The sequence below is a fragment of the Lemur catta genome, chromosome 1 (assembly GCF_020740605.2).
Source record: "Lemur catta isolate mLemCat1 chromosome 1, mLemCat1.pri, whole genome shotgun sequence".
NCBI classification, from domain to species: Eukaryota; Metazoa; Chordata; class Mammalia; order Primates; family Lemuridae; genus Lemur; species Lemur catta.
The window spans coordinates 215473970-216598793 of NC_059128.1; the positions used below are offsets into that span (position 1 = coordinate 215473970).

Below are 1124824 nucleotides of genomic sequence, written 5' to 3' on the forward strand. Positions count from 1 at the left end.
CATTTTGTGCAAAGAGGTAAGAATTTGGCGTATTAATTAATTTATCTTCTTTAAATCCAGTAGTTATCACTATTCTAAATTTCTTTTCACTTCAACATTCAGATACCATTCCTAAACTCTAATTTTTTTTGTTTCATAACTCATAAATTCCCCATTTGTCTCCTCACCCGTAGGTTACTAAATGGCTGGCCATTTGGCAAGAAACCCCAGTTGCACTTTCCATTGTCTGCCTCTTACACATTGACTTTCGAATTTTTAGAGTGACTAATATTTACATTTTATTTTTGAAGCTATAGCTCTCTTCCATTATTTGACTATAGAGTTATTTAAAAATTTGACAACCATATCACATCATTTATATTTTATGGTAATGTAAAGTGTTCTTCACTGAAAAGTCAAGATGTATGCTAAAATTATCTTTATTCTCTTTGTATCCAAAAAATCACAATTCCCATGCTTCTCAGTAGGGAATGTTCTTGTCACCAAATTTCCTAGGATTCTTCTGACTTGCACTGCCCCAGTTGCCTTGAACTCATCCCCAAGTTTCCCCAAGCTAGCTGTAGGGAGTTCAAAGTGAGTATGAGGAAGAGAGAAGGAAAATAACTTACTGTTTAAGACTTTCTATTAAACATCAGATTTTATTACCACATCTTACTACTGTAGCCTTTTCAGATTAGTTCCTTTCACTTAGTAATATGCACTTAAGTTTCCTCCATGTCCTTTCATTGCTTGGTAGCTCATTTCTTTTTGGCACCATATAATAACTCCATTGTCTGGATGTACTTCAGTTTATTTATCCATTCACCTACTGAAAAGCATGGTGATTGCTTCTAAGTTTGGCAATTATGAATAAAGCTGCTATAAATGTCCACATAAAGGCTTGTAATTTTTGTAACTTTTTTTGACATAAGTCAGTCAATATGTGAACATTTATTTATGATGGAAAATGCATCCAGACTCTGAAAATACAAACCAATAATGCTGAGATATATCTGCATAAAAAGTCTTCATAAGCAAATCTAGATATTTAAACTTCTAGATATTCTCTTGTCCTCCTTCAGTCATGGAGTGAAGTCTTAATAATTCTCTCAAGGAATATATGGCAAGAGAATTCAAAGTACAAACCACATCAGCACCGCTGGAATACATTCGAAGTAGTCGTATTCTTATGAAAAAGAAAAAACTTATTTCAACTGGATAATAAGCTTAAATTTTTAATTTATAAATTAGAATAATTGAATGGAAAAACTCAAGGCTAAGTCCTCTCTCTTTCAAGGTCTCCATAACTGTACTGTTACCTACTCAGCCATTTGATCAATGCTTCAGGTACAGGCTGACAATTCCATGTCGCACTTTCATCCATCATCCTTGGTACATTTCCTCTGGGTTTTGAGACCCTCATATAAAATCACTTAAACAAGTGGGGCATTACCATCCCTCAGTTGTGTGTCTGAACAAGTGATTTGCTCCTATTATGCTGCCAAAACTGCATGTGTATAATTTGTATAACTTCATATTTGCTCCTATAGAATAGGCTTAAAAATAATTAAGTCTAAAATCTAGCATCTAACTCTTATGCTTAACTTTTTCAAAATAGTGGCATAATATTCCCTCTTTGTCCTATGGGAATGTTTGCAACTCTCATTGGTTATATCAGTCCACCTCATTCCTTGTAGGTCTTCCAGTATATTTTGTTCTTAAAAACACTTGTAGGCTCCATATATCTTTCAAACGTGGAAGACCTAAATCTATAATCTAGTTCTTTGTTAAGTAACATTACCAAATGTTACTTAAAGCTCTATCTATAAAATCTAGCTTCTTTGCATGATTTTAAGGTAAAAGAGCTGTTTTGATATTTTGAAAGGAAAAGATAAAGGCAACCTTTGTCCTCAGTTTCTTTTGATCACATTTAGCCTCTGTCAAAATGTTATTGATTCAGGTTTGAAAACGTTGTGATCACGAAGGCTCTTTTCCACTCAAGAGCAAACTCTTTTAAGTTCTAATTGAGACAATGGATTTCTTCTGGACCAAGTCAAACCAAGCTTCACTGAGTGGAATTCTACTCCTCAGTGGTACTTTTGAGAAAGTCTTCTAAATCTCTTACAGATGCATACAATTCTGTACCACCAATAGATTGAGGAGGTAATATCTGCTCAAGCAAAGAAATATGAAAAATCCTTGAAACAGGATACTTCTATCAGGAGCAATGGAGGACCTAAACTTGTTTAAAAGACTAAATAACACCCTTTTTATAAGCATAAACAGGATTTTTAAGGATATGGGTTTTGGATATCTTTTTGCTTCAGTCTTAACATCTTCCTATTCTACAATGAAAGTTATTCTTCCATCAAGACCATTGTTGTAAAAGACGCTTGTGTATGGAAGTGACCGTCATCTAAAGAAGTGATTTTTACCTCTTTATGTTTTGATATCATTCTTGCCTTCATTGGTTTTGAAGTGAATTGGAAGTGATCTGTTACTAATGATAAAATACACATTTAAAAAATAATTTTTAAAAGATTCAAATTATCCCTATAGTAATTTTACTTTACTTTCATTTCAGTCTCCTTTACTTGAGGGAGGGACAAAAGGATGAAGTTACCAACAACTTCATCCAATCCATGAAATTGATACTGAGCACATCATACAAACTATGCAGTAGCCAGTACTGAGTGACTGCAGTCCACATATTTCATTTGTGCTTTATTTTCCTTCATAACTATATTCATTTGTTTCATCAAGCTTTGTGTATCCCAATGAGAACATGCTTCCCATGTGTGTACCATCTGTCCTATTTCCTCTTTGTTTTCCTTTGATTCAAAATATCACTTCCTTGTGCATAATGAGGAACCTCATTCTATTACCATTTTACACTCTCAATTGGATTCTTCTCACAGATATTGAAACATGGCAAAATCTCTCCTATTAAGAGAAAAAATAATGTCTCAGCAATAACAACAAAAGTATCATCCCTCAAATCCATATTTATGAATACTTCTCTCCTTCCTCTTCCTTCTTTTCCTCCTTAAAGACATTTTGAAAGACGTTGATTTGTACTTGTTATTTCTTTACCTCCTATTTACTTCTCAAAACATTCTAGCCTGGCTTTCATTACTATCTTGAAATGGCTCTCCTTGGGGTCACCAAGGACCACCATGTCACTGAACAAAATAGACATTGTTGAGTTCATGAGTAATGTAATTCTTGGCAGTACTTGGTGTGACCATGCCTTTATTGTAGAATTCTTTTTTCCCTAGGTTTCCATGACACAGAATACTCCTGAGTTAGCCCCTGATTTTTTTGTCATACTTTTTCTGTCTCATGCCCAACTTGGCCATTAAATATTTAGAGTTTTTCAAAACTTATTTATAAATTTTTTCTTCTCATACTAAGAATTTTCCCTAGGAAATTTTATTTGGCTACTACATACGTGCAGATGACTTTCAAATTGATGTCTTCATCCTAGACCTCCTCATAAACTTGTCATCTCCACTTGGATATCTCCACAACAAAAATTATAATCTTATCCCCACTCTACCACTTACCTGGTCATATCCTATTCTCTTCTACCTCAGTGGAAGGCCCCACCATGTATCCTGTCATGCAAGCTGGAAATCTTGACATCTCCTTTTCCTCAACCATCACATCACACTTCCAGTTCATCATCAAACCCTGTCTATTTTACCTTATAAATATTTCTTAAATCCATCCTCTATTCTGTATTTCCAAGGATACCATTTTAACCTAAGCCACACAAATCTCTTCAGAGAAACAAAACCTCTGACTTACTTCTCTGCCATCCACTGTGATATTCACCTAATGAGTTATCCTCACTGTAGGCAAGTTTAACTTTACATCACAAATCTTATCTTCCTACCCATATTCTTAAAAGAATTCAATGTCTTTCTATTGCATTCAGTATAAAAGACAAACCTTAATGTGGTCTGCAGAGTGCTGCATGATCTGGCCCCTACCTACCTTTTTAGCTTCGACCTATATGGTTTTGCCAGGCACACTGCACACAGCACACATAATACATTTATCTTTGAGGGGAATACTAATTTATAGAATCTTCTTCATTTTCCCATGTATATGATGCAATTATTCCATATTTTATTGTAATAATCAACACTGTGTTATATACCAATGTCAAAACTACCTTTGTCTTTACCTGTTAAGATTGATAACCTGGTAATTTAACTACTTATTTTAGATCTCTATATAGTGTTTATGTAGACAGTTGAGCTTTTGGAATCATTCATTCATCTTTTAAACCCACTTATTTAACAGGTATTTACTAAGCACTAATCAGTCAAAAGGTTTTTGGTGATCTGATATAAGGGGAAGAAAGTTAGGGGATTGCACCAGGCTGGGACTCTGATTTTGTTAATGGGTTGGAGATGGAAATGGCCTATAATATAGCAGCACCCATGATTACATATTCTGTACATTCTGAACATTTCATGACCCAACCATTCATGTTGTAATAACATACTAAGCAGAAAGACTTGCACTTTCACTTTGCTTCCTCTATTACGTTTCCATCTGAACTTACTATTGTAAATCAATATAATATCTTTAAAATGTTTGAAAAGTGTCACTTTTGGAGAATGTGATTGAGAGGAGCATTTGCTTCTTCCATACTATTTCCACTGCCAATATTAGAGCTAGCTTAATGTATAAAGAAAATAGACTCTCGGCCTTAAAGTTCTCACATGCTATGCCAAAATCACCTTTTAAAAATCATTATAAAGTATTGTCAATTATACTTGAGAAATATTTTTTACAACTTTCTGTTCTTATTAATTTAGTGACACTATCCTATTCCAATTTCATATTTTATTGCACTTGCATTTTTCTCTAATCATTCTTTTGGCCTATAGTCTCTCTATTCTTCAATATATTCTACACACTGAGGTTGTCAGCATTATCTCATTCTTTTCCTAATAAAAAAAAAATCACACTCTCTTTTGCTGTTCTCTCAATGTACATGTTTTCTCAAAAACCTATGAAACATGATGTTCCTTCTGCCTAGATATGTTCCTTCTTTCTTCTTTGCTTTTCAAATTCCTACCCACTCTCCTAGAGTGAGCTCAAATGTCACCACCTGTATGATGTCTTCCCTATATCTCTCAGGCAAAGTTAGTCATTCCTTTATGACTTTCCCCATTATTTTTTGTGCTTAGCATTGCCATTTAGCTTTTGGTGCTTTTTCACTAACATAAACTCTTTAAAGACAAGAACTGTGTCTTATTTATCTTCACACAGAAAGCAAACTGTCTTGCACATAGTAGTTACCCTATATATATGAGTTGACTTAATGCAAGATGGGATATAAAAAATGATTTAAAATTTTATCCAAGTCTCCCAGAAGAGAAAGAATTCTTTCCAAAGCAGAAAATTAAGTAACAACAAAAACCTCAGATAAAAATTGCAAAATATCCATCTAGTAAAGCTGGTATCAGTGTTTATTATCGGGAAACTGCCTAAAGAGGAAAGAACACGCATAGATACTTCTTATGGAAATGTGACTGGTTAGAGAGACACCTGCCAAAATGCCTCGGCCAGTTTTCCATTTTGGGAAAATGAACAGTAAACTTTATCTGTCTTTTTTCCAGATACTCATATGAGCCTTGATTAACACAGCTAATCAGTACCCCAATTTGTCTACCTATTTTCAACTAGCAAATTCAGGTTTTCCATTTCAAAGATGAACAATCAATTTACCAGGTAGTGTTAGATCTTTTCAACTAAGGAAGAACATATTTGCAGCATCAAATATGATATAGTTCTCAGTGAATGGAACTACATGCACACTGAAATAAATACACTTTATAAAAGGTTAATATGAATGTATAAAATGCTATATCATTATATACACTGATTTCATATTGAAAGAGTCTCCTTAATGGAGAGAAAAATAGCTTAAAATTAGTTCGTTGAAAGTCTCCTTTCTATGACAGGACTAATACTTCATTTTCTTAATTCTAAGCCCCAGGGCCTCTCCTGTAGATGTTTGTATTAATAATGATTCCCTAAAACATGGAACACTGATATTGCAATGACTAGAGTTAAAATATCATTTCTAACTAATGATTTTTTAAAAATATAGAAACACAGACAATATATAAATAACATATTTCTTATAAACTATTTAAGAGTTTTAATTTTTCATAAACTAATAGTTTTAATTTTGGGCTATGATTTACAACTATATAAAATCCTTTCAAAAAGCAAAATATATAATTTAATTTAATAAGAATATTATAAAGAGAACTTTCCACCAAACTCATTTGCCCAATAAAGTATATAGCTTTTTTTTAAAGCATTATTCATTCTATTCACTATATTTCCAGTGATCATTTTTTGAGACAAATGTGTAGTTTTAATTAACCCCTTGATTGAGAAGTACTTGTTTGAAGCAGTATATAGGCTTTGGTTCCAACACAAACATTAGTACTATTCAAGGGAAAAAAATAAAATAACAATTCTAAGCTGAAAAAACACAAAGGAAGCACAGATAGAAGCTGCTAGTTCTTCAACAGCTCCGCCTCCATTTGATGTGTGTACCTGGAAAGCTAGATCCCATCTCTTTTATCCTTCGTGCCCCTGTTGTGTGAAATCATTGGTCCAATAACATTCCTTGCCCCCCAAATCACCTTGAGGGCACAATTTTTATGTTTTTTAGTTTTTACTTACTAAAAGTAGTGCTGTATGAACAAATATGAGTGTAAATTAGTTAATTATATAAATTTATCTGGAGTCCAGAGGCACATATTTGGAGCTACACATATTTGAAGTGTTCTAAAAAGTTAGGCCTTCTTTTGAATCTGTTTTCTGTTTAGGATAAAGTGGACTGGTTCACTGGGAAGATGTGCTGTCTGTCCTCTATTCAAATCGAACCCACTCTTTCTCAGCTGACTGATCTTATTTTGATGGTTTGCATTTCCTTCTAAACTAAATGCATCTCTTTACTGCCAATAACTGAGTTTTCTCTACAATATGATAGTAACATTAAAATTTTTTCTCAAGGGTACATGAAGATAATTTTTGTTCATTTAAGCCAGAATACATCTTACTTGGAAAGCACAAAGTAACTACCCACACACAGGTATTGTAAAGGCATCTTTACTGATTTGCTTTGGTTCTTGTTTCTTGTCTAGATAATCAATCATAGATGTCCTAAAATATTAGTTTTTACATGTTAACACCCTGCCATGAAAACTTGATGTGATGCTCAGTATATATAAAATCAAGCCCAAACTTCAAAGTATGACTTTCCAGATTCTGCATTGCTCATGGTCTCTTGTATATTGCCCCATTCTTATATAAATTCCTCAAGATAGAAAATGGAAAACTTAAAATCTCATCAGCATTATTCATGCACATATATTTATATTAAGAATGTGGACTACAGATGATAGCAATGCTCTTCATTTACCATTTGCATATAAACAAAATCAATATCCTACCTCAAGCAATGATAATGCCTTATGGATTAGACATGATGGTCATTCTGAAGTAACCTAAGACAGCAGTCCTCTAGCCTAGCAGCTTAGACTTAACTGTTCTTTGGAATCAATTGGGCAGCAAAGAAATGGTCAAGGATACAATCTAGTATAATTTTTTAGTTTGTGCTTTAAAAGCACAGTACTACCGTGTAATGTCACATTTTTTGTTTATTGTACAATGACAAAGAGCATCTTTCTCATATCAGGAATGTGGGTTCCTCTGGAGAAGTGTGATTAATTATCTGCTCACTTGTTCCTAGTAGTGCCTATATTCTGAAGTTGTTGTGTGCAGTGTATAATATATGTTCATTGAGTACATTCTGTGGATCACACTGTTAACGACTTCAGTATCCTCGTGAAATTTTTGTTTGCTTATTTTATTAATTACTGAGAAAGTTGTGTCAAAACTTTCCCCCATGATTAGTCTATTTCCTCCTGTAATTTTGTAAATTTGGGCTTATTTATTTTGAAGCTATGTTATTAAGAACTTATAAATTTAAATTCAGCTCTGGTAAAAAAGAGTCTTTATCATTATAAAGTGATTCTCTTTATATTTAAATAAATATTTTTTTTTCCTTAAAGTCTGTTTCATTCAAAATTAACATAGTCTATCAGCTTTTCCTTAGTTATTATTTCCAAGGTAAGATTTTCCCTATGATTTACTTTCAGTCCTTCAGTGATCTTATATTATACATCATATTCTTATAAACTGCATTTAGAGTTTGAATTTGTTTTCAGTCCAATATAGAAATTCTTTAATATTAAATTAAATAGTTTTTACTTCCATTTAATGTAATGACTAATATATTTGGGTTTATATCTGTATAATATTCTGTCTTTCTGTTGTATCCTGCTTTTCATATTATTTCATGCTTTTTGTTTTTTTTAGGTTTTCTAGATGGATTATTTTATCATTGTTCTGTTTTTCCCTATACTTTTTTCTAATATATGTACTTACTAATCATTTTGTGGTACTTTAGAAATTATAACATATATAATTAATGTATCCATGTATGAAATTCATTTCCCCCCATAATATGAGGACTTAGGGCAATTTCATTCCATTTACCCTTACTCTTGACCTAATATTGTGAATTTTCATTCTGCAATATTTTTCCTTTATACTTTTCTGTAATTTTTTTCTTAAACTACGTGAATGGTTATTCTGCAATTTTTAACATCCAAAAACAGCACTGTTTTATATAGTCAATGCGCATTTAGTTTTGTCCACATAGATTGTGTTTAAATTTCCTTTTTCTTACCTTTCACATCTGTTTTATTAAACTACTTTCTTTATGCATAAAGTAGACCTTTTAAGTTTTTATAATTTTTATTTCAAAAAATTAGAGGGTATAGATGTTCTTGTTACATGGGTGAATTGTGTAATGCTGAAGTCAGGGCTTTTTGTGTGCCTGTCACCAGAATAGTGTACAATGTACCCAATAGGAGAGTTTTTATCCCTCACCCCCTCCTCCACTTTCTTAGTTTCCAGCATCATTTATACCACTCTATGACCATGTATACTCATCATTTAGCTCCCACTATTTAATGAGAACATGTGGTGCTTGTTTTTCCATGCCTGAGACACTTTACTTAGGATAATTCTCCAGTTCCATCCAAGTTGCTACAAATGACATTATTTCATTCCTTTTTATGGCTGAGTAGTACTCCATGGTGTGTGTGTGTGTGTGTGCGTGTGTGTGTGTGTGTGTGTGTGTGTTTACACCACATTTTCTTTATCTATCATCAACTGAGGGGTGCTTAGGTTGATTCCGCATCTTTGCAATTGTGAATTGTAATGTGATAAACATTCGGGCATAGGTGTCTTTTTGATATAATGACGTCTTTTCCTTTAGGTAGATACCCAGTAGTGGGAATGCTGGATCAAATGATAGGTCTACATTTAAGTCTTTGTGGAATCTCCATACTGTTTTTCATAGAGGTTATACTAATTTACAGTCCCACCAACAGTGTGTAAGAACTATTTTTTCACCACATCCACACCAACATTCATTGTTTTTGTATTTTCAATATTGGCCATTCTGATAGGGGTAAGGTAGTATCTTATTTGTAGTTTTAATTCTTATTTGCCTAACGATTAGTGATGTTAAGCATTTTTTTATATGTCCATTGGCCATTTTTATATCTTCTTTTGAAAAAACAGTGTTCATGTCTTTTGCCAGATTTTTTAATGGGGTTATTTGTTTTTGTTGTTGATGATTTGAGTTCTTTGTAGATTCTGGATATTAACCCTTAGTCAGATGTATAGTATGTGAATATTTTCTCCCATTCTGTAGGTTTTCTATTTACCCTATTGGTTGTTTCCTTTGCTATGCAGAAAGTTTTTAATTGAATTACATCCCATTTATTTATTTTTGTTGTTGCCATATTTGCCTTTGTGATCGTAGTCATAAATCTTTGCCAAGGCTAATGTCTAGAAGAGTTTTTCCTATGATTTCTTCTAGAATTTTTGTGGCTTCAGGTCTTACATTTTAGTATTTAATCCAGCTTGCATAAATATTTGTAAGTGGTGAGAGATAGACATCCTGTTTCATTCTCCTGCATGTGGCTAACCAATTTTCCCAGCATCATTTATTGAATATGATGTCTTTTCCCCAAGGTATGTTTTCAATCTTCTTTGCCAAAATCAGTTGATCATAGCTATATGGTTTTATTTCTGAGTTCTCTATTCTGTTCCACTGGTATCTGTATCAACCTTTGTAGGAGTATCATGGCAGTTTGGTTACTATAGCCTGGTGGTATAATTTGAAGGCAGATAATATGATGCCTCCAGATTTGTTCTTTTTGCTTAAGATTGCTTTGGTTATCTGGGCTCTTTTTTAGCCATTATCTCTTGACTCTGTTCCAATCTCTTCTTTCTTCTGAAACTCCAATGAGAATGTTTTAGAGCTCTCAGTCTTAACCTCTCACTTCTTTCTTTTTATTGCTGTCTATGCTACCTCAATTCTCTAACACCTTCTTTAGTTGTGTCTAATCACACCTTACAGTGAGTTTTTATTTGGGATTCTTGAAGTTTTTATTTTCGGAAATTCTAGAATTTCACTGATTTTTAAATAATTTTCTATAAATTTATCATTGCTTCTATAATTTTAAGCTTAGTAAACACAGTTATATCATCATCTGTGCATAACTATGTGAAGCATTTTGGGGGTCTGTTTCTCCTTGTTTTACTTATGGTGTATGTTTTCCCTATGTCTTTATATTGAACTTATTATTTTATACTTGAATATATTTATAGAATTATCTGTAGACCTAGAAAGTTTCAGAAATGATTAAGGTTTACTTTTTCAAGTGGCCTAGAGCTTCTAGTAGTTCCTCCATCAACGTAAACAGATTTTTTTTGGACCATTCAGGTAATATAAATTTGAGTTGCAATTCAGTTTGATGGCTGACTTGTATGTGCAACATCCTGGAAATAAATATGTTAGTTTTATTTTTTTTTTACCTTGCTCTATTGAGTACCAAGGCAATTTTCCTTACATTCTCTTATGACTTTGCAGGGAGAAGTTGATAGTTGACTGCCATGTTACCCTTTGGAATTCCAGCTTTATATAACAAATATACTTAAGCGCTCTCCATCTTGGGCTAACCACCCAAAGAAAGGATTAAGCATATACTTTTCAGTAAAAGTCCTAAATTCAAAGTATATTTTGTACTCTGTCTACCTCTAGCTTTATATCTTCACTTACATTTGTCCCTAATAATTCTTATACTAACTTAGGGCACAGACTTGAAAAGTCTGTAATTCCATAATTAACTATGAACTATACTGTAAACCTCTACTTTTACAAGGTGTGAAAACTTGGGCAGTAAGAGTTGAAGGAGACTTTACAGTACTTTTAGTGGAATGACCATTTTATATTTTTCCATTTTTGATGTTTCATGTATGCATTTCTTAATTCTCCAAATAGGTCATAAAGTAACTCAAAGGTAGAAAGGTTTTCTCTTACATCTCTGTTCTCATCTGTAGATTGCCTGATGCCTAGCATTTACATATTTTGATTTATTGAAATTTGGCAGTCTTATTTTTCTAAAGATATATTTCCATCCCTTGAGAAGGTGAAAACATCAGAATAAATTTCAAAAGCCCTGAATGTGTCACAGTTAGCTTTCAGGAAGTTTGCTTTAATTAGCAAAAATGCAAAGGTAACTTGACATTTATTTTAATCAGAGAAAATGGTACTCTTTTAAAGTTGGTTGTAAATTTTCCTCTAACACTTAGAAAGGACTCATTTGAATATTTCGTGACTTCCACTTTTGGGTGAAGCCTATGTTTATATTTATGTGTCTCTCCTCTAAGCAACCCACTACAACCCTGCACTATAACCGAAAACACACTCACACATAGACATACACACACACAAGAAAACACACAAAACCAGACATTTTCTACTTAAAAGCAAGAAAAGAATCCTATCTGGGTCAAATTTGTTATTTCAAGAAAATGAGAATTTCCATAATGTGAAAATGTAAATGAAAGACAGCATAGGTTTGTGTCCCCTAAGATAAATGGCTATTTTGCCCCTATTAGCAGGGAATTGTAATACCATGTGGTGTTTTAGTAATAATGAATAAAAATTGGAAAGTAATTTATATTTGCTAGTATTATATAAATACTGAAATATATAGATCATCTGAAGAGAATATTTAGTACACATTTAATGATATACCCTAAATTTTTCTTCTCAATTTATGAATTTTGTCTCCCAGCCAAATAAAATATTATAAAAATTTCTGCTGGATAAATGGTCCACTTCAGAAGAGTCTTGTGGTAGAGAATATTTTTGGAAATTTCCAGTTTGAATTGTATTGACTTTCAAAAGTTGGGAGAAAAATCTGACTTTTGAAGAACTAGAACTTATTCTAGTAGAATATTTAGAGAGATGCTCCATGGAGTTCAGTAAAAATCAATACCAAACTCCACTGCAGTTCCTTTTTTCCCCAGTGGCAACTTATTTCTAAATGTGAGAGAAAGATACAATAATCCAGTTACCCAATTATTACACTATTGAATTATCAAGAAACACTTCAAATCTTCTTCTTCTTCTTCTTCTTTTTAACCTTGCTTTAGAGCTTTTTAATACACTAATAGTACTAGTGATCCATAATGCTTTATGACAGAATCAGAGAATGAATCATCTTGGCTTCTTGGCAAGGAAAGTTGCTGGTAAATTTAGTCTCTAAAAGAAGATTGTCCGCATTTTGTGAGAAGTAAAAGATGTCAGTTAACCCTATTTAAAATAAATTTGATTAGATTTAAATTATGTGCTCTCATTGTCACGTTTTAGTTAAATGTTTTATTTTGTGTGCAATATAAAGTAATAATAATAAAACATGTCCTGAAATCCTGTAGCCACAATAACCATCTGATCCACAGATAATGAATTAATCATGAGAATAATGCATGAAGTACTATTCTAAATGAAAATGTAGAAGTTGTATGTGTATTAGTATTTCCTTTCTTTCATTCCCTTTTTTACATTTTTCATCCACATTAGTCCAATAATCCCAAGATCCTGGGTCAGTGAAAGTCTGTCTTCATTTCCCACTTGGATTCAATAAATTGAATGTGAGTGGCCTTGTACAAATCACTGGGAGGGACCCCTAGGCAAATACTGTCCTTGAGGCACTCCAAGTCTAGTAGAGAGAGAGGGCATATGTACAATGACTATCACATAAATCAAAAACTCATAATGACTATAAAAAAGGTTCTGTAAACATTCTGAGAGTTTAGAGATAATGGCTTGCTTCTAGTGTTGCCATAAAGGTGGTTTTAAACATTTAAAAAAAGAAAGATGTAGAATAAAGAACATGAAAAATTCACAGAACTGGACAAATGCAGTTTGTAAAGGCCACACCTGTCCTCTGGTTTGGGGTGAAGAATGGTGCCTAGTGAAAAATGGTGGAATATTAGGCCAAAAAGGGAAATTTCTCTATGTTACTCTGAAAAGTGGATGAATGTTATTTCTCTTCTGTACTGCAAACTCCAGTTCTTATTTGTTTTAAGAAATAAAGCCTGTGGACTCTAACTCATTAGATGGCAATCATACTAGGTTTGCCCTTTTTATTAAAGGGTAGCTTCAACAGAAAATATAACTCATTATTTCTTATATCTCAGTTTTCAAGACTTCACGCAGCAAAAGTAGGGAAGAGCTTATTTCAGTATCAATCAAAATATTAAATAAAAACGGTCAGTATTGGAGAGCTCAGGAATTATCCACGAGAAGACCATTGGGAAGTGAAAAACTCATGAATATCTTCTGTAAAACTCAGGTTAGACATGGCCTCAAAGAGAGGAAGATTTGTAATTAGCTTTCTCAGAGCAGATTATTCCGGAAAATCCTGTACTTGGGATATGATAATGTCAAAACTGGGCTGCTTTTAGTTTTCATCAACTTGAAACAGCTAGAGGAATCAGTGTCTATTATTTCCTCCATGTGAAAGTGTAATATTATATGGGGTAAGTCTGCATTGCAAAGCACGAGGAGACAGTGCGAAGCTTACCAGCAGGTAATTGTCAAAAACTAACTTCACACTGCTATTGTGGGTAGAATGGAAAAAAGGATGGACTTGGAGTGAAGAAAAAAATAGATGTAAATGACAACCTAAGTTTAAGCTTGGATGGCAGGTCTATCGCTAGATACGTGACTGTGAGCAACCTGTGAATCTCCTGGGCTTCAATTTCCTCATCTTTCAAATAGGGATAATAATTTCTGCCGTATCTATTTCAATATCATGAAGGTCAAAAAAGATAATGGGGATAGAATGGTTTGAAAATTGCTAGAATGAATAATTATGTTGCAGTTATTTCAAAGATGTATGTGAATTTGAAGGCCTCTAAAAATTACCTTACTTGTATGATTGTGATGTGGGCAACTTTTTTAAATTATCATGCTTTAGTTTCCTCATATGTAAAATTAGAATAATAATGTTATCTACCTCTAGTATTGTTATGAGAATTATATTAATCATCCAGTGGTTATATAGAAATTATACAGTGTTTAGAGCAGTACTAGGCATACAATAAACTCCATTTAAGTATCTGTTATACTAATTAATTAATTATCAGTCTAGGTATGTTTAGAACAGGGAAATGTTGAGAGGAACTAATAAACTAGAAAAATAATTTTCAAAATACAGGTTAGGCTACTTGGATGAAACACCTGGGATATTTTTCTCAAATGCAGATTTCCAGGAATGACCCAAGACCAACTGAATCAAGATTCCCAGAAGCTGGGACCTTAGGAATTTTTATTTTATTCCCCAGTTGGTTCTTATTCCCAGCAAAGTTCTAAAACAATTGAGCTAGAATTTATTTTGAACTTTCATCCATTCACAATATACATTTATTTTCCTGCTGAAATACATTATGATTGTCAATTGATCAACTTGACAAATACTTAAAATGTGCAGATTATATGCCAAGCACTATTCTAAACCCTTTAGGTATTTTGATTTATCCTTCCATTTGTTCAACCATTCAGTTATAGTTTCATGCACTAAGTATAACAATGAAGCTATATGAGAAAGGTATAGCATCTGTACAGGACCAAGAGTAGATGTATTAGGGACAGAAAAAAATATAGGAGGCAAATTTGAGTGAAAGAATAAAGATGATATAAAGAGGAATGATGCAATAGTGTCCAGGTAAACAGGCTCTTCAAAAATCTAAAGTCCTGATTTTCAGTGTTTTCCAATTTCTTTCAATTTCCATGACATAAATATCCCCAGCAAGGCCTGTTTCTACTATCAAACTTTGCCAACTCACCGGTGAAAGTCCTGAATATTTGACAATTGTCTCTCACTACTTGGTCTCTGGTTTCATGGAATGTTCCTTCATGAACAAATATGTTCCATTGTATACATTAAGAGCAGGAATAACTATTGCAAGAGACATTACAATAAAATGCTAGGAGAGTGTAGAAGAGAGAGCCTTTAGTTACAGTAATAATTGAGCTGTTCACATGATAAGACAGATGGGAAGCCCAGGATTGGCCTCTTTGCCTCTTCCTCAGCTTAATTTTCCTTCTTTATCTTTTAGAACTCTCATTCCTTTTTTTATTTATTAATTTTCTAGCTTTCTGATTTTGTTTTCTGTTTGTTTGTTTCCATCTCACAGAGGTGACCCCCTTGAGATCAATGACTACAAGAGCATGTTAAGGCAAGGTGGAAGCGTATCCAACAGGTCTTAATAACCAAAGCAATTTAATTAATTTTTCATGTGACAAGGTTCACTGTAAATTTCTTCCAAATACACCAACCAGTATTCGCTGAAGCAAAATTTCCCTGAAATCAAGCATTTCTGGGCTGTTATATGATACTGTGCTCTTCCATGCTAAAATGCAAGAAAAGAGCCACTATTCTGGCCAGTTCATACAAAATAGTTCATACAAAGGTTTCACTAAATTCCCATCCATCAAAACTAAATACTGAGTATAGGACACTGTTCTCAGAACTACTCAAATCTCTTAGTAAGAGTTCAAAACATATTATTCTTTGTTTCCTATGTTTGAATGCCTTGTCAATATATACCTGTTATAATGTATTCAATACTCATAAATAAAGTAAATACATATGTCATTGATCTTTTAGCACTGAAAATATTGTCTCCTTTGCTCCTCTTTTACCTTACCGTGTTCTGAATAACGAAAGTGTGTGTGCTAAAATCAATACTTTTAGTACTGAAGACTGATCCCAGTTAGAATGCTTTTCATTTAAAACCTGGCAAATAAATAGAAAGGAGGAGAAAATACAAAGAAATTTTAATTCTAAAATCTGCCATTTTAAAGCATCAACAATGCAGTAAATTTTAAATAAGTGTTCTGGGCAAATTCTCTTCACATTTTCATAACAAATATTTTGTGTAAGGCCTTTGGAAAACTTCCAGCCCATCTGTTTCTACTCAGTTGTTATCACCCATGATTTCCTATAAAATTTATTACAAGCTTGACTGTCTATCTGAAAGGAGCACATTTGATGTAAATACCACATAATATAGAAGTTAATGATTTCAATTGTCTTTATAGTTAATTAAAAATGATTTAATGTCTCATTGAAACAAGCAACATCTTGATTTGTTTGTCTTTTTTTTTAGGATTTTTTGTTAGGTATTAGAAACCTGGACTCTTGAAACTTACAATATTTCAGAAAATAACCTCATATTTTGGTATGACTAGATGAGCAATATCGACCCTGTTAGCCTGATACCTGGATTCTTATATTCTTGGTCAGAAACCATAGTTTACATAACTAGTACTGAACACCACTCAAGATTCAATAAAATAGTTGAAATGCAGCTAGTAAAGTAAAAATTTTCATAATCTCTCTCTAATTAATCTGGGTCTCTCTCCATTTTTCCTACCCGTTCTGTGGTTTAAACTTCAATTGCTTCTCATGACAGTGATTGAGATTACCTCCTAAGTAGAATGATTCTCTGTCTCCATATTCTCTCTCTTTCAGCCCACACAACATCCTCCTGCTAGGATAATCATCCTAAAACACAGCCTTTGGCAATGTTTTTCCAGGTAGGAATGGCTTTAAACTCTTCCATTTGCCAATATAACAAGGTTTCATCTCTCTGACCTGATTTTAACATTACTGCTTTATTGCAAACAGACTGGACCATTTACAATTTTGTAAACATCTTCTTTACTTAAGTGTTTGTATGCTTTCCCTTAAGTAGAAATGCTCACAAATGTTTCCCTTATCTCCTCAATCCCTCCATTTTTATACAGTGAAACCCTACCTAATTATCAAGTGATTATTCAAGTACTACTTCTAGGAGACCCTTCCTCCTGTCCCAACCCAAGGGAGACTTCAGTGCATTTCTTTCTTTATTCTTTTTTTTTTTTTGAGACAGAGTCTCACTCTGTTGCCCAGGCTAGCGTGAGTGCGGTGGCATCAGCCTACCTCACAGCAACCTCAAACTCCTGGGCTCAAGCAATCCTCCTGCCTCAGCCTCCTGAGTAGCTGGGACTACAGGCATGCACCACCATGCCTGGCTAATTTTTCTATATATATTTTAGTTGTCCATATAATTTCTTTCTATTTTTAGTAGAGGTGGGGTCTTGATCTTGCTCAGGCTGGTCTCAAACTCCTGAGCTCAAACAATCCGCCCAGCTCGGCCTCCCAAGTGCTAGGATTACAGGCGTGGCCACCGCGCCCGGCCCCACAGTGCATTTCAACAGAGGATCCCCTCACCACCCTCATCAGGGCTTGTACTTCTGCTCATCAGTGGGGTGTAGGAGGGTAAGCTTAGCAGTGCCACTCCACCCAGTTGTGTCTCGGCTCCAGGGCTAAGCAGGAAACACAGGTATCAGGTACTCCACAGACCACCCACCACCTGAGCAAAGGGACCAAGCACACACCCATTGGCTTCTGCTGCAGCTGCCTCTTACACGTAAGCGCCACCTACTGGCCGGATGGTCGAACTGCAGCCCAATACCCGACCACCACAATCAGCATCTGAGAAAGCCTCCGTACAAAAGCTGTCTATAGATTAGTCACTATAGATTAGTTTACACTTTTTAGAATTTCATATAAATAGAATCACACAATATATGCTTAGTGACAGAAAGCAGATCAGTAGTTGCCTGTGGATCTTGGCAGAGGAAGGGATAGATTTACAAAGGAGCTGGAGGAAAATTTGTGGAGAGAGAAAAAATTGCTAACTTGATTATGGCGATGGTTTCATGGGTGTATACATTTGCTAAAACTGATAAAATTGTGTACTCTTAAAATGTTCCATTCCCTGTACTTCAATTATATCTCAATAAAGTTGTAAAATAAATTTAAAAAAAAAAAGCTGTCTATAACCAAGAAACACATATAGAGCCTTTGCCCCAGGAAAATACCAAAATTCAAAGCTAAAAGAACAACACAACAAGCATTATAGGCACACCCTTAAGGGGGTGGGGGGGAATAAATAAATAAATAATTCCCATCCAAATGTAAGTAAATTCAGAAATAAGCAGTGACAGCTTCTCCAGATGAAAACTCTGGCAGTATAAAAAAAACATACTGTTTTGACACCCTCAGACGATCACACTAGCTCTCTAGCAATGAATCACAAGCAAAAGGAAAATTCTGAAATGACAGATAAAGAATACAAAATATGTACTGTAAGAAAGCTCAATGAGCTCAATACTAAGTTGAAAACCAACAGAAAGAAACAAAAAATTTAATGGGACATGAATGAAACATTTACTAAATAGGTAGATATTTTGTTAAATAACTGAACTTCTGGAAATGAAAAACTCATTGATAGAATTACAAAGAGCAGTTGAAAGCTCAAACAATAGAATAAACCAAGCCAAAGAAAGAAGTTTAGAGTTTGAATATATCTTTTAAATTAAGCCAGTCAGGCAAAAATAAAGAAAAAAGAATTGTTAAAAAAAGAACAAAGTTTTCAAGAAATATGGGATTGTGTAAAACATCCAAACCTATGAGTAATCGGTATCCTTGAGGAAGAAGAAAATTTAAAACTTATTTCAGTGAATAATTGAGGAAAACTTCCCTAGTCTTTAAAGAGGCTTAGACATCCAGATATAAGAGGCTCACAGCAAACATGAGGCAGATACACTGCAAGAAGGCCTATAACAAAGCATATAGTTGTTAGACTACGTAAAATCAATGTGAATTTAAAAAAATTAAAAACATCAAGATAAAAACATCTAATTATCTATAAAGGAAAGCCCATCAGACTAACAGCAGACCACTCAGCAGAGTCATACAAACCAAGAGAGATTAGGTTGCTGTTCTATTGTCAATATTCTCAAAGGAAAGAACTTTCAGCCACAAATTTTGTATCCTGATAAACTAAGCTTCATAAGTGTAGGATTAATAATGTCTTTCACAGGCATACAGATGCTAAGAGTATTCGTCACCACTAAACCAGCCGTACAAGAAATGCTCAAGAGAGTTCTAAGGATGTAAAGAAAGGTAGGTACTTGCCTTCATAAAAGCACATGAAACCATAAAACTCACAAGTCCTATAAAAATTTCTGAATTGATAATACAAAGGGATTATATATATATTAATCCTATGGAATACTAGTCAGACATAAAATAGAATGAATTAATGTCTTTTGTAGAAATTTGGGTGGAAGTGGAGGCCATTATCCTAAGTGAAGTAACTTAGGAACAGCAAATCAAATACTTCATGTTTTCATTTATAAGTGAAGTTAAGCTATGGGTACACATAGTCATACAGAGTGGAATAATAGATATTGAAGATACCAAAAGTGGGAGGGTAAGGGGAGGTAAGCGATAAAATATTATCTATTAGGTACAATGTACACTATTCAGGTGAAGGGTACACTAAAAGCCCAGACCTCACTGCTGTACAATATATCCATGTAACAAAACTGCACTTGTATCCCTTAAATATATTAAATTTTTTTAAAAAGGAGGATCTGTGAACTTAAAGGTAAACGAAATTGAAATTATCTTCTCTGAGGAGAAAAAAGAATGAAGGAAAGTGAACAGACCATAAGAAACCTGTGAAACATCATCATGCATATTATAACATATGCATAATGGAAGTTTCAGAAGAAAAGGGATAGAAAATGGCCAAAAAAATATTTGAAAGAATAATGGCTGAAAACTCCCCAAATTTGATGAAAGACATGAATCTGCACATCTAAGAAGCTCAACAAACTTCAAATATGATAGACTCAAAGATGCCCACACCAAGACACATATTCTAATTAAACTGTCAAAAGACAAATACAAAGATTCTTAAAAGCATCAAGAGAGAAGACATACATTACATACACTAAGATTCAATAATATTAACAGCATATTTTTCATCAGAAACCATGGCGTCCAGAAGATATATTAACAATGTTGATTCCTCCATGTCATAAACATGGTATAGATCTCCAATTATTTAGCTCATTTCTTTCAGAAATATGTTATATTTTAAATGAATAGATATTTCATATCTGATGTCAGATTCAGTTTTGCCTAAGTATTTCATATTCTTATACTATTGTATATAACATTTTTAAATTGAATTCAAATTAAATAATAAAATTTATAATTCAATATTATTTAATAATAAGATTTAAATAGTAAAAATATCCTTATATTTACTCATGTGGTTATAATCCAGTGTTTTTCATTCTATTGTATAGCTCTAGGCTTTCATCTGATATCATTTTCCTATTGCCTGACTTTCTTTAACCTTTCTTATAGTGTGACTCTACTAATTGTAAATTCACTTAACTTCTGTATGTCTGAAATTGTTTTACTCCTCATTTTTTTTTTCTGAAAAATATTTTCATCTGGTAAAAATTTTAGATTAACAGCTTTTTTCTTTCAGTACTTAGAAGGTAATTGCTTCATTATCTTCTAGCTTTCATTGTTTCTGATAATAAATATACTGTCTTCTTTATCTTTGTTCCTATGTACCAGGTGTCAACAAATATATTCTATGGTTTTATAAATAAACTTTTATTGGCACACAGTCACACCCATTCATTTACATACTGTCTATGCTTACTCCTGTGCTACAGTGGCGGTTGAATACTTTTGACAGAGACTATTTGGCCTGCAAGGCCTAGACTATTTATCACCTGGTTTTTAACAGGAAAAAAAAAATGTTGACTTCTCTGTATGCAATGTGCTTTTCTCTCTTGCTGCTTTGATGTTTATTCTTTAACACTTGTTTTAAGCAATATTATTTCACAAACCTTGGTGTAGTTTTCTTCATGTTTATTAAGAAGCTTAGGATTATTAAACTTCCTCAATCTATGGTTTTATAGGTTTTAATATATTTGAAATATTTTCAGCCATTACTTCTTTAAATATTTTTGTTCTTTAAATATTTTCCACCCCACCTTCCTGTGAGGACTTAAATTACATGTATACTTGACCTCTTGAAGTTTTCCCACTGTTCACTAATAATCTGTTCAATTGTTAAGTTATTTTGCTTTCTGTGTTTCATTTTGAATTGATGTCTTCAAATTCTCTGATCCTTTGTTTCTGCAATGGCTCTTTCCATGGTATCAGGCAGTTTCCTTACATACATGGACTGAAAACTATTCTGCTGAGTCCTCCAGGACAGCGATCTCCAACCTTTTTGGCACCAGGGTTCAATTCATGGAAGACAATTTTTTCACAGAGAGGGTGAGGGGTGGGGGGAGGTGGAGCTCAGGTGGTGATGGCAGCAATGGGGAGTGGCTGTACGTACAGATGAAGCTTTGCTTGCTTACACCCCCCGTTCCTAAATTTCATGGAAGACAATTTTTCCGTGGGGGGTGCGGGGGGTGTGGGCAGGGGAGCTCTGCAGCCTGGTCCCTAACAGGCCGTGGGCTGGTACTGGTCCCGCTGACCAGGGGTTGGCGACTGCAACTCTAGAAGGATCCTCTGCAGATCTCCAGAGTCTTCCTCTGTGCATTATCCTCCTTTCATTATTTTGCCTTGTAAATTCTAGCTGTCCTGGCTTCACTGAGCTCTGAGTTCCATTCCCTCAACTCAGGGGACCACTGGGCTCTGAGTTCTTCCTTACTTTGCCGTGGAATGGAAATGTAAGTTGAGGCATTAGAGCTCTCATTTCTTTCCTGTCTCTCAGGGATCACTGTTTTCATTGTCTGATGTCTAATGTCTTAAGAGACATTGTTTTGTGTATTTTGCTTCATTTCTTAGTGTGTTTAATGAGAGAAAGTAGTTCCAATTCCTGCTATTTGTTTTGGTCAGAAGGAAAATTTGAGTGTTACTATCATCCTTTCATTTAATTTTTATCATATTATATCATTGATGCATGTAAACATTCTTATAAATGTCCATTTGTTATTCCTTTCTGTTTTTTTATCCTTTTTTAAATTTTCATTTCCATAGATGTTTGTCTATTTTGTGGCCTTCTCAAAGAACAACTTTTGGCTTTTTGATTCTAATTGTTTTTTCTGTTTACTTTGTCATTTGTTTTTTACCTTTTTTCTTTACCATCTTTCTTTTTTGTGATGATTTTATCTATTATTCATTTGTACCTCCTAATATATAAGTAGTTTTCAGCTTACTTCTTTTATATGCACATTGACATTTATAAATTTCCTTCAAAGCATCATTTTCTCTGCAGTCTATAAGACTTAATATGGAGTAGTTTCATTACCATTCAGTTTTAAGTAATTTAAGTTTTCATTATATTGTTTAACCAATGAATTATTTTAGCAGTTTTTATAAATTTATAAATATATGGTAATTTTAATATTTTTTTGTTTATTTTTTTTAACTTGATTATGTTGTGTTTGGAGAGAGTATGTTTTATCAAAGGTCAGCAAATTGTGGGTTCTAAGACAAATTCAGTCTCCCAAACATTTTTCTAATAAACTTTTATAGGAACACACCCAAACTCATTCATGTAAATACTTTCTATTGGTGATTTTCTTTTATAATAGCAAAATTATATTTAGGCCTTTTACATTAAAGAAACTTGCTAACAGCCATCCTACATAAAATCTGTTCTTAAGAAATTTGTTGACATATATATAGCTTAATAAAGGATAGATTTTTATAAGTGTTCTGCATGAGCTTGAGAATACTTTGTTGCCTAAACTTCATGTATAACATTTTAAATATGCCCATGGTATTAACATGCCTCAATTTGTTTATCCATTGACTCATTGACAAAACAAGGTCCCTAGTAAGTCATATTAGTCAACCAATATTTGAACTCCTACTATGGCCAAAAACAGTGGTAGGCATGAAGTTGGGGTAGTGGACAACACAGACAAGCTCCCTACCCTTTTGAAGTTTTAAGTTTTACCTGAGAGAAATAAGGCGTAAGTCCATATGAAGAAGACTTATGTGCAAGTGCTTACAGCAGCCTTAATAGTACAAAGCTGTAATCAACATTGTTGTTTACCAATAAAAAATGTAATTGCTGAATCACATAGTAGGTTTATATTTAAATTCTTAAGAAACTGCCAAACTGTTTTTGAAAATAATTGTATTATTTAACATGTACTATTTTACATGCCTACCAGCAGTGTATGAGAATATCAATTATAACACATCTTCACTAACATTTGGCATAGCCGGTTATTTAAATTTTAGCCATTCTAATAGGGATACAGTGATTATGGTTTTAATTTACATTTCCCTAATGACAATTGATCTTGAGTATCATTTCATGTGATTATTTGCCATCTAGATATACCCTTTGGTTAAAAAAAAATCTGTTAATTTTCTTTGCTACTAATTGTAATATCTGTGTGAGGTCTTATCAGTTTTTATTGATTGATTTTTTTTTCCTCATTCCGGGCTACGTTTTCCTGCTTTTTCTATTCTGATAATTTTTAATGGATGTGGGACTGTGAATTTTACACAATCTTTTAGGTGTTAGGTGTTTTTGTGTTCTCACTCTTGAGCTTTGCTCTTAAGTGCTGTTAAGATGCTTAGGATCTTGCTTTTGTGATTTGTTAGTTGGATCTTGAGAAATAGTTGAAGGCTCATTTTTATCCAAGATCCCCTCAATGCTGAATTTTACCAGTCTGACTTGTGAAAATAGACACTAGCTCTGATGCTTTCAAGTCAGTTCTTTCCCCAGTCTTAGGTAGTTTTCTCACCCACAAGCAGACATCATTACTGAATTACCAAAGGGAACCCCCCCTTCAGATCTCAGTGCACTGTCTCTAAACAGATGGCTCCCACCTGCTACTCCACCCTCCACTCTAATGCCCCATTGTTCTCCACAGACCTGTCTCCTGAACTCTGCAGCTCTGCCTTGGTTCCCTCTTCCTGTTCTGCAGCCTGGAAATTTTCTCAGTGAAGTAAACCAAGGGAAATCATAGCCAACATGGGAATTATGATCCTTTATCACCTTAAGTCCAGTGTTTTAAAAATAGTTGTTTTATATATTTGTCTGTTCTTTAGATTGTTTTGGGTGGGAAAGTCAGTCAGCTTCCTGTTACTCCATCTGACAATGCCTTGACTCAGGTTTTTTGTTTTCTTTTTTTTGAGACAGAGTCTCACTCTGTTGCCCCAGCTAGAGTGCCATGGCGTTAGCCTAGCTCACAACAGCCTCAAAGTCCTGGGTTCAAGCAATCCTTCTGCCTCAGCCTCCTGAGTAGCTGGGACTACAGGCATGTGCCACCATGCCCAGCTAATTTTTTTCTATATATATTTTTTTAGCTGTCCAGATCATTTCTTTCTATTTTTAGTAGAGACAGGGGTCTCGCCCTTGCTCAGTCTGGTCTCGAACTCCTGACCTCGAGTGATCCTCCCACCTCGGCCTCCCAGAGTGGTAGGATTACAGGCATGAGCCACCGCGTCTGGCCTTGACTCAGTTTTTAAATTGCTGCTGTTCTTCTGCATTAAAAAAATCTGACATTAGTTTATATCTCTTTTGTCATATCTGCAAATATTTCAACTGAGTGCTATGTTCAGGTGATTAAGATCAATCATTTGAGATACGTTAACATTTTCATGGCCAAAAATCAATTAGTTAACTTCTTATTTCTATTTGCAAGTAAAAATTATAATCGTATTGAGGTGTCTTATAGACTCACCTAATACCAGCAGCACTAAAATTATTCCAGAGGGAAAAAAGTTAATCTTCAATTATCCCTTATTTTGGGACATTGTACTATTTGCTTTAACTGATTTTTAATACATTCACAAATGATCATATCTGTCGAAATAATCGTAGATATAAGGCAGAATAAATCCACTAGTACTTTATAGTTAAATATTAAACTAGATTTATAGAGCTTTCTAGGTTATGTGACCAGAGATTTTGGTAGATTTCTGCCTTCCATCCTATTAAAATGCGTATCACAGAAACAAAAGCAAGAAAATAGCAACAGGACTAAAAACTAAATATGGAAGAAAACATATGCCAAAATCCAGAGGGACTTTACCCTAATTACATCAATTATGAGGAAAAGTTTAGAAACACTGTCATAAACTAGTAACCATATGCTTCATCATCTGATAGAAAATAGTATGAACAGCATCAAAGAAGTTAGAAAAAGATTCATTAAACTCCATTGTTCTTAGAATTCTGGGATGGAGAGACTTCACTAGCTTAAGAAATAAACCGCAATTCTCTATTTGCACAGGAACTTGCTAACAAGTTAATAATAACTAGGGCATTTCATTTTCCCATCTATGCCCCCTTATATCCCATTATGCTTTCCTTTCAAAATCCCAATTTTGATTTCAACTCATCAAACAACACTAAACATAGAGGTACATGACAGGTGCTACATTGGTTTTGGGACAAGAAAATCAGGAAAAAACAAACCATTGTAAACTAGATAATTGACAGAAAGATTATACAGAAGCAAGTCGAGGGGCTTGAATTCACATTCCAGATGTCTGCTCCTATTTCTCATCTCCATTTAGATACTTCATGTTTATCACATTTCTTAACCTTTCTGTGTCATTGTTTTTTCATTTAATAATAAGATTAAATAAAATTAAACATATGAAGTTTAGCACATGAAGTTGCACATAGTAAACATTCAGTAAGTGTTAATTATAGTTATTGCCATTGTCTTCATCATATAATTATTACAACATATTATTATAATTTATGTATATTGTTGTATAGAAAAAATTAATAGCAAGAATTTAGCTTAGTACGAGAATGAACATATTGCAAGCCTAACATCCAAGATACTAGGTTCAAAGTTATAGATAACAATGCAGAACGTGCATCAACAGGAAAATTATAGTTAACAACAATGTATTGTATATTTCAAAATAGCTAGAAGAATTGTAATGTTCCTAACACAGAGAAAGATAAATGTTTGAGATGATGGATATCCCAATTACCCTGATTTGATCATTATACAATGTATACACATATCAAAATATCATATGTCCCCCCAAACATGTACAACTTTATGTATCAATTTTAAAAATATAGAATGTGCAATTATCTTGACTATTTGTTTTACATATTTTCCTCAGAAACTGGTCATAATTGTTCATAATCCCAGGGATCTTCTCCAAAATGATAACACCTAAAATATCATAAAGAATTTACTAAAATTTAATAATTATTCCTCATTAAAATGCTGAAAAATTGAAAATAGAAGGTTATTTTCTTCATATGATAAATAATGTGTGTCATTCTGAAATCCAGTAGCAAATATTACACATATTTGTTATTAACGAGAAACACTGGTGGCTCACCCCTTAAGTCTGGAACAAACAGCAATAAGACAGATAAATAAGAACTACTGGAAAGAGAGACACTATCATCATTTTCCAATAATATTTTTTTTTCTACAAAGCCATAGAATTTCTACTGAGAAGCTCTTGAAATTAATGAGGAACATAAATAATGTGGTAACTTAGACTAAAATAAATCTGTGGTATATTTAATTTTGAAAGTAAAACTGCTTAACTGAAAGAAAATTTAGACTAATTTTTCCTGAGATGAGGAAACACATTCTAAACATAACATCAATGGTAGAAGTCACCAAGGGTAGGATTCAAATATTGTATTGCATACAAATTTTACATTTTATGTTTTTCTTTTTAATTATCATGGATACCTAATAGTTGTATATGTTTATACATATGTGATGTTTTGATACAGACATGCAATGTGAATTTATCAAATCAGGGTAATTGGGGTACTATATTATAATATAAAAAACAAAATGGCAAATAATAAAATGGGAGAAATAATTGCAAAACATATTTCATAAAAAGAATTAAATTCCTTGGTAATTAGAGAGTTCATACAAATTCATAGGAATATAAATATCCCTTTATGTCAATGAGACAGTCATGGCTTACTGATTTATAAAGAAAAAATATCTCATTAGTACCTATAGAAACATAAGAAATAATCAAAGTAAGGAAACTTGAAATGAGAATATAATTCTTGGCCGGGTGCAGTGGCTCACGCCTATAATCCCAGCACTCTGGGAGGCCGAGGTGGGTGGATCACTCAAGGTCAGGAGTTCGAGGCCAGCCTGAGCAAGAGCCAGACCCCGTCTCTACTAAAAATATAGAAAGAAATAATCTGGACAACTAAAAATATATAGAAAAAATTAGCTGGGCATGGTGGCACATGCCTGTAGTCCCAGCTACTTGGGAGGCTGAGGCAGGAGGATTGCTTGGGCCCAGGAGTTTGAGGTTGCTGTAAGCTAGGCTGATGCCACGGCACTCTAGCCCGGGCAACAGAGTGAGACTCTGTCTCAAAAAAAAAAAAAAAAAGAATATAATTCTTACTTGGAATATTAGCAAACATTACATAAAATATACAAATTAATATTCTCAAGAGTATGTTGTTAGTATAGCACACTCATATGTTGTTACTGATATTTCTCAAGCAGTTATATTAAGGATTTTGTAAACAGCATATTTACATAAACTATTATTACTCCATTAAATATTCACAACATCAGTATGTAGTAGGTATTTATGTGTATCATTGTCCAAAAAAAAAAAAAAAGCAGAAAGAGGCACAAAGCAATTAAAAACTTGCCCAAGCACACAGTTAGCTAAAGTTAAGTTGAGGCTTTAACTCATGTGGTCTGATTAAAAATCCTACCTACTTAATCACTACTCTGAAAATTAATACCAAGTTTTCTGAAAAATGACTTAAGCACAAAATCAAATATTTTTAAAAATACATGTTTTTAACTCCTTAATTTAATTTCTTTGAATACCTTCCCAAGTATTCAAAAATATGAACAAAGTCTTATGCATAAAGATGAATAACAGCATTATTCATTTTAAAAATGAAAACAAGCTAAATGTATATTAGAATAGTTTAATAAGTTATATATAATTCATGAAATATTATTCAATCATCAGTGTGTATTTATAGAAATTTTCAGTATTATAAAAAATGTTTGTGATAAATATGTGACAAAATGACAAATAAAAATGATGCAAGAAAGCAAGGAATTAATGATCACAAGGTTCAGAATAATTGTTATCTCTTGGCATTAAAGAAGAAATTTACAATATTCTATTTAAGTTAAACATCGGGTACACATTCTTCATCTCACTATTATTATTTATACCTTTCACTTATGTTAAAAATATTCATTTGTATTTATTAAATGTTTTATAAAACAGTGTAAAGACAAGAATGTAATATGAAGTGAAATATTCAATAAGAAAAAAATGCAAATGTCCTTGTAAAAACAGAAACAAACAACCCAAAATTTTCGGGGACTCATTCTTGGTAGTTACATTATAGTGCTTTTTAATTGTTCTATGACAGTTTACTTTCCCAATCATTTACATTGAATGCTTCAGATTTCCAGTTTCTGATAATGGCAATTCATCTGTAAAACAACAAAAAGTTACAAAAAAGCCCCAAAGAGCTGAAAATACAAGAAAAAATTTACAAGGCTAGAGCCTAAAAAAGGGAGAAACTAGAGCAGTAGTTTGAGGCTAGAAGCTGCTTTTGCGCTGTGGACACTGACTTAAGGAGACAGGAAATTGACTTTGACAAGGAAAAACACAGGGCAAAGCTCAAGGTCTACCCGGTGGGGAGACTCCCTAAGGGACAAAGAAAGAGTTATGCCTTCAGGACAACTATGGATCAGGAAAAAAAAATGCAATCTATCTAACCACCTACGAAGCACTGTGCAGGGTGGCTTTGGCTCCTACGCATCTCCTTAGTCTTAGAAAGGTGAAATGACCTTTGCAAGGTAAAGCATCCAGTCAGAAGCAAAACTGATCCTTGAATGTAAAGTTTTGTTATTAAAACTCAAACTGTGTATACTAACCAAAATTGTGGAAAATTGTAGAGTATTTATGGCTTTTTATTATTTTTTATGTCAAATCTCCTACAGTGGCATTCCTCCGCATTCCAGATGGATAAAAGTATAGCCCAATGCTGAAATAGTATATTCATAGAACACATAATTAAATGCCTGAAAAAGCAATAATGACAATGAAAAAGCAATAATTATAGTGGTACCAGGATACTTTTTTCCTACCTATTTCCTTGTATAATAAGTAGTATAGTCTTCTATCCCTGACAAAGAGAGGTGTTTTTTTTTTATTTTTTTTTTAGTTCAGGATATTATGAGGATACAAACATTTTAATTACATGTAATGCGTTTGCCTCACCCAAGTCAGGGCTACAAGGATGTCCTTCCCGCATACAATGTACTCCGCTTCCATTAGTTGTGGGTTTACCCCCCACCCCCCCAACCTCCCCACCTGACCAGCACCCAATGGGTATTACTACCATGTGAACACCTTAGTGTTGATCCGTTAGCACAAATTTGATGGTGAGTACAAAAGAGGGTTTTAAAAATATTTTACAAAACAAAGAATATCCTTTCAATCTGGATATTAATGTCATCTTCCAAATTTCAGATTCAATGAAAAGTATATTTCCCCCATAATGACAGACATAAGCTTTTGAACCTTAAAAAAAAAAAAAAGGTTAAGATAATATACTTGTAGAGACTCATGCACAATTTTAGGAAGATTGAAACTGAGACCCCTAAGGGCAGAAAAGGGATGGTCAAGGTGGTGCAGGAATGCTTAGCTGATGAAAAAGCCATGGATCATAGTCTTCTTCATTTAGGCCAACGATTCTCAATTGGGGGATGAGGGCAAGTTTGCTCCTCAGAGGAAACTTGGCAATGTATGGAGACATTTGGGGTTGTAAGACCTGGGATGTGATATTGGCATCTAGAGAGAAGAGGCCAAGCATGCAGCTTAACATCCTACAATGCACAAGAGAGCTCCCTATAACAAAAAATTATCTGGCCAAATATTTCATTAGTGCTGAAGTTGAGAAACTCTGCTTTGGGCTGTTTATTACTAATTATTCCCTATAGACTTAAGTTAACCATAAGTCATTCACGGATGATTTTGTTATGATCTTTCGGTTATTTCCAAGTCTTCGTGTTTTCCTGTGGAGAAACTTCCCTAGAAAAATCTTTTGGTCAGACTTTTGTCTCTCTCCCTACCACTGTTGTCTATTCCTCACAAGAGAAGAGGTGACCTTCTGATTAGTAAATTTGGAAGGAGGAACTGAATGAACATGCCTAATTTAGCTCCACCTTCCTACCTTTTCCAGAAGCATGTTGTCCACAAAAGCATACATTCCAGGTTTGCCCAGCTTCTCCGTGGCTGGTTACCAACACAGCCCATACCGAGGAGGCCTACAGTTATCTGGTCACCCACTGAGTGATCCAGGGTGTAAGACTGTTTAATTATAGTGCAGCAAGCCAAATGCTGTAGTTTGGCTAAATCACAAACCTCATCCATTAAGCAGACTTATTTACCTATTAATATATCTTTTGGATCCCTGTGTGCTATTGAACAATTAGTTCAGAACTCAGGTTTAATCATTGTATCCTCATTAATCTCTACACTCCTTAATTTCCCAAGTCATTTAACACGTAGCCTTCTCCATAATCAGACTGCTTCCTGAATGGTTTTGTTCATCATTGCCTTATTATTTGAACTATTCCAATTACTTAGTTAATCCCTGCCTCTATTTCTGTTGATCCTCATGCTGTCACCATATTAATCTTCTCATACCACGGTTCTGATTAGTAGAGTCTTTTTTAATAAGCTTCAATTTTTTCTCCATTTCTACTCATAAAAAATACTTGATTTCAAGTACCCTCTCAACTTTTTTCAACCTACACCTCAATTCTACACTCTAATCCAATTGGAACAATCCTGATACCCCTTACATGCTCTGTAGATGTCCATCACTAGAGTGAAAATAATGTGAACCTAGATTCTTTATTCCAGTTATAGGCAAGTGACTTAAACTCTTTGTGCCTCTATTGTCTCATTTATAAGAAAGGATTAATTATCTCTGATTTTTCTTCTTAAGGGATAATTAAAATGACATTAAAATATATAAATTTACTGTGTCAAGTTATATGCAAATGTAAGATGCTAATATAAGGAAATGTACGTAGCTCAAATGCATATAGACAGGATTCGGACTGTAATTGTCAATGATTGGCAAAATCCCTAATTATTATAACTTCTTAACAGTTAATTTTTAGGAAGTTGATACTAAATTAAATATTTAAATTCTAGCATTTTATAATCATGTCATAAATTTTGTGTTATACTTTTTGTCTTTGCTTTTGCTTTTAACTGAAAAGTGAAAAATTATAAATTTTCAGTGTTTATTAAGTGCACATTTATAGGATTCATGGAGATTTTGAAGTTAGTACTTTCTTTAAGATGAATGTGTCTGGATCCTTGGACATTCACATATCAATGCAGTAAATAATGTTTTCTAGTTGCATAATGCTTTTTCTCAGAGAGCTCAAAGCACTTTACATATTATAAAACCATACAAATTAATACCTAACTCAGAAACTAAATACAATAAGCAAAAATATGAACTTAAGAAAGTGCATCTGACAAAAATATTATAAATTTTTCAATGATAATAATAGCAAACAATTATAAAATCACTACCATAAGCCAAGAATTGCATTGTTTGGTGGGGGGCAATCTCAAATCTTCCCAATACTAATGGAAGTTAGTTATTATTTTCCCCATTATCTCCATTCAATGATGAATGGACTAAGAATCTGAGAGGTTATATAATATATTCAAAGCCTTCTAGCTACTATTTAGTAACTCTAAAATTCATATCCATAGCTTATTGCATAGCACTCACGCATATCCATAGTCCTACTAAATCTCTAAGATTGTATTAATACATGCAAGTCTCCAAGCTATCCCTAGAATGTACCCAACATGTCATCCAGCATTGTAACTTCGATAATCAAAGTTTCAACAGCATTTCAGCAAATGTCTCCATAGGCCAGAGGAGAGCTGAAAGGCAAAAAAGTGAAGTGACTGGTCAGTGTCAAATACGAAGTTTGCAGCATGGCAATAATAGAACCAAAGTATTCCAAGTCCCAGGCCAGAGGTTTTGTTTGTTTGCTTGTTTTTTGCATCCTGATGGAAAAAAAAATTATTTTTTACCCAGGTACTAATGTAACTTGAAATAGTAAGCAAAAAACAACGAAAACTGAAACCTCGTTGAGGCTGCAGGGTGTAAAGTGGAATGAAGCATTTTCTGTTTTCTAAATGTGAGCAACTGGGGAAGAGTGGGACACTCAGGTAAGGCAGGGCTCTGTAGTTGATGCAGGAGAGAAAGAAAGAAGGAGAAAAGGCAGGAAGGCAGGGAGGAAGGAAGAGATGGAGGGAGTAAGGGATATCATAGATGAAAAGGATTTTACTTCAAGGGAGACAATCTTTCTGGTAACACTCAACTCAAAACATACTGTTTCTTGCCTCAAGCTTGGGAAAAAATTTTTCACTTTCTTGGAAGACTCTGGCAGCCCTTTGTAAAGCACTCATAAGAAGAGTGTTGCTGGCTGAAGTTTCCTGGCTTGATAAGCATGTTTGTATTTGAAAGGAAAATATCTCCTTTATCTGCAACATCTGGACAAATCTGTGCCATAGTCACTAAGAAGAAGAAACAATTGAATTAATAGAAATGCAGTAAATTGAGTCTTATATTTGAGGCAGAAAGACATTTTTATTAAAGAATTTTGAGTAAAGCCAAGCCTTGGGAACTCTACATATAACTACCACATCATATAATGATGTAACAAGTTTGATATGGGATTTTGTGATAAATAGAGGGAGGAAAAAGGAAATATAAACAAAAAGAAGACCATAAACCATAACCATGGGAAATCAGTACTCTAACAGATTTAAGTGTGGGGCTTTAACTATACTCTGAGGCTGGACTGATTGTCAATAGTGAAACCACACTGTAGTTATGATTGGATATTATTTAAAATTTGGTCCATTATGACTGCATATGCGTGCAGTTAATTGCTTAAAAATTGTCGACAGTTCATTCCTGTTCTCCTGAACAGCTTTACGTACAACCTCTTTAAATTTTTAAAAAAGAAAGCAGAACGTGCAAACTGACATTTTTAGTTTAAACCATGGTACCTAGATAAAGCAGGCTTTAGCAGCTGCAGCACAATCACAGGTTGGGTTCTCTGGAAGCAGGTGCTAAGTCAGAGTTTGGGGTAAAAGCTGTTTTAAAGATCAACACCTGTGAAGGAAGGTGGGTGAAGAAAAATCGGTCAGGGGAAGAAGTTAAACTGAGATGCACGTGAGATAAAGCCTGGCCAATCTGGCAGGGAGTTCTGAAGAGAGTAATGCCTTAGAATTTTCTCTGATCAGAACAAAATAGTTGGGCCTTTCTACCCCACCCTTGCTCAGTTATGAACGTGGGCAGCGTGGGGAGGGTGGGACTCAGCGAAGGCAGGGATCTGCAGTTAAGGTAGACAGGAATTGACAGCTGACCCTCTACAGCCAGGCAGCAACTCCTTGCAGAGCTCTCTTTGCAGTGCCATGCAGAGCCATGTTAGAGCCTGAGGCAGAAGGCAAACTTCATAATATTTATTCTGTTTTTATTTTAATGCTGATATTTGCTACATAATGCTTTTTTACATAAATTTTTATTTTTATAAATATTGCATTCAAATGTTTAGCTTGGTTAATGAGTTTTTCCACAGCTCCTTATATTTTGCAACCCTGTTCCCAGCACTATCTCTTTATCTATCACATTTTTGGAGAAAGGAATGAAAAAGACCTATGTATCATTCCATGTGCTCACACTTCCAGGAAGCACATTGTCTTCCAAAAGTTTTCAACCTGGTAGGCCATATTCTGCTGTAAGAGAAAACAATGTTGAACAGAAAAACCAACTTTATGCCACACTTCTACACGCTATGTAGAATAAATCATTGCACATCTTGTGTAGATTTCCTGTGATGCCTATACCCCAGGAGTCATAGGACTTGAGGTAATTTATAAGAGGTGGATGCCACATGGCTTGAAAAATATTAGAGAATTTCATTGGCCACATGGTATCTATCATATAAATGGGTATCAGGCAAAGTGCTGACTGAGCCTGGCTGAGAAATAAAAATATTCACAAAGATTTTAGCAGTACCGATATTAGAATACTCTCCAGATGCTTTCAAATCCCATTCAATCCATCATCAAGTCAACTCATATAATGAAAGTAGCAAGCACAGAATTTTCTAGTGTGCCATTTTTTTCAGAAGCCTTTTCTTGTTTAATATAACATGATTTTTAAAGCTCCAATAAATCTAACATTATATTCTAAGGAGTATGTCAAGTATTATTTCCTGTGAGGATAAATACATATTTGAGATCAAATAATTTTGAAATACTTTCCAAAGAGCTTCCCTTATAAAGAAGCCTGTCTTTTTCTCTTGTACCCTGGTCTCTACTATGGCTTAGCTTAAGGCTCGAGTCAGAAAGAACGTGACCTGGAAGAGGCAAACACCTAGTCTGTCTCTCCAAAGGGCAGGAAAAACTTTGAGTGTACAAAAAAAGAAAAGAAAAACATAAACAATTGTACCTTCCACCTAAGGAACTGTGAAAAAATAAAGCATTCTGCTAAGCCAGCAAAGCAGAGGGTGAGGCAGTTCTGCACATCGTGCATTTCTAGGCCACAGTGACAGATGGGATAGAGATACTGAGAGGGACACTGAAGGCAGAGGGGACTCTAAAACACCACTGCATGTGTCAGCTCTAGGCCAACCTGGAACAGCCCCAGCCAAGTGTACCTTGCATCGTGGTATTGTTAGGCAGAGGGAGGGTTTCTTTTTGGCCTTTCCAAAAGAGTAAGCGACTGTCCTGGTTTTCACAGAACTATTCCAGTTTTAGCACTGAAATTCTCACTTCCTGGGAAACCCTTCAGGCTTAGGCACACCACAGCAGTTGTTCATCTTATTTTCCAAGCCACTCTCACTTTATGTACAAAGGACTCAAGAATCTGTGATCCCACGGGGGGCCTGATGTATGTATTTTAGCTAGTGTAATAGCATTTGTCCTTCCATGGAGTAGACCCTGATGGTGCAGAATGAGGAAGCCTCATGGCAACATTTTGTCATGGACAGCTTAGGCCAGGGACAAGATGGGGCATGTGGGAGATGACAAGCAGAAGTTACACAGCACCAAAAAGAGCCCAGATGAGACAAAGTCAGACACATAGCAGCACCAGGCCCTAAGACAAAAGGGAATAGATGAGAAGTTGAAGAGTACCCATAACTAAGAGAATCCAACAGATCCCATGTGGATTTGAAGGCCTCTATTTTTTTTTCTTCAAGGGCACGGTAAGCCCCTCATGTACCTAAATATCACTTTGGGGGAAAAGTACTTGTATGCATATGTGAGGGAAGAAATGTTTGAAAGACTGAATATTTATTCAAAAGAGATTAAGTTCTTTGCAACCCTGATAAGATAATTTCTTCAGGCAAAGATCATCAATGGACATTGAAACCATTCAGTGAAATGTTGACAGAGAACTAGACATTTGTATGGATACAATCCATAAAATATCTGATTGCCAGGGGAAAGTGTAACTACGAACTTTTTAACATAGTAATAAATCTTAGCTTCACTAACAGTGGGAAAACCAGAAGTCAGGTACCTTCTAAGATAATGCAATATGAAACACATGGCATCATCTACAATGTATTCTCACTAAAAGAGTTTAACCTAAATGTCAGGTCTTTCCAAAGGATAATTCACCTGGTGTCTTTAGCAAGTTAACAGTATACAAACAAAAGGTAGGAGGTTTCTAGATTTAAAAAGACCTCAGAGGCTTAACAAAACTCAACTGATGGTCTCTGATTAGATGCTGTGTTGAACAAATTGATATAAACATACATGGGGGACAATTAGAGAATAAAAAAATAGAATGAATATTAGATGGTATTAAAATGCTGTTAATTTCTAAGGTAAAATAGTTATAGAAAAGACATAGGAAACATCCTGATTTTTAGAGAAACATATAAAATATTTAGAGCTGAAATTTAATGATGTTCATAATTAAGTTATAAAAACTATGGTAAGAGGGAAGGAAAGCCAACTTGGCAAAATGCTAATGATTATTAGATGTATGTGATTGGTAAATGGGGTTTATACTGTTTTTCTGCTTTTTTCTTAATCTTGAAAATGTGTATAACAAGTTAAAAAATACACATAGACTATTCAGTTCATAGGAGTTGTTTAAAATTAGTTTGCCTGTTTGTGTATTTTCTTTGTTACCACCTAGTAAGTGAAAGTTCATGATAAAAAAAAGAGATTCATTATTAGAAAAAAAGAGAGGTGACTTCTTTTGGGTGTAGAGTGAGTTCTGCAACTAACAGAATTAATGCTTATAAAAATGAAGACACCCACATACACACACACACACACACACACACACACACAAGATGATGTAGATACCATTTTAGCCCTATGTTTTCTGAGACTCCTGCATCTCTTGAGGAGAAAGAACCTCCTCCTAGCATCTTCTCTGATCATTCTGCATCATTCACTCTCATCTGCATTCCCTACAAATATGTCAACATTTAGTATGTTCTTTGGACACTTCAAACCCTACGAGTTTAAAATTAAATCCAACTTAATTATTTCTACTGTTAATGTGTGTATTAAATGACTAGCACACCACTGAAAAATAGTAGGTTCTTAATAGGTAGTTATTATAATTATTGTATTAATATCATTATTAATTAACCCCTTTATTTTATTTCTCTCAATATTCAATTCATTGATTCTCCACAATGCTTGTCACACATATCCCAGGCTATTTTTCCTGTTTCATTTCTATTACCATCATATCTGCATCAGTACTCAACTATTTTTTATGAATTAATCCAAGTATATTTTGCCTTGGATTCACACTATTCATGTCATGGTAGAATGGAGCTTAGTACAGTGCTTAAGAGCTTTGGCTGTGAAGTTAAATTGTCTCAGTGCAAATCCTTACCCGATTATTTTTTAGTCAGGCATTAAACTAGTCATTTAACTACAGCCTCATCGGCAGCGTGGTTGTAGTACAGTAATAGTGCCTACATCATATACTTTTGGTAAGAATTAAATTAGGTTATACATATACCTATCTTACAGCTAAGTCCACCACATTGTTGGGGCCTTAAACAGCTTCCAAAAGGAGAACTAAAGGTTAGAATGGACCATGAGATACTAATCTACTCTCCTAATTTTGGATAGTTATGCAGTTAGCTATGTTTAAAATCTTGCTGTAATGAAAATCCTTGTAAATTAGAATTAGATGCTCAACTCACATTTTATTTGCTATAAATAGATTATATAAATTTATATATCTGCTAGCAGTTTATAAGAATGTCCATTTCAAAAGAAATTTGCCAACGGAGAATTATTTATTTAATATTTGTCCAATTGATAGGCAAACATTTCATGGCTTCAATTTTCATTTCCTAAATTTACACAGATTTGTATACATTGAAAAGCTAATTTTGTGTTCTATAATTCAAATCCATGATTACAGATAAGAAACCAAAGCTGAGAAAGGTGAATTTACTTGCCAAATGTGACACAGTCATTTAATGTTTAGTCTAGGCAGGAAGACTCAGGTCTTCTTCTTCCATTCTCATCTGGGTTCTTGACAGTTCCTGCTGCTATTGTCAATTATATTTTGTGTTTATTAATTTTATATCCCCTACTATATGCTGAGCATTTTCAGAGAAGAATCTACATTTTCTGCCAGTGTCTCCCAGAGTGCTTTGCACAGAATACATTTCAAGTAAATATCTATCAAATTATTAAATATGGATCACATGCCAAATAAATAGTAACAAAAGAAATGACTGAGAAGTATTAAACAATTTTTTTAACATTTGTATGATATGTTTGCCACTGTGAAGTCACAAAATTAATTTACGGGTACAGAGGACAGTTTGCTACAGAAAAGCAAAACTGTCAGGAGTTATGGCTCATGCCTGTAATTCCAGCACTTTGGGATGTCAAGGTGAGAAGATTATTTGAGGCCAGGGGTTCAACACCAGCCTTCAAAACATAGCAAGACCCTGTCTCTACAAAAAAAACTATAAACTTGGGTATGGTGGCACACGCCTTGTAGTCCTAGCTACTAGAGAGCCTAAGGCAAGAGGATTGTTCAGGCCCAGGAGTTCGAGGTTATAGTGAGCTGTGATCATGCCACTGCACTCTAGCTTGGGTGACAGAGAGAGGCTCTGCCTCTAAAAAAAAATTAAAAAAAGAAGAACAAAACAGGAAGAGGCAGCAATGGAATTTTAAAGATTAACCTGGGGGGAATGGGGAATCAATAAATTAAGAGCCTTACTCTAGGAAACAGCAAGTGTGTCTGTGTGTGTGTGTGTATATGTGTGTGTGTGCGTGTGCGTGTGTGTGTGTGTGTGTGTGTGTGTGTGTGTGTGTGTGTGTAGGTCAAACGTCATAAAATCAGGAAGTGTATTTGGGGATTTAGGGAGATTTCTTATTCCAATTTAAATTATCTTTATATCCTGCTAGGGCATAATTGGCTTTCTAGAAAACTGGATTTAGGATTAAGGTCAAATGCCCCAATTTTTTCTCTCCCCAGTGCAGATGAATCATGCAGAAGCAGAGTTAGCCCTTGCATATATTTGGTGTATGGGTTAGCTTACTTAATTCATTTAACCCATATTTATAGAACTGCCATTATGTAACAGAAACTGCACTAAACTCCAGGGATAAAATGGTGACCAAGACAGATAATTTCCTTGCCTTAAGGAGCAATATTCTAATGGGAATGTCTGACATTACACAAGGAAACAAACAAGAAGGCAGTGATATGACACAGGGGCACAAAGGCATAAGTGGATTAATTCAGGGCTACTTTAGGTAGTCAAGAAAGCCTTTCTGAAGCAGTGATAGATATTTAAGCTAAAATCATGTGAAACAAGGTGTTACCGTGTAGAAGGAAATAGCATAAATGAAAGCCCAAGTGAGGGAAACAGTCTGCCAGTTTTTAAAAACATCAGCTAATTCAATAAAGCTGGAGCTAAGCAAGTTTCCAGAAGAGTGAGACTAGTGAGCTAGACAAAGGGTAGCTCACGAAGGAGTAGGCTAAGCTAAGGAGCTTGGAATTTATCTGCTGACATTGGGAAGCTATCAAAAAATCTGTAGGCAAGACAATAAAAGTTCAGAGCTGTATTTCACTACAATCACCCATCAGTCAAGTAAAGGATATATTAGAGGTGAGACGCACTAGAACCTGAGAGAGAAGGATGCTAATTCACTCTCACGCTAGAACCTGAGAACTTTGCTGAGTCACTTAAGAAGTGGTTCAAAAAAGAAAAGAAGAAGCCATAAAAATAAGACCTGAGATATTGACAAGGGATTTGGAAAAGTTAAGGGAAGAGATTAGGAGATACCTAGAAACAACTTGTTCATGTCTCTTTTATAGCAATTATTAAATTGTTCTGGGGTCATTCATATTCTTGTCTGTCTTCCCCATCAGAACAATAGTTCTTTGAGGGTGCTGAACTGATCTTATGGCATGTATATTTGTGATGTTTTGCCACATAGTAACTACTTTTTATATTTTTTGGATAAATGGATTCATGCATGAAATAATTTCACATGGAAACGTATTTTTTGCTATACACCGTTATACTCAGTGCCTCATGTGATATGTAAAACTCTATAGGAGATAATCTTCTTACTTTGTCTTCATGTTTCATTTTTCTTTCCATAACCAAAATAATTTGCAAGAAAAACAACATTCAAACAGTGATGTATAGTCACAATTCACAGCAACTCCCCATTCCTCCCTCTCTCATTAAGATAACTTTAGGATTATCATGCATGTTTGACTTTTCAAAGTATGAGTTTTTGTAATTGTCACAGAATTTTAAAAGTAAAACAGAATGTTAGTAGATTCAATCCTCCATTTCAGTTTATTTTAGGATCAAATAGACTCAAGATACTTCAACAAGTTTAGTTTCTTTGGAACTAAAGACCACATTCGACTGAAGGCTTTCTTAAGTTATTCAGTGACATGATCGCTGGTATTGCAAAATTAGCATTTTGCACATCAACTGTTAAAAGTGCAAAGTCTGGGGAATATGTAAAATGGAAATAGGACATATATGTATTGAGATTTTGTTTTGTGCCAGGGTTTTTCACAAAGAACCATTATTTAATTCAAAAAGAGATGACAGCACATGGGAGGCAGAAATGTGTGACACTGTAGAACCTAAGGAAAGGGAGAATTTTGAGAAGAGTTGAGCAACAATGGCAAATACACCAACAAGTCAAGTCAACCATAACTGAAAATAGCTACTGGGTAGAGAAACATAGAAATCTCTCCTAATGACTTTTTTGTTGTGTTGGTGAGACAAATCAAGTTAGAATTGTTTGCTGAGAGAAGGAAGGAGGCAGCTAGAGGGAGTAAGGGAGAAGGGGAGAGAGAGAAAGAAAAAGGGGGAGAGAGAGGGAAAGCAAGTGAAGCTAGAATGCTTGTATTTTATTTTTATTTTATTGAAAAGACAAAAAACTTTGACAGGAGATATATAGATAGATAGATAGATAGATAGATAGATAGATAGATAGATAGATAGATATCTCCTGTCAAAGCTTATATATATAAATATATATATATGGGTCCATATATTTGTTGATGTTTTTAAAAATAAAATTCTATGAGCAAGGCTTTATTTAATAACCTAAGGAATATTCTTATATCCTTTTAAGTTCAATTTTCTCATTCATGAAATTTGGTTAGTATATGATTACTCATAGTACTGTTGTGTGTATTAAATTTAACAATCCAAATAAAATACAAAGCACATAGCTTGAGGCATAATAGGCACTTAATAAATATTAGCTGTAATTATTTTGTATTATTGTTATGTCATTATTATTTGATAGCATTCTTCTTTTCTTGTTTCTATCTCTCCCTCAGGAATATCAATTATCTGTAGATTGTTGGCTTATTCCCTGGACATATCAATCTCATCTTTCATCTTATAAAGAAATATGCCTTTTTTTCCATTCATCCTGAAGGCATTCCAAGTTTATGAGATACATCATTGATTTGATAGTTTTGATGAAGACTCATATTCTGCTATTTAGTTTTTGGTTTCCTATCTTTGCTTATCTCTTCCCTTCTCCATTTTCATCAAAGTCTAATTTCCCCTTATGACTTTCAGATCCATTTTCATAGAAGCAGTGTCTTCTTTAATTTTAATGAAGATCTTAAAATAGATTTCTGTAGTTTTCTTTTGGATCCTGCAGTAGCACATTTTCTGGAGTTATGCAATTCCTTTGAGTCTCCTCAATGCTGTGTTTACTCTCTTACTCTGTAGAATTTTGTCTTAAAAGTATGTTTTGATTTTTTCTTACATTAAAAAAAGTTAATTAAATTTAACTGAGTTTATTTTTTCCTTGATCATCTACAAAAAAAAGACCAGGCCTTTGTCACTGGGCAACCCTTGGAATTTCTCCAAGTCTACTTAGGAGGTGGCATAGCATTCCTCAGATCTTTAGTTCAGGAGGAGGTTGATGTGCTCAGTTCTGCATCTAATGCTGGATTGGCTTTTACCCCAGGTACTACTGCAGGTAACATCTTCCTCTGCCTCTTTCTGGCTCTTTCTTCATTAATGTAAATCGATGTAATACATTAAAAGCTCAATTGCTAACAAGCATGGTTACTTGCGGCCGGCCCATTTCTGTTGACCATAGGAGGTACTTTTCTTGTGAGGATTATCCTTCCTAATTACCACATGCCACTGTCAGATCCAATACTTATGAGAGACTAAATATACAAATCAACATATCCAGTCCATATATAAAAATTAAGTTCTAACACAACCTACAGCCACCAGCCCAAGAGGCCAACCTACTATATATAGTAAATCAAGGAAGTCAGTAACTAGTCCAGAAAGCCAAACAACAATACTTGTAGCAATTGGCCCCAAACAGCTACAACTTGATTAATAACTAACAGCTTTCTAAATGTTGCTCCTTCTTCCAACTTAGGGTCAACCAGAGAAAGCCAAATAGGTACCCCAAACCAATCACACAGGATGCTCTGCTTCTAGTCTGCCTGCCTTCACATTCCCATGTCAACAGCCTGCAATCTGGGCATACATGTAACCTTCCCTCCTTTCCTGTATAAAGCTTTTCTATGCCTCTCTCTGCCTTTGAGTCTCTTTCGAACACAAATGGTGGTGGCTAGCTTCCTTGCTATAGCAAGCTCAGAATAGACTTTGCTTGTTCTCATTTGAGTAATCTTTATTTATTTCCATATTAACTGCCACATTGACTTCTGGGCTATGAGTCCTCTGCCTATATAAATAAAGATGAATCAACTTGTATTTGGGAAACATTCTATTTTAAGAAGAAATGCTAGGCAGGGGCCAAGATGGCAGCCTAGAAGCAGCCTGCACTGCCCACTCTCAAGGAGAAGATCAAAGGTTGTGGGTAGAGGTTCACCTGTAGATGTACCATCTCAGAGAGAGCATTATGAATCATCAGAGAAGTGACCAGAAACACCAAAGCAGGGGAGGGAGAAGTGGAGTGATCTGCTCAGCAAGATTGGAAGTTACCTGGGAAAAGTGTCCACACATGGGGAAGGGTTAAGGATAGATTGCTGGGGCTCAGCACTCCCCATGAGACACTGAAATCCAAGCTCTCCACAATACTAGGCCTCCAAACTGATCAGGGAGCTGCTTGGAGACTGTGCAGCAGCATTGCAATGGAGAGCAGGCACCAGTGGGGTCCCACCAAATTCCAGTCCAAGTCACTATAAAAAATGCCAATCTGTGCTCTCAGCCCCAGAATACCCAGTCTGAACTGGTGTCAGCTTCACTGCAACCACCTCCACATTACCCCTGCCAGGTCAGGGAGGAAGAGGGTAAGGCCACGCACTCCAATACACATTGTGACCAGGTGCCGTGCACCACCCCCCAAGCCCCTCACTGGCTGCCTCTGAGGTATCTGAGCAGAGCAGGCACCCATTGGCCCTCAGCATATGCTGCTGCCATCTTGCCATCTCAATAGCACTACTGCTGCCACCTGAATAGCACTGTGGCAGCTGCCACAGTCAGACCTGGACAGAGGGAGAGCTCCAGCCACTATGACTCCCCAGCAGAGTACTGCGTGTCACCCTGGCCCTACCAGCCACTGCAACCAGAGGAACCACCCTGCAGCCAGCTGTGGTCCTGCAATCTGTTCAGGCACAGGCCAAGACTCCTGTTCTGTCTAGACTCCTGCCAAGTTCTCACACCCTGCACAGGTGCCCACCAAGTTTGCAGCCAGCACTGCCACTGGCTGCAGTCCTGTGATGCACCCAGGCACCTGTGAAGGTCCACCAACTCAACCGGCCACTGGCTATGGTCACACGACCCACACAGGTGCCTACCAACATCCTACACCCTGCCCTGCCATTGACTGTGGTCCCAGGACACACCCAGGCACTTGTCAAGGTCCCACACCCCCACCTCCCACCCAGGTACCTGCCAAGGTACTGCAACCCAAGCAAGTGACCACCAAAGTCCTATGACATACCCAGGCACTGGCCAAGATCCCATGACACACCCAGGCATGTGCCAAGTTCCAACAACCCACCCCACCACTGGCTATAGTCCTGTGGCACACCTAGGCATCTGCCAAGGTCATGCAACACACTGCACCACTGGCTGCTGTCCTGTGATGCATCCAGGTGCCCACCAGGTCCCACAGCCTACCCAGACACCAGGCAAAATCACACCGCCTGCCTCCATAAAGAGGGACTTGCCCAGCCCATACGCCCAAGGTTTCAACAGTGGCCTGGGAACCAAAGCACCAATGAAAATGAATATCCCCCAGCACCAGCTAGGATTGTGACAACCACAGGGGAATAGGATGACACAGGAGAACAGCTGCATTATAGGCTTTCAGTGCATCCATCCCCTCCTGCCAATCAATCTTCCAGAAGAGGACACAAAAACACTATCCATGGATTTTTTCCTCCTTCTCACTAAGTAGAATTGTCCACAAAGAAAAATAGGTGCAACACAAACCTATCAACTGTGAGCTGAGAGAAGAGGTTTCAGATGAGAAGAAACCAAGAAAAGAATTCTGGCAACATGAAAAAACAAGCCATTTTGACACCACCAAAGGGTCACAAGAGATCCACAGCAATGGAACCCATCCAAAAGGAAATTGCTGAAATGTCAGAAGTGGAATTTAGAGTACAGATGGCAAGTAAGATGAATTGAAGAGAAAGTTGAAAATCAAAACAAACAAATCAAAAAAGTATTTAAGGACAATAATGAAAACTATGAGAAATTCACTAAAGATATAGACAACATAAGAAAGGATATAACATAACTTAAAGAAATGAAAGAGTCATTTAGGGAATTACAAAATACAGCAGAAAGTTTCAATAATAGACCAGACCAAGCAGAAGAAAGAATCTCAGTGCTTGAAGCCAAGGCTTTTGAAATAATCCAGCCAGTCAAAGATGCAGGAAAAAGAATGAAGAACAATGAATAATAACTCAGAGATATTTGGGACTATGTGAAATGAGCCAATATAAGAATTACAGGTATCCCAAAGAAGAATACAAAGCCAAATGCATGGAAAAATCTATTCAAGGAAATTATTGAGAAGAACTTCCTTGATATCACCAGAGATTCAGATATCCAGATACAAGATGGTCATCCAAAACTAAGAAGACTCATAGCAAATAGGACATCCAAGACACATAATCATCAACCAGGCCAAAGTCAAAATGAAGGAGAAAATTCTGCAGGCTGCAAGAGGAACGCAACAACTAACCTACAAAGCAAAACCCATCAGGCTAACATCAGATTTCTCAGGGGAGACCTTATAAGCCAGAAGGGATTGGGGCCCCATTTTTAGTCTTCTTAAACAGAACAACTTCCAGCCAAGAATTTTGTATCCTGCAGGACTAATTTTCATAAATTATGAAGAAATAAAACTTCTCCAGACAAGTGATCATTAAGGTAATTTCTAACTACTAGACCTGCCCTACAGAAAATCCCAAAAGTGCATTATACATGGAACAGCACAATAGAAACCAACCAGTCTAAACATCCAAAAGTTAAAACTCTTATAAAACAATAGTATGAGAGGGAAAACAAAACAATCAGGTGTCATCCAACATGATGAACAGAACATCATCCCACATATCAATACTAACACTCAATGTGAATAGTCTTAATTCTCCCATTAAAAGACATAGATTGGCTGAATGGATGAAAAAAAAAAAACACAATCTAACTATCTTCTATCTCCAGAAAATACATCTAACCCACAAGGACACATGCAGACTCAAGGAAAGGGATGGGAAGGAATATTCTATGCAAATGGAAACCAAAAGCAAGCGTCGCCATTCTCCTATCAGTTAAATAGACTTTATATTAACAATGGCAAAAAAAACCCCAAAAGACAAAGAAGGTCGTTATCTATAGGTAAAGGGAGCAATTCACCAGGAAGACATAGCAATTATACTAAAAGTGTATAGTAGCCAATACAGCATGGTACTGGTACAAAAGTAGAGACATATACCAATGGAACACAATAGAGAATCCAGAAATACAACCATATATCCATGGCCAACTGATCATTGACAAAGCAGACAACAACTGGGTAAAGGAAACCCTATTCAATAAATGGTGCTAGGAAAATTGGATATCCAAATGCAGAAGAACCAAACGGTATCCCTATTTCTCACCATATGCAAAAATTAATTCAAAATGGATAAATGACTTAAATGTAAGGCATGAACCATAAAAATTATGGAAGAAAACATAGGAAAAACTGCTCTAGACATTGGCCTAGGCAAAATATTAATGACTTAGACCCCAAAGGCAAATACAGCAACAACAAAAATAAATAAATGGGACTTAATTAAATTAAAAATCCACACAGCAAAGCAAATAATCAACAGAATGAACAGATAACCTACAGAATGGGAGAAAATATTCACAAACTATACATCTGACAAAGGACTAATATGCAGATTCTACAAAGAACTCAAGTAAATCAGCAAGAAAAAAGCAAAGAAAATCCATCAAAAATTGGGAAAAAGACATAAACAGAAGTTTTTCAAAATAAAATAGAGAAAAGGCCTACAAACATATGAAAAAATGCTCAACATCACTAATAATCAGGGAAATGCAAATTAAAACTGTAATGAGATACTGTCTTACCCCTATCAGAATAGTCGTTATTAAAAAGTCAAAAAGTAATAGATGCTGGCATGAATGCAGAGAGATGGGAACACTTATACATTGTTGGTGGGACTGCAAATTAGTACAGCCTCTATAAACAACTATGAAGATTACTAAGAGAAATAAATGTAGATCTACCATTAGATCCAGCAATCCCACTTTTGGTTATTTACAGAGGAAAAGAAGTCATTTTATCAAAATGATACCTGTACTCATATGTTTATCACAGCACAATTCACAATTGCAAATATGTGGAACCAGTCTAAGTGCCCATCCATTCACGTGTGTATAAAGAAAATGTGGGGTGTGTTTGTTTATATATCCCATGAAATACTACTCAGCGTAAAAAGTAATGAATAATGTTTTCAGCAACTTGGTTGGAACTGGAGACCATTATCCTAAGTGAAGTATCTCAGGAATGGAAAACCAAATACCCTATATTCTCACTATTAATAATAAGTGGGAGTTAAATTATGGGTACACACAGGTACAGAGAGATATAAATAACATTTGAAACCAAGAAGAGGATAGGGTGGGAGGGGAGGTGTGCAATATAAACTTAACCTGTGGGTACAATGAGCACTATTCTAGTGATGGACACACCAAAATCTCTGACTTAAGCATTATATTAATACAAGGTACCCATGTAACAAAAACATGTATACCTCTTAATATTTAGAAATAAAAAAGAACAGCAAGATAGACCATAAGCTAAAATTTAGATAGTTTTTAAAATTCACTTACATCTGTCTCATAGTATTAGTTCTTCGTCATTTGTAGTTTTCACTTTGGTTTGATTTTTGTCTTCATGCATATTTTAGCAAGACTTTGTTAGTGGGTGCTTGGTGTTGACTTCTTATACCAGGAGTGTCCATACTGCTCTTTACAAGTATATTTTATTATGACACAAGTTTTGATGCACTAAAGGTTAATAATATGTTTCTAGGTCTGGCAACTTTGACGCGATCTCCTCACTCATTTATAAGCATGCACGCACACACGTACACATGCAATTCCAGTGATTAATGAATCCTGTTACCCATATTATTTTAAATTGGAGCAGAATACAACTTGGTGATTTGAGGCAGTAAGCATAATGAAGAGGATATTAATACTATTAAAGTTTTAAAAGGAGTATCCTGCAAAGTACTGTGTTTTTAAAAAATTTTCCCTTAAAGGTATCCGTATTTCAGATGACTATGCTATTTTCCCTGAATTAACCATAAACTAATTCACTGAACCACCTCTCTAATAAATCTTCTAATTAATGGGATGCTTCTAATTGAAAAAAAAGTTTATTTCTCTCATTATGTGGCTAATAGCTTTGTGGTTTTTATAAATAAATGAGGTCCTAGCACTCACACATATGCCTAAAAGAAGAAAGAAATTAGGCTATATTACAGGCAATGAAGCAATATTCTTTTTGGCTCTTTCTATCAACTAAGAAAAGTTAAACTTCACAACTTGGGGTTGCTGTGTGAATAGTTGGTTTTTTCTTTTATCTGCTTTTCACCTCTACACACAGACTTGTGTCCTTGAGACACATAGTAATTTAGAGTGTCTCTTTGCCATTCCTGGTAATTCAGACTTGTTTTTCTATTGCACACTCCAAAGCTCAGTGTGAAACATTTATCCTACTTAATCATGACAATGTAGGTGCCAGAAGAAATTGAGTAAAACAGCAGTGCAGCAAGGATCCTGCCCTTCCGGAGGGGAAATCCTGGCTCCTTGTTTTCCCTTGTAACTTTCATTGCAGTGTACTCCTTTCAATATTTTTTTAAATAATATTTTCTTCACATATGCTTACTGCCTCAAATTACCAATTTGCATTCTGCTCCAATCTAAAATTATTTTTCTTTTTATCCACATCTCACAAATTTATTACATATGCTGGTGAAGTTTACAGGATAATGTCTACATTTCCCATATTTATAGATGAATTCAGTGTCATTCATTTAAGTCAATTTGATGATTTTAATATGTCTCATAAAGCATTTGACTTGAAGAATTCCACTGAGATGTACCTTTTTATTTGAATTGACATTCACACTGATACAGAGAATTGTCTTTTTTAAAATAATAGCTAGCTTGGACTCAGCTAGTTTAGCATCATGCTAAGTCCTCTATTGTTTGATTCCATCTTCAATATTCTTTCATCTATTAAACAAGAGTACAAAACAGAAGTACGTATTTTACGCAGCAGTAACTGTTGAATCACTTCAATGATATTAATCAATAATTAATAACAATGCAAGCTCTAATAGTAATTATTGTCAAGTGCTTACTATTTGTCTGGCACTGGGCAAAGTAGTTATGTCTCACAGCAAACTCATGAAGCAAGTATCATTATTGTCTCCGTCTAACAGAAGAAAATGCTGACTCCTCCAATGGATAAAGAATTTGCTCAAGGCCACACAGTACTCAGTCCAAGTTCTTATTTTGAATGGGATGTTATTTCTCTGATAATTCTTGTTAGAAATTTCCGTAATGGATATAGCAAAAATCTTGTTCAAATTATATTGTTTAAATTTAGTATTAAAAAATAAAGGGAAAAAGGATATGGGAGGAAGAGATGACATTGCATTCACATACTAGCTCCTTTTAAAAAAATCTTTTTTAATAATTAGATGAAGCCAGCTGAGGAACCAAGGTGGACAGCCTCCAGAATATGTTTCCTTAATATTTTATATTATGTCCCCAACATGCTAGCTCTGTGACTTTTCATCTTGGTTTCCTTAAACAAATTACTTAGATTCCATGAGCCTCAGTTTCTTCATCTGTTAGATGGAGAAATTTCAGGGATTGCTGTGAAGATTAAATTAGATCGTGGCTTTAAAGTGCTTAGAAAATTGCCTGGCACCTACTAAGTCTTCCGTAACTAGTAGCTAGCAGCAGTGAGATTTTGCTCAGGTTGTCAGCCCATTCTTTTGCTTTCTTTGATTTTTTTCTCTATTGCCATTTTATTGTGGGGACAAAGATGAGAATATTTAGCATGTGTCAATATTTAGCATGGTATCAGGTAAAGAACACTGAGATGAGGGAGAGGAGACCTCATCTTCATCCCAGGCTTCCCATTGATATAACATGACACCTGAGAACATCAATGAGCTTCCCCTGAGCTCAAATTCACCCATATGAAAAAATAAGGTAGGTACAATGAGTTCTGATAACAAATACTAAGTGTTAAGCCAAACTTCACAGGTTAAGGGCCCAGTCCACCATAGCATGGCCTCATTTCAGACACCAGGCACAAGTTTGGGGGTCCTCAGGCTACCCTCACTTCTGACCAGCTGGCTACAATTTCAAGGGTTTCTGCTACCCTCTAGGTATGATAATATGCTAGAAAGACTCACAGAACTCAAGAAAGCACTATTTTTATGATTACAGTTTTATTCTATCAAGAAGGATATAAATCAGAATAAGCCAAACAGAAAGATGGAAGTCTAGGAAGATCTCGATTCCAAAGCTTTCATTGTCCCCAGGGATGCATTACCATCCCAGCACTTCGATGTGTGACAACATGCAAAGTATTGCCAACTAGGGACTCCCACCTGAGCTTTGGTGTCCAGAGTTTATATTTGGGCTTTGTTACATAAGTATGATTGATTCAATCATAGGCCACACAGTTGAAGCCAGTCTCCACAGAGGTCAGACTGATAGCACATGGCTCAAAGCCCCAACCCTCTAATCACCTGGTTGGTTTTTCTGTTGTAACCAACACTTCATCCTGAGTTGTTTCCTTACCATAAGGTTTCTAGAGGCCCACTGTGAGTCACCTCATTAGCATAAACTATCAGATGTGGTCCCACCATGAATCACAAAGATACTCAGAAAATTTCCAAGGATTTAAAGTTTAACTCCTAGGAAATAGGAACAAAGGCTGGCTAAATTCCTTATTACATAATAGATGATATAAAATATGCTCTCTAGGAGCACTCTGATTCTATTTCCTAACTCACATACATCATTCAGGAATTTTTTTTTTTTTTTTGAGACAGGGTCTTGCTCTATTGCCCAGGCTGGAATGCAGTGACACTGTCATAGCTCACTGCAGCCTCGAACTCCTGGCTTCAAGTAATCCTCCCATGTTGGCTTCCCAAAGTGCTGGGATTACACACATGAGCCACCGTGCCAAACTAGAAATATTTTTTTAATGAAATAATCAGAAACAGGAAAAGCAAAAAATGTATGTATGAAGGGAAAGTTCTCTCTTTCATGATTATCTTCCACAAAGTAGGCACAGAGGAAAGAAGTGACTCTGGCATCAGAAACATACTTTGGCTAGAAAAAAAAAGTAGCTGGAAAAGTTGGCAGTGAATAAATGTGTCCTATAGCTTATTCATTTATTATTTAAAGCTTCAACTACATTCCATTATTAACTCCTGAATTGGTTATATTCATAGTCCTATATCCTGGGGTCTTTTTAATTGTATACCAACAGCCTTAGAATTTATAATAGATTGTGAGAGGTGGTTCTTCACATCTTTCATTCCTAAACCTTGTAATCTGATCCCTTTCCCATACTGATTATTGGTCAGCAAAAGAATTTCCACATATCAGACCAAAAAAAAGTGCCAACACAAGACATAAAACTTAAGCATATTGCTGTATTTGTGAGCCATTTCTGAAAAATATAAGCAACCTGTTTCAGGAAAGTAAATATTTTAAGCATATCATAGTAACTTACTTCTTGCCCCATACAGTCATATATTAAATTATCACAGCCTTTCTATTCTTTACTATCAAAAGGTATTTTCTTTTTTGTTTTTCTTTCTAAGCTGGTAGGTAGAATATTACCCTGCTTGAAGTGTGTGCGTGTGTGTGGTGGCGGGGTGGGTTCATTCTTTGTGATGAGAAGTGATTAATACTGCAATGGAAGTGGACAACATCCTTCATTAAGATCATTAATTAAAATGTAATGATTTCACATGTGTACTATTGTATGTAATTGCTTCTATAAAAGTATAAGAGATTAAAGAAACATTCTCTGCACTATATTATATAATCAGAAGCTTTTAAAATACAAGTTAGCAGTTTAATGGACTAATTAGTGAGAGAGGAACTAATTGTGAGGAGAAAATATTTCTAAGATATAATATGGAACCAAATAAGAATAAATCCTCAGATTCCTTTTTACAATCATTTTTTAAGCTAATTTGTAGCCAGGCTAGACTAGGCCAAGTCCTAGCAACAGAGAGACATGGAATGACTTGTTTTCCTGGGACTCATCATGTGTTGAAGAGGTCGATAAGTTCCATGATTTATTTAACTCAATGTAATGGTGCTAACATGTTCTATGAGGCATTTGATTTTAAGGATCACACTCAGCTATATCTTCTTAGTGAATATCTTATGAAATTGGCACAAGTACATGTATTATAGAGGTATGTGGTGTAGAATATTCTAAGAGTTTGGGTGAACTAAGAGATTTATTCTGCCTATGTGCTGTCAGAAAATCCTTCACAAAAGAGTGTTATTGGAGATGAGTCTTGAAGGCCGAGCAAAGGATGAAGGAAATATTTCTGGGAGAGGTAACTTGTGAGCATTATGAATATAAGATATCAAAGAATGAACTACCAGGTAATATAGGAAGTGAAGGTATAGCTGACATAACCAGAAACTAGGATAGATTGAGTTAAGACAAATGCTGCCCAAGAGACATAGAGGAGTACAAGGGGGGAAACCAGTGACAGGGAGAAGTCTCTGCTACTGAGTAGCTGCAAGACTAAAGAGCAGGGTTGCTCACTGCTTCCTTCACTCATCTGAAGGTTAGCGACCCTCCCATGTGCTGTTTCTGGAGCCTTCATGTGTGCAACCTCCTACAGCAGCCATGCAATTATTCATGGACAGGAAATGATAGGGACAGGAAATGAAGCACCAACAGAAGCCCCGTTTCATTCTGTATGTCTCCATTTCTCCCTTCTGCAGCCTCAGCCAATTACTTTCTCTGTCCCCAAGCTCACTTTGAATTTTCCCATTTCTGGACGCAATTTCTCCCTGGAATACTCTGGTCACCTCCTGCCTCAGAGTCAACTTTCTCAACACTGTCTATCTTGAAAGCCTTTCCAAAACACAAAAACTGATTAATCTTTCTTTGTCCTTTGACATTTGTCAAAATAGATGTCCATTCGTGCAACTATTTCGACAGATCATTGTCAGTCTTATGTCCAGTTAGTATGTGTTTTCCTCATAGGTAACAAACCCTTGAAGAGTGGTCACCATATTTGTATTCCCAATGGTCCCTACAATCATTTATGGTATATAATGCATGCAAAATATACATTTGGTCAATAAAATTTAAACTATAGAATATTTTTAATAAAATTATCAAAGCAGAAAGCAGTCCTCTGTAATAATTTGATTTTTTGGACATGTAAGAAAGCATTTTATATATCAAGCTTTATTCTAGACTTTTACAAAAATAGAAACCTGCTATCAGTTAATTGGGCACAAAATATTCAGGTACAAGCTTATCTTTCTTGACACTTCAAACTATAAATTCATTTTCCATTTTCAAAGCTATAAACTATGTTCTTTGATAGCTAGTCCAACCAGAAGGTTTTACTACATAATTTTATACTCCCTTTGTTGATGTACCCAGATAAGTTATTGCTTTATGAGCTATAGCCTATTAACAGGCATTCGATTGAGCAACTTCTTTTGAATAAAACATTCCTGGAGAAATACAGATACTGCAATGTTATTATTAAAGCACCAAGGAAATATATCACTTTTTGAGAAAAAGAAAATCTACACTAACCACATCCTCTTTGCTTCTAGTATCAACTGCATTTTAACTAGTTAATATCTGCTCTCTAGTACTCTGCTTTCCCCCTCTGTTTTGCCCCTTTACAAGATTTAACTTTAAAAACGTCTGTAATGCTAGTATGCTATTTATTATTTTGCATTATAAAGTTCAAAAATCAACCTGATTTTTCTGTCTCCAATCCTTTTATTTAATGTGATGATGACTTATCCTTACTATTTGGTTCAGTGATTCATAAATGTTTGCTGTTTGGGTCCAAATTAGAGCCTCAATGAGATGAGAATCTACCAAATTAAATTATCTTCATAATAATGAGTTGCCCCACTCTAGCATAAATATGACTAGCTTTGGTTTTAGGAGTTAGTGTATTTTGCCTTAGAACATGAATGTGACAAAGAGAAGAAAATAATATTGTGCAAAAAGTCAAAATAGCTTGATACTTCTGTTTCGGACTTACTTGTGCCAAATTAATTTTGCTCCCTTTGGTTTAGTTTTCCTATTTCTAAAATGAGGTCAGACCTGATATTTAGGGCTATTTTTTGCTTGAATATTTTATGATTTCTAGCAGACAGCTCTTCTTTAGTGTGTTTAACACTAAACCACTCTAGATAGAACTGGTTTGCAGACATCCACCTGATTCTCTAGGAGATCCCCTGACATATTATTCAATAATTTTCTACAACCGGGAACCTAAATTCATTAAAATAGCTAGCTATTATTATCTTACATATGGCAGACAAAATTTATCTTTCAGATGATCTTCTCTATTTGGTCTAGCCTAAAGATTAATCTTCTAGCAGAGAAAAAATATATAGGTATTTAGCAATTGAGTAGTATGGTCTCCTCATATTTTCTGGAATCTTCCTGAAACAGGGAATCTAAGAAACTTTGTTCATTGCTTTAATCCCTTAGAAGTTTCAAAAACTACATTTTAATATAGTAGAAAAATTCCACAACATCTAGCTGACCTATCTGTGCTCGCATTTATCTGTCTGTATTTGCACTGCTAAACATACTGCCAGGATCCTCCAGCCTATGGATATTAATGAAGTCCCATATTCACCAATAAACCAAAATTCCAGTTCTTTTTGCCTATACATCCCTTCCTTCTTGTCCTGACTTCTTCTTTCTCCACTTTTCACACATAGTGTTTTCATGTATGATCTTCATTCCCTTAAATAAATCTCATTTCTTTGCTTCACAAAAGAAAGTCAGCTATAAACATCATGACATAGTGGTGCTTTAAAATTCTCTTTCCATTAGTCTGTCTTCTTTTGAAAAGTTTCTGTTCATGCCCTTTGCTCACTTTTTAATGGGATTGTTTGATATTTTCTTGCTGATTTTCCTGAGTTCTATAGAGATTCTAGTTATCAGCCCTTTATCAGATGTGTAGCATGCAAATATTTTCTCCCATTCTGTAGGTTGTTTGTTTGCTCTCATGATAGTTTCCTTAGCTGTGCAGAAGCTTTTTAATTAGATCAGGGCCCATTTATTTATTTTTGTTGTTGCTGTGATTGTCTCTGGGGTCTTCCTGGTAAATTCTTTCCCTAGGCCTATGTCTAGAAGACTTTTTTCAACATTTTCTTCTAGAATTCTTATAGTTTCATGCCATAGGTTTAAGTCTGTTATCCACTGTGCATTGATTTTTGTGAGAGGTGAGAAGTGCAGGTCCTGTTTCAGTCTTCTACAGGTGGCTATCCAGCTTTCTCAGCACCATTTATTGAATAAGGATACTTTTTTCCCAGTGTATGTTTTTGTCTGCTTTTTGAAAGATTAGATGGCCATATGAGGATAGTTTTATATCTGGGTTCTCAGTTATGTTCCATTGGTCTATGTCTCTGTTCTTGTGCCAGTACCATGCTGTTTTAGTTACTATATCCTTGTAGTATAGCTTGATGTCTGGTAAGTTGATGCTTCCAAATTTGTTCTTTTTGATTAAGATTGCTTTTGCTATACAGGATCTTTTCTGGTTCCATACGAAGTGCAGAATTATTTTTTTCTAGATCTGTAAAAAATGATGTTGGTATTTTAATAGGGATTGCATTAAATCTGTAGATCACTTTGGGTAGTATAGACATTTTAACAATGTTGATTCTGCCGACAAATGAGCACGGTATGGTTTTCCACCTCTTTATGTCCTCTGCTATTTCCTTCCTCAAAGTTACTTAGTTTTCCCTGTAGAGGTCTTTTACCTCCTTAGTTAAATATATTCATAGGTATTTTATTTTCTTTGTTGCTAATGTGCAGGTATTGAGTCTTTGATTTGGTTCTCAGTTTGACTGTTGTTGATGTATAAAAATGCTACTGATTTCTGTGCATTGATTTTGTAACCTGAGACTTTACTGAATTTGTTTATCAATTCCAGTAGTCTCATGGCAGAATTGTTGGGGTTTTCTAGAAATAAAATCATATTGTCAGCAAAGAGTGATAGTTTGATCTCTTCTGCCCCCATTTGGATGCCCTTGAATTTCTTCTCTTGTCTAATTGCCATGCCTAGAACTTCCAACACTATGTTGAATAGATGTGCTGACAGAGGGCAACCTTGCCTGGTTCCAGTTCTAAGCAGGAACGCTATCAACTTTTCCCCATCCCGTATGAAGTTGGATGTAGGTTTGTCATATATGGCTTTTATCACTTTTAGGTAAGTTCTATCTATGCCTATTTTCTTAAGCATTCTTATCATAAAAGGGTGGTGAATTTTGGTTTCTGCACAGCCAAGGAAATTATCATGAGAGTAAACAGACAACCTACAGAGTGGAAGAAAATATTTGTATGCTACACATCCAATAAAGGGCTGATAAATAGAATCTATATAGAGTTCAGGAAAATCAGCAAGAACAAATCAAACAGCCCTATCAAAAAGTGGGCAAAGGCATGAACAGGAACTTTTCAAAAGAAGACAGACTAATGGCCAGCAAACATATGGAACAATATTCAACATCTTTAATCATCAGGGAAATGCAAATCAAAACCATAATGAGATATCACTTAGCTCCAGTGAGAATGGCCTTTATCAAAAAGTCCCAAAACAATAAATGTTGGCATGGATGTGGAGAGATACGAATACTCATACACTGCTGGTGGGACTGCAAACTAGTACAATCTCTGCGGAAAATAATATGGAGACACCTCAAAGAACTCAAAGCAGAACTACCATTTGATCCAGCAATTCCACTGCTGGGCATCTACCCAAAGAAAAAAAGACATTCTATAAAAAAGACATCTTCACTCAAATGTTTATAGCAGCACAATTCACAATAGTAAAGATGTGGAAACAACCCAAGTGCCCATCAATACATGAATGGATTAATAAAATGTGGTATATGTATACCATGGAGTTCTACTCAGCTACAAAAAATAATTGTGATCTAGCACCTCTGGTATTATCCTGGACAGAGTGAGAGCCCATTCAACTAAGTGAAGTATCACAAGAATGGAAAACAAGCACCACATGTACTCGCCATCAAATTGGTATTAACTGATCAACACTTAACGTGCACATATAGTAGTAACATTCATCAGATGTAGGACAGATGGGACAGGGAAGGAGGAGATGGATATGTTCACACCTAAAGGGTGCAGTGCACACCATTTGGGGTATGGGCACACTTGAAGGTCTGACTCACATAAGGCAAAGACAACATATGTAACCTAAACATTTGTACCCCCGTAATATGCTGAAATAAATAAATAAATAATTCTCTTTCTATATTTATACTTTTGTTTTATTTAACCCATTTTTATATTGTTACCCAAAACCCAGCACTTGTGTCCGAGGCGGCTTCAGAAAAATAAAGACAAGTGGGTCGAGGAGAAGAAGGAAAGAGAGATTTATTAATTTGCCAGCAAATGAAGAAAATGGCAGACTCCTGTCTTAGCATACCAATTTTCCTAAGCAGAAATACAGAGTTTTTACTTATTTCTTTCTTAATAGACTTTATTTTGTAGAGTGGTTTTAGGTTCATAGCAAAATTGATCAGTAAGTACAGACAGTGCCCATATAAACCCTGCCCCCACACATGCCCAACCTCATCCACTGTCAATTTCCCAAATCACAGTGGTACCTATATTAAAATGTTGTTATCATCCAGAGTCCGTAGTTTGCATTAGGGCTCACTCTTGGTGTTGTACATTCTATGGGTTTGAACAAATTTGTATAATGACATGTATCTACCATTATAGTATCACACATAGTAGCTTCACTGCCCTAAAAATGCTCTCTGCTCTGCCTATTTATCCCTCCCTCCCCTTGTCCCTGGAAATCACTGATATTCTCATTTTCTCCATAGTTTGCCTTTTCCAGATGTCATACAGTTGGGATCATACAGCATATAGTAGCCTTTTCAGATTGGCTTCTAACACTTGGTAGTATGCATTTAAAGTTCTTCCATGTGTTTTCATGGCTTCATAGCTCTTCGTTTTAGTGCTGAAAAATAACAGCCCTAAGTAATCAGCATGTTTCAATGCTAGTACAATGAAATAAAAAGATTTACCTAGGCTTCCTCTGCATTTATAAAGTTAGTGGAATAGAGAAATAGGTTATTACCAGTTTACTATACAGCCAACTAAATATGTTGTGTGGATCTTCATTAAGCTTATTACTATTATTACTTAATAATAATCTAATATATCAAGGATCTCAAGAGAATTGGAAATAAAGGATGGAATACACCAACCTAGAAAATTTTCACAAATAAAATTAAATAGTAAAAAAATGTTCAAAATAAGTGGTTACACAAACATATGAAATAAGGTTCAAAGTTATTTTAAAAGAAATAAAAATTTAAAAGTTGTCAAAATTATCTATAAAATTAGCAGTTTTATTAAAAGTATATTATATGTTGCTGGTAATGGTATAGAAAAGTTAGCACACATTTATGCATTGTGGGTGAAAGTATTCATTTATATAATCTTTTTGAAACGTAATTTGTCAGTATAGTCAAGAAATTTAAATATATTCTTATCTTTTGGCCCAGAAATTACCATGTGGGAAATTGGGTTAAATAGAATAATTCTAAATATAGAAAATTAATATAAAGGTATATAAATTTCTTTAATATTTATGATAACAAATGATATCAATGAACAATAGGGATATGATTAAATAACTTAATTATTAGAATACAAATAATTCATTAAAATTATTAGGAAAGCCTAAGTATATCAAACTTTAGTAAGTCCAAAATTGAATTTCTGATCTTCCCCCTAAAACCTGTTTCTCCTAAAGTTGATCTTAATTTAACTAATGAAGATGATTTCAGACCTATAATCTCTTTGGATCAGAAACTTCATCCTCATCTTTGGTTCCTTCCAAATTCCACATCCACTTCACTACCAACTCCTCCTAAATACACATTTAAAAATAATAAGAGTCCTCACTGCTTCCACTGTGGACCAAGATATATCACCTCTTGCCTTGATTATTAAAATTGTCTCTTAAGTAGTCACTTTGCCCTTCATCCCTCTATAGTCTATTCTCAGTACAGCAGCCAAAGTGATCCTATTAAAAGATAAGTTAAATCACACTACTCCTTACCAAATAAGGCTCTGGGGTTCCATTGGTTCCTAATGCCCTATGAGTAAAATGTAAAATTTTTACAATTGTCTACAATAATACTCTTCCATAGAAATATAAAGTTAGACACAATTTTTCTAATGATCACATTAAAAATATAAAAGGAAGCAGTTCAATTAATTTTAGGTGTAGTCTATTTAACCCAATATATCTAATATATTAATATAATCATGTCAACATTTTATCATTATAAAAAGTATTAATGAGATAATTAGCATTTTTTATACTAAGCCTTCAAAATCCAGTGTGTATTTTATACTACTGACACACCTTAATTCAGACAAACACTGAAAGCCTCAAGAGCCACATGTGGCTAGTGGCTACTACATTGAATGCATAGGACTCTAAAGTCCTATTTAACCTACTACCTGCCCTTAATTCTGTGATTTTATATCAGAATAATCGTCCCCTCACTCATTGTACTGAACTACCTGGTGTTGCAGGCACAAACCAGCCTTTATACTCACTGTTATTTCTGCCCGACTACCCACATGACTCCTTTCTTTACCTCTTAAAGATCTTTGCTTAAATGACACTTTCTCCGTGAGCATTCTCTGACTAACCTCTTAAAAACTGAACCCAAGTCTCCAGCACTCTCCATTTTACTTGTTTTGTTTTTTATATAGCATTTATTGCCATCTATTACATTATGTACTTTACATTTTCTATATTCTACCACTAGAATTTAAGCCCCATTAGGGTGATATATATCACCTGTTTTTTTTTTTTGTTTTTTTTTTTGAGACCGAGTCTCACTCTGTTGCCCAGGCTAGAGTGCTGTGGCGTCTGCCTAGCTCACAGCAACCTCAAACTCCTGAGCTCAAGCGATCCTCCTGCCTCAGCCTCCGGAGTAGCTGGGACTACAGGCATGATCACTGTTTGGGTGAACAGGATAGTAGACAGCTTGGAACACAGGCAAGGATGTCGATTGGATGAGGATTTGCATGCATGTCATAGTTTATTGCCTAGATCAGTAGTGGTTTTCAAGTTGGAAGGCCACATTAATTTAGCTGTAGTCAAATAAGACCACATTCAAGAAACTTCAATTAGATATACTTAAAAATGTACATTATTTTGTAAAAATCTAACTACTATATACTTAAAAGTTCCAAAAAATGAAAACTATTTGTTAATTTTAAAGTTACCTAACCTTTAATGACTTTGTCGTGTCTGCCTTTTGTTGGAAAGCATTTGAATATTTGATTGTAGCATGGGAGTCCGCAGTTTTAGCTGATCCTCTAGATGGGTATCAGTCATTTGTGACCTTAAGGGAGTCTTGATTTGGGTTAAGTAGGATAATGCAGATTCACAGCAATAAATGGTTGAAAAGCAAGAAAGCATTTTGGGGCATGTTGCTGAAGGCATTGGTATTCTATCGTATTTTCCATATTTCAATTGGATCTTTCTTAGCATCAAACAATGACTTTAAAAATGTCATGTACTGAGAGCTCAATCAATTCCATTTGTAGTTCCCTAGGTGCCTTGGTGATACCAACTAGGTGAGGCCAAAATGCTAATTTGAGTGTGAGGTCATGATTCTCAAAGTCAGTGAACCTTTCATTATATTCTTCAGTTAATAGACCTATAAAAGCTGCCTATCCTTCAAATGGTTTGCATATATCATCCTGCTCATCATGGACCTTTGCTAATTGGGCAAGATGTTCATCCAAATTTCCTTTTGAAGAGGAAGTATTTTGAAAACAGATAGTTTTTTTCTGAAGTGCTTGGATTTTTTGCTACATATATATAGACTTAGTTTTACCTTACAAAGAAATATTCAAGTCATTGTGATTTGACATGATGTCACACAGAAATGCATTCCTATAGAAATCTTCTTCAATAATTCACATTGCTGATTCTGTTCTTCATAAAATTTAACTATCTGTTCTCACAGAGATAAAATTTTGGTTAACACCTGTCCCTGTGATAAGCCAAGACACTTTAGAATGATATTGTAAATCCACACTGAATACTTCATCCTTCAACTTTACCATGTTATGAAATTGATGATGTCATGTTTCATTTGCATGAATATAGTTAGCAATGCTTATAATCTGTTGCAAAGTGTCACTTAAAAAAATAAAAAAAAAATAGTAGCTTTAGCACAGAGATTTTGCTGATGCAAAATACAATGAAAAGAAATGAGAGCATCTGGATCTGTTAATACTTTTTTATCTGTGCAATAAACCCTTCATATTTTCCTATCATGGAAGGTACACCATCTGTACATACACTCACTAAATTTCCCAAATTCAGTCCAACTTCACAAAATTTATCTTCAAAGTTGTTGAAGATACCTATTCCCCATGTTCTGTTCACAAGAGTGCCCAACGTGAGTAACTCTTCGTAGCAAAGAAAATCTTCTATATGACCTCGATGAAGTATAAAAACTGTGCTGAATCAGTAGTATCATGTGATTCATTCAAAGCACATGAATTAAAATATTTTCCTTTTGAAGTATTGCATGAAGTTGTTCTGTTAAGTTGAAGGCTAACTCATGCTGCCGATCAGTTATGGTTCCCCTTGAAAGAGGCAGCTGTTGTACTTTGAAATGTTATCAGAGTCTAAGTATCCTACAGCTTCGACAATGCATTCTTTCCCAATTTCCATATCACTGAATGGCTTCCCTTTTTTCCCAAGTATGTAAGCTACTTTATGAGTTGCTTCAGTGGCATTATTTCCAGGTCTTACTGCTACTTGAAAAAACCGTCCTTTCTTTTGCTTTTCATCTTTTAATTTCTGCAATACAACCTTGTACACCTCTCCCTCTAATTTAAAATGTTTGTGGTCCTTATGAGTGTTATAATGCTGATAAAAATTGAATTTCCTTAATGTTGATATTGCACTATCACAAAGCAAGCAAATCATCTTATCTTTAGCAGAAACAAGATAATATTGCAACTCCCAATCCTTATTAAAAAATCTATTTTCTTCCTTCAGCATTCCCTTGGTCTTCTAAGCAGCCAGAATTTAAAAATACTGACAACCTGTGCAACTACTCACAAATTCCACTTCAAACAGAAACACCATGCACTGTTGTGAAAAACTGGTAACAGACTGGAATACTCGACCCTGTAAACTCTCACCAACCAGTCTCCTGCGGTAGTGGTGCCAGTCAGGTGAGAGAAGTTCAAATTAAATCATGAATGTAACAGCCATCAATTTAGCCCTGTGGGTTACTAATGTTCTAATTGTGCTGGTCAATCTGGAAGGATTATTTCATTGAAACTTATTTTATTCTTTGGGGTTTTAAATACATTCATTTAAAAATAAAATAAACATATAAAAGATGAACAAAACTTGATTAATAAAAATAAAAGGATTTGTTCTGGAAAATTTGGATTCAATCAAAAGGCCACACTTAAGGACCTAGAAGGTCACATGTGGCCTTAAAGCCGTGGTTTCCCCACCCCTGGCCTAGCTGCCAAGCCATTGGATAAAATTACCTTCCCTCCGGACACTGTGGGCTGTATTTATTTCATTTGGGTTTGGCCAATGTTAAAGCAAGAGGTCTTGAATCTGTCATTTAAGCTTCAGAATTGCTTTGCTCCTAACTATAGTCATTAAAGTAAGATTAACATACATGATTTCAGAGTCAGATCTCTGCTATATTAAGACTAGCAACATGCCACCACGTGCCTTTTTTCCCCTCCATTTTTACATGCTTCTCAAAAAAATACAACATTTGATCTGGTGCTCTGGAAGTGAAGGGACATGTATTTCTCATGATAATAATTTCAAGTTTTCTTTTTTTTTTTTACTAAATTAATAGTTTCTTCAACATTGGAATGTTGTCCCTTAGAATAAACCCTAGCCATTTATTCATTTTTCAATCCAATTTTATCTGATTATTTCTTCAAATTTTAACAAGCAATTGAGGAGTAGTGAAATTTGTTATCAGCTGGTTTTCACACAGTGAAGATTGGCTGTTGCCATTTGCAACACTGATTGGCTCGTAAGTGTGCATAACAATGAAGAAGTTGAGTTTACCAAGAAATATATGATTTGTTGAGGAAAAAATAAGACATGAGTTATTTCCATAGTATCTTTTTAGTCTAAGAGAATCCAAGTTTTGTCCCTGATTAGTAAGGCAGGGTAAAAGTCCCATCGTAAGCATGTCCAATGGCAGATGCTAAGCTTTTGTTTGCATATATGTGCATGCATGCACTTAGCATATAAAATAAGCATTAAAGACCATTTCCCACTTCTTTTTCAATTTCTTGGATTTAATTTTCGTTTTGCCTAAATATACCCTTATATTAGTTTTATATATAAACTTTTTGAGTGCTTCCTTGAATGTCTGAAGAAATATTTATTTGTCAAGTACACTTGAATGGTAATTTATGTAGAGTCCTCCGTAGGTACAGGGGATCAGTTCCAGGACCCCCATGGATACCAAAATCCCTGGATGCTTAAGTCCCTTATATAAAAATGACATAGTATTTACATATAACCTATACATATCCTTCTGTTTACCTTAAATCATCTCTAGATTACTTATAGTACCTAATACTATATAAATGCCATGCAAATAGTTGTTATAATATATTGTTTATTTGTATTATTTTTTTATCATTGCATTGTTATTTTTTTCAAATACTTTTAATCCTCAGTTGGTTGAATCTGCAGATGAAGAATCTGGGGATAATGATGGCTGACTGTATAGAGATTTCTAGGTTTGCAGTATTTTTTTTCTCAGAACATTTAAGGCCACTGTCCTCTAACAGCTCATTTGCTGATGAGAAGTCTGATATCATCTGGTGTTTGCTAATTTGTAGGTGCCCAACTTGAGTATTGTTTCTTTGTTTTACTCTATGGAAATCTGTACACCTTTTTTTTAATTATGGTTATAAAATTTTACTACAGTCTGCCTTTTTTTAATATCCTGCTCAGCACTGCATATGTTTCTTCTGTGGTGTCTTCAAAATTTCTTCCCCTTTATTTTCATTTAGATGGATGTTGTCTTTCTGCGTCTCTCATCTTTTCTGTCAAACTTTTCATATTCGTTTGAATAATATTCTGTGAGATTTATTTGAACTTTCCTTCAGTTCTGTTTTTTTTTAATTTGGCCAATATTTTAAATTTAAATGAATTCTTTTGGGAAGGCTTTATCCTTTCATAAAACAAACCATGAAGAATGGTTTGTTTTATGAAAAAAATCTTGAATTGCTCTAAGAATTTTGACAAAATGGATTTATATTTTCTTCCATGAATTGCATTGATTCCTCCAGAGCCAGTTGTTCTTTTTTTTTCTCTCTCTCCTCATTTTTAGGCATCTTTTATTTGTGCTGTTGGATTTGATTAAATACCTTCCCAATGACTCATGTTTATTCATTCATATATTTTTAAGTAAAAGATTGGATTAAACTATTTGATAGGTGGTATGAGTTTTCTCTTCTTTTTTTATTATCTACCCTGAGTGAGAATCTTGACTATAAGAACAGATGGTATTAGTGGGACAAATAGAATGACATGCTTCACTTTATAGAATTGTGATGTGCACAAATATACCCTTATTCCACCCACCTCATTGCCAAAATAAAAGGACTTTCCATTCCATAAATCCTATTCCATCCTGAGCAGATTTTTTCATCTTTTTACAGATTATTTCTCTTGCTTCAGGAAGGAAACAAATGACAAAAGAAAAATCAGTGCACCTAAATCTTATTCCTATTTCAGTATTGTTTCTACTGAAATATATTGTCTTTCCTTCAATGAATGGGTAAATTGAAAACTAAATGGATATCAGATATTCCATTTTTAAAGACTTAAAAGAATCTCATGATAAAATTCTGACTTCTGTAAACAAATTTGAGCACTAGAATAAACATTTCTTTTATTCATATAGATATATTATAAACACACACCTGTTTGTGGCAGGAATGAAGTAAAGAAGGAAGAAGTAAATAGTACTACATGAATCCAGTGCATTACTAGTCTATATTTGGCTTCTGAGGGAGGGCCTTCCTGAAAATAGTAGGAGTCGGTTAGGGTACCGCAATTTCCTTTGGCACACAGTACCCAATCCAAAATATGAACAAGATAGAATACCTGAAATGTGAACACTCTCTTGGTAAAATCTCATGCCATCAGGGATAATCTCAGACCAGGCTACTCTCCTAGTCCCAGATTCTCAGTGTTGTGAGTGTGCCTATTAGAAGCTGAAACCTTATTAAGCAAAGACATGGTGAGATGAGGTGTTTATATAAATACTGGAAAAAGTACCAAAGATTCATTGGACCCACCTTCTATGAAGCAATTCTAATAGTTTCTTACATTTATTTAGCGCTTTGTGGGTTACTAAGGCCTTCATCATCCATTATCTTATTTGAGCCTCACAATAGTCCTGTGAGATATAAAATGAGATATAAAATATTGAGATTGTCAAATCTGTCCTATCGAACAGGAAAAGTGATAACTAGAGGAGCTAAGTAATTTGGCCAAAGTTACAGAGCTAGGAAGTGTTGAAGCCACAGTTCAAACCCAGCTCTATGGATTTCTGGTTCAACATTCTTCTCCCAACAACACAGAGAAGGATAGTTCAACAAGCCCCCAAATATATACAGCAGGAAGAACAGAGATGATCCTAAAAAGTCTTAAGACTTTTTATTGTCCTGTCAAATCTCTCTGTAGCCACAATAAACCTAAAGCCATTTTTATCTTTTTCTCTTGTCCAAATCACATGCCCTAAAAACGCACACCCACATTTTTCTCTGCTAGCAGAGAACTAAGACAATCCCAAGATTTAGCCCTGATGTGTGCAGCCTGGGGCTTGTAACTGACCACCAGGATCCACAGCTCTTTCAGCAAGACAGCAGGTGACATCTTTCATCTCACTCTACTTGTCCAAAAGTCTAGGAACTAGAGCTAAAGAATAAAAGGACCAATGAGATGTAATCTTTTCTCTTATTTTACCTCACCCCTTGATACAGTTTTATGATTCATTTTCCTCTCTTTGAGGTACATAAAGGAAACTTCAACAAGACACACAATAGTAGTAGTAGAATAGCAGGCACTTTTAAACTTTGGGATTTGTGCTGGCTTGGCATTTTTAAAAGGCATTCCTCTGGGGATCAAAATACCTACCATAAAGCCTGTATGCTCCGTAGGGAAACCCGATGAGCAAAGCAAAGTTATTTCAAAGGCTCATAGTATCACTTTGGGAAAATCAAAGTTTTTCGTGAAACTCTAAATCTGGAGCTTAGCACTTTTGACAAGTCATTCAAACCTTACATTATAAGTGTAGGTCCCTCTGGAATTGCAGCTGGTCTTAACATTTCTGGGTAAACAAAATATTGTTCTATAACATGGAGGCAAAAAATTGCCACTTTAAAAACCAGGCTTTGGCAATCAAGCTGAAGCTCCACGAAGATTATTTCCTCTCTGCATGTTCACTGTGTGACAAACCCAATCACAAAACCACAGTTCCCAGTGGCAGAAAATTCAGACCTGGTATATATTCAACCATTAATACCCTCATGAACTCTGATTCACAGACTACAGCCCTGGGCTATTTCATCTCTCAACACATGTAATGGGTGCAGTGCACACCGTCTGGGGGATGGACACACTTGAAGCTCTGACTCGGGTGGGGCAAAGGCAATATATGTAACCTAAACATTTGTACCCCCGTAATACGCTGAATTAAAAAAATATTTTTAAAAAAGCCAATCAGAAAAAAAGGGTAATATTAATAAATGAAAGCAAGAGAGTGGTAATACCTGAATCACTCTTCAATATTATAAAATGTCATATCAATATATGGAATACCTACTACTAATTTAAGGCTGAAGGCCATGAAGAATTAGGACTTAAACATCTAGAAAGGAAAGAGGGAGGCGTAATGGAGCTTCAGGCTGGTATAAGCCAGGGTGCCTGAAGTTAATAAAAGTACAATTTTTTTGTTTTTAAAAATGGGGTATAGTCCCAGTATGAATGGAATGATAAGTATGATGAAGTCACAAACAAACTATTAAGTTAGTGTCAGATCACAGAGGGCCTCAGATGTTGTGGTCCTCTCAACCAACTCCGAACTTTTATATTGTTAAGCCCCAGGCTCACCTTCCAGGGCATGAGGTGCTTGCAACAGACTCAGGGAATCAGATTGCTCTAGGATAGCTGTTAACATTCAGCTCATTCTAGGCCATTCTAGGCTGACTGTGTTTGGATTCTGTACTTTTTCTGATAACAAAGAGAAGCCTATAGGTAAGAGTCCTAATAAAATCTCAAGCACTCACAAAAATTATGCTTTTTTTCTTTTTAAATAAAGACAGTTACAAAACCATGACCTATTATACTAAAATCTATATTTCACCACACTAGAAATATTACCTATAAATAATGAACACTATTAAAACTTACCTGTTAAATAATTCTGCTAAATTATGAAAAAGTAAACACTCACTTTTGTACACCAAACTAGGATACCTCTCCAGGAGGGTACAATGTTATATCTAGAAATTAAACCAATGTTAATATTTAGGAACTATTAGTATATTTGAAAAAGAAGTAGAAAATATCTTTTGCAAGATTGAAATGTGTTATTCAAAATTGGTATATTTGGCAAGTGCTTATAATTTACATGGCAGGGTTAATACAGGTAAGGAAAAGCCTTTGGAAACATTTTATATTTTAAAGCTAAACTACTGGCTTTTTAGATAAAAATCAATTATTTTGTAGATAGGGTAATAGAAAGCACTTAATGTATTTCTTTATATTAAAGTATAGTACCAAAATGGTTTCCCTTTTATTATATAGAAATTGATAGCATCATAAGAGAAAATATTGCCTGTTTCTTGGATATAGAAAAATAAAATTGAAGAAATGATTTCTTCAATTAAGAGGACAGATTTTGATTTTTATATTATAGGGGGAAAAATATGATATGTTTCTGTACTCATTGCTCTTCAAACTATACATCTCATTGTTAGCTCTAGATTATTATCAAGAAGAAAATTCTGTAAATTATTTACAAAGTGAAATATATGTTGTAGGTTTCAATAGGATATCTTTGAAATTAGAATTTTCAATTCCTACTAACACCAAGTGCATAAAAAGATAAAGACTTCATGAATATTAAATAAAATTTAAAAACATCAGCAGGAAGCATCACATTAAAAGGAAAACTAATTTTTAACTATTATTTGTAACATTTTATTCATAATCTGCATAAAAATAATTTAGCCCATATATTGTGATATATATTATAGTTAATATATAATACTATTTCAATTTGCTCTAAATTACTGTTTTTAACCCACATTTAAACTCTTCAAGTACACTACCAAAAAGTCTGTATTTGAATGTAAAAATGTTGAGAGGCATCCTGCTAGACAGCTGTAAGTAAGAGGTACTGCCAGAGTGAGCTGTGACCATTATTGGAAGATATTCAATATCAGTAAGAATTGGCTAGTCCAAGCTGTGGTGATAAGCAAACTGAAACTCCACTGACTTAACACAGCAAAGTTTATTTCTACTCATTCAAAGTTCTCTGAAGTTGCTCCCAAAGGCAGCTCCCTTCCGTTTGTGACTGCACTGGGAATCCAGCCTCTTTCTGTCTTGCAGCTCCAACATGCCACATAGTTTCTAGAATGTCACAGTAGGGCAAAGAGAGCTGGAGGATTGTGTAGGATGGTCCACTCCTTCATTTCAGAAGTGATAACATTTCTCATCACTGCTCATTAGCCAGTATAGTCACATGACTCCCCAAAACAAGGGGGCTGGGAAGTATAGCCTTCTGTTTGGCCAAAACAGAGAAGAAAACAAGATATTAAGGAGTACTGGCTGTATTGAACACAGCTCCTACCATACACTTCCCCCTTCTTATGTCTTCTTTGATGTTTTCTGTTCCCTACTGCTACCCCAAGCAATGCTCTCTTACTACAAGATAATGTCCCAAGTTTTACCTTCTTCATTGCCCTGAATAGCAATATAAGAATAGATGATCTCATAACTAAATCCCCCTACACCAATATACCAATAAATTCTGACACATGCTTAGATGTATGATAAATAATATTAACACCAACAGCTTGTTTTTTTGTAATTAGTGAGTACATACAAAATACCAAATGCTCTATTAAGGACTGTTCTTTAATCTATATTCCAAACTTGTGACACAGGTATTTTGGTACCTATTTTGATAATCAAAAATTGATACAGAGAGAAGTAAAGCAACCAATGCCACATAACCAATATGTTGCCAAACTATGATTGACTCACTCCTGGGTCTATCTGACACCAAAGACTGTTCTTTCTACTATAATACATGAATACACTCCTCATGCTTTTCCACTTCTCTCATGCTCTTCCTCCCCCTATTACATGAATATTAAGTGTAAATTTTTCTCAAAATTTGACCAAAAATTTAATTCAGAAAATTCACCAAAAATTAAGGAATAAGTTTCAGGATGTTTCAGGATGTAGGGTTTTAAAAAATGGTTCTTAAGCTTGACACCAAAAGTATGATCCACAAAAGGAAAAATTGATAAATTAGACCTTATTAAAATGTTAAAAAAAACTATTGCTCTGTGAAAGACCATGTGAGGAAGATAAAAAGACAATCTATGGACTAGAAAAAAATATTTGCAAACCACATATCTAGTAAAAGACTATTATTCAGAACATATAAAACATTCTTATAACTTAACATCTTATAATAATAATAAACTCTATTAAAAACTGGACAAGATGTGGACAGATATTTCATCAAAGAGTATAAATAGGTGTCCAATAAGCATTTGCAAATATGTTCAACATCATTAGTCATTAGGGAAATGCAAAAAAACTACATTGAGATGTCATTACATATATGTCAGAATGGCTAAAATAAAAAAATAGCGATAACACCAAATGCTGATGATGGTGTGGAAAAATTGGATTACTTATACATTGCTGGTGAGGATACAAAATAGTACAGCTATTTCAGAAAGCAGTTTGGTAGTTTCTCAAAAAAACAAAACAAAACAAAAATAAAACAAAAAATAAACACACTGCTATCCCATTTTGGAGCATTTATCAGAGAAATAAAAACATGGGTTCAGGCCAGAAGCCGTGGCTCACGCCTGCAATCCTAGCACTCTGGGAGGCCGAGGCGGGAGGATCGCTCAACGTCAGGAGTTTGAGACCAGCCTGAGCAAGAGTGAGACCCTGTCTCTACTAAAAATATAAAGAAATTAGCCAAACAACTAAAAATAGAAAAAATTAGCCAGGCATGGTGGCGCATGCCTGTGGTCCCAGCTACTTGGGAGGCTGAGGCAGGAGGATTGCTTAAGCCCAGGAGTTTGAGGTTGCTGTGAGCTAGGTTCATGCCACGGCACTCATGCTAGCCCAGGCAACAGAGCAAGACTCTCTCTCAAGAAAAGGAAAGGAAAGGAAAGGAAAGGAAAGGAAAGGAAAGGAAAGGAAAGGAAAGGAAAGGAAAGGAAAGAAAAGGAAAGGAAAGGAAGTAAAAAAATAAAAAAAGTTTAAAATGTGGGTTTGTACAAAAATCTACACACAAAGTTTCATAGAAGTTTTATTTGAACTAGCTAAAGAATGAAAATAAAACAGATATTCTTCAATGGATTAATGTTTAAAAAAAACTATGGTACATCCAATGACATGATCAGAGATATAGACCTACTAACTTATTCGCCATGGCTAAAGGTTTGACCCAATGGCCAGTCATATGGAAGGAATAAAATTGGATAATTATTGACAAAAATGAATGAGAAAAAGATGTGATCCAAAGGTGAGAATATTTATGTCTCGTGAATACTCACTAAAAAGGACTCCTCTGTAGCAGAATTACACATATGTGAAAATCATATTGTAGTCTTAGTTAGTTCCTTTCTCCATGCACTCTATTGTTTGCTCAAGGGCTCATCAACAAAGTGGCTATGGAATCAGGGAGATAAATTATATACAAGCTCAACAACATGGACTTCACCTCACAATAGTAAGGACAATACTGACTATGTCTTATCTGACAGAATCAAAGAAAAATATTGAACCCGCAATGGAGAACAAGAGCTGAGCATGGAATTCTGAGCATAATCAGCTGTAAACATCAGTAATAAAAATGATGTTTTGCTATAGCATTCCCTTGGTATTCCCCCTGATATGTGCTTCCTGCATATGCTGTTCCTAGATATTTAACATTAAACTTGGTCCTTGGTTAATATAGGTTTCCTTGTGCTACCTAGTGGAATGAATTCTGTTGTCTGCAACTAAGAATTCTCAATTACATATGTCTCAAATGTTGAACTATTATACATAGTGACAATTTGGGGAAGGAAGTTTTTTGGAATAATGGAATTTTCTATAATTTTTTAAATCAAATTCAAACTCAGTGGAACTTTAAGTGATTAAAGTCAATAAAAAGAGAGGTGAAAGACAAATGACCACTTTCTTCTCAAGAAAAATCATTTGAGAGAGGAGGTGTCCACTTTCCTCATGAATATCAAATGTGTTCTTTTCAGAGTTTTATTAATAACCTCTGACAATCACTCCTATTTATTTTCTAGCTTCAAATTATTTTTTTCCTACACACAGGCTGCTGTAAAATCAATTTTTTTTTCATCTCAGCTAAATCTTGTCAGAAATTAATTCATTGGAGTACCACTGTGCTGTAAATCCAAGTTTTTTTTTTTATTTTGTTTTTATTCATATGATGCTATAGCTGGGAAGAATTTTCCCAACTTCTTCAAATTACAAAAACACTGAAACCTAGAAGGAGAATGTGAATTGTCTATGGTCAGTAATGTGTGGTAAATCTTAGCTCAAAACCCCAGTCCCTTGGCTTCTAACGCAATGATTTTTCAATATTCCTCTTAAGTCAGAGGTCCCTGTCATGACAGTCATTGATTTATAATTACCCAAATACACATCTCATATTATTATTAATATTTCTTCAAAGGTACAGAACTTAAGATTAATAATGATGCCAAGTTAAACTCTGTATTTAAAAGGTATTACATCAAATAATTACTCAAATATAACTTCCTCAAAAGATTTACCTTATTTGGGCTCAGGTTGTGATTATTCTGGATTCTGAATGTCTCTCACACTGTTAACTCCCCTTTTCAAATGCCATTTTCCTTGCATTCTTATTGTCATAATTAAATGTATTATGTTAGTATGAAAAAGCAGGCTTCCCTACTAAATTAGTCTCTATAATATGTTTTTTAAACATATTTAATTTATTCCTGGGAGTGACTTTGGTTAGACTTTGCTAACAGACATCAAGGTCTACCAGGCATAGCTAATTCCAGACATATATTAATTATATCACTTAAGTAGCATGCCCAGATACATCAAAACTGCTTTTCTTAGAATAGTGCTACTTTCATAGAGGCTATTTTTTAACCTGCTTTTCTCAGAGCATGAATTCCTGCCCTGGTCTAATGCATTGGTAATTGAGTGATACAACAAACTATATTCAAATATAAATCAAGTGATAGAGGTAATAGATCTAACCGCATTTAAATCACCTTTGGAATAACAAAAATCAAGATAAAAAGTAGGTCTATAATTAACAGAAACTGGTTTTTTGCTAGAGATTCATGGCCCTGTACCCACTTCTATTGTATCCCCTTTGTCCACAAAATGCTTTGCCTTTATACACAAAACACTGTCTTCAAATGAAAATGTATTACAAACCACAGTATGTAAAAGAGATAAAAGTAGAGTTTCTCTGACTGAAGTGCATGAAAACCCAGTGTTCTTTGTTTCTTCATTGTTCAACATGCCATTCCCCTCATGTGGAGCCACTTCACCCTTGACTTAGGATTAGTGCCATCCAGACTTTGTTAACAATCCAGTCCTATTTTAAAGTAATATAAAAAAATCTATGGATTAGTATTAAAAAAGACTCACAACCAAGCCATCTCAACTGTGGTTTATATGCCCCAATTGTAGTAAAAGATCCTCCTTCGTGTTTCAAAAACACCAACTCAGGTAACTGGACTCTTAATTTGTTTCCCTGTGTGTGAGCCCCTGTGATAAACTATTTCCCCAAGACCACTTTAAGTGTTTGGATCCCATGTCCGGCTGTAAAGGCATGCCAAGTACTGGGGCTGTTCCCCATACGAAAGGGCTAGATAATTCTGTGAAAAGAAATCCTCAGCATCAAATTCTTACAAAGAAACAATGGAAATAATGCTCTGGCAGAGAACTACGACAAAAGTCCAGTCTTCCATTCAATTTAGTAATTCAACATGTATTTATTGAACACCTATTATATGTCAGGCATTGTTCTAGGCATTGGAAACACAGTAGTAACAAAACAGATTAAGTCTCTATCCTCACAAAACTTACATTCAAATGGGATAGATAAAAAATAAATCAATATAAAATAGATATAAAGAATAATGTCAGGTACTAATATGAATGATAAAGGAAAATAATGCAGGGTAAAGGGATAGGAAATGATAGGGGCTCTTTTGAGAGAAAAATATTTCTGAGGAAATTATATTTGAACAGATTTTTTTTTTTTTGTTGTTAGACAGAGTCTCACTCTGTTGCCCGGGCTAGAGTGCCGTGGCGTCTGCCTAGCTCACAGCAACCTCAAACTCCTGGGCTCAAGCAATCTGTCTGTCTCAGTCTCCCAAGTAGCTGGGACTACAGGCATGTGCCACTATGCCCGGCTAATTTTTTCTATATATTTTTAGTTGTTCAGCTAATTTCTTTTGGTTTTTTTAGTAGAGATGGGGTCTCACTCTTGCTCAGGCTGCTTTCCAACTCCTGAGCTAAAATCCCCCCACCTCAGCCTCTCAGAGTGCTAGGATTACAGGCATGAGCTACCACACCCAGCCTGAACAGAAATTTGATTTATCCAAACTTGTCTCTCCCTTTTTTACTAAGATTTAGAAACATAGGGCTTAATAACAGAGACAGACATAGCCAAATCATGCCCCCTAGAAATGCTCAAAATGGGTCGGGCCAGTGGAGCAAAAATGCTCCCCTGAGGTGTGGAAAGTGTCTACTAAGAATAGAATTTGAGAGCCTTTGGCTTCATCAAGATAGGAATTCCCTTTATCAAGGACATCCTCCTTGTTAAGCCAGCAATTCCCTTCTGGATCATTTCTATACCTTTTACCCAGAGTTGAGAGTTTGGGCAGATATATCTGAGGCTAGGGAACCTGGTTTATTGCCCATAAGAGGACAAAGACAAATAAAATGAACCTCTTAGGCTCAGACACAATTAAAGGAGACCTCCACCTTCAATAGCCTCTATCACCAGGAGCCTCAAACCCTTACCGCTGGTTCCCCAAGACTTTAGATCCCAAACGCAGTGTCTCTGAGGCTTTTAATGAATCCAGAGTCAGGCTACTCTCTGTGTCTTTCAGGGGGAACTTCAGCTCAATGCCTAATATTGTTAAGATAATTAGTCTTTTAAATGTGGGAGAAAACGAGATTGTCAAAGAGTACAAACTTTCAGTTATAAAGATGACTAGATTCTAGAGACCTAACGTACAGCATAGTGACTGTAGTTAATGTGATAATGCATTCTATATTTGAAATTTGCTAAGAGAGTAGATCTCAAGTACTCTTTCCATACATACACACCCAAAAGATAACTAGGTGAATTAATGGATATGTTAGCTTGATTGTGGTAGTCATTTCACAATGTATACATTTATCAAAAGCATCACATTGTACACCTAAAATATACACAATTTGTATTTGTCAGTCACACCTCAATGAAGCTAAGGGAAAATGTAAATAAACAAATAAATAAACAAATATAAACAAATAAATACATGCCTTACTTGTCCTGCCTGTCTTCTATTTTCCACACTGCAGCCATATTGTTTAATTAATCCTACCCTTCCTCAAGGGAAAAGTAAGGGAGAGGGATCATCAACCTTCTTTTTGAGCCAAATGAGAGAGGTGCAAAGGAGAATAAAATACCTGGGAGATTGAGTTGCCAGCAAAAATAAGGAACCGCCATTTTGGGAGAGCTTGAGGTATGTCCCCTTAGGGACCGAAGCTAGGTGTACATTATTTAGAAACCACAACCTGCACTTCAGTGGGAGAATTCTGGAGGGTAGAGGCCAGCAGGAGCAGTACAGGAGACCAGGGCAAGGAAAGAGGAAATGTCATGGCATGCTTGCCTCCTGCCACTTGGTGTGGTAGGAATGATAAGTTTTCTATGAGCCAAATGGATGCCATGGAAAGTAGCTCTTTTGAAGGGAACCCACCTCAGTGGGGAGGTTGGTAAGCTAAAGGGACCTCAGGGTGTGAATGTGGTTAAACATTCACACAGCAGCTGGAAGAGGCAGCATTTGAAAAAGTCCTATCAGAGGGTGCATTTCCTAGATGAGTGGAAACTGTTATTTGAAGATTTCTATGGGGCTTCAAAGAACCCAAAAATTCAACCCATGAGGGAATCTCTGCAAATATCAAGGGCATGAAACCTAAGAGTACAAATCAAATAGTACAAATCATGTAAGATTTTACCTGCTTTCCTTTACCTCCCATTCTCCTGCCCCAGCCTCAGAAAAGTCAATAGCTTGAGGGATAAGGTGAATTGAAAGAGCCAAAGAAAGAGTGAAAGACCAGACTATCGCTTCTTTCCCACTGCTGGTCCCCGACCCATGAGCTAGGCCTCAGCTAGGAAGAGGAGAAAGGCATAGAAATGGACAGCAGATTGACATTTTGTTGTTGGACTGGACTATGTTTTTAATATCTTAAAAGAAGTTTTAATTCTAAAAACAATATTTTTATAATTGAATGCTACTGAGAGTAAAATTTCACTTTCAGGCAAGACGGAGAAACAGGTACTGGATTTATATTTCCAGCTGAAACTATGAACAAAACCAGATAAAATATATGAAACAACAGCTTTCAGACATTGGACTTGAAGGCAGCAAAGGACAATGATTCCTGATCAAGGAGAGAACAAATGGGGTGAGCTGTACCATTGCCCCCAGTTTACTGTCTAGCAAGAGTACTTAGGTCACTGAGGAGGGAGGGGAACCTTATAAAGCTCAGTGATCCCCCTAAATTAAGATAGAGCAGAAGGTCTAGCTTTCTCCAGAAAGAGTATTGCAGAAGAAAGAGCTTAGCCAAGAGGAATTTCTAGATATCTGTGGCAAGGTCCCTCAAGTCTTCAGCTAAGTACTGATTAACACAAATGTGTGAGGAAAAGCAAATCTTCATAAGCAGGTACTCCTAGATAATGAAATACTGCTCAGCTATAAAAAGGAATAAACAAACTGCTGATACATGCTACAGCATGGATGAAACTCAAAATAGTTATAGTGAGCAAAAGAAATGAGGTAGAAAGAACATGTCTGTATTATTTCATTTATATGCAATTCTGGAATATGAAAACTAACTGATAATGACACAGAGCAGATCAGTGGTGGGTGAGATTGGGGGAAGGGCAGGGAGGATAACAAAGAGGATGAGGAAACTTTGAGGAATGTTGGATGGCTATGTTCATTTCCTTGATTGTGACGATGGTTTCACAGGTGTGTAAATATGTCGAAATGAATTGAATTGCACATTTTAGATGCGTATATAGTTTTAAATTGAATTACCGCTCAATACAGGCGTTTAAACAATCAGAGGGAGGAGGGGAGACTGAAAAGCTGTGAGATCTGCCTAGAATATCATTAAAGAAGCAAGAAAGGAAATTAGACATTGTTCAATTAATGGTAGTCACAGGAGAAAATAGACACCTCCTTTGAGTTCAATTTATTCCCTAAATTAGTTATAGATACAAGTGGCTTAACAGCATGCTTAGGATAAGATTCTAACTTCATAACATAATTTACAGCAGCGGTCCTCACCTTTTTGGCACCGGGGACTGGTTTGGTTTCATGGAAGACTATTTTTCCACAGATGGTGGGAGGGTGTGGTGAAGCTCTGCAACTCGGTCCCTAACAGGCTGTGGACTAGTACCAGTCTGCAGCCAGGGGTTGGGGACCACAGATTTACAGAGTTCCCCGTTTCCTGAGCACATCTATATCTGTAGCCTTTCTCCTTCCATACACACACACTGCATTACTACTGTGTTTCCATACTAAGCTTTTTAAACTCCTGAACTTGGTATACTATTTCTCATCTTTGGTCCTTCAATCATGAATGTACCCTTTGCTGAAATACTCTTCTCTCACCAGATGCATCACTACTCCTTATTCTCCCAGGAGGTCTTTCCTAACAGCCCACTCTAGGTTGAGTACACATGACAAGTGTTCCCAAAGCACACTACTCCATTGCTCTCTCACAGCACTCATCAAATTTATTTGAATTACTTGTTTTATAATGTTTTTTTTTTAAATTTTAAGCTCTCTGATTTGTTTGTTGATATATCCTTAAGAATATAGCCCCAAAACTAGTTTATGAATGGCACACAACAAATATTTGTTAAATGAATGAATGTGAAGGGACACAAACTTATGGGGTTTATTTCTTTTAACCATTTGACCTTTCCTCTTCTATATTTTGCCTCTACCCATATACAGCAGTAAATTTTCAAGCTTCACAACAGTTGAGGAACTTGTCTATTGTATTCAGCAATGTATCACTGTACCTAATAGGTGCTTAATAAATTTTATTAGGTGAAAGACACTCTCCTGGTCCTTTATATTTCCTTCAAGAAGTACACTCATTTATTTGTTTTAAATTTCAACCTCTAAGGTATAAATCGATAATCATAGCATTGCTTATTCTCCTTTTGCTGAATCTCTCCAGTTTCATAATTGAATAAAACTCTTAAATTAAATATTCTCCTAACAACTAAATCTGAGCATGTTTACAAATGGAGTTCATTTCTTCCTCTAATCCATCATCTATTCCAAAGTTCTATATTACATAAAGTCCCCATAACTCTTAGGCTCATGGCCATGAGTCATCTTTGGTTTCTCTGTCTCTTTCACCCCTTGTACCAAATCAAACATAAAGTTCTGCCAAATATTCTTCAAATATAATATGCAACAAGTCTTTATTCTGTGCTTATGACCTACAAGGTACTGTGAGAGGCACTAATAAAAAATGACCTCTAATCTCAAAAGGCTTATAATGTTATAAGCAGAATGTAATAAACAGGCAAATGACTTAATATGCTCTAAAATAGGTTTCCATACAAATATACATGCACAGTGTGCTCACAAAAATAAACTCTTCTGTTTTAGAAGCTCAAAGGAGAGTATTCCTATTTTCAATTATACAAAAATATGTTGAAAAACTTTAGGAGGTGAAGATGTATTAAGATGTTGTAAAACAATTGTTGTGAGATATATGTTGTGAAATAGTATGTGACCACAACATGGGCAATGGAGAGTGAAGTTACTGAACAATAAATACGGAGCTAAGAGAGGGACACATTTCAAGCAATACTACATAAGATCAATTTAGAAAATCCATCAATGTTTACAATACATATTGGAAAGAAAAAACATTAAGTCAGGGATTAAAGTTCACTCAAAAAGGTTTATCTAATATATAAATTAACTAAAGTGGTTATGATCAGAATAAACAGAAAATAAATTTCAGAGATACTGCAGTTTACTCTTTCATACTTAGAAACTATCTGGATTTGAAAAGAAAATCAATGATTTGGTGGCAAACAAAGCATTTCTGGTTCTCACAAAAACTTTACAAAGTATAAAGGACATAGGTTCATTTTATTAGAGAGTAAATTTAGCCTAAGAAAGAAAATAATTTACTTAGGGTCCTAACAGATAATCTAGTGGCAGATTAGGAACTCTGACCCATGCATTCTTGTGTTTGCTGTAGTTCCCTTTTTTTAAAAGCATAGGAAGATGATACTTGGGATTTTTCAGTATTGAGCTTTTCCATATCCACAGTCCAAGAAGAAAGGAAGGAGTTTTCGCGCCGAGTGGCTCGTCCTAAATAAATGTATTGCCTGCAACTGCCCATCTATTCAATCCATGTCAGAACATATGAGCTGTACCGGTTATTAATATATCTCTAAGCTTCAAATCCTACTCTGCTATACTTTGTTTTGTTTTTTTGTTTGTTTGTTTGTTTTTTATTTCAGCTTATTATGGAGGTATGGAAGTTCAGGTTATGTATATTGCCCATGCCCCCCCATCCCCCCGAGTCAGAGTTACCTACATAACGAGTGCCATTCGCACTGGGGGAATGGACACGCTTGAAGCTCTGCTATACTTTGGAATGCTGGGGCTGGACTGCAAACTTCTGCTTTGGCAGCATTTCCTTTAGACACGGTCAATAGAGGGCGCTAGAGGGAGGCTGCATGGTTGAAAGAAGAGCGGACGTGGTTTTTTGTTTTCCTGAGGATTTCTGTGAGGTGAGTAGCGCCTCAGCAAAGCCTTGTCCTCATGATGGCAGCTGTTGTTACTGTAGCAGCAGCATCCCCTCCAGAGGTCTGAGTCCCAGAATCATGAGGTCCCTCCTTTAAGCTCAGAGACACCAACAGTGAAGTGGAGCTCGGTCCTCAGCAGTCTGAATTCCAGATCTACAGACCCCTCCTCCCGTTTTCCCTTTGTTCCCTCAGCTGTGGGGATGGCAACAGCTTGCTGCAGTTTCCACCTCTCTTATCCCTTAGAGCTCCTCTTAAGTAATTGACAAATTTATACCTAATTAAAATTTTTTAAATTAAATTTCCTGTCAAATTACTGTTGTGGTTTCTGTTTCCTGTCTGGACCCTGACTAATACATCAACCTTCCTAAGACTCCCCTACTAATCAAACTTCTGAAGAGGATTTCAATTGCCTCTTGCTAACATCTCTAAATATTACCTATGTGCTAATAAAATTTAACCTATTCCTAACAATGTACTCTTGCTTTCCATAAAATACTTCTCAGCCCCTAAGAAAAATATTCCCTCTGGTTTCTATATAGTTTGTCTTAGAATTTTTCATTATACCTTCTTTCTTAAATTATCTTTATTTCATTCTTCCATTCTTGCATTCTCTCATTCTTTCTTCCTACCTCAAGATCTCTCTATTTATCTATCTATCTATTAATATATTTTACCACTTAATCAGAGCATTCCCAGACTAGCTCCACAATTTCTATTCATGATAATCATTTCTATTTATATAAATGGTATATAGATATAAATGTATAAATGATATATGAATTTTAATCATTTATACAACATAACAATACTATGTAAGTAATAGTATTCTACTTTCAAAACAAGATCAACAATTTTATCATGTCACAAATTGAAAACAACCTAAATGTCTAACATTTGAAAAGTGTTGAAGTGACATTGTATTTATCCATTAAGTGGAATATTATATGTGTAGCAAAAATGTTACTTACAAAAAATCCTAGAGACATTAAAAATTGATTATCACATGTGAAAAATAAAGATGTAATATGTAACTATGATATGATCTCAATTATGTAAAAATGCATGAAGTAAAAACTACCCAGAAAAGGAAAAATGTGTTAAATAAAAAAGGAAATTCAGTATTAGCGAAATTGTTTCCCTTATAATTTTCCCCATAGGCCCTTATAATTTTTTCACTTTTTCCCATTAGCTTGCATAGCCCTCAGAGAAGGAAATTTTTGTCTATAGTACACAAGATACATTCAAAGTATTTCATGTAGTGCTCTGGTTGCTGCAATGGTGGCAAAAAAAATGTCATCTAGAGTCATTTCTCTAACCATAATTTGCCTACCTTACATATAATTTTCAAGGTGAACTTCTCATCTATATACAGTAATAAAGAACAAACAATTTGGAACCAGCAGATCTAGGTTGTATTTCTGGGTCTAACACTTTCTAACAAGATACCTTTAGACAAATGATTTCACTTCTCTGATCCATTTTTCAAGACTGCAAAGAATTTTTATGAGGATTAATGAGAGAGATTCCCTTTGTTGATAAAATACTATATAAATTGGAAAAATCATATACAATGTTTTCTCGTCAAATTGTTTTACTTCTAGGACTACTTTGCTCAAAACTCATGAAACTTTATCACTCCTCAAACCTCTAAATTTTGATCAAATATTCCCTTTTTGTAAACATCCATCATAATACTACATTTTGAGTACAAATACATAGAATTTTCCTTCAAGGAGCACTTGCAATTTCAGAATATTCACTCTCTCTCTGCTGAAGAATTTGAGTGCATCACCTAAACCTACCAGTTGACATCCGTAAACACAGACAAAGCATTTATTTAATATTAAGAGCTGTGTCCTACAAGTATACTTCCCAATGAAGCACGTTCCGGGAAGGTTTATGTTGCTGTAATATATCTTAATTGATCATTGTCAGCATAAGTCATTTTAATGGACTCATTATTCTAACCTTCCCCTATTTGGGGTTCTGAATTTTAAGAAGAACATATTTCACAAAGTGGCTTTCACAAACATAGTCAATATTAGGTGAATGCTTAGCTTCTTTTGTTGTCAATCCTTATTTTTATACAAGCATTACATTATTTGGAAAAAATGTTGTCAATGTTAATAATAAGACATGATAATTGCACATTACCAATATTCAATTATTTTATAATGCCTACTTGACATTTAAATTATTACCATAATTTTAATACTATGAAAATCTCTTAAGAATAGATTATCACCCGAGCTCCCCATAGATAACTATATTTATTAAGGCTTGGATGGTAAAAATGTCAAGAATGAATTTCCATTTGCCTATTTTAGCCATGGACCCACAAAAACCGAAAGCCATGAAAGTTCTTAGTTGTTATTCATTTATTCCAAAATTCTTTACACTATTGAAATGCCTTCAAGTGTATGTCAGCCTGGGCCATGTCTTTCTTCTTGAATACTCCCTGAGATGGAGTGTACATGTACATCAAAGTAGTTTATTCCTTGATGGATGGATCTAATTCCTTCATTCAAATACTAAGCATTCTCTATTACAAATTTGGGAATGTGGACAGATTATAAGAGTCAAAGTTTATGACATCAAAGTGTCAAAGAGTCATTTGATACTCATTTCTATTACAGCCCTAACCACACTGTACTAAAGAGGTGATACTGTGTCTTTCCTCTGGATGGAGTATAAATTTCATGAGAGTAGGTCCATGTTTTATTAATTTTCATACCTAGCAGTAAATAAAAGTTAATGAATGAATAATAAATGGATGTAGGGCATAAAAAATACAATTTATTTAAATACCTCCTTTATATTGAACTGAAAGAAGTTATCCTATAACTTGCACATACCTAGAATAGTTTTTATCTTCTAATACTAACCAACATAAGCATTCTCCATCTTTACAAGGCCAGCCTAGTGTTCACAGATAGATAGCTTATAATACACTCCCTTCTTTAATCATTCTCTGTCCCTTTATCTGTTCTCTATACCTGAAAATTGGCTAATCACTCACCATGCTACCATACAGGTTATCCTTTTCTACACATACTTTTGTTTATCAACATCCTGAATTATCAAATAATAAAATAGAAATGTGTAAGGGTATTAAAATATTTCTCTCTACACAGAAAGAATTCTTAATTGTCATATACGTTTTTAGCTGGGAAAGTAGCCTGAAAATGGAAAAGAAAAAGAAATCTCAATTGCAGAAAAAAAATATGAGTTGGAGGATCTAGGTCTTTTTCCTGACCTTGACATAGATTATTTATCTTCCACACTTTTGACTTACTGGCTTACAGAGTCTACATCCTGTAGTTTCATGCATATCCCTTTATTTAAGCAAGAGCAGTGTACTTAAAATGATTGAGTTTCTATCAATGCAGTGATTTAAGATTCTTGGCCTTAGACTTCATTAATTTACAAAAATATGTTTCATTCTCACTAATATTTGGTTTCTAGAGGTCAGAAGAGTCTGGTGGTATCTAAGTCCATTTTCTGTTGCTATTACAGAATACCTGAGACTATAATTTTTGAAGAAAAGATTTATTTGGCTCAAAGTTCTGAAGACCGGGAAGTCCAAGGACATGGCAGCTGTTTCTGGCAAGGACTTTTGTTGTGCATAATAACGCCATGAAGGGCATCACATAGTGAGAGGGCAAGAGCATGTCAGCTCAGGTCTCTCTCTCCCTTCTTATAAAGCCACTAGTTTCATCATGGGGTCCGCACCTTGATGACCTTATCTAATCCTAATTACCTCTCAAAGGCCTCCCCTCCAATCAACATATGAATTAAGGAATTAAGTTTCCAACACATAAAATTTGGGAAACACATTCAAACCATAGCATGCAGGATTTCAATGTGAGACTTTAATGAAACTATGGTATCATTGTTTACAATACATTCCAAGCTAACTCTGGTAGAACCATAAATGTGCAGCCATTTAATCTAATACCATAAATCAAATAAGCAACAGATAAGGTCATTGTGTCCTTTTATCCCATAGCTTTTCTCTACAGAGCCATCCTATCAATCTATTATATACCTCCTTTTCCATAAAGTCTCTTCTCAAAGATAATGTTTTTCCATTTGCATATGCCTCTCCACAAGATAAATTATCAAAATTAGTGATTGATAAGTACTACAAAAGAAAAGCTCACAATTATTGAAGGTTTTTTTCTTGTACTTTGCAATGGAATAGGAAAAAATTAATTGATTATCTTTATTATATCTTGGTAGAGAAAAAGATTATGCAAGTAGCCAATCAGTATTTACATTTTGGGGAAACACTGATGAGATCAATCAAGGTTGTGAAATTATTGTTATTATTGATCTTGGTCTTTTTTGATAAATCTTACTATGAAATCCATAATTTCTTACTTTGTCACTATTCTTGAGGGGAAGCTGGGAGGACAGGATGACTGAAATATTTCCTTTATATTCTAGCATTATGAGCTGATAAATAATTATATTTATAATATCATGAATGTATAAAAATACTGTTTTATAGATATGTTGTATTCACTAATTCTATTTTTCTTCCCTGGATGCCACACAAGGCAATCAATTTCAAAATAGATCAACTTTATTCAGTTAACCACAAGTTTTTGATTTTTACAAAGGCGGAAATGTAGCTTCATAGATCCTTACCTGCCATGTTAAAAAAATGAGTGTGACTTCCAGGGAAATGCAAAATATAAATAAAAATTTAATAAATAAACTTTGCAATAAGCTGCCAAATAAGGAAAATAGATAAATCAAGGTTTTTCAAATGAGGCATTTTAAATGCAACAAAAACCAGTACAGAGAATACTATCCTGTGTATGTAAAAATATGTTAAGAAAGAAAATTTAAATGTCACAGGCACACTTTTCTCCTGAGAATTCATCAGTAGATGTAGCAGAAGTTCTGAGATGTTTTATCTGATTCTCCAACATAGATGATTTTTGATCACTGTTAAAAATTGAGTTAAACATTTTATAAATTTATTTTAAAAGTTGATTGATAATATGTATGTTAATAGTTGTTTGTATTGCAAAGATTTCAAGAAATAGTTATTCTCTGTTGATATCCAGCTTTAATTGAGATAGGAACATCTGACTATCATCTCCTATAGCTAGTCCTAGCCAAAATATAAAATTTGTTACTGGCTCTTACCATCTTCTGCATAATGTATTCTTTTAATCCTCACCACCTACCAATAAATAGTTAAAAAATGTTAAATAATCAACATTTGGTAGGTTAGCCTATGTTGCTCTTACTTCTTTCACTCACTAAATGAGAAATTTAAGGCAAATCTCTGTCTCAGTTACCTGTCCATACCCCACCTTGTACAGTAGAATAAATATGAGAAATATAAATTAATATGGGAAAGAGTAAATTTTTGCATATAAATCACTTAAGCTCTCAATAAGTATTAATGTTATATATTTTATACTTTTTCTAGATTCTATCAGAATGAAAGCAGTCGATAAGTCCTTGGCAATTAATTCATCTCCGAGCCTCCTCTCTGCCACTCTCTATCCTTAAGTCAAGTTTATTCTTCAGATTAATATTCCCTCAAGACAGTTTTATTTATATTATTAACTTTTGTGGTTACCCACTATCAGTTAAAATTAACTGACAATAAAGATGATATCTGAAATATGTTAGGTCATTCCACCTAATAAACTGTCATTTAATAAGTATCAGTGACAGTATCTGGCAAAGAGAGACTTTATCATGCCATGTGGATAATTAATTTCTCCAGTGCTATTTATTGAAGAAACTATCCTTTATCCATTCTGTGTTCTTGGAAACTTTGTGCAAGATGAGTTGGCCATAGATGTGTGGATTTATTTCTCATCTCTCTATTATGTTCTATTGGTCTATTAATATATGTCTGTCTTTTTTTTAATGTCAGCACCATACTGTTTTGATTACTATAGTTTTGTAATATATTTTAAAATCAGTAAATGTGATTCCTCTAGCTTTAGTCTTCCTGCTCAAGATTGCTTTGACTATTTGGAGTCTTCTGAGGTTCCATAAGAATTTTGGGATTTTTTCCTATGTCTATAAAGAATGCCATTGGGATTTTGGTAGATATTGTACTGAATCTATAGATGAGTTAGAATAGTATGGATATTTTGACAATATTAATTATTCCAGTCCAGGAACTGAGAATGTCCCTCCATTTATCTCAGTCTTCCATTATAGAAGACACAATCAATGTTTCACCATTTTCAACATGCAAGTTTATTCTCTTTAAGTTTATTCATAAGTATTTGATTCATTTTGTTATTATTGTTAGTATGATTATTATCTTAATTTCCTTTCCAGATAGTTTGTTGTCTATAGAAACATGACTCATGTTTGTATTTTTTTTTTCGTAACCTGCAACTTTAGTGAATTCAATTATTAGTTTTAAGCAGGGTATTTTTTTTTGAGTCTATAAGGTTTTCTACCTTTATGATCATGTCATCTTCAAACAGAGATAATTTTACTTCTTCCTTACTTCCTTTCATTTTTCTTTACTTGGATGCCTTTTATTTATTTCCCTTGTCTACTTTCTTTGGCTAGTACTTCCAGTACTATATTGAATAGAAGTTGCAAGAAGTGAGCTTGCATCCTTATCTTCTACTTGATCTTAAAGAAAAGTTTTCAGTTTTCTCCTAATGAAAATGATGTTAGGTATGGGCTTCTATTTATAGATGGCCTTTACTATGTTTAGGTAAGTTCTTTCTATATCTATTTTGTTAAGTTTTATCATGAATGGTTGTTTGAATTTTGACAAATGCTTTTTATGCATCTATTGAGATAATCACGTGGGTTTTTTCTTTCATTCTGTTAATGTGGCATATCACATTGGCTTAATTTGCATATGTTGTAGTATCCTTGCATACCAGGGAGAAATCCCACTTGATCATGGTGTATAATCCTCTTAATGTGCTGTTGAATTTGGTTTGTTAGTATCTTATAAATTAGGCCCACATCTCACATCTTATACAAAAATCAACCTAAAATAGGCTAACGACTTAAACATAAGGCCCGAAATCACAAAACTACTAGAGGAAAACATTGGGGGAAAGTTTCTTTTTTTTTTTTTTTTTGAGACAGAGTCTCGCTGTGTTGCCCGGGCTAGAGTGAGTGCTGTGGCGTCAGCCTAGCTCATAGCAACCTCAAACTCCTGGGCTTAAGCGATCCAACTGCCTCAGCCTCCCGAGTAGCTGGGACTACAGGTATGTAACACCATGCCCGGCTAATTTTTTCTATATATATTTTTAGTTGGCCAGATAATTCTTTCTATTTTTAGTAGAGACGGGGTCTCGCTCTTGCTCAGGCTGGTCTCGAACTCCTGATCTCGAGCGATCCGCCGCCTCGGCCTCCTAGAATGCTAGGATTACAGGTGTGAGCCACCACGCCCGGCCTTGGGGGAAAGTTTCTTGACATTGGTTTGAGCAATGATTTTTTTGGACATGACACCAAAAGCACAGGCAACAAAAGCAAAAGTAGACCAATGGATTGCATCAAACCAAAAAAGAAAAGGATACAGTCAACACAGGGAAAAAGCAACCTACAGAATGGAAAGAAATATTTGCAACCCTAGATAAGGGGTTAATATCTAAGATATACAAGGAATTTGTATAACTCAGTAGCAAAATAAATAAATAAATAAATAACCTGACTTAAAAAGGGACAAAGGATCTGATAGACATTGCTTAAAATAAGACACCAGTGGATGTATGAAAAGGTGTTCAACATCACTAATCATCAGGGAAATGCAAATTGAAACCATAATGAGACATCACCTCACATCTGTTAGAATAGCTATTATCAAAAAGACAAAGGATATCAAGTGTTGGTGAAGATGCGGAGAAAAGGGAACCCTGTATGCTGTTGGTAGGAATGTAAATTGGTACAGCTATTATGAAAAACAGTATGGAGGTTTCTTAAACTATTAAAAATTTTAATAATCATTTCAGCATTATTCATAATATCCAATATATGGAAACAACCTAAATGTCTATTGATGGATGAATGGATAAAGGAAATGTGATTATACACACATATGCACAGACACACACACAATGGAATATTATTCAACCTTAAAACTGTAGGAAATCCTGCCATTTGTGACAACATGCATGAACCTGGAAGACAGTATGCTAACTGAAATAAGCCAGGCACAGAAAGACAAAGACTACATAATCTCACTTATATGTAGAATCTTTTAAAATAGTCAGACTAATAGATGCAGAGACTGGAATGGTGGTTGCCAGGGAATGTAGGAAGTGGCAAGTGGGGAGATATTGGTCAAAGGGTACAAAGTTTTAGTTATGCAGGATGAATAAATTCCAGAGAGCCAAGGAAAAGTAATGTGACCACAGTTAACAATACTGGGGTCACAATATATTGTATACTTGAAATTTTGTAAAATATTTGGCCTTAATTTAAGTGTTTCCACCACAGAAAAAAAGAGAATGAAAATGGTAACTATGTGAGTTTACGGGAATCTCAATCAGCTTGATTTTGGCGATTATTTCAGAACATATGTATATCTCAAAATATCAAGTTGTACACTTTAAATATGCACAATCTTTATTTGTCAATTATACCTCAGTAAATTCAAAGAAAAAAGAAAGGGACTATATCTCTATAAGAGATACATGGATTCTGTCAGAATAGGGACTGTGTATATCTTTTTCATAATTCAAAGCCTAGGACAAGACCTGGTAAAAATAACCATTCGCATACTTCTTGAACGGATGAATGAATGAATATTTAACTAATGAGATTAATGCCAAACCCTCCTCAGAGAAGCTAATTGATAATTGGAGTTACAGGTTTAGGTAGTGGGCATCTGCTGTTTTTCACTGTGAGCATCTGTCCCTCTTTCTTTTAATAAAAGCACTTCAATTTTTATTTAGAAAGCTATCTGTATCACATTGCATGTGATCATGATAGCAACATGGACAAACGTGCCCCCTCCGGTCTGGGGAAAGGGTCATCTGACAAAGCTGGATCAATCAGCTATTCTAAAGAACTACTCTCTCTTTTTCTTTTTGAGTATTAGTTGTTCAATTTTTTTCTGTGATTTTTTAAAAGCTGCCTATCATATTAACAATACATTATTTTTTTTTGTTTCAGCATATTATGGAGGAACAAATATTTAGGTTACATATATTACCTTGTTTTGCTCGAGTCAGAGCTTCAAGCGTGTCCATGCCCCAGTGTTGGGCAGGTGGGAGGGGGAAGAAAGGATGGGTATGTTTTTTAGTCTAGATTAGCTACAGTATAGGTTTCCATTTTTAACAATCAAACAGTCCAGCTGTTATAGCTATTAATTACAACTAACATACAACTGATTTAATTAGGAAAGTACACATAGGTACAACATAAATTAACTGTTAGAAAATCAGTACCACTATAATGAGATGACACTGTTTATATCAGTAATATTGATAGGAAATGACAAGGTCACAATTATTGTTAAAAATTCTTCTAGCTCAGCCCAATTTAAATAACATCTGCATTCAACTCAAGAACTCTGAGAAGGATCAAATCATTGAAGACTGAATCCCGCTGCTCCTTGGCAGACACAGCAGATGCCTGTCACTGAACCTTTTGCAATATCTCCTATTCCTAGCCAAGAGGTCCTGATTTCTCGGCTGTTGATTCACAAACCATGAATCTGCCTGGAAATGAATGAATCAGCTTCTGGAAATAGAGCTTCCTCACTTTGCAGTTACCTTGACAAATCCTTCTGTATAGTTACCCCAAACTCAATTGTGCAAGCTGAAGTGTGTTCTTTGGAGGTCAAAATAATTCATATCCAAAGATTGTCATAGAAAAGGTTATTTAGGGGAAAAATAACCTTATCAGACAAATTATGCCATAAAACTGTCTATTGGTGCAAATTTTTCACTTCAAAGGTAATGGGGAATTGTTTGATAAAAAATTCATAAGTATCTCAAAAGATATTCAAAGTTAAGTTTCACAGTTCGTTAATTCTCATTTTTTCTGTTTTTTTTTTTTTTTTCAGAATTCCTTGAATTCAAGTTCTACAGATATAAGACACAGTAATTTTCTAGTGTTCACAGACTTTCCAAGATGAAGCAGCAAGGAGGAAAACAAACAATCTAGGGACTCCCCTGAATTCCATTCCCAAATCTGATCTCTCTCTCTAAGGATCAATGCCCTTTTTATCAGGTTAGCCCATGTTTGTTCTTTTTGCTTTGGTTGGCATTTATTAATTATAGACAGTAGAGGATGACTTTACAACTTCCCTTATTATCAGTGCTAGAAGAATCCTTTGTATACTACAGGAAGGCTCATGGATACTACTATTTTGCCACCGAATTTTGTTCTGCAACTGCTTCACTGCTTAAATTTTTCTTTTCTGTGATAATTCACCTAATAATATTCTGGTCATTTTGTGGCAGAATATAGGACAAGACATGCATTTCAACCATCCGACATAAGAAAAAACAAAGTGGAAGTATAATAGTTGAAAATTATCCTAATCTTGAAAATAGAAAAGAAAAATAAACTAGATAGATATTTTAAAACATGGATTTCTGCAACTATGAAAAAATATTGCATTTATATTATCAACTATTCACTCAAATCAAAAAGAAAATGAAGATATTTTAAAAGTCAAAAATATGAAATCTCTGCAGATATATTTTTATAAATGGGCCAAATACGAGATCCAGTCTGGATGATAAAGGCTGGAAGATACAGGGTGTTTTAAGTCTTCAAGAATCTTTACAATGTATTTAAAGTTTAGTATTATATAAACCTAGAAGTATGATTTGCACCCATTTATAAGTGGGAAATAAAAGTAAATATCATAATATCATCCTATTAGAATCCATACAACTTTCATTTGTCTCGTCTCAAAGGAACTACAAATGATATTAATACTTTGGCCTTACGCCCCAACAGCTTCTTCAGATTGAAGAAGAAAATGAACAAGGGAAGAGCTGAAGCAATAGGGTATCACTATTAACAAGTTACATGTATCATTACAGATTCTTTTGGGAAGTTCATGAAGCATTTTTCACAAGGATGGAGAGAGACTGCTACCACCAGAAACATGTCTATTATGGCTAATTACAGAGCAGTGCTTCCCTAGGAATGAAAAGCCTTTTACACTGTAGCCTCCCAGGAATGGGGTGCTTTTCTGACTCATCCGACACTTGCAATTTCATGTACATGAAAATGGATACATGTTAGCAATAAGATGTGAAGGAGGAGTTTGGAGCAACATAATATGTGTGGAATCAAACTTTTGCCTTACAGACATACTAATCCCTTAAACGTGTGAGTAGCAGGGCTCCTTTCCCTCTCCCTGAGGTCTTTGAAAATGGCGAAATACCTAAACTAAGGATCAATGCTCTCCCTATATTGAATCTTCACAAGGACAAATTTGAGCAATTCTGGAATCAATTTTAATTCTTTGGATAACTGTAGCTCTGCTAGACACAGGAAACTCTTTCATATTAGTGCCCTTTAGAGTTAGTACTTGAACATATATTTTTTTCTTCATAGCTAGCTTTCTCCTTTTCAAATTTATTCCCTTTTTTCATTTTGTGGAAGCATGTAAATTGTTAGTTCCAAACAGTGACCTCAAATAACACTGCTATATATTTGAGCAAGCACAAAGATTATCTTAAGGAATTTCGCATGAGTAATCTCCATGTTCTCTCATCTTCCTAAAGGTATGATCACATGAGACCCCAAGTGGATTTCTGAATCCAACTTGAGATTTAATTAAGTAACCTTAAGACAATTTGCCATTCAGAGATTCCATGTCTTTATGAACTTCCTCCTAATCATCTCTTAAAGAGTTAATTAACTTCACCTTTTTCTACATTTTCCAGGGAGCAACAATGTGTATGACCTTGGCTACAATAGGTCTAGCTGAGGAGTATAAAGAGTTCAGTATTGCCAGAACTAGAAAAATAATTGACAGTGCATAACCTATTGAAGATCAAGGAGCAGTGTCATTTCTGTCTGTGAGAGCAGGCACATTAAAACATAAAGGCTAATCCGTGGGCTCACGGAGCCCCACTAATCCTTGCAAACCATAAGCTGCTTTGCAAATTTTATCATGAACTTGCAAAGCTTGTTTGCAACTCTCTAAAAATCAGAGAATCACTGAAATGCTTGGTTGGAGGACCCAGTAAGGTCATTCACCAGCAGCATTCATTAACCTGTCTCTACTCAGCTTCCCTTAAAGCTTTTCTGACAGAGAAGATTCTCTTAGTCTCAAATACCTCAAGGGAAAGACAATCCATTACCTCTTTTGTAGTTTCTTCCTGTTCTAAAACACCTCGAAGTATAGAAATGTTTTTCTTATTGTTAAGTTATACCTCTGTTTATAAAATGAACTTCTTAAAAATAAAATAAGGTAATAGCCCATTGTGGCTAAAAGGAAAAATAAATCCCACAAAGAAAAGTAATCCAAAAAAATATATTGAACCATATCCACCACTTTTTCCCTAAACTCCTGTTGTAAACATTTGATGATGCATTGATGTGATAGAATTTTCTCCACATAGCATATAAAGCTCCTTATTATTTGTTCTCTGCCTGTCTTTCCAGCCTTACCTACCATTGCCCTACTTTTTTCAATTACTAAGTTTCAAATCAGCTAATAAAAGATGAATCGAGGGGGCCTGAAGTTACCGTCTTTATTTCTTCAATCTGTAAAACTAACATTGTTCTTTAAGACACATTTTCTCCCTTGTGAGGCTTCCCTGACCTCATTTCAATCTCCTTTATCTAAGTCATCTCCAAATACTGTCCTTTTGTATACATCTGAATAAAACATATCACAATATGTAATTAGTTCATACATATTTCCACCATATTAGGTCTACTCTCCTTCAAATTGGGGATCAGGTCTTATTTTCTTTTATATCATTAGTGAATGGAAAAATATTTGGCCTAAATAACATTGGCTACATTGCATATGAATTGTGTACCTTTCAGTTAGGAAGATTAAAAAGTCATTTTTAGTTTGATGTGTCGTAAACATTATTCCAAGAATTTTCAATATTATCTAAGTTTCCTTAATGCATTTAGTACTGATGCCATGATAAGAAACATTTAAAAATGAGAGAACAGAACACCAGTAAAGAAATTTTGGGTTCTTTCTGAAAGACAGAAAAACAAACAGTAGATAGGCAAGAGCAATTAACATTAAGTGATTAAAAGTATTTTATACTTAAAATTATAATAATTAACTGTGACATGACATGTAATACTTAGAACTTTCTTACTATACACATTGTATTAATGATAAAAGTTAAAAGTTACACAAGGAGAAATTAATTACCTTTATAAAACATCCTGAGTAATATTTTATTGTGTTCAGGATAAAAATACTCTAGATATATTTTATCCTATATATATTTATCCTGAATATATTAAATTTTACATATATTTTATCCTATCTTCAAAATGTCTAAGAATTGGAAGATGTTCAGAGGAATGTCTCTTGTAAGGATCAATTTTAAAATGTCATTCATATCATAATCTTTTTATTTGATGTCTAGCACTGCAAAGCCCAGTGTTCTTATATATATAAATTACTAGGAATGACTTCTTTAAATTTCTAGAAGTTAAAATTAACACAGAATTTCAACTTCAATATTGAATAAATAAATACTTGATAATATTATTTTATAGTTTTCTAGGTTTTTTTTTAACCCAAGTGAGTCAGATTCTGCTTAGATTTATCTAAGGCAACAACCAATCTAGGCAAAGTAGAGTAGATTTATAGAAAAGAAAACTAAAGCTCAGAGAGAGGTTTAGTAACTTATTCACGGATCACATTGATAGCGCATAATACTGTACTTTGGCGTTAGGTCTCCTAACTCAGTGTCTCATGCACAAAAGGCCATATATCATAGCTACAGTTAGGGTGAGAGGTTAGGGCTTGATCTCAACAAAAAAGGAAGAAGTCTGGACTTCCAGTTTCAGCTCTGACATGTAAAGAGTTTAGAAGTTGTTTCTCCCACCCTTACAACAAAAAATAGCTACACAAACCAAAAATCAATTACTTTTCTTGGACATACCAGAAAATTGAGGTCACAAAATCTGAAGACACAGGCACATTCAGAGAGACACAGCCAAGATTTGTTTTCCTGGAGCAAAAGCCACTGGAGCCTAAACTGGTAGGAACATTTAAGTGGTAATTTTTATGAATTTCTGGAGGCTGAATGTGGGCTAATGTGAGAGTGAAAAACTTCTGGGGGCCACAATGTTAGTGGAGCCCTCATACTTTCATGGATTTTACCTCTGGGAACCCCATTCTCAAAATGAGCCAATAAACATCCTCTGTCAGATCTGGTAGGGGAAAAGAGAAAGTATTCATTTTCAAGTATATTTCCTAGCAAAGACCTACTCCCCAATGGAAAAAACTTTACCAGAGCCCTATCTGACTTAACATAGGGAAATTATCCACTTGCAACCCACTTTGTCTTCCTGTCTCATCTAAAGGGGAAAAAAAATAGCCAAGAAAAACTTGTGAAGATCACAGCTCAGAGACATAGACCCACTAAAATACTGAGATTAAATCAAAAGATGATAGAATGTTTCTGCTCTCCTACGCTTTAACACCACATCAACAAGGCTCCAATATAATAGCTGTGGATTACAATGGAAAGTGCTTCAAAATACAAACTCTATTTAGGAGAGAGATTTTAAAGAAACCCAAAGATAAGGAGAGACAAAAACAAGGGCAATGAAGAAAATGGAAACTTCTGGCACCTACTACTACAGCACATATTAGACATAGCCCATCTTCTAATCAGATAAACATGAAATTTCACAGTAAAGGACTATTTACCACAGCTCCTATTACCTAATACATCATGCCCAACTTTCAGCAAAAAAAGAGCAAGGCACACTAAAATGAAAGAAATATGCTGTCTGAAGGGATAAACCAAGCATCAGAACCATCTTCAAATATAACACAGATGTGGGAATCATCAGATAGGTAATTTAAAATAACTATAATGATTAATAATATGTTAAAGGCTCTAATAGAAAAAGTACACAACATACAAGAACAAATGGCTAATGTAAATAAAGATACAGAAATGCCCAAGAAAAAAAATAAAATAAATGATATAAATTAAAAAATACATTAACATAAGTGAAGAAAGCTTTTGATGGGCTTACCAGTAGACTGGACACAATCAATGAAAGAACTAGTGAAACTGAAAAGATATGTCAATAGAAACTTCCCTAACTAAAATGAAAAGAGAAAAATAGCTAGAAACCAGAACAGAATATTCAAGAATTGTGGGACAATTTCAAAAGATGTAACACAGGCATAATTGGAATACCAGAAAGGGAAGAGAGAGAGGGAGAATGGAGCCGAAGAAATATTTGAAATAAAAATGACTGAGAATTTTCTAAAATTAGTGACAGAAGCTATACCATAGATCCAGGAAGCTCAAAGAGCAACAAACAGAATAAATACCAAAAAATGTACACTTAGGCATATCATATTCAAACTTCAGAATACCAAAAATAAAGATTAAAATTTTAAAAGAAGCCAGAGGGAAAAAATCTTACTTATAGAGGAAAAAGATAAGAATTATAGTGCAATTGTTGGAAGGCATGCAGACAAAAAGAGATTGGAATAAATTATTGAAAATGTTGAAAGAAAAAACCTACAAATCTAAAATTCTGTGTGTGATGAAACTATCCTTTAAATGTGAAGGAGACAAAGACTTTCTCAGACAAACAAAAATTGAAGAAATTTGTTGCCAATAGACTTTCCCTTCAAGGAATGTTAAAAAAAATTCTTCACAGAGAAGGAAAATTACATAGGTCAGAAAGTTGGATTTTCACAAAGAAAGGAAAAGCTTCATAAAAGGAATAAATGAAGGCAAAATCAAAAGCCCCCAATACTGACACAACACTTAAACTTAACAATTTTTTCCAAAGAGAAAATTCTGTAGATGTAACTTTTAAATTTAATTATAGGCCGGGCGCCGGTGGCTCACACCTGTAATCCTAGCCCTCTGGGAGGCCGAGGCAGGTGGATAGCTCGAGGTCAGGAGTTCGAGACCAGCCTGAGCGAGACCCCGTCTCTACTAAAAATAGAAAGAAATTATCTGACCAACTAAAAATATATATAGAAAAAATTAGCTGGGCATGGTGGCGCATGCCTGTAGTCCCAGCTACTCGGGAGGCTGAGGCAGTAGGATTGCCTAAGCCCAGGAGTTTGAGGTTGCTGTGAGCTAGACTGACACCACGGCACTCACTCTAGCCTGGACAACAAAGTGAGACTCTGTCTCAAAAAAAAAAAATTTAATTATAAATAGACTTAATTTAGAGTTTATTCTTCTGATTTTTAATTGATCTAATAAGAAAGTGTTTAAAATAATAACAATCACAATAGATTGTGTGTTTATAACATTTTGGATAAGTGAAAAAAATAGCAGCCATTTTATAATATAAGGTATGGAAGGGAAGAATTGGGATTATTTTGTTATAATGTCCCTGTGATACCAATGAAGGAATGTAGGTTTATTTGAAAGTGAACTTAGATTAATTGCAAATGTATATTGCAAACTTAATGGTAACCACCAAATGCATTTTTAAAGCCTTATAATTGACATGCTGAAAGAGGAGAGAAAATGGAAAATGCTCAATTAAAGCCAAAGCAGGCCAAAGAGGTAAAAATAAAAAAAGTCACAAAGAGCAAATGTAAGAAATAGGAAACAGTTATAAACATGGTTAATATTAATCTAACTATATCAAGAATGTGTTTAAATGTAAATGGTCTAAATATACCAGTTTAAAGATAGAGATGGTCAGAGTGGATAAAAATAGGCCCAACTGAATTTAATTTAATTTAATTTGCATTCTGTTGATGGATATGGGCTAAATTTTTATATACATAAATTTATCTTATCATTAAAATGAAACTAGACCTAAAAAAAAAAAAAAGAAAGGCCCAACTATGTGTTGCCTAGAAGAAACCCACATTAACTATAAAAACACAGATAGGTAAAAAGTAAAGAAATAAAAAAGGTATATTATGCTAACACTAATCAAAAGAAAGATGGAATAGCTATATTTATTTCACACAAAACTGACTTCAGAGGAAGAAAAATTATTAGGGATCAATTGGGGCATTGCATAAAGATAAAGGTGTCAATTTTCCAAGGAGACATAACAACCCTTCATATATATGTATCTAAAAACGGGGCATCAAAATGTGTGAGACAAAAACTAATAGAACTGTAAGGAGAAATATACAAGTACACTATTATAGTTGGAGACTTCAATACTCCTCTATCAGTAATTGATAGACACATCATCAGGCCTATCTGTAAGGATATATTTCAACTGAAGAGCACTATTAACAACTTGATCTAATTGAAATTTATAGAGAAAGAAACCTCAGCAATCCCAATGAAGGTATGAGGTTGGATCACCTCCTATCGGTCTCATCTTGCTGATATAAGGACATATTGAGATGAGAGAGAGAGAGAGAGAGAGAATCTATTACTATATCTAGCAAAATACTGAAACAAAGTATGACTTGAATGAATATTTATTTAATCTGAATCTTTAAAATATTCTGATGCCTCATCTATACTAATTGTTGAAAAGGTACTCTTTCTACTCTACATACCACTGAAGAAGTGATACTGAGCCTTCACCTAATTTCTGGTATCATGCTACCCTACTGTTACCAAGATCTGTTGCATAGGAAATGCACACTGAAGTACCTGCCCAGCAGCTCCCTGGTTTTAGATTGGCCTCTCCATTTGCTTCACCAGGGTCTTCACCATGGCCACTAGATGTATTGAGTTCCAAATCATCTCCTGCCCTTGTTAATTAAATTCATGCTTTCCAAATGTCACTGTTTCATTTAAAATACTTACTATTTTAGCAAAATTAAATTTTTTTAATTAAAAAATATATAAAAACTTACTGAGTTATGCTTTGCACAGAAACTGTGTGGCCCAGTGACTAGTGACCACGTTGGGCCACATTGGAATTGCAACTATGCAGACTACTGGAAATGAGGACTAATCAGACACTCTTGTAAACTTTTCAGTATCTTCATAGAATTCATTCATTCTGAAAGTACATGAGCAAGTTTCTCAGTTCTTTGCCATTTCCAACAGAAAGAGAAAATCCAGGCAGTGAAATTTTTAGTCCAAATATCAAATATTCAGGACATTATCAAATTTTACTAGAAAACAGCAGATAAAATCTGATCTATTAAGGGAATTCTGGAATATATTGTCATATACTTATGATCCATAACTGACCTCTTGTTAGTAATGAAGAGATGAGTTGCATAAACTGAACCCGCTAACTGGCCTTAAATGGCAAAAACTATAGCCTTTATTTTTTATTTTTTTAACCAGAAAATAAAGCATGATGATTATGTATATGGGCTCAGTGCCTGGCACATAATAAGCTCTCAACAGATATTAACTGTCTCATCATTTTCCACTTAGGAACCCAAAGCCAAAGGTTAGAGTTCATGTGTTAGATAAACTCTGGGTATAAATCAGACTCTCATCTACTGCCTACTGGCATAGCTGGCTTAGCATGAGATATTCATGTTGTTATATTTGCATTGTCTGTATATATCTTTCCGTTCTTCAGTTTCACTCAGCAGGCCCTGTGACTTCTCTGTGACACAAATTCCACCCTGAGGAAAGCTAAGGCACTCCTGCTATTCCAGCAGGAATAGGAACAGCAATTTGCACCACTGCTGGATCTGTGTCTCTCCAGATTCCAGACCTAAGATCAGGAGAGAGAACTTGATAAGTCACTTGGCTGCCCAGCCTTGCTTCCCGTTAGGGAGTATTTAACACTCTCTAAATAGGAATAAGGATTTCCTCACAAATTTGAACTTACTTGATATCAAAGCCTTATGGCTTTCTTTCTGCAAACCAGACTAACAACATGGCATAATCCTGCTGATGATCAGGAAGGAGAAAAACAATCAGTTCTTCCCTTGTGGGGACTCTGGAAAAAGGGAACTTTTGCTAATAATTGTCAAAGCTAAAGTTAACTGTTACTTCTGATGAAGCTTCTTCCCATAAACTGGAATCCGTTTAAATCTTAAGCTGTGTATTACAAAACTGAGTGTACAAAATATCACCTGGTTTTTTAAATGTATTCAACAATTGTATTCAACAATTCCTTATTGCCAGTGCGGCACAGAGCAGGTCCAATTCTTAAAAAATACTTCCTAATTGATTGAACCATATAACTACTGGCACCCTTGAATATGTATTTATTTGATTCTTATGCTGTGCAAGACTATTTTAGTTGTTGTAAGGAATATAAAATAGTTGAAATGTCTTTTCTTACAACCCAGGCAAATGTAGATACAAACTTCAGATCTACCATTAACTACCTGTGTTAGTTTTGATTTTCTTACTAGGGCAGGCTCTAAAGGTCATTGGACATCTTTTTCTCCATAGATATTTCTTGCACTACTGGAGGAGCTTACAATGGAGCCTGGATTTCTTACAGAGCCTTTTCCTGCTCTGAACCTCACTCAAAACTGATAGCTTTCCATTTCACCAAGTAAATAGACCAGAACGGTATTGCCAAGCATGGAATATGCTATCTCCAGAACCCAAAGAGACCCATCAAAGACTGTGCTTTCTTCTCAGTGGTGGAAGTCGCAAGATATATTAATTTGTCCTTTACTTTGGGAAGGAGAAGATGTCCCATAAGGCCATCAATACCAGGAGTTCACAAACTATGGGTCACAGGCCAAATACAGACTGCTACCTGGTGTGTGTGTGTGTGTGTGTGTGTGTGTGTATGTGTGTGTGCATGCGCGTGCATATAAAGTTTTATTTTCAAACAGTCATGCCCATTCATTTATAGATTGCTTGTGGCTATTATTTGTGCTACAGTGACAAAGTTGAATAGTTGTAACAGAACTGTCTTGCCTGTAAAGCCTGAAATCTTTACTATTGGACCCTTTGCAGAAACAGTATGCCAACTGCTGCCCTAAACCTCTGAACACTTAATAACTTCTCTCATGTGGCAGAAATCTGAATATAGGCTTTATGTCTTACCATCTCTAGTCCATGTATTTTTCCAGATCTCAAACATATTTGTCAAATCATGCTCTTCTGTTCTGATTAAATAAGTTTTTCAGCTGGCAAGCACACATGCTAATTTTCAACTTCACATGAAATTAATGATTAATCACATTTAACCTTCCATTACCTTTCTCCAATGCCTGAATAGCACCCAGCAATGACCATCAAATTCCATCATCCTTTAATTGTCTACTTCTCCTGTATCTCTCAATCACCTTATATATTGTACCATGAGAGCATTCTCATCCACTGGTAGACCTTCCCAGTTCTTCAACAATAAAAGTTTGGACAACTGTACTACTGTAGCTTGGCAAGGCTATCAGTCCTCCACCTACCAACTGGTAATTGATGCAACCACCAAAGTCTACTTTAATGTCTGTCTCCCTGTACTAACCGTGGTACCCTGGTACCAACTACCTTGAGTTAGGTTCCTTAGAAGAGGAGATACTCTTACATGTAGGAGATCTTTCAGGGGTATGCACTAAAGATCAGCTCCCAAAAGTGAGGGAAGCAGGTTTGGGCAAAGACAGTTGAATTGTGATACAGATGTAACAGAGGCCTCAACTGATCCTACAAAGAGCTGAGCAGGATGAGCCCTTCAGAGAGGTCCCAGACTGAGTCTAGAGGACTAAGTCTTGGTACTCCTATATCAACCAGTTTTGAACATAGGTTGCCTCAAGGGGTGGCATATAATCTTGCAGGAGGCAGCTTTCTTCAGCTGAGAGTAAATCCTGGAAAGGGTTACACTCATAAGCTATTAGCAGGCTATAGTTTTGAGTAGCTGGCAGGATGAAAGCCTTGGTCCTGAAGGGGATCTAGGCATCATGACACACTATCTGCTGCAAAAAGTTAATGAGTGAAAAATCCTAGAAGTGTAGTGTAATTCCACTTGTTACATAGTTGCCATATCATGCCAATAATAAGAAAAGCTAATAGTTAAATGCTCTCGATTGAGTTCCTTGGAAATAGAGACAGCTTTGCATGTAGTATCACATATGTATTGCTGATGGGAATGTAAAACAGTATGGTCACTCTGGAGAAGAGTTTAGCAGTCTGTTAAAAAACTAAACTTTCACTTATCACATGACCCAGCAATTCTACTCTTGATCATTTATCCCAAAGAAGTGAAAATTTATGTTCACACAAAAACCTATACAAAAAAGTACATAACACCAGATTTTATACATTGTATGCTTACATTAAAATAGCGCATGTGCTCCATAAATATGTACAAATATCATTTTTATATATCCATAAAAATTAAAAATAAAAACAATAAAAAGCCACAAAAGTATATAACAGCTAAAACTAAACAACCCAGATGTCCTTTAATGGATGAATGGTTAAGCGAACTGTGGTACATCCATCCTACAAAATATTGCTCAAAAATAATAAAAGAACTATTAATGCACATAACCTAGATGGACGGTTATGCTGAAATAAAAAAAATATTCAAAAGTTTACATGCTGCATGGTTCCATTCACATAGCACTCTTGAAATGACAAAATTATAGAAATGGAAAACAGATTAGTAGTTTCCAGGGGTTAGGGGTAGAAGGAGAAAGGATTTGGCTGTAGCATGAGGGATCCTTATGATGGAACTGCTCTGGGTTTTGATGGTGGCAATACACAAAAAATACACAGATGAGTGCATGTAAAACTGGTGATATCTGAATAAGGTGAATGCATTGTGTAGAGGTCAAACAGAGAAACATGGGGCAGGAGGATTAGTCTTATATTCTGTGTTGAGTTATTTATTTACCTTTTTATTGTTTACCTCAAAGTAATATAAAGCTTTCTTAAAATTCATATGTCTGCGCGTAAATTTAACTCTCAAGTTATTAATATAAATGTCATTTTAGAAACAGATACTATAGCATCTTCAAGAGAAGAACAGATGATTTCACCCAAAATTTAATTGAATCAAAATATCAGACAGAGCTAATAATATTTTGTTTATCCTGCAAAACGAAAGTTTTCGTGGGAAGATTAGTGTTTTGTTATATTCTCATTGTTCAGACTTACAACTCCAGGAGCAGATTACAAAAGGAGCATTTCAGCTCAATATAAGGAAGAACATTTTAAGTTATTACTGTCCCCAAATAGAATGAACTGCCTCAGAACATAGTAGGTTTTCTCATCCCCAGATAGATTCAAGCAGGAAATGGATGGGTATGAGAGAATAGAATGAGGGTTATATTTAATAGCATTCTAAATTTCTTTTAAAACTTGAGAGTCTACAAATAGACATTTTTTACATGATTTATAAGGTATTCAAGATAATTGAAGGAATCATTTTCAAGGAAAAGGCTTTACTTAAAATTCTTACAATAGTCAGAAAATAATTTCAACACAAATTTCAATTCGTAGCATTACACCTGATGCCCAAGAAGATAAATAACCTTCTTTTCTGTGATGCATTTTTTTCCCTCAAATAAAGTACAATAATCAGTTGTAATTTATTTCGCAAATTTTTTGTATTGGATGAAATTTTGTCTTTAAAAAAAGAATGGAAAGAATAGTTTGTATTTTATCATCTCTTGGATTTAGAATAATAACTATAATCTTTTCTTATTTTATACTCTTTTTCTTAACAATTTAATAGCAACACCTTCATTTAATACATTGGTATATAATCTCACCACTGTGATTTAAATTGTCATTTTTTTCCAGCTATCATTTCCTTAGGAAGAAAGAATGTTTACCCTTTAGTATTTTAGGGTAAGTGACTCTGTTTTTAAAGGCATAGTAAATTTATATTTGGTTGATGAAAATAGTATTTCCAATAACTATAAATTCCCAATGGAAATGGGACAGAGAAAAAAAATGGTACAGGAAAATGTTAGTGTGTGTGTGTGTTTATAATTGGAGAAACATGACATCTTTCTCATACAATTGCCTTGTCTTTGTGATACATATAAATGCATATTGAGGAAGGAAGGAGGGCAGCTATGTCTAAGAACAATCAGAGTAAGTCTTGTCCTGTGAACTGCACAGATCAAAATCCACACTAATTTTAGATTCATAGAACAGGATTTCTTTCAAAAAACTATTTAGAAATTATTAATAGTAATTTTTTAAATGTCCATAGGAACCCCTGTGAACTAACTACCCAGATTGAGAAATAATATATTCCTAAAATAGTTGAAGGCCACCCACAACCTTGTCATTTCATATCCCTATGTCACTCTTCCCAATCAGAAGAATCATTATCATAAATTTGGTGTTTACGATACCCATACATTTTATACCACTTCTGTCCAAGCACTTTCAGGAACATTTAAAAATTTTTAGGTACATTTAAAAAATGAACATTAAAGCAAATATAGTTGCATGATACATTTACTATTTAACAGCCAGAGATGCCAATTGTACTCTGCAGTAGAAAACCTCTGGGCTAGAATTCAGGAGACTTAATTCTGGTTCTGGCTCTGCCATCAACTAGCAAGTCACTTATGAATAGACTTAATTTTCCTAATGTCTAAAATGAAGAGGTTAAACTAGATTCCAAGCTTTTCACCAAAACAAAATGCTTTTTTTTTTTTGGTTTGGTTTTCAAATTTGAGTTCTGTGATTTGTGACACTAGTAAAAGTACCTGGTCTACCTTTTGAGCCCATAAATTCTCATAAAGTCATCAACAAATTTTCTCATCTGTGTAATGTACTCAGTGTTGTCCCACTGAGGAACTTTAATTCTAATCTAGATGAAAAAAATATGTCATTTTCATTTACCTGTGCATTCCTATTCTGAGTACATATTCTGTGTGTGTGTGTGTGTGTGTGTGTGTGTGTAGGCAATATCTGGAGCATTGCTCTTTAAGTATTTAGAATAAACTGAGTCAGAAATCTGTTTTTGATTCACATGATAGCTTTGATTTAAAAAAAAGTTATTTACAGGTATTTGTCTCCTTTGCCATCAATAAGTCACTTCATTATACAAGGCAGGCTTCATTCTGAACTTTGGCAAGAATGAAAAGTATGTGTCCAACTACAAGCTAAACACAGACTTGTATTAAATGTAGTTACTTTTGAAGTATGACTGTAAACAGCATTAGTCTACACAACTAAGAGTCTCTGCTAGTCTGATCCACTAACAGATTTTTATTTTTGCATTAAATGGCTTAAGATCAAAGATAGTTTAGACTACTGAAACGATTATGAAGGTGTGGTCCATGTACATCTGCATTAGAATCACATAAGATGCTTGTTAAATTTTGAGTTTTGGAGAACTTACTCAGGCCTAATGGATCAGGATGCCAGGGACCAGGGCCTTGACAACAAAAATGTCAACTTAGAATTGCATTTTAGAGAAGTTCCCTAGGTAATTCTTTCACTTCACAATCCCCATCTAGTACAAGAGCCCAGTTATTTTCTCTGGCTCCATCAGAGCTCCTGGGATTTATTCCACCGTCATAATAATAAAAATAATAACAATAACAATAATAATAATACAGCAATTCTAGAGTCTGAATTGGCATAAGACCTCAGTTCTTCTTTAGAAAGAGAATTTAATTTGTGAACTAAATGACACTTAGCTTTTGTAGGGACCCAGATCCCTGCTGACAAGATTCTGAGTCTAGGAAGTACTTAGTGTAGTTGGAATCACTGGAGTAATTACAAGAAAGATTCCGTAATGTTGGTTGTTAGTGTGCAGAAAAGATTTTATCTTGAAGAATAGAGCATAATTACCAAATTGAAAACGTAAAAACTCCTCCCAGAAGCAATATGTTAATTAACTCACTTAGCAACATGTTGCCTTTGCATTTTGACTTTGATTATTTCTGAACAAAGTTGGTGTGTGGGTCAGGGACAGGGGGTGGGAGAATAAAATACCTTTCAATTCTTTGGCTTTGAGGCAGAGGCCAGCTGTCAAAATTAATATGAGATTCATAGGTTCAGGACCTGACATAAATTAGACTGAGAGGAAGGAGAAATGTTAATGGAAATTGAAAATACATCCCATAGCACCTGTTCTGGGCTTTTTTAACACAGCAGCTATTCCCAGCTGCGTCGTTATGACGACTTTCTGAAGAGTGAACTTGGCATCTTGAGGTCCTTTTGTGGGAAGAGGCAAGTTGAGACAAAACATCATATTTTTACTCTATTGACAGGAAACCGAAACCATGAGTTTTTAAAAATCACTAAATTATAAAAAAAGCTATAAATTAAATCTTTTTAATGCTCAGTGCAAATAAAATATTCAGAAGGCTACCTAACATTATTCTAAATGCTTAGTTTTATTTGATGCTAGCTGGGAAGAAAACATTTAAACTTAATCTTCAAAATAAAACATTGATTGGGTCACCATAATTGTGTCTGTATGTTTGAGAGACTACCTGTGTGGCTGTCACTGCTAGGTAGAATACCGACAGTTATTTAGGTCCTTGCAAATCACAATGTCCTGCTTGGACTTGCAGCATCAGCATCTCTTGGGAACTTGTAAAAATGTAGAACCTCAGGCCCCACCCCAGACTTGCTGAATCAGAATCTATATTTTAATAAAATTTCAGATGATTCAAATGGACATTAATGTTTTAAAAGCACTTGTTTAGGCCATTAAATAAACTGCCTCTTTTAAATTGGCTTAAAAATACTTTAAAATTAAGACTTTATTTTGCCAGCGCCCTAGGCAAATGAACTACTTATCCCACAACATGAAATGATTTTTAGACCTGGAGGGAACTTTGAAATCATTGTATCAAATCTTTCTTTTTATAGATTAGGAACCCAAGAGCTCAAAAGATGGAATGACAAGCCCAAGGTCACTCAGTTATTTAATTGTTGAGGTGAAATGCAAGCTCAGATGTCTTGGTTTCTAATTCAAACGTGGAAAGAACGCAAGATTCATCTGAAAATAATAAGTGACATTTCAATCATATTTATGGATATTTCATACCCAAAATAAATAAATACAATTTTCCGTCACTTTTGCCTCAGAAAAATATATACAATTACTTATTTTCTCAGTTTATACAATAATTGGGTCAAGTTGTCATCTATATCTGGATGGACTTTAAAATTAAATTCCTCTTTACCCTAGACCCTCCCTTCTGCTAGTTCTGCTCATCGGGACTATTCATCTTCTCCCCTCCCAGTCATTTTAATGGCAGTTTGTCCATCTCCAGTGACAGACGAGCTCACTAAAATACTGTGAAAACAATAGGTTACCAGCAATAAAGCGGGGAAGGCCCTCTTCAAGGTAGGAAAGGCACTGAGATTGTAAACTTAGATTTTCTTTTGTAATGGTGGGTAACTGGTCCTTGAATATTGCTGAGTCAGAGGCAAACCACCAAGCCCAGAACCCTCACTCCAGGGAAAGCCTCGCCCTGTTAGGAGAGAGTGACTTCCCCAACACTAAGGAGTCCCAGCGCTAGTGTGCTGCTGAGGCAGTTCAGGTCATGTCACACTTGTGTTTTAAACGCTAATCTTTACAAAATGTTGACCAAGCAATACAAGGAGTAGAAATTTCAAAATGAAGAAAGAGTTATAAAGGAGTAGAGATTGATGAACTTTAGAAAATATTTTTTAAAAACATTTATTTAATTTGATTTGCATTTCCCTGATGATTAGAGATGTTGAGCATTTTTTCATATGTTTGTTGGCCATTAGTATATCTTCTATTGAAAAGTTTCTGTTCATGTTCTTTGCCCACTTTTTGATAGGGTTCGTTGATTTTTTTCTTGCTGATTTTCCTGAGTTCTATGTAGATTCTAGTTATCAGCCCTTTATTGGATGTGTAGTATGTGAATATTTTCTCCCATTTTGTAGGTTGTCTGCTCTCATGACAGTTTCCACAATGAGATATCATTTAAGTCCAGTGGAAATGGCCTTTATCAAAAAGTCCCAAAACAATAAATGTTGGCATGGATGTGGAGAGATAAGAGCACTCATACACTGCTGGTGGGACTGCAAACTAGTACAACATCTGTGGAAAGTAATATGGAGATACCTCAAAGAACTCAAAGTAGAATTACCATTTGATCCAGCAATCCCATTATTGGGCATCTACCCAAAGGAACAAAGGACAATCTATAGAAAAAACATCTGCACTAGAATGTTTATAGCAGCACAATTCACAATAGCAAAGATGTGGAAACAACCCAAATGTCCATCAATACATGAGTGGATTAATAAAATGTGGTATATGTATACCATGGAGTACTACTCAGCCACAAAAAAACCATGGTGATCTAGCACCTCTTGTATTATCCTGGATAGAGCTGGAGCCCATTCTACTACATGAAGTATCACAAGAATGGAAAAACAAGCACCACATGTACTCACCACCAAATTGGTATTAACTGATCAACACTCAAGTGCATATATAGTAATAACATTCATCGGGTGTCATGCAGGTGGGAGGGTGGAGCAGAGGATGGGTTTATTCACACCTAATGGGTGCGGTGTGCACCATCTGGGGGATGGACATGCTTGAAGCTCTGACTCAGATAGTGCAAAGGCAATATATGTAACCTAAACATTTGTGCTCCCATAATATGCTAAAATAAAAAAATTAAAAAAAATTACCAAAATAAAAAATAGATAAAATTATTACATATGTTATACTAGAATTCTAAATTCTCTTTAGCACCTAAATCACCAGTTAAGAGTAAGTTAAGTAGTAATGAAGATAATTAAGTAGCACATTGATATCTAAATGAGTCACACCTCACTTTCCCTGGTTTTTTACCACTGGTCAACTTGACCACCTTCCTTCCTGTGATTTTGGTATTTGGGGACATAGAATTGACAGACAGAGAGAGAGAAAGAGAGAGAAAAGGCGGGGTGCAGGGGTGGGGGAGAGGAATGAGAATGAAAGCCAGAATATGTAAACTGATTTTAAAATGTAAATAAGTATCCAAATAGGCAATTAAATTATATATTTTCTTTTCTGATGTCCTTCTGAAATTGAATTTTTTAACTGATGTGTCATACCCTGTGTATTTTAAAAATCATTTCTGAGTATTATATTCCTCTTTCTGAGCAGTCCAGTAAATACCCAAAATAAAAGATATCTACAATTGCTACAAAATATGTCTGGGGCTCAGTACTATATAACATATTTGTTAGTAAATGCATCTATGGCAAATAAATACTGAAAATTCCTAGGCAACCTCAGTGTGCAACATGCATACAACACACTGCAAACTGTTTTTTAGATAGAGATACAGGTGTTCCAAGCATGCCAGTCTACTGTCTGTCCCTGGGTTCCTCTGTATGCACTAAATCTTAGAAACTGGCATGAATTCCCTTTCCACCCTACCTCAGTTAAAATAGTATGTCTTTTCTCCTCCTCATTTTCTATCCCTGAGAGGCTACCAGCCTGACAGTGCAGCTTCTCATTGAATGACTCTACAGCTGCAACACGAAATGTGTAGTAATGGCAGTCCCATAGCATCTCTCTCAAACATACCTAGAAGGAGGAAATATAAAACCTTCCCATGGAAATTATTTTATGTTACTCTTCTTTTGTTGTTATTGTTTGTCCATAGACTCATTTTTTTCTTCCAGAATATAGATGACTCTTTTTTTTTTCTCTATGATATAGATGACAATGTGGTTTTCAGAATTAAGCCTCAGAACATAAATGAAAATAAATGAGGACAGAGGACTTCTGGTTCTAGGAATGTGGAAGAAAAAACAGGAATGCTATGCAAACAATCTAGATATGTGCTATAAAATATAGCAAACATCCTTTTACATGTACAGCTGAGTTTGCAAGAAGAAAGAAATCCCAAATGAAAGGAAATCCAGGGACAACTAAATGCCAAAGCAATGTAAACCGAAGCTGACCTTTCCAAAGGAGGTTATGAGTTTTATAGCTCTCGGTTTTCTGTTGTGACGTCCATGCGTGGAGAGCAGAGGATGCTCAAAATAAAAGATTGGTATTGAGAACTCTATATGATGTCTGAACCCCTGCCCCCATTTTGTACAATAGTAATCTAGGAAAAGCTGTCTGTCTCTGCCTGGGTTTGGAGTCTTAAAATTTTGTAACCAGATGCTTGTGTCTCATGGTTCCTTCACACACACATGTACACACAGACACACACATGCACACACAGGAATGATACATTCAGTCTAATGCTTACTTCAACAACAGAAAGAGAAGGCAACAAGGTGAGAAATTTAGTTGGTTCTGTACCTTTAAAATTTTTCTTAAAACCAGTGGTAGTTAAAGAGGGAGATCAAAGGGGAAAAAAAAGAATATGCAAAGGTCCTATGGTAGGAGGAAGCAGGGCACATTTGAGAAATCAAATGATGTGCCCTGGAGAGGAATGTGGGAAAGCAAGAGAGAGACTACAACTGAAGTAGCTGGAGGTACACAAAGTATGCAAACAGGAGTACAGAAGGCTAAAAATAAGCAGAATTACACAAAATGAACAAAATTTGGGAACCAATATGTTTGCCCATGGCTAATTACTAACACCTTTTTGATGAGTTACTGCATTTCACGAAGTGAAAGATCATCTTATTATTACTTTAGGCATGTCTATGACAAAGGACTACATTCATACTATTGTCATTATTTGAGCTCAAACACTATATCCTTGAGCACAGTTCCTGGGCCATTTTCAAGCCTTACCCTTGCCTTGAACAAGTTGAGTACTGTGGTAGATAGGCTATCTTCCCTAAATATGTCCATTTCTTAATCACCAAAACCTACAAATAAATTTCCTTACACAGCAAAAGGGATTTTGCAGATGTGAATAAATTAAGGATCTTGAGATGGGGAGGTCATCTTTGATTATCCAGTTGGGTCCAAGGTAATCACAGAGGTCTTTATAAGAGGGAGGCATGAGGGCCACAGTCTGAGAAGGAAACATGACAATGGAAGCAATAGTTAGAGTAAGGCTGCCACAAACCAAAAAGTGCTGACAGCCTCTAGCAGCTGAAAAAGGCAAAGAACTGATTCTCCCCTGGAGCTTTCAGGAGGAATACAGCCCTGATGACCCATGATAGACTTCTGACCTCCAGACCTATAAGAAAATAACTGTGCATTGCTTTAAGCTACTAAATTTGTGATAATTTGTTACAACAGCCATTATAAACTGATACAGGTACCTATCATAAGCTGAATAGAGGGATAAGGGTAAGATAATTGCAAAGGTTTTTTTAAATGGATAACATTGATAAAGACATGCAAGTCCACAGCTTATATAATTCAACAATAAGGAACTGAGCTGTGCTGCCCAATACACTAGTCACTAGCGACGTGGCTATTGAGCACTTGAAATGTGACTAGTTTTAATGAGATGGACTAAAAATGCAAAATACATTGTGGATTTAGAAAACTTGGTATGAAAAAACAATGTAAAATATCTCACTGAATTTATAGCAGTTATATGTTGAAATGGTTATATTTTTGATAGATAGTTAAAATATACTACTTAAATAGGTTTCACCAATTTTTTATTTTTTAATGTGGCTACAAGAATATATATAATTACATATGTGACTAAGTGTTAGTTTTCTATTGTACAGTACTGATGTAGACATTTCCCCAATAGTTCCATAATGTAGACATCTCCACACATTTAGAAATTCTATAAACTCAGAGTCAACCTCACAATGTGATAATGTAGATTAATTAATGAATACTGTTAAACCAATAAGCTTGTGTATAATATATAAATATGTGTTATCCCAGGGTGTACATATGAGTTTTTTTACAAATATTAAAATCACCAAAATAACTTTTCTGTGATAATCCTATCAGTGACAATTTTGAAGCCAAATGTTCTTTGAAATTTTGTATAAAATATGGCTTTCCAACCTCATACTTTATTTTGCTTATCTGGATATGGAATTATTTTTCCCTTTCCCAGGCTAAACAAACTTCCATTGGATTAGAATAATGTGTCTGAGAGAATAAAGAATGGTTTGGTTCATCTTGACAAATACTTTGCATTGATTTAATAATGCTCTCTGTCATCTATGTGGCAAGAGAATAAATTGGATACAAATGCAGATCAATGAAATAAATCTGTTAACTGAATACTAGAAATATTAATAGATACAGATTTCAGCAAGTCCCTTAAAATTCCAAGCTTTTAAAGTTCAAACAATTGGAATATTTCTAAGTTTGTATTTCATAATTACCTAAAGCTTATTAGCCTAAGTTATTCTTGCTGCTTAATTAGGTAAAATACAAATGCCCTACCCCCAAAAAATCCACCATACTTTAGCAATAATTTTGTATAACTGTGTCATTTTTAGTGTGAATAATAAAGAAGAAATGAAATGCTATTAGAGGAGAAATAATAAATTACAGTTGAAATCAAATCATAGTTTTAACCTTGAATAAATGACAGGTGGGTTTGAAAGTCATTTCCATGGCAGCCCATTTGTCGATTAAATTCATCTCATCATGAAAATATGGAACCACAATTATCATTATTCATGTAATGTATGGGAATTCATTCCAAGTGCCACGTCTGTCTTCTCTCTGCATTTATTCCAAATGCATTTAAAGGGCAATGGTTCTTAAAGGATAACTTAGAAATCAGCTTTCAAGTTCTAATTTCATTTGGAAAATCAGATAAAAATCCAGATATCTTTTGTACTCAAAATAATTCCAGCAAAGATGATTGCACCACATTTAAAGTCTTTAAGTCTTAACTGAGATTATTGTAATATTTTGTCCTGTTGAAGTGAAAAAAAGAACTTCCATTTGTATTTTTTATTAAAAGGTCTCAAGTATTTTGCCTTGCTGCTGTCATAACCACCAGTAATCCACTACAGAGCAAACTTGGTCCACGAACCAAAAGAAGATTTTTAAAATGCCAGAGAATTTTGCTTCTGTTTGTTTATTTGCTTTCACTGGGTAGGCAAGCAACGAATTTTAACAAAGGCTAAAGGATGAATTTGGGAGCATCATGGTTTTAAAGGGATGGTAGGAAAAGAGGGGTGCATAAAGTTAAGAACAAAAGCATCCAAAAAATAGAAAGCCCAGAGAAAGAGAGTTGTGTCACAAAAGCCAAAGAAGCATCATCACAGCATAACAATGTCACAAATCCATCAAGTAAGATAAACATTAAAAAGAGTCTGTTAGTACTAAAATTTGAAGGTCTCTAGTGACCTCACTGAGAGAAATTTTGTTGGAAGTCGGACTGTGATTAATAAATATAGCATCTTGAAAACTTTCAGAAGAATTTTTATTTATATACCATGTATATATATATAAAGTTTATTGTTAATTTCCAAAATTACAATAGCCACAAAAATAATTATTGTTCCTATTTTACTCTTTGCTTCTATTTTCCTTGCAGAAACTCATTCTGAAAAAAATGCCATTGAGCTTGCAACACCTCAATATATAACAATCTATTTTAGACTCCCCTGCTTCCTCTTTCTTCCATCTACCTCCCTCAAAATAAGAAAGTAATGGCAAATTTGGCACAGAAAAGTCAAGATAGCTCTATAGTGGGATATGTGTCACTTGGTGGAAGGCTCTATAATGTTTCTGAGAATGACGTAGGTTTTAAACTACTTAATGAAAACTCAATAACAGGCTTCTATCAGTTAAGAAAAGTTCTGTAATATTAAATTGAAATTGGAAATATCAATTTGGAACTCATTATGTTCTAAAATATATGTATTTTTTATCCACTGAAAGACTCTAGAAACAAATACATCAGTAGCAATAATCTTACCTAGAGACATATCTTGATTTCTAAAAACCTTTCTCCATGTAAAGGAACCAAGAATTCTTGAAAAAACTGTGTCTGGTTAGGCAACATTCAGTTGATGCTGGGACATGTCATTTTACCAGAAAGAAAAACTAATTAGGGTGTATCAAGGGGATGCAGAAGCCAACTTGAAAGGGCTTCTTTTATGCAAATTTTGAAAAAGACAAATATCAAAAAATTACTGACTCTCATTGCTTATAAAATATTGACTAAATAAAAATCTAAGAATAAATAGAAATACTTAAAAAGTAAGGAGAAAAAGGAACTAATTTTCCATAATTGGAGCACAGTATTTCACCAAGACTTTACTCTGAAAAGTTTATAGTTAAAGTAAAATTATTTATCTTGTTTTTAAATGAAGAAATGAGTTCCTTGTTGTCTGATGAAGAGAAGCTCTTTATAGAAGAATGCTAACAAATATATATTATATATAATGTCACAATTTTAAAAAATCACAATTTTGCAATTCACAGCAAAGTAATTGATTCTAGTAAGGATCATCAGTTGCTACAACCATTAGTAAAAAGTATTTTTGGAGAAAGAATGCAAAATGCACAAAGCAAAGAATCATCTCTCTTCTACACACACATATTTTTTAAAGCCGGAGGGTGGGGTGGGGGGCTGGTGTATCATTACAATGGAAATACTTTTTTGTCACCCACTCTGAGGTGTGACCAAATTTAACACCACTAGTAGTCTTGCCAAGTATATTTAACCCAAACAGAATTAAGATACTAGACCTAACTTTATTTACTAAAAATAAAGAGTATATAAAAACATAATGACATAGTGAAAAAACAATTAGACAAATATAAAATGTGAAATACTCAACAAAAAAAACTGGTTTGATCTTTTAGAATAGTCAATTTCATGGCAAAAACAAGAAGAAATTCTTTCTGATTAAAAGATAAATAATTACCAAATGCAGTGTTTAAACCTTGACACATTCTGATTTGGAGAAATAAAAGGTAATAAAATATATTTCATTATTTTATTATAATATTTTTGGGATAACAGAAAATCTAAAGATGGTCTTGATAATAAATAATACTGAGAAAACATTATTTTTCTTAGGACTGACACTGACAGTGTGAATTTTATGGTAGAATGTCCTATATGAAGTACTTAGGGATAGTTGTCGCAATGTCTATAACAACTTTTTTGTATATTAGAAATGTTTTCTGTTTATTGAAAAAAATTATAACAAAGTTGAAAATTTATAATAAAATTAGAAAAATTATTTTGAAATAACTGCTGACAATTTCTAAATGTATATGCCCAGTCCAAATTACTGTCTGAATTCCACATGCATATTGTCAATTTCCTTTTTAAAATCTCAATTTAGATACCAAATAGGCATTTTCAAATTTCCATAGCCAAACATGAATTTCTGATCTTTCCTTTAAAAACAGGGTCTTTCCTCTTTGCTGATGATTCATCTTTTATCTAGAAAACCCTAAAGACTCTACCAAAAGATTTCTATAATTGATAAATAAATTCAATAAAGTCTTAGGTTACAACATTGGTGTACACAAACCAGTAGCATTTCTATGTACTAGTAACAGTCAAGCTGAGAGTCAAATCAAGAACTCAGTACCATTTACAATAGCTACAAAGAAAATAAAATGCCTAGGAATATACTTACCCAAGGAGGTGAAAGATCTCTACAAGGAGAACTACAAAACACTGATGAAAGAAATTATATATGACACAAATGGACAAATGTCCCATACTCATGGATTGGAACAATCAACGTCATTAAAATGTCCACACTGCCCAAAGTGATTTACAGATTCAACACAATTCCTACCCAAATGCCAACATGATTTTTCACATATCTAAAAAAATAATCCTAAACTTCAAACAGAACCAAAAAGAGCCCAAATAGCCAAAGGAACAAATTTGGAGGCATTGCATTAACTGACTTCAAATTATACTACAAGGCTGAAGTTACCAAAACATCATGGTACTGGTATAAAAGTAGACACATAGACCAATGGAACAGATTAGACAACCGAGAAATAAAGCCATATAGCTACAACCAATTGATTTACAACAAAGCAAACAAAAACATACACTGGGGAAAAGATACCCTATTCAAAAAATGATGCTGGGAAAACTGGAAAGCCACATGCAAAAGAATGAAACTGGATGCCTATCTCTCACCATATACAAAAATTAACTCAAGATGGATTAAAGAGTCAAATGTAAGACCTGAAACCATCAAAATGCTAGAAGAAAACAGGAAAAACTCTTCTAGACATTGGCCTGGGCAAAGAATGTATGATTAAAACCCCAAGAGTAAATAAAGCAACAACAAAAATAAATACATGGGACTTAAGTAAACTAAAAAGTTTCTGTAGAGCAAAGGCAAAACCAACAAAGTTAACAGACAACCTACAGAATGGGAGGAAATATTCCCAAATTATATATCTGACAAAGGACCAACATCCAGACTCTACAAACAAACAAATCAGCAAGAAAAAAACAATCCCATCAAAAAGTGGGTGAAAGACATGAACAGATTTTTTTTTCAAAAGGAGATAGACAAATGGCCAAAAAGAAAATGTTCAGCATCACTAATCATCAGGGAAATGTAAATTAAAACCACAGTGAGATACCACCTTACCCCCGTCAGAATGACCATTAATAAAAAGTCAAAAAACAATAGATGTCGGCAAGGATGCAGTAAAAAGGGAATACTTACTTACACACTGTTGGTGGGAATGTAAACTAGCACACCGTCTATGGAAAATGGTATGGAGATTCCTCAAAGAACTAAAAGCAGACCTACAATTCGATCCTGCTACTGGATATCTACCCAAAGAAAAAGAAATCATTTTATTAAAAAAGACATCTTCACCCAAATATTTATCACAGCACAATTCACAATTGCAAAGATATGGAATCAACTAAGTGCCCATCAACTCTGAGTGGATAAAGAAAATACAGTATGTGAATACACACACACACACACACACACACACACACACACACACGCACACAATGGAGTATCACTCAGCCATGAAAAGGAATGAAATAATGTCTTTTGCAACAACTTGGATGGAACTGGAGACTGTAATATTATCGTAAGTGAAGTAGTTCAGGAATGGATAAAAAAATGCCACATGTTCTCACTTATAAGTGGAAGCTAAACAAGGTATATATATTGTGATAAAGTGGTATAATGGACATTCAAAATTAAGAAGAGGGGAGTTTGGGAGAGAGGCAAGGGATAAAAATCTACTTATGGAGTATAATGTACATTATCCTAATGATAGGTACACTAAAAGCCCTGGCTTCAGCTTTACACAATTCATCGATGAAAGAACAAACACTTGTACCCCTAAATATATTGAAATTTTAAAAAACCAAGCAATCTATTAAATGACAAGATTTTTTCCCTCTCTCCTAATATGTACTGACAGACTAGAAAAAGTATAATCATAATAAAATAAATATTTTCAAAAAGGAAAGAATAAGAGTAGTCAGTGTTTCACAGCAGTTATAAAAGCCTGATGGGCAGAAATCACAATGTCTCCCTCTCTTGGCTGTGAGGTAGATTCCTTGGTTCACCTATGTAGCTCCCCCTGGTTTCTGCTTTCTGGGCACAACTCCTTTATCCATTGTTCACCATGACCTTTGCTCTGTCCTCTGGGACATGCTTGCCCTTTATCTTGTGTGACCAAATCTTAAGTAAGATGAGTTGAAGAGTGTTTCCTCTTTGGGGACTGGGCAGCTTTCAACAGCCTACTCTTTGCCAGTGAAGGTTTGAAGGCTCAAGGGTCACTCAGGGAACAAACAGAAGCTCTGTTATAGGAGAAGATTGTGGTTTTGTTAGGTAGACAGCAAGGAACCTCTAGCCCTTCTGAGGACAAAGGCAGGCACCCGGAGTAATTGTCACACCTCGGGGAGGAAGGAATGCCTTATCAATCTGCCAATCAGAACTTAGTGTGCCAACTGCAAAAGAATGCAGAGGATTCCCTAGCCCAGGCCAAGCAGCACAGGTACAATAGGGTCTGGGAGATGACCTAGAACAACCTAAGGCTAATTTTATCATGTCATTAGCTTAAATCTACATTGTGATTCAACTCCCAAAATGGGCTTTCAGAGAGGCTCATGGGAGATCTACATGCACAGTAAGAGTCAGGTTATATAACTCCTAACTGTCCATCAAAGTGGTTCCATGGTGATGTCTGAACCATGAGGAGGGCCCAGCCTAGGCAATATGAAACAGGACTCCAGACCATAATGCTGACCCTCCTGTTACAACATGGGTTCTGTTTATCACCTGTGGCAAAGATATCTTGCTTTTGCTCCGTAAACCTGTATCCTGCTCTTGCTCTGTAAACCTATCTTGTCCTACCTCAATAAACTTTGTCTCATGCTTGCCTTGCTTTTGGTGTGTCTGGTCATTCTTCAGTCAAGAGCACATCAAGAACCAAGAACAGACAACTACAACCTGACAGTTTCATTTGCAATACAATTCCCACAGAGACTTAGAAGATTTCTAGTCTCTTTGTTTCCAATCAGTACACTTAAAAGGTAATACACTCAAACATGTCAACAGCTCATAACTGTTAAAACTGCAACATTTCTCCTTTATTTACTGGCTTTTGTGCTTTTTTAACCCCAAAATTAAAAATTACCCCCATGAAGGCAACAGAGATAACAGAAAGATGATGGATGTCCTTGACCTGATCTTTACATCTGGATAATTTCTAGCATTCTTCATCTTATTTTGCTGTTTGAGACCCAGATATACTTGGATATTTTTTAATCCAAGGTCCCAAATTGATCCTCCTTTAGTAGAGCTCTTCTGACATCTATATCAAACCTTGCCAATTCTTATCTGTGTTGATTTCCTTTTTGTAGTCACTTGCTAAAGGGGTAAGGAGCAGCTAATGCACAGAATCATTCTGAATTTCATCAACTAATTACCTCAGAGCTACAATCGCAGGAGTACATGATCTGCCTTCTAAGCTATAGCAACAACAGTTTTACCAAACATTTTGCCACAGCATAACAACATTCTCTAGTTTCCCAAACTCATAATATGTGTGAATTTTCCATCTATGACTTTGTGACTTTTTCATCTGTGACTTTGTCCATGTTATATATTCTATAATCATTGTTTTCATATAGCATCCCACTTCCAGGTACCATTTTTTCCAGGAAATGGTTAACAATTTGAGATCTGAAGAAAGATATCCTAAAATATAGTGTTTTTATATAAGAAAAACATTTTTGTCTCTAATATAATGATTTAGAAAAGAGCAATCCAAGACCAGTGGGAGGTTTCTAATTATGCTCTAAGTCATTACCAGTACCCAGCTGGCAAAGAGGAGAAAATAGGGTGTACGGCATACCCAAGGAGTTGTACACACCACTTGCACTCACCTAATACTGATACAAGTATAGTCACATGGGCACACTTAAGAGCAACAATAACAGCAAAAAATAAAAATAAAAAATCAGTACCGAGGTGTTCACATACTCACCTAAAACTAAATTTGCATTATCAAAAAGGAAAACAGTTAATTGATCCAGTTATTCTACTGGACAATAGAGATAAAATAGATTAGACAATAGAGATATAATTATAATAGATATAATTTAGCAAGACATGCTCCCTAGTATTATGGAGTCACTGAACTCCACCAATCTGCTGTCACATCCTCTCCTGCACCTGTACTGGAATCACGGAAACAACCTTCATCCCAAATGCACCTTGCCTACTGCGGTATTGTTCCCTTTGCTTGGAATCTCTCTCCTTTCATTTTTCACTGGCTTAATTCCTGCTCATCCTTAAACTAAATTATCACATAATTTAAAAAACATTTTTCTGATTTTTTTTCCTTTTGTTATACAGAGTTTTAAAATGTCTTCCATAGTACTCTAGCTTCTGGAAAGATTAAAGTGGCTCATAGTTCAATACGGAGCAATACTCTCAAATTTGGAGAATAGAAAAATAAAGTTAAGAGCAAACCTTCCAGTTTCAGGTAAAGGCACTTTCCTTTGTTGGAGGCTAGGGAGGAAGATGGGTAGTGGTCTGAGTGTTGACTTAAGCCATAGAGGGAACTCAGGAATTTTAGAACAAAATATAAACACATACACTACAGGACAAATGTGGTTGGTGTAGTACAGGTATTATGGACTTCAAATTAGTTTACTGACCTCCGTCTATTCGTCTGTATATAGTCATTACTCATTATTTACTGCAATTCTATGAAGTTGCAGTGAACACTGCATTCACAAATACTGAAACATTGCTCCTAGGGGAAATACAGAGTTAGGTTTTTTCAAGTTTCTGGTCACAGAATTTTTGTCAACCAATAGATACATAATACTGTTTAATATCTGTTTATGCTTAAAGACATCTTATTTAATGTGTATTGTTGATTCAGTAATGTTGAATTCATGGTCAACAGCACCATAACTCATGCTTGGGTAAAGCTTATCTTTTTAGGGCACATCACAGACTTCTTGGGCTTAGGAACACTACAAAGTACTTCAGCATTACACTTGTGAGCTATCTTAAATAATGAAATCACTAACAAAAAGGAGAAAAATGAGAAAGATGTGGCACTGAATAGACCACAGAAAGGACACTCATCAACAGCATGAGAGCTGGAATAAGACGGTAGGACATCGCCTTGTTCAGCCTCGCTAGGCACATGTACCTTGTGTGGCTCAAGTTTCATACTACTCTGCACATGTCCACAAACAATGGGAAAAATGGCACAAGTACTGATTTGGGGTTTAAATTACAAATAGCAAGTAGCCAATCAGCAAATATGGAACCCAGTATTAAATGAGAATCGATTGTATTCAGCTCTAGTTTTGGAATATCCAGGAAAGAAATGGAGAATTTCTCTGTCTTCCTTCTCTTAGCTAGCAACATTTTTCCAAACTGTAAGAGGCATCATTTCATCTATTTGTTTGTTTCTGGAAAAGCTAGGTGTTTTATGTGAATATTACCCAAATAAGGGCAGGGAGAATCAAGAGAGAAATAAAAATTAGTTAAGATGAGCCAGGAGATTAGTATCCCGCTAATCTACTGGTCTCATTTTCCTACCACATAGGGAATTTTGAATCACTTGCTGCACTGATATTTGTACTTAAATGGTGGCTGCTGCTGCTTGAATTTTGTCATATAAAAAGCCTTACCCTTTGATTCCCTAGTTTTTTTTTTAATTACAGTGAATGTGAAAGAAATACACTTTATTTCCTCTATAAAAAGGTAACATGAAGTTTAAAAAAATCATACCAGGATTTTTATTTGCAAAAAGATCATTTTCTTTCTGTTTATGAGTTTCACAGTGACAATAGCTAGTGGTTATTCACTCGGTGGCTTTTTGTCCCTCAGTTAAGCATTCGTTATGAAAACAGAATGCCAGAACCCCCATCAGACTGAGCGCTTATCTCCAATGTGTTGGAAAAGGACCTTTCCCCATGTCCTCACTGGATTTCCCATTCAGTGTTTAGCCTAGCAGAACCAAAGCCCACATGCTATCAACCAGATGCTCTGCAGAGAATTAGAAACCCTGCAATAATGGGCAGCCAGGCCCCCTTAGAAGGAAGCAATGACATAGGCTGATTTTCTGTCTGTTTTAAACCCAGTAGTATGAGGTAATTTGCAACCTATCATTTCCTCACTGAGTGGAAGGACTTATACACATGTTATCAATGAAGACACAATGTAATTTAAAATGTTATGCTTTCCAGCCTTTTCGTTTCAGTTTCCTGAATCCTCTGAAGGGGAAAGGATAGTGTCTAACTAAAAATTTGGCATCCGATGGATACTTTGGAAGTGTTAGTGATAGCAAAGACCATAGAGAAGGAGGGAAGGAAAGAAGGAAGGAAAGGAGCGGGGAGGAGAGAAAATACAGGAACAGGAGGGTCAGTAGTGTCAAGTATTCCTGAAAAAAAAAGGGCACAAGAAATAGAAAAAGTGGACTTTTGATTTGACAGCTAGGTTATTCATAAGGAAGGAGCAGTACTAAGGTTAGGAGCCAGTAGGCAGACTATAAAGTTTAAAAAATTAATGGGGTGATTCAGTGAATATGGTGGATTAAATAAGTATCTGATTTTCATCTGTACTGAAATCCCACTAAAACTGAATCCTACTGAAATACGGAGGAATTTGAAAGGCATAAATCTACAAATATGGGAGAACAGGAGCAGGGAAATTAATAGGGAGATAACTACCATAGCAGCACTGAGAAAGCCACACCCTGACTGCCGTGGGAAGGGCCAGGAACTGGCTTGAGGAGCTGACAGCACCAGGTACCTCTGCGAGTGGAGGTGTAATGTGTGTGCGCATGTGCATGTGTGTCTAGGAGGGCAATCCTGTCTCTAGGCACGTGAGTTCCATCTAGGAATCCAGCTGTTTCTAAAACATTTTATCATACCTCTGAGCAGAGGAAGGCAGGTTTATCCTCTGAAGAGGTTAAATCCGAAAATCTATCAGGCGAGGCTCAGACAGGGGAGCAGGGTGCATAACTATGAGCGTTATGTGATTAGGTGTGTATCATAGGAATTAGACTTTACACAGCTGTGAAAGTGACTGGAGAATCAGAGAAATCACCACCTCATCAATGCAAGGGGTCAAGCATGTCCAACAGTATATTGGGACTGCAAAGAGGAAGCTTATGGAAAGGTCTATAGGAAGCTATAGCTTCTAGACAGCTACAACCCTTGCAGATCTTCAGCAAAGCCTCTGGCTTTGGGCCTGGAGCCCCTGTGCTCAGCATGACAAACACTTAGCAAGGAACACTGGATGTGGAGCTCAAGAGAGTGATGACGAGCTGGAACCTGACCATCCCTTAATGCGTGTCTGACCTATTTGACCATGAAAAGAGCTTTAGTGTGTACTGAGTGATGCTTCACTTCTTCCTTCTAACTCTTATTAAAGTTTCTTTTTTGGCCAAGTCTAACCTGAAACAATACAGGGAAAGAGAATGTGGTAAATGTATTTCCCAGCTTAACAAAGTTGACTTTCAAGAGTCTCTGGACTGAGGCACTGCAAGGACAGTTGAGGGCTAGCGTAGCTTATGCAAACAGAGGGTCAAATGAATTGATGCATATCAAACGCTGATCTCTCAGCCTTCTTCTCCTAGTCACAAAATACCAGCAGCTAGGCCTTTACTCTCTAGACTAAAGATCAGTATGGTCCTCTCATGGAGTCTGACTCCCAAGGAAAAAAAAGCCTAAGTATTTGGACTTTGAGTGTTCCCTAACAAATGACTTAGCCCAATCATTTTACAGTGAAACTACCAGTAAATAAGACTTATCTACATACTCAGGTTGGCAGTTAGCCTTCTAGCCCACAAATATGAAGAGACAGCCAGGATCACTAGATAACTATGGCAAGCGTCTAACACAGCAGAGGGAGTATGAAACAATAGACAGAACAAAACAACTTGGAGAAAGTTGAAACTATTTGGAGGAAAAAAAGAACTTACGTATCACTGGTATTTTCAAAGAAATAAGACATTATATTACATTCATCAAACACCAAGTTGAAGACATTTTTTAAAATGTAATCAAAAAATGAAGACGGTAGAGTAAAAAAACAGTGGAATCATTCAAGAAAAATTTCTGAGACTGAATATTGATCTAACCAAAATTATAATAAATCTCTTCATGGAGAACAATGAGATGGAAGTTTGCACTCAGCTTTGGAGATGTGGAGTGAGAAGAAAGCTAAATTCTTATCTTTCATAGTGGGAAGTCAGTAGCACTCCAATCTGAAACAGCTATGTATCAAGAAACAGTGATACAACCATGTTATGTAAAGATATTAAGATATTTAGAGATATTACAGCACATACCAAAAGAGTTCACCAAAAGTGGTTGCCTCTGGAAAAAAAGAAATGAGGAAGAAGAGTATGGGGATCGTTACTTGTTTTAGCAAGTCTGGTAGAAGACTGACTCTTTGGACTAACTAAATACTTAGAAATATTAAGCTTGAAAAAAGCGGATCGGTAGTGAGGAAGTAAATGCAGTCAGTTAGACTGACTTGGATATAAAAAGGAAAAATACCCAAAAGACAAAATATTGACGGAGGGAAGTATGGCCAGGCTGTGTAGGGTACCGTGGGAGCAACAGGGAAGATGTGTTAATGCTGGTCGGCTGTGGAACAGCAACCGACACAAGAGAGGGATTATACAGGAGGGATAGGTGAGGGATTGATGTGCTTAAGAATTTAGAGGAAAATTAAAGCACTGAGAAAAGCTTATCTCTGTGAAATATGAGAAACACAATCTCCTGAGAACAAAGTTAAAGAGGAGCAGAGAAGTTAAATAATAATGTAATAACATAGAGAAGTGGGTCTTGCTCTGGAAAGACCTTGAAGGAGCCACACAGAAAGGTGAAGGAGCGTGTTCTTGGTGATGGGGGCACAGACGCCGTCTGATTACTCTGATCGCGAGGCTTCTACGGCTGCACATTGTGCCTCAATATTTTGAAGTAGACATAAATTTTCACAAAAACAATTTCTCAGACAATGTATGCTTAAAAATTAATGTAAGAATGGGTATGATTCATCTTCCTTCCATCTGTCTAATTTTTTTTCATGCCCTTCAACTCTAAGTCTAGGTCTCAATTTAAAGTTTCCACTGTTCAATATAATAACTGGAATAAAATTATTCTGAAAAAGTCAAATGAGAATTAACCATCTACATGGGACACCTTTGTTTTCTAATTAGGTAATTACACTGGTTTCTACTAATCTTCAGTGTAAATTAGACTGTGGGAAACAACCTGATCAATAAGCACACAGCGGGGAGGAAAATATTCAAATATGTGCATCACTAAAATACTTTTACAAATGTTCTATACTTTAACAGAATTTTATAGACTATAAAAAATGGACATTAAAGATGTCATTATTTGAAATGTTGTCTTTTAAATATACTTTGTTAAAAATCTGTTTCACTATTTTAAAAAAGCCATTTATTCAGAAAAGTAACCTTGTCTCACTCTTTGAAGCAAATATTTATAGACTATGCATGTGAATTATGCTAGCTATGTATTTATTTGCACCAGAATACAAAGGGAACATGAATAATCTTACAAACATGGCAGTATTCCCACAAACCTTAGTAACCGCATTAGCCAAGCAACTAGAGCACAGTAGGATTTCTAACACAGCAGTTTGTCTCAAGGAAGGTCAGAGTGACCTTGTCCGTTGCTGAGTCTGTAAATAAGTAATTACTGGATTCACAAACCAAAGGGACTCCACAGTCTGCCTTGGTTCAAAATAATAATAGCACAAAAGAAAATCTGTTCCCTGCCCACATAACCATTTTCTTCTGACAACACTCCCTAAGCTACCAACATTTTAAGTGGAGGCAAGAAGAAAAGCATCATCATTTGTTGAACACCTACTATGTGCCTGGCATTTTACAGATATAATTGTAGCGCCCATGTCTCATCAATGCTAAATAGAATGGGGATTTCTGCCAAGAAGAAATTACTCACAAGCATTATAATTAACATGTGTGTCTGTACTGAGGATTAAATGCATGCTGGGCACACAACTATGCAGGGAGAGGGGCAGGAACAGAGATCACACATCCAAGTCCCAGGGACAGAGTGCCTGCCTAAGAAGGAGGTGTACTCATGACAGAGAACAGCCCCTCCACCCCTCTGAGATAGCATAGGAGGTGGACTTTGGCTACCTGGCTGAGCTTGAGCCAAAGCTTAAGTCTTCTTACTATACTGAACAAAAGCACTGAAAATGATTAACACTCAGCTTCAACAGAACACAGTTCTTTCGTTAATAGAACATGGCAACTATTGGAGCAGAAGTCCACCAGCCCCATTCAAGGCCAGAACAAACTGCTCAACTATATGCTCAACTAACCCAAAAGAAGATGTAGAAACAGAAAAAATAAATAAAGAACATTTTAGTCTTTGGCGTTTAAACTATACATGCATGTTGATAAGTGTGTATATGTGGGTTACTATACATTCACTTATTTTCTAGCTCTATGATAACACCTAGCACACATATCTTGTTTTTTCTAATATCATTTGTGAATAAAAGAAACAGAGCTTCTTGGAGAAGTGCTTGATACCAGGCCTATAGCAGTGGAAATACAAGATAAGCTTGGAGCATATTGTGGTGCCAGAAAAAAATAAATAAACAAAATAAGTAAATAAAGGACTGAGGCATATATAAAGCATGCAACCTGGAAGAGCTCACAAAGGTCAGCTCTATAACAATTTGACCATCACAATAAATAACTATTGTATTGGATTATAACCCAAGAGTAAAATATACACCCATGTTTCCATACTGATATAAACAAATGATTAAGTAAAATAAATACGAGAGAGAGAAGATCATTACATCTCTTCATTATGTAATAATTCCCATTAATAAATATAGAATGAAAGAGGGAAACTAAAAAATTATCATTAAAACATCACCATTAAAAGTAAATTATAATTACTCCAGGCAAGATCCTTGGAACAGTAAAATGAATTGGTAGGGTAAAGTTTAAAGAAAAACAAGGTATTTTTATAGTCTCAATAAATATTTATTATTTATAAAGTGAAGAAATAGCAATTTACAGTACAGAAATCTGGCAGACACCACCTTAACTGAGTTTTCAGTGTTAATATAACCAGTAATAAAATGTATCAGGAAGAACACACTAACCCTGTGGTATTTTTCCCCACTCAATCTAATCTTGAGAAAACATCAGATAATCCTAAACTGAGGGACATTCTCCAAGATAGGGTTAAGGTCATGAAAGACGAGGAAAGACTGAGCAAGTATCACAGATTGGAGACTAACGTAAGACATGACTGCTAAATGTGATACAGAATCCTGGATTAGATTTTAGAACAGAAAAAGACACAGGGGAAAAACTAGTGAAGTTCAAATCGAGTCTGTACTTTAATGAATAGAAATGAACCAAAGTTAGTTTCTTAGTTGTGATCATTGTACTATAATTATATAAGATGCCAATATTAGAGGAAACTGGGTGAAGAAGAATTGCCTGTGCTATTTTTGTGACTTTTCTATGTCTAAAATTATTTTGAAATAAAAATGACTTTTCAAGTGCCCATTCTTTCCCCAGATTCTGTTGCAATGGTGTTAGACATTAGGCCTGTACATCGATATTTTTCTAAAACTCCCCAGTCAGGGTTAAGGATGTTGCTCTAAAGCAGTAAGAATGTTGCTCTAAAGCAGTAAGAATCAATAAAATGTGGGAATGATAATAAAAAGAGTCAAAATGAATTAACAGAATAAATAGTAATTTACTTATATTTACCAGAAATGTCATAAATACAAGATATATGCTTATATGCACCCAAAATATTAATACTTGCTAATATGTTTATTTAATCAGTCAATGAAATAGTCAATGAAAAAAAAAGTCAAAAGAGAATGTGACAAAATAATTGCTATGCGTAAGTACCGTATTGTTAGTTCTGGAGCCAAGAGGGGGACACATGAAGCCTCATGTGTAGCAAAATGCTGTTTATTTGAGCATCTGGGTGTAGGTGGATGGAGGCCTAAAAGAGGGTTCATCACAAGGGAGGGGAAAGCCTTGGGTTTTATAGAGGGTTTTTCCAGGGGGAGTGAGAAACTGGGCCAGAACAGCCACTAAAATAAAGTTTTCTTTTTTTTAAAAAACAACCAATTTCTGGGACCCATGCATCTGTCGGTCTCATCCAGCAGAGATAGGGGAGTGGGTAGCTTCGTCCTTATCAGGGGGGATAGGAATGTCAGTGTTGCCTCAGCTGTCTGTGGTCAAAGTTAGATTTACAATCTCTGGACTCTCCAGACTCCTGCAGCTATTGTTTTACAGGGGTTATGGTCACTATCTAAGTTTTCCATTAACCACATTTTGTTCTATACATACTTTTTCGGTTCCCACCCTAAGCAAACTTAAAACATTTAGGTAAAGTAGTTCTCTGTTCCTTTATATTTTTTACGTATTTCTAAAATAGATTTATAACCTATAATTTTATAATCAGAACAAATAAATTTAAAGGCCTCAAGGAAAAAAAAAATGCCTTCTAAGTGATTTGAAGACCTCTGCCCTGGAGCAATTTCTTCACAGGTCATCTAGCTGGCTGGGGTATATCATTGCACAGCACATGGGGACAGGGATTAAAGAATTTAAATGACCCTAACTTCTGTTTCAGTTTTGGACTACCTAGACCTCAAATTTAAAAATACACAACTAGCAATACCTTTAACCCTCCCTGGAAGTAGACATTTTTGGACAATTCACTTCACTTTTGGACTGCATAAGTTATTGAAAACTGCCCAAAGTCCGTACTGTGTTGCCTTTTCTATTTCTGTCTACTTGACTCTTGAACCCAGGACTTGAAACATCTCCATTTAAATTAACTGTCACTGGAGAATGGAGGCCAAGAGTGGATACGAAGAAAAGTTCAGGGTCAGTCCTTGGCTCTTTTATTGATTCAATCACCCAAGGACTTCAAGTATAATTGTATAGAAATGTGAATTAGAAACTTTTGTAAAATAAATCCACAGTCTTCCCATGTATCTCCCCACATTTCAAATTAGCACAAAAATACTTCTTAGGCTTGCCAAGGCCACCCCATAAAGGTGCTTTTGGTTTAAAGAAAATGAGCCAACATTTTAAAATGGGTGATTTCTGATGAGAATGCAGATATCCAGCCTCTCTGAACCCACTGGACCCAATGGCAAAACCCAGCCCAATAAAGCAAGTAGTTAGCCACAATCTATACCACTCCCTGTTACCTTGCGTTATAGGGACATTTTATCAATTTACATTTGCCTGGTCTCTATAACTAAATGAGTTTGTAACAGCAGATTACATCTTGCTGATAAATGGTTTATTATCTCAAAAAGAAGAAAAAGAAAAAAAAAGATAGCATAATTAACATGCTGGTAAAGAACTTAGGATGGTTTAAGTCAGAGGAATGAATGAGGATAGAGCTAACAATCTTTGAGCACCAAGATGCACTGAGGGATTGTGTTAAGACAATAAATATTTCATTCCATTTACTACTTGAAATGATATTACACGTAAATATTATTAACCCATTTTAGAAATGAGAAAATAAGTCTTAGAGGGGAGAGAGTGCAGGCCCACTGCAGCAGATGTGGAGATGGAAACTCCTCATTCTCTGCTTCATCAGCCACAGGCTTGGCCAATGGGAGAAAAACAGGGACTCAGATCAAATACCCTTCAGCTGCCACGTGCTGAGACATCTCCCTGTTATAAGAGTTAGAATGTTTTGATCTCAGATTTATTGCCTTTTACCAGAGTACCCAGCAAGACCCTTGTATTTTGAAGGAGTGAGCACACTCCAACCTAAACCTAAAGTGTTAATAGGGGACTCGTAGCATGTTATCAAAGCTAGGAGGAATTTGGAAATTACCTGGTTAGTTGTTTTCTAAACCTTTTATGTTGGGAAGGAGAGGGCCGTTTCTTTAAACTAAATTTTACTCAGAAGATCTTTATTTAAATAGAGTAAAAAACAGGGCTGCACTAGCTGCAGTAAGGTGGGGTCTAAAACCACTATTGCCCATGTTCCTTCTGCAGCCTCTTTTCCCATCAGTGAGGCCACTAACGAGCCTCTGCAGAACCTAGAGCATCAGGACTGTGGGGGAGGGGGAAGACAGACATGGAAAAGAAAAATGTCCTAAATCTTTCATTTTCTGGAGAGGAAATCGAAAGTCCAACATCATACAGAAATTCAGTGATTACACTGGAAAATGAAAGGACTCAAGCTAAACTGACATGTTACATCAGCATAAAAGACAAGAAAGATAGCGACCTCTTCCCCATCAAAACTTCAAGTAACTTCAGCCCAGGTCTGGCTTATAGTCCTTTAGAAAAGCCTACAGCTTAAAAATGATTCTTCCCTCCTATATCTAATTTTATTTAGAATATGAACCACAGGACTGGGTGGCAAGGCAGAAAGAGCAATGAATGAATTGGTGGTCAGAGAAAAATTGCCATTTTACAATCTCTCTTGATCCTAGGTGTTTTATCTGCATAAAAGGCTTAATTATCTTTGCTCTGCCAGCCTCACAGAGCTGTGGTGAGACATAAGACAATGTTTTTAATCTTTTAAGCTTAAGAAAAGGAAGATTCACCTTGCTATTTTTAATGGCAAAATTGTGCAGTGTTTGCTTCACTTTGCAGTGTGCTGAGCATGATTAACAAATATTATTTCATCATCTTTGGCTATTATTTTAATTTTCAACTAACACGCTCGGTGGCTTGTTTTTCAAAAGCCAATAATAAAATTAAGTAATCAGAATGCTTGGCATGCCATGCAATTCTTTCAGAGGCCCACAGTTTGTGCCACCTTGAAAATTGTGTTTAGGTTTCCGAAAACCTTGTCTGGCCAACCCTTCCCCTCCTCTTCTTATTTCACTGTGGACACTCCCTGGAGCTGTTTGATGGACCCAGGTGCAGCCTGGCTCTTTGCAGCAGAGGTATCTGTCAGCCTCTCCCTCCCCTTGGCTCTGCTCCAGCCAGCCAACCCTCTCCACCACTTTCTCCACTTTCTGGCAGCTAGAAGAAGAGGCTGGAAGTCAGTGGCAAACCGTGCCACCTGGCTGTTTGGTCTGTCACTAATGACAGCCCCTGCTGAATCATGACTCAATAGTTGTACCTTTCCTTCAAAAGGGTCCAAGTGAGTGAAAAGGCCGTTCTGACCTCTGGCCTAAGTTCCTCTGGTACAGAATGCTCCTCTTGACTCTTTTACTACTGTGGGGGTGAACCTTCTCATTGCCCCAGAATGTTCACTGAAAGATTAACTCACAATTAAGGTTGATTAATAAGAAAAAGAGGTTTATTTACCCTGTGCATGGAGAGAATCACAGAGTGATTACCCAATATCCCAATAGGGTCCAGAAATTTACGTACGTTCCTTTTAGAGGGAAGGGGAAGAACAGGAGTATAGGCAATTCTGTTTAGGGGGAATAAATGGTTGCTAAGGAGGATGAATAGATACCTGGGAGAAGGAATGGATGAGGGGGAAACGGATTAAATTGTAAATTAACTTGAGAGACAGGTATTATATTTAAAATGATTTGGGCCAGGTCTGGTTCCATTCTTGATCTTCTTTCCTAGAATATACTGAGACAACTGGGAGGGGAAGGAAGTCAATTTTTCTTTTTGATGGGTTTGTATGGTTTATACAGATAGAGGGAAAGCCACTTCCAAAGTCTATTGACCTCTAAGGGCCTTTAATCCAAAATACTCTTTATACCAAGGAGTCATATTTTGGGGTGAAATTTCCTGAGCTCCTTCACTATGTTTAGTAGGTGGAAGCAGACTGAAAATGTAGAAGGAAGTTAGCGAATTTCTTCAGGCCCCTTAATCTAACCTTTGAATTTAGAAAAGAACTGTGCTACTCTGGGGAAGGTAAGAAGCAGCAACAGAAAAAGATTGGTTTGGTTGCTGCTAAATGACAGTAATAATAAAAACAATATGCATACCATCTGAACTTCTTAAGGACAAAAAAAGAAGGGGATGCTAGGATCGTGGCTAACATTATCCTGCTCCAATCTGTACCTTTGTTTGGAGACTGCTCAGTGGTGACTTGAGTTATTTCTCCCTCCTCCCTCCTCCGATTCCCCCACCACCACCACCCCAGCAACTACTTGAAAACCACTTATACCAACACACTGGCTTGCAGGGATGTAGAGGCAAGTGTGCAGAGCAACTGGCTATACTCAGACAGCCTGGTTCAACTCATCGTGGACTCTCCCAGCTAGGAACATGTGGCAGTTGCGGCAGCAGAAAAGCTTCCAGGGCTAAATGCTGGAAGCTGAGAGCAAGTAAAGGGAAGCATGGCCAGATTTCCCTGTTCAGGCTCTGGGGGTCACGGCCTCTTGAGAGAGTCAGCAGCTGTAGTGTTACCAAAAACTCAGCACTTGTCCTTGAGGCCACATCAGAAGAATGAGAACAAATGGTTTAAGGAGGAAGAAAGAGAAGTTTTATTACTTTGCCAGCAAAGGAGGAAAAATGGTACACCTTCTTGTCTCGAAATCCAAATTTCCTGAACATAAGCAGAAATACATAGCTTTTAAAGGGGTGGCCCCTCAATTGTCCCATCTCTGCGGCAGACAAAGCCTGTGACCTCCACCAGCCACCCACCTGGGGAGGGGGGGGTGGCACTGCCTGCGTTGGCCAAGTTATCTCTTTTAACAAAGGACTTAACCTGCCTCAGGGATGCAGGCCACGCTGCAGTTCCCAACAAGAGGGGGAGAAGTTTTAAAGAGACAAAATATATGTTTTTTTTTTCTTCAGGCCCTTCTCTTTGTTACAGAAGAAAGCTGGTCCTTTCCTTTTTACCTTTCACTGCCACCCGTATATTTTTTTCTCTCTTTTTTTTCACCCCCTCACTATTGGTTCTCTACATATTCTTTAAATTTACCGCTAATCTTCCCTTTGCACTTATTTTCATTCCTCATTTTTCCTTTTTGTTTGTCAAAATCATTTATTCCCTCTTCTTAGGTACACCTTCCTTTATGCCAGCCTTCCCTTTTCATTCTCATATTTATGGATAAAATAGAGATCTTATCTTAGTTTTTCATTTATTTAAAACAAATTTTTCCTTAAGCTTATGTTTGCTTTTTATCTTTGTATTGCTTATGTTTTGCAGTTTTCACCTTTGTCTCCAAAGTGAATGCTCACAAATGCCAGGTAGATTGAGAAATACAAAGCACATTTTCAATTGTTTCAGAACAGTGAAGGAATACATTGTCTTGGATGGTTAATGAAAGCTTCAAGGGTGGCAGTCCTACCAGTAGCATTAACTCTGCACTCCTAATCTTTTCTGATGAGCATGCCTTCCAGGAAGATAAGAGAAATCAAAGGCTGCTTTTTCAACCTTGTAGTTTTGAAGTCAGCTAGTGAAGTTCCTGAGAGATGCCATTTTTACTCCCTTCCAGATGAAAAAGCCTGAACCTCAAAATCAAACATTTTCTCACTATTCTCTCAGGCTCCCTTGTCAGATCCTCTAAAACACCAAGCTTCACATCCTAAAACAAAATCTTTTAAACATAGAAGGATCAATGAACATATTACCTGGAGAACAGGTGTGGCTTTGTGAATTTCAGCAACTATCATAGCTAGTACAGCTTGGCTTCATTTTATGCATTGTGTGCTCCCCAAAATATTAATGAACATAAATGTTTATGGGGTTAATCATTTTGTTATAAGAATGCACTGTAAATATGAAAGCCTAATACAAAAGTGAAAGAAGATTACAGGCCAAATTTAAGTGCCATTCACATTATATGCAATTCAAAAAGGCTAACTTTGTTAATTTATAATCCACGTATATTTATTTCTCTCATGTGGCATCCCACAAAAAGCAATTATAGACAATCAATATTATCTTTGGGCATTCAAAAGATCAAGATTGAAATAAATCATTCTGTTACTTGATAACTCATTAAGCACTCATTCTAACTCTAGGGAGCATGACAACTTAAATAACTTACATAATTATTTCTGGAAGTTAATAGACTATAAAATATATAATATGAATATTCTACATTACTTACTTGTCAGAAAATAGAACACTAAGGTCATAAATAGCTAAAGTCAATCACCTAAATGCCTTAACTTCAAAGCAAGTTCTCTTGAGACATTGTAAGACAGCCACGTAAATTATATCTTGTCAGAAAACTTGGGAAAATAGTATTTCTAAGAAAACATGAAAGAGATAAGCCGCTTAGAGGTAACAACAGAATCAAAGCAGGAAACAAACAGCTTAATTAATCTTTTCTTCTTAATCATCACAGCTTTTTTTAAAATGGCCTAAGGACCATCAAACCTATTATAATCAATAGCCTTCATTTTTTACAAAAAGCTTTCAATGTCTTTTACATTCTATTCTTTTCTTCCATTAAGTCATTAATTCATACATTTAGTAATGTAAGGTAAGAATGGAGCTAGTTAGGAGACTTTTTACATAGTCCAGGAGGACATGTTAAGATGATGAGAGTTGGAGCAAACATGATAGATGGAGAAAAATAAATTGGAAAGAAACTGAAGTAGAATTAGAACCTGATGATACATGTGTCATTGAGGAATATGGAAAAGAGGAGAATGATTCCTCAATTCTAAATTAGATTCTTGGATGAATGACTTTTTCCAAGAGTTAATAAGCTTATTTTTTATAAACTTTTTGTTTTAGAACAGTTTTAGACTTACAGAGAAATTCCAAAGATAGTACAGAGTTCCCATATACCCACACCCAGTTTCCCCTATTATTAACAACTTACCTTAGTGTGGCATATTGACTAGCATTATTGAACCAATATTGATACATTATTATTAATACTAAAATCCATACTTTCCTCAGATTTCCCTAGTTTTTACTGTGTGGTCCCTTTTTTGTCGCACGATCCCATCTGGGATACAGCATTATAATTAATTGTCAATTCTCCTCAGGCTCCTCTTGGCTGTGGCAGTTTCTCAGACTTTCCTTGTTTTTGATTACCTTGACAGTTTTGAGTTGTACTATTATCAGGAGTTTTGTAGAATATCGCTCAATTAGGATGTTTTCTCATGATTAGACTTAGGTTTTGAGCTTCTGACTGGATGACCAAAAGGTAAAGCACCATTTGTATCATATCACATCAAGGGTACATCCTATGCACATGATTTATCACTGTTGATGTTAAACTTGATTATCTGAATGGGGTAGCCTTTGTCAGATTTCTCCATTCCAGTGTTGCTCTTACATCCCCTTTCCATACTACACTCCTTAGAAGGAAGTCACCATGTGCAGGCTACACTTGAGGTATGGAGAGTGTAGGGGTGAGGGGGAAATTTCCCCTTTCCCCTGAAAGTTCACTGAAATATCAACTCACAATTAAAGCAGATTAATAAGAGGAAGAGGTTTATTTATCGTGCACATGGGGAGAATCACAGAGTGATCACCTAATATCCCAATGAGATCCAGATATTTTTATATCTGCCTTTTAGAGGGGAGAGGGAAATGAAGATTATAGGCCATTCTGTTTAGGGACAATAAATGGCTGCTAGGGAAGATGAATGGATACTTGGCAGAATGAGTGGATGGGGGGAAACATTAACTTGTAAATTAATCTGAAAGACAGATATTATGTTTAAAAATGATTTGGGCTAGGTCTGGTTGCATTCTTGATCAGCTTTCCTGCAATATATTGCCATATCAGGGAGAGGAAGGGAAGTGAATTGTTCTTTTGTTGGGTCGGACTTGTTATGCAGGTAGAGGGAAAGCCCCTTCCAAGCTGATCTCTAAGGGCCTCTAATTCAAAATAATATTTATACCAAGGAGTCATATTTTGGTGTAAAATTTCCTGAGTTTCTTCAGGAGTTAGGCTCTAGTTCTTTAAGGGTGGAGTTTCTACATAAATTATTTGGAGTTCTGCATGGAAAATTTGTCTATTTTCCTTCATTTATTTATTTTTATTCAACCATTTATTTATATCAGTATGGAACCATTGTTATTAATTTTATATGTTAGGTTATAAACTCTTTTATTTTATTGCACAAATTGTTACAGCTTTGACTGTTGGAAGTGGTTTCAGTTAGTTCCTGTGTCCTTTTGCATATCACTATCATTGTTTTGTTTTGTTCATGAGAACTATCTTAATTTCCAGCACTGCAAGATGTTCCACGTCCATCTTGTGTATTTCCTGCTCAATCTTAGAACCAATCAGATGGACTAATCACATCGACCTACCTCCCCGCAATATACTCCAGTACTTTTCCATTAGCTCACCCAGCACTTAAAACCTCCCACCTTTTGTTTCAGCAGAGTTGAATTCAATCTCTCCCCCACTGCAGTAATCTTTACCCTTGTTGCAATCGACTTGAATAGTCTTCCTTGCCATCCATTTTAACAGGTATCCAGTGCAATTTTTTTTAGCAACATACACACACAAACTATTTATGAGCTACAATAATGCACAAGCATGCAATGCATTTCAGATTTGCAAAGTGATTTTGATCTAGTGTATTATAGTAGCATTGTAAGAAAGAAATAATACCATTATGTCCAGGAAAATGAGACTAATAATCAGAGAAATTAATGCATTTCTAAAGTTGCAGTAAGAGATTAAGAGATCTAAAAGTCGAACCCAAGGCATTTATTTATGTCCACGTCTAGGGCTCTTCCAGCTGTATCTCACTGACAGCTTGGTTCTAAGAAACATCTCAACAAAGCTATGTTCTGAAAAAATATCCAGATATTTAACAACATTCATTGAGTTATCAAGACTTCCTGAGGGAAAACAAAATTAACTTTGAAATCCCTGAAAGCAAACTCATTTGGTGGTCTAATATCACGGCTAAATAGAAAGTAGATGACATTGTGTTCTTACCATAACAATGGTAAAGCCGAGTTTAACATTCATGATTATTACTGTGATCATATTTGTTTTGTTATATTAATATTAGTAAATATGTTCTGTTGTATTACGTTATACATGTGTTTTTGTAACCTTATGGAGACTGTAGGCAGAAAAAGTCGTATTGCCTTATATTTGACCATAAGTAGAGCTAAGACTTAATAGATGTATGTTTTCAGTAAACAGTGTATTCTTTCCTTATGCAGTCTCTTCCTCACTGCTGCTTGAATAATGAAAAACACAGAGTTTAAAAAGTGTGATTTGCCTTGTCCAAATCATCCTTTCCTTCCTTCCTACTGAATCCTCAAAGTAGAATTAATTAAAACACGATTTTCTTGGGAATCTCTAATCTTGATAATAAATGACTGTGGAACAGCTGAAACATGATGTGTTAGTTTTTATCATGCTCTATGTGCAGCACCAGAACTGTTTGAATAATTATGAGATTATCTGCCAGGTTGAGAAAAGGACTAGGAGATAAACACAGAAAAAAAGTAGGCTATATGATCAGTATCTGTAACTAAGTAAAGTGACTATCGCATCTCTTCTTTCTGGCTTAAATACTGAATTTTAGACACTGGAATAATGGAAATAATATGAAAATTAATTTTGTTAATTTGAGCAGAAATCATGGTGAGAAAATTACCAACATTGGACTTTTTAGGAAAAAGTGCAAACACACACACATCATTAGGAACATACAAACACTAAGCTGCCTTCAGGCATATTATAAGAATTGACTATTCAGTCTAATAAAGTATTCTTATTACTTGAGAGTAACGTCATATTCCAGATCTAGGTAGCCCATTTTTTAAATCAAAATACATTTTCTTGTGATTTTTCAATTCATTTTGTATAGTCTTTGTTCATTGGAAATTTCTGTAAGATTTCTCAATGCCACAGGGTCAATATCCAAAGCATTGGGCATTGTCCTGTAAATGTGCAAAATTAGTTTCAAGAAATATAAGCATAAAAGACTGTTTATAGCATATTTAAGTCTCGCTTTATGGTATCCAGTTTATAACTACTCGTAATTTCGATTATTTCAAAGATCATTGTGAAAGTCTAAAAAAAAATCAAGACAAATTACATTTAATTTACTTTAATGTTACCTGAGAAGTCACAGCATGGAGTCTTTTCAGAAGTTCTGGGGAGGCAGGGTGCTTCAGCAGAGAAGCTGACAATTCAAACAGACAATAGCTTCTTGAGAGCATGACTCTTGTCTTATTTATCTTTTTATTTCCCCAAATTGCTTAGCATGGAGCCTCACACAAAGTAAATGGGCAATAAGTGTTAAGTTGACAGTGTTAGACTTTTAAAGACCTATAAGTTTTTCATCTAAATGAGTTGAAGTGTTGAGTAAGTCTTGTATTGGCAGGCATTCTGTTATTAAAGAATAAAAGCTTATTTAGACTTTATACAAAAATTACTGCCCATTATTGAATTCCAGTAGTTTCCTTTCTGTATACCGAAATCATTACAGCAGCAAGGCTTCCATGATATGTCAAAACTTTAGTAGATTTAGAACTTCGTCAATGGCAATTACACGAAGTATTTAGTGCTCTGCTTCAATCCCTCAAATGGCAAGAGGAAAGCTGAACTTATGAGTGTCAATACCAAGATACACAGAGGAAGCATATTGTAAAATCTGCTATCCCCTAAATAACTTCCTGACCAAAACAGGTGCCTCTGCTGTTCACCCATAGAAATAACTCCTTATTGCTCGATTTTAAAGTCTTCAGAGGCATAGAAAGGATCTTTAGGTACCTTTCTATTAATAATATGGGGATTTCCCCAAGCTAAAGAGGACAGAAACTCCACAATATATTCCTGAGGAATAGGGAACGTGATTTAATTTCTCCAGAGTAATACAATATATACACAGAGTTCAGTGACAGAAAGTCTGAACATTAGAACGTTGCCTAAGAACTGTAGGCAATTCTCATTTTTTCAGACACCTCTCATAAAAGTGCCAAATGTCCCTCAAGTCAGTGATTCCATAGGAATTATCACTGGTGGACCTCTCAGCATTTTTTTCCCTCCTTGGATTTTAAGAGTACAAAAGCTTTTGGAAAGGAATGGATAGAAATCAACTTCCAGGCTGTTAGGAGAATTAAAAAAATGTGATTGCTTCATTTTTACTTATAAATTTCTTTCCTTCATGATCATGATATTACACATTTTGGAAAAAACATATTTTTTAAATCAGGTAGAGATACACTTACTTTAATTAGTAAATGAACTGACAGATGTTGATCTTCTCTGTCCTTACCTTAAAGGTTCTATTTTGAAGATCAGTAGGAGAAGCCTTAGCTTAATGATGTCCTAGATGATGACTAACATTCAGGATTACCAGCTGTGCTAAACGACCTTTCATTTTTTTGGAACAATTTATTCCCCTCATGCTACTATCTCCTGCAGAGATATATGTTTTATTTCAAAGGATGAAAAAGAAGAAAATGATATTAATATATGTAAATATACACACACATACACATTTTGAAATGATCACTTCTTTAAGGCAATAAAAAATATATATATTACCTGGAAAATGTCAAGTTTATTAAGATATTCACAATTGAATCTAATAGGAAAGTAAATAAAGTAGGGAGAAATGTTACCATGTGAAACTGTTTTGGCTTAAAAGACAGAATGAAGTTGGAAAATACAATAAAATATGAACAAGCACTAAGTAAACAGCAAAAGATAGTAGCAACACATTGGTAATACCACCTTATATTTATTTATATGTCAGTTTAGAGTTTGATCTGCATGACATTGTCAGGACAGAAAATATAAAGTCTTTCTTACCTATGATGGTATTCATAAGGCATAAAGATTAGAGAGAGAGATGCTTTTCCAATCAGAAATATTCTATATAAGCTAATCTGACTAACACTTCATTAATGATTAATCCTTTTTTTCTTTCCTTTAGCTTACAAAACATGATTTAAGAGAATATACACTAAGAAAAGAAAGCACCCTACCTAGCACTCTACCTGGCACTCTGGGAGCACTGACAGTGAACCTGACATGATCCTGCCAGATATCGAAGAGTTTACATTGCAATAAAGAATGATGTCATGCCAAGATGGTAAGAGCTCCACCCATGTGGATTTTATGAATCAAGTATGGAGGTCACTTGCAGAGCAGACAGGTAGATGTGACTTGCAATTTATGGTGAGAAAGAATGGCAGGGGAGAGGAAATGGATCAGAAATGGTCTCGTTTACCCCCTGCTTCTCAGAAATGACATTGTATATTTGTGAAGATTGGTATTTAGCTTGAAAAAATGGATGTCAGGGAAAATAACTACTACATGAGATTTTGGCATTTATCATATACAACATCTAGCTCTGAGAGTCAAAAGAGAATTGTGGTTCAGTACATAAGCTACAGAGCAAGATTACTAAGGAAACTTGGTTCAGCCACTTCTAAGGTGGGTGATCCTGGGAAAGTTACTTTACTATCCTAAATTTGCTTCAATATCTGTGAAAGCCTCAGAGGATGTTTCTGTTAAATTTAATTCATATAAAGCATTTAATTCCTGGCAGATAGAAAACACACAATAAGCATGAGTTTCCCAGAAAACATGTGTGAAAGTGGGACCTTATAAAAAATGTGGTAATACATAAACCTCTAGATTTGTCATGACTCTTGATAGATTTTCTCCTTGATAAGCTCAATGTTTAATCTTCAATTAACTTCAATTGATTTACTAAGGAGAAAAAGGAGGTATGCTTAGGTACAGAGAGCTTTATGACTTGCCTTTGCTGTTGTCAGAAGTTTCCCACAGTCCTTTATAAATCGAAAGATTCATGTGATATTATGACTGTAGAATTGTGTATCTACCATATAATTATTGATTTTCTCTCCCTGTTTCTCTCACCTACTCCCCAACATTCTTAAGATATAATGAGATGGGAACAATAAGATTTTTATTGCTGTAAGTGATCCAATTTGTATAATTTTTATCTTCCTCCTTAGAAATAGTGGTAATAAAACATAGGCACAGGCACACATCCTATCTCTCTTCCGAGGGCTATGGAGATGAATGAAATAATTTGTAGAAAGTACCAATTTGTTTTCAGCTTTAGTGTTTGTTTTTCGAGAGCTCTGTCCTTATCTTTGCAGGGCCTCTGCTCCCTTTCTAGGATTCCCACCAGGAACAGTGCCCAATCCTACCAGACTCCAAGCTACCTCCGTGTATGCCTTTTATCTCTGTTTGTGAAATCTTCTCTGTTATAATTTTTGGATATCTAAACTCAAATTAGAGCAGGACTTGAGTGATTTAAAGTTTCATAATTATGAATAAGAGTATCTTAGTTTCCTAGTGCTGCCATAACAAAGTACCACAACTGAGTAGCTTAAAACAACAAGAATTTATTCTCTCACAGTTTTGGGAGCTAGAAGCCGGAGGGCTAGTGTCAGCAGGCCCATGCTCCCTCTGAGATTCTGGATAAAAATCCTTCCTTGCTTCTGTGGGTGCCCATAGACCCTCGGCATTCCTTGGCTTGCAGCAGCATCATCCTAATTTCTGTCAGTCATCACATGGTGTTATCCCTGTGTCCGTGTCATCATCACATGGCATTTTCCTCTTCTTATAAGGACACCAGTCAGATTGTATTAGGGCCCATCATAATGATCTCATCTTAACTTGATCGTCTGAGCAAAGACCTTACTTCCACGTAAGGCCACATTCATAGGTGCTAGAGATTAGGACTTAAACATATCTTTTGGAGGACAGAATTTAACTCATTACAAGAAATTTTATAAAGTATAATATTAGCACAAATATTATATAACATTTTTAATATCTATATCTCCTAAACTGATCAAAATAATGCTTTAAACATAGGATATTATAATGCATATTTATCTGAATTTAATTGCCTTTTATCTCCATGGAGATATAAGCTACATTATAGTGCCTTGATAACTGTAGAAAGAAGCTCTAAGTTAAAAAGATATGTGTACTTAGTGATGACTATAAATATTTAGTTGGATGAAAAAGATTTTTCTGGAAATCATGGTTAATTTCCTGTTAAATTGTGTGTATATTTGGAGTCAGGAAGTTTTAGACTGCGTTTCTCTGCATTTGTCTTTAGTTTCCCCTTTTTCACCTTTCGAGACTCTATTGATTTTCTTCACCAGGTTTCTTTGGAAATAAAAATTTTCTGGTTACTTGTTATAGTTATCTAAGTAGCCAACTGGGAAGCCTATTCCATGGGTTTTGATCTCAAATTGGCCAACTATCTAGATGTCTGATTTGGGGGAATTGTTTTTGTGGAAGATTGTCTTGCTCTTTCTAACCCTCTCTTTTTTCATTTGTTAAATTAGAAATTTAGAAATAGATGATAGAAAAATTTCTTTCCAACTCAAAATGATTTTTGTTTTTTATGATGCATCTATGCCATCTCATAGCATTAGATATGTGATTTTAACAAACTTTAAGAACATATATTTTACCAATAACTTCAGATAATTTTAAATCTTATACAAATACAGGTATAATTATGTAAAAAGTAAATTCTGGATCTTATTTTGTGTGTCTCCCAATTTATGCAAATATAGAGGATTATTTTTCAGGACTATGTAATGATAACAATATTTATGACTATGGCATTGCTGAATAACTAGAAAAATTTAATTATATTTTATAATTTGGATATTCAGGCCTAGAATCTTGGAATTCTGATTCTCAGGCCAGGATTTCTTGATAAGTTACCACACTGAGTCTTAATTTTTAGCATTAGTTCTAGGTGCATATTCCCTGTGTCTCAATTATCTTAAAAATATATGTGTTTAAAAATGCTACTTCTCTGTCAGCTAGAGTAGTCATCTAATATGCACAATCACCAATTTTTCTACAATGACAAGAGTTTATCATATTTATTACAAGCAAAATCCATACCTCATTGATCCTTAAAAGTTTTTCAAACTAAGGCTCCTGGCTTTTGTAAATTTTACTTAATAAACCAATTAAGCTGTATTCATTATAATCCCTGGAGGGTTATCCACCAAGACAATGCTCTTGTAACTAAATTGTCTAATTGAAATATGTGCAATCTGTCTAAAATTGCCAATGAAGCATTTTACTGTTGCGGACCAGAAAAATTTGGATGGGATTTGGATTCATTTAGCAATTTGGGAGACAGATGGTGTTAAAAAGATACAGATGTAGCAGCTTCCATTGATTCTTAATATACCCCTTTTTTGTTGCGTTAAGCATTTTCATCAGTAAATGAAACACTTGTTTTGTTAGTCAATGATTTGCATATCAAGTTGAGAGAAAAAAACATAAGGCAATAACCAAAAACTTGAGCTATTCGTGCTGTTGGGAGGCAATTATCCCCCACCCCTGAATCCTTAATTTTAGGAAGACGTGAATCTACCATTACTCATTTAATTCATTCACACATTTCTTTATCTAATAAATAATTTTGAGCACCAATCATGGTAGCCATCATAATAAACATTTGGGAATGTATATAAATATAATTAAACTATGATTCCTGCTCTTAAAGAACCTTTCAAGTAGAAAATGAACAATGAATACAAAAACACCGAACAGGTTTATAGGTGGGAAATGCCATAAAAGATAAAGTACTGTTAAAATTCAGATATGGAAGAAACGATTTATGGACAAATTTATGGGTAAAATAACATTTAAGATAGAACTTCTGGCTGAGTTCAATACGGAGATGAAAAGGTAAGCAGGCATATGTGGCAGCACTTGAAAACCTAGGAAGACCAGAGATAACTCAAAGCAAATGGTAAGAAAAGCAACTACCTAGAGCAGTCAGAGACGCAATTGAAAAGACTGATAGTTTTGAGCAACAATTAAAAGTTTGCACTTTAGTAAGCAATAAAAAGCAATTAAATTTTTTTTAGTAGAGGCAGGTTATGTTTAATGAGGTTTATTTAGTAAAGGTGTATAGGATAGTTTGGAGGAGCAAGGAGTCTAAGGCTGAGAAATTCAGTTACTGAAATTGTTTAGGACCAAACAGTGACAACAGACACCAAAATAAAAGTGGAGTCAAAATAAGTTTAAAGGACAAAGTATAAGGCTTAACAGTTGATTAAATAAATGGGCACAGAAATGGAATGAGAGTATATGGTGGAGAAGGGCTGTGAAACAGAAATGTCAAAGAAGATCCAGGACTAAAGCAAGGGGGGCAGGAAAAGAGCTGCTGCCCTCACCTAAAATAAAAATAAAAAATCAGGTGGAGCCAATAGTTTAATAGAGCATGTGAAAAATATTTTTGGTTATTTCAAACAATACCATCCCATCAAAATATAATGTGAATCCATCTTAATTTCAAACTTTCTGGCAACCACCTAGAAATTTTAAATTAAAATTAAATTTTTAAAATTTTCATAAAATTAAAAATGTAAAATTTATATTGTCAAATGTAAAAAGAAGCAGCTAAAACTATCACATGTACTCACCAGAAAACTGGTTTCCCTGATCATCACCTAAATGTACATCAGGGAAGGATACCAATTGGATATCAGACTGGGATGGGGGGGTGGGGGGAGGGGATGGGTGTATGCCTACATGACGAGTGCATTGCGCACCCTCTGGGGAATGGTCATGCCTGAGGGTGCAGACCCGGGGAGGTGGGGGGGGGAGGGGATCGAGGTATGAATACATGGCGAGTGCCAGGCGCACTGTCTGGAGAGTGGGAGCGGACGCGCTTGGGACTCTGACTCGGGGGGATGGGCGGGACAGGGACAATGTATATGATCTGAACTTATGTACCCCCATGATGAGCTGAAATAAAAAAAAATATATTAAAAAAAAAAAAATAAAAAAAACAAAACCCAAAAAAAAAAAAAATAAAAAATAAAACTAATTTTAAGAACATATCTTATAAAAGCCAATGTATACAAATATTGTTTTTCCACATGTAATTAATATAAAAATTATTAGATATTTTACATTAGGTTTTGAACTATGTCTTTAAAACTAATGTGTATTTTACAACTATAACAAATCTCAATTCAGATTTGGTACATTTCAAATGGTTAGGAGCCACATATGGCCAGTGGCTACCATTTTGGACAGGGAAACTTCAGAAATATCATGTGAAAATATCCAAGAATTTGAGTGGAGCAATTCATGTGTATGGTGTGGTTCAGATGCAGTAATTGATGTGTATGGTGGTGATTGGTAAGATAGAAGCAGATAAGTCATTAAGAGTATGAAGAGAAATATAAGGAGATCAAAGCCATAGTCCTGGTAAATATCCATGTTTGCATAGTAGGAGGAGTTGGGGAAGAAACAACACAAGGAGGGGTCATGGAAGCCAAAGGGAACAGGGCATTTAAGAACTGGAAAGTGCAGAACAATCAACTAACAAACATTACAAGGAATAAAGAATGAAGATAAAAAAAAAAACCAACCTTGATTAACTTAACTGTATATTAATGTACTTGGCAAGAGCAAGTTTAGCAGTAATCTCCAATCACCTGACATGAGTGACATATTATATTATCTGACTTTCAAAATCCATTTTAGTAATCTACAGTAACAAATACAGAAAGCAGGATCCAAAAGAAGTCCTGAGTGTGAGCTGAGGTCTTAGAGATAGGAAGTCTTCAACATCCTTCCAAGTTGTTTCGTAGTGAAAATAAAGAGATGCTCTAATACCGTGAGTATCTACAAAGGATGAGGGTTTGCTGTGCATTTATTTGTTTAAGATTGTCAGAGACCTGAGCATGTCAATAGGCCAAGGGATCAGGAGAGAATACAGATATAAGGAAAATAAAAACAAAATAATTGAAGGAGAAAAAAAAATCCTAAAGTATGGGTATGTTTCTTTTCTCATGATAGAAAAACAAAAGCTTGGTCGATGTAAAAATATGAGGTAAATATAATGAAAAGAAGTAATTAGAATAAGCTCTATTTGCTTTGAGCTTTCCCTAATATAGGAGAGACAATCATCTGTACAAAAATGTAGGAGTAGCAGGAAGGCTCTCAAAAGTGGGGAAAAACCTTCTCCATAGAATAGAGAGTCAATTGGAAAAAAAAAAAATTGAAAAGTAGCTGTAATATAGTAGCATGAGTTTACAGTGAACCCAACTAGAAATTTTGTGAATTTCTTCATTTGCTCTCAATTATGGATTGGGACATAGCCAAGTTTGAGAATTGGCATGGTAGAAATTCATGGGAACAAATCATTGATTCATTTATTCAATATGACATTTATTTTTATTTTTAAAAAATTAACACCAATATTCTGGGTACCTGCTATGTTCAAGGCATGATGCTGGAATGTATTTACGATACAGCAGTAAAGAAAATACAGTTCCTGCCCTCATGGATCTTACAGTCAGATCAGGCAGAATATAAATTAGTGGGCAAATACAATATATTGTGGTAAATGTTATAAAAGAGCACATGCACAGGGTTGTTGTACCACATAGGAGAGTCCTCTATTGCAGACATGAAAGATTTCCTAGGAACAACTAAACTGTGATGAACAAAGACTGGAGATGCATGAGGAAATAGCTCAAAATATATGTCTGTGTGGAGATATATATGTGTATATATAGTACATAAATGTGAATCCAGAGCATTAGATGTATATCAATATGTGAGTGGGGCTATGATATTGTACAATATAAATTTGGCCCCAGTCTCCTTTTCCTGACACACAACCTCTAAAACTCTTGGAATCTCCAGAGTGATGAGTATCTTTTGTATATTAATAAGATGACTTGGGGCTGGGGACCCCTCGATAGCTTCAAGATGGGTACTGGTCACCTGAAAGATCAAGGCATGATTACAGGTTTAGAACTTTCAGCCCTACCCTCCAACCTCTAGGGAGGGGAGAGGAGCTGAAGATTGAGTGGATCGCCAATGGTGAAGTATGTAATCAATCATGCATATGTAATAAAGCCTCCATAAAAAACCAAAAGGACTAGGTTCTAAAGCTTTTGGATTGCTGAATATGTGGAGGTTCCCAAAGGGTAGCATGCCCAGAAAGGAAATGGAAGCTAAGCACCCCTTCTCTCATACCTCACCCTGTGCATCTCTTCCATCTGGCTGTTCATCTGTATCCTTTGCAATATACTTTTTAATAAATAAGTCAATCTAAAGAAGGGGTTTCTTTAAGTTCTATGAGCTGCTCTAGCAAATTAAAGGGACCCAAGGAGGGGACCATGGCCATCTTTGATTTATAGCCAGTTGGTCAGAAGTCTAGGTCAAATTTATACTTACAACTAGTGTAGGGGGGCAGTCTTGTGGGACTGAGCCTTCAACCTGTGAAATCTGACACTATCTCCAGGTAGTTAGTGTCAGAATTAGATCGAATTAGAAGAAACCCAACTGGTATCCACTTGAGAATTTCTTGGTGTGTAGAAGAAACACCTCGACATCTGGTGTCAGAACTAATGTGCTGAATGACTGTTAGAGTATATTCCAAATCTCTTTCAGAAAGGCACAGGTATAAGCACATCTCAAAGATACTGTGGGTTCTGTTCCAGATAAATGAAATAAAGCAAATATCACAAAAAAGTGATTCACACAATTTTTTGGTTTCCCAGTGCATATAAAAGTTATGTTTAACTATACTATAGTCTATTAAGTGTGCGTTAGCCATATGTCTAAAAAAATGCACATACCTTAATTTAAAAATACTTGATTATAAAGAATGCTAACAATCATCCAAGCCTTCAATGAGACCTAATCCTTTTGCTAGTGGAGAGTCTTGCCTCCAGTGTTGATGGCTGCTGACTGATTAGGGTGGTGGTTGCAAAGATTTGGGTGGCTGTAGCAATTTCTTAAAATGAGATACCAGTGAAATTTGCTACATTAATTGATTCTTCCTTTCATGAAAGATTTCTCTGTAGTATCCAATGCTGTTTGACAGCATTTAACCCACAGTAGAACTTCTTTGAAAATAGGAGTCAGTCTTCTCAAACCCTGCTATTGCTTTATCAACTAAGTTTGTGGAATATTCTAAATCCTTTGTTGTCATTTCAACAATGTTCACAGCATCTTCACTAGTAGATTCCACCTCAGGAAACCACTTGCTTAGCAATAGGAAGCAACTCCTCATCTGTTCAAGTTTGATCCTGAGAGTGTAGCAATTCAGTCACATCTTCAGGCTTTACTTCTAATTCTAGTTCTCTAGCAATCCATCACATTTGCAGTGACTTCCTTCCCTGGAGTCTTAAACCCCTCAAAGTCATCTATGATGGTTGGAATCAACTTCTTCCAAACTCCTACAAATGTTGATAATTTGACCTCCTCTTATGAGTCGCCAATGTTCTTAATGGCATCTAGAATGATGAATTTTTTCCATAAGGTTTTCAATTACTTTGCAGATCTATAAGAGGAATTACTATCAATGGCAGTGATAGCCTTATAAAATCTATTTCTTAAGTAATAAGACTTGAAATTCAAAGTTACTTCTTGATAGATGGGCTACAGAAGGCATATTGTGATAGCAGGCATGAATACAACAGTCATCTTCTTGTACATCTTCATTGGAGCTCTCGGTCACCAGGAGCATTGGCAATAAACAGTAATATTTTGAAAAAAATCTTTCTGAGCAGTAGATCTCAACAGTAGGCTTTAAATATTCAGTAAATCCTGCTGTAAACAGATGTGCTGTCACCTAGAGTTTGTTGTTGTTTAATTTTTTCACTTTGCTTTTTTATGTCATGGGGATAACTTATTTTCTTAACACTCATGAACCAACCTCTGCTAGCTTCCAACTTTTCTTCTGTACTGTGAGATAATTGGAGGTCCTGGCCCCAATCCCATTCAAAGAGGCTGACAGAGTTAAAACAAAGAAAGCCACAGGGGACTAGCCACCCCCTCACAGAACGCAACTGAGAACATGCCAATCTTTACAGAAGACTGCCCTACCATACCTGGTAAGGTACACCATATTCCCAAATTAATATTTTTTTGTTTGTGCCTGCCTATTTAATCACTTGCTTTTTCGGGGAGTGGAGCAGAGAATTACCTGTCCTGCCGCCACTGGTGCCTCTCATGTAAGTCCCCCGAATAAACTCATGTCTCTTTTTCTCTGGTCTTCCAGTGTCATTCTTTGGTATGGGCTCACATTATGCAGAGGCTTTAAAGGCCCTTAATCCACATAACATGCACCTCTCTCACCTTTCTCAGCCATTATTGGTTGTGTCTGATTTGATCTTCTATCCAGACCACTCAAACTTTCTCCATATTGGCAATAAGATTGTTTTGCTATCTTATCATTTGTGTGTTCACTGGAGTAGTGCTGATTTGTTTTTTTTGGTTTTTTTTGTTTAGTTTTTTTGTTTTTTGAGACAGAGTCTCTGTTGCCCGGGCTGGAATGCTGTGGTGTCAGCCTAGCTCACAGCAACCTCAGACTCCTGCCTCAGTCTCACAAGTAGCTGGGACTACAGGCATACGCCACCACAGCAGGCTAATTTCTATTTTTAGTAGAGATGGGGTCTTGCTATTGCAGAGGCTGGTCTCGAACTCCTGACCTCAAGCGATCCTCCTGCCTCAGCCTCCCAGAATGCTAGGATTACTGGCATGAGCAACCACACCCAGCCTGGAGTAGCACTTTTAATGTCTTTCAAAAATTTTTCCTTTGCATTCATAACAGCTAACTGTTTGGCACAAGAGGCCTACCTTTCAGCCTATTTCAGCTTTCAACATGCCTTCCTCACTAAGCTTATTATTTCTAACTTTTGATTTAAAGTGAGAGATATGTGACTCTTCCTTTCACTTGAACACTTAAAGGCCGTGTAGGGTTACTAATTGGCCTAATAATGGTATAGGGAGGCTTGAGGAGAGGAAGAGAGAGATAGGGAATGGCTGATTGGTGGAGCAGTCAAAACACCCACAACATTTATCAATTAAGTCTGCTATCTTATATGGTGTGATTTCTGGAACCCCAAAACAATTACAATAGTAACATCAAAGATCATTGATCACATTGATCACACATCATAATAAGAGATATAATAATAACAATAAATTTTGAAATATTGTTAGCATTATCAAAATGTAACACAGAGACCCAAAGTGAGCACACAGTTATGGAAAAATGGTGCCAAAAGACTTGCTTAAAGCAGAGTTGCCACAAACCTTCAATTTATAAAAAACAATATCTGTGAAGCACAATGAAGTTAAGTGCAATAAAATGAGGTATGCCAGTATTTATTAAGGTTTTACTTTTGGTACAACTCTTTACCCCGTATTATGGCTGATAAAGTCTGTTGCTCTTGAGTTTAGAATATCAGCATCTGTGCTTTTCAAAATAAGAAACACATCAAATAACAAAGTTATATATAACATATGATTCAAGCTATATTTTATCAAATCCTGCTATAACCCACAGACAATGTTTAATAATTTTCAGGCAGAAAATATTTCTCTCTGTCTCTTATACACCTACTTCCAATACGTCAGCAAATTCTGTAGGATCCACCTTCAAAATGTGTCCACAATCTATCCACTTTTCATCTCCATTGCTGCCACACTGACTCATTGCACCATCCTTTCTCACCTCAGTATGCAACAGATTTCGGCGGGTGTCCATGTTCCTAGTCCTTCTCTCTCCTTAACATACCAACCAAAGTGAGCCTTTGAAACTGTCAGGTTTGTCACTTCTCTGTTTAAATCCTCTAGTGGTGACTCACTTTACTTATAATAAAACTAAACTTTTACAAATTTCTTCAATACACAATGGATCCTGCGCTTACTGATCTGATATCTTTTAATAACATTCTTCCCTTCCCCTTTGACTCTTCTTCAGCCATAATTATCTTCTTGCAGTTCTGTAGTTTTTCCAGCCATACTGTCTGTTCTCTTTGCGTGGAAGACTCTTTCTCCAGATATCCTCTTGGCTAGCCTCTGCTTCTCCTTGAAGTCTTCACTAATATATCATCCTCTCAATGATGCCAACACTAATGACCCTTATGTAAAATCACAGACTGCCTACAAAATCTTCCTCTACTCACATACCGGATCCTACTCTCACAGCTCTTTTGCCCACTTAGCACCTTCTAGCATACTTTACAATTGACCTATTTGTTATTTTTACTATTTGTTGTCTGTCTCTTCTCCCTAGAAGATAAACTTCATAAAGACAGTTCTGTATCCCACATGCCTAGAAAAATAGTAAGTGTTCCATAAATATTTATCAAATGAATACTTATTCTAAGTTTAATGCAAATCTCTTTTCCATTAATGTGAACACAATTCCAAGTTTGTGATGATGCCCTGTTGGTACAGAATTATGTACTACCCTATCCCTGAATACACCAATGATTTTAAATACTCTTAGTAACATTCAGTAGAGTTTTAAAGTATTATGTTGAGAGTATAGGAAGAAGATTATGATCTTATTTTAATGATCAGCTAACCCTGTCTGTATACAAACTACCACAATAAACTATGTTGTGAACAAAATTTAGGTTTGTTCCTCATTAGGGATAGGAATTTTATCATAATTTGCATATTGTGCCTCTTTCAGCAAACTCACTAAGCACCCCTTGAATACCAGGAGCCAGGTTTGGAAATAAGAGGATGAAATGAACAAAAATGGCCTCTAACATTAAGGAAACTTATGTTCCAAAGGTAAGAAAGGAGTTTTCTGAGGAGAAGATCCAGTGGAAGCAGCAATAGAAAGCAATTAGGCTAAAAAGAGAAAAATCCTTTAAAATAGCATATTTGAAAATTAATGTTGAGGCTAAGCATCTTAGAAAACTCCCCTACTCATTGGAAGTATATTTAGTTTTATTATCCATAGCAGGAAGAAAAGTGGTAGACAAGGAAAGGTCAATCGTCCTGTAAATTAGATTTTTGGGTTGAGTACAACTTTGAAGCCTAGAATGAGTACATTATTAATACTTTGGCAATTAAAAGGCATTGCCGTAGTGGGGACAGCCTTTTATTTTCTTCCTGGGCACCATCATCTTATCCACACTGCAGCGGTTCTCTGTTCATCCCTACCCCTACTACCTAAGTGGTAATTAGAATTATAATAATTAATAATATGTCAAAAATAATAGTAACAGCAATAATAATAATGTGATTTACAAACATCTGTGAGTTCTTTTATCTAGAAAGGAAGTAAGTTATATTATTAGTGCCTAATCTTGCTATCTTTATAATATTCTCTGTGGTCATTTTTTGTGACCGTCTCTATTATCCTCACTGTGACTTTATTCAGAGTTTTACTTTCTGACTGTTTAAGTACATATGCATTTTTTTCACCACCTTGGATATCCATTTTATTATCTATTAATTTTCACATAAATCTACTATTACATACAGTGTTTCTAAATTTGCCTACTATTTTATCTGTTTAAATCTATTTATGTATGTCTACCTAGATAATACAAGCCAAACCATTGTGCAAATATGTAATTTATCTCTATTTTAGCTGCTTATATATAAAATCTCAAAGTTTAAAGGTCAACTAATTCTTTCAGTTTATAAATGAGGAAATAAATATATAGAATGTTAAATAATTTATTTAAAATCATTTACCTATTTCTTAAAACACCAGGTTTAGAAAACCATAAAATATAATAGCTATTTTTGGTGTACCACTGATCTTTGTATAACAGAACTCACCTTGAATAGAGCATAGAAAATTGGCTATAAATTTAACAGCATGGGAAATATTTCATTTAAAGAATCTAAACTACTTAGGATTTAGGGGCTTATATATTTATTTATTTTTGCCAGAATTTCATTCCCTTTTCAAGAATTCTTTTTTTTCTGCATATTGCAAGCTAACACAAAGCTATGCTACAATTTTGCAAGAATACCTGATTGTAAAGATACCCATTATTCCTATGGTAAAAACAGTACATTTCAAAACAACTTAATATGCAAAAATCATCTGTTTACCCCTTCTTTATCCCTCTCTTTACCCTTGAATGCATTTCAAGGGGTCCTTGAAAAGTGTTTTCCTCAATGACAAGAATTCTTCAAACACATCTTAAAAGAGCAATCGATATTCATTGCTCAAAATCAGAATTATTTAACCTTTACATGATGAATCCAATCCTCCTTCAACTCTGCTCTTTTTTATTTATAAAATGTTGGAATAGTATCACACTTTGTCAAAATAAATTTGAAATAGAGATATCTTGCAAAATGTATGGGTAAGCAGCAGATAAATGCACATTGTCCTATTATCAAATGAAAATACATATGTAAACAGTCTCTGTGTATTACATGGATCAGTTGGTAAACATAGAAGACCAAAAAGCTGTGATTGCCAGATCAAGTGCATGGCAAATTCTTTGTTACTTGATTCATAGCCAGAGACCACACATTTAACTTTACACAAATACGTGCCCTGCCCAAATTAGCACCTAGATCCCATTGAGGTTAAAGAAGAGAATTTGATGAATTAGAACAATTTTAGGACAATGGAAATAAAGAATCTTGAGATCAGAAAACCCATCTTCCAGCTATGACTGTGCCAACTAATTAGCCAGGAGGTCACAGTCAACTCAGTCATTTACTTATATCATGCATTCATATGTTTATTAAATACTTATTAGCATGTACTATGTGCCAGGTGTTACACTAGTGCTGGCAATACGGTAGTAAACAAATAAGGGCACATTATATGCAAGGGCTCTGCCTATAGTTCTAGTAAGCTGTTCAGATTTTAAACTAAGTAAAATAGAAAATTATTAACACTGTTCAGATAAAGAGGAACATAATTTTGATTATGTTTCCTAAAGATCAGGCTTTCTTCTGTACACAATGGATTATTGTGGATAGAGGAGTGGAAACAATTCTAAAACCACTTTCACAACTATTACTTCATTGCAACATGTGAAAAAGGCAGGGTAGTGATTATCACACCTCTTGGCTTTTGAAGGAACTGAAATTTGTTGAGATAGAATGCTCAATTTCTGACACATACTGACAAATGACAGAGCCAAAATTTGGAAACAGTGCATTCCTCTTCCACCGCAACACAGCTGCATTTCAGCAGGGAACCATGCAGACATTTAATCAGCCACCTTTTGGATTAAGCCTTGTGTATAATTGCCCTCATAAATGTATAAAAATGTTTTACAGTTTTATCTTGGAAGAGTATATCGACACAGTATTATTGGCTCAGAGACCACCATTTCCCAGTGGATAGATTTAAACTTGAAATATTATTCCTTCTGTTATGTTCTTCAACCATAAAGAAATATCAGAACTGTCTTTAGTCTTTCATATCTCTATTCACCTAGTCATTGTGACTCATGAATCCCTGGAATTCATCCCTTCCCATTTTAGACTCTAATTAGTTAATTTTTGGATTATTAAACAGTTTTTATCTAGTGTCCCTATTGTCCTATTTCTATCACTTACAGAATTCTATCCCTTTGTAGCTTTCATATATTCTGGAGCTCTGGGAATTTAGTTATGAAGAAGATAAATATTCAAGACATTCACAGTGGACCAGGATATAGGTGCAAAGAACTAGATTCAATGCACTATAAATAAATATACTTAAAATGCAGGATAATGAAATATCACTTAAATTTTACTAAGCTCCCAACCAAGTTAGGTAAAGTTTCATAGAAAGGTAACATTTGAATTGGCTTTTAAAAAACGAAGCTGGAATGTATTCAGTCTTTGTCTTGTCTAATTTTCTGTTTCTACCTCTTAACACCAGTGCTACTAAAATTAAATCCCCAAAGCACGGTTCTGATCACTGCAAAAATGTTTACCCTTTCATTCCTAAGCATACAGTCCAGTTAGTACTATAGAATTCAAAGTCCTTGATGTGATTCTGTCCTCTTGTTCCAGACACAGCTTCTACCATAGTGTTGCTCAATGTGCAGTAACATATCACTGCTTAGATGGGTATTCTTCTTAATATTAATAGTTTAGGTATATTTAATGTTCATTAAGAAAACAGTGTCACTAGTAGATCAAGCCTGATTGCTTAGAACAATTTTAACTGAAAAATAAAATTCAATATAAAATTCATTAAATAAAAATTAAACAGTGGTATGTTTAGTATATTTTTAAAAATTTGGTGGTAGGGAAAAATATGAATGTCATTATTAAATCACTGAAGTTTGGCAAACACCATTATAATAGATGACCTTGGGATATTCACCATTCAGCAACACCTGATAACACTTCAAGTGACCTTGAATGTATCTTGCATTTTCATAATTTTGTGTCTCTACTTAGGCCATTTCTTCTGATTAAAATGCTGGATTCTTCTACTCAGTTATCACCTCCTCTTCTAACATTTAGTTTTTATCTTTATTGTAGCACTTAGTACAAATTCTATCATGTATTAAAATAATTTTTGGTATTGTCATCCCTGCAGTGCTGGGAATGACAGGAAAGTAGGGCTTGTAACCTCCAATTTTTTGCTCCAAGCAAAGGGCCTGGTTTATGTTTCCCAATGAGTGAATGAACCTGAAAGTACAATGTAGGTATTTAGGTACTGTTTGCTGAATTGAATTGATTAGGCCACTGCAAGATCCAACTTCCTTAAGGTCTTCATTGTTAAATGTCACTTGAGACTTAGACAGCAATGATGAATCATAGCTTCTGCAAGACCATAGTTAAAATAAGCATCTGTTGCTTGGGAACAGAGCAAGTCCCACTGGCAGAGTTCTATGGATTATTTTATCAAATTAGCTCCTATCAGCAAGAAACCCCTATGAATATGGGATAAGAAAAGAGAGGAAAACGAAAGGGAGATCATCATAACTATGATGGTCCTTTGCACAGAATTTTACGATTTCCATACATCTCTTCACCTCAGGCTCATTTTATCCATGTGATAGATGTTGCTGTTGTCCCTATTCCCATATCCGATTGAGATTACAGAAACGGGAGTGCAGGATTCAGTAACAACTGCCTTCTTGCCCTTTTCCTTCTTTTTTAGTGGATTTTTGCTTTTTAACCTATTCTCTTAACTCACAAATCATCGCCCTGTTTTAGGTCAAATTTTACATCAAGATGAAGGCCAGTCTTATATATGGGTGAGATGCTCTCTATTCATAAAAAACCTTCTCCCATCAGCTCTTCCCTTTGGCTAAATATTCACACAACTAACTATAAAAATAGCTTTTAAAGTTAGTTTTAAGTTTATTCTCTTTAGATATGTATTTCAGTTACATATACACAAATACATGTACACAATATACACAATACACAATATACACAATATATGTACACAAATCTCCTTTAATAAACAGATTTGGATATGAACTGGAAAATTGTTTTAATGACTAAAAAACTAATTCTAAGCACTTGATATATGTGCATCTACTTTTGTTTTTAAATTTCAATGCTAGTTAATAAAGAAAATCTCCAGAACATTTCATATGGCAATGTGTAATATTTTTTTCCTACTCTGCTTCTCAGAGAAGAACATAGATAAAGTGAGTTTTCAAGTTTCTATTAAAGCCAAAACCATAAAAGGGATCACAAGTCAAAGGGAGATTCCATTAGCTATAAGGAAAGTGCTCAGAAGAAAAATTATTGCCTTTTTTTGTACTAAAAGCTAAAATTAAATTACCTGTAAGTACTGTATCAGTCAAAGTTCTATCAAGAAAGTAGGACCATTAGTAGAATAGTAGTACGGAATGAGGGCTTTACTATAGGCGTTGGCTGTTACACATCTGTGAAAGGAACTGAATATTAAGGTTTAGAATGGAGGAGAGGGAGGATCAGAGTAAGCTTGCTGGCAATAATGAACAAGTTGAGACTTGCATAGGAATCTGGGAAGCCAGGCATGTTCATCTGTTGGTGTGGGGCCACAATGGGGAGATGATAGGAAGGTCTATAGAAGCCTGTACCCTCTGCATTTTGTGATAAGCCATGGTTGATTAGCAGTGCCAGCAGTCAGTGGTAAGGAAGGACATGCTGAAACCCACCAGCACCTCTAGGTCTATCTCTCAATGCTTTAACCACTTCAGAAAGGAGTGATTCTTGCCTTATGTCTTACTTCCGCCTTTCGTGCAAATTTTTATTTTGATCAACTCTGAGTTACTCAGAAAAATAGTCTTAGAAAAAAGTTCCCACTTAGCCAAGTTGACTCAGAAAAAAAATCACAAAGACTGAGCTCAAGTTTCTTTGAAGCATCAGTGTATCAAAGTCCTGAAATGCATAGAATGTATGTTCTAGAGAGATTGATTCTAAAATATTTTTAATGGAATGTAATTTCTAAGGCCAGGAGAAATTTTAAGTAAACATTCCTTATAATTCACAATATCTAGTAAGCAGAGAAAGAATAATATCAACATATCACATTTATATCAATATAACTAAAATCAATAGTAAGTGAGACATTGTGGCTATAGAAAAAGTATTGTTTGAATCATATATGCTTTCTCAGTTGCATTGGGCTAAGCTTTTCTGATCTTTCAATTTAGCCATGACCAAGGACCAAACTTCTCCAGGGAGCAGATTTTTTAATTTTCACCATGGAAACTAGAAACAAATGGTCCTTAAAATAACCAGAATTGCAAGATGAAACATCCCAAAGCAGTAAGTGACAACGTCAATTCATCTGAATTAATGCCAAATACTGAGCCATTTTTATTTTCTAATATCTTAACTTAGATAAATTAAAATGCTCTTTAAACCTATCATCAGGGCACTAAATATAAAAACATAAAATGAACAGTTTGAACCAAGAAAATGAACAAGAACTCTCCCAAGAATAGTAAATATAAATGGGCTTCTACAAAAGGGGAGCTTCAGACAGCTGGGCTGATGTTAAGGAAGGGCACCCATCATTCCTTCTTCCCATAAAAAGGGAAAGAGCATGGCAATAAACCTTAGCTACATAAATACTATCTAGAGGAGGCATTGGTCAAGATCAAACTGCAATAGAATACAATAATTAAAAGTGGACTGGGCGCAGGGGCTCAAGCCTGAAATCCCGGCTCATTGTGAGGCTGAGGTGGGAGGATCACTTGAGCCTAGGGGTTCGAGACCAGCCTGGGCAACATAGGGAGACACTGTCTCTACAAATTTTTAAAAAAATAAAAAATTAGCTGGACATAGTGGCATGCACCTGCAGTCCTAGCTGCTCGGGGGGCTGAGACAGGAGGACTGCTTAAGCCTAGGAGTTCGAGGTTGCGGTGAGCTATGACTGGGCCACTGCACTTGAGCCTCTACTAAATAATTTTCTTAATAGTTGTGGGGTAGTGTCTTAATTATCTCCCCTACATCTTGAGAACATGGTATTAGGTCATTAAATATGAAATGTCTGATTTCGAATTAAAAGCGTAGTTTATTATATCTCAAACAAGAAGCAGTACAGTTAATCAAAATAATGTGCCTAAACTATAGACACAGTTTTGCCATCTTAACGGTAGCTTGTTTATGCCAGCAGCAAAGAAGTCTGGAGAACAAGTGGCGATGAAATTGCAAAGGCATTTTTCCACAGTTTGTTGAGAATTGAATATTTTTCCTTACGAGAAGTGGTCTAAAGCCTGGGAGAAGTGGTAGTCAGTTGGTTCAAGGTCTGGTGACTACAATGGATGACAGTTTCCAAGTCCAGCCTCTATAGTTTGAGCAATGTTGTGCGATATGTGGTTGAGCATTGTCTTGCAAGAGGATTGGCCTGTCTCTATTGACCAATCTCACCAGCTTAATCACAAACATCCTCATCATTTCATCCAATTGGTTGCAGTAGACATCTGCTGCAATAGATTGACCAGGTTTATGAAGCTGTAGTGGATAATACCAGCTCTAGACAGACACCATCAGCTTTTTTTGATGAATATTTGACCTTGGACTGTGTTTTGGCACTTCATCTTCATCCAACTGTTGTGCCAAACTGAGTGGTTGTGATTATCAGAAAGAATCTATTTTTATCACATGTAATGATATGGTGTAGAAATGTTTTGCCTTTATGTTGTGAAGCAAGGAAAGGCAAGCTTCTCTTCCGACACTCTTTTAATTCATGCAGAACCCATCTATCCACCTTCTTTACATTGCCGATTTATTTCAAATGGTCCAACATTGTTGGAATAGTAACGTCAAACCTTGTTGCTAATTCACATATAGGTTGAAATGGATTCGCTTCCATTACAGCTTTCAGTTCATCATTATCCACCTTAGTCTTAGGTTGCCCACATGGCTCATTGTCAAGATTAAAATCACTGGAAAGGAACTGCTCAAACCATCAACATACTGTGCATTTGTTAGCCACATCCTTCCCAAACACTGCATTGGTATTTTGAGCTGTCTGCGCAGCAGCATTGGTTCTATGACAGAATTCATATTCCAAAATAACATGAAGTTTTGACTTACCCATGGTTTCACAAAAATTGCCCTAAAAATTTTTTTGAAAGATAATCACAAGCCAAAATATGCATTTGAAAGACTCATGATGTACCTTCACAATAAAAATAAAACAAGAAATGTCAAAGTGAAATATGAGAGATATCAACTGTCAAACTTAGTACTTAATGAAATCAAACACTTCATATTTAATAACCTAATTTATAAATGGCACTCTTATAAAGAATCTAATTGGTATTAGTGATATGTTCTTAGCTCCTTGTTATTTGATCCCTGGCTGTGAACTGGGCTTAGTGTATGAAAAAAATAAATTCATGGTCAAAAAGGCTAACATCAAAATAACTGTATCAGAATATTAAGTAATCAAGCCTATACATCTTTCTCTATGCCCTGCCATTAAAATGGGATCTTCCAGAATTTGAGAACTATATTATATTAATCTTTATGTCTCCATCACCTAGCGTGATGACTATTTAAGTTTATTTAATGAATGATTTTGCTCAGAGCATTTAGCAAAGTAGGATTAAGTAAATACTTATACAAGATACACTGATATTGTGGCACTAGGAGTTGAGTTAAGAATGAGGAATTGCTAGAGGAGTCATAGGCACTGTTTTTGTAAGGAGATAATTTGGTCAAGTTATTTTTGTAGGTAATATGATTACTGTGTCCACTTAATAAGCTGTTTTATAAACTAGATGATTAGCAAGATAATATAGAGCCCTCCTGAACATCTCAAACATCTCTAAAATGATCCCTGTAAATTACCTAAAGTGAGAAGAGAAAGGAAAGAGAGACAGAGTGTTGGGGGAGGACAGAAGAGGGGATGGAAAGAAGAGGCTAGAGAAAGGAGGGAAGAGAAGAGAAAAAAGGGAAGGGGGAAGAGGGAGGAGAGAGAAAGCGAAGAATGCAAGGACACAGAGAGAAATATCTTTTAAAAAATACAACTAAAAAAGAATATGAGTCAGTTAGACAAGGTAAATTTTTAAAACATATATATAATATTTTAATTTTTTCTTTTAAATTTTGCTTCTAATTTTTGGATCTCAATTTCTCAGGTTAATTATAGTTCCTAATTCATGACACATTATTAATGACCTATGATGACATCTAAAATTTTTTTTCTGTTGTTCCTTTTATTCCCACTACCATTATACACTTCTTCTATATATAATCATTTTGACATTTTGATATGTTTAATGGGTATTCTTATATTTTAAAATGTGTTTGTTTTCATATGTATGCATATTATTAGATTATATGAATGGTATCTATCAGAAATGTCTCATTCTGTTCCTTGCTTTTTCATTCGTGCTACATTTTTGAGATCTACCACTGTTGGTGTGTGTACGTCGTCTATTGTTTCTAACTGCTATGTAGTACTCACTTGTGTGTTTCTACCATATTTTACCCATTAATCTATTAATACCATTCCCCCTACAGTGAAGGACACCCACACTACCTACAATTCTTGGCCAAAATAAACAACACTGCAAGAAACATCCTCAAAATTTTATCCTTATGAATCTGTATTAGAATTAGAGATATATATCAAAACGTGGCTTGACTGGATCATAAGTATGGTCTAGGAAGGGACTGACACTTTGCTTTCCAAAATAGCTACAACAGCTAACACACTCATCAGCAGTGCATATCTCATGCTGTCTTTAGAAAGGGGAAACTTACCATGACAAAAAATTTCTGAATGCCTGGTTATTTGTAACTCTGCTCTTCCCATTGTAATGATGTGTCTCTTTTTAACTGTAATCTCTTTAAATGCTTGAATTGTGTGAGCTCAATTGTACTATTGTTCAGGACCTACCCCTTATTGACTGTGAGACTTTTAACACCCTCACTGTCTCTGTCTGATATTTCTATTCTTTCATTCATTTACTCAGTCATATGGTCATTCAAGAATAATTGAGTACCTACCATGTACTTAGTTTAGACTGTATCACCTGATGTATCTGTTTTTTTACCAGAAGGAGGACCTTCATAGCAAGTGCTATGAAGACAGCAGTTAATATTTCACACAGTCCCTGCTCTCAGAAAACTCTTGTAGATTCAGGTAAGTGTTCTTTGAGAAAGATAAATTTGAGGCCTCAAAGGAATTGGTTGGTCAGAAAAGCAGGGAGGTGAGATAATTTTTGAGTTGAGGATGGCAAAACTGAAGTGTATTCTGTGTAGAGGAAAACAATGAGTGCAACAGACCTGAGGAGGAATATGTCCCAAGTCAGGATCCAGTGACAGAAAGAGGTGCCTTAAGGCTAGAATGAAGAGACAGTGACATTAGCGGGAGGCTCAGTGAAGCAGGGAGGTGGTGCCAAACAATATAGGGCACTGTGTGACCTGGAGAGTGTTTCGGATTACAGAAGAATCTCTGTGGATAGTAAGGGAAAATCGAAATATTATATAAGCAGCACATATATATCCTGAAGTGAGTACTTCAATAATCTCTTTCAATCTTTTTATTCTGTGTATTTTCTAAATCTATGCTTATAATAGGGTAGTTACTAGCTACATGTGGCTACTGAGCTCTCATAATCTGGCAAGTCTGAATAGAGGTGTGCTATAAAAAAAAAGATTATGTAAAATATCTTCTTAATAATTTTATATTGAATATATGTTGAAATTATAATATTTTGGATACATTGGGTTACATATGTGTTGTATTAAAAAATTAATTTCATCTGTTTCTTTCTACCTTTTTAATGTAGCTACTAGAAAATTTAAAATTACCTTTTTGTGGCTCCCAATATTTATTTGATGCACAATACTGTTCTGTATCATTTGCTTCCTGGGCAACCATAGAATACTGAAGATTCATCTGGTGTGAAGATTTTGACGACTGAAATGGGAAATTTTCTTCCTATTAAATCTGAACCAGAAGAGGACATTTAGCCCTGAGTCAATTTCAACCAGAATCCCAGGCAGAACGCCATCTAACTTGATTATGAGCTGTATAGACTTCAGGAGAGCAGTTTAGAAGATTATGTGGGAGTTAAAATATATGCACATATTCCATTATATATTAACAAGATACGTGCTCAGAGAAGACTCCCACACACCACTCAGAATACTGGCTTAAATTTTTCTACCAGTAAAGTAACTTTGAATAAAGGAAGAAAAAAATCAGCAATAGTACAGTGAATGCCACATACTGTAGTTAAATGGCAAGGATTGTTTTGCAGAAAATGAATTTTTCATGAGTGCTCTTTAGAACATGTCTTGCCAGGATTTTTTTCTTTGATATGGCCAGCTGAAGAAACCCATTACTTCTTATTGAATTTTTATGATTGACCTTTTTCATATTTGAGACAATCTGATGAACATTTATTAAATTTGTTTTGTGCCAACCTAGCTAAACAGACTTCATTTCTGGCCTTCAAGTCCTCATAGTCTAATAGAAGAGACTGGTGCACAAAGAAATAAAATAGTGTGAAATTTAAAGAATCAAATTACATCTAAGGTACAGATGTAACATGATTCTTTCTGAGAGGAACCACACCAGTTTTATTACCTATATTATCTATAGTTATTCTTAAAAAACAGATGACTACATATAGTCCAGAAAACCTTTAGCTACATTTAAAAACTGTCTCTCATGACTTTAATATGGAAACTGATCCTTAATTTGAATAAAATATTTTCTTTGGGGGATCTATCAAAATGAGACAGTACAAATATGTTCTTTTTGACATTTTATATTTCATAATTATTATGTAGGTATCAGAAAAGTAATTTTATTCCAATATCTTTGACTCTTCTGTTAATGGATTTTTCAGACTTCCTAGTCAGTATAGCTCTGACATGATCATGTAAACAGTGCATTTATTTACAGAGGAAATGTACCATGAATAGCAGTCACTGTGGACCTTCCTCTCAGTGCCCCATTTACTCTAAGATATGCGCTAGTATTTGCTGGGGAAAAAGAGTGTCAGGTATTTTGTCTCTAGGCATTGGCTACAGGTGGCCAGCTTTTACGTTTCTCTCGAAGCACTAAGCTATAACTAAAGCTTGTAGATGGTCCTGGAGCAATCTTTAAAATTGTTCAATTAAGGGCCCTTTTTTTTTGTACCAAATTTCTAAACCTGAATTAGTGTAGTAAAAAGAAAGGCTAAATTATCTATTTACATCTTCTATCCCTTTAAAAATAAAATATTATTTCAAAAATTATATTTTGAATGTCATACAATATCACATTTTATCTTCAGGTGGCAAGTGGTTTGGGAACATTTTACTTTTCTCCAAATTGCACAGGATTGGTAGAGTATTGGAATATTTATTTTTCCTGGGTTTTATATTTTTGGTAAATGGACTTCGAGAGAAAACAGGGGAGACTTTCACTCAGAAAACTGAATAGGTAGGATAATTAAGATATAAATAAACATCATTGAATTTTTGGAGTTTTAAGGAGCATCAAGAGTCTGGTCTGGGTAAGACAGAGTAAATTCCAGTCACTGTGCCTTCTTCGCTGAATAAAACCTGGACGGTGTGAAACAGAGCAACTCTTTGAGGACTCTGAAAAGTAGCAGGCAAATGAGGGAGGAAGTCCAGAATTCAAATACCAACGAATCAGCGGTGACTTTACTGTTATTTTCTTCTAAAATCCCCAACAAACACATCAGTGGGCACAAAGGAGTTGACAGAGAGAACTCAGGAGGAGTCCCCTAATCCTGGCTTAAGGAGCAAGAAAAGAAACTCAAAATATTTAGAGACTGTAGAAATCTAATTTTTAAAAAATTGATAGATAATATTTTACATATTTATTGAGTACCTGTGAGTATTTATTACATGCATAGAATATGTAATGATCAAGTTGGGATATCTGGGGTATCCATCACCTTCAGTAGTGATCATTTCTGTGTTTTGGGAACATTTCAAGTCCTCTTCTAGCTATTTTGACATATACAATACATTGTTGCTGACTGTAGTGACCCTACTCTGTTATTGAACATTAGAACTTACATCTTCTATATAATTGTATTTTTGTACCCATTCACCAACTTCTCTTCATTCCCCTCCTACCCTTTCCAGTCTCTAGTATCTATCATTCTATTCTCTATCTCCATGAAATCAACATTTTTAGCTTCCACATATAAGTGAGAACATGTGATATTTGTCTTTTTATGCCTACCTTATTTCACTTAACATAATGACCTCTGGTTCCATCCATGTTGCTACAAATGACATGATTTCATTCGTATGGCCAAATAGTATTCTAGTGTGTGTATGTGTGTGTGTGTGTGTGTCTGAGTGTGTACAAATATATATATTTTTGACATTTTCTTTATCCATTCATCTGTTGAGTTGGTATCTTGGCTATTGTGAACAATCCTGCAATAAACATGTGAGTGCAAGTAGCCCTTGGAAATCTCCTGTTTTATTCCTCTTTGTTTTTTCCATTCTCCCATAGCCCAATTCCTAAGCAATTCTGTGGAGCCAAAATTCTGAGCAGAGGGACTTTCTACCACAGTAGTCCCTCCTCATCTGTGGGGGATACATTCCAAACCCCCCCCTACGGTTAGTACTAAACTCTATATATGCTATGTTTTTTCTATACATACCTATGATAAGGTTGAATTTATAAATTAGCCACAGTAAGAGATTAACAGTAACTAATAATAAAATAAAACAATTATAACAATATATTGTAATAAAAGTTATGTGAATGTGGTCTCTTCCTCTCTCTCTCTTTCTCTCTCAAAATACTTATCATGCTATACTCATTTGTTTTCCAGGTAAGTGACCTGCTGAGAGCAAAGCCCCAGATAAAGGGGACGACTGTATCTGCAGCAGAGGAGTTGCAGTTCCAAGAGAGTGGAGCTGACCACTATTGTTATTCATCTTGATTGTCCTTCCACTGTTTAGTCCACTATCCATTTTAGGATGGATAAGGAATATCAGACAATCAAATTAATCCCTGTACTGCAAATTATATCTGTTTTACAATGAGGAAACAGCGATTTAGAGGGGAATTAACTTGCTCAAGATCCTACAGCAACCAGATTTAAATAAGAGTTTTTCTATTAATAACTTCTTAGGTATTGTCTCCTACTACTTTACCAGATACTCTGTTCCAGCCCTCGAGAGCATTGCTGAGATAAGGAATGAGAGAGTAGAAACAGCTAGACCACATCCTGCCAGGACTGAATTCAGAGTTCAATGGCATGGAAGACCTGAGCCTGTGCCAAAGGAGTATGTTACTAGGAAATCCATTGGAAAAACCCATAAGCATATAAGGAAGTAGTCAAAGATGGCCAAAGTGACATCAAAACCTATAGTAATCATACTGTATGGTTTAGTCTGCACTGAATAAAACCTGAGCAGAGTGAAATAGAGCAGTTCTTTGAGGACTCTGAAAAGTAGCAGACAAACCAGGGAAGAAACCCAGGTGTCAGATACTTATGAGTCAGTGGTGATTTTACTATTTTTTTCTTCTAATACACCTAACTGACACAGCAGTGGGCACAAAGGAGTTGACAGCTCAGGAGAAGCTCTCTAGTTAGGCTCAGGGTTCTCCAAAGAACCAATAGTATATATGTATGTGCACACACGCATGTATATACACACACACACATACACGTTTGTGTGTGTGTATATAACATATATATGAGAGAGAGAGAGAGATTTATTATGAGGAATTGGTTCACACAATTGTGGAGGCTGAGAAATCCCATGATCTTCCATCTGCAAGCTGGAGACCCAGGAAAGCAGGTGATGTAATTCCAAGCCAAGTCCAAATGCCTGAGAACCAGGAGAGCCTATGGTGTTAATACCAGTCAGGGGAGAAGACCAGTGTCCCAGCTCAAAGAGCCAAGCAGGAAGCAAAAAGAGGCAAATTTGTCCTTCCTTCACCTTATTTTTCTATTGAGACCCCAGTGAATTGTATCATGGCCACCTGCATTAGGGAAGGCAATCTACTGAGTCCACTGGTTCAAATGCTAGTATCATCTGGAAACACCCTCAGACATACCCAGAAAGAATGTTTAATATGAGTACCCTGTGGGAAAGTCAAGTTGGCACATAAAATTTGCCATCACACTAGGTATGACCCAATTTCTAGTTTGCTTCTTTGGGGAAGAAAGGGCCAAGTTTCCAGAGGCTTTCCCTGAGAAGTGTTGTTTGCATTCTGACAAAGGCTAAGTGAGCCAGTTCCCAGGTATATTCTTTTGGTGTACACTGCTCACTCCTTGCATTCAGCAGTTTCTAAACACTGAAACTCAGAGCAACCTGCACTAAATTTCTAACTTTTCCTCTCTGACTGTTGGGGCAAGTCAAGGGATTTTATGAGACAAGCCACATTTCAGCTGGAAAAAATAAGCCAAGGGCTGGAGAAATATAGGGTTTATGGGCTTAAATGGTAAAAACAGAAACACACACTACTTAATTTCTTAGTTTTCTAGAGCAGACACAGATTTCTCTTTTCTTGCTTGTGATAGGGTCAGTCAGTGTACATATAACAGAGGAAGAGTTATATGTTGCCTCCTGGATTCTAGAGTGTATTGCTGGGCAGGGAAGAAAATATCAGGCATGACAATTTTGATTGTAGGGAACAATGTGCTCTGAGTAAAAGTGTGGAGAAAGATATTGTAACTTAATTCTGTCCTAAGAATTGGTGGTCTCATACAAGAGAATAAATCAGACCAGCTATGGGCTAAGAGACATCTCATAGCCAGGCTGCACTGTCAGAAGAAGGTGAACTCATTTCCAAGTAACAGAAGTTGGTTTTAACATGGTCACCCTAAACAAAGTGGCACTGTGTACCAGGACAGAAGAAGCAAGAAATAAAGCTATTTTTTTATAAAGGTCTAGATTCTTCATGAATGCTCTTAATGATTTGAGGGGCTCCTATTTCAAGACAGCAGCTACACTTATTAACATAATTTGAATCCAAATATTTTCTGCACAATGTAAGCACTCACATAATGGGGGTGCTTAAACAAATATCTCTCTCAACCCAGACAGAAGAAATTGTTCTTGAATCAACTCTGAATATTCAGGCAACAGCTTAATGTAAGGCCAAGTTTCATATCAAGAAATCTTTAAATATACCATTATACCACCTCTAGGAGATTAGGCATGATGCCAGAATACAGCAGGGACATTGCAAAGGCTCAGCACTTAAAATCACCTGGTATTCAAATTGTCCAAGCCTTGTCAGAAACAGGCTTCTACTGATAACTCTCATGGACATTTACAACTTAAGCAGTTTCTCTGGGAAGTCAGCTTTATCCTGCCTTGAATAGGCCTTAATAAATATTAGCTATGGTTTCTTGGGAGTTCGTTTAGTAGAGTGATTGTCAATCCCTGAAGATTAGAATAACCTGCCTTTACTCCAAACCAATTACATTAGGATTTCTAGGGGTGGGGCTTGAGTCTCAGTATATTTTTTAGAGGTTCTTAGGTGATTCTAGTATGTAGTCAAGGTTAAGAGTCACTGAATATGTCCTAAGTCAAACAGTAATTAAATCTACATAGTAACTATATGTCATAACAATACTAAAGCTGAAATATTCAATTACTTTTTGTTTCTGTAAAGAAATGAAATCATCTCATGAAAATGAAATATTCTTATGCATTACAATTGATGATATGCTTCCCGAAATCCTCCACCTGGAAGAGGGATACCTACACTGGAGCAGAGCTAGGCCCCAATTCTAAAGGCAATGATGTGGTGATGGTTCCGAATGGGAGACACAGTGAGAAAGTGGGGGGAGCTAGCTCCTACAAAGCCCACTTTTAGAACCAAGTTCCAGATAACTACATACTCTGCGTCAAAGGAATGGATAGCCACCTGCAAGTCCACAGCCAATTATGTTAGCTGTATTCTGACAGCTCACAGTCATTTGTTTTGAGCCAGGTCAGACAGCTCTCACATTTAAGATGGAGAGTGAGTTAATCAAGCAGGTCCAGGTGACCCTTGTCCATAATTCCATGATTAGTTCACATGTGAGCTGAGATGTGTCAGTATAGGCTATCTGCTAATATTGCAGCAAGGATATCCACTATTAGGGGTTATATGGTGGCTATTCTCCTCATTACCTAGATATATTGAGCCAACAGAATCTATACTAGATCAGTATAGGGTGATCTGGCCATGATTTGTTGGTATATGATTTAGAAAATGTTGGCATTCTCGTCCATAATTTTGAAAGCAAAAAATCCATCTCCTCATACTCCAGTGTGCGCCTCATTGTTTTCCTACAGGGACACCCAGACAGCATATACTTTATAAACAGCTTGCTTTCCTCATCATACAGGAGATCAGACTGTCAGAGAAAAAGTATCCCAGAGAGAGATAAAATTATTAAGCTGTACCTTATTCCCCGGTGGTGTTATTGTCAGTGAAGTCAGCACCTTTAGCAGCAGGATGTACTCAATAGAAGACACTATGCTTATGCCCAATATAAAGCTAAAGGGCAGTTTATATTTGTGGTAGGAGTTTCTAATTCCTTACACAATATCATTAATTCTTTCTTCCTCACAAATGAAACCCCACTTCTGGCCAATGATATGTCTCATTTCCCAGAAACTCAGGGTTTCCAGGAAAGACGCTTCCTTGGTATAGGTACCACATCTTTCTATATCCCTGTGTGTCTTTTCCTGTGTCCTAAATGTGGACATGATATCTAGAATTGGAGCCACCATTTTGGAACTGTGAATTAAAGGTATTTTGAAGGAAAGTACTTAGGATTGCAGAGGCTTTGGTCTTAATGTCTTTGAATGATCCAAATAACATCTGCAACATCTGTATTCAGGTTTGTCATTGCATTAAAAATGGGTAGGCTGATGTATGATTCCTTTATGAAAGATCTCGTCTTACTATGTTCTCCTTGTGTATGTCTGCGTATGCCTCTCTGGGCCAAGGACATATTTTTAAAAACAGCAAATTGCAATGGGTTAGGTAGGGCTAATATAGGAGTATAGCACAGTACTTAAGATATGTTGTCTTGGCTGGGTGTGGTGGCTCACGCCTGTAATCCTAGCACTCTGGGAGGCCGAGGCAGGTGGATCATTTGAGCTCAGGCGTTCAAGACCAGCCTGAGCAAGAGCGAGACTCCATCTCTACTAAAAATAGAAAGAAATTAGCTGGACAACTAAAAATATATAGAAAAAATTACCCGGGCATGGTGGCGCATGCCTGTAATCCCAGCTACTCGGGAAGCTGAGGCAGGAGGATTGCTTGAGCCCAGGAGTTTGAGGTTGCTGTGAGCTGGGCTGACGCCACGGCACTCTAGCCCGGGCAACAAAGTGAGACTCTGTCTCAAAAAAAAAAAAAAAAAAAAAAAAAGATATGTTGTCTTTTAGATAAGCTTGTCAAAAAGGGTTAGAGGCCAGGCGGTGGCTCATGCCTGTAATTGTAGCACTCTGGGAGGCTGAGGCGAGAGGATTTATGAGGTCGGGAGTTTGAGACCAGCTTGAGCAAGAGTGAGACCCTATCTCTAATAAAAATAGAAAAATTAGCCAGGTGTCGTGGTGTGTTTGTAGTACCAGCTACTCGGAAGGCTGAGGCAGGAAGATCACTTAAGCTCAGAAGTTTGAGGTTGCTGTGAGCTAGGCTGATGCCATGGCACTCTAGCCCAGGTGACAGAGCGAGACTCTGTCTCAAAAAAAAAAAAAAAAAAAAAAAAAAAGGTTAGAAAAATATGAGCATACAATATTTTAAACTCCTAAGAAAAATAATTGTGAAATCTTGTGCTCAGAAGATGCATATTACTTTCAAATAAAGCATATTAGCTGCTCTGTAAAAAACAAAGCTGAAATCAGTGGAAAATTGGAGAAATTTTTGGAAGAAGGTAACCCAAAGATTTGAAGCCAATGTAAGTATTAAACCAATATTGTTCACAAATGGAACAGGCTACATTGGATTGATATGTTTACTATCAACCAACGTGTTCAAAATAGATGCTATAATCTGTAGAGGAAATTCAGGAGAGGTATGTGTAGGACCTAGAATGACTGCTTGGAGTGACATTTTGAGAAGCATTTTGTAATGGCCAAATCCCAGTAGTGCTTTGTGGGTACTAAAAAAATAGATATGGTATGAACCTCTGATCTAGAGTAGCCTAGCTTCATTTTCTAGCCTCCTCTGTAATGGTCATCTATAAGCACTGGACATATCAGATATATTGAGTTCTTGTCAAATGCACCACTTTTCTTTAAAATTGAAACTGTTTATCTCTTCCTCAGTGACCTGCACAGTGCCTTCTGTATAGCAGGCACTTAATAATACTTGGGGAATTGAATTTTCAATGCCTTCGTTTGCTCCCGTGGTTTATGGAAGTAGCTTTAATTCATCAATACAGTTCTCTGCTGGATTTTAGAATATCCAATGAGCTATGATCAGAAATACACTTATTAACAAGTAATGGACATTTGCTACTTTTTGCTATTCATTTCCATTTCCTCGTGATAAAAGGACTCTGTGTTTCGTTTAAGTAGTCACCCCTCACTCACACAGACCTGTATCTTTGGGGAAATGCATACAATCTCTAGGTCTTGAAAAAGGCCCTGGTTGACTCAAACTAGTCAACACATACTCAAATTTATGGCTACACTGTTCATTAAACTATGGAAACATGACCCAAATTAGGCCAATGAAATGTGAGGAGATATTTTCTGGGGGATTATGAGAAAATAGATGATATAAATATGCAAGTTCTGCAACTTCTAAAGGAATTCCTAACTCCAAGAGGGAAGCTATTATGCATGGAGATGGGCAGAGCTGAGAGAACTGCAGACTAATTAAGCCTCAATGGTGATGCTGTGAACATGATCCAGGGGTGGAGAACCTGCAGTACTGGGGCCACATGTGGCCCTCCAATGCCCAAGTGAGGCCCCTCAAGGGCTGCACTCAAGAATCCAGAAGGCCACATGTGGCCCCAAGTGCCAGGTTGGTTTGGGATTCTATGTGAGCAACCAGAAACATCCTAGCAGATACAGAGGCTCAAACAAATTCAAAGAACGCATTGAAAAAACTTCGAATGACTTTTCATTTTATTAATCTCAACTCCATTTTATCTTACCTTCTTTTCTGAACATAGTTTACTTGTTACATTCATAAGTATTTCCCAAGTAAGTTGTGTTTTGCGAGTACTCATATCTTTTATTCAAGTAATTTCCTCTGATTGAGGGGCCCTTTGCCATCTCTCTTTTGTTACTCATCAAATACCTATTCTTTTTTTGTTTTTTCAATCTCTGTCTTACCTCTAAGCTTCATTGTGCCATTTAAAATCTTAGCAAGGCACATATCATGGCACACACATACTTTTGAGTATTACATAATTTATTTATGTCTGCCTTCCCTGGATTTTTTCTAGACTGTAATTTTGTTTATGATCCCTAAACTCAATTGAGTCTCTAGTTGGTAAATTATGAATAAAAGAATAAATGAATGTGCTCTAATTCTTTTTTTATGTGCTCTAATTCTTAATTATTGAAAAGTAAAATGTCAGGTTACTACAAGTAGCTTTGTAATTAGAAAGTAACATTTACTTTTGACTTCAATAAAATTTGACTTGGTTTCCTATCCATAAATCTTGTATCTTTTTTTTTTTTTTTTTACAAGACACAGTACTTTTTCAGCAACACATTATAGGCTAAACACATTTTTAAAAGGGTACACTTCTCAAAGAAATTTAATGTTTAAAAAAAAAGTGCCAGTATTTTGTCTAAATCTGTGAGCATCTCAAGATTTTAATTACTTTTTTCTTTAGGTAGGTTGAGATGTATAAACATTTTACAAATCAGATCTCAAAAAAACAAAGATTTGAATAATCTGTGCTTTAATGCAAAAATGAAAACAATAATTTGTTTAGTTTCTCATACAACATGTTTATTAAACATTTCGGTGTCAGTAATTTCTTGATTGTAACATTTAACCTTGTAATAGAGCTAATACAAATTCTATTCATGGGACTATATTTTGGGGTTTTTGAACAACCTTGAGTAAAATGAATGTCACTGCCTTTAAATTGTGCTTGGAGCAAAGACAAAAGAAACATTAGCTCATTCTTTCCAACTATAAAACATTTAATGATGCAATTTTTATTATGACATTTTAATGCTATTATGTTAAATATTCATATTTTTGCTTCTGTTTGTTACTAAAGCTCAATATATCATCTCTGAACATTACCAATTTTCACTTAATTTAGATTTAAATATTGAGTTTTTAATTTGGGCTCCAGGAAAAATTCTGAAAAATAAAGATCAGTGTGTAACATCCTTTTCCTGCCACTCAACCATACATTTTCAATCTGATATGACTTATCATGAAATCTATATTTGGAAGTATAGATTTTTAAGGTAACTTTTTATAAATAAAAAATAATTTTTCTGCATCAAAGCGGGGATTAAAAATCACTGAACTTCTGAAGGAGCATGTGCTTTGATTATTGTTCCCATTTGTTTTTTTATTATAAAGTGGCAATTTGTACTATCATTAGAAATATACATTTATATATAAAGTTTTGCATTCAGTCTCTTTATTTTTGATTACCTATGACTAAAGACCACAAATCAAATAAAAACTCTATATAATATATCCTTATTTCAGAAGCATATGTATATGTACACATATATATTTGTAGAACAATCCACTGTTTTAAATGTAATTCTGACTTAAAAAATGTTATTTACAATTTCATGACAGAGAAATAACCTCAGCCTTTTATGGTATTAAAATGAGCAGGGAGTTTTTGTGTTTGATTGTGTCTCACCTTGTGCAGATGAAATTAAGCATCATGGAAAACCTTCTTAAGAGCAAGGCCTTGTAGACTAAGCCATGAGAGTGAAATAGATTTGCTATTTCTGGGTCTATGTTTAAAAAATTACTGTTGATGTAGTCATGCTTCTTCACCAAGGTATCAGTGGTCTCAAACTAGGACTTTCAAACTTCAATACACAACAATTAAGTATTTCTTCATCCTTTACTCTTAATACTTTCATTTCTGCTGGTGGTACCACAGGACCGCCAATCCAGATAGCAGCACTTTATCTACAGTGCTGTCATTTTCTTAAACAGAAGAGTTTTTTAAACAAGCTTTCTGACCTAGAATGAGGCCCACAAAGCATCGCACTGCATTACACTGATGTCTACGTATTGTGCCAATCCATAGTGGCTAATGTGCTATGGAATTCATATGTAAAATTCAAAGTCAAAGCCCTTATTGTGATTAAGAACAGGATGGCTTGCTGTCTTCCAGTTTCCTGAAGCACAGAAGTCTCTGAATTAGCAAACGGAACTTCAGCACCACTTGTTTCTGTACTTCAAACTTCTAGCTTAGAAATCAAGTAAGGTATATTGAGCATAAAGCTATTTTGTGAGATTCACAAAAGTTTTGTTTTCATCATTAAGCTCATGGATTTTGAAATATTAAAATAAGAACTTTTAGAATAGACAAGTCTTAAAATTTATATCTGTATAGCCAATTATAGAGCTTTATTAAAGCCACATTTTTCCAGGGAAAATCTCAATGAACTTTTTAAAAAGCATATTTCACTACAATGAGAATAAGGGAAGGATGAGTTGAAGACCCAGAAATTAGAATGATGAAAATCAAAGTAAAGAATTATTATACTAGAAGTAAAACTGAAAAATAAAATATTTAAACTGGCTTATATTTTAGAAGGAAATTGGATAATTTTGTTTCTATTTGTTAATTTTTTTTTTAAAACCTAGAGAGTGAATACTGACTTTTCTTAGGAAAGGTTTTATGTACTTTAAAAGCAAGCAAGAGTTAAGCAAACATTCACCCTGTGCTCTAAACCACAATCAGGTTTATGTGTAAAAGAAATGAGGTTTCTAATTCATTCTCTGAAATAAATTGGAAATAATTCAAAGCTAATTTCCAAAACATTTTACTGCAGTGAACATTTGTTTAACATGATATGAAGAAAAACAATACACAAATTGGGTGGTTAGAATTCTGCCTCTTCCCTGCTATCAGGAAGGAGACAAATGTGAGTCTAGATGATAAATGATGAACAGCCACTGAAAACAGAGGGAGAAGTTTTGTTAAAGATCCATATCCCTATCATATTTTTTTCATAATTTACTGGATTAAATATATTTTGTCATGAAATTACCACTATAATTGATGATTGTGAATTCCATCATGTTAGTTATGAAACCATCAATTGTGTTACTGATGACTGTGTGTGTTGTATATCACCATAAAAGCTCAAGTCATTTCATGCTAAAAGAGCCTATGACCCATTATGTAGAAGTTTCTTTTTTATTTTTTCAAAGAAAATAAGGCTTTGTGCTTGGGATTTTTTTGGTCCTAGAAGTGACAGGTGTATTTATAATCAAGTTGAATCAAGAGTGACACAAGGAGAAATACAGTGAGATTTCTACTTTTTTTTTTTTTAACAAGGGTATTCTTTTCCTAGAAGAATAACATTCCTTTTTTAAAAAATGTAAATGTCTTTATTTGTTACTTTCCAAATATTTTGATTAAACAAATATCTCTTGCAAATGTCTGTTCAAAATCCTTGCCCAGATGTGCAATGTTTATTCTTCCCAACTGCTTAGGCAAATTCCTCCATTTCATTTTCTGCCAACCTCCTGATAACAGAAATAGGATACTTGGTGAAGGACACGAACCACTATTGAGGAGCAATGATTGTGTAGAGTGAGGGAAGCTACGTTGACCTTGAAATACAGCCACCAATGGCAAGGTTTGAGGTGAAGACCTAGAGCTTCTGCAAAGTGTATATATTTTAGGGAGTCATATTTGGAACAATACATGCTGGAGAGTAGAGATATAGGAGAAGTTACATGCTAAGTCTTCTCATTGATAATATCCATAAATCTGCATACATTTTTTAACATTCTGTTTTGTTTTGTTTTAATTTGGATGCCTCTACACCATTCCTGATTTGTAGGACTAACTAGATCTATTTATTCCAATGCGATTGTATAACATTTATTTCTTCCCTAATATTTTTTCTAATACTGTAGTATTCCTAACTATGCATTTGCCTGCTCTTACACTGAGTTCTTTTTCACTACTTTAAACTGCTTACACAATGCTGTCTGTTGAAGCCATAGCTGTTAATTCCATATTGATTCTTTATGTCCCTGGAAAACTTAATGTATTACTAGTACCCCTCTGTGTTCTACAAAAACACTTATTGTCAACTGGACTTATAAATGACGATATATACAGCAACAAACAAACCACTGGCTTCATAAGACAATAAGTTAGGAATTTCACAGCCATGCCTTCCAATTTCTTGGCAGAGTTTGAAAAACGCTATATACATAAAACTCAGGTAAGGTACAAAGGCAAATACCATTTGCTTTGATCAATTTCCTAGGACTTATTTCCTTATGTAAAACTGATCTTCTTTCTTTCCTGCTGCAAGATATGGTACAAAACTTTCTAAGACATGCATCTATACCCTCACAGGTGTCCAGAGAGTAAAAATTCAAACTAAAGGTAAGAGCAATTAACTTATACCTCACTGCCTGGACATGACAATGGCAAAGAATTTCCAAAAGTCACTTCAGCATTAGAACAAAAACTTTTTTTCTAAATGACTAAAAATACTAATTCCTGGAATAATAACTTCGATAAAAAGACAATATTCTCCTAGGAGAATTTAAAACTCTTTTTATGAAGGGATTAAATCAGCTGATGCTATTTGATTCAGTATGGCTTTCCTTTTGCATAAAACAATCCTAATAACAGTGTCAAAAATAATTTTTAAAATTTTCTTGATGTTAAATGGTTGCTGGCTACATACTTTATAGGCATTAAAAGAGTCTATAATTCATATATGTTCAATTTCATGGTAAAAAAAAATCCTGGAAACAAAATGTAATTGTGTGTCAATTCCAGAGGCCCAAAGAAAATACAAAAGCAAACACACACAAAAATACAAAAATATATAAAAAAAAAAATACAAAACCACACATCACACCATTAAACCAGAGTTAATGCTATTTAGGGTATAACATCAACTTGTAAGTTCAATTCTCCAAAACCTTTTCCTTCAAGGTAATAACTTTATTTCATCTCTATCAATGTCTTCATTACAGTTAGCCCTCTATTAATAACAACACAGTTTAATTTAATGTTTGTGGAGTCCTGATTTATTACTTCCTTTGCTTTTATGCGTGCAAATCCTTGTGCATGTGAATTTTCTACCACATTGCAACAGGCAAGCTTTGGTTCAATTTTCTTGTCCTACACAAAGGAAGATTTTGAGTGCAGAATCTTAGCCCCTAGGTCCTGCGTTGCCATTTTATTTTCCTCTCCTTGGGTGGATTTTTTGGAAGGAAATAGGGAAAGGGGAGGGAAGAGAAAAGGAAGGGATGAGAGAGGGAAGAAGGGGAAGAGTTCTCAGCTATGTTGAATCTTGATTCACCACTTTGCCTCCGTTCATGGTTGGTGTTCCAGAACTTTTCCTCGAACGCCCTTGTTTTTCTCCAATTTCATGTAGTGATGGTTCTCTGTACATACACACTAGAAAGCAAAATCACAACAATTACTTAAGATAGTGGACATCAATTTGGCTTCGGTAAATGTTTCAAATTTTATTTTACAATATACTTCACTCTCATTACTAGTTTTTCTCCCCATTGCACAAGAGTTTTAACTTGATAATACATTCAGAGGATATAATGGTTCTCTTCCTGTTCTACCAGTCAGTCTTTTAAGCCTTCTTGAACTGTAGACATGAGAGTTGTTTCTGTTCTCTTATAGATAAGGCTTGAATCTTTATAATTTCCTAACCTACATAACAGGATTTTCATCCAGAGTTACAGGAGACATTTGAGGTATAGAATTTAAGGTGGAAGTAGCTATTTTGTTTTTTGGCCCTTAATCTACAATCTAGTTTGGGTAGGGAAAAATATTTATTTACATGTTCTTAATCTTTACCCCCTTGCAAGAAATATGATACTGTTGTTACCCCATTGCAAGAAATATGATACTGTTGTGTCAAACTGAAATATTTATTGCCAATTTTCAGGGTGTCCTATGTAAGAAATGAGAGAGGAAAGAGAAATGATAAAAAAGGTAAAGCAATTTTCCCTATTACCCCAGATTTCCTTCACCTAAAATAAAGACCCAATCCATGACATTAGTTAGTCATTAATAGGGAATGTGATTATGCAACCCTAATGTTTAGTTTACATCTATATAAACATTTCCTTTTCTCCTCTATTGTTTTGTCTGGCTCCACATTTCAGTCATCTGTGAACAACCATGGCGGCTAGATTATTGCTTAGAAAGAACAATGTTTTTCAATTCATAGTAACTTTCAGAAGATTCGATCTATCAGCACATTGACTACACTAATTCAGCTTCATTATACAAATGTGACTGCACAAGAGCATATAATATATTTTACTTAAATACCAGGAGTGACCTTTATCCTTGATTTAGGAACAAACAGTTAAATATACGTACCTATTGAATCATCACTACAATGGTTTATAATTTGAATGTTATTTCCAACATCAAACAGCTTCCTCCCATGAGCTTTGAGTGGCTAAAAGTACCAACCTGGGATCCATAGTGCCTAGGTCCACATCCTGGCTCACCCACTTACCAGCTTTGTCAATTTAGACTGAAAAATGGCATGTTTATGAGGATTAAATGCCTTGCATATAGCAAGCACCCATAAATGTTTAAGAAAATTAAGGAGCTGATCTCTTTGTGAGAATTTTAGATAATAGATTTCAGAGAATATAGTGATATTGTTTTGGCTGAAGGTATTCTAAATCCAAAACTAGATTGAGAGAGAGTTAAGAATACAAGTAACATTCTTTTGAGACTAGTTCAGTAATAAGGAGATGGGTTTCTTCCCACATACTCAGTCATAGAACTTCTTAAAGGTTAACGTGCATTTGAATCACCTAGGAATACCATTAAAGTGCAGATCATGATTCAGAAGGTCTGTAGTGGGCTTGGGATTCTGCATTTTTAGTAAGCTCTTAGGTGATGTTGATCCTGGTGGAACCCAGACCACACTTTGAGTAGTATAAAATATATGTACAAAATGTCTGTTGAGTGCCTTATGCAAAATTGTTACCGACACATATTTTGATAAGATTTTAAAATATTTCAGTCACTACATTGAATGGCTTTTCCAACACCCTCAATGGACTACATGCCTTTGGCTGAAGTAGCACAGTATACAGAGGAAACCAGCTCAGAGAGCTGATTCTGTAATTTTCAAATGGCACAAATAGGCAATTCAAGTTTCTTTCTTTTTTCCCTTTCTTTCTTTCTCCTTTCTTTTTTTTTTTTTTTAACAAAAAATAGAAGATCTTTATGGACGATCCTGTTGGAATGTTGAACTTCCTCAAGTCCAGTGACTGGTAACTCTATTTCTATTATAAACAAAGTATCAAAACCTCCAAAATTAAAGCATACTTTTACTGTTGCAATATATTGCCATTTACCATTTACATATAACTGCTTAACGCACAGGAGAACTCAAGAAGTAACGAAGTGATTCAGTTTGAAATCTAATCACACAATGTCATAAAGCAGCTTTTCCCAACTCTGTCACCTAATCAGCTATGAAAACCCATACATTTTCCCAGGCCTCACCAGGGATTGTTAAATCAGAATCTCATTGATGGAAAAAAAATCTATTTTTAAAAATAAAGAATAGATTTTGACCTGCAAATTTCTTAAACTTCATCTTAGAGGGAATTGAAGAATGCAGCTTTCTAATTTTCATTAAAGAATATATTTTTCTAATTTTTGTTGTTGAGTGTCTTAGAGTTGCAATTTCTTTTTTAGTTTTTTTATGCCATAGATTCTACCCAATACATTCATTTGCACCTTTATTTTTTTTGTTGTTGTTATTTTTATTTGCACATAAATGTTGTGACAACACACAATATTACTGTTATAATTACTGCTGCAGATAACTTTGCCAATAACTTAACCTTGTTGCCAGCTATTTATAAAGCAGTCAGTTTTAGCTGAAATTCCCAAGATTTTACTTGTTTTAAACTTTTAAGAAAGTCATAATTTTACTTTAAATTTTTCAGGAGAAATTTAGGATAACTAAATTAAAAGTGATTGTTGGATGTTAAAAGTTGTAAACAAGGAATGTGAGCTATTATAATGGCAAAGAAAGCCTGCATATTCTGATACTGCATTTGCAACACAAGCACCAGTGAAAAAAATATAATAGAAAATATTAAATGGAAAGTTTGCCCTGGAAAAACCCATACCTAATCCTACAAAGAGAAGATGGATTTTTTTTACAATACGTCAAAGCCCAGTGATATATATTTAGTATTTAATCTTTTAAAGAGAATAATCTTTCACTTAAAACAAAAAATAAATACATAGAGCAGATACCATATACTATTGTCACAAAGTTCGGAGCTTATGGTCTTGTTATGACCAAGTGTAGCATTTTGTTTGTATTATCAGAACTGCAGGGCCTTCTACAGATACATGATCAGTCCATGCTCAAACAGCTGTGAAAATGACAGTCTTTACTATGCCAAGTCATAGTATCTAGTGTCCGCCATACAAGTGTGTTCTGCTCACATTAAAGGGTTAAACTGGGGATTTCTAGCAAATGTGCTTTAAATTAGTACATGATATCGGTTGTGTGATTAGAAACTTGTGCTTGTCCTTGTGTCTAACAATGGGGGGGATACTCTCTCATCAAATCTCTCTACCTCATTTTTACTCAGAAAGCTGGGCTGAATCCTTCTGCTTCAATCTATTATAGATCTAGACAAGTCAAAGGCATGAATAGAAGAAATATTGAAGAAGGAGACAGAGAAGGAAAAATTGAAATATAAATCAGAATAGAGGAAAAATAACAAGAAAACTGAGATAAGAGCATGCTTTGATTTGAAGAAAGGGTACTAAAGAATCAAAAAGAAATGCTTTCTCTTTCAAAATATTATGTTCTTTTACCATTTGTCAAAAACTGTTACAATGACACATGTTAGAGGAACACTGATATTTTTTCTCAGAAAAATCCTATGAGGTCGGGGTGCGGAACGGCAACTATTTTTTCTCCTACTTTATGTACCTAACAAATGAACAGAAAGAAGGCAAACAACTTGATCAAGGACAACCCAGTTGGTCATGCCCAACACCTAAAAATCATCACTGATTTCTCTCTTTTTTCCATGAACCTACATCCAATCCATTAGCGTGCTGCGTCAGGTCTAACTTCAAAATAAATCCAAAGTCATTCTCTCCACCTCCAGTTATAAAACACTACAGTTCAAGCGACTACCATCTTGCCTAAGATCCTGGCTGATTTCCCTGCAATCCTAGAGGGACAAACCTAAAATGACTCCCCATTGCATTAGCCGCAAAATCCAAAGTCATGAAGGTGGCTACAAGGTCTCAATCTATATGGTCCTTGCCTACTCCTCTAACTTCGTCTCCTACCATTTTTCCTTTTAATCAATCCGTTCCAGTCACACTGGCTTCCATGCTCATAATTACAAATGCTTGGATTCTATCAGTGACTTTAGAATCTTTTAATTTTGACTATAAAAACTTTCTCCCACATCTTTACATGGTTTACTACTAAATTTCATTCAGACTCCTATTCAAAAATGTCATCTATGCCATCTTCTCTAAGAGATTTACCTTGTTCGCCCTGTTTAAAATAGTCCCATTTTCTTCTTAGAACTAATTTCTGGTGATATTTTTAAAATGCTTATTTTCTTAATTGTTTATTTATTTATCTATCCATTTCTATACATAAATGCCATAAAGTCAATTTTTTTTCAGGAGTACCACTGCATTCCCATTACTTAGAACAGTAAAGGATGCTTAGTAGGTGTTTCATAATTATTTCCCAAATGAATATTCCTTCCTACTATGCTATATTGCTTAACTGCAGAAGTCTGTGACTGGAGTAAAACTGAACTTTCCTTCATCTTTAAAGTCAGTGAAGCTTTACTTTCTCTAAAGGCCTAAACTTGTGCTGAGTACCCTAAAATATACCAGTATACAGTTAGAATGGATGACTGAAAGAATGGAGCAATGCATCCTATGGGATGGGCTCTTCTGGTTTAACAATATTTGGATAATCAAATTATATGCATCATCTTCACAGAAATAAGAATAATCAAAGGAAAAGAAAATAAACCTAGGAAGTTAACCAGGATTCTTTTCTTTCCCTGGATACACATATAGTAAATTATAGGCTAGAAAAGGAAAGAGATTCTAAGAATTATTGCATCCAATGATTCCTTAACGTTGTGCTTCTTAAAGTATGAACTCCTAACCATCACCATTTTTTAAAGTCCTAGATCTTTAAGAAATGCAAATTCTTGGTCAGGTGCAGTGTGGCTCATGCCTGTAATCCTATCACTTTGCGAGGCTGAGGTGGGAGTGCTTGAGCCATCCTGAGCTGGTTCAAGACCAGCTTGAGCAACATAGCAAGACCCCGTTACTACAAAAAAATAGAAAAATTAGTCTGGCATAGTTTTGCACGCTTATAGTCCTAGCTACTTGAGAAGCTGAGGAAGGAGGGAGGATTGCTTGAGCCTAGGAATTTGAGGTTACAGTGACGTATGGTGCCATTGCCAAAACTGTACTCCAGCCTGGGCAACAGAGAGAGACCCTGTCTCAAAAAATTAAAAAAGAAAGAAAAGAAAGAAATAAAGAAAAGAAAAGAAAGAGAGAAAGAAAGGAAAAGAAAGAAAGAAAGAAAGAAAGAAAAAAAGAGAGACAAGGAAGGAACAAAGAAAGGAAGGAAAGAGAGAGAGAGAAAGAAAGAAAAAGAAAGAAAAGAAATAAATGCAAATTCTTGAACTGACCCAGACCTACAGAATTAGAAACTCAGGGGATGGGGCCCAGCAATCTCTGCCTTAGTAGGCCCTCCAGGTGATTCTGATGCACACTCTCAACTTGTAGAGCTGCTGTCCTTAATTCTTCCATGAGAATCACCTGGGTAGCTTTCCAAACAATATATACTTGTGTCTTGCCCTGCAGATCCTAAGTCATAAGAAAAAATGCACACAAACACACAACTGATGAAATATCTAAACCAAACAGCTTTAAGGAATGGCAAAGCCCATTTACACACACACACACACACACACACACACACACACACACACACACACACACATTTCTATTATAGTAGGAAAAGCATGAGGTCTGACGTTAAAAGATACTTAACCTCTCTTAAAGACAGTTTTCTTGTGTTTAAAATAGGGATAATCAGAATAATAGCAAGGTTTTAGTGACTACCAAATGATACTTTGGTTAGAAAAGTATGTTGAAAATAACAATGTATAAAGTAGTACAGCTGCTACTAATTATTATTTTTATGCTGCTGCCAGATTCTTGGCAGATCATTTGAAAATTGTGAGTCCAGGTAGTAATGAGGAGAATTAGGTGTAAATCTTTGACTGCCAATATTGCTGTGTAGTGGCGAGCTGGACAACCTGCATGGAGGGCCATTGTAGTCAGGGCTGACAAATTGTTTTCCAAATGAAGACAATATAACTTCTGTTTTAAATGAAACTCATAAATTACACTCTATAAAGAACCCCCATTCTCTATCAGTTTCCATCAAAGAAGAATAAAATATGATTAATTTTCTATTACTACCAATTTAATTGAATTTTCCTGGACCTCTGTAATTTTCAAGAAGTGGAAAGGTTAGATTGCTCTGTTTGTTAACGTACCATTAAAGATATTTAATTGTCTTAACAGCAGATTATAGAAGGGTGTGGGCAATTAACATGAAGCAATTTCACACTTTAATTAATGTCACATGGAATTCCTTTAAAGCTGTAGGAGAATTTTAAGTGCTGATTTGGAAGCAATGCGTTGCCATAGGAAAGCATCTAGCATTCTGCAAACATTTATTATAAAGAGTTAAGAGATATTGTGAACAAAAAGGTCTATATCTTCTAGAAAGAGACTAGAAGCAGTACTTGTTTGTAAGAGAGAAAGACAGAAATGGATGAAGAATGTGTAGGGAAGAGGTAGGAGGGTTTTATTGGAGACTATATTCAGAAACCAGCAAATAGTTGCTTAGAATGAGTTAGGATGGTTTGCAGGAGGAAGGTGTCACAGGCTAGCAGAGATCCAAAACTCCAAAGGAGAGAGACAGAGTAGCGGCTGTTATCTTTTCTGTATTTAAAATAATCCGGGGCATTAGGGGTAATTTTTACTCCATTTTTCTGTTTTTGTCTTCTAATATGGTTGGGTCCAAAAGAGGATTTTGAAGATTAAGCCATTTGTTTTTCTTTCCAATTTATTGAAATAAAAATATCAAAATACATTTGCCATTATTGTCCTCCCAGTTGGAGTTTTACAACATCAGGACTCCTGATTTGTTTCATTCTTTGGTGTCTTATTATGCAATTGTTGAAGGGATTATTATTTTCCTTCCAAAATCAAATTTCATTGCCTCTAATTTCTCATGCAATGCCACATCTCACAGCATTCCTTCAATATATAATATAGTAAGACAATGTCCATTTTCCCAGGGAAAATGAAAAAAGGCACTTTACATTTGATCTGACAGAATTCTCTTGAGAAATCCAACTTTCTTACAATGTCTAATCTTCATCTTATTCTTATGAAACAGATGGAATTTATAATTGACTTCATCTTCAGATGACTGAGGTTGAAGAGAGAAATTATTTTTCTCAAAGTTACTTAGAAAATCATTGCCAAAACTTTGATCAAAAGAATGAAACATTTCTGTATTCTTGGTTACTCGATTTCAGAGATAAATGTGCTAAAGTAATTGGTATTACCTCTGCTAACTCCATATAGTAATTTCACCCTGCACTAAAACACACATATCTTAATAGTAGTAAGAAAAATAAAAATGTAACATGTTTCATGTATTTAATTACATGACATTAGACAATTTATATTATATTAGGTTTAGTCTAATACATTGATTGCAATAATTTGAATGTTTTAAATTATCTATGGCCAGATTTAACAAAAATGAATGCAGAAACAACAAATTCAGCCCATAACACTGAGTTTCAAACTTGGTTGCCATAAGAATCACTCAGATAATTTTTTAAACCTGTAGATTCCTAGGCCATACCTGGATTTAATAAATCAGATCACTTTGGAGGTATGTTCTGAGAATTTGTAGCTTTTAAGAACATTCCAGATGGTTCTAATATCAATGTTTGGGAAACTGTGATCTACATTATTCTTCTGGGACTTAAATCAAGTTCTATTAGCTTAAAGCAATAGTTCTCACAAGGAAAATAGATAACATGTAACTGTCCTGTGTGTGTGTGTGTGTGTGTGTGTGTGTGTGTCTGTGTCCTGTCTCCCTACTAAAAAATAAACTGGTGGAAATGGATCAATATTTCTGTAGTCCAAGGTTTAATACTGCTATAGGGATGGATGGCTCTCAGTTGATACTTACTGATCTTTGCAAATATCTTCTTTTCTCCAGGACTCAGCTCTTGAAGCTTAAATCTTTGCAAAAGGCGCACCAGATTCTAAATACTCAACCACCTGCAGGAGCTGAGTAATGAGCTTCTTAAAGGAGGGAGGAGAAAAGGAGGAGATTGTATTTTGTTCTTTGTCAAATGGTTTTTGGCTGCTGTATCTGATGGTAAAGGGGAAGTCACCACCAAGACAATTTAAATCTGGGGGAGTTACTTATCTATGGTGTGAACAATGCTCTGAAAGGGCAGAATTGGGAATCATGAAGCCTGTGCTGTTGTCTTAAATTCCAGGGGAGGGGATTCATGTAAGAAGAGGTTGACGTGAAATGTACATGGTAATGGACTTAAATATCAAGTCCATCAGTCTCTCTGAATAGATGCCCCTGCAACCCCTCATTAACACCCCCTGTGTTCCAAACACAGGTGGAGGGGTGAAAGAGTGAAGGGAAAAGGGCTGGCGGATAGCTATTATCATGTTATCAGTGTAGGATTTAATGATCCTCAAACTGGCAGAGCTTAATTTTGGGAATCCTGACATTCAAAATGAAATCACTAGCAGGACTGGGATAAAGACAGAGATATTTGAAAAACAAATAAATAAAAACAACAACAACAAAACAAAAACAAAAAAAAACCCTACTTTGGCTTTTCCTCTCTAAGAGGCCAAGTCTCACAAAGGAGGGGCTTGTTCACTGTGCAGTACTGGACTGTGTTGGGGGTTAACAGTCTTAGCAGTGGGCTTAATGGTTTACAAAAATTTCTTTAAAAGTTACAACATAAGATAATTGACAATTTTTTCATTAAACAGAAAATATGACCAATCTCTTATGGAGCTCTCACTTTCTATTGATTTTCTAAATATGTCTTCCAGTTATATGCTTTACACTTGGCCTATAGAAAAAATATCAAAAACTTTCTTTAAAAATGACACTTATAGAATGCCTTTCATCCTAGTCCCTCATCCAAAAAAAGAAAATCACCCATAATGGAAATAGTTCATAAAATGGTACCTTATTCATTCATAATTCAATAAAGGAAAATGTTTTGACTATTTTTGTATGCAAATCCCATGCTAGGTTCCATGAAGGAACATGGTTTTACACTAAAGTTCTTATAAAGACTGCCACACAATGTCATTGCCAACGAACTTTAAGAATCATCTGATCCAGGCCGGGCGCGGTGGCTCACGCCTGTAATCCTAGCTCTGGGAGGCCGAGGCGGGTGGATCGCTCGAGGTCAGGAGTTCGAGACCAGCCTGAGCAAGAGTGAGACCCCGTCTCTACTAAAAAAAATAGAAAGAAATTATCTAGCCAACTAAAAAATATATATACAAAAAAATTAGCCGGGCATGGTGGCTCATGCCTGTAGTCCCAGCTACTGGGGAGGCTGAGGCAGTAGGATCGCTTAAGCCCAGGAGTTTGAGGTTGCTGTGAGCTAGGCTGATGCCACGGCACTCACTCTAGCCCGGGCAACAAAGTGACACTCTGTCTCAAAAAAAAAAAAAAAAAAAAAAAAAAAAGAATCATCTGATCCAAATTCTTTTACAGAGTATGAAATTAAACCTGTTAGAATTCATCAGAAAAGTGATGTATTCTTAATTCTTTCTTTCCTAGTTTGAACATGGCATCCCACTAACTTTTATCTGATCATCTACCAATATGTATTTTCCTTATCATATTATGTATACCTATCTCAATTTTGCATAGTTTAAAACTAGCTTACTATTCAAGTTGTATCACGGTATAACATTTCTGCTTTGCTATCACTGAATTTTGTAAGTATTTGCATATTCACAGACGTACCCGAGACTGAAGAGCAATATCGTGTAGGAATAATGTAGGGCTGCGGTCCCCCCTGCCCCGCCCCAAGGACCAGTAGTGGTCCTTGCACTGTTAGGAACCAAGCCGCACAGCAGGAAGTGAGCAGCGGCGCTAGGGAACGAAGCTTCCTCTGTATTTACAGCTGCTCCCCATTGCTTGCATCACAGAATAAGCTCCACCTCTTGTCAGATAAGTGGAGGCATTAGGTTCTCATAGGAGCATTAATCCTACTGTAAATGCACATGCCAAAATCCAATGCCTGATGATTTGAGGTGGAGCTGAGGCTGTGATGCTAGCACTGGGGAGCAGCTGCAAATACAGATTATCATTAACAGAGAGGTTTGACTGCACAATAAATGTAATATGCTGGAATCATCCCAAAACCATTCCCCACTCCACCCCATCTGTGGAAAAATTGTCTTCCATGAAACCCATCCCTGGTGCCAAAAAGGAGGGGTTAGGTGCATAGGCACTGACATTACGCTTACCAGATTGCAATCCCAGTTCTATATTTATCTAGTTCTGTGATCTTGGACTGGTTATTTAATTACTTTAATTAGTCTCCTCATCTATTAATATAAAATGAGGATAATAACATAAGGCTGTTGCGATATTTAACAGAGATAAATATGCAACCTGCCTAGCAAATGGTAAATTGATAAACTGTATATAGCAGTAGCAAGACTAATAATAGTAGTAATAACAGTGGTAGCAAAAATACTTTGAGGATTGTAGCAGGGAGGAAGAAGGTCTCACTGCACAGTAGAATAATGCCTAACATAACCTCAAGTGTACGCATATTTAATAATAATGGCAACCTCTAAAAACCATTTAATGATATAAAATATAATTGCATGGAAACTCATTGGGTAATTGTTCACATTTTTTGTATTATAATGACATCAAAGTACATAAGAGGCAGAGAACCAACCAAATTCACGTGTATCAGGTGAGTTATAAGAGCATAAAAGTCTCTACTAATCTGCAATAACTTTTATTTCTAGGGAGCAGTTATATTCCAGATTAAAAAAGAAGAGAAGCAATTAGGAGACATTTATTCAAAACCATTTATTAGGGTCCTACTGCACTACACTGAGGTTACAACCATAACCTTTCTCAGACCTCAGACTGTAGCCTATTTCACCAGTCTGCTTGGAGTTTAAGTGCTTGATTGTTCAAATCACAACGCCTTGGTTTGTGTTCTGCTCGGTCGCTTATAAGCCGTATGATTTGAGACAAATTATTTAATGTCTCTGTGCTTCATTTTCCATATTTTTAAATGGGGATAATACTAGAAACTACTTTGTAGAAATGGAATGAAAAATATTCATAAGAGACAATAATTGAGGTGTGCTTAAAACAGTACCTGTACAGAATATGCCTTTATAAAACTGTTAGCTAACATTGTTCAAAAAGGTAAACCTTAAAGGCATTTATAGGGAATTAAAAGATCTTTGGTCTAAAACCAGTTGAGTTCTTGCTTTCATCTTTGGAAGTGATTCTCATCATATTCTATATACATTACAGCTAAGTTTTCATTCTCACAAACTAAAGAGACAAAGAACCTTGGACGTAATTTCAAGTATTAGTTAATCTGATATAGAATGGACTTTATTTTTTTCTCAGATACTTTATTCTAAAGTATCAGTAAACAGTATAAAGTAAAAACAAAACAATCTACCAAAAAATGTCAATAAGAAAATCAGAGATATTCTAAAGAGGACGGAGGGCTAAAGCAGAGGTGTTAGTGTCCCAATACCTGTTCCACCATTCTCCCAGAATAACAGAACATTTATTTGGTACGTAGCCATCTATAAAAAGGACATTATTCTTAGCTTCCCTGCACTTAAGTGTGACAAGCTGGCTGGGATGTGGCCAGTGGGATGTAAGTATCCTATGGCAGCTACTAGGGACCATCTTGAAGAGAAACCTGGCCCAGGCTCTTGTTTCCATCTTCTTCATAGCTCCTCTGCCCTCTGACTGGAATAGGACGCTTGTTGGATCAAGGGGAGAAGGGCACATCAAGGGCCAGTGTGTGTCTCTGTGCTGATGGTGCAGTGCACAGTTGTACATGGATCACAGCAACGCACCAGAGAGAGAAGCACTAGAAGCTGGGTGCAGCCAAGGTCCCTACCAATTGGGATGCCACAGCACCAGCCCTGGACAGCTGGTCTCTAGATTTGGTTTATGAGAGAATAAAACTTTGCATGATTAAGCTGCTGTTAGCATGGGTTTATTGTTGTTTGAAGCCAAATCTAATTCTAACTTACACAGATAGGAAATGTCTAGTTGTCTGTTTTCACATTTGTACTGAAATGTAGCAATAAATGTAGGATTAAGGCAGCTCTGTAACTTGGAAAATAGCCATTGTATACATTTCTTTTGGAAAGGTGTACATAGTCATTCAGACCCAAGTGGAAACTTGACTAACCAAAGTGCAGATAGCAGCTCTACTTAGGAGGGTAGGTTATAGGTGTTTCTTTCTTTTTAACAATATGAAATGTATTACACATAAAAGAAATAAATAAAACACGTTTGTTTTTTCCCTTTTCTTTATACTTTCCTTAATTTTCTAAAAATTATTAATGAACTTGTACTACACTTTTATAACAACAAAAAATCAACTTACTGTGCAAATAAAAATGATGCAATAGTTTAAAGCATAATCTGTCAAAAACATCATTCTTGAGAATTAATATATTTTCTCATAAAAATATCACCTACTTCTTAAGTACTCTCTGCTTAACCCCATAAAGCAACTTTCCTACCTTTATTCACACTGCACCTGGACTGTTTTTGTCTGCCTAATCCTTACCTATCATTTCAAATTGTATGAGCCTGGCCTAGCCCTGAAGGTACATTTAAAGACTGGCTTCTTAATGATACCTTCCTTTTTGTGGAAGTGATAGCTCTTTCTCTAAATATCAATATCAATTCCTGCAGCATGTAATGCATCACTTTTTATATTATACTATTCCAATTAGCAAACATATTTCATATCTTTAAGAATATTATAAAGTTCTCTAGAGTGCATAATTCTTTGTCTTCATACTTATTCAATCATTTGCTAATTCACATGTTCACTAATTTAATTGACAACTTATTATCAAATATCTCTCTATGATATGCCAGATATTGTACAAAACAGGGAGATATGAGAAAAATTAAAGCATGTTCTGTTCATTCAAAGAGTGAGCTAACCATGAATAAGAGGGGACAGGGTGGCAAATTTAAGACAATGTGATAATTTCTATGGGAGATAAAAGTATACAATGACAAGGTGATAGGATGTGTAATTCTATTTGAAGATTGTCACAGAAGTGTTAACTCTTGGTTTAATTCTTTACAAGGACTAATAGGCATTTTTTAGGCAGATGAGATGAGTGGATGGAAATTGGGGTGAGGGGATGAGCAACATGAGGCCTATATAGTGAAAAGATATTGCAGGAAAGGAAAGTTTTGTGTGGCTAAAGGCACAGGGTGTGAGGAGATGCCTGAGGGAGAGTAGGAGCTTTGAAAATCATATTGCATCCAGCGCTTTGAGCATAGTATTGATTTAAATGATTGCTGACTGTTGCAGTCATAGTACCGTGTACTATGCAGCAGGCATTGTGTTCATTGGTTGACTGGCCACAACTCTAAGGGACAGTAAGCCTGTCTAGGTCAGAGTTGCAATGCACTGCCTCGATTTTGCCATTTCCTTGGACAAGCAGGCTGAGCCAATGTTTTAAGTGATTATAATGTGACTTTCAGAGGAGAAAAATGTTATGTTGGTAAATACCCAGACCACTACTGCTTATCTAGCTTGTACTAGAAAGCTTGACTGAATTCAGTAAATGCGGTCACCCAAATGATATATTATCATCCTAGTGAAGGAACTTCTGAGGGAACACAATCCAGTTGCCAAAAAATGGGTTTCCTCAGCTAAAAAATTACTTATTCTACTGCTCAATTTGAAATGAGTGAACTCTATATTAAATGATTAAGGGAGGGGAGGTTATAGGCTCAAAGGAGAAAGATACAATTTAATACTGTAAATATAAAAGTATCATTGGCTTTCAAGGCTGTATCCTGAGAAATTAAATTATTAGATTCAACAAAAAAGGAAATTACAATACCAGATGATAACTATCACTATTTTTTACTTCCAGGAACTTTCTTCTATCTTCTATATTCAGGCATATTTTTTTTCTATGTGCCAAGTATTTGTAGTAGAATTTTCTTTCTTTCTTTACTTTTTTGATAGGAAGAGGTACTATTGTATTTTCTGAATCTTTGTTCTCATTTGTTACATTCCAGGCAAACCCTCCAGAAAAAAGAGACGAGGGAAAGATTGGTGTCAACACACAGATAAGAGTCCAATAAAGAAAACAAGGTGGCTTCATACCTTCAATAGGTTTTGGTACAAAATGTGATGAGGGCTTGGTTTTCTTCACTCTGTTTCCCTTCATAATTTGACCTTCTTTATTGAGTCCCAGAAACCATGCTCGGCCTGATTCTTGCTGGCGGTACAGTGTGGAAGAATAGATCACATAGTAGTTTTCAAACACAGATTCCTTAAACTTGCATTCTGGAGTGAAGACATCCTGGAAAAAAAAAAGCATATACAAAAAAGATAAAGGACTTAAAAATGAATCAGCAAATGCTTAAACCTAATGAGGTTGAAATACATGTCCTCTTGAGAACAAATGAGAGGCAACTGTACATAATTTCTATCAGCAGTTTATAAAGATTCATCATACAAAATCTGGAGACACGATTTCCTGTCTAGCCAACCTTTACTCCACAGAACACAACTGCTCAAGCTTGAGCACTTAGGAGAGGCTAAAATCTTTCCAGACTGTGGCCAAACCGGAACTCTGATCCTAGCATAATATTCTGCAAATTGAAGTGATGGACATTTCTCAGTTTAGTCCTCTTTAGCATGTAAAGAAGGTGCTAGAATTCATCCCTGGGAATCAAAATCAAATACAACCACAGTAAACATGGGCTCACAAGATGTTTTTGAAGGACTATCCTATATGTACAAAAATATATTATGCAGCCACAGCTTGTTCAGTCAAATCACCACTTTGCCTGATGTCAGTAACTTCCCTTTTAATTTCCCTAGAACCTTTTTTATTTTTTAACTTAGTAATCAAAATCTTAGGTTTAAAAAACCCAGGAAGAAATAGTACAAAAAATATTACTATTACATTTAAGAATCCTCAATGAAACACAGAATAAAAGTTTTAGTACCATTAGAAATCATAAGATTCTCTACTTTAACCCCCGAATTTTATAAGTGAGAAAAACAAAAGGTTATATGATTAATTCAAAGATACATAAAAAATTATTGACTCAGTGCCAGAACTCACATTTATTGCTTTACAACCACTGCCTCTCTAGTTCACCTTTTCTGCCTGAGTCTTGTTTAGTGACTTGCAGTGAAATTTTTAAATCAATACAATAAAATCATATCCTAACATGTCAAGTGAACAAAATATATTTTGTGGAAAGAAGAATTTTTCCCCTTCTGAGATAAGCAAAAGAAAAACAAATGTGGCAGCATCCTCTTCAGCTACTCATAAATAAAAATTCTTCCTACACATCAAACAAATTCTCAGCAGTCACAGTCTTCTTCACTATGTACTGGAAGAATTTCAATATGAGGCCCCATGACTTAAAGCCAGTAAGTTATTGATGAATATAGGGATACAGTTGGTTGAAACCATGGCCTTGTAGGTGATACTCCCAGGCTAACCTCTTGGCTTCATTTGTAGAGAGCAAAGTGATGTATAGATGGGGGATTGGTGAGGGCCTTCACAGTTAAAGACTCCTTGGACTTTATTCTCTCTCTATTTTTTTTTTAAGAGACAAGGTCTTACTGTGTTGCCCAGACTGGCCTCAAACTCCTGGGTTCAAACAATCCTCCCACCTCTGCCTCCCAAGTAGCTGGGACTACAGGTACGCACCATCATGCTCAGCCTGATTTTAAATGGTTCTAACATTACAGACCAAAACCTGAGACTAAGAAAACGGAACTGGAAAGGTGATTGTAGACATTAAAATAATAATAATAGTAATAATAAATTAATATTATTTTTATATTAACACTGAAAAATGATTTCTCAGAGTACTCTCAGCTTTAAGTTAAACTAACTGGCTTAAGAATCAGAGAAACAAATGACCGTTACAGGCTTCACACCCACTATGATGGCTATAATGAAAAAATGGATAATCAAAAGTATTGGTGAGTCAGTTAACCTCTATGAACCCTCAATGTCCTCCACTGTAAAATGAGGATACGTTTACTACAGACTTGCGAGATTGTAAAGATCAAATTACATAATACATGTGAAAGCTCTCTGATAACTACAAAGGCCCTTACAATTATTCCAGTTTATTTAATTTACACAGAAAACCTTGACATTGTAACTTTAAAGATTTCTACACTTTAGTATGACATCTGCTCAGAATAAAGTTTTTGAAAGGTAAGGAATGTTACATGATTCACTCACAACTACTTTTACCCCCCTGAGTTTTACTTTCAAACTGAACGCTTTCCAACTCAAGCAGGAATGCATGAATTGTATAGCCCTGCACAGTTAATGCAGTTAAATGATATAACCACAATTTATCTTCATTTTGCTCTTTCTTTGCAGATCTCCATTTCGTCTATACTGCTCTGGCTGTGAAAATCCAGGGGATGAATGTGCAGTGAATGAATGAACCCTCATTACACTCAGACACTGGTCTCCTTGCTGTTGCTCAAACACAGCAAGCACTTTCCATTTCAAATCCTTCACAATCGATATTCCTTATTCTTGAAAACCTCTTCAATAACATAGTAACACGGTTTGATCTCTTATTTTATTCATGTCACTGCATAAATGTAACTACCTCAGAGTGATCTCCTTTGACTGCCTTACATAATTTAGCACCTTTTCCAGTCACTTTCTAACCCTTTACCTTGCTTTTTTTAATTCTTTGCAACTTGACACTTCCTGACATTATACTACATATGAATTTGTTTAAGCTCCGTGAAGGTAGGCACCATGATGGTTACAGTCCCCTGGTATTCACAACAGTTCTTAGAGTTAAAAATCTACTCCAACAAAATAATTTGGTGAAAAGATATCCTAAGACCCAGATTTTATTCCAATGTATCTCTAAGTTGTGTTCAATTTGGGAAGGTATTCTTAAGCTCTCAGTTTCTCTAAATGTAATAGAGAAGTGTTTGCTGAATTAAGCAATCTCAAACATCCCTTTTGTCTTAAACATTCTATAGCTTTATTATTAATGTTAAATAGTTAAATAATTTATTGCAATTAAGGAGTCTTCATAAAATATTGTTATTTCAAAAACAGTGCTTACCTATCAAAGAAATGGTGGTAATATATTATTATTTATAAAGCAAATAAAGAAAAATGTAATCAGAGAAAATACACTTTGCTGTTATATTAGTGGCTATGACTAATGATTCTCCCTATGGCATGTAAAAAATATTGATTTTCAAACATGTGCCAGATACAAAGGGCCCTCTGGTTTTTTATTTTTTCCTTTCCAATTAAAACCTCCAATTTTTAATGGACAAAACCATCTTCCCTGTTTGCTGTGCATCTTTGTTTACTAGGTTGTATTTAAAAGAAAGAAAAGAATAAAAAACCATTGATGATTTTTCCAACACAATTTAAATCCAACAACTCCAGAGACAAAGTTCCTTTGGTCATAATCGTTGAATATAGATTCAAGCTGTGAAGCTTCTGGTTTGCTAACTTCATTAATGACCTTTAGACACAAGGAACTTGAAAATCTTTGGTATATTAGCAGCTGTTCTGTTAACTGTGTCATCAGACATAATAATATTAAATCTAGCAAGAGAACTATTGTTTTCCATCCTGACAAGATGCAAAGAAAACTGCCAAATTACATTATCTCAAATGAATTTTTTTAAAAACTAGAATTGCTTTGACTAGAACAAGTCTAATTTTGTAACTTTAAAAAAAACCTTTGCTGATATGGAAACCTTTGTCTATCTACTTTTGAGATATTTTTTACTGGAAAACTACTGAGCTAATTTCTCTAAAAAAAGAGCTTCTTTGTTAACACATTCTTTGCAATATCTGACAAGGCAACAAGGTAAATTTATACCATCATAAAATAACACAACCTGTGACATATTAGAAATGTAATATTGGAGGTAGATAGACACAAATATTCAAATCCCTGCTTTTTGGCCTTGGACAAGTTACTTAATTTCTCTGAAACTCAGTTTTACCATCTGTAAGCTAAGGTTAATTACACCTTCATTGCAAGGTTGTGATTATTAAACAAGACAATGAAGGTATATCAGGCATATAGTACCTGGCATATTACTCACTTTCCTTACTTCTGGTTACAATTTCCAGGTAACAATTGATATCACAAATGGGAATGTGTTAGCTTGAGCAGTAGACTGAGGAAAGTCATTTTACTTGTGGAATCCAAATGTCTTGGGTATCTTCTACCTATGACAGGCTAACCAAGACTACATTACTTAAGGCTTAATTTCGCCACCTACAGGCAAAAAACACAAAGAAATCATCAATGGGAAGATAAGTAATGTGATGATTTTCAGGTTCTAATGCGGCACTGCACCACGTGCTATTTGTCTTAACCTCTAGCCAGAAGAATGCAAGTATAGAAGTGAGGTGGGAGTGGGAAGAAGGAGAAGGCCAGTTGGCGAGGGGATGTATCATATTACAATTCAGTGTTACCATCAAACTTATTCTCAGCAGTCTCAATGTTCTATAGACAATGTATCTTGAGCAGATAATGGGGGAGCAGTACAATTCTCCACTGAAGATGGTATTGGTTCTCATGAAGTAAGCATTGCACAGTAGGTAACCAAGTGTCCAACTATGATTGAGTTTGAAAATCAAGGCAAGATATGTGCCTCTGGTGCCCCAGCCTTTGTTTTTCTTTCCTTGGATAAGGATAAAAAAGGGGATATTGTCAAATTTCCATATTTCAATTTAAAAGTTGTTCTACTTTTTGGGACTCACTATTTATACTCTAAAGAACCCCAGAAATTGTCAGCTAAAGCTGAAAAAATGTTTTTTTAACATGAAATTCCCCATTTTTTAAAACTCCATGTATCAACTTTCATAAAGCCAAAATAACTGATAACAAACTAACTTCCTGATATAAATGATTATAAAACTGGACAAAACATATGAGGCAACAGTTGCCAGGAACTTGTCAACTGGAGTTCTAGGTGTTTGATCTTTGAGATAAGGAGGTAAGCACCATATTAACCCTGGCTTTATGCAAGGGGCACTTTCCAACTCTGAAATGGAAAGGTGAAGCTGAAGGATAGCCACTGTGGTTTAGTGAAGTTGAGGAGGCAAAACTTGGAGTCTGGGACTACTAGAGTGACTTGAATTTTGAAGCATGGTGCCAAAGAAAAGGAACTGGGTGGAATGAGGGCAGGACACTGCATGGAAACTTCCTGAGGCTCCTAGGCTTATGGATAGACTGCACATGCTCAGGGTAAGACTCTTCAAGGCCTACCATAGAACAGTGGCTTCAGGATTGTGAGCTGCATGGAAGTGCCTGAGGGTGTGCAGGGCTGCAGATATACTAAACTTCCAGGCAAACCAGAAAAGAGAGTACTCAATAAGTACATTGGAGATCTCAGGCCACAGTTTAAAATTAATGACCACACCCTAAGTAAGCCTGCACTCACCCCCAGACTAAAGACAGAATCCAAATAATCTAGCCCTAAGCACACACCCACACATACAACATAAATACAATGTGACAATATCAAGAAGATCTATTAGTTATTAATCTCAATGCCAGAACAAAACACACACCTCTATTAGCAGGTAAAGTAATAAACTCCACAACGTATCATACAAATGTTTAACACATAATAAAAAAGTCATGAAACATAGATGTAATTAGGACAATGTAACCCATAATCAATGAATTCAGCAGATAATAGAAAAGACCACAAGATGGCCCAGGTGTTAGAATTAACAGACATGAACTTTAAACAACTGCTATAAATATGTTCTAGGACATTAAAAAAGGATATAATGAATAAAGAAGAAATATCAGCAGAAAAGATGGAAATGACTTTTAAAAACCCAATAAAAATTCTAGAAGTGAGAAAAAAAAACAATATTTGAGAAAAAGAATTACTATATATATTTAAAAGAAAGACTGGATGCTGGCAAATGAAAGCATTAATAAACAAAACCAATTAATTGAAATTATCAAGGCTGAAGTATACAGACTACTAACCTGTTGATAATATCAATTGCCTATGTGAAAGACAAAAAAAGGGAATAAAGCAGAAAAAAAAGAATAAATAACGCTTAAAATCTATCAATACGGTGGAAATTAAAATTCCTACAAATACATATCAAAGAAATTCAGCAAACACCAAGCAGGACAAATACCCCAAAATTGCACTCAGACACATTAACCAAAATTCTATAAAACAAAGAAAAAAATTTTAAGTGAAGTGAAGAGGGAAAAAAAAAATCACATAAAACACAGGTAAACAATGGAGGCTAGAAGGCAATGGAATAAGCTATTATAATGAAAAAGAAAAAGTAAATTAAATCCATAATTCTATATCCAGTGAATATATCCTTCAAAACTGGTAAAGTATTTTCTTCTTCTCTCTCATATTGTCATTTAATCTTTGACAAAGCAGACAAAAATATACATTGGAGAAAACAATCTCTATTCAATAAATGGTGCTGGGAAAACTGGATAACCACATGCAGAAGATTAAAACTGGATTCCCACCTCTCACCTCTCATAAAAATCAACCCACGATGGATAACAGACTTAAACCTAAGGCGTGAAACATTAAGAATTCTAGAAGAAAATGTTGGGAAAACTCTTATAGACATTGGCCTCGGCAAAGAATTTATGAAGATGACCCCAAAAGCAATCACAGCAGCAACAAAAATAAATTAATGGGACCTGATCAAATTAAAAAGCTTCTGCATGGCCAAGGAAACTATCATTAGAGTGAATAGACAACCTATAGAATAGGAGAAAATATTCGCATGCTACACATCTGATAAAGGTCTGATAACAAGAATCTATATAAAATTTAAGAAAATTAACAAGAAAAAAAATCAAACAACCCCATCAAAAAGTGGGCAAAGGACATGAATAGAAACTTTTCAAAAGAAGACAGAATAGAATAATGGCCACCAAACATCAAAAAGTGCTCAACATCTCTTAATCATTAGGGAAATCCAGATCAAAACCACCATGAGATATGACCTAACTTCAATGAGAATAGCCTTTATCAAAAAGTCCCAAAACAATAAATGTTGGCATGGATGTGGAGACATAGGAACATTCATATACTGCTGTGGGACTGCAAAATAGTACAACCTCTATGGAAAGTAATTTGGAGATATCTCAAAGCACTAAAAATAGAAATACCATTTGATCTAGCTATGCCACTACTAGGCATCTACCCAAAGGAAAAAAAGACATTCTATAACAAAGACATCTGCACTCAAATGTTTATGGAAGCACAATTCACAATCGCAAAGATGTGGAAACAACCCAAGTGCCCATCAACACGAGTGGATTAATAAAATGTGGTACATGTATACTATGGAATACTACTCAACTACAAAAAACAATGGTGAACTAGTACCTCTTATATTATCCTGGATAAAGCTTGAGCCCATCCTTTGAAGTGAAGTATCACAAGAATGGAAAAACATGCATCACATGTACTAGCCATCAAATTGGTACTAACTGATCAACACTGAGGTGCTCACATGGAAGTAATATTCACTGGGTGCCGGTCAGGTGGGAAGAGGGTGGTGGGGGTGGGAAAACTCACAACTAATGGATGCAGAGCACACTGTATGGGGAAGTGCGTGCTTGTAGCCTGTTCTGCAAAAAAAATCTAGAAAGGTAAAGTAAAAATATTTTCAGATAAACAAAATGAATAAATTCATTTCTAGCAGTGTTGCTCTATAAGGAATTCTGAAGGATGCTATTCAGGCTGAAGAGAAATTATACAAGATTAAAACTAGGTTACATAAGAAGAGATGAACATCATTGAAAATCATAAATATGTTGATAAATATAACAGTATATGCTTTTCTCTTTTAAATTTTAAAGCAAAAATAATATTGCACTGAGAAATTTATAATATAAAGACATAAAATACATATGACATTGCAGAAAGGACAGCGGATTAATTGAAGTACACTGTCTAAGGTTCTTACATTTCATGTGAAGTGTTTTAATATTAATTCTAAGGAGACCATCATAAAGTAATGTTTTATTCTCTCAAGAAAAAACTATAAGGCCGGGTGCGGTGGCTCACGCCTGTAATCCTAGCACTCTGGGAGGCCGAGGCAGGTGGATCGCTCGAGGTCAGGAGTTCAAGACCAGCCTGAGCGAGACCCTGTCTCCACTAAAAATAGAAATAAAAATTATCTGGACAACTAAAAATATATATAGAAAAAAAAAATTAGCCGGGCATGGTGGTGTATGCCTGTAGTCCCAGCTACTCGGGAGGCTGAGGCAGTAGGATCGCTTAAGCCCAGGAGTTTGAGGTTGCCGTGAGCTAGGCTGACGCCATGGCAGTCACTCTAGCCCGGGCAACAAAGTGAGACTCTGTCTCAAAAAAAAAAAGAAAAAACTATAAATATAATACAAAGAGATAGAACTAAGACCTCCGCATAGGAATTAAAATGAAACATTAAAAAATGTTAATCATACAAAAGGAAATGAGAAGAGAAATGGAAGAATAAAGATCAAATGAGATAAATAGAAAACAAATAGCAAGATGGTAGACTCAAATCCAACTACCTCAAGCATCACAATTAAAGTAAATGAACACTCCAATTAAAAGGCAGAGCCTGTCAGACTAAATAAAAATGCAAGACTCAATGATATTCTGTCTCTAAGTGGTACCCTTAAATCTCACATAGGTTGAAAGTAAAAGTATGGAAAAGATAGACTCATACAGACAGTAAACTTAAGAAAGTAGATTTGGCTATATTAATATCAGATAAGGAATACTTGAACAGAAGCAGCACAACTAGAAGTAAAAAGGAACATTTCATAATGGTTGAGGGTTAACACATCAGGACTTAGATGTAATCCTTACACATATATGTGCTGAATAATAGTACTTCTAAGCACATGAAGGAAAAAGTGACAGAACTAAAAGGAGAAAATAAATAAATCCATAATCATAATCAGAATTTCTTTAAAAAAAAGAGTCAAAATTAAAAAAATTAATTAGAGATTTTAATATTCCTCTCTCAGCAATTGATAGAACACATAGCAGAAATCAGTAAGGATATGGAAAATCTGAACATCATCAAACAACTTGACCTAATTAATATTGTAGGACACCATAACAAACAACAGCAGAATGAACATTCTTTTTGAGTACCTATGAAACATTCACTGAGATATATACTGGCCCATATAAAAAGCCAAAAGATTGCAATCTTATAGAGCATGTTCTCTGACAACAATAAAAATCCTTGAATATTTGAAAATCAAACAACGAGCTTAGATAGAACCCATGAGTCAAGGAAGAAATTACAGGGATATTAAAAATAGCACTAAGAAATACGTGTGCATTTATTGCAGCACTATTCACAACAGCAAAAATGTTATAACCCTAAGCACCCATTAGTGGATGAATGGATAAAGAAAATGTGGTGTATACACACAATGGAACACTATTCATCTATAAAAAAAGAAGTCATTGTGTCATTTGAAGCAACATGGATGGAACTAGAGGTCATTATCTTGAGTGAAATAAGCCAGGCACAGAAATACAAATATTGCATATTCTCACTTATATGTGGGAGCTAAAAAAATCTGGTCATGTGGAGGTAGAAAGTGGAAAGACAGAGAACAGAGACTGGGATGGGTGAGTGGGGGCAGGGAGGATGAGAAGTGGGCTAAAGGGGACAAACATACAGTTAGATACAAGGAACAAATTCAACGTTTGGTAGCAGAGTATGGTGACCATAGTTAAACAAAAAGGTACTGCATGTGGGAGACGGACACCCTAAATGCCCTGATTGATCACTACACATTACACACATGTAACAACATTTCACATGTAACCCATACATCTGTACAAATAAAAAATTAAAAGTAAAAAATTAAAATAGCTCTAACTAAATATAAAATGTGAAATATCAAAATTTGAGGGATGTAGCTAAAGGAATATTACTAGAAAATGGGAGAAAATTCACATACTACAATGCATATATTTACCATTTGACTCACTTCTAGGAATCTGACCTTCAGATATAGTAGCACATGTGCAAAATGAAGTGTGTTCCAGATTATATTCATGGTAAAGACATATGCAACATCAAAGCACTGAAAACAATCTAAATGTCCTTCAACAGGGGATTGGTTAAATAAATTCCAGCATGTCCACACATGAGAGCTGCTAAGAAAATAAAGTCAGCTCATTATGCATTTCTATAGAATGAACTTTAAAACATATTGTAGAAAGATCTCCAAGACATAAAAAGCAATCTGTAAGCCTGTGCATATTTGTACATACCATCCTTTGTATTAAATACACACGCATATATAATATAAGCACATATGTATTTGCACAAGCTACCATTCCTGTTAAATACACACATATATGCACATACACACAAATAGGTGTATATTATCTATATTTGGAAAACATCTTGAAGGATACACAAGAAGCTCGTAATAATGTTTGCTTCCTAGGAAGGGATTTGGGTAGCTGGAGAACAAAGATATAAGAAATAGACTTATTTTTTTTATGTATGTATTACCACTTCAAACAGTGAATTAAGGGGAAAAAAACTCTAAGTCAAGTACAATTAATGTACTAGCTAAATGTCACCCTTGGACTTCTAATACAGAGTATGATTACTAAAACAATTTTATTTTAAATCTTATGAAACAGATTCTGAAGTGTAAATTTACTTATCCAGGCTTACACAACAAGCAAAAACCTCATGACTACAAAAATATACTATAAGTTCACCTGACTCCACATAATGGCACTTTGCTGTGAAAAATTACTGAAGAAAGATCAATGAAGAGTCCATTAAATAAGCAATGCCCAAAATGGACTTGTTGAGTCAAAGAAAGAATGAAAATAAACTTGTTTACTTATCCCATCTTCTATGTCCTGGTGATTAGACCACCAAGATAACTTTGGACCTCAGTACAGGGAATAAATATTCAAACTCTTATCTTTATTTGAACTCTATTTGCTTCATTTTTTAGCCTTTCCATGATTTGGATCAATCTCAACATCCAGGAGGCCCCCAAATGTCTCTTCCTGCATTACCTAAATTTCTAATCAAAGCTGGTGTGAACAATGTGGGTTTTCCAGAAGACGATGACATTTTACCTGTGAATATACAGCAAAGGGCTTTTATTGGGAAGCAATATGTCACTGTAGGCATGACATAACTATGCCCACTGTCATGGAGGAGAAACAACTCCAGAATTTGCTTGTGTTACTTGCTTTCTCGTTGGGTTTAAATTACATTTTAATTTAAACATAGTCTTCCTGGTAGTGATCACACCACTCAGCGACTGAACCATTTCTCAGTGAGGAGTGACTATAATGGTCAACGAATGAGAAATGTGGGCTGGAATGCACTATGCCTACAGAGCACCTGTGAGGCAGGGCTGCTGAGATGTTGATGTGAGGTACAGCAGACAAACCAAATCTTTTTTATTCATCCAAAGAGAATGTAAGATTTTTTAAAAAGCAAAGCAAAGGAACCCCAATGACATACAGGTACCCAGTGGTGAGTAGACTGAGACCTGACATTATATCCCTAGTAGTGCTATAAATGCACACCTCACAGGTGAGTTCTGCTCAGGCTCAATCAAGCCTGCCTGTACTGTCACACCAGTCACTTTCATTTCAACACCCTACAGAGTAATCTGCTAGACAAACAGTTCTGATGGAACTGCAAAGCTAGAGCTGTGTTTTTTTAAAAACATCTTTGCCGCAATGTTTCTTGCTGTGATGATGAGTCCTCAAAACAGGAATTCAAAGTAAACACCTTCACCATTAAAGACGAATGAAGAGAGAGAGGCCTGCTTCACTTGATGCTTTTCTCTAAAATCCTGGATTATGGAATATCATTTACCTCTATCATGTTTTGGATATAGTATCACTTGGACAAAGAAGAGATCAGAAATGTATTGATTGCATAAAAGTTACTAAAAACGAAGGAAGTTCATAAGTTCTGTCCTTATGATGAGCATAGAATCCCTGAAATCTAGAATTACAAATACACAGTCTGACTCTCCATTTTACAGATGAAGAAAGGCCGCTCAGGGGGAGGAAACAACCCAGTAAAGATAATGACAGAGTCAGGATTAGAATCCAGTTTCCAGTCCAGGGATCTGCCCTCACTGTCACAGTGGGTGCTTTGGTTATGATTTATGCCCTTTAATAGATTAATAATGACCAGTTAGACTAGGCTTTTACTTTTAATTCTGCATATTTTCCATTAATCAAATGACTTTGACCTTTATGTGCTAGTTAATATAACAGTTGTTGTCACTTTGCTTACATATTATAGGGAAACTTTGTTTATAGCCAGTTTGATTGTAGGTAGGTAGTACTTTGCTCTTAAGATACCATACATATAGCAGGCATTGGTAATATAAGGGGAGGCAAAAGCCCTTTTTTATATGAACAGGGTAAAAACAGAGTAAGTTTTATTGATGGACTGATGGTCTTAAAGAGGGATGATGAATGGAGAAAAGATTGTATGTTTTAAAGTGGAATTGGCATTCGTGGGCAAAAGGAACACTGGGAAAATGGGTTATGGGGCCCATCCAACTCTGCAGCTTAACAACCATTCTATTAACTAATGGTCCTATTTATGCACATTTTGAGTTTCATTCATTTGTGATTCAAAATTTGTGATTTGATCATACAGTAATTTTCTCAAGCAACCTAAAAGTTGGCAAGTCTCTTTGCAGACCCTAGAAAGTTGGTAAATGAAATGGTTCTTTAAACATGCACATTTCATCTACCCATGTCCCTGTTCATAGAGTATTTAATTACAAACCCATAAAAAGAAAGATTCAAACATGTGTGAATAATTCACATCCTCTATCTTTACTATCAGATTGTTATTAATTGCTATAAATCATCTCCTATATATGCATCTATCTTAGTAGTTTATTTGATATATATCTTTTCACTTCTCATAGATTTCATTACAACTTACATATTTATTTCACTTGTTACTGCAGCTGTGCTTTTACCTGTAGCAAGTCCCCCTCCTGTCTCTGCAAATCCAAATCTCACCTATTCTTAAGGATCTATTTCACATTCAATTCCCTTCACCAAATCTCTGATCCTGACATCTGAAAATCATCTCTTTTTCTTCTGAGCCCCACCACAGCCATTTATCTGTGGCTGCTTTAACATAATGATCACTTTGCATTATATTAATATATATATTTGCAATTACGACCTCACTAAGTACAACTTAGTTGAGATTGGGACCTCTGTTTTCTTTCTCTTTGAATCTTTAATAGTATCTGGCATCTGGAACCTAGTAGTTCCTCCGTAACTGTTTTGTGAATGAGTGAATGAGTAAAGGAATCTAGCCTGCTCCAAATGTCCGGAATAGTTTGATGAAATAGCTTTTGTAATCTCTCGTCAAGTTTATTACAGATAGCTTCCAGAGCTAAATTTCCTCTGAACTGACATAGCAAACAAAATTCAGAACTTAGCCCGACTATTTTCTTTTTTCTGTCTTGACATATTTTTAAAGTCAAACTTAAAAGTTACAGCTAACAATCAATGGATCAATAGTCTAAAAGGAAATAACCACTTAATCTTTTAGAAAACATTTACTCATTCGTGAAAGAGAAAGAAACATTTAAAAAATACAAACAGAATTTTACATTCTCAAAGAGCCTACAATATGACAAAATAAACACAGGGATGAATCAACATTCTTTCACATTCTATGTTAGCTTACAAAGGATAAAGGTTTCATTTTGGGTGTCTGTAAGAGAAACTATTTTTTATTGAATTGAGAACCAATTAGGTAGAATTTCAAATATATTTTAACTGGATAAAAGCCATTAAGATGTATTAACCAAAGCAAACAAATGGTATTCTGGGCCTTGAAGAAGGAAAGCACTAATGCAAATACTTTCTGATGTGAATACTTTGAGAATAATGTGAATCATTGAACAATAAACCCATTGTTTTGATATACTGAAATGTCAGGGTTCCTGTTCAGTTCACGTCCACATAACCCTACCACCTTATATAAAGTCTTACACAAAATGCTGTTTGATAAATACTTAGTGAAAGGTACATGACTTATTCATATATATGGCTGTGTACATACTAAGTTGACTAGTAAGAAGGCTATCCACTTCCTTTTTTATAACTTCATTCTTTCAAAGCTATTTTTGGGAAATAGAAAATGAATAAAAAATTTCTTCTTCAGATCACCGACTACAATAACCATCGATTCAATTTCTCTTGAATTTTATTTGGTAGAATGTTACTCTATTTGAAAAGGAAATAATTTAGATTCATTTCCTGTTTTGATTTCCATGCTCTCTGTAAAAAATTAAATAGAGAATTGAGTTGGCAGCTTCAGGAACAATTACAAAGCTATTGTTTAATATGAGTCATTTCTCCTCTTCTGTTAACCTTAAATACTTTTACCTGCCTACAACTTCAGTTTTGAAGTTTGGGGTTCAATTGCTGATAAGCAGTTAGTATTTGACTTTGGTTCCCCCTGAAATGTGCCAACACAATCAAATATAGTCTTTGCTCCTTTCAGATATTTTGCAGCTTGGCATTCTAAATTTCTTTTCTCCTTGGTAGAAAACTGGACCAGTAGAGATGGTGCTGAAAGAAAGCCTGGAATTTTTCTAAACCAAACCCCATCATTTTATAAAAGGGAAAGACCCAGCACTGGAAGCCAACCTCAATACTGATTCTGTTCTCTTAACTTGAAGCCAAGCAGTGAAGTGTCATAGCATCTCATCAATTTAGCTTGTATTCAGTATGAATAGAATCTGACCATTTTCTCTAATAGAATCAGCATGCAAATTTCTAGCATTCAATTTTGAAAAGCTGTATTTAAAACTACTGTGTGGGAGAGCAGAACAATATGTGAAAAGGAGGTATTATGCTAGAGTAGACAAGTTTTAGTTTCTGACACATATAGTCTCTTTTTTTTGAGCAAAGGCAAAAATTTATATAGTATATCTTTAAATTTTCCATAAACAGGTCAATAAAACTGTATGCATATTTTTTCCTGTACTATCAATTTCCATATGTAGTTTATATGTAAATCAGCTATAGAAGGCCAATCAAGGTAGGAAGAAAAACAGAAGGTTAATGTGAAGTTGACAAAATAGCATATTTGGTATTTAATTCCTGGGTAGACACCAAAATGATTATGTAATTTGTGTAGTCTTTCAGCTAACATTTAAAGTCTATCCATTTTCCAACTGGTTAATGATAGAGAGATGAATAAACACCTCTTGCAGTCAGAGAGTTTACAATATTGTGAGATGTAAGAATGAGTGATAATGTTTCCTTCTTGACTAAGGATCAGGATCAAGGGGAGCTTCCTGGAAGAGGCTGCACTTGACCCTTGAAGAATGCACAGGAACTTGGTTGGTAGGGAATGAGGAGAGGACAGAGAAGGGAAGGGGAGGGAGGAGAAAAGATAGAAGAGGAAATAAATGAAGGGAAGAGAAGGGAAGAAAAGGGGAAGAATAGAAAGGGAAGAAAAGAAAGGGAAGGGGGAAAAGGAGTGGAAAAGAAAGAGAAGGAAGAATAGCAAGTTTTCATCAGCATCGAGGAGTCAGCTGTGGTTATGATGTCAAGTAATAAAGAGAAGCACAGCCACGTACTAGGAAATGAGAATGAGAAGGCACATGGGGCTTAGAAAGTGGAGACATTCTTATTCTAGTCCCCAGAGTTCTGGAGACCTTCCTGTGAAACATAGAGCCAGAAAGGTTTCCTGAGGAGGGTGGTGGTCTCATCAATTTATTCATCTAATGTACTATTTTATGAATCCAATGCTCAATTTATAATATTCTAATTACTTAATAATCATGTGATTCCATGAATGAAATCTAGTGACCAAAGAGGCATTAGTGAGGTAGCCTGACCCAAAAGATGGTCCCATGGCAAGAACTGTAAGCATAGGAATTCCACGCTCTGTGCTCCGTACAATGCAGCAGTGCAAGACACTTCAGAGAACATTATTCCGACCTTTCCAAAGGTTAGTGTGGGGCTACAGACTGAAACTATGCACATGTTTTTGTCTTTTAAGTTGTTTTCTTGAGGTGGTACTTAACCTCCAATTAGAGAATATTGTCACTAGGTGGCGCCGTGGTGACTTGATTACAATAGGTTACAATTGGTGTGACTAAGAAAGGGAGGGTTGGTTACTTACGGGTCTCGGAATCCTATTTCTATTTGTTTTCATTTTTCTTCAAAAACTGTAGTGGACAGTTAAGAAACAAGCTTCAAGAATAAGCTTTTAGAAATAATTGTGTTATGTGATAACACATTACCTCTCAGAAAATGATAAAATACATGGATAAAATAAAACAAAGGAAAACTCAGGGCTTTGATATCAGACAGTAGGTTTTAATTCTGCTCTACCATTTATTAGTTGGATGAAAATCAGCAAGTTTCTTCATTTCTATGAGCCTTGGTTTTCTCATATTTAAAACGTGAATCATCATACTTATCTTTACAAGTTTGTTTGAAGATCAATAAAGCCATGTGGCGCAATATACTTTGGAAAGAACACAGGCAGGCACACAGATATGACCCATAAATATGCTTGATTTAACTTTTTCAAGTTCATAGAATTTCAAGTAGAAAAATTATTTCTAACTTTTTATGAAAAGTCTTAAGTTCATGCAACACTGGATCTTCATTCCCCCATCTAAGAATTAGCTAGAGTTGTATTACTTAGGTTCTCCCCTCCTTGCACTTGAGTTTGCTAACACAGACTTAGGGGAGACTTGTCTGGGACGCTGGTGCATTAATGTTGCAAAAAACCACGTGAGCATTTTCACATGAGCCAACAGCTTGTAGGCTTTCTGAGCCTCAGTTTCATAAAATCTCCTGCCCTGGTAGAGCTATCTAAAAGGGGCTCTTTGATTTCCCTTGGTTTTTCTATTCTTCTTTCTTACTTCTCACACTTGGAGGAATCCAATACAGAAAGACAACATCAATTGGATAATCTGTAAAGCAGTAATATTTTCTTCTGTGACACAGATGTACTTTTTCAGTTTCAAAATGAGACAGAAACTTGACCTGTCCAAACAGGAAGTTGCTGCCCATTAAATTCATTCATTATCTGTGAGTTGGATTTAAAAGTGTCAATTTGACCAGCGCTCCCTTCTCTCTTTGCCTTCTATTATGGCTAAATTGTGTCACTCTGCCCCCAAATTCATATGTTGAAGCCCTAGCCCCCACTATCTCAGAATGTAGCCATATTTGGAAACAGGACCTTTAAGTAGGCAATTAAGTTAAAGTGAGGCTGTTAGGGTGGGCCCTGAACCAACCCGACTAGTGTCCTTATAAGAAGAGGAAATTTGGACACACACAGAGACTTCAGGGATGCATGTGCACAGAAAAACAACCATGTGAAGTGGCAGCAAGAGGGTGACTATCTGCAAGCCATGGAGAGAGGTGTTAGAAGAAACGAACCCTGCTGGCACCTTGGTCTTCAAGTGCCAAGATCTCCGAATTTGTGAGAAATTACATTTCAGTTGTTTAGACCACTTTGTGGTATTTTGTTATGGAAGCCCTAGCAAGTTAACATGCCCTCCAAAGAAGATTCTGGCTAGGCTATCCAGTCTCTCCCACTGTTCTTTCCTTTGAGCAGGGTGTGTTGAGGCCCTCTGTGTTTGAATGCCAGGAGCCAGGAGGCAGGGGAGAGGAAGACTATGTGAAATGTGGAAGGTAAGGAGGAGTTTTCCCCTTTTGTGTGAATGAGGGCAGGTTGTAAAAAGCATGAGAACACTTGGGGTATGGTACATAATTTATGAGAGCTAAAGAAAGGAGTTTTCTTTTTTTTTTTTAAAGAAGTCTTGAAAAATATAGAGAACTTAAGTTATTTTGACATTATATCGCATAGACTTTGCATTTTCATCCATATCACTTCCCCAGGATCAAACACAGTGGTCAAAGCTTTATTGTTATTATACAAATTATTCATCTTTTAGTAACAAGCAAACAGAAACACCTTTTACAAGTTGCAAATGGTATGAAGTTTTATGTTTCAAAAAGTCTATATGTATCAAAACTAAAAAGGGCAAGTGATAAATTCATTGAAAACATCTTTAACCACTTTTTAGAAGAAAATTTAGCTAATTCTTTGAAAGAGCTATAATGATCTTTTTGCATAAACTAACTTTATACTGATGATTAGAATCAGACAAACTCTAATCTTGGCACTCTTTTTGAAATATTCTTCATAAATCTCAGTGGTCAAATCTCCCCATGAAAAGGATCAGGGTACAAATATGGTAATATTAGTAAAAAGGTCTTTTAAATTATAAAGTACCATACATGTGTAAAGGACTATAATTTATGCCTCTTATTCTGAAAAATGATGACCTCTTCAAAATAACATTCATTATTTCATCCATCTCTTTAGGCTATCACAAGAGTAAGCCTGAGAGAAAGCAATAATAGATCTTGTGTAACTAGACAAGATTGCTGTAATGATATCCCAGTCATTTTTGTCCTGAAGGTACTTCTTTTCCATCAGTACTTTTAGTATCAGTGACTACACTGACATAAAATGGAGAAGTAAAATAATGAAGTTCTACAAGACTTTTAAGACAGTAGAAAAGTTTACTGACTGGGCTTGGTGGCTCACGTCTGTAATCCCAGTGTTTTGGGAGGCCTAGAGAAGAGGATTGCTTGAGGCCAGGAGTTTAAGACCAGCCTGTGCAACATAGTGAGACTCTGTCTCTACAAAACAAGAAAAATTAGCTGAGAGTGGTGATGCACACCTGCTACTTGGGAGTCCCAGCTACTGGGGGAGTCCCAGCTACTTGGGAGGCTGAAGCAGGAGGATCGCTGGAGCCCAGGAGTTGGAGGCCGAAGTGAGCTATGATGGTGCCACTGCACTCCAGCTGGGTAACAGAGTGAGACCTTGTCTCAACAACAGAAAAAAAAAGACAGTAGAAAGATCAGTGGAGGCCAGGGGTTGGGGGTGGGGGCAGGATGAATAGAGGAAGAGTGGAGGATTTTTTAGGTTAGTGAAAGTACTATGTATGATACTATAATAGAGGATACATGTCATTACATATTTGCCCAAACCCATAGAAGGTACAACACCAAAGTGAACCCTAATGTAAACCACGGACTTTGGGTGATAATGATGTGTCATTGTAGGGCCATCAGTCGTACCTAATGTACGGCTCAGGTGGAAGATGTTGATAACGGAGGAGACCATCCGTATGTCTTGGCAAGGAACATGTGGATATCTGTGTACCTTCCTCTCAATTTTCTGTGAACTGAAAACTGCTCTAAAAAAAGTCTTTTAAAAAATAATAACCATGTCTTAAACAAATAGCAGGGATAAAAGGGGTACAAGGGGCACACAAACAGGGTGGGGGAAAGAGTTCCCAGAAAGTAAGACAATTATATTAAATAACTTTGTAGGTTCATTTTTATGTGTTTGTCACATAGGCATGGAAGAACATTTTGTGCCTTTAAGCACACTGACTCTACACTAGTGGTAACTTGTTCTCTGGCATAAATTTTCAGGACAAACTCTGGAGGAATCATGCTTCAGGCTTATTTGATATAAACACCTCTTACTTGCTAAATGAGGATCTGTCATGGTTGGAGCTGGAGGTCTTGGTCTCTAACCTTTCACTTAGTGGAGAAAGAATCAGAAAATTACTGGTTTCATGATTTTCTTATAAGCTGACCAAAATGGAACTACTGAATTATTGACTGTGGGCTTTCGGTAGGAATGGAAATTCTCTTCCTCTCATTGTTTCTTACACTTAGACACACACACACACACACACACACACACACAGACACAAACACATTTTTTCCAGAACGAAATGAATACAAATACATATATATTTTTTAAAGGTAGGTGACAAGACATCTTCTCCTTTAAAAGAGTTTTGAAATATAACTGATATGAATTTTTCCCTCTCCACTCTTGTGTTATGCTTTTTTTTCAATGGAATCATTGAATCACAGTATTTTCAAACTTAAAGAGGATAGCATTTGATTTTTACAAAGATTTAGGCCCTGAGTGGGGAAACTATTTCCTCAAGGTTGACTTTCAAAATAAAAGAAGTATCTTTAATTTTATATTGCTGTCTTAGGTACAGATTCAATAGGCATTTATGAATCCCTTCAGTTATTTTTTATTCACATAACACATCAGTGTATTCATAGTATATCATTGTGTAAATACAGCATTGAAGTGTTCGTCATTTTAAACAGGAAGCATTTTGTACCATGGAACTGCCAATAAAAATAATAACAATATAGTAATGATTTAAATAGCAATGTCAAGAATACTTTTAGCACATATACTGAGTGGAATTATATTAGATTTTGCTGTTGTAATTGTCCTTTGGGGAGGTAAGGGAGATCAGAGAGCAGGAAAGGATTTGATTCAGGTAGACCAGAAATTGGATCTTGATGTTTCGGTTCCCAAGGCCCACATTTTTCAGAGAACACAAAAGGTTTCATAAGTGCCATGTGTATTCTTAAATATTCTAAATATTTCAAACATTACCCATGATGTGGTTTGACTTACCTCATGGTCTTGCTTGCCTTGCACTAAATGTGTTCTAGATTATGAATGTCCCTGTTAAAATACGACTCCAAGAAATGAATGTCTATTTTAGCTATAATCTGATCTGAGCTGACAACAACTTCAACTCTTATGCCTTGGATGTGATATGCCACTATTACTCCATCGCTGAGTGTACTCTGATGCTGGACTGCATGGCATACTTAGTAAGGTGCTCATTTTCTTCTAAAGGTAATAAAACATCTACTCCCCAGCAATGATTCAAGTGTCTTTACCTTTTACATGGGTTCCCATAATCAGCTTTATTTACCAGTAGTCTCCGCATTACATTAATTCTTTTGTCTGACACTCTCTTGCCAAACACACCTATTCTCTTGAAGATTGATGAAAAGAATTACCTTGGTTAAAATCGAGTAACATTGCAAGAATATACCTCATAGCTTTGCCCTGTGTCATCCTCCATTTCAACACAACTGGGTCAATATCATGCATCCACTTATCTTGGGATGATTCCCCAATCCATGCTGAAACACTTTTAAATACTGGGAAATAGCCATTGTGCTCCTACCTTTTTAAAGACATTTTTATTCCAAATACATTGTAACTCATACATGTACCATCAGTGCAACTCCTGGGAGTACTACTGGCCTGTCATACAAAGTAATTGCTGTTGGTTCAACTGAGTTTGACTGTGAGTAAATGACATTGGTCTTTCTCAAGTCCTCGTTCTACCAAATGGTACACACTGGGCTAGCAGGTGTGGGTAGCACATGGAAAAAATAAAAACAGCATCTTTCCAGCTAGAACAGCATCCCCACTCCTCTCAACTCATACAGCACTGTATTTGTAATTCTGACATAACTGTCAAAAATAAATTTGAGCATGTTTAAATGTAGGCACACTTTTTATAATGTACGTAGCTTTCTATTACTTCAAGAAGCTGATTTGTATGAAGCAAAAATCCATTCAAATAGGTTGGAAATTTGCAAAATGCACGACTAGAGATTTAGCTCATTATGCTTATTTTGTGGTCTGCCCACACTGCCAAAGCTCATGCTTCAGAGGGTGCTGAGCCTTTCCAGCACACTGGCTCCGAGATTGGTATGTTCTCGTCTAGTGTAAGGATAGTACATGCCTATCGGGACCAGGTGGTTACCTAAATCAGTGAACCAGGCTGAGTGGGAGCTATGAAACTCTAGACATAATCATTACTCCACTTATATAACGAAAGCATGGTCTAGAGTCTAGTTGATACTGATAATACCATAGACTATACATTTATATTACTCTGGATAAAATTTTTCTTCACAGCTCGACACATTAAGATATTCCCATATGGGTTTATTTTCATATATTTAGATGTTTGACACCCTAAAAATAAAATACTGGATACGTGGTAAAACTTCTCTCTTCCTATCCATATATATAATATTGATGTATTCAAAGGATGTCAATTTTTTCCTGAGTGGATAATCATAGAAATGCAAGTTTATTAACAGTTTAAAAATCAATACTATCCTTGAAACCTCACAGAGTCTCTGTTCACTTTATGTTAAAGTATAATGTGAGATATGTTAAAAAAAACAATATGTATGTTTCTTAGTAAGAAACTTGATCATTTTTATTAACATATATTTTTCAGATTTCCTGCCAATAAGAAATTAAAATATTCATGGTGCAAACAATATTAGTTTTTAAGGTTATTTAATTAATTCATATAGCAAGGATTTCTGGGCTACCTGCTTTGGGTCAGACATTATGCCAAGGGTTGGGGTAAAAAGTGATGCTGACTGAATCTGTCCCCATGTGGCTCACCATTTAATGGAGAGAAGCATCCCTACCAGGTGTTCTGTCTTCCATTGTGGTTGTCTTGGAGCCAGAGCTAGCATGGATGTTGGTCATCCCACACACAGCCAGCAGGGCCCACCAACTGCATATCTGTTTCAACAAAATCATCCTGAACCCTCATTCTGAAGCAGGGACCAAACAAATTATTTTCTTACATTTAATTGATTAATGGCTTTATGTGTAAGTTTTCATAAAGGCTTTATTTCCACTGAAGTATTAATAGTTATCATTTAAATGATCAAAGAGAAAAGTTAGTATCCATTTTTTTTTAAATTTTTAACTGCATATACAACAGTCAGCATATATGACAGTGGTCCCATAAGATAATAGTCACTGGAGACTCTGAATGGGAGCCATTGAGGGATGAAAAATTACTTAATGGGTACAATGGACACTATTCATATGATGGTTATACTAAAAGCCCAGAATTCGCCACTATGCAATATATCCATGTAACAAAACTCCACTTGTATCCCCTACATATATAAAATAAAAAAGACAATATTGGACTTTTACTGTATCTTTTCTATGTTTAGGTATGTTTAATATGTTTACACATACAAATACCTACCATTGTGTTACAACTGCCTATAGTATTAAGTACAATAACATGCTATACAGATTTGTAGCCTAGGAGCTTTAGGCTATACCATATAGCCTAGGTATGTAGCAGGCTATACCATCTAGGCTTGTGTAAGTACACTCTGTGTGTCCACACAATGATGAAATCACCGAATGATGGATTTCCCAGAATGTATCGCCATCTTTAAGCAATGCATGACTGTATACATGCATTGTAGAATTGTGAAATCTAGCTAATTAACAAATGCATTACCTCACAGTTACAATTTCTGTGGTGACAACATTTAACATCCACTCTTTGCATTTTTCAAGAGTAAAAATATATCTTCATTAACTATAGTCACCATGTTATGTACAATAGATCTTTTGAACTGATTCTTCCTAGCTGTAATTATTAATATATATCCTTTGACCAACATCTCCCCATTCCCCACAACCCTCTATCCACTCCAGCTCTGGTAACTACCATTCTATTCTCTACTTCTATAAGATAAACTTTTTTAGATTCCACATAAGTGAGATACTACATTATTTGTCTTTCTGTGCCTGCCTTATTTCACTTAGCACAATGTCCTCCAGGTTGATCCATGATGTCAAAGAGATACCTGCACTGCCATGTTTATTGTAGCATTGTTCACAATAACCAAAATCAATCTAAGTGTCCTTCAATGGAAGAATATATATAAAGAGTAAATTAATTTGAAAAGAAAGAAAAGATTATTTCAAAGATTGCATTTAAAAAAATACTGACTTTTAAAAATGGCCTGAGTGAATACCACATTTTATAATGCCTTGGGCACAGTTTCTACATGAAGATGTTAGAACACAACTAAATGTAAAACATTGAATGTAAGAGATTATTGTAAACAATAGAGAGATGAAATGCCACCTTTCCTTTTTAGCCAATATTTGGTGCTTATTGGTAAAAATATTGGATGATGGAGTAGAGTTTTTTAATTGGTCAGTAGATAAAAGAATCTCATCCATACATAAAGGTGATTAGCTACACATGTTTGGCTGCTAAGAATGTCAAATGTAGATGGACTTAATAACTAAAATATTCTAGGCTGCACATCACTTACTTTCTTCAAGAATAACACTCTAAATATGAACCAACAAGGTAGACCTGACAGCATTTTATAGCATTTCCTCCCCTTTGAATCTATTTAGCTTTTGGTGACAGTCTGGCAATCCTGAGTACACATCCTAGGATACAGAGTAAAATTATAGATTCATTCTTCAGAGGGCACATTTGCAAAGATAAGTATGTTTTTGCAAGAAATCAACTAATCACTAGTTATAGAAAAAAATTTAATATGACAGTGGGCTCAGCCTTAGAAAGAAAATCAGTACCTATTTTAATGGACTCTGCCTTAACAAAAGAGATTAGATATGAGATCACTGAGTTTCTGTTTTTGTTAGATAAGATGCACATTCCAAAAATAATTTCTAGGACTAATTATCTGAAAATAATAATGAATTACTGTTTCTATTTTTTGCTTTGATTTGGCCAAGTAGTCTCTATTTTGAAAGTACATGTGCAATTCTCTGTAAGTCCTTCTGAAATATCCAAGCACAAAGAAAAATGTATTTTTAGCAATTTTTGTTTTTAATTCTGTATTCTTCTCAGTGCCCACATAAAACACTGTAGACAGTTACTGTTAACCTCAGGATCAGGCAATAACTTTTAAATATTTATTATGTGTCTCCCTTTATTAATCTTTAAGGATGTTTAATATTCAGTTTGAGATTTTTATATTGGGGATGAAACTAAATCTGAATTATATGAAATTTAATTTTTAATGAAACAACATTTGAACTGCAGTGTTTCATTGTTATGTTTCCTTTCTTGTCTAGCTTTCATAAAATACTCTGGGGTAAGCACTATGGGGATCATAAGGAATTTAGTCCCTGCGTTTGAAAGCGTGGAAGGAGAGCTACACCTTTCTCTCCTGTCCATAGGAGGCCACAGAACTTAGACTCACCAGTGGGCAATGCAGTGAAGATGTTTAGGGAAGGAAGGGAGGTTATGACCTTCACAAAGTTCTCTGCCAACCTACAAAGCTGCTTTTTTAATTTTAGCTCTCATAATATCAACATATTTGTTATCAACAGATTTCTTAATTTTGTAGTTTGGTACAAACTGTGTAAAAGCAAGAACTCAGAGACAATCTTCTAGAACAATGTGTCTATTACAAAGACAGAGAGCAGAGCATTTTGCATTATGATAAAAAGATGCTAAGCAAATTAATCACATAAATAAAATTATGAAAGGATGTTCAACTTTTTTAAGACCAAACTGTTTTCAAGTACCTAAATAGAAGTGAAATGTTCACTGCTGGTTATTAGGGAATTAATGGCCTTTAAAACTGACAATATTTTTTCATTACTTTATTTGATTAATATTTATTCTATACATTTTAACCTGAATTTGCATATTAGTGTGAGGATGAAAGCCACTGAACAGATGGAAGAAAGAAACTAATGATACTTACTAAATTTGTAAATGTTGGAATGTTACTTGTCATAACCTCCCTTACATCATCTGTAAAAGTGGGTGAGAGAAGGGAGGGGACAAGATCACTTCTAATACCTGTTCCAGGTAGAAGAGCCTATGAGTCTAAGACCAAGAGCTGAGAATATAGGAAAAGAGAATTGAGTAAAAATTGAGATTTGGGGTATATAACAGGAGTTCAAAAAGATCAGCTCTTTAAGTCCAATGCTCCCCAAATTCCTGAACCTTATACTCACCAATATCATCACTCAACTGGTTAGATATACACAAGCAATGAAGGAATGGTTTTCGGAAATCCAAATTATTATAATGAATAGATGAGTATTATCAGCAAGCTAGTGTCCACCATCAAAGAATTTCATGTTGTTATCTTCAGCCCCTCTTTGGTCTCTTCCAGAGACATAACTCTTACTGCCTTTTAAGGTAGATCTTCATTACTGGGCAATAGTTAATTAATAAACTGTCTCCAACGTAACTTTTTCATTCTGGAAATTTTACACATTTGCTTTTTAAATAAATTAGAATCACCTTGAGTAGTAAGCTAATTTAGCTTTTCTCAGTACAGTTTCAAGAAAAATAAGTGCAAGATATGTGAACAGGAAAGAGCTGAAGTCAGTAACAATGCTAACTAAAATTGCAAATGTTGATATGTTACTTCACCTCTTTTGGTTTCATGCACTTTATCTATAAAATGGGTCAAGATAAGAAAAGGAACAAGATAATCTCTGATATCTGTTCTAGGTATAAGAGCCTAAATTGGAATGCTACCAAAGTTTGAAAGGAAAGGTGAATAGTAACTGTACTCAACTGTGCTCCTGCTCAATCTGATTCTATTTAACCACCTTAACATTTCATTCAAGGACAACATTTCATATATGACATATATCATAACAGATCAGATCATATGTCCTCCATATTTGAGATTTCTTACTTTCTTGAGAGAGAAGGGTGTGATTAGGAGGAAGAAATAGCATTGTCTACAAGTACCAAGTAACTTAATGAAGCCAGAAGACAAAGGGACATCTATGTATATGTCACCTTTCTTGAGAAGCTTGTCAATAAATGTAGAAAGCCCACCTAACCAGACCTAAACAATGACTGCTCTGAGAGCCAATGCATGAAGTTTAGGAAAAAACTGAGAAAAGCTAAATCTTGTTAACTGGCTATTAAAAGATGTCATAAACAATATTCCTTGCCAATCTGAAAAGGCAAAGAAAAAAAGATAGTCTAGTTGTTTATGAGATCTAACTGCTCCTTTTTCCTCCCTCTTAGAAATCAGTGAAGACTGAAGTAATTTTATCATATAGTACTCTTATGTCAGAAAAGCTCAAAAATAAAACCATCACAATCCAGATGGAATAAGAGTATTTTCTAGGTTGATGACCAGAATGATTCATATGTCAAAGGCTAATCATATATATGTACTGACTGAGGGATTATCAAGTCAGTTTCTTAGAGATTCAAGTTTTGTTCTCTGACCTTAGGAAACAGAGCAGTGCTGAGGAGATCAATCGGGAAGGCAAGGGAAATTACTCGTGTTTGAGAACACAAAGATATAAAAGTCATAATGAAAATGACCGTGCCAATCAATGAGGAATGAAAACACTTGCTATGTACTATTTTTCATTCTCTAGTTTAATGCAGAAAAACACCAGATCCAAGAGACAATATGTAAGACATTAATGATTGAAGAAACTGACATAGGAAGCCAAATATATCCCCACGTTATTTTCCATTTATCTGTACACTAATTGCTGGAGTATCATTCACATGTGAGCAATTATCAAAGCTTCACAAATATTGACTACAGTGTCAATGAATGCTTGGTGAGGTAGACCTAACTCTATCCGGAGCATGCCATATGATCCTGAAAAACACACATTCACCCCCTCTCATGGCCATGTAGAGGAAATGGGGGCAATAAGAGTGTATCTAGAATCTTTATAGCACCATAACTTTAGTTATTGATAGTAAGGCCTGCACTCCTTAAGTTTCTTGGTGGCAAACAGTGGCTCTGTATTTTATATTATTGATCAGAAGATCAGTAATAGGATCTTACTAGAACCAGGAGAACCAAGCTTTTATGTAGGTAAAATGAGTGGGTAGGCTACCTCAGTACTTTAAGGGATGGTGACAATATCTCATTTTTGACAGCCAGGTGAGAAAGCTAACAAAAACACACAAAGTCTCCATAACAAGGGCTACAGCCCAGATGGCCACAGATAATCCATCTGTTATTTGTGAAGGTCACCTAAAGAAGGCCATAGGTATATTTTTGTTTACCAGGTTAGCTAGTTAACATTTGGATCCCTAGGGAACAAAATGATTCAAGGTGTTAAGCTCTACTTTGTGTTCTAAACATGAGTAATTTCCATTGCTTTCTTGATTGATCCCATCAGCATTGCCCTGTTTTCTAGAGTTATGTTTTGACACATGGTAGACGGCCAATAAATTTCGTCATATGAATGTGTGAATGGAAATGAAAACCACAGCTGAAATGGAGATGTGCTGAAGGGAGACAGGAACAAAACTTTATTAAAGAAGATGTGAGTAGATAATCTACTCTATAGATTTTTTTAAATTTATTTTTATGCATTTAATTATCACTTGCCTTTTTAAAAAATACAATGTCAGTGTCTGTTATTTCACTTGATCCTCACCATGTCTCCTTGAGATCTGCACAGAGACTCAGGAGTAGAGAGCAGATATAGCTCAACTCAGGCCACACATCTAGTAAACTGCAGAGTAGGACTGGGGACCTAATCTTTATTCACCCCTCTATGCAGACCACCAACGTCAGCCCATAAATAGGGAAATTCTCTTAACACAGGAACTCATTAACATCATGTTTACACTTTTATTAACTTAAAATCATATTTATTTAATTAGATGTCTCATTAGTTTATTGGAGTCATTACTGCCTGTCAGTCAGAGAGAGAAAATGAATGAATACTCTTCACAACAGAAGAACAAGCAGGACTGTAATTAATGACTTTGCTAATAACAGCCTTGTGTTTGTGCACACTGATTTTCAGATACGGAATACACACTTAGAACCTCTGGGGCACAAGGTTCTTCTCTTTCATTTACCAAGAACAAATTTACTAATAGTTATTAACAATACAGTCTTTAAAAGGTTTTATTTCTAATAATCTCTTACATGTGGATGGATGTTCCTGCAATGTTAATTACCTAATTGACTTTGAATCATTTATACTGCCAAAGTTTTGCATTTACCTCATTCAGATGATAAAAGCAGATACACCAAAGTACTTTCTAGACATAAATGCCTCAAGTGGAGGTAGCATTTGCACTGGCCTCTTGAAAGAAAAGTAAGATATCAACAGGAAGTTCCAATGTAGAAGGGATGGAACATGAAGGAAACAGCAAGAGAAGACAGTAGGAGAAGGTGGCATACTTCTGAAAGCATTAGAGAAAAGACCTAAATAGAGTTTTCTCATTTTTTTTTTTTTACTCTTCTTTTAATTATACTGTTCAAAAAGGACCCAGAGCAAGACTAAATAGAGTTTTGATGTCAGGCTTTGGAAGGCTGTAGGTGCTTTGTCATCATAGCAAATATCCAAATATTTAAAGCCATATATAATTGCCCAAGAATTTTGTCTCCATTTGTGTTTAGTCATAGACACAGATTTACTACTATGCGCTGTTCTAATTAATGTGCTCAAAGACACTCACTGTTTTTATTGAAATGGACATTTTCTGTTGTCATACAACCCTGAGGAGAATGTTAATTTAGGAGGTTTTATTTTTGTTGTTGACATCAGTTTCTTCAATTGAAAGGAAAAAATAAAAAATATATATTTAATTTTTTCTCATATCTGGATAGCAGCAGAAAGGCCATATTGCTGGAATGTCGTGATGGGAGCTATATCATTTGCCTATGCGAGTTTGGGGCATTAGGCTTTCTGAGCCACAAGTCCTATTGCCAGTAAGCTGGGGATACTGGTAACTATCAACTCTCCTACTTAGAGGAATACAGGTGATAATGTGTATGACAAGGCTTTGGAAGCTAAAAAGTGCTATGACATGGTGAGCAGTTTTCTATGTGAAGCTTATAAACAAAGACTGAAAACCAATAAGGTTAAGAACTTATGATTATTTTGTCTTTACTTTCCATATTTCTAGTGCTGCCTCCATCAATGAAGGAAAGTGGGAATGACTGCCTGCTAAATGCTGTTTGATGGTGAAAATACAATCTTAAAACATTTCATTGGTCATTGGTTCATCTATTTTTATTTTTTATTTTTTAAAATATCAGTCCATGCATTGGGGTAAAAAAGACTAGTCAAGACAGTTGTTTGGATCTTTTATAAAACCAATGTCTTTAAAAATATTACATATTTAGGGGTGTGTGTACTTGTGTACTATGTAAAACTAATGCTTTGTTCTAGCCTAGAAGACTGATAGAACTAACTGGGGGTTTTCTTTCCTAATAAGTTGCAACTTTTATATGCATTTGTCCTATAACCTGTCTGTCACCTTGACCTAGCTTAATTATTTTTCTAAACAAGACAGCCTCTAGTTAAAAGTAATTAGAATTACGTGAAATTGACTAAGGAGGTATAACTTTATTTTCATTTGTTTACACACAGCTTTATTGAGAAGTGTCAAAAAATTAAGATTTTGAAGACCATGTTAAACTCTTCAGTAAATATCACATGTCTATATGTCTAAGGATTTGGATACATGTTGCATTTGGAATAGCTTAAACATTTCTAATAAACGAGTCAGCTTACATTCTTAACTATGATTTTGATTTTAGGAGTTTCTGGGCCTCCTGGAAGAACTGCCCTTCTAAGAAATAAAGGCCAGGGTTTCATGTGGCTAAAAGAATTAGTCATGTTAGTTAACTGGTTTGAACAATTCATCAAATGCTAAAGAAACCAAATCTACCAAATTTATTATTTATGATTATTTGATCCAAATTATCAACCAATGATAGAAGGAAATTTTCACTTTTCAAATTTTTTGAAAAGTGAAAAATTTTTTGAGGTATCCGACAAAGGTCATCCAAAAACTGAGTTTGAAAAAAGCTTGAAAGATATCCTTCTAGTCCCTTGCTCATCTCTTAGCACCACATAAGGTAGATTTGAGGGCACAGAAGGAAGAAAGTTCCATTCTTCTCATCGCAGAGCAAGTAAGAGCGTCAACTTGCAAAGCTGCCCAATGGAACTTTCTGTAATGAGGGAAATGGTCAATTTCTGCACTGTCTAATACAGTAGCCACAAACCACATGACTACTGAGCACTTAAAGTGTGGTTATTATCACAAAGGAACCAAATTTTTAATTTTAAGTAGCCACATGTGTTTAGTATCCACTGTATTGGGCAGTGCAGCTATACATTTGAGTCACACTTTCCTGGAGCAAGAATCAGGAAGTGCCATGCCCCAATCAGACAAATATACTCCTTTTAATAACTTGTGGAGTCAGGCTGTTGCCTTTTACCCAGTTCTCATGATATCAGAGGTTCACCTTTCTTCATATTTGCACTGGTACTGCCCATCACTCCTGGGAAGATGTGTATACAACTTTGCCTCATTACCCACTGCATTTCTCTTGATTAAAGTTGGTTACTACAGGCTTTCTATTCTCCTAAGACTGCTCTTTCCTCCTAATATAAATGCAGCCTAAGAGTAGGTAGTAGCAAGAGTATCCTATATTATCTTTTGGGAGGAATAATTATGATAGTCATGAGGAAAAAAATGATTAATTTAATCTAACTTGGAAAATCTCTAAATGTACTACATCTTTAAGCAGATTTTTTGTGTGGTCCCAGAATTGTAGCTAAATTCAGGATTAAAATATTCAACATGAAACATCCTACATTCTAAATAAGCTTACTAGAATTAGAGCCACATGCCCTTTATCTGAGATGGAAGAATTACTAAGAGGTGGCAGAATTACCACCAACTACCATTCCACATCTTATTCCAAGTTAATATAAGAAAAGGACTAGAGATGAGAGAGAGAGTTTTCTTGGACTGAGATCTTTTGAGGAACATGTTCAAGAAGACAATCAATTCCCTTTCCTCCCTGTAGGTTAGAGGAAGGAAGAATATTTTCCCTTCCTGAAGCCAAATGAGGGAGGCTCCAAGAGTATCATTCATAAAACTTGGGCTCCTGCCAAGGAGAGACTAGCATCTTATTCTTTGACTGGATGCTTGCTAAATTGAGCACATCAGTGATCCTGTCCTGATAGTGTAGCTAGAGTAGGAAGTGATTAAGGAGCTCTTGCAAGAATTTGACTTTTGCCATCTCAAGTATTGGGCATATAAGAACATAAAAAATGGTGCCCACTTCTGATAAAGAGACTTAGAAATCGGACTGCCTGCCAGAATCAATCATGGAGGTGGCTTTGCAGTGGTGTGGTGTGCATGCAAGAACATGAGGGTGACACCCACTCCATTGTCTACATCCCTAAAAGGATGCAGAAAAGGACCTCTGGATTCCTCATGACACTATGCATGTTGAAAGTCCAGCTGGCTGTCAGCAAAGAATGGGCTGCTCTACCCAGAGGAGGCGTTACTATTGTGTATCACTGATGGGGTAACTGGAGACACAGCTACCTCTCTGAGAGGGTCCTTGCCAATGGAGTGTGTCAGGAAGTTGAACACTAAGAAAACCATGCATGTTGGCTTATAAGGAGATCATTACATCACCTGAAGCTCTAGCAGCAAACAGAACCAGGCTAATCCAGAGCAATGCCAAGGACACCATTATCTTCATGTGTCTAGACGGAGATCTCTGCCATCTCTATTCTTTTCTCTTTCCCTGAAAAACTGAAGGCTCTAGGCCCAGAAGTGCAAAAAGAAGAAAGAACCTTATAGAATCCTCTTCTCTTCCACTCCTCAAAGCTAAGGATTGTAGATCTAGTCTCCAAAAGGGAAGAGGAATAGTTTGAAATCAAATGTAAGATTAAAATTTTATGCTAAAGTGGACCAAGTGGTTGGATAAAAAATAGAATCCACCCAGTATATCATTAAGCAGGAAAGCTTTTAACAAAGTATAGCCAAAAGTAGTGAAAGGAAGAAAAAAACAAAACATAATATGTTTCATGTTTATACTCTCAAGTTGAGACTACTCAATTATATAAGAAATATGGATGCACCTCTTTGTTTATGTCTTTTAGTCCACTATTAACAGCGTTCAGTCTGGATCTACCTTAGTAAGTTTCCAAACCAGATCACAAATTTTGAAACAGAACCCTCTAATCTTTTTGTGAACTTTTCTAAAAAAGTTTTTCAATAAGGCAAGGAGGCAGGGTGGATGATGGAGACCCCTTAGATAAATTTTATTTCTTCATTTGTTAAAACTTGCCTCACTGCTGCTGAAACAGTTGATGGGGAAAACAAAGTAACAGTTTCAAGTTTTATTGAAAGGGTAGCTGCATCTAACCCTTTAAAAGCAGCAGTCCCCAGTCTTTTTGGCACCAGGAGCTGGTTTCATGGAAGACAATTTTTCCATGGACCGGGGGCGGGGAGGATAGTTTCAGGATGATGAAAGCACATTACATTTATTGTGCAGTCAAACCTCTCTGCTAGTGATAATCTACATTTGCAGCCACTCTCCAGTGCTAGCATCACCACCTCAGCTCCACCTCAGATCACCAGGGATTAGATTATCGTAAGGAGCATGCAATCTAGATCGCTCGCATGCAGTTTACAGTAGGGTTTGTGCTCCTATGAGAATCTAATGCTGCTACTGATCTGACAGGAGGCAGAGCTCAGGAGGTGATGCAAGCGATGGGGAGCAGCTGTAAACACAGATGAAGCTTTCCTCCCTGGCCTGCTGCTCACCTCCTGCTGTGTAGCCTGGTTCCTAACAGGCTATGGACTGGTACTCGCCCATGGCCCGGGAGTTGGGGACTGTAGCTTTAAAGCACTGGCCTGGCTCTAAATATTCCTGGAAGGCCCCTCTATAAACTACATCTAGTACTTCCTTTACACTAACCTCAATGGTGTTAGATCTTATCTTCTAAGGGTAATTATGATTTTTAGAGTTAGCTTAAACTCAATCTCATACATTTTTTCATGTGTTAGATATCAATCATGGTGTTAAATCCTGAAGAGAGAACATGTTATACTAGGAAAAAAATATCTCGGCTTTGGCATCAAACATGGATTCGAATCCAGGCTGTAGGCTTTATTGGCATTGTAGTCTTGAGAAAGTTCCTTAGCATCTTTGAGCATCCATTCATTCCTTAAGTGGAAATAATATTTCATAATTTATTGAGAGAATTTAATGATATATGATTTGTAAAGCATATAATATCTGGGGTTTAGGAAACATCCAAATGTTACTCATCGTTAACATAAAAAGATTATTATGACATGGCTCCTAAACTTAAAGGCTAGTTGTGGACACATATAAAGATAATTACAATAAAATGTAATGAGTAATCTCAGATCTGAGCAGATTGCTATGGCAATAAAGAGGTGGATGACTGACTTTACTTGGGAAGCTGTAGCAGTGATATTTGAGCTGAAGCTTGCAGGAGGAATTCTTCAGGTATAAAAGGTGTTGGACACAGAGCAATCCAAGCATAGTCTAAGGCAAATGCAGAGAAGTATGAAATGTTCTGTGTATTTGGAGGGTGGAGAGAGGTGAAGTGTGACTGGAGCATATGGTATGTAGGGGGGAATTCCAGGAAATGTTGCTGGAAAAGCAGTTGGGGCCAAAATGTGACGGGCCATCAATACTTTGCTAAAGGGCTTGGCATTTATCCAGCAGAGGACAAGGATCTGCAATGGGGATCCAGCAGAGGTTTTTAGCTGGGCAGTGAAATGAGTGGATTTGTTTTTCAGGAAATATTTCCCTGGCATCAGAGGGCTGATGAATTAGAGTCCAGAGAAACGAGCGTCAAGACTTACAGCAACAGCCTTCTAACTGGGCTCCCTGCCACCATTTTAGACACGCTGAACTTGAGGTGCCTGCAGGACATCTAGTGCAAACCACACTCACAAAGCTCACCAGAGGAAAGTCCCACTCACGGCCAGATAAATTACAGGGTAATTATTTTCACTGCAGAAACACTCTTTGCTTTACAAAAGGATTCATTTTAGGATCCCAGGATTCCTTTAAATAGCAAGTTTCTTAGTGCATTTAGGCATCCCTTTACAGCTCATTAGCTATTTGATAGAAGTGGAGGAAGTCAAGAAAATCTGAAAGATATACTTTCAAGAGTTCTTATTGAAAATCCTCATGGAATGAACATAAATTATGTTTGAAATTACTGTTTATCAGTGGGAAAAGAAATTTGATTTATAAAAGTGTTTAGATGTAATTTTTAGAAACTAAAATAAGGAGAACATGCGTTATGATATTCTACAGAGTACATTCCACAAATTGCAACCAAAATAGCTCAAAACACTGTTGGGAATAAGTATGACAATATGAATAATCAGGTTAATAGAGATAGCTAGAAATATAGCTGTTAAGTCTCTGAACAAGAAAGAACCTTTATTATCTTTAAGTCTGATTGTCATGCATGGTTTTATGTTAACTGCTTTTCGCTGTCCACAATTTGCCATCAGATGGATTCTGTCCTTTGCTACATAAATAAAAGAAAAAGTTTGAATTTGGATGTTATATATACCAAATTATGAAAGAAAAACTATTTCAATATAATGAAATTTAACCAATATGAATCTTCTAGTGAATAGATTTTTTCCTAAAGATTTATTATTTATATCAACAGGATCATTTCTAGAATACAAGTAAATGTTGAAGAATCTCAATTTTAAAACAAAACAAACAAAAGCACTGTTGGGAACATTCTTTGAGGAATTCCTTCAGAGCATTTTTTGAACTAATCCTTACTGGAAATAAATCCTTTATAGTGAATTTACTTTTTCACAATAGACAAATTTCATTTTGAGCGAAATGCTTTATCAGTTGTCATGTGGCAGTTATCTAACTTAGCTAGTGTCTATGAGTGTCTCACTGTGCACACAGAAAGTGTAAGTGTACAGTGTGCCTTATAAAGTGACTTACATTGAACTAATTCAAAGAATTCCCTACTGATAAAGAAAAGATACGTGGCATAAATTGAAAGTTGCCCTTCAGCATTAATTCTTATTTTCTTGTGTATCTGATAACAAAACATATTTTTCTACAGATACAATACTGAAAAAAATAAGATAACATTTACTGGCCTTCCTTGTAGCTATATGTGGTCATCTGACTAAATTAGGGCTAATATGATATAAACAGAAGTATATTATTGGACTTTCAAAAAAGCTGATTTAAATAAGCTGATTTGACTCAAAAGAAAACATTTTGTTCTTCCCTGTTTCTTCCAGCTGTTGTCATCATTATCACCATCATGATCATCACGGAATATGAATGTAATGGCTAGAATCCCAGCAGCCATCTTGAATTAAGAGGCAATAAAAATGATCACTGAGGATGCAAAAGTGGAAAATCAGACACCTGGGTCTCCAGTGTCCTCTGGAAATTTTATGATATTTATGGACTATAGATATTAGTCCTCTTTTGTGTAACAGAAATAAGTTTCTATACTATTTAAACTGCTAGTATTATGAATTTTTGCTGTTATATTAAAGTGAAAATTAATCTTCATTGACAAAGGTTCTATCAAAAGAGAATGTATTCTTGCCTACATAAATTACCAGGATAACAATGCATAAGACAAGTTAAGCAAAAATGTTTTGTTCTGAATTTTCTATCTTGACAGATAATGATTATGTGAATAAGAATATCCTCTCATGTGAGTACAAGATTTTAGAGATAGGAATTTTGATATTCATGACCACATTTAATCCTTGATGGAACTTTGTGATAAAGCAGCAAGACTTCCATTTCCCATATAAACACATAATGAAATTAAGGCTCAGAGTGAGCTGCCCAAGGTCGAAAAATGCAATTGATGGAGCCAGATATCAAATGTTTTGACTTAAAATGTATGACTTTCCTCTTGATAACCTTCAGGTTACATGTGTGAAAATTAGTCACATTGTTGTATGCCATTTATTACCTGACTCACTTATATGCTTATATGCTCCTTTGTTTAAAAAGAAGAAAAAGAAAAGGATAGGGCTTCAGTATTTTTCCACTGGGCTTTTGTTTTTGCCATGTTGGAGTAACAGTGACTAGATTTATCTTCCCAACTTAAAGAACCAAAAATCATACTATATACATGAAATAATAATTTGCAGACATTGGAAAACATGCAGTGAACAACTGTGATCCTTGAGAGAAGGGAAAAAACATGGTGAGCACTTCCCCAGAAGGAAATTTCTAGGAAGCATAGAAGGAAAGAACCCAAACAGCCCAGGAGACTCTCTGCATTGAGGAAACAGAAATTGGAGCTCAGAAAGCCAAAGTGGCTAGAATTTGGGGGACAGAGTATTGGAGAAAAAGAAGAAAACTCTAAATTTCTGCAGAGACTCCTAAGTATTTGGATGAATGCTGACCTGCATTATGTGTTAGAAGAAACTACCCAAGGCTGTGGAAAAACCCACTAAAAAACAGAAAAATCCAAATAATTCTTGGAGCTCACACAAAGCTGGGAGTTGTTCATGTCCCCATAAGAGTAGAAAAACCTGGTAATAATTGGGGGTTTAAGTAGAGCTCTAAGAAGGGTATTTCCATGTATACCTTTCTGTTAATAAAATTCTGGAAAAGTCAGCATAGAGTGGATAGAAAACAGGTTTTAGAGTAGACAGTTGCACAATCACCTAGGATTTTTTGAAGTTGAACATCAATGACAATTGCATTACTGCTTGACCTCAGTATCTATCATAGAGTTAAATGAATTACATTTCTACATATTGGGGTATAGCAAGGAAGAGAGATAAAATCTCTATCTTCATGGAGTTTATATTGTAACAGAGAGTAGAAGGGAGACAATAAATGTAATATATATTATACTGGAAAAAATAAATGCTATTAAAAATATGAATGGAGTAAGGTATTATGTGCGTGAGAGGGATATAGAAATTTTATTTATTTATTTATTTTGTTTTTTGTTTTTTATGGATCTTTGAAAATTTTATTTTTAACCTTGTATGATGGGTTTATAAAACCTATACAATTTAAACATTTTTGATTGAGACTTTTTTTTTCAGCTTATTATGGGGGTACAAAAGTTCAGGTTATATATATTGCCCATGCCCCCCCATTCCCCCAAGTCTGAGCTTCAAGCGTGTCTGGGATATGGAAATTATAATAGGTTCATACATTCATCAAAGTAGATGAGACCAAAGACCAGTGGTGAGGCCAGGATGGCTGGAGAGAAATAAGGAAAGAGGACAGATGAGGTCAAAAATGTAGTAATGGATTAGATTTTGTAAAGCCATTGGAAAGATTTTGCTCTTAGTGAAAAGAGGAGTGATTGCAGGGTTTAAAGCAGAGGTACAACATAATGTCTCATACATTTTGAAAGGATATTCTGGCTGCTGTTTGGATTATGCCCCAAGGGAGCAATGGTAGAAGCCAAAGACCAGTTAGGAGGCTACTGTATTACTCCACGGGAGAAATGCTGATGGCTTAGATTGGAGTGAAAACTGTGGACAAGGTGAGAGAAGTAGTCAGATTATACATATATTTGAAAGATTACAACCACAAAAATTTCCTAACAGATTATATGTGGGATATGAAAGAAGAGAGGAGTCAGGATGATTTTGAGACTTTTGTTGTGGTTCATTTGTTTGTTTTAAGCACCTGGAAGGGTAGAATTGCCATTAACTACTCAGTAGAACACATTGGATTCAGTGCATTTGAGGTAAAAGATCAGTTGTGGACATGCAAAATCAATGACAGTTTAGTGTGTGATACCACAGCATCTATTTTAAAACTAAATTTTAAAGAAAGTATAAGATCTGCTGCATGGTATTTTCCAAATGCTTTAAAAAAGTCACAACACAAAATCTTTTTTTCCTTCCAAAGAACATAATAAACCCTACAAAACTGTGTATTTTAGAAGAAATAGGAAAACACAAAAGTTTAGACTCTTGCTACAAAGTGAAGTCTCTCCCACATTAAATACCAGAACATTAAACTGCCTACAGTATTCCCCCAAATAGCCCATCCAGCAACTCCAGCAACGTGCATTTGCAATTTAACTTCAGTTTTGCCCAACTTATTTGCAAATGCATGCTCTCTGTGTTGCACTACTGTCATTTACATAGACTTGCACAGCAGAGTTCACCTTTAAATACTGAGATCTCTGAGAAGTTAATGATCTTTGCATCACTTACGTGGCTACAAACTGCAGAATTGTTGTCATGATTAACAGTTATTCTTTTATAAATAATAAAAACAGGAAGGTGATATAGTCAAGATTTTTAGAGCAAGAAACAAATACATTGATCGCATACACTGACACTGTCATTTTGCAGATGTGAAAACTAAGGACTGGAGCAGGGAAAGGATTTGCCATAAAATGTCAAGGTCTGATTTAGTTCAGTTGAAAAAAACAACTTGTATTTAAATGTGCTATGTAAAAATGATGTGGGGAGAAGAATGATTATGTTCAAATAACTTGTTATTTTGAAACGGCAGGTGACAAGAAATAGTTTTTGCAGCTGTCTGCCTGCCCCCTTGACCCTGCTGCTTGAAAATGCAATAAAATGGGCCAGTAATGTACAGTACAATATTTGCATAGCCAAATTGAAGGTTTTTGCTCCTGACTATTAAACTCAAAGGTCACATTTAATATCAACCTTTTATCCTGCCTGGATTCACAGCAGTTTCAGGATTTGTCACTTAAAAGTCAAAAATAATGGGCTTCCTTTTGTGGCATCCTGGAGACTGATAATCTTTCCTTTCATATTTTTTTCTCAACATTAAAATTCATAAAAATGTGGAGTTTTTTAAAAAGAAGCAAAAAGATAGCATTGTAATTTCTGTTAATGATTTCAAAAGCTAGTATTTGAGCTTTGGTGGGGATAAGACGGTTAGCATCAGTGATGTGTCATATAAAGAGAAATACACACAAAAACAAATGCCCCGTCTGCAGTGGCAACTGCTCTTGTCAGAGCTATCTGTCCCGTGCCAGTCCCAGAAGCACAATGGTACCAACAGTTTTTGTCCCATGTTCTTCCTCCAGCATAACTTGTCAGGATATGATGCGCCAATTTTTAATCAATGTCGAAAGTTCTGCATGAGAGTGTTCCACATAAGGTAAGAATGTGCTTACCCTCCCAGGCAAGGAAATGCTGCACGCTGTCACTCTCCCTTCTTCCTCCTAAACACAAGTGTCCCAGTCAGCCAGAGTCAGAGGAGCTGAAGGCAAGGGACAACATCAGCCAATTTTTAAGTCCTGGTTATCTGGAAGTGTGTCTCCTACTCTTTCGGAAGCTGCATTTGTAGTCACTGGGAACTCTGAATAAAGAAGTATAGGAATCACCCTTTTAAGAGGGAACATCTACAGGTTTGAAACTCCACATCCAATAAGAATATCTCCAGACACGAATTAAACTTACAGTTTACCAATGTTCATCTCCTTTTGTTTTCTCATTTATAACGATGCATTGCAATTCATTTGTACAGCCATTTTCAGGGTAACTGTTATGATGCCACTTTAGCAATGAGACAGTTTTCAGTAAGTCAAGTGATTGCCCAGCTTGGAAGGGAGAGGACCAGGCCATAGGTCCAATCTAACTCTCTTTTTTACCATATTTTAACTGCCTGATCTAAGGAAGTTACAGGATCTGTTAGTACAAGACTTTATGTTACAAAGAGTTGATTTATCAAATATGGCAAGAGTAAGAACTGCATCTCTATGTGGCTCAACAGATAGAACACAGCACACACTACAAAGAAGCCTTGTGATACAGCTAAACTGTCCCTTATGTAATATGACTGTGGTGCCTCTCAGTAGATTGGATCTTCATGGCCGGTTTATTATAATGAAGCTTCAAGTTTCGCTGATTGTTGTGGAAGCTGTGGCCATGTGACTGTGAGTGAGCTCAGCCCAGTCTGCAGGAACTGAGCCCAAAGTTGGGGGATTCCCTGCAGTGCCAGGGCAGACAAACCCAAGTCAAGGAAAGGGAGTGGTATGGTTCCTTTAACAATCACTTTTCTCCCTGCATGTCAGTGTAATTTACAAATATTATGATGCATGTTACTAGAGTGTCAAACTCTTCGTTAGGCCACTGCTCAATCCACAGGATGCCTTTTCGTCAGGAGACAGGCTTGCTAACATTTACCAAGCACGCAGAATTGTGCATCATGCTTCACAAACATTTCCTAATTCACATGTTCATTCTTCACAATAACCATGTGAGACTAATGTTCCAGTTTACTGGCAAGGAAATTAAGGGTCAGGAAAGGCAAGACATTTTCTCAAGATTTCTTATTTTATAAGTGAGAGAACCAGAATCAAATCTAGAAATGATAATTAAAAATAATAGTGAATCTTTGAGTAAACACAATAACTTTTCTTCCACAAATCTTGGTGTGTTTTACTTCTCTTACTAACAAATGCTCTCTTGGGGAGAGGTAGTGGTGATGTCAAATATTTTTGCTAAATGAAGATCTGGAATGAGGGGGAGTGACACACAGGGTAACACCGTCAGACACTCCACATATGTCTATGATAATAGCAGAAACAGGAGTTTCCAAGTCAGTCATATTTTCCTGGGTTCCACATGTAGTTGTTATGATTAAGCAACTTACACAAGAGTGAAAGCCAACATAGAGAAAAAGAGTTGGTAACTGATTCGTTAAAATTTGTAAAAAAAAAAAAAAAAATCAAATCATAAGCATTATTAGATTATCCAGCTTGCTGCAGGTCAATGGCCAACAGTTGTCAACATTAGGACGAAGCTAAATAGCATGGACATCTATGATCACATACGAACATCTGCAAAAGATTGATTTTAGGATCTTTCATTCTGTAAAGAATAATATTTACCAACTTGAATTTAGTTACAATTGTTTTGAACAGTCTCACAGGTACCTCAGATCCCTCCTCAGGAATGTAGAACTTACTCCTCAGCTGCTCAGAGCAGTGCTGGCAGAAATGCCTCATGCTTTCAGCTCCCCAAAGGTCGCTTAAGACAGCTGCCTTACCTAGGGTCACAGCACCTTCAGTGAACAATGACTGATCAGCCTGGAGGTATAGAGGCTCCTCTTGCTCACCCTAACGCAGAAGGACTCTTAAATTTTCATTGCATCTTCAGGACTCTCTGTGGAATTAAACGGCTGAATCCTCCCATCAAAACTTCATCTGAACAGCTCCCTCTGCTCAACCCTGCTTTCTTGGCTTCCCTTTCTTGGTCTTCCATTGAGGGTGCTGTCAGCCTTACAGGTGCTGACACAACTTTCATTCTCTAATAACCCCCACACCCCATCCCTATGCACTAATCTCCATCTCAGAATCTGTTTTTCAGAACCAATGATGCAGGGAGAGGAGAGGAATACTTGGTACTCATCCTCTAGCAATTTAAAGAAGACCTTCTCGCCCTCCCTCCACTACTGCAAGTTGTTATCATAATTCATGGGTCTCACACAACAATAGTTCATTGCATGCTTTCTGCATTAAGATTTTACTCATTCCTCGTTACCCATAGCATTGGGCCCAAACCTAAGTGCCTAGCTCATAGTTATATGGGTCTTAAAGGCCAAAAAACTGTAAATTCAACACTATTTAATGCTGATATCCCCTCCCCAATGCTCTTGTTGACTTGGTATCTATTCAATCTTAGCAGGTCTACTGTTATGAAGTCCTCACTCCCTCCCAGGCAACCCACAGCCATCTTTGTACAGATCAGATTGCTCTCCTTTATTTCCTCCAAAATCTTTTTCCCCTACTGAAGGAATTCTGCCAATCTTTTCTTGGGGTAGTCATAGAAAACAAAGCCATTTCTTTGATATATTTTCATTTTTTGACTACACAAAATTGGCTTTCCAGTTTCCCTGAAAACCTCATCTAACCTCCAGACTTTTTTCAGCCTTTCCTCACAGCACTTAATTTTAAGGCTCCTTCTTCCCAACTTTGCTGCCCTTCTCTGTATGCAACCCACTTTCTTATCTGCATTTAAATGTTGAATGCAGTCATGATTAATTCATTGTAAAAGCATTTGAGTTTCTCTTATGTACAAGGCACCTTGCTAGACCCTAGAAATAGAGCTTACAAGGAGTCACAGTAAATTTAGGAAAATTTACTTTCCTCTCTGAAACTGATTTCCAGACAATTGTTACAAAGACAGTGTAGTGTATTGTTATATTCTGTGAAAGAATAACCCTAATTTTTTTCCCTACATAAAATCTGTAATTTATCTCCTCCCACTTAAATTCCTCCAAGGAATTATTTCTTTTTTTCCAGGCACAAAGAACGATTCCCAAACTACTGTTAATGTGAATCTTATACATTGGACAGTGTCACATCTAGCCATTTGATATCTATCCATCAAAGTAATAGAGGTGGTTCCTTGCCAACCCCTGATTCTCCCTCTTTTGCATCCATGGTTTTTAACAATAAGATGGAAATTGTTTGCCTAGCTCTTAGTCCGAAATCAAAACAGTCCTCTTGCATGAAAAGGAAATGAATTTACACATCGTTCTATCAAATGCAACATGTATTGTATAATTTACATATATTTTTCAAACCATGTTGTCCCTTTAAATTAAAAATGTCTTTATACTGTATAGTAAGCAAGACCTCTAAAATACCAGATAATCAGAAACTTCTTCTATATAAAATTTGACATAATGAAAGTTATCAAAAACTTTTTCTAGACAATAGCAGTCATGGTAGAAAATAATCTCCAGATAGTTCTCTTGTCCCTTTTTCATTTTATCTTAGAAATCAAGTTCATATAATTTGGGTTTAGAGTTTAAAAGAATCTTCAATTTTGAGGTGAGAAAACTGAGGCCCAGAGAAATACAGTATTTGTTTATTCTACTACAGAGGTTGTGGAGCAGATATGGATTTAAACTCTCTTTTCCAACCCGATCACTTCATTTCACAATAATTTTTCTTTGATTGCACTGGGTGATAAATATCTTAATAATTGAATATTCAGGGTGTGAGAAGATGAATTCGTTGAAGCAGATAATTTGATGTTTCTGTTGTGTTTGTTTTATTTTATAATCTGCATGGCAAGTAAAGCATGTTTACTGAGTGGTACTTGCTATACATTGAGTATACAGGAAGACAATGGTTAAGACATTTGCTTTGAATCAAATAAAACTGGCTTCAAATCTCTGCCACTCAAGAGCTTCCTGACTCTGGCAAGTCGCTTGACCACTGTAGACCTTACTTTCCTTATCCCTAAAAAAGGGATATTAAAAGCACCTGCCTCACAGGCTTGTTTTGAGAATAAAATGAGTTAGTATGTGCAGTGCACATAAAACTGACTTACACCTGAAGTAATACGTAAATGTCTGCTGCTGTTTTTGTTGTTACTATTTCTAAACTCAAGAATTACGTTTTCCATGCTTTTCTCAAGTTCAGTTTTAATTATCACTTTTTTCACTTGTTACCAGTCAGTTATCAACATCAAGCCACAGAAAGAAATGGAGCCTAATCCAGGGAAAGAAGCAGGCACAGGAGTTTGACTCTATTACTGTGGGTAAATGCTCTCTATTAGTGAAAAAAACAAACATAGAAATCAAACAAAACACATGGAGCTGTAAAAACATCTGTGAGCATGTCTTAATGACTACCCAATCTCTTTGCTATCATTTTAAAAATGGTTTTATAAATAACCTATAATTAAGCCTCAGCATTTTATTAAGAAAAAGATGTAAAGTCAAATTTGAGGATGCTTTCCTAAATTGCTATGCTTTAAAGAGTTTTGTAACTGTATGTAATGCATCTAGTTCTTTTAAAATCCTATTTTAGAAGGATCAGGGGCTAATTACTTCTACCAGTAATCCATGACTTGTAATATACTAATGAGTTCTCGTCAATATTCTATGTCAGGAAATTAAATTGTATTAATGGATCTAAAAAGTAAAATTTATATATAAATGCAAAACACTAAATTTGAGCTAATCTTGTGAGAGTATATTTGTGGCACATGGGAAATAAATGATAAGGAGACACCGGTATCTTTTGGTCCAGTGAATCTGGCTGATATAATTCATGGATGCATATACAACAAGGCAGTTTGACTAAAAATGGGTAAAGGTAGAATAGATGAAGAGCTTTTTAAAATAACCACTTGATTTGGACAACATCAAACTTTGTGGTTTTCATTTGATTGCTGTACCTGTTCCATATTTATAAAGTTACAGATATATATCTAGATATATGGCCACAATTCAAATGTATCTTCCAGGACCGGGCCCTACATTTCAGCTGCCTTTTGCGACCCTTAGCTAGATGTCATCCTAGTCAGGTAGCTGGGCTGGCAAACTTGGGAGTCCACGTATTTGTTTATTTGCACAATGCAATGTTATAAAAAATAGAAAGCTTATATAAAAATCTAAATTTTTAATGTCTTAAAAATCAGAAGACCCAACTCATGGTTTTCAGTCTGGCTGTCCAGTGAAATCATCTAAGGAACTTAAAAAAAAAAAAAAAAACAAAAACTCTCCCAGAAATGTTTTGATAGTCTGTACTGAAATGCTTTTAAGGCTCCTCATGTACTTCCTGCTACAATTACTCAGGGCACAGTAGTAGAGGTTCTTCAAATTGTTCACTAGCAACAGCAACATCACCTTGGAATATGTTAGAAATGCAAATGATCAGGCCACATCAAGACCTACACAATCAGAAACCCTGGGGGTGAGGTTGGGGAATCTGTGTTTAACAAGGCTTACCGTTGATTCTGATTCACACTTAAGTTGAGAACCATTGTACTACAAAATAGACCCCACGTGTCTCTATTAGTCATTGTACCCTATTTTCACTCAATTAAGCAACCTACCTGTTAATAGTAGCTTAGTTTGTATTTGAAGACCTCCTAAAGGAGCTCATTCTCATTTTCCCCCACACCTAATCTCTTTCCTGAATTTCCTCTTTTTAATTATGACAAATGGACAGCAACCAAGCTTCAGGCATTGTTTTCCTTTCTGGTGCTGATTCTACCCTCTTCCATACTATAATCATTTTTTTCCTTACAGTCCTACTGCCATTGTCTCAGTTCAGGCTTTCATTACTTCTTATCTTGATTATTAAAACTGTTTTCTAACTAGCATCCCTGCCTCTAGTATCTACTCACTCCAATTCGTCATATATACTGCTGACAGTTTAGTCTTCCTAAATGCAAGCCAGGTCATGAACAACTCCCTCAGCTCAGAATTCTTCAGTGACTCACCATTCTTCAGTCTACTCCACTCCTAGCATCAAAGTCCCTCCAGGACCCGGTTCCCACCTATCATTCTACACTTCTCCCTCAGAGTTCTACTTCTTTTCCATCCTTAAACTCTAAATGATTCACTATCTCCCAATCTTTCCTACTCCATATTTACTTTTAACTTTATGTTCTACCTTATGCTTTCATTCCACTTGGATTGACCAAATTTTGTCTTCTTTACCATCTACTCCAAATTCTCCCTACTCTATAACTCTCTTGAACACCCTTTCCTCCTACAGCCTTCCTTGATCATCAAGTATAAAGTAGTTTTTAGCTACTCTATACTGTCTTAGGTTTTTATTCTCCTCTCAAATATTACTTGACATACTGAGATACACACACACACACACACATACACACAACATATTAATTTTTGGTTGGGAACTACCATTCATCTAGTCAGTTAATAGAAAATTAACAACTGACTTCTATGAGAGAAAAATTATGCTAAGCTCTAGATGACTGGTAAATATAGATTCACTGAAAAGTAATGTCTTAAAAATTTATGGATAGAAAAATATTCTCAAAAAGTTCCTTTAAAGGATTAAAAAACAATTGAAAACATGATGTTCAATGTTCTAATGGTTTACTAAAGGTGGTAATTTGTGAATCCAGTCCTTTCCAACTTCAAGGTGGTTCCTCTATTATCATTCCTTTATCAGGCAAAACGAGACATAAAGAAGTCCTCTGAACATGCATTAGACTTGTATCTTAGAAGTATCTTGCACCAAACATGTGAAAGACAAAGAAGCAAATTAATGCATTTGTGTGCCTCTATGAGAAGTTGGTTTAAAGGGAAGAGTACTAGTAATGAGATAAGACTGGGTCTCAGCGAAACATGGCAGTTTGTATAACTTTGGTGCTATTTGGATTCTGTCCAGAACACACAATTATCCAATTCCCTCCTTGTTTGAGTAGGGTGACTTTTTTCCTTTGATAAAGCCTCACAAGGCTAAACTCCTCCCACCCCCCATTCATACATGAGTGGTATTTCTTTTTCTTCTAAACTTTCTCCATGTTCCAGAACCATCCCACCTTAAGCCCCCAAATTCTTCACATGCCTTTAGCCTCTTTATATGCACGCCATTAATCTGACATATTAGCCAATGGAAAAATGGTAAATAGGTTAAAATGCTATGCCTACATGGTACTAATTTAATAAGGCCTTACTCAGATGAGAGTGTCTATGGGCATGATGATAGCACAAGGAGGCTTTTAGTATCTTTATACAAAGGCACATCCATAAACACCAGTGGTGTTATAGGGAGCAAGAGATACCAACAGCACGGAAACAAATTTAAAGGCCAATTGTCTGGGCCTTTAAAATATCATAAATAGTCCTTTACATTTTGGATGAAGTGACTCACAAAGATTTAAAGGTGGAGCAAATCGAGGGAACTATGTGCATGGATAATATAAAGAAAGAAATATGGTCCAGGTCTTAGACATCTAAAAATAAAATGCAATCCACGTCAACAAACATTTACTCATCCATAAAATATGGATGAAAAATATTACAAAGATATTTAAGACACCATCCTTGTCTCCAGGGACTGGCAGCAAAAAGGTAGAATATAACAAGTATAAAAATGACAACTGTAATTTAAAAATCAACAAGGCTAAATGGTGTGAGGATTTGAAGACACAAAATAAAAACAAAAACAAACAGAAAAAAACCTTTTAGCAAAAGAGATAGGAAGCACTCGAAAGGAATTTGCCTTATAATTCAAATTCAATTTTGACCAGGTAAGATGTAGTAAGAAGAGGAAACTGGAGGAGCAAAGAGAGAGAACATGATAGTGTGATGCGTATTCAGACACTAGCCATAAATCTAGACAGAACATAAGTAAATGGAGAAAGAAAGTGGGAGATGAGCCTGGAAAACTTGGTGGGGCCCTACCGATAAGGACACGAATGTGGGGATGAGAACTTAGTTCTAACTGGGTAGGTGAAGAAAAACCAATGAAAGCCAGGTTTTTTGTTCTCTTGTGCTCAACAAAGAGCCCTGCAATACAACATTCCTAAGAGTTGTGGACTCCACTGGAGAGACTCAGATAAGGTTCTTTGTCTAAGAACACCTCATTAGAATGTTCAGAGGAGAATCAGTTTCCATTTCGGACGCCTTTGCATCTATTCTGAAGAATATTGTAAACTCCTTGGGTATAATTATTGGCTTCCAGATTTACTTTTTCAGCATGAAAATATTAGAATCCAGAAACTCAAAGAGGAAAAAAATAATATTAGTATTTGTTCTTGCACATCAGATTTACCTTGCTCTGCTATGGTGTTCCTTGGGAGATTACACTGGAAGATACCAACTGAATTATAAAAATACTTCTTTCCTCTACACTGAGAGATAAGAACAGTGTCTTGGAAAGAGGTTTTATCAATACATGATATGTTTACTGAGTATGAAACAGGGAAACACTCCAATGTAATCCTATGAATACATTTGCTGATATCAAGTCACCCCGATACAACAGGCTGGGAAATGGAAAATCTATTCAGTCAACCAATCTGGCCATTATTTTCACCAAAGTGAGTGCTCATCCTGGCTCTTTGCAAACATAGGCTGAAACACAACACATTTTTATTATATTTTCTGAAAAAAGAACCAGTCATTAGAATTCAGTAGAGTGAACGCTGAATTAAAACTCAATATCTTCACTATGATGTAGTTGAGAATCTCTCCCACATTTCCTTTTCTTCCTCTTTGGTTGAATAGACTGTCTTTACCGCCTCTCTATACATTCTGCACTGCACCTCTCCTCATACTTTACCTAGTCTAGATATAGTTTAGTAGAGTGAATTTGAGATCATTAATAGTTTCAGATCAAATGAAATCACATTAAAGGCATCTTGGAATTGTCTAGGATAAAATGAGTTTCTTTTAGCCAAGCACCTTCAACACATTTTACTTACCAAAGGCACCTGGACCCTGAATATTACCAGTTACCTAGGAAACTTTATAATGACTGCATTTAAAAACAACACAAAGCCCTCCAACTGAAGCAGAATGCCATTAAAAAAATCTATTTTGGGAATGGTAAAAGAAATGGTTAAAAAGTAAATATCAGCACAGAGCTCCTGTTTTATTTGGGTTTTTCTCCTCACATTATTCTTCAGTCTCTTTCTATGTCTGCTATTGAGTTGCTCTTAAAAGAAAAAAAAAACCTAAAGAATATAATAAAAGATTAAGAACAATGATTGCTATTATCAGCTATGATCCAGTTCACACTGTGGCTCCTCAGATGATAAGAGAATTAATTTTTTTGCCTCTTTTAGCATTCATTGATGTAGCATGACCATATATCCAGTTTGCATGGGATAATCCCAGTTTATGCCTATAGTCCTGGAAAATTATAAATGTTGCCCCATATCACTTGAAAATTATCCAGGTTGGGATGATAAATTATTAATATATGGTTGTCTTAATTGTCTATTACAGGTATATGCAAAATGTATTGAGGAATATATAATTGCACTAGGGTGATCAGTGCCCTTGAGGAGCTAAAAGTGTATAACCTAATTTTAAAAATATAAATGTTAACATACAATATTAATTGCTTAATATTTACTACTAAAATAATATAATTATGTTATTACATCATTCACTATTACCAAAGTGACAAAAAACTTTTTTCCACACCCTCCCGTCTAATGTAAGGCACTTCTCCATCACTCACAAAACGAAGAAAGATAAAATGTATACAGAGTTATAATTCTGCAAGCCTTCAGCAGCTTGGTTAGCAACAAAATCAAGGTCACCTTGGCTATCGCCCAAACCTAATACTATCACTGAAAGACTGCCTCAGGGTAGGGATTTTGTAAGATACCCAGAGAGTTGTTGCAGTGTTTTCTGAAATCCAATTACCAAGTCCATTATTACTACTAGGCAAACTGATATAACTTTCTATATTTGCAAGGTGCAGTGCACTCATAGCTCAGCAAAAAGGAGCTTGAGAACTGCTTGTGGATGATGATAATGGTGATGCTGGTGATAATGACATAGAATTTCATTTCTTTTAAATCTAGATTTCTACTGTAGTCAGTTAAAAACAAATGTGAAAGATTCCCTACCCACAATTGCAAGAAGATAATAATTTTTATTTCCTTTTCTCACCAATCCTTATTTTCCACCATTATATAAATAAACATTGTTATCAATGTGGCTTGGTAAAATGGAAGGACTTCCGGGGTTCAAATTTCAATTCTTCCATCTATTAGTTCTGTGTGCTTAACCCCCCAATCGTTCAGTTTTCTGTAATTTCATTCACTTAGATCCATAAAATTTTTTGTGCATCAGCCATGTGCCAAATGCTAGACTACTTTATGCTTGGGTGTCCTTACTCTCCAAGGGCTTACAGTTTGGGAGGGTGGGATCTCACAATATAATAATCTCTACATAGCCAGAAATTACTTGATCAACTATAAAATAAAGATTATGCTACCTGTTTAACTCACAAAATTATTGTGAGGATTGAATAGGTTAATTTAAAAACAAAAAAGGGTTCTGTGACTTATATTTATAGGCTCTTATAATGCCTAGTTTCCCTCGTTTTTTTTCCTTTCAGACACAACATTAGAGAGTTATATGAAATAATCTGTTAAATCCTGTAACCAAAGCTAGAACGTAAATCAGTGGAACATGTGATATTCTTTTATGTTCATCTTGATGGTTATAGTGCCCTAAGCAAACATGGATTCCTTTAGAATATGACAATCAATCCTTAACATAGTTTCTTTCCTGAAATAATAATGATAATTCTGTTTTTATCTTTAATACTACAAAAATGTATCATTTCTTATTCTGAGGGAAAAAATACCCAAGGCCATGGTGATTGTGAGAAAGTTCCCATTATTTTTAAGTATCTTGTCTGTGTATGCTGTGCAAAGGTGATGAGCCTTGACAGGTTGGTTGACTTGGAAGATTTGCTGAATAAATGGAATAGAGTTGCGGTGAGAGCAGAGTTAGTTACATTTAGCCTATTTCAATTTTTATGCATTGCTAACATCTGTAACACAGTTGGCATGACTAAGTGCTTGCTTAATAGAATAAGATGTCAGGACTCAGAGATAGGGGATTTTTACCATGGTGGTGGGTGATGCATGCTTGATGTTATTTCTAATCGCTTATTTTTTTAATGCTATTTTTAATTGACAAATAATAATTGTAGGTATTTATGGGCTATAATGTGATGCTTTGATATATGTATACATTGTGGAATCATTAAGTTAGCTAATTAACATATTCATTATCTCACATGCTTATTTTCTGTAATGAGAACATTTAAAATCTAATCTTGCAGCAATTTTTAATTATAAAACACATTATTAACTATAGTCACCATGGCATGCAATAGCTCACTAAAACTCATTCCTCCTCTCTAACAGAAACGTTGTACCCTTTGACCAGCATCTCCATTTTCCCCATCCTCTTCCTCATTTATTTTTACTTCTTATTAAAAAAAAAAAAAAACATTTTAAAGGAATAGGTTCCCTTGTAGAAAATAGAAAAGTAGACAGAGGAAACCAAACATTTGCTTGTTTTGAAAAAATTTCCCCTTGCTTCAGCTATTTACAATTCTCTTCCAATGCTTCTCAATTCTGCTTTTTGGTAAAGTTGCATCCATTTTGAGCACAAATTGAAAATAATGACTATGTATCATGGACTTCAATAAGAAGTAATTAACCTGTATTTGTCAATGTTGATACGTTAGGAATGAGTCTCCATTTAAAATTTAAAATTAAAATTGTCTATTAAAAGTAATTTGGCATGGAATATAAACTAACTGAAGTATACTATTCTCATACAACTTTGGAACATTATATAAAAGAAAGAGATCTACTTATGGAATCTGAAGAACAAAGCTCTTACACTGTGTTTACTAATTCCAAGTTTATACACCTGAAAAGCTTGAAAAAATCACATTCATATCAGCTTCTCACCTGTGAAATAAGTAAGTCTTCCTCTGCATGCTTTACATAATTGTAAAAGTTAGATGACACATTATCTGAGAAAGAATGTTGTGAACTTTAAAGTGCTGTGCACATGGCAGACTTTATTATCTAATCCCTTGCTATATAAACTGTGGTCGTGGTGCAATGGCATCAACACCTCTAGGAACTGAACTGAACTAAAGAATCCCAGACCCCATTCCAGACCTACTCAATCAGGATATGTATTTTATCAATATTGCCAAGTAGTCTTACTCACATTTAAGTTGGAAAGCAGTAATCTAACATAAGATCCAATCTTATTGTTCACTTTTAGGAATACGTCCACATTCCAATTATGTGATGTGAAACCTCAGCAAATCCACAGCCACTTATTTACCCTATTACAGTCTGAGTTTTGCGCCGAAAGATCATTAATCTGCCATTCTGCTTCTGTAAACCTGCTTGCTCCTGCTTGCTACCCCCAACACAGAAATTCCTAAGTGACTACAACACCCATGTTCTGCGTAAAATGGTGACAGCCCCCACGTTTTGCGTAAAGCTATTATGACACTCATGTTTTACGTGAACAAGATATGGCCCAGAGCCCAAACTGCCCAGATCCTGTTACACCAAAGATAAGAAAATGATATCATGCTTACTCAAGGTTTTTTGTACACGTGCTTGCTCTGTCTTAGTAATTGTCCACCCACAAACTTACACTATAAAAACTTTCTGTTTCAAAGGCTCACTGCTGCTCTCTGTGCCGCCTTTGGGCGGTGCAGAGGGCAGTCGCTGGCCAGCTAATAAAGACTCCTGATTTGGCTCAATTCGGTCTTCAGGTGGTCATTTCTCGCATCTCAGACCATAACATTTGGAGGTTCCACCGAGATCCTGCCCTAAGATAGGGCAAGTGGCGACCACCGGTGCCTGGAGACCAGGTGCAGAGTCAAGTGTCTTGCCCAGGGGAAGGCCTCTGAGAGACATTCCTCAGCCCCAGGCAGAGGCTTGACAATGCACCGCCCCGGCACCTTCAAAACTGCAAATTCTTCTGGATGAGTCTTGTGATTCTGTTCCTGGGGCAGATGGGAACTGGCTCTAACAACCCAGAAACATATTTAGTGTTACTGTTTCATACTCTCATTAAGCATTCCTCTATATGACTATTTTGTCATATGCATAGTCTTGATTTATGTTTTATTACATCACTGTGGCATGTTTTAGACTGCATATGCCTTCAAATACTTAGTTCAGTGCCCAATAAATATGTAAAACTTGCCTTGAGAAACGGTGATGATAATATTATAATCTGGCAAGAATTAGAGAAAAAATATTTTAATGCAGAGCTAAGAATAAGAAACTTTCAGTATTTGAACTCAGCTGAAAATAAAGACTCTCAGAATAGGAAAAACAAAAGGCTGTTATTTAATATTCTTGAGCACCCGCAGTCAATTTTGATAAGATCTTATGTCAGACTGACCTGGAATTTCAGGGGAAAAAAATCCTTCTTCCTTTCTATCTTTTATTTTTTACTGTCATAGGGTAAAAGCCAAAATGTATAATTTTAATAGGATAGGAGGAAGCCTTGAAATGCAAGCGATGACAAATCAAATTAATTCAGTATATCTCAGTGAGTGATGACCTCTCAGGTTGTGGAAATAGAGTTAAAAATACAGATAGTAGATATAGGCTCAGAATTTTTAAAATGACAAATGAAAGCTTTAATAAAACTAAACACTTGAAGCAAAGGATGACCTACTTGAGAAAATCATTTACCTTTCTAATCTGTAAGCACCAGAATTAGTTTAGATTTATAGTCTCTAGACATTCCTAAATTTGATTAAATGTGAAAAACCAAAAGTTCACCTGTAATAATATCCTTGATTAATTTTATCTTTGAAGGGAGAACCTATACCATTCTCCCTGGCCTTGGCAATTATCTCTGACAGAATTCTGGATTCTCTCTATTTTAAATGCTGTTGATATATTATTGATGCAGCTTTCAGCCATGCTGAACAAACCTTAAAATGCACGCAAAATCTGAAAATAGCTGTTTGGACAGGTGACAGGCCCCTTTTTTACTAAGCTAGTATTTTGAAATCAAGAATCACAGAGCATTGATAACAACGAGAAAAGATAAAAGCTCAAGTTACGAGGTGCTCTGTGGAACACCAAACACACATTTTAGATTTGTATTTCATGTATTTAAATCATGGCTGTTATAATGATAGGAGGTAGATATAAAACTAGAAAACAATCATACAGCAAGATTCCATTAATCAGTTCCTACAATATGAATTACTGACCAGTAGGAAGCAGAGACCAAACTCAGTATTGTCTACTACTGATGAGATACAGTGCTAATTCCCTGACGGACCTCTAGATTCATTTCAGTGCTCAATGCCTCAGACATAATTAATTCTCAACAAATACTCATTTGAAATAAATTCTGACAAGTGCTCTATAATCTTTCCCAAATCCAGTAGTAATGCAAATATATCTTTTTTTTTCTTGTAACTTCCCATTGACAAGGTCGTATCTTTGAAATTCAGACTTTCCCATGTGTGATTGTTTTTCCCTATTACAATGAAAGGCAATGGATCCGGAATGAGTTTATCTGCTAATCTGTTATCCCTAGTTTTTTCTCTAACAATCCACATCTCCAGGTCTTTTTCTCATGCCAAGCTTCAGTTTTGTTACCTGTACAATAAGATGACTGTACTGGGGAAAAATGTTTTATTAAACAGAAAGACTTCAATTATCTCATTTGATGTGCGAGAAACAACCCTGTCACTGGACAGACCTGTAAATGGAGGCTCAAGGAATGAAGTGAGTTATCTTTAGAAAAGAGCAGAGCTGGGAATGGATCTCAGGTTTTGTGTTACAAATATATTTCTCTTTCAATCATTCTACTGCCTTGTCAAAGAGGTCCAAAGCTTACTCTAACTCAGTGAATTCCTTTGATCATTCCACAGCCAATCCTCCTGGAAAACATTATCAATGGCGATCTTTGGACAGCTTTAGGCCTATCAATGGTGAATCCGGGACAGCTGGGGCTAATGCTGAGTCAAACCTTTGGTAATCTAATTTTCCAAATCTGATTAGAAGTAAATTTCCTACAAACAGTACTCATCAGGGAAGGTAGCCCAGTATCCTGAGAAAAACAGAGGTTTTAGAGTCATATAGATCAACATTCCAATCCCCCAGAATAAGCTTGCTTAGTGCACAACTTTTCCTAGTCTTTTTAAAAATTATTTTAGTTAAATTTATTTATTTATTTTTATTTCAAAGTATTACGGGGGTACAAATATTTTTGGTCACATGGATCACTTTTATAATGCTTGAGTTATGGCTACAAGTGTGCCTATCACCCAGATAGCGTTCATTGTACCCATTAGGTAGGTTTTCGCCCATCTTTTCCTCCCCATGCCCGCTTGATTTCTGCTGAGTTTTACTTCCCTCTGTGCACGTGTATGCTCACTAATCTTTATATTTATGAAAACACAATGTCTGTGTATAGCATCTAGAAGTGTACATGACCCAGAATATCAATTGACCCCAATAAATGTCTGTGGGATGAATAAAATGCTGGCTCCTTTCTATTCTGTATTTGGTTTTCATATAGATTATAACACTCATGCATTATAACACTATTCAAGATTAATGATAAGAAAAAAACCCCATGTAAATGGGTCCATTTGTTTGCATTGGCTAACTACTGACTTCAACAGATTTGTTTTTTCTATCTAAAGAAGTAAATCTCTTACACTGAATTTTAGTGAAGAGAATGGCAATGAGAAAATTGCTCTTTTAATGCCAATCTGGGACAAAATCATTAGTTATGTGAAGCTTATTCTAGCAACACCTCTCAAAGAGTGTGACAGACTATTAATCCTGCTGACAATGTAACTCAAGTCACAAGTAAGTGTAAGGTTGAAAGGCCCCAGTGAATATGTGAGTGCTTAGTGGAAGTGGATAAAATGAAAGGTGAAAACGTTGTATTAGAAAGGGTGGAGGGGTGGAGATTTTAGAAATAATAGTCTTTTAATGGAAGTTCAAGATCTGGCTGTCTTGGTAAAGCAACACTCAACAAGGAAACTGGTCTTATAAATTTTTCACAGATCTTGTACAAGTTAAATCCCTACCCTTATGGAAATCCATTAGTGTGCTGAAGGCTCAGCAGAAATAGGGAAAAACAGGTGCATTCATGCTTGATTTTCCCATATGTTTGTTATTCAACAGAAATACAATGAGTGATGAATTGTATATCTAATTACCATATACTGGAGAGCTCTTTGGAGTTTTCTACCCTAGCAGTGAAAATAACCGCTATTCAAAATAGATAAGAGAAATCAATGTTAGATAAAGCTAAGATGACTTATCTGATTTCCCCTGTTATCCTATATCTTTTTGGGAATACCAACTTGCATTGAATTTAAGATGGCTTTCTGATGATAAAATCATTTTTTACTCAGTAAACCAATGTAAATATGTTTATCTGCTGCAATAAGGATGATAATATGCAACAATATATTAATTTAGCTCTTATTATATATAAAAGATTGTGCTGGGATTTGCAAGGGATAAAAAGACACATCAGAAGTTGTTGTTGACTTCATCCTTCTCAAAGTCTGGTAAAACAGATGACCTAGTGCACAGTGATTATATCATACAGTTTCCCACTCCACCCATCTGAATCCTGTTCCCTCCCAGTCTTCCGTGTCCTAATTCTTTAAGGTTCAGCTTAAATCCTATGAAAAACTTAGTCTGATATTTTCTCAGAAAACAAATTCTCCCTCTAATTTCTCAGAGCTCTTTATCTCTACTTTTTATATTATATATTTGTAACTTATTTTATGATATCATCATTATGTTCTTGGTCACAAAAAGGATGTATCTTTCATTTTTTAAGATATATCCTTTCAAAGCAACTAACCTAAATGATAAAGAAAGAATCTTTTGGAGCTGTCAGGAAATAAGAACAAGTCAATTATAAGGAGGGAAAAAATAAACCTGACCTTAGCTATCTACACAGCAACATCCAATTCTAGAAGGCAGTGAAGCAATGCCCACAAAGTCTTCACAGAAAGAAAAGAATAACCCAAGTCTTTAAAATCCAGTCACAATGTTCAAGCACAAATATAAACAAAAATCAATCTTTAATATGTAAGAATTCAGGGAATATTGGTCCCATAAGTACTTCCTGAGGAAGAATTTCACCCAAGAGAGATAGTTTTGGAAAGACTATATAAAAAGATTAGTACTGAAATTTGAATGTATATATTGTTTGAACAATGATTTAAACATATGCAAGGCTTAAAGTGAAGAAGAGAATGTAAATGTTACATGCCTGGATGGGAGAGTGAATATGTATGGTAATTTTCTCACTTCTAATACCAGAAGTTAAAGGATATTTTTAATACTTCAAAATAAGTAGTAAGGAAATAAGTATATTTAATACTTCAAAGTAAAACACTAAGAAAGATTATGTAATTAATAAAACTCAGGTGGATAAGAGGAAGAGGAGGTATAAAGAAATATACTGATTCCATCATTGGTTACAGTGGAGAATCAAATACTGTTTCAAGAAAGAGGATTGAGAGTATTTAGGCTATAGGAGTTAGACTACATCAAGAATATCAACTTTCTAATGATCTGAAGCAACACACACACACACAGACACACACACTCCAAAGTAAGCAAAACCAGAATACAAAAAGCTTTAAAGACGGAAAACTATAACATAAAATAATATGACAGAATTAAAATTAAATGTATCTGCCCTATTGATAATTCCATGAGGAAAAGGATGTCTTGTTTTGTTCACTGCTGTGTCCCTACCACCTGGAATAGCTCCTGGCTCATAATTTGCATGCACAAATTTGTTTAAGGAATGAAATATACATGTACTAAATTCACATTAAAGAAAAAAGGCTTTCCAGTTGCATAAATAACAAAGCCAACTTTATGATTAAGTATATCTTCAATCAAAAAAAAAGATCAATATCAAAATTCCAAGATATCTAGACATAAATAGTAATACACCATATCAGAACCTATGGGATACAGCTGAGGCAGTGTTGAAAGAAATAAATCATTGCATTAAATACTTACATAAGGAAATAAATAAGAAAGAAGATAAACAAATTAAGCATTCATCCTCAGAAATTACTTAAAAGACCATGAAACCTAAGGGAAGCAGAAGGAAGAATATTGGGATGATCAAAACAAATTAACGAATTAGAAACAAAATGGCAGGATTAGTAAATAAATACAAAAGCAGGTTATTTGAAAAATAAAATAATATAAGTAAGTTTTTGGCTGCCAGGATGCCCCAACCTTGGCACTCAGGGATGATAATTTTTTGCTGTGGGTGCTAATTTGTGCCTTATAGGGTGTTAGCAGCCTCCCTGGCCTCTACCTACTACATGCCAGTAGCTCCCCACTTCTTAGCTGCAACAACCAAAATTTTTTATGGACATTGCCAATTATCCCCTTGGAGGGGATCAAAATTGCCACAAGTAAGAACCATGAACTAACCCAATCAAAAATGAAGGGAAGAAGCACAAACACCATTATAAGAAATAATAAGGAAGTAATGAGCAGTCAGGGAAAATTAAAAGATTCAAACTCTGCAAATTAGTATGAAACCTGGATAAAATTGAGATATTATAGTAAAATACAATTAACAAACATAGAAAATCTAACACATGAATTATTAAAGAAACAGAGAAAGTTGTCAAAATCCAATAATCTCAAAAAAAAAAAAACATTAAAATCAACCACTACTATTTAAACACCATTCCACTCTGTTTCACTCTTGTAGAAATACTTGGCCATAATTTAATAAGAGAAAAAATATTATAAAAAGATTAAGGAGATAAAATTAACATTATTAGTGCTGTTATTTACAGATGCAGTTTAATTCTGCTGATATTAAAAAGAAGTAAAGTTTACCAAGTAATTATTGAAAATAAAGAGAAAATTTAGTATGTTGGCTTATTATAAAATTAAGATACAGAACTCATTGTCCGTTTTATGGTTTCATATGTTTTTTGTAATTTTTTTAATTACAGGGGTACAGGTGTTTTTGTTACATGGACATTATCCTTTATGAGTACAAATCACCTCCATTATGAAAGATCATGGGGAAAAGACACAAAATATTGAGGAATAGTACTGATCGCAAATTTTCAAGATCTATATTAAGAAAATATCAAAACACTTCTGAAGGAATCAAAAGAATATCATATGCTTAAATAGGCAGATTCAACTTCATAAAGATATTAAACCATAGGTCAATCTAAAAATCAAATACCAAAAAAAAAAAATCTGAGAGAATTAAAAAACTTGATGCTAAAATTCATATAGAAAACAAAACCAGAAAGAATAGCAAGGAAAAGCATGAAAAAGAAGAGTAATTTGGGGTGAGGTATGGGGGTTAAAGGGAGACTTATTGATAATAAAAAATAATGTAAACCTACGATGATTAAATCTGTGTGGTGCTGAGACTTGAATAGAGAATCCCCATGTTGGGACCGCCTAGAAGTACAAAAGTCCATGTAAGTAAAAAATATATGTATATTTAACGTAGCATTTAACATTAATGGGGAAAAATCACTTTATTTAAAAAATTGTGTTGAAATATTTGGGCAGCTCTATAGAAAAAAAAGCTCAGGATAAATTCTAAATACTGTATGTAAGACTTAAGTATAAAATTTAAAACCATAAATTTACTTTAGGCATGTGTAATAAATTTAAATGACATTGGAATAGAGAGGCAATTCTCAGTAGGATTTTTTAAAATGTCAGAAGCTATGTAAGAAATAATTAATAAAATGTTAACATCTTTATGTTGTTGTGTCTGACAAATACACATATTCATAAAAATTCAAACTGTGTTACTGAAAGTACCATGCATTTAATCAAAAGTTGAAAGGTGGGAAACATTTAGGGCTAATTTTGCTAACATATAAAGAGTTCCTTCAAATCAATAAGTAAAAGTCCAAGATCCAATCAAAAACAAGGGCAAAGACAGGTGACAAAAAACAGAACAAATATTAAAATAAAAGCAACTCTCAGCTATTCTGTTACAATATGCTAAAAACCATATATCATAAATGAAGTAAAAATTAAAACTACAATGAATAACATTTTTTATCCATCAAATTTTAAAACTTACATCGCTCAATGTGCTAGTGAAGGTGTGGAAAAACTGGCACTGTCATATAATGGTTTAATGAATATAAATATCTACTATGTCTAGAGAGGTCAATTTGGCGGTATCTAGCAAACCTACAAATATTCTGTTTTCTGGTCTACATTTCAGAATTTCCTATACAGATATATTTTTAAATGTGCACAAATACTTATGTGTAATGATGTTGTTATTTATAATAGCAAACAATTGAGACAGACTTTCAGCAATAAGGGACTGATAAAATCATGTATGGCATAGTCTGTGATGTAATACCACGTGGCTTAAAAATACAGAGACTCCCTGTGTACTGACAGGGAGGAAGCACCAAGAAACATTAAGTGGAAAGAGCAAAAGTGAAGTGATAGTGCGAACAGTAGCTACGTTTTCTAACAAAGTGATGTAAAGAGATATATCTGTTTATACCAGTTATCAACAAAAAATAATAATAATAACTCCAGGCAACACATAAGAAAATTATAACATTGGTAGCCCGTAGGAAAAAATGACTAGAGACAGTCAGAATGGAGATTTTTTGGCGAATATTGTCTTTTATCTTACGGTTTTGAGTTAAGTGAATGTATTACCTGTTCTTAAGGAAATAAATTGTTTACAAATAGTTGACAAAAGTTTAATATGATAGACATGAAAGAAGAAATGCACAATAAGATCATATGAAGACAACACAAATGCAATTTTGAAATCCAGAATAGAAGCCGACATGACTCAGTTTTTTAATTTAAAAATCATATTGACAGATAAATTCAACAGATAAAACTATCAGTATAGCTGTACCCTACTGATCCAGAGCTCTCCAAGTCTGAGCTTCCCCTGGACCAAATGGTTATTTTCTCCCTATATACTGAGGACTCTATCTCTCAAACAAACCAATATTTTCCCCTCTTGAACACTCTAATTCCAAGACCCATTGTAATTGTGATACTCCTTTCTCCTAATTGTGAGCCTCAGAAATATTTAAGCAGGCCGTAATTATGCATTTGCCTAAGCACAATGTACCATTTACTCAGCAAATATTTATTGGGCAACAATACATGCCAGGTAGCATGTACTAGAAACAGAAAGATGCAACAACAGGGTTCCTGCCCTTAAGGAATATGCATTCTAGGGAGATAAGAATATGGTAGAATTTAATGTAATTTGGTATATGTTAGAATAATAGTCATAAACAACAAGTCTAGTGAGAGGCCAGGAGAGGGAGGCAGTAACAATGCCTTGACAGTCAGAGAGTGCTCCCCAAACCAGAGGACGTTCTACCTCTACCACATCTCCTAGAGTTATGAGTGACACCAGAGTCCTTGCTTCATGGTACTCTAATACTAAAAGGCTGAGTAAGTGTAATATTTTTAAAAATTGTGATTAGTGGGGTGAATAAGTTTTAACTTCATAGTTGGAGATTTCCATTTCATATCCACTTTGCTCATGGATTTCCAATTATTTTGCTTGAGAAAGCGTTCTGACTGTTAATAGCTATCAACTCAAAGCATTAGGTATTTGGGGAGAATTCCTATCCAAGTGTCTGGAATTCCTAGTTCCTTGAAATCTCATTATAAAACTCAATGTTATTTAATAACTTCAGAATATAAACATAGTTTCAAGACATCTGCCAGTAATAACAACTTTGATTTTAAAATGGTTCCTCAAAAAGCATGCTTCAATCCAAGACAAATGATCACAAAACACAAATGTGAATTTCAAAAGTTATCTTGTTAGAATAGTAATTAAATACTTACTAGTATGAGTTTATAAAAATACTAAAAGGAAAGCAAAAGAATCACTGTGATAATAGGTGACATCAATAATCACTTGAAACAGTAAAGGGAAAACAATTAATTTTTAACATAAATGGAGTAAATATATCAGTAACTATAAATGGGGCAAACATATAATTGAAACAACCCTCCTTGTATGGTGGCTCTTCAGGTACTCACCACTAAGCAGAATTATTGTAACTACAAATTATACTGAATTCTATAGTGCTGCCCATGGAGTTTTGAAAGCCCTAATGTTTTATGAATGGATGCATACTCTCCTTGACTGACTTGTTTTTCAGATAGCATGCAGGCTTTTCAAAGTAGGGCCTGGTCTAACAGACATAAATGTTAAAGTGATAAGACAAAGCAACTCTCAGAAAACAAGAGAGAATGTTGAGGATAGGAGACTGGTGATGTGAGAGGGTGCTGAGATTTGCTGACAGGAGATGCTTGCCTAGCACAAACCCAACCCTGTAGGCATGATTCCAGCCTAATCCCAAATACTCAACAAGCAGATTTACTAATTTGGCATCCCCAAAGAGACTTCATCACTGCAGAGTTGTTTCTTCATTGTAACATATTAAATTGGTAAGTAATTTTGTTTTTCCACCTGCTATAAAAACATTCATTCAGAGTCTATTAGCTTAAAGGTCATTGTATTTTGCATTTACCCATGCATGCAATCAGCTATGGCTCAGTGGACTCTGCTCACCTCACAAGCATGAATACAATACTATTTAAAGGTCAGCCAACTTTCACTCTGTCAAACAGCATAAGGAGAGCATTTCAGCGATGTGGGTCTGCATGATGGCACATATTTTGCTGACAGCTTTCTGCATCCACTCGTAGAGATCATAGGCAGGAGCATGACAGTTCAAGATCAAGAATTCAACTAATTATTTCATTATATAGTTACTGATTCTACTGTATTTAATAATGAATGTGTGAAAAACTAGAGACATTAAATCTGGAAAGGATTTAATGAAAACACAGTCAACAACTTCTGTGTGGTTGAAAGGAGAGATTAAGGTCAAAAGAGTAAGGTAGATTTTTGCTCTAAATAAGACCTTACCAATAATGAGGGATATTGAAAATGAAAACTGTTTAGCGTCTGAAAGTACTGTCCCTGACATATGGCTAAACCAGATGGTGGATTAACACTTTTTTTAATGTCCAAAAAATTAGGACATTTTTTAGTAGGACCCATATATTGCATAATAAATTGAACTATCTGACCCTTTAAGACTCTTTCTCATTTCATCTTCTATGATCAGTCATGAGAGCTCTCAATAGAGCATAAATGCTTCAGCAATATATATTTTTTCCTGTTCCATGCTACTATCTGGTATCAATGGAGCCAATCTACCAACATCTACATCCTCAAGGGTAAATTTCATCCATTAGGTAATGATATACCTGTTCAAAGGGGTTGAGGGAAAAATCATACATGGGAAATTAGTAAAACTGCCAATAAAGCATCTGGACATGTTTAAAGTATACATTGAACTTAAAACATTACCATGGACGACAACCTTGGCGATATGTTCTTTAAAGCTATTTTCAGATGTATAGATGTGGCCCAATATGGTATTTTTCATGTTCTCCATGCAACTGCTTTCACCTATCCTGACATCTTCAAGTTATTTCAATATAGGAAGTATCACTATTCATGTTGCACAGTACTAACACTGAATACACTTATCACATTCTCTGGAATGTGGCTTTAAGCTACCTTGTGTATTTCAGACAGTTAAGATTCTTGGATGATCCCAAAGTTTCCTTTTAATTATTTTTAGCAGTATTCTGTATTAATAATAATTGTAAAACCTTAAGAAATAATTGCTTAAAGAGCATTGTGTTTTTGCTTAACACAATTAATTTGGTCTGTCTCCAAATTCTACCCCCTTGATGAGCCATATTTACTAATACCACCTTTTTATTTTTTTCTGTCTGGAAAAAATTTGTTTAATTAACGGTCTTAGCACAACTGATAATCCATGTGGAAATGGATCTTCATTTTATGGTATATCCCAAAATAAATTCCAATTTATTAAATGTTTACATATGTAATAAATTAATAAAACCCTCCAAGAAAATAAAACATCAAATGTGTAATTTAGGATGCACAGAAACTTCTTAACCAAGACCAGAAATCCAAAGGCTATAAAACAAAAGATAAACATGTTTGATTGTAAAAATAAACATTTTCATTTAAAAACAGTAAAAAAATCCATAGACAAAGGAAAAAATGGAAACAAATATTTGTAACTGTAGAATATACAAAGAAATCTTACAAATTGATATGTATTAATAAAAGATAAACAATCCAAAATGAGAATGGGGAAAAATTATAAATAGACAATTCACAAAAGTACAAATCCAAATGACCAACAGATATATGAAGAAATGATCCAATTTTACTTGTAATAAGGACATCTAAGTTAAAGTACAATTAGATACCATTTTATACCTATTATATATTTTTTTTAATTTCAGCTTATTATGGGGGTACAAAAGCTCAGGTTATATATATTGTCCATGTCCCGCCCATCCCCCTGAGTCAGAGTTTCAAGCGTGTCCATTCCCTAGACAGTACGCCTGGCACTCACCATGTAGTCATACCTCCATCCCCTCCCCCCACACCCGACCTCCCCCGAGTCAGCACCTTCAAACATGGCCATTCCCCAGATGGTGCGCAACGCACTCATCATGTAGGCATACACCCATCCCCGACCCCCCCCCCACCCGGCCCCGCCCGCCTCAGTCTGATATCCAGTTGGTATCATTCCCCAATGTGCATTTAGGTGATGATCAGGGAAACCAATTTTCTGGTGAGTACATGTGATGCTTGTTTTTCCATTCTTGGGATACTTCACTTAATATAATGGGTTCCAACCACCTTTTATCTACCATTACAATCAGCAATTGTTCATTGGTTAGCCAAGAGTTTTGAATAGTTTTAAAAGCAGCTGTTTTTGTACTAAGTATAAGACTTGGTTATCAAATGCAAAAGAGTCAGGATAAATCAGTCAAGCATGACTAAAATGGAACTGTTGCAATGATTAAATAATGAATATGGTGGCACTTTTTTATTGTAAGGGCTACATAAATGCAGTACGCTGTACAATTGTCATAATAATCATAAGCTCTTTGGGGAAAGGTATGTGAATATAACCCCCATGGCCCTTATCAGAGTGTCTTTCACAATGCAGATGTTCACTAAATGCCAATTGAATTAATAAAAAACTATTATAAAAAAAACAGGTGTGAATCTAGTATTTTGTTTTTGAAAACTTGGCTGTAACTTGTACTTATAAACAACACTGTATGCAGCAGCTGTTCAATAAACCTATTGTGTAAAATATTAAGTTTGGTCAAACTGAGTCAAATCTGTGGTACAATTTCCTGACTCAGACCTCCTTGAATATTTAAAAAATAATAATACACTCAAAGGATTTCTCTATCACCTCATGAACAGTGAGTAGGGTCTGAGTACTATCTTTAGTTATGCAATACTGAGCCCTTAGGAACAGAGGAGTTTCTTTTTTCAACATACAGAATCTGGGTCTATGAACCACTTTTTGAAAATTCCAGCTTTTGTTGCTAGGGAACATAGATTGTTTTCTGCGGTGTTTGAAAAGACATTATTTGCTCTGATTCTTTTGATGAGTTGAGACTGTTCACACAGTATCTTCAGAATGAAAAGAACAAACCTCTCTTCTTCTGGTGGCACTTTGCCTACTGTCAGACTACAAGAAAGGGAAAACCATGTGAAGTGACCTTCATAATGCTGTCCAAACAATGAGGCAATCATTATAGCTCACATTCTATCCATTTTTATAGGACATTGACCAAAGGCAATTTGGGGCTCCTTTCATGCAGTTTGCATCAAAAGACATTGAATGGCATTGTCACCAGTGCTATACTACAAAAAAGATCTAACTATAAGAGAGGCTGGAGTCTAACTAGAATATGAGATGTTTTAGACGTGAATGCCATTGCTCTGGTATTTTAAAATACATCTTAAAAACATTATTATCAATTCATATATGCAGTCAACTTTCCATTCTTCTTAGTACTCTAAGTGTGCATTCATGCAGATAATGTAAAACACTGAGAGTTCAAATAACATTTATATAAAATCCAGGCTTATATTAAATCTCACACTTTTTAGAATATGTCAAAATTTGTCTTTCTGTTTCTGTTTATTCTGACAACTTTTAAATTTGGTTCTCTGGCCCTGGACATGTCACACTTTGCCAAAGACAAACAGTCCAAGAAACACGCTTTTCATTGTGGGATGTATTCTAGCATTAAACATTAGCCAGTTAACTGGACAGTTAGGAGAAGTAAGAGTCATTTTGATGGCTTTGATATAAGTTACAGTCAGGAAAAGAAAACAGGAAATCTGTTCATTCTTGGTCACCAGAGAATATTTTATGTTTTATAAACTGCTTAATATTATACACCTTGAGAAAAAAATTATGCTACAATTACCAGCATAAGTGATTTTTGATAAATAATATTAAAGTATTATTAAAATTAAAATTAAATATTTCAAGTCTATTTCAGCCTTAAAATTCTGATCATTCCCTCCCTATATACCTAATTCCTTCTAACAGTAATTCAAATGATAATTATAATATATTTAGAACATTTATTTAAATAATTTATCAAACCAAAATAGAGGATAATAACTACAGCCTTCTTTTTCTGGTGAATCTAAACACAATATGAAATAGAAGCTTCTTTGTCTAGAAAAAACTCAGTAAATTATGAGGCAAATAAGTCTGTTTTGAAGGCTTCTTATTTATGGTGGACTACAAAGGAAGGATCCAAGTTGGATGCCTGTTTATTTAAAATCAAACATACAAGGTTAAATCTATACAAACCAAAGAACACTGGCCCTTCCAGAGAGAGAGTAGAGTTCTCCTAAATGCTGAAATCAGGTGGACCATATTTAATTATTGAGGTCTAGATATTGGTATCCAGAAAATGCATAAGTAGGACATGCTATTTCCTTGGGACAAAATATGTCACTGCCTATGATAGTGGGCTTTAGATAAAGGAAATGAAAAGTCTTAAACTGATTACTGGAGCTACTGGGACACAAATTTACATATTTTACCCATATAGAGCACACTCAGGAAACTATTTTGTCTCACCACAATTCACTTTTTGCTGCTGATCAAATTATTTCAGGTGTTTCCAACCCATATACCTTACCATAAGACTCTCCTAAAATGAGCTACTGACCTTTTTTCTTTGTCTTTCTTGGAGCAGCGAGTGCTCCATGAAAATGTTGTCATTGATGAGAACCCACCTTGATTCTGTTAGAAAGTAAAGTTGTGCTCTTTTGCCTTAGTCATGCTGTGTACTGACTATAAATCTATTGTACTATTACATTCCTAAATTTGACTGTGACCTAGGAGTAGCATCAACTGATTCAACAACTTTGGAAATACATCTGACACTATCTACTAAAGCTAAACTTATATGTGGCCTATGACCTAGCAATTCTATTTTTATGCAAAGTCCCGAGACAAATAACTATACCTTTCCACCAAAAGAAAATGACTAGAATATGTTTTCCAACTTTATGCATAATGACCCCACATGGAAAACAATCGAAATGTCTATCATCAGAATGGATAAATAAATTGTGGTGTATCCATGCAAAGCAATAATACGTAGCAAAAAAAATGTATGAACTAAATGTACATAAAACAGGATGATAAAAATCAGAAATACCGAGTTGAATTAACAAAGCCATATACAAATGAGCCCATACAGTATGACCCAATTTATATGAAGTTCAAGAAGAGAAAACAAATAACTTTTGTGTAAAAATAAGAATGGTAGTTAATTCTTGGTGGGGGTGATTTTGTCTGTGAAGGGTCATTAGGAAAACTTCTAGGGGTGGTAGAAGTGTTCCATATATCTGCAGGGTGGTTACACAGGAGGAGTTTTAGACCTAAGATTCAAGCGCTTTGGCTGTAAATCATACCTCAAAGAAAAAGCATATATAATTATTTAGGACTTAGTCTATGCTAGATATTTATATAAGAATGTCTTAGACTAACCTCTCCTTGGTAAGTTTTCTTATTTACAATTACCTAGTTTTGGTCACCACGACAAATGACAACCTCTCACTTTATATTGTCTTCTAAGTGGAAAAAGAGTTTAACAAACAAAAACACATTATCCCCTTTTATGCTTAAAAGAAATAAAGATGAAGAAGCAACAGATAAAAAGATAAGTCTACATTCCAAATCATGAAATTGTTTTATAACAGGAATACTGACCAGATATTAGCCATGTCAGAAAATAAGCAAACTAAAATATTTTAAATAGAGCCAAGGAAGAAATTCTTCATTGACAGGAGGATAAAACATTCAGAAAGGATATGGCATCTTTAACCCTATAGTGACAGAGGAAATAAAATGTATATACCTGGGTTGGTTACTTCTAACTGGAACCAACAGCTTTGTCAAGGTGCTTTCTACTGCCAACTATTTCATAAATAATTACTTGTCTTCAAGTTAATATCTTTATTTTGATCAAGCATCAGCCATAGTAAAGAAACTGACAGGATAGTCAGGAAAAATATTCTGAAAAATATAATTTAATTCACATGAGATGTATATCTTAATAAATACAGAAAAAAAGTCCATCAAAGATTAATGATAATAAAAAGCATTATACCCAGTGTGATTTCCACATTATTGCCATTCCAATACTGGTCTTATTATACCCTGGGGAAACAGACTTGGTCTTAATACCAAGAAGAGCAACAAAAAGAAACTAAATCAATAGAGTTGTGTAGTAAACATTTTAGTGGTATGAAATGCATTCCCCTGAAAATTTATTTATGAATTGATCAATAAATTCAGAGATTATTTCTGACTAATGGCACATAATACATACCCCAAATCATCTCATCTCCTTACGTTTGCACTGAAGGAGAAATATATTCTGACTCTAGATGAAGAGATATAGTCTGATTTCCACAGCTCCTGGGATCTGAAGTCTCCCTCTCAATTGCACACTTTATAAAAGTGCTTAGTCACTTTCTTTCAATCTTATAAGATAATATTTCTGAGAGTAGAGAGACCATTTTATTGATCTTGGACTTTTGCTCCTAGACATGGGACTAATCCTATTAAAGAAGAGGGAAAAGGAAGGAGGAAATAAGATATTGAGAAATCATGACTCCTGGCAAGAGTGTGGTATATTACATAAGTACTTAATAAAAATGTGGCAACAGGGAGGAAGGAAAAAGGGAGAAATAAAAGTTAGAGGAAGAATGAAAAAATGGAAGGAGAAAAGAAATTAGTTAATTTAGTTTCAGTTAATGGTAAAAAATCAAGACTTTGAAGAAATTAGAATGTCCCCTTGATTTTTCTGTAAAATATGTCCAGAAATACAAATTAAACTCAATACAGAAATCATTTATAAGAATTAAAAAAAAGATTGGGTGTGGCAAAAGGGTTTTGGTTTGGAAGGGAAAATGATGCTATTTAAATTATGTTTCCAGTCTTGCCCTCTCATGTTAATCCAGAAAAAGTTTGACATTTTCCTTAGAATCTCTCCATAAAATAATGGAGGAAATTTTTCCCAAAGAATGACTTAGGCAATGAAAATTATTCCCTTTAGAAAGGAAATGAACCATGTATTTGTGTTAACATTTGTTATTCATTTTTAACTGGTTTAAAATAGCTGTTTGTAATACCACCTTAGTATTTTTGAAACTAATTATTTTTTAATTGACAAAAATTGTATACATTTACCATATACAACACGATGTTTTGAAATATGTATACTTTATTGAATGGCCAAATGGAGCTAATTAACATATGTGTTATCTCACATACTTACCATTTTTTTGTGGTGAGAGCACTCAAAATCTACTATCTTAGCAATTTTCAAGAATACTTTGTTATTAATTGTAGTCACCAGGTTGTACAGCAGATCTGTTGAACCTACTTCTATCAAACTGAAATCTCCCCAACCCTCCCACCCCTCCCTCAACCCTTCCACCCCTCCCTCAACCCTTAGTAACCTCCATTCTATTCTCTGCTTCTATGAGTTCAACTTTTTTAGATCCCACATATAAGTGAGATCAGGTAGTACTTGTCTTTCTGTGCCTGGCTTATTTCATTGAACACAACATCCTCCAGGTTCATCTATGTAGATGAAAATAACAGGATTTCCTTCTTTCTCAAGGCTGAATGGTATTCCATTGTGTATATACCCTAGCTCTTCTTTATTCATCTGTTAATGGCCACCTTCATATTATGATACATTTTTATAAATCTAATAATATGTATTCAATTTCATATGTGTGTTACAGCTATTTTCAGCATAGTGACAGACAGTATAGGATATTTGATAAATTTATCACTGAAGATAATCAAAAAGGCTATTGAGGAGACATATGCAGAGGAGAAGTGCATTGAATCTGATACTGGACTAACAATAATCTATAATTTACCTTTAAACTCAAATATCTGATTCTATGAATAGGAAAAAGCCAAGATTCTCAAGCTAATATGTAAACATAAAAAGATCAAATTGGAAGATATTGTTTACATTAAAATAATGAGTTAAACTTCTCTGCCAGTTTGCACTATAAAAAGTTTAACAATTCAGTCAAAAGAAGTAATAACAAGTTAAAAATGTGTTTACATAAAATTTAAATGCTTTCTTATGATATGGTGTTTAATGAACACATATAAAAACCCCACCAAATTATTTGAAATACTAGGTAGCATTGAACAATTTTTGCTAAGTTTCAACATGTGAATTCATTCTGCTGAATACATATCATGCCATGAGCTAAGAGACAAGAGGCATTGATGTGAAGTGGTAAGAAGAGCTTGAAATCAGTAGGCACACTGATCAGGATATGAACTGTGATTCTACCATGTACCATCTGGAAGATCTTAAGAAAAATATTTGATCTGCTGATGCCTCAGTTTCCTTATCTGTAAAATGGAAGATAATAACACATCCCTCTCATAAAAGGCTATGGGAAGGATTAATAAAAATATTGCAGGAAGAGCATTTATCAAACTGCTGGGCACATTATAAGGTCTCAGTAAAGGGTAACTTACTATTAAAGTAAGAAAAAAGTTTAAATTATTAATATCATAAACATTGTGAACTTTTCCCATTATAATCTTTCTAGAAAAGGCCAATAAATAAATCTAGGGGTGAGGTATACATATTAAAATTAGGATCCATCTAAAGAGAAAACATTTCAGAGTTTCACTGTACTATATTAGGTGCATTCTGAGTAGGCTGATTTATAGTGGAAAAAAGTGTTATGGTACCTAGGAAAGTATGAATTATCAATGTATATAATACAATAGGCATCATGTTGATAAGCATATTATAACATAAAGTTTTACAATGAATATCAACTCGCATTTAGTGCGATAAAAGATTTAGATTTAAGTTAGATTCTGTTTTACATGTCAAACATAAGCACAACTTGATCATCTGTTATTATTTCTATTGTTTTTTTTTACTTGCAACCTCCAATGAGTCACCAAGGAAAACCGAACTTCATTGTTTAAAACCAATCTTTAAAACTTTTACTTGCCAAAGATTAAACATATATTTCTCATGTCTGACTTCCAGACAGTTTTTATTTTGAAAGAAAGAAATCTGTTACATTTACTATAAACATAGCCATACATATACATTTTCCTAGAGATGTGTGTATTAAGTCTACAGAATATCTTCAGTGGCCATTAATGTCCTTCCTGGGGTTCTAAGGCAAGTAATGAGTGTACCCACTTGGCAGGACTCCGGTTGGTATTCCACAACAAGGAGGTAAAACAGCCCATTAAATAAAATTTATAGAACTTTGTGACAATGTTTCTGGTAGGGAGAGAAATTGCAAGTCACTTCTGTTATGGCTTATCTTGTGTTATTCCAGATGATGAATTCATTGTCACAAATATTCAGGTTCATTTTGGAGAATAGTGAACCCAGCTAGCTGGCCATCGCCCTTTCCTCATCTTCTGTAGTAATTGGGACAACTAGCAACAATGACGCAGAGTCTTATTTCCCATAAAACTGAGTCATTTGTTTTGATTTCAAGCTTGTGATTTCTAAATTTGCATAATTTTATAATAATTAAGTAAGTGAAACTTTCAATAATCTGACCAAATATACATAGTTCTTTTTCCCTTTAAAGAAAGACTGTAACGAGGAGAAATCTTTTGATATTTTTGCAATAATTTATCCTCTCATTGATTTATACCCTCTATTCAAATCTACTGCTGCATTACTCATATGCACACATACACATTTAACTGATACACTTGTTGATATATAGATATATATATTTTATATTTACTTATAGTTTTATTCATAAATATTTTGTACATCTATATATTTTAAAGTAAGTAGAACATACATATAAATTCCATGTTTTTTTATTTTAAAAATAATATACTGTACACTAATTTGTATGTCATCTGGTATGATATACACCATGCATTTAATGCATTTAACATGAAAAAATTATAACTTCTTAAATGTATTTTTCTGCCTTAGAAATGCTCTATCTCTGAACTGTTTTAACTAGACCAGAATGAAATAGATTCTTTGTGTAACAGCATAAAAATAGTAAAATGGACTCTAAAAATCTTATTGGAGAATAATGTCATTTATGGTTTTATTTGATATAATTATTTATGGATAGATACAGATAGAGGGCAGAATATATGAATAAAGAGTATTTCTGAACTCAGGCAATTTGAACCAAGATACCTTGAGCTTTTAGACTTTCATTTAATTAGCTTGAATCTGGTTAGTGACTACATGGAAGTTAATCCAGTTTTCATCAACTTTAATTTCCAAGTCTGAATTTCAAGCATTATGCCTCTCCGAAAATCTCACACTTCAGTAGCTGTTTTCCATAAGCTCATAAACTGTAAATATGCTCTGATAGATTAAAATATAAGATCCTACTGTTGCTTGGTTCTTGTTAAAATATAAGGCACTATGCAAAAGTAATATAATGTAACTCGTCTATTCTTTAAAATCTTAAATCAGTATCATATTGCTACATCTTTTCTAATTTTCCCAGATTTTATTGGATTAACTAAGTACCTTCCCATATCCTTTTAGGGTCATCTTCTTGGTATTAACAGCCCTGTCAGAGTCTAAGCATTAGCATTTGGCTAAAGAACCAGGATTTTCCATTTATACCACAGTTTTGCAACTTTGTTATTTAGACCCAACTTCCTATTCAACTGCAATCAAAATATATCCTGTCCATCACCTAAATGATCTCTATATCAACATCAGAGAGAGACAGATAATGCCCTAATCCCTATATCAGCTGCACACATATTTCTCCTCATCATGTTCATCCCTGACTTTTGAGTAATTTCTCTGAAATCCTTATCCATGCTTACCTGGGAGTTTTGACTTTTAAAGTTCTGTTTCTCAAAAAATAGCCTTCTCTGTATCCTCTGTATCAGAGCCATTTTGACTTGCACTTTTAGTGCAATGATGACTAAGTGTAGTTCATCAATACCATGAAGAAATTTTTGGTGCTGATTTTGCTGATTAACTGGGTTAACCAAATTTTCTAGTTATTTGATTAGGGAGTTTTTTCACTCTTGATGCATGAAAATACTACCTTGCCAGCAATCTTGCTTAAAACAGTGCTTCAGTGGTCACAGTAAACACTGGCTTTCTCCACATTTCATAACACGAATTACAAATTTACACTTTATAAAAGATTAGGGTGAGCTAATTCTAAGCAATATTAAATATTCTACTTTAAAACTTGGGCTTGACTTCTGAGAAGACTTGACACTGTAGCAAATGTTTAAGAATCAAACTCCTACATTCCAATTTGTGCCATATCCTGTATGATTTAGGATCACTGAAAATTCCATACTGGTAATACAGTGGTAAAACAACAGCAAAATGGACAGAAACATCACAAATTAACTGTGTATAAAGGTTTTTTTTGAACCAAGAAAATTTTGAGGAAAAATATAAAATATAATCACAAATATAAGGAAAAAAAGGCAATTAAGCATTACTGATTTAATCAATACAGTTTATAATAAAAGTGTATTTAAACCATAAGCAATATGGAGTTAATTCATATTTTAAAAAAGTCTGGAGAACATAAATATTGGCTACCTTAACCTTTTTTGCTCTGTTGTAATCCATTTAAAAAGATTCAAATATTTTTGAAGTATTTTAGTTTTATACCATTAAAGAAAGTATAAAAATGTTTGTGTGACTCAAAAGCAGATTAGTACAAATTGGCAGATTGATGGCTGGGGGTTCCTCTAGCAATGATATATGAAAGAAATTCTGATTCCACATAAAGAGAAAGAAACCAGTGAATAAGAAAACTTTTAAAAAAATTTCTGTCTTCAAATTCCTTGAATATTATATGCTGTCATGTATCATTGTTGGATCAGATTTTATCACGTGTATGTGATGTCTGTGTGTTTGCATTTTACATGTGTATTTATCCCCCTCATCTACACTGCCGACATTATATATGTAACTGCAGTTATTCAGCTGAATACATACTTACAAAGAATATAAAATCATTCTTTCAAGAATCTAAGAACATTACTTGGTTGCAATTAAGATCCAACCAGAGTAGCTTTTCTTGTGTCAATTCGTTATACTCAAGGGCAGTTCCTCTATTTAGTCCCTTTTTCAAGGTCATGGAATTGAGCTTGATTAATATGGGTGCAAAACAGAAACACAAATTCAGAAGTGGAAAATATTGGTCTAGTGTCAGAGAAGGTTTTGCTAAGAATTTGAATAAGGGGAATCTTTATAACGAAACTATTGCATAATAAGCTAACAGTCATATTGTAATTTTTATTATTTTGGGGTGATGAATAAGAACCATACCAAATAGATTTTGAGGCTAAAGTTGAATGGTTGTAAAGCAACTTTTTATATGTAAAATGCAGTCACCAATATATCCATAAAATAGAGGGAAAAAAGAATTGAGTGAACTGAACACAATTACATTACATAAAAACTCTAAAAGTGTTAGATTGGGATAAGGGAATTCTAAGTGTATGGGTGAAATGCAAAAAAGTCACTGACATGCCATATATGTATAAGCATGGGAATAATTTTCTCGTGAAAGAAAAATACAGATTTCAGGAAATGTTTGTAAGTGGAGACGGGGATTGCTTTATACTTTCTTCTCTAAAGAAATCTGTAGATTGAGGGGAGTTTAAAAATATTTCCTCAAAGGAAAACCAATAAAATATTCCTTCTTTTAATATATGATATAAGAATAAGATCAATATTTTCCTGCCACAAAATAGTGGAAATGGTTTAACTTTAGGTAATGGTTAAAGGATAAGTTTGCTGAAGCATGTGCTATTAGCAAGGTAAACAAACCAAATGTTGGGTTTCATAATCAAGGATTCAAACCTAGGACTTTGAGTCTAATGCCAGAATTCTTAATCAGTAACCCATCTTGTAGAAAAAACTGTATGTGATACTCATATATGTCTCTAAAGCTTGACTGCCTTCATTGTGAGTACATTTTTGCAGACTGAAATTACTGAGTAAAATATGTAGATATAGCCTAAGTTTATAACGCAACCAGTAACCTATTCCAGGTTAATTTTCTGTCAGACTTTTTCTTTCCCAACCCCAATCTTCCATGACTTGAAGCATCTCTACAATAATGATCAATAACTTCACCAATCTTCAAACTAAAATTGTCATGTCAAAATATTCTCAGGCCTAGCAAACTAGCCTTTCCCTTTATCAAGTACCAAACTATCTGGATTGCCAAAGTACAAGATACCATATCAGTGTAGTTCGTTCAATTATTAAATATATCACATATATATTTGAGCATATTCATATTATATTGAGCATATTCATCTATACTGAGCTATTTACAGCATAACTGGCTTTCCCAATCAGGTTGTGTGCCAATGAAGACAAATGCTATATTTTATAAATACTTGCTCTCCCACAAAATTTTTATCGTGCCTAATTAATAGTGCTTATTTAGTGGTTAAGAAATCATACTAAATTGAATTCTTTTCATCCTCAATTTATTCAGATATGTTACAGATCCTCAGACTGGGATCCTTCCTGCTGCAGATTTGATTGCAGAACCAACACAGAGACTACCAGAATGCAACTTGTGTAATACACAAATCTTCATATGCAGAATTTACATGTGATGGAAGAGAACATATTCCATTAATCTTGGACCTCTCAGCTAGCATAAAGTATAAACAGAGGTCAAAGGGTCACTAAAGAATTTTAGACAAAACTGGTTATCAGCTTTCCCCAGAGAGAACTGTTGTTGTGCTGTAAGTCCCCCTTCCCCTGCTTCCATGGAGGAAGGCTTAGGGGTGTTACCTCTCTGCAGTAGAAAGACACAGAGGACAGGGGCCTGACTCACATCTAAGAATGGTAAATGTTACTATGAGATAAACTGTGCTGGAGAAATGAGAGAGAGAGAGAGAGAGAGAGAGAGAGAGAGAGAGAGAGAGAGAGAGAAGCCTGACTACCTGCTTTGATAACGGATAGGAGAGTGCCATTGTACTGAGACAGAATACAACCCCCAGAAGTTGCTAGAGCAAGGATATATAGGGTTTTATATGGATCAGATGTAGGCCAAGACAGAAGTGGGGGAGAGTCACTATGGATAGGGTAAACTGGGATATAGGGATAAAGGCACCTCACCACAAAGAAATTGGCCAAGCACCACAGGGTATGCAAGGGCTGAGAAAGGAACCACAAAGGAACTACCTGCAACAGAAATGCCAGTTAAGGGAACTGCAGGTGAAAGAATCCAGTAAGAAATCTTTAAAGATTCCATGAAAACATTCATGAAAGAAAACGACAGCTTTTATATTGACCTGGTCTACCGCAAAACCTCAACTTCAAACATCTACCAAGGCCCAGGGTTTATGAAGCCACCTAGACAAACAAGAACTATACTATTTTTACACTTCACCTCCCTCCACACAACACTCCGCCCTGGTGGAGCTGAAACAGCAGCTGGATAGTATGAGACTCTAAGAGAAAGGAGCCAACTCTGTGCTTCTATTTCTAACTGCAGACTTCCACACTAAAGCAAAACTCATCTGGGGAAGGACTTGATGTTGATAACTCAAGTTCCTGAAGTTTGGATTAATGCCTTGGATTCAATTCTAATCACTGAATTGGCACTGTGTTTCTGATTTAAAGTGTCCATAGGGTTATGGAAATGTCATGGACCTGCCAGAGGTTATATGTAAAAATAGATAAAAAGTTATGCCCCACTGGATAAAGTGTAAGGAGGGAAGTGGGAGGAAAAAAATCCTTTTTGTTTATAGCATAAGCATGTTTTTAACACACTGGCTACCAATAGATTTGGTTTTCAGTTAGTGAACTGAATTCTTCATGCCTAAAGTAATTTTATATACAGGGTCACACTATAACAAATTCAGTAAGTCATTACTCCAGCAGCCTGTGGGACAATCTCAACTGTTCGTCCTTTACAGGGAAAGAAACATGTGAAGAAAAAAGTAGTAGTAGTGGCTGGTGAAAATTCTATCTTATGATCTGTTTTCCTGAGGTCTCTAGTTGATTTTATTAGGGAGGGAGGAGTTGGCTGCCAAAGACAACAGAGGCTACAAGTTTCATACTTAAAGAATTATAACATGTGTTAAGAAAATGTCTTGAAACCTAAGGCATGCCAAGAGGAAGGAAGAGAGTAGGCTCCCAAACAGGCTCTTAAACAGTGGTGCTAAAATTCACACTCATTTGCTTAACATTAAAACCCCCACGATTAGCTAACAAACCTTGGTGACAGACTGCTATTAATTTTGTGCTGACTCCATACATGTAAATTAAGCCATTACAAGTTTCCCCCATGCTACTTCTGACATTTGTTTTGAACAAGTAAGCTGGCAGTGGGGAGGCATAAACTTTGCTCTTAATTCCTTTGGCAACTGAGCTGCTGATCATTTTGTTAAATTTCCTGAAAGAGCTCCAGAATCTCTTTGTTGAAGACAAAAGAGTGATTAATACAATGCCTTCAACTGCATTTGTTAAGCACTAAAATTTATGCCGATATACGAGTTTTCGAAACAATTTTAGATCTGACTGGAGACAGTTAAATAGCTAATATTTTGTGATAACAGTATATATAGTTATGTGCTACATACAATGTTTTGGCCAACAACAGACTGCATCTGCATACAGAATAGTGGTCCCATAAGATTAAATAACATATTTTTATTATATATTTTCTATGTTTAGATACACAAATACCACTGTGTTACAATTGCCTACAGAAGTCAGTACAGTAACATGCTATATAGTTTGTAGACTAAAAGCAATAGGCTATACCATATAGCCTAGGTGTGTAGTACACTATACCATGTAGATTTGAATAAATATACTCTATAATGTTCCCATAATGATGAAATTGCCTAAGAACACATTTCTCAGAATGTAGCCCCATCATTAAGTGATTCATGAATGTAATTATATAACGACATAAATATAAAATAAATTATATTTATTTTTCACATGAAGTAATCAAAATCTTGTATATTACAATTTATTGTGCTTACTAAATCCTAAAAGTACATTAGGGAGTATTACTATTTGATCATTTAAAAAACTGAAACAGAAACAGTTCACTTATTTAAAAAATAAGGTAGCAAATTGGAAGGAAAGATCTGATATTTAGACAACTTTCTTATTAATGACCAAGTAAAAATTTATAAATTTTTCACAAGAATCCCATGATCCTCTATTCACCTGCAGATTGAAAGTTCCCAGTAAAAAGAATAAGAGTTCCAGTCACACAGCCAGAAATGCTTAGACAAATTATCCCTTAAACATAGTTTCCAGTGAATTTAGGAGACTTGGTTGCCTGATGCATAAAATGGACAGAGTGATATCTGCTCCTCTGTGGAGTGTTGAAAGGCCTCATCTATAGTTGGTGCTCTGCAAATATCCCTCCCCTTCCATTCCTTCTCTGCTTTTCCCATAATAAAATGCCCTGGTTGTAACATGACTGTTAGGCTTCTTTACCTTTACTATTGATTTCCTGTCACATTGCCCATTTCAAAAGTAACTTTCCCCAAGCACTAGGTGGCAAATATCTGCTACCAATCATTTATTTCACACTTTTCATGTTTTCTTTTTCTGAGTCAAGCATTGTTTTAGGTACTTTGGTTATACACACCAACAAAATAATAGCCGAAAATCCCTAAGAACCCCTCTCCCATACACACATACATTCTTCAGAGAAAAGAAAAAGAGAAAACTTTAAACTTCAAAAATTTCCAAAACCTAACAAGCGTCTCTCACAAAAAGACATAACACCTCAAAATTAAGTGTAAAATTAAAAAAAATTACTTTCCTTATGAGCTTTTCACTTTGAATTATAGTCATTATTATAAACCCTCTACTTCTCTTCTAGCTACTTAAGCACAGGGTTTGTATTTTTCTACTCTGTACATTCCCTGCAAGCCTAGCAAAATAGTGAGCATATGATAGGTGCTCAGCAAATGTAGGATTGAATTAAGCAATGTGATAGTAAAAAGGATCTATTTTTAAAGGCTGAGTATGGACCATTTTCAGTAATTAATTAAGCAAATGTTAATTACTTCATAATTCAACATGGCATTCATAGATAAAAAGTTTTCTAACTAAATTGGACTTTAATTTAGAACTTTCTTACTGCAAATGTGGCCCTTGGATGAGAGGCACTGTCCCATCAGTGTCCCACCCCAGACCTACAGAAGAATCAGAATCTACATTTTAACAAAATCCCCAGGTAGCTTATATGTGCATTAAAATTTGAGAAGTGCTAATTTATACCACTAGTTTTTAACCAAACTATATGTTAAAATCATCTGGTGCTCTTTTAAAACATAAGAAAAAGAGGGAAGAAAAGAGGAAAAAAAACCTATGCCTGGGCCACACTCCAAACCAATTAAACATGCATATGAGTCCAGGGATGGGTTTTTTTTTTTTAATGCTCCAAGTAGTTCTCAGGTGCAGCCAAATTGAGAAGCACTGATTTAAACAAAAGAAGATATAATTCTGGGTATGCTGGAATTTTCTGAATTGAAATAAAAAAAATTGAGTTTTGGAATTTAAATCAGAGGAAATACTTCCAATACTGTATATAAAAACTCCAGTAAGATCTTACTTAATAGCTTACTGATTTTAGAATCAAATGAAGAAATATGTTAGCCTAAAAGTGCCCTCAAATGCTCATTTAATGCACCCCAACAAAGCATTCTATTCCTATTCTTCTTTGATGTGAAATCATCTTAAATAGTTATCATCAGTATGCACAGTGGAAATGAGCTTTATAGCAAACTCCTGCAGAATTAAAGCAGACTTTTCTTCCTGAGCCTGAAGAGGAGCTAATATTGTGTCATATTTCATCTTTAAAGCCTGAAACACTGTTTTCCTTTGGGGAAAATCAAATGAATCAATCCTCCCATCACATAAACTCATATCTGATTATGAGTTAGATTCTTGCTAAGAATTTGGTGTAGGTTATTCAGATTTGTTTTCATAAATCACCATAATTATATACTATAGCATGTCCAGAGATCTCCAGAGTGAATAAATGTTCTCCTAGCACACAATAACTAAATTGATCTAATATTTTGTGTTAATTCACCCCGGCAATGAAATGACTTTCAAGAAGAAAGCCTTTTCCTACAAGCTAAAGAATAGTATTGCCTGGATACCTCATACTTTTTCAACAGGTGTTGGTAGAACAAAGATAGGAGATGATTTGTTCACATTTGATGTGGAATCCAAAAGGGTCTAGGAAAAACAACTTGGGTTCATTACAGACGTATCAGCGAAGTAGAAAACTTGAACTCTATTTTTAATTCTGTCATGGAGAAAAAGGAAAACAAATATTCAGAAGGAGAGTAATTAAAATAACTAAAAAGATTAATTTTCTCATTTAATCCTTGCATCAAACCAAGGAAGCAGCTATTATTACCTCACTTTTTGGAAGAGAAAATTGGTGCACAGAGAGGCTAAATTGCCAAGATCACACTTTACAATTTATTGAGTAGAATCTTTATGACAATTAGACTCTTAGCATCTTTGAAGTAAGGCAGACCACCACGAAAATTTCTAATATACTATTGGTTTTTGAGGCTCTACTTTTGGACCAACAAGGGCTGAACTCCGAAAGTCTAGCCCTAGGAACTTGCAACAAAATGTCTAGTGAACCATAAAATGTCCCTGGGATCCACCATCCGATGCCAACTGCTTTGTCTCTGTCTCTATAAATTGTACCATTCTACATCAGGATATTCAGGCATATTATAATAGAGCTCACTAGGTATATTCAAGTATATTGAATATCATCAGTGCTTTCTAAGGATATAATCAAAATTGCATCATATTCACTTTATAAATAAGTCAACCTTTGGGGCTTTTTTCCTTTTTTAAAAAATCAAAAAGGAGACCACTGAAGATAAAGGAGAAAACACAAAAAGCTTTTGTTCTTCAAGATTATCAAATAAGGTAACTTAAGTAGGACATATCCTTGCTCATTTTATGAGTAGGCCTGGAAACATTTTTTTGTTCAATAACAGAGTCAAATCTTACCTCAACTGACCTTTTTAATCTATTATTTTTCAGCAGGTACATCTGTATAAAATGTAGTAGTAGCCAATATTTCATTCCTCAGTGTTGGAGTACAAGGTTACTGGCTGCTCAAAGTGCATAGTCCACAATGACAAACAAACAGTGCTATTCATATAGACTGGGAATTGAATGGAGGACCCAGGAGTTGTGTGATGATGTAATGGCCTTGGGCAAAAGACGTAGTTTGCAAACTACGTCTCACAGGACAAATCCAGGCATCATCTAATTCTGTAGAGCCATGAGCAAACAATGGTTTTTAACATTTTTAATTGTTAAAAAAACTCAAAAGAAGAATATTTCTTGAAACATGAAAATTATATAAAATTCAGTTTTCAATATCCATAAATAAAGGTTTATTGGAACACAGCCATGGACATTCATTTACTTATTGTCTATGGCTGCTTTTAAGCTACAGCGGCAGAGGTGAGTAATTGTGACAGAGATTGTGTAGTGTAAAAAGCTTAAAATATTTCCTATCTGGCCCTTTAAGAAAAGTTTTGCCAACCTCTATGCTAGATACAATGGTGAGAAAAAACACATGTCTTTGCCTAGCAAAGACAGCAGTGCCTCTGCTACTTGCTCTTCCTCTTGGCCTGAAAACAAGCTTCCATCTCTTTCTCTGTATTGTGGGGATAAAGAATTTGGAGCATAGGAAAGATTCATTTAGCACAGTGTTTTGCACATAAAAAGCATTTAATAAATTAATGTTTTCCTCAAGTTGGAAGTCCTAACACCCTTTCCCCTTTTCTACCTGTTAGGTCTGATGGAGGGTAATCAGGTGGCAAGGAGGTGGCTAACGGAGGAGAGCGGGAACTGAATTATAGCTAGGAACCAAACTGCGGCTAGGAACTGTTCCCTGGTGGGAACATACATAGTAAAAAGTTTCTAGTGACCTTTAACTCACTTATAGCTCATCACCATCTAATTAGCATAACATGGGTGGAGCTTCTTGGAGAATTCCAAAAAAGACACATATGCAGAAAGGGAAACTGTTATATGACCTGCTCTGTTATGTAACCAGCCATGTGATCTGTTATATAACCATAACCTGTCCATCACCCCAAAGGTGGGAAATGGTAACCAACCCTGCCAGGGGAAAGGCGGGACAAACTAGTGGGCTTATAAAAGGCGACATGTGCTCAGCCTTCCGCGTCTTTCTCCACTCCTGGAGACTGACCTGTTCCACTCTCTCTGGAACGTATTTCCCTTTGTGTAGCTTCTGTACTTTCATTCTTTCTTTTATGTGATAAACTGTGTTAAGTTGCTCTGTGTTTGTGATCATTCTGTCATCAGCTGGACTCGGTACCGTACTCATTCTTGACACTGGGAACCTGGGGACCAGAGAACATCCACACAAAGGAACCTAACATACCTACCAAAATCCTACCTGTCCTTCAAAGCTATGATAAAATGCTACATTTCCATGCAACCTTCTATGGCCTCTCAATTTAAATTAATTGCATCCTCTGTGTTTCCATAGCATTCTGTTTACCAGTCTGTTATGTTATGATCCTTAATCTGCCTTGTACTTGGGTTATACATAAATCCCTGCTTAAAAGAAATCACTTCTTATAAATTTTGTAACTTGCACAATATTAAGCATACAGAGGGCATTATACATAGGAGACAGTGAATATACGCCGAACAAATGAAAAGCTGAATGAATGCATAATTATCAATCAAGGGGGTATTTAAATAGGTTTACTGTTCTCCCAAATAATAGGCAACATAAAAACTACAAGTCTCAGTCAAAGGAACATCAGAGAAAAGCTGTCTCCAACGAATAATCAATACCAGACTCTGTCTAATGTATAATCTTGCGATACTTTACCTACAAAGACATATATTCCACTCTAGACTTTATTTCTAAATTAAAATATGTCAGGGCAACAGCAATTTTCAGAGTTAGTGGAGGCATTTAGTGAGAAAAAGGTAGCCAATAAAATGAATATGTTAATTAAAACTTTTAAATACATTCCATTATTTTTGCTACATATAATTAATCTTACTCCATCCTGTATTACTAACCAAAATGGTTCTATTAACCATGTTCTTCTCAAAAGTCAATTTTCTCTGTTTAAACACCCCCCCACACACACACAAATAGCACACATCATGCGCACACACAAATACACTTTTTAAAAGCTAATATAAGGAAAAAGAAACTCAGGAAACAAGAAATGAATGTATATTATATCTCAATAAAGCTCTTACTAAAGTAAAAAAGCAATAAAACCTGAATCATAAAAGAGAAATAAATCTTGAGGAATCAGAAGATGTTTCATGCTTATTTAAATTTTTGGTACCTGTAGATTTAGAGTACATGAAACCTAAAGGATTGCTTTCTAAACAATGACAACAGATTTCCCAACAATGCAAAGAATAGATGTCACAAAGGTAAACAATGGAGGTTTAATTGAGTCTTAGTCCTTGGAGAGTGATTTCATCTGAGAGAGAATCACATGTTACACTGTTGATTGATGCACCTCAGATAACTATGCTCGACGGCCGGCTGGCAGCATGGCATTTAAAGGAAGAACCCAGGTGTATCATTCCAAAGCCCCGATCCATCGTTATGCCAAACCACAATGTGCACAGTAGAGCTGTTGCCCCAATCTACAATTCCTATGCATTAAAATCTTCAATGGCCATAGATTAAAAGTACTTAAATACATGTGCCTATTTTCATTTCTAATGAGAGTTTCCAGCAATGTCTTTAGAAGATTAACAACATTGGAAGGAGCCAACAAGATACTCCAAGTCTATCTGTCTCTATACCTATCTACCTATCATCTATCTGTCTGTCTATCAAAATTACCATCCTGTCTTCTCTGTTCCTGTAACTTATCAGTGGAGATGTTACAGTAGTAAATTGAGCATTGTGGATATTTATAAACATTTGATAAAAACCATGGATGTTCACTCCTGAAAATGTTCATATGCACATATGTAAATTTGCTGTATAATTTACCTAAACCTATTCATGGACTCTCAACAATTTAAAAAAACTTACAGGACAATTTTTAATTATAAAATATAATTCCTATACTATTCAAATGCATACAAACTCATTATAGATAATTTTGCACTAATAATCACACATTTCTCACAATGCCTCTTATTGAGTTTAACATAAATCAACATGTTTCTCCTTCCGAATCATATATTCTATATTCTGTAAGGTTTTTTGCTTCCCACTTAATTTGCAAATATTCTTTCTATCTCTATGTGAGTATTTATGTTCTCCCAAGGGATAGATACCGCTATGTTTCACACATAAAGCTTTTATTTTAAAACATAAATACACAACACAATACTACTAAATTACAGAGGTTCTTCCTAATGTTTCACTTAAATTTTTCCTACTCCCACTATACCTACTATCCTAGTCACCTTTGCATCACAGGTTAGAAGATTATAAACAGATTACCTGCACTTCTCTGACCTACATACAGGCAAATTCTGCTGCTTCTAATTTTCCACAAAGGGCTCATTCTTCAGGCATCTCCTATTCCAACATCTGTGGCTCTCTGGTGGCCTTTATGTGACACTAGACTTAACACCAGACCTCTAGGAGTGGGGTTTTCAAATGGAATAAGAGGCTACAGGGGATGAAGAACTCCTCTCTTTCATAATGTGTGAATGGCCTACTTGAATAAACCTTGAACTTTGTATGCAAATGTTAATTACTAAGTATTATTTAAAAATAGTAAAAATTATATGTTAGAACACTAAAGAGAAATTCAAAAAAGGTGTTTCTTCCAAATTTCAACAGTCTTAACTGTTTTTATTTCTGTATATTCTCTTTTTGCTTTTTACATGCACTCACAGTGTTACCAGGTATAATCAATGTAAATGCAACCATTTGCTTGTTGGTTATATATACAGTAATGATTAAGTGTAAACTCAGGAGACAGACTCTTTCAGATTGAATCACAAACTCAGGAGTTACTAGTCAGCAACCCTGCTCAGTTCCTTCATGTGTAAATTGGGGATAATAATAGTACCTACCTCACAGAATTATTGTCAGGCTGAATAAATGTAAAGTGCTTAAGACGTGGCTGAAACCTTAAAAAGGGCCTAATAAATGCTAGCTATACTTATTATGACTAGTTATTACTTTCTTCTATATAATACTAAAGTAGGCAATTTTCTATAGTTGCAGAGTGTACCCAATAACTTTCAATGGTTACTGGAAATTTCTTCACCTATGTGTATATAAATTTATTTGATAATTTCTATACCATTGGGTATTTAAATTGTTTCCATCTTTTACTATGATAGCTAATACTACAAAGAATATCTTCAGGCATATAGCTTTTTTTCCTCATTTGAAATGAATTTATTAAGGTAAATTTCTATAAGTTGAACAAATGGGTAAAAGAGTTTGAATATTGTTACTGAAGTCTATGATATAAAGAGAAATGCCATCCATTCAGGTTAGTGGCTAGGTGTCTCATTTATGAACTTGGAATATTTGTAATACTGCAGTATTACTGAAAAAGATAACTTTTATGGGGTTACAATCTCAATTCTGTGCTCCAGCTCCTCCTATTGTTTCTCAAGGTCAATGGAGTCAAGACCTAGTGGTTTGTTCAGTAGAACAATGTATAAAATTCACAATGTATAGAATTTTACAGTGTATAAAATTCAAGGCTTTTTGCTCTGATGACCACAGAGCTCTTCTTCTTCAACGAAATAAAGCTTTTCCTGATAGTCTTGGAATAATTTCCCACAACTCAATGAAAAGTGAAAGCATTTTTCTTTCCTCTAAGGAACCTGAGGCTATGTGTAATGTGGCACTTAATTTCCTGCAACTTAGTTGGCAAGTGTTAAATCAATTCATGAAAAAAGGACTCAGCTTTCTTGAAATTCTCCCACTCATGCTATCTACATATATCAACATTTCATAAAATTTCCCCTTCCTTCCCTTCTTTCATTTGGCAAAGTGAACTAAAAAAAAAAAAAAAAAAAAAAGAAAAGAAAAGAAAAGAAAAGAAAAAAGAAAAAGAAAAAAAAAATAACTCAATCTAAGTTACTATGAACCATAGAAGAACTTGTAAAGGGCACCAAGAGAGAAATAAAGAAATGAGTGCATTGCAGAGCTGACAAAATAATTCTGGATGAGCCAAGCCAAAAAAACTTATGAGAATTAATATATCTTACACTTTATATACCTTTCACAATTTCAGCACAGATAACCTAAAATGACAAATATGTTTCCATACTTACATAACCTTTATATTCCTCCAGATTATAAAAAAGGACAATACTAGGCTGAAATTTAAAAAAAAAAGAAAAAAACAAAGATGGAAGGAAGGAAGGAGAAAGAAGAAAGAAAGAGAGAGAAAGAAAGGAAAGGAAGGAAGGAAGGAAGGAAGGAAGGAAGGAAGGAAGGAAGGAAGGAAGGAAGGAAGGAAGGAAGGAAGGAAGGGAAAAGAAAAGAAAAGAAAAGAAAAGAAAGAAAAGAAAAGAAAAGAAAAGAGAGAAGAGAAAAGAAAAGAAAAGAGAAGAGAAAAGAAAAGAAAAGAAAAAATACCCATTAATTCAATAGTAAGAATAAGAGAGAGATACAATTGGTGTCGATGGGATGTTAGAATTCCACTAAAAACATCCCAAATTCAATTGAAATTGAGTTGATGAATAGGCTTTTCTTGCCACTCTAAGTTTCTCAAATGGTATATTGGAAGGCTACCTCAACGTATGCCGTAGAGATGGTTCTTCAGAAAACTGCACCATGGTCCATCAGTTAGACATTGCCACACATCTCTATCCCAGTGTCACCTAAAAGCCATTAACTTTGGGCACAAAACATGATAGACATTTTATAAGTAAGAGATCCATGCAGACATTTTATAAGTAAGAGATCCATGTATCATTTTAGATTACTAAGGAAGAATGAAGCTCATGCTAGAAACTGAAGGGCCTTCTTCGTGTCAATGCATTTGCTAACATCTAATAGATGTGCTGGCTTTGTTATGAATTCAGAGGTTCAAACTCTCTTCACATTTTTATTTCCCCTGTATTCTGTATCACTCATTCATTACACTTTCCTGAGTCTACATTAATATCTACATTGTTGAATGCTATAATCATTTTATGAACCAGAACTATCGTGACTGATTCTCAGTGCATTTGCTGGAAGTTATAATAGCAAGCCTGAAAAGTTACAATGACAAGGCAAAGTCTTATTTGATCCCGAGGTCCTGAATGAAACTTCCATCAAGGTATCCCACCCATACTTGAAATTCAACATACAAAGCATAACTTAAACATTTCCTACCTATCTCCCTGTCCCTAGCTTTCCCTATCAGTCACCTTCTGCCTTCCCTCTCTCTGCTAACGGTACCTTCCTACCTTTACTTAGCTTACTCCTAACTTTTTCTTTAGATATCAACTCAAATATTGCTATTTAAGGGAAAGTCTTTTCCAACTTGCATGCCCCAAATTAGATCAGTCCATTCTCACATATCAAATGTGAATGTTTTATAAACAAGCATGAAGGCAACTTAATGCAGGAGTCTGAAAGACTTTCAGTATATTCCAAGAAGAGCTATAGATGCTGGGGACATTAGTTTTATGGGAAGAAGTACCCTAAGGAATCAGAATTTTCCAGGCTATAAACTGACTACTTGGTTTATTCAGACCCCTCATGAGGCTTTTTAAAAAGTCCTTATTAGAGTCATTCTGGCCAGGAATCTGACCTGGTCCTTCTAATTTCTCTTCTCCAGGTCTAGGTTTTTCTGTGAGGACAAGAGAGGGAAGGATACTGACTTTCCTCCAAGTGATGTTAGGAATGACTAACAAAAATTGTGGTGAGTCCTGGAAAATTCAGGAAGCTACATAAAAATACTAACAGCCCAAGTTCCTTGGAGCCATCTGAAAATGAAATAATCACTCAGAGACAAACCCAAAATGAAAAAACAGTTCATACAAACACAATTTATTCCAGGAATTTTCAATAACTGTTATTACTTTTTTATGGAAGCTACGCTTCACAGAGGACTTATTTCATTTCAAGTCTACCTTTAGTCCTTTGCAGACAATAAAAGGGGAGGGGGAAGGTTATGTGTATACATCATCTGATTCGGTGAAATAGGCTATGTGTACACATTGTCTGATTCTGTGAAATTGCTGTGTTAAAATGTAATCCACAGATATGGCTGCATGATTACAGAGCATAGAAACTTCAACCTAATTACCAGAAAGTTACAAACCACTCCACTAAATGGATATAAATCCTCAACAATGGCAAAGGGAGCCGCATGTGTATGATATGCTAGGTACTCTTTTAAATGATCTTTCCCTATTTGAGTAAAAAAAGGGAGACATTACATAGAGATGAGACAAGATATTTATGGCTCATTTGCCACAAAGCTCCAAGTTGCTTGATCTTTCCCTGTGTCAGAGAATACGCATGCTGAAAGAGAGGAGCTCTCCATCACTGGGAGAGCCCAAGAATAGTCCAACTGATCACAGCCATTGTAAACACATTTGTGGGTGAGAATGGAATACCCTTTTCCAGTCTGATGTCCCTTGACATATGATTTCCTAAACTTGGAGAGCCATTACTTACATACCCTGTTTTATAGACAAATTCCTGTCCAGTTTCAGAAGAAAAATATCATCTATCTCAATCACCATCTATTTTTCAGAACCCTCATAGATGAGGAGAAAACAGTGACCAAATTTTAAGAGCCAGTTTTATGCAAGATTGTATTCAGGGCAGGAAGTGAGTAAATGAAGTATATAGGGCCATACTTCCCTACAGATTTTCGTTTTTATCACTTTTGGGCAAAGTATTTTAATCAAAGAGTTCTCTTTGAAGAGATTTACTCCTTTTATAAAAAAAAAAAATCAATCCCCTCTTCCAACAAAGGCAAATGAACCACTCATGCTGTTACAAAATGTGTTAATGGGGAAATCCATTCAAACATTTGCACTAGACCTTCTGAATTTACAACCATAAGCCAGGTTGAGAGACACTGCCATTCCTGCTGTTAAAGACCTTCCATTCTAGTGGAAAAGTGTAAATATGTACAGCATACTGACACAAGGAAAAAGAAGAAAAATCCAAAAAATTCCAACTGGTTAAAAAAAGAGAAAAGGACCAGGCTTCTCTGGGGCTGAAGGTGGGTTCCCAGTACAGACAAAGGTGGACTCTCTACTAGAGTCCCGCATGCTGGGCAATATTTAGAGTTACACCTCACTAACAGCTCCTGTTACATTCAGATTTAAGCTCCAGGAGTCAAGCGGCATCTCCTGGCATTACTGGTTGTTTGCATATCCATGTCTGTGGCTGGACTGCAAACCATTCTCAAGGTGGTGAATATTCTTTCCCAGGGCTTTGCACATGGTACACCCTCAGTAAATGTTAAATGAATGAATGTATTTCTGATACTGAGAGTGTCAAAGCTTTAGAGCATTTACTTTCACTCCTATAAAACTTTTTCTTTAAAAAATGCTGGCAAAAATAATAAATGGAGGGATTCAATCTCTGAGTGCAACCTTGAGACAGCAAGCTGGGAGATTGGTTTGTCTGCTGGTTGCCGGTGTCCTTCCTGCTCACTGGATTGATTCAAGGATTTGAGTCTTCAGGATGTCAAGTAAGTGATTAAAAAAAGCAGCACTGAAAACAATGAAAAATGCCATCATCAGCATCATAATGATTGATCACCATCAGCTAGATAATTATACAGGCTGAAGAAGATTGTTACTAACATAAAATAGATGCCTCAAGGTTAACACATCCTAATTACCTTTTGTGACATCCTATAAACATGTCTAAACTCTATTTTTAAAGGAAGAATAAAAAGAAATGGATTTAATAAAGATTATTTTCTATATCCAGAGAGGTACTGAAATTATAGGATAAATCTTCCTATTAAATTCTTACCTAGCAAGGTAGAGCAGAATAAAAATTCCCTCAATACAACTTCTATAAAATAACATTTATTTAGTGTATACACTTACCAAACTATTAATGTGAGAAATTCAATGACAAGTATATATGAACATAAAATGTGTACAGTAAGCTAGACCAAAAAGAAGTAACAGAGCAAAACACTTAATTTAAAAATTTCACGCTTGCCAGCTGTTTATATATACCTCATGATCCTATACCTATTAACTCACTTAGGAGAAGCTATTTAGTAATAAAAATAGGAAAGTGGCCACATTAGTAGCTAACCATAAAAACCATTTGGTGTTAGATAAGATAGTCAGTGTTTAAGAACCTGGCGAGAGAGAGAGAGAGAGAGAGAGAGAGAGAGAGAGAGACACGGAAACAGAGAGTGAGAATAAGGATGAAATAGTTTCCAATTAAAGCTCCTGTCTAATTGTATGGCTTTTCTGACATCAAAGGCAATAATATGTGAATAATTTAAGGATATATAAACATTTGCTCAAATTAGCATGATTGATGTCCACTTGGGGATATAGTGGGGACATAGTGTGACCCTAAAGAGATAAGGTTGCTTAAAACATAGACGTTTTCAAATACACTTTATTCCCTTCATATTAGTTACCATGGAAGTCTTCACATTCTTTTTGCCCACTGATGCCATCAGTACTAAGTCCCTGCCGATGTTTCTTTAAAATATGTGTAAGGTAGGTTGCTTTGATTGTTCTTAATGGGAAAATACATTCTTAAAAAGTGAAAACAGATCTGCTGAGCAATATAGATAATGAAGCTGAGTATAGATATATTACAAAAATTTATAGGAGGCGATTGGTTTCAACTGAGCTCCTGCACTATGTCCAACAGACCAAACCAAAATGGAGTTACTCATGTTCAAGTTCCACACCACCAATCCAAAACTGAGTTGTTTATCTGACCTTCCAAGAAATCAAGAAAAAGAGATAATAGTCATATTCCCAAACAGGCTGGTTTTAGCTGGCATGATAAGGAAGCCCCCTCTCCTTTAACCTTTACAAAGAAAGTAACTTTGAAATGACCAATCTGCTTTTCGTTCTGTTTGTGTTCCTCAGCCCTTTAAAACCAACCTCCCTCTTCTGTTCAGCTCATTAGAGATTTTGCCCTATTCTAGCATTGCAGATAAAGCTAATTACAATCTTCAAATTAAATTTGTTGTGATTTTGTCTTTTGACAGCTATATAGATAGACAAAAATGCATAGATATATATGAGAAAGTTTAGCTTGCAAATGTGATGTTTTCTGAGTGGGATCTTTGAAGACTGGTAGAAACAATACAGGGAAATATAATAGAAAAAGAATGGAGAGAGTTTGCTCAAGGAATGGTAAGATATCCTTTTTAGTTGAGTAAAGTTTAAGTAAAGCTCAGGGTGAGAAAAACAAGTAGAAATATATTTGGAGGACAAAACATGGAGAGAGGTCAGGGGTGGTGGCTCACACCTGCAATCCTAGCACTTTGGGAGGCTAAGGCAGGAGGATTGCTTGAGGTCAGAAGTTCGAGACCAGCTTGAGCAACACAGTGAGACACTATCTCTACAAAAATAAAAAAATTAACCAGAGGTGGTGGCACACACCTGTAGTCCCAACTACTCTGGAGGCTGAGGCAGGAGGATCGCTTGAGCCAGGAATTTGAGATTCCAGTGAGCTGTGATGACATCACTGCACTCTAGCCTAGGCAACAGAGACCCTGTCTCAAACAAAACAAAACAAAACAAAACAATACAAAACAAAACATAGAGAGATATGAATGTCAAGCCAAGGAATCTGGACTTTATTCTTGCTCTCCAGTAAATCACTAAAATATAGATCATGATGCTGGCTTGATCATGTTCCATAGATAATTCCAGACTTCAACCTCCTAGCTAAGGATGTCTCCTTATCGTCACCCCACTGTGCTGGAATGGAATTCCTTTTTCCCTAGAATCTGAAACTAACAGAAATTATATTACCAAGAGCATCTTGTACACAACACACCACTCTTCATAAACCCAGCACTTACAAGAGATATAACAACAGTTACTTACTTTTCTAGATTATCGATGTTAAAAGTCAGCAGTTCAATAAGAATCATTAAACCTTGGAGTTAAAGAGACTCATATATGCAGTGTTTAAAAAGCAAAAATGCTGGGCGCAGTGGCTCACGCATATAATCCTAGCATTTTGGAAGGCTCAGGCAAGAGGATTGCTTGAGGCCAAAAGTTCCAGACTAGCCTGAGCAAGAGCAAGACCTTGTTTCTACAAAAATATAGAAAAGTTAGCCGGGTGTGGTGGCATGCCTGTAGTCTCAGCTACTTGGGAAGCTGAGGCAGGAGGATTGCTTGAGCCCAGGAGTTTGAGGTTACAGTAAGCTATGATGAGTCCATTGCAGTCCAACCTGGGTGACAGCAAGACCCTGTCTCAGGAAAACAAAAACAAACAGACAAAAAGCAAAAACCTAGAAACAACTCAAACTACTGACTGACAAGAAAGCTGATTCACCAGTTGTGTTGTGTTACATTTACTCTAGGGCACTTTCATTCCAGTCCATATGTAAACACTGAGGTTTCCTTCCTCTTTCAAGAGCACATTTTTCAAAGGAAATGTATGGGAAAAATGAGTGGACCCCAGGCCTACACGACAACCTAGAGAAATTCTAGAAATCTAGTGCCAAGTATAATGAACAAGCATATTTAAACTGTCATCCAGAGCAAATCACAATATGCTGAATGTGGTCTGACAAGGCTTTAGGATGTGAATTCAGTAATTTTTTGCTATAGTTTATTTTTAAATTTGTTTCATGACCTCACAGAAAACCAATGTGACATATGGGAAAGTGATTCTTATTTTAACACTCTCCATTCATTGATAAAACGGTTCACTGCTGTTCCTGTTACAGAATAGATTGTTTCTGAGTGAAATTGTTGCCTTAAGTTTATTCTGACAATACAGATAAGCCAACTCCAGAAAGAAGCCAGAAGCTGGTAGGGAGAGACAAATTTGAGCGGTGGTTACAAACCATCTATTACTTTTCTTTGGCTCAGTGAGAAAGCATTTTGTAAACATCTCCATCCATATGCATGCATGTGATTGCAAAACCAAGAGAAGATAAAGGTTTCCAAGAGTAAACAAAGAATTATGCTTGGCCTGCAGTGGGGGCAGCAATTTGGCCAATGCCCTTTAGGGTTTTCACTTGAAGCTTTTGGTCCAAAAGAGGCATGTCTCTTCCTGATTCTAATTAGGTAACTATGAGTGTCACTTGCAGAAGCTACAACTGTGTTGCAGTGCTCACTACTGTTTACATGGGCTTGAGTTTTCACATCTATTAAAGTAGGGGAATGAACTGGAGAATCTCCAGGGTCTCTTCCAGATTTGGATTTGATTTCCAGCCTTGAAAGAATTATGTGTGTGGTGGGCAGGTAATGCATATTAAATTATGCAAATAATTTAGCTTTAGCATTTGACTGTATGGCTGATGAAACACTTTTAAAATTTACATTTACATAAGAGATACTCTTTTGAAAAATGCTATCTTAACATAACATATAATCAAAAAATATTTTTTATAACATGTCAACTGGATGAAAATATAAGATAATTTCAAAGTTCTAAAGGCTAAATGTAAATTTTTAAGAGAGTGTGATGGGGTTATAGTTAGATTCATTATTATTATTTTTAGAACTGCACAGCTGTTTTGGCAGCTTGTTTTGTGAATCCTACTTTGCAAATGTAATAAGACTTTTTTTTCAAACAAATTTTAGTTAATGGAGCAGATAACACATTTATTTCCTTGTCACAGCTTAGCATTAGATAAGAAATGTAAGAAGAATTCAGAGCTTAAAATTTGAAACGTAGTATTTGCTAGTTATAAGATTAGAAAATAACTCAATATTTTAGTCTTTCTCCATATATATTAATGATATAATCTGTGATTAGAAAATATTGTTCAGAATTTTATTCCCTGCCATGTAAGTCTTTCACTATTTTAAAATTAATAATTGGGATACTATTGCCTCTCCAAAACAAATCTCAAGTAGCTGAGCAGAAATTTTTATAATAGCTGACATAATTTAGGCACTTCCTATGAGTCAAATACTGCTCTCAATGCTTTACATTTATTGATTTATTTAATCCTCACAACAAACCTGTAATTAGGAACTATTATTATCCCCATCTGACAAATGAAGAAACTAAGGCAGAAAGAGTAACTTGCCGAAATTAATCAGTTAGTTGGAGAGCTAGGATCTGACCTGACTGTTGATAGCTATAGAATAAAACCAATAACAAAAGGATAAAAAATTAATAATATATGCTGAAATATCCGAATTTTTATGCTTTGACATGATACCTCAGATGAATTTCACTCAAAGCCTATCTTAAGAGTCTAAAATTTAGGCCTTTGTAAAGTTTTATTTATTTGCTTTTTGGATTCGGTTTCATTACAAAAAGGATTTGGGAAGATCCCGTCTGTAAGAGAAGTGCTGTTTTTGACTTTATTTACCACACTGAATGATGAGGACTCCGAGATTGGTTGGTGTGTTTTCCTCATATTTTTCTACAGTTTCTCACATTCAGCGTGTGGAGGTGTATTCGTTTCCTAGGGCTGCCATAACAAATTACCACAAACTGGGTGGCTTAAATAACAAGTTTATTCTCTTCCAGTTCTGGAGGTTAGAATTCCAAAATCAAAATGTTAACAGGGCCATCTGAATTCTCCAGGGAAGAATCCTCTCTTGCCTTTTCCTAGCTTTTGGGGGGAGTTCCTGACAATCCTTGGTGTTCTTTGACATGTAGCTGCATCACTCTGATCTTTGTCTCTGTCTTCACATGGCCTTCTTTTCTGTGTGTCTCTGCATCTTTCCTTTCCTTGCAAGGACACTAGTCATTGGATTTAGGGCTCATTCTAAATCAAGTAAGAAATCATCTCAAGATTCTTAACTAATTATATCTGCAGAGACCCTATTTCCAAATAAGGTCTCGTTTTGAGGTTCCAAGTGGACATGAATTTTGGGGAGCACTAATCAACCCACTACAGGAGGTGTGGAGATATTGTGGCTTGACTGTAAGTTGACACTAAGCAACACCTGGGAGAGCCCCTGTATCAAACACATTTTCTGGGTAATGACTTCACAGACATTCCCACGCTGCTGAAGGTAGCACTGTGACCGCGGATCGGACACTTGGCAACACACGGGCCAACAGTTTTCAGAGTTCCCACAGGACTAGGGTAAAGGGATTAGGGGTAGTCCTCTGGGTGAAATATACCCAGGGCTTACCTAAAACAACAAATACGCATCTTTAGCCCTTCCAAATCTATTCCTATCTATAGTTCTCATGTAATCCTGGGATGGAAAGGCTTCAACGTTTCAAGTCCTCATCCTTTCTGTAATAGCTTCCTGATTTCACTGCAGATGCTGGTATGAGAATGACTGTCTACTTGGAGATTTCGTGCAGAGAATTTCCACAAATCCGCAATAATGCCATAAATTAGAAGCAAGAACTAACCTAAACTCATCTGAATGACATCACAGAGCAAACTACAATGTATTCATTTGCTATAAGTATCCTCTTCATTTGTTTTAAGAACATTAATAAGTGACACATGGTGCTTTTAATACAGGATAAATAAGTTTTTAAATTATTGCGGAGGTTATATTTTCAACACTTATTCTTGAATCTATGACTGCTAAATATTCTAAACAATTATCTGATGAATTCCTTAGTGTGTAAGCCCCATTTGTTCTCAGATTTATCCCCGATATCTAGATAAATGTTTCGTACATAGTAGGTAGTCAACATATATTTTTTGAATAGATGAATGAATGGATGAATGAATTGAATCTAGATGAAAAAGAAGAAAGTAGAGAAGTATTAGATTCTTAAATATACAACATGCTCCCATCATTATGATAAAAGAGTCAAAAATAATTTATACTAGAAGAGTTAGTTCGTTGTAAGTTCTTTTCTATTGTGTGCCATACTTCAATACTCTCACAATGAGATGCTATTTGAAAATTTTCTTTAAAAAGTAGCTAAGTTTTCTATGCCTCAAAATTAAACAATAACTATGTCAATGGCTGTGTATCTGTTTTTACTATGGTTTCTGAGAAGTTCTGGGTCAATTCATTGGTTCTAATATAGAAGCTCCATAAGCCTTTATGCCAACAGGCTCTACATATCTGATTGGTTTATATACATATGCACTGGCCTGTTATTAATATTTTGAGTTTCGATGGTTTGATTTTTTTCACTTATGATTAATATGTTACATTTGTATTGTTGATTTCCATGAGACATCTCAAACCTATTGTGGACCAAGACAAAGCATTTTAAGAAGAACCAAATTCTCACATCATTCTTCACAACATGACCTCAAATTAATTTTTCACTCTTATCTCTCACACTAAGTAATTCACTCTTTAGAACAATATTAGGTTCATAGAAAAATTGCACAGAAAGTACAAATAGTTCCCAAATACCTGCATCCACACTGTTTCACCTATTATTATCTTGCATAAATGTGGTACATTTGTTATAACTGATGAACCAAGATTGGCATATTATTATTCAATAGAGTTCATAGTTTATATCAGGGTTCATACTTTGTGTCATACAGTTCTACAGGTTTAGCAAAATGTATAAGGTCATGTATCCACCATTACAGTCTCATACATAATACTTTCATTGCCCTAAAAATCTTCTGTGCACACACTTTTAATCCCTTTCTTCTTCACTCCACCTGAGTCCTTAGAAAATGCTTATCTTTTCACTATTTTTAAGTTTCCCTTTTCTAGAATATCATATGGTTGGAATCATACAGTACAGAGTCTTTTCAGACTGGTTTCTTTCACTCAGCAATATGTATTTAAGGTTCTTCTGTGTTGCTTTGTAGCTCATTTCTTCCTATTGCTGAATAATATTCCATTGTATGGATGTACCACATTTGTTTATCCATTCATCAATGACAGAACATCTTTATTCCTTTCAAGTTTTGGAAGGTATGAATAAAACATTCACTTGCAGATTTTTTTGTGGATGTAAGTTTTCAGCTCATTTGGGTAAATACCTATGTGCATGATTGCTGGATCATATGTTAAGACTATGGCCTTATAATAAACTGCCAAACTGTCTTGTAAAACAGCTGTACCCTTTGGCATTCCTACCGGCAATGAATCAGAGTTTCTGTTGCTCCATATCCTTGTAAACATTTGGTGTTGTCAAGTTTTGGATTTTAGCCATTCTAATAGGTGTGTATCTAATGTTTTAATTTGCAATTCCCTAAGGTCCTATGATGTTGAGCATCTTTACCTAATCTTATTTGCCATCAAAATATCCCTTGGTGAGGTATGTGTCCAAATATGTTCCCACTTTTTAATTTGATTTTTGTTTTCTTACTGTTGATTTTTAAGAGTTCTGTATTATTTTGGATACAGATCCTTTACCTTATATGACTTGCAAATATTTTCTCTAAGTCTGTGGTGTCTTTTCATTCTCTTAACAGTTGCTTTCACAGAGCATAAGTTTTAATTTTAATAATGTTTAATTTATCAGTTTTCTCTTTCATAGATCTAGTTTTTGATGTTTTATCTAAAAAACATCATTGCCAAACCCAAGGTCGTTTAGATTTTCTCCTGTTATCTCCTAGGATTTTTATAGTTTAATGTTTTACATCAGGTCCACTAAGTCCATTAGGGGTTGTTATGATCCACTTTGAGTTCATTTTTGTAAAAGGTGTAAAGTCTGTGTCTGAATTCATTTTTTTTCCTTTTTGCATGTAAATGTTTAGACATTCAAGTTATCATTTTTTGAAGAAACTGCCTTTGCCCCGTTGAATTGCTTTTCTAAGCCGTCTACATATAGGACAAGAAACCACAAGTCAGTTAGTTCATATTTCACTAGTCATACCACATACTTTTGCATTTTTCTCATTTGTATGTGCTGTAACTTCTGTATGGAATGCCTTCCTCCTTTTCACAGAACAATAAACAGCCTCAACAACCCTCATTACCCAGTCCACATGTTCTCTCTATCTGAAGTCTTTGCTAAGGAGATTTATTTCTTAATTATGTATTTCATACCACTGGGTACATAGGATGATTAATAACACATATTACACTATGTTATAATTATCTATATTACATACATTATGGGTGCATAGTGTGGGTAGTGACTACAAGCTATGGTATACTTAGACTTTAACATTTTAAAATAATTTATTTGTTTACGGATATCAGGTTTGTTCTCTGAGGTCTGCCTATGATTCACCTGACACTTTTTTTCAGCATGAGCTACGTCAGTCTCTGAGATGCACCCTGTGGTGCCTGTCTTATTCCTATGTGAAGGTCACTGTAGGTTAGTAAGATGGGTCCAGTGAATAATGCAAATTAGTATCATATACTCATGATATTCTGAGGATTGATTATTCCTGCCCAGTGTTCATTAAATTGCCTGATAAGGTTAAAAAGGGTTTGCAGATGATCCCAAACCACATTAATGTAGGTTAACATCACTCATTTCACCATTTTTCGTGGTTCCTTCCTTAAAAGATTGAAATCATTTTCTATTTTAGCAAATCAATAAAAACCAGATTGAGAGCTCTTTACCAAAGCTTGCTTCACACGGATATGAAATAGAAGTCCCTCATCTCAGAACCGTTCCCTTGATAATGATAGGAAGACACTTGCTCCTGTAGAGACCAGGATATACATGTAACTAAACTGTTAATGTCCTGGAAAAGCACAATGTTTCCCATTTGGCAATCATGACATTCAGTCCTATAATATTCAATATTCTCATTTTATCAAATGTAGAGTTCCTTATTTGTAGGAAAATAGTCTCAAAAAGAGAACCTAGAGGTTATTCCCCATAAATGCAGAAACATTTATATATTTTGCTCACTACAATATCTCCAGAGTTTAGAACAGTGACTGATATACAATGAGAGCTCCATAAATATTAGTTGAACAAAAATGACAGGGCTTCCCAAAGTTCCATTATGATTGTGAAGCTTAAGTGGAAAAAGAGTGATTCCAGATTCCTGAACAAGTGTCTTTTCAACCACACGATGCTTCATCCCAGCAAATTCTCTCTCTTTATGATGATTATACATGTCTTGTAAAATGGAGATACTAAAAAACAAAACTGCTGAAGAGATGAATGTTTCTCAGCTTAGGATTAAGCCATGTAGAAAAATTTCTTTATCATGATTTGTACAATATTCAGTATGGAATATCTGAAATGTTAAACTATTGTCAGAAATAAGTCATTTTGCTGTACATGAGAATAAATCTGTATCTTTTCTATAATTAGGTTAGCTGTATGAATTAATGGCATATTTAAGCAAATAAAAATTCAAATTATAAAAACCAAGTTCTCTTAATTTCTAACTTCTCACTTACCGACAGTATAATGTAAAAGTTAATGGTTATTGAGAACTTGATGAGCATAAGGCACTGGGTGAAATGGGATTGTTGAGGGAGAGTGAAGAGATATATAGAGCTTGATCTTTGCACATGAGGTAAGTGAAACATAAGACATACACACATAAACAGATAAAATGAATGATTTTACCATTAAAGAAGTATTGACCATGTTTTACAGGAGAACTATGGGATTTCCTAGAATTAAAAAATAATGTAGGTGAGGGAAAACTGTGGAAGACTTCCCAGAAGAGATGATTCTTGGACTGGCCCTTGAAAAATAATTTAAAGGTACAACAGAGGTATGAGAAAATTTTTCATAACAGGAATAGCATAAAACATACTTTTGAACGTTACCTAAAGAATTTGGATAAATGTAATCCCCATGAAACACTTAGTGTAGGGCCTACACATATGGGAACTCAGTACCTAACAATTATTATTATTTATATTATTTGTAATGTTAATAAAATATGGAAAATTCTTTTTCAGTGATTCTCTCTGAGTACAACATTATGATTAACTTTGTTTTCTTTACAAACAAAAAATTACTATGTTTTGTAAATTTTTGACATCAGAGAAGAAACTAAACTATTCATTAAAGGATGAGTACAAGTATTTATTTAATTATTTACATCCAGCTTCACTCACAAAAAACATTTAAGATAATTTCCACACAGACATATAATCAAATAGCTATAGGGTTTATAGTGTTAGGGAATTTGAGTTATAGCATTTATTTGTGTATACATAGGGACATATTATCACTCCTGCTTAAAAGAGAATCTCATTTTCTCTTAGAAGAGTACATTTTCACTCTCTCCTTTAACACAAAAGAGAAACAGTTTTCAGTTGCTGTACCCACCTCTTTCTTCCATATGAGAAACAGGTAATCTTACTGGTTAAAAATTGATGTTCATTGGGCCATGTAGAAAATGAATAGGGCTATTTAGGTTTAAAGGTGGAGGTAGTGCTGTTTCATCTATTTCACTGTCTGCATGTAGACTAAGGCTTTTTCCCCTCCTACCCTCATGTGATCAGCACTTCTTCGGAAACAGAGCTCAGGTTCTCTCATCCAAGTACACACGTAGAAGCCTGACATCCCCTCCTTCTTTTTTGCTCTGCCAGAGAAGTCCCACGGGGCTGAATGTGCAAGAGTACTTGGGACCATTTACAGGCACAGCTTTCTAATTCAGAGACTTAGAAGTACCCTAGAAGTTTTGTCTTAGGTCCACAGTGAGTTCTGCATTGCAGCTTTTCCAACTACTAGATACTTAGCGCTAATAACAAAACTGATACTCCGATTCCCATTTGCTCTTTTGTTCCTATTTTCTACTGGTTAGAACCTGAAAAAGAGGAGTCTGGAATCAATATTCCAAACTTCAACATCCTTTCTAAACTGGAAAGTCCTTGATGACGAGGAGGATGGAGTACTTGCATTTTTCCCTCGGTGACACACTGATGATCACAGGGCAGCCCATCATGGATGTTCAGTGAATAGTCTTAAATGGAAATCTGGCTAATCAAAATGCTAAAATATGCCCCCATTACTGTCATTCTCTACTCTGCCCTTTAAGTGATCATTATCAGAAGTTTCCAAATTGCTAAAAACATAGTATTAGCTTTGCAATTTGGCTTCCCAATGATATTAAACTCTATCTAGCTTCAGGGGACAGGAACAGAAGGGGGAAGCAGGTAACAAGTAAAAGAACGAAATACATTAATCTATTTGATTTCTGAAAAGCAGGTCACACTGTGGAACTGTCTTTTATCTACCATTCTACAGGGAGAGAGTAATGTCTGTTCTGACTTTCAACGTAAATCAATACAGTTAGGGAGTATAAAGAACAAAACTCCCAAACTCAAGTTCCCAATAACTCAGAAAACAATGAACTCTAGACAGACACTACTGTAATTTACTGGCTTTCATAGAGTCATAGAATCATCAGGCTGGAAGCGTTAAAATGAGTTCCTGAAGCCATTCAGAAAACTCCTGGGGAAGCTGGACCTTTAACTCATTGGCCCTGGTGTTATGCAGTGAACACTGGGCTCGTATCACATTGTCGATGACACTGAAGTTGTGTACATTCAGCAAGCTGAATGGACTGCCTGGGCGCTACCCCAGTGAGGTTTCACCAAAGTGCAAGTGGAGAAAATAGCTTTTATTCAAAGTTGCATTTCGGAGATGTATTAATATAACAAGATGTTGTAGTATGCTATTTACTATTAATATTTGAGATTTAATATGATCTAACAAATAAAGATATTCAAGCCTTGAATTATACCCTGGTGCCCCATAACACAAAGTAGAATATATATCATCCCTATTTCATCCTCACAGCCGTTAGTGGTTGACGAGCAATTAATTCCTGTGATATTGGAATTATTATGTCCATTGTACAAATGAAGTATCTGAGCCTCAAAGAAATAGAGGGATTCGGCCATAACCACACAATTCATAATGGGCTAAGCTAGGACTAAAATTCAATCCTCACTCAAAATCTCATGTTCTTTTCTCTACAATCTCAAACAAATATCCTTAGGTCAAGGACTTATTTTATAGATCAAGGAGTTATGAAGAATATGAATTTATTATAGATAATAAGCAAAATAAGTAAATGAAATATTTTATGCAATTTGCTCCCTTTTTAAAATGACTTACGTAAATAAATATTTTTTCTAAGAATCTACAATGTGAGTATAGTTTTTTTACTGTCATTTTCTCATTATAACCTGACATTCTTTTAAATTCTGAAGCTCTTGCTTCATTTCCTATCCTCCTCTAATAAAGCTAAAATATAACCTAATTATACTTTCACTTTTGGTGTTCATGCTGTGGAACTACCTTTTAGGTCAAACTAACTTATAATTATTTCCATGAATTCCCTTAGTAATTAAAATTTCTTGTATGAAGTAAATGAAATACTACCTTTTTGCAAATACATCCTGTTGTGAAAGTATTTAAGTAAGATTCTAGACTATTTCAAGGCTTTTGGTGAAAATAACCAGAAATAATTGAGCCAACTAATAGTGTACTCATTGACTATGACAGCAAATGTTCGAGTATTTACAACGTGTGGGAGATACAAAACCAAGTAGAACCTGGTGCCTGTCCCTGAGAAGATCACAGTTTAGGAGAGATGGATATATATTCAATAAAACAAAAGTGTACCCTACTTAGTCATATAAGCAAAGAATGGCAGGCTTACAGAGGCAGCCATTAATTCCTCTAAAGCAACTGAAGATTTCAAACAGGAGATGACAAGTGAACTGAATCTTGAAGTAACAGACGCTTTTGCTACAATAGGAATTTAAAGAAGCTAAGGAGAAAAAGGATTAATCCCAGTGCTCTGGATGGTATGTTATCAGATGTCTGGCTGCTTTTCTGTCACATATGTGCTGGCACCCATCAGAGAGAGGTGAATTTTCTGACAGAGTTATGAAGCCTCCCTAAGGTTCTTGCCAAATCATCAAACCCTCCATGCATCAATAGTAGACTCTGGCTGGAAGAGTTGCCATTGTTACTAATACTGAGCACTGTGGTATTAGAATTATAAAGAATTTAAAGCACCCAGAAATATTTTCTCTCTTTTTCAGTTACTTCGAGCGATCTGCAGTCTGATTGAATGGATTGATTTCTTTTTTTTTAATTTTGTATTTCAGCATATTACGGGGGTACAAATGTTTAGGTTACACATATTGTCTTTGCCCCGCCTGAGTCAGAGCTTCAAGCATGTCCATCCCCCAGATGGTGTGCACCGCATCCATTAGGCGTGAATATACCCCTTCCCCCCTCCCACCTGCCTGACACCCGAAGAATGTTACTACTATATGTGCACATAAGTCTTGATCAATTAATACCAATTTGATGCTGAGTACATGTGAAGCTTGTTTTTCCATTCTTGTGATGCTTCGCTTAGTAGAATGGGCTCCAGCTCTATCCAGGGTAACACAAGAGGTGCTAGATCGCCATTGTTTTTTTGTGATTTCTGAGATCAAGACCTGAGTTTTTGTTGTTTAAGGTGTGCATACCAATGGCAGATACAGACATTTTCAACAAGGAATTTTTGGTCTCCAGAAAAGGCACATAGGAGACAATGGAATGAACTCATAAAGCTGAATGAAGAAAAAACTCCTTTCATTAATTGTGCTAATTAATATTTACAAAGCATATAGGATGATGTTTTATCATTCTTTTGAGTATGCTCTTTACATATTTTTTGTCAAATTACCTTTATTTTATAAACAAGTGATCAAATAATACAAGTGTTACATGATAGCAGAGGAGGGTTTTGACCTCTCATAGGGAACTTTAGGACATTCTATATCTGCTGCTGAGCCATGGCATAAACAGTTGTAATGTACAGAAGTGACAGTGTAAACTACATCATCCTTTCCAAATGTTTGAGTTAGAATTTATATTCTATCCAATTCTAAGATGATGAAGCAATCTACAAACCAAAAAAAAAATGCTGAAATAGAAAATTAATAATCAAGAGTAAATGAAATTCCCTAAATGATCCAGAATAAAAAACTATTGGGCCTAAAACAAGGAAAATCTAATATTTGATTATATTAGATTTTTTTCCTCCAAATAACTTAAATTCTGTCAATCACCCAATCTGTTTCTTTTTGCTTAACTCCCAAGGTTAGATCTAATCATATAGTTTGCCATGATAATTTAGGCCTTCCTTGATTTCCTAATTCCCTTAGCCATACTTCCTTTACCTTCATCTGTATTTCAAAATTCACTAATATATGATCTTGGGTTACATAGAAAAAACTAGCCAAAGGAGTAAAGCCACTAGCCCCAAAAATGACTGGAGTCATTCAGTGAAGGAGAAAATAATTGAAAACCCTTAAATGTCTCTGAGAAGGTAACTAAAAAGAGCAAAATATCCATCTAGATTTCCAGTTCAGCAATTACTTATTTAATACATATCATGTGCCAATAACTATGCCAGAATCTGAGTTTATAAGACTGACAAGGCATCTGGATCATATGCTTTTGAGAAACTCATTATCTATTAGTGGAAAAGGACGCATTATCTTCTTTTTTAAAAAAATGGTAAATGCTATGATAAATATAAACACATTATAGAAGCATAGATAAAAGTCTTTAACCCAGACTAAGCCAAAAAGGGTTTCCTGGTGTAGTAACTTTCCTTGATTACTTCAGTCATCAAGAAAATGTAGTTACTGTCAGTCATTGTTTAATAAGGCATTATCATCCCTAGAAATAAGTTAAAGAAAGGATTTTAGAATAAAAACATTTCTAATACTGATTTAGGATTTGGGTTGTTTGTTATAGGCATAACTTTGGGTAGAAGTGACAAGTTTTTGAACACAATGTGGACACTGAAAAGTAAGTTTTTAAATTGCAATACTACTATGTGTGCCAAAAATCCATCATTCACAAAATGCAAACAATCACCAAACAGAAAAAAAATTACAGCACAGAATCAGAGCAATTTATAAAAATTAATGCAAATTATACCTAGTTATCAAGAAATATTACCAAAGCTGAATTGCAATTATATAAACTATCTAGCTATTGTTTAAGAAAAACACAAAACAGAGAATCTATCCTTCCAAGGGATTCATGAATCTTTCTTCAAGAATTATATTTATGCCTGTGATTAAATTTGAAAAAAAACTTCTTCACTAAATTATAGTATGATCTTCTCATATAGCTGATATTCAGATTAAATTTATGTTTAAAATCCAAATGATACTGTTACCTTAATTGATGATTCCACATTTTCAACTAAAAGCCTGACAGTTCACCCATGGCCATCTTATTTCTTGAATCATCAACTGTAAAGTGTTCATAATTAGGATTCTTGCTATGATAAATGCACTCAAGTACAGCTCAAATCAATTCTTTTCTTAATGAGTTTTCAATAACAAAGTAGACCGAATTTCAGTTAGCCTACCTCAAAACTAGCTTGTACTAGTTGCCAAGGCATGTGGGCCATTTTTATAAGGGATGAAATAGGGATGATATATATTCAGTTTCCTATCTGTAATTACACTTTAAAGATTGGCTGCAAACCATGTCCTCAAGATATAAACATTATATTTGCATTTTAAAAGTCTTTAAAACTTCCTAAGTTTTCATGTGTACCACGTCTTGTGTGCTTAACTTTTTATCATGGCTAAGCACTACGCCAGAAGAGACTCCGTGTCAGACTGCCACTGCTGTCCCAGCACAGATCCACACCACTCACTGATACTCAAGCTTATTCGCACCAAGACATCTTTGCAGGAAATTAGGTGACATTCAGGGAAAACACTGATATTCACTCAGGAAACTGAGGGTTACATTTAAAATGTTTTGATCTGCCTCAGATGGAAGACAATAGATTTTGAGAGACAGTTGAACATCATTCATTCATTCATTCAGCAGTTCCTGATTGTATATCTACTGTGCCAGGCTTCACTTTAAGTGCTGGGATGAAGGACCAAACAAGACACACAAGCCCCCTGGTCTCAGGGAACTTACATTCTATTGGAGGAGTCAGTCAATACCTAGATTACCTAGATTACCTAGGAATTACTGTCAGTAATTCCTGACAGTGACAAGTGCTATAAAGAAAATAAAATCAATAATGTGACTGGTGATTAGGAGCAGTAGGATGGCATCTCTCAGATTTTGTGCCAAAAGTATGAAGAATAACAAGAACGAGCACCCACTGGAAGATATGGAAAACAAAAACAAGTAGAGGATTCAAACAGGCAAATGCAATGACCATTCCAAGTTGACATGGGTGAGGAGCAGATTGGAATCTTGCTGGGTACTGCAGAGACCTGGTTCCAGCATACAAAAGAGAAAAGCAAAGAATCAAATGGGATTATTGACTTCCTCCCTTATTATTTGCAGTATGTGGGAGAAATAGCCACTTTAAAACATTTGTTTACTCACTACAAAACTGGGGTAATAATATCTAATTTCTAAGTTTGTGGTTAATATTAAGTAATGTAAATAAAGCACTTGGTACATGTTAGATGTTCAATAAATATCAGTTCCCTCCTCACCAGGGGAATAAGTCAAATTTACCTAATATGGATTAGAAAGAGATATCAGGTCCAATTATAACAATTTATCTTTTAACACAGCTGAGAGTGCCTCATTCAACCTTCCAGTAATTCCTCAAAAAAGGTTTTATCATCTTTTCTTTATGGATGAGAAAACTGAAGCTCAAAAAGATCAAGTGACATTTGCAAGATGACTCTGCTTTGTGTGGAAGCTTAGACTTGGAGCCAGGTCTTCTAGTATCTCGTTCCAAGACCTTTGGCTGCACTACATTGCCTATGAATCACATCTCTGTGTTAAATTAACAAATCAACCATGACTTTAGACAAAGTGGTAAGAGCTTTTCATGAAGTAGTGAAGAAAGGGGAAGTTGTAGGAGTTACATGGGTCTATAGAGCACAATTCCTAGGTGCAATGCGTAAGAGGAAACCTTTTGAAGCTAGACAAGCCCAGCACTGTGGTATGCCATTTATTAGCCATGCAACCCTGAACAAATTTCTTTCAGAAATTCAGCTTCTAATCTGTTAATACTCATCTGTAGTAAATGAAAGTATTCACCGCATCAAGATGGGCTAATTAAATAAGAAAAAGCGTGTAAAACACCTAGCACACTACTTGACATATATTCAGTGCCCAATAATTGGTAGCTATGATTATTAGAATGCTATTTCTCATTTTCTAAAAGATTTCATGTATTTATAACTGTCAATTTTTTTAAAAAAATGTCTTTTCTGAATATCACCAAATCATAATTTATCATTTTTCACAGAAATACTATCTTCATGAAGGAGGTATACATATCCAAGCTAAATAATGAGCTCTGATGCATTTTTTAAAAGTCTGAATTATGATTTACTAGTCCACATGACATATATAGGAGCAAAGGCCATGTAAGTTCGTAGACGACGGCTTGCACGCAGGAGAGAAACTCATGGCTTACTTACTATGCAGGTGACTGACAGTGTATAACTCACCGTGGCATCTGCTGGGTGATGCCTGCCATGTAGCATCACAAGGTTAATGTAATATAGGCAGTTCCACACTATATTAATCACGGGGTCCTTTGCAATAGTTACAAATCTTATAACAGATTATTTTGTGATTATATGCAAGACTTTTTGGCAGAATAGGCATTTGTGGCTGAGGGGTCTAACCTCAATTCTGAGTAGCCTGCAAAAATTACAAGAATCCTTTATCTTTAAACAGACTCTATAACTTGTTGAGCACTTGACTAATAACCGTATCACCACTTACCTACAGATAGCATTTTAGGGCTTCCAGAGTCCTTTCATAGTCATAAATTAGATCATTATTATCCTCAGAACAACCCAGTGAAGTGGCACGAGGATGAGAATCCTGCTTGATAGACTAGGAAGCAGTGACCCACAGAGACATCTGCCTACGTTGCAATGCTAGTAAGCAGCAGGGCCAGGACTTCATCTCTTGGGTCTCCACCACATGATAATACTTACTTCCATGTGACAAGGTGGAAAATTCCACTTGCTATACAGAAAAGACAGGTTCTTACACTATATTGCATTAAAGTCACTCTTCATTAAAAAATAAAAATACCCCACCTAGTTATGTACAGGTTGTGACCTTGTTAATTTGAGAGCCTTAGAATCAGTTCTAGTCTGGTGAGCTATAAAGTTATGTACTTTGAAAAAAGTACATATATACAGAAAATACATGTATATAATACACATGCATATTTATATACACACACACATCTATGCATGTCTAAATGTGCATGTGTGTGTACATGTGTGTATCTATCTATCTACATTTATACTGTCATTAGCCCTTGGTGGTTAAATGACATTAAATTGTCATGCCCCCAGTCCATGGACTGCACATTATTTGTACATGAATAAATGGCTTTTTTCATGGCCATCTGGTGATTTAATATCACTCATTAGGAAACTTCTTGATTATTAAAAATATCTGATATACATACATATATATATAAATATATATGGAATATTTTAATTTATTAATTATTCTATAAACATGAGTTTAGGAATCTTGTGAGTGTTATTCTTTAAAAAAATTATCACTATAGCCAGAGGAGCATTCCACAATATTACTCCACAAAACTGACTTTTTTCTGAAATAAATACCCTGGGAAGTATTGGCTTACTAATATAGAGCAAAGCATATATATTAATAAGAATAAATGTGAGAAACCTATGGAAATCAGTAGGGGAAATAAATATATGGAAATAAATTAGCCACAGAAATACATTCTTTCTGTTTTAAGACAAATACTAAAATTATGTAACCATTGACAATAAATTCCTGGAGCAACAGATTGTGAATCTTAATTAAAAGGAAAAAAGAAAGTATTTTCCCAAAGTCCTCATAAAAGCAGTGTGTTATAGTTGACAATATTTGTATCAAATTAGCATCGGGGCCATGTGTCTAACTCAACATGCCATTTAAGTGGAAAAAGGAATGCAATGGATAATGATTTCATAGTCAAAGCTCAAAATATGTGCATTGACATCCAACCAAAATACAAAAATGGCTAAAATCCACACCAAATTTTGGTTATAGCATAGCAAGTTTAAAACCACTCACTATTATTGCTCATAATCAGAAGTTTGTTCGGCATGATGTAAGTGGCTTCCTAAGAGCTTATTTTGTTCACATATTGATCCAACTAGCTATTGCCAAATCATGTGGCTTCTTTTCAAATGCTTTGTGTTTGCAGTCCTAGTGTCAAGAATACTAACCAATTTTTTTAGTGTTCACAGTGTTATACAGTTACAGACATACAGTAATATGTTCCATTGAGTTGGTATCCTTCCTTTCCAATTTTTGTAAAGAGAATAGTGATGATTTACTTTAGGACAGTGGGGCTATACATAAGCGACCTTGGTTGCTTTAAAATTCTTTCAATCAGTGCTAATATCTTGTCTTAGTAAATGAAAATGGAAACATCTAGGTCTTTCCTCTTTCTACATTGTTTCACTCATAAAACCAATAAAATAACAGGAGGACATCAAAGGAAAAAATCATTTATTCAAATATGCATAAAATTGCTTTAATGTTTAAGGTACTGAAATAAATATGGGGAAAAATATTTTAAAGGTCTATACAATTTTGTGGTTTCTAAAGTCAGTCTCTTTCTCTTTCCCATTCTCTTTCTCTCTCTGACTGGCTCACTAGCTATCTAAAAGATACTTATATACATATGTGTGTGCATACACACATACACACACTCATATATACCAGCACACATATATACACCAGTTGAACAACTGACTTCTTGAGAGGTAGTTTTAATCAAGTGTTCTATCAGAATTTCATTTAAATTTCTTTCATAGACAGATGAAAAGGAGAGATGAAAGTGGGGGAGAGAGAATTCATTTAAGTCAATCAGAATTTTCTCTGTTTAATTCTGAGCCCTTGTGATGTTTTCTAAAGAAAAAAAGTCAGGGTGTGGAGGAGGAAAAACACTTTCTCCTGGGAAGTAAAAGAAAATTATATGAAAAATTACTTGTTATAATTTTTGAACAGAAGAGAAATGAAGTTTAAGTGTCTGGGGATTTCCAATCCTCTTTGTACTGCTAAATTCAAACCTAATTTTTAAAAGGGTTTTTCTAAAATAAAATCTGACATATCTTTCCATCCTCACATCCTCAAGGCCAATTTGATTTAGGGATTATTCTAGTGTTTTAATTTACTACCTATTTGAGACCCTCTGTATCAAAAAGTAGGACCAAATTTTGCGAGATTTTTGAAGAGAACAGTTCAGGCAAATAAAAACTTCAGTAAACTGGACTTTTCAGGACTATAATATACTGACTGATTGCTGTTTATAACTAAGGATTTGGAGATCTTGTACCTTTCAAACTTTCCTTATTTTTTGTGTGAAACTTTTTCTAATATCTGTTTAACATTTTCCTGCCTTTTCTTTTGATTCAAGGTTGTTTCTCCTAGTTCTCACTTATCTTCATCTGTCTGGGCTGCTATAACAAAATACACTAAACTGGGTGGCTTATAAACAACAAAATGTATTTTTTACACTTCTAGATGCTGAGAAGTCCAATATCAAGGTGATGGCAGATTTGATGTGTGGGAATGGCTTGCTCTTATGGTTGATAGATGGGGTTTTCTCACTAAGCTGTCACTTGGAGGAGGAGGAAGGGACTTGGTAACTTCCCACAGTCTCTTTTATAAGGGAACTAAGGCCAATCATGAGAGCCCTCACAACTTAATCATCTCCCAAAGACCCCATTTCCTAATGCCATTACCTTAGGGGCTAGGATTTCGATATATGCATGGGGAGGGCACAAATATTTCAATCATTTTCTTTTCCCTTTTTATTTGTAGCTTATTGTCTCCCTAGGCAAAGAAACAAAACAGCCAAGGTTGGTAGAACTGCAGGTATCAGATCATATAAATGCAGAATAATTTCTTCACTTACAAGTAAAGTACAAGAGATTACATACAAAGACATTATAATTTATCTTTTGAATGTTTAAAACACATTTTTGCTTTCTTCCTGATCTTCCAACCTATTTTAGTTTGGAGGAAAGACTACCTGGATAGGGAAGTTTTGCAATTATTAAATAAAAATATAAGCAACACTAATCTTCTAAATGAATAAGGGCAAAGAAACTTCAATGAGATTGAGTAACTATTGCTAGATTAAATATAATATTTAATAATAAAAGACATTGTTTACCCCTAAGAGTGATACCTTGGGCACATAAAATAAGGAATTCATCAAGACATTTGGTTTCTTGGGGCACAGACCTTCAAAATGTTGGCCATAAGACCCTGTCTTCAAATTAATACCAATAGACTCTATCAGATCCAATAATTTACAAAGTTAAGAGGGGGACCTATGCTGATGTAAGCATATTTCTTCTAGTGTCACAAAATAATGAGGCTTTAAGTAAGGCTCAGAGTGGTGGAGAATAAACACAGCATGAACCCTGCCTTGGTCCCTTGCTAGTGCTCACTCATCCCCACCCCACTCTGGCCTACAAAGGCAGACCTATATCCAAGAGAACCACCTGGAGCCTTCTGGCAATGCACTGTACTCTTTGGCTTGGATCAGTGGCAGGGCTGGAACTAGAAATTGGATTTTCTCACTCCCAGTTCACTTACCTATCTACTATAAAACAACATGGTAATTTTGGAAACATTTACACTACTGGGCTATCATGATCTTTGAATAATCACTGGCACCAATTATATGCCAGGTATCTCCTTAGGCCTCACCTAACTATAATCACTGCCCTGTGGCAGTATGGACTTTAGATGCCATCACTCCTGGATAATTGTTCAACAGATATAAGACCTAAAAAAAATGTGTTAAATGTAAGATGAATTATTCAAAGACAAAATACATAAGTTAGATGGATCACATCAGGAGATCTATATTTCTCTCCTAATTTTCTGTCCAATGAAGAAGAGTTGAATATAATCACAGAAGGGTCGGTCACTACTGATTAAACACTATTGAAATGTTTCAACAGGAAACTACAGCAAAATATGCCAACCTAGCATGGTTGTTTTGATGGGCTATCTTTAAACGTAAATCTAGATTTTTTTTAAGAGATAGTCAATCTTATATAAAATCAAACAATTTTTTCCCTGAAATTATTTGGCAAAATCAAGTTGGTACAGACTATTTTTATCACAAATACTTCCATATTTGACAGCTATTCCAATATAATTCTGATTTTAAAATACTGCAATACAGATATTTCATTTTATTTTTAAACCAAATCTTCAAAAACTGTCATGATTTAATAAGGAAACATGACATATCAAACCACGAGATTAATATTTATCTTCTTTAGTTTCATAGATAATTTAGCTTTGTAAAGAACATCATTATGCCTTCATAACAAATGAAATAAATGCTCTTTACAAATTTGGTGCACACAAGTTATCTATAATTTTGTATGAAACTTATCATCCCTTAAGAAATGTCATGCAAATTTCATACTGTCAAATTTGAAAACAAAAGATCTTTAAAGTCCAAACTTTACTTTTCAGAAGAGAACATGATGGTGTATTGAGGTTGTATAGTCTAATCCTCTTCTCTCATTTGCACTTATATCATTATTCCTGAACAGCTTCTAGCCCAAACCCAGAGAATACATGCTTATACACAGGTATACAAATAGAATAAAATTCAGGTAGTCAGCAGAATGCCCCAAAATGAGATAGCCTAACTTCTCTCAAATTGCTCTGTGCAAGCTTTATTATCCAGACTTCTTTTTGGCACATCAAGGTTATTGCTAACTCCTTACTATCCTTTCTACCAGCACATGTTGTCAAAAATAATTAAAGTACCAAACTCAAAGTATAGGTATGCTTGCTTCAAAAAAATTTTAAGAAAGAAAGAAACCTAACTGGCTAGAATTCTCCCATAATCTGACTCATAGCTTACAAACAGAACTGATTCATTAGCTTTTCTGCAAATACACTACAAAGCAAAAATTTTAAAAAGGGAAAAAAAAATATTTTGGATTGCTAGACTGATTCAGCTACAATACTTTGTTTCAAAAGAGAAGAGAAAAGTGCACTCTGGTAATTGGAACTCAAAGACCACATCCCTTGTCACTCAATGCAGGTTTCTTGACTGGCATCACAAGGATTACTGCAATATAATTAGTTTTAATTGCTAATTCACATATCTAAAGAAAAGAATATATAAGGATCCCAGAGGTACTGTGCTACAGCAGGAGTTTAATACATCAATGCAGGCTTCAGCAAATGGGGGCTTTTGTCAATATGTCACTGGCACATCACCCACAACAAAACAAGACCACTTAGAATTCATACAGGCCTTTATTTGCAAAGTGCTTTACAATAATCAGTCCTCAGAATACTCATTTGTGGGGAGAATAAGCAATTGATTATAAAACTGAGGATTTTAAGTCATAAATGGTTTGGATAAGATCAAAAAGAAATCCCTGTTTGGAGACTGAAATAGAATTTCTAGCATCCTCAAAAATTAGCAGTGCTAATATGGTTCACGTGTTTAATATTTTTTAGGCATTGGCAGCAGAATCATACTGGGTCTTTTTGTGGCTACTGTATTACTCAAAAGCTCATTTCTATACTTTAGTGAGTGTTAAATTTTTAAGAGACACAGATTTTTCTATTCATTCTCAAAAATGGTAGAATCCCTACATTTCTGGATATGTATTCTTTATCACTGAGAAGACATTGGTAACACTTAACTAAAATATTAGGCCGTTAGTACTGTGGTGGCAGGCACAAAGTCACCACTATATATCCAATATTGAACACAGTGTATGACACATAGTGGCTAGTAATCATTCCACAGATCTTTATTGAATAAAATACTAATAAGGCTGGGTGAGGTGCCTCACGCCTGTAATCTCAGGACTTTGGGAGAACAAGGAAGGAGGATTGCTTGAGGACAGTTCAACACCAGCATGGCCAATATAGTGAGACCTTGTCCCTACAAGAAAAAAGAAAAATCAGCCAGGCATGGTGGCATGCACCTGCAGTTCCAGTTACTTGGAAAGCTGAGCTGGGAGGATCCCTTGAGTTCAGGAGTTGAGGCTGCAGTGAGCTATGTCTGTACCACTGTCCAGCCAGTGTGAGAGGTGAGACCCTCTTTCTAAAAATAAGAAAAAAAAAAAAAAAAAACTAATGTTCTCTCAGCTTCATCCACTCATTCATTCATTCCTTCAATCAATCATTATATGTTGAGCTCTCAAATATATTGCAAATATATCTGTCCCTTGATCTCATAAAGTTTATAATTAACTAGAGACAGGTCAATGAAAAATGAAGATGTTTAAAGACAACAATAGATGTGACAGCAGGAGCACAAAAGAAGGAACAAATATTTACATTTGGCAAAGGTTCAAAACAATGCTTCATAAAAGATGTAGCTTTGCTTGGCTTTTGCCTGGTTTTGACAGGCAGAAGGAATTGGGGGAGGATATTGTAGATTGAGGGAAGGCCAAGATGTAGAAATAACTTTCCTGCTCCCACCAATTTTTTGAAAATTGTAGCTGAAATTATATCACTTTTGACTACACCCTGCAAATTCAAACTCGATTTGTGTTGCTGAGAAATTCTGGATGAGAATGGCCTTGATTACCATACAAATTGGTTGTATGCAAATGTGTGCTTTCATAGTGTTTAAGGAGATAACTTATTCTTTCATATATTTTGGATATTCCTAAGATTGTTTCATATCCTAATGTATACTGTATTTTTAAAAAGGGGGAACTTAAGTATCTTTTGAATAGAAGGCTGAAAGACTTACATGGCATAGTATACCATAATTACTCATATGGAAACATAAGTCTACAGGAGCTTCTCAAATACACATTGTATGCTTAATTTTATTCTAGGCATTATGCAGGATATGGTGTAGTTCCTAGGATGTCTTAAAAGTGCTGACACACTAAAAATGCTCAATAAATTCTTGTTAAATTAAATATTCTCTAATGAATTTATAGTCTGAAGGAAGAAAGTAAGGATGATTCTGGACTATGAGGAGGAGGACTAGAATGTCACATGAAGTTTTAGATAATGCCCGCCGTGCAACATGCAAGGCACAAAGCACCAAGCCAGTATTTGAACTCAATATTCCAGCTCTAAGACTAAGATGCTTTCCAGACACCTCAGTTCTTTTGGGCATCTCCTCATTAGAAGGACTATTTCAGGATTGGAATCACAAAGCTGCCTCAGGTGTTTATGTTCTTTATTTTTCTTCCATACACTCATTGCTCTACCTGTCCCACTGGGGCCTATTTCCTCTTCAGTTTGTGTTCATCTCCCACAAAAGCCAATGGAAACTCCAGCAAAACCTAGGGGGAGTACAGGCAATCCCCTCTGCCACCTCGGGGCATGCTCAGGAAGACACTGGTATCATTGCTAATAGCACCTGCAGGTTGAGTGCCCTGGGTTGGAAAATCTTACCTACTCCATCACAGAGTGGCCCTCCTCTCAGTGCCAGTCACCAGTGGTACTTATTAAATTATAATGATCCACTTTAAATGTCAATAAATACTGGTGTAACTGACTTTAAAACCAATGTAGATATTTGTTGGAATGTATCTCTCATTGAAGCTGATTTTTAAAGGCTATCTAAAGTTTAATAATGAACTTGTTTGGAAGGGACCTTACAGTTTACCTTGATTTTTAACTAAAACACAGACAGCCCAACATCACAATCCTGGACAATGAATCTGTTACCTCCCAATTACCTGGGGCCAGAACATGGGATGGCATGATAGGATCCAATTTTGGTTAAACCAGTTCTTTCCCAGGGACATTCAGGAGAAGTGAGAGTGGAGAGTCATAGATAAACATATTTCAGTATAATTCATTTTCTTTGTAATCTCATGCAGTTTCTATTTTATGCATTAAAAATTATTATTCTGAAAAGGGAATCCATGGGCTTCACAAGAGCACCAAAGTGATGCATGACATAAAAAGGTTAAGAATCCCTAAATGTTGTCCAGAAATCAGTTAATGTAAGAGCATGCCAAATGCATTGGGCCAAAAAGAGGAGGGACGTCACTATTCTTGAGAAAAATAAGTGAGGTATTGAAAGTCTAAAGAAACATGCACCTAAAATTTTGCTGTGAAAAAATGGACAATAGAAAGGAGTTTGTGATGTCGGAAAGGGGATAGATAAGGACTAGACAAAGATAAACTAATCACTGGGCACAGAGTCAAATCATTCCAGGACAAGCCTCAGTGAAGACATGAATCCTCTCTTTATCTTGCTGGTCGTGTTTTAAGAGAACAGATTTCCACTAAATACTTGATCGACAAATATAGACAAGTGTTAGTAATTATTGCTTACTTAATAAATTAATCAATTCATCTATTAAGTAAAAATTTATTGGGCACCTATTAAGTGTCATGTACCACATGCTAGGTAATGGATATCCAATGGTGTAACACAGGGCAAATGGTCTCTGACTTTGTGGCACTTACAGTCTACTTGGAGAAACAGGTTTTAATTAAGTGAATAAGAATACAAAAAATTAAAAATTATGGAAAACACTACGCAGGAAAGGAGTACTGTGGCAACGAAGGCATATACAGCCTGGTAGTCAGTGAAATTGAAGCTTTCACCTATAAGATGAGCAAGAATTGGCCAGGCAGAGTGGAGGGAGGAGTGGTCCAGGCAAGGGGACGAGCATGTAGAAACAGAAAGAGGCTAGTGCTGCTTAGTATTACGAATACTTTCAACCCACTGGAGAAACTGGGTAGATTCTCCACCTTGAGAAGAGGAAAGGAGAGTAAGGGAGTAGAAAACAGGTAAGGATGGGGGCAGGGAAAGAAACAAGAATGTAGAAGGCTTTTGCTTTCTAATCCTTTGATGGGAGGCTAAGCAATCTGTTTTTTCATTTAGTCTCCAAATCAGAACTACCTTCTCACTTTTATACCCTTTGCAGTGAAGAGAATGTGAGAATGTGATGAAGAGAGTAAGAGAAACCCTATTTTATTTAAATATTACTGAGAGTCCAAAATTTACAATTAAGAAATTGCTATGGAGAATAGAAAAGCACAACACAGAACAACTGAGTGAGAAGCAGAAAAACAATGTAATTCAATGCCCACTAGGGGCTGAAGTAGAGCTCAGCCAGCAGCCCTCTGGGTGGCCCTAGGCAGATCACGCATCCTCTGGGAGCCTTCTTTTCACATCTGTCAAAGAGCTTGTAGGCTGACTGACTTTCTGAAGTTCCTTCCAGATTAAACAGACTGTGCTCCATTTTCCAGACTCTGTAATTAGAAAATGCTCAAATACCTCCAAGTGTATGTATACTTGGAGGCAGTTTATATATTTCAGGGGCCAGAGATATAATTATGGTTTTGTTGTTGGTTTTTTTTCCTTTTAAACCTAGTTTTTGAGACTCCTGAACCCAAATTGGGCTGTTTAGAGATTAAGGCGAATGATATATCATAATAAGCACTGTGCTAACTCACTAAACGTCTTGGGGCTGAGGTTGGGAGTTTAAGGAGAGGTGTCACCTAGGGCCAGGCACATGGCTCTAGGTGTTAGGAAATCGAAAGTGCATAAAATATGGTCCTCGAACCTTAGACATTCAACAGCTTAGTAATGAAAATGTCCATGCAGAAAATAGTGACCGTAAAGACAGCTTACTAGCATAAGTCCCCAAATATGAATATAAATGAAGTATTCTGAGGACACTATGGTGATCTAAATAAGTGCTGGTGGTAGAGGTGCGTGTGCAAAGTTTTATAACAGGTCCTACATTTGAGCCTGATCATAAGGAGTGAAGAGAAGTCAGCCAAGCAAGGTGAAGAACATTCCAGGCAGACAGATAATGATATGTAAAGGCAAGAAGGGAAAGAATGAACATAATGCTTTTCCTTCCCCAGCATCTATTTCAGTCACATTGCAGATAAACAGGATTTTAAACATGGGAAGCCATCCAAATGGAACAATCCTCATTCTTTCATCAAAATCCTAAAGGGAACATTTAAAAATCTCTTTTATAATTGCCAGGAAGATGATGTGTGCCCAGAGTCCTTATTTAGAAGAAATAGGCCTTATTTCTCTTAATCAAATAATATATCACTTTCCCACTAGAGCTGGAACCAAATTCTGCATTCCAGATGTTAATTGGAATTTACTTATTCCTTTGCAAGGTGCGTGAAAATGATCTGTCAGCAATTAAGCAAACTCAAGTAAGGAAAAAAAGATAAAAATGGGCTTTACAAAAAGCAATGAAATGCATCAAAATCAGGAATTTTGTCAGCCTAGTTGACAAAAACATCGACTTGAAGGATGTCCTTGCCAGGTTAGGACGCGTTTCTTTTCTAGCTACTGTCAACCTGGGCTCAGCTCCACTCAGAAAGGTCTGCTTGGTTGGCAGCTTCTGAGAGATGGCAACTCCTCCTAGCAACAGATGGAGCCAATCAAAAGCCAGCAGCAGTGATCCTTGCTGTTAAGTGCAGTGACATCTCATTTATCTGGCAACTCCAGTGAAGACGGTATAGTGCATACAATAATTACTAAGAGACTGAAATTTACATTCCCAAGCACCAGAAACTATTAGATTTTAGCCAATGTGACTGGAAAATTGTGTAAAATTAGACATGTCTATGTGTGTTTAAGCTATGAACAGATATCAGAGTCTGATGGACTAGACTTAGGTTTTAGAATAAAGAGATCTGAAGTTGACTGTTAGTTTTATCATTTACTACCCACGTATTCTTAGGCATGACAGTTTTTCTAAGTCTTAGTTTTAGTCATCTTTTAAAATGAGATAAATACATTGCCTGACCCAACATATCTCACAGGGGTGTTGTGTTAACTATAAAATGTAGCAGATATCAAAGCTTTTTGAAACTGCCAAGTACCATGTAAATAAATATTAACTGACATTTTCTTATTATTAGAGAAACAGTATTTCATATAATTAATAGCCTTAGCTCCCATCTGGGTAATCTTGGGTAAGTCACTTCATCTTTATTTCCTCACCTGTCTAAGTAAGATAATACTAGGGCATGATTTAAGGGAGTTGCTGTGAAGACTGAATCAATAAACTTATAAAATTCAGATATGTAGTGAGCACTCAAAAATATTAACTAACATAATTGTTATCATTCCATCATTTAATGCTATGAGAACCTGGAAGGTTGTTAAATTGGATAGAGCTATTATTCCTACTAAATGGCCCCAAAGCAATGGGCTGGAGAACCAGAAATACACATATCTAAGGCATCTTGCATAAAACTGTTAGCCCTCCACAGCTTTTAAACATATTCATGCATGCTAGAGGCTCTTCCCAAGCTTTCTACTTTCCTGTTGGGCATCAAGCGCTAACTTTGCTTTCACTGTCTACTCCCCATATGACCTCACCATTCCCTGAAATTATCACCCTCCTGCTCTACACATAAAAAGAGATTTGGGATAGCGCATAGTATGTTTGATTAAGTAGTCCTGCCAAGTACACAGCTCCTCATAGCCCTTTCTAAACAGATTATCTACTTTTTATCTTATTACCAATTTGCTTTCCTGCATGGGAGGGAGAGAACAGAAGATTTTTATTAAGGGACCTAGAATAGTCAGTTTCTCATTTCTTACTCAATACTATTTGTTCATGGTAATTTCTAATGTTAAAAAAGCTATGCCTATAATATCACCATTTAGGGAGGGCGGAAAAGGGAGGATCACTTGAGGCCAGGTATTTGAAATCAGCCTCGGCAACACAGCAAGACCCCATCTCTACGGAAAATAAAACAAATAGCCAGGCGTGGTGGTGCACACCTGTAGCCCTAGTTACTCAGGAGGCTGAGGTGGGAGGATTACTTGAGCCCCAGAATTTGAGATTACAGTGAGCTGTGATTGTTCTACTGGCCTCCAGCCTGAGCAACAAGGCAAGACTTCATCTCTTAAAAAAAAAACAAAAAAACTGATATACATTATCACATATACCATACTTCACATGGTATAATAAAATCTTTTATACAGCTTAGAACAGGTTACGATGGCCAGTGTTTTCCTGGACCCAAATCAGTAGGACTTACTGACATGAACTATATTTCTAGGCCAAAATTTAACATACTTTCTTCATTCCATAATGCTTATTCCAAACTCAGAACTTAAGTGGATCTCACTCTGGATGTCTTAACTTTTGTACTGTCTACCTACCTTGCTGGACTTCTTTGAGAGAAGTTTTACATCATCTTTTGTATCACACACATCCAAAGCATCTAGCTCACTTTGTACATAGTATTAATGCATGTTTAATGAATGTCTACCAAATAAATATTAACAAAAACAAGAAGGAAGGGATGGAGGGAAGGAGGGAAGTTTGGAGGAATGGAGGAAAAACAAGAGAGACAGAGAGAGAAAAGAAGAGAGGAAGGAGGAAAGGCAGGATGGAAATTGAAGAAAGAAGATGGAAAAAATATAGAAGCATGAAATCTCAAGGTTGTTTGAATACTTTAAATAAAATCCCTGGACCACTTTTCAGACAGAATATAATATTGTTTCCTATTGCCACTCTTATATATCCTCTTTAAATCTTTAGGATGACAGGCACCACCACAGGGTATCAAAAAAAAATGGAATTTTAATGGGCTTAATTTTCACACAAACTCAAAATGCTAAAGGTAAAAAACAAACTTTCAAGCAGAGGTATAATTCCTTTGTTTGTGTTTTTGCTTTTTTTCCCAAGAAATACAGGTTGATTTCCCACTCCACCTCCAGCCAGACTTCCACATGGCAGTCTGCGATAGTCCGCAGCTCATACATCTTCAAACCGTTGATATCACTCTTCCAGACACACATCCTGGACAATATTCTGGCCACAAGTGAAAAATAAACAAATAAAGTCTTAAATTGAAATTCTATACTTCAAGCAATAGAATCCTTATTTTTTTTAAATAAGAAAGAAGAGGCTTAGGTATAAAATAGGAAAATCTTACAATAAGTGGGGTGAAAAGATTCCTAGATCTAGAGTTGAGAGGTCTAGTCTTTATATATGACATTGATATTAGTGATCCCTATTATTTTTGAGTAACTTACCATATTTCTAAGATAGCAATAATTGCATCAGTCTGATAAATCTACCCAGGATTTTTATGCAGATCCAATGTCATTACAAACATGAAAATTCCTTGAACATAAATGAAAATAATGCACATAAAAGCACACAGTCATATTTTTGTTTATATATGATCTCAATTATATGTTAGGAAAACATAAGTTGGAAATTCCTGCACAAATCCATCCATTACAGAAGCTCTAATCCACTGATTTCCACCACTTCTATCAGGTATATATAAAAACATGCCTCAGTCTCCAGCTCATATGAGTTGGAGGTTATGATTCTTCAATGATGGAATGCTCTGAGAACACAAAAAAGGACATCATTTTTCTAAAAGGCATAATAATGACCACCAAAAAATTGGCCAAGGAAATATCCTCCGTGTAAGCTGAGAATGAGATGTTTTTGAAAAGGGACTTTGGTGGATACATGTAGGAAGAATTAGATACAGATCCAGACTGCCAGGAGGCTTCAATGACAAGTGGAGCATGTGAGAATACAAAGTAGGGATTTGCGATGGGAAGCAAAGATAGAGAACAACTCTTCTGAAATAAGGTTAGGACCAGCATGGAGAAAAGAATTAGCAGAGGTGAAATACACATCTAAGAAGAGCCTAAAGAGTCTATGTCAATTAGGGAAGATCTTTTATAACAGCATGAAATTCCCTTTAGACTTACAGAAATGACTACCAAATGAAAGTTAAAGGCATATATAATGAGAACACCATCTTAGTTACCCCATGTTATAGTTGTTCTTAGCATGGATTCAGTTTGTCATGGATCCACTTCAAGCCACCCTTTAAAACATAATAAGGACCAAGGCCATTACTGGGCCAATATAAAGTCAACAAAAAAATACATTTCTGGTACATCATTATACATCAGAAAATCAGGTAACTAGCATTGGAGACCACCAGAGTGCTCATAAAACTGTTACATTCAGGGGAAAAATTAGTCAATGTCTTAAACTAAAGGAATCTCAGAAAATTCGTTTAACATATTTCTAAGGGGCAAATGAATGAATTCTGATTCTCCAGCCCTGTGTTGTTGATCAATATATACTGACCATAAATGGTTTTCTGGTGGCCCCAGAAAGTCAAGAAGGGTTAGTCAGTAAGAGCTAACCCAGGGCAGAAACTAGTACCACATTTTAAGAGAGGTATGTATAAATAAGAGTGAGCTCTGGATGATGAAAGGATTTTAAAAGTCTAGAAACTTTCAAATTTCTAATCTGAAAAAAACAGTAGGGGTTGAAGCAAATAATTTATAAGTTTCCTTCCATTTCTAAAATTTAATGATTCTATTGTTTACGTTTTCATTTATTTATTAAAAGATATTTATTTCCTTAAAATAAGAAAAGTACTTGTGAAAGATTGGATTTAGTTTACTGTCATGTAAACTATGATCACACATCACATAGTATTTAAATATATTCAACAAATTGCTAAAAATGTTATGTGAAAAATAATAATTTTTGCAAATACTTTTTAAGATTTATGCATTAGGCATCATTTCACATGATGGAAGGTAAATATATAGAGAGAAATGGATATGGATAATAATCAAGATAGAGATAAAATGGAGACAGAGATAGAAAAATTCATTTAAGCTTCACAACAGCCAATAGCATTAGAATACCAGCCATGTGCCAAGTACATGCTAAGTAATTATCGTATTTTCCTGTGACTCCAGATTGTATTAGTAGGACCAAAAAGGACACAATAAAGAGAAGATGATTCTGACAAAATAAAGCCCCAAATATCACAGATGTTTCAGCAAAGGTTGGATTCTAATTTTAGTGAATATGAAAAAAAGAGGCACTGATTGAGTCTAGTTACCTCTACTGTCACTTTTGTTAACTGAGTGTAAATAAAAATGAAGCCAGAGTGGGCTAGATAGCCATGGTGCTAGACAGCAGAGACAGAACTGGTAGATTTGGAATATCTCTCAATACTACAAGCAGAATTTAAAAAACAAAACAAAACAAACAAACAAAAAACAGCTGATTGTTGTCAGGGGAAGCATTTGGGCTGGGCTTTAAGAGTTTGCCAAGAAGCTGATTGGCAGAGATAGGAACAGGGACTCCAGTGAAGTGGTCAAATAAATGAGAGTATTCAAAGAGTTGTATTTACTGCTACATAAGATGAAACATGCCTCTTTGGGAAATGGTTTTTCTGAAACTTGATTTTCCATTTTGGACTACTGGACGAATCTCTCAAAAGAGTTTGGAATGTGGTCAATTACTTCCCTCTACATTTTTCATCTGAGATTTAGGCTGTACAACTCTATTTTACTTTTTCACACAACGCATCTTAGACAGTGGGGCCTTTGCCTGTGTCTCTTCATTTCATGGAGAATAAGACACCAAAAATATAGTCTGTTAGTAAATACAGATTTGAGAATAAGGACCAGAAAACAGACTTAAGAAGTCTTAAGAAATGCAGTTTTACTCTAATCATCTACTGCTCTGGACTACATACTTTTATTTCAGATTACAGTAATAATGTCAATAACTATTGGAATGATGAATTAGCAGAAACCATTAAAAACTTTTAAAACTACAAGCCACACGCAGACAATATCCACATTAAAAAGCAGCCATTAAAACAACACACATGTAAACCTTGAAATAAAATCCAGAAACCAATTTGCAACTGTCCCAATCACATATTACCTCAGATATTACTAGAGCACTCAAAACTAATATAATATTAACCATGTTGGAGGGTAAGTGACATTGGCAGATGTAATGGTAAAACAAATGACTTAAAATATCAAAGAAATGTTCAAACCACATGAGGTCTGTTCAAATACTAAACCTACAGCAACTCATTTTACTTGATGAAACATGGGGGTAAAATCGCAGATAAATCATTTTAAGAAATCAAATTATGTGAATTTTAAATATTCTGGCATTATACAACATAAATTGCCTTAGAATGGACATTGGACAATTAGTTCAATGAAGTAGGTCTTTGCCTACTTCATAAGGGCAGGAAGCAAATGAAATAATAGATGCAAACATGCTTTGTAAACCAAAAAATACAATGTAAATGTTATATTTCATTTATAGAAATATTACATGGTTTTCATAAATTAATCAGTTTATCAAGCAGGAACAACCCCATTTCTGTCAGATCATTTTAATATACATATAATCATAAATATGTATCAAATAGATTATAAAAAATAATATATAGAAAGCATAAAGAGAAGAGAACAAAAAGAAGAGCACGATATAGGTGCTAAAGGAAAGAAAGGCTGCCTCTGTGATCTACCACACAGGGAAAAGCCAAACCAGAAGCCATAGCTTGTGTCACTCTTATTAAGATTAAAGTCCCAAATATTCAATCTGATGTAGTTTCACAAGTGGCTACAGTCAAGACACATAGTTTTTCCATGTGTTTGAACAAAAATGGAAGCTAAAGAAATTATGGTACCAGACAACTCCATCATCTCTGTGGAGGTATTACTGGGTGAGTGATGGGGGTGGGAGAGTTTGCAGGAAACTGGTAAAACGGGATTAGAGGATAAATCAGGCTTTGCCTTCAAGATGCTGATAATTCAGTGTGGAGACAAATATACAAGGCAGAAAAAAGAGCTGGGAGAGAGGTATATTCAAAAAGCTACAGAAGGATAAGGAAAGGCAGAATTGGTTTCTTTAGTTTCAACAGGGAATATGGAGAAGATCTCATGGTGGAAGTGTGCTGGGGCTTAAAGGAGGAATAGGATATTGATAAGTAAAGATGACAGAGGAAGGCATTAGCACTTGAGTGCATGGACAGGTGAGATACATGAAATGACCCAAATGGAAAGAAAAACATGTCAGAAAAGGAAAGGAGAATAGAGATGAAGCCAGAGAGTTATGTTGGGGTCAAACTGTTAAGGGGCTTTGAAAGCTAGCCAAAGAATTTCAGATTTTATATTGTGAGTTTCTAGACTTCACTGAAGGTCGTAGAGGCAGAAAGTGGTGAGTTTACCATTGAGGTGGTGGAATACAAAATAGCAGGGGCAACAACATAAGGTGCTCTTCCAGAGTTGGCATAGGTGGGGATTTGGAAGAAAGGAGACAACAGAGAACAGAGGTAACGAAGCAAGTTAAGAGAAAGGATGAACAGACTAAAAAAGGCATTACTATATTTTCACTTAAAATAGGTAAATAAGAAATTTTTCACATAGTACAGTAAGACATCTTGTATTTTGCCAAGTGCTTTGACATTTATACAGAGTAGGAAGGAAGGACTGTATTTATTGGGTGTTCATTATTGATCTGCGTGTATTACCCATTATTTTATCTTTCTAAATCCTTCTAACAAACTTATAAAGCAGATATAATGTATCCAATTTAAAAATGATAAAGAGGAACTCAGTGAAATTAAGTAAATCACCCAAATTCAGTCAACAGCAGAAATGAAATTACAACCCAAGTATTACCACTTGCAAACACTATTTTTCACACTCCACCAAGCTGTTGGACCACAGCATGAGAAGCCTTCTGTGCCCCTACAGACCTCGAGGTGTTCAAGCAGAGACTGAATGGCTCTCTAGAGGGAACCAATCATCAAATGTTATTTTACGCTAAATTATATTGAAAGTCTTTTATCTATCTTAAAACACTGTAGTTCTCAGTATTTGTTTTAGAGCATTTCTTTTTTCTTTTTTTTAAAGGCATGAGTTAAACTAGACAAGCTTAACTAAATATACAATATTTAAAATGGTAAATTTTTTGAGAATGAAACCTCATCCAGTTCACAGAGAGTAATATTGATTAACCCACCCACTGGCCTTGAGTAACAGACATAAGAATGCTGTAATGAACACAAAAGAGCGACGATAAATTAATTGTCACAGTGCCGTAGTATAAAACCTGAATTAATAACCACGCTTCATGAAACAGGCTTCTATGATGAGTTTAGATGTGCTTATTGTGTCTAATGATGAAGAAGGTGAAACAAACTAAACTGAGAGCACAAGACACATGCTGCCCCTCAACTGTATGCTATTTTGGTGTCTTAGAGATGATCTTCAAGTAATTCTATCATAATATGTAAAAACTAAATATAAATATTTAATTATACAGAGTATGTCTTCATGTATCTTCTATAAATATTCAAATTGGCTTCAAACTTCATTTAAATCCTGTTTAAAATATTTATATTTAAAAACCGCACTGTAAGTTGAAATTTCCAAATATGTATTAGGAAGTAATATACGCAGATGCAAGGCACTAAAATGTGCATTACTAAATAGATATGTATATTTCCATATCTGTTTTTCATTAAATAGACCCAAGGTGCTATTTAAAGGTATGAAATATTATAAAATATCTCTCAATACATTTTTAATTGAGAGAAAGCACGCATATACATAAATTTTTAAAGAACTAACAATAATAATTAAGAAACCCAAGCTCAGTAAGTAAAGTTAAATGCCAGTCCTAGCAAATATTAATCCTATTAGAAAAACTCTTCTCTTATAGCTAGTATTCTGTGGTCAAAATCACTAGTGTTTACAGTTGTAAGACACAGCTTCACAATGAGAACGTGGATTCTACTGTTTCCACTACTTTTCCCAATTTTTGCTCTAACACTAGAGTGTGAAAATTTTGTCTCACCTCCCCAATTGTGAGGAAATTCACATCTATGTGTTACTTCAAGCAAATAAAAAATTCAATTCAATTAATGTGTATTGAATACATTATGAAAAATGATTTTATTTACTTTTTAATCTATTAAAGCATGATTAAATTGATATTTTAAATAAAATTAGCTTTTTAAATAACAATAGTTTGGGGATATAATTCCCATACCATACAGTTCACCCATTCAAAGTGTACAATTCAATGGTGTTTGATATATCCACAGAGCTGTGAAACCATAACCTTAATTAATTCTAGGCCATTTTTATCACCCCAAAAATCAACCCACCCTATTTAGCCATGAACTCCTCTGATTCCTCCCATCCCCATTCAGCATTATATAACCTTTAATTTACTTTTTGTCTCAATAGTTACCTATTCTGGACATTTCATAAAAACAAAATGATAAAATGTATCTTTTGTGACTGGCTTCTTTTCATGGTTCATCCATGTTGTAGCATGTATTAGTACTTCACTCCTTTTTATTGCCAAATAATATTTCATTGTATGAATATACCTAACTTTATTTATCCATTCATCAATTGATGAGCATTTGAGTTCTTTCAACTTTTTGGCTATTATGAATAACACTGCTACGAATATTCATATAAAAGAGTTTTTGTGTAGACATATTTGGTCATTTTTCTTGTGTACATATCTAGCAGTGGAACTGCTGGGTCATATGATATTTCTATGATTACTCTTTTGAAAAACCACCAAACTGTATTCCTACTCCATTTTACATTCCCACTAGCAGCATATAAGAGTTCTAATTTCTCACCTGTATGTCATCTGTCTTTTTTAACATAGCCATTGCAGTGGATGGGAGGTGGCATCTTATTGTGATTTTAATTTGCATTTCCTTGATGGCTAATGGTGTTGAGTATCTTTTCATGTGGCTACTGACTATATACAATATGTGTGTGTGTCTGTATGAAATATATCTATTCAGATCATTTACACACTTTTAATTGTGTTATTTGTCTTTTTATTATTGAGTTGTAAGAATTTATATATTCTAGATACAAGTTCTTTATCAGACATGTGATTTTCAAAATTTTCTCTTATTCTGTGAATTGACTTTTCTCTTCTTTATTGTGCCTTTTGAAGCACAAAAGTTTTTAATTATGAAAAAATTCAACTCATCTATTTTTCTTTTGTTGGTTGTGCTTTTGGTGTCATTATCTATGAAACCATTGCCTAATGGAAGGTTATAAAGATTTACCCGTATGCTTTCTTCCAAGAGTTTTATAGTTTTAGCTCTCACACATTTAGGTTTCTGATCCATTTTGAATTACTTTTTCATATATGGTGTGAAAAATTAGCCTTTATAATACCTTTTTTGGCAAAATGCTGTTAATCAGACTTTTTAAGGTCTTAAGATAATGCCAAAGAAAGTCTTTTTATTGCAATAACCAAGAATGTTCATGGAAATCCCTAAAACATATCAATAATGAAGAAAGTATTTCAATAAGCAGCATACAAATTTTTAAAAAGTAAACATCTTATTTCTGGATTCTATGCAAAATGAGTCAGAGTACAAAGATAATAAAAATACATAACAGAAAGGAATTCATGAGAGTTAATGAAAAATTTAAAATTTTATGCCTAGACACAAAATGTATGCTTCTATGACCCTGCTTCCCTCTTTTATGGAACTTAACAACTTAAATCTTTTATTGTCGTATGAAAGCACAGTATTTGCTTTTCTTTTCTCTCATGATTAGAGCATCCATAATAGTACTTGGCACATGATAAGTGCACATATTTAAAATTGAATAGGTGAACAAATTAAAATGAATGAATGTTAGAAGTGGCACTGCATATGCCAAAAAATATGAGAGAAGGGGTAGAAAACCAGTAAGGTTTCCAAACATTTTGTTCCTACAAACATTTTACACTGCTCTTCCCATTTTGCACTGGTATTACTAGTATCACTCTTTTCCTGGTTTGGTGCATGATCTCTGTCCTTTTCATCCTTTAGTTTTTAGCTTAAGTGTCATCTCCTAAAAGAAATTTTCATACCAATTCTGTCTAAGTTAGTTTCCTCTATTATTCTCTATTACAGAAATGTATTTATCTTTTCCATAATACTAATCCCAAAGAGTAAATTTCATATTTATTTGTTTACGTCTTGTCTTGCTCTCCCACTACATTGGAGATGTTTTTCATTTTATTTCCAATTCTAAGAGAATCTGTGCCACATTACTACTTCTAAATAAATAGGTAGTAGATGATTGGATAAGTGGGAGCACGGGTGACCTGCTGGTGCCTGGATTCTCAGGAATAGCCATATTGAAACCACAGGCAAACATGCCTGCACAAAGTCATTGCTATGTCCTTCTCCACAGTGGCTTTCAGTTCCCTCATGACCTCTCCCAGTTCCCTGCAGAGAAAACCTTTTCCCATCTATTGAAATAGAAGAATGAAAGCTGAAGTAGTAATGCTTATTCATCTTTGCCCTAGCTACAGAAAAAAAAATTAGAGGAAATATCCAGCAATCTGCAGTGAAATCTCAATAAGCAGAAAGCATCTGTCTCCAAATCTTATGTGACTTCTAATCTATTTGGACCTGAATAAAATTAGAGGTAGTCTCTCTTCCCCATAGTCTCTAGAGTTCAATATTTAGCTTCCTGGTAGAAGCTCATAAACTTGTCAACCAATATTTATGGTGACTCAAAAACTTCTGTGCAATCTAATGAAGAGACTACATAAGCATATCTATGCTTCAATCTACTCACTTGTTCTCTCTCTCTCTTTCTTGTCTTAAAGTCTGACACTATGTACAGTTAAATTTTTGGTCTGGAGAGATATGGTAGTTGTCAGGTGCCTCCCCAGTATCCATTCTTTCCTTCTTATTAACAAACCTTTGCTATGCAATGAATGCTTATGTTACCCAAAAATTCATATGTTGAAGTCTAATCCCCAGTGAGATGGTATTTTGAGTTGGGGCCTTAGGTCATGAGTGGAGCCCTCATGAATGAGATTAGTGCCCTTATAAGAAGAGACAGGAGAGAGCTTGCCTCTTCTCTCTCTCTGCTCTCCACCATGTGAGAACACAGCAAGAAAATGACGAACTGTAAACCAGGAAGAGGGACCTTACCAGAGCCCAACCATGCTGGCATTCTGATCTTGGACTTAACAGCCTGTAGAACTGTGAGAAGTGAATGCCCATTATTTAAGCCACTCAGTCCATAGTATTAATGGATTGAGAAAATCCTGGTTTCGATAGACATGCTGAAGTATATAGCTTAAAATTAAAAATAAAAACAAACAATAAAATAGGCATTAGCCTATCCTTTATCACTTGGGGTGGCCATGTGACACAGTTCTATCCAATGGCTCATGAGTGGACATCTGCTGCAACTTCAGGGGAAGTATTAGCTTTCTGATAAAGGTACTATTTTTTCCTCTGTACCCCTTTCTACTGCTTAGGAAGTACACATGTTAGCTGGGGATATAGAAGCCATCTTGTACCAAGAAGAAAAGGCCAAATAAATGTAAAGGCTTTGGCCGTAATGGGCTTGTTGAGCCAATCAATGAACCAACACCAGTAACTATCAATCTCTGGACTTCTGGTTATGTAAGGAAACTTAAGTCTCTGATCTCTTTAAACCCTTGTTATGGGACTCTCACAGCCAAATTCAATTCCTAGTTGATAGAGGAAAGTAAACTTAAGAAATTTGTCCTCATGAATTGGTCTTCAAAAATAAAATCATGAGGGAATTTTCAAATTAGTCAGTGAGGTTTTCTGCATATATTGACATCTCATATTACTCACTAAGTCCTATATAGGATTATGTGTAAGGCATGTGTATAGTGACTGCAAAATAATTGTCAAAATCCTAATCCAGGACTCTTGAGGGTTAAACAGGTATTATCAGTAATTACACTAAGATATCAGGCATAAAATGCACCTGTTCTGGATGAATCCAGACATATAGTTAGCCACCCCATAAGAGACTGAAATTCAAAACAAAGTTCTTTCTTTCCAGTTGGACCTGACTGAAATACATGGAATTACATTTCTACATATGGAATTCATTTCCCCAACTTAACCACTAGATTTTATTTATTTATTGTGGGGTACAGAAATAAACTTCAGGTACACCATAAACACAACAGATTGTGGGCTTAAGGAGAATGTAGCACTTTGTGGTCTATCTCTATCTATCCATGTTCTTATTTGGCCACTTATCACAGGTTTTTTTTATTTTTATTTATTTTTTTGTTTTTTAATGTTCTTTTTCTCAGTGCTATCTGTCAAAGAGCCAACTTCTCTACAGACTTGGGCATAAGAATGACTTGCTTCTGCTTCTCTGCTTCACCACATCTCTATTTCGCTCACATTTCAATTGAAAATGCACTGATTTTAGCTTTGCATTTAGCACTCATAATTTCCTTCTTTTTTCCTCTCCCTGATGTCTATGAAAGCCATGGACTAAAGATTTATTTTATGTGGTCTGCTTCCCTCCCAGAAGGTATTTCCAAGAAGGAAAGTCATCAGGAGTTGAAAAGGTGGTTCATGTGGGGCTTTCAGGGGGAAGGGGAGCAAAAATAATTGATCCATACCTTTTGAGGATTTTCTTGTTATAAACCTAAGAATCATTGAAACATGAAATGACTAATTTTTACATTGTTTTTTTTTTGGGGGGGGGAGGGGACAGGCAAGGGAAAGCAGAAATAACAAGGACAGAAAATCTCTTTTGGAAATCAGCACCGGAAAGCCATAGCAAGGTCATACTCTTCGGGAGGGGGCTGCTGGGTAATCCCCTAGCAGGAACAACACGGATGGACTAATTGGAGCTTCAGCTTTTCCAGAAGGTCTTACTACTTTGAAAATTTGTTCCTCTCTTTATCAGTTTACCAGATTTTAAAAAAATGCAACCCAAACTGATTTACATAAGAAGAGCAGTTATATGCTTATGTAACTGAAAACTTCAGAGGGTGGGCTGGTTTCAAGTTTATGTACAAATTCAAAGCCTGTGAATGAGACCTAGTTGCTCCATCTCTTGATCAGGATCTCCTGTCCTCTGAGTGTTGGAATCATTCTCAGACAGGATCTTCGCTTGTGGTATTAAGATGGTTGAGGTCCTTTTATACTCTCAGCTCCAAATCCAATTTTGTCACAAATCCAGTTTCAAAAAATAAAAAGAAATGGGGGAACTTCCTTCAACAGATAAAGTCCTGAACCTGAAATTAATTGGCCCTAATTAGATGAGAAATACTCTACAACCAATCCACCTTGGCCAAGGTGGCTAAAGACATTAGATTAGAAAAACCAAGAACTGCCACTAAAGCTAAGGGTGGGATTAACCCTGCAAAAACTTCATAAATTGATGGTAAGGAACCGAATGAGGGTACACTGAGTATCTTCTTTAATATATCTGTTGCTACTATGTTACTGCTATGGCTAACACTGAGTGTTAACTATAGATTGTGCTAGGGCTTTCATGAGTCTTTCTATTTAATCTTTACTGTAATCTTATAAAGCAGTCATTGTCATTATTACCACAATTTTACATATAAAAAACTGAGTCCAGAAAATTCAGAAATTTTTCAATTTTGTCACATATGAAATAACTTACAGAGATATGGTTCATACATAGTTTTATTTCTAAAGCTCACATTTAAAAATACTACTTAATACTGCCTGATTCACTGATGACTAAAGGAACATAATCTAAAAATTTTGGAAATATGACTACTTGTTGGCCTAATGTGCCTAATGGCAAGATGGAAAGGGAAAAAATAAAATTTGGCATCATTTTAAAATAATTCAACCAAAGGTCCTCATTAGTGTTGCTCTTAGAAGCTGAATTTTATTTTTATTTTTGAATGAAAAATGTTACTAGAAACATATATGCTAATTTTCATAATTAAGGGTAGCCCTGGAGCTGAAGTATTAATATTTTCCAGAAGTTATGAACTCTAAGAATAAAACCAACATTATTTACTACTCTCTACATCATCATAAGGCAAAAATGGATGCTTAGTATTACTCAATCCTTACTGAAAGTATAACTAATGATCTGTTGATTCTTCCAGAAGAAAGGCAATATAATCTCAACAACAACAACAACAACAAAAATCCATGTCACCTGTTTGCAAGCAACAACTACAAGATCCCTGGACTGGACAGACTCCATAGCTTATTTTTATAGTTGAAAAAAATACTCCATTTCAGTCCAATTAGTATGTGGGGAGAGGAGAGGAGAAATAGGCAAAATAAGTGATTTTTTTCTAGGTGCTATGGCCAAAAAGTACTCTAATACAAAAAAAGAAATGTTGCAAAATTCAAGGAAATCACAAGTACATGAGAAGAAAAAATATGTAAATGATCTAAACTGAATATTTAACAATCTATTTGTTGAATAAGCCTCTGTGATTTGGCCTTTGACTTTCATCTACACAGGCATCTTCAAAACTCTATGATTTATTTGGCATTAATGGCTAATGTTTGCATTTTCTGTGTCTCTGTCTCTCTCTTTCTCTCTCTCTTTATCTCTCTCTGACTTTTTAAAAATTTTTTTTATTGATACATAATAATTGTACATATTCATGGATTACATGTTATATCTTGACACAAGGACACAACATACAATGATCAAATCAGGGTAACTGGGACAAGATTCACCTAAAACATTCATCATTGCTTTATGTTGGGAGCATTTGAAAACTTCTAGCTATGGGGTAACTATAGTTGACAATAGTTTATTATCTTTCTCTGACTTTTCAGAGATAGCATTTGCTGTGTCAAGAAACTTCTCTGAATATGCCTCAGATTTCAGAACTTTCCATGAGGAAATAAGTTGATAAGGAAACTCAAATTTCAAATCCAGAGTGGGTACTGGCTTTGTACCTCTATTCTAGATATGTTTTTTTAAAAAATCTGCCATTTATTTTCAGGATGAAACAGAACTATAATGACCAGGTGGCTTCCCAGGAAGATATCCTAGCTAATCTTTTTCCCTCCCTCAGCTTTTATAAGCAGTACTTAGTATAGAAAGAAAAACGTGGCCACATCAGCTCTTAAAACTACCACACAACATCAGCCTCGACACAGGAGAAGCATGAACAGTAAGATTCCCCTAGCAAACTTCACATGGTTCAAAAGAACAATCACAGCCTATTAAAAGGTGGACTAGTAACTGAACTGGAAATTGTGTAGGGTCACAATCATAAAAATTATTATAAAGACCATTAAGACCAGTCAACCAATGAATTATTGCCAAAATTAACTGCAGGATACTGCCATCAACTGATTCAATAAGATTTTAACAGATGCCTTCACAGGGGAATTAGAGTTTCCAGAGTGGTGAGAGAGAGTAATATATATTAGATATGATCCCTAACTTCAAGGAGTTCGCATCTGATAGGACAGATAAGGCATAAATATAAATAAGTCTAACAAAAAAAGAAAGGAGATACAGATAAATGTCTTATCAAAATACAAAATGTACAAGTTATTTTTTACTGCAGAAATTAGGAAAATGTTTATTGGGTCCTGAATGATGGAAAAATGTGGATATCTATGATGGTGGGGAAGTAAAAGAAATCAGAGGAGCAAAATAGAAAGCATCTCAACGGCATAAAATATTCTTCCTCTTACGGCTCTCACTAGTGGCCTTCTCTTTTCTTCTTCCTCAGAGACCCCTCCATGTTTCTTAATATAAAATCAGTATTGTCTCACAATCTTGACATTTTCTGTTCTGACTGAAGCACCAGATTTAGTTGTGGAATTCTAAATGGTGCAAGAGGACATGCATCAGTTTAGGAATCTCTCTCTCATTTTTCTTGTTGTTGTTACATTGTTGATACCTTTAAACAAAGTCATCACAAACAAGGTGATAGACTGCCCTGGTTTTCAAAGAATTATGGTTTTGATGCTATGTTGTAACAGAGTGGCATATCCTTAATGCAACAGCAAATAAGAGAAGCAATGCCGATTAAAGAAATGAATATTGAACTAGAAGTTGCTTTTTCTTAACCTTCCTCATTATACTGAGTGACCTCATTTTAGTCACTTAACCTCTCTGTTTCCCAGCCGTACCTTCTGTCACTCAGCAATAATAATATCAGAGTCATCGCAAGGCTCAAATGAGATAGTTTATATGAAAGTTCAGGAAAAAAAATGAGAAACACTCCACAATGGAAAGGTTTCATTATACATAAGGCCAAGGGCAGTATGGTATTATGAAAAGCTCATGGTTTTTGAAGTTAAGACCTAGATTTAAGCTCTGGTTCTGTTACTCACCAGGATGAGCTTGTTTAAATTAAGAACCTCTCTAAGCCTCAGATTTTCATCAATATCTAATAGTTCATTCCTATCCATTCTCACAGACTTGCTGTGAAAATTAAATACAAATCTAAATGCCCTTTAGAAACAACAAAAACTAAACAAAGTACAGTACAGTATATTACTTCTTCCAGCACAGCCATTAATAATGGTGCTGCTATGACTATCATTTTTATAGCTACTCTCAGGATAACTTATAATATTACTTATTTATTAAAGCAGTCACTTAAAGGAGTGACTTTATCACTGATTTAGCTTCAAATATAATTGGTAAGGGTTAAGACAGTGTTAAAATGCAAATTTGTGTTCATATAATTTGACTTGTAATTTATCCCTCAATTGAAAAAAATCCCATTAGTTCATAAACTATCTAATTCAGATTAGGATAATTGTTTTAAGTTTATAAAGTGAATAAATACTAGCTGTAGTTAGGAAAAATAAACCTTGTAAAACATGTTAATCATTATTAATCACTGAAATGACAGTGATATGTGTGCTAAGTACATCAAACTATTCATTAAAAAAGGTTGAAGAGTTTTTGCCTAGTTACAAGTTCTAGACATGTTTCAAATTATTCAAATTGCACTGTTATTTTTAAGTGTCATTTTCCCAAACGCAAATGTCAAGGCTCTCAAGTTGTCCAAACCATTGAGTTATATTTTTATTTCCCAAATGCTGATGTGCCAGGTGTTACTCCCATAACTTTCTTTTCTTTCATCATTTCCTTCTTTCAAGTTGGGTTAAGAAAAGAGATGGCAGGCAGAACGGTAAGGGAGTGGCACTGGAGGCAGAGTCAGAGAAATATATTCATGGAATATGGCATTCACCTCAACTGGATGTTGGACAGGTCTGTATACACATAAAGAATTTAACCTTGCCCAAAAAGAGCCTTTGCCCTTGGCTTCTGGAAGGTAATCTTTGTTTGCCTGAGGGCCTTGGGCTAATCAAAGAACCACAATGTGATGTAGGGTCACTCAGTATCAGAGGACCTGAAGACTGAGATCAACCACACAGGCAATCAATGAATCCTGCCTGCAAAATGTACCTCAATAAAATCTCTTAACATAGAAGCTCAGGTGAGCTTCCTGGTTGGCAATATACCATGCCTATTATCACACATTGGTACCAAAAGACACAATGGTAACAAAAGACCCTCACTCCATAGGGAAAGGACACTAGAAGCTCTGAATTTGGTACTTCTGCTGGACTCTGCCCTATGTGTTTCTTCTCTTGGCTGGTTTTAATCTATACCCTTTTTCTTGTAATAAAGTATAACCAGGAGTATTAACAATGATAGCTTTCATTGAGTTTTGTCAGTCCTAGCAAATTATCAAACCAGAAAGTGATTCTGTGAACCCCTCAAACTTGGTGGTCTTGGAGGCTGTGCCCTCTAACTTTCCAGTTGGCCCCAACTCCTTTCCATAGCTAATTATGGCAATAAGTGCAAACTCTAAGAAGGTAAGGATCTTATCTATTCTACCCACCTTTGTATACTCAGTATATAGTGTAGCACCTGGTATGTGGCAGAGTTCTAATAAACACACGTTGAATGAATTTTAGGTTTACTGAGATTGACTTGGAGAACAAAACAGCATTTGTGCAGTGATTTGTAAGTGCACCAATAAAGGTTTAATTGACGTAATCATAGTTAATTGTCCAACTAGTCTATGAAATTTGTTCCATCTATTTTGGAATAAGCAATTCTTTCAAATTCAACAAGTCTTTAGTGAGAATTCTTTCCCAAAGAAAGTGCTTAATGCTGTGGTTGAGGGAACTGTGTGGCCCAGATAGCAAAGATGAATATGATATAGTTCCTGCCCACCAGCAAAACAAAATCCAACTGCTGTGATATTAAAGCAGAAATAGCATCTAATTCCCACTTGAGAATGGAATGGAGACAGGTGACATATCAGGTAACCATTTGAGCTGAGCTACAAGGAAGATTATGAATTACACAGATACGCAACATAAAGAGGCAAATATGACAGCATCAGCGATGCCACTATAATAAATATTATTTTTATTTTATGTATATCTTATTACATATATCACTTCATATAATTATCTAAAATATTATATAATCAGTTTTCTAACCACAACTTGAAAATAATCTAGCTTAATAATTTTATACCAAACAATGTATATCTCCAATTGTTTTATGTATACAAGGTTCAGTTCGAACTGCTTAAATATAACATGATGCCAACATGAGTTAATTTATGGAGGACAATGGGACAAGGAGACTTGCTTGGGCTTTGTTCTCTCCATTTAAGCAGTTCTAACTTAAAATTTAACATTCTTTGATTATATTCAAATTTTCAGCACAAGATACTGGAAAGCATGATAGGAAGATAAAATATATACAGGGTAAGAAAAATATTGGTCTACTCAGAATTTCTATCTGTCTAAAGTGCAATTCAAGAGTGAAAGTGAAAGGATACCAAAACAAGTGAATTCACCATCTACAGACCCTCCCTTACACATAGCAATTAAACATTTAGTTTAGAAGTGAACCAGAGAGACCACATGTGATATACATATACATGCAAACAAAAACTATATGCATAGAAATTATCCAAAAGATTGATAAATTAAATGACTAGCTATAAAATAACTAATTATCCATATGATTTTATTTTAAAGTTCAACTAATCACATTGGCAGGAAAAGTTGTGATATTTACTAGCAAGAAAACATCCTAAGGGCCATGAGCTGTTTGGAAGGAAAACAGAAACACTAAAAATATTTAGCAAACTATGTAATTATTTATGTATGTTAAAAAAATAAGAATAAACCATTAAAGGAATAAAAATATAGCTTAAGTTTACAAACTAGCAGAAGGATTTTTAAAACGTAGAAAAAAATTTCAATAATGCAACAGAAATTTAAAAAAGAAGCAGAAGTTGATTTAAAAAATATAAACTATTATGGTAAAAAATTCAGATACACCAATAACCTCATCAAATCTATACAGATTAAACTCACCTATTAAAACACAGATTTTCAGAATGGATTTTAAAACTACAGCTCTATGCTACCTAACAGTCACTCCATCTTTACCACTCTTTCCTCCTGTCTCCCAGTGAAAGAAGAGAAATCAAAAGTCACAAGGGAATTCATTCCTAGCTTAAATATGAATAGAGCCAGGTAACTGACACAAGATATATGATACCTTTGTGAATTTCTTTTGGATTCTAACAGCTTCTTTAGAGCCTCTTCCGTTTGTCCCAGCCACTCTGCTCTCCCTCCACATACCCCAATTAAAGCCCTTATTGGTGTGCCCAGCTACATTGCTTCACATCAAACAGGAAACTGCTTTTCAGAGGACTTCCAACCTTAATATATACATAACACCTCAGAAAAGCCAAGGTTAGCAGCTGGTTTTTAACTCACCAAGAGAAAGCATTGTGATTCTTGGTTTGAGGCAAGTTTGATTTAAGTGGAGAGAACTGAAAATCGATGTACCCAAAACAGGTAACTCAATTGGTCAGCACCATTACAAAAAAATCCTGCAGTAAAATTCTCTAAAATTAACCCCTCCCACCGTGCTCCCCCTACCCATTCCCGCCTTAGGTTCACCTCAGTTCTAAGCAAGGACAGAAATAACTCATCTCTGAAAAAGCTGCAGAGAATGAAACCAACCCCCTAAACACATACACACACACACACACACACACACACACACACACACACACACACACACAGGCTTCTGCGTAACTGTTTCCTCCCTACAATACTGTTGTCAAATGTTCTGTGTTTTCCTTCTTCCTTGGCCTCTGGAAATCAACTCTAGGCTGAAGATCTGAACTCTACAGTTTTTGCAGAATTACAATCTGAATTATGACCATTTAAATATAATTGATACAATCTACCTTTAGCTGCTTATTTAATGACTGATTAAATCTTTAAAGCAATACTATCCTAAGACCATCTCCACATTTTAATTTTTAACACAAAGCTTTTTTATAAAAAAAAGTTTAATTAGAATTATTCAAAACAGCAACTTGTTACCTTTTTTTTCCCCTCTTATTTTAATTCCTACATTTAAAATGGACTCACCATAACTGGACATTAAGAACTATTAGAACTATGACACTCTAAGAATGAAGACCAGTATTTTGACAGAAAAGGTATTTAAGTATTATTTTGAGTAAAAACTGTTGAAAACATGCATATGTACACACATAGTATATAATTGTGTATTTAGATCAAAATATATTCAACAGCAAAATAGCAACTTTAAGAATTCTAATAAGAATGACAAATGTATTACTAGTAAGTAAGAATAATGTATGTTTTAGAGCCAAGAGAATTCTTTCTCTTTGCCCTCTGAAGGTTCACCAAAAATCAACTGACAAAACAGATTAATGGGAGTAAAGGCACACAAATTTATTAACGTGCACAGGGTAGAATCACAGAGGGTGATTGTGCCACCATGCAATATAGATGGGTATACCCCATTCTTCTTAAGGAAAAGTGAGATAGGGAAGTGTGGATGATTTTAGGGGGGTAGTAAATGATTTTTGGGGCATTCAATGGCCTGGGACAGTCTGTTGGGCCCACAGAGCAGACAGTGGTTTGAGACAAAATTCTGTTCAGATGTGTTGAGAGACTTCAGTCTTTCTTCCTGAGATATGAATTCAGTTAATGAAAAACTCAAGCAAGAGACCAGAGGTAATTGTTTTCTTCCTTGGCAGTCCAAACTTTAGGCAGATAAAAGAACTTCATTCTGTGCTTTGGGACAGAAAGGACTGAGAGACAGGAGGGGGATGGGAAAGTCAGGGAGACCTTGATCCAGTTCAACATGTCAAAGTGTCATATTTTGAGGTATAGGTTTCAGAGCCACAGTATACCAGATATTTGTTTAATTTAATAATGAAAGAGCTTAATAAAAACTAGTCAATAACTAATTTAAAATCCAGTAGGCATACATGAACTTCCCAAGTCACCTTGTGTTATTTACTAAGATCATGGAAAGTAAGGGTGGAAATTTGCAACCATGATTTTCAAGGAATTTTTTTCATGAACTACAAATAGCCAATTCTCTTATGAGAAAGCAGAAATTATATATATACACACAACATTCACTGCAGCCACATCCTCTCAATGCATAAATTATTATCTTGAGAGTGAGACAGGCATGAGAATAGTGTTAACTACTTTACAACATGTTAGTGCTGATAATGTAGCCACTGATGCTACCTAATTCTACCAGTTTGGGAATTGAAAGGGATGTTAGACAACATGGTGTCCACCACTCTCATTTAAAAGGTCCAAAAATAAAGCCAAAGATGGGGTGTGATTTGCCCAAAGGAATATCTAGATAGTAACTGAAATGCAAATGAAAATGAAATATCCTTGCCTCCAATCCAGTTCATATTGACTTTGAATTAAGCAGTTACTCTGAGAATCTGATGCATTAGATACTACACATTTATTAAATACAAACAAAACCACAATCTATTCTAAAAGTTTTTTCTCCACAATAGGACAGAAAAGACTCCCTTCAATTTGTCTACTGAAGAATTTCTGTTCTTAAGCTATCCTCTGTACTTGAAGGAGCGATAATGAGAGAAAGGAAAAATGTCTTACTTCTTGAATTAAACAGGTAAAATTCAAAAGATAGACTATTCTCTAGAAGTGGAAGCTAGACATAGAGAATTTATATTGCACGGAAAGTAACTGGCTTTTTCTCACTTAACAAAACATGATCTTTAACATCCTAAATTATAAAATCCTCATAATAATCCTGAACTGGATCGGAAAACATAAAATGACTTCAATTTCCAATTTTCTTCCCTAAAATAACGGTTATTCCATGACCTCTCATCGGGTGTTTTGGCAGTTGACACACACACACACACACACACACACACACACACACACACTGCACGGTACTTACTGAACTGTAGAGATAGCCTTCACCATTCATGGCCACATAGAGGCTGGCCTTCACCCCTTGGATGGCCACCACACGCAGGCCCACGGGAATTAGATTGAAGAGGGCTAGAGAGGCAAAAAAGAAGACAGAAAAGAAGAATTAGTGACCTCTTGAGTAAACTGTCTTGCTTCATACAATGATTCTTTTGAGAATTAAAACCTATTAATAAAAATTGGTAGGGAAAAGGAAAGCGAAAGAGAGAGACAGAGAAGGTCTAAAAATGAGGAGAACTGACTTCTTGACTCTGTCCCACCATTGATTGCCTATGTAACTTCAGGTAAGTTAGGTAAGTTACATAGACTCATGTGTAATAAAGCGGTTAGATTAGAAGGTTTCTAAGGGTCCCAGCTGGATCTGAGGGTCCAGCATCCTTGCTTCTCAAAATGAACACATACTCAAACAGTATAACATAAGATGATTTTTTCTAACAATTAAATAATTTGAATCAAAAAATCCTCAACTGTAAAAAACTTATCTGTAGTCATAAGGAATAATAAAATATGATCTTTAAATATATGGCAGAAATTCTTATTTTCAGTCTTTTCCCTGTGGTTCTGAACATTGTTTTGAACACAGAAGAGGAATGGAGAAATCCCTGGCTCATTGGTAGTAACAATGAGCACAAAACTTTTCTCTTAATATTTCAGTTTTTCACATGTAAACAAAGATATATAAATGGATAGATGATTGATAGCTTAAGCTATAATGGATATATTTTATATATGTATATTCAAAACCATTAAAAATTAATTTGGCAAATTTAATTCAACATCCTAAGATGAAATATGAACATACTTGTTCTCTTTAAATATTTTAGTTGCCTAACACTGAAAATACTCAACAGTCTATAAAATTCACTTGGAAAAGGAATTTATACATCAGAAAAAAGATAAAGAAGAAGATAATCTTCTAATTTTCTTCTGACAATGTATTTCTATAATTATATATGCTTGGCATTATTCCAGTTACTTTCAGGATTGCAAAATGAGCATAAGCAGATAAAATTGCCTCCATCCTAAAACAATTTACATTATATACGGAAGAAAAGCAATTGTATAGTTAGGCCCTGTAGATGGCAACATGGATATGAATTGAATATCTCATGACTACATGCATAAGAGAATATCTCTGCAGTTAACTTTTATATTTTGACTTAATTAAAAGTTCTTATCTACCTTTTCTACTGATAAAATTCCTATCAGTTCTTGTCTTCTCAGTTTTTGATAAAAGATATGCGTAAATTAACCCAAGGGCTACTATTACTGAGGAATGCTTCAGTAAGCTAAACACACACACACACACACACATGGGTGTACACACAGTATTTGGCTTTCAGTCAAATGTTCAATTGAGAGTTGTAGAGCATCAAGCCTTAGGCAACAAGTTTAGCATAGCAGGATTCTATTCCTAGCTGTTGACATTGGATCAGTGTCTTTGCTTCTTCAAACCTGTTTCCTCATTTGTCATGAAAATTGAGACTAAACCTTAGTAGTTGCTTATGGATTGTTGGCTCAATTTAGACCTGAACTAGTTTTAGTTCTCCTATATTCTTACCATTGTCCTGGTGCTACTAAAATAATGTAAGAAATATAAAACCTTAAAGTCTAGTTGCGGAGAAAAATCTAAGACATATGGAATAATCCAATAATGTATAATTTACTTCTATAATTAAATGTAATATATGCATTCTATATATATTCTCTGTGTTAAGAAGTTCAGGAAAATGGAAGATCTATGTGGCCTGAAGTGCCTCACACAGGTAGAACCTAACTTGGCACTTACAGAAGGGGCAGACGTAAAGAAAGCCAGCAACAGAAGAACATTTTATTGGAGCAGCAAATTAGGTGGTTTTACAGAGTAACAGGTGTATGCATGAAGGGATTGGCAGATTGGAGGATTTGATTTACACTGGGGAGAAATGAGAAAGAACACCATGTAAATAAAGTAAGGATAAATAACTGAGAGTCTGTCACTCTAATCTTAGAGATCTAGACTTTACCAAATGGGCAACAAAACATGTGACATATAAAGACTAGAGTAGCAACACAGATAACAAGAGTGTAAGATATTTCCAGACAACATAGTTTCTAAACCCACTACTCAGTTACATGGCTTTGAGCTATATATTTAACCTCCCTGCCTTAGTTCTCCTGTCTTTAAAATGGGCATAATAATCCTTTCTGCACAGAGTTGATAGAAGAATCAAATGCAAGGAACTCATAAACAAAGATGTGTCCTCTCTACATAAGAATTGTTTGTCATTAATGCCTGATCACTCTTCTTGTCAAATAAGTTTACCATGGGGCTGACATAAAAACTGAAATATTGCCTCAGCAATATTCTTTGAGTTTATTTTCAACAGCTTGCTTAATGCTTTAGAAGATAATGCTTTATATTTGTTCAACGTTTAATTTTCAAAGTGCTGATAAATTCGTCAGTTGGATTTGATCCTCAACCATAAACGCTAGGAATAATTTAGGACAGATTGATTACCTTAATTTTTAGAAGCACAAACAAATTTTAGCAAGGTAACACAGGGGAAACCACATCTAAACAAAGGTTTTCTGGCTCTCTATCGTGGTTATCTGCCCAAAATACCATATTTCCTCCACTTGTTCTTTTAAGTTTAATTTCCCCTAATATTATTCTTGCCTTCTTGCAAACTAATAGATGATTTAGCTACATTTCCCTACATATCCCAGATGTAGCTCCAATGGACATAGTACTGGCTAATGAGATGTAAGCCAAAGGTCCAAATAAGCTTGAAGAATCCTTCCTTAATGACAGCTTGTAAATGTCCTTTGTCCCTTTTCTCAACCCTTTGCCTTATTGCTGCCTGGACAGGGAGGTGGTAACTGGATCATCTCAGACCATGAAAACAAGGGCTACTCCCGAGTGAGCAGTGGCAGGTGAGCTGGAAGGAGCTGGGCCCCTGAGAACTTTGTGAGCAGTGGCATCTATCCGGCATTCAATTACCCAGGTCTGGCTTTTAGGTGAGAAAATGAGCCCTTGTTATTTTAGTCTGTACAATGCAGAGACAACCCTAATCCTAACCAATAGAGATTGCTAATGAAGGCAGAATTAATATGCAAGGTCCGAACTAAATGCAAGGTACTTATGCATTGTAAATAAAAGCAGCTACTGGAAAATATCAAGTTCAGTGGCAATTCTTGTGAGAAAGAATAATGAAATCCCAAATTTTGCATAATGTCTTTCTAAAGTAAAGACTTTCCAGGACAAATGCTAAGAACATTGGTTCATGTAGCTGGAATAGAAGAAAAAAGCAACTATAAAGCTTAAAGTAAGAGAAAACTGCTAAAACCAGGCAGGGAGAAAACTGTGTGAATGTTTCATATGAACCACAAGGTGATAATGACTTTTAGATGGTATGCTTTGGGAGACTTACCAAGTCCATTAAAAAAACAATCAGTAAACAATTTGAAATGAGACTTTTTATAGATAAAAGCTGAAAACTACTCTCTTTGGGAGGGTCCTCATCTGCCTCCTAAAATCCCAAAAAGTGGCAAGTGACTTACCCTTATCTATTATTTATCTTCAGTGTAGTGTACTTTGGTGCCAGCTCATAGGAGCCCTTCGCTACGCAGTGATAATTCCTCCTTAGTTTCCAGTCTTCCTCTCCATCCTCGAAGCCACTGCCCTAACTCACAGTAGCTGAGCCCACCCATTCTTCAAGTTTCCTGCAAATGACTCATGTCATTTTCCTGTTTACAAACTCCACTGATTCTTCCCTTTCTCTGATGTTCTTTACAACCTGGCTCCAATCCACACTTGCAGCTTATCAGCTGTCACCTCTTCCATCCACTGTAACCAGCTTCATAGAGCATTTTGTCATTTCCTAAGTTCCCCCTTGATCTTCAACTAGGCTGCAGTTGGTCCACTTTTATTCCCTCTTTTTGGAAAGCCTATCTTCCTACCTCTAAATTTGGCCAACTCTCTTCATCCTTTAAGGTTTTAAGGCCTTAAGGCCTATCTTACTAAACTCCCCCATAAGTCTTGACCAAACCCTTTAGAGACAGTAGTTCCCTTTTCCAGAATTTCTTATTTCAAGTGCATATCTCCATAATGGCATTTAGAACATGGTTTTAGAGTTATTTGTTTACACCTCCATCTCCATCCCTACAATGCAAGACTCTTGAAGGCACTCCCTGCAACATCTAGCCCAGTTACATGTACATAGTTGATATTAAATAAATGCTATGGAATAAATACATGCTATTGATTAAAAGGGTCATGAAAAGACATTATTTTTAGGAATTTATGTTTCCTTATTGGAACAAACATTTTTTAAAATAAAAATGAAATAAAACACAGCATCTCAGCCTGATATTCAAAGTTATGTATACAACATACATGTCTGCTGCCTGGCACTTTTACTCCAATATATTTATTTGCTGCTTATAATAATATGATATTCCTCCTCCTACCTTCTAAAATCCAAGTTTTTGCTAACTTACTTCCTTCAGCTTGGAAGGTCATACCCCTTATATCTTCACACTGAAATCCCTGACACACTTAAAATGACATACCAAATACCAAGTGCTTTCATTCATTTCATAGCTGCCTTATTCCTAGATCTAGAAATATATTTATCAGAATTTATAATTTTATTCCTTTAAAATATTTTGTTTTCTCTCCCAACCACAAGTAAACTGTAATCTTTCCAAACCAGAGATCATATCTAAAATACACTTGTATAATATAGGGGTAAGAAGGGAAAGGGAGAGGGAGAGGGAGAGGGAGAGAGAGACTATGCAGGGTAGTATATATTCTATTTATATTAAGGATCCCAGTAAACATTTGCTGAATAAAGATTACAATTACATGACAAATAGAGTCCGAGTATCTAATCTGGCATTCAAGAATCTTCTTAATTTTGTCCTTTCCAAAAGGAGTATCTCATTCTAAATCATGTTATAAAGTTGACTATTACATTTTGAAAATAACACAGCTGATGCTCTTGGGATCAACAAACCAAATCCAATTATAAAACCACATGCAAAAAAGAAATGGAAAAAGGTAATGAAGGGAAAGAATAGTATTCAACAAATGGTGTTGGGAAAACTAGACATTTACAGGCAAAAGAATGAAATTGGACCCTTATCTTACACCATACACACAAATCAACTCAAAATGAATGTAAGATTTAAACATGAGACCTGAAACTATAAAAATACTAGAAGAAAATGTGAGGGAAAAACTTCTTGACATTGGCCTTGGCAATGACTTACTTATTGAACATGATACTAAAAGTACAAGTACAAGCAACAAAAGCAAAAAATAGACAAGTGGGACTATATCTAACTAAAAAGCTTCTGCACAGCAAAGGAAACAATCAACAGAATGAAAAGGCAACCTACAGAATGGGTGAAAATACGTACAAACTGTATATCTATTAAGGGACTTATATCCAAAATACACAGAACTACTACAACTCAATAGCAAAAAACACAAATAACTCAATTAAAAAATGGGCAAAGGGCTTGAATACACATTTTTATAAAGAAGATATACAAATAGCCAATAGGTATATGAAAAGATGCTCACCATCACTAATCATCAGATAATTATGAGCTGTGAAGCTAAAAGAAACATTTTTAAGTTATTAAAAAAGGATCAATTTTGATTAATCACTCTATAGAAAAGGTTGACTTATCTTTAACATTCTATATCCAAAATAATATAAAAGAAATTTATGGACTTGCAGCTATCAGATAATTAATTAAAATATTTTATTATTTGCCTAGATTTTATCATCTTTATGGTAGTTCCCAGCTTTTTAGAAATTTAAACTTTTGTGATTTATTTTCTCACTTTAAATACTCACTCTTGCACTTAATTTTTATTTCATTATGTTATGTTTATTTTTTCAAAGAGGTACCCAAAATCAGATAAGCTTCAGGACCTACAAAACCTCAATCAATCTCAAGTTGAAATTTAAGTGGAAGGAGAGAATGAAAGTAACAAATGAGAAAAGAAAATCTCAAGAAATTATACTCATTGAATGCCTCCTTTTTTTTTCTTTATAAGCATTTTGACATGCAAAATTTCATTTTATTATAAACACAGTATTTGACCACTTGGCTTTATTACATGGTATATAAAAGTTCTAACTTCTTTTTAGGGTATAAAGTACATAAATGAAGGAAATGAAAACTGCCATCCTAAACGTTGTAGTACGACTCTAGCCTTAGTTGATTTCTCAGACAGCACCTTGTAAATACCTCCATAATTTCCCTGATTTAAAAGTCATTCTTCTCATAAGTATTTATTGAGTACTTACTATATGACAAATGTCATGCTTGAGCTAAAAAAAGGGCAATGAACCTAACAGATATTATCCTTGGTGAACACACCTTCCTCTGTGAATCTTTCTGAGGCTCCCACTATTCTATGGGCAAGTTTAATGCACCAGAAACTTTTATTATCTCCATTGCCTGGCATGATATCTTGGTCTTAGAAGCTATTATTCACTATTTGCTGAATAAATAAATGAATCAGCAGTAGTTTCTCTTTACGCATACTTTTTCATAGTTTTTCTAGGTCATATTTCCATAATTAAGCATGTAAGAAAAAACTGAAGATAAAATTTACCAGATAATATATTCAAATATGTAATCTAAACAGAAAGGCAGAAAAACTACATGGTACAAAGTCTAAGATGGCAAAAATCATAGGATACACGGGACTGATGTGTGTGTGTGCATGCATGTTTGTGTGTGCATGTACATGTGTGTAGGATGCTACAGGGTTGGAGGGAATGAAAAGGAAGGAAAGAGTTTGGGGAACATGTTACAACTGAGATATTAAATATCTTGTAAAATGATATTTGACCAGAAAAATGCACTTTGTACAAGTGCTATGTTCTATTCAACTTAAGTTCTATCCATTATCCACATCAGATTATTCCAGTAACAAAAAGGTAAGAATCAATCTAAAACACACAGAAGAAAACAACATGACAATTAATGAAGTTGCAAAGAAGAAGAAGAAGAGAAGAGAGGGAGAGAGAGGAGAGAGGGAAGAAGGGAGAAGTAAGTTCATTACAAACTGTCTTTTCAACATGTAAATCCAGTATCTTCCCAAGTAACTTCTAAGGACAGATTCCTTATTGCTTGTTATCAAGAAAAGTTATAAAAGTGTACAGCTGTATTATGAAATTCTGGGTTTATTTTGTAGAATAGGCCATGAAAAAATACATCTTATGACCCATTAAAAATCCATGTGGAAGCTATTGAGAGAGACTGGAGATATTTGGGTTTATAATTTGTGCATTTTTAATGTCATATTCCCTAGAAAATCCAATAGCATTTCCCATATCTCAAAATGTTCTCAACAAAGATAGTTTGTTAAAGTGTGAATACGATCATATCCCACAAAACCTTAACCTAAAAGTAAAAATGGTACCTGGTTATTTTCTTTATTTTCTCCTATAATCCTATAATCTCTTGCCATAATATCTGTAATTATAATATTTATGATAATATTTGCAGGCCACTCAATCATTTTTTCCTTAGTCATGAAATTAATATTTATTTCTGTTACTTGTTTATCATTTTCTTAAATCATTTCTTCACCACCACCCCCATTCTCAACAGGAAAATGCTATTATTGAATATTCAGCAAAGAAGGATGATGGTCTGAGCTGTTAAATCCTCCAACAAAAAAGTAGTTATATAAATTATGGTACAATGGAATGTCCACCCAGGCAAATTATCAATTCCCTCATCCAAATTCCATAGCATTCCATACACAGAACTTATCACATTGTTTCTTCATATTTATGTGTTTGAGTTTCCCCGCAAACTAGGAAGTCTTTAAGAGTATGAAATATGTGTTTTTATTTTTATTTGCATCCAGAGTGCATTGCACAGTAGAAAACTAAACAATTATTATTACTGAATTTAACTCTCTGAAACAGCAGTTCTTACAAAATTTCAGGGAAAGATGTGATTTTCCCCCTATTCCATTAGCTTTTAAATAAATACTAGACTGAGAACAATACTAGACTGAGAACTGAACTTTAGTTCATAGTTTTGTGACCTCAATAACTCCAAGTAATTTAGTCTCTCTGGGTATTTCTTTGCTCTGAATGCTTCACTGGGTTGCTATGAAGATCAATTAAGGTAGGAAAATAAAAAATAAACCACATCTTAAACTATAAAAGTAGGATACAAAGAGTCATTATTAGTGTTGTTGATTGATTTTTGTTGTTGCTGTTTCTTTTTATCTCCAAATCTAGAGTTTTCACATCAAGGGGAAGTGGGCTGGATGACCATTATCCCATATTTCATCTTAAATTTCTTAAAATGTCATGAAAGAAAAAAAAAACAATGTATTTTATCTTACATCCAGTAAGAAAGAACAACTATGCATTTAAAATGAAACAATGTAAAGGATGTAAAAGTCAGCATACTTTAAGCTATATTGATTCAGTGCTTTCAGTATGATGCACTGTGTTACAAACCACTGGTCAAATAATCCAGCTGACTGATTTATTTTCCTCACTGAATTTACTGATTTATGGAACTGATTAGTGGTTTGGGGCTTAGAGACTAAAATTTTTCTTCTAAGCATTGGTTGACAGAATACACTGTGGGTTTGCAGCACAGTGAAAATGAGCAACACTGTGATCCCTTTCTTTCACAAAAGCAAGTAGAAATACCTTAGCTCTGGTAGCAGTCCTGCCATTGGCTTTTAATTCTAATAATAACATATAACCTTTCCTATGATACTTCAAAGATGTTCAAAAACTTTCATAATTAACAAATCAATTCAATGTGATTTTTTTAAGATGAAAAATGAAGCATATCACTATCAATAATGAAAGCAAATGCCTGTCATTACTCATATTCTGCAACCATTAGTCTTACACAGACTTGTCTCACAGTGCATCTGAATTCAGTGAATAGCGCAGGTGTCAGTCCACAGATTAGTGGGCAAAAACATCCCCCAAGATATCTTTGCATGTCTTGAAGCTTTGAGATCTGCATCTTTTACAAATATTTCATCCAACACTATGTTGTCAAAATCAATACTATGGTCTATTAGGCTTATTCATTAATTCATCACATATATTACAGACCTTGTGCTAGGCACTTCTAATACAGTGGTGAAAAAGACAGGCATGGTACCTACAATCATAGTAGTTAAAGTTCAAAATAGAAAAACAAAACAAAACAAACAAACAAAAAAAAACTCCACATATCCACCTTTACAGATTAGGGAGCTAAAGCTCAAAGACGTTTTCCCAAAGTCATAAAGTCAGCCAGTGGAAAAGGTAAGATTTGAACCCAGGTTGTGGTGCCTATAAAACTATTAAATATTGTTCCTCTTAAAAAATAAAAGAGAGGGCCAGGCACAGTGGCTCACGCTTGTAGTCCTAGAACTTTAGGAGGCCAAGAGGGGAGGATCGCTTTAGGCCAGGAGTTGGAAACTGGTCTGGGCAACATGGGGAGATCCTATCTGTACAAAAAAATAGAAACATTACGGGCATGTGGCAGTGTGTGCCTATAGTCCCGGCTACCTGGGAGGCTGAGGCAAGAGGATCACTTGAGCCCAGGAGTTTGAGGTTTCAGAGAGCTGTGATGATGCCACTGCATTCTAGCACAGGCACACAAGCAACAAGGTCAGACCTTGTCTCAAAAAAAAAAAAAAGAAAAGAAAAGAGAAATACTAGTAATCATAATTCAAGTAATTGTGAAGAAAATGATAAAATATAGAACTATAATTTAGAAATTTGAAGGCCTCACATGGAATTTTTCAGCCAAGCAGAATTTTTCTTCTTAGTTAAAATTATACACAGACAATAGAAGGAAACTTATTTGAGTTGATTTAGATATGCTCAACCAAAGCTTTGCATTTTGTTATCATTAATACTAAAACAAAAAAATACACCTGTCTCATTACAAAATTTTTAAGCAGATCAATAGAAATGAATATATAATGTGGTAAGATTTATTTTTTAGAAATGGAGGGATAAAAAAAGGACTTGAAATATAAGATGATGATTTTATCCTCATTATTCTCTACTTTAAAATCTCTCCTCCAACCTATCTCTACTATAATCTCTAGTTAGAAAAATTTTCCAAAGCACTGCATTTCACTCATTGCTCAATATCAGTTCCTTATTTCCTACAATATAGTTTAAACTCTCCTAAGTGTCAGTTAAGGCAGTCTAAACTATGGTCCTCTGACACTTCCACACAATCTCTTCACTTCTCGCAAGCTAGTGGGCTTATTTTTCTCCAACATGGCAGGAGCTTTCTCCACTTTCTGATTCTGTGTCTCCTTATCAGAAACACAATTCTCCTAATCTTAGTTCATGTATTTTTTTCCTATTCTTCAAGATTCAGTTTAAAACCAACCTTTGTGGAGTACCATGGGTTTTGGGGATTTCTTTGATTCCTGAAATCTGCTGATTCTTCTAATCACTTGTTAGTACCAGTGACACCTTACATTAAGTTTTTTTTACATTAAAATCCAACCTCTTCTACTGCTTTGGGAACAGCAAGAAGGCAGGAATTGTGTCAGATTCATTTTGTAACCCAATAACTGGCATGCAGTTGGCTCTCAATATGTTGGTGTTAATGAAAATAAAGCATGCATATGGCAGACATATGTGAAAACCCAGTCATCTGGCTGTAGCTGCCTAAAACAATGCCTTAAGAAGACATGTGAAGCTAGGCGACAATGAATGTTGTGAGAATTCAGTGATTTCTGTTGTGGACACAGGAGGGGGGCCCTTGAGCCATTGACTGTCCATCTCCAGCTTGAAGGCCTCCTTTTAAAATAAACTATCACAAAACATTCCATAAAAGAACAGCAATGATTTGCACTGCACTTTAAAATAAGTATGTTATTGTATAACTTTTTCTCAAAGTTTTAATAATGCAAATTTAGAACATAAACTTTAAAAACTGGAAAAAAAAAAAACTCCAGAGATAATTTAACTCAATAGTTCACAAACTTTGCTACATATTACAACCTTCTGGGAAGATATTTAAAAATCCAATGTCCAGGTCACACTTACACTAATTAAACAAAAATCTTTGGGATTGAAGATGGATCTTTTTGACTCCATCATATTATTCCAATGTGCAGCACTGTTGAGAAGCAAGTTCGTATTCAATAGTCTGGTGTAGTTCTAACAAGCTCCAGGGTGATGCTGGTTCTTACCAAACCTTACCAGTCAATGGACCAAATCGTGCTACTCTAAGTGTGGACAGCATCAGCCTTACCTGGAGCTTGTTGGAAAGGCAGAGGCCCTGTTCAAGAATGACTGAAGCAAAATTTGCATTTTAACAAGATCCCCAGTTGATTACAATGCAATTAAAGCTTGAGAAGCATTGTTCTAGAGCAGTGGCTTTCAAAGTGTGATCTTCAGAACTTGTCAGAAATGAAAACTCTCCAACCCTCTCCCAGACCTACTGACTCACACACTCTGGGGGTAGGACCCAGCAAACAGTAGTCTAACAAGCCCTCCGGGAGATTCTGATGCATGATAAAGTATGAGAAGTAATATTCTAGACTAAATCTCTGTTTTTATACTTAACTGAATTTTGAAATCATCTGAGTTGTTTTAAAAGAACACTGATAACTGGGTTCCTTCCCCAGAGATTTTGATTTTATTGTTCTAGAGTAAGACCTGGGCATCAGGTCTTAAATTACCCAAGTGATTTTAATGTGCAAAAATTTTGAAGCCATTGTTGTAGAGAAATTGGATATATGAGGAAAGGTGAGCTGTCTTACCCTGCATCTTAATAGGACTTTCCCTGCTCAGATTGTCAGCAGTGCCAAAGACTAAGAAAAGAGCCTATGTCACTCTGTCCATTCCAATGCCTTCAGAGGGAGACTCCAAATGCACTGGGGTTTAATCCTGTCTAAATTAGATTTTAATCAATCCTCCCAAAGATAAGAAAGCCTAAAAGAGTCCTGAAACTGCACATGTGGTTCAAAAATGGTTTCTTACCCAATTCTTCAAAACTCCGCTCAAGTCCTCCATTTTTCTGAAATTTCTCCTGATCACTCTTCAGCCAGCATAGATTTTTCCTATTTATACTTTCCAAAACTCCTTACCTTCTTTCATGAGAGTAAATTTGATATTATCAACTTTAAGCACGTAATTCCTATTTTTCAGATGAGAAACTCTGGTTTAAAAGTGCTAAACTAATTGCCCAAGTTTATCCAGCTGATAAGTGGAGAAATGCATATTAATATTCACGATTGTCTGTCTCTAAAATCCTATGGGCTGTTCATCACTCTACACTGCTTCCTGGAGTATGGGAAATGATCCCAGATATATACTAAAGAAACAATAAAAATGAAGTCTTCTGTCAATACCTAACTAAGAGGGAGCAAGGAAAAGTTCTCTTTAAAATATTTTTTAATTCAATTGTAATACTATAGAGTGGGCTTAATAATGCTGTACAGGCATATTTTGACACAGGTATGTGTTTCATATTCTGTCTCAGTGTCAGGGGAAGTAGGTGTACTAAGTGAAACCTCACTAGATCTTGGCTAGGTACCTGCTCAGAACCACTCTATCTAGGCTGCTGAATAATACATGAAAAGATATATATACACACACAAACACACACATCCTACATACCTCAAACTTCTCAAGTCAGATATATGAAACAGGCAACCAGATTATTTAAGATTTTTAAAATTACTGTATAATGATTTACTATTTTCAAAAAATGTTTTAATTTACATTTAAAATACATCAAATATATTGAAGAGAAATTCTTACAAATTCAGTGTTTAGCCCATATAAAGTAAACCACCATAATGTTTTATAACTAAACCGTATTCCCTTCTTAATGCTTTTTAAAAGTGTTGTCAATAGAAGGAAGAGGTATGATTTAAGGAAATGTTGATTATGCTTTGGGAAATATTAACCAGAAAAGAGAAATTGGGGATCCAGTGTAGACTGGATAAAGGTATTAACTCTGGAACTATTAATAAACTTGCTGAGTTCAAATCTTGGGTCTATCATTTAATATCTGTGTGGCCATGGGCTAATTATCTAAATTTCCTGTGCCTCAGTTTATTCATCTTGTACTAAACACTTAGAAAGTATTCAATAAACATTAGCTATTATTAAATATTATCTGATATGTCCCAAACTCATAAATTAAGAAATAATGCTTAGCACACAGGTGACCATTTTATTTTCCAAATCCCTCATTGCAAATACATAATTTTCATTTATACTTCATGGTAGCATGACCTGGAAAATACAAGTCCACATGAGCATACAATTATGATTTATCCCTTATTTAGCTGGTGGCTATAAACTGAATGCTTAATCAAACCAGCCATATATAACAAACGCCACTGCCATTAATTAAGAATATGAAATTCCAAATATAAAGCCATCCTCATATAGCCATCTAATCTTTGACAAAGCAGACAAAAACATACTCTGGGGAAAAGAATCCTTATTCAATAAACAGTGCTGGGAAAACTGGATAGCCACATGTAGAAGAATGAAACAGGACCCATAGCTTTCACCTCTCACAAAAATCAAATCATGGTGGATAACAGACTTAAACCTTAGGTGTGACACTATTAGAATTCTAGAAGAAAATGTAGGAAAGACTCTTACAGACATTGGCCTAGGCAAAGCATTTATAAAGAAGACCCCTAAGGCAATCACAGCAACAACAAAAATAAATAAATGGGACCTGATTAAATTAAAAAGCTTCTGCACAGCCAAAGAAACAGTCACAAGAGTAAACAGACAACCTACAGAATGAGAAAAAAATTTCGCGTACTACACATCAGACAAAGGACTGATAACAAGAATCTATTTAGAACTCAGGAAAATTAGTAAGAAAAAATCGAACAACCCTATCAAAAAGTGGGCAAAGGACATGAATAGAAATTTTTCAAAAGAAGATATAAAAATGGCTAACAAACATATGAAAAAATGTTCAACATCTCTAATCATCAGGGAAATGCAAATCAAAACCACAATGAGATACCACTTAACCCCAGTGAGAATGGCCTTTATCAAAAAGTCCCAAAACAATACATGTTGGAGTGGATGCAGAGAGACAGGAACACTCATACACTGCTGGTGGAACTGCAAACTAGTGCAACCCCTGTGGAAAGCAATACGGAGACACCTTAAACAGATTCAAGTAGACCTACCATTCGATCCAGCAATCCCATTATTGGGCATCTACCCAAAAGAACAAAAGACATTCTATGACAAAGACACTTGCATTCGAATGTTTACAGCAGCACAATTCACAATTGCAAAGATGTGGAAACAGCCCAAATGACCATCAATTCATGAATGGATTAGTAAAATGTGGTATATGTATACCATGGAGTATTACTCAGCTATAAGAAATAACGGTGATATAGAATCCCTTTTTTCTCCTGGAGAGAGTTGGAACCCATTCTGTTAAGTGAAGTATCCCAAGAATGGAAAAACAAGCACCACATGTACTCACCAGCAAATTAGTTTCTCTGATCATCACCTAAGTGCACATTTGGGAATAACACCAATTGGGTATCAGACTGAGGTGGGGGGTGGGAGGAGGGGATGGGTGTATACCTACATGATGAGTGTGATGTGCACTGTCTGGGGAATGGACATGCTTGAAGCTCTGACTCGGGGGGATGCGGGGGGCATGGGCAATATATATAACCTGAACTTTTGTACCCCCATAATAAGCTGAAATAAAAAATAAAGAAAGAAAGAAAGAAAGAATATGGGCAAATCCATACATCCTCACAAACAGTAACTTATGTAGAGGAAGTAGCACAGGATATAGATAATAATAAAATTGAATTCTACTTATTAAACTTTGAGCAAATCAACTCACATTTCAGAGCCTCAAAATCAGGTAATGAATTCCAGGAGTTGTTTTTTGGTTTTTTTTTTAAATAATCTCTAATTCTAACTCATTGAAACTCTAATATCCCTTTCCATTACTTCAAGGAACCACATCCCCCCCCACTTTATTTTCTTATTCGTAAAACACCTGAGTGTATATTTTCTTTTTCCAGCAAAATAAGCTTAAATTTAGACTGCTGGTCCTAGATAAAAAATAAAAGCAATGGCTCCCTCTCAAATGCACCATTTACATACTTTTAGAAAATGATGTCTCTGTAATTACACCATGAATATATATTCATATAACACTTTGAAAATATATGTAACACTGTTTAAAAGTGTCTTATTTTTCTATCATTGCTATAGAGTTCCCTTTTCCAGACTAAGCATACTCAATTTTCTTCCTATTTTCATAATGGAAAATAACTTCCTTATCCGTCCCTTGAATTCTCTTAAATTATCTGTCATTCATTCTCAAAACAAAATGCAAGCATGATCCAATTTCCATTATTCTTCAAGATGGGTGTTGTCACACAAAAGTACATTCATTTTTGATGGGGTTGTTCTGTGAATTCACTTTCATTCATTTATTCAACAAATACTGAATACCTAACATGCGCCAGGTACCATTCTAGGTGCCAGAGATACAACAGTGCAAAATGCAGACAAAGCTCTTCACCCTGTGGAGATCACATTCTAATTAAGTCTTTCAATTTAATTGGTAGCCTGATTGTACCATTGTTATTATAGTATCAATTAACCCATCCATATTCATTATTAAGTCCTTACCCGTTATTAAGACTTTATTACAGGCCAACACAGAGATAAAGCAGGCATAGTCAATACCCTCAAGGAATTCATAACCTAAAGAAAGTAAATAAGTCACACATATAATAGATGCATACAGATGAAACAGCATAAAATTTTAAGAGATGTACAGTTCAGAAGAAAAAGCAGGAATTATAGTTACAGAAATCAGAAAAAGGTTTCAAAGACAAAAGGCAACCAATCTTGCTTTTAGAGGGTGGCATAATTACTGAAAGAAATAACATAAGCAAGTACAGAATGAAGAATGTGTGGTATAGATAGGGAACTTTTTAGTGGCAAAGAGAGATAATAAAATAAGTATACTAGATAGTGGTAAAGGTTCTGGAGAAAAAAACAAAATTCAACTAGCCAAGAGAGTCTGAAATATTGAGGATAGGAATTAAAATTTACATAGATGAGCTAGAAAAGATCTCCCTGAGAAAAGGCCTCCCTTTTGCGTAGGGTATGAAGAAGATGAGGGAGGAGGCTATTTAGATACCTGAAAGAAGAAGATTCCAGGATGTGGGGAGAGCTGGCACAATACCTTCAAGCAGGATCATGGTTGGTGTGATTGAGGAACACAAGGAGACCAGGCGAAGGAAGGAGGAGAGAAAACAATAGGCAACAGGTGGGGTTATATAAAATTTTATTGATCATAGGTAAAAAGGTCATTGGCTTTTACTCTTAATGGTGTGTGAAGAAAGGGATTGAGCAGAGAAGTGAGTTTGTCTCACTTTATGTTTTAACTGGGTCGCTCTGACTGCTGTGTGGAAAATAGGCTGAACTGAAGAGCCCAGTTAGGAAGCTCTTGCAAAAGTCCACACAGAGAGGAGAGTAGCATGGACTAGGCAGGGGCAAGAAGGGTATTTAGAAGTGGTAGAAATCTGCACTTATACTGAAAGTAGAGGTGAATTCACTATTGTTTAAAAATTCCACGCAAAAATTATTGAACTGTATTCTCTTACAATCTTGCCCTTTTTTGTAATGTGTTTAAAAGAAAAAAGTTTCAAGTTTTTCAAAGGTAAAAAACAAGTACCATTGTCAATGTACAGGCTTGCAAAATTTCAGATCTGTCAGGGACTTTGGAGTTCATTTTTTCCAAACACTTCATTTTACAGAGTAGAAAACCAAGGTTCATTCTTGAAAGGGAAATGAGAAGGAAAAAAAAAAAAAAGAAAGACAACCAAGGAACAGAAAGTTTGTGTGACTTAAATAATATCACTCAGCTAATTAGAGAAAGAATCGGGACAGGAAGGGTAACTAGCAGCCCAAGCTACTTTGTCCCACAATTGGTGATATTTAACTGGTTTATACTGTTCCTTTAAGCTGTGTTCAGTTATTTTGATTTCACAAACACTGAGTGAAAGCTACAGGAATTCCAAACTGAAAAGTCCTCCTCTTAGGAGGAAAATGGGGGAGAAAAGTAGATGTTGTATCCATTAATTGAATACACTCATTTTCCTCCCTAAAGTGTGCCAGCTAAATGAAACACATTCGTAGCCCTTGGGACCTTGGAAAATGTGTATTGCTGTGGAGGCAGAAAGGCAAATAAAGAAGTCATACTCTATTAGGAAAAACACATATGCAGATAAGGAACCACAGTATAATGTGATTTGTGCAGCTGTAAATGTATGCCTAAGGCTCAAATGCAGTAGAGTGAAGTGACTGATTAATGTGGGGTTTTGTTGCGGGGGGGCAGGCAGCAATTGAGGGGGATCCCTAGAGAACGCCTCACACAGACAAAGGAGGTAAGGATTCAGGAGGGTTCTGAAGGCTGGGAGTGGCTTACCAGGTGGACAAGCTTGGTGAAGACATTCCAAGCAAAAGCAGTTAGCATGTGTAAAAGCTTTAAGACATAAAACTATGTTGTATATACGGGTTTTTTTGTAGTCCCCCAAACTTGTTTGAGCCCTACCCAATCATTGGAGCTCAGGAGTTCGAAACCAGCCCGAGCAAGAGCGAGACCCCGTCTCTATTAAAAATAGAAAGAAATTATATGGACGGTTAAAATATATATAGAAAAATTAGCCGGGCATGGTGGCACATGCCTGTAGTCCCAGCTACTTGGGAGGCTGAGGCAGAGGATCGCTTGAGCCCAGGAGTTTGAGGTTGCTGTGAGCTAGGCTGATGCCAGAGCACTCTAGCCCCAGCACCAGAGTGAGACTCTGTCTCAAAAAAAAAAAAAAGTAACAGATTCCACACATGTTTAAGATACTACAAAGTTTGAATTTCAGCACCTGTAGACCTCTGCTTTCCCTGTTAAATTAGGAGGCAGATACCCATAGAACTAGGTAGAACAGCCCCAGATCAGAGATTGCCTTCATTAGCAAAAGCGAGTACTCCAATCCTGGGGGCAGAGGAAGACTTACCAGTTGTACCTGCTGCAGTGCATCAGAATTATCTGGAGGGCTTGCCAAAACAGATTGCTGGGCCCCAGCCCCACAGCTTCTGATTCAGCATATCTGGGGTGGTCCTGGAAAATGTGTACTTTTAACAAGTTCCTAGGTGACATTGATGCTGCTGGTCTAGGGACTACACATTTTGGTGAACCACTGACTTGAAGTACTGTTCCATACCCTCCAGTATAAACACCTTCAGAGAAACAAAAGCTGCCATTGCTAAGAAGTCTGCTTCTGTTGAAATGGCCACTGTCTATGAGCTCCTTGCAAACTGGCCTGTCTCACTCCTGCTGATGAGATTAAAAACAAGAGCAGATGACATTTATCATGAATTACTGTTTAAAGCACTTTCATGAATCAAGCCATTTCATCCGTACAACATCCCTATGATCTAAATACTATTACTCTCATTTAATAAATGAGGAAATTAAGACACAAAGAAAAATATAATAACTAAACCGAAGGCACAGAATCTCAAGTCAGATAGCCTGGATTCAGATTCTGGCTCTATTATTTATGTGTGTGATTCTCCAGATTTTTATCACACCTTGAGAATATCATGCAGGGATTTGTAAAATGAAGATTTTCTGCCTGCTGGCAACATACCCTTCAGAACAAACAAGTGGTACTTATGGAAATGGAAGCTGTCAATCAGTTTTTCTGAGCACACATTTAGTTCTATATGAGAAGTAAACAAAAGGCTAACAAAACCTTAGAGATTCTCTGTTCTCATTTTGTACAATCTGAGTTTGTATAAATCTAAGAAAGCTTATGTGACTTGCCCAAGGCCAAAGCACTAGTCACCTCACAGAGCCAAAAATAGACCAAAGACAACCCCAGTCCTCAGCTCTTTCTAGGAATACACTTGGTTAAGTAGCTACAATAAGATCTTTCCACTATGTATTCTGCCTATAAATATGCCCATACGTAGTCACAGAGCAGCTAGGTAAGATTACAGAAAACACTGAAGGTGTTATCCCCTTATGATCTTATGGGAGGGAGTAAACATTCAAGGAAACAATTAGTTCTCATTCAATCTTTCCACACATATTATTTGAAGACATTGTCTTTAAAATTAAAACAAATTCAACAAAAACGTAAATTTCTAACAAATGCCTGACAAAAATGTCCATAACTGGTCTTCTAGATATCAAAATCAAAATGAAACATTTTTCCTTTATTAAAAATATCAAATAAAGTGACTATGAATAAAGTAAAGCATTCACAAGCTAAGGCTGAAGATTAATGTTGCTCTTGGAAAGATATGCCACTGTAAGAGTGACAGTATTCCACGTACCCAAGTATACCTCAAGATGATGCAAACAACCTTGCTTACAGAAAATAAGCAGGATAAGGCAGGCATTTCTTTTTTTTTCTTCAACCAAACTTATAGGTGTAATTTCATACATACAAATTCATGGCATATTTTTAAAATATAAATGACAGAAGAAAATAATAACCCTATAATGAGATATGGCATAGTCCTCACTCTCCCATGAGTACTATATAAATGTGCATACTTGAGTCAGTAAAACAGATGAATTTCTTGGCCAGAAAGACCCCTTGTTAGGGAGAAAGAACATTTTTTTATAATTCTTTGCAGTACCTGTAATAAGAAACACAAGATTTCATTCATAACTTCCCCCAACTAACCATTTGGATCATGTTTAGCAATACAAGCTTCTGCTGACTTTGGCTGTGTCTATATACTTGTGGCTGGTGGTATCAAAACATCATATGTTTGGTATTGTATAGAAAACATAGCTCGATGACTAAATTTTTACATTTCCAATTGAATTTCTGAAAATCAGACACAGATCATTTTGAAATATGTTCCTCTATCCTGAACTCACAATCAATTTCATACATTAATGCAACATGAATAAATTGTATTTGCAACTGATAGAAATATAAAATATTATAAATTTATAATGAAAGAATCTCAAAAATAAATTTCAGATTAATTAGATATGAAATACCAAAAAATGAAAAACAAAAGCAAAACATATGAGACTGTGTTTTTGATAATCTTGGAATGACTAAAGCCTTTTTAAATTGGAAAGAAAAGTTGAGAGTATAATAAAATAAAAAAGAATAAAGTATGGCAAAAAAATTTGAAGATAACGAAATAAGCAAAAAAAGGTAATTCATAAAACAACTTATTTTTAAATACAAATTTCCTACAAATAAAAAACAGACTTCCATAGAATCAGATATAAGCAGACATTTCATAGAAAAAGAAGTGCAGATCGCCCTTATAACACATAAACAAGTACTCAACCTAACTCAGAAAGAAAAATTAAAATTTACATTCTAAGGTAACAAAGAACCGAAAGTTTGATAACAGACAGTGTTGACTAGAAGATAAGGAAACAGACACTCTCAGTGTAAATTTGTACAATGGGGAGCAAATAGATGTTATCTTTAGAAATTAAAAAAGCACATACTCATGATGGAACAATTCTACTTCTAAGCCACCACCATATAAATATATTTGCACACATGAAAAATGACTTATATACAAGGCTATTCTTTACAGCATTGTTTATATTAGCAAAATATTGGAAAGAAGTGAAATATCCATCAATGGGAAATTAGGTATTTAAATTATTCTATTTAAATATGTATTAATATGCAAAATCTTACACATATACATTTTAAGTTAATAAAAGATGCTGAAATAGAAAGGTAGATGTAGTAAATATAGATCAATGGATGGAGTATTGTGTATGTGGATAAATGCATACACTGTATCTGGACAAATACCAAGAATGTGGCCAGGTGATGGGTGGGGGTAGAGAGAAAAAAAATTGTTTTTGACTGTATCAGTGACTTCCAGCCAAAGAATACCAGAAACACATCTATTGTTGAACGAAGTTGGGTTTAATGATTTGCATCAGGGAGGAAAAATACACACTGTCGCAGAAACTGGGGTGTCTTAGTAAGAGGGTATATAAGAAAAGACTTGTAAGATTTGACTGTGTTTTAAGTGATTTTAGGAAGGACTCAAAGAAATCTGCATTTTCCCCAGATTGAATGCTCTAAGGAGGTGGGTGTCATTCTTTAACTAATATCTTAATAATTCTTATCTAAAAGGCAAGAAGAACAGAGCAAGATTAAAGCTGTGTTTGATAAAGCAGCAGTGGCCACTCATAACATAGGACAGAGAAATATTTGATCATTTTGTAGTTTAGATATTTTTTTTTTTTGTCTGTGTTCAGATATGATTACAAAGTGGTCTTGCTTTTACCTTGACTCATCACGGCATAGTGGCCTCAATTGATTGTGTGTGCTGCGAAAGTGCCTATATTAGACAGAGGACACCAAGGCTTACTAGGAGTGCCAAGCCAGTTTCCTGGCTGTCAGGGATTGTTTTGCTCCTTCTAAACTGTATACCCTTTTGTGTCTTTACAATTTTGTACCATGAACTTATCTATTCAAAATCATTTTTAGAAGAATTTCAGGACTGAAGGAATTTAAAAGTCACTGTGTCCTGAAACTGTCCCCATCACCACCCTGCTTCCCACTCCTACACCAATGGGGTTTTTTTGTGAACCTCTCCCCTCACTTCAAGTGGCAGTACAGTATCTGCTTGAGTATCTCCAGTTTCACCATTGTACTAACTTGTCAGGCAGCCCGTTCCATAGTCAAATAGGTCTTAATATTATTTTGTTCAGAAGAAAAAGAGAACAATGCATTTGGTTATGATGTCCCCATTGTTTTCTCCCCAGTATTTTTGACCTCTTCAAATGTATCTTCTCCTATCATAACTTGTAACTCGTGGAACAGAAATAATCAGCTTTTTAATTTTATGTAAAATATTCCTATTAATACCCTCCAAACTGCTATTGTCATTTTTGTTCCAGTGTTCCAACAGAGTTTTGCATTTTTTGTTATCATTACATTTGCAGAGATTCTTATCTGTTACTGCCGACAAACTCATTTGTGTTTGTACTCAATTACATGTAATTAGTCTATTTTCATGAACAAAAGAACAGGTGTCTTTATCAATTCTATGCGAGATATTATGGTAAGGTTGGTTGGACCTAATGATGTCTAGTGAACCAAGCAACACATTTCTGACAGATGCTCATAGTAACAAGATTCTTTTTTCAAACAATCAACTGCTTTTACTCCAACCCACACAAAGTGGAGAAAGAAAGACATTTTAACAACTTAAAGGCCTATAATTTTTCTATAAAAAACATGAGTAGAATTTAAATTCCCTCTCTGATATTTTTACCCCTAATCTCCACTCAGAAAAAGTATATATAAAATTATTTCTTTTTATTTGAAATTTTTTATTAAAATATGGGGGAGGAGTGTGAGAAGTACATTAGTTGAAAACCTGATTAAATTTGAATAAAGACTATAGCTCAGTAAATAGTATTGTACCAGTGTTAATTTTCTGGTTTTGATAATTATAGTATTGTTATGTAAAATGATACCATTAGAGGAAGCTGAGTGAAGAGTATAAAGGAGCTTACTATATTACTTTGTAATTTTTCTAGAGTCTAAATGATTTCAAAAGAAAAAGTTAAAAAATATGTAGGCAGGCAGAAGTATTTGAGCCAATGACCTAGGAAAAGTTTTGCACATATTCACAAGGAGACATTCATCCATGCATTCATTCATTCAATTTGTATTGAATATTTCCTATGTATGTATCTAGGTTCTAAAGGTACATGAAGGATCAAAACAAAATCTCTTCACTTGTGGAATTTACATTCTCCTGGGGAAGAAGATCAAAAGTAAACAAATAAACAGCAACAATACATATTTCAGATGGTCTTGGGAGCTATAAATATAAATAAAGCAGGGTATCAGAATAATAGTACATAGGTGAGAAGTATAATTTTTTAAAGGATGGTCAAGGAAGGCCTCTTCAACATCTCTAAGAAAGATGTTAGCAGCACTGTTTGGGATTGCCTTAAAATAGAAATAATAATTATTCACCAAAAGGAGAATGGATAAACATATTCGAGTATATTCATACAGTGGAATATTTTACAAAAATAAATTAAATAAGGCAAGTATTATATATTACCATATACATACCTCACAACCATAGCACTGAGGGTTAAAGTATATAAAAGATATATATGACACTGCTCTCACTTATAAAAGGTTAAAAAATATGCAAAACAATATTATATGAATGCATATATATATATATATAGCAAAAAATTTTTAATTACATGGAAATGAGAAATGTCAAACTCAGGACAGTTTTATGTCTGGGAAAAAAGGAAAGCAAGACTTCATCAGAGAGATCACACAAGGGGTTCAAATGTACTGATGTTCTTAATTAATTTTTAAGTTGATAGTGGGTATCCAGATGAGTTTATATTACTCTTTACATTTTGAACTTCTAAGCCATTTTATTAACAATGTATTTAAAAGTATGTGAGTAGTTTATCTTAATAAAAAAAATAGGTAGCTTAAATTTGTGAGTTAATACAGTTTCTAAAAGCCCATCTTTGACAGAATATATCACCCTTGGTGTGTGCGTGTATGTGTGTGTATATGTATGTGGTATGCATAATGCCATTATGCTGATATATGTATGTACATGTGTATAAGTGTATATATGTATATGTGGGTGTAGATTTACACTAGCGGTTGACCCAGCATCAGCAGAGCAAACACTTTAATTATTTTTCTACAAACAGTGAAGGGAGGATTTGTGTTAGTTTGACCTCACACTTGCACTCCCACCCTTTCTACTCTTGACCCATGAAAATGTCATACATCTGCAGAATCGTTGGCTGGGTTAAGGTAGCATTTTGTAGAACTGTGTATGGCCATTTGGGGATTGACTCTATCTTCATCAATTTATAATTTTTCAATCTTTTTTTTATATCGGATGGATGTTGCTGACGAAGGATATTGATATCATCATCATCTCCAGCCACTTCATTTCATAAAGAAACTGAGATCTAGAATTAGCAGAGGTAAGTGACACAACTAAGCAATTATCTGATTCTTTCCATCTGTACTTGTAGCTTCACTAAATCTACATTTAGTACAGATGCAATAATGAAAATCCTACATGGAGAGAAAAGCATCCTCATTCTTCTGTACTGAGCTGAAAACTTGAATCATTTACAGAATGCATTCACACAAACACAAACCAACAATGCAAACCACAATAAGCCAATCAACTACTTTGTAAAAAACTGAGAGCAAGAAAACTGGGATGAAATTCTTCATAATAAGATCTTTTCTTTATTGTAAATCATATTTTGTAATGTGTAATATTAAGTGAACAAAGAATAATTTAGAGGGGTCGACAAGAGCACCTTCACACATTGGGGATTTTTAATATTTCTTTAAATCTTCTTATTAATTTAAAAGATTAATGAGATATCAGCCTTCCTAGATTATATTACACAGTTTGGTAGAATGTCGGTCTGATAAAAGAATCACATCCATCAGAATCACAACTTAATTGGACACATTTAATGAGTACTTACTGTGTGTTCAACACTAAAGATCTAGCAGTGAATACATACAAACTTTAGGAAACAATATGGCATCCTACTTAGTTTTAGAATAACATGAATTTGCCTTGAGGTATCTGTATATGATTATGCAGAAGTTGAAATATATGAGAGATACCATTTTTGCCTCTGAAGCTTGTATTTGAAATGTTTCTAAAATGCAAATACACTCCATCAAAACTTGATGATTGCATTTAGTTATTGAACTCATCAACTCAAATTTAAATTAGATAAAAACTGGGAACATTGTTATTAATCTTTTAATACTCAGTACTTTTATTTCAAAAAATTATTTTAAAAATTCTGTTTCAGGTCTACCAGTCTTCATTTGTATTATTATTATTATATATACTGTAAAACATAATCATATTTAAATATATTTTTCTTTCAAAATTAGCAATTTTGTCCTTAATCAAAATAAAATAACATATGATATACATATGCATATATGCAATGTTCATCTTTAGAAGTAATTTTTGTCTTCCAGAAATTATGTTCTGAGAATTATTATAACCTGTTCATTTTTTGGTTCAAGGATTTAAATACCATTTTGTGCTGGAAGATCTGCATTGTTCCTATGAGGGATTATCATTATCCTGACTAAAAACACTTCCATGGGAGCATATCCTTGTCTACTGACCAACTGGAACTCCGTCAAGCCTCCTGCCTACCTTCTCTTTTTAGTACATGACCTCTCTGCCATACTGCCTCTTTGCTGTATGGAATCATAGCAAGAAGGATAAAAGAAAAAACACTACTTACGAAGAGTTAAAAGTTCAAAAGATAGCCTGGCCATGCTTTAAAATATAAGATACACTGAGATATACATTTGATTTAGAATCAGATTGCAAGAAGTTAATGTTTCTTACTGTAGTCGCTGTTTTCGTCCTTGGTCCCGTCAATGGTACCATCTGGGTGCATCTGCAGGAAATATCCCTGCTGGCTGAATAACCTTGTCACAATTCCTTTCAGCTGGGGTTCTGCAAAACAAAATGAAATAATTATTCAAATTTTTATTTTGTTTATAAATATGCACACTTGCAAATTGTTAAAACCATTCTGTAAGTAAACGCATAAATGCTAATGGATTAAATATTGAAATAAGTATTTGGGAGTGGGGTATTGCAGTAACATATCTCTACTTATTTTTTTCCTTCTAGAGGCAGAGGCTTAACACTTTGCAGCAATAAACCAAATGTAAATAAGTAAAAGCTACTCATGATTAAGAAAATACAGAGGTGTGCTTAAAAAGTTAATTATTTCCCTCCCTGTGCATCTGGTGACTGACGGCAAGACATCATCAAGATTATAGTCCCATTCCAGAATCACTGTTTAGGCCAAAATGCCACTGTAATTCCCAAGCTTCCTGCAGCCATAATCAGGTCCTTGAAGACTTCTATTGCTGCGGTGTGTCAGCTATCCATCAGAAACCCCTGAATTTTAAAATTCTGATCCAGTTCAACCAGAAAGAATAGCTTGGATGAGAACCACAGGCAAAAGCAAAACCCCCATGGCCATGAGATGTCACTGGAAAGTATGTGAAAATGCAGATTTCATCTTCACTAAATACTTCAGCAGAAAGAAGCCCAGTACTACAAAGGCCATTTTTCCAGTATAAAAATAATAATAATAAAAACAAACATCAAGTCATACATATTTCTCTAAGTATTTCAAACTAAAAGCAGTTCTCAACTTTTAAAAACTCTCCACTCACAAATACCACCAAACTAACCTTTGTATGCCACATTTCAATTTTTTTACATCAGCTTAAATAAATATTTAAAGCTTTCACCTTGTGGTGGGGGCTGCCAGCAACAATCTAATTTCCACAGTATCTCCATCTTTTGTCTCTGTTGTTGAGAAAAAATTAACTATTCTAGTGCATTTGTAGCCCTAATTATTTCATTAAAATGAGGAGAAAAAGAAAAAAAATGCTGCTTCTAGTGATAAAAATTAAAGCAAAGATGGAAATCATGATTGTTGAAATAGCAACATGGTATCCTGAGAAGTACAATCACTTTATTCTTCATCCATTTATTCAATCAATATTTACCAAGAATCTCTTTCTTCTGCCAGGGAATAAACTGGGTACTATGTGTTAAGGTGAACACATTTATTGATGTTTAGATCTAAAAGAGCTTTCCAGTTGAACATCTGATATGCTTAATTCTTTGGAAATGGGCCTATTCCCTATAACATATGTCTACGCTTGGACTTTGCACATCTGATTTCATCACACTTATTTGAGAAAATGGGGCAATGCCTCTATCAACACATCTTCTTCAACGTAGTCCTAAGAAGCAAAAGAGATGTCAAGAAAACTGGGAATGAGGAAGCACAGTAATGACAAAAGAACTGAACTGAAAGTTAGGCATCCTGATTAACAGCTTTGTATTCTCTTCATAAGTTAAGTACATTCAATTTATTTAATTTGCAGGTCTTAATTTCCTCATCAATAATATCTGAAAATTAAATTAAATAAATGATCTTTAGGCCTCTCCTATGAGTTTCCATTCCCTTGAGCAGATTAGAACCCTCTGGCCTAAGCGATGGTGGAAATATAGGAAAGGATTCATCTTCAGTGCATTTTCTCCATGGACTCATCCAATCCCACCTGCTAGGGATGTGTCAGAGAAACACGCAGCTAGCTAACCTTCCTGCGAACAGCATTCTGTGTGCCTCTGCCAGGAGGCTCCCTGGCTGACAGGCAGCTTCTGATGTGGCACTCTCAGCTCTAGATGTGGAGTCAGAAGACCCAGCTTTGAACCACAAATATATGCCCCTGAGCAAGGCAGTTAATACCTGAGCCTCAGATTTTGTGTCTGTATAATGAGAAAAAATAATTCCAACCTTCACTGTAATAGTTGAGAATTTCAAGTGAATAAGAATGTGACAGTATGAACTAGAAGATCCCATAAAAATCTAAGTCCTAATTAAAATCTAATGTTTCCACTGTGAAAATCAAGGAAACGGTGTAAGTGAGGTAAATGGAAGATTCTGAGAACAGACTCTACTTCCTGGTTTCTGTTTTAGTAAAATATTAATTGAGCTTGTAAAACCACTGGCGTAAACAGTGGGCTAAAAGTAGGCGATAGAAAGTGATAGAAGAAAGGAAAGGGATAACTGTCTTATAATTCATATTTTATGTCTAATAAGCTTGATACGGTCACTTTAAGAAGTTATGCTTTCATTAGCAATGAGATGCATGGCAGCTTAGTCATTAAAGCCTGCAAATGATTGTTTGTTTTCTTCATGCTCCTCTTTCTGTATCTGTAATTAAACACTTCTTTTGCCATGGTGAAACCATCCCCCTGCTGGAGCCCTGGGAATTCAAGTTAGGAACTCCCGTTCAGGATAATGAGCATGAGACTTTTATACCAACCTGCACCACTGAGAGCAGTGCCAGAACAAGCTCAGAGTCTGAGTTTTAATTACGTGATGATCTATGAAAGTGAATGTGCTGCCCTACACAAGTCTCAAAGGAGACCTGAGCATCTATTGAACAAATGCCCTGAACCTAAGATGGGTCACAGAAAACTGTAAAACCTGCCCAACTTTCTGTACCTCTGTTACCATCTATCAAGCTCCACGAGCCTTTCCAGACTCACTTCGAGATCACCTCCTCCATGAAGGCTTGGCTATCATAAATGACGATCTCTTTTATAATTAGGGAGGGAAAAAGCAAGTTGTGCTGTATTTTAAAGAAAGAGGCTAAAAAATTAGCCCATCTAGCATCATGGGTATATGCCACCAACACACATGTTATATTTGTCAGACTATGCTTGGGGTCTTACGAGATGAATAAAGTCTGTGCTGTCCTCAGGGAGCACCCAGTCTAATGCATGAAACATTTATATATAACTCTAGTGTGGGATAGCTGGTAAATGAGAGAGGGTGAAGCAGAATGGCGTGATGGCATCAAGGAGCAAGAGACTTAATCTTTCTGGAGGCTGGGTGAAGGTACCTCATCTGTCACTTGAGAAATGAGTAGGATTTTCCTAGGCAAATAAACAAGAAGAAGGGCATTCCGGGCAGAAAAACATGGCACACTCTGGGAACGATGCAGGGTCTGGTACAGAGAGAATACAGGGCAGAGGTTCTCAAATGCAGACATGCAAGTAAGTGCCTGTTCTCAAAAAATGTTCACAGATTAATACCGTAATTAATAAAAATAGAGTCAATGGAATAAGTTTTTATTAAGCTAATTTGTTTTCAATTCATATGACTCTCTTTGATTTTAAGATTATGTTCTTCCATTTTTTTGTGTGTTTTTATGAAATGATGGCTGTATTATGAGATGGTGGGGGAGGAAGGGTTGGTTTACTACCTTTTGTGCTCTAAAGTGGTGTGTCAAATACTGCTAGCATTTCGCTCAAATCCATTTCCTCTTTTTCCTGGGCACCCAGCTAGACCATATGTCCTAGCCTCCCTTGCAGTTAGGTTTGGCAGATGAATGAGTGTCATATGGAATGTAAGTGAAAGTGATGTGTGCCATTTGCAGGCCAAGGCTTTTTGAAAGCAAACATTCTCCTCCACATTCTCTTTTCCTTAATGCTGGCTGGATTAAGATGACAAAGCCCTAGGGGATGTTGGAGCAACAGAATGGAAGAATGCTTGCTCTCTGAATAACTACTGGAGAAAAGACAAAAACCATTCAAATATACACCTTGGACAGTAAGGTGTATAAGAAATAAACTTCCATTGGCTGTGCATAATGACTTCCTTCCAAACAATACAGTATGGAAAGGGAGAGAGGGCATAATTTTACCATGGAAAAACCTGACAAACAAAGCATTACATCAGCAAGGTGATCAAGGTTAACGTCAACAGTCATAAATCATGTTGATAGTATGCACCCCTGAGATGATGCGATGAGAATGGCTCTTTACCTCTGTGATCTTCCTCTGAAAAACCCACAACCTTAGTCTAATCGTGAGAAAAACAACAGACAAATCCCAATCAAAAGACATTCTAGAAAATACTTGATGAGTATTCCTCAAATCTGTCAAGGTCATCAAAGAAAAGGAAAGTCTGAGAAAATGTCACAGACAAGTGCAGCCTAAGGAGACAGCGATAACTAAATGTAATGTGGTGTTCTGGATGGGATCTTAGAACTGAAAAACCACCTAACCAGTGGGCTGGCTTGGATGCAGTGCTATGGAGCATTACTTAGGAACACATTGGAAACCCAGAACAAAGACAGAGCCATGGGCGTCTGATCACACATCTCAAGATGAACACTACATTACAGAAAAGAGAATGAATCTTAGAAATGGGAAGAATCAACACTTTCTTTCTTCAACTTTAAATATTAAAAAAATCTGAGGTTCACAGGGAAAGTGTCTTGTCCTAGGTCACCCGGCTAACACATGAATGAGTTAGGGTAATAACTCATCTCCTACATACTGAGTGGACATCACCCTTTCCTTTCCAAAGAGGAACCAAGACATAACCCCAATCTCATGCAGGCCAGAGTGCTGGAGAGCAAGTAGGTAGAAGAGAGAGGAGAAGGAAGGGGAGGAGCACCTAGTTGTATATCAGTTATTGGAGTGTGAGGGTGACAGAAAGAAAAGGGGTTATAGAAAACTAGGCAAGAAATTGTTGATACTAAAATCGGATTGCATTTATCTAGGACCAGCCTAATCAGCAATTGTGGCCAAACTTAGAGAAAGTGCCTCCATGTAAACTCTAATCTAAAATGAAAAATATAACAGTGATGCAAATTTTGTTACAGAGGTCATATCTAGAGAATTAATAGTCATTTTTAATAAAAGCAGCCATATTTTGAATCCATCTCCTTTGCGCCAGGCCCTCTCCTGAGGATTTTTCTATGGTTTTATTTACAACTCACAGCAATGAATGGATGAGGCACTCTTTTCTCATTTTTCAGACGAGATTACTGAGATTCAGAGAAGCTACCTCACCCAAGGTCACAGAGCTAAAATGAAGAGGCAGGTCTAGCTTAAGAGTCAATGGCCCTAGCCACTCTCCAGCATTGTTCAGTCACTTTAAGGAGGACACTGGCAAAACTGGACCATGTCCAGGGGAAAGGAAGCCAAATAAAGAGGGTTCTAAGAACTGTCATATGAAGAATGGCTGAATAAACAGTTGATACGCAGCCTGGAGAAGGGAGGTGTGGGGGCTGGGGGATGTGAGCGTCTCCACATTCTTGAGCCCACAGGAGAAAGAAGCAGCCAACCTGTTCTGAGGGGCTCCACAGGGACAGAACTAGGGCTAGTCGGTAAAAGTTACGAAAAGGCAGATAAAAAAACAAATTGTGTTCAAAGGACAAACAGGTTGCCTAGGAAAAGAGTGAATTTTCTATCACTGAACATAAACAACCAGGATGAAGCAGAAAAACTACAGGTCAGAGCAGCTGTGAAGGACAAGGATGTTTCCAAAAGCTGAGACATCCCGAGTGACAATGAAAGGCCCTCCCTAAACCCGATGGCCTGCTAAATACAATTTCTCTTTTCTGTTTTCTCAGTCTGTGCTTAGGACAGGGAATGCAAATGATTGTTTACCAGGCATCCTCAAAATGCAAAGTTCTTTGTAAATGTTAAATATGGATTGTGGAGTAGTTTGATGGGTTTTTTAATCAGTCTCTGTGGGTTTACAAATGGGCCTTCTGTATTAAAGTTTAATACTGCCCACTTAAAGGAACTAAGATTGAAAAGGTTGTTAAATGTGATTCTTGTCTAGTTCTTCTGGGGCATTAAACCACTGCAGATTTCAAAATTAGACTATTAAGGATGGAAAGTGTTCATTAAAAAATACATTTCTGACCAATCATAGCTACAGTGTATAGACTAGGGCACATTCGCATACCATAAATCAAAGTCCCAGAAAAATCAGAAGCAAGATACAGTAAGACATATGAAAAGGGACAGAATTTGTGTGGACCTTTAAACAGAAAGCAAAAATTACAACCATACTGAGCTATGGGAATGCATTAAAAATACATGCTGTTTACTAAAAGTGAAGCAGGCCTGAGGCCCCTCATTCATGCAGTAGACTGCAGTGAGCAGACCTAAAGGAGCAATTTGCAGAACCAAAAGTATAAGGCCAGAGATGTGTCATCGTGGGCTGGAAGAATCTGCTCCCTGGAGTTAAGAGAGCCACGCCCTATCCCCAATCCTCAATCTCCCCATGGGTCAAATACAGGTGATGGGCACCATCAGCACTTACACACCTGAGGGCCATGACTCTCCCCATGAGGTGCTAAGGATTCCAAGAGGACTCTGTATCTTAAGTGTATATCCATTTTCTCAATCAACAGATACTAATGGAACATTTTATTTAGTTTGTAAATACCAGACTTTGTGGTGGCTATTCTTCTAGGCACAGGGGATAATCAGTTGTGTGTTAGAAAACCATCCTCTCACCAAAAAAAAGACCAGAAATGAAAACCCAAAACTGATTTCCATAAGGCTGATTTCTATAGTACAAATATTCCCAATTTAAAACTACCACTTAACATCACTGAATGTAGAGATGGAGCTTGGTAGAGATGAGTCCCATCAGCTCCACACACCACTGAATATCACAGAGAAAAAACATGAAGCCTGCATTCTAATAGGGAAGAAGAAAAATAAAAACATAAAGAATAAAAATATATAATAGAGTCTAAGTGCTATGATGAAAATTAAAGCAATCAAAAATGACAGAGCATACAAGAGATGGATGTGCTATTGTGCACACAGTGGTTAGCAGATGACATCACAGAGGCCTGAATGAAGAGAGGGAGGAGACCATTAGGAATACCTAAAAGAAGAGTGGTCCAAGGGCAGGAAACAGCAAGTGTGATGTAATCCTAACACATGAAAAGATTAGGAATCATCAGATTAGGGGCTCTCTGAAGGTCCTTCATCTAGGCCAGGAATCCAAACTAGAATCCTGTGGCTGCCAATTTTGTTAATAACATTTTGTTGAAACATGGCTATGCCCATTCCTTCATGTGTTGCCCATGGCTGCTTTCATACAACAGAGATGAGTAGTTGCAACAGAGACCCTATAGCCTGAAAAGCCCAAAATATTTACTAAGAGATCCTTTACAGAGAAAGTTTGCCAATCCTTGCTTTAGACTCTTGCTTCTGTAGTTCCCTCTGCCTGAAATGTACAACCCCTGCTTTCCTCCTCTGCCCAGGGCTTTCCCTCAGTCTTCAAAGATCTGCTTCCCCTCGACAGGGCCTTCCCTGACACCCTAAGGCAAAATTAATCACTCCCTGTTCAGAGCTCCTTTGTGCACAGGTTAGGAGGGAGAGTTGCACACTCTGTTGCAGCTGCTTGCTTACACCTCTGTCTCTGCTGCTGAACTCTGAGCTCCTCAAGGGCAGGGACCTTGAATTATTCACCACTCTCTCCCAGCACCTAACACAGTGCCAGGCACAGGGTAGATGAAGAGTGTTTGTATGTTGAAGGAAAGAAAGAAACAAGTTATATCTGGCATTTTCCATTGTCACCTCTGACTTTCAGAGGAGCTTCTTTCTCATTTGGAGAAAGCTGTTTACAGCCATTTAATATAATGCCTCCAGCCTTCAGTGCGTTTCTTTCCATTTTCCCCTCCACGCTGAACAGTCTGACAAGCACAGCAGCGTCCTCCATAAAATGCAGTCTCCAAAGCCCTGAGTTGCCTCACACTTCAACGGGAATCAAATGACCTTGAGACAGGCAATCCTTAACCTTCATGCTACCTCAAAGCTAAAGGGAAAGGCAAGACACGCTGTTCTGAAGTATCCTCTTCACTCACCAAAGCAGTCTGAGCTGGAGAAGACGAGAGAAGCAGGGCAGAAGCACCGAGCTAAGATACAAAATGCCAATAGGGACAGGATTTTTGTACTTAGCCGATTTTATTCCTCATATCATTAGCCCTCTAACTCCCAGATTGTCCTCTGTAATATGCTCAGGAAAATTTAAAATAACTCAAACACCATTTATTGACTTTAAACATGCACTGGGTACTGGGTACAAAGATGAGTAAGAAGCACTTCCAGTCTTGAAGGCACCCACAGCCTTGTCAGGGAGACACATACACAACTAATCATTATGGCAGTGAACGTGAAAAGTGCTGTCACAGAGGAACAAACAAAATGCCACGGAATCACAGAGTGGAGATGCTAATTTTACCTGGGATAGTGGGTTCTGGGACAAGAAGCAGTTAAGAAAGGCTTTGAAGATGAAGCACCATATTAGATGCAGCCTAGAATAGACAGCGGGATTTTGCTTGCAGGAGCAAAGGCACAGAGGAATGCATGTGCCTTGCACATTCAGGGCTGGGCAAGCAGAAGGGTGTGGTCAGAGTGTGGGGAAATACGGGCATGCATGCAGTGGCTAGAGGTGAAAGCAGAAAGAAAGGAGGGTCCAGAACAGTTGAGCGTCCTTAAACAAAGCTACTAGTTAAGTTTTACTTTATTCTTTAAACCAAGGATCTCCAAATCTTTTTGGTTACATATCACTATCTGTAAAATATTTTAAATCTATAGCCTCCATATATGTTTGTTTATTATTTATAAGTCACCTGCATATACTACTCTGTAAGTTAAATGTACATTATAGATCAAAGTAGAAATTTTTAAATGAGGTCAGTACTAAACACAAACCAGAAGTTATAATAGTTTCTTCCCATATGCCAAAGGGACTGTCTTGCCCCACATAATTCAAAAACCACTGTATGAGGCAATGGGGAAACTTCAAAGGATTTTAAGTCAAGGAATAAAATTACAAGGGCAGTATTTTAGAAAGTCAAATCGGGGACAATAGAGGAGGCTGAATTAGAGTGGGGTGATGGCGTGGTCATGGGAGCAACTTAGAGAGTTAATCCATTTAATAAGGGTCTTAAGTATTAGGTAGGCAGCGGCCATGGGGATGGAGAAAAGCTGTCGGCCTGAGAACAGAGTGACTGTGTTTGGTGTGCTCACTTTCAGGCACTTTAAGGATAAAAGATGAGTAGTCTCCTTTCAGTTGTAAAACGATGCACAACTTCTCACTTTCTAAATCCAAATCCGACATTAGGTTCCTATGGAAGCCCTATTTCAGTATAGAATATCATGGAAGGTGTGGATGAATAAAGCTTAATGCAGGCATTGTCATGAAGCCAAACAATTTCTTGCCTTTAAGGATCTCTTTTCATTGAGGGGAATTTGGCTCTGGTTAACCTCACTAGGTCACAACTCCTTGGTCTTTTTCAGATGATCACCCAAAGTACACCTATAAGTGATATGGCATTCCAGGCAGCTCAAGAACAACTGCTAGAGAATGCAGATTATAAAATACTTCAAATATGAAGATAATCCTAGAATCTGAAGATTTCTGAACCAGAAAAGCCACTCACAATGATCTAATTCAAGGTTCATTTTACAGATGAAGCAGCAAAACACTAGGGAGAGGGGAGAGTCCCATGGCAGCACATCTCCCAATGCCTGGAATCAGAGCTCTTTAATATAGCATGATCTTTCTGTTCTGTGCCCCTTAAAACGAAAACCATTTTCATATATCCCAGAGGTATCCTGGCCTTGCCCCAAACTGGTATCCAGAAAGCTATTTCATTTCTTCATGCATAGGCAAACTTTGCTTCTTGTGTAATTGTTGGGATGACTAGAACCTACTTCTGAAAGTTGTTCTAAGAAATTAAGGAATGCACATAATAGTGTGCCATGCTTACATGGTATATTTAACTTTTAGACGGCATTAATGTGGATAGGAAGACCCATGGTTAAAGCAGTAGAAATGGGCAAATTCTCCTGAGTTCCTTTCACCAATAGCAAATGCCAAGCACTTACCACATACTAGGTACTTTATGTGGATTATTTCTCTGAAGTCTCATGGAAATAATGTAAGACAAGTACTATCATAGGGTTTTTCTTTTTAAATATAGATTAGGAAGCTGAGGCTTATAGAGGTTATATCACTGGTGCTACATCCCAGAGTTAATAAATGACGGATTTTCCCAGCACCATTAATTGAATAGGGATTCTTTTCCCAGTGTTGTCTGCTTGGTAAAAGATCAAATGGCAATCAATATAAGAATGATTTTGTATCTGGGTCCTCTGTTCTGATCCATTGGTCTATGTCTCTGTTCTTGCGTCAGTACCAATGCTGTTTTGGTAACTATAGTCTTGTAGTATAGCTTCAAGTCTGGTAAATTGATGCCTCCTGATTTGCTCCTTTTGCTTAAGGTTGCTTTGACTATTCAGACTCTTTTTGGGTTTCATATGAAGTGTAGAATTATTTTGTATAGATCTGTGAAAAATGACATTGGTATTTTAATAAGGACTGCATTGAATCTGTAAATCACTTTGGGAAGTATAGACATTTTAACAATGTTGATTCTGCTGATCTATGACCATGATATGTTCTTCCATTTGTTTAGATCCCTTGCGATTTCCTTCTTCAGTGATTCTTCTTGTAGTTCTCCTCTCCAAGTAGTCCTCCTTAAAGAGGTCTTGCACTTCCTTGGTTAAATACATTCCTAGGTACGTTATTTTCTCTGCTGCTATTGTGAAAGGTATTGAGTCTCTGATTTGATTCTAAGCTTGACTGTTGCTGGTGTATGGAAATGCTATTAATTTATGTACATTGATTTTGTAACAGGAGAGTTTGCTGAATTTATCATTTCCAGGAGTCTCTTGGCAGAGTCTTTGGGGTTTTCTAGATATAAGATCATATCATCAGCAAAGAGCAATAGTTTGACCTCTTCTTTCCCCTTTTTGATACCACTGATTTACTTCTCTTGCCTGATTGTTCTGGCTAGGACTTCCAGCACTATGATGAATAAAAGTGGTGACAGTAGACAACCTTGTCTAGTTCCAGTTCTAAGTGGGAATGCTTTCGGTTTTCCCCCATTCAGTATGATGTTGGCTGTGGGTTTGTTGTATAGATTTTATCATTTTGAGATATGTTCTGTCCATGCCTATTTTGTTGAGAGTTCTTATCATAAAATGGTATTAAGTTTTGTCAAATGCTTTTTCTGTGTCTATTGAGATAATCATATGGTCTTTGTTTTTGCTTCTGTTTATGTGGTGAATCACACTTACGGATTTATGTATGCTGAACCATCCTTGCATCCCTGGAATGAAGTCCACTTGGTCATGGTCATGGAAGATTTTTTTTTTTATGCCCAGCTGAATTCAGTTTGCTAAAATTTTATTAAGAATTTTTGCATCTATATTCATAAGAAATACTGGTCTGTAGTTTTCTTTTTTTGTTGTGTCCTTTCCTGGCTTTGGTATGAAGGTGATACTGACTTCACAGAATGAATTGGAGAGGATTCCTTCCTTTTTAATGTTATGAAATAATTTCTGAAATATGGGTACTAATTCTTCTTTGTAAGTCTGGTAAGATTCAGCTGTGAAACCCTCTGGTCTGGGATTTTTTGGAGAGCCACTTGTAGAAGATTGAAATAGGACCCTTACCTCTCACCACTCACAAAATTAATTTAAGATTGATAACAGACTTAAACCTAAGGCATGAAACTTACAAGAAGTGTAAAAGAAAATGTTGGAAAAACTCTTCTGGATATCAGCCTAGGCAAGAAATTTATGAAGAAGAGCCTAAAGGGCAATCACAGCAATAACAAAAATCAATAAACGGGGTTTGATTAAATTAAAAAGCTTCTGTACAGCCAAGGGAACAATCAATAAAGTGAATAGACAACCTACAGAATGGGAGAAAATATTTGCATGCTATACAACCGATAGAGGGCTAATACTCACAATCTACAAAGAACTCAAGCAAATTGGCAAGAAAACAATCAAACAACCCCATTAAAAACTAGGAAAAAGACATGAACAGAAGCTTTTCAAAAGAAAATAGGCTATTGCCCAATAAAACGAAAAAATGCTCAACATTTCTAACCATCAGGGAAATGCAAATCAAAACTACTATGAGATATCACTTAACTCCACTCAGAATGACTTTTTTTTTTTTTTTTTTGAGACAGAGTCTCACTCTGTTGCCCAGGCCAGAGAGAGTGCCGTGGCGTCAGCCTAGCTCACAACAACCTCAAACTCCTGGGCTTAAGCGATCCTACTGCCTTAGCCTCCCAAGTAGCTGGGACTATAGGCATGCACCACCATGCCCGGCTAATTTTTTTTTTTCTATGTATATTTTTTTAGTTGGCCAGATAATTTCTTTCTATTTTTAGTAGAGACGGGGTCTCGCTCTTGCTCAGGCTGGTCTTGAACTCCTGACCTCGAGCGATCCACCCACCTCGGCCTCCCAGAGTGCTAGGATTACAGGCATGAGCCACCATGCCAGGCCTCAGGATGACTTTTACCAAAAAGGCCCAAAACAACAGATGCTGGTGTGGATTTGGAGAGAAAAGAACAGTTATGCACTGTTGGTGGAACTGCAAACTAATACAACCTGTATGAAAAGTCATATGGAGATTCCTCAGAGAATTAAAAGTAGACCTATCATTTGATCTGGTAATCCCACTACTGTATTTACCCAAAAGAAAAGAAGCCATTTTACCAAAAACACACTTGCACTCAAATGTTAACAGCAGCACAATTCACAATCACAAAGATGTAGAATTAACCCAAGTGCCTGTCAATTCATGAATGGATTAATAAAATGTGGTTTATGTATACCATGGAGTACTACTTAGCCACTAAAAAAAATGGTGAACTACTACCTTTTTTAACAACCTGGATGGAACTGGAGACCATTCTCCTACGTGAAGTATCAATCGCAAGAATGGAAAACCAAACACCACATATACTCACTATTAAACTGGAACTAATCGATAAACACTCACATGCACATATGGAAATAAAACTCAATGGAAATCAAACAGGTGGGAGGGAGGAGGAGGGGAAGGGTAATATCACACCTAATGGGTAAAATGCACACTATCTGGGTAATGAGAGTACTTGTAACTTTGACTCAAACTGTACAAAAGCAATTCATGTAGCCAAAACATTTGTACCCCATTAATATTCTGAAATAAAAATGAAATTAATTAATTAATTAATTAATTAAATAAGGAGGACAAAAAAATAATTTTTTTCTGGTACAAGATCCAGTTCAGGATCATACATTACATTCAATTAAAAAAAAACAAAAATAAAAATAAATAAATGTCAGAACCAGGATTGAAGCCATATCCCTTTGCTCTTTATACCTTATCATTGCTAATCATCAATTTGCTTTTGAAGAAGTCTAATGTGCTAATATAGCTGTCTTTTTCCTTGACTATGATCAGACCACAAAAACTAGAAATGTATAAAGCAAGGGGCCAGAAATACATAGCAAACACTAAACTAGAGTTGAAAACATGGCTTTTGGCCTTATACAAAAAAAAAATAAGGGGGAAGTATAGACACTTCTATGCACACAGAAAGACTTCTGTAATAAAAGCATCCTTACTTGGCACAGAAAAATCTTCTCAGTTAGTCTCTTTTTTCACAGACACATCTTTTGGCACCAGAAATAAATGAACAGGACACATTATTTGGAAGAGCACAGGCATGACAGTTTCCTGACATCAGAGGAGCTGCACAAATGTTGGACTTGTCCAGAAATTATCCTGTATTTCAGAGGAGGTTTGTTTATCCATGTTGGCAAGCCTGAGGAATTCCCTCATACATCTCAAATCTAAATTACCTACAGGTAAAAATGATATTGTTATAAAATGTGATTTTTGTCTATCATCTTTTTTTAATGCCATCCACACAACACCAAAAAATTTGCACAGTCAACTAGAGTGAGTTCAAGTGGTAATAATATTTTCTGCAAAAGAGCAGTTCAGAACTCCAAAAGCACATCCAACAGCCTCGTCCCTGGCAAGCTCAGGCCAGGCAGTGTGGCGCAGTGGGATATACAAGCCAGAGGGATCCAGACATCTGGGGTCTGATCCCAATGGCTTGCTTCTCTACACCCTCACTGCCACCACTTTTGTCTAAGCCATCAAGAGCTCCTGGCTGGATTCCACCAACAGCCTCCTCACTAACACTCTTCCCCTTTTTCCCTTCCAAATCACACTACAGTCGAGGTAATATTTTACAAAACAAATTGGATCATGCCACTTTTCTGCTTAAACCCTTTAATAGTTTCCCATTTCATTTACAATAAAACGTCAAACCCTTAGCATGGCCTGGAGAGCTTTGCACCATCTGGCTCCTGCCTACCATTTCATCATCATCTTAATTTACTCTCTCCCTGGCTCACTAAGCTCTAGGCACATGCTCCCTCTTTCTGTTCAGACCTAAGGAATTTTTCACATGCATTCCCCTCTGCCGGAATTGATTTCTTCCTGTAATAAATTCAAGTCACAGCTTAAATAGGACTTCAACAAGGTCTTGCCTAGGCCTCCAATCTAAATCTGCCTCCACATTCACACTCATATTCTCTAGGACACACTGTATTTTTCCCCTTCATTGCACTTATCCCAATTTGTAATTAGATATCTATTTCTGTTTATTGTTTAGTATCTATTTCCCCCTCTGGACTGTAGCATCCATGAGGGTAAGACTGTGTTAGCTTTATCCGTCACAATAAACTTAGTACTTAGCATAGTGTCTCACAACATAACGTAAAAAGGAAACACATATATTTCTTCAATGAACTGATTTCTTCTCTCTGGGCTTCAGGTTTCTTCTACAAAGTGTCCATATTGGAGTAGTTCAGTGTCTGCAAGTCTAAGATCCCCAAAACCTAGGTGACTCAAAGGTAAAAATAGATATTTACTAGCTATTTTCAATAAGTTAGAATTGGAAAATGAAGAAAGTATTTTCTAATAGATTACATCTCATCACTGAAAAACCAATGAAGACTGGTAAAATTTAATTAAATTATAATGTATACAAATTCTATGAATACAATTAATTTATTACTTGATACTGCACATAAAAGAGAAATGAAAATATCTCTCAAATGTGGATAGTATGTACACTTGGGATGTAAACATGGATTGTGCGCTATAACCCAAGTGCACTTTGGGAGGCTCTCAGGACAAGTTAAACACACGTACAAGGGACTACCACTGTGACTGATAGTGAGGGACCATGAAGTAGATGCTAAGATCCCATGAACAAAGAAATGAAGCAGAGATTTCAGACAAAAATGCCAAGCCAATACTTTAAAGGGTGGCTGCTGCGATTACAGAGACACAGGTACCGAAAGCCTTCTCTCACGGATGACTCTAAGAAGCATACTTCAGGGTTCAATACAGCAGGGACTGATGTATCCATAGAGATAGATCAGTAATTCTCCCAAACTTTGCAGAGGAGGCCAGTTAGACTTTAACATCTATAAGCTATTTTAAAAATTGCCAACAGTTTCCATTTATATATGACACATTCTGTTATGAAAAGGCATCATGTGTCAACAAATCATATGCCCTTTAAGAGTATATGTTTGTTTGGGAGAACAACTACACATTAAAATGTATGTTGAATTTTCTCTATATGTTACAGAACCAAAAATAGAAAAAAAAAACATTGTTTTTATCTGATATTTCAAATCTTACACTTTGTTCTATCAAAAAACTGGTTTAATTTCAGAATTCCTGTGTTTTGTTTCTAATGACAAGAGAATAAATTTGAAGCTCTTTGCAAGTATGTATTCACACATAACCCATTCTACATGTGGGTCATCTTTGTTGTCGTAAGTGGGAAATCAAGTGTAGTAGAATGTTCATGAAATTTTTTTTCTTTTAACTCTGATATTGATGCTCTAAACTTCTTGATGTGCACATAAGAATTTTGATCAGTGATTTTTAATTTATGGTTTGATGAAGATTATCTTGATTACAATTTGCAAATTTGTTATAATTTCACCTATCCACTAACTATTTCATTTCTTTGAATTCTCTTTTCAGCATGAAATATTTCAAACATGTAGAAAACAGAGAGATACTAACAATCCTCAATAGGTCTTACTGTGAGCCACGGCTATCAAGTGATTCTATATGTAGTATTTACTCATTCGATCTTTGCAACAGCTCTATGAGGTTAGTATTCTTTTTTTTGTCCTCATTTTGTAGATGATGATACTAGGAACAAAGAAGTGATGTGATTGCCCAAAGGTCTACATTTCATAAGTATAACAGCTATGAGGATTTGAGCCCAGGCAGTCTGGCTCCAGAACCCACAGAGCAGATTGTCATTCTCACTACCTCTCAAATATCCACATACTCACCACCCAAATTTAACAAATACTTGCATTTTCCATAATTGCTTCAAATCTTTTTACAAAATTAAAGCATCATCTCCTTATTTCCATTCTATTACTTTCCTAACCAGAGTCAACCTTATTTCTGAATTTGGGATGTAGCTTCCCTGTTCATATTTTTGTTTCTGTACTCCCTCTGTATGTACCCATAAAGAGTATGCAATTTTGTGTATTATACATTTTTACATAAAAACAACCAGGCCATACATATCTTTCAGCAATGATTTTCTCATTCAACATTATATTAATATCATACATTTAGATTTTGAGTTTTCATCTGATCTGAACGTCCCTTAATTGATGACTATAATCACTTTGCTTTCATTGTAATTTACAGAGCTAGTTGTTTTTATTTCTATCATCTTAGTTTTTGTTTTCTGTTTATTATGCATTTCTTTGCTTTTTTACTTGATCTTATGTTCCTTCAATTGGATTGATTTACTATTCCTTATACCCCCTCCAATTTGTACCTCTTATTTTGATTTGGAAATTACAGTTCTATTGCTATTATTTTAGTGGTTATCCTCATATATTTAACATAAATTTGTAGTTTAACAAAATCCAAGTGTAACCATTATCACCAACCTCCTTACAAATAATGCAAACACCTGAAACCACTTAAATCCACTCACTCCTATCATTCTCTAGTATTTTAGTTCCAGTTTTTAAAACCCATGAAAAATCTGTCATAAGATCCTTTTCAATCATCACAATAGATTTACCAATATGCTTGCCATCCTTTCCACTCACCATTGCATCTTTTAATCTCTCTTTCCCCCAAGATTCAACCTCTTCTTTGTGAACCATTTTAATTAACCAGATATAAAACATGAAAATGATGCTGTTTCCCTGGGTGTTCTGAAAATGTTATCTCATCATCTTCTAGTCTGCAATGAATCTAGCTATTTTTCACTTGCAGTTAATCTGCCTTTTCTCTCTGGTTGCTTTTAAGATATTTTGTTTTTATGGCAACATGGTTTTACTACAATATTTCCAGGCATGGGTTTTTTCAAGAATCCACATGATGAGAAAAGGCCATATAAATTTTTGAGATCTGCAAATTATCTGGCTTAATCTCTTTGATTATGGGTGATCTGGCATTGTATCTCTTCTTTTCTAGAACTCTTATCAAATTCATGTTGGAACTTCTTTTTCTATAGTCCATATCTTTTAAAATCTCATTCAATGTTTTCCATCTATTAATCTCTCAGAGAGGCATTCTGAATGATTTGTGATTTCATCTCCAATTCAATCATTTTCTCTTCTATTGTATATAGTCTACTTTTGAACATATGCATAGAATTTCTTTCTTAATATTGTAATTATATATACACTATATAATTACTCTTAGATTTTGTAAAAACAATTACCTGTTTCCCATATTGCTCTGTTCCTACCTCGTGGTTTCTGCTTCTTTTAATTAATAAACATTCAAAATATTCTTATTTTAAAATATATTTCAGATTTATCTAATATCTAGAACTTAGGGAAATGAATTCTTCAATTCGTTATGCTTTACTCTCCTTTTTAATGGTTTATATCCTTACATGATTTCAATTATTGGACTATGATATTTTCTTCAGAGAAAGTTGTTTTGTGCTGCCCTGGACTGTGAAACCCACAGGCAGGTTTTGCAGTGGGCTCTTATAATACTTTGTGGATTTCCCCAGCTACAGAGAAGTTTTTTTAGTTAACTTCTCAGATTAGAATTCCAGCTTAACAAGGAGAGTTTGATACTGGACCTCACCCTGGAAGTGGTCCAGGGTTCTAATGCCTCACAGGCAACAATTTCCACTCATTGCCCTAGGTGGACTTCAAGCTTTCAGTTTTCCTTGGCAAGTAAACATTTTTTCTAAATCACCATTTCTCAGCAGGAGCAATGTCTCTGTTACAGGTGTCTGCCAGCCTAACACACACCTGAGGCTTCATTTCCTGTGCCTACACAAGGGAGCCCAGCGCTCCACTGTCAATGCCTCTGTCTGGTGCTGATAATAATCCCCCGTGATGCCCATGTTATCAGTTCCTGTGCATCTCTACGAATATAAATTATCTTTTCATTTCCAGCACATGGAGACTTCCCTTCTTTGGTTTTGAGTTCAACTATGCATTTTGATTTATTCGGTGTTGTTAAATTCTTTCTAGCAGATCCACCTATTTTAAATAGGAGGCAGAGTCCTTTTGTAACAGCTCAGATTGTAAGAGTCAAAGACTTATCATTTCAGCGTCAATGTTTATTATACCTTCTGTCTTTAACAAATGATACTTTATAGGATAACATTAAAATTGCATAATATTCAAAATTATCACCATAGTTAGAACTGTGCAAATAGGACATCAACATGACTACACCTCTCTGATTCCCTCTAAGTGCCAAGCATTCAGTAATTGAAAGTCTAGCAGGGCCAGGCATCACGCAAGGAGCTTGAGATAGAGTAGGGAGCTCACTAGTTACCTGTTCCCAACTTAAAATCTTAAAGGAAAAATATATTTTTTAAAATAGTCGATCCTATTGCTTTAAGGAGAATTCAAACAGATATTTTGCATAGAAATCTGCCAACCGCCAGTTGGGAAAGCTGTTCTTATTCCCCCTTCTTATTTTACAAATGAGGGAATGAAGCCCTGGCAGGAAAAATTACTTTTCTGATGTTACACACTCATCGTAATTCAACCAGACCCCTTTCATCTAACTATTAAAATAGCCTTTCTGAAAATGCAAAGATACAGACATAACTACTTTTGAAGTTGCAACTTTAAATAGGTAAACTCTAGATTATTCATAAACATAATTTTAGCAAACTTAAATTGAAGATTTCCAAAAGCAACAGCATAGGGATTCATTTTCTTCATTTTACCAAACAGTTCTTTAAGATATATTCTCTGGCACAAGTTTACATTCTGACTTGAGAAAACCACATTTATTTGTTCTTTGTTGTTTATTTTTAATCTTCTTTCCCCTCAACTCCACAGAATCAGAAGCACTTAAGTGAAGTACCCCAAGAATGAAAAAACAAGCACCACATGTACTCACCAGCAAATTGGTTTCCCTGATCATCACCCAAGTGCACATTTGGGAATAACACCAATTGGGTATCAGACTGATCAGACTGGCGGGTGGGGAGAGGGGATGGGTGTATACCTACATGATGAGTGCGTTGCGGGTGCGCACCATCTGGGGAATGGTCACGCTTGAATGTTCTGACTTGGGGGGGTGGGGGTGGGGGGAGGGGATGGGTGTATAACTACATGATGAGTGTGATGTGCACTGTCTGGGGAATGGACACGCTTGAAGCTCTGACTCAGGGGGATGGGGGGGGCATGGGCAATATATATAACCTGAACTTTTGTACCCCCATAATAAGCTGAAATAAAAAAAAAAAAGAAGCACTTCTTATCAGGCTTCAATCCCTACCTTTCCCAAATGACTATGTAACAAATATGTATATATGACTATCAAATAAATACATTAATAAATACAAATGAAAACACATAATCTAGAGATAACCTGGCAAAATGTCAAAAATGTCCCTTTGTAGGGGTGGGGGATATATAGGAAATCTCTATACTGCCCACACAATTTTACTGTGCACTCAAACAGCTCTAAAAAAAATAAAGTCTATTTTTTAAAAATGTCCTTTTGTACTCTCATATCTGAAAAAATAAAAGGAAGAAATATAAGGACATGGGGAACACCAAAAAAGCTCTCAGTCCTTTTGGAAATCTTCAACAAAGCAACGATATTTATAAAGTGCCTCCTTCCCAGAATGCCATGGAAATCTCACACATACACACACACACACACACACACACACACACACACACACACACACACACACACACAAATAAATAACTGTAGATTTTTCTTAAGGATGCTTAACATACGTGAGGATGCTTCCTTATTTGCCCAGCTAACAATATTAATATCCAGTCACTGCGCTTTGGCACCAATATGCTCTCAGGAGAAGTCAGTAGGAAGAACACTACATGGGAACCGGAAGGCTAAAGCCCTAGTCCCCGCTCTGCAACTTCAGCAATTCACTTCATTACTCAGTTTTCTCATGTAAGACTAAAGGAGTTGGAATGTCAAGATATTTTTTGTATTTTGTATTCTATGGTTTTAAAACAACAATGGTGGTAATGATAGGGCCCTGACTTTTCTTTTTATTAGGTTTTAGTTATTGGATACCGAAAAATAGATTTTGAACAGATTCAAACAGTATTATATAACAGATATTTTACAGCTCAGTGCCTGGGGTAAAAAATAACCAGAAATTAACAACAAGATTTAAATTGAAGGCTGTGCCAGAAATCTCTAAGAACACTAAATCAGTTCCAACTTTAAGCAATAATCATTAATATCCACTAATAATTAAGTGGGTGATATGTAGTTTCAGTTCCAGGTGCCCAAGCTTTCCTTCCTTGTCTCATTATTAAGAATTATAATTGACTGTGCTGCAGATAGTCTAGGCAAAGCATATTTCATCTGTTTGCTTAATGGACTGGCATCTTGTTGGAATTCAGAGTTCTAGAACTTAATATTGGTTGCAAGATAATTTATAGTTGACTTCAGCATCCTCTTTCACATCAGGAAAACTCTCAGGCTATTTGAAAGCTTGAAATTTTATCCACTGTCATTTGCCTAAGTGAAAAAATACCAAACCACATTCTAGAATCTAGCAAAGGAAATATAGACAGTGGCTATCAAAGTAGAAACTCAAAAGGGAAAATAAATAATCTAAACTGTAAAACATTATGAAAAGGTTAACAACTATGTTATTTCAAAAATGGTATTCATGTATAGAAATTCTATTTATGATAGTGAGATAATAAAAATAACTCAGGGAAATCAGCCCCTACTTGTCCAACAAGGAGTACAGTAGAACTTCTTAGATTTCTTAGCACAACAGTTTTGAAAGTAGTTACCTCATTTCACCAGAATGATTTTCATCTCCCTTGGGGTCTAGCAGCAATGCAAAGGATGCTGCATTCTATACCTATAGTTATATTTGATAGCAATAAAATGCAAGCCACATGGATGTTTCCTAGTAGTCACATTTTAAAAAGGAAAATATACCAGTGAAATTAGTTTAATAATATATTCTATTTAACATAATACATCCCAAATATGCAGTCAATGTAAAAATTATTGAGATATTTTACAATAATTTCCTTTATGCTAAGTCTTTAAAATACACTATGTGTTTTACCCCGACAATACACCTCAATTTGAACTAGCCACTTTCAAGTGCTCAAAAGCTGTATGTAGCTAATGACTACCACATTGGACAGCACAGCCTTAGATGGCTGAACAAGTTGACAGACATATTACTCCAAAAAGCACCTCATTGACTCTCATATTAATACAAAGCAACAATTATCTCAGTGACACATAATGTGAATACTGAGAATAACAAGGTACAGGTACCCAAAGACCACATATGCTCCGAAAAATACATACCAAAGGAAGGTGCAAGGCAAAAATAATGTCCTAAGTCTGCTGCCTGCCTGCCTTCATTTCTTCCATCCTTACATTGATCCTTTCTTCCACCAATACTCTGGGCTTGGTACTATGCCAAGGAACACAACTATGAACAAGACAGCTATAGTTAGTGTCCTCATAAAGTTGACCTTCTGGCGGGAAAGAGGATATTTAAAAAATAATTCTACAATTAATTAATTAATTACAAATATGAGAAGTGTTCTGAAGGAGTCCTGGCTGCTATGGAGAATGCACCTTACCTATTTTTAGGGACTCAAGAATGGCTTCCCTCATGATATGACATTGAAGATGAGTCCTAAAGAAGGAGAAGGAATTAGCTAAAGGGAGTGGGTAGGTGGAGAAAACATGGGAATTGGAAAATAATAACATTCCACACAAGGGCAGAAGTAAGAAAAAAGGTCCAAGAGAAGAAAGGACTTTAATGAGTTTAAACAATTGAAGGTGTGTCTGGAGTTAATTAGAGACTAAGAGTATGGAAGGTGCCACAAGATGAGTCCAGATTATTCAGAATGCTATAGGCCATGGTGGAAAAGCAGTGTAAAAGCAAGGGTCATTTAGAAAATTCTGAATGGAAAAAGCAAAAGACACGTGGGACACACAGAAATGGCAGTCTAGGGTAACGGACTTGTCCATCAACCAAACACTGACACAGTGTTCCATCCATACCCAGGCTAGCTGCCCCTGTTCCCACCTTGCCAATGGTATGGAGCCTCATATATACTGTAAAAACCTAAACACCATTGCACAAATTTAGCCTTTGATTTTATCTACATTTTGTCCAAGAATAAAAGCCTTTCTTTTCTTACCAATTATTGTGTGGTTTTCTTCCCTGTTGCTTATACCAATAACAAAACACATTGTTAGAAAAAGCAAAGTACCAAGTCTCTCAAACAAATCAGCTGGTTTACCCAAACAATGGCATTTTTTCCTCCTTTGCTATTACTAACCTAAAGCAATTAATCAATCAGAGAGGTTGATTCTAAATAAATTATAATTATGTAATAGTTATAATTCCTAGTTATATAATGCATATTAATAATTTCCCTTAAACAATAAATTATATTAATCCAAAATATATAATTATTAAATTTGAGTTATAAAAATAACCCTATGGGAGAAATGCCTATATTTTAAACTTTTGACTTTTGCAAGGAGTAGTGAAAAGTCATTGGGAAGTTTTAAGTGTAAGACTGATGTTATCTAACCTGTATTTTAAAAACTCAGTAGAAGCTGCTATAGAGAGAACAGATAGGAGGATGGTCAGGGAGACAAGTTAGAAAATGACACTAACAACAGTAGAACAATCAAGAGATGACAGTGACTTGGATCAAGGAGTGTTTATGAAGTCAGCTAGTAGTTTAGGATGTAGAATTGTCTTGACTTAGTTGTTAATGGCATGTGGGCAGAAAGGGAAATGTGTGGGAGGCCAGTGAAAATAGAAAGTGGGAGTATGTAACCATGGCACAGCCAGAGTTTCTTATAAAATAATAGAGTCAGCCAATCCTTAACTGGTCTTTTCCCTCCAAAATAACATCCTCAGTATGGCATGAAAGACAAAATCCAGAGTTTATAATTCCCTGAGCTTATAAAGAGCCCTCTCTCTTTGTAAGCTGCACTGACCCTGAGCTCAGCATGCCTCTATGAGATATTAGGGAGCCCATGCGGAGCTGCATGTGCTAACCTACATCCTTGCTTGTGTTTGTAGCCTTTGCACTGTTCATATGCTGGTGTGATAGCCAACCAAAGGGAGAAAAGGCAATCTTAAAACAAGGCCCAGTGGTCACTCTCACCAGTCTTTGAGCTCAGATAACCTTTGTGGTCAGACCTCCCTTAACATGACAAGTTTGATTCTGAGGTTTGTGATTTAAACAAGATGCAGAATTAGGGCATTATTTGAGAAGGAAAACATTAGAAGAGGAACAGATTTGGGAGTAAATCTATAAATTCGGTTTAGGATATTTTTAGTTGGAGGCACCAAGTGGAAGTTGTATATACAGGTTAAGAACTCAGAAGAGAGATCTTGACAGAGGATGTAAATGTGGTAATAGTTAACTTTTGAGAAGTAAAGCCAAGATAATACACTGAGTGTTTAGGACCCAGAACTGAGACCTGAAAATCTCTAATGATGGAACAGGAGAGGATAAACTGACAAAGGAGACTGAGGGGCAATCCAAAGATGGGACTAAAGAATATTTCAAAAAGAGGGATTGACCAGCAGTGTTGAGTGGTACCAAGAGGTCATGTAAATGAGGGTTGGAAAGCATTCACTAGATTTAGTCAATGAGAAGTCATTAGTAATGATGGAAAGAGAAGTTTTGTTGGTATTGAGTACAGATGCCGGATTAGAAAGAGATAAAGTGTGAGTGAGAGGTGAAGAAAAGTTAATGGTAAATACAGAGGATTTTCTAAGAGGTTAAACATCAAAAAGAAGAGTGGTAGGCACTCTTTCAATCTTGAAAAAGGATTGGGGCTTGTGGGAAGGTTATTTGACATTTTATAAAGATTTATGCATGCTGAATTGAAAACAGTAAGAATCCAAGAGAGAGTGGTTGACGGGGATGTATCTTCCCTATGAAGGTGGGAGGAGATGAGACTTAGAACACAGGAGATTGGTCTCAGCTAGAAGAAATAACATCTTCATTGTAACAGAAGGAAAGAAAGATAGAACAGATGTCAATTTGCTTATTCTGATGCAAAAGTGTTGAGGAGCTCCCAAATGTGGTGCCTCCTCTTTATAGCAGGTAATTCTCAAGATTTCCAATACATATGTGAAGATTTTTAAATAGAAAAAAGAAAATACACACACACACACACACACACACACACACACACACATACACACAGAATATCTCTCAGACTACACTGACTATCTCCTGAGAATGGCTTCTTTACTGAGCCAGCACAGGTCTCCCACTGCCGGGCTCCAGGGATGCCATTCACAGATGACCATGTAAGTGACATACCCCTAGAATTGACTGTGCAGAGCACCATCCACATGGATATATGGGATGGTCAGTTACCTTTGTGTACCTAACGCAGGCAAGAAGGGTGAAAAGGGACTATCTTAATTGTCAGGAGGACTTCACTCAATTCCTAACTCTGTCACTCTCATTTTGAGTAAGTCACTTATCTTCTCTGTTTTACAATATCCTCATCTGTATACAGTAACAACAGATACGTAGGTAGATAGATGACAGATTGATTCATTGATTGATTCAATGAAGAAGGGAAAATAAATGACTTTTCAGGAAGCATGTGCACAGACTCAGTTATGAAATGGCTTGCCATGTTTACATAAATTTCAGTGTGTCTGCAGCAGTGAGTACCTACAATGACCCAAGCACTATGTACTGAGGCTATATGTAAAATATCAAGTATCTCATTAACCATTGGGCTCCCTCTGTTAGTGTTTATTTTTATTTTATGATATAATAATATATCTTATATTTATATAGATTTTTTCCAATTAAAAAATATTTAACGTATATATCCCATTTGTCCCATAAAACACATTTTTAAGGTAGGCATTATTCAAACCCAACCCTAATATTTGTAGGGCACAGGGAAAGAGAACAAATGGAGACTTACATGCCATATGTTTAATATTTAAATTTAAAAATCAAGGTACCTAACTGGCAAATAAAATATGTTTGGTTTTAACTTGAAAATTATACCTTTTCCTAATTGAAACAGATTTCTTGGGATCCTCATAGTCTTTCACCAACTAGGGCAGGACTAAGAGAACTCACACCCTAGCTCATAGTACAGATCTGTTCCTTTTCCTCCCCGGGCTCCAGTCAACCAGCATTACCAGAGGCCTCATATGGATTCACAGGGACACAAAAGCTTATACATCCAAGCACTATCCATACTTCCTGCAAACAGCTTTGGAGAACCTTCAGGTCTAGGGGACACACCTGCTACAGTGCAATTTGCCCTTGGAAGTCAAGACAAGGAAAAGGCCCACACAGCTCCTGGAATGGGACTCAGTGATGTTTGGGTAGGGAGTTCCAGGGTTCCATATACACAGAGTGTGGCACAGAATGGGGAAGCAGGGGCTCCCAGTGAACAGGTCACTTTAATCCCTTGGACTCCTTGCCCCTGCAGAAGAACATGCCCAGAGGAAGGTATGAGTAGAGTCCAGGACAAAGGTCTCTGTATAAGAATAAAAATGAGTCATTACTCTTCTTATTAAACTATTTTAACTGGTATTATTATTAAACTATTTTAACTAGGGTTATAATTAAGGTAATTGAGGTTCAAAAAGGTTAAGCACCTGTTACTTAGCCCAATCACTGGAACATGTTAAGTTTTCAATATGGGGTGAATAAACGAAGAATAAATGACACACACCTAATTAGTGGCATTGTCTCTAACATGAACATAATCTTCTCTTTCTCACTCCAGAGCTAATTCTGCAGTTCCAGGCTGACTTAATACACATGGCTATGTGGGATTTTATGGTTTTGAATACTCTTCTTTATAGCTCATTCACTCAAACATTTATGTTCGTGTTAGTGTATAAGTATACATGTGCGTATGTGCACACACACACAACACACTACATGGCTAGCTGCAGTTTATCTTGGGAACATATCTTAAATACAGTTTGGAGAAGTAATTTTTTAATTCCCATTTCATTATTTGATTTTCCCCACACAAATTTGATCTGCCATAAATTCTGAGTGGCTTATGACCCGGGGATTCAATGCTTATAAACCTCACCCTCCAAAACAATATTCAAATCTCATCAAAAATTACTTTTCTCATTTTCTTAAATTTATTGTATATACAAAGCTCTATCTCCCAACTGGAATCCAAAAGAATAAAAATGAATATGAAAGTTAAAGGTAGGCTCTGATATAATCGTTATTAGAGTGATTTAAATAATTTATATTTTTCCATTTTTCCTTCGATATACAAGGCAATGCATGAACAGAAACAGACGTGTCTAAAGAACAAAAAGTGAAAATGATCAATTGAGTAAGTACAGAAAAAAAACTATTCCTGACCTACCAATAGAGAGGCAACTCGTAGAGACAGCCTTGTATAATGTAAAGAACACTGGAATTACAGTCAAAAGCTGGGAGGGCAAAAAACAAACTAAAGTTTATTGAACACTTACAATATTCCAGGTACAGGGCTAGGGCCTTTGTCTACCTTATTGTTAAAAATGTCAAACCTTCCATTTGGTTCACATGAGCCTGTCTGCTGTTTCCTTATCTCTAATATGAATATCTCTATAAATTGTACAATATAAATAACAGCAATGTGAATATGAAAGGGGGCAACTGCTGGTGGGGATCTCCACTGTGTTCAAGAAGGAGCATAGACCCTTTAGGCAGTGGGTATACCCCCTGCACATCTGTGGTGCTTCTGTCTCATATGTGGTATCTCTGCACTGCAAATCCTAGGATCGTAGTCAGATCTCATTAATATCAGTGAATCATAATGTGCCCTGGCCTCTCTGCCTATGGGAGCACCCTACAGAGGAGCTGGTTAATATTTTATGATATCTCAGAGGAAGAACTTGAATGACATCTCATAGTTGGCCTTTCTATGATTTCACAGAATAGATGTGACAAGTCCCAGATCAGTTGTGAGCTACTCAGGAGCTCAGAATTTTAAGGTTCAGATGAACCAAAAGTATATCTAACCATGAATAGATGATTAGACATCCAAAAACATCTCTTTTTAGGCTGGAAGAAGGAAAATGGCTTATTAATAATATAATTCAGAAAATCAGGTCTGCTTGAATAATCTTTGATAATTTTTTTAAAATATATTTTATTTTATGTCTTTTTTCAATAAATCAGGATAGTTATTTTCAATAAGCGTAACAAAATAAAAATGTCATGACTTTAAAGTGTGATTATAGCTACTCTTAATTATTTTATGTAATTGAACATACATCAAACATAACTGTTTATGAAAACAAGCAAAGACAATCCCAATCAGTACAATGGAATCTCAACTACAGAAAATGAATCACTATATCAGAGGGTATTAGGATTTATATTGTATTTAACTTAAAATGTGTGAAGTTATAGAGATTGATATATAGATGCTATATATATATTTTTTTTCCTCCCAGGGAAATATCATATGCCAGATATTTTACCAGATGTTATAGAGGTTGCAATTAGAAATCAGATATAAATCATACCCTAAGAGAATTCAGTCTATTAAGGGAGATATATAACTTGCAATCACATAATTTCCATATAGTAATAAACGAAATAAGGTTGAAAATAAAGTATAGAAAGTAAAATAAAAATTCATAAATTGGTACCATTTGTTTCTTATTTAAAGTCATAATAAATTTATATTTTAAAAACATTTCACATTTTCTAAAGCAACTTGCTACATAATGCCAGACTGTGGAACACTATAAATAAGTATTCAAGTCAGAAAAATATATTTTAAAAGATATTCAGCTTTTTAAAAAAATTAAACATGGAAAAGAAGAAAAACAAAATAAGCAAAAGCTTTCACTTATGTCTTAGGAAATACAAAGCAGTGTCAAAATTTTGTTACTTATTTACTGACACTGATGTCTATAATATAAAATTATTTTAAAAAGCCAAAAAATAAGAAGGAAACCAAGGTAACCAAGAAAAAAAAAAAGATATTCTTATAATGAAACAGAATTGAATGGCAAACCAATGTGAAAAGACTTAAACAATACATATTCCATAATTTTCCCTTGAGATCTGGAGCAATCTGGACTGAGCATTTCCTCAAGGGGAAGGTTGGGAATGGCTTACAAATATTTTAATGCTATCCTTTCAGCAGAAGCGCTTTTTTTTCTACCTCTAAATTTTAAAAAGGAAATTGAGCATTCCTAGTCTTTAGTGTTTAATTGACTTAGCAAAATTTAAAAAAGGAGCAAAAGTAAAAAATTTAGACCAATTTTACATTATTCTGGTTCTACTTAAAATCAATTTAAAATCTTTGTTTGATACAAAAGGTTAATAAATACGCATTCTCTTAAGACCCACTTTGCAAAATGCGTAATTTCTATGAGAGTTTATAAATCATAAGTATCAGGTACAAGCTACAATTAGACTAGATGATAGATTTGTTCAATCCGAGGAACAATGGTGAAAAAAATATTATATCTCTGATTAAGATCATCATCCATAATATCCAGGCAATAAAAAGAACTTCCTTTAGTTAACTATCATGTTCTAAGGTTCTCATTTGGATTTTAAAATATTTAATCTAAACCAAGAAAGGCGCCATGGTAACCTAGGTATATAAAGAAAGAGCTCTACTATAGGATGACTCATAATCACTGACTTAGTTCACTTAGTGTAGGAAAAATATTCAAATGTCCATGAGTTTTCCTTCCTTAGAACAAATCCAAAATGGCTGCTTAGGTTACAAACTATGTGGGAAACATCAAAATGGAGGGATAAGAGAGAGCCCTTTGTGCCACGTATTTCTGAATTCCAGTAACTGCTGGGACATGCAGCCATAGTTTCCCTTCTCTATTCATTTATTTGTTCATGTGCTTACCGCCCACACTTACTGCCTATTGAAATTCCTCTCATCTTCAGCGGCCAGGATCAAATGCCATACTCAGAATGTGGGGGCTGTGGATATGTGCACTAAGTGACAGGATAAACGGACTGGATGGGACAAGATCTCAGGGAGGCACATTTGCCATTTAAAAAGTGCTTTTGTAAGCAGTTAAGAACCTTCGCAAAGGTTTTTATAGGAAAATAATATGATATTAAATATGTTTTTAAAAAGTCCACATAAAGAATGATCAGGAATTCAACAAAAGAGAGGTTGAGACACCAGATAGGAGACGTTACAACATTTCAGGCTGTAACAACACGCCCCTAAATTATGGCAAGAATGATGAAAAAAAGATAACACAGAACAAAGGTTGTCAGTTACATGATGTCAATGACTGTGCCTGATTCATCTTACTATCCCATATAGTTCCCAGAAAGTCTTCAGTTAGTACCTGATTAATAAACAAAGAAATACAAAATTACAGCGATAAAATCAATGAGGTGTGTAACTGGATATGAGGCTAAAGAGGAGATGAGTAAAAGATTAAGTGGGGTTCCCAACTTGGCACACCTGAAGGTTGGTGTCAGAAAATTACCAATATTTGCTGTCTCCTAGGTATCACTAGTAATGTTATTTACTGAGATTGGAAACTCAAGATACAAAGCAGATTAGGATCTGGATAAGATAATAATACATTCAAAGTGAGGCTAGTTGCATTTGAGTTACCAGTGAAACAACTACATGGAAGTATCTAACATGTGGTTGAAAATTTATATGAGGAGGTCAGATGTCAATCTGTGGATCAGAAATACAAAGGAGACACGTGAAATTAATAAAGATGAGCTTATCCAAGGAGAAACCATATTTGGAGAAAAGAGAAAAGCATGAGCACAAGGAGGACAAAGAAAACTACTGTCTTGGGATTAGCAAAATGTATATCTCTTCATTATGTTAGTTCACAGACTGTAACAGTGAAATGGTGAATAACAATATGCTCAGAACTCTTAAAACTAAGCACAGTAAGGCCCTTGAGCATTTAGTTTACATGCTGTGAAATCTACCTGTGAAAGTGCCTGAATCAATTCAGATGAGGTCTAGACCAATTGGAGACTTAATTTAGAATGCAGGCAAAAACCTCTTATGAACATCCTAAGAGTTCGGTTAACATTAAAAAAAAAATAAAATCCTTACTGTGAAATTATAAAAATCACATTATAATTATAAATTATAATGTGATTTTTCAAAGCACATTATAAACACCAGCTGCAATGATAGCTAACCAAATATTACTGTGCAGAGAGATAAAGTGATCTCCTAATGACCTCACAGAAATTCTAATCTAGACTGAGGGTATTTTACTGAGTTTATCAGACCAAAGTTGGATTATTATATTTGATTCCAAGTAACATCCTCTACAATATGGACAAATTGGAAGTCAACACACCTCCTATATGAAATATAATTTTAGGAGCTTCATCTCAAATTACTTATTTCCAAATTCAGGACAGGTATGTATTTGGTGCCCTAATTTTGAGATTAGGAAACTGAAGATTAGAAAGATTCAGTTACTTGACCGTGCCTTTCTCAGCTTCTAAGTTTGTCAAGGGGCTTGGAACCACATTGTATAAGGAAGAACTGAGAAACTAGGGAGGACTTAACCTGGAGGTGAGAAGACACGGGAGAGGTAGGAAAGTGAGGTGATGTGGCATACATAATTAGTTTTGAGTTGCATAAAGCCTTGCTACTCAGTGTGTAGTCACTAGACCGGCAGCACTGGTATCACCTGGGAAAGAATCCCAAGACCACTCCCCAGACTTGCTGAATCAGAATCTACAGTTTAACAAGATCCCCAGGTAATTCATATGTATATTAAAGTTTAAGAAGCACTGATCTAAACAACTATTATAGAGAAAACGGATTAGAGCTTTTTTTCTGTTTTTGTTTTTGTTTCCCAGATGACTTGAATTAAGAAGCTTTCCAAGACAGATTTTGAACTAACTCTAGAAAAACTTCATTTAATAATCAAAGTTGACAGCACATGTCATGGTCAGCCACTGGAGATAGGAAGGTTCAAATAGAAAGCTGAAATACACATGAAGTATTTGGTGTTCTCTACTCCACTGACCCATAACCTCCTAAAGAGAAAGGCCTGTGTCCCTGTGTCGTTTTCTCTGCTGACCCATACTTCAATACTAGATACGTAGGTAGACAATAGATGTTTGTCCAGTAATTGAAAATGTGACTGAATGAACAGAGATGATAAGGTCAGGGTTTAAATATAATGTTAGATGACCTTTAAAGTATCCTATAACCCTGAGACTCTACGATTATAGTATCAATGGGGTATAGTTTCAGTTTTAATTCTACCTATGTATGGGATTGAGCTGAATCAGAATATTTTACCTGACAAACTCAAACTTCCCAAAGGACCATAGTGTATATGAAGGTGACTCTGTGGATGCTCATGAAACACTGTTGGGTGCTTCCCTCTTTCCCTCTCCACCAGGAGTAATAATTTGGATTTCTCTGGTTTTGTTGGACCTACGTCATTGGTAAGATTATTCATTAAACAGATATACTTTATGTGACATCTTTGTGTCAAGCAATATGCTAGGCTTTGTACTTTAGCATGAAATACATTAACAGTCATGTTCTACGTAAGGACTAACCTCAAGAAATGACTTTATTGGTATTATGTTCTAATTAAACAGTAAACCAACCAGTGATTCAACAGAATTCTATATTCACAATCAATTCATATCTATATAGGTAAAAATAATCCTATTATAGGAGCCCTACAAATTGTTTCTCTAAAGATTCCTCATATTTAGTACAAACTATAAGGTAGGCTCTAAGTGATTTCTATGACGTTCTTTCCAGAAACAAAAAGGGCCCTTATCATGGAATGGTTAAAATTGACTTTGTGTTAGAATTCAAATTCAAGGAGCAGGCCAAGCTTATTTTTGGTGAAGTAACATGATCAATGGTACAAAAGATAAAACTGAACTTCCCTATATATATTGTAACCATACTACACACATAAGGGGAAAAAATAAAGATGAAAAAAAAAGGTCAGATACCAGTAATACCTATGGGAATAGATGATATAGATAATATACGTAAATGAAACTCACAGAAACTCTAAAATATCATTTTAGGCAATATTTTAATTACACTCTTCCTTTCTAAAGCTTCCAATATTACCACAAGTGAGCACAACTGAACTTCACAAGTTGCCTATAATATTAACTGTGTTGATTTTAAGAGACTGTCAAGATTGATATCTAGTAAATGTTGGTTTCTTCCTTCCTTAATTGATGAAGTTCTGGTGGAAAATGTACCTAAAAAGGTGTATCCCAATGTCTGGGAAATCTAAAAATTTGATAATTAAGTCATGACTTTCCCCTGAATATATTAATTCATTGTATTAATGAATTCTAATTCCTGTGTCATTCTCTACTTTCCCACATTTCCATTGCTTAATTTAAAACTGACTTGAAATATGACATTCCACAATAGCTATTCAGAAATAAGTTTCCAATTTTTATTCACTATCACATAATTCCTTTCTTATATGTTTTTTATTGTTATCTTCTCTTCGAGACTACACTAGTAAATAAATAAATGTATTTTCCATTAAAACAAAAACTAGTTCCACCATTTTATTAAATCCTTCCAGGGCTGAGGTCCAAACTTATGTAATAGTCTGTCTTGAATGCCTAATGAAATTCTAGAAACTAAAATAATGCAAGGAAAATTTGGAAATAGAGTCAATTTATGTTTAATTATATTAATGAATCTACGAACAAATAAAGAATATGGAAGAGAGCTGTTAAGCAAAAATATATTTGTTAAATTTTTGAATTCCATGTTAAATCTAGAACTTCATATCAAACATATTAATAAGCTATTTTCCTATGTCTGACGTACAGATATTTTGGAATCCATCCACCTATGAGTGTTAACACCAGAAATACACATCTAGAATAACAAAGCTAGAAGGAATCTCAGAAATCATCTGATTGTGACCCCTTTATTTTGAAAATGAGGAAACTAAGCTGAAAAAAAGACAAACAACTGCCTCAAGGTCACAAGGACCTGACTCCTGGGTCTAGTGTTATTCCTATGACACCATGCCACCTTAGACTGAATCAAAAACATCTTTTATTCATATCTTCTTTAAAAAAAAAAAGGCTGAGTTTCAAACCAAGCAAAAGAATAAATACAGAGGATTGTAGCATACACAGAAGACTTACTTAATGCTGCTATTAATAGCTTTAAAAGAGAAGAGAAAAGAAGAAAAACCAATGAGGTAATAAAGAGTTGACAGAAAGAACCTTTTTCATTAGACCCAATCAATATTGTATTTCCCCATCACTTAGAGCTTCACCAAGGAAAGTGAAACTGGAGTGAATATGTTCTCTCAAGGGTATTTAACACTAAAATGACTTGTTGGTCTCAACTGTAAATGTAAGGCCCAGACATGACTGAATTTGAAATCAATGGCAAAGGTTACTCCTCATCAATCCCATGTTAAAAAATCTAAGTCAGTCAAAACAGAAAAGGGCCCTTTTCCAAATTAGCTGCAATACCTACTTCCCCTTGGTTTCTGAGGCAAAGACATACATTAATATAAATATGCGCCCCCCTTTAGTATTCCCATGGTAACATCCCCCTTCATAAGTGGTTACTCTGCCAAGAAAGAGGTAAAGTCTGATGCTGTTAGGCGAAGTACATACAGAGTGAAACAAGTGGTAATTAGAAGTTGAGTTTGGGAGAAAGGAAAGACATGGTTTTGTGAGCATTCTATAGTAGCCATATATCAAATGAAAATGGACTAATGATATTTTTGTATTTTAATATCAAATAAAGAGAAAATAATATTAGCCTAAAGTACTGATTTCTCTTCTTGCTCAGCAATTGTCGTATTTGTGCAGAAATTCCCCGAGAGCCTGACTAGTACGGATGCCATGAGTGCATTAGTCACCAATGGAAGTAATTTCGCTTTGATGAGTTATTTCTGACCACCTACTATGTAGAAAGTATTGAAATGACAAGGCCCTTGCCCTCCAGGAACTCACACTCCAGCAGCAGAGACAGACAGGTACTTATACAGTAATTACAAGACAAGACAGACTAACTACAGACAATAAATACAGATACAAAACCTGGGACAGACAGTGATTCATTCTACCTGGGAGGATCTGTGAAGATCTGGCAGAAAAGATGGGAGCCGAGCTGGGTTTGGAATAATGGGCAGGACTGCAGCCGGGTGGATAAATGAGGGGTTGTGTCTGGGTAAGTGAAGGATAGGTGTGGAGGTTAATGGCATCCCTTGAGGAGAAAAAAATAACTATAAACTAAAGGAGCTTAAATGGATAGATGCAGTAAATGTTCTGTGAATGTCAAGAAGGTTGGGGTTGGCTAGAGCAGTATGTGGGGAGAGGAAGAGAAAGAACCTTGATTGTGCTGCCTATTCATGTCAATGATATAAAAATAAAACTGCACGCTCTCAGGCAGGCATTGAACACACACGTGCATTTTTGAAAGAAAGATTGTGGCTAATCTTTTTTTAAATTAAGAAATTATTATTTTTCTTGAAATACAGAAATTAAAGGAGAAACTATCCAAAATAACACAGCAAAACTACAACTTGGAACATAGTAATACAAATCTGGTGGCAAGAGTTAACAAATCTTAATTATATATTGTCCTACACAAAAAGGACAAGGACTTTCTCCTTATTTCTGTATCCCATTCCCAAGCACATGGCATACTTAATAGGTGCTGGGCAATACAACTTGACCATGTATATTTGAAAGCAGCTACCCACACTTATATTGTAGAAGACACAGAAGAAGTAGATAGATCTTGCTACCAGCATTGGGCAATGCCCCCACAAAGAGGCAGCTGTGGTGTAGCAGTAAGGTGTAGGTTTATGGCAAATTTCAGTCCTTGCTCTGCCTTTCCTAGTTGTATGACCTAACTTACCCGAGTCTCAATTCTTTCTTCCATGAGGTGGGTGGGTGGATTTCAATGAGCTCTAATGTTTTCCAATTCAAACTCACAAACCCTTTTAGTCGTATATCCTACGAGGTGGGCCTCCCAAGGTTGATGTCACTGATAAGCTCCCTCAAGTACAGGATATATAATGGCCTGAGACAAAAGTCTTAACCAAATTGCCAGTTCCAACAATAGTTTTTAATCAGAATTTCAGGCACCTGCCTGGATTCAAATAAAGAACCCAGGTGCATGAAGCTTGCTGCTCGTCAGCCTTCACAGGTGTGCCCATCAGCTCAAAGGAAACCAGCTCCAGACTTGATGTGGTTGCTTAGAGTGAAACAGTTTAGGTGAAAGTAATGAAAGTCAAGACCAAGGAGCCAACTGGAACCTTCGTCTTCACAAGATCAAAATTCACCCTGAGGGAACAGGCTCCCAAACAAGATGGTAGCCCCATTAGCAGAATCGTAATGTATAGAACTCTAACTCAAGAAGCCACATGGTCACCGAGAAAATGCACTCACGAACAATTCATAGAAGGAAATTTTGTGAAAACACCAGGAAAAGCATAATTGCAAACCAAGTTTCCTTCTTGGCCCTGCTTTTCTCATGACCTGTAGGTGGAGAGGGAGGAGTAGATAGAAAGTTTGGAAAACCAGAGCTGCAGAATGCGGAGGTGGCCCAGGAACAATGCTGCCAACTCCTTTCCTAAACAAAAGCTGCAGAGGATAATGGCCCAGGGCCTGACAGGGAAAGACAGGTGAGGCAAGGAGGCAATGGAGGACCCTCTAGGCTTTTCCCTACTGGGAAAGTAAATCTCCAGTCTCTCAGAGAGATATCCTACAAGAAGACTACAGAGGATGCCTGAGTTTCTATCAATATAACCTCCTTTTCTAGAATTCTGAGCTTCTGGACCATCACCTCATGTACCATTTCCTCTTTCCCTCATGGCTACACTGCGGTTGCAAATATCCACTGCAATCTCCTTTGAAGCAATAAAGCACGACAGCAACACAGCATTGACTTCCTCCATAGTGAGAAACTTGAATTTCCTTACAGTTGGGATTCACTTTATTTTCCATCATTTTTATTTACTACTCAGACATGGATGAAGTTTTTCTTTTCCAGCCTCTTTGGGTGATTTAAGGTTGTTGCCCTTTCTTAAATATTGCATATGGAATAGACATTATGTGGACAGCTCTGTTACAGCTATTTATCCAAAAATGAAATCTGACATCTAGTTTAACCAGATGATTTAAATAGGGATCCCTAACTTTGGTACTTATTTAAGTTTCCTCCCAGTTCTTAATTATTTGGGGATTATTATCTGATTCTAGGGCACTGTGAGGGTGATTTGGATCATCTTTTGAACTCACAAAATTAAAATCCAACACTTAAATTACCAGTGCAATAAAGAAAAATCTCTTCTAGAAATTTTTCTTTTTTTTCTTTATAATAACTCATACAAGCTTACAGTTTTTCTCTCATGAATCTCTTTCACGTATCATTTCAATCCCCCTTTTGACCTTACTTTTTAAAAGTCTAATACACTGCATGCAGGACACTAGATTTAATTCCTAATCCTTGAAGGGATAGAATAGGCCTGAACTGGGGTCAAAACAAAGACTGATAATTTACACAAGGATTCCTTTATTAGTGCATTACAGATAATTAAACCATGGCATGCAGTTAGGAACATCCAAAACAGCACACTAAGAAAATAGTTTTTGTCCTTGATGTCTAAGTAAGAAGGGGGCTGGGCATGGTGGCTCAAGTCTGTCATCCCAGCACTTTGAGAGGCCGAGGCAGAAGGATCGCTTGAGCCCAGGAGTTTGAGACCAGGCTGGACAAGTCAGCAGGACCCTGTCTCTACAAAAAAACACAAAAAATATTACCCTGATTATGGTGGCTCACACCTGTAGACCCAGCTACTCAAGAGACTGAGGCAGGAAGATTGCTTGAGCCCAGGAGTTTGAGGTTGCAGTGAGCTATAAGGCACTCTAGCCCAGAAAACAGAGAGAGATCCTATCTCTAAAATAAACAAACAACGACAACAAAAGTAAGAAGCAGGGAGCAGATTTGTGTTTCATGTCCCTAGTCATGAGTGTTTCTCTTGGGGAAAGAGAAGTTATACTTGATGGATTTTCAAGCTAAAAAGGCCCTTAGATATCCTTAAACACAGCTCCCTTATTTTTCAAGGAAGGAAACTGAGCGCTGGCATTTCCAGCACTGGCAGAGTGGAAAGAAAACTAGATTAGGAAAAACAAACCTGAGTTCAAAGCCAGAGTCTAACATTGGGAAGTCCCAGCCCATTGGACCTCACCATCCTTCTGTGGGAAGTGGAGATACTAACTTAAGAATCCCTGAGGCTTGCCCAATGAGTCAGTATGCCATTTACTCATTGATTTAACAGCAATCAAAGAACTGCAGTAACACAGGCAGTGTGCCTGCTAAGCGCTGAGAATGCAGTGCTGACCAGGGCACAAGTCCTGTCCTTAGGAACTCACATTCTCCTCAGGAAGATGAGGCACACAAACACACCACATCATGCAGCACAGTTTGGGGACACTACTAAACACTAGAAAGATTCAACAATGAGCAAAAGGAAGGTGCTACAGATTGAATGTTTATGTCCCCTGCTCCCCCCAGAAAAATTCACATGTTGAAATCCTAACCTCTAAGGTGCTGGTATTAGGGGGTGGGGCCTTTGGGAGCTGATTTACTGATGAGGGCTCTGCCCTCACGAATGAGATTAGTATCCTTATTAAAGAGACCCCCCGAGAGCTCTTTTGCCCCTTCTGCAATGTGAAAAAGCAGCAGGAAGACTGCTATCTATGAACCAGGAATAGATAGGTGGGTATTAAGGATCTTCAGCATACTGTAAAACTATTAAACAAGAAATAAAACCCAGTTTTTCACCTTAGCATTCCATAGTGCTTTGTAGTTTGGCAATTGCCTTATTTGACCTGTATCAACTCTGTGCCTCCCCAGCATTCTTCCCTCTCAGCAAAGGTGCAACTCAGTATTGAACTGTTCAGCCTGGACTCATCGAAGCACCTTCCTCTCTCGACTCAGTCTACCTCTTATCAGGTTCTGCTCATTCTACTTCCACCCACTCTTTTATATCCAAGGCTACCACCTTATATCATTTCAACATCATCTATAGCCTAGACCAATGGTTCTCAAACTTTTTAGTCTCAGGACCCTACGCTTCTAGAAATTACTGAGGACCCGAAAGAGTTCTTGTTTGTGTCGCTTCTATCTCTCAATATTTATTGTATGTAGAAATTACAAAAAATGTTTCAAACATTTATTTATTCAAAATAACAAAAGTCTACTAAATGTTAACATACGTAGCCTGTTTTAATGAAAAATAATTACATTTTCCAAAACAAAGAAAAAATTAACGAAAAGACTACTGTACACACGTTTGTAAAACTCTTTTATGTCCTGCTTAATAGAAATCAGCTGGATTCTCAAATCTGCTTCTGCATTCAATCTCTTGTGAAGTGTTGGTGTGGCTCACATATGTAAAGATAACTTGGCCTCACACAGAAAAGGGAGGGAAATTTTAATACCCTTTTCAGATGACTGTGGATATATCACACAGTCCCCAGAAAACTCCACTGTGACAGAAAAAGTGAAAAAAGCAAATAATTAGTATTATTATGGAATATTTTTATGAAAACAGTTTTGACCTTGTCGATCCACAGAAAGATGTTCAAGGTCTGTGTCACACTATGAGAACTGCTGGTCCAGACTGACACACTAGCCTCCTTACTTCCCCTTTGCTTCCACTCTGGCTCCCCTGAAATCCATTCTCTTCTTCAAAGCCAAAGTGCCCATTTAAAAATAAAAGTCACATTATATCACCCCCTACTGCTGACCCTTCCTGGGGTTTTCAAGGCCCTGCACAATTCAGTCCTTGCCAAGCAGTCCAACATCACCGGTAGCCCTCTCCCTTGTTCTTATTGCTCCAGCTATACTTTAGTTTCTTCAAAAGCACTGGGCTCCCTCTCACATCAATCTTCATACAAGTTGTTCCCTTCCATCTTGAATGTTCTTTAACCCCTCTTTGCCTGTCTCATCCTTCAGTACTCAGCTTAAATGATTCTTCCTCACAGAGGCATTTCCTAACCAAATGTTAGAACTAATATCTTCATTTTACAAATCAGCAAACAGAGGCTCAAATATATTAAGAAACTTCCCTAAGGTCCTTACAAACAATCCCTCCAGAATTTGAATTCAGATCCCACTCCAAAGTCCACATACTTAATCATTCTGCAATCCTACAGGGCTCTCCTTAACTTAGTGTTAACCTCTTTACCCTCAAAAACATCGGAAGCAATTGTTTACGTTTACAGTGAAGAAAGTCTGTCCCTCTGGGCCCAGGTCTCCCAGTAAGTCCTTCAGGTGTCCCAAGTGGCAACCCCTGGTATCTCTGAGGCTCCTGGCATGCAGAGGGTAACATCTGAGCCAGGAGCCTGAGCCCAGCACGTAACAACATCACCATAAAACTGCTTCTTTAGTACCAGCCTGAAGATCTCCATCAGCTTTTCCACTTCACTCCTCCTCCCTTGGGGCTCTAGATCATACACAGAGCAAAACAAACCACCTAATCATGTTCCGCATTGCTTGAACTCTTCCTTGGATTTCCCCCAACAATAGTTTCCCAGACTTGAATCAAATTAAGTTATTCAGATTCAGGTTTTCTTAACCCCCAGCGCAGTAGAAGATAGAGACAGATGATCTTCAGCGTGGGAACTGCGGGTCATGTGACAGCTTAGTCACTTTCTGATTCTATAAACCTGAATGAGTCTTCTTGCCACTTTCATGCTTAGTTTTCTTTTTTCTAAGATGGGGCCAACTATTTATACTTGAGTAGATTGCTATAAAGAATAAAGGAAGTAAAAGCTGTGAGGAAATTCTGCAAATCCTGAAGTCAAGTTAGTTGTTATTAAAATTTGTTAGTATATATGATTAATTTACAGACATTCTGCATCTAAGTCCTCTCCCTCTCACAGATGCTTAGAAGATGGCATTGGGATGAGAACCCCTTAGATGTGGTGCACCTTTCTTTGGACAGGAAAAGTTCTGTTAATTCCATGCGTAAGCCATTAGGTAAAATCCAAAATGTAGTGTATTAAGTGTGTCTCTTATGTCTAACAAAGCCATCTTTGAGAGTCTTCATAAAATCTATAGTAATTCTAGGAGGAAAAGTCTATAGCAAATATACATTATGATGGTGAACTCAAGGAAGAGACAAGGAAAACATTAATCATTATTAACAAATTTCCCAAACCAAATCTACAATGTAATATCCATGCACAAATATGCTCTCACCAAGAATAAAAGAAACATGGTGCTATAAGAGTAAGCCCAGGACTTTTTAAAATATAAATTTATGAGATAAAGTTAGTTTCTAAAGGTTTTCCAAAACATTTCTACTGTTTTCTCAAACACAAAGACTGCTTAATTTCCTACAAACTGTTTTTCTAATTCTGTTCCTGAATATCAACTTCATTAAAACCATAGAGATTTAATCCTGAATTATGGCTTCATGAGATTTCTGTGAGATGAAAGAAATCAAGAGATCACAGTATACCTGCTATTTTAAAATGTTCTTACAATGGAAACATAATTTGTTTATGAGAATGCACTGCTGTAGAGAAAATAGTATTAAAAAAGACACATGCAAAATATCAGTTTAAACCCTAAGGTGGGTTTCTGAAGAGAAAAGCTTGGTGGTTTTTGTTTTTTGTTTTTTTTAACAAACATCAAGTCAAACATCATTTAACTAAGCTGATTTTATAGTTGAGACATGAGTCATACTTTTAAAAGAGAAAATAAAATCAAAGTACTTGCTATAAACATAAAATATCACCTGTCACATGAATCTATTTCTGATCTATAAATTGACCAAATTATTTCAATTTATAAAAATATAATTTATATTTCATAGATCACATGATTATGCATTATTTCACCTTTGCTGTCATCTTTCTTCTTAAAGTTTCTATTTCCTATGTTTTCTTCCTCTATGTAAAAAGATACGTTTTATATTAAAAATGTTAAATGAGTATACCGTCAAATACTATATACATCTACTAAAACAAGTTAGAAAAGTATTGAAATATTTTGAATAACCACAATTTTTATAATATCAGAAACAAGGATTCCAAAAAATAAGATAAATGAAAATCAACAAAATTTGGTAAAATTACAATCACTTTTTAAATTTTTCATATAGTGTAATTATATACTATCATTTAAAAAAAATAAGAAATGGCAAATAAAACCAAATACTTAAATAATAAAAAATATCTAAAGATTTTTAGGTAAGAGAGTTTTCCTGGTTGATGATTCTTTTAATGTTTAAAGGAAGAAACTAAATTATATAGAAAACTAATAAAAAACACCCAAATCACTTAAAATACCTAGATTAAGCTTATCTGGTTACTCTGTACTTTCCAGAGAGGCTCTCTTTGAAAAGTGAAAGGGTGATACGGGATGACCTCCAAGGTTCATGGCTGCTCAGACATTCAGAAATCCTTTAAACAACTTTCTCTTTGTGATTATAAATGCTACCCATTACCTACGGTAACTTCTGAGTCAAAATATATACCATTTTGGATTCAATCATTTGTACAAGTGTTTCTATTCAAAATAAAGCAAATGTTGGACATGAATAAGCCATGTAATTCATATGGAAGTTCTAATAGCCTAGATACAGCAAATAAAGTGGTATTAACATTTAAGCAAATATTCTATGGCTCATACAGGCATTTCACACATAAACAATGACTCTAATAATTACCATAAGAATGTTCTTCTCTTCATTAGAAAGTGCACAAACAAAAATGTTCTAAAGGCTTGTTCATGGTTTAATGACCTCATCCAACTTGCCAGTACAGGGTCTCCAACATTTCATATCCAAAGAGCAACAGCCCACACAGTGCCTAAGGGACTAACTATTCCTGTGCTGTCTATAGTTCTCAATAATGCATCCTAGCTATATAGGGTGGTCATTTCTGAACTCGAACTGCCTTTTTTACCCTAAGCCATTTTCTACAAGTTACCTTTTCTACTTTAGCCTATCTCTGTTATAACTATAAAATAATGACAATAATTCTAATTCCAACCCTTATATATAATTCCATCCTTTGACAGAAGACATCTATTTCTTCTTCACACCACTTTTTTCTGTGTTGTGTTTCAAAGCAAGCAAAACAAACAAACAAACAAAAAAAGAATCTAGTTCTAGTCCCAATTTTGCCACAATCTAGCTGAGTAATCTTAGATAAACCACAAACTTGTTATGGCTCTAGGATTTCTCACCCCTAAAGGTAAGGATTTTACTGCACAATCCCAGAGTATGTTATCACATTGTGCTCCAGGGATAGTATTCACATAGCATCCATTGTGCACTGTGGCCTTGGAACTGTGTGATGTGAGATCCTGGTCTGCCACTTCCTATGTTTTTATTCCATGTTATGGTAATTTTAAAATCTAAGGCCCTTGCTATAACTTCAGGATCCCCAGTGTGTTTATAAGATATATGCCAGAAAAGGAAAGCAGAGATACTGAATGTATGGGCCGTGAAATCAGAAATACAACCGTGGCTTTTCCCGTCTAATACTTGGCTTAGCCTCACTGCCTCAGACTCACTCTCCTAGAAAGTCTGTTCAATGAAACCTGTGTTTCAGTGACAGAAATGCAGAGTGGAAATTCTTTATCAGGACAAGTTATGCCATTTCACCACTTTACCATTTGTGACTCAGTTTGTAGTTCACAATGATATGGCTTAGAGAGGCTAGTGGTTTCAAGAATAGCTCAAATATCAGGTGAACACAACATCAAAGGCCTTATAAAACACATTCCCTCAAATAGTTTTCTTTTTGGTGTTTAGCAACTTCCTGCCAATCCAGCCAAAGAATCCTCTCCCGAATTGAGATGTGGAAGGTGCTATCTCTCTATAAATAGGCTCGTCCCATGCTATGTGAATCATGGTTGCTGACAGCAAATCAACAGATTAATTATTTGGCTTTGTTAGTAAGGATAATAGCACACTATCATCTTCCCAAAAACCTTTTCCACACACCACACTCCCATTCTTCTAAGCTAAGCTTCAGAACAAACTGAAGTCTGTGGTGTACAAACACACGCATGTTGCCCTTGCATTGGGAATGTTTTAGCAGGTCTTGCCATCTCTCTGCCTAATTGTCACTGTGACACTTTAGCTAAAGCAAGTCACTAGTCAGGATGTTCCCTAAGATGAACACTAACTAGATGAAGAGGAGAAGAAGATAACATGAACACTGAAGAAGAACATAAACTCAGAAATCCTCTCTAATTCTCTATTTTCTAATGATATACTAAGGAAAGGGTCACAGGAAGCAACCAATGTATTCCTTCCTTCCCATGCAAAATTAAGTCATGCAAATTAAGCCATGCAAAGTCAGCCATTGCTCATCTCCAAATCAACCAAGATCAGGTGAGTTTATCTCATGCATTCACAAATATAATCCATCCATCATTCTTACTCCTTTGTTTTTAGCTGAGAGGGTTGGGTAGGATTAACTCAAAAACATAATCATATAATTACCCCAAGTGGACTCAAGAACATACTTTAGAGACTGAGATATAACAGTCATATTGAGTTCAGAGCCTTAAAGTTCCCTGTAGACCACATAAGCCCCAAGAGAAGAAGGCCTCCAAATAAATGATCCCTGCACAACAAAACAAGTGATTTTATTTTCCCCCAATATGAATTATTTACTTTGCAGACATAATTCTAGTTTTATAAAATGAACAGGCTACATTAATTGGATGTAAAATAACAGAGACTTTAATAGCTCCTACCTTGGGATCATAATTATTTTTGTTTACTCCTGAAATCTACTACTTTATCATCATCACAAATAAGAAAATGTGCCTAGTATAAAGTGGACAATGTCATGATAAACCAAGGGAAAATGAAATGGGATGGCTTCTTCCAAGGCTTAATCCCAAATTTCTAAACTAATTGTGTGTGCCACTTGCCCAGACTTCCCAAGTGTTTTCCTTACCCCAATGAACCTAGCCCATATGCCTCATTCCTGGAAACCAAAAGAACACCACAGAGTTGTAAAGAGACAAACTAGTCAACTAGTTTGCACTAGTCACTGGTTTACACAGAGCAGGCTTCCTTTCTAGATCATATTTCCCTTCACTTGCCCACAGTAAGGGTCCAATATCTGCAGATTGCAAATGAGCCTGAGGCCACAACCCAGAGGATCAACAGTGTAATGGAAGCACAGATCTTTCTGCAATTCTGTTTTCATTCTCTCAAGCTGGGACACTGGCCTGGCTTGAGCTGGGAATCATCACACTGAAATTCAAGGTATCCAATTTCCCTTGGTAAACAGAGACATATCAAAAAGCAATCATTTGAGTTTAAGCCCTCAGAAGAGAATTAGTTTCAGAAAGGCCATGCCATGAAAATCTCTAATGAGTCTAAAGTTTTCTTTATACACCCTGAGGCCAAACTGTGGAAACTATCTTGTTCCCTAAATGTCCCAAAAGTAAGTATGAGTGTGCAAAGAACGGTAATAGGACAGAAAAGTTAATGAGCAGAGTCCTTGGAAACCATGAGAATAAATGGAATAAAAGAATAGGAAAAGGAGATCTAGGTAAAAGGAAGTGAAAGGGCATGTGGAAAGTGGAAAGGTGAGAAATTGATTGGGATGTCTGAAAGATGCAATACCATGTGTTGCTGGAAGAAGAGTTAGAAAAAGAGAACAAATTTAAGTTCATCTGGCGTCTACTAAGTGTCTATCACGGATCACAAGGGATATAGGGAAAGCTTTATTTATCTTTAGGTCCTCAGTGGGCAGTACAAGTACTTTTACACTATAGATGGATGGATGGGAGGGAGAGAGAGAGGAAGGGAGAGAAAGAAAAGAGAATGAATGAATGAACGAACGAATGAGGTGGTCACTGCCCTCAAGGACTCTACAGGCTATTTTGGACTAGGTGCATCTACACATGTAACTCTCTGGTCCTAGTCAAACCCTAAATTGAACAAAGTAGAAAGTGCTTTCCTGAACATGGGACAAGAAGCTATTAACTGATAGGGTGGTTGAAAGAGATGTCTGAAAAGGAAAGGAGAAGAGGGGCCAGAATGGAAGAAAGGGATCCTGGTTCCCTTCCATGAGCGTTCTCAGGTGCTTTGAGGAAGGGTAGAGAGGGCGCCGGCCTCTGGGGAGCCCACTCTCTGGGCTTCTACTGACCTGGTCTCCTCCTCACCGGCCTCTTGCGGCCGCTGCAGAAGCGCACTTTGCTGAACACCCCGAGGACGTGCCTCTCGCACAGGGAGCGCCCGTCTTTGCTGGGGCTGGAGCGGCGCTTGGAGGCCGACACCCGGTCGCTGTTGGACTCCCTCGCTTGCCGCTTCTGCCGGATCAAGGAGCTGGCTATCGCCGCAGCCATAGCTGCTCAACGCGGGCCCGGCCCCGGGCTCTACTGCGCTCTCGGAATCGCGCTCCTCCGGGGCGAGGGCAGGACCTCGGCAGCCGGGAGGGACAGAACAGGCGCGGGTAGGCAGTGCTAATATTTGAGGAGGCTGCAGTACCGAAAACCCGGCACCCACAAGGTTAGTCAAAGTCTGGGCAGTGGAGACAAAAATGTGAGAAGATCCAGATGTAAACTTCCCCAACCTCTGGCAGCGGGGGCGGGGCGGTCCCAGGCCTTCCTGCGAAGTAGACGTTTGCTCCCCAAACTTGCACCCCAAGGGGATCCGCGTCCAAGGGGCAGTGGGGAGTTTAATCACACTGCGTTCGGGGTACCAAGTGGAAGGGAACGAAGGATGTCCAAAATAACAAGCCGTGCCCCTGTTGGAGAGGCGCAAGCGTTGTAAGATGTCCAAAGTATATCTACACATACATACATATAAAACCCGTTTACAAAGCAGAGTCTGGACCGAGACGGGTAGAGCTACCCCGGTAGAAAATACTAAAAAGTGAATAAAACGTTCCTTTAGAAAACAAGCCACCAACCGCAAGAGAGAAGGAGAGGAAGGCAGCAATTTAACTCCCTGCGGCCCGCGGTTCTGGAGATTAGGAGGTCCGTCCCGGCTGGGTGAGGTCTACGGAAGGCATCGCGCCGGCTGCGGTTTTCCAGGGGCCGGCCACCCGAGTTCTGGAATTCCGAGGCGCCAAGTGGGAGCGGTTACCCGGAGTCTGGGCAGGGGCGCGGGGTGGGGGCAGAGGTTCCCAGGGGCGGTGAGCGCGGCTCTGGGCCAGCAGCACTGCAAAGAGAGCGGGAGGCGAGGGAGGGGGAAGGGAAGGAGGGAGGAGGGAGATCCTCGAGGGCCAAGCACCCCTCGGGGAGAAACCCGCGGGAGGCGGTCTGCGGGGTCCCAGGAGCGGGCGCTCTTTCTCTTTCCGCTTGCTTTCCGGCACGAGACGGGCACAGTTGGTGATTATTTAGGGAATCCTAAATCTGGAATGACTCAGTAGTTTAAATAAGCCCCCTCAAAAGGCAGCGATGCCGAAGGTGTCCTCTCCAGCTCGGCGCCCACACGCCTTTAACTGGAGCTCCCCGCCATGGTCCGCCGGGGGCCGCCGCACCGAGCCGGTCTCCGCACAGGCTCAGAGGCAGCGCGGGGAGGGAGGGAGGCAGGGGGCGCCCTGGCGGGCTCCGGATCAGGTCATCGCCGCGCTGCCCGGGCCCCCCAGGATCGCGCGCCCCGGCAGTCGGCACCTCACAGGCAGCAGATCAGATGGGGATTACCCGCCGGACGCGAGGCCGATCACTCAGTCCCGCGCCGCCCATCCCGGCGGAGGAAGGAAATGACCCGCGCGCTGCGAACACCCGCGCGTCCGCTCGGGTGGGGCGGGGGCTGGCTGAGGGCGACGTCGACTCGCGGCGGCTGCGGCTCCGGGCCGGAGCTGCCCACCACGGTCTGGCGCCGGGGACGCAGGCGGGGCCCCGAGGCCCCCGGGACGACGGCGGGAGGCGGCAGAGCGCGCAACCCAGGCCCTTGGGGCCAAACGCGGACTCAGGGACCAGGGCCAGGAGGCAGGTGCGAGCGGCCGCCAACTCGCCCAACTTGCTGCGCGGGTGGCCGCTCAGAGCCGCGGCCGTGCCGGGCGCCCCCCGCCGCCGAGCCGCCGCCTCCCCGGGCCCGGGAGGGGGCGCTCAGGGCGGAGTCCCATTCATGGGCTGAGGCTCTGCGCGCGCCGAACCGCACCGGCTCCCGGGAGCCGCCGCCGCCCCGCCGGCTCGCTCGGCTAGAGTGCCAGCTCCGCAGGAAACTCCTGGCAGGGGCGAGAGCCACCGAGACGGTGGGTGGGACGGAGAGCCGGCGGCAGCCAGGGTCTCTCCCACACCGTTTGGCGACCCGCGGGAGAGCGGAAGAGCGCCCAGGTGGGGCCGAGCTCCTGGCGCGCACGGAAGCGCAGCGCGCTCTGGTCCTGCTCCGTTTTCTCGCGCCCTCTGTTCCCAGACTCCCTTCTTTCCTACCTCCCTCCCGTCACTCCCCACCCCCCCATTCTGTCTCTCCCCTTTTCTCCTCTCTACGCAATCCTACGTGATTGAGGTTTGGATGAAAAATTCTCAGAGGCAGACTGAGGGAACTGCAGCTCGGGTCTGCACTATCCCGTCCCTCCCACAAGAGAAACAACCACAGGCAGGTTGAAGGACCCTGAATGCACAAAGAAGGGTTTGGGGGAGAGGGGAGCTAAGAGAGTGCAGTCCATCTTCTCTCCAGTAAGCATGAATAGCACGTAAAATTCTCTGAGAAAGAAGGAATTGGACACTGGAAAAAGTAACAATGGCCTCTTGGGCCCTCATGATGGTCTCCACCTTCAGCTCATTTTGGAACAGGAAAAAGTGTTTCCTCCTCCTTGGTACCCAGGTTTCTTGGTTCTGTCTGGAAAGCTGCAAAGCAAACTCAATCCCTAAAGAGAGGGACCAAGTGAGCAACCTACACAAAGGGTGAATGGAGGTGGGGAGAGGGAGTGACGTGTGCAAAGGCAGTCAACAACAAGCTTTACAGTGCAATCAGATCTCCAGAAGTGCTTGTGATGACAGCTGATGTTTAAGAAACTTAACAGAGGAGTCCTCCAAGTTAAAATGTAGTATGAAGGAGTAGTCACCTTCCAGTCATGCTGAAGTCTGGGAGTGGCTGTTAGCTATGCTAATAATTTCTCCTCAATATGTCTTCAAATATCCTTAATCTCTCTCCTTCCCAGTCACTTCGCTAAGCATCCAGGGCAGTGCCAAAGGATTAAAAATGTACGATTTCCAAGCATATACAGGTGTATGTTGGAAACATCCCCAATAAAGGACAATGAAAATGCAGGCCCTGGAAGCTACTGAAAATGGATGTAGGGCCCACAGGGTCCCCAGGAGCTCTATAGATGTGGGCACAAACATGTAGGCCCAGCTGAGATTCACCGGCAATGAAAAAGATTGATATCTGTGGGGATGGTTAGACCAAGTACTGAGTTTTGGTCTAACAACCCTACTATGCCTGGGGGCCTGGACCTTCCAGGATGCCATCTGGGCAAAGCAAAGGCTGGCTGGCAGATAGTGGCTCATGGGACAGCCAGCTGGGATGAGGATTAATAGGCAAGACACCCTGAGGAAGGGAGGGATCCCAGCTGTCAATGGGAGTACACATCCTCTGCAGCAGTTTAGTGTGGCTGAATGGGGACAGTAGACTCATCCGTGGGACTCTAACAAGACAGGTGAAAAAGATATACACACACATCTCTTGTCCAAAAATGAAGCTGAATGCATTTTCAAAAATGCATCTGGACAGGGCAAGGGACATTACTTAAAATCAATTTGGTAACAATGTCAATTAGGAAAATGTTCACATTCCACAAATAAAATTATTTTCCTTCCTTGGTCACCGAAAGACTTGTCTAATTCTTGAGGAAGGCAAGCACAGATAGTACTGGCTGGCTTTGGGGGGCTCCCTGCCTTTTGCAATTAAACACCCAAACAGAAAAAGATTAGCTAAGGGGAGTACCCAGAGAATTAGGCAACAGGGGGGTATATAACGAGGCCTTGAGGAAATTATTGCTAACCTTGGAGTCTTTTTTTATCCTCAAAATGGGCATAATCATTCTCATCTACCTCACAGAACTGAATATGTATGTGTAGGCATTTTTGAAAATGAAAATACCAAATGAATAAAGAAACGATGACAGTGTTTCTTCACCTGAAATGCTTGTTTAAAATGTGTCAGATTCCTGATGCTCTCTCAAAGCGTGAAGCAGAAATCTGTATGGGTAGAGCCCAAGAATCTGAATTCTTAACAAGTTTCCAGGTGTCACAGTTTGAGAGTTTAATATGTGTTTGTAATGTAGACTATACTAGAAGAGAGAACTAAACTCAGATTCTCAAAATCTGGCATGTTTCCCCAGAATTGCAGTCCTGTACCCCCCAAAAAGGCCTGGAAAGAGGATATGTATTCTTTAATCTTTGTGTCACTGATTTTTTTTCCTACAGGTTTATGAGAAATGAAGATGTTTTGATGCAGAAGGTAACTAATATAGAGGCATAGGAGAGAAGAAAGTGATGAGAAAAGTTGAAAAACCAGGTAACAGTTGCTGTTTGAAGTTCTCCACTCTGTCTTGATATGACTACATCAAGTTAGGCATTTAAAGAAGAGAACAAAAACAATCAATGCCAGCTTCCTGAAAGCAACATTATTTCTGTCTTTAGATCTCTATTAAAAGAATGTGGTGTTTTGCATTTGATCACACAACAAAGACTTTACTTTTTCCTTGCACTCAGGCTGCTGTTGTCAGAGTGCTTTTTAGCTGTTTAGCCCAAGTCCTCAGCAGCATCATTTACTATGTTTCACCAGTGAGAAGAGGTAAGTATAGAGAAATTTAAACTATCCCGGACCTAAGTACATGGCTATTGAGCTCAGAAGCAATACTTAAATTATTTTTATGCCTAGAAATCCATAACTTTCCTACCAAGGTCACTAAATCTCATAAATCTTCCTCCAAGTTTGCTAGAACATTTCCAACATCTTTGCATTTTGGGATCAGGAAAGAAATTAAATAAGCCTACTGATAACTGGTGATTTAGATTAAACTGCCAGGTATTTTAAAGGGTGATATACTCAGGGATATCAATACCTTGATTTTTATGCTATCTTTCTTTAAAAAAACTTAAGAAATTCCTTTTTAAATTCTGAAGACATCATGAGTGGAAGAAGTTTTAATTACTTTGGAGAAAGCTACCAGATGCACATTGAAAGGATAATTATGTAGTTATATTTATATTTCTGACCTCCAGACAAACGAAGAAAACACAGTCATAATCATTTCTATATTTTAAAAGGAAGAAACATGAAGTCTCTTTTGTCTTTTGCTTATTCATGGGCCATGTCTTCCAATTCCCGAATCTAACTATTAGGATTATTTTGCATATTCATTTTAACATTGTATTGAGCATAGATTTCATCCAGGGCTCTATGTCAGTTATCAAGGGAAACTCTATACACCTCTACATTCCTCCTGCCCTCAACAAGCTTACAGTTCCTGATGTCATGATCTTATTTGGCTCTTGTTTTTTGCACCCACTAGCTGTATGCTACTGGACAAGTTATTCAACCTCTCTAAACCACATCTGCAAAATAGATAAATGACAATAGTACTAGCAGTACCTAACTAACTAGGCTCTTGCAAGGTTCAAAGATGATAATAATGTAAAGTAAGATAATGACCATTCTGTCCTTAAAATAGCTATTTAAATCAAATGTCTGCTATAAAATACAAATTTCCCAAAAACAGAAGAAAACATACCTTATGATTCATACACATCATCATTCACTCTTCGACATAATGCATTTAATGAAGGCTAAAAATTTACTCGAAATGAATGATTAACCTTGACATTATAATGGCAAACAGAATTTTCATTGCTGGAATATTGTCAATGTCCTTGTCTGTTGGGAACACAAAGAAGTCTAGCTCTGCTCATACATCATCTTGCTCTGAGATCAGGCCCCTGACTCAAAGCTTGGTGAATATGAACTCACTGGACTCTGCCACAACAAGCAGATAAACACCTTTTCTCCATGAATTTTATCCTGTACAGTGGCTGTACTTCCATTTGCTTTTCTCTGCCAGATTGTCAGTTAAAATAGGCTGACAAAAGCAATATAAACAATTACTTTCTCATAATTTGTGAATTCCTTTATGTAGCAAATTTATTCATGGTGCTTTATTCCACAGCTCAACAATTGAATTGCTACATGTTATATGTCTGTCTAGTTTTGGTCATCTTTTAAAACAGAAAAGAGAATAGATTTAAATCCTCTTTATGACACATATGAAGGGTGTTACCCTCATTGCCCAAATAGAAGAACTTTCAATGTTTTGTAGAATGTCTTCTTTGATTAAAAAAAAAAAAAAAACCTAAGACAAAACTAATGTGAGCTAATGCTAAGTGCCTTGCACACTTCTAAGTGCATTGCAACTATTGATACATTGAATCTTTACAACAACTCTATGAGGTAGGTTCTGCCATATCCCCACTTTATAAATGAAGAAACCAGGACACAGGGAGATTAAGTTGCTTAACCAAGATCACCCAGCTAAGAATGCTAGAGTGCACATTCAAACCCATGTAATTTATTTCCAGAGCTTCCCATTTATACTCTATGTTATACTTTATGTCAATAAAAACATAATACCATGGATAATTATAATCACATAATAAAGTCAATCAAATAATAATATAATAGTCATTTGTGTGGCCTTTTACTGTTTAAAAATCATCTTTCCATGTATTATCTCACTGACTCTTTAACAACCTCATAGTGAAAGTTTGGGAGATAATGCTAACTTAATCTTAGAAACTGAGACTCCAGTAAGTGACGTGATCTCCAAAGGTCCCACAATCAATGAGTGGGAATCTATGAGTTTAATCCAGGCCTTCTGACCTCAGTGTCTCCACTGCTCTAACTAAGGTCACGTAGAGGGAAAAAAATGGGGAAGTCAAGTGTGCTTTCATTGACTGGCTTTTAGCAGGGTTTCACATCTTGTGAATGACCTTAAAGAAATCATTCTTTGTTGGAATTGGGGGATACAAGTGTCCCAAATTCTCTCCCTTTGCAGCTTTTACCTTTTTCTGGGTCAGGGAGCTAAGATGGTAGTTTTGCCACTCTTGGCCATGAGAGGGTACTCTGTTCTCTTTGATTCCAAGAGTGTGGCCTTCAAACACTCTCCTTCTTAGTTCAGTAATTCAAGTTGAGCTTTATAAAAAAAAAAAAAAAAAGCATAGGGAAACTAAATCAAGACGGAAATTAAAGAAACTTATAAATAGATAAATTTACATTCCCTTCATTCCATTCCTTAAAAATGTACATTGGTTTAGCTTATACCACTTAGGAGATGGTTGGCCCTTGGTTATTTTCTTTCACAGCTGGATTGAGGATATTAGAAGACCTGTAACACCAGGTCTAATATGCCTATCATTTTAGCCCTTCTGTAATTTTCATGCCACTAATCCAGTGGTGCTACTTCCTTCTAGCAGAGAAACATGGCTAGAAGATCTCAATTAGAATGTAAAGCCCATAAGAATGGGGACATTGTCTATTTTGTTTATTTCATATCTCCGGTGCCTAAAATAGTGTTTAGCACATAGCAGATACTCAGTAAATACTTTAATAAATGAATTAATTCATCCATCCATCTACCTAACTTTTTAAGTCAAATAGGTACATATGTCATCCCAAAGTGAAGAATGGAACAATAACTCTTTGTATCAGGAAACAAGCTCAGTTAACTCAAGGGTAGCCTCCACGTTTCAAAGTTGGTTATTTTGCTTTATTGACAGTTCCTAAAATTATCTGCCTAAATTCAATCTACCTATTAAAATCTGATAGCCTGAGAGTAGCTTTCTGCTATGACCAACCACCAGCCTCCACATTTAGGCCTATATTTTCAGTTCTGATATCTCTCTCCTCTCCTCTCTCTCTTTCTCTCTGTCTCTCTCTCTGTCTCTCTCTCTCTCACACACACACACTCACATTCACAGAAGAAAAGGAGTATAGTAATAAGGCAAACAGAAAGTCACAGAAATCAGATAAAATGAGTAGCCAATTTTTAGAGTCTTAGGATATAACTAAAATGTCCTTAAAAAGGTTTGATAATCCTAACCTTCGTACTGTTACCCATCTTTACTGAGCTGCTTTATCCTCGGGCCATTCCTAGTTGCTCTCATTTCTAATTTTAGATTCCAAATTTTCAGGGAATGGATCTTGTTGAAATAGCAGTCTCTTACAACACCCAGCACATGACTGACACTCAAAATATACTATTAAAACCATAACAAATTCATATTTTTGTCCTCTGCATTCACATAGCACAAGGCACTCTGAAAATAACAGACAATTAGTGAGAGACCCCACTGAACCTGTGCTCCCAGGTATTTGATGTTGAGTAAGATTTTATTGGAAATAGCTGAAACATACAAACTGATTAGAAAAAGGGGTCAGGGGATCAAATGGCAGTTTGGACAAGGTCATTTCTGGTCCTGCGTTTTTAGAATTCCCTGAAAATAAAATGTTAAGTAGAAAAAGTATGCAATTTTGGAATAAATAATTTGTCATTGCATAAAGCTACTTAGGCTGCCTGAGCCTAAGTTTATTTGCTTGTAAAATGAGTACTACACAGGACTAAGTTAGGAAAATAATGTATTGAAAAGATAGCACTGGTGTTTGAAATGAAGAAAAGTATGAATGAGTGAATGAATAATGAACAAATGAATAAATGGATGAACAGATTAGTGGATGGATAACTAGATTGATTAAATCTAGCAATTTTCACTTAAATATCTCTAAATTAGAATTAGCATATCTCTAAATTAGCTAAGCAAAATATCTCACAATAAAAATTTAAAAAATATTTGAGGAGCTTCTTTGCAGAATACTAGGAAGACAAACAAGAAACATTCAAGAACTATAGGAAACGAAAGTAAAACTCTCAGTCATTCACTTATCATTTTTACATAAAACTGTATTCCCCTGTGCCTAATTTTACCCACTAATCCAGCACATGCAGGATGACATCCAGGGGGCATTGGTGTAGATAGCTTTATGTTTGTGTAATCTAAAGAACAAAGCAGAATAGATAGATTTATAGATAGAAAAATAGATAGAGATATAGATAGGTGTTTCAGTGTTTGGATAGCCAGAAAGGGGAAGAGTAAGAGAATTATTAATATATAAGGATATTTCTTTAAACAGTATTTGGAGCAGGAAGGAACAACATTTTTGCAACAGGATATTAGTATTTTAACCTGTATTGTTAACTAGAAGGCATCTCATGAGGTCATAAGACATTCTAGATAATGTATACATATTGTAATCAGCAAGAGACAATAAGAGATTTCTTTAAAAGTGAACTAGAAAATTATCTCCTAGTTGGTCAAATATGCAAACAGCACATCAATGGAGAAGTATGATACTTTCTTTGCATTTTGGCACTTCTTTCTCTCATCCCTAAAAAAGGCCAAGACAAGAAAATAGCCATAGATAGCCTTTAAATATGAGTAAGAGGAAGCTTTTATTATTTGCTAAGGACAAAATTCAGGAAAAGAATGTTGACTTCGTGCTAAGATAAGTGGAATTCATTACAAAAAAAATTTCTAAATATGATCTGTGTATAATATTAGAGATAGAATTTAGGGCAAGAATCTGACTTAAAATTGTTGTTCCTATAAGGACCTAGTATAATGTTTTGGATATAGTAGATACTCTGTAAACGTGTGTTGATTTAACTTTGACTTAAAAATAATAAATGTTCAGGATGAGTAAGAATTATCTCAAACTTTGCCTTAAGCAAAACATTAGACACATTTTTATTAATAGCGATATCACCTTTAGTCTCTGCTAGCATCATTTTAGTAGTGGCTATATTAAAACAAGAAATAAATGTTTGATAAATATCATGGAAATCACATGGTTTTAATCTGGGATGGGGTTTCCCTTACCCCCTTTGTACATCTAGCACAGATATTAAACTGTTTTCTGATGATGCTACCCTGATAAAACCCTAAGGTAAAACCACAACACTCTAGGGAAAGGAAAAGTTATTTCCTAAATGAATGAAAAGCCATAGTTTGAGGCCTCAGATAAGAAAGGAGGCTGAACCTAGGAAGGTGTGTTTAAAACTCAAGGACAATGGTGTGCCTTGTTCTTTGGTACCTGGATTTTGAGTAATTTGCCCATGTGTATGGTTGTTCTGAGTGTCAAGAGAAGAGATCCTCTACCACTGTGGTCCCCAAGCCCCGGACCACAGACTGGTACCAGTCTGTGGCCTGTTAGTAACCAGACTACACCGCAGGAGGTGAGTGGTGGGTGAGGGAAGCTTCATCTGTATTTACAGCTGCTCCCCTCGCTCACATCACTGCCTGAGTTCTGCCTCCCATCAGATGAGCATTAGATTCTGCATTATAGTGAGTTGTATAATTATTTTCTTATATATTGCAATGTAATAATAATAGAAATGAAGTGCACAATAAATGTGATACGCTTGAATCATCCCTAAACCATTCCCCTGCTCCAGTCCATGGAAAAATTGTCTTCCACAAAACCGGTCCCTGGTGCCAAAAAGGTTGGGGACTGCTGCTCTACCACACAGAATGAGGCCAGAAACTATACAGGAAAACAATATCATAGGGTCTCCTAAGATACTTGTCTAAAGTTGTAGACTCCAGAGAGTGAACCATATCGAATTATATAGATGTTAGTTACAAATTACTCTCCATGTTGTAATTTCCTTTGTTACACCCTGGCCTTCAGTAAAGTCTTATGTTAATATTCCTGTCCAGTCTCTCTTGTGTTGCCCGTAATTAATGGAAACGTTTTATGTCAAGGCTTAGGCCAGGAGCTACACAATCTGTAGCACCATGGAAATGACAGACATAATTAGTAGTATCTTCCAAAGTGTATCTCTGCAATGAGCTAGTTCTCACTACAGGATATTCTCTTTCATTACAAACTATGGAGGATTAACAGTTTGATTTCAGTCAAGATATCATTGGATTTTCCTCACTGATCCTTATATGATTTCAGGTAAATCTTATGCCTTTTACTTTGAACCACACAAAAATGTCAAAAAACCCTGTGTTCAAAATACAGGTTAAAAGTGTTTGAGAGAAAGGAGGATAGAATAGGAAATAGAAGGAAATTAAGATTTATTAGGCACCTTCAATGCACCAGGCATAGTACTTGGCTTTCTACAGATTATTTGACCTAATCCTCACAATAACCTTGCAAGGCCGGCATTGTCAATTCACGTTACAATGAGAAAACTGAAGGTCAGAAAGGTTAATTGTCTGAAATATATATGTGTCAGGTCCGGGTTCAAATCTCATTTAGCTCACTCCAAGTCCACAGCTCTCTTCATAAACTTTTTTAGATGATGAATCCACAAAATGAACTTAAGGGGACCATTTGTATTTCTTAAGTGTTAAAAAATAATTAAGATAACCTATAAGTTAAGGCCACTCAAAATCCAAGTCAGAGGCATCCATGCTATTTGTTCCTCAGTGATCACAGCCCCATTTAAAATACTATTTTGATAAACAGAGCCAGGGAAAGAGAAATTGAGGAAAGTGATACCTATCTTCAAGAATCTGAAGAGTTCTTTTTGGGAAAAAAAAACTAGATATCCTGTGTTTCCAGAGGCAAACTGGGACTCAGTGAAGCAGTTATGTGTAAGGAAGTGCAACCAACCCCCATGGACTAGATTGTTTCACGTAATGGAGAAATGATTTCCTCATCATCAGAGACCTTCAAGTCAAGATAGGGAACAATACCATGAGAGTTCTGGGAGCTAGATGGATATTCTATAAAATGATTACAGTCAGATTGCTGGGGGTAGAGAGTGAATCAAAATAATTATGTGCTGCATCCTAGGCAGTAAATGGGAAAACTTTTTTTCTTTTTAAAGAAAGTAAAAAAATAAGGATGAAGGAATGAGAAGCTGACTGCTGGGCGCGGGGGGACAGAGAGTAGGATGGAAGATTCAAAGATTTATTCAAGGGAAGCATATCAGGATTAACCCTGTGGAAAAAAAGCACAGGCTAAACACTTCTTTTATATGGTGTCTAATGTGTGCTGCAAAGGTTGGCACAGCTGATTAAAGAAGTCACTTCTCAACAAACAATTGAAAGGTTAAATGATAATGCTCCTGAGTTGAGGCATTTGAGAATAAGGAAAAGAAAACATATGAACCTATTAAGATGTAAGGCCAGGGTAAAAAGCCACTGGGGCTTTAGTCAAAACCACAGTGGATCCCGTGGAAGATGATCATTGACTCTGTTGGATTCCTGTGTGGGAAAGATCCATTTTGAGGAAAGGGGCCTCAAAGTAACCAAAAACTGGTGAGCTTGAAGGTGAAGACAGAGCAAAGGAAAATGGTCAGGAGGGCAAAGACAGTGTTAGGAGCCCTGTTATGGTTCCTGCACATCAGACCTTCTGTCAGGTAGCGTGTCAGGTTCATATTAGAGTATAAAAAGCAAATCCTTACTTTGGCCTGCAGTTGTAGTTGTTTGCTACAAGAGCTACCATTTCTCTTACCAATAATCCTGGAGAAATCTGGGGATTCAGTTTATGGTAGAAAGAAATAAACATTTAAATCTATCTATGTACATACTCATAGCTTGTCATATATTAATAGTATCTTCAAATTCATTTTTAGGAGGAAAAAGAAGAATCCCAATGCTGAAAAACTAAAAACAATATGAGAAACTTACTACAAACTGACAAAGAGTCTTACAAAATGATTTCCCAACTGAATGTTACAAAGCACAATGAAGGGATGGAGAGTAAATGGACGGTTGCCATATTCATGAAGTTGGGGGCTTTAAAAGGCAACCATCTCACTTCTTGCTTGACAATTTTTAATTTACTGCATACACAGTATTATCTTCAAAATTGGAGAGTAAGTATGTGTCCACTAGTAGGTGAGAAAGTTGTGTGATCATAGAAAGGCCATTTAACCTCTATGCATTAGTTCACTCTTCTATAAATTGAGAAATTGTTAATAACTGATGATCTTTATGTTTTCAGTTTTCTAATGGAAGGTTACTTTTGGAAGGGTCCTGGAACCAGGAGTGACATTCAGTTTTAGGGAGTCTAAACAACAATACAAAGAGTATATACTCTAAAGTATCCAAATATTTTCAATGTGACTGCTTACTTGAAAAAGAAAGGGCATGAGTAGCCATAGCAAAGACTGTCCTGAGAAGAAATGACTCGAATTCCCATGAAACTCACCCATTTGAAGTTGCTAAATTCTCCCAATTTTAGTTTAAACTGGGTCCCTCTACCTCTACGTAGGTAGTGGTGGTGGTGAAGGAAGAATAAGAAATATGAACTGGTCTGTTATAATTGTGAAGATGGCACAAAACAAAATAAAGCTGTTCCTGTCATAGTTGGACGTCAGAGGTTTTTGATTTTATTTTTGCTTTTAATTTTTTGCCTGAGTGCAATTTCTATATAAATAGGAAAGCTTAGATGACTGTGAATGAATGGTTTTGTAATAATTCAGATAAAAGAAAAAGATAATTGTACAGTGAGGAGAGTCAACCGGGGAAATGTATTCTAAGGGACCTGTTTCCTAGCCTAAGCTGAATTTTCATTCTGATGCTACATACTCAATATCGAATCCTGGACAAATTATTCCTTTTCTCTGGGCCTCCATTTTCTCATTCTTAAAATTAAAATTAACCAGGTGACTGCTAAGGTCTTTTTCCACTCTAAAATCCTGTGACTCTAACTATGATGCTTACCAATATCATATTTTTTATGCAAAACAAACTAGGATGGATTTCCTTTCATCTTTCAAAGTAACTTCAGAGTAGTTAACTAAAGTGAGAAGAGTGACTGGTTATCTTTCATTCCCTGGGCAATTGGCTAGATGCCCTTAGTCCCCAGAAAAACTAAACCTGACTGGTTATCTTTTACTACAAAGCATGTCTCTATAACTCTGGATGAAGGTAATAATAATTAAAGCAAACATTTTTTGAGTGCTTATTATTTACCAAGAACTGATCTAAGCACTTTATACATAACAATTTATTTTATTATCATAACAACCCTATAAAATTGGTATTATTATTATCAGCATGTAAACAGAGGAACAAGAAAGTAAGGTTAAGGTTATATAGCTATTAAACAGCATGAGTAGGACTTGAACACAGCAAGTCTGGGTCCAGCCCCTTACTAGTAAATCAGCCACCTCCCAGTGAAGTGGTACTGGTGGTAGTGGGAGAGGAAGGGTGCTAATTCTGTAGCTGGTGGTAGCTACTGTAGCTCTTCTTTTGTGTCCTATATGAAAAGATGTAGCTGGGCAGGTTGGGAAAACCTGAGGTGAAGCATGTTCTCAGCTCAGAGAGGTTGGGAGCAGGCCCATGCGTTCCTTTTTTAAATACCTGAGAATCTTCTAAATGAGCCTCAATACTGACATCCCCATGAGTTTATAATCCCAACTGAGCCCTGCAAGAGCACAGCATCTCACTTCTACTTCCTTGAAAATTGTGGGCAAGACTTAGTCCTGCTTCTGAAGCAGAATCAGTCCTAAATATGTGCCTCACTAATTTTCTTCTTTTTAGAGAGCCCCCTGTTGCATAATTTCTGTAATTAAAGTGTGAAGAATTGCTAACCAGTTCTTCCAGAGTCAGTAAAATGTGTGTGAGATTTTAAAAAAATTCTACTGGCAATATCCATAAAATGCCAACCTCTGATTTTCTTTCCAGAGTACTCAGTCTTAGGGAGCTGCTGTATACGTATGTATCAACTTAACACAGCATTAAGTCGTAAACTCTAGGGTTTTGCATTTTAATGTGTAACTGCTATTAGCTTATTGAGAGAGCCTGAGCAAACAGCTTAACTGTTTTGTTCCTTAGATCATTTGGAAAATTAATATAGTAGATTTCATGGCAAAGATTTAGATATTGAATCACCAAACACAAGAACTGGAATGGAGAGAACTTTAAGAATCATTGAGGCCAATGCCCTCATTTTAAAGATTATGAAATTGAAGACTGAGAAAGATGTGGCATACGTTAAGTCACATAGTTCTTGGTGGCTTAAGAAGAAATACAGCTCAGGCTTCTTGATTCTAAGATCAGTGGTCTTTCTGGTATAAGGTTTAATTTTTTTATTAAAGACCATATTTTAGGCTTTGTTTAAAAAAAGGCTAACAAATAAAAACTAATAAATACAGAATGACACAGTTTATAGTGAAAGATGCTTCCCACTCAAGTCTCACAACCACCCAGTAAGGTAGTTACTTATTCTTATTAATATTATTAAATGCCTAATTCACAGTTGCATAATCAGAAGCTCAGACTGCTAAGGAAGTGATCTTAGATCACATTAGCACTCTAGTGCTGATCTTCTAAATTTGAATTATTAAAATTTTCTTCTTTGGACATTGTCTTCACCCTCCCCCTGCTTTAAATTTAAACTTTCAGATAAGATAAAATGAATTATAAAATCTTCCTAAAAGACTATTAATGCTTTGCCCAAAATGCCCCCAATTAGCATATAAGGTAGGCATTTCTTCACTGGCCACTTCCTTTCATCTGTTCATCTGACATCCATTTTCAAATAAAACAAGATTCTTTAGAACAATGGGAATTTCTCCCACTGGTTTATTGCATACAATAAAAGAGTCATAATTCTTTCTGTAATCACAGAAGTATCATCAAAATACAGAGTTCTTTGTAATGCTAATGAGAATTTTCTTCACCAAGTAGTGTTGCTTACAAAACATCTGGTGCAGCATGCCAAGAATACATGGAAGTTGAAAGGCACGACACTAACCTTGCCTCTGGATCTTCTCCACCAGGTAATTTCAACACGGGCACTGCCTTTTATACATGTATTAGATGCTGCAGCATTTGATAGTCACATAAATAATTTCTTTAATTAGTTCACCCCTTGTGCTGCTTTGGCTTCAAAGATTCAATTAAATACAAAACTTGCAATTCATTGCTGGAATATTCTAGCCTGCAAGTAATCTTTACAAACAACTATAGCCTAGGGAAAATTCAGTGAAGAAATGAATTTTCCTTTGTCTTGAATACATGCAATTTGAATCACATGCCAGGGGAAGGGAGTCTATAAACATCCATGTTTGTTCTCAGCAAACAAATCTAAATAGATAGAGAGATAGAAGTCTTGCCAATTTATTTACTTACTGCCAATAAAACTTGGTAATAGACCACATTTCTTTCATCTCTTCACCATTCTCCTTACCTTAGCATTTTACCATTTTATACATAGACATGTATGTATACATATACAGTATAGATATAAAACAAAAATATGTGTATAACAACTCACTTTGTCTTAGATGTACACATAAGCAAAGATATGTATATTTATATATATACACACACATATATATTACTCACCTTCTCACCTTGTCTTATTTGTACACATAAAAACCAAAAATGTGTGTGTGCATATATATATATATATATATACACACATATATATGTGTATATACCATACATATACATATAAACTCACCCTGCTATATATGTATGCTGTATGTGTATGTATAAAATTTTATAATGCTAAGGTAAGGAGACTAGCAAAGGTATGAAATGTCGTCTGTCACTGAGTTTGCTACTGAAGTACTTACATTCCTTTCCTTTTACATCCATCCCTCCCTCCCGCAGTCACGGGCACCTACCACATGCCAAACTGCTTAGCGCATGGACGGCACAGAGAAATGAAACATATTAAATAATTTCTCCCCTCAAAGAACTTACTGTCTAGAGGATGAGCCTGACATTTTATGTGATAACAGTCAAAATGCAACACCTGCTAATGAGAGGTGGGCGGGCTCTGTGCCCCTCTTCCCAATTGGAAGGGACCTTTGCAAGGTTTCATCAGGGAGTGACGTGAGAACTGCCGCTCAAGGATAAATGGGATGTAGCCTCTCAGAAACAAGGCTAGGAGAGCCCTTCTAAACAGAGAGAAGAGGAGAAGAAAAGCACAGAGGGGTCCAACATCAGGGTTATGTCAGGCTGTGAAGTCCTTCAGAGCAGGGACCCCATGTGTCCTACTCATTATTACATCTCATGTACCGAGCTCATGATTAATAAAACTAAATTGATCAAACAAATTAATAAATGAATGAAAAGTATTTGGAAAGTGTTGGGAGTTCACTGGGTTCAGAAAATAAGATGTGTGGAGGCACATGATAGAAACCATCTATTGCTATGGAATTTATTCCTTATCTTGAAAGCAAAAGAGAGCTATGGAAAACTTGTGAAGCTGACTGTGATACAGTTTAGTCAATAAAGTTCTTTACTATTATAACTTTTAATAAAAGTGATTGTGTTAAGTGTGGTACAACAGAATTAGTACTAATCAGATTCAATTCATTACATTAAAATTAAATAGCATTAAACTAAAATTAAATATGTTAACATTATATGGGGCTGGAAGTATCTTACTACAACTGTCTTAAATGGATATAAATAGCACATGAGACAAAGCTCCCAGAGGCAAGGTTTTAAGGTGTTACACTTACTCTCACCAACTCTCACAGCTCTTTTAAAATGCTACCGAAAAGTCCCACGTGGTCACATCTGTCTGTTTTCATAAGTAGAAAAACAGGTATCAATATCCACAGGTTCTCCCAAAGTCATGCATGACAAACAGCACAGGACCAGTTGTGTAAGACCTGGATTTGGTCCTGCTTTTGCCAGTAACTTTCTCTAAGACCCTGGACCTTTCTTCCCCGTTCTGGGCCCCAGTCCCCTCATCTATAAAAGGAGTGGGGAAATGGTGCCCTCCAGGGTCTGGTTTAGCTCTGATGGTCAGTTTCCATGCTTAGCACTGCAGAGGGCTGGAGTATATTTTGTGGAGTGATGGACCCCATAGTATCTTCTGAGGAAAAAATATTAAATCCTTTTCTTTGCTCATCTAAAAATGAACAAATAAAAATATAAAGTAAAAAATGAGGCAGGAAGCTATATTACATAGGAACACTGCATTGTGTTTAATGTTACTTTTGAAAATGTATTAGGCTTCTAATCTGGAAATGTGTTTAGCTATTCAAACAGATGTTTTATTTTATCCCAGAGAGGACCCTATTTTAGATGATGTCAATCTAGTATATGTAGTAGTATACTTTGTCAACTTCCTAAGTTATTTGAGAATTGTAAGAGATAAAAAGTGTAATACAAAAGAAAGATAGTGACACCCCAGTAACTATATTAAGAGCTAAAGAGACCATGTACACATTTACTTTTGTCCTTAGCTGTATTTGAAAAAGAAACACTTACATAAGAAGTGTCAGTATTCAAAAGAACCAAATGTCTCAAGAGTAGAAGTGTTTGATTTGTAATCAGAATCCTGATTTTAAATTTTAATTATTTAACTAAATAACTGTAGAATCTTAGGTTAATTACTAATTTATTTTCCCTCAGTTTGGTAGTGATCTTTGAAATGGAAATAAAAATGCTTACTAATATGCTTATTTTGAGGAACAAATGAGAAAATCCATTATAGTAATTACTTAGTGTGGTCTATGCCACATAGTATGTGCTGAGTCAATGGTAGCTATTTTCCTGGGGCTTTTCAGTAACAATAGAGCACTATAAGGATAGGTGAGAGTCAGTGCAACATATTTGCATGATGTACATGGTAGTGCTTAACCATAGTCTAGGTTCTTAACATAAAACACAAATGAAATGTTAAATTACCATAAGAATTTCAATCTGTAATTTGGGTTAGTTGGATAGGGCAATCTGAACTTAGTTCTAAACAAGATGGTGAGTGTTTCCTTTATTTTGGAAATAAACATAAATAGTAGTAAAGTGGTTCTCATATCATTTCATTTAGTGCCCAATATTATGTGCTTGTGGGAAGAAGTGTTAAGGAAAAAAAATTTTCAAGAGGAGATACAGAGCAGCTCTTGAAGTACATTCTCTGGTACATATCTGACAGCATCAGGGTAACTAGGACTTAGCAGCAGGGAGCAGAACCCATCTACATTATTTCCAGGAAGCAGAGAGACAGCCACTTACTGCAGCCACCTGCAGAGAAGTGGGTTTAGGGGACATGGCCTCTTCTAATGCCTGGCAGCATCTAAAAGAAATACCTCTTGATTTTGTACTTGCTTAGATCATAGTGCAGACTCAAGGCACCAAGTAACTAGCCACAGAGAATGTCTTAGAATCTCAACTGTGCTTTTCCAACCCAAACCAAAAGGTTGTTAATACAGCAGAAAGTTGAGTCAGGTGGAAAATGCTTTCCTTATTTTAGTGTTCATGCCCTTCAAGATCCTTCCCAATTGCAACTTCTCTTGTAGTCTTTTAACAGGACTCCCTTTCTCATCTGAAGGTCTAAGGCACTGTCATAGCAAAGACAACTTCCTACTTTGCATTATATTGGTTTGTGCCTCAGTCAGGTCTTGTTTCTTCTACTAGACTATGATTTCCTAGAAAGCAAGGAATCTAATTTCCTCACTTTAGGAGCAGGCATTCTAATTAAATATGTGTTGGAAGGACGGAGGGAAGGGGAAAAAGTGTTCACGTGTATGAAAATAAGAGGAATAACTTACAATGACTGAAAACAGCCACTCTGACAATGACGTTGGTTTTTGCACTTTTGGGTTGCCAAACAAATAATTCAGAGAGGCTTCCCTTTTAAAATTATAAAATAGAGTATCAGGGTTTTAGAAAAGGAGGAAAAAAAAACAGGAAAAACACTGTTTGAGATGTTTTTAATATATAAAGGATCTAAAACCTCATAGTAGGTCTTCTCTTAGCGTCTCATGATTGAGCAGTGCTTTAGGAGTTGGTATAAGGGACTCCAGCTCTGGGCATAATCCTATACTTTCCCAAACTGGTGACAATGTTAGATATTGCAACAGGAAAACACAAGAGAAAAAATTTTTAACCAACATCTGTATATTTTACAGACTAACAGAAAGAATAAGAAGGGACTTTAGCAATCTATTGTTCCAGCACTTTAACTTTAGATGAAGAATCTGAGGTTGTTCCTTTAAATGTTTCATATGCTTTGAAACCTCCCTGAGTCTGCACATGGTAACCCTCTGTCTGGAATTACTTCTTCTGTGTTTGACCCAACTCTAGTATCATCTCCTCCTTCAAACCTTCTCTGATCTTCTTAGTCAGTTTATTAATCCTCCTGAAAGACCCGTGGATCACTTTTATGTACTTTAATTTATATACTGATGTATGCTTGCTTTCCCAACTAGACCATGAATTCCTCTTGGAAAGAAACTGTGTCTTATCCTACTCACCCCAAACACCTAGCACAGTGCCCGAAAAAAAAAGTACTTCACAAATTAATATTGGATTGAAATATCCAAGTTCACTGGCAGAGATGGGGGAAGAAGATTGCGTCAGGCTCACCTCTTCATGAATCCCAAGACACTTGTGTCTTGTTTATAACAGCCTTCACAAATTAATCATTTTAAACCATAAAGCACATTAGCACCTCATTAAAGACAAGCTGTGAAGGAGAGTTAAAAGAACAAACTATATTTTTATGGGAGGGAGGGAGGAACTGGTCCTCTATAATACAGTATCTTAGAAAGAACAATGGACTGAAAGAAAACAGTACTTTCTTTCTTTGCCTAACTCTTCTTTCACTTCCTAATGTGCTCCTCCTCCTTCTCCTTTGCATAAAGATGTAGTATTAATAGTCATATCTTTAAAAGATTATAAAATCACTCCAATTTCTGCATCCATTACTCCTTATCTAGAACCATGTGCCTACACTTTACCCAAAAGAGCAGAGGTGCTTTCATGAGGGCTACCATGAAAGATAAGGAAAAAAAAAGTTGGTCACTTGTTGGTGGTTTAAAGCACAACATATGTTGCTTTTGATGGGAGTTGGTGTTTGTTGATCTCAACAAATGAAGTAAAGTAGATTAGAATATTTATAGATTTGAGAGGATATTGGTTAATGCCATTCTGAAAAAAATGCTGCTAGTGTTTTTGCCAGAAAATACTATCAAGAAAAAGATGAGGTGAAAGGCACTTAAGATACTTTTTGCAACAAACAAATGAATATACCCACATATAGATATCCCAGATACCTCCTTTAAAGCCATACAGAGTGAATTTTCAATGGTAATAAAATTATTGTCTCTGCAACCATTATTCTATTTTAGTTAAACAGCACTAGCAATTTTAAGATAAGCTCACTTTTGGAGGTATTATAATCACCTTAAGAATTGGGCTCTCCCTTTGCATGCCCTTGTTCATAGCAGCATGTTCATAATAGCCAAAAGGTAGAAGCAACTCAACTGTTCATCGGTGGCTGAATGGATAAATAAAATGTGGTCTATACACACAATGGAATATTATTCAGCTTTAAGAAGGAAGGGAATCCTGTCACATGCTACGACTTAGATGAACCTTGAGGACATTACAATGTGAAATAAACCAGCCATAAAAAGACAAATGTTGTATTATTCTTCTTATATGAGGTATCTAAAGTACAAAATCCACAGAATCAGAAAGATTGATGGTTTCCAGGGGCTGGGTATGGGGAAGATGGGGAGTTGTTCAGTGGGTACACAGTTTCAGTTTGCGAGAGGAGAAAGTTTTGGAGATCCATTGCACAGCAATGTAATTACTACTGAACTGAACTGTACACTTAAAATAATGATAAAAATAGTAAATTTTATGTTATTTACCACAATTAAAAAAAAAAGAATTGGATATTCTTTGAAACAAAATGCCCCAACAATTTCAACCCCAACCCATTTAGTTTTTGATTACCACTCTCTAAATAGTTACTTCACTATGTACAAATATTTCTCAAAGTAATAAACAAGTTGGCTAAAGGCATTTGATTCATTTATTGAGCTCCTATTATGTTTAAGATAATGTATTTGTCTCTGGGATGAAAGGGGAAAGAAGGAAAGCATTTCACTACCATTTTTTAATAGAAAACATTATCAGGAGGGCAGTGCTGGATAGGTCTTAGCACAGGTAAGGAAAGATAAGATTCCTACTGATACAGAATCAAGACACCTGCTTCTGCACTATAACCAGCATATTGGAGGCATATTTGTTATATGAATAACTGAATTTCTGAAAGTTTTTCAAACAATTGGGTCCATGCCCAATATCAACAATTTTTAAATTCCACTGAACACTTCTAGATTTCAGGGATATCTGAGGTTTATGTCAGCCCCAAGTGACAATGGAGTCAGACCTCTTCTCCCAAGCACAGATATTATTTTGAAGAAATCTTGTAAGCCAAAGGAATGAAGGAACAGATGATGACATGAGCTATCTTGAGAATTCCAACATAAATGGGATCTGAATGGAGAAATTACTTGGATCACGCTAACAATGGCAAAAACTGCCTTTACCACCTACAATGAATCTCAGAAATAAGCTTGCTCTACTTACACAGGAGCTGGGGTCTGAAAGGAGAAACTTCAGGGGCACTTGTAAGCAGCAGTAGGTGAAACTTTTCTATTTAAAGGTGTATCAAGTTGATTTTCTTGGGAGTCAAAATAGAAAGGAGCTGATCAGATCTTAGCTAAAGGGGAGAAACCAAATAGCTTGAGTCCCTTATAGTAAAGCTGTATTGAAAAGAAAAAGTGTGAAGGAGAATTTAAAAAGCATATGCCACTTTATTACTATATTTCTATTACCAGTGTTACTAGAAAACTAACGAAAACCAAGAGGTTTCTTTTACACTATTATTCTACTTCCTATAATCAAAAATGACAAGGATAAGTGTCAAATCAGTTCAAAATACAAAACCTGCTGAATGGAAGACAATGCTAACAGAATCAGAATCCTGAGGCTGGGAGACCAACGTTGCCCAACTCCTCATTGGGTGCCAAGCGTCTTGAAAAGCTCCAACAATGACCTGTCACAACCTCCTGAGTCCTTTTTTTCATCTTTAGTCAGCTAGGACTATAAAAACATTCTTCTACTATTAAGAGAAATTTTGTCTCATCTGGTCCTACTTCTACCCTTTGAGTGCACTCAGAACTATTCTAGCACCTCTTCCACAGGAAAACCTTTCAGATTTTTGCAGAGAACAATCTTATCCTTTCTGTTTCTTCTTGTCTCTGTTAACAAAACATCCTTAGTTCCTTCAGCCATTCCTCACAGAGTCAGTTTGGCCTCTTCCACCTGCATGAGCTCAGGTTTTCAATACCTTCCTTAATTCTAACATCTCTGTCACCTCTAAATAGGTTAGTCCTGAGTCTTAGTCAGTTTCAACTCTATTTAAAAATGACTTTAAAATTTTTGACCCAGTAAAGTCTACAAAATACTTATGTAAATTGGTTGATATATTATTATAATAAAGTGTAACTTAGACTAATCTTTATATTATCTAGAAATGTTGCCAAAACACTGAACTCAGTATGTCGAACCTAACTTTTCCCATAGCTTATCAGATAACAGCATTAATCTTTACCTCGTCATTAAACAGCAAACACTGGACATCCTCTTTGATTATAGCCTCTCCTTCACATGCCCCGCCATGACACACACACACATCCACATGTACCTGCGTGCTTTGCTCAGTGCTATCCCCACAGTGTCTCTTTGTTGCCTCCTTTCTATTCCCACTCCTACCTCCAATCCATGTGTCCCATTGGTGCTCACCTGGGCAGCACCACATGGAGCAGGTTGCCTGCCTGTGGTCTCTCATTCTTAGTTCCCATTACTGAAGGGTCTTATTTCAACAACCAACGTTCAATGTGTACTAACATCAGTCATGTTCCAGGCACTGCCCTAAGTGCTAACAGAGATACAAAAATGAATGATGATGACCTTTGTCTTCAAGTAGTTGAGAGTCTAATGGAGGTGACAGAATCTAATGACTAAGTGTATTTTAGGGCAGAACAAGCCAAATATGTTCTTGTCCAAAGTGTTTTAGGAGTCTTGATTCAGATAGAGAAAGGGGTAACAGTAAAGCCAGGGCTTAGAGAATATGAGACATTGAAGAAATGCAACTTAAAATGAACTGTTATCTACCATGTTCTCAAAAGGTAAGACCAGAACTGGCCAACCACAGTGAGGTAAGCGTGGTAGGTGAGAGGTAAGACACATTCAACCGTTATAGAAGATAATTTAAAATACCTAAGAGAAGTTGTGAAAAGGTAATAATCTAAATATTTTTTCTTAAGTAGAAGAGGTAAAAAGTATGCAATTTACATGAGGAAACATGGAACAATCTTTAAAAATCATATCAAAATAAAATAAGGAAGTAAAATAGAGTATTAAGAGAAAATGCAGAACACAAAACTATATAATACATATGACCTGAATTTTATTTAAATTGCATATTGCACATATATGAGATGTATATGTAAGTACATATAGGAAATAGGTATGTGTGTTATTGTGCAGATGTGCATAGAGGAAACATAAACATATAAATACATAAAGAATAGATGTGCAAACTGCAACTATCTAATGTACTTGTCTCTATTTGGTGAATTTATGAAAGTTTTAAATTTCCTTCTTCATATTTTTGTATATTTTCTACATTTTCTATAATGTATGTTTTACAGTTGTAAAACAGGCTTTGCAAAACAGCCAAAAACTCCTTTCTCCAATGTATATTATTTTTAAAGGAGAAATAACACTTGGATAAACAGATAATAGTGTGGAGTGGAGAAAGCAAGCTTATGCGAAGAGAACCTTAGGGACAAATGAGCGTGAAAGTGCGTGGTATGTGAGAGGGATGCCATGGGATCTATAGCAGAATGAGCCGTGAATGAATTATTCTTAACATCATTATTATTATTATTATTATTATTATTATTATTATTTGAGATGGGGTATTGCTCTGTTACCCAGGCTAGAATGCAGTGCCACGATCATAGCTCGCTGCAACCTTGAACTCCCTGGGTCAGGCTATCCTCCCGTCTCAGCGTACCAAGTAGCTGAGACTACAGACATGTGCCACCACGCCCAGCTAATTTTTCTGTAGAGACAGGGTCTCACTATGTTGCCTAGGCTAGTCTCGAACTCCTGGCCTCAAGTGATCCTCCTGCTGCCTTAGCCTCCCAAAGTGCTAAAATTACAGGCGTGAGCCATCACACCCAGACTCACAATATTTTTTAAGCTTTAATTAGAACACTGGTGTCTCTCTCATCGATTTTTTTCTCATGGAGTTTTAAAAATGTCTATTCTAATTAAAAGATGACAAGCAGTAGTAGTAATGAAAAGAGGTTCGAGTAATCTCTCAGTCTCATAGCTAGTAAAGGCTGGAGGTGGACTTGAACCCAGACTTCACTCATTTTACCGGTTTACTACACATGCTGCCAGAGCAGCAAGCTTAAGACTGTGCATGTATGTGTGCATGCGTTTCTGCACATGTATACACGTGCTGGTATACATGTATGTGTGTGCATGTGTATATATCTGGTACAGACAAAAGGAAGTATGTGTTCTGTGATTCAATCTTAATGTGGAATTGACCTTTTTTGAGTTCTTATTTGTTCTGATTACAGTTATCGCCTACAGCAACAGAGAATGAGTTTTTTAGTTCATTTTTAGGAACCATAAAAAGCAGTCACTGTTACGCAAAATCTACTCTTACTCAGTAGTGATTGGAAAGCCTATTTTAGAGCTTTCTTTCTCAGAACGCTATATGCTAGTTAAACCCCCATGATCAAGATATAAAAATTAGAAGGATAAACTAACTCACGATGGCTTCTCCCTCTATTTAGTGGGGGCTACAGTACTTTTATCCAGCTGTTTTTCAGGTGTATGAGCAAGTTTCCCAGGGGTGATGTCTTAGCCACTGATGGGTTTAAGAGCACTGAGGAAGGAATTAGGAGTGTTGGTTCTGGGTCCCCTTCTCACAATCATTCCCTCTATGACACTTTGGACAACTCTTATCCCCCTTTTGGTCTTAGTTTCCTCAGTGATATAAGTGATTGTATAGCTCCCATGACATGCTATGATCTATAAAGCATAAAGTCTCCGTTTTTCTCTTTAAACCACTAATCAAAAGCTTCAGAAGATAAAACATTTAAGGCTGTGAAGTCAGGAGAATATTCTGGATTTATCTCAAATCTCTTTTTCATTTAGTGCAACACAAGTTTTAAGAAAAACTAACTTTATTTCTTTGAATGCTAAATGAAGAATGAATTTTTAATTATTGCTAAAGGAATTTGGCAATCAAAAACCACTTAAAAGAGAGAGGAGATCTTAGCAAAACCCCTAAAGGAGCCCTGGTCGTCTGGCTTCTTACTCCCAGGTCTTCTTACTATAAGAAGGCTCGGTGATCCTCTCTGCTTGCAAGTTCAGGAAGTTGATGATCCATTTTAGCTCCAGAAACCCAGTTTCTGGTCCCACAACAGCACTGCTCAGCCGAGGGACTGTGTCCAAGCTCCCTGAGCCTTACTTTCCTCATCTGTAAAGGAAGGAAGCTTACCTAGTTACTTCCTTAGGTCTTTCTATCTCAGAAATTCTGTGTTTTCTAAAAAGCAAGTTACTCTGGAGAATGAAATAAACTTTGCTTTTGCTGATAAAGTATATCAAGCCTTAACCAAAAGAAGCATTCCTTCTCCTGTTCTTCTGTTTGGGTGCTGGTGATACAATCTGCTTCTGTCATTTTCCTTGTGCAGAGTAATTTTCAATGTGTTATCATGCTAAGCCTCCTAATCACATTTTCAGGAGCACAAATGATAAATAACATTTGTTTAAACAGATTTTACAATCCCCTGGCATTTTAAAGAACAGTATTTATTTTAAAGAATATTTTTGAAACAGCACAATTTAAGGAAACCAACACACCACAACTAATGCATCTACTTCTATTCAGCCCAAGAAATCCACAAAGTTTTTCTTCTTGCCTTTACTGAACTCTTGCTTCATACCAGGCCGTGTGCTGGGTGCTGGGGTTCTGAAGGAAACAGGACACGACTCCAGGATGACACAGTTATAGGCCTCATCTTCAAGAAGGCTACTCCCATTCTAGATGGTGATGCCAGTTAAAACAAATAAAGAGTAGAAGTTTCCTAGGCCAAAAATTATATTCTTGCAGCAAGGTACCAGAGAGAAGTACTTATATTCTTAGCTTTCCCCCATCCCCAGGATACAGTGGTACTAAGAGTCAGAGTTTAGTGCTGCAAATTAGTGGTTCTCAGACATTCGCGCACATCAGAATCAACTGAAGGGCTTACCAAAACACAGATTGCTGGGCCTCACTTCCAGATTTCCAATTCAGAAGGTCTGGAGTGGAGTCCAGAGATTTTTAGTGCTCGCAGGTTCGCAGGTGATGCTGATGCTGCGATGTGGGGCCTCTGTCATAATGAAAAGCTCATGAACTGAGCTACTGGTCTGGGATGAGGCCCTGATTCCATTAATTTTAAAAAGCTCTAACAGGTGTTTCTAATGTGCAGCTAGGCTGAAGAGCCGCTAGATTGGATCACATGATACAATATCTTGCATTTACAAGATACTTTCTAAGATTATGTATGTTTTTGAGTAGCCTGTCTGATGGCTTGTGCTGTAGGTTCAAAATTCTAGGTAAAGTTGTGCTTAAGATGACATTTCCTAGAAAAGACTAGAAAACAGCCCCCACTGTTAGGTAGCTAACACATGCAAAATGCTGTCTCCCAACATCGTACTGGGTGCTGGAGGACACAAAGAAGATAGAGACTCACTTCAAACTGGGTATACGCTAAAGAACACAAAGATTAATTTATTAACTTATCCATTAAAAAAACATCTCTTGAGCGCTCACTCTATGCTGTGCCAAGGAGTTTAAGGAGAATTAAAAACTAGAGGCTATGGAGGTTTTTAAGGATGAGAGTGATATAATCTGAATTACATTTTAGTATTGTGCATGATTCATTAGGGTCTTGCAGCAAGAGATGCTGGATGGAAGGGTCATCATTAAGTAAGCAGAGGAGAGGAGGGAGAACTCTCTGGGAAGGAAATAGAAGTTATTAAAGAGGACTGTGACTGGAGGAAGCGCTTCATAGAGCTGCAAAGGTTATAATAAAACACTGACAATCCCAGTCTCAAGATTAGGAAAACAGAAATACTGTCATCACTGTTAAAAGGAGTCCATCAAATACCAGCTGATAACAAAGGAGACATATGCTACTTGTAAAAAGAACAAGGTGAGTGGCAGCATCGCCCTTTAGACAGAAGTTTTAAGGAAAAGGCAGTGGGATTTGTAAGAGTGAATGAATTATTTGCTAGTAACCTCCAGTTCCCAGTTCCAAATCTATTCATTTCTTCAGCCTCCCTATAATCTGCAGACATTATTGAATAATCCCTCCCACTTAAAATCTCCAGCTTCTTGGGCTTCAGGGACTGCCTCCTACTCTGCCCACTCCCTTGTGCGGCTTCATTTCCTGCCTTTCCTTCCTTCCTTTTGTTCCTGAATAAACGTATTCTCTGAATTATATTCTGCTTTGGCAGTCATATCCTCCCAATTGACTAAAAAAATTTTTTTATTTTCTGTAGTGATAAATCCAACTTTTTTCTCAAACACCTACAAATATCCTGAGCTTGAGTCTCTCATTTCCAGTTACCTTCTGGACATATTTTTCAACTTATCCCATAAGCACCTAAAACCGGAGGATACTATTTTACTCATTTTCACCCATTAATGAGATCATATCATTCTTTTTAAAAATCTCAAATGTGCTAATGAAAGCATCTCTGATTCTAACTGAATGTTATTCCCAGCTTTGAACCTTTATTCTAACCTTCTGATCTTACCTCTCTTCCAGATGTTAAAATCACTGGGAATAAGGACTATGGCTTGTTTGTCTGTCTGCATATTTGCAACCTGAAGCTTGCACTTAACAATTTTCAGATTGATTTGAGAAGGTGAAAACCACTGCAAAGATCTGATATTAAGCCTTCCTGGAAACTTACAGCCAATGTAGAAGAAGTCATCTTCAGGAAAACAGCTTTGGCTGTCCTTATCATTCAAGGGGCAGAACCAAGGGTTCCTGGTCTTTTTATTTTCCCCATGCCAGTGCAGTCAGACCACTAGTTCCTAAGTCTCCTGCTCCAGCCTCAAAAGGGTAAAAGCCAGAGTGGAATACCCAGATAAGAGAACAGGTTTGCTTCTGTAATCATGCAGATACCAGTAAGGAGGGAAACATTCCTGTCAAAGATAGACAATGTATCAGAAATCCAGTAAAAATGCTCATGCTTTCTCAGTAAGAGTGGCATTTTCGGTGTTACCAAGGAGGTCGGCCTGCATATGCCTTAATATTTCAAAGCCTCTTGACCCCTCAGCCTCTCTGGCTTTATAAAGCCCCCTGTTTCAAAAGAACTGAGGGTGGCCTGAGAGAAGGACTTCTACAGGGCTGAATCTAAAACAGGTTAGTTTCTGCCTGAGAGTCACGAAGTGTGGTAACCCTCCTGCTTTGTCCTGAACTGCAACACTAGGTATCTGCATCTAGTTGCAAGCGTGATAGTTCTTTGCAGTGGCTCTCAGAGACTCATCCAAGACACGGTATCACCAATATGGGATTGACTGCCTTTATCAATTTCTTAAGGAGGATTGTGAAGAACAATCAGATTCAGAGCTTAGATCTAAGACTTAAGCAGGAATTTTACATTGCCTTAAGGCTTTTAATGAACTAGTAACTTTGCTTACTTACTACAGTGGCCCCTTTGAGAGTTCACTGACCCAGCCTTTATTCTCTCCTGTCAACCTACACTCTGACAGTATCAGTATTCTTTATACAGATTTTAGAGACTTAACTGGTAATTCATTCCAATATTTCATGTCCAACACAATGCAGAACTCTTTTACCCATCCTCAAGAGAGCTGAGAAGAACATCAAACTTTTCTCAGTGTGATGCAGCTTCCTATGAAGATCCCTTTTATGCCACATCTTAATCTTTCCTTCCTGGAATCAGAAGATTCCCATTTTGCTTGGATTCACTCGACAAATATTTAGCAACTTCCTTCTATATGCTGGGCATTTTGCTGGGCATGGGGGTACAATGGTGAGCAAAACCAGACCTGGTTCTTGCCTCTAGCTTACAGTCTAGTGCTGGGAGAGACAGATGGGAATCAATCAGGTAAGGTAACTGTGAAGCCGCATCTGTGAAGAAGGAGAGGTGCATGTTGCATGCATATTGTAAGGAGAGGACAGTCAGGGACGTTTTACTGAAGAAGCAAATGTTGAGCTGAGGTCCAAGGGCTGAGAACCGGAGGTACCTAAGTGCATACTTTTTCCGGCAGGGGGAATGGTATGTAGGAAGACTGTGAGAGAGTGTGATAGAGAAAAGGATAATTTTTTTTTAAAGACTGGGAAAAAAAGTTGTATTTGAAGACCATTGGAATAAAAATTGTCTTTGTTATAAGAGCAGTAAGAAATCCGTTGATTCGTTTTAAAGAGTTAGTGGGATGAAATGGAAAAAATGTTGCATTTTGAAAGTTCCTCTGAATGCAAGCTGGGAAATTATCAAGTGTGTGTATGCGGTGGGGGGTGGAAGGGGCCTGGATGGGAATGTAGTTTCAGTAGTTCTGCTGAAAGAAATATCAATAAGATGGAAGTGGTGGCAGTGGAGAAATTAGTGATTACGCAGATGGGATCTGGGGTGGGGTGGGCAACAGAACGTGTCAAGGGTGATCTCTGGGTTTTAGACTAACAGGACAGTCTGAAAACCATTCACTAAATATGGCGATAATGCCAACAGACACACTGTGAGGTATAAGATCTTAAGTTTGAGTTTTGATGTGTTGAGCTTCAAGATTTTCCTTAACTAACCCTCTTCTTTTTACCAGTTTTTAAATATCTTTAAATTTTTCCTTCTAGAATCTCTATAAATTGAAAAAAACATAGAGTACACAGATATCAGGCAGCATCTCTTGAAATCTTCTGTTTTGCAGATGGTAAAAGGTTTTCAAACATCTGCCACATTTGAAAATCTAACTCTATTTACTCTTCTAATACGTATTAATCACTCAACAAATTGAATGTAAAACAATTGATGCCTTATTCACCAGCCACATGATCCAACTCATCTGTCCCTCTCAGCATCCTAGGAGATTGCTCACTTTTCTCCACCCAATAGTATGTTACATACTAATCTGGTGAGGACACTTGACTTACAATTTTACTTACATTGTAATGCATATAGTATCTCTCTCCAAATTAAGAGCAAGCTCACTGATGGTAGGAACCACATCTTATATTGCAGAAAATGCTCTAGGATAAAGTGCCTTGATCCAGATACAATAAGTACTGTATATTTTCCAATCCCTAACACTGTTTTGGGCACTGGCAGGGGTATAATGGTATATGGCATAATAAAAAGAGACTTGTATTTGGGACTTGAGTACTAATGCCAGTATTGCCAATTCACCAACTATGTAAAAGTGGGCAAATTATTTCACTTTCCTGAGCCTCAGTTTCCTTAATTATCAATATAAACCTTGAAGATTTAGAAAAATGAGACACTATGCTTTAAAGCATACACACTTACCATAGAACCTGAGACAGCTTTCCATATCTTTTCTGAGTAGGTGTTGAATAAATAAAGATGTGAATGAATGAATATCTGACTGAAGCCGACGGAGAATATAGCCAGGTATTAGTTGTAGGATATAGAAAAGGTTTTATTAGATGGTCAGGAAACCAGGGTTCTAGCCCTAGTTCAGCCACTGAGTCTTTGGTCTTGGGTCAGCCTCTTCTTCTATGCTTCAGTTTTCTCCCTGGTAATCATCTCCCAGTGATGCTGCACATTTTTTCTAACACCCTATTGTCGCAGCCCTAGAGCCAGGGAGCCACAAAGAGAAGCTCTTCACTCAATTATATCCCTTTGAGAATGAAGAAAGGAACAATAAACGGAAAGCATTGTTCATTCCAGAATGAAAAGACCTCTTCAAATGAGAACTGACAGCACTTAGATTCACTCCTACGATTCTGTGATTCTGTCCGTATCATTTTCTTCTTCTTGTGCAAGAGGTATCAGGAGAAATTCCACTTTAGGAAACACAATTGTTTAACAAGTGAGTCCTTAGCAATTCTAAAGCCAAAAGCTTGTGGGGCAGGGATGGGCAGGTACAAATTACCTCACAAAGATTGGCCTGGTTTCCAGGTGAACAATTTCAACCATTACAGAATTTCCCTGTTTGTAGTTCAAAGGTCCAGAGCTGTACCAGAAATTTATTCCCTATGTTAGATGAACTCAATATAGCTTAAGTTTCCCAGAGAAAGATAATAAAAAACTGCGTTTGCTGTTGATTTGCTTCAATTCCACCAGTTGTACATACATTTTAGAATCCTAATTTTGATTTATGGTATACCATATAGATAAAAATTAGAGCATTGGTGAATGGCACTTTCTTTTGTCTACAGGATCAACAAATAGGGAGAATCTACAGTGTACAATGAACTCTGGCAGGTCAGTGATTCAAAGAGTCTATGCCATTGTCCCTGTATTCAAGAAGGATGGGCAGGGAACACATGTTTCTTGTTCACCCCTGCATCTCCATACATTCATTTGGATAATATTTTATTGAGTGTTTACTATACCGTATTAGGCACTGATTACACAATGAAAAACAAATAAATATGGTCCAGGATGAAAGCTGCTTCCAGGTTAGCAGTGTGCTTGGCACAGCATGGACAGCTAGCAATTATTTATTGGATAAATACATGATGCAATCAGCTGAGAGCAGAAGCATTATAAAAGTTCAAGATAGACTAAGATGTTAGTAAACTTAGTTGCATGCAATAAGTTTAAGGTGATAGAAGGAAAATTATTTGAAGATGCCCAATAAATATAGATGTATTATATATCTGGTACAGAGGAAAGAGGTCGAGATTATACATGTCAGTTTTCTTCTTTGGAGAGAAGATGATAAAGAAATGTGAATATCATGATGGCATAATACAGTTAATCCTAAATTAACCCTCAATATAACCAAAATCTCAGTATAAATGAACTCGTTTCAGATAGTACCAAAATAATGCTGCCAGTCATTAAGAAGAGCCCTACCTAAAGTACCAATGATTATTATCAGATAGAGAAACAGAAGCCATCTGTACCAAAGGGGTCTTTCATTAAGTTGAAAGCATGAGTTTTATTTGGGAAGACTGGATTTCAGCTGAGACTTATCACAGAGAAATTCAGACATTTGCAATGACATCCATTCTCTTTGTAAACTGTGTAAACATCACAGTTTCTCGGGGAAAACCTTAAGTGAGGTTTTCATTACTCTATACAATTCTATCACAGTAGCTCCTAAATCCAGATTTGAGTCAATGCTGGCATGTGATAGTCAGAATGGAATATTCTTTGTTTCTCTTATATAAAATTAAAAATATGTAAATGATACTATATGATACATATTATATAAAACACAAATAACTTGAAATATAATACAGTAGTCATCAATAGGGCTGTAAAGGTTGATGGAGAGCTTTGAATATCTAGCCTAATATTTAACTGTAGGTTTCAGGGCCATTAAAGATTTTGAAAAACAGTTGTAACATAATCAGCATTCTGCTTTAGGCAATACAGCTAATAATTTCATTCTGGCTTAATATTTCACATAGCATTTTGTTTAGCACCAGAGTTCAAAATGTCTCCCAATATTCCTTATAAATTTTGAAAACAAAATGTTTTTAAGGATCATCTCTAGCTCAGAAAAATCTACATTTTGGTTTGAACTTTGCTTTACCTTTCTTTTTCACACAAATTTATTTGCTTCACACAATAGGCCTGGGTGGAAATTGCCCCTCATGGCCAAGCGCTGCTCTGTGATGTATGCAGAAGGCGCTGTAGCTCATGAATGTAACCAGAGGGGCAGGGACCCTGAGAGCCCTCACACGCGGTGGCTGCCAGGTGCAAGGCTGGCCCGAGGCCAGGCACGGGGCTTCTTCAAGGACTCAGACCTACCCACCAATCGGGAGGTTTCTAGAGTTCCACAATTCCTTGTAGTGTCTGACAAAGTAATAAGGCTTCACTGGATCATAGACATTTGCATGAACTTTAATGAGTTCATTATGAGGAAGAGATATGAAAATAGCCATCAGTCCCGCTGCCCTGAGTTCTCTAGCCGGCCCTAAAACACAGCTTATAACCTCACCCCGTTCCCTCCCGTGCTCTCCAATCTGACCTTGAGAGCTGACCTTGGGGAAAAAAGATTTGAGCTCAGTTTGTTCAAACCTGAATTCATCATTTGCCACAATTCCCTTCTCTCCTCTCCACTCCAATATTTCCAATTCAGTTGGTTTATCAAAAGGATTATATGCTTTTGATTCTCACACCTCTTTTTTTTTTTTTCTTTTGTCGTATTTTCTCTTGCTTTTGTGTGAGACTGTTTCTGTTTCCTCTATGTAGCCAATTGATCCTAACATTGTTTCTGGGACAGGATAATGTGACCTTCAGCATCAGACAAGACTGGAACAAGTGGGAAAGAGCAGAGTATATTGTCATTCTGTGTTCTAAGAATAATTCAAACAAGCCTGTTCCATAACACTGACAGGATCTCCCCAGATTCTCTTTGCTTTTAGACACACATCACCGCCCGGCTGGCGATGCATGGGCGGCCAGGAATGGTAGGAGAGTGCCACCTCGTGGACTCAGTGGGAAATGCTTCGTTCTGGGAACCAGACTCACTTTCGGTTTAGCTCTCAAAACACGTTTGAGAGAATTGTATTTTTAAATGGCTTGAACACCTTCCAGTCACTGAAGCGAGGCCTGAATTTATGAATTCTCCATCCTAGGGATTCTCTGACTAGCACTGGAAATATCTGTACGATGAATCTATCCTCAGGTAAAATTTAAGGTGAAGGACAACCCCAGCCTCCCTTCTTTAAATAAAGGATTTGGAGCAGTCAGAAATTCAAAAAAGAAAAGAGCACTAATTATGCAGATTGCGTTCAGATTAAAAAGTACATAGTATCTTAGCAGTAAATTCCACCCATACTTTAAAGTAGAGCACTAATTACTACTCTCTCATTAAATGTTTTCTGAAGAAATCTCTTTGGGACTACCACCCATTTTGCAAAAACAAGTTATCTTTTCATATTTCACACCAACAATTCTCAGAGGAGTGATTTATGGGCCATTTGCATTGAAATCACCTAGAATGTTTCGTTACAGTGGGTCTTCTTGGACCCCGCCCAAGGTCAACTGAATCAGAATTCCTGGGGCTGGAACCTAGGAACCAGCATTTGAAGTTAGATTCTCTTGCATACTGTGCACTCCAGTTGGAGATCCCACTGCTCTCTTCACTGGATTCAGAATTAAGCAATTCAGGAAGAGAACTGCCTTTGTTCCTGAAAATTAGACTATTACTAGTTTTTTCATAGCCCAGCTTCCTAAAGCACCTCATCTGAAAGCTTTCTCAATTTATTCCAAAAATTTCAAACGGATGCCTTCTCCTGAGTCCTTTGCTCCAATCACATACTTATACACTGGTCATTTTATTGCACCTTCCTACTTTAACTCATCAGAGATCTGTGTCTTCACTGAGAAATCCCGGAAGGTAGGGGCTTTTACTCATCCCTTTATGTGCCTCCCACAACACATGTAGCAATATTTTGCACATGGCAAAGGTTTGAAGAGTTCATCTCAAACTCTGTTATGAATTTGCATGTGTAATCTTCCAGCTTCAAATAATTAGCCAAGCAAAATAGACTTGCAATGCAGACACTAGAAAACAAACCTCCCACCCACCCTAAAAGCAGCAAACCAACTGCCACCAGTGAACAGAGTTGTTCCCTTCTTCTGCCACTCAGGCACCGTGGCTGCAGAGTTATCCAGACACACCAATCGTTTTGCAACTGCTTGGCTCTCCACAGTGCCCCAGAAATTCTAAGCAACAAAGGAGACAGTCATCTGTTCCACAGCCTAGCAATTGTGTCATTAAACAAATTGCTCCATAACGTCAAAAAAGGCATTCTTTGTGACAGCCAAGTGATATAATTTGTCTTGATTCCAGACATTGGAGACATCTGTCTAGAATTTGTGCATGTCATTTGAAGTTGCAAGTTTGTGTACAGAAAAGTGAGACTAGAGCCAGACATTGAACAGAAGTACAAACATTAAATGACTACTTAAAAAGCCATAGTTTTACCTTTTTAGCACAAATGCATGGAAATTTTTTTCTATACTATATTGCTGTATACAAAATGAAAAGCAAGGATTGTTATTTTCTAGACAAAACTGCTTTCAGAATAGGCAAATCAATTTGCTTGAACTGTTGGAACATAACAGTAGTTCCAGGTTAAACACATAGTTCATTGAGCTCAACACAATGCATTTCTAAAAGTGATGGCTGATGAAGTATTAAACTGAGCAAATGCTCATTGAGCACCAACTTATGTAATGAGCCATAGATGCTGTGGAATTAAAGGAATGAGAGCATGTAGCAAATGGGGGTAATTTAGGGATAGTCTCATAAAATAAGTTAAGCTTTCCGTGGGCGTTAAAAGATGTATAGTCTATGTAATTGAGGCAGAAGAATACCATGAATAGCAGTCAACAAACTGAGGTGTTTCTTCCTTTCTACCCCTCCCCTATCAACTTTCTCAGTGAGGTCACATGTAAAACCCATCCAGCCCCGGCTCTCAGATCACTGGCATCCTCACCTTGAATGATCTTTTACTCCATCCTGCTTAGCGACCCACACCCAAGTCACAGATGGACTTACACCACCTCTGAAATCTGAAACATGCAACTCCAACTCACCTCCTCCTATCCTTCTTCTACTTCTCTCCACCACTCCCTAATAATCCCTCAGTCTTACTGAGATCCACGGTTCTCACTACTGCACTGCTGTCTACCATCACATCGCCTATCATTTTACAACTGGAGGCTTCTACTCATCTTTTCAGTCTTTGCTTAAACAAAACTGTTTTGCCAGCAATAATCCTGTCCCTTTGGACTACATGTGGTCTCTCTGGTATATGTACTTTCCTGCTATGACTTTTCCTGTCTTCAGCCTAATCAATCTTTAAGACAGTGACTTATGTATTATCTTTCCCAGTGGAGGGAAAAGAAACCAAGAGAACAGAAATCACAGTCATTTTTATCTGTTGCTGTGCTTGGCAAATAACTGATGCTTAAGAATCATTTGTTGAAGTAATCAACAAAATGATAAAGCCCAATTTGATCAAGGCATAGAGAATGCTTGGGGAAGCCGGGGTAATTCAGGCTACAAAGTCAGGTTGGAGCCATTTCTTAGAGTGCTTGAGCATTGAGTAATGAGAAACACTGTGGTCTTTTAAAGATGCAGAAGCTTTCCAAATATTCATATTCTCAATAATTATTATAGCTGATTATTAAAAGTGCTTACAGAATTATTGCAGGAAATCTGAAGAAATTTGTGAAGTTAGAAAAAAATTGCCCATTTCCACAGGACAGTTAACATCTGATATATATTTTCTAGTAATTTTCTAGACTTTTGTTTTACAAGTGGGGATAATACAGGTGCATTCAGACTTGGACTCTAATTTGTCACCATTTGTAACCTAAGCACTTCTTTCTCATCATTTAGAAACCTTTAGTAAACTTCATATAATGGCTACCTAACATTAAATCTTATTTCTATATCATTTTTACACAAATTTTCCTGTTTTTAAAACTTTGGGTTTTTATCCATTTTTTTAAATTTTTATTGAAAATATTATGTAGATCAAGTGCATAAACCTTAAATTTTCTACTCTATGAAGTCTTTGAGATTCATCCATGTTTTTGTATGTATCAGTAGTTTATTCAGTTGCATTTTTTTAAAGTATTTCCTTTTATAAATATACTAAGCATCTTCCATGCCACTGGTGATGGACACCTGGATTATTTCTAGGTTGGTGCTGTTAAAAGTAAGTTCCTATGAGTAACTATGCTTTAAGCTAGTCATATTGTTAACAAAAAACACCTCTTAGTGAAATGGGTTGCAGAAATCCATCAATGATGTAGAAGACTGATTGTTTTTTCCTGTACATGCCTCATTTAGTTGTTTCACACTCTGTAAAAAATAATTTTCTTCTATTAGAGGTAGACAACCAACTCTAAATCAATTTCTGCTTATCTGTTATTTACTTCTAGCGCCAAATTTGTGAGTTACCACGAAGCAACTAAATACAAAAGTAAACATACACCTAAAAAGTGGAGGGGGTATATCATACCAGATGAGTAAGCAGCACATATAGATACTAAAGGTCCAAAGTGAATATGCATTTTACCCAAGTTCCAGCACTTTGACATTATTCTAGGCTTGAGAGATACTATGCTTTGTTTCTAAGTTAAATGCACAGGTTCTAGAATCAGAAAAACCTGTATTTGAATCCTGGTTCATCTCCTTCTATCTGTACGATCCTAGTAAATTACTTTACCTCAACTCCTCATTTTAAAAATAGGGCTAATAATACTAATATAAGCAGGAATAAATGTATTTTTCATTCCTATCATATAATTAGATTTCAATAAATATTATTTTTATACTGACTAATGGCCACCAACATGCAATATATTTTAGCTCAGGAGGCCCAACTAAGTTTAAGTTCAGGTGCAACATTGCCCAAATATAATCTTGAAATAAATTCCCTAAAACCCAGAATGGCAGACTTGCTGCAATGCAATCTGTACAATCCAATTCTGGCACTGTAGATTTATGTCAGTATCACGTTTAATTACAGTAAATCATAACTATAGCAACAGTGAATTTTTGTATTCTGTTTGAGAGTACACAAAGTGATTTTAAATTCCAATACAATTCAACCTTTCAGATACCTTCAGGAATGGATGTGTCTTCATCTTTGCAAGTTATCAATTTATTGTATCTCAGTTCAGATCCATCCTTTATTACCTGCTCTGTGATAATAGACTGCAACTGGCTAAGTGTCTCTCCTTTGCAGCAAGCACAATACTGAGCTTTGTCAGTAGAGGGTGCTGGAGGAAGTGGTTTTTCTTCCTGCTGCCAGTTTACTACTGTATAGATTTATTCCTACATATGGCAGCCGGCAGTTAGTTTGTGAAGAATCCAGCGGTGCTCGCTGGTCACATGCTCAGAACGTGCAGTCCCTTGGTGAGCCTGTGGCCTCAGTCCCGGTTCAGTGACCATCTTGGCATGGATCTCCCAGTGTGGATACCATGCATCCCAAGCCTCACATCACCCTGCAAGTGAGCAGGCTCCTGACATCCCTGCTGTCTCTGTGCACTTGCCAGTGCTCAGCTCTTACAGTTCCTCTGCGTTCTTTAGCATTACACTCCGTCAGAGTGCAGTTTCTCCAAGGTCCCATTTCTACAGAGGGAGACTTCTCTAGCTCTTGGTTCCAGCAGCATCTGTTGGCCAGCAGTACCCAGCAGCAAGCAGCTTTTCCCAGAACTGACTCTAGCGACTCTGCAGCAAGTCTTCAGGTGCAACACCTCCCTGTGGGTTGCTTTGTTAGTACCCTAGAAAACACGTTTCTACCAAGTCCCAGTGGTGAGGAACTTTGGTGAATTTTCCATCATCTAGTGAGCCATGGGCATGCCCTCTCCAGGGGAGTCTGGATCTCAGTCTGAGGTGGGGTTGGAGGGCTCTTCCTTGACACTATATCTTAGCCCTATGATAGCAGCCTGTCCTTAAATATACTATTGCTGCGTTCTACAGAATTCTCTTTACTTCTTACTAGCCAGTTCTCTGTTACTTCAAGCCACATTATAGTTAACTCTTATACTAAACTTTCACTTTTCAAATTATTGTGTGGTTTCTGTCTCCTGAGTTGAACCTAATTGATACACCATCTTTCAAGATGATAAAATTCAAGTGCAACCTAGACAAATCCAAGACCAAAACACAATCTTCTAAATCCAAAATCCTATGATTTTTCCAATGTACCAAAATAAAGGCGTGAATAAAGCATATTGTGGAAGAAAGGGAAAAATGCCTACTTTAATAGAATAATTAATCTCAGTGTCATTCAATAGCAGCTCCCTTTCAACTCATTATCTTAGACACTCAAAGACAAAAGCATCATATCATGCTATATGCTGCACTGGGCCTACCCACTACACAGAGATAGTGTTGCAGGACTCTATTAAGGAACAAAATGTGGAGTGACACTATATCCAATTTTAATCACAAAGCAACTTCAAACTGAACACAGGACGCCAAATAAGATTCAACACAGATAACAGGTAAAACTCAACACAGGACACTGGGTAGATTAACATTCTAACTTTTGATGAAATAACTATACAATTAAAATGAACACTGTAAACAAGAATTCATTTTATAACTCAACCAAATAAACCTAACTGAATGGAAATGATGTTTGACTCTTCATAGAAGTCAAGGGTCATTTACTTGGTATATAAAGAAAAGTTGGCTTCTAAAATTAGAATCTGAATAAAACTCAATATAACACATTTCACTGGATTCACTGTCCAGAATTAGCAGGCTAGCCACGGTCCCATCTCACTTTCTGATAGTGAACAGATCCTTTAGCCTCTGTACCTGACGGTCTTAATTTAAAATACAGTAAAAATACCATACCCTATGTCAATCCTATACTTCCTTCAGAATCCTTTTCCAAAGTATTTCCATTGGCTATAGCTTGCCATATATGTTCAACACACCTTTGTACCTTTGTGCTACTCCCACTTCAAATATCACCTCAATCATACAGCTTCTGCTAGTCTCCACGAGCAATATGAAATGCGATTTCTCCATTATTGGAGGCCCCATAGAATGATCTGGGTTTCTCCTATAATAATCTGTGCTCTGCTTTGTGTGCTCACCATGTATATATCTGTCTTAGTCTCTCAGGGAGCTATAAGATACTCAGGGACAGGAAATATTTTATTGATACGATTTATTGTCAAACCTGCAAACACAAAGTTTTCTGCATTAACAGCACTCAATAATAAATATTAATACTTCGATATTTCCCAAGTTCACATAGTAGATGTAGGCAATGATCAGGAGTAAATTCCAAGTCTCTTGACTGTCTAACAACCTTCTTTGTACTCTGCCACTGTAAGTGTCAAGAGACAAGATTTAGAGATAATAACTTCAGGTTTTGGAAGGAGAGCTGAGAAAATGGAAGGACTACGAGAATTATCAGCCTGACAGCAGGCTATTATTATGCTTCACAAGATGAAGACTTTAAAAGGCTAGTTAGGGTCAAATCATGAGAACTGAAACCAGCCTGCAGTACTTGGAATTTATTTGATGTCATTATGACTACTGAGTAGGGGAGTGCCATATTAAAACATATGCCCCTTAGGTATCTAATGGACTGGAGATGTGTCATGTTGAGTCCTTAGGAGATTACTAAAGTTAAGAGATCACTAAAAAGCCCAGACACGATGAATGTGTCAAGACCTGGTATGATATCAAATGTATTCAGCACATTGCATTTAATATTTTGCAATTTCATTTTTTACTCAGCAATCTAAGATCTACCCAGATAGTGTCATATAGCTGTAGTTTATTCATTTCATGGCCCATTGTGTAAATTTACTAAAATTTATTTATCCATTCCAATGTTGATGAAACCTAGGTAGTTTAAAGACTTTTGCTAGTCTAAACAATGCTCCTATAAACATTCTTATATGTATCTCTTGGTGATGTGTGAGAGTTTTATCCAGAGTGCCTCAAAGTACAATAGATAATTATAGAGTATTCACATTTTTAGCATTAACAGATTATTTTTTTCCTTGTCTTTTTATTTTGGCAAGAATCTCCAGTATAACACTGAATAGAAGTAATGAAAAAGGACACCTTTGCCTTATTCCCAACTGTTAGGAAAAAATTCCATATATAACCATTCGTTTTGAAATAAGCCATAGTTTTTTGTATATATCCTTTATCAAATTGAGAAAGTTTCTTATATTTCTAGTTTGCTGCGAGATTTTTTTAGTCATGAATGGGAGTTAAATTTTGTTAAATGTTTTCTCTGTATTTATCAGGTTGATTGTGTGGTTTTTAATCTTTATTCTGTTAATATGGTGAATTACATTGATTGATGAGTTTCAAGTGATAAAACAACTTTATTTTCCAAGGATAAACTCCACTTAGCCATGATGTATTATCCTTCTTATATATTGCTGGGTTTGATTTGTCAGTGTCTTATTAAGGGTATTTTTGTGGATCTGTGTTATGTGCTATAGTCTGTACTAATTTACTTGTAATATTTTTGTCAGGTTTCAGCACCAGGGTTATATTGGCCTCATAAGCTGAGGTTGGAAATTGCTTCTTCCTCTATTTCCTGAGAGATGTGGGGTCATTCTTGAAAAATTGTTTTGTTGGATACAAAATTCTGTTTTGTGCTGCATTAGCCAACTGCAGGAAACACTACACAAACTAAGTCCTATGTGAATGGCACCCTCTCAAGGTGCTCAGTGCACAGCCTATGTGGCTCCACACGGTAGCCTTGTCTGTGATTTTCTCATAACGCTGAAGGAATTGGTTCACTGGGTTCTAGATTTCTTTGTTTTTTGAGAAGTCTTCTTCTTGCCTAATTCTTGTTTTTTTGCAGTTTATTAGTCTTTCTGTCTGGCTGCTCCTAAGATCTTTTTTTCTTTGGTGTTCCATAACTTCACAGTAATGTCTTTGGTGTTCAATTATTTTATTATGCACACATGTGTATATTTTTCATTATCCTACTTAATATGTATGTTTCTTTGTGTGTCTATGATACCTGTCTTTCTACCACTCCAGACAATTTTCAGTCAATTGTTTTCTCAGTTACTTTTATCCTTTACTTCTAAGACTCTGATTGGATGTATCTTAGATATTTATTGTACCCTCCATATCATTTAACCTTTATTTCATATTTTCTATCTTCTTTTCTCTACATTATCTGGGTAATCACTTCATATATATTGTCCATTTCACTTGTTCTCTTTTTAGCTGTGTCTGATATGCATCTAAACCATCCATTGAGTTTTTATATTTCAATAACAGTTTTCATTTTAAAAGTTGCATTTGAGTCTTTTTGGAAACTAATTTGATTACATTTGAAAATTTCTTATTGTTTCTTCATGCAAACTTTTGTTATCTTACTTGTAAAATATTTTGTACATAGTTCTCTAGTATTCTGAAATTTGTCATCTAATGTATGAAGTTCTTGGTCCTTGGAGGGTCTAACTCTGTTTTATATATATACATATATATATATATTTTTTTTTCTTTACCTGATGACTCTCATTAAAAATGGCTTTTTTTTTGGAGGATTTTGTAATATTTAATTTCAAGCTCTTATCTGATTGAATCCAATCTCTTTATATTCTGAGGACATATTTGTTTCCTAGGGAATAAAATTCTGAAATAGAAGTAAAAGTATTCTAATTCTTTAAGGCTTTATTCAAAAATGATTAAGTTTGGCTGCTTTCCTTCAGAGAACATTTGCATTTTGTGTGTGTGTGTGTGCAGAGCCAAGGGATGCCACTGATCTGTAACCACTTTTGCCTGTTTAGGTTGGGAAGGGGTCTCTGCTCAGCTTGGGCTCAGTTCTCCTCCCACAATGGCCCATGGGATTAGGCTCCCATTCTCACATTCACACTGACCTTTGCCTTGACTAGTCAGTTAACCAAATCCATGTGTTTAGAACAAATTTAGCTAACAGGTTAAAATTCTATTTCTTTGTCAACTTGCAGTATTTTTAATAATGTAGTACCTATGTAAATAATACATATTTAGGAAGAAGAAGATTTCTTTTTCTCCATGCACTATTCTTGGCTATTAATTTCCTTTGTAATCAAGATTTGGCAAAAAGTCAGACATATACATAACCATATTCTAATTCTACATTTCTCACATAAAAACTAGGAGTTGTCTTTTTTTTGTTTGTTTTGCCAGCAGAATAAAATGAACATGGGAAATGTCTGATACAAACGTAGTCTTGGAATGTTATACACTCAAAAAGAGAGATACTTACAAAGAAGGAAAAATCATTGAATGGTAGAAGGAAAATAAAAAGCAAAATTCAGGAATAAAAGGCCTACTTCATAAGCTTAAAAAGAGATGGGGCTCACAAGTTACAAGAACATAGAAAGGAGTGTTGTATTTCAGAAATACAGCATGAGGAAGTGGTGAGAGGTGCTAAAGATAGAAACACAGTGAAGTGTCAAATGCATATTTATTCTCCAGACTACATGATTCAAGTCCTTTTCATATGGCAAAGAAAGTGTCCAAAAAATGATGAAGGATATCAAATCATTAGTCAGACTTTCACCAAAGTTAAAAAATGGTACTGGTGGTTAATTATTGTAGATCTGAGGAGGGAAAGATGTCCTGGTAGGAAAGGGATGGGTGACATTCAGAAGCTGTCCAGTGCATAACCAACAATCAACAGTGAACACTACTGTAAAAGAGATGCTACAAGGCTCACAACTAAACTACAGCTCAGCATCTCTAATCACCAGGGAAATGCAAATCAAAACCACAATGAGATATCATTTAACTCCAGTGAGAATGGCCTTTATCAAAAAGTCACAAGACAATAAATGTTGGCATGGATGCAGAGAGATAGGAACACTCATACACTGCTGGTGGGATTGCAAACTAATATAACCTCTGTGAAAAGTAATATGCAGATACCGCAAAGAGCTACAAGTAGAACTACCATTTGATCCTGCAATTCCATTACTGGGCATCTACCCAAAGGAAAAGAAGACATTCTATAAAAAAGATATCTGACTAGAATGCTAATAGCAACACAATTCACAATTGCAAAGATGTGGAAACAACCCAAGTGCCCATTAATACATGAGTGGATTAATAAAATGTGGTATATGTATACCATGGAGTACTACTCAGCCACAAAAAACAATGGTGATCTAGTACCTCTTGTATTATCCTGCATAGAGCTGGAAACCATTCTAATAAGTGAAGTATCACAAGAATGGAACAACAAGCACCACATGTACTCACCATCAAATTGGTATTAACTGATTGTGGGCGTATATAGTAATAACATTCATCGGATATCAGGCAGGTGGGAGAGGGGAGGAGGGGATGGATATATGTACACACCTAATGGGTGTGGTGCACACCGTCTGGGGGATGGACACGCTTGAAGCTCTGACTTGCATGAGGCAAAGGCAATATATGTAACCTAAACATTTATACCCCCGTAATATGCTGAAATAAAAAAGTCCAGAAAAAAAGAAAATAAATAAATTACAGCTATTCTGGATGTCTGTGGGCTTGGACACCTCAGTTCCTGGTAATATTTCTAGTATAGATTTCCCTGGAAATTAAATTAATATTAATTTTCATTTTAATTGCTAATAATTTGAAATGAGGAGGACATTTTTGGAAAACTCTCTGAACTCTCACATCATTTTCTTGTATCACTGAGAAATTTACCTGTATTGAACTTCTACCATCAAAGCTTACTATTTGGAAAATAGTGGACAACTTCTTCCTAGAATTAAAAGTCTATAGAGTATGAAAGAAGGAGGATGTGATGTACAGAAAGCTTCTACCAGATGTAAGGCAGATATAGAAACCCTTTGGAGGAGAAATACTGGGTTTTTTAGAGGGGTCAAGAAGAGGTTCCAAAGCTCTCTAAGACTCTTAGGTTCCTAATGCCTCCATTACTCTGGTCTCAGCTCAGGTGGGGTAATGGAAAGAAGACTGAGCCTCTTGTTGAGGAGGAAACTGAAGGTACACAGGACTTTGGCCCCAAGTCTTGTTTGGAATTCTGGGAAGAGAAAAGCTTGCAGGTAACCTCTGCATCAACATGGTGCACCTACAGCAGAATAGAAATGATAACATTACATATTTAGACAGAGAGATGGTCAGGGTTGGCCTCCTCCCTACCCATGGTCTCTTCTTAATCTCTAGACAGTCTATCATATTTGTAGCTGTCAATAAAATGATAATATTTTATAACTTTCTTATTTAACATTATATAAGTTTTTATATCATTATAATAACTGAATAGTATTGCAGTGACTTGCTCTAATGTACTTAGTCTTTACCCTACTGTTGCATATTTAGATTAAGTTTCCACCACCACAAATAATTCTGAAACTTTCTCCTATGAAGTTAATAGATATAATTGAGAATACACTCAGAATAATCACATGCTTTCATGACGCTAAATGTCAACAGTTCCCTTGGTCCCCAAACACAATTCAACACACATATATTTAAAAAACATGAAGATGAAAACATACTTCACACAACTCAGGGAATGCTCCAGAAAGAAAGCAAGTGGCTAACAAGGTGGGGCCTTGCAGAGTGGTCACCAAAAGCCAGTAGCTGATCAGTCTTTGGGGTACATAGCATGTTTCCAACTCAACCTGACTCATATTATTAGATTCTGAAAAGATGGGATGATGCATTAGATAGCAATATCTTCTCATACACTGAGACAAAATATGATAAACATGGTCCAAAGTCTTCACAGTTAATTCTGAGTATATTACAAAATTTGGGAGATGTCAAAAGCGTGGTAACATCTATGAGATTTTCATAGCTCAAGGAGAATATGAGATAAAGTATTTGAAATTTAATTCTGCTCAAAGATTAGAAATGTATTGTTATCATGTTATAGATCTATATAGTTATCAGAAATTCATTTCTGCTTTCCAAGACTAAGTATAAAAGAAACTGGAAAACCAAATTTGTTATGCCACTTAACAAACTTGGAATTAGGAGGCAGAAGGTTGTCTGAGATTTAGGGTCATCTTAACAAGAAACCTGGACCCAAGCAGAGCTAGCAAATGAAGTCTCATTACAATTAGATAGTTCTGAATAAGTCATTAAAAATATTTTAAGATAAATCTTTCTTATTATAAATGTGATGCATTCTTATTGTAGATAAAAAGTTGATGGATATATTTTAAAAATAAATAAAATTACTTAAATCACACCACCTAGAGATAACTAGTGCTAGTTAACCTTTAAGATTTTATGTATTTACTTCTAGTTTAACCCTGAGAGTTCTCTCTCCTTCTCTTTTTCTTTTTCTTTCTCTCAGCACTAGATGTTTTAATCATCACTAGGCATTTTCTTTTAAAGAATTGGCTAATTGTTAATTACTATGGAATGTGAGTGCTTAGTGGGTCACTTTTAGTAAGCAGAACTCATGCTGCAGAAGGAACTGCAGTGGTATCTCATTTTTTTTAATTTCTAAATATTAAGGGGGCACAAGGATTACATGGATCACTTTTGTAATGCTTGAGTCATGGATATAAGTGTGTCCATTACGCAAGTAGTGTTCATGGTACCTGTTGGGTAGGTTTTTGCCCTTCCCCTTCTACTCCTCCCCCTGCTTGATTACCACTGAGTTTTATTTCCCTCTGTGCAGATGTGTGCCCATCAGATATTTCCAATTTAATAGTGAGTACATGTGGCGTTTGTTTTTCCATTCCTTAGATACTTCATTTAGGAAAATGGTCTCCAGTTCCATCCAAATTGTTGCAAAAGGCATTAATTCATCCTTTTTTATGGCTGAGTAGTACTCTATGGTATACATATACCACATTTTATTGATCCACTCATGAATTCATGGGCACTTGGGTTTATTACCCATCTTTTCAATTGTGAATTGTGTTGCAATAAACATTCACATGTAGGTGTCTTTTGGATAAGAAGATTTATTTTCCTTTGGGTAGATACCCAGTGGTGGGATTGCTGATCGAATGGTACGTCAACTTTTAGTTCTTTGAAAAATCTCCATACTGTCTTCCATAGAGGTTGTACTAATTTGCAGTCCCACCAACAGCGTTTAAGTGTCCCTTTCTCTCTGCATTCATGCCAGCATCTGTTGTTTTTGGACTTTTTAATAAAAGCCATTTTAACTGGGATAAGGTGATATCTCATTGTGGTTTTAACTTGGATTTCCCTGATGATTGGTGACATTGAGCATTTTTTCATATGTTTGTTGCCTAGTTGTCTATCTTCTTTTGAAAAGCTTCTGTTCATGTCTTTTTCCCACTTCTTAATGGAGTTCTTTGTTTTTTTCTTGCTGAGTTCTTTGTAGATTCTGGATATCACTCTTTTATTGGATATATAGTTTTTGAATATTTTCTTCCATTCTGTAGGTTGTCTATTTGCTCTGTTAATTATTTCCTTAGCTGTGCAGAAGCTTTTTAGTTTAATCAAATCTCATTTATTTATTGTTGTTGCTGTAATTGCCATTGGGGTCTTAGTCAAAAATTCTTTGCCTAGGCTGATATCTAGAAGTGTTTTTTGTACATTTTCCTCTAGAATTCTTACAGTTTCATGTTTTACATTTAAGTCTTTTATCCATCTTGAATTAATTTTTGTGAGTGGTGAGAGATAGAGGTTCTGTTTCAATCTTCTGCATGTGGCTATCCAATATTCCCAGCACCATTTATTGAATAGAGCTTCTTTTCCCCAGTGTATATTGTTGTCTGCTTTGTCAAAGATCAATTGGCTGTAGGTAGATGGTTTCATATCTGGATTCTCTATTCTGTTCCATTGGTCTATCTCTCTATTTTTGTGCCAATACCATGCTGTTTTGGTTACTACAGCCTTGTAGTATAGTTTGAAGTCTGATAATGTGATGCTTCAAGATTTGTTCTTTTTGCTTAAGATTGCTTTGGCTATTCAGGTTCTTTTCTGGTTCCAAACAAAGTATAGAATTATTTTTTTCTAGATCTATGAAGTATGGCATTGGTATTTTAATGGGGATTGCATTGAATCTGTAAATGACTTTGGGTAGTATGGACATTTTAACAACGTTGATTCTACCAATCCATGAGCATGATATGTTTGCAATTTGTTTGTGTCCTCTAGATTTCTTTCCTCCGTGTTTTGTACTTCTCCTTGTAGAGATCTTTCACCTCCTTGGTTAAGCATATTCCTAGGTATTTTATTTTCTTTGTAGTTTTGTGAATGATATTGAGCCTTTGATTTGATTCTCAGCTTGACTGTTATTGGTATATAGAAATGCTACTGATTTGTGTATATTGATTTTATAACCTGAGATTTTGCTAAATTTATTTATCAATTCCAGGAGTCTCTTGTGGAGTCTTTGGGATTTTCTAGATATAAGGTCATATTTTCAGAGAAAAGAAATAGTTTGACCTCCTCTTTCCTGATTTGGACGCCCTTTATTTCTTTCTCTTGCCAGATTGTTCTGGCTAGGACTTCTAGCACTTTGTTGAATAGAAGTGGTGGCAGTGGGCACCCTTGTCTTGTTCTAGTTCTTAAGGGGAATGATATTTTATTCTTATATTTCTTTGATTAATAAAAATCATTAAAAATTATTACAAAAAATTCATTCATAGAACAGGTATTTACTGAGTACTTACTCTATCACAGGCATTAATCTAATCATCCTAGTTAGAAAGAGTCCCTCTCTCCTTGTAATCTCATTTTGGGTTCTTCCTAAATCTATGTTGGCATTTACTAGAGTCTGCTATGTTGTAAGTCAGTTTATATTCCTATCTCCCATATTAGTCTACGAATTCTTTGCAAATAAGCACTACAAGTAAAAAATTACTTAGCTTTCAGTAAATCTTTAGCTTTAAGTCTTGCCCACTATAGATGTTTAGTAAGTATCTTGGAGACTCAGTTAAATCATTTTCCAGTGAATAGAGATGTTGCTGTGGAAATGCATCCTCCCTATATACTCCTGTTCTAGGCACTACCATAAGATACAAAATCCATGTGTGCAGAAAGTTCATCTTGTTTATTTTTGTAGCATAATTCCTGGCATCCCATAGGAATTCAGTATTAAATTCTCAAATACCATGGCTGTGCAATTTCACTAACTTGGTTAAGTTACTAAACTTCCCATCAGATCTAAAAGCTAAGCCTCAATTCTTGCTATGAATGCTAAATGGCAAGTCTACAAAATTTGGCATCTTCTGTGTCTGATTCTCTTTCATTTCAAAGGAATTGCTTGGCACTTAGGAAATGTAAGTTGGTCAACTTAAGTTATTTCACTCCTGCTTATTATGAATGCTACGTTCAAAACTAAAGGATTTGGAAAATGCTGTGCAGTAGTAACAATTACAAAACTGTGAATCTCATTTCATCTCTTCTATGTCCCTGGCTTGGTTGCTATGGGAGCCAAACACATTTTAATCTTGTTTGTTTTTAAAAAGAAAAGAAAAAAAAAGCACCCACCTTGAGCCTTTCATTTGGGACCACCATGTACCAATGTATTTCAAATATTGCAATGGATTATTAATAGAATCAATTTTAGAATGGTTACATAGTTTCCAAAAAGAAAAGTAAAATGGTTTTGAAGATAATGTGTGCTTTAATCTGACTGATTAAAATATGGCAATGCTAACATATGTAACTATTTTTTAGAAAAATTCTTTATAATCTGAAAAAGTAATCTTTTATATGTGTTTGTGCACGTGTGTGTGTGTGTGTGTGTGTGTGTGCATGTGTGTGTGAGAGAGAGAGATTAAACATCATCCAAAAAAAACCTTTACTGAGCCCCTCTCATGTACTGGGAGCTGTGTGAGACATTTAAGCTACAAAGATTAACTAGACCAAATCCTGTCTTCAAGTCGTGTAGGATAAGAAGATATAAACTTATTTATGATACAGTGATAATGGAAGTACTTACAAGGAGAAGTTGGGTGGGTAAGAGGAAAGGTAATCAACTTTATCTTGTATTGGGGAGAGAGTTAGGGAACACTTTGATGATTGTTAGGGACTGAAGAAGAAAGAAAAGCATTAGAGCTTTGGTCATATAGGCAAATAAAATATACAGCATGCTCCAACCTTTTCTTCCTTGCCTGAATTTCTCCCTTTTCCAAAAGACCTAGCTGTATGAACCATAGGAATCACATAAATTTTATTGCTATTCATGTTCAAGTTGGGCAGGAAGAGGGAGTTTTTTTCTAAATTCAGAAACCTGCCCTGGTTTTCTGTCTGAGCTTTGTCCATAGCCTCAAAACTGAGTTAGAGGAATGGCAATGAAGTTCAGAATATCCACTGAAAAACATGCAGGCCTGCTTGGCCACCTGACTGGCAACATGACCCACTGCCTTCTCCAGAGCAGAGAAAGACCATATCTCATGACACAGAAGTAAAATAACTCATAAGCAAAAAGGAGGCCTAGAGAATGCAAGAGTTAACTTGAGTCACGCTTGGGGTTCTTCTAAGTAATGTTTACCAAAATCAAAGGTAAAACTTCAGTATACCGGTAAGATCCAAGCACATGCTTGACCATAAAAGACAATTTGAGGACTGAATTTTTTTCAGGTTCCTACAAGAATTTAAGCTTTGCTTTTAACAACTTCCAAAACCCATGTAATTGAAGGAACAGTAGCATGAGTTTATCTAAACCAGACATGTGCTTTACCTTAGGCTTATATCTACCATGTATTGCCTAGACTAACAATGCAATGCATTCAATTTCCTGAGAAGACACAAACGAGTGATAGCTGGATCTGAAAATGCAGAGTACTGGGAGGAAAACCAGTTAGGAATAACTGTAGGCAGCGAAGTCTTGACTATGGTTACATCAGCAGTTCCTGTTACACTAACCATCCTTGTCTCTCCCCAGGTTCTACAAGGCTCCTATCTCTTGGCATTCTCATATAGCTCTCAGGATTCTTGTTTCAAGTTCTGCATGGTAACCATGAAAGCCTTTGCTGAATGAAACCACTCTCAAAAGAAAGAACTTGTTCTCTTTCCTTTCAACCCTATAGCCCGTTTACAGTGCTTTCTATTTCCCACCCTGGGACATGAGGTTTTCAGCAAAGTTGATTGGAAAAATAACCTTCAGCAGGAAACTATAGGCACCCCAATGAATTAATGACAGATTCTTAGAGTGCACATTTTTCTAGCTTTGTTTGGGAGCAAGCAACAAAAGTAGGAAGAAAGGATTTTTTAAATCCCTAAGAAAGAGCCAAAGATGTAATAGCCCAAGCCATCAAAGTAGAGTCCATGAAAGCTGGGTTGGGAGGGAGAGATGTTTTATAAGCAGATGATATGATTATCAACTGGAAAAAATGGAAGATTTCAAAATTAGAACTGTTTCAGTGTTTTGGCTCAATAATAAATGACATGCAAATATGGATCATGGAATTTATGCCTGCTTAAAACTCAATGTAGGGAAGACGGGAATATAAGACTCATGCATCAGGTCTTTGATAATCAACTTTCAAATAAATGTCACATAAACCTACTGCCCTTAGACCCTCATGTCGAGTACACGTGCCCTGCAGCCAACAAGCTGCAGAAGCTCTCCTAACCTCCTCTCTGCATCCCACAGTCGCCCCTTTACTATGTTCCCACAGCCCTGGGTTGCAGCAAGAACACTAATCCCACTGCCTATCGCATCCTCTCCTATTAGATTATGAACTCTTTGAATTCAAGGACTGTAACTTGCAAGGTCTGTATAATTTTTCTACCACCAATGACTAGTGCATTGCTTAGTAAATGTTTGTCGAATCTAATGTTAAAAGGCAGATGAAACTGGGAAATAATTTCTTTTTCTCTCCCCTCAACATTCACAAAACACCATTTTTTTTACCCTTAAAAAATCCACCTTGCATTTAAACAGTTCTTTACAGTTGGAAACTTCGTTCCCATCTATTATTTAACTTGCTTTCTTCAAGAGCACTCTGAGTTGGTTAGGGTGGGAAGTATGGGGCTCAGAGAGTTGAAATGAATTTCCCACAGTCACTTCAACAGGATTAGAACAAGAAGTCAAGCATTTTTAACTCCTATGTACTTTCCATCATACAGTGCTGCTACTAACATTTTTTTTCAACCAAAGTACATATATTTATTAAACACTTGGTATGTTGCAGTTTTTGGTAAGTGACATGGGGGTCAGTTTAAAAATCAATAAGCCATGATCTCTGTTTCAGGTTTTATTTGCTCAATATTATAAAATATATAACCATGATGTACACATTTTATTTTTAAAGCCAGAAGCTTACCTGGAAAATGCAATCATATAAGCAAGGAGATTGTTGTTGTGAATGAACATTGTAAAACATTTGCTATATTTTTGAATAACCAATGCTCCTTGAATTACATTGGCAAGTACATACTTGAAGAGTTGAAGACATGCCAAAGGCATGACCCACTTGCATCTTTCCAACTCAAAAATTCAGCCTAGGGATCATAAAATAGGAAGTTCTTGTAACACATTGACCAAATTTACAATGATAATTAAAAATATTGGCACTATGCTATAAAAAATGATCAGCATTATAGAACATACTCAAATTCTTTTAAATACCCTATGGTAAAAGAAAAGCAAAAAATTCCTGTGAGGGATTAACAGTGATTGGAATTGTACTGTATTTATAAAGAAAACTACAAATTGGCATCTACTAAATCTTAGTACTTTTAGGCCATGTGGTTTTTCATTTCTTAATTTAAAGAAATTTTATGTTTTCATCCCTATTTTCATCCCTACAAGCTATACAACTAAGATTATAACTGAATTCACTTTTCGATTATCTGACCTTAAATAGAAGTGTGCATATAAGCAGGGGGGTGGGGGAAATGTTTTGAAAAAAATCTTATTACTTAAGGGTTGTTACATGATAAGGAAATGAATTAAAAATGGCTTGTTTCATTTTGAATTTTAAAAACTATGTTTTTTTTCTTTTTTATTTCAGCATATTATGAGGGTACAAATGTTTAGGTTATGTATATTGCCTTTGCCCCACCCAAGTCAGAGCTTCAATCCTGTCCATCCCCCAGACAGTGCACACCACACTCATTAGGTGTGTATATACCCATCCCCTCCTCCCCACTCCCATCCGCCCAACACCCAATGAATGTCATTGCTATATGCACTGAGGTGTCGATCAGTTAATACCAATTTGATAGTGAGTACATGTGGTGCTTATTTTTCCATTATTGGGATACTTCACTTAGTAGAATGGGCTCCAGCTCTTTCCAGGATAATATAAGAGTTGCTAGATCACCATTGTTTTCCACCATTTTATTGGCAGTAGGAATTCTTATTAATTTAATGTTTATTAACTTATCATTTTTAATGTACATTTAGTTACTAGTGCCTTTTAAAACATCCACTGTGGATTAAAAACTATGTTTTAAGAGGTACCAGTAACTAAATGTACATTAAAAATGATAAGTAATAAACACTGAAATTAATAAGAATTCCTAATGTCAATAAAATGGTGGAGTATAACTTGCTCTGGACAGAGCAGCTGCTATGGTGTGACTGTGCCCTTCAGAATTCAAGTTGGAACCTAATCCCCGATGTGGCAGTACTGAGAGGTGAGGCTTTTCTAAGGTGATTGAGTCATGAGGGCTCTGCCTCATGAATGGATGAATCCATTAATAGATTACCATAAGAGGAGAATGAGAACAGCTGCTTTTGTAAGAAGAGGAAGAGAGACCTGAGCTGGCATGCTAGCACGCTCAGCCCCTCACCATGTGGTGCCCTGCACCACTTCAGGACTCCACACAGTCCCTGCCAGCACCACCTTGGACTTCTCAGCCTCCACAACTGTAAGAAATAAATTGCTTTTCTTTATAAATTACTCAGTTTCCAGTATTCTCTTAAAAGCAACAAAAAAAATGGACTAATATAGAGTTCTTGACAGGGATCTGGCTAGCCTAGAAGGCATTACCAAGGTTCCCTAACACGGGAGTTCACTGAGAGGACAGTTAAGTACAAATTCCCCTAACTTTTGATTTAGAAGTCTATAGGAGAAACAGCTTAAGTAAAGAAATTTTCAAAGGAATTTTATGCAACAATTTGCACATGATACTAATATGCATTAATTATACATATAACTGATTTTCTAAAAATGTAAATGTTCAACTATATAAGCAAAGTACTTTGTTGAACCTGCATAACTGTCATGGCTCATGAAAAGCTTTCAGAGACATTAAAAATAAGATGAATGGAGAGTTTGTGAAGACATGAGATCCTGCTCATATTATTTTGTCAAGTGAAAAGGGCAAGCTGAAAATTACGACTATAATAAACTCCCAGGTATATAGGAGGAAAAATAACATTAAAAGGACTAAAAAGGAGTAGACCCAACTGTTCAAATTTGTTCTCACTGATGATAGAAGTCTTTGTTGTTGTTCTAGGGAATTATCAACATTTTCTATAATGGAAAAATAAACCTTGTTTCCATTAACTGATAAGGCTGGTTATTGTTTTACCTTTTGGGAGGGAACTCTCAGTTTTACCTAGTCATCCAGAAAAGTTACTAGTGCATATTCCAGGAGTTGCACTCAACATTTGCGCATTTTGATTCCCAAAAAACATTAGACACCTTTTTAGACCAACACGGGGGCTCTAACCTAGACAGCAGCTTGTGGAACTCTGCTTCTAGAAGCTCTAGGCATGATAGGGAATCACTTGAAAGGATGGTGGATGAGAGAGAAGAGCCTCTGGGTAGAGATTTAGCCCCTTAACTCACTTAAATCAGAGCAGCTGCTATTTATCTGTTTTGTTCTTTGGTTTCCTTTCGCAGAGGGGTCTGTGCCTTACACCTCCGGATTACAAGTCTTTCCCACGGGCTGAGGAGAGGGTGGTGCAAGCCCATTTGCGTGTGTTAAACACAGAGAAGTGTGGCAGTGAAGACAGTGCAGACACAGTTCTGAGAGCTCTGGCTGTTAAGAAGAAAAACATCCTGGAACTGCATGAGTGAAGTTGAAGCATAAAGTGAAGGAAACAAAGTTCCCACCTCATTTTGATAGTTCTGAAGTTAATGAGAAAAGCCCCCCAAGTCTCCAGTGAATTTTAACCATGAGCTTCCTTATTACAGATGACATAGTTATAATTAATATAATAACAGTACAACTTCTATGTAACCTAATATAATGTTATTTCTATAGGTGTACATTAATATAAATTCTCCTTTGGCATCTAAACTCAAACAGATTAAATCTCAATTTCTTGCTAAAGGCTATAGGAGAAATTTTACATTGCAGAACTTTTTCTTTAGATAAATGCAAATTGGCTGGTTAAGAAGGCAATACAAAAGTTCTCTAATGTAACTATTGAAAGCATAACTTTTCAAAGAAATACTCAGCCTGGCAATAGATATTTAAATTCAGAAGATTTAAATATCTTCTGAAAATCCTAAATTCTGACTTTTTAATAATTGCCACTCTGCTGGGGGTAAGGTAGTAACTCACTGTAGTTTTAAGTTGCATTTCCCTGATGATTAGTGATATTGAGCATTTTTTCATATGTTTGTTGGCCGTTTATCTTCTTTCAAAAAACTTCTGTTCATGTCATTTGCCCACTTTTCGATGGGGTTGTTTTTTTTCTTGATGATTTATTTGAGTTCTTTCTAGATTCTAGATATCAGTCCTTTGCTGGATGTATAGTTAAAAAACCTATAGATGCTGGTGTGGATGCAGAGAGCAAGGAATGCTTATACACTGTTGGGTGGGACTGCAAATTAGTACAACCTTTATGGAAAACAGTATGGAGATTCCTCAAAGAAATAAATGTAGACCTACCATTCAATCCAGCAATTCCACTGCAGGGAATCTACCCAAAGGAAATGAAGTCATCTTATACAAGAAAAACAAAAACAACAACAACAACAAAAAAAAACCACCTGCACTCGAATGTTTGTCTCAGCATAATTCAAAATTGCAAAGATGTGGAATATAAGTGCCCTTCAATGTATGAGTGGATAAAGAAAAAGTGGTATACATACACGATGGAATACTACTCATTCATAAAAAGGAATGAAATAATGTCTTTTGTAGCAACTTGGATGGAACTGGAGGCTGTTATCCTATGAGAAGTAACACAGGAAAAGAAAACCAAATTCCACACATTCTCATTTATGAGCGGGAGCTAAACTACATGTACCCAGAAGTATAGAGAGTGACATAATGGACATTGGAGACTCAGGATGGGGGAGGGTGGTAGGGGGGTGAGGGAAGAAAAACTATCTATGGGGTGCAACTTACACTATTTGGGTGATGAGTACAGTAAAACCCAGATATCACCTTCATTCATTCATGTAACCAAAGCCAACTTTTACCCCTAAATCTATCAAAATATAAAAATGAAAGACAAATCTATATAGACCTGCTCCAAAAAATGTTTTAAAATTTTTTCAGTTAGTCAAATTTCAAAGTCTTAGGATCTTTTCCTCCTCATCTTACATGTCTGACAAATGCAACTTCACTGGCCTGGCTTCTGCTCCTAGCTCTCCCACTGATCACTAAGTTACACGGGGCAAGTCACTGTTCCTCTCTGGGCATCAGTCTCCAACAAAAGGGTTGGCTTTTGGTGAACTCTGAAGGTTTGTTCATCTCTTTGAGGGGTCTTTGATTCTTTAATTCCTAAATCTGTTTTTTCTTTGGAAGCTGTTAATAATTTCCTGGCCCTACAGTAACTAGAATTAGCCACAGGATGGCAGCAGAGTTCTACTTTAGCCATTCTGCTCATTCTGTGAGCAGAATGGGTGAGCAGGACACCCCAAAGCACTGGGCCGAAGGGGGAAAGGTTATACTGGGATTACCTGAATTAAGCAGGAAGCAGTCACATGTTAGCTGCCTCCAACGTGCTGTATCAGGAAACACAGCTACACCCACAGAAACGAAAGTCTCTGCTTTTGATTTAAAAGCACTACATGACTGTAACTTCATACAAATAGAAGCTTCAGGCCTGTATTAAAGATAGGAATACTATGCATACAAAAACTACTGTATGCCCAGTGCCTCACTGCTAGGGAATGGCAGAGCCCAAACGAGAAAACAGGCTAATGTCCTGTGTCCTGTGCTTAACACATAGCAAAGCTTTCTCAGAAAAGACATACGCATTGACATCTTCAAGAGGCTCTGGGGGGAAGCCGTGTCTCCAGCTTACTGGACCAGAATTCAGTAGGGAAATGCCATAACCCACTCCGGAGAGTGGGCAAATCTGTACACAGTAACTCAAATGGTCCCTTTTTATGCAAGTATACAAGAGACATGCAGTTCTGTGACTAAAAATGTCAAAGTTTCTTGTCTGATGAGTTCAAGGACAATCTTTTTTTTTTTTTAACTTTTTATTTTGAGCTGATTTTAGCCTTGCAGAAAAACTGAAATATCAGTACGGAAAGCTCCTGTATATCCTTTGTCAGGCTTTCCCTAATGTTAACAGCTTACAGAATCACAGTACACATTTACCAAAACCAGCACTGGTACCATATTAACTCAACTAAAGACCTTATTCAAATTTTACCAGATTTCCCCCTAATGTTCTTTTTCTAGTCCAGAATCCTATCAAGACCCAAACTGCATGTTGTTATTGTTTCTCCTTCATCTCCTCCAGTCTATAACGTATAACACATTTTCTCAAACTTTCCTTGTCTTTCATGATATTGGCACTTTTGCAAAATATTGATCGGTTATTTTGAAGACTGTCCCACAATTTAGGTTTGCCTATTGAGGCTATGCTTTTTCTTTTTGGAAAGAATGCATGTCCTTCTTAGACATCATATCAAGGAGTTAACGATGTCTATGTGTCTTATTACTATTGATGTTAACTTTGATCACTTGGTTAAGGTGACATCCTCTGGGTTTTTTCACCAGAAAGCCACTGTCTTTTCATTGGTAGTTAATACATATCTTGAGGAAGAAACTCTGAGACTATACGAAATGTTCTCCACAAATATTTGCCCACTGATTTTAGCATCTATCAGGCACCTTATCTGCAGTCATTATTACTGTGGGGTTTGCCTAAGAGTGACTTTTCTATTTCCATCTTTCCTTCCACACTTATTAGTTAGAATTCTTCTGTAAAGAAGAGTGGTCCCTTCTCCTCCTATTTATTTATTGACCATTTGTTATACCAGTATAGACTCACGGATATTTATTTCATGCTATGGATTAAAATCTAATACTACCATTATTGATTTTCACGCTCAAATTGTTCCAGCTTTGGATATTATGAGCCTCTTTAGGTTGGCTCCTGTGTTCTTTTGATAAGTCCCCATCCTTGTCTGGGCACTTCTTCATTTTTTAGTATCATAGGATGCTTCAGGCTTATCTTGTATTTTGCCTATCCCAGCCCTATAATCAAGGGCTTCCTCAGGTGTCCTGGCTTCTTTTATTGGAGAATGCTGTTTAGAAACCGAGATCTGGTTGCTAAATGTGGTCACTGCAGATGGAATGCTTTTGTTTCTAGAACCTCTCAGCCAATAGGTCTAGAAAATATGTATGCATTGACTAACACATGCATATACACATATCTATATTTCTGTATCTATCTGTTAAATACTATGAATTCCTATTGATACCTCTAAATCTAGTCAAACACCATAGGGCTCATGTTAGCCTTCCTTCTTTCTTTATTTGTAACTTTTTCTTCAACAATGAGAAACCTATCAGAGGACAAACAAGAAGCAGAGATTGGCCTCCACAGTCACCTTAGCCAAGACAAAAATGTGTATGTTTAATAAACTAAGTAGAATTATATTAATGTAAGACAGAAACTAGGCTAAGTGAAATTAAGTAGCTCTGTATCTTACAACCCAAAGAATCTATTCTGTGATACATACCCAAGATCTATAAAGAAATGTTTGTGATAATGGTCATTGCGATGTTGTTTGTGATTGTGGGAACTGAAGACAACCTAGGTGTCCATCACTGAGGGAATGGACACATAAAAGGTATTGGATACAAAATGTAGACTACTGTGTCAAAAACTAGTCCTGGATAGACCTCAAACACAATGTTGAATGAAAGATCAGAAGGGGATACTATTTATGTACATTAAAAAACTACACCTGCATAACCATGGTCTATTTTACAACGATATATGTATATATTTGGCATGTATCAGATCATGCAAATCCTAGCGGGAATGGGAATGGGAGTAGGAATTGGATATAAAGGGAAAGAGTATTTTAGAATAAAATAGGAGAAATGCATTTTCATTGAACTAGGATGATTATGTATAATGAACTGAAGAGTATAATTAATTCAAATGTTCTCCCTTCAGGTAAAAATCAAAATAGGTAATGTTTAAGAAGTCAGAGAAATAATCAAAAGGCCAATAATAAAAATAGGTCTTTAGCTTAAAAATAAAAATTTTAGTCATATTAGATTTATTTTCATTCAAAGGCCCAAGAAGCTAAAGAGTAAGAGATTTTTAAAATTCAGCACTGAAGACATTTTAATTCAAAATGGCATGTGAGAATTCTATAAATGCATTAATAATGCTTTGGAAATCCAACATTAGGTCTATTAAATGTATTGTTTTAATTGTGGAGTTTGATAACCATCATGAACATTTATCATTATCAGAGTAGATCTATTATTGCTTCAGGTTCTAAAAGGTCAGTTTTCTTTCACAAGGGAAAAACTAGCCTCTTGATCCCCTGTGTCTATTTTACACCAGCCACTCTGGCCTTTTCTCCATCTTCTTGGCAAATGAACCTGTCTGTGCACCTCTGCCATGGCTGGCCCTTCTGTCTGGACTGCCGTTCCTGCGCATTTTCACATCTCTGGCTTCCCGACAAATGGCACTTTCCCAAACACCTTTCCTGACCACCTATCTAAACTACCTCTCTCCCACCATGTATTACCCCCATGCTATTTTATTTTGTTTTATATGGAAAGCATTATGGAGATACCTTAAACAGATTCAAGTAGACCTACCATTTGATCCAGCAATCCCATTATTGGGCATCTACCCAAAAGAACAAAAGTCATTCTATGAAAAAGACACCTGTACACGAATGTTTATAGCAGCACAATTCACAATTGCAAAGATGTGGAAACAACCCAAATGCCCATCAATTCATGAGTGGATTAGTAAAATGTGGTATATGTACACCATGGAGTATTACTCAGCTATAAGAAATAACGGAGATATAGAATCCCTTTTGTTCTCCTGGAGAGGTTGGAACCCATTCTATTAAGTGAAGTATCTCAAGAATGGAAAAATAAGCACCACATGTACTCACCAGCAAATTGGTTTCCCTGATCATCACCTAAGTGCACATTTGGGAATAATACCAATTGGGTTTCGGACTGAAGTGGGGAGTGGAGGGGAGGGGATGGGTGTATACCTACATGATGAGTGCGTTGTGCACTGTCTGTGAAATGGACACGCTTGAAAGCTCTGACTTGGGGGGATGGGCGGGACATGGGCAATATATATAACCTGAACTTCTGTACTCCCATAATAAGCTGAAATTAAAAAAAAAAAAAAAAACAACACAAAAAAGGTATTTTTTTTTTGCATGATTATTTTTGCTCTGTCCCTACTAGAATGTATGGATCTTCAAGGCTTGTTCACTGTTACTATTGCCAGTCCTAGGAATGGTGCCTGGCAAGTACTGGATGCTCCATGAACGTCATGCTCAGGTTGCAGAGATGCACTTCATGGGGGACGTTTCATTCAGGTGCATAGACTTCATCCCCGGGACAGAGCTTTCTCTGAGTCCCTGCCTTTATTTCTGGCTTCAAGAGTCAAGCAATGGTACAACTAGCACATTTGACACCATCAATGATTACTTTTTAACATTTCCCTCCGATAGGCAACAAAATTACTTTTAGTAAAAAAACTAACAAAAATTTTCAAATAGTGAAAACATTTTATTGAATTCTATACATAATCAGGCCAGTAATAACTTAAAAAATAATACAATAATAAAAATTATATTAATATACTTTTTAGAAAAGAGAAAAATGTATACCATGGATTGTATTTTATTTCATTGATTTTAATATTAGACACAAAACCTCTCTAAGTGACCACAGAATTTAAGTAACTCATTCTCTTTATTCATCTTCACAAACCCTGTATTATTATTATTATTTATTTCAAATCTACTATTTAAATCCAGGAATAGGTACAGGCAAACTACACCCAAAGCAAGCTGGTATATTTTGAGCCATTACTAACTTATTCTCAAAATGATTATGTGTAGCTAAGTTCTCATGTATTGAGGGCTAACTGGATAATTAGGAAGTCTCCAAATTAATTTCCATATAGAATACAGTGTTTTAAGGATAAGTGATTTTAAAATGGGCTAATTTTAAGCTTACATGTATATTCTTAAAACTCAGCACTAACCAACTGCAGCAGAAGGTTTTTTAGGAGGCCAGTAGGTGATCACTGACACTGAATTGCCTGCACACGCCCATAATAAAAAGCACATGGATTTTATCTCGCTTTACTAATGGTTTTAAATCTTCTCTAGACATCACACCCCTTTGTTGCCTGTACTGGGATAGGCCTCCACCATCGCCCTCTGTTGCTACCCTGTTGTGTAGGTTCAAATACTCGGAATAAAACTTCACGTTTCCTTTGATGACACTTTCTTTTTCATATGGTACTGGGACACCATTCCATGTTATTACCTGGCTTTTTCTCCCTCTGCTTTTTACTATCTCCTAGAGTTTAAAGGCCCCCAAAAGCCCGTATTCCAGGCTCTTCAAAATAAAAGTTTAAAAGACTTAAAATGCCCCAGAAGTTCCCAGAAGATAACTAACCTAAAACTGCTGAAGAGCATCCAGCTGTTCCAAAGAGGAAGGAGGAGAGAATAATTAACCGTATCTTTGCTCCAGAGAGAGGGCTTGTCGCATTTTCTCTAACTCTCTTGCTCTCACCTGTTTGGCTCCTCGGTTCTGCCTCCTGACCTCTTCCCACTATATGCCCTTCATTCCTACCAGGGTGCTATAAAACAAAAAAACAAACAAAGCCTATGTCTCTATGATTTTGAGTTCGTATTTCATATTCCCATTACGTGGTATCTCCTAAGCATAAATGTAATTCCTACCGAAATATCTCCTATTCACTATTAGTAATTCTGTTCAAGTATCACCTGTTCCACAAAGTTTTCCCCCATCTTCATGCCTGCCCCTTTGTGCCAGGCTTCAGTAATATTTAGTTATTTTCTCTTTCCACGCTATTTCTGTACTTGGAAAAACTTCCACAGTTTACATGTGTTTTACTCTACTTACTGTGATTTCTTTCAGTGCAGGACCTATGAATTTACTCATTTTTGTAATCCTAACTCTTAGTTTGTGTTCAATAAATGAATAAATGTTTCTTTAACAGAAACAGAGGAAATTAAGGACACAAGTATGTTTTAGGGCCAACTACAACTTAGTATTAGAGAGAAATTCTCATCCACACCTGCCCCTTAAGCCATAGAGGTTTGACTTAACTTTAGGAATGGCTGAGACACTGATTTCTATGTGCCTTTACTAATCCATTTCCATGCCTACTCCAACAATTTTCTAGACCAGCGGACATTACTTAAAATTCCTGAGTTGATTATTATAGAGTAAACAAAGGCACAGTGGTCATCAAAGGCTGCCACACACGGCTGGTAAATGCAAGAAACTAAATACAGAAATGACATGTAGCTGACTACACTCTATCTAATTTCTATCTACTCTAAAGAAAATTAATGGTAATTATTAATTGTATGCCAATATTTCACTTTTCAAACATATACCAAATGAGTGAGTGAAAACCCAATATTGCTTTGTAAGGTATAGTATTTTAGGTTATTGTCCTAAAGCATTTGTTTCCTCTCTATAACAAGATTATACGTACCTATTCATTGTCATGTGACTTGTCATACATTCTGTGGGAAAGGACCACATTCCCACCTTATTGAATTGTGAGCAGATGTTTGCCATGATCAAACAGAAGCTTTTGATGTAACTGCATGGTTTGGCACAAGCTTTTTTGCTCTTGCCCTCCATCAGGAGAATATGATGTCTCGGGCAGGGGATGCTTTTTCAGCACAGGTTCCAGAATGAAAAGTTATATAGAGCAGAGCTACGCTGATTCTGGTACTCATGCCTTGCAGAACCCATGGTATGTGAGAATGAATTAAATATTTATTGCTGTAAACCACTGGGCTTTGCAGTTGGTTTTTACACAGAATATAGAAGAAAACCTGATACATATAGGATAAATTATTGATTTTTTAATTTAAGCATAAGGAGCATAACATATTTGTCATTTTATAATTTGGCACATAAATAGTACTAAATAAATATTTTGAATGAATATAATGGCAATAAAGTAAAACAGGTTTTGTTTAATTATGTAGATACTAAAACTTTAAAAATTAGTTCCCCTTTGTGTATTGGACATCTGTTGTTTTTGTCAATTCAGAATCTCTTCCTCTACTTCTAGTAACAACATCCGTTTCCTTTTAGGGCAAGTGATTCTTCTAAGACTTTTAATCATAGGACACTGGCCTCCCCGGCCACAGGTGTAGTCACATAACCCAGATTTGGCCCGTTATAGCACCCCATTTTCTCGGTCACAGGGATTGGTGCACAGATATGCACATGACACAAGATGACAGAGTCCTTTCTTGCACTTTTGAATACTTAAGTGGTTAAAGGAAACTTCCACCTTTTTTTCTGGGTTCACAGCTGCAGCAGACTTCAGCCATGCCCAAATAGCATGAACAAAAGAAGAACAAAGCCAACAGAGAGAGGGAGATTAGTAAAATTGATAGAACGTTCTGAGGGTCCTGAAGTCCCTTACCCAGTCCTTGAAATCCCATATCTAACCTCATTCATGCAGCTCCTTCTTCCTGTGGGCAATCCTGGTATCCATCTTAAAATTCCCTCTTTGCTTAAGTAAATTCAAATTGAGTTTTTGTATCTGTAATCCAGAAATACTATTGAATACAGGTTAAATCAAAATAGCTTTCAACCACTGAGTTTACACACAAAAACAGCAAAATATTAAATTGATCCAATTCAAGAACTTGGGTTGTAAAGAATGATGCTTGCTGTTGGGAGCATACAAGAGACCCCTGAATCAGTGGTCTGTTCTAGCTCTAGATTAGTCAGGATTGGGGATGGGTTGCTCCCGAACGTTTTCAGAGCTTCCACTGATATCCAGAGAAGAACTTTCCCCCTTAATCTGTAAACTGAATGATTGGGACACAAAAAAATGATGGACTTAAAAAACACACACCTTGTATAAGTGTCAATGAAATATATAAGGGGGCAAAACTCACATCGTTGCAGGCCTTAGAGGACCTGGAATATCAGCTTATTCCCAGATTTCATTTCTAGAAATATTGAAATAAATACAGAAAATATGAGGAAAGCACAAATTTAAAGACGTTTCTACCCATTGATGGGAAGTTTGTAAAACTAAACTAAACAGAAAAAGCCAGAGTCCCTGCAGTGATTATGGATTATAGTTTCATTAGGAAATTTCCAGTTCTTCTAAACCAAATCTCCTCATATCATGATATTTTTTTAATGGCAAAGGAATGAAAAAATTACAAATCATTGCAGAAGTTGTTCTCATGATAGGGAAATTTAGAGGGACAGAACACACCTCCTATTGTCTGAAATATAATTATGACTTAACAGCCAGAAAACATCCTTCCAGAAGTTCACTACTTGTAAGCCTAAAATCATTAAGATAGATAGATACATAGATAAAATCTTGCTGAAAAATAGTGTAGGCAATTCAGCAAATAGTGTTACAGTCTTTGAACTCCCCAAAACATCACTGAACAGCATAAAATAGAATAACTTGATTCCCGTGAGAACCCAAAGTTCAAGGTCAAGTGACACCTGACACTGAACACTGAGACAGACTCCAGGTCACTCTACTGGACAAAGGCCTTCCACACATGGCCTAAACATTGGCTTTAGGGATCACATGTGAGTTCTATACTTTAAAGGGTAGAAAAATATAATAATAATAATGATAGCTATAATCTTGAAGCTTTTTTTCTGTATCCTTACCTAAAAGACTCAGTATAGTGACTATATCATTTATTCTCTACAGCAACCTGTGAAGAAAATATTGTTATTTTTGTTACAGATGGAAAAAATTGGAGTTCAGAGGTCCCTGACTAGTAAGTGTAGATATAAATCCCAATAGTTTGACTCCAATGCCTGGCTATCATCACCACTCTACGTTACCCCTGATGAATTACCATTTTATCACAACACATGGAAAGCATATGATAAATATTTGATGAATGAATGAATCAATGGCATCAAGTCTAAAGTCCCCAAAGTCATGTGTAATAAGCCCCCTATTTATTTTACTCGTATTAGTTCCTACTGTGTCTTTTCATGAAATGACCGCCACAAGTACCACACAACGCAAAAGTGCTGAAAAGAATCTTAAAGTTTAGGACCTGAGGACAGGGAAGTAAAGTGACTTTCCAGAGGTGGCACACTGGGGATGGGGGGAGGTGGCACACCGGGGATGGGAGATGGGCTAGGCAGTCAAGTTTTGCTAGAGTAGAGGTATCTGGAGGAGATTAGTGGGACTAAAAAAGAAACACTGAACCCAGCCAAATGGTAAATGAGCTTGGGTGAAATTTATTCTGAAGGTAATGGAAAGCCATTGAATGCCTTCTGAATGAGAGATTAATGCGATTGGACCCAGATAGAAGCAAGTGTCTAATAAATGCTTTTGAATGACTGAAGTTGATATCAGACTAGATCCCCAAAAGGAATATACGGGACTCTCAAATTAGGATAATTTGAGGATGATTTACTTATAAAAGAACTAATTACAAAAGAGAGAACAAGGTTTATAGAAACTACCAGGAGCATGTAGGCACCCAGTGCTAGTCCCAGCAGAGCTGTACTAGCTCAAAGTAACAAAAGGAGGGAGGGTCTACCCAACCCAGAAGGAGAAAAAGTTGTGTAATGCAGACTATCTAGAAAGCAGAAGTGACGTTCTGTCATGGCCAGCCAGAGGCAGCTTCACAGGAAAGAAACTAAAGGAATAAATACTCTGATCTCACTCTCTCTCTCCCTTCCATCTTCTGTCAGGGTTTCCCTTTGGACAAACCCAACAGGCAGTCGGAGCACATACAAGCCCCTCTAAGGATTCATACAGGTCAGCCTCCCAGACAGAAGGCAGAGGTAGGAGAGTAGACAAGCAGATCTGGAGGCTCAAACAGAAGATATCTGGCCTGAAGTCTTCCAAATAATGAAAAAAATTCTATTGCAGTATATAGTTTACAATTTTTATTTATCTGTGTTAACAGAGATAGAGTGAGCAAAAACAATGATAGAATAGATGGAATTGTTACCATTATAAAAGATATTTTATTCCTAATAATTATGTAACACAATTATATTTATTTTAAAACATTAGACTCCTTTACATCGTAGTTAAGTTTCTGTAAGTACAGCAGCCACTGAGATGGAGAGTGGACATGGAGAGAGGGGAAGAGTCAGGACTGGCTCAAAAGGATACACAGGGTAATTTGATCTAGTGTGAAAAATTAGCTGAGATTTATTCCTAGCAGGCAACTAAGCATGGATAATTGAAAATTAACTTCACTTGCAGCCATATATTGATATTAATAGTTTAATATGCTGTTTGATCAATTACACTTTGACATAACAGAAAACTCCCTTAAATACAAATGTTGTTGTTTCCTAATCAGGACTTAAGTGATTGTGCTTTATATCATTTAATTGCATACTTGATTCAATTCACAAGGCATTGTTTTTGCACATGGGCATCCATAGGTTACATTTTTATGCTACTGATAAACACACTGGCTTGTGAAAAATGTAGGCCAAAGTTCTATATTTAGCTTTGCCAAGAATTGATAAAATCAAAATATCCTTGGTAGGCACAGGCCCAAGTTCCACTTTAACTCTCTAATCTTGGGCAAATATCTTTGACCTTTTTAAGCAAATATCTTTGGCCTATCTAACCTCTCATAGAACATAGATATTGAGCAACTACTATTTTCCGAGCACTGGGTTTATCTCTGTTACTTATCACAACAATCCAAAAAGTAGGTCAACACGTAATCTCCATTTTACTGTTGAGAAAACTGAGTCCTATTAGTGTAGGTTAAATAATTTACCTGTAGTTTTGCAGCTAGTAGATGATAAGGTAGGATTTGAATCCAGACTCTGGCATGACTCCAAACTATGTACTATAACACTATCCTGTCCTTTTGCCCCATAATAGTCTTTTGGGGTCTGAATGAAAGACCATATTTTAAAATACTGTGTACTGGTAAATAATTATATAAATGCACAGATTTTTATTCTGTAAATTTTAATATTCTTCACCACTCTCTAAGTGTAACTTTTCAAAGAGACTATTATATTCATTCTTGGCATAAATATTTTTATCTTATATTAATGGTTTTCAGTCCTGTGATTGAGGCAAATTTTCAAATACTGGATTGTGGGACAGTATACTTGAAGTAAGTAAAAGGTGAACACTAGATGAAAGAAGAAGAAGTTAAGAAAATAAATATATACCCTTTCCACCACTCTCCTAGTATTTATTTAGTTATTCTTCAGAATTAAGTTACTATTTCAGCATAACTACTGACTTGCACAAACTCAAAAGAAACATTTAACATACAACATGTTATTTGCTTTGTCTTGATGTTATACTATATATCTTAATTCTTACAAGTCTGTGCTTAGAACCTGCTCAGCCCACTTTTCTGTAGAATAGACATTACTAAAACAAAATAAATCTCTAGTTGTACATATTGATCAAAATATGGAAGCCTAAAAGAGCCATGCTGTTTGAAAAACACTGAAACATCATGCAGATGTGTGTTTTCAGTTAAAGCTCTTCTCTCCTTAACAGCTCTTCTTTTTTCGGATCCAGGAAATACATTCCCTTTTGAACAATGTGCCTGGGCCTCCCTCTTTCTCCTCGCCAGTATCTAAAGGGAATTATTCTACTTTCAAGTCTCTCTCAAGGCCATAGAAACCTATGTCATGCGGTGTATGTTTGGCGCCTAACACCATCACTCTTCAGCAGGCAGCAGCTATCTCACGAGATAGAGCAGTAGGATGGGCCCCCTTCCCCAGCAGACGCCCACCTGCCCAAAGTCCCAGTCTCCATGTGGGTCACGAGTGGCTGCAATATGTCACCCAGTAAAAGTCACATGGAGTCTTACTAACACAGATTTAGTCAACTTCTTTATTTCAGTTGTCCAACTCAAAAATCTTGGGAGACTTTAAGCATTAACTAGTTTCTCCATTACCAAACAAAATGATAAATGAAAACAATAAAATGTCTACAAACTCTCCAGTCTCCCCCAGTAAACCAAAACAAATAAAGATATATTCCTTGCTCTTGAATGGTGGATGTAAGATTGGGAGAAACATAGAAGAATAAATCTATTAGCCTAGCCCGGTTAAAATTATGTTTTACACTCTCATCATAATGCCACCTAGTTCATTCAGTCCACTTTAATTGAGTGCCTCCTGTGTACCTAGTTGTGAGGACTGCAAAATTTAAATTACATTTCCCATCCCCCAAAGTATTAAGGTGCATAACATTTATAAAATAATTAAAGAATAACATGAGGTAGGTTAAAGAATAAAAATTATGGTGATGAAGACCCTAGTGTTGGGTAAGAGTCTGTGGCACAGATATGAGCCAGGCTGGGTTTCAAAGGCAGAACTAGGATTGGGAAAGGGAAGGGAGAAGAATTTTTTTGGTTGCCATGAGGATGGTAAAAAGATAATAGCAGGGAGGACATCAGTGCTCTGGGAATATCTGGCTGGCACCAGCATGTAAAATTAATTATTTTCTGTGGGAGTAAAGATATAGAAAGGGAATCAAAGAATTTAATGATGACCCAGCTGAAATAATCTCAGTGCTAAGTATTGATGATGATAGAAACAGAATAAGGAGGAAAAAATTAATCATGAGACTTTGAAAAGGAACCTCACCATTCTCAGTCTTATCTATAAAATCCATTATTTCTTCACAAAACCAGGGTTATGAGTTTCTAACATTCCACTCAGTATAATCACCTTTAAATCTCAACATTAAATTCCTTCAGTTCTCCTCTAGATAAAATTAAGGTACCGCATATCAGTATGAGAGCCCACAGCTAATTCTAGGAAGTCACTTGTTGTAGAAAGGACATATGATTTCTGTCCTGGCCAGTGGGAAAAGGCCACTGATTATTAGAGAAGGTATGTCCTCTCTTTATAAAAGAGGTCCCTGAGACAAATGGTGCTGCCAGGTATAAAAATAATAAAAGAATAAGGTACTTTATAAACAAAGCTGTTCACTGAATAGAGTCATTGCTAAATGCAGAAAGCAGATATCTCACAATAGGGAAACATTAAGAGAACTCTTTCGATGATCCCTAAACTGGACCAACATAAAAAGTTTCTGTCTTAAGTCCCAATCACCAGCAATATGGAACACAGCACAAGTCACCTAGAATCTTATGCCATATATGACATATTCTACATTAAAAATAAAAAGATAGGTTGGTAAATCTTGAAACTTAGAAGGGAATCAAAACCAGCTTGACTGCATGATCCTGTGACATTTACCCATTACTATTGATTGAACAATATGTCTTGTCTACGTGCTAAGCTAACACATATTAATTACTCTAATATCCATTTTAAAATTAAATCAAAGGAAATTGCATTATAATTGGTTAGATCTAATCATGGAAGCAGGAAAGAAAGTATCACTAGTTAATGCCCCATATGCTTGATTAGTTATTTTTCTGAAAAACATGCTGAATTTAACCTTTCCTCAAAATGAAGTAACTGTAGTTCTGGCAGATGAAATTTTTCATTCATTACATGTCTTGTTCAAAACACTGTATATAACAGGAATTTCACTTCAAAGGCCTCTAGGGCTTGCTGAGTAATGACTTTAACTGCAATCTTCAAAATAAATTTCACATAAAGTTATGTTGACATAAATTTTTTAAAGAAAATCTTTGAAAATGGAAAAAGGATAAATGACTTGAATGGTTTAAAAAATTCATTTATCCTGATGTATAGGAGACACTGACTTTTCTTTTCAGAGTCTATCGAGTAGCAGTCATTTTGCTTTGATAGGATCCCCAGCTAGGGGTAGTTCCAATTAATCCACATTCATAAAGGTAATCCCTATGCACTTTGTTTGTTTAATGTAAACTAAGTCTATACTAATAAATTAATAATAATTCTGTGGCCACAGAGATTTCTTGAGTTCTGTTCAGTGGTACTACCCTGTCCCACTGGGTGGAGCCCAATTTGCTTCAGGCACCTGCTCCTCTTCACCTTCCACCATGACTGGATGCTCTGTGAGGCCTTCACCAGAAGCAGATGCTGGTGACATGCTTCTTGCACAGCCTGCAGAACCATGAGCCAAATAAGCCTCTTTTCTTTATTCAAACAAAAGAATAAAGTCTACATACTTTAGAACAGAATTTATAGTCTGCTACAACCTACAACCCGGCCTCAATGTATACTTCCAGCTTCATCCCCTACTAATCTTTACAAGTTCTGCTTGCCAATGGACCGCTAGTCCAGCATTCCTAGACACGCCACACTCTGCATCCTTCATATTTAGCCACTTACACTTCTTGGCTCTTGTTATTCCTCCTTGAAGTATACTCCTTCCCTGACTGCCTAAAATCTACCCATGCCTTTTATTTCTTTATCTTATCTTATTTATTTAGAGACAAGTTCTAGGCCCAGGGTAGAGTGCAGTAGTGTCATCATAGCTCACTGCCACCTCAAATTCCTGGGCTCAAGCACTTCTTTCACCTCAGCCTCCTGAGTAGCTGGGACTACAGGTGTGCCCCATGCCTGGCTAATTTGTTAAATTTTTTGTAGAGATGAGGTCTTTCCCTGTTGCCCAGGCTGGTCTCGAACTCCTAACCTCAAATGATCCTCGCACCTCGACCTCCCATAGTGCTTGGATTACAGGCATGAGTCACTGCACCCAACCACCATGTCTTTTAGAAAACTATTATTTCTTAAATTGGCTACTAAGTCTTAAAGCCCAGTTCAAAAGCCACCTCTTTAATGGGGATTCACATACCAACACCAGTTGTAATCTCTCATTGTCTAAATTCCTACAGCCCTTTCCTTATTATTTCCTCACTCTTGAAAGCAAAACAAAACAAAATGAAAAGACATTATATAATGGTCATATGTGAAAATGTCTTATTTCTCATACTGGACTGTAAACCCCTTCTGAGCAGAATCATGTCTGATATGGTTCTGTTTTTCAAGATGTTAAAATGAGACAATTCACAAATAAGTATCTTGGTAAATATCAGTTCAATTATAGATGCAAATAATAGAAGAAGAAAATGACTCTTACAGTAACAGGGATGAAATAGTGTTATAAACTATGTTTGTAAATGATGGGAAGAACTCAGACCAAGAAATGATTATTCCAGCATCAACTGCCAACGAGTAGAAGTGTAGGTGAGGCATAACTCGAGGAAAGGATAGTATTTGGATTAATTGAGATGAAGCTGAAAGGCATTCCAGGTAGAAAAAATATATATATAAACAGTAACCTACAGGAAAAAAATGTGTTTCATTTTTAGCAAAGGCAGAAAAGAAACTCACCTAAGAATCACATGGCTTTGTTGGAAAGCAGTTGAAAATAAAAATTGCAATGAGGTCAAACAGGCATATTGCTTTATACTGTAGATATAAGGGAGCCATCGTATTCTTGAGTAGACACTTGTAGCATAATACACATTAAAAGAAAAAGTGTTAATTATATATGGCTTTTATCAATGCCAAAGAGAATTAAAGTTAGTTATTAATGGAAAATCCAAGAATTTTGGCCTAGAAGATTGAGGGAACTGATTATATCCCTGACAGAAATGAAGAATCACCACAGAAGCCAGTGAAGTAGATGAAATAGCAAATGATTTTGGTCTTGTTGAACTGAAGAGGAAGGGCACCTTGGGGAGAGTTGATACTGTCAGAGCAAGTGTTTCTCTGGGAGAGCACTCTCTACTGTCACCACTGAGGTGCAAAGATTCTGATCTCTGTGCAAAACAACACCCCAAAATCAGATGCTCTTTTAACCCAAAGGAGATCATTCCATTATCCTAAAAATAAGATACGTCAGTTTTTATTGATCTAGAACTTGCTCTAGAACCTGATATAAACATTCTGAAATGCCACATAGACCCGTTAGTCTAGCCTTACATATGATAAAAGTATGCTGACCAGAGCTTGCACATCCCCTCAAAAAGCAAAATACAGCCTGTTCTACCTTATTAGTCTATGATTGAAAATATTTGTAATATATAGGAATTAACTTTTAGGACATGGATATCTCTGTAAGAGGGAATTCTCATTTAAACTATTCCCAAAGTGAACGAGAGCTAGTACAAGAACAGTGCAGGTTTCTCTTGGTGGAAGGAGAGGACGGTTGCTACGGAGGTGGGTGAACACCATGCACTCTCCCAGACTGAATCAACAGGCCCACATTGCACAGCTCCAAGGGACACTATTTATATTGTATTTATACAAAAAGTCATTTTTAAAGCACAATTCCAGAAAGCCACATGAATGATGTACCCAGAACTGTGCAGCATGTTGGCCTCTTTCCAGATCAGAACTCAGTTCAAAGATAACAATGCATATTTTCATTTCATTTCATCTTCTTATTTGCATTTTTATTTTATATCTACATATTTCAACAGTGGTTTTGAGCCCCACCCTCCCTAATCAATGCCTAGATTTCTAGGACTTGAAACACAGATAGATCTTCTAATCTACTGTTTCTCAAATTAAGTAGTTGTGGGGTAGAGAATATTCATGGGAATGTAAAATTTAAATTTAAAACTTTATATATATATATGTATAAACATCCATCTCTCCATATGTATGAATAATATATGTAAAATATGTGTGTATATGTATATGTATGTATATTTATCTATATATTTACAAGTAGACATTCTAGGGCATCTGGAAAATGATTTTATTGCCTTTATGGCAACTGAATATTTTCTCCAAGATTTGAAATTAATGTTTCTTTTTTTGATTATTATATATTTCACTCAAAATAAAGGCAAGATGAAATCTCCATGCATTGAATAAGCAATTGCTTGTGGTAGTCCAAACTGAGAAAACGGAGTTATCACTTGACTTTTGAAAACTCAAAAGCATTTATGCCATAGCAGTAAGAAGACATTTCACCTTGTGGGCAGATGTTTTCAGAAATCCCAGCTCTAAGCATACCATTGTTACAACAATTCATTCTTTTTTTTTTTTACATCCAATAATAATGTTTTATTGTTTGTCTTATGCTATATCATATTCATAGAATTTTACATCATCATTTATAATTCCAGTATAGTATAGTTTGTATAGGTGAAATATTGTTTGCTTAGATCAGGGGCGGGGAACTTGCAGCCTTAAGGCCACATGTGGTCTTCTAGGTCCTTAAGTGAGGCCTTTTGACTGAATCCAAATTTTACAGAACAAATCCTCTTATTTTTATTAATACATTTTTGGTTGTCTTTTACATATATTTTTAAATGAACATATTTAAAATACCAAAGAATAAAATAAGTTTCAATCAAATAATCCTCCGAGATTAACCAGCACAATTAGAAAATTAGGAAGCCATAAGGGCTAAATTAACAGCTGCTACTCTCATGATTTAGTTCTAACTCCCCCCACCTGACTGGCACCACTACTGCACAAGGCTGATTGGATAGAGTTTATGGGGGTCGAGTACACCAGTCTGTTATCAGTTTTTGACAACAGTGAACTGTGTTTCTGTTTGAAGTGGAATTTGTGAATAGTTGCACAGCTCAATCATATTTTTAATTATGTCTGCTTAACAGCCCATGATGTCAAAAAAGACCAAGAGAATGATGAACAAAGAAAACAGATTTTTTAATGAGGATTGAGAATTGCAATCTTATCTTATTTCTGCCAAAGATAAGATGACTTCCTTGCTTTGTGATACTGCAATGTCAACATGAAAGAAATTTAATGCTTATCAGCATTATAATGCCCATAAGGACCACAAATATATATATATATTTTTTATTTCAGCTCTTCATGGGGGTACAAAAGCTCAGGTTATATACATTGTCCGTGTCCTGCCCATCCCCCTGAGTCAGAGCCTCAAGCGTGTCCATTCTCCAGACAGTGCGCCTGGCACTCACCATGTAGTCATACTTCCATCCCCTCCCCTCCCACCTCCCTGAGTCAGCACCTTCAAGCAACAATTCATTCTTAATAAGAAGAAATTAGCAAATATTTCAATGAGAAATTTCTCTGTTTCCTATTCCAGCAACTAGTTTACAAAACATTTTAATGTAGTTTTCAGTAATGTTGTCTTATTAACTTTACCTTCAAGTGAAAAAAATTTAGAGTGTTATAGTTAAATTTATCATTTTAGGATTTCTAGCAGGCAAAGATTTGGTTAAGTATAAGTCTAATTATCCTTAAGTAACAAAACCCAAAAATTATTAATAAAATTCTGTTCAACATACTTCTGTGAACAGGCATTCTCTACTTAAATATTATTAAAACAAAAGCATAAAAACATTCAATATATAACTGCATCTGAACTGAGGTCATTTTATGTAATGAAAACATCACCTCTAATTTTAAATTAATATTAATTTGGATTGAACTCCTTCTGTATAGGTTTGTTTATAATTTAATTTTTAAATTCTCTAGTTTCATCATTTTATAAGCACTAGAAATAAGACAATTTTGTGCCATATGTAGTATGTAGTAAAAAAACTTAAATTGACACTGGATGGCCATTAATATGGTTTTTCACCAAAAGAGGGGAGTACTTTACCTAGATTTGAAAAACATTGCTCTAGAAGATCTAGGCACAAAGACTCCAGCACCAAACCAACATGTGAGAAGACACAAATGTCTCAAGTCCTCTCTTGCAGTGAACCATCCATTCATGTTTACTGAATGCCTATTGTATGTTAGACACTGAAGTTATATTAGTGATCAAGATAGACATGTTCCCGTCCTCAGGGAGCTTATAATCAAATGAGTGAGATAGATAATTAACATGGGAAAACATCGTTTCTTAAAAAAAATCAAGTTGCATTCAGGGTATGGATAGTCCTGTGATAACCAGAGTAACTGGGAGGACCAGATGATGTTAAATGATCTGTGGGAGCCTCTTGGAGGACGTGTTAACATGATCCCAGATGAGAGAATGCACCATGTAAACAGCATGAACAAGCATGGACAAACGTGGCAAGGGGAATTATTCCAGAAGCAGGAATAAAAAAGTGTAAGCCTTTAGTATGGGCAAAGTTTAGCATATCCTAGGCAATGAAAGAGGAATAATGTGGCTGGAAATAGTGAGCAGAGGGAAGCAGAGCGTGAGATGAGGTCGCAGAGGTGAGCAAGGAGCACCAGCCAGGGCCTTGAAAGCCACAGGAAAGCATTTTTGTCTCATTCTGAGTGGAATGGGAAGCCATTAAGAAGTACAGTAAGTAGAGAAAACATGTTCTAATTTAAATTTTAAGAATATCAGGCTGAAGTGGATAAAATGGCTAGATGTCCCGTTGACATAAACACTGAAGATTCACAGATGGACGGGATTATGGCCTCCTTCATGCAGGGCCAAAACTGCCTTAAAAGGAGCCAGAGCTAAGGCAGTGTTTACAGCATGTTTTATGTTTTAATTTGCGTTGCCAAAATTATTAGAATCATGAAATGTCACCTAAAATCTCTGGATTTCCTGCATCTTTGGAAAATTTTTTAAATTTCTGGAAGCGCCGGTAACTTTGAGCCTGCATTCCTGCCTAGAGCCAACTGGCTGGAGCTGAGGAGCAGCTGCTTCATTTCCCCATTTGGAAAGTGCTACAATTCCATGTTTGTCAGAGTCCTCTCAACTCCCCCATTGCCTAAGAGCTGGCTTCATTCACTTTTCTTACCTGTTGGATGTATCTAGATGCATTTATTTTGTCACCTTCTCGTAATGACCACAGCAATGAATAACAGCCACAGCCCTTGGGAGCTGTTCCCAGTGCTACTTAAAAACCTTGGTAGAGATCATGCCAAACTGGTCTTTTTTCTTGACCTGATTTTAGCTCACTTATTGGTTTCAGGTGGTTTTGTCCACTTCTTCCCCCAAGACCACACCTAGACATGAAACATCACCTTATTCTATCTTAGTGCTTACCTATAGCCTAGGCTGGCGCTTCAGTTCTGTGAGCCATTACCCCAGGTCTCAAGCTCACCTGCGTGACCTTGACTCTCTGAAGACAGTCACACTCGGACCCTGCTCTGTTCATGTCATTGCTGGGTCCTTTGAGGAGTGGGACACTATGTGCACAATCAAGTGTTCTAGGGCTAAGTAGATGCTGTTTAAAGTGCTTTATTTATAATTTAATTATAAATTTAAAAGTAAGGAATGTACAATCTTTATATTAAGTGTAACCTCTTGGTTGAGATTAAATGAAGCCTGTTTCTAGTTTTATACCTTTACTCATATCTGCCTAGAAAGTATGCAACTTGGTTAAGCCATGAAAAATGTATGCTTCTAAAAGAATGTAAGAACATTAGGTCAGGAATTTTAACTTATTCATTGCTCTACTTTTACTATCTAGAACTGTGGCACATGGTAAGCTCTTCAGTACATATTTTTGTTGAATTAGTGAATGAATGTTGAGCTATCATATATTCAGGCCCAGTACTGTGCTTTGGACATATGAGACTACTGAATGGAAAAACCTGGCTGTGCTTTGTGACAGGATCTCCAAAATAACAGAAACACAGTCTGTATCATTTTCTTCCCCAAGTGCCCCCAATTACTTAACTGTGAGCTATTGTTTCCAACTCACATGTTGTTTCCCTAAGCCTGTTTATATTGAGTCTATAGTATCCTTCAGAATAATAAAATCTGTCCATTAATTATCTCCAGATAAAAGTAACACTTTTATTGGTTCTACACATAGTCTCAAAACACACCAATGAATGCAATAATTATGAAATTATGATAATATCTGGAAAATATTTCTGAATATAGAAATATAACATTCAGCACTAATAACTGCATATTAAAATAGAGTTATCCACATATTGCTGAACCCAAGTCTGAATTGTGTCTTCTAAACACACTCATATTCCTTTCGTCTTCTTCGACTCCCAAGCAAAATGTTTCGGACAGAACAGGCATTCATCACACTCAGCATAAAATGAAAGTCTCTCAATCCATTAGCTCCACCTCTATCAATACCGCATTGGAGATGACACAGTTGTGATTCTTTCTTTCTTTTTAGTTTCACCCAATACAGAAAACATCAAACTTTGCTATATTAATACCACTACCATATCACCAAATAAAATAATGAACAAACAACCACAAGAGACACAAGTATGTTTTATGAACCTTAATTGGATAAGCACCTTGTTTCACTGCTTGTAGAGAATAAACTGTCAGGAAACTGAATTTATAGACTGACCTGATTTCTAAGACTTGCTTAAAACAAACAAAAAACCCCCTTCATTTGACCATTTTTTTTCTTTGTAGGGCAATACATATGAGTTTTTGAAACACCATCTGAATCAATATACTGTCCTTCCATGCACTAACTCCACTGATTTGATAACAAATTAATTTGCCAGAAATCATCAACTGCAGGTTAGTCACATGAAAGACTAAATTGGGGCTATTTTGGATCTGTTAGCCTTATGATGGGATGGTTTAATTTATGCATCATAGAAATCTCTTTACACCACCGCCTGCGATTGCAGCAGCTCACAATACTTGCCTGCTCTTTGGTTTCACTTTATTCTGGAAAAGCCAGTAAAAAGTCAGTTTATGTTACTGATAATTTGTTGGGAAAAATTAGACATATTATCTGATTATTTTTAATGTACCATGTCATTAATAATAAAAATAAAAATAAAAAGACCAGAAAATACTACTAATAAAAGACCTTGGTGAGTTTCAAATCATCAAATGAAATGTATGTTAATTTTTCTCTGTAAAAATTTCCATTTTTCCTAATAGCATAAAACCCTTTCACCTAACCCATTCTTCATCCCAAGTTCATCATTACTATAAAAGACCCATTTAATTGCATATCTAATATCCATTTCTTTTTCTTCTTTGCCAAGAGAGCCCCAGTTTTCTTCAGGGCAACAATATGCTAATCACAGGCAATTGATCATAATAAAGCCAAACTTTATAATACCATGCCTCAATTTCCATGCCTCACACTTCCAGTAATGAGTCTTAGGAAGGAGTCTTTGAAGGGATGTTTGGGAAACTTTTACTCCCCTGAGAAGAAAAAACTGGCGTGGCTAGCATAAGCCGGTCACTCTTATTGCTGCTGTGAACTTAGACTTGACATCTGCAATGGCAACAGCTATCTTGAGATGACAAAGCAGCAAGTAGGAATATGGATGGCAACATGCTAAGGAAGCCACAGTGTAAAAACAGCTCCTAGATCCTGGATGACTTTCCTGAGTTCTATGTGAAAACCAGCAAAATGCCTACTTCCAGACTTCTCAGTATTTGAGAAAAATCAATCCCCATCTGATTAAGATACTTACGGAAGTTTTCTGTGACTTGCAGCTGAGGGCCTTTCTAAGTGGTAATTATTTTTCTGTAAAATAGCTTAGAGCTTCTCAAAAATCTCCCCTTATTTCTTGTCTCTCTCTGTCTCCAAATCTACATTCCACTGTAGCTCTCAAATTGCACCCAAATTGCTCAGGACTCTCCGAATTCTCTCTGCAACCCATTATAGGTCTTTGTAAATGGTTCCACCTTCATCAGTGAACCTTTGCCATCCTTATTTTTCCTCATCAAAAGTTACGTTTTACACGCATATTCCATGACTCAATAAATCCACTCCTAGAGAAACTCCCATCAGAAATGCATCTATATGTTCACCAAAGACAGGCACAAGATTGCTCATGGAAGCACAATCTGTAACAACCCCAAACTGGAAACAACCCAAATGGCCATCAATGGTAAAATGGAAAATTAATGTGTGGTTTGGTTAGAGCAAATAAAATGAACAAACTACCACTACAACTACATGCAACAATATGGGTGGATCTCACAAACATAACATTGAACAAAGCTTCTAGACACAGAAGAAGATATACTATATTATTTCATTTATTTAAAGTTTGAAAGCAAGCAAACTAATCTATAGTGTCAGAGCGAGATAATTGCTGCCCTTGGGGAAGGCAGTGACTGGGAGGAGGAACAAGAAGAGCTACTAGGATACTGGTAACGTTCTGTTTTCTAGCCTACGTCAGGGTCACGTGGGTGTGGTCACTCTGAAATTACATCAAGCTGTATATGGATGATCTATGCACTTCTCTGTATGTAATATGTAAATAGAGTTTCCCAAAGCAAAGTTTACCCATGCTAACAGTAGTCATTAACACAATATTTCTTCTACAATCCTTCCTCTGATATCTTCTTCATTTCAGTTTAACATTTTCCTCTTATTCCTCCACAGAATTTTGTCTGTACTTGCCTTACAACACATATACCAAGCTGCCTTGCATTAAAACCTCGCTCTTTACTCCCCAAAGGCTATGATCTCTCTGAAGGTCAGTATCGCATCTGTGTCATCTCAAATTGCAGTGCACCAAATAGGTCAGTAAATATCTTTGAATGGAGTTTTACTTCAGAACAGCTTGCTATAAAATGTATGCACCAAAGATCAGTTGCTTCTGTGTTTTTTTCTGTTTTTCAGTTTATATAATCTAATAATATGAAATTTTGAAATTCTGGAGGCAGTTGTAACATAGAAAGTGCATTGAATTAGAAATGTAATGACTTCACTTATAAACCTTCACCTGCCACTACCATAGGATGTGGAAATTTATACAGGCAACTTCACCTCTCACACCAGTACTTTCTTCACCTGAAAAATGTGGATAATAATGTTTGCCTCAGAAATGCTATGTGTCTCAAGAGAGTTGGTATACATAAGTGTTTAAATTCTAAAACACTATAAAAATAGAGGCATTGCTCTTCATTGTCTCACAGTAATATTTACTAGCCTTTTTCCTGTCATGGCACTCCTAGAAAATTATAATTATTGTACAACACACTAGAGTAAAATAACAAGGCTTCTTAGGGATGGAGGACAGGTTACTGTGCACTGGTTAGAAAGTTTTAGAAAACTATGAAGTTATTCGAATTAAAACTTCTGGCTCAGGTGGGACCAGGACATTTTGCCTCTTTTTCAAGCAACATGGGTAAATAGAGCTCAAGGTAAGACCATGAGGTAGATTGCTCCAAACGTCAAGTGGAACCAAATAGGAGTGTCATCCATCATGCAAGACCATTCACACTGCACACTAAGTTCTCCTAACCTAAATTTGGAATGCTGTGTTTATTTACATTTCTATGGACCTCTTTGCTGCATCACAGGAAGAAAAAGTCTTCAAGTAGCTTTTATTTATATCTTACATCTCTAATGAGAACAAATTTGTAAACTGATCAGTATTTGAGCAGGAAGAAAATACTTATTTTGCAAATTTTCTTAATCACTTTTTCTAGTCAAGAGATTCTTATCATTAGTTAATATATAAATGTAACTTTATTTATTTTTCTAAAAAATTATCTTTCAATTCTTTCCTTCCTACTTCCTCCACCCCATGGAGAAAGAAAATTATATATATACACATACATATGTATACACATTATATACATACAAGGACAAGGGTAGGGATTAGTGTTTCTTCTCTTAAATTGCTGAGATATTGGTAGTGGGATGGGGAGGGTAGAGAGGAATAAATGACTATGATACATTATTTTAGCAGAGAGTTTGTTGAAATAGTCTCATTTCTCCAGTATTTCTCAAAGCATAGTACGCAAAATGATCCTAGTTGACAATCAGATGAAACTGTTAAAAATTATGGTTATATTAATTATTTTTATATTAGGAAAAAACAGCATGTTAAATTTATGATTTTACAGATCTTATTGCTAGGACAAAGTTAACTGATTTTTTTTAGGTGTGTTGACTTAAACAAAAAGTAAGAGGATACTGGTACTTTAAGATGGGCGTCGGCCAACCTCCTCATTTGCTAGCAAATTAATAAACTCCTCTTTCCTTCTCCTCAAATCACTTGTCTTCATTCTTCTGATGCAGCCTTGGGGACAAATGCTGAGCTTTTGGTAATAGAATTTGGCATCACTGGGTGAGCCCATCAGTGCCCTGGTGGAATGGCACCCCACAACTGCTGGAAGAGGCAGGGAGAAGCCCTGGGTCAAAGCCATGGATCTTCACTGGTAGGAGCAACTTCTTTTCAAGGTGAGAGAGCAAGGGATGGTCCCAGCAGCTGCCAGAGCTGGTTTTGGCTCTGGGGAACTCCTGTCTCTGTCTCCCCAAAGTAGACACAGCTACCCACAACCTGAACTGAATTGAGGAGAAGGAAATGGATTTGGAAAGTGTCTGGATGCCATGCCATTTGTTGAGATGCCACATCATTTGTTGGATAAGTTCCCCAGCATGCATGCCAAGACCCTGATTCCACACATTTGGGGAGGGGTTTGAAACCTTCAGTCCTGAGGCAGGGCATTCGTCTAGAGCCCTATCATGGCATTTGTTTTAGGTGCCTTTTTAGGATAGAAGTCATGAGGTTGAGTGGAATTAGGGAGCCTAGTTTGAATTCAGGGGGATTAGGCCACCCATTTGGAGAGGGTTTTGAACCTTCCAACCATTTGGGATGGCATTTATCCCTTTTGGATTCCCATCAACATGGCCATTTGGGGTGGTGCTTTGGATTCCCATTTGTGAACCTTCCAGCCCTGTGGTAGGGAATTTGAGGTTCTATTTGGGGTGGTGTTTGTCCCCTTTAGATTCCCATTTGTTTGATAAGCCCTGGCATTTTTGTGTTGAGGATCCCCAGTATTGTCTGTTTGTTATTTGTGAGTTTTATTGTAACCTAAGGAAGCTCCATCTGAAAGTCCCTTGGGAAAAAATCTTTGGCTGAATGGTTAACTTATAGTAAAGAGAATGGCCCATATATGTGTTATAGTGTGAGAAGTGGCTGTTAAATGAAAATTCCCATTTGATTGATAGGCTACAGCATTTTAGATTGTTTGTGTTGGGAATTCCCTATATTGCTTGTGTTTGCTTGTTTGTGTGAGTTTTGTACCACATGTCTGGTGAGTTTTTGTATCGTGGTACAGCTTGTTTGGAGTGAGAGGAAAAGTGGTGGTTGGTACCACTTGTGTGGAGTGTGAGGAAAAGTGGTAGTTGATAGTCTTTGGTTTATTCTGAGCTGTTGGCCCTTTTCCCAGGAATTTGTTGTTTGGATCCTAATTTTGATTTGGAGGTGCATTCTAAAGGGTCTTCTCCATTGGCTCTTCCTCCCAAAATTAATCTCAATTGGCCTTTCTGTGATTTTGCAAAACAGCAAACTGAACTGTTTCCCTTATATTAATAGATAAATGAGCTTTCTCATTCATAGAAAATAAATGGAAGAATGGAAAATAAATCCTTTAAAAATAAAGACAGACAAGGAGAATGACCCCCTTTAGGCATACCCCAGTTGGTTTATGGTACCTCTACTTACAAATATTTGTATAAATGGGAAGGTTCAAAGGCATGCCAGGTTTTCTAGGATGGCCAATTCTTGTGCACAAGTTTTCACTAAAGAGGAAATTATATAAAGGAAAATTCAGAGCTCAAATGGTCAACCTGCCACTACAGAGTTAAAATGTTGAGTCTCAAGCTCTCTGCTTGAGATAAACTCATTATTTATGGTATACAAAATGATCTGTGCTTGTAAGATTTTTGATAAATGAGGTCCTTCTGCCCCTGCCAGAATCCCACAGTCAGCTGGGGCGAGGTGCCAGGAGGGGCCACAGCACAGGAGTGGACCCAGTGGGAGGGAAGACAGGTGCACACAGCCCCCTACTGAGCGGAGTACAAGGGGAAGGAACTCCTGCTGTGGCCACCATCTTGACACCATGAGAGGAGCTAGGGAGGGCACCGGCTGAACTAATTCTTTAATCCCATGCCCGTTAGGTTATGATTTGAGACTGGGAATAGTCTTTCCTTACCCAAGAGGGAGCTCAATTTGACCAGAGGTCACCATAGCCAGGACAAGGCAATTAGCATGAATCCTTCACAGCTCGTTAATATGGCCTTTAAAAACTAAACACTGTGCAAGTTCTGCTAGCTATGCCAGCCAAGGATACTCTGAGATAGTCAAAAGGAAAGGCCACCCTAAGGTAGGGTACAATCAGTGTGCTTTTTGCAAAAATGGACATTGGAAAGAACCCTGTGCATAATTGCAAAGGGTTCCAGGTAACAAGAAACCCTCAGGAAAGCAAATGGTTCCTTCAAATCCAGGACTCAGACAACAGAGAATGGGGTCTGGGGGACCCGTGCCTCACTAGTAGCTCCCACCTAAATATCCCCATAGAAGCCCTGGGTACAAGTTGACAGTAGGGAACCAATTAGCAGACTTTTATGAATGAAGGGACCCAGGTTTCCATGCCTCCCCACTGAAGCCCCAGATGCAAATTGACAGTGGGGATTTGACTGGTGCCAAGCTGCATGGGCAAAAGCAGTCCAGAGGAGGGCCCTCCCACTTTCTGGCATGACCCAGCCCCCAGCACCAGCTGCACACAGAACTCCGCAATCCAGGTAGTGGTGAGTCAGCCATGGGCAGACAGCAGCTGAGAACTACCTGCAGTGGGCCCAGTGGGTAGACTTACCCAAGCAGTGGGAGCACCAGGAGTTGCTCCGAAAGCAAAAGAAACTCACCTCTGAGGGCACTGCTAAGCTCCTGTTAGATGAATACCAGGGCCTGGTGAAACATGCTGGAGATTGCCATTACAGAGCAGTTTTTTTAAAGTTCAGGCCTCAACAGACCTGCACATGATTACAGCACTGGCAAGAAGAAAGCTACCAAAAGTAGCTTGGTACTTTTGGTACCAAGAGGTTGGTGCTTTGAGACAGGAGTTTGCCAACCTCCTCATTTGTTGGCAAATTAATAAACTTCTCTTTTCTTCTCTTCAAAGAATAAAATAAAATAAAATAAAATAAAATATAAAAAGTAACAATACAGAGGGCACATAGATATAGCAAAGTTATTCAGTGGTGCATGGATTTCTATAGTTTTGGGTTTGAGTAAGGCTATATAGGCTGATGGGACTCTGGGATAGCTACAGAGACAGCTCAACAGCTCAAGGTATCACCGTGCTGGCTACTCCATGGCAGTGCCCATCAGGGGAATCTTTACTTCCCACCATCTACACCTAGACCTACTGCACAATGTCCTGTGGTTGCCCATTAGCTTCTTCAGGTGGACCCCCAGCAGGAAGCTGGTAAACTGTTTCTTCAGGAAGCTAGACACAGTGATCCCACAGGTCATCAAAATGTTCATAGGTTCCTTTCCTCCATACAGAGCAATAATGGACCCCCCTTTGTAGCAGAGATAACCCAGCAAGTAACAAAACCCTATATCTAGAATAGAAATTATATAGGTGGGACAAGATATTGTTGCTTGCCCTCTGGATAAGGGTAGCCCTTTAGGATCAGGCTTAAGTTAAGCCCCTAAGAAATAGTTCATGAGAGACCCTTCCTAGCACCCCAAGGTAAGTATGGTAACAAAAGAAAATATAGTAAAACAATATGTCAGATGAGTGGGTCTGGTGCTAACCACTACGTATGAGTTTGCCTCTTTCAGGTCCCTGCCCCAGTTGGAAGCAGAGAAGTGCAAGGGACCGTATGAAGTGCCTCTAACAACTCACACCTCATTAAAATTGTCAGAAGTGAAACCTTGGGCCCATCATACCAAAGTAAAGAGATGTATCCCCAAGTGGAAGGGCCAGCCTTAGGTGATCTAAAGTATCTTTTTGAGAAAAAGAAAAAATTAAAATGTTGTTATTTTTGCTAATCCTTTTTGGTTCTGTCTATAGGATAGAGGGGCAACTCCTTAGTAAGGAATTCCCCAGCTATCACCTCTTCTGTTGATCTGCCCTGCTGATGGGTATGTTATCCTAAACCTCATTTGGTACAAGTATTTCTGTATGTGATTTCTGAACTTGCAGAAGCTGATCTCTCGGACTACCCACAGCATACAACTAATAGCTCTGTGCTCAGAGGTCCCATGTTTCTTTTCTAACCCAGCCCTGTATTGGACATTGTGTGCAAGGCAACAGTCCATTTCACCTTGTCAGTCCTCATGGTTGTAGTTATTGCTTATGTCCTTTTTCACCTGATAATCTGTACCTTCCATCTAAAATATCACCCCAATTCAGCAGGAAGTGGCTCAATGACTACATCGCTCCTCCTCTCCAAGATATGAAAGGGTAAAATTGACAGTGGGGAATACATAACAGAGAGAATGGCCTTAAAACAGGTAAAAATGTTTTCTGTCTCTTCAAACCCCTTCACCCTTTTTGAGAACTAAAACCTACATCCCTGTCTTAGACCAGTAGTTGGGAGGAGACACCAGGAGAGTGTCCTTTGTACTTTAGACCACAGGAGATGGCTTGGGGGAATTGCCTGGCTGGAGGTCATGATATTGTCTTAGCTGAAGATGACATGAGTCCAGGCAGAGGTCATGAGATTGCCTTAGCCAAAGATGGGACTATGAGACTAATCAGAACCTTGAAAAGCTCTGTAGTTCTGCTCGGAGGAAGGAGGTTGGTGCTTTGAGACAGGAGTTTGCCAACCTCCTCATTTGTTGGCAAATTAATAAACTTCTCTTTCCTTATCTTCAAAGAATAAAATAAAATAAAATAGAAAAAGTAACAATACAGAGAGCACATAGATATAGCAAAATTATTCAGTGGTGCATGGATTTCTATAGTTTTGGGTTACTGTGTTAGTCGATATTTACTCCTCACATATCATTATGTATGGGGAAAAGTCTCCTTAAAGATGCTCTTCTCTGGGTCAGTTTCAAAAAACTGTTCCAACTCATATACAGGATGGTAGAGATAAGAAGTGATGCTATAGGATAAAATTATTTCCAGGAAAACTAAAAAATAATCATCTCAACATGTCTTCATGGAAATTGGAAATTTAAGAGACAAATGGAAATGTGGAGATTAACAGCATGCCAGGAACAATAAATGGCTGGAGTCCTAGGCCTTGTTCTCCATTCTAAGACTGTGTGCTTCCTAGCACATTCCTTCCTTGAACCTCAGCTTGCTCTTCTGTCTGTAAAAGGACTTAATTGTCTCTGGAAGTACCTTCCAGAAACATCAATCTAAGTCAATGTATAAAACATCAACTCTTCATTAGAAGCACAGTTAGCTGCTAAGTATGTCAAATGGACTTACTGTTAACTACATGGCCCATCAATTAAATTGTTACTTCTTCCACTCAGTTTACATGCTTGTTCAAAGCTATGTGTTAAAGGGTTTATTATTTTGTGGCAATTTTTACCCCTTGAAGGAAGATATAAAAAGGCCTAAGAGGCTGACATTTTTTCTGTCATTTAGAAGAGACCAAGTTATACTCCAATGACAACGTTCTGATCTCCTGAATGAGACTAGAATGACTGAATATCATGCATCCAGAGATTTATCTAAAGACTTAGGAATTGAAACGGTAAGTCTAGTATTTCTAGACACATTCTGAACTAAACTCAAAATCCTTCCCACCATTAGCCTAACCAATTATCCCTTGCATTTCTGACTTCCTCTGTAACCTCCCCATCAACCTCTATTAGAGCTCAGAAAACTCACTCGCTCTCCCTCTCATGTCTTCTTAGGTCATTTGTTTTTGCTTCATATTAGATGCTTAAATCTCTCTGCAGTGTCCCTATATGTGCTAGTTTTTATCAATCATGAAGTGTTTTTCACTTATTTGACCTTCACAGCAACTCTATGATGGAAGCAAGGAAACAATTGGCATACTCATCTTTACAGAAACACAAAAAGCTTATAAAAATTCACAGTTTTTAAATTATTGGGCCAAAACTATAACCCAGGTATTTGGATTCCAGATCCAATATTCCTTCAAGACATTATTTCCCCTGTAATCAAGAGTCTGAGCATCTAGTTCAGTTCTAAGACTCATATATCAGATGTAAATCTTAATGTTCTCCTTTGACCCAGTTATTTGAATATGTTTGAGCTAGATTTGGCAGTCTCATGGCTATTTCTGTGTATTCCTATGAGAGTAAGGCACATGATTCTCACTTTTTTAAACAGGTAACCACTTGTTTAAATTCCTGATCAAAGTCTTTTCTAATCACAATTAGTGAGAGCTAGACACTTCCATAAATACCTCTCAGAGAGACCATGTGAGCTCTAGAAACCATTAACAGCCTCCAGTCGCCAATGCTAATATCATTCCTTTGTTTTAATTTCAGAATATTACGGGGGTACAAACACTTTGGCTACATATATTGCCTTTTCACTGCCCAAGTCAGAGCCACAAGTGTGCTCATCCCCCAGAAAGTGCACCGCACCCATTAGGTGTGAATTTACCCATCCCTTACTCCCCCCTCTCACAACTCATTCTTAAGAGGGGAAATCTAAAAACAAGAAAAACCAAAATGAGGAGATTAACATTTATAAAGAGTCAAACTTTCCAGCCCCCTCTTCTGCCACCTCTGGCTAATGGATTCTTCCCACCACTGCAACACCTTGTATCGCTTAAAACAAAAGTTCCCCAATCTAGCTCTACGTTATAATCACTAGGGGAGCTTTTCTAAAGCATAAACACATGGGACCTTTCTGACACTCAGGAAGTCTAGTGTAGGACAAGGTAATCTGTTTGTTTAACAAGAGTCTGACGTGACTCCGATGTAGCTGGTCTAAGCCTGGCACTTCTTAGCCACGGAATGCCACTTATACTTGCAATATCCCCACACTCCTGCAACATCAGCTTTTCTTTTCCTAGTCAATCACTTTAATCAGCATATAAATATGCTATAATATTTCTCATAAAAACTATGCTTCCATGGTCTCACATTCCCTGATTTCTCCACACAACTTTACTGCAAAACTTCTAGAAAGATGTTTCCACACTCACTGTCTTCACTGTCTCACTCTCCATCTCCTGAACCCTTTCAGGTCAGACTTTCACACCCACTTCTTCACTGGGCCTGCTCACCATGGTTACTGATGGCCTCCGCATTTCCCAGTCTGAAGCTCCATTCTCAGTCTGTGTATTACTGACGTCCCATCGTCACATGACCCAGCTGGTCATTCCTTCTTGCCACTTTTTCCACTTAATCCCTGTGTTATCACTGTCTCCCGAATTTCCTCCACTTTTCAAGCCACTCCTTCTGGTCTCTTTGCTGGAATTTAGTTCCTGATGGCTAAATATAGGAGTACCACAGGCTTAGTCCTTAAATCTCTTCTCTTCCCTATCAACACCAGCTCCTCACGTGACTAAATAGAGTTCTGTGGTCCTAAATAGCATCTATTATTACACATTCGTATCTCCAGCCCTAGCCTTTTCTAAATGTTTGAATTTTATCTGTCTATTCAATGTCTTCCCTCTACTCAGTGTCAAATTTAACATATTCAAATGGAACACTCATTTCCCTCACAAAGCAGCTCTACTCAATTTCCCAACTCAGTAACAGGTATCCCTCTTCACCTCATGGCTCAGGCCTAACTGCTTGAGTCATCTTTGACTCACAAGCCCCATCTTTTTCTCACAAGCCCCACTGTCAATCAATTAGCAAATCCTGTCACTTCTACCTTCAGAATATACCCCAAATCAGACTATGTGTCACCACCTAACACATTACCACCCTCTTTCAAGCTTCTCACTAAAAATACTATAATAATCTTCTAAATGGTCTCCGTGTTACAGTCTATTTTCATATTGCTGCCAGAGTGATCCATTGAAAATGTAAATGGCTCATAACATCCTTGTTCAAAACCCTTCCATTACTTCCCACAATCCTCACAATAAATTCCAAAATATTTGCTATGGCCTACAAGACCCCAAATAATCTTTCCTACCATTCTTCCTTACTTTGCTCCTGTCATATTGCCCTTCTTGCTCCTCTTTAAACATCCCAAGCATATTCTTGCTTCAGGACCTTTGCACTTGCTGTTCTTCCAGCTGGAGTATGTTTTCCCTAGGTATTTGCAGTTGCTCCCTCACTTCCTTTGGTCTCTAATAAAAGCCATTCCCTCAGAGAAGACTGTTCTATTGAAAGAGCTGTTCCTTTCACTCTCTATCCCCTTAATGGGTTTATTCTCTTTATAGCACTTGCCACCACCTGACATTATATTAAATGCATTCTAGTTGCTTATTTAGTCATTGTTTTACTTCTGCACTAGAAACTAAGTTCTCAGAATAGACACAATTTTTGCTCACCACTGAATCTCCAGAAATTAGAATAGTACCTGGCAAACAGCAAGCCATCAATAAATGAATTAAGGAATGAATGAAAGAAGGAACAAATTCATTAGCATGGAATGCACGCTCTTTCATCGCCCCATGTTTTGGTGCATATTTTTCCCATTACCTAGAGTATTCTTTCTCACCATCTTCTAGGCCAGTTGGATGCCCATTTATTTTTTTAAATAATAAACTTGGGGGACATCTTCCCCTAAAGCCTTCCTAGTTAAGCCTCCCTGACCACACACACACACACACACACACACACACACACACACACACACACACCCCACCACCACCACCACACAGAGGGTGTTGCCTTCATCTCTGTTTGCTCCCAAGGTAAATTGTTCCTACCTTTAGCCTAGCACCTATCCTTGAAGATGTATTTTTGCTTATATATTTGCTCTCTTGCTACACTATGAATTCTTTGGGGCAGGAATTGGCTTATCTTCCCAAAGTCCAGGATACAAAAATGTCATATTAGGAACCCAATTATGTCTATATATGTCTGATTGCTAGTGCTCAGATGACCTTTTACTATTTCCTTCTGTCTATGCTGTTATTTTTATTAGCTGCTGGTGTTCATTAATGTGGTTACCACATCTGCAATTAGGTGTGGCTCATCTGTTCTCTTTGCCTCACAAATAAAGGCGCCTGTAGGTCCCAGGAATTAAACTTTGATAGAGTATATATTTGCTCACTGTTGACTGAGAACTAGAGTGATACAAGGCCTCAATAACAGAAGTTAGTCTGAATATTGGAGTTCATTACCACATTCTTTAAGTTCATTACCACTAAGACTCTAGTTACCAGTCATCAGTGAAAGAGTTAAAATAGGCTTAAATCAACAAAATGCTTTAACCTCTGTCATGTTATCCCACTTCACAATGCAGACTGAAAATGTTCTATTTAGTTTATGGGAATAGCATCTTCTGTAAGCAGCCGCATAATAGTGTAGATTAAAAAAAATGTGTACAACAAGATGGCTTTTGGAAGACATAATTCTTATTCCAAAGAAGTTATAAGTTTCATGTTGCTATAACTTGCTTAGGCCATTAACTCCTTCTCTAAGAAAATATAAAATGGAACTTTATCTTTGGTATAGCTTTCTGTTATGAGTGCATCAAATATAACAATAATAAATAAGTTATATCTTTGTCATGCCCTTTAGATTTCATGCTATGGACACACTATTTCATTTATACTTCACAACAATGCTTTGATGGAGGCAAGAATGATTATAATCACTTTACAGATGAGAATTTTGAGGCTCACAGAGGTTAAGAAACTTGCCTGAGGTCATGTACTGAGTGAGTAAAAGAACCAGACTTCGATCCAAGTCATTAGTCTCTGAATGCCAAGTATATTAAGAGTTAAAAGTACTGGATACAAACAGCCAGCCACTTTACAGGGATGCGGGGCTTTGAAAGACAGTCTCAAGCTTGCTGGCTCTTGGTTTCTGGTTTCTTCCTCTGTCAAATAAAAGAGTGTGTTCAATTCCTACAGTTGTTGCTAGCACCCAAATACTATGTCTCTCCATTTTGAATCACTTATGCTCGATGCATACTATAATTGGTCCCTCCTCATTAGGAGGTTACAACCCAGGTATGATTTTTGCATCTTAACATCTGTGTTGGGATAATGACAGCAAGGTGCATTAGAATTGTTGAAATTTGGTCATTCCAAAAAGCTTCATGAGGTAAGGAGACCAATCAGAAGAAAGCCCCAGCTCAGTTTTATTAATAATATCTGCCTTAGAGATGCACGTCCACCTTTTTGAGAGAGCTGGCTATTTTCAGTTATGAGAAACCTGCTAAGGAGGCCCAGGTGGCTTAGAAAGTAGAGCTGACACAGATATGAAGTCATTGGGCAGTCTCAGCTCCACATATTCTCTTTCATTTATTTTTCCTCTTAAACCCCTAGAGGGATTTGCTTCAGTCTCAAGTGCTCACTCTAGTTCCAGCTCAACCAAGAATCACGCCCTCTCAATTTAAAAAGGGAGATGATAAAGTGCTCCTATTTACAGTTCCAGAGAGGAGGACAAGGTCTAGAAAATGGAATAGGACTTCAGACCATTCTCAGTTGTCCCTGTGGTACCACTGACACAATAAAACCAACTTCCCCCCACCAAAGAGTCAGGCAATTTCTCAGCAGACACTGCAAATCCCTTTGATGCCAGTCCACTGTGCAACAGCCTAGGTCAAAAGGCAATTGTTCCTTGCTGACCTCTCAAACTCTCCTGTTTATGTTACTTCCCATTATACCCTATTCGATGCCCAGTTGTTTCTGAGACTAATCCAACTCTAGACACAGAGTTTTTTTCTCGTTACCATGGATGTAAGAAATCAGGGAATATTAGCCAAGCAAGGCTGCTTCTCCTAGTGTAAGCCAATATACACCCACAAGTGAAGTACAGGTAATAAATACCTATATTGTGCTTAATAAGTAACAGATGCTATCCTAAGAGTTTTACATATATTAACTCATTTTACTCCTCACCACAATCCCTATAAGGTAGGTGCTTTTATTATTGCCATTTTATAAATGAGAAATTTGAGGCACTGAAGGGTTATGAGACTTGTTCAAGGTCACATAACTGGTAAGGCTCAGAGCCAGGTCAAATCCAGGCAACCTGGCTCCATAGTCCATGCTCTGGGCCACCACAGTGGCCACCTCACACCAGGCTACATCTTTCTGAACTTGATAAATTTGTATTAACAGGGATGAATTTAACATGAAATTAAATGAAAAATAAGAGGCAGAGAGATAAAAAACAGTTGTATACCATTTATATAAACTTTAAAAACACTCAAAACAATATTGTATAAGATCTGTGTTAAGAATATAAACAAACACAGGGACTGGAGAGTCACACACTAAAATTATAACAGTCATTACACCTGAGAAGGAAGGGATTTGGGGATGAAGCTGGGGATGGGTTCTAATGATTTTAATTTTATCAGTAATGTTTGACTTCTTCATGTTAAAAAAAATGTGAAATAAATATGACATAAAGTCACCAATTTGTTCATTCTGAGTCTTAGGTATATCAGTGTTTGTCATATTATTTTCTTACTATTTCTGTATTTTAACCTTAAAAACAAATTACATATATTTTATCTCTTACTCCTTTTTGTGCCTTCCCAATGACAATGTCATGAACACTATTTCCAGCTGAGGTCATGGAATCCGTAAGTATTGCATTTTGGAAAAATGAAATTATAATGATGATTCACCTAGGGCTAGTTAGCCTAATGTTACCTACAACTAGAATATTTCTAGCTGAGAGTGATGAAAACAATTTAACCAATCCATTCAATTATAATTTGAACTGAGCCCATGCAAACAATCACAGCAGCCAACAGTAATTATCAAAGAAGATAAACTAAAAACAAAAATATTTGGGAGAATTGATCTCTACTCCAAACATAGCAGTCTCTTCTAGAACAATGAAAATGGTGACTAAGAATGACAAATTTTAGAAGTTATTATCTTAATTAGGATTAGTTGTACTCACATATTATCTCTCTTATCAAAGCATGATTTCTTTTAAAATAGGGTTCCTGCATGCCCATCGCTTGGTACATGGTGTGGGTCTTAGTAAGGCTGGTTGAAAAAATATATATAAAGCAATATTCCATAATGTCTTTGCTTTTCCAAACTTAAAGTATTAGACTCTTCAAGTGATAGGGTGACCAATGAGGCTTACCTTTAACATTTTTGTAACTAGACAGATTACCATCTGGGGAAGTGTTAGTAATTTTTGCTCCCAAGGATAGAGATTAGAATTTTCCTTTTTCATATAAAATGCTTTGTGTTTGACAGAGACTACCTGTTCCAGCTTCCCTAATCATACAAATATAAATCAATTTAAGTCTTTCCTATTCTCTGTTCTTGGAAATCCCCCACCACTCACCACCACCATTGTAGCAGATGCTTCCATCTGAGATGTCAAGCATTTTGTTTAGTAATTTACATTGGATATATTTTGAGCAGAATCAATGTTGTGCAGAGTTAAAGAATTTTACCCTGCTTTTAGGCTGTCCAGTTTGAAAATTTTTGTTTATTATTCTTAAAAGACCTGTCTTATTTGTCCGAAGAGTCTGTGAGAACAGCTCATTCCTGGAAAAGCATGCCAGACTCATCTTCTTTGCAATCTACACTGAAAGAAAGATAGTGGAAAGGTACAATGCTACCAGGACTGGACTCTTAGTGTTCCTCATCTGGTATTTCAAATGGAATAATGTGAACATGTATGCACTAGTAACTACTATGATTGCTTTCTCTGAACCAGGAGTGAGCAGACGTGTCCTGTGGTGAGAATAAGTATTTCTCCTAAAGGACGTGATTGCTCCACTTTGTTATCTTGCAATTAAAAAACAATGAACGCTGGAATAGGAGCAGGCATCACTTCAGTTTCTCTCTGAAATTGGGAGTAATGCCTAATTGTTGGAGGAAACAAATACCCACTATGCTAAGATAGGATAGGTATGAAAGACAAATGAGCAGGAGGCTCTCCTAGGGAAGAACATGCCCTGTGGACTGTAGGAGTAGTGATAGCTGATATCTGTCTTTAGATTTCCATTCTCTGCACTGTTATACACTTCTACCTTCCTTAGGAATTCAGTAAATTATTCTGAAGACCCACAGTCTGGCTTTTCTTAAGATCAAAAGTGGAGAGTGGCGAAGTTCTTTCATCCCAGTGGTTCAGGGTGAAGAAAGTTGGTGGAGATGTCAAACAAACACCAGGACAAATTTGTGGAATATGTACATACTTGTCAGTATTTCCTAGAAACTACTTGGAGAGGGTAAATTACTTAGGAATGGAAATCAGCAGTCTACTGGATGAGTATAGCTGTCAGGACTTGAAAAATGAAAGTGAATTTACTTTTCAGTCATAGGTTGATGAAGTCAGAAATTTTTTCAGTTATATTGAATCTTCATTGTTAAAATCTAATATAACTTTTCATTGCCTCCTGTCATGATCCTTTAAAATAATCTATCAACACAAGGGAGGGTTGAAAATCAAGCATCATGGACTATTAAGTAGTAGTGCTACTGTGCTTAATTCTAAAAACTCAGTTATCTAAAATTAGTGAAATGTATCATCCAAGTTATCTGTTACAGCCAAATTACTCCTCAATACCACTTTACATTGGTTTCTATCAACAAAATCAAATTCAAATTTTTCTTAATTCTATGTATATTATAGCTATTACTATTTTATGGAAATAAACAGGAGCATTCACAAATGAAATTGGCTAGATATATTGCTTTTTACCAGAATGAAGGCCTGTCTTAAACAATAAGGAAAAGCTCAACATACAGATAAAAAATTTCAAATATAATATATCCAAATATTTAGTATGTATACACATATTGTTACCATAAGTGAAGGGAAAGAATAAGTGAGGATAAACCATACACTAACAGCATGCATTTGGTATTTTATGACACCAGGAAGGATGAGAGACAAAAAAAAAAGAGAAGCAGAAAATACTAAGTGCTGACTACATGCCCAGGATATCACAAGTTAAGCACCTTAAATACATTAATACATTTAATCCTCAGAACAATCATATAAGCTAAGCACTATTATGAAGCCTCATTTCATGTGTGAGGCACAGGAAAACCAAAGAGCTAGCCCAGAGTCATACAGCTAGTGAGTGCCAGAGCCAGGATACTGCTCTGTCTCCAAAGCCTTTCTCCAAACTCTAGATTCTGCCTTCCACTATATTTCAAATGTGTGCTCCAAGGACTATCTGGTGGCCTTGTGGGCTTTCAACAAGCTGGGTCCCCTACTAACAGGCAATTTAACTCTGGGATTTCAAATATAATGTATCTAGTCTTTACCCTTAGCCTTCAGGAGGTTCTTCCATTCTTCCATCATTTCCACTCAGAATGTAAAAACTAAAAGCAAACACTTTCTGTTAAATCAACTCTCCCGACCTTAGCTTCTGCCATTGTTATCATTCACAAGTGACAGAATGAGTTAACTTTTTCTTAAACATTAGTTTTTCTCTTCTCTAAACCCCCAAGATGCTCCTTGACATTATGATTCATTTTGACATTTAAACATGGCTAGGTATCCATAACTTATGGATATAACTTTATGGAATAACTGGTCCTTAAAAATTGCATTAGAAATTCTTATTGTCTTTCAAATATAACTCATCGGGATTTTGTTCTGCTCCTACCTTCTCTCTCACCACTACAGACTCTTCTACCAACTGCACCTACTCTCTCTCTGCCCTCAACTATGGAGCCCAAAGAATAGGGCACAAGAAGAGGATAGAAATTTCAGGAACTTTTCAATACTGTATTTGTTTCTTATATCTTCTAACAACAGAAATCTCAAAATGTACTGTACACTTATTTAAATACATATAGGAGAAAGGAGAATCAACTTAATTGTTTTGCCTTCTACAAATGTGAGAGATGCTCCGTGCTAAAGAGCAAAAGCTAGTGGTCAGTGAGTGGGGTAGCACAGTGCCCAATTCCTCTAGGTCTTTACCAGGCAAGGAGAGTATGTAACCCAGGACCAGACCAAAGGAAGCTTTAGTTGTATTCTATACTGACTCTCCTCCTATGCCATGCCTGGGAAGCAGTTCATCCCCAAAGATTGGGACTGAGGACATTCTGCCACTGAAACTATAGAGCCAATACGTGAGGCACCAATACCCCAAGTTGGACCTTTAATGAAATTTCCCATAAAAACATCATTCATCATATTTTTGTGCTCCTTACAGGAGGTAGGCATCATGCTAAACACTAGATATCACAGTGATGAGGGGGAGAGCCACTAACCTTAAAAAGATAGATAGATAGATAGATAGATAGATAGATAGACAGATAGATGATAGATAGATCATATATAGAGATATATTGACATATATATGCCAATCTTAATGTCTAACCAAAGGGATTTGTTAAGTGGATTACGCTACCCACACATAACTGAACACAATGCAGCCATTAAAAAATATATTTAAGACAGGCATGGTGATATGCACCTGTAGTCCTAGCTGCTTGGGTGGCTAAGGCAGGAGAATTGCTTGAGCCAAGAAATTTGAGATTGCAGTAAGCCGTGACCGTGCCACTGCACTCCAGCCTGGGCGATAGCAAGACCCTGTCTCTAAAATATATATGTATACATATTTATATACATATACATATTTATTTAATAGATAACTTAACACTGATGATATAATGTTAAGTGAAAAAAAGAGACAAGTTTACAGAAGAATATATGGTGTAATACAATTTTGTAAAAGAAAAAAAGTATATCAAATGTAAATGGTTGTTATCTAGGTTGAGACCATGGATAATTTTTATTTTCTTTTTGTTTCTCCGTATTTTTTGAGGTTACTAGGATGAATTTATACTAATTATATAATTAGACAATATATAAATATATATATATGTATGTATTTTTTTAAGGAACAATCAAATGTTACCACACATGGCAGTTAAGGCATCGGCATATGGTAAGAACAGCATTATCCTCCAAGAACATTATGGGAAAATGGGATAGCCTAGAAATCTAAAACCAAGAAGAAGCGAGGGTGCTTGTTTCTCTCTCTCTCTCTCTCTCTCTCTCTCTTTTTAAATACTGGACTACAAAATTGGACACACTACACCATTGTTTCACATCCTCCAACATGGGCAAAAGTTGCAAAGAAAAGCCTTGAGTTCTACTTTCTCAACCACAAACAAACAAACAAAACCCAAGCTGGTTAGAAAAGTATCTCCCAGGAAATTACACTGACAAAAATAATTTGGAAAATAGTAAACTGTCTAGATTCAAATCATTCCTATGTCACTACACAACTCTAGAACAAGGGGGTTCTATACTCTTAAAACTCAAGACAAGATGTTTCCTTGCATACCTTAAAGAGACCAAGAAATACAAAATGCCAATAAATATATGAAACAAGGTTTAACCCACATCAGTTATCAAAGAAATGCAAAGGAATATGTTGGTTTTATTCACCTAATACAGATTTAAAAGATACACATATTGCATAGTGTATCATAGCATAGAAAAGGTGCACATAGGAGAAAGGGTTTAAGCAAAATATTATATGGTTGGCTGGAGTGTAAGTCACAGGAGGACACATCAGCACCCTTAAGAATATTCATGCCTTTGAAAGCCACATACTGTAAGTTAATATTCTCTCTCCCATTTTCTAAATGTACTTAACGGCCCATAAAAGAGGCATTTCTGCCTTTCCCAAAGCATTGGGAAGACAGTCTCTACCCTTTCATCCACCCTTCTCAGTCTTTTCCAAAGTAGCTGATAATTTTGTCTAATTTGGGGAGGATCCAGGGCTAAAAATGGGGCAGGTGACGCTTAGCCTGTTGTCACTTCTTTCTCTGTGAATAAGCCTGCCTTCAGGCTGGACACATTCTGAGTTGCTGGGTAGGCACAAATGGGCCAGGACCAAAACCTTTACAGGTAGGTAGATGTAGAGTCTGAATCTCTCTGACTGCACTACTGGAGTCAGCAAGGATGAGGCTGAAATTCTCAGCAGGTGTGTCTACTCTGTAAACCCAAACCTTCCCCCTAGTGAATTGTTTAGGTCAAGATTTAGTTCTGGGAGGAAGGTGTTAAGTCTGATTTTGACCATTCTCCAATCCAGTATTCCAGCAATCCAGTCAGAAAGCAGATAGATTTAGTAGCCATCCATTTGACAACTTCATCTCTTTTCTTAATTGTTTTGAACTCAGGATTAGATCATATATAGAGAGGAGAGGTAGAAGGAAGGAGGGGAAAGAAAAGTTACTACTGATGTCCTCTTCCAAGCTCACAGCACACAAAGAGTTTGACACAAGGATATTCATCATAACAAAATTTGAAGCCACAGAAAAATGGACATGATCTAAATATCCAACAACAGTGGGTAAACTGATAACTATAGCATAGATACGTGATGTCATTCCATAAAGCAATTTAAAGTGATGCTTATGAGAATCTTTTGTAAAATGATATCATCATAGTATTTTTAATACAAATAAGTTTAAGAAAAAAGAAAACACAAATGATCCACAATTTTCCACCTACCCACACCCTGATTTACATTTAAATAAAGTCAATATGTACAATTCATTGTAGAAACAGCACAGAAATGCACAACGCTTAAAAAGAAAATCCCCTTTCCCACTGCTTCAAAGATATCTCTCGCCAGCTAACCATTACTAATAAAAGCTTCTTATAATTCCTTTTGGGAAAAAAATATTTTCCAAATATTTCAATATGTATAGCTATTTCCATATTTAGAATAATTGTTTAGTCCCATAGAGAAGAAACAAAGAAAGAAAACAAATAATTTTTATATAATATGTTTTGTTTAAAAAATTCACACACATAGAATGGAAGGAGTTATATGAGGTTACAGTTTTATAAGAGATTTCCTTATTCTGCAGAAGTTTTAAATTTTCTGTAAAATGTAAATGTTTTCTGCTATAAGCAGGAAATTGTATGATCTGAAATATATATCACTAGATTTTAATTATGAAAGGAATGCATTTTCATAAAAATTTAAGTAATATAAACATATGTAAAGTACAAAGCAAGTCTTCCATCTCAGCCATCAAACTCCCTAAAGATAATGGTCATTAGCAATTCTGAATACATTTAACCAAATACACACACACACACACACACACACACACACACACACAAGCACACAGACATTTTAAATACATACAGATATATTTAAAATTTTTTAAATTTTCAGGATAAAATAAATAAATGTACATAGACATATAAATCTTCGCCTGGAGAAGACTTAGTATCCTAATTTGTGATCTATAACTGTAAGGAGAAATACTATCCTACCTATCTCACAATGAAGTTTGCAAGTCTAAAGGTCAAAGGTAATGATTGATGCCCTTCATTTTCAAAACTATGTCAGTTTTAGAAAATGCGACACCAACTTTTCACTCTGCTTCTCACCACTCTCAGGCAACCCCCATGCTGCTTATGGGCACAGGACTGTCACCAGGCTGGCACAGTTCATTACTGCCCAGAATTCCTGATCTCAGTTATCTTCTGGCCTCAGCCTTTGAGTAACTGGAATCATAGGCACATCCACTATCACCAGTCACTGAGTTATTTACAGAGGTCTAAAATGGGTTGGGGAAAAGAGGATCATCATCATCATTTTGAGAATGGCTCCTCAAAGACTGCAACTCTGCTATCCACCCACAAGTTCCCTAGTGCCAAGGTCAGACATTGAGCCAACGTGGAGATTCGCTGGTTCTCAAGTTCCTCCAAGTTAAGCAAATAATTAGTGCCTTACAAAATGATCCAGCTAGCAACATCCCCTCTCCCCTCAAAAAAGAGATTCATTTTATGTCACTAAGTTTTATTTAAAGACCGTGCAATTGCATCCCAGCTGGCTTCATTGAAGTAACAACGTGGGCAATCAGTGACACCAACTGCAATGCTATCGTTTCTATAAACAGTAATGAGTGGAGGGGGTAGGACGATACTAGAAGCTTATGTATAAACAAAAAAGATCATTTCAGCAAGAGAAATTGTCTTGGCAGATTCACAGTATCTTTCTGAATGGCACCCTATGAAATGCAAATGCCCCACATTTAATGGCATCAGAAGAAATATTCGGACACGGCATTCATAGCATTGTGCAATGAAAATGACATGGCATAATGATAACAATTGCTAAACTAAGACAAAAGAAAAGAATTTCATTGTCTTAAGATATTTCATAGAAATCAAAAAAGCGGATCTGTAAATACTCCCTGGATAATCCTTTATAACTCTAGTACCACAGAATAGAACTTGCACCTTTCTAAGAAGCTGATAAATTATATATCTGGCTGTGAATAAATGGACTTATATTGAAGTAGAAGTAGAGGAGAGATATAATGTAGATCACTTGGCAGGATATCTAAATACAAGCAATGCTAAGTAGACTTTAATTGAGTTGCAGGGTTATTGCCTTTGTAAAAATTGCTTCTTTTTATATCTTCATTTTATTTTTATTCAAACACACCTTTCCAGTAAAGTATACTCCCTTCCATTAACACTCCCATCTGCCATACCCCAGAACTTCCTTTTGAACTCCTAAATGCTTTTTCAAGCTCAGGGACATTAATATGAGTCCTAGACTGAATTAATTATTCCTTCCTTGAGGGCGATTCTTACCATTGAACATTAAATCAGGCAAGGATTTGTTAAACTGAAATAAACTGAGGCTCCCAAGTACTTCACTTTTGGCATGTATCATATCCTGCCTTGGACTATACCTTTTGTTTTTAACTACTGATCTCCCTGCTGGGTCTCCCGTGCCTAACACAGAACCTAGCATGCAATCAGTCCTCAAGGATTGTTTGCTGAATTGAAAAATGGCAACATCTGAAGCCAGAGACATGTTTCTTTAACTTTCTATCCTTGCACAGAGAAAGGAAGACAGAAAGGAGGGGTACCAGTTGGGAAGGGTTAGTTGGCATGATGCAAGTATCCCAGGCTTTGGAAAAAGTCTGGCTTCCCTTCTCTCCTCTGCTGTACTTAATACAGAACCAGGCAAATGGATTGCTGTCAATGACCCAGAGGGGAGCATCAAGCCCAATCCCTTCACCACAAAGTACCGCCCTGGTGTTCTTCCCAATGCATACAGGTCTTAGTTTATAAGCTGGGAGAAGAAAAGCAGTGTTTGTTTGCATTTTCCTCTGCTTAGCAAACCTACAGTAGTAATAAGAGCTACCACATCGTCAGGCTTTCAGGCAACATTCATAATTCTTCCTTTCCCACATATGATTGGGTAATTCCACATTTTAGGGTAAATGGAAAAGAACAACTGAATTTTTAAGAGCCTTGCAATAAAATTACAACTTTGAAAGAATAATCTCAACGTTTTTGGAAAGCATCAGTGGAGATTTAATACATTTTTGGGAAATAGGTAGATATCATTTAAGGAACAATGTACTAGCTAGGCTCAGGAGACACACTAACTTAACAGAAGGATGACAAAATATCATACTTTGGTATGCTAAACTAATTAAAAGACTATGAACAGAAACCAATACATCTATTCATTATATAATACACCTGATTATATATTACAGATGGTATCATCATATGCTACAGAAATTAGTATGGGTTGACTGAAAAGAACCTCACACATAGCCAAATAACCTTCTACCAAGTTTTTTTTTTTTTTTTTAAGAGACAAAGTCTCGCTTTGTTGCCCAGGCTAGAGTGAGTGCCGCGGCGTCAGCCTAGCTCACAGCAACCTCAAACTCCTGGGCTTAAGGGATCCTACTGCCTCAGCCTCCCAGGTAGCTGGGACTACAGGCATGCGCCACCATGCCTGGCTAATTTTTTTCTATATGTATTTTAGTTGGCCAGATAATTTCTTTCTATTTTTAGTAGAAACGGGGTCTCGCTCAGGCTGGTCTCGAACTCCTGACCTCGAGCGATCCACCCACCTCGGCCTCCCAGAGTGCTAGGATTACAGGCGTGAGCCATCGCACCCGGCCTACTAAGTTTTATTATTTAAGCTGTGCTGCCATTTTATATCAATCAGGATGAGCCAGGTAGTAACTTAAAAATTGAAGTTACTTACAAAAAGAAGTTTTAACTTCTCATTTGCATTAAATATCCATCATAGGTCACATGGTGGGGTGCTATGCATTACAGATACTCAGGGACACAGGCCAAAGGAGTAACCACTACCTTGAACATCAGCAGCAGCAAAGAGCCTGAGGTGAAACATGCTCTGGCTATTAAAGCTTCTATATGAAGATGTGCTGCTTCTGCTCATATTTCATTTGCCAATACAAGTCATATTGCCACAGCAAACTTCAAGGGAATGGGGTGGGTAATGCCATCCAACAATATGCCCAACAAAAGAACCCAAAATATTGGGTTAAAAGTGCTAATGACAATTCAACAATGAGAAATGAACAACGTGATTAAAAACTGGTCAAAACACATGAACAGACACCTCACCAAAAAAAAAAAATACACAGAGGGCAAGCAAGCATATGAAAAGATGTTCAACATCATATGCATTTAGAGAATTGCAAATTCAAACAACAATGAACTACGACTACACACATACTAGAATGTCCCAATTCAAAACAATGACACGACCAAACACTGGTGAGGATGTGAAGCACCAGGAACTTGCATTCATTGCTACTGGGAAAGCAAAATTATACAACAACTTCAGAAGACAGTTTGACACTTTCTTATAAATCTAAACATACTTTTACTAAACAATGAAATAATTATACTCCTAGGTATTTACCCAGGTGAGCTGAAAGCATATGTCCACACAAAATCATGCATATGGATATATACAGCAACTTTAGTCATAATTTCTAAAACTTGAAGCAACTAAGATGTCCTATAGTAGATGAATGGATAAATAAGCTGTGGTACATCCAGACAATGGAATATTACTCAGTGCTGAAAGGAAATGAGTTATCAAGCCATGACAATACATGGAGAAAACTTCAATTCATATAACCTAGTGAAAGAAATTAATATAAAAAGGCTACACGCTGTATTATTCCAATTGTATGGCATTCCAGAAAATACAAAACTATGGAGATAGTAAAATGATCAGTGGTTTTCAAGGGATATGGAAGAGGGAGGGATGAATAGGCAGAGTACAGAAGATTTTTAGAGCAGTGAAAACACTCTGTATGATACTATAACGGTGGATGCATGCCACAATACATTTGTCTAAACCCATAAAATGTACAATACCAACATCATCAGTGTAAGTTCATCAATTGTAACAAATGTGCCACTCTGGTGTGTGATATTGCTAAAAGGGGAGACTACACTTGTGTGGGGTATGGGGTTTATAGGATATCTCTGTGCTTTTCTCTCAATTTTGCTGTGAACCTAAAACTTCTCTAAAAAGATAAGGTCTATAAAGTCTGTTAATGATTATTACATTTGCACATAGTAGACACTTAGAAAATGGCTTTATAAAAGTATTATAAAACAAATGAACTCATAATGAGCATTAACTTCTTGAATTTTCTGACACTACCACTGGAAATCTCATATAAAACAAAAATTCCTTTCAAAATGAAAGCCATAAGAAAGTAACGGACATTTTGTGTATTGAATAACTCATATTCATCTTAGCCATTGCTACATCATTAAAACAGTGAAGAATTTTAAGTCATGACATAAAAACCAGCTCAAAGAAAGATTCTTCAATGAAGATAATTCCTACAAACAAATCATCAGTTACCCTTCAATAAGGTTTCCGAGATTGGATAATTGACAGCAGTTACACACTAAATCATCGATATTTCAAAATTACAATGCAAAGAACTGAATACATGGCTTCAAAAGGTGGATTCTGCCGTGCATTTTCTGATTTGATAGATTTCTGAAAAGTTAATTTGATTCTAAAATATTTTCAGTTAATAAATATATTATTTTCATTTGTCCCAGTTTTAAAAGGCATCTATTACATATGTCTTTGAAGAAAAAGCAAAGAGATTAAAGGACGATATGGATACTTAAAAGTAAAGGTAAGAGTAGAGCTTTCAACAACTGTGTAATGCTCTTCGTAGAGGATTTCTTCTTGGGAAATAAACTTATAAACAATTACCATTGTTAATCTGGTTTGTTTGACCGCTCCAAATCTCATGTTGAAATCTGATTCTCAATGTTGTAGGTGGGCTTAATGGGAGGTGTTTAGGCCATGGGGGGCAGATCCCTCATGAATGGCTTGGTCTCATCAGTCCTCATGGTAATGAGTGAGTTCTCACTCTATTACTTCCCTTGAGAGCTGATTGTTAAGAGGAGCCTAGCATCTTCCCCCTCCCTCTCTTCTTTCCTCTCTCATCATGTGATCTCTGCACACACTGGCTCCACTTTGCCTTTTGCCAGAAGTGAAAGTGGCCTGAGGCTTTCACCAGATGCCCAATCTTCCAGCCAGCAGAACTGTAAGCCAAATAAATCTTTTTTTCTCTATAAATTACTGAGCCTCAAGTATTCCTCCATAGCAACACAAACAGACTAAGAAAGCCACACAACCACTTTGCTACCAAACATTCTTTCTTGGATCACTTGACTGCCCTGTAGAATAGTTAAAGCCTGTACCCTTTAGACATACAAGTATGTGATGCAACTTGATTGTAAGTGGGCAGTTTTCATTTAGATACCAGTATTATACTTGAAAACAGTGATGTGATTAAGTTTTACTTATGTGTTTTTCATAGGTTCGATAAAGTTATTTTTGCCTGGAGTGTTTCAATTCCACATCACGGCCACTTCAAGCGATTGTTGAGCTCATCTCTAGACATCTAGTGACTCTTCAGCCTGCCAAGCTGAGAAGCCCCTAACTGACTGAATATGGCAGAAGAGCCAGGACTACACACAGGAGGGTGATTTTCTGGAATAACTCAAACTGATAGCACAAGCATGCAAGCAAGCACAGGTATTATCTCTCTCTCTCTCTCTCTCTCTCTCTAATCTCTATCTCTATCTCTATTTCTAGCTCTCTCTCTCTCCCCTACATTACAACTATTGGAATTCTTCTTCTACAACATTAGAATTATCCTTCCTGCTGAAGTGATGACAAATCTGTAGTCTTAACACCCTGCTTGGATGGAATGCTTCTGCTTTACCCCCTACTACACCTTGAGAAGAATGGGAGCAGGCATTAAAGATAATGTTTTAATCACTACTCTTCCATGAGCCTGTTTCTTTGTAAAAGTCCCTTCTCTAGAGAAAAATGAATATGTCTTACTTTCCCTTTTAACTATGGCCTTAGTGTTTTATCAGGTTAATAAAAGTGTCACTTACCCTGAGAAGGATTGTTCAGAATTTTAAACTTCTAATCTATTATTCAATGGATGGGTTCTACATGCCAAAAAAAATTCATTTTGAGAAATGGAAAAAAAAAGATCATAAGAGAGCAGGAATTTACCCTTAAACAATCCACTTAACCTTTTCTAAGATTGTCTTCCATTTGATAGCCCATGCTATTTCCATCCTACTGAAGCACAAAGGGCTTATAAACTAATATAATGGATAAACTAGACAAGACATTAATAATGCAGGGAAAGATAGCAGTAATATCTTAATATTTTAATTATACTAAAAGCACAAAAGTGATGATTAGTTATTATTTTCTTAGCCCCATTTATTAAGTAACAACCTAAATAAAATATTGAAATATTTACAATTCCAAAACTTCAGCAATCTGTTTGGAGAATGTCTTAACCTATTATAACAACAAATTATGTTATTTTACTTCTGTGGCCCTCACTTCCTTCAGTTGTTAAATAATTAGGAAAAAGTAGCTGACATAAAATTCTGTTACTCCATGATGACATTGTTTAAAATATTACTATCTTTTTTTGGTAAGTTTAAAAAATTAAAGTGGTTCATTCTAGCTCTATTTTTATAAATTTGTTCCTAGAAAAAGTCTCTGATGCCATTACTTCAATTTGCATGTGTACACTGGCCATAGCAACATTATATGAAAAATTGCTATGAGATCATGCTAATGGCACAAGCCACATGAAAAAATCACTTTAAAATAGAATACAATAATAACAATATCTAACATATAACAGGATGTTGTATATGGAAGGCTTAAAGTTATCAGAACACTGCCTGGCATACAATGAGAGTTCAATTAAATCTTTAGCTGTTATTAATTCATTTAAACTTTACCACAACCTAGGAGGTAGATACCATTAACATGGTAATTTATATTTATGCATAAATTGAAAAACAGTAAGGTTATGTTAGTTACACAAAATCATAAGCTGAAGAGAATCACAATTTAAACAAAGGCAGTATAGTTCCCAGAAACAATGCCTTAATACATAACTATATATTAACCTCTGTCAGTGGAAATCATGGGAAGAAACCTTTATCTTCACTAGTTGGGACTTTGCCATTTTAGGAGAATTCCTCTAGAGTGACTGTTACCAAAATAAACAAACTATCTACCTCACTAAATAAAAATACATATATAAATAAAGCACAACAGTTTTCATAGAATCACATGTTAAATCTAGGATGAAGTCAGATATAGGAACTAAGCTGGAGCTATCATTTCTACTTTTTGTTACTGAAAACAACGAGTTTCAAAGATTTATAGTGACTTATTAAGACTGCTTTATAATTAAATCTTCTGACTCAAGTCCCATGCTTTCAACAACCTACGCTGTCTGATCACATAAGTTATCCCTTCTATTTGGATCAGTTACATTTGGAAAACTGACACTATGTGCAAATTGAATCTTTTACCTAATTTGACACAAGGAACTGCCCTGTCTTTATTACATACCATAAACACTTGAAATGTTTTCACTTCTAAGTGACATATATCTAAGTTATAACATATTCACACTTTATTTAATATAGACCAGAAAAAACTGAAATAATACTAATATACATCTCTACTGGCTTCTTAAAATACGTATTATCAAAATGTGGTATATGTATACTATGGAGTACTACTCAGCTACAAAAAACAATGGTGATCTAGCACCTCTTATATTATCCTGGATAGAGATTGAGCCCATCCTTCGAAGTGAGGTATCACAAGGATGAAAAAACATGCACCGCATGTACTCGCCATCAAATTGGTACTAACTGACCAACACTAAGGTGTTCACATGGTAATAATACTCACTGGGTGCCAGTCAGGTATGAGGGCAGTGGGGGAGGTAAACCCACAACTAATGGCAGGGGAACACACTATATAGGGGAAGGGCACGCTTATACCCCTGGCTTGGGCAGGGCCAATGTATTACATGTAACCAAAATGTTTGTACCCCCATAATACCCTGAATAATAAAAAAAAGAAATATGTATTATCAAAACACAAAATGTCAACATTAGAGCCATTAATTTAGAATGTAGTGGTATGATACCTTTTAGCGCTTACAAATATGGTGGCAAAAAAAAGAATGTACAAATAGTCTTCTTAATTACACAGAAGTAAAACTTGAGATCTCAGTGTTGATTTCATTTTGAAAATGTGTTTTCAAGCTTTATATGTAGTTAAATTATCTAATTAGTTCTTTTTAAATAGTTTTCTTTTCACTTAGACTGGTGAGTACACCGAAAAAAGTCAAAGTTTTAAACGGATGAATGAAACCTATGTATATTCTAATCTTCCTAAGTATAATTTTCATTGCTACAGAACAGAGTGAAAATAAGTACCATAACCAAATGAATCAGATTCCCAAAATAACATATGGAGTCTTAAACACAAAATATATTATAATATTGTTAAATGTTTGAAAAGTAAATTTATTTGGAATTTATGGACCAAAAAATGTATATTCTTTTACAGAGACACTTGCTTAGACATAATAGGGTGCCCTTCCTCTCACCCTACACCCCACTCCCATTTTGTAAAAGGAAAACTAAAAGACACAGAAACTGAATTAGCACTTGCAAGATTAATAGACATATCACTTTAAAGGGAATTCACACCTTAAAAAATTAGAGATGGACAATGGAAAAAAATATGATGAAACAGCGTATCATTTGCAAGACTTCATCTGAAAAGAATCACACTTATTAGTTTTAGTTTGGTGGTTTTTCCATTAAAAATTTTAACGACAATAAAATCTTTCATGATTTTTCTCAATATCTCAGGTCATATAAAGGGTCTAATTTTCTTTCTTTCTTTCCCCAAGCCTTTCCCTAGGGACCCGGTTGATTAAGCCCAGGGCTAACTGGGACTCTCCTGTTTCAGCACCAAGGACAGAAACTGCCTGCTCTCGGGGAACTCAAACCCTGACCACCACCAGCTGTCTACTTCTCCGACAGAGCAAGAAAAAGGAAGGATACCTGCCTCGCCAGTCACCTGTTTAAAAGTCTCCTCTCCTTTCGAACGCACGAGCAACTTCTTGGAGGAGACACTGAGCAACTCCAAGTCACACGCCGCCCTCGCTAATCACACGGAGAGCGCCGCGAGAAAGTGGAAAGCGGGTCACTTCGAACACCCCTTGAAAAGAGACCCGCGGGTTCCAGGGGAGGCGAGCTCGGGGAGAGCTGACGCGCTCTATAAAACGCTGACGACTTCGGGGATCACAGCAAACAAACAAACAAACAAAGAACCAGCGGCGGGACCATGGCCTCGCCCCCTGAGGAAACGCCTTCCTTCCACCGCTTACGCTGCTGAATGAAGGGGGGAGCGGGGCGGAGAGGGAGGCCGGGAGGAGGCAAGGGGATGGATTCGGGCGGCGTTTTGGGGCCGGGGAAGGAACGTTTTCTCACCACTTGGGCTGTTGCTGGACCTCAGACTCCTTCCACAGAGACACTGCAGCATATGCACTCCTTTCTTCCAGGAAAGCTCAAGAATCTTCATGGAGAAGCGCGTGTGTGGGGCTCGCCAACTCCCCGCCCACCTCCGCTAATTGTCCAACCCAAAGTCGGCCTCTCCTCGGGAGCCGGGTCCGGAGTCCATCGCGCGCGCGTCCCAGGCGGAGGGTGGTTCGCACATGGGCCGGGCAGGGGCTCGGGCGCCGCGAAGGGGAGCGGCGGGCGCCGCGGCCAGCGCAGGCAGCAGGAGGAAGTGCCGCTCCGCTGGGGACAGCCCTCGGGGAGCCAGAGGCACGGCCGCGCCCCAGTGGGCTCGAACGGGACCCCGTGGGACTCTCCGAGGGAGGCGGCTAGTCTGCAGGCAGTAGGGTGAGGGATGAGCTACGCGGAGGACGTCGCCGTGGCTCGGTGCCCCCTTCCAGGTGCTGGCGCCCGGAGGGACATGGACAGAGTCCCGGCCGTCCCTGGTCTTCTCGACCCTGGTCTCAGGGCACCTCCTCAGCTTCTGCTCTGCGCGTCGGACAGAATCCCCTGGGCGCCCGCCCGCCTCAGTGTCCCCGCTGTCTGGGGCGGGGGGCGCGCCCGGAAGGCGGCAGTCCCCCGGGATGCGCGCTGGCCCGGGGTGACTCCGGCGTGGGAATCCGGCGGAAAGGAAGCGTCCGCAGGAAGGGCTGGACCCTGGAGGCTGCCGAGCGTCAGAAGCGACTCCAGGCAACCGAGGGGTGAGGGTAGGGAGGCGGTGGTGTGGAATAAAGAAAGCTCTCGGGTGCGGGAGATGAGAAGTAAGGTGTGCATAGGCGTGGACAGCGCCATGTGAGAGTTTGCACACCTGGATTTTCTTGTTGGGGCTCTGCGACCTTGGGTAAGTCACTTACCACCCTGGGTGTCTCTCTGTAAATCAGGGCGGGAAAGAGGGTGTGGAATAGAGGATTGGCAGCTTCGTGATTGTCCCCAGCCTTCCAGTCTCCTGGAAAAGCTTAGCATAGGCTCAGTGGGCAGTAGGGCCAGAGGGAATGCCAGCAGCAGGGAGGGAGAGGCAGGTGAGGCGGGAAATCTGAGGACAACAGCGCTTTACTTTGGAGCCAGTATTCTGGTAGGCCCTTCCTCTGCCAACCAGCCCAGATGACCAGCAAGCTTCTCCGTGATTTAAAGGTCACGATGATGATTTTTCCCCCAGCAACCCCTATGGCTCTTTTTACTTCCTTCCCTCTCTCCCCAGTTCCAAGAGGCCATCAGTGAAGTGAAGCGTACAAAGGATGCTGGAGATGTGACAAAACGCCACCGTATGTGGAATCTCAGGGTAAGAAGGGACTTTGGGGGACATTTAGCAATACTGCAAGTGGTTAGGAGCTTAGACTCCAGAGACAAACAGCTTAAGTTCCAATTCCTACTAGCTGTGTGACCCTGAACAAAGTACTTAACCTCTCTGAATCCCAGTTTCCTCATTTTTAAGAGAAATGATAGCATCCACCTCACACACCCCTTGTTGAGGGTTAAGAAAACACTTTTTCTAAAGTATTATAAGTGTTGTAATAATGTTAGCAATTATTATTTAGCCTCTACCTGCAAGGTTTTGGATCACTCTCACTTTTCAATGAATGTCAGTGTCCATACTGTCTGAATTTTCCGCTTGAATACTCCAGGTGATACAGAACTCAGCAGCTCCCTGGGTGATTCATTGCACAAAACCTATTAGAAGGTTTACCCTGACACTGAACCAACAACTGACTTCATTTTTGTTCCACCCATTGTCTCAAGTCTACCTAGCACTAACTGGTTAGCTCTTCCCTGCAAGGGAGTAAAAATAGTTTGGATCATCCTTTTCCTCTTTCTTTTCTCTAGGCTAAGCATTCACAGTTCCTCTGATGTTCCCTAAAGGTTAAAGTGAAGGTTGAAGTTGCCTGAAAGAAGTCTCTTCCTTTTTTCTCTAAGGTGGTAGAAGGAAAATGGAACATCTGGAGGGCCTCTTGAACCCACATCCACCGCTGGCTCCACACCATCTTAGCTTCTTTCCAAGCTGAGCTTCAGGCAAGATCATTTGGGGAGGTACCAAGACTTAAGAAGTTATGTCCAGACCTACCTTCCAGTCTCCTCTTAGTCCCATTGTTCAGTGGGATAACCCAAGCTCTGGGCTCAGAGGTCATTGAAGATCTTGCTATAGCCACTGCACTGACATTGCTGTTCTGGTCCCCAGAGCAACCTGAGCCATGGCCTTTGTCTTTCCGGTCTGTTGGAGAATTAGTGAGACACTTGACTCATCTGGGATTCTACCCATATAAATTCCCCACAGAGGGAGAGACAATTAGCAAAAGGAAAACATTTAAAAATAGTCCTTTGTGCTGCAGCAGAAGACAGAGTTTTCCAGTAGAGCTCTCCTGCTCTAGAACCCAATGCCAAGAGCTATTTCCTTACTTTGAAATAAATGGTATCCCTTGAAAAGCAGCAAATGAATAGATAGGACAAGGCCATGGTTCCCCCAACGGAACTTGAACAGAGTGAGCAGGCCCATGTGTGAGTTTAAAAACATCCATGACCTCCTGACCATCGGTTTTCATATTTATCATGAGCCTCTATTTCTATCTAGTGAAGTTGTTATAAAGATTCAATGAGAAAAACATGTGAAAATGCTTTGAAGATTCTAATTATCTTTGAAAGATACGGTTGTTATTACCAACTTTTCCGGGTTCTGGGTGTTAGACTATTAATGTTTAACACAGTGGCTCTATTATTGAATTATAGGAAGCATTTAGGTGTGAATCTTCCAACTTCTCGTCATGATTGTAAACTCTCAGAAGGCAGGGCAGGAAAGCCAACTCAGTCACAATTAATATTTAAATGGCCTGCTGTCTTGCTTAAATGGCTGACACAGTGATTCTTATGACCAGGTGTACTCATCTTACAGAAAATGGATCATCACAGTGCAGTACTTGAAAAAATGAAGGTATTACATTTATGGATTTTGTTGTTGTTGTTACTGAACTCTCAGATGAGTTCAGATTAAACCAAAAAAGGCACGTAATGTTTTAATTTTCTGGCTATAGATAATGAAAGTAGGTATAAAAGGGAATTGATCACTGGAATTTTATTAGACTTAACTTAAAAAATAAAGGTTCTAATTGATCAACACTTAAGTGCACATATAGTAATAACATTCATCCGGTGTTGGACAGGTGGGAGGGGGAAGGAGGGGATGGGTATATTCACACCTAATGGGTGCAGTGCGCACTGTCTGGGGGATGGACACACTTGTAGCTCTGACTTGGGCAAGGCAAAGGCAATATATGTAACCTGAACATTTGTACCCCCATAATATTCTGAAATATAAATAAATAAATATATGTTCTTACATTTCTCAGGACTTCAGTGTACATGCTTTTAAAACTCCTCATGTGATTGTCATCCACTTCCACAATTAGGCATGCAGTCTTCCTAAAGTATCTTGAACAGTATGTTAGAATTTGTTTTTATATTTACCATAGCACCCCAAAACAAGACAGAACAAAACAAATGGAAATTGTAGTAGCTAGGAGCACATGAATGGTAGGAAACTGGCATATTTTTAGTTTGAACAAAAACTTGAAATTTTCTACTTTCTGTGTATTATTCCATAAACCAAAATCAAAATTTTACTGGCAATAATATTTTTAAATTTTAAATTCAAGATATAGTATTGTTTTAATATTCAAATTTTACATTATATTTGTCTCTGATAATTTTTAAGTTAGCCATTCTTTCTGTTTCCTAATTGACTTACACACCTTGGACCAATTCTAGCAAAAGACTCACCAGTATGCTTTCAAAATAAAATAATTTAGCACTTTTTGAGAAGGATTGGGAAGTATGGTACATAGTGATAGATAAACTTGTTTAAATTCCTACTACCTACATTTTTCCTTTTTAAAAAATGTTATTTACTCATAGTTTGGAGAAATTAACAATTGTGTGAGGGAATTTTGAGATTTTTGAATGCAATTTATTTAAAATAATTTCCGTTTATACTAAACATGCAAATCTGTTGACTTTTGGCATCAGCTGGGCAATTAATCAGTGTATTTATCTGCTTGGAAACCTATATTGAATCAGTAATGACATATTCAGAATTTTGCCAGGTCACAAAAATTTTAATGAATATGTTAATGGCAAAATGTCTATGGGATGGAAAGCAAATTTATCTTCACAAAGAAATTAAACTAACACATAAACTAAAAGATTGAAATTGTATATCTAATACAGTAGTTTTGTTCTATGTTATATACATAGCCCACTGACTCTGCAAGGGTACAAATTATACCTGTATCTCACATCTTAAAATACCTTCAAATACAATTTTGATATTGTTTTCAAAAAAGCAAACCTGTGTTTTTTTTAAAGTTTATCTTCTTTCTCCTGCTCCTTTTTATTTCTTCTTCCTCCCCTCCTCCTCTCCCTTCTTTCCTCCCCTTTTCCTCCTTCTCCTTCTCTTCTTCCTCCTTCTCCTTCTCAACTTCCTCCTCCTCCTTCTTCTATTAATATTTCTTCTTCTTCTCCAAATGTTTTTATTCTGAAATAAGTTTCAACTTATGGAAAAGCTGCAAATTAATACAGATAGTCGATATATACTTTTCACCCAACTTCTCTTAATGTTAACAATTTTCACAACCAGTGAACAAATACCAAACCCAGAACATTTACATTGGTATCTTGTGATTAAATAAATAAAAACTTTATTCAACTTTCACTATCCCCCCCCATGTCCTTTTTATGCACCAGGATCCAACTAGCACATACATTGTGTTTGGTTGTCGTGTCACTTTAGTCTCCTTCAATCTGTGATGGTCTCTCAGTCTTTCTTGTCTTTCAGTACCTTGGCACTTCTAGTTTTAGTCAAATATTTTATTAAATGTCTTTCAATTTGGGTTTGTCCAGTGCTTTCTAATGACTAGTCTAAGGTTATTCATTTTGCCAAGAATGCCATACAAGTGAGGTTGCGTGCTTCTCAGTACATCACTATGCAGGGGGAGGGTGGAATTGGTACATGATGTCAACTAGTGTTATTAACCTTTATCATCTGGTTAAGGCAAAGTCTGCTAGATTTTTATACTCTGAGGTTACTTTTTTTCATTTATAATGAATAAATATCTTGAGAAAAAAATATTTGAGGCTATGCTAATGTCCTGGGTATTTTTCAAACTTCCATCTACTGATTTTAGCATCTATTGGCAGCTCTTGCTTGCAACAATTATTACTGTGCTGTTTGCCTGATAGTGATTTTATATTTCCTTCATTCCTTCTACAGTAATGGGAATTCTTTTGTAAGAACTGTTCCCTCTCCCTCATTTATTTACTTATTGAATTATCTATTCATATCAGTATGGCCTCATGGATATTTATTCTATCGATAATTTATTTATTCTATCCAACACTAACATTATTTATTTTGTGGCCCAAAGTGTTCCACCTTTAGCCATTAGGAGGTCCTTCTGGTTAGTTCCTGTGTCCTTTTGACATATCTCAATTACTTTTTTGAGCAGTTCCTTAGTTTCTGGCATCACATGGTATTCCAGGTTTACCTTTTATTTTCTGTGCCCCAGCCCCCAAATCAACTAATTTTCAATGGATTCTTTGTTCTTTTTATTGGAGAATGGTATTTAGGAACCAAAATCTGGGTGCTAAATGTGCTCATTGTTACTGTGGTGTCATTGCTCTTAGGCCCTCTCAGCAGGAAGGAGGTAAGAAATCTACATATGTATACAAATACGCACGTACAAAAATATTATATTTACTTCTATATTTCTATCTATCTCTTTAGATAGATATAGATATATCATATAGAGATAGAACTAGAGATAGATACATGTAGCTACTACCTCTGATTCCAATCCAATACCACAAGGTTCATTTTAGTCTTTGCTTTTTTCTTATTTGTAACCTCTTTCTCTGACAGTGAAAAACCTGACTTTTATTATCTATAATATATTCACTTATTTATTCAATCCAACTATACACTTAAAGTAGTTACTGAATTGCTAAACAATACTTCTGTGAAAAACAGACTTATTACTAGGGTACAGTATTTATGCACAGATTTTGTTTGTCTTTAGCCTTACAGTGTCCCATCAAAATATTTTATTTAGAAAGTGACTTAAGTTGGTTCTTTACTTGTCCATGCTGTTCACTATGGTTTAGTTATTCACTTATAATCTAGTTAGGTTCATTTGCTACCACTTGTATTTCATAATCATTAATTTTAATTATTTGATTAAATTTAATTAACTTTAATTATTTATTTGTTATTTGGGTATGTGAAACATTGCTATGGTGCCAAGAGTCAAAGCTTTACAAAAATGTATACCCTGGTAAGTGTTGTTCCTACATTATCCCTCCTGGCCAGTTCCCATTCCCTCTTTCTTTCCACTTATTTCCTATAGGTAACTAGTATCTTTAGTTTATTTTTATCTTCCCTGTGTTTCTTTTGCACAAATGAACATACACTTTACTATGTAATGGCAATAAGATTGTTTCCAATATTGTGCTATTATAAATGATGCTGCAATAAATAACCTTGTGTGCAGTATTCTCACATTGTTGGAGGTGTGCCTTCGGGGTAGCTTCTTAGAAATCAAGATGCTGGATCAAAAAGTAAATGTATAGATAGTTTGTAAGGTATTGCTGCATTTCCTTTCAGAAGGCTTGTTTGAATTTGAATTCCTACCAGCAAACTATAATAACATATGAGAGTGCCTATTTTCCTACAGCCTAGACAACAGAATGTATCATTCTACTTTTTCATTTTCATCAGTTTGATTGTGATGTTTTAGTTTTCCTGTCTCTAATCATGAATGAATTTGAACATTTTGTCATTTGTTTGAAAACTTATTTGGGGGAGGTTTTCTGTTCATGTCATTTTCCTATTTTTCTTTCAGAACTAACTCACTTTTAAAAGACCAATACTTGACACCAGGGAGGGCTTTGTAGTTAAATTAAATTATATTAATTTTTAAAAAACATTTTGACATAGGAGTTCTAAACAAAGCCTCATCATTGGAAAAAGGATTTAAGGTTTCAAGGTAACTTTTAACCTATTCATCTACCCACCCACCCTGACCCCACAAATATTTGGAAACCAAAAATTTACTCCTTGCCCTAAAAAGGTGGTAAAAGGGAGTGAGATGTGTAACACACAGCTTTGCAGTACTTGTAGCACTAGAGAATTTAATGAAAGTACAAAGATGGGAGTGGTAAATCTATCTTTTGAGAATGGGATGTAAGCAGTAAGAAAAAGCTTCATATAGGTTAAGACACTTAAGCTGAACTGAAGGAGATATATCACATTTAACTATACAATGCCCAAATCTTGATAAATATTAATACTACCACCTTACTTTCTAGCCATATATAATAGGTACTGCCTCCACTAAAGAACAAACTCTGCTTCTGAAAATAACCAGTTCCCAGAATTCAGACTCTATATTTATCTCTACCGCTGTCCTATGTTCTATCACATCACTATTAGCTCCAGGGCAATAAATCTCACTTACCATAGGTACATCTTATCTTACCATACTCAAAAAAAAAAAAAAGCAAATAATAGTGTTGCAATATTTAAAGTTCTTTTCTGCTAAAACCTGCTAAGGTTAGGTTAGTAAATAAGACTTCTAAGCATTTCTCTCCAAGCTTTCCACCCCCACTCCAATCTTCAAATAGATAAGACTTTCAGAATTTGCTGCTGCAGTTTTCCTTCTCTTCTGACAGCACTTTAACAAGTTGTTTTGAATAAACACAGAACTTGTCATCTATACGAAAACTTTTAAAAATCAGTTATCTGGGTCAAATGGAAGGAAAATGTTTTTATCTCATCATAACCAAGTGTGGAAGGAGTATGTTCTTTGTAAGAAATATGAAGTTAATCAATCCAAGATAATAACTACTTATGAATTTCAAGGAAAAAACAATTGCTCATTAGTCAAAACTGTTTATTAAAATAGAAGTATAATTCCAAATGTTTCCATCCCTTGCTCCTATCACCTGAATACTTCTCTGACCCCCCGAAATCCCCACACATTCTTTTAAATTTATTTTTACTTTTTTTTAAGTCAGGGGTTCACTCTGTCACCCAGACTGCAGTGCAGTAGTGCAATCATAGTTCACTACAGCCTCCAGAGATCTTCCCAAGCAGTTAGGACTATAGGTACATGACACCATGCCCAGCTAACCACAGATCCTTTAGGACCTACCGTAGAAGCCACACCAAACTCTCTGGAAAACTTTCCCTGATGTCTCCCCACTCTCCCCCAATCAAGCACAACTTCCTCTAAGTTCCCATAACACATTGTACTTTCCCCATCAGAGGAGTTATTTTATTCTGCCTGCACATTTATATCTTCCCCCAAGAGGTTACGAGCCTTTTTAACCTACAAATTTTGGTGTTCATGTCCATATCTTTCATTTTTGTGTATCTGAGTATCTAGAACATGCAATAAATTATTTATTAAACATTAAATATGGATGAAATGAAATAAAATGGGGAATTTTTATGGATTTTCCATTCGGGTAAAATATTTGTAACTCTGCATTAAACTTAAAAACAATAACCCTTAAAGATTTAGCTTGAGGATATGAGTTGTATCTCCTATATATAGGAGATACAACTTACTTTGAAACATGCAAAAATTCATGATATTCACTCATAGTAAGAGAAATATTAAATATATCCACAATAAGATACTTTTTCTCAATTATTCATATTTCAAGGATGAAAATGTTTGATAACAATGTACTAGAAGGAATGTAAAGGAAATGGGAACTTTCATATATTCTTGGTGAGAGTAAACATTGATGCCTTAATGGATGGCAATTTGTCTCTATCTTTCAAAATTTAAAAACCCACTTTTCCCTTTAGCAATTCCTTCTTTAGATATTAACTTCTAGATATAGTTGCACAAGTGTACAATAGTGACAACCGCACAGGATAGTTAGTAGAACATTATTGATAATACTATTTGATACTAGTCATACTAATCCATCAGTAGGGAACTGATTAAATTTTGGCACATCCTTACAAAGAAATATGATGCAATGTTTTAAAATGTAGCAACTCCATAAGTATTGATATGAATAGATCTGTGAAATTTATTACTAAATTTAACAAGCATATTATATATATATATATAGTGTGCTACAATTTGTGTGACAGAGACAAAAAGAATGTGCATACATTTATGTTTATAAATTCATAGACTCTTTCTGACAGGGTGCACAAAAACTGGCATGAGGTATAGTCTTAAAGAGAAGGATTAGGGAGCTGAACACAACAGAGAAAGGGAGACTTACTTTTGGCTGCATTCCATTTTGCATTTTTAAGACTGTACTATATATATATATAATTATGGATGTATGATGTATATATAAAATCTCTTCAAAAATATTAAAACAAGATCAAGTATGTAAATTTTGCTTTAAGCAAAAACTAAAATTCCAAAATCCAGAAAGTGAAGGAGATACATAAGAACTAGAAATGTCATTTCTAAGTTGCTAACAGGATGCAGACTTGATATCCTGAGAGTCAGAAGACCTAAGTGAGAATCATACATTCTCAATGCCTAACAGTAGAATGTTGGTACCAAAAAGAGCTCAGGTATTGATGAGCCTTATCTTCTAAGATGAAGTAGGTACATGAATACATGATAAAATTCCAAAGTGCCACAAATATGAGATAGTATACTTATTTTATTTTTAAATTATATACTCATTTTTTAAAGTGAGATGTTAAATTTAGTTGATATTGGGAAAAATAGTTACCACCATGTGATTGATATAAACTATACTTGATTCCCATATGCCCTTATGGGATTTTGACAATCTTGAGTATTAAAGACACCAAAATAATAATAAAGATTCCCAAATCCAGTAATAAAGACTCAACCAACCCCTTTTAGCTAACGTATTAGCCAATCTCTCCAAATAAAAGTCTTATCACATGTTATAGTATAGTACTAAGTCTGCCTGTTAAATGAGTTTTTATTTACCACATATTTATCGAGTGTGTATTTTGTACTGTTAAGATTACCCTCACTATCTAGTGGAGATGAGGAAGAACAGATAGCTATGCAAACAATGTTGATATGTACAGAGAAGTGTGAAGCCTACTGTGAGAGCACAGATGAGAGGAGCAATTCTGTTTGCTGGGGGGCGGGAGGGGGATGCAAAGCTTGGAAAAATACATACTGATATTGTGACATTTGTGAAGAAATCCTTTCAAAATACAGGTAAAAATAGGGAATTTATTTGTGGAATAACTTCATTTGGAGTTTTAGAACATAAGTCAAACTACGGTAGGCATTTATTATCTAGCCCCATTCTTTAACAGAAAACAAGACAAAGAAGGGACAATGATTTCTCCTAAAATCACATGGCTCCTAGCAGCAGAGCTGCGACTCAGTGACTCAGAACATGCCTTCCCAGTGTAATATCCTTTAAAAGACACTATGCTGCTGCCTCTGGCTTTAACAGCATCAGAATCAAACTTACTTGATACTATGCACAGAAATGATTTCAGGGCATTTTTCCTTTCCCTGGAAATTAAATTTTTTCTACAAATTGTCGGCTTTCCAGCAGCAGAGGGCAACTATTCATTTAAAGATTTGACAATAAAAATAAGTATTGCCTTTACAGTAAACTATGAGGTTTCTGTTAGTGTCAACTTTCAGAGTAAGTCATAGAAGAGTCTCTTAGCCCATGGCTTGGGCTAGTTCTAATGATGGCGAGCTTTAACTGTTCTAATACTAGTGGCTGTGGATCCGTGATTGGGGCAGGTAAAGGAGGAAAGAAAGGATTAACTGGAGGCATTGATTAGAGTCATATTAATGGTTTGTTGGAGATGTGGTAATTTGGGGAATGACTATTTTAGCCCCTTTTAAGGTGCTTGTTATGCACAAAAATGTATTGACAAATATACATATGCATACATCTTTGCACCTGTGCAAAACACAGCTTAAGGTGAAGAATGCCACTCTCATGTACCAGACAAGAGCCTCATGTGGAATTTTCGAAGTCTCTCTTTGTGCATTCTTTTACTATCCTCTCTTTTTTACCTTCAGTAAACATACAAACATCTTCAAGAGGAATCTGTGTATACTTTTTCCACCTTAGTATTTTTTTTTATTTCCTAAACCTGTTGAATGCTGCTTCTTTCCCCACAATCTCAATGAAGTTCTTTTTATAAAATCATCATAGAGACTATTCCAGATTCCTTGGACACATTTTGTCCTAACGATACAAAAAACAGTGATTACATGTGTTAAAATTATTGATCATTCTCTATTTCATGAAATTCTTCCTCCTTATCCTCAGAGACAACCTTTTCCTCTTGCTTTTCCTTTTACTTCTCTATTAATGTCATAGTTGCCTTTCTGCCCATCCTCTTATTTCCTCCTATTTCCCAAGGTTGCAGCTTCTAATCTTGTCACTCTCTTTATTTTTCTTAGACATTCTCTTACATATTAAAACTCTTAGACTATTGATACTCCTGGATCTGTGTGTGTTGAACAGATCCCTCCTTAGGTTTAATCACCTATTTCTAGATTTTCCTGGAAAGCTACACTTAAATGACCCAGAGGTACTTTTAAAAAAACATAACTACAACTGAACACATCTCTTTACCATAAAACCTGTAGATTTCTATATATTCAACTACATCTAACTTTCCAGTTTCCAAACTTAAAACCCTGTGAGCCAGCCTAGACTCTTCTTGCTAACTCACCTCCAATCAGAGATTGTTATACATATTATTTCCTTATCATCTCTAACATCCATCACTCTGTTCTTGCCTTCTTTCCAGGCTTTATCACTTCATGCCTGACAACAACATCTTTATGAAAAACAGTCCAACTACCTTCAATTTAGCCTCCACACTGCCAAAATAATCACCCCAAAACTCTTTGCTCTTAAGAAACTTTTCACAGCTTTCCAGATAAACAACTTAAGCTCAGTGCATGAGACAGCTGATGACATGCCTTATCTTCTTCCATCTCCATACATGAACTTAACTTGATTCATATCCTTGAATCACACTGTTTCATGTTTGTGTCTATATATCTTTGCACATGCCATTCCACTTGCTTGAAATACCCAGCCTTCTTTCTTCTTCCAGTGAGTACATACCCATTCTTCGAAAATTGAATACAGTTTCACCTCCACCAAGAAGCCTTTCCTTTTGGGATTCATTTGTGCACATTTCTTAGCAGAGAACTTTCACACAATGATCTCTGATTTCCATGGAGAGAAAGTATTTGTTGAAAATTCAGCCAAATAATCATACAAATTTACATACAATTGCAATGGTGACAGGTACAAAAAAGGAGAAGTACACAATTTCATAGTGTCTAAAGAGATAATGATGGGGTTGATTTAGCTGGAAGAATCAGGGAAAGCTGATAGCATGTATTGAAATTAGTTGGACACACATTTTATATACATTTCCTCACCTCAAGCACACACACACATAGACACACACACACTAACTTTTGTTCCTTTTCATGGAAAGTCTGAGGTTTATTCATGAAATACCACCAATATCACCTTCCCCATATACAAATACTACTTAAAACTTATAAAATAGTCAGTAAATATCTGCTGAATTAAATTGAAAATTTCATCCGGAGTTCCAGAAGAGTTATATGATTGTTACTTTCAAGATAGAGTTAAGCATACAGTTCATCTGAAGATAAAAACCTTAATCAAGTTTATTATAACCTTACATTTCAGTTATATGCAAAAGCAGCATTTGTCATGCTTTCTGTCTTTCCTGAAAATCAATGATATACCTACCAAATGGTTTCAAGTATTATAAAAATTAATAAAGTCTTGAAAGGAGCAAAGAGAAATGTGAGCCAGAGGAAACATCCTTTGAAACCCTTTAATTGATCCTATGGTTTGAATGTGCCTAGCAAATTTCATGTGCTGGAAGCTTTATCCCAAATTTATGTTGATGAAATTTGGAGCTATAATCAGAGCAATTAGGCAAAAGGAAGAAATAAAGGGCATCCAAACTGGAAAGAAGTCAGATTGTCCCTATCTGTAGAGGACATGATTTTATATCTAGAAAAATCTAAAGATAGTATTAAAAAACTCTAACAAATGATAAACAAATTCAGTAAATTGCAGAATACAAAATCAATATACAAAAATCAGTAGTGTTTCTATACACAAACAACAAACTAGCCAGAAAAGAAATTAAGAATGCAATCCCACTTATAATAGCTACCAAAAAAATATATAGGAATGAATTTAACCAAGGAAAGACTTCTACAAGGAAAACCAAAAAAAGCTGAATAAAGACACTATAGAGGATACAAACAAATGGAAAGATACTTCATGCTCATGGATCAGAAGAATTAATATTGTTAAAATGACAATAGTACCCAAAACAATCTACAGATTCAATGCAACCCTATGAAAATACCAATGACATTCTTCATAGAAATAGAAAAAAAGTCCTAAAGTCTGTATGTAATCACAAAATACCCCAAACTGCTAAAGCAGTCCTGAGCAAAAAGAACAAAGCTAGAGGTATCATACTATCAGACTTCAAAATATATTACAAAAGTGTAGTAACTAAAACAGTATGGTACTGACATAAAAAAACAGACACATAAACCAATGAAACAGCATAGAGAACCCAGAAGTTAATCTACGCATCTACAGCCAACTGATTTTTTTTTTATAAAGGCGCCAAGAACAATTATTGGGGAAAGTATAGTTTCTTCAATAAATGATGCTGGAAAAACAGAATATCCATATGTAAAAGAATGCAACTAGACCTTCACCTCCCACCCTATATAAAAATCAACCCAAAATGGATCAAAGACCTAAATGTAAGACCCCAAACTATAAACTACTAGAAGAAAACTTAGTGAAAACACTCCGGGACGTTGGTCTGGGAAAAGATTTCATGAATAAGACCTCAAAAGCACAGGCAACAGAAGAAAAAATAAACAAATGGTATTATATCAAACTACAAATCTTCTGCACAACAAAGGAAACAATTAGCAGAATGAAAAGACAACTTACAGAACGGGAGAAAATATTTGCAAACTACTCACCCAACAAGGGATTAATTTCCAGAATACACAAGAAACTTGAACATCTCAACAGCAAAAAAACAAAAAAAGAACAAACAAACAAAAAAACCAGATCCAACTAAAATATGGGCAAAAGATCTGAATAGACATTTCTGAAAAGAAGACATACAAATGGCCAAGAAACATATGAAAAAATGATCAACATCTCTGATCATCGGGGAATTGCAAATCAAAACCACAATAAGGTGGTTATTAAATTTTGATAATATGGCTATTATCAAAAAGACAAAATATGACAAATGCTAGTGAAAATGTGGAGAAAAAGGGACTCATACACTATTGGCAGGAATGTAAACTAGTGCAGCCACTATAGAGAAGAGTATGGAGGTTCCTTATAAAACTACAAATAGAACTACTATAAGATCCAGCAATCCCACTATTGGGCATTTATCCAAAGGAAAGGAAATCAGTATATCCAGAAGACATCTGTACCCCCATGTTTATTGCAGCACTATTCACAACAGCCAAGATATGGAATCAACCTAAGTGTCCAACAATAGATGAATGGATAAAGAAAATGTGATATATATACACAATGGAATACACAATTCATCAATAAAAAAGAATAAAATCCTTTCATTTGTGGTAACATGGATGGAACTGGAGGACATTATGTTAAGTGAAATAAGCCAGGAACAGAAAGTTAAACTCCTCATGTTCTCACTCATACGTAGAAGCTAAAAAAAGTTTATTTCATAAAGTAAAAAAGTAGAACAGAGGATGCTAGAGACAGAGAAGTGTGGGGAAGGGAGTCATAGCGAGAGATTTGTTAAATGATAAAAGTTATAGTTGGATGGGAGGAATAAGTTCTGGTGTTCTATAACAATATAAGATGACTACCATTAACAATAGTATATTATATAGTTTGAAACAGCTAGAAGGAGAATATTGAATGTTCTCAACACAAAGGAATGATAGATGTCTGAGATGGTGAATATGCTAGTTGTCCTGATCTGATTATTATACATTTTATGTATTGAAACATCCCTATATACCCCATGCATATGTACAATTATTTGTCAATTTAAACAATTAAATAAAATTTAATTAAAAAAAGCAATTTGGAGGTGGAGCCTTTGGGGGGTAATTAGGATTAGATAAGGTCATCAGGGTGGAGGCCCCATGACAGGACTAGTGGCTTTATAAGAGTAAGAGAGACCTGAACTGGTACATGCTTGCCCTCTTGCATGTGATACTTTTTGCCATGATATGACACATCAAGAGGGGTGTCACCAGATGCCGGTACCTTGACATTGGACCTCTTATCCTCCAGGACTGTGAGAAATAAATTTCTTTTTTTAATAAATTAGTCAGTGGTATTTTGTTATAGCAACAGAAAATGGACTAAGACAATTGACTAGTCTAACATAATGATCCTGGAAGACCAATAGAAAAAGAACTGGGAAAAGAGATTTTTATAGTATCAATCTGAAAGGTCTCATGTTTCCAGACTTTGCAATTGTTTCTATTTCTAGTTTTATAGGTTAATTATCAAATAATAAAAAGTGAAAAGATCAGAAAGATCTGTTTTCTATAGTCTTATGCAAGTGTACACTGTAAGCATTCACTCACGTGGATAAGTTAGTCACTGGGATAATGCTTCCAAGAGCCAGCACTAGATAACCCTCTTCAGCATCCTGGGCATGTGTAAGTAGTCCATCTGAACTCAAATGTTATTTTTATTTTAAGATCTATGTTCTTTTTTGATCCATTTCCTCTCAGTTGGTGGAAATGAGTGGTTAAATCTTGTGCTTTCAAATCAAACTGGACCTGAGTTTACTTCTCAACTCTGACACTTACAAGATGACTTCCTTTCCCCAAATTGGACGTTTTCCTTGTTTGTGTAACAGAGTATTAATAAGTATTTAGAACTGTGGTCAGAATGAATTGAGATAGAGTATCTTAATATGATGCCTTCCCGATAGTAGCTGCTCAATAAGTAGTGGTAATGATATGGTTGGTAGGATTGTACTGACATTTACAACTTTTGGGAAACTCTACCACTAATAATTTTTTCATCCTTGAAGATATACACAACAATAGCAACATCAATTGTCTGTTATTTGAGATGATTTTCATAAATTCTCTCCTACATCTATAAAATCACCAAGAACTATTTTTGTGTGAGGGAAGAATCTAAGAAAATTGGATTTTTGCAAAAGGTTTTGAAGACATTTGCTTCATCAAAACTCTGTAAGAAGTGAATACTAAAGGGTATGGGGTTTCTTTTGGGGGTGATAAAAATGTTTTGGAATTAGATAATGATGATCATTGCACAGCTTTAATACACTAAAGATAATTGAACTGTATACATCAGAATGGTAAATGTTATGGTATCTGAATTATATCTTAATTTTTAAAAACTCTATGAAATAATAGGACCTCAGCAGGATGGTTTATGACTACAAAATAGATTCAAGTGGTATTTATTTTTTCTTTTCTCTTTCCATTTCAGTTGCTTTTTAATATAGGCGTTAAGTCCACTCTGTGTCTTAAAGATTATGATCAATGTAGTTGTCAAAATCTTAGATGACATCATAAGAAATATTTGAGATGTTAGAGATATATGTTGCCGAGTTCAAATCCCAGTATTATCAGTTACAAGTTGTGTGTTCATGGACAAATTCCTTAAATTCTTTGAACTCTATTTTCCTCATTTGCAAAATGAGGCTAATAATCTGCCTTGCAGGGTTGTCGTGGCAAAAAATAAGAAAAAAAAAAAAGAAGGAAAAGGAAATGCTTAATGCAGAGACTAACACTTAGTGGACTCCCCATTACCATAATAGGAGTTTCTTATTCCCCCTTACCAAGTTCTGATTAATGAGGACTAGTATATTTATACAAGACAGATTATTGTTTTTAGTCAGAATCTGGTATGAAGCACACACTGCTCATTTCCATACTTGAGATTTATAATTCTTTTAATGCAAGTGAAATATCTTTCTTACAGTTAGATTCTAAAACTTCAAAGTCATTAACAATATTTTGAGTTGTTATATTTTGAAAGGAAAGAATATGAAGATACGGAAAATCAACCCCCCATTCCATTTTCTACCACACATCTGATGCTGCCACTGACACCTTAAACTCAGGAATATAAGTAGCTTTTGCTTAGGAGGAGGTGTTAGCCTGATGGCAGCTTATTTGAAGAGTGTTTTTCTGTTTGTTTGTTTGTTTTTGTTTTTAATCCGAGGTCTTATCTAGACATTCAGCATTAGGGCCTATATGCTGGATTAGCGTCTACCGATATCACTTCTTTGTCATTTTATTAGTCTTAGTAGGTTCAACCATCAAAAAGCCACCATTGAAGGTGAAAAAACAGCCTGCACTATCATTTAAATTATGCTTTAAAAAAATCTACATGGGAGAAATATTGAAAGCATTTATACAAAATATAACAGTGGTTATTTCTCAATGACTATTTTGCTGGTTATTGGCAACTGAAGGGAAGCAGTGGAGTACAGCTGTTCAGAGTATGCATTGTGGAGTTGGACTTCCTGGGCTTGAGTCTGCTCTACTACTTACTGCCACGATGGCTTTGTGTTAGTCACTTAACCTCTCTAGTCATCAGTTTCTCTTTATATAAAATGTGAACAATAATATTAGGTGATTAAATATGAACTGTCTGATTTTGAATCAAAAGTGTAGTTTATTATATCTCAAACAAGAAGCCATACAATTAATCAAAGTATGTGCCTAAACTATTGGCACAGTTTTGCCATCTTAATGGTAGCTTGTTTATACCAGCAGCAAAGAAGCCTAGAGAGTGAGTGGCAATGAAATCGCCAAAGACATTTTCCACAGCTTGTTGAAAATTGAATATTTTCCCTTGCAAGAAGTGGTCCAAAGCTTGGAAGAAGTGTTAGTTTATGCAAGGTCTGGTGAATACAGTGGATAATAGAGAGTTTCCAAGTCCAGCTGCTGTAGTTTTAGAGCATTGTTTGTGTAACATGTGGTCGAGCGTTATCTTTCAAGAGGATTGGCCTGTCTCTATTGACCAATCTCAGCTGCTTAATCACAAGCATCCTCATCATTTCATCCAATTGGTTGCAGTAGACATCTGCTGTGATCGACTGACCAGGTTTGATGAAGCTATAGTGGATAATACCAGTGCTGGACCACCAAACAGACACCGTTAGCTTTTTTGGATGAATATTTGGTTTTGGACTGTGTTTCAGCACTTCATCTTTATCCAACCATTGTGCCAAATGCTTGCAATTGTCAAAAAGATTACACTTTTCATCATATGTATCAATACGGTGTAGAAATGCTTGCCTTTATGTTGTGACAGTTAAAAAAGGCAAGCTTCAAGATGATTTCTCCTCTGACACTTGTTTATTCCAATTGTCCAACATTATTGAAATAGTAACATCAAACCTTGCTGCTAATTCATGTGTAGGTTGAGATGGATTGGCTTCTACTACAGCTTTCAGCTCATCATTATCCACCTTGATCTCAGGTTGCCCATGAGGCTCACATTCAAGATTAAAATTACCAGAACAGAACTTCTCAAACCATGGACATACTGTGCATTCATTAGCCACGTCCTTCCTAAACACTTCGTTGATATTTTGAGCTGTCTGTGGTGCTTTTGTTCCATAACAGAACTCATATTTGAAAATAACACAAATTTTTGACTTATTCATGGTTTCACAAAAATTGCTCTAAAAAAAATTGAAAGGTAATCACAAGTCAAAACACATGTTTGAAAGACTGACGATGTACCTTTACAATAAACATAAAACAAGAAGTGTCAAAGTGAAATGCCAGAAATATCAGCTATAAAACTTAGTACTTAAGGAAATAGGACATTTCATACTTAATAACCTACATGCCAGGATAAGGCTTAACTGAGATCATGTATGTAAAACAGTGCCTGTAGAACATTGAACAACTCAGTAGATATTATCATCAATTTTTATTTCTGCATTTCTGTATTGTCTAATTCTTTACAATTAATGTTGAATACTTGTAAAATCAGAAATAAATACTTGTTTAAAAGACATCAGTATGTTCCTTCAAGCATGACCATTCCCCAGAGGGTGTGCAACGCACTCATCATGTAGGCATACACCCATCCCCTCCCCCCACCCCCCATCCCAGTCTGATATCCAATTGGTATCCTTCCCCGATGTACATGATCAGGGAAACCAGTTTTCTGGTGAGTACATGTGATGCTTGTTTTTCCATTCTTTGGATACTTCACTTAATATAATGGGTTCCTGCTCTCTCCAGGAGAACCAAAGAGATGTCGTATCATCGTTATTTCTTATTTCTATAAGTGATGTTTAAAAACCTGATAAGAATGGTAAATATTCAGAATGTGACTGTTGAAATTACAGCATCAAAAAATACTTCTTCTATGACAGATAGTTAAAGAAAGAAAGACAAAGATGGGTACATTCCTAGATTCAATTTTCTAATTCCCAAACTTTTGTGGCCTGTTCCTAAAAGCAGAGTTTAAAAACTCACTATGGGTGCCACACATGCACTACACAAACAATGACAACAAAACCTTTAATTTCTCAATTAATTTTCTTAATCAGAATCAAATTATCTTGAATTTGCCTTCAGATATCTTTAGCAAGAGAACATGAACAAGAATGAAATGAATTATTGTGTCTTATAGGTTTTTTTGCTTGTTTTATTTTTTCTTCCACAAAGCAATTCTTGCATTTTCAAAGCGAAGTCATTTGAGGACATCAAACATATTTATATGGTATGACACCTAGCAAGCTGCAAACACAATCTGAAATGGCTCTCTCTAACCCTATTTCCCCCACACATCTGCACAAGGAAACAAATGGTGACTGTAAATAAGTATTTTCAAAAGACATTTCATCTGACCACTATCTTACTCCTAGGAAAATATCACAGTTTTCATAATTGCTTGGGGAAAGAACTTTAAAATAATGTGTGCTCAGGAATGCAAACAAATTTTGATAAAATATTACTGAGTACTTACCCTCTCCTTCAAAAGCATATAATGCTTCTTTCTAGCCTACAGTCAAATTTCCAACATTTGTAACTTGGCCTACAAGAACTGGCATCATCTTTATCTAGCTTTCTGGTTATGGCTTCTGCAATATCACTTCACCCACAGTCTCTTACCTAAAACAGATGGAGCTGGGTGTGTTTTGTAATTCAGGTTTTGGGAGGATAAAGTGGTATTTTTAAAAGTAATACAATTAATATATAAAATATTAGCAAAACCCCTGTATGTTTGAGCTGCATCTGTAATCAAAAACATTGATATTTCTGCAGTAAAACCTATAAATATTCTCATAAGTGGGATAAATACAGATTATAAACAGCCTCTTGTCGATTCAAGTCAGGTTGTGCCACCAAATAAGCTTGCTACAAACTTAAGAAAACACACAAACCATGGTTTTCAGAGCTTTTTGGATTTAGAAATTACAGATAATGACTCTAAGCCTGAACTTGCTTTACTTGGACATAGACTTTTAAAGTTTCGAGCCTTTTTACACTATCTTCCCATAGCCAAGAATATCCTCTGTGTCTCTTCTAGTTACTAGACTCTATCACATGCCAACCCCAATGTCAACTGTCCCATAAAGCCTGAAGTCAGAAGCATCCCATTTTTCCTCTGTTGTCTGCATACATGTCTCTCCCTGTAGACTGTTAATAGAAACTCCTTAAGGAACAGCTCTGTGTCTGATTTGCATTGCATACTGTAATTTCTGGCAGTGTATTTTCCTCAAAAGAATAAATAAACGGAATGAAGCAGGCCTACTTGAAAACACAAATATCAACAAAACAAATCCAAAGCATTTACTATCTCTGTTCCTCTTTATAAATGTGGATTTTTACAAGATGACAGGTTTTTGTTCTCTTAAAACTAGTTTTACTCAGAATCTGTCATTCCTGGTCAAATACTTACTAGTGATTCTAAAAAAAAAATATAAGCAGCATAGTTACTAGCTTTCCATTCCAGTTCAACATTCTGAGTAAATGTGAAAGAAACCAGTTTTAGCTTAGTGTAATGCTCAGGAAATGTGAGTTTTTAAAGATGTAACTTGTTCATTATTTTTCCTTTTTATTTTTTTATAATTACTTAACCACATTTGTATCATTTCCAGGAGCAGATTTTAAGCTGTTTAGTAGATTGGAAATGTGTCTTTTTATTTTATTTTCTTTGCAGTGCTCCTTGCAGACAATTAAGAGTTGATGATGAATTAATATATGACTGAATAATAATTGTAGATAAGACTAAATTTCAAAATAAAAAATTTAAAAAAGAATAAATCATTTTATATTAAATATTTTTGGTGAATGGAAGGACTATTTTTCTAATATTAGAGATTTGGGTCCTGCAGTGAGTGGGACACTGAGACTTCCAGGTGTGTCCTTATTCTCCACCTCAGCGGGGGCAGGTGGCGGAGTGAGGCTGGGCAGAGCTTTGGGGACATTTTTCCAAATAGAAATATCACTTTATTATTTTAAGTTTGAGGGGATACCACCTAGTTCCCTTGAGTTCAAGCCTAATTTTTACCTTATGCTATTTATAACCTTATATTCCATACCTGTAATTTAGTTGACTGTCACATAACTGATATTTCTGACTCCTTTTATAACAAAATCATTTTTAGGATATTTTAAAAAATGAAACCAAACAAGAAATGAATAAAATGCTTTCCATAAGTAATAAGAGAAGTAGTATATAAGGTGTATTATGGCTATGGGGGGGTGGGTAAAGAATAATCCTAAATAGTACCTAGAACCTGTACCATTGAACACACGTCAAAACATGTAGATTTTTTTCTTTCATGGAAGCAGAGTATGGATCTCACATTTCTTTTATTATTTTAAAGTATTATTAGTGAAGCACTACACTGTAGAATTTGAGAGAGCTTGTTCTGGAGCCAGACTGCTTGGATTCACATCCCAGCTAGACCCTGTGTGACCCTGGGCAAAGAATTAAGGAAAAGTTTTGAGTATTAAACACGCAGACCTCTGTAGTCCCATTCAATCTGTGGGTTGATCGGTCTTGGTAAGAGTTTGACATCTATTTCAGGGCAGTAACCACAACTATCTTATCTAGACTTTGACTTTTCCTGTTCCTGGAAAGGGGGAAGAGGTGGGCAGAAGGGAAGGCAGGTGAGATAGCTTTAGGAGAACTTGAATTTTCATTGAGCAGATACAAATGTTCATACAACATGACTGAGAAATGTCCAAAAGAAATCCCGCCCTCCTCCCCTACCATATGGAGAGAGCCTCACAGTGATCGGGAACAGCTGTGTTAACACTGCTGTCTATAGCGTGGCATTATGCAGGATTCCTGTGCCAACTACAGCTGCCTGAGGAATTAAATACTACAGGATGCTCCCTCCTGTAGGTATCAACCTAACACTTGCACTCTGGCCCCCACTACTACTTGTGTATAAGCTCTAATTATCAAGCCAAATGTACCAATTCATCATGACAAACACATTCTCCCTGGCACTGAACTCTAGGAGGCATTTATCATGTGCATCCACAGAAAAAGGACAGTGAGGATCATAAAGGACACAGTCTTCAACTGTGAATAATGATGTTCCAGTAGCCTCTGGAAAATCTTCCTCCACGACCATTGATCTTTCTCTCCCACAGAAAACCCCTCACAAGTATGTGCATAGCTTTTGTGGAATGTTTACCTTCTAGCTAAGCTGTGAATTCTGTCCCATAGCTATCACTGGTTCCAGCTGGCCTCTGCCCAGAGGACAATGATCAGGTGACACATGGTGAAGAATCTGAAATTAAAGAGGCTAGAAAAAGTAGCTACCAGCAGAAAAGGAGATTGCCCACATAATATTCAAAGGACTCTTTTATGGACAAAATATGGGAATCGTTAAGTGTGGTAATCCCCCAACAAACTCAGGGCCAGATGCTGTACTTTAAGGAGGCAATTCTCAACTCAATATAAGAAAATTTTTCTTTCCCTCAAATCTGTCCATAGTCAGAGTTACCTGTCCCTATTAGTTGTGAGCTTCCTGTCATCTTTAGAGTATATTAAAGCTTTGGGTATAAGAAGTTGAACCACTTGGTTCTACTCTCTGAGACAAATGAAAAAAAAAAGTGGTCCAATCAAACTGCTTCAAGGCATAGGAGTCTCTGTGCTCTGAATGGTTTCCATCCAAAGGAACTAAGGAAAAAGTCATAACTTCTCTCTTAGTTGAATGCAATTGGCTAGCTGTAACTATTGCCTTAAGAAAGACCTACTAAATAAGAGACAGAGTGGTATAGTAAGAAAGAACTTGACTTTTGAGCCTGACCAAGTTGAATTCAAATCTTGCTTCTGTCATTTATTAGCTGTGTGACTTTAGACAACTTACATAACCTCTCTGAGTCTCAGCTGCTTCATCTAAATATAGATAAGAATACCTCATTACAGAGTATTGTAATGAGCCTGTGAGATATTATACATAAAGTGCCTAGCACAATGCTAAGCTTAGAAAAGGAACTAAATAAATTAAACTTATCATCACTAATATTTTAAGTATAAACCACAGCAATCTCAGCTTTTTAGGATCATCTGTGAAAAGATCAACCTCAGATACATTCACAAATGAAGGAGAAATTTAAGATAGGCTTTAATTTTAAAATCTATAACATGTTTATCATGGGAAATTGCTGCCTTTCAAATGAAAAAATGATGTCATAAGATATAATGAATATACTAAAACCAACAGTTGGAAAATAAGGATTTGATTGTAGTTATCTGGTTCAATTGTTATCTCTTTCCACCTAGAATATAAGCTTTATGAGGGCAGAAACTTTATCTCATTCACCAGTATATTCCTAGAGATCAGACCATTTCTGTCACATAGTCTATACTCAACAAATTTTTGTTGATAAATAAGTGAATATATCAGTGATGTTGTCCACTCTATACTTAATAACTATGAAAATTTGCAGACAGTAGGGCAAGGCAAACTACCCAGATTCTACCTCAGCCTCTACAAATATTCCTTAGACATGCACAACGCTCTCTGTACTAATTTTACATATCCAAGAAACTTAGTGATGACTCCTTGGTTTTTGATAAGCCATGTGTGGAATCCTTTATAGAAAACGTACTGGTAATTTCCAATGGTAGTGCAGTAGGTGATGTCTCTATGCCAGTGCAAATGCAACCCAGCATCTGACTTTATTTATTTATTTGAGACAGGGTCTCCCTCTGTCACTCAGGCTGGAGTGCAGTGGCACAATCATAGCTCACTGCAGCCTCAAACTCCTGGGCTCAAGCGATCTTCCCATCTCAGTCTCCCAAGTAGCTGAGACTACAGACGAATGCCACCATGCTCAGGTAATTTTTATTTTAATTGTTTTGTAGAGATGGAATCTCCCTATACTGCCCAGCCTAGTCTTGAACTCCTGGGCCCAAGCAATCTTCCTGGCTTGGCCTCTTAATGTTGAGATTACAGGCACGAGCCATGGTGTCCAGCCAATGTCTGACTTATTAATTAATGTTTATTTCTTGTGAGTAGGTCACCACGAATTAGCCTTCCTAAGCCTAATCACACTAGAGAAATTTCTAATCAAACTAAACTGAGTTCCCAACTCTCCAAGCTCACCATTTTCTTTCCAACTCCCCTGCTTCTCCAGTAAAACCCCAGTTGCTCTCTTTCAGTCACCTCAACTATATGAACTGATTGGAGGAAAAGTTATCTCTAATGAATCATAACTGTCTTTAATAATAGGTTAACATCTTTACAGTGTATATTGTAGTTTACAAACCTCAATATTTATACAAATTATAGCTTACGTTGCAGTAAAATTGGCCACATGGAAACGATACTGGATCCTAAACAACTTGCCAAATACAAAACTGAATCCAAAACCAATAGTAAACATTCTCCAGCCTGCAAGTTCTTCAAAACATTTGATCTAGGTTCATAATACCAGAACTTACCCAATGAAACCAGTATTCTCACTGGCCAGGGTTACCTCTTGGTTACTGAAATAAAACTTATCATTTTCTTCCCTGTGATTTTTGTCACCATTTTCTTCAATACATGCTGGGAGTTAATGCTATAGTCTTTTTAAAATACTTCCCAAGTACAAGCTAGAAAATTTACTGGAGGCCTCTGTAGGTTCAGAAGTTAGACAGCTAGAACCAAAAGTGACATAAAAAAAATGAACCAAGATAAAAAATAAAAATGTTCCAATTCACTACAGGATTTGAGCATGACTTCCTTAACCATACTTTTGAGTGAGTAATTTTGAATAATATACAAAACATACATATTTCCTGTTTTTTATATGTCAGGCTATGCTGAGGGAGAGAAGAGGGAGGTTTGGTGTCTAATGCATAGAGACTTTAGAGCGCTTGCCAATTGGACTGGTGGCAATAGATGACATTAAGCTATTTAAAGGCTTTAATTCCCAAAGCGTTTATACCCACGTTTAAAATATAAAGCAGCATGAAGTGCAAATATTTTTTACATTTTAAATTCAAGTAAGTGTTAGAATTTATAAAGTTTTCAGATATTACACACTCCAATGCCTTCATTGTACAAATGGAAGAAAACTGAGGCCTAGAGAAGGGAAATGAAACACTCAGAATAATTAACAACAAAGTTACCTAACTGGGAGAAGGCTTTAGGCCTTTTGACTTCTAAATCCCTTTTCCAGAGGATTTTACAGTATTTCTTCCTATCTGTCTGCCAACTGTGTGGTTATCACCTGTATTTTCTTTGGCACTGCAATGACTCATGTACCGTACCTAAGATAGGAGTCAATTAATTCATCAAAATATACATTATCCAGGGTGTGAACACTATTATTAATTCTGATGGTAGCTATTCTCTAATAATGTCACCATTCTGTTGCAGAGCAGACAGATTGAAGGACAAGCACGTATTTACTGAGTTACATCCCCCCCAACACGTGCCATGTACTGAGAGTCTTACTCATCTCACCAATAACAACAGACAGCTTTAAAAAAAAAAGACTTGGCACTATTAACCTAAAAATTGGAAAGAAAAGCTAATTGCCATAACTGATCTACAATGTGTTTCTATAACAATAACCCATTAAAATACAACCATCTCTTTTAAAAGCTGAAAAAAATCTTCATTTCTTTGCTTCCACCAAAAAACCCTTGCATAAATTTTCACATTACTTTTCCATTACAAACCACTGCTACTTTTCTTAATAGGCATTAAAGTGGATGTGACAGGTTATGTTTCCCAAACTATACCGTGAATGCCAATTATACTAATAGTTGCTCAGGCTAAAAACATCTGGACTTTTTGTCATATCAAAGATATTGAAAGATTTTAATTCTGGGTTTGCTGTAATCAAATATGCGATCAAAAAGGATTACTCTAGTCGTAGTAGAGAGATGGAGAAGATCAAGTTGTCCTTACCACAAACTGTAAGGGCATAAACTATGGAAAATGCAGTGGGGACAAAAATAAGAGAACAGATTCTGACACCTCAGACTTGTAACTGACAGAACTTAATAACTGCTTGTGTATAGGAAGTAAAGGAGAGGAAGAAGCTATGACGTCCAAGTTTCTGGCATTGTGCTAAGCAGAAAAGGAGCTCAAAACAAAAAGGAGACTCATGTAGACATTTTTTATTCATGACAGAATAATGGTCATTCATGGTAGAATGTGTGAAGTGTCACATATGGGAAAAAAAATAAAAAGGAGAATAAAATCACATTTGAAAATAGAAATAACGATATTGTGAGGGTTAATTTTGTGTGTCCATTTGACTGGGCCACGGGTTGCCCAGAGACCTGGCCACACATTTTTCTGGCTGTGTCAATAGGGTGTTTCTAGATGAGATTCACATTTGAATCAGTACACTGAGTAAAGCAGACTGCCCTTCCTAGTGTAGGGGGCCTCACCCAATCAGTTGAAGACCTGAATGGACTAAAAGGCTGAGAAAGTGGAACCTGCTCCTGTCTGATGGTTTCTAGTTGAAACATTGGTCTTTTTGAGCCTGCAGACTTAAACTGAAACATCCGCTCTTCTTGGGTTTTGAGCCTGCCAGCTTTTTCACCAGAACTGACAACATTAACATTCCTGATACTCAGGCCTTCAGGCTTGGACTAGAACTACACATTCGCTATCCTTGGTCTCTAGCTTGTTAGACGGCAGATCTTGGAACTTCTCAGCCTCCGTAATCATGTGAGCCAAGTCCTTATGACAAATCTTGTCTCTCTCCCTCTGTGTGTGTGTGTGTGTGTGTGTATAGATATGTGTATATATGAGATTATATAATTATATATATTGTACATTACATATATAATATATTATGTTATAGTATATTAATTATCTATTGGTTCTGTTTATATGGACAACCATTAGTAATACAGAAATGAGTAATAAAGAATGTAGCATGTCAAGTTTGCTAAACCTTAAGGAAAGAGAGAAGGTCATTTTAGACAAAGAGAAAATTAGATGAGTAGGGTATATTTTAGAAGAACAAATAGTCTAACTCAACTAGAACGTCAGGTCAGAGAGGGTAGGAAGTAAGGGCAGAAGGGTAGATTGAGGCTACACAGTAGATGATTTCTGATACACAGCTAAAGAGTTTGGAGATAATGTAAGAAAAATTATAATTCAATGAAAGTTTTGTAATGGACTTAATAAAATGAAGTTTTAAAAGTGTGTTAAAATATTTCAAAATTTTAAAGGACACAAACATTTCTTGTTCTCTCTCTTAAAAAACAAAAGGCAGAAATTTCTCCACTTATTTTAGCTTTCTTTCTCTGGAATGCATGTAACAAATAAGTTTAGAAAGTCACTTAGGTCAAGAGCTCTAGCAGCCAAGAAGAGATTATATGTGCCATATTAAATAAAAACGTAACAGATAACAACAGTTCTAAAACTTCTGCTTCTAGTCATGGCAAAGTAACTAGTATTGGAATTATCCTCCTGCTATAAACAATTATAAAACCGGGCAAAAATAAAAAGCTATTAAGAAACTGTTTCCAGACATTGCATAACAAATGGTGCAGAACTGTGAGCCTTGAGAGAAAGGGAAAACATGACATGAGCCCCACATTTTCTCCAGCTTTCCACCTGGGGCCACTTTCCAGAGGCAGCATAGGAGGCAGAGTCCAAATAGACAATGTCAGTCTTACTGAGATGGGAAGGCATAGATCAGAGTTTGGAGCTGGTAAGGAGGCTGGAATTTGTGTGGCAGAGTACTGACAAAAAGGAGCTCCAAAGAGTAGCGGAAGCAAGACATTTTCATAGAGGTTACCCTTAGCTCCTTGCCCAAAACATGGGCCACTTATATGCAAATAAAGATTCTGTGACTGTCTCCAGAGAACAACTACTGCAGTGATAAATCCTTCAGTGCTCATCTGAACAGAGATATTAACAAGTGCTCACAGATGTTAGAATCCTAATCCAGCCAGAGTGGAGAAGTCTCACTGAGCAACGCAGGCATTCAGCTGAGATGCCAGAAAGACCATTCTTGAGAGTAAAGACCATGACCTATAGCAAGGTTCATGTTATAGGACTAAGGATAGAATTGAAATAAAGCATAAACCAATTCTAACAAAATCAAGAGAAGCCACCAATAGTTTAATCACTTGCCAGAACAAAATGAAACACGCTTCAAAGAAAAACCATATACTACCTACATACCATCCTACAACATACCACCCATAATGTCTAGTATGCAACCAAACATCACTTAGACATGCAAAGAAGTAGGAAAAATGTGACTCATAGTCAAAAGTAAAAGAAGTTGATATACAACAGATCCCAAGGTAACACAGATTGGAATAAGGAAATAAGGACCATAAAACTGAATAGATAGAGATATATAGACATATTTATATGATATATATATATTCTTATTATTCATATGTACAGATATATAGACATATATAAATATAAACTTAAAAAAATAGAGAAATAATGTAATCATAATGCTGAATTGGGAAATTTCATCAGAGAAAAGAAAGCTATAAAAAAGAACTATCTGGGAATTCTAGAACTGAAAAATACTCTTCCTAAATAAATTCACTGGATAGGATGAACAGCAGATTAGACACTGCAAAAGAAATGGCCAATAAGCTTGAAAATGTATGAATAGGAATTAACCAATGTGAAGACAGAGAAAAGAAAAAGATTGAAGAGAATAAACAGTGTCCTAGTATTCCAAGCAATTCAACTTACTGTGAAGACCCGGAAAGAGAGGAAGGGGAAGGGAAAGAGGAGGAGGAGGAAGCAAAAGAAGAGAGAGTATTGCCTTTAATTAACTGATCGACACTAAGGTGCTCACATGGTAGTAACATTCATTGGGGGTTGGGGAGGTGGGGGTGGGTAAACTCACAATTAATGGACTCGGTGAGCATTGTATGGGGGAAGGGCACACCTCTCTAATCCTGGCTTGGGTGAGGAAAAGTCATAACATGTAACCAAAATGTTTGTACCCCCATAATATCCTGAAATAAAAAAAAAGAAGAGAGAGTAAAAACTTAACTGAAAAAATTCCAAATTTATTTTTAAAACCACCCTATAGATCCAAGAAGCTTAGTAAACCCTAAGCCACGTAAATAGAAAGAAAACCTTAACTGAGCATGATATAATGAAACAACTGAAAGGTGCTGATAAAAAGAAAATCTTAAAAACAACCATAAAAGAAAAAAAAAAAACTTTACATGCAGGGAAACCATAAGAAAGATTACTGATTTTTCGTCAGAAAAAATAGAGGGCAGAAGATCCTGGAACAACAGATTTAAAGTGCTGAAATTAAAAAAAAGAAAAAGTCAACTTAGTATTCTATATCCAGTGGAAATAATACTTCAAAATGTGTATTAGTAAAGAATTTTTTTGACAAATGCCAACAGAAAAAATTTGTCACCAGCAGAAAATATAGGGCAAGAAATGATTTTAAAAATTTCTTCAAACTGAAGGAAGACACCAGATTGAAACACAGATGCACAGGAAGGAAAAAGGAAAACCAGAAGTGCTGAATATATAGTAAATAGACAAAAAAACCACTTTTTTCTTTATAAATTTCGTTTAAAAACAGCTGACCACAGCAAAAAAAGACGACATAATATTGTAGAGTCTATAGCATATGTAGAAGAAAAATATATAACAACAATACCATGAAGATGAAGATGAGAAGGGGATAAATAGAAACATACTGTTGTAAACATCTTACATGTTACATAAAACAGTACAATAATAAACATAAGTAGGTCATGATAAATTAAGGATACACATGTTAATCCCCATACAACTACTAAGAACAAATAAATAAAGTATCATAGCTAAAAAAGCTAATAGAAGAGCAAGATGGCAGAATAAGAAGCCCAGATCCTCCTTTCCCCATGGAGATACTCATTCAACAACAATTCAAGGACAAATTCCCTTTGTTAGAAATCCATAAACCAGTTATGGATTGCACCTTAGGCAAATGTGAAACCAGTCACCTTGAAGCCAGTTAGAAAATTTGGGGCACTCACTCACCATAGTCCCTCCCCTGGCTCAGAGTTGTGCAATCAGGGGAAAACTCACAGCTCCTGGCTTGTCCCTTGGGAGGGACTGAGAAGACTGAAACATACATCCAACATTCAGATTTTTGGGGGGGTTGATTGAAAAAACTGGTTTCTCTCTTGCATGAATCTAAGCTTGGATGAGAAAGTATGCCAGGTCGAGAGCTGCTGAAAAGGAATGGTTTAGACTAGCACACACCCACTCACCAAAATCCTATCCTCCCCAGCTCAGTGCAGAATAAGCAAGGGTAATAAAAACCCTCAACTCCTGGCTTATCCCTGGGAAGGGAAAGAGTTGAAGTGGGTGCTCAATATTCTGGCTTTTCAAAGAACTCCCCAAGGGACTGGATTGTCTCACCTGTCTTGGAACATTGCTGGGACCCGGTATGGTACTTGAGAGGCACTGAGAACAAAAGAGCATTGGGCATCTTGCTGCTGCTACTGAGAACCTGTGGTAGAATAGAGGCCAACACAATTTGGTGGACTCTCCCTTTGGGTAGGGTTCGAGGAGAAGAGTGGAGCATGTATTCAGTCATCCGGCTTTTCAGGGCGCTGCTGAGGGAATGCTTTCTGTATCATCAGACTTAGAGCACTGATGGGTCCCGGAATATAGGAAAAGCCTGGGAGCCACTTAGAACAAAAAGAGAGCTAGCTAGGCAGCTCTAAAGAACACAGGGAGACACCAGAGGGAGCAAGAGATTATAAACTTGAATTATAAAGAAAGAAACTGGCAAATCTTCTAATTGGAAATTTTATATGCACAAGTCCAGAGAAGATGCATCCACAGAAAATGTTTGAGATCACCCCCCTGAATCTCTAGCTGAGATGATTGGTAATGTTCTTTTCCTGTACAAAGACAGACCATAAAAACTGAGAGAAGTGGCTGTTTTTTCAAATGCAGAGATCCCAACACAAAGTTATAAGGCACATAATAAACAGAGGAACATGGCCCAATAAAAACAAACAGACAAACAAACAAAAAAATAATCAAACAAAATTAATTTCCAGAAATGGACCCTAAAGAAACAAAGATGCATGTATTATCTATTATAGCTTTTTAAATAATCATCATAAAGATGTTCAGTGAGCTCAGGAAAATGATGCATGAATAAAATGAGAATATCAGCAAAGAGAAAAATAAGAATAAAAATTTTGGTACTAAAGAATACAGCAACTGAATTAACAAATTTCCTAGAGGGCCCCAGCTGTGTATTTGATCAAGCAGAAGAAAGAATCAGTAAACTGAAAGGTAGTTCACTGTTATTATCCACTTGGAGAAAAAAGACAAAATGCAAAAGAGTGAAGAAAGACTAAGGGACTTATGGCACATGATTAAGCTGTCTAGTATATGCATTATAAGACCTCAGAAGGACAAGAGAAAGAGAAAGGGGAAGAAAGATTATTGAAAAAATAATGGCCAAAAACTTCCCAGATCTGGGAAAGGAAATGGATATCCATATTCAAGAAGTCCCACAGACTCCAAGTAGTATAAACCCCAAGAAGTCTATACCAAAACACATTATAATCAAATTGTCAAAAGTCAAAGACACATTATATTTCAGAATTCTTACTGTTTCATGCCTTACATTTAAGTCCTTTATCCATCTTGAATTAATTTTAGTAAGTGGTTGAGAGATGTGTATCCTATTTCATTCTTCTACATCTGGCTATCCAATTTTCCCAGCAACATCTACTGAATATGGATTGTTTTCCCCAGTGTATGTTGTTGACTGCACATTGTTGACTCCTCTGTTGGAAATGGACAGACCCAACAGGTGGGAAATCAGTAAAGCCATAGTTGAAATCAACAGTACCACCAATCAAATGGATATAAGTGATGTGTATGGACTATTTCATCCAACAACAGTGATAACACATTCTTCTCAGGCTCATATGGAACATTCACCAAGATAGATCACATTATGGACCATAAAACACACCTTAACAAATTAAAAGAATAAAAAGCATACAATTTCTGCTCTCATATCACAGTGAAATTAAATTAGAAATCAATAACAGAAATGTAGCTGGAAAATCCCAAAATACTTGGAGATTAAACAATACAGTTATAATAATAGATGGGTCAAATAAGAAATCTCAAGAGAAATTAAGAAGTATTTGAACTACATGAAAATGAGAATATAATTTATCAAAACTTGTGGGATGCAATGAAAGTGGTGCTTAAAATGAAATTTAGAGCACTGAATGCATAGATTAGCAAAGAAGAAAGATTTAAAATCAATAATCTAAGCTTTTACCTTAGGAAACTAAAAAGAGAAGAGCAAATTAAATCCAAAGTAAGCAGAGGAAAAGAAATAAAAATTAGAGCAGAAATAAATAAAATTGAAAATAGGAAATTAATAGACAAAATCAACAAAAACAAAAGCTGATTCTTTGAAAAAATCAATAAAATTGATAAATCTTTAGCCAGGCTAACTCAGAAAAAAAAAAAAAAAGAAGATGCAAATCACTAATGTTACAAATGAGAGAGAGGACAATACTATAAATTCCAGGGACATTGTAAGGATAGTAAAGGATTATTATGAACAACTCAATGTATACAATTTGATAATCTAGACCAATTTGATAATAGACCACTAACTTGAAAGACACAATCTGCCAAAACTCACACAAGAAGAAATAAAGAACTGCATAGGCCCATATCTATTATATAGAGATTGGACTGATAATTAATAACCTTCCAAAACAGAAAGCACTAGGCCCAGATGAGTTCACTGATGAATTCTACCAAACATTTAAGGGAGAAATCATACCAATTACTTACAATCTTCTCCAGGAGACAGAAGCAGAGAGAATGCTGCCTAACTTACTCTGTGAAGCCAGTATTATCCTGATACCAAAACCAGATAAAAATATTATAAGAAAAGAAAACTGCAGACCAATATCTCTCATGAACACATATGTAAAACCCCAACAAAACAATATGAACTTAAATCCAATATTGTATTGAAATAATTATATACCATGACCAAGTGGGATTTATCCCATATATGCATGGCTGGTTCAATACTTAAAAATCAATTAATGTAATCTATCACATCAATGGGCTAAAGAAGAAAAATCACTTGATCATATCAATAAATGCAAAAAAAAAAACCCCAAAGAATTTGATAATATCCAACACCCATTTATAAAAACTTTCAACAAACTAGGAATAAAGGGGAACTTCCTCAATTTGATAAATAACACCTTTTTAAAAAACCTACAATTAGATAGTACTTAATGGTGAGAAACGTGAAACTTTTCTACTAAGATTGGGAACAAGGCAAGGATGTCCTCTCTCACTACTTTTCAACATCATACTGGATGTCCCAGCTAATGCAATAAAACAGGAAAAGGAAATAAAAGATATACTGACTAGGAAGGAAGAAATAAAATGGTCTTTGTTCCCAGATGACATGACTGTCTACATAGAAAATGCAAAATAACTGACAAAAAAAATTTCCTGGAAGCAGTAAGCAATTATAACAAGGTTGTAGGATGCAAGGTTAAGGTACAAAAGTCGATTACTTTCCTATATATCAGCAATGAACAAATGGAATTTGAAACTTAAAACACATTGTCATTTACATTAGCATACCCAAAAAGGAATTGTGAAGCATAAATCTAATAAAATATGTGTAAGATCTATGTGAGGACAACTATAAAACTTTGATGAAAGATATCAAAGAACTACTAAATAAATGCAGAGATAGCCCCTGTTCATTAATAGTAAGACTCAATGGTGTCAAGATTTCAGTTTTTCCCAACCTATTCTATAGATTCAGTGCAATCCCAATAAAAATCCATATTATTTGTGAATATTGACAAACTGATTCTAAAGTTTACATTGAGAGGTAAAAGTCCCAGAATAGCCAGTTCAATATTTAAGGAGAACAGAGAACTGACACTACTCCACTTTGAGATTTACTATAAAAGAACACTAACCAAGACAGTGTGGTATTGAAGAAAGAATAGACAAAGAAGTCAATGAAAGAGAATGGAGAGCTCAGAAATACATTCACATATAGTCCACTGATCTTCAACAAAGGAGCAAAGGCAATTCAGTGCAGCAATGTTATTCCTTTTCAACAAATGGTGCTGGAACAACTGAACATCATGCAAAAAAAAAATTCTAAACACAGACCTTAAACTTTTTGCAAAATTAACTCAAAATTGATTATAGAACTAAATGTAAATGAAAAACTATAAGACTCCTAGAAGATAACATAGAAGAAAACCTATATGACTTTGAGTATGTTGATGACATTTTATGTACAAAACCAAAATCATCATTCATGAAAAAAACAAGTGATAAGCAGGACTTCATTAAAATCAAAAACTTCCTTTCTGCAAAAGACAGTGTCAAGAGAATGAGAAGACAAGATACAGATTGCAATAAGATATTTTCAAAAGACACATCTGATAAAGAACTGTTACCTAAAATAAAGAATTCTTGAAACTCAATGAGAAAATAAACAACCTAATTAAAAAACGGTCAAAAGACCTGAATAGACATCTCACCAAAGAAGTGGCAAGTAAGCATATGGATAGTTGTTCAACATCTTATGTCATTAGAATATTACAAATTAAAATAACAGTGAGATACCACTACAGACCTATTAGAATGCCCAAAATCCAAAACACTGACAACACCAGATGCTGGTGAGTGTGTGGGACAACAGAAACTCTCACTCAGTACTGGTAGAAATGCAAATGCTACAGCTACTTTGGAAGACAGTTTGGCAGTTTCCTAGAAAACTAAACATATTCTTACTATACAATCTAGCAATCACACTCCTTGATATTTACCCAAAAGAATTGAAAATGTATGTCCACACAAAAACCTGCTCGTGCATGCTTATAGCAGTTTTATTTGTAAGTGCCAAAACTTGAAAACAACTGAGCTATTCTTCAGTAGGTGAATGGGTAACTAAATTGTGAGGCATTCAGACAATGGAATATTAGTCAGTTTTATAAAGAAATAAGCTATGAAGTCATGAAAAGACATTGAGAAAACTTAAATGCATATTACTAAGTCAAAGAAGCACTCTGAAAGGGCTACATACTGTATACTTCTAACTACATGATATTCTGGAAAAGGCAAAATTACAAGTATAGTAAAAAGTTGAGTGGTTGCCAGAAGTTAGCAGGGAGAGAGATAAATAGGCAGAGCATGGAAGATTTAGGGCAGTGACCAGTTCCATATGATGCTATGATGGTGGATACATGTCATTATACATTATACTATATGGAGAATGTACTCTTGGCTTCATTTTAGTGTGAACCTAAAACCATTCTAAAGAATAGTTTATTAGTTATCTTTTTAAAAAAATTAGTAAGTAAATAAAAGCTTTGAACACTAGCTCAACTATTTTAACCAAATTGATATTTATAGGACACTGCTGCAAAAATTGCAGAACATCTTTTTCAAATGCTAGGAAATGTTTGATTTTTTATTTACCATAAAATAACTGTCAATAAATTTTAAAGTATTGAAGTCTTACCATGTATGTTCTCTGACCACAATGGTATTAAATTAGAATTCAATAAGATGAAGAAAATCTCGAATATTTTAAAATGAAACAACACACTTGTAAATAACCCAAGGAAAAGAAGAAATCACAGGAGAGATTAGACAATATTTGAAAATGTATGTTAATGAAAACAAAGCACTCTATATTTGCAGAATCCAGTTTAACCAAGTCTTAGAAATAAATAATATATAAATTCTCCTAATAGAAAAAAGAAATTTTAAAATCAATAATCTAAAATTTTACTTTAAGAAGGTAGAAAAAGTAGAGCAAATTAACCCAAATAAAGTTTTAAAGAGAAAAAAAAGAGCAAAAACCAATAAATATAGCACAGACAATATAGGAAATTAACAAAGCCAAAGTTTTTTTGAAAAAATAAGTAATAAAATTTTTAAATCCTAGATAGCTAAGGTAGATGAAAAGAGATAAAACACATAATTACCACCACTAGGAATAAAAGTTAGTATATCATAATAGATCCTATATTATGAACACCTTCTTACTAGTATATTTGCATTAGATTAAATGGATAAATTTGTGACCAGCATGAATTCAAAATTGACAGGAAAAAGAAGGAGCAAATGTGTATAATCCTGTCTAATAAAGATATTTAATTTGTAAATAAAAAACCTTCCCATAGATAAAGCTGCAGGAGGCCTGGTTGGTTTCAATGCTGAACTATATACCAAACATCAAAAAAAGAAGAATGCTAATTTTCAACAAACCCTTCTTATAAATTAGAGGAGGAAAGAAACCTCCCCTAAATCTGACAAACCTATTACTGAAAAGAAAATACAGATTAATATTCTCATATACCTAGGTAAAAAAAAAGTCTTTAATAAAATTCTAGCAAATCAAACCTAGTAAAACATTTAAAAATGTATAAACAAACTGTAGTATATTCATACAATGGACTATTTTGCCACAAAAAGGAATGAATTACTAATTTATGCACCGTGAGTAAACTTTGAAAACATTATGCTAAGTAAAGGAAATTAGTCACAAAAGGTCACATATTGTATGATTCCATTTATATGACATGCCCAGAATAGGCAAATCTATAGGGGAACTGGGAAATGGGGAGTGACTGACATATATATGTCATATGTGTATATATACACACAGGCACACACAAACACACATATATACAAACACACATCCTACAAATCAATAATAAAACAAACAACCCAAATTTTAAAATAAGCAAAAGATTTGAACAGGCATTTCAAAACAGAAAATATACAAATGACCAATAAGCACATGAAAAGTTTTTCAACATCATTAGTCATCAGGGAAATAAAAATTAAAATGACAAGATACTTTATTTTAAAAATCTAATGAAATACTACTCAAATATAAAAAACGATGGTGATCTAGCACCTCTTATATTTTCCTGGATAGAGCTTGAGCCCATCCTCCGAAGTGAGATATCACAAGAATGGAAGAATAGGCACCACATGTACTCGCCATCAAACTGGCACTGACCAGCACTAAGGTGCTCACACAGTAGTAATATTCTTTGGGGGTAGGGGGGTTGGGGAACGGGTAAACTCACAGCTAATGGACACAGTGAGCATTGTAGAGGGGGAAAGGTACTTCTCAAATCATGGCTGGGATGTGGCAAAGTCATACTATGTAACCAAAATGTTTGTACCCCCATAATTTCCTAAAACTAACAAACAAACAAAAAAATAGAATAAAAAATAAATAAATAAAAATCTAAAACAGTATATATTGATGAGGATGTAGACCAACTGGAACTCTCATACACTGGGAATGTACTATGTTGTAAACAATATGAAAATAACATTTCTAAAAATGTCACTTACAGGTGGGAGGGGGTGGATGATGGGAGGTTGCTTGGTGGGTACAATGTGAGTTGCTCAGTGATGAACACACTGAAGGACCTGACTTTACCACTACGCAATATATCAATGCAGCCAAATTGCACTTGTTACCATGAATATATACAAGTGAAAAAAAATCACTTACAATAGTATCAGATTGTTTGCAAAGTTGTGTGGCAGTTCATTATAAAACTTACACTATGATCCAACACTTTCACTCCTAGGTTTTTACACAAGAGAAGTGAAAACATAGTATAAAAAGATGTGTACGTGAGTATTTCCAGCAGTTTTATTCAAGATAGTAAAAAACTGAAAATAATCCAAATTTCTACCAAATGTCAAAATAAAAATGGATAAATAAATTGTGAAGTATGTATACAGTAGAATAACACCCAGCAATTTTAAAAGAATTAACTATTGATACACAATAACAAAGATGGGGCTCAAAAATTCTATGTTTAATGAAAGAAGTCAGTTTCAAAATACTGTACATTGAAATATTCCATTACTTGAAATTCAAGATCAGGCTAAACTAATCTGTGGCAACAAAAATTAGATGATTGTTATATATGGGTTGGGAGGTGAGGACTGACTGGAAGGGGTGTGAGGAATTTTTCTCTAGTGAAATATATGTGTTGATCAATGTGTTGGTTACATAGGTTACATGTGTCAAAACTCGAATGAGTTATGTATTTCAGATTTCTGCATTTTATTGCATTTAAATTTTACTTTAATTAAAAATAAAACCACAGAGAATGCATGAAATTTTACTTCATAAAAATTTTACTCAAATAAAAATTCCACAATGAACTAGAATTTTACTAGATACAGCTCTTATTAATAAACAAACAAACTTTATATAGGCCATCTTGTCACCATGGAATGAATAATTGGTTTCAATTATATATTATTTTCAATGAAACACATTTGTCATCAGCAAAGAGGTATACTATTCATTGCGGCAACTAATATACAAATTTGGCAACAGAAGATAAATTGGGGGCAGAGGATAAATATAGTAAGCCTCATACTTCTGTGAGGCTTACTATTTGTCCTCCACTAACCTTCTCTTGCAAACAACTGTCTCTCTTATTCAAACAGCATCAGTGCTATCTCGAACATTCTCCATCAAACATTCACACAGAGTTCCCATACTGAAACCAATACTGTCCGGCTTACGTACTCATAGACACATTGTTTTCCACATGAGTAAGTTCAAACTAAATTACCAGGGTAATGAGGATACTCAAAGTCCTGTCATAGAAACAGTCAAACGATCTTGAGAACTGAAGACCCATTCTGGACATATGAGAGGCCTTTATATGCCATTAAAGAATATTAAACTCCTTGATGTGATTCCAAGTGTTTTAGAACAGGGACCTATGGTTGAAGTTAAAAGGAAATAAATTTCAGTTCAAAATAACAAAGTTAGTTCTACCCAAGATTAATGGAATATTATCCAAAGGAGGTATAAGTTAAAAGTGACAAAATAAAGATAAATTTCAAGCATCTGATGAATGGGTTAGATAATCCGATCTTTGAGGTCTCTCATTTTCCAGGATTAAACAATTCTAGGATTAAATATTTCACTAGGCTTTTTATCCCTCCAAGCTCACAACTCACACATTTACCATTTGCTCACACAATTTAGACTTTGCATACACAATTGCATCTTCCTTCTAGCTAGTTACCAGGTGCTGCTAATGTTTAGATACTAGAGATTGAGGATAGCCAGAGTAGTCTCAATTTTATTACTCCCTAAAAAGGAAAAATCAAGCTATATCCAAAGAGGAAGAATAGTAATGTTTGAGGATGACATTTCAAATAGGATTTAGCGAGTTTAAATGTATGAACACAATTGCATCCAAACAGTGGGCATGAGTGGTGCTTTGTCAGTAGGTACATGTTATTAGAGCCTTGAAACAAAGAAATAAACTTTTTATATAATGTTCAATATTTAACTCTGCTTTCATCAATAGGTAAATATAATGACAGGCAGCATTCCTCAGTAGATAAAGCTTGCACTTTGGATCCAGATTGCCTCCTTTGGAATCCAAACCTCTCTGTGCCCGAGTTTTCTCATCTGAGAAAATAGGGATGATAAGAGTACCCATGTCATACAGTTGTTATAAGGATTAAATTAGTTAATTCATCTCAAGCTTAAGAGCAGTGCATAGCTAGACATGTGTTGGTTATTGTTATCAATGGATGATATCAATGGATCACATTTAATATGTGTACATTTTTCACAGTCAAACTTTCTGTATATAGCAGGGACCAAGTCTGAAAACTAGACCACATATGGTCTTATCAGAGCATCTAGAAGTTAAGGCTGCTCCACTTACTTCAGGGATTACATTTTTTCAGGTCTACTTTGTACTTTAGGGCCAGTAATCTCAGGAAGACTTTCCAGCACAAGCCAGCAGTTATAGTAGCAGGTGGTACGTGGTGTGTCTGACAATATGCTATTGGAATTGAATCATTGCCTTTCCTACTGTAACAACCTTAAAAATACTTGGTCTTTGTGGTCTCTAGACCATCTCCACACTTAGAGCAATCCAAGTACAGCAGAAACCAGTGGTCACAGTTCATACTGCGTGGAGCAGTATTCCCAAAATGGGATATGGCAAGTTGAGGCTTAATGCATCCTGAATATAGTCATGAGCTTGGCACTCTGCATTCTACTGGGTTTGGAATTTTAAAAATGTTTCTGTGTTTTGATACCCAAAAACAGCATCTCAGAATTGAAATGAGGCATTAGAGGAGAATGTATTTATAGCATAGAGTTCACTTAAGAATGCAAACTCTTGAGATGAATTTCATTGATTCTAATCTAGTCTCCATTTACTGGCTGTGTGGCACTTCCTCGCACCTTTGTTTCCTCTACATAAAATAGAAATGCTGATAATAGTACTCTAAGCTTTTGCGAGTATTTAATAAAGTTATCCATATAAAGCATTTTGAACAAAGCTTATTACTTAGTAAATACTCAACAAATATTAATCACTGCTTAGTGACTGTAAATTTGGCAAGTTTGAATTTTTTCTGTGTGTGTACACACACACACACACACACACACACACACACACAGATCATGGTATAGCCATAGGCATATTTTGGTGATATAATGAAAATTCCAAGAAGTGAACTGAATGTATCCATTCAAGCTTAGTGATTTTTCACCTATATATTTAATAATATTATCAAATTACTAGAATGTAAAAGTGGTATGTGAAGTTCAAGATATAAAGGCTTATATTCAAAAAATTCATATTCTATCAAGGAGAACTAATAATAGCAAATATTAGTTGAACACTAAATGCTAAGCACTCTGATATGAATTTGCCCATTTTATCTTTACCAAAAATACAATAATGCGTGACATAACAATATTTTGGTCAATGATGGATTGTATATACGATAGTTGCCCCATAAGATTATAATACCATATTTTTACTGTACTTTTTTATGCTTATATATATTTAGACACTTAAATACTTGCCATTGTGTTATAATTGCCTACAGTATTCAGTACAGTAATATGCTGTACAGGTTTGTAGCCTAAGAGAAATAGGCTAGGAATGTAGCAGGCTAGGTTTATGGAAGTACACTTTATGATGTTCACACAATAGCAAAATTACCTAATGATGCATTTCTCCAAATGTATTCCTGTTGTTAAATGATGCCTGACTGTATATGAAGCAGGTACTAGTAGTATCCTCATTATAGAGGTATGGAAACTGAAATAAAGAGCATTTAACTAATTTGTCTCAGATTACCCAGTTAGAGCAAACTGATGGATCTGGATTCAAACCCAAGCAGTCTGGCTCCAGACTTTACTCTTAACCACTGTTTTTCTTAAAGTGCCTCATGAAAATCAATTTAGCAGTGCATGCAAGATAAAAGGAAGATCTACTTGAATCTGTTTAAGGTATCTCCATAATGCTTTCCACAGGGGTTGTACTAGTTTGCAGTCCCACTGGCAGTGTATGAGTGTTCCTGCCTCTCCGCATCCACTCCAACATGTGTTGTTTTGGGACTTTTTGATAAAGGCCATTCTCACCGAAGTTAAGTGATATCTCATTGTGGTTTTGATTTGCATTTCCCTGATGATTAGGGATGTTGAGCATTTTTTCATATGTTTGTTAGCCATTCTTATATCTTCTTTTGAAAAATTTCTATTCATGTCGTTTGCCCACTTTTTGATAGGGTTGTTTGATTTTTTTCTTGCTGATTTTCCTGAGTTCTAAATAGATTTTTGTACCCCCATGATGAGCTGAAATAAAAGAAAAAAAAAAACAGAAAAAAAAAGATAAAAGGAAGAGGAGAAATTATGAGATATGGAGACCAGGTATTAAAATGATCCAGACACAAAGTAATAAAGGCCAGAAATACACAATAACCGTGAAGCTGGAGAATATGGAATGCATAAAAGAGATACAGGAGAAAAGAAGCTAATGAGATTTGATGACTGCCAGTGGGGAGCCCAGGACATTTTGCAGAAAATGTTGGGATCCCAATAACAGTATTTTACAGATATTCCTGGGCATAGCAAGTGCTTTCATTTCTCTGACATCTACAACACTGTCCCTTTTTTCTCTGATCAGCCCAAGTCTTTTAATTTTTAGATTTATCTGCCATAATTGTTCTAATGGTATTTCCAAATCTAGTCTCCTAGTTTTCCTCAAAGAAGAGCATAGAAACATACTGGATAATTTCAGAGTTGTGCTACCAGTCTTTCTTCTAAAGGAAAAATTACTGTTTTTAATCTCTGAAAACTTATAATTATGAAATCTATCAGTAAAATTACTGTATATTAAAAACCAATAGCATTGACAACTACCAGAAAGGCCACACGATGGCAGTAAAGTGTAGTGTAAAAACAGCATGAGCGGGCAACCCAGAGGGTGCCTTGTAGTGACTACTCTCAGATTTCAGGTATTTTCCGGGTATTTTATACATATTAGTCAGCAGCTGCAAAGTTAGTAACATCATCTGTACATAGCACCTCATGCTTTAGAAAACTCCCATAGATGCTTTCTCTCATCTGATTCTTACTGTCACTGTGTGAAGTCCACATGACAAGAATCATGACTTCTGTGGGGGAAAAGGAGCAAAGTTTCACTCCAGGTACCAGAAGCACCTCAGAGGCTCAAAGGTGAGACAAAACCCAACACTTCGTCATTGAACATCTACTTAGTGGCAGACACTGGTCTAGATTCTGAGACTACAGAGATGGGCAAGACAGAGTTCTCTCAGGGAACACACAACCCAATAGGAGAGACAGATGCATAATGTCATCACTGCAGCAAGTGTTCAAGTGCTAAGAAGAGGCCCTCTGCATACATGAGCATAGAAGCCCAAGTGACCAACCTGGGCTGTGGGTGGATGCAGGTATGAGATAATCCTTTATAAAGGACACATTTAATTTGGTTCTTGAAGGTTGAATAAATGTCCTAACCTGAGAAAGATAGGAGAAAACAGCACCTGCAGAGTAATAGTGATGTCTAAAGATATTGAAATGTGAACTAGCAAGTGGGTAGGTGCATTGGAATAAAGTGCACGAATGAAAGGTAGGAAAAAGGTATTGTCTGGAAAGATAACTGTTACCTGAATACTTGCTTTGTGCCAAGCACCATGCCAAATGCCTTCATATATTATGTAATTTCTCATAACAGGCTTTGTGGTAGAATTTCAGTGGAGGTTGAGCTGTATTGAGGTACCAAAGGACCCTCAGATATCAGTTGCTTCATCTAATGAATGTTTATTTCTCATCCACACATAGTCTGCTGTGAATTTGAGTCATTCTCCAGGGCAGCTGTCTTCTATGTGTAGGCTCAGCATTCAGTCTCCTTAGTTCTCACAGAACCTTCATATCAACTGTGTTTTCACATTCATCAAAGAACATTGTGGGCTGGAGTATCCAGTCCCACTACCTGCATGCTTCTACGCAGAAGTAACACATACCACTCCTCATTACATTTCCTTGGCTAAGCAAGCCACCTGGACATACCTAACTTCAAGAACCAGGGAAATATAATATTCAGAATTAGAGGAGAAGCAGGTATTGGGGAACTGAAGTAAGACTTACCACAGGGAGCCACCATTATTATTCTCATTTTACAGAAGGGGATATTAGAACAGAGAGAAGTGGTAAGTGGCAGAACGAGGATTTGAACTCAAATCTGATCCCAAGTCCTATACTTTCTTTACTGAGAAATGCAAGTGCCATGCAAAGGAGTTTGGACTTTATCCCACAGGCCATAGGGAGTTATTGGAAGGTTGTAATGGGAGGACATAACTCATATTTGTGGGGCAGTTCCACCTGAGGATATGAGAACAGTAGTGCTGTTGTGACAATTTTTGGAAGGGAAGTGATAAGGCCCTAAACTGGGCAGCACCAGTGAGGACTGCAAGGATGCAGAAGATCCAAAGACAACAAAGAATTAGAGTATATTGGTTTTAATAAATAAGTATTAAGGACAAAGGAGGAACAGAAGATCATGAGCAGAGTCCACGGTGGACGCCTAGGAGGACAGAAGGGCCATTTGCCAACACAGGGGTATAAGATAAGCATCCGGGTGGTTGTGTGTGTTTGCATTTGTTTTCAGCAGGGGAGAGGGCCGTAGGTGGTTCAAATCTGAACATGTTAAACTTGAGTAACCTGTGGAAATCTAGTTAGAGAGCTGCAGCAGACATTTAAGCATATATACCTTAAATTTATCAAAAATAGTTATATATAAATATTTTGGGGGAAACATGTAAATGTGATAGTCTAAATCATATGATTGATGGAATTGTAAGATAAGAGGGGGAAAAAAAGTCAGTGAAGGATGGGACAAACTCTACAGAATGTAAAGGTTTACAAAGTGCCTGAAGGTAGGGACTTCATCATAGTCACCTTTAATTTCTCAGGCTAATTAAGGACGGAGTCCAAAACTTTCCCCAAATACACTTGGCTAGATTTATGAAACAGAAAACACACCAGAGTGTCCATCATCTGGAAATAAGATTAAGATCCACTGTACTCGTAGCACCGTATTGTCCACATCAGATTTAGTAGTATGCAGATGTCCAAACTTCACAGTCCTGGAAGTACACACACACACACACACACACACACACACACACAGATCATTTTCATCTTTTCATAAAATATTTTTATTGGTTCTGGCTTGTTCCCGAAAGAATATATGTTCACTATAAGAAATAGTAATAATATGTGTAAGAAAAAGAAAGTAAAACTGCTTATAACTGTAGTACATCCCTTCTTGATGACTGTGTTAAGCTGGAAGCTCACTTTGGCATTCATCCTAGGAAGGCTAGGAAAGCACGTGACGTGTAATGGGAAAGGGAGGGGAGCAGAGAGGGAGCTCTCTTCATTTCGGGTTCCAGGATTCCATTAACCTTCGGGTGCTCCAAAGCTTCTCCACACCTTTTGAATTAGTCTCCACGTTCATTTCTACCATTGAAAAAAGAGAATGTACCTTATTAACCACACATAAACATCTTCCATTAAACTGCTCTAAAGCTTTTACTGTTGTTAACACAATTAATGGACTGTCAATGTCAAGCGTGAAACCCTTTCCGCCGGAGAGGCAACAATGACTTCATGCAATTGTCTTCTATGCTCTAGCAGAAAGGAAGGTATTCTGGAAAGTCACTCTTTCTGCAAACATCGCGGCCTGTGAAATCTGCCCAAAAAAAAAAAAAAGAAAGAAAGAAAAAAAAAAAAACTGATCATATGCCTGTTATCCCAAAATAGCACCTTCTTCCATTATGCCGAGGTTCAGCGCAAAACTGACTCATGCAGCTCCGGGATCCCTGCCAGAGCGGCGGGGCGTGCGAGTAGTGCCGCAGCAACAGGCGGACGATGCCGGGGCGGGCCGGCGGGGGTCTGCACTGCCCGGGCCAGTCTTCCCATCCACGAAGGCGAAAGCTTTTGGTGTCCCTTATTAGAGGATTGACAATTTAATAGGGTGCTCAGGGCCTTATTAAAAGAAATCTGTCATATTCAGATTGTGCTTTTGAATCTGCCCCCTTGGTTCGGGGTCGCTCCCCAGGGGCAGCAATTTAGCTTCTATGCGATCCTGCACTTGTTCCTCAAACAGCGAAGCAGCAACGCGAGCAGCTGCTTCCTCCACACCCAAAGCCAGATCCCCACCTTCCTCAACAGCCCCAATAGCAATGTGGGTGCTCAGTCTTCCCCAGTGTCACGACGCCCGTGCCTCCTAGAAGTCTTCCCACAGCGCCATGAGTCCTTTGCCGTTTTAGGAAATTTCTGAGGGCTCCAGTGGTCCCTAACACTGTTCTCTTCATATTATAGTTATAATATACTATTCTTGGCAATCTCCATACATCTGTGAGTTATCCACAGTGCCTGGTACATGATGGGCAATTTACTGAACAAATGAAGAAATAAGAATATAGAGGATGAGTTAGGAAACTGGGATTCGTTGTGAATCCTCATGTATAGTACTCTGGATCCTGGATGGAAGCTATTAGTAAGTGCAACTTCTATTTTCCTTCTTCCTTGTTTTTCATTTCTTCTTGAAAGAGATTTTTTTTAAAGCAGAAAATAAGCTCTCTTCTTCCATCCTCCAAGAGCATAAAACTCCTCTAAATGATTCTTGGTCTTCAACACTTAAGGATTTTTTTCCTAAACACACAGTTGATCTGCCTTAGGCCCATTTGAGAAATTCTTGTAGCAAGCGGGGAATTCACCATGATCATCACAGAATCAAGCTTTCTTTACCTTTGTTGGTTAACGGTGCTGATGAGCAGGTGATTTAGGAGAGGACAGATGGCCATTACAACCAATCAAAAGGACATAAAAAGGGAAAATGTGCCATATAAGGGCAGCAAAAGTTTTCTAATAACCAAAACAAAAACAAGGGAATGTCTTGGTGTTGTGTGTAGTATTTTAGCCAATTTATTTAAACCCAAGGATTTCTTGCTAAAATTATCCACAAATGATAACCATTCATTGACAGCAAATACATAGTAACATAATACTACAAATTGATCCCTTAGATTATTTTAGAAATTATCTATTAAACTACCTTAATAAGAGCTATAAAAGCACACAGTGGCCCATTCATGACAATTCATGCCAACAATTCCAGTTTCTTACATAAAATTTAAAATGCAGGAGAAATCACTGTCATCACAATGCCACTTTATAGAACATTTTAGAAGCCTACAGGAAAAAAATAGGGACCATTTCATGGTCATCTGCCCAGTTTTCCCAACCTTTGGAATTACTTACATAGAATAAATACACAATAAATATTAGAGGAAGGGAGAGAAGTGAGAATGATGACATAGCTCTAGGAATGAACAAACAGCATCTAGGAGAGATGCTTTTGATACTTGGGACAGCTAAGGACTGAAGAAATGAGGAAAGGTCTATAATAAGGAGTCTCATTCCACATTTGGTGGCCAGATCTAAGAGTTTATTTTGGAAATATGCTGTCTTCTTATGGGATAGAGATTCTTAATGTTTATGTAACATACTTATGGATTGGCCTTAGACCCTTGAAAAGAGGTTGGTGTGGTACCTTGTGTAGTTTAAAGGAAAGAAATCATAGTCAATATACTTGTGATGGCTAATTTTATGTGTCAACTTGACTGGCCACCAAGTGTCCATATATTTGGTCAAATAGTTTTCTGGTGTTTCCATGAAGGTACTTGGGGATGAAATTAACATTTAAATCAGTAGACCAAATAATACAGAAACCTCTATAATGTAGGTGGGCCTCATCCAATCAGTAGAAAGCCTCAATAGATCAAAAGGCCGATGGCCTCATAAGTAAGAGAATGCCCTATCTGAGGCCTTTAAGCAGGACATCAACTCTTCCTGGTTCTACAGCAGCCTGCTGGCCTTCAGAGTTAAATTGGGAGATTGGTGCTACAGATTTTGGACTTGCTAGCCTCTACAATCACATGAACCAATTCCTTATAAATAATAAATAAGTAAATATTCTATTGTTTCTGATTCTCTGGAGAAACCTAACTAATACAGTACCTATGACCTTTTTTTACACTCATTAGAGAAAATAAAACCCAACAAAATTTGGACGTACAAAGACATACAAAATAAACAGAGTAAGAAAACTTTTTAAAAGGTCTGAGTTTAAAAATGTCAACACTGTTGGTGTGTCAGCAACATTTAATTGCCATCATATCCATGTCCTTCCTGTTGTATATTCAGTGAATGTCACTTAGTCTTCATTTGAGTTAGGAGCAAAAGTACACTGACAGGCTTTACCCACTTCTCACCTTTCCCAGCTTCTCTACCTTAAAGTGTACCTGAAGCAAGGGGCTCTGCCTGGTCACATCCTAATAAATGATCATGGGAGTGAGTGATAGTATTTATCAGTCAGATTAAATATTATCTTCAAGTCATAAAGCTAGTGGCTCTAAAATGCTACTTTGGGATGGGATCACATATGGGACTCCTGTACTTTGCTGACTCCTCTGCCATTAATAATTCTACCTACTCCTCATGATACATAATATTAAAACTCAAAAGAAGTGCAGAAGTTAGCTAGTCAAAATTGTTTATTTTGGACATAGGGAAACAAAGCCTCAGAGAGAAAAAAAATGTCCTGTCTGTACCACATAGAAATTATTAGCAGATCTGTAAAGCCTACAATATAATGAGGCCTAAACTCTTAGCATACCTTTAAGATTTAGGAATTAAAAAGGATGTGGTTGAATGCCTCATGAAAATCTACTAGGTCTTCTCTGCAGGAAGGGCTTCTGAACTTTTAATATAGAAACTTTTGCTTAAAGGATAAAATCAAGAAAATAAATCACTGAACCTCTGACTAGCACTGCCTGTTTCGGTAGAAAAACTTCCACTTAAAAATGGGCCACCTCCTGTCCTTGAAACCAGACTCCTAGAACATAGGTTACCATAGCACTCCCCATTCAAACACCTGTACTGATTCTCCATAGCTTAGCCTAAAATATAAGGACCTCCATAATCAGAGCTTAACCTACTCCAGCACTACACATTTTATGAATACCAATCATGCACTGGGTACAGTTCTGGGGGTAATAGATAAAAATGCCATCTTGGAAGTAAATATTCCAGCCCCAATCAAGCTTTCAGATAACTGCACATGCAGACCTGGCCAATATCTTGACAGCAATCTCATGAGAGCTACTGAACCAGAACCACCCACCTATGCTGCTCCCAAATGTCTGGCCCACAGAAACTGTGAGATAATAAATGTTTGTTGTTTTAAGCTACTAAGTTTTGGGATAATCTTTTATGCAACAGTGGATAAGTTACACATCCATCAATAGACAAATAGGTAAATGATGGTATATCTATACAGCGGAATACAACTGAGCAATAAAAAATGGGTGAAATGTTGCTATGAATAACATGTTTAAAAATATAAAAATAATTACATTGAATGAAATAAGCTTAGAAGAGTAAAGCTAATTAATGCTGACAGAGAGCAGGTGGTGATTGCCTAGAGATGGCGAGGAGGCAAAGAGAGGAAGGAGGAGTTCAAATGGGTACAATAAAACTCCAGTGGTATGACTTTTATATTTGTTAACTTTATGGTAGTAATGGTTTCATGTCAAAATTTATCAAATTGTACATTTTAGTTGTGTACAACTTATGATGTCAATTAAACCTTGATAGAGCTGTAAAAAAATCAATTAACAAAAGGTGATCCTGTCCTAATGCACTCAGGTTTGGAATAGAAAACATTCACTTAGCCAGCACCCACAGTACAGTGGAAGAAGGGTTAACACAGCAACATAGAGGAGTGGGAGAAGGAGAAGAGGGAGATGGAGGAGGAGGTGAGGGGAAAGGAGAAGGAGAAGAATGTTTCCTACTCTCCACCTCCCACTAGAAGGCTTCCATACTGGAGTCTGCCTTTGTTTTTCTTTTTTGTTGGATCTACTTAGCCATTAGGTTTGCCTTTAGTATCTCCTCTTAAGCCTAGTTTCTTTCTAATTAAGACTGATTTTCTTTTGAGAATCTCTCCTCTAAATGATTTTAGCCTAATGACAAACTTTTTAACTCAACAAATAATCTGTAGGGTTCTTAAGAGGATTTAAACTGACATTTGAAGCACCCAGCTGTCAATTTATGGGTAATTCATACACTGTAATTTTTATGTTAATATTATTGTTACTAAACCTCTATGGAAAATAGTATGGAGATTCCTCAAAGGAATAAATGGAGGCCTGCCATTAATCCAGCAATAATGGAGACCTGCCATTAATCCAGCAATTCCATTGCTGAGTATCTACTCAAAATATATGAAGTCATCTTATCAAAAAGACACCTGCACTTGAAAGTTTATCACAGCACAATTCACAATTGCAAAGATGTGGAACAGATCTAAGTGCCCATCAATTTATGAGTGCAAAAAGAAAATGTGTTTTATATATGTATATACACACACATATACATACACACACACACACACACACACACACATACTCCGTGGAGTACTACTCAGCCATAAAAAGGAATGAAATAATACCATTTGCAGTAACTTCTATGGAACTGGAGACCATTATCCCAAGTGAAGTATCTCAGGAATGGAAAACTAAACACCATATGTTCTCACTAATAAGCGGGAGCTAAACAATAGGTACACACAGGCACAAAGAGATATAAAAGACATTGGAAATCAAGAAGTGGGGAGGGTGGAAAGGGGTGAGGTATATAAACTTATCTATTTGGTACAACGAACACTATTCTGGTGACAGACACACCAAAAGCCCTGACTTAAGCATTATACAAGGTATCCATGTAACAAAAACATTTGTACTCCCTTAATATTTTGAAATAAAAAATATTATTGTTACTACTGTAAGTTTATATGCTATGATAAGTATAAGAAAGATACTTGGAAAGAAATAACTAAGGTTTTCTTTCATCTGTAGATTTGTTACTCATAATGAACATTTTAGAATTGTAATTTCACCATCCAAATAACCTTTGTTTTAAATAATCAGATAAATCAGGTCACTAAGGGAAAGGAATGAGTTGGGGTTAAGCATTCACAAATCCTTTGGGAGATCAGGCAGTTGAATAATGATCTTTTTCAGCACCTCAATGCAGCCTTTTCTTTACTGAAGGAAAAGGAAAGCACCACATGTACTCACCATCAAATTGGTTTCACTGATCATCACCTAAGAGCACATTTAGGAATAACATTAATCGGGTGTCGGGCAGATGTGGGAGGGGAGGGGATGGGTGTATACATACATAATGAGTGTGCACCATCTAGGGGATGAACATGCTTGAAGCTCTGATTCCGGGGAGGGGGGTAGGCAATATACGTAACCTGAACTTTTGTACCCCCATAATACGCTGAAATAAAAAAAAATCCAACAACCATAAACGAATATTGAACTCTAAAAAAAAAAAAAAGAAAAAAAAGAGAAGGAGATTAGGAGATTCAATGTTGCCTTTGGGTTGGAAAAGTAAAGCACAGGAATAGAACCATCCCTCATTTTGTAATCTGTGGGACAAATTCACATTCACCATCTCATCATCTGCACAGCAACTGTGTTGTAACAAAGGCAGGGAATGTTACTCCATCTTACAAATGAACAGGCCAAAGGTAACTCAGATGAAGTGACTTGCCAAGTGTCATACAAGCTAATATTAGAATAACTGACTCTAAATCTTGCACATTTTCCATAAAACTCAAATGTTTAAGAAGAAAGATTGATTGGAAAATAACATGAGATAAGGAAGTACTGTGTGACTCAAAGAAAAGAATAATGTCTTATAAAGACTGAGGAGAAACCAGGTCAATGTTTTATCTGAACAGTACGGCCTCTGCTTATAATAAGAAAATGATTAAATAAATCATAATTAAATCCATCAGAAAAGTTCTTTAAGAATACTTAATGGCATGGAAAAGGGCCCACATTCTAATATTAACTTTGAAAAGCAAGAAAAGAATAGTCTCAAACAAGTTAGGTGGCAGGGAAGGGGAGAGAAATATATCAAAATATTAATGGTAGCTATGTTCTTTGATTTGAGACTATAAACCGTCTTGTGGTTTTTTTATTCTTTTTTATACTTTCCTACTTTAGAACTATGAACATATATGGTTGTCCTTAGTACAAAACAAAGAATTGTTATTTTTTAATTAACAAATAGCTCTGAGACTCATTGGGCATATTTCTCAATATTTGGCCCATGGTACTGTTGTATTCAATTATAGCAGCAAAATTCTCACAAAGACTATATACAACAAAGTGGAAATAAGATCCTGCCAGATTTACCTGGAATACTATGTGTATTTTGGCAATGCTGGAGAAATGAAGCCGGAACAGTCTCAGAAAAAAGCTGGGGCAGAGAACAAAGGAAGAGGAAATTTTGCCATATGGCATAGAGGAACTCACTAAAAAATTACGAATCTTAAATGGAGATCTGGTAAGACTAAGGTGATATTATTGAGGCTCATAAAATAGTCTATGCTTAGATAGATGAATGTCTGAATCCCCTGTATTTTAATCTCTCTAATAATAACTATTTTATTCATCTTTCTAATCTCACAATTATATGCATAATACTGGCAAATAGTAGATGCCTGAGTTGAATTGTAGTTCATAGGTTGAATACATATGAATTTATCCAGTAACTCTTAAAATACTAAAGTTGTTAGGTAAAGCCCTAAAAGAATGCTTCCATTAAAGCAAAACATAATTTTTCTTATTTCTTTTCCTTTTTTTTTTTTCCTGTTTTTAATGACTAGCAGTGAATGTGGATAAATCTAGCTCCAAAGAAAGATTCAGGCAGATAGAAAGATCTGGTAAAAAGGGTTATGGTTGTGGGGGGAGGGGATATTTGAAAATAGCGACATTGTGGAGTCAGTTTATAAAGGATAATCATGTTCTCTATGGCAACAAAAAATATTTTTGGTACATAAAGAATAAGATAAGAATAAGAACTTCAGACTCTAATTACCTGTATTTTACCAGAATAATATTAATACCAAGTAAGAATAAATGAAACCACTGTGTTTATATGACAATCACAATGTGCCAGACACTGCTGTAAATACTTTGTATATATTAACTAATTTAATCCTCCCAAACTTCCCTGTCAATAAGTGCTATTATTATTTTCCTCGTAATTCCTTCCTTTTTCCTGGGGAGGGCACTGAAACACAGGAAGATTCAGTGATTTGCCCAGGGTCACACAACTAGGAGGTAAGAGAGGCAAGATTTGAACCTAAGCCTTCTGGCTCCAGAGTCTGCACTCTTAACCCTTTATTATCTTTTAAGGAAAAACAACAACAACAATAACGTATACACCTGTGAACATATTCAAAATTTATTTATTAATTGCTCATATTAATTCCATGGCAGTTTTGCTTCTCAAACTAGATTGTAAACAGAAAATGTGTCTGTACCTTTTGCCCCCTTAACACCCATGACACCCAGTACTGTTAGAGCCACACAAAAGATACCCTCTGCTATGACATGTCTAATCTTTGTATGCTTGACATTCAAATTTCTTTTGATGATGTTATTTTTTTTCACTCCAATTGTCAAATGAAAAGAAAGAACAACTCTCTGGACAATTAATAAGAAAATAAGCAGAACTGGGTCACCATATGTAAAATGTTTTGGGGCTTTGATTTTAGCTCTCCTATCATTGCAAAGTGAGTAGTTCATATTATTCCCACCTGCAAAGGAACAGCCTTCATGAACTAAATTTTCATTACATAGACACACACATCCACTTTCTATAAAAATGCTCAGCCCATCTGCTCACATTTAAAAATATAAATTGAAGACCTCCCACGCTGCCTTGGTTTGTAAAATGTCTATCACCAAATCTTCATTCCAACACTTCTTTAAGTCTATGATCTCTTTTTCTTTTTCTTTTCTTTTAATGATTTTCACTATTTCTCTTGCAAGTATCTGATGTTCATAATTAAGGTTTTCTATAAGAGACAATGATCTTAAAGTTCAGGGTTTCAATGTTATTTCCATCTATGATGTGGGTTCATTTTGAGGCAAATTTTTACTATTTGAGAAAAGGCTACCTTACATCCTGGTATCAAGAAGGAAAATTAAGATCTCTATCTCTTCTCAAGGTACAAGACTTGATTACAACCCTATGAAAAACAATCCTTAAAAACATAAAAAAGAAAAGACAAAATTGTACAGACAAGTCTTCTACCTATTGAAAGATTATTTCCCAACAGGGGGATGGGCGGGACATGGACAATGTATATGACCTGAGCTTTTGTACCCCCATGAAGAGCTGAAATAAAAAAAAAAAAGAGAGTTAAAATTAAATTGTACATATATGTCCCTGAGCAAAGGGATAAAGATACTTGTTGGAGATGGCACCGCCTCTATTTCCATGAAAATATCTCCTGATTTTGTATGGCTCCAAATCAGTTTATGCCTGATGAGGCCATTTGGTTTATTTCCTCTAGTGATACTTTTCAAAAAATCCTTCTCAATAAAGAGTTTTAAATGACATTATTTCATGTTGTCAAGTGTGTAATTTGGGGTGGGTTTGCTTATTGGAAATACATACCAAAAGTCTTAAATTTTACATATATTTTGAACAGTAATTTGATACTAAGGAAAATTATATATGTTTAAATTTCTATTAAAATGGTCAACTTTTGTCACAGAGAAAAATTGGACCCGATATATTCTATGACAAGAAACCAATTATTTATGAGATTGTATTTCATGGATAATTGTTACCATTAAACACTATATAGAGGAATTTCAATGATGTGTGCTAATAAGCACAATTTATAATTAAGTTAATAAAGTAGGTAGACAATTATATGATCCAAATCATGTTAAACTAAACTTCAACACATCTTTAAAAAGAGAGAGGAGTAATACATGCAAAAATGTCAAGAATGTTAACTATGGACAATTGGGCATCCTAAAATCCTTCAACTTTGTCATGCTCTCTCTAATCCAAATCTTCAAACGTTCTGTCCCCTTCAGCTGAAATACTCAACCTCTACCACTCTTTATTGACTTTGAAGAGCTTTTCCAAAATGTAAATGAAAACATTTTAGAAGACTTCAAATTTTTCCATCCTTCAGAACTCAAATGGCATGATGGCTTCTTAATACATCTAAGTACACTATAATCCAATATTGTCCCACATCCTTCAGAATCGATCTGGCATGGTGAATTCCTAATTCATCAATGTGATGAGCACCTTTGTCTTTAAAATACCATCATGTTGAATTAGCTAAAAGATTATAAACAAACATGAAAATTTATAGAATTATGAGTGCCTTATTCTCTTTCGAATATTTGCATGTTGATGGACTCAGTGTTTTACTTATTAACAATATTTGTGTAACATTTGTACTTTTTCAGAATTTGTGGGAAAATAAAATTATACTAGGTCCAGTAAAATAGACTTTTTCCAAACCCTTGATTATGAGGCAGCTACATATAACTGTACAGAGGCTAAAGTGAGTTCAACATAATTCACCTTTGCATTAAGCTTTGTCATTTTATTTCAGAATTACTCAAATTATGACAGCTTTAAAAATTGTTTTAAGCTTTTAAAAATAATTATGGCTGTGTGTTTAGAATCTCTATAAAGTTATTTTTAGACCTCTGGCAGATCTGCCATAGACTACTAAAATCAAAAACAATTTTATGTGTCTTTTTTTAATCTCTTTCCAAAGCTCATGCCACAAATATAAATGGGAGTAAATGACCTATAAAGGAGGGAAAAAGGTTTAGCTTCTTAAAGGTAGAGTTTGTATCTACATCATGTTCACTTATTGTCATTCCTGGATTACTAGTGCCCAGCTTAATATAGCAGCCCATTGACCCTTGCCAGGGATGAGGCCTTCCAGCTACTAAGCACTATGAGATCCAGTTCAGTATTGGCAGTCCTGGAAGACTCGAGATAAAATGGCTTGAATAGCTTTGAAACCAGGTAGAATCTCAGTCCTTGCGATTGGTGATTAGAAGATGGGGCAGGAAATACTTCCACAGCTAGAAAAAAATTCTTATTTTATTGCTCTTATGAGCATAGATTATAAAGGTTTGAGGATGAACCAAAATCAAGGTGAAGATGAGTGAGGTCAGTTCAAAGGCCTCTGCCCAGCTCCTAAGTTTCATTTGACTCCATTGCACCTGAGCTCCCAATGGGAACTCCCCATGCCAACCTCTCACGCTGCTTCCCAGCCTCAACACAAACATGCACTCTCTGCTCTTTTCATTCCTGACTCTATAATTTGCTCATTTTGTTCCTCCTTCCCTCTCCCTCAGCAGACAGCCTGACCTCAATGGGATTTTATCTGTTCCTCAATCTTCCAGACCACACCCTTCCTTCAAGAGCGAGCTCACATCTCATCTCCTCCATGAAGTGATCCTTTACTACTTTAGTTCTCATCGGTTTCTCCCATTTCCAAACCTTTATTTTCTCATTGCTAAGTGATACTTAGTTTGCTATCTAATTATACACTGCCTCAAATAATGGGCATCTTTATTTTCTCTGTAAGTCAATAGTGAACATCACTCTCATCTACTACATTCTCCACAGGGCCTAGTAGAGTACGGAAAACAGAGGCACACAAAGTATCAGGTGACACATGCTGATTGCTTAATTATATTATTACTTTTATGCTTTTAAAGCATCTTCACCATCTGATCTTCTTCCTTTTCTAGAGAAAATATTGTTGATCCTAAAAGGACAATTTTGGCAGTGAAAGTGAGCCTATCTTTGATTTGCTTTGAGACTTTTTAGCCCTTCTATAATCATAAGAATAGTTTCAAAAATTTAAGGCTTAGATATTAAGTGACATATAACAGTAGAAACAGACTGTAGCAGTTTTGAGTTTGAAAATGACAAATCACTCTACGGCCATACCACCCTGAACGCGCCCGATTTCGTCTGATCTCGGAAGCTAAGCAGGGTCGAGCCTGGTTAGTACTTGGATGGGAAAATGACAAATCAGACTTTTTCTAAAGTGAATCAGGAAAAAAAAAAAGTCTTAACTTTCAAACCCCCTGACTTCTTCCTACCTATAATTGAAGAATGAGGCCACAGTCTTGATCAACTGTTCCCCTGGGCGTCTTCCTCACTCAGACAGGTGTCCAGGGGAGCCATTACTAACTGGATTCCTATCTCTATAGACATCTTTTACAAAGGTGTTATCTCCTAAGTCTGAATTTCTATTTAGCTTGTTTTATAGGCCTTTAAAAAAGTGCCTCTGAAATCATCGTTTTATCTTTTTCTTTGTTAATATAAATCCTGGGGAAAATAATTCGGTCTGGCTAGCTTTACAAAGGCTGCTGAGCTGCTCTGAAGAATAAGGTTCTACTGACTTAGAAAAAAATCTGAGCTCATAATCTTCTTTAGAAATACATAGGAATATGAAACTGATCTACCATGGAATCGTGGAGTCAAATGATTCAGGTGTTTCTAAATTCAATAAGAAACCATTTAAGGGATCTGGGACTAGCTTTATCTCACATTTTTATTTCTTGTGATATTTCCAATGTTCTATTTCAGAAAAAGTAAAAGAAATGAAAAATTATTGGCAGATTAGCCATAGTAATTACTTTTTCTTTGATATCTTCATTAACACTTCAAATTGCAGGGCATTTCCTGAAAGCATGCCTGCAGATTCTGTCACCTGCATATATGAAAAAGCTATACACTATTCATTTGTTGTATGTCAATTTCCTTCTGCCTCATGTGAACTTGCACCAATCCCTATATAAAGAACATTATTTGCACTCACATTTTTCCATCTTTGAAGACATAATTATAATAATTTTTATCTAGAAGATACATTAAAGATCCCTGTGGAAAATAGAGGCCCAGAGAGATCCAGAGAGACACTGAGACCTCATCCCAAATTAGAAGTGTCTCTGGGCTCAGAAGTAGACTCCAATTTGTGGGTTCAGAGTTTGAGGCTCTCTCCATTGAATGCACTGCTTTGCTGTTGTCCTAGGTTACTTCAGAAAGTTTCACATAGGGGATTTGGTTTCTTTTAATAGTAGACAAAAATGTCAACCACATGTCCCATATTTATTTATCTTCCATTCCTGGCCTTATTGCCAAAATTTGTGTCCTGGCCCCGACCCACCTCAGTTGTGCCAGGTTGTCCTGTACTGTCTGATCCTCAAGCAATCTTGTTATCAGCTTCTAAGATTCTTTCCTATCTCTGCTCTCTCTGCTTGGCTGAGGCACCTCCTCATGTCCTGAGGCTCTCTTGGGCTATTCCTCAATGTTACTTTTCCTGTGTTGATGAATTCTTATAAAGCTGCCAGCAAGACTCTGCTCCTCCAATGCCATTCCCATCTCCAGGCATCTCTGGGATATGACATCAGCTTTTCAACAGTTTATCCCAGGCCCTAACTGGGTGCCTTGCTGGAGCCACTGAATTGGTTAAAGACAAAATGTGGTTCAATTATTCACAGAAAAAAAATTCTCATTCTGAAAACAGGCTTATTCTGTTGGATTCAACCTCAGTGAGAAAAGGTCATCCTTCTTTCAATACAGTAAGGGTGGCAATAGCAAAAGTTAATTCACTATTTAAGGAACACACCACAGACCAAGTCAGTTCTTTCTAGGTCAGGTCCAAATAACACTTATATTACAGAGTGCCTAATAAATGCTGCGTACTATGCTTCCTGCCTATTTACACTGACTTTACTATCTTATTTTAGACCTCACAAAAACCTTGGATGCAAGAGCAACTAACCCAGGTCTGTCTGACTATAAATCTCTGTATTTTCTATAAGATCTAATGAATTCTTTCTGTGCCTCTTTCCAGCTATGGGCAGGAGGGGAGGTGGGGGCATTTCCAGGGATCCAACTACAGATAAAAGTCCAACTCTCACCTGGTGGCAATTTTCTTGCCCCCACTTCCGTACTGGTAAGGGATTGTAGGCTGTGACCTGTTGGGACTTTAAACATCAACAGCATTTGGGCACCTATCTCACCAGCTTGACCCAAGGAGGTTGGGTCTGTAGAGCTCTGCGGAATCTGGGATCCACTCTTCACCTCCCCATTTTCTGAGGAGGGGTTGCCTGGCGTTTCCTGCCCAGCCTTATTCTGCCATCCATGACCTCCCTGAATCCCTGACCCCCCACAACCAGCAAAATAATAACTACAGGTGGAAGACTGGAACCAGTAGTCAATTGCCTTATATGGAGGTGGGGAAGGGGATTAACTCTACTTATAGAAACATAATATTATGTTTAAGGGTTCAGCTTCACTGATGAAACCCCATGATTACTTATACTTAGTTGAATATATTTACATACATTTCACTGAAATATAGCAACTTTTCTAAGAGCCAGTGAAGCAAGCATATAGTAGTAGTGGTAATAAATATATGAAGAGAAAATATTGTATTGAACTAATTTATGAAAAGAAAATAACTTAATATTGGAAAGTGGGAAGTAGTTCATAAAAGGCAAAAATCATTGCCATCATGATTAGCGTAAGTAAAAATTTACCTAGTGCATGTGTAAAAGGGGCACCTTACAAACATTGAATGAAGCAGTATGTAGTCTTTGCTTATCATGCACTTACAGTTCTGGGGGCAGGGGAAGGAGATAACCTAGATAAGACAGGCATGCATAACAAACAGATAAATCACATGTAACACCCCTAAAATTGATTACCTGGATTAACTGGAATTTTGAGGCAGACAGTATGTTACCTACATTGGATTCCTGATTCTGTTACTTATTAGCTTTGGAAATTTAGACAAGTTAATTTCTCTGAACACCAATTTCTGTATCTATGTATATGGCACAATAATATCCATCTCATTAGTTATTATGAAGATTAAATGAAATAGTGTAAATAAAGGACTTGGCATGGTATCTGGCATAGTAAATAGTAGTTATACAATTAGCTGTTGTTATTGATCTCATTATTTTTATTAATTCATTCCAATATGGTGCTTGCAAAATTGGCTTTAATATCACCAGGAAGAGCTTGATTGCCTCTGACACATTCTCTGTTGCAATATAACTTCACCTGAACCAGACAGGGAGCAGGAAGTCAGCAAATAGGGTATTCTCCTCCAGATGCAGGTATCAAAGAGTAAATTTCATCCTCTTATGTTACTGGAGAAGCTTAGTAAATATAAGTGCAAGTCTAGATAACTCCATAGAGATCCATTTGTTTCTGTTGGAAACTGCATATATCCAGCTGCGGAATAGACCACACTAATTTTCACACTAATTTTCACCTCTTCTTAAATTGTTCAAGTCTTGTTTAAGGTATTTCTATTAAACTGTTGACAACTGTATCTCTTATTAGCATGGTTTCCATTTGTACACATTTCCCCTGTTTCTCTACACTATAAATCTAATAATTTATTGTTTCAGAAAGAGTGTAACATGATTCTCACATTGTTTGGAGTCACTGACGCCTGGGGATCTACTTAGAATAACATATATGTAAAAACTACATGTCTAAATCAGTTTCGGAATGGCATTACATCTTTAAGGTAAATGTCAGCAAGGTTTAAAGAGAAAGTGCTGCTCACAGTCTCTCCATCTAGCACTTTTGTTAATGAAAAGATACTACCTTCTGGTGGTAATGGAGCCACTCGGCCTTCAGTACAGAACTTAGGTAAGAGCAGTATTCAAAATGGTTACCAGTCAGTTCTGCAGGGGCATCAGTCAGTCAATCGTAACGGATGCCTTGAGTGCTCAAGCAAGTTCTTAGAGGCCCTCACTTCCTCTAGCAATTGGGCATTTACTTGCTGGACTGTGGAGCATTGGAGCACCTGGCAGAGGCTGAGGTGGTGTTGGTTGGAGGACCTTGGAACAGCAGAATGTGGATATATTGCAATATTATAACAATCCGGACAGTGAAATTGGTATTGATGGGTGCCACCTAAATATCAGCTCTGGGTTAATGTATAATGACAAAGAAATAATTTTATGCTCAAAATCAACCCAAGAAACTCTCACAAATGTAAGGAAAGAGAAAGAATTTCTAAAATTTTGGGTGCCATCTTTCTTAGTACATGGCTGAAAAAGACAAATAATAAATCTATTTTTGTCCTCCTTTTTGGTTATCTAATTTAGTTATTATATCAATGATTATCACAGATTTCTTTGGCATCTATGATTTTCTCGGATTTATAACTACAACTAATAAAAATTGAAATAATAGTACTACTGGTGTTACAAATAAGAAAAAAGATTTTATAATAATGGTAATTTTGTGTTTTAGACTTTACAGTGTTATTTACAGTATTATTTTTATATATACCAACTCTTTTAATCCATACAACACACCAGGATACAGGGATTTATTACTACCACTTTATACATGAATATATTAAAACTCAGATAATTAACTCAATCACATATTATCTTGCCTAGCCATATAACTGTTGTGTTTAAAACATATAAATCAGTTATCATGGCCTTAGGAATTTACTATTAGAAACTAATACAATTTCAAGCTAGCAACAACATGTTGGAAAAAAAATTTTAAAACCAATATACTTGCTACTGGATTGGGTGTTAAACCATTTATATAGGCAGATTGTGCTAAATTGTCATAAGATATAAAATTCTCATAGATTTGCAAATCATAATGTCTTGAAATGAAAGAGACAGTTAGCTAACAAGAGGAAAAACACTGCTCCATAGGTAGCTCTCAGCAAATTCTATTAACCTATTTTTAAGCTTGAGTCTTATCAGCAGGTCTGGTGTGTCTGATATAGAGCAATTATTATGTAAGTTATACTGAAATGCTATAGAATTCACAGGATGGAGAGAAGGAATGCACAGTTGCCTTGCAGAGCTGAACCATGAAGTAGGTACGATCTCCCAACTTACTGAATGACAGTGCTAGAAGTAAGATCCCCTGGCAATCGCTGTTAGTCCCTCATTTTACAGAAAGAATGACTGGGTTCACAGTACAGCAATCACTTTCTCTGTGGTTAGACTTTTCAGAGAAAATAGAAGTTTTCAGAAGTAACTTAAGGAAAGGAGAAGAGAGAAGAGGAGTCATTATTGTTCAGCACCTACCATATACTGAGTATATGAAAGAAACTCTCATATCTCTTCTCTACCAAGCTGGAGATTGGAATTGTTTTTACTACTATACAGATGAGAAAAATGATCCTGGGAATTTTTTTTAATTGTCCAAGGTCACTGGGACTATTAAGTGGTAGAGAGGGAATTCTGATCCTGGTTCTTCTAAGGTCTTTGCTCTTTCCATGAGAAAAATCTGAAACCATTAAAAAAAATATTTTAAAAAGCCTAAACTGCCTCACACATTGTTGGTACTTTACAGTTAATTCATTGAGAAAATATATATAGTTCTCAGGAAATTAAATCCCTACAATTCTAATTCATTTATCCTTAACAAAAATTTTTGTGAATATGTCAACAGGAACTGCAGAGAATTCAGAAAGGTTTATAAACATTTGACGGTTTTTCCTTTCAGCAGGAAAACATTTCTTTTTCCAGCAAAACAAATCGAATAATGTAGGCAAGTGTTCATTCTGAATCAAAAAGCCCATAGAAGTCAGGTGCTGCTTGAAATTTGTCAGAAATCATTTATGCACCCATCTTTCAAACAAATCACTTCCTTTTCCTTGGAGGCCAAACATGGAGGAAGGTTTGGGTCATAATTACTCATGTTCCACCACTTCCTATACCACACGTCTAGCAGATAACCACATGGACTTTACCACATTTTCTTGAATTACTGACGTTGTGAAATACAGACTTCTTGGTCTCAGACTTTAAACCTCCTAAAAATGGTTCCATCAGCTCAAGGTTTGGCCTGATAGGATCATAGGCTCCAGCCAAATCAATGGCTCAGTACCTTACTATTCCCAATGCCAACCTTGCTCTTCCCCTCCACCTTTCTCACACTGGCTTTGACAGTTCTCTGTCTCAAACTCCTTCCCACCCATGTCACCTCCTATTAGAACACCAGCCCATCTGTATGCCTCTTAAAAAGGCCTTGCCCTCCTTAGTCCAATTAGACCACTTGTCTCCATTTTCTATCCACATTTCTTCCTACCTAGTATTAGAGATGCGCCTCATTTTGAGAGGTAAAGTCGGTAAGGACTACAGTATCTATAGAGACCAGGCAAAACCCAGTTCTTCACTGGCACAATCAGACCAATGCAGCAGATTTCTCTAAGAAGAATATTATCTGTCTTCTTCTTGAGTGATCCTGGGGACTGGAAGTTTCTAACTGGTCCTTTGGATGATCGGTTAGAGCACTTTCACATACATTAAAAAAAATAGAGACTAAGTTTGCCACCAGCAGAGGATCCTTTGGTTTTGGACGTGTTTAGCTCCCGGTTTTCATGCCTTAGAACAGCTAAGAGTAAAGAAAAGGGGAAGAAATGAGAAGAGTCCGAAGGTGCTTATTGTATTTTCTGAAGGACTAAACCAGAAAGTAGCTAAGTGGTGGCACTGAGAGGAAAGAGATATGAAATAAGCTGGCCATGGCTCCCAGCTTAATTGCTTTCCAGGGGGTGGGGGGCAGTTCAGGCCAAGGCCAACCAAGCCCTTTACCCTACAAGGGGCTTAGTCTAGAGTCATCCTTCTCATGTGCGATTAATTCATAAAGCAATATGAGCAAGGCACTATACCAGACACTGAATGACAGAAAAGGAGATAGCATGGCTGGAAATGCTTAAGTGGCAGTAGGAAGCCAGTAAGTTTAGAGTTAAATGAAGTATAAAGGTTTTCTGCACAAACCCTATGTTACAGATAGAGAACCTAAGACCTTGGGGGAGGATGGGTATAAGGGTGTAGATAGAAGGGAAGCTGGGACTAGACTGTTCCCACCACAAATAAAATTGGAAGGTATTAGCATTTTTTTTTTTTGCCACAACACCTAATCTCAGTGATTTAGCTAGAAAAGTTTATAAGACAAATTAAATGACTACTCTTCTTAGTCTGCATTTTAAAAGGATAATCGTGGCTGCTATTCTGATATAGTCTCAAGAACCAGAAGGGAAGCAGAGAGACAGGGAGGAGGCAGTCATAACGATACGGGTGCAGGGTGCTGGTGGCTCAGACCATCGTGGTAAGAGTGGAAGGGTGTTGTCTTACTATCTAGACAATATAGGTAGATAAGGCAGGGAAAAAAATCTTTATTAGGACAAATAACCCTGGAAACTTGGACACGCTTATCTAGTTCAAAATTCTAGAATTATAATTGTTCCTCCTTCTACTCCACTCTGACAGAGTAAACAGGAATTTTGTCTGCAGTTGTTTTGTCAGTGTGGTTTTGCTGGCGAAGACTGCATACATTTTACAAAGCTCTGTTAGGGTAAGTTATTTTCTTTGGGAGAGGAGAATCTGTCCCTGTTATATGCTCCTGTCTTTGCTAATAGCTCCTGGGACATATTTCAAACTACCTGGTCTTGGGTGTTAGAATCCAATCCTTGCTTGTCTACTGCCACCAGCATCTCTGGCCCTGTCATGGACATTGGTAAACAAGTATTTGCACCCCGTGTCCTCCTTATCCTAGCCACAGATCCTCTGGATGCTGGCTTTCTTTCCTTATACCATCATTTACTTCTCGGGGCTATAGGAAACTTTCGGTTGCTCACCACGTGAGAGACATAGGAATCTGAGACGTGGCTCTCTTGTCCACTTGTCCAAGCTCCTCACCCAGCTGTTGTTCCTCAGCCATCCTAATATCATGCAAAGTGCAGCACTTCTCCATGGGGCTCAGAGTTGTCCTTACAGCAAAAAACCCCCTCTGTTCCAGAATCTCTCAAACTTCTCTAAGAGTCCACATCTTTTCTTAATCTCCAGAGCTTGGCCTGAAGCAATGGGGTAGGGTATGAGCATTTCTTGGAGACTTAGTGCCCCTCAGCTTTGCTCATTGGTCTTCCAACCAGTCCTTCCTGCCTGTTAGTCACAATTGTGACCCTTTGGTGTCTTGTGGTTCTGACTCACTATCAGAAATACACCCAGAAGCTGATAGCTCCTCCCTCTCTGCCATTATCATGATGGTCTGAGCCACCAGCACCTTTCACCTGTGATTGCTGTGATTGCCTCCTCTCTGGTCTCTCCACTGCTTCTCCTGGCTCTCAAGAGTCGTATTCACAACAGCGGCCACAATGATCCCTTTAAAATGCAACTTATGTAACATCACTCCTCTATTCCACAAAACCTTCCATTGGTTTCCCTTCACTCTTAGTAAAATCAAAGTTCTGATATTGACCTGTGGTGCCCTATGTGATCTACCCTTCTCTCCTCCTCTCTGACACTCTGTTCTAGCCACCTCCTGCTTCCAGCCTTGGCACAGGCCATTTGCTCAGACTGCAGATCTCTGTGTGGCTTTTCCCTCACTGCCTTCAGGCCTGATCAGCTGTCATGCATCAGAGTGACCCTCCTTCCTCATGATTGTATATAGAATAGCAACCCTGTCCCCCTTCGGTGATTCTCCCTGTTTCCTTCTCTCTGCCATTGTTTTCCCCTGGCCCTTGCTGCCACCTGACATACTATTTGTTTATTTGCTGTTACACTTATTTTCCAATTCCACCCATCAGAGGATAAACTCCATAAGAACCTGGAGTTTGTTGCTATTGTATAATCAGTGCCTGGTACATTATAAATGTTTAATAAATAATTGTAGGATGAGAGTGAATGAATGAATTCTAAGAGTCTACCAAACTTTGGATCTTTATAAGCAAAGTCAATTTTTTGGAACTTTATGCACATTTGGGAATAATACCAATTGGGTATCGGACTGAGGTGGGGGGTGGGGAGAGGGGATAGGTGTATAACTACATGATGAGTGCGTTGCACACCGTCTGGGGAATGGTCAAGCTTGAATGTTGTGACTCGGGGGATGGAGGGTGGGGGGAGGGGATGGGGGTATAACTACATGATGAGTGCAATGCACACTGTCTGGGGAATGGACACGCTTGAAGTTCTGACTCGGGGGGATGGCCGGGACATGGGCAGTGTATGTGGCCTGAACTTTTGTACCCCCATGATGATAAGCTGAAATTTAAAAAAAAAATGGAAAAAAAAAACCCAAAGTTTTGGAACTTTAAAAAAAAAACTTACTCGCAAGAAGGCTGCATTTAAAACTATTTTCTCTGCTGTGCACTTTTAAAACTTCATTTTCCAATGCAAAGCTGAGCATTGATTTCTTTGTTCTAGGTTGTGTCTGCCCTCCCTCTGAGGCTTGAAAGATACTGACTTGATAGGCAGAAGACTTTGGAACAACAAGCAAAAAAGAAAAAAGAAAAATCCTCTTTTTATAAAAATCCTTAAATTGCATCCCTCTACCTAAGAATACAGTAATAAGGATTTAAGTGGTTTTGGCCTTACTTTACCTAGACACTTCTTTCATTCTCAGTCTTCCCTTGAATTCCTTAAATATTGATAGGGTAAGCGGCTTGTCTCATAGAGTGAAGTTATTCAAAAAAGCAAACCTGCTGAAATTTTCTGAAGAACATAAGGGAGCTGAGGCCTGAAATATCTGGTAAGGGCATTTGAACAAGAGACTGCCCTGTTGGCTCTGCTTTCGAAAGTTGGATAATAGGCCTTAATAATGAAACACAGAGTGCTTAATAGGACACAGTGGAGAAAATGAATAGCATGAGTGACATCAAATGATGAATAGAATATTTTTGGAGTCTGCAAATTCAATAATGATTTATACCTGGGTTGCCAGGTGGCAATCCATAGTTGCCAGTCCTCAAGCATGTTTTATGTAGACAGCATGTATTAATGGAAAAATTTCACAAATACCTCCAGATTGATTTCTTTTTAAAGTGCAAGGCCTGCTATACACTTATTAAGAAAAAAATTACCCAAACCTTGGAAATAAGGCAAAAAGATTACTGCGTGATTTTCAGTCACAATAGAGCAGTGTCTAATTAGCCTGCCACTATGGTTTGAATGTGTCCCCCAGATTTCAAGTGTTGCAAACTGAATCCCCAAAATCAGTGTTGATGGTATTTGGAGGTGAAGACTTTGGAAGATAACTAGGAGTAGAAAAGTTCATCAGAGTGGGGCCCCTGTGATGGGATTGGGGGCTTTATAAGAAAAGGAAGAGTGACCTGTGCTGACAGGCTCTTGCCCTCTCGCCATGACACTCTCCAACACGTTATGACACAGTAAGAAGGTCCTCGCCAGATGTGCTCCCCCCAGGCTAGGATTCCCCAGCCTCCAGAACCGTAAGACATAAATTTCTTTTCTTTATAAATTACCCAGTCTGTGATATTCTGTTATAGCAACAGAAAACAGACAACAACACCTGCCTAAGATTTATACATTGTCTAGGCCCTAGACTCTAAGCGTACAATATTGTTTGATTTACTATTTACTATTGATTAGGGCTAAGACTCTATAAAGTTAGATGTCAACTTGTAGAAGATTGGTTGCATATTATTTTTGTAGTGTAGAATAAATAACCCCATAGATAACAGTTTTATTTCCTTATAGGTTATTAACCAATTTTGTTACTAACTTAGTCTTATTTCAGCATTCTTACTTCTATTTATTGACTATATGAATATTCCAGCCTCTCACTTTCTCCTTTGAACCGGTTTTACCATCTTGCTAAATTTTTATTAATAAATTAAATTAATCTTCAATAGGTGTTCACTACATTTATGTAAGACAGTTATGTTTTTGTCTCTTGGAAAATTACATTTGGATCTGCTTCACATTCCTAAATGGCAACCGATGGCTGGAATAATCACTAGCTGCTCCCATTAAGCAACGATGTCTCTCCAGTTCAACACAGTCCCCTCCTCTCACTCCTGATAATTTTATTCCCAGCCACTTCATTGGCAAGGGGCTTCTTGGCCTCAGCAAGCCTTTGAGTTCATAACTTCTGACTTACATCTTGAGCTTTTAGTAGATCAGTGGTTCTTATTCTTGAACATGCATCAGAATCTTCAGGAGGATTTATTAAACCACAGATTGCTGAGAACCACCCCTCCCAGAGTATCTGACTCAGTAGGCCCAGGGTTAAACTCAAGAATTCTCATTTCTAACAATTTACCAAGTGATGCTGGTGCTATTGGTCCAGGGACCACCCTTGGAAAATCGTTGCTGCAGTAAGTGGTGGGACTTGAACTTGGTCTTGATGGATGAGAAGGCATTTTCTATGGTAGCAATTTGACAAGTTGAATGCAAGACATAGTAAAGCAAGTTTTGTTTTAAAATACCCTTAAATGTGAGTTATATCAGATAATTGACAGCTTTTCTCATCATGCTCACTCTACTTGAAAATCAACTGCCGATGATACTAAATGAAAAATCAGAGCAATTATTGTAGTTTTATTAAAAATTCAAGACTCAGCTCCATGACTATATTTTTCTTTGCCTACATTTTAAGTTTTTTGAGGGCAAGAAAGTTCTAGTAGCCTCTTTAGTGCAGTGCCTAACATAAGCTCATAATATGGGCCTGGCAAGTACCTGGTGACTTACAATGATACATTTCTATGTGTTCTTGTGGTTTACAAAGCCTTTCCTATTCATTATCTCATTCAATATTCACAATTATATTGTGAGGCATATAGTGCATGTGTATTACCCCATTTTACAGATAAATAAGCTGAGTCTTAGAGGGGATGATGTGTCTTTCCCTAGCATACACAGCAAATATGTGGCAAAGCCAGGCTAGCTTTATCTTTCATCTCGCTCACCAGGAATTATCTACTGACACACAATGAAGAACAGATTGAAAATACCATGAGGGCTTATGATAAACTAGAATATTCTTAAAATGTAGTTGGGCCCACAATATATTGTTCACAAATAGCATGAAACATCTATTTTACCAAAAGAATTTTTTAAATGTACACACAATTTGGCAGTGACCACTTTGAACAAGATAAAAAATAGACTCCCCTGCACACAATTTAATCAGCATCAGACAGCAAAGGAGTGTGCTAAACTTTCTGGAATTTAGAATTTTGCAAAGAGGAAGGTAGTGTATGGAAAGTGGATGAATTCTAGAGTCGAACAAATCTCCATTCTGTCATTGACCAGCTGTGAGACTTTGAAAAATCACCTTGCCTCTATGAATTTTAAACTCCTTGCCTGTAAAATAAATCATACGTATGTATTAAAACTTTTATCTCTAGGAAGGAGTAAGCAAAAACATACATAAAACTAAGAATGTACACCTAGTTCAGGGCCTTGAGCACTGACAGTACAAAATAAGGGCTAGTTTCTACCCTCACTCATTGGAAGGGCAAAAGAATGTACTGGGACTGTTAGGATTTGAACACTAAAACATTCTTAGGTGAAGATCTTTTGCTCATTCCCACCGAATCCTCACAATTTTGTTGAATTGTTCATGCAGCAAACCATAGCATATTCCAGAAAAAGCATATGCAGGCATATTATTGCAGTACTAATACAATTTGCCATTGACTGCTACACTAAGAAATCGTCAGCACCTATTAGCATCACAGCAGGTGCTTTAAATGGATGTCAGGTGCAACATATTGTATTTCCATTTGACTGTTTTGTGGTGCAGGAATCAATGAGAAAGAACAAGGCAACAGCTTGAGTTATTTATCATACAAGGGGGGAAAAAGGAGAGAAAACTGGACGAATTGTATTCATCCTGGATGCAGAAGTGTTATACAAGTATAAGTGGCATGAAAAGAAACATACATAATTATAGTCGGCATAGAACTGGGAACAAATAGAAAGAGTGGCTGTGTTGAGTGAGAAAGAGGAGAGAAATCTGAGAAACTGCCCGCTCTGCATTCCAGGCACAGACAGATTTCCTCTGCAAACAGTGCCCTGGCTAGACTTGCCAGTTATGTGTATGACAAAGCAGAAAACAAATGCACTGATTAAAGTGCTGAAATCATCCTCAGACTCAAATACAACTAACAAGGAAATGGGGAGCCTTAGCTAGATGACAACCTGGCATTTTGATGCAAACGATGCTGGAATAGATGGCATACCTGGAGTAGCTAAATTCATTTTCCCTGGTGTAAATGCTCATAAACAGTAAAGTGGGTAATGAAGGTTGAGTTTGTTTGGAGTAGAGATGATAGAAAACAGACAACAGTTTGTTCCCTACCGTAGGAATATAGCAGCCTCAGGCTGCACTGAAATTTACCACCCACAACGTCCCCAGTGGAAAGAAATGCAGTAGCACTTCTGTGATTTGCAGTAAAACAGCACTCACTAGCAATGCTCACCACCACACCATCGCAGATGTGCTGTAGTGTAAATTGCATTACAGAAATCTACCCAACTGCACTTAGAAAAGCTGACATTACACCAGATACCCACACCACCACTGACTCACAGTAAGAGAAAAGCAAGCTGCATTTTCTATGTCTTGTTGAAAGAGAATATTTTATACTGCCTAGGAGCCAGAGGCTGGCTTATTCACCCTCAGCTACATTAAGGCCTTCTGCCTGGCTGATATTTCATTCCTTGTGTAATTTATAATGGATCTGACTGTTTATTAGGTGCTTATTAAGTGCTAGGGAATGTGATAAGCATGGATGACTATTTCCCCCTCTAAAGTACAAGCTATTCTGAAAGCTGATACTTTGGTTTGCTTATTAGTCAAAGGCATGGGAGTTTTGGGTCTTTACATTCCTTATAGGGCAGTGTTTCTCAAACATACATATCTCATGTATACAAATTTTCTGGGGATTTTGTTAAAATGCAGATTCTGAATCAGTAGGTCTGGAGTAGAGCTGAGAGTCTGCATTTGTAAGAATAGCCAAATGATACCCTAGAGCACGTGGACCAGCAAACAGCAGATGTTGTATAAATGTTAACTGGACCAGAGTAAACACCAATGCACTTAGATTAACCAACCATGCTCCAAATCCAAGGGGTGGAATGGACTAGCTATGAGGTTTCCTCTAGCTTCAAATTCCAACATACAGTTTAGGTACATCAACTTTCGAGTCCTATAGTCCTGAATTTAGACCTTAACTTTGCCATTTACTGACTATGTGGCTTTGGATAAATTAACTTTTCTTAATCTTGTTTTCTTACATGTAAAATGGCAAGACTAGGCCAGGTGTGGTAGCTCACACTTGTAATCCCAACACTTTGGGAGGCTGAGTTAGGAGAATTGCTTGAGGCCAAGAGTCTGAGACTAGCCTGGGCAACATAGAACACCCTGTCTCTACAAAAAATAAAATAATTAGCCAGCCATGGTGGCGAGTGCCTGTAGTCCTAGCTACTCTGGAGGCTGAGGTGGGAGGATCACTTGAGCCCAGGAGTTTAAGCTGCTATTGCTTATTATGATTATGCCACTGCACTCTGGCTAGGGCAACAGATGGACGCACTTATAACTTTGATTCAAACTGTACAAAAGCAATTCATGCAATCAAAATGTTTGTACGCCATAATATTCTCAAATTTAAAAAAAACTCTTTAAAGAGAAAAAATAAAATTAAATTTAAAAAAGGCTAGACTACCTATATTACCTCTTAAATGGTACCTACTTCAGAAGGTAGTTCTGAGATTTAAATTAAGTAATGGACTTAGAATGCATAACACAGTGCCTGATATCTGAAAGATAATAAAAATGACAACCAATACTACTATTATCATTTGTATTAATTGTATGTATTTCCAATTACCAATTATAACATTAGCAGAAGGATGAGAGTAATTTTGATGGGGAAAAGATTTACTCATTTCCTAAACTAATAAATATTTATTGAGGGCCATTCTGAGCCAGGCATAGTCTAGCACTGGGGATACCACATTCCAAAAGTCAGAAAATGACCCTGCCTTCATGTGGCTGACATGCTAGTGGGAGGGAAAAACAATGAATAAACATGTAAATAATATAAATAATGATAAATTCTTTAAAAAAAATAAAGCATCCAACTATGTGGCATTCTGGAAAAAAAAAACTGTGGAGACAGTAAAAAGATCAGTGGTTGCCAGGATTAGTGGGGAGGGAGGGATCAATAGAGCACAGAGGATTTGGGGGGCAGTGAACCTGCAGTCATCCCTCAACATTCATGGGGGATTGATTCCCAGATCCTCCTCTGACACCAAAATCTACAGATGCTCAGGTCTCTTATATAAAATGGCAAAGTATTTGCATATAATCTATGCACTTCCTCCCATATATTTGGTCATCTCTAGATTACTTATAATACCTAATACAATGTAAATGCTACGGAAATAGTTGTTTTACTGTATTTAGGGAATAATGACAAGGAAATACATCTGTATCTGTTCAGTACAGACACAATCATCCATTTTTAAAAATATTTTTGATTCATGTTTGAATCCACTGATGTGGAACCCACAGATGTGGAAGAATGACTGTACTCGATATGGTAATATAATGGTGGATACATGTCATTAAACATTCGCCTAAACCCATAGAATGTACAACACCAAGAATGAACTGTAAACTCTGGGCTTTGAGTGATAAAGATGTGTCAATGTAAGTTCATCAATTGTAGCAAAGGTAGTACCTGTCTGGCGGGGGATGTTGGTAGTGGGAGAGTTTCTGCAGGTAGCGGGTGAGGAGAGGATAAATAAAAACTTTCTGCTCAATTTTGCTGTGAACCTAAAACTTCTCTAAAAAGTAGAGTCTGTTATTAAAAAATACATAAAGCAGAGTAAAGGCGAAAGATTGCAGTTGGCTAGGGGGTGGGTAAGGTGGAGGGTATTTGAGATACCGTGGTTAGGGACGTTTCCTCTGTGGAGGTGGTATTTGTGCAAAACCTGAATGATAAGAAGCCAACTATGCAAACCCATCTCTCAACTCTTCCCTCAGCTTTTATATTGAAGGTTACATGTATTCTTAGAGCTGTGAAGTGGAGTTGAATTAGGCTGATGAGAAGTATCCACGCTGAGGGGTGTACAACTCAGAGTGTGTGCAACTCACTTTCTGAAGAGCAAAATTTTAGTAGATACTTGCTGAGGAGAGAGGATCTATGATACCACTGTGGGACCCGGGAAAACATTGCTATGTCTGAATATCTGGCATTTCTAATTAAATCAGTACACATTAATAAGAATCACCGCTTGCTTGGCACTATCTAATTTAGGTGCCAGTATTTGATTCTCACTACCTCATTGATCATCACAGGGACCCCTGTAACGCTGGTATGGTTATTCTCCTGTTACACAGAAAGAAGTGAGGCTTAAGAGGTTAAGTACACGTCCAAGGTCACACAGTTATTTAAAATCAGAGCAGGGATTTGAACCCAGATCTGTTCTATTCCCAGGTCCAGACTGTCAAACAACTTCCAACAAGGAATCTCCCCCTCGGCAAACTTCAGTCGTCCCTGTGACTCAAGGTTATAAACCTCCCTCTTCCAAACAGAGCAATAGCAGCAAGCTGAATAAGCCAGATGAATACAAATGTCTATTACTAGAACATAATGAGAATTCAGAGATACAACTTCAAGGACAACATACGTACATGTGCAAACACACATACATTTGATCACATTTTTACCATTTATCTTCTGGCTGATTCTTCATAACTTCTGAAATGCTATAATTGAGGGACCATAAAACGAGTCATTAGTTAGCCATTGACTGTTGGACATAAGAAGCTTGCTATCTAGCTAAGGGTGGACAAAAACCATACCAAGTTACCACATTTTGCAGCAGTTCCTGTGAGATCTACCAATGTCTCGGTAACCCCACTAGGGCATTCAGGGGAAATGTCAGAAAAGCAGTTCAGGTGAGAGAGGAAAAGAAGAGTGCTGAGAGAGGGTGCCTCAACACCCCAGGAAGGAAATTGAAGCTTGGAACAAGAAGGAAGGAAGAATGTGGTGATATTTGGAGTTAGAAGAAGAGTTTCAGAGATGCCAGAGGAGTTTTCATCCTGTTCTTCACGAGAGCTTCAATTTATTTACAAAATGCAAATAGCAGCACCAGGGTGAGAGGAGGGCTAAATGTGATGTCAATGTCATTACATATGCCTGACACATAGCACACTCCCAAAATATGCTAGTGCCTTTGTAGAGTAGAAGGTTTTCTTCATTTTCAACCCACTGTTTTAAAAATATGCTGATTATTACTCTTGTTACTCTAGTGCATGCACCATTAATTTTATTTAAGCTCTCCATCTATTTCAATAGAACTTTGACAATTTAAAAAAAAAGACATAAAATGCTTATTGGTGGAAATTTTCTTGTCAGCCCTCTCCGTTCCACCACCAGCAAATAAGAATAGTTAACATTCCCTGAGCACTTACTTGGAGCCAGTCACTGTCTGACCTAATTCAGCCTCACAACAACCCTGTTATTGTCCCCATTTTACAGGTGGGGTTACTGTAGCAATGGAGATTAAGTAACTAAAAACTTGCCCAAGTCACATATCCAGTAGGTGGTAGAAGCAAGACTCAGAATGTGACTCCATATAGCCATAGTTATGTGGAAGAATATTTACCAAAAGGAGGACAATATGTACCAAATTTGACACTTTATCCCCTTATAAGGAGCCATTAGCACCATGCAGACCCTGCCTTTTAAATTTGCATAGAACTTACTTTAGTATGGCAGAATCTTCTCACGCTTCAGGTCAGATAAACAAACAGTTCATATTAGTCAGGGCCCAGAACACCCTGCAAATAGAAAAAGCTGCAAACTCCTTGCGACCTTCTGAGAAGATGATTTCACATCTCGAAGTAGGTAATTCCACTCTATTTTACTGTGTTTGTGCTGGGATAGGAGTGAAATATTTTAAATATACCTCTGATCATTAGTATTTGCTTTCAACTTATTGTGATGATTAGTGCCACTATTATATATATTATGAGAAGTTTTCAGTCTTTACACATGGAGAAAATTTTCAGAGTTACTTAGAATCACAGAATCATGGAATCTCAGACATTGGAAGGAATGTTCACACTCATTTATTTCCACTCTCTGCTGGGTACAGAAATTCCCTCATTAGATTCCTCTACAAATTGGTCAGTCAGCATCCAAGAAAAGGAAGCTGAGGGCTTATTGGAAATGAATCACATTCTTTTTTTATTTTGCATTGTTTGCAATTGTAAAAAGGAAGTCATTAGAAATTCATACAGGGCTCCAAGAAAATATGAAGACTCGAGATGTTACAATGTATATCCAGGGAGGAAATTTTGTGTTCTCTCCTGTCTTGTTACATTGGTCCATCGATGAAAGAGGAGAGTCACGTAAGACCTGACCACTCACTACTTATTTCCCGTTGTTAACACCCTGGGCCAAACAAACCACCGTCATCTATCTCATCTGGATTTTTGCAATTGTTTCCTAACCGGTTTCTGCTTCCACCCATTACCCACTTCAGTTTATTCAACATGGAAACCAGAGTGATGCTCTTAAAATGTCAGATCAGGTCACCTTCTGTTCAAAACCCTCAATGGCTTTACATCTTTTTAAGAATTAAAGCCAATGTCCATACTGTAACCTACAGGGTCCTACAAGATCTGGCCTCCCCATTTCTTCTTTGACTATCTCTTACTACCAATACCCTGGCTGTTCCTTGAATATACCAGGGGTGTGCTCATGTCTCAAACCTCTGCTCTTGCTGTTCCCCTGGCCTGGAAAAATTATCCCTCAGATATTCCTTCACCTCATTCCATCGTTTACTCAAATGCCATCTTCTCAGCAATGCCTAAGATAGCTCAACTACCTAAAGAAACTTGCAACCTCACTTCAACTCCCTGTATCCTCTCTCCTTTCCAGCTTTATTTTCCCCAAATTGTAACTTCTGTAAGGATAAAAACTTCTATTTTCTCTGCTAGTGTATTCTCAAAGCCTACAATAGTGTCTACCATGTATTAGGCACTTATTAATCAGTAATGGAAAGAAGAAAAAAAAGGATGGAGTGTCAGCTCTAAGGTAATGCTATACTTAGAATTTTTAGGAAGATTCTTTCTGCTTTGCTTGTGGAAATAATTTAAAACTCTTGAGTCTTCTACAAGGATCAGGTTATCCTTGGGAAGCATTTATGGCTACTTAATGGAATTATTTCTGGCTTTTAAAATCTACATATACAGAAGTAAGAAAAGAATACAGCTATTGAGAATTGTCTCTTGAACTTTGATTTTAGATCTCACTCCAATACTGTTTGCATTTTTACATTTTAGGGTTGTACTCAATCATTCAACAAATATTTATCGAGAACCTATTATCAGCAATGTCCTTGAATTAGCCTTAAGAGATTTGAAGCTCTATTAGACACATTCTCTAAAATGCATACAGAAAAACAGCACTATCAGGCAGCGGTTCTTAACACAGCTGCATAATATAATTGCCCAGGAAACTCAAACACAAACCAATGCCTGGGGCCCAGTTTCAGAATATCCAAAAAACAAAAGGCATTTTTAAATACTTCCCAGGTGATTATAAGGATCGTTCCAGGTTTTACTATTACCCTAATGTAAAAGGGATAGATACTAAAGGAGCAACAGATATAAAGGCTAGAGGAGCACCATAAAGAAAGCAATAATTTCTAGTCGGAGTAATGTTCCTCAAACTGTATGTCAAAGAACAGTAGTCATCTATATCAGATGAATAGCCATTTTGGGGGTGAATAGCCCCCTGTTCAAATAAATTCAGGAAATTATTTATTCTCCATTCCCCTTCTTGGAGATTCAGTGTCCTGGGGAATCTCTCTACACTCAAGTGAGTTGAGGGAGATGCGGCAGACATTCTAGGAAGAGCCTTTCATGGGCTCAGGTGCTTTTAAACAGCCATGCAGTATCTTTGGGATGTAATGCTTGAGCTTCATGCCACCATATAGCTCTCCATATGCCCACCTATCTGAGGCAGATAGAGTTACAGCCAAAGCCAGTTCTTTGCCATGAAAACTAACCAGGGAAGTAGGTGAATGGCTACATTTAAAGCATATATGCTTAAAGTGACTGAATGAAGTATATTCCAGTTTGTCTTCCATAATCCTTTACTTTGGGTACTCCTACCTCCCTAGCTTCCTCATGTTTTCCTTACATTTTTGACTATATTTTTGCATACCTGACTCATTGGGTTTGTATATCATTTCTTTTGTCTGCCTTGTGAAAGTAAATGAATCATTTGAAAGAGAGAGAAATCAAATTTTGCTTTATTATGCTAAGTTGGGAACTATAACAGACATCTGAATTTCAGAACTGTGTTTGGCTTGCATGGCTGACTTCTTACTCAGTTCTTCATTAAAAATAAATAACTAAATGGTTACTAGAAAGGAGATTGATTAAATAAATTATGCTGAATCTATATGATGAAATACTTTGCAGAATTAGAAATGTCATGGGGAAATGTTTACCACATAATAAGAAAAAAATTTGGAGGTGGAAGATACAAAGCTATTAAATATTTATAATATGATATGAAAAAATCTGTATCTATGAAATAAATTATTAGGGCTATTTATTTTCTTCCATTACTTATTTTATATTTCTTAAATTTTCTAAGCTGAACATATATTAATTTCAAAACAGAAAAAAATAGAAAAATATAAAGTCGATAACTTATCGTGTTTTTAATGGAAACTAAACAAATAGAAATCGGTTTTCCTTTACACTCCTTTTTCCAAGAAACATGCTCCTTCTTGCTCAAATTTTACTTTGAGATTTAAATTGGCATAACTGTTCTGAGTTGAATGTATCCAGATTTTTAAGGGAAAAACTAATTAATGCTAATAAAATACTTTGAAACCACAAACTGTGAGATAGACAAATAATACCGAAAACACAAGCTGGTGACCTTTCTTTGCTCATTTTTCTTGCTGGGAAGATTTAAGCATTATTCCTTATTCCTTATTTATTTTATTTATTTATTTATTTTTTTGCTGATCTTTTTTGTTTTGGTTTGGTTTCGTTTTTTACTTCAAAGCAAAAATGTTTTTTGCTGACAAGTAGAAAGCTTATTGAAGTCAATTACTCTTTGAACACTTTTTTTACACAATTATCTTTGCTGAAAATTTTCTAAGAAAAGACATTAGTGACTTTATTGTGTAATTTGTGCCTGACTAATTGCCCCTAAGCCTTTTCTCATTTTGTGTATGAACATTTTATATTAATGGCTTTTATGATAGAAGAAATAACAGACAACATCCTCGTAGGTATACCATAGATACCTTACTCTGTTTTATTTTTCTAGAACAGTGTGATGAGAAAGCGTTTGCTGCACAAATATAACACTAAAGACTAAAAGCAAAACAATGTAGGACTTACTTCATTTCCCCTGATCTGAATAAATAATCATGTTTGGGTGCCAATAAAGGACCCTTCTGTGGAACAAATGCTCTTTGGCCTGTAGACCTTTAATATAATTTTCCAGAAATTTACAAATATTTGCCAAGAGTCATGGCATGTTCAAAGAAAAGTGAAGTTTGAACAATTTCAACAATCATCCTTCCAATTAAGAGATATAGAGAATGAATAATCCCAAGTGCACTGAATAAACAAACCACAAAGACACATTTCTACTAATACTTATATTATTGGTAACATCCAATATGGAATCTCTAATGAGCAAAATTCCAATGCCGTGCATGCTTAAAAATGCAAACTCTTTTTTCAGCAATTATGCATATGATCCCAAAACATCACTTGTGAATTTACAATTGTAATAAGGCCATTAAACAAAATAATGTAAATTAATTCATTTACCAGTGGCAAGAATGATCAACCTTGGAATGATGGATGGGTTGCTTATTGGATCAAAGTCGCTGTGGCATGCACCCCGCTGGCATGCTAGCATTCCTGGTCCTTCCCCTTTGCTCCCCACAGATGACAGTGTCATTCATCTTTCCTTAACATATACTTGCTCCCAGGAGCATGGGGGATGAGCAGGCACGTTCAAATTGGCACTTTATATATCCCTACCACAGATCATTTTATTTCTAAATTTTCGTTTTCTCCATGCTTTTTTCTTTTTAATTGCAATTTTAAAGATTTTTTTTCCCCTAAGAGTCAACATTCACTGTATGTAAATTTAAATTGTTTCCTCTAAAACCTCTAATATGTTGCATAGATCTGTTGTTCATCTGCCCCTGTATTTCTATATCTAGACTAAAATGCAAATAATAAAATTAGGGTCTTGGTATTCAGAATGCTTTTAACTGGTGACAAGAGGAGGAAACCTATACCCCACCCCCCATGCATTGTTTTACACCCCAGAAAATTTCAGTGGTGGTTGAAAAAGGACTGGAGCTATATCAGGAAGGAGAGACAGTATTTAGCTAATTTTCGTATTACCTTATAAACATTAACAGAGAAAAATATGGTTTCTTCGTATTGCTATAGGCTTTTTTAACTAAAATTCATTTTTTCTCAGTATTACTAGACTAAGTTTTTAAAGAAAACATTTCTAAAGGTGTTATTGAACACTCTTTATGCTGTAATAAGGCAAGCAAAGAACAGACAGACAGGGTTTCAGGTAACTTGCCTTTGAAAAGTACAAGAGATAAAGATCTCCTGTGAGTTCCTGGACTTTTCTGGTTAAGAAATGGATTCTGCCTACTCCAGATTCTACATAGAAAAGCACTTCCAGCCTTCTAAAGACCTTAACTTCAGAATGGTCATTTGGATACTTTTTTTGATTTATTTGTTTACAGAAATTTTTTCTTATTATATCACTCCCTTATTAAGATTTTTTTTAGGAAAATAAAACTATCTTGTCCAGATCTATTTTATGCTTCAAAAATCACAAGAAAAGATCCTCTACACTGTCCAAGTGTCTACTGTGCATCCTTCATGTGTCATAAGTTTGTGGGGGACTGAGATACAGACTAAGATAGCTGCCACCTCTGCCCTCATGGAGTTTACAGTCTAGATTTTCTGTGTCTTTCTTTTTATGACAGGAGGAAAATAATATAATTTTTAAAAAGAATTTTGAAAAGATTATTCAATCTTAGTGTTATGCAAAAATAAAGCATCAATTACATAAATATAATTTAATATTTTATTCTATTAGGAAATGAAAAGATTAGAAATTATCTCTTCTATAATTATGGAACTAAGATTTCTATTATAAAGTCACATTTTTAGAATTTTTAGAATTAGTTAACTGCTAATGTCTTGAATCATTTGCTAACAAATGATTTTCTTTTGCTTTTCTTGAGAAGATATAACTGTAGTTCTCTCTCTCCCCCTCAAGCCCCCACATACTGCCCACCCCACCCAAGTGCTTTAATTAATGGACAAACTGAACACGTATACATTTAAAAGGGATGTATGATATGTCTATAATTTTTAACTCGCCAAGTCCAACTCACAGAATCTATCATAAGGAAATAATCATAGAAGTGATCAAAATTTACATACAAAGATAGTCATCCTAGTAAAAACAGTGAACAGTTCAAAGCAATCAAAACATCCAGCAATAAAGGAATGGTGAAATAATTATGGTATATTCATTTGCTGGGATTTTATACAATAGTTAAAACCAAAGAATATTTAAGAACATGGAAATGTATGACAAGTGACAGAATACAACATTGTATACAGTCAGTAACCATACTCATGTATATGGTCATATATTCCAGTGCTTAAAAATAAGAAAAAAGTACACCAAAATATTGTGCTTATCTAAAAGCCGTAAGATTATGGATGATTTTAATTTCCTTGTAATTGTAATCAATTATAATGTTAAAAGTTTTACAATAGATAATTATTAGTTTTACGTACAGAAAAAAATCCTTTACTTTAAAATATAACTTGTATAACCTTAAACGTAATATATTGATAACTGCTTTATTTTATAAGTGTCCATATGAAATTAGTTGCAATGGAGCAAACTTTACTGAAAAAATTAACTTAGGTTGTGTTTAATTACTTGAATCATTGGCAAAGAAAAAAAGGTTTGCCACATTGTTTCAGCCTCAGAGAAGTTTCAAAATTATTGATGATTTTGAAATTTGTTGTTAATTTATTTTTGTTATTTCTAAAGCATTGTGATCTACAATCAGAAAAATAGAAGAATGTCATCAATGAAACCTATGATTCTAAGACAGTTTTAGTGTTTATCTAGATATGCACCTCATCAACTTATAAAAGCTTCAGCCATCACAACATTTCTCGTATCAGATTTATTATGATCCCTAAGTCTATTGTTTTAATATTCAATAACTTGAACAGCCTTCAACACAGAGAGCCTTTGAAGCACAGACACTCAGAATTTTATTGCTTGAAAAGTTTATAGCATGAGCTCTGAGAAACTAAAACCTAGAGTATAAATAAACCGGTGAAACAAAAGTGATATGGACAATGCCATTTTGAGAAGAGAATGTAAGTAGCTCATCTACTTGGTACATGACAGGTAGTAAAACAACAGACTTATTTTCCAGCTTGGCTGCATGTAGAAGTCTTCCGCAGCATTACATACACCCTTATTCATTACGAGAATGTCCTCTTTTGATACTCTCTGCCTTCCGCTGTCTCCTGCTTATGGTCATCAGTTTATTTTGTGATCAGTTTGTATCACCCATTCTTAGAATGTTAAGCTTGATTCTGGGGAAATAACTGAAAAATGAAACATGAGAAAAATGTGAGAGAAATGAGAATGTGCAATCTAGAAATGAGTAGGCTTGGGGAACGGGGCATAAAAATGTTCTTCAAATACCTAAAAAACAGTTATACAGAAGAGAGATTGAAAGTATATTTTTCATGGATCCAGAAGACAAAAATTAGAAAATGGATTAGTTTTTGGATGGTATATGTCAGTTCAAGTAAGCAGATATGAGATGGTCCAATTAAATCCCAAGGGAGTTCATACTTCTTTGTGTGCATGTATGTGATCTATGTTGGGTCCATAAGGGTCTATTGGCATGAATTGATTTCTAGATAAACTTTTTAATTTCAGACAGAAGGAGAAGGAGAAAGAAATAGATTAAGATCCTAAAGAGAAGTTTTAAAAAGTCACTGGAAAAGATATGATGGTGTAGGTTATTTTCCAGAACGCCTCAGGAGAAAAGAACTAGGGGAGGTGGGGGGCTGGAGGAGAGCTTTTATGAAAAGTCCCATGGGGAAAGCAGGGTACAGGACATGGCTGCATAGGACCCTACAAAGTGACAAAGTGAACCATAAAATTGGAGAAGTCATTCTCCCACTTTCTCTGCAGAACTTCCTTCAACTTGGCCATTCTGATTTGGGAATCATCGGGCAGCACTTTTCTTAGTCCTGAAATTGGTGTTATGAGAATAGGCAAGGCCACAGGCGTCCTAAGGCACTATCTAGACAGAGCAATGCCTCTCAAACCGAAAAGTAAATATCAATGAGCTGGGGATCTTATAATAAAATGCTGATCCAATTCGGTAAGCCCGAGGTGGGACCCAAGATTCCACATTTCTAATAAGCTCTCAAGTGATTTTCATGGTGCTAGCCCAGCAGCCACTAGGTAGCAAGATTTTAGTAGAGATCTGTGGGATGAGAAGAAACTGACAAGGAAAAGCCAGAGGAGGAGAAGAAAACCCGGTTAGATGCTGAACAGAGTCTGAAACTCACATGGTAGTTTATGAATACTAGTCTCCATCCACAATCCAGACACTCCCAGAAACACTGATAGTATTCTGGTTATTCTAGGTATTTTAGGAACATATATATGGGAAAGGAAAATAAATCTGGGTTACTGATGTAAATATGACTGTATACACCCAGGATAACAAACAAGAATCAGAGTTGACTAACAAAGAAATGTGTTAACTTGGGGATAATAAATTGCTTTCAGTGGAGGTTCAAGTTGAACCTGAGAAACCTCTTATCTTAGGAATTGTGGAGGGCTCGTTGAGATGATTGCCAAGGTCCTTTCTTATTCTACTCTTTTCTGATTCTACAATGAAATAGTTAAGGCACAAAGGAATACTTTTTTGAAAAGAGAGCTCATGTTGAGGAACTTAAAGAAAAATTCTAAAGTCAGCTTAGTTAACCAGAGAGTGCCCCCTCTAAACTCAATGTGTGTCCCATGACTTTTGCTTCAACTCCATCCAAATTTTGGCAGATTAATGTCATTTGATATAAGTGAAGATAATAGTTTTAAAAAACTAATTATCACTTCTAGGAGAACAAATAAAAGGAAGGAAGGGGGGAAAAGAAAGGTGAGAAAAGAAACTTAAAGAATATGATATACAAAATAAAAAGAGTTAGTTAATGTTTTATAAAGGCAGCATGTTAATAATAAATTTGAATATTTTCCTTCCTAGAACTGAAGCCAAAAATATTCTCTCTAAACCTCTGGCCCAGAAATTGAAGGCTTCAAGATCTTAGTTTCAGTCTCATTTGAAGCTGCTAAGTCTTTTAGATCAGATTCACAGACGAAAAAGAGAAAAGTAATAACCCTGTTCAATTACGAATGTTGCTTCTTCCTTCATAAATCAAAGCTTCACTGTCTCAGAAACACTAAGAAAAAAAAACTAAATTAGTAAGAGTACTTGCTTTTTGGCTGAGGACAATTTTAAGAATTGGCTTCAAATTAGCAAACATTTACCAAGTCCCTACTAAGTGAGAAACACTTGCTTGGGACTGGGGATGCACAGACAAAACCTGGTTTACAGTCTGATAGAGGTTACAGACTGGCAATTTAAAAGTAATATAACATGCTAACCACTTAAAATAGGACTATAAATATAATCTCAAATCACAGATGAAAGAGATATATATTCTTCCTTCCTCCCCCCAGGGGTGGGACCTGACGGAGACCTCACAGAATAGGTGACATGTGAGCTGGGCCTTGGAAGGAACAGGCAGTCCAGGCCCAGGAAAGAGCATGAACAAAAGCAGAGAGAAATCAAGTGCAGGCAGAAACTAGGAAAGGTGACTCGGGCAGTGCCTGTGCCAGGGAGGGTCAAGTTAAGGCTGCAGATGTGCATTTGGGCCTTACTGGGCATCACCACCAGAATGCCCAGTTTCCTCTGAGCACCTCCTGCCGACACCTCTGAGGCATTTCCTGTCAAAATCATGGCCTTTATCTGTTTCGGAGGTTGTATAGGCAACTCTGATATAATTTGAGGACCACTACCTCCCCCTCCTACCGAGGTCTAAGATTTTAGAATCCAAGTAGTAAGCCCCATTATGACACACTCTACGGCAAGTCATTTAATTTTGTTTGTTTAATTTTCCTATAATGCGATAAATGTGAGATAAATTGCTCTATTCCACACTTAGTTGACTATAAATTCTTAACATTTTGAAAAAGGAATTGGGAATATTTGTTAGAGCTGTGCTTTCTTTTGTCATATCCTAAATCAGAAAACCATCTCCAGCTGGGTGAATTTTCGGCAGGAGCAGAAGAATAGACTTCAGGAACTCAGGCTAATCAGTCCCCAAGCCAAGGATGTGATGGCTTCTCCTTGACTCTTGAGGGAAGGTGGTTGGGATGGGTTGGGAGGAAAAAAAAAATCTATTGAAAAACCTATTGATTGTTTTAGACCTGGATACTCTGTGGTCATTCATGGTCAATGGGTGAGAAGAGCTTAATGGGGCTCTTGTTCAGATCCCACACACCCACACGCTCACTCTATTTGGTAACCACTTCCCGTGAACTCTTCATTTTTGCCCAGCTCACCCTCACTCCTCTAGTTGAGGGAGACATGAAAATACATTCTGGCTTTGTATTCAGAAGAAAAATTCATGATTCAGTTTAACAAGATCAATTCCACACACACACTAAAAGCCAAAAAACATTTTAAAGTTTCAATAGACTAAAAAAGAGCCCACATTCTTCTTCCTTTTATAAGCACTCCTTGCAGTAATTGGAGAGTTTGCCAAAAAGGCTTCCAGGGCCCATATTTCATCTACTCCAATGGCTGTAATACACAAGAAGAAATCTGCCTCCTTCCCTGCCGAGAATCATTTGCTTGGTGTGTGCTCTGCATAAAAACTATACGGTAGGAAAAATGCTACCCTGCCTAAGCTAGCCAGCATGCTACCAACCTGCTGCTCAAGCTTCTCGCCTGGCAAGCTGCTGATCCGAGGAGTCCACATTGTTTAGCTCTCACATTTTGAAACCTAATGGGTTCTGCCCTCCCTGGGTGTATCAGAACATTAGTCTATAAGCCACACTCTCAGATTTTATTTATAAGGTCTATTTGGTCCCAGAATTTTCCCCAGATATTTTTGAAGCTCAAAATATTTAAACTGCCACGTATCGGCTTTGAGCCCCACATCAATGCAGTGGGCTGTGGATTCACCTTGGAAGCAAGGTGAAAGAGCTGAGATGTATGCTTTTCTACCATACCACATCATGACAGCCCACAAAAGAGAACTGGGCTCAAGATCAGGAAGCTCAGGTCCTAGGTCTACATATTCACCAATATGGTCTCCATGTCATCAGGCCCCACCTGTAAAGTTGGGGGATAAACTCCCAGCACCATCTAGCTCTAACTACTAATTTTATATATCCAGTCAGGTAAACTAAGGGAATATGATTATATATGACTTGAAAATTACAAACAGTCCCTTCTTTCAACCTTGCATTCTCTTCAAGCAATCGATTATTAACTTTAAGTCCAAACATTGCTTTTGTTTTCACCCACCCCCAAAATGATATATGCACTTTTCCCTGACATTTCCTGCCTGCTGGTTAATTTTTACAGAGAAATTTATTTCCTCAAAAATTTTATAGAGAAGCTTATTTCCTCAAAGATAGAATTTCTTTCTCTCTTTCATGAAGTTCTTTCTATCCAGAGTTTTCCCCCCGTAGCTAGCAGGTTAGATAAGAAATACTGTGTAATATCGTTACCTTTTGTAAAAATAAGTTTCTGTTTAGTTCAGCTGTGTAGTAATGCACACCAGGGAAAGTATGGGCTTCAAAGCCTGCCAAGAATGGGTTGGAATTCAAGTTCTGCCACTGCAATCTTGGAGAAAATACGGAATCCATCACCTTCCCTCACTGTTATTGAGAATAAAACACCCACATTACTGGGCTATTTTAAAGATTAGAGATAAAATGTAGACAATTCATGGAGCATAGTACCTGTCACAAAGTAGATATTACTATTGGTAAGAAAATTGTGTCTTCTATATATGAAGTAGCAACATTAAGTGAAATATAGAGAATATCTTAGGCAAAAACCAAACATAAACAAAAAAGCAACACACACACACACACATACACATATGCACACAACCTCCTGCCTCCAACCCGAAGAACTCTCAGAACCAGAAGGGACCTCAAGAAATCTAGAAAGGTTAGCAAGATGCTTGGCCCTGTCTCCAGTGCTTATAATAGAAATCATATGCATGCAAATTCTTTTCGGGGCAATAAGGGAAATGGGTGCATGTCTTCCATTCTAAATATTTGTCCTGTGCAGAGAAGTCAAATGATGCCAGACTCATATAAAGAAAGCCGCAGCTAGCCAGAATGGAGAACTCAGATCTTTACAGTTGTTGGTAAGTAGCCCACTGAGGAAAAGGCCTCCTTTCCAATTCCCTTACAAAGGCAAGCCAAATACTAAATCTTACTGTTGTCAAATGGCATGAGCACAAACAAATATGCACAGCATGGCTTCTCTGTGCCAACTGGCACGCAGATGTAATCATTTCGCACAGCGTGCCCTCCTTCAGCCCAAGGGCAACAAGCAAAACGCAGCAACCAAGAGACAGGAAGGCCGTGGAGCATCCAAAGGGAAGCAAAGAGGTAGACTGAACAGAGTAAGCTACTCAAGTGCTCCTTTCAACCTCACCTGGAGCCATTCTTTATAATTATTGCCGTAGAGATGAGACGATAAGCAAATGGCTGGCAAAAATGCTGCGGGCACAAAGCACTAACCCAGGAGTGCACTCACTGGGTCAGACGTGTTGAATCCTCACACTACGAGAAGACACTCAAGGGATACAGCATTCTCTCATGGAAACAGTGACTAGGGAAAGGCGAGAGCAGGATCATCACTAAGTGGGGATATAGGTGGAATTTGAAAAGTCCCCAGGTAATTCAGAAATACCATTCTTTTCTTTTGAATTAACAGTTTCAGGGGCCAGTCTTGGTTCCATCACTTACTAACTAGGAGAACCTAGGCCAATCACCTCACTGGTCTGGAGCTTAGTTTACATAATTATAAACTAGAGAATGTATTCTCACATTGTTTTGAAAATCAAATGTGACCATTAAAAAGCATAGATGAACTTCATAAACTGTGAAATACCCAATACCCACAAATAAACAGTGTTGTCACTCTTCTTCACCAAGTGAGGACCCAAACACACTCTCTCTCTCTCTCTCTCTCAGTTAAAGAGGTCAAACATTTTGTTTTCTTAGGGAGGCCTATCCAGTCAAGCTAAGAGGCTATAGGAAAACAAGTCAGTAGCATCTTCTCTTGCACCAGGAGTGACCAAAAAATCTTTCTGGGTTATGACACTTGCAGCTGGAGCTTAATATATTAGAAATGCAATGATTTTATATTTCATACCTAGCTTATCCCTCTCTACCTTTCCCCTCTGCTTACATTTGAATAATAAAAGGGTCACTCATAATTCATTCAATCAAATGAACATTAACTGTATAAGAATTATGCTCCAGGTCCCCTGCGGGGAGCTATGGTGGATAAAAGGAGACATTACATAGTCTTTTCTGTCAGTTTGTTCACATTCTAGTGGGGAGAGGTGTGCCTTGATAACAAGGCAAGAGTAAAGTAAGCATTAAATGGATCATGAGAGCACAGATGAAGATACCATCTTTTTTTCTCATCAGACAAAAGAAAATAAACAGTTTAAACAGGCCAAATATGCTTTTTCCTAACAGCTCTAGATACGGGAATTAAAATGTTTAATTCTATGTTAAACATAGAATTGTTTGCATAATAGTAGCTGAATACAAGTGTAAAGTGCTATCGATACTGATTTGGGTGTGATGCCACAAGACCGACTTAATTCCTTCAGAATTCCTCTAAATATTGTGCCTTAAAAATTGTTGTTGTCCTTTTGTTTTGTACAAAAGTGCCTGGTGTTTGCTTTGTATTCCGTTTTTTATCCAGATGTGTTGGTGTTTCATAGAGACAGCATGATTCATTATGAATGAAGGAAGCCAGACTTCCACTACGTTCTTCCCTACGTTTGCCCAGAGTGGAACACTGGCCTCCTTAGGTGTAAAGAACATCAATGAGTCACTCTGGTGCAGACGCAGCACATGGACGGGAGGCTGCAAGAAGAGTAGTCAGAGACCAGGGAAGTCCAAGAACTCCACCAGCTCTACCTCTCTCCCTGCTGCCCTTAGCTCCTGAGGTTTCTCATGGCGCATAAGATCTCAGCCCTTCTTTGACGGCCACTTACGGGAGCTTCAGAAGCAATCATGACGGCTGCCAAAACTGCATGTTTGAAAATGTAATTATTTCATGGAGCCTCCAAAAACATGTTCAAGAATGTATAATCAATTTTAAGACCAGGTTATCACAGTATCAGACAGAAAGTTAATTAAATGTGAAAACACACTATATCTTGAGCCAGATTGAGATGGCATTATGAGGCTAAGTGGTTTAAGCTCCTTTTATCCATGTCTTCTCTGGAACTGATAGCAAAAATTAGTGAAATGTGCTAATGCTCTCTCTGTAGAAATATATATAGGTCACACAAGCCTTTAGCAAATGTGGAACAATCTCTATTTTAAAAAAATCCAAATGAAACTAAACCAAAAACTAATAAAATTCCTACTAAAATGATTATGTGCAGAAAGGCAGTTTCTATTTATATGAGCATGGGAAATAATTTAAATGGATATATAAATATTAACTTACATTTGTCATCCATGTACCCATATTTTAGTTAATATATTTTGAAAATCCTCCCAACTTCAGCCAAGCTAAACAAGAAAGAGGAAGAGGAGGAGGAGGGAAAGGGTATGAACAAAACTGAGAATAAATTATGGGCCAAATAATTATTAAATATTATATGTTTCTAAACGTTACAAACCTAATGTAATTAATTGCAGTTTTTCACAACATCTTAGAGGTTTGGAAGTAAAGGGTTAAAGACAGATAGATTGATAGATACCTTTGTGAGTAAAATTAGATAAATTAGAATAGATTAGATAAATGAGCCAGTTCCTGTCCACTCGCATTCTGTAGCTTCTTGTTTCTCCAAGTCGTCCTTTTCTCCGACAGTGCTGTGATGCATAATGTCTACAAAATTTGATCTGAGATGGGCATGCTTGTAGCTCTGACTCAGGTGATGCAAACACAAAATGTGTACCCTAAATGTTTGTATCCCTGTAAAAATTTGGAAAAAAAAATCATTTCTGGATTAGAATCTTCTGTGTGTTCTTTCTTGTTTTTGCTTCACATGTACTCCCTACAACAGAGTAGGTATCTCAGATTTTTCTATCAAGAGATGTTAGTGCATTTCTTGAATTGCTATGCTCACTGCTGAACACAAAAGAACAAATATTTTTGTGCTTTAAGAAAAATTTCTGATGGTTGCTATAATGACTACCATTTTCAAGGCAAATTAAATGTTCACCAAGAATAAGTAAATGATTAAATGCTTCATAATCTGACCCAGTAAACGGTTTGAGTTCTCAATTCTAGTCACCAATATATCATCTCAATCTTTTTGAAATAATTAGCAAACATGCTTTATTTCATAGTCTTCTCAGTGACTAATTTCCCAGGAAGTCAATTAATTACTTTCAAAATGAACAGTAAATACTTTTCAACATTTTGTTTCTGTTCTTCAAGAACAAATCATATTCCTTAACTATAATCCCTAAACTCACAGTTAAAATTAAAAATTAAATACTCCACTCAAAATTTCTCTCACTATCCAAGGAAAGTTTCAGTTAGGTAGAAGTTTGCAAATTTTTCTCCCTCAGAAATGGACTAGCTGTGGGCCTTCTGTATGTAAATTAAGTATCAATAGGAATTAGTCATTGGAGTAAGAATAGGTATAAGTTAAACATTATACATATGTAGAGTAATTATTTCTTAAACCCAAAGTGTCACATGCTCATAGTGGAAGATTTCTAAAATACAGAAAAATGTAAATATAGGTAGTGTTACTACTTCCCAAATACAACTACTATTTAATATCAGCTTAAAAATCTATGTGCTAGGATATTCTTGGAAGAGCTTTAATCATTTTAATAATAATTTTTAAAAGAATGAGTCGTTCCTATTATATCCCTATTGCACAGACAAAAGAACCATAGAGAGGTTTAGCAATTTACCCAAGATCACACAGCTAGTTAAGTACCGGAGTCAGGTATATATGTTGATATGTACTTTGTGATATGTAAGTAACATTTTTTATTTATTTTGTACTTAACATAATCTTATAGGCATTTCTCCAATTAATAACTATTTCTGGAAGATGCAATTTTAATTAATCACATAAAAATACTATCTTTTGGCTCGGTGTGGTGGCTCACGCCTCTCACCCGTTCACTTTACAAGCCTGAGGCAGGAGGATCACTTGAGGTCAGGAGTTTGAGACCAGCCTGGGCAATATAGCTAGACCCCATCTCTACAAAAAATGAAAAAAATTAGCTGGGCATGGTGGTGTGCACCTGCAGTCCTCACTACTTGGAAGGCTGAGGCAGGAGGATTGCTTGAAACCCAGGAGTTCGAGGCTGCAGTAAGCTATAATTGTGCCACTGCACTCCAGTCTGTGGACAGAGTGAGACTCTGTCCAAAAAACAACAACAACAAAACTACCTTTTATTATGTGGGTTACTTTTAGTTTTATTGCTGTCATAATACTACAGTATACTGTATACTACAGTGAAAATACATATATATATAAATTTTATTAATATTTCTATTTTCCTAGGACAATTTCACAGGTATGAAATTATGATGTCAAAGGATTTAAATATATCAAATTATTTTCAAAAGCATAGCAATATATACTCTCACTTGTACAGTATGGAAAAGTGCATATTTTACTCTATTCTCACCAACATTGGATAAGAACATAGAAATATCCTTTTGTCCAATTTGACATAAGAAAAATACTTACTGTTTTACCTTGTTTATTAGTAATAGTATCTTTTATTTAATTAAAAATTTTGTGAGATAATTTTAGATTCATATGCAATCATAAGAAATGATACAGAGAAGTCTTGTGTACACTTTAACCAATTTGCTCCAATGGTAGCATTTTGCAAAACTATTACAGTATCACAACCAGGGTATTGACATTTATATAATCCACTGATCTCTCCAGTTTTACTTGTACTTGTGTGTGTGCATGTGTGTGTGCATTTAGTTCTATACAATTTCATCACATGTATAGGTTCATGTGGAAGCCACCACGATCAAAATACTTAATAGTTTTATCACCACAAGCGTCTTTCACATTGCTTTTTAGTAACCACATTCTCCTCTCTTCTGCCCATCTCACCAACTGACTCCTAACCCCTAGAAACCACTGATCTTTTGTCCACTTCTAAAATGTTGTCATTCAAAAAATGTTATGTAAATAGAATCACATAGTACATAACTTTTTGGGATTGCCTTTTTTCACTCGGTATAATTGCCTAAAGATTTCTCCAAGTCATTGCATGTATCAATAGTTTGTCCTTTTTATTACTGAGTAGTATTTCATGGTATGGACGTGCCACAGTTTGTCAAACCATTTTCCTGTTAAAGGAAATTTAGGCTGTTTCCAGTTTGGGGTTATTACAGATACAGCTGCTATGAACAACCACATACAGGTTTTTGTGTGAACATAGTTTTTATTTCTCATCAATAAAACTCAAAAGTCAGTATAAATAAAAACTGTCAAACTGTTTTCCAGAGTGGCTATACTATTTTTCATTTCAACCAGTTGAAGGTTGAAATATACATACACACATGCACAGTTTACATATGTATATGCAAATACACACACATCCTATTGGTTCTGTTTATCTGGAGAACCCTGACTAATAGAGATGTGGAGGATATTTTTATTATTTTTATTGGCCACTGAATGCAGAGATAAGAACCAGAGGTTGAGCTGTCTTGCCACAAATATGATGTGTGATCTTGACCAAGTCATTTCCTCTCTCTGGGATGTGATTTCTATAAACTAGAAAATTCCTAGCAATCTCTTCAATTTTCATTTTATATGAATATAAGATAATAACAGACTTCCATGGTTGATTATAAAAATTTAGAACCTAGAAAGAGGTTGTAAATTATTTCTCTTCTAACAGAAAAAAAGAATGAATTTGCTTGCAGAGTAGGAAATAATCTTTCTGGAAAACTAGCTAATATGTGGGTCCTGGAATATATCATTAATATTTTCCTCAAAAGTAAGCCACTGAACACAGCAAGTTGACTTACTACATCTAAGATGAACTCCAAGAATGTTTTTCCCTTGTCCTGAATGACAATAGAAATCACCTAATCACCACCATGACTTCATCCTATATTTATTTATGAAAAGTATTTTTCTAAAGAATTTTAATTCTGTGTAGATATTACTTATTAGGCTTTGGAAAAGTCTCATAGCATGGAAAAAGGACACCATAGATCTCAAGAACCCAAACTTCTGCAACTGCAAAAATGGGCTTAGAGGTCAGATGAGAGCAAATTCTACATTAGGCTTGTGACAGTTTGTGCTGTGGGGGCTGAGAAGGCCATAAAAACTAACCTCCCTGCATCATTTGACTACTAGACTTCAAGTGTCTATTGGAAATAGTGTGCCAATAAACTTTATTGGATCTTTGAGTGTCATCCCAGTTTATGAACACAAAAATGTGTAAAGGCAGGTGATAGAAAGGGAAAAAATTAAAACAGAATGATGAAGAGACTCTGGAGTCTCTAGTCTAATGTAGTATCATCCACAGTCTTACCTTAGGACCACATGGGGTGCCTGTTAAAAGCACAGATTTCTGGAATCCATCCCTGACTATTTTAAGCACAATCTTAGAGGGTAGAACCCAAAAGCATGGTATTTTTAACAAGCTCCCCAGGTGATCCTTACTAGCAACCCAGTGCCAGCCCATGGCCTGCCATATGGGAACTATTGATAAAGAGACACACTTTGACTTTATAGATAGAGAAATCAGGGCTAGAAAGAATTGTTCCCCAATAAGGCAAGATCACACACCCAATAACTAGCAAAGGCTGAACTAGAACTCTTGCTACCCTTCATGTGCTCTTAACCCTTTGCAACACATTGTCTCTATCAAAATTTCACTTTTTTCTCCTTAAGGAAACCATATATGATCCAGTCTGGTTCCAAAATTCTTCACTCTTCTTCCACCCCACAGCCATGGGTGAGGCTATGTTCCACATCTGCAGGCTCATTTCCAGTCTTTGTTTTCCTCCCAAATTCTGTCTCCTGACTTAAGTTACTCAACTGGCTCCAGTTCCCCATTCTGGAGTTCATAAGTATCACGTCCTTCTTGCTAGCAGCTCATTCCTTTTCTCTCTCCCCAGTTCCTGAGTTATTGACACTTTTTAAAATCTTTGTTCTCATAATAAAGATCCTTTTATGCTAACCTGTCTCGTAGTTCAATGTTCTCCCTCCATTTGTTGGCCCTAATTTGCTCTTAAGTTCTTCCTTCATAGAGAAATCTTATCCCTAAACCTCAGGCCAGTGGGTAGGCCCCACTACTCTGATGCCACCTCCAGGTGTTTGAGACTGGCCCATCCCAGAACATCCATCATCATGTCTAACCCAACTATTAGAACACAAAGCTACTTCATCCAGCATACCACTCCTGGCTTTCCACAGCAACTGATTTACCATAACTGAAAATCTTGCTAACCTCATTTTTTTCCCAGATTGAGCCTACACTTGCAACTGTATCTGGATAATTTTCCCAACTCCTTATACCACAGCAGTTGGCAAGTCTAGCACCAAGATGATTCAGTCTACTTAATTCTACCACATCTTGTTGAAAGTAAATGGCCTTGCCTAGCTAAACTTGAGCTCTGAAAAATGGCACACCACTTCACACACTGTGCTTAAACTGCCTCTATCCCTTGCTATGCACGGCACATCGAAGGCAGTGGGCAGAGTCCATTATATTTATCATTGTATTTCTACATATAAACCAGTGGAATAGAAGCTGAGAGGCTAAAGAGAGCAAAAGTTTTGCATTAAATGATGGAACGCAAGTCTAGAAAAATTCCTTGAATATTTGAAGCATAGTCAGGGCAGTATGGGGGTCCCTGGGGTCTTCCCAAGGGGGAAGTTCATCAGCAAGTAGAGTCCTAAAATCCCAGGAGTCTAGCTGCAGCAGCAACACTTATTCCTTTTACTCTTTGATAAATCACTGAACTGCTCCATTTCAGCTTCTGTGTTACAAAAGAACACAATTCATAGTTGTCTCAGGAGAGCAATGCAAACAAATTAGCCAATATTTACCAAATCATCTGAAAATGAACTTAGCTAAGTAGCTTTTCACATACATTTTCTCCTGAGATTCCAAATTATATACTTCCTACGTGGTACATGGAGCTCCTTTTCCCCCATCTAGACCAGGACAGGCAGGAATGAGAAGGTATGATTTTCTTAAGATAAAGTGAGTAGTAATTGAAAATCAGAGCATAAAATTCAAACATCTACTTAGATTTTTGTTTTAACTTGATGTACATATTTAATATTTTACTTACTGAACCATAGCATAGCAATTTTGCTTATCTATGGGTGAAAGGAAATGATTTTGAATAAATGAAAACATTGCTTGAAAGTAAAATGCATTAACCATTTCATTTTGGCCAAAGCACTCGCTTTTCCCCCCAGTATTTAAATACCTACAAAATTTTGCTGCCATTAAGTTTCAAATGTCAAGAAGGCAAATTGACATGAGATTAGGCAACTAAGTATTACTAATTCTACTGTGAGAGAGCAGGCATAATGTGCCTTATGTTTTGGTTGATACACAGTTAATGCTCAGTAACTGTAAGATACACTTTCCAAGCCCAGAAAATTGGTTTTTAAATTTGCAAATATTTATAGAGCACTTCATAACTGACAAATTTCTTCTTAACTTGATTCTGGTTCATTTAATTCTCATCAAAACTCTCAGAGGTAAGAATCATCATCCCCATTTTACAATGAAGTAAATTAGGGTTTGAAGGTGTATTCGTTCCTGGGGCTGCCATATCAAATTACCACAAATTGGGTACCTTAAAACAACAGACATTTATTCTCTTATAGTTACAGAAGCCAGAAGTTTGAAATCAAGGTGTTGGCAGGGCTAGTTCCTTCTAGAGGCTGTGAGGGAGAATCTACCCCATGGCTCTCTCCTAGCTTCTGGTGATTGCAGGCAATCCTTGGCATTCCTTGGCTTGTAGATGCATCACTCAACTCTCTGCTTTTGTCCTCACATAGCATTTTTCTCTGTGTGTCCTCAACTCTTCTTCTAAGAACACCAGTCATTGGATTTAGGGCCCACTCTAATCTAGAATGGCCTCAACTTAAGACCGTATTTCCAAATAAGGTCACATTCCTAGGTTCTGCATGGACGTGAATTTTAGGGAGAACATGATTCATCACTACAGAAGGGTTCAACAATTCCCCAAAATCACATAGGTAATAGGTTGTAGAGCCAAGAACCAAACAAAGGTACATACAACGCATCTTCACAGTACTTAGCTTTCCCACTAGATTGTGCTTGCCAGGTCAGACTAGTCTGGATGTGCAGCAGTAGCACTGGAGTCATTCCGTATCACCTTGCAAAAGACCCTGCTTCATTCAACTTGGTCTAAATTACAAAAGCGAATACAGAATTAAATATCTGTGATAACCCCACAGAGCCTCCGACAGCTCCCTTTGGTCAACAGTAGAAAGCTCAGGGTTTTCATGCTTGACACCCAGCCATCATTTTCAGTAACCTTGCTCATATCTCAACATCTCTTCATGCACCTTTATATTCAACCAAGATCAAGCGGTATACTTTTGTATATAACTTCACGTCTTTGTATCTCCTCCTGAAGTGCCCTTCCCCTTAATCCTTCTTTCCATATCTGCCTGCTCACCATCTAAGTCCAAATTCATCCTGAAAGGCCCAAGGCAGATATAAATCTCTCTTTTCCCTCAATTTCCATAGCACTGCCTCTTTAAGTTGGTACTAATCAAAATCTAATTTTCATCATAGTTTATTCTTCTTTCCCTTGCTCCTTTTTTTCCTTCTCTTTCCTTTTTCACTTCTTTCCTTCCTTCTTTCCTTCTCTCTCTTTTTCTATATATACATGCATGCATACGTATGTGCATAAATACACACAGGTATATACAGTCAGCTCTCCATATCCATGGGTTTCACATTCATAGATTCAACCGACTACAAATCAAAAAATTTAAAAAAATAAAATAGATTAGGCACAGTGGCTCATGGCTGTAACCGTGGCAATTTGGGGGGCTTAGGTGAGAGGATTGCCTGAGGCCAGGAGATCAAGATCAGCCTGAGCAATGTAGTAAGATCTCTTCTCTATAAAAAATAAAAAAAAAATATCCAAGTATAGCGGCACAGGCCAGTAGGCCCACTTGTAAGCCTGTAGTACCAGCTACTCAGGAGTCTGAGGCAGGAGGATCAAGGAGCCCCAGAGTTTGAGGTTGCCGTGAGCTATGATAACACCACTGCACCCTAGCCTGGGAAACAGAGAGACCCTATCTCAAAAATAGATAAATAATAACACAACAATTTAAAAATTAGAAAACCATACACTATAACAACTATCTACATGTCATTTACATTGTGTTAGGTATTGTAAGTAATCTAGAGGTCATTTAAAGTATACAGGAGGATGTGCATAGGTTATAGTCAAATACTATCCCATTTTATATAAGGAACTTGCACATATGTGGATTTTGGTATCTGCAAGGGTCCTGTAACCAATCTCACATGGCTGCTGAGGGACAACCGTGTGTGCATGTATGTATATATGTGCATATATACGTGCATATGCTTAACTCCAAAATTAGAAACCAAAGTCTTACAGAGGAAGGTCTGTATCTTATTCAGAATGTATATTGCATTATACTTTGTACCAGGAAGTTGTACAATGTATCACTGATAAATGAATGAATTACTTTATAAATGTAAATGACTTTAATAAATATATTGAAATTTGTTGAAATTAATTAGTTTATATATTTAAGAAGGAAAGAATTATGATGCTTTAAAAAGAATAACTGATTTTTAAGTATAAGCTGATAATTAATAAGGGATGGGAATCATTTTCAAAATACCATGATCTATTACTATAGTTGCAAAATAATTGGAAGATATTCTTAAAGTTTTAAAAATTAGAGCTATAACATAGTTTGGGGAGCTGTCTAAGTCACTTGGCCTCTGTTTTAGTGTTTAGGATGTTAGAAAATTTTTCACAAGTACCTCCAGACTCATAACTCTTCTTCCTGTAGGCCAGGCCTGGTTGTGTTTAAGAACATCACTGTCAAATCACTAAAATCCCCACAGATATATCATACATTCTGATGCTGAAATAGGTAATGTACCTATCATACAGCATTACTGTATTATTTAAGTACAACCTAGTAAAACCCTATTGATTTTGCTGGATCACTTTATAAACGTTAATAACTTGGCATTGAATCCCATACTATACTAGTGCCTAACAGTGCCTGACACTAATAAACATTTATAATGGTTGTGACTTGGCCTGAGGCTGTGTATACACTAAACTGGAAACAAAAGGAAATAATCAGTTACTTTTATTTCATTTAAGCAAATCAACTAATTCTTTAAAATCTTTGCTATACATTTTTTTTTCTTTCTGGTCTTTTTTATGTAGGGGGAAGAGGTTTATTAGATGTAGAGGGTCATCTCATAGTGGTACAGGAATGATTTCTCTTCTAAACTTCTATGAAGAGTGTGAATAAGTAGTAGAACTGATTCTCTTTTAATTTATGGAATCATAGAATCTCATTATAAGGTCTTACAGATCATCTGGTCATCAAGTCTTAATTGAAGATGTTTCTGTATCAAAGCACACTATATATTTTGTCTCCCGTACCTCAAAGATGGCAAACAAGTTTCTCTCTCTTGACAAATGCAACCAATTGATACTAGCTCCCTGGAACACTGTGTTGAGGCTGGAATGTGGAGGATAAATGACACATATGTATTTCCAATAAATACTTATAAAATCTAAATCTTTGACACACTTGGGATCTTTCTGCTCAAATACCATCGTTTACTATACAGAAAATCACTTTATAAAATATCCTATATGACTAGAAAGACACCATACTAACATTAGCACTAATAGACTGGATCCTCCTAGATTATCAGTTTTGAATATTTGGATACTTCATTTTATAGCTGCCTTGTCCTATATGGTAGCCACTAGTCACATATGGTTACTCAAATTTAAATTTGTTTGAAATTAAATAATATTTGTAATTCATTTTCTTGGTCTCATTTCAAGTGCCGTATTTCAAGTGCTCAAACACCACTCGTGGCCAGTGGCTGCTGTGTTAGACAGTGCAGATGCACAACATCTCCATCATCACAGAAAGTTCACTACAAACATTTCAGTGACCAATATAAAACATCATCCTTTCATAATGTTGAAATCTGCACAAGTCAACTATTAACAAATGCGTTCATAAATCTCTTCCAAGATGACATGCCACATCTTTATTTCTTTTCTCCTTCATGAGTCAGGGATACGGTAGTGGCTGGCATCCTGCAAATGAGTGTGGGTGCATGGGGATGTGTCAGAATTGGTGTGGAGATGGGAAGAGTCATAACTATTGGCTGCTCTGCCTGCTGAGTGCTTCTCTGCCATGAGGTGACTTAGCCATGCTGGTCAGCAGAGGTGACTTCAGGAGACTTCTGGATGACTCAGGCACTCAGGACAACAGCAAAGATATTATCAGAGAGGCCTATTCTAAAATTCTGTACTTGTATAAAAGCAGAAATGGAAAGTAGGATATATTCAGGATGGCCAGAGTGTTAGGAAAGACAGAGAGAGAAGGACAATGGCAATGAAGAGAGTGTTACTGATTAGGGAGGTGGGAGAAGGGAGATGGGAGAAAGCCAAAGACCAGTTGGGCTGCACAGAATTACAGAACAAACCACCTTTAGCCTGATTATCATAGGCTGTCAGCTTTGCCAAGTGATGGATGACTGAAAACATAGCTGATAAATAGATGTTTCCTTTACTCTTCTTTTTATAGCATCTCACTCCTGTTCCTATGTGTTTGGATAAGGCAATGGAAACCTTGCTGAATGCTGACAGTGCTTTTGGCTGGTTTTATAACACTTCAGTGGTGCCAAGTTCCTACTGCCCTCTTCTCGGGACTCCCATAATAGCGGTGTTCTGCACCTCTCCTTTAGCCATCAATGTGCAGGCCGCCTGGCATTTCTCTTAATGCTTTCACTCGTGTTTCCTTTCAACTTAAATACAACTGTAGGCTCTGGGAGGACAAAATCTTTGTCATATTCGCCTTTGTGGCCCCTGACGGTTCTTAGCATGATGCCCCACACATCTAGAGGCAATATGGCATTGACATTGCACTGTGGCTCTGAAGCCAGTTTTCCTGGGTTTCAATTTCACCTCTGCCACTGGCCAACTGTGTCTTTTAGAAAATAACCCGCCTACTCTAAGTCTCATATCCTCAGGAAGTCGTGTTAATGTTTAAAAGAGTTAACAAAACCAAAGATCTTAGCACAGTGCCCCATGTAAGGTAAACAGTCATAATAATTATTGTTTGGGGCATTAAATAAAGCCAGATTGAACCCAACTGCTTAAAATTTGCCCTGTGCCTGTTAATAGGGATTTTAGAGCTAACAGAGACTTCTGGCACAACTTGTACATTTTACATATGAGGAAACTGAGGTGCACTCAGGGTACAGCACTTGCCCAAGTTCACAAGCCAGTCAGTGGCAGAGCAGGGACTGGAGGCCAGGCTCCTCAGTGGCAGGTTTTACATTTCACCCATTGCCTTTCCATGATCATTTGGATGTGCAGAGCATGCCGTGGACATTGCATGGTGGAAAATGTCAGGCAAAGGATTATCTCTATTACACTAACAACTCAAAATTTAAGGCCTACGAATAGTAGGAGATATGGACATGCCCCTGTCACATTGTCAGCGAATTTATCTTTTCAAACGACAATGACTACAACACCCTGGAGAGTCCGGCTTTCAGATAGGCAGCTTCACATGTCACACAAAATATTAAGGATGTTGTCATTTTTCAAGGTAAAGGACCCAAGATCAAGTGTCATCACATCAACACAATTCAACATACATTTCTGAGCATTTGCTTTTTAAAAAATATTTTGTTCACCGAAGAATAATATGGTTGTACTGATAATTAGCATTTCTGCCTTAATAAGCATGCACCCTTGCACGCACGCACACACACACACACACACACACACACAAATGCCTACCATTTTATTCTGTGTATCAATTGAAAGATGCAAGCTCAGCTTTTAAAATTTACTTCTGAAATGATTTCTGTGGGTCAGAACTATGAGGTTTCCATAGGGGAAAGAAAAATAGACATTGGAACTGGCATTTTAAAAGCCTCTACTTTGTGAAATGGAAAGTGCTAATAAAGCGCAAATTATTGAGTTCCACTCTGCTCTGTGCCTTAAGACACGCCCCAGAACGCTAGGCACTTAAGCAAGCATATTGTAGCTCTTTCCCACTTGAGCCACATGTGCATGTGATTCCAGAGACCCTGAATGTGAAAATTTGGCTACAGCTAATACTTAGCAGGGATAAGATACTGAGAAAAATTATGGTAGGTAATTTGCCAAGCATTCCAGTAGCAGTTTCATAGAGTTTATACCTTTCAAGTGCTACTTATTTATTTATTGAATATTTTATATATTTAGCAGAGCTCCTATAATCCATTAAGCTTCAAGAATTAAATTAGTCCCAGAGCCTATGATTGAAATCTTCAAAGATTGTTTTTAATCTCTGCTTGTGTGTGTGTGCATGTGCATTGTGTGTGGTGTTTAGCTTCCTCTGAGATGTAAGATCATAGGAAGATGCCAGAGCTGGAAGGGATCTTTTGGATCACAGAGTGGAAATTTTTCCTAGGCAATAAAAATCTTCAGATCAAAATTTTAAAAGGAACCTTAAAATATGTATAAGAAAAAATAATAAACGGGGTACTTGGGCATATCAATCTTTAACATTTGTTGAAAAATGCTTAACCACTGGTAGAAACTCTGAAGCACCTGTTATAAGCCTAAAATTCTAAGGAGCACATTTTGAAAACCAAGAATATGGTCCAATTCAATAAGGTGCCTGAGACCCAGAAAGAGACAAAACTTGCAAAGAAGGGAAAAAGCTGAGTCTCTAAAGAGATGGCTTGTTTCCAGCTCAGCGTTCTTTCTATTATAACATGCTGGCTGGCTTTCACATATTGCAAGTGAGCATTAAATGGCATGACATCTAAAAATCATAAGCCCTTTTGAGCTCATATATGTTATGGAAGAGTAACTTAGGTCTGTCTCTAGGGCTCTTATCCAAACTACAATACTGACCAACATAAAAGGTCAATTAGTAAACTTTAGTAAACTACTAGGAAATTATTTAACACAACTTATTGTTTTCTTCCCATTATACACAGCCTTAGCATCAATAAAATTATAAACATAGATATGTTACTAAATTACTTAATCTTAGTTGGAAAAAATTTTTTCTTTCGATTCCTTTTCATACCAGTGGTGATGTTACTATTTAATACTAGTAAATTATATGAGCATCTAAGAGAAGGAGGCAGTAGCTGTGTACCTAGTGACTCTGCAGGGAGAAGGGAGATTTCATTAAAATGTTACCTGTAGCTTCATGAATTCCTGCAAGCAAACTCAAATGTCAGCTTGTTTCAAAATTACTGCCATTATATCCTAATAATAAAGCACCTACTGGGAAATACTAGAGAAAATAATAAACAATAATAGCTCTTAGCAATTGAATAATACATTTTATCCATGGACTTGAAAGTTCTTTAGAAGCATAAATGAATTCAATTTAACCACATGCCCACAAGTAGGTATTAGTTCCCTGTTTTATAGATGTGCTCATTTAGTATGAGTTGCAGCCCACATTTGTGGGAGTATTGAATAGGAAAAATCCCACTGAAATAAAACATTTTCAGATTCACTGGGCAGTGCAGTAATAACATGGCAGTGTCCCAAATGATACCCAGGAGGCATTGAAGAATTAATGCACATCCAAAACACCTAATTTAATACCAAGAAACTTGAGAACTAAGGAAACCTGAACTCAACAAGATGCAGAAATTCACCTCTGGTTCTCAACGCATTTAAACCTTTTGCACTGCAAAGGAAATAATTAGCAAAAGCAAAATGGCAACCTATGGATTGGGAAAAATATATTTGTAAGCCATATATCTGATAAGGGGTTAATATCCAAAATTTATAAAGAACTCATACAACTCAATATTAGAAAAGCAACCCAATTTAAAAATGGGCACAGGACCTGAATAGACATTTCTCCAAAGAAGATATAAAAATGGCCAACAGGCACATAAAAAGGTGCTCCACATTATTAATCATCAGGGAAATGCAAATCAAAACTACAAAGAGATTTCACCTTACACCCGTGAGGATGGTGATTACCAAAAAGTCAAGAGATAACCAACGTTGGCAAGGGTAAGAAGAAAAGAGAATGTTTGTACACTTTTGGTGGTAATTTAGATTAGCACATCCATTATGGAAAACAGTATGGAAGTTCCTAAATAAATTAAAAATGGACCTATCATATGGCCCAGCAATCCCTCCTCTGGGCACATACCCAAAGGAAATGCAATAAACTCCTCGTAAAGACATCTGTACTCCCACATTCATTGCAGCATTATTCACAATAGCCAAGACATGGAAACAACCTAAGTGTCTGTCATCAACAAATGGATAAAGAAACTGTGCTATATATAACCTGCCATCCATATCTGTGGATTCCATATCAGTGGATTCAACCAACCACAGATGGAAAATATTTGGGGAAAAATTGTGTCTGCATTGAACTGATACAGACTTTTTCTTGTAATTATTCCCAAAACAATGTAGTATAACAACCATTTACACAGTATTTAAATTGTATTAGATATTACAAGTACTTTGGATTTTATGTCAAGGACTCAAACATCCATGGATTTGGTATTCTTTAGTATTTCCTTTTATTCCATTTTACTACTAAATGCTATGACTTAACAGTAACACTGGTTGTCAGTTATAATATATTTTCTTACCAATAGCATGGAACCTGTCCCCCATGGATACTAAAGTATGACTGTATATACAATGGAACATTATTCAGCCCTAGGGAAAAAAAATCCTGCCATTTGCCAAAACATGGATAACCTGGAAGCCATTATGATAAGTGAAATAAGCAGACACAGAAAGAAAAATAATGCACGATCTCACTTATATGTGGAATCTTAAAAAAAAAAAAAAAAGTTAAGTATACAGAGATAGAGAATAAAACACTGGTTACTGGGGCCCTGGACAGGGGTTGGGGGAAGAAATAAGGAGATATAGGTCAGAGGTTACAAAGTAGCAGATCCATACGATGAACCAGTCTAGAGTTCTAATGTACAACATGAGGACTATAGCTATAAAATTGTACTGTATTTGGGAGTTCTGCTGAATGAGTAGATTTTAGCTGTGCCTGACACAAAATAAAAAAAAAAAAAGGGTAACTGTGAGACAATGGATATGTATAGTTTGCTTTATTATAGTAATTATTTTACTATCTATATGTTTCCCATGACATCATGTTGTATACCTTAAATATACACAATAAAACTTATTTAAAAGTTTTTAAAATGAAACTGAAAATAATTAAGTAAAAAAATAAAACAGAAGCCAAAAGCTTGTCAGGAGAATGGCTTTCACAGGTGTATTTTGTATATCACATACAAATAAAGATGAACTCCAATGGAAGGAGGTTGTTCAGAACCATTAAACTTCAAAATGTTAGCAAAGGAAAGCTCCTAAGATATCATCAAATGTTACTTCCCTTGTTTTACAGAAGGAAAAGTGAGGTTCAGAGGATAACGTGGCCCACCCACCTTCACACAGCCAATTCAGTCTTACATAGAACATGTTAAAAACTTGGGTGAGTAAATAAAAATTTTAGTTCATAAAGTTCGTTTTTCTTTACACAATTTTTTCTACATTAGTGTGTGGCCAGCTATGGCCTATGGACCAACTCTGTCCTGTAGCCCATTTTTGTATGGGCTGAGAGTTAAAAATGTTTGTAATATTTTTTAAATAGTTCAAAAAATAATAAAAAGAATAACATCTTTGATAAGTGAAAATCATATAAAATTCAAATTTCAGTGCTCATAAATAAAGTTTTATTGGAGCACATCTATGCTCATTTGTTTGCGTATTGTCTATGGAGCCTCTGTGCTACAATGACACAGTAGTTAGTGGTCACAGAGACTGTAGAGTTAAAAGCATTTAAAATATTTACTATCTGGTTCTTTACAGAAAAAGTTTGCTGACTCCTCTAAATGACATATCTCAGAGATGTATAATTAATTTGTGTATATCTGCAAATAGATTATCTTTTTGTCTATAAATTAGAGATATTCAGAATTTGGTTTGTATCCTTCTGTGTTTTCTTTGTACGTCCATAAGCTTATCAAGCTGTTTCATCAAAGATATCAAATGTCTGAGAATTTTTCCTGATTTCTCAACAACCAACACCTTTTTTTCAAACCATAGTTACACATATCTTTGCTGTTTAAAACATTTTCACAGACGTTAATCTCTCACAAAAACCATATGAGGTGCCCATGGAAAGAATTACTATTTCTGCTTTATAGAGGGGAAAACTCGGCTTGGAGAAGTCAAGGGACTGTCTTAAGAGCACTGTTGAATCAGCAAAAGATTCCTTTCCTGACCCCAGAAGCCAGGCGCTCCTGAGAGAGCAGCACTCTGTCTGAAGGATCGCACACAATCACAGCTGAGATTAGAAAAGCCAAAAACATAACAAGGGATGATATTATACAAACAAGTTACAATCCTTTCCTATGCATGGTTATCTCTGGAGGGTTACCCTGGAGGGACTTTTGTGTCTGTTTGGCTGAAGAGAAAATTAAGGGAGACTTACTATTCTTTTGTTTGACATTTGTACCATGTACATATATTGCTTATTCAAAAAATAAGGTTTTTAAAAGTCTCCATACTCATATAAGATAACCAAGTGGCAGCATCTCCCACCAGTAAGAACTGCCTCTTTCTATTTGAGGAAAGATTTCATACAGTTCCAATGGTCCTTAAGGAAAAGAGAATTTCCAATTAAATGTTAATCTGAGGTCAGTGTAGCACTTGCCATGAAGTCCATGTTGATGGGCCATTTACTTGTAGCCCAAAGAAAATGATGGAGCACATCACTGCTCCCTGTCACTACGCCAGCACTGGCAGGTACCTGACGAGGAGCTTGATGGGGAGTCCTGCCTAATCCATCTGGAGTGCTACTCTTTTTCTTTCCTTTTATTCCTTTTTACTACTAAATGCTATGACTTACAGTAAGATGGATTGTCAGTTACATTTTCTTACCTGTAGCAAATTTCTTGGCAAATACATTCACAGTCAATAAGTATTTCTTAAAAGAATGATATTGCTCAAAAGAGTTTTCTGCACTTAGTTGGCAACCATGATTTTTAAATAATAATTCAAAATTAGAGTTAAAACATTAGGGAAATTCTTTATTCTTCCAGCCTTCTAAAAAGAGTTGAGAATCATTTAGAATAGATAGATAAATAGATAGACAAATCTAGAATCTATAACCATCTATCTATCTCTAGCTAGTTAGCTAGTTAGAATACATATTGCTTATTGATCCTGGCATGCTTGAGAATTATTATGAAATTAAATAACATTATGATTAAATGAACTATTATGGACCATCTAGTTCAATTGTCTTAATCAGTGAGGAAACTACCACCAAAGAGGATTTTGTCCAATGTGAATATTCAAAGTAAAGATTATGTATACATTCAATTTGCCTACAATTGGCCCAACCTACATTCTTAATCTTATCACCATCAGCTCTCCTTCATGCTGATTATATTTAATATAATACTTTCCTTCCCTCACCCTGTTCCTAAACCATCCATGTTATGCCTTTGTCCTCCTTGTTCTTTCTAAATGATATGAATGTCCTTTCCCCTTACTTTTTGTGTTCATATCCTGCTCTGCTTCTGTGAATTCCTAATGAACTTTATTGGTATCCATTTCCAATGGCACTTATCTGTGTACATTCATCCTTCAGGTTTTCACTGTTTCCTATAGATATTAGGATTTTAACTAATTTACACTTTTTGTGCTGCTAGACCAGATTTTTTAAACAACAGAAAAGGCTATCTTATAAGAGAGGCTTTTTGGTGTCTGGATTTTGGTAAAACAATAGGAGATGAAAAACATTTGAATTCTTGCACTGTGGTAAATATCACTTAGTTCCTATAAAATAAATGAGTCTTGATTTCTTGGTATGTTTCTTATTCAGGGATCACTGACACCACACTTGAAGAGTAAATCAAGTAACCTCAGAGCTTTTAAGTTTAGAGGACTAAAGTGCCGGCCATGCCAGCCTTCTAACCTTACCCATAGTAGACGAAGGTCTAAAAGAAGTAAAGTGACTTACCCAGAACTGCAACCTGGCACTTTATGCTCATATTTCCTATTAGCTCATACTGCCTCCCCTAACAACTGTTTTAGTTGGTAAAGTCCCTTGCCAAAATGTAAATATATGTTTGGGTGCTTTGCTCCTGTTAATATCATGGACACACATTTTTTTGAAGAATCCATAACTTCATTTATAACTTAGCCAGGGCACACCTAGGAATCATGGAGTCTTGTATGAATTCTGTGAAATTTTCAGATCTGGTCTTCAGCAGAGTTAGGGTGGAAGCTGAGCTCGAGCCACCCAGCCCGCTCTCTAACCACTGTATGCTAAAACTCCTGCTGTCATCTCTCTTTTATCCATATTTGTGCACCTGTCTTTCTGGGCCCAGCTCATAACTATATGTTTACCCCTATTTTTTATTGTATTGCAGGTTGATCATGATTCACCAAAAGTAAATTTTTATTTAATCATTGATTCAATAAATGTTACCAAATGTCAATTGCTGTCCTACCCTTAGGACGCTAAGGTTACTTCTACTAGTATTAAAAACAATATGATTAATAATTACCATTAAGGAAATGCTTAGTGTATGTTAGGTACTGTACTAGGGACTTTACACACATCTACTCAATTAAAATGTTAAATGGTTCACCCAAGCCTGGACTACACATAGGACTCAGAATTTAAATCCAAGTATGTCATCATCTAAAGCCTCGGTCCTCAGAGAACAGTCTTTGTCCTTCAAGTGCCATGTCTAGTGTTAGAGAGAGACATCTACCACAATGATTAAATCCATGGGGTGAAAGCTATTATTCAGATAAGTATAGGAGTCATAGAGCATAGAGAAAGGAATCCTAACTCTTCTGAGGGCAGTTAGTCAAACCTTGTAGCATATATGGCATTTGGACATAATTTTAAAGAACAATTATAAGCTTGTTAAGTAGACAAGAGAAAGAGAGCTTTGTGGACAGAGGAAACCTTATGGGAAAAAGCACATTGTTTTTAAAAGTAGCATATTTAGGGGACTAAAAGCAGTCTGACAGGACTGAAATAAGTGAGTGCATGGCTCCTGCTGAAGCTGAAGAGGTAGATGGAGCTCGCAGACCAAGTATGGAATTGGGACCTCGCTCGTAGGACCTGGATAATCACTAAAGGCTTCAAAGCAAAGGAGTGACATGATCAAATATTAAATTTAGAAAGCTCACAGCGGTGTGAGGAATGAATTAAATAAGACCAGAGAGAGAGAAAGAGAAACAAGTTAGAAGGATATCACAACAGCACAACTGAGAGAAAATGAGTAATGGAACTAAGGTAGTAACAGTGAAAATAAAAAAAATATATTAAAGAAACATTTAGGACACTGAATCAGCTGTACCATATGACTAATTAGACATCAAGGACTAAAGCAAGAAAAGAATATAAGATGATGCTCAGGTTTCTGGCTTAGGTAATAGGAAGAGTTTTGATGCCATTAAACAAGGCAGGTAGAAGAAAAGTTGGAGAAGAAAGATAATGATCCCAGTTTCAGAACTGCTGACTTCGGCGTACATGCAGGACATTAAGACAGAGATGTCAAGATTGCAGCCCACACCAGAATGGAGCGTCAGATAGGTCTGGGAGAGAGATGCCAAGTAGGGAGTCATCAGAACACAGGTGGTAATTAAAGCCAATTGTTTGTTCAACAAATATTTATTGAATGCCTATTGTGTGCCAGAAACTATTTTAGATGCAGGGGATATGGCAGTTAACAAAACAGGTTAATAAAGAAAGACTAGTCTTCTTAGAGTCAATATTCTAGGGGTGATTATATTTGAAAGCATACATGTAAATCCACAATTACAAATTACATTAATTTCCAGAGAGGAAAAACATAGAATACTATAAAAAATAACAACAGGGAACAGGTCATCTAGACAGGGTTGATAGAGCCATCTGAGGTATGGAAGATTTAAACTGAAGCTAAAGCCTAATAAAGGATTAGCTAAGTGCAGAACACTCCAAGTGAGAACAGCATGTGTGAAGACCCTGAGACTAGAAAGAGTGAGCTTTTTATTCAAGATACTGAAAAAGGTCAATGTGGTTGGAAGATAATGCACAAGCCCAGGATGAGAGGTAAAAAGGGGAGAGTTCAAGCAGACCTGTTCACCTAGGGAAAGTCTGTAGTTTGAGACACAGTATCAATCTATCAATCAATTATCAGAGTGTAGAATACAGCAAGTCAGCATTTAAATAAAGGGAGCAGGGGAAGAAAAGCCTGCAAAAGAAACCTAGATTTTGATCATTTCCAGCACAGTATGGTGGCTACTAATAGCCCCTTTCTCTCAAGTAATGTAAATAAATGAGTCATTATTCATGGCTACTGTCTCCATCAGAAGAGTTCTCTTCTGAGGAGTTGGAGAAGGGTTCCATGAAGCACTTTGGTGAAACTAGAGATCTCATGGATTGGATAAATAACATGTGGTAAAGCTATACAATGAAATGTCATTCAGACATAAAAAGGAATGAAGTAGTGATAACCTACTACAACATGGATGGACCTTTTGTTCAGTGAAAGAAGCCACATTCAAAAGGCCACAAATTGTATGATTCCATTAATAGGAAACATTCATAATAGGCAAATCCTTAGAAACAGAAAGTAGATTAACGGTTGCCAGGGGCTGGGGAGAGGGGAAAACGGGGACTGACTGCCTAATGGGCAGGGGGTTTTCTTTTGCATTGTTGAAAATGTTCTAGAATTTGATAATGGTGGTGAATCCACAACTCTATGAATATGCTAAAAACCACTGAACATGTACTTGAAAAGGGCAAACTTCATGTTATGTGAATTACATGTCAATAAAGCTCTTATTTTAAAAAGATGTCATGGGACACCTCCTTGCACCTTTCTAGTCTTAACAGATGACATAGCAACCTACAGATAGATAGATCTAGATAGCTTATGTAAGAATTTTACCAGAATTATTATTATCATTATTATTATTTTGGAGACAGAGTCTCACTCTGTCACTCAGGCTAGAGTACAGTGGCATCATCATAGCTCACTACAACCTCAAAGTACTGGGCTAAAGCGATCCTCCTGCCTCAGCCTTCTGAGTAGCTGGAACTACAGGCTCATGCCACACACCCAGCTAATTTTTCTATTTTTTGTAGAAACGGGGTCTCGCTATATTGCTCAGGCTGGTCTCAACCTCCTGGCCTCAAGCAGTCCTCCTGCCTCAGCCTCCCAAAGTGATAGGATTACAGGTATGAGCTACTGCACGTGGTCCAGAATTAATTTTTTAAGCTGATATTATCTTTGATGAGCAGTGGCTGAATGAGTTATATCTATATTTAACAATGACTTTGGAAATTCAGTTCCATATGATTAATTTTTAACTTGGAAAGATACTAAAAAAGCTCTCAGTAATCCATCACATAAATATATGAAGACAACATCCATGTGTCTTATAAAACATTGCCACTCACTACCTTGTAAAAGTTCTATCAGGAAGTCTCATCCTTTGTGCTGAATGTTAAGATTGATAGATCGAAAAGGAGGCAGGGCTATAATACATTGGGTCTTTAATGAAGCATTGGATTCTATCTCACATGACATATTTATCAATGAACCAGAAGAGGTGTTTTGCACACAATTTATTCTTCTGGCACTAACTTACTAGCTTATTTCAGTCAAGAAAATAGAAAGGGGTTTAAATTTATCAAATATTTTAAAGACAGCCAAGGTAAGATTTAAGATTTTAATGTATTTCTAATTTAAGAAACCCAGTGACTTATCAAGACACTGAATCCTCATAATGGCAAGTATATAGGAAGTACTGAGAAATGAGTAGATCTATCAATTTTTCAATTTTCCCCTGATAATAATCATAGAACGAATGATTATCTGGAACTTATACCATCCTGGGAACATGGCTTGACACTGTTATTATGAACGTTTAGAGAAAAATAGGTACATATATGCATACATACATATATACACATCATATGATGGAAATTCCATAAAATTAGCCAATTCCTTAGAAAATAGGATATAAATAAATGAATAAATAAATAAGCAAGCAAAGTAAGGTAGAAGAACTGCTCAATAAAAGCAGATTAAAAACATTTATGAACAAAAACAGTTTAGCATTTTGTACGTCTCAAAGTATCTTCATATCTAGTAACAAATTTGATTCTCATATCCTCTCTGTGAAATGAGCAGTGCAGAAAGATAACCCCATTTCACAAAGAGGGAAAATGAGACGTAGCAAGGTAAGGCCACTTTGCACAAACCCAGACTTTTAGTGAGTGGCATATCCAGTTTTATATTAACTCAAATCTTCTGACATCAAGTCCAGTACATTTCTGATATAATATAGTACTCTATCATTATCTGTACTATTATTACTAATGTTATTTTTATTATCATGGGATAAAAACATACATACATATCAGATAGAAAGTAAATAATCGTATATGATATCACAAAAATGGTCTATGATATGAAAACTGACCAGTGGCCTCGAAAATAATCCATTTTTTAAAAAATAATTGATTTTGTTGATTCTGTCTTTGCTTTTGTTCATTTTATAAAGAAAAGCAAGGCACTAAGATACTTATATATACATTATATATGTGCCTCTCCCACAATATGATCAAGCCTCAACTATCCATAGGGACAAAGAGTATTTAGAATTTTTAAAAATCTCTTGGAATTTCAAATTCTCACATCAGTGGGTATTTCCCCTTTTACCAGAAACAAATTATTTTACAGACCCCTCAAATTGCCAACTTTTGTTTGTTTTCATTCTTTTCCAACTAGGTAAACATCTCCTAAACAAATGATCATTGTTTTTGATAAAGATGATTTTATTCATGTTTCTGCTCCATGCTCCAAAATTTAGAGGAAATGTAAAGAATGAGAAATGGCATTAGAAGGGAGCAATAAAGAGAAAAAAACTTTAAAAAATAGTGCTTTCAGGAAGTAGAATAATTTATCCTTGAGTAATAACCAAATATAAACTAAAATTATAGTATGTAGCTAGAAGCCAGGCAGGGATTTTGTCAACCTTGGGGTTCATTAATTTCCAATATAGATTCTCAACTAGGTCAATGGACTCACTCTTGGAATTATTTCAAGTCATTATTATCTTTGGGGGACAGAATAGATGTAGTTGAGTGTGGAGGAAGGGAAACTGGGATCTTGAAGGGTCACTTCATCATGCTAAAAATCAGCGCAACCAGGGTGTCAAAGTTGAAGGATTTTGAGTCGCCCTACTCAATCGCATTATCTCAGCTTTCAGATCAAGGCACCTATAAGTGGCCACCATCTGATCTAACTGATAGTGGCCCAGACAGTGAAAAATTCATTACTATGACCCAGTGAGTAATTTCATCTATCCCTCATCCGTCAGTAGAGGAGTGATCCCCACAGCCAAAACCTCAGCCACTCCATACGGTAGTACACAACTGTGATAAACAGAGTGATATTAAATGGTAGTGTCTACTCAATGGGCAGGAAGGCATGACCCCTCCAAAAGTGCAGCAAATCTTATCATTGATTAACTCCTTCACAAGAGTTCTGCTTAATTAATAACAGTTTTAATTCTTAATTCACAGATTACCTTGACAATCTAGTTTTCTTCTTATCATATAACTTTGAGTTGTAACAAATATCCTGAGTTCTATATGCGATTACAATCATACTGAAATCTTGTTCTAATATTTAACTATAAATTTTTTCACATAAGATAATAGTCTTTAAAAATGCAGTATAAGATTATTCTGTGGTATTTTCCATTCCTGATATTTTTCTTTCCAGCAGTGTTGGGGGAAAAAAAAGTTGGTTTTAAAGGAAATGTATTTTTCTTAGATAACTTGGCAACACACAAACCAGGTCCCTCTCTCGCATATTTCATGTAGGAAACTGTCTTTCACTCTGTTACAGGCTGCAAAGAAGAGGAACCAAAGAGAGTTATATGAGAAGCAACAAAGGCAGCAATATTAAGTATAAATCTGACCATGTCGCATGTCTCTAAAACTACATATACTCAAAGCTCCTTTTTGCCCACAATATAAAGTTCAAGCACTTTAATGGCCCTTACAAAGCCTTCCAGAAAGTTGCCCCTGCCTCTTTTGTCATTCTCAGTTTCTACTACCAACCTACACAAATTCTGAATTCTGGAGATATCAATTGACTTATACCCACTGGATTATGCCATATTGTCTCACGTCTCCATGCCTTTGCACCTGCTATTTCTAATACGGGAACTGCCATCGCTTCTCCTAGTTCCTGCTTCTGATAAACTCCTACTCATTCTGAAAGACGGCTCCCATCTGTATGAGCTTCCCTGAGCCACCCAAACAACTACCCACTCCTTTGTGCATGTGCCAACCCTATACCTATTGCTTACCTCATTGCTGCATTTATTGTACTTCACTGTCATAATTTGTTTTCAAATACATTTTTCTTATTAGTCTATAAATTCTTCACAAACAAGACCTGTGCACTGCTCAACTTTGTATCGATAGCAGTTAACACAGTTCCTGGCACACACAAAATGTTCCATAAAAGTTTCTGAATGAATCCAAAGTATTCGTTACCTAAAGAATGAAACATTTTCATTTAAGGAGTAATGATTTTTAAGAATATAAAATAAAATAATGTGGCATATTAATATATGTCTGATGGAACAATTGTGACTTTAAATATTCTGTCCTATCATCAGACCAGATATCTTGATTTTTTTATCCAGAAAATATAAACAGCATGAATATAAAAAGTAAATAACAAATTTCATTGGCCAATATTTAATCCTAAACAATTGATAAGTTATTAAATTAAACTTATTTTTGTCCTAATATTTCAAGTTGGTAGGAATATTTTGATGATACAGACACCAAAAAATAGAGTTACCAGATGAAATCTCTACATCTCTGTCCCTTATATTCATAGACACAGACATTTGCTACAGAGCTAAAAGGGTAGAATCTGGTAAAATCTCATCACACACAAAACATCTAAATTACTTGGGGCACTAGAAGGCTAAAAACCTCAGTTCTAGGACCAAAGAGCAAACAGAACATTGACCTTCTCAGACAAGTTACCATTTGTTGCAGCCTCCAGGGTGGGATTTTCAGGTGGGGTGAATTGGATACCAACTAGCTGTAGGGACTTGGGCAGATGACTCCTCTATGAACTGTAGTTCCTGCTCTGTAAAATGAGAGGCCTAGATGATATTGCCTAGAGCCTTTTAGCTCTCACATCCTATTAGTCTAGGGACTGTTTCAAGTAATAGAAAATTATGAGGAAAGTTAAGTGATAGATACTGATAGATGGCAAATAATAGACCTGCTTCTCAATTTAATAGTCTCATCCTTTTTCCTCCCCTTTGAAGAAAAATAACAAAACAAAATAAAACAACAACTAGATATTTTTCTCATGTGCAACACATTTAATATAGATCAATAAAACATTGATTCCAGTGCAGTATACTATGTATTGAAATCCCTGCTTCTTTGGGTCATTCTGGAAGATGTACATACTTTTGTTATACACAGAAACTTTAAGCAACTAGCATCATATTCATATTTACATAGGATTTAAAATTTGCCAAAGCAGCCAAATATAGTACCTCATTTAATCCTTGAGACATCTTTGAAAGTTAGGATTCTTTGATTTATTCAGGGAATGGAACAGAAAGTTCAAGGTACTGCCTGAGGTCCAGCACCTAGTAAATGTGGAGCTAAGATTCAATTGTAAGTATCTAGATTTCAGTTCAATTTTATTCTGTATCAATGCAATCCCTCTCTCCAGCCATATTATTCAAGCCGAGGATGTTGTTAAGTGGGGAGAGAAGGGATTGAAAGGTTGGTTCCTTTAATTATTCAGGAAATATTTGTCTGGCACCTGTTCTCTGCCAGACACTCCGCTAGACGCCAGGGAATACCAAACCCCACCTAATCCGTACCCTTCTGGATGACTAGCCCTTATACTTCCAGAAAAGATTTAAATGGATAAAACTAATTGTATGATATTGGCAAATGTTATAAGTACAACATAAAGATATATGCAAGGGTCTATGGAAGCACATTGTTCAAACAATTCATTGTATTTGTCAGAATCAGAGGTAGCCTCTGTCATTTAGCTGGGTCTTGAAGAGGGAGAAGTATTTCAATAGCTGAAAACAGGAAGGAAAGGCATGCTAACATGAAAAGAACAGCAGGAATGACAACTCAGATGGATGAGTATGTGAGGTTCACCTAGGAAGGTGGTTCTTTGGGCCAGTATGACAAGATGAAGACTGAGTGGGTATCATCTTTGTTCAGAGAAAGCCAGACCAGCTCTGAAGCTGCAAAGTAATCCTTCCTATGCTTTCATTCTCCAAGCTTTGCCAGAGAGGAGGCTTACTTGTCCTTAGCCTCAAAATATCCTTAAGCGTGTTCTCAAAGTGTGGTCCCCACACCAACAGCATTGGCATCATCTGGGAACTTGCAAGAAATGCAAATTCTCGGGCTCTGGTCACAGACCTGCCAAATCATAAATTCTGAGTGTGGGTCCCAGCAATGTATGGTTTAACAAGTTCTACAGGTGATTGTAATGTCCACTCAAGTTTGAGAAACACTGCCCTAAGACTTCTTCTGCCAATTCAGATGTCCATTTAATATTGTAAGACATCAGTTCCAAAACAAAATTACCTCACCCATCTCTAAACTTTGCAAGCTAACTCTTTTTGTGGGGAAGAAAGAAGGGTGAAAGTCAGCTGACAAAAGGTACAATGAACTATTTGTGAATGAACTAGGAATTTATACTGAGGTGCAAACTCTCCATTTTTCAGGACTTTTGAAAGGGAGATTTAAGAATACATTGTTGATTTGAGTAGACACCATCCATGACCCTATTCTCCCTATGAACTTCTATAGCTTCTTTTATGATATAGGACTTATTGTTAGCCATTCTATAACATCATATTTCAAATGGTTCACAACTAGGAATTGTAAAATGCTCTTTATGGAACACTCATGTCACATTCGAGTGTGACAATTACAGAAGAGAGGATAGGAGTACACATTTCTCTGCAGTCTTGGTTTGGCTCGGAACTAGTTGCAATTCAGTGATAAATAAGCACCAAGCTCTCTCTCTGTCATCACCATGAGTAGACTAGGGGTGGTGATGGGTAAGAAGTCACAGCTCTTGTTTTTAAGGAGTTTGGTCTATTTCTTTGGAATACTCAAAAAACCCTCTGACTATTCCCCAATCACTCCCTAGGAGTTTCCCTGGTCCCTACCTAGTTGATTTCTTCCTGGAATGCTCACCCAGATTTACTTTCTATGCCCATCAAAACCAGTTAAAACAGGGTTCAAATACCACCATTTTTCTTCAACCAGATATGATCTTCTCTTAGACAATACAGGTTAAAGAATTATTTTTCTCCTAAAGAGTTATGTGGCCTTCTGGGAACACAATACAGATCTGTATTAAAAATATTCTAATTAGTTCCTGTATATCTTGTAACAAAAGCTTGATGCAAATCATTTCTAATTAAGAAAAAGACAATAGATCAAATTTTCAATAAACCAAAATAAATAAATAAAACTCTTTTCTTTCAATATCCATTCTGCATTTTGGACTTCTTAAGGTGATGGTGCCAACCAGACTTCACAAATATTTAATGTTGCATGACAAATAAATGAAGGATCTCAGGATTTTGCCATTGTATAAAGAAATGAAGAATAGTTATGTTACTTATGAATTTTAGATTTGGAAGTGGACACAAAGAAACCTAGTGATTGTTATTGTTGTTGTTTTGTCTCAAAGTATTAAGGGGTACAAATAATTCTGGTTACATGGATTGCTTTTATGATGCTTAAGTCACAGTTCTAAGAGTGCCTGTTACCCAGATATTGTTCATTGTACCCATTTGGTGGTTTTCACTCATCCCCTCCTCCCTGCTCCCACTGGATTTCCACTGAGTTTTACTTCCCTCTATGCACATGTGCTCACTGGTTAGTTCCAATTTAATAGTGAGTACATGTGGTATTTGTTTTTCCATTCTTCAGCTACTTCATTTAGGATATGGTCAAGGTGGAGCAGAATAGAGGCTTCTTAAACACAGTCCATTCCTTTCCCCACAACACACTGCCTCACAGTGTGACAGGCCTGTGTGCCACTCCTTCCCCTGCACGTCAGAGCTGCTCACAGTTTTTATATACATAATACAAGAGAAAGAGTGTCTTCATGACGCTTCCATGGTAAGCACTAGCTGTGTATAGAAACCCAGAGCTGGTCAGCCATTTCTGACAGATCAGTGAAGAAAAAAGTATTATCATTGGTCAAATAGATTGACTAACTACATTTTTCACTTTTCTGGGGGATGTTAAAGTTTTCGACCACATTCCTTGGGGCAATGATAAAGAATCCTGTACTTAAGCACAAAGAACAAATGTTAGGAGTAATAACCCAGTATTAATATAATAAGAAACCTTTGCTATGTAGAATATGAAACATCTTATTGAAGTTCTACTTCATGTACGGTGCATATAACATTAATGACATGAATTCCTCTGAAAATTCTCTGTGTGCACAGGTATCTGCTGCCTGACCACTATCTATTCTCACTTCCTGCTTATTAACACAATCTCTATATTGATGACAGCAACAACGTGCCCAGCTACTTAATCCAGCCACTCTTGTAGATAGGTGCTAAAATTTAAACAACACAATTTTAAGAGGGACTTAGAGGAAAGGGAAAGTATTCCATTGACAGGTGCTCCTTTTGCCCTTCTCTTTTTCTACATCTCTGTGTCTAAAACTCAGAAGTGACAGCTGGAGCTATAATAGACAGACAGACATCTGTTGACCATGAATTTACCTTGAGGGTGGAAGCTACATCACAGGAATGGCAGAGCACAAGGACAGGGAAAAACTGAGACTGAAGGAATTATAATGTCACCATACCAACCTCTTGACTTCTATGTTAAGGGAAAATTAATTCTATTTAGTTTGTCACTATTACTTCGGATTTCTGTTACTAGGTGACCAATTTAATCATAACGTTTGAATCCACTAAATATGGACAAAACAAAGAGCTAGACAATTTTGATTATGAATAAATTTTAAAATTAAAGGCCAACTGAGTAATAGATGGTCCAGTGTTTCACATTAATATGAGCTAAAAGAAGAAGGTGATTTTCCCTAAATAAAGCAACCAGAAATGGAACTTTGTTAGAAGTCTGAGTCAGAGCCAGAAAGTGGATGGCTCTGTAGATGACGGTGTTTGCAACCCTGCATAATGACACAATACAGTTGGCGGTGGAAGGTGGAGAGGTGAATCAAGGCATGAGGATTTTAGAGAAAGAGCTCAATGAAGCTATAGGAAAAGACACACTTTTGGGGACTGGAGAGGGCAGCATAATTAGCCCCCCCGAGACATGGGCCCAGAAAACAAATGTTACACATCAGAATAGAAATTCCATTATCCAGGTGGTTGAGGGAAAAAAAATGCTATCCCTTGCAATATCTGGGATAGGACTTCTAAAAAGCGTATGCACTCAGTAAATGTATGATGACTTACTTAAAGCCATCGAGCAAATCAGTGACTGAAGCTCATCTGGGAAGCCTCATTCTCAAAAGACTGGATAAGACACACTGTTTCATCCCTTTCTGACTCTCCTTTAACTGTCACTAAAGAACATATAAATTATAAGGGGAAAAACACACACACAGATAATTGCAATAATGCACATACACGTATTCAAAGTCTCATAGCACAAGAGAAAAAATTTTTAAAGCATTCAGCATTAACTCGTGACTACTGTCTAAAACTCTACACTCCATATTTACACACTTATTTCTATAGTGCTGTGGTTCTCAGCTGGGGTGATTTTGACCCCCGTGGACATTTGGCAATGCCCAGAGCACTGGTTGTTATAACTAGGGTAGGGGGAGGTGCTACTGGCATCTAGTAGGTAGAGGCCAGAGAAACTGCTAACCAACCATCCTGCAATGCACAGGACAGCCACTCACCCCCAAAGCAAAGGATTATCCCCCACAAAATCTAATAATCATGCCAAATACTTCAAGGTTATGGCATACTCTCTCCTGTGTCGACAATCTTTTAGTTCATGCAATATTTTTCAGAATATCCGACAAGAAAACACCTAACAGCTTGGGATCATAAAAATGTGATGTGTGGTCTGTAAGTCTTGGCACTACACAGCTTTCAATGTATTTCCTTGTTCACAGAAGGCTTGAAATGAATGATGGCCACAATTGCTAAATACACTCTATTTGGCAGGAACAATGTGAAAAAAACTTTACAAAGATAATCTTACTGAATCAACAGAACAACCCTGAAGGGCAGGTGTTATTATAATCATTTTACAGAAGAGAACTCTAAGGCTGTGAGAGAGAAAGTCCCATGCCCAAGGTCACAGCACTTATAAATAACAGAAGCTCCCAGGATGTTCCAACTACAGGAAGCTTAACGTGTAATCATGAGATGGTTGCTATTCTGGATACCCACATTCTCTAGTGAGTTGAGGTTTTTTTTCCTTTAAGTTCATAAAAACAGTAACTTTATTGGACAGAATGCTTCCTGAAATGTAGTATACATTCCTGCACTTTATTTAATATACCACATTGAACATAAGTTCATCTTTTCTTAACCTGTCAGAATGGCTATGATGAATATCCACATTATCCTGCGCTGTGATGTCCTTTGGTGCTTACGAAATGTGCAGGGCTTCTTGTCACCTCGCTGGATGGTCCCGATGCTTTTAGAGTTTTTCTGTCAATTTTTATCATTTTTCTACTTTTGCCTTTTGTGGCAGAGTTGGAACGGACTGTTTTAACTATAGCCACTATGTCTACCTTCAGATACTTCCAATCTTCCATGGAATAAAACAAGAGATAACCAGGACTATTAGAACTGTAAAATAAAATCCTAAAGAAACCTCCCTTAGGATGGGGGTGGGGGGAGGGAGGTGACAAGGAAGAGGAGCTGGGACTGTATAAGCTTCTGGGTATCAAGTTTATCTGCTCCAAATTCCTTTTGGCTTTATTTTCTGGTTTGCATCTGAATCTATCTAGCTGAGTTTGGTTGGATCTATGAGCTTCAAACTCATGAGGTATTTTCAATACAATACAGGTAAGGGACATTTTAATCCTATATTTGGCTGTATTATAATGGGATGTTGTGTTATGCTTCTACCAAGCTATATCTGTCTCCTAACACTTAAGCCCAAATTTATCAATAGAACCACATTTCCTAGATGCATCCAAATAAACACTTTTAGTTTTTAAACACATGGCTCCCCATTTTTAAATTACAAAAGGATAAAAATACCAATAAAATCATCAAAAGAAATAAATGTAGCAAAATAATATGAAGTTTTAAAGGCTTTTTTTACTCTAGGGGAAGCTCTGTTTCTTCAGTGAGGCTCAGGAGACCATTTGAGTTATTTTTTTATCCACCTTTCATTGTTCCTTTGGAGAATGGAAAGGACATTTATCAGCACTTTGCAATTGCAGATGCAAAATAGTGCACCCACAGACATGCTGTGAGGCTTAACCGGGAAAAAATACAATAGGACACATCAGTGATTCTTGAAAATTGCAGAAAAATCATGACAGATCTACTAAATAACAAATCAGTCCATTAAAAAAGCATTTAAATAGATTCCCAACATAGTTTTATATAAATAAAATAGATGGTAGACTGGACCCATGCCTTGGCAGGTGGAAAGCTGATAATGCCACTGCCAGTGGTCAGGGACACAGAACTTGGCATGTCAGAGTGCTGCATTGCTTCTGTGGCTCACCACTTGCCTCTTTCAACTCAAGATCAGCTGCTGGCTGGTGAGAATGTTCCCTTGGGTACCCAAATGCTGCTACCAGCAGTTTTATTACATTCTTCCAAGACTTTGTGAAGCTGAGTAAGCTGTAGCCTTTGCACTGAGGATGTCATGGAGAGTAGAGAAAAGCAGAGTTTGGAGCATGCTAACTATTAATAGTAAATCAAATTTTAGAGTATATTAGCTTTACCTTAGAAAGCAGGGTACTTAGCTTATTTGGAAAATAAAGGGTTAGCTTGAGATGAGATTTTAAAAATCTGCTTTTCTTTTAAATCATACTTTTTACATAACTTAGCTTTTCAATGAAAATAATTTATTTCTCTGGTGGAAAATTTACTATGAAATTATCACTTCAGATAAGAACAAAAAACTCATTGCTACATATAAAAATAGTATCCAATAAGGGGCTGAGGATACAGTGCCTGAAAATGTAACTGGGTTTTCCCTTGAAATTTTTACAGACTCTGCACTTGCACTACAGAAACCATTACTTGGTACGTTATGGAAATGTTGGGCCCTTTGCAAAGTACTTAGGATGCAAACGTAAGTCATACTTGGCCTTTGCCCTCCAGGGATCAGTGGTCCAGCCAGGATGCTGAGCTTTTTCCCCATGTGCCTTAAGTGGACCATGGGACAGGACAAATCAGGCTTGAAAGTCACCACAAGATTGTTGAATTCAGCTGCTGATGCTAGATTTCCACAGATAGGAAAACATGTGCTAAAAAATAGACATCATCTATTCTTAAAGAACTCCAGGAAATTTTAAGTTTGAGGCAATACATTAGTGTGGTATCATGAAGTGTTGATACATCTATCTTATGGTACTTCATTTACTCTCTCCACTTTCCATTAAAATATACAAAAACCAAAAACATGACCTGATATCACAACACCAATAGAAACTAATAATATATAATAACAATATTTTTAGCACCTGGGAGAGATCAATACTCATTTGTACAGCATGAGCTTATGGCCTTATCTCCAACTAACGTGTATACACAGGGGTAGAAAAGTAGCAGAAGCCAGCAGTGACTCCCACTGTGTACCTCCATCTGAGAGACGTAGGAATCAGAAATCTGACATCCACCTCCCCACACATGCAACAAGGAAATGGTTAATAAATCCATCTAAGATGATTTTTCTCTCCCTTGACATTTGCTCCTTCCATAGGACTGCATTAGTGGGCTCCCCTCACATGAAAGTTTGAAGACTGTAATACTCAAGTGTGCAAAAATGTCAAGTAAGACGGACTGTAAAGTTGGTGGTGAGTACTAAAAGAGGTAGGAAGAGCTCTTAGAGTTGTATACTCTGTTTCTGGAAAAATAAGAACTAAAAATTTTTCAAACCACAAAGGGTGAAAAATTATCTTCTTCACAACCAAACGACCAGGCATTGGAAGCACAAGATACTTCCTCGTTTAGGCAGAGCGATACTAATTGACCTTCTAGAAGTTAGTAAAGAACTTTTACTAACTAGATTAGAACTTTCACTAAATAGATTTGTATCTATTACACTTACATAGAAATTATTGGGGAATAAGGGAAAACAGAGAAGTCTAGCTTTTGGAAAACTCCAGGATTGTGTCCATGCTCAAGGAGAAGTAAACAGGGGAAGAAACAAAATCAGCAGAGGCTGAACTCATACTACACAACAGGAATAGGGGAAATTTTCTCTGAAGGTGCAGAAGAAAACCATAGTTCTTTTAAAAAGAAAAGGATTTAATATTTAAAAAGAAAAAAATCTAGGAATTTCTGCTCTGTGCTCTCAAATAAGTGCATGAAATAGTGGGCCTGTTAAGGTTAGGGACGAATAATGAGACAAAAAGATAATTTACAGAAATGCAGTCTGAAATTATTAAGGGACCCGGCTGAGAATAGCAAGCTAACAAAAGCCAAAATTAATTCCACACTGGAAGTGGAAAAGAACAAAATTGGCACTATAAAAAATTAAATCATTGATGTAAAGAAGAAATTCTCCCAAGAATCAGAAAAGATGGGATGGAATGAAAGGGAAGATCTTCAAAATAGCAAAGACTGTAGATTTATCTTTACAAATAGTTTTAATCTCTAAAGAGTATGTCTTAACCAGTAGAATAGAAGTAACAATCAAGCAAATATAGAAAACAGTTCCTGAGGTGAAGATTGACCGGAGTCTAAGGTTACCATGTTCCAGACAAAATGTAATCAATTGAGCAAATAAAATGACTGACATTTGAAAGTTCAATCAACCTCCTGCTATCCAAAACCAGTGAGATCCAGATCTGGTCATTCCTTGGGGCCTTTGCAGTCAAGACAGACTCAGTTCAAATCATAGCTTAACTATGATAAAAGCTGCATAAATATAAGTAAGTACTTTTAACATCGAGCTCGCCATAAAATGCTACTTCAGTAAATTTTACCACCCCAACACTTCCTACTCCCTTATGAAAAATCCTTTTTGTTGATCTCCTACTGCATCTGACTTCCTTATTCCTCACTCCATATTCCACAGTCTTCATTCACCGGAGTGTGTCCAAAAGGAAGAGTGAAAGGGAAGGAAAGGAAAGACCAGCAAAAGAAGGAAGTAGCCTCAAGGTCATCCTTTCTGGAGTACCAGCAGCTGACCTCAAAAGAAAAATCACAGCTAACTTTTAATAAAATATCTCAGAAGACATGTTGCCTTCATCCTCCAGAGGTAATAAATATCCTTATCTTATTATAAACTCAGATTTGCCTGAGTAGGCTAAGAATTTCTCTTGTTAGCTTATTTCTGCTATTCATTTTTATTCTAAGTTCATTTTCGTAAATCTGAGTCACTGCAAATCTGAATTAATAGCCTCTAAAAACTTCAATAACTACATTAGCCATTTCATTAATGAACCCTCTGAAACAGTCCTTCTCATGGACTTACTTGAAAGCTACCTAGGTCAGAATGAGTCTCCAGCACATTCATTTTCTATGCAGGCTGATTTTCTATAGGCTTGCACCTTCTAGAGCACTTAGTGTGCTCAGATTCTTTTAAAGATAGCCTAAACTCTGTCTCCATTTTTGTACAGATTCCATGTCTAAAGCTGGTGTTTCTACAACTAATGTAAGCTTTAAACAGCTGCTTCTGCTTTGTCTCTAAGTGCTATGCGCATTATAGATAAGGACCAAACCTTTATGGTAAATCTTTTCTACCAATGTTTTCCCTTATTCCATTTTATAGTCAGTTTTATTGATTATCTGAAGGAATAAATCATAATTACACATTTTAATTAAATAATGACCTCAACAAGTATATAAATACTTATCTGTTCAGTACTTTTTTTCTCTAAGATCCTTAGGAGACCTGGTTCTCAGGATATCTGAATTCTCCTCCAGATTCTTCTACCAACTAACTACACTAAAGGCAACCCCTTTCTCTTTCAGAGCTTGAGGTAATAAAGTTATTAAGAATTGGTGTGGGAGATAAGACTGAAGCCCTTATGCAGTGGTCTTCATGCAGCGTTTTTTTCAGGCAGGCCATCAGAACTCAGGCAGAAACAGCAAACAAGCATGCCCTGGAGAGGCTAGGGCCAGGGAATGTAATTATCAAGTAAGGTAATTTGTGTGGAAGTACTTTGTAAATGCATAGTTACTAATATAGGTGTATGTGGCTGTTGGGTGGTTATCTATAAAATGAAGAGTACTAGCTTTAGAATTAGAAGAGCTGAGCATAATTGTAGTTTAGGGAATGTGACGAATGTGACGTTACCACTTTGAGTATCAGTTTTCCCAAAGGTATTAACAGTTCAATAGTACTCTCTTCACAGACTTGTTCTGAAGGATAAATGTAACACTTTTGTCAAAGCACCAAGTATATATAGAGTGTAACACGTAGTAGAGTCTCAATAAACGGGGCCCAAAGCTGGAAGGTGATGTGTTCTCTGGTCTTTCATATGCCACAAAACTGGCCTCCTTTGAAGCCCATCAAACATTAGACAAATGAGTACTATCCACCAAGTACATTGGTCTAATCCCATTTGTCCCTTCCTGTCATCTCTCTGAGGGGAGCCTTTCAGAAATTTGTAGCTTTCCTGATTTAGTGGGCTCTCATGTCAAATAAATCACCTAAAAGCTAAATTATCATTATCATTAAACATAAAGAAACATATTCAAGCTGTCGAATATTAAACAGGCTCTGACTCCTATTCAACATTTTTTCCCTCTCAGAATGGTTTCCTTCCAGCTACAATCAATACACATTTTTGGCAGAAGAAATGCTGAAGAAAAATATCTTCCAGCTTGTTTCCAAGGATTTCACTTTTACATGTGGATCCTGCAATAATGATGACAAAATCCATTTATTCTGTGCTTTGCAATTAACCTAGCATTTTCATGTGCAATACACAATGCTATTAGTTAGGTAGGCAGTCAGGTAATAGCCCCATGTTAGATAGGAAGTCCCTGAGAGTCAAGGGAGTCACATGAGCTGTTCCAATTCCCACCACTAATAAGTGATAAAGTCAGTTGTGAGTCTATGGATATAAAGACTAAAAATGACCCCACTTTTCTCAAGATATGTGGAAGAGGAAGTGTCTGGAATTTTAAAGTTAATCCAATGTCCTTCTCATTGTAACACACCTTACCATTTCATTTTGTGCTAACCAAATAATTCTGAGATATAAAAAGACATCTTCCTAATAAGATGGAAAGATATTATAGTTCAATAAAATTAGCACTGTGTGGATTAGACAGGTAATAGCAGCTGAGTTGCATTGAGTGTGAGCACTTGCTATTTTAAATGAGCCACAGACATGCCAAGTGGTCGAAACTACTTCCTACAGTTGTTCTAGGGCCATCTAGCTTCTGATTTTAAGTCTTAGAACAGAGCACTAAAACTACCACCAGCATTACTTCCTTAATTTACACACAAAAAATTTTTTTAATTACCAAAAAGCTAACCTCATAGTTTGATTACTCATTGTTATTTCTTCTGCTGGGAATAAAGAATCCAGTACAAGTATAATTGATGCCTACTTTCTAAAACTATATTAGCATCTAGTTTTTGTACAGCTAAGTAATACCTCTCCAGTATAGAAGAATTAGAAAACTCAGAAAAGCACAAAGAAGTAAAAAGAATTATCCAGAAACCCCATATGGAGTTCAATAGGATCTTTAGTGCATTAATCCTGAAAATCAAGCAAAAAAAATCAGGACCATAGTTTACCTAAGGGTAATCAGAAATATAATTTCTCTTAGAGAGCTTGAGCTCTTTTATCGAAATCCAGGTAGTTACAAAATAGTTCTTAAATGCATGCTGAATATTAGTACTAGGACAGGGTGAGGGGAGACAGAGAGTGAAAAAATAAATTAGACATGGTCCCTCTTTACAGGATCTCAAAGTTGACTAAGTATAAAAATAAATCACAAAAAATAGTCTTGGCTTGTGGAATAATTACAGGAAAGGGGAAGGAAATGAAGATTGAACCACAGATAAGCTGAAATGAGAGAACAAATTGCTCTGCTATTATCATGATAAACCTGAAATCAATAAAGGATGTGTTTTATCTAAGGTCTCAAATACGTGGGACCAGTACCCAAGACACAATTTCTGGTTCAGGATATTCAATTCAGTTAATTATGGAAGATGGCCTTTCATAATGAAGACACAATGAGTAATGGTGAAATTGAATTGATTATCAAAGGTCCTGACAGTTTTTGTTTGTTTGTTTCTTTGTTTTGGCTGAGTTCATACATCAAATTTTAATGCCACTAAGGAACAATCTTTAGTTCCCATGCAAGTATTAATAAAACCAATGCAAAATGAAAGAGATAAAGATTTCTGGAAATAAATGAACCCAAAACACTGCTCTCAATTTGATAACAGTAAAATAAATATAAAGAAAAAGAAGCCATGCTATTTAAAATACCTTTTTATTCTATCATCAGTTAAGAATGCTTTCTTGAGTTTCTTGAGTTTTACTCAGTTTTATATTGCTTTGCTTAATTTAAGAATTTATTTTCACTCTTATGAACTTTCTTTACAAAGGACCAAAGAGTTGACCATTTGCTATCACTAGAAATACGGGTAGATGCTTATTTGTAGTCAGAATATTACAAGAACAAGAAAGGTTTAAAAGCCTTCTTCCCAACACTTTGTATAGTCATTTTTCCAAATGTAAGTTAAAATATAAATACAAGTTTTATAACTTCTATTTTAGCACTCTAAAAATACACAAACATTACAAACAAGTGCTATTATGAAACATGGGCTCGCTTATTTTAGGTATTAGACACAGGATTGTAATTGCAAGAACATGGACTATTAGAGCTGGAAGCTGCCTTGGAGGTCTTCAAGTCAGGAAGTCTTTGTTTATACCTGAGAAAACTAAGAAATGGAAAGAGGCTTTCCAAAGGCGAGCATTCAAAGCAAATGTCCTGATGGTCTAGCGTGGAATGACCTGCAGCAGAACTCCACAATAAATTCCCTTCAACCTCACTAATACTGTAATTTTGCCTAACAGACAATCAAACAATAATATTTAGAGTATGCCAATAATATGGTTGATACAGCATTAGCAGATTAGAGATACAAGAATGCAACATGGATAGAAGATAGATAGATAAAAAGAAAGAATATCATAATACAGCCTTCATCCAAAACCAGTTTATTATATGGAAGCAAAAGAAAAAAAGTAAATAATTCAACAGGACATAACTCATTATTTCATATCATTCATTCATTCATTAAACATTGAGTGAATACCTACTATGTATCCTGTATTCTGCTAAGTGTTGAGGTTCAAATAACAATTTTTTGAGGATTTCCCAATCCAGTGGTGGAGACAAACATGTAAACAACTGTAGTAAATGATTTACTAGAGGAACTATAACAGCACAGAAGAGAGAGAAGCTGTCTGGAAAGGTCACAGCAGAGGGCCCACCTGAACAGTTTTAAAGGATGAGTAGATCGCTGTGCAAACAGATGAGGAGGAAGTATCGTTAATAGAGATGCCAGCACAGGTGAAGACAGAGAGGAGTGAGAGAGCACAGTGTATCAGCAGAATTGCAAGTATGGTGAATTCAGAAGAGTGATAGAATATGAGGTTAAAGAGGTTAGTAGGAGTTACATATTGACCCATTTTATTAATAACATCATATTATGTTGTTAGCACTTTATCCTGAAGGCAATGAAAAGCCAAATAAAAGGTTTTAAGCTGGAAGAAAAACATGGTCAGACATGTATAATGAAAAGGTAAAAATTATCAACAGTTTTATTTCTCAAAATGTAATCTATGTTCAAATATTTAGCTGTAAAGATATTTATCTTTGTGATGTTTGTAATAACAAGAACTAGAAAAAAACTAAATGTCCAAGAATGGGAAATTGGCTTAATATAGATGTTGGTATCTTCACATCATGGATGAATGAGTAGAAATGGCAGATTAAGCACATACCAAAAATTCCCTCTTTCACTCTGAACCTAGAAAAATACTGATAGAATAAATAACAAATAGAAATGAGAAAATAAATTATGTCTAATTGAAAATAGCATAAGAATGAAAAAATTTCTGCATAGCAGAAATAGTGAGGCAACCCACAGAAATAAATGGGAACAAAGCTACTAGTCCATGAGGAATTGGGAGCAGACATAAATACTGGGTCAGGATTCTTCATGAGAATATACAACGGGAGACAGATATGACTACTTCATAGTGGGAGAGCCAGAGAGATGCTCCCCAAGTAGATCCAGAAGCTGGGATTGCGCTGCCCACCTTCAAAGACATGATGGAAAACTTTTTCCCACTTTCCTAGGTCTGTGGCCAAAAATGTGCCACTCAGAGAGCAGAGACAGACATACTCATGTGAAAATGAGATCTGGGTCTGTGTACAGATACAAGACCTGGGATTATACTATCCCCAAAGGGGAAAACTCAAACTGAGATGCTATCATAAGACCTAGTTTGGAACTGTGCATTCTGTAGGGCCCAGAATTAGGAAACTGCAAAACTCCCCTACAAGATTAGAAAGAAATTCCCAAAGAAAAAGACATTTTAAATAAGAATTTTAAAGTGCAATGTAGAAGCCCAGAAATGTGACTTACAGCAACCAGACCCCACAAACAGGATAGTTTACATCTTTGAAAGAGAGAAAATAGACAAATATGAATAAGACTTTTTAAAAAGAAGATTAAAACCCTCAGACAAAAGAACAGATTAATAATCATGATATAAGAACTGAAAGAATAGGCAGGAAATAAGAATAAGCAAATTTGAAAAATGAAAAATGTAAAAAACACAGAAATATTCTCTAATATGTCTAACAGGAATTCCAGAAATTGAGAATAGAAGAAAAAATAGGCAAATAAGAAAAAAAGATAAGATTTTAAAATATGAAATATGGTTATTAGAATAAAAATCTCAATAGATGAGCTAAATAGTATACAAGTTAGAATAGAATATTGCATTAGTTATTCTATTACAATAGAAAATGCAAATCTTGAAAAAGACAAAACAGAAGCAACGTTATGATAATGGCTGAGAATTTTGCAGAATTGAACACTGACATGAGTTTGATTGACAGATTGTAGTAGCTCTCAAAGTGTGGTTGGTCCAGAGAATCCTGGGTGTCCCCGAACATTTACAAGGAGTTCACAAGGTAAAAACTATTTATGCAATAATATTAAAGTGTTATTTGCCTTTTTCATTATTATTCTCTTACAATAATGTGTTTTCCAGAAGCTCCATGATATGCGATGACATCATATAATGAACTATGTCAACATTTGGAAGATCTGCATGACTCAGTAACCCAATATTTTCCAAATGATCAATGTATGATATCAAAACAATGCATGATTAAAAGATTCATTCAAAGTACCAGGTACACCATTATGAAAGAGTATAAAAAAATCATTGATGTGGCTTCAAATTCCCTTTTGCCTCTAACTTTTAAGAAATAATCACTTGTCAAATTTTGATGTAGTGCTAAAGAAGAATATGCACAAGTATTTAATAGAACCATTAAAATATTTCTGCATTTTCCAACTATATATGTGTGTGTGTGTGTGTGTGTGTGTGAGACTAGACTTTTGATATACTTTGACTTAAATAATATTTGCCATAGATCGAATGCAGCAGCAAATATGAGCATCCAGCTACTTCCATTAAACTAGACCTTAAAAGAGACTTGCAAAAATGTGCAACAATGCTATTTTTCACACTAATTGTTTGTTTTGAAAAATATAGCTATTTCACTAAAAATATGTTGTTTATGGTAGCATGTAATCATTTCTTTTTGTTACTTATTTTTAAATAGCTACTTTCAAATTTCTGTTTTAATTTCTAATAAGGTAAATATTGGTAGATATAACTCACATAAACAAAACTCATTAAAATCTTCAAGAATTTTGAAGTGTGTAGATCTTCTGAGACCAAACAATTTAAGAACTGATAACATATGAACTATCTTTAACAATCATAATATTTTTAAAATAATAATGATATAAATAATATGTGATATATAAAAAATATGATGTATATGCATCCATTGGGATATATCTACAGGCAGATCAACCTTTCTAAAAATAATATAAATACAATACATTGACTTGTGTTTCTGGGCAGAGGTGTATTGATTGTGCAGTACTTTGACTCATAAACTGTGAAAGCACTGAATGAATGTTTATTAAGTTTCCTACCTTCAATGAGTCTCCAGTCTAGAACACCAGTGAGCATTATTTGTGCTACCATGGATGTATACACAATCTACAATGGGTGCAAGAAACACAGTGTACTGTGATTCTGCTTGAGTCTCAAGGAAAGGCTTCACAAAGGTGATAGAGATTGAATTTCAAAGATGAATGAGTGTTTTCCACACAGAGGGAAGATGGATAGAATGGGAAGACAATCTGGGCTGAGCAGTGTCAAATTCATGACACTTGGCTCAGCTATATTGTTGCTGGTTATCTCAGACAGGGCATCACATAGGTCTAACACATTTATAGGCTTTCATCCCCATCCTAGCATGAAAACTGAAATATCATGAGTGTGAAATAGGTTTTAAACAAATAAATGAAGGGTATGGAAAGAGAGAGGGCTGTTGAGGAAGGCAAAGACCAGGTTATGAGTGGTTTTATATACCGAGTAAAGGAATTTAGATTACCCTACAGAGCTTCCAAGAAGACAGGAGAAAACATTAAAAGAGAGTGATGCGATAATATTTTGTGCTTTAGAAAAAAAATACCTGTAGTTGTAGAGTAAAAGATGTACTGCAGGAGACAGAAGTGGAGTTCAGGTGAACAGGTGAACTGCTAAGAGACTTCCTAGAGATTATATCCCAATTACCATTTCTTCTGGATTAGGAAAACAAGATACAAAGAAATAAATTATTAAAGATGAAAAGTTAGTGGGGCTTTCAATGGAAATTCCATGAATTGGTTAGGTTTTCTAATCACCAGTTTTTTAGCAGTCAAAAGTTAACCCAATAGTTGGTAGAAACATTGGACAAATAGGTAGACATACCTATCACCACCTACCAGCTTGTGTGTTTTGGGGCCAGTCTGGGGGCTTCAGCCCTTTATTCCACTATAAGATGGACATGACATGCCCTCCAGGATACCTCACACACTTTCTATAAAAATCATATGGGATGATACATAGGATAGCTCTTTACGCACTGGAAATATTCCTCTAGTTAGGTGAGAAGCTGAAGGCTGTTACAAAGTGGAGGCATTCAGCAAAGCATCTTGTGGTTCTTGGAAAACACAAAAAAAGAAAAAGGACTTCCAATATCATCTAAGAAATCTGAAGCTAACTGAGCCCACCCATGCTCATTGCTAAAATCATGTGATTTTAAGTTAATTTTAAGGGAATAGATAACTTTTCATTATAAAGTAGATTGAAATAAAATTATCAATCCTTTAGATCACCATAGCAAAGAACTCATATTGACAAACTTCTTTATTTCACTGATGAAGAAACTGAAACCCAGGGAAAGAATATGGTTTACTCAGTGTCAAAGCAAATTGATAGCCAAGCTAGGATTAGAATTTAGCTCTGTTGACTTCCAGTCCAATAGTCTTCTATAATAAACTGCAGTAGATGATAATGACAGAAAATAATGCAGATGTTTTCTGTGTTCCCTAGATCCCTACAGTTGTGAAAAGAGCCTGGAAACTGTAGGAGAGCATGATAAAGAGGCAACCCCTCCAACACATATTGTACAGCAACTGCGTTGAGGGAAACTTTGGATTTTTTTATAAAAGATCTTTTTTAACAATAAGGTCTTCTTGCTGCCAAAAATAAATAAATCATTACAGTATCAGAATTTTCTTTTTTAGCTTTAAGTTTGGTATTAACAAACTTGAAAATACCAAGTCAATGAGCACATACCAAAATTGTCGGGCTAACTTGGTACCCTTGCACTCATCTCTATTTACTTCAAATTCCTGCATACATACTGCCATGCAGCTTGAAAAGATGCATCCAGCTTTTACCCATGACTAATCATCACATTTTACCACTGCAAGGAAAAGAGGACAGATCAGTGAAAAGGCACAGTTATTTACTAGACTGTTGAAGTGATAATACAAACAACCTTCTTTAAAAGAAAAAGAGCACAGGAGACTGTGTGGACTACTTTCTGTCCCCTTTATTAACAAATTCACTTAAAATTCCATGAATGTTTCAGTTGATGAGCTTCTCTGCTGCCAAGGAATTCATCAAGGCCATAGAAATATGCAGCCCAGGTACAAAGAATTTGGAACCCTTGGCATTAATGAGAAGAGTTGAAAATGTACCATGAGGAGTAAAGGGCTGGCCTGATCCACTGAGTTCCCTCACCTTATCTCCCCGGGCAGCTCAATTTCAGCGCCTGTTTCGTGAGTTCCTACTATGCACCAGATTCTGTGCAAGGCATGCTGGAAGATGGAGAACAAAATAAGGCACAGAGTAAGAGTACAACACAAAAGAACTGCATAAGAGAGGTACAGCTGCAGTGGTTTAGAGAAATGAGCAATCATTTCAAGTTGAAGGCTTTTGCTGGGAGAAGACAACATTGGAACCAGGCTTTGAGAGGATTCAAAAGGAAGGGGTTTTTTGGGGGGGAGTGGTTTAGGCAGGGTCTCACTCTGTCACCTAGATTAGAGTGCAGTGGTGTCACCATAGCTCACTGCAACCTCAAACTCCTGGGCTGAAGTGATCCTTCTGCTTCAGCCTCTCAAGTAGCTGGAACTATAGGCATGCGACACCATGCCTGGCTAATATTCCTATTTTTTGTAGAGACAGGGTCTCGCTCTTGCTCAGGCTAGTCTTGGAGTCCTGGCCTCAAGCAATCCTCCCACTTCAGCTTCCCAAAGTGCTAGGCTTACAGGCATGAGCTACCGCACTCGGCCTCAGAAGGGCAGTTTTTGTTCATCGGATGAGCAAATCCAGGTGGTCCACCTCCCTGGCCTCCTAAACATGAAGAGGTGCTCTCCTCACTGATTCACTCTCTGCAGATAACATGCTTCTGCCTGTAGATTGCCTTGAGCATCCCAGAAAGGGGGCAACCACAAAGAAATCTGTGGTGTTTGCAAGAAAAATGTAAAGAACACTATTACACAGAGATGTGTTAGTTAAGTATTATAATAGACCATCTGCATTCATAAAAGCTATATCCAAATCACCCGATCCTTGTCTCCAGTTCATTCAAATGGCAATGCTGGGTGTTAGATGACTGGCCTGGGCTCTCTCACTAAGTGATTACTCCTACGTCCAAATCTGCTGCCCAAGGGATCCCCATTCATGCTTAGAATTCTTTGTGTCCTATCTCATTTAATCCCTAGAACAATCCACATGGTAGTTATTATCCTTCTGACAAATTATAGCATATCACAGATGGGTCAGTTGCTTTGCAACTCATCAAAACACCATGAATGTTAAAAGCGCTGATGTCAAAGTCTGGCTACTGTAATCCAGTATGGAACTAATGAAGGCAAAAGGCATGCAATCAGGAGTCTCAGCTCTTATGATACATATTTAGAAACTATGCAATCCATCCAGAATTTCATTGTTCATTAGCAAATACTCAATATATCTAATACATTGTGTTAAAACAAAATGATAAATAAATGACTAGGAATAGTATATTTGGAAGAAATCATGAGCCTAGCGACTTACGTTAGGCCCATACTCTGTAATTACAGGACAGTTACCAATCTCTGAGCACCTGTTTTCTTCAGCTGTACAAGGAGGGTGCAGGGCACTAAATTTTGTGATCCCTAAATTGCTTTCCACTGCTAAAAATTTTAATGATAATAGTAATAAAATGTATGCAGTTAGATGAATAAAAGTTCCAGTCAAGTAAATATTCTCCAGTCTGGAAATTGTCAAAGATGCAAATTACTCATTTTCAAGGAAAGATATAGCCTATTACTCAGCCTCACTCGAGGGAGGACAAGACTTGCATGAACACTCTTTCCCAAAGGAGAAACTGTAGTCTAAGGAAAGGGAGATCTGTGCTGTGTCCCAGCCTCAGCCATAAATGCAGAGATGCCCAATAGAATTTACAGTAACTGTCACAGCAAAAGTGCAAAGAAGTATAGACCAAGGCCTTTGTAACAGCATCAAATCCTTTCTTAAGCTTTGCAGCTTATTCATGTTTTCATGCTTTTTATCACCATCTGTCTACAAGTGTGATCAGTGGTTTTATCCTAAAAATGGACAGGGCCTAAGTACTTGTCTTTAAGAGCAGAAAGGAAATAGGGAACTGCAGAAACCAATATCACTCTGTAGATAGTCCTAGAGCGAGAGTAAGTGGTAAGGAAAACCAGTGAGTGACTGAAGCCCGTGGACAGCCTGAGCACTGGCCAGATCTGGGACAGTCCTTGGACAGAGCAGCAACAGTAGAGTGGATTTATTACATGTGAGTTTGTGGGGTACATAGTGTCTCCCCAAAATTCATATGCTGAAGTCCTAACCTTCAGTAACTCAAAACATAACCATATTTGGAGATGGGTTCATTACAAAGGTGATGATATTAAAATGAAGTCATTAGAGTGGAACCTAATCCAATACAATTGGTGTGTCCTCATAGAAAAGGGATATTTGGATGCAGAAATGAATGCTTGGAGAACACCTTGTGAAGATAAAGGCAGAGTTGGGGCCAAGGACTGGCAAAGACTGCCAACCAACCACCTGGAGCTAGGGGAGTCATGGAACAGATTTTCCTCACAGCCCTCAGAAGGAACTAACCCCAATCATATCTCAATCTCAGACTTCTAGCCTCTAGAACGTTAGACAATACATTTCTGTTGTTTAAGCCACTCAGTTTGTGGTACAGTCAGACATTGCTTAAAGACAGGGTGTGTTCTGAGAAATGCATCTTTAGGCAATTTTGTCAAACACCATGGAGTGTACTTACACATACCTAGATGGTATAGCCTACCCCACACCTAGGCTATACGAGATAGCATATTGCTCCTAGGCTACAAACCTGCACTGCATGTTACTGTTCTGAATACTGTAGGCAACTGGGACACAATAGTAAGTACTTGTGTATCTAAGCATAGAAAATTGTCTGGGCGCAGTGGCTCACGCCTATAATCCTAGCACTCTGGGAGGCAGAGGTGGATGGATCGTTTGAGCTCAGGAGTTCGAGACCAGCCTGAGCAAGAGCGAGACCCCATCTCTACTAAAAATAGAAAGAAATTATATGGACAACTAAAAATACACAGAAAAAATTAGCCGGACATGGTGGCTCATGCCTGTAGTCCCAGCTACTCAGGAGGCTGAGGCAGGAGGATCACTTGAGACTAGGAGTTTGAGGTTGCTGTGAGCTAGGCTGACGCCATGGCACTCTAGCCTGGGCAACGGAGTGAGACTCTGTCTCAAAAAAAAAAAAAAAAAGAAAGAAACAAACAAAAGAAAAGGAAGAAAAAAAAGAAAATTACAGTATTATAATCTTATGGGACCACTGTCATATGTGCGGTCCATCGCTGGGTGAAAAGTTGTTACAGGGCACATGTCTGTATTTTGTTACAGAAGCCCTCACAAATTAATACAATGAATTTTGGATAGAAACAGTGTTTTTTCAGTGTCTAATAAGCCCTTCATCTGCAGTCTGGACTTGTTCATTCCATAGTGACTGTCTTCCTGATTCCAGCCTAAATATATGCCACAGAGATTGATTGACTTTACGTAATGTGAAAAGTCCATAACCTCACACACACCCCAACGAAAGTATGCCAAACAGTGGACTCACTCCTTCCTCACCTTTCAAACTATAACCATCTAAGCAATCAACTCCCCCAACTCCCACACTAAGAGTTGACTGAGCCTAGTTCTGTAGCCAAAACAGAGCCCAGCAGTTATAATAACTGGTGAACTTCAGGGTTGAGATGACCTCACCTCTCCGCTTTATTGTGATCTCGCCTCTGCAGATGAGTAGGCCAGAGAGAAACTCTGGCGGTGTATCAGGCAAACTCCAGGACATAGTGTGACACTCTCAGAGTTTGAGTTCAAGGCATTTTATGCATTCACATACAGAAAATTCCATTGTCTTTGAGCTAAATTTCTAATTGCTTCAATATGAATAATACTTTCAATCATTTTACTAACTAGTTCAATATGTTATCTTGTCCTTTTTCCTCTAATAGGAAGATACAAATGACACCAAAGAATAGGAGTCTCTAAAATTAGAAATTGAAAAAAAGCCATGTGGTCTGCTAAGCAGAATGCCGTGGCATCAATGGGTACAATGTGACCTCACTCACTCCCTCTTTATACTTTTCAATGAAAGTTGTCCCACCCAGAGGCGTGGGGATGATGTGAAAGACAGGTTCAGGCACGTTTTCCATCTCACACAGAGGTTATACCCGATGTGGACTGCCTGGCATCAGAAATTCTGAATTAGCAGCACTAACCTGTAAGTTTAGAGTAGGCTGACTGAGAAATCATTCACCAAAAGAGGAAAACACTAGAATCATTTCTAGATTAAGTCCTGACAGTATATTCTTGACCAAATCAAAATAATTCAGTCACTGAGCTCATGGGGGCTTACTGTCTAAATGCTTTCTAAAGCTACTTCATTATGAGCAAAACATCATAAGAACAGTTATGCAATGTAGATCCCACTTGTGGGTTTTCAATTATACAAGTTGCCATCACAATATTTAATGACAAAATAATAGCTAAGGTCTACTTAAGATGAGCCCTTATTATGTGACAAGCTAAATGTTCCAAATTCTTTTCACCCATTATTCACAAAAACCTTGTGAGACAGGTACTTTTATTATTTCTACTTTACAGATGAGGGAGACTGGCTGGTTAAATAAATTACTCAGATTCACATAGCCAGTAAATGGTAGGCCCAGAATGTGAAGTCAGGCTGTCTGCAGAGCTTACACTTTTAACCAACATCCTCATCTGTTTCTCGCACTGGGAGCCACCATTGTTGTCACTCCCTACTGTGAACTTTTGAAGTCATGAATAATTCCTTTCTCAGCTTTGTCACCTGCATTTAATGATTGTTGTTGAAAGACTAAAACTATTTATGCCTTTATGACTTAACCAAAAAACACTCTCTCCCTGAACTCAACTTCTCAGTTCCTCATAGGTCATTCAACAATTTCTGCCTTATAGTTGTTTGTGTATCTTAAACCTCCCTCCTTTCCTCACCATTTATATATGTGCAAAATTCATAGCTGAGTTCTTTCTGAAGTTCCCTGAAGCCCACCATATTCCCTTGCATTTAGTAAGGTTTTCTCCTTGAACATTTATGGAATGAATGAAAATAGGGTCAGTGCCATACCAGAGTCCCTGGTCTTCCTGAGAGCCAGCCCAGGCCCACTTTATCTTACATAAGGTCCACTATAATGGGACCTTTGGCAGTGCTCACTGGGAAACATGGAGGACCTGGAATTCACTCTAGAGCATGGTTCTCAAACTTCAGTATGTTTCAGAATCCCCTGGAGGGCTTGCTAAAATACAGAATGCTGGGCCCACCCCAGAGTTACTACTTCAGGAGGTCTAGGATGGGGCCTGAGAATTTTCATTCTCAACACAATCCCTGGTCGGGTTAATGATGCAGGTTTGGGGACCACACTTTTGAGAATCACTGCTCTAGGTCCCAGCTTTGGAGAACAGTATTTTAAGTAAGAAAGAAACTAGTAGGGTATGGAGCAAATAAAGGAGGCATGGAAGGTCAGATTAGACAGGTAATATGAAAAGCTGGGCAAGGCTGGGTGCCAGATATACAAAGTGGGGCACAGGAAGATAAGCAGAAAATTTGGACATGACCCCAAAGATAAGCAGCTCAGCTTTATCTTCAGATCATAAAGACGTTTGAATTCACCTTGTCCTAGAGGGAGGCTCTAGAGCCCCATCACCATCACCACCACCACCTAGGGATCAAACCCAAAGGCCCAACACCTTATTGTTCTAAAGCTTCTAGATCATCACAGCTGCTTTCTGTGGTTTCTCCAAACAGCTGTGCAATATTGTGGGGCCAGCTGAACAGGCCAAGGGGCTTCAGACATTGGTGCCTAAGGAGTTACATTTCAGAGTGGCGGGCCAGGAGAGAGTAATTCTTCATGAGCTGGAGAAGCATAAAATCTCTCTACTCCCTTTGCCACCAGGTGCGTGCATGCATGCTAGTAAAACATCCATTTTAAAAAATGGAAACAACAAAAACAAACATTTTCTCTGGGTCTCATGTTGGCAAAAGATTTCTATTCTTAGGGCTTTTTCCTTCAGTAGAAAAAACAGCTTACTCCATGTGTCCCATTCCCTCAATGCTAAGAAAGCAGTTTTTAAAAGGCAGAAACAGATATAACAGGGACAGGGGAGGAATTTTGTAGGATCCTCAGCAAAATTTGTAAGTAAACATCCCTGTTGCAAACCTTAATTTGAACAAAGAATTAGAGGAAGTGGGGAGTGATTATAAGACTCATGCCATACCAGGTGCAAAATTAGATGATTGCTGCAGAAGGAAATGGTGCAAGGGGGATAAGGGACTATGCCCAGAGCCCGGGTGGAAGAGGTTAAAGGAGCTGGAGGAGTTATAAACCCAATGGACTCAGGCAGGGAAGTAAGAGGAGGTGGCCTTTGGTTGGGAGGTGGTGATAAGAAGAGAAAATGAAGAAAAAGTTATCGTGGGGGTTATTCAGGTCATTATATGGTAAAAGCCAAAGAGGTCAGACTGTGAGGTGAGGTCTGGTGCAGACAGGAGAAAACTCTCAGTAACAGAAAAGACCAGCGATTGCACAGCAGGAAACCTGATAGTGGACGTGAGAGGCATAAGAACAACCCAGCCAGAAAAGCTCTGGTTCACAATAGGACTTGCTTCCTCTCCTCTAATCATAGCATCCACAATTAAAAATGAATAGATTCTATTAAATTTTCTCTGAGGGTCTTCCTAGCTCTCAAGTCTATTCTTGCATTCATTCAGTCCACAAGAACTTAAGCAGGTACTATCAGCCAAGTAGTTGATACTAGACCCATAATAATAAATAAAAGTAACCATACCCTTAAAACCCAGGCTCATAAAATACCAGGATTACAGAATGGGAATTTTGGAGGTTTCCCTAAATTAAGGCTAAATAATTTATTTACATGAAGACATTTAATAAGGACCTGGTGCTGGGTTCAGCTGAACATAACCTCAAGTTGTTCTGTTGTTCAATAATGTCGTCAGCTCAAGAATACACTCGTAAACATATCATTCATTCAATACTGTTTCTGACTGCAAGCCAAATAGCTCAACATAATACAGCTCATAGAATCTGTGTTTTATTATAAACGATAAAGGGTCAGAAGAAGGAGGGCCAGTTAGGCCTCCATCGCAGAAGACAAGGTAAGAGGTGAGGAGTACATGACATCTTCAAGAGAGGAGGGGCTAGACCAAGGCCTCTATCTTCCCTTTCCCCTTCTCTGGAAAAGACAAGCCCAAGCAGCAGTGGGCACCTACTTTAAAAAGCTTCTCCTTGACCAGAGAGATGTGGAAATGAATAAAGAAAGTGCATGAAGGAGAAAAAAATCAGCTAGCTGGAAGTCATTTCTTTTAAGTTTTTTCTTTCTCTTTCTCAAGTATTACCCAAATCTTGCTTTTATTTTAAGTAAATAGCTCTGTCCTTGCTTTGCAGGTGGGAATGCAGGGAGCAATGATGACTATCCAGATATTCACTTAAAAGGTGGTTGGGGTCATAAAACTATCTCGTCAATGAACCCCTACATCAAGAAGAGGAGGAAAAGAGACATGTCCAGAGCCACTATATGCCGATTGTATTTATTTTCTTTACAATTCTTTTTATTTGTGCCTCAAAGAAAAAGACTTACAACGTTTTGTAGACATTCCATAGTGTCAGACTATGACGCTATTCTTCTCCCCCCACCTTTTTTATAAAAATAGAGAAGTTAATGTATGACTATTTTCTCATCATTTCCTCATTGGTTGACTGTGTCCAATAGAATCAGAACCCACACTCTGGATTTCTCTTTTATAACAAGCTTTCCTTAGGCCAGGAGAGATGGTGACAAACATTCCAAGTTTGATGTTTAGTAATTCCCCCAGCAGTGGTCTAAATAGCCCTTTGATAACCATATTGCAGCCCTGGTACAAGCAAGGTAAACAGCAGATGCCAAATATTCTCAACTATAAGCCCCTTAATATGCACATGTTTGTGTGCACACATTCATGTGTGTTCCCTCCAATCCCCATGGTTTCCCACAGAGATATGTAGATCTTGTAAGAAATTTTCCATCCCAGTCCCAAATCCGAGGTCCTGAGATAAGAAAACCTAAAACTGTCTCAGATTTCAGTTCCACGTCTGCTGATTAGTAGGTATTGACTTGGGGAATTCCCTTCACTTCTGGACCCCAATTTCCTCATCTGTCAAGTGAGAAGTTTACACTAAATCATTTCTAAGATTTATCCCTTCTCTAACAGCTTATGAGGGTCCAATAGGTAAAATTTAGCCTGAAATATAATTTTCTGGTGTTGTATAATAAAGAATTTGTCTGGTCTGTATCTTGGGTTTCTGGGATAGAGGTTCTAAACCGTTGAAATTTCCCAAATAATAAGACTGTCTTTGTTATTCATGGTGGGCCCTTGAACCACACCTGATTTTAAGTTAAGGAGATGAGTCTGGATAAGGCCCAGCCCTTCAAGAAAGACCAACTGTGTGACTAGCAGGTTGGGGCTTTGAACCACTGGTCAGAAAGGGAGGGAAGCTGGAAATTGACTTCATTCATGTGGCCAATGGTTCGATCAGTTATGTCTAGGTAATAAAACTACAATTAAACTCTTGGCCATGAGGCCCAGGTGAGCTTTCTGGTTGGGGAACATATTGATATGCCAGGAGGGTGACATGCACTAATGGGGGAGAGGACACAGACCTCCATTTCAAGACCCTCCCGGGCCTCACCCTATGTCTCTTCATTTGGCTGGTCCTGAATTGTATCCTTTATGATAAAATTATAATTCTAAATATAGTAGTTTACTGAGTTCTATGAGTTGTTCTAGCAAATTATCTAACCTGAGCAGGTCATGGGAAACCCCATCTCCAGAATTTGTAAATGTTGGTCATAAGTGAAAATGGCCTAGGAACCCCTGAACTTGCAGCTGGCATCTGAAATGAGTACAGTCTTGTTGGGGACTGTGTCCTTAACCTGTGGAGTCAATGCTAACTCCTATGGTTAGTGTCAGACTTGACTTGTAACATTGCATACAATATACCTACTGGATAATAATTATAACTTATATATGTTCTTAGACAAATGAATGGACCCCAAACACCTTCTACAAGTGCTCCCTGGTTTACAATAAGTGGCTTCTCTGGCAGCAGCATGAGTGTTATATGATTATAAGAGATAGCTACTGATAAATTTTTAAAATCATGGTTATGCAGATGTAATGAAAGACATAAAAAAATGTTCTGAGATGTCAAAAAGGACACACTCGTCTGCACTAGCACCTCCTAACAGGGCTTTAAAAAGAAACATTTCCCTGCTATATTAAGCAGCTCTTACAAAGTTTGAAAAAATTTCTGGGGGACGGCTGCCATTATTCAGGTGTTGACTAAATCCCTACCTGATATATCATCTCTTTAACCGCCACTCTTCAGGGCTTATTTTTATCATTCTTAAGCAACTCAAATGTTGGTCATCCAGAAAATGTATTTCTTTTTTTTTTTTCCTTCCTACAGGCACAATGAGTGGAATTGAAATCACTGATATAAACTGAGCCAGAACAGATTTAAGAATATCTTTTTGTTCCAATGCAACTCAATCTCTCCATTCCCTATGCAGTTATAAATATCAATTAATTAATCATAACCAGAAGAAAAAAGAGATTCTGGAATCTTTTGGGAATGGGCAAATTAAATTCTAGAGCCATTCTCATCCCCTATGATGCTGTAAAAGACCAGTGTTTCACCTCCATGGTACTCAGACTCTGCATTCTTTAGAATCCTCTTCCAGAGATTCTGAATCAGTAGTTCCAAGTTAGATCCCATAAACCTGCATGATTCAACCCTTCCAGGTAATTCTGACACGGGTGATCTGCAGAAACACTTAAGAAACACTTTCTGCTACTTTTCCCCGTAGGTAACCATTGGCACAGCACCAACACATGCTGTCCAAGCTGACTGTGTTAATGGAGTTAAAATGGAAACACACATCAGACTTACCAGAAAATCTGTGACATAATGGTGATGAGTAGTGAGTAATCATCACTGCTGGTTTGTTCTAAAAACTGATCTAAAGCTCTTTGACTCTGAACATGCCAATCAAGACCAACTGATCAGGGTTTCTTTTTTCATTTGGAAAAAGGTCAAGCAGCTGCCCATTTGCTTTTTTCTCCCCAGGGCCATTTTTGGAAGTTCATCTGCTCTAAACAGCTGCTCACAAGTAGACTTGATCCTTGCAGAAAAATGACTGTGGGACCACACTCCAGAGGTGGCATATGTTAAACTGCTTTTCATTTTTTGCCTTCCTTTGATGGAAAAGAATATAAAAATAGTAGTCTCTCAGTAATTTAAAATCAGGGTTTAAAAAGTATTTTGATGATAATCATCAAATTTCTCTAAAGTATGATGTTTATAATGCTCTTTTCAGTCACTGCCATGACACATATTTATGTAACACTTTTAGTATAAATCAAGAAACTCACTTCCCTTATTCATTCAATATTTTGTCATTTACAAAGTTCACTTATATCTATCATAGTCTTCATTACAATCGTTCAAACTGGCAAGGCATGTAATAGTACCCCAAGGCAGATAGTATTAAACACAGATCTGGTTGAAGGATATAGACTGTGTTCCAATTTTAACTCCCCTATTTATTTGCTATGTCACTTTGGGCAACTTAACCTTCTTGTGCCTCAGTTTCCTCATTTGTAGAATGAAGGTAATAATACCTACCTCATACTGTTGTTGTAAGGATTATAAAGTTAATATTTCCAAAGTACCTGGAACATAGTCAGCACTATTAAAAAGTTTGTGAAATAAAATTAAATTCAACAAGCATTTGAGTGTTCACTCCATGTCAGGTCCTAAACAAGGGCATGGAGATAGAAGATTTATTCCACAGCTCCTGTCCTCCAGAAACTCTCAGAGTAGTGTTTAGAGGCAGCGACAAAATTAAACAACCATTAGACAATTTCTTATGTACCGTGAGAGAGAATTGGGGGCACATTGGACAGAGGGAAAGGAAGGAAAGAAGGTGATAGCAGGTATTAGCACAGGGCAGAGTATTAAAGGATTAGCAGAAATTTGCCAGAAAAATGAGAAATGGAAGAGGGAGAGAGTAGAATTTCAGGCCAAAGGTGCAATATTCATGAAGAAGAGTAATAATACTTCCATATCTTTTCTCTCTATTATATACAAAGACTGTGATAAAAAATTTACCTATATTTTATTGAATTCTGACAATAGTATCTCAAAGTTGTACTCATTGTTATCAGTTTTAAAATTAAGAACATGAGACTTAGAAAGGTTTATACTGTATTTCTCAAGGGAATATACTGAAAGTGGCAGAGCCCATGTCTCCAAGATTGGTGCTGCACAGGCTGTTTCTCAGGCACTCCTCAGCCATGGAGACAAAAGTCAATGTGGTTTTAATTTGCATTTCCCTGATGATTAGTGATGTTGAGCATTTTTTCATATCTTTTGTCTATGTTCATAATGGCCATTTGTCTATGTTTTTTTGAAAAGCTTCTGTTCATGTCTTTTGCCCACTTTTTAATGGGGTTATTTGTTTTTCTCTGCAGATTTGTTTGAGTTCTTTGTAGATTCTGGATATTGACCCCCTTTATCAGATGTGTAGTTTGAGAATGAAGTATCTCAAGAGTGGAAAAACAGATGGTATATGTACTCTCTGATAATTTGAAACTAATTGATGGGCATTGAAAGAAGTAAAAGTCATTAGAAATCAAGAAGGGGCAAGGAGAGGAGGGGTAAAAACCTACCTAACAGGTACAATGAACACTATTTGGGTAATGGATACAATTATGGCCCTGACTAAAGCATAATAAAAGCTATCCATGTAACAAAAACATTTGAACCCCCTTAATATTTTGAAATTTTAAAAAGTCAACATGGCATAATCAGGGATTTTATAAGGAATGAAGAAGTTAAGGGAAGAGCTAGAAAGGGTTGGAAGGTGAAGAGAAGGGCTTTTCATGTACTGATACTGAGCATGTTGATAAGCTGAGAAGTCAGTAGAGAGAGAGGATGAAAATATCAGAGTCTTAGGAGTAAGTGCTGACACAGCATCCCACAGAGAAACGTTGACTAGCTTAAAATGGAAGGAGAGCCAACTCTTGCTCTGAACAAAGAAGAGGGAAAGAGACACAGTTAGAGGTAAGCTCATATATGATGGAAAGGATCAGAAAGTTGGGATTCAGACTGAACCGTGGGCTCTTATGATCTTAGTCAGGAGAGTCACTGAAGTTAGTGGAAGGTGCCCCCCCACACCACACCCCTTCCCCACACCCCAACAAAGTATCCAGTCTGAGCACCCACAATTCTATCTTCACCCATCTCATGCCCCACTTATTCTGAATGTGATGCAATTATTTATGAAAATATTAACTTACATTTCTTCTTCTCTTTTTCCTTTGTTACTTGAAGTAGGTCATTTAAGGTAGTATTTCCTTGACTCAGGGATTTTTCAGTAAGGAAAACAGAAGCTGTTTGGAGATCGCAACTCTTAGAAAAGACTAAATTCACTGAGGAGACTGTGTAAGGCTTGAAGATGGGAGTATATGTTAAGAGGTCTCTTAAGAACATCTAGATGAGGGTAAATATTTTCCCTGGGACTAAAAAGAAATGTATGGGGATGTTGGGAGAAAGCAGGGTAAAGACAGACAGCAGCATTTTGGAAGTGCTGGCCATACGGCTTGCCTGGGGAGGCAAATCCCAGGCAAAGAACAGCTCTTGGTAGCAATGAAGATCCTCATGCCCCATACATGGCACATATTTCACACTGGTCAATGACCAATGACCACAAATGCCCTAAGGCTCATAAGACCCAGGCAGAACTTTGATTATGCCTAGTAGGTGGGATAAGGCCCAATAATGACTGACAATAAATTTACCAATAGGGATAGGAAATCAAAGTCAGATTTATGTTGGTTTAATTTAAAGAAAACAAAGGACAGCTACTGCCTCCACAGGTGCTCCAGCCCAGGAACCTGGATGTCACCACCATGCCCACACCCAAGGCCATCCCCTGCAGCAGTCCACTGCATGCTGCCAGCCCTGTCCCTATAGCTGTGTATAAGCAGATGGCCCTACCCCCCTCCTTCTCGCCCCACCACTGTGCTTGACCTCCCCCCAGCTGGTCCCTTCAGCTACCTTGGCATGCACACCTCCAGTTCAGGGTCACAACTTCCCTTACACAGGTAGGCAGCCTTACTTCTGCCCAGGTGGCCACTGCAATCATGTACATATGCACTGCCAGCACCTGCTGCAACACAGGCACCTGGAGTCAGCCCTGGTCCCTGACTCTGGTGGCAGACCTCACCATCATACACAAACTTGCAGCTGGTCCTTGTTGCCACACACATACTTGCAGCCAGCTCCAGCAGGTAAGTATGTGCACACTGCTGTCTCTGGTCCCCAATTCTGTTTGCCCCAGCCCCTTCCACTGGATACAGAGGTACCATTGAGGACCTCAACAGCCCTCACAACCATGACAAACATCTCCCACATCTCTTGCCACCAAGAACCACATAATTGCCAATGTCATGAACCCCAGCTTTCTGAGCCAACAAGACACCATGCTCATCCCTGCACCTGGAGTCCCTGCATGCCCCCAATCTTGGTGCCCTGCTTCACTACACCTGTTGCCACAGCATTCCCCAGCATGACTCTTCACCCCCATCCCCTACACAGGTAAAGGTTTTCCATTTTAAGAAAGCCAATCCATAAAGTTTGGAAGAGGCACATGTTCTTCAAATGCACAGATACCCTTGCAAACCTACAAGGATCATGAAGAATCGGGGAAATATGACATTACAAAGGAACAGAATAAACTTCCAGTAACTGACACTAAAGAATTGGAGATCCATTAATTGCCTGACAAAGAATTCGAAATAATTGTTCTAAAGAAGCTCAGCAGAAAACAGTAGGAAGATTTCTCAAAAAACTAAAAATAGTATTATTATACAATCCAGTAATACCATTACTGGGTATTTATCCAGAGGAAAGAAAATCAGCATATCAAAGGGATACATGTACCCTCATGTTTATTGCAGCACTATTCACCATAGCAAAGGTATGGAATCAACTTAAATGTTCATCAACAGACAAATGGATTTAAAACCGTGGTATATACACACAATGGAATACTACTCAGCCATAAAAAATGAAATTGTGTAATTTGCAGAAACATATACCTGGAGGTCATCATGTTAAGTAAAATAAGTGAGGCACAGAAAGATAAATATCACATATTCTGTCTAATAGGTGGGAGCTAAATTTGATTTGAGGTAGAAAGGAATGATAGATACCAGAGTCTGGGAAGGGTGTGTTTGTGTTAAAGGAGGATGCAATAAAGTTAGTTAATGAGTAAAAATATACAGTTAGATAGAAGGAGTAAGTTCTAATGCTTTATAGTAGATCAGGGTGACTATAGTTAGTAACAATGTATTATATATTTCAAAATAGCTAGAAAAGAGGACTTGAAATGTGCCTAGCACATAGAAATGATAACTACTTGATGTGATAGATACCCTACATACCATGACTTAATCATTACACATTCTATGCATGTGACAAAATATCACATGTACCTCATAAATATGTACATATATTATGTATCAATAAAAAAGCTCAGCAAATTTAAGAGAGCATAGAAAAAATGTTTAGCAAAATCAGAAAAACAGTACAAGAACAAAATTAGAAGCTCAACAAAAAGATAGAAAACATAAAAAAGAACCAAACAGAAAATTTGGAGCTAAATAACAACGTGACTGAATAATAAAATGCAATGGAGAGGTTCAACAGCAGACTAAATCATTCAGAGGAAAGAATAAGGAAACTAGAAGACAGATCATTCTAAATTGTACAAAGCAGAAAAAAAAAAATAAGAAAAGGAATTAAGATTACATATATTGCCCTTGCCACCCCCCACACCCCTGCACCCCGAATCAGAGCTTCAAGCGTGTCCATCCCCTAGAGGGTACGCATTGCACTCATTATGTATATATATACCCATCCCCTCCTCCCCTTACATCTGCCCGACACCTGATTAATGTTATTCCTAAATGTCCTCTTAGATGATGATCAGTGAAACCAATTTGATGGTGAGTACATGTGGTGCTTATTTTTCCATTCTTGGGATACTTCACTTAGCAGAATGGGTTCCAGCTCTATCCAAAAATACAAGAGGTGCTATATCACCATTGTTTCTTATAGCCGAGTAGTACTCCATGGTATACATATACCACATTTTATTAATCCACTCATGTATTGATGGGCACTTGGGTTGTTTCCACGTCTTTGCAATTGTGAATTATGCTGCTATAAACATTCGAGTGCAGATGTCTTTTTTATAGAATGTCTTGTGTTCTTTTGGGTAGATGCCCAATAATGGGATTGCTGGATCAAATGGTAGGTCTACTTGTATCTGTTTAAGGTAACCTAAACTTTTGTACCCTCATAATATGCTGAAATAAAAAAAATAAAGTACATGTAAAGTTATAAAGTACAGATTGACAAAATCAAAAATAAAATATCTGATAATTACAAAAAAAGAAGCCATGGTTTCACATTAGGAGCTGTGGAATAAAATTATATTACTAGGAAAAAAAAAAAAAGGAATTAAGAAAGCATATAGGCGCTATGGGACACCATCAAGAGAGCTAATTTTTACATAATAAGAGTTTCAGAAGGAAAAGAGATAGATAAATGGACAGAAAGCTTATTTAAAGAAATAATGGCTGAAAAGATATGAATATGCAGGTACACGAAGCTCAAAGGAATCCAATCAAATTCAACCCAAAGAAGAGTTCGCCCAGATTACCTATAAATCAAACTATCAAAAATCAAAGTCAGAGAAAGAAGGGGTAAAACCGTAGAGCTTTTGTATCTGATCAAAATTAAGTTGTTATCAGCTTAAAATAGATAGGTATAACTATAAAATGTTGTATATAAGCCTCATGGTAGCCACAAAGCAAAATCTTATAGTAGGTACACAAAAGATAAAGAGAAAGAAGTCAAAAAACGCACACTACCAAAAAAAAAAAAAAAATCACAGAGGAAAACAGCAAGAGAGGAAGAAAGGAAGAAACAAAGAAAACAGTATGGAGACTTCTGCAAAACATCCAGAAACAATTAACAAACTGTCAATAGTAAATCCTTATCTATCAATACTCTATGTTGGGCAGGTGGAGGGGGCAGAAGGAGATCAATATATTTATTCACACCTAATGGGTGCAGTGCACACTGTCTGGGGGACCTCATAGCAATACTTCTTAAACTTTAAGGACCTAGGGGTCTTATTAAATGTGAATTCTAGCTTGGTTGGTCTGGGTGGGGTATTTCTAATAAGCTCCTGAATGATGCAGATATCCTGATTCGTATTTATTTGTATAACAATGCCATAGAGGATTGAAAAGAAGACTGTAGGAGGTAAGGGATAGGGAAATACTTTATATAAACTGTAATGCATTAAAGGAAGCTATTACGATTAGCAATAACAAATAGGTACTTTCTGTTTAGTACAGAATTTCCCAAGATTGTTTGCCCCCTACCCTACCCTAAAGATCTGGACATCTTTTTAAGGCCTCCCCTACTCCTATCTCTCAGTTAGTTCTCAACGCTGTTGGTTCCAGCCCAAGGGCCGACTTCTGCTGAGAGAAGCAATGGAATTAGCTTTTTCCAGAAGGCAGCAGGCTAATGTGGTGATTTAGCAATGCAATGACTCCCCAAAGGTTACTGGGAGAGACTCTGAGGAACCCTTGGAAAAACACACAGTTCCCTTAAATGAAACATGGTCTGGATATACAACAGCTCCTTGAAGGTATCTATTAGACTCAAATCACTTTTGGCAACAGGGTGGAGAGAATTTCCCTTCTTACAAACTTGTTTGCATTTCTATCCCTCCCACCAGCAATCTGAGGCTCTCCCAACTTCAGCAGAGATATGCATATTGTCTAAGGGGGAAATTATGGGTACTGCCCCAAATTTCTGGTATATTCCCAGAAGGTCAACTCCTAGCCCTAATTCAGAATTCCAGAGAAACTTGTTTGAACCTGGATGAAAGCTCAGATGCTAGCTATCTGACGGAGTTGGTTACAGTGGAAAGCACGCTATATTAGGGAGAATGTGGGCTGACTAGTCTCAGAAGTGTCCTTTTGCACATCTGACTGTGATGGAAGCCACTAGGCAGGAGAAATGGGGCACGAGGATAGAGATGTACTGTGGCCTCACCAAACCTCATCCCCAGCACTCTCACCATCACTGACTTCACTGGACTCCTTGATGCTCCACAGATATGCCAGGCACATTCCTACCTCAGAGTACTTTCATTTGCTGTTCCCTCCATCTGAAATGCTGTTCCCCCAGACAGGCCATCATTTCCTTATTGCTTGCTCCCATACTTAATTCGGGTCCTTGTCCAAATGTTGCCTTTTTAGTGAGGTCTTTCATAACCTACCTGAGCAAAATTCTAAATTAATACCCCAAAATCTCCTAGCACCCCCTACCCCTCATTCCTGATCTTTTTTTTAATAGTACTTTCAATAACTGACACAAACTATTTTATTGATACTTATCTGGTAGTCTTTCCCCCATCACAGAGGGTAAACTTCATGACGTCAGGAAATTCTGCTGGTTTTGCTCACTGCTCTATGTAGACCAGTGCTTAGCATACAATAGTTCTCAAGAAATATTGGGGAGTGAATAAATAAATCTTTTCATTAATTAATAATGGGGTTATTAAAGTTTTGAATCTCAGATAACGTGGCCACTCATCAAAACTATATACTGTATATGTTTCTCTAACAAAATTGTTTACTCAAAAATTTATTGTTTTGGACTGGGAGATAAACAAAGGCAGTATATCTATGTTCAGTTTATGGTCTGTAGCTACGTAGCTGTATAAATTTACATAGGTCCTTTTCCTAGCCTCAGTCTCTTACTGAAAAATATTGGAATTACACCAGATTCTAAGTCCCTTCTAAATAGCAATATTATATAATACTAAAAATAAGAATAGCAATAGTTTCATACACAATAATAACAAAAATATTTGCTGAGTTTAACTATGTGTCACACACTATCCTAGGACGTGGAGGCCATAAAGGTGACTAAACATAGACTTTCACTCCCTAAGTTCTTACTTACTGCCAGCAGGAAGGAGACAAAAGACAAAAATTTAATGAAAAGTTAAGTATTAATCTAAATTCTTACATTGAGCAGAAGTGATGAATTCCAATATTCCTGTCAGCTCTATAAATCACCTTTGGTTTTCTGGAGACTTTAAAAGGTTAGATACTTGCCAAAGATGACCAAATAGAAACAGAGATCTTACTATTGTTCTCTCACTATTATTTTCATCTTCTCTCAAAAGGAAATGATTGCTCCCATTCTTCAAAGAGAAACCACAAAACCTCAGTGAGAGGGTCTTAGTTGTCAACAGCTCCTCAGCCTTCAGTGTGCTCATCATACTGTTCACTTCCTTTTTAAATATTAGTCCCTTTGTCCCTTTCAGAAAAGTTCTTTAATGTTAATGCTGTAAAGAAAATTATGTGTCAGGAGAGATATATTTTCCCTCATTTTGTCTAAGGATATGTATGATCACTTTGTCTTCTTAATCCCTAAAAAATCTGTCATCAGTGTTTCCTGATAAATTTTTATAAGACATTTATAACTTTCAAATATTTTTTTCCTTCTCATTTCTTGTTTCTAATCTTCACCTGTCACCAAAATACTAGCCGCATCTTTTTCCTGTCTTCCAGTTTTACATGTCAGGTGAGGGATTGGGAGAAACAACATCCATGCCATTTCCAACTCTACCATTTTGTTATGCCTTAGTGTTTTCCATAACGACAAAACCTGTTTGGGCCTATCTGCCCTGCCCTTTCCTACACAATTTCAATCATAGAAAAAGAGTGAGTAATCATGGCTCTCCAAAAGCTATAGCTGGTGGGACATTAATATCACTGCTGGGCATGAAAAATTCCAAGTAATAACTTGTTCGATTGTTGTGGGGTACAAGATACCCAGTCCTACTCATTTATTTCTAGCTTACAAGAGAAGAGCACAGTGATCTGGGACACATTACAAAAATTCCACAAGTTGTAAGTGTAAATCGACTGCAATCAACAAATCTATTCTTTCTGCCACACTGTCAGAAGGCCCCTGATCTGACAGAATACGCCATCACCTGCAATACTTGGAAAGACGTGCGTTTCCCAATTTACCATGACCTTGATCTTCCATCCAATCATCAATTTTGTGTAGTCAAATCCAAATCAAATCCATTGCATATTAGATCATGCAGTAAGTGTATAGTAGTGCAGAGAGATGGAAGAGTCCTGATAGAAGGCTGGACGCAAGTCCTTGACATAAGTTCTCTCTTCAGCACTCTGTCTGGGCTTCTAGCTCAGATGTGGAGGATGAGGGCAAGACAGTTCCCGCACGCTTTGTCAGTTATTTCATGGTACCTAATCATTTTCACTGGGAAGAAATGAGTTTCAATCTCTCTTCCTGAAACGTAACTACAGAGTGGAAAGATAACTTGAGAGATCATTTTATTCAGATACAAAAAAAGATAACTTAAAAATGGAAAGGTCATCAATTCTTGTCTTAGATCTCTACAGATGGAAACTGCAGTCCTCCTTGCTGAATCCGGCTGTGCTTCATGACCACTAACTGAAGACCAAAATCTCTCCTTTCTAAATGGAAGGGGAAACTATAGGGCTCCTCATAAAAGCACTTCAGATGCCTGAGGGTAGTAATTAGCACATTTCCTGAGCTCTCTCTTTTTCAGGTTAAGCAACTTCAATTCCCTTAACCTGTCATTAAAGTGCTCATTTCATATGCGTATTCTCTATTTTTACAAGGTTCTTCTGAACGAGTGTCCAAAAATGGACAGGATGATTTAAAAATATCCAGATAATGTAGAACATAAACAGAGATCACATTCATGAACCCAGAAAATTATGTTTCTTTAAAAAACTAAACTGTAGCCACAGTTATTGAAGTTTAAGTTTCACTATATTTAATGTATTCAAATAAAATAAAATTGGAATTTTACTCAGCAATAAAACAAATCCAAATAAAGCCCTGTCACATCATAATGAAAAGATACATTTCATTTTGTTAAAGATTTGTCACTGAAAATGAGGCAAAGACGAAGCAATGACTTCTGACTACCATATCCTGTTTTGTGAGTGGGAGCCCCTTGTGTATTTGTGTAGATATTTTGTTAAAGCATTTCAGGCCACAAAACAGTCACACTTCCTCAAAATGTTACTACTGCACAGTAGTGGTAACTTTAAACACAGCATTAATTATTTTAAAAGAAATTCATGGAAAGATATTCCACTAAAGGCAAAATAGAGACCAAGACAATTTTGTGCACTTCCCATATCAAATGAAGGTCTATTTGCTGCAGTCTTTGCTCTGTCTGTGGCATAGAGGCAAGGAAGCTGGTCTAGGGGACCATAAGTATAGACCTGCTTTTGTGCTTAAGCAAGATACTTCTTTTGTGAAAATTAGTATTTTTTAAAAAGGAGCATATTATATTCATTATCTGTAAAGTTAGGTATTAATACTTTTTAATTGTATATATTTAAGTTGTACAACATGATGTTTTGAAATACATATATACATATATATATGTATGCATATATATAGCAAGATGGTTAGTACAGTCGATTAATATATCCATAAGCTCACATTGTTACCTTTTTTTTTTTTTTTTTGGTAAGAGCACCTAAATCTACTCTCTTAACAAATATTATTAACAATAGTCCTCATGCTGTATATTAGATCTCTAGACTTCTTCATGCTACATAACTATAACTTTTTACCCTTTGACCTGCATCTCCCCACGCCCCACCCCAACCCCCACCTCTGGTAACCTGGTAATCACCATTCTACTAGGTTTCTATGTATTTGACTTTTTTTTTAAGATCCCACATGCAGGTGAGATCATGTAGTATTTTTCTTTCTGTATCCAGTTTATTTCCCTTAACGGAATGTTCTCCAGCTTCATCCACGCTGTTGCAAATGGCAAGATCGCCTTTTTGAAAGGCTAAATAGTATTTCATTGTGTTTGTGCATGTGTATGTGTGTGTGTGTGTGTGTGTATACATATCACGATTTCTTTATTGACTCATCTGTCTATGCACACTTAATTTGCTCCCATATCATGGTCATTGTGAATAATGCTAAAGTTAGATAACTGAACCAAAGTTACTCCTAGCTTTGTGATAACAAACCAATGTGCTATACCTATTAAATAAATTCACCTTCAAAATATACATAGAATAAAATAGACCTACATTACCTAATTTGAAAAGGTTGTTATAGCCTTCTTATTTAAAAAAGGAATGGTTAACAGGGTGACATTCATGCCCAAATATAAAAACTAGTCCAAGTCACTATGAGCAAAACTTTTAGAAATTTGAAAGAGTTGATCATGTATAGCTACCCATCTTAATTATTTAAATAACAATATATCTTATCAGTATTTTCTATACATTGCTTAGGCTTTGGGAGTTTCAAGAGATTTCAAACTGATTTCCAAAAGATGGTATTTTGCTCTATGCCTGTCAAAGTCTGTGTAATATTTATACAAGATAATGTATAGAAAAACAGCTATAATCTATAAGGCATTTTAAAGATGCCATATATTTTACCTTCCATCTATCTGTTGAGAAAAAAATTAATCTCTTCTTATCCTGTAATCTTGGAGATTTGTTTTATCTTTCTTATACAGGCATATCTTGGAGATACTGTGAGTTCAGTTTCAGTACACCACAATAAAGTGAATATCATGATAAAGAGAGCCACACAAATTGTACGGTTTCCCAGTGCATATAAAAGTCATGTTTACACAACATTGTAATCTGTTAAGTGAGCAATAGCATTATGTCTAGAAAACCAGTGTACACACCTTAATTAAAAAATATTTCATTACTAAAAAATGTTAAAGATCATCTGAGCCTTCAGCAAGTCATAATTTTTTTGCTGGTGAAGAGTCTGGCCTTGATGTTGATGGATGCTGACTGGTCAGGATAGTAGTTGCTGAAGGCTGGGGTACCTGTAGCAATTTCTTAAAATAAGACAATACTGAAGTTTGACACATCAGTTGCTTTTTCTTTCAGGAAAAATTTCTCTATAGTATGCCATGTTGTTTGATAGTATTTTACCCACAGTAGAACTTCTCTCAAAATTAGAGTCAATCCTCTCAAACTTGTCAACTAAGTTTATGTAATATTCTAAATCCTTTCTTGTCATTTCAACAATGGTCACACAGCATTTTTACCAGGAGTAGATTCTATCTCAAGAAACCACTTTCTTTGCTCATCCATAAGAAGCAACTCCCCATCCATTCAAGTTTTACTGTGAGATTGCAGCAATTCAGTCTCATCTTCAGGCTCCACTTCTATTAGGTCATTAAATATGAGATGCCCAATTCTGAATCAAAAGTGTAATTTATTACATCGCAAACAAGAAGCAGTACAATTAATCAAAGTATGCACCTAAACTATCAACACAGTTTTGCCATCTTAACGGTAGCTTGTTTATGCCAGCACAAAGAAGCCTGGGGAGCTAGTGGCGATGAAATTGTGAAAGGCGCTTTCCACAGCTTGTTGAGAATTGAATATTTTTCCTTGTAAGAAGTGGTTCAAAGCCTGGAAGAAGTGGTAGTCAGTTGGTACAAGGTCTGGTGACTACAGTGGATGACAGGGAGTTTCCAAGACCAGCTTCTATAGTTTGAGCAGCATTGTCTGTGCAACATGTCATCGAGCATTGTCTTGCAAGAGGATTGGCCTGTGTCTATTAACCAATCTCAGCTGCTTAATTGCAAGCATCCTCATCATTTCACCTAATTGGTTGCAGTAGACATCTGCTGTAATTGACTAACCAGGTTTCATGAAGCTGTAGTGGATAATACCAGCGCTGCACCACCAAACAGACACCATTAGCTTTTTCTGATGAATATTTGGTTTTGGACATGTTTCCACACTTCATGTTTATCTGGCCATTATGCTGAATGCTTGCAGTTGTCAAAAAGAATCCATTTTTCATCACATGTAACAATATGATGTAGAAATGGTTTGCCTTTATGTTGTGACAGCAAAGAAAGGCAAGCTTCAAGTCGATTTCTCTTCTGACACTCATTTAATTCATGTGGTACCCATCTATCCAGCTTCTTTACCATGCCAATTTGTTTCAAATGGCCCAATATTGTTGGAATGGTAACCACAAACCTTGCTGCTAATTCATGCATAGGCTGAGATGGATTTGCTTCCACTATAGCTTTCAACTCATCATTATCCACCTTGGTCTCAGGGTGCCCACGTTGTTCATTTTCAAGATGAAAATCACTAGAACAGAACTTCTCAAACCATTGATGTACTGTTCATTCATTAGCCACATCCTTCCCAAACATCTCCTTGATATTTTGAGCTGTCTGTGCTGCATTGGTGCCATGCTGATTCATATTCGAAAATAACTCAAATTTTTGACTTACCCAGGGTTTCACAAAAATTGCTCTACAAAAAAATTGAAAAATAATCACAAGCCAAACAGTGCGTTTGAAAGAATGAGGATGTACCTTCACAATAAAAACAAAACAAGAAGTGTCAAAGTGAAATGTCAGAGATATCAACTGTTACATTCAGTCCTTAAGGAAATCGGACGTTTCATACTTAATAACCTAATAGTTCTCTTGTTATTCCCACCATATCTACAATTACTCCCTCCCCTGAAGTCTTCAACCCCTCAAAGTCACCCATGAGAGTTGGAATCAACTTCTAAACTCCTGTTAATATTGATATGTTGACCTCTTCCCATGAATCATGAATGTTCTTAATGGCATCTCAAATAGTGAATGCTTTCCAGAGGTTTTCAATTTACTTTGCCCAGATCCATCAGAGGAATCACTATCTATGGCAGCTATAGCCTTACAAAATGTATTTCTTCTATAATAAGAATTGAAAGTCAAAAAAACTTCTTGATTCCTGAGCTACATAATGGATGTTTGTTTGCAGGCATAAAAACAACATTAATCTTTTTGTACACCTCCATCAGAGCTCTTGGGTGACCAGATGCATTGTCAATGAGCATTAATATTTTGAAAGAAATCTTTTTTCTGAGCACTAGGTCTCAACAGTGGGCTTAAAACGTTCAGTAAGTCATGCTGTAAACAGATGTGCTGTTATCCAGGCTTTGTTGTTCCACTGATAGAGCACAGGCAGAGTAGATTTAGCATAGTTCTTAAGGGGCCCAGGATTTTCAGAATGGTAAAGGAGCATTGGTTTCCACTTAAAGTCACCAGCTGCATTACCTTCTATCTACCAAGAGAGTCAGCCTGTCCTTTGAAGCTTTGAAACCAGGCATTGACTTCTTCTCTGTAGCTGTGAAAGTTCTAGATGGCATCTTCTTCCAATATAAGGCTATTTTGTCTTCATTGAAAATCTGTTGTTTAGTGTAGCCATCTCCATCAGTTATCTTAGATCTTCTGGATAACTTGCTGCAGCTTCTTCCATCAGCACTTGCTGCTTCACCTTGAACTTTTGTGTCATGGAGACAGCTTCTTTCCATCAACTTCATGAATCAATCTATGCTTGGTTCAAACTTTTCTTCTGCATCTCCCTCACCTCTCTCAGCAATCATAGAACTGAAGACAGTTAGGATCTTGCTCTGGGTTAGACTTTGGCTTAAGGGAATTTTGTGGCTGGTTTGATCTTCGATCCAGACCACTCAAACTTTCTTCATATCAGCAAAAAGGCTGTTTTGCTTTCTTATCATCTATGTGGTCACTGCAGTAGCACTTAATTTCCTTCCAGAACCTCTTTGCATTCACAACTCAGCTAACTGTTTGGCACAAGAGGTCTAGATTTCAGCCTATTTCAGCTTTTGACATACCTTCCTTACTAAGCTTAATCATTTCTAGTTTTTTATTTAAAGTGAGAAACATGCAACTCTTCCTTTTACTTGGACCCTTAGAGGCCATTGTAGGATTATTAATTGGCCTACTTTCACTATTGTTGTGTCTCAGGGAATAGGGAGGGCCAAGAAGAGGGAAAGAGATGGGGGAACAGCCAATCAGTGAAGCAGTCAGAATATACACAACATTTATCAATTATTATAAGTTGTCATTTTATACAGGTGTGGTTTGTGGCACCCCAAAACAATTATAATGCCAATATCACTGATCACAAATCAGCATACCAATATAATAATAATGAAAACTTTGAAATATTATAAGGATTACAAAATGTATCACAGATACATGAAACGAGCACATGCTATTAGAAAAATGGCACCAATAGACTTGCTAGACACAGGGTTGCCGCAAAACTTCAACATGTAACAAAAGCAACATCTGCAAAGTGCAATAAAATGAGGTATCCCTGTATAATTTTAAACACATGCTGTTTTTTACACTAAATCAACTATTCCTTACAATAGGAACCATCTTAATTGTGCATCTACAGTGCTTGGTATAGTGCCTGACTTTAACAAATACTCATTTTTTTGGTTAAATGAAGGAAAAGAAACAAATTTAAAGTCACTAGAGAATATATCACCAAAAATGTGCTTTAGGTGGTATAGATATAATTGATTTCTCACACAGAATTTCATCCATTCCTCCCAGATACAATGAAAAAATTTAGTGGCTAGAAGATGCCATTGCTTCCTTTTCAGTGGTTACAAAAATTTAGCTTTGGCATTTTCTTTAAAATAATTCTTTAAAATTATGTATTCAGAATACACGTATTATTTGGGCCCCAAGTTGGTAGGACTTCTGATTTAATAATCTAAACTTAATGATAACCTGAAATAAATAATAATCTCATTATCTAGACTCCAAAAACCATAGGGTTTTTTAAACTGGAAGAAAGTCTCTGGATCGTCTTGTCTTTAGCCCACCTCATGTTACCGATGACGCATCAGAAGCACATGAGGTGCAATGACTTTGCCAAGGTCACATCAAGCCAGTGACTGAGTGCTGAGCAGCACCAGGATGGACTCCAGGTCACCCGACTCCCAGCCCAGTGCTGTTTTCTTCCTTCCTGTCCTCTCCGATTTATTCATCCAGAACTAACTGACCAAGCAGAAACAATTGGGAATAGTCAAGTCTCTATTAATAACAACTTGCTTTTATATAGTACTATGTAGTTTACAAAGCACTTTCTCTCCTTGAATCCTTCCCAAAACCCCAGAGGCAAGATATTTACCATTACTTACAATAAACTAAAGCCTAGAAAGATATATATATATATATATCTTTATATCTTTATATATATATATCTTTAAGATATATATATATATATATAGTGATATGTCCAAGGTCACAGAGCTAAACTTGAATCCAGACTTCCTTACTACACATCTAGTTCTTTTATAAATAAATCCACAGAAATTTTTGTTCTACAGGTACAATTAGTCCAAGAAAAAGAATTATTTGTTATAATCCTTATTTTCATCCTATTTAGCCAAGATTCTAAGAGGTATTTCCCAGTAACTTTGTGAAGTATTTATGGATATGAAGGATGATTTCAAAAGAATTTTAACACTAACCAGATTAATAACCTATGTAAAAGTAATAGTGGATTACTGAGAAAAAGGGCAGGACAACCACCAAAATGCATAGCCAACTGGTCTGGGCAAGGACTTCTTGAGTAATACCCCCAAAGCACAGGCAACCAAAGCAAAATTGGACAAATGCGATCACATCGAGCAAAAAAGCTTCTTCACAGCAAAGGAAACAATCAACAAAATGAAGAGACAACCCATACAATGGGAGAAAATGTCTGTAAACTGCCCATCTGACAAAGGATTATTAATAACTAGACTATATAAGGAGATCTAACTACTCAATAGGAAAAATCAAATAATCTGATTTAAAAAATGGGCAAAGGATCTAAATAGACGTTTCTCAAAAGAAGACATACAAATGGCCAACAGGTCTATGAAAAAATATTCAACATCATTAGTCATCAGAGAAATACAAATCAAAACTACACTGAGATATCATCTCACCTCAGTTAAAATGGCTTTTTTTCAAAAAGACAGGCAACAACAAATGTCAGCAAGGATGTGAAGAAAGGGGAACCCTCATACTCTGTTGGTGGGAATGTAAATTAGTGCAACCTCTATAGAGAACAGTACGAAGCTTCCTCAAAAAACTGAAAACAGAACTACCAGATGACCCAGCAATCCCACTGCTGGGTATGTAAACAAAGGATGGGAATTCAGTATATCAAAAATATATCTGCACTCCCATGTTTATTGCAGCACTATTCACAATAGTCAAGATTTGGAATCAACCTGGGTGTGCATCAGCACATAAATAGATAAAGAAACCATGATACATATATACAATGGCATAGTATACAAAAAGAATTAAATCCTGCCATTTGCAACAACATAGATGGAACTACAGAACATTATATTAAGTGAAACAAGCCAAGCACAGAAAGACAATTCTCATATGTTCTCACTCATGTGTGGGAGCTAAATATTAAAAACAGTTGATCTCATGGAGATAGAGAGTAGGATGATGGTTATCAGAGACAGGGAAAGGTAGTGGGGACAGGGATATAAAGTGGAGATGGTTAGTGGATACAAAAATATAGTTTGGTAATCAGAATGAACAATATTTGACAGAATAACAGTGTCTATAATCAACAATAAGTTAGGGTACACTTTAAAATAACTAAAAGAGTGGTATTGAAATGTTTCTAACACAAAGAAATGATAAATGGCTGAAGTGATGGATACCCCAATCACCCTGATTTGATTAATTCTCATTGTATGCCTGTGTCAAAACATTACAAGTATCCTCTAAAGATATACAACTATTACATACCCCTAATAATTAAAAATTAAAAAGAAAAACAAAAAACCAAATGCATGTCTACCAAGGTTATTTACACACCAAGGACAAGAAAGGACTTCGTTACCCACTTATTTTTAGCTCCCATGTTTAAGCTGAGAAAACCGAAACACTTCTATTCCCAGCCCTTAGGAAGCAGAAATCCCAGGTTATTTTAAAGAACAAAGGCGATGATAGCTGTGGGTCCAGAAATGCCACTCCTTTGAACTAATACAGAAGTCTCTTTGTTGGCACTCACAAAAAATCCTGAGAAGTACAATCTCAGTCACTAAGGTTGTAACTAAAGACAAAGCTGTGCTTAGGATGTGAGGAGGTGTTCTGAGCTGGCCTCGTGGAAGCTGACAGGGAACAGCAAGGCTCTGACAGGAGGGAGAAGAACCAGAAGACTGGTAGCAACACAGATACACAGATAATGATGAAGACTCATGCCACTCTCTATTGTACAAAAATGAGAACAACAGAGAAGAGACTGTTTTGTTTCTCATTTTTAGAAACAGCAGAGAAATTGCTTCTACCAAGGTGGAGGAAACAGTTTTTATGCCTAACTAGATTTCCCAGGGATGAGAATCATTAATTCTCTTTCATGGGCAACAGGAAGTTAAGTCACAGTGAATACAATCCACTATTTAAAGGACTATATCTGAGCCTGTGGTAGAGATGAGTGATGTTTCAAAAGACAAAGAAGGGGAAGTTGAGGCATGTGTGCTATATGTGTGTCATCCCTGAGTCTTTAGCTACTTTATGCCTGGGGTAATGAAAAGTGCTTTAAAAATCAAATAAACAATATTATTACACATTGAGGGCTTTATATTTTTATTCACACAATTAACCTTCCATCATACAGTTAATACACGCCAAGTCGCTGTAATTACAAAGAGGCAATACATAGTCCTCGCCTTCATGACACTCACAGCCTAGAAATGTGGCCATGATCCAAGGAAGTATAGTATAGTACATAAAGAAATCAACACTGGAGGAGAAGTTTGAAGACCAGGGAGGGAAAAACCTCTCAGTAGAGAAGAATCAAGAAAAATTTTATTTAGAAAATCACAATCTATGTATTTGTGTATATAAATAGTTAATGTTACTTTGGGAAGATATAAGATCTCTTTCAGGCAGTATTTTGCCTTTAATGAGTAATTACTGTTAGTATTATATTACTGATACAGAACTGACAATTGAACAATATGTTTTTTATAGTTCTTAGCTTTCCAATAATATACCATTTGCTAATCACTAATTAACTCATGAAACCATAAATTTAACAGAATACATTACATTCTTAAGTGTTCATTGAAGACAACATTCTCCGCCTCTCCAAAATGTTTAAATTCTATGTTTATACATCTGTTGTATGCTTTCAAGACAATGTAAACATGGAAACATCTCAAAAATATATTGCAAAATGGCATCCCAGTGCTTCATCTGGGAAATTGTCCCCTGAATGTGCTGGGTGAATTTAAATTCAATCAACATTATCCTATACAAATTTTAAAAACCCTTTTCTTCTAGTTTAAGAACTGTGACCCTGCCTTTAAAAGAAGCAGTGAGAACTCCAAGCCATTCTCTCTTTATGGTATTACATGAAAGAGTTTGTGGTCCTATACCTAAGTCCAAAGCACAGCTCCTTCATTTAAATTACTGTTTTTAAAGAAATCTTTGGAAGTTTTAAAAATTAGTACTTCCAGATTTCTGAGACTTAGAACCACTGATTAAACATTTGAATAATGTTAAATAGATAACTGGGCTTTTGGTGGGGACCCAACATAGTTTAGTAGAAAGAACATTAATATGAGAATCAAGGAACCTGAGTTTCAATCTTGATTTCACTAGGATTAAACCACCTTTTCTCTGAGAGTCAGTTTTTCTAGGTAAAATGAAGAAGCTAATAAGGATTTCCAAATTCTCTTCTGACTATAAAAACTCTATTACAGTACTGGGAAGTTAGTAATTTTGCCAGTTACAAATTGGCAGAGGAATGTTCTGGAAAATTCTTGCTTGAACATAATGAGAGCTGATACACATTTCCAGTCATGAACTTTGAAGGCTGACTTAATCACTCCCACCCCCTGGAGCCTCTAGCACTTATAAATATGTCTATGATAACTTTTACCATATTGCATTTTGGACATTGGCATTTGTCTTCCATGCCAGTGTGGAAGGTTCATAAGGTTAGGAGGTGTCTCTTATTCATTATCCTGTTTTGCCAATGCTCAGCAATGAGCATGGCTCAGGGGAAGTGTCCAGTAGATGCCTGACAAGTGGAAGAAAGAATGAGTGCATCAAAGACAACTTTAAGACACTGTCTGGAGATGATCTTGGTAATTCTCTTAAGCCAGTAACTCTTTTAAGTGATTTGCATGGTCTTTTCTCATGGGAAGAATACTTTAATGATTCTGGTATCTGACAACCTAAAGTGTGTTGAATAAACTGAGGGAGTTGGCCAGGGCACTGCTGAGAACCCTAAAAATGTTATCTAGAAGACCTTTGAGCTGAGATTATCTTTCCACAAGGTTATCTGGTATCTTTAAAAAGTAAAGAGACTTCTAAGTAAGGATGAAAGATTGAAAACTGGCTTTTACTTTCATTCCTACCTGAAACATCATTAAAAGTACAATAAAGATGTATGTGTGTTGCATAAATCTTCAAAGATGAAACAAAAGGGAGAGAAGACAATAATAACAAAATTTTAGAACTGACAAATTAGCTGGTGAAAATATAAAGGGGTTTAGCAGATCTGAGGAAGGTGAATCCTGAGTCAGCAGTGGAGAAAACCAATAAGCGACCTAACTTAGACTACACGATTTTTAAAAGTTTAGACAATGGTAACGCCACATTTGTCTAGAGGTGGGGTAAAGGGAGAAGGGGTAAAATATGCAAAAATGGTGGAAAGGTTGTTTTTAAGAAGGTGTTATAACCTCGAGCCCTCTCCTACACATTAAGCATTTAACCAACTGCCCTACCCCATCCCAGTACAAGACTAGAGATTTATTCTTTGTAATGGAAATGAAGTAGTCCACTCTGTGGGCATAGTGAGTACCACATCGAAAACTAGGAGATCCAGTGAACATTTGTATACTGATTGCCAACACCCACAGAACCCTCAGAGCCAGGTCTTTACCATTCAGGCAGAAGAGTGGAAGAGTCTTCTTTGAGAAATCTTGTAAACATAAGAGATAAGACCTAAAGATATTAATATCAGGAGTTACCCCCATGAAAAGCCCACCAAGATCACTATACAACTAAGATCATTGCTGTTGAAATATGCATGAGCTTCCAGTCACCTTCTTAGCCCTCTACACCCACTCTAAAATATGAGCAGGCAACCAAATATAAAAACATTCTCCAGAAAGTCTCTAATATGAAAGATAGAAATCAAAACAAAATTTCTGAAAGACAGAAAACGAAAACCAAAAACCTTACTGGAAACAGAGACTATGAGGAAGATGAAACCTTCTAAAAAGTATATCATAAATATTCTCAGCAAAATATTAGAAAGTATTGCATCAGTGAAATAAGACAGCATAATATAAAATAGAACAATCAAAGAAAACCAACAAATAAGGCTCTTAGCCACTAAAAACCTGATACCAGAAATTAAAGACAAAATCTAAAAGAAAGATTAGAAGATAAATTTGAGCCTATCATCTAGAAAATAGAGGAAAATCAAAAGAGATGGAAAATAGAAAATGACACATATGAAAAATAAAAACCTATGAAAAATAAATCCAGGATATCAATATCTAAGTAACAAGATTTTCACAGAGTTGGAACAAAACAAAACAACAACCAAAAAAAAAAAAAAAACAACAGGGAATAGGAAATGATCAAAAAAAATAATTCAAGAAACTAAATTATTTTCAATTTTCTAGAAATTAAAGAATTTTTAAATTTTTTTTCTAGAATTAAAGAAAGTTAAAGCATTTCCACAGTAAGTATACAGAATAATGAGTTTAAGTTAAACCACAAGCAGGCAAATCATTACCAATTTTCAGAACTCAAGGAAAAAAATATTCTACTAGGTTTTCAGAGAGAAAAAATATTAAGAATGTACAAAAAATAAGAAGTCAGAATGACATCAGACCAAAACATCAAAACTGGAAGAAAGAAGATACTATGGTAGTGTCATTTAAATTCTGAAGAAAAATTATTTTAAACCTAGAATTCTATACCTAGCCAAATTATTGTTCAAACATGAACAAACAGTAAAGATATTTGCAGATATGCAATGGCCCACAAAATTTAACTACCATATATTCTTTTATTCGGGAATCTACTGGAGAATATATTCCATCAAAACAACAGAGTAAACTATGAAAAAATAATACACAGGATACAACAAAAGCAAAACGAAAGATCCAAGCAAAGTGACCTACAGAGATTTTTCAGTGATGGAAAAGGAGATCCCAGGACCAAGCCAGTGCACATCAAAGTAAAAGTGCACACACAGCACCCAGTCATCAAGTTCCAAGATATATTACTTCAGGACGACGAACTTGATAGAATATCTGTGTATTTCAATGTCTTGAGATGAAATTCAGACAACAGTCAGGGACTTAGAGCTAAATAGTGAAAACTATGTAGAAAGCAGAGCAAACAAAAACAAGACAATTGTCAGTCACAGAAAAAATAAAATTTTATGACAAAAGGAAGAGGAGTCAGCGTTTAATTTGTCTCAGTCATGAAAAGCATTGACATAATTATAATAATGTAACTGCTAAATACTTATCCAACCAAAATAACAATGTAACAGCCCTGGAAAGATGGTGGGATGGAAAGGATACATGTTGTGGTGAGAATGTGATAATGGGAGAGAGTTGAAGATCATTTCCTTGGTGTGACATCAATAAACAGAGTGAGAAATTAAGATGTAGCTAGAAAAGAATATTGTTTAGAATGCAAAGGTAAATATCAACAAAAGTTGAGACTGCTTGTGTCGATAGGGAAAAAAATGGGAGAAGGGACAAGGAATTATCTTTCATAATATACCTTCTATAACTGGGACAAAAATAGCAAGTAAAAACAGAAAAAGAGAAGAAGGAAATCCCCTCAAATTTTAAGCATGAGGGATCATTTTTGTACTATTCTTGCTATAAAAGCATTTCTGAAGGAATTGAGTATCACAGGAGGCTGCAGTTTGTTCCCTGACACCCTCCCATCTTTACTAAGACATGATTCCGTGGGGTCAATAGAGATCAAAAGAGGTTGCCCAGAGCAAAGACAAGGCTGTCCTTGCCATCTGTCTAACCACTCCGTATAGGTATTAGAGGAAAATCATCTGCTGACCTTCATTTCAAAATCTTATTCATAAATTTTTCACCAGCCAGGATGAGACCTCCTCTATACAAGGCGCTGTCTAGATTTCAACTACTGATTACGACTATCCAGTTTGGTAGGATACGTCTTCTTGGAATAGTTTTAAGACTTTGATCCAAAAGCAGTATCTTTGTGGCTGCCATACTTTATAACCCTATGTCAAGTTATAAATAAAGCTCAGACAGGAATTCTTGTGCTTGGAGTTCATTTAAACAATTAAATCTGAATCCACCAGACTCAGCAAAAGCCCATGGCTATGATTTTATAGCAGAGGTTATAATGAGGCAGTTTGGAGATGCTGGAAGTAACAATAGCTACATTTTATCGAACATTTACTATATGCCAGGCAGTGTGGTAAACACTTTCATATAATATCTAATTTAATCTTCAAAACAGCTCTACAAATAGGTACTACTATTATCTCCATTATATAGATAAGAAAATCCAGGATTGGGGAAACCAGGAACCTTGCCTAATGAAGTGGATAGACCAAAATCAAGACAAGAATTGGATTTAGAAACTACTCTTTTAGCTTATCTATATTCTCTAAAAAAAAAAAAAAAGTTCATCAGCACATCAAAATATACCATTGAAAGGGATGGGTGAGGTTGGAGACAAACATTTCTCATATGACTCTTCATATATTTAAGGATAGAAGAGTTTTAAAAACTTTATAGAACATAGTTGCAAAATGCATGTATTAATATACTTCTGTAGTTTTTGCTGTCATTACAATTCTGAGACTTAATAATTTGTAGGTCTTCAGGCAGTAATTTTTAAGCCTGAAATATTTCAAGGGGTTCTTTAGACTTCTTTTACTCTAAAATACCAGTTTTTAAGTTTCAATGCTAGCATTTCAGGGAGTTGAGAGCCAAAAGTGAACTGAAATGAAACTCACTGTTCCATTAAACAAGGGAAGTGTGTCAGCAGCGGAGATTGGCAAAAGTCAGACTGAAATGCTGGACCACACCATTTCCTCTGGCCATGGCAGTGTGCTTGTAGGTATGCCTTGCTTTGCACAGTAGCTGTGTTCTTGAAAAGCTAGTGAATAATTAAAGCTTTGTAAGTAGAATTGTATTCTAAAAGCCCCAGGAATCTAATTTTTTAAAGATGATTACATTAGTTAATATTTTTGAAATGTAAATGAAATCATCACCTACATTACATAGTTTGTTGCAGGCTTCCACAATTTGCCTCTAACCTTTCTTTTATGATTCATCATTCATTGTATCCTGTCCCCAACCTTACAGGCTTCATGAAAGAGGGAGAACTTTGTCTCATCGCTACTATATTCAGCATGTAGAACAGTGTCCAGCACAACAAATATTTGCTAGATGAATGAATAAATCATTCCATTAATCTTTTCCTAGTTGCTACATGTATACATTAATGTGTCTCTACCTTTGCTTACATTATTCCATCAGCCCAGAATGCTTTTCCATATTTTAGTTCCATCATTTTTTCAAGAGTTCAAATGTCAACTTCTTCCTAAAGTTCCTCTCTCTATCCCCAAAGATTGTATTTAGATATCTTGTGCAATAGTAGATGGTATAAACCTTGTCTTATTCATTGGCTCCTGACCTATAAAACCTAGCTAGAGCAATCCACACAAGATAGGATGGTAAAAGTAAATTTAATCTAAAGTTTCACATGCATTGCCAGCTGTCACTTCTTCCTAGGTTCTGTTTCTGTATACCTTCAAAAGCCAATTTGTGAGGTGTTCTTAAGATTAAAACCTGTATGGTTTCTCATCTCTAGTCCTAATGACAAGCAATGTGCATTGGCACAGGTAAATGGATACAACCAAACGTGGATCGTTGCATTAATTAATTAGCCAGTGTGGTTGTGGGTGATGCTGGGGTGATTTTCTAGATGTGATCTCATTTCCTCTTTTAAGTTCTGGAATTCCCTCATAAGAATGCTACTCTTGATCCTTATTCTGACATTTCTTTTTTTTTAATATTTATATATATTTTTTTCAGCTCATTATGGGGGTACAAAAGTTCAGGTTATATATATTGCCCATGCCCCCCCATCCCCCCCGAGTCTAAATTTCAAGCGTGTCCATTCCCTAGACAGTGCTCATCGCACTCATCACGTAGGTATGCACCCATCCCCTCCCCCCATCCCCCCAGTCAGAACTTCAAGCGTGTCCATTCTCCAGACAGTGTGCATCACACTCATCAAGTAGGTATACACCCATCCCTTTCCCCCAGCCCCCAGCTCTGTCTGATACCCAATTGGTGTTATTCCCAAATGTGCACTTAGATGATGATCAGGGAAACCAGTTTACTGGTGAGTACATGTGGTGCTTATTTTTCCATAATAATCAGCAAAATATACATCTATTTCTCAATCCAATTCCCAAGCACAAGAGAATCTTCGACTAGGTTGTCTACACCAGTGGTTCTCTAAGTGCAGTCCCTAGCTAGCCTAGCAGCATCAGCACCTGTTGGGAACTTGTTATAAAAGCAAATTCTTGGGCCCACCCCACACCCACTGAATCAGAAACTCTGGGGTAGGGCCCAGCAATCTGTGTTTAACAAGCCTGCCATTATCATAATGCACACTTAAGTTTGACAACTTGGCAGAAAATTGTCCTCACTCTTCTGACATGAGCAATGCAATGTTTCCTAAACCTAACAAACAGTGTCAACACTCATGTTACGATAGTCAAGTTCTGTCTTCTAAGGAAATTAGACTTCATTTTAGGCCAGACAATAAGGACAAAATAATAAAATTCTGATCAAAAAGATCAGTAAATGAACCAAACGATGTCACTACTTTTTGATATTCATAGTGTGACTTAAAACTATTGTTTTAAACTGCATAGCACAGCTGCATGGCATTCTGGCGGCTCCAACCAGAGAAAAATGAGTGAAATAGAACTAAGCAAGATGAAGGAGAAAATTAATGAGGGCAGCAAGGGTCACCAGTCTAAAGTAAAGTACAGAGGAATGTAACCAATTCCAAACCAATCACAACTGGTGTCAAAGTAGGGAAGAGGGGCAACAATAGGGGAAAGAAGGAATATGGTAATAAGATTAAGAAAGGCAATGCCCTCCAGCATCAGGTAGGAATCTTGTCATGCATCAGGAATGCTCATGTGCAGTGGTATGAAGGATATCATAAGCTGCATCTAGTTCTATGCAGAGGGTCTAACCTAATGGTGGTGATATTAAGGCAAGAATCCAGCCCCATACAGAAGTAGAAGTACTAAGCCTAGGGGTCACATGATGACAACAACAATAGCAACAGCAGCAGCTGTCATTATTGGGTACGAATTTTATGCTTGTTTCTTTATATATATTTTTCTCATTTGTCCCATTAATCTTGAAAGAGATCTATTATACGAATTAGGAAGCAAAGAAAGAGAAATATATCTTGCCCAAGTTACAGGGATTAAAAAGTTGCTAGTTGTGTGTCTGATTTCAAGTCTTGTGGTCTTCCTACCACACCACTGAGCTTCCCAAATAAACAGGACAGCTATTTAAGGTGAGGGTTAGAAAAAGAAGCTGCAATTCATGCTTAATTAAGCTCCTGGGGGTAGAAACCAAGACAAGGCACAGAAGAGCAGTGGATTCTCTCTTGAATCCACATGAGAGCAGACAGGAACTTCCAGTGATTCCCCAAATCTGGATCTCATTAGCCCAGGCCTTGGGTGAGACTAATTCTGCAGACTGGGCAACCCGAAGGTTAATAAAATCTGTACATACATAGCTCGGCCAGTTTTTCAGTAACAAAGAAAGGTTTATTAGGCTGGCTTATCAGACTAGAGCAAAGTATGCCTTGATGTTAAGTAGTGGTTAAGCTCATAGACTCTGAAGCCACTCTGCCACTTACGAGCTGTGTGACCTGGGTAAGTTACTTAACATCTCTATGCCTGCGTTTTGCGACCACTAAAATAGGGATGTCAACAGTGCCTGCCTCACTCAATTTTTATGAAATGAGTCAATATATGTAAAGCACGGTGACGAAAACATAGTAAAAGCAACATAAGCAGTATTTGAAAAGACTCAGTTATCTTCTCAAATGTCCTTTAAATGTCTGATATGAAAAAAGCATGAAACTAGGAAGCATAAAGAGATTTTTTTAAGGTCAGGTAGATCTGTTTAACAGTTTATAACTCGGCCTAATACCTAGTGTACTGATGCTTTATTGAAAACTGTAATAAAATATTGATAAAAGATTTGCAAAGAATAAAAGTCCAATGATAATTATTACAAATAGTTGCCCAAATATTGTCACTTTTTGCATATTATAATCTACTATCCGTCCATGGAGACACAAATTTTACATTATTGTGATCAGTGTATACATCCACATATACTGTTTTTTATAATTATCATTATATCATAAGTACTTCTGCTTATAACTCATGTTCATAAACATGTTAGTGGCTGGTAAATATTCCACTTTCCTTTATTCTTTGCACAATCAAGAAATTCAGTTTATTAACCATGAAACTCTTAGACCTTGGAAAACTTTCATCTGGAAGTAAAAAATGCTGCTTCTATCTAAAATGACTGGTAGTCAATCAAACATTGGAAGAAATAGGTATTGGTTTTTAAATTGTTTGAAGACAATAAAGGACTGAGTGCAATTATTTTTGAATAATATATTACTAATGATTGAGAACTAAAAGAAAATCAAATCTCCTTTCTATAATGTCAGTAAAACACTCAACACTTGTTGGACTGCTTGTCATTTTTTTTTTATTTTTAAAGCAGGAAGGTTCTGATTCGGGCTGGCAGAGCAAAGAAAACCCTATCCACCAAATCAACTTCACATATGACTGATGTATAAATAAACTCATCTTAATTGTAAAGAGGACGCACATGAGGGTGAAAAAAAGATGTTAAAACATAATGTACAATCTGCTGAGCAAAAAATGCCACAGAGTTAGCCAAAGAGGTAGGAGAGAACAAGCAGCCAACCATAAACGATTAAGCAGAACTTATCCACTATAGTCCCTACATACACGCTTCACAAATGCTGGTTCTTACAATCTCAAAAATGAAAAGAATCTTGTGTCTAATCCACTTTTGTTTTGCAGATGAGAACAAGGCCAGAGAAAGAAAGTGACCAGCTCAAACTCACATTAGTGAGAAGGTGCAGAAATTAGGATTCAAATTCAGGTCTCTGGATTCCCAAGCCAGGGTCTTTTCCACAAGGCCAGCACTGCCATCCTTCAATCCAGGCATATGTCTGTAACCTATATGTGGTCACAATCATGCTGTATGAAAACTTTAGCCGAGTAGCACTTTTCCCCCAGTTTTAGAGCTTTCTCAGTCAGAACCAAATGAATTGCTTAACCCAGTTAAAAACCCAACAACTTCAGCCACACAATCACAGCATTGACAAGCTAGCTCAAACTTACACTGAGTCCTTAAAAGTGGATGTGGTAATTATGATCACCCTGTTTTACTTTATATAGAAGTCAAGCCTAAAGAGGATCAAGGAAGAATACACACAAACTAAAAAAAAAAGCAGTTTCTTTGTAATAAGAAAATAAAAATCAATAGGCAAACAAAGTTAAAAAAAAGAAAACAAAAAAGTTTAGTACCCTGAGCTCCAGAGAGGAGAAGGAAGAGATTTTTCCCAAGGTTCATCCATGGAATCAATAGAGGGACCAGAACCTGAAACCAGGTTTTCTAACATATGTTAGATTAGATTAGAATAATCTAATTAGTCTGGTAGATTAATAGATTATATGGCTAGTTTATTTCATCAGAGAATGCACCCTGTTTATTCTATGCCTCAGTGTATCATCCCAGTGTATGATGTCATAATCCCACCAGTATGCATGCCTCAGTTTGAAAAGCTCAGGCTTAGAACATCTAACAAATAATAGATACTCAAGAAATATTCTTATTGAATAAATCAATCAATCATCTTATTTTAACAGACTGACACTGATCATCTGTGTCATTGCTTTGCTCTCTCCCTTACCTCAATATTATTGAGGGTTTGCTATATTTTCATCATCAGTTTGCTTTTTATGCTGTTGTGGATGTGAAATCCATAGATAAAAAGTACCCATTTCACCTCATTTTGAATTATTTGTAGGTTTGTAAATAAAAAGCAATTTACATGGCAATTTTTATCTTGACACATAAGCGAATATTTCTCCCTTAAATCCTAAAAGAAAAGTAAACCAAATTCAATTTTAAATACTGTGGGAAATGTTGAACATATTTTGAAATGAAAGAAGAGCCTTTAGAGAAAGCTGCTTAAATAATCTAATTTTAAACTTTCCAGATTTTAACAATTAGAATGATCATACAATAAATCTTATGTAATTATCTTATTTGTAGCACATCTAAACCCAATTTAGTATGTGAATGAGACTAAGGGCACAAAAACACTTTAGCGCATTTTAAGCCAGAAACATATCTAGATTTTCAGTTTCCAAATAGCTGAAAAGAAATTTCCTAATTTGCCTTGTGTTGATGTCTGTTTGACCTGTTTCAATGTTATCAGTATTTGAAAACATTCAGTAAAACCTGATTGTTTCACATGGATGATGATTCTAGAAATGAATGGGGTAGGGAGAGATTGGTGTTGCTGCTTGTTAAGGGAATCTTTGATGTGTTTAGTTGTCTTCTGAATGGCCTCTGAAAGTTTCTGAATTTTTTTTGAAGTCTAATCCCTTTGGGCTGCTTCTCAGGCTAATAGCCAGTCTATTAACAAGATGGAAACAAAAACCTAACCACAGAATAGCATAATCTCTTTATTTCTTTTATGTAGTTTAAAGCCCCACTTTTAATTATTTGTGCTCTCTGAGTCATTAGAGATGGGGTTTGTTTCAGGTAAAGAGCCAGGCAGAGTGTGTATTAAATAAAAAGGAAAAGGTCTGTGAAGGGGCAACAGGTGTCCTTTGGGACTTCTGCCAAGGTACCACCATCAGTGGCATCGCAGCAGCTAAATACCATGGCCTTCCTGGGTTGGAGTCTTACATTCCCAAAGACAAGGAGACAGGGACTATTTCAAAAAGTAACTGTAGAGAAGAGAAAACTAAAATTAGAACTATTTGACATAGATCCTAGAAAAAATCCTACCATGTTCTGCACACAAGGATGCTAATAAGACGAGGAAGAAGATGTTGGAGAAAATGACATGTGGTCCTAGCCTCAGAATCTTGTCATCTATTTTACATATCTATTTTCTATCCTGAGTCTGTAGTACAGGAATTAAGTCTCTCTTTTATGTACACACTCTCTCTTAACACTAAAGAGAGTAATAATAATAGACAAGGCCCAGGCAGTAGGAGTCCTGTAGTGTCCATGATAAAGGACACAGGAACATTTATAGTTTCATAGTGACTGCCCTATAGCTTATCTGTTGATTCATAGTTGAGGTATACATCCTAATCACCCAAGCGCTTCTTAAATATCTAAGTTCCATGCATTACTGGGTGCCAAGTGGTTCTGAGGTACCATCTGGCTAAGAACCACTGTTAATGGCCAGAATTTACATAGTCTATGTTTTAAACCCATCCAAGGTGTAATACTTGACTCAATGTATCTCCATCCCCAAACGCACAGATGTTGTATAATTGCCTTGAAACTAAGTCCTACCAACAACAGAGACAAATTCAGGTATTAGAGAAGTTGTTATCAAAAATGTAGAATAAGCACAAAAGAAATCCCTTTTGGTAAATTAAAGCCTTTGTGAAGACACTGAAGACGATTTATTGAATGTCTATGCAGTATGCTTGCTGCTAAAACTACAAAGATGGCAAAGGACCAATGTCTACCCTCCAGGATCTCACATTCTAGTGAAAAGACAAACACAGCTAATAATAATGAAAGTCAGGCTGATTCTAAAGAACTCTAAATGCTTTATTGGTAAGAGTTTTATTTCAAAATCATGACATTATGGTATGGTGCCTGGGTGGGTATAATAACTCTTATTTTACAGAGAAACAAAGGTAAGATGATTTGCCTATGCCATTTAGTCTTTCTGAGCCTCTGTTATCTACAAAATGAAGTTAAAATGCACAGTCACAAGGTTTTAAGGGAGATGACATACACTAAAAGCCTTTAGAAAAACCACAAAGTTTCTCATGGACATTATTTATGTCTGTTAATACGTGACAAATCAGGAAACCCAATGTTAACAAATGTAATAAACCATTATTGGGTACTTAGTAGGCACAAGACACCAGAGGGCCAACATTTTAGAAGCTTAAAGGTACAAAAGGACAGGAATGAGGGAATGGTAAATAAGCTGGCCACCCCCAGGCTCATTACTGAGGCTAACAAGCTTCATAATAACCACCTAAGTCAGACAATAGGTTATTAACTAGGTAGTTAGTGGGAACAGCTTTTAGAGTAGATACATAGCTTGAGTTCAAATGTTCACCCACACAATAATTTTGTTTAAAGAAACGAAAGTGGAAACAAAAGGCAGGCATTATTACTGTAGAATATTGTTAAGTGCCTCATTGGGGGTCATTAATCATTGTAAGACCTTCTCTTCTAACCTCCTGGGTAACCTACTAGAACTCTGAAAGATGAATGGAGAAGACACAAACAGTGTTAGAAATTGATAACTCTTGAGCCTGTTCATATATCCCTAGATTATAAACTCCTAGAGGGCAAGTCAACACACTATTCCTATCTCTATCCTCTTCATTTAACAATTTGCCTGGAACAATGTGGCAACTCAGTAGTGTATTTTGAATTAAATGAACTAGACCACCTTTAATATTTAAGAATCTTGAGATCCAGAGAGGGAAAGCTATTTGTCCGAAGTTATATCATTAGAGCTGGAGTAAGAATCTGGCTCTCCTGTGTCCAGTGCCTATCCTATTACATTATGATTTTACTGTATTATATTTTACTTATCCCACCACAATGGCTTCAGTGTTTTATTGTTCTTTAACTACTAAGTAGCTCTTCTTAAAATCACTTTCCAGTTCTGCTAAACAAATAAGCTGCTTAGAAATTTCCTTTTTCCCTTGCAGGATGAACCATCCTGGCTTCAGAGAAGTAATTGTTCTATGCCTCAAATGTGTTGGTTCATGCACCTGCCTGGCCTCTGATGGCTGGTGTGAAGCCCAGAACAGAGAATTTAATCTTCATGGGGAACACACATATAGGTCTTTATTGAGAAAGCAGGGCAGGTTACTGCCTTCTATCTTCTGGAATCAAACTGATGTTTCTGGGATCCCTTCTAATAGCTAAACTTCTTGAACTTCTCCCAATTTGCAATCTTCCAGATGCATGAAATTGGCATGAAAAACTAATTAAGTCTATTTAATTTAACATATATAATCCTACCATGTAAACTAAAATGTTCTACCTAAGGCAGATACCTGGGTGGTTGCAGGAATGTTAGAGGCTCAGATTGTGCCTACAAGAAGGTTAATATATTAATGATATAGGAAAGTGAGATTTTTGAGATCAGAGATTGCACCTTAGTTTACTTTCTCAGAACTGAAAACATAACGCACATATCAGATAAACATAAATATTTAAATAAAGAGCACAAAAATTACAATGACTGTAAGAAATGCAGTATGTGAGGAATAAGCAAGTACTTAGGTCACATAATGAATACCAATAAAATATCAAATCAATGTGGGAGAGGTCAGGAAATGTTTTATGTAGCAAGGGACATGTCAAATGAATCTCAAAAGAGTCGAACAGAGATGTATGACAATGGGAAAAGGGTAAAGTTATATTCATTCTGTTAAGCTGTGCCTTGATTTAAACAGCCTAATATCATCACATTACTATGAGTTAATATCAGGACATTGTCAGGTGCTCACAATGAACTTACAGAATAAACATTTAAAAACAATTGGGGGTTGAAAGTAAATGGTTTGAGGAAGCACAGAGAGGGTTTTTAAAAGTGAGTCTATTTTCTGATCTAACCATCAAGACGGCAATTTCTTTTCCACTTCATTTCTGCTCTTTCAAAAAAAGCAAACAGAAGACCTAGAATAGGATAATATATCCATGATCGCCCATATTGATTAGTCAGATAATATCAAATTTTCTCTACTGAGGTGCCTGGAGTAGTCTTTCTTAGATAAAAAATCACTTCCCTTATATCTAAGCCAATGCTTCTTAAACTTTAATGTGCACAAAAATGACCATCAGATTTTATTGAAATCTAGTTAATTTAGTGAGCCTTAGGGTAGGACTTGAGATGCTGCATTACTAACAAGTTCCCAGATGATGCTAATGCTGGTCTATGGACCACCAGTAGCAAGGCCCTACATCAGTGGTTAACTCTGGCTAGCCATTAGCATCATTTGGGAAGCTATTTAAAAATACCTATTCCCAGGTCCCACCCTAGAACCAATTAAACAAGAATCTCTAAAGGTATGGCCTATGCATCTTTACATTTGAAAAGTTCTACAGGTGTTTCTTTCTACAAGTAATATGCCAGCCTGCAGTTGAAAACCTAGCTAAACAAAGATAAAACTGATATAGGCAGGAGAGGAAAAAAGAAAGAAAGTAGATAGATAGATAGATAGATAGATAGATGATAGATAGATAGATAGATAGATGATAGATAGATAGATAGATAGACAGATAATCTTTCCTCACTCTAAATCAATACTTCTCAAACCTTAATGGGCATACAAATTACCAAGGGATTTTAAAAAATAAGATTCTGATTCAATAGACCTGGAGTAAAGATCAAGTTTCTCCTATTCTAAAAAATGAGTCTGCAAACCACATTTTGATTATCAAGAGTCTAAATCAGTGGTTCCCAAACATTGCTGTACCTGGGGGTCTTTAAAAAACACGTATGCTTTTCTTCCACCACAACATTCTAATTTAGCTGGTATTGGGTGCCAACCAAGGATAAGCATGTCTGAAAAGCATGCCAAGTTATTCTAATGTACAGCAAAGTTTGTGAACCACTTGTCTAAATACTAAATACTTTAAGTCATTTAAGAATCTCAAGTCTGTAGGAACCAAAAGGCACAAATTCTGTCAAGCTGCTAAGATTGTGCACCAAAACAAATCATTGAGACAATATTAATTACATGGTGCAAAAAGATTGTGCATTGATCCCTAAGCCAATTGATTTGTTTTCCTCTCCTCTTCACCCTGGAAGACAGGGAGTGATGCAAGTAATAAGTAAGGAAGCAAAAATAAATTGATCTTATTTGTTTATAACTGACGTTCAACTTGGTGGATACTCTGGACAAGTGCTCTAAGAAAGGTTTTTCAAATACTGAAGCAATGTGAATGTGAAGGTTTTCAAATGCTGGTGACAGGATTCAAGATTAAATGAGCCATTAGATTTTGGGGGAGATGGAAAACACTTGAACCCTCAACTGAATCATGCAATATGACTTTTTGATTCTATTTTTAAAGAGTTCCCAATAGAAAAAAAATTATATGTACTTACAATTGAGAATGTCTTCCTAGAATTAGATTTGAATCTGTTGGGGGAAGAAGTCTATACATGGTAGCATAAAGTATGAAAGACGTACCAATCAGAATGAAATATGGATAGACGCTCTCCTCTTAATGCACTCTTTTTTCTTGAGAATAAAAATTTCAAGTTAGCTACCATTTTTAGCTGTGCCATTTGCATCAACGTAGAAAGTGAGGCCAAGTATAAGTAATTAGCCATTCTTAATCTGATTGCTAACTGGCTAACTCAGCTGCATAAAGGAGTGCAGGAATTAACATGCATAAAGACTTTTGTCGTATCTTTTCTCAGAGGCAATTATGGGACGTCTGCAAAATGACCACAGTGTTGGCTTATGGCAAAAGTCTTCATTGTCTTTGGGTCAGTGCTGTGATTCACTGTACAGCTGCTATCTGGATTGGCATAGCACTTCTGGCCTGATTCTTTTCAGATATATTTCTGAGATTCTTTCTCCTTTTTGAACTCACGAGACTGGAAGAATAGCTAGAACTCTACTGTTAGCAATCTGAGATATAAACCACATGGAACTCTGAGTTACATGTAGCATGTTTCATGGGCAATATAGGGAAATAAAAGATTATTGCTGAGAGATATAGCCTCTTTTAATAATGGACTAGGAATTAGTGTATAAATTGGAGGCAAAAATGTAACCAGGAACTCTTGCCAAATAACCAAATTCAGTGACCAAATACCAGGTGTCATCTAATCACACACACAAAAAACTGTTCTATAGTAAAATGATACTCTCTTTTTCTGTTGTTAAGCTTATGTTCCAGAAATGCTTAATCAACTAGAATATTATAGACCTTTATCTGTTAAGAAAGACTGGCTTTCATTTTTAAATGGATTCAATAATAGAGTTAATAAATGTATGCCTCATGTATATTTATAGATGTGGATTCTCTCATATGTGTACATCACTGTCAGACATGGAAATGCCCATCAATGTATCATAAAAATAATTTGTCTAAACTAAAAATTTCCAGTTAGTCTTAATCCATGTCCATTCAGTTCCTTGTATACTGTAAATGCTTACCTAGGCTCAAAAACTTTAAATCTACTAATAAAATACTTAAAATACTTTATTGAACAAATAGCTGCTATCATTCAATACTCCAGTTTTATTAATCAGCCCAGAAATAGGTAACCCACCACCACTCCCTGATTCTGAGTACATTACCACAGTGACTGACATATTCCTGGTTTAAAAATAAAACCTTGTTTCAAATATAGCTTCTCGAGTTCTGGGTAATGAATATAGTTTCATAAAAGTTGACATCATTTCTTCTGATTTCACCAGAATTAAAGACATCCAATATTCCTACTGGATATCTGACCATATCACTCACGGCTCTCACAACCTGGTGGGCGTTTTAAAGAGAAGGAGAAACAGACTTGCATAGATGGGGTTAAATCCAAAGGATATCTAAGCTTACAATTTTAATAGTCATTTCTTTATGTGCATTAAATATGCCATTCAAAAGTTGATTTTTACAGTTTATTTACCAGTTAGTATGTGCACATTATGCAGATTTGCTTATGAGGAGAATATTAATACATACATGTTTAGAACTAGTAAATGCATTATGCTTTTGAACCAAGCAGTACTCCGATACACTGTTCTTCTTAGAGGTCAGTTCTAACGCATGCTGTTTCAAATAGACCAAATTTGTCTGCTGATATATATTCAAAATGCAGTAGGATGTGGTCATACACACCCAGAAATATCATCTTCATGGGGTGGGGGTAGAGAAATCCAAACATTTTTTTTTTTTTAGCAATGCATTATTGGATATCAGATACAAATGTGCCTGTCAGCAATTCTGAAGCAAATGAAATATATTTATTTGAGTCCATCCATTATACAGAAAAGCAACTGCTTTACCAACACATCTTTCCTCCTCCTCCATTTTGGGGGGGCTACCCCCCCAAAAAAACTCATCACACTTCACTACGCAACTGATGGAGTATTAAACACTGTCTTCAAAGCCGTGGGAGTTAAAAAGAAGTCGCCTTCCTGCCACACTTCCCCGGTGCTGCAACGGACATAGCATCTCCTCCTCCTATCGACCTAGTATGATGCTCGCTCCCCAAGCACTGCAGTCCCCTCGCTGAGGATTGCCCTGGCCACACGCACATGCAGCGGGAAGTCCCCCGATAGGGACAACCACATACCTTTGCTCTCCATTTCGGTCCCTTTCGAGTGCTGGGAAGTTCAATGGAAGTTGGCCGGAAGATGTGGGCCCGCTTCAGATTCCCAAATCTGGGAAGCCAATCTGATGATTTCGCCCGTACTTCCTTCCTTCCTTCCCCTCAGGCTTCCTGAAAGATGGGATTTCTTAAACCTTGAAGCTGCAATCAGCCACCAAAGGACACTTAGCAGCAGCAGCAGATTGCCTCTACAGGGGATAGGCTGCGACGCGCATCTGATATTGAAATGCATGCACGGTGCCCGCTCAGATTTTTTTTTTTTTTTTTTTTTTTACCTGGGCCTGGAAGCTGCGAGCAGGAGCTGTCCTCCGAGCGTGGTGCTGCAGGTGTAGTGACAGATCATCCCACTTTGCTCTCTGGATGTACAGCAGATTTGCATGGGCGCTGGCACGCATGCGCAGGGCGTTCCCCCTCCCCTTTTCACCGCCTCCCGCGCCCCGCCCCCTTCGCTTCGCTCCCCAATACGGTCCTCAGTTATCCCAGCTGAAGAGCTGTAGCATTCGGTCACAGGGAAGCGCTGCTAAAAATAAACACCGGACCGGATTTTCCTCTGCAAGCTAGAAAATGGATTGGACTGGGACTGTGCATCAGTCCCATAGGATTCTCCAGGATGGATTACCGGAGCCTTAGAGGAGGCGAGGGTCTCCAGGCAGGGAGGGTACGGTGTTAGTCCGAAGGCAGAGAGAAGGGATTTACCAATTCTATTTAATGATCACAATCTGGGTTTCTCGTCCTACTTGCTGCAGTAACTTTCCAGGTGTCTGCTTCCCTCTCGTCTCCCCATTGACTTCACATTTCTCGTTACATTCTCGTATTTGTTTTTGTTGTTGTTGCTTGTTTGTTTCTTTTTCAGGATTGGGATGGGAGTAGTCCTGGAGCTGTCAAAGGTTAATATTCTCCTGCTGCTTCTTGGCTACTCAGATTCAGTGTTTTCCTGCCTACCTCCACCTCAAACCTGTTTTATGAGCAGGCTCGAAGGCTTCTAAAGTTCTCAAAAAAGCCACTGAGGACATTTTAATGTGTTTTTGTTTGTTTGTTTGTTTGTTTTGTTTTGTTTTTGCCAGGCTCAATCCCTTTTTATTTTTTTTAAATTTTTTTATTGATACATAATAATTGTATATATTCATGGAGTATATGTTATAATTTGATACCAATGAACAAAGTCCCCAAAGGTGGGAAGGCACCTTATCCATAACAAGTACTTTTAAATGGAACACATAATCATCTTTAGGAAATTGTAGGGGAAGAGTGTTTTTTCTTGTATAAGGCTCTAGAGAAGAATGTAAAGCCAAAAAATTTTTGAAGTGCTACTTTCATATCAAAATATTTTTAAAGCCCACAATGTAGTTAGTTTGTATAAAAAACATTTAATAGGAAAAAATTGTTGTGCATTTACTACCTTTATTTTCTTTTCAATAGTTCAAATTCTCCTGAAAGAATCTTCTCTCCCTGAGAATAATAATCTTATTCTCAGGCATAAAAACAAATTCAGAAACTCTGTTATCTGGAATGGCTAAGGAAAGAGATGTTCAGATTAATCACACACTTAAGATCACCCAAAGATCCTTCCACTGTAAAGTTCTATTCCCAGTTTTCAAAATATTGACATACAATAAAATGTACTCCCAAATTGAAACCTGAAGCTGACTCTAATTTAATCTTTTTCTGGTGATTCAGAGGCATCCTGGCATTTTCCAATGCCAGGGCTATGATTACAAATAGTAAACATGGTGGTTCAGCCAGACATGTACATTTATTAGTGGAGGACTCCCACAGCATCTAGGAATATGGGATTACAGAGGTCACAACTTAGTGTCTACTAATTTTTAGGTTCTCCAATTGTATGCCCAAGTTAACATTGCAAAGAATCACAAAACTCAGGATTTCTTTCAAATGTTGAATCAGTTTAGGAGGTAGGCTAAGGGTGGGAGTAGATTTGCTCCTTAAGAGCAGTAGCCTATTTCATTGAGATAAGTAATTTCTGCTCTTAATACTGTACCCAATGACATGCTCATTCCTTCTCAACAGTTTTAGAGTACACCTATATATACTATTAATATTTACTATTTTACAGATGGAGAAGCTAAAGGCAGGGGGTGGTACTTCACTCGGTAATAGCCACACAGTGGAGCAGAACTGGGCTCAGAACCTGAGTTTCTTGCCTAGAAGGCAGAAGCAATACATCTACTTCAGGATGATTTCTTACTAACTGCCTCCCCATTATCTATAGTGAATGTTAACAAGGAGAGCCTTCTAGTTCATACATTTTCTTTATTTTTATTTATAATTTTAAAAACCCAGATGCTTCATTAAATGGAAAACAAATCAAATTTGATGTGAAAAATGTGGTCTGACATTCAAGATCTTTCCATTCTTCTCCAAACTTGACACCTAGACAATAGTAGCTATTATTCTAAACACAACTCAAGATTTTCCTTTTCAATACCTTTACTTAAATAGTTATCACTAGGATATACTCACCTCATCACACCACTACTTACCACAAGTGTCTCCATATCCAAATCTTATATTTTCCTCAAGATCCAACTAAAGTTCCATCTCACTCCTACGGTCTTCCCTGATTCAGTCTGAGAATATTCTCTGTCAAGAACACTGATGTTTCTATATATTTATTTATCTTCCATCACTTATTACTTTCTCTCTGGTGTCATAATTATTTACGTACATATCTTATTCCTGTTCCCCACCCTAATTTTTAAAAATGGACCCCTGATTTTTCCATTGTGGTCTACCAAGTGTCTTGAATATAGGAAACAATAATAAACATTTGTTGAATTAATAGTATTTAGTATACATGTTTTTGTTCACTTTGCTATGCAACATTGACTATAGGCACCATAATAACAATTAATAATGATAATAATATTGAGCTAACATTACCAAGCAATATAAGGATTCCAAATGTTTTAATTAATTTTACCTTTATAAAACATTATGAGGTTAGTATTATTATTACCTCTATTTTAAAGATGAGCAACCTGAGGCACAGAGAGGTTAAAGTATGGATAAAACATGATTTCTTTCCTACAGAAACATAAAGCTTATTAACAATGATAGAAACATAAATGATATTTTAAAATATGGTAAGGTATAAGACAGAGGTGGAGTAGGAGCACAGAAGAGGTGGCAGTTAGCCAGCCTGGGGGTTTTAAGAAAGTTTCCTGGAGGAGATACATGGAGATAGTTCTTGAAGCCTGATCTTCACAGGGTTGGCAGGGGCGGGGGTGGGGCAGAGACCACATGAGACTCCAAAAGTGCCTTTGAACATGGGAAGTTATTGCCATTGTCCAGGTTCTCCAACAGATGTGAACCTTCAATGTAAAAGAGAAAAATAGAAGGAGGCAGAGAAATGCTCAGTGCCAGAGATCCAACTCCAGAGTACCTGGAAGAGATTGGGTCTCTTGTTATCACCTGAGTTTTCTGTCATAAATTTGGGCAGAGAGACAGTAGAGCATAGTGAAAAAAAAAAAAACACTAGGTTTTGCCACCGGACAGACGTGGGTTCACATGCAGCTTGCCTATTATTTCTGGCTTCTGACATCTTGGACAATTTATTCAATCTGTATGAGACACAGCTTCCTCTGGAAATGTGAGTAATATCATTTTCTAGGCAGAGATGCTGTAAGAACTGACTCTAATACATATGCAAATGCCTAAAATACTGATCACTCAATAAATTATACTCACTACCATTTAGGGTCTTGGATTCATTTGGGCTAACGATTAGAGGCTGGAAGTCTTTAAGGCCCCCCCTTTTTGTAATAAGAAAAGGGTCTAATCCCTCCCCATATGAAAGTGGGAGAGGATTTAAAGGAGTAATTGTCTCATAAAAGGCTAATAAGAAATCATTTCACCTGGTTATGATGAACTTACTTAAACCTGGAATAGAGGAAATAGACTAGTAGCCTGGCAATTTGCTATTTCTAAAATGTCAAGAATTAGGTGGGACTAGGTCCATTGTATTGGGGGTGAACTTACATTCTGGTTTGCTGAAGATGTCCCCCTTTTACAACTATTGTCACACCATAATTTAAAATTTAAATATTTAAATTTAAATAACTAATATGGCCATAAAATACTACACCATTGAATGAGAACAGCACTTCAAGACTGAGACTCCAGCCTATTTCTAGTCAACCCATGTAACTGATTTTCTATGTGTGCATGTTCAGATTCTTATAGCTTTGGTTCTTATTGGAATGTACAGAAACAATATAAATGATTGAAATTAATTAACAGCAGTGCATTACATTATAATTAACAATTTAAAAAGACTTACTAATATGTCAAATCAATTACTAGCTCACATACCTTTTTTCCATATACTCACTGTTTTTCCAGAAGTGCTGAATGTAAATTGAGAGGAATTTGTGATCTTTTCTTTATGCCAAATTACTTTCTTACTATTCATCTTTTAAAACTGGATGATCTATTATAAAAAACAACAGTTGGCCATTTGAAACACTTTTTGGTGATGATACTCAGGTCAACTCACCTCTACAAATGAGTACTCAACTGTAAGAGGGAACAGGTGGTCAGCTCAGTCTCCACTGAGGGTGTCAATTCCATATTGTCACCAAAATTTAAGTTCCACAAGAACAAGGACCACGTCCATTTTGTTCACTATTGTATCTCCAGCTTCTAGAAGAATGTGTGGTACTTAGAAGGCTTTATTTAATACTGATGAGTAAATGAATGAGCTTCGTGAGATAAAGCTCTTTTCACGGCCATAAAGCCAATTCACCTGGCAACTGAGAGGCATCAGTCAGCTATGTTGATGGCATAAACCCGGTCATAAGTGCCCAGCAAGAGGCAGCAAGATCATTATGAGGCAGAAAGTCAGTTAAACAAATGGGCTCAGTGTTTACTTTTGGGCAAAGACCATAAATAATCAGGCCTAGGTTCAGGTTTTTCTGAACCAAAGTTCAGGTATCCCTCTTAGGCAGGCTAATAGGCAGTCCATGCCTTCACAAAGAGCATAGGAGGCTGGAGGAAATTTGTTATAGGAAAGGGAAGAATAAGGAAGATGACAAAAATGTCAAAGGACAAGAAGATGCTGGGTCAAGACAGCAAAGCCATGTGAGAGTGACAATATTGTAGAGTTTAGATAGTGTCCGTCACGGAGCAAACATATCTTAATTGCTTAGTATTTGTGAGGTTCTCATTGTCTTCATTGAGTGAAAGTGAAAGAATAGTCTTTGAGTGATAAAGCTTCAATAGAACTGGTTCAGGTTGCAGGGAAGGAATGGAGGAAAGGAACAGCCTATGAAAGATGGGAAAGATTAGAAGAAGATGCAGGCCATCTGGGTATATTTTTCCATGGAGTTACCTGTCCACATGTTTAACAATGATTTCTCTGGGGGGCTATTAAGAGTCTAAAGAGGCTTGCATAATGGTGCAGCAGAGTAATGATGCATGGGTAAGGCATCTGGAAGCCAAGTGACAAACATTTTTGACATTTCTTGTAAAGGACTTCGTCCACTTGACAACATTAGAGATTTATATACAAGCTATCAACTGACAATTTCAAGGCCCATCTGTTAAACTGGCTTAATGCCCACTTGAAATGGGGTAGGCCAGTTTCATTAATGTCTAGGTCTCAAGTTCACACAGGTTAAAATAATCGGTCCAAGCAGGCTACTAGAAGATAAAAGTTTTCAGTTAATTGCCCCTTTTCACTCTAGGGATAAGAAATAACCTGGTAAAATAACATACCAAAGTAACTTCTTGAATCTGCTTGGAATCATTATAAAGACCAACCCAATTCTTGAGTTCTGGTGCTAAGAATGGACCAAATGTACAGCAAGTTTTAGTCCAAAGAAGCACCATAGAAATGCTGCTTGAAAAGAATCTAGATATTTGAATAAAGCCATTTCCTCACCCTATACTCCCCTCACAAAAAATTCCAAATACACAGATGCTTGATTTCTTTTGGTTATAATAGCACATGAATATTCAGTCCTAGAAAGTTAACAAATATAACCAGTCTGTCCTTTATTCATTAAATAAATATTTATTGAGAACCTATAATGTCCCAGGTACTAGTCTAGGTGCTGGCGTATATCATAAGTCTGTGGACTCATGGTGTTTACATTGCAGTTTCACAGCTGGAATAAACTTCATAAATTTTGTAGCCCAAACACTTATTAGACAAAAGTGAGAAATGAGGCCCAGTGAGGGAAAAAATAACTTTTCTCAAGTAACAAGTTACAACAGATTAGAAATTAATTCTACTGGTGCCCCATTTCATTACAGCCCTCTCCAGTGATATACAAATTTGTATGCATTGTTTGCTTGGAGGGCTTTTCCTATTTATATTCTACTGCAAACTGTTGTTTCCGAGCTCTATTTATTTCACTTAATAAACACAACCGGAAGTTCTTGTTGAAAGGCTGGGAAACGGTAACGACACTAAATGTGTTGCCAGCAGTAAGCAACCTTCATAATATGTTCTACATGCTGCCTGATTGATGTGGCACAAGTGTATCATTTGTGTGATGAATAACAGCAAACCTTTCTTTCATTACCAGTGCTCTTACTTGGTGAAAATCTCTCTGGTTTGTGTCTATATTCAAATCGCAATTCGCATAGTGGCTGTGGCTACCCAAAGTGAAATGCAGAAATGAAACAATTAGCTACTTTACTGGTGCTAAAAGCCCTGCTATTAAAAATGGAGGAAAAGATTAATGAGTAATTTAAACCAACTGAAATTAAATAACAGCAAAAGAATACAATAGCATAATGGATCCCACAGGTGTATTAACACAAGGGCTTTATCAGCAGGGACTTGGAAGTTGATGACCAATTGCTGATGATACTGACATACTACAATTTACCAAAAAAAAAAAAAAAAGACTAATAGATTTTTATATATGCTATCTTTTTAGAAAGTATTTATCTTCAAAAGGTATTTTCTAGGACTTTTTACATTATCTTTTTTTCTGTTAATCATTTGCCCCACTGAGATGACTCTACTGGACTGTGAAGGAAGAAAAGACAGGGTGTAGTTACAGGTGGAACCAAACTGCTGCCCTTCCCAGAGGGCTCTATCAGATACTGAGGTGTAGGGCCTGGGGTTGTAAGACAATGATGCTGATGCTCCCAGGCCTTCTCTTAATCACCTAAAGTCTGTCTCGATTTAAAATATGAGGTGAACATGTTGTCATCTGATTTAAACTTATGCTTATGTAGTATGACTAGCAAAATTCTTATTTAGCCTACCCAATTACTTCCAAATTCACTCAATAAATATCTTTCCTTCTCTCTAAAGAATCACAAGCTATTAACAATTTTAATAATTAGTAGCTGCTATAAAAATGATATTGGGAAGGGTTGAAACATAACTCTGGTTTCTTCCTCTGTAAAAGAAGGAACTTGTAAGGCCCCTCCCAGCCCTAACACTAGAGGTTCTGTATTGGACCACAGAACCACTCCTTGGCTATCACACAATGTCGTATTCCTTTTGGCATCAATGTCAGTCAGAGCTGAAAGGACCACTGAGGTTCCGCTAATCCATCGCCTTCAGTTTATATATGAGACACCTGAGGCCCAGAGAAGGGGGAACTCTTAGACCTTAGAACTGCTTGAATCCAAAGTCAGGACTTTTAACCATTGTCTTATACTGTCTCTTTACTACCTGACTGTTCCTTATGTTATGATGAAGTGCAAAATGCACCAGTTCAAAGTAGAAAATAGTTTGAAGTGAAGAAATAGTTATCTACTAGGCCCCATTACTACCACTTAACCACTGAATGGAGAAAAACAAACCCCAGCAAAATGGTTTCCATCTACCTGCCCCACTACCCTTCTCTCCCTGACATCTTTTAGAATTTTTTTTCAGTTTTACCCACTACATTGTGCCAACAATTAGAGTTGGCAGATGATTCAGACTGCGATAAAGAAGGTAGGACAAACACAATCTTATAGGGTTACAGGATTGAATGGAACCTCTGGGCTCACTTTTTCTCAGCTTAGGAAACTCTTCTTTATCCTTCAAAGCCCAGTTAAAGTATTTCCTGAGAAACCTTCTCTTAATCTTTAAAGTATTTTCAGTATTTTTTATGTCTACCATCCATTTATTTACATATTTTACATAAAATTTACATATGTATAAATTTAAAATATATACAGGTTGTGTTATGGGCTGAATATCTGTGTGCCTCCAAAATTCATATGTTGAAACCTAATCCTCAGTGTGATGGTACGGATGGGGGACTTTGACCAGTGATTAGGTCACAAGGGTGTGGCCTTCATGAATGGAATTAGTGCCATTGTGAAAAGGACCCCAGGGAGCTCCTAGCCTCTTCTGCCATGTGAAGTTACAGCAAGAAGACAGCTGTCTATGAACCAAGAAGCAGGTATCATTAGACACCTAATCTGCCAGTGCCTTGATCTTGAACTTCTCAGCCATCAAAACTGTGAGAAATAAATTTTTGTTGTTTATAAGTGAGGCCTACGGTATTCTGCTATAGCAGCCTGAATGGACTAAGACAGATGGAGCATTCCTATCACATAGCATAGTGCCTAGCACATAGTAAGCTTAGAGTAATTACATTCTCAATTCATTAATGAATCAATCAGTGAGTGACTAAGTGAACAAAGGTTTAGACTGTCCCTGTATCTTTAAATTCAGCTGATTTATTCTTCGTTATACCCCAGGAGCAAATAAAAATGAACTTTGAAGAGCAGTGCTTGTTCTACATTGAGTCTACTACCAGGACCTTCAGTGTTGCCCACCAACCTGCTTTATTCTTGCTCTTTTCTCCCTGAATCTCCAGGTTGGAGAAACAAAGGTCTCCACATTTGGCTTCTGAGATGAGCTTTTTTCACTTTTTACTTTCTTCTTTTAGTCTTGGATTTCCCATCTCCTGAAACATCCACCTTCCCACCATCACCACTACCCTCCCCGCCCACCATGTATTACTCATGAACAATATCCCTGCTTGGTTCCATAGATGTCCATAAGCTGAGCTAGTATCCTGACTTGGTCAAGAGAGGAAGGAATGCTTTGAACAAAGAAATGCATGAATTATAAATATGCTATTGGTTTTTATTTTCCAGTTTCAAACCCTAAATGTAGCTGAATATTGTTGTTTGATTCTTTTACCCATTTCCTTTAGTTTTGTCTTAATTATTATATCTCCTTTTAAGCAGAGAATTTAAAATTCAATTCAATTCAATTCTTGTTTTTCTCCCTGGACAGAGGGTTCTTTCCACCTTAAGTGAGATGTTAGCTTCCATGGCTAAATATAGCAATCATCTATCAAGAATCCACCCAGAATATGAAGAAACACTCTACCTTTCTAATAATGGATGTGATGTTTTTTCAACTGAACATAAGTATGTTCAAGAAACACATTTAAAAAGATGATGTATTCTTGCAGGATACATTACTGTGCATTTGTAAACCTTATTTTCACATTGATGCACATGCCAAATCATTTGCTATTATTACATCCACATTATTTGTGCTGCATGTTAGTGCCAAAAGACTAATGTCTTGTAAGTACAGAAAGCAGACACTTTTAGGCAGCACAGATGGAGATGGGAGAATTGGCAATAAAAGTGGTGCCTTTTCAACACTTGGACTTTGTTTTTTGATTCTTTTTAATTGTTTTAAAATGTGAAGATCATTCAACAAGTATCACTTAGGCCCCAAATGGCAAACCATTGGAATCTGAGTGCAGCTAAGCTGGAAGGAAATAAAGGGGGTGTAGGGAATCCATCTCAATGATAAACTGAAAATCAGAATCGAGAAAAGAAATCAACACTGAGAAAATCGAATAAATTTATGAAATTAACTTAAGCAACTTTCTTTGTGGTTTATATAACGGATAAGATTAAAATGTCACCATTTTATCATAAAATAGTAAAATTGCTCAGAGGAGAGAATGATTTGTTCTTGTATGGCATCAGAGAATTTATCAAAGGGGCCATGTAATAATTTAGGAAATCAAACTATTTTCTTAAGCTGAAAGTAGTCGCTAAAATCCAATATAAGGTACCATGACTAGTTTACATTTACATTCATTTATATTATGGATTCCACACATTGAATTTAACAAACAAAACATTCTAATTTTTGTCTACCATTATGCTGGGTGCTTTATGTCCACTATCTTATTAAATCCCCATGATAACACTAATAAGGAACTAAGCCTCCAAGAAAGTATATTATTTGCCTGAAATATACAGCAAGTGAGTTGCAGAGTCAGAAATCCAAGCAATCATTTATAGAATTTAAATTCTTGACCTTTGCATATGTCTCAAGGACATATCCTCTGTAGGTGAGACATCTTCCACCACCGTTTAGATAAACTTGTGCCATAGGTGCCCAAAAGAGGGAATGCATTACTTTCCCAGTCAGCGAAGGAGCAGGGAACACTGAAGGAGGAAAAGGGCTTTCCAATGAAGTAGAGAAAGCCATTTCTGGCAGAGGTTTCAGCTTTAAAAGCTCCATGGAGAGACAGCGTAGGGTGACTTGAGGTGAGGTAAATAGCCTGGTGTTCCTGGAGAGGAGAGAAGATGAAGGATAAGGGGACGCTGAATGTGGACCGAGAATGAAGCTTTAATACTCTCAGGATTCCAGTTGGACATGAAGTTTACCATATCCAAAGGGTCAATTTTAATTTCTGCCCAATGCCTCTTGTCATTTAGGGTAGCTGTTATAATGTTGGAGCAAAGGAGTTACTAGCACGGAGGGGCCTTCCAGTGTAACTTAATTTCCTCCAGTAAAGTCCTTGGCATGCTCTCCCTTGGACTTAGCATGGACTATTTACTTGTCTTATCAGATTTAGCTCCTTGCCTGCAAAGACTGGATCTTGCACATACATTTCCCCCCGGCCACACGATGAAGCTACAAGGGAGCTTCCAAATGCAGCTCCTTTGTAGGTCCAGCCTTGACTTTCCAAGTTTTTGAGAGTGCAGAAATGAAATGTGGACCACATGCAAATTTAAATCCTCATCTTTGATCCCACTGACTCAGCAATTTGATCCTGGATCCTTTCTCTTTACTTGGCCACCAGCTTTGCATCTAACTTGTATTAACAACCTCATTCCCCTAATCAGCGTGATTGCCAGATCCAACTTCTGACCTCACCTTCCTTCCACCTGTGCTTTTATCACTCTTCCTTAATTCCATAAGTTCTTGAACAACCTTCAGGGTAACAGTCCTTCCAGTTCGACCTCTCCCAGGGCCTCTGCTCTCCCAGAAATCCTATTGTCTCACCTCACCCAACTGCCCTGCCCTGGAGGTCAGGTCCAGAGAGAGCTTGGCACAGAGTCTGATAAGTGATATATACAATTTCTTAAACATTTACTATGCACTTTGTATATACAGTAGTCCCGAGGTATCTGTTTGGAATTTGTTCTAGGACCTCCCTTGGATAGAAAAATCCACAGTTGCTCAAGTCCCTCATATACAATGGTGTGGTGTTTGCATATAACCTATGCACATATACTTATAAATCATCTCTAGATTCCTTGTAATACCTAAAACAATGTAAATGCCATGTAAATGGTTGTCATACTGTATTGTTTAGGAAATAAGGAAAGAAGTCTATTCATGTTCAGTACAGACCCAATTTTTTTCCAAATATTTTGATCCATGGTAGGTTGAACCCACAGATGCCTAACCCACAGATATGGAAGGCCAACCGTATTATTGTGAAGTTTGTGAATAATTGTTCCCAATGTTCACAAGATTAAATAAACCAAGTAATAGACCTAACAAAAGTGTTTGAATTTAACATGTGGCAAGATTCAGAAATCACTGGTGTACTGAATTTCAACATTTGTCTCCCATTGCAATTTCAAATTTAAACTTTTCTTTTTTTTTCTGTTTAGCTTCCAATATGTTACTGCTACAATAAACATGAAAAATAGCTTTAATTTGAATACTCATAATATTGTGCCAAGAAATGAAAACTATACTGAACATCTATGCTCAGAAGAACTAAAGTAGGATAAATACTACCAAGTAAACTCTTATTATTCTCAAGAATATGCTAAGATTTGGATTAGTTTATGAAAGCATTTGGGTGAATATTTAAATGAACAGTGGTAAAATTTCATATCATGGAAGGACATCATCATTTCCACAATTCTTCAGCTCTTGACACTATTAATCCATTTCAGTTGTCAGCAGTTCTGCTTAATACTTGTTTACATTTGAGAAATGGTAGAATATATTTTAGAAATGACTATTTGGTAAAAAGATAGGCACTCTGAAATGCTAATTTTGTCAATCTTTAAAATCTGAAAATGTGCTTACCTTGTATTTTCAATTCAGTCAACAAAAGGTAGTGGTTATTAGCAGCAATGATATTGTCAGCTTAGTCCACAAGGGCCTTCACCACTGCACTGCCAGCCCCAAGTCCCGCCCCTCCCACGCTTATCCTCCTCTCCCACCACGTGCCTCCCATCAATCCCCCAGGTATAGCATGCTGTGTCATGCTTCTGTGTTCATCCATGCTGCTCTCCCTACCTGTGAAGACATCATGCCCCCTTCTCTTTCTAGTTCACTCAAAATTTAGCCCAAGTATCAGCTCTTCTAGAAAGCTTTATCATATCCTTCAGTGTTAACTGATGCTCTCACCCTGGGCTTTCATAGAACCTGAACATTCCTTGTGCATGACTTACACTGCTGGGAACCTCTGGTCCCCCTCATTAGGCTTTAAGCTTTATTAGGGAAGGCACATGTAAGTGCATGTATGCTGTCTAGCACAGTACGTCACACTTAGCAGGCAGTCAATAAATAAAGTAGTCCTCCCTTATCTGAGGTTTCACTTTATGAGGTTTCATTTATCCACAGTCAACCATGGTTTGAAAATATTAAATATAAAATTTCAGAAATAAACAATTCATAAGTTTTAAATTGTACACCATTCTGAGGAGCATGATGAAATCTCCCTATGTCCTGCTCCATCCCACCTGGGACACAAATCATCCCTGTGTATACACCACCTGCCCATTGATCACTTAGTAGCCATCTTGGTTATCAGATTTAAAGAATATAGTATATACAGGGTTGGGTACTACCCGTGGTTTCAAGCACCCATTGGAGGTCTTGGAACATATTCCCATGGATAAAGGGGGTTATTGTGGTAGTTGAAGGCAGGAAAGGGTGAGAATTTTTATTAAAGGAAAATCAAGGCCCAGAACAGGTATATGACTTGCCCAACTTCATAAAGCTGGCAAATGGGAGAGTTTCTGTAGAATTCATTCCTCTTGCATTCCAGGGCCAGGACCTATCCATTATTAAACACTCCTCTGACTGTCACTAGCTTGGAGCTAGATATTTTTGAAAGAGTGAAGCTATATATACACACAAACATATATATTTGATGAACTTCTTATGGAATGTGAAACAGAAACACAAAAGTGAATACTAGACAACTAGGTAAACACACTGATCCCTAAAGCACTGAGAATACTGTAACAATCAAGTGAAGAACAAGAGGGAGCTGCTTCCAAAAATAGGACGGCTACCTAAATTTAAACCAAGGGGAAAGTGATTCTGTGATCCAGAGGAATATAGTCAAGAGGAAGATGAGAGTTTCTTTTTTTTTCTCAAGCAAGCTAATACATTATTTATCAAAATAAAATTAATGATCCAGTATGGTAACCAAATTTCTAGCACCATTTTGCCAAAAGCAAGAAAATCACTCATGGTATACACACCAAACCCCAAGTGGTTGAAAAGATCATTGTATTAGATCTTTCTAAGCCTTTGTGCATCACAAGTTACAGAGGCATTTATTATTTAAGAAAAGTCCAGATTTCCAGTTGCTCAGAGAAATCTATTACATGTAAGAGACTGGGTGAATTGTGAAACATAATAATAACTATAGACCAAGGATTTTGGTTGTACGTGGGCGATCATTAAATGTCTGCAAATAGCACCTTCAAAGTTTCGCAGTATTGCCTTCATAGAAATTAATCTGGCTGTCGCATGATCCACAAGGACCTTTTCTTGCAGCACTTGCCTGTTGTGCTCTCAAGTCTATCCCCACAGGACCACTCTCAGTCCCCAGGAACAGCTACTTCCCTGCCTCTAGGACATTGCTCACGACTGGAATGTGCCTCTTCCCATCCCATCTTTTTCCCTCCCAAATTTTTCTTAGTTAGTTACAAAACTATCCCAAATACCACATTATAGAAATAAAACAAACAAAAAACATTTTCTGGTTCCCCAAGTCATTTTTACTCTTTGAAGAGTATGATTAGGGTAAATAAATTCTATCAGGAACTATTTGTTGAATGAGTGGTCCTTTCTAATTATTTTTGTATGCTCTTAATCACCCCAGAGTGAGCTTTTGAAGAGAGATGGGCCTGCTATATCTGTGTCTTTCTCAAAAGTGATAATCCCTCAGCAAATGTGTCAATTGAGTGTTAATAATCCTACAATTGCAAATGATACAAATTATCTATGTTATTTTCCTGTTATGGATAAAAGTGCTAGGGATATTCCAAAGCTGTGGAAGCCCACTCAGAGCCATTTGGTAGGAAATGTCTTTAGAGGCTACAAGGCTGAAAATAGGAAACATGTCTGATGCTCCCTTGTGGCACCTTGGGCAGGCTCACCACATCCCTGCTGACTCCTGGTTCTCTGAGTCACCCGTACATGAAAGGGGAACTTTTATCCCAGCATCTTAAAAATCCTCCACTCGGAAAAAAAAAAAAGAGTTTTGTTCTCTCTAGAGGATGAAAGTGAAATTGCACCTCTGTGAAATGTGTCTGCAGCCAGGTGCAGGGCTCTGCAGGAGTCAGCTGTGGGACAGACTCACATCTCTCTCAATCAATAGCTACATTGAAACTTTCCTGCCCAGAGTGTCTGAAACTGAGCAGACCAAAGTACGTCAGAAACCTTAGCCCTGCAACCTGGGTCACACAATGTGCCCTTCAGCCACTGACATCATTTCTCATTATTGGCAAATAAGGCAAAGCCCCAGTATTCTGGGGATGAAGATATGTGAACTCTAACCAAAGGTGCTCAGCTTCGGCCATGAAACAATTATTCTTAGTACAGTGTAGGCCACTACCCACCCTAAGCTCTGGACTCTATCCCTGCATCTGATCCTGTCTGTACATGCAACTGTGTAAGAGTCTGTGGATCTGCAGTTTCTCAGAATATAAGCAGGACATTAACAATATTAACAACCCAACTACTGTCTAAAATGCTGCTTGACACATAGTAGGCATACACTAAATATCTGTTGGATGAATGACTGAATGGAAATTGATTGAAGAATGATGGATTCAGCTTTTAACAGCTCTTGATCTCAGAAGAAGGCACTCTGTAAATAAGGACCCAGGGCTATTAGCATTGACTGGCTGTTATTCAACTCCACATTGGGTATGTTATAAACTTGTAAATACAATCTGTTCACTTAGAGGCCCAAAGGAACTGTAGAGACTGCATTTACATCCCTTGGAAATGACTTTTAAAATAATAATAATGGTAATAATAACCCCTTTTACATGGAGTTCTTTTTAGTTTGCAACACACTTTCACATCCATTATCACATTAACTCCTCTGAACATTATCATTCTCTTCTACTTGAAGATATTGGACTCAGAAGCCAAGAGTGGAGGCACATGCCTATAATCCTAGCTACTCGGGAGACTGAGGCAGGAGAATCGCTTGAGCCCAGGAATTTGAGGCTGCAGTGAGTTATGATTGAGTCACTGCCCTCAAGCCTGGGCAACTGGTTTCAGGACAAGTATTGTTACTCTAAAATCACAGAGAGTTAGTGTTAGAAGGGACCTTAGATCTCATGCATTCTTTGTTTGTTTATTAAATTCATACTTCACTAGGTACACACAGTCCTAGGGAGGGGACAGGACGCAAAGATGTGTCTGTCATCGAGAATCCCAGTCGGGTAATGGCACAGAATACGTAACAAATGACTATAATACAAGGTGGAAACTGTTAATCATTGTCCACAAGTCAAACAAGTGACTGGTAGGTTAGGAAGGAGTGCCAGCTCCCAGGTGGGAAGTTCAGAAACAGCTCTGTGGCATTTGTGCTGGCCTGGAAAACAAGGAGAATTGGAATAGAGAATATAAAAAACATCAAGGAAAGAGGAAATTATGAAAACAAAAGCAGCATCAGGTTGCCTCAAGGGCAAGAGAGAGAAGTTGGGTTTTGGAGCAGCGTGTAGAGAGGAGTGATGTTACAGAAGGTGAGAGAGACAACAGAGCACTTTAAATGCCAGGTCCATTTACAGATGGAAAAACTGAGGTAATTTAAAACACTGTCTGGCTGTTTTCTTCCACAAACGATACTGTCAAATATTAAAAAGTGCTATTCAACATAGGCCTACACTAGGGTCACAAATGTGTTTTCTCTGGGAATGCTGTTAAGCAAGGAATCTCTGAAACTAGTGAAGTAGTGAGGCAGAGTGGAAAAACACAGGCAGGTGGTTAGGGAGTGTGAAGACGTAGTCTGGCCTCTTTTTTATTGGACGATAATAAACCCTGTGACATTGGTCACGTAACTTCCTTTCTGTCTGAACTTAGTTAGAGGAGAATAATACTTGCCTGCTCAACATATACTAAGAGATTTGTTGTTACTTAATGGACGTGAAGTTGTCTAAAAACTATATATTATTTATTATTAAACAAACTGAGGGTCCTAGTATAATTATCATTATCTTCTTGTTATCTGTAGGTTCAGTATTAATCATAAAGGAGGCCTTGAAGATCACCATCCAAGCCTCTTGTTTTCTAAATGGGGAAATAGCTCTAGAGAGGCAAAGTGACATGCTCAAGGCCACACTGGAAATGAAAGTCAAGATTGAAACTAAAGCCATGACTCCCAATCCCCAGCTCAGAACGCACTGTACTAGGACCAAAGTCTGTACTATCAAGTAACCTTCCAAACAAGGCCTATGTGGGACTAAACATCTTTTTTAAATGATATTTTATGTGTTGATTAAGAATACGGTAAAGAACGCTATTTGCACCATCCACATTTAAATGAAAAAAAGGAGTCGTACAGATCAAGTGATTTGGCCTCTTTCCAACAAGAAAACATGCGTAAGAAGGAAACAGCAGAAAGTCAGCTTCTCCCTGGAGGTCAACCTGCTGGATGAGACAGCACTTCCAAATTCCTGAAACAACTGCATTCTACTGTTGCTTCAAATCACCAAGGCTCTCCTCCTCAGAGCCCTATATATATAATACAGATCCATATATTTTGTTTTTTTTTTATTTTTTTTTTTTATTTCAGCTCATCATGGGGGTACATAAGTTCAGGTCATATACATTGTCCCTGTCCCGCCCATCCCCCCGAGTCAGAGTCCCAAGCGCGTCCATATATTTTGACCTAAAAATTTAATTGGAAGAATTCCATGACTCTACTTGTAGTAATTGGAGTCAAGCATTCACCTTCTCACCTGCCCCTGTTCTGGTGGCCTCAACATCAGTTCACTTCCTAGGAACTTCAAGCAAACATTCGCCTGTGCTTAGCCTTGATGTATACACCCCCTACCATATCACGTGTAATTTCAGTCCTTGGAACAGAATATTCATTTTTATACAGACTCCAACTTCTGTGTCTAAAACCTTTGGGGTCGTATGTGTTTCAAAAATTCATACTTGTTTGGAATTTAGAAAGATAGTTCGGTGCCTTTCTTAATATGTTACAAATACCCCAGCAGAATTTTGAAAAGAATCCCCAAATTAAGTGCTTTAATATTTCTTTAGAAAAACATATGAATATTCTCAATGATTGGAATAGAGAGAAGCCTCATGTCAGAATAGACCAGGTTTTGCCACCAAGTGAGTTTGCTACACATTTACAGAAAATGATCTGATTTCAGAGCTTTTTGGATTTTAGAATTGCGAAGAAGGGATTGTAGATTTTCACAACTACTCAGTTTATACAATTACCCAGTCTAGTCCACTACCATTGGTGACTTCATTTATCTCTCTAAGAGAATCATCAATGTTATGTTAGTACTTGTACTGAGTTGATTTTTCCTGTGGACTTTTTCTGTCCTCATAAGGAAACATCTCAAAAAACCAAGATAGAAAACGTCATCATTGACAAATATTTTTTTTCCTATTCTTTTCAAAAGCAGTGTCTTTTTTGTTGGCAGCAAGAACAAGTACCTGCCTCCACCTAAATCATCAGTGTGACCAGGGTTGGAAGGGTGTTAGCTAATCTGAAGATGATCATTGTCATGGACTGAATTGTGCCTCCCCAAAGTCATATGTTGAAGCCCTAAACCACAATGTGCACAATGTGACTTTATTTGGACATAGGGCCTATAAGGAGGTAATTTAGGTTTAGATAATGAGGTCATAAATGTGGTATCCTGATTTGATGATATCAGCGTCCTGACAAGAAGAGCCATCGGAGTGTTCTGTGTGTGTGTGTGTGTGTGTGTGTGTGTATGTGTGTGTGTCCTCACCATGTAAAGTCACAGTGAGAAGGCAGCTATCAGCAAGCCAGAAGGAAAGCCTTCACCAGGAACCACTCCGCACCTTGATATTGGACTTCCCAGCCTCAGAACTGTGAAAAATAAACATCTGTTGTTTAAACAACCCAGTCTGTGGTATTTTGTTATGGCAGTCTGAGCTCACTAATACAATCATTACAATTCTGCTTCTCAGACTGGCTATATTCTCATGTCTTATACACAGTCAGGAGTCTTGCTCATGATAACATTTATGGCCATTAAGCTTGGTGTTGGGAGGTCTAAATTCTAGACTGGACTCTGCCACCAATTAGAAGTGTGAACTTGGACATGTCACTTCCTTTCTCCAGAGCTCTGTTTCTCAGTTGTAAAAAGAGGGTTGTGGACTGGATAATCTCTAAGCTTCCTTTCTGCAGTGACAGTCCGAGACACTGGGAATTCGACCACACCCAGATTCCATTTCCCAGTAATGCTTTTTGGCAAGGCCAGGAAACAACTCAAGAATCACTTACGCCATCCTTTCTCCCCACTCCACCACCAAGACAATTTCTGTTGCTCTCACACCTACCTCTAGGGTGTTAGCAAGATCAATAGAGCTGTTTGTGTTTCTCAGATGGAAAAGCTCATGAATGTCCTTGCCGCTTGATTGTGGTTAGAGCTGCTTCATGCATTGCTGATGGCCTGCACTTCTGAAAGATGCTGAGGTAAATGTAAATTACAGCAGGGTCAACTTGGGGGTAGGAAATAATTCTTCCCAAGATGCCCATCTGGCAATATCCCATGGGATCAGGAGGCAAAGATCATGTAAATATCATCCTCTACATCAATAAACTACCTTCATTGCAGAGGTGAGGTCAAGGAAGGTGAGACAAAGACATGAAAATGGTTCCTTCCATCAGAAGAGCTTTTGTTCTGCTTTTGCTCTTCCCCTCGCTTCTGGCCAGGGATGTGAAACACTATGATTGTTTCTGTGAGTCGAGCAGAGGAGTGACATTCCCTCTGCCCACCCACTACTTACTACTAATTTCCTCCATCCCTTCTCCAATTCTGATCTTCAGTTCTTCCCCATTCTTTTACCAAACCCCTTATCCCCAAGTCTGATTACATTGCCTTCTCTTTTCTCCTCCTAATGCATCAAAGGGATAATAACCCCATAAGAGAAAATGTTTAATTTTACTGTTTAATCAGTACTCAAACTGAAATATAGCTGATATATCACAATTGACATGGCCTATATCATCTTTAAGTCACATTGCCATGTCCTCAAAATATTTACAGAAGTATTTCTGCCGGAGGTTTCCAATTCTTGCTACGCATCAGATTTACTTGAAAAGCTTATTAAAAATACAGATTTCCAGGCCAAATTGCAGAGGTCCTGAACCAGAACCTGTGGTTCTGGAACCTAGAATCTGCATTTTAACAAGCTTCCCAGTATTTCTTAGGCAATTAGCCTAATATTAGTCATCTGGGAAATATTAATGTTGGTTTTTTGCTCACAGAAGCAGAGACCTCATGTCTTTAATCTTGATTTTGGTATTAATTATAAATCTTTGTAGCATATAACAAAAACATAATTCTAACTACTTTAACAAAAAAAAAAAAGCTGTATTGTAGGACATTGGAGTGGATCATGAAACACCAAGAAAGAATACAGTTGGGCTCAAGAAAAACAAAAAAGCCACCATCCAGACTCTTCTGTTTCACATACTGACTGGTTTCTGAATATCTGCTTGGCTTTTCTGTCTCAGCTCAGACAGGCTTCTTCCTGTCCTCAGTGGCAGAATGTGATTGCATCATTTTCCAAGTGCTACATGCTTTAGTCCATATACTCAGACAACTTTCTCTTCTATAAATCCCAATTCTCAGGAAAGAATTGACATTTTCTTGGGAGGCATCAGATGTCTACTTTCCCTAAAGTAAATGTGTGTGTGCATGTGTGTGCATGCATGCACACACACGCACACACACACATTCTCTCTCTTTCTCTTTCTATTTCTATTTCTTCTATGAACTATGGCAAAGAGTCTATTAAAGGATTTCTGAATCTCCCATTTTTGTATCTGGTAGTTCCTTTGGCTGGTTACAATGGCCAAGGTGAGGTTGACATGGAAGCTCTCTTAGTCACTGTATGGTTCAAATTTGGTGGGTAGCAGCAGTTAGACAACTGTGGGAAGCTCCTGTTAAAAAAAAAAGTTGTAGAAAGCCTATAGTCCCAGCCAGCAGTCCCCAAAGTTTTTGGCACCAGGAACCGGTTTCATAAAGGACAATTTTTCCACAGACTGCGGATGGTTTGGGAATGATTCAAGTGCATTACATTTATTGTGCACTTTATTTCTATTATTATATTGTAATGCATAATGAAATAATTATACAACTCACCATAATGCAAGATCAGTGGGAGCCCTGAGCTTGTTTTCTTGCAACTAGACAGTCCCATCTGGGGATTATGGGAGACAGTGACACTGAAGCGTGTTGCTTATGTCCAGTCTACTCCATAATCTTGTTTTGGTTGCTGTCACTGCAGAAAACTCTGCTTCACAAAGATAGGATGTTGAAAATGGAAGCAGGATTTTCAGAGCTTTTGTGAAAACCTCAGGGTATTCTGCCTTTACTTAATCCAGAATGTATGAAGATTTGAAGTTGTCTGAAACATACTTTTAAGGCCACTGTCATTTGCAATCTCAAGCAGTTGATCCTCTTCTAGCATGGACAAAGTAGATTCACCTGGCTTATTCACAAATGGGTCACAGATGCATTCCTTCCCTGTTCAGGGGTCTTTTGTGGTTGGGAAGTAATGCTCACACTCTTTTGAAAGCTGAGATAGGTGATCATGCACCCGGTGGGAGAAAGAAGGCCCTGGCTCAGTCTCTTTCAAAATCTCTGCTAATGTTTGAAACATGTCAAAAATCCCAATGTTTACTCATCACCCCCATAATTCCAGTTTGGCTTTGAATGCAGCCACTTTATCTGATGACTTGAATACAATTGTCATTCTCTGTTTAGGTGACACATTGAGTTCATTGAGCAGGTTGAATATGTCACATAAGCAAGCAAGTTTTGCAACCCATTCTGTGCCAATGAAATGCGCTGCCAGTGGTGACTATTTTTCTAAAAGAAATCTCTGGAGTGTCTCTCATAACTCAAAAACTCTGGCCAGTGATCTACCTTTAGAAAGCCATCTCACTTCTGTGTATAAGAGAAGACATGTGTGCTCTGTGTCCATCTCCTCACGGAGCTGCATGAACAGATGTGAGTTAAGGCCATGTACTTTAATGTGGTTCATAATTTTAATCACATCCTGCAAAACATTGTTTAGTTCAGGGGACATTTTTGGATAGCCAGCATTTCTCTGTGGATGACACAGTAAAAAAAAAATAGACTCACATTTAGAAGCTACCAGCTTGACCCAAGTAGTGAAACCAGAAGGCCATCCAGTCATGGCAGCCACTCCATCTATCCATACACCAACACAAAACGACCAATTCAGTTTTCCTTATATGTAATCATTAAAGACTTGAATTGTTCTGCAGCTGTGCTGTTGGTTGGCAACAAAAGTGCACATAACATATCCTCATGCACATCCTCCTGAAAAAACATATCACACAAAAACAAGCATTGTTGCCTTGTTATCAACACTGGTAGATTTGTCAACCTGGATTGTGTGCTATGGTAACTCATTAATCCTCTCTAACAATTGTGCCTCAATATCCTCTGCTATTTCATCAATTCGTCTAGTTATGGTGCTAGCTGAAAGAGGAACACATGCCCCCTTTTGAACTATGGCCTCTCCTAAAAGTTCACAGCAAATGTCCTCAGCAGCAGACAGGATCAACTCTTCACCAATAGTAAAGGGCTTCTTAGCTTCAGCAATGTGGTTAGGCACTAAGAATGATGCTGTCAGTGCAGACACACTTGATGAAGTGGTGGCCTTCAATAATTGTTTCTATTCATTGGGTTCACAATTTTTTCTTTTGAAAAACTCCAAAGGCTGGTCTGTTAATGCAGGGTGCTTGGTCTTGATGTTACAAAGCAGTTTCAAAGGTTTCATGGCTTCATTGGATAGCCAGCCACCACATATTATGACAAAGTGGGCTTGGAGAATGTGAATCACCTATTGCAAAGAACCTATAACTTAAGTGGGACTCTTGGTATTTTCTTTTAAATGCAGGTTTCATTTTGTTGGTAGTCTTAGAGTCTTCTGCTGTCTCATCATTGGGTCTTTCCCCCTTTTCAAAGAAGCTGTCCAGTGATATTTGTTTTTGACTCATTTTTTCTAGAGTTAGCTTGTGGGCTTACCAAAACTGTGCAGTGCGCAGTGCAGGGAAAGAGGCATGGATGGAAATGGTAAATAAAATAATGGGTGGGCCATGTGTGAACTAAAATAAGTGTCAGATTCTGACTTAAAGCCTGCCACCAGATGCAGCTGTACAATTGATGTATATCAGCTCAACTTACCACTATAAAGCCTGCCACCAAATGCAACTTAATTGTCACTTGCCATTCACTGATAGGGATTTGATACAAGCCTATAAGCAATTGATTTATTATGTTCTCTATGCAGTCAAACCTCTCTGCTAATCATAATCTGTATTCACAGCTGTTCCCCAGTGCTAGCATCACTGCCTCAGCTCCACCTCAGATCATCAAGCATTAGATTCTTATAAGGAGTGCGCAACCTAGGGGAAAGTACGGGGTGAGCCAAAAAAAAAGAAAAGAAAAGAAAAGAAAAAGGTGTGTACTATAATACATCTCTCTTAGTGCCCATCATGGTACTTTGCTCCTAATAAATATTCTATAAACATTCATTAAATAGAGCACTGGGCAAGAAGCAATCAGAAGTCCTGATTTTGAATGAAAGTATCAACACCAACTAGCTATGTAAACATCAAATCTTTAAATAAGTTTCTTCATCTAAAGAGTGGAGCTAATAATATGGTAATTTGGTGGATAGAAAAATTCAAAATTATACACACACACACACATATTTTATTTATATTTAAAGTGTTATAAACCACAAACAACCATAAACATTAAGTACCACTTTCAATGATTTAAAATATATGTTTGGGTGTCCTCATTCATTGTTAAAGACTCACGTGCTTAACTTAATAAGATTATTTATAGAAATGCCAACAGAGTCCACCTTGCTTGAAGATGCTGCCATTTATCAGAGTTGTCTACTGTTTAAATGCCATTTTTCAATAAAGCCTACAAACAGGAGCAGCTACTAAATACTGCATTGCAAGCACCATGGTAAGTTCTTTATGCACATTATCTCATTTAATATGCACAATAATCCTTTGAATTAGGTATGAACAGTATCTCTATTTTACAGAAATGGAAGTTTTGGCTTAGAAAGTTTGGATAACTTGCCCAAGGACACATGATAGCATCTAGATTCAACCAAAATCTCAATAAAGCAAATGTGTTGGAATTTGTCTTTCTTACATTGCCACAGAAATTTGTACACTAGCCAGAAACACATTATTAATAGTCTCCCCATAATTTGATTTAAGATATGACTGACTACTTTGATAGTATCATTATAGCTAAACCTTTTAAAATATAACACATTTCATCTCCCAGACTGAAACTGTAAGTGTTCTTTACTGAATTATTTCCTGAACCTAATTCTGATGTATTCTTAATTGAAAACATTGTTAGTTAGATTTTGTTTAACAAAATGACAAAAATCCCAGCTGGTATAAGCAAAATGGGAATACATTGGAAGAATACAGAAGTATCTGATAAAATATTTGAATACCCATAGCAGGCTTCAGGAACAGCTGGAATCAGGGACGTGAGCATCTCCAGTATGCTCTTCACCTCTCTTCTCTGCTTCTGTCTGGGAATGGCTTCATTCTTCTGTTACTATAGTTCAGTTTTCTCCACACGTTGGAAAATACAGCTAGCTGCCAATACCAATGATGTTTTACATGCTAACCTTGCAGCCTCCCAAGGGATACTGACACTGTTCTTAGCCCAAAGATCAAAAATCTCAGAGAGAAGTGATGGTGAGCTGGCTTCAGTGTGCCCATTCCCAAACCAAACAGCTGGGGTCAATGGTTAGGATCATGTGTCACTAAAGTCATGATTCTCTTGATAAGTAAATTGATGAAGAAAGAGGCCCTTAGCAGATAATCCCTAGGTTTCCACTCCATCAGTAAAGTTCTGGGTTCCATGCGTACAACATTGATGTTTCCAATCAAGGGCAAAATTATTATTTTCTGGAATGTTGGAATCATTGAAAGATAACAATGAGCTTGGGCTAATGCTGAAAGGGGAAAATCAACAGCCTGGTGGGAAGTTCAAATTCAAGCACATTTCTACTCATATTCTACAAACCAATATGCTATGGGTATTGTCATCAATTTAACCTTTTTGGAAAAAATATATAGACATAAAAATTCAGTGTATTGAAAGCACTGCTTTCATGGCAATACATTTTAAACTTGTAATGATTAACAATGGTGGAAAAATAATAGAATTTGTTTTATACAGGTTCATCTTAAACACCTTTGGTTTCAAGTAAAGTGTCAAATACTTGTTTTTAGTCTCAAAAATATGATTACTAACTATATATTTCATACACTCCTTCACAGTTTACCTAAGCTTTCTCTTTTTTCAAATTCTATTCCTCTATCCAGCTGGAGGTAAACTAGCAGCCCATGACAACAGGAGGGTATGTGCTTCTTACTGGTGCCTGAACACCCAGACTCTCCAATGATACCTAACCCTTCTCCTGAGTTGTGTGGGTTACAGTGTCCAGCAGCTAAGAGCTGGCATAGTGTGAAGGGGAAATAAGAAGACTAATGCTATTTCCCTTGTACCAAGAGTCACAACAGTACTTTTTCCCTGGGGCTAAAGTGATAAGAAAGGAGGCTTATATCTTCAGTGTTTACAAGTTGTTTTGAGTTATCATAAACCAAAAACATGAAATTCATTTTACTTTTCTGAAAATGCAATAAATTCATCAAAGATATTCTGTGTGTGACTTTTTGTCAAAAAAGAGAGAGCATTAGGTTGTTCAATTTTCAACAACAGGTTGAGATGACTGTTACGTTCCTAAATATCAACTGTATAACATTAATACTGTCTTGTATTTTAAAGTTAATCTGTCAGTGACATTTCTTTTACTTGTAAAATGACTATTTACTGAGAAGAGCACCCTAGATGTGTTCTCATTTTAAGAGAATCTACAGTTTAGATATCCGTTGAGTTCATTAAAGCAAAATTGGTAAGGTCATAGCAGGTTAATGATCACAGTTTTCAGTATGAACAACTTCCCATGATAAAACAATTTACAACTTTAAATAGTTTTCTACAAAAAGTATTTTTATTAAATGTATGTAATGATAAATATAATGTCAAAGATATAAGCCAACCACTCTTGGAAGTACTATTAAAATAAAAATTTTAGTACTACAGGAAAGTTTCTTTTCTGTTTTAGTTGACTAACTGAGATATAAACCCCATTTTTTAATAATTAGATGTAGGTAAATACAGATTTACTTAAATTTTGTGATAAACAATGATATGCAAACATTTACTAACCTTTCCCTTTGTCTATTTACATACAATATAAGCTTGTAATTACTCTATCCTCCATTCTCAAAAGCACTTGTGTCAACAGCTTACCCAGCTCTCAAGGTTCTTGCTTTAAAAAAAAAAACTTGTAGCCTCAGGCTTTAATTTTCATTTTAATCCGTGCTAAATCAAAGATATTTTAAAAGTTGTATAATATTTATTTTCTGAAGAACTACAGAATGACAGGAATTTTAGTGAACATCTAGCCCAAATCCCTTATTTTAACAGATAAGAAAAACAATGCTGAAAAATCTGCCAAAAATCACAGAGCAAATTAGCACCAAAGTTACACTTGAGAATTCAGAGCCTTCCTGATTCCTAGACCTGTGACTACTGACCTGCCTGAATTTCTTTTAAAGTCACATTTCATTGAGCAAAATAGAGCTGAGTGGGAAAGGCATCTATTATTTTCACCAGAATATATGAGACTTGCTAAATTTTTAAAAGACATGTAAGCACTGTCCTCAAAGAGAATGTAATCTAACAGAAGAGCCTAGGTAGATACATGTAAAAGACAAAATAAAATGCAGTTTATTTCTAATTAGAAATAGAGTTAACAGGAGGAAACAGTGGTGCACTTATCTAAACACAATTCATATTTATATAAGCATCACCAATTTCTATCCCTCCTCAAAAATTGAGAACTATTTTACTTAATACCACGCACAGAAGAGAATAGGTACATCTGATACAATGTAGAAGGGGACAGACATGAGGAACCAGTGATTCTGAGAAGACAGGCTGGCCCACAGTTATTTAAGAAATATTTTATGGTCCTATAGTGAGAGACTGTGTGGAAGAAACAATGTAACGGTGTGACACTTTTTAGCATATCACCAATATGTAATTTGAACCACACTTATAAAAATCATTTAGAAATTATTTTTGAAGTGTAGCAAGAGGCAAGACTTTTGACGTCCTTACTTTCCAGGGATCTTATTTTTTTCCTATGGTAAATAACAATAAGTCAGATTCCAATACTTCAAACCAATTTAGCCTTCTTGGATCATAATTAGCAGCTTCGTTTGTACAGATCTTAAGTTGCCTCACTTCTATATACATGGGGGTTAGAGGAGAGGCATATATTCATATCAAGGATGATATCAGGCAAGAATGATGTGTGTGTATCAGCAAAGATATTATTTAAAAATTAGGGAGAAAAGCAGAGGAAAGAAAAGGAAAATACTGTATACATGTAGATCAATCTAGGTGATAAAGCTTTTCATCTTCAGATAAAATCAAGTTCTTTGCAGTGAATGGGAGATTATAATTTTTGTCTGTTTCTCTGAATAATTTCTCCTACTTTAATATCAAATTTCAATACTTGTAATATGTCTTAACAATAATTGTTATTGCAATTGAGAATTCAATTACTATCTTGGAAGCCAGTGCAAAAAAATGAAATCCAATAGATTTCTCAGTTCTCACTGAATGATAAATTCTTATCAGATCATACTAGTCCATTAGGGGAATAAGGCTTTCAACAAGGTTTATATCTCATGCAATTTGGATAATTTAATAACCAACATCTATAACACTAAAAATGCAGAAAATTTCTGATCTTTGACATAAGCCGCTGTAAAAGAATTAAATCATTAGACCTAAAGACAGTTCTATGGGAAACTAAAAAGAAAAAAAGTTAAACCAAGTGTCCTAATTGGTCTCAGAGACTTTTGAACACATTTTCCTTCTTTTCTGGGCAGGGGGTGAGGGAGGATGTGCATGTATAGGTACTTATAGTAAGTGATAATATTTGTATGCCATACTAAAGAAAATTAGAGGTTATTTTGGAGATTCTACAAATAATTTGGTGAAAAAATGTTAGATTTTCTTTTTAACATATAAGTAACGAAATAATGTATTAGGGAAAGATATTAAATATTAAATTTGATAAAGTTTATAAATAAAATATTCTCCAAAATTTTATAAGAAAGTTGAAGTTTTGTCAATGGACATAAAATTTTTAATTCAGGTTTTATGTTTGACAAAAAATTCCTGATAAGACTTCCTAATGATGAACTTTTCAAATTCTTAATGGTTATCATTAATGAGAAATCATTCATAAAGTGGATGAAAAAAAATTTAAAGTCACTGTATATTTATATATTTATTTACAAATAAATATAATATAGATGCTCCTTAACTTATAATGGGGCTATGTCTTGATAACCCATTGTAAATCAATAATATTATAAGTCAAAAATGCATTTAATACCCTGATAAACCTATCATAAAGTTGAAAAATCATAAGTCAAATCATTGCAAGTTGGGGACCATCTATACATCAAATGACATTTAAAGACTCTAACAACTTTTCTCTGCAAAAGTAATAATAAATGTTCTTGTGATCTGTAAGTGGGGTTTGAATGCAAAATAAATTTTTCATATCAAGTATTTCAAAATAGTGACAATGCCTTAACTTGAAGATAATACTTTCATTGTTACAGGAATCACATTGAAGGTGTAACTCAGACTCCAGTAAAAGGGTACATTGGTCACAAAAATTACAAAATAGAGACGATGGATTTGAGAATGGTACCCCAAGGAACCCACATTCAGCCCCTTACAAACCCAGCTGGCTACCTTGGGGCAAATCCTGTCATGATTTTTGGTCAATTGGAACATGAACTTCACCAGTACATGGCTCTTGTCCAAAATAGGCAGCTGCCCTCAGCTTTTGACAGTTGAGGTAGAAATCCAGGTGGAGAAGCACCTCCTTGCACTCTCAGGGTTTATTGTCAAAGCAGAGAATGCCAGCTTTCATTATTTAAGTTTGGGGGACCATGGAGCATACCCTGAAATTCTTCTCTAATCATGCTGCCCTCTAAGGGGTCTCAGATGAGATTGTTTATGACCTGAGGTAACTGGTTTAGGAGCCCTGATTGGAGTAGAACCAGCTTGCCACCCTAAGGGCAGAGCTCGTGAGTTTCTCACAGTACAGGCAATAAACTGTACATAGTACATTGGTTGAGAAGCTCTGCTATAGAGAACAGGATGACTTGTTAGCACATTTCTATGACTCTCTTTCACAAGTATCAATGGTCTCAAATTCATTGCAGCAGAGCAAGAGCTCTTATTTCTTATCTCCTTTGGGGCTCTCTGGTTTCAACCAGGTAATAAAACCTCCCAATTTTCTGCAAACCAAATTGGTTTTCATTCTCTTAGGGAAGAACCCCCAAAGAGCCATGGAAATCAGATACAGATGAAGTGGGTTCATAGACTTTATCCTCAGAGTATATTTGCCTACAGAGGAGATGCACAGATGGCAAAGCTGACTGTCTTGCCCTGCTCACCTCCTCACATGGACATTGCCTTACTGCTAAGCTGAGCAGCTTACGGCTGTCCAGGCACACGGTATATATTTTAACCTCTCCCAGTTCTTTCCCTGATAACTCATTCTCTACTACTTGGTACCAATGTCAGTCCCATATGAAGTCCCCCCCACCTCCCGATCGCCACAGTCACTGCTCTTGAATTCGCACAGCACCGTTTGCATTTCTTCAAGGTACTTAACACATTGTGCATGATACTCGTTTATATGCTTTAATACCACATGGAGGGGAGAATTCCTTTTTATACCCCTCAAGGGTCTGTCCCAGATCAGGTGTATGGTAACATTTGATGAAAAAGCAAATATTACCTTCTCTATTTATATAACTTCCAGATGTCATTTCCAGCTGCCACCAGAGCATACCCGTGTACACATTTTCATATTTTCTTGATCCTGACACTTTCCCCCTCTTGTCTTCTGATCTTCCTCTCAGGCTGGAGCTTCTCGCAACCACCGGACTCCTCCGGACTCTTCCAGATGGCAACTGCTGCTCTGCTGCCCCCTGGAGGTCCTCGGCCAACGTAGACGAACATTGTGCTCTAAGAACCTCATTGAGGATGTATCCAAACAACAGGTCTACGAGAACATGATGTTTGTCTCTGGGAGCGGTTGTAAGCAATGGATTTAATAGTAGGTTAAGCCTCAGGGTTGAAACTTTCTCTGTACATGGAGTTAATCTCTAAGCACCTCAGACTCTATATAGAGAGTACTGCAATAAACTGGTGTCCACTGGGCTTTGTTACTACCTAGATATTTCCTTTCTGGTTAATCTTCAACATTTTCAAAGAAATTCTCCAAATGCTTGAGCCCTGAAGGAGCATAAATGAGAAAACGCTAGATTAGTGTTTCAGTCTTCCTAAGACATTTGTTTCTTTTTCTCTTCCTGTTAGGCAGGAAAAGCACATTGAAGTTATGTGGAAGAATCTTAATTGTTGGTATATCCTTTCTAAAAATATTGCTCACTAGACAATGCCCATAAAGTGTTCTAAAAGTCTCTACTGAAAGGAAATACTGTGCAATTCAAAAGATTTTCTATATTACTATTATTGAGACTAGAAGCTTTAACTAAATATCTTCTAATAACTGTTAAAGAAAGAACAGAAACCAAAGAGTAGAATATAGAGTAGAAACACTTAAGTGTCACCAGAAATTCCCATTAAAGGCTGAAGAGAAATAAGTTGACTAGGTTTTCATAATACTTAAAATTCCAGCCCTGGGAAAATGTTTTACTTTTGAATTTGATGTCATCTAAATTTTGAACTCGTATGGGTAACAGTCACTGAAGAAAACATATCTACAAGAAGAACATATTCTGAAATCACAGGTCAAATCCAAGATTACGGTGTTCTACTAAAATAAGAAAGTTACAAAATCAGAAATCATACTAACCCACCTCTTGTCCCCAAAGGATACCATCTATTATACTAATAAAACTATACTTCCATGAACTGACAGAAGAGAGCACATTTGAGATAAGAAATAATAAGAATAATATTATTCTGAACAACTGAACACCTCAGACACCTGCTTCACAGAAGCACTTGTTATGTCTGGGTGAAGAAAATCCAAGACATTTAATCATGAAAAGAGTTTGGCATGCCATATCAATACATGGCTATTATAAGAATCAAACAGGAAGTAAGAATCAAAATATTTTGCTAATGAGAAGTGTCCACCAAAACAAGAATCACAAAGCAGAGGAAACTGTAACAAAACACTTCAAGGTGAATTCAAAAATGAAATTTATCCACCAAAACAAGAATCACAAAGTAGAGGAAACTGAAACAAAACACTCCAAGATGAATTTCAAAAAAATTAAATAAGAATTTACAGATAGAAAAAGTCATTTTAAATCAGAAATTTAAAAACTAAGAATAAAAGCATACAGAGAAAGAAGAAAATAGTGAAACAAAAATGGACTGATCCTAGGAAAGACTGGAAAAGACAAAATCATCTCAAAATAAACATTGTATTAGAAGGTGCCCAAAGGAATAATTTAAGTGAAAACATAATAAGAAAATCACAACTTATCAATTAGATTTTTTAAAAAAGTAAGATTATAGTAGTATAAAAAAAATCTAATACCTAGGAATAAGCCTAATAAAATTTGTACAACATCTCTAACTTAAAACTACAAAATATGTCTAAGAGAAATTAAAGAAGGTCTTATAAAGAACTATACTATGTTCATAGATTGATAGATACAAAATGTTCAATTGTGTCTTTCCCACAAATTACTAAATGTTCTACTCCCCAAATTAATCTGTAGATTCAACACCATCCCAATTGGTTTCGGCAAGCTTTGTGTATGTGGTATATGTGTGAAAATTGATAATAGATTCCAAAATTTATATGAAAATAAAAAAAACCCTAGAATAGCCAAGACCATCTTGCGTCTTGAACAATAACTTACCCCTCCAGAGTTAGGACTTACTTTAAAGCTACAATAATTAAGACAGTGTGGCATTGGCATAAGGAGAGAGAAATCAACCATACAACAGAATAAAGTATTCATAAATGTGTGCATGTGTGTGTGTGTGTGTGTGTGTGTGTGTGTGTGTGGTGCCTTGGTTTTTAACAAATTTATTGCAATTCAGAGGGGATAGGATAGTCTTTTAATAAACTCTACTGGATCAATTGGATATTTATACAGAAAAAATAAACCTTAACCTCCTACCTCACACCATGCACAACATTTAATTTAAATTATAGATCTAAATAATAAAATGTGAATCAATAAACCTCTTAGAAGAAACAAAGGAGAATATCGTCATGAAATTTTGGACAGGTGAATAAATTTTAACAGAACAAAGTAACAATAATCACAAAAGAAAAGAGCTTGAGAAATTGGACTTTGTTATAATTAAGAACTTCTGTTCATCAAAGATATCATTAAGAGAGTGTAAAGACAAGATATAGACTGAGAAAGATGGTTAAATTACATTTATAGATAAAGGACTTGTTTCTAAAATATAGAGAGAATACCTACATATGAATAAAGAAAAATCAAAGAAAGATATGAAAGAATGATTCCATTTATACAAAATTCAAAAACACGATCAAACTAACTATGTCTAAAGATACAGAGGCATATGGAAAAACTATAAAGAAAAGTAGGAGAAGTTATCATAAAATTTAGCATAGTTACATTTGTTAGGGGAAAAGGGTTACAATTGGAGGAAGTACAGGTAGGCTTTTAGGGTGCTGGAAATGTTTCTTGACCTGGATGGTGGTTAAACAGGTGTTCACATTTATAAAAATTTGTTAAAGCTAAGCTGCATATTTACATTTTATGCATTTTACTGAATAGCTCATTTCACAATAAAGACTGTGAAAATACTCTGTTGGAACTGTATTTTCATTATCTGCCCATAATTGTATGTTTACTCTTAGAAATATTTCTCGCTCATTTAAAGACTATAATCCTAAAGGTGTGAAATAATTTTATAGTTCTTTTATTATCAAATACAAAATAGAACATAAAATTATATCTCAGTATGTTTTTCCTACTATTCTCATTACACAGCCTACATTTTCTCTCTCTTCCCCAACATAGAAAAATCACAGTTTGGTTCTGAATAGCAAATTGGGATAAAATTGCGCAAAGCTAGAAAGCTAGCAAGATAAGAAGAGATGTCTTCATAAAGAAGAAACTTCTGTAATTTCTGTCAGGCCTCAAATGCTAAGTCGGAAGGCTGACACATGGCTCTTTCAGGCTCGTCTTTATAAAGGAAGGATGGGAACCATTAGGCATAGAAGAAAAAAACAACTACCCACTTACAATTATGATTAAAAAGGAAATTTAGGCACCAAACTGAAGAAAATAATTTCGCCTAACTATCCCATAGGATATTATGAGAGGCAAATGAAAACATAATTGTGATGTCATCTTGTACATAACAAAAGGATAAACATATATTAGGGATTTTTGTGAGTTTTATAAGCTCTAGAAATGAGATTTTACATGCCCACATGTATAGGGTGGATAGTGGGAAATCAACATGAGTTTCCTCAAACTATTCAACACTAACCCAGTGAATCACTGGCATTAATAGTAATGCACAGGCTGTGCTCGGTGGTTCATGCCTGTAATCCCAGCACTTTGGGAGGCTGAGGTGGGAGGATCACTTGAGCCCAGAGGTTTGCGGTTACAGTAACCTGTGATCATGCCACTACATTTCAGCCTGGGCAACAGAGCGAGACCCTGTCTCTAAAAAAAAAAAATAGTAATGCAGAACATCCCTTGGGTAGGCTGAGTTAGGATAGCGATAAGATTGAAAAAATGCTGCTCTAGAAGTTATGGTGAGGGATGCAAATAGAAAGCTAATTAATCAATGATTCATTTGAAGATTATAGCACTCAAGCTACCAGAATTAGTTTAAGTAGTGATAACATCAAAAGCATTTGTCAAAAGAACTTAAACTTAGATTATTTTTCTGGTTTAATCATTATTTAATATCAGAATATTTGCTTGTTAAATCAGTTAAAATAAATTCCTGACAAGCTGGGAAGCAAAGAACATGTCTTATCTCAGTATCCCCAACATTGCTTGGTGCTGGCATATGATGTTTACTAAAATGAGTGAATTAAGTGGATGGCTTTGTCTGTCTTGCCATTAAAAGTGTATTAAAAACTTTTTAAAAAATGCAAATATAGCCCTCCCACAACATGGCATCAGTCCTAGTTGGTTCTATTGGAAACTCCTTTAAATATTCAAGGAACAGAAAATTCTTCATATTTAAACCCTTTAAATTAATTTTTAACGGTCATATTTCTGATTAACTTCACAAGGTCAACCTTACCTTGAAAATAAATTTTTTCTATAGCTGTAATAACTATTGAGAAAATATATAATGAAATAAGAGTGGAAATCACATTCGCAGTAACAGGAACTGTAAAGAAAATCAGAAAATGTACTGATATACTGACACATGGGAATTAATCAATTTAACAAAAGCCCTCAAAAATAACTTTATTAGCTAAGAAAAAGTTTAGAAAAATATAAAAGACATGAGATAAAGTTATTCTTTCATACAATAAAACATATAATCAAGATACACATGTTCTCACTCATATGTGGGAGCTAAATATTAAAAATTGATCTTGGAGACAGAGAATACAATGATGGTTAATAGAGGCTGGAAAGGGTAGTGGAGAGGGGTGGATAAAGTGGGGATGGTTAATGGTGACAAAAATACAGTTAGATAGAATGAACAATATTTGATAGTACAACAAAGGGTCTATAATCAACAATAAGCTAGAGTATACTTTAAGATAAATAAAAGAGTGGAATTGGAATGTTCCTAACACAAAGAAATGATAAATGTCTGAGGTGATGGATTCCCCAGTTACCCTGATTTGATTAATTCATGTTGTGTGCCTGTATCAAAACATCATATGTACCCTATAAAGATATATAACTATTATGTACCTAAAATAAAATAAAAATAAATAAAATAATAAAAAAGAAAAGTGGTAAGAAATAAATAAAACACAAAATAAGAAAAAACAAAAGATTTTAAGACAATGAAAGAAGTTAAATACAGGCAAAAGAAATGTAATATGAATATGAATAGAGTCTCAGAAGAAAAAATCAAAACAATGATATAAAACAAGTATTCAAAATTACAACTCAAGAGAGACTTCTCAAATAGAAAAAATGTCATAAATACTGAAATGAAACTCCAAGTAACTGGCGTTTCCCAGAATGGTCAACACCTACACCTGTTTTATGGAATTTTAAGGCTAAAGAGGAAAAAACATGGGTGAGGGATCCAAACAGAAGATGAAATGACATCAGGAGAAAAATGAGTCATCAATTTAAAATCAAGACAAATGATTTTAAGTGTTTTTCATTGGCTTTTGGTGAGTTCACAGGTGTTACCAATACTGCTCAGTGTTATTTATTTAAGGAATCAATGCAGAGTTTGACATGAAGAATTAGCCTGTACTAGTCTGTGTGGAAAGTTGAGAACATTTTCAAAGAAATTGAGAAAAACACTAATTCCATACAATCTAAACTGGATTCTGCAAGGAGGTGTTACAATTGATAATGATAAAAATATGTGTGAAGCAGAACACAAGCTTAGTTGGTAAATTTACAAAATTTGTGAACGTAGGCCGGGCGCGGTGGCGCACGCCTGTAATCCTAGCCCTCTGGGAGGCCGAGGCGGGTGGATCGCTGGAGCTCAGGAGTTCGAGACCAGCCTGAGCAAGAGCGAGACCCTCGTCTCTACTAAAAATAGAAAGAAATTATCTGGCCAACTAAAAATATATATAGAAAAAATTAGCCGGGCATGGTGGCGCATGCCTGTAGTCTCAGCTCCTCGGGAGGCTGAGGCAGGAGGATCGCTTGAGCCCAGGAGTTTGAGGTTGCTGTGAGCTATGCTGATGCCACGGCACTCACTCTAGCCCAGGCAACAGAGCGAGATTCTGTCTCTGAAAAAAATTAATAAATAAATAAATAAACTTTGAATGGCTTTGTAAATTAGCTGTTGCTACAGACTTGACAATGTTTCTAATGAATTCAACCAAAAATAACAAAGTAGAATAGTGCTCAGATACGAAACCTATTTAACAGTAAAGTCATTTCAATGGCAACTGTTTAAACCTCAAGTACTGTCAAGCTGCTTTATATATTTCCCATGCTGTCAAAAGTTAAAATAGGAAGTGAGATTCCATTTCCATTCAGATTTGCTGCATCTATATTTCCTAAGTACAAACTACAGTTCAAGCAGCCTTTTCAGACCTCAGTGTATGAAAGAATACAGCTATCTGTATTTCTTGTTTTGCTTTCCTGTATATGGCACCTCCATGCCTGCTCTAAGTTTTTCCTTCATTCCGTAACACTTTCCCAACCATCTCCATAGTTTTAATCTATTATCCTTCAAAGCCTTCCCTAAACATCCCAACCCAAGATTTTTCCCTGTGCTCAGCTCCTGTGATAACTATTATCTGATCTTTTCATTTGACCCTTTCAGTATATTTCTTTTACTGTGTTTTGGACTTCCACTTACACAATCAATATCTCTCCTTATACACTGTAAGTTTCTTAAGGAAAAAGCTACATCTTGAAGAGTATAACCCCCAGCCCCTCTTAGCAATACTTGGATCATTGGACAATATTGGTTGATTAGCTGGTTAAGCAAGTATTTCGATAGTTACAATCATAAGAGTGATGAATGAAGAACTATGGAAAGATTCATCAACACTTCAGTTCTTACAAATGTGATTCAACCAACATTTGCTAGGTATTTATTTAATATTGGCTAGTCATAACTGTCTCTACCTTTAGGAAATAAGAGGTAAGGTAAAAATTGTCTATACTCCCAGGAAACAACAGGTAGGGTAGAATTATTTACTATAATGATTCTTAACTGGAGGGAATTTTGATCCCCAGAGGACATTTGGCAACGTCTGGAGACATTTTTGTTTGTCAAAACTGGAGGTGCAGGATGCTACTGGTATTATATAGTGAACAAGGCAAGAGATGCTACAAAGTATTCTATAATACACAGGGCAGCTTCTCACAATAAAGAATTATCTGGCCCAAAATGTCAACAGTTCAAGTTTGAGAAACCCTAATTTACTGTGCCAATGTGGGCTGATATATGTGAAAATAGATTTTAATATTTGTTTTCGTCTTTCAAATTATGAAATTTTCATGACTACTATTTTTTATATCTGAGCATCTAGGACTAATGTTCTCCTCCATATTCACCCCATTTCAAAACTCCATGAGGCTGAAAACTGGTTTTCTTCTTTCTTTGAGATGCTTAGTAAAGGTTTGTTGAGTCTCAGTGCTCAATAAATATTTATTGAATAAATAATGAAATATTAAAATGTTACTGACCCTTCACTCCCCAACACATTGATTTAACATGTACTTTCTAGAACTACTGACCCTTTAGACATCTACAAGGACCTTTAGAGATCATCTCATCATATGCTTTTTGATATTTGTTAAAACAGTGATACCTTTTCTTCAAGTAATTTCCTATGGGAAATTTAACACTTAAGGCAAGTAAATATAGAGCTGCTAGCTACACTGAGTCAAAGGTGAGGGATCTGCAGCCCATCCAGCAGCACACTGGTATCCCCTAAGGTGGGCATCAAAAAAACTAATGCACTTAAATAACATTTGGGAAAACTGGAGTAGAAAGAAAAAGAAACCAGAATAAAGTCACATGGCCAGTGGTGGTAGATAGGGCACTAATGGAAGACGCTTTCATCAATAAGTATCCTGAAGACAGGTACAAAACAAAGGTTCTTATTTTGCTGAGCTAACCTAATTCACACTATGCTTTTACATATGTGCTAGGGCTAATTTCTCCCCTCCCGATCACCCCATTTCGCTAGACTAAAAAAATCTCTACAAGGCACCTACCAGCTGTAGGAAATTCAAGACTTGAACAAAATCTATAGATCAACTAAGTATAGAGACATTTCTTTATGAATCATTCCTTCCAGTGAGACGAGTTCTCCTATGAAATCAAATCAAGCAGAAGAAATCTAGCAAAGCCCTTCAACATCCACGTGCCCTTCCATGACAGTAAATGATTCTTAATGGGGGGAGTGTTGTTGCACAATGATGTTTTGGAGTTAGGAGTATGTTAAAGAATCACTATCATTATGTATTCCCAACGGTTTGGGAAAATCACAGTCTGAAAATTTATTTTAAAACCCTGTAATACCTGTAATTTTTATAATACAAACCTCAGAAAGCTTGTCAAAATATTTTTGGCTGTCTGGTGGGAATACATAATGATAATGATTCTCTAACAAGTAATAGGAAAGTGAAAAAGGAATGGCTAAAAGGAGAGATTGAAGCATGAAGTTTTTGTATTTGTCAAAAGGTTGCAGAATATTTAAAAATGGAAAGTAGAAAACAGAGAATCTCATGTAAGGACCTCAGTGGGATCTTTTCCCCCAGTTAATGTCCTACATAGCTGTTGTTACAAACAGTATAAAGAGATTGATTCTGGGCATAGAACTAGGTTAAATAAACAGGCAGCTAATGCCAAAGTTCAGAGATCTTCCGGGCCAGGACCTTTGTTGTTAAAATAAGGAAGCCATTCCTAGACTATCTGTTACTCTGTTATTTACTCTGTTATACTTTGTTAGATTCTTCTCCACATCATTAGCATAGAAAAATACAAGATGACTGAAAGGTCAGGAAGACAGCAAGGTAGGATTCTGCTGGCTGGAGTCATGCCATGATCTTGTCAGAGTCAAGGATTATGATGGGAGACACTGTCCCCAAAGGTTTCCATCACGAGGTGAGCACATGGTAGGCAGAGATCAAATTTAAGCAGATTATATACCCAATCTGGCCTTACCCTCTTGTCACGCAGACACCCAAATGGCTTTATCTCAGAATTCTCATATAAAAAAGATGAATAAAACTGATGTGCGAATTAGTGAAGGTCAATGCTTGAGCTATATTTAATGACCTCAGAGCCAAAAAAAGGTTTTGGTTTTCCAGTAAAATCCTTTTGTAAGCAATAGCTTTATAAAAGGTCACAATCACAGCTGTGGGAAGGGTACAGAGATCTGTACCTGCGACTATGAAACCGACCTTGGGGAGCTCCCAGGACGATGCCACCTGGAGTCAAGAATCGAATGAGCAGAAGCAATGTCCTCTCATTAGTCCACCCTAACTCTCCGGCACTCTGCCCACCTCCCTTCATCTAGGCCCCAGCCTGGTCTGCACATCCCATTTACCAGTCATAAGTTGTCAATGTTTAATCTTTCCTTGTGTCTTGGTGCTTACTCTCCCTCTACAGCCAACAGCTCTTCATGAAGGGGTCTTCAGCGGTCACACATCTCGCCCCTCATTGTACAAACGATGAGAGCAAACAAGATCCAGAGAAGAGAAGGGATTTGCCCAGGGTCACATTGCTAATGTCAGAACTGACTGAACCCAGGTGGCCCAGCTGCCAGTCTACTGCCCTCTCTGCTGGTGCCAGGGTGTCTCAGCCTGCCCTCTCCCGCCCACTAAAGAGTGTTCTTCATTCAACAGATTCGTCTTCAGGAGACAGTCATTTGGTGAATTTCAACAAACATTATAGAATGTACCCGCCAATCACCACAAAAGATCAGAGTGTTTGATTTTATTTTTAATCATTCTCATTATCTTGTGAAATGGGGAGCTTTTTTATATGTTCCCATAAACGAGGAAGAGTTTGGCTCATGATAACAGACACTTGCTTTCATCCTTCAAGCATAGGCTGTGTTCAGGCCAAAAGGAGTAAGAGTCAGAAACAAACTTCTGTTTATTTCAAGATGTCTTCAATTATCATAACCAAGGACTGTTATCTTGTCCCTTGGGTCAGTCATTTAGGTCATCAGTAAAACACACCTCACAGTCTTTAGTTTGGTGACAGTTTATGAAGCTGGCTTGATTCTGATTTCTATAAAAAGATTTGTAAATGTAAATGGTAAATGCATAGATTTACAAAATGTAAGCAGTAAGATTTTATAGTGGGTTTAAGTCTACCAAGGTCTACACAAATGCCTAGAATTTTATTAAAAATACCATCACATTACAAAAACAAAACAAAAAACAAAAATGCCTAAATTACAGAAATAGTGTTTCAAAAATACAAAGTAGTATATTTACATGTATGTCATTTTTACATCAATGTCAGCTGAAAGATCCATTAAAGTTGTTAGTTATCTTTCATTTGCAGCTAATTCTTAAGTGTAACTAAGTCCCCATATACGCTTTTTTTTTCTTTTCAAAGACAACTCTCTCTCTACCTCCTTAAAAAGAGTAGTATTTTTCTAATAGTAACAGTTCTTCTGCTGCACACTCTTCTGAGCTCAGAATTAAAGTGATGGTAGTCATTTGGTCCAATTCCCTACCCCAACCAGAAACTTTCCTGTAAGTGGTCATCTGTCTTCTGTTAGAATTTGTCAGAGATAGAAAATTAACTTTCTCTAAATGATCTATCTATTCTGTTGATTAAAAGTTCTGAAAGAGAGTTTACTCAAAGTACTGTTATCTGAATGCAATTCAAGGTCTACCTGCTGTCTGAATGCAGGCCCCCTATGGATGCACATCTAGATTTTAAACTAAATAATAAGAACAGATTCTAATACCAGAGGCAGGGTGGCACAGTAGAAAGTTCTTAATTTTGGAAACAGAGAAACAGACAAATGCATTCAAACTGTGGCTCTGCTCAGCCACTTACCTGTGTGACTTTGAACACGTTACTTAATTTCTGAGTCTTGAAGTTTTAGACTCACTGTGTTGTGATACTTAAATAGGTTCATCTAACAGGAAGATCTGTACCAGCATGTGTTCAGTAAGTTTGTTGTGTCCCACTGAACGTGTTGGCACAATTTAATAAGATTTTTAAAAAATAATATTGTGAGAATGAATACTCCAGGTGTGTAAATAGATGGATTTATAAAGATTGAAGTAATTTTGGAAACTGAGGAAGTATTATTAATAGATAGTAAAAGGCAGAAAGGAAGACAACAGCTACTCCGCATTTTACAGAAAAGGATGTAAAGTCGAAGAAACAAGTTTTTGCCTCTACCCACACTCGGCTCCCTTTTTCTTCTGTGATTAATTGATGGAGCAGAAAAATGGTGAGTGAAAACCATGTTAATGCACCTCACTAAGGTCACGTTGAGTCCATTTATCCTGAAGAGAGGAAAAGTCCCGGGTGCAAACATTCTCATCTCAGCTGCCATACCAAATTAAGGCTGTATATCTTTAAATATCTTTGAACAAGTGTTTTTACATTGTGAGTAATATTTGACTTTTCTGAAATTTCTTGCTTATTCTCAACCACACAGACCCATCATATGGTCTCCTTGGTGTTTGTTGACTGTCGGGACCCAACTGTGGATGAAAACTGTCAACTCAAACTTAGAAAACCACACTAAATCAATATAAAAGTTCAGTGTCATATAGAAAATAGTGTAGTTTATGAAACATGCTGCTTTTGAATTTATTGCTTGATAGCACTATAAATGGGCATAGAGAAACAATTATCATAGTTAAATTAGTACCTACCATGTATCTATTTTCTTAAAAATTAAAAAGGTATTTTCCCAGCTAGTTAACATAAAGTAGAATTGTATACATGTTGTAAATAATTCTCCATGGGTGAATATTTATTCTAAAAGTGTGTATTTTAGATCATACATTTTTTGTTTAACTATTGATGAAATCACAGCATAAGGGGTACATTTTTAAAATTAGCTATTCTCAGAAAGAAGCATTGATTATATCACTGTAATCATTTTAAAAATATATTTGTACTTACCTGATATTAATTTAAAAAAACCAGTAATTATCCCTTTCCTTCCTTTAATGTAAGTAGCAGGTGGTACTCCATTTAATGACAAAAAGGATCACCCTCCAGATCAGACTACGGGAAGTGTGAAATGCCTTCCCAGCCTCCTAATGATGACCGGACAGTAATTGAAATAGCTGTACAAACAGCCTGTTCAGTGACTCAGGGACAGAGGTTCTGGAGGGAGCTTCCTGATGGATGCAAGTTCAGGCTCCTTCTCTAGAGTCCACTGCAGAGCTCTGAAGCCGCAGGAAGCCACTAGGTCCTAGGAGTCCCGCAGCTGTTGATAAGCACATGCCTCCTTTTCCTTCCGAGCATTCCCATCGAAGACTGAACCCCAAGTTAGGAAATTTCTCTCAGCAAGGTGATGATGTGATCCAAAAGAACTGACATTTAGTTGTAACCAGGGGGCTTAATTCTCCAAGGAATTGTTACAAAACAGTCACCCTAAAGAAACCTCCAACTGATGATGTGAAAGCATGAGTGTACACACGCGCATGAGTGTGTGAGGGGGTGGTGTACACATGACTGGGAGCTCTTAATCTAACCCCAGAAGCCTCCTCCGCACTTCCTCACAGCTCCACCCAAAAGTAAGATTCGCTCCATTATGTTTGCCTCTCATTTGCTCTGAAATAATTCCATACAGTAATTTAACTTAAGAGTAATTTAAGAGATATTCCTTATTTTTAAAACGTCTGGTCCTGATTGGCTCCATCCACTCTGAAACCAACCTTTACTTGCGTCTTTGGATCTTCCATTTCAGAAAAGAAAGGGAGAGGACAGACACTAATCTACTCTTGAAATAGGTGAACCTAGGTCTCATCAGAGAATCGAAAGCCTGTTGAGTACAGCTTGTAGATTCCCCCAACCAAAAAAATCAGCCACAGGAATGTTAAAATAATGACTCCAGCCTTAAGGCATTTTATATTGTACTTGAAACAGAAGCGATTTTTATCAATCTTCTGGGCTTCAGAAGGACAGACTGGTTAGTAATTCAATGACTTGCTTAAGTTTCAGACAAGAAAACATGTCAAACTATGCCCCATCCCTATGCACCCTCAACACCTGCATCCTAAGTCACAGTACTGATACCAAATTCCAGGAATTTTTTTAAAAAGGATTTTTAAATTACTAGTTCCCAAGGCCCCTGGACCTTTTTTGCGAAGTTTAACCAAGAGTTTTTAGAGTGTTCTTCACTAGGACTAGAAGTAGCAAAAAAAAAAAAAAAAACAAATGTGCCAAGACGATCATGGAAACTAGTTCCTTTTCATGCCTGTAATGAAATTTTGTCTGAAAACACAGCATTTAACATACTGGAAACATTGCAAATTGTATTTGAGATACCAATTCAGAATACAGTTATAGTAGTTTATAGTTGACCTTAAAGCAACAGCCATTTGGATATGCTTGCTACTTCAGTGGTTTACAACAATTTATTTTAACCCACAAACTTTAACATAATGGTCCAAGCATAATAAATTTTAACAGGCTTTAGCAGGTGCATAGTTATTATAGAGACTATGGTATTCTCTGGAATTAATTAAATCAGATAGCATAGCTCTTAAATAAAATATATGTGTATCCCTGATATCCCTAGAAAGAGATACATATCAACTTCAATAGTTTAAATACCCTGAAATAGTTTGACATACCAGTTTAAATATTTTGATGAATTGAACCCAATTCAAACTGGCTAAAATAACCAAGTGTTGACTCATTTAACTAGAAAGTCTAGTGGAGGAGAGGCCTCAAACTTGGGCAGGGGGGATGTGGCTGCTGTTTTTATTTCCCAGCTCTCTATAAGGCCCTCCAATGTCAGCTTCATCCTAAAGCTGGCTCTAGTCAAGACTGTGTGATAGTTGCCAATGGCAATAGAAGCCAAATGCTTCCTCTTCCATATCTAAGGAGAGTGCATGCTTCTGTGCCAGCATTCCAGGCAGAATGCTGAGCAAGTCCCTGAATGTAGCAGTTTACGTCATGTGTCTCTCTTTAACATTTGTGGCCAGGGAAATGGTTCATGAAGATTGGTTTTTCCAATCAGGGTATCTGTCAAGAACTGGGGATAAGGTCATTTCTTGAGAAGGACAAAGATTATATGGAAGATAAGTAGACACTAGGAAAAAAATTGGGGAAAGAGGAAGAATGAATACTGGATGTTCACTGTATGGGTATCTGGTCTGAAAGACAGTAGCAAGCCCATGGCTGTATTTACTGAAAATTACTGTTAGTATTACTAATAAGAAAATAATTACAAATTACAAATGAACAACAACAAAATTTCAAGGCCAGTATGTTTCCTTTTATTATTATTATTATTATTGTGTTTGACTTAAGATGGTTTAATGATCTCATTTTCATTTAAAAGCATTACATTAATTCCCATGCAAAAACCTAAGACCACATATCTGATCTCAATTGGCCAAAGTCCAACCTATGAGTCTGGACATTCAAGACCAAAACCAAGATGTTGTTTGGCCTTTCCATTAGTGGACATCATGGTGTCCTTTGAGAGATCAGCAGACCCCAACCCCTCAAACACTAGTTTGCCATGAGTCCATACTAAAACAGGGGCCCAAAGCCTTGCAGCACCTAAACCTGGCAAGTAATTTCATTCATGAAGAGAGGACACCTCTATAACAAGCCTGACACCCACAGGTATTTCCTGGTTCCTGCCCTATAGCAAAATCTGCTTTTGAACAGACATGGGATCTTCTATTTGGGGATTATAAATTCTTCCTGCCAGTTTTCCTCAAAACTCTCAGGAGAAGCAAAGAGACTTTACAAAAAAGCATACCTCTATACCCCAAAAGAAATAAATACAAAGACACCTACTTTATCAAGTATACATTTTCCCCAGCTTTAGATAGAGTCAATTAACAGTATAAAGCTTTAAAAACTTCTCTAGTATGACAGGAACCAGGAATATCACAGAGGGCAAAACAGGACCCCACAATTAAAGGAGAACTAAACAAATGCAAAGAATCATTCCACTGATAGAGCAAAATGGGCTAAATGAAAAAATGATAGCACTTCAACAGTGGATGTTAATTTATATTGAAACACACTTTGCAATTCTGACAATGGCAAAGATTTCATTAGTGCAAATAATAATTATAATGGTACTTTCTTTAATAGGATTTAAATAAGGCTTCAAATAATTACATATGCTAAACTAACATTTGGAAACCTTAATTCTGTTTGGAAAACTATCAAACACACCCTCCAAACCATCCAATGTTCTCTGATTTGAGAATAATTACATTCAATGAAGTTGCTCCAAAACACAATTTGTAGCATTCTCACTTTCAAAGTTTACATTGTCTGATGGAAAGAGGGAAAACTACTCTGGCCACTGGTCAAAAGAAATAAACCCAGCTAACCTGCCAGGTAGTTCCCCACCTCATGTGATTCTCAAAAATCAGTAGTTGTGAAAGCTCATCAAAAAAGAAAGACAAAAAAAAAAAATAATAGAATCCTTAATTGTCAAAAAGAGTTTTGTTTCCCCATAAACATTAACAAATTTGCACAAAGTGCGAAACAGAAAAAAGCAAGAGGACTCATGGGCATTTTCATCTATGGCTCAAGTTCTCCTTAAAAAAACAAACAAACAAACAAAAAAAACAGCAACCAACAAACAAAACTTTGTGACAACTACAAAATATAAACAACAACAAAATCAGAGGCAGAATGTGAAATAGTAATATACTGTTTCAGAGCCTGCACCATCCTGCAGAACCAGGAAACTTAAAATTTGTTTTTAACAAATCCAACTGAGGCTGGATATGTAAAAAACAGAAAGCATCACAAACCACACTACACATTATGAGAGTTTTAGAACCAGGGGGAAAAAGTCAGCAAAACACTCAGAAAAATTTGTCATCAATTCTGAAATGGGGCCTTGTGACGTCATCAGGGTTGATAAAGACAGAGATTGACTTTCCCGGGTTCTCAGTCACAAGCTGCTGCAGTTTTTTGGCCAAACGGTCATCAGGCTGGTTGGGGTCCCCTCCATCGGACTGCGGGGAGGGGATGCTGGTGGTGCTGCCTCGCCTCTGGAGCTCCAGCGTCAGCCGGTTGGCCGCCTTGACGTGCTCGATGGCGGTGCGCAAGTGCTCTGCCGGGTCTGAGCGTACAGAAGAGAGCTTCCGGGCGTGGAGCATGACTGTCTCCTCTGACAGGTGTTCCAGCATGTTGCACTGAGGGATGAAGTAATTGGGACACATCTTGTTGACCAGACAGTGTTGCAGGTCATCAATGAGGCCCAGCAGAAAGTGGGCTGCATAGTCTTCTTGAGCCAAGTAGTTGGCCGGAAGTCTGTCGCAGGCCCAGAGCATCATGCTCCGCAGGTGATAGGGGCTGATAGCCTTGGGCCGGGACAGGAGTTTAATGATGATGGCTTTGCAAGCCTGATAGGCCTGCATGAGGCTGCTAGAGATACACTTCTTCAACTGCACCTCGCTCCGCGCAAAGGACAGCCGCCACTCATTGTCCTTCTTGCCCTTGTAGGAGCAAGCAGGCACCAAGTAAAACCCACTGATGACCTCTTCCTCAGTAATCTTCCCATCCCAAAAGTGGTTCTCCATGAGCCAGCTCTGGGCCACTGCAGGCCAACCTTTGAAAGATACCACAGGGACAATATCGTACAACATGCGACTGCTCCCTACACCCAGAATGATGGAGATGATGGTCCCATTTTTTTCTACCTTTTCTACCTTTGGCATCCCCCGCTGGGGTTTCTTCTGTATCTCTGATAGTACAATGCTGATGGAGTCATAGAACCAGTCGGCCACTTTGGTAGGGGAGAAGAAGTAGTTGGTGGCACCATTGATGTGATCTACGATGGTGCAGCAGTCTTTCCATTTACTGATCGTCCCTTCGTCAAAGAGCCGAAGGCTCAGCCAGGAGTGGCACAAGGCTGAGTGGCGCATATCAAGCGTCACAGGCTGATTACGGTCATGCAGCTTGAGGGCTGGCACCAAAAGCGTGAAGTCCATATCGTAGTCAGTCCCCCGGGCATAGACATTAAGCTCATCTAGGTCCAGGTCCACCACACCTTCCCGGACTCCTCCAGAGAGCAACAGGTACTCATTAGCCACTGGAAGTTTTTGGTCCAGCTTTTGCACCATTCCTAGAAATACAAAGAGAAAACACCACTATTATAGGAAACACAGACAGAATCTTAAGCATTAATACAAAATGCTCTGACCTTCCAAGATCCAAAATTCATCATCAGTACAAAGCCAGATCTCAGGCTGCTGCATAGACCCAGCTGACAGTACTTTTTCACCAGTGCTAGAAACTACCCTTTTCCAAGTGGAAGAACCACAATAGATTTTTCTCTCACAGTGAAAAGCAATACTATTTTCAATCATAAACCAGGGTTCCCCCGGTCATCACATCACATGCCATCCATCCACTCAGTCACCCAGGTTAAAAATTTCAGTAAGTTTCAACTCTCCCTTGCCCTTCTTACTACCAAATCTTACCTATATAACCTCTGCCAGGGTTTCTCACTTCCTTCCCTGTTCCCCATCTCTGCTGCAGTCATGAGTTTAGGCCCTTTTTGTCTCTTACCAAAGCCATCTCCCTCTTCCAGGCTCGTCCCCCTCAAACTTTTCTCTGTACCAGCAGTTCTCAATGTGGGCTGCAGACACTTCCAAGGGGCATTGAGGTCATAACGCTTTTCATAATAATACTAACACATTATTTGACTTTTTAACTGTGCATTGATGGTATAAAAGCAATAGAGAGCAAAACTGCTGTTACCTTAGCACTAGCCAAGACGGTGGCACCAAACTGTACTTGCAGTCAGTAGATTCTTTACCACTGACATGCACTAACAATCAAAAAAAAAAACAAAAAAATTCCAGTTTCACTTAACAAAAATCCTTGATGGAGAAGAAAAATCATTTATTTTATTAAATCTCAACCTCTGAGTCATTATAAAGACTATCTTTCTATTAGTTTGTGTGATGAAATGGCAAGTAACCATAAAGCCTCTCTACCTCATACTGAAATTTGACAGTCTTCAGGAAAAGCACTCATATAACTGAGTTGTGAGCTGAACTAGCTTCTTTGTTCATGGAATGCCCTTTTTATTTTAAAGAACAATTGATAAACTCTGGGTATTCAAACTTGGGTATTTGGCAGACATTTTCTTTAAAAATGAACAAAATAAGCCAGCCTGGCTTCAAGAAAGCAACTGATAATATTTATTGCCAATGATAAAATTAAAGCTTTCAAAAGAAAATTAAATTTCAGAAAACTCATATCCTGCACTATGAGCTTGACATCTTCCCAAATTGTATGTTTCTGATGAGACTGGTGACAATATTAATGAATGTGATTTTTTGACAAGATTGTGAGTCCTTCAACATGAGAACCATTTCTCAAATATGTATTATGTAGGCACAGGGTCTTCATTCAGTAGGCACACAACTGAAACTATGATTAAATGATAAAATAACAAATGTATGAGGTTAATTAGGTGGATGGAATTAATAGATGGAATTAACACAAGTACTTAAATAAAGGCTAGACTTAAATGACTGTTCCACGAACAACATACAAATTTACCCTCCCCACCGCCTGTCTTTTTATTATATACTTGTTTGTGCTTCATTATCTGATGAACTACTAGCATCACTGTTTGTGATTTATTTAACAACTTTCCCCCAAAGATCGCAAAGAACTACTAGAAACCAATATTCCATTACTCATTGCAATTATTAATACTTTGAATCAACACAGTTTGTTATTTATAGGACAATCCCAAAGCAAATAAATAAACCATGTATATGTGTTGTGTTACCATTATTGGTATAGACTGAATGCCTGTGTCCCCTCTACTCATATGCTGAAATCCTAACTCCCAATGTGATGGCACTAGGACATGGGGCCTTTGGTAGGTGATTAGGCATGAAGATGGATCCCTCATGAGTGGGATTAATGTCCTTATAAAGAAACCTCAGAGAGCTTCCTCACTCCTTCCACCATGTGAGGGCACAGCAAGAAGGCTGCTGTCTATGAACCAGGAAGGGGTTTTTCACCAGACACTGAGTCTGTCAGCACCTTGATACTGGAATTTCCAGCCTCCAGAACTGTGAGAAATAAATTCCTGTTGTTTATAAGCTATTCAGTCTATGGTGCTTTGTTATAACAGCCTGAATGAACTAAGACAACTACTAATCTATTTTAACATTTAACACTCATTTATAAAAACATGCTCTTTTTCATTCTTTAGAATCCTATTTTCCAAACCACATTAATAATGAAAATATCTTTTATTTAGGACCATTTCCTTACATATAGATAGGAATATAACAAGTTATCATTCATTTTCTTTTTAAAGAAATCAAAATCAGTAAGTTATCCAACATTATAGAGTTGGCAATTCATCAGAAAGAAAATCTAGCACACCTGATTTCTTGGTCTGTTCCTCACACTATCTATACGTAATAAGCCATCCAGGTCCCTCTTCAATAAAGGACTTATCCCAACTGCTCAAGTACAACTCCTTAAGGCAAAGTGCCACCTTAACCAAGGTCACGTCCTGTTGCTGGGGTGGGAGCTGGGGGTGCACATCCTGTAACTGATCAGTGTGAGAGTGTCCCCAGCTCAGGAGACTCTGAAGGGCTGTTCACATCCAGAGTTCCCAGCGGGGTCAGCTGAGGCTAATGATGAGCCTGGAGGGAAACCTGACACCTCTTTCTACTTAATCTTGCTTCCTTCCCTCTCTTCCCCAGGTGCAGAGCCCAAGGATGCTCCTTAATAAACATTCTAACTCCATTTCAGAGGCTGCTTCCTGAGAAACCCAACATACTATACTACATACTAACCAAGCAGAAAAAAGGCTTCACTATAAATCCAGTATGGAAAATTTATTTTCCTTTTTAAAGTGTTTTTTAAAAGGCAAACTTAATCAAGATGGAAAGTTCTCATAAACATCAAGACAAAGATCCATTACTCAATTGTCATCATGTTTTAATATTAACCTCATCTTTATAATGTAACAAATACTACGATCCCAAGTGTTAGCTGTAGCTATAAAAGGATAGGATTGATTTCTCAGATTCCAGAGTAGGTTGTGAAAATCATTTTCATTATTTTCTGAACCTACTTGTAGATACAATTACTTTCAAAGAGATATATTGATAATGAAATAACTTACTCTTCATTATTCCAAATATTCCTTCATTCTAGCTATTGGAGTATCATCAATATACATGAGAAAAACCATGAAATACTGTATTGTGGTTAGTAAATAAGATCTGAATCAATTAAAGTGGTACTGTTATTTGAGTACCACATTATTGTCCTCTTGGGCATAAATAACTCAAAATTCTGTATGTCCTTTTGTCCCAGAAAGGAGCAAACCGGCTCTGGAAACACCAGCTAAGACCTGTCTATACAACCAGAGTAACTTTTGCATTAACAACCTAGAGATAATTTGCCTACAAAAGTGCCACTGAATTTTACCTTAGATTATCACAGTTCAGATTGGTTAGTTTTGGGTAAAGACATAGCTAAAACTCCCTTCTGCCCTCTGCTGGATTAAAGAAGTTTTAACTTATTTTCACTTGGTGTATATACTAGAACATTCCTGCCAGTGATAAAATAATTCTTTTTCCTTTCAACTGCTGTTTATGTACCTAGTTAAAATGTTGACTCTTTATTCAAAAGAGCCAATATAAAGTATTTGTCTAAATTCTAAAATTTAGGAGTTAGGGTAATTTTAGACACTTCTTGTTAAAGTGAAGAAAGAACTTTAGCAGCAGAGAGAGTACTGCAGACATTCATTTACTAAGCTCCTAGAAGTTAGAAACAAAATCCCTAAGGTCACCCTGTTCCAGGAGCTAATCCCTTGTGACATCCACATTTCTATTTAGCCTTCCTGAGCCCATTAGCAGGCAGTTTTATAAACGATTTGGTAACATAAACTGGAGCCTTTCCCAACACTATACAAGCCCAAACGTCCTCCATGAAAACTTTCCTGGGTTAAGTCTAAGTGAAAACAAGCTGACATCAGCTATCACAGCAGATGGACTGACATGTAACTAAAACACAAATGAAGGCTGGGAGGGAAAAGAGGAGGAAAAAATTTCAACTGCACACTTTGGCTGTAAGGATCAGTTCCAGCAAGTGCCATCTCTGAACTGATCTAAGGATTTCTGTATAATTAATTACAGGAAGGTAAGATCAAGCAACTCTGTTTAGTTATTACATTACCCAAAGCCTCAAGTGGGAACAAAAGGAAGATGCACATACACCACTTGGCTTGTTAGCAGCAAAGACAAGGTGGGATGGAGAAACAGCTTATTTCCCTGGGTGGGGGGCTCTTCTTTTCACGGAAGCATTGGCACGTTTGCTCTTAAAAAGCCTAAAGTAAAACTGCCTCTCAGTTTCCCTTACTGTAATTCTCCACTTTTGAGTTTTGATTAATTTCACAGTTTCTACTTAAGAAGACCTTAATATTACCCTTTTATATAGATACAGAAGTCTTGAGTTTAAGAAATGAGTTGCATGTCATCCTTTTAGTTCTTTGCTGATTATCTTTAGAATATGAAGTGAAAAATAGAACTCTGTCCCTAATTCCCTTATGTTCTAGTAAATAAAACTTTATCACATTCCACTGAATTCATATTACTAACCTCCATCACTCAGACACATAATGCCAGATTGTTAACATCAGAGAGCAAGAAACTAAGTATCATTTTCTTTGTCAGTCTCCCATCTTCACAACCCCAACCCACTAGAGATGTGAGAACTCAAGTAGACAGTTTAACTAAGTAGATAAGTGAAAATAGTACTTGTATAGATCCCTTTAAAACACACACACACACACACACACACACACACACTCCCTTACCTATGTTGAAGGGAGAAAAACCTATAAAAGAGATATTAATAAAACTTTTAAATCTTATAATTAAAGTTACAAAATTAGATGACTTTTATCTCTTTATACATCTTTGACTATATATACATACACACACATACACACACACACACACACACACACACATATATATATGACCTCTATGGTCCTGAATTTCTCAATAATATTCATTGTTTCATATAAAAGAGTTACCTTTCTTGGCCCCAACTCATTGGCACACACCAATGACAAACAGTGCCTTATTATGGTAGTGATTTTTAATGGTTGGAAGGGTACAGAGTGGGACAATGTAGACAGAGTCCTTTTTTGATTTTAATGTATCCCTTGGAGCAATAGTCTCCTTGGTTGAAAATAAACGATATAAAATCTTCCTATAAGATATTATAATATATGCTTCCAAAAAAGAAATTTTTTTAAGCTCACCTGACATTCTGAGAAACATCTAAGATGTGGGCATGGCCAGCTTTTTCTAACAAAGTCACTAATATATGGAATTTTTAATGACCCAAATTTGAGAAAGGTTTTTATAGCATTTTCCTCATTCATGCCCAGAAACCACCTATCTGAAGTCCCTCACTTTATAGGTGAAAAAACTGAGGTTCAGGGAAAAGAAATAACTCACTCAAGGTCACACAGCCTTAGTGACAGAGTATCAGCATTGTCTTACTCCCACATTTGCTGAGAAGGTCAGAATGGCATAGACATGCTGTTCTCCCTATGACAATGACCTCCCTTGACATGACTGCAGAATGAATTAAAAGGGAAGTAGCAGAGGTCAAACAGCAAAGTGACTGCTGTGCATTTCATTGGTCAAAGCTTTTGCGGGACTTTGGATAAGGAGCAGAACATCTCTGACTATCCCCCTTGATCATAAGGAAGAATGGCCGGATCTGCCTTGAAAGATGCCATTAGTACTCCCAAGTGGACTGTAAGACACTGGAAATACAGAAGACATCAGTGGAGCCTCCCAGCTTTTCAATAATCTATGAGTGATCATTAATATACACAATTATGGTAACGTGTTTTATAAGTCAAAGAGTCAGTTTTGTTTTGCTTAATTTCAGAGACTACTGCATGTAGTTTATTTAATCTTTTAGAAAACTATTAATTCATGCATGGTAATGGTAATGCTATATTAACCAGAATGTACATATCGTAATAGGACCAGTTCAAAAGATGCCTCCTCAAAGAAGTCTCCCTTGACTGTTTCCAACTTTGATACTGATAAGTGTTGCAAAAGCATTGGACTCGGAATCAAGAGAGGCTTGGGCTTGGATCCTGGGTTTGTCATTTACTGTTTAAGTAAGGTGATAAGTTATTTAACCTCTCTGAGCTTCCAATGCCTTATCTATTAAAAATAAACTGACAAAAAAATAAATAAGTATATGAAAACCACCCTTACAGGGTTGATATGAAATGCTTTTACGACATCATAGATATTTAGTCCATTTTCTCTATATGTTAGTCCCTTTTTCCACCACCCTTAAAACTGGAATAGCAAATAACACCTATTACACAGAGTTGTTTGGAAGATTTAATTTAATGAGATAATCTAAAGCCTCTAGTACAGGCAAGGCACATAAAACATGTCAGATGATGGGAAATGAAGGGAGTATTCTCTTCCCTGGCAGTAGCAAGACTGCTGCTCACCAGGGATGCTTCCTCTGAGTGGCTGTCATCACGTGCCGTGACACACGGCTTGGTAGGCAGAGGGCAGGCTGGATTCCAACCCTTCTTATTCTCTCCCCAGGTGCCCTGTGGCATGAACAACCTGTACACCCTGGTGGAGGGCCTTGATCTGAATCCATAGGTTAGCACTTTCGATGCCTATTATCGTTGTGGCCTGTATTTATGGCGTATTTTCCCTCCTAAACAAGATAACAATATACAATCTTCCCTTGGTATACTGAGGGGTTTGTTCCATGAACACCCTCCTACCAAAATTCGTGCACACTGAAATTCTGCAGGTGGCCCTTGGGGAACCTGCTTATATGAAAAGTTGGTCCTCTGCATACACTACTTTTGCATCTTTCCAACACTGTATTTTCAATCTGGGTTTGGCTGAAAAAAATCCTCATGTAAGGGACCCATGCAGCTCAAACCTGTGCTGTTCAAGAGTCAACGGTAAAGCACTGGCACAGGCAACTCAAAGTGGCTCAGCAAATCAAAGAAATTATCACAGGCAATAGTCAATAAGCTCTCTGTGGTCAAAGTTTTTTTACTACACAGCTAGGACAGACCTTGGGATTAGAAGACATCTGCTTGTTGAATGTACCATTTGTTTCAATCAACTCGAATACCTACCTCATTAACCAACTCTGGCATCATGGAATTTGCTAGACCATATAATGATATACTGTCAGCATATATGTATAAAATTGTTTAGTAATAATCCAAAAGTCAAGTGGGGGGGGAAGCTTCTCTAACTTTTCATTATTTTCCTTCTTAAAAATTAAAACAGAAGTTCTAGAAATTGGTGGTGTCAAAGTCTACTAAACTATTTTAAACAGAATAAACATAAGTTGACCTGGATTCAAGTCCAACACATCCACTCTGGGCCTCAGTCTCCTTAAACAAAGTTGGGGAATAAAAACTAGTACACAACTAGTTTGTTGGGTGGCCATGGGGACCAAAGGAGAGAGTGCACACCGAATTACTTAATATGTGGTCTAGTACTTAGTTGGCAATCAATAAATGAGGGTTTCTGGGCACACGCATGCACGCATGCACACACATTTAAATATATTTTTTCCATCAAATAAATCCTGCCCTTTCTTTCTTTTTGGTACTTAGGATAGTATAAAAACTCAGTTTCTGACATTCAGAATTTACTGGCAAGACTCAAAAGAGAGTCTCGTTAGCCCCTTCTAGGAGATTCTCAATAGGGCACAAAAGCTACAGACTGATTAATTTACAAGAGGAGTGTTCACTTGAGAAGGCTCATTCTTGAAAGACAAAAACAATGGCAAGTGAAAAGCAAGAGTAATGCCAACCTGATGTCAATCGTATCAGTGATGACCATGTTAACTCCCTCCTGATCTTCGCAAGGACCAATAAGAGATGTTCCGAACGCAGTCAACTGTAGCCCACCACCTCTGCCTGTGACCCAGCTGGGTCTGGCTCCCATTCCTTTCTCACTTTGGGATGTGTATGCAAACAACTTGATTACTCTGAAACTAAAAAGCTGGATGTGATTGGGGAAGGGGCCTACATTTTATAAGAAAAATAATGAAGTAGGCCAAGTCCAGGAAATTGCAAGAAGGATGAAGATAGGATTCAAAACTCAGGTTTCACTATTCATACACGGGACACGTACGTATTAGCAGTCCTATGAGCCGGTGCTGTGCTAGATACTGAAGATACGAAGGTAAGGAGAAACACATGGTCCCCAATGCATACTGCTTGTCATTTAGTGAGAAAAACCAAATGTTAATTGTATCAATCAGGATATAAGGTTATGCTGAGTAACAAGCCAATATCTCAGTGATTCCAAACAACAAAGTTTTACTTTTTATTTACACTAGATGACCATCAAGGGTTGGTAGGGCCTCTTTGTTTCTTAATCCAGGACCCAGGCAGACAGAGCAACCCCTGCCTGGAAAGAACTTCACAGTCACTCAACTGGAGAGAAAGGAAGCCCTGGAGGTTCTCTTTTCAGCAGTTAAATGCTCTGGCCTGGAAATGACATATATCATTTTTATTCACAAATCACTGGCCAAAACTAGTCACACGGCCCCACCCATGGAAGAAAGCACAATTCTACCACATGATGGAAGGTGGAAAGATGGAAATACTTGATAAGCAGCATGAACAGCTCCCACACTAATCATATAATTACATACTAATGAACATATAATTATGAGCTGAGCTAATAACACTGAAGGATATGAATAAAGCACAGAAGAGGAAGAAGAGGAATGAAAATTGTTTAGCCTGAAGAATAGAAAATTCAAGAAGGTCATGAGATCCACCTTCAAAAATCTGATGAGTTGTACTAATGAAGAAGAAATGGACTTTACCTATATGATTTCAATAAGTAGAAGGCAGAAAGAGAAAATTTCAGTGTAATGTTGAAAATGGAAGACTCACATCCATCAGGCAGAATTTTCTAACAAACCTGCTTGTGGAGGCAGTACCTGTACTGTCCCAAGAGATGGTCAATCAGAATCTCCAGCAGGGATGAAGACTAAAAGTACAAACCTGTGATGAAGTCTGAGTATAGATGTCTTCCAAGGTGGCTGTCTACTACTGACAGACACCCGTAACGTGGACTCCTACGGCTACCTATGACCATCCAATGTGGGCCCAGGGACAGCGGCAGCAAGAAACCCAAGGATGCGTTGCATTATGCTCGAATGCTGGGGGCTGCTCTTTCTCTCATCTGGTCCACTCTGTCATTTCTAATCTGGAGCCCAGCTGTTGTCACATCCTTTAACCGAATCCACCAATTTTAAGGAGAGTGAACATAGGACTAGCAATGGGGAACATAATAGCAAAAGAAGGGCTGAAGTTACACTATGTTTTCAAAGAATGACCATTTCATGTCAAGAACCCTCTGAGAGGGGCACATTTATTGGCACTACCATGCACTAAGGCGAAAGTTGAAGGTTTTATCTATGTTGTCTCATTCAATCCTCTTGACACTTTCAAGTAGACAGTATTGTTCCCATTTTACAGATGAAGAACTCAAGATAAACAGCAGTTAAATAAGTTGTTTATGGTCATGATAGCTAAGCAGGGATCCAAATTCAAGTTGATTCCATGCTGCTTTCCAGTAAAATGGGCTCCCCTAGAAGAATAAACAATATCTTCAGAACTTTAAAATTGCCATGTAAAACTATAGGAAATAGTAAGTAGAAGCTTATTTCTCCAACCAGAAATGAAACACATTCTACTTTGGAGTAAAATGATTTAGAAAGCTGATTAAAAACTGATTTTAGTCATCTCTAGGGAACAAAGTACATGAGCAAAATGGGCCAAGGATCACAGGACAGACAATATTATAAATGACCTTTTAAAAATGGATCCCTAGTGCTGTGACACACAGCCATGTGCACGCACAAGCGTGTATGCACGTGTGCTGCATATATAACTCCTGGACATTTCTCAGAGAGCATTTCACAAGTGTTTTAATCACAACAGCAACCTTGGAATTCTTTCAGACCACAGGATGAACTCTGAAAATATTCCCACATATTCAGACGCATAATCTAATTTGTTTATTTTAACCCAACAGCAGAGCTTTAATTTTAAGGTCATATCCTCTAAATTTCTATTACTAGGTTGAGGAGATGGGTGAAGGGTGGCCAGGAACGTAATTACTGAAGGATATACTAATCACAAAGCCAGAAACACCTACTGAACTCTGAAGCAAGGAAGTCTTTTTCATTGTGGACACAGCAGTAGCTACCATAGTCACATTTCTTCTCTGGACAAAACTCAGCTCAGCCACACTGGGACTCAGAGAAAGAAACAAAGAATTCTATGTCCTCTCTAAAAGAAACCAACCAACCAAACAAACAAAAAACCCCAACTGGTATCCATGAGCCAGTAATAAAAAGATAACGTTTTTTGTAACCTAGTAGCCTAAAAAAATATGTCACTGTTCATTAAAAAGGGATTTTATATCTGCGGTCTATACTACACACTTAAGTTTGCTACATTAGCTTAAAACTGATCCCAATTTATATAAAGAAGCCTATCAAAGACCTTGTCTTACTTTAGATAAGTTTACTTGTTTTACTGTTTACTTTAGAAATGTTTAAACATACACATGGCAGAGATAATAGTATAATGAATCGCCACATACCCACCACTCAGCTTTAACAATGATGCTTGCCATTCTTATTTCATTTATCTCACCTACTTTTTTGCTAAAATATTTTAAAGTAAATCCCAGATATCCTATAATTTCACCTGTAAACATTCAAGATATTTGTCTAACAAATAAAGATCATTTTAATAGTTTAGCCACCATTCTCATCCTCAAATAAAATAAGTAATAAATCCTTCGTGTTATTATTATAGATTACAACTGATTTTACATTTTTCCTAATATGTGTGGATACATGAATATGTGTGCATGTGTGTGTGTGTGTGTGTGTGTGTGTGTATGTGTAGGGGACTCTGTTCATGCCCTGCCCTATGTCCCCGCCCTGCCCCTGAGTTCACTTGCAGCTCTGACGGCAGCTTCCCTCCTGACTGTGCCAGTGACTCTGCTCCGTTGCCTGAGGGCAACCTCTGCCCCAGCCACTGCTAGGAAATGCAGGAGAGTTAATGCAGGAGAGCAGACACCCTCAGGGCAACCACCAAAGAGTAGAATCAGTAGACATGCCCTAGCTTCCCCAGACTCTGAGCAATTCTACACTGGGTTCTACACAGCTTCCTAGAGGATCCCACAGATCAACCCACCCATTCACTTATGAATAGATAGAACCTTCATTGGCTGTTCTCCCTTCTTTGTCTCAGTTGCTCTACTCCCTCACTCCTGCTTCTTACCATCACGTCCCAAATGAACTACCGCATGCAGCAAGGTAGTTCTTGTTTCTAGAACTGTGGGCGTGGGGAGGAGTGTGAAGCAGGGACAAACAGGCTCATCTCTGCTAATAATTCTTGATGAAATTACATTTCAGAGGTACAAGTGGCCATGAGACTAGAAGTGTGAGCCGATGATAATGAATGACTGGTTCTTTCCACAATCAGTTATTAGATCTCTTATATGTCTCACAAAACTAGATCCAAGAACAATTCCCAAAGAGTTCATTAGCATTCTCAGATCAGCAAGGTTGCTTTACAGTGCATTTACCGTTAGCATCTTCCCTATTTATTTATTGCTTTGTTGATATTCCGATTCTCCTCATTTCCCAAAGGACATTTTAAAACCTCTTTGGGTTCTGGAGAACTTGGAGAGGTAAAAATTCATATATCCTTTAGACAGGCATTTCTTCCTTAAATTACAAAGCAAACAACGGGGAGTAAGGTTTGAGGGGGTGGAAATGAAAAAGTGAGTAGCCCAGCTTCCTGGCTCCTGCAGGAACCAACCTTCAGAGTGGAGCACCGTTCAAATAGACTCACCTTGTTCATATACAAAAGTCTCAAGCCAAATCAAAGACCAAAACAACCTTTGTCTTTCAGCCCCCGTTTGGGATTATTCTTTCTCCTAAATTGTATGGAAAGAATCGAAATGACATATTTAATGTCTCCATTCAATGACCTTTTGTCCATACTTTCTTTAGTGTAATGCTTAAACAATTGCCAATTATTTGTTTACCTATCAGTGTCCCTCTGTTTGATGACCTGTATATCTCCTAACCTAACACAAGAGAAGTTCAACAGATGTAAGTTGAATGAATGAATAGAAGGTAGAGGCTAAAGATAGACTTCACGTCAGTAAACTGAAAGAAACAGAGGATGAAATTGTCAGGCGATATACTCAGGTTGACAACATGTCATTTGGAGACATGACGAGAGACTCCAGAGCCTCTATATGTGTAAGCAGGGGAACTGCATTACATACTAAAGTCAGATGAAGGAAGAAGCTACGGGGCGTGTTAATGAGCTGACCATGGACTATGCTGTAACTACACAGAGGGCATCTCTTCTTGTTCTGTGAGAATAATTTAGCTCAAGGATATTCTCCAAAGCACCACTTTGTAGCCAACAACTTTAGTAGAGAAATAGGAGAAAAGGTACTATATAACTACAGTGTGATCTAAGATCAAAGTCTAATATCTGATTTTTTAAAAAGATCATAACCACACATTTTTCCTTTGATGTCTAAGTACAGAACCTAGAAATAAATGGGCTACTTGCTAAGCAATTCCCAATAACTGCCAGGAGAGGGCACCCATACTCCATTCATCTACTAAGCCTCTAGCTGACTCCAAAGTCTTAAATTCCTAGAGTAAAAGCTCTGAGGAAAGAGAAGCCTAGCAATGGATGAAGACATGACAGGACTTCATTAAAAGTGTTGGTCCCAGGTCTATTTGATCATGGGTCCTACCCAGTGACTTGTAACTTTGCCTTTCATTCCCCACAGAAAATCCTGGCAACGCAGGAGCTGAAGGGCTCCACCTAGGGTGAGCCAAGGCTGAAAGATGCTTTGTCCTTGTGGAAAACACGGTTGACAACGAGTTCCCAATGCACATTCAAGACCTTGTCTACTGCATGGAGTTTCAGCTCGCCTTTGCTGCAGCTGAGATTTCAAAAAATTAATAAAGCTTCAGGTTCCAGGAAAAAAAGAGAAAGAAGTCACAGGAAATAGTCCACGATGTTATGAGATTAAAGCACTACTCTTCCTTCAAAACTGCTTCACTCTGACTATAAATATATGAATGCATTAAAAGATTTTAGGAACTCAGGTGATTAGCAAAAAAGAAAATTAATTTTTTAACCTGGCTTCAATCAATAAATAATCAAATAAACACTGCCACATATTGTGTGGTGCTTTGCTGTTTCCAGAGAATGGCCAAAGTCTTTTTCTCATTTGTTCCCAACAATGACTTTGAAGAGCATTATAGTTCTCATCCTATGGGTGTGGAAGCAGAGGCTGTTGGAAGCTAGCCAACTATACAAAGTATCCACCTAGTCCTTTGGCCTAATAAAACTCGTATGACCACACACAATTATTTTGAAGGAAGGAAGAACATGTCATCTGGTTTTTTTGTTGTTGTTGATTTGTTTGTTGCAAGGTGGGAGAAAGGGCTCCAAATGTAAAGCTTGGTCTGCTGGGGGCAAGCTACAGAAAAGCCAGGAGGTCGCAGTTATACCTAAACTGACTGGGTCCTTGATAAGACGCGCCTCTTTCCTTACCCACACCAGCATAATTCCTGAAAAATAACTTGTCTTTAATTGCCAATAATCAAATACTTAATAGCTATTAATCAGTCTTCCAAATAGCTTATTAATAATGACATGCCTATGTTGTTGTCCTTTAAATGTTGTTATATTTCAAACAATAATGTCCTCCGTCTACTTTACAAACAAAAAAGCAGTAATATCTTAAAAACCTGCTGTTTCAAAAAATAATGACTCAGTTAATAAGTCTTTAAAGGTTTTTCATTGTATAAAGCTGGAATGTTCCACACGTCTAGAAGTTCAGATTGGTACAGCTACACCCATACTTAACAATTTAACAGAGAACTGAGGGGTCGAGTGAGTTCATCCAAAGAAAACAGATACGGGAAAAAAATCCTGACAGCCTGACAGACCAAAAGAGCTCAATCTACTTCTGAGACACAGTTGTCTACCTGATAATTACTTTCAGGGTATGGGTTAAAAACATACTTTATTGCTTGAGCTTGGAAATGTTCACATCAAAAGAAGTCAGACTTAAAATAACAACCAGCCAAAGCCCTGTGCATGAGAGTTGAAATTTGCAGTTTAGAAGTACAGGCGGATCATTTAAAAGAGGGCTAAGTGTTGCAATGTTATTAAATCAATGTCTGCTCAGTAAAAAAGGGAAAGTCTAGGATGAAGTCAGAAGGTGAGTCTCTCAATGCTGAAAGTGAGAAAAGTTATATTTTGAGAGATGGCTTATTTCTTCTGCTCTCCCCCCAACCATTAAAAATGGAGCAAGAGTCAGTGGATGAAAAGCGGTATTCAATACGTTAGCCAGAAATTATTGACCAAAATGGTAGCTATTAAGGGAGAAATAAGAGTTTGTTTAACTTCATAGTACTAAAGGATGTTGTTAGAGTCAGTTGCAAATTCTGTTACTCTTGGACTTCAGAGAATGAAATTTAAGTTGAATATATGTTCCCGACATAATGAATAAAGTGCAGATTATTGGAGCCAGAACTGACATGTAAGGTTATTTATTCCAACAACCATGGTACAGATGAGGCTGCTGAGGCTCAAAAGGTTAAGCAGACACAAAGCACAGCACCTGGCACAGGTGCTGGAAATAAAATCAAAAGTCCTTGATTCTCAGTCCAGGGCGTTTTCCACTTTCCACTGGGTTTCAAAACACGGTTTGTTAAAAATATAGGTCCTCGTGTCTCACCCCAGAAGGTCTGAAGCATAATCTTTAGGGAGACAGGTTTTAAATCAGCAATGTTGAAATGCTTTTACAAATTGAGACTGCCTGCTCCCTCCCTCAATTTCAAAGGAGCAAGGTAACTGCATTCAGGCAAAACTGTCAAGTTAGCAGAAGAAATTTACTGTCCCGGTAATTCTCTAAGATCTTGAAGAGCTGAGATTAGCTACTTTTCAAATCAGCAAAGACACAACTAGGGTGGGACATTTGGAAACATGACTAATTGAGATTCGGAAGAGATGTGGCATCTCTCATTCCTCACAACTGGGGAATTCATTCACATCCCTAAGCTCCCAGGCATTCATTTTGCTTTGAAAGAAAATGATACATTTGTGCTAGATTTTTGCTAGTTATTTTTTTCAGGCCCTTTATCTCCCTCTACCTATCAGATAGGGACCGATTTTTGTCCTCTATTCAATCTTAAGCATAGACAAAGTGATTGTGTCACCAGCCGAGAATCCTTAAGGACAATTGGCACACACACTGCATTTTACTTGGTAGCACATAAGTGGGTCGGGGAGTATCGAGTGTGGGGCTGACTTAGTAGCTGAGCAATAAACCTGTGGTGATGGGCACAATTACAGCTCAGTCCTTGAAACCAAAGATCACGTTTGAATAGTTTGAATAGACATATACAATTTCCAAAGCTATCAACTGTCCTGGAGTTGAATTTAGACACAATTGATTAAATGCTGAGATCTGTATCCATATTGTGTCCCTTCCAAAAGTCCAGTTAGATTAGTGGGAAAAAGACGACAGGATACGCCCTCTTTTAAAAAATGGTGCCTGCATGAGACAGGTCATTAAAGGACTCAAACCCAGATGTGGTGTGATTGTGACATGCAGAAATCCCTTTTTTTAAAATTTCAAAATATTAAGGGGGTACAAATATTTTTGTTACATAGATCGCTGTTATAATGCTTAAGTCGGGGCTATAAGTGTGCCCATCACCCAAATAGTGTTCATTGTACTTGCTTGTTAGGTAAGTTTTTACCCCTCCTTTTCCTCCCTAGAAATCCCATTTTTAACATAATGGCAAAAATGCCATTTTGTGCACAGACCCAAGTCTTATTATGACAGTAACTTTCACATAAAAAATACCATAATTCTAGTTTAAAGGGGTCAGCTTGGGGAGAAACCAGCAAAATCATATGAAGTTTTCAGCATTTCCACTAGAGGTCATGCCTTCCTAATCATTCTTTATAGTTGTCGGCCTGGCTCCAACCCAAAAAAGTAAGGCCTGAAGGTTGGACATAAATGTTTAAAATTCATAACCTGATTCTACCGATATGCTTTCAAAGTGAGTCACAACACAGTGCTGCTTGCTGGTGAATCCCAAATGCCCACATGCTGTTTGCAGCAATTCAACTGTAATGGTGGGATGCCACACGTCCACGGATAAAATTACATAGCTTTGAGATGAACAAGGCAAGTGTAAAAGAAAGATGCCTGAAGAGATAATGAGGATGATGTGATAGAAGCATTATGAATTCAGAATACAGACAAGCTTGAACGTGAACCCGAGCTTCACGGTTTATTAGCTGTGTGACATTCGGATCACTTACTTGACTTTTTGAAACTTTAGTTTTCTCGTTTTTAAAAAAAATAAGGATAAAACCACCTCTCTCACAAAACTGTGACACATGACTGAAACAGTTCCATAAAGCTCCAAGTACAGTTTCTGGAACTTTGCAAGTTGCTGAGAAAGTAATTTTCTTTTTAAAAATCACATTCTGTTCACACTCTAGGTGAACTAATAACACCAGCTTTTATTCTGTTATTGAGGCATGGGACTTTTTAAAAAGAAAAATTCCAGTATTTTTTTCTACCTATTCTACTACCTCCCTCCTGTTTTTTTTTTTTTTCTTGTTAGTTTTTAATAAGTAATACGGTTGTATGGTTCAACATTCAACGGTGTAGACTTAACTTTGGAGGGTAGGATCTGTGTCTGCTTCCTCCCGTTACCGAGAGCTCCCCCTGCAGTGCTTTGTAAGTGTCAAGTAATACGCGATGAATGAATGAAACCTCTTGACAACTGTCAGCTTTATAAGGTACAGAAAACACTTTAAATAAAAAGTATCACAAAGCACCCAGCAGATATGAGTGAGGGAAACAGGGAGGAAGAGAAAGAAGCAAATATACCAATTTTTAGGGTTAGTTTTAGCTTAATGCCATCTTTTATGGTATTCAGTAATGACAGCTATCATTATTGAAAACAGTAAATTTGTCATCATTAAATAGGTACCAGCAGAGCCCTGTACCATTACATCAGTTGACAAATGTTTGAAGTTATCTCTAAAATGTTTGTGATGTAGTGCCCTCCCCTCATACCCTACTGCCACCATGTATCTCTGTCAAAGTCCAGCTAGGGCCCCCAAATCTCTTCACAGGGACAAGTGCTACACTTCCTCATTGGACTCTATTCCCATCATCACTGCCCAGCACAAGCTGCAAAAAGGAACTTCTTAAAAGACGGCTCTAATCACAGCACTTGCCTGCTCAAAATGCTTTGAGGGTCCCTCCATCCCTGTGGGAAGGGGGTCTCCTGCACGCCGAGGCCAACCTCCATTTCAGTCGTTGTCTAAACTGCTCCCTCATACTCCTACGGGCCCCCAATGTGCTAGTCCCTCACACATGTCCTGTGAGTTCCAGTTCCCAAGCCTCCACTCGTTCTCTTTTCACCCTCCATCCTTGCCTATTGAAATCCTGCCAATTCTACCCCCTCCTATAAGCTTGTGCCTCCTCACCTTCCACATGTGTACATATTATTTCCTCTCTCTCTTTGCACAGCATTTTGATGGAGCTGATACCTTATGAGATTTATAGTGTGACTTGTATTACCGCTATTTGAGTTCATTGTCATGTCTCACATAAGACTGAGTTTTCTGAGGACAGAAAGGTTTACTCACCTGCATCCTCTGTGTTCTTTGTCTGGGATTTAGGCCATTGGGGCTTAGAAACAGTCTGTCCTGCTACAGAATGTGTCACTGTAATGTGAACTGCTTATATAAGACTGGCAAATAGGAAAATTATGTTAACACAATTATAAGTAGTGTTGGTATCATATGCAATTTTCCCAGAACATTAATATTTTGTACAATCAAGGAATGGCAGCTAACAAAACATACTCAAACACAGCAGAATGCAACTCACAGAGAGAATGAGGCTCATGTTCTTGGGTCAGACTGGCATGTGGTTCTTCTTGGCTCAGAAAGCATGTGGCTTTTCTTTTTGTTATTGTTGTCTGTGATGTCAGTGTATTTTATCCTTGTCTCCAAAATTCAACAATTTAATCCTTTCCCTAAAACTCTTTTCATCAAGCCACCTTCAACCTTTTTTTAAAGGTAAAGTACTATATTAGACTGATTTTTTTTAAATCTTTTTGTATCACTATTGCTTTTGTTAATGTCCTGGTTGCAGGCAAATAAGGTTCTCATAACCTTACTTTTCCATTAGGTCACGTTGTTTTTTGAATGCAAGTGTGCAGAACGTGAGAACTTGTGTATGCTGTATTGGAACACAAATGCCTAGACTAATAATCAACTTAACCAGAGACAGCTGGTCTTCAGAAACGATTATGAGGTCCCTCGATACATTCCCTCAAATGTCTACTGTTCAGGCTGGCTCTCAACTAACCGAATATCAGAGAAACAGGGAATGAGCTCTTTTGCTAGAATCTATAACTGCCAGTGGAAATGCTCTTGGGGAAGACAGACTGACCTGAGCTGACACTGGAATATAAGTGACTCAGTTTTCCTGGAGATCTGAGCGTGTCTAAAGAATGCTAGGGCCAGAGGTTTCTGGGTTCTTGAAAAAGGAAAGAACATCTGAAGGGAAAAGGTATAGGAAGCAGGTAGAAAAAAAAGATAAAAAGAGAAATGGGAATCAATGTTTGCAGTGTCTAAAGCCCATGTATATTATATCCTATCTCACTTAATATTTACATGCAAAAATCTATCAGTTTGACATTTTATCCTCAATCTACAAGAAAAGAAAGCCAGGCTCAGTGGTGAAGGGATTTGCCTACAGTGACTAACAGAGGATTGCCTGAATCCAAAACACCTGCTTTTCACTGCAATGGTGGTTTCCAAACTGAGTGCCAAGGGCTGGGCCTCCCAAGGAGCCCCATAATGAGCGGAGGGTGGAAGGGGAGATGAAGTGTAAGGAAAGAACGTGACAGCCAAGTGAGCAGATCCTGGGCCTCCCACCCCCACTTCAACCACTTTGATCTGTTTTACATATTGGGCTTCCTCTTATGCTACTATATGAAATAAGAGTCCTACAGTTTTAAAACAGGGAGGGAAAGGTTTGAAAATCACAGCACCCAGCAAGCAGCCTCTTTCCCAATTCTGCCTGAGGCTGGCCTTCAGGAGCAAGATAAGTCAGTGCTTACAAAAGATCTACTCTATGCAGATTGCTGTTGGAGGGATCCCCAATTCCCTGCTCTAATCATTCCAAAGCTGTCTAAAAAGATTTCAGTTTTACCAACTGTACGTACTTGTTTGGACTATTTTTACCCATTTCCAGACATTCCGTGGTAGATCGGGGGCATGGGAGACACACCTGGCATCCACCTATGGAAGTGCAGGCTGCGTGGAGAGCAGACCCTGCAGCCCTGCTGCCGGTGCCCTGGGAGGAGGCCTAGAGCCCGACGGAGAACATCCATGCCTGGTCCTGGTGCTCCCTGGGAGGAGGCACCAGGTCATACCCCCTTTCCCCAGTCTCTGCTCTCTTGACTATCAAGTGAGCTGAGCTGGCTGGACTAGACAGTCTTTGATGTTCTTTCTGACTTTCAGGAGTCTATACATATAAAGTGTGATTGTGTTTCTATGTTGAGAGAAAGGAGAGGGAGATGCTTTATTACAGGTGAGTTTGTAGCAATTCAGAGCTAACAGGTGTAAAAAGTACATGCCCCACATACACATGCAGGGGCAAATGCAGACCCTTCAGACAGACTATTTCTCTAAAATTCATGAGTACCAAGGAACAGATTGTAAAAAAGAAAACAAAGACATTATGAGTCCTGATTTAACTTAAGCAGAACAGAACAACTTTGGACAATACAAAGGTAATTTTGGATCTTTTCAAAGGCCTTCTAAAGGTCGGGGATGAGGCTCTGTGTTGTAGGGAAAGGATTTGTGTAGAAGTTTCTTTAAAGTAGTCAGGAAAAAAATAACGGCCCTGGATTTATAGCCAGTCTCCGGGCAATAAATGATTTGTCACCTTCTTCTGGTATTAATTCTCGCCTCAGACAGAGGCAACAACTGTGGATGAAAGTGCGCACCCCAGTGACTGCTCAGGCTCCCCCAGCATCCTGCCCCAGGCGCTCTCTGCAAAGGCCCACCCTCCGCTGAGCAGCTCTGCTGGCCTCATCTGCACACGTCTGCAGGCACAACCTCTGAGTACCTACAGCTGTAGCCCTGCCAGCTATTCCACCCTCGGAAATCTGTTTAAAACAAATAGAATAATCTGACATTATGTACCTCTCAAATAACAATGTACACATCATTTATTTGAATGATGCTGCTGCATCCAGATAATGTTAATGTCACTATCCAACCACCCCTGGACTCTTAACACCAGCCATTTGTTGAACATCTACTTTGGGCCAAGGGGCTTTTGTGTATTATCATTAATCTTCATGATGCCCCTGAGTAGTATAAAGAAATGGAGACTCTGAGGTTAAATAATTGCCCAAAGTTACGTAGTCAGTGGAGCTGATCTTTGAACCAGGTGTCTGCCTCCACAGACAGAGCTAACTTCCAGACACTTCACACAGCTCAGTGGTGCGGCCATCCACACCTGCTCTGCCCTGCTCCTCAACCTCATCCTCACAGCTCCGCTCCTGCCTCGGGAGGCAGCAAAGCCACGGGAGCTCTCAAACACTAGGGGTTCCAGAAATGAAAGAAGCTGGGAAGTCTGGAGGCAAGCAAGGAGATCTGAACCTGGAGAGAGATTTTTCCATACAGAATTTTCTGTCTCTTCTCTCTCATTTTGCCTGAAAATCTACCAATGAGGTTCACTTTTACAATTAAAAAATGGAAATTGTTTCTTGGAGGTTAAGACGCTAATTAACATTTACTCTTTAGTATAAATGCGTTCAGTCAGCATGAGATATTCTTACCAAAGTGGGGACCACCTGCCTTGTCAGAATGAGCAAGGGTCTTTTCTGGGTTTTGTTTTTTTTGTTGTTTTGTTTTGTTTTTTTGAGACAGAGTTTCACTCTGTTGCCCATGCTACAGTGCCGTGGGGTCATCATAGCTCACAGCAACCTCAAACTCCTGGGCTCAAGCAATCCTCCTGTTTCAGCCCCCTGAGTAGCTGGGACTACAGGCGCAGCCCAGCTAATTTTTCTACTTTTTAGTAGAGAAGGAGGTCTCGCTCCTACTCAGGCTGGTCTCGAACTCCTGAGCTCAAGCAATCCTCCCGCCTCAGCCTCCCAGAGTGCTAGGATTACAGGCGTGAGCCACTGCCGCTGGCTAGAATGGGCCAGTTTTAATTCAGAGTGGACAGAGTGATTTGGAGATTACCTAAGTACCTCGGTGGGCCATCAGGGTGTTAAAAAGGCCCTGGGGACAGACGTTAGAGATGCAAGAGGCAGCACCAAGGAAATTCTTTGTCAAAACTATGCTCAATTTTTCTCTTCCTCTTCCTTTCCCTCCCTCCTCTACAACTTTCTACTTCTCAAACACAGTCTAGTAAGATGAGGACAACACTTCAGTGGCAAACTGAGTTAAAATGGCACCTGCAAACCTAGTTGTTATTTGGAACGCTTTTACATGGAAATATGTTGTCTGATTCTAAAGAAATTTATACCCATCACATTTCTAAATGTGAAGCTATCAGAAGACATTATTCACAGCAAGTCACATAGAAGCTAATTGCATATACTGCAAACAGGCTTAACAATCCAAAAGGAAACGGTGTGTGTGTGGTGGTGAGGGAGTCTGGAATGGGGAATCTGCTCAAATTTTCCTTCCTAATAGGAGTAGTTTCTAAATTTTATTGAAGGTGAGAGACCATGATACGCTAGAGAGTCATTTATACTGTTTCACTTTAATTATTGGTTTCTCCCCAAAATAAGATTCAATAGAAAAGGTAATATAAGTTCATCTCACATACCAGTCTTGACAGGCATAGAGGTTGAGAAGTCATTATTAGAATGGGAACTTGCCAACTAACTTCATTCCTTCCATCCCTTTTTAATACCCACCTAGAAAGTAATCCTAACAGACATAAGAGCAAATGCTAATGACTGGGATTTATAAACAATACTGTCCAAAGTGGGTGCTATCAGAGTGACCATGAGGAAGCACGAGGGCCAAAGTGCTGGAGGGAACCAAAAAATTTGAAAGACTCTGGTCTATTCCTATGACGCCAGTGATTCTCCTCATGGCCATGGGTGGGTCACTTTATCTTTTATGGCTTTGGCTTTTCTGTGTGCAAAAGAGAAAAGAAATATTCCATGGATCACATTCATCCACCTCAAAATTGCAGGGGCCTTAGAACATCTAGTCTGACTGCTTCATTTTATGGATGAGAACACAGAATGCCAAAGAGATGCTGCTAATAGTTAGAGGACACACTACTAGTGAGAGTCAGAGCGAAGACTACACCGAGGTCTCCTAATTCTTAAACCAGTGCTCTGATACCCTGGTATCAGTCGGGTACTACTACACAGAGGTGATGCGATGGGCTATAAATGCACGAACCTAAGTCCTTACAGGACAGCCACCAACACATTAATGGAGACATTCAGATGACATTCGATATATACTAATCAGATATGATAGAATATGATAATAAAATAGTCATATCTGACACATTTATAAGCCAGTATAATATTCATTTAAAGTTAAATATACATTTTTAAAAACATATCCAAATTATTTTCACACTGAATATCCTGAGTTCTAGTTTATTTATAGATAGCTTTAACCAAACATATTTAAAATAAAGTCAAGATTACCTGCAAAGAAATTCTTTTTTGGTTTAATTTTAATTAATGCCATACAAAAATGAATCCAATTTGCTTTAAAAACACTGAATAAATAAATGTTTGATTACCTCTAAAATGACTTGCAGGTGGAGAATTCTTAACTGCATCTACTCAAAGTTTAACAAAATGCATTTCTCCTAGATTAGTCTACTTTTCTGGCTGAGAACTGAATAGACAGGGAAAGGATTACTTATGGCTGGCTTGGACTTTGAGACACACATTCATATATGTAAAACGTTAATTTTAGAAGTCCAGTACTCATGCTAATTTTTTTATTCAAATCAATTTCTGTTTTTGAATAAAACTGACAGATTAGAAGAAGGAGAAAATTTTAAAACCATGGAAATAATAATTGTTTCCTTTGTTAAAACATAACAGAAATAACTTGTGAGGGCAACCCACAGACGGCCTAATGACCCTTGGGGCAAAGACAATTAAAAATCACTGTGTTCCCTCTCTCTGCTGACATATGTTTATTAAAAATTTGTTTTTGTGAGAACTGAGTGAGTAAAAGTAGCAATCTCTAATGTAGGTAATATATCCAGCTTTACCAAGAGAATCCTGGACTGTAAAAATAGGGTAAAATCACTGAGGAACTTATATTCCAGATGAAGAATTTAAGATTTCACATTTTAAAACCATGTTATCCATTTTCCCACTTAGACCAAAATCTCTCTGAAGGCAAGGACAATGTCCCCAGTGCCTAAGGCCCCCATGTAAAAGTAAATTACTAAAGTATGCTGGAAAGTGTAAGATCTCAAATAATTTGGCAATTCCGTGTGTGTGTGTGTGTGTGTGTGTGTGTGTGTTTAACGAGGGCAAGTTTAAAGTTGGAGTTGGTAGAAAATAAGAGGAAAGGGTGGATTATGGAATAAAGCTTCCTAGCTTCCTAACATCTTTAGTTGACTCTTGAAAGAAGAAAGTACTTTAGGTAAGTGGAGAGATTTCTAGAGCTGGCTCAGCCATTAAATTGTATGATTTGGGAAAAAATAATTTAACTTTTCTGGGCATCAATTGCCTCATGTGAAATGATGAGTATAGAAAACTGTTAAAGTATTTTCCAACTCTAAAGATTTGATTAAAATAGCTGATGTTCATCAAGATGTGCTTGAATTCAGCTGTGGTCCACAGCTTGTCCTTAAGGAAGGGATTATAAAACATATAATTTTAAGATTTCCATTTAAGATTTTTAACCTTTTTATAATGTCATCTCTTTGAGTGTTAACCCTTTGCCATTCCATTCTCCAAAAATCACTCCTATTTCTTTCCACTTTATGTTCCCACACCAAGTAAACCCTGCGTTTTATGAAATTCTCTTAATCCTCTTCTATGGCACATGCAGAAAGGTGTCAGGAAATCCTGGGAGGTACACAGAGCAAAGTCCAGCCAAATGCTTCTTCCTCTCAATCTTCAGCTTCTCATTTCAAAGATCTACTGGAAATACTGCATGCCCCAAGTAGCTGTCCATAATTATGTCTAGCCTAGGGGCTTTCCTATGTGCTCACATTCTGCTGTGTATTCCACGCTAGCACATCCCAGTATGCTCTGCTTAACCTATCTCCCTATTGGAACATCAACTTTTGCGAATAGAGATCTGGTGATATTCAGGCCTATTACCTGCTTTATTTCTAGTTCTTTGCACAGTAGCTGGCACATAGTAAGCTTGTTGAATGAATGAGAAAATGGTTTAGAAAACAGATGCCTGGATAAATGTGTGTGTGTTGGGGGGGGGAATGCAATTCATTTTAGGCAAATTCTCATGCCAGATCAAGTGAAAAAAATAGAGCATGGAAGAGACCTCAGAGAGCATCTGGTCCAGTTCCCTCATTTTCCAGAAGCCAAGGAATCTTGGCATAGTGCCCCATGAAATATAAAAACAAAAAAACAAAAAAATTCAGGAAACAGAATATTAGGAAACACAAACATTCTCTATTAAATAAATGAAAATTCCAGCCCACATAATCTGCAAGTGGAACGCAAATAATTAAAATTTTCACAACACTAATTGTATTTAGCTCTTATTAGTGTCTTCAAATGTGTACACCTATTACCTAATGGTGTCAAGTCTATATCTTCCAAGCTCAATTACTTAGTATGTAGATCAGGCAAGATTTTCCCTTCCTGTTTCTCCAGCCTTTCAATGCTCATTAGCACCTCCAACAGAAGGCAGAGGAAATGAAACTCCAATTTATCAATGTCAACTGTTGAACCAGCAAATTGCATCAGTCCCGCCCCCACATGGAAGTGTTTGGACAATTCTGAATCAACAAGATGTTGGCAGCTGTGTTCCTCTGGTTCAGTAATTGCATTGTTTCCTACTGTGCTCTATGGCTTGTGAAATGAATTTATTAAATAACCTACACAAGGGGAATGTGGTGTGGGCTAGTAGAAGCAGCTCTGGGCTGGTGTCAGGAGATGGTCTATAGTTTCCACTTGGACCACTGGCCTTGACTCCAGTTTTTCTGGTCCTCAGTCTCCTTAAACTATTTAAGAAGATATTAATTCTGTGAACGAGAGAAATCTCTAGTATCTAAAACACTGTGTGCTTCCCCCTGCCCTCCCACCTTCAGAGCGTTAACATTTATCATATTTTCTGTATATTAGAACCTAACATGCTTATTTTTAGCCCAAATTACACTTTTTAATTATAACATCCATAACACAAAACGGTACACGGGGCTTGACAGGAGGCACCAGAATCTGTACGTGTAACTGACCACTTTAATACCGAATGACAATGGTTAGGAAAATTGAGTCAAGGCACATGAAACACATAGGGATTTAAACATATATAGTACAGAAAGCAATTTGATTGTCTTTGGTATGTTTGCCAGTTGGTGTTTTGCCAGTTGTCTTAGGCTATTAAAACTAGTTGGTATTTTATAAATCTAGGCTTACCCTTGCTGTGTGACAGAATGAGAGATATTTTTAAGTGAAGACAGAAAACATGCTTGTACGTTACTGCAATTGTAAAAGGGGAAAAATAAATATGTTTAATAAAAGGCAACCCTATGCCTAGCTGACCCTATTTCAATTAGTGTTAAACCTGCTTGGAAGGCAGAAGAGTTTGAGACCACAGAGAATATCTCCAGAGAGAGGCACCTCACTGAGGTGTAGGTGGAGTGTCTATCTCCCTGCCTCTCTGGTTTTAGCTGGGCCTTAAATAGCACAGGCCTCTTGGTTGCTGGAGCATCTTTTCGAGAGAAAGATAGAGAAGGCCGAGTGCAGATGAGGTTGGGGAGGACAGCTTCCTTTCAACTGCAGGTCTGGCACTCACTCGGGGCCCCAATTTTGGCCTCAATTGTTTTCCCTCCCTTTCTTAAAAAGCAAAAAATAAAAGGAGGCTTCCTTTCTAATTAAGAAGCAGAATTTCATTCTTTTCCAACTTCCCCAACCAATTATCTTATAAATAGAACTTGATTCAGATCCACAATCATTTATTGAAAGCTACACAGAGCCTACGGGTTCTGGCCAGGTGGTATAAATAGCAGACAGATTCTTACTGGGCTGATAACCCTGCGATGGAGATAATGACTACTGAGGATGAAGATACCGTATGTAACGGATCTGATTTATCCCACAGCGCCCAGTGCTGACACCCTGGAGAAGTCTATCGAAGCTGGGCCAGGTCCTCTCTTCCCCAGTTTCTCATGTAAACTGCACAGAAAAGCCCCATGAGGTCAGAATGACAGTCTCTCTTCCACAGACAGGGTAGTACGTGGCTACTCAAGGACATGAAGCTGCGAAGTGAGATTCAGGAACTGAAACCAGGTCTGGCTCACCCCACATCTCACCTGCTTTCTGCAACGAGACCTTGGAGTGAATCTCTAGGATATTCTGTTCTTTCTAGACTGATCTGGTGGCTGTGCCTTACAAAGCACTCTTCTCAATAAATTAATGACAGTTTTGCTTTTTTCCCCCATCTCTGATAAAAGTAGAATGGAATGTGCACACAGAGGTTCATTACTAGGGCTTTATGTTCTTTAGATTCTGACTAAATGCAAATTTGCTTTACTTTCTAATTAGGAGCAGTCTCCAGCCAAATCACAGGTCCACAGCCTGATGGGCAGCACACAAGAGTGTGGGTTTTAAAAACCACACAAACTGCGGCATTGAGAAGTCAAGATCAGCACTCGAGTCCCACCTGGAATGACCTCTGGACTGGGATGGGAGGCCAAAGGTCCCGCTCACTTCTCCCTCAGGAATGGGGACCCAGGAGCCTGTGTTCCTGACTCACAAGCGCTGTAGCAAGTCCCTTCCTCACCTGGGGCCTGCTTCCTCATTTGGAAAATGGTAGGTTTGGCCAGTTTGGTATGTTTTTGAAAGCCATGTTTATTGAAATACAATTTATGTGCAATAAAATTCAGCCCCATTTAAAGATGCAGTTGGATGAGTCTGACAAAGGTATAAAGTTGTGTAACGACCACCACAATTAAGACATAGAAGATTTCTACCACCCCAAAAAGTTTTCTCATTCCCTTTCACAGTCAATCCCCTTCCCAGGCAATCTCTGTTCTGATTTGTCCCTATAGTTTTGCTATTTCCTGAGTGACACATGATTTAAACCATATTAGCCTTTTATGGCTGGCTTCTTTCACATAGCATAATGCTTTTAAATTCATCCATTTTCTTGATTTATCAATAGCTTGCTTCCTTTTATTGCTGAGTAGTATTCCATTGTATGGATGTGACACAATTTATCCATTCAGCAGTTTCTAGTTTTTTGCTAATAAGAATAAAACTGATGTAAACATTTGTGTATAGGCCTTTGCATAGACACAAATTCCATTTTTCTCAGGTAAAGAATCAGGAGTGTGATAGCTGTGCCATTTGTTAAGTGTGGGTGTGTATTTGACTTTCTTATAGTGTCACATTATTTTCCAAGGTGGCTGTACCATTTTGCATTCCCACCAGCCATGGACAGACTGGCTGATATTTAATGGGTAGCCTCAGATAATGACTGTTATTACTTTGGCAAATCAATGCCCCACATGCTTCTGGAGCATTCTTCATTTTATTCAGGAAGATATATTCTGCGTGTAACACTCCCAGGGTGTGTGTGTATGTGTGCATTCGTGAGAGGGAGAGGAAAGGGGGTGAGAAAGGAGGAGGATGAGGATCCACTGATGGACATCTGAACTCTGAATAATGCATTAACAGGTTTCATTTTTAAGCACTGTCTGGGTTCTATTTTGCCTCCCACCCCCTGCAAGCTAATTACCTCACCATTTTGAGGACCCAGCTGTTGCTGTCTGAAACCTGACCTTGACTGTGAAGTGGCTCACAGCTGCAGCAAACTGCCAACCTAATAACACACGGGCTCTTATCCTTCATACCACCCTTCTGTTAACCAACTTTGTGAAGCAGGCTGCTCTCTTTTCCTAGTTCCTTTTTCCCAAACCAGTTGTCTCTGCCAAATAGGAGGAGGCAAGTACACCCTGAGGAGAAAGGAGTTTTGGTTTCAGTGCATCCTTAGAGATGGTGCTACTGGAAGCTTGTCTGCCCGAACATTTTGCTACTCAAAGTGTCGTTCATGGACCAAGAGCAGAGGCATCACCTGGGAGCTTGTTAGAATGGAGAATCTCAACCTGCACTCAAGACCTGCTGAATCAGCATCTGCGTTTTCACAGGCGACTCAGGAGATCTGTAGGCACATTAAAGTTTCAAGTGCTCGAAAGGGACATACATCACAAGGAGCTTTCATTCATTCAAGTTAAGAACTGGCCTAAGGGGATGAGATGGCCAACCTGATCAGGGCAAAACTCTGTTGGAAAGGCAGTGTGGTCTGAGGGAAACAGCCAGCCTCCAGTGACCCTCACCTTCTGATACCCATGCCCTGTGTAGTCCCTTCATGCATGGAATCAGGGTTGGTCTGTGTGGCAAAGCAAATGTGTAAAATAATAGCATGAGATGTTTGAAGCCAGGTCATAAAGGACATTGCAACTTTTTCCTTGCCTTGGTCCTTTGGATCACTTGCTCCAGTGGAAGGCAGACAGTCACTATGCTGCATCTCCACACTGTGTGTGGAGAAGCCCACATTGGGATGAGCTGAGGCCTCCCACTGACACCAGCACCAACGTGCCAGCCCTATGAGTGAGCCAGCCTGTATGAGGAACTTACAGCCCCAGTCAAGCTTGCAGATGATGGCAGCCCTACAACCTCATGAGAGACCCTAACCCAGAACCCCCCAGCTACACAACTCCCAAATGCCTGATGACTTCAAGAAATTATGTGAGATAATATATGTTTAATGTCTTAAGCCAGTATGTTTGGGGGTAACTGGTCACTCAGCAGTAGATAACTAGTACAACAGAGAGATGACTCTAAGACTGATTCCCCCTACTAGTAGTGACGTTCCATGGTCACATCACTGTCATAGTGTCTCAGATGACTCACCCATAAAAGAAGCAACCACAGTTCATCAAATCTTTGACACTTTTGAATATAAAGTCACCATTATTTTATATATCACTAAAACAGAAAAAAAAATTCCAATTCAGACACCTTCAATTCTAAGATGCATACTAATGTTAGAGATGTAAAACTATGGGAAAGGGTGCATCTTACAAATCAATGAAATATAATTATTGTACTTGTTCTACTCACCACACAGAGATGTTGTAAGGATCAATGGAATAACAGATGAAAAGACACCTGGAAGGAACTGCTTGGCAGCATCCTGAAGCACACAGCTGGAGAAGGGGAAGTGACATTATGGTTGTCCAAACCAGCTAATTAAACTGGCTCCACTGGGGCTCCATCATCTCACTTTTAGTGCTATTGCCTCGGGCTCCTATCACAATTTATGCTCAAAATGACTGCTACAAAGCCAAGCTGAAAGGAAAAAATAGTCAAGGAAAACCATCTAGGGCAGTGTTCCCTAAACTTGTTTGAGCATAAGAAATTACTTGGTGTATTTGTTAAATATATAACCAGGCCCCTCGCCTAGAGACTTTGCTTCAGTAGATCTGGTTGGGGGGGGGGGAGTGAAACCTGCATTTTAACAAGGGCCCCAGGCAGTTCTTATGAACATTCAAGTTTTAAAACACTGATCTAAACAAGATAATATCCACCCACTTACTGATATTTTTCCTTGCATGAAATTGTATTAGAAAATTAAAAACCTGAATTGCCTTAGTTATGTCCCCAAATAAAAATGCCTTCGTGCAAAAACCTGTCTTACTAAGGAAAGTTTGCCATCAGCTGGAAAACTCACTGAAGTTACGGGATATTACCCTACTCAATGTTTATGATATAAAAATCTGCATAACAAGGGTATCAAAGAATAGATCTCCCAACAGGTTGACCTGTCTTTTTTTATTGCTCAATAAAAGTTGCTAGGCAACCGTATTTTAGTTTTTTGCTTAGACTGCCAGAAATCTTTTATCTAAAATTCATGGCCCCCCAAACAATAATAATAATAGCAATAGCTATCTTATCTAGGTCAAATAAAACATATTTGCTACTGCATAAAATTTCTTGTGAGGTTTTTTGGCTTTGCCCTGTATTTTAATGGCCATGTTATAGTCAAGTATTTTTTCTTAAGGCCTTTCTGGAAGTAGGCAGGGAACAAATTTTCAAATCATTAGTGTTAGTTTGCTTTGTTTGTTTCTAAGCACATTTAGACTAAACTACAACCCAATTTCTAGCAACTCTTTCTCAAGTTATTTGGGTTGTCTCTGCTCCTGCCCATCCCTTGGACAGCTTTTAAAACACAGCAAAAATGCTAACCCTATCTTGGCAAGGAAACTATGACCCATTCAAACCAAAGAGTTAAGAGAATAAACAAAAACTAATTTTAGAACAGCTCCTCAAAGGGCTCTTCTTTTCTCTCTCTGGTGTACAACATCATTTTCTGACAGTCTGACTAACCCTAGTGGCACATTCAGGCCATGAAAATCTTCCTCTACAAAAACAAAAAACTTCTACTTCATTTTTAAACATCTCACTGTGTGCCTTCAGTTTTGTAACAGAAATTCATCCTTGACCTGAACTTTTAAATATCCCACAAACAATAATTAAGTCACTAGGACCCTGCTGTGAAAAGGGCATTTCTGACAGACAGGCAACCAACCCAGAGCACGCAAACAGTTTCTACGCTTCCCCAGCCTTACAGAGTAAGGAGATGCAGGCAAGGATTTCCATAATCCACCTTCACATCTACCCTGGAGATCTGGGTGCATGTGGAGTCTCCAAAGGACATGTCTAAGTTGTCAATACCTTAGATTGTGGAATAGTGTTACTCACTGTTGTCCCAGTGAATATTTTCAATCTCTATGAATTTCTTCATACCCATCTGGCTGCTCAGGCTAACTTCAACCTCTTCTCCTTCTGGTGAAAAAAAAATCTTTTTCTCTATGGAGTCCTCCAGACTTCTCCTCTCCTCCCATCAGGGCTAATCCCATCCTCATCTGTATTCCCATGACACGCAGAACACCACACAGTTGGCTGCCTCATAGGTTTGTCTCTGCTGGTGATCCAACCTGCTTGAGGTCAGTGATTTGCATTGCAGGACTGATCACATTGCCTGGTACATGGTACGTGCTCAGTCCATTTGTGTGAATGAATTAATCGAGTTCAGTGACTCTGCGGTCCCTCAGATTCTCTGATTCAAATTTAGTCATGACATAAATAAGGACATGAGGCCCAAGGAAGTGAAGTAATTTTTCCCAAAGTTGTACCAAAAACAGAAAAAAGATAGACATAATTCCAAATTTTCTCATTCCAATCCACTGCTTTTCCATTAAGCCACCCCTGTGGGACCACTGGCCTCTGCCATTACTTCTCTGACCTTCCCAGCTTGGCTAACCCTTCCCTCATCCTTCATAGCTCAGCCAAAAATCAGGTCCTCCACAAATCCTCCCAGCCTGGGGCAAACTTCTTCTTAATCTGCTCCTGTTTCTCCTAGAATCTGGCCTGTTCCTTCGGAGAATTTATCCCGATTTGCAGTTATATGTTCACAAGTGAAATGGGAGATGTAGGTCAGAGGCTATGAAGTAGCAGATATGTAGGATGACCAAGTCTAGAGATCCAGTGTACAACATGAGGACTATAGGTAATAAAATTGTACTGTATTTGGCAGTTAGGCAAAATGAGTAGGTTTTAGGTGTTCCTGCCACAAAAACAAAAAAAAATGGGTAACTATGTGAGATGATGGATATGTTATTTTGCTTTATTATAGTAACCTTTTTACTATCTTTATGTATCTCATAACATGTTGTATACCTTCAATATACAGAATGAAAAGTTATTTAAAAAAAAAGTAAAATTATTTTATTAAAGCCTATTTTTCTTAATAAAATATAAACGCTCTGAGAATAGGGACCATATATTTGTTACTATAGTTCACTGCCATATCCCTAGTGTCCAGCACAGGAAGCCTCTTTAAGTTTTTGTTGAATGAATAAATCATTTAGGAAACAGAAAATGGGTCTGTGGTAGAAATATTCTATCTCATAAACAGGAGAGATACAATAAAAGTGGCAAATTGTCCTTGTACATTAAAAGATATCTCTAATTTTACATTCAGATAATTCACTTTATAAATAAGACTTGTATGTCTGGGCTTCAGGCTCTAGAAAAGTCCTGGTAGCCTTTCTCTTTCAGCATGGCTATTTCACCATGAAAGCAAGACAAATTAGGAACACCAACGTGATGCTGACAGAATTTCTTTCCTGGGACATATTGAAATGTTCATTGGCTTATGCAGACAATTGCCTTCTAATATAGGTATAGACATTTCAGAGGATTGTATTTGATTTGCCCATAGATCTTTTACAAGTTTCTTAAAAAAAAAAAAAAAGTGTCTTAAAAACACACAATATTTGAAAAAAAAAAAAAAACACAATATTTGCAAATTTTATTTCACTTAGTCCAGAAAAAAGGCTAGGTCACATCTCTGATTCCTATGTCACTTATCGATTCCAGAAAGAAATGATGACAATTTGATATAATTTCATAAAACATTTTAACAGGTTTTTAGGTCTAAAACTATTTAATTAAACATCAAGAATCACTTCTAGTCCTAACTCTGGAATTAAACTAAAAAAATAAATCGATCATTTCTATTGTTGTCTGTTTCTGTTCTTCATCAGTTTCAATATAACAAAACTCTGTCAACTTACAGACTTACTAGCCTTGATCCAACTCATGGTGAGAAACCTGACCTCCTTTGAAAGATCAAGAAGAAGAAAGCATTGAAAAAAGCCCTCACTCAGACAAAAAGCTTTTGATTAGAGGATGTTACTATTTTTAGAATGTTCTTAGCACATTCCCAGTGAAGTGCCATTGTATCTTCCCTCCTCAGAGCTTGAAAAATATGTCATACCACATCCGTGCCTCTGAGGTGTTGGTATGAGGCAATGGTGAAGTCAGAAAGTATGGTTCTATGTTCTGATTTGCCTCTGAGTGGATGGAATTGGGTTATAAATCAAGAGATCTAATAATAAATGTAGCTCAATCCTTCCCTGGACCTTGGGCTCCTCTAATATTAAACAAGGGGCATCCCTCCAAGGTACCGTTCATCATTAGTTGCTTTCTGTAACTCTGACTTGGACTCCCTAACACACGGAGATAATCTCAGAGGTTGTTTCCAGAAAAGCAGGAAAATGACCAGACGCCTTTACAGGGTTCACTCTATTTTACCTCTGCTATAGAGACACAACGGTGCCCTGAACCCACCCCAAGCCATTGCCTCATGTGGACCTCTAACACACTAAGGCAATCTGGATGCTTGTTATGGACTAAACTGTGTCCCCTGCAAATTCTTATGTTGAAGCCTCAGTCCCCAGTATCTCAGAATGTTACTGAATTTGGAGATAGAGCTTTTAAAGAATCGATTCAATTCAAACAACGCTATTAGGGTGAACCCTAATTCAATGTGACTGGTGAAATCTGGACGTCCAAGGGTGCACACACACAGAGGAAAGACCATTCGCAGACCCAGCAAGCAGACGGCCATCTGCAAGTCAAGAAGAGAGGCCTCAGGAGAAACCAAACCTGCCAAGATCTTGATCTTAAACTTCTAGCCTCCAGGACCATGAGAAAACAAATTTCTGCTATTTAAAACACTCTGTGGTATTTTGTTATGGCAGCCTGAGCAAACTAATACAATACTGAGCAGATTTACCTGTTTGGATGGGAACAATCATCTTGCCCAGGTCTCTCCTTTCTCTAAAGAAAAGACTTTTATCTTAATGCTGGAAAGTAAGTTTCCCAAGGTGACACAGTTACTTAGTGTCAGAAGAGGTTACTAGGACAGAACTTATGAGGAGAAACAGGTACTCTCAGCCACTTGGAATTTTTCCTTTAAAACAAATACAGATAATACAACAAAACTTTGAAATATTTGGCACAAGCATTCAAATGATATACATCAAATACCACACCCAGAGTACAGTCATCATGCTTGAAGAGTCAATTTTAAATTAGGATATGGCAATGAAGAACTAAAAACACACACTTAAAATAGGCACTGTTTGTGCCCAGAACTCTGTTAGCATCTCTTGATCAGAGTACCTATTAGGACTTCTTCCTCCACTCGAGAAGGCCAACAAGTTCCCTCCTGCGTGCCCTTCACAGCTACTTATTCCCACCTGGGTGGTTTTCTTTCCCACAGGGGCCTTCTGCAGCCTGTATGTATGAAGAGGCACTCACACATAAGCATGCCTATTTTTAAGAATAATACCACACAGGAGACTCAATGTTAGCACCGGAACCTGCCTCCATCTCAGCTCCTGCTGACACTCAATGCCAGAGCCGGCAGTCCTCTCTCCCTGGTCTGACACGGGTCCACACCAAGCACAAGACACAGCTCCAGGGGGAGAAAAGGCTGCAGGTCTAACAACGGTTCACCATTGCGAGGTACACCCCGTCCACAGAAGGCATCAAGATGAGCCCCTGAAAGAGAACTAACGTGGCATAATCCTGTGGCAGGCCTTGATTATCAGAACTGAATTAAGGAAAAGGGAAAGAGTTCTAGTTCTGTGGTTCCCAAATGACATTTTTTGTGTGGGTCTGGGCTGTGCACATCTGAATCATCTTCAGAGGTTTGTTTAAAAATATAGATTCCCAATCCCCATTCTAGGACATTCCATTCCCTGAGTCCAGGGCTTTGGATTCTGTGTGTTTAAATGATCCCCAGGTGATTGTCTAATGTGGGAAACACACAAAACTGCTATACTTTTTTGGGTTGAAAGAAAACGACTGAGAAGTAGCCAGTATCTATAAATCACAGCACAGATCATTGAGTCTTTATCATTAATTACCAGAAACATCAGAAACCTGGAGCATTTTGAGATACTATTCACCTATTTTTATATTAGGTATCTATTACTACATAACAGAAACACCCCCAAACTTACGGATTTATAATGATAAACATTTCTTATCTTTTAGTTTCATTAAGTTGAGAATTCAGGAGCAGGGGGGCTGGGTATTTCTAGCTCAAGATCTCTGATGAGGCTGTAGTTAAGTTATTCATTGGCTGGGGCTGCAGTCATTTGAAGGCTTGACTGGGGCTGAAAAATCCATTTCCAAGTTGTCGACTAGAGGCTTCAGTTCCTTGCTGGCTGCTGGCAGAAGGCCTTAGTTTTGTATCACATGGGTCGCTATGTAGGACGTCTTAAGAATCCTCATGACAGCAGCTAAGTTACCCCACAGTAAGTGATCCCAGAGAGAGCAAGGAGGAAGCCACGGTGCCTTTGTGATCAAGTCTCTAAAGCTGCACACTGTCACTTCTTTTTTCTATTCAGTAGAAGCAAGTCACTAAGTCCAACCCACATTCAAGAGGAATAGGCTCCATCTTTTGAAGTGAGTGTCAAAGAATTTGTGGACATATTTTAAACCACCACACTTTCCAATGTTTCTGTCATATACCAAGAATGAAGGAGAAATTAGAGACAGAAAAACACATACAGTTTTCACCCAGCCCTCATGGAATCTGGGTCACAGGGTAGAAGAAAGAATTGAAGTACCCAATGTATTATTCTCCTTTTATGAAGTGAAGCTAGGGAATGCCCAGTTAGATTAGGGGAAGAGGCACGGAGTGTATTGCATTAGAAGTCAAAAAAGCTTGGCCGTCAGACCGTAGTTTCCCACTTTTAGCTATGTGCATCCCTTAGCCACTGAACTACTACCTTCCTCCTCTGCAAAATGAAAACTACTTATGACCTCATGGGGGTGGGTTAAGGGGAAGGGATTCTGTGAGGGCCAAAGAAGATAAAATTCATGACCATGCTAGATAAAGTGCTATATATGTTAATAATTATGATTACTAGCAAGCTTATTGTAAGCAAGGATATATATACATATCAGAAGGTGAAGAGGCCAGTACACTGAGGTCACCTTAATTCCTTTGAAGGTACCACCTCTGGATTTGTGTACCTTCCCTCTAGGGGCAAAACAGCCCTTTGCTGCTCTCTAAGAAAATGCCACCCTCAGGGATACTCATCTCCCTGCTCCAAACTGTGTTTTCTTTCTGCTAGACAGGTCCTATCCGTGTTGTTCCCAGCAATTAGGACTGGATAGGCCTTGTAAAATGTACCTAAACAACTACCCAAAGCTACCTGATCTATTAAGTCCTCTAGAGCAGTGATCCCCAACCTTTTTGGCACCAGGAACTGGTTTCATGGAAGATAATTTTTTCATGGACTGGGGGTGGGGAGGATGGTTATGGGATGACTCAAGCACATTACATTTATTGTGCACTTTATTTCTATTATAATTACATTGTAATATACAGTGAAATATTATACAACTCACCATAATGCAGAATCAGTGGGAGCCCTAAGCTTGTTTTCCTGCAACCAATGCCGCTGCTGATCTGACAGGAGGCGGAGCTCAGGTGGTGATGTGAGTGATAGGGAGCAGCTGTAAACACAGATGAAGCTTCGCTTGCTCACCGATGCTCGCCTCTTGCTGTGCAGCCCAGCTCCTAACAGGCCACGGGCCAATACTGGTCTGCAGCCCAGGGGTTGGGGACTGCAGCTCTTGAGGACTTACAACTCATTGCTTTCTGAATTTTTAAACGTCCATTTATATTGAAGGTGAGAGTGAGAAGGAACTGTACACAAACATGGACGTTTCTGGAAATATTTTGTGTTTGCAGGTATGTCTACACGTATATATTTAAGTATTATTTATCTAGATCTAGATATATGCAAAAATAAAAACTAGTTAGACAGAATTCTATTGTCATCAGAGTGGAAGCTTCCTCAGAGCTCCAGAGAAATTAATTTGACTCAGAGTATGGCCGCTAAAGAAAATGTCAATCTACACAGAAAACAACCTTTTAACCACCTAAAAGCATGAAAGTATCTGAGAAAGCTCATTCCCAATTCTTTTTCAAATTCCCTTCTCATCTCCTCCTCCTCCCCAGTATGTTTGGACTCTTTAAAGCGAACCAAGAAATTCCACGGTTTGGGGGAAACTCACTGTGCTGAAACATGTAACATTAAACCACCCCATGGTCACTACAGGTAAGAAATATCTATGCAGAGATAAGAAAAGAGCTTGCAAAACAATACGCAATATTCCTCCAACCATTAGAGGGTAGAAGACATACTTGAATAAAAATTATTTCAGGCCGGGCGTGGTAGCTCACGCCTGTAATCCTAGCCCTCTGGGAGGCCGAGGTGGGTGGATCACTGGAGGTCAGGAGTTCGAGACCAGCCTGAGCGAGACCTCGTCTCTACTAAAAATAGAAATAAAAATTATCTGGACAACTAAAAATATATATAGAAAAAATTAGCCGGGCATGGTGGCGCATGCCTGTAGTCGCAGCTACTCGGGAGGCTGAGGCAGTAGGATCGCTTGAGCCCAGGAGTTTGAGGTTGCTGTGAGCTAGGCTGATGTCACGGCACTCACTCTAGCCCGGGCAACAAAGTGAGACTCTGTCTCACAAAAAAAAAAAAAAAATAGTTCAAAAAATGTATCTTTAGCCAATAAATCAAAAATCCAAGGATCATTACAAGAATAAATCTAAATGTCCCCTGCAGACATAAAAGATGATTATGAGAAGGAACAGAAAAAGTCGAGGTGTTCAAGTTTTAGAAAGCCACCTGCAGTGTTCCCCTTTTTTGCAGAGAAGAAAGGGAAATGACTGAAATTAGAAACATACACATTCCACATTTTCAAAGTCAACTAAAGAAGCCAGGATTTTGTTCAAAATGAAAAAGAAAATCAAAGCTCCTTTATTGAATTCAACCACCATAACTTTGGGAGTACAAGAAGGTATTTTATTTTTTTTTCTTTGCTTTGCTTTCCTTTCTTTTCTTCTTTACTTTTTCTTTTCCTAGAACCTCCTTATGAAGCTAAGTTACAGTATATGGAACAGTGTACTGGGAGATGTTCCAACAATGTAGACTGCAGCCCAATCCTACGAAGCCTAGAAAACACAGAGCCTGTTCGCGAGTGAATTACCTGTTTGAAACAGACGAACAAAGCCCTGCAGTAGGAAGTTTCTTGTGGTGGCAGGTGACAAGCTGAATCTTTTTAGATAACTAAGTAAGAAAATCTGCTGAAACGTGGCACTCATATGGGCTTCTTGAGCTTTCTTGTTGAGTAGAACAGTCAAATAAATCAACAGCTTTGGACAGGCAACTGCTGGACAGATAAAGGCCAGGAAGACGAGGCTTAAGTTGGTTAGGACAACTTCTCAGAAGCTTTTTCTACCTTGGAATTGTTATATACAAATACTTTTCTGCAATTATGGGGTGCCACCAAGTTGTTCCTCTTGTCACTAAAGCTGATATATAATAAGCAGGTTGTTGAAAATATTTTACAGAAATCAAAATCAGCATACCATTTGTACAATGGAAAGAACACAGGTTTTTAATCAGAAAGACCTAGGAGTGAATTCATAAGCTCTGTCACATAGTAGCTGACTGACTTAGATAATCAATTCTTCTGGGCCTTACTTTTCTCTCTCTGTTAAAAAAAAATAAAAGGTGGTGTGTGTAGGGGGTGCAACAGGTTATTATGAAGATAAACATCTCCATGAAAAGTACTTTGTGTAAAGTAAAGAAGCCACAACAGAAAATGAGACCAGCCTCTGAATTGAAAGAGTTCCCAGGCTAGCGGGAAAAACAGAATATATATACGCAAAAAGATAAGACAGGTGCAGCAGCCAGCCTTCAAGGTGCCCCCAATGACCCCACCTTGTGGTATTCACACCCTTGAGTAGTCACCTCCCTCTTTGTATCAGCGTTAGTCAATGTGACTAATAGGAGTGACTGGTTTTTACTTCCAAGATTACGTTACAAAAGGCACTACATCTTCCATCTCAGTCTTTTGTTTATCTATCTCTCTCCACTCACTTGGAAAAGCCAGCTGCCATGTCATTGAGCAGGCTTGTGGAGAAAGCCAAGTGGAAAAAGGCTGACATTTCTTGGCAGGAGACTCATAGCTAAGCTTAGAAGTAGATCCTCCAGCAAGACTCCAGCCCTAGTTGACAGGTTGACGTCAGCCTCATGAACAGCCCTGAGCCAGAACCACTGCGAGGCCACTCCCAGATTCCTGACCTTTGGAAACTATGAGAGACAATATGGGTTTGTTGTTTTAAGCGGTGGAGTAATCTGTTACACAGCAATCGGTAACCAATACATTAGGCAACACTAAGAGTTGCAGGGTTTGGAAGAGAAAGAAATCCCTGAAGGCTAGGGTTCTTTGTCAAAGGAGTAGGTCTTGAAGGAATGATGAGTTTGTGAGGGGTGGGGGAATGGGAATGTGCTGCAGACTTGAGCAGGAGTGAACCAGGCAGAGGGGCAGGAGGGTATCAGACAAGCTCAGTGGGCAGTGGATAGAGAGACATGGATGCCAGGCCAGAGGGGTCTACACCTGATCCAGGCAATGGAGAGCAGGGAGGGGCCCTTGAGAAGGCAATGACAGGGCACTAGCTAAGACTGAGGGTGCCTACTGGGGGACATGTAGAGGATGGGACAGGGGAGTAAAACCAGAGGCAGGAAGGTCAAACAGGACCCTTCTGCAATGGCCTGGGGAGAACACAGAGTGTAGCTGAAGCAGGAATGGAGGGAAGAGATGAATGAGAAGTACAGCATGAACATGGTCCACCACGTCGAACGCCAGCCTCCCACAGCTGCCTGTCAGAGCCTGAGGTTTCTGAACACTCGCTTGGTCATTTAATCTGTGTGCATATTAGTTATATGCCTGAGGACAAAGCTACCACAGGACACATTTCTCAGTCAAAGCACCACCATTCATGCATATAACGTGCTGTCTGGTACACAACACCCTGCACTACAAAATTAATGCCATAAATATTTGAGATGTTACAGACACAAAATTATAGTAAATGTGTAAGGTCCTATTCCCCTTAAATCACTTGACTCTAAATTACACTATCATTAATAAAATAAAGTCTAATAATAATAATAATAAAAGAAGACACATTATGGAAGCAATAGAGAGAAAATTCAAAAAACAATCCTTTACCACAGTGACAGATCTGAGGAAGAAAGCACTGAGAAACAATATTAGTATTATCAATCTCATCAAGTCAGCCTATGGAACAAAAGAAAAATCATCAACGGAGGTTCAGAGAACATTTAGGTCCTGGGATCTCTATGGGATTCTTTGGGAAGTGGACACTGTCCAATTACTCAGAGGCTGTCAAAGCCACTGCCCATGTTAAGTGCAATTAAGGCCATTCCAGTGAAACTTTGGCAGGAAAACTGACAAAACGGCCCTCGCCTTTGGCAGACTGTCTTTGACTAACAGAAGTCTTAAGAAACTGGAGGAAAGGAAGCAACATGCCCTTGGGGTGAAAAGAACACACTTGGCCTTTTCTTCCTAAATATACAGGATTAGTGCCCATCTGGTTTAGCCCACACTCTTTTTATACTTAGGGAAACTGGACATTCGATTAGGACTAGCAACCAGGTTTACTAAGGAAATAACATGATTCAACCCTGGACAGGGAGAGGCTTAACCATCCACATCTGTAGCTCACTAAAGGATTCTCGGTCACTAAGTTAGTCCTGTCAGTGAAACTACAAAAGGCAAGTGCTGAAAGAAAGCTCCTTCCTGCCTCGGACATGTCAGAGTGAAATGCTGATAAGCCTTCCCAGGAGGGAAAGGTGCTAAGAGCCCAGCTTTAGTAACCTTCCCTTTTCTGCCTGCTATGATCAGACAAGGGGACTGTCATCACAGTTTAGGGGCCAGCTCTGCTAACACCACACTGTCGGGACCACGGAGATGCTAAGCATACTCCTAGATTCACAAGCAATAAAGGTAAGGAGATCTGCCCAAGAAAATTGGACATCATAAATTCACAGAAATATAAACATATCTCTATTTGGGAAACAGTGATGTCTGTCAAAGGAAGTATATACAGTATATACATGCAAACAACAAGACAGCTGGATCAGGGGAGAAAGAGGCCCTGGAACTTGTGCCAGAAAACCTATATTCACGTCCTGGCTTTGCCACTTACCAGTCATGTAACCTGCAGGTTATTTCATTTCCCCGAGCCTTGTTTTCCCAAATTGTAAAAGAGAAATAGATGCCCTCTTCTTTGTCTGCCTGTCAAGATTACAAGAGAGAAGAACCTACACAGTCCCCAGCCCAGGCCTCTAAGCATCCATGGCTACCCTCCAAGCATAATCAGACTAGGAGCCTCCTGGAATTACTCCCCATTTGCATTCTGAGTCCTACACTGCCAAACTTGGGCCAGAGCACCTGTCCTCCTAGCTCCAGAACTCCCACTCCTCCTCTCCTCCCACGCCCACTTCATCTGCTGATTATGAAATATGCTATTATTGTCCAGGTTTTGATTTCTGCTCAACTTTGTTCTTTCTAGTTCTGCCTCTCTTGTCCAGAAACTTACCCTGGCATTAGCTGAATGCCACCCCCCACCTCCCACCCCAGGCCAGCGCAAAGGGACATCTAATGCAGCCAGGCCCTCTCATTACCCTGTCCCTGCCTCTATGGTGATGGGGCCTGGATACACAATGCCCATCAACATTTATTTTTATTTTACTTTCAGACTTTTGGAGGGAATGAGTTTAGACAGTTTTCTTGCCCTGAATGCTAGTTAGTTCTCATGTGAATTAAATTTCATTATCTTCATCACCCTGGCATGAGATGGATGCTCCCACTGAAGTGGTTGTCTCAGAGGCATAAGTACCATTTCCCTCAAACCTTTGCCAACCTCCAGGTGTCTCTCCTCCTGCAGCGCTTTTCAACTTCCCCGTCCCTTCCTCTCACTGACTGATAAATAAATGAGAGCAGATGCCAAAGCTTAAAATACAATCCAAAAGCTGGCATCCACTTCTGTTTATGAGCACATCTCTCCTGACATCTTTCTTCTCTGGCAAATGGAGCCAGAAAAACCCTGATAAAGATTAGGTGGAGGCCAGGGATGCCTCTATAACAGAGCTCCCCAATTGCAATGGGCTAAAGATTCCAGAGGAAGATGAAATGCTTCAATATTCAATACCCTTTCCCCTCAACATGACCCTTCTCCACATTACATCTTAGGGCCTGATTCCAGGCTGTTCTAGGACACCGCTCACACACAGCCACATTTTGCTTGAAAAAGAGAAACCTGAATAAGCAAGAGCCCTGCATGTAGGCAAAAGTCCACTTCTAAGCCTCCCACCTCTCACCCAGGCAGTTGGCAGCTCTTTCCCTTTTTCCTTCAAAGGAAGGCCAACAAGATTAAAGCTCTGCCCCTTTCTTCCCACTTGGCACTTTTACAACTGGTGATTAACAGCCTCTTTTAACAAGAGTGATCCTCTACTCACTACAGATTTGGCCGCTAAGTAAATCTGATTCAAAATTATTATAAAAGAAACATGTATTCATTGTCCCATTTCCTTGGGAATTCGGAAGTTGCAGGCTAACTGATGAAGAAACCTAAAGAATAGTAAGAGAAGGATTATAGGGTGACCAGCACATATTCTTCAAATGACATAATTTACTGAGTACAGGTTCCCCCCACTTTTATAATCAAGAGCCAGGGAAAAAGCAACTCCAACCACTTTCATCAGTTACATGTCACAGGAAGAACTATGTACCATTCTTAACTCAGGCAACTGGTCTTGGCATCCAACAAGGTTCTCATTTCATTGTACAGAGTCAAGGGTGAGCTTTCTGCTAGAGACCGTCTTGCAGCTACAAATCACAGTTGCCATTTAGAGAATATTTGTTTCCTCTCCATCCCGTGACTTGCTGACTATCCTCATCTATACTCCAATTATAAATTCCCATCACAAAAGGGTGACAGAGGTGAGGAAATGCTTGGCCTCATCTATTAATGTTTCCATATCCTAACACGTTGATAATCTCTGCCCTCCCTCTCAAAGCGCTCTGAAGGGCCACAAGGAAAGGACTGAACAGGAACTGAAATTTCGCTTTGGCCCACTTCCTTTTCCCTCCACCAGAGGCTTTGACAGGGTAGACATTTATTTTCTTCTCTAAAATAATGTCTTTAGCCAAATCATTATAAAATTCTGAGTGGATGCTCAATCTTCTAACCTGACACAGTCATCATTTAATCTATTAATTATGAATGTTGTAAAATTTACATAATGTCTTATTAATTCACATAAGCCCTCCTCCCATGCACATCCGATGTACATACAATAACAGTAATAAAAACAATAGTGGTAACTTAAAAAACACTTTCCTTACCAATCTCAAGTGTGTGTGGCTAAAAAAAAAAGAAAAACACTTTCTTGAGTATTCATATAGTAAATACTCAAGTATTCTTGAGCATTCATATAGTAAGTAATTCTTGAGTACTTATTATATTCCAGGCTTGGAGCCTTTCATATGTATTATTTCAATAAATCTTCATAATAATCCTATAATGAAGGTTGTTTTAGTGTTTTGTTTGTTTTACTTAGATTTTATAAGTAATTACCTGGTCTACTGTTCTTCCTTTCTCCCCTCATCCCTAATGCCTCAAACCACCCCCTTGGATCAATGTGCTCACATATACCTACATAAACTCACGCCTCTGGGGTCACTGACAACACGGTTCCGATTCCTAGCCTGCTCACAGCCTCACCTCTTTATGGAACTTGAAGATCTGGGATCCCAGACAAGTCTCTTTCTATTAAAAACATACCAAAAATACCCTGAAGAAAAAAGCCATGCAGTCTCATTTAGAGTCAGAGAAACAGCCACCATTTGACCAAGCCGCATTCAGAGCCCACACTATTGGAAAGGGCTCTCTAGAGCAAACAAAGCAGAGACTGCCTCTCATTCCTGCTCCTCATATCATCAACACCGAGTCTGGAGTTTTCTTTAAACTTCTTGTTTTCACTTTTCTCTTATACCTTTTTCAAGATGCAAGGGTGTGGGCACACACACTGACAACTGTGTGCATGGGCACCTTGATTCCTACAAACATTTTTATTAAATGTCAATTAATTTAAAATCTCACAAGCGATCTAGTTTGAAGGTTCCCTGGACTCCCTTACTTGGAGGTAGCAATTAGAGCCCAGTTGGGAAAGACTCATCACTACATGGAAGCAGAGGCTCTGGACATACCCAGGAAGGAGTCATCCCTGAATCTTCATGGTCTCAGGGTCAAGAGAGCTGGAAGGAAACTAAACCCTTCATGAGTCCCCCAAGATAATCACACAATCATCTGTCAAAACAAGATCCAGAAGACTGGGTCTCAGAAACACATGTTACTCTGCTGATTAAATAAATTCATGAACAGACAAAGGTATAGGTTCTCCATTTAATTATCTAGAGATTAGGAAACACCACATCTGTCAAATGCAATCATTTGGAACATGCTTGACAAATATCACCTTCTTCTCTCCCTAAAGGCAACCACTGAAAAGAGACAATGAAAAGGGAATGGATTTTTGAGTAGGTTGGAACTCGGTCCATATCTTGACTGTGCCACCAACTAGCAGTTAGGGATCTTGGAAGTGGTGTTTACCAAAGGCTGATTTTTCTCATTATAAAATATTAATAATATTAACTCACATGAAAAGTTAGGATTAAACAAGATGGCATGGGACAGCATGATTTTTGATACATAGTAGATGCTTTAACTTCCTTCATTTCAGGGTCAAAACAATGAAACACTATTCACCACCACACTCCCAAATCAAAGTTCTTGCAGGACAAGCAACAGTTCCCAAGATAGCAGTAGATCAGTCATCCAGACCCTTTACAAACTCAGTAACCCCTCCGCCTCGCTGACAATTAACTTTTAACAGGCTAAAACATCCTAAAGCTATTTACATTGCACTTTTCCCTGGGGAACTAGAAATGGAAATAATTATTTGGATACTATCTGAAAAATGTAAACAGTTGAATCCATTTTGCATGGAGTTAAAATAGTCTAGCCAACAAGAGCAGATAAAATCTATCTATCTACCTATCTATGAAGGCTTCATCAAGAAAATTCAAATAGAAATGCAATTTGGGCTTAACTTTGAAGTACTGTACACTCTCAAAAGTAAAATATAACCAACCAAAATACATTTATGTCTACAGCTGTAACATTAACATTAGTGGCAGCTTGTTTACAATTATCGGCCAAGAAGTACTCTTCCATCTGGTCACATACCCAGCATTACACACATATTTTAAAGTTATTTAAATATTTCATGTGTGAAAACAGAGAGGTTATTTCATGTAGGCAAATTTGGAAGAAGTCAAGTGCTAAATATGCTGCAAAGATCCTGCTTAACCCACGGAAACTGACGTTTTTCTTTCAGCCTGCCAGTTAAATGCCTACTCTGCGTTTTAATTCATTCACCCACTTCTACAAACGTTTGCACTGACATTTTGCCAAAGAGCTATCCCACAAATCTCTAATGGGGAGGGGAGAAGGGAGTACAGCAAATGTAACATGGATTTCAAACTCTGGGAGCACCTTCAAACAATTTTGGCACAAAGAAAGTCCCAAATCAAGCCAGATAAAATAAGTGGCATCAGTACTTTTATAACTGTACTATTTATTATACATTTAAGTCACAAGAGGTTGTCCATTCCTATGGCAGGTAATGTGATTATTGCACGATCCACTCCATATTTCCAACAGAGGTAAGTTGGGGTTGCATAATAGACCCAGTAATTCTGCAGACTAAAGTATGCTCCTATTTCTCACCTGAAGAAAATTTTGTAAAATGCAATAAACCAACCTGTCACAGTTTTATACACTAGCATCCAGGAGCTACATGTTATACACATGTATCTCTATTTTTCAAAGTATATATTCTTTATACATTTGCAAGGTATGCAAATGATCAAGTACAAATTTCTAAATCTTTCTGGAACAAACAAGATCCAAGACCTGGTCATGTATGGCCAGCAGCAGGAAAACCCATCCACCAGGGCCATGGCATAGCTAGTCCTCTGCTATAGAAGGTGCTCACTTCCCCTTGAGGTTCTGACTTACCAGGGAGAATAAAAGACAGCAAATGCATGCAAGAGGGCCCCTGGGTGCCTGACATAGTGACTCCGAAATGGCCCAAGTTCTAGACCCACCACAGAAATACTTTTTATTTCTTGAGTAGTCAATCTGTCTACTCCAAGAAATGCTCTTAACATATTACAGATTCAGTATCATTATAAGATGCTCAATGGAGCAGCTAGAGAAATCATTTTAAAGCACATGTGCACACAGGCCCCCCCTCTGCTGTTCCACCCAGAGGAAAGGCCACAGTCCTCCCGATAGCCAGAGAAGGAGTGACAGGTTACCTGGTTCCTACATGCTCTCATGCACACACTAGCTATACCTGCCCCCTTGCTGTTGCTGAAACACCTTCCGAATTCTGCCTTGGCTGAAAGACTCTTCCCCCAATGTTCTCACAGCTAACTCTTTAACCATATTCAAATGCGAGTTTTTGCTTAAATGTCACTGTCTTACTCTACTTAAAATTTCAACATCTCTTTTTACCCTGCTCCACTTTAACTATTTTTCATAACACTCTATTAAATTTAAAAAAATAAAACTTCAATTTACTTATTACATCTATTTCTTATTGTTTCGTCCCCCCTGAAAGAACGTCTAAGTTCCAAGACAGCTGGGGTCCTTCTCCATTTTGCTCACTGATACGTCCCAGGTGCCTAGAACAACTGGCACAGAGCAGTTCCTTAAATATTTGTTGAATGAATAACTGAACTGCCAGAGACAAAAATGTTAAGTCTTAAAACAACTTCCTGGGGATCCACTAAGACAAAGAGATTCTCTAAGAGATTCAGTAAGGCCTGGAGATTCTCATTTCCTAGGAGACGGACTCTACGCCATAGCAAAGACCCTGGACAGTATCCCCAGGCAGATGCTAGCCAGCAAACTCAAACAGATTAATAGGGATGTGGACAGACTTGGACAAAACATACACTATATAGCTTGCAAGGTACCCACTGCATGGACTCTTTGAGGTTCATGGCTCTCAGATCCAGCACCCACCAACCAAATGGCTACTCAGCAAATACGTGGCGAGCTGAGCAGCATGCTTAGACTTGGATGTACTCCTCTACATTCCAGACAAAAGAGGTGCTTGCCATCAAGTCCCTGCCTGCCCCAGGCCCCACCCAGGTAAACATAATGTCTAACACCTTTGGCCTCAGGCTGAGCCCTGCCCACTGCCTGAGTCAGCCTTGACCAAACCTGGCAGTGTGTTGGGAGCCCCACCCCATCTCCCTGTGGCCAGATCACTTTTGCTGCCCTAAATCTGTTGTGTGCCATAATCCAAAGGGCAGTACGGATGATTCAGAGTGCAACGCACATGGTATCCCCCACCCCAAACCACATGCCACCCCCAACTCTGAGCTACTGAATCCCCTGTAGTTTATGTCAGACCTCTGCAACTTTCTCCCACGTGTATAATCATTTTTAAATATATCTTATGTCCTCTGACTCATGGTGGGGAGGATGGTTATAGTGTGGCTAAGAGCACAAACTGTAGTTAAACCAAGCTTGCTTTGCCACTTATTAGCTGCGTAACCTATCTAGGCCTTCATCCTTACCTGTAAAATGGCAATAATAACGGTACCTATGATGTAGGGTAATTGGGAAGACAAATGAATTTAAAAGGTAAAGCTCACAGAACAATGAACATAGAATACACCCAAGATATTACTCCTATAAACAAAATGTGGTATATCCACACAATAGAATTATTATTAGGCTATAAAAAGAAATGAAGGACTGCTACCTAGACAAACCTTGAAGACATTATGCTAAGTGAAAGAAGCCAGACACAAAAGGCCACCTATTAAATGATTTAATTTATATGAAATGTCCAGAATAGGCAAGGCATAGATTCAAAAAGCAGAGTTGTGATTGCCAAGGGTTGTTGGGGAGTGGGGAATGAAGTGACTGCTAGTGGATATGGGGTTTCTCCAGGGTGCATAAAAATATTCTGGAATTAGGGAGTGGTGATCAATGCACAATTTTGTAAATATACTAAAATCACTAAATTGTATACTTTTTTAAAGGTATTAATCCTCATGTTCTTCCTCCATGAGCCACTCCAGGACAGCGCCCAAGTCTTATTGTTACATCCCCTAAAGCACCCAGCACAAAACAAGACAAGCTAAACATCAAATAAACTGTGACAAATGTAGAGCCAAAATTTTCTAGGAAACGTCAACAAAGACTAGAACAACTTGAATCACTTCGAGGAATGACCGACCGGCAAACTTGGACAAAGTTTTATCCCCTGGGCATTTGGAGCAGTGCCAGGGTACACTGATTCATTGTGGCTGAGGGTCAGAGGCAGTTTCTGCCAACAGGGGAAATGATCAAAAAGCAGAACTTAGACAAAGCAGTTAGGGAGAAAAAAATGGGGAAGAGAGAAACCTATTTATTCCGTCCTTTCACTTGGGCTCACAATCAGAGACAGCAGTAAGTATGCAGAGCATCCATTTCCAACATGCAGCCCATTTTTGTAATCTCTCTTCAACCGACGTGATGGCTGCAAAAGTGAATGGACCGGAAAGGAGGGCTGTAGGGAGAAAGAATGCCATAGGAAACAGACAGGCCCTTATTTCAAAGCACCAGTGTTTTAGCTTGAATTGGCAGTCAGTAAAGAATTCTTAAACACATTCCAGCCTCAGATGAACCATCCTTACAACCTATTCCATATACATGTTCTAGAGGGCATTTTCATAGCAGAAAATTTTAAAAGAGGGAAAAAAAGAAGAGGGAGAAACAAGGTATACCTTCACATAATAAAAGAGTCTCTTCATTTTATGGTGGAAGAAAAGATAGATTTTTTTCTTGCACTTTTGAGACTCCAAAAGCTATAAATATAGGAAATTTAAAACAATGAGAGCAAAATAAAAACCAATATCCATTTGTTAGCAAGGCTAACATAATTGGGAAATGGATGACTGCTAGAAGCAGGGAAAGCCCAGTTGTCCAGCAGATCCTCAAACTGTGCTGGAGAGTTGCCAGAGCCAGCTCGCTAGCACGGAGCCTCTGTGCAGCCTCTCCAGACACTTTAATCGAGATGCCCGTTATCCACCGCCTACAGCATCCTCACTGCATTTCCAAATTACTCCAGGTTTGCCTGTCTCTACATTCATGATGACCAGGAAATCCAGATTCTTAAAAGTGCTTTTTTAAAACATTTCATCGTCCCTGAATTCTCTTGGCTACTTTTCCTTTCCCTTATTACTGCCCTGAATCCAGCCCTCATCATCTCTCTCCCTTTGAGACCATTTTAATTACCTTTGACCTGGCTTATGTTTAGTATATTAACTTTTTGATCCATCTTTCACACAGTCTCAGCTTATGAACAGACAAATGAAGGAATGAATGGAGCCTAAACTCCTTAGCCTCGCCTTTGAGACCAACCACGTCCCCCAACCATATCCCCTTCCCACACTCTTCTCCCACTACAGGCCACCTCACTCCACATGCCTGCACCAGCAGCCACTCCATTCCATGAGGACCCTGTCAGAACTTAACAGGACTTTCTTCACAAGGCAATTCTGTGACAAGTGCTTTTTCACACTAAAGTAGTATTCAGTGCAATGCGACTTTTATCATTTGACACCTACAAAGTTTCAGGTCACCAAGGACTTCGTGGTTTTTCTACAATGCCTTATTGGCTACTTACAATGGGCCAAAATAGGGGTCACAACACTCCAACCTGTGTCACTCAATAAATGCACCCTGAATATATAAATGAATGAGTGACTCCAATGGAAAAACGACACCTAAGAATATTTATTTTGCACTATGCTAAATGCTTAGCATACATTTCTGGTGTGTTTTTTAAAATTCCCAAAATGCCTTCAGATACAGGCACACCTTGTTTCACTGTGCCTTACTTTACTGCACTTCACAGATAATTGTGTTTTTTGTTTTTTTTTTACAAATTAAAGGCTTGTGACAACCTTATATAGAGCAAGTCTCTCAGTCTGTTTTTCCATCAGCACGTGCTCACTTCATGTCTCTGTGTCACAGCTTGGTAATTTGCACAATCTTTCACACTTTTTCATCATTATTATATCTGTTACGGTGATCTGTGATCAGTGATCTTTGATGTTGCTATTATAATTGTTTTGGGGCACCAGGAACCTCACCCATATAAGATAGAAAATTTAATCAATACAAGTTGTGTGTGTTCTGATTGCTCCACCAACCATCTGTTCCCCATCTCTCCTTCCCTCTCCTCGGGCTTCCCTATTTCCTGAGACACAATGATACTGAAATTAAGCCAATTAATAACTCTACAATGGCCGCTTACGTGTTCAGGTGAAAGGAAGAGTCACATGTCTCTCACTTTAAATCAAAAGCCAGAAATAATGTCGCGTAGTGGAAAAGGCATGTCAAAAGCTGAGCTAGGCTGAAAGCTAGGCCTCTTGTGCCAGTTAGCCAAGCTGTAAATGCAAAGGAAAAGTTCTTGAAGAAAATTAAAAGGGCTATTCCAGTGAACACATGAATGATAAGAAAGTTAAACAGCCTTATTGCTAATACGGAGAAAGTTTGAGTGGTCTGGATAGAAGATCAAACCAGCCATAACACTTCCTGAAGCCAAAGCCTAATCCAGAACAAGGCCCTAACTCTCATCAATTATTTGAAGGCTGAGAGAAGTGAGGAAGCTACAGAAAAGTTTGAAGCTGGCAGAAATTGGTTCATAAGGTTTAAGGAAAGAAGCTATCTCCCTATCATAAAAGTACAAGGTGAAACAAGTGCTGATGTAGAAGCTGCAGCAAATTATCCAAAAGATCTAGCTAAGATAACAGATGAAGGTGGCTACATTAAACAACAGATTTTCAACATAGACAAAACATCCTTTTATTGGAAGAAGATGTCAACTACAACTTTCATAGCAAGAGAGCAGAACTTCAAAGCTTCCAAGGACAGACCAACTCTCTTCTTAGGGGCAAATGCAGATGGTGACTTTAAGTTGAAGCCAGTGCTCATTTACCATTCCAAAAATCCTAGTGCCCTTAAGAATTATGCTAAATCTACTCTGTGCTCTAAAGATAGGACAACAAGGCCTGGATAACAGCATGATTTACTGAATATTTTACACCCACTATTGGGACCTACTGCTCAGAGAAACAGAGTCCTTCTAAAATATTACTGCTCATTGACAATGTAGCTGGAAAAGAGTCAAAATATCATCATTAATAGTTTGGAGGAAGTTGATTCCAACCCTTATGGAAGACTATGAGGTGTTAAAGACTTTAGGGAAGGAAGTAACTGCAGATGTAGTAGAAGCAGCAAGAGAACTAGAATTATAAGAGGAACCTAAAGATGTCACTGAATTGCTGCGATCTCATGATAAAATTTGAATGGAGGAGGACTTGCTTCTTATGAATGAGCAAAGAAACTAGTTTCTTGAGATGGAATCTACTCCTGGTGAAGATGCTGTGATGAACATCAGTGAAATCACAAGAAAGGATTTAGAATATTACATAAACTTGGCTGATAAAACAGTGGCAGGGTTTGAGAGAACTGACTACAATTTTGAAAGAAGTTCTACTGTGAGTAAAATGCTATCAACAGCATGGATACTATAGAGAAATCTTTCCTGAAAGGAAAATTCAACTGATGCCACAAACTTCAGTGGTGTTTATTTTATGAAATTGCCACAGCCACCCCAGCCTTCTGCAACCACCACCCCAATCAGTCAGAAGCCATCAGCGTCGAGGCAAGACCCTCCACCAGCAAACAGATGACAACATGCCGAAGGCTCTGATGATTGTTAGCATGTTTTAGCAATAAAGTCTGTTTAAATTAAGATATGTACTTTTTTTCACACCTAATAGACCACATCATAGTGTAAACATAATTTTGTGTGTTGTGTAACTCACTTTATTGTAATATTTGCTTTATTGAAGTGGTCCGGAACTGAACCCACAATATCTCCAAGGCATGCCTCTATGCTCTGTCATCTCCATTTTACAAATAAGGAAACTGAGGTCCAAGTTTCTAAGATCATAGAGTCAAAACATAGAAGTGCCAGGATTCAATACTAGTTCTTTTTACTCTAGAACCCATTATCTTGAATATTAACCTCCTCTCTCCTCTCTCCTCCTTCCCTTTCTACCTACACCATTTAAAGGACAAAAAATGAGCTTCAGAGAAGTCATAAAGCAACACAAAGGTAGAATCAGAGATCTACATGCTGAAATGTTTCCAATGCTCAGAATAAAGTGAACCAGGAGAAGCCTCTGATTACACTCGAGGGGCCACCTCCATCTGTCTGGTCTTGTTAGAGGTCTGGTTTGAGGTAGGAAGTCTTTCTTTTCACATAGACTCTAACACTAGACCCAGAGTCTCTACACTTGTTTTAAAATCCAGCTCCAATTCCTTTCAACTATGCAACCTTGAGCAGATCACTTCACCACTCTGAGTTTCAGTGTCCTCACAGGTTAAATGAGAATCACTTAGCAATCAGGGAATTGCTATGAGGAGAAATGAGGAAACAGGTGAGATCAGACTACAAGCACCATGAGGAAGAGACCCAGTTTATCTTTTTCACAGCTCTGCCCCAGCACCTGGCATTGCACTTGGCATATTTTCTGAAATCTGAATCACAGCTTCCTGGGTGTTTCTCTTATCTACTAATTATCTTCTAACTGTTTGATACCTAAGTGTAGGAATTGATTCAAAAATAAAAATAATAATGATGATAATGACATTATTATTATTATCACCCTAAAACATAAGCAAAAGAAAGAAGATTATATGATTATACACTACAGTGAGCAAACAAGGAAAAAGTACTTGCATTTCACTACAGCTGCTATGACTGCATGCTTTTCACAACAGAAGAGATTTAAAGGGAGAAAGGAGAAAGGCAAAGAGAAATATAATAAATAGATTAAGAAACCTAACTGATATCCTCAACGTCTCATCAAAATGAACAGGCTTTGCAACATAAATTGAAAGATCTGCTCAAAGAAAAGCAATAGAAGGGCCAAATTGAACAGTCTTAGCAATTTGTGGGAGGAGAGATATTTTGAAAAGGCATAATGTAGGAACGAAGAACAAAGCATTTTTATCTGGCTCAATTAAATGAACCTGCCAATTCCATGTGGAAGATGGGCTTTAAAGAAGTGCAGTCTGGTCGAGGGAACATTCAAAGTCAGTCAGAATTCATTAGATGCCAGAGGAGAAGCAGCCATAGATTTCCAAACAGGCATCCCCAACCCAGGCCAGAAGGAGCCCAAGGCAGCCTGGAGCTGCTGGAGACTTGAAGAGAAAGCACTCTTCCGTCAACCTTCCCAGCATGCACGTCTTGCACAGCTTCTGGACTCAGTTCCTCCCATAGGCATTACTAGTCCACGTGTACATAACCCCTGTGGAATTACTGAAATGAAGCTGAAGAGAAAAAAGCCCTGGTTGCAGGTTAGGGAGGCATGTCATCAACCCCAACTCTATCTTTCATGCAGAGAGGGGAGGAAAATTCCTCCCTCTGGGACTATCCCCTCTTCTGTGACACAGGAAAAAGGTAGGAACACATGGCACCAGATGTTCAGCTTGTAAGTCAATGGATCTGGCAAAATCACATATGATAAAACAGCCTTAGAAACCCATAAAGTGACTTAAAAGGCGGGGTTGACATTTTTTAATGCATATATTATAAGGGGCACATGGGACCTGAGGCCAAAGGAGAGAACAGACTTATGTTTCCCATCAGATACCTTCTTCCCCTTAGGACATGGCCTCATAATGGGGCCTCCGACCCCACGTCACCGGCACCATTTAAATTGTTCTCACTACCTCAATTTTTTCCAAGTCACACTCCTGTAATTTGCACGGCACAAAATACAACTTCGTATTATAAGTCCTATCTCAATCCTAAGGATGTCTGAAGATCAATACGTCAAAATAGATGTGAAAACACTGTGCAAATAACAAAGTATTTTACAAGTAGTATGATTCCTCTGAATGTTGTGAACTTCTGGAGGTCAGGCCTCACATTTTCCCCTCAGTATTTCCAGTATTTAATGCATAGCCTATCATACTTCTAGGCACTCAGGTAACAAAGGACAGAGAGATGGATGGAGCTATGCTTCAACCAGCCCTGAATACAGAATCTTTTATTGCAGGCTCTAAAGAGGACAAAATATATTCCCAAGCCTGTCATTTAACTGCTCACAATCAAGGTGGAGAAGATATTCTGCCAGGACACACAGTGCCAAAGAAAATAAACCTACAGGTGCTATTTACAGGGTACAGACCACAAGCACAAACAATGGAACAATCTGGGAGCTGAAATCATTCATCAAAGAATTCCCACACATGGTGAGGATTTTATCATACAAAATGGAAAGAATTTTGGAGCTGGGAGAGCTCTTACTCAACTAGGAGTCACTTACTCAACTCTCTTATTTTAAGGTTGAGAAAACTAGGCCTTTGGAAGGGGCTCGTGGATGCTGGGCTCACACAGCCATGTCCACAGCACAGCCATGCCTGCTGACCCCAACGCCATCACCACAATGACCATAGACCCAGAGGGATCGCTGATCAATCCTTGAGCAGTATTTCACAGTACAGAATAAATTTTGGTTCGTCTCACTGGGAATAGCTGTAAAACAAGTCTGGTCAACAATATCCACTCAAAAATCATGTATTAAGCATCATGAGACAAAATCCTAGACAGCGTGAAAAGCATGTGCACACAGACACACAGACTCTCTTACGTTTCTCTCTCTCTCTTAATCTCTCCCCGCTTCTAACCTCCCCCCTACATGGTTCCCACCCACAGTAGATGTGAGAGAGTGCCAGGTAAGGGGCAGAGGAAAAAGGCAGCACCTTCACCATCAGGGCCAAACTCAAACTTCCCCTTCCCAGTGAGGCCTCCCCCTCCTGGGCTATCTTATTAAAATTACAACCCCAACCTTGTTCCATCAGCTGACATCCTATATATACATTTTTTCTCCTTTCTCTTTCCCCTGAATAGAATGTAAGGGTCATGGGCAGTAATTTGTGTCTATTTTCTTCAGTGCTTTATCCACAGCACCAAATGCAGAGGCTCAGACCTATTAGGTACTCAATAAAATATTTGTTGAAAATAATGAATGAATAAAAACAGAAATCAGAGAAGCCTTCATGGCAAAGACAGCATTTGAGCCAATCCTCACATGATGGCTGGTGTTCAGAAGAAAACACACATTGACGAGAAGTAGGACCAGAGTTAGACACTGCAGTTGAAGGAAAGAATGTGGGCAAGTGTCTAGACAGGGGCAAGTGTGGGAGCTGGAACAACACCAGTGAGGGGCTCCTCTGTCTGAAATGTAAGATGTGTAAATAAAAGTAAAGCAGAGTGAATGCAGAATGGAGCCCAAACATCTGCTAAAGCATATAGATCCAATTCTGCATAAACGTGGTGGAGGGCTACCGCTCAATCTCAGGAGACCACCTTGGGGTCACCATATTCACACAGGCCCTGTTAGAAAGCAGTTCAGCTGCAGGTGGGTGGGGGACAATGATTCCTGAAAGCCAATAAACGCAGCACATGCCTTCAACAAGCTGTTCACCACCGGCCGAGTGATTCTCTGAGCCAAAACCCCACCTCCCTCTTCACTCTGACTTGGTGCTGGGTTGGCCGGCCCAGAAAGGCCAGTCAGGGTCTCAGCACGGTAGGGCAGTACTTTCCACCGCTGGTTCAAATTCATGCCACATAACTCTGGGCAGACACTCACCCTGATGCAGAGGGCTTTTTTTTTTGTTGTTGTTATTTTAGTTATTTATATTTTTAATGTTGGAAAGACTGATCTGGGAAACAAGTATATTTCAAAAGGAGAAAAGTCATTTGCATGCATAAAAAATAAAGGCAATGGAATATTGATTGTGGCAATTTAGGAAAGCTGGCACAATTCACCTTCACAATTTACAGAAATTGAAAGAAAATACAGTCCACATTGCATATTGAATAGCAGCAGTGTGGCTTTAGGATGCAGGCAGTTGCTGTATGCGCACAGATAGGCTCCATGTGGTGCCAGCCCGCCTCCCGGGAACCAGCTCTGAAGGGCCCAGGAGAAGCAGGAGATGTTACCAAGTGTTTAGAGAAAGCAAGGTCTGAGATAACTTCCCCGCGTATGTCCCTGCCTCCGAGGGCAACAATGTCTCCCAGGTAATGCAGGCACATGGGAAATAAATCCACAGATACCACAGAGAAACTCCATCAATGTTCTGGTGAGAAAGGTTTACCAACTCTACTTATTTTCCTTCCTTTGTTCAGTAAACAAAAGCAGACTGGTAAATAAATAACATAAGCTGATGATTTCTAAAGTACTAGAAACTAAAAGACTGGACATTGTTCTTGGTCTGGGTGGACACGCAAGTGACCTCGGCAAATCATCTGACTTCCTTGGGCTTCAGCTTCCCTTCCTGGCTGCATCTTAGCTAAAATTAAATGGATACTATTTCAATTGTGGGTTGATATTATTATTAACCCTATTTTACAAAGTAATTTCTCAAAGTTACAAACAAGAGATGGGGCCTGGAGTGCAAATCTGCCTGATATCTGGGGCTCATGTTCTCAATCCTTCAGGTTATCATCTCTATGTCCCCTCTGGTTCTGGTCCCGACCCTCTACACCATCACTGAAACACAAAGGGTTGGGACCACCAGAGTCTATGTGCATCTAACTAGTACTCCGGTGTCAAAGGAGACCCCACTAAATGGTATGATGGAGCTGTCTCCACCTCAGTAGCCTACAGTAACAGCAGAATATCCTAAAGCCTTTTCCACAGCTATCTCCAAATTGTATCTGGGTTCTGTTCTGATTAGCTGGGACCAACGGAGCAGTACAGGAAGCTCTAGCAATGCGCCCGCCCTCCTCTCTCCCCCCATTACAATCCATTATCACACCACATGCAACAACAACACTGTGATAAAGACGTTTCAACAAGCTGGACCAACAGACCAGTGCAAGAGAGTAAAACATAATCATACAAGGGCTAGGCCCTGGTCTTGGGGCCCAAAATGCTAAGTGAGAGGAATAGAGTTTAGCAACATCACATGGAAACCAACAATAAGCTCCAATGTTTCCAGGGTGTGCTTGGGCTGCCAAGATAGTGTGATTGAAGCTAAATTCCCTAGAAGGTAACGTGTCTGCTTTGATCTGTGCTGCTCATACCACACCTGGAAAGTTGACATTTAATGTCAATCAATACACTGACAAACATGAAGTTCCATCAGCAGGGAGGAAGTGTGGTAAGGAAACTAGAGCCTGGATGAAGATTTGAAGGAACTGGGAATATTTAGAGAGGAGGCCAAGAGCACCATCTTCAAAACCTGAAGCTCCCTCTAACCCCTGAAACAGGAGGAAGATTGTTACTGCATATTCACTCTAACTGCAGAATGATAGGGATGGCAGGGACATAGATTTGGGCTCAATGAAGAAAAAATTTCCTGAAAGCAGTTGCTCAGACATAGACACTTGCCTCCTGGGGGAGTAACTCCCTAGGGATGCTGAAACAGAGGGTGAACAACAATTTGTAGGAGAAACTGAGGCATCAAGGGGTCGAGATTCCATAAGGTCAATGTACTGTTGTGGGTGGAAATGTGTTCTGCAAAAAAGATACGTTTGAGTCCTAACTCCCAGACCCCCTTACCTACGAATGTGACCTTATTTGGAAACAGTGTCTTTGTGGGAGTAATCGAGTTAAGATAAGGTCATACTGAATTAGGATGGGCCCTAAATCCAATGACTGATGTCCTTAAGAGAAGATGGAAATTCAGACATGAACATACACAGAGGGGAGATGGCTGTGTTGGTCCATTCAGGCTGCTGTAACAAATTACCTTAAAGTAGGTAATTTATAAATAGCAAAAATTTATTGCTCATAGTTCTGCAGGCCAAGAAGTCCAAGATCAATGCATCGGCAGACTCAGTGTCTAATGAGGGCTCATGCTCTGCTTTAAAGATGGTGCCTTGTAGCTGTATCTTCACATGACCGAAGGGAGAATAAGCTCCCTGGGGCCTCTTTTTTAAGGACACTGATCTCACGGACAAGGGCAGCACCTTCATGACCCAATCACCTCCTAAAGGCCCCATCTCTTAATGCTGTTGCCTTGGGGATTAGGTTTCAACATATGAATTTTGAGAGGACATTCAGGCCATAGCAACAATCACAGTAAGATAAAGGCAGAAACTGAAGTGATGCAGCTGCAAGCCAAGGAATGCTGGATCACCAGCAACCACCCACAGCTAGGAAGAGGCATGGAGCACATTCTTCCCTAAAGCCTTCAGAAGGAGCACTGACTTGCCAGATCTTTGATTTCAGACATCTAAACTCCAAAACTATGAGTGAAACACATTTGTTTTAGGCCACCCAATTTGTGGAAATTTGTTACAGCAGCCCTGGTAAACTAAAGCACATACCAATGCCCTGACTTGGTGACATTCTGTCCACATCTTAGGAACTGACAGTTGTTTTCCAAGTGGGAATTGTGACAGGGGCACTAACATTAATTCTTGAATCAGAAGGAGTATCGGAGCATGGTCTAAGTTTATTTTTTTTTTCTTTTTAACTCATTCATACACTTAATGCACATTTATTTACTGAGTATTGAATATTTGACAAAAATTCTGCTAGGCCCTGAGGAGACAAGGATGAAGAAATGATTCCTGTCCTAAGAGTTCACCATCTGCTAAGGTCTGAACGTTTGTGTCTCCCCAAAATTCATTATGCTGAAATCCTAACCTAACCCCTAGGGTGATGGTATTAGGAGAAGGAGCCTTTGGGAGGTGACTAGGTCATGAGGACGAAGTCCACATGAATAGGACTAGTCCACTTATGAGATTTTAAGAGCTCCCTGCCTGTTCCACCATGTGAGGACACAAGGACAAGAAGGCCCTCTATGAATCTGCAAGTGGGCCCTTAACAGGCACTGAAGCTGTCAGCACCTTGAGCTTAACTTTCCCAGCCTCTATAACTGGGAGGGATAAATTTTTGTAGTTTATAAGCCACCTAGTCTATGACATTTTGTTATAGCAGCCTGCATGGACTAAAACACTGTCCACCAAGAACGTAAAGACATAAGCTGACAGATGTCTTTGCATCAGTAGTGGATACCAGAACGGCGGCATTTATACATAGAGGGAAGAAAAACGGAAGGATGATCATCTGGGACAGCGGGCATCAGGGAAGACTTTTACAAAGATTACATCTGTGCTAGATATTTAACAAGTAGGCGTTCTACCTGGGAAAAGGGTATGGAAGTGCTTTCTAGGCATGTCAAATCACATTCAAAGGCCCTGGCCTAACTCCTCCAGATAGAGATAGATGTAGGGTGTTAAGGAAGGAGGGATGAGAAATAAAACTCGAGAGCTACGTAGAAGCACCTCAACTTGTATATGAACTAGTCCAAGAAACCCACCAGGTGCTCAGACAACTGCAACTCCAACTAGTCTTATTCAATGACACCCTCCACACCCAGAACACTAGGTTATTTCCTTGTTTCATTTTTAGAGTGACTCGAGTGCCATTCCTCCTCCTACACTGATTATATACCTACCTTGCAGTTTCAGTGGGGATATTAAAATACTCACTGACGAAAAACTAGACAGACAACACCTCTGATGGTTTTCCCGCATCCCCAGCAGACTTTTAGTCCATTCATTTCTCCTCACTCTGGCATATGGAGAAGGGAGAGGCAGAAATGAAACTAACAGCTGCTCCCCACCAGTGGAGGAGCATGAGGATGTCAGTGTGCCACACTTGACAGCTGTGAGCGATCATAGAACATAATTACATAACCTCTTGCATGTGGAGCTTTCTACCCTTCCAGAGTACTCTCACATGTCCCTGGGTGTTATTCTCACAGCAACTGAGGGAGCTGAGCAGTGTCAGTGAGGCTGGAAGGAGGCTCAGGGTTAGGTGAACTGCAAGTTAGAGGCTCACGCAAGATTAGAGCTCAGTCTCCTGACCCCAGCATGCTGCCGCCCTTATTGGTTTTGTTTGATTTTCTTTCAAAGCATGTAAAAGGCTTCTAGGATCATATATTGGGAAAAGGGTCCATCAAGGGTAAATAGAAATTATTCAGATTACATGGATGAACATTCCACTGGAGGGGCAAAAAGAGCAAGCCCTGCTTTGCATCATCTTAGGAGTAAGAGACATTTCATGCACATGATCAAAATAAACACACCTCTGCACTCTAAATTTGGAAGTCTGAAGGAAAGAGTGGAGGCTAAAGTAGGAACTGAGGCTGTGAGATGTGTGTGGCTGCAATGAAGCTCAGGGAGCAGATCTGGCCTATCAGGCCCCTTCTAATGCCCCCCTGACCCCCACCCGCACCATCCTTCTGTGTTCAATATATGACTGGCCATGTCAGCCACCTTTAAGAAGTTGCTGATACCAAGGGCAATGATGAAATCAACTCATCAGAAACTGAGAATACAGCCATTGGCCCTTGTACACCCATGAACTTTTCCTTAAATATCATTGTTTTAAGCTAATTGTTCATCTCTAAGTTTCAGAATTTCTCCCAAATTCTCAGGTTAAGAAAACAACTGCAAACTTTAAATATATATTAAAATTACAATGTATGAGTGTAAACCGAAATCACATTCTTTCTGAAGAAAGAACTGAAAACATCACTGCTAAGTCTCTTTAATTTGCTAGGATTAAAAAACCAAAGAACATCAATTAGATCGCATCTTCTGGTTTCTTTCTCTGATTAAGAAGAGAATTGATGCAAGGAAATACAAGAATGTTACATTTAATTAATCTTCTCACCTCAACCTACTCCCCAGCCCAATATGTGTATTTTAGAGATTTCTTTTTGCCTGATCTATAATGTTAACGACAGTGCATTTCAGCAAGCATGCACACATATACATACACACACATATACATGTGCATTTAATTCTGAATTGTAGAGTAATTTATTCTTTTCTAGGCGCCCTAGGTCATAAATGAATTCTAAATTAACATAATTGTCTTGCCTGTCCATGACGATAGTGCCTGTTTTTGAGGCATGACCACATGGAACATGAGGATATGCAAAACAATCTGTCCTCACTCCAGGTAAAAGATAACTCAGGAGAGAAGGAAGTTCTCATCCTTAACCAAGGAGATGTAAGTGGTTTCCTAACAAATTGCTGAAATACCCTGTACTACCGTGTTCTCTGACCATCTCTCTCCTCCAGCCTCACACGCCTAGAAATAGACATCAAGTCCTGTATGAGGAAAGACTGTGAATTTTCCTTTCTCCCAGAAGGGAGAGGGAGTGGAGAAAGCTGTTTCCCTTCTCTCTTAGCTTTCTCCCTTGCATGTGTGTGTGCACAGCAGATGGTGTGAAGCCGCAGGTTGGAGGGAGATAATAAACCCAGAAAATATTGCAGTATTAGGTAATGAAATGACTGACTTTCACACAGGAATGTGTCAGGGGCTCACTAATTACTGGAAGGAGTACTGGAAGAAGGGAGGAAGAGGCAGCTCCAAGAAGCAGCTGGAACCCTCAGTCCCCTCCGCCCCCAACATGCAAGCCCCTTCCAGGGAGCAAAAAAAAAAAAAAAAAAACGCAACAAGCAAAGATACCCTCTATGACACGACACAATCAAAATAGGTTCTCCCTCTCTCTTAGCTGAGAAAGGAGTCCCAGCAGAGCTAAGTAGCCTGAGGCAGATGCAAAGCAACTCCCTCAATACTGACAAGCAGAATTTTGTCAGCATCTTATTTGCAAAGGAAAAACAATATACCCCGGCTCACCCTGTGCTGGGCCCCCCTGGCTCAGTGATACAGAGCAAAAGGAGAAGGTAGCAACAGGGGGTGAGTGCAGCTATTCTGTCTGGATAAGGTATGGGCTTTTGTCCTGGTTGTTATTTGTTTTTATTTTATTTCTGAAAAAGGACTCAGAGAAGTTGGGCCAATTAGTGTTCCTCTTGGGGCCTCAAGTTTTTCATCTGTGAACAGAAGACTAGAGGACTAGGTGACTGAGGCAGATTAAAGATGGTTGCATGCATATTCTTCGACATGCTTCCATCAAGAGGAGGTAGAGGCTAGGTCCTATGCCCTTGAATCTAAAAGGGCTCTGTGACCGCTTATCCAACAAAATAACACGGAAGTGATGCTTTGCTAGTTTTCAGGGTCAGGCCTTAAAAAACTGGCAGCTTCCACTTCTTATCTCTTGGAATGTTCTCTCTGGAAGCACTGATCGTCGGTGTAAGGAGTTTGACTTACACTGAGGCTGTCATGCTATGAGAATGGCCAAGCTAGTCATATAAAAAGGCCAGGGGCACTGGGGAAGGGAGGAATACTGGAATGAGGGAAGGTGAGAGCTGTCTGGCCAGCTCCCAGGTGAGATCCAGAAATCATAGAGCAATTACAGACCACTTCCTTTGTGCCCTGTCTGAATTCCTACTCACGGAATCATCAGACATAATAAGGTGTCATTTTAAGCCACTAGGTTTTAGGGTGGTTTTATGTAGCAATCAGTAACTATACATAATACAGGGACCTATAAAACCCTTCTAGCCCTCACAACTCTGATTCGGTGATCTTCATGAATGCTTGTAATCCTCCACCTCTTACCCTATCCTCACTAGGGCAGCCAAATCCAGAAGTTAGAAGGGCAAAGTGCATGGTTACTTTGGACCCTCATGGTCTGACTCCAGAATCCATCTCCCCACTGGCCTTGAAACAGAGAAGAGGCAGCTGCAGCCAGAGGGGAGAACCTCTTTGAAAGCTGAGTCAATGCAAAGGGAGACAGAACCAGGAAAGGAAATAAACAGGACTAATGACATCATTTGACTCCTTTTATCAAGCCAGCTCTGGCCATGAACTTTTCAGGGACACAGTCAATAGATTCATATTTTGCTTAAGCAAGTTTGTGTTGAGTTTTCTGGAACTTTGTTGCTGATGAAACTCCTAACTGCCAGTGAATGGGAAGAGAGTATCACTGGTCCTTGACCTTTTTCCCTTTCTAAACAATCAGTCGTAAGTGATAAAGAAGTAAGTCCAAGTTAAAAAGACATATAGGAAAATTTTTTAACACAGCAAGGCTCTATTTTCTGGTCTATAGAATGAAAAGGTTGATTTGCACTATGACCAAGGAAGGAAGAAGGAAGGATTCTAATATCCCTAGGCTTCTGTAAGTGCAACTCTTCTGTGTATTCACTATCACATATAACCATGAAAAACCAGAGGTAAGCCAGACTGGCATTAGTGGCTGGCTAATCAAACTACCAGACAAAGCAGGATAGGAAATGATGTATGTAGCCAATGAAATGACAAGTTTGGGGATTGTGCTGCTAACTGAAACTATGTCCATAAAATAAAACACTAACTGATTAAGTAGGCCACAGACTAGTTGTTAATGTACAATATTTAGTAATGAAATAAGAGAAGAAATAATGTTGTATGGGCGGTGGAGGAGACAGAAACAGTGAATAAAACTATCCAGAACTGCAAAGCTGGCTCCAACTGAGTTCTGATGCTTTAATCACCTGCCTCCCCTATCACCAGAAAAAAACCACAAGCACAACTATCCAGAGTCACATAGCATGTGGCTGACCTCACCCAGGCTCTAATCACAGTTGCGCTATGTCAAAGGAGAGTACAGGCTGCCAATTACCCAGACTCTTACCAGCCTCTTTGCTTTGCACACCTCACCCTCTCACAAAGCCACTTGACCTCACCTTGCACCTGGGGCCATGGCCATTTCCGCAGGAAGGAAGCATACTGCATCAGCTGTCATCAATGAGCCTATTCTAGCCTGCACAGACCACAGCAACAAACCTGCCACTGACATTATCAATAATGGAAAACACCACTACTCTTCAGGCAGTCATCAATGCTGTCTATAATCTGCTGAACTGAGCTAGGAAAGGAACTCAAATAGCAGGAGACAGGGCAGCTGCAGCCTTCACGTTATGTTAGAGACACCAGAGCAATGCCAAGAAGAAAACAAATTGTGTATCAATAGTACTTGGATGGGTGATGCTTAAGAGTGGAACAAGGTCCTGAGATTTATCAGAAAGGCTAGCTGAAGAAAAAGGCTAATGATCATCATGAAATAAATTACACAATCAAATACTGAGGCTCTGGGCCCAAGACTGCTTAGACACACAATAATCTCAAAACCATACAATCATGACTGCCCCTCTCTCTTTCTTAATCCACAAATGAGACTTCCCTGACACAAGTCCCTAACATGAATCAGGAAACCTGGATTTGAATCCCAGTTCTGTTCTCCAACTGAGTCTCCCTGGTAAATGACATCCTCTGACTCTCAGCTTCCTATCTGTAAGACGGAATAAACTAGAAACATTTAAAGCCCCAAGCCTAGTGAGGACAATGTGTGGGTGCACAGGACCTGCTGAGCATTTCTGTCGTGCTTATCCTTGTACTTAAAAACACAAAGCCCACGTTGAAACAGGCAGATCTGAAGACAGTTTCTCATCGTATGTCCTGTTAAGGTCAAAATATATGACTTCAAAACTGAGAATGGTTTCCTGCGGCTACTGTAACCCTATACCTCTCTCCTTCCAATCAGTGTGGCCTAACTGGTCATCACCATCCTCAGAGCCAATGTTCGAGGCAACTTCTCAACCAGACATTACCTGGTTTTCATCAGAAACATCTGTTAGTTGTAAGATAGGGATAAAGAGACCATTGTTCTGCCAAGTCCAGAGATTATTATGAGGCCATCAATGAAGATTATGAAAGTGAAAATTTCCAACTGTAAAGGTTCAACTCACATGGAAGGTGGGCATATCCACGAAGGCAAGGGCAGAGTCCACCTGCCTACGTACAATCCACTTTCCACCCACCCCACCCTTGGTGACAATCACCTAACATGAAAAGTTATAAATACTTGCAGACTTATTAGAAAAGAGATGATACTAACTTGCTAAAAATGAAGACTATCCAGGAACTGATGGGACCTACTAAATGTGGATTGCTACTGTCAAAAATCTTGATGACTGTAAAGTACATATTTCAATTTTTCAACAAATCTTTCCTGAGCATGTAGAATTTAGCAGGCATTGAACAGGGTGCCAGGGAAACAGTAGTAAGCAAGAACAACCCAGAGTTTGTCCTCACAGGCGATTACCTTGTATGGAAAAGGACTGACATTTTATAATAACAAATGAATATTAGAGGTACAGATGTGGGAGCAAAATAAAAAAAAAAAAAACAACCAAGCCTCATCTATGGAGTCAGGGAAGAAGACTGGAAGAATAAGGAGAGGGAGAGGGCAGAGAGAGCAAGATCTAAGTCGAGCACTTACTCCACTTACTCCTGCAGGAGTAAATTAACAGACTGAAGGACCCCAAAGGACCTGGAGCAGACAGAATGAAGAGGGTGGAGGTCACAGATAGGTTGTGGAGGTGGGCAGAGGCCTGGTGGCCCCAAAGCCAGGCCAATGGTGATGATTTTTAAGTGAATGATCATGGCAGCCATGGAAGGTGTTCAGCAGAGAAGTGACATAATGGGGACAACACTGTGGGGGGAGCAATTACTTAGACGCTCCCAGATGGTTCACAAGGCACTTTGGTAACCAGGAACACCCTTGGGTACTAGATAAAGACATAATATGGTACCGAAACAGAAAGAAAGGCAATTGGCATGGTAGATTGGGGTAGAGCTGAACTAATCTTGGACATATTCTAAACATTCCACTCATTTTCTTTACAATCATGATTTGAGTTTTTCTCTCATAACACTAAGGCGGGGAAAGAATCCTTACCTAGCTTTCTGGCTGTTTGGATTTGGATAACAGAAAGTTTACTCATTTATTACTCAAACCCTCATCTGTTTCCAAAAAGGATTTGAGGCACTTTAAAGTGAAAAAGGTAAAGAAAGACAAACAAACCAAATGTATCACCAGGTAAAGGGGAGCTTTGCCTTTCTGCACTACCCCCCTTAGGGCTGAAGGATCAAAAGTTGCGAAGCTCTGACTTCGTGGTTGAACATTTCAATATCGAGAAAAGAATCATGGATGAGAGTAGTACCTCCTAAGGGGATGGCTAAAATTAAGAAACAGAATCAGGTTCTATATTCTTTCAGGGCTTATCTCTGGACAATCCCCTCTCCCTGTGAGGGGAGCAAAATAGAACAACAACAACAAAAATCAATAACTTGAGAGCAATAAAGAGCCCGCCCTGTGTCTTTAAAAACAGGCCACAGCCAAGGTTTCATTCGAGCACACACACTCACACACAGCCATTAGTGACGCTGTTAGATTCTGACCTCTGTTCCCTCTTCCCCTAGGAGGCTCAGCATAAGTGACTCATTAGCTCCCCAGTAGTCTAAGCCTAACAGATCCCAAAGCTGGCAACACTCAGCAAAACACCAAACATGAAATGCACAAGATTAGAAGACACACACCTCAGGTAAACGACCCAAAAAGCTGCACCCCCTTGGCTACACACTCCTGTCCTGTGCACCCATCAGTGTGGGGAGTGCTTATGTGCTTCCCTCCTCACTGTCTCCAAAACAAAACCCTTACCCCTGGCTCCATCTGCCTCCCCCACCTTGACAATGGCTACAGTAGAAAGGCCACTGAACACACAATTACTAAGATGGGATTACACTAGAGTTGAAATACCCAAGCTTCCTACACTACAGGAAGAATTTCTAGAATGACAGTACTCAATGATTGGAAGAGCCCCTGGAAATCTCCCAAATTCATCGTGTTATAGCACACAAAAGAGAGAGATGATATTTCTATGATACTGGGGTGAAGGGGAAGAGGCTTCTCAAGAAGTCTCCATGCCCATTCCCCCTTTACCTAAATCCCATCCGCAGCCCAAAGCCGAAAAGCTCTGCCTGAGGAACAGCTGAGTCCACCCTGCCTTCTGCCGCCTTCCTCTGTTCCCACTTCCACGGTTCAGCCCATTTCACAGCTGGAGAAACCAAGCAGCCCCGTGTGCCCCTTCCCTGTTGTCCCTCTGCTACCACTCTGACTTGCTGCCCCAGTCCTCCCTGGAAGCAGACTTTCTTAGTACAGAACTTGCTTTCTCTTCACTAGGCACAATGCCTGCCTAACACACTAAACGCACTTTAAAAATGTTTACTGATTCCCAGTAGAAATGAGTCGTGGTACCTACCCAAAGACAACGTTCAGAGCAGCAATATTCATAATAGCCCCAAACTGAAGCAACCCAAGTGGTCCATAACAACGGAACGGCTAAATAAATGTCACGGTATATTCATCCATACTCTGAAATACTACTCAGCAATAGTGTTTCCAAATTCCTCACAGGTATTAATCTTTGGGATTCAGAAACAAGAAAAGAGAAACAAAAAGTAACATTCTTCATACTCTTTATCATCTAAAAAACTGTCAATAAAAAGGAAATATTAAAGTTTTATATTATTTACAAAGGTCTATATCTTAAATATGTCAACACAGAAAACGCTAGTGAACATCACTAGGTAGTAGTCAAATAATATAATGTGAAGATCTCCTAGCAAGGCTAATGGTACTGCACAGAATCCCATATAGAAACTGTCAATTAAAAAATTCAGTTTACTTCCAAAATTTGGTGTTTATTGGCCACTCACAGGATTTGTATAAAGTGTACTGTGTGTGTAAAGGTATTCATGCTGTAGTTATTTCATTTGCAAGAATGACTTACCACTAGCACCAGAGAGGACCTGGAGCAAACGCCTATGACAAGGCAAGAGCCAACAGCAAGGTGACCAGTGAGACTGTGGCCACATTTCTCTTCGGTGCTCCTGCCCCAGTTCCCAAAAACTTTGATCTTAATCTTCTTCGCCTCCCCAAGGCCTGCCCTAGCTCTCCACTTCATGTCAGTGAATTACTCCCAACCAATAATGTCTGCGCATTGACTGTCAAGCTTTAATTCTCATAGGAAAATTATAATATTTTCCCATTTTCCCAATTTCTTAAGTGATTTTTATCGGGATTCAGAAAAACATTTCCTGGGAAATGCCAGGAAGGAATTCTCCCATGGAAACAATACCAAAGAAAAAGAATGAACTATGCTATATGCAAACAACATTAAATCTTACAGACACAATGATGATTGAAAGGAGCCAGACACAAAAGAATACATATTATAGGATTCCATTTATACGAAGATCCACAACAGACAAAATTCGCTGATGCCAGCAAAAGTCCCCACAGTGCTTGCTTAGTGCGGGGGCAAGAGGAAGTGAACAGGAAGGGACACGAAGAAGCCTCTTGGAGTGCTAGAAATTTCTATATGTAGACTTGGGTAGTAGTCACACAATTCTATACTATGTAAAAATTTATTGAGCTGTACACAAAAGTTTTGCCCTTTACCAAGCCAAATATGTACCTCAATTTAAAAAATGAGGAAAAAATACTTGCTGAACAAATGGCTGAACAAATGCACACATGAATAAACAAACTGGAACCACAGCTAAAATCATGGGCCACCTCCTAGAGCCTATCACTAAGTTTCATAATGTGTCTGGGACATATTATAGAACTTACGCTGATACACTAATGAAAGCTCACATCGGCTTATGTTTAAAAATAAGCAAAATACATCCACAAACATCAAAATTTACCCAAGCAACTATGCCACTAGTCCCAGTTTCCCAATTCCAGTTCTCTATCCTCAACACTTACCCTATTATACTATATGGTATAGTTGCCTATCTACTGCTTTCTGCCAAAACACTCTTAAAAATAACTTTATATGGTTATTGTCTGTGCTGATTGCCCCCTGCTCACTCCTCTACATTCACTGTGTCCCCACTCCGCGCCCTGGAAAGCTGACCTTTGTGGACTGCATCCACAGACTCTATTGCCTGCTGGCTTCTAGAGGTGCCCCAGCCAGTGGAGAGAAAATCAGAAAAAGATCAGAAGAGAGGAATGTAAGCTTGAGGCATTTATTATCCAAACTCCTCTGCAAGGTTGAGTGGTATGGCTGTTTTCCTCAACTAACCTCTCAATGTGTCCATCTATAACAAATGATTTCCTTCAGAATTTCAGAAACCTTTCTCGCCCCTGGCCCCATTAGGCCAAGGGATGCTTTACTGTCACAGGCACTGGGGATTAATCATCGTGGTGGTTTCCTTTCACCCTGACCACATCTTTGTAAATTGTTCCTATACAAAACCCCTCTCCATTTACCCTAATCTGGGTGTGCCACTTGTTCCTTACTGAGACCCTGACTGATACAATGTGTAACAAGAAAACTGTTATGTTACATCTACAAAATAAAAAGAACATGCTGTACCATGTTTATTACCGCCATTGCAATGTTTTCTTGGACACTATTTATTCCTTATTGAATGTGTTACCCATGCAGCTATTACCCTGCTCTCCAAATGTCAGCTTCATGAGGACTGTTTAACAGTCATTGAGTGTGGTTAGGGAAAGTTGCCCTGGGTTTTGGTTCCTTGTTTGGAAGAATCGTAAGCAGAGCTGGTGTGATGGAGTGACAGGCGAGGAGGAGGGAGTTTGGCCGGCCTGGGTAAATGTAGCCAAGACGAAGATGGAGGAGGAGGGAAAGCAGGGGAAGCAGAAAGAGGAAAGTGAAAACAGTGAGAGAGATATGAATCTTGGTCCCGGGTTTCAGCGCCAAAATATCAGGTGTGGTTAGGGAGAGTTGTCCTACTTTTTGGCTCCTGGCTTGGAAGAATTGCAAGCAGGGCAAGTACTATGGAAAGATGTCAGACACAAAGCACTTCCACACAAGTCACTTTTATTGCAAAGTGAAAGTAACTTCCAGAGAGAGGAATAGGTCTGAAAGAAGATGATCCTGAGTTTAAAGATAGAGTATAAAAAGTACATACACTCTCAAGGTCAGTAGAGAACAAACTGTTCCAATAAGGAACAGCCTCATCCCAGGGTTAGGGTGTGTGCTTTATGCTAATCCCCCATAATATGTTAAGTTGGGGGTGGAATATTCACGTCTTTTTGGAGAAGTGGGTGGAGATTCCCAGAATCATGGACCCTCCCATTTTCTGTCCTTACATGGCTGCCTCTGGAAGTGTCATGGCACTAGGAGGTGTGAGTTTTACTATGTTAATGAGGGAAAGTTTACCTTTGGTCATAAGCTCCTAGTTTCTGTGCATGCTCCCAGTCATGAAAAGTCCCTAACCTCAAGTTCTTGTGGTTAGGTTTTTTTCCTCTGTCTCTATTGGTCCCAACCCTGAGCCCTTGACCATATCCCCTTATCACCTGCCCTGCCACCCACATGTTTAACTGACTGCCCTGCCACCTATGTATCTTCATCCCTACCTAACAGCATTTTTGACTAAATCCAAATTTTAATAAAGGATTTGTTCTGTGAAGTTTGGATTTGGTGAGGGGCCGCATTTGGGGATCTGGAGGGTCACATGTGGCCTTGAGGCCGCAGGTTCCCCACCCTTGAAAGACATCCAGCTGCTTGCTGAATGGATGAATGGACAGCCGGATGAATGAGTGAATATGGTAAAATAGTTGATAAAATAAAAAAGTTAGGGAATGTAAATTAGGATTACCATACGGATGTGTAAAGAAAGGGACTCAAAGAACATAAAGCTTGAATTTTTGTTGCTGCTATTATGGAAAGACTGTGAATGGATTTTTAAATTTTAATTTTTCATTAAATTTGCTATATTTACACAGCAATTATACTTGTAAAAAATTTTGGTGTCACTGAAATCTAGAATGAAAATGAAAATATAGTAAATATGCATTTATATATTTTATGGATATACAAATGGAATGCTAAGATAATTTTTTCAAGAGACACCAAATGATTAAATATTAAAGTTGACTTTCTCTCTGTACATAGCTATTAGAGAGTAAGACTTTCTATTGCGCTAAGCAACCACTTGCCTAACAAGGTTGCCATAATCATGTTAAGACAGGGAAGATGGAATCAAATGAGAAGCAAATGGGGCATGGTCCCCACGTAGATTTATGGCCCTCATTTTTAACTGTCAGCAGTTCTTCCCAAGCAAGGGAAAACATGGTCACATGAATTTATTTCCAATTGAAATTCAGGGACCACTAAACTAACAACAGAGTGGAAACACTCCTAGACAGATATTGAAGACTTAGGTACTGGTCGCAGATCAACCAGTAAGTAGCTGTGTGGCCCTAAGCAAGGTGTCCCACCTCTCTGGACTCCACTTTCCTCATGTGTAAAATTAAAGGTTCCTTGCCAAACCACAAGTCCTTACAGTTCTGACACTGTATGCTCACCAGTGTTAGGACATCCGATGACAAAGGTGGAAAGTCAGTAAGTAGGTATCATTCCTTGCATGTTCTCCCAGGCCTGCCAACTCAGCAGGACCAACGCCAAACTCTCTACCTCATCCTGACACTTGCTCCCCTTTGTTCTCTCTCCATCTTTTCTGAGAATGGCTTCACCATGCATTCTTGTGCCCAAGACAGAAATCTGTCTGTCATCTTGGATTTATTGCTGCCTTTCTCCTTTACCACCCACATCAAAACACCAATTCTGGCCAGGCGCGGTGGCTCACGCCTGTGATCCTAGCACTCTGGGAGGCCAAGGCAGGTGGATCGTTTGAACTCACGAGTTCGAGACCAGCCTGAACAAGAGCGAGACTCCGTCTCTACTAAAAATACAAAGAAATTAGCTGGACAAACTAAAAATATATATAAAAAAAAATTATCTGGGCATGGTGGCACATGCCTGTAGTCCCAGCTACTCGGCAGGCTGACGCAGAAGGATTGCTTGAGCCCAGGAGTTTGAGGTTGCTGTGAGCTAGACTGACACCACAGCACTCTAGCCCAGGCAACAGAGTGAGACTCTGTCTCAAAAAACAAAACAAAACAAAACAAAACCCAGCAATTCTTCTCATTTCACCTTGTAATTATCTCTTGAATCTCTCTAGTTTTCTCCATAATTGCTGCTCTTACTCCCATAATGTTCAGGCTCCCATAATGTCTCTCCTGGACAACTGCAACACACTCGTAACTGTTTTTCCTTGTTTGTCTATTCAATCTGTTCTCAATGGCCACAGTAGTCTTCCTAAAGTGCATTTCACATCCCTGCTTAAACCCCTTCAATCCACAATGCCCTTAGGATAACTCCCTATATCCTGAGGCTGGAGCAGGAGGTTGTTTATAATCTAGTCCCTGCCACTTCCCCATTCACTCCACAGTCTAGTCATACTAAGCTACCTGTGGCTCCTGGAAGAGCTATCTTTTCCTTGGGCTCATGGCCTTTGAACCTAGTATGTCCTCCGGTTATAATGCTATTTCTTTTCCCCCTCCTTCCTCCTTTGTGATCTTGCTACTTCCTACTTCTGATCCTGCAGGCTCCAGCTTTCCCTAAAAACTTCCTTAGGGCTGCAAAATTGGGTTAGGTGCTCCTCCTATGTACTCTCATAGCACCCAGAATTCTAATAGTATGTTTTCTGGGTGAAACTTGCGGGCAGAGGGTTGCTCATCATTTATTTCCAGGACCTAGAGCAGTATCTGCCCATAGTGAGTAGTTAATACATGCTTATGGATTGCATGAAAGAGAAGGAAAGAGAGAGGAAAAAGGGAGGGATGAAAAGCAACAGATTTTCAAGCAATTCCAAGATGCTACACTACAACAAGGGTTGTGTTAGCCAGGACCCAAAGGATTCCACAAAATCCTTGGCTGGACACTTACATTTTCTTAGTTTTCTAACTTAGGAGGTAGAAGGAATTCCCAGAGATGACCATATCTATTGTGGTGTATTTACGCTGTATTATCCTCAAATCATTCCAGATTGATTCTAAGCTCATTTTTTTAAGAAATACACATAACTAGGTCATAATTCAAGAAAAACAGAGGGGGGAGGAGGGGATGGGTATATACACACCTAATGGGTGCAGTGTGCACCAACTGGGGGATGGACATGCTAGAAGCTATCACTCAGGTGGGGCAAAGGCAAGAAATGTAACCTAAACATTTGTACCCCTGTAATATGCTATAATTAAATAAATAAATAAATAAATAAAATAAATAAAAATATGAAGTTAAACTTTCAAAGTAATAGAATCTGACAATAATTCTGAGTGTTATGAGCCATTTCAAACTAGTTACCCTTCACCAAACAGGTCACGCACTTGCTTTCACAATACCTGAAACTTTGTTCATGCCAGTCCCACTTCTACTCCAGGCTCTGTCCATGTCAGATACCAACTCATCCATGAAAGCTTCCTTGGCCACCATGTCAGTGACACTGCAGGTATTTATCTCACTACGCTCCCGAAAGGCCTCATACAGAGGTCTTCCCATGGTCTACCCTGTTTATCTGTAATTGTATATTGGACATATATATTATGTACCATATTCATCGGGAATTATTCAGATGTTGGTTCAGTCAAATCTAGTTCAATCCTATCCAGTGCATCTTCATTAACAAGAATAAGAAACAGCTCAAAACTACTGAGACTGGGGGCTGAGGATCTCAAGACGCACATGCAAGTATGCCAGATTGATGCACGTGTTTTGCATATCCTTCTCTCCAGAAGTTGCCATATCTAAGTCTGATAGGCATTTTTGTTGTCAGAACTTGAAAGGGCCAATGATACAAGTTGTTGGGAATTTGGAGTTCCCAAATAAATCGTTGCCTCCCTTTCATATGAGCCTATCGTTGAAAAAAAAAAAAAAAAAGAAAGAAAGAAACACTGAGAGGTGGCATGATGGTGGGAGAAGACACGGACTAGGTAGGAATTGCCCCTGTGAAATATCTTCAAACAATTCCCACTCTTATCCCCACCTCCCAACACCCAAAATGAAGAGAGTGAACTAAATGACTTCGAAAGGCTTTTTGACTCTGTGGTGTATTATCTACTTACGAGTTCTCTTCCCTCAGGCAAAATCAGTGGCAGGACTAAGTATTTAAAAAGTGAACACAGATGAACGCCTTTATAGACCTTTCTCCCCTTACAGAGAAAATTGGACAAGAAATAAAAAGCTTAACAATTTCTTTGGCATCAGGTCTTTGCCCATAACCTTCTGTAGAATAAAGACTTATTCAGCAGCATCTTCTGGTCTAGTTTGTCTTTTCATAAAAAAATCAACTTTTTTTTATAGCTTTAAAAAGCATCCATTAAGCAAGTGAGGCTTTTGAATGCCTGCATTTCTAAGAACTATGTGTTGCAGACCTTACTATGAAAACCCCAATTCTGCTCTTCAGTCCTGTCAGTCCTGGCTACCAAGCTAATCATGTGGTGGGCACTTTGTGCTGAAGAGCAGGATCACTGTGGAAGCACAATTCTAAAGGAGCTCTTCTTCCCTGAAAAAAAAATAAGACAGCAAGAAGTGCCCAAGAAGCATCCTCAAACCCTTCTGCAGGCTTTCCTTCTCTCTCCAAAATTCACACTGATTCTAAAATCCATGCAGCAGGGGCTGGTTAAGGCTGAAGGTTCAAAGTTCCAAAATAAACTCATCCCTGGGGGTGATAAGGGGCAGATCAAAAATCTCTGTCTCCAGTGGTACTTAACCAAGAGAGAGGAGAGATTCCCAGGGACCACAGAGCACACGAGGCTCTCTTTAAGCCAATTGCACCAGCACTAGGGCTGGACAGTACAAACAGCTTTGAAGTGAAGTAAGTGTGAAGGTCTCCAAGGGACTCTGAGAAGATGAGGAGGGGCAGGGAGCACTGAAGCTCCCAGAATTCGTCAAGATGAAAAACAAATGCAGAGACCAGGGCAAACCCCCATTAGGCCTCAAAAACGCATTCACTGCTTCCTTAGTACTGCCATCTCCATATCCCTTTTCTAGATGATTAACGAAATTATAATTTCTGCTCAAAACTAAAAAGGGATTGGAGAGGCTGTGCAAACAGAGGACCTCAGAAAAGACACCACTCATCAAGTGGCAGGTCGGAGCAGGGAAGAGCAGCAAAGAAATGGGTGTCAGTGGAGACAAGAAAAATAAATAAATAAAATTCCTTCTTAACTTTCAGACAGGCGCTTTCAACTCTTCTAGAGAAATTTCTCCCAAAGCAGATAAATCTTTAATTGATTAATGTCATAAACAATTAGAATGGATTTTTACTGCAGAGAGAATACCCACAGCAAGACAGCCTGTCAAGCTTTCCTTAAAACCACAAAGCAGGCTGCTGGAGCACCTTGCCCAAGGCCACATTCTTGAAATGCCAAACCTCTGACAAGGGGTGGAGAAGCAGAGGATGAGCTCACTCAAAGAGGAATGGGTCAGGAGACCCTGAGCCGCCCCCCCCCCCCCCTGCCCCGGGATTCCACTGGGGCCAGGACTACAGCCCACAGGAGGACTGTCATAGAATTTCCTGCCGCACCAATGGCTACTAAACCACTTTACAAACAAACAACAACAAAACCCACTGCTGTAGGTTGGGTTCTTCAGAAGCAGATGCTGAGATGGAGTATGGACTTGATGATGTTTATTAGATCAGCTCTGTACAGGGAGGAGGAGGAAGCAGCCCGACAAAGCCTCGGCAGGGTATCTGGAGTCTCTTCACACTCCAACCTTGCCTGTCACCAGGTAACTCCAGGCTGAGGTCCTCCAGGAAAAGCATGGCCTAGAGGGAGCAGCCTTCTGGGGCAGACCCTCACAGAGCTGGCAGCTGGCAGGAGGCTGTCTGCAAAGCGCACTCCCCGCGGTGTCGGCAGGCCTCCCTCCAGGGAAGCCTGGGTGCCACATCTCTGCAGTTATCACATCCCCCTGCTCCAAAGATACAGCCTGTCTCTGTATTTATGGTTAAGTTTAAGATTAAAAGTTTGTTATGTTACTGGAAGTATACTAATATGAATAAAATACAGACCAATAAGAAAATATTACCATTTGTCCTTAAAATACTTTGGTAATTATCTCTAGGTATATGATTTCAGAAGGTTTTTGCTTTCTTCTTAATATCTTTCAGCATTAACTACATTTTTTGTAACAAAAATCTACCTTTGTAAACAGCTACAAAAATGTAAACCCCAAACGAAAGCATCCTTTGTCCCCTCTAGAGGACTTCTGTATCCCCCTCATGAATCCCAGTGACAAATGCCATTATAGAGGAGGCAACCCAAAACTAGACAAAAGTCTGGGATCCAGCAGCGAGTCACCAAGGGAAAAAAGACTAATCACTGGACATGCTGTGCCTCGGTTTTCCCACGTGTTGGCTGGACGAGGGGGAGCTAGAGTATCTCTATGGCTTCTGCCAGCTCCATGTTTTATGGCTCTAAGACAAATGTCAGCCATCTCCTCTTCTCATCATTTTTTGAGATGAGAAATTAAACTTAACTGACACAGAAAATACCCTAAATTAATGTATAGATTTGCTGTAAGAAAACTGTCCCGACAGTTGTAAAGTTTGAGCTGTCTGCCAGTTACCAAAACCTTTCTGGGGAAGAGCAGCCTCTCTGGCAGGTCTTTGTCACAGAAGCTGCTGAAGCTCCTGTCACACACTGGTCAAACCAGAAGCAAGCACACTTGTACCTGTGAAGGCAAACAGAGGGTGGCCTCTGCAGAAACCTGGCAGCACTGGTCAATGGGGACCCACCGTGTCAGATGGCAAACACTTGGTCCTGTGAAATTTTAGCACTAAGGAGGCATACCTGCCATGCGAATAAAATGAAGAGGCATCAGTGTTTGTTCTTGTCCCCAAAAGTACTAGGCTCTCATTGTCATTCTCTGTGATAATTACATTTTATCCTAGCCTTATAAGCACATAGACCCAAAGGCACGCTGAGCCAGTAAAGATGATTCCCTTGCTTCTGCCACAATAAAACTCATTTCCTAAAGAGAACTCTTGCCTACCTGTCTCCCTTTTAGGATGCTCAAATGCCTCTGAACTCCATGACAGCAAGGAATATCTGTCTCATTCAGTTAGGTATCTCTAGTGCCCACCCTACTACTTGGCACAAAACTGAAATTCAATAATTATCAAGCAAAATGAATAGATGAATGAACACATATGCTCCTTGGATAAATAAAATGACACTAAGGATATCAGAAAACATTATGCAACACTTGGAAATAAGGCAAAACGAGGGTGGCATGCCCTTTTACTGCCATACTGGAGTGCTGTCTAATAGGTGCACCTGATCAGGAGATGTACCTGTGTGTGACTTGCTATTTACCATTAGTTAGTTGTCAGATTTTATGAAGTTACATGTTAACTTGGAGATCTGGTGATTTTTATCCATTATAGATGTATATGATTTCTCTGCCTAGTAGAAATAGAACCCCCAAATGTTATTGTTTTATTGCCCTATAGGACATTAGCCAGTTTCACAGCTAAACTAGCAATCTTATTCTAATGTTCTTCAGTGCCTATAACTATACAGCTCCTCAAATGCTCTTTGAACCAGCTTCATCTTCCCACTGGTTCCCTCATTAATGAGTTAAATACATCTTTGATATGTGTTCACTTTATATTTGTATAAGAGTCATGTTTATAACTTTTTAAAAATTACACATTGACAAGAGAAACATACAAAAGAAGATCTAGTTTGCAGCCTAGCATCAGACTAACACACATACATAAACATTTATATTTAGGCTATAAAAGGTGGTGTGGGAAAGAGACATAAGAGCTGCTAAAGAGCAGAAAATTTAAAAAAATGGCTTTTAGCTTAGTTTATAACTAGGTTTAGGATTTACTGTCCGGAATATAAATCCTTGACCATTCCCTAAAGGGAGGAGGAAAAGGAAGTGATCCATTAGAAAGTACCTGGAAACACTACACAGTGGTTACATCTCTGCTATAGTTTAGTGGGGTACGTAGAACAAAATTCCAATCCCAGAGGTGCCTTTGTAATACTAGGAGAGTCACTTCTTTCTGAACGCCAGTTTCCAGCTCCAAAGTTATATAATTATTAAATGGCTCCCTGACTTGAGAGAGTTAATTCACCTCCATTCCAGCTTCTTTCATTCCCCTTTCAAGGCATCTCATTGCTGGAAAGAGGGGCATCCTGTGTTTAATTAAAAGAATCAGTTCTATTAATGGTGGTGCTGCTGCCTAAAGCCAACAGTCAAATCTGGATGACATTTTACAAACCTCTCAGGCGTGGTCTCTTTCTATGGTTGTCTCTGAACATCTGAGACTCCTTGTCGCAGCAAAGGAGGTGGACATGACTCAAAACTACTTAGATTCACAAGGACATGTGTTCACATACATGAAAGACCAGGTCCAAAGTCCTTGGCATGGGAATATATCAGAGAAGACATTCTCTTACCTTTCAAAGTTAGGGTCCAGTGTCTATGCAGTGATGTTACTGCATTTCCTCTGTTGCTATTGCTTGTATTCTAAACTAATCATTCCTTAAACTTCTCCCTATTCAAACACAGTAAATCGCTCTGATTTTGCACTCCTCCTCTCTCCCTTTTAACTATATACAATTGAAAGTTCACGCAAAGTACAACAGTGTGGGACACAGAAGTAAGTAGGGGTACATGGGGTTGTTGTTCCATCCTGATCAAGGTCAAAATAATTCTGAGGTTGAAGGGAGACTCTCTCAGCACATGTTGGTATGTGTACATTCCCCCCATCCCATGACTGCCTTCCTCAGGACTCCACCATAGCACCCCACACAGATGAGGAGCTCAATAAATATGTGATGAATATCTGAATGAGAGGACAAATCCAACAATCACTCAGAGATAGAGGGGGACAAAGGATTATTCCTATTCTAAAGAGGTAAAATCTGATACAAAAAGATTTAGTGTCATGCAAAAGCCAGGAAGCAATGCTTCTGCTACATCTGGCATGATTCAGACCCTTAAAAGATAATTATATGTGTTTCTGGAAGATTAGAGATACTTGAGAATTAAGATAAGAACAATAAATATGATGAAAGGGACAAAAATTGGTTCTGTGGGGGAAATAAAATCACAGTAGCAAGGGTTAGATTAGACTAGAGGCAGACTTCGGGCTGTCTTCAGGTACTGAATGTGACTATAGTTGTAAGCTCAATTTAATTACTAACAATAAAACATCCACACTAAGAGATCTTGATATAGACAACCTACAGATATTGCACATTATTTAAACTCCTGTGCAAGACATATTCTATCATTTTTGTCAACGTGGCTTAATTAACAATATTTTTGCTCTCCACCCCCAGCACATGTACTTTGGTTTGAAAGCCCAAATCTTCCCCTTTGCCAGAAAGAACATCCACAGTGATTGGTTCCAGTTCTATACTCATGAATAAATATCAAATGTATGACCTTTATCACACCCTGTAGGCAAGGATTATTATAATGAGAACACTGACCAGTTGCCTGCACGTACACAGCAGGAAAACCTTAAAGTAAGAAGGGCCATCCTAAAGGGAGAGTTAATTAAACATACGACAGTCCTCCAAGAAGCCCCAAGCACCTCCTTCTCAGTGATCTTTGAAACCATTGTCCATCTCAGATGGCTCAGAATTAGTGCTGCCTAGAGTTGAGACAGGAAGAAGGGACGTGCAGGCTGAGTGTAAAAGGCTCTCAAGACCACCATGCCACAGCAAGCTGGGATTCTGCCACCTCAAATCTTCGTTGGAAACAGCAGAGTTATAAATTCAAATTTAAAAAAAAAATGGCCCTGGCCCCACCATTATAACTTTTTGGAACTTCACCTGAGTCTACAGTGATGAACAGAAGACTAGTTCAAATTTTGGACAATCCCACAGACTTTGCAAGTGGCTCCTTTTAGTTATTTTTTTTTTTAAGACAGAGTCTTACTCTGTTGCCCGGGCTAGAGTGAGTGCCGTGGCGTCAGCCTAGCTCACAGCAACCTCAAATTCCTGGGCTCAAGCGATCCTACTGATTCAGCCTCCTGAGTAGCTGGGACTACAGGCATGCGCCACCATGCCCGGCCAATTTTTTCTATTATATATTTTAGTTGGCCAGATAATTTCTTTCTATTTTTAGTAGAGATGGGGTCTCACTCTTGCTCAGGCTGGTCTCGAACTCCTCCCCTCGAGCAATCCACCGGTCTCGGCCTCCCAGGGTGCTAGGATTACAGGCGTGAGCCGGCCTACTTATTTTTTAAGTCTTTATTCCCACCAGGAACCCCACCAGTTATTTTTATAATTTTTATACATAGTCTCAATTTTTTTGTTCTGAGGTGGGGGTATAAATCAAATCATACTTGCTAACATTTTTGAGTACTTGAGTTTACAAAATATGTTCACATAAATTGATCAGTTTTTCAAAAGTATTTCTCCTATAGTGTTTCCAAACGTGTGCAACAGAAATAATACCATAAATACCCATTAATCTATCAACAAGCTTCAGCACGCTTTGACATTTTGCCACATTTCCTTCAAGTTTTTGAAAAATAAACCACAGATACAGTTATTCCATTCTACTTTCCTGTCATGGAGAGGTGACTACTACCCTGAAATGTGGAGTCATTCTCATGTACATTTTCATACTCTTACTACATGTATCCATAAACAATTCATAGTATTATTTAACATTAAATAAATGGTGTTATATTGTACAAATCTAAAACGTGCTTTTCTAAACTTTATGTTTTGAGTTTTATCACTGTTCTAAATATAATTCTGGTTCATTAATTCTAATTGCTATGTGGTATTTCAATTTTCAAAGTAATCATTTGTCTAAAATGATGAAAGGGCAAATACTTTGTGCAATTCTAAGAAGCCATGACTAACTCAGACTTCTTACTCAAAAATCCACACTTTTCTACTGCAAAACTCTGTTTTCTGAAATTAGAAGAAGACTGGAAATTACAAAATCTTCATGCAAAATCCTGTCAGGCTGCAAGTTAGGGAAAGGAGAAAACCCCCTACTTTCACTAGAAGATTCTAGAAGTCTCTAGAATCTTCACTATACAAACAGAGCCACCAATTTATATAGAGAAGATGCTTTACTAAATTCCTTGGTTTTTTTAACCTAAACTCAAATCTGGGAAATTTGAACACCAACCAGACATTTGATGATATCAGTGAATTAATGTTAACTTTTTTGAGGAGTGATAATGGTACTATGGTTATGTTAAAAGGGAAAATGATGCTGTTTGATATTATAGAGTTTCAGTTTTGCAAGATGGAGAATTCTTGAGATTGATTGCACAAAAATGTGAATGTACTTAACGCTACCAAACCGTACACTTAGAAATGGTTAAGATGGTATGTTTTATATTATGTGTATTTAACTACAATTATTTTAAAAAGGAAAAAGATATATTTAGGAATAAATTCGATGTCTGGGATTTGATTTTAAATAATACAGGGTACCGTGAGAGTTACAGATAAAATAAAAATTAGCTTTGAGTTGATAACTGCTGAAGCTCAGTGATAGGTACATAGGGGTTCATTACTAGTCTCTCTACTCTTCTATGTGTGAAGTTCTACAAAATAAAAAGTTTTAATTAATAGTTTAGTCCAACCAAAATATTCATTACATTAACGAGTCATTTTGGTTTTAAGTAGAAATAAAAGCAGCATTTTTTTTAACTGCTACCGGTTCTGAGATACGTTTCATCTTTTGCAGTTCTAGAATGGATGGTGCTTCCCAAACTTGAATGTGCATCTGAATCACCGTGGAACCCTGTTGAAATGCAGTTTCTGTTCAGTAGGGCTCAGGTAGGGCCTGAAATGGTGCACTTCTAATAAACTCCAGGTGATGGTGCTGGTCTATGGGTAGGCTGCTGAGTAGCAAGGCAATAGGGAACTTACAGGCAGCAATCAAGCGCTGGCAATGGGAAAATACAACAAAGCTTTATTTAGATCGCTTATCTGGGGACTAGAAGGGCACCCACAGGGCTGCTCTGTTCTGGAGAAAAGTCTCCCCACCCTCTTATACCGCAGTACCAGGCATCACTGTTCACTTCGTGGTAACCACCAAAATGGGGGTGGCGAGAGGGGGGGGACTATGAAACAGAAGAATCCTAGAAATCAGGTTTATTCCTTCAGGGCCAGGCTTATAAATTTAAACTCATCAAATAACAATGAAAATTTACTGCCCTGACAGACACAGTTCCTAAATCTATTAAGTAATGACTAAACCAAAGAAACAAGTTCCAGGGTCAAAGTTCATAGGCTCAGGCAAGACTTGGGAATTATTAACAAACTGTAAGAAGGTTAAAAGAACAAAATATCTTGGAAACTCTGGTACATTCCATCTGATAAAGAAATGAAATTCATTCCAGCATGCATGCTCCTAAACCACCATCCTATCTCTAAAGACCAAAAAAAGAATTTCTACCCACTAAAAAATCTTATCTACAAAATACAATTATTTCTTCCAACGTTTTATGGTCTTCAGGTTGACTGAACCAGTCTTCTGTTCTCAGAGACGGCTCTATTCTCTGTTAGACTATGTGAGCCCGGAGGACAGGGATTACAACCTGATGTTTCTTAAGCTGTTATTATATGATCATACAGTTCCCATTTACTGAGCTTGATAAATGTGAGGCAAGCACTAAGCAGTTTATGTAAATTATTTCACTTAAAATACTTTGTCTTTACTCACTAAATTCCTCTTCTTTTCACAAAGATTTTTCCTAAAATGTTAGTTCTTCCTTCTTTTAGCAGGGAATGATGAAAGGGGAAGGTGCTACTGTCTCTTCCCTGTGAACTCCAGGTCCAAGTTATCCCAAAGTCTAGGGGAGGGACCAAGCCATGCCCCTGAGCATTCACACAGCCATGACAGGGAGTAGCCATCGCTAAGGCTATGGAAAAAAACCCACAAAAGTCCCTGCCTTCAGCAGGCATGCAGTCCAGAGGAAATGTCACCAGGCAGAAAAATTAAAATCTATTTATTATTTACTCAACAGACATACACACACAAATAAATTTAGTTCAGGACAGGCCGAGGGAATTCTTCTGATGAAAGGGTTAAAGAGTTCTCTGTTAAGATGGCTTTGGGGCTGGGCCTTGAAGACAGGTACTTATGATACATCAATAAGGGAAAACATAAATTAAGGCACTGAAGCATGTGAGAATTGAGAGGAGTAAGTAGCTTGGAATGGCTGGAATGCAGAGACCCATTGCTAGAGCTCCTGGGAGAAAAGAATTCAATATATTGGTTATTTAGAGATGTTTCTTCACTCTGAATCTCTAATTTTGCAATTACTATATACTTTTTACTTAATAAGTATTATTCTTTTTAAAAAGTCTCATTGTACCTAGACCCAGAGCATCTCCTTGAGGCTGCAGCCTGTAGGGAAATTATAAGACACCTGCCCAGGCCAGGCCCTATCTGTGCTGGCCCTAGAGTTTATCACAGCATGATAAAGAAACACATACATATACGGAGGCTTATTCCAGGGTGTCTCAAGCCCAAGCCAAAGCGGTCACCCAAAATACCTAATGAAAAAGCAAACAACCATGCATCCAGAGTACAGAGACATGAAAGTGTTTTGTGAATTATTTGCTAAGTGTGCAACATAAACAGTAAAAAATTATGGTAAAAGTTTTCATTCACAATTAGAAATAACTCTAATCATAGGATTAAACCCAGTCCAAATATCTCCAATAGAAAAGAATCAAGGTCCTGAACACCCAAATCCACAGAGCCAATATTCAGTTTAACAAAATCAAATAATATAAGTATTACTTAGTACAAAAGCCCCCCAAAAATCCAAGGGTAGACTTCAGAAATGTCTTCTCTGTGAAGAACAGATTTCAAGAAATAAGAAATATCTAATACTATTTCTGAAACTACAGCTAGTCAGAAAAACAATTCTTCGTACTTTTATTTATTCCCAGAACATATAGAAACAATAACCAAGACTAACCTTTTCTTGACATCTTACTGGTATTTCTGGAAAAATACCTCCTTGGAATAAATAACTGAAGCATGTTCCTTCTTCCCTTACAGAATAGGTATGAGGAGGGTTTTTAGTATATAAAAGTAGTTTGTTAATAGTAACGTGCAAACGAACAAAAATTCTCAGCGCTGTGTGGATGATCTATTTTCGTAGATCACAGATGCCAGGGGAAATTCTCAACATAAATAAAACGACCAAGAAGATCTTTTTCTAATGTTTTCAACTCTGCATACTTAGGGAAATCTCGATTTGAGTGAATCCATAAATTCAAGACACCAGATAAACAAAGAACTTGTACTCGTCCTTTAAAGAAAGCCTGGGTTTTATAGGGTAGCAGGCTTATCTTTTAATGCCTGATGGGGCTTCATGACAAAAAGTAAACCTGAGCTTCCTGCATAATAATTTTCTAGGTATTGAAAAAGTCTGATCCAATCTGTTCTGTAAGTGATTATTACAGAATAAAAAACCTACCTATAAAGTTAACAGTTGGCATACCATGCCTCTTCTTGACTGCACAGGTACAAACTCATAAATTCTGAAAGCCATGAAGCAAAGTGATTGTGCGATCTTATAAAAAACCTTTGAAACAAGTGAATTTCAGCAAAAATGATACATGCTCTAAGACTGTGGCATTAAGTCATAATGGCCATCCTCACATCCTCCGTGGCAGGTGGTTATTGATATAAGATGTGCACACCTCCCAGAAGTCAGTCCCTAAATATCAGGTCCAAGCAAAGCAATGGAAAGAGGGAGAATGATGGTTTTAAATATTCATAATAAAAACTCAAAAACTGTCTTGAGTGCGGACAAAATGATGGTGACATCTGCTATCCAAGCCTAAAGTCATATTTTTATAGGTCATTTTTATCATTTATTAACAGCTTATCTCAAAGAAAAGGAATACCACTCATGGGAAGATGAAACCAAAGATTAATTTAAAATATAAAGCACATATCATATTCTGATTTGTACAGCATTCCTCTGGAAATATTCTTGTCAAATTAATTCAGTAGGCCAGTTTATTTCAAATAGGTAAATTCCTACCTTGATATTTCTAAACTCATTATCTTAGCACACTCCCCAAATGAGGCAACTTAATCTTGGACATAGACAAACACACATCCCCCCACTGCTACCTCACCACATACCCATGTCACGAGGCCTGGTGTCAGCATCAGCTCTATACCCATGGCTGGCGACTCTGACCAACCACTCCCGTCTCTGGGCTTTCATTTCCTGTCAGTAACAATGAGGACTACCATTTTACTTATGTAACCACTACATGTCAGGCATTGTGCTAAGAATGTTTTACACTTACTTTAAGCCTCACAAACACCTAGTGAATTACCTCATGTCAAGGAAGTTAAGACTTATGGCAACAGACAGACAGGAAAAGGCAGAGCAAGGGTTCAGACCAAAGAAGGTCCAAGGACCTTGCTCTTTGCTTTTTCGATCTCGCTACACACCATCAGTAAAAGGATATTTAGCCTGGTGATTACTAAGAGCCATTCTAGATCTACACTATTATTTTCAGATAGTTCTAATCTCCAGATTCCAGAATCCAGTAAGTCTGAACTCATCTTGCTCTAGTCTTATCATTTGCCTATGGCGCGCCCCTTACAGGAAAGGGCAGGGGTCAGACACTGAGGCATGAAAGCAGCACCTGGGCAGCTCTGGCACTTGTGTGAGGAGCCCTTATCTCTGCTTTTATCCACCCAGTGTTTCACACATAGCTGGAGCTCTCTGGCATCCTGCCATCTGCCCACTGGCACACTTGCCAGCCCTCAGGTCCCTTTAGCCAACAACAGAAATCATCCCCCAGCCTGCATCCAGGAAAAAGTTTTAGAAAACAGCCTATGACTAAAAACTGCAAACTGTCTAACATGCTGATACTCTGCTGGATGTTTTATGTACATTACCTCAATAAAGTCTCAAAATTCCCCATATTTATTTATTCATTTATCCAATATACATTCTGTATCCAGGCACTGGGTGCTGGGACATAAGATTAACCATATTTATATGCAGATAGAAAAGCTCAGAGAGGTCAAGTGGCTTGTGGAGCCAGGTACACAATGGCAGACAGCAAAGATTCAAAAAGTTTGTCATAAGCTATTGAAATGATATAAGGTGATAAAGCTGTCAAAACAGCTCTGATAATTTATTGGCTCAATACTCAACAACATACAAAATGCTTTTATACACATTATCTCATTTAACTCATCAAATCTATAACTTGTCTTAAAGAAAATATTATTTCTTATATTCCCAAATGTTGGGTAGTACAATAAGAGTAATTTTGTCAAAAATTTTGTCACATCTAACTTTTGATGAGTCACAGACCTTCAAGTTAGAGAGATAAAACCCTTCATCACTTGCAAAATAGATTAAACCTAATATACTCATCTATGCAAAAAGTAACATGAGAGCAAGTCACCTCACAAACAGCAAATATTCTATTACCCAACTAAGCCTATTTCTTAAGCTACCAGCTTCAATTCAATTCAGCATATGTTTACTGAATTTCTCCTCTGTGCTGAGATTTGATTATTTTTCTGTCTTATGTAAAGGATACACTCCTAAGACCTCAGTCTGGTAGTCAGGTGGGAGATGGATAAAGGGTACAGGGAGAAAAGCAAAGATCCAGTCTAAAGGGAGCAGCTTCGTGCTGGTAAGCAGATAAGTGAACCCCATATTGCCACCATTTTTCACGAGAAATCATAAATCCACATTTTTATATGTTCACTTGAATTTGTAGACATTGCCATCTAATTCAATCATGTATTTGTTTTTAGTACAATGAGGGCCAAAAAAGATAGGACTGCAAGACAAATTCAGGCTGCAGACAGCTGATTTATACCATCTGATTTAGAATAATTAATGTAATAGAAGGAGAACAAGAAAGGCATTATAAGAGGCACTGACTTTTTCTGTTTCTAAACTGGTAAGAGAACAACAGGGGAGGATTTGCAAATCCACTGTGAGAGAGCAAAGATGATAAGAGCCTCTCACCTGCAGAACATTTTCAAGGGCTCCCCTCACAGGGCTACTGTGACACCAAATGACATTGTTTAACATGGTGCCTGGCACCTAGTAAACAGTCAATAAATGTTAATGCTTTTATTATTATTGCTTTTATCAGGAGAGGAAGAGCTCAAATGGTTCTGCCACACTAGGTGTGTGACCGTCAGTAAACTACTTGACACCTTTACCTCAGTTTTCTCATCTGTAAAATGCACTGGCATAGACCACGCTTCAGTAAATGTCAGCTGTTTTTATTGTTACAGAGGTGATGAGAAGCCCTTCCCAAGGTCAAATGAGGGGGGGGAAAATTCTAAAAGTTGTGAATACAAGACAAAAGTTTTAACAAATTATGTTCAAACAGTTTAACTTGATTTTAGGCATATTATTTAATCCACCTGCACCTCAATTGGTTGGTGTGTAGAATGGGAAAAAACAATCCCATTTACTTTCTACAGTTTAAGGGTAAAGCATTTTGTACAATATCATGTGTCAAACAAATATAACAATCATAAGCCCAAATATTAAGTTATAAAATTTCTACTCCCTGAAACATGCCCATGAAAACCACCTAGAAGCACAGGTAGCAGTGGCATCTCCTTGTTGCCACTTTAAGAACTGTGCTAAATAACAACCCCTTCTGCTCATATTTGGACACCCCATCTTCACAGCTCCCAAAGTGCTTTTACACCCAACAGGCTCACTGGTCCTCACACCCACCAGTGAATGTGCGTTCAGATCATTTTGTCCTCATTTTACAGAAGAGGATTTAGAAACTGGGTCTTTGAACTCCTAACCCAAAGTTCATTCCCATGTATCACCCTGCCTGCCTGCAGTAGCACATAAATGTCAGGGAGAAAGGCCTGGGGGAGAAAAATCACAATTTAGGAGTCTGCTAAACTGCTTTTAATTTTCAGTCATTGCTTATGAATATGGCCAGTATAGGCAAACTCAGGGCTAATATTATAGCAGTCGAAAAGCAGAACATAGCTCTATAATTACCCTAATGTTGCTAACAGAAATACACAATGGGCATAGAATTATGTACAGAGGGGGAAAAATTGTATTAGACACCTCTGAACCTTTGAAATTGTATTACTTAGAACCTTGGCAAATGAGCAGTAAGTATTTAAAGAAGATTAAGATGAATTTCCCTTTTGGTGTCTTACTTAATTTGCACAACAATATGTGGCTGTCACCTTCAATGTAAACTGCTCAGAACCTTCTTGTTCCCCTCCCAGGTGCAGTTACACTCTGCTGAGCCAGGAGCCCAGAGCTTTCACATCACCAGGATCAGCAGGGGCCAGGGCACCAACCTCCCAACAGGGGCCAAAGCTCCCCTAGAGTTTAATGAGTCGCCTTCCTGAGAGCCACAGCAGGGGATCTGTGCTTCCCCAAGTGACAAGGGACATGATGTCATTACTTCTTCAAATGCGAACAGAAACTGGTCTCCAAACATTCCCTTGAAAAAATAAACCACAGCCTCCAAATCAACCAGGGCTAGCATATCTGCACATTTAACCCAGTATTTCAGAACAAGTTTTGGTATCTATCAGTAAGAGAGAGATGACTCTACTTACGGAGTCTGTAAAATCATAGACTTGAAAGGAAAGCCTAATTTCCTTATTTTATATATAGGGAAACTAAGGACTATAGAGGGGAAGTGACTTGCTGAAGATGACAGACACAGTAAGTGATAGAAGAAGGTTGCAAATGCCCTGTGATTTTATGGGAAAACATTGCATTTCCTGAAACACCAGGGAAACGTCCTTAACACTTAGCACTGTTGAGGTGGGCTTCACTACCCATATCTCAGGGTCCAGCCCAGGCATTTCCCTCACACCCAAGCACCATTCTCCCTCCCCACTCCAGAGCTTGTTTTCCTCTCCTCTCCTCTTTAAAGAGCCACCTTCTTTTGGTGCTATGCCCTATCCAGGGTCTTCTCTCTCCATCTAGCTTTGGAATAGAGCATGGTCTTCCCCAGCTTTCTGCCTAATGCTCACCCTGCCTTCCCCTGCGGATGAGCACGCAGGCTATTTTCACCTTGGAGGTCCTTACCTCTCATCTCAACAGAGAGGCAGCAGGTAATTGGAGCCACAAACCCGAGCATATTTAAAAACTGCCAGAATCTTACAAACATTTTGCCCATGGTCCATAATGTACAGCCTAATCTTTTTCTGAGAAAGCGATTAGAGCTTCCACTACTATTCCTGAAACTGGGAATGAGGGTCTGCCCCTCCACCGCACTCCATTCTTTGAGAAGCCGTCTTCTCCTTCCCACCCAGCTCCCCCTGTCTCCATCTCCCTCCTGAGCAACAGGAACCGGCACCCTAACTAGTGGTATACTCGTTTCACAGGGCAGCTATCCCTCAAGGAAAGACTTTATCACAACACAAAAAGGTAAGATCAATAAGAAAGATAAACATTCCCAAGCTCTTCTCAGTCTCTCTAAAAAGATTCTTTTGGTATCCAACTCATCATCAACTCCTTGTTCACCAACCCTGTCAGCAAGTCCTACAGTCACCAAGTCTTACAGAACAGGAAACAAAGGCGGGCTGGGGGGCAGGGAGAGGCTGCTGGGGAATCTCTCCACAGCTCCCTCTTCTCAAGGGTCCTGGAGGAGCAGAAGTCTTAATACCTTTACTTACACTCCGGTGCTCACCTTCTTCATTTCAACAGCAGGTGCCCAACCTCCACCACCACCTAAATCCTCAAGAGGATTAGTGTAATCTTAAATTCCACATGCAGACTCTTGAGCGGGAGTTCCACACTCTCCCATGCCCAAACATATATCCCAACCATCTCCAAGACAAGTCTCCCCTGAATTATCTCCCTCTCTTTTATTATAGAGAAAAGTTACTAGCATAAGCGTCAGATTTAAAACCTCAACTTTATTTCAATTACTGTAATTCAGCCAAGCAAGAGGTTTTCAATCCATGCAGCCAATCCCTGCGGAATGGCAGAGCCCCTGTTCCCCTCCTGAAGGTCCCTTGAGCTTGGGTTACAGAGCGACTGGAATAAGCATCAGGTTGGCCAATCCTACACATTTTTTGAAATGTCCAAGAAAACCATTTTAAAGAAAAAAAGATTTCATTTAGTTTCTTGGAAAACTTAGCTTTTGTTTATTTACAAGACATTAAAAAAAATCACTAGGAGCTTCATTCTACCCACTCAAACTGCTGAGCCAAACTCGTTGCATAAACAATCATGGTGTAAATCATGCTAGACTTCTATTCAGACAACTTTATGCTACTGCTCTGTTCACGGGCTGGCACACTAATCCTATTTGGGGAGGAGAAAAAAAATAGATTTTTAGCAAAAACATGGAAGGGAAGGGCAGTTTTATGTACCGTGTTGCTCATTTAACATACTATACATGCACTAAATTAATCCTAAAAGCAATCCTATAAAGTTGGCATTTCCTTCAAAATCTTTAAAAACTAAAACAGGCTATAAAATTAAAAGATGACACACATCCTCTTAACACTATTTTATTAACAAGGGAACTAACACTCCAAAAGGACAGTTTGCCAAGTTCACACAGCTATCCCACTGGAGACTCAGGTCTGCCTCGCTCCAGAGTCCATTCTTTCTTCCCACTACAACACCCAGCTTCCTTCGTGTTTATTTTCCTTTTTTGTGGCATTGATGCCTACCCTCCCTTGCAGATCCAGAAGGACAAAAGCACTGGTATTGTTCATCTCAAACAACGAAAACTTAACACAGAACCTCAAATTATACCTACAAGAATATTGCCACTGTAAACGAAATCTTCCATACTGGCCCCATATCCCATTAGCAGTTCACGGATATTAGCAACACCACAACAATACCCATAAATGCTTAGTAACTGAGTATCTCAATAGGCAATAATCCAGCTATAACTCTCTGACATCCAGAGAAAAGTCCCAGCTTTAGGATGTCCTGTGTGTCACTGTGGGAGCTTGCTCATGGCTGTGGGACCCTTAGCAGGAACAGAGGACAGGTGACAAAAGCCATAGCGCTGCCTCAGACATGACTGGAGTAAGAAATGGTAGCACAGCGAAAGTGAGGGAACACCAACAGCTCCCTTCTCATTATTTTTAAAATGAACCATCAAGATGCAACAACAAATAAATTCCTCCATGAGAGAAAGTGGAAAGAGACAAGAAAAGAGGAGATAGAGGAATTATTAAGAAACAAGTTCTGTTATAGTAAACAATTTTCCCTCAGCAGACCAAATGGCTCTGTGGGATCCAGGAGGTGTTTATTATGACGTGGTAACAGCTGACAAAACTAGGCTCAGAGAGGTTACATAGTTTGTTCAAGCTAGTCAGTAACAGCGGGAAGACAAGGACCCGGGTTTCCTGACTCCTGGCCCAGGGCTCTTTCTGCTCACAAGCCTCTGTGGAGATTGATAGGCTTCACTAACATGGGAGTTAAGCCATTAGGTTTTGAGTTCACATTCTACCAGTAACCAGTGAGCACTGTGAGTTCACATTCTAACAGTAACTTGCTATACAACAGACACCAGCGAGCGCTGTGACAACCTGAAGTGGCACTTTTAAAGGACACAGCTTTGTTCAGTACCGGGTGATTATGGCCATACAGGAAATAAGGCCTAGTTCTAATTTTTCAAGAAAAGTTGGAAATTTTATTTCATGAAAAAAGTCTCCCAGCTTTTAAAAGTCTCCAAACTTTTTCAAAATATCCTGCTAGTCAATCCAATACATACACAGGGGAAACTGAGCCCACAGGCAACCAGTTCTAAATCTGACGTATGTGAAATAAAAGGCCAATACAAACAGGTGTTTCCTGAGTGAGGGACCACAGTGGCATGGAGTTATTGTTGCTATAAATCCATATGCCCACCAAGTGTTCTCTCTCATGCACATATACTACCATTTTTCAATATATGTAGATGCTATTAAGATAAAACTCAAAGTAATTTACATGGTTAATTAAATTCATAGTAGCATTCTACAACTACCCATTTTTCCCCAATAAACTGATAGCAAAAATATAATCACTACGGTTTGAACCTCATAATTGTTTTAGTTGGAAAAAAAGATTCTCATATTTTGAAAAAGTTGGGAATAATTGGAATAAGTAATTTCTAAAGATTCCATTTTTATAATTTCATGATTATATGCTATGAAGATGTAGGAGACTAGGGAAGGAAGATTAGTCCCCAAAACATGCCAAGGTATATACTTAAAACTCAGCACACACAGATGTCTCGGTGCATCATCATGAGGTGTACCACCCAAGTACACAAGTTCAAGAATGAAGACAAAATAGCCAATAAACCAGCAATATTTATTGAACCATTCCCAAATATTTATTGAACTATTTTTTCAGATAAGTTAAAAAAGACAAACAATAACAAATGCACACAAGGCCATCATTGAGTTTCTATGGCAGTGAGAAACATCAGATATTAATAACAAATAATTACAAATTCATAACTGATCAGTTCTACTCAGGAACCTGCGAAGCTAGAAGGCCCCTTGAGTAGAATTTGACCTGTTCTGGGGTAGCCTGAAAGGTATCCTCAGGAAGTGATGATCTGATTGAGCTGAGATCTCATGGATCAGCAAGAGTTAATGAGGTGTGTGTAGGTGTGGTGAGATGGGGCATTCCAGCAAAGGCCTTGGGGGACAGGTGGGGAGGGCTGGGTGGGAGATTGTGGTATATTCAAAGACCTGAGAGAGTAAGAGCCTCTGAGATTTGAGGACAAGGTTGAGGAAGCCATAGGAGACAGAGCATTGAGGCCTTCTAGTCATGTTCAGAATGTCTGTGTTTTTACCTCAACATATAGCACAGTGTCAGTACTTCAGACAGTGCCTATCTCATAGCGGGTGTACAAGAAATGTATGGTAAAACTAAAGTGGTTGCAGGAGATGAAACTAGTGACATAGGCAGGAGCTGGGTCTCCAAGGGGCTTGTAAAATAAACAAAGGAGTTTGAACTTTATATGAGGAATGGTGGGCTGCCCCTAAAGGGTTTAGGCATACTTAAAAGATGACTTGGTATGGAAAACAGATTGAAAGGATGCAGGACTGGAAGCAGAAAACCCAGTGAAGAGATTATTGCAACAATCCAAGAAACAGATGGTAGTGGCCTGGCCTAGCATGGTGGAATGGAGAGAAGAAAACAGAGGCCAAAGAAGAAAGCAGAACTTATAGGACTTAGTTCCTTTTCAGATTTAGGGTGGGGAGTAGCCGAGAATGGCTGCCAAGTTCCTGTCTCCAGCACCTTGGTGAATGGTAGCGTGGCTGACTGAGAAGGAGCAGGTTTAGAGCACAAAGTCACTTTGAACATTCAACTTACGTCACCTATGGGTCATCCAAGTAGAATTGCCAAAGAGGCAGTCAAGAGGTCTGAGCTGAGACCGAAGCTTGGGAAACTGCAGCACAGAGATAGAAATGGCACTTTAAGATAGATCAGTGAAAGTGCTGAGTTTGGACAAAGGGATACAATCCATCCTTTACATGGAGATGGAGAGGATGGGGAAAACCAAGAATATGTTGCCACGGAAGCCAAGGGAAGGAAGAGTTTAGAGGAGAGATTAGTTAGCAGTGTCAAGCTAGAGAAGGAATACCAAGTCATAGTTCCACTTTCTGGTTAGTTTGTTCATTTGGCAGGTTGCTTTTCCTTCACGGTATTGATCATAATCTGTAAAGCTTTTGTCCCCATTGTCCATCTCCTCCTAAGACTATAGTATAAACAACATGAAGGTCTGTTCCCCCACTGTATTACTACAACCCAGTAGAAGACGTGTCACGCAAAGGGTCTCCAAGGTCTCTGTTGAAGAAATCTGTGAAGAAGAAATACAGGAATGCTTAAGGAAGGAATCAGCATTGCAGGAGAAACTGCAGATGGAAAGAGCAGCAATAAAACCCAGGAGAAAGGGCTGAGATGTCAGAGAGGATGGGGTAGGCTTGGTTGGTCTTGGATGACACAGAGACAGTCAGTAGATCATTTCCCATTAATCCCCTTTCCCAAGAACCAGAGAGTAAAAATTGCTCTCCGATGAGTTTCTGCATTGCCCAGATGGATTCACTACTCTAGGACGTTTCCATTCCTACTAAAATGTTATTGCCAGAAAACCATGAGTAAATAGGCTGGGAATGAGGATTTCAATTCCGCTCTTCTACATCACGAGCACCAGGATCTCAAGAAGCTATTTCATCCCAGTGACTGATTTTGTAGCATAACGTCAATTGCTCCAGTGCTTTAAGACAAATCAATTCACAAACATCTGCCCTTAGAAAGCAAGGAAACTGGATGGGGGTTATTTACATTAATAAATAATCAGTCACTCTAAGTCACTGTAAGAGTGACTTTACAGCACTAAAGAAACATGCCTTAGTTTACATAAAACCCAATTCAATTTATAAATTTTAATTTCAAACTAAACCTCTTAAAAATACATTTGAAGATTTGCTCCCCATTATCCCCACAATGATAGACTACATTAACTATGTCCTAATTAAATGTTCTAAATCTGGAATGAAACCCACTGGGGAGTGGGGGAAACCTGCATCTTCATAAGACTGTCCTAATTTACTTAGCATCAAGGGCCCAGTTGACCTTTACACACTCTTAAATCAATCGATTAGCAGGGACACACCTTCATACTTTCAAAATGAGGATGCTGTGGTGGATAGCATGAGATTTCATACAAAGGACTTTTCAATAAACAAAAACCACAAGCATCAAAAGAATGTCTGTCCTGAGGGCTGCCAAGGAAGGCCAAAGGATAGAATAAAGAGACAGGACCAGGAGGCAGAACCGTATTAGCAACTGGCTCCCAGGACAGCAAAACCACTATCTTTCCCACTCTGCCCTCTATCCCCTCACTGCCATTCTCTCCCTCAGTGTTTGGCACCACCTCACGTTTGTATGCCAGCAACCACACAGAACCCAGCATGGGCATCTGTGGGAAGGTGCAAGGAGGGAAGGAGCCAGACTGTGTAAGTTTGAATCCAGCCTACGGCACTAGCTTAAGCAAGGGATTTCGCAGCTTTAGTTCTGTATCTGTAAAGTGGGGATGGTAACAGTAGCCTCCTGATAGGACTGTTGTGAGGATTAAATGGGTTAATAATTATAAAGCACTTGGAACAATGCCTGGCAAATAGTACAGAACAGTTTCCCAATTTTGGCATTATCATTACCACCATTACTGTTTGACCTTGAGCCAATCACTGTTCACCGTGGAGTTAAGTTTCCCCGTCAGTAAAATGATGGGGTTGGATGACCTGATCTCAGGAAGATCCTCACTGGCTTGACTCCTCCGTAATTCTTTGAATCCTATTTACAACTCTCTAATCCTCCTAAGGCTCTGAGCTCTAAGACCAGCAACAGGAAGTGAAGGTTACGCTGGTTTTCCCTCAGGTCCCAGACGTGTACCAGCCCTGGAGCTTCAACTCCTCCCAGCCACAGGCTGGTCCAGGAGTCCAGGGTCCAGCCTACAAGCCTTCCTTATTATGGATACTAACTGTTCAGAGATCAAAATATTCATCGTGCTACTCAAAGTTGTCCAAAAAGCACAAGCATACGAAAAGGACACACACACTTCAGAGGAAAGAAACCAGAGAGACAAGGTACAATCAAAAGACCAAAGCACACATGACAGACCAAAAATACACTCTAACCATGAGAGTATTTATTTAGCGTCCTTCCTCTAACAGCAATTAAGAGAACTTCAAACTACAAGGTGGCTTTGTAGCAGGGAAAATTTTCCCTGCCTTGAGGCATACCCTCTCAAAGTGACTTCCCCTCCTCTTCCAAGCCAGTATTCTTCCCTGGGGAGCAGAAGCTATGGGAGTCCAGTGTCTCAGGAGCAAACACCTTTCTCTGAAAGCAGTTAATTACCCAACGTTTACTTAACCACCATTCTGCCCGAAAGTAAAATGAGTGTTCAGGATGACCAGGCCCCCTTCCCTTCTGCCCTCAGTGTCCATGTCTGTAAAATGGAGGATGAGGGAAGCCAAGCCACCTAATTTTCAAGTTTCCTAGCAGCATTAAAGTTGTAGGAATCTGCTGTCTGTCATGATTTCCAATTTGCACAGGAAAGGGGTTTTTAAAAAATTTTTAAATGAGGTTTAAAAAAAAAGGTCATTGTTATTTCCTATTTTCTGCCTAAAGGTAGACCTCTTGGGTTCAAATCCCAGTTCTACTAGTAGCTCTGACTTTGGGCAAATTACTTAATCTCTCTGTGCCTCAGATTTCCCACCAGCAAAATACGGATAATAGTACCTTCCTCATAGTGTTGTTGTTAGGATTGATCTAGTTAATATATATAAAGCATAAAATACTTAGAACTATGCCTAGAACACAGTAAACATTATTTTGGTATGGTTATCATTATTTACAAAGTCACATGGTTTTTTTATTCAAAGAGAAAATTTATTTGGAAGACAGCATGCAAGGACATATATACACACAGAGCAGGCAGGCAGAAAATCTGGGTTCTAGTCATGACTGCCCCAAACTAGCTGTATGCTTGCTGATAAAGTACTGCCCCTCTGTGGGCCTCAGTTTCCAGAGCAGACAGAATAAGAATTTCCCTGAAAGTATGTAGCTCAGAAGTGATATACTGACAGCCAGTGTTCTATTCAACCACAGATTTAAACCCTTTGATATTTTTTCGGAAAATTGATTTCATTCTCAATATTTAAAAATCTGGAGATTTTTCATAAAAATTCAAAATATCCAAAGTTCTATCAGCCCTGGACCCTCAGCAGTGGTTCTTAAAGTGCAGTCCCTCAACCAGCAGCAGCTGCATCACCTGGAAACTTATCAGAAATGCAAATTCTCATGCTCCATCCCAGACCTACAGAATCAGAGACTCTGGATGTGAGTGCTGGCCATCTGTGTCTTAACAAGTAGGAGACTGATACACACTGAAGTTCAAGAACCACTGCCGCAGAAGAACAACTGGAAGGTGGTAAAGAGCAGTGGGCCCCATCAGACAAGAGAGGCGGGAGGTGATCTCTGTTCACCATTGTACACCCTCCTCCCTGTGGTCTCTGACTGACACTGAGGACTGGTCTGCATTTACCACGGCATCCACGGCACTTGGCTTCCATATCATCCACTCCCTGAGAAGGCCTCAGGCTCACCAGCTGTGATAGAGATGGACCACCTCTTCTTACAACAGGGTAATGAGCCCCCAGGTGCCGTATGCCAGTAGGACTGTATTCTTCCAAATCAGAACTGTATGAAAAGCAGACTGTGCACACCAAGGGCACAGTCGAAAGAGCAAACTGTTGAGTTTCCTTTATTAATCACAACACAATCCACACAAGCAGCTGCTATTAAGAACAGCTGCAGCTGCTAAAAGGGTGATCCCGAAGCAGCCTAGAAAAGTGCTTACAGTTGAATACCCATAACAGGCACAGGCACGTGCAGACTTGCAGTCTGTTGGCTTGGTTCTTCCTCCTAATCCTTAGTGCTTGTCTCTGGACCAGAAATCAGCCTCTTTCCATTCCCTGGCATAGGGTGGGATGGGATAGGTGAGAAGGTGATTTTTGTTTGTTTGTTTAGAATTAGTATACAATAGAGAATTGGGGTGAGCTTCAAAGGACTTGAGTTTGATCCCACTTCAATCACTTGATTATGGTTTCTTCCTATGTTAAAATAGATATAATAATAATACCTACTTCATAGGGTTGCAGTGAGGAGTAAATCAAATGATTATGCATATATTATTTTGTAAACTATGGAGGACTAGATAAAAATAAAGGCTTATTATCATCATCCTATGAAGGCTGCAGTTTGACCCATAAATCATCAAATGTAGGACTCATTGTTTCTAGTTTAGTGCTATCAAAGGTGAAATCAGAGAATCACACAGCCTCAAAGGGCCTTTTGAGGATCCGAAATCCAACTTTTCTCCCTTCCTCCCACCCCACCACCCATCCCTGAAAGCTATTAACAAGAGCCTAGCCAGAGGGTGGTCCCACCTGCAAAACCACAAACAGGATGCTCACTACAAGCCAAGGCAGGCAGCCCATTCCATCATATACCTAATCTGAACATAGACCATTCTTGTAGAGGCCAAATCAGACTTGCTGTAATTTAAGCAGCCTTAAAAGCTCCTTTCAAGTTTACCCTCCTGTTCCCATAGCCTTTAGACCTACTGGTCTGTCTACCTGGAATATGCTTTTATCCAATCTTCAGGTGGTTGGTTCATTCTTCTTCTATTAATATTTCAAATGAGTCTGCTTCAGGGAAGCCTTCTCAACCATTCTTCACTCCATCCTACCTAGGTACACACCAGCACAATGCTCTGTGCTTCTTGTGTTTTCATAGTGCACATCCCTGTTTATTTGTATGTTTACCCTTGTTAAATCCTCCAGAGAAGACAAGCTCTATGGAAGTCGTAATCTTGTTTCTGTTTTTCACCAGTCTGTGCACTCACATGGTAATTGCACCACAGTAATTACACTGCCAGGAGGTAGGCATGCCAACATATGTTGAATGAATTTATGAATTAATGAATGAATGCTTAACACCATGCTGTGCACATGGTAGACATTTAAGTACTATTAATAGTTGGAAGAAACAAAAACCTAAACCAGCCTTATACTAACTCCCACTACTGACTTGACTCAACTCACAAATATTAATAGTAATCAAGTCTTCTTGTGTTGTGGAAAAAAATAAACAAACAAATTGAACAACAGTTCCCTATGCCAGCTTTATTCAGGGCAGCACTGTCCCCAGTTATCTCTTTATCTGGAGCAGAGGGAATTCATGAAAAGGCACTTAGGTGGATAAAAAACAGATAGCTGGAGACAGGGCCTCACAAAATGGCACAATTATTACCTTAAAGAGATCACTCAGCTGGCAAGTACCTACCCAGGTCCATCATAAACATGGTCATGGGCCCTAAGAACCAGTTGGGCAAGGCCTTAAAAATCAGACCTGGAAAATGCATGTCTATAGGGCTTGTACCTAACCTACCCATTACTGTGTCAGTCAGACTCACCCACTGTATACCCTCAGCTCTGGAGGGGAGCAGAGAGGCCCAGAGGGGAACGAAACTGCCACCCTTGCCTTGTCTAAGACTACAAAATCCATGAATCACAGGGTAGAAAAGTCAATAAGCTCTTTGCAGGTGGTGTGCTCAACAGCTAGGTTGAGTCTTATGCTACAACTTAGGCTGTGACTTCAAACTAAGTCACATCACCTCCCAGAGTCTCAGTGCTCACATCTGGAAATGGAGGTTAATAGGTCCTACACAGCCTTTCTCAAAGCCTCACCTAAGGATAATACCATACCAGATGTGAATATGTATTGTGATCTAAAAGCACTGTGCAAAGTAAATGATTATTATTGATGGCGAATAATAGCAGTTTATAACAACAAAGAATTGCTACAATTTGGATCCCAGAGTAAGTATCTGAACACTTGGAGGGTGACTGATAAGCATATCAAACACCTTAATGGAAAGATAAAAGACAACTTGTGCCTGTTCTACATTCTGTACAGCCCTGAGTCTGGGCATGCCTAAGGCTCAGGAGCACCCTAAGATGCCTGGAAAAGTCAAAGTCCACAGGAAAGGAAACATTCCCATGGGTTGTGAGTCATCATTTGCTGCTCTCGGTCAACAAGCTACAGCAATCATGTTGGACATTTCTTAAATTGTCCTGGAATAAGTCTTAAGGAATATAGAAATGTAGAAAAAATTCCCCTACACCCTTCTGCCCCAAAAGAAGATAAGTCAAGATTTTCACTCCAGAAAAGATGATATAGCATAGCTTAATAGAAGAGAAAAATCATAAAGAGAGAATGTCAGAAAAGTGCTCATTTCTTAAATAGAGGCTGCAATAAGAAGCTTCACAGGGAAAAGCTCTCTTTAAAGAGTGACTCAAGTCACTTCACACTTAGTGAGCACCTATTATGTCCATGACTCCACTGGGTGCTGAAAAGATAAATAAGCCAAGGATTCTTTACAGCATGGGAAAGAATGTGCTAAGGGCCATAAAAGAGGGCCAGATACTAGAAGAACACAGAGGAGAGGCAATTTTTTTTTTCTCCTTGGAAAGATATAGGAAATCTTCATGCATCAAGAGGAATTTGAGCTGGGAGAGGAAAATAAAGCAGAGATAAGGTGTCAAAAGGCCATCTGTAGAAGCTGAAACCCTTAACTGTTTCTGTGACATGGAGCCTTTTGACAGGCTGGAGAAGCCTATGTACCCCTGCAAAAAACAGCATATTTAAGTGATATGGTAACATCACACAGGATTTCAAAGAAAATCAGTACTAAAATACAAAATGCATTATAAAAGTACATTTGTTATAGAGTACCATACATGGCTATTATTAATAATACATTAAATAAAATCTAGCAGCAAGTCTAATATCCACAATTTTTTGAGATATTTGCAATAACTGCAATGTGAAATGAAAATACCTATTGGCAACAAAAACATAGGTACTACTAATACTACTATGGTGTTCTACCTACATTTATAATGGGAGGAAATGCTATATTTCAGTTAGGGTTCATAAAAATAAAGATGTCATTTTTTTCCCCTTCAGGTTCACAGACTCCATGTTAATTGTTTCCATGGACACAGGTTAGGAAATTCTGATAGAGAAAAGAGACTAAGCAAAGGAAGAAAGTGAGAAATATGGATGTGTTATGGGACCATGTTGGACATGCAAAGGGACAGCTAGGGGGTTGCACCGAAAGGCAGGTAAAACCCTCAGAAGTCATCAATGCGTGGGTTCATCACCCCCAACTATTAAATCACAGAATGTGCTCTAAATTCCAAAATGATAGTTTATTTCGAAATAAAAGGAAATGAATGAAAGAAGCTAGAAGAACATCATTCCACAGGTTTCAAATTACACTCCTCTTTTAAACTGTGGTAGATGACAGCATACTAATAAATTTACTAAAAAAACACATATCTATCCCATATGGTCCCTGTTATGTAACTGTACATATAAGTATGTATGGTTAAAAGCATGTGTATAAATATAGATGCCTAGAAAAAGTGCACATCAAAATATTAATAGTGATTAAAATTTGCGAGTGATTTTACTCTTTGCTTTGCATTTTCCATCATTGGAAAATGGGCAAAAAGAGGCTCAAAATAGGTTAGCAGACATAGGGTAACACGTGTACCACACAGTACAAAACAGAGCTGGTACCAGAACTCAGAAATTTCCTTCTTTTAGACAATACAAAAGCTTTCAGATTCAGAACTGAATGCTCCCGAATACATAAAGCACATATAATTATTAACCCCAACTTACATACTCAGAAACTGAGGCTTAAAGTCTAAGTGACTTGTCCAAAGTCACACAGCAAATAACTGGAGAAGTCAGAGGTAGAATCTGGGTCTCCTGGCCCTCCTGGCCACAGAATGTTGTCATTGTTAGAAAGCAAGAGCTTTGCATCATCCTAACCTTAGTTAAGTCTCAGCTATGCCACTTACTTGCTGGTAAACTTGGACAAATTTCCCAGTTTTTCCAATCCTAGGGTTCTTTGTCTCAAAGTGTTATGTGTGATGATTAAATCATATAATGACGTAAAGCCCTATTACAACCTCTGACAAGAATAAACACCCTAATCTCAATCACGATGCCTCCTTGCCTCTGTCCCAGGTAGAAGGACTCCAGTATTACCTTCTAGGAGCCAGCGGACATATCTGCCCAGTAGGCTCAGCAGCTTGGTTCTAGTCTCAAGTCAACCAGAATCATGCCCATTGGCTTGGGAGCAGCACTGCTGGACAGAGAATGCACAGCATCCAGCCTAATACAGGACAGGATGTGGAAGTGCTGAGCAGCCAGTTTGGGGATCTCTAGAGATTCCGATTCAGTGGATCTGAAATGGACCCAGAGACTCTGAATTGTTAAAAAGCTTCCCATAAGAGTCAAAAGGGCTAACATTCAATGACAGTTCTCAATGTTTGACAAGAGGGAATTTAACATTTCTGTGAGTACAAAAGAGGCTCACCAATTGTGAGCAATGCCTTATCCAATGGGTGGCACAGTGAGGAATGCTGGGAAGATGTGGGATTGTCAGCAGTTCTAGCTAGGGCTCTCCTGTCAAGAATGAAGGGCAGCAACTGCCAGGAACCATGGAGGGAGAATTGAAATCAATGCAAACTAGTATGAAAACAAATGTTTAGAGGGATCCCCTTGCCCTAGATACATGACATTTTCACAGCTGGAACAAACTTCAGAGATTATCTTGTCCACTATGCAGATATTGCACATAAGTAGCTACAACTCTAAGGAACTTACCAAGCACTTGGAGGCCCACAAAGCAACAATTCACAATAAATTCCCACAATAAATATTGCTCAGTGAATTCCTTAAAAGGAAAGTGGCAAACACTGCAAAGATAGGACTTCATCATGGCCTACTCTGGAGATATAGAAAGTCCCAAGGCCAGGCACGGTGGCTCACACCTGTAATCAGAGCACTTTGGGAGGCCAAGGCAGGAGGATTGCTTGAGCCTAGGAGTCCGAGACCAGTGTGGACTACATAGCAAGACCCCATCTCTACAAAAAATATAAAAAATTAGCCAGGTGCACTGTGTGCCTGTAGTCCCATCTACTTTGGGAGGCTCAGGCAGGAGGATCATTTGAGCCCAGGAGTTCCAGGCTGCAGTGAGCTATGATCAGGCCACTGCACTCTAGCATGGGTGATAGAGTAAGACCCTATCTCTAAAAAAAACAAAAAATGAAAGTACCTAAAAATATGGTAGACCCAGAAACAGAAGAACCACACCACAAGTTTAAAACTTGGAAGCAGCCATGTGGGTATTTATTGGCCTGGGAGCAGATAATAGTCAGCAAACTATTTTCCTAGAGTTGGTGGGCAAAGGAAAAGGGGGAGCAGTCCTCAAAGACCCTTATAAATTTTTCAAAATTTTTGCTCACCATTTTGTCCTCAGAACCCTGCACGCTGCCTGGCAAACACTGTTACATTCAAGTATTTGTTGAATGCCTGAAAGAAAGAACGAAAGAAAGGAAGAGACAGAGACAGATAGGCAGATGAAAAGAAATTATCCCTCCTACAGACTAAGCAGTAGTATTTTCTAGGAAGTGGGACCTTTTAGTTATCTGATCCAAAAGTAATGGAAACTGATTGCTAGTACAGTGAAAGGAACATGAACTTTTTAGTTAGAAATATTTGGGTTCAAACTCAAACTTGGCATAAGTATATGACCTCTTTGAGCCTCAGTGTTTCATATTTTAAAAAGGGTAACACCGCCTACTTCACCTCCAAAATAGGCATGATGATACTTCTCCTTATGACGTTGTGGGAAGATTAAATCAGCTATAGATTCATGCAAAGTCGTTAGTACCACGGCCAGCACATAGTATGAGCTGAACAAATGGCAATGCATGTTGGAATTAATCATGCCTCCTACAGCCAGAGTCAATATCCTCCTAAGCTGCCCCAATTGTACTCCACAGTTCTTTCTGATGCCAAGCTGCAGAAATAATTCCAGTTTAAGTTCACTAGATTTTCTAATAAAGTACATTTCTTTAAATAAACAATAAAATCATGTATACACTCCTTTTCAGTTAACAAAGTAATTTTGCATTCAGAGGTTAATTCTGAAATGATGCATTATTGTTATCCATGCTTAATAGATGAAACAACTAATACCACACAGCCAGCAAGAAGCAGACTGGCACTGGCACTACAGATTTTAACATTTCGCTATAATGACCATGATTTTCTCAATCAAAAATTCTAATAGGTGATCTTATTATGGAATAAAATCAGACTGGTGCAGAAATGGAACTCAGACTGATGCAGAAATCAGATGCTACTTGTATTATGCTAATATTTAGCTGGAATCAGAAACAAAATCCTGAAAGAAGAAGTAATTTTTTAAAAACAAAGCCCCTCCTCTGGATTTCATGCATCCATTCCTAATAGTCTCAAGTAGGAGATGAAGAACATGTTTTAGAGTAAGACTGACCTGAGTTTTAGTAACATCTCTACCATTTCATATCAAGCTTCCTAACCCCTGTAAATTCCAACATCCTCTCCTATTTAATGGGGAAGCAATACCTACTCAAAAGGCTATGTGAAATTTTTGGCCCTGAGAAGGTGATTAGTATATGATTAACTACTCTAATAATCATGCCATGGTACCAACCACTTGGTCTGTAGGCTAGGTGACTGCTTGTCTCCTCCTCCAGCATCTGCATACCCCCGTTCTGCATCTGTTCAATGGGGACACAACCAGCCTTCATCCAACCTCACCAGGGAATGAAGATAACAAAAGAGCTGGCAGAGACATTATGCAAATACCAAATATTATTAAAACATTAATGAACTCTGGCAATTTCCCTGAATTTTGATAAATGATGTTTATTATGCATTGCCAGCCTCTCACATAATTTGGGCTCTCAAATATTAACTAGATAATAACAGCAATCATTCTCCTAAAAGACCAAGGTATAGAGAAATAAGGAGTGAATCTAGATGACTCCAGCTAACACCTGTCTCCAAAGCATCAGAATTTCCATGCAAAGAACAGCAGTACAGATCACAAAGATCACAATAACCACCAGCAGGCTCAGATCAACCCCACAGCCTGTGCAGAATCCTGCTTTGATAGGACAGTGAGGTGTCTTGGTGCTGACAGGTCATTGATTACGACAACTGTCTGCCACCCTTCTGCTCTTCTGTGTAAAATTGCCTCCAAACTAGACAAAATAAAAAGGGTCTGGGAAGCTAGAGAGGCTTCAGTCCAGACTAATAATCTTATACAGAAGGACAGTGGCATGCCCCCCACCCTCCATCAACCAACTGCCTGAAACCAGAGGCAGCAGCATTACCTTAACTTCATTAAAGAGGCTTGTACCCAATTCCTTGGCACTTCATTCCCTATCAGAGGATAATGTTCTTAAGCTGCCGACAATCCTCAGGTACAGCTCAGATGCAGAACAAAGCCAAGAGCACCTGCCCCCTACAACTCCCAGAAATGAGGGCCTGGTGTCACCCAAGTGACACCCTAACAAGCTGGGGGTCATTTAGACATCTGGTTCCCATATTCTTTAAAGAACCAAGGCTGTGGCAAGTGAAACAAAGTGTACAAAAAGAGATCTTGTTTTTTAAAAAGCCAAGCAAAAATCTGCTTTAGAAAAAGTAAAACCACACTGGGACCCTTGCTGTCGCCAAACCTTCACTCATCTAGAGCAGCCGGCACCTCATGAACGGGAAGTGAGGAACGCACAAATGAATGCAGCACCACACACAGGCAAGCTCATTTCACCATCTGCCTTCTAGTGTCCAGAGGGGCAAAAGGCTTAAATGACACTCTCCTGAATTTTCTCTCCTGCAGGTGGAAATACCAAATTCCCAGGGGGCAAGAAAGACTTCTCTTGCAAGGTCAACTGGATAAAAAGGAATAGAAGCAAATCTGGTTTACCTGTCAACACAATGCCACCCATGCCATTAAACACATGTGTAAATTAAGCACCCTAGAATAATCTGCCCTTTTATATTTAGATAAAGGCTTTGCTAATTCAGTGTATCAGCTGTGGGGTTAGCATAAAAGTTCCTAATGAGCCAGGCACCTAAACTTACCGCTCCCCATACTCTCCCATTTTCTAACCCTTACTGGTTGTGACCCAGTCCAATACCTTTCTCTGGTGAATGACCTAGGGCAAGAACCCACAGCACTGATGTGGGGGCTGTAATAACACAATGGCACACTTCCATTATTTATGCCAAAGAGAAGGGCTATGATTAAGCAACATAAATAACTGCCCCAGCTTTCTATGTGTGGCCCCACCTTTCTGACAATTACTGTGGTGGTTTTCAGATCTAGAAGCTTTGTAAACTTTGCAGATTTTAAGCTTCCCTCGGAAAGCTCACTTCCCACTAGGTTACATATTAAAAAAAAAACATTTAATTCATCTAAATAGTTGAATGATCAAATATCTCAACAAAGAGTTTTTCAACCCAATACACAATCTAGGATACACTTGGAGAGTATGGAACAAAAGGTTAAAGCCAGCCAAGATTTTTAACATGCTTCATCCAACTTCCTAAAGCATTAAACTACCGGCGGACACACGTTCAATTTGTATCACCCCCCACTTGGTGGGGAGTTGGGGGAAGAAACCCTAGAGGGAAGAAGGTATCCCAGGACAGAACCAGCAGCAGATAGCCGGCTGAAATACAAAATACAAGTAGACTGCAGGAGGAAGGCAAAACCTGTGTCTTCCTCTGGCCAAAAGACCTTTTCCAATCAGATTTTTCAATACCTGGAAAATTGGCTAAAGATGTATCTATCTGTAGAGCGCACACAGAGACACGCGTTAGAGCAGCGCTACACCCGAGTACCAGTTCTGCGGAATGTTAACGACGGGCCACGTACTGCATGACAGCCAGGGTTCCACTGGTGGAGCCATAAGCTACATCCAATGCTCCCATCAGCGGACACTCATACAACACCTCAGTAGCAAAAATCCCGACGGCAAGACACCTGGGGAGGGGTGGGCTCGGTCTCTCGCGCCCAGCTCAAATTACTTTCCTCTTTCAGGACTCATAGGTGAGAGGCTGGGATATGGGAGTGGGCGGCGTATTTCTAACCCCGGACTTCTGGCTTGGGAACTCTGGCCGCCTCTCTTGGCCGGCGCTAAGATTATACACAAAGAGGAGAGGGCAGACGCTCCTTAGCAGCCAGAGCTGGGTGCCCGGTCATTTCTGAGCTGGGAATTAGGAATTCCGAGGTCAGCAAGAACCCCAGGGAAGCTCCGGAAATGCTTCCGATCGCTTCAAAGGGAAGTCAATTTGCAAACCAAAGTTGCAGGAACTCCGGGCGCCCAGACTACTTCAGCGGGTTACAACGGAACACCCAACAAGTTTGGCCACCGGGGGCTTGGCATGACAGCGCCGCGCCGCCAGACGAGAGAAGCAACTTGTCGCTCGGGCCCGGAGCCAGAGCCCCGAGCTCTCTCCGCACCCAAGACCCGGCTCTGGGAAAGCTCAGGTCTGAGCCTCCGGGAGCCGCGTCCTTTAATTGAAAGGCGCCTCCGGTTCTCACCTGGACAGCGCTGCTTCCAGGGGCTTCCCCCGACAGTGAAACGTTGCACCGCGAACACCTCACCTGCCTACCCGCCCCTGGCGGCTGAGAAATTAACAAAAGAACAAGCGAACTGGGGGAAAGGGAGACCCGGCGCAAAGTACAGTAAGGAGGGGAGGGCAGGCAGCCGGCTTGCGGCGGAGAGACGAGGCAAGAGGCGGAACAGAGCTCGCTTATACCCCAAGCACCCGACTCTGGGAAGGAAACCGAGAAGGAAAGAGCTCGAAAAGGGGGAATGGGTTCTGTACTCCGCTTCCCATCTCTCTCTCTCACACACGCACACACACCTCCCCCTTCTCTCCTTCTTACCCAGCATGGAAAAGATGAAATCCTTGGCTGTGTGGATCTCCAGCGCTCTCTGGTCGTCGTATTCCCGCTGGTCGTGCTTCGTAAATTCTTGGATGAGTTTGTTCAATTCCTCCACCCGGGCTCCCGACCTGAAATCCAGCTCCGGGAACGTAGGCTTGTTGTTACAGCCCAGGGAGGCTGCCTTGCTGGCGGTGGGAGCCGCCATCTTCATGCAAAACGCGCCGAGTAGCAGCTCCGCGGTAGCCGCGGCACCCACCCCCGCCCCCCACCCCGCCCCCCGGGGCCTCCTCCCCTCGCCGGCTCCCGGGCTGTGGCCCCGGCCCGTGGGCGGGCTGGCGGGCGCTCCCCCGCTCCGTGCGCTCCGGGCTCCGGGAGGAGCTGGACTGCAGCGAGGGTGCGTGTGTGGCCCCGACACCCTTTTCTCTGGCCCCACGCCCGTCCCGATGCTGCGCGTCCCTGCTCTCCCCTGGCCCTCGCTGGCAGCGACGACAGCGGTCGTGGAGCCGACCGTAGCCTCCCCCCGGGGCGAGGAAAGTGAAGTGGAAACAATGTGAAATTCACCAGCTCAGAAATCAACAAGCTGCCGGCTCCCGTGTTACGGAGCCAGCACCAGCGTCCGCATTTAAAGGGACAGCGCACCCAGTGGAAGGAAAAATAAATAAATGACAGAGGTCTGCGCGCCTATGCCACTTGCCAATGTGTACTCGGGAAGACGTGCGAGGTGTGGACAGATTTTTTTCTTCAGCGCTCACCCCACCCCCCTTTCGGGGCAGGGCTTGCCAAGCGCATTCAAGAAGGGAGTCTTCCTCTGTCTGATTTTAAGGGCGGTGTCCTGGGCTAGGACATAACATCTCTATGCGCGCGTTTCCTTCTCTATCCCAAGAACTCTAATACCTTTACATGGTGAAGGAAACTGCCTTGAGGAATATGAAACCTATCTTCTGCCCCTTTTTGGCATAGATTGCCAAGCATGATAGGATTAATCACATCAAAAAGAGGGTGCACAACTCGCCCAGTATAGATACTCCCATTAACCGCTAAAGTGTCCCTATCTTTGCCCTAGGTAATTAATTTACCTGCTTATTCAACTTAACATATAATGAGTTAATGAGTTCTAAACTACTCTAATATAAGGATAAGGAAACTAAAGGGTGGGTGTGGGGGAGGGGAACAGAATGAATTGCCCCAGGTTCCAATGAATGTTGAATGAGGAGATGAAAATTCTCTCATTCAACAGATACAATTTGAGTCCCCACTATTTGCCAGAGGGAGTGCCAGAATCTGGATGGACAGTGAGAAGCCAAAGGACATGGTCCCTACAATGGAGTTAGGCTTACAAAACAAGGCAGATTCAATCTCATAGTCCTTCAGACAGAATAGAATCTCAGAGGTAATTTTAGTGTTTATGAGGTATGTGACTCAAACACTTAGGAGGCCCATCAGCTCTTAGAAACAAAGGTTATCTTCCTCCCAAATTCTCCAAAATCTGTCTTTTCTCTATCCCACTGTCCCTGATTTAGATCAGGCCTTTTCATTTTCGTACCTGGGTCCTCATGGCCAAGAATACAAATTGTTTTGTTAGACCTGGAAGGAAATCCAAGGAAGGAATGCCACGCCTTCCCCTGTAAAACGGGAATAATAATAATTCCTGTTTCACAGGTTGTTTTAAGGATTACATGAGATAAAGCAGGACCAGCAGTTAGTACAATGACTGACATAATAAGTAAGTATGTAATAGAAGTTAGCTATTATCAGCTTCTACTATTGTTGTTATGAACTTAATTCCTTCCCCTTTCTACAATCTAATCTCCACATTGTTGCCACGGTGATCTTTACAAAACACAGATTTGGCTACTGACATCCCCCGGGAATTCTTCTCCTCTTTCTTTCTTTCTCAACTTTATACCAAAGCCGATTCTGTATCTGTCTTTACCTTAAAGCATCTCCAGGACATTCTTCCTAAGGAACCTCCACTGTACCATTTTAGAAGCGTTCATATGATGCTGATTAATTTTGACCTTGCTTTATTGTTGTTAATGCAAGTTTCAGACTATAAGATTCTTGGAGACAAGTACTACATGTTACTCATCTTTTTATTTCCCGCAGGATTTGGTCCTACACAAGGTCCTCTATGTTTATTGAACCAAGTAATGAGTGAAGAACTTTGATATAACCAGTTAATTTTTCTTGCTTTTGTTGTCCTTCTCTTTTTCACCCACTCAATATGAAAAAGGGGAGGATACATGCCTAGATAAATGCTAGTGCACTGATGAGAAACCTACTTCTGGCTTTTGCAGCTCTGCTCTGCCCTGACTACTCATCCTGAGAGGGTGTTGCCATTACCTGGACAGTAGTATAAGCCACGCAAGTGGTTGGCACTCCAGCACAAATTGATCCACGCCCATCTCTTAACGCTTCTGTTGTGATTCAGGCAGGTATCTGTGAGACAGCTGGCTGAGGCACAGTTATCCCATGGATCAGAATGGTTCTAGTTTACCTCCAACCTACATAGTACAATGAATTAGAAATACTTTAGACAACAAAGAAACTTTTTTGTTGTTGTTAATTTCTGAAAGCATGAATGAGGCATCACCCCTCCTTTGTTTCTACCTTTTTCTTGTGATACTTATATTCACAGAGAGACAACAGGTAGTTAGCAGGAGCTACTCTGCTTGCACATTAGTTCTGGGCCTTGGGAGTTTGAATGAGTAAATGAATAAATGGTCTCTCTGATATTCTTCATTGTCTGCTCCTGTTTCCATCAGCCAGATCAGAATTCTATGAATCCTTGACCCTCACTGAGCCTGTATGTTTACAGAAAGTAGCCAAATGATAAACGAAATACTCTTCATTGGCTTTTATAAAACTCTGATAAGATTGTATAAATATCCCTTGTTGAATTAGAATAATAGTGGAAAAAGATCAGGAATGATAATTCTCTGAATTGGTCTCTCGGGAGACTTTTAAACCTCTGGGCCCAGTGGACTGAGCTACTCAAGGGCGTGTGTTGTGTCTTTTCACCTTTGTAAACACTGCTGTAAGAAGTTCCTAGCCCATCTGATGTCCTTAATATGTTCAAATGAAAGAATAAAAGAATGAATGAATGAATACCCACCCTCAAAGTTCAGGAAGTCAGTATTTAGGTGATTTTTGCTACTATTTACATATCTCAATGTAAGCTATCCATGGTTTCTCAGTCTCATTTAAGTGTTGTTGTAAATATAAATATTTCTGCTTGAGTCTAATTAAATGCTCCATTTTCATGCCTTTTTTTCCTATGTATGTTATATGATCTAAGAGAAGGAAAGGAGATAGAGAGGAAGATGAGGCGAAAAAGAGAGAGAATAATTATTAGAAGATGTTAAAGTGTGTGTGAGCTTTGTGATAAAAATGCACCTTTCTGGCCAGGCTCAGTAGCTTATACCTGTAATCCCAGCATTTTGGGAAGCTGAGGCGGGAGATTGCTTGAGGCCAGGAGTTTGAGAACAGCCTGAGCAGCATAGCATGACTCCTTCTCTATAAATAAAAAAAATTGGCTGGGCATGATGGTGTGTGCCTGTAGTCCTAGCTATTTGTGAGGTTGAGGAAAGAGGATTGCTTGAGCCCAGGAGTTCAAGGTTCCAGTGAGCTATGATTGCACCACTGCACTCCAGCCTAGGCGACAAAGCAAGACCCTTTCTCAGAAAAAAAAGGAAAGAAAAAGAACAGAAAGAAAGAAAAGAAAAGAAAAAAGAAAAAAAAAACATTTTTAGAGTTTTGACAGATTACTCAAGAAAGGTCAAAGGAGTCTACCATCTAAATAAGCACTAAGGTAGGCTTTCCTTAGCTTGCTCCTGCAGCATCAAGCAGAACAGAGGAACTCTCTACATTTCCAAACTGCAGTCCCACTTAGAGGTTGAACTTGCCCCTGGACTCCCTCACTTCCAAATTTTATTGGCATGTGAAAGAAGTCTTCATTCTCTGGAGCTGTTTGTTGTTAAATACAGCTCTGAAGTTCTGTGGCAAACTCTCAGCCATGAATAACTGGGCTGTGCAGAGCATGTATTAAAAATAGCCAGCTCCACATCCATATGATGGATTAACAAAATATAATTTTAAACAAAGATTCTTTGGTCTGACAGAGATTTAAATAGCCCAGGCTACAAGATCTGGCCTTCTTGGGCAGCTGGATTTTCAATAAAAATCTAACAAATGGAAGTAGCCTGGGCTTCTTATAATTTGAAAATCCAGGAAGGAAAAAGAGAGGCAAACATCGCAGACATGTGGAATGTTGACAGTAGAAGGAACTTGGAAAGTAAATCTCACTTACCACCTTTGTTTTGCAGACAGGAGAACTGGAACACAAAAGGGAAAAGGAGACTTGCCTAAATAGTAGAAACAGCTCTGTTTCTATTTTCATACTAACTTCAAATTTAGTAAATATTTATTGTGTTTCCAGACTGCCAGAAGGGGCATGGAAAATGCCATGAAATTTGACTGAAATCACAATTTAAAAAAATGAGTAGTCCTCGGGCAAAATGCACTCATGGCACTTGAAAGTTAAATCTCAATAAACCAGGAATTGCTGACATTTGGAATTACTTGACGACTGCTTTTTCCTGGCAACAGGTGAATAATCAGGATAGGAGCTTTGTGAATCTCTTTGGTATTCACAAACAAAGGTACATATGTCCCTGCTTGGGTAAATCTAGCATTTTAACCTTTTATAAGATTAGGTTCTTGAAATATTAGTGAGGTCCCCAGAGCAGTATGGATAACCCTCTTCACTGAGACTATTCAGTCCTAATAAAGACCACCACCTCTGATGTGTTCCCATGGTTCAGAGGGCTATGTCCCACTGGCTTCCCCAACCCTGTGCCATAATAATCCTGAGGGCCTAAATAGTCTAGCTGGAAAGAAGATAACAACAGCATAGATCTCTACCCCACAATCTGTGGTTTTATCCTCTGCTCCTACTGTACTCAGGGGAGAGAAATCTGTACATGTGGCAAGAAGAAAATTAACTCTAAGAATGGAGATAACAATATCTGATAACAATTATTAACAATTTCTTACAACGATACAGTACTTTACAGTTCAACAAAGCACTCATCACAAAATTCATTTATCAGTTCCTTACAACCTCCTACTAAAGCAGGTTAGTCAGGACCATTATTTCTATTCCCATTTTAGAGATAAGAAACCAAGGCTCAGAGAGAGAGAAACTTTTGTGAGGTCACCAGGCAGTAATTGTCATCCTGCAGCTCTCTATTTAGATATTATTTCCTTGCAAACAGCTTGTTCGGACCTATTCCGCCCCTAGATACCCAACTTTAGGTCAGGTAGGCCCCTTTGTAGGCTCTCCTTGTCTTTAGACTTCTATCACTGCTCATTCTCACACTTCTTTGGAGCTGCCTGATAACTTATCTGTCTTCCTCACAAAAATGTATACAACTGTGTCTATCTTGATCACAGATGTATCACCAGTACCTATCCCTAGATCTGGAACATAGTAGGTGTTCAACAAATGTTTGATAAATAAAGTAAATGAATGAATCAGGTGGCAGGCTCAGCCCGCAAACTTGGGTCTTTTGATTTCTGATCAAACTTCACTGACCCTGTTGTTAGCAACCGTTAAGTATACAGAAAACACCAACAATCTCTTACATTTTAGAGATTGGATATACTTTATCCAGCATTTCACATACACAATCTGATCCTAAAGCTTGATTCAAGTTCCAATATTGTAAACAAAGTCTTTTGTTCCTCTCTACCTTAAAATCTAAGCTTTGGCCATTTGCTCAATAAATTTATGACAACATAACCTTTACAAAATCAGGTCATTGTTTTCAATTCTTCCCTCTTTTGGGGGAAACCCATTCGACTTGACCTCTATACATCAGGTAAGTAAAGGCAAATTAGTAATCGCAGGTAATTAATACAAATAACTCTAGAAATCCTCTTTGTATATGAATGCCTTAATTCTATCAGCTGTTCTGGGGAAACTGTGACCGACCAATCCCTTGACACTGTTACATTCTACTCTAGCCCTTGAACTTGCCAAAATACCTAGTTCTAGGTTCTTCAGGCCAATCCATATCCTGTCTTGTATGTATCTTGGATACTGGTTCATATGCTGATATTAATACTTTGTCATGGGAAAAGGGGAGATGTCTGGCTTATTTTGCTGTGGTCAATTAACTAACAGAAATTTATTTATTTATTTTTCTCTGTGTGGCTATAGAAGGTGGAACTGGCAGGGATGGGTGGCAGCTATAGCAATAAAGGCTTCAGCTCAGGGATTTGGAAGCATTTGTTCACAATGAACACTGCTCTGTACAGAATAGGCTGCCTTATGAATTAGTAAAGTCCCCATCACAGGAAGTGTTCAGAACCGTGTTACCCATCTATCAGAGTTACACTAGAGGAGGTTCCTAAGTTGGTAAGGAGCTTAGGCTATGATCCCTGCAGTGCCTTTAAGCTCTGAGAAGCTCTGACTCTATGATCCATTTTCAGTTAACAGAAAAACCGAGAACTAGCTTCCTACAAGGATACACCCCACAACAGAGCTATGTTCTGCACTAAACACAACGGGTTTTATGTCCATTTCCACATAATGTTCAAGATCAAGGATTGTGTCTTTCCTTTTTCTGGGCTTAAAATATATATTTCCTTGTTTCCAGCTTTCGTGCTTTCCAATTGTAACAGGTTCTTTCATTCCACCCCCTTACAAAGAAGTTGTGTGGTACAAAAACATGCCACCAACATCACACACAGATTATACACCTTATATTTGTATTCAGGATAGTTCTCAGGAAAAGTAAAAGATAGATTCTTCCTCTAATGTACTAACTTACACATTCATTTTATAATGATAGAAGCCGGTCTCTGAGCAGGTATATTCAAGTGACAAGTAATGCCTATTTTGTTTTCTAGACCTTGTAAAAAAATTCTCTAAACCCCTGCATTGTAACAAGTTTATTGAAAAATGTGGCTTCCTTTTCCCCCAACCACATTCAGTGCAGCACATGAATAGGAGTTGCTTCCCCAGGCATGAGACCTCATATGTTGAGTTGTGGTCCAAAGCTCATTTTTAAATTCCAAGTTGCAAAACATGGACAGAGGGCATTTAAGGAAAATGCTGATGTTCCTTTAGCTCTGACAACATTATCACACAGAGCCATAAATATACTTCCTGGGCCAAGCTGTCTAATTCTGCTTTCTCTATTAGTATTTTCTAAGCAGAAAAAAAAAAAAAGCCCTACTTTCAAACTCCTTGCATTCCCCAGTGTTTCTGCGTTGTCTAATAGAAAAAAGAAGAAAAAAAGGAAAGAAAGAAAGAAGCAAGTAGTAAAAACAGAAAAGAAGGAAACACAGCTCCCTTACTCTATTTAATTTCTGATTATTCTTGTCTATTCAAACTACCCTTGGAATATGAATTTTATTGAGTTTTGCCTTAAATAATATTTGGAGGGGGATAGGCAAGAGTACAGCAGATATGCATTATAAATAAATAAATTAAAAAAAAAATGCAGTAGCCTGAAAGTCAGGAGACCTCTGTCCTTGTCCTGCTTTGGCCATTAGTTATTTCCATGATCAGAAGAAAAACTTTTCCTCTTCTCTGAATATCCTTTTCCTCATGTGTAAATGAACAGAATAAGGTGTTGTCCACCCATGACATTCTGAGACTTAAACTCTAGCACAAAAAGACAAATAAAGCAATCCTGTGCTCCATACAAATTGTTAACACATTTCATTTGTTTATTTTTCCCTAATCTATCCTTGCACAGCTTGATATTCCATAGTTGAATGTTCTAAGAATGTATTTTTTTTGGATCTTTGCTCTAAAAGAATTAGCCTGAAATCAAAGAGGAAGAGAATCTATAAATGCATTAAGACCCCCCTCCTTGGCACATCTTGGCTAATAGCCTCTCATTGTCTGCTGGTGCAGGATGAAGCAAAGCCTGCTGCCGAAATTCATTCAGCAGCTTGGCCCTGGGGCCTGGCTATATGACCTCTGGGCTCTTAGGGCCCAGCCAGGGCCCAGCAGGTGTGTCAGACTCTAGAAATCTTTCTCCCTACAGGATGAGAGGACACAAAACCTACCCAAAGAAAATACCCCAGGAAGTATTTACAGGAGGCTGCAAAACAGTTACAAACTAATTTTCTGACCCTAAAATTAGAAGCAAAGGTTCATGTTCTGAAGCCCGGATGTAGGATGAATGTATATATGGGGCTCTATAGCCAGGCTTATAAAACACTTGGGCAAAAGAATCTGCAGTTTTGGCAAAAAGCCTTAAGGAGTCTTTTTATTTCTTCACAAGCAATATGTAGAAGTCTGGTCCTAGAAATCTGGGCTGCAGTTTTAAGTATTTTGAAGAAAAGCAATTTTATAAATCTCAGGTAGTAATTGGTGGTAGCATGATTAGTAATAAAAGAAATAGCAATAATCCTGCAATAAATAATATTCAAGTATATATGACAAAATTAGATGCAAAATTAAAAATATAGCCATGCATAAAAAATCACAGATATTAAGGAAGGGTGAGAAAGTGTTTCAAATTCTATAACATCAAAATCTTAATCATTACAGATGAACAAGATGAGGTGAAGAGAACATAAGTGACTTGCCTAGGGAACACACAGAATGGCAGTACTGGGTTTCTTTCTGCCATATTTATCAACACAAGAGTCAAAGAAGGTGAGGGCCTATGTATCAAGCATCAATCAAATGCTATATGTGACAGTCAATAGCTATATGTTGCAAACATATAAATACCAAATTTGGCAAAAACTTATTAAATAGCCTAGTAAATGCCCAAAACCTAGTAAATATAGTATTTTTCATAAAGTTGTCTTTTTATTCTTTCATTCATTCAAAAAATATTTATTGAATCCCTATTATGTGTCAGGCACTGTTCTAGACACTGAGGACATAGCAGTGAATAAAGCAAAAATTCTTATCCTCCTGGAATTCTAAGGATTTATTTTAAGGAATTGATTTATTCAATTGTGAGGACTGACAAGTTCAAAATCTATAGGGTGGCAAGTCTGAAATCTATAGGGCACACCAACAGACTGGAGACTCAAGCAAGAGTTGATGCTACACAATTTCTTCTCCTATAAGCCTCAGTTTTTGTTTTTAAGGCCTTTCAACTGATTGGATAAGGCTTATGTACATTATCTAGTGTCATCTCCTTTGCTTAAAGTCAACTGAATGTAGATGTTAACCACAGCTACAAATCACTTACACAGCAACACCTAGATTAGTGTTTGATTAAATAACTAGGTACTATATAGCCTAGCCCAGTTGACACATAAAACTAACTGAGACACCATCTACCCAATAAGCATTTATTAAGTGCTTATCACGTGCCAAATTGTGAGAAAAACCATGCACAATTCCTGACCTCCAAAGGAAAGGCATAATTCATTTAATTAAATATGTACATAAAAATATGACTCTATAAATCCATAAGAGGTAGCAAACAAATGCTATCTTTGCTGGTTTGGAAGAAGGAACAGTACTTCCAGGTAAAGAAACAAGAAAAGCTGAAAACACAAAAGACAGTTGACCTTGTCCTTGGAGAATGGGTAAAATTAGAATAAGGGAAGTAGGATGGTGAGTGGCATTCCTTGTGGGAGAAATGGCATAAGAAAAAGTGTGGAGTCAGGAAAATGTGTGATGTATATAGAAACATTGAGTGGTTCAGTTTGGCTGGGAATATAGAGCATTCATCAAAGCCTCTTTTATTTAGCCAGTGATTACTCCATGCTTGTTCAAGTACTTATTCCAAAGCTATTAGCCATTTGCAGATAAAACAGAGAGATCAAGAGATTCCTCTAAAGTCACACAGAAAACCTTCAGGGCACAACACATACAAATCAATGCCATTTATATTTAGAAGCTAGATAGTGCTGACCCTTCAAAATGAGTTTTGCCATCCTAAGAAAGGAGAATGCTTTATCTCTGTTTTTTCAGTTTAACTATCTTTGAAAAAGTCATGTTATTCTTTGATAAATGGAAGAAATTTATTAGGCCATAATTTTTAATACACATATAGACATAGATGCTCCAAACATACATGTTCTGGAATTTATATATCACAAAATTAAAACTTTACTGCTTTTACCACTCAGTCAAGGGTATTTCTTGGTTTTTTGTTTATTTTTGTTTTTTGGGGGGGTTTTGCATGTTTTTCTTGTTGTTGTTGAAATAATGAAATTGTTGTGGTCAATATGCACAGAGAAAATATTTATAGGAGTCACAAGGTTCACAAGAAAGTAAAATTCATCTAAGACTCCTGTTATTCCAGTTTTGTGCCTTATATATTCCTTTTATAGAGGTCCTCTGAGCCATCTTGTTTCCATGCCCCAAGCCCTGCCTCATTTCAAAGAATTGCTGTTGGTTTAACAAATCATTATTAATATACATGGCCTGCACCTTACTTTCCACTATCAGCCTCTCCCATCCCTGCATTAAACTCAATCATACTTTTGCCTACCTAGAAATTCATGTTTTCTACTCATGAACTAACTAGCCATAAGTTTGTTCTGAAAATTGATGGCTTTACAGCATTCGAAAGAATGTGCCTGGCTTTGAGGATAATTTAACATTTTTAAAAATTAAGATAATTATAGAAATTATAGAATTCCAGATACTTTACAGACGAGTCTTTATTCAGCTTCATACTACTTTGAATTGAGCAGAAGCAAATGGCACCTCTTCTTCCCCTCAGCCCCTCCCACTCTATCAAAGGGAAGCTGAAGACCTGAACCAGGAAGTGACATCACCCAGGGCCTGGTTTCATATCCCCATAAAGTGCATTACTTTAATTAAATCTATCAAGGAGGCTAGTAAAACAGAGACTGGGGAGAAATGAGGTTATTGATCAGAGGTATTAAATAAATGGCCATCACCGGGGAGTGGATGTTAACAGATGTGTGCAACACTCACGGGGGTTCAGAGTTCAGCTTCCTCAATAAATAGCTGAACGTTTGGCTTGTGGTGACGTGTTTCTATTGTTTTCCAAAGATGGAGAGTGTGTCTAGAGGCTTAGAATAACACTGTTACCTCATATTTATATAATGCTTTCGTTGTGTATTATCTCATTTTAATGCTGATCCTCTTAACACTCCTGTGGGATGGGCAAACCGTAGATTCACAGACTGCTGCACGACATTTTGGAGGGCAGAGTTCAACCCTCCACAGCGCATCAATCACAACTGGGTAGGAGTGTGTCCAGGAGAGTACTTGCATGTACCTCAAAAGGGCAGGTGTGGAGAGAGAGACATGGAGCATCTTGGTGAAGATAAATGGTAATCACACCAACTAATTAATACCCTTCGTAAAAGAAAATTTCCTCCTGAGAGTGGATGTTATTTTGTTGTAGCAAGGTTTAGTTTGGTATGTTTCACTCTAGCCTCAGGACAAGGTCATATCCCTTTGGAGTTTCCCCTACAAAAAGTGGACATCCTCAGAGACGATCATCAGGGGAGAGGCAGGGCCTCAGAAAAGTACCTACAGCAAGTTCCAGGCAGGTGGAAAAGAAGCTTCACCTGCTTGGGACTGGATCTTGAAGAGTGTGAAAGGGCAAAAGTCACTTCTAGATTAGCAAGGCTCCATGAAGGCCACTGTGGGATGGCAGGGGTGTGGCCAGCAGAGTGAGGCATCTCTGTCTTCCAGGGCTTGGCTGCACCACAAAGCGCAGGAGGAGAAGCCACAGGTTTCTCCTGATTGTGAAAGAAGAACATGCTGTCATGTGGGAAGAGTGCAACCAGTTCTTTAGCAAGAAATATTTTTTAAAATAGGAAATCTCAAATGACATGGGATTAGTGGAGATCCAGCCCCTCACTCCAGAATTCTAATGCTGCAATTGCCCTCCTTGGGAGAGCTTAGTCTGAGTTTACTTAGGCAGGTTGCCTCACATATTCATCCAAGAATGATATTTCAGTGATGAACTCTGGGGGACTCCCGTGGAGGTGGCGGCTGAATGCCAGCTCTCTCTTCTTGATGTGTACAAAGAGAGGATATTTCCCACGGTGGGTTTTTCACAGTGCACTGCAGAGATGAGATCTATGTAATCTAAATGGAGATCTCCATTCCAGGTTTTAGACATGTGGTAACTACTCCTTGCAGCTTGCTAGTTTTCCATTTCCCCAAAAACTTTATCTTGAATAGCTAGTATTTGCTGAGCCCTCTTCACATCTCAGTCTTATTGGCATTCAGTCTTCACAATTTCCTTAGGAAGTTGAACTATCATTGCCATTTTCAGAGTAGGAAACTGAGGTTTTAACTGATCACATAACTTGTCCAAGGTCACATAGTAAATAGCAAGCCTAGGCTTTTACCTATGTCTGCTTGAATCTAAGTCCATGGTCTTGACCACTAAACTATGTGTGCTGCCTTCCTGGTCACCTCCCAAAGCATGGCATATAGTGGGTAAGATACCAGGTGAAAAGTCATGTGGCTGTGTTAGAAGGACTGACATCTTGAGTTTGTCATTTGCCAGCTGTATGACCTTTAGGTCTCCTGACCTCTCTAAGCCTCAGTTTTACTTCTCTGCAAAATGGACATTATTCTTTTGTCTTATGTAAAAAGTTATTGTGGAGGGCATGTGAAAAGATGAAATGTGAATAAAAACTATAAAAATTCTATAAAGATATGAAAAAATGTTACACCTTAATTTTATGTCTTCCTAATATTGCTTAGGAACTGATGAGGCCCAGAGCTAGGAAAAAGACCAACGGAAAGGGGAAATCATTTTTTCTTTCAACAATTACTACACACCATCACATGCCAGGAATAATGAAGAACAGGTATTTGATAGCTTCTGCATAGCTGAGCTGTGAAGAACTTGATTTCTTTTTCACATCTAAAAGAGATTACTACTTAGGTCAGTTATTGGGAAACCCTTTCCAAATTGCTACCTGAGCTATAACTGTGTGAAAATGAAATAAAGAAAAAGGTGACCTTAACTCTGGCCTCCAAGAAGGGTTTGGTCAATTCAGCACATTTTGCAAGCTGTAAATTTACTCCACAAATTGTCTACTTAGATGTGTTTCCCCTCCCAGAAGGAAAAAATGTAGCCGGTTCAAAATTAAAAGTGTGCTTCTAAAAGAAATATCACTGTGGAAATGTAATTCAACAAGTATTTGCAGAGTGTTTTATCGTTTCTGTACCATGCTAAGAATTGAACTGTCACAAGGGGTAGAGATGTGGATGGTAATGTTGAATACCATTGTCTGAAAGACATGATGTCAACGCTTAAAGCAGTAATAATTTCCATGGGAATTGTGCTAACATATGTGGAATTTTACAGGATGAGACAGGTTAAGACAGAAATGGACTAAAACCAGATGTCAGTATAAGAAATAAGTATGTGGACATTCTAAGGTTTATGTTCTTGGATTAAGAAAGGTGAACCCTTATTGTAGAAGGCTCTGAAAGTGAAGCTGAGGAGCTTTAATTTGGTTTTCTGGGCAACTAATGAGCCCATTAAAGGTTTTAGAGCAGAATAGTAACATGATGAAAAGATGAAAAATCCAAATTAAGTGTCGTAGCTAGGACTCTTTAATTTTGAAGGTTTTTATTATCAGAAATAACACAAATCAAATTAAGCAAAAAAAAAGTGTAAGTGAAGAAATGTATTGGTTTATATAACTAGAAAGTTCAAGTAGTGGACGTGGGTCATGGTGGTTCAGGCATTCAAATAACATCATCAGCTCTCTGGCTTCATTCCTGGGCCACCTCCATGCAGTAGCAAGATGGCTGCCACAGCTCCCATTTACATGGGTTTTGGAGATCATGGGCCCAGAGAAAGAGCCTTTGGAAAGGCCACATAGGGAGCTCTGATTGGCCGAGTTCAGGGCTTGTGTGCTCATCCCTGAAAACTCACTGTGGCCAGTGGGGTGAAGCTATTTGATCAGCCAGGACCAGGTCCTATGCAACTGCTGAGGTAGGGAGGTGACCCTGCTCAGTCCTTCCTCCACCCCCCTTAACTACATGAAATGAGTAACCTATTTACTGAATGAGGATGGAATAATTTCTCAAAGGAAGAGATACTGAGGCAACATACATGTGCACGTGTGTGTGCACACACACACACATGCATATGCAAGTGCATTACCTAAGCCTGATGTTAGCACATTTACAATCTAAAATTGAATACCTCTCTTTTCCTCAAACTGTAGTTTATTCCTTTAAAAATTGCTTTTATTCATTCATTTTATAGGCACTGAATGCTGTGAGTCATAGATCCTAGTTTTGAGCATCTACTGCTGAAGTTTCTCTATTTCTTTACAAGCAAACAGGTTAGGTTCTGAAAAGTTAGTTATAAACTGTAGTAAGAAGGTGTAGCAAAGATAGCTGACCACCAAAGATTCCTTCACAGTGTGGGGTTGTTGCAGCGAAGTGATGACCAGCCAGGGATTATATTTTCTGGTCCTGCTCCTTTGCGTCTGGGGGTGGGGGAAGTCATATGGCTAATTCTTGTTAATGGATGTGAGAGGAAGTGGTGTGAATCAGTCACTTCTGCTTCTGGGTAGAATAGCGAAGATGTGGGGGTGCCTTCCCCACAGCCCCTCTCTCTGTTAGGCGAATGGAGAGGACTCCTAGGACCTGCAGGAGTGCTGAGCCATAAAACAGAGAGTTCTTGGCTCCCTGAATAACCACATGAAATGTTATGCAATAAGCATTATCCACATTGAATTCCTACAGGAGTGAGATGTAAACCTTGTGATAAGCCAATGGGAAATAGAGTCTTAACAAATACAGACAGGTTTAATCTTATCACCTACACACTTATTTCTATCACCTAAAATTGTGTCAGTCACCTCCAAAGCTTTAAAACCAAGTATTCAGTTCTCCTCCTTACAGCTATCCCCTTCCTCTGCTATCTTTCCCTAAAACAACCAATTTATTTTGTATGCTGGAAATCCGTTGAGGCACCTCTCTCCTCGATAATTCCCCTAAGTATTATGGAGAACATTAGTAATTACTGTGCCTGCACTCACTCCCTCTCCACTGAGACTCTTAAAAACAGGTTTCATCAAAAAGGTTACCATGATTCACTTTTTTTAAATAAACTTTATTGAGGTATAACTTACACCCAATAAAATTCATCATTTTTATTTGAGACAGGGTGTCTCTCTGTCACCCAGGTTAGAGTGCAGTGGCATCATCATAACTCACTGCAACCTCAAGCCCCTGGGCTCAAGTGATCCTCCTGCCTCAGTCTCCCAAGTAGCTGGTATGTGCCATTATGCTGGGCTAATTTTTCTATTTTTTGTAGAGATGGGGTCTCACTCTTACTCAGGATGGTCTGGAACTCTTGGCCTCAAGCAATCCTCCTGCCTCAGCTTCCCAAAGTACTAGGATTACAGGCGTGAGCCACCGTGCCTGGCCCACGCTTCACTTTTAATTGTTTAACAAACTCATAGCCTTCTCCTGAATGAAGATACTGCTGCTAATGCTATAGTCACATACCCAAATGATATTCTGGTTCATCAATCACTTGTTTATTTTTGCTCTTAATGATTATTGCTGTTGCAAAGGTATAGACAGATCCTTGCACCTGCTTCATGAATAGCTAGCTCTTTGTCTTCAGAAATTTTCCTGCAGTCTAGTGAATTATGCCACTTTAAAATTTTAAATATACCCTACCCTGTTTACATCATTATCATACACCTCTTTTTATTAGCACTTTCAATGCTTTCCTTGCTTTTGCATTTACTGGACATTGTGGGTTAATAATCTTTGCAAAATAGCTTGAAACTTAGCACTCATAAAGCAAATATCCAGTAGAATATGAAAAAACAGTGTTGGCTCCACAACCAAAGAAGATGGCATGGTCCCCTGTGGATGATGGGCCCAGTTGATGTATTTTTACATTGTTCTTAGCTTTGCTAACATGAAGGATTGCTTGTAAGTTGTAGAATCTTAGAGTGCCGGAGCTAGACAGTTATCTTATCCAGTTAAATGTCTACACTTTACACATATGAGAAATGAGACAAAGGAATGTTAACATGTTCCTGATCACATGGCTAAAAATTTAATGCAAATGCAAATGAGACAGAATTTAATCATATGTAAGAGTTTCCAGTTGTCCTTTACTCTGCCCTGTCAAGTTTTAATAGACATTTTGTTTTTACCAGTGTAGCTTCTCCACTTAGTACTCTAAGAAAATACTGCCTTTGCCTCACTCACAGGTGAGAATGGAGAAACCCACCTGGAGACGAATGGGGAAATGATGTGGTGGATTCTTGTATGTTGTTTCAACTCTTAGGCTCTGGGTAATGGGGAAAATAAGCAGAGAAGCTGAATAGATCTATATGACCAAGAGCTGTGAAAGAGAAAAGGGAAAAAGTTTGGTGTGGGGTAGGAAATTGAAGGACTCTGAAGGAGGTGATGCTTTTGAGAGAATTAAAAAAAGTGAAACCAATCACTTTCCCCTTTGCTCTCAGAATCCAGTGCTAATTGTTTCAAAAGACAGTCATTTCTGAGTTGGAGCCAAGTATCCCCAGCATCAGTGAATGTTCTAAATATCATTGAATAAATTATATTGTGCAAAGTGCTGCTTTTCAAACTTTTATTTGAGATATCCCCAATGTCAATGGAAACACCTGCTGTGGGCACTGGCTCTAGTTACTTTGTAAGATGCTAGAAATTTCCCATCTTTCCCATATAAATTATCTCAGCTAATAACGTCTCTTCCTTATTCTGATTGGTAGTAAAAGTCTCAAAATTAGATCCCTAGTGGCTTGTACAGAGATAGAGTGGGAAGTAGTGTTAACGTTTAGAAAGGAAAAAGACAGTAGGTTAAATTCTTTGGGTATAACGTAATGAAGATAAAAAGATCTTAGGCCTGAGATATGGCCGCAGAACTTAGTTTTAGAAAGGTACACATGGCGGGAGGAGGGTTCCTGATGAGTCCTGTAAGGGCACGAATAACTCTCCCCAGACACGCTGGGTCACACAAGCAAAAGTACATCCACAGGCATGTGAATGTTGCTGGTGGTGTGATAGAAGCCTTTAGGACTAATGAGTCATACCTGGAAGGAGCCCTTTATGGACAACGGTGGAGCATTCTTCCACACTCCTGCAACCAGTGCGCACCAGTGCCCAGAAAAGAACAGAGAAGGGCAGTCTCATGAAAGAAGAAAAAGATTATTTTAAACCCCATTGATGAGAAGAAATCTGTCACTGACTTTCTTTTAAAGATCCAATTTAATCCAGGAAGTGGATTTTTCTACTTCTCAGAGTCATCTCTCAAATTGTTTTGTTTTGTTTCTTACCCAAATCTTGGAGGAGGGGGCTCACAGACAAGAAAATACTTGAACTACTCCAGAGCCATATCAAACACTATGTATTCAGGTGTTTATTTTATTTACAAACTCATTTTTCTTGATTCTTGGGTAATATCAGTTGCTTTTCCTTTAATACATCTTGGTCACTACCAGGACTTTAGAAAGAACTCTCTTTAGATTTTTAAAAGATAATTAGCAAAGTGGATATCTATACAAAAGTAATTTTGTACTTCAGCAAAAGAATGCATTCAGCAGATAATTCACTCTGTGGCTTTTCATTAGCTAACTCTCCCTCGGGGCAATTTAGAGGTTGAGGCCCTACTCATCCACTTTCTCAGCTTCTATTAGAATTATTGCTGCAATTCACAAGAAGAGTCAAAAAAATGGTACCTCTCACCAGAACTAACCCTTTTAATTGAGGTCGATGTTATTTATTAAGTGTCTCATGTGTTATTCATTTTAGGAATATTATTTAATCCTCTCAACAACTCTATGAGTTAGAGCTAATCTCTATTTTAACAAGAAAAAACCCCACAGTTTTGAGTTCAGTAATTTATCCCAAATCACATACTTAATACACGACAGAGTTGTCAGAGTCTTTGTACCTCTGAAGTCCATTACCTTTCTGCTCTGCTTCTTGGCCTTACAGCATCTCTCTTCTCTCTTCTTTAATCTCACCCAAGAGTGAAAACTCCCAACCAGCACTATATCTCCTGGGATTAGCAGAGTCTAAAAGGAAATGCAAATACTTCATCTGCCAGGGGCAATGTATGACCTCATTGCTACAGTGGTTTTCACAATTTTTTCATGGCAACAAAATTTTACCCAGAACATACTTATAAGATAGAAACACATTTTATTAATATATATTTGGTAAATCCAAATTATAACATTTGCTTATCATAAAGATTTGAACTATTTTTATAGATATGAAAATTTGAAATTAGACACAAAAATAAGTTTTATTTTTTATCAGCTTGACTATTGATGAAATACAAAATATATGCACACCCATTGAAGCACCTTCTGAAAATCACTCCTTCAGAATCCTTCCTTCCTTCCCTCCTTTCTTTCTTTCTTCCTTCCTCCCTCCCTTTGAAACATTTATCAAACATATTTTCCTAAGAACCAGAAACTAAGGGAATCAGAAAAAGACATTGCTTTTAGGAGTTCATGTTTTAATCAAAAGAGACATTGCATGAGCACAAATATTAATAATTTCAGGAAGAAAAGTATAAAGTGAAGCACAAAATATTATGGGAGTTTGGCTGGGTGTGGGGTAGGGGATCTTGGTAGACTTTGGAAAAGAGGTGGCTTTTCAAGAGAGGTGGCATAATACATGCCGTGTCAGAGAATGGCTTTTCAGATAGAGGGAAAAACAATGACAGAGGAAGAAAAGGGCAGGCCATGGAATCAGAGGACAATCTGGTGTGTGTGTGGAGGGATTCATGATAGTAGGACTGGAAAAGTGTGTTGGAATCACATGGTAAAGTTTGTGAATGTTTTCTAAGGAAGTGTGGCCCTTAGTCTCTAGGTAATTGGGAGTCATCACAACGTTTTTGAGCAGGGCACTGAAGACTTTCTTGATGAAGAAAGTCTGCTGGATTGAAGGAGGAGAGCCTGCTGTCCAGGAGAACGATGAGGACAACCATTTTGAGTCCAATGAAGGGGAGTCCTCCAAGGGGAAGGAAACTGAGACTTCATGATGAGGGCAAGAGACAAGGCCCAAAGCTATGGGATGGGAGGAGTGAGGATATAGAGATCTCCTGGTATACGAGGTTGAATAGTGTCCACCCAAATTCGTGTCCTCCTGGAACCTGTGAATGTGACCTGATTTGGAAATAGGGTCTTTGCAAATACAATCAAGGTAAGATGAGGTCATACTGGATTAGAGGTGCCCTAATCCAATAATTGGTGTTTATAAACAGAGAGAGATTGGAGATGCAGAAAGACACACACACAGGGAAGAGTGCCATGTTATGATGGAGGCAGAGACTGGAATAATGTAGCAGCAAGCCAAGGAACACCAAGGATTGCCAGCAACCATAAGAAGCTAGAAGGAGGCAAGGAATGGTTATTTCCTAGAACTTCCAGAGAGAGCAGAGCTCTTTGGACACCTTGATTTTGGACTTGTAACCTCCAGAACTGTGAGAGAATAAAGTTTTGTTGCTTTAAGCCACCAAATTTGTGATAATTTGTTACAGCAGCTCTAGTAAACTAATATACTTGAACAACCTTGGAAAGATGGGATGGTAGTGGTCACCCTCAGGGACAAGGAGAGATACATAAAATTTAGTATATGAAAGAGGACAGAGCACTTTTATACTACAAATTCTATAGTGGGCCTATGTAGAAAGCACAAAGATAAACAAGGCATTGCTACTAATTCAGGATTCTAACAGACTAATCAGTGAAGACTATGAATAATCAGTGAAAGGGACTGTAATCATGAAAACAGATGAGGAAGCTGAGATTCCATGTGAAATTACTTACTAAACTTCACACAGGCTTACAGCGGCAGAACTGGGCTTGAACCTCTCTCTCCTGGCCTTGAACCTGTCTGCCTCTCCTGCCTTCTAGTCCAGTTCTGAACACGGATTTTCACAGAAGGGTAAAATGAAAGAGGAGGAACACCATAGAATAAATAAAAAGTCTTAGCGAAAGGAGGCTGATGCTCTCCAAGGATTGGTCCCTGCCTTTTTTTTAAACTCTGTCCCAAAATGGAAACATGGTAATCTGTTTGCAGATTCCCAATTTCCCAGCCCCCTAACTCTGCCCTAGTGTTTGAGAGTGCTGTCCTATTTCTTTTAAATCTCCAAAGAATGACAATGATGACATCATTGCTTTGGAGTTTTTTAATTTTATCTGCTAAAAGATTGAAATTTAAGAATAAGTGGGTCACCATAAGTTCACAACAAATGTGTCAAATGTTTCAGAAGCTCCAGCTTTAGATCAAAACTAGAAGTGTCAACCAAGATAAGCTCTACTTTGGGAGAGGCATTTGATATTTGTTTCTCATTGTACAATAATATTACAAACTGACTGAATTGGGGAAAAACATGTAAGTCATTTAAGTTCATTTCTCCTTTTAGGAAAAGCTAAAATATGAACTATCTGGAAAGGAGAGAATCTGGCTGATCAGACTGGATTCTTAAAGGTTTCTAGTCAAGGGAAATGTTTGCTGGTTTTGGGACTCACAGAAATGCTGAAGATGGAAAAGCCCTTACTTATCTATTGACTGAATTGCGGCAGTACTGTATTAGGCGCTACCTCTAGGTTGTCTAACTTAACCACCAAAACAGACTTACAGGTCTCGGTCTACGTTTTCATTTGGGATGACAAAGCTGATTCCCCAAAAAGGGGAAGTAACTTGCTAAAAGTAGATTCACACAAGAGAAAATCAAATAAAATACACTTGGAGAGATGTTTGGCTGGCTTGTTCACTAAAGAAATAGAAAATAAAACAATTTTGTGATACTACTTCATCCCTATGAAGTCATAAATATTAATATATTAACATATAATAAATAATTTTATTTAATACCAGTGATAATCAAGCTACAAGGAAAGAGGCACACTCATGCATTGGAGATATATTATAAATGCATTAAATTGGTATGATTATTTTCAAAGGCAATCTGCTAATTTAAACCACGACTTATAAAAATGGTCCTACCCTATGAACCAGTGATCTAGTTTCTTAATTTACATCTTAAGGGTTTTTAAATTTTTTTAAAAATTCAGATTTTTTAGAATAGCATTATTCAAAATTTGAGACCTCTATGATCACATAGTCTGGACTCTTCTAAAATCAGATGAACAAATTGAGACACATGGAGAAATGATTTTCCAAGGGTCTGAGCCAAGTCAAAATCAAAGATTCCTGTCCAGTGATCTTTCCCTTCTACTCTGGAGCATTTTGGTGAAAAACTGAAAATAATTCAGGTCTCCCCAAATTAAAAAGGTAGTTTGCATAATTGTGAAGAGGCTGCATTTCTGGACTCTACTGTGGCTCCATCAGTTACTAGCTGAGTGGTTTGGGGCAGGCATTTGATCTCTTTGTGTCTCATCTGTAAAACCAGTGAAGTGATAGAATCTCTTGTACATTCCAGCCATTGCTGCCACAGCCAGGTTCACGCAGGCTCTGATCAACTTTGTGACTTTGTGCAGGCAAACCACGGAGTACCTACCTTCAAGGAGACCTCAAGCCTGTCTTTGTTTCCCACCCTGAGGCCTCCCTGCCAATACTGGGATGTGACATGCACTGGTCCAGAAGAGTGAGTGAGTGTGAGTGTGTGTGTGTGTGTGTGTGTGTATCTCAAGGAAGTAGCAGGGTGGATAAAATATCTCATGCGGCAGATGGGAACTGGTGGACAAACTCTTCCTGCTTTCTCCCCCATATGACTGTCTGAGATGCAGTTTATGCAGCTTTTTGGAGAACTGTCTTGTGGGAATACAGTGTTGTGAGATGGAGCAATCCATCACACTTGCTGGTAACAAGATCGATCGCATACCCTCAAGTTGCCCCTTCCTGTTCCCTGCCTCATTTCACTTTTTCCTCACTCTGGCTTCCCTGGGATTGCACCCAGAATACAGCAGTTCATGAAACCCTTTGCTTCAGGCTTTGCTCTATTTTGAAGCCAGACTGAGAGAGATGGCACCTACCCTTGGAGGAGGGTTGTAGTGAGGAAACATTAAATAAGTAAAAATGGTGAAGTGCTTAGAACAGTGCCTGACAAATAGTAATTGCTATGTAAGTGTGAGCTATTCTTATTATACTGTATCACCATGTAGCTCGGTAAAATGGCAAGTATTTCGACTGTGCTGCTCCATGGAAAAATATATGTGAACTGTTAAGCAAAATACAGAACACTAGGAAGTAAGCATCATAGGGATTATATCTCCATAAAAATTATATATACACAGTGATGATAGAAAAGATGACATAGAGTTGGAAAATGTGACTCTGTAATGGAGAAGAGGAGCTATGTTTACGTTTCCACAGAGGTAGTTATTTATCCAAAGTGGGATTTAAATAAACAGAATAAATATAGTCTTGGAAACTCGGTGCACACCTCTGCTCAGAAATACAGTCCAGTGTCTGTAATTTCTCCTAGTTGGAAAGTCCTTCCATGCATGGCTTTTGTTTTTTATACTGTCATTTTAAGCCAATGTTCTTTAATTTATTGTTTATGAAGATTGGGGACCACAGGGCAGTAGCTGTGATGAAACATCTCACTCTATCTCCAAACAGGGATCTCTGCTTCTGCCTTTCATGGGGCTGTGAGGTGGGGGGCTCCTCCCTTAGGGCTGCTTTGTTCCATGCTCAGGGCCCAGCCTCCTCTGCAGTAGGCCCTCAGTACATGCCAACTCAGCAAGAGACTGAGAGTGACTTCTCTCTCTTCTCCTTTTCTTAGATCCTTGAAGTCCATGCTAGGAAGAAATGATATGCAAATTATAAGGACTAGAGCCCTGAACTTAGCTTCTTTAGACGTTCATGCACGTAAATTTTGTGCAAAGAAAAGCTTAACATGAGCAGGGAATATCTTTCTGTGGGGATGGGGATTGGGGAGATGCATTATACTCTCTATTCTCATTTGTTTATCTGGGAGCCCCGTTCTGTGTTTGGTCACATGACCCATCTTGGTTTAAACTCTCGAATGGCCTCTCGTAGCACTTAGAGTAAAACTCAATTTCTTGTCAGGTTACAAAGCCTGCCCTTGCCTACTTTTCAGAACTTGTTCCACACCTCTTTCCTTGGCTCACTACTTTCTAGCTATACCAGTCATTTTTTTGTTTCTCAAACATGCCAAGCTTATTTTTATCTAAGGCTCTTCAGACTAACAGCCCAGAATACTCCTCCTCTAGATGTTCATTTGTTTGGTTTCTTCATGTCATTCAGATTTCAGTGTAAATCCCACCTATTCAAGAAAGCATTTCCGGCCATGAGATCTAAGATAACTGAGTCAATTTCTTACACTTTACCCAATTTTGTTTCTCTGAAGAATAGCCATCTGGTTTTGTGTTCTTGTTTAGATATTATTTGTTTCCTGTTTGGCATAAGCTTCACAAGAGGAAAAACCTTGTGTGTCCTGTTCTCCTGTTCTTTTGCAAATTTTGTAACGGTGTCCAACACAGAGACACACTCAATAGATATGTTGCATGAATACAGTAATGTACAGTGAGCGTGTTTAGTGGGGGCTTCCAGGTGGTTCAGGCAGAGGAAATGCTGCAAATGACAGACTTTCTTCTCTCTCTTGAACTGGAAAGTAGGCCATTACTTTTCCATCCCTTTGTATATCAAAAAATATATTATTAACACCCTCCAAGTGGCAAAGGAAAAGAGGACACTGAGGCTGACCCACCTGTGCCAGATAGTTTGTTGGTTCAGAATATTAACTGTGTGAAGAATCACACACACTATCAGAGTTAAAGATTTACTATAAAGCTACAGTAATCAGGACAGTGGTATTGGTGATAGGATAGACATATTGATCAATGGAACAGAATAGAGAGTCCAGAAACACCATACAAATATAGCCCATTGATTTTTGATGAAGTCCTAAAGGCAATTCTATGAAGAGAAGATTTGTCTTTTCAACAAAGAATGATGAAACAACTGGACGTCCATATGCAAAAACATGAACCTTGACTCAAAAGTCTAACCTTGTACAAAAAATAACTCAAAAATAACTCAAAAAATAGCTCAAAATGAATCACAGACTTACTACTATAGCAAAATGTAAAACTATAAAACCTTTAGAAGACATTATAAGATAATTTTTTGACCTAGAGTTGAGCAGAGAGTATTTTGCTTTTCTTTTTAAAAATGGCTTAATACAACACAATTTATTATCTTATAGTTCTGGGGGTAAGAAGTTTTAAATAGGTTTCACTAGGCTAAAATCAAGATGTCAACAGGGCTGCAATCCTTCTGGAAGTTCTAGGGCAGGAACTGTCTCCTGCCTTTTCCAGCTTCTGGAGGAGGCTCCATTCCTTGGCTCCTGGCGCTTTTGTCCCTCATCAAAGTCGGCACCATAGTGTCTTCCAATCTCACTCTCCCACCTGGACCCTCTAGTTGGAGAGTGCTTGAGCAGGTCACCAAAGATGTGCTTCATTAAAAAATGTTGATAAATTGGACTGCATTAAAATGAAAAATTATGCTTTGTGAAAGACACTATTAAGACAATGAAAAGACAAGTTACAGATTCAATGATGAAAATATTTGTGAATCATATTTCTGACAAAGGATTCATATTTAGGATATATAAAGAATTTCTTTTAAAACTCAATAGTAAGAAAACAAACAGAATTTTTTAAAAATGGGGGAAAAATCTAGAATAGATACTTTGCTAAAGAGGGAATATAGATGGCAAATAGGGACATAAAGAGATGGTCAACATCTCTTTCACAGGCACGTAAAGAAATTCAATTTAAAAAGTACGCAAATTAAACCACCATAAGATACTATTATATACTTATCAGAACAGCTAAAATTAAAGAAGCGACTGACAATACCAAAATCCTAACAAGGATGTGGAGCAACTAGAGGTCTCACATATCGTTGATGACAAGGCAAGATGGTACAGCTATTCTGGAAGACAGTTCAGCAGTTTCTTATAAGGTTAAACAAACACCATGTGACTCAACAAGCCCACTCCCTAGGTATATACCCTAAAGAAATGAAAGCTTACGTTCACACAAAAACTTGTACATGAATGTTTATAGCAGCTCTATTCACAATCACCCCAAATTGAAAGGAACTCAAATTTCTTTCAACAGATAAATGGATAAACAAATGTGATAGATCTATATAATGGAAAACTACTCAGCAATAAAAAGGAGACTTGTTACATGCAACAACATGGATGAAGTTCAAAGGCATTATAGTGAATGAAAGAAACCAGTTTGAAAAGGCTTTATACAGTAGGATTCCATTTATATGACATTCAGAAAAGGACAAAGCTATAGTAACAGAGACCAGTGAATGCCAGGTCTTGGTGTCGGCAGAAAGTGTGAATACAAAGGGATAACGTGATGGAACTGTTCTGTATACTGATTGTGGTGATGGTTACACAAATTTATACATGTGTTAAGATTCTTAGAACTGTATGCCAAGAAGGCCAATATTATTGTATGTAAATTTTTTAAAATGAAATTTAAAAAACATGAACTATTAATAATTACCAAGACTTTGAATCCAGATTCCATTACTTTCTAACTGTGCTATTCTGTATTGGGTAATGCTTTCTTTAAGCTTCAGTTTTTTCATTACCTAAAATGTTTATAAGAGTATTCAAATCTCCTAGGGATGTTTGGTAAATTAATTAAATGAGGCAATGCTTATAAAGTTGCATGCGCAGTGGCATATAGTGAGCACACAATAAATATTAGCTGTTAATATGGGGTAACTATTTTCAGAAGAAAAATCTTTAGAGGAGGCTGCATGGCATGGTAGAAAGGAACATGAGCTCTATAGACAGCCATACTTAGCTTTGAATTGCTTATCTTTTTAGATAAGTTAATCACCCACTCTGAACCAAAAAAAAAAGGTATAATAATATTTGCTTTATAGTATTGTGGTGAGTATAGCCATTAATATCGTATAATGTCTGGTACTTAGTGGGTAGTCAATAATTGATAGCTGTAATTATGATTTAGAGTGTTTCAAAAAGTAAAATACGATTTCTTCTGACACTGAAAAATTATGTTTACAAATGCATAATTCCAAATGATTAATTATGCAACCAAAGAAAGAGCTGATGTTATGCAAATGTTTTAGTTTGTACTGTACTGGCCATTCACACATATTTCCTATTCATCGCCAAAATAGTAATTGGTTGAAATGAGCACTGTTGCATTTTAATGAGCTCTTAAAAGGGCAAAAGGATTCCTCTAGTACAATGTAGAATAGATTTTCTATGATGGTGTGTATTTTTCCATTTTGTTATTTTAATTTTCAAATGGAATCCACAGGTCTATAAATTGGCCTCCTTCATTTTATAATGCTTTCCATCTCTCATTTCAAAATATGTTTCAAGGTAAATTAAAGTTGTATACAAAGGAACCTAGGACCAGCAAGAAGGGCCTAGTGTCCTCTATTGGCTAGATGTGTAGAGACAAACTGAATTCTCCTTGAATTTATATTTTTCTAGTTTGCTATCATCATTGTTGTCATTATCATCATCATCATCAACCAGGCTCTGGTTATCCAAGAAGGACTCTTTAGTTCTATAGCAGCTCCAGTCTTCCTGAATAATTATTTAAGCTATTTTTTATTTTCTCTCTTTATTTATTGATCCATGAAAAGCAAAACTCTTGCTTTAAGATGCTAAAGAATGCCCATTTTAAGAAAGAAGGTCACTCTATCAGCCAGGTGTATACAAACACACCTTCAGCAAAAGATATTTCTCATAAGTTAGATTATTTTTCAATGTGAATAAAAATGTTCTGAAATGGCTGATATGGTTTTATTGTTGCTTATGACATTATAGAGGTTATTGATAGGAAAGGAAGAACAGAATACTCAAAGTATAAAGCTGGAAAAGATCTTAGAAATTTGAGCCTAATATCATTACCATATCAAAGAGGAAAATGGAAAACCAGAGAAGAAAATACTGGGCAAGTGTTACCCAGCAGTCCCTAACCTTTTTGGCACCAGGGACCATTTTCATGGAAGACAATTTCTCTGTGGACCAGGGAGGGGGGTGATGGTTTGGGGATGATTCAAGCACATTACATTTATTGTGCACTTTATTTCTGTTATCATTACATTGTAATGTATAATGAAATAGTTATACAACTCACCATAGGTTGGGGACCCCTACCCAAAAGTGAGAGACAGAGTCAGGATGGGAACCCAGGTCTCCTGCCTACAGGATAGGTTAATTTTCTCTGTATCATATCATCTCCCCCAAAGCAGCCCTCTGTCTTCTGTTCAATTTTTTAACCCCAGGTTTGCAAAGTTTATTTAATTACATTCATTGGTTCATAGAATGTGTGGAGAACCTGTGGCCTTAAGGCCACATGTGGCCCTCCAGATTCCCCAAGTGTGGCCCCTCAACTGAATCCAAACTTCATAGTACAAATCCCTTTATTAAAAGGATTTGTTCTGTAAAATTTAGACTCAGTCAAAAGTCTCACTCAAAGATCCAGAAGGCCATGTGTGGGCCTAAGGCTGCAGGTTCCCCACCCCTACGCACCTCAGATACTCACTCTACTGTATTTGCTATGTCCTTAACTACACAAATACTATTTTATGTATGTATTTTAATTTACTTAAATGTATTGTGGTAGAATCTTCATGCAACACTGTGCTTTTGGATCATCCATGTGGCTATATGTTTATTTAGTTAATAACTCTGACCATGGCCTAGTATTCCAGAGTATTAAAGTATTAAATACTTATCTATTCCGCTCTGGTAGATACTAGGTAACTTCTATATTTGATATCACAAACAATGCCACAATTAACATCTTTGTGTGTGTCTCTCAGTGAACTCATGGGAGAAATTTTCTGGGTCCATCTACAAGTGGAATTGTTGGGTCATAGGGTACACCCATTCTTAATGTCACTAAATATTTCCAGAGTTCTCTCCACAAAGGCTGCTTGTTTTCTATTAAAAACCAGCAGTACCTGATTGTTCCCATCTCCTCATATCCTTGTCAATATTCAGTTCTATCTTCCTTTCTCATTTTGCCATTTTCATGGGCATAAAGTGGTATTGTGTTGGTATAATTTCCATTCTTCTGATTATTAGTGTTTTTTTTGTATGTTTCTTCAATTAACTATTGAAGGTTTTTCCTTCTACAAGTTATCTATTCAAATCCTTTGAGCACTTTTGTATTTGGTTTCCTGTCTCTTTTTTGTTGATTTCCAGGAGTTCCTTACATATTCTAGACATTCATCCCTCGACCATGATAGGTGTTGCAAATACATTCTTCCCTTCCTTTCTGTCCTCTGTTGACTCTTGGGTACTGTGTCTTTCACTGAGCAGAAATTCTTAGTTGTTATAGAGTCAAATCCATAAACTTTTTACCTTATGGCTTGTGTTTTGGGATGTTCCTTTAGAAGAATTTCCCTGTCTTTCACAAAGATATCCTATATTTTCTTTTGACAGCTTTATAGTTTTACCTTTCACATTTAGGTCTTTAACCCACTTGGAGCCTATGTTTAGATATGGCATAAGGTAGGGCAACAGCTTTATATTCCTTCATATAATATAAATGTTCCAGTTTTCTCAATGCCATCTAACTAGATACTTCCCTTTTGTACTGCTGTTGCACTCCAGTCCTACTTAAAATGATTCAGGATCTAAACATTTTCCATGAAGTCCAGGAAAATATCCTGAACCATAAATACATGCTCTAAATCCTGAGAGGGACAGTGGTTGTCCTAATCAGATATTTTGCTGGCCACCGGGGCCAAGAACCAGGAGTCAGGATTCCAGGGGTTAAAGTCTACAGACTCTATTCATGGCACTGGAAGACTCAGCTCATTACAATAAGAAAACCTGCAATTCAGAAAACCTGCAATTCAACAGCAGAGCACAACTTTTCATGGGTACGGATAAAAGGTTCTAGATCTCACTGCACTCTGGTTTGGAGTGCTGGCCAGTCTTGAGTCCTCTCTCAACTTCAGCTACCTCAATTAGAATATGACCTTCATTTGGCATAGTGGGCTCCCAATTAAAATTTTATGTGAAGAGTTCAAAGAAAATTTTAGAAAACTACTGGTATAGATAGTCTCATGACTTTTTCTGAATTTTCCTGTGAGGGTACAACCTCTCCCTTGAATATTAGTTTTAATTCATTATTAATATGAATTCATTTTTAGTTCTGTCTCCAAGTTGGCTATTTAGAATAATGGGTAAGAAGCACTACAGTGTACTGTGCTCTGCACGTTGAGGGTCAATAAATATTTGATGAGCAAAAGAAGGTCGACGATACCAGGTGAAAGGAATGGGTCATTTTCATTTTTTATTATCAGTAAAGTATAGAGGAGTAAGGAAAATTTTTTTAAAAAGTGACTTTGTAATTTTCCTTTTTTCTTCACAAATTAAATAATACTTACATACTTTCTGAGAATGTTGCAGTAAACTGACTCCACTTTATCAAGGCTGATGATAGAAATGTTTTATATAGCTGCCCAAAGAATGCAAACACTACTAAATTATGCAGTTTTCTTCACTTTATGTACAAGTATATTAAAATCACTTGAGCGGGCCCTGGATTTAGCTGCTTTTTGAACAGATGAGTGTGTGTGTGTGTGTGTGTGTGTGTGTGTGTGTGTGTGTGTTGTTTGGAGCGAGTTCTATGTAACAGTCATGTGGTCATAGGAAGTTGGAAAAAAATGAAACCTTAATTTGAACAGGAACAGCAAGATTTCCCACATGGAAGTGACAGAAAATGTACTTTGAGTCCACAGAAAACCTGTTGTATGAGCTTTGATTACTGGCTACAAACTAAGCTTTAATCTTCTGGAAAATACCCTGGAATCTTTAATCCTTACTAAATTCTTAATGAGATCTTTAGCTAACAGTTTAGCTAGAAAGGTACAATTTTCCCTTAGACATGTGTGGACAGAACCCACCAAAGGCAGGAAAAGCAGCTCAACCCTTGGGATAAATATGCTTTAAAAGCAAGCCTCGTGCATAAAGGGCTTTTTTTGAGAGACTTTCACAGGTTCCATTCTTGGACATAATATATCTCCAGCCACTGAGGACTGTTTCCCTTGGGAGAGTTTTGCAGATCTTCAGGGCCTCAAACTTTATTGTGGCAGGTAAAGTTTGGGGAAATCGACCCACACCAGCGGGGAATGAATGGGGCAAGGGGCTGTCCAGAGTCTGAAGTGCAAGCTCCTTGTAGAAGTCTGAAACCAATGTGGGGAAAGGCAGGTTCACTAATTCCTGTTGAGGATTTGTTTGAGATCTTTTGATGAGGGTTATGGAGAGGAGGACTCCAGCTTCACTATTTTAGAGCCGAGGGCTCTGGAAGGAGTGAAGCTTCTTCTGATGGGATCTGGACCAGTCAGAGGAGCTGATGCAGATGTTATTCCTTTGCTTTTCGTCTCTTCACTTAAATCCAACAAAATATCTTCTGCCCAAAGCCCTACCTTCGATATGGGCAATCATTCATCCATTTCCTCCGTGTGTTGAACGTGCACACACTCTGTGCCAGGCTCTGTGACAGGAGCTGGGGAAGCAGTGAGGGTTTGGGTCACACCTTCAAGAGGCCCATGGTTTGCTTGCAGAGGAGGTAAGCAAACCTGCCCTTACAGGATCACAACAGGGGAACGAGCGACACGAAAGTAATCAGGGAGGCATGTTGGGTAAACTCTGGCAGCAGACAGTTTTCACACTAGCTCTGTCATTTAGGAGCTGTATGATTTGGGGCCAGTTACTTCAGCTCTCTGTGTTGCAGTCTCCTCACCTATGAAATGAAGGTTGTAACGCCAACCTTGTAGATTTGTTGTATGGGTTAAATGAGTTAACATGGGAATTGTTTAGTATGGCACCCAGCATGTAGTATGTGCTCAATTAAGGTTGGTGATTTTTGTGACTTAGTTATTAAGGGAGCACAGAAGAAGACTATTTACTCATCTTGGAGGCAGGAGACAATCTACATTTTATTAACAACACCAAGATGTGTAGTAATGCCATATCTGTGGAGGACATCTTTCTTGCAGAAAGCCTGAAGCCCATTACTGGGTCACAGTATGTTCGTCCATGAGGCTGAGCTACCCTCAGACAACTGCAAGGCCAGGCAGGGACCCTTTCAGCTGCTCCTTTGGTCATCACTTTCTGTCTTCAGTTCTCAGCTGAGTACAGTAGTTTCTGGGCAAGATGAGGAAGAAACAGTTACCGTCATTTCCCCACCAAACCAAACGGAAATGAGTGACTCACTCCAGCATCACGGAATGTCTGAAAGGGGATTTCTCTTTTTACAAAAAGGAAATTTTGGCAGGAAAAGTAGGCTAAAACTATTCCCCAACCTAGACAGCTCTTGTAAAATGATTTATTAATTTAATATTTCTGGGTAGGCATGGTGGCTCATGGCTGTAATCCTAGCACTTTGAGAGGCCGAGGTGGGAGGATCACTTGAGGCCAGGAGTTTGGACAACATAGTGAGACCCTGTCTCTATTAAAAAAAAAAATAGCCAGAGCGGTGGCACAAGCCTGTAATCATAGCTTCTCAGGAGGCTGAGCCAAGGAGGTTCACTTGATCCCAGGAGTTCGAGGTTGCAGTGAGCTATGATTGCACTACTGTATTTTAGCCTGGGAGACAGAGCAAGACCCTCTCTCAAAAAAATTTAATATTTCTTTGAACTTTTATTAAATGCTTACTATATGCTAGGAACTTCAAGCTACTGGATAAGAGCCTGCATGTATTGATCCCCTCATATGTGCTAAGCACTGTAGAAAGTACCATCTAATAATCTAATAACATCTCTAATCTAATGTTCACAACACATCCTCATGAAGTGGGTGCATTATCATTCACAGGAAGAAATTAAAACATAGAGAGGTTAAGAAATAACTTGCCCTAGGACAAGACAGGAAATAGTGGAGCAAGGATTTGAACTTGGGCAGAATGAGCAAAGAGCCCAGATGCCTAACCACTATGGTTTTTTGTCTCAACAAGATATAATTACTTTCTGTAAGGAGGTCTCACTCTAGTGAAGGAGCCAGAAAAGAAAAGATAATTAATATACAGTGTAATCCATGCTTGATAAAGGTGTGAACAGAGTTCTGTGGAAGCACAGAGGAGGGAGTGAATTACTTTGGCTGGGAGAATCAGTTTTAGCTGTAATCAGCAAAGTACTTAAGATTGCACAAAATTTCCAAAATATGTACAAACCTAGAATGATGAAAATCTGTCACAGTGAAAGAAAAGCTTAAATTCTAAGATGACTAAAGACTATAAACAGACTAGGTAATCAGCCTCTAAATGAGCAAGAGTCAAAGTTAAATTTTTAAGAGTCTGTTATGTGAGGTATTATATGCCTACTACAGCGTCAATGTGACAGAACCACACTTCATGTTGTTGACTGTCAAAACCACATACTTCAAGTCCCAGCTCAAATTCTACCTCTTGGAAGGTGGTGACCACAACGTATTTATCTTTAGTCATGTTGGCATCCACTGTTTCACCTATATCATGTGCCTAGCTCACTACTGCCTGGCTCAAGATAGGAGCTCAAAAGTGTTCATTTTGAGTCCTTTAGAAGTTGATTATTCTGGTTTTGGCTCGTTCAGAACCTTATTTTTTCCTCTCACATTTCCCTGTTTTCATTTCACACCTCATTTATACTTCTCACAGATGTTGCAAGGATTCAAACTCTAAAATTTACTCATTTCAACATTTGCATCAAAATGACCCCAACATGAACTCTGGCTGTCACATTTGGTTTTTCTTTATCAATGTTGCTCCTCATCCATCATAGATGGATGCAAACGTTTACTTAAACTTAGTGAGAAAAAATTGGTTTCATATTCTATAAGATCTGTCCTGACCACCCATCTACTCAGGTGTGATTTTGTGAGTAGCGGGTAATAAGCAGTACACATCCTTCTCCAACCCTCGGCATCAAAACTATTTGCTGGACAAGAGGGAAGAGAAGAAGAAGAAAGGGGAAAATGAAAGTGGGAAGAGATGAGGATAGAGAAATGAATCTGTCAGTCTCAGCTCAAAAATAAATGGAGGAAGCATGGATGTCCTGCAAAATGCTGTGGATAATGTTATAATAAATCATCACTTATGAGGCTAACTGAATTGTCTCCACTTAGAGTCAGTAAGGATTTGAGGAAAAAATATCAATCTTCAGTGAGCTTCATCCTTTTGAGCTCAGATCAGTGGGCATCATTATGTCTGATCAATCACTAGTCCAGGTGTAGCTGAGAACTAGCTGTTGCCTACAATACTGTAGACATCTAATTTTTCTGTTATCCTACTTTGATGTCCAGCCACCACAGAACTGCTCCCAGGAGTACAGACCTTGACTTTGATGTCCTTCAATACACTACCAGGACATCCAAGATCCCTCCATTAATTCAGATCTCTCATTGTGTTTATATTAATAACAGACTTCTGCTATTCTAACACAGCCATGCACCATCTGTTGTCATAGATTTTTTTTAGTTATTCATAGTTTTCTAGTAACTTATGTCAAAACAATAAGATAAGGTTTCGGTATATTTCGGTATCTTGTAAGAAGATGCAAGTTTATTTTAAAACATTTTTAATAGCATTTACTAAGAAGAAAATTATTTTAACCTGTGATTTTTAATCAAAATTTATTAATATATTTTTATTTATTTTTGGTTGAAAATATTTCTTACAGTTCTTTAGTGCCAGAATCTTTGTTTAGAATAGGCAAGCACTAGCTAACAAGCGATTTTGTTAAAATGATGCATTTTTTTGGTTTTGATTTGTTGTATATTTTAACAATCAATGATTAATTAGGGACTCTTAAAAACATAGTTGAGATTTGTAGAGTGGGGGCTTAAGTTATTTTTTATTAAGATGAAATTTGTATACCCTAAAGTTAATCATTTAAAAGTGGACAGTTCAATGACAGTATCTTCACACTGTTCTACAACCACCACCAAAACATTTTCATAACCCCAAAAGGAAGCCCCGGACCCATTAAGCAGTTACTTTCCATTCTCCTGCCCACCCAACACCTGGCAACCACCAATCTATTTTCTGACTCTATGGATTTACCTACTCTGGATGTCTCAAATAAATGGAATCATGCAATATACAATCTTTTTTGTCTTGTTTCTTTCACTTAGCATGTTTTTGAGGTTCATTTATGTTGTAGAATATATCAGTAAGCTCCATTCCTTTTAATGGCTGAATAATATTCTATTGTATGTATATTCCATAATTTGTTTATACATTTATCTGTTGATGAATATTTGAGTTATTTCCACTTTTTGGCTATTATATATAGTGTTCCTATAAACATGCATATATGAGTATTTGTTTGAGCTCCTGTTTTTAGTTCTTTTGGATGTATACCTAGGAATGGAATTGCTGGGTCATAAGGTAATTCTATGTTTAAATTTTTCAGGAATCACCAAACTGTTTTCTACAGTACCTGCACCATTTTACATTCCCACCAGCAGTGAATGAGGATAACAATTTTTTTATATCATCACCAACATTTATAATTCTGGTTTTTTTAAATTATAATCATCCTAGTAAGGTGAAGTGGTATCATATTGTTTTGATTTGAAATTTCCTAATGACTAATGATGTTGAACATCTTTTCAAGAGCTTGTTGGCTATTTGTACATCTTATTTTAAGAAATTTCAATTCAAGTCCTTTGCCCATTTTTTGTTGGGTTTTTGTCTTTGTTGTTGAATTATGAGTTCTCTCTATATATCCTGGATACTTGACCCTTATCAAATATATGATTTGAAAATATCTTCTCTCATTATGTAAGTGCCTGTTCACTTTCTTAGTAATGTCCTTTGATGAAAGAAACAAGTTTTTAATTTTGAAGTACAATTTATTTATCTGTTCTTTTGTTTCTAATGCTTTTGGTGTCATATCTTGCCAAATCCAAGATCATGGAGATTTACCTCTATGTTTTCTTCTAAGAATTTTATGTTTTAGCTCTTAAATTTAGGTTATTGATTCTTATCAAATTAATTTTTGTATATGGCATTATGAGTCTAACTTTATTGTTCTGTGTGTGGATCTCTAGTTGTCCCAGCACAGGGCTTCAGTTTTGTGTGTACACATGTCCTATGGGGAACAAAGGTGAATGCAGACTGAGCAGGCCAGAGCCAAAGTCTAATCACCACCGGTGAGTAACAGGCCTTCCCTTGTACCCTCTGTCCTCTCCCACTGGCTCCTGACAGAACACCTAAGAGGGAACAAGGCTGCCTGGAAAGCAGAGAAGACAGACATTGGCTTGATGGAATAAAAATGGTTAAAAGTCAGAAAGGTCATTGAGATTATTTTTCAACCCAGTGCCTTGGGCATGTATGTTTGAACTTAGGCAATTACTAAACAAAACAATAAACCTAAACACCAAAGTCACCTTTGTTAGGTGGCCTGTGATTAGAGCATTAGATGAAAAGTGTGAAGGAGAAGGAGCTGTGTGTCCTGTTTGTTAACCCACTGTAACCAGTGTGGGTCATTGCCTTCCTCCACCAGATGCAAAGGAATCAGTGGAGGCCTGCAGGAGCCACTGTCCAGCTATGATGGTGGCTGTGAGAATGGCAGAGTGGCTGTGGCACATCCAGGTTGCCTGAGAAGAAGTAACACCAGGATCTGAAGCTGTAACCAGGACAGAGGTGAGATGGAACACATTCTACCAAGTGGGTGAAGAGGCTGACACCGGCTCTTTCTCACACACATGAATCATACCATGGGAACTAGAATGAAAAACTTAGAGCCTGCCTCCCAGAGAGACAATGAGTTCGTGACCTTAAAAAATTCTAGTTATATGAAGGTAAGTTTCAGAAGTGACATTTTCAATGATATACTTGTGGCAGAGCGGGCCAATTGTCCATCAAAAACTTATATATTCTCCTCCATGGTACACAATTGTTGCTGAGAGGCAGCTGTTCAGTAGAAAACTATATTTCCCAGTCTCTTTCCATCCAAGTGGGGCCATATGACTGGTGAGATGTGAGCGGAAGTGTTACCTGTCACCTCTAGGCCACGGTGCATGAGAAGCTGGTATGCCATTTCCATGCCCTCTACTTTCCTGCCTCCACTAGATATCAAAGTCCAGGGCAACCTTGGAAGTTGGCAGAGGCTCTATCAGCCCAAGTCCCTGAATAGCTTTGTGGAGCAGCCACGTTGGACTGTTACATGAGTGAGAAATAAACTTTTAGATGGATTAAGCCACTTGATATTTGAGTTTGTAGGTTACCAACACTAGAAATGTCCCCTAGAGCAATGGTTCTCAAATTTGGGCATATGTCAGAATCACCAGAGAAGTTGTTGTAGCACAGATTGTTGGGCCCCATCCCCAGAGTTTCTGATCCAGAAGGTCTGGATTGGGGCTCAAGAACATGCATTTCTATCATGTTCCCAGGTGATGCTGATACTGCTGTTCCAGGGACCACACTTTGACAACCACTTTTGAGTTAATGCAATAACACATAAAGAAGTCAAGTGAGAAATTCTTACCAGTCTGCTCTCAGGAGTAAGAAAAATTAAAATAAGCATTAATTTAGAAAACATTTGTTCAACTGACTTTTGTGCCAGGCAATATGCTAAGTCCTGAAGATAGTGTGATCTGACCGTTGGCGAACTGACCACCTAATGGAGGAGAGAGAAATTGATGTGTGTGTGTGTGTGTGTGTGTGTGTGTGTGTGTGTGTGTGTGTGTGTGTAAATACTGGATTATAAAGTATAATGAAGGGAAGAGGTAGGGGAATATGAGACCAAACAGCAGGAACTTCATTTAGTACGGGGAGGGGGATTGCAATGCTCAGGAAAGGCTTCTCTGAGAAAATGTCATTTAAGGTAAGATTTGAATGTCTGTAAAAGATAAGGGTTTTATTTTATTTTTACATCATAGGGGGAGGGGTGTATTCCAAAGGGAGGGAATGTATGAGAAAATCAAGGAACTGGAAGAAGGCCAGTTTATGTGGAACAGGGAAGTGAGGGGAAGAATGGCAAGAATGAAGCTGGAGAGGTGGAGGGGAGCCAGATCACACGCAGGATGGGGAGCCACATAAGGATTCTGATTCCGATTCCAAGAATGGTATGAAATTATTTGAGAGTAAAATGAGGAGAAACAGTGTTTGTACTTAGAAATATTTTTATTTTCCCCCATTTTTCTGTTTAGTCTTTCTTACTAATATATAAAAAAAGATTTCATGAATTAATAAAGCTAAGCTTTTGTAGTTTATATATCTTGCTAATATTTTCCCCTTGTCATTTGTTTTTGACTTTGTCTCTGTTATTTTTCCACGCCCAGAAATTTCGATTTTTATATACTCAAATTTGTTACTCTTTTATGATTCTGGGTTTTGTGTCATGCTTAAGAAGGTCTTCCCCATCTCGAAATTTTTTTTTCTATGAAGTTCACCATGTTTTTCCTAGTACTTTTAAAAGGAACAAGCAGTCTGAACATACAATGAACTATAAATTTTAAATTATGAAAAAGGCAAAGATCAAAAGTTTGATAATACACTGTGTTAGCTGGGGTGGACAGGAGATTTTCTGGTGGGTGCATAAATGGAAACATCGGGATCTGGTAAACTGACTGTGGGGGTGAGGGCAGAGTGCACAGGCAGCTTTACTCTGTCCTGATCAGCCTCGCACTGGCCTGCATCTGACCCTCAGCTGCGCCTGTGGATAATTTCTTTTTTAATCCATTTACACAAGAGTGATTTGGCTCAGGGGGCTGACTCGTGTTGCTCAAGCACATGAGAAACCCCACTTAGAGCCTTCTTTTGTTAATGATTCCACATGATATTTGAATTTATTATTAATGAAGTCATAGACTCTATCCATTATTTTGGATGCCCATAGTGCAGTGGCAAGGTGCTGAAAGGAAGAAAGGCTCTTATTCCTGACCTCATTTCTTCCTACAGGAGGAGTGGGGCCCACTTGACTGAGCTAAGGGCATCTCCCAACTTGTTGCCCTGCACCTTGCGTCTCAAGCTTAGCACAATATTCTTCCTGAAAGGTTGCCGGCCTTGGTAGCTCTTCCTGCAGATATCGAGGGCCTGAGATGGTAGGAATATCGAGCACTATAGAAGGTGTTTCTGTGTATTTTCCCAGGACTAACACCTCCCCCTTTTGGTTTGCTTCCTCCAAACCAAAAGGTGTTTGTGATTCACCATCCTTCCTCAAGACTGGTTTAGGGGAATGGGACAGAGTGAGGAGTTGTCCATCCTTGGTTCTTTGACCCAGAACCTTGCTTCTCTCCTTGGGTGTCATTTCCTGAGTTTATTACATGGAGTTAGTTTCCCTCTCCTGTTTCATGGTTGATAATGAACATTTTTTCTGATTAAAAAATCCACTTAAAAAGGGATTGGGTAGGACTGCATCTGTTAGCTGACTTCATTCAACCATCTTTATACGCAACTCAGTTCCTCATTTATGAAATAAAGGTTATACATACATACATACATACATACATCTTTCACCAGAGACCAAATAAATATTGTTTTTTCCCCTACATTTCTTTTCTTTCTTCCTTTCCATATTTCAAATATGAGATATACTTTGTGATAAATTTAGCTACTTTGTACATTAGAAACACAACATACACCTTTATGTAAAATATTACATATATTTTATATATTAATCTGTTTTGTCTATGGAGCGTGACTATTACACATACATAAAGTTTTACTTTCGAGAGTTCACTTAATAAATGGATTTTTTATTAGATTGGGAGACATAGTTCATTGAATTTTTAAAACGAAGTTTCAATGGAATGTTTGACAAATATACATTGACTACATGTGGGGTTTTATAACTCAAGAGAGCAGAGAATTCAAAAAGCAGAATAAAAATAAATGCCATGTGAAGATAATGGAAACTTGAAATGAAATAAGGTTGAAAAGAAAAATAAACAGAAAAGATGGAGGAGTCCCCATTAAAGCATTAAGTTCATACCGATTTCCACCCTGACCTGGAGGCAGGACAGGCTCTGCCAGGACTCGAGACCTCTCTGGGGAGCTGGGCTGTCCAGATTCTCCACTCCATTTAAAGCAGTTAGCTCCACTCTCTATTTTTCTTCACACACTGCTGAGATACACGTTTAAAGACCTTCAAATGTATGTGGGAGCAAAAGCCCTACAAGCACGTTAAAGTCTTGATACTGCCTGTGCCGATTCCACAGGTTTCTCTGTTGGTCTCTCCTGCTTCTTCCAGAGGCTGCGAGTTCCTATTCCTGTCCCTTCTCTGCTTTTTTCTATACCAAACCTGCCTCTGGTCCATCCCTTGAACACTGAAGGGGGGAATGAGATGGAGGGTAACTCTCCTAGAGCTGAGTGACAATCACATTGCCCGTTACAGAGATTCCGATGATACCTATTTGTACTTCATTCCTCACATGGGTGATATGATATAGGGCAAAAGCATCAGATTGTAGCTGTGGAACTTAGAAGTCTCTTCCTGTCCTAAGAGTCAATTATTCCAAGCACTTGAGAAATATTCTCTTCCGGAACTAAGTATTATATGAGGATTTGAGTCGGTTTGAAATTAAAAGAAATATGTTTTCTCAATTTCAATTTTGTTAGCATTTTTTCAGGGCATATGATATGAAAGTGACAAAATAGGAATCGAAGGGAATACAGACCTTGGTGGGGAACTTCTAGTTCATTGGGAGAGGCAGAGGCTTGTCTAAACAATTTTATCTAAAGCAGACAGGTGAGAAATATGATAGAGTGAATCATGAAGGAACTCTAGAAATACTGGAGAAAATGTAACTCTTCAGTTTTCTTGATTGCTTACATCAGAACCTTTAATCAATAAAATGGATAATTTATTGAGAGAACTGAGTAAAGAGTTGATAACAAGATTTTAGAAAGACAGGTCCAGAAAGGCAACTCTTGTGAGCTCAGTGGCCTGAGGAGATGGAGAGCATCTTGAGGATCCTGCAACCAGAATCACTCAAGCCCCAAGAGCTCACAGCAGAACGGCCCTCTGTCCTGTGACTCAACTCCACATTCTCAGTAGAGAGTCTTTTTGCTTGGCTTACATCACATGCCCAGCTTTTGTGTTTGTGTATGTGGTGGTAGTGGGAACTCAGGAGGTAGGTAGCAGCAAAGCTGTGCAATACATTTCACAGTCCCACTAGGACCATTTGGCAAAGGTTTATTGTATACCATAAGAAAGAAAGGATTCTAGAGAGGCAAAAACCACAGATGTCCTCTCTGAACATTTGCTAAAGGAACCTGCGGATGCTTTTGGAAGGGAAAAGACTCAAGCTAGGTATTGACAAATGGTATAGGACTTTAAATCTATTAGGGGACTAGGAGAAAGAAGATATTTCTAATCATAGAGAAAAACATGAGCAAAGATAAGGAAAAAGGACAGTACAACTTAATGATACGGGAGTGTGGAGAAGTCGAATATGACTGTAGTGTGAGAACATAGAATAAGTAAAATGGGAAGGAAGTCTGAAAAGACAAAGAATCAGAGTTCTAATTCATTGCGCAGGATTACAAAAGTGATTCAATGAGATAATGGATATAAAAGTGTTCTGTAAACTATAAAATGCTTTGAAAACAATAAGGATTTTCACATCTGTGAATTGTTTTAATGTTTTTACAAAACAGTGCTCCTCAGTAAATTGGGATTTTCACATTATCGTTCTCTGCAATGTTTTATCATGTGTAAAATGAGAAACATAAGTAGAAAATCTGGCCAACAAATTCTGTAATTTCTAAATATGCAAGCCTTGATATATTTCAATATACAATCACGGAGGGATTCAGATATGCAGATTTATAACTCATCTTTCTGAAAGACAACTTTCCAACAAATCAATCCATTTTCCAGGGATAACAGTTGCCTTTATTTACTCATTTATTTATTTTTGAGCACCTAGTATTGTGGAGGTTTATAAACATTCTGTCCTCAGCAACCCTCACTGACTCTGTGAAGCAGGCACTATTATCGCCATTCTTCACAGGAGGAAACAAGGGCTCAGGAAAGTGAGCTCCCTTTACAAAGTCACATAGCCTCCCCGGTCCACACTACCTCTACTGCCTCTGAGTCCTATCATTGCACCCTAAAGCCACAGGAAGAATGCCAAGGCATCGAGGATGAAGATACACAGTATCTACTGTGGATTGAATTGGTGAAGAAGTGAGATGGCTGAGAGATGGGTGTTTACAATTTCAAACATTTAAAGGAAGAAAGTCAGTAGTTACTGAGTGCCAACTTGAGGCCCAGTACCATGCAAATACTTTCTCATTTCACATCACTTCATCCTCATAACACCTCTTTTAGGTGGAAATTATTCTGCCCATTCTGCAGATAAGAAACCATAGCCTAAAAGTGTGCTATTTGTTCAAAGCAGATGGTAGATTCATTATTCAGGCACTTACTCATTTAAAACATTTTTTGAGTAGCTTGGGTCCTTGGCATACCTATGTGAACCAAGCAGATAAATATCTGTGGTGGAGCTTGTGTTCTAGTGTGGAGAGTCAGGTAATATGCACAGAGCTTAATTAGGAATCACATGATAAGTTAGAAAGTCATAAATGTTATAGGGGAAAATTAGAGTAGGATAAAAGGAGGAGAGCAAGAAGGGATAGTTTGAAAATTCAATTTTTAATATTGTGGCTTTATCACAATATCCTGAAGTCTAGAAGTTGATTGGTCAAGGAATAATCTACCTTTTGCTTACAGGGTCATCAAATTTAAGATCGTCCTCACTTTTTAGTTGCATCTAGTAAACCGGTTAATTGGAGAGTCCTTTACACAACCAGTACCCTACATGCATGGGAATTGCAAGGAACTAAAGACCCCAGCCCTACCTCACCTTCAGCATTGCTCTCTACCATGTCGATCATGAAGATTGCCTGGAATTCTTTCATCAGTTCAACAACCAATATTGTTATCAGCCATTTGATGAATTGGAAAAAGCACTTACCTGGGGGGTTGCAAAACCTGAGGCATAATCCCAGGTCTGTCTTTAATTAAAATTGGATCTTGACATTTTTCCTTCTCCACTATGGGCTTATTTTCCCAACTTACAAATCAAAATGCTGGCACCTAAGGATAATTTCAGCTCCAACACTTTGTGGCTACAAAATCTGCTGGAGATTTTCTAGGATGTCCCAGTTAAAATTATTTTGGCAGACAGATTGGGGCCCAATGGGAGAAATTTATCTTTTCACATTTCTGATAATATTTCAGCATCAAACTTCTTTTTAAAAATCACTTAGAAATTTCAGCTGGCCCAAATCGCTGCCCTGCATTCTTTTGGGTGGCTGTTAGAAGCAGGTGCTTGGTCACGGACTGAGCAGACTAACAGGACTGCCCATTCATTTCCAAGGGTAGCTCAAGGTGTTGGAATGACTCTGCAAAGCCCCATATGGCTTGGGACCTGGTTACCTTAGCAATCAGTTCCCTCCCCATGCAGTGTCAATTAACAGGCAATTAAAACTCTCTATTGCTTCAGCTAATAGTCCCCAGATTGCAGTGCCAGAAAACGAGAGGCAGAAAGTTATCATTCTTTTTATTCTTTATTTTAAAACTTTATTTTATTTTTAAAACTTAAAATGTGCCCTTGGATCTGGACCCTGCCATAGTTAAGACTTCCAGGATAGATATGTATTTTATCTTTTTTTATGTCATTTGGCTTGTACATTTATTGTATTACTTATCTGCTCAAAAATCCTTTAATGCTTCTAATTATTTATGGAAACAAATCTAAAATTTTCTGCTTAGCTCTCTCTCAGCCCTACATAAAACAGTCCCACTCTTACTATCCAATCACATTTCCCACACACCCTTTCAAACACTCAATATTTGCTTATTTTCTACCCAAGTCTTTTCCTTTGTCCATCATTCAAAATTGGCTCATTTTATAAAGTCTAGCTTAAGCTAGTATTGTGACCATACTAAGTCCTCAATTACTTAATTTTTTTGTGAATTTCAGGTGTAACTACAACTAGAATAATTTCATTTCCCACTCATTCATGCCAATTATCCTTATCAATTTTTCTCTCCACAAATAGATTAAGATTCCTGGAGGGTAGGAACTATGTTTTATCACGGAGGGCCACTTCATAGAGAGTTTAGAAATTGTTGCTGTTATATGAAATTTGACAAAATTGGACATTGGACATTTCAGACAATAAGCTTAGAATCATACAATCTTAGAACTCTAAAGCATTAGAGATCTTAAAGATTAATATACCAAATTCTTCATTTTGTAGACACACACACACACACACACAAACCCAAAAGTTAAATGGCAGCAGTAAAATGCCCAAAGTTAAACTGTAAGTAAATGAAAGGCTTGGATCTAATCTCAAGTCTTTTGACTCAAAATCTGTGCTCTTATTCCCCAGTCATTTGAAACCTTTTCCCCTTTATGACACATTTGATAGATGATGTTGACCTGAATGAGGCTCTCCCACGGGCATAGCTGGGAGTTGTGTGCAGTTGCTGGAGAGAGCAATGAAGCATCATCTCTCTCTCTACCACTCAAGAATGATGTCATGATGCATGTGTGAGTCACATAATTGTAGGTATCACCTCACCTCTTCTCTAATTTTTAAAAATTGCAATTGTCAGTATTTTAAATATTACTAGTATCACTATGATCCAGCTGGATATATACCTGACCCCAAATGATATTTGCCCTCCCATGTTCATTGCAGGATTGTCCACAATAGCCAAGATATGGAATCAACCTAAGTGTCCACCAACAAAAGAACGGCTAAAGAAAAGGTGGTATATATACACAATGGCATAGCATTCAGCCTTAAAAAAGTGGATGAACCTTACAATGTGTAAGGCTGTAAGGACAGCCTTACAATGTGGATGAACCTGGAGGGCATTATGTTAAATTAAATAAGCCAGATACAGAAAGACAAATGCTATATGATCTTACTTATATGTAGAATCTAAAAATGTTGAACTCGTGAAAGTAGAAAGTAGAATGGTGGTTACCAGGAGCTGGGGATGGACTGGTGTGGGCTGGGGAATGTTGGTCAAAGGGTACAAAATTTCCATTAGCTAGGAAGAATAAATTCAAGAGATCTATTGTACAACATGGTGACTACAGTTAATAACAATATTGCATTCTTGAAAATTGCTAAGAGAGTAGATTTTATGTGTTCTCACCACAAAAAAATGATAAGTACATGAGGTAATGCATATATGTCAGTTAGCTCAATTTCACCAATTCACAATGTATACAAATTTCAAAACAAAATGTTGTAGGTGATATATATATAATTTTTAATTGTCAATTAAAAAATAAAGAATAAAATAAAATGCTAAAAATATACTGTTAGTATCAAGTGACTTGTAAAAAACTGTTGTTCTGCTCATGTTGCTATGTCTAAAACTGGTATCTTTTGACCACCGTTTGATAATACATTTATTCTATTACTTATCTGCCAATGAATACACATTGGTAAAATTTCACTTCGTGTTGTCAAATAGGTGGGGTGTAAGGTGAGAAGGTAAGGTTAGTTCAAGCTTAGTAGGGGATGTAGACATTTTCAAGCACAGGGCAACACAACACAGAAAGATGGAATTTCAGGGGCAGGGAAGGTGGAGGGGAGGGAGTGTGGCGTGTCAGGAAAGGGAAGTCCTAGGATTGGACTGCAGGGCTGTGGTGGGGGATCTGGCTGTAGGAGGATCACAGCAGTCAGTAGTAAGTAAGTGGACTCTGAAGTAGATGGGGGGGGCAAGTTGAGAAAAATTTAGTGTCATGTTGCAGAGATACATAGACAGTTTAGGGATAAGAATTAGTAATCACATTTGGGTAGGAACTGGTTAAGAAGGCAGAAAAGAGCATCACTATGCAAGTGGTAGAACTGTAAGGCTGAATGTGAAGGAGGAAGGAAAGATGGAGGAAGGGAGGAGGAGAGAAAGAGAAGGAGTGAAGGCGATGTTTTTAGAGTGTAAAATGAGCTGGCTTCTGTGTTAAGCAGTTTCACATACCTTCTTTCATTAAAGACAGGGAAAGACATAGTAAAAGTATTGGGAGGCAGGAAGGGGCTCTGCAGAGATTCCCCTTGGATGCTCAAGCCTGGGTGTTGTGGCTGTTGTGTGTATGTTTCTGATTGTAGCACAGAATCCTTGTTGCTCCACTGTCTCTGGTAGATGATTGCAGTTTTTTCCCAGCTTGTTGTTTTACCCAGATAAGCAGATTCTACAAAACTGATAACATGACTGTACCTATAACGAAATTTCAAAGGCTGCTTATAAATTACTCAGCAAAGCAAAAGTAAACAAATTATACGTATCTCAAGTAAAATATATCATAAATGTTTCAAATGACTCTGTACCTCAGTTTTATCATCTGTAAAGGGAATAATAACTGTTTTAATACAAATATATTATTAGGGAAAACAATAGTACTTACGTAGTAGGATTGTTACAAGGTGCAAGTAGGTTAATATTTGTAAAGTGCCTAGAATGGTGCTTGGCACATAGTGCTATATAGATGTTTGTTGAATAAATAAAAATAAAATAGCAGTAGACTCACAGGTTGTCAGCACTGAAAGAGATTATAGGGCCCATGAGCCAAACCATTTCTTTTAAGAGATGCAAATGGGTTCTAAAGAAAGGAAATTATTCACAGTTGATTAAGTTGGTGGCAGAGGGAGTAGAAAAATTCTCCTGATTTCTAGTCAAGTGTTCTTTTTAACTAAGAAACATGATTGTCAGCAATATACTACAGATGTGACAAATTTTAACTTTAATATTTAATTGCATTATTAGCTCCTAAAGGAGTATATCTTATCCGTTTCTTTATTTACAGTGATAATCTGAATGCCCTGTATACAGTGGTGTTCCATAAATGTTCATTTAGTAATTTGATGAATTAATTCACATTCAAAGAGCTAAAATCCAATCAAGCCTTAGAACTGATAAAATAGGAATGTTTTGCATGAAGGAGGAACTTTTTAGATATGGCAATTTTTTCAAGTCCCTTTCAAATCCTGCATGTAAAGTCCATAGCTCAGTGTCTAATACATAGTAACTCTCAATGAATATGAGCTTTTATTTTTAGGCAGTTGCCTATTAGGCCATTATACAGTGGTGTAATGTGGCCACTAGTACAGACGCACTGCCAGGTCTGAGTCCCCTTCCTTTATTCGGTGTTGGCAAATAGCAGTTTAGGGAAGTGTCTGAAATGCAGAAATATCTGATTAGTACGTTGTTAAGTTGTTGCCTAAATGTTGGTCACTATTCTATTTAACAGTAACTGATTATTTCAATATTAATTAAAAGTCATCAATTCTGCAGGATTTCCTCAATCCATATAGTGCCCTGCCCCCCTTTAAAGTTTTAAGATGTTTGTTTCCTGTGAGCACTATTTTTATTTAATTGGATCCTGTTGGGGATTTTCATGTACTTTTCCTGTTTATTTTTCTTCCTGTTTCTCAAAATAGAAATTAAACTATAAAGATGAACAATTGTAAGCACTTTGCAATGACCTTTATGAAATTATTATTAAATCTTTAAAGGCTTCCTTCCTCGCTAATCCCTTACCACACAACATTTAGGGGGCAAATAAGAAGTAACTGAAAGCAGCTCTGAAGCTTGGGGACTGCCAAAGAAACTTGCTCTTTCTTGGTCTGGATCCTTTACCGCTGTTATTTCACAGGAAGCACTTTTTTCTTGATTCTGCCATTTGACCCTTTGCCACGTATCTCATCCTGCCTCCTAGGTAGCAAAACATTCCACTTTCTAGCTGTGTGATCTTGGGCAAAGTTTCTCAGCCTCTCTGAGGCTCAGCTGCCTGTTGTACACTCAGAAAGTGTTCTGTGGGAAGGAAATTAGGAGAAATGGGGGACTTGAAGGAACAATGAAAGCCAGAAGGCAGAGAAGTTGTCAGCACTGGGGGTTACACCAGGAGAATACTTATGATGGCTAATCATATAGACCTGGAATGGAAACTGGCTCTTCTACTCACTGCATCTCAGATGAATGACTGACTTATGGCTATTCCTAGTCATAACTCTTGATTTCAATATCTCCTATGTGATTCCTCCCACATTCTGACCTCTGAGTTTCTTAATCTCCATTCTTCCAATGTTTGCCCCCCACCCCCACACCTCACTCCCACTGCCACCTGAATCAGTCTGCCATCGTATTTTGGTCATTACCAATAGTTGTAATCTGTCACTTCAATTTCAAGTATTTTATTCTCTAATTCAGTCTTGCAGATTTGCAGACCACTCCTCCTTGCACCTCATCTCTAACAGTTTCTCACCCCAGTGAGATCCACAATCACTGGGCCTTCCATGCTTTTGGTCTTTCTAAACCCTTTCATATCCTCTTCTCCCACCTCACTCAGCTTAGTTTCTATAATAGCCCATTATTACAATCAGCCCTTTGCCAATACTTTTAATTCTATTCCCTTCTCTCCCTTGATCAAATTTTCTGTCAAGACCCCATATCTGGTTAAATCTAATACTCCACCTACTCTGTGATGGCACACATGCAACTAAATGTACCTGGACAATGACTAATTGTGCGGCCTGGTCTCGCTTTAAATTCATGATCACAAACTTCAGCAGGGCCTATAGTGCAGCCTGGAAATACTATTACATTTCCCTAGTCGATCTAATCTCTCATTTGCTTATGTTTCATACTCTCTCCTATCTCCTCAAACCTCTCTCTTCTTCCATTCTCACTCTCAGTTGATGACCTTACTTTTACTTGGAAAAGAGAAATGAACTTGGGGAAAGAAAGGAACCTGTATGTGTTTCTACTACCATGTCTAGCACTTCACCTGCTTTTGCTCATATGCTCCTCTTTCCTCCAGTTACGAAGACTGAGCCTTCTCTTTTCTTATCTAACACCAATCTTCAGCCTGGTCCCTAGATCCCATCATTTCTTACCTGCCCAGGGACATCTGTCCAGTATTTCTCCCACCTCTGTCCTGTACCATCAGTTTCTCTCTCTCTGCTGGATCATTCACATAAGCATACACAGATGCTTCAATACTCTCATCTTAAAACCAGGTATCTCCTGACTTCCACCCACCATCCCATTTCTCTGTTATAGCAAAATTTTCCAGAGTTTACTGTACTAGATGTCTCTGATTTCTCTCTCCCCATTTTCTCCTTTGCACTTACTGTGCTTGGGTTTTGTTCCCACCATATCACTGAAAACAAAACCAAACCCCTAACCCCCCAAAACTTAGAAAGTTACCCATGACCTACATGTTGTTAAATCCAGTAGTCTCACCTGGATTGAAGTATCAGGGACTATTGACCCACTTAATGATTTCCTTCCTCTTAAATATCTCTTTCAGTTGGCTTCTGGAATACCACTCTCTCCTGCTTCTCTTCCCACCTTCCTGGACATTGCTGGTTAGTACCTTTTGTAGCTCCTCCTCATCTCCCCAGTCTCTAGGTAATGGACTTCCCTAGGTGTTACTCCTTTGCTCTCTTTTTTCTATTGATACTCACTTCCAATGTGATCTCATTCAGTTTCAAGGCTTTAATTATCATCTATGTACTAACAATTGCAAAATATATACATCTAGCTTGGTTTCTCACCTAAATTCAGTCTTCATATAGCCAACCACCCATTGAATGTCCATTTAGATGTCTAAAAAGCATCTCAAGCTTAACATGCCCCAAATTGGACTCTTAGTTCCCTTCCTTGCATGGCCTGCTTCTCCTCCAGTCTTCCCCATAATAGTACATGGCAAGTCTACCTTTCTAGTTGCTCAGGCCGAAATTCATTATTGACTCTCTTCTTTCTCTCATTTTTCATATCCAATCAATTAACATAATCCTGTCAATTCTACCTGCAAAATAAATCCCAAGCTTGACCACTTTCTCACTACCACTCTGTTTTAAACTACCATGGTGTCTTGTTTAAATGATCATAATAGCCTCCTAACTGGTCTGCCATCTTCCACCTTTACACACCTGTAGCCTGCTCTGAACACAATGCATATATGTGAGATCATGTTACTTCTCTTCTTAAAACCCTTGAATGACTTCCCATCTCTCTTGGAGTGAACACCAAAGTCCTTACAGTGGTTTATATAGCCAAGGCCCTACAGGATCTGGTTCCTCTCACCTCTCAGACATCATCTCCTGAATTCTTCCTCTCTCCACTGAAACCATTTCAACCTCTTTCCTATTCCTTGAACACATTCCAGCCTATGGGCCTTTGTGCTTGCTATGTTTCTTCTTGGAATGCTTTTACCCCACAGCCTCATGGCTCACTCCCTCACTTCCTTTAGATTTCAACTCAAATATCCTCTTCTCAATGAGGCCTCCTCTGTCCACACTACATAGAATGGTGCATGTGTTCACATGGACCTACTCCCCACCCTCACTCTTAATCCTATTTTATTTTTTCCTCTGGTACTTAACACTATCAGACACACAAAATATTTCCTTATTTTTCTTTTTAAAATATCTTCTGTGTTTCTTTTGCTATATCTCTATTATCTAAAACAGGGCCTAAAATGCAGCAAAATGAAATAAGTATCTGATGCATACATGAATGAATGGGACTAATGTATTAAGTTAATTCATATGTGAGTAATGGAATCAATGTTTAGTCTGAGCATTTCCAAGCTTTTCATAAAACAGCCATCCTCAGCCATAGTTGCCCTAGGAGTTGTTTTGGAAGCAGCCATGCACAATGTAATTCTGACTCCTCACTATAGTCAATGGGCCAGGCATGGGTACACTGGGCCAATCGTTTCTTTCTAGGGATTTTGTTACTGGGACTAGAGCCATTTATTGACACTCTAACATATCTTTTTACAGCCGCTGCAGTAGAAACTATTCCACAGTTGTCTTGTTTTCAGCCAGGAGGACCAGATGCAGAGGTATCTATCAAAAAGGGAGGATAAAATGATGATCAGAGAAAAGCTGAGGTGACAGATGGCATGAGAAGCTCCACAGCGCTCTAGTCCCCATTACCAGTTGTTTCTCAGATCCAAATAGATCCCCATACCTCTCACTGCATTAAGGAGATAGCAGTGTGATGTCTGCCATTAGAGTAGGTGGTTAATGCAATACTAATTGAATTGGAATCTGGAAGGGATCAGATCTAATCTGTTTAATCTCAAAACTTACACAATAAATCAAACCAAGCTAAGTTGAAAAAATAAATGTTTTATGAACATTTAGCATTTTATCTCATTTGACAAAGAAGAGATTCTGTTCTTTATCTTGGAAGGCAGCGTGATGTAGTAGAAAGACAACTGGCCAAGACAGGAAACCTGAGTTCTGGTCCAGCTGTTGAGCTGGGTGTCATCCCTCTTGAAACTCAGTTTTCCCATTTGTGAAATGAAAGGACTGGGTTAGGTGGCCTGCAGCCTATTTTCCAGGTCCCGATTTTAGAAACTGGCGTCCTTTAAGGTATAGGGCACTATAGGGAGGCATGTTCTTTTCCTACTGATGTCATTCAGGTCTTTTAAACATTTGGTTTTTTTTGTGGCTGTAACATAACTGAACCTGTTCACCTGTGAAAGGATTTTCCACCTCATAAATCTTGGTTGGAGATACATGTTTTCCACTGTATACATTGAAAAACCCAAATATTCACTTTCACATTTCTCTTGTGCCTGGAACTAGGCTATATAGCCAGGAGCTAGTGCCATCAGATCCAGCCACCAAGACTGGATTGGGAACTTGTGACTCAAAAAGCAGCAGAAGCCACAAACCTATTCCAGTGTCAGGTGTTGGTGGCAGCTCCTTAAGTTTGTAGTGTCATCAGTTGTGATCTCTCATATCAAGGCTGAAGGGGACAGTGGTGCCAGCTTGACGTCCAGTGTTCGTGGAGAGAGCATGGAGTCCTCAAGGCACCAGAGAACCTGATGGCTGTGATCCTGGCTGGCCCCAGCCCCCATTTTCCTTCCTGCTCCTTCAGTCTCCTTGCGACTCTGTGAGCCACTCACTATCCTTTCAACGAGCTCCTTTTTCACTTACATCTGACAGTTTCTACAAACAAGAACTCTGATTGAAAACCCAGATTAGAGGAGAACAGGAGAATCCTAAAACCAGTCCCTCACTGGAGTCGATGTGGAGATTAAACAAATGTGGTCAAAGGCTTCCGAACACAACTCTATCACTTTCACAGGAAGAATTATGGGAGTTTCACGGGAACAACAGAACCTGAGAGAGTCTGAGAGAGCATTTAACGCAACTATCTCATTTTTGCAGAGGGAGCAGCATCCATTATAAGGGGGAAATAACTTATGGAGCATCACACAGTCAGGTCCAGAGGTGGGACTGGCACTCATGTCTCCCTGACACCATTTTCAGGGTTTTCCTTATTATCCAAACTGCCTCTAGTTGGTTTGCACATTAGTTTATTCATATTTTATTTTTCAGTTTGCATCTTTTTATTTGCACGTAATGAATCCAGGCTTCTTACTTACCTCTTACCCCAATGCCAATGTTCCTATCCCTATATGTGGCACTGGCCCAGGTGAGGCATTTAGCCTTCAAGTTTCAAAAGAAAGCCAGTTTCCTCTGGCAGGCATCAAAGATTCAAGAAGGGTGGGTGAGGTCCCATATTCTCAGCAACACTGAGGGTTTCTCCTTCCCCAGGTTTCTGTGAGCTTCACCTCAGAACTCTCATTTTTTAAATGGCAGAAGAGAAGATCTACAAACTGTGAACCCTCCGAGGAAAAACACAAAGCCATTAGAATTCTTTAAATGTGCCTAGAGTCATGCTCATTAGCTTCTCCCTCTGAAATGCCAACCCTGCCTGTCCTTTGACTTTTGAGGGAAAAGGAGAGAGCACTCCTTAATAAAAGACAGCAAGTGAAAGGATTGTCTGTGAAGCCAAGAGGGGAGAGACATCAGTGTGAGCTCTAGGCATCTTCAGGCAGGCAAGGTATGGTTTTAGGCTCTGCTCCTACTCCAGGGAAGGCTTTTCTGATCCTTCCAGCCCCACTTAAACTGCATTCATTACCCGATCAGCATTTAACTCTGAGCTGCATCACATTGTTCTTTAATAATACAAATATCAATACTTTTATATTTTGGAACACACAGTGTTTCAGAGCCATTTTTCTCTGTCTTAAAAGAGTCCTGTGAAGTAAGTAGAGTAGGAATTATCCTCCATTCTATTTATTACTTCAACAAACAGATTTTGTGTGCTTATTGCCACATACTCTCATTAAACTGATAAGGTTCTTGCCCTCAAAAAACTTACATGCTGTTAAAGTGGTAAGTTCTATGTTTTGTGTCTTTTACCACAATTAGAAAATGTTTGATTCAATATTCATATACCCTGAATTTTTTTTTTTTTTTTTGAGACAGAGTTTCGCTGTGTTGCCTGGGCTAGAGTGAGTACCGTGGTGTCAGCCTAGCTCACAGCAACCTCAAACTCCTGGGCTTAAGTGATCCTACTGCCTCAGCCTCCCGAGTAGCTGGGACGACAGGCATGCGCCACCATGCCCGGCTAATTTTTTTTCTATATATATTTTTTAGTTGGCCAGCTAATTTCTTTCTATTTTTAGTAGAGACGGGGTCTCGCTCTTGCTCAGGCTGGTCTCTAACTCCTGACCTCGAGCAATCCATCCGCCTCAGCCTCCCAGAGTGTTAGGATTACAGGCGTGAGCCACCGCACCCGGCCTCCCTGAAATTTTATATGCAAAACAAAGAGTAAGCAAGTAAACAAATAAAAAATGATAATAATTACAGATTGTGATTGTCATGAAAGAAAGAATCAAGGTACATAATAGACAGTGACTGGGGGTGGGGTGAAGTGGAGAATAACTTTACCTACAAGGGTCCAGGAAGGCTTCTTTGAGGAGGTGATCTGAAAGGGAAGAGGTGTCAGTTATGTGAAGGGTCAAGTGCTCCAGGCAGAGAAAGCTGCATGTTCAAGGCCACAAAGGTAAGAAAGAGCTTGGCACATTGGAGGAACAAGGGGCTAGTTGGCTAGAGCACAGTGAGTGGGGAAACTGAGGCACAAAGAGGTCACAGGACTAGCCCAGGTTCACATGCCTTAGGACGTGGTCTTTCCAGCAGGGTAATGTTAGCCTTATTGTCTGGTTAGATGTGAAATTCCTTGAAGTCGGTATCCGTGGCTTACTTTCCCTTTCTTTCCCTACAGTAGTGACTAGTGTAGTCTCTGGTTAACATAGCCCAGCGGTTTGTTTGATTAATTGGGGATATGAATTCAGAACTCATTGAACTTAAGGTGACTTCAGGGAAGTTAAATGATTTCCATGGACTCTTTTATTCCCAGTCTTCAAAACGAGCTAATAAATTCAGTATCCATTTACTTTCCAGAATCACAAATTGACCAGGCAACTTCTTAATCTTGTACAGGCTTTTTGACTGCCTTGGGTGGGACTGGTTCAGCAGCTTCAGACTTTGTTCTTAGGTTAGAGTTGTCAACACATGCATAGAGGCAATTGGAAAAGTACATTAGAATTTATTTCACACCCTACTGGGAAAATTCCTGAGATATATTTTCCTATTATCACAGTTTTTCACTATTCTAACTAAACTGGGAGTACCATTCAGGAATTATATTTTCTTAGCAATGAGTAGCATTGACCTAAATGCTGGAGATCCAAACAGGCGGACAAGGACAACAGACACGAGTTGCTGAACTACGAAAGCAAAACTGAAATGCTGTGAGTTCTATTAGCACTTGCCTATGACAACATTCCGGATATTTGGTTCATCCATTCCAAGCATTTTCAACTTTCTCCAGTATGTATGCATGTACATACATATTATAACATAACAACAGCGTAATTGAAGTAAAAATGATGTATAATAAACTGCACAGATTTAAAGTAGATAATTTGGTAAATTTGGAATATGTATAAACCTGTAAAACTGTCACCACAGAGAATATGAGCATTCATCACCTCGCAAAGTTTCTCATGCCCCTTTGGAATCCACCCCTCTTGTCCTTCCCTACTCCCCAACCCCATCTGCAGGCAACTACTGACGTACTTTCTGTCTACAGTTTAGGCAATATTTTCTGGAATTTTATACAAATTAAATCATACAGTATGTACTCTTTTTTGGTCTGGTTTATTTCCCTGAACATATTTATTTTGAGATTCGCCCATGATGTTGCATGTATAGATAATTTATTCTTTTTATTGCTGAATACTATTCCATTGTGTGTATAATCCAATTTTGGCTTCTTAGAAATAAATTTTTTATGAAGGTTTACATAAAATTTTGTATGGGCATATGCTTTCACTTATTTTGTGTAAATACCTTGGAGTTGAATGGCTAGCTCATATGGCATGAGTTCCTCATCTCAAGGAGCCTCCAAACTTCTTACAAAGTTGTTATGCCATTATACAGTCTTTTAGCAGTATATGAAAGTTCAAGTTTGTATTCTTGCCAGTATTTGGTATGTTCAGTCACTGTAATATTAGCCATTTCAATAGATGCATAGTGGTGTTATGTGGCTTTAATTTGATTTGCATTTACCTAATGACTGACTAATGATTTTGAACATTTTTTGTGTGCTTATTTAACATCAGATATCTTGTTTATAAAATGCCCATTTAAATAATTTGCCCATTTAGAAAACTGAATTATTTCCTTTATTATTTTTAAGTTGTGAGAGTTCTTTATGTATACTGGATACAAGTCTGCTATCAGATATGTGATTTGCAAATATTTTTATACTGGTCTGTGGTTTGTCTCTTTATTCTCTTAATAGTGTGTTTCAAAAGGTACAACTTAATTTTGATGAAGTCTACCTTATAAATTTTTTTTTTATGGATCCTGCTTCCAGTATCATACCAAGAAATCTTTGTGTAATCCTAGCACTCTAGGAGGCTGAGGCGGGAGGATTGCTTGAGGTCAGGAGTTCGAGACCAGCCTGAGCAAGAGCAACACCCGGTCTCTACTAAAAATAGAAAAAATTAGTTGGGCCTGGTGGCCCATGCCTGTAGTCCCAGCTATTTGGGAGGCTGAGGCAGGAGGATCGCTTCAGCCCAGGAATTTGAGGTTGCTGTGAGCTAGGCTGACGCCACGGCACTCTACCCCTAAAAAAGAAATCTTTGTTTAATTCAAGGTCACAAAGATATTCTCCTATATTTTCTTTTGGAACTTTTATGGTTTTAGGTCTTACATTTAGGGCTATGATCCATTTTGAGTTAATTTTCTGTAAAGTTAAACTTTTTTTTTGCCTAAGGATATCCAATTTTCCTGTATCATTGTTTGAAGAGACTATCCTTTCTCTTCTGAATTACCTTTTCTCCTATGTCAAAAATCAATTGATCATATGTGTGTCAGTCTATTTCTGGACTCTCTATTCTGCTGTGTTGTTCTATTTATCTATCTTTATGCTACAACTACACTGTCTTAATTACAGTAACTATAATAAATTTTGAAGTCAGGTAATATAAGCCCTCCAATTTTGCTTTTCAAAGTTGTTTTGGCTATTCAGGTCCTTTGCATTCCCATATGAGTCAACTTGTTTATTTCTAAAAAAAATTTTAAAAAAGTCTTCTTGGGATATTGATTGAGATTACACATAATTCATAAATCAATTTGAGGACAATTAACATAATAACAATATTGCAACTTCTCAGTCCATGAACATAGTATAAGACTGCATTTATTTATGTCTTTTATTTCTCTCAGCAATATTTTATATTTTTCAGGGTATAAATCTTGGACATCTTTTATTAGGTTTATCCCTAAGTATTTAATACATATCAGTGTTATTGTGCATGATATTGCTTTTTAGATTTCAATTTCCTACTGTTCATATCTATTAATATCATATAAAAATTCAATTTATTTTTATATTATGATCATGTAGACTGAAACCTTGTAAAGCCATGCATTTTTTTTAATAGATACTTTTTTATCAGGTTGAGAAAGAGTCTTTCTATGTTAGTTCAGAATTTTTATCAGGAATGGATGTTGTATCTTATCAAATGTGTTTTGGTGATTTATCCAGATGATCATATATATGCTTTCTGAAAACTCTTAATATAGTGATTTACATTGATTTGATTTTAAAATGTCACACTGCCTTTCATTCCTGGAATAACCTTACTTGATCATGATGTATTATCCTTTTTATACATTGTCAGTTTCAATTTGCTGAAATTATATTTAGAATTTTTGCATCTATGTTAATGAAGGATATTGGTTTGTATTAATATATTTTTTTACTTAAAATGCCTTCCCTTGGTTTTGGTATCAGAGTACCAAATGCTGGCTATAATAGAATGTTTTGGAAAATATTCCTTTCCCTTCAGTGTTCTGGGAGAATTTGTATAAAACTGGTATCATTTCTTTCTTGAATGTTTGAGAGAATTCACCAGCAGAAGCCAGGTTTGGTGGTGTATGTCTGTGATCCCAGCTACTCAAGAGGCTGAGGCAGGAGGGTCCCTTGAGACTAGTACTTCAAGGCTGCAGTGTACCATGTCTGCTCCTGTGACTAGCCCCTACACACCAGCCTAGGCAACATAGTGAAATGCTATCTCAAAAAAAAAAAACAAAAAACTCACCAGTGATGCCAGCTAGGCCTAGAGTTTTCTGAGGGTATAGTTTCAACTACAGATTCCACTTCTAAAGTGGATATAGAGCTATTCAGGGTTTTTTTGTTGTTGTTCTTGTTAATTTTATCTTAGTTGTTGAATTCCTTAGCATGAAGTTGTATATATATAAAATGTTAACTTATCATCATTTAATATCTCTAGAATCTGTAATTAATGTCACCTCTCTAATCCCCAATATTTGTAGTTTGTATCTTCTTTCTTTTTTCCTAATTATACTTGCTATAGGTTTAGCAATGAATCTTTTTAAAGAAACAGCTTTTAGTTTCCTTGAATTTCTTTGTGTTTTTTGGTGTTATTGATTTCTGCTCTGATCTTTATTTTCTTTATTCTGCTTTCTTTGTGTTTCTTTTGCTTTTGTTTTTCTAATTTCTTATGATGTGTGCTGAGGTCATTGATTTGAGGTTTTTTTTTTCTGTTATAGATATTCAGTGCTATAAATTTTCCTTTAGTTGTTGCTTTACCTATATCTCACACATTTTGATATGTTTTCTTTTTCTTAGTTCAAAACATTTTCAAGTCTCTACTTGATTTCTTCTTTGATTCATGGGCTACTTGGAAATATGTTACTTAGTTCCCAAATATTTGGAGATTTTCCAGCATTTTCTGTTATTAATTTCTAATTTAACTGCACTGAGATCAGAGAATACACTTTCTATGATTTGAGTCCTTTTAAATTTATTGACACTTTATTCATGGTCAAGAATATGGTCTATTATGGTAAATGTCCCCTTTATACTTAAAAAGAACGTGTATTCTGCTGCTGTTCGGTGGAGTGTTCTAAAAATGTCAATTAAGTCCAGTTGGTAAATTGTGTTGTTCCAGTCTTCTATATCTTCATTGATTTTCTGTCTACTTGTTCTAGTAATTACTGAGAGAAGGATGTTGAAATCTTAAACTGTAATTGTGGATTTGTCTCTTTCTTCTTGCAGTTCTACCAGTTTTTTGCTCTGCTGTTAGGTACATAAACATTTAGAATTGTTATCTTCACTTGATGAATTGGCCCATTTATCATTGTGAAATGATGCTCTTTATCTTTGGTAATATTCTTTGCTCTGAAATTTTCCTGGTCTGCTATTAATCAAGCTACTCTTTTATTTAATTTAACGTTAGCATGAAATACTTTTACTTTTAATCTGTACATATTTTTATATTAAAATCAATTTTTAAAGCAGTATATGGGTCTTGTTTTTAATATGATCTGACAATATCTGCCTTTTAATTGAGGTGTTTAGATTATTTACATTTAATGTGATTATTGATATGATTGAGTTTAAATCTACTATTTTGCTATTAATATTTCATTTCTATTTGTCACATCTGTTCTTGTCCCCCCCTTCTTTTCTGCTTTCTTTTGGATTACATGAACATATATTTTTAAACATTTTATTATATTTTTGTTGACAAATTAGCTATAATAATTATTGTTTTATTTTAATGGCTGCTTTAGTGTTTATTGTATTCATTTTAAACTTATTCTGGTCTTTTGTCAAATGATATTTACCACTTTATATCAAGTATTTGCACCTTGCAACAGTATACTTCCATTTCTTCCCTCCTGGCCTTTGTGCTATTGTTGTACTTTTAACTTTCACATATGTTATAAACTCCACAATATGCTGTCATTATTTTTGTTTAAAAAATCAATTGTCTGGCCAGGCACGGTGGCTCATGCCTGTAATCCTAGCCCTCTGGGAGGCCGAGGCGGGTGGATCGCTCGAGGTCAGGACTTCAAGACCAGCCTGAGCAAGACCCCGTCTCTACTAAAAAAACAGAAATAAGAATTATCTGGACAACTAAAAATATATAGAAAAAATTAGCCGGGCATGGTGGCGCATGCCTGTAGTCCCAGCTACTCGGGAGGCTGAGGCAGTAGGATAGCTTAAGCCCAGGAGTTTGAGGTTGCTGTGAGCTAGGCTGACGCCACGGCACTCACTCTAGCCAGGGCAACAAAGTGACATTCTGTCTCACAAAAAAAAAAAAAAAAAAAAAAATCAATTGTCTTTACAGAGACTTAAACAATGATAAAAATGTTTTTATATTCATACCTGTTATTACCATTTTTCCTGTCCAGAACCCTCCTGCCAAATACCTTCTTCAAAGCAGTCTTGGAACGAGTAAAATTTATTTATTTATTTATTTTTGAAAATACGTATTTTTTATTTCAATAGATTTAGGGGGTACAAGTGGTTTTTTGTTACATGGATGGATTATATAGTGGTGAAGTTTGGGCTTTTAGTGTATCTTTCACCTGAATAGTGTACTCAGTAGGTAACTTTTCATCCCTCATTCCCCTCCTACCCTTCCCCTTCTGAGTCTCCAATATCCATTATGTCACTCTGTATGTATGTATGTGCATACCCATAGCTTAGCTCCTGCTTGTAAGTGAGAACACGCAGTATTTGATTATCTGTTCCTGAGTTACTTCACTTAGGATAGTGGCCTCCAGTCCCATCAGAGTTGCTGCAAAAGACATTATTTCATTCTTTTTTATGGTTGAGTAGTACTCTGTGGTGTGTATGTATATTTATATGCACACACACACCAGATTTTCTTTATCCACTCATCATTTGATAGGCATGTAGGTTGATTCCATATCTTTGCAATAGTGAATTGTGATGTGACAAACATACAAGTGCAGGTTTCTTTTTGATATAGACTTCTTTTCCTTTCAATCCTCCAGTAGTAGGATTGCTGGATGGAATGGTAGATCTACTTTTAGTTCTTTGAGAAGTTTCCATACTGCTTTCCATAGAGATTGTACTAATTTACATTTTCACCAACAGTATATAAGCATTCCCTTTTCACACATCTGGGCCAACATCTCTTGTTTTTTGACTTTTTAATAATGGCCATTCTGTCCTTATGGCTTTAATATGCATTTAGAAGGGGAAAAATTAAAAAACTATGGTTAGAACTTTCTTTTCTTGCTGTAGCCAAAGTTGGTTTATCTTGCCTTGTTGTCAATGAAACTGGGAATCAGCTGGCTATTAAAAGCCCATTGAGGGTCATTAATTACTCAGTATACTGGAGGCAATAAAGGGACATCATCCCTTCAGAAAATCATTGAGCTTCTCACAATTTGTTGAATCATTTTATATCTCCTCTATTTGCTGAAATACATGATATTTATAAAACATAATGCACCTGGAATAACTTTCATTTTTCCTTCAGCATTTGGGTGTTGGAACTTCCAAGAAGAGGTAACAAGACAATTTGGACATTTATCACTCCCTCAGCTCTTGGCATTGCCATCATACCCTGGGAGCTCCAATATCTTGGCAACTTCTGGATTTAGTTGTTTGAACTACAGGTGCTGTGGACAGACAGCCCAACAGATGACCATTATGAACTTGGCACCTATAGACTAGCTTTTGGAGAGGAGAGAAGATATAGTCATTTCCTACTCCCAACATACGCCTTGATGCAAAATGTGAAGCTGGCCCAGAAAGCTAATCTAAGTGGGCCTGGTGCCTGGTAACATCCTTTTCACATTTGCCAGCTGTTTTTTCTTGGCTGGAATCACCAGAAAAGCTTGTCCTGATCCCATCAGACACACAGTGGTGTGCAGACATAATGAGGCTCTGGCACAAGTAACTTACCTAGGCTAGCATAGGAGCATAGGAATAGGTCAGGGTGCCCTTTTCCAGTTCTGCCTGCACAGTAGAAGCTGAATGTTTGCCACAGGGGGCTGCCAGGGTTTCCGGCTGACAATTCTAATTCCATAGTTTCCAAAGAGGATACATACAACCATATAGACACTGACTAACAAGGAGTATACTTTAGGCTGAAGTTCCAGAAGAAGCTACCCAAACCCAATTAACATTTACCAGTTGGTACAAGGCATTATGCTAGAGGCTAAGTCTAGCTGAAAGAAGTATGATCCACGCCCTGATCTTCCACATATGCAAATCTGGCTGGAGAGAAGGGATGTAATAGTCAAGAGATAAATGATAATAATAAAAGAGATGATTTAATGAGGCAATACATTCATTGCCAAATGAAGATTGTAGATGGTGAATTAATGGAGATCAGAGCAAATACAGACTAGCTACCCTTTGATGGGTTTTAGAAGGCAGGGATGGGCTGATTTTTAAATGAGATAAGGCCTACACTCAGTTAGTACAGAAATAGTGAACCAATTTGAAGAAGATAAAACCATGCCCTCAGGATGAGAAATCAAGTGTTTGGGGCAGAGAAAGGCCAAGGAGAAAGCTTAGCATCATTGTATTGGTTTTGGTAACTGAGATATTATTGGGGTACCACAGAGGTGAAAAACATGAGTCCTGAAACTCTATTATTTCCTGGCTGGTATAACCTTGAACAAGTTATTTCACTTTCTAAATCTCAGTTTCTTCATCTGTAAAATAGGAAAAATAATATTACTAGATCCCTTCAAAGGGTTGTTACAAGGATTAACTGAATTAATACATAGAAATTAAGCACATAACAGTGTCTGACACAAAGTAAATATTTTATAAATATTAGCTAATAGTAGGGGTTGTATCAGTGGCATAAAAAGTTTGTTGGGAGCATACCTTAAAACAAAATCTGTGACTTATAAGAACTTAATAGTATCCCCTTTTCACAAGAGGCACCTGAGGCTGAGAGATTATACACTCACCAGTGGCAGGACCCATCTTCCGACTTCCTGTCTCGTGTCCTCCCTACTGCACTGCCTCGCAGCCTGTACTTAAAAAGCCAGGAATGTGTGGATGAGACCAGTTAGGGGGTGAATGTGGTAGATTTGAACTAATTTTTATCTTAATTTGTTGTTATCCTTTTGATTCTGGGTAAACTGTGCTACTTTGTTCAGGGCTGTCTATGTGGTTGCCTGGCTGCCTCTGAGAGCCAGCTGGAGGGGCAGTGGCAGCAGTCTGGCATTTAACAGTGAAACTGCCTCACATATCCCACGAGGGCCTGGCAGGCAGCCCGCACCTGGCCTGGGCAGGCACTCCCTGGCCAGGTTTCAGGTCAGCAAAAAGTGATTCATTTTTGTCATGCATTTGAAGAAAGCAGGAGAATCATAGGGCTTTAATGAGCATATTTAATTGGAGCTCTTTCTCAGGAGAAGAGAATATGTCCTCTTGATGTCTGTCATAAGAGGAGAAAAGATGAGAAGCCTAATGACCTGGGCCCAGCAGGGCTCTATTCCAACCACTGAAGACGCAGCTGCAGGGAGGCTCCAGGATGTCAGGAAGGGACACTTCCAGCAGCCAGGCTGCCTGAGAAAGAGGGGCTCTGTCTTCCCAGGGATCTGGGAAGGAAGCATAATCAGGATATTTTTTCCTGGAGCCAGGATGTATTACTTGGTTGTGAGGTTTTTCTAAGTGACTAAAATCATTGCAGAGGCCCCCTTATTATTATTTAATAGTTGTATGCCATAGCTGCCTCAGCTTAGTTCAGTAGGCCTGGGTCCAGAGAAACTGTGGATCTAACACAATCCAAATCCACAAATGTGCTTGGGTGTTCCCTACACACAAAGCAAGAAAAACATATCTGAAAATACTGCATAAAGATGAAGTTGACATGGTCCCTGCCTTCTGGAAATGCACAATCTACTTGGAGAGATGTGTAGTGAAATGTAGCACACACTTCTTAGGGCAGCTGCTCTGCTCACAGTGGTTCCCTGTTCTCTAGATATGGCCCCTGATGCACAGAGGAGGGAGTAGTCTTCCAACACTCACAGCAGCAAAGTGGTCCAAGGGTAGACACTGGACCCAAGCTGGGCTGGGCTGACTTCCCGCCAACCCCTCTCTCTCATTTAAAACTAAGAACAAAAGAGACAGAGACTGGGTGTCATAGGTAATGTTAGTACTCTGGGCAGAAGATTTATGAACCCCAAAACCTTCTTTCAATTCCAAAGTCAACATTTCCTTTAGTACCGAAAGACATGTAGCCATCTTTACCAATAATTGCCCTTTGCCTAAATTAGTTTGAGTTGGCTTTCTGTCACCCACATCCAATAAGCCCGATTCATATAAGTGATATGATTTAAGAAGGTAATCATTTGAAAACCCGTGGAAATAGCCAGAGAGAGGGGAGAAGCGGGAGGAAGGATAGCCAATATCTCTGAATGCTTCTAACAAATATAAAGGGAGGCCATACATCTAGTTATTCTCACAGAACAGAGCTCATGCCCCAAATGCTATACATTGATAAATCTCTTGGTGTCTACTAATAATATGGTAGAATAAAAATAATTCTATCTTGGGAGTCAGAAGTAATTTTCTGGTTCTAGTTTTACTGCTAAAAACCTGGGTGACCTTGGACACGTTGCCTCCCCTCTCTCTCTAGGTCTTAGTTTCTGTCACGGGCCTCTTCCAACTCTATCACCATGGGTGGATAGAAATGATAGACTGTGATATCCATCTACATAAGCAATAGTAAAAATAGGTCCAATATCCCCAAAAATGTAGAAAAATGAAGAAAGGGTAAAAATGGATTTATGCAAAAGGATTTAACAATCAATCGATGAATCTACCATAGATAGTCTCCAAGTAAAGCTTAACGGGAGAATGCTAATGTCTTGAAAACATATTTTGATTTACATTGATATGTCCTCATTAGGGGAATGTTTAGTTCAGTTCAACTTAAATATTTATGTAGCATACACCAAGTACTGTGTTATATACAAGACATTGAGGTATGGACAAAGAGGTTCCTGCCATTGACAAGAGCTTTTCTATTATTAACTCTTTCAACATGTTATTTCATCTATCTCTTTTCAGTGTATGTGTCTGCCAGTTTTTCAACTGAAAAGAGCATTGTCATAAATAATTATCAATGGTAATATTAATGACAGCTAAATATTTTGAGTCTTTGCTGTCAGTTACTATACTAAGTACGTGGCTTGCATTATCTTATTTAAGTCTCTCAATACTGTAAGGTTGGAACTATTATTATCCATATTTTATGGATGATAAAATTGAGGCTTAGATAATACTTTTCCTAAAATTATACTTCACTTTAGGCAAGCCTGGATTTGGCATCCATGTTCTTAATATACTACAGAGAATTATTTCAGTATAATACCTGTGACATACTTAATATTTATCAAGTACTTACTATGTGTCAGAAGCTGGGCTAAGAGTTTATAAGTTAAGGTAACATTTTAGAACCTGGGTAGAAAGACATTTTGGACTCATGATTCTTTATAACTTTCTAATCATTGAAGCTATCCAAAAATGGAAAGGATTGGCTCAAAAGGTCATGGATGCCTTGCCACTTAGATGTATTCTTTTAAGTTAGATGATATTTAGATGAGAAGTTTTAAGAAAGTGTGAATCTTTGTACCAGGGAAAGAGAGTTAACATAAAAAACTCCTGAGATCTCTTGCATTCCTGAGTCCTTATGAAAATGCTGAAGTTGACTGTTTAAAATATGGCCTAGGGAAAAAAAGTAATTCTTAGAACTGTCAGAAAACCTACCAAGGAGCATGGAGCAAGGAGCATTACCAGGGTTAGCCATCCAATCACATGACTTTTATCTTGTACAAACTGTAAATCAATAAAATTAATGCAATGAATTTGAGCCCAGCTTCTCACTGGGAGAAGGGGTGCAATTTATCACATGTGTGGACTATGCAATGGATAAGCCTCCTGTAGCTCAAGTCAATAAATGATTTTTACTATTTTGCAACACAAACCCTAGTCCTATTATTCCTTTTGCAATATGATTTTCCCTGGGTGTCAGAAAAAACCCAGTGCTTCAGTTCTCAGCCAAGGAAAAGATCATGTCTTAAGACAGAAATAGTTCCTTGGTTACTGAATTTCCACCATAGGTTCGGATGTTCTACCAGGAAAAATAAATGTTGCTCCTACTTAGTTCATTGTCAGCCCCTGGCTTTGTCATTGTGTAGCAGGTGAGCATGCAGCAAGCCATTTTTTAGCTTCTGAGATCAGACAAGATCAGGTACATTCAGGGTGGTATGACCATAGCAAGCCATTTTTTTATCTTAAAAGGATATGAACAGAACTTCTGACGTTAGCATACCTGGGATTTTTAGGCTTAAATGCGCTCAAGTTTTGAATGCATGAATGAGCATGGGATTATATGGCAACTGTTTGGATGATAAAATAAGACTAAACCAGGGCCAACACATTAATATTTAGTATTTCTATCATATAAGCTGTCATTTATTCTCAGCATGTTAAAGTGATCACCAGGTCCAACCACCTTATGTATAAATGGGAAAACTGAGGAACAAGTAGAGACAGCTGCTTTTCCAAAGTCAGGTGGATAAAGCAGCAGAGTTGGGACTGGAATGAGGGACCATGAAGTTCACATTCACCACAGGGCTCTTTTACACACCCTCATGCTCATTCATCAAGTCCCACCCCACTGCCACTGGGTCTCAGCTGTGGAGCTGGGCAGTGACTTGCCTACATTAGTGCCGAGATGAGACAGGAAGTGGCAAGTGTCTCAGCCATAGGCTCAGAGTTGGACTAAGTGCGTGGTTAATTACAATGACTTTCTCAGGGGCCTCTGAGGCTCCAAGCTGCTTCTTTAGCCAATCACTAAGATAAGGCCTGCAGCAATGAATCCCTGAGCAAGAATTCTTAAGTACATTGGGGACACTGTTGAGGTGTGAGTGGGATCTCCAAGTAAAGATTTTCATGAGAGACTTTTTTCTGAAAGAGAATGAAGAAGAGGTTTGCACACATATCTAGCAATAGAAGGGATGAGGAGAAAGGATGGGATTCCTGGTCAGAAGCTGAAGGAACTGTTTTCCTAAAGTTCTCTAGAAGACAATGAACATAAACATCCCTTCTTTGAATTCAAGCAGTGTGGTGCAATCTCCTCAATCTCTGTGAGGATCTCATTATCTCCTTACTATGTGGCAGTTTTAGAATGCAGCTTTGGGAGCCCTGAGAGAATGGGATTGGGAGCACAGGTCAAGGATCAAGGCAGCTATGGCAGAGTGAGGGACCTCAACGGACTTTGTGGGCCGGAGACTACATAGGTAGGAATGCATAAGTTCACCTAAGATAGCCATTTGGGGATGGTGATGAAGAGGGGAGGATTTTGTGTGTGTGGGGTTCCTCCATTATGCTAATGGCATGTAAGAGCCTGAGAAATATGGGCTATTAAGGTTAAGAAATAATGAAAAACACGAGATAACACAGGAGGCACGACATCTTTCTACCTTTCTCAGCTTCCCAAGGCTGCTCTTTAGGAACTTCACCTTTTCAAGACTGTCCTTGATGTCCATTGATTTTTAAATATGTAATTAAATGACTATGCAGAGGAAAGGTGCATGATATGATTTGTCATCCACTCTAAGCCTTTTGGTTTAGGATCTACTTCCTTTAAATACTTTAAAATTGCATTTCCTTGCTATCTACAAATTGCAAGTCTCTATAATAGATACTGCAAAGCACACAGCCATGAATAAGATAAGGTCCCTTGGCTGCAGGCGCTAACAACACTAGAAGTGGGAGAGAAGACATATTCACAGCTGCTGGCATAGAAAGCTGTTTGTGGTAAGTAGCTTGAGTGATAGGAAAGAAGCATTTTAGGAACTGAGGCAGAAGGAAGCATATCTTGCAGGTGTCAGCAAGGCTGACTTGATTGGAGAGCTGACATTATTCTTAGACTTACAGCCATCCAAGTAAGATAATTTATTTTCATTGCAATAAAAATATTTTAATTACATTAAGTGCACATAAATCTCTAATAATAGCAGAATGTTTATTTCTATAATGACATTTGTTAAATGCAAAAAAAAAATGCTGATTGTCTTCTGACTTGAACAATTCTTGGTAGACTGGTGTCAAGCATTATGCCCCTACAAGGTCCCAAGTCATTAACACAAAATCTAATTTGACCAGAGGACTGTTTCCTTACCATCCCACATACAGTTGCTGAAGTTTGACGAGGTCTGACAAATAGTACTCCTCTTGTCCACTTGAGTTCTGAACCAAGGGAAAAATAAGGCTTATCAGTAATGTAGGCTAGAGGTCAAAATATTTTTATTACCAATGAGGCTGACGTCAGGGAACATAGTTTCTATTTATGGGCTAGCATGCTTACTAATACTGAATCCGAGAAGTAGACAGACTAAGCACACCCTCCCTGCTCTTTTGAGAATGCCTGCTTTTATAAAACTCAGAGCGTGGAGAAGTAGAGCAGAATGCATGCTTCCTGCAGAAAGATCAGATGTCAATGTGGAATAGGGGAAATGAAGGGCCAGGATTATAAAGATTCACTTCTTAGTCCCAACCAGTCAGACACATGCCCGCTCCTCCATGGGGAGAAGTAAGTAAAGAGCAGAGACAGCTATGGTCCTGAAGATTCCTCCTCATGGAAGGGATGGGGTAAAGGAAGCCTTTCCTGCTCCCAGTTCCCACAATAATATCCTCAAGAAACAAGTTAGAGTCAGTGTAGCAGATATAAAATTTATCTTATTTCCACTTGAAAGAACCAGCTACCAGCGCAACCAGGATGAAATGCAATGAAAACAAAAGAAAACATCAATAACAAAAAGCTCCCCAACCATGGAGATGCACTCCTTTATCTCTCCTCTGCTTCCTGGAAGACCCTCTATTTCCATGTTCATCAAATCTTAGCCACAGAAAATCCTGCATCCATTTACTTTTCACTTCATGGTACCTTAAACTCATCATTTAATGAGTTGTGCCATGCAGAGGCATTATCTCTCAGAATGTGAGGGTGAGGGAGGTTGGTCTTTGAAGTCAGTTATTTTCTTAGGACATGTGCTTAGTCCATCATTTTACCCCACATTGTTAGGTCTTCCTTCTACCTGGCGAGAGAGAGAAGGAGAGAGAGAGAGAGAGAGAGAGAGAGAGAGAGAGAGAGAGAGAGAGAGAGAGAGAGAGAGAGAGAGATTCCAGGATCCCATCAGTCTTTCCTGTACTTGGTGAGTTCCTACTTATTCAAGAATGCTCTGGCTGACTCTCTATTCCCTGGATCCAACCCTTTTTACTCCCACAACTAGAGAAAAATATACCTCTATTCTAAATATAGAGAATAGCTTCATACATCTTTTTTTTTATTTCAGCATATTACAGGGGTACCAATGTTTAGGTAACATATATTGCCTTTGCCCCACCCGAGTCAGAGCTTCAAGCATGTCCATCCCCCAGACGGTGCACATCGCACCCATTAGGTTGTATATACCCATCTCCTCCTCCCCACTCCCACCTGCTCAACACCCCATGAATATTACTACTATATGTGCACTTAAGCATTGATCAGTTAATATCAATTTGAAGGTGAGTACATGTGGTGCTTGGTTTTCCATTCTTGTGATACTTCACTTAGTGGAATAGGCTCCAGCTCTATCCAGGATAATACAAGAGGTGCTAGATCACCATTGTTTTTTGTGGCTGAGTAGAACTCCATGTATTAGTCCACTCATGTATTGATGGGCACTTGTATTGTTTCTCCATCTTTGCAATTGTGTCAAAATCCACATATTACAGCTAGATATGTACTTATGAAACAAAACATTTATAAATGCAACAAAAGGTACAAAGATGTCAACATCTCTAAGAGCCAGGTAGCCTAGCCTATCAGGAAACATGAGTTCAGTCTCAACCGGCCATAAAATTTTGATAAGGTTCTTCAAATTATCTGGTCCTTGCTTTTTTCTTCTGCAACAAAGAACCAGGAATTCATTTTTTTAAATTTTATTTTTAATTATTATGGGCACATAATAGTTGTATGTATTTGTAGGATACATATGATGTTTCAATATAGGCATACAATGTGTATTAATCAAATCAGGACAACTGGGGTATCCATCACCTCAGTCATCCATCACTTCTTTGTGTCAGGAACATTCCAATTTCACTATTTTAGTTATTTTAAAGTACACCCTAACTTATTGTTGATTATAGTCACTTTGCTGTGGTATAAAATATTGTTCATTCTATCTAACTATATTTTTAAATTTATTAACCATTCCCACTTTATTGCCACTCCCTGCTACCCTTCCCAGCCTCTGCTAACTATATTTTACCCTGTATCCATGAGATCAATTTTTGAAATATTTAGTTCCTACATATGAGCATGCGAGATTTGTCTTTCTGTGCTTGTCTTATTTCACTTAACGTAAAGTTCTCCAATTCTATCCATGTTGTTGCAAATGACAGGATTTCATTCTTTTTTTGTGGCTATATAATATAACATTGTGTATATGTACCACAATTTCTTTATCCATTCATCCATTGATGGATACTTAGGGTGATTTCAAATCTTAGCTATTGTGAATAGTGTGGCAATAAACATGGGAGTGCAGATGTATTTTCGATATACTAATTTCCCCTCCTTTGGATATATACCTAGCAGTAGGATTGCTGGGTCATATAGTAGTTCTATTTTTAGTTTTTTAAGGAACCTCCATACTGTTCTTCATAGTGGTTGCACTAATTTACATTCCCACCAACAGTGTATGAGGATTCCCCTTTCTCCACATCTCACCAGCATTCGTTATTGTCTATCTTTTGATAAAAGACATTTTAACTGGGGTGAGATGATATCTCATTGTAGTATTGATTTGCATTTCTCTGATGACTAATGATGTTGAACATTTTTTCATAGACCTGTTGGCCATTTGTATGACTTCTTTTGAGAAATGTCTATTTAGATCTTTGGCCCATTTTTAAATCTGATTATTTGATTTTTTCCTATCGAGTTGTTGGAGCTCCTTATATATTCTAGTTATTAATCTCTTGTCAGATTGGTAGTTTGGAAATATTTTCTCCCATTCTATGGGTTGTCTCTTCACTTTGTTGATTGTTACCTTTGCTGTGCAGAAGCATTTTAGCTTGATGTGATCCCATTTGTTCAACGTTGCTTTGCTTGCCTGTGCTTTGGGGGTATTAATCACAAAGTCCTTGCTCAGAACAATGTCCTGAAGTGTTTCCTCAATGCTTTCTTTTAGTAGTGTCATAGTTTCAGGTCTTAGATTTAAGTCTTTAATCCATTTTTATTTGATTTTTGTATCTGACGAGAGATAAGGGTCTAGTTTCATTCTTCTGCATACGGATATCCAGTTTTCCCAGCACCATTTATTGAAGAGACAGTCCTTCCCCCACTGTATGCTCTTGGCATCTTTGTTGAAGATAATTCACTATAGATGTGTGGATTTACTTCTGGATTCTCTATTCCATTCCATTAGTTTATGAGTCTGTTTTTCTGCCAGTACCATGCTGTTTTGGCTACTACAGCTCTGTAGTATAATTTAAAGTCAGGTAATGTGATTCCTCCAGTTTTATTCTTTTTGCTCATGATGGCTTTGGCTATTCTGGGTCTTTTGTGGTTGTATATAAATTTCAGGATTATTTTTTCTATTTCTGTGAAGAATGTCATTGGTATTTTCATTAGGATTGTATTGAATCTATAGATTGCTTTGGGTAGTATAAATATTTTAACAATATTTATTCTTCCAATCCATGAGCATCGAATATTTTTCCATTTTTTGTGGGTCCTGTTCACCTTCTTTCATTAATGTTTTATAGTTTTTATTATAGAGATCTTCCACATCTTTGTTTAAGTTTATTCCTAGGTATTTTATTTTATTTGTAGCTATTATAAATGGGATTACTTTTTGGTTTGTTGTTCAGATTGTTTGCTGTTGGCATATAAAAATGCTACTGATTTCTGTATGTTGATACTGCATCCTACAACTTTATTGAATTTCTTTATCAGTTCAAACAGTTTATTTGTGGATTCTTTAGGTTTCTCTAGATACAAGATCATATCATCTGAAAATAAAGATAATTTGACTTCTTCCTTTCCAATTTGGATACCATTTATTTCTTTCTCTTGTCTGATTACTCTAGCTAGAACTTTTACTACTATGTTGAATAACAGTGGTGAAAGTGGGCATCCTTGTCTTATAGCAGATCTTAAAGGAAAGGCTTTCAATTTTTCCCCATCCAGTATGATACTAGCTGCGGGTCTGTCATATATGACTTTTATTGTATTGAATTATGTTCCTTCTATATCACGTTTTGTTTTGTGGCCTAACATATGGTCTATCCTTGAGAATGATCCCTGAGCAGAGGAGGAGATTATGTATTCTGCAGCTGTTGTATGAAACATTCTGTATATACCTATTAGGACCATTTAGTCTATAATGCAGATTAAGTCCAATGTTTCTTTGTTGTTTTTCTGTCTGGATGATCTGTCCAATGCTGAAAGTGGAGTGTTGTAGTCTCCAATGATTATTGTATTACAGTCTATCTTTCTCATTAACTCTGATATTTGCTTTATGTATCTGGGTGCTCCAGTGTTGGGTACATAAATATTTACAACTGTTATACCTTCTTGCTGAATTAACCCCTTTATCATTATATAATGACATTCTTTGTCTCTTGTTACAGTTTTTGTCTTGAAATCTGTTTTATCTGATAGAAGTAAAACTATTCCTGCTCCTTTTTGGCTTCCATTTTCATGGAATGTCTGTTTCCATCCCTTTATTTTCAGTTTCTATGTGCATTTAGAGGTGAAGTGGGTTTCCTGTAGACAATATATAGTTGGGTCTTGTTTTTTTTAATCCATTCAGCCACTCTATGTCTTTGGATTAGTGTGTTTAGTCCATTTACATAGAGTGTTATCATTGATAAGTAAGAACTTACTATTGCCATGTTGTTATTTGATTTCTGGTTGGTTTTTGGTCCCCTCTTTCTTCTTTCCTTCCTGGCTTCCTTTCTTAAAAGTGATTTTTCTCTGGTAGTGTATTCTAATTTCTTGCTTTTTATTTTTTGTATATCTGTTGTAGGTTTTTGATTTGAGGTTACCATGAAGCTTGCAAAAGACATTTTATAACAAATTATTTTAAACATATGATCACTTAACTCTGCTTACAATCAAAGAAACAAAGACAAATATAAAAGAAATTTTACACTTTAACTCTGTTCCCCTGCTTTTGAACTTTTTTTGTTTCCATTTATATCTTTTTGTACTATCTCCCTAAAAGGTGTTGTAGTTTTTAGTTTTGATAGGTTTGCCTTTTTGTCTTCATATTCAAGATATAGACGGTTTATACACCAGAATTACAGCAACAGGGTATTCTGTGTTTATGTACTTACTGTTACCAGTGATTTGTATACCTTCAGATGATTTCTTGTTGTTAATTAACGTTCTTTTCTTTCATATAGAAGAACTCCTTTTAGCATTTCTCGTAGGACAGGTCTGGTGTGGATGGAATTCCTCAGCTTTTGTTTGTTTCGGAAAGTCTTTATTTCTCCTTCATGTTTGAAGGATATTTTTGCAGGATATAATATTCTAGGGTTAAGGTTTTTATCCTTCAGCACTTTGAATGTCATGCCATTCTCTCCTGGCCTGTAAGGTTTCCACTGAGAAGTCTGCTGCCAGATGTATTGAAGCTCCTTTATATGTTATTTTTTCTTTTTCCTTGCATCCCTTAGGACCTTTTCTGTAACCTTTGGGAACTTGATTATTAAATGCCTTGATATGGCCTTGTTTGGGCTAAATCTGCTTGGTGTTCTATGACCGACTTGTATGTGAATATTGACATCTTTCTCTAGTTTTGGAAAGTTCTCTATTATTATTTCTTTGAATAAATTTTCTACTCCATTCTCTTTCTCTCTCCTCTTTAAGGCCTATAATTCTTAGAGTTGCCCTTTTGAGGCAGGCTTCACTTTTTAAAATTCTTTTTTGTCTTTTGACTGTGTATTTTCAAATAGCCTATCTTCAAGCTCACTAATTCTTTCTTCTGCTTGATCTGCTTGATCAAGTCTGCTGCTGAGACTCTGATGCATTTCTCTGTTTGTCAACTGAATTTTTTATCTCCAGAATCTTTGCTTGGTTTTTGTTTATTATTTCAATCTTTTTGTTAAATTTCTCTGATAGGCTTCTGAATTCCTTCCCTGTGTTGTCTTGAAGTTCATTGAGCTTCTTCAGGCTAGCTATTTTGAATTTTTTGTCTCAAAGTTCACATATCTCCTTCACTCCAGGATTGGTCACTGGTACCTTCTTTGGCTCCTTTGGTGAGGTCATGTTTTCCTGGAATTCTTGATACTTGTGGATGTTTGTTGATACTTGTGGATGTTTGTTGATGCTTGGGCATTGAAGAGATAGGTATTTATTTTATTCTTCACAGTTTGGGCTTGTTTGAACTCATCTTTCTTGAGAAGGTTTTCCAGATATTCAAAGGGAATTAAGTGTTTTGATCTAAGTCTTTGTTCATGACAGCCATACCAGCACTAGGTGTGCCCCAACCCAGTAATGACTCTTGTAGACTCCTGGTGGTAACACCATGGTGGACTTTGGTAAGATCATGAGAGAATTTCCTGGATTACCATGCAGAGTCTCTCACTTTCTTCCCTCACTCTCTTTTTGGGCTGCTGGTGCTGGGGAAGGAATGATATGAGTACTCCCTCATGGCCACCATAGCTGGGACTGCTCTAGGTCATACTTGAAACCAGTCCAGTCTCACCCAAAGCCCATGGTGACTGCTGCTCTCTACCTCTGATGTTTATTCAAAGCTCAAGGACTCTCTACTCAGCAGATGGTGAATCCTGCCAGGACTAGGTCTTTCCTTTCAGTGTAGTGGGTTTCCTTCTGATACAGGATGGGCCTAGAAACACCCCCCAGGAACTAAGGCTTGGAATCAGGGGCTTCTGGAGTCTGCTTGGTATTTCATTCTACTGTGGCTGAGCTGGTACCCAAGTTACAAAACAAAGTCCTTCAAACTCTTCTGTTTCCCCAAGTGGAAGAAGACTTCTCTGAGCTGCACTGCCTATTATAGTTGGGGGAATGGTGTCATAGGTACTAGTTTGGCCTCTGATGCTGGTGTCTCACTGGGTCACGTGCACCCCAAGTCCACTAGCTCCGAGCCAGGATAGCTACAGAAATGGCCCACAGACTTTAGCCTTTGTGGCTCCACTGCCTTGTGAATTTAGTCCAGGTCCCAGGCTTTTTGTCAGCTGGTGGTGGGACTAGCTGATACTCAAATTTCAAGGTAGAGTATGTCCCTCTGGCCAAGCTGGTCTAAATGGTCCCTCTGTGGGCGCTGGCAGAATTTTGCCCTGTGTTGTGTTCCTCTGTGACAGCATGGCCCTGAGTTCTAATGCAAAGTGCCACTGTCACTTCACTCTCCCTCCTGGGGGGCTCAGACTCTTTCTCCAACTGGTGTGCTGAGGTGGCATTGTGGGGGTTGGGGGGAGGGGTGGTGTAGGCAATTTAGGACTGTCTTTTCTGCCCTCTTCAGTGCCTCTTTCCTTGATATAATGTAAAAACCAAGTACTGTGATTGCTTTCCTGATTTTTGCTTCTTCTGAAGTTGCTTACTGGCATGGATAGTTGTTGAATTTGATGATCCTGTGGAGGGATGATTGCTAGAGGTTTCTATTTGGCCTTTTGATATCCCCCCTCCAGGATTTCATTATTTTTGAGGTTCATAGGTAGAACTTACTGGTTTAAATATTATTTAAAACTTCAAAATTATGCATTATATATTTTTCTCTTAAAAATTCAACAATACTCAAGTATAATACGATAAAGAGCCCAAGTCTTCCTCCCCATTCAACTGCCTCTTCTTCTCCCCAGATATAATTTTGTGGAGTCACATTTTTATGAATTTGTTTATCTATACATGTATCTTTGTACAAACCACTTTTTCCCATAAATAAGATTATATTACATATAATTCTATAACAATATTCTCATTTAACCATATAGCTTTGTGATTATCTCATTTTACAATATGAAATCTCTCCATTAACTATTGCCAGAGATTTTATGTTATGGATGTAGTACAGTTTATGAAACACTCTTTTTTGGTGAATACATAGGTTGACCTCATTTTTTGTTATCACAAACAACGCTATGATAAATATTTTATACATGCATGCCTCTTTGTGTGTATATGTCAATATTTCTTAGAAGAGAGACACCCAGAAATGGAATTTTTGTTCCGAGAATATACATATTTAAATGTAGATAGACAATTGAGGGAGTGGGACTTCAGAAGTGATACTGGAACTCACTACCTGCTTCAAGCTTCATACTTACTTCATACTTACTTCATACTACTCCTTGACATTTCTACTTGGATGTTCTATTGATATTTCAATGTAACATTCAACATACAACTTCCGTTTCCCTCTCTGAAACTGTTTCTTACCCAGTTTTCCCTAGTTCATGAAATTATGCCACAATTGCCTCAGTTTTTAAGTCTCTAAACCACAAGCTGTCTTGTATTTCTGCCTTTTTCTTATCCGTCAAGACCAATCTTCCCACAAGAGTTGTTGGTTCTACTTTCAAAGTATAACTAGAATCCATTCACTTTCTTCAATCTCCACCATTACCACCTTAGTCCAAGACACCATCCTCTCTGCACCTGGTCTATGGCAACAACTTCCTAATAGATCTTCCTGCCTCTAGTTCTTTTCCAATTAAAATGTTTCTCTATATTGCAACCACAGTAACATTTTATAAATATAAATTTGATCATGTTACTCCTGTACTTCAAATTCTTCAAGGATTTCTCATTTCTCTAAAATTAAATATTAACATCTTTCATGGCCCTGCAGACCCTACATGACCTTACCCCAAGGTCTCTAACCTCTTAAACCTGACTCGGGACCATGTGCTTATTACATTCTGGCCATTCTTGTTTGTTTCAATTGCCTGAATTTACCAATTCCATTCCCCTCTCAGAGCCTTCACATTTTCTCTTCCCCTGCCTGGGGAGTCTTTTCCCCTTCTGCGCATGGCAGACTCCCTTTTATTCCATGGTTCTCTTCAGAGATGCCTTCTCTTATCTTCCTCTCTGTCAAGTAGCCTGCCTCTCTGCCCAGCTGCTCTCTATCACATTACTTATTGATTTCCCTCATAGCTCTTAGAATCTAAAAGTGTCTTGTTTAATTATTTTTTCACTTGTATATTATCTGTTTCTCTCACTTACAGTTAATTTCTATCAAAACAGGGACTCTGTCTTTTTCTTTGCCCCTGGCATACAGTAGATGCTCAACAAATAGATGCTGACTGAAGTAAGTCTTTTCAGCTGAGGTAACACCCACCCTAGGGAAAGTCCAGAGACAGGAGAGCACTGGCTGAGATCAGGACCAGAGAGAATTGAGGTAATTGAGTAAGGAGAGTTGGGCAGCAGAGAACGAGAGGAAGGCTGAAAGGAAAGTCCCCATCAGGTGTTAGAGGGCCCATAGTGAGTTTATCTTCTGGGTCCTCCGTGCTCTCTAGCATGGTTCCCTATCGCATCATGTTATATCGCTGCCAGCAAGAAATCACACACAAGAGACCACTTCACACATGAAGGGCTGCTCCATGCATCATGGGATCTGAAACTTGGTCTAGGGTTTCATTTTTTTAAAGTAGCTCTTGGCACATCTACTTTATACTTCACTTTCAGGAAGGCTCAGCATCTCTTTAAATTCACAACTTCTTTTCCAGATTTGTCATGATTTGGCTTTATTTGGTCACTTTGAGTTGGAAGAACTTCATAAAGTAGCTTTTTAGTAACCTGTGGTCCAGTATCCATTTTTTGTAAGTCAGCAAAAGTACAAATTTCCCTAACAGTTAAAAGAAAGACTCCATGGTACCTCTATGACCATTAAGGTATGTGATAATCTCATTACATTTTGTAGTACAATTAGTTACTTCTTTTTCCTTTAGGATTATTCACACTCTCTCCAATTAAAGATATTTTTACGTGTTCTGAAGTATGTAATTTCCTTTATAAAAGAAAAAAACTCCATTTATTTTTGTTGCTTGAACAAATTCCATTTATCTCTTTCAATAATTTTAGGTGTGTTTCTTACTTGGAAATGTAAATGATATTTAAAGATCAAGGAATGATTTATTTACAGCACTGGCATCTCATTGAAAAGGCCTCTGAGGCCTCTGAGTTTCAGTGTCTGTCTGTTGTCAAAAATATCAGTCATCCAGTGTGGATAGCAGGGAATCCCTAATCAGCCCCTGAGTTCAGACTGCAGCCTGAGCCTGACTGCCTATCCTTGGGGGACCTTCTCCTCACCCCACTTCTCACTGTGCATTGGAATCTAGCAAGAGCTGCCAGAACAAACTTATTTTTGCTATTAAAATGGAAATAGAAAGAAAAATGTGATTTTTTAAGATAGATGATTTCTCAAGAGCACTTAGCTGCAACAGAACTGCCTGTCTATTAGATATATTAGGGAGGTTAATATAGAAATTTTTGCTATATAGAACTATTTTATTACTGTTATATGAACAAATTATAAGTAAAACGTATTAATAGTTTAAAATATCAGTCTATCATGAACTTTATAAATATATAAACTTTCTACACTCTAAAATCTAAGCTGAATTTTTCATTATTATTCCAAAATTTTATTCTTTGTTGTTAATACATGACCATTAAATGAAAAGAACTTGAACTCAAAGTGGGCATAATTAGGATGTTATTTGGTTCTTATTTTAGCCTTAAGACGGCATATTAATAAAACAGCATATAAACATCCTGCTGTGTAAATTGTAAGCTAAATTTTCAGAATGGGCTTGTAGCCTAGTAACAACAGGGACTTACTGGAACATCACTAACTTTTCTTTATCATTTGGGCCCTTAATTATTATCTTTTGTTCTTTCTATTATATGGAATAATTTTAAAATGTATTCTTCAAGCTGTAATTTTAGGGAAGGAGATTAGAATAGGAGAAAAAAAAGAAATTAAAAGAAAGGAAGGAAGATTAAAAAAAGGAAAGAAAGGAGACAAAAAGGAGGAGAGAATGAAGAAATAAAAGAAAAACCAAGAAATTTTTTATTTCTCTTTTCAAGGTCCTAAACTGCATTTTGAGTCATAGTAATATTAGAATTGTGGGGTTCCTTCTGTAATAATCCATTTCATCTTATTTTTATTTTTTAAGAAAACCTTTTTTTACTTTGAAATAATTATATATTTATACAAAGTTACAAAAGTAGTACAGAGAGATAGATCCAGTGTATCCTTCCCTCCTTCGGTTTTCTCCATTGGTGTTATCCTACCTGACTATAGCACAATATAAAGACTAGGAAACTAACATTGGTACAATGTGAGTATATAGCTCTATGCCATTTTATCGCATGTGCAGTTTGATAGAATAACTGCAATTAAGATGTAGAAGTAATCCATCACTACAGTGATCTCCCTCTTTCTATCTCTTTATCTTCACACCAGCCCCTCTCCCCCTTGCCCCGTCCTTAACCCCTGGAAACCCCTAATCTGTTCTCTATCTCCGTAACCTGTCATTTCAAGAATGTTATATAAATGGCATCATATAGTATATAGTGTTTTGAGACTGGCTTTTTCTGCTCAGCATGATTTCCTTGAGATCCATCCTTCTCATGGAGCGTATTGATGGGTCAGTCCTTTTTACTCCTGAGTAGGATTTCAAGAATTGTGTTTAAGTAAGTTGATGAATGCTAAAATGCTCTTTATTCAATAAGGCACTGTTTGGATAATCCTATCCTAACTCAGAAAAGTGGATTAGTAATCCTATGTGATATAGTCAATTCCTTCCATTTTGGCCTCTGTTCTTTGCACATGCCAGGTGCTCTCTTACAAGTGCATGACTCACAACAATGCCAGTTCAGATCTCACCTTCACAGAATCCCTTGCTGAATCTGTAGTCGCCTGGTTTATTCTTTTCTCCCTTGCCTGTCAAAGGAGTTGTTGCAGGCTCGCCTTCCTCTGCGCTCCTGCTGCATCTTGCTCTTACCTTTATTAACTATATGTCAGCGTGTTTTTTCTCCTGCATCCGTCGGAGCCTTTTGAGGCCGGGGGCATCTTCTTGCAACTCCTGACAATTAGCTCCCCATTCTCAATAAATATTGGTTGTATTGATTTTGAGTTTAAGCAAATTACGTTACAGGTTCCAACTTTGTTGGCACATGGAAGTCACCTGGGGAGATAAAAAAAAATTCCGATGCTGGGTTTCACCCTCAGAGATTTTAACCTAATTGATCTGAGGTGTAGCCAGGATACTGGAATTTTAAAAGCTCCCCAGGTGTTTCTAATATGCACTCAAGATCTGGAACCAGTGCCTTGGCCAAGATCAAGAACCACTGTATTAGACAGAATGTAATTTAGAAGAGGAGACACTTTACAAGGTTGTTCTTTTTTTTACCTGCCCACAATACTTCTTTTGTTGTCAAAAATAAGCATTTATTTTCATCTTAATGTTTAGATACTTTCTATTATTAACAGAAAGGTTATATATATGAATCACAATATGAATTTGTGAATTTTGCCTATCACTTTGACTCTATGGAATACATTCTGCAAACAGGAAAAGTGTGTTCTCTACTCTTCATAAAATTTAAATCAATTCAAAACACATTTCTGAGGCTTTTAAAGTAGTCATTAACCAGTGGTTCTCAGCCTTGGCTGCACATTAGAGCCAGCTGGGGAGTTCTAAAAATTCCAATGTCTAGGCTGCACCCTCTACCAATTAAATGAGATTCTCTGGGGATGAGACTTGAGCATCAGCGGGTTGTAAAGCTTCCCAGGTGATTCCAATGTGCAGCCAATGTCGAAGAACCATTGACCTGAACGAAAACTGTTCCTAAACGAATACATTTATCTTTATAAACATACATATTTATAATTTGTTTACATAAATTAACTATTATATTAATTGAGTAAAAATAGGAAGTGTCACTTATTCTATCCTCATGCTCTTAAAAAAATCTTAGCTGTCATAAATGTATGCACAGCATTGTAATTTTATTTTTTTTGAGGCAGGGTCTCACTCTGTCACCTGGGCTAGAATGCAGTAGAATGATCATAGCTCACTGCAGGCTCAAACTCCTGGGCTCAAGTGATCCTCTCACCTCAGCCTCCCGAGTAGCTAGAATGACTACAGGTGTGCACCACCATGCCCTGCTAAGTTTTTTATTTTTTGTAGAGTCAGGGTCTGGCTATGTTGCCCAGGCTGGTCTTGAACTCTTTGCCTCAAATGATTATCCTGCTTCAGCATCCCAAACTTCTGAGATTACAGGCGTGAGCCACCACACCTGGCCATTAATCGTTAACTTTATACCCCAATTTTACAGATGAGAACATGGAGAAATAGATAGACAAAGTGATGTAGGGCCTAGGTTGAGGCATGTGAGGTACCCAGAGCAGGAAATGTAAGGATGTACTCACTCTCAGCATTGTGCAAGTATAGGCTGGCACCTGGGTGGGGGTGCCACCTTAAGTCACTTGCCCTAGATGCCTCATCTCACCTTAGTCCCAGCCCTGAAAATGATTTACCTCAAATCACATAACTAGGTAGTGGGGGAAGAGATGCTATGACCAGAATCTAGGGCAACTGAGCATTCGTCTCTCCACCATCCTTATAGGTCAGGAAATACACCTTGTATTAGAAAATGCAGAATACCATCTGCTTTAACTTAGTGTGGTAGGCTGAATAATGCCCCCTGGGGAAAAGTTCACATTCTAATCCCCAAACCTGTGAATAAATTATATGGCAAAATGGACTTTACAGGCATGATTAAATTAAGGATCTTGAGATGGGGAGATTATCCTGGATTATCTGGTGGACCCAATGTAATCACAAGGGTCCTAATAAGAGTGATGGAGAAGAGTCAGTGTCATAGGACATGTGGCAACAAGCAGAGTATGAAGCAATGCTATTGTTGAAAGGAGGGCACGAACCAAGGAATGTAAACAACCTCTGTAAGCTGGGAAAAGCAAAAAAACAGAGTTTCTCCTAGAGCCTCTTGAAGGAACACAGCCCAGCTGATACCTTGATTTTGACCTATAAAACCTGTTTTTGGACTTCTGACATTCTAGAACTAAGAAATAATAAATTTATGTTGTTTTGTTAGTAGGTTTGTGGTAATTTGTTATAGCAGCAATGCAGAACTAATATACTCAGCTTAAATTTATTTGCTTACTCTGATAAAACCACATCTGACTATAGTTACTAATAAAACTCCTTGATGTAAAAATAATTTAATCATTATCATTTGCTACAGAAATACAAATAGGTGCTTAATGTATATACTTACTAATAGGTAAACTCATAGAAAATACCATAATACCTTCTCCTATACTAAGGGTCTATATTTACTCTGGCTATCTGATGAGGCTTGGATTTGCTTCTGTCATCCCCAAATCTGACTAATCACTGCTGCCCTTAAGAAATCGGAGGAGCCAATATTGTTTTTCTCGTACCAAGTCGCAAGGTCAAACAGGCTTTAATCATATATTCTTTCCTGCCAAGCCATACAAATTATTAAGACCAAAAGTGTCAGACTGAAGTGAGGGAGACCTGTGTATATCCTTTTAAAAAAGAGAACTTGAGAGATTAGCTATATTTTACACCATGGAATAATTTTCATGCATTTGGGAAAAGACACAAGGGGCAGGTACTAAATTCAGCTTGGCATAGTACATCACTCACACATAGGCAAATTTTTTCTTGACAATTCCCTAGGAAGACTCCATCTTGGAGACCAACATATTGCCTCTCAACAGGTCTAACGCAGTTAGTTTATTCTCCAAAGTTGGAACTGATTGCTATTTCTTAGTGGATAGCCAAAGGAACTAGTTGGCTCATGTTTAGGTGCCATGTTTCATAGCAAAAAGAAAAAGAAAGAGTCATCTAGAATACTTAAATTATGCTCAGTGTGGTAATTTGTCTATACTGTGGGAGATACCTGGAAACTGAGCCAATAAAGGAAATAGATTCTCATCTTATCCTGGGGTGTACACTTACTGGGGCAAATGGTGGACAGAATCATCAGCATTATTTAGTATGTTATTGGTTTTTCTCTTGCTTGCTGTTCTTATTTGCTGTTCCCTATCTTTTTCTCTCTGATAAGCACATGCAATTGAATTTGAAAAAAATTAAAAATTAAATGAGATTATGATGCTACTCTTTCATAAAATTAAAGTTTTCCATTGGAACCTGCAAAATTTCATTCACTGACACAGTATTAGAATTATTGTTGGTGGAAGGTGGAATTTAGAGAGTGGTGGGCTAGGAAGAGGAAAAGGTGGACTTATTTTGTGAGCCCCTGAGACTTGGAACTAGTACTAGTGGGTGGGAATTGGAGACACAGACTCAACATGTATAAGAACTTTCTTACAGTGCATATCTTTCAGAAGTAAAAAGAAAATGTTCTGGAGATGATGATCTTCCCAATACCTCAGGTATTCAAGCTGAGATTAGCCAATCACAATGCAAGGAAGTTATTAAAGCATTGAATAGAAGGTATGAGGCTCTTTTAGATCCCTTTTAAACTGATATTCTCCATTAAGATATTTACACTGTTCCATTTCTTCTCAAGAGATTTGGTTCTCATTTTCCAAGAATATAAAGCAGCCATAAATAAAAAAATAACACATAATTTTCTTACATTTTAAGATTATTTGCTCACCATAGAAATTCCAAAATACTACAGCATGGTGCTTCTTCTTGTATAGGATACCATGTTTTGTTAAATGACAGTTTTCCTGTAGAATAGAATTTAATACGAGATATTTTATTGTGGGCCCATTCAGTGAGGTCATGTGTGAATTCCACCAAAGTCTCCTTGTTGTGAGGTCTAAATTCCAATTCGTGAGAAGCAAACGAAGGTGTTACAAGGAGGCTATTGGGGCTGTCCCTATTTCTTTCCCTTAAAGTAGGTGCCACAACATTTTCCAACCACTAGGTTTTGTGTTTAAGAGACTGTGAAGGAGAAACCTTCTTCAGAGCCCTTCTAGGGCTGGCTGCGGTCCATGCCTGTCAGGGCCTTGCCATGTGTAAATCACGCACCCAAATATATCCAGATAGAGCCCATCCATCACAGGCTGGCAGTGATGTGGGCTGCATTCTCTGTAAATCTGGTGAAAATAATGTATCTGTGCCGTGAGATGACATCTCATAATGAGATTGTGATATTCCATAGCATGTGATTTGCTATTTGTGACAAAGATGAATTTCACAGTGAGTACAGCTGCTGAGAGGCTGCTGGGCCTGCCAGATACGTGTAAGGTGGGGCCCTCTCTCAGGCCATCCAGTCATAACTCTTCTCTACTGGAAATAATTTCTCAGGACTGCCAAGAACGAGTTGCCAGACTGAATTTTCTCTAACGGGTAGCTGAGTATTTAGGCAAAGCAAAATCTCTAAAGGGGGAAAAAATGTATGAAAGACATTTATCAATATTCCTTGATTGTGTTTATTGTTTATGGTAGCAGAACCCAACAGCCCACAACTGAGTTTCTGCAGGCGACCCTTGTGTCCTCAACACATGCAACTGATGCAAAGTAGAAACTATCTTTATGTTCAAAGTGAAATAAATAACCTAAGATGTTCAGATTCTTACTCTCAGGGGCATACATGGAACCATTTTATACATTCTTTATTTTAAGGGTCCTAAGTTGTACTGAGTCCTTGCCACATAAAGTGTGGTCCCCAGACAGCAGTATTGTTATTACCTGGGAAGCTTATTAGAAATACAGATTCTTGGGTTCCATCCTAGACCTACTGAATCAGAATCTGCATTCTAACAAGATCACCAAGTGGTTCTTATACACATCAAAATCTTATGAGCACTGTACTAAGTGATCTTTGAGATGTTATGGTATATTCATCAGCACCAATAATAATACTGATGATATAATTAATTATAAATATATAAATGTTTATAACTTTTTGCATTTTATGAAGAGTTTTCACAATTATTACCAAATTTGAGCTTTCCCATAACCTTGTAAGGTAGGTAGGTGCCATTGTTGCAAATTTCTAGTTCAAGCAATTGAAATTCATAGTGATTAATAGTTTTGTCCAAGACATATGTAAGTGAATAGGGAGCCTAAATTCAAAGTCAAGACTTTTCCCCCCATGCCTATATTCCTTTTTCATCATTGTTAGAGTACGTGCTATGAGTTTGTTTGCTTTTATCCCCAGGAGTGATGAGAGATATGAAGTCTCTCACACTCTCAGGTATCCCCATCGTAAACAAGAATAGGCATCTATAAACTACTGGCTGGACCTATGGTTATTATGTGTGGCTGAGTCTGTGCAGAATGTTTCTGAGTCCAATGGGATCAAATCTGACTTCAATCCTGTTAGGTCTAGATTCTGAGAGGTCCTTCATCAGCTACTTTACAGTATGGCGTGATTTAGGATTGATCACACAGGTCAACTTGGTGATACCCAGAACTGTATCAAACTATTAATTCTATAATTTCTCTAAGGACCATAATGGTCCAGAAAAATTTCCCAAGCCAGCCACTCAAACACAGACTAATATAGCAAACACTCTGTATCATACACATCCTCTGGCAAGAGATGCTCAAAAATGCTTCTGATGAGAGGAGATGACTTATTAGTCACCAAGTGTCATGTATAATGTAGCCATTGCTCTAGGAGCTTTTATGCTTTGGCCCTGGAATTCAAAGGGCCTTGTGACAAAGTGAAGCCAAGAGTCAAGGATGCCAATGAGACACAGGCTAAAAGAGCTCTCCAACCTTTCTCTGAGGCTCTTAAAAAAGCTCATGGGCTTGTAAATACAGGGACGTTGGAATTGAGAGAGAATATTTCCAGGCAGGGGTGCAAGGACAGACTAAATGTATTAGACATATGTCTTTTCTTGGTCTAGTACATAAAAATATTCATAATATAAATATTTTTATAAGAGCTTGATATGAATTTTTAACAAAGAACGTTTTGTGTCAATGGAAATAAACTGATGTACATATTTGAGGGATTTTAAGCAGAGAAGTAAACTCACTGAGCTTCCCATTTAATATTTTCAATTAACATCTTTGAAAATTAATCAACTTATTCATACAATGGGCTAGACAAGCTGTTAAAGAGATTTTAAAATTAAAAAGGAAGTATTTATAACGCTGGATTTTTGCCTTAACTGCGGAGTGGATGTTGCAGAATATACAAGAACAGTAACGGCAAAAATAAACTGATGCTAACTCAGAACTTAACCCGTGCTCTTATGGATCAGTGAATCTCCCATTTAGATTTTGGAGGATTCAATTCCTACATACATAATTCATGTAAGGTACTTCCTTAATTGTGTACAATCTACATGGGCCTTTCTAAACATAAAGCATTCCCTTGGGATATTGAAGCACTAATTCTTACGCTCTACTGGTTCACCATTTCTTCCCTGTAATTCTGAGATGATAAAAATCAAATTCTGACTGCATTTCTATCTCCTTCCTTCTTCATTCTCCAAAAGCCTAATCATGCAAAAACTCGCAGGCACAACCCCTCTGGTTTATGGAATCACATTTTGCAATGATGTTATTTATGCCCGTATTCATGTTAAAATACTAACACGATTACTGACTTCAGTCTCAACTGCAGCCACAGTAGGAGAAAGTCTGTCTTCTTATATGGAAATGCGTCTCTTTTTAGAAGTTTACTTGCCTTAGGAATTCTCATCTTTCCTTTTTCCCATTTCTTTCACTGAGGAGAGAAAACCCCCAATCTACAGCAAATTAGAAAGAAAAGAAATGCTGTGGAAGCGCCTTTATAACGATCTTCCTTGACCAGTCAGTCCCCTGTGCATTAGAGAAATGTCCCTGCTCAATGCAGTGCATGTACTTGTCTAGTGCACATTCCAAAACACACTTGGCCTATTAACACTTCATCACATGGCATCTTGGGAAAGAATTTGGCAAAGATATTATTTATATAAATATAGGGATGATTTTCATGATAGAAAATGAGAAAATACAGTGTTTTCATATGGAAGAAGAAATTACCCAAAAGTTCAGGGTAGATTAGAAAAGGTGAAAATGCCCTATACAGGCACCTGTGATTAAAGTTTTCCTCGCCTTTTGGATTTATAGTTGAGATATTTCTATAAATTACGTACTAATATTAGCTCAACTTTAGAGATGAGAAAACTGAAGCTCAGAGAGTTCGGGTAACTTGTCCAAGGTCACACAGCTAGCTACGGGCAGAGCTTGGATTCAAATCCAGAAATGATGTTTTAAATCATTACGTTATAGCACTATTCATATAAGTTTCTATAGTGCTTTGTAAATTATAAAGCATAGTGCAAAGCTGTTGTCTCCTTCATTGTTTATGCTCTCAGTATCTTTCCTCGTGGCTTCTCTTACATTCTGGAATGTATGCCACTGTCTCCACCTGTTGAAAACCTCATCTTCACCTTTCAAAGGGTTACTCTACAAAAATTCCTCTTCTCCTATTCTTCCCTCATTTTCCTCCTTGGTATTAATACCTCTCACAAGGTATGTACAAATATATTTTGCTAAAAGAAATTCTAAGAATACAGAAATCCTTCTTTCCTATACCCTATGCCAACCCCTTCCCTTGAAGTAACCACATTAATTTTTGCTAAGCATTTACTTGCATACGTATACATAGAGATACAGTTGACTCTTGAACAACATAAGTGTGAATTGCACCAAGTCCATTTCTACACATTTTTTTCAACAAATATACTGAAAGATTTTTTAGAGATTTTTGGCAATTTGAAATAACTCATGGGTGAACCTCATAGCCTAGAAATATTGAAAAAAAACTACAAAAAAGTTATGTATGTCATGAATACATAAAATATATGTAGATCCTAGTCTATTCATTACTTATTACCATAGAACATACACAAATCTATTATAAAAATTTAATATTTATCAAAACTTATGCACAGAAACAAATAGTGTACATGGCGCCATTCCCAATAGAGAGAGAGAAATGTAAACAAAGGTAAAGATGTAGTATTAAATCAGAACTGCATAAAATTGACTGTAGTACATTCTGTAATAATTTTGTAGCCACCTTCTGTTGCTATTTGGTGAGCTCAAGTGCAGTGAATATCCTCTTAAAACGCCATGCGATGACGGGGATCTCAACGTGAGTAGTTCGTCTTTCAGTAAATTGCATATTGCAATAAAAAGTGATCTCTCCTTGTTCTGGTATATTTTTCATTGTGTTTAGTGAAATACTGTAAACTTTGAATAACACCATGGGACCAAGACTAAGTGCCACTAATAATGCTGGAAGTGCTCCCAAGAAGCAAAGTCATGACGTTACAAGAAAAAGTTTAATTGCTTGTTAAGTACCATAAATTAAGGTCTGCAGCTGCAGTTGTCCACCATTTCAGAGATAAAATTCATTTTGTAAAAGGACCACATTAACTTACAGTATTTATACATACAATACAGTACTGTAAAGGTATTTTCTCTTCCTTATCATTTTCTTAACATTTCTCTAGCTGAACTTTTGGTAAGAATACAGTATATAATACACATAGCATACAAGATATATGTTAATCAGCTGTTTATGTTATTGGTAAGGCTTCCAATCAACAGTAGGCTATAAGTAGTTATGTTTTGTGGGAGTCAAAAGTTATAGATGGCTTTTCAATTGTGCAGGGGTCAGCACTCCTGTATTTTTCAATGATCAACTGTACATGTTTTTTTTTTAAATGGATAGTTTCCTTTCATATTATTCTGCAACTTTTTTTATTTTCTCCTTAAAATGTCTTGAAAATCGTTGCATGCCAGCATGCACAAAGCCGCCTTGTCATTTTAACCATTACCTGGCACTGCTCATTTACAATGAGTCCTCCCTCCTAGAAATACTGCTTATCTTTCTATTTATTTAGGTCTTTGTTTACGTATTTTAATAAATCATATAGGTTTTGAATTTCTAAAAATTTTATAGTTTCAGTTGCTGATGTGATTGTGAGTTTTATTTTATATTTTCTAAATTGGCTTTGCTAATATTTAGGAAAGCCATTCATCTTGAATCTAGCCATAATGCTACACTCCTAATTTAATAGCTTGATTCTTGTAGATTTTCTAGATAGATGATCATATTATATGCAAATATTGGGAGTTTCTTCTTTCTCTTCTCATAACTAATAGAATTGTTTGTTCCTTTACTTTGTCTTACTTTATTGGATAAGATCTTTAGTATGATGTCAAATAAGAGCGGTGATTGTGGGGAGCTTCTTTAATTTGTTTTGTGTTTAACTGAAAATGTTTCTAATGTTATTATGACATTTGTTTTAGGTTCCTGGTACATGGCCTCTTTCTAGGATGGAAATTTTCTGATAGCTTTTAATCAGGAATAGCTGTTGAATTTTATCGAGTGCTTTTTTTTCTGTACTATTTTCTATATCTGTTGAGATCATCTTATTGTTTAACTTATTTTTTCTGTTAATGTAGTGAATTCTATGGATGGAGCTTCTGCTCATGTTATTTTGCACTTCTCTTATCGACTTGTCAGTTTTAATCTTTTAAAATGTTACCTGTTTACATAACTGCCACCCTCCTCTTCCCTGACAAAATAACCCTGAAAGGTCTTTGAAAACCATACAACTTTCATATCGTGGATTCTCAATTAATGTTGAATGACGTATCTTTATGAAAATTCACGTCTGTTATGTCATCTGAGTAACACTGTAGCCATGCAATTAAGTGTTATTCTTAAGTCCCGAATATTTACAAACTGAAGATGGGGTCTGAGGACTCCAACCAAGTTAGAGTCAGAGCTAGGTCTCTAATTTAAGTTCTATTACTCTAGTGCAACTGCTCTTTTTGCCAACCCATGAATGATAATTGCCTTAGCTTCATAGCATTCATCATTTGAGGCAGTGTTCGTATTTTCCACATTTGTTGGGGAACTTGAGCAGCTGAGAAATGGTGTTTTCACTACCTGAATGTTAGTTAATGAAGCTTCCCAACTGGAGGGAGAAGGGATTGATCTGATGACAGTTTTCACATTAGGGCCCATTATTGACCAATGCCCAGTCAACCAGACCAATTCAAGTGCTGATATAAATACATAGAGCAAAATGATTGTCATTAAAAAGACTCTTGACACTCCTCACTGAATATCAGGCAACTACCAAAACTTGACCTCTCTTAGAATCACAGAAGATCAAAGCGGCAGGGCCCTTAGAGCTAATCTATGCCATCTCTCTCTCTCTCTCTCTATCTCTCTCTATCTCTCTCTCTATCTCTATGTCTTTTAACATATGGGTAAAATGAGATTTAGGAAAGAGAAATGACTTTCAGAAGTCAAGCTGTGTATTCCCAACTGTCTCAGGAGGCCTAGAGGTACCTTTTTTCAATATGGTTTAATTACTTGTTTGCTCTCACAGGCTAAAGAAAAGCCTGGCTGCTTAAATCTTCGCTCCTTATTATGAGATAGTAAGCCACTTAAATGGTTGTTGGGCAAAAGTCAGATTTTAAAACAAATTTGGAAATGAAAATGGTGGCAGAGGTGACTGTAAATTTCATGGGCTGCAGGGGAAATGTTGTAGACCTGGATACTTCCCTAGCTCTGATCAGTGAGGCACAACCATCACCAAGATTGAACCCTGAGTAGAGTCCTGGTCTTTTTCTTAATGGAGCTGCATCTGATACACTGTCAATTTTGGATTCACAGGCAGACTATTAAAATTAAATTAAAAAATTAAAACTAAAAAATTTCCTTTCTTTGTCTCGATATGTGATAAAAGAAAACAATAAGCCTCACTTGGAATATGCTTCATAGTCAACTTGGGTTTCATCACATCACCAGCAACAATGTATTAGCCTCACTGTGAAGACAGAAAGCAAAACCTAGTCTAGGGAACACTTTGGTTATCCAAGTAGCATACTGGAAAGCAATTTTTTAAGATGATTAAAGCTATTGCTAGGTTTAACATATATTAAATTTCTACATTATGAACAAAATGACTTGCCACCAGCCTATTTAGTTTTACTAGACATACTACAGGAATATTTAGATAGATGTGTCTCTGTTTTCTGAAGCTTTAGTTTTGCAATATGTCCAGGTTACTGTCATCATTATAAGATAACAGGAAATAATACATTTTAACAAAGTCCAAAGGAAACATTATTTAAGAATATACATACATATACATAAATAGAGCATTTTAAAAAATGGTAGTATGTGGGGTGTGCTGGATCTATTTTGGGTATGTGTGTGATGGGATAGGTTATGAAACAATGAAATTTTGATTTAAAATAATAGGTAGAATACATTTCCACCTTTCTCTCACTCTGATGATTTTCTGCATTTGCAGAGCCTCCAATATTCAGCCACTGGTACCTTTGTTTGTTCATGTTGATATGTTATTTTGTAACTGTTTTCAATTCCATTCACGCTTACTCTTCTCAATAAGACTGACTTTAAGGTCCGGAAAGGTATGATCATTTTTGCAATTTTATTCAGATCATCTCTATAGCCAAAAAGTGTTCAGTTAATGCATGTTCAGTATGGTGATGTGGACTAACATGTAAGAGACACTGAAGCAATCAGATAAAAACATTAATCAGATTCAAAACATAAATCCCTACTTCAAACATCAGGAATAATAAAAGCATTTTGAAAGGCCATAAGCAAATATGAAGCCAATTCTTCATGGTTGTGGCTGGAGAGCAAATGATTTCTCCTTAATTGAACTTCTTAGACTTTGTCCCCTGTAATTCTTCTATATATTAACCTTTCTGTAGTTTAAAACAAAACAAAATAAGACAAAAACGAATAAGGGTCTTCGACTCATATACCTCCCCAGGAGATTTCTTTGGTTGCTTGAAGAAGTCTCCAGAAAATAGCCACTAGAAGTAATGAAGATAGGATATGCCTAGCAAACAAAATGCTGCCACCTTCTGGTAAAATAGTACAGAATATTTTCTCCCCCATCACTTTCACACACACAAAAAAGAATTATTCTAATAATAATAAGATTTGTATTATATTTTATAGCTAACAAACACTTTCACACATGCATTATCTCATTTAATGCTCACAAAATCCTTATGAGGTAACTTTTATTAGCTGCATTAGACAGAGGTTCAGAGAGGGTATGTAACTTTCAGAAGGTCACACAGTGACTGGCAGATGCAGAACTCAAACCTTAAAGTGAAAATGCATTACGCTTTAACATAAATGAAGAGTGAAGCATTATTCTGTGTACTGACAAATACTAAACACGTCTGCCACGCACTCAGCAGAAATGTGTGTAGTCTTTTGTCCGATAATGTCTTGTCATAGCTTTGCAGTGCGTGACTGACGGATAACTCTCTGTTTCTGGCTCTGCAGAGTGTAACAGTGTCCACCCGACCGGAATCTTGGGAGAGAGGGGTAGAGCGGGTTAGGGAGCAACCCTTTCTCTTCTGTCACCCCCAAACCAGGCAAAAGACATCTTCTACTCTTTTTACCTTAAAATTTTCTCAGAAATCTTAAAATGTAAATTGAATAAAAAACTTTTGGAGGCTTTTTAATAATCCAAAACCTATGCTACTGGCTCCCACACCCAGCTTCATCTCCCCTCACAGCCCCCATGCACTGCCCTATCTCACCCATAATCCCTCGACATTCCGTTTCAGATGTTAGGTGCTTTCACAGCTTTTCATTTGACTCTGCCTAGCAATACCCTATTTATCCCTCAATCCGACTTCCTCTATTATTAATGCTTCCCTGATCTCTTTAATGCATATTCAGTGCTTTCCCAGCCACCGGTGGGGTTTATTTCTTTAAGTTCTTATCACAGCTCATTGTTTTCCTTTCTGTAAGTCTATTTCACCAGTTTGTCCACCTAGAGGATAGAGACTCATCCTCATGAATTTCTGTAACCCCTAACAAAACTTTGCATAGGTGTTCAGTAAATATTTCACTTTTATTGAAGTGTCACACTTACGGAAAACCCAGGAAGCACCACCTGATTATAAGAGCCAGGGTAGATCTTTTCATAATATGGAGGAGGTGGGGAGACATGCGACCAGGGTCACTGCCTATCACATCAAGGAAGAGACCAGTGAAGGCAGGAATGCCACCTCCACTCTTATATTTGTTCTTCTCTATACAGAAGCAATAATTCTTAGATATTTCTTGTACATCATCTCCCCGCCATCCCTACTTGTGCACCAAATTGTCAAATTCCTGCTAACAGAAAGTATTCATGTTAGGGTTCTCTGTTTGATTGATGGTATTTGCAATCAGAATATTGATTCCCAAGAAGGCTTTTCTGGTCCTGTGCCTAAACAATATTGGCTGCAGGATAACACTAGTATAAATATTCCAGTGCTATTCTATCCTTGTTATGGGCTCTCTCTCTCTCTCACATATGCACACTTTTATTTTGAAGTAATTTTTAACTCAGAAAAGTTATAAAAATAGTACAAAGAATTCCTATAATTTATTCCCATTAATTTATACTATGGTCTTTTAGAGGGCATTTTGTTTCTTAAAAATGATTTACCAACATACAAGGATATTAAAAGCATTATTTATTACAGCAAAAATTGTGAATGACCTAAGTATTCCAAAAAAGAGGACTGGTTACATAATTATATCAAAATAATGAATCGATAGCCATTAAAAATCAAATTCTTTAAAAATACTTAAAGGGAAATGCTCAATATATTATTTTGCTCGGGCTCCCATAATAAACTATCACAGACTGGATGACTTAAACAACAGAAATTTATTTCTCACGGTTCTGAAGACTGGAAGTCCCAGCTGCTTCTTCTGAGGCCTCTCATTTTGGCTTGTGGACGGCCGATTTCTTGCTGTTTTTTTTCCCTCTGTGTTTGTACATCCTTTGTGTCTCTCCCTTTTCTTATAAGGACACCAGCCATATTGGATTATGGCTCTACCCTTATCCCTTCATTTAACCTTAATTACCTCTTAAAAGTCCTATTTCCAAATATAGTCATATTGGGAGTTAGGGTTTCAACATATGAGTTTTGGAGGAACACAATTCAGTCAATAACACTCAAAGTACCTTAAGTGAAAAATGTATATCATGTTTGTATTGTGATTTCAATTTTTTAAACACATATGTATACAGAGAAACAATGGTGTGGAAGTTTACATGTAAAATTTTAAGAGTTGCTAATTCTGAATTATGAGATTATTAGTCATATTAATTTACTTCCTACTTTACTGAATTTTTCAATTTTCCAAAACACTGTACTATTACTTCTATAATCAGAAAAAATGTGTTATTAGTAACACACAAAGCTTCTTTAAAAGCTTCCAGGTTCTTTCATGTATATTAATGTATTTAATCTCTGCAACTATGCTATGAAGCAGAAACAGGAATAATTTTTTTTTATTTATAGACAACAAAATTGAGGTTCAGAAGAGTTTAGTCATATGGCCACATAGCCTAATAATCAGAATATCTGACTATCAATCCAATGATCTCTCCATTATACCATAATTCTCCAAAATACTTTTTTCAATAAACAATAAAATTCTAACAATGCTCTATGATTATTCCCAAAAATTTATTAATGATGCTTATGAAAGTAGGAGAAATAATACAGCAGCACTCATATTGGAGCAATTGTTTCATAGGGATCATTTAAACTTAGTCTCTCAAGGAAAATTTGTGATACAACTAAATATTTTTAAAAAGTAACCTGGCATCAAAATTGTCACTGATTTACTTTTTTACTCTACATTACATTTTTACTATTGTCATACATTTATGAAGATGATGCCTGGAGACTCTTTAAGAGACTCCACTGAGTATTTCAACAGATATGATTACCTGTAAGTAAGGATGCATACATGAAACAATCCTCTAGACAGAGGTGAAGGGAGAATTGGGGAGGCTAGAAATTATTACAAGAATTTCAGAGATTTGTAAGCATAGAAATGTTTTGCCATTCTATGAATACGAAAAATATGGCCACACCTATGTATGTGTGTGTTTGTGTGTGGGTGGGGCATGGTTCTGAATATGAGGTGTCCTTTAGTTGAAAAGTTGGGAATTATTGTTTTAGGTTAATAATATAAAAATCCCATTTATAATATTCTCTTTCCCACTTTCCATTCCTATAATAAAATAAACTATTACAACCATCACAGTAAAAATGGCTATTTTCTGAGGTGAACTTAGCTTTGTATTTGCTAGTGAGTTGAACTCGACTAAGACATTGAGCACCATCTGCCTGCAAGATGTGCTGCACCTGCTTTGGGCATCACTCTGGAGAAGCGAGGATGACGGAGAATAAAGAACTCTATTAAAATGTGACCAAAGAGCCTCTTCTTCAATTCAACCTTTAGCACCTACCACAAACCCAGGATGATATGTGATGGAAGTTTTACCTGTGGCTTGTGGGCCAGACAGTAATATGTTTCAGTGGTCAGTGCCTCCTTGCTTTGTGCTAACTAAATTTCATAGGCTTTCAGGGAGCTCTTGTCATTTATGAAATGACAGACATCTGAACGAAAAGAAATGACAAAATGTATTTCAACACTTTCAAAAGGGGTTCATAGCTTGATGCCAATTGTCTCAAGGCAAGCAGCTGGCATTCCCTTCCAAGCAGGCTCCTGAACAGCTGTCAGGCCTAATCTGGGTGAGAGATGAGAGAGTGACCTACGGGTTAAAGTCTCCACCGCCTGCTGCAAATCCCCTGAGTTATCTCATCTGTCCATTGGCACAAGCTTTCTGCAAAGGAAGCATTATTCGAAGGGGATATAGCAACTGTTAGAAAATGCAATAAGTAGTTGTCCTGAGATAATACTGCCTGGATAAGTTCTATAGAGTTTTCTTAAAAAAAAAAAAAACCAACAACTTCAAAAGGACAGATAAATATCTGGAAAGTCTGCACAGACTGTGCATAAGAAGCATTGCATTGCATGGTGGAGTACAGCCTGGTTTCTAAAGGAACACACACACATAAACACACACACACACACACACACACACACACACACGCCCGCGCATGCATTTGAACACTGTAAGCCTCAAGTCCTGCACATGGTCCTGCTGCCAACAACCAAAAGTTGGGAGAATCAGTGTCTCTGCAGTATCGCAGAGGGAAAATTGGGCTAAGTCTCTGGGCTTCAGTGTTCTCATTTGTAAAACAAAACAAACAGTAAAAAATAAAGAGGGAATTTAGACTAGATGGCAAATCCATGGCATATCATCATTCTTCATTCTTGTGCCCATAACAGACATAATTGATTGGTCTTGGCACCTCCCACCAATCCTCATGTAACCTCAGAATTTGCAACAGCAATTGGTCTGAATTAGCATGTGAGAGGAAACCTATTTGCTTTGCTTACAATTTAGTGATGCCTGTGGTCCTTTTCATCAGGAGTCTCAGCAGCCTTAGGGGCTCTGGCTCATGGTGGCACCTCTGGCACAGCATAGTATAATTGGCATCAATAGGACATAGTGACAACAGCAGCACCAAGATATTTTTTGGAGAGATCTCAGGTTTCAGAGATGACACATGTGTTACTCCTGGGAAGAGGAGTGCACATCGGATCCAGAACCTGAGCGGAGAGAAGAGCAGAAAGCCACTTCACCTGGAAGGGAATGTTCACGGGTATACACCCCAATGAACTCCCGAAATACTGGGGAAGTGGGGAATTGGAGGATTCACAATAGCAAGAAGGGGTAGAGTTAGGGAAAAATTCTCTATATTGTTAGTGATACCTCTCCCCACTTTCAAAGCTAGGCTGGCATAGTCTGATAAAAAGATTACATTGATATGACTACTTGGGTAATTACTAGCATAAGAATCACAGAACAAAATAATTCTTCTTTTCCTTTTCCTTCTTCTTCCTCTTTTTCTGGAGACAGGGTCTCACTATGTTGCCCAGGCTGGAGTGCAGTGGCTATTCACAGGCACAATCATCTTGCATGACAGCCCTGAACTCCTGAGTTTAAGCAATCTTCCTGTCTCAACCTCCCAAGTAGTTGGAACTATAGGCATGTGCCACTGCACCTGGCTTGCAGAATAAAATTCTTAAATAGAATTTTTTTTTTTTTTTTGAGACAGAGTCTCACTCTGTTGTCTGGGCTAGAGTGAGTGCCGTGGCATGAGCGTAGCTCATAGCAACCTCAGACTCCTGGGCTCGAGCAATCCTCCTGCCTCAGCCTCCCGAGTAGCTGGGACTACAGGCATGTACCACCATGCCCGGCTAATTTTTTCTATATAGATATATATATATATATGTTTTTAGCTGTCCGTATAATTTCTTTTCTATTTTTAGTAGAGGGGTCTCGCTCTTGCTCAGGCTGGTCTCGAACTCCTGACCTCGAGCGATCCACCCGCCTCGGCCTCCCAGAGTGCTAGGATTACAGGCGTAAGCCACCGCGCCCAGCCCTTAAATAGAATTTTAAGAGTGGGAGAAGACTGCTTCTACTTGGACCAGATCCAAGTTGGCTTCTTGAGATCACTGAAGAGTTTGTTAACAATCTGATTCCTGAGCCCAGTTCCCAAAGATTCTAGTTCAGTAGGTTTGGCATGGTTTTAATAAGTTCCCTAAGTGAAGGCAATGATTATCCAGGTTTGAAAATAAATGATCTACTCCAAATTCATCATTTTTAAAATGAGAAAACCAAAATAAAATTAGAACAAAGGACTTGCCAAATACCACATAGCAACTTAGTGATGAATTTGGAAATATAATTAGGTTTTCTGACTGCCAGTCCCATTAACCCCAGGCCAATTTTTCTGGGGTTTCTTGAAACAAATGGCCAATCATGTCAGTGTGCTCTGTATTTCAACAATGCCAGTAATGCTAATATGAAACAGGCTGCCTTAGAAGTTTAAGCATAGGACAAATGCTACCCAGAAGGAAATCTGTGGATAAATGCATCAGGTGGGTAGTTAGACTTTACCTTCTAGTTTTATGTAAATCTATTCTTTGCCAACTCACTTGTTGGAAAATAGTAAGGAATTGAGGCTCTACTTGCTTAAACACAAAAGTTTAATCTATGGTTAAGTTACGAAAAGAAGCTAGGACAAGGAGAGGTGACCCATGGCAATGATTTGAGCGTCTAGACAACTGTTGCTCTGTAGTCTAACTCCTCACCATCTCACGCCTCATATGTATTGCATCAGCTCTCTAACTGGGTCCATCCCCCTGACATATCCCCACAGTGCCTCCCACATGCCGCTGCCAGGACCATCTTCCAGTTGCACTGATTCCATCACGTTACTCTGCTGCAAAACCTTCAGGGACTCCCCCATTGGGCAAAAGTCTAACCATTAAGTTGGCAGTTAAGACCTTTTATAATGTGACTGTTATCCTACCTCTTCAAATTTTCTCCTACTATGCCGCGCATCAATTCTGCTTAAGTCTAAACAAGCTTTTCCATTGTTTCCACTTTAATTCACATTCCAACATATTTTCAGATTCTGGCTCAGATGCTGTCTAACCTAATGTCCACCTCATATTACTCATTCATTGAGAAACACTTACTGTGCACTAACTATGTGGTTGGCACTGGAGATTCTTAAGAGAACAACTCAGCTTTGATCTGTGCCTACTTCTGGTAGAAAAGCCTAATGTTATATAACAAATTACCAACGATGTAAGGAGTGCTCCAAAAAGGAGAGTAGGTGCCATAGACGCATCTAACAGGGACACATGATTTAATATGTTAGCCCTTCCCTCGGGGAAACTGATCTCAACAGTTTCTGAAATCTTTTTTTGCCTTTATTGTCTACATATTTTTGTATCTAGATACATACTTGTTATTTAGCTATTTCCTTTGTGTTTGTTTTCTTTCCCCAGTTAGACTGAAACTTCTTATAGGACAGTATCATATCTTAAATGCTTTTTATAGCTTAGTAAATTACTAATGTAGTTTAAATCAGTAGGCTCAAAGAATGCTTAGTAAAGACATCATTCCTTTATGCTTTATAACTTTAAGGTGAGTTCACTTCTGTTGTTTTATTTGATCCTCCCAATAATCCTATGAATTAGGTATTATGATTCCCAATTTAGAGATAAGAAAATTGAAGCTCAGAGAATTTGAGTGACTTGTCTAAGGCCAAACAGCCAATAATTTATGGAAGTCTAAATAAGAATCTAGAGACTTTCATTCTTATTTTAAACTTTTTCCGGGGTAACATGATACATACCAAGTGAATGAAAAAATAAATGGTTTTCTTATTATTTTTACTAAACATTCTTTTTCCTCTTTTGTTTCCTTTTTCTCTGTCTTCCTTCTATGCCCATCAATCTGCTTCGTATCTTTCTTTGCTTCTAACCATGCTTCCAGCTTGTTAGTGACAACCCATCTCACTTCTAGGTTGTGATCAGTTGTTTTTTAAGAGGCTCAGTAGCAAAGAGACTGTTGATCTTATCCTACTGGCATCCGTTGTCTTAGGGAAGTTTTCCCAAAAGGAACCCTGATACCAGGATATGTGTGTGAGTGAGTTATTAAGAAAGTGCTCCTGGGAGAATCCAGTAAGGTAGTAAGGAAAATAGGACATAGAAAGCGAAGAAGTCAAGTAATTTCTGGCAAAGCTCCAACTTCAGTCCTATTCCACAGGGCACACTGGAGTGTAAAATACACATCAGATTGGCCCTCTTGAGGTAAGGGAGCTGGGCTTTCATATTTCTTCACCAGTCTGTCATTGGCCAACAGCCACCCCAGGAGGATATAAACTTCAGATATTCTGCTTTCTGCATAGTTGAGCAAAGCTCTTCTGAAAAGAGTCGTAGGTGTGAGCCTTTAAAGGCAAAAGCACACTGGAATCAAGGGAAGAGTATGCTGAAATAGTAAAAAAGAGAAAAAATAAATCCAAGGGGATTTGGCCAGAGCACCAGCAGTATCTGCTATAGCAAGTCTAGGAACTATAATGTAAGGATTTTTTACATTTTAGGACATCCAAAATTCTTTTAAGGGTCTGATCCATGTATTAGACCCTCACCTCAGAAAAACACAAATGTTCAGAGTGTCCAGTATTCATAGGTCCCCAAACCCCTAGGCTCTGTATAAAAAACAGCAATTCTAGTGTATCCAAGAGCCTTCAATGAGGCTGTTTTACCTTAAAACGAACTTCCCAGGCCTCCATTCCTAAGACTCTGCTCTCCCAGGAAATATCATAGGCTGAGCTGCATAATCTTTATATTATGTCATTACTCTCATAGTTACAGAGCAGAAGGAAAAGGCAGTTTTCCAGCCTGCCTGGTTCTAAGATGGAACAGTGCTGCCATGTGACCTCAGGAAAATTTCAGTCCTATTAGCTAGAATGACATGAGGATAATGAATAAAAACCTCCTGTAGCTGAGCAGCATCCCTTGGGAGAGAAGGCACACAGCCTGGAGACCCGGAGAAGAGGGGCTGCAGCTCTCCTTGGAAAGTAGGGTATAAACTCAGAAAATCAGAACCAAACCTGTGGGGTTTTCTGGCACATTATGGGGCAGCTTTTCACCACAGTCTCTTTGTGGCTTACTTATGGATCCCCTGAGCTCCACATCTATTTAATTAAAAAAAGAGGCAACTTTTTCCTCCTTCCTCATTGTGAAGAAATCCACTGGGCCTTGTCTTGACAGGTCAGGCACAAAATGACAGATGGGGCTGAAGTTGCGTTCCTCTTCCCCCACACCATCAGAATTCCTCTGCTGCCCTCCCTCCCAACCTTGGAGGACGCGGCCTTGTTACTAGGCTGCTGCATATGAGGAAATGTGCTTCACTTGATTAGAATCTTGATGGCAATTAAGGAAAAGACTTTATCCTGTCACCTGTATTTGAACCTCTAGAATTGTCTCTGAATTGATTATTTTTTCTTTATTGTTCAAAGATTTTATAAGCTTATATTTTATTTCTACTATCATAAACTATTAATACTTAAAAATAATCTAGCTATAAAACAGAATGCAGAATATCATCCCATTTATGGAAAAATATGAGTAAATATGCTTACATGTGCATTAAAATTCCGGAAATATTCCAGCAGACTGCTAAAAGAGGCTACCTCTTGAGGAGGGAGATGAAATCATATAGAAAATTTTACATTCGTTGCATGGTTTGTATATTTAACAATAATACGAAAAATTACAATAACATTTTTAGTAGAAACTGAATTTATTATTATATCAGTTTCACAGGGAATTTATCTTTATTCTTTTCACTAAAATAACTATTTTCATCATCTCTTGGCTTATTTTTTACATCTTTTCACATATAACTGCTATAACAATTATGGATTGTATATAGTAAATTTTTATTTGACATTTTCACTTAATGTTATTTCACTTACACTTTCCTAAGAACATAGTTTGCATATTTTTCTCAGTGAATGCTCAAGTGTCCATTGATTCAATGTCTATTTTTTTATGGCATAGTTTCCTTTGGAAATGATACAGTAACTTTTTGCCAATAAAATTTAAGAAGGGGAGCTGATAGGAGGGGAGGTCTCAAATGCCAGGCAAGGCCCCCTGACTTGTTATCACTGGAAAAAGAAGGGCTAGGTCATTTGGAAAACTGCCCTGGCTTGTTTCAAGCACATCTTTCCTGATTTCCAGTAGATATTTACTGGACGCCTACTACGTGCCAGTGTTGTACTTAGTATTAAATCTATATTTCTTGAATTGTAGCATTATGAGAATTTTCTTATGAAAACTAATGGGAGAAGTCATCTGAGTCCAGGCACCTGCCTACCAGCCCAAGAAGTACCCTGAATTTGAAGACCAGCCTGCAACCCCCTTTCACCATGTAAGCTGTGTAGTGAAAGGAGAGACAAGAGTACAGTTCCCCAAAGGGTGGGGACAAAGTGGACACCAAGCATTATCCTCTTGTGGCTATAGAAAGGTTCTTCCCGGAACAGGCCTTTGGGCTTGTAGAAGAGCTTTCATCTCCTCTCAGCTCTGCAAAGTCCACCTGGTCCTCTCTCTGCAACCACTGCTCAGGAGCGTATAATAGATCTTTCTTTTCCTCCCCTGGTTTGCTTCTCCCTTTGGCTCCAGATTCAATCAGAATCTGAACATAGAGCCATACAACGTTGATCGTATAAGCCATTCCTTTCAGTTTATAGGAGACAGGGTCAAAGAGAGATTATAACTTGCTCAAGGACATATAGCATCCACCAGCCCTGTGAATGATGGAGGCTGGGGAACCTTCTAAAATGTGTGGCTATGTGTGACTGTCTATGCTTGCTTGTTAATATGTATCTCCTATCTCCATTTTCACCTTTCTATATCAGGCTATATCTGGCCTGTGTTTATAAAGATTCTCTGATCTCCTCAGATGGAAGTTAATGCTCTACCAAATAAACTCCATCAGTACTTCTTTTGTGATACTTACTATTTTTTTGCTGTTTTGATTATTTTTGCATGTGTATAATCTTTATCCCCAGATCCCAAGTTCTTTGGGGTAAAAGATCCATGTCTTACAGATACATTTCAGAGAGCTAATGATAGTTGAAGGAAAGTGTATAGCTTTTCTTCTTGAAGGACTCACAGCAAATTTTTGTAGAATAGAATAATTTAAAGCATAGGACATTGGTCTATCATATTACATTAGTTAAGGCTTCAGAATCTCAAAGACCTGTGCTGAAATGACAGCTCCACATTAAATTGTCACAGCACTTTGGGCAAGTTATATAATTCTATGAGCCTTGATGACCTAATCTGTTCATTGGAGGAATTAACGCCTACATCACAGAGGAAATAACTGTCTTAAATGAAGCAATACATGTAAAAATAATTAACATACTTGTTTGCATATAGCATGCACTTATTAAATCATACTTATTATTAATTACTATTAGGAAGTGGTAGTATTAGTAACATAAGATTTGCTGGCAAACAGCATTAGGCTCAAATGTTTAAAACAGAAAAAAAAAAAAAAGAAAAAGAAAGCAAGTGGCTCCTGCTTTAATTCACATGCTACTACCTGTCCTGGTCAATTCTTTGATTGCCCACTCTACTCTAAAAATTAACATCTTAATGCTGATCACAGATACTAAAATAATGGTAGGACCAAAATCTAGACTGGCCACTTGACAGGAAGAAAAAAATATCTTTCCTCCTCTACTCTTTTTCTACCACCTAAAATGCATGCAGGCTGCTATATGCTACCATGAACAGAGATGAAATGACTCCTCTTTGTTTGTTCAAAAATGCTGGAAAATTTTTATAAGAAATCGGGCTGGACAATGAAGTCTTTTTCTTTCTTTTCCTTTTCTTTCTGTTCTTCTCTTTCCTAAGTGTCAAGAGACAAACTGCCTGCTTAATGATAAATGAGTATGCCCCTCCTCACTCCAATGTGAGAGAAGCATACATTTAATCCTAAAAATACAGGCAAAATTACCAAAGTGAAAATATATTCCCTGGAGAAATAGAGATAAGAATGCTGATGCTTGCTGAAGTGCTGTTGCTTGTGGATTTGTAAGGCTGATGGAATACTGCTGTTTACATTAAGAACAGCTTGCAATTGTATTGCAAACAAATGCTTACCCTTGCATTACTGAAATGAAGATATATGCAATAAAAATGTTCTGCATAGGAACATACAGATGCATAACAATTATTATCATTGTGAGAATATAACTGCATGATTATGAAATTCCAAGTTTCAAAAGGCAATGAGAATAGGAAGTGCTGTCATTATTTAAATTACAATAAGCAATTATATCAGATATTAAAATGTGAAAGTAAAAATATTACAATTTAGCTAGTATAAATGCTACAAAAATCTTCCATTATATAACAATTTTTTCAAAACAACACTGATATTTATATACAAAATTTTAAATCACTCTAATAATTTATGATGACATGGAGAAAGGGAAAATCCCCAGAAAACCAGGATCCTCAACTCCTGACATCCTATCGCCCTCTTCCTCATCTTCCTCACTCTCTCTGATGAGGTTTCAAGAGATCTGTAGGCAGAAGACAAGGTCACCTGCTTTATTATCAGGAATGTTTTTATTCCAAAGCTCAATGTAATCTTTTGTGATTTTGTCTATACATACTTGAAGTAGAATGAGGCTGTGACTTTTTTATCTTAGCATCAGCAAGCTTTTTATGAGTGTCAGTGCATACATAGCACTTTATAAACATCTTTTAAACAAGGTAAATATAATATAACATATGACATTTAGATGTTAATAATTATTGTTTCATGTTAATTTAATGAAAAATAGAGTTTTCCATTTTTAACCAAATTATTGATACCTGGAAACCTGACTCCATGATGAATATTCTTGGAGCTGCCAGTCATGTTTCACATCCACTTGGCTTATTTTAATCTTTTACAAAATGAAAATAGAAAATCCTAATGTATAATTATAGGCCACCAGAAATGGGAGCAAGTGCTTGGTATCTTGTCAGATAATTATGAATCTTAGGATCAGTGAGGAGCCTGGAAATATGGATAGATATTTCATTGAATGTTGTTACTTCAACATTCTGTCACATAGTAAATAGGAATATCATACCCAAAGATGGAAGGCTGCATGATTTAAATTGGAGGACAGCAAGAAATAAATTGATTATCCACTCTTCAGTTGCTTTAATTCTCAAAGTATATTTGGATGTATTTTTAAATGGTGCTCAATTATATGTTATTGGTTTTTTGATGGAAGGAAAAAAAATTATCAAATTCTGGGAAAGATCCAAATTCTTGATGGCAAAGCAGTCTTTATTATAGTTCCATCTTCTAATATATTCTGATACATTTTACTAAACATTAAATAGTGTACTTTATCTCTAGGGTGATAGATTCAAACTATTCAGATATTGATAATAATGTTGAAACATTCTATTTAACAAGCAACTTAAAATTATAGAGATGGTCTTTGCTGATTTTAACAGTTCCATAAAAAAAAAATTTCATTTCATCCTGTATTCAACAGCTCATTGTAAGCACTTTTCCCCTCAACAGTTGGCAAACTTACACATTGAGAAAGTCTTGCATTTGCTGCCTATTTCTTTGAATGGAAGGCTGAAAAGATATACTCTCAGGCTCTACAATTGATTATAGTCATAGGTTTCACAATTTCTTTCAACACTGAATCAAGGTCAGGAGGTATATTGGTGAAGGCCACCTGTTCTCTGAGAATAAACAGCATGTGAACTGGCGTTCAGGAGCAGCCTCTACTATGTTCCTGGTAAAGCCCTTTCTTGCTGCACAGATAGTTGGTGCACCTTCAGTTCTGACCCCAATGTGCCATTTCCAGTCTATCTCATGGTCCATAAACACAGATGTTAGCCTAGTGAGAAATCTCTCTCTTGAAGTATGTGTTTTTATGGATAAGCAAAACAAGAAGTCACTGGATATTTTCCTTATTTAAAGTACATTTGTCAAAAGCTGATATACATTCTGCATTAAAAAATACTGTGATCTCACTGTAAGGTGCAGCATCCCCCAGCATGCTGTGGGATGCTGACTGCTCGATCATATTATATGCCACTGGCAACATTTAACATCTAAAAGGTGCCATTTGGTAAGTTTGCCAATAACTCATTCTTCCTTCTCTCAAAATAAAATATTATTAATGACTTTGTCCCTACTTTTACGTACTTCTAGGAAACTGAATGACTTATATCTACTTTTGCTATATGTAATGACAGCTACTTATTTTGATGCCTGAGTAGTTTGTATGCCTAAGTAATAATGTCTCATATCTCATTTTAATAACAAAACTATTAGTTTTGTATGCAAAACATTATTTTGTGCTCAGGACAAAAAAAAAGTAACTGTTCCACTGATATATGTCTCTGTTCTTGTGCCAGTACCATGCTGTTTTAGTTACTATAGACTTTTAGTATAGCTTGAAGTCTGGTAAATTGATGCCTCACAATTTGTTCTTTTTTCTTAAGATTGCTTTTGCTATACAGGGTCTTCTCTGGTTCCATACGAAGCGTAGAATCATTTTTTCTAGATCTGCAAAAAATGATGTTGGATTTTAATAGGAATTGCATTGAATCTGTAGATCACTTTGAGTAGTACAGACATTTTAACAATGTTGATTCTGCTGACCCATGAGCATGGTATGGTTTTCCACCTTATTACATCCTCTGCTACTTCCTTCCTCAGTGTTTCATATTCTCCCTGTAGAGGTCTTTCACCTCCTTAGTTAAATATATTCCTGGGTATTTTATTTTCTTTGTTGCTATTGTAAAGGGTATTGAGTCTTTGATTTCTTGGTTTGACTGTTGTTGGCTTATAGGAATGCTACTGGTTTCTGTACATTGATTTTGTAACCTGAACCTTTGCTGAATTTGTTTATTAATTTCAGTAGTCTCATGGCAGAATCTTAGGGGTTTTCTAGATATAAGATCATATCATTAGCAAAGAGTGGTAGTTTGATCTCTTCTGCCCCCATTTGGATGCCCTTGATTTCCTTCTCTTTGCTGATTGCTCTGGCTACGACTTCCAGCACTATGTTAAATAGAAGTGGTGGTAGAGGGCAACCTTGTCTGGTTACAGTTCTAAGTCGGAATGCTTTCAATTTTTCTGTGTTCAATATGATGTTGGCTGTGGGTTTGTCATATATGTCTTTTACCATTTTCAGGCAAGTCCCATCTATGCCTATTTTGTTAAGTGTTCTTACCATAAAAGGATACTGAATTTTGTTGAATGCTTTTTCTGTATCTATTGAGAGGGTCATATGATCTTTATTTTTACTTCTATTTATGTGTTGAATTACATTTATAGATTTGCATATGTTGAACCATCCTCGCATCTCTGGGATGAAGCCCACTTAGTCATGATGGATTATTTTTTTAATAAGCACCTGAATTTGGTTTGCTAGCATTTTGTTGAGAATTTTTGCATCTATATTTATAATAGATGTTAGTCTGTAGTTTTCTTTTTTTGTTGCATCCTTTCCTGGTTTTGGTATCAGGGTGATGTTGGCTTCATAAAACGTGTTGGGGAGGATTTCTTCCTTCTTGATGTAGTGGAATAATTTATGCAGGATAGGTATCAGTTCTTTTTTGTAGGTCTAGTAAAATTCAGGTGTGAAACCATTTGGCTCAGGGCTTTTCTTTTTAGGAAGGTTTTTTATTGTTGCTTCAATTTCAGTACTTGATATTGGACTTGTTCAGGAATTCTATTTCTGTCTGATTGAGCCTAGGGAGGTTGTGTGTTTCTAAGAATTTGTCCATTTCCTCCACATTGTCAAGTTTATGTGCATAGAGATATTATAGTATTCATAGATGATATTTTGTATTTCCACAATATTGGTTGTAATTTCCCCTTTTTCATTCCTGATTGAGTTTATTAGAATCCTTTCTTTTCTGCTTCTCATTAATCTAGCAAGAAGCAGGTCCTCATATAGGCATCTAATCTTTGACAAAGCAGACAAAAACATACACGGTAAAAGAATCCTTATTCAATAAATGGTGCAGAGAGAATTGAAGAGTCACATGTAGAAGACTGAAATAGGATCCGCACCTTTCACCTCTCACAAAAATCAACTCATGGTGGATAACAGACTTAAACCTAAGGCATGAAACTTAAGAATTCTAGAAGAAAACGTTGGGAAAACTCTTATAGGCATTGGCCTAGGGAAAGAATTTATGAAGAAGATCCCAAAGCAATCATAGCAGCAATAAAAATAAATAAATGGGACCTGATCAAATTAAAAAGATTCAGCACATCCAAGGAAACTATCACAAGACCAAACAGACAGCCTACAGAATGGGAGAAAATATTCACATGCTACACATCCAATACAGGGCTGATAACTAGAATCTACATAGAACTCAGGAAAATCAGCAAGAAAAAATCAAACAGCATCATTAAAAAGTGGGCAAAGGACATGAACAGAAACTTCAAAAGAAGACAGATTAATAGCCAACAGACATATGAAAAAATGCTCAACATCTCTACTATCAGGGAAATGCAAATCAAAACCACAATGAGATATCACTTATCTCCAGTAAGAATGGCTTCTATCAAAAAGTCCCAAAATAATAAATGTTGGTGTGGATGCAGAGAGATAGGAACACTTATACACTACTGGTGGGACTGCAAACTAGTACAACCTCTGTGGAAAGCTATATGGAGCAAAAAGACCTAAAAGTAAAACTACCATTTGACCCAGTAATCCCATTACTGGGCATCTACCCAAAGGAAAAAAAGACATTCTATAAAAAAGACATCTGCACTCGAATGTTTATAGCAGCACAATTCACAATTGCAAAGATGTGGAAACAACCTAAGTGTCCATCAATACATGAATGGATTAATAAAATGTGGTATATGTATACCATGAAGTTATACTCAACTGCAAAAAACAGTGGTGATCTAGCACCTCTTGTATTATCCTGGATAGAGCTGGAGCCCATTCTACTAAGTGAAGTATCACATGAAGGGAAAAACAAGCACCATATGTACTCACCATCAAATTGGTATTAACGGATCAACACTTATGTGCGCATATAGTAGAAACTTTCATCAGGTGTTGAGCAGGTGGAAGGAGGGAGGAGGGGATGGGTACATACACACCTAATGGCTGTGGTGCACACCATCTCAGGGGTTGACACACTTGAAGCTCTGACTCAAGTGGGGCAAAGGCAATATACATAATCTAAACATTTGTACCCCCATAATATGCTGAAATAACAAAACAAAACAAAAGAGAAACAAAAACAAAACAAAAACGTGACTGGGCTATCAGAGAGGCCACTGTTCCCTGTTTTAGAATGAAGTCAAAATCTCATTGCTTCATGTCATTAAGTGACAGCTTTATACACAAAAAAACTGAGGACAGGGAGCAAATGGATCATTTGTCCAATAATACCTGATTTTCAAATATTCACTATTTACTTCCTATATGTGAATTTTCCTTTTCCAGATGATTGTGTAAAATCATCACACCCTCAGATTCATTAGAATTGTATTTGTATTACTTTTTAAGTGACTACTTTACTGCTTTAATTATTCACTTTAGAGTCATTTTAGAAGAATGTTAATGTAACACAGTAGGAATAATTAAAACTTAGTTTTATGAAAATAAATAATAACATGCAAACGATGGGAAAATCTTTTTTTAAAAAACCTGAATACTGTTGATTAAGATGAACAACCAACTTAGCAATTAGAGTACATTGTACAAGGCTTACAAATGTAATTTGGAGACTGTAACAGGATTTTGGGGAAAAATAATAATTTCAAATTTATGAAAAGTATATTGCTTCATCCCTTCTTTAAAACTGCCATCTCAATAGATCCCAATAACAAGAGGCCACCAGTGGTCCAAGGACCATATTTTGTTCTGCCTTAAGTTCACTCTGCTTACCATTCCTCTATGAGGAGGAAAGGTGAATCTGAGGAAAGCAAGCCAAGGAAAGGAATTTCTCTAAGTTCCAAAGCAGGGCTGGCCAGGGATGTACCAAGGACTAAGCACAGGGAAGAGTCAGTCTGCCCCTCCCAGGATGGGAGGAGTATTTATCACAGGCATTGTTTAGAATTGCTGGTGCATGGTGATAGTAAGCAGATTTTTAGTTGTTTTTATTATTGTCTTTAAATTCTCTGCAGATAATTCACACCTTTATTGCCTGTACCTGGGGCAGGTCACTCTCACTCTCAGTCCTTAGTAGGCTACATCAGCTGGCCTAATGGGAACACACCAGGCTAAGGAGGACTGGGAGAGCCCTCAAATGGGACTAATCTTAGGCCTGTCTCACCTTGATAGCTTTGTAAATGAAGAGAGAGAGACTACCAAGAGGGAAAGTACACACACACACACACACACACACACACACACACACACACACACACACAGAATGTCCTGGTTAGCACAGGACCTGATAAATGACCTTGATCCTGACCCCTTCATTTGTGCACGACTTCTTCCTTTTGGAGCGATGAGGTGCAGCTGAGAGTAAGGGGTCCAGGAGATGAAGGGGAACAAAGAGGACACTGGAGATTTTCTGAAAGACAGTGGGATGAAGTCCCTGCATACTTTGAGTTCAATATGATTCCCAAACAAAGTATAGGCACTGATTCACTTTTCATATGATTTCAGAGATGGAATGCAAATTTGCTAAAATTTGTGGTGGTAAGAATGTGCTTAGTCAACACAGTGTATCAAAATCCTGGGCTTAGATGAAACAGGGAAGTCAGAATGCCAGTGTGGAAACGTGGCAGGCTGCAGGGAAAGTGGCCATTTTCAACTTGAGTCTGCAGCGTCATAGATACGCTAACCTGTCCCATCACATTATCTCTATGCCTGCCACAATACATATGACCAGTACAATTGGTGGACTAATCATGACGCACCAGAAATCCAACTCATGAAATTTCAATTTTTGAAAACCCTTTTAAAATTCAGCTATGTTCACATTGTGTTTTCCTAAAGTGAGGCATGCTCATACACTCAGAGCACTGGGTTTCTGCAGTCAGTAAGTGAAGCTGCAGTAACCTGCACTTGTTGCATTTTCTCGAGGAAAGCCAGTGACCTGGGAAATTGCTCAGTGAATAATGCAAAGTGTTCTGCCTCCTCCGTGAAAGCACTCCAACCCTGTGGCAAGCAACCGTCATATCAGAGCTTTCGAACACCAAGTATGATCCCCCACCAGTATTCTGGTTTTAGTTAAGAAAATTCAATTAATTCAATAAATATTCACTGAGTGCCTATTATGAACCAGACCCTAGGCCAGGAGCTAGAGTTATGAAACTGAATCTCATAGATGTACACAATTAATTATATTACAAGGCAAAAATTTATCAGTGCAATAAAAAAGGTATAAACAAAAGCTACAGGATTGAGGGTGTGTGGGAGGGACATGCATCATTTTCTAGCTCAGGTAATTTACCTGAAATCTCTGTGATCACCTTTATAAATATGCAGGCAAGTTGAATGACTTTTGTGAGGCTTAAGGGAGATGATAGTGCTTGGAACATGACCAGTTCTGAACCAAGTACTTTCCCTTCCTCCTCCTATCTCCTCTCCTCCCACACTATAAACGTATTGTAGGCAGGGACTGAATCATGCTTATCACTGTGTCCTATACAGTATCTATTCTAGTGCTTTGCTTTAATTATGCTCAATAAATATAGACTTGGAAGAATAGTTCACTGATTGTGCTTAGGAAAGAGCCAAAAATGACAAAGAAGAAGAAAGAAAGAAAAAGGGAAGAGTTGATATAAGCACTGTTGATGAAAGACAAATAATCAGGTACATAGGCCCAATGGAGTCATTTAAGGGGAGAGAGGATTCAACAAAAGGACAACTGAAAAGTATTAAAATGAGATAATATTATCCACTTTTCTCCTGTCTGTATTTGGCCACCTGGTACTACTGAGAGCACACTAATAACGTGTATTCAGAAATGACATTTTACAGCAGTTCCGCAGTTTGAAGCACACATTCTACCACATTTATCAGTGATATTCCACACATCTCTTAATTCCTACCTTCTTTTCTTGAGGTACTAAGTGAGTCTCAGTCACTTAGTGAGATCTCCTAATGTCAACAGATGATCTAAACAGAAGAATTTGCAGGCTGGGATTGGTAGCTCATGCCTCTAAACCTAGCACTGTGGGAGGCCGAGGCAGGAGGATAGCTTGAGCCCAGGAGTTCAAAACCATCCTGGGCCATAGTGAGACCTCGTCTCTGCAAAAAATAGAAAAATTAGCCGGAAGTGGTGGCATGCACCTACAGTCCCAGCTACTATGGAGGCTGAGGCAGGCTGATTGCTTGAGCCCAGGAGTTTGAGGTTGCTGTGAGCTATGACACCACTGCCCTCTAGGCTGGCTGACAAAGTGAGACCCTGTCTCAAAACAAAACAAAACAAACAAACAAACAAAAAAGAATTTGAAAAGAGAAACCTTCAGCCCAGCAGTTATTGTTATTTTTTAAAAAATCTATTATGTCAAACAGTAAATCTGGCTGATTTTACCTCCAGAATAAACTCACTATAGAACAATCATTTAATGGATCAATTATTTCAGTATTATGTAGACCTAGGTAAGAGGGTATTACCTGTCTTCTTAGCAAATATCATGACCACCACCAAACCTATACCAGCCTGATTACCCACACAAATCCTTATGAAAAACAAGTCAAAGCAACTCCAACAGAAAGGCAGAATGTAGTTAATCTCTCTTTTATTATACTGATCTAATTTTTTTGAGGCCAACATTTAACTCTCCCAAATTACATTTTTAAGAAGCTATGTAAGCTGATGACAAGACTGGGACTAGAATCTACCTCTTTTTGTGGGGGCAGCACTCAGCATCCATTTGGTCTTCAATCCTGGAGAGACTCTCTAACACTGGCCAGGCTACTAATTAGAATATTGAGATAACCCCCCTCATTCTCCCCTACACAGCCCTTTACTCCACTTCCAACCTTAAGGCTACTCACTTCCACTGGCTGTCTATTTCACACTCCCCTGCCTAGCTGCTTTGAATTATTTATGGATTTGTACTCCTGACCAGAATGTGAAGTCTTTGGAGGACAGAAACCACATCTTATTCACCTTTATATTTCCTAAGTGCCTTTTGCACAGAGATTTTGAGTTATGATAAGCATTTGCTAAATATATATTCAGTAAAGAAGGCCAAGCATATACTGTGGGTGAGCATCAGATTCCCAATTATATAGAAGAATGTTCATTGTCAACTACTTGCCATTCTAAAGTTAATTCTAATTCAAGTCATGTATTATAGTTTGGAAAACATTCAGATTAAAAATTAATCTGAGATTATAAATGTATTGAATATATCTCTCTCTATATATATCCCACATTGCTGAATGAGGCTTTTCCTGGTCTCATGCCTATATGTGTAAGTTGACTTTAAAGGAGAAGACTTTTAAAAAGAATTAGATATTTGCAACCTGTACTAAGAAGATAACGTTAAACTGCTATAAGCATATTTCATTAGATAGAAGTGAATCTCTAATTAGTTTAAAAACTACATGTTAAACAAATTATAATATTTATATTGTCAGATAATACCATACTGAAGAAAAGTTATCCATGTTAGCCAGATAAAAGTATAGCATATATTACTCAGCTGCAGGGATTTAAGATATAAAAGCTAAAATACCCCTTAGCATTACACAAGGGCAGGAGTCAGAAACTCAAATGCCTACAGAGGTCAGGCTAGAAACCGAAATTCTTGCCGTGGGTGAACAGAATGCAATGCACAGAGGTAGGGCTTCACTCTCTGAAGGGAGCAGCTATTGACAGCTCCCCATTATGGTTGCCACATGGAGATAAAGGCTGGATGTTATCGCAGAAGAAGAGAAATTGCAAGTCTAGACATTTGTGGGAAAAATCTTGAGTTTTAAATGGCTGCAAATTCAAATTTTTTTCTTTTGTCAAAATCAAATGCAGGCCAAAGAAAAGTTATCGGGAGGTAAGACTTAATGAACTACATGACCCATATGATCTTTAAGGTATCTTTTGCTCCTGAGATTTCACCTAGTACTAACTAGTTAGTGAGTTAATTTAGTTAGCAAGAATTCCTCCATATTTTCTGCCAGATGTTGCATGTTTTACTCTTACCATAATTATCAAGTCATTATGTAAACAATATTTTGTAAGATTTTATCTGAAAAGGAAAAAAGATATCTACAGAGAACAACTGATGGGCTTAGCCATGCAAAAATTTGACCAAATCGCAAGCCCCTCTACCACTCACAGATTTTCATCTCAACATTTTGTGTCTTTTCTGGGCTAGATCCATTCATTGAGAATGTTAAATGACATTTTAAAAGAAAAAGTAAACTGAAACAAAGTGTCTTATATTGTTGGGCCTCACATTTTCTATGGGTCTTTGACAGAGATGTTACAATTATAAGTAAGCTGCTGGAGATGTCTGGGGGCTTTAAAACACGAATCGTTAATTTGTCAGGACTCAGACATATTCATTTCTCCTCACTTTTATTGAGCATACTATATCTAAAAGCAGATGTCAATGAGAAATTAATGTCCCTAAATGCAACTATATTCTAAAGCCACACTAACATCTTACCATTTTGATAGCTATTAGTTGTTACACACACACATACACATACACACAGTAATAGCAAGTGCTTTCTCTGCTGTCTTGGCAAATTCATATGCCAGAGTGTAGAAAAGAAACTCTGAGACTAGATTTAATAGCATGAATTAGTTTAAGTGTTATGAATGATTTGACTAGTCAATTTAGTTTGAAAAATAGATAGATGTCAAAAATGTCTTTAATCTTCCTTCAAATTATTCAAATCATACTTCCTTGACATCTCTTTTGCAGACATCTCTTTGTGTAGCCTCTCATAGTATACCTACTCTTTCCATACCTTTCTGATAAATCCAAGTATTACTAATTCAGGAATTAAATAATTTGGCATTATTTTGGTAAACAGTCTTTAGGTACCTACTATGTGGAAGACTGTGCACTAGGCAGTAAGGAGAGGGTTAGACGTGACGCTTGCCCTCAAGGACCTTAGAGAGTGAAGGAGATTCCTAGAATGTTGTGCAAGGCCCTTGACAATCTATACCCTTCTTCATTCAAAATGCCTACATTGTCCTGAATATAATGGAGAAGACGACAGGCATGTCCTTGCCTTTATAGGATATAAAATGTCTCATAAAATTGAACAAATAATAAAATAAACTCTAGTATACATAAAATTAAACATCACAGTTTTCAGTTCTGTAAAGGGCTACAAAGAAATTCAGGAATTTATGGGAGCTTCTTTGTCATCTCTTTAGCCTCAGCTCTAGTCATTACCTCCTCAAATTTTATATTCCAACAAAACAGAACTGTCCATGGATCTCTGTACACAACCCATTGTTTCACATCTTGGTATTTTTTCATATGTCAGTCTCTCTACTTGGAGTCCCCCACTTGCCATGATTTGTCTACCTGGCAACTCCTGTTTTCAAAGCCATCTGTATCAGACATCCCTTGTGCATTGCTTCAAAATCTCTCAGCCTCACTTGTCTCTTTTTCCGATCACTGCAGTGATTCTGAGTGGGCTTTGGGATCAGCTTCATGCAGGTGAATTCTGGCAGTGCAATGCCTCATGCCTCCACCAGTGCCTCTTACTTTCCATGCTCAGTGCACACATATGCAGAATGCAGAAGTGCCAGGAGTTAATGCTCTGAGGGACAAACTCTGGGTGGTCTTAAAATAGTTTATACAGCTCCATGGAGAATCTTTTCAGGAAAGAAGAAAGAAAATGAAGGTAGAAACGAAGATAGGCAGAAGGAAAGAAGGAAGAAAGGAAGGAAGGAAGGGAGAAATGAAGAAAAGAGGAAGGAAAACGATATGTACAGAAGTAACTGTAAGTCAAGCTAAGGTATAGTAGATGCCATCTGAAAGATACTAACTCAGAATGTAGACTGAGCATTTAGAAAAAAAATCAAAGGGTGGTAACGTGAATCTAGTGTGATAACAGATATGAATCAAACACCACAGTAAAATAAGAGTGATAATTAGCAATTGGTAAGTGTTATTGACTGGCTGGAAGTTCTAGGTCTAAGAGAAAAATCGTCATACCATGTTGTGAGTACATCCACAATGGCCAAGTGGTCAGAGAACAGGGAAGGGATAAGGAAGCATCAGTTTTCAGGATTTGCACAAAGTGGAGAAATTCTTAGCTTTACCTCTTGGGGAGCTGTTTCAAAGGCGGGCAGTGGCAGAGGTATGAGCCAGTGATTGGAGCATGGGGGATTGGCAGAAGTTACTCAAGACTTTATCCCAAGTGATATCACAATGCTGTAAAGTGGGGCTAAAACTTCACAATGACCAGCAATTCAATATAAATTCAAATGGTTTTACTGTACTGGTAAAAAACCTGATTCTCTTTGCATTGTGTCAGTTTTTGATTTTGTATTTACATTAAAAAAACACTCCAATGTTTTAGCTCTGAGCATCTGCAGTGATTGAAAAAGCTGTGAATTTTTAAAGACATAAATGTTCACCACATGGAGAAGCCTCTGGCGGTGATTCTCAAATATTATTGATACAATCAACACCAAGGAATTTATTAAAACATAGGTGTTTGAGCCTTAGACTAAACCTCTTAAGTCAGAATGCTGGGGTTATGACCCAGGAATCTGTATTTTTAATTTGTCCCTCATGTTATTATGATATAATCCTAAATCCTTGGAATTTTGAAAAACAATGACCCAAATAAACAAGTAAATTAAATTAGTCAAAAGTGTACATCTGGGTATATGTGTGTATTTGTTAAGGTAAACATGTGCAATAACCAACAGCTAATAACTTTTCCTATTCATCATAATTAGTCAAGCAAGTGAAATACCTATGATTTCAAAAGAAAGGAAATATCTTCTTTGACTCTAACATTAAAAACAGCTATTTGTTTTGAAATATTAGTCTAATCAGATGGAATGTAAACCTGAAGAAAGTCACTCTTAGTTTAAAATGAAAATTAATCATTGCAAAAGAAACAAAAAACTAAAGCAATAAAAACTCAACAATAATAGCAACAAAGCATCATGAATAAATGAAAGGCATGGAGTAAGTTTTTATTTTTCTCTGTAGTTTGCAATTTTAACTTTTCTGTTGTGTTCTTCAAATGGCCCAGAATTCCTGTCTGTGAGGTCCTTCTGAACTTTAATACCAAAATCACTACCATGGATCTTCATCACACTTCTATGCGGGAAGACTAGACTTTAACAAGCCTGCGCTTCCCAAGGAGTTCTGGAATCCACCCCTGCGACTGATTAGTTGTTTCTACTCCATCCAGGTTGTTGTGTGACACTCTAGTTAGCGGTCTGGTTCGTGCTTTGGAGCATCACTTCTTGCTATCTTGCAAACTTTGCTTAGGTTTCTGCTGTTCTCTCAGCAACACTTCAGTCAGACCACCAATGGAGACCCTTCCATCATGAGGTGAGAGCCGAGACCATGCTATTGCAATTAGAGGCTTTTGTTAAAGATCTGATGGTAACTGGAGGAAATTACAATGCAGAGAACTTTATTTTTAAAAATTTGGGACAGTTACTTTTGTGGAAAAAAAAACAAAAATAAAATGAATCTGGTGGTTTAATGAGGATTTTTTGGTTTTGTTTTTAAAATTTTTTTATTTGTGCAATTTTTTTTATTTGTAGAATACATGAGAAATTTTGTTACATGTATATAATGGGTAGAGATCAAGTCTGAGTATTCAGTGTGTCCATCACCTGAATACAATACTTTTTTGTTAAGTATAGTCATTCTACTCTGCTATCAAGCATTGAATTTACTCCTTTTATCTTACTGTATGTTTGTACCCTTTAACTCATTTCTTTTCATCCTCTGCCCTGCCCGCTACTCACCCTTCCCACTCTCTGGTATCTATTTTTCCACTCATTACCTCCCTGTGTCCAATTTTTTTAGCTCTCACATATAAGTGAGAACATGTGCTATTTGTCTTTTTGTGCTAGGCTTATTTCACTTAAAATGATGACCTAAAATATATGGAATGCTTTTTGAATTTGCATGTCATCCTTGTACAGGGGCCAGGCTAATCCTCTCTGTATTGTTCCAATTTTAGTATATGTGCTGTCAAAGCAAGTACAACACAGAGTAGTTAAATATGGATATACTGCTGTATGAAAAAGACCATGGTCCTAAGACCCTCATCATTGATCCTTTAGTCTGTAACTTCTTATCTAGCTACCTGCAGTCTCACTGTTTTATAGGTCTGCCAGGTTATCTAATCTCTGGATTGTAGCTGTGATAGGATGCAGGCTGCTTTCTCCAATGGGAGGCCCCTTCTCCAGAATCCCTGACCCATTTCCTTGAATCCCTCTCTGCAAATAGTTTTCTCCCTCCTCCAAAGTCCCGCCTCCTATAGTCATCCTCATTCAGGACTATTTGCAAATGTCATTGGCAATGGCACGTCCCTTGAGAGGGAATTCCAACTCTGTACACAGTAATATGTTCTTAGCCCTTTCATATCCAAAATATATTGGACTATATGATATCTTATAATTTTCATCAGCATATGTCTCAAGTATTCAGCATCATTATAATCCTCCAAATCTAGATTATTTGATCTTGAATAACACCATCTGTAAGACTTTAGTCCTTCAGTCAGGTTGAACAATATATATTTTCATTTCAAAGACCATTCTCCAGTATAATGCTATGACCAGGTCTATACAACCTTTTAACTCTTTTTGAGATTCTATCCTGATCTCTGGTGTGCAACACTTGAAGTAACAGCATGCACATCTACCAAAGTCCACCAAAAATACATACGCATAAAGTACATTAACATAATCAGGGAATGATAAAGGTTATTAAAAATTAATCCTATTTTTATTACTAACCAGAACTTTAATTTCTCAATTTGAAGCTTGGTATTTGGGTTACTACTGTACTGCACATGAACAGTCTTCCCTAGTAACGATGGATGGTTCCTTCCTGGTGGTAGATTCTCCACATACCCCTCCCCTCAAGTAAGGTAATTATCTCCAGAAAGTTCAAGCCTTTATTCCTTAGAAGGCAGAAATAGTCTACATCTTATAAATAACATTTTTCCCAGTCTCTTCTGTCAAGAGCTAAAATCTGTATGACCTTGTTAAATATGTTATTTTGTTTATCTACTTGGTTAGTTGCTTTGGTTTGATGATTTTGTTTAGTTTTGGTTTAGGAAGTACATCTTAGAAATGGGATGTTTATCTAGGCACATTTTTTTCTTTAAGCTACTACTGCTCATTCTCCTCTATAGAGTTAATCTTTCTTTGTCTTCATTTTCCCAATTGTTAAAATGAGAACAAGATAATACTTGCCAAGTGTGGATTAATCTATGTAAAGTACTAGTCAAGTGCTAAGCAGTTTTGCTCTTGCTACTTATCTTCAATAAGAAATTATCTTAATGCTGTGTAGGCAACAGTAATTTGTTAAAGTCTGGTGAGAAATAGCATAGTAACACATGAAACTGACATGTAACAGTAATAAAACTTCATGGCCCATTCTTTATAGATTGCATATTTGGATTGGACATACATGTTGAAACTCTCTGATAATATATTGAGAGTGGTTTGACATTTAATCAATGTGCTTATTAATTGGCTAATAAAGACATTACCTTGAAATTTTTGTAAATTTTCATTCTTGGTCAGATAATAGGTAGAAATTTGAAATATTATTCTTTTCATGCTTAAATTCATATCTTTCTTTACATTTTATTATCTATCTATCTATTTTTGTATAGAACCCTGGATGTTGTATAAACAGGAAAATACTAATTACAGCTCTTGTTTCCAAGAGCTATAGCCTTGCTACTCAAAGATGACTTAGTTTCATTCTTTTCCTTGTTTTATAGCTCCATGAGGTGACTGAGTCAAAGATATTCTTTGCCATTTTAGTTGAAATTTATTTTTCAGTCCCCTCTTCCTATCTATATGACATTTAATAAAATAGATTCAAAGAGTAAATGTACAATTTGGGTACATAGAATTTTGCTGTCAAATAGTTCCCGAATGATATTAATTTGAGTACTGGAAATACAGTAAATGAGGGAGGAATCAATACCATTTGCATTATGAATTCATAAAGAACACAAAACTTCTCCTAATTATGTAATCCTATTGAAAGAATATCTGTCTTGCATTCATGTATTCCTTCTCATCATGGAATTCAGGAAAAAAAAAGAATGTACTACTGGTTCTAGATAAAAAAGGAGTAGCTTTCATTAGACTAAACTTCTGCTAAAAACAACTATAAAAGCTGAATAAAATATACAACACAGATGTTGAAAATCTCTAGAGAGCAACCAAAGCAGCTATAATGTAAGGGGTCATGATAATGAAGAAAGCAAAACTTTAGAGAAGCCCAACATTCTACACAACATTCCCACTGAGGGATTTGACATTCTTAAAGTGTATGTGTGGGGAAAAAGACCAAGCATGAAGTAGCAGCTTAAAGGTTAAAATGCTAAGTAGAAATTCTAACAGTCTCATTGGGTTGGGAATATTACCGACTGAATGTTTATTTCCCCCCAAATGTATATGTTGAAGCCCTGACCTCCAATGTGATAGTATATGGAGATGAGGCCTTTGAGAGGCAATTTGGATTAGATTAGGTCATGAGGTGGGCCCCTCAAGATGGCATTAGTAACCTTATAAGAAGAGGAAGAAAGAGATTAGTCTCTTTCTCCACATACATGCACCAAGAAACTGCCATGTGAAGACAGCAGGAAAGTGACCATCTGTAAGTCAGGAAGAGAGTCCTCACCAGAACCTGACCATGCCGGCACCCTGGCCTCAGACTTCTAGCCCCCAAACAGTGAGTAAACAGATTTTGTTGTTTAAGTTATTCAGTCTTAATATTTTGTTATGGCATCCTGAACTGTCTAAGACAGGGAGAGGAAAATAGGAGTTAAGGGTTTGTCAGAGAGAAGGACATCTGGACTATACCCAAGGCTTCCAGTAGGGGTGATAGAAGGATTATGTCCTAGATATAAAGACAAACTAAGAAAAGACAAGTTATCAAAAAGCCTGAAACACAACTTCAAAATGTCTGAAACTCCAACTGGATCATAGTCATCTGCTTGTACTGTATCTGCCAGCCAGAAGAAAATTAAAACTCCTCTGAAGGAAAATAATATTATGCAGAGATTCTGCATTTCATTCATATATAATATTCAGCATTCATGTAAAGTAAAAGTAAAACCAGGCATTCCAAGACACAAGACCTTAAAACCAAAAACTCAAGAAGAAGGAAACAATAGACGTATAGATTACCTAGATGTTGGAGTTAAGAGACAAAGATCTTAAAATAATTTATCATTATGTAGAATAAAATAGAGGAAAAGATGGATAATGCTGATGAAGAGATAAATAATTTCTTTGTTTGAAACACAGAGAAAAAATAATGAAAAATAGAGAAAGAAGGTAAAAGACATACAGGACAGAAAAGATATGATATACATATAATTGCTGTCCCAGGAAAGAAGAGAAAAAGAATGGGTCAAAATAATATTTAAAGAGATAATGGATAAGGCCAAGAACTTTCCAAACTGATGTAAGCCATCAGACTACAGATTGAAGAAGGTCTACAACAACAAACAGAATAAATACAAAGAAAAAGCCCACAAACACCCACAGGCACAAAACACATTTTTCTGAAAACAAATTTTTAAAAAAGATTTTAAAGTGAGGAAGGAAAAATAAAAATATTCTCTTAAAAGAGAAAAAAAAAAAAGATTTACAACTGACTTCTCAAAAGAAATAATAAAATTTAAAAGAAAATAGTATGACAACTTTAATGTACCTAAGGATAATTGGCAACTTACAATTCTATACCCAGCAGAATTGTTCTTCAAAATGAAAGAGAAATAGATATATTTTAAGGGGAAAAAAGAGAAAGAATTTGTTACTAGCAATCTTCAATACAAGAAATAATATAAGAGTATAGAAATATAGAAAGGAAAAAAGAATAATGGAAAGAGAAAATTTGTGGGTAAATTTCAATGTATATTAACTTCATAAAAATAGTAATATGTGGGATTTAAAAATACATATGTAGGGATAAAAGTCATGAAAAAAGTAATGCAAAAGTCAAAGAGAAGATAATGAAGTTAATATGTTATATTCTAGCAATACTGGAGCAGTAGTAAAAAATTAATAAATTGTATTAGGCTATAATAAGTTAAGAATATAAGTAGTGATATCTAGGGTAGCTACTCAAAGAATAAGAAATATATAAGAAACCACTTATTAGGAGAGAAATAATAGAATAGTAAATTTTTGATTAATTAAAAAAATAAGGCTAGAAAGAGAATAAAGAACATAAGTGAGTTAAATAGAACAAAGAGTAACTGCACCATTAAACCTAAATATATCAGAAATTACATTAAATGTAAATGTTCTGCATACTTCTATTAAAAGACAATACTGTTAGAGTAGATTAAAATAATAATACCTACATACTACTTACAAAATGAACACTTTAAATACAAGGACATAGATAGTTTCCAAGTAAAACAATGGAAAAGATATACCATGTACACACTAACTAAAAAGCTGGTGTGACAGTACTAATGCCAGATAAAGTACATTTTTAAGGACAAAAACACTACTGGAGATGATTACAGATATTTTGTAAGGACAAAAGGGTCAATTCACCAATAAGTTATAATAATTCAAATTTTAATGTATCTAATATTATAGTTTCAAAATATATACAGCAAATATTAACAGGTTTAAAATAAGAACTTTTATAATTTTATAAAAATTATAAAATTTATAGTCATAAAGGAAAGCTTTAACACATTTCTGTTTATATACAATGAAACAAGCAAAAGTATACTCAGTAAGAGTATAGAAGTTATTAAAGTAATCATAGGACTGACTTAATTAATATATATAAAACCCTGCACATGACAGAATATTCATTCTTTTCAAGTGCACGTGGAACATTTACCAAAATTGATTATATGTTGGGTCATAAAGTAAACTTTAAGAAATTTTAAAGGGTTGAAATCATTCAAAATAATTTATCTGACCACAGCTGAATTAAACTAGAATTCAATCACTAAAAGATAACTAGAAATCCCTGCATCTAGCTCACAGCAACCTCAAACTCCTGGGCTCAAACAATCTTCCTGCTTCAGTCTCCTGAGTAATTGGGACTACAGGCACAGACCGGCTATTTTTTCTATTTTTTTTAGTAGAGATGGGGGGGAGGCGGTCTCACTCTTGCTTAGGCTGGTCTTGAACTCCTAACCTCAAGCGATCCTCCCAATTTGGGATTACAGGCATGAGCCAGTCCCACAGTTCTAGGATTACAGGCATGAGCCAGTGCCTGGCATAGATAGTACACTTTAAAATAATGTGTGGGACAAAGAGAAAATAAAAATAAAATAATAAAATATTTTTGACTGAAAGATAATGAAGATATGTGATATGTGATACTTATGCATTATGGTGGAAGGCATTCTTTTCCAACAAAACAAACAGACTAAGAGACAAATTCCTTGGAAAAGCAGAACTTATCAAAACTGACCCATGAAGAAAGAGAACATTTGAACCCTTTTATGCCTATCAAGAAAACTGAATCCATTTTCAAAAACCTTCCCACAAAACAAACAAACAAACAAATACCCTACAGGCTGTGATGGTTTCTCTGATAAATCCTCCAAATATTTTTAAAAGAAATAATAACAACTTTATAAATATCTTGCAAAGAAAGAAAAAGAGAGGAAGCTTCCAAACTCATTTTATTGCAAGGATATCGGACGGATGGAAATTTACACAGGCTAATCTCTCTTATGAACGTGGAAACAAAAATCCTAAACAAATCATTAGCAAACTGAATAAAGTGAATAAAAAGGATAATCATAACCTAGTAGGATTTATTTCTAGACTACTATGAAAGGGTAGTTTAACAATAGGAAATACATAGGAAGATTTCAACACAATGTTTTCAGAAATTGATAGTTTTTGCAAAGAAAACGCATAGTAGCACTGTAGTAATATGAATAATACATTAGCTTGATCCAAAACCTATATAGAATTTAGCACGAAACAATAGAAAGCCTAACTTATTTTCAAGCATACCCACGCAAAAAAAAATTTTCCCAAACTGACCTTCTATAATGGCACAATGGGATTCTCAATAGATTCTAAAGAGCTGATATCACACAGAACACATTTAATTGTAAAAACAATTATATAAGGAATTAATTTAAACATTTAAAAAAATAATACAAATTCATCTGAAAGGAAAGCAACATTTAACAACTCATAAATTAAAGAAGTAATCATAATATGAAATATTTAGTTTTGAACAAAATCAAGGAACTGCATATAAAAATTGTGTGATGCATTTATTTTAAAGGAATACTGAAAACAAATGGGATAAGGTTTCAAGTCAAAAAGTTAGAAAATAAATCTGCAAATGGAAAAAATGTAAAAAAAGGATAAAATCAGAAACTGATGAAATAAAAAAGAGAAAGAAATTATCAGAAGTAAAAAGCTGATTCTTTAAATAAAAAAACAGACATATCTGACAAAATTAATTCAGAAAAGGAAAAGAATCACAAATAAATACAGAAAAGAATATGAAAAGGAAAATATTAAAAATACAGTTTAATTTTTTAAATTTTTAGAAAGAATGCCATAAATACTTTTTGCTAACAAATTAAAAAATTTGGATGAGGTAGAAAAAATAAATAACATAAATGATAAAGTTGACTAAAGAAGGTATTTAAAAACTGACAGATTGAAACCTTTAAGTGAATTAATAGTAAAACAGTTTTCTAGGTGAATTTCTTCAAACCTAAATGAAAAAGATAATTCCTTTCATATGCAAACCATTTCAGAGAATAGAAAAAAGAGGTAAGTTACCTAACTCATTTTTAAGGCTACAATTATAGTCCAATATTACCAATGAATATAAATGCACAAATTCTAAATAATATTAGAGCAAAAAGAATTTAGCACAGTACTACATACATAAAAATTTGAGCAAATAAGATTTTAGTCAAAGAAAAGAGCAATAATTCAGCATTAAGGATTTACTAATGTAATTTATCAGACTTACAGCTTTAATGGGACTACGGGGAAAGGTGGACAAAAAGAAGAATTCAACTTTAAAAGTAATATTTAATTTATTTTATATTTTAAAAAGATCTGAAGCAATTATGACAAAATATCATCCCATCTATGTGTGAATAACACGCATTTATTAATATTATATTATTCTCTGTAGTTTTTGATTTTGGAACTTTACAGCCTATTCTCTATTAGATAGCAGCAAGGCTTCCTATATTATCAATAAATAAAGCTATTTCTTATTGAAGAAAGCCTGTAAAATTCAACCTCCTATTCTTCTGACTCGTTCAGGTACAGTGGGGCTTTTGCCTTTGCTTATAAAAAAATAAAAGCCCTCTGTATTGCTGTGAATAAGAAAATCAGATCAACCTCAAAGGTCATGAATGACTTTCTCTGAGGTTTCTTTGTTCTTAGCTCAGCTCAGGGATTTGAAGTGACATCTATCTGTGAGAAGGAAAAGCCTATTTCCTTTGGGAAAGTGCTGCTTTATGTGGTGTGAGGAAACAGCAGATCACAGTACCTCAGTCAGGTTGTGAGGTAAGATGCCGCAGCTTCACGATGTGGTAACTCCCTTCTGCCTTCTCTTTTCATGTAAGTATTTGATTCCATTCAAGGCCACTGGCCTCATATAAAACTGCCTCTGAGTCAGTATCAGAGACACTCATCTCCACATGATCTGCTTTCACCTGACACACCATCTGTCTCTCTCCTTAGGGAGACACAGAGGAGAAGCAAAGGTGGAATTTAATCACTCAGGTCTCTAGGCCATTGAACTCCCAACTTGCTGAGATTCAGCTAAACGCTTGAATTTCTTTGCTGTGGGAAAGGGGAAGAGTCCTTTTTGCCTTAACTAAAACAGTACCTGGTTCCAGGGCCATTGAGGATTTTTTTTTTAATTTCAGGATATTACGGGGGTACAAACATTTTGGTTACATGTTATGACTTTGCCACACCCAAACCATGATTTGGGATGTGCTTCCCCCCCCTCTACAAAGCTCACCATGTCCATTAGTTGTGAGTTATTAAAATTTGGTATATGTATACAATGGAATATTACTCAATTATAAGAAACGACGGTGATCTAGCACCTCTTATATTTTCCTGGATAGAGCTTGAGCCTATCCTCCGAAGTGAGGTATCACAAGAATGGAAGAATAGGCTCCACATGTACTCGCCATCAAATTGGCACTAACTGACCAACACTATGGTGCTCACACGGTAGTAATATTCTCCAGGGATTAGGGAGTTAGGGGCGGGTAAACTCACAACCATTGAGGAATTTTGGAGGAGGCAAGCAGACTTTGAATTGGCTCCATGATGGTTTTTGAAGGATCTGGGTCATCCTAGGGTACACTGCCCTCACACTCAAGTAAGAGGGGAGCTTAGCCTGGGTTATAATATAGGAGCTGGCAAACCTTTTCTATAAACGTTAAGATGATACATGATTTGGGATTTGTGGGCCACTTAGGGTCTCTGTCACCTACTTTGTATTGTATTTTTTTTATAACCCTTTCATTCTTATCTCAAAGGCCATACAAAAACAGGCTGTGGGCTAGACTTGGCCTGCAGGCTATAGTTTACTGATCCCTGCTGGAAATCACCCCCAACTGATCATTCAATGGTTGCCAGCCTCCCTATGGTACAAGGAGTCCTTGCAGCCCAGGGAATGTGACCTCCTGATGCTCATAACCCACTTCTAGACTTTGTCCTGTGTACCAGACAATTTTATGCCCAAATGACACACAGCCCACTTCCAGGGACTGCACTGGATTCTTCATCAGGTCCTTCTTCCAAAGGGCCACCTGGTAGGGGATGGAGACAGGGTAGAAAGAGCGGGGATGAACTGTGGGGCAGTATCCTGAGCTGAGCTCTCTTCATGCTATCTTGTTCTGGTCTGGAACTCTGGTGTGTTTGAGACAATTTTAAATTGAAATCAGGCCTTTATGTTATGTAGGTATATTTTTCAATGAAATATAGAACTTTATTTTGCTTAATAGTTTGTTAAAGTTTGCAAATTCTAAAAATTTAGAAATACAGTACATGGGCCTTTATTTGTACTCTTACTCTGGGCCCCACAAGTAGTGAGAGCAAACCTGTCCCTGGATAACTCAAATCCTAAATTAGTCCTAGTGTATCCCTAATAAATCTCTTGCAGATACATATTCCTAACAGTTGTTCTTTGCATAAATTATACCCAACCAGAGAGGTTAGAATTGAGCCAACCAACCTCTGAGCTCCACACATCTGTCCCAGAAGTTCCAACTTGATACACGCAATCTAAGAGTCAGCATTCTCAGATCCCTTCAGTGTGACAAACTCAGATGCCTACACAAAGGAGAAGGAAAGTGCCTTTTAAACAAGGCAGCTACCATTCACCTCTAGTGACTGCTGTCATAGAATAATAACACCGACCTAGGGTTACAAAAGCTCCACTTTTCTTAAAAAAACTGGAAATTTGAATTTATATGAAAAATCTCCAAATTCTGAAAGTTGACTAAATTTAAACTTTTAAATGCCCATATTGGTCAAGTAAACTTCTCTATAGGCTGGATTTAGTCCACAGAGTAACAGTTTGCCATTCCCTACCTTAATTCTTTCTAATTGAATATGAGGTATTGCAATGGTTAATTCTATGTGCCAATTTGACTAGGCTAAAAGGTGCCCAGATGAAACATTATTTCTGAGAGTGTCTGTGACAGTGTTTCTGGATAAGGTTAACATTTGAATCCGTGAACTCAGTAAAGTAGATTGCCCTCTCCAATGTGTGCATGTATCATCCAATGTGTTGAGGGTTTGAATTGAAAAAAAGGTAGAAAAGGGAGGAATTCATCCTATTTTGCTTCCTGCTTGCTTGCTTGGATTGGAACCTTGATCTTCTCCTGCCCTTGGACTGAGATTGACACCAGCCCCTCTGGTTCTCAAGCCTTCAGATTCAATCACCACTGACTTTCCTGGGTCTCCAGCTTGCAAGTGGTGATGGTGGGACTTCTCAGCTTTCATAATCACATGAGTCATTCTTTGCAAGAAATCTCTCTCTCTCTCTGTGTCTCCCTCTCTCTGTGTTTACACACACACACACACACACGTTCAGTTCTGTGTCTGAGGGGAAGCTCCTCTCTTATTCTTATTAATCCATTGTGCACCCTTCTCATGTATACTCATGTACATGAATACATGTATACTCCATGAGGTGTAGATATAATGGAAAGAGCACATAATTCTGTGTTAGGAGACTTAGGTTCTCAGTCCTGAATTGCCTTCATTATTCTGTGAGATTTGGAGAAAGTTGCTTGTAATAGTGCTTCATTCCCTGAGCTACAGGTATTGGCTGGATATTTTAGTTCCCTTCTAGCTTTCATATTTTTTATTTTAAAAGATTTTATAGTCAGATATATAAGCTAAGGAAAATTTAAACATGCTATAAACTTTGCTTCATAGCATGGTACTACCTCAAAAGTTATTATAAACTTATAATATGTTTATTACACTTTTTCAGGTATGTATATGGCAGTAGGAATTTGTTAAAACTGTGAGTTTTTAAGTCATGACAATAAATATATCAAGTGTCAATAGTAAATATTGCCTTTATATTCTTATTTCACACATACAAAATATTTTTGTTACAAACAATCTCTAATGACCAGAAAGGTTATCATTACCCTTTTTTCCCCAGTGGAGAAAGTGCCCCAAGGATACACAACAGGTACGTTACAACAACACATTGTACATTTTGTTTCCTATATTTTGTCCTTGAGACTAAGCTGTGCATAACACCTCCTGGTTTCTCTGCTGCTAGGATAGATTGCTTAGACTCACACAATCCTGCAAGTGTAATGGGGTTGATTATATTTATAAAGATGTGATAATGTGCCACAGGGGATGGTGCCACAGTCTGTCAATAAAGGAGATAGAGAAGATTTTTAAAATCCTGAACTGAGTGCCAGGAGATGCCAGAGAACAGTTTTAGAGGTAGGAGACTGGGAAGGCATGCAAGGCCAGTCTCTGTCAATCATGAGCAATGTCACCAGCCATTCTTTTGTTTTATTTCAAGTAAGTTTTCTCTTATTGCAAAATAATTTATTGAGATATAATTTACATACCATAAAATTCACACATTTTAAAGTGTACACTTCAATGAATTTTAATGTATTTATAGAGTTGTATAACCATCTCTAAAATCTAATTTTAGACTATTTCTAGCACCCTAAAGAGAAACCTTATGCTCACTTACAGTTACTCCCCATTCCCACCCCAGCCCCAGGCAACCACTAATCTACTTCCTGTCTTGGCTTTTTCTTGACATTTCTATAAATGAAATCATATAATATGTAATTTTGTGTCTGGCCTCTTTTACTTAGCATAATGTTTCTGAGGTTCATCCATGTTTTAGTACTTTGTTCCTTTCTATTGCTGAATAATATTCATGGATATACCACATTATGTTTATCTGTTCATCAACTGACGGACATTTAGGTTGTTTCCATTTTTTTTTGGCTATTGAGAATAATGCTGTCATCTACACGCATGTATAAGTCTTTGTGTGACAGCAAGTCATTTTTGACTTGATAATTAAAGAATTAAGATTTGAAGCTAAGTTTGCTTTTTTTGGTTGTCATATAATAAATTTAAGGGAATAAACGTATAACATCACTCTGACTCACTTGCATCCTGTTTGCAAAAGTAAGAAGAATGAATTTCCAGCAGAGAGGCAAAGGGGAGTAACCCTGGGGGCAGTCATAGGAGTCTGCCAGGCATGTGAACATCATTTGTCAAGTGTGCTGTAAAAGAAAAAGATTGAGATATTTCTATTCAGTCACTAACTTGGCTGCATTCATTTCTGAAGGATTTGTCTCTCAATGGACAAGATAATTTAGCAGCGGACCTACAAGGGGAATGCTTTGGTCCTAGGCTGCTTCTTTGTTTCATTCAAAGGCAGGTTTAAGAGCCATATTTTCTGTTTTCTATGCTCAAGAAGCTAATATTCTATTGTCCTCTTTTTACAGATACTACTGGAGATTTCTCTCTCAGCCCTCCACCCACCCTAACCCAGAGATAGTCATGGAACAGAACCATGTTCTGTTTTCTTCCCTCTACCAATGACTTAGGATTTTATTATTAACTTCAGTAGGTAAAGAGAATGAAAAGAAAAACATAGCAACATGGGCAGTGGCAATGTTTCCTCAGAATTTATAACATCACAATAGTGGTTATTCCCAGCTTTGTAATGAAATATAGAGAATACCTTTCTGTCCTATTCTGAAATACCCATGGCAGCTCAGACAGTTTCTCTGTCTTAGATGATTTCTGGCCAGTGCTCTCATTCTTAACTTTTTTCCCCAGGGAGTGGAGCCTTCCCCTCTGTTCCCTTGGTTCTTTCAGCCCTGCCTTTTTAATAATCCCTCTTTTTAGCACTCAAGAATGAAGAAGATAGAGGTAAGGTAGATGTGTGAATTAGTCTGCAATTTCTCAGCTCACCTGGATGACTAGGATCTCAGGTAAGCCCCAATCCTTTGGCTTCATTGTTCATCCTGCCCATCCCTGCCACCTCCCCAGTAAATACAGGAAAATCAGACAGGGTTAATCTCTGACTGCAGTCCAAACATCTTTGATCACCCAATTGTCAGCCTGTACTTTGAACACTGACAGACATTACAGATTTTTTTTTTTACAATGACTTTTAAAGCCTAGACTTTCTCCCTGAAGTCCTTTATTAAGGTTTTCAGGGAAAACTGATTACAGCCTTGATGATACTCCATGCCTGGGGTCACTGCCTGTTGATTCTTCCCTGTGCTCCATGGTCATTCTAAATATAACACACAGATCAGAGATTTGTCTTTGCTTTAGAAAGGCAGCATCCTGCAAACTTTCCAGAATATCACTGGTCAAAACAACATCCTTAATAAGGACAGAGAAGCTAGTTAGTTAAGGATATTTGGCATGCCAGGTTAAATTTCTTTTAAATAAAAACCCAAACTGTAGTGAGAGATATTAAAATAATATTACTTTATTATAATCCAAGGACATTGGCAGAGAGGTTTTGTAGTCACTCCTCTCTTTTTCTTATTGATTTAATTGGAGTTCTCTTGGTTCTTTTGTCAGTCAGATCTGAGGCTGAATATTGGCTCTACTTAGTTGCCACATAGCCTTTCTAAAATTCAAAGATTAATAAATTGGGTGAGCAACTGTTCCAGTTTTCTCAGTACTGAGGGGTTTCTCATGCAGGACATGAGATTTTCAGTGTTGAAAGTGTCCAGGCAAACAAGGCCAAGTTGGTTACCCTAGTAAAAACATGTGAGATTAAATAATATCTATCTGAAGGTGGTTGTGAGGATTCTGAGCCAGTAGTAGGAAGGCTAATAAAAGTAAGTTTTAAAAAATGAAAACTGTTCTTATTCAATTTACTTTGATAGTCTTTTTACTTGTTTTTTTTTCTTTTTTGTCCTTCATTTGACATCTGCTTCAGTTGGTGAATCAAACCTTCCGGAAAACCAGAATCAAGTTGATAAGGATTGTTTTAAATGAAGCTTTTTTCAAAAAGACTTTTGAATTGTGGTAAAATGTACATAATGTAAAATTTACCATTTTAACCATTTCAAGTTCAGTAGTGTTAAGTACATTCACATTGTTGGGCAGCCAATCTCCAGAACCCTTTCACCTTGCAAAACTGTAACTCTATACCTATTAAATAATAACTTCCAACTCTCTTCTCCTCCCAGCCCCTGGATACCACCATTCTACTTTCTCTTATCAATTTGACATTAGGTACCTCATGTATGGAATCATACAGTATGTGTCATTTTGTGACTCGATTACGTTACTTTGCAAACAAGGTTCATCCATGTTGTACCATGGGTTAGAATTTTTCTTTTTAAGGCTGAATAATATTCTATCATATGTATATACTGTATTTTGTTTATCCATTCATCCATCAATGGACATTCGGGTTGTTTCCATCTTTTAGCTCTTGTGAATGATACGACTATGAACAGTATACAAATATCCCTGCAAGACCCTGCCTCTAATTCTGTTGAGTATACACCCAGAAGTGGAATTTCTGGATGGATTAGTGCTTCTTAATCTTTAATGCACATGCAGATAACCTCAGGATCTTGTTGAGATACAGATTCTTATTTGGTAGATTTGGAGTGGAGTCCGAGATTCTGTGTTTACATAATAAGCTCCTAGGTGATGTCAATGCTGCTGATGGGAAGATCATACCCTGAGATACAAGGGCATAGAAAAAAGTAAAATAGCTTGGAAGTGAGGAGACCTGGGTTATATACAGTCCTGACTGTGCCACTAACTGTAGATATGACCATGGGTAAGTCACCTAAACTCATTGGGCATGTTATATCATTTAAAAATGAGGAGCTTAGGCTAGATGACTTATAAGGCAATTTTCTTCTCTGATGTTCTGTGTTATCATGTCTGCCTAGAATAAGTTTTATTGTCATTTACACACTTGCAATAAAATACCTGGAAAACAATAACTCCTGTGCTGTAGAACTGGAAGGACTGCTGGTGAATCTGAAGAGCCACGAGAATTAGATCAATAATTATGAATTGTCAGACCAATGAGGAAATCAGAGTAAACAGACTTGCATATTGCATAGAAAGTGGGGCCTTCTCAACTCTGTCTGTCTGTATTTACAAAGGTATTTATTGTTTTTTTTTTTTTTTTTTTTTTTTTTTTTATATATATTTTTTTTATTTCAGCTCATCATGGGGGTACATAAGTTTAGGTTATATACATTTTCCATGTCCCACCCATCCCCCCGAGTCAGAGTCCCAAGCGCGTCCGTTCTCATTCTCCTGACAGTGCACCTGGCACTCATCATGTAGTCATACCTCCATCCCCTCCCCCCCCCCACCTCCCCGGGTCTGCACCTTCAAGCATGACCATTCCCCAGAGGGTGTGCAACGCACTCATCATGTAGGCATACACCCATCCCCTCCCCCCACCCCTCACCCCAGTCTGATATCCAATTGGTATCCTTCCCTGATGTACATTTAGGTGATGATCAGGGAAACCAGTTTTCTGGTGAGTACATGTGATGCTTGTTTTTCCATTCTTTGGATACTTCACTTAGTATAATGGGTTCCAGCTCTCTCCAGGAGAACCAAAGAGATGTCGTATCATTGTTATTTCTTATAGCTGAGTAGTACTCCATGGTATACATATACCACAGTTTACTAATCCATTCGTGGATTGATGGGCACTTGGGTTGTTTCCACATCCTTGCGATTGTAAATTGTGCTGCTATAAACATTCGGGTACAGGTGTTTTTGTTAAAGAATGACTTTTGTTCTTCTGGGTATATGCCCAATAATGGGATTGCTGGATCAAATGGTAGGTCTACTTGAATCTGTTTAAGGTATCTCCATATTGCTTTCCATAGGGGTTGCACTAGTTTGCATTCCCACCAGCAGTGTATGAGTGTTCCTGTCTCTCCGCATCCACGCCAACATGTGTTGTTTTGGGATTTTTTGATAAAGGCCATTCTCACCGGAGTTAAGTGGTATCTCATTGTGGTTTTGATTTGCATTTCCCTGATGATTAGGGATGTTGAGCATTTTTTGATATGTTTTTTGGCCATTCTTATGTCTTCTTTTGAAAAATTTCTATTCATGTCCTTTGCCCATTTTTTGATAGGATTGTTTGATTTTTTCCTGCTGATTTTCCTGAGTTCTAAATAGATTCTTGTTATCAGTCTTTTATCTGATGTGTAGTATGCGAAAATTTTTTCCCATTCTGTAGGCTGTCTGTTTATTTTCATGACTATTTCTTTGGCTGTGCAGAAGCTTTTTAATTTAATCAGGTCCCAGTCGTTTATTTTTGTTGTTGCTGCGATTGCCTTAGGGGTTTTCTTCATAAATTCTTTGCCTAGACCAATGTCTGTAAGAGTCTTTCCTACATTTTCTTCTAGAATTCTAATTGTTTCCCATTTAAGGTTTAAATCTGTTATCCACCGTGATTTAATTTTTGTGAGAGGTGAAATCTGTGGGTCCTGTTTCAGTCTTCTACATGTGGCTATCCAGTTTTCCCAGCACCATTTATTGAATAGGGACTCTTGTCCCCAGAGTATGTTTTTGTCTATTTTGTCAAAGATTAGATAGTTATATGAGGATGATTTTATATTTGGGTTTTCTGTTCTGTTCCACTGGTCTGTGTCCCTGCCCTTGTGCCAATACCAAGCAGTTTTAAGAACCACAGCTTTGTAGTATAGTTTGAAGTCTGGCAAATCAATACCTCCCATTTTGTTTTTATTGCTTAAGATTGCTTTTGCTATACGGGGTCTTCTCTGATTCCATACAAAGTGTATAATTATTTTTTCTAAATCTGTGAAAAATGATGTTGGTATTTTAATAGGAATTGCATTGAATCTATAGATTACTTTGGGTAGTATAGACATTTTAACGATGTTAATTCTTCCAATCCACGAGCATGGTATGGATTTCCACTTATTTACGTGTTCTGCAATTTCCTTCCTTAGCGTTTCATAGTTCTCTTTATAGAGGTCCTTTACCTCTTTAGTTAAATATATTCCTAGATATTTTATTTTCTTTGTTGCTATTTTGAAAGGTATTGAGTCCTTAATTTGGTTCTCCGATTGAATGGTATTGGCATATATGAATGCCTCTGATTTGTGTGTATTGACTTTGTAACCTGAGACATTACTGAATTCGTTAATTAATTCCAGGAGTCTCTTGGTTGAGTCCTTGGGGTTTTCCAGATACAACATCATGTCATCAGCAAAGAGTGAGAGTTTGATCTCTTCTGTCCCTATTTGGACACCTTTGATTCTGCTCTCTTGTCTGATAGCTCTCGCAAGGACTTCCAATACTATGTTGAAAAGTAATGGGGACAGTGGGCAGCCTTGTCTGGTTCCAGTTCTGAGTGGGAATGCTTTCAGTTTTTCCCCATTCAGTATGATGTTGGCTGTGGGTTTGTCATATATGGCTTGTATTATTTTTAGGTAGGTCCCATTTATGCCTATGTTGTTAAGTGTTTTTATCATAAAAGGGTGTTGAATTTTGTCAAATGCTTTTTCTGCATCTATTGAGAGGATCATATGGTCTTTATTTTTGCTTCTATTTACGTGGTTAATTACATTTATAGATTTTCGTATGTTAAACCACCCCTGCATCTCTGGGATGAAGCCTACTTGGTCATGATGAATTATTTTTTTAATCAGCACTTGGATACGATTTGCTAGGATTTTATTGAGGATTTTTGCGTCTACGTTCATGAGAGAAATTGGTCTGTAGTTTTCTTTTTTTGTTGCATCCTTTCCTGGTTTTGGTATTAATGTAATATTGGCGTGGTAGAATGTGTTGGGGAGAATTCCATCCTTCTCAATATTGAAGAATAGTTTATGTAGGATGGGCACCAGTTCATCTTTGTATGTATGGTAAAATTCAGGTGTGAACCCATCTGGACCAGGGCTTTTCTTTTTGGGAAGGTTTTTTATTGCTGTTTCAATTTCAGTTGTTGATATTGGTCTATTCAGGAATTCTATTTCTTCCTGATTGAGCTTGGGAAGGCTGTGTGATTCTAAAAATTTGTCCATTTCCTCCTCATTCTCCAATTTGTGTGCATAAAGATTTTTGTAATATTCATAGATAATGTCACGTATCTCTGTGGCTTCGGTTGTGATTTCTCCTTTCATGTTCCTGATGGAAGTTATTAAAGATTTTTCTTTTCTGCTCTTGGTTAGTCTAGCCAGTGGTGTGTCTATTTTATTTATCTTTTCAAAGAACCAACTTTTTGTTTTATTAATTTCCCTTATAGTGTTTTTGTTGTCTTTTTCATTTAATTCTGATTTGATCTTAATAATTTCTCGCCTTCTGCTGGGTTTGGGGTCAGTCTGTTCTTCTTTCTCCAGCTCTTTGAGTCTATTCATTAAGTTGTCTAGTTGTAAATTGTCTGTCTTTTTGAAATAGGCATTTATGGAAATGAATTTTCCCCTCAGGACTGCTTTAGCTGCATCCCATAGATTTTGATAAGTTGTGTCACCTTTGTCATTTAATTCAAAGAATGTTTTGATTTCTGACTTAATTTCTTCCTTTACAAAATTGTTATTCAGGAGAAGGTTGTTTAGCTTCCATGACTTTGCGTAGGAATGAGAGTTCCTGTTAAGGTTCATTATTATTTTTATTCCATTGTGATCTGAGAAGATGCAGGGTATGATTTCTATTTTTTTAATTTTTTTAAGACTTGCTTTATGACCTAGGATATGGTCAATCTTAGAGAATGTCCCGTGAGCTGATGAGAAGAATGTATATTCAGTGGTTTTCGGGTAGAATGTCCTGTAGATGTCAGTCAGGCCCATTTGTTCTAGCATTCTGTTTAAGTCTACTATGTCTTTACTTATTTTCTGCTTGGAGGATCTGTCCTGTGCTGTCAGTGGGGTATTAAAATCTCCAACTATTAAAGTGTTGTTGCCTATGATTTGATTTAGATCGAGTAGGATTTGCTTTATGAATCTGGGTGCACCTAGATTGGGTGCATATATATTAAGTATGGTTATGTCTTCTTGTTGAATTGTGCCTTTCACCAGTATGTAGTAACCGTCTTTGTCTTTTATTACTTTTGTTGGTTTGAAGACTAAGTTATTGGAAATTAAAACTGCCACACCAGCTTTCTTTTGGCTACCATTTGCTTGAAATATCAGGTTCCATCCTTTTATTTTCAGTCTAAATGCATCTTTGCCGGTTAAGTGAGTTTCCTGAAGGCAGCAGACACTTGGTTTGTGTTTTTTTATCCATTGGCCCAGTCTATGTCTCTTGAGTGGGGAATTCAGGCCATTGACATTTAGTGAGAGAACTGATAATTGGGATAGATTTCTGTTTATCTTATTGGGTAGAACTTCATTGCTATGTTTTCTCTCTTGAGCCATTGTGGTGGCTAGAATTTGATCTTTAGCTCTTGGGTGGTTTTACATTCGTGGGTCTTTGTTGTGATGATCCATGTGTAACTCTCTTTTGAGTACTTCTTGGAGGGGTGGCCTTGTCTTGGTGAATTCCCTCAGTCCTTGTTTATCTGAGAATGTCTTAATTTCTCCTTCATATAGAAAGCTTAGCTTAGCTGGGTACAAGATTCTAGGCTGGGCATTATTCTGTTTCAGAAGAGTGAGAATGGGGCCCCAACTTCTTCTTGCTTGTAAAGTTTCAGTTGAGAAATCTGGCGTAATTCTAATGGGCCTCCCTTTGTATGTTACTTGTTTCTTTCTCCTTACAGCTCGAAGAAGGGTCTCTTTAGTGGATATTTTGGTCAGTCTGACGACTACGTGGCGTGGTGTTTTCCTATTTGCTATGAATCTACCAGGGGTTCTTTGAGCTTCTTGAACCTGTATATCTAAAGTTTTAGCAAGGCCTGGGAAATTTTCTTCTATTATGTCTTCAAATAGTTTATCCAGCCCTTGCTTATTATCTTCTTCACCTTCAGGGATGCCTATAACTCTCACGTTAGGTTTCTTCACATAATCCCACATTTCTTGAAGACTCTGGTCTTTTTTCTTATTTCTTTGCTCTATCTCTGTGACTGTCTTATTTAATTGGAAAGAGTTATCTTCGATTTCTGAGATTCTGTCTTCTATTTGATCTACCCTGTTCTTGAGACTTTCCACTGTGTTTTGTAGCTCCCTGAATAAATCCCTCATTTCTAGGAGTTCAGTTTGGTTTTTTTTCAATACGTCTATTTCTTTAGTGAATTTTTCTTCCAAATCCTGGAATTTTTTTGCGGTTTCTTTGCGGTGGATATCAATTTTTTCTTGTATATCATTCAGCTTATTCATAACCCAAGACTGAAATTCTTCTGGTAACATATTGGTATTCTGAAACTGGCTTGTGCCAATTGGAGGAGAGTTGGTATTTCTCTTTGGGGGCGAGGTTTCCGTTTGGTTTTTTGTGCTCCCCATATTTTTCCGCTGAGCCCTTCCCATCTGGCTCTATCGTTAGATCTTTTCTCACAGCTTTAGTCTAGTTAACAGCACGTCTTGTACTCTGTTCTTAGGCTATGGAACAGTCTAGGAATGTTGCTTCCTTTATCTATAGGGGGAGACTGTTGTGTGCTGTTTAGAGTTTCTTTTTTCTATCTCAGTTGGGGGACTGCTTCTGATGGGTCCACCCCCAGAGGGTTGGCTTGACCTAAGACCAGTTTGGCAAGTTAAATCATTGTGTTGCGGACTTTCAGTTAGTAGGCAGGATTCACACGATTTGCAAGCAGAAAGCCTCTTCTCCCTCTCTCTTTTTTTTTTTTTTTTTCCCTCCCCCTGGCTTTTTGGTTCTTCCTCTGGATGTGTGGTTTCTGTCTCCTTCAGCAGGAAAGACACTGGCTCGGCGGAGGAGGCGGTGCCCTCACTCCCTCAGTGCCCCAGCTGCTGCAGCTCCCACGGGCAAAGGTCTACACTGTCCCAGTGTTCCCAAGGTCCAGGCTCCACACTCTTGCGTCTGGGGAAGCACTCAGTGTTCACACCTGGGAAGGGGACCTGGAGAGGGTCTATGGATCAGGGGATGGAGCCTCCTGAGGAGTCGCCTGGCACCCTATGGCTCTGCAGCAATTAGACCTTGGCCCGCACAATTGTTCCTGCCCCCCCGCAGATCACTGGCACTGGGGGGTAATTTTCAGGGTCCGATAGGAATCACAGCTGGGGGTCTGGAGCACTCAGGAGTTTACAGTAGCTCCTGGGCTGGAGGGACACCGGAAAGAAGAAAAGAAAAAGAAAGGAAAAAAGAAAAGAAAAAAAAAAAGGAGAGAAACAATATGAATAACAAGAAGAAGAAAGAGAAAACAAGAAAGAAAAGAGAAAGAAAGAAAGAAAGAAAGAGAGAGATAAAAAGAAAAAAAAAGAAAAAAAAAAAAAAAAAATCCCACTTTAATATTTCAGGCTCGGGGCCCCTCGCCTCGGTGCAGGTCCGCGTCTGTCCCTTTAAGAGATAGGGCTCCGGCACCGCGGAGGCCTGCCAGAGTTCAAGGTCCTTTCCGCTTAGCTGTGGGAACCGAGATGGCCACCGCGCGTCTGTCGGTCGCAGGCGCCAGGGGAAAGCGTTCAGAGCTCGGCAGGCGCCAGGGCCCACAGCGGCTCCCCAGCCAGAGAGCTGCCGTATGGGAAGAGGAAAGCAAAACTGTCCCGCTTTAATATTTCACGCTCGCGGCCCCTCGCCTCGGTGCCGGTCCGCGTCTGTCCCTTTAAGAGATAGGGCACTGGCACCGCAGAGGCCTGCCAGAGTCCAAGGTCCTTTCCGCTTAGCTGTGGGAACCGAGATGGCGACCACGCGAGAGCGTTCAGAGCTCGGCAGGCGCCAGGGCTCGCAGCGGCTCCCCAGCCGGAGAGCTGCCGTACGGGAAGAGAAAAGCAAAAAAGTCCCGCTTTAATATTTCACGCTCGCGGCCCCTCGCCTCGGTGCCGGTCCGCGTCTGTCCCTTTAAGAGATAGGGTACTGGCACCGCAGAGGCCTGCCAGAGTCCAAGGTCCTTTCCGCTTAGCTGTGGGAACCGAGATGGCGACCACGCGAGAGCGTTCAGAGCTCGGCAGGCGCCAGGGCCCGCAGCGGCTCCCCAGCCGGAGAGCTGCCGTACGGGAAAGAAAAAAAAAAAAAAAAAAAAAAAAAAAAAAGCAAAAATGTCCCGCTTTAATATTTCACGCTCGCGGCCCCTCGCCTCGGTGCAGGTCCGCGTCTGTCCCTTTCAGAGATAGGGCACCACGGAGACCCGCCCGAGTCCAAGCTCTCTCCCGCCTATGTCACCTGTCCTCGGAGCTCCACGTCTCCCGCGGTGATTCTGCACCAATTTCAGCCAGATCCCTGACCGAGTGGATGTGGGGGTCAGTGGGGAGATCAAGCCGCTCTGCTGTGGGGCTGTACCCGCCCCACTCGCCGGTGAGGCGGGCACGGCCGTCCCGCACTCCGCTGTCTGTTTTCCGTCCCGCACTCTCCAAATTATCTCGGTCTGATTTCTCACTCGCCTCTGTTTTTTCCTGTTCCCCGTGTCCCACGGTGATTCTCCGTGGGTTCACACCGCCGTTCCTGTGGAGAAGCAATCCTCTAGCGTTGTGGCAGGTGGAGATCCACGCCTTCCTCTCTGGGAGCACAATTCCAGGAGGTCACCTCCACTCCGCCATCTTCCTCCTCTCTACAAAGGTATTTATTGATTTCACCCTGGGCTACTGCACCCATTTCTATTTAAAGGAAGAGGACACAGAACAATTTCATGGTGAACTATAGGGGGCAAACTTTCACCTGAAACAACATTAAAAAGAGAGTACTTCTACTTACACATAGTTTCTGATTCAAGGACAAGCAAGGTGAAGGAAAATGAACTAAAGGCTAGAGCAGTATTACGCTGGCAAATGGTTTGCAATCAGGTGGGAGAGGGGAACCACTGATTTGTAGTGTTTGCCAACGTGTAAATCATCCCACACTGTAGGTCTTATTCTAAGGCTAAGCAATAAATAAATCATCCCACACGTCCTCTGTGACACCAATTGGTTAACAAAATTTCTGAAATTTTAACCATTAGCTTTCATGAGCTAGCATAAGTCAGCTCTAGCACACTACTGAAAAGTTTCCTATGACTGACTTATCAGTATTGGAAGAAACTGTTTTAATGATTGTGTCTTTCCCACTATTTCAGTGGTTCTCAACTGTGTCTGAATATTAAAATAGTCAGGGTAACATTTAGAAAACAGTAATGGTCAGGTCCCATCTCAACTCAAATCAGAAATTCTGGGGTAGAGGCACAGCCAAAAAACTCCCTTGGGGGCTTTAATGTGCAACCAGGGATAAAAGCAACAACATAACTTTCTTGCTATTTTCAAATGATCTGATTACATTCACTATTTGAGCTTTTTCCTTCTGCCAAGAGAGTATTAACAGAGTTAAAGAGTAAAACTTATAGAAGCAAATGATACTTTCCCACTCTATAAAATTTTCTTGGGAAATGGGGATATCACACCCACTTACAAATACTAATATCTTGATTAGGCCACAGCTGATCAGATGTATCTGATGAGACTATAGGTCTTATTCCAAGGCTAAGCAACTAAAAGGAATCAACAAGTTAGGAAAGGTAGAAACTGATGAGGCTGGTGGCAGCCATGCTATCCTCAACCGTATTCTTTGTAACTAGGCCTGGCAGAACTTCATGGGGAGTGGGGAAATTGAGATCGAAGATGGGAGAGGTGGGAGGAAAGGAGGTTGTGATTAAAGAGGTGGAATTTAGAATAATGACTTTTAGAAGATAATTGCATTTAGAAAATGATTCACTGTATGTTAGAGCTGAGTGTGTGGGCTGCTAGAGGAAAATAGAGTCAGAGGTCACTACAGGAATAGAGTCATCCATGGCCAGAGAATTTTATAGAAAAAATGATGTATGAGTGATGAGAAGTCACCCCTGGATGATGGCAGGGGATGGGTGGAGGCAAGAAGAGGGCAAGAAAGAGAATAAATAAAACGTGCAATATTTATTGCACATCGGCCATGAGCTAGTTATCTCAGAAGGTACTTTGTATGTATTTAATTCTCAACTCAATTTTATAAGGTAGTGACTAATATCATTACTCTCTCTATTTTGTAATTGAGAAATTAGGGTTTAGAGAGGCTAAGTATCTTACCCAAACATGCAGTATGTGTTGTCACTGTAACTAGTTTTCAAAATCAAGTCTCCTGACTCCACAATCCATTCTTTAAACCTCTATACTACTTCTGTTTGTTGAATATCTATCATATACTTGCCATTGCACTAGGTGCATTATACCCTTGAATTCCCACAAAACCTCTGAAATTTTGTTATCCTTATTTCATAGACAAAATACTAAGGCAGCAGTTAAGTGACTTCCTATGGCTAAAGTAGGTAGAAATACCAGAAACAACATTCAAGTTTAATCATGGCTCCAAAGACAATGTTGAACCCAAAAATCCTGGTGATAAAGTTCTTAAGGGTTTTGGAAAATGTCATAAAGGTTAGTAGATGATTGTGCTAAAAATGGGAAAATATCAGTTAGCTGGATAGTATAATTTTTAAGCAGAGGGACCAGGATATGGCCATGGCAGGATAACTGCCATCAAGTTTGCCCTTCTGCTACAAACAACTATTAATATAAACCTGGGAAAAAAGATATGAGACAACTGTTTTCAGGCATTTGATCCCTGAAACTAGGGCAACACAAGAGAGGATCCCCACATTTGCTCTGGATCTTTACCCGGAGACAATTTTCTGATTGTTGGACAAGGAGGTGGAGCCAAAGCAAGTAAAAATAGTTCTGCTGAGCTGAGGAGGCAGAGATCAGATTCTGGAGCTGTTGAACTGGCTGGAATATGGAGAGAGAAAGAGAGAGAGACAGAGAGACAGAGAGAGACAGAGAGAGAGATAAAGAAAGGAAAGAAATACATTGGACTTTATCAAAATTAAAAACTTATCAAATGACATTATTAAGAAAACAAAAGGTAAACCATGGCTGGTAGAAACTTTTTGATATACACATATATATCTCATATATTTCACATATGTGTTATACATAGCACACATATATGTTCTATATATGACAAAGGACTTGTATCCAATATATTAACATAAAGAATTCCCATAACTCAATATAAAAATGCAAGCAATCCAACAATAATGTGTAAAAGCATATGCTCACTTATAAATGGGATCTAAACAATGAGTATATGTGGACGTAAAGTAGTATAGTGGACACTGGAAACTAAGAAAAGAGGAAGGTGGCGGGGGTGAGGGATCAAAAATTACCCGTTGTTTACAATGTACACTATTCTGGTGATGGGTACACTAAATGCCCTGACTTTACCACTATACAATTCATCTGTGTAACAAAAATCACTTATACCCCCTAAATCTATTGAAATAATAAATATGTAAAAGGTTTGAACAAACACCTTCTAAAAGAAGATATCAAATGGCCAATAAACAGATGAAAAGATAATCAATATCATTAATTATTATGAAAAAGTTAAATTAAAATTAACATGAAGTATCTCTTCATTCTCCCTAGAATGGCTAAAATAAAATGTTTGATAACATCAAATATTGGTGAGAATGTGGAGCTATCAACATTTGCACATTACTGATGGGAGTGAAAATTGTACAGCCAGTTGGAAAACAGTTTTCCAATTTCTTTAAAAGTTAAATATACACCCACCATATGATCCAGTAACTCCATTTATGTCCCCAAAATACCTATACGCTGGGTATATAGCATTTCTTTCATAATAATAAAAATATCAACCAACTCAAATGTTCATCCACAGGTAAATGAACAAGTTGTGGTATATTTATACAATGGAATACTATTCATCAATAAGAAGGAATAAACTATTAAAATACCCCACAATACAGATTAACCTCAAAAACATGTTGAACCCAAGAAGCTTGACACACAAGAGTATAAGCTGTGATTCCAGTGATAAATTTTAACACATCTGCATCAATTATTACTCCATGAAACCATCACCACGAACAAGATAATGAACAATTACATGATCCCCATGGTCTCCTTGTGGCCCTTTGTAATTTCTTCCTCCTGGCATTGCCTACTCCATCACTGTTCCTCAGACAATGACCATTCTTTTGTCTTTATGGATTAGTTTGCATGTTTTAGAGTTTTACATGAATGGAATTATGCAATATATACTTTCTGTTTGACTTCTTTTGAGCATAATAATTATTTTAAGGTTTATCCATGTTATTGCATGCATTAATAAATTTGTTCCTTTTAATTGCTGAGTAATATGCTATTGTGTGGATATACCATCATTTGTCCATTCACCTGTTTCCTCACACACTTTCACTGTTCAGTACTCAGATGAAGGCTCCCAGGACACTCTCTAAAAATCTCTAGGGTTCTTTTATTGTGTAGCTCTCTCCTCTCTAGCACTCTGCTTTGTTGAGTTTAGCCACATTGGCCTCTCTAAAATCTCAGCTCAGGAAGTGCATGGGGCTCCACCCGGGTTCCCCGATCTGTGCTCCAGCCTGGAAATCTCAATCTGAGGGCAATCAAAGGGCTCGTCTGATTTGTTTTTCCTCCTCAGGGATCACTGTCCTTGGTTGCCTGATGTCCAGTTACTTGAAAATCATTTTTTCGGGTATACATATTTATTTTTTTCAGGGGGGAGAATAAGCTGGTTCTTATTGTTTCATCTTGTCTGGCAGCAAATGTTCTCTTAATATGCATTGGATCATAATTAGATCTTTTCTAACTTTCCGTCTGGGTCTCAGTTAAGCAACAAAATAATGAGAGTTTTCATTACTGGGACTCCTCAATATCTTACAGTTTGGTTGAAAGTCATGCTGTTATACAAGCCTCTGTTCTAGTTTAAGTATCTATTATGTTTGTGAAGATCTCCCTGTCTAGAAGTACTGTGTTGTTAACCCTCATATGCTGCTTGTAAAAGGTTATGCTTTCTGCTTTCTGTCCAGTATACCTCCTGGTACACTCAAACAACACTGGACTCAGAATACAGTCCCAGGTTCTAGTTCCACTGCTGCCTTTAATAAACAGTCTGACCTTGGATAATTTTCTTTGCCTTGCGCAGCCTCAAATTTCCCATTTGTAACATGGTCTGGGTTGGATAGAGTAATGACCTTTAATTTCCCTTCCAGAGCCAAGATCCTTTATCTCTAATTTGTATCATGTCTCAATCATTTCAATGTAGCTTGTGAAAAATGAGGGTTCCAGTTATTTCAGTTCTCTTTTCTGCTGTGAACCAAGGCTGAGAGTTTTTGAAGAATGCAGAATGATTCAATTCATCCTTGTTTCCTCTACTCTCTTTTGCTGTCTGCAAGGAATTGTGGTTTATGGCAGCTTTTACCTCCACGGTCCTCTAGGGACAGAAACAGGAGAGGCCAGAGTTAGCAGAAAGGATCTCTTTTGTGGCCTGCTTCATTGAGAATGACTGGCTCTCCATTTGTCTTTGTTGAAAGAGCCAATCGACAGACTCATGGCCTTGGGCTCTTTCACATTCTTTCTTGGCTGATCAGTGATTCATAGAGTCCATTAAAATGCCTGGATGACCAAGAGCTCAATTTTCCCAGACGAAGCCTGCTTGGCAGGGAAGAGGCTATTTCTTCCCCTTAGCAACCACCGAAGAGTCAGCATTTGTGGCTTTAGGGGAAGAACATCTTGGCACATCATATTAACCTCTCTGGCACTGCCTGGTGGCCATGGTCCAGCAGCTAGCCAGCCAGTGTCAGGGTTTATGATTGCTCAGGCATTGATGAGTGACCATGCTGACGGTGCAGATGTGCTTAGGAGAAGGGGCTTATTACTTCCAGGCTCTCTAGAACAGGCAAGAGCTATTTATTGTGAGTCTTTCCCCACAGGGTGGAAGTCTGGGCAATTACATGCTTCCCTTTTCCAATATATGGTTAGAAATATAGTGAGGTGATTTCTAAAATATGAAGGTTATAAATTTATGTATCAGTGGGGTTTCAGATTTTTAAGTTTCTAAACAGTGAAACTGAAGGCTGTAAAATGGGCTTGGCAATGGGTCTCCCTCACAATGAACCCATGGATGTGAATGTGCTTTGTAACCTACAGAGTTCCCATGTAAGAGGTGAGTATTATTGTCCACTTCCCTGTTGTTCTGTATTCCCTAGCTTCTGATTCTACTAAAGAAAATGTTCTTTTTAATGTGTTTCTCAGTTGCCCACTGCCTTACCCAATTCTATTCTTGATGTAGATTTGATTTTCCCCCCTGCATTTCCACCCCTTTCACCTCAGGGATTCTGCTCTAGCCTCTCCTTTCTTCCTTCTCCCTGCCTCCCCTTTGATAATTCCATCCACCTGTACAGCTTGGCTTCCGAGAACTCTCTACTTGAATGATCCTTCACCTGCCTCTGTGTACAAGAACACTGGATTCAGATCTGTGACTGCTGACTTGTTGCAGGTAAGTTCTAGTCATACCCCAATAACAACAACAATAACAACAGCAGCAGCAGCAGCAGCTACTATTAACTGAGCACATGGCATAGACGATATGTATGGGTTCATTCCCTCTAAACCTCAAAACAACACTGTGGGGTAGGTACTCTTATTATAACTATTGCATAAAGCAGGAAACAAAACCCCAGAGAAGTTAAAAATCTTCCAAAGAGGAAGTAGCTGAGTCAGAATTCCAACCACAGTCCATTAGTCTCCAGGACCTACTGGATTTTCATAATACCAAAATGTTTCTCTTGGAGATAGACACTTTGTATCTCACAGATTACTAACCACATATCCACCTTTGGTGAATAAGAGCAGGACAGGGAAAGGGAATAGTGACTTAGAAATATCTTCACAATGAAAGCAAACCTATTTTTCTGAGCACCGCTCAGCAGGCCCAAATAGGAATTTCCTATAGTTAGTAAAGATATGCTGGGATTTATTTCACTTATTTTCAATGTAGTTATCACCAATTTAAAGCCAAAATTAACCTTAGTAGAATGTTCCTAGCTTCTATGAGGTAGATGCTGTAATAGAAACTTTCATATATAAAGCAGGTTATAACAAAAGTATAATAAAGATACATGTACACAATTAAATTAGAAGACACGGGACATTTAATACTAAATAAAGGATATTATTTCAGTCATCATTTAGCAGAAGGCACAGAAAGATATGAATGAAAAAATCAAGAAATATAAGCATGTTTTCCTCATTTATATAAAAATCACCAAGTGGTTTGGCCCAGGCACTTAAAAATTGTGACCTTAGTGTGACATGCTATTTTCTATTCAATAATTCAAGTAGATTTTAACCTCCTGTCTAGATTTTGCATATATGAAGTGTCTCAGAAATATGCTATTAATAACTAGAACAAGGGCAATGATAATGAAATCTACATAACTATATTTTTATGGCACCTTTCACAAAGGCATTTTTGTTTTCTTAGAAGAGTGATTATTGAGATTATTTTGGGGTAGGTCAAACTCTCTTGACAAAAGGGCTTTCGGAGGTGAGCCCCTCAGTGGGAAAGTTTACTGATATAACTGTGAGCTTCTTTTTGACATCAGTTTGACATTATGTTATAACCTTGATTCCTAACTCCACGGGACAAAACTTTCTGGAGAAGATAAACTGTTTAGTGGCTAACATAAGAATGTTTACTTGTTTAATGGATGCTTCCTTCCTTGGTTTCCTTTAATAACAAAGTATTTACATTTTCTGATCCTATTATCCAATGGGCATCTTCCAGAAGGTTGACAATAACGTTCAAGGAGCCTTTTTTTACTACTTCCTGCACACATAAAATAAATGTTTCAGATTTTGTTATCTAGTGTCTTGCTTCATCCCTGGATATAGAGCATGAGCATAGTTTTCTTTAATCCTTAGCTTACTATCCCCTTAATTAATAAAGCCCACTCCAAGTTAGATTTTCAGAGGCTTTAAATTACCCAAATCAGATTTTCAGAAAACTTTAGCCACTCTAGTATCTCCACCATCTTCCTCAAAGCCACTTCAAATGGACTTTACAATTCCAATAAAAATAGTATGTTTGCTATGTAAATTCAGCATCAAGACTAAGACTGAAAAGCCATTTCGTTCTGATATGAATCTTGGAGCTGCTACCACTCAAGTCATCTCAGATGCAGTTATGCTTTTGAAAATCTTACAAACATTAATTTACTAACAATGTACTCTTCATTTATAATCAATATGTCTAGAGATAGAAGCAATTATATAATATCCAAAGTAATAAATACATATCCACAGTAATAAGGCAGAAGTTTTAAATCATCATCATATATATGTTAGTTACGGACATTCAAAGCTCTCCACAGCTGACTCCAATCTAGCTTTCCAGCAAATATCTCCCGTCTTCACACATTTCACACTCCTGTCAGGAAGATTAACTCATCAATCCACAAATATAGCTTATGCCTCTAATCTCTCAGCTTTTGTTGTTTCTGTTCTTTCCATCTATAATATCATATCGCATCCATCCTTCAACAGGAACTATTGAACTCTTCTAGTTTTTAAGGCTCAGTTCCAAATCTACATCAAATAACCCCCAACCTCAACCACAGTCAGGTGAAACTAGATGCTTCCTTCCTTGGCTTTCCAAGGTTATTTCTATTCTTTATTTGTAATTTACTAAACTAATTTCTTTGGACAAAAGTTAATATGATTTATTTCAGGATATTTCTGTCTCTATCACTAGACAGCTAGTTCATTGATGGCAATGATACTTTCCTGAGCATCCCTTTACCCCACCCAGGCCCTGCTATAGACCAGTTTAACTGAGTTGAATTGATGATACAACTTTTAGCGTGGTCCAATTCCATAAGAAGTATTGACAGATAATAGCACAGAAGTATTATATGAGTCCAGAACATTACCCTTGTGTGTAAACCACAAAATCTATAGTCAGTTTCCTTCATTTGAAAATTCTGCAGTAAAAAATTTTGATAATTAGGTAATCCAAATTGGCCTGTCATTCAAAGGGTCATTTCCAGAAAGAAAACCCCTATCAAAATTAGCCCTAATGAAGCTTTGTTTCTAAGGTTATTGCCTTCTTCTGATGTGCTCTTTCTTTAATTTAGAATATTCTTTAACTATTAAAAATATTAATACTTGCAGTGCTAGCTCTACTGGTCTTACATAGATGGACACCTTCATTGGAAATACTATCCTTTAACTCAGCTAAAGCTGAAAGGGACTTTAATTCCTTATCATCCTTCTGCCAAGTGGGGCTATAGTTTGCTGTAGGCTAAGTAACCCATTGTCAGAAATGTTTACTTTTCATTCTCCTTTTCATATTGCTTTAAAATATTTAATAACTCTCAGGGATTCCTTCTCAATTCTCTTGAATCTTCACTTTAGTTCAGTGGTTCTTAACTGGGGATGATTCTGCCTGGGTTTTGTCATCTCCAGGATTCTGCTTCAACCTCTTCCTTCTTCTTCTTCCCTGCCTCCACTTTGACAACTCCACCAACCTGCCCACTAGGCTTCTATGAGCTCTCCACTCTGGGTGTTCTCAGACAATATCTGGAGTCAGTTTTGATTGCTGTAGTAAGGGGGTGTTGCTATTGGCATCTCATGGGTAGAGTCCAGGGATGCTGCTAAGGAAGCATCAGTGCACAGAACAGCCCTCCACAACAAAGAATTATTGAGTTTCAAATGTCAATGGTACTACTGTAGCTGTACCTTTGGTGGTCAGAGGAAACAAACATTTCTGTGTATTTTATTTATAACAATTTTATGTAACTATTAATGGTTTTCTGTCTACCTGCTGAATGTCCTTATGAGAATCCGTAATAAAAATGATGGCTCTCTCCTACATTTCCTGGCTGGAAGTTAAGGCTTTGGCCTTATTGGTATTTGCACCTTTCTATTTTTATAAGTGTTGACTTTTCCTTCCAACGGATTTTTTAAAGGTAAAAGTAATAATCCCAACCACATGCCACTTAAATAAGTAGTACTTCCTTCTTAGAACTTGTCATAGCAAGAATACCATGCCCATAAGCTGATAGGTCCTCGCTGCTATCCCTTAGACTCACAGGGCTTTCCAAAGCAATCCCTCTCATGCTACATTTGTAAGACTATGGCTAGTCCTGCTATAAGTAACCCTGCTGATTCAGGAGGAAATATGTAACCATAGTAAGACAAGAACTTGCTTATATTAGTTAAGTATACTTCGGTGCTTCCCCTGCCTTCCCCTAGCCTAAACAGAGAAGAAAACACGTTCTCTTACATTGTTGGAGAGGGTTGAGTGTGAGGTGATTCTTCCTCAGTCCAAAAGTGGAAAGCCAGGTCTCTTAGTTCCTCTTGCCCAGAAAACTGTACATTTTGTATTAGTTTCATTGACCAGTGAACTTTGAAAACTAGGAAAGTAATGAGAAGCCACATCCACTCACTTGAATTCACATTTGATCTTTATCCATAGCTCTGTTTGTTGCTGGTTCATAGTAAACTGACACAAATACAACCCTGAATCAAGGTTCAGTCATCATTTTTCAGATTTTAGGACCCAGGCTAGGCTTTGTGTTCTGTCCTAGATCACCGCCTCTGTATGAACAGCTTGGACTCTGCATCTAATGTCAGCCAAAAAGGAAATCCAGATATATAGTATTTTTGCTCAGTGACTCCAACTACTTTATTTGTATGAATCAATTTTATAAATTTTGTACCACTAGCAGTTGACACTCCAAAAGGTTCTGGGATAATTTTTTAATGCTATTTGTTTAATATCAGAAACAAGAGTAATGTTCCTTCTTACTAAGACTCACTCAGTAGGATGAAAGGCAAGGTAGAAATCTCTCTTGGAATTCATGAAGGCAAATGCCAACCTTGGGTATGCGTATATGCTTGCGTGGGTGCTTCTGCAGCAGGAGTTGGGGTATTGTGACTTCTCTTCCTAGGGTTACAATAAACAACTTCAACTTTCCCAAACATCCCTTTAATTAGAGCTTCTTGCCCATTCATAATTATGCCTCATTCATGATACTTAGCTACCAGAGAACTAGAACAGAATATCCAGAATATCCAGGGTGTTTTTTGTTATTTGTTATATTTGTTATTTTTTTTGCTATATTTGTTATTATTCTTGATGGGGGTGATGTGGACTTGAGTGAAGAACTTAGATTCTAACCTTTGAGTCCTAGAGTAAATCCTGTTTGGTTGAAACCTGATTTCCCAGTAAACTAGATACTTGTTCCATGATCTTATCCGCTACTTTCATTTTTGTGTTAGGCTATGTCTGTGATTGGGTTAAACAATTTTGCATTCATCTGTGAAAGAAACAGTGACTCATTGGCATTTAAGAGCAAAAAGCATAACCAAAAATTCTGCAAATTCAACGTAGTCCTTGATATCTACATCACACCACTTCCCTGCCCAAATTCACAGAACCCACAGAAATACTATCCATACATTTACTTCTATAAACTAATCTTGTTTTTAAACTTTCTATAAACAGAATCACAAAGTATGTATTTATTTGTGCCTGGCTTCTTGGGCTCAGAAGCCAAGTGGGAGAGTTATTCATGTTGCTGTTGCATGTAGTTGTAGTTCATTTATTTTCCTTGCACTGTAACATTCCACAAAATGAACTTTCCACAATGTATTTATTCACTCTATTGTAAATGGTCCTTTGGTTCCTATTACAAATAAATCTGCTAGGAGTGTTATTGTGCATGTTTTTTGAGGCATATGAGCACAATTTTCTGTTGGGTATTTATCTAGAAGTAGAATTTTTGGTCAAATAATATGTTTATTTTGAACTTTATGCTTATTTTCAACTTTAAAGAATATTGTCAAATGGTTTTCTAAAGTAGTTGTGCAAATTTGTTCTTAATTTGCTCTTTAACAGTATTTAAGGATTCCTATTGCTTCACATTCTTTTTAGTTTTAGTCATTTGTGTGTAGAGACATCTCATTATATTTTTATTTTGAAATATCTTTAGATTTATAGAAAAGTTTCAAAGATAGTAATGAGAGTTTATATATGCTGTTCTATATATGCTCTTCACTCATTTTTCCATAATATTATAACATCTTATATAACCATGGCACATTTTGCAAAGCTAAGAAACTAACATTGGTACATTACTATGAACTAGACTCCAGACTTTATTCGGATTTCATTTTTTTCACCACTAATGTTGCTTATCTGTTCTAGGATACAGTCTAGGACATCACATTGTGTTTTATCAGAATATTTACAATAACTGCCTCTAGTCTGTGATAGTTTTCCAATCTGTTTTTCATGACTTTGACAGTTTTGACAACTATTGGTTAGGTATTTTATAAAATATTCTTAATTTGGGTTGGTTTGATGTTTTTTTCATGATTACTGGGGTTACTTGTTTTTAGGAAGAATACCACAGAGGTGAAGTGCCTCTCCCATATCCTAATAAACAAGTACAAGATATTAACAGACTTAGCACTGGTGAAATTGACCTTGATCACTTGTGAAAGCAGTGGCTGCCAGGTGTGTTCACTCCAAAGCTACACATTTTTCTGGTTTCCATAATGTCTATTGAGAAGGCAGATGCTAGTCCTATTGTAACCACTCTGAAGGTGATGCTTCCTTTCCCCTCTGACTACTTTTAGGATTTCCTCTTTGTTTTTTAGCTTTACTTTAATGTACATACGTCTAATTACATTACATTTATTCTGATCAGGTTTGTTAGTGCTTTTTAAATCTATTGCTTGATATTTTTATCAATTTTCAAAAATGCTCATTCACTCTCTTTAAACGGTTCCTTTGCCTCATTCTTGCTCCTTTTCTTCTGTAAATCCAGTGACACATATAGTAGACATTTAAAAAAATTTCCATATATTCCTTACACTCATTTTTTTATTTTTCATTTTTTGATTCTCTGAGCTTCAGTGTGTAAATTTTATTCTAATCTGTTTCCAATTAATTGACTCTTCAGCAGATTCAAATTAATTCTTTGAGTATTAATTTTAATCATTCTATATTTCTGGTCTAGAATTTTTAATTTTTTAATTTTTTCCAATTTTCTGCTGAATTTTTCCATCTTTTATTATGTGTTTGAACAATTATTCAAGTAACTTTAAGGTCCATGTCTGATAAATCCATTCTCTGGATTTTCTGTGACTTTGTTGCTATTGACTATTGAATCTTTTGACTTAAAAATTTTTTTTTCTCTTTTTAAAATTAATTTTTTTTAACTGAGACAGGGTCTTGCTATGTTTCCCAGGCTGATCTCAAACTCTTGGGCTCAAGTGATCTTCCCTGTCTCAGCCTCCCAAGTGTCTGGAATTGCAGGCACATGCCATCACATCAGCTACTGAATCTTTTGACTTTTAAATAACATTTTATTGTCTCCCTGATGCTTGTTTCTGTTTGATTGAGTGCCAGATGTTGCATACTTAAACTAGGAAAGATAATTCAAAGCCTAGAATATACTCTCTTCTAAAGATTACTAAGGTTGCTTGTGGCGGGTGCCTGGGGATACTAGCAATCCTAAATTACCTCAATTGCATCAGAGATTCAGTTATGTCAAAATTGAGCTTCAATACCTGCGAAGGCTGGTCTATTTTAAGTTTCCCTAGAATGTAGTCCAAGAGGCTTTCAACCTAAATCCTGGGAGGTAGTTACCAGGGTCTCCATCCTTTGTGGTCCTTAAACTTATGCTTTTGTACCCATAGCCTTAATAGACTTTCAAAATCTCTGCTCAGCTTCTCAAATGTGCCTCTTTGGCAATCAGATACCTTAGAGAAAAAAATAATCAACAAATGTTATGAGTAATTACGCTACTCCTACCTGTCCACTGCAAGTGAACAGATGGCTTTGCTCACCATAGCCTTTCAAAGACCTATGTTAATGGAGGTTTCATTTTGTTATATGTTTCCATGGCCTTTTACAGTAGGAAGGGAGTATGGCAAACTCTGCATTGACCTTAAGGCTTCTACTGAGAAATGACAATCATGATTTCTGTGCTCATTTCTTTGGGCAAAGCAAGTTAAATGGCCATACCAAATATCAAGTTGATAGAGAATTACAATTCTACTGTATTCCCGGAAAATGGAGAGCTGGAAATTATTGGTGAATAGCACAAATGAATACTAGAGTAAAATATGCTACAATTAATTTACTTTATCCTTATAAATTTAAAGAGGTTACTGACCTTTTTAAACTGTTTCAAACATACTGCAACAAATATCCTTGTAGATGCATGCCAAAATTTCTCTAAAATACTTATTAGATGTTGAATTGACAAATTATAATGAATCTCTAACTGTGCTAACTTACTAGATGTTGCCAAACTGTTTTCTAAAATTGTTGTATTGGTTTATATTCTAACTAGCCATGTTTAGAGTTCCTATTCTTCTATGTTCTCACTAAAATTTCATGTTACACAGCATATTAACTTTTCAATCAGGTAAGTTGCATATGTTACCATATTTTTATTTTAATTTGCATTTTCTTGATTACTAGTAGGTCAAGAATCTTTTATTTATTGGCCATTTAAGTTTCTTCTTTTGTGAATTTTATGTTCTATAAATAATAGTTGTCTATTTTTTTTAATTAAAAAAATCTTATCGTTGTGCAATTTGGGTGTTTCTCCATATCTACCTTTCAGTACACCAATTTATCTCCTCATCTGTGTCTAATATGCTATTTCAACTATTCATGAATTTTTAACTATTCAATTGTCTTTCATTATTTTACACTTTCAAAAAAATTTCTAAATCTTATTTCAGTAATAGTCTATTATTTTAGACTATATTTATAGTTTATGTTCCTTTATTTGGCTATTTAATAATTTAAAACATACTTATTTTATAGTCTTTTCCCCCATTTTTCTATTATATTAAAGTCTTGTGTCTGCTAATTATGTCTTTCATAGTAAACATTTTCTATTGAATTTTGAAAAAATATTTGCAAGCTCTTCTTCAGCAGAGTATTTTCGTTGTTGCTGTTGTTTGTTTGTGGGCATCTATATTTGCTTCACCAGGCACTGCAGGTTGTTATTTGTCCTGGCCCAGATTTTACATTACTTTTTAGGCTTGGAGATTCACACACCATACAGGTAGGCTAGATTGAGACTCCATATAGTTACTTAACTGAAGAGTTTCAATTGCTCAGAGGAGTCTTTTTCCTCTCTCAGCTCCAAACATAGACAAGATTACTCATGCTTCCATGGACTGGTGCATGGAAATTTTCTAGTCCTCATTTCACTGACAAGGAAGACACCTACAGTGCTCTCTCAATGGGTCCTCAATTCCAGCTCCCTATCTTATGCAAGTCATGTTGCTTTCTCTATAATAAGCATTAAAAACCTAGTCCCAATTTTCTGGTGAGTATATGTGATGCTTGTTTTTCCATTCTTTGGATACTTCACTTAATATAATGGGTTCCAACTCTCTCCAGGAGAACCAAAGAGATGTCGTATCATCGTTATTTCTTATAGCTGAGTAATACTCCATGGTATACATACACCACAGTTTACTAATCCATTCATGGATTGATGGGCACTTGGGCTGTTTCCACATCTTTGAGATTGTGAATTGTGCTGCTATAAACATTCGGGTACAGGTGTCTTTGTTATAGAATGACTTTTGTTCTTCTGAGTATATGCCCAATAATGGGATTGCTGGATCGAATGGTAGGTCTACCTGAATCTGTTTAAGGTATCTCCATAATGCTTTCCACAGGGGTTGCACTAGTTTGCATTCCCACCAGCAGTGTATGAGTATTCCTGTCTCTCCGCATCCACGCCAACATGTGTTGTTTTGGGATTTTTTGATAAAGGCCATTCTCACCAGAAAATTGGTTTCCCTGATCATCACCTAAATGCACATCAGGGAAGGATACCAACTGGATATCAGACTGAGACGGGGGGTGGGGGGAGGGGATGGATGTATGCCTACATGATGAGTGCGTTGCGCACCGTCTGGGGAATGGTCATGCTTGAAGGTGCTGACTTGGGGAGGTGGGGGCGGTGAGGGGATGGAGGTATGACTACATGGTGAATGCCAGGCGCACTGTCTGGAGAATGGACACGCCTGAGGCTCTGACTCAGAGGGATGGGTGGGACACGGACAATGTATATAACCTGAGCTTTTGTACCCCTATGAAGAGCTGAAATTAAAAAAAAAAAATTTGGAAATAGGTAATGGTGATGGTTGTATAACATTGTACTTATAAATAGTGCCTCTCTGAATTGTATGCTTAAAAATGGTTAAAATGGCAAATTTAAGTTATGTATATTTTTACCACAGTAAAAAAAGATTACTTTAAAAAAAAAAAAAAAAAACTAGTCCCAAGCAATTGCAACTTAAATCAAGACCTGACCTGGAGTTACAGCTCACAAGGTTATCCCTAGACACTGGAGAGCTGGAAATTATTGGTAGTAATGATGATGTTGAACTCCATCTGAGCTTTGTGCTCTGGGAAAATAGCATGTGTATGAAATCCCCACCCAGCTGCTTACTGAGAAATGGGTAACCTACAATGGACATCCCATATTTCCAGCTCTCCCATATTTCGAGATAAGACCCACCTCCACCTTTTCTCAATGATTTAGGTAAGACCTATCTTCATCCTCCCTCATTATTCTCATAAGACTTGTGGACAACTGCCTTGTTAACCTACCTTTTCCTGTCCCCTTTATTTTCTTTTATATGGTCCTTATTCATGAATGCCCTCCTAATTGCAATAGCCTGAATAAAACCATCTCCTTCACTGTCTGGTGCATTTTGCCTTTGATAGTTTGGTGCTGTGACTCAGATAAGATTTGACCTCACCTTCAGATCCCTGTTAACTTCTTTCCTGTAATGGGGCACCTCAGAGACCTTGGTGCTCAGTTCCTGACTGGCAATCTGGAGACCAACAGTGTGTCTGACACCTGGTCTAGACTTTTGTCTATTGGTGTCATGATAAAGATTTGATTCGATTATTTTTGAGTGCTCACTTGATTTCTGGTGCTGCTCCTTTTGATTTCAAGGTCTGACCTCTTGGTAATTTCTAAAAATGGATTAATGGTTTATAGAGACCTTTTGTTTGTTGAGAGACAGACAATAGAGTATTGACAAAAGAATGTTAATCTCTCTTCTGTCTATTTTGAACTCATATCAATTAAGAATTCATATCCACCAGGAAGAGAACAGCTCTTTGATACGAAATGGTAAGTTTTTAAATTGATGCATAATGGATTTATATATTTTCAGGGTACATGTGATAATTTAATACAATCATATAATTTGTTAAGATCAAAGCAGTGTAATTGGGATATCCATCACCTTAAATATTTGTCTTTTTTTATGCTAGGAAACATTCAAATTATTCTTCTTTAGCTATTTTAAAATATATAATAGATTATTGTAAACTATAGCCCCTCTCTGATCTATCAAACACTAGGTCTTATTTCTTTCATTAAACTGTGTATTTGTACCCATTAATCAACCTCTCTTCATTCTTGTCCCCCTACCCTTTCTGGCCTGTGGTAAACATTAATATACTCTCTATCTTCATGAGATCCACTTTTTTAGCTCCCACATATGAGTGAGAACGTGAAATTATTTTTCTGTGCTTGGCTTATTTCACTTACCATAATAACTTCCAGTTTCATCCATGTTGCTGCAAATGACAAGATTTCATTCTTTTTATATGGCTGAATACTATTCCGTTGTGTATATATAGCATATTTTCTTTATCCATTCATCTGTTACTAGATGCTTGGGTTGATTCCATACTTCGGCTGTTGTGAATAGTGCTGCAGTAAATGTGGGAGTCCAGATATCTCTTTGTCATATTCACTTCCCTTCTTTTGGACATATACACAGTTGTAGAATTGCTGGATCATATGGTAGCTCTATTTTTAGTTTTTTGAGGAACCATTGTACAGTTTTCCATAGTGCCTGTGCTAATTTACATTCACACCAAGAATGTATAAGGGTTCCCCTTTCTCCACATTCTCACCAGCATGTGTTATTCCCTGTCTTTTTGATAAAAACCATAAAATGGTGAGCTTTGTAAGTTAGTGTTTAATTTTTGATCCAAGGCTGAAACTTCAGAATTGAAGCTTTATGCACTCTGTCTGTGTCTGTCTGTATGTTTATATGAATGCAATTTAGAAATGCCTTTACCTCTCTCATTGTGTAATTGTATAATATTTTTGTATATATGGGTGATATTAATCAACTGGATTATAAAATCTCTTAAAGGAACTCTATTCTAAGTGGCTTAGAGATAAATAATTTCTTATATAAATTGAATATGCCTAAATTTCCCAGAAATTAAGGAAATTAAACTTCTAATACTTAACCATGTTCTATGAAATTCCTATAGAAACTAATTCAAATGTTTTAAGAAATCAAGCTCACATAATTTTAGGAAATTCTGTCAAATAAAACTAGAGGGGTCCATTCAGTTGGCTCGGAGGGGCTTAAGATGTTATTTTAGTTTACAAAACAAACACCACAATCATTTTTCATCATTTTATTGATATGAAATTAAATTTTGTTTTGCTTGATCTTGTGTTGGCAGTCTCATGAACTCACTTGTTTCTCAACTAAAGTTCTGAAAATCCTAACTCAGTCTACTGGTAAGTTCTCAAAGTTGTTTAAGTGATATCATCATAAGCCTGAACTCCAAAGTACCTGACATAGTCCTTTTTCATGGGGAGCTTTGAGACAGTCTTTCTTTATTGAAGACAAAGCTCTCTGGCCTGTAGCTCTTTGCAGCCAGCACTTTTCTCTAGGATCTGAAGAATCCCTGTGAGCTGAAGCCCAATGACTTGATGTGAACCTCACTTCTGCAGCAGACCATGTATGGGCCAAATGTATTTCTGAACAAGCCACTCCCTCGGCCAGGAAGGAAGTCCAGTGAAATGCTTGGGTCATGCATGCTGTAGGGGCCAAGGAAACACTTCCCTTTCACTCTCTTTTTCACTAAAAAATCACCTGACAAGAGATAGATTAGTAGAAGAGAAGGCATACAAATTTATTAATGTGCATGGTGCGGGGGAGAACCACACAGTGATTACCCCAACCCCAAGTGGGGTTCACAAGCTTATAAACAATTTTAAGGTTACAGAAAGAATGGGGGCTCTGAGTATGGCCCCAAACAGGTTGTGGTGGTAAATCAGCTTATAGTGGCAAGACAGGTTATGGGAGGGAGAGAAGAGGAGGCCTGGCTAGCAAAGGTAGTCTTATTAAGTAGCTGAAACCTCACAGATAGCAGCCCTCCAAGAGAATAGGTGATAAAAGTTTCTTTCAGTCCTTTAAAGGTATCTCACTGAATCTTTCCTAGGCTAGATAAAGGAGGGCCTTAGAGAAAACCTGGCTGTGTCAATGCAGATTTTCTGCAGATGTAAATCTCCCCGACAAAGGACAGCTTTGCAGGGCAACTTCTGTTTGTAGGCCCTCTGGAACAGCCATCTCAAAATATGTCAAAGAAGTATATTTTGGGGTGAAATATTTCAGTTTCCTTCATTGCTCTTATATGGAAGGTAACTAGGACTGTGGACAGTGTCACCAAGAGCATGGCCATTTTGGCTTGAAGGCTTTGAGAAACTCAGTGAGTGGTGTGGCAAAACTGAAAGATTTTCTACCACCGACTTCTGGGAATCTATTGGACTGGTTGCCCTCAGGGTTCAACTCCTGGTTCTTTAATATGCTCTTTTATATTAATGTCTCTCCTTTACATTTGAAGCATCCCTCTTTTAAGATGTCTTATCACCAGGATCATAAAACAACTGATCTTTGTCATCACCTCTCAACAACTGTTTCAACTGATTTTCAGGAATACAATAATAATCAGAGACTATTTCTTAGACCCTACTTCAGCCAGTCAGAAGGTTTATGGTTTTGAGAAACGCAAATTAAAATCACAATGAGATACTATTTTACCGCAATCAGAATGGCTATTATTAAAAAGTCAAAAAACGACAGATGTTGGCAAGAACATGGAGAAAAGAGAATGCTTATACACTGTGGGATGTAAATTAGTACCACCTCTGTGGAAAACAGTATGGAGATTTCTCAAAGAACTGAAAATAGATCTACCATTTGACCTAGCAATCCCACTACTGGGTATCTATCCAAAGGAAAAGAGATCATTCTATCAAAAGCTACCTGCACTTATATGTTTATTGCAGCACTATTCACAATAGCTAAAATATGGAATCAAACTAAGTGTCCAGCAATGGAGGATTTGATAAATAAAATGTGATATATACATATATACCAATAAAATATCATATTTATACACACGCATGCTCACACACACCATGGAATCCTACTCAGTCAGAAAAAAGAATGAAATAATGTCCTTTGCTACAACTTAGATGGAACTGGAGGCCATTATACTAAGTGAAGTAACTCAGGAACAGAAAATCAAATACTACATGTTCTTACTCATAAGTAGGAGCTTAATAATGGGTATGGTGGCCATATAGAGTGGAATAGCCATTGGAGACTCCAAAGGTGGGAGGGGGTGAGGAATGAAAAATTATCTATTGGGTGCAATGTACACTGTTCAGATGACGAATACACTAAAAGCCCAGACTTCATCACTGCAAAATATATCCATGTAACAAAACTGCACTTGCACTCCTTAAATCTATAATTTTTTTAAAAAAATTAAAAAAGTATGCTTGCCTTTGCCTTTAAAAAAAGAATGTTTGTGAGTTGTTCAGAAAGGTGGTACTGACAATATTGAACTTTATTTCAGCCCTGTGCTCCCAGAAAACAGTGACCACTGAGAAATCCCTCATCCTTGTGTGTTCTGAGAGAAAGGCTAACACTAACCAGCTAACAACGAAAGACTAGCAGGTGCTGATGTTTTTCAAGATGAGATCCATTTCCACCTTTCCTCAATGACTTGGATAAGACCAGGATCCACCCTTCTTTATGACTCTCATAAGACTTGGTGCTATGGTCTGAATTTGTCCCCCAATATTCATGTGTTGAAAACTTGATCCTTAATTCAACCATATTGGGAGGTGGGGCCTAATGGGAGGTGTTCAGCTAGGTCATTGATTAATGCTGCTATAAAAAGGGCTTGTGGGAGTGGGCTCTCTCTTTCTTGCTCTTCTGCCATGTGAGGACACATCTTTTGTCCTCTCTTGCTCTTCCACTTCCTACCACATGAAGATGCAATAAGAAAGCCCACACCAGATACTAGTGACCAGCCCCCAGAACTGTGAGGGAATAAATTTCTGTTCTTTATAAATTAACCAGTCTCAGGTATTCTTTTATAGCAGCACAAAACAAACTAAGGAACTCAGGAATGACTCCTTTGTTTACCTGCCTCTATAAATTCCCTGGTTCCCTTCCTTTTCTTTGAGATATTCCTCATTAATCAATGTTCTCTCCATTGTAATAGCCTGAATAAAATCTTCCTCTTAATTGTCTGGTGTATTTTGTCTTTGACACCTGTCTGATTTTAACTTTTCTTTTTGTTTCTGAATGCTGAAAAGTGTACTTTCTTTTTTTCTAGTTCAGCTACATATTTTAAAAATTTGAATTTATATAACATTTTTATATGCTTTTAACAGGAGAGAGATCCTCGATAACCCAGTCCTCCTTGTTATAGGAAACTGATGCCACCTCTATTCTTTTTCCAGTCTTTTGTTGGTAGGTATATTTTGTGCTCAGCTCCTTTAGGACTTTGCCTTTTGATTTACAAAAACCTCTTTTTTCCCTTTAAAATAAAAAAGCTTCAAGCTTTGGCTTTCATAATTTTTGCCTCTGAAGTGGGCATCAGGAACCTTTCTCAGAACTCAAAATCTGAGCACCAACTCTCTTTGTATTTCTATTCCGATTATATCAGTCTTCCCCCCAGCAATGGCTGCCTCTGGATGAATAAAAGGAAGGTTTTGTATGAGGAAATGCAAAAGAAAAAGCACCTTTATTTATTTCAAGAAGGTATCTTAATATGGTTTCAATCATTCACACCTATTATCCAGCAGAATGTGCTTCATGAAGCTGTTGTGCCTGCCTCCTATTCTGTGCACAGAACCACAGAAAACAGGCTCCCCATCACATACAATTGATTCACAAGTGGCGACCCCCTTGATTTGACTCTTGCTACAGGCTGATTCTCCTAATAGTTGGCTAACTTTGCTACTTGCATTAAGCCTTTGCTTTGTTCTTTGAATTTGACTTAACTCTGTTTCCTCCTGTGTTCTGTTTTTGTCTTTTCCCTATCAATCTTCAGACAAGTCAAATAAGACCCATCTCTGTTTGACACTCCCGCACCCAAGACAATACTACCCAAATGTTCCTACCAAATTCATCTATAGAATACAGACACTCGGAATTAAAAATAGTTTAATAGATCCTTTCCAGGGAGCAGATGTAAATTGGCAGGAGGGAAGTAAGACCTGGAGAGATGAGTGTTATCCTCGAGATGGTCTTGATGGGCTACCAACAGGAGAGAGAATGACACAGAAAACAAATCCAGGAGGAGAAAAAAAGAAGCTATTAATACAATTTTAGCACCTTTTAAAGAAACTTTAGTACTCAAGTAATATGTGATCACTGTAGAAAAAGTAGAAAGGGAAAAGAAGAAAATGTTCCCTAGAGATAACCAAAGTTAAGATGAAGATTTTATTTTCATGTACCCCATCTTAAATTTTAATTATGCATCAAAGTATATGTGTGCATACATAATTTATTGGAAGAAACTCTAACATTGGCTATTTGAGTTCTTAATTGTTGCTATTATAAAAAAATACACTGATGATAATCCCTGTAGCCAATTTTTAGTATGCATATTTTGATGCTTTAGTTACAGGCATCTGTATTACTCTCCATAAATATAAGGTAATTATTACACTCATTATGCGTTTAAAGAGAACTATTGGTAACATTTTTTGAGAATTTACTTGGGGCCAGCCAAAGTTCTAAATGCTTTACGTGAATTATTTCAGTTAATCTTTCACATTAATTCTATAAGAAAGGTACTAACATGATCTCTATTTTACAGATGAGGAAATAGAAACTTTAAAATGTTAAGAAAGTTCTCCAAGGTCATGAGACTATTAAGTGGCAGAACCAAATCGAAACTGTCCCCTGAGTCTCAAGGCTGAATTCTTAATCATTGCATTTTACCCCATACAAATGTACAAAGGTGCAAGAGTGCACATGTCCATAGTCTCATCAGTGCCAGGAATTTTATATGTACACATACATGTTTATAAAATTGGCACTTATCTTTTTTCTTTTTAAAGCCAAATTTTAACTACTCCAACATTTTTCCTAAAAGGAAAGAATGCTGATGATTCATTTAACATTTCATATATTTTTTGACCTTATAACAATCATGTGAAATAAGCAACAAACATAATCAGGGCCAGTTTAAGATCTTGAAAATCACTAAACTGTCAAAAGATTCAGTTATTCATTCTTTCACCCATTCTAGTGTAGCCTTCAGTAAGAAAACATTTCTAAATAATAAGTTTGGGGTTTTTTCATAATTATTACATTGATGTTTCTCTGTAAAATAGAATATTTAAATTTTCATTTCTCTTTTCCTTTGGTGTTTTGGAGGATGTGGAGACATATTTTCATTACTGCTGTCTCAAGTACATGGGGAACTTGAGTTTACACATGGGGTAACCCTGCATCAGGCACAATCACTGTCATTATTTTAGAGACAGTCAGACACAGGGAAAGATGCTTGCCCTAACCAGACTTGCTTACCCAGCAACAGGTAGAGCTGGAATCAGATGGAGCTTCCTCCTTTCTACCCAGTGCTACTCAAAATGGGCTTCACAGACTGATGCCAGTCTGCAAAGTATTTGTCACTGGTCATCAATGTAGTAGGTACAATAATCAAGAGTATTTAGAAACTTTTAAAGCAATTTGATGCTGTCCCATCACCTAAGCATGTGGTCAGCTTGTGGGCTCATCTCAACAAAGAGAGTGTAGACCAGTTGTCTCCCCAGTGGGGAGTTAACCTGTAGCATAAGCTGTTTCTGGTCATGCATAGTCATTTCATCATTTTAGGTATTGTTCTGTGATGGACTGGGCAAGGGAATAATGTTGTCCCATAAAATACAGGATGCATTTAAATCTGAATTGCAGACAACATGGATATTAATAATATTTCATAGAACTATGTCTCAAATATTTTATAAGACATACTTATACTAAATATCATTTTTGGTTCGTCTGAAATTCAAGTTTAACTGGGTGCCCTGTATTTTTATTTGCTAAATCTGAAAACCCTAGTAGTTGGTGTGTATAGGCTGAGACTATCTCCTTGCTAGCTTACTTTGTTTTACTCATTTGCTCTACCACCCAGGTAGGTTATACCCATCAATGCTCTTTTGCTAATTTACTTGGTTATTTTTCAAATCTAGATGTTCACGGTGATATTATTTCTTTCTTGTTCTTGGTCTTTAGTGACTTTAGAAGAGTTAGGTGTTTCTGAATAAGATTTCTGCACTACTTTGAGGATTAATGAGTTAATGCCTAACAGCACTTTAAGAAATGCAAAAGTGCTTTCTCCACAGTTCACTAAACAATAAAATTGATTATAGTGCACCTTATTGTTATTGTCACATAATTTTTTTTTCTGTTTTCCACCATTATTCAAATCCATCTTGAAAATTCTCTAAAGCTTTATGACAAATCACCAACTGTACCTTGTCTAGTAATTTGTGTACAGGCAAAATGAACATGTTCTGCTTGAAAAGGACATCTGAGGTAGTTTGGAAGGGTGAGTGACCTCAATTTCCTCATTTATAAAATTAGGCTTTTGGGCCAGGTGGTCTTTGAGGTTCCTGGCAGCTGGAATGTTCTGTGATCAAAAAAGTCATTACGAAAAGCCAAAGACTGTGTCTGAAGGAGGAGCAGCAGATCACCCCCTTCCTTGCTGATGGGGAGAGGATGCATAGGCTGGTAAGTGCCCATAAACACCAGATGGTAGTATGTTTCCCTCTCCCTCCCTTTCTAAATACACCTCCGAGAACAAAGCTGTCTCACTTTACAGACTGCATCAAGTGTATTAAATGGGGTGGGAAGATACTGGACTCGGAGTCAGGCAGACTGGATTTGAATCTTGGCTTTGCCACTTCCTAGCCACATAATTTGGGGGCAGTTCATAAACCACATGACCATAGCCACTTCTGCCCTCTGGGAGGGGCACAATTGAAATCAAGACAAGTAAATCCTGTGGAGGTAAATATCCTGAAGATCTCAATAGGCCTTTTTGGTTATGAAAGGATGGAGTGATCTGTACTAGTTTAGATGGAGTGAGGTTGCCTCAAAGAGGCTGTTTTAGTTCATTTGGGCTGCTGTAACAAAATACCATAAACTTGGTTGCTTATAAACAACAGAAATTTAATTCTGATAGTTCTGGAGGCCGGGAAATCCACAATCTAGGTGTCGGCAGATTCGGTGTCTGGAGAATGCCTGTTTCCTGGTTCATAGATGATTCCTTCTTGCTGTGTCCTCATGTGGTGGAAGGGTCTAGCTAGCTATCTGGGGTCTCTTTTATAAGGACACAAATCCTACTCTTGAGAGCTCTGCCCTCATAACCAAATCACCTCCCAAAGGTCTTTACCTCCTAATACTATCACCTTGGGGTAAGGATTTCAACATATGAATTTTGAGAGGACATAAACATTCAGGCCATAGCAGAGGCAAATAATCTGGAAGATAAAAGATAGGAATGCTAGAATTATTTGTTGGTCCTTAGAGAAAGAGATTGGTCCCTTGGAAAAAGAGACAAGGAAATAGTGTAGAGCAAAATTTACAAGCCACGCAAGGCTCATGCCAGGAACCAGCAGGGAGTAGATGGGGGAAGGGGTGATGGTGCTGCAGAAATCAAGGCCTGGGCCAAGGGCAGTCTGCTGTGCTCCAGCCAGTCACGGTCACGCTTAGGTGGAGGTCCAGCCACTGTCAGTTCTTCCAGTCTTTCAAGAAAAGTCAAAATCTGAAAAAAGCTCATTTTAAAATGCTGGAAACTAGTTAAAATTTTATTTAACTACTGTGCTGGCTAAACGAAATATGTTTTGGGGCTGTATTTGGCCCGTGAACTGCCATTTTAGAATATTCTGTATCAAGAGAGAAGTGTCTGAGTGAGGGAGTAAAATATAATTTCAGTACAGTCAAGGCTTTTCTGAGTTGACCTAGTTTGTATTTGCCATACAAATCTTAGATTAACTCAGATTTTCAGTAAAAATGTGATAGACACAATAGCTTGAATTTGTGATAATTTAAGGGAACGACGGAGGTAGGGTGTTGCCTAAATGGGCAAAGTGGTACAAAAGCGGACAGTAATTGCAGAGGTGAGATGAGATTAAGCACGGAGAGTTCAGCAGAAGCCAGAAATCAGAAGAGGTGAAGGAGGAAAACATAGTCTCCCAAGAACACTGAGAGAAACATAAGCCCCTCGCCACAATAAGAATGTTGGTGAGATGTCCTGGGCTTTTGGAGTTCAAGAATTGGGGTTAAGCATTTCTAGGTTAATATAAAAAGAGACGGTGACACCAGAAAGCTGAAGAACTTGGAGATATCCAGTGTCAGAGACATCCTTTATAACAGGGATAAAATGATATAAAATCCCTCAAAGAGCAATGTCATACACAAGTAATATTTGCTGCTGGAATGTCCTGATGGTGTGGTAGATTGGACACAAAAGGAAACAGAGGGGCTGGGGCAGGTGAGAAGAGCCTTGGTGATATTCCTTCCCCCAAGGCTGGCTGCCTGAGGAGAGAGAAAGGAGAGGGGTGGGAAGGCCTGACCCGCTGTGGCAGCAAAGCCTGAGGAGCCATCCTGGGATTGCATGTCCACAAAAGTGCAAAGAAATTAGGTAAAACCTGGAATGATCAGGAGAGAGGCTTGAAGAACTTGAAACGGAGAAACAGGAAGGAGATACGCAGCCAGATGGAAACTCAGGATCCATGTGGTGTGAAGGCAAACCACTGTGTCTTTGGTGGACATGTGGGCATATGGAGCTAAAGTTTGTATTCATGATGTGCTGGAGAAGTGAGGCATGCAGTATATGAATATGAGAATTTCTTTCCTTTGGACACATTTCAGGTATTAGGCAACATTGAAGGCAGCATGCTCCTCTTCGCTCTTTTCTTTTGTGAAGTGCACGGGGCATAACATCATTAGCACTCCAAAACCATGAAAGGTTTTCCTTTCTCATGTGGCATGCATTTCAGCTTCATCAAGCCAGAAAGTATTTTCATGGCTAACAACTTCAGAAAAATCAGCATTCTTATTGCCTGTGAGAGGGTCAGGGTTCTGGACGGGTTATGGAAGTGCTGTGTTGCTCAGCACTACATTTATGCAGAGGGAGATAAAGATGCCTTTGCTGCGTTTTCCATGACAGTGTCTCATTGCCAGAAAGGAGACTATTGTCTGGCCATCTCGGCTGGTCATCGTAATAATTAGCATGTATTGAATAGCAGCAGTGTGCTCTGCAGCATGCAAGGAAGCTGGTAGTGTGCCCTGCTTTGTCAGTGTCCATATAACTGGGTGAGATACCGGGGGGGGGGGGGGGGGGGGGGGGCAGGGGCCGCGGGGAGGACGAGGGATTGGAACCACAGCAAAGCTAGTACTAAGTGCTAACATTTATGGAGCACTACATGAGCACTTTACATGAGTTCGTTCATTTTTTCTTTCCAAAGTCTCAGTGAGATGGGTGATTGTTATCACCATCCTGCAGTTGAAGAAACCAGGCTTACAGAGATCAAGTAAAATGTCTGAGGCTGCACAGTCAATGGTAGAGCTGAGACTTAAATGCAGGTTTGTCTGATCCAAAGTCCAGGTACTTAAGTCCCTGGCCATGCCTTGGGGCTACTAGTGACCTATAAATGGCTAGAGTTATGGGATTCAAGTCTCTGTGGTAGTACAGATGAAAACACCCACAAAGGCCCAGCTTTGAATACAGAGGCTTTTAAATTATCAATAGGCCATCACAATTGACCATATAATGCTGGGGCTGGGCCATCACCAAGCACCTGTGGGGACACTTTTTCATAATGCCTTTCAGAAACACACAAAATTTTAGGGTTCACCTCCTACACTGCTTGAACACCTAGATTTGGATTTCAGGATGAGAAATGAAGTGATCAGGAGCAAGATTATATTTCACTCCAATCTTCTGTGCTCCCAACACAACTTGCATTGACAACCCATACCCCTGAATCTCTGCAGCCCATGTAATGAGCTTGACTGAGTACACCATGTTAGGGAAAAAGGCAGAGAACCTAAAACATGGGAATTCGGGGATCCAGTGAGCAACTCTGTTATCTGGTGCAGGTGGCCATTGAATTTCCTCTTCAATATCTTCATTAACAAATGGTCTATCACCTCTTGTTTTCTTTTATCTTTTTAATTACTGTTATTAAATTTTATTGTTACCAAAGTAGTCCATGCATCCAGTTAAAACAAAAATAAAAAATACAAATGTGGTTTTAAGGAAAAATAGTTGGTCCTCTACCCCACAGCTCTAACACTCCCCAAAAGAATTGATTTTACCTTTTTTAATAGTTCCTTCTGATAGTCACTGTTATTTTTGTAAGCATGCTGATATTATGTATTTTGTAATTTCTCCATTTTAGACTCTTGACTTACTATTCTTGTAGAGGAGAGTTTAGTTTTCTTACATACCCTACTCCTCCCAACTCCATCTTCATAATGGGTTGTGTTTAAAAAATAATGAGTATTTAACTTTTGACTCTATATATTAAATTTTTTTCAAACATCCCACCAGATTTGACACTATTCTATACTACTGAGTCCTTCTGCCCACCCCACACACATTTCCTTTTCCCTGGAGACTCCTCTTCTAGAGGTCTCCACCTTTCTGCTCCTGTATGGGCTTCCTGCATTCCAGGCCTAATACACAGCTGTCATCCTTGGACTTCCTTCTGTTCAGCTCCTGACCCTTAAGTCTTCTTTTTACTTCCTTGTCAGCATTCTCCCCTTGCTTGGCTGTAGAACATCCTGTATTCATTTAATAGTATCTTGTAAAGAAGAGCCTATAGGCTATCTTTCAGCTTTAACCAAAACACCTCTGGTGACAGGGAACTAACAGTTATAGTGACATTCTGGCTACTCCATCTAAATGCTAAAATATTTTTCATTCATTCCTAATACCAAAACATTTTTAATCATCTTTTACCGAGATATTTGGCCCCATGTGTTCCCAAATTTTCTGGTCTCTATTGTCAATTTTCTATGTAGTATTTAAACTAAAAGTCATAAGTTCCTATTCAGCATGTTGTAGCAAGATTGATACATTCCTTGGCCCTTGGTGTCTAACTTAAAGTTCTATACTGTCACGCTTTGCATTTAGTCTTTGAATGACTTTGTTCTGCCCTATATTCCTGTCATGTTCATCTTATATACCTGTCCTCTTCTCCTAGTCTAAAAACTCCTCTTAGGTTTTGCCTCACACCTTTGAAACAAACAAGATTCGTGACCTACTTCTCTTTGGAGATGATGTCTGACCCCTTCTTTGACATTTCTACTTCTGCTTCAGTTTGTTTGAAGCTCCTACCATTCTTCCCTGCCCTTAGCCAGGGCCAAGTGGTGAAATACGTTAAGCTTCCTCTCCAAAATCACTGTGAGTTGATTTTTCCTATCAGAAAATTCCTGAGAAAGAAATCAGAAAGCTAAGTCCTATGGATTCTCAGGAAAACTTATTCAGAATATGGGAAAAGTAAGTAATAGTCCATGTGGTATGGTTTTTGAGGTACCAGAGTCCTGCCCAAAGAAATATTACCCATTCAGTATCCACAGTGCCCCAAACTGTAAACAGCCTTTAACCAGAGAGTGGTTCTCAACCCTGGCGGAGATTTTGAAACTCCTGGGAAAGTTTTAAGCAATGCCAATGCTCAGCTCCACACCTAGAGATTCGGATTTAATGAGTCATAATGAGTCCTCAGTATTTTTAGAAAGATTTCTAGGTGATTCTAATGCATAAAGCTGTGAATCACTACACTAGGATAAGAGTAAGACTTACAATGTAAATCACTCTTGTAGAAAAACACACTGCCAGCGATGCTAAAGTTGAGTGATTGATGTGTCTTCTGACGGAGGACAATCAGACAGGTGGAGGAAAATGGAACAGAAAGTCTCACTGAGGAAAAACTTTGCCAAGGATGAGTCTTCCTCTCTACCTAGAAAATAAACATGTTTTCTTAACAATCATAAGTTGTATGGCCTCTGCCTACTAGCTTGTTAGGCCTTCAGTTATGGAGCCAAGGAAGAAGAGAATGAGTTGGGACTGGGATGGGGGTAAACACCAACTTAGGGATGCTCCTTGGGGAAGAGAGGGCCTGCCCAGGAGCTTGAAGTTAACATCCAGAGTGTGACAAACTTGTGTAAAATTGGGAATTGTTTTCTTAACTAAAACATTCAACCTGCAGGTGATAAACTGTGTTCATGATGTGACAGCAGGGACGTTAATGTATCATTCTAGGGAATAGGACATTTTTGAAGTAGGATCCTAGTATTGATTGGGAAGATGGGGCAGAGTTCTTCCCTTGCCCTCTCCTGGACCCTGTGGATGACAAGGGCTAAACAGATCCTTAGGGCTCCAGCCAAGTGGGCTGGTTCAGGGACAGTGCTGTTCCCAGCACGGAAGTGGAGTGCAAATGATGTACAACATCCTCATTGTCATACTATCTAGGAAAAACTAAGAAGAGGAGGGGAGAATTATCCCTTAGGATAAAGGATGGTCCTGGGGAAATGAATGATAGGATTAAGGATGACAAGAAAAACCCAGGTAATATTCTTACAAGCATCTCTTTATTTTTAAATTTTTTATGCATATGGAATGGTTATTTTTCCACAGTTTAAAGCTATACTAGTTGTAATGGCTAAGTTATTTCTGCTTTATGCCTCAGTATCCTCAGCATAAAATAATGACAATTTCAGATAATCTCTAAAGCACCTTTAAATGTAGCATTCTAAGAGCTTGTGTATTAGCAAAACATAATGACACAAGCATGGAAAACATTACAGTCACCATCAGTCCTGACTGTTCACAGGTTTCTCTCATTCAGCCATAATTCATTAGCCATTTTTAGAGCTTCTTGCCAGCCCTTTACAAAACCACATAATGCAATAAAAATACACATAATATAAATTTTGTTGGAGAAGTATCAATGACTTTGGCTTTCTAATTCAGGAAAGAAAGCTAAGTGATCAAAAGACCAATTAATCATATTTAATTGCAAAAAAGAGACAAATTCTAAGTAGCAAAGGTGATCTTGCCCTCTTCTGGATAAGAGCCACAGAAGTGCTGGGAAGCAGATTAGGCAAAGAAAGAGGAAAGAGGCCAATTTTAGAAGAAAGATTTTTGACTGTGAAGGTGTGGGGGCATTTGCTGAAAATAAGGAATATAGTAAGCACAGGCCATTCTTCGTCATACAGAAATTAGACAATAAAGGGACCAGATCTGTATTCTTTTCCCAATACCTTTGAAGATCATAAAGTCTGAGTAGCAGCTAATAATCTTAGAAGGATAGGGCAAAGCACAAATAACACTTTTTTTCTCCAACTTTTGTACAAGTGGAATCAGGTTAAAGGAAACAATGAAAAATAAAAAAGGAGTTACAAGAGGTGGAGAGTCTGAGAGAGATGAGGAGATCACTGGGTTGCGAGAGCCTTAAGTCCCAGATTATGTTGTGATATTAATATACTCAGCACCTCACAAGGACTCAGTCCATAGCACAGTAGACACTCTATGAATGAATGAATGATAAATCCCAGGCAATCTGTCTTGGGGAGGGAGCAGAGGAGGGAAAGATTGGCTGTAAGGATATCATGGGTGATGCAGAGTTAGATTTTAACTCCACATCTCTTAACTGTAGAGTTAGGGTGAATGAGCTGGATTTTAGGATATGTGCTGGAAGGACTATTTCCATCCTAGCCAGATTTTGTGTTTTACCATCCACTGATGAGCAGCATAGAGTGGGAGGCAAAGGTGAAAAGAAGTAAAGCAAAGCTTGCGGCTTTATGATTGTGACAGTTCTTCATCCCCTAGTCATTGGCGTTCATTGGCTACTTTCCCAAAGCAATCTATCACGCAAATTAGACTTTAGGAGACATTAAATAATGCTAAATATTCCATAGTAACTCAACAGAATATTTGTCTTATACTTGAGCCAAACGGCCTTCAGAAATTTAGATTCTCCTCAAACGGACCCAAATAGTTGTAACACTCCCCATAATAAGTGAGTTCCTGAGTCTGGCCTAGGAAACTCTGCTGTTATACTTATGGGGTAGTCACATGATGCTGTGCTGTTTCCTCCTTTGTGTGTTTATTTACATTCCTACCTTCAGTATATGGGGAAATAAGCCTAGACTAGGAACCCAAAGACCAAAGTCTTGCTGTTTATTAGCTGTGTGTCCTTAGGTAACTCTCTACGTTTTGATTTGCTAAACATCAATAACACCTTACAGGTTATTGTGGGAATTAAAATATTTTAAAACTCTGCAAAGTCATCCCATAGCTATTAGAATGCAATCCTAACACGTGGCCTAAAAGACCCTTTTTGCTGTAGCCCCTGCTTTTCTCTTCCATCTCATCTTTTATTTTTCTCCCTTTGCTTATTCAGTTCGTGTTACACAGGCTTTCTTTCTATTACTCAAATATCAACACCTCTCCCATATTAGGACTTGTGTGCCCTTCCCGCTGACATTCACTACTTGCTCTTTGCCATGTAGGTCTCAGCCCATGGGACACATCTTATTCAAAGAAGTTTTCTCTATCTACCCCATCAAATGTTTCACACCTGCACACTCCATTCCTACCACCAACCCATCATAGCCCATCACATTATTCTGTCCTATTTTATTGATAGTAATTATCACTGTTTGAATGTATTTTACTGATTTGTTTGCTTATTTGTTCATTACTTATTTCTCTCCAACTAATAATATAAAAGCTAATAGAGCAGGGACCTTGTATCACTTGTACCTGGAATAATGTCTGGCAGGTATATGGTAGATGCCTAATAAATATTTAAATTGAAGTAGTGAATTCAATAGATATTTAAGTTAAAATATTTGAATGAAATGAATTTATAAACTGTGAGGGCTATATACATGTAAGCTGGCACTAGCTTCCATTGAGAGGGTGCTATGGGGGATAGAACAGAATGTAAGGTGTAAAGAATGTTGGATTTTAATTTTACATTTACTGCTTTTCAGGTGTCTTTAGTTGGATAAGTCATTCCTTTGCTTCTCTGTATACTGGTTTCCTCGTCTGTAAAATGAGAAATGGTATTATCTCACAGATTGTTTTGAGATTGAGATTTAATGTCAGCAAAATCACTGTGTACATTATAAATTGTTCATGTAAGTTTTTAACCATTCTCCTGAATATGATCCTCAGCACAAAGAATGAAGAGATTACTATCTTATTTATTTCAAAAGAGCAAGAGTTTTGTGTGTCATCGGTGCAAAATCGTGGAGGGAGTTTATTTGACCCAAACTCTTTCCCAAATCATCAAATTTCTGTGGTCCATGACTTCATTTGCATAAGTATATCTGCATGTCCTCATTAGAACCATTGGCAAGAATCTCCAAGAAGGAATTTAGCCTTTTGCCCTCAAGAAGGCAGTTAATTCTTTCCAAAGCAGCCACCTCATTTTTTATGTTGCAGAAGATAAGTAGCAAAGGCATTAATGTTGCTTAAAGAAATTAGACTGAGCAGTCGGATTTACATCAATTTAAAAATGAAGCAGGATAAGCCGTTTCAAATAAAGTACATTATATTTTATTTAGCAACCACTCTTTGCTTCTTCTACGTCTGTGTAATGACATCAACTGCTCTAATGCTTTCACAAAGAAGGCTGTCTGAAAAGGAAAAAGAAAGACGATGAGTATGCCTATACTTGATTTGAGTGTGCATGATGTGATTCTCTGCTGAGGTCCAGACATTCTTCAAAGGCTACACAAATCCAATTCAAACTTTCAGCTCCACCTGCTGACACTAGGGGAAACTTAGGGCTTTGATTGACTCATAACCCTCCAACACTTAAAAGTAGAATGTCTGGTTTGGGTAGTGAGTCTGCCATTTATGACCCATGTGGGACCTTGGGCTGACCATTTTACATTCTCTTAGCCTTTAATCCTTTTGCTGCAAAATGGAAATAAAATTGACATCTACCCGATGGATAGGGATGGGAGGGATTAAATAAGATCCTATATGGGGAAAACACTTTGTAAAGGGCAAAGTGCTATATAAATGTCCCACATTTTAAGTCCCGTGCTCCTTTGTCCCTGAGTCTTCTGCCACAAGGAATTATTACTCTGCTTCTCTAGGCAGATGGATTTGCAACACTTGAGGTCGTAAGTGCTCAAGGGGAAGGTAAATACATGGCACAGGGGCAGCTTTTCTGATTCCTAAGCCCACAGCCAGCATTACTAATCAATCACAATGCTTTTTCCTACCAAGTCTGGACCCAATCTCAAAATCCCCACCATAACTTTCCAGTAGCTACCACCAATTGTTAGAGTTGGCATGGAAGATAAAGCTGTTTGGCCATCCCAATTAAGTCTCTAAGATCTGCAACCAAAGGGTCCCACACTCTCTTCTCCCTTGTCCAGACTGAGGACACACAGAATGCAACACAGTGCATAGAGGTGACATCCAACAGTTGACAGAGCCACTTTGCAGTCAACATCCATACACACAGAGCAGAGCTGGCTCAAGCATGCGTTTGTTATGTCTCAGTTAATTTCACAGCAGAAAAAAGCAAGTGTTCAGGGAAATATTGGCAACAGTACAATTTATGATAAATCAAATTGCCTGAAGAGATGTGTAAAAGGGTTTTGGAGAGAACAAAGGCTCTGGGACTGAGCAGTGAATGTCAAGTTAGCTTGTAACTGGTGTGTGTGTGTGTATACCATGTAACTGGATCAATCCCTTAATTGCTCTATGTTTTTCTATCAAACAGGATAATTAGAAGACATTTTGATTCTCAGTTGAATCAATTCTTTCCTTAGGCTTTGAGAAGTGTGTCTTATAGAGAGCTCAGATGTTAATATTAAAATCCTTTCTTTCCTATTTCCTGAAGCAAGGGTTTAGTTTCATTTTGTTGGTACGTCACAGGTCTTTCCTTGGCAGTTCAGACATCGAATAGCAGTCCTAAATGAACACAAGTTGACCTGCACATCTCAAGCATTCCCACTTGCAAATGGAAACCTATTTCTTTTATTCAATCCCAGTGTGAGTTTTCCAGGCATGAGGCAACCCAATCTATTAAGCAATCTCACATTTCATGGAAAACTGCATTTGCCTGTTACCCAAGCTGTAAAAGGGAATAGCTCTCTGCTTTGGGTCATCAGGGATATGACAAAAGAAAGACTTACATACAAACATTTTCTCAATAATAATAAGAAAATGTGTTTTATATGCAGATGTAACCCAAATCTTACATCTACACCAGGCTAATTCTCCAAGAGGCAATTTATAATTTTCATGTTAATAAATATTTCTTTTAGTCCTAGAAGTTAAAAAGACTTGTAATAAAGAATGCTAAGAACAAAAGTGGCAAATATTTTAATTGTTCTGAGCCAGGAGTTGTTGGTTCTATTTGCTTTAAGGGTCTGGCATTAGGGCTCAACTTGAGAAATATATCTTGAGAAAAATGGATCTTTATTTTGGACAAGGGAGATTATAGCTCCTTTTATTACCTGCTGACCTTTTATGAGCCATCTTTTATTTCAGCGTTGAGTAGTTAACAATGCCCTTGTATTTTAGAAAGCACTTTTTAAAAATTTTATGTATCTCATTTGATTCTCACATGATAGTTTTAGCAATATAAACAGCAATTTTCAAATGAAATATGGAGACTCAGATGGGTGAAGACACTTGACAAAGACCACATAGCTAGAAAGTACAACAAAAACAGGATTGAACCCAGATAACTGGATTTCTAGAATGGTGTTCTTCACTGCCACACATCCTGTGACTTAAAACAAGGACTATGTTTTCTGTGATTCCTAAGCTAGAATAGGGAATTTTTTAGCTAATAGAAATGCCTGGGGGCGGAGTGGGCCAAGATAGAATCAACATGAGAAATCTGAGAACTAAACATCAGAGAAAACAAATCCAAAGCAGTCAAAGATGCCAAGTTTGAGATCTGAAGATAACATTAAAACAAAAGCGGTCGTGAATAAATAAGATGACACCCTGAGCAATTGATTTGCATATTGGTTGTTATTTACAATGCCCCTTGGAAACTAGAAGTTTTGTGATGCCTGAGTTAGCAGGTTGGTATAATGGGCCAGAAGCAAAAGGACAATTTATAGTCTTCCCATGCTGGTGGGGAGACAGTAGCTGAAACCTTTCCAGGCTGGACTTCTACTGGTTCTCTGGCTTTGCAGCAATAGGATGGATGACATTTATAAGAAGCTAAACAGATCCAGGGGTGCCATCAAGGCAGAATGACAGGGATGACACATTTAATTTGTTGTTTCCAAAAATGCAGTATGTCATAACACTTAAATTCTACTTGACATAGAAATGGAAATTGGCCATGTAGGACTGGACATGTTTGAGAATGAAGGGATCATATGTACCAGTGGTAGAGGACTGAGCCAAGTAGTAAAGGGAAGTCACTGCCAAACACAAAACATAAGGAGTGACAGATTCTGCAGTTGACTCATGGAGAGAGCCAGCTCAGGAGAAGGTGTTGCAGATCTGGGTCCAAGATTGAGTCTGTCGATCATAATAGTGATTGCTGTAATTGATTGTATACTTACTATATGTTAAGCATATATACAGTGACATAAATATTTTTTCACTAATCCTTAGAAATAGTATGAACTGGTTATTTTTGTGGACTTTTTACCGATGAGAAAACTGTAATTCAGACAGATTCAGTGATGTATTCAGGGTTAGACAGCTAGTAGGATGCAAGCCAGGATTGAGCTAGGCACCTGGTTCCAAAGCCTGTGCACTTAGCCAGCATTCTAAACTTTCTTCTCATTACACATAGTAGTTACACAATAAGTTGAATATGGTGAACCACATTTAATAACTTTGTTCTATGTCTTTTTCATTCATGTCAACAATATACAGTGGACATTGTCAAGTGTGTGTTTTTTTAAATGCTTATCTTTATACATCACTCTACTGGTTTTTAGCACCATTGGCTACAATTGTAAACCTCCTTTCCTTTCCTCTTGAGCTTTAAGGACCTCCATTTAGCAGCTATGAACTCCCTGAGAACCAGTGACAAGATAACTTGTATAACTTTAAGAGATTTTATTAAGTTCATAGTGTCCACCGAGCGTTTATGTGTGTAGGCGGTTCAATGTCTCAAGCACAGCTCAGAGTAAACTTTCAGAGAGATTTATGTAGGCCATTGTCTGTATTATAACATCTTTAATATTCCTTTCCAATGCCTTTTACTTCCTCCACCATGATAATCTACATCTCATGACAAGCAGCTGAGGACACAGACAAAAAAGAAAGAGTAAACTGCAAATACAATCTTAATGGACAGCCAGTTTGAAGACGGCTATCTTTGGGGGTCTCACTTTGATCGGTGAGTCTTCTTGTGGATGTTGAGCATCACACTCTGGAAAAAAATCCTGGATGAATATGTCTACTTTCTCCAGATTGGAGCCAAAAATATGTCACTTTACTAATGTCCAGCAAACCCCAGTATGACAAACATGCTAAAGTACTTCTAACTATACACCCTAAATGGAGAATGTAGTATATTCTAAGACCAAGGGAATTTGGGCATCATTAACAATGAAGTTTTACATTGAAGAACAGAAGGAAAGGAAACATAGGTAAACCTGCCCAAATCCCCTCAGTTCAGTTTCTGATATAGCTCACTTTAATTCTTTTTGATTAATTCCAACCTTCCCAGTGGAAATGTATTTGCAGTTTAAAAGTGTTGTTAGAGTTTTATTGTCAGTGTTTTAGTATTAGTCAGTGTTTTGTGTTTTAAGGAAGAGAAACTGAATCTGTGTGATTTCAGCATAAAAGTAATTCATTAAAAAAATATTGGAGAATTACTAGGAAGGTTGGAGAACCAGATCCAGAATGGAAGGAAGAACTAGTCTGGTTAGGATGCTGCTACCATAATGGCCACAGATAAAACGGGACACCATCTTCAATGTGGTCACTGGATTCTGGATGTAGCCTCTGGCCATCCTGCCACTGCTGCCAATGAAATGGATACTTCCATGGCCTTACTTCCTTGTATTACTGACTCCTGATTCAAATCCTGTGTGGGTGAACATGATTGGCCAGCCTAGATCATGTGTTCACACTCTAGCTGCAAAGGAGGCTGGGAAAATTACTATATGGCTTGGTTGGTATATGTAGGGGACGGCTGGCTCTGATTCCCTTCAAAATTCATAACGTAGGAAATTGCCCCAATCATGGGTTTGGAGGTGTTAATAAGCTGGCTGGCCAAAAATATGACATTTTTTTGTTTATGCCACCTCTAAGTTTTCCAAATGATATCACCTTTTCCAAACTCTGACATAGCCTTGTGTTTTAAAGACCATTACTTCTTTTGTTTAATTTTTTCAGGTCTTTTAAAAAAGTTTCTGAAGTTCAAAATTATTCTTACACCATTCATAATCTATTCAGAGACTTATTCTGGACAGGCAGCATGCTCCTAAAACTAGGTAAGTCAGGCTCATAACCCCATAAGCTTTATCTTAGTTTGTGGGTCAAAAGCACTCATTTATATCTAGTTTAATCAGGCATAAAAGTTCATGTTTGCTAAAAAGGAGGGGGAAAAAACCAAGCAGATAAAATTGACATGATACTAAGAACTTGCCAAATCTCTACTACATAGATATTCCTTTGTTTTGAATTGCAATTGTTTTGAAATAAATGGTACAAATATAAAAAATTTAATAGAAATTATAGAAAAAGTTGCTTAAAATAGCAGACACTTCATGCTCTTAACCCTCAAAAGAATCATTCTCAATATGCTACTCTTTGTTCAATCCCATGAAATCTGTTTAGAATCAAGTTGATGATTAAAACCCTTCAAGAGAGACCCCTGTGTATAACTATCTACAGTTGAGATGGAAATCTGTTTCTTCTATGGAGTTAAAATAAATTGTGCGTGTGTGTGTGTGTGTGTGTGTGTGTGTGTGTGTGTGTGTAAAAGTAATTTTTTTCATCAGAGTCATGGTCATCATGTTTAGGTGTTGGCCATGCAATATTTCTCATATATAAGATCAATAAATGTTTGAGTTAGGATCTAGATGGTGAAATTCATTGGTCAAAATTTATAGTTAAGGTAGTGGATTGAACACCCTCATCTAACTTCACTCTTTTCCAAAACCCAATTCAAAATAAAAAGACAGCAAAGAGAAAACAATTACAGTTTAAACTTAGACAAATAGAACTGGGAAAGGTGGCAACCATAGATAAATATGAAGAATCTAGAAAATGCAAGGATGAGTTTCTGGCTTAGAAAGGCAGAAAAAGCTGACATTTAAATCAGTAGAGGAGGGATAAATGGACAGGAAGCTGGTCTATTTGCACTACAAAACTAAGAAGTTTCAAGAATAAGAGATATTAGAAATTTTTGAACACAGAGATACAAATTTGAGCTAAAAAAATTGGTTGAATGTCTTTAGAAAGAACATTTAGAACTTCAAATATACTTATCCTTTCTCAGGAGAAGACTGGAGATTTTCCTCCTAAAGGTGTTGAAATATACAGGCCCTGAGCTCAGAAACACCAGGCACAGCAAGGAACAATACTTAAATTAAGTATTGGAGGCTACGCTTAAATTAAGAGTATTAAGAGAAAGTGAGTAGAGTGACTGTGAACATCCTTCCCTCCCTAGATGATGGGTAGGTGGTTTCCACATATGGAAAATATTCAGGAATTAGTATATCATGGTCACTAATGCTGCCAGTAGAACTAGAGCAGGGTTCTAGTGGAACACAGCTGTACTTGGTATTGGTAGGTCACGGTGAAATGGAAAGTATGTGGCTTCTGGCATGGATGTCAATATTATAAACATTGCTATGGCCATACCATCGAATACATGTTGAGTGGCAACTCTGCCTATGCCTCCAGGCAGAAAAAAAGGAAAATTCCTGTGACTTAATGGATTGGCCTAATAGAAAAGACCACAGATACTGACATCTGGGGTTCCCAACAAAATGGCAAGATCCAGAAAGATCCATTAAGCATGCAAGGCAATAACCTCCTCCCATGCTCATCATTTCCAATCTGTATCTTAGATTCTTATCGTATGAAACACCAGAGTGATTTGGGAATTAAATAAAAGCCTCTATTTATCTTCAAATAACTTATAGAAAAAGGGATCCCAGAGGAAAGAGAAACAGTTTAAAAAAGGAAAAGAGACATTTAAATAGCTGACTTCATATTCTGAGATATTTACTCATTCAAAAATATTTATGAAGTATGGTAAAAAAAATCCTTCTAGGTACTAGAGTTATAATATTTGATAAAATAGATAAAGCTCATTTTCTTGTGGAGATTATATAATGTATACTATACTGTACTATACTATATTATACTATACCATAAACAATATATTAGAATCCTATTACATAGTGATAAGAACAATGAAGAAAATACAAGAAGGGAAAGAAATAGGGATTGGGCAGATAGCAGTGGGTACAAAGCGATATTTTATACAGTGTATCAGGGAAGGCTAGAATTATCAGCATATAAATGGTATGTAAAGCTACGGAAGTAAATAAGACCACATAAGGAGAGAACGTAGAGAGAGAAGAGAAGAGATCTGAGTGCTGAGTCCCAGGTTCAGCATTTCAAGGTTGAAAGAAGCAGCAAAGGAGATAGAAGAGGGATTGCATCCAGAAAAAGAAAAGGAAGATCTAAAAAAGCAATATAGAGAGCACAAGAAATGATTTTTGTGAATTAAAAATTGAAAGCAGAAATAAAAAAAATCAATAGAGGTTTGGGAGATAAAGTTGAGGAAGTTGTCACAGAGGAGAACTAAAAGAAATATAAAACATGGAGGAAAGATCAAAAATTTAGAAAATCACATCAGTGGTTTTATTGTCCAAATGATAGGAGTTTCAGAAAAAGAGAACATAAACAGGAGGAGAGGAAATTAATAAAGTGATTATACAATGAAATTTCCCAGAAGTGAAGGATGCAAGTTTGCAGATTGAAGGGGTCTGCTCACTTCCCAGCACAATGAATATGTGTGGTGGAGAAGAATCTCATCGGAGTCTCAGCAATCAGACTGGCATTAGGTATCTCAGTAACAAACTGGGAATTCAAAGAAAATAACACAATGCCTTCAAGATTCTGAGGGAACCTAAACGTGTATGCAGCTAAACTACCCATCACGTGTGAGGAGAAGAATAAAGATATCTCCAGATATGTTAGACCTCAAAAATACAATCTTCCCCACAAAGCTACTGGAAAATTTGTTCCAGCAAAATGGGAACTTAACTGTGAAAGTGGAAGATGCTGGATTCAGGAAACAGGGAGCCACAGGTAGGAGAATCAAACGAAAATTTCAGAATCATAGTAAAGCGTGATCCCAGAATAATTGCTCTTATTTGAGCAAATCTAGAGAGCAAAAAGTCAAGATTACAGTGAGGACAAAGAGCTCCACAGTATTCATCTAAGGAAGGAAAAATGTCTGTTGGATTACCTGATAAGCTTGAAGAGATAGAGATCTACAATTTGTCAGAGTTGGGGGATAAAATAATAATAGACTACATAAAAATAAGCAAATGAAAGTATGAAAATAAAATAAAGAAGAAAAAGATTAAATTATACAAGAAAATGTAATCTAGATCAATATATGACTCCACTATGAATATTTTCTTAGCTAAAAATATAAATACCAATATTGATTGTACTGGACTCAGTTTTTTTGACCTAGATTTGCTTGGCCTCATCTGCTCTTCATCCCCCACTCCCTGTGCCTTGGAGCTTTGCTCAGTAGAGGGTACTGCCCATAAAGCTGTCACCTTGTCTTAGCCCCTGCTGGGGTGAGAGCAGGGCATCAGCATGTCTCCATCACAGCCGCCATAAAAGGATCCCCGAAGGTCCAGGTTTAGGTCCAAAAAGTCTCTCTGTCATGTGGCTGGCTGGAGGGCTGGGTAACACAACCTACAAGCTTGAAGTAGGTAAGGCCCGGTGGGGCAAACTTCGATGACTCATGAAAAATGGGAGATGGGAAGGAGCTAACAAATTCTTTACTTTTCCTCCTTTGGAACAGACATTTCTGAGGTCAGGTGGTTCCAATCTTCCAATCTGGAGGTTTCCTATATGCCCAATTGATTGGCTAGGTTTCTTGTCAAGCTCAGAAATGCACCATTGCTTATATTTGCTTCCCTTCTTTTCCCTGTACCTCCTCCTTCTTGTGTCTTGGGATGTACCCCAATAAATCATTAGCATGCATACTTAGCCTTAGGTACTGTTTATAACTGTGTACAACTCTTGACAGTACATGTCTCCATTGAAACAATCCATTAGCATTAATATTTCTGTAAAGCATACTCTATGCACAGGGCACCATAATTATTTTCAGTGGACTTGACCACGGGCATCATTCATTTATATATAATTCTGTATGCAAGTGTTCTGCATACATTATAGGTAAATTAAAACTTTACATAAAATAAAACCTTTACATATAAGTATTTTTGCATACATAATATATAACATGTATATGTGTGTGTCTATGTATATGTATAGAGAGAGCGAGAGAGAAAGAGAGAGCGAGAGAGAAAGCGAGTGAGAAACAAAAACATGTCTGACCTGATACGGATTTCTAAGGGCTTAAGATTTTATTCATGTCCTTATGGAGGATAAAGAGTGTTGGCAACAGGAATTAGTTACAAAATTTTTTCAGTCCTGTTTTGTCATTTTTGAAATAAGCTTTATGCCAGAGTATTGGTTATTTCTTTTGATGCCCTCTACTAATGTCACAAATCTGAAGTAGTCTGCTCTCTTTCTCATTGTGCATGTTTGATTATAGGTATTACATATAGTGCAAAGTATGCTAGACTTACACTCAAAATACTGTGTGACTCTGGAAGAGACCTTTAGCATTTCTATTTATCCCTTTGCTTATCAACTGGAGATGCTAATTCCTAACTCTCTGGATTGTTACAAGGCTTGAATGAGTCCATGATAGTGCTTTGTATATCTCCAGCAAGTTCTAATACAGCCAGAGACAGTACTATTAATTTTCATGATGGTAAGTCATTTTGATCTATTCGTGACCAGTAATTGCATTTTGTAGGCTAGGTGTCACCCCAGTCAGCCTTGAAAACAGCCTCTTGGATACTTCCCTCTCTGTTGTTCTGGGCACTAGACAATGTATAGGCAAGTGGTGAAACAGTCTTATTTAGAATAATAAAATTCCAAAACAGTAAAATCCTAAGAAACCATTGTGTCTTTGGGATTGTACTAAATATCTTTGGGTCTAGAATGATAGGCAGATGATTTTGAGGGTTTCTACTGCCAAAAATTAGGTGGCAAGTTCCTAGTCATTCCATTGTAGGTCAACAGTCTTTTTAAAATAAGATCATGATTTTTTCTTTCATTCTCTTACATGAAATAATATTCCGGGCCAACAGGCTTATGATTCTTTGGCTTTCATTTTCATACCACCCCACCCTTCGGTACAGGAGGGATTATATGTTTCTTTACCATAAATGGAATAATGACACTGATTCAAATCCTAAGAAGGTGGAAGCTGAATCTCACACAACTTTTCAAGATTATTCCAGGATCATGTATAACTTTAATTTGGAATGACTTGAGTGAGTAAAATTAATTTAGTTTCTAATTAATAAAAAATAAAGTTTAAACTGAAATCACAGTTAGAAAAGTATTTTTTTACATTATAGGTACAAAATTATACTATCAAAATACTAAAGACCACATTATATCTGTCATGAAAAATAGGAGTGTAGTGGATCAAATACCTGGATTCAAATTATGACTCTGCCAATTCCTAGCTATGTGACTGTGCACTCGGTTTCCTAACCAGTAATAGTACTGGTTTCAGGCTAATAGTCTACAGTAACAGTACCTCTCTCACAAAACTGCTGTGAGGATTAAGTAGATTAATACATGTAAAGCACTAAGAACATTACCATAATAATTGTTAGCTATAATATTTATCATCGTTACCACCATCGTCCTTCTCCTCCTTTTTAGGAAGGGAAATCTCTTTAAATCCTCAAAATACATACTAATCATCTTATTGAACATTTGATCAGCTTTTGTCTCTACAAATTGAAGGTTGAGCTTCAACCCAATAATTTTTTATATAACTAAGAAGCATGTGCAGGCACAGTAATGCAGCTACTGATCTCTGTTTCACTATGTTCCAGCACCTTGAGAAAGTAAAGTATGTTTAAAAACTCCAAAGTGATACACTAACTTGTCTTCAACTTCAAAAACTGTATTTAAAGGACTCAGACAAAGAATAGGGCCCAGCAAGTGAAAACTGGAGTACCAGGCAGGCTAAGAGATAAAAATCTAAGCAGATTCCTAGTCCTGTAGTCAAGCCAATACTGGGTGAGGGCTCATTCTCAGGGCCCTGGATTTTGGGTCAGTTCATGAAGTGCTGGGAGGTTGAGTACTCTACAAAAAGTCTGATAGATCATGAAACAGCTCTCCACTTTCTTTCCAGACCTGCTTGCTCTGAGCTATGTCAGAGAAGTTGTCAGCGTTATATTATATGATAACTCTATACAACACTGTCAGATTTTAGTGGCAGAAATGTAACAAATACAGACTTTCAGTTAAATGTTAAAGCCAAGTCCAGTGCTGTGGGTAAATAGAACACCATCACTAGGATGACCAACTCACTCCCATTTGCTCAGGACTTTCCCAATTTTAGCACATCAGTTCCTTGCCTGGGAATCCTCTCAGTCCAGGGCAAATGAAGATATTTGGTCACTCTAAACATTACAGGATAAATACCTGGATACTAGAAAATTTGTAATATTATAAAAATTTTAGTGTTTAAAATTTTCAAGTCAAAATTTAAAAGTTTGACTTAGTAAAGGAATAATAATTTCTCAGCACTAGCAACTTCTAGGTTGCATGTATGGTCACTAACCTGCACATGTGGAATGGGAACAGATGTTTACCTTCAAATGTGATCAGTGGAGGAACCAGGTATTTTTGGCTAACACTGCCAATATAGGGAACTGCTCAAGGTGGCATTGCAATCAAGATATTCAGCTTTCTGTATTTTCTTATAGTGATGGCTGAAGTAAAAACTTACTTTCTTTTCAATTCCTGGGCTTGATAATTTAGTCAACGATGATGGTGCAATTTCACTGAGGCAATCCCACAAACCAAATATTTCTCTATCTATTTAACTATTTTAAAATTTTAATTATTTTTAATGTATAAAATTAACAGCTTTCACAACATTATTGCAGCATTTTACTCTGAATTCATAAATATATATTTATACCTTAACTGAAAGAATCTCAAAAACTGATGCATACAAGATTTTAATCCTACCTACATCTAAAATGCTTATCCATATTTGAAAGTGAATATGATAACAATAACAACACACTTAAATGACAGGATCTGTTCATATTATTGATGTTGATACACTGTTTAGATATGAAGGTAACTTACCATCTCATGATCATTGATCACACACAATTTCAAGGATGCCAAGAATGACACTGCAGTTAGGCATTTAGTTATTTAACCTTATAAAGGCTGAGGCTGATGCCAAAGCTGAAGAACAGATATTAGCTAAATTCTGAGACCCAAAATCACATGTTGGTGCATGCCCATTTAGAAACCACTGAGCATGAGCTTAAGAAGGCTTTTGGAGCCAAATCCCCATGAGCTTCCACAAGTGCTGTCCATTCTTGTTTGCTTTTAGTGCTGCTTCTCCCATTGACTAGCCCACTCACTCACTCATATCATATCTGAGGCATTCAGTAGGGGATCCCTGAGGACTAGGATAATGACCCAAGGACCTGCCGAATTTAAATTCAGAAGGCTAAATTGATTATAGGATTACACAAGCATGCTAAGAGCAGTGCACATGTATCATCTGTACGTGTTAAACATGTGTGATCATTAATTTTATGTGTCAACTTGACTGGGATCCAGATAGCTGGTAAAACATTATTTCTGGGTGTGTCTGTGAGAGCGTTTTTGGAAGAGATTACTGCTTAAATCAGGAGACTGAGTAAAGAAGATCAGCCCTACCAATGTGGGCTGGCAATCCATTGAGGTCCGGGATAGAACAAAAAGGCAGAGAAAGGGCAAATTTGCTCTCTCTTTTGGAGCTAGGACATCCATCTTCTCCTGCCCACATTCTTGATGTAACTCTGAGACTTACAGTATTGGCACTGCCCCTCTCTACCCTCAGACCTTTGGCACCAGATTGTGTTACCCCATTGCAGCTTTCCTGGTCCTCCATCCTGCTGATGGCATATTATGGGACTTCTCAGCCTCCATAATTGCATGAGCCTATTCCCATAATAATTACCTTCTTACACATTCTATATCTGAATCTCTATATCCTTCTGGTTCTGTTTCTCTTGAGAACCCTAGCTAATACTACATGTTAGCAGACATTCGAAAATATCAGAGTTCTCTGATCAATACAACAAGTTTAGATTATTTGTAAGATGCATTTACCTATTGCTGGCCTTAACAAGAAATTAAACCCTGCTTACTTTTTCCTACCTCTGTCTTCTTCTACCCCTCACAACTAGATTCAATGATAGTTTCCATCTATGCTATCATAGAAAACAGGATGTGTGTTAATATCTCCCCCGCTCACTCTTCTCCTACACCCACCCATCCCAAACTCGATTTTTCCCTCTCTTTTTTAATCATGGTAAAATATGTATAACATAAAATTTACCATTTTAACCATTTTTAAGTGTATGGTTAAGTGGTATTAAGTACAATTATATTGTGATTGTGTGCAATCATCACCACTATTCATCTCCAGAATTTTTTCATCTTCCCCAGCTGAAACTCTGTACCCATTAAACAATATCTCTCCATTCTTCCTTCCCCAAGCCTCTGGCAACCATTATTCTACTTTCTGTCTCTATGAATTTGACTACTCTAGGTACTTCATATAAGTGGATTCATGCATTATTTGTCCTTTTGTGATTGACTTATTTCACTTAGCATATTGTCCTCAAGGTTTATCCATGTTGTATGATATGTCAGAATTTCCTTCTTTTTTAAGGCTGAATAGTATTCCATTGTACGTATTCCATTGCATGTATGGATTACTACCTAACACATATTGATTATTCATTCATCTACTGATAGACATTTGGGTAGCCTCCACCTTTTGACAATTGTGAATAGTGCTGCTATGAACATGAGTGTACAAATATCTATTCAATTTCCTGCTTTAATTTCTTTTGGGTATATACTCACAAAGGGAGTTACTGGATCATATGGTCTCTAACCTACTTTTGATGAAACTTGGAATTATCAGTTTTCTCAAAGCTATATGTAGATGCCCAGACATGATTACTGAGTCCCTGATTTTCTATGTCTCTTTTATGGAAAAATCTGCTATTCCTGGGAAAAATCCAAGGTTGTCCTTAAATATCCCAATTTCAACTACTTTACCTTCTCTGTGACCCTGCTCCTTGCCCACATTGATTCCATCCATAGGACCAGGATTATTTCAAGAACTAAATTTTTAGTCACTTTAGTTTTTGAAAACCTTAAGTTTCCCCTCTAAGAGTGGAGCCCCACCGCTGTGGTTTGAATGTATTTACCCCTTCAAAATTCGTATATTGGAAGTGGCTTAATACCAACATGACGGTTTTAAGTGATGGGGTCTTTTGGGAAACGATTAAGTCATGAGGGCTCTGTCCACATAAATGGATTAGTGCTTTTATAACAGAAGTTGGAGAGAGCACCCTAGTGCATTTTGCTCTTCTGTCCCTTCCACCATATGAGAACACACAGCATTCATCCCCTCCAGAGGACACAGCAATAAGGTGTCACCTTGAACGAAAAGAGCAAACCGTTGTCAAACACCACATCTGCCAATGCCTTGATTTTGGACTTTCCAGACTCTAGAACTGTGAGAGATAAATTTATGTTATTTATAATTTACCCAGTCTAAGGTATTTTGTGATAGCAACAGGAATGGACTGAAACACCCACCCTGCCTAACATGAACTGATTCTCTCCACTGATCCTCCAGGTGAGTTAAGCAGGAATGATGAACCTAAGGGTCTGTACCTATGTTTAGGGTTTTGGGGACTGTGTTGAACTGGGTGATATGTTTACCTAAGTTGGCAAATGCAAATTGCAATCAAGAAAAGAATCCAGAACTCAGAGTAAGAGCAGCAGAAATAGGTATCGGGATTGAGACATCAGGTAAAACCAGGTGCAAGAAATTTTCCAGGGTATCAGCAGGTGAGTCAGTAGAGCGAATGATGAGTTGAAACAAACAGTTGGAAGATGTAATGAAAGAAAGTTTTTATGGGGTTGTTTTCTTTGCATGCTGACCCCAAGGCTCAGACAAGGTTATGCATTTGAGGGCTGGACCTTGCTTGGAAGTTTAATAATGTGAATGTAGAGAACTCTAGAATGACAATTGTTCCTTGCTCACTCCCAAAACTTCAACCACTGACTGACACTACTGTTTCCTTAGTCAAACTGTGAACTGGAGCTCAATGACAAGAAAGCTGCATCTGCTTCAGGCTTGGTTACAGATGGAAATAAGCCTGCCCTAAGCATTAGTAATCAGGGGCTTGGACCTAATCTGGTTTAAATTTATGCTACCTCTGTAGTCTGAACACTTCCAAGCCAAGAATTAGATGAATATAGTCCAGACTCATAATGTCCTAGGGCACTTTGCAGAAACAAATGCAAAACCTCCACCTAGGTCACTCAGGATTCCCAGGTAATGTTCAGTGAGATAATGACTGAGATACTTTAGGAATTGAAAGAGGCATTTCATCTGGGCCTGAGAATTAAAGGGGAAAAACACAGCAATTTAACGTAAGTTTTATGTAACACGGGAGCCCTTGTAAGGAAATGAAGACCCAAAGCAGCAGTATCATAGAATATGTACCCCCTTAAGTCTGGCTTCTTTCATTCAATGTACCTTTCTGAAATTTATTGATTTTATTGTGTGTTATAAATAATTTATTCATGTTGTTGAATAGCATTCCACTCTCTGAATAGCTATTCAATCAATGATGGGCATTAAAGTAGTTCCCAGGTTTGGGCCATTATGAATAGTGCTGATGCAATCATCCCAGACTACGTCTTCTGGCAAACACACGTGCACTGGAATTTATATGCCATGGCAAAGGCATATATTCAGCTTCAGAAAATGTTGCCAAACATATTTCCAGAATATGCGTATTAACCTATATTCTCACTTAGTAGGCTATGAGAATTCTGGTTTCTCCACATAATTGTAACTTCTCCTACCTATCATTTTTGAGCACTTAAAATAGTTACTGTTCAGTGAGTAGGCAATTTGCATAGATTATCAATAATCCTCTAAACAACCTTTCAGAGTAGAATCAAATTTTCTTTTGGCAGAAAAAGACATTTATGTCAATAAGGTTAATAAAATTTTCAAGGTCAAAGAGCTGTTATTATCAGTGCAAGGACTCCAACTGAGGTCTTCCTGATCATATAGTTTCATAATCTTGATAGTTTCATAATCTTGATATTATCATAATCTCATTAGTAGAGAATTTAACAAGATAATGCCTATGGCAGCCATCCGTAAACCTCACTATTCAATAGCCACTGTTGCTTCAATTTTTATACTTTCCTACATGTTTTATATATTATCTGTGTAACAGCTTTGTGAGGAGATTTTATTCTATTTTACAAATAAGGAAAATGAGATTCAGAAAACATAGGGAACATTCATGAATTCATTTTGAATGAAATCTCTAGGTCAGAGTACATAAAATATAGCATGAGAGTCATTTGAGGACAGGGGCTCTTTTGTTCACCACTGCATCCCCAGAGCCTGGAAGAGTTCTGGCATATAGGAAGCATTCAATAAATAATTGATGAGTAATTAAATTCCTGGATGAAAGAATAGCCAAAAAGGTTTATATGAATATGTTTCTCTAACCAATAAGTGTAGTGTGTAGACAGTTCCCTGAACCTCAGTTGTCTTCCTCTAATCCTTTGTGGAAAGAAAATGTCCCTCTTTGAGAAAGTGTATATTAATTTTATCAAATTTTTTTTTTACAGGATTGCTTCCAAAACCAGGAAAATCAGCTACTTTCCTTTTTTAGAAGTGAGCACTGTGAAGTCAGAGATATATTTCAATCTAAACACTACAACTTACACATCTCAGAAAATTTGTTCTCTCATCCACCCATTTAACAAATATTTTCTCTCTTCCAGGGACAAAAAAACATTCAATGTGCTGGGGATGATTTATGAAGGAGGAAACCATATTTCTTATCTTTATAAATGTTACAGTTACATATACCATACTCCTTGGGACTCAAGTTTCCTAATCTATAAGTTGGAATAATTTTTTTTGTTTTGTTTTGTTTTATTTTGTTTTTTCTCTCTCTTTTTTTTTTATTTCAGCTCATCATGGGGGTACAAAAGCTCAAGTTATATACAGTGTCCATGTCCCGCCCATCCCCCTGAGTCAGAGCCTCAAGCGTGACCATTCTCCAGACAGTGTGCCTGGCACTCACCATGTAGTCATACCTCCAGGCCCAGAAGAAAATCCTAAGAGGGTAAATGCAAAAATTTTATTCCCCTACAATGCCGTTGATATAAGCTAAAAAGCCAGGGTAAATTAATGTATGTTTTCAGAACTCAGGATAGTGATTACTCTTAATGGGGATGAGGGCATAGTGATTGGGAGGAAACATGAAGAGAGCATTTGGGGTTCTAGATATGTTGTTTCTTTATTTCATGCTAGTTATAGAAGTATGTTCATATTTATGAAAATTTAGAGAGTTATCCACCCGTGAACTTTTCTGCTGATATATTTTACTTTAATAAAAAGTCAAAAATAAAAAAAAAAAGAAAGAGGCATTTCAGATTCAAAAAAACAGTGGTGTTTTTCATAATGTTGTTAAATGGTTCATATAAAATTTCCACAAACAATTCTTTAAATATAATCACAAGGGAAAAGTTACAACAGGCAAATTTATATCGCCCAATCTTTGTAGATTGTGGATATTAATCTTTTGTCAGATGTATAGTTTGCAAATATTTTCTCTCATTCTGTAAGTTGTCTATTTACTCTGTTGGTTATTTCCCTTGCTGTGCAGAAGCTTTTTAATTTAATTAAGTCCCATTTATTTATATTCATTGTCGCTGTTATTTGCCTTTGGGGTCTTAGTCATAAATTCTTTGCTTAAGCCTATGTGTAGAGGAGTTTTTTCTATGTTTTCTTCCAAAATTTTTATGATTTCAGGTCTTACATTTAAATCTTTAATCCATCTTGAATTAATTTTTGTACATCATAAGAGATAGGGATACTCTTCCATTTTTCTACATGTGGATATCCAATTTTCCTGGCACCATTTACGGAATAGGGCATCCTTTCCCCAGTGTATGTTTTTTTCTGCTTTGTAAAAAATCAGTTGGTCATAGCTATATGGTTTTATTTCTGGGTTCTCTATTCTATTCCATTGGTCTGTGTCTCTAGCATTATACCAGTACCATGCTGTTTTGGTTACTATAGCCTTGTAGTGTAATTTGAAGTTGGATAATGTGATGCCTCCAGCTTTGTTTTTTGCTTAAGATTGCTTTGGCTATTCAGGTTCTTTTCTGGTTCCATATGAAGTTTAGGATTATTTTTTATAGATCTGTGAAAAATTATGTTGGTATTTTGATGGGTATTTCATTGACTATGTAAATCACTTTGGGCAGTATGGACATCTTAATAATGGCAATTCTTCTAATCCATGAGCATGGGATATCTTTCCATTTGTTTGGGTCATCTATGACTTCTTTCATCAGTGTTTTGCAGTTCTTCTTGCAGAGATCTTTCATCTCTTTGGTTAAGTATATTCCTAGGTATTTTATTTTCTATGCAGCTATTGTAAATGGTATTGAGTTCTTGATTTGACACTCAGCTTGACTGTTATTTGTATATAGGAATGCTACTAATTTGTATACATTGACTTTGTAATCTGAGAATTTGCTGAATTTATTCATCAATTCTAGGAGTCTTTTGGTAGAGTATTTAGGGTTTTCTAGGTATACGATCATATTGTAGGCAAACAGGGATAGTTTGACCTCCTCTTTCCTGATTTGGATGCCCTTTAGGTCTTTCTCTTGCCTGATTGCTTTGGCTAGGAATTCTATTTCTATGTTGAATAGAAGTGGTGAGAGTAGCCACACTTGCCTTATGCCAGTTTTTAGAGAGAATGCTTTCAACTTTTCCCCATTCAGTATGATGTTCATGGTGGGTTTGTCATATATGCTGTTTATTATTTTGAGGCATGTTCCTTCTATGCCAAGTTTGTTGAGAGTTTTTATCATGAAGAGGTGTTGGATTTTATTGAATGCTTTTTCTGCATCTATTGAGATACTAATATGTTTCTGTTTTTAATTTTGTTTATGTGGTGAACCACATTTATTGATTAACTTATGTTGAATCATCCCTGCCTCCCTGTGATGAACCCAACTTGATCACGGTGAATGATCTTTTTGATATTGAGTTTGCTTTGCTAGTATTTTGCTGAGGATTTTTACATCTATGTTCATAAAGGATATTGGTCTGTAGTTTTTTGTTTTTGTTGTGTCCTTTCCTGGCTTGAATACCAAGGTATTATTGGCTTTGCAGAATGAGTTAGGGGGTATTCCCTCCTTCTCATTGCTATAAAATATTTTCAGTGAAATAGGTCACAGTTTTTTATCTGTTTGTTTGTTTTTTGTTTATTTTTTAGGCTGGTAGAATTCGGTTGTGAATCAGTACAGTCCAGGACTTTTTTGGTTGGGAGGTTTTTATTACTGTTTCAATCTCACTACTTATTATTGCTCTGTTTAGCATTTCTATTTCTTCCTGATTCAGGCTTGGGTGGTTGTGTATTTCCAAAAATGTATCCATTTCCTCTAAGTTTTCTAGAATGTGTCTATAGAGGCTTTCATAGTAGTCATGAATGATATTTTCTATTTTCATGATAGCAGGTTTAATGTCTCCTTTTTCATTTCTAATTGAGCTCATTTGAATCCTTTCTCTACTGTTTCTGGTTAATCTACATAGTGGTCTATTGAGTTTATCTTTTAAAAAACAAACTTTTTGTTTTGTTGATCCTTTTTATTGTGTTTTAGTTCTCCATTTTGTTTAGTTCTGCTCTAAATTTTGTTATTTCTGCTAGTTTTGAGTTTGCTTTGTTCTTCTTTTGTACGTTGAATTATTTTTCATGCTGTAAACTTTTGGAAAGAGGAAAGGCAGCAATTATGAAGGAAAAGGAACGTCTGAGTGGGATTTGTACTGTTAATTCATGTGTAAGGCCCTGAATACTCCGTGACTAGAATTTGGAACTGCAGTCTTGGGCCTCAGGGAACCTCCCAAGGTGTAGTCCCTGTCAGGTATCCTAAATTATATCACTCTGTTATCCCTTATTATCTCAATGCTGCCTCTTCATTTAAATTCTTCAGATTAACTCTTCAGTTGGACTTTCTATATAAACTTTTATATTAGTTTTAGATGTTCTTTTTCATATAACTTTAGAATCTATGATTCAGTATCTCCTGCCTCAGCTCAAAACACTAACTTCTAGGTGTTTATCAAAGAGGAGAATTAAAATTATGAAAAAGAAATGACAAAATTAATACAAGACTGATTACTACTTTCTTGTTACATTCTTAAAACTAGTTAACATACTTGCAGAGTCACAGTTGTGATTATCATGATCAATGGCAGCTAAAATGGCAAAATGAACTCATAACGTTATTACTATAGCTATACAGGAACAAAATAGACCACTCCATTGTATGAGAAATAGGACCCAATTCAATTGTGGCTTCTCATTTACTGAAGTCTTACTCAGAAAGGAGAGGGAATGCCCACCCAAGCAAGAAGAATCTATATAATAGGGAGAGAAATGGCTATACCACACCAGATGTTTACTAATTATTTTCAAATGAAATGGACTAGAATGAGTTTTAAACAAAGATAATCTGGGAGGGTTAAATAAGGCTCATTCTTAACTTGACTTCCTAAGTAGGGGTAATAAATTCTAAAGGGTTCATCATTGCCTCTGATGCAATCCTCCTTCCAGTTCTTAAGCCTCAGACCACGTCCCTTCCTTTTGCCACAGAAATCATATTCAGTATCTCTATAGCCGGGTACTGGTAGGCTCAGGAACTCCTCAAGCCTCACTTTTATATCTCCCCTTCTTCTGTCCCTATGTAGAACTGTTTCTCATCTTAGCTCACTCTCCTTGGCTTTCTTGGTTTGCATCTGGTATAAAATGACTTAGTACTTCCACCTCAACACGTGATTGATAGTCACATCAGATGATGCCTTCAGGAACCTCAGAACTTATTTAAATCTGAAGACACCTTTAATAAAAGGTTTAGGCCAAAACCCAACAATTTTGACAGACTGTACCTCTACTCTTCCTAGGAGAGCAGTTAATTCCAGAAAAGCATAGACATAGACCCTATTCTTTATGGATAAACTAATTCTGGAGAAGCTAATTCCAAAAAGCACAGACCCTCTTCCTTACATAGGAACAATCAGTAAAAGCAAAGAATCTGGGTAAAATAAGAGGTGCAAATCAAAGGAAATAGACCACACAGAAGAATAAGAGTTGCTCTCCACCTAAAACAGATGGACTGGAAGAAGCAGACAAATTAAGAAATGATTTTATTCATATTCTTGACAAAATTCACAAGGGTGCTCTATCTCTAAAGATAAAACAAACAGCCCTAAAGAGGGAACTCTCTGATATCAAGTAGAATTTTTATGGAAGTATAACAATGATTTCTAAGTTAAAAACTATGACAGAAGTGGTAATATGAAATGAACGGTTTTATTGCTTCTCAGCCATTTGGCTAAGATCAAATGCAAAATGGATACTTTTAAACAATGCATTTCTGAAATATTAAGCAAATACAAGAATGTTTTTTCTTAAGCTCAAAGATCGGCATGACATAGAATTTAAAGGATGTAGTATTCTCTTCACAACTCTGTTGACATTTTTTCAAAAGGTTAATATCCTTGATACGTAAAACATTTGTGACAAACTAAGAGAAAAGAACAAAATCAAAAAGGTGTAACCGGCCAGACTTCGAGCGACAGCGACACAAGATGGCAGCCACCACGGGCTCGGGAGTAAAAATCCCTCGCGATTTCCGACTGTTGGAAGAACTCGAAGAAGGCCAGAAAGGAGTAGGAGATGGCACAGTTAGCTGGGGTCTAGAAGATGACGAAGACATGACACTTACAGATGGACAGGGATGATAATTGGGCCTCCAAGAACAATTTATGAAAACCGAATATACAGCCTTAAAATAGAATGTGGACCTAAATACCCAGAAGCACCCCCCTTTGTAAGATTTGTAACAAAAATTAATATGAATGGAGTTAATAGTTCTAATGGAGTGGTGGATCCAAGAGCCATATCAGTGCTAGCAAAATGGCAGAATTCATATAGCATCAAAGTTGTCCTGCAAGAGCTTCGGCGCCTGATGTTGTCTATAGAAAATATGAAACTCCCTCAGCCACCTGAAGGACAGTGTTACAGCAATTAATCAAAAAGAAAAACCACAGGCCCTTCCCCTCACCCCCATTCGATTTAAACAGTCTTCATTTTCCACAGTAGTAAATTTTCTAGATACGTCTTATAGACCTCAAAGTACTGGAAAGGAAGCTCCCATTCAAAGGCAATTTATCTTAAGATACTGTAAATTATACTAATTTTTTGTCCATTTGAAATATATAAGTTGTGCTATAACAAATCATCCTGTCAAGTGTAACCACTGTCCACGTAGTTGAACTTCTGGGATCAAGAAAATATTATATTTAAATTGGTTCCCATCATAACTGGTGGGGCACATCTAACTCAACTGTGAAAAGACACATCACACAATCACCTTGCTGCTGATTACATGGCCTGGGGTCTCTGCCTTCTCTCCTTTCCCTTCCTGCCTCCGTCCCTCCCTGCAACAGCCCTCCAGCTTGGGGGCTTGTTAGAGTAGATGAGATGTTAAGGTTTCAGGTCGCAGCCTGTAGGACTACTGCTGGGTGTGTGGGGTGCTTTGCCTGCACCCCTGGTTTCTTTCTTTAAATCTTAAATGATGCCCCCTTCCAAGCCATCGTCCCCTCCTCACTCTCCTCCACTCCCCTCCACTCCCGCCCTTGGCCAAAGCATAGATTGTAACCCCTCTGCTCCCCTCTGAGATTGGCCTTCAGTGAGGAATTCAGGGCTTTCCCCATATCTTCTCTCCCCCACCTTTATCGAGGGGTGCTGCTTTCTCCTCTTTCCTCCTCAAGTCCCTCTTTGCACTGTCATCACCCAACACTTTCCATGACACTCCTTGCTTTGGCCAGAAGCCATCAGGTAAGGTTGGACAGAGTCTCTGACCTCCCTCGTTTAGTTTTGGAACCGCATTTATTCACTCTACCAGCCTGGGAAATGAATATGGGGTCCTCAGCCCTGCCACCCTCTGCTGTCATCATCAGCTGATGCATTTTTTAGCTCAGGTTTTGATAAGGTGAAAAGAACAGTCACCAGGGTTACTCAGACCTGCCAGCTCTCAGAGTCCTTGGTGGTTAAACTTGGAGAAAGCCCACATGAAGACACTCCTAAGCACACACGATCCCTCTGAATTGTTTTATTTTCCTGTAATTGCTTTTGCTTTCAAACATTGAAGAAGTTTTGAACAGGGCTCTCATTTGGTCATCCTTGCAATCCATTGGGGTCTATTTTGGTGTCTGACAACTGGAACAAAAAGAACCTTGAATTCAGTGCATACTTTGGTTTTGGTGCTGCTGCTTCTCACGATCCTCAGCAGGGATCCAGAAAGAACTGGGTGTGCACAGCAGATCCCCGAAATTGGCAGGCTTGACTTCCTGGCAAATTGCTGCATTTTTCCACTTTCTGTTCAGGACCACTAAACGCTGAAATGTGGATGCATACCAAAATAAAAGCAATTCATTGTGTACTAAAGTTTTTTTTTTTTTTTTTAATTTAGTATTTGTGTAAAACCACCTTTTGAGCAGCAACTGTCAAAAGTCTGAAAAGTGATTTCCATTCATCTTCTTCTGGGGAAAATGTTAGTTCTAAGGATTTAACATCCTGTAAGCAAAGTTTAACATAACAGTATTCCATAAGCAGCCTTTTTATTGTCAGACCATTGCCTGATTTTAATGTAATAAAAAAAGTGTGTGTTAATATATAAAAAAAAGGTGTAACCAAAGACCAGATTACAGATGCTGTAGTCTCTGAAATAGTGGATGGAATAGGACTTTTCTGCAAAAAATTTGAGTTGCGTAGTGAGGGGCTGAATCCAGGGAAGCAGAAGTGAGGAACTGGGCATATTGAAATAGGGGAGGAGAAAGAGCCAATGCAAGGGTGTGTAACTGAGTTGGCCACCACCATGGGCAGTGAGGCTCAGTCCCACTGGGATGTATTCAAGAGTGCACAGAATGCTCTGAATGGTCCACTTAAGGATTTTGGGGGAGAAGAATCTACTTTGTCTTCCAAACCCCTCTGGTTGAAAGATGTCCTAAAGCCACTAATTCCCCAGCCCTTCTGAGCTGTTTGCCAAGTAGAGTCCTACTGACATCCCACTCCACAGTGTTGGAGAAGCCGCGGGAGCAGGAGCATAGAAGGCATTGAGTGCCAAGTGGATCTGGAACTGCCCTGGCTAGAATTGGTGAGGCCGAGAGGTGTCTGGTACAACAAAAGATGAAATTACATGAGAAAAATACACCTGAAAATTGTTCACCCTCACTGATACAAATGAATGCAGATCACCACATTAAAAATCTTTTCTTCCAATAAATTAAAAGCGATTTTTAAATGATAAATCTTAATTTTTAAAGATGTAATGAGAGGCTGGTCCTAGTATAGTAGTGTTTATAACTAACTGATCACAACCAGTTACAGATTTCTTTGTTCCTTCTCCACTCCCACTGCTTTACTTGACTAGCCTTTAAAACATAAAATAAAAAAGATGAAGTGAGAGAGGAAGAGTTTTCTCCCCACTGCTAATAGAAACACATTTATTAACTTCCTGGAACCAAATTAATGTTATAAATTGTTATAGGCTAAACTGTGTCCCTTCCAAATTCATATGTTGAAGTCCTAACCCCCGCTACCTCAGAATGTTGACTGTATTTGGAGACAGACCCTTAAAGGGATGATTATGTTAAAATGAGGCCTTAGGGTGGACCCTATTTAGCCTGACTGGTGTCCTTATAAGAAGAGGAAATTGAGCACATGGAGAGATATCATGGACACTTGCCCACAGAGGAGAGACCATGTGAGGACACAGCAAGAAGGCAGCCATCTACAAGCCAAGGAGAGAGGCTTCAGAACAGACAAATCTGCCAACACCTTGATCTTGAACTTCCAGCTTCCAGAATTGTGAGAGAATATATTTCTGTTCTTTAAGCCACCCAGTGTATGGCATTCTGTTATGGCAACCCTGTCAAGCAAATACAAGACCATGAATCTTAACTATGTTCAAACACCGTGGCCACCACAGCTAGTTTCTCTCAATACCCATTTTCCTTTTCCCTTACTAATAGAACTCAGTTTTCTTGTTTGATTTTTGGAGAGTACAGCAATGTGCCCAGCACTAGGCTATGGACCATGATTGGTTTAAGCCAATTCTGAAAATCCTATTCCTGATCCCCCAGCATTTCTTGCAAGCAGGGTTGACCACGTAACCTATTTCTGGGAAGTGAGATCAAGGGAAGTGTGCAGTGGGGCTTCTGAGAAAGGTTTTGCTTTCATGATATAAGACGATAGATGGAGGCAGTGTACATATGCCCTCACACCTTGTTCTGCCTTATGCTTCAGATACAGATGTCATGTGGTACCTATCTTTGCAAAGCTCAGGCTTTACATTCTACTAAGTAAGCAATTTCAGTGCATCAGAGGGTCTCTTGTCCAATAGTTTTAACATATGCCCTTGGAATCAGTCTCACTGGCCTAGCTTAGGTAACATGCACTTAACTGAACCAATCATTAGGACCAGAGGAATGAAAAACTCTGATTGACCCACTGGAGCAGTATTCTGACCCCTAGACTATGATGTTGATGTCAGCCTTAGCCAAACCTCATGGCTCAAAAGGGGGGGGCAGGAGGGGTAATTTCCCAAAGGGAAATTAAGGCATTGATACCAGAAGATGGAGGAATGGATGCTGATCAGGCAAAGACAACTAACAACTAATGTCCTTTACAGCTGACTAACTCTTTCTTATTACCCCTTCAGGTCTTAGCATGCCTATTATTTCCACTATGAAGTTTTCCTGGCCATCCCAATATCATCAACTCTAGACTAGTTGCCCCTATTCTTTTTGCCTATACCACTTGTACTTTCTCTATCACAGCACTTTAATACTGTGTTATAATTGCCTGTTTGCTTCTCTGTATTCCTGATTAGACTACAAAGGTTATTAAGGCAGAAATCTTGATTATCTCATTCACCATTGCATCTCTAGTGTCTACCAGAGTGCCTAGTACATAAAAACACTTGATAAATATTTTCTGAGTGAATGAAAATCCACTGTTAAGTGCACATTTGGAAGACGAATATAATTGAAAATGCTTTCAAGCATATGAACGTGATTGGTACTATAGAGAGAATGGACACACTGGTCTCCTCCTACCACACCCATATTCTCATTAATTTCAGTCCCTTAAGGGAGGATGAATTGATACATTAGTCAGAATCTAGGACATTCATTGGGCTACATTTACCAATATTCCTTAAAGATTAGCAACTCTATTTCACTCTTTCTTTCCCTTTTGCAGGTATAGACAGGGTTTGCCTCTTTTATGTAGAACCAGCCAGGTTTCTTTCTTCTTTCCCATCCCTTTGAAATCTGCAACTGAACAGAAAGTTATGTCAGAACTTACCTTGCAGATTTCTGTTCCTGAAAATGCATACTGATCTCAGAATTTAGAGTAAAGGTGGGGAACTAGAAGCTTCCATCTTATCTCAAGTCTAGACCATGTGCTCCAGCATGGTTTGCAAGAAGGCCCTGAATGGGAAGTTACCGAGCTCTCACATATCTATTAGGAAAGCAGTATTTTGTTTCTCATTCCCTGATGTTCTTTGTATCTAGTTTCCTTTTTGGGGAAGCCTATAGGTACAAATGTTCATGACATAGTAAGAGTTGAGTGTTTCTTCATTTAGGATATAGGAGAGTCACAGATACTACACTAACCTCACAAATACTCGAACCTCTCACTGATTCCTAAGAGGCACCAGCTCGCACAGCACTTCACATTTCTTCATACAACCTCTCAACCAGTACAAAGGAGATTCTTCACTGAACAGAAAACTATAGACAAGGTGGGTCTGGCCTGAAAAGAGATTGTCTAATTCTTACACAGTGCTAGTTAGTCTTGGTGTTATTCTTTTAGTGCCAAGTACAGTGCTTTTGATAGGAAACACGACTCTGCTCCCATTGAAATACAGAGAACCATGTGGGAATCACCTCGTATTTGCAGGGATAACAGATATGAGTGGGAGGGTTTTTTGTATTTTAATTTCTTAAACTTTTTTTTTTGGTACACCTTTAGTGAAATTTCATTAAGCAACTCCTGGGTATGGATTTGAGAGGCATTACAATTTTTTAGGAGCCTCATAGCTATCAATTAATTAATTCAACAAATATTTACTGAGAAATTCCAATGAACCAGGCCTTTGCTAGACTCTGGGGATGCAAAATAGGTAAGGAGCTCCTAAAGGAGCTCACATTCAAGTGGAGACCAAAGACACCTAAACAAATAGTTAACGATATAACATGATCCTGGGAAATAGACTCAAACTGGCCTCTGCCCAGATTGACTTGCCTTATAAAATCCTGCAAATCTTTTAAGGCCAACTCAAATCCTGCTTTCTCAAGAATCCTTCAGTGTTCAGTTCAGTCAAAACAAATCTCTCTTTCATCTCTCTCGCCCTCTAGTTTATATATTAACTAACATTTGCATTTATGTCTCTCTTTCTCCCATTTGATTTTACATTCTTGAAGGACAGAAGCTGTATCTTAGCCATACTTGTATTCTCTAATTTGGCCAGCATGGTCTTTTCATGAAATAAACACTGAATGTTTGTTGACTTGAAATAAACTTTATCACATTAATCAGATTAGTCTTCATGGCATTTCCAAATACATGGTTCCTCTGTTATAAAACAGAAAGGGCAACAGATATAATATATTTCTAGTTAATAGTTTTAGTTTTGGTAAGAAATTGTTTGCCTGGACTCTAAGAAAAGAGTAAATGAGGGTTTTAATTTTAGTATCATTATAGTACTTGTATGTTGCTTCCATTGCAAATAAGGGAAATATACAGAGTTTTAGACACTATTTACTGTCGTTTAAAATTTAGAAAGAGAGTAGAACTTCAGACAATTTGAATACAAGTTTACCCTGTAATGTTAATGAACAGAATATTTTGAGCAATTATCATTGATTGTATTTGGGAAGTTTAGATAGGAGTTACAGGGTAGGAAAGCAGGAATGTCAGAAATAGGTGTTGAAATCAAGTGAAATAAAGTTGGTGTCAGAGATAGGAGTTGAGATAATAGAAAATAAAGTTGGAGACGTGGGGGTGAGCAAGAGCATGCCGAGAGCCTTGAATGAGAGGAAGAATTCAGCACCAGATATAATATTACTATATTAATGTAATAGGAGGCCATTGAAAGTTCCTGGTGAGAGGAGTAGCTGACTGCAGTTATGGCCTTTAAGGTCACCTCCCTGGGCCTCAGTTTAAAGTGAGGTCTATCAGGAGACAAACAGTTCCATGAAGGATTCTGTAGGTTTTTTAAAAAATCTAAATTAATAGTTTTTTTAGAATAAAATGATAAAAATATGTTTTGGGAAAACAAAGCATAAAATGGGTTAGGAGGAAGAGATCATGAAGACAGGAAATCCAGTTAGGAGCAGAAAGAGGAGCTGAAGGCAGACATTAGGATGGAAGGAAGAAGAAGGGACAGGAAGTGAGAGTGACGGACAACTGAAGCAGCTCCATCTGCCAAGATGTCAGGTTACCTCTGAAGAGTCTTTTCATTTGCCAGTGATTCATCCTGTGTTGAGTTTTCTTTGAACTTCATTTTCCATTTGTTATTACTGATTACAATAATAAAGGACTGATTTAGCACCCTCACCATATGTTAAGGCCTTGTAAACAAACATAAATGACAAAGATGTTTCTTCTTTGAAAAATTCTTTGTGATTTTAATTTTTCACACACTCATGAAATACATCTGAAAGGGTTGGTGATTAAGATAATTTAGTATTATTGTTTTTCAACATATTCACTTAGATTTCGAGCATGTTTAGATGTGGAGTATGCCAGTCAGAGTATGAAGGTGTAAATGATTTCTTCAGTACTTTGCAATAGTTTCCACACAATGCCTAAAAATAATGTTTATAGGTGCCTAGGCAAAGGATTTTAATCTTTGGTCCAGGAAAGCAAGTTTGCAATCTAAAATAGTACCTGAGGAGATGGATCTTACCTTCTAATGAAAGAGAGGCAATAGGGACTGAAATTTTCCTACAGTATTTTGTAAATTTTAATTTTTAATATCAGATGGGGTTAACTTGCTAGAAATCTCTGAACTATAGTTCATGTAAGGTAAAATTTTCATGTTTATTTCATTTTAGTCCATTCCTTAGTTTTCAGAAAATAAAATATATTGAAATACATGGATAAAAGGAGAATATTCAAGACAACAATAATAAACAACCAGCTGCATTCCATTTTGGAGTTAGGATTTTAAAAAAGACAAATTGTTAAAATCTGATTGCTCTTCTAGTCTATGTCAAAGAAATAGAATCTCTAGATTCTAATAGAGCTGAAACTATTTTCAAAAAATTATTGTTTCATTATTCATAGTCCACTGAAAACATGCTTAAAGCCTAACATTTTCCTGGTACCCAGATATGAGATGATAATATTAAATAAAATATGAACTTGAGGAGTATCTAAACAGATATTTGCTTTGCCAATCTTGCAAAATATTTTCCCCCTTTGCTTGGGTTTGTAGGACATCTTTCTGCCATTGTCCTTGAGTTGTTAATGAGTCATCTGAAACAAACTGTGGTATGACAGAATTGTGTTACTTAAATAAGGTATAAATTAGGCAAGTTGTAAACTTGGGCATTTTAAGATTCCACAGCTTATTATTAGTTCATCTTTATTTCTTCTCCATTCCAGAGCCAGTACTTTTTTTTCCCACTGAGATCCAGGCTTAATTTGGATTAAAATTGTCCAGGAATCTACGGAAATTTGCTTTTCTAGAATCTGCTTTCAAAAATATTCCAGAATATAACATTTTCAGAGATAAACAGTCTTAGGTCCTATTTCCTTTGGCTTTAACTCAAGTTTTTCCTTTTGCTGAATCTACTATTTCTCTTACAATGGCAAGCATTTTAATACACTTTCTTATAATTCTCTTGCTAGCTCTTCCAATCCCCCCCACCACCACTTTCCCTTAAAGGACCACCTATCTTATTTCATCTTGGAATCCTATTATATTCTTCAGCAACCAGAGGAACATACACATTAGCATCTTAAATTTCACAGTTACTACAAGCCAAAGACTCCAATGAACATTACTCCCACACCTAGATTTGATCTCACTTTGCACTGCACCACTTGCTTAAAAGCAGGCACTCTATCCAGGCCACTCTAGTAATTTTCCAAGTCAGCATAGGTTAAAATATTGTCAGTTCAAGATTCTACTCTCCTCTCCTCCTTCTTCATGGGATAGCATTTGGAACTAGAGGAGATTTGGATGCTAGGCATAGGCTGGAGGACTGAAGGTGAGTTGGTGGTCCCTGACAATATTTATATAGTGTCTGTTGCTAACATATAATCTGTCTTCTACCCCTGGGTTTTGCATGGTGAAAACTCTGGTAAGGAAAGAAAGTAGTCTCCTTCCTTGACTCTGTGCCAGGGGTGATACTTAAAAGATTTAACTCCACATTTCCCAGCTGGTGACTGAAACATCAGACGTTTTTAAACGTAACTTTCCTCACTTCTTTTAAAGAACTTTCTAGTGGGTAGCAGCTCTCACCTTCAGGAGATTTTACATTCTATATGTGGATGTAAAATTTTGGATCTCTGCTTCACCATTTGTTAGTTACCAGGAAAATTCAGGAGGGAACTGTCCTCAGGCCTCTTCTATTCGTATTTATTATTCTGTCATCTACCTGCTCTCTCCATAGCCAGGAGGTAAGAGGACTATTGCAAGAAAGGAAATTGTTCTCAAAAACCTTCAGCTGGAAGCTGGTTCTGGTTCCCAAATTTCAAAAGGAAGTTTTTCTTTGGGTTACCTATTCAGCACTTTAAATTCCCAATTATTTAAGCACATAATTCTTTTCTTCACTCTCTGCTAGCAGAGATTTTTTTTTTCTTTTCCTTTTGTATAAAGAAGGTAGGGGAAAGCAAGAGAAAAAGAATTGGTGCAGCTGGATGGATGGTAACCATTTTTGAATTCTTTACTTCACACCCAAATCCTTGATTGTTTACCAAAAAACCCCTCTCCCAAATTTGGTGCTTTTGTTCACTGCTCTTGGCAACTTCTTTCCTATCCATCAAAGGGACCCACATGCTTCAGTATTCAAAGGAGAGGAGTCATGGAGGAGAGGTACATGCTGATTAGTATCATCCGAAAAAATGCTCAACATCCCTAATCATCAGGGAAATGCAAATCAAAACCACAATGAGATATCACTTAACTCCAGTGAGAATGGCCTTTATCAAAAAGTCCCAAAACAACACATGTTGGCGTGGATGCGGAGAGACAGGAACACTCATACACTGCTCGTGGGACTGCAAACTAGTGCAACCCCTGTGGAAAGCATTATGGAGATACCTTAAACAGATTCAAGTAGACCTACCATTCGATCCAGCAATCCCTTTATTGGGCATCTACCCAGAAGAACAAAAGTCATTCTACAACAAAGACACCTGTACCCGAATGTTTATAGCAGCACAATTCACAATTGCAAATATGTGGAAACAACCCAAATGCCCATCAATCCATGAATGGATTAATAAACTGTGGTATATGTATACCATGGAGAATTACTTAGCTATAAGAAATAACGATGATACAACATCTCTTTGGTTCTCCTGGAGAGAATTGGAACCCATTATATTAAGTGAAGTATCCAAAGAATGGAAAAACAAGCATCACATGTACTCACCAGATAATTGGTTTCCCTAATCATCACCTAAATGCACATCGGGGAAGGATACCAATTGGATATCAGACTGAGACAGGGGGGGGGGGTGGGGGGGAATGGGTGTGTGCCTACATGATGAGTGCATTGCGCACCGTTTGGGGAATGGTCATGCTTGAAGGTGCTGACCCGGAGAGGTGGGGGGTGGAGGGGATGGAGGTATGACTACATGGTGACTGCCAGGCGCACTGTCTGGAGAATGGACACGCTTGAGGCTCTGACTCAGGGGGATGGGCGGGACATGGTCAATGTATATAACCTGAACTTATGTACCCCCATGATGAGCTGAAATAAAAAAAAAAAAAAGGTATACTTTGGCCCCAGCTGAGGTTTATGATGGAACCTAGCAAGATTTTTGATGGAGATGCTGATGATAGCAAAGAAACATCACAGGATTTAGGTAAATGTCTAATAAGGTAAATGCTTCTCTAGAAGGATAATGAGTTTCAGCTGTACTTTGGTCTGGGTAAGAGAAAATTAGTGTTGTTTTTTAGAGCTAAATTGTGTCTCATACTTAAAAATGTTAACACAGTGGGAGCTTTGGATCAAAGAACTGAGACATCATTTTGCATAGAATGCCAGAGCAGATTCTACCTACAGAAGGGCAGAAAGGCTGTTTGCACAAGTGGATACCATAAATCCACTTGGTACTAATGGCATGCAATGAAAACTCTTTTCAGAAGAGAGATTTTGTGCACAAAGAGCCCCAAGGGAAGAGATAGCAATGGAAACATCCATCAAGTAAAGAAAGGGTGTTTAGAAAATTGCTCTTCCAGCTCCATCCATCATACTATCAGAGACTGCTGTGTTAATCCATTTACCACCATTAAGCGTGAGCACAAAAACAAAATGCATAAGTATTCCTTGGGGAGACCTTTCAACAAAACTTCTGTGGAGGCTAATGTGGACAATAGGGAGTTCCTCATGTCACATTCAAGGAGTATTGAGTGCAAATTACACACCAACATGCAGCTGCCGGTGGTTTTTCAAATATAAGTCACCTCTTAATTTTTCTAGGGAACATTGTTTTCTCTTCCTTCACAGCACAAGTTTCGATTTGTGAATACATGCTATAACTCCATTCCTGCCTCTTCAGTGGCATATGAACTTGCTGTTATCCCAAGGGTCAAAAACAAAATAAGGTCTTAGTTCTCTGAACGCCACTTCGGTTTATCAGCTTTTCATATATAAAAAGGGGTGTTAATTAGAAATACTGCAATGATTATAGAAAAATCTTTTATAATATTACTTTCTTAGAGTTTATCATTGTCCAAAAGAAGGAAAGCAAATGCCAAGTGCTTACTGTGCTATTAAATGTTATCTATTTCAATATTAATATCTTGATAATGGAAATAATTCCATTTGTTTTACAGTGCTTTTCTTTTTGTAATAGTTCTTTCACACCTTTTATTTCATGTGATCCATTTATATGAATGTTCTGAAAGTTAAACACTTCCTAACTCTATCGACTAATTGTTCATTCAAATATTTGAAGAAATCTATTTTGGTGAAAGATATATAAAATTACAAGATAAAAACAACTTTTAGGCACATTATGCTCTGGCCTCTTCAATGGAGCCTTAGTCATGTGTGATACTGAGTCAGAGAGAAAGAAGCTATGCCTTAAGAAATGATCCAGAGTGCAACAGCTGCTTTGGAGAGCAAACTGGCCGGCAATGTCACACCATTTAAAAGGGTAATTTCCCATAGAAATTAGTATAGACAAGTTATTCATTTAATTATAAGATAAATTCTCAGAAAAGAAATTTAGTTTTAAATCTCTTCAAGAAATATGTAGGCTACTAAAATTCACCTGTAATAATAATCTGCACATACTATGTTAATGTTAGTGTTTTCAACTTTTTTGGATAGAATCTGTTTTTTTTTAATATAAAATATTACATAGATATGATAATACATGTAGTTTTATGATTTAGTGACTGGGAGAATTGTAAGAACCACATATTTTTAATAAATTTAGCAATATGTTTATAATAATTTATATTTAAATAATCACACCATAATTTACATGTTTTGGGTAAAATTACCTGTGTCTATAGCTATGCTTGGTTAACATATAGATTCATTTTTTTTTAAATTTCAAAATACTAAGGGAGTACAAATGCTTTAGGTTACATGAATCACTTTTGTCATGCCTGAGTCCCGGCTCTGGGTGTGCCTGTCACCCAAATAGTGTTCATAGTACCCATTAGGCAGGTTTTCCCTCTCCACCCCCTACTGGTTGATTTCCACTGAGTTTTACTTACCTCGGTGCACATGTGTGCTCATCAGTTAGTTCCAATTTAATAGTGAGCATATGTGGTGTTTGTTTTTCCATTCTTGAATTTTCAATTCCTGAGATACTTCGCTTAGGAGAATGGTTCTATACAGATTGTTCCAAAAGGTATTGATTTGTCTGTTTTATGGCTAAGTAGTACCCCATGGAAAACATATACCACATTTTATTAATCCATTCATGAATTGATGGGCACTTGGGTTGATTCCACATCTTTGCAATTGTGAATTTGCTGCAGTAAACATTCAAGTGCAGGTATCTTTTTGATGAAAAGTTTTCTTTTCCTTTGTGTAAATCCTCAATAGTGGGATTGCTGGATCAAATGGTAGGTTTACTTTTAGTTCTTTGAGGAATCTTCATACTGTTGTCCATAGAAGTTGTACTAATTTGCAGTCCCACCAACAGTGTATAAACATTTCCTTTCTCTCTGCATCCACACCAGCACCTATTGCTTTTGGACTTTTTAGTAAAAGCCATTCTGAGTGGGGTAAGGTGATATCTCATTGTGGTTTTCATTTGCATTTCCCTCATGATTAATGACATTGAGCATTTTTTCATATGTTTATTGGCCATTAGTCTCTCTTCTTTTGAAAAGCTGTTTGTGTCTTTTGCCTACTTTTTAGTAGGGTTGTTTTTATCCTGCTGATTTGCTTGAGTTCTTTTTAAATCCTGGTTATTAGCCCTTTATCAGACGTATAGCTTGCTAATAATTTCTCCCATTCGGTAGGTTGTCTATTTGCTCTGTTGATTGTTTCCTTAGCTGTGCAGAAGCTTTTTAGTTTAATCAAATACCATTTATTTATTTTTGTTGTTGCCATGATTGTCACTGGGGCCTTATAGTATAGTTTGAAGTCTGGTAATGTGATGCTTCCAGATTTGTTCTTTTTGCTTAAGATTGCTTTGTCTATTTGGGCTCTTTCCTGGTTCCAAATGAAGCATAAAATTATTTTTTCTAGATCTGTAAAGTATAACTTCAGTAATTTAATAGTAATTGCATTGAATTTGTAAATCATTTCAGGTAGTATGGACATTGTAACACTGTTGATTCTGCCTATCCATGAGCATGATATGTTTTTCCATTTGTTTGTATCCTCTGCGATTTCTTTCCTCAGAGTTTCATAGTTCTCCTTGTAGAGATCTTTCACCTCCTTGGTTACATATATTCCTATGTATTTTATATTCTTTGTAGATATCATTAATGGTATTGAGCCTTTGATTTGACTCTCAGTGTGATTGTTATTAGTATACAGAAATGCTACTGATTTGTGTACATTGATTTTGTATCCTGAGACTTCACTGAATTTATCAATTCCAGGAGACTCTTGGAATCTTTTGGGTTGTCTAATTACAAGATCATATCATCAGCGAAGAGCGATAGTTTGATCTCCTCTTTCCTGATTTGGCTACCCTTAATATTTTTCTTTTGCCTAATTGCTCTGGCTAAGACTACCAGCACTATGTTGAATAGAAGTGGTTACAGGGGACATCCTTGTCTTGTTCCAGTTCTTAGGGGGAATGTTTTCAACTTTTCCCCATTCAGTATGATGTTGGCTGTGGGTTTGTCATATATGACTTTTATAATTCTGAGATATGATCCTTCCATGACTAGTATATTGAGGGTTTCTATAATGAAAGGGTGCTGGATTTTGTTGAATGCTCTTTCTGCATCTATTGAGATGATCATATAGTCTTTGTTTTTGCTTTTGTTTATGTGGCAAATCACATTTATTGATTTATGTATGTTGTACCATCCTAGCAGCCCTGGGATGAATCCCACTTCATCCTGGTGGATTATTTTTTGATGTATTGTTGAATGTGGTTTGCTAGTATTTTACTGAGGATTTTTGCATCTATGTTCATAAGGGATATGGTTTGTAGGTTTTTGTTGTTGTTGTTGTGCGTGTCCTTTCCTAGCTTTGGTATCAAGGTGATACTGGCTTTGTAGAATGAGTTGGGGAGGATTCTCTCCTTCTCAATATTATGGAATAAGTTCTGTATTATGGATACCAGGTCTTCTTTGTAGATCTGATAGAATTTGGCTGTGAATCCATCTGTTCCAGGGCTTTTTTTTGTTGGGTTGTTTTTTACATGTGTTTCGATCTCACTATTTGTTAATAGTCTGTTCAGGAGTTCTAACTCTTCCTGCTTGAGTCTTGGGAGGTTGTGTGTTTCCAGGAACTAGTCTATTTCCTCTATGTTCTTTAGTTTATGCACATAGAGATTTACATAATATTCATGGATGATGGTTTGAATTCCTGCAGTATCAGTTGTAATGTCACCTTTTTCATTTCTTATTGAGCTCATTTGGGTCTTTTCTTGGTTAATCTAGAAAGAGGTTGGTCAATTTTGTTTATCTTTTCAAAGAACCAACTTTTTATTTCAGTAATTCTTTGTATTTTTTTATTATTTTCCAATTCATTTAGTTCTGCTCTGACCTTATTTCTTTTCTTCTGCTGGCCGTGGGTTTGGTTTATTCTTCCTTTTCTAGGTCCTTGAGATGTGACATTAGGGTGTCAGTTTGTGATCTTTCTGTCTTTTTGATGGAGGCATTTAAGGCTATGAGTTTTCCCCTGAGTAATGCTTTTGCTGTGTCCCATAGATTTTGACAGCTTGTGTCCCTTTTTTCATTCAGTTCAAAGAATTTTTAGATTTCCATCTAAATTGTTTAGTAGCAGGTTGTTTAATTTCCATGATTTTGTGTAGATTTGAGTGTTTCTCTTATGATTGATTTCTAGTTTTATTCTGCTCCTCTCATTCATTACTTCATTTGCATAACATATACTCTGGTGAGGCTGAACTCATCTTAGTGAAGAGGAGAGAGAAAGAGTTTATGTAGCTTGTGAGAGATGAGACTACGAGTTCTCATTTATAAAAATTGCCCTTTTACTTTGCAATTGCATTATACAGAAAGTGGAAGTTGTAACTCATTCTACTAAGTAGAAAAACTTTAAATGCCATTTTTCAAAATCTTATTATAAATAATATTTATGTCTATTAGAGTATAATTAGATTTTTATTCTTTATTGATTCTGGTCTTTATACCAGATTATAATAAATGAGTTTTTAGGAATTTTTGTATCACTTGAAAGACTCTTCAAGTGGAATTCTGCAAACCATGTGTGAATATTGCATAATAACGGAAGTATATTACAGGTCGACCATCCCTAATCCCAAAATCTGAAATTCTAAATACTTCTGGTCCCAAGCATTTCAAATAAGGGACACTCAACCTGTATTGCAAAATATACTCTAGTGTAAGTGTTTCCCCTAACCTGATGCTATTAAAACAGGTAATTCCCCTATGAAATCCTATGACCTCCTATGAAGGATTCCAGGAATCCTTCAATAAATAAAAACAAGTCTTGGGCACTCCAGCCCTTCTCCTATTATTTTTCTGGAAACGTCTAATTCAGTGATCTTGATTGGGTAGGTGGTGGGGAGGAGAAAGGGAATATTTTCCAATCTCAACTAAGGCCTCTGCTATATCTAAGACCTCCAGGGAATACAGTCCTCCTTTGAGAATCAGAGGACCAGAGATTTATAATGCTTAGAGATGACTGATGTCTTAGACAGGTTGGAGCAGGAGCATAAGCTTCAGTCCTACCCTTAATATCTCAAGTTAAAGAAATGCCCACATAGCTTTGGACTTTGTGGTTCTGATACTTTTCCTGATTCATGCCTGACTGTGGGACTTGGCAAAGTTAAATTTCCACGACTTGATTCTCAGCACTCTTTAGCCAGGGCTTTTACCTGCCCTTAACTCTTCCTACTATATTATATTTCAGGCCACCACTCTGCCTGACCTGGATCTACCAGCCAGGTGGAGTTAGTGTAATCCCCTACAAAGGAGGTTTATATAGCATTAGGACTAAATTTTCATTAATTTGTTCACACATATTAAATTAACACTAATGGTTATGAATGTTGTCTATAGAGCAAGACTACTTGGGTTCATATCCCAGCTCTATCACTTACTAGCTGTGTGACCTGGGACAAGTTTTAATGTCTCTGTTCCTTGGTTCCCTCATTGTAAAATGAATATAATAAAAGTACCCACTTTATAAGTTTGCTTGAGAGGATTAAAGTAGTTAAAATATGTGAAGCATTTAGGACATGCCTAGAATGTAGTAAACACTCAATAAATGTTAGCAATTCCTCCTATTTTTTTTTTTAAGGAAAGTTTTGGGTGTTGAAGGAGATTTTATATCTAGAGACAAAGTATAATACAAAACTTGAGAGCTTTAACATTAATACTAGAGCAGCAGTTCTTAAACTTGTGGTACCAAGATCCTTTACACTCTTAAAAATTATGTAGGACCCAAAGAAACTTTGTTTTTGTGGGTTATATCTATTCATATTTACCTTATTCAAAACCAATACTGAACAATTTAAAAAATATGCATTAGTTTGTTTAAAATAACATTACTAACCTTTTCACATATTAACATAAATTACATATGTTGTGAAAAATAATTATTTCACAAAATAAAAATAATTTAGGGAGAAGAGTGACATTGCTTTACATTTTTTAAATGTCTGGCTTAACAGAAGAAGACAGCTGGATTCTCATATTTGCTTTGCATTCAATCTGTTGTGATATTACTTCTCATAGCCTTTGAAAAACACTGTATACTTATGAGAGAATTTGCATGGATAAATGAAAATAATGGAAAGAGTTTTGATCTTGTGGACAACAACAAAAGGGTCTCAGGGAACTCTGGAATCCACAGGTCACGCCTTGAAAACCATTGAGCTAGAGCATGCAAAAGTTGAACAAAACAGGCTTAAGAGTTGGGCAGATTGTTTAAGCCCTGGCTTTTCTCCTTTTCAGCCCTGAGATCTTAGGGCTGTTATGCTTACTAGAGCCTCTGCCTGGAACATTGCATTCCTGCATCTTTGCATGGTGGCCTCTTCTCATTCTTCAGGCTTTAGCATAGAAACCACTTCCCCAGAGAGGCTGTCCGTGACTATTCTATTGAAAGCGAGTACCCCTTGTTATTTATAGCATTGCACTCTGCTATCTCCTTTTCAGTACTTATCACAAAATGTAATCACATTTATTTGTCTGTTAGTTCACTGGCTGTCTATCCCACCAGCAGATAAACTCCCTGAGGTCAGACTCCTGTCTGTTTTGTTCACCATTGTAATTCCAGCCCCTACTTTGGCCCCTCTCCTTGTTCCATACCTCATATTCAATCCATGGGCAAATCCTATTGACTTCATCATCAAAATATGTCCAGAATCAGATTGCTTCTCACCTCCCCTATTCTGTTACCCTGGTCCAAGGTCCAGAATCTTCCACAGACCTTATCTATTAAATAGCCTTCTGAATGAACTTTGCCATTCTCTTGCCCAATAGTCTGCTTCTACACTTAACAGCCATAATGATCCTTTCAAAAGATAAAATTTAAAAAATCCACTCTTCTTATTAAAATTTTCAGTGGCTTCTAATCACACTGGCTCAACATGATCTACTTCCCAATTCCTTCTTTAGCCATAATGACCATCTTGCTGTTCTTCAAACAACACATCAAGCACATTCAGGTTTTCTGTACTTGCTGTTCCTTCTAACTCTTCCTGTAACTCACTCTGTTCCTTACCTCATTCAGGCCTCAGTTTAAATGTCATCTTATTGAAAAGGGTTTCCTTGACTAGTTTCTATGAAATAGTAACTTAGCCTCTGTCCATCTTTTTCTTTATACATCAATATCCGATTCAGTTTTCTTTTGAGCACTTATTAATATCCAACACGTTCTGCATGTTTTTGTTTATACCTTTCCTCTCCCACTGGAATGTACATTTCCTGACTACAGGTATGTCATCTTTTCTTTTCACTAATGTATTGTGTGTGCCAAGGACTGTGCCTGATACATTTATCAGGCACTGTATGGCATGAATGGATGTTTCTTGAATGACTCAATGAGTGAAGTGGTCCCTTAAACTTTCTGAAACTCAGTTTCTTTCTTTAGATAATGAGGGGAAAAAAATCACAGCTATCTTGTTGTCATGTTGCAGAATCAAAATAACAGAAAAGTCATTTCTATGACCTTCAGGTCTGTGTCAGGGGCTTCTCCTAAATTCTCCTTTAGCACTCTGAGATTATCCTTAAGGTGGCATTTCTTACTGAGGATGGAAAGGCCTTGCTTGCTTGTCTCTTTAACTGAGGACAATGCCTTGTCCACTCTCATATCTCCAGTGCCTAATCCAATGCCTTACCACATGGTGGATGTTCAATCCGAGCTCACTAAATAAATTAAAAAATGAGCTAATGAATACATAGCATTGAAAACAAGGTTAAAAAAGGTAATTTGTGGTTCTGTGCAAATGTAGGCTAGTGTGTAAAAAAAGAAGGGGTGTCCTATTTTTTCCAAATCAGATACTAACTGGAAAAAGTAGTGGATAAACAGAGAACATGAATGATAACAACAGTCATATTTCAGTTGATAGAGGCTGAGGTAAGAAAATAATATATTTATTAGTTTGAAATTATTTCTGATCCTAGTTATGCAGATGACTTGGGAAGTCATGATTATACTATGGAGGAGCAGCTGAGAGGAGCAGCTGTTCCTCTCAGGAAAAAAGTCATATTCTAGTTCTATTAGGTTTAAATTATTAAAAATAAATTCTTACAAATTATACTCCACATCAAAATGTCTTGCTCTCAGCAATGTATATTCTTTCCTAATTGACTGAGCTGGCTATAGGACTTTCTCACTTCAACCTGTGTAAACTGACTTTGTGTCACAATTCACGTGAAAAAATCTGATGCATCCAATATAATCTCTAGTTTTATTGAGAAAAGATGATACAAGTTCCTTAGCCAATGGTTCCTAGCCTATAAAAGCATAAGACCATTTCAGGAAAACATTGATCAGATTTGCTTTTATTCCTATGAAAGAGACTCTTTTTGGTCATGAGAAACCTACTAATCCAGAAAAGAAAGGCCATGTCCTGGCTGTGAGATGTATCAGCCACATGACCTTGGTTAAATTACATAATCTCCCTGAGCTAGAATTTCTGCAAGAAAACGGGGGCTTGTAAGAGATGACCTCTGAGACTCTGTGGTTCACTTGTATTTTTCCCCAGTACCTACAAAAGTGCCTGATACATCAAGGGTGCAGTTTAAAGAATTATGATACATGATGCTGAGAAATTATAATCTCTCTTCTGCATTTCTATAGAGTATCAGCTCCTGGCACATAAGTGGAGCTCAATACATGTTTATTAAGAAGAAAATAACTTCTTTTTAATAGGAAAAGTTTAATACTCAATAAAAAAAATGTTAAGATAATACAATTTAGATTGTGGGTAATTTTTAAATATGCTATTAAAAATGAGTAAATAGCTACACGAATATCAACAACTGTGACTTTTCCTTTCCTAATCTTCCTTTGAGAGCCCATCCATCAGTCTCCTTGTTCATTGCCTTTATAAAAGCATTTTCTTACATAGAGTGACAGCACGGAGGAGCACCCCAAGAAAGCTCAAATCTGAAGGTCTCAGGATATGGTTTTCAATGCAGAAATCAGTAAAGTGAGGTCTCCAGCCACTCCATATTTTAAAAGTCAATAATACAAATCTAAAATCAATAAGGAAGCACTCACCAACAATACAAAAAAAAAAAAAACCATTTATGAAGTTGTAGAAGAGAAACTCCTATGGCACTGGTGGAAGTCATCTACTATTCAGCCCAACCGGAAAATCTTAGAGCCCTTCAGGTGGACATAGAATAGCCTAGAGTGTTGTGACCAGAATCACTAATACACAGTGGCCCTGTGGACACAAAATTTTCTCTGTATGTCTTAATTTCTTGATATGACATACGAAAGATCCATTGTTGTCAATCTGTTACACAAAACCAGTTTACTAATGATAATCTGCCAAATTTCAGTTATAAATCAGGTGGAATCTGTGAGGACTTCAGCACAAAACCATTAATCTTACTGGAAAAAGAATTCCCTGTGCATGATCTGTAGATGAAGCATGTCATCCTCATGAGAGAAGAGCACATTTTTTGAACAAACTCTATTTCTGTGCATCCAACTACTCATCATTCAAGGTTCAGCTCTCTAGTCACCCTCCTCCATGGAGCCTGCACTGCTGTCCCAGCTGAATGTGAGTTTTCTTCTCTTTCAGAACTGTATCTGTTTTTTGCTTTTGACCTTGAGAATTTCTTCCTTCCATTACAGTCTCTTGGACCTGTGTTTTCATTCTTCCACTAGACTGAGGAGCAGGCACAGCTATGACTATCACTGTCTCTCCAGACAAGCCCATTTCCCATTTCCTGCCAAACAGATGTTGGGCAAGTCATAAACAGTAAAAAAAAAAAATAAAATGCTGGTGAAATAAGTGAATGAATAAACCATTAATCAATCTAACATTTCAGAATTAAGCATCACCTTCTCATTTGAATAAACTCTATTTGATTCAGCTTTAGGAACTAATTTATACAGAAGCCCTATTGCTCAGTAGATGGAGTTAGGCTTGGAAGTTGGGAGATAATTCTTCCTGCTCATTTACTAAAAGACTGTTGGGGGAAAATGCTTCACTTATCATGTCTCTCCTGGAATAGTAAAACTAAAAGATTCCATAAAGGTCATTTAATCTACTTCCTAAGACACACAGACGCAGAGGGGCTTATGGAGATTGGCACTGTACATTAATGGTCAAAGCAGAGCTGGAACCTGCTTCCTGACCCTGATCTTTGCCATACAAGTCAGAATAGCAGTTACCTTGGTGGAGGACTGGCTGGGAAGAGGTGCAAGAAAATGCTCTTGCATAATAGAAATATTTTCTATTTTGATCCAGATGGTGGTTACTGTAGTGTAATCATACATAAAAATCCTCCCAGTTATACACTTAAGATTTGTATAATAAATTTTATGAAATGTAATATTATACCTCAGAAAAATAGAAAAAAACTTAATTGCAATATTTTAATAAAATTGCCTAGCTCCTCATCCATTATTTTACTATTTTTATTTATTATGTCTTCAATTTTTCTGATTACAAAATAATACATATTTAGTAAAAGTTCCAACATATCAGAAATGTAAAAATCTAGAAAATGAATATCTTTCAAAATGCCATTCTCCAGAGAGAAAACATTGTTGAAAATTTGTTATACCCACGTTTTGTTTTTATATGAAGAAGCAGCTTCTTGGAGAGTATGGAAGTGCTAAGTGTTGTGATTTCCTAGGAGTGACTCATAATCTGTAAGAAATAGTGTGAGCCCTTGGAGAAACTGTGAAGTGCTACTGTCTGAGATGACACTGTCCCCTGCTTCTTAAGCCACCAGGTGTCCTTTGAGTCCTGGACAAGTTTTGGTTTTCTCCATCTTTTTATTTCCAGACTCTAGAGATTTGAGCTTGTTTATTGTTCAGGTGACTCCATCAGTCTACATTCCCTCTTGTGCCCACCCTCTGAATTCACCTTAGAAAAGTATTAAAATTGTACCAGTTTTTCCATTATTGAAGATTCTAAAACAGGTTCATGTTACTGCTGTTTCACAGACTTGTTGCTAAGCACTATAGAGGAATGAACAAAACGTGAACATAAGTAACCAACCCAGGGAACCCACAAAGTCTGTGAGCTGTGAACACAGGTCCCCTAACACTTCTCCCTGGTAACATAAATGTAGCAAGATTTTAAATTCCCTTATACTACCACTCATATTTGCAGAGCATAAGCACATTATTTTGTTTTCTTTTAAGTCTCACATATTGGATAGGGAGGTAAGGAAGATAGAAATTATTTATAACTTCTCTGCTTGAGCTTAAAACTGTCAGCACTTCCTGTTCCCTTCTCTCCCCTTCCTGAACAATCCAGTTCTGAAGACTTTGGGTGGGATGGAGCAGGGCAGGGCAGAGCCTGGAGCACCTGACTGTGCCAGAAAGCTAAGGAAGTGCTTGAAGAATGATGGAGACACATCAAAAGGATACAGAGCATCAAAAATAAACAATGATAGTAAAGAATTATAACCCACTTAAAAATAGGAAAATATAAACCAATTGACAAATAAGCTAGAAGTATGAGGAAGAACAGGATATTTACGTAGTTTTAAAGTACCTCCCCAAAAAATATGTTAATTAAAAAGAGAAAAAGAGTAATGTCACGGTGGATACATCTAGCAGGCTTTAATTGAATGATCAAAGTGAACATCATCAGTTACAGAACAAATTGAAAATCACATGCCCCTGATCAGATGCGAGGAGAACACAGCATCGCTTCTGTGATATTCCTGCCAGAGATGACTAAACTAGATCTCATTGTGAGGCAACATCAGAAAACCTAAACTGAAGATATTCTACAAAATAACCAGCCTATAATCTTCAAAAGATTCAAGATCATGAGAATGTTCTAAATAGACATAAAGAGACATGCATTGTGTGATTCTGAACTGCATCCTTTTGGTATAAAGGACATTTATTATAACAACTGATCACATTCCAATGGAGCCTAAGGATGAAACAGCAGCAATTTATCAATGTTTATTTCCTAATTTTTTTTTTTTTTTTGAGACAGAGTGTCACTTTGTTGCCCTGGCTAGAGTGAGTGCCGTGGCGTCAGCCTTGCTCACAGCAACCTCAAACTCCTGGGCTTAAGCGATCCTACTGCCTCAGCCTCCCAAGTAGCTGGGACTACAGGCATGCGCCACCATGCCTGGCTAATTTTTTCCATATATATTTTAGTTGGCTAGATAATTTCTATTTTTAGTAGAGACGGGGTCTCGCTCTTGCTCAGGCTGGTCTCGAACTCCTGACCTCAAGCGATCCACCGGCCTCGGCCTCCCAGAGTGCTAGGATTACAGGCGTGAGCCATCGCGCCCGGCCTATTTCCTGATCTTAATAGTTGTACTATAATCATGGAGGAGAATTTTCTTGTTTTTTTTTTTTTTTTTGGAAATAAGACACATTGAATTGTTTTTGTTTTAAGAGGTATCATTTCAGCAAGTTATTCCCAGATAGTTCTGACGGGGTACAATTTTTATACTGTATTTGCAACTCTTTTGTAAGTTTAAGATTATTTAAACATTAAAACAAAGCCTACTCCAATGCAATGATTTAAATAGTTCCTTCAGAAAATGTTCTACTTGAAGGCAAAACTACTCTACTTGACTCTCCCTCCTTCAGCTCCTCATCCTGAGATTATCTGGGAGTTTGAAGTGCTCTGTGTGTATAAGGAAGGGAATTACATAAGACCACGATTTTGAGGAAGGCAGGAGAATTATCAGATCCATGTTGTTTCCTTGTGCCACCTGCTGGTTCCTCTGGTCTGTGAGGCATTATCTCTTGTCACTGGGTGTGGCTGTCTACTGTCATCTGGTCTTTTTCTCTTGGGTTGGTGATTGCCTGGTGATGCTCCATGGCTGCCTCCACGAACATGCTCTGGCTAGCCTTTTAGATCCTTCTGAGTCTTTGCCACATGCCCTACCCGGCACCCTGACACAAGCAGTCTGGCCCCAACCTCTACTGTGGAGTTTCCTCTTCCATTGCTATGTGGTTCTGTGGCAAGCATCTCACATCAGTTATTTCTGATAGGAGGTAGTACAAGTGTATGTCTACATGAGCCTCTGGCCTCATGGACCTATGGGTTCTTCAGATCATCTAAAAGTGTTTAGCTTTTACACGGAAATAAGCTGGTGTATTCTAAATGAGGATTTAGAGATGCTTAGGAAAACCAAATTTCAAGGCCTCTTTCTAATTGTATTGCCAAATGTATTCTGATATGGTTGGTATGGGAAATTCAGGCCAGCTCTTTCCAAGGCCTTAAGGACAGATTTTTATCCAGGTCACATCCTCCTACCTTCCCATAGCTGCCTGAGGCTGAGTCTTCACTGTGGGCAAAAGTCATCATCCATGCAAGAGACACTCCCAGGCTTAGTTAGCAAACGTTTTGTCTTGGTATAGAGCTCAACTTCCTGTCCTGGAGCAATAAATTGCACCTTGATCTTAAGTGTTAGCATTCCCAGCCTTTGGCTATCTTATTGGTTAAATGGAAATATTAAAGATAAAAATCTAAATTTACAAAATATCTTTCTTGATAGTTCCTTATTAAAAGGGGTAATGAACTTGAATAGACACATAAATGATACAGCATACTTCAGTAAAAAGAAAATAGAGTAGGGCAACAGGAGAGTGGACTCTAAGTCACCTCATTGTCACTGATGAACTTTATGACTTTAGACAATGTGTTTTCTGAGCCTTAGTTTCATCATGTGTCAAAATAATAATATGCATCTATATCTAAAAGGATACAATAGCACCATGGGATTTAAATGAAATTTGAACTTTAAAAAAATATTTAGTTGCTACATAAATTTAACATTATTAGGTTTCCCAGATATTTTTTTATATCCTCCTTAGAGTCCATGCATGAGAACATTTTATCGGTTGAGAATAATTAAAAATAGGTCCATATCATACATGATTAAAACCCCTGGGATAAATTCAGTCCCTTAATGAAATCTGCTGTAAAATAAAGAGGCTAAGAGCATTATTCCAATTAACTCTTTTAATGCCTGATTAAATGAAGAAAGGATGGCTTATGAAAGTAACAAGCAAAATGTTCAGGCAGTGGTCTATGTTGGGAGAGGAGGGGGGCAATGGAAGTAACCCCTACAGAGAATTTTAAAACAACATTAAAACCAAACAGAAATCAATCTACTTTTCATTAATACCACGTGCTGGTGAATGTAAACCGTGTCAGTGATAAGAGCCCTTCCACTTCAGGATGGACTGTAGCTCTTCCTCCTCCCCTGGTCATGTCCCTGTGTTAAAGAATAGAGGCAGAACTTCATTCCTACCAGAAGGATCCACAGGCCACAGAATAAAACTCCTCTTTACACTCACATACACCCCATTAAGCAATACCTGATTGACCTTCCTGACCCAAGATCCAGAGGATCTTACAAGATTTCTGACGGAAGATATTCTACAAAAGTTGGTGCTCTGTCATGCTGACTTGCGGCATAATATGAAAAGATAAAACTCAAGGGAGGCAAATGTCTCCTGTAAATGTGAAGAACTGCCTTTGATTGATGGTGAAATTATATAAAACTCCTTTTATGTGGGTGACTATATTTGTCTATGACTTGTTTTTGCTTCATATTTTAGTTTTGAAATATTTTCTTTCATTGCTTCTCACTAAGGAAACTATTCTTTTTGACTCTCCACAGTCAAACCAGCTAATGAATCATTTATAACTTGCCATTAACAGCCAAGTTCTAATTTTTATATCTAGATATAATCTCTATGTCTTTTTCAGTCACAGTTTATAAAATGTGTTAGTGCTCTGAGGTTTCTTTTAAATCTCCAGAATCTGCAAAATTCAAGTACAAGTCTAAACATCAAACTGAAAGCTTTGTTATGGAAGGTAATTAATAACTAGATGTTTTTAAGGTATTTGTTAAAAGAAAAAAATATGTATTTGCAAGCTTATTGGGGTTTCTTGTTTTTATTTCAGGCATCTTATTTTTCAGCTTGAGAACTTATTCACTCATTATGTCCATCTTTCTTTTTAAACCTGTAAACATGTATGAGTGATGTTTTAAGCACTTGTTTGCTAATTCCAGCACCTTGGTCAACTCCAAGTCTGTTTCTATTGACTCTATGACCACCCACCACTCCCTTTTATGGGGTCATATCTTTTGGCTTTTTTAAAAAGGTAAATACCTAGTAATATTTTTATTGTGTCCTGGACAATGAAATGCTCCATTTTTGAAAGTCTAGATATTTTTCTTCCTAGAAGGACTTTTAAATTTTGTTGTGGCAGGCAGAAATTTACTAGCAAATTGGCTGGTTCCCTTTGAGGCTTATTTTTAAGCTTCATTGGGTGGGGTCTTGTGTAGCTCTCAGTCTAGAGCTAAAGTCTTTGGGGCCATCAATAGAAGGCTCATGGTATTTATTCAGCAAGGTCTCCTCGCTCCGGAGGGTCAGAACTTCCTGGCTCCCTGCACACTGTGGGTCCTTCAGAACCTCTCCTGAGGAGGTTACTCGGTTGGTGTTACATTTGTTCCAGGTGGGAACCCAAGAAGTATGTATAGGACAGAATACGGTTAATGGAAAACTCAGGCTTGTAAAACAATAGCCACAGGAATCTGAAGAGTCCCCTGGACATTGTAAATCTAACGGACAGCTACAGCCAGCATTCCTTTCCCCATTTTCCCATAGGGATGAAGTTTATCCCTCCCTATCTCTCCTGATAAGGACAACGAGAGGTGAAAGATGGATGTGACTGGGGCAGGGGTTCGAGGAGCTGGTTGTTTAAAAAAAATTTATTACAGCGGCTGTTCTGGCCCAGGTACTCACTCCCCACAGGAGAAACCCTCAATAAAACCCAAGGCTTTCCCCTCTTTCAGGATGGATGTTCCTTGGCCTCCACCCATCTGCACCCAGATGCTCAAAATAAAACAGCATTTTGCTACACATGAGGCTTCGTGTGTCTCTCTCTCAGCTCCGGACCTAACAGATGGGTTCGCAACCCAGTAGCTCTTTTTTGCCAGGTCTCACTGAGTCTCCCTGTGCGTAAGTATTAATAACATTGCATTTGGCCAAAGACAAGAGGCCCTCTATGTAGATTTCTGAGCTCCTTCTCTGTGCAACATCCCCTTTCCAGGGCCCTGCCCCATAAGCCCCAGTTGCCTGACCACCCCACATCCTGACCTCTGCTCCCCAGCTGGAGCCCCTCTCCCTGCACCCCTTCTGACAGGTCCCCAGGCTAAAGGCCACTCATGATCGAGCTAACTTAATGCATTTTTCTTCTCTTAGTAAATCATGCCCATTGTCCAACATTTAAAAACTTTTGCTTTGCATGTTATGTTTATTTTTCATATTTGTTTAAAGCACGAATCTAGACCTGTCAGGACCAGAAGCCCAAGACTAGTTTTCTCGCTTTTACTCCAATGTATTCATAATTTTTTTACATATTTCTTATTGATCTTTTAAAAAGTATTATCTGTAGCATTGTTTTAAAAAATGTGTTCCATGAAAAAATAAAATGGCTTTTGTTAGGTCCGGAGCCGAGGGAGAAACACATGAAGCCTCATGTGTAGCAAAATGCTGTTTATTTTGAGCATCTGGGTGCAGATAGGTGGAGGGGAAAAAGCATCCACCCTGAGAGAAGGGAAAGCCTTGGGTTTTATAGAGGGTTTCTCTGGTGAGGAGTGAGTACCTGGGCCAGAATAGCCTCTGTAATAAAAATTTTTTTAAACAACCAATTTCTGGGAGCCCTGCCTCAGTTTCATCCTGTAGAGATAAGGAAGGGGAGTAGCTTCGTCCTCATCAGGGGGGGATAGGAATGCTGGCTGCAGCTGTCCCTTAGATTCACAACGTCCAGGGACTCTCCAGACTCCTGCGGCTACTGATTCACAAACCTCAGTTTTCTGTTAACCGCATTCCGTCTGTCCTATACATACTTTTCTGAGTTCCCACCTGGAACAAACCTAACAGCTTTGTTATAAAGTAGCTTGAGAAATGTATTTTTCTTGACAGCAGAACACCTAGAGCCATAAAATCCTGATACGGATTACAAATTTTCAAGGAGCTATATTATCTGCATTTTTCAAATTCATTTGACCACAGAATCCATTTTTAATAGATTGTCTGTGGGAGTAATACAGAATGGATTACTTTTTTGGGAAATGGTGCTTTGTGGATGCTATTTATTAATTTTATTAAAAATTTATATGCCTAATTAAAAAGAAAGCATGGTTACAAGTATCTTTTAAATTAGGTTTTAGATGGAATGGAAGCTTAGTTTCTCCCTTCTCTTTCTTATATCCCTCCGCTCAAAATCATCCCAGAAAGTTCTCAAGAAATACATGAAGATTTACATGTACATATACATAGGTTCCCAATAGTAAGTTTGCAGTTGGACTCTTTAAACATTTTATGCATCATGAAAAAAGGAGAGTTTTAGAGGGAGAAGTGCAATTTTACACTGTGAAAACATGTATTTCATTTTGACGTTTTTTTCCAAAAGAAAAAGGCATTTTTAGACACTATAAAATAAAGTCAGCACTTTTTATTCTGTGAAGTTATCATCTTATCATGCTGTTTGATAAATGAGGTGTCACTAAAGATGTGAGAATGATGAGCCTTCAACAGCAGCAGCAGCAGCTGGAGCTCTTCTTTACCATTAATAATTAAATTATTTAAGTGTTTCTTACAGACAATCTCCTCCTCCAACACACTCACACAAAGCTCTGGCTACAGCTGACTGGGGGGGCATCTCCTTGCTGCCACGTGTCTAAGAATTTTACAGAAACAGCAGATGCGTTAACAGGTGACAGATGTGAGCACACTTGACTGAGCCGAGATTCATGACCCAGGCACAATTTGATTCTTTAGTTAACTTCTGCCAAGCAGCTCCCTTCTCTGGACCTTGGTTTCTCTAAAAGGGAAATGAGTTCTTTGGACTAGATGATTTCAGAGCTTTCTTCCAGCTCTTATATTCTGCAAATCTTGTTGAATAACACTACATTGACTAAACAGTGGTAAGAATGTCATTTCTACAAAGCATTACCTCTCTGTCTGGAAGTAGGGAGAAGTGTTCTAAAAAACAATGGAAAATATGGCTGTCAAGCAATTTGTATTTTCATTTTAGCTTTATACCTGTAAACAGAAAAATTCTTACTCTTCAAATGTGGCCTTCAAGACTTAAATAATTCCCATAATCACAGTCAATTTGTTGTCCGTCAAAAACCCCACATTTTAGTTGTTGTCAAGTGACAAAGGTGATGGTTTTTCTCCTGAAACTTTATTCTGACTTTGCTTCCTACTGATGGCAGAAGATTATAAGGCAGGAGAGAGGTTTTTCCCCAAAGATATAATAGAATTTTGCAGAGAACCAGAACAAAGGTGTTTGAATCCCTAAATGAAACCAGGAAAAAAAAATAAGTCATTCTGATTTCAGTTGCTAACAAAGGCAGAGAAAGAAAAATCCAGTTGCTATGTTACTTCTCCATAAGCTAAGCTCAGCACAAAGTGAAAAAGGATTTCCTGATACAGCTCTACATTATCTTTAATTGCATTATTGGGTTAGGTTATAGCAGAAGGAAAGAATCAAAGATCAAAGATTTTGTTTTCCCTGTAGCCTCAAATGCACCTGTACTGTATCTATCTGAATGAGTGATATGTATGGACACTTACCGAGATTCTCTGTGTTCTTCTCCTACCCCAGGGACCAGGTGAACCTGGAGACCTGCAGGGTGTAGCACCTGGGGCTGTGCTACTTTAGGCAATGCATTTTCTAGAGCTGTGGAGAGTGTTACCAGAGGGTGGTCCAGATGGGAAGCTGAGGCTTACAGGTAGAGATGCAACAGGAGGGCCAGGCATGAGGGGCAAGGGGACTTGAGCTCTAAAGCAAGGAAGATGAGGAATGTATTGGAAAGTGGAACATGACGTAGGTCAAGGCAAGTGTTTCAGAAAGGAAACCATGAGGAAGATGCAGGGACCTGATGTGCGCCTTTATGCATTACTTTGGCTGACTAGTCACAGGGCTTAGGTGGAGCCCACCTTGCATTCCTTCCAGTCCTTGCCCACTTAACTCTCAGCCTTAGAATGGGAGGCAGAGATGTGCTTTCCCTTGCTGCATTATTTTAGCTTTCTCATTTTGAAATCTTCAACAGCATAGTAGCTAAGCACACAGACTTCAGCGAAGACTGCGACTTATTAACTATATGATTTGGGGCAAGATGATTAATTCCTCTGAACTTCAGTTTCCTCCTCAGTAGAAGGAGGATTATAAAGTTAATAAAAATAAAATAGGTGAGGATAACAACCTTAACCTTATGGGAGTGATGTGTATTAAATGAATGAATACAAGTAAAGCACCTAGTACCTGGCACATCAAGTCATATGTTAGCACCACTATGGTTATATCCTATTGCCCCTAGTTTTGGCCGCTTCAGTACTACTCTTAGCAGCTACTAGAACATAAGATCCATGAGGGCATGGATCATGTCCTTAGGCTCACAGTTGTACCTCCAGCCTAGCAGAGAGCCTAGCATATGGTAGGCACTTCCTAAATATTTGTTGAATGAACTAATGAATAAATAAATGAAATAAACTGACCAGAACTCCTGGACAGCCTGCTAAGGTACCTGTGAGGGAGGGTTATGCAGCCACCAAAGCACTAGTGCACCCCAAGACAAAAGGCTCTGGCCCTGCCTGGTTTGGCCTTGACACATGCCTGAACATTCCTTTTATAAGGTTACGGTTATACAGGCAAATGTATTTGCTTTTTATCACTGTCTCCAGCACCTTGGTCCAAGTCTCTTTTATATGTGTGTGGGAGTATAACATGGATCTCATTTTATTATTTTCACGTAAACATTTTTAAATTCATGGTGGTGGGCCAATAGAGTAGTAATATCACTTTGTCCTATCTCCAATATTATTCCCCAAAGATAGCAATTACAGTAGCCATTTCTGTAATTCATCTGCTCTTCCATAATAGATATTACATGTACACTGATAACTCATTATCCCAACACAAATTTTCCATAGTGGAGTTCGGCCACTCAAAATCTCACTTAAATGTCTTCCTGTGGAACAACTGACACATTTTAATATCTCTTTTGTGGGGCTTCATTTCATATGCAAGGAAAAGAAAGAAAAGATGAGAAACTAGAAGAAGGCATGTCAGTGGTGGTACAGACAGCAGGCTCAGGGGTTGAAGAGTGTGGTGGAGGAGGAGGAAGGCAGGGAGATGAAGGAGGTGGAAAGGAAGGCAGCCAGTCACCATCAAGCTCCCACAACATGCAGTTAATACTTATTATGCATATATCCCTTTTAATGAATTTTTCTTTTTTAAAAGTTGCTCTCCATCATGATATTGTAGATTCTATAATGATGTGGGTCCGTTTCATTCCAAGACTCTAATATAGTCTTTGGCATATAGGAAATTCTTAAAAGTTTTGTGTGGAAGATTGGATAGGTGGATGGGTAGATGGATGATCACAATATAAAACAGAAGAGAGAAGAGCAGAGGTTATTAAATAGAAGCTACCAAAGTATCTATTTTCCCCAGTACTTCCCAGGGCTGACCCCAGCTGCGGAGTCTGCTGGGATTCTCGAACTGAAGGAGCCTCTCCCCTGAGAAGGAGAGGATGGAGGGAGGCATGAAAGTTACATTCAGTCAGAAGGTGGAGCTCAGTATGATAGGGACAGAAGGCCAAATATATCACTAATGGGAAGACAGAATCAATATCTAAACCGGGGATTAAAAAGAGAAGCTTGGAAAAAAAGTGAACAAATAGTTTAGGGTACTTCCCAGATACGGATATTGCCATTTCACCAGATTTGATGTGTCCATCTCAGGAGGATTAATGAGAAGACTGAGTCTTCTGTAACAAGAGTCAGGAATGAGGGTGACACTCCCATGTCCAGAAGTCTCCTTCAGACTCATCCCAAGGCGGGGGCACAAAATTCCACAGTACTTGTCCTATCCCATACTCTCTCACCATCTAGGATTTTAAAGTCCTGAGGCTGAACATGGTTTTGTCAAGAGTTCAGAAGGCCTTTGACAACATGTTCAGGCCACCCATCTTAGATTTGGGGATCTAGGAGACACACAGAACAGGGTCTTAACTAGCTAAATGGAGAAGAGAGTGGTGAGAACAGAGTGGACAAAATAATACAGGTGGGTGGTTGGAGCTGCAAATTGTAAAACTACAGAGTTGACTACGAATGTGAACTTGAAAGACTCAGGTCACAGTCCTCCAGCTTTTAGCACATTCAAGAGCTTCTTGTGTATCATCTCCCATCCTAGATTCCCCACTGACACTTTCCCTATTCTTTGGTGCAAGGGAGAGTATCTTCTGTGTCCTCTTAAATATCTTGAGACTATTCCAGAAACCCTCTGGCTGCAGAGGAGGTGGTAGCATTTGGTGTAGGGGACTAAAGCTAAAGCTGTAATGAATACTTTTGAGAAAGGATGATCTGTGTAGAGAAGCAGAGTAAGTTATTACAGGCAAAGCCTGCAGCATCTGGGTTGATTGGTCAGTCCTATTATCTGCAAAAGTCTAGGGCCCAGTCGACCACTCCATGTTGTTGTTGGCTTAGAAGACGTGCATGATGAATAGGTTAGCATGGATGTGTGAGTCCAAACTCAGAAAACACTTTCCAAAACAAGAGTTTAAATCAATGGGCATGGTCAGACATCAGCTATCTGGGCAGTCTGTGAAAATAAATCTTTTTGATGATGAGAATTATGATGGATGACACTAATGGGTAAGGATAGGATATTAGTACCCACAAAATATTCCTCTTTGGGGAGAGCATTTAACATCATTAGGAAAGTATCTTGGCCATCAAGAAGCAGAGTACCTGAAATGTATCTTTTTGATAGTATCTCAGGATGTTTGAGATGAGAGAAAATGCAGCAGGTCTTCAGGTCTCCCTGGACGATCTCTAATACAAGATTTCAAATATTTGTGTGTTTTTGAAACATGCCCATACAAGAAGAACCTAAGATCACATTTTGGGCTTTTAAAGGCTTGGTGACCTGACATTTTGGTAGAGTATCATAGCTCCTGGGTGAGTTGCCTCTGGGTGGCTGTGAATTTCCATCAGGCATTGCCATGCACATGTGTCAGTGGTGGTCTGGTTTGGATTGTCTTGCTTTCCTAGAACTGGGGTGGGACAGATGACTACAAAGTTCTCTAGAAAAAAGATTTCTCTAGGTGTGACATCTTAGGCATTTCCAAGTTTGAGGGCTTTTGTGATAAGGTTTCTGCCTATCAATTTTCTTTGGAACAAATATAAGGGAGAATTTGAATCAAAGAACTCAGGCTACCTGGCATAAGGCATTTCCAGTGTTAATGGCCTCCAGTCAAAGATCACCAGGAACACACCTGTAGTTGAATAAACTGGGTTTATTACTTATTAAAGTGAGACATACTGTCCCCATGGGGAACTATGCCTCAGAAACAGTGTTAGAAAAGTTTTATAGATTTTAGTCAGGCAATTTTGGAGAGGGTCCCAGTAAATGTGTATTTGCTCAGACTTGGGTGCTGTCAGGAAGCAGAAACAATTCTATGGTTGGGTATCTTAATAAATCTAATCTAGATGCAGGGTAGACTAAAGCAAAGATAAAGCTGTAATTGAAAAAAAAAGGCAACAATCACTCATGTTAGCCAGTAGATGGGGATGTTTGGTATTTTGCAGTTTGCATGAAGACCTTGTTTTTGTTTGTGCTTAAAAAATTCATGAAGTGTTCATGTTTAGTCTCACTCCATCATGGTCACAAAATGACCTTGTCTGATATTGGTATTCTGTGAAATTGTTTGTGTCCAACAGGAGAAAAACATGGCCTAGCTGTGAGCACCAGGCCTGATCTTAGTAACACGGAGGGAGGCTTAGCAGTGTTAGTCCAGTTCCCCCATCTTAGAAACTGATTTTTTCTTTCACCAGGCTTGTCACAATTATTATAGGTTGCAATGGTTCAGTTTGAGTCAGGGAGCATAATTCACCAAGATATTTCAAATGAAGAGGCTTTAATGAAGGGGCTACTTCCAGAGATGTGGGCCAGGTTAAGAAAACAAATAAGCAAAAGCGAGGAACCCGGAGACCAGCAACAAGGGCAAGCCATTACAACTGCCACAACAACCCCACCCTAGAGCTGATGAGATAAAGGCAGTAATTACTTTTACTAGAACCCTGTGAGAACTAGGACCTTAGAGGTCTGGCTGCCCTCCAGAAATAAGAGTTTTAGAGACATGTGGCAATTGTCAGGAATGTTTTTGGTGGAGCAGAAATATCCAACCCTTCTCTCTCCTGCTAGTGCCTTCCACTGGCTGAACACAAGCTGAAGCTAGGAGCAAAGGTTACACAGTCAGAGCTTCCTGGGGCACACAGAAGGGCATAAAAGAGCAGGAAATCAATATGGGAGCAGCTATGGACAATGAAAAAGCAGCACAGCCTCTATATCAGGAGGTAGCTAGGTAGATGGCAGTAGGCAAGGAATGACCAAGACATAATTCAATTGTATAAACCATAGATGTAGATAATGTGGAAGGATGCTGATGTCTTCAGTTGGTATGGGTCACTTTATTCAACTTCAAGTGTAGCAACTAATATTATCCTGCCAGCCTGCTGGTAATTAAAAACATAGTCTTTGGATTTGAAGGGGTTAGGATGAGGTCTGAATACTACCTCCAAAGGCTCTAATTAGCTGATTATATTTGAAAGGTGCAGGGGTTGGAGCCTTCAGATAGCTTCAAGATTGAATAGGGCTACATTTAGGCCTCAGAGTGGGAGAAGGAGTACACGATAGTTGGTTTTGACCTCACACTTGAGATTCTAGAAACCACTACTTTCTTAGCCCAAAGGTATGAAGCTCAGAGGCAAGAGCTAACATATTACAGTAAGTGAGCAAAAGCCATTAAACCTATGACAGGAATGATGAGGATTTTAAATTTAGAATCTGAGATAGTTTTCCCGTAATAAAATTTCTACTATAGGAAAATATCTGGAATGTTTTATTTAGTGATATTTTAAGGGCAACCAGAATTTGTTTTAATCAGGCATGGTAAGATGCACAGACATGACTATCATGGAGAAAGAAGTGTGTTATATCCACAGATCCCTGGAAACAGGAGGCATGGCATGCCACACGGGGCCACATGGGGAAGCTCCAGGCTCCAGCAGGAGACAGAGGGAGTGAGGGGAAACATGGGCAAGAGCCTTTATTGTGGTTTCTGTAGGAAGGAACGAATGAGTGAGGCAGGGTAAGCAGGTTTAGGATTGGCTAGTTTGAATAATTTCAACAGGCTCTAGGATATAGGAGCTGTCCCTACATATCTGCTACCTAGCTGTGATTGTTAATTTTATGTGTCAACTTGGCTGGGCCATGGTGCCCAGATATTTGGTCAAACATTATTCTGTACATTTTTGTGAAGGTGTTTTTTGCATGAAGTTAACATTTAAATCAGTGGACTGTAAGTAAAGCAGATTTCTCTCCACAACATAGGTGGGTCTCATCTAATCAACTGAAGATCTTAATAAAACAAAGGCTAACCTTTCCTGAGCAAGAAGAAATTCTGACAGCAGACTTCTTTGGATTCAAACTGTAAATCTTCCCTGGGTCTTCTGCCTGCTGGCCTACCCTGCAGAGTGTGGATTTATCAAGCCACAATCACACAAGCCAATTTCTTAAAATAAATCTTTTTATGTATAAGATGATCCCCAACTTATGGTTTGACTTAAAATTTTTCAGCTTTATGATGGTGTGAAAGTGATATGCATTCAGTGGAAACTGTACTTTGAGTACAGTATAATGCAACCTTTCTGTCTTTCACTTTCAATATGGTATTCAATAAATTACATGAGATATTCAACACTTAATTATAAAATAGGTCTATGTTAGATGATTTTGCCCAATTGTAGCCTAATGTAAGTGTTCTGAGCATATTTAAGGTAGGCTAGGCTAAGCTATGATGTTTGGTAGGTGAGATATGTTAATATTAAATGCATTTTTGACTTATGATATATTCAGCTTATGATGGGTTCCTCAGAACATAGCCCCATCGTAAGTTGAGGGGCATCTGTATATACACATCCTTTTGGTTCTGTTTCTGGAAGACAAGGACTAAGACACTGGCCCTGGAGTGACTAGGGCAGGTGGATAGTGGTCTGCAGTGTGAGAGCTCAATAAGGGAAGAAGCTGGGGTGTGAGCTCTGGAGAAGTTGCTTACTATCTGTAGGAACTGGCTAACCCTGGGAGCTATAGTCCCTCCAGGGTCAGCAAGGCTCCAGATGTCAAAGCATCAAAATACAAAAAATAAAGAGACATGGTTAATACAAGTGAGAAAGGGGGAAGCTATGGAAACTGATGGGACAGATTGGGGCCATTCACATCGCCAAACAAAAATGCTTTAGTAACAGTGACTGAGAAGCTTTGATGATGTGCCAACACACACAAGGGCCCTGATCTCAATGCACTTTCATTAGAATTGAATGAATGTTTGGAGATAAGCTTCTGGCATTTTTAAGTCTAAAAATCCTGGCAAAAAATAATGCTCCTGACCATGTGCTGAGGCTGATAACTGAGGCAGTGGGATGCTTGGCCAGGGAAATATAAGGTCTAGGGAACTCAGAACAGACCTATTTAGAACAGGTGGGGTCACGAGCAATCTTGAGCGACTCCCTCAGCATCAAGATCATCCTGACTGAGACTGACTTCTACATGAGCAAGAGGAACTCAGCACAAAAGAGACTGTTGCAGTAGTGCTAGAAGAAATACTGCCAGGTTGTAATTCTACGAGTAAAGGAGTGAACCGGGTGGGTTAGAAACTATACTAGCAATTGGAAAAGTGAACACAATTTTTTTTTTCAGAGACAGAGTCTCACTCTGTTGCCCAGACTGCAGTGCAGTGGCATAATCATAGCTCACTGCAACCTCCAACTCCTGGGCTCCAGTGATCCTCCTGGCTTAGTCTTTTGAGTAGCTAGGACTACAGATGTGCCACCATTCCTGGCTCATTTTTATTTTTTGTAGAGACAACTTCTTGCTATCTTTCTCAGGCTGATCTCAAACTCCTGGCCTCAAACAATCCTCCCACCTCGGCCTCTCAAAGTGCTGGGATTATAGTTATGAGCCACTACACCCAGCCAAAATGAACAATTTAAAAAAGCACTGCCTTTCAGTTAATCAATAGGCCCTATGATCTCACTTTCATATTACTTTGTCTAATTTCTTGTTGATATAGCTTGCTGTTTACCACATCAATTTCCTGTGGCAGTTAATTTTCCTGGGCAGAGTTAGACCACATTTTCCAGACTCTTTTGCAGGTAAGTGTAGCTGTATGACTGAGTCAATGGAATGTGAGCATAAGCGATGGGCATCATTTCTACCCTAAAGCTTTTAAGATGGAGAAGTGCCTCCTCCATGCTATTTATAGTTAACTGGGACCTCAACCCTCAGGATAATCTTGCAAATCACAGGTTGAAGATGGCAAATAAATAGTCAGCATGGGTCCCTGAATGACTGCGTGGAGGAGAGCTCCCCTGCAGAAACAAGGACATCTACTTTGGATTGTTATGTGAACAAGAAACAAACTTCTGCTGTTTGGGAGACACTATTTTTTTAAGGTCTATTTGTTATCATGACCTTAACTAATGTAAGGATAAATTAAAATGATTTTCTCTGTTTATGAAGGGCAAAGAAACCATTTCCCCTTTTCTCCCTTAGAGTGTTTTCTTGGAGCCATAATAAATCTGAGTTTTTACCTTTACCTTTGGAATCAAAATAAATCTCTCTAGGGATTAATCCAAGTCTCCAAGTTTTACAATATAGAGATATCAATAAAGTCATGGGAAATCTATTTATGTAAAATGTTACCTCTACAATTAGCTCAGGAATCTCTCAGGAGATGAACAGACAGTGTCATAACCTTCAATACCTTTGTCTCTTGAGGAGACAAGAGAAGTTTTAATTGCTCTTTCTACTACATTCCTGTATAAATTTATGTGAAATTCTGTCCAAGACTTTGTAGTCACTTTTCTACTGCCTTACGTGCATGTAAACTTAATGTTTCCCAATAATATTGTTCTCTCTCTCCTCTATTAGTATGGAATGGTCTTTTTGTTGGCATGCTTGTTTTATTTCCCTAACAACTAACCATAAAATTGACTCCAAGAAGTAGGGCTCTGCTATACTAAAAACTTAAAATATGTGGATTTTGCTTAGTAGTCAAGCATTTGCTGGAGAGTGGCAACTCATGTTATACAGTGGCAAAACTTTTGATAATATTGTCACCTTCAGGTGACTTGGAAGACAGAACAAGTGTCTTCTAAATCCTTAGTTCTAGGGCAATAGACAAGAAAAATCCAGTATATTTCTGTGTGCATTGTGTGTGTTAGTGTATTTAGCAAGGTATTATAAAGAAGAAATAAGTACCTGCAAGGATTGACTGGTTTAAAGCAGAAATAAAAGTTATAGGAATGTAGAAATTTGGGTCTGAAAAGCCAACTGCTTCTGGTCTCCAAAGAGCAAGAAATATAAAGGCTTTGAGCAAAAAAAGTCTATAAGGACTTACTAATTTAATGAAGAAACTCAGTCCTGTAGCATAGATCAAATTAAGGACATTCTCTTTCTGCCTGATCCTATTGTTTTAGATATGCTTCAGTATGCTGCTAAGTTTAGAGTTCAGCATAAGGGTAAGAAAGCAAAGAAATACAGCAGACTTGATCACTGTGTCTAAGAAAGAACTTTGGATATGGTAATTGGCACATGGAGTTGACTGGCAGCAAACATATCAGAAGCCTATCATGTTTTTGAGGGAAATGCACTGCTAAAAGAAACTACAAGCCTGAACTTAAAAAGTCTTCACTGTGAAACCCTTTGTGCTTCCAACTTCCCAGATGGGAAAGCTAAGGCCCACAGAAAACCATAGACTAGGAAATTCCTTCCAGGAATCAGATTCAAGGTTTCTTGAGAATTTCTTCCACAGTAGAACAAGAGTTCTTCACAAGACCCATCCATCAGTATTCCACCCTTGCCATGGACCAATGAGTTCTGAATTTCCCATACTTTCTTACCCTGAAGGGGAGCCTTTATTTGGATACTATGTCCTGGGCCATCCCTGAATGATGGGATAGAAGGTAGGGTGGCTGAAACTTGTCTTTTCTATTAATATATCATCAAACCACAAGTTGCCATATCCAGACTGGATGGAAAGGACCACATGTCACCAAGAGATCTGGGACTTGGAGATGCTACAGAAACTAGATGGCACTTTGGGTTGTCTCTCTTTAGGAGGAAAATGAGTGGAACTTTGGGGAACAGATGGATAAAGAAGACTTTAGAAAGTTTTGCTGAATATTGTATTGAATTGCATTCATTTCTTATTTTTCTCTTCTTTAAGAGTCTTCAGAAAACACTCAGGATATTTTTCAGGACTTTCAGAAATGAATTTTTCTTTTTCTAGACAGATACAGGGTTTAACACTGGAGCAAAAGATTGAGATATAACTCGATGACACACGTACACATCTGTTTGGCTAAATAAGCACAGAGTGGTAATGACACCACTAGTAAAACAGCCTTTTAAAATGACCATTATGCTTTCATTTTTTACAATTAAGTTTTGACCCTGAGTTCTGATATTAATTTATTTGTTTTCCTCACTTTCTTCTTCCATAAAGGAATGCCATTTACTCGGTATATACATAGGTTATTTATTGTTGTTTAACTTCATGGTGTTTATGTTATGACCTGCAAGGCCAAAGAAAGCTACAGTGTTCTATCCATAGAAAACGTGTGCTTTGCTTCTTACACTATGGGGATGGCATGAGCCACAGTTGCCCTGGCTTCATCATGCCTGCACCTGGCAATCAATCACTCTTCTGGAGACTGCATCCCATTAGGCACAAGCACAAAAAGGACTCTTGCCAAGTAGAAACAGGGGCAGAAAATGCAATTCTGGTCTCTGACAGTGATTGAGCACAGATTGTGCCAAATCTTTGCCTGATGTCTCTGGATTTGAAACAGGCACAGGGGGTTTTCAGAATGAGTGGCTCATGCTTCCTTCAGAACAAAACTGCCATGCTCTTTTCATCACATAATTTATCCATAACTAAAGCTCTACATTCCCTAGAAGAGGTATTCTGTGATTAGAGAGGTATACTCCAAGTACACAGTTTAAAGATAAGGAACTGGGCCCTAAATGCCCCTACCTATGTACTAGAGTTTTCTAAAAGTTGAAATACTCTCTGTAAAATGAACCTGCTCCTCCATTTAATTCCTCAACTGCCTACCTCATTTCTTCTCCTCCCTAAAATAGTACATTTCAACCCTAGTTCAGTCTAAATAGATCTTTCCTGGAATCACAAGATCACAGAGTGTTGACATTAGAAGAAGCCCCATGAGAAATTTGCTTCATTCTCTTATTTTAAGTACTGGAAAACTAAGCCCAAGAGTGGCGAAGTGTTCAGTCAGTAAGTGACAGATTCTGGATTAGAATACCAGGCTCCCATTTCCTGGACCAGAGCTTTTCTCCTATTTACAGATCCTTTTCCATTTACATTCAGATTTCTGAATGTTGGCAGGCACTTTATCAACTGAATTCCAAATTTTAATGATGCTGAAAAGACACATAATAGGCTACCTCAATGCTCTGTTTGAAGAGAAACAAATAATGCTCCTTAGATCCTTCTATGAATTGCATCCTTTATACTCATAGATCCTCTTCAAACAAAGATTTGTTGCTTGATAATCTGGAGTGAGAAGTACTGGCTTGTCAAAAGAAGGAATTTATCCTGGGGAGAAGGAAGTTAGCAATTGTAGAGCTATGCATAAATAACAGCCTGTAAAGACTGTTACCATTGATAATCATTCAATTAATTAGTTAATTCATTCTTCACACATTTCATATTGTATATATTTGGTGCCTATGATGCCTGCAAGATATTATGCTAACGTTCCTGGGGAACAAGAAACTAAATAAAGCCATGTCTTCCCTCAACAAGCTAGTTCCTAGTCTCCTAGGAAGAACTAAGTAATGGATATTAAACAGAGTGATTTAGTAGGAGGGGACAGTACTCAGACACTTTTGGAGAAAAAGGGTTAGGTGGCACATTTTTCCTCTGCATCCATTGTGTAAAAGAGCTTTATTGATATTTGATTGACATACAATAAACCACATACATTTAAAGGGAGCAATTTGATAAGTTTTGACATGTGTGGACAGCCCTGAAATCATCATCATAGTCAAGATGACAAACATGTCCATCATTCCGTAAAATTTGCTAGTGCCCTTCCTCTCACTTTTCCTGGACCCCAGTACCCAAGCTCAAGGAAACACTGGCCTGCTTTCTGTCACCATAGGTTGGGTTGTATTTTCTCTGATTTTATGTAAATGGAATCATACTGTATGTACTATTTTTGTTTGGCTTTTTTTCACACACCATACTTATTTTGAGGTCCATCTACAATGTTTTATGTATCAATGTTTGTTCCTTTTTATTGATGAGTAATATTCCACTGAATGGATATCTAACACAATTTGTCTATCCATTCATCTGTTGTTGGAAATTTGGGTTATTTCAAAGTTTTGGCTGTCATAAATCAAGCTATGAACACTCATACACAAGTCTTTATTTATGTGGATATAAGCTTTCATTTATCTTGAATAGATACTAGGGAGTGGAATGGCTGGGTCATACAGTAAGTGTATGTTTAACTTTTTAAGAAACTGCCAAACTGTATTCCAGAATAGGTGTACCATTTTTTATTCTCACCAGCAATGTATGAAAATTCTAGTAGTTCCACATCCCTCCCAACACTTGCTATGGTCAGTCTTTTTGGTTAGTCTTTTTAATTTCAGCCATTCCAAAACTGTTCATATGTATCTATTTATACCTACTGATCCCTAGAGAGGCTGGTAGCCTCTTTGGAAAAAACCTTGAACCCCATCTACCATTTGTGTTCAGGCATATGCCTGCCACTGTGCAAAGAGAGACAACATGAATCACTGGAAAAAAATTATCATAGAAGAAAAAGGAGTCTGTCACAGGGAACAAGACTTAGCAACAGAATCAAAGAATGGCAGTCCTGAGGACCACGCAGTGGGAGGAATAGAGCTCATCTTGTTCCAGTTTTGTGTATATGCACAGGGAAAGAGTGTGCAGGCAACCGTTATCACACAGAAAGTGTGTTGTCCTTTTCACTGCTTGTAAGGGTGATGGCAGGGATCTCTGTGGCTGAGTTGTTCCCATTCTACCAACACCGGGCGTGGTAGCTTCCCAGCTCCACCAGGTCCCAGGTGATGGGCCAGTGGTGTTGGTGGGTGCTGAGTTCCAACTCCAGGTAACACCACTAAGGAACTAACTGTTGGGGCTCTAGCTGATTGAGGGGATGATTTATTTTCAGGATTTGATTATGGACACATGAAAACAGTTTTGAGGAAAGTTGAGAAGGGACTGTGATTTTCTTTTTGTATTTTTAAAACAATCAGTAAGAGGATCACAGTCATCGATATTTGACATAACAGATGGGGATTACATCTGTACTCACTGGCTGCTGAAGCCTGAGATGTGCAGGTAACATACACACAGCCATGAAGCCAGGCAGAATTTTAAAGGGCCGTAAGAAATGGTTAATGACAGCTGACATTTATTGAAAACTTAATGATGTGCCAGGCAGTATTCAGAGTGTTTTAAATGAATGAACTCATTTAATCTCATAACACAGGGCATTTTATGTTGGGCTGCAAACCCAACATAAAAGCCAAAAAAAAAAAAAAAAGATCTGAAAGTATCCTATAGAAAATGTGTGCTTTTCTTCTTAAACTGTGGAGTGTAGCTAGCCACACACAGATGCATTTGCTTTATCATGCCTGTACTTATGCCCTGCTGTCAAAATTATGATCTCCTTATTACATGTAAGGAAACAGATTCATTAAGCTTAAGTGAATTGCCCAAGGTCACATAGTTAAGAAGTGAAACGGCCAAGGTTAGAATCAAAGCAGTATGGCTCCAGACTCCATGTTCTTAATCGCTCTGCAGTGTTGACTCTACAGAAAAATACAAAATACTGTAGAATTCAGAAAAATGTCACATTCTTTTTTAATTGAGGGAATAGAAGGGCTTCATGCAAGACTCAGTATTTTAACTCATATCTTTGCAGAATTATGAAAGTGGAGAATTGGAGGTTTGTAAGGGTCAGGACAGGGTAGAGGGCATTTCTGTTGGACACATTAATTATGCTAATGATTTTGGATATACTGACTTATTAAATAACAGATACACATTTCAAGAACTTTTATTCAACGTATCTGAGTGTTATCCACCTGTTTTCTGGCCACTTGGAGCCACCATTTCTTTTAATATAGCATGATGGATGGGAGAAAGCATGTGCTAGGGAGGAGAACTATCTGTGTTGGTCCAATTCCTGGCTCCACTACTTTTTAGTGGCTTGGGAAAGTTGCTAAACCTCTTGTAAGAGCTGTAAAGAGTCTGAGATTTTACTCTGCTTGCAAGCTAACAAGTGAACTGCCAGCAGTTTCATGGATACTGGCAGAAGACATGAGACTCTTGAGTCAGAGACAAGATTAGCAGTAGCCAAAACATTAGCATTTGTACCAGTTCTCTGAGCCCCAGTTTCTACAGGGTAATGCAAAGAGGGCAGGAGATGTCTGTACATGTAGTGGGCTGTGTTATAGGAGAAGACTCTTGAGTGTATGCAACCCAAATGTTTTATAATGGGCAGTAAGCCTGGCTGAACTTTGCCCTGCAGGGAGACATTGTCTTTATTATACTAAACAATAAACAATTCTGCCTGTTGCATCTAAAGAAGACACTATTTTTATTTTCCAAGTCTGTATGCTGTACAAATATCCTTGAGAAGATAGTCTGGAAAAAGGGCAGCCAGTGTCTCTGCTCACAAGACACACATAAGCATGAGAGTCCTGTGGGAAACTGTACCCTGACACCTCTATGTGCACAGTTTATCCATCTAGGAAAGAGGAATAATCATAATTCTTCACAAGGTTGCTGTGAGAATTCAATGAAATTTATTTGAGAAGAACTTAGAAGGATATCTGCCACATTTCCAGTACTCGATAAATGTTAATTGTTCTTTTCTTTAATTGTAGTAAAATACACATAACATAAAAATTACCATTTTAAATATTTTTAAATGTAGAGTTCCATGGCATTAAGTACATTCACATTGGTGTGCAACCATCACCACTATCCATCTCCAGAACTTTTTCATCTTCTCAAATAGAAACTCTGTACCCATTAAGTATTATATTTAATATTAACTCCCCATTTCTCCCTCCCCCCCAGCTTGTGGCATACACCATTCTACTTTCCATCTCAATGAATTTGACTATTTTAGAAACCTCATCTAAGTGAAATCATATAGTATTGTTCTTTTGTGAATGGTTTATTTTACTTAGCATAACGTCCTTAAGAGTCATCCATGTTGTAGCACATGTCAGAATTTCCCTCATTTTTAAGGCTGAATAATATTCCATTGAATATTTTCACATTCTTTTTAGCCATTTATCCCTTAACATACATTTGAGTTGCTTCCACACTTTGGCAATTGTGAATAATACTGCTATGAACATAGATGTACAAATATCTGCTTGAATCTTTGCTTTCAATACTTTTGGGTATGTACCAAGAAGTGGAATTGCTGAATTATATGACGATTCTATTTTTAACTTTTTGAGGAATTGTCATACTGGTTGCAGTTTTTGTTGTTGCTATTATTTATTATTATTATCTCCCCCCACTCCTCCCAACAAAGAAAGAAAATTTGAGCACAATCTCATTTAAATTCAGGAAATCTTGCAAAGGATTATCTGGGGTTTGTCTATTACTCATTACTTGAAACTCCTATTCCTAATTCAGTTCTTTATTACTCCAATGTCCCTCTTTCAGATTCTCCAGCCCTCTTTGGGTTCCTTTATTTCCAAAATGTGACCATAGTTGCATCTGTTTTATTCCTCAAAAAACAACAAATGAAATATTTTTCTGTGTAACCGATTTCCATTGAAGGTTTGCCTAAAATGATTCCTGCTGAAACTTGACTATTGGTCATTGTTGTTTTTAAATGTTTCAGCTGTGCTCTACAACACACGTGATCTTTCCCAAGATCACTCTAGCTCCTACCACTACCACTTGGAAAACCTTGCTGTCTTTTACTTTATTATGCAGAGTAATTTACTGCCAATTTATCCCAAGACTAGCCTGGGTCTCAGGCCTATTAATGTGTTTTTCATAAATGAAAGAGAAAATTTTCCCCTTAGATAATATCTGTAGTTTCTCTAAAATATAGAAGTGTTTCCACATCTTTGCAATTGTGAATTGTGCTGCTATAAACATTTGGGTGCAGGTATCTTTTTTATAGAATGACTTTTGTTCTTCTGGGTAGATGCCCAATAATGGGGTTGCTGGATCGAATGGTAGGTCTACTTGAATCTGTTTAAGGTATCTCCATATTGCTTTCCACAGGGGTTGCACTAGTTTGCAGTCCCACCAGCAGTGTATGAGTGTTCCTGTGTCATGCTCATCAACTCATGAATGGATTAGTAAAATGTGGTATATGTATACCATGGAGTATTACTCAGCTATAAGAAATAACGGTGATATGGCATCTCTTTTGTTCTCCTGGAGAGAGTTGGAACCCATTCTATTAAGTGAAGTATCCCAAGAATGGAAAAATAAGCACCACATGTACTCACCAGCAAATTGGTTTCCTTGATGATCACCTAAGTGCACATTTGGGAATAACACCAATTGGGTATCGGACAGAGGTGGGGGGTGGGTGGAGGGGATGGGATACCTACATGATGAGTGCGATGTGCACTGTCTGGGGAATGGACATGCTTGAAGCTCAGACTCAGGGGGGGGGACATGGGCAATACATATAACCTGAACTTCTGTACCCCCATAATAAGCTGAAATAAAAAATATATATATACACAAGTGTTTAAAGTCAGATTTAGGAAAAAAAAATACATAGTTTCCTTCTAGCTCCAAAAGAAACTATTGGGATTGTTTTCTGGAAAAGGTGAAACAAGATAGTGGAATAGAAGAACCCTCCAGTGATCATCCCTCTTCCTCCATCCCCCGACTACCCTGCCAACAAACATCAAATTAAACATCTATCCATGCAAGCAAACACCTTCACAAGAGCTAAATAACCAGGTGAGCTATCACAGTACATGTTTTAGCATAATAACAAGAAAAGACATGTTGAAGAGGGTAGAACGAACAGTCTCACATTGCCTACATCAGCCCTCCTCCAACATCCGGCAGCACAGTGCAGAGAGAGAATCTGTTCGCTTGGGAGAGGGAGAGGAAAGTATATGTGGGATTTTGCCCTGGAACTTGGTACCAGCCTCGCCATAGTAAAACACACCATTGTGCACAACTTCACAGCCCCTGCTTCCAGGCTGGTGCCCACAAAGGGAGCATTTAGATTTGTTCCGGGCCAGAAGGGAATCCACCACCAACGCAGGAGGAACCTGAGTCCCAGCCCACTTCACCACTGGCTGACTAACATGTCCTTGGGCCCTAAATAAAATTCAGTGGCAGGCAGGCCACAGCAACTATAGACCTGGGGTGACCTCTAGCGCTGCACTGGTCTGAGAGGTTGTGGGCTTCAAGTGCAGCCCAGTGCAACATCACCTGCAGCAGCCATGGGAGTGTCTGTGTCATCCGTCCCCCAACTCCAGGCAGTGCAGTACAAAGAGATTCCTTCCTTGGGAGGAGAGGGAAGGATGCAGGGGATTTTTCCTGGGAGGCTAGTACCAGATCCACCACAGTAAAACACAGCACTGGGCAAAACTTCACGGTCCCTGATTCTAGGCCAGGTCGGTGCTGTCAGAGCAAGCTCTTCTACACCCACCCTGGGCCAGAAAGGAGTAAGAAAACCTGGCAGGATGACCTGAGTCCCAAAAGGCATCATTGCTGGCTGACTAAAGTGGCTTTGGACCCTGAATAACTGTCAGTAGCAGTCAGGCAGGAGTGGCTATGGGCCTTGGGTGAGCCCTGGTGATGTGCTGGTCTGGGAGGCCATGAGCTTTGGGTGTGAGCCAGGGGAGTGCTTATATCACCTCAGCCTCAACTCCACGCAGCACATCCTGGAGAGAAATTCCTGCTTGGGGAAAAGAGACGGAAATGAGCAAAGGACTTTATGTGGGAACCCAGGAAACTCTCCCTGATCTTCTGCAAGAGTCACAGCCTACCTAGTCTTAGGGCATCCTCTAGTGCTGAAACAGCTGCAGTGACCACAGGCTTAGGGAACTCAACAGTATCCTTTGACTTCCTGGAAGTCCCTCTGAAGAAGGACAAGTACAAACAAGGCCACACTACAAAGACTGGAATAAATACCTAATTGTGTAATTAAGGGTAAAACCAGTAATATTTGGGAAATGTTTTAAAGAAGTAAAAATGGGCCAGGCGTGGTGGCTCACGCCTGTAATCCTAGCACTCTGGGAGACCGAGGTGGGCGGATCATTTGAGCTCAGGAGTTTGAGACCAGTCTGAGCGAGACCCTGTTTCTACTAAAAATAGAAAGAAATTATATGGACAACTAAAAATATATATAGAAAAAATCAGCTGGGCATGGTGGCACATGCCTGTAGTCCCAGCTACTCGAGAGGCTGAGGCAGTAGGATTGCTTAAGCCCAGGAGTTTGAGGTTGTTGTGAGCTACGCTGACGCCACGCCACGGCACTCACTCTAGCCCAGGCAACAAAGCGAGATTCTGTCTCAGAAAAAAAAAAAAAAAAAAAGAAGTAAAAATGACTACTTAAATATGAGGCATCTGTTTGCTATTACCCTTCAATTATAACTAACAGTAATAGTATTCAATTATTACTCTTTAGTACACTATTTACACTTAGGAAAATAGAACATCCACTACTGTAACAATGAAATACTTTGTCTTTCACTTCCTATAAAAGATGCCAATATTTATAAAATAGAGATATTTATTTATTTATTTATCTATCTATCTATCTTTTGTAGTGACAGGGTCTCATTACATTGCCAAGGTTGATCTCGAATCTATTATTTATTTGTAGAAGTTCTCTATTCAGGGTACCATTTCTCTCTCTCTCTCTCTCTCTGTGTGTGTGTGTGTGTGTGTATGTGTGTGTGTCAAAATAATCATACCCAAATATGTACTGTTATTCAGTAGTTTAGTTCTCTAATGTTTTCTTTTTATTATTTTAATAGATTTAGGAGATACAAGTGGTTTTTTTTGTTTGTTTGTTTACTTGTTACATGGATGTATTGTATAGTGGTGGAGTCAGGGCTTTTAGTGTACCCATCACCAGAATAGTGTACTTTGTACCTGATAGGTAATTTTTTTTTTTTTTTTTGAGACAGAGTCTTGCTCTGTTGCCCGGGCTAGAGTGAGTGCCGTGGCGTCAGCCTAGCTCACAGCAACCTCAAACTCCTGGGCTTAAGCGATCCTACTGCCTCAGCCTCCCGGGTAGCTGGGACTACAGGCATACGCCACGATGCCCGGCTAATTTTTTCTATATATATTTTTAGTTGGCCAGATAATTTCTTTCTATTTTTAGTGGAGACAAGGTCTCGCTCTTGCTCAGGCTGGTCTCGAACTCCTGACCTCGAGCGATCCACCCGCCTCAGCCTCCCAGAGTGCTGGGATTACAGGCGTGAGCCACTGCACCTGGCCCTAATAGGTAATTTTTTATCTCTTATCCCTCTCCCAGGCTTCTCTCTTCTGAATCGCCAATGTCCAACATACCACTCTATGTGATCATGGATACCCAGCATTTAGCTCCCACTTATAAGTGAGAACATGCAGTATTTGTTTTTCTATTCCTGAGATACTTCACTTAGGATAATTGCATCCAGTTCCATCTAAGTTGCTGCAAAAGACATCATTTCATTCTTTTTTTTGTATGGCTGAGTAGTATTCTAGTGTGTGTGTGCATACGTATGTGTAAATATTATATCCATCCATACATACACACGCACACACACACATTCCAGATTTTCTTTATTCACTCATCAGTTGATGGGCATTTAGGCTGATTCCACATCTTTGCAATTGTTAATTCTACTGTGATAAATATATGAGTACAGGTGTCTTTTTCATATAAAAACTTTTTCTTTGGGGCAGATACCCAGTAGTGAGATTGCTGGATTGAATGGTAGGTCTACTTTTATTTCTACTTTTATTACTTTATTTATGTTATTTCTTTGAGGAATCTCCATACTGTTTTCCATAAAGGTTGTACTAATTTTCATTGTATAAGAGGTCCTTTTTCACCGCATCTATGCCAACACCTATTGCTTTTTTGACTTTTTAATAATGGACATTCTCACAGGGGTAGGTAGTATCTCATTTGTGTTTTTAATTTGCATTTCCCTGATTATTAGTGATGTTGAGCATTATTTCATATGTTTGTTGAAAAATGTCTTTTGAAAAATGTCTGTTCATGTCTTTTGCTCACTTTTTAATGGGGTTATTTGTTTTTTTCTTGCTGATTTGTTTGAGTTCTTTGTAGATTCTGGATATGAGCCCTGTGTTGTATGTGTAGTTTGCAAATATTTTCCCCCATTCTGTAGGTTGTCTATTTACTCTGCTGATTATTTCTTTTACTGTGCAGAAGCTTTTTAGTTTAAGTCCCATTTATTTATTTTTGTTTTTGTCATATTCCCTTTTAGGGTTATTTATTTTTGTTTTTGTCATATTCCCTTTTGGGGTTATTTATTTTTGGTTTTGTCATATTCCCTTTTGGGGTCTCAATTATAAATTCTTTGCCTAGCCCAATATCTAGGAAGTTTTTCCTATATTTTCTTCCAGAATTTTTATGGTTTTAGGTTTTACATTTAAGTCTTTATCCATCTTGAGTTGATTTTTGTATGTGGTGAGAGATAGGGATCCTGTTTCATTCTCCTACATGTAGATATCAAATTTTCCTAGCACCATTTATTGAATAGGGCATCCTTTCTCCAGTGTGTTTTTGTCTGCTTTCTCAAAAATCAATTGGTCATAGCTATATGGTTTTATTTCTGCATGCTCTATTCTGTTCCATAAGTCAATGTCTACCTTTATAACAGTACCATGCTGTTTTGGTTACTATAGCCTTGCAGTACAATTTTAAGTCAGGTAATGTGATCCCTCCAGATTTGTATTTTTGGCTTAGGATTGCTTTGGCTAAATGGGCTCCTTTTTGATTCCACATGAAATTTAGGATTGCTTTTTCTAATTTGGTGAAAAATAATGTTAGTATTTTGATGCGAATTGCATTGTATCTGTAAATAACTTTTGGCAGTATGGATTTTTTTTTTAATTTCAGAATATTATGGGGGCACAAACACTTTGGTCACATAAATTGCTTTTCATCGTTCAAGTTAAAGCTACAAGTGTGTCCATCCCCCAGACAGCACACACCACGCCTGTTAGGTGTGAATTTACCTATCCCTTCTTTCCCCCCCCCCACCTTCCCAACACCCAATGAATGTTACTTCCATATGTGCTGGAAGTGTTGATTGATTAGTACCAATGTAATAGGGAGTACATGTGGTGTTTGTTTTTCCATTCTTCTGATACTTCACTTAGAAGAATGGGATCCAGCTTCATCCAGGATGATACAAGAGGTAGTTCATCATTTTTCATGGCTGAGTAGTACTCCATGGTATACATATACCACATTTTATTAATCCATTCATGTACTGATGGGCACTTGGGTTGTATCCACACCTTCTTGATGTGATTTTGGATTCAGTTTGCTAGTATTTTGTTGAGGATTTGTCCACCTATGTTCATAATGGATATTGGTCTGTAGTTTTCTTTTCTTGTTGTGTCCTTTCCTGGCTTTGTTATCAGAGTGATACTGTCTTCATAGAATGAGTTAGGCAGGATTGCCTCCATCTTGATGTTATGGAAACAGTTTAAGTGGGATAGGTGCTACTTCTTTGTAGGTCTGGTAGAATTTGCCTGTGTATCTTTCTGGTCCTGGACTTTTTTTGTTTGGGAGATTTTTTATTACTGATATTACTGATTCAATATCACTACTCATTATAATCTGTTCAGGATTTCTATTTCTTCCCAATGCAAGCTTGGGAAGTTGTGTATTTCCAAAAATTTGTCCATTTCCTCTAGATTTCCTAGTTCTTGTGCATAAAGGTATTTATAGTAGTCTCAGATGATCTTTTTTATTTCTCTGATATCAGTTGTAATGTGTCCTTTTTTCATTTCTGATTGAGCTTATTTGAATCCTCTCTCTTCTATTCCTGGTTAATCTAGCTGGTGGTCTGTCAATTTGGTTTATCTTTTCAAAGAACCAACTTTTCACTTCATTGATCCTTTGTATTGTTTATATGGTTTCAACTTCATTCAGTTTCGTTCTGATCTTTTTTTGTTTCTTGTCTTTTGCTAGCTTGTGGTTTGGTTTGCTCTTATTTTTCTAGTTCCTTGAGGTGTAACATTAGGTTGTTAATTTGTGATCTTTCTGTCTTTTTGATGTAGGCATTTAGTGGTATAAAATTGCCTATTAGCATTGCTTTTGCTATATGACAGAGATTTTTGTAGGTTGTGTCATCACTGTCATGCAATTAAAAACATTTTTAAGTTTCCATCTTGATTTCATTGTTGACCCTAACATCATTTACCAGCAGTTTGTTTAATTTCCATGTATTTGTATAGTTTTGAGAGTTCCTCTTGGAATTGATTTCTAGTTTTATTCCACTGTGGTCTGAGAAGATACATGACATGATTTCTGTTTTTTAAAATTTGCTGAGACATGTTTTGTGGCATAATATATGGTCTATTTTGGGAAATTCCATGTGCTGATGAGAAGAACGTATATTCTGCAGTTTGGGGTAGAATATTCTGTAAATGTCTGGTAAGTTCTTTGTTCTAGAGTCCTGTTTAATCCACTGTTTCTTTGTTGATTTTCTGCCTCGATGATGTGTCTAGTCCTGTCAATAAAGTATTGAAGTTCCCCACTATTATTATGTTGTTGTTTATTTCTTTCCTTAAGTCTTGTAGTATTTGTTTTATGAATCTGGGAGCCCTGGTGTTATGTACATAAATGTTTAGGATTGTCAAATCTTCTTGTTGCATTGATCCTTTTATCATTATATAACGACCATCTTTGTCTTTTTTTTTACTGTTGTTGATTTAAAGTCTGTTTTATCTGATACACGAATAGCTATTCCTGCTCACTTTTGCTTTCCATTTGTGTGGAATATTTTTTTCTACCCCTTTATCTTGAATCTATGAGATTCTTTATGAATTAAATGGATTTCTTGGAGACAGTAGATATTTTGTTGTGTTTTTTTATTCATTCTGCCAATCTACATCTTTATGTGGAGCTTTTAGACCATTTCCATGCGATGCTAATATTGATATATGAGACACCGTTCCAGTCATCATGTTGATTGTTACCTAGTTACTTTGTCTTCTTCCTGTGATACTGTTTTATTGGGTATTGACCAGTCTTTTGGATGTTTAGAGCACTTTTGACCATTTCTTGCAGGGCAGGTCTAGTGGTGATAAATTCCTTTAGAGTTTGCTTATCTGGGAAACTAATTCTTCTTAATTTATGAATCTTAGTTTTACAGGATGCAAAATTCTTAACTGAGAATTACTCTGTTTAAGAAGACTAAAGATAGGACCCCAATCCTTTCTGGCTTACTGCTGAGGAGTCTGCTGGTAGTCTGATGGGTTTTCCTTTGTAAATTACTTGATGTTTTCATCTCATAGCTTGTAGGAGTTCCTCCTTCATGTTGACTTTGGCCAGTCTTGGTGATGTCCTTTTGCAATGAATCTCCTAGGTGTTCATTAAGCTATTTGGTGTTTTTAAAAAATATATCTATCTCTTTAGTGAATTTTTCATTCATTTCCTGAATTATTTTTCTGGTTTCTTTGAGTTGGTTTTCCATATTCTCTTAGATCTCATTGACCTTCCTTACTATCCATATTTTGAATTCTTTATGTATCATTTCAGTATTTTCATTTTGGTTGGGATCTATTGCTGAAGATCTGGTGTAATCCATGGCCAGGGTGTTACACTCTATTTTTTTCATATTTCTGTAATTCTTGTGCTGATTCCTTCTCATCTGGAAAGGCTGTTGCTTCTTGGTTTTGAATTTTCTTTTGTTTAGATGGGACTTTATTTTTCTCCCTCTGAAGGATGTGACTGCAGCATATGTTGGGTAAAGACCTTTGGCTTTGTTTGTGGGTACTTTCAGAAGGGCCTAGGTTCTGAATCAACATCTTGGTTATAGGAGGCCTTAGTATGGTAATTTTCTCAATTGCTAGTTATTTGTAGTCTGTAGCAGTGGTATCCTATGCATGTGGGAGGATTCCCTGCCTCCTGTTGAGAAGGAGAGATGGAGTTATCTGAAATCTTATCCCTTTCCATAGCCCTGTGGACTTCTAATAGTATGAATTATATTGGGATATCCAGTTTAATCTCCATGTCAGTAGGTGGTGCTTGCAGGTAAAAGTCAGCCAAGCCGTGTACAATTAAATCAGTAAGTGAATGTAATGGGCTATACAAGTTGACCTCCTTTCCAGAAAGTGATGCTTGCAGGAGAGAGTCAGCTGCAGTGGTATTGTGGGACCTATACCCAGCCCTAGTAAATCATGAGAAGCACTCAGATGTTGCAGGCAATGGGCAGAGCCATGGAGTGCCCAGGGGACCCCTTCTTGTGCTCCACCACCACTGAGGCAGATAAGAGGGTGAGGCTGGGTGGAGCTTGATAAGGCAAGCTTGTTTTCAGGTTCCCCAAATGTGGTTGCAAGCACTGTCTGAATAGAGGTTATGGTAGGGCCTGAGGTATCCCTACCATGCCAAAGAAACTGCTCACAAGTGAGAGGCAGTCTAGAATTCATAGTTCAGCAGAAGAGATTAGGTTTCGCTCTTTTCCCATTCCCCTTACGTAGCAGATCTCCCTCCAACATCTGACCACCAGCAGCAGCCCAAACCAGCCAGGATAGTCAGAAAGTGAACAGGCTCACACAGTAATGCCACCGCAGACTGCAAGCCTCCCCACTAAGGACCGAAAGTGTGGCTTTCTCAGCCATGCTTGTCAGGGGAGGGCTGCTTCTCACATGTACTGCAGCACACCCCCACACCACACTCTCTTCTCAGTTCTGCCTTCAAGGGTTTAGTGGCCCTACAGCTGTGGCCCTACAGTGAAACTTGACCTTGGTGCATGGGAGATGGCCTGGGTTTCCATGTCCCTCCCTGGCCCAGCGGCAGGGCAGAAGTATCCTCAGGACAGGGCTTAGAGCCCTGGGAAAAGGGCTCCTCAACTGGTTCTCAGTGATGGTGGCCACCATTCCAAAGCCTGTGGGGCTCCACAGGAGCTTAGGCAATGCCTCAGCATGATCTCCTGGCAGTTCCCCAGGCCACTCCATAGGCCTGTGGAGATCAATGAGTGCCCCTGTAACCAAAGCTGCAAAGGTCAGAGGTGGGAGTATGAAGCCTCAGAGGTCTACTGCTTACTCCTTGCATTGGTCTGTGTCCACAGGTCGTTCGTGCAAGGCTCTCAGCAGACCCATGCTGGCAGTCAGTCTTAGACTTCAGCCTCAGTGTCTCCCTGTTATCTGAAAGCATTTTTTTCTCTGATAATCTATTCAAAATATGGGCATTTGATGACTATCCTGATTGCTCTCAGAAGAGATGAATGCTGGCTGCCTCTAGTTAGCCACCTTGAAAAAACTCCCTGAGATATTTATTCTAGCACGTTATGGTTGGTTGACTTTCTTCAAACATATTTTCATATTACCTTCACTTTTGCATATTTAGATGAATAATTTTAACTTTTCCTACTGTTCAAAAGCAATAAAAACACAACAGATTTTATATAAGAATTTTAATGAGCTTTGCTTTAATGACTAATTCAATGTGAAATTAGTCAACACTTAATTGAGTTATAAAAATAGAAAATAATTATTCAGATGCCTGAGTTAGAGGTACAATGATAGTCAAGTACAGCAAAATCCTGCTTAGCCAAACTTATCTAATGAGAACTTTCAATTAAGGTTTCACTTTGTTTGTTTGTTTTGGAGAATCAGGGGGATGTGGAAGGAAAGAAGGCATATTATTAGGTGAGATAAATTAAACAGCTTCAACCTTTATTCTTTGTCCTGAGAAATTCTAGGGTATTCTTAACTAGTGGCTTTTTATAAAAAATCCTTTGATATTTTAAGTAGAATAAGAAGTCTCATCTGTGCCATAATCCAAAATGGACAATCCTAACTTACCTGTTACAGATCTAACAGGAAAACGACACATTCTCTACTTTTCTCTTCCTAACAGGGAGCTGAAACTCATTGCAAGGTTTACCAGAGACACCTAACACAATTATCAGGAAATAACAGGAGCAGAAGGTGGGACATTCACAACTATTACATTTGACTGCTAAAAAGAGTGAGAACATAATTGAACTTCTTAGTGAAATTATTATAACTTTTTGTAGTCAATAATAGGTCTCTATAGTATTCCACAGTCAGGTTATTTAATTATAATTCAAGTACTTCCTTAAAGAATTTGGGAATTTTTCCATTCACACACAAGCACACACATAAATACAAACATAGGCACACACACATATGAACATGCACACATATACACACACCATGGAACAATTAAAAATAAATTCAGATTAAAATACTAGAAACCAAGCAGAAGAGGGGCACAGATAAGATGTTAAGAACCTGGGGTGCAGGTGATGACAATGGTAGCATTGATTTACTGGTTGCTTACTGTGGCTAGTAGCAAATGCCAGAGACATGCTGAGGGATTCACTACATTTGAACATTACAGACATTTAGCTCCAAGATTCTTTTTTTATGGAGACAAAGTAGAGTGCAGTGGCATCATCATAGCTCACTGCAACCTCAAACTCTGGGCTCAAGCGATCCTCCTGCCTCAGCCTACCAAGTAGCTGGCACTACAGGAGTGCACCACAATGCCTGGCTAATTTTTCTATTTTCTTTTTAGTGGAGACAGGGTCTCTCTCTTGCTCAGGCTGATCTCAAACTGTTGAGCTCAATGGATCCTCCCACCTCATCTTCCCAGAGTGCTAGGATTACAGACGTGAGCCACCATGCCCAGCCTCCAAGATTCTTGTAGGAATTTCTGACAAGATTTCTTGTCAAAAGCAGGAAATATAATAAGTGAAAGGTGAATATAATTTAGAAATTTAACAGTATCTGCCTAAAATAAGCATTTCCTCATACTAATATTATATTACACATAAATGATAGTTGGCTACATTTTTATTCAGAATCTCTCCCTCTCTCTTCCCTCCCCCGAAGAAAAAACAAAAAATTAGAGAATTCAAAGAACTTTTTAACAGATTTATTGATGTATAATTCACAGACTAAGCTCACTCATTTACAGTGTACAATACAATGATTTCTAGTATATGTGCAATCATTACAGTCAATTTTAGAACATTTTCATCACCTTACAAAGAAACCTCATACTCTTTTGCTATCACTCCCCAGTGCCTCCATCTTTTCTGCTGCCCCTGGCCCTAAACAACCATTAATATACTTTCTGTCTCTATATATTTCTCTATTCTAGACTTTCAAATTAATGAAACCATATAATTTGTGGTCTTTTGTAAATGATTTCTTTCACTTAGCATAATGTCTTCATGTTTATCATGTTATAGTGTGTATCAGTACTTCATTCCTTTATGTGTCTAAATAATATTCTATTTATGGACATACACTTTCGTTTGTCCCTTTAGTGACTGATGAACATTTGGGTTGTTTTTATCTTTTGGCTTTTATGAATGCCACTATTAACATTGTAAACACAAGTTTTTATGTGGACGTATGTTCTCATTTCTCTTTTTGTTGGAAATTGGACATTTTAGATAATATATTGTAGCAATGCTGGGTACTTTCCAGTCTTCTGGGGCTTGTTATTATTATTTGCTTATTTACTTGTCTAGTGACTCCCTAAATTATTTTAATAAGATATATCCTCTCAACTCCACAGTGTTAAGCCTCTGATATTGCGCCTCAGGGAGATGCAGCTTCGGATATGCCCACGGTCACCCTGGGATGACACTGGTACTCACCAGGCTCTCTTCCACTCTTTCCCTGACCATACTCTGATGTTAATCTCCAGTGACCATACCCAGATGTTTATTGCCCACTTAGTGCTCTATTGCTTTCAACAATACCCTAGACATAAATTCTTTCAAACAAGTCCAGTCAAATGTGGTTCCTTTGACAGATAGTTTCTGAGGTAAAGGTCTAATATTTTTCCTGACCTTAGGAGGGTTCCTTCCAGCCGTCTTATTTCCTGGCTCTCTCCAGAAAACTAGCTGGCTTTACAGTCTAGGATGTATCTTCATTAGATCTATGAATCTCCTCCCAATTGTCTTTTATTCCAACCTCTACTATTCTTCAGAGCAGCCTTAGGTTTAAATTTCTCCACATACCATTGCACATGAAGTCAGTTCTGAGGAAGAGATTAGAAACTTTCTGTTATATGTCCTACTTCTTCCCCCAGGCAAAATCTCTGAGGTGGGGAAAATGGCAAGCTCTTCTCTGAGGGAGCGGAGTGCAAGGGGAAGAGGAACAGTACCCAGGGTCCTCTAGGCTCATTACTCTTACCATGAAACCAGCATCTCACAAGCAGAAGGAAGGGCTTTCAGGGCCCCAGTATTCTCAGCATGCCACACTCAAGGTAGAGTCTCAGGTCTAATGTGGAGACCTTGGGTGGAGTAAAGGACTCCTATTCTTTACCACACTTACTTGGGATTTACCCTCAGCAACTGGAAGCTGGGGGCAGGATGGTAAATTCTTGCCCTCTAGCCAGGGGCCAAGATGGGAGGGTTCCTGTATTCCTGGCTGCAGAAATCTGGAGTAGAGTGTACCCTGGCTTAGCTGTGAGAGGGAAGGAAAAGAGTGGTCTTGGCTCAGATACCATAGCCTCTCACCTTTTTTTCCAAATGTTCACAGATAAATAGATGTTTCTTCCTTTGCTATTTGCTCTTATGACCATTTCCAGAGGCTTTAAAAGTTTTTCTTTTAAAAAATAATTTTCACAAATTGTATTGGGGAAAAGGTCACTGGAACGCCTCATGCTACTGTGCTGTAAGTCAATCTTCCCAAAGTACTTTTTAATGGATATATGTCAGTGTTCTGAAACATACAAAAGTTGGAGATACCTAAAAAATATACTTGAGTCTTATAAATTTCATAATTTATCCTAGATCCAGACAAGTTCCAAGTTGGATTTTTTGGCTGGCAGTAATCACTTTACATGACCAGGCTCAATGTGGGTGATTTGTGTGACTTACTATTATACAATAGTACAGAAAATACATTTGAGCTGCAACCTAAAAAAGGACGGACCTCCTACCATGTGCCTATCTTGGAGAATACTGAAGTTGAAAAGGGGCTGTCTTTCTTTCCCTCTGTGGGATTCAAATCCAATTAGTTCTTCACTAGTTATTTTACTTAGGGATAGAAAAAGAATTAAACCTCCAGATTTCATTTTAATAAATAAATTCAGCTTTTTTTCTAACTAAATTTTTTTTTCTCAGTCTTATTAAAAAGTAAGCAAAGTGGCTGGAATTACTTATGCAATTTCCCTGTAGTTGAGGCAAAACCGTAAAATATCCAGGTAATCATCATATCAGTTAGGATTAATTTTGGTTACATACAAAATGAAAACCAAAATAACATCTATTTTAGTACTCAGGACTTATTCTTCCAGTATAAAAGAAGGTAAGTCAGGCCATCCAGTACTGACATGAATGCTCTAAAAAAGTAATTAGGGTCTCAGGCCTCTTCTCTCTCTCTGCATATGGCTTCCATTCTCAGTGTTACTTTATGGTCCAACACAACTACAAGAGCTCTACCCATCATGTCTGTATCTTACATAACAGAAACAAAGAAGCAGGAGAAAAGAAGGGCACACCTCTCAGCAGTGTCAACTCTTTTCTGGAAATACCATGAAATTATTCTACGGCGATGCTTCCATTTTCATCTCATTGCTTAATACATAGTTATATACCCATACATAGCATCAAAGAAGGTTGGTAAATACAAGTTTTAGATGGACATATTGCCAGTTCAAATAAAAGTGGAGTTCTTTGCCTGATAAAGAAGTGTAAAAAGCCTTTTGTTTAGGTAATTAGCCACTATAAAACAACCTGAAAAACAGATAAGCATCCATACTTGTTTCCTCCCACATCAATGTAAGGAAGCTGACTGTACAAAGAAACCATACAGAATAAATGTATACCTGACACTTTTTACCTGAGTAACTTTCTCAACAGTCCTAAGAGAAATCATCCTAGCTGCTAGTGGACGTCATGCAGGCCAGGCCCTGACTGAGAGCTAAACATCCAGCCTGTGGCATCAGGCAGAACTAGGTTTGAGTCCCTGCTCTGAACACTCAAACTCTGTGACTTCATGTTTCTCAACTGTAAAATAAAGCTAACAAGAGAACCTTCCTCAAAGGATTGTTGTGGGTTAAGAGAATGTAGAACAATCCCTAAGGATTGTCCTTAGTACATAGTGACTACTCTATAAGAGTTAAATATTATTATTAATATCATTTTCTACAGCAGCTTTCCTTGTCATTTATACCAAAGGCTTTTAAAGACTTTAACCAAAATAGATTTATCATCCTATTCTAAGCAGAATAAGACAATATATATTTTTTGTATATCTCATAACATAAAGTCACACCATTTCTCAAGGAATTTCATGCAGGTTAGTCACCTCTCTGATAGGTGCACAGACATTTCTAGCCATGGTTTTTATTTAGCCTATAATCAATGCCTAACAAGTTCCATGTAGTTAATCTGAGTCTGAATGTGTTGTCTCACAAATAAATGGCATCAATGGTGACAACTGGTCAAAGTACTTTGAATTGGGACTAGGTAGGAAGGGTCCCATGTTATGGATAGAAAAGATTGGTCTTTCACCTGGATAATAAAATAATGTCTTAGGCATTGCACTTAACTTGATGATCCAAAGAAATGTTTGTATTTCACGCATTGTATTTAATTTGATCTTCCTGAAGAAAATAGCTGTGGAAAACCTCAGACAGCCAGGGCTAAGGTATAAATAATAATATAATCCTCCATCCCTCCTGGTGAATTTTCTATTTTGTAAAGTGATTTCAAATTCTCTACATACTCTGAATTTCATAAGAATCCAGTAAGGTCAGCAGAGCAGGGAGAAAGGATTGCGTTTCTTTATTTTGCACACGAGGAAACAGAGACTCAGCTCCTACAGGAAGTCATATGGGTTTCAAGCTGCACAGCCAAGATCAGAATTCAGGCCTTCTGACTACAAGCTGGTAGCTATTCAGCTCCACCAGAAAGCAAATCGGCAGGGAGGCTGCTGAATAGCTTTTGAGTAGTCTGAGAGCCAAATTTGCTAGCAGCTTCTGAACAGTACTGATGATAGCAGGTGAGGCAGGGTAACTGTTTTTATCAGCTTGCAATTTTGTGTTAGGAGTGTCCACAGATCATCCTTCATTTACTCTCAAGGAGTCAGTGAGATGCACCTCACTTTCATTCATATCTGAGGTCTTGCAGGGATACAGTATTAGAGCAGTGAGAACTGGCACTTGTGATTAGCAAAATGACTCCCTGGTGAGAACGATAATAAAAGGAGACAGAACATTTTTAAAAGGCGAGTTTGTTCATTTTATCATTCTTTTATGACTGCATGTGCCTGCAGTCCTGAGTTAGGTATTAGAGACACAAATGTGAATAATATTCAGTCTTGACAGTGAGGAGTTCATGATCTCCTGGAGGAGAGAGAAAATCACCTATGATAAGCATTATTTTTAAAAGTTATGAAAGAAGCATAATGAGAAAAAAGAGAGAAACGCTGCTTCATTTTCAGAGTGGTTTGAATGGGGCCTTGAAAGATAGGAGCTTTTACCACCGAAACAGGAGGCATGAGGACAAAATGGACATGGAGACAAGATGCCATCTGTCATGGTCAGGGAATTTTAAGTGGTTCAATGTGGCTAGAACATATGGTGTGGGGACCGGGGGTGGCTGGGTCAGACAGAGAGGGAGAAGTGGGACATGAAGCTTGAAAGGTATAATGGCATCTGATATCTAGGCCAAAGTGAAGGGCTGAGGAATTTACACTTATCTTGCAGGTGGTAGAGAAGGCTTTTATCAGAGGAGTGACATGATCAGATTAAGTGCTAGAAACTTCTGGCAGCCCTGTGGAGGTTAAAATGGGAGGGGTGGTGCGGGGTGGGCAGGAAAAAGTAACTCAGTGAGAAAATGGATGCTTTGCTGGTAGCAGGGCTTTTTTGTCTTTCCTTTCCCTTAAGCTTGCTTCTACTCTTTTACACTTTTTTTTCAGAAGTTTTCAGTCATTCTGGAGATACTGGTGCTATTTCCAACCAGACCAGGGGTTACTTCAGATGGTCACCCTGGATATTCATGAGGGACCATGGTAATACCATTACACAGTCATTAAACACGAATCCAAAGAGTACTGGGCACAGGCTGCAAAGTCCCTCATGCAGGCAGCGGGGCTGCTGTGCTGCAGCCACAGCACTTCCAGGTGTCTTCGCCTCTGGGTTCATCGCAGGCCAATTTGCCTCAGATAACCTTGCTGTACGTCTTATACAAAATTCCAGGCTCTGGTCTCTAAGCTGATAGCATTAGCTGGATAAGACAGATACTGAGAGTCCGTAGCCCAAGGATTCTTGACAGTTCTCATAGCAATAATCCACAGAGCATGGCATCACTATTTAAAGTTTAAAATTAAGAAGCTGAACTTCAGGCAGCCCTAGGAAGAGTAAAGATTAGTTATCTGCTAAAAAGGGGGAGGGAAACTGTTCCAGGCAGCCTAGAAGATACCTGTTCAACTGGCTCTCTGGTACTAATGAAATCAATCAGTTTGGGCAGGAAAAAATGTCATTTGAATTAAAAACTTGGTTTATTGATTTAGTTTTCTGGACTGAATGACTAGTTTCTGGCTAAATTTCAGCCAGTTCAGCGAAGAGTCAAGTTTTAGGTATAGTCCAAGCCAGAAGGTGTTGAGCCTAAGAATACTGAGTTATAGAAATGCCTCCTGTATTTCTGGAGACAGGATTTGATTTCAGAAGTCAAATAAGGCTTTGCCTTAAAGGAAAAAGAAATGTGTTGGTTCAAAAGCTGCCTCGTCTCAGGAGGGCATCTCCTTGGTCAGTAATAGCTGCACTTCAAAGAGACAGCTGTAAACTGGGCCTATGGTTCTCACCTGTTTTGAAAGACAAGACAGGCCTCTTCCTAGAGCCATGGGTTGCGGGAGCTGACAAGGACCCCCGGAGATGAGAGCTGATCAGAGAGATATGCTAATGCCCAAGCCTGGCCCAGACGGAACCATGTTAAAGTAATTAACACAAAGCACAGCTCATGTTGACTTCTGAGATCATCTCTGTCCCCAAGAACACAATCACGGGAGCCAAGATGTCTGTTTTTTGCTAAAGTAATAGCCTTATCAGAAAACTTAGAAGTTTGCCCCAAAAAGATTTTACAACTCATTGTTCCCCTAGTTAGAGTTAGTCAAACGATCTGTAGTAGCCTTTTAGAAGACTTTGACCCTAAAGCAAACTGCCTGTCAGTATGTAAATGGCAACGGGAGCTTGTATCTACCCTATATAATACCTGTGTGGAGTTTCAGTCTTGGATATATTTTTGGCAGGAAGAAATATACCCATCCCGATACCCTCCTTTTATCTATTTTCATAAACCTTTACTTTATAAACTATATCTTTGGCTCTGTGTATTATTATTATTATTTCTGTTTCCTACTATTTTTTCATCCTTTGCGATGACCCCTGCCTGAGAGACCTGATCAGAAGAAAAAACCTCTTTGCTGGGAGCGTAGCTAACTCCCCGCAAACTGGCGTGGTCAACTTAGAGACCTGATCCGAAGAAAGAGAAAAAACCTCTTTGCGAGGAGCGTAGCGAACTCCCTGCAAGAAGGAAATAGGTAGTTGTGATCCATTTTATAGAAGGTGATGTCTTTTATATCTTTTGAAATAAATATCATGCTATAACTTCTTATTAACAGGTTTTTTTATTCTTTTTTACTTAGAAATAAAATATTTATTTTCCCTATGTCCTTAAATCTACTTTGTCAAAGATTTACTTTCACCATATTCTTCCAAGTTTTCATTCACTGATCACATTCCTACTTTGGGTAGCAACAATAACAATAATAGCTAACACATAGTATTCACCAGGCATTCTTCTAAATATTTATTATTTATTAATTTATTTACTCCTCACATCAACCTAAAGAGGTAGGTTAGGAGATGGGAAATGTGGAGAACAGAGAGGTTAAGTAACCTGCCATGGTCACATTGCTACACATGGCAGAGCTGGAACATAAAACCAGGCAACTGGTCCTTTTTACCTCTCAGGGCACAGCTTGGTCAAAAGTTCATCCATGACAACTGCAAGAATTTGGCTGAGAATCAAATTTTCTCAAGGGCAATGTGTTTACCTTTCATAGTCTCGCTTCTTATTTTCTTTTTTTGATAATTTAATAGAAATAGCTGAAAACCATTTTCTAATAGACTGAAGAACCTGCTAATTCAATATTAAGATGCATTACATGTGAACCTGGAGCAACAGACCTGTGTCCTTACCCTAGATGCCACATTTGATAAAAGATTTCACAGCCAGTGGTGATTTTAATTAATTCTGTCTCACCTGTTTCTTACCTATGCTTTTTTGCAAAAGATATCAGAGTGACTAAACATTCAAATGTCATTCATTTTAAAATGGCTGCTCACATGCCATCCTAAATGTCATTACAGAGTGGAAAAAGCTTTCATTTCCCTTTCAATGGTTACAGGAGAAAGCAGTAGGGTTACACATCTGTGTGATCACACAATGTAGGGCTTATCTGACAGTCTGGTAGTACAGGCACCCATATCTTAAGGTCCAAGCTTCACACCCTCTGATACTGTGGTTGATATATTAGGTACTCATACCTCACAGAAGACATGAACAGGGGACCCTATTGGGAGCATCCTAAGTGTCTTTTATAGCCTCCCTTAGAATTTGGAGGACATTGTCATGGGCCACAGCATCAATCTGCCAAGAACTGAGCTTTTGGAAATTATTCAAAAAGAAAAAATAAATTTATGTGTAATATTTTGAATGTCTGATTTACAAATGTTACATAAAAACCTGGGCTTGGTTCTTCTGCAAAGCATGAATAGGGATGTAAAATCAAGTAGGAAAGTATTGCCTCTGGCCTGCCCTCACCCCTAACCACCACCACCAACATCCCTCTCAGCAGACCTTCTCTCAGCTTTTCTTCTTTCATCCTAATCTGAGGTACGCATGCCTTTGGCCATTTTTCTTAATCCACTGACCTAGTTCTCCCCTTGGTATACCTTTCTATCAACCTTCCCTAATTATAGAATTACGTATGTAATTTTTCCACATAATTATTTGCAAACGTTTTCCTTTAATAAGAGTAATTGGGAAGATAAGTCATATAAACGTCTACATTTTCAAGATGTAAAGGGTGGAAAAAGCAGGAACATTACAGTGTGAAAGCACTCTACTGAGTGCTTCTGAAGCTCATGGTTTACCAAATCGCTAATCAGCCATGTGATATAACTAGGGTGTATTAATATGGCATTTTATTGACATGATGGTTTTATTACTCATGCTATTTTCTCTTGCCTGTGTCCATCTCTAAAAGCTAGAAAAACCAAATACTCACTTTCCCAACCTCTCTTGTAGATAGGGATAGGCCTTGACCTAATTCTTTTTAATTTTTTTTTAAAAATTTGTTTTTAATAGACGCATAATAATTGTACATACTTGTGGGGTATAATGTGATGTTTCAATACATGTATGCATTGTGTAATAATCAAATCAGGATATTTAGCATAGCCATGACTTCACACTTTTATCATTTCTTTGTGGTGAGAACATTCAAAATCCTCTTTTCTAGCTATTTTGAAATATACACTACAATATTGTTAACCACAGTTATCCTACTGGGCAACAGAATATCAGAACTTCTTCTTCCTATCTAACTGTGTGACTCAGTTCAAACCAATAAAACGTAAAGAGAAAACTAAGAGTAATTTAGAATCTCCTAAAGATTCTAGGAGACGTATTTTTTAAGAGAAAAGTACAGGAGGAAAAAGGCTCTGTCCCCACTGCATCTTATTTCTGAAGGTGGTTGTATGAGGACATGCTGGTGGGAGCTGCAGCTACCATCTTACAGCAAAGAGAAGGCCAAGGGAATTGTGGAGACACTGACAGAAAGACTTGACAACATTCAGGTGCAACTAGTTATGAGATGCTTATCACATACCAGGCACTGTACTAGTGCTGGTGATCCATATGTACAAAATAAACAATGTCTCTGCTTTCAGTGACCTTACATTTTATAGGAGACAAGATAGCCAATAATAAATATATATCAGATAGAGTTTAGAGCTATGATAAAAAAAATAAATTAAACAAGGTAAGGGAGCTGAAGAGTGATAGGGTGATTTTTATATAGATTGATAAAAGAAGGTGTAACTGATAAAATTACATTTGAGAGACATGAAGAAAATGAGGGAGTAAGTCATGCAGATACTTGGGGATGGGGAGGGAGGAGTGCTCCATGAAGAGGGAACAGCATATACAAAGGCCCCGAGGGAAAAATTAGCACAGCCTGTTCAAGGAGCAGCAAGAAGACCAGAGAGGCTAGAAATGAATGAGCACAGGCAAAGTGAAGGGAATGAGATAAGCGAGTTCACCAAGGTCCAGATCTTTCAGAGGCTAGGAAGTTATGTTAAGGATTTTAGATTTTATTTTGAGGGACATAAGTTGTTGGAGGATTTTTAGCAGGGGAGCAACATGTTATTAAAATTTTAACAGAATTTTTCTGGCTGCTGAATACAGAAAATGTTAAAGGAGAACAAGGCAGAAAACAGGAAGACAAGCTAAGAAAAACTACAAAAAATAATAGTGGCTGGACAAAGGTGGAAGTGATAGAGGTAGGGAGAAAGGTTAGATGCTAGATATATTTTGAAGGTCAAACCACTAGGATTTGCTGAAGGATTCGATGAAAAATATCATTCCAGCAAGAACCTATCTTCAGATTTTTTAATATTTGAGAAACATAAATCCATATTGTTTAAGCCACTTTGTTTTTGTTTTGTAGAGACAGGGTTTTGCTGTGTTGCCCAGGTTGGAGTGCAGTGGCACAATATGCACTGTAAACTCACCGTAAACTGTAAAGCTCACTGTAAACTCCTGGGCTCAAGTGATCCTCCTGTCTCAGCCTCCTGCATGGCTAGAACTGCAGCTACAAACTAATTTTTTCTAATTTTTTTGTAGAATTGGGTTCTTGCTATGTTGTTAAGCCACTTTTAATGTGATCTTCTCTTACTTACAGCTGAAAGTAGTCCTAATACAAATGGAAGCAAAACTAATTTCTTCAAGTATTCTTTTTCTCCCCAGTTTTATGAGTTCAAAGTGAATCACTAGAGTCTTGGATCTGTATAAACTCTTAGACAAGGGCTTATCTATAAGATTTACTTAATTATTAAACTTCATTAAAATACATTAGAATAAAAAGAAAATTAAAGTTCAGAGAGCTAAAAAGATTTGACAAAAGTCACAGAGCCCATTAATGAGTACTGAGATTACAACTCAAATTGTAATCTGAGTTCAGATTACAATAATAATACAAAATAATAATACAAAATAGCCTCAGCTATTTTCCCATTATAGTTGGAAGCAGCTGAGCTACTTCCACACAGGGCAACACTTCCTTCCTAGGGTGCTTGTCAGGCTTTTCCTGGCAAGTTGGGGGTCTGGCATGGATGGGCTGACTGTGTTTCACAAGGGAGTGCTCTGCCTCATTGATTCTCAGAAAACAAAAAGAGAAGAGGGTTGACTTGCTTACTGGGATTTGTCATGGAGAATTACATGGGAGAAAAGGGAAGGATAACGTAAAGCATTTCTCTTAGGTGAAAACAATCAATGTAACCAATCTCCTTGTTCTGGTGAAAAGCATGGTGAGTTAGTTGCAAGACTAAGCAAGTCTGGCATACACTAAATGATTTTTCAAAACGGCACCTTTTGAAAGCTCTGGATAGTTTCATTAGAGCAGTGCTGTCCAATAGAAATATAATGCTAGCTACATATATATTTTAAAATATTTTAATAAGCATATTAAAACAATTTTTTTTTATTTCAGCTCTTCATGGGGGTACCTAAGTTCAGGTTATATACATTGTCCATGTCCCACCCATCCCCCTGAGTCAGAGCCTCAAGCGTGTCCATTCTCCAGACAGTGCGCCTGGCACTCACCATGTAGTCATACCTCCATCCCCTCCCTCCACCCCCCACCTCCCCGGGTCAGCACCTTCAAGCATGACCATTCCCCAGACGGTGCCCAACGCACTCATCATGTAGGCATACACCCATCCCGCACCCCCCCCCTCGTCTCAGTCTGATATCCAATTGGTATCCTTCCCCGATGTGCATTTAGGCGATGATCAGGGAAACCAATTTTCTGGTGAGTACATTAAAACAATTTTTAAAAACAGGTAAAATTACAGCAGTGTATGTTATTTAAACCAATATATTCAAATATTATTTCACGTGTGGCACTAGCCAAATTTCAAGTGTTTGGTACCCACATGTGGCTAATGGCTACCATGTTGGACAGTGCCTCTTTAGAAGATCAAAAATGAAAAAAATTTAAAGAAAAAAATTCTGTGAGGAGAAAACAAGTATTTTTAAGAACTCACTAATAATTTTACCTGTTTTGATGTGTTTCAACCAAAACACATACCATTTCTAAATTATTAAGATCTATAATAATATTTGAGAAAAAATCCAGGACTTGGCAATAGAAGGGAAAATGGGATAATAATACTCACCAAGACTGATGTAAGAATTCAATGAAATTATATATATATTTTAAAAAAATAGAGTGCTGCATGAATATGCCTTCTTTATTATATGCGTTTTTATTACTTCTTTATTTTATTAGAGTATCAGTCCTTGTTTAGATAAACACTTCAGATATTTGTAGGTGATTCTTTTCCCCAAATATGTTTTTGTTCTTTGTTTTTAAGGCCATTATACATTTGGAAACACTGACCAGGAACACATTTAAATATCCAGAAATAATCAGTTTGATAAACACTTGTGATGTTCTTTCTCTCCCAACATTCAAGAAATACTTGCATCTGCACACGTGGAAAATCTAGAGAGTTTTAGACTGTAGCTATAAATGTGAGGGCAGAGGGAAGGGTTGATGACTTTTCAAGTCTTTTCTGATTAAAAATATGATTTAGAGACACTATATTCTAAAAAATATAAGTACATGTAAATAAATAAACATGTCTTCTCAGTAATGTCTGAGATGTCTGAATGTCTCCATAATAACATTTAGCAGGAAAAAAACAACCTCATCCCTGCCTGTGCAGAGTAGCTCCCAGCAATCTGTCAGCTTTTCACAGCATAGTAACCCACTGATCACTGCCTCAGCCCTTCGATAAATACTGCAGGCCGAGTGCGTGTGCACTTACAGAACTTCACAGGTTTCCATGGATACGTGAATTTTAGTGCTAAAGCACATTTACTACTGCTTTTCTTGTCACCAAGAGTCCTGTAAACACTTGTGCTTTAAGATTTTGTACAGAAATTTAGCATTTTATAGAAGACAAGTCAGAATTACCTTTTTCCAAATTCATTGTAAGATTTCCCCGTAGGGCAAAGTCCCTCAAGTCATTTATATTTGTGGCCTCTTTGTAGTGATGCATTTTTATTTATTAGACCAATAAAAGATAATAAAGTCTTAACTACATTGTCAGTATCGCTTTTTAAGTGACAGATATGTACATTATTTAAATGTTACAATTAATAAGACAAGTTGGTCTGAATTCAAAATAGGAAAAATACAATTAGGAATATTATATATGTATTTAGCCATTTCTCTTCCTAAATACGGTGAAATTTAAGTGTAATTCTCAAGGATATTTTTATGGTATATATATTGACCAATCATAGCCTGAATTTATTCTTTCTTATACATATTAAGCTATTAATATATATTTAAAAGACCTTTTCACAAGTTTGTGAAAATGGCAGACTATGTTATTATATTTCTCGTTTCATGCATGTATAAGCTGAAGCTCAGAAAGTCTGAGAAACATGCCCCTTGTCATATAGCTAGCAAATGGTAGACCTGGGATTAGAACCCAAGGCTCCTGACTCACTGTCCAGGACTTTTCCATTGTCTTTTTCCTGGGCAGAAGGTAGGCAACTTCTTCTATAAAAGGCATACCGATGTCCTTCCTTCCTCGCCATGTGCGAATAGATTTCTGTGCCTCTAATCTGGGCTCCATTAAAGCATTCTTTTCTCCATTCATCCCTTGCCTGCACCACAGACTCGGCTTAGCCTAATTTAACAAACTTAGTCATTTCAATTGAACATAACAATAGGGAAGCAGCAGTCACAGAGATATCGCCTAGTCTGGATGTGGACTACATGAGAAATCTGTAAGGAAACTGATTTTTAGTTCCAATCATATTGACCAAAAATGTACAAAGTAGATTTATGAGAGCCTTGAGCAATTTGTATAAAAAAATCTAATCTGAGTAGAGAGGTAGCCTAGACATTCAAGTCAAGAAAAAAGCTTCTACTTTAACAGCATAGGTTTTGGGGGGGTGAGGCTAGAACTAATTGAATGACTGTCTCAACTCTCATGTAGCCAACAATTTCTGTATTATCTCAGCAAATATCTCAGTTAAGGCCACAAAATCTTTACAAAGACTGTTTTCACACTAGGTCTTATTCACCTTGTATTTGTGCGGATCTTTATTTTTGTGGTTTTTTAATCTAAAAACAGGCTTTGCTTTTGCTGTCTAATAGAAGAGGGAGTCTGAGCACAGGCTTGACCTCAGTTCCACCCCAGGAGACCCTGAGCATGGAGCTCTGCATCTCAGGCCTCACAGCAACTTCCAGGGCCTGAGTAGCCACAGGTTTGTTGTGAAGATCAAATGAGACAACAGATATAAAAGTGCTCTGCTAATTGTAAAATATGCACAAAAATATATAGGGCTGTTTTGAGGCCTCCATCTAATATCACACAATGCCAATCAATTTCAGTTTCCATATGTTAGAAGGCAAGTAATGCCTTGTTACCTCACAGGGCTTTTTCTAAAATGTAGACTTTATTCATTTAACAACAAACATAACTAAGCCATCTCCATTATGGTTATTTCAGTATGTTTCAACCCTTGCAACTCAACTAGGCTGCAACAGAGAGTGCCATCCATATAATGCTTCACTTATAATAGCCAAAATAACAGGAACTAGTTATCTGTTTGTAATCTAACATCTAATTGAAGCCTTTGAGATCCCAGGATTACAGCTCTAGATTCAGACAACTTTGCTTTTTCACTGCCTGAGGATAATTCCTCATTCTTTCTAAATGAAAATCTTAATTCTGCATTGCTCATCCATAGAGTACCACCATGTGATCAACAATCTCTCCAATCTATAGAAATGAAGGAAGAACTTAGGGCTCTCCTAAACACAAAGCTTTCTCCGTTTCTCCTATAAATTCCCTCAGGCATTGAATTGAATTTGCGCTTAACCAAATGCATTTTATCTATACCTGGCAGGAATCTAGAGGTAAAATTACAAGATTTATTTCATTTTAATTCTATTATGAAGCATTTAATCACAAATACCCCCAAAATGGAAAGATAATTTATCATCTTACCTTGACTGAGCAACTCTCCTCAGTTCACATTCATGAATCCATAATGCAGGGAGGAGACTGGATGATTAAGTGTCTGATTAGAGAAAACAGATTAACCCGGCAAACATAATAAATTTAGCTCATAAGCAGGATGGCTTTATAAATGCTCACAATAACTCTCCTGTATAAAATCATGAACCATTTCCTTCAGTGATGACTCAATTGAAATAGTTGAGAAACATAAAACAAATGCTCGTTTATGGCTTCTCTTTGAGACATTAAAAGGGTATAGGAAAACATATCTGATTCAGTTTATAACTCTAAAAATATATTAAATAGGGAACATGTAAGAAAAATATTAATGCATAAAAAAGCAAAGCTACAACCCCTCAAATGTTCTAGTTTCAACTTTGCCAATAATTAATTACATCTAGATTCCAAATGCTTTCAATATTTTTCAATGTATGTTTCCAAAGGAGCCAAATCCAGATCTGAAGGTTCAGATCATGCAGGTCAACCCTTAACCTTCATAACAGAACCTGATTCCTTTATAAAAACAGGCGCATATTTAGGTAGTTCTTATCCCATTGTGACAAAACACATAAAATTAGAGAGCTATTTTAGCCTTTGAATCAGTGGGGGAAAAAAGTCCTTTTAGCTAAGATTCCATTTACATCAGAGTAAAAATCTAGGTTAGGACTAGGTTGAAGAAACGTCCCGTGCAATGCTCCAAAAAGTTCACTTAACAGTCTGCTAAGCCTTCCTTACTTAGATGGTTAGTATTCCTGGCCTCTCTTTTTTAGCAGTGAGAAAAAGGATACTCACCATGGTCCAACTTTATTTTTAAATTCACATGGCTGTATTCCTTGAGGCCGCCATTGGCTTAGCTGGCCTGAAAGAGTCACCTAGTTAGGCCCTTCTCTGTCACATGCACTCAAGTCACTGCTGCATGAAGGAACTGCTCTGTTTACGAGAGCAGCGTAGGGCAGGGCAGGGCAGGTGCTGAGGGGAAGGGTCACCCGAGAGAGTCTTGTCTTCAGTGAAGGCCCCATCCCATCCGAGTCAGGTAAATTTCGCACTGGGGGATGCCAGTATCTGAAGATCAAAGGGCTGGCCTGCTCTTTCTTTTTCTGTTCTCGTTTCTCCCTTCTCCTCACTCTGAAGTTGATCTCGGGCTGGGGGTACTGACAGGAAGGAGTCCAAAGGAAGCATCAGCGCATCAAAGCCCTTGAGCGACGATCGGGCAGGCTCACAAGCACACAGTGTGTGCGCAGCGTGATGTTTTAGGACCACTCCTTTCCCCACCCTTTGCTGACTCAAAGACCAAGAGGCTTTCTTAGGGCTCAAGGACCAGGATCCCTTCCTCCCTGAAGGAATTTGTGTCGAGCTAGAAGAGCGCGTACTTCTAGCGGGCGTAGTGCGTATCCATGATGCGTGGACCAAACACTTCTGGGCCTAACGAAACCGAGTATCTTCATAACCCCAGCGGGTAGCACAGTGCCTGCTACCATAAAAGTTTGAAGCAGTAATTCCCAAATGGCCGAGAGGGCTGTAACTGGTTAGCTACCGTGCTGGGGCTGCACTTCGCCGGCTGGCTTTGCGTGTGCGCCCGTGGGCACGCTGAGGGCAGGTGCGGCGGGCGCTCCCTGAGGGGAGGCGGCGGCGACGGCGGCGAGTGCGCGGCGGCGGGTGTGTAAGGGCGCACGAACGCGGACGCCCCCAGCGGCCGGGCGGTGAGTTGCTCCAGGCGGCGGACGGCCCCGCCGGAGCGCCCGCGCCCCGCCCCCACGGGCCCAGCGGGCGGCTGCCCAGAGCCCGGACGCGGAGCGTGCGCGGCAGCGTCGGGCGCCGGGCCCTGCGCGTTGGCGCCGCTGCACGCCGCCGTCTTGGACCCGCTGAGGGGTCGCCGGAGCCTCTCCGCGCGGCGGGGCTGGGGCCGGCGTGGGCCCTGCAGGGCGGCCCCGAGTGGTGGTGGGCTGCTGCCGCCTTGGCCTCTCCCGGGCGCAGATGGAGTCGTCCCGTGGCCGCTAGCAGGAGGGTGCTGGAGGACGACCCGGGCTTATGAGTGAGGTGTGCTGGGCCAAGGGAGGGAGGACCTCGAGGCCCCCGGGCGACCATGTTTTAACCAACTGCCAAACGGAAAAGTTCGAATGATTAGAGAACATCTTATCTCAATCATCCTCCTCTTTTATTCACAAATGGGGGGACTGCGTCCACGTGGAGAGACTGGCTTCTCCAAGTCACACAGCTATTCAGTGGCAGAACTGGGGCTAGAAACCCAGTCTGTTTACCAAAGCCTTTTAAACCTGCTGTCCTCTCTGAAGTGAATATGACTAATAATACAAGTAATTATTATCATATGAGATTTCGGAAACCTGGATGGTGGTATTCCTTTGGCATTCGGAACTATTAATAGGACTCATGGGCTGGAAAAACGCAGCCACTCATATCCTCCCTGGGCTTAGGTCCCTCATTCCTCCACTTGCTCCGTGGTTATTTGTACCGGGCACTCTGCTAGATACTAAAAGTGTGGAGGTAAACAGGAAGCAGCCCCCCATATAGAGCCGAAGAGAAAATTCCCCGTAGCTGCCGAAGGTGTAGGCAGCTGTGGAAACTCAGAAGGAGACGCAGTTCTGGCTGACTGGAGGAAGACCTAGGGGAGGAGATGGCATCTTACCTGGATCTTTTAGAGTGGGTCATTTGGGGACATTTGGAAATGGGCATTTCAGGTAGAAGTTTCGGTATTAGAAAAAAACAAAACAGAACTCCTGAGCGTGAAGAATAATGAACAGTTTGGTTTGCCTAGAATGTGGGAATTTTGAATAAGGAGGCCAAGATGATAGAGTTACAGAGAGGGCAAAATGGGGAAGTCAGTCGAGGGAAGCATGGGAAGAATGCCGAGCAGAGTGTGACAGTGCTGTGACAGAGGGTAGATAGTTAACTTGGGCCAGGAGTGGAACCCTCAGTTGTAGAGCGAGAGTGCTGGACCAAAGATCATTTCAGCCCTGAGGGTCTGCGAATTAGCCAATCTAGGATCACAGGGCTTCATGGAAGCATCTCAATATAGCAGGTTTATGGATGAAAAATAACATCCGGAATGGGACAAGGTCTAAATTGAATTGGGAGACTGTTGGACTAGGGGCAGCGTATAATCACCTGTGGTCGTGTTTCAGACTTCTAATAGCATTCTTGGGAGTAGTTGGCAAAAAGTGCTCTTGGTATTCCTGTAACACAGGTGGCCTCTTGGACATGAGCAGCAGTTAATCAACCTGTCCCTATCTGTGCAGGGAGCATTTATTTTTTGATGCATCCCCAGGGACCAACATGGAGCTGTAAAGAGAGAAGCCTCTTTTGGCAGTTGAAATGGGAAATTTCTTATAGAAAGATTACAGACTTACCTTAATATCACTCTTCATTACAAACTATTCATACAATTTTGTGTAGATGGATGAAACATTACCTTAAAGATTGTAGTAGAGAATTTTATACATGTATCTTTAATTGGTTTTGTGTTACCTCATACTTATGAAGCACTACATTACACGTCTGTGCCTGAATGAGATTAGTAAATGTGATCCATATAAATCAAAATACCCAGTCAGACAGGTTATAGCCATCTGCCTAAGATCTGAGTCTAGCTCCACCTGACACCTCCTTAACAGATAAGAAACAGGGATTTCCCAGCAAGACTCCACTTCCCATTACTTGCTGGTTCTGCATATGAATGTTTAAAAACTTCCTGTCTTATTATATGAAATATATATATTTGTGTGCTTTTGCAGCTTCTCCATCTAATGGGCATTTGAGAAGAGGGAAAAGATGAAATGTTGTTTGGCAGCAATTCCCTTGGTTAATGATGTTAATCAGTGATACAAGGAAAGAGCATGAAGTCTGGAGTAAGAAGATAGACCTGAAGTTGAATTCCAGTTTTGTCATTTACTGCCTGTGTGAATTTAGGTCTGGGACCTAAGTCATCTGAGTCTCAGTTTGCTCATCTGTAAAATGATGTTCAAAGTAATTAGGTCACAATTGCTAACCACTCTGACAGAACATTTCATCACTACTAGAATCCCACATGGGTTGCCCTTTTATAGCCAGATTTACTTCCCTCCCCCCACTTCCTCCACTTTCTTAACCCCTGGCAACCATTATCTGTTCTCTATTTTTATAATTTCTTCATTTCAAGAATGTTATACAAATGGAATCATACAGTATGTGACATTTTGTCATTTTTTTCACTCAGCATAATTCTCTTGAGATCATTCAAGTTGTTACATGTATCAATAGTTTGTTCCTTTTTATTCCTTAATAAGTATTCTGTGGTATGCGTGTAACACAATTTTTTAAACCACTCACCTGTTGAAAGTCATCTGGGTTGTTCCCAGTTTGGGGCTATGATGAATAAAGCTGCTATAAACATTCATGTATGGGTGATAGTGTGAATATCCATTTTGAATTGTCTTTATTCTCTAGGTTAAATGCCTATAAGTGTGATTGCTGGATTATATAGTGGTTACAAGTTAAATTTATAAAGAAATTGCCAAAAGGGTGCTAGTCCTTTCTCAGATCTGTAGTCTGCAAATATTTTCTTCCATTCTGAAGCTTGTCTTTTCATCTTCCTAACAGAATATTTTGTAATGCAAAAGTTTTTAATCTTGAGGACAGCCAATTTATCAATTTTTCCTGTTATGGATCATACTTTTGGTGTCATCTAAACCTTTTCAACTCTAGACCCTGAGAATTTTCTCTTAAGATTTCCCCTATATTTTATGGTTTTACATTTAAGGCTATGATCCATTTTGAAATAATTTTTGTATAAGGTATGAGATCTAAGTCAAGATTTATTTATTTATTGCCTATGGATATGCATTTTCTTCAGCACCAATTGTTGAAAATCTTTTGTATAATAGCATATGACCTTGGCCAGTCAAATTACCTGCCTAGTTCTTTTCCTTTATCCTAAAAATGAGGGAATCGGGGTAGGACTAGATGGGTGTTATTTAAGCTATATTCCTAGAAGTTCTGGGGTCCCATGAAGCCTCAGTAGCAGCAACACTGGGGAAAAAGGGCAGGTGGGGCTCTCATGCCCTTCATGACTTTATCCAGGGAAGTGCTGCTTTTTATATTTTATATTTTTGTGGTTCTGTCTGATACATGGTTTGATAAAACATCCCCACTGCTACAAACAATTTTGAAGACCTACAATTCTGAGTGTTCAGTGTCAAAACTCACTTTTCCCATTACATATTAGCCTTTAGGTTCCTGACTTAGTTTCTTGAGGGTTTACTCATATGAAATACTTTCCTTGGTGTCCTATCATTTCTCTTTAGAAATATGATAGGCTTTATGAAATTAATTAACCTACACTTTATCACTTAGTTTACAAAGCATATGTCAGAAATTGAAACTTTGTTAAATATATTAAAATTTTACAGTGGAATAATCCATCTCACAGAATTATCGTGGCAGGGAGAGAGGATAAGGAACTAAAATCCCACATAAACCGTGAACCAATATCAACCTGTATGAATAGCCACTCTCTGTCATCATCCACCTATACAGCTCTTGCCAATTCACAGACTGTTGACAACAGTTTTTACCAGTTCCCAAGGGTGACTTGCAAGCCCTGTATTCTTAGTCTGTCTTCAAAATGAGGAGACTGACAGTCTGAACAACATGCTCAAAGCTATAGAACTAGTAAGTATCAAGTAGAAGACTAAGAGAATAGCTCACATCATTAACACCTGGTCTAGTTATTTTCCCTCTGTATTTTATAATATAAGGGTTTCAATGGGTATTTTCCAAAAGTTGGCATTTGCTACTGTAGCTTTTAATCTATAAAATGGGATAATAACATAATAAACTCAGATAGTTGTGGGTTTTTTGTAACTAAATAGGGTTAATTGAGGTAGTGCATTTGAAAAAAGATATTACACTACAAAGTGGTCCCTGTTCAAATGGTAGTTGTTATTATAAGCTTTGGCTAGGTCTTCGAACTCTAGTAGGCAGCTGTGTGTGCTTGCTAATTCCTATTCATAGGAAATGTGTTTGTTTATGTCACAGTATATTATCTATTTTTCCTTTTAGTACCCACATGGCCAAATTGTGAACTGCCACATTAATAAGACTCAAACAAATTTGAGAGGGTGGTTAGACTCAATGGTTTCCATAAAGTTGTTTTAATAGTTATTTTTCAACAGATGGACAGCATACATTTGGCCACATTTCTGTAACAGTGTGATGATTGAAGTTTTCAACAGATGGCATATAAATACTTGGGAAAACACCCTTCCAATATTAATTGTTGTAAAAAAAAAAAAAAAAAAAAAACGTTTTAGAGTGCCAGAGAAATGACAGTCTGTATTCCCAAGCTCTTAGCCTATGTTATTATAATTTGGATGATTTGGAAGTTTCCATTTCTGGCAGTTGGAGTGATTTTGTAAATGAGTGTACATATCTGCATTAGAGTGAAATGATGAGGAACAACCTGTTGTCAATTAGAGATTCAATATGGATATATTAATAGCATTAAATCTCCCTTTGTTGATAGATATACATAATTTCCTCTTGCTGAGTCATTCAATTTCTATGCCATACATATAAAACATAATTTTCCATAAAAATTAACTGTCAGAAACTATGTTCTTTCTGAAAAGTATTGATTTAAAAGAAAAACACTCACCAAACTTAGAATTTTCAAACTTATTCTCAATATTATGACCGCCCCAACTTTCCAAATTGTCCTCCTTTTACTGTTGACCACCTTGCGTAGTGTCTGGAATCAGTAAATGAAGAATCAGAGAGTAAGTGGGGCATGAAGAAAAATGGATGGTGAAAACCTGTTGTAGCAGTTGTGATTGTTCCAGTGACAGAGGGCATTTGCTAAGATTTAGTGGGTAGAAGCCAGAGTGCCTAGACATGCACGTGGTATAGTTCTGAACAAGACAGAAATGTCCTGTGTCCTATATTATATCTGAATATCTGGCTGGACATCCATCTGAGTCTGGAACTTATCTCTGCATAAATTAAATGACAAAGTAAGTTTTGTAATACAAGTTATTTTTTTCACAGTTTTAATATTCACAGACTATTAGCATCCTCCCATACCTCTGCTCCATGATTTTACTATGTTGCTGTATAGAAGGCTGAAAGATTTCTGTTCTTATGTTCCTGAATCCTGATTTTTTCATGCTAAATAAGTGCAAGCATATAGATACTTTATTATAGCTTTTTGTGTAGTCATGGACTGAACATTTACTTAGCAAAACAGATATATATTACAAATTTACTTTCTTTTTATTTCCCCTATTCCAAATAGGGCATATTTTAATATTTAATCTTTAATATTTTTGAAATCTCAAGTTGTATTGTCCATAAATGTCTGCATTTAAAGAAAAAAATATAAAATGCTTGTTATTTAATGTAATAAAGGAGTTCTAAAATTGATCAGGATGAGAAGCATCACTATAGAAAATTAAGCAATAGCAGACAAATTCTTTCCTCAGTTGTCTACTGTAAACACATAATTCAGTGTTGGAATCATTCAAAGAAAAAGACAGTGGCTTGAGTCTAAGTCTTTAATAAGGAGTGCAGTCTCAATAAATTCCATAACCTTCTGCTTCTATGGAAGTCTTAAACCGATTCTCTTTGGGCAAGTTATGCCAGCTAGATGCTCTTTGTTTTTATCATTGCAGATGGCGTTTAAGGACTGCTTCAGTTTGAGCTACCCTGGCAACCCCCACCCAGGGGACTTAATTGAAGTGTTCCGTCCTGGCTATCAGCACTGGGCGCTGTACTTGGGCGATGGTTATGTTATCAATATAGCGCCTGTAGGTAAGCTTTATTTCCACAGGCTCCTAGGAGCTTTTTAGTTTTCTTGTTATGAGAAGAAATTATGAACAAAATGATAAAACAAAACAAATGTAGGTAAATCCAACTAATATAGATTTAGGGAAGGACATTTTAATATCAAAGTGGCATTGAAGAAATCACAAAGGCCAATTAACATTAAATTTTAAAACCTCTGGATTTTTTTTTTTATTTCAGCTCTTCATGGGGGTACAAAAGCTCAGGTTATATACATTGTCCGTGTCCCGCCCATCCCCCTGAGTCAGAGCCTCAAGCGTGTCCATTCTCCAGACAGTGCGCCTGGCACTCACCATGTAGTCATACCTCCATCCCTTCCCCCCATCCCCCACCTCCCCGGGTCAGCACCTTCAAGCATGACCATTCCCCAGACGGTGCGCAATGCACTCATCATGTAGGCATACACCCTTCCCCCCCCCCTCGCCCCGCCCCCCCCCCCTCAGTCTGATATCCAATTGGTATCCTTCCCCGATGTGCATTTAGATGATGATCAGGGAAACCAATTTTCTGGTGAGTACATGTGATGCTTAAAACCTCTGGATTTTTTTAAAAAATCACAATTAAAGGGTAAATAACCAACTAGGGAAAATGTTTGCCATAAACACAAGGTTCAATGTCTTTATGTATCACACAAATAGATTGTTTTAATTTATTTAACACCTATTTACAGATAACCTAGTATGTGCTGAATGCTATTCCAGGTGCTGGGGATACAGAGACATGTCTCTGTGGGTGAAGCTTACATTTTAGTGGGGAGAGAGAGACATGAACAAATTATGGAAATGAATGTTAGAATGAAGATATGTGATATGGAAAAATAAATCGAGGAGGTGGAATGAGAAGTACTAGGGGTGGGGTGGTAGGAAGTGGGAGTGCTGTGATATTAAATGGTCAGGAAAATTTCACAGGAAGGTAACATTTGAGGAAAAAACTTGAAGAAACCAGTCAGATGATACCTGAGGAAAGAATATGCCAGGCTGAGGGGACAGAAAATACCAAAATCCCAACCAACAAACAGGTAAAGAATTGTGAACAGTTTCTAAAAGAAATAAAAACAATAGTTAACATACCTTTTTAAAAATTTCAACTTTCTAGTCATCTAGGAATCATAAAACAAAACAATGACATATTTCATGCCTATCTCATTAGCAACAGTTAAAAGTGCTAACAATCAGTGTTGATAAAGGTATAGTAAAATGAACATAAAGATATTACTGATAGAAATATAAATTAATAAAGTCATTCACAAAAACAATTTAACAGTATATATTAAGAGTCTTAAAAGAGTTCATATACTCTGACCGTGTAATTGTACTTCTAGGAATCTAGTCTAGGGAAATATTTAGATGTGAACAAACATTTCTGTATAAGGGTATTGACTTCTATTTCACATATAATGGTTTAAAAAGTAGACAGTGGCTTATGTTCAATAGGAGAATGGTTAAACAAACCATGGTTTAGCCACAGAATGTTAGGTATCTAATACCCACTGAGGAATCTTCATTGTTTCACTGAAAGAAACTGCAGAAAGGGTAGAGGTAGTGCTGGACTCAGAGACACCAGGATCTAGGGATTTGACCATTATCAAAACTCACCATCTCAGGTGGTCATGGTGGTGTGTACCTCTAGTCCTGTCAATTTGGGAGGCTGAGGCAGGAGGATCCCTTGAGCCCAGGAGTTCAAGGCTGCAGTAAGCTATGATCGTGCCCCTGCACTCCAGCCTGGGGACGGAGTGAGACCTTGTCTCTGAAAAAAAAAACATTCCTATTTCTAAACATGTTTAATTGCATGGGAGATGGTCTTGATATAATATTTATTTGAAAATTTCAGATTAAAATACAATATGTAATATGATACCCAGTTGCAAAAAAATCTGTATGTACATGAATCCACACACCTATACCCATGTGTTACTAAAAGTCATAATCAAAATACATCAAAAGAATAATAGTAGCTATTTCTTAGTAGTAGGATAATGGGTGATTTTTACTTACATGTTTATGCTTAATTTTTCTGTATTATATAAATGTTTAAAAATGAGCACAAATTAATTTATTAAGAACAGTGTATGCAAATAACAAATAACCTGGAGTTTTAATTTTTTAAGGTACCTTTAAAGAGAAGTCTTTATAGGTCTAAGTCTTACTATCAGATGGTGGTTATAACATTTTTAGATATTTGCCTCTTGTTCTAGAATATTGTAAATGGAAATGGCAAATAAAATGACATTCATGATTCAGAGCAGTTAGTTTCCAGGGTCCAATGATTAGTATCTACATTAACTCTGCGGTTTTCACATTTGGAAAATAATATGAGATTTTGGTACTGTTTCCTTATTTTCATGTCTTAAACTTCATATTAATGTGGTTCAAGCATTGAGCTTTGACCCTGTAGATTGAAATTCAGTTCCAGAATTGAACTGAAATTTAATTTTATTGTTAAGTATACTGTGATATTTTCCAAGCCATTTTACCTCTCCAATCTTCAATTTCCTCATTTTTGCATTGGGCTACTAAAAAAAAAAAAATTAGTAATCCTAACTAGGATATACATGCTGTAAAGACTTGTAATGTGTAAGAACTTAGACTGGAAATGCTGCTCCAGTGAGAAAGAAGGTAGACAAAAAAAGTAGCAGAAAAGAAATTTTGGTTTTGGTCATTACTAAAAGGGAATGTTTCTAAATACTAGTTATGTAGAGACCCTTCCTCTCATGATTCGACTGGACATAGCCAAACATAGCAGTTGTGGACAGTTTGAGAGGGACCCGGGCCTGGCATTAGATCTGTGCCCTGAGGAATTGTCTGCCCAACCACAAGAACTGACATGGCAGGCCATTGTGCAAAGTTCCCTGGTAGTCTAAGCAAATGCTTATCAGTAGAGGCAGCTAAGGTGGAGTGTGGGGCATGGGACATTGTGATAGGTGGGTAGGACACAGCCTGGGGCCACATCTGGTGGATGGTGCCTACCAGGTTAGCTTCAGGTTCACGACATAGTTTCTTGGCCAAAGGAACTGGCAAGAGAAAAGCAGGGCCCCAGACGCCAACTGACCCCTCAAAGTACTGGGGTACCATGCAGGTTTCAGAACAGGAAAGTAGATTCCAAATTGAAGCCTAACTGAAAAAAAACAAGTGTAAAAAGGGGCGGTAAGTATGAGGAGTGCAGCTTAGGCACTAGGATGAGCCTACTAATCATAAGGCACTACTGCTAAGTTCTTCAGTATTAGTTTGGAAGGGTTCAGATGCTGAGAAAGAAACTGCTTTATAGAAAAAGTGGGCAATAATCTTATCTGTACTATGTTAGAATCATAGACCAGTATCTCTAATAATAATACCAACTGACAGAGAACTTATTCCCCAAGAATGGGAAGAGTGTTTTCACCAAATTTGTTTTATGGGGATATGATACATTTTCAAAAAGTTTTTCTTATGTTCTCACTCATATAATTTTGACTAAGTGTTATTGATAAATTATAGAATGAGGGCTTGAGGCTGATAAGATTAAGTGGTTTTTGGTTTGATGGTAAATTAAGAGCAGAACTATGTTTAGACATCCCAGCATTTCCAAAGTCTTTAGATGGTGTTGGAGTTCACTGGACTGAGTCACTGTGCCTTGCTAACCGGAATTCTCCTTATAGATGGTGTTCCCATGCCATTTACCAGCGCCAAGTCTGTGTTCAGCACAAAGGCCCTGGTGAAGATGCAGCTCTTGAAGGATGTTGTGGGAAATGACACATATAGAGTAAACAATAAATACGATGAAACATACCCGCCTCTCCCCGTGGAAGAAGTCATACAACGGTCAGAGTTTGTTATTGGACAGGAGGTGGCGTATGACTTATTTGTCAACAACTGTGAGCATTTTGTGACTTTGCTTCGATATGGAGAAGGAGTTTCAGAGCAGGTGAGTTTTCTTTAGGAAATATAATAAGTTTCTTACATTGAGAAAATAATAACTATGGGCTATTATAAGGTTCCCAGGCCTCAAACAAAATGGAAAGAACAAGACAATATGAGAGCACTGAAGGACAAAGAAAGGAATTGAGTTGTCCGAGTTCATGCAGCAAGTTAATGCCCAAACTGAGGCAAGAACATGGATTTCCTGAATTTGGGGCTAGAAGGGCCTTGAAGTTGCTTTCTGTCAGTCTCATTGGCTTCAGTCTTTCAGTGTTTTTCCCATTACTCCACCATACAGCAGTCGCAAATGCGTAACCTCATCTACTGAAAAGAATATCTTGGAATGGAGGTTGACATTTTTGAGTAGGAGTTCATTTGCCAAAAACGTAGATGGTCATTCTGAGATTCTTTTTCACGGGTGGACGTAGGCCTACTGATGACACATCTCAGTGGGTTTGTGAATGTTTTCTATATCCTTATAATGCTAGTTTCGGTGAAATTTTTGTACTTTTAAGTAAATCCTTTCATTCATTAATCTTTGGGATGACTTCTCACGGATTACTTGACTTTATTTTTTTTAAGTACCTTGCAATTTTGTCAATTACCACCACTGTTTTATAGTATGTCAGATTCCTAATGATAAATAACAGCATGCCTAATTCAGTTACCCTTTCCCTGCCTATCATCCCACCAATCCAGTTCTATCACTGATGTTTTAAACCAAAGATGTATTAAAGAGGTGATATAAGAAAATGAATATGTAACACTATTATCAAGAAGTCCCTCTTCATCTAAAATACATATAAAAGTGTTTTTAAAAATTAAAATATCAAAAATAATTTAATAGATTTTAAATTCCTGAGACTTGTTACCTATGAAAACCTTTAAAAGAAGACTAAATATTTGAAGAAAAAAACCATAATATTTTAATAACTCAAATCGATTCAAGGCTTCCAGTATCTTGAAATGGTGGATCAGTTATATAAACTTCTATCCTAAGAAATGAGGTTACAGTTCTTCTCACAGAAGCTTGGAAGTGTGGGAGATAGAACATAACAAAAGGATACATTTGTTTTCATTAGGAAATAATTTAATTGGAAGTTCATTCTTATTAGGAAACACATTAATGTAATGAATGTTATATTCACATGCGACAATAAATTGCTTTAGAGCTATAACAGAGGACATGAATTCTTGCTCACCTTTGCACTGAAAGCTAGTGGTATAGCTAGGAAATAGGTTCCATTCCTCTTCTTTAATGACAAAGTTATTCACTGCCAACAAGCAATTTTCATTTATTTATTTATTTAATTTTTGGAAATATGGAGGTGTTGATCAAAAGGTATGAAGTTTCTGTTATGCAAGATAAATAAGTTGTTGATATATCCTGGAAAACATGGGGGGGCTATGATTAACAATGCTATGTTTTATACTTAAAATTTTGCTAAGAGGGTGTTCTTATGACAAAAGGAAAAAATTAACACAACAAAAAATATGAAACAATATCACAAAAATCAAAAAAGGGTATGGGAGGAAACTTTGGAGGTGATGGATAAGTTTATGGCATTGGTTGTGATGTTGGTTTCATGGGTGTATACTTACTCTGAACACATCAAGTTGAATATATTAAATATCTATAGCTTTTTGCACAGCAATCAGATTTCAATAAAATGGTAGAAAAATGAGGAAATTTGTAAAAATGTGGTTATAGTTTTGCCTTTTCCAGAATGTCATATAGCTGAAATCATGCAGTATGTAGCCTTTTCAGATTGGCTTCTTTCACTTAGTTTCTCCATGTACTGGCTTGATAACTAATTTCTTTTTAGTACTGAATAATACTCCATTGTATCAATCTACCACAGTTTATTTATCCATTCACCTATTGAAGGACATCTTGGTTGCTTCCAGGTTTTGGCAATTAAGAATAAAACTACTATAAATATCCTTACACAGGTTTTTGTAGGGTCATAAGTGTTTCGCTCCTTTGGGTAGATACCAAGGAACATAATTGCCAGATCATATGGCTAAAATGTGCTTCGTTTTGTAAGAAACCGCTGGCTATACCATTTTTCATTATGAGCAGCAATGAATGAGTTCCACATCCTTGCCAGCATTTGATATTGTCAGTGTTTTAGACTTAGCCCTTTTATAGGCATGTAGTGGTATCTCATTGTTTTAATTTGCAGTTGCCTAACTACATGTGATATTGAATATCTTTTCATGTGCTTATTTTCCATGTGCATATAATCTTTGGTGATGTGTCACTTAATAGTCTTTTGAGTGTTTTTAATTGGGTTGTTCATTTTCCTATTGTTGAATTTTAAAAATTCTTTATATATTTTGGATAACAATCCTTTATCAGATTTGTCTTTTGCAAATGTTTTTTTCTAGTCTGTTGCTTATCTTTTCTGCATTTTTAAAAATATCTTAAACCAATATATTTTGCTGTTATAGTCCAAACAAGTTATTAACAGTGTCTGTCTTGTTCTAAGATGGCTGTACTCTTGAATAGGCCTGGATGAGGCAGCATGTGAACACCCTGAATGTGCATCAATGCGCCACTACAGCCTTAGTGTCTCAGGAAAGAGCATTCTAATAAACCCTGCAGTCATCTGTGACCCCACACCATTGATGTCTAGACACAGCCCCTTCAGATTCAGCTGATGTTTCACTGGGCATGTACAGATACTCAGAATGAGGCCTTTATTATGGCTCACAGACAGAAAGCCCTGTAAAGGATAAAGTGTGCAGAGTCGGATTTGGTGATCTTATAATCCTAAGTAAGCCATGAAGGAAAAGCTCTTGTGCATTCTGCTTCACCAAGAATATACTGAGATGTTACAATCTTGCAGGTCAGATCCCATTTTGTGTAACTCTAAGGGATTTTTCCAGTTACCTGGGATTTTGTTATCTAGAATGAGACTTGAAATAAGTAAATATTTGGGATTTAGGAAACTGCATGCACTGCCAGAAGTGGCTTTATTATCTGGCTTGTATGATCCCAGGGAATGCTGATTTGGAGTCAGGATGCTCATCCCTTCCCCAGGCCTCATAGATTTACAGGATTTCTCTAACATCTTGTGTTTCTAGAGGCTAAAAGATAACCTAGTCAGCTAGGCTTGCATCTAGCTGGGGTCATCCAGTTTACAGGATCCTGCCATCTTCACAGGGCTGTACCCTTATGTCATTTGACCCCTCTGTTTTTTAAAGATATCGGTTGTACTTTCATATTTTTCATTAACTACCACCTTTCCTTGTATCTGACATTCTTGGGATTTCATCAGCTACCTGGAATTCTGCTAGGTTTGAGCTGGATTTATAATCTTGATCTGTTTAATTGTTGATCCTGCCCCCTCTTTAGGATTTATCCCATATCCTGCATCTCCCTGCTTCCTTTTCCCCCTATATGCCATGTGGGTAGTGCTGTGCTGTAATGAATTCTGTTTCTCTCCTGGGAAATAATTAGGTAGTGATTAATTAAAATTATAAATATAAAATAAATAACTAACCAAATAATAAAATTGAAATTATAAACTAAAATAAGATTCATCAGGGCTAAGGCCAAGTTGTTCTCCCTGGCAGCTGGGGGCTGGAGCAGAGTCAGGGAATCACAATTATAGGCCTTTTTCCTGGACACTACAGGGTCATATAGTGGAGTGAAACATGATGCAAACACATGGAGCTAATTCTTCTACCTTGTGCCTCTTTCCTGGCCCTGGCTCTTGCCACCTATTCTCAACAGGGAAGCTGCATTAGGGAGGTATAGCATCGTGTTGCAGTAATATGTGGGTGGCAGGCTCAGTGAAGCCTGCAGGTTAGACAGAGGGCATGCTTAAATATGAGCTGGGCCAGGTTTTCCAGCCCTTGGACTTGTCCCCAGAATCATTTGAAAAACTATTTTGCTTTATTTGAAAGATCTGATTCCTAAATCCCAGAGAACAAATGTTTTTCATTCTGAAAACAATATTTGTTCTCTGGGTTTAAGAATACCTGATGATTTAAGAACACCTGATGAATCTGAAGTGTTTGAATGTGACCTTTGGGTCATAAAATTGCACTCAAACCCATGCGGCTGGAAGGTAATATTAGTTGAGTGCCATGAAAACTATGAATATTTATTAGATCCCTCATCATGATGATGATTAATACCCTTAAAGCTGTAAATGTCTGAACTCATTTATGGACAATTGATCTTAAGAATGGTTTATTTTATTTTTGTCTACCTGAGAAATTAATTTTTGACAGGGCAATTAACATCATTATTGACTTTTCTTGAAGCTTGTTCATCAGAATATAAACAATGCTTACCAAAAAAGAGGTTATAGGTATTTAGCTCAGTTCACATCCCTGAATTAGTTTACTAAAGACATTCTGTAGTCAGAGAAATATACACACACACACACACACACACACACACACACACACACACACGATACCCAACACAACCAAAGTGTGTGTTTCAGAAGACTCAACCTATCTAAACATCTTGGTGGTATGACCGCAGGCAAATCCTAAGTTTTACAAAACAGGAGAAGTGCCACCTCTTTCACCAGTGTACTATGAAGATTAATGGGAACCTTGTGTATGAGTTTATAAACTGTCAGGTGCCTTAAAAACATAAGGAATATATATATATATATATATATATATATATATACTGTTGTGTATTTATGTCTTTGGCATAATTATAAAAAATATAAATCTATTTCTTCATCTTTATGTAAGACTTTAATTTGGGGTTGAACTTTAAATGTATCCATTGTGTATTAAAACAGATCATCTGTTTAAGAAACAAGCTAAAGCTTTGTTTAGGACATAGAGATGACTTTAGAATAAGATGATTTTTATTTGTTTCTTGTTTCCTTACAGGCCAACCGAGCAATAAGTACCATTGGGTTTGTGTCAGCTGCTGTTGGTGCCTTCTCATTCCTGGGCTTGTTTCCAAAAGGACAAAGAGCAAAATACTAGTAACAATTTACTGAAGAGATATTGGAACTGAAGGAATTTATGAGGAAGGAAAAAAACCTAGGATGAATACTTATTTTCAATACATCATTATTGTTCCAAATTCCAATGATGGATGGCAGGCTCTTTAATAAATTGCTTACTGATATTATCTTATCATTGAGCCAAGGAAATTTTTTTTTCCCTACTAGCATAGATTTGCTGTGGCAGCTTGAACAAGAAGCAGTAGCCTTTGGAGTGAGCCCTCAGAGGATCTTAACAAAATCACATCACATTTTATCTTTGACTATAAATACTGTTTTCCTTTTCCCTAAGGGTGGCTATTTTGCCAGAGGGATGGAAAACCATTTATATATGGCTTTGGAAGAAATGTTAAGAGCCCCAAATTGCTAGGGTTGACATCTAAATTAATATTCCTTGTCTTGTCAGAAAAGAAACTGGGAAATTCAGCATTTGGTTAGGCAGTGTGAGGAACTCTGATTTACAAGGCATTTGGGGGTACACCACATGTTCCTGAACCCCTGTAGATGTGGGTGGGTGGGAAGAAGAGAGCTCTTTTTCTTCAGAGTTTCAGTGCCAGTGATTTCTCTGGAATCTACTTGCTTGTCAGGAGTACATGACAAGCAGGAGTGGGCTGTTATTTCTATAGAGTTACATCATTGCCTTTGGATTTTGAAGTATTTCAGGGGTTTGACCTTTTAACCTTGCCAAGAAATCATTACATGTTGGTTTAAAATGCCATATTTAGAAAACAGTATTCCATATTACTTTTAAAGACTTATACTACAAGTCAAGGAATGTCATGATTTTATTCTTCCATTTTATTGAGTCTGTGTTGAATTAAAGAAACTACTTTTTATTAATAATACTGTTCCAGGGGAATTCTTGATGGCAGCAGGGAGGAAAAGGTGGGGTGCAGATCTCTATACCCTAGGATTACATCAGACATTACAGCATTACCCCATAAACCACACAACCAGCCACTGGCATCCTTGTGCCATCATTAAAAGCATGGAATTAAATAAAGGAAAAGTCCGAGTAAATATTGGGGTAAGGTTGCAACAGGGGAACTAAGAATATGGTAGATAAAATAACTAAACAGAAGACTTGATTAGCATCTTGGACTTATTAAACTGATGTAGGTTTTACTCCAGGGCCAGAAATACTCCACAAGCTAATTGCAGTGTTAAGAATAATGATAATAGAGGGATCGTGTGCTGTAGTCAGGGCCACCAGAGACCCTATCTTTTCTTTTTCCCTGATTAACCCTTTCCCTTTGTTATGACATCAACTCTGTCTCCAGGTAACACCCAAACTCTGTCTTCCTCCACTGGGCTTCTGGGGAGGTGTTAGTGTCTCCTACCGGGTACCAAGATCCAAAATTACCCCTTCATTTTTATTCCAAATTTAAGTCCCTGTTCCATTTATGCCCTGCTCCCCAGTAATAGTCAAAAATATGAGTTTTCTAGTATTGTCAAGTTAAGGTGAGAATGGTAGCAGCTTAACATGTTGCCTTTCCCATGGTATGCTTACTTCTCAGTAAAGGATGCCTGCAGAGGGCAAATCTTGACCCAAACCAGGATTCTACCCAAACGTGTGTGTGGTAGAATCACAACACTGGCCAGTGGGAGAAGGAGCAGAATTTGAAACCAAGAAGCTCCTGAGAGCCTCACGTCAATCCTTTCTAGAGAACTCTGGATGTGTCCAATCTAGAAGACAGTCTTAGCTGTGCTGGATAATGTCACAAATGCACCTTCACATTCATGGATTGATTTCACATCGGTGTTCAAGGATGCGGTAGTTTTCACCCTTAGAGGTAAGCTCACAAAGTCAGTGATCAGCGTCCCATAAAAATGACCACTTTTGATGATGGGCAGCTTAAGACTGTCTGGTTTGTTTCTGCTATAGATGATCATTTGATATGTGTTCATGCTCATTGGGCTTTTATCAAATGATTTTTCCAAGACTATTAAATCTTTCTCTGAGTGTATTTTTAGAAGTTAGGTATGAAGTTAGACTTTATCATGTTAAAAAAAAAAGATTTGCGAAATAAAGATCATCACACACCAAATACCTAATAGATTGTTGGAAAAACAAAAACAATGCTATCCATTTATTGGATCCAGATTTTTAAAGAAATATTTTTATGCAATCTGAATGTCATAGTTATCGATTGAATATATTCATTCTAAAAGTCACATTGCTAAATACAGATGTCAGCCCAAGGATCCTGAGCTACCATATTTTTTAGGTTGACATACATTGCTTAATCATAAGGTAAAAAGCTATTGTATCTTTTTGTAGTGTTATTGGTAGCCACTAAATTAGACACATTTTGAAAATTATCACTCTTCAAAGAACTATGAATGCAAGAAAAGGTTAAAAAGCAAACAAAATGTAAACAGGGTTTATTTGTTAGGAATTTGCATTTATGCTGCTGGTTTGTGTAACAACATTTATAATGCTATTTACAGTAGCAAGTTGCTAGATGTTGAAAACATTTGCCAATCTTAAAGATTTCAGAATTGTAAACTCAAGGCTATCTTATATTGAATCCGTAGATCATGGTGTAGTAGACATATATTTTTCACTCCCAGAATGGGACTGGTTAACTAATTTCCTATGATCTGTTAAAGACCTGTTAACTTAGCAAACTTAGATTTATTATGAAAAGATAAGCCTACTAGGTAATTCTAAATGTTTGCTAGTAATAAATTTTCTCTCAAGTTCATAGGGAGGGTGATATATATATTAAGGGTAAAAGTGTACAGAACATATTTGAAAGGAAATACCCTTTCTTGTGGTATTTAATGTGCATCCATGATTTAGGTAAGTAAAAGATGAAATAGAACTTGTGGTTTTTTAGTAGCCTGAGAATTGTCACACTGTAGATACAAACATTATGAGTCCCTTTCTTGGAATTGTTCTGAAGATGAGCAATGTTGAATTCTAGCCAACTTATAGACTAAGCTTGAGGTTTCCATGTGTCAGTAATGAAGAGTAAATAAAGGTGCCATGCTTCTCTAAATAGAAAGCAACTTTTAACAGTTTATTTCATTATATTTGTGATCGCCCAGCTCACTGACCCCAAAATATTATACAGTGAGAGATGCCAAACTTTGGTGGAGTTTACTTAGATATTAGCTGTGCCCATGCCAAAGTTATACGCACTTAACAAAAACCTCTGTCACTGTCCACTGCCACACGACTCAGGGCTTACTATGGT

At 37.2% G+C, this 1124824-nt stretch overlaps 3 protein-coding genes, 1 non-coding gene and 1 pseudogene across 6 annotated transcripts; 2 read left to right on the forward strand and 3 right to left on the reverse strand.

Annotated features, from left to right (window-relative positions):
* Positions 1-173594: 173594 nt before the first annotated feature.
* Positions 173595-688111, reverse strand: FGF12 (fibroblast growth factor 12). 2 transcript variants are annotated; one of them, XM_045539944.1, is made up of 5 exons: positions 687859-688111; positions 354697-354807; positions 329208-329311; positions 188198-188396; positions 173595-174065 (listed from the first exon to the last, which is right to left on the reverse strand). In XM_045539944.1, the coding sequence occupies exons 1-5, from the start codon at positions 687869-687871 to the stop codon at positions 173947-173949; spliced, it is 546 nt and encodes a 181-aa protein (XP_045395900.1). In that variant the 5' UTR covers positions 687872-688111; the 3' UTR covers positions 173595-173946. The 2 variants fall into 2 exon arrangements, with proteins under 2 accessions (XP_045395900.1, XP_045395898.1); XM_045539942.1 differs by lacking the exon at positions 687859-688111 and adding an exon at positions 400295-401848.
* Positions 688112-731847: 43736 nt separating this feature from the next.
* Positions 731848-842593, reverse strand: MB21D2 (Mab-21 domain containing 2). Its single transcript, XM_045539945.1, has 2 exons — positions 841967-842593; positions 731848-734698 (listed from the first exon to the last, which is right to left on the reverse strand). Exons 1-2 carry the CDS (start codon positions 842175-842177, stop codon positions 733434-733436), a joined length of 1476 nt encoding a protein of 491 aa, XP_045395901.1. The 5' UTR covers positions 842178-842593; the 3' UTR covers positions 731848-733433.
* A 114893-nt stretch (positions 842594-957486) lies between these two features.
* Positions 957487-957593, reverse strand: LOC123631118. Its single transcript, XR_006732992.1, has one exon. It is a non-coding gene; the product is annotated as a U6 spliceosomal RNA (small nuclear RNA).
* Positions 957594-1034229: 76636 nt separating this feature from the next.
* Positions 1034230-1034688, forward strand: LOC123630394 (annotated as a pseudogene). Its single transcript, XR_006732668.1, has one exon. The product of XR_006732668.1 is annotated as a ubiquitin-conjugating enzyme E2 variant 1-like (transcript).
* A 72040-nt stretch (positions 1034689-1106728) lies between these two features.
* PLAAT1 (phospholipase A and acyltransferase 1) lies at positions 1106729-1121754 on the forward strand. Its single transcript, XM_045539946.1, has 4 exons — positions 1106729-1106944; positions 1112569-1112707; positions 1116375-1116640; positions 1121503-1121754. The coding sequence occupies exons 1-4, from the start codon at positions 1106936-1106938 to the stop codon at positions 1121599-1121601; spliced, it is 513 nt and encodes a 170-aa protein (XP_045395902.1). The 5' UTR covers positions 1106729-1106935; the 3' UTR covers positions 1121602-1121754.
* Positions 1121755-1124824: the final 3070 nt, after the last annotated feature.

Excerpts from the sequence above, each read along its gene's own strand:
- PLAAT1 (XM_045539946.1), top strand. Across the intron at positions 1,112,708-1,116,374 it reads TATCAATATAGCGCCTGTAG|ATGGTGTTCCCATGCCATTT; the intron begins GTAAGCTTTATT and ends TTCTCCTTATAG. Across the intron at positions 1,116,641-1,121,502 it reads GAGAAGGAGTTTCAGAGCAG|GCCAACCGAGCAATAAGTAC; the intron begins GTGAGTTTTCTT and ends GTTTCCTTACAG.
- MB21D2 (XM_045539945.1), bottom strand. The coding sequence starts at position 842,177 with ATGAAGATGGCGGCTCCCACCGCCAGCAAGGCAGCCTCCCTGGGCTGT. Across the intron at positions 734,699-841,966 it reads TTTCATCTTTTCCATGCTGG|GAATGGTGCAAAAGCTGGAC; the intron begins GTAAGAAGGAGA and ends TTGTATTTCTAG.
- FGF12 (XM_045539942.1), bottom strand. The coding sequence starts at position 400,493 with ATGGCTGCGGCGATAGCCAGCTCCTTGATCCGGCAGAAGCGGCAAGCG. Across the intron at positions 354,808-400,294 it reads GCCGGTGAGGAGGAGACCAG|AACCCCAGCTGAAAGGAATT; the intron begins GTCAGTAGAAGC and ends TTTGTTTTGCAG. Across the intron at positions 188,397-329,207 it reads AAGGCTATCTCTACAGTTCA|GATGTCTTCACTCCAGAATG; the intron begins GTAAGTACCGTG and ends TTTTTTTTCCAG.